General features: G+C 40.9%; 6 protein-coding genes, 446 non-coding genes and 1 pseudogene across 460 annotated transcripts in view; 446 read left to right on the top strand and 7 right to left on the bottom strand.

Moving 5' to 3' along the window:
* APBA1 (amyloid beta precursor protein binding family A member 1) overlaps positions 1-31,530 on the top strand; it is a 129,932-nt gene extending 98,402 nt beyond the window's left edge. For 2 of the 3 annotated variants that reach the window (XM_083186073.1, XM_083186074.1), the window contains exons 5-13: positions 1,929-2,074; positions 2,824-2,856; positions 4,466-4,552; positions 8,446-8,631; positions 13,752-13,931; positions 16,144-16,356; positions 18,903-19,022; positions 25,258-25,398; positions 26,831-31,530. In XM_083186073.1, the coding sequence (XP_083042199.1) occupies positions 1,929-2,074; positions 2,824-2,856; positions 4,466-4,552; positions 8,446-8,631; positions 13,752-13,931; positions 16,144-16,356; positions 18,903-19,022; positions 25,258-25,398; positions 26,831-26,902 (1,178 nt within the window). In that variant the 3' untranslated portion in view covers positions 26,903-31,530. The remainder of the gene's footprint in view (positions 1-1,928; positions 2,075-2,823; positions 2,857-4,465; positions 4,553-8,445; positions 8,632-13,751; positions 13,932-16,143; positions 16,357-18,902; positions 19,023-25,257; positions 25,399-26,830) is intronic. The other variant, XM_083186075.1, reaches the window with a different exon arrangement.
* Positions 31,531-53,484: 21,954 nt separating this feature from the next.
* On the bottom strand, positions 53,485-121,731 carry ENTREP1 (endosomal transmembrane epsin interactor 1). 2 transcript variants are annotated; one of them, XM_083186071.1, is made up of 11 exons: positions 120,999-121,731; positions 109,546-109,602; positions 103,798-103,908; positions 96,561-96,689; positions 85,437-85,544; positions 80,445-80,578; positions 76,549-76,678; positions 75,669-75,741; positions 61,316-61,453; positions 56,912-57,201; positions 53,485-54,977 (listed from the first exon to the last, which is right to left on the bottom strand). In XM_083186071.1, the coding sequence occupies exons 1-11, from the start codon at positions 121,362-121,364 to the stop codon at positions 54,777-54,779; spliced, it is 1,737 nt and encodes a 578-aa protein (XP_083042197.1). In that variant the 5' UTR covers positions 121,365-121,731; the 3' UTR covers positions 53,485-54,776. The 2 variants fall into 2 exon arrangements, with proteins under 2 accessions (XP_083042197.1, XP_083042198.1); XM_083186072.1 differs by having other exon boundaries at positions 96,561-96,685; positions 120,999-121,226.
* Positions 73,964-74,081, bottom strand: LOC146038573 (5S ribosomal RNA; annotated as a pseudogene).
* LOC146045986 (5S ribosomal RNA) lies at positions 74,993-75,111 on the bottom strand. The gene has a single exon (XR_014465709.1). It is a non-coding gene; the product is annotated as a 5S ribosomal RNA (ribosomal RNA).
* Positions 121,732-174,472: 52,741 nt separating the features above from the next.
* TRNAL-CAG (transfer RNA leucine (anticodon CAG)) lies at positions 174,473-174,555 on the top strand. The gene has a single exon. It is a non-coding gene; the product is annotated as a tRNA-Leu (tRNA).
* Positions 174,556-175,215: 660 nt separating this feature from the next.
* On the top strand, positions 175,216-175,298 carry TRNAL-CAG (transfer RNA leucine (anticodon CAG)). Its single transcript has one exon. It is a non-coding gene; the product is annotated as a tRNA-Leu (tRNA).
* A 382-nt stretch (positions 175,299-175,680) lies between these two features.
* Positions 175,681-175,763, top strand: TRNAL-CAG (transfer RNA leucine (anticodon CAG)). The gene has a single exon. It is a non-coding gene; the product is annotated as a tRNA-Leu (tRNA).
* A 659-nt stretch (positions 175,764-176,422) lies between these two features.
* Positions 176,423-176,505, top strand: TRNAL-CAG (transfer RNA leucine (anticodon CAG)). The gene has a single exon. It is a non-coding gene; the product is annotated as a tRNA-Leu (tRNA).
* Positions 176,506-177,628: 1,123 nt separating this feature from the next.
* TRNAL-CAG (transfer RNA leucine (anticodon CAG)) lies at positions 177,629-177,711 on the top strand. The gene has a single exon. It is a non-coding gene; the product is annotated as a tRNA-Leu (tRNA).
* A 1,813-nt stretch (positions 177,712-179,524) lies between these two features.
* TRNAM-CAU (transfer RNA methionine (anticodon CAU)) lies at positions 179,525-179,607 on the top strand. Its single transcript has one exon. It is a non-coding gene; the product is annotated as a tRNA-Met (tRNA).
* Positions 179,608-180,717: 1,110 nt separating this feature from the next.
* On the top strand, positions 180,718-180,800 carry TRNAM-CAU (transfer RNA methionine (anticodon CAU)). Its single transcript has one exon. It is a non-coding gene; the product is annotated as a tRNA-Met (tRNA).
* Positions 180,801-183,103: 2,303 nt separating this feature from the next.
* Positions 183,104-183,186, top strand: TRNAL-CAG (transfer RNA leucine (anticodon CAG)). Its single transcript has one exon. It is a non-coding gene; the product is annotated as a tRNA-Leu (tRNA).
* Positions 183,187-184,190: 1,004 nt separating this feature from the next.
* On the top strand, positions 184,191-184,273 carry TRNAL-CAG (transfer RNA leucine (anticodon CAG)). Its single transcript has one exon. It is a non-coding gene; the product is annotated as a tRNA-Leu (tRNA).
* Positions 184,274-185,373: 1,100 nt separating this feature from the next.
* On the top strand, positions 185,374-185,456 carry TRNAL-CAG (transfer RNA leucine (anticodon CAG)). Its single transcript has one exon. It is a non-coding gene; the product is annotated as a tRNA-Leu (tRNA).
* Positions 185,457-185,837: 381 nt separating this feature from the next.
* Positions 185,838-185,920, top strand: TRNAL-CAG (transfer RNA leucine (anticodon CAG)). The gene has a single exon. It is a non-coding gene; the product is annotated as a tRNA-Leu (tRNA).
* Positions 185,921-186,579: 659 nt separating this feature from the next.
* On the top strand, positions 186,580-186,662 carry TRNAL-CAG (transfer RNA leucine (anticodon CAG)). The gene has a single exon. It is a non-coding gene; the product is annotated as a tRNA-Leu (tRNA).
* Positions 186,663-187,785: 1,123 nt separating this feature from the next.
* TRNAL-CAG (transfer RNA leucine (anticodon CAG)) lies at positions 187,786-187,868 on the top strand. The gene has a single exon. It is a non-coding gene; the product is annotated as a tRNA-Leu (tRNA).
* A 378-nt stretch (positions 187,869-188,246) lies between these two features.
* Positions 188,247-188,329, top strand: TRNAL-CAG (transfer RNA leucine (anticodon CAG)). The gene has a single exon. It is a non-coding gene; the product is annotated as a tRNA-Leu (tRNA).
* A 1,729-nt stretch (positions 188,330-190,058) lies between these two features.
* TRNAL-CAG (transfer RNA leucine (anticodon CAG)) lies at positions 190,059-190,141 on the top strand. The gene has a single exon. It is a non-coding gene; the product is annotated as a tRNA-Leu (tRNA).
* A 380-nt stretch (positions 190,142-190,521) lies between these two features.
* TRNAL-CAG (transfer RNA leucine (anticodon CAG)) lies at positions 190,522-190,604 on the top strand. Its single transcript has one exon. It is a non-coding gene; the product is annotated as a tRNA-Leu (tRNA).
* A 658-nt stretch (positions 190,605-191,262) lies between these two features.
* On the top strand, positions 191,263-191,345 carry TRNAL-CAG (transfer RNA leucine (anticodon CAG)). Its single transcript has one exon. It is a non-coding gene; the product is annotated as a tRNA-Leu (tRNA).
* A 380-nt stretch (positions 191,346-191,725) lies between these two features.
* TRNAL-CAG (transfer RNA leucine (anticodon CAG)) lies at positions 191,726-191,808 on the top strand. The gene has a single exon. It is a non-coding gene; the product is annotated as a tRNA-Leu (tRNA).
* A 661-nt stretch (positions 191,809-192,469) lies between these two features.
* On the top strand, positions 192,470-192,552 carry TRNAL-CAG (transfer RNA leucine (anticodon CAG)). The gene has a single exon. It is a non-coding gene; the product is annotated as a tRNA-Leu (tRNA).
* An 8,210-nt stretch (positions 192,553-200,762) lies between these two features.
* Positions 200,763-200,845, top strand: TRNAL-CAG (transfer RNA leucine (anticodon CAG)). Its single transcript has one exon. It is a non-coding gene; the product is annotated as a tRNA-Leu (tRNA).
* A 1,110-nt stretch (positions 200,846-201,955) lies between these two features.
* Positions 201,956-202,038, top strand: TRNAL-CAG (transfer RNA leucine (anticodon CAG)). The gene has a single exon. It is a non-coding gene; the product is annotated as a tRNA-Leu (tRNA).
* Positions 202,039-202,418: 380 nt separating this feature from the next.
* On the top strand, positions 202,419-202,501 carry TRNAL-CAG (transfer RNA leucine (anticodon CAG)). The gene has a single exon. It is a non-coding gene; the product is annotated as a tRNA-Leu (tRNA).
* A 658-nt stretch (positions 202,502-203,159) lies between these two features.
* Positions 203,160-203,242, top strand: TRNAL-CAG (transfer RNA leucine (anticodon CAG)). Its single transcript has one exon. It is a non-coding gene; the product is annotated as a tRNA-Leu (tRNA).
* A 1,110-nt stretch (positions 203,243-204,352) lies between these two features.
* Positions 204,353-204,435, top strand: TRNAL-CAG (transfer RNA leucine (anticodon CAG)). The gene has a single exon. It is a non-coding gene; the product is annotated as a tRNA-Leu (tRNA).
* A 380-nt stretch (positions 204,436-204,815) lies between these two features.
* On the top strand, positions 204,816-204,898 carry TRNAL-CAG (transfer RNA leucine (anticodon CAG)). Its single transcript has one exon. It is a non-coding gene; the product is annotated as a tRNA-Leu (tRNA).
* A 382-nt stretch (positions 204,899-205,280) lies between these two features.
* TRNAL-CAG (transfer RNA leucine (anticodon CAG)) lies at positions 205,281-205,363 on the top strand. Its single transcript has one exon. It is a non-coding gene; the product is annotated as a tRNA-Leu (tRNA).
* Positions 205,364-206,023: 660 nt separating this feature from the next.
* Positions 206,024-206,106, top strand: TRNAL-CAG (transfer RNA leucine (anticodon CAG)). The gene has a single exon. It is a non-coding gene; the product is annotated as a tRNA-Leu (tRNA).
* Positions 206,107-206,766: 660 nt separating this feature from the next.
* TRNAL-CAG (transfer RNA leucine (anticodon CAG)) lies at positions 206,767-206,849 on the top strand. Its single transcript has one exon. It is a non-coding gene; the product is annotated as a tRNA-Leu (tRNA).
* A 659-nt stretch (positions 206,850-207,508) lies between these two features.
* TRNAL-CAG (transfer RNA leucine (anticodon CAG)) lies at positions 207,509-207,591 on the top strand. The gene has a single exon. It is a non-coding gene; the product is annotated as a tRNA-Leu (tRNA).
* Positions 207,592-207,972: 381 nt separating this feature from the next.
* On the top strand, positions 207,973-208,055 carry TRNAL-CAG (transfer RNA leucine (anticodon CAG)). The gene has a single exon. It is a non-coding gene; the product is annotated as a tRNA-Leu (tRNA).
* A 660-nt stretch (positions 208,056-208,715) lies between these two features.
* Positions 208,716-208,798, top strand: TRNAL-CAG (transfer RNA leucine (anticodon CAG)). Its single transcript has one exon. It is a non-coding gene; the product is annotated as a tRNA-Leu (tRNA).
* Positions 208,799-209,463: 665 nt separating this feature from the next.
* TRNAL-CAG (transfer RNA leucine (anticodon CAG)) lies at positions 209,464-209,546 on the top strand. The gene has a single exon. It is a non-coding gene; the product is annotated as a tRNA-Leu (tRNA).
* A 959-nt stretch (positions 209,547-210,505) lies between these two features.
* TRNAL-CAG (transfer RNA leucine (anticodon CAG)) lies at positions 210,506-210,588 on the top strand. Its single transcript has one exon. It is a non-coding gene; the product is annotated as a tRNA-Leu (tRNA).
* Positions 210,589-211,249: 661 nt separating this feature from the next.
* TRNAL-CAG (transfer RNA leucine (anticodon CAG)) lies at positions 211,250-211,332 on the top strand. The gene has a single exon. It is a non-coding gene; the product is annotated as a tRNA-Leu (tRNA).
* A 1,108-nt stretch (positions 211,333-212,440) lies between these two features.
* On the top strand, positions 212,441-212,523 carry TRNAL-CAG (transfer RNA leucine (anticodon CAG)). The gene has a single exon. It is a non-coding gene; the product is annotated as a tRNA-Leu (tRNA).
* Positions 212,524-212,904: 381 nt separating this feature from the next.
* On the top strand, positions 212,905-212,987 carry TRNAL-CAG (transfer RNA leucine (anticodon CAG)). Its single transcript has one exon. It is a non-coding gene; the product is annotated as a tRNA-Leu (tRNA).
* Positions 212,988-214,142: 1,155 nt separating this feature from the next.
* On the top strand, positions 214,143-214,225 carry TRNAL-CAG (transfer RNA leucine (anticodon CAG)). The gene has a single exon. It is a non-coding gene; the product is annotated as a tRNA-Leu (tRNA).
* A 381-nt stretch (positions 214,226-214,606) lies between these two features.
* TRNAL-CAG (transfer RNA leucine (anticodon CAG)) lies at positions 214,607-214,689 on the top strand. The gene has a single exon. It is a non-coding gene; the product is annotated as a tRNA-Leu (tRNA).
* A 383-nt stretch (positions 214,690-215,072) lies between these two features.
* On the top strand, positions 215,073-215,155 carry TRNAL-CAG (transfer RNA leucine (anticodon CAG)). The gene has a single exon. It is a non-coding gene; the product is annotated as a tRNA-Leu (tRNA).
* Positions 215,156-216,520: 1,365 nt separating this feature from the next.
* On the top strand, positions 216,521-216,603 carry TRNAM-CAU (transfer RNA methionine (anticodon CAU)). Its single transcript has one exon. It is a non-coding gene; the product is annotated as a tRNA-Met (tRNA).
* Positions 216,604-217,713: 1,110 nt separating this feature from the next.
* TRNAM-CAU (transfer RNA methionine (anticodon CAU)) lies at positions 217,714-217,796 on the top strand. Its single transcript has one exon. It is a non-coding gene; the product is annotated as a tRNA-Met (tRNA).
* Positions 217,797-220,099: 2,303 nt separating this feature from the next.
* On the top strand, positions 220,100-220,182 carry TRNAL-CAG (transfer RNA leucine (anticodon CAG)). Its single transcript has one exon. It is a non-coding gene; the product is annotated as a tRNA-Leu (tRNA).
* Positions 220,183-221,292: 1,110 nt separating this feature from the next.
* TRNAL-CAG (transfer RNA leucine (anticodon CAG)) lies at positions 221,293-221,375 on the top strand. The gene has a single exon. It is a non-coding gene; the product is annotated as a tRNA-Leu (tRNA).
* A 381-nt stretch (positions 221,376-221,756) lies between these two features.
* TRNAL-CAG (transfer RNA leucine (anticodon CAG)) lies at positions 221,757-221,839 on the top strand. Its single transcript has one exon. It is a non-coding gene; the product is annotated as a tRNA-Leu (tRNA).
* A 659-nt stretch (positions 221,840-222,498) lies between these two features.
* On the top strand, positions 222,499-222,581 carry TRNAL-CAG (transfer RNA leucine (anticodon CAG)). Its single transcript has one exon. It is a non-coding gene; the product is annotated as a tRNA-Leu (tRNA).
* A 1,123-nt stretch (positions 222,582-223,704) lies between these two features.
* On the top strand, positions 223,705-223,787 carry TRNAL-CAG (transfer RNA leucine (anticodon CAG)). The gene has a single exon. It is a non-coding gene; the product is annotated as a tRNA-Leu (tRNA).
* Positions 223,788-224,165: 378 nt separating this feature from the next.
* Positions 224,166-224,248, top strand: TRNAL-CAG (transfer RNA leucine (anticodon CAG)). Its single transcript has one exon. It is a non-coding gene; the product is annotated as a tRNA-Leu (tRNA).
* Positions 224,249-232,171: 7,923 nt separating this feature from the next.
* TRNAL-CAG (transfer RNA leucine (anticodon CAG)) lies at positions 232,172-232,254 on the top strand. The gene has a single exon. It is a non-coding gene; the product is annotated as a tRNA-Leu (tRNA).
* Positions 232,255-232,634: 380 nt separating this feature from the next.
* Positions 232,635-232,717, top strand: TRNAL-CAG (transfer RNA leucine (anticodon CAG)). Its single transcript has one exon. It is a non-coding gene; the product is annotated as a tRNA-Leu (tRNA).
* Positions 232,718-233,377: 660 nt separating this feature from the next.
* TRNAL-CAG (transfer RNA leucine (anticodon CAG)) lies at positions 233,378-233,460 on the top strand. The gene has a single exon. It is a non-coding gene; the product is annotated as a tRNA-Leu (tRNA).
* A 380-nt stretch (positions 233,461-233,840) lies between these two features.
* TRNAL-CAG (transfer RNA leucine (anticodon CAG)) lies at positions 233,841-233,923 on the top strand. The gene has a single exon. It is a non-coding gene; the product is annotated as a tRNA-Leu (tRNA).
* A 661-nt stretch (positions 233,924-234,584) lies between these two features.
* On the top strand, positions 234,585-234,667 carry TRNAL-CAG (transfer RNA leucine (anticodon CAG)). The gene has a single exon. It is a non-coding gene; the product is annotated as a tRNA-Leu (tRNA).
* An 8,215-nt stretch (positions 234,668-242,882) lies between these two features.
* Positions 242,883-242,965, top strand: TRNAL-CAG (transfer RNA leucine (anticodon CAG)). Its single transcript has one exon. It is a non-coding gene; the product is annotated as a tRNA-Leu (tRNA).
* A 1,110-nt stretch (positions 242,966-244,075) lies between these two features.
* On the top strand, positions 244,076-244,158 carry TRNAL-CAG (transfer RNA leucine (anticodon CAG)). The gene has a single exon. It is a non-coding gene; the product is annotated as a tRNA-Leu (tRNA).
* Positions 244,159-244,538: 380 nt separating this feature from the next.
* Positions 244,539-244,621, top strand: TRNAL-CAG (transfer RNA leucine (anticodon CAG)). The gene has a single exon. It is a non-coding gene; the product is annotated as a tRNA-Leu (tRNA).
* A 658-nt stretch (positions 244,622-245,279) lies between these two features.
* Positions 245,280-245,362, top strand: TRNAL-CAG (transfer RNA leucine (anticodon CAG)). The gene has a single exon. It is a non-coding gene; the product is annotated as a tRNA-Leu (tRNA).
* A 1,110-nt stretch (positions 245,363-246,472) lies between these two features.
* Positions 246,473-246,555, top strand: TRNAL-CAG (transfer RNA leucine (anticodon CAG)). The gene has a single exon. It is a non-coding gene; the product is annotated as a tRNA-Leu (tRNA).
* A 1,588-nt stretch (positions 246,556-248,143) lies between these two features.
* On the top strand, positions 248,144-248,226 carry TRNAL-CAG (transfer RNA leucine (anticodon CAG)). Its single transcript has one exon. It is a non-coding gene; the product is annotated as a tRNA-Leu (tRNA).
* A 380-nt stretch (positions 248,227-248,606) lies between these two features.
* Positions 248,607-248,689, top strand: TRNAL-CAG (transfer RNA leucine (anticodon CAG)). Its single transcript has one exon. It is a non-coding gene; the product is annotated as a tRNA-Leu (tRNA).
* Positions 248,690-249,347: 658 nt separating this feature from the next.
* TRNAL-CAG (transfer RNA leucine (anticodon CAG)) lies at positions 249,348-249,430 on the top strand. Its single transcript has one exon. It is a non-coding gene; the product is annotated as a tRNA-Leu (tRNA).
* A 380-nt stretch (positions 249,431-249,810) lies between these two features.
* Positions 249,811-249,893, top strand: TRNAL-CAG (transfer RNA leucine (anticodon CAG)). The gene has a single exon. It is a non-coding gene; the product is annotated as a tRNA-Leu (tRNA).
* Positions 249,894-250,554: 661 nt separating this feature from the next.
* On the top strand, positions 250,555-250,637 carry TRNAL-CAG (transfer RNA leucine (anticodon CAG)). Its single transcript has one exon. It is a non-coding gene; the product is annotated as a tRNA-Leu (tRNA).
* Positions 250,638-258,843: 8,206 nt separating this feature from the next.
* TRNAL-CAG (transfer RNA leucine (anticodon CAG)) lies at positions 258,844-258,926 on the top strand. The gene has a single exon. It is a non-coding gene; the product is annotated as a tRNA-Leu (tRNA).
* Positions 258,927-260,036: 1,110 nt separating this feature from the next.
* On the top strand, positions 260,037-260,119 carry TRNAL-CAG (transfer RNA leucine (anticodon CAG)). The gene has a single exon. It is a non-coding gene; the product is annotated as a tRNA-Leu (tRNA).
* Positions 260,120-260,499: 380 nt separating this feature from the next.
* On the top strand, positions 260,500-260,582 carry TRNAL-CAG (transfer RNA leucine (anticodon CAG)). The gene has a single exon. It is a non-coding gene; the product is annotated as a tRNA-Leu (tRNA).
* Positions 260,583-261,240: 658 nt separating this feature from the next.
* TRNAL-CAG (transfer RNA leucine (anticodon CAG)) lies at positions 261,241-261,323 on the top strand. Its single transcript has one exon. It is a non-coding gene; the product is annotated as a tRNA-Leu (tRNA).
* Positions 261,324-262,433: 1,110 nt separating this feature from the next.
* Positions 262,434-262,516, top strand: TRNAL-CAG (transfer RNA leucine (anticodon CAG)). Its single transcript has one exon. It is a non-coding gene; the product is annotated as a tRNA-Leu (tRNA).
* A 1,588-nt stretch (positions 262,517-264,104) lies between these two features.
* On the top strand, positions 264,105-264,187 carry TRNAL-CAG (transfer RNA leucine (anticodon CAG)). Its single transcript has one exon. It is a non-coding gene; the product is annotated as a tRNA-Leu (tRNA).
* A 660-nt stretch (positions 264,188-264,847) lies between these two features.
* TRNAL-CAG (transfer RNA leucine (anticodon CAG)) lies at positions 264,848-264,930 on the top strand. The gene has a single exon. It is a non-coding gene; the product is annotated as a tRNA-Leu (tRNA).
* Positions 264,931-265,589: 659 nt separating this feature from the next.
* TRNAL-CAG (transfer RNA leucine (anticodon CAG)) lies at positions 265,590-265,672 on the top strand. The gene has a single exon. It is a non-coding gene; the product is annotated as a tRNA-Leu (tRNA).
* A 381-nt stretch (positions 265,673-266,053) lies between these two features.
* TRNAL-CAG (transfer RNA leucine (anticodon CAG)) lies at positions 266,054-266,136 on the top strand. Its single transcript has one exon. It is a non-coding gene; the product is annotated as a tRNA-Leu (tRNA).
* Positions 266,137-266,796: 660 nt separating this feature from the next.
* Positions 266,797-266,879, top strand: TRNAL-CAG (transfer RNA leucine (anticodon CAG)). Its single transcript has one exon. It is a non-coding gene; the product is annotated as a tRNA-Leu (tRNA).
* Positions 266,880-267,544: 665 nt separating this feature from the next.
* On the top strand, positions 267,545-267,627 carry TRNAL-CAG (transfer RNA leucine (anticodon CAG)). Its single transcript has one exon. It is a non-coding gene; the product is annotated as a tRNA-Leu (tRNA).
* Positions 267,628-276,094: 8,467 nt separating this feature from the next.
* TRNAL-CAG (transfer RNA leucine (anticodon CAG)) lies at positions 276,095-276,175 on the top strand. Its single transcript has one exon. It is a non-coding gene; the product is annotated as a tRNA-Leu (tRNA).
* Positions 276,176-276,835: 660 nt separating this feature from the next.
* On the top strand, positions 276,836-276,918 carry TRNAL-CAG (transfer RNA leucine (anticodon CAG)). Its single transcript has one exon. It is a non-coding gene; the product is annotated as a tRNA-Leu (tRNA).
* Positions 276,919-277,298: 380 nt separating this feature from the next.
* Positions 277,299-277,381, top strand: TRNAL-CAG (transfer RNA leucine (anticodon CAG)). Its single transcript has one exon. It is a non-coding gene; the product is annotated as a tRNA-Leu (tRNA).
* Positions 277,382-278,503: 1,122 nt separating this feature from the next.
* On the top strand, positions 278,504-278,586 carry TRNAL-CAG (transfer RNA leucine (anticodon CAG)). The gene has a single exon. It is a non-coding gene; the product is annotated as a tRNA-Leu (tRNA).
* Positions 278,587-278,967: 381 nt separating this feature from the next.
* Positions 278,968-279,050, top strand: TRNAL-CAG (transfer RNA leucine (anticodon CAG)). The gene has a single exon. It is a non-coding gene; the product is annotated as a tRNA-Leu (tRNA).
* Positions 279,051-279,431: 381 nt separating this feature from the next.
* On the top strand, positions 279,432-279,514 carry TRNAL-CAG (transfer RNA leucine (anticodon CAG)). Its single transcript has one exon. It is a non-coding gene; the product is annotated as a tRNA-Leu (tRNA).
* Positions 279,515-280,174: 660 nt separating this feature from the next.
* Positions 280,175-280,257, top strand: TRNAL-CAG (transfer RNA leucine (anticodon CAG)). Its single transcript has one exon. It is a non-coding gene; the product is annotated as a tRNA-Leu (tRNA).
* A 381-nt stretch (positions 280,258-280,638) lies between these two features.
* On the top strand, positions 280,639-280,721 carry TRNAL-CAG (transfer RNA leucine (anticodon CAG)). The gene has a single exon. It is a non-coding gene; the product is annotated as a tRNA-Leu (tRNA).
* Positions 280,722-281,380: 659 nt separating this feature from the next.
* TRNAL-CAG (transfer RNA leucine (anticodon CAG)) lies at positions 281,381-281,463 on the top strand. Its single transcript has one exon. It is a non-coding gene; the product is annotated as a tRNA-Leu (tRNA).
* Positions 281,464-281,843: 380 nt separating this feature from the next.
* On the top strand, positions 281,844-281,926 carry TRNAL-CAG (transfer RNA leucine (anticodon CAG)). Its single transcript has one exon. It is a non-coding gene; the product is annotated as a tRNA-Leu (tRNA).
* Positions 281,927-282,307: 381 nt separating this feature from the next.
* On the top strand, positions 282,308-282,390 carry TRNAL-CAG (transfer RNA leucine (anticodon CAG)). The gene has a single exon. It is a non-coding gene; the product is annotated as a tRNA-Leu (tRNA).
* Positions 282,391-283,050: 660 nt separating this feature from the next.
* Positions 283,051-283,133, top strand: TRNAL-CAG (transfer RNA leucine (anticodon CAG)). Its single transcript has one exon. It is a non-coding gene; the product is annotated as a tRNA-Leu (tRNA).
* Positions 283,134-283,514: 381 nt separating this feature from the next.
* Positions 283,515-283,597, top strand: TRNAL-CAG (transfer RNA leucine (anticodon CAG)). The gene has a single exon. It is a non-coding gene; the product is annotated as a tRNA-Leu (tRNA).
* Positions 283,598-284,720: 1,123 nt separating this feature from the next.
* On the top strand, positions 284,721-284,803 carry TRNAL-CAG (transfer RNA leucine (anticodon CAG)). The gene has a single exon. It is a non-coding gene; the product is annotated as a tRNA-Leu (tRNA).
* A 381-nt stretch (positions 284,804-285,184) lies between these two features.
* Positions 285,185-285,267, top strand: TRNAL-CAG (transfer RNA leucine (anticodon CAG)). Its single transcript has one exon. It is a non-coding gene; the product is annotated as a tRNA-Leu (tRNA).
* Positions 285,268-285,927: 660 nt separating this feature from the next.
* Positions 285,928-286,010, top strand: TRNAL-CAG (transfer RNA leucine (anticodon CAG)). Its single transcript has one exon. It is a non-coding gene; the product is annotated as a tRNA-Leu (tRNA).
* A 381-nt stretch (positions 286,011-286,391) lies between these two features.
* Positions 286,392-286,474, top strand: TRNAL-CAG (transfer RNA leucine (anticodon CAG)). The gene has a single exon. It is a non-coding gene; the product is annotated as a tRNA-Leu (tRNA).
* A 660-nt stretch (positions 286,475-287,134) lies between these two features.
* On the top strand, positions 287,135-287,217 carry TRNAL-CAG (transfer RNA leucine (anticodon CAG)). Its single transcript has one exon. It is a non-coding gene; the product is annotated as a tRNA-Leu (tRNA).
* Positions 287,218-287,597: 380 nt separating this feature from the next.
* On the top strand, positions 287,598-287,680 carry TRNAL-CAG (transfer RNA leucine (anticodon CAG)). Its single transcript has one exon. It is a non-coding gene; the product is annotated as a tRNA-Leu (tRNA).
* A 661-nt stretch (positions 287,681-288,341) lies between these two features.
* On the top strand, positions 288,342-288,424 carry TRNAL-CAG (transfer RNA leucine (anticodon CAG)). The gene has a single exon. It is a non-coding gene; the product is annotated as a tRNA-Leu (tRNA).
* A 1,124-nt stretch (positions 288,425-289,548) lies between these two features.
* Positions 289,549-289,631, top strand: TRNAL-CAG (transfer RNA leucine (anticodon CAG)). The gene has a single exon. It is a non-coding gene; the product is annotated as a tRNA-Leu (tRNA).
* A 339-nt stretch (positions 289,632-289,970) lies between these two features.
* On the top strand, positions 289,971-290,053 carry TRNAL-CAG (transfer RNA leucine (anticodon CAG)). The gene has a single exon. It is a non-coding gene; the product is annotated as a tRNA-Leu (tRNA).
* Positions 290,054-291,164: 1,111 nt separating this feature from the next.
* TRNAL-CAG (transfer RNA leucine (anticodon CAG)) lies at positions 291,165-291,247 on the top strand. The gene has a single exon. It is a non-coding gene; the product is annotated as a tRNA-Leu (tRNA).
* Positions 291,248-292,371: 1,124 nt separating this feature from the next.
* Positions 292,372-292,454, top strand: TRNAL-CAG (transfer RNA leucine (anticodon CAG)). Its single transcript has one exon. It is a non-coding gene; the product is annotated as a tRNA-Leu (tRNA).
* A 377-nt stretch (positions 292,455-292,831) lies between these two features.
* Positions 292,832-292,914, top strand: TRNAL-CAG (transfer RNA leucine (anticodon CAG)). Its single transcript has one exon. It is a non-coding gene; the product is annotated as a tRNA-Leu (tRNA).
* Positions 292,915-293,296: 382 nt separating this feature from the next.
* Positions 293,297-293,379, top strand: TRNAL-CAG (transfer RNA leucine (anticodon CAG)). The gene has a single exon. It is a non-coding gene; the product is annotated as a tRNA-Leu (tRNA).
* Positions 293,380-294,040: 661 nt separating this feature from the next.
* TRNAL-CAG (transfer RNA leucine (anticodon CAG)) lies at positions 294,041-294,123 on the top strand. Its single transcript has one exon. It is a non-coding gene; the product is annotated as a tRNA-Leu (tRNA).
* Positions 294,124-295,695: 1,572 nt separating this feature from the next.
* On the top strand, positions 295,696-295,778 carry TRNAL-CAG (transfer RNA leucine (anticodon CAG)). The gene has a single exon. It is a non-coding gene; the product is annotated as a tRNA-Leu (tRNA).
* Positions 295,779-296,438: 660 nt separating this feature from the next.
* Positions 296,439-296,521, top strand: TRNAL-CAG (transfer RNA leucine (anticodon CAG)). The gene has a single exon. It is a non-coding gene; the product is annotated as a tRNA-Leu (tRNA).
* A 380-nt stretch (positions 296,522-296,901) lies between these two features.
* TRNAL-CAG (transfer RNA leucine (anticodon CAG)) lies at positions 296,902-296,984 on the top strand. The gene has a single exon. It is a non-coding gene; the product is annotated as a tRNA-Leu (tRNA).
* A 381-nt stretch (positions 296,985-297,365) lies between these two features.
* TRNAL-CAG (transfer RNA leucine (anticodon CAG)) lies at positions 297,366-297,448 on the top strand. The gene has a single exon. It is a non-coding gene; the product is annotated as a tRNA-Leu (tRNA).
* Positions 297,449-298,108: 660 nt separating this feature from the next.
* Positions 298,109-298,191, top strand: TRNAL-CAG (transfer RNA leucine (anticodon CAG)). Its single transcript has one exon. It is a non-coding gene; the product is annotated as a tRNA-Leu (tRNA).
* A 381-nt stretch (positions 298,192-298,572) lies between these two features.
* On the top strand, positions 298,573-298,655 carry TRNAL-CAG (transfer RNA leucine (anticodon CAG)). The gene has a single exon. It is a non-coding gene; the product is annotated as a tRNA-Leu (tRNA).
* Positions 298,656-299,315: 660 nt separating this feature from the next.
* On the top strand, positions 299,316-299,398 carry TRNAL-CAG (transfer RNA leucine (anticodon CAG)). Its single transcript has one exon. It is a non-coding gene; the product is annotated as a tRNA-Leu (tRNA).
* Positions 299,399-299,778: 380 nt separating this feature from the next.
* Positions 299,779-299,861, top strand: TRNAL-CAG (transfer RNA leucine (anticodon CAG)). The gene has a single exon. It is a non-coding gene; the product is annotated as a tRNA-Leu (tRNA).
* A 661-nt stretch (positions 299,862-300,522) lies between these two features.
* Positions 300,523-300,605, top strand: TRNAL-CAG (transfer RNA leucine (anticodon CAG)). Its single transcript has one exon. It is a non-coding gene; the product is annotated as a tRNA-Leu (tRNA).
* Positions 300,606-300,985: 380 nt separating this feature from the next.
* TRNAL-CAG (transfer RNA leucine (anticodon CAG)) lies at positions 300,986-301,068 on the top strand. Its single transcript has one exon. It is a non-coding gene; the product is annotated as a tRNA-Leu (tRNA).
* A 661-nt stretch (positions 301,069-301,729) lies between these two features.
* Positions 301,730-301,812, top strand: TRNAL-CAG (transfer RNA leucine (anticodon CAG)). Its single transcript has one exon. It is a non-coding gene; the product is annotated as a tRNA-Leu (tRNA).
* A 339-nt stretch (positions 301,813-302,151) lies between these two features.
* TRNAL-CAG (transfer RNA leucine (anticodon CAG)) lies at positions 302,152-302,234 on the top strand. The gene has a single exon. It is a non-coding gene; the product is annotated as a tRNA-Leu (tRNA).
* Positions 302,235-303,345: 1,111 nt separating this feature from the next.
* Positions 303,346-303,428, top strand: TRNAL-CAG (transfer RNA leucine (anticodon CAG)). The gene has a single exon. It is a non-coding gene; the product is annotated as a tRNA-Leu (tRNA).
* A 1,124-nt stretch (positions 303,429-304,552) lies between these two features.
* Positions 304,553-304,635, top strand: TRNAL-CAG (transfer RNA leucine (anticodon CAG)). Its single transcript has one exon. It is a non-coding gene; the product is annotated as a tRNA-Leu (tRNA).
* A 1,110-nt stretch (positions 304,636-305,745) lies between these two features.
* TRNAL-CAG (transfer RNA leucine (anticodon CAG)) lies at positions 305,746-305,828 on the top strand. The gene has a single exon. It is a non-coding gene; the product is annotated as a tRNA-Leu (tRNA).
* A 377-nt stretch (positions 305,829-306,205) lies between these two features.
* On the top strand, positions 306,206-306,288 carry TRNAL-CAG (transfer RNA leucine (anticodon CAG)). The gene has a single exon. It is a non-coding gene; the product is annotated as a tRNA-Leu (tRNA).
* A 382-nt stretch (positions 306,289-306,670) lies between these two features.
* Positions 306,671-306,753, top strand: TRNAL-CAG (transfer RNA leucine (anticodon CAG)). Its single transcript has one exon. It is a non-coding gene; the product is annotated as a tRNA-Leu (tRNA).
* A 661-nt stretch (positions 306,754-307,414) lies between these two features.
* On the top strand, positions 307,415-307,497 carry TRNAL-CAG (transfer RNA leucine (anticodon CAG)). The gene has a single exon. It is a non-coding gene; the product is annotated as a tRNA-Leu (tRNA).
* A 1,572-nt stretch (positions 307,498-309,069) lies between these two features.
* TRNAL-CAG (transfer RNA leucine (anticodon CAG)) lies at positions 309,070-309,152 on the top strand. Its single transcript has one exon. It is a non-coding gene; the product is annotated as a tRNA-Leu (tRNA).
* Positions 309,153-309,534: 382 nt separating this feature from the next.
* Positions 309,535-309,617, top strand: TRNAL-CAG (transfer RNA leucine (anticodon CAG)). Its single transcript has one exon. It is a non-coding gene; the product is annotated as a tRNA-Leu (tRNA).
* Positions 309,618-310,277: 660 nt separating this feature from the next.
* On the top strand, positions 310,278-310,360 carry TRNAL-CAG (transfer RNA leucine (anticodon CAG)). Its single transcript has one exon. It is a non-coding gene; the product is annotated as a tRNA-Leu (tRNA).
* Positions 310,361-310,740: 380 nt separating this feature from the next.
* On the top strand, positions 310,741-310,823 carry TRNAL-CAG (transfer RNA leucine (anticodon CAG)). Its single transcript has one exon. It is a non-coding gene; the product is annotated as a tRNA-Leu (tRNA).
* Positions 310,824-311,204: 381 nt separating this feature from the next.
* Positions 311,205-311,287, top strand: TRNAL-CAG (transfer RNA leucine (anticodon CAG)). The gene has a single exon. It is a non-coding gene; the product is annotated as a tRNA-Leu (tRNA).
* Positions 311,288-311,947: 660 nt separating this feature from the next.
* TRNAL-CAG (transfer RNA leucine (anticodon CAG)) lies at positions 311,948-312,030 on the top strand. Its single transcript has one exon. It is a non-coding gene; the product is annotated as a tRNA-Leu (tRNA).
* A 381-nt stretch (positions 312,031-312,411) lies between these two features.
* On the top strand, positions 312,412-312,494 carry TRNAL-CAG (transfer RNA leucine (anticodon CAG)). The gene has a single exon. It is a non-coding gene; the product is annotated as a tRNA-Leu (tRNA).
* A 661-nt stretch (positions 312,495-313,155) lies between these two features.
* TRNAL-CAG (transfer RNA leucine (anticodon CAG)) lies at positions 313,156-313,238 on the top strand. The gene has a single exon. It is a non-coding gene; the product is annotated as a tRNA-Leu (tRNA).
* Positions 313,239-313,618: 380 nt separating this feature from the next.
* On the top strand, positions 313,619-313,701 carry TRNAL-CAG (transfer RNA leucine (anticodon CAG)). The gene has a single exon. It is a non-coding gene; the product is annotated as a tRNA-Leu (tRNA).
* Positions 313,702-314,361: 660 nt separating this feature from the next.
* TRNAL-CAG (transfer RNA leucine (anticodon CAG)) lies at positions 314,362-314,444 on the top strand. Its single transcript has one exon. It is a non-coding gene; the product is annotated as a tRNA-Leu (tRNA).
* A 339-nt stretch (positions 314,445-314,783) lies between these two features.
* Positions 314,784-314,866, top strand: TRNAL-CAG (transfer RNA leucine (anticodon CAG)). The gene has a single exon. It is a non-coding gene; the product is annotated as a tRNA-Leu (tRNA).
* Positions 314,867-315,977: 1,111 nt separating this feature from the next.
* Positions 315,978-316,060, top strand: TRNAL-CAG (transfer RNA leucine (anticodon CAG)). The gene has a single exon. It is a non-coding gene; the product is annotated as a tRNA-Leu (tRNA).
* Positions 316,061-316,399: 339 nt separating this feature from the next.
* Positions 316,400-316,482, top strand: TRNAL-CAG (transfer RNA leucine (anticodon CAG)). The gene has a single exon. It is a non-coding gene; the product is annotated as a tRNA-Leu (tRNA).
* Positions 316,483-317,585: 1,103 nt separating this feature from the next.
* Positions 317,586-317,668, top strand: TRNAL-CAG (transfer RNA leucine (anticodon CAG)). Its single transcript has one exon. It is a non-coding gene; the product is annotated as a tRNA-Leu (tRNA).
* A 1,123-nt stretch (positions 317,669-318,791) lies between these two features.
* On the top strand, positions 318,792-318,874 carry TRNAL-CAG (transfer RNA leucine (anticodon CAG)). Its single transcript has one exon. It is a non-coding gene; the product is annotated as a tRNA-Leu (tRNA).
* Positions 318,875-319,213: 339 nt separating this feature from the next.
* On the top strand, positions 319,214-319,296 carry TRNAL-CAG (transfer RNA leucine (anticodon CAG)). Its single transcript has one exon. It is a non-coding gene; the product is annotated as a tRNA-Leu (tRNA).
* A 1,111-nt stretch (positions 319,297-320,407) lies between these two features.
* TRNAL-CAG (transfer RNA leucine (anticodon CAG)) lies at positions 320,408-320,490 on the top strand. The gene has a single exon. It is a non-coding gene; the product is annotated as a tRNA-Leu (tRNA).
* Positions 320,491-320,829: 339 nt separating this feature from the next.
* Positions 320,830-320,912, top strand: TRNAL-CAG (transfer RNA leucine (anticodon CAG)). The gene has a single exon. It is a non-coding gene; the product is annotated as a tRNA-Leu (tRNA).
* A 1,103-nt stretch (positions 320,913-322,015) lies between these two features.
* Positions 322,016-322,098, top strand: TRNAL-CAG (transfer RNA leucine (anticodon CAG)). Its single transcript has one exon. It is a non-coding gene; the product is annotated as a tRNA-Leu (tRNA).
* A 1,123-nt stretch (positions 322,099-323,221) lies between these two features.
* On the top strand, positions 323,222-323,304 carry TRNAL-CAG (transfer RNA leucine (anticodon CAG)). Its single transcript has one exon. It is a non-coding gene; the product is annotated as a tRNA-Leu (tRNA).
* A 339-nt stretch (positions 323,305-323,643) lies between these two features.
* Positions 323,644-323,726, top strand: TRNAL-CAG (transfer RNA leucine (anticodon CAG)). The gene has a single exon. It is a non-coding gene; the product is annotated as a tRNA-Leu (tRNA).
* A 1,574-nt stretch (positions 323,727-325,300) lies between these two features.
* Positions 325,301-325,383, top strand: TRNAL-CAG (transfer RNA leucine (anticodon CAG)). The gene has a single exon. It is a non-coding gene; the product is annotated as a tRNA-Leu (tRNA).
* A 1,866-nt stretch (positions 325,384-327,249) lies between these two features.
* On the top strand, positions 327,250-327,332 carry TRNAL-CAG (transfer RNA leucine (anticodon CAG)). Its single transcript has one exon. It is a non-coding gene; the product is annotated as a tRNA-Leu (tRNA).
* A 1,813-nt stretch (positions 327,333-329,145) lies between these two features.
* TRNAL-CAG (transfer RNA leucine (anticodon CAG)) lies at positions 329,146-329,228 on the top strand. Its single transcript has one exon. It is a non-coding gene; the product is annotated as a tRNA-Leu (tRNA).
* Positions 329,229-329,608: 380 nt separating this feature from the next.
* TRNAL-CAG (transfer RNA leucine (anticodon CAG)) lies at positions 329,609-329,691 on the top strand. Its single transcript has one exon. It is a non-coding gene; the product is annotated as a tRNA-Leu (tRNA).
* A 659-nt stretch (positions 329,692-330,350) lies between these two features.
* Positions 330,351-330,433, top strand: TRNAL-CAG (transfer RNA leucine (anticodon CAG)). Its single transcript has one exon. It is a non-coding gene; the product is annotated as a tRNA-Leu (tRNA).
* Positions 330,434-330,812: 379 nt separating this feature from the next.
* Positions 330,813-330,895, top strand: TRNAL-CAG (transfer RNA leucine (anticodon CAG)). Its single transcript has one exon. It is a non-coding gene; the product is annotated as a tRNA-Leu (tRNA).
* A 660-nt stretch (positions 330,896-331,555) lies between these two features.
* Positions 331,556-331,638, top strand: TRNAL-CAG (transfer RNA leucine (anticodon CAG)). The gene has a single exon. It is a non-coding gene; the product is annotated as a tRNA-Leu (tRNA).
* A 382-nt stretch (positions 331,639-332,020) lies between these two features.
* TRNAL-CAG (transfer RNA leucine (anticodon CAG)) lies at positions 332,021-332,103 on the top strand. Its single transcript has one exon. It is a non-coding gene; the product is annotated as a tRNA-Leu (tRNA).
* Positions 332,104-332,627: 524 nt separating this feature from the next.
* TRNAL-CAG (transfer RNA leucine (anticodon CAG)) lies at positions 332,628-332,710 on the top strand. The gene has a single exon. It is a non-coding gene; the product is annotated as a tRNA-Leu (tRNA).
* A 659-nt stretch (positions 332,711-333,369) lies between these two features.
* TRNAL-CAG (transfer RNA leucine (anticodon CAG)) lies at positions 333,370-333,452 on the top strand. The gene has a single exon. It is a non-coding gene; the product is annotated as a tRNA-Leu (tRNA).
* Positions 333,453-333,821: 369 nt separating this feature from the next.
* Positions 333,822-333,904, top strand: TRNAL-CAG (transfer RNA leucine (anticodon CAG)). The gene has a single exon. It is a non-coding gene; the product is annotated as a tRNA-Leu (tRNA).
* A 660-nt stretch (positions 333,905-334,564) lies between these two features.
* TRNAL-CAA (transfer RNA leucine (anticodon CAA)) lies at positions 334,565-334,647 on the top strand. The gene has a single exon. It is a non-coding gene; the product is annotated as a tRNA-Leu (tRNA).
* Positions 334,648-335,026: 379 nt separating this feature from the next.
* Positions 335,027-335,109, top strand: TRNAL-CAG (transfer RNA leucine (anticodon CAG)). The gene has a single exon. It is a non-coding gene; the product is annotated as a tRNA-Leu (tRNA).
* Positions 335,110-335,768: 659 nt separating this feature from the next.
* TRNAL-CAG (transfer RNA leucine (anticodon CAG)) lies at positions 335,769-335,851 on the top strand. Its single transcript has one exon. It is a non-coding gene; the product is annotated as a tRNA-Leu (tRNA).
* A 379-nt stretch (positions 335,852-336,230) lies between these two features.
* TRNAL-CAG (transfer RNA leucine (anticodon CAG)) lies at positions 336,231-336,313 on the top strand. Its single transcript has one exon. It is a non-coding gene; the product is annotated as a tRNA-Leu (tRNA).
* Positions 336,314-336,973: 660 nt separating this feature from the next.
* Positions 336,974-337,056, top strand: TRNAL-CAG (transfer RNA leucine (anticodon CAG)). Its single transcript has one exon. It is a non-coding gene; the product is annotated as a tRNA-Leu (tRNA).
* Positions 337,057-337,438: 382 nt separating this feature from the next.
* On the top strand, positions 337,439-337,521 carry TRNAL-CAG (transfer RNA leucine (anticodon CAG)). The gene has a single exon. It is a non-coding gene; the product is annotated as a tRNA-Leu (tRNA).
* A 532-nt stretch (positions 337,522-338,053) lies between these two features.
* Positions 338,054-338,136, top strand: TRNAL-CAG (transfer RNA leucine (anticodon CAG)). The gene has a single exon. It is a non-coding gene; the product is annotated as a tRNA-Leu (tRNA).
* Positions 338,137-338,795: 659 nt separating this feature from the next.
* Positions 338,796-338,878, top strand: TRNAL-CAG (transfer RNA leucine (anticodon CAG)). Its single transcript has one exon. It is a non-coding gene; the product is annotated as a tRNA-Leu (tRNA).
* A 380-nt stretch (positions 338,879-339,258) lies between these two features.
* TRNAL-CAG (transfer RNA leucine (anticodon CAG)) lies at positions 339,259-339,341 on the top strand. Its single transcript has one exon. It is a non-coding gene; the product is annotated as a tRNA-Leu (tRNA).
* Positions 339,342-340,001: 660 nt separating this feature from the next.
* TRNAL-CAG (transfer RNA leucine (anticodon CAG)) lies at positions 340,002-340,084 on the top strand. The gene has a single exon. It is a non-coding gene; the product is annotated as a tRNA-Leu (tRNA).
* Positions 340,085-340,464: 380 nt separating this feature from the next.
* TRNAL-CAG (transfer RNA leucine (anticodon CAG)) lies at positions 340,465-340,547 on the top strand. The gene has a single exon. It is a non-coding gene; the product is annotated as a tRNA-Leu (tRNA).
* A 382-nt stretch (positions 340,548-340,929) lies between these two features.
* Positions 340,930-341,012, top strand: TRNAL-CAG (transfer RNA leucine (anticodon CAG)). Its single transcript has one exon. It is a non-coding gene; the product is annotated as a tRNA-Leu (tRNA).
* A 524-nt stretch (positions 341,013-341,536) lies between these two features.
* TRNAL-CAG (transfer RNA leucine (anticodon CAG)) lies at positions 341,537-341,619 on the top strand. The gene has a single exon. It is a non-coding gene; the product is annotated as a tRNA-Leu (tRNA).
* Positions 341,620-342,278: 659 nt separating this feature from the next.
* Positions 342,279-342,361, top strand: TRNAL-CAG (transfer RNA leucine (anticodon CAG)). Its single transcript has one exon. It is a non-coding gene; the product is annotated as a tRNA-Leu (tRNA).
* Positions 342,362-342,741: 380 nt separating this feature from the next.
* On the top strand, positions 342,742-342,824 carry TRNAL-CAG (transfer RNA leucine (anticodon CAG)). The gene has a single exon. It is a non-coding gene; the product is annotated as a tRNA-Leu (tRNA).
* A 660-nt stretch (positions 342,825-343,484) lies between these two features.
* On the top strand, positions 343,485-343,567 carry TRNAL-CAG (transfer RNA leucine (anticodon CAG)). The gene has a single exon. It is a non-coding gene; the product is annotated as a tRNA-Leu (tRNA).
* A 380-nt stretch (positions 343,568-343,947) lies between these two features.
* TRNAL-CAG (transfer RNA leucine (anticodon CAG)) lies at positions 343,948-344,030 on the top strand. The gene has a single exon. It is a non-coding gene; the product is annotated as a tRNA-Leu (tRNA).
* A 382-nt stretch (positions 344,031-344,412) lies between these two features.
* Positions 344,413-344,495, top strand: TRNAL-CAG (transfer RNA leucine (anticodon CAG)). Its single transcript has one exon. It is a non-coding gene; the product is annotated as a tRNA-Leu (tRNA).
* A 660-nt stretch (positions 344,496-345,155) lies between these two features.
* On the top strand, positions 345,156-345,238 carry TRNAL-CAG (transfer RNA leucine (anticodon CAG)). The gene has a single exon. It is a non-coding gene; the product is annotated as a tRNA-Leu (tRNA).
* A 659-nt stretch (positions 345,239-345,897) lies between these two features.
* Positions 345,898-345,980, top strand: TRNAL-CAG (transfer RNA leucine (anticodon CAG)). Its single transcript has one exon. It is a non-coding gene; the product is annotated as a tRNA-Leu (tRNA).
* Positions 345,981-346,933: 953 nt separating this feature from the next.
* Positions 346,934-347,016, top strand: TRNAL-CAG (transfer RNA leucine (anticodon CAG)). Its single transcript has one exon. It is a non-coding gene; the product is annotated as a tRNA-Leu (tRNA).
* A 1,005-nt stretch (positions 347,017-348,021) lies between these two features.
* On the top strand, positions 348,022-348,104 carry TRNAL-CAG (transfer RNA leucine (anticodon CAG)). The gene has a single exon. It is a non-coding gene; the product is annotated as a tRNA-Leu (tRNA).
* A 1,104-nt stretch (positions 348,105-349,208) lies between these two features.
* TRNAL-CAG (transfer RNA leucine (anticodon CAG)) lies at positions 349,209-349,291 on the top strand. Its single transcript has one exon. It is a non-coding gene; the product is annotated as a tRNA-Leu (tRNA).
* A 381-nt stretch (positions 349,292-349,672) lies between these two features.
* Positions 349,673-349,755, top strand: TRNAL-CAG (transfer RNA leucine (anticodon CAG)). The gene has a single exon. It is a non-coding gene; the product is annotated as a tRNA-Leu (tRNA).
* A 659-nt stretch (positions 349,756-350,414) lies between these two features.
* TRNAL-CAG (transfer RNA leucine (anticodon CAG)) lies at positions 350,415-350,497 on the top strand. The gene has a single exon. It is a non-coding gene; the product is annotated as a tRNA-Leu (tRNA).
* A 1,123-nt stretch (positions 350,498-351,620) lies between these two features.
* TRNAL-CAG (transfer RNA leucine (anticodon CAG)) lies at positions 351,621-351,703 on the top strand. Its single transcript has one exon. It is a non-coding gene; the product is annotated as a tRNA-Leu (tRNA).
* A 1,120-nt stretch (positions 351,704-352,823) lies between these two features.
* TRNAL-CAG (transfer RNA leucine (anticodon CAG)) lies at positions 352,824-352,906 on the top strand. The gene has a single exon. It is a non-coding gene; the product is annotated as a tRNA-Leu (tRNA).
* Positions 352,907-354,026: 1,120 nt separating this feature from the next.
* Positions 354,027-354,109, top strand: TRNAL-CAG (transfer RNA leucine (anticodon CAG)). Its single transcript has one exon. It is a non-coding gene; the product is annotated as a tRNA-Leu (tRNA).
* Positions 354,110-354,487: 378 nt separating this feature from the next.
* On the top strand, positions 354,488-354,570 carry TRNAL-CAG (transfer RNA leucine (anticodon CAG)). The gene has a single exon. It is a non-coding gene; the product is annotated as a tRNA-Leu (tRNA).
* Positions 354,571-356,298: 1,728 nt separating this feature from the next.
* Positions 356,299-356,381, top strand: TRNAL-CAG (transfer RNA leucine (anticodon CAG)). Its single transcript has one exon. It is a non-coding gene; the product is annotated as a tRNA-Leu (tRNA).
* A 380-nt stretch (positions 356,382-356,761) lies between these two features.
* Positions 356,762-356,844, top strand: TRNAL-CAG (transfer RNA leucine (anticodon CAG)). Its single transcript has one exon. It is a non-coding gene; the product is annotated as a tRNA-Leu (tRNA).
* Positions 356,845-357,504: 660 nt separating this feature from the next.
* On the top strand, positions 357,505-357,587 carry TRNAL-CAG (transfer RNA leucine (anticodon CAG)). The gene has a single exon. It is a non-coding gene; the product is annotated as a tRNA-Leu (tRNA).
* Positions 357,588-357,967: 380 nt separating this feature from the next.
* Positions 357,968-358,050, top strand: TRNAL-CAG (transfer RNA leucine (anticodon CAG)). The gene has a single exon. It is a non-coding gene; the product is annotated as a tRNA-Leu (tRNA).
* A 661-nt stretch (positions 358,051-358,711) lies between these two features.
* On the top strand, positions 358,712-358,794 carry TRNAL-CAG (transfer RNA leucine (anticodon CAG)). The gene has a single exon. It is a non-coding gene; the product is annotated as a tRNA-Leu (tRNA).
* Positions 358,795-366,689: 7,895 nt separating this feature from the next.
* TRNAL-CAG (transfer RNA leucine (anticodon CAG)) lies at positions 366,690-366,772 on the top strand. Its single transcript has one exon. It is a non-coding gene; the product is annotated as a tRNA-Leu (tRNA).
* A 380-nt stretch (positions 366,773-367,152) lies between these two features.
* Positions 367,153-367,235, top strand: TRNAL-CAG (transfer RNA leucine (anticodon CAG)). Its single transcript has one exon. It is a non-coding gene; the product is annotated as a tRNA-Leu (tRNA).
* A 658-nt stretch (positions 367,236-367,893) lies between these two features.
* Positions 367,894-367,976, top strand: TRNAL-CAG (transfer RNA leucine (anticodon CAG)). The gene has a single exon. It is a non-coding gene; the product is annotated as a tRNA-Leu (tRNA).
* Positions 367,977-369,086: 1,110 nt separating this feature from the next.
* Positions 369,087-369,169, top strand: TRNAL-CAG (transfer RNA leucine (anticodon CAG)). The gene has a single exon. It is a non-coding gene; the product is annotated as a tRNA-Leu (tRNA).
* Positions 369,170-370,293: 1,124 nt separating this feature from the next.
* Positions 370,294-370,376, top strand: TRNAL-CAG (transfer RNA leucine (anticodon CAG)). The gene has a single exon. It is a non-coding gene; the product is annotated as a tRNA-Leu (tRNA).
* A 660-nt stretch (positions 370,377-371,036) lies between these two features.
* TRNAL-CAG (transfer RNA leucine (anticodon CAG)) lies at positions 371,037-371,119 on the top strand. Its single transcript has one exon. It is a non-coding gene; the product is annotated as a tRNA-Leu (tRNA).
* Positions 371,120-371,778: 659 nt separating this feature from the next.
* Positions 371,779-371,861, top strand: TRNAL-CAG (transfer RNA leucine (anticodon CAG)). The gene has a single exon. It is a non-coding gene; the product is annotated as a tRNA-Leu (tRNA).
* A 381-nt stretch (positions 371,862-372,242) lies between these two features.
* Positions 372,243-372,325, top strand: TRNAL-CAG (transfer RNA leucine (anticodon CAG)). Its single transcript has one exon. It is a non-coding gene; the product is annotated as a tRNA-Leu (tRNA).
* A 660-nt stretch (positions 372,326-372,985) lies between these two features.
* Positions 372,986-373,068, top strand: TRNAL-CAG (transfer RNA leucine (anticodon CAG)). Its single transcript has one exon. It is a non-coding gene; the product is annotated as a tRNA-Leu (tRNA).
* Positions 373,069-373,728: 660 nt separating this feature from the next.
* Positions 373,729-373,811, top strand: TRNAL-CAG (transfer RNA leucine (anticodon CAG)). The gene has a single exon. It is a non-coding gene; the product is annotated as a tRNA-Leu (tRNA).
* A 381-nt stretch (positions 373,812-374,192) lies between these two features.
* On the top strand, positions 374,193-374,275 carry TRNAL-CAG (transfer RNA leucine (anticodon CAG)). The gene has a single exon. It is a non-coding gene; the product is annotated as a tRNA-Leu (tRNA).
* Positions 374,276-374,935: 660 nt separating this feature from the next.
* Positions 374,936-375,018, top strand: TRNAL-CAG (transfer RNA leucine (anticodon CAG)). The gene has a single exon. It is a non-coding gene; the product is annotated as a tRNA-Leu (tRNA).
* Positions 375,019-375,683: 665 nt separating this feature from the next.
* TRNAL-CAG (transfer RNA leucine (anticodon CAG)) lies at positions 375,684-375,766 on the top strand. Its single transcript has one exon. It is a non-coding gene; the product is annotated as a tRNA-Leu (tRNA).
* Positions 375,767-376,724: 958 nt separating this feature from the next.
* On the top strand, positions 376,725-376,807 carry TRNAL-CAG (transfer RNA leucine (anticodon CAG)). Its single transcript has one exon. It is a non-coding gene; the product is annotated as a tRNA-Leu (tRNA).
* A 660-nt stretch (positions 376,808-377,467) lies between these two features.
* Positions 377,468-377,550, top strand: TRNAL-CAG (transfer RNA leucine (anticodon CAG)). The gene has a single exon. It is a non-coding gene; the product is annotated as a tRNA-Leu (tRNA).
* Positions 377,551-377,931: 381 nt separating this feature from the next.
* Positions 377,932-378,014, top strand: TRNAL-CAG (transfer RNA leucine (anticodon CAG)). Its single transcript has one exon. It is a non-coding gene; the product is annotated as a tRNA-Leu (tRNA).
* A 381-nt stretch (positions 378,015-378,395) lies between these two features.
* On the top strand, positions 378,396-378,478 carry TRNAL-CAG (transfer RNA leucine (anticodon CAG)). The gene has a single exon. It is a non-coding gene; the product is annotated as a tRNA-Leu (tRNA).
* Positions 378,479-379,138: 660 nt separating this feature from the next.
* TRNAL-CAG (transfer RNA leucine (anticodon CAG)) lies at positions 379,139-379,221 on the top strand. Its single transcript has one exon. It is a non-coding gene; the product is annotated as a tRNA-Leu (tRNA).
* A 340-nt stretch (positions 379,222-379,561) lies between these two features.
* On the top strand, positions 379,562-379,644 carry TRNAL-CAG (transfer RNA leucine (anticodon CAG)). Its single transcript has one exon. It is a non-coding gene; the product is annotated as a tRNA-Leu (tRNA).
* A 1,111-nt stretch (positions 379,645-380,755) lies between these two features.
* Positions 380,756-380,838, top strand: TRNAL-CAG (transfer RNA leucine (anticodon CAG)). The gene has a single exon. It is a non-coding gene; the product is annotated as a tRNA-Leu (tRNA).
* A 1,123-nt stretch (positions 380,839-381,961) lies between these two features.
* On the top strand, positions 381,962-382,044 carry TRNAL-CAG (transfer RNA leucine (anticodon CAG)). The gene has a single exon. It is a non-coding gene; the product is annotated as a tRNA-Leu (tRNA).
* Positions 382,045-383,154: 1,110 nt separating this feature from the next.
* Positions 383,155-383,237, top strand: TRNAL-CAG (transfer RNA leucine (anticodon CAG)). The gene has a single exon. It is a non-coding gene; the product is annotated as a tRNA-Leu (tRNA).
* Positions 383,238-383,617: 380 nt separating this feature from the next.
* Positions 383,618-383,700, top strand: TRNAL-CAG (transfer RNA leucine (anticodon CAG)). Its single transcript has one exon. It is a non-coding gene; the product is annotated as a tRNA-Leu (tRNA).
* A 382-nt stretch (positions 383,701-384,082) lies between these two features.
* TRNAL-CAG (transfer RNA leucine (anticodon CAG)) lies at positions 384,083-384,165 on the top strand. The gene has a single exon. It is a non-coding gene; the product is annotated as a tRNA-Leu (tRNA).
* A 661-nt stretch (positions 384,166-384,826) lies between these two features.
* Positions 384,827-384,909, top strand: TRNAL-CAG (transfer RNA leucine (anticodon CAG)). Its single transcript has one exon. It is a non-coding gene; the product is annotated as a tRNA-Leu (tRNA).
* A 1,108-nt stretch (positions 384,910-386,017) lies between these two features.
* TRNAL-CAG (transfer RNA leucine (anticodon CAG)) lies at positions 386,018-386,100 on the top strand. The gene has a single exon. It is a non-coding gene; the product is annotated as a tRNA-Leu (tRNA).
* Positions 386,101-386,480: 380 nt separating this feature from the next.
* Positions 386,481-386,563, top strand: TRNAL-CAG (transfer RNA leucine (anticodon CAG)). Its single transcript has one exon. It is a non-coding gene; the product is annotated as a tRNA-Leu (tRNA).
* Positions 386,564-386,946: 383 nt separating this feature from the next.
* Positions 386,947-387,029, top strand: TRNAL-CAG (transfer RNA leucine (anticodon CAG)). Its single transcript has one exon. It is a non-coding gene; the product is annotated as a tRNA-Leu (tRNA).
* Positions 387,030-387,689: 660 nt separating this feature from the next.
* TRNAL-CAA (transfer RNA leucine (anticodon CAA)) lies at positions 387,690-387,772 on the top strand. Its single transcript has one exon. It is a non-coding gene; the product is annotated as a tRNA-Leu (tRNA).
* Positions 387,773-388,152: 380 nt separating this feature from the next.
* TRNAL-CAG (transfer RNA leucine (anticodon CAG)) lies at positions 388,153-388,235 on the top strand. The gene has a single exon. It is a non-coding gene; the product is annotated as a tRNA-Leu (tRNA).
* A 660-nt stretch (positions 388,236-388,895) lies between these two features.
* Positions 388,896-388,978, top strand: TRNAL-CAA (transfer RNA leucine (anticodon CAA)). Its single transcript has one exon. It is a non-coding gene; the product is annotated as a tRNA-Leu (tRNA).
* Positions 388,979-390,088: 1,110 nt separating this feature from the next.
* On the top strand, positions 390,089-390,171 carry TRNAL-CAG (transfer RNA leucine (anticodon CAG)). Its single transcript has one exon. It is a non-coding gene; the product is annotated as a tRNA-Leu (tRNA).
* Positions 390,172-391,294: 1,123 nt separating this feature from the next.
* Positions 391,295-391,377, top strand: TRNAL-CAA (transfer RNA leucine (anticodon CAA)). The gene has a single exon. It is a non-coding gene; the product is annotated as a tRNA-Leu (tRNA).
* A 1,110-nt stretch (positions 391,378-392,487) lies between these two features.
* On the top strand, positions 392,488-392,570 carry TRNAL-CAG (transfer RNA leucine (anticodon CAG)). Its single transcript has one exon. It is a non-coding gene; the product is annotated as a tRNA-Leu (tRNA).
* Positions 392,571-392,951: 381 nt separating this feature from the next.
* TRNAL-CAG (transfer RNA leucine (anticodon CAG)) lies at positions 392,952-393,034 on the top strand. Its single transcript has one exon. It is a non-coding gene; the product is annotated as a tRNA-Leu (tRNA).
* A 524-nt stretch (positions 393,035-393,558) lies between these two features.
* TRNAL-CAG (transfer RNA leucine (anticodon CAG)) lies at positions 393,559-393,641 on the top strand. The gene has a single exon. It is a non-coding gene; the product is annotated as a tRNA-Leu (tRNA).
* Positions 393,642-394,165: 524 nt separating this feature from the next.
* TRNAL-CAG (transfer RNA leucine (anticodon CAG)) lies at positions 394,166-394,248 on the top strand. The gene has a single exon. It is a non-coding gene; the product is annotated as a tRNA-Leu (tRNA).
* A 660-nt stretch (positions 394,249-394,908) lies between these two features.
* Positions 394,909-394,991, top strand: TRNAL-CAG (transfer RNA leucine (anticodon CAG)). Its single transcript has one exon. It is a non-coding gene; the product is annotated as a tRNA-Leu (tRNA).
* Positions 394,992-396,158: 1,167 nt separating this feature from the next.
* TRNAL-CAG (transfer RNA leucine (anticodon CAG)) lies at positions 396,159-396,241 on the top strand. Its single transcript has one exon. It is a non-coding gene; the product is annotated as a tRNA-Leu (tRNA).
* Positions 396,242-396,622: 381 nt separating this feature from the next.
* Positions 396,623-396,705, top strand: TRNAL-CAG (transfer RNA leucine (anticodon CAG)). Its single transcript has one exon. It is a non-coding gene; the product is annotated as a tRNA-Leu (tRNA).
* Positions 396,706-397,828: 1,123 nt separating this feature from the next.
* TRNAL-CAG (transfer RNA leucine (anticodon CAG)) lies at positions 397,829-397,911 on the top strand. Its single transcript has one exon. It is a non-coding gene; the product is annotated as a tRNA-Leu (tRNA).
* A 659-nt stretch (positions 397,912-398,570) lies between these two features.
* Positions 398,571-398,653, top strand: TRNAL-CAG (transfer RNA leucine (anticodon CAG)). Its single transcript has one exon. It is a non-coding gene; the product is annotated as a tRNA-Leu (tRNA).
* A 1,110-nt stretch (positions 398,654-399,763) lies between these two features.
* TRNAL-CAG (transfer RNA leucine (anticodon CAG)) lies at positions 399,764-399,846 on the top strand. Its single transcript has one exon. It is a non-coding gene; the product is annotated as a tRNA-Leu (tRNA).
* Positions 399,847-402,315: 2,469 nt separating this feature from the next.
* On the top strand, positions 402,316-402,398 carry TRNAL-CAG (transfer RNA leucine (anticodon CAG)). Its single transcript has one exon. It is a non-coding gene; the product is annotated as a tRNA-Leu (tRNA).
* A 380-nt stretch (positions 402,399-402,778) lies between these two features.
* On the top strand, positions 402,779-402,861 carry TRNAL-CAG (transfer RNA leucine (anticodon CAG)). Its single transcript has one exon. It is a non-coding gene; the product is annotated as a tRNA-Leu (tRNA).
* Positions 402,862-403,521: 660 nt separating this feature from the next.
* On the top strand, positions 403,522-403,604 carry TRNAL-CAG (transfer RNA leucine (anticodon CAG)). Its single transcript has one exon. It is a non-coding gene; the product is annotated as a tRNA-Leu (tRNA).
* Positions 403,605-403,984: 380 nt separating this feature from the next.
* TRNAL-CAG (transfer RNA leucine (anticodon CAG)) lies at positions 403,985-404,067 on the top strand. The gene has a single exon. It is a non-coding gene; the product is annotated as a tRNA-Leu (tRNA).
* Positions 404,068-404,726: 659 nt separating this feature from the next.
* On the top strand, positions 404,727-404,809 carry TRNAL-CAG (transfer RNA leucine (anticodon CAG)). Its single transcript has one exon. It is a non-coding gene; the product is annotated as a tRNA-Leu (tRNA).
* A 1,110-nt stretch (positions 404,810-405,919) lies between these two features.
* Positions 405,920-406,002, top strand: TRNAL-CAG (transfer RNA leucine (anticodon CAG)). Its single transcript has one exon. It is a non-coding gene; the product is annotated as a tRNA-Leu (tRNA).
* Positions 406,003-408,470: 2,468 nt separating this feature from the next.
* TRNAL-CAG (transfer RNA leucine (anticodon CAG)) lies at positions 408,471-408,553 on the top strand. Its single transcript has one exon. It is a non-coding gene; the product is annotated as a tRNA-Leu (tRNA).
* Positions 408,554-409,664: 1,111 nt separating this feature from the next.
* Positions 409,665-409,747, top strand: TRNAL-CAG (transfer RNA leucine (anticodon CAG)). Its single transcript has one exon. It is a non-coding gene; the product is annotated as a tRNA-Leu (tRNA).
* A 379-nt stretch (positions 409,748-410,126) lies between these two features.
* TRNAL-CAG (transfer RNA leucine (anticodon CAG)) lies at positions 410,127-410,209 on the top strand. The gene has a single exon. It is a non-coding gene; the product is annotated as a tRNA-Leu (tRNA).
* A 659-nt stretch (positions 410,210-410,868) lies between these two features.
* Positions 410,869-410,951, top strand: TRNAL-CAG (transfer RNA leucine (anticodon CAG)). The gene has a single exon. It is a non-coding gene; the product is annotated as a tRNA-Leu (tRNA).
* Positions 410,952-412,216: 1,265 nt separating this feature from the next.
* Positions 412,217-412,299, top strand: TRNAL-CAG (transfer RNA leucine (anticodon CAG)). The gene has a single exon. It is a non-coding gene; the product is annotated as a tRNA-Leu (tRNA).
* A 380-nt stretch (positions 412,300-412,679) lies between these two features.
* TRNAL-CAG (transfer RNA leucine (anticodon CAG)) lies at positions 412,680-412,762 on the top strand. The gene has a single exon. It is a non-coding gene; the product is annotated as a tRNA-Leu (tRNA).
* A 659-nt stretch (positions 412,763-413,421) lies between these two features.
* On the top strand, positions 413,422-413,504 carry TRNAL-CAG (transfer RNA leucine (anticodon CAG)). Its single transcript has one exon. It is a non-coding gene; the product is annotated as a tRNA-Leu (tRNA).
* Positions 413,505-414,614: 1,110 nt separating this feature from the next.
* Positions 414,615-414,697, top strand: TRNAL-CAG (transfer RNA leucine (anticodon CAG)). The gene has a single exon. It is a non-coding gene; the product is annotated as a tRNA-Leu (tRNA).
* Positions 414,698-417,166: 2,469 nt separating this feature from the next.
* TRNAL-CAG (transfer RNA leucine (anticodon CAG)) lies at positions 417,167-417,249 on the top strand. The gene has a single exon. It is a non-coding gene; the product is annotated as a tRNA-Leu (tRNA).
* Positions 417,250-417,629: 380 nt separating this feature from the next.
* On the top strand, positions 417,630-417,712 carry TRNAL-CAG (transfer RNA leucine (anticodon CAG)). The gene has a single exon. It is a non-coding gene; the product is annotated as a tRNA-Leu (tRNA).
* Positions 417,713-418,372: 660 nt separating this feature from the next.
* On the top strand, positions 418,373-418,455 carry TRNAL-CAG (transfer RNA leucine (anticodon CAG)). Its single transcript has one exon. It is a non-coding gene; the product is annotated as a tRNA-Leu (tRNA).
* A 380-nt stretch (positions 418,456-418,835) lies between these two features.
* Positions 418,836-418,918, top strand: TRNAL-CAG (transfer RNA leucine (anticodon CAG)). The gene has a single exon. It is a non-coding gene; the product is annotated as a tRNA-Leu (tRNA).
* A 659-nt stretch (positions 418,919-419,577) lies between these two features.
* On the top strand, positions 419,578-419,660 carry TRNAL-CAG (transfer RNA leucine (anticodon CAG)). Its single transcript has one exon. It is a non-coding gene; the product is annotated as a tRNA-Leu (tRNA).
* A 1,110-nt stretch (positions 419,661-420,770) lies between these two features.
* On the top strand, positions 420,771-420,853 carry TRNAL-CAG (transfer RNA leucine (anticodon CAG)). Its single transcript has one exon. It is a non-coding gene; the product is annotated as a tRNA-Leu (tRNA).
* A 2,469-nt stretch (positions 420,854-423,322) lies between these two features.
* TRNAL-CAG (transfer RNA leucine (anticodon CAG)) lies at positions 423,323-423,405 on the top strand. Its single transcript has one exon. It is a non-coding gene; the product is annotated as a tRNA-Leu (tRNA).
* Positions 423,406-423,785: 380 nt separating this feature from the next.
* On the top strand, positions 423,786-423,868 carry TRNAL-CAG (transfer RNA leucine (anticodon CAG)). Its single transcript has one exon. It is a non-coding gene; the product is annotated as a tRNA-Leu (tRNA).
* Positions 423,869-424,528: 660 nt separating this feature from the next.
* On the top strand, positions 424,529-424,611 carry TRNAL-CAG (transfer RNA leucine (anticodon CAG)). The gene has a single exon. It is a non-coding gene; the product is annotated as a tRNA-Leu (tRNA).
* A 380-nt stretch (positions 424,612-424,991) lies between these two features.
* Positions 424,992-425,074, top strand: TRNAL-CAG (transfer RNA leucine (anticodon CAG)). Its single transcript has one exon. It is a non-coding gene; the product is annotated as a tRNA-Leu (tRNA).
* A 659-nt stretch (positions 425,075-425,733) lies between these two features.
* TRNAL-CAG (transfer RNA leucine (anticodon CAG)) lies at positions 425,734-425,816 on the top strand. Its single transcript has one exon. It is a non-coding gene; the product is annotated as a tRNA-Leu (tRNA).
* Positions 425,817-427,103: 1,287 nt separating this feature from the next.
* TRNAL-CAA (transfer RNA leucine (anticodon CAA)) lies at positions 427,104-427,186 on the top strand. The gene has a single exon. It is a non-coding gene; the product is annotated as a tRNA-Leu (tRNA).
* Positions 427,187-427,566: 380 nt separating this feature from the next.
* Positions 427,567-427,649, top strand: TRNAL-CAG (transfer RNA leucine (anticodon CAG)). Its single transcript has one exon. It is a non-coding gene; the product is annotated as a tRNA-Leu (tRNA).
* A 659-nt stretch (positions 427,650-428,308) lies between these two features.
* Positions 428,309-428,391, top strand: TRNAL-CAG (transfer RNA leucine (anticodon CAG)). Its single transcript has one exon. It is a non-coding gene; the product is annotated as a tRNA-Leu (tRNA).
* A 1,163-nt stretch (positions 428,392-429,554) lies between these two features.
* TRNAL-CAG (transfer RNA leucine (anticodon CAG)) lies at positions 429,555-429,637 on the top strand. Its single transcript has one exon. It is a non-coding gene; the product is annotated as a tRNA-Leu (tRNA).
* Positions 429,638-430,017: 380 nt separating this feature from the next.
* On the top strand, positions 430,018-430,100 carry TRNAL-CAG (transfer RNA leucine (anticodon CAG)). Its single transcript has one exon. It is a non-coding gene; the product is annotated as a tRNA-Leu (tRNA).
* Positions 430,101-430,759: 659 nt separating this feature from the next.
* On the top strand, positions 430,760-430,842 carry TRNAL-CAG (transfer RNA leucine (anticodon CAG)). Its single transcript has one exon. It is a non-coding gene; the product is annotated as a tRNA-Leu (tRNA).
* Positions 430,843-431,953: 1,111 nt separating this feature from the next.
* On the top strand, positions 431,954-432,036 carry TRNAL-CAG (transfer RNA leucine (anticodon CAG)). Its single transcript has one exon. It is a non-coding gene; the product is annotated as a tRNA-Leu (tRNA).
* Positions 432,037-432,416: 380 nt separating this feature from the next.
* Positions 432,417-432,499, top strand: TRNAL-CAG (transfer RNA leucine (anticodon CAG)). Its single transcript has one exon. It is a non-coding gene; the product is annotated as a tRNA-Leu (tRNA).
* Positions 432,500-433,159: 660 nt separating this feature from the next.
* On the top strand, positions 433,160-433,242 carry TRNAL-CAG (transfer RNA leucine (anticodon CAG)). Its single transcript has one exon. It is a non-coding gene; the product is annotated as a tRNA-Leu (tRNA).
* Positions 433,243-433,622: 380 nt separating this feature from the next.
* Positions 433,623-433,705, top strand: TRNAL-CAG (transfer RNA leucine (anticodon CAG)). The gene has a single exon. It is a non-coding gene; the product is annotated as a tRNA-Leu (tRNA).
* Positions 433,706-434,364: 659 nt separating this feature from the next.
* Positions 434,365-434,447, top strand: TRNAL-CAG (transfer RNA leucine (anticodon CAG)). Its single transcript has one exon. It is a non-coding gene; the product is annotated as a tRNA-Leu (tRNA).
* A 1,287-nt stretch (positions 434,448-435,734) lies between these two features.
* TRNAL-CAG (transfer RNA leucine (anticodon CAG)) lies at positions 435,735-435,817 on the top strand. The gene has a single exon. It is a non-coding gene; the product is annotated as a tRNA-Leu (tRNA).
* A 1,109-nt stretch (positions 435,818-436,926) lies between these two features.
* Positions 436,927-437,009, top strand: TRNAL-CAG (transfer RNA leucine (anticodon CAG)). The gene has a single exon. It is a non-coding gene; the product is annotated as a tRNA-Leu (tRNA).
* Positions 437,010-439,322: 2,313 nt separating this feature from the next.
* On the top strand, positions 439,323-439,405 carry TRNAL-CAG (transfer RNA leucine (anticodon CAG)). The gene has a single exon. It is a non-coding gene; the product is annotated as a tRNA-Leu (tRNA).
* Positions 439,406-440,515: 1,110 nt separating this feature from the next.
* Positions 440,516-440,598, top strand: TRNAL-CAG (transfer RNA leucine (anticodon CAG)). The gene has a single exon. It is a non-coding gene; the product is annotated as a tRNA-Leu (tRNA).
* Positions 440,599-441,873: 1,275 nt separating this feature from the next.
* Positions 441,874-441,956, top strand: TRNAL-CAG (transfer RNA leucine (anticodon CAG)). The gene has a single exon. It is a non-coding gene; the product is annotated as a tRNA-Leu (tRNA).
* A 381-nt stretch (positions 441,957-442,337) lies between these two features.
* Positions 442,338-442,420, top strand: TRNAL-CAG (transfer RNA leucine (anticodon CAG)). Its single transcript has one exon. It is a non-coding gene; the product is annotated as a tRNA-Leu (tRNA).
* A 659-nt stretch (positions 442,421-443,079) lies between these two features.
* On the top strand, positions 443,080-443,162 carry TRNAL-CAG (transfer RNA leucine (anticodon CAG)). Its single transcript has one exon. It is a non-coding gene; the product is annotated as a tRNA-Leu (tRNA).
* Positions 443,163-443,986: 824 nt separating this feature from the next.
* TRNAL-CAG (transfer RNA leucine (anticodon CAG)) lies at positions 443,987-444,069 on the top strand. Its single transcript has one exon. It is a non-coding gene; the product is annotated as a tRNA-Leu (tRNA).
* Positions 444,070-444,449: 380 nt separating this feature from the next.
* Positions 444,450-444,532, top strand: TRNAL-CAG (transfer RNA leucine (anticodon CAG)). Its single transcript has one exon. It is a non-coding gene; the product is annotated as a tRNA-Leu (tRNA).
* Positions 444,533-445,191: 659 nt separating this feature from the next.
* TRNAL-CAG (transfer RNA leucine (anticodon CAG)) lies at positions 445,192-445,274 on the top strand. Its single transcript has one exon. It is a non-coding gene; the product is annotated as a tRNA-Leu (tRNA).
* Positions 445,275-448,889: 3,615 nt separating this feature from the next.
* Positions 448,890-448,972, top strand: TRNAL-CAG (transfer RNA leucine (anticodon CAG)). The gene has a single exon. It is a non-coding gene; the product is annotated as a tRNA-Leu (tRNA).
* Positions 448,973-449,352: 380 nt separating this feature from the next.
* Positions 449,353-449,435, top strand: TRNAL-CAG (transfer RNA leucine (anticodon CAG)). Its single transcript has one exon. It is a non-coding gene; the product is annotated as a tRNA-Leu (tRNA).
* A 660-nt stretch (positions 449,436-450,095) lies between these two features.
* TRNAL-CAG (transfer RNA leucine (anticodon CAG)) lies at positions 450,096-450,178 on the top strand. Its single transcript has one exon. It is a non-coding gene; the product is annotated as a tRNA-Leu (tRNA).
* Positions 450,179-450,558: 380 nt separating this feature from the next.
* On the top strand, positions 450,559-450,641 carry TRNAL-CAG (transfer RNA leucine (anticodon CAG)). Its single transcript has one exon. It is a non-coding gene; the product is annotated as a tRNA-Leu (tRNA).
* Positions 450,642-451,300: 659 nt separating this feature from the next.
* Positions 451,301-451,383, top strand: TRNAL-CAG (transfer RNA leucine (anticodon CAG)). Its single transcript has one exon. It is a non-coding gene; the product is annotated as a tRNA-Leu (tRNA).
* Positions 451,384-453,102: 1,719 nt separating this feature from the next.
* Positions 453,103-453,185, top strand: TRNAL-CAG (transfer RNA leucine (anticodon CAG)). The gene has a single exon. It is a non-coding gene; the product is annotated as a tRNA-Leu (tRNA).
* A 659-nt stretch (positions 453,186-453,844) lies between these two features.
* On the top strand, positions 453,845-453,927 carry TRNAL-CAG (transfer RNA leucine (anticodon CAG)). The gene has a single exon. It is a non-coding gene; the product is annotated as a tRNA-Leu (tRNA).
* Positions 453,928-455,214: 1,287 nt separating this feature from the next.
* Positions 455,215-455,297, top strand: TRNAL-CAG (transfer RNA leucine (anticodon CAG)). Its single transcript has one exon. It is a non-coding gene; the product is annotated as a tRNA-Leu (tRNA).
* A 380-nt stretch (positions 455,298-455,677) lies between these two features.
* TRNAL-CAG (transfer RNA leucine (anticodon CAG)) lies at positions 455,678-455,760 on the top strand. Its single transcript has one exon. It is a non-coding gene; the product is annotated as a tRNA-Leu (tRNA).
* A 659-nt stretch (positions 455,761-456,419) lies between these two features.
* On the top strand, positions 456,420-456,502 carry TRNAL-CAG (transfer RNA leucine (anticodon CAG)). Its single transcript has one exon. It is a non-coding gene; the product is annotated as a tRNA-Leu (tRNA).
* Positions 456,503-458,058: 1,556 nt separating this feature from the next.
* TRNAL-CAG (transfer RNA leucine (anticodon CAG)) lies at positions 458,059-458,141 on the top strand. The gene has a single exon. It is a non-coding gene; the product is annotated as a tRNA-Leu (tRNA).
* Positions 458,142-459,715: 1,574 nt separating this feature from the next.
* On the top strand, positions 459,716-459,798 carry TRNAL-CAG (transfer RNA leucine (anticodon CAG)). Its single transcript has one exon. It is a non-coding gene; the product is annotated as a tRNA-Leu (tRNA).
* Positions 459,799-466,623: 6,825 nt separating this feature from the next.
* TRNAL-CAG (transfer RNA leucine (anticodon CAG)) lies at positions 466,624-466,706 on the top strand. The gene has a single exon. It is a non-coding gene; the product is annotated as a tRNA-Leu (tRNA).
* An 8,048-nt stretch (positions 466,707-474,754) lies between these two features.
* TRNAL-CAG (transfer RNA leucine (anticodon CAG)) lies at positions 474,755-474,837 on the top strand. The gene has a single exon. It is a non-coding gene; the product is annotated as a tRNA-Leu (tRNA).
* Positions 474,838-475,217: 380 nt separating this feature from the next.
* TRNAL-CAG (transfer RNA leucine (anticodon CAG)) lies at positions 475,218-475,300 on the top strand. Its single transcript has one exon. It is a non-coding gene; the product is annotated as a tRNA-Leu (tRNA).
* Positions 475,301-475,960: 660 nt separating this feature from the next.
* TRNAL-CAG (transfer RNA leucine (anticodon CAG)) lies at positions 475,961-476,043 on the top strand. The gene has a single exon. It is a non-coding gene; the product is annotated as a tRNA-Leu (tRNA).
* A 380-nt stretch (positions 476,044-476,423) lies between these two features.
* On the top strand, positions 476,424-476,506 carry TRNAL-CAG (transfer RNA leucine (anticodon CAG)). Its single transcript has one exon. It is a non-coding gene; the product is annotated as a tRNA-Leu (tRNA).
* Positions 476,507-479,552: 3,046 nt separating this feature from the next.
* Positions 479,553-479,635, top strand: TRNAL-CAG (transfer RNA leucine (anticodon CAG)). The gene has a single exon. It is a non-coding gene; the product is annotated as a tRNA-Leu (tRNA).
* A 380-nt stretch (positions 479,636-480,015) lies between these two features.
* TRNAL-CAG (transfer RNA leucine (anticodon CAG)) lies at positions 480,016-480,098 on the top strand. Its single transcript has one exon. It is a non-coding gene; the product is annotated as a tRNA-Leu (tRNA).
* A 660-nt stretch (positions 480,099-480,758) lies between these two features.
* Positions 480,759-480,841, top strand: TRNAL-CAG (transfer RNA leucine (anticodon CAG)). Its single transcript has one exon. It is a non-coding gene; the product is annotated as a tRNA-Leu (tRNA).
* Positions 480,842-481,221: 380 nt separating this feature from the next.
* Positions 481,222-481,304, top strand: TRNAL-CAG (transfer RNA leucine (anticodon CAG)). Its single transcript has one exon. It is a non-coding gene; the product is annotated as a tRNA-Leu (tRNA).
* A 735-nt stretch (positions 481,305-482,039) lies between these two features.
* Positions 482,040-482,122, top strand: TRNAL-CAG (transfer RNA leucine (anticodon CAG)). The gene has a single exon. It is a non-coding gene; the product is annotated as a tRNA-Leu (tRNA).
* A 735-nt stretch (positions 482,123-482,857) lies between these two features.
* On the top strand, positions 482,858-482,940 carry TRNAL-CAG (transfer RNA leucine (anticodon CAG)). Its single transcript has one exon. It is a non-coding gene; the product is annotated as a tRNA-Leu (tRNA).
* A 660-nt stretch (positions 482,941-483,600) lies between these two features.
* On the top strand, positions 483,601-483,683 carry TRNAL-CAG (transfer RNA leucine (anticodon CAG)). The gene has a single exon. It is a non-coding gene; the product is annotated as a tRNA-Leu (tRNA).
* Positions 483,684-484,063: 380 nt separating this feature from the next.
* On the top strand, positions 484,064-484,146 carry TRNAL-CAG (transfer RNA leucine (anticodon CAG)). Its single transcript has one exon. It is a non-coding gene; the product is annotated as a tRNA-Leu (tRNA).
* Positions 484,147-484,881: 735 nt separating this feature from the next.
* Positions 484,882-484,964, top strand: TRNAL-CAG (transfer RNA leucine (anticodon CAG)). Its single transcript has one exon. It is a non-coding gene; the product is annotated as a tRNA-Leu (tRNA).
* Positions 484,965-485,699: 735 nt separating this feature from the next.
* TRNAL-CAG (transfer RNA leucine (anticodon CAG)) lies at positions 485,700-485,782 on the top strand. Its single transcript has one exon. It is a non-coding gene; the product is annotated as a tRNA-Leu (tRNA).
* Positions 485,783-486,518: 736 nt separating this feature from the next.
* On the top strand, positions 486,519-486,601 carry TRNAL-CAG (transfer RNA leucine (anticodon CAG)). The gene has a single exon. It is a non-coding gene; the product is annotated as a tRNA-Leu (tRNA).
* Positions 486,602-487,261: 660 nt separating this feature from the next.
* Positions 487,262-487,344, top strand: TRNAL-CAG (transfer RNA leucine (anticodon CAG)). Its single transcript has one exon. It is a non-coding gene; the product is annotated as a tRNA-Leu (tRNA).
* Positions 487,345-487,724: 380 nt separating this feature from the next.
* TRNAL-CAG (transfer RNA leucine (anticodon CAG)) lies at positions 487,725-487,807 on the top strand. The gene has a single exon. It is a non-coding gene; the product is annotated as a tRNA-Leu (tRNA).
* A 769-nt stretch (positions 487,808-488,576) lies between these two features.
* On the top strand, positions 488,577-488,659 carry TRNAL-CAG (transfer RNA leucine (anticodon CAG)). Its single transcript has one exon. It is a non-coding gene; the product is annotated as a tRNA-Leu (tRNA).
* A 1,003-nt stretch (positions 488,660-489,662) lies between these two features.
* On the top strand, positions 489,663-489,745 carry TRNAL-CAG (transfer RNA leucine (anticodon CAG)). The gene has a single exon. It is a non-coding gene; the product is annotated as a tRNA-Leu (tRNA).
* A 735-nt stretch (positions 489,746-490,480) lies between these two features.
* TRNAL-CAG (transfer RNA leucine (anticodon CAG)) lies at positions 490,481-490,563 on the top strand. The gene has a single exon. It is a non-coding gene; the product is annotated as a tRNA-Leu (tRNA).
* Positions 490,564-491,299: 736 nt separating this feature from the next.
* TRNAL-CAG (transfer RNA leucine (anticodon CAG)) lies at positions 491,300-491,382 on the top strand. Its single transcript has one exon. It is a non-coding gene; the product is annotated as a tRNA-Leu (tRNA).
* A 1,478-nt stretch (positions 491,383-492,860) lies between these two features.
* Positions 492,861-492,943, top strand: TRNAL-CAG (transfer RNA leucine (anticodon CAG)). Its single transcript has one exon. It is a non-coding gene; the product is annotated as a tRNA-Leu (tRNA).
* Positions 492,944-493,323: 380 nt separating this feature from the next.
* TRNAL-CAG (transfer RNA leucine (anticodon CAG)) lies at positions 493,324-493,406 on the top strand. The gene has a single exon. It is a non-coding gene; the product is annotated as a tRNA-Leu (tRNA).
* A 659-nt stretch (positions 493,407-494,065) lies between these two features.
* Positions 494,066-494,148, top strand: TRNAL-CAG (transfer RNA leucine (anticodon CAG)). Its single transcript has one exon. It is a non-coding gene; the product is annotated as a tRNA-Leu (tRNA).
* A 380-nt stretch (positions 494,149-494,528) lies between these two features.
* TRNAL-CAG (transfer RNA leucine (anticodon CAG)) lies at positions 494,529-494,611 on the top strand. The gene has a single exon. It is a non-coding gene; the product is annotated as a tRNA-Leu (tRNA).
* A 736-nt stretch (positions 494,612-495,347) lies between these two features.
* TRNAL-CAG (transfer RNA leucine (anticodon CAG)) lies at positions 495,348-495,430 on the top strand. Its single transcript has one exon. It is a non-coding gene; the product is annotated as a tRNA-Leu (tRNA).
* Positions 495,431-496,089: 659 nt separating this feature from the next.
* On the top strand, positions 496,090-496,172 carry TRNAL-CAG (transfer RNA leucine (anticodon CAG)). The gene has a single exon. It is a non-coding gene; the product is annotated as a tRNA-Leu (tRNA).
* A 634-nt stretch (positions 496,173-496,806) lies between these two features.
* On the top strand, positions 496,807-496,889 carry TRNAL-CAG (transfer RNA leucine (anticodon CAG)). Its single transcript has one exon. It is a non-coding gene; the product is annotated as a tRNA-Leu (tRNA).
* A 659-nt stretch (positions 496,890-497,548) lies between these two features.
* TRNAL-CAG (transfer RNA leucine (anticodon CAG)) lies at positions 497,549-497,631 on the top strand. The gene has a single exon. It is a non-coding gene; the product is annotated as a tRNA-Leu (tRNA).
* A 380-nt stretch (positions 497,632-498,011) lies between these two features.
* Positions 498,012-498,094, top strand: TRNAL-CAG (transfer RNA leucine (anticodon CAG)). Its single transcript has one exon. It is a non-coding gene; the product is annotated as a tRNA-Leu (tRNA).
* Positions 498,095-498,754: 660 nt separating this feature from the next.
* TRNAL-CAG (transfer RNA leucine (anticodon CAG)) lies at positions 498,755-498,837 on the top strand. The gene has a single exon. It is a non-coding gene; the product is annotated as a tRNA-Leu (tRNA).
* Positions 498,838-500,106: 1,269 nt separating this feature from the next.
* TRNAL-CAG (transfer RNA leucine (anticodon CAG)) lies at positions 500,107-500,189 on the top strand. The gene has a single exon. It is a non-coding gene; the product is annotated as a tRNA-Leu (tRNA).
* A 380-nt stretch (positions 500,190-500,569) lies between these two features.
* Positions 500,570-500,652, top strand: TRNAL-CAG (transfer RNA leucine (anticodon CAG)). The gene has a single exon. It is a non-coding gene; the product is annotated as a tRNA-Leu (tRNA).
* A 660-nt stretch (positions 500,653-501,312) lies between these two features.
* Positions 501,313-501,395, top strand: TRNAM-CAU (transfer RNA methionine (anticodon CAU)). Its single transcript has one exon. It is a non-coding gene; the product is annotated as a tRNA-Met (tRNA).
* A 9,487-nt stretch (positions 501,396-510,882) lies between these two features.
* TRNAL-CAG (transfer RNA leucine (anticodon CAG)) lies at positions 510,883-510,965 on the top strand. The gene has a single exon. It is a non-coding gene; the product is annotated as a tRNA-Leu (tRNA).
* A 659-nt stretch (positions 510,966-511,624) lies between these two features.
* TRNAL-CAG (transfer RNA leucine (anticodon CAG)) lies at positions 511,625-511,707 on the top strand. The gene has a single exon. It is a non-coding gene; the product is annotated as a tRNA-Leu (tRNA).
* A 3,961-nt stretch (positions 511,708-515,668) lies between these two features.
* Positions 515,669-515,751, top strand: TRNAL-CAG (transfer RNA leucine (anticodon CAG)). The gene has a single exon. It is a non-coding gene; the product is annotated as a tRNA-Leu (tRNA).
* Positions 515,752-516,411: 660 nt separating this feature from the next.
* On the top strand, positions 516,412-516,494 carry TRNAL-CAG (transfer RNA leucine (anticodon CAG)). The gene has a single exon. It is a non-coding gene; the product is annotated as a tRNA-Leu (tRNA).
* Positions 516,495-516,874: 380 nt separating this feature from the next.
* TRNAL-CAG (transfer RNA leucine (anticodon CAG)) lies at positions 516,875-516,957 on the top strand. Its single transcript has one exon. It is a non-coding gene; the product is annotated as a tRNA-Leu (tRNA).
* A 735-nt stretch (positions 516,958-517,692) lies between these two features.
* TRNAL-CAG (transfer RNA leucine (anticodon CAG)) lies at positions 517,693-517,775 on the top strand. The gene has a single exon. It is a non-coding gene; the product is annotated as a tRNA-Leu (tRNA).
* A 735-nt stretch (positions 517,776-518,510) lies between these two features.
* Positions 518,511-518,593, top strand: TRNAL-CAG (transfer RNA leucine (anticodon CAG)). The gene has a single exon. It is a non-coding gene; the product is annotated as a tRNA-Leu (tRNA).
* Positions 518,594-519,252: 659 nt separating this feature from the next.
* Positions 519,253-519,335, top strand: TRNAL-CAG (transfer RNA leucine (anticodon CAG)). The gene has a single exon. It is a non-coding gene; the product is annotated as a tRNA-Leu (tRNA).
* Positions 519,336-519,715: 380 nt separating this feature from the next.
* TRNAL-CAG (transfer RNA leucine (anticodon CAG)) lies at positions 519,716-519,798 on the top strand. The gene has a single exon. It is a non-coding gene; the product is annotated as a tRNA-Leu (tRNA).
* A 735-nt stretch (positions 519,799-520,533) lies between these two features.
* On the top strand, positions 520,534-520,616 carry TRNAL-CAG (transfer RNA leucine (anticodon CAG)). Its single transcript has one exon. It is a non-coding gene; the product is annotated as a tRNA-Leu (tRNA).
* A 735-nt stretch (positions 520,617-521,351) lies between these two features.
* Positions 521,352-521,434, top strand: TRNAL-CAG (transfer RNA leucine (anticodon CAG)). Its single transcript has one exon. It is a non-coding gene; the product is annotated as a tRNA-Leu (tRNA).
* Positions 521,435-522,169: 735 nt separating this feature from the next.
* On the top strand, positions 522,170-522,252 carry TRNAL-CAG (transfer RNA leucine (anticodon CAG)). The gene has a single exon. It is a non-coding gene; the product is annotated as a tRNA-Leu (tRNA).
* A 659-nt stretch (positions 522,253-522,911) lies between these two features.
* On the top strand, positions 522,912-522,994 carry TRNAL-CAG (transfer RNA leucine (anticodon CAG)). Its single transcript has one exon. It is a non-coding gene; the product is annotated as a tRNA-Leu (tRNA).
* Positions 522,995-523,374: 380 nt separating this feature from the next.
* Positions 523,375-523,457, top strand: TRNAL-CAG (transfer RNA leucine (anticodon CAG)). Its single transcript has one exon. It is a non-coding gene; the product is annotated as a tRNA-Leu (tRNA).
* A 735-nt stretch (positions 523,458-524,192) lies between these two features.
* On the top strand, positions 524,193-524,275 carry TRNAL-CAG (transfer RNA leucine (anticodon CAG)). Its single transcript has one exon. It is a non-coding gene; the product is annotated as a tRNA-Leu (tRNA).
* A 659-nt stretch (positions 524,276-524,934) lies between these two features.
* On the top strand, positions 524,935-525,017 carry TRNAL-CAG (transfer RNA leucine (anticodon CAG)). Its single transcript has one exon. It is a non-coding gene; the product is annotated as a tRNA-Leu (tRNA).
* Positions 525,018-525,397: 380 nt separating this feature from the next.
* TRNAL-CAG (transfer RNA leucine (anticodon CAG)) lies at positions 525,398-525,480 on the top strand. The gene has a single exon. It is a non-coding gene; the product is annotated as a tRNA-Leu (tRNA).
* A 735-nt stretch (positions 525,481-526,215) lies between these two features.
* On the top strand, positions 526,216-526,298 carry TRNAL-CAG (transfer RNA leucine (anticodon CAG)). The gene has a single exon. It is a non-coding gene; the product is annotated as a tRNA-Leu (tRNA).
* Positions 526,299-526,957: 659 nt separating this feature from the next.
* TRNAL-CAG (transfer RNA leucine (anticodon CAG)) lies at positions 526,958-527,040 on the top strand. Its single transcript has one exon. It is a non-coding gene; the product is annotated as a tRNA-Leu (tRNA).
* A 380-nt stretch (positions 527,041-527,420) lies between these two features.
* Positions 527,421-527,503, top strand: TRNAL-CAG (transfer RNA leucine (anticodon CAG)). Its single transcript has one exon. It is a non-coding gene; the product is annotated as a tRNA-Leu (tRNA).
* Positions 527,504-528,162: 659 nt separating this feature from the next.
* TRNAL-CAG (transfer RNA leucine (anticodon CAG)) lies at positions 528,163-528,245 on the top strand. The gene has a single exon. It is a non-coding gene; the product is annotated as a tRNA-Leu (tRNA).
* Positions 528,246-528,625: 380 nt separating this feature from the next.
* Positions 528,626-528,708, top strand: TRNAL-CAG (transfer RNA leucine (anticodon CAG)). The gene has a single exon. It is a non-coding gene; the product is annotated as a tRNA-Leu (tRNA).
* Positions 528,709-529,367: 659 nt separating this feature from the next.
* TRNAL-CAG (transfer RNA leucine (anticodon CAG)) lies at positions 529,368-529,450 on the top strand. The gene has a single exon. It is a non-coding gene; the product is annotated as a tRNA-Leu (tRNA).
* Positions 529,451-529,830: 380 nt separating this feature from the next.
* Positions 529,831-529,913, top strand: TRNAL-CAG (transfer RNA leucine (anticodon CAG)). The gene has a single exon. It is a non-coding gene; the product is annotated as a tRNA-Leu (tRNA).
* A 660-nt stretch (positions 529,914-530,573) lies between these two features.
* TRNAL-CAG (transfer RNA leucine (anticodon CAG)) lies at positions 530,574-530,656 on the top strand. Its single transcript has one exon. It is a non-coding gene; the product is annotated as a tRNA-Leu (tRNA).
* A 380-nt stretch (positions 530,657-531,036) lies between these two features.
* Positions 531,037-531,119, top strand: TRNAL-CAG (transfer RNA leucine (anticodon CAG)). Its single transcript has one exon. It is a non-coding gene; the product is annotated as a tRNA-Leu (tRNA).
* Positions 531,120-531,778: 659 nt separating this feature from the next.
* TRNAL-CAG (transfer RNA leucine (anticodon CAG)) lies at positions 531,779-531,861 on the top strand. The gene has a single exon. It is a non-coding gene; the product is annotated as a tRNA-Leu (tRNA).
* Positions 531,862-532,970: 1,109 nt separating this feature from the next.
* On the top strand, positions 532,971-533,053 carry TRNAL-CAG (transfer RNA leucine (anticodon CAG)). Its single transcript has one exon. It is a non-coding gene; the product is annotated as a tRNA-Leu (tRNA).
* Positions 533,054-533,435: 382 nt separating this feature from the next.
* On the top strand, positions 533,436-533,518 carry TRNAL-CAG (transfer RNA leucine (anticodon CAG)). Its single transcript has one exon. It is a non-coding gene; the product is annotated as a tRNA-Leu (tRNA).
* Positions 533,519-534,177: 659 nt separating this feature from the next.
* Positions 534,178-534,260, top strand: TRNAL-CAG (transfer RNA leucine (anticodon CAG)). The gene has a single exon. It is a non-coding gene; the product is annotated as a tRNA-Leu (tRNA).
* A 380-nt stretch (positions 534,261-534,640) lies between these two features.
* On the top strand, positions 534,641-534,723 carry TRNAL-CAG (transfer RNA leucine (anticodon CAG)). The gene has a single exon. It is a non-coding gene; the product is annotated as a tRNA-Leu (tRNA).
* Positions 534,724-535,833: 1,110 nt separating this feature from the next.
* Positions 535,834-535,916, top strand: TRNAL-CAG (transfer RNA leucine (anticodon CAG)). Its single transcript has one exon. It is a non-coding gene; the product is annotated as a tRNA-Leu (tRNA).
* A 380-nt stretch (positions 535,917-536,296) lies between these two features.
* Positions 536,297-536,379, top strand: TRNAL-CAG (transfer RNA leucine (anticodon CAG)). The gene has a single exon. It is a non-coding gene; the product is annotated as a tRNA-Leu (tRNA).
* A 660-nt stretch (positions 536,380-537,039) lies between these two features.
* TRNAL-CAG (transfer RNA leucine (anticodon CAG)) lies at positions 537,040-537,122 on the top strand. The gene has a single exon. It is a non-coding gene; the product is annotated as a tRNA-Leu (tRNA).
* Positions 537,123-538,391: 1,269 nt separating this feature from the next.
* TRNAL-CAG (transfer RNA leucine (anticodon CAG)) lies at positions 538,392-538,474 on the top strand. The gene has a single exon. It is a non-coding gene; the product is annotated as a tRNA-Leu (tRNA).
* Positions 538,475-538,854: 380 nt separating this feature from the next.
* On the top strand, positions 538,855-538,937 carry TRNAL-CAG (transfer RNA leucine (anticodon CAG)). The gene has a single exon. It is a non-coding gene; the product is annotated as a tRNA-Leu (tRNA).
* Positions 538,938-539,597: 660 nt separating this feature from the next.
* On the top strand, positions 539,598-539,680 carry TRNAM-CAU (transfer RNA methionine (anticodon CAU)). The gene has a single exon. It is a non-coding gene; the product is annotated as a tRNA-Met (tRNA).
* Positions 539,681-547,684: 8,004 nt separating this feature from the next.
* On the top strand, positions 547,685-547,767 carry TRNAL-CAG (transfer RNA leucine (anticodon CAG)). The gene has a single exon. It is a non-coding gene; the product is annotated as a tRNA-Leu (tRNA).
* A 659-nt stretch (positions 547,768-548,426) lies between these two features.
* Positions 548,427-548,509, top strand: TRNAL-CAG (transfer RNA leucine (anticodon CAG)). Its single transcript has one exon. It is a non-coding gene; the product is annotated as a tRNA-Leu (tRNA).
* Positions 548,510-549,620: 1,111 nt separating this feature from the next.
* Positions 549,621-549,703, top strand: TRNAL-CAG (transfer RNA leucine (anticodon CAG)). Its single transcript has one exon. It is a non-coding gene; the product is annotated as a tRNA-Leu (tRNA).
* Positions 549,704-550,083: 380 nt separating this feature from the next.
* On the top strand, positions 550,084-550,166 carry TRNAL-CAG (transfer RNA leucine (anticodon CAG)). Its single transcript has one exon. It is a non-coding gene; the product is annotated as a tRNA-Leu (tRNA).
* A 659-nt stretch (positions 550,167-550,825) lies between these two features.
* TRNAL-CAG (transfer RNA leucine (anticodon CAG)) lies at positions 550,826-550,908 on the top strand. The gene has a single exon. It is a non-coding gene; the product is annotated as a tRNA-Leu (tRNA).
* A 379-nt stretch (positions 550,909-551,287) lies between these two features.
* On the top strand, positions 551,288-551,370 carry TRNAL-CAA (transfer RNA leucine (anticodon CAA)). Its single transcript has one exon. It is a non-coding gene; the product is annotated as a tRNA-Leu (tRNA).
* Positions 551,371-552,649: 1,279 nt separating this feature from the next.
* Positions 552,650-552,732, top strand: TRNAL-CAG (transfer RNA leucine (anticodon CAG)). Its single transcript has one exon. It is a non-coding gene; the product is annotated as a tRNA-Leu (tRNA).
* A 1,163-nt stretch (positions 552,733-553,895) lies between these two features.
* Positions 553,896-553,978, top strand: TRNAL-CAG (transfer RNA leucine (anticodon CAG)). The gene has a single exon. It is a non-coding gene; the product is annotated as a tRNA-Leu (tRNA).
* A 373-nt stretch (positions 553,979-554,351) lies between these two features.
* TRNAL-CAG (transfer RNA leucine (anticodon CAG)) lies at positions 554,352-554,434 on the top strand. Its single transcript has one exon. It is a non-coding gene; the product is annotated as a tRNA-Leu (tRNA).
* A 660-nt stretch (positions 554,435-555,094) lies between these two features.
* TRNAL-CAG (transfer RNA leucine (anticodon CAG)) lies at positions 555,095-555,177 on the top strand. The gene has a single exon. It is a non-coding gene; the product is annotated as a tRNA-Leu (tRNA).
* Positions 555,178-555,557: 380 nt separating this feature from the next.
* TRNAL-CAG (transfer RNA leucine (anticodon CAG)) lies at positions 555,558-555,640 on the top strand. The gene has a single exon. It is a non-coding gene; the product is annotated as a tRNA-Leu (tRNA).
* A 659-nt stretch (positions 555,641-556,299) lies between these two features.
* TRNAL-CAG (transfer RNA leucine (anticodon CAG)) lies at positions 556,300-556,382 on the top strand. Its single transcript has one exon. It is a non-coding gene; the product is annotated as a tRNA-Leu (tRNA).
* A 379-nt stretch (positions 556,383-556,761) lies between these two features.
* TRNAL-CAA (transfer RNA leucine (anticodon CAA)) lies at positions 556,762-556,844 on the top strand. The gene has a single exon. It is a non-coding gene; the product is annotated as a tRNA-Leu (tRNA).
* Positions 556,845-558,123: 1,279 nt separating this feature from the next.
* TRNAL-CAG (transfer RNA leucine (anticodon CAG)) lies at positions 558,124-558,206 on the top strand. Its single transcript has one exon. It is a non-coding gene; the product is annotated as a tRNA-Leu (tRNA).
* Positions 558,207-559,369: 1,163 nt separating this feature from the next.
* Positions 559,370-559,452, top strand: TRNAL-CAG (transfer RNA leucine (anticodon CAG)). The gene has a single exon. It is a non-coding gene; the product is annotated as a tRNA-Leu (tRNA).
* A 373-nt stretch (positions 559,453-559,825) lies between these two features.
* On the top strand, positions 559,826-559,908 carry TRNAL-CAG (transfer RNA leucine (anticodon CAG)). The gene has a single exon. It is a non-coding gene; the product is annotated as a tRNA-Leu (tRNA).
* Positions 559,909-560,568: 660 nt separating this feature from the next.
* Positions 560,569-560,651, top strand: TRNAL-CAG (transfer RNA leucine (anticodon CAG)). Its single transcript has one exon. It is a non-coding gene; the product is annotated as a tRNA-Leu (tRNA).
* A 380-nt stretch (positions 560,652-561,031) lies between these two features.
* On the top strand, positions 561,032-561,114 carry TRNAL-CAG (transfer RNA leucine (anticodon CAG)). The gene has a single exon. It is a non-coding gene; the product is annotated as a tRNA-Leu (tRNA).
* Positions 561,115-562,237: 1,123 nt separating this feature from the next.
* On the top strand, positions 562,238-562,320 carry TRNAL-CAG (transfer RNA leucine (anticodon CAG)). The gene has a single exon. It is a non-coding gene; the product is annotated as a tRNA-Leu (tRNA).
* A 659-nt stretch (positions 562,321-562,979) lies between these two features.
* Positions 562,980-563,062, top strand: TRNAL-CAG (transfer RNA leucine (anticodon CAG)). Its single transcript has one exon. It is a non-coding gene; the product is annotated as a tRNA-Leu (tRNA).
* A 1,163-nt stretch (positions 563,063-564,225) lies between these two features.
* TRNAL-CAG (transfer RNA leucine (anticodon CAG)) lies at positions 564,226-564,308 on the top strand. Its single transcript has one exon. It is a non-coding gene; the product is annotated as a tRNA-Leu (tRNA).
* Positions 564,309-564,689: 381 nt separating this feature from the next.
* TRNAL-CAG (transfer RNA leucine (anticodon CAG)) lies at positions 564,690-564,772 on the top strand. The gene has a single exon. It is a non-coding gene; the product is annotated as a tRNA-Leu (tRNA).
* A 1,123-nt stretch (positions 564,773-565,895) lies between these two features.
* TRNAL-CAG (transfer RNA leucine (anticodon CAG)) lies at positions 565,896-565,978 on the top strand. The gene has a single exon. It is a non-coding gene; the product is annotated as a tRNA-Leu (tRNA).
* A 658-nt stretch (positions 565,979-566,636) lies between these two features.
* TRNAL-CAG (transfer RNA leucine (anticodon CAG)) lies at positions 566,637-566,719 on the top strand. Its single transcript has one exon. It is a non-coding gene; the product is annotated as a tRNA-Leu (tRNA).
* A 380-nt stretch (positions 566,720-567,099) lies between these two features.
* Positions 567,100-567,182, top strand: TRNAL-CAG (transfer RNA leucine (anticodon CAG)). Its single transcript has one exon. It is a non-coding gene; the product is annotated as a tRNA-Leu (tRNA).
* A 659-nt stretch (positions 567,183-567,841) lies between these two features.
* On the top strand, positions 567,842-567,924 carry TRNAL-CAG (transfer RNA leucine (anticodon CAG)). Its single transcript has one exon. It is a non-coding gene; the product is annotated as a tRNA-Leu (tRNA).
* A 1,111-nt stretch (positions 567,925-569,035) lies between these two features.
* On the top strand, positions 569,036-569,118 carry TRNAL-CAG (transfer RNA leucine (anticodon CAG)). Its single transcript has one exon. It is a non-coding gene; the product is annotated as a tRNA-Leu (tRNA).
* A 380-nt stretch (positions 569,119-569,498) lies between these two features.
* Positions 569,499-569,581, top strand: TRNAL-CAG (transfer RNA leucine (anticodon CAG)). Its single transcript has one exon. It is a non-coding gene; the product is annotated as a tRNA-Leu (tRNA).
* A 644-nt stretch (positions 569,582-570,225) lies between these two features.
* Positions 570,226-570,308, top strand: TRNAL-CAG (transfer RNA leucine (anticodon CAG)). The gene has a single exon. It is a non-coding gene; the product is annotated as a tRNA-Leu (tRNA).
* A 381-nt stretch (positions 570,309-570,689) lies between these two features.
* Positions 570,690-570,772, top strand: TRNAL-CAG (transfer RNA leucine (anticodon CAG)). The gene has a single exon. It is a non-coding gene; the product is annotated as a tRNA-Leu (tRNA).
* Positions 570,773-571,432: 660 nt separating this feature from the next.
* On the top strand, positions 571,433-571,515 carry TRNAL-CAG (transfer RNA leucine (anticodon CAG)). Its single transcript has one exon. It is a non-coding gene; the product is annotated as a tRNA-Leu (tRNA).
* A 381-nt stretch (positions 571,516-571,896) lies between these two features.
* On the top strand, positions 571,897-571,979 carry TRNAL-CAG (transfer RNA leucine (anticodon CAG)). Its single transcript has one exon. It is a non-coding gene; the product is annotated as a tRNA-Leu (tRNA).
* Positions 571,980-573,102: 1,123 nt separating this feature from the next.
* On the top strand, positions 573,103-573,185 carry TRNAL-CAG (transfer RNA leucine (anticodon CAG)). The gene has a single exon. It is a non-coding gene; the product is annotated as a tRNA-Leu (tRNA).
* Positions 573,186-573,844: 659 nt separating this feature from the next.
* TRNAL-CAG (transfer RNA leucine (anticodon CAG)) lies at positions 573,845-573,927 on the top strand. Its single transcript has one exon. It is a non-coding gene; the product is annotated as a tRNA-Leu (tRNA).
* Positions 573,928-574,307: 380 nt separating this feature from the next.
* Positions 574,308-574,390, top strand: TRNAL-CAG (transfer RNA leucine (anticodon CAG)). Its single transcript has one exon. It is a non-coding gene; the product is annotated as a tRNA-Leu (tRNA).
* A 659-nt stretch (positions 574,391-575,049) lies between these two features.
* TRNAL-CAG (transfer RNA leucine (anticodon CAG)) lies at positions 575,050-575,132 on the top strand. The gene has a single exon. It is a non-coding gene; the product is annotated as a tRNA-Leu (tRNA).
* Positions 575,133-576,243: 1,111 nt separating this feature from the next.
* TRNAL-CAG (transfer RNA leucine (anticodon CAG)) lies at positions 576,244-576,326 on the top strand. The gene has a single exon. It is a non-coding gene; the product is annotated as a tRNA-Leu (tRNA).
* Positions 576,327-576,706: 380 nt separating this feature from the next.
* Positions 576,707-576,789, top strand: TRNAL-CAG (transfer RNA leucine (anticodon CAG)). Its single transcript has one exon. It is a non-coding gene; the product is annotated as a tRNA-Leu (tRNA).
* A 659-nt stretch (positions 576,790-577,448) lies between these two features.
* Positions 577,449-577,531, top strand: TRNAL-CAG (transfer RNA leucine (anticodon CAG)). The gene has a single exon. It is a non-coding gene; the product is annotated as a tRNA-Leu (tRNA).
* Positions 577,532-578,652: 1,121 nt separating this feature from the next.
* On the top strand, positions 578,653-578,735 carry TRNAL-CAG (transfer RNA leucine (anticodon CAG)). Its single transcript has one exon. It is a non-coding gene; the product is annotated as a tRNA-Leu (tRNA).
* Positions 578,736-579,115: 380 nt separating this feature from the next.
* On the top strand, positions 579,116-579,198 carry TRNAL-CAG (transfer RNA leucine (anticodon CAG)). The gene has a single exon. It is a non-coding gene; the product is annotated as a tRNA-Leu (tRNA).
* A 660-nt stretch (positions 579,199-579,858) lies between these two features.
* TRNAL-CAG (transfer RNA leucine (anticodon CAG)) lies at positions 579,859-579,941 on the top strand. The gene has a single exon. It is a non-coding gene; the product is annotated as a tRNA-Leu (tRNA).
* A 381-nt stretch (positions 579,942-580,322) lies between these two features.
* On the top strand, positions 580,323-580,405 carry TRNAL-CAG (transfer RNA leucine (anticodon CAG)). The gene has a single exon. It is a non-coding gene; the product is annotated as a tRNA-Leu (tRNA).
* Positions 580,406-581,065: 660 nt separating this feature from the next.
* TRNAL-CAG (transfer RNA leucine (anticodon CAG)) lies at positions 581,066-581,148 on the top strand. Its single transcript has one exon. It is a non-coding gene; the product is annotated as a tRNA-Leu (tRNA).
* Positions 581,149-581,528: 380 nt separating this feature from the next.
* TRNAL-CAG (transfer RNA leucine (anticodon CAG)) lies at positions 581,529-581,611 on the top strand. The gene has a single exon. It is a non-coding gene; the product is annotated as a tRNA-Leu (tRNA).
* Positions 581,612-582,271: 660 nt separating this feature from the next.
* TRNAL-CAG (transfer RNA leucine (anticodon CAG)) lies at positions 582,272-582,354 on the top strand. The gene has a single exon. It is a non-coding gene; the product is annotated as a tRNA-Leu (tRNA).
* A 1,110-nt stretch (positions 582,355-583,464) lies between these two features.
* Positions 583,465-583,547, top strand: TRNAL-CAG (transfer RNA leucine (anticodon CAG)). Its single transcript has one exon. It is a non-coding gene; the product is annotated as a tRNA-Leu (tRNA).
* A 380-nt stretch (positions 583,548-583,927) lies between these two features.
* Positions 583,928-584,010, top strand: TRNAL-CAG (transfer RNA leucine (anticodon CAG)). The gene has a single exon. It is a non-coding gene; the product is annotated as a tRNA-Leu (tRNA).
* A 660-nt stretch (positions 584,011-584,670) lies between these two features.
* Positions 584,671-584,753, top strand: TRNAL-CAG (transfer RNA leucine (anticodon CAG)). The gene has a single exon. It is a non-coding gene; the product is annotated as a tRNA-Leu (tRNA).
* Positions 584,754-585,133: 380 nt separating this feature from the next.
* TRNAL-CAG (transfer RNA leucine (anticodon CAG)) lies at positions 585,134-585,216 on the top strand. Its single transcript has one exon. It is a non-coding gene; the product is annotated as a tRNA-Leu (tRNA).
* Positions 585,217-585,875: 659 nt separating this feature from the next.
* On the top strand, positions 585,876-585,958 carry TRNAL-CAG (transfer RNA leucine (anticodon CAG)). Its single transcript has one exon. It is a non-coding gene; the product is annotated as a tRNA-Leu (tRNA).
* A 380-nt stretch (positions 585,959-586,338) lies between these two features.
* On the top strand, positions 586,339-586,421 carry TRNAL-CAG (transfer RNA leucine (anticodon CAG)). Its single transcript has one exon. It is a non-coding gene; the product is annotated as a tRNA-Leu (tRNA).
* A 660-nt stretch (positions 586,422-587,081) lies between these two features.
* On the top strand, positions 587,082-587,164 carry TRNAL-CAG (transfer RNA leucine (anticodon CAG)). Its single transcript has one exon. It is a non-coding gene; the product is annotated as a tRNA-Leu (tRNA).
* Positions 587,165-587,544: 380 nt separating this feature from the next.
* TRNAL-CAG (transfer RNA leucine (anticodon CAG)) lies at positions 587,545-587,627 on the top strand. Its single transcript has one exon. It is a non-coding gene; the product is annotated as a tRNA-Leu (tRNA).
* Positions 587,628-588,287: 660 nt separating this feature from the next.
* TRNAL-CAG (transfer RNA leucine (anticodon CAG)) lies at positions 588,288-588,370 on the top strand. The gene has a single exon. It is a non-coding gene; the product is annotated as a tRNA-Leu (tRNA).
* A 1,110-nt stretch (positions 588,371-589,480) lies between these two features.
* TRNAL-CAG (transfer RNA leucine (anticodon CAG)) lies at positions 589,481-589,563 on the top strand. The gene has a single exon. It is a non-coding gene; the product is annotated as a tRNA-Leu (tRNA).
* Positions 589,564-589,943: 380 nt separating this feature from the next.
* TRNAL-CAG (transfer RNA leucine (anticodon CAG)) lies at positions 589,944-590,026 on the top strand. Its single transcript has one exon. It is a non-coding gene; the product is annotated as a tRNA-Leu (tRNA).
* Positions 590,027-590,685: 659 nt separating this feature from the next.
* Positions 590,686-590,768, top strand: TRNAL-CAG (transfer RNA leucine (anticodon CAG)). Its single transcript has one exon. It is a non-coding gene; the product is annotated as a tRNA-Leu (tRNA).
* Positions 590,769-592,043: 1,275 nt separating this feature from the next.
* On the top strand, positions 592,044-592,126 carry TRNAL-CAG (transfer RNA leucine (anticodon CAG)). Its single transcript has one exon. It is a non-coding gene; the product is annotated as a tRNA-Leu (tRNA).
* Positions 592,127-592,506: 380 nt separating this feature from the next.
* TRNAL-CAG (transfer RNA leucine (anticodon CAG)) lies at positions 592,507-592,589 on the top strand. The gene has a single exon. It is a non-coding gene; the product is annotated as a tRNA-Leu (tRNA).
* A 660-nt stretch (positions 592,590-593,249) lies between these two features.
* TRNAL-CAG (transfer RNA leucine (anticodon CAG)) lies at positions 593,250-593,332 on the top strand. Its single transcript has one exon. It is a non-coding gene; the product is annotated as a tRNA-Leu (tRNA).
* A 7,929-nt stretch (positions 593,333-601,261) lies between these two features.
* TRNAL-CAG (transfer RNA leucine (anticodon CAG)) lies at positions 601,262-601,344 on the top strand. The gene has a single exon. It is a non-coding gene; the product is annotated as a tRNA-Leu (tRNA).
* Positions 601,345-601,724: 380 nt separating this feature from the next.
* On the top strand, positions 601,725-601,807 carry TRNAL-CAG (transfer RNA leucine (anticodon CAG)). The gene has a single exon. It is a non-coding gene; the product is annotated as a tRNA-Leu (tRNA).
* A 660-nt stretch (positions 601,808-602,467) lies between these two features.
* On the top strand, positions 602,468-602,550 carry TRNAL-UAG (transfer RNA leucine (anticodon UAG)). The gene has a single exon. It is a non-coding gene; the product is annotated as a tRNA-Leu (tRNA).
* A 380-nt stretch (positions 602,551-602,930) lies between these two features.
* TRNAL-CAG (transfer RNA leucine (anticodon CAG)) lies at positions 602,931-603,013 on the top strand. Its single transcript has one exon. It is a non-coding gene; the product is annotated as a tRNA-Leu (tRNA).
* A 660-nt stretch (positions 603,014-603,673) lies between these two features.
* TRNAL-CAG (transfer RNA leucine (anticodon CAG)) lies at positions 603,674-603,756 on the top strand. Its single transcript has one exon. It is a non-coding gene; the product is annotated as a tRNA-Leu (tRNA).
* Positions 603,757-604,136: 380 nt separating this feature from the next.
* TRNAL-CAG (transfer RNA leucine (anticodon CAG)) lies at positions 604,137-604,219 on the top strand. The gene has a single exon. It is a non-coding gene; the product is annotated as a tRNA-Leu (tRNA).
* Positions 604,220-604,878: 659 nt separating this feature from the next.
* Positions 604,879-604,961, top strand: TRNAL-CAG (transfer RNA leucine (anticodon CAG)). Its single transcript has one exon. It is a non-coding gene; the product is annotated as a tRNA-Leu (tRNA).
* A 1,274-nt stretch (positions 604,962-606,235) lies between these two features.
* TRNAL-CAG (transfer RNA leucine (anticodon CAG)) lies at positions 606,236-606,318 on the top strand. Its single transcript has one exon. It is a non-coding gene; the product is annotated as a tRNA-Leu (tRNA).
* Positions 606,319-609,084: 2,766 nt separating this feature from the next.
* TRNAL-CAG (transfer RNA leucine (anticodon CAG)) lies at positions 609,085-609,167 on the top strand. Its single transcript has one exon. It is a non-coding gene; the product is annotated as a tRNA-Leu (tRNA).
* Positions 609,168-609,827: 660 nt separating this feature from the next.
* TRNAL-CAG (transfer RNA leucine (anticodon CAG)) lies at positions 609,828-609,910 on the top strand. The gene has a single exon. It is a non-coding gene; the product is annotated as a tRNA-Leu (tRNA).
* A 380-nt stretch (positions 609,911-610,290) lies between these two features.
* On the top strand, positions 610,291-610,373 carry TRNAL-CAG (transfer RNA leucine (anticodon CAG)). The gene has a single exon. It is a non-coding gene; the product is annotated as a tRNA-Leu (tRNA).
* A 659-nt stretch (positions 610,374-611,032) lies between these two features.
* TRNAL-CAG (transfer RNA leucine (anticodon CAG)) lies at positions 611,033-611,115 on the top strand. The gene has a single exon. It is a non-coding gene; the product is annotated as a tRNA-Leu (tRNA).
* Positions 611,116-612,389: 1,274 nt separating this feature from the next.
* Positions 612,390-612,472, top strand: TRNAL-CAG (transfer RNA leucine (anticodon CAG)). The gene has a single exon. It is a non-coding gene; the product is annotated as a tRNA-Leu (tRNA).
* A 380-nt stretch (positions 612,473-612,852) lies between these two features.
* On the top strand, positions 612,853-612,935 carry TRNAL-CAG (transfer RNA leucine (anticodon CAG)). The gene has a single exon. It is a non-coding gene; the product is annotated as a tRNA-Leu (tRNA).
* Positions 612,936-613,595: 660 nt separating this feature from the next.
* Positions 613,596-613,678, top strand: TRNAL-UAG (transfer RNA leucine (anticodon UAG)). Its single transcript has one exon. It is a non-coding gene; the product is annotated as a tRNA-Leu (tRNA).
* A 380-nt stretch (positions 613,679-614,058) lies between these two features.
* On the top strand, positions 614,059-614,141 carry TRNAL-CAG (transfer RNA leucine (anticodon CAG)). The gene has a single exon. It is a non-coding gene; the product is annotated as a tRNA-Leu (tRNA).
* A 660-nt stretch (positions 614,142-614,801) lies between these two features.
* Positions 614,802-614,884, top strand: TRNAL-CAG (transfer RNA leucine (anticodon CAG)). Its single transcript has one exon. It is a non-coding gene; the product is annotated as a tRNA-Leu (tRNA).
* A 380-nt stretch (positions 614,885-615,264) lies between these two features.
* TRNAL-CAG (transfer RNA leucine (anticodon CAG)) lies at positions 615,265-615,347 on the top strand. The gene has a single exon. It is a non-coding gene; the product is annotated as a tRNA-Leu (tRNA).
* A 659-nt stretch (positions 615,348-616,006) lies between these two features.
* TRNAL-CAG (transfer RNA leucine (anticodon CAG)) lies at positions 616,007-616,089 on the top strand. The gene has a single exon. It is a non-coding gene; the product is annotated as a tRNA-Leu (tRNA).
* Positions 616,090-617,363: 1,274 nt separating this feature from the next.
* On the top strand, positions 617,364-617,446 carry TRNAL-CAG (transfer RNA leucine (anticodon CAG)). Its single transcript has one exon. It is a non-coding gene; the product is annotated as a tRNA-Leu (tRNA).
* A 2,766-nt stretch (positions 617,447-620,212) lies between these two features.
* TRNAL-CAG (transfer RNA leucine (anticodon CAG)) lies at positions 620,213-620,295 on the top strand. The gene has a single exon. It is a non-coding gene; the product is annotated as a tRNA-Leu (tRNA).
* A 660-nt stretch (positions 620,296-620,955) lies between these two features.
* TRNAL-CAG (transfer RNA leucine (anticodon CAG)) lies at positions 620,956-621,038 on the top strand. The gene has a single exon. It is a non-coding gene; the product is annotated as a tRNA-Leu (tRNA).
* Positions 621,039-621,418: 380 nt separating this feature from the next.
* On the top strand, positions 621,419-621,501 carry TRNAL-CAG (transfer RNA leucine (anticodon CAG)). The gene has a single exon. It is a non-coding gene; the product is annotated as a tRNA-Leu (tRNA).
* Positions 621,502-622,160: 659 nt separating this feature from the next.
* Positions 622,161-622,243, top strand: TRNAL-CAG (transfer RNA leucine (anticodon CAG)). The gene has a single exon. It is a non-coding gene; the product is annotated as a tRNA-Leu (tRNA).
* Positions 622,244-623,517: 1,274 nt separating this feature from the next.
* TRNAL-CAG (transfer RNA leucine (anticodon CAG)) lies at positions 623,518-623,600 on the top strand. Its single transcript has one exon. It is a non-coding gene; the product is annotated as a tRNA-Leu (tRNA).
* Positions 623,601-623,980: 380 nt separating this feature from the next.
* TRNAL-CAG (transfer RNA leucine (anticodon CAG)) lies at positions 623,981-624,063 on the top strand. Its single transcript has one exon. It is a non-coding gene; the product is annotated as a tRNA-Leu (tRNA).
* Positions 624,064-624,723: 660 nt separating this feature from the next.
* TRNAL-CAG (transfer RNA leucine (anticodon CAG)) lies at positions 624,724-624,806 on the top strand. Its single transcript has one exon. It is a non-coding gene; the product is annotated as a tRNA-Leu (tRNA).
* Positions 624,807-638,587: 13,781 nt separating this feature from the next.
* Positions 638,588-728,444, bottom strand: TJP2 (tight junction protein 2). Of its 5 annotated transcripts, none has more exons than XM_083186068.1 (24): positions 728,255-728,444; positions 708,376-708,496; positions 673,257-673,310; positions 671,128-671,249; positions 670,169-670,271; positions 665,793-666,384; positions 664,877-664,980; positions 662,673-662,826; positions 660,611-660,716; positions 660,250-660,404; positions 659,457-659,523; positions 658,783-658,933; positions 656,625-656,733; positions 654,616-654,826; positions 651,673-651,860; positions 651,199-651,294; positions 651,021-651,100; positions 648,809-649,019; positions 648,134-648,234; positions 647,652-647,864; positions 644,861-644,971; positions 642,312-642,644; positions 641,572-641,657; positions 638,588-639,826 (listed from the first exon to the last, which is right to left on the bottom strand). In XM_083186068.1, exons 3-24 carry the CDS (start codon positions 673,299-673,301, stop codon positions 639,661-639,663), a joined length of 3,504 nt encoding a protein of 1,167 aa, XP_083042194.1. In that variant the 5' UTR covers positions 673,302-673,310; positions 708,376-708,496; positions 728,255-728,444; the 3' UTR covers positions 638,588-639,660. The 5 variants fall into 5 exon arrangements, with proteins under 5 accessions (XP_083042194.1, XP_083042191.1, XP_083042190.1 ...); XM_083186065.1 differs by lacking the exon at positions 728,255-728,444 and adding an exon at positions 716,052-716,178 and having other exon boundaries at positions 659,457-659,520; XM_083186064.1 differs by lacking the exon at positions 728,255-728,444 and adding an exon at positions 716,052-716,177.
* A 51,431-nt stretch (positions 728,445-779,875) lies between these two features.
* LOC146077866 (tight junction protein 2-like) lies at positions 779,876-809,027 on the bottom strand. 2 transcript variants are annotated; one of them, XM_083186070.1, is made up of 10 exons: positions 808,894-809,027; positions 808,408-808,507; positions 796,554-796,607; positions 794,435-794,559; positions 793,264-793,366; positions 787,992-788,685; positions 787,575-787,678; positions 782,059-782,212; positions 780,835-780,898; positions 779,876-780,035 (listed from the first exon to the last, which is right to left on the bottom strand). In XM_083186070.1, exons 2-9 carry the CDS (start codon positions 808,429-808,431, stop codon positions 780,846-780,848), a joined length of 1,311 nt encoding a protein of 436 aa, XP_083042196.1. In that variant the 5' UTR covers positions 808,432-808,507; positions 808,894-809,027; the 3' UTR covers positions 779,876-780,035; positions 780,835-780,845. The 2 variants fall into 2 exon arrangements, with proteins under 2 accessions (XP_083042196.1, XP_083042195.1); XM_083186069.1 differs by lacking the exon at positions 808,894-809,027 and adding an exon at positions 808,713-808,853.
* Positions 809,028-896,390: 87,363 nt separating this feature from the next.
* FXN (frataxin) lies at positions 896,391-918,460 on the bottom strand. The gene is made up of 5 exons (XM_083186063.1): positions 918,213-918,460; positions 907,223-907,314; positions 905,893-906,013; positions 898,352-898,449; positions 896,391-897,102 (listed from the first exon to the last, which is right to left on the bottom strand). The coding sequence occupies exons 1-5, from the start codon at positions 918,339-918,341 to the stop codon at positions 896,961-896,963; spliced, it is 582 nt and encodes a 193-aa protein (XP_083042189.1). The 5' UTR covers positions 918,342-918,460; the 3' UTR covers positions 896,391-896,960.
* A 23,712-nt stretch (positions 918,461-942,172) lies between these two features.
* Positions 942,173-1,123,178, bottom strand: PIP5K1B (phosphatidylinositol-4-phosphate 5-kinase type 1 beta). Its single transcript, XM_083186062.1, has 15 exons — positions 1,122,900-1,123,178; positions 1,069,065-1,069,144; positions 1,057,933-1,058,001; positions 1,022,196-1,022,326; positions 1,016,178-1,016,295; positions 1,013,218-1,013,370; positions 1,011,036-1,011,335; positions 983,216-983,421; positions 980,562-980,645; positions 979,582-979,630; positions 972,905-972,989; positions 971,921-972,076; positions 969,910-970,054; positions 960,801-960,915; positions 942,173-942,901 (listed from the first exon to the last, which is right to left on the bottom strand). Exons 3-15 carry the CDS (start codon positions 1,057,999-1,058,001, stop codon positions 942,899-942,901), a joined length of 1,614 nt encoding a protein of 537 aa, XP_083042188.1. The 5' UTR covers positions 1,069,065-1,069,144; positions 1,122,900-1,123,178; the 3' UTR covers positions 942,173-942,898.
* Between the last annotated feature and the right edge of the window lie 13,489 nt (positions 1,123,179-1,136,667).

The following is a 1,136,667-nucleotide window of genomic DNA, read 5'->3' as shown; positions in this document are numbered from 1 at the left end:
TTCTGCAGCAGCGTCATTAAGACTGCGAACAAACCAGTGTCCGCCCCCCAGCCGAGTGCATGTGGACTACTCGCAGACGCAGTTGGAGTGAGCTGGTCTCACGCTGCAGTCTGCCTATCTATACATCAGCTGCTGCACCCACCAATACATCGATTCCGGTGAACACCGTCTATGCGGTTATGGTAAATACTTAGATCAAAACTGCATTCTACGGGCAAACCTTAAAAAACGCTACAGTCTGTTACTAATTGTAACAGTTCTGTTAAAGACTGTGACTACCAATTAAATTGAGGAACTGTGTTTTCATATACTTTTCAACTAGTTAGATCATGAAATCTACCAGGTATTTGTATTTTGGTGTTGGTGAGAAATAGGCACATGCCGCTATGTTAGATGTTGCTGTTGTATACAATAGATTGCAGAAGCTACTTGATAGCAGCAAATCCCAAAATCCATGTAACTGTGGTATGAGCTTTTGGTACTTGTGTGTTAGCACAGCGGCCACTAAGCAAATTGCTTAGTGGGCGATTGTGCGTAAGAAAATCGCATCGCATGCGGTTTGTTGCGTGCGATCCGATTTTACTATGTAATTTATTCACTGCTCTCTGGCCGTGGGTGGTGCGATGCAATCGCACCGCATGCAAAATCACATGCAATTTTATAGGGTGCGATGCCATTTACTTTACTATACACTTCTATGAGATGCAATGAGTTTTAGGCACAGAGCCCGAAGCGTGGCGAGCGGACGCGGAATACTTGTAACGTGATCCATATACCCTCGCGGGGCTCGCCACGCTTCAGGCTCGGTGGCTTGCTGCGCTCGGCACACTTTATAAAATCAACTCCTCGCCGATGTGGAAAGTGGGGGTATGAAAAGGTCGAGAGGATGCGTTCCACCGCCCCTCGCGGGGCTCGCTGCGCTCACCGCACTTCGGGGTGGTGTGGATAGTGGGGGCTGCCTAAATCTCATTGCGTCTCATAGAAGTGTATAGTAAAGTAAATGGTATCGCACCCTATAAAATCGCATGCGATTTTGTGTGCTGTACGATTGCATGCAATCACATCGCACCGCCAACGGCAAGAGAGCAGTGAGTAAATTACTTCGGAAAATCGCATTGCACGCGAAAACCCGCATGCGATGCGATTTTCCTAATGTGCCGTACGGATGCAAATAGGGCGCCGTGATAATACATAAGTACCGAGCTTTTTTTCCCAGTGAGCCCCTCATTTGTAGGAAAAGGTGTATTTGTGGAGTTAGAGTCCAGTGCTTATTACAAGCCCTGGTGGAATGAACACTTGTTGGTAACAATATATGAGTACTATTGACTGCTAGTGATACTGTAGCTACAGTACTAGCATTTGATAGATAAACTTTTGAGGCACCCATATTCTTAACTAATAGCTATGAACTAGCTCGTAATTACCGGTAATTTACCTTCATGAGCTTTACTTGTAGTAAATAACACACAATGTAATGTTACACAGGGTACATATGGTAATACGTCCAGTTCATATTTATAAAGGCATACATCTGATCATTCAGATAATTTTTTATTTACATTTAATAGAGAAATCACACATGGTATAAAATTACAGGGACAGCTTATTCACTTTTCCTGTTGGTTGTGAATCCTATAATAATACTGCTAGCTCAAATCCATTTTTAGGGAATGTTTACAGATTTTCTAAATAGATTTGTATTTTTTTTTAAATGTGTAACTTATTTTAAAAGCCAATTTTTACTTTTATGAACTTATTCCATAGCATATTACACTTGTATTTATTTTTTTAATTAGTGAACTTGGTTATTGTACAATAACATTTACTGTTATCTAATATTAAAAAAAGGTGTGTGTGTGTGTATAAAATATGGTTTCTCATGGGAACGTTTAATTAAAACTATTTAAAACTTTTTTTTTTTTTTTCAGTCCCAGGACCCTGTGACCCAGAAGATTTAATAGATGGAATAATTTTTGCTGCCAATTACCTCGGCTCTACACAGCTACTGTCTGACAAAACCCCTTCTAAGAATGTGCGCATGATGCAAGCACAGGAGGCGGTTAGTCGGATTAAGGTGAGGCGTGAGGCTCTTTCCTGGTGTGCTGATTAGAGGCTGTACTGTATATTATATGGAGCTTTATTCATTCCTGTTTCCACTGTCTTATTCGGCAAATTGTAATAGCACAAATAAAGTAGAAACTTGCTGAAACTGTTAAGTGTTTTTGAAAGTTAACCACCTTGAGATGTCTGTCTGTGTTTTGGTTTAACCAGTATTAGTAAGTCTAAACCACGTACAAGTCATTATAGTAATGTTATCTAAAGGTGGAAAAATGTATGGCCAGTGTCTTTGATTATTGCTTTTTTCTTCAACTGTATAGTTACAAGATTTTTAGCGTCAATCATCGTGTCATCCAACTAAGATACATCAAAGCTTAAATGATGAAGGGTTACATTCCCTACATCGTCATCTTTTTTACAATTTTACATTCATATTTGAATATGAGTTTTCTCCATTACTGTTGGTTCATGTTTCATACTGGTTAATTTAGTTTTTTCAAGAACGTAATGGAAAGAAAAGTGGAATTTCTTTACCAAATATTGTGCCTTACGCAATGGTAAAATAGTGTTTGTGAGACTGACTCAGAGAAAAACCTATTGCTCCACTCCACCTTTTGCACCCCTGATTTGGTAATGCTAGTTGCGCCAGATCTGTGTTGGAAATACTGTAGCGCCAGTTGCCCGCTATCTTCCCTTGGCTAGAACTAGTATCTGTAATTTATTCTCTAACCATATTCCTGTCTCTGTTTATTTCATGCTAAGCAGATGGCCCAGAAATTAGCCAAAAGCAGGAAGAAGGTGCAGTACAATCTCATCCGTTTGTTGTTGTTCTTGTTTTTATTTTTAATTTGCATTTTCTTATCTTTCTGCTTCATCTTTTCTGTGTACAGTAAGCTGTCCTTTCATTTGAATCTATTCAGAATTAGCCATTTCCTAAACAAGAGACATTCTCTCCTCTTTTTGTCACCGGCCATTGAGTCATTCCATCATTGTTATGATGTCATACATACATTAGTTGGCCTGAAAATTAGAATCTCCTATATGTTGGTTTTAGTAGCAGTTGCTAGATTGGTGATCGCAACAATACAGACTCTGTTGAATGAGTTCCAAGCAGCATAGCTGAAAACGCTTTATACAAAAAATATCAATTGACAGAAAGATGTCAGAAAAACATACATCACCTTTATATTTATTTTTTGATCTTGGTCTGTATATAATGTAGTGTTTGATGTGATCATAACTTCAATATGCTGGGTGTGATTGTTACACTGTAAATGTAGTTCTGTTATAGTTGGTGTACATAAAAAATCTAGTTATCAGAACAGTTTTAATAGCTTTAATAGTTATATATATATATATATATATATATATATATATATATATATATATATATATATATATATATATATATATATATATATATATATATATATAGTAACAATATCCTAATTTGGTGCTAATTTTAATGAAATCTTTTTAGAAGGCTGCCCAATATCTTCCAAATCCCTTTTGGATCAAAACACAAATACATACAACACTGAAGAACTGGCGCCAATGCAATGGTCACCACTTTGTGACTCGAAGCAGGTCTACATAATAATGCACCTAAATAACTCTCAATTCAATATTTGAAAAGGCCCATAAAAAGCATAAATTTGTTTGCGTCAATTTTCAATTGTCAGTCTTCACATTTTCTTGAATCAAATACAAGTACCCAACACATTTCGTCTTTGAGACTTCATAACCGGCATAACTTGATTAGATACATGATGTGATACAATTACTTAACTGCAAGAGAACTTAACGTCCAATAAGAGGATAAATTAACAATTCTGTACAAAAGATCCTTATGGAGATACCCTTATCATGTGGAAATTCAAAATGTCCACATATTCAATTTTGTAGGGTGACACTTTGGTACCTTATCACACTTGAATCAGTATATCCTGTGAAAAATGATGTTCACTATACAGTGAAATAGAAATACCGCCAGGGTAGTGCACACTAGACGACCTCCACAGGCTGTGGAGGTTGTCCAGTGTGCACTACCTTGGAGGTATTTCTATTATCATGGCCAGTCCTCCATTGTTGTTTGTTTGTATGTATGTATGTATGTATATGTGTCTGTGTATATATAGATATAAGCATTGCAGTACAGACTAATCATGGTCTGAAACAAAGAATAAGAATAAGTCCTGAGCTTAGAAACTGGAACTTTTCAAGAAAAAATATGTAAATAAACATTATTATTGGCTTGCTATGGAGTAAGCTGCTAAAATATATGTTTTATCTTATTTAATGAGGCTGCTGTTCTGGTAGCAGATTTTTCGTCCAATTGGTCCATCTTCTATGTAGCTTTGATAGCATAAGCAATTTCTCTTAATTCTTATAATTTTTTTTTTTGTAGGCTGCAGAAGGGGAGGCTCAGCCCATGACAGAAGTGGACTTATTTATCTCTACACAGAGAATAAAAGTTTTGAATGCTGACACGCAGGTAAGATGACATGGTTACCAATACAAATGACAAATTATGAATGAAAAAAAGAATCGTGTTGGCAAGTTTAATCTACCTCGCACCAAAATCGCAGCGTAATGCATAAAATTAGTGCATCAGGTTTTAAAAATGGCGTTTGCACAATCTTAATCAGGTGGTTTACGAAAGACAACCAAGTTATATGCAGCACATGGCTGAGGTAGGATATTTAGTCCTGTACATTAAACAAATGCCACCAATACACGTGGTTCAGGCGTTTGGGGGCATTTTTAGAACAACATGGTGATGTGTGGATTCTGGCAAATCTGAATATTTTTGCGCTATAGCTTATGGGCGGTATTCAATGCCATGGCAAGAGGGTTTTCTACAGCTAGGATGGCTTATTTTTGGTAAGGAAAAGCCATCCTCGCCATGAAACCCCCTCGCCGTATTCAATGTTATGGCAAAATTCTCACCGTTAGAGGACAGCGAGGTTCCCTTTAAACTATGAGGTTTGCCGCAAATGCAATGAGTCTGCTGCATTTTGTGGCGAACCCTGCCGTTTTAAGGGCCACAGTTGCCGCTTCCACTTTGCCAAAAGGAACCAGCAAGGTGGGAAGGGTGAGTGAAGGGGAGAGAGTTGAATAATCTGACAGCGAGTTATCGGCACTGCTCGCCATCATAGCTCACTGTCAGGTTCATTGAATACCCCTCTATATATTTTCCTAGTAACCATGACTTGGGAATTCAGTTGTGAAAAAGACTAGATACGACTCTATTCTTAGTAAATGTTCAATTTGAAAGTGCAAAACATTTTGGTGATATGGTGTGATTTTACAGATCTCAGTCCAACGCGATTCTTAATAAATTTCACCCTAGGGTCTAGGAAATTAGAAAGATACGTATTTGTTCTCTGATGGCAGTGTTTTCCTTCTACTGTACATCAGCTACGATCAGTTAATACAAAATATTAAAGTTATGATTTAAAGTTTCGACAGTGTCTAGGTCTAATAATTATTGCAAAGGACAGCTCTTGCATTTAGAGCTGCCCTTTGGGTTGTGCCGATGATGTGCATCGGTCCTAGCGGCTCCCCCACCCTCCCTTACCTGGCGCTGATGCTGCTGCGAGGTGGGCTCTCCCCCGTCCTCCCTGTACCCGGAAGAGGATGTACAGTTTAGGGAGGAGGAGGTGCGGGCAGCACAGCACTGTGCTGCACAGATACAGGTGAGGGGGAATCGGCACCGGGCAGCAGGGGTCCGTGCTGGGTGGGGCTGGGTCACAGTATGAAGCCCATGGGCTTCTATGGAGTATCGCCAGCTTTTGCGGGTGTTCCTACATATCTAAATGAGGTAAAACCCCAGATAACAGGGTTTTTACCACATTTTTGTGTTAGAGCATCATGCCCAGTATCTGATACAGATATCTTATTTAATAACATTCGTAGTATAATTTTTCATGCAGGAGAATTCTCGCCAACTTTTTACTTGGTACTAAGTTCTTTGCCTCCCACCAGGTAGATCACAATATATATCATTATTACATGACGCAGGTTTTTGTCAATTAACGTTTTTTACATGTTTACATTTATTGTGAGAATTTATTCGATGCTAGAACATTTTTTGCAGGGTTATTTTGATGTGCGTGATGGAATGCAAGCGTGAGTGCCAACCATTAAAGTTTTGTATAAAAAGGCAAGTGTAATAATAAAACATTGAAATCCTGTCATTCTTCAGATGGTCATAGGACACTAACATGATAGAACTACAAAACATTTGTTAAGACCCATAAGCAGTGGTAATTTTAACTAACCTCTTAAGCATAGTTTGCATCCCATGTACAGTAAAAAATGTATTGGAAGTCTAGTATCTTTGGGAAGGTTAAGGCTAGTTCTGTTAATATCAGAAAAGAACCGTTGCCAATCTAGTATTTGTTTAGAATGTATACAGTTATGGTAGTCAAACATCTACCACCTTATTTAACATGTGTACCATATCGTTTGCCCATGCACTCCTTTTTTTGTATGTGTTTAACGTATTCAATTGTTATTGTGGGGTAGATGTATGAAGCAGTGATCTGGGAGGAGAAGTGATAAAGTGCCTGGTACTTTATCACCGTCCAATCAGCTCCTGGCTGTTAAGTTACAGGCTGGGTTTAAAAAGGGACAGTCAGGAGCTGATTGGCCGATGATAATGAACCAGGCACTTTATCACTTCTCCTCCCTTATCACTGCTTCATACATTCAATAACTTCATATGCATTAAATAACAGTTAATTTGTCTGTTATTCCTCCTTTGATATTATATTCAATTTATTGGTTCTGATTTTCCTTTATCTGGCACTAGTCTATTTGTCTGCAGCATCAGGTGTTAACTGTTTCCAATATGTGACAGGATTGGCTGTGTGTCGGGCTCAAATGTAATGAATGAGTCACAGTTTCTAGAGGGAAGCTATGAAAGTACAGATCATTGTAATTTGATAAAAGATGTTTATTATGTACTTTATATTAATAAACAAGTAAAAAGTCTTATAATTTGCTAAACGCTTTAATCAATGAAAAAATGGATAATCACATTTTTCAAAAAGTGGCTTCCATTTAATAGATCTGGCTTTTATATTGTGTCCCTGTAGGTGGTAGCTCTGTGCATGATTCAGTCACTAACTGAGGCGACCATGCTGCAGGGAAGAGACAGATGGAGACAGATAGAGACACAAATTTTATTGTGGAGTTCACTTATTATTCACATAAAAAAAATGATTCATTGCTTTAAAAGTCAGACAGGCACAAACATTTCCCCCCAAGCAGGCAAGGATCAAAAAAAGTTTTCCCCTAGCACAGATAAAATAAAAGCCTGATATCTCTGACGAGTTTCAAAGCACAGGTCCCACGGACCAATATCAGATTTACGTGGTCAGGATCTTTGTGGAAGATAGCGGTGAAATCAGCACAGTACCATACAAGGAATTTAGTGGTTGTCTGCATAGAGACAACCACCAATATCCAGAAACCACAGTTTATGGATGTTTTGGGAAGAATGTTTTTTCAGATTTACAGCAGAAATTGCCGGTGTTAGGAAGCTGGATACCGTTGGAATACATACTATTAAATAGAATCTGGATTTTGAATCTCATTCTTGACCATGGGTGGTTAATTGTTTTTTTTTTTTTTTTTAGAAACTACATTTAGCTTTACAAAATATTTGTATTCATGGTAACCTACTGGGAAAATCTTAGCCTTTTCATGGATATTTATATTGGATGGAATTTGTTGTTTAATTTAAGCTTAATGCAACCATACACAGATAATTACATGGTGATATTTTACATTTATATTTTAAGACCTTATCAGCGAAACATGTTTATATCCTGTTTTGCCAGTATGAGCTAAAAAAAAAAAACATTTGGTCACATAAATTTCATTGTTTTACTACCTAAATCAGTCCTGGGTATAACTGGATGCATTCTGGTAAAAATCTTAATGACTAGGAGTTTTTTGGTTAATGTAGGCTAGGACTTATTTTGCCATTACTTAGCCAACTACATAATCTTGCTTCTAATTTTCTGCACATTATGACATTTTTGCTTGCTAGTTTTTACTCCTGTCATATCTTTCTCCAGCATTATATGTCCCTCTGCCCGTGGACTAACGTGCTGTGCTTTTCCCCACTGAATGTTTGGTGATATGATATTTTGTTGGTGCTCCTTGTTTAGCAACGCTGGGTCTTCACATGCCTTGTAGCGGCCTATAAGGTATTTCTTCATGGTCGTTGAGGCCATGACAAGGGGAAAAAACTGCTTTAGTCTGTACGTGGTTTGACCTTGTGTCTAAGTGGGTCAGCAGTGCCAGGAGGCTAAGTATTCCTAATGCTTAGACCTCTGTATGAATATTTCATAATAACACCCTGCTTTTCTCCAGGAGACTATGATGGATCACCCTCTGAGGACTATCTCATACATTGCCGACATTGGAAATATTGTAGTCCTGATGGCACGCAGGCGAATGCCACGCAGCAATTCTCAGGATAATGTGGAGGCATCTCACCCATCACAGGATGGCAAGCGGCAATACAAGATGATCTGCCACGTTTTTGAGTCTGAGGATGTAAGTACCATGTGATTAGGTGTTATTTGTGTGAAACATCATTGCATTACAATTAGATTACATACAAGCAGTAACAAACTGGAATTCTACTGTATGTAAAAATAATGAGATCTCTCATGAGTAAAATTAATAAAATGTACTGCTTGTGAGACAATAGTTGATATCTATTGTGTAGTGGTGCTCTATTTAATAAATAAATAAAAAAATATACTGCTGCAAAAATAAAGTCTAAATTTTTTTTAAATCTGACATCTCTGGATTCTGTACTGCAAATGGCGACAGCAATGTTACTTGTTAATGTCTGCCACTGCACCTTTGAATGCATGGCCGCCGTGAACTTCCGGGTATGACGCTCACCAAACTATCTAAAATAAACAAAATTAACTCTATGTCACGTTGGCATAGAGTTGATTTTAGATAGCGTGGCGAGTGCAGCGAGCCACCGAGCCCGCAGCGTGGGCGAGCGAAGCGAGCCCCGCAAGTGGACTCAGATGCACGGCCGCTGCCGCCGTGAAACTAAACAAGTACTTTTGGTACTTGTTTAGTTTTACGGCGGCAGCATGGGCGCCGTGAACTTCCGGGTATGATGCTCACCAAACTATCTAAAATAAACAAAATTAACTCTATGTCACGTTGGCATAGAGTTGATTTTAGATAGTGTGGCGAGTGCAGCGTGGGCGAGCGAAGCGAGTGCACGGCCGCTGCCGCCGTGAAACTAAACAAGTACCAAAAATTACATTATGTATGCAAATTTGTTAATTACTAAACAAGTACCTAATTTTTTAGAAGACATAGGGGGGGGGGGGGGGTGTATTAAACTCTGGATGCTATTTCCGACTGTGGAAATGGCATCCACCGCCTATTCAATGCAGCCATTTCCGACAGGGTTGAAGGCGGATTTCGACAAATCATCCGAATTTAAAACAAGCCGGATCTGTTTTGTCAGAAATGGCGGCAGATTGTTTAATTCTCTACAACCTTTTTCACCGACACGCCCACTTTTTGCCACTCGACAGAACATTGAATTCCGACTGTCGAGGTCCTGTCAAACGGGATGAAAATGGCCTGGGATTCTGACTTTTGTGATGTTCCAACAGTTGAATACCCCCGAAGTTGCTAAAGCAATAAAAAAAAATACTCCTTAAACACATGTAATGTACATTATTTTTAACTGTGACATAACTAAAAAAAAAATATTATTATTATTATTACTACTGCAGAGAACAGAATGGCTTACATAGACAATCCATGTTCAAAGCTTACATATCAAAGCCCATTTTTCTCAGACTGATTCTATCAAATTAACTGCACCTTTATGGTTACTTATTTTGAAAACTTTGTTTGTCTTGGGTGTTAGTAGTTTTTTAGGAGATTTCCCCTTTAAATATTGCTTCTTTGGTGTTGCTATGCATCGTTCAACAATTTTATATGCTAGTTTGGCCAGTAGGGGCAGTGTTTCAATAGAAATATGTGGAATGATGTTGGCTTTCACTTCTGTGGTTATGCAGGGAAATAAGCCAATATGCAGAATAGCTTGTGATTATACTGAACAAAAAACTGAAAAAAAAAAATAAAAAAATAAAAATGAAAGTGTCTATGGAGAACACTGGCAAAAAAAAAATTCAATTAGGGCTTTTAATGAGGACATACTTCTTGGTACAGCAAACTGTCACTATAATGTACTTATTTACATAGCTAAAACCCAAACTGCCATACATAGTGTATATTTGCATTTTGGTAGGTTAGGTGTAATTAGCAATCATCCTTCACACTTGTATGGGTTTAATTTTGTCCTCTATCACAGTGGAATATTTGAGCATGAAATTTTCCATCCTTGTCTCGGCTTTTTCCCTGGGAATAGCTGTAGAAATTAATGACATGAATGTCAGTTCTTATTAGCAATGCTATTCTAATCATTATGTTGCTTCATAAATAGAATGTCGTTTTATTATATATTTTTTTCTTTTCATTTGGGAATGTCCATAGCATAATTTCCATTAGATTTGCTGGCTGGTGTTGTTACTGTGATTTCTATGCTTTTGTTGTTTTTCATGTGCTACCGCTGATGGTTTTTGACCTTACCCAGCCTGTGCTCATCCAACGTGACACATGAACAAGTATAGAACAGAGGCACAGCTGTAATTAGGACAGGGTATGAATTGCCTAAATGGATAGATGTTGGCTGACCTTGCCAGCAGCAGGTCATGCTCAGTCACTGACTGTGTCTTTGCCTGCAGTCTGTTTACAGGCAGTTCATGAAGATAGATGAGAGATATTAATTATGTGCAAATAACAGGGGAATTATGCCCAGACTATACACTTACTGGGGGTTTTTAATGACTGCCAATGTCTTGTACTGTGTGCTAGTTACGACAACCTGTATGCTGTGCGTCTTAATCCCCAGGAAAGGCTATATATTTCTTCTACTTTTTTATGATATTCTTATTTTTTTTGCCACCTGCTACAGTAATATGTTCTGCACAGCTGTGTGACTAGTTTCATCCTCAATGCTTAATTAACACTTCTCCCTATGTAAATAATTAGCTTTAACGGTTTAGGCTTAAAAGTTTAGGTTTGAAAGTCTGAATAGCGACACACGCATCATGTGTATTGAGGTCTGAATAATTTTCTTAAGCTATAATAATAATATTTCTAAGGCACTTTCTCAAATTGGACTCAAGGTGCTTAATCAATAGAGCTACATACTGAAATAGTAACATGATTAGGAAGTTTAGCTTTTCAAACACGAATGGTGCAATTAATTACTTGCCATTCGGAGTAACACATTAGATCACTCTCCAAGGCTAAACCTTTCACACAGGTTAAAGAAAGACGCAGTAATCTTGTTAGATGACTTAATATGGGATTTCGACTGTAGGAACCCTGGGATGTTTTCGTTTCATTCGACATTTTAGAATTCAATGTTCTGGCTGTCAGTTGTTGGTAAGTCCGTGGATCGGTGAAAACGGCCACGGATTGTTGAAAACGGACTTGAACTGACAAGTCTGCGGCCGTTTCTGACAAAAACAGATCTGACTTTAACCCCTTGAGTGGTGAACCCCCGGGCAGGTTTGTCCTGCTCTAGCAAAATCCACCACAGATCGTAGGAGGCCCCCCCCCCCCCCTCGCCTTCGCTCCGGAATTTGTACATTTTGCTGTAAAGTGCTGTAAAGTGAATGGCGGCTGGGGAAAGGCAGGGGTCAGGAATCGCCAGAGCTTTTTTTTTGGTACTCTTTACCTAGAACGGCGCCCGCGATTGGCATCGCGGGCGTCGGGGGTAAAAAATCGCGGGTACATAAAAACGGGTGCGACGCGATGCCCGCGATTTTCCCATAGGGATCAATGTTAAAACTGTGATTGGACGCGATTTTACTGTTAAATGCCTCAATGCCCACGATTTGGCCATAGGAAACAATGTTAAATGGGCCACAGAGCCCTAATAGTGCCCTTGAACTGTGAAATGGCCCCCACAATTGTTAACGCCACCCCACGATCAACGTCAACCCGAAGCGTGGCGAGCGCAGCGGTACGCGTCCTCCGACCTTTTCATACCCCCACTATCCACGTCGGCGTGGAGTTGAGAATAGAATAGTGTGGCAAGCGCAGCGAGCCACCGAGCCCGAAGCGTGGCAAGCGCAGCGAGCCCCGCGAGGGGACGCGGATACCTTCACAGGTAAACAAGTCCCTTCGCGGGCTTCACAGGTGTCCGCGTCGCCATTGACACCTGGGAAGCCCGCGAGGGGACGCGTATAACTGTGAAGGTATCCGCGTCCCCTCGCGGGGCTCGCTGCGCTCGCCACGCTTCGGGCTTGGTGGCTCGCTGCGCTCGCCACACTATTCTATTATCAACTCCACGCCGACGTGGATAGTGGGGGTATGAAAAGGTCGGAGGACGCGTTCCGCCGCCCCTCGCGGGCTCGCCACGCTTCGGGTTGACGTTGATCGTGGGGTGGCGTTAACAATTGTGGGGGCCATTTCACAGTTCAAGGGCACTATTAGGGCTCTGTGGCCCATTTAACATTGTTTCCTATGTAAAAATCGCGGGCATTGAGGCATTGAACACTAAAATCGCGTCCAATCTCATTTTAACATTGATCCCTATGGGAAATCGCGGGCATCGCATCGCACCCGTTTTTTAGTGCATTCGATGGGCGTGATGGGTGCCGTTCTAGGTAAAGAGTACCTTTTTTTTTTTTAATCACTGATGGTTGAAAATCACAATATTGTCACAAATTGTCTGTACAGCCTTCACAATAGTTTGTGTCATACATGGCCTGAATTTAGGTGCGACATGAATATTTCCGCTATAAAAATAAACGATGTAATCATGAGAAAACTTTAGCTTTGACTTAATATAAGTTGATATACTTTGGCTTATTCACCTGGCACTGCCGATTTGCTGCTACTGTGATGGTTCACAATGCTTTTGAGACGGCCTAAATTACTGCTCTATAGGTAGCTTTAGCGTTCTGTATGTCTGTAAAACACAGCTGCCTGGGATTGGGGAAAATAATCCTTATATATCACTTATTTTGGTACTTATGTAATATCTGGGCTCCCGTTTTTCTTATGAGACCGCGTCCCCTCGCGGGGCTCGCCACGCTTCGGGCACGGTGGCTCGCTGCGCTCGCCACACTATATAAAATCAACTCCATGCATAGTTGGATAGTAGGGGTATGAAAAAATGGGGTGCATTTAACATGGGAGCCCAGATAATACATAAGTACCCTTATTTTTATTTTATGTCTTTAAATCGGTCAACTTCACCCAGCTCCTAATTATAAGGGTATGGTCATAGCTCTTCTTGCACATACTTGTGATGCATTCATTACCAAATGCTTTCATGAGGAGTCATGTGACACGTTTATAATACAAATGGGCCCAATTAGAAGAGTGCACAGAATGCTTGTTGTTCTTTACCTATAAAGAACAAGAAGCTAAATTTACCTTCTAATGACTAGATATCCAGTGAAATGTAAAATACTGTATTATGTTTATTTAGGTATTGCATAGAATCACAACATCCGTTATTTGTTATCTCTGGAATTATGTTCTCGAAGTGACTTCAGTATTATAATATTTTCTCTCCCTTTTCCCTTATGTCTTCTCTGTGGGCATAGGCCCAGCTTATCGCTCAGTCTATAGGTCAGGCATTCAGTGTTGCTTACCAGGAATTCCTCAGAGCTAATGGCATTAACCCAGAAGATCTGAGCCAGAAGGAATACAGTGATTTGCTCAATACCCAGGACATGTATAATGATGACCTCATCCATTTCTCCAAGTCTGAGAACTGCAAAGATGTAGGTATTTTTGCTCTGGAATAGGATAACCTTATTTATTATATATGATATTACAACCTTCTATGCTTTGCCAGATATGCCGACATTAAACCAAGGTGGCTTCATAGTCTTGCTAACTAGGTTTGTAGCAGTATCTTGTTGTTTTATTAGCTATGCGTCTGACCTTAACCTGTACTTAACATTCATTGTACTGTACTTTGTTACAGGTTCCCCTTAGACAAGATCATGTCTATAAATAACAAAAATAACTTCTCAAGGGCAGCAAAAATAGACGCGTCCCATATGTACTTGGGATACTTTCAATGTCTCAAAACAATGAAACGGTATATGTAAAGGAAAATATTGGTTTTTATCTGCAAATAAAAAGTACATAAAAATAATCCTTGAAAATCCACAATATAATAGGCAATCTATATGCCATAATTGTGAAATCTTTATAAATCTTTTATAAGTAATTACGTTAAAACAAAATACATTTCTTCTACATCTGTAATAAACACTAGTCAACCTATTTAGTGCCTGGTGCTGATTTGGGAAAGAAATATGCACAAGTATTTGAGAGGTGATCAGTGTTTGACCTAACTTCATGTACAATATCTGTATTCTAACACTCCTGTGCTAGACTGAATCAATGGCATGCTGGTGCCATCCTAATTACTTTCTTGGCAGGAGTGAGAACCAATGTACAATCATGTGACAGCGGCACTCCAGGCAACTTCTGAATAAAAACTCAGGAAACGGTGTTGGCCAATATAGGACTTGATCAGTATTATCCAAATACTTCAGCAATCATGAGACCAGATAGAAAGGATCAGCACTTTAAGTTCAAGCTGAAAATAAGTAGGCAGCTATAGTATTGCCACTGTCTGTTCAGTTTTATATGTTATCCAACATATATTAGTGAATAAAAGGGTTTCAGTTTATATTGTTTTCTTTCAGTAGTTATTTGGATTGGTTTTACATATTGTAGCTACTTCGGGATGTAGTCATTAGGTTAACAAAAACAATTTTGAGAGTTATGATGTCATTATTGTTAAAATGTCAACATTCCAGATGTCAGAATGTAGCCATGTAAAGTGCCAACATTTTTGACATTAGGGTTACACTGTGGGATGAGAGGTTTAGGCACTTTATTTATTTATTAACAGTTTCTTATATAGCACACACATATTCCGCAGAGCTTTACAGAGTATAGTTGAGCACTCACATCAGTCCCTGCCCCAGTGGAGCTTACACTCTATATTCCCTACCACATACACGCACACAGACATTCTAGGGTTAATTTTGTTTGGAGCCAATTAGCCTACCAGTATATTTTTGGATTGTGGGAAGAAACCGGAGTACCCGGAGGAAACCCACGCAAGTACGGGGAGAATATACAAACTGCACAGTTAGAGCCATGGTGGGAATCGAACCCATGACCTCAGCACTGTACACTTTGGAGAGTGTTGGCAAAAGGGGTTCTGTACTTTAATGCTGGCTTATCACACTACTCCACCGAAATGGACGGTCACATGACCGCAGAGACCTGGAAGCCACTGCTACCGTGGTGACTAGGTAAGGGCTGCTAGGCCACCTGAAGTTATATCGACATTTCATCAGATGGTGTAATGGTTATCATTACTGCCTCACAGCACTGAGGTTATGGGTTGGATTCCCACCATGGCCCTAACTGTGCGGAGTTTGTACAGTCTCCCCATACTTGCGTGGGTTTACTCTGAGTACTCCAGTTTCCTCCCACAATCCAAAAATATACTGGTAGGCTAATTGGCTCCCAACAAATTTAACCCTAGAATGTCTGTGTGTGTGTGTGTACATGTGGTGGGGAATATAGATTGTAAGCTCCACTGGGGCATGGACTGATGTGAATTCATGAAACATATCATAATTATGAGTGACCATAGGGCAAATCTAGACACTAGCAACAGACTCCTCCGTGTGCCACAGAGATGTGGCACCACTCTCCGCCACATATCATTTATAGATAAATACATATACTGTATGTTATAAATGCTTATGCATTAGTTTAATTGGGATAGATCAGCTTCAAGTCTGTGTTCTAGCAAACATCAAAAACCTATCTGTAAGATCAGGAGAGTTTAACCTCACAAACATGTAGTCACAGTATTACGGTACTTTTAACTGTCAGAGGGACTTGCAATGTTTTCATATACATTTTTTTTAATTGGTTGACATTGATAATGCTTTCCAGGTTTTCATTGAGAAGCAGAAGGGGGAAATCCTTGGAGTGGTGATTGTAGAATCTGGCTGGGGCTCCATTCTGCCGACCGTCATTATTGCCAACATGATGCATGGCGGACCTGCGGAGAAGTCAGGGAAACTGAACATCGGTGATCAAATCATGTCAATCAATGGCACCAGTTTAGTTGGTTTACCATTGTCCACTTGCCAGAGCATTATAAAGGTAAAATGTTAAAGTGAGAACCCTTCTATGGAAAAATGTCAATCCTCTTTCTTCCCCACCATCATTTACAAACACTTTGTTAATGCAAGATTTTGTGTTTCCATCCAATCTATACAGTAGTTTATATGATATTCACATGTCTCGGAATGCATTTTATGTTGGTCAATAGTAAAATAAAATAAAGCATCTTACTTTGAGGCAGCAGTTAGATGCGTTGTCATGTTTCACACACATGAGCAGATCAGGTAACTTGACCTAAGCATTAGGTGGTCTGTCATGATCAAGTTGTCAGAAGCTTTCTCTATCATCCATAAGGGATATCGGGGTTCACTTAGTACGATGGGGTGTAGATAGGGTCCAAAAAAACCAGTTCACATAAAAAACTTCAACAGGGTGTTGTGGTGGCTCCTCCCCCCTATGCCCTCAGGAGAGGATGCACACTCTGGAGCTTCAGAGATTTTCTTCAGTTTCTTTTAAAAGGTTTATTTATTTGGGCAGGCTGTTTGGGCATACAGCACGCATGCGACGCAGAAGCTTTGGGGGGGGGGGGGTGGATACTGACCTCTGTAGGTGCTATGCCGGTCCCCACTGATGGAACGCAGTTCTGGCAGGGTCAGCAGTGTACCGTTAGGCATGGTGCCTATACGCACGTGCCCGCAGCTTGCCGAACACCCCTACATGCCTGAAGGTCATCGGAGTGGTGACCAGATATCGGGGACCCTGCTAGCGGGGTATTCTGTTTTTTTCACTGCAGCATTTACGGGCAGGTGGGCATATGGACCTCTCTGGGGGGGATCCCATACCCCGCCTGTGCACACTGGCAGCGATAGCTCTTTAGCTCCTATTTCCCACTGTATAACAGTTTTGCCAGTATAAATATATCTGTAGCTCCAGCGCCATTACAGGGGGCTGAGCTACCTCAGAGCGGGAACTGCGGCTTCTTAGCACCATTACACGGTAATGGGCACAGTTTTACCTATACTGGACGGTGGGAGGGGACATGGGGGGAGGAGCCAGGACACCCTGTTGAAGTTTTTTTATGTTCACTGGCTCCTTTGGACCCCATCTATACCCCCATTGTACTAAGTGAACCCCACTATCTCTTATTTACTCCAAGTAAAGTATTTGCCGGTAGGTATTTAAAATCCTATTTTTTACTGTATCACACAAGTTAATGTGTTTCTGGTTTATGTACAAACATTTTAACTTCATTTTTTTCTTACGTTTGGGATCATGGACTTGTTGGGCAACATGTCCAGGTCTGTAGGGGTGCGGTGGACAATTCAGAGTGTGAATTAAGGACACAGTTGCGCCTGCTTTTGTGCTGAGTTTTTACAATTTTAGATGTAATTTTCCAGGAAGGGATTTATATAGGATAAGTGAATGGAGAAAGTCTTTTTACTGGAGTTCCCTATTTTCAGGGAGAGCACATAGGCTTTTTTCCCTATAAATATACTTTCTCTAGTGCTTCTGAGGTCCCTTTAACTATAACGTGGATATTTTGCATTTTCTAGGTGCATTTTAGTACTACCTTCAATGTAGTAAAAAAGCTTCAAACACACAAAAGTGTGACAAACAGTAAGGATAATATACTATTTCTCTACTTGCTCAGGGTTCATTCAAGACCTAAATTAAGCTAAACTGAACCATATTTTACTGGAAAAGCAGGTTTTCATAATCTGCATTTCCCAGAGCATCTAGCAAACCAGGACAGAGTAATTTGTTGGTTGCTTCTGTAGACTTTGGGTACAGTGTACAGCTTGCAATGTGCAGGTAAGCATTGCAGCCCCCAGTATTTACAGGTCTTAAATGAAACTTGATAGCAGATGATGAGGAAGGCTGTACTAATAATGTGTGTGTGATGCCTCTCCCTCCTTCTCTGCTATGTACTGTATCTCTTTTCAACTCCACTAATTGACATGGACAGCACAATTACAATATAATACAAACTAATTGCAAAGATATTAATGAACAACAATAAGATTTTCTTCTGTATATGTATGTTTGACAAACCTTGGTTGCCATGGCACCTAATAATTGAGCTGTGGAGCTATAATGCTTACAGCACAGCATTCTAGAGCATCAAATTTAAACTGACCTGTTTCTTTCTGCTAAAGGGGGCTTTAGCGTGACATGGCAGAGGTCAGGGGGCAACTGCTGTGTGATGTTATTTACTTACGTACTAAAGGGGATGAATTAAAGTTCTTCTTGTATGTTGCATGGCTGTAGTTTTTACACTGCGTTTTAGAGCTAAGGGGCCAGATGCACGAAGCTTCAAAAGTGATAAAATGGAGAGTGATCAACAGCCAGCCAATCAGCTCTTACCTACCATGTCACAGACTGTGTTTGAAAAATGTGAGGCAAGAGCTGATTGGTTGGCTGTTTATCACTCTCCATTTTATCACTTTTGACGCTTCGTGCATCTGGCCCAAGACCCTTTGCCAACTAAACAAGATGCGTTTTATAGTATCCAGATGCAAGTTTTGCTCCCAGTAGTGATTTGTTCTATACCAAATCATCCCTAGCTTTTGTTTTCCTTTTTCTAGGGTTTAAAAAACCAGTCCAGGGTGAAGCTGAACATTGTGAGATGTCCTCCAGTGACCACTGTCTTAATCAGGAGACCGGACCTAAGATACCAACTTGGCTTCAGTGTACAGAATGGCATTGTAAGTTAATGAATGCACTAAAAATGTCAGATTGGGTGTACTCATTTAAAATATGGCACTTGATAATCCATCTGCGAAACAACAGAACTTGATGTGGAAAAAAAAATGCAGCCACGACATCGTAGTACTTTGTATATGGTTTTAGACTCTCATACAGATATACAAGTGTTCTATATCAAATTTATCAACGCAGTCTCTGGAACGGATTCATCTCACTTGGTGCATCCTAGTCACATGACATTGTGACTGGTCTGCATTTTTCTTGGGAAAAAGAAGCCATGCGCTTGCAGAGTCACACAGGGCCTGGCGTGTTGAGAGTGGCTGTCTGGTGCGACTGCAGAAATGCAGAACATACCACTGTTGGGTGCTTGTGGTGTTTCCTTCCTGTGTAGTGGAAAAAGCAAGGGCTAAGGTGGCCATACACTACTGTGATGTATCGCAGCAGTGTATGGACATCTGACACCCCCCACCCCCCTGAGCTGCCTGGGACCTTCCCAGCTGCCAGAATTGTATGTGGTATCGCATTTAGTCTTTTCACATGCAAAGAATCGCAAACGACCCCGCCTCCCGACGATGACCTCCGGCTCAAGTCTAATGCGCATCGGACCCAAGGGGAAGTCAAACACACGATTTAGCCTGAATTCTTGGCCCGATCCATTGGGATCAGGTGAAATAGGCCCAAATCGGACTACTGTATGGGCACCGTAAGTCCTGATATTGAGGGAAAGTCCAGCAAAATTGGGGCGTCACACCATTATCAGTCAGTGGAGAGACTGTGCTATTTTTCCCCTTTCTGAGCCATTATATCTTTCGTAATTCCCATATTTACTAGTGACACTGCACTGCAATATACCACCCACAACTCCACATTACATTTATAGCTCTCCATTACATCAATAACCCCACCCGACCTCACATTATGCTGATACTTATTATCAGTTCTATTAGCCTGTTGGGATATTGGATCTATGCAATTTGGGCGCAGAAGCAATCTGTTGGGCAGGACCACATGCATACAATATATCGCATGGGAGGATTACGGGTGACTTCTCTGCTCGGAGAAGTCGCCCTAGTGTATGGGGGCTTTTACGTATGAAGTGTAAAAGTGAATGAGAGCTCGGTGGGAGGGATCGAAGAGACAGGGCCAAGGTAAAAGTTGCCTCTCTGATCCCCAGAACATAAAAGGTGCCTAGCCTTTGGAATGGGCTAGCCAACAAAACCACAGAATCCCCTTTTCCTGTGTGTCTCCGCCTTTTTTTTCACAATTCCCCTGTAGCAAGCTTGAGCTGAGAACACAGCCATTTCAGACTCATCCAGTCTGCATCCCCCCCCCCCCCCCCTATCCTCATTATGACACTTCTGAGATATCATTCTTTATATCACCCAATGTGTATGCTCTGCCCAGTGGATCGTGTGCTTCCATGGGTCATTAACAACCCGCTCTGCCGTCTGTGCCTGTACAGACGAGGGAGCAGATCGTTAGGAGGACCATGCTGCAGAATGCTACTTTAGCTAGTATGCTAACCTAAATTGGTAAGTGGAGAAGGTGTGGTAGGGGGCCCAATGTAGGTTACTATGTATTTCTACGGCAGTTTTTCTGGTGACACGCTACTATCCCACTAAATGCGCATGTCACGCACACACAGATTAGCAACATTATATACAATAGTTATATAGTCACTGCAAGATGAAAATTTTGGAACCCCCCCCCCCCCCCCTCCCAGTTTTTAATCAAATTTGAGTAGCTCAGAGGTAAGTGTTAACCTTCTTAAAGTAAAGGCAAACCATTCATGGACAAGCAGTGTTTATACATTTAGAAATACCCATGCACCCACTAAATACATTGCATACATTTATGATCTAAAAAAGATGAATATAACTTAATTATCCAATCTACAGTACCACACATTTATTTGTATTTGTAAGTGCACATTTAACTAGGTAGCAAGTATCCCTGCTAACCTGGCATGATTGTATTTTGTATAGACTGCAAGTAGTGGCATGAAATGAGCATCAATCTCACAGGGCCGCATAGCCTGGCTTCTTTCCAGATTATTTTTAACTGTGACAGCACATGGAGATATGAATAATTTACTTGGGTTATAATTAGCTTATATTTACAGGCCTGTTGGTCTGCTATGCAGCAGCATTGGTATAAAATAGCTATGGTTTAAAAACCCATAAAGACACAGAACAAAGCATGGTGTTGGCATATTTATTTATCTATTTACAGTTTCTTATATAGCGCAGCAAATTCCATTGCGCTTTACAATAGGAAACAAACAGTGATAAAACAAACTGGGTAGTAACGAACTGACATAGAGGTAGGAGGGCCCTGCTCGCAAGCTTACAATCTATATGTTCTCCTGAAGCAATGCGATTGCCTTTTACTAAAATACTTTACAAGTAAACATAAAATACTAATAACCCCTAACTACCCTTCCTCCCACACTTAAAAGTCGGCAGTGGACATGTATAGTATTTCTTTTCTTTGTTTAAACATTTGAATGAATATGTATTTATGATGGGGCAAATATACAAATATGTTTATTTAGTGTCACTGTAAATGCTGCCCATATCATCAATTATTAAGTGTTGCTCCCATTATCAGGATATCATTTTTATTGCCCTTCTTAACCAAGGCCTGATTAAAGGTTCCACTAGGTGCCCTAGGCTAATACACATGTAGATCCCCTTCTAATGCTGCTAAACACATGTGTATGGGTGCTCAGAGACTCACCAGTCATACTGCCCATGTGCATGTAAAACTTGTAGAATGTGAACTTTGGGGGAAATTTACTAAGATGTGTATTCTACTTTACATGTGATGTTGCTATGGGCAACCAATCAGAATCTACTTCTTATTTATTTAGCACCCTCTAGAACAGGGGTGGGGAACCTTTTTGGGGACAAGGGCCGTTTGTATAGGCGAAAAATGCCTTGCGGGCCATAAAAAAAAAAAAAAAAAAACACTTACAAGTTCACCTGCGGCAGCCGTCCCACGCTCAGGCGGCTACTGCAGTTTAAGAATTGCCGGTCTGTGTGGTCCGATGGCTGTGCATGGAGTGAAGTATATGGGAAATCTCGCTAGAAGTCGGTAGCTCTCGCGAGATTTCCCCTGTACTTGACTCCCTCCGCAGTGGGTGGGCGGGCCGGACAGACCGGCTGCGGGGGGCAGTATACAGCCTGCTGACCGGAGGTTCCCCACCGCTGCTCTAGAAGATAGTAGACAGAATCTGATGGGTTGCCAATAGCAACATCACATGTGAAGTAGAATTCACATCTTAGTAAATTTCCCCCTTTAGGCTGACCAGCTGGTACTGTAGCACAATGTACATAAAGTTACGGTAGTACATTGGGATGGCTAACTGCTAACAAGCATTGATTAATTTAGGCCTTCATTTTATTTCTCTGCTGTCACCCCCAAAACCAATAAGTAGGTAGCCTTTTCCTGACTTGTTTACTGTTCTTCCAAGTCCATGGTGTTGTATAGTATATGGTATATGTGCTACAATCTGTCCTTTATAAATTCTATTTGTGTTCTGTTTCCCCATTACTGTTGTTTGTTTACCCTGTATGGCACTGAGCACACTTTGTGCTACCTTATAAATAGATGAGAATACTAATAAATACAAACCACAGATTATGCTTTTGACATTTTTTAAAAATAAATGGGTATCTTTTTTGTTTGTTTGTACAGTAGCCCAAAGGGAAACTACAAATCCATATGTACAGCACCCACTTGATATTGGCCCTTATTCTGGTTCACTCAAAAAGGCAAATTCCTTTTTAAATGGACAAAACCATATGCACTGCAGGGGGGCAGATGTAACATGTGCAGAGAGAATTAGATTTGGGTGAGTTATTTTGTTTCTGTGCAGGGAAAATACTGACTGCTTTTTTTTAAACCGCAATATAGATCTCATTTTGAAGTAAAACACCACCAAATCTAATTCTCTCTGCACATATTACATCTGCCCCACCTGCAGTGCACGTGGTTTTGTGCATTTGAGAAGGAATTTGCCTTTGCGAGTGAACCAGAATAAGGGCCATAGCATAGCAGACACAGTAAAGAAATACTGTCAGCTGGAGTGGTCAATATCCAAACAGGCAGTCGGCAGAAGCTAGATTGTGCTGCTGGGGTCATCATCATTTCAGCGCAAATCTTTACACTAGGCATCTAGTAACTGCAGAGACACATTTCCTAAAGTGTATCTATTGATTCATGCAAATGTCATTAGGTCACATTCCTGTGTAGCACTACATCTAAATGAACACCGTTTTAAGGTCCGTACACACTGTATGATTGTAGCTGCCTCCAATATCACCGGCCACTCACAAAAACACTTGCCTGTAGGTGAGGTCGGTGAGATATGGGGGGAGGCCATGCAGTATTCTGCACCCTCGTTAATGATCCACTCGCTTGTCTGTACATGCACAGATGATGAAGGGGGTCATTAATGAACTGCATCGTAGACCCTGCTCTGCTTCTCCATACATATGGGGATACATACTGAGGTATGGAGGATCTGAGTGTGCATCAAAACACAGTACCACATCAAAAACGTAACATCAAAAATGTGCATATGCCCTACTCTAAATGAGGGATTGTGTCCTAATGGGATCCGGTCAGCCTACATCCATTCGGTATGCCTGCAGCCAGGTTACAGCCATTAAAATCTTGACACGGGTCAGAAGATCAGTGCCGTAACTCCCGACATCACTCACAATGAGTTACCGGAAGTATGATGAGGTTGAATAGGGTTATGCCGGGAGTTACCGGAAGTATTATGAGGCTGATTAGGGTTATGCCGGGAGTTACCGGAAGTATGATGAGGCTGATTAGGGTTATGCCGCAAGGGGGGAGGGTTCGGTTTAGGCAGTAAAGGGAAGTATGGGAGGTTTAGGTAGGGGGATAGGGTTAGGCACTATTTGGGTACAGTTAGGGTTGCAGGGTGTTGAAGGTTTGGGTTAGGCTACAGAAAGTGTTAGTTGTGAGGGTTACAATATTTACCACCAAGGTGTGAGGATTCTGCGCATTGGGAAGCCGCTGTCTGTCTTCTGACCAACTGCATTCCAATACCACCCAGTTCTAATAACTATTCCTTACCTTTTTATTTTATTGTATATTACTGCATTGATTGAGACCATGCCCATCAATGTAAGAAACAGACTGTGATCTATCTTGCCCTTTCACTGCAGTGCGCTGAGATTTTGCAGCTCCAGTTCTTGTACACCTGCATGGTGTCCCCAGATAGCAATAGGCAGCAATCATGATAGCTGCGAGATGCCTGCTTCATTGCTATTTCTAGATAAATTAAGGCCAGTATGCTAATTTTATACACTTGCTCTCTCTTTCAATGACTACATTCAATTTTAGAGGTTGAGAATGTGTAAAGTAACTTAATAAATGTATAGGAGAAATCCGTTCTCTAGGCAAAATAGTGTACAATAGTTCTCATGAAGTGCTATAATTATTTAGGCAAATATTATTATTACTACTACAATTTTACTTATAAGGCGCCACAAGTGGTACGCAGCGCTGTACATATAGCGCACATTAGAACAATACAGGGTACACAGAGCTAAACATACCAGCAACAGAAGAGCTAATGCTTGCAATATATTGCTCAGTGTCTCCTTTTCATCAGCGACCAGAGATGGTCGCTGATGAAAAGGAACCTCTGCCGGGGGAGCAGCAGAGGTAATCAGCTGGTCGCAGGAGCAAGCTCTTGCGACCAGCGATTACAATGGGGCAGAAAACGGGAGCGCGCAACCGGCGATTTATCGCCAGGGCACACTTCCATCACTGGCAATATGGTTGCCTGCGACCATATTCCCAGCGATTATCGCCCCCGTGTGTACACAGCATAAGGCAGAGCACAATTAACAATTAGCAGCACAATTCTTAGTAATACAATGCAGCTGAGATGTAGCGATGCAAGTGAGGGGAGATGTGCGTATAGATGGTAGGTAAGAGAGCTGTATTTGAAATGCAAGCAGAGTGCTGTGAGAACAGGAGGAACTTATTATTGGCAGGACTAGCTTGTCTGGGTCCGAAACCTGAATTTCCTGTACATTTAAGGGCATAAGATACTTGGAAATAGTTCTATTCCTCCAGTCTATGGCAATGGAAAATGTATGGTTAATATGGTAATAATCATTTTTGCCTTAGTACATAGACCCCCATATGTATCTGCTGTTGTTATGTAATGTATCACTTTCTCATGTGCAGATTTGTAGCCTTATGCGAGGTGGCATAGCAGAACGAGGAGGTGTGAGAGTGGGTCACCGCATCATTGAGATCAATGGACAAAGTGTTGTTGCAACTCCTCATGAAAAGATAGTCCATATTCTCTCCAATGCTGTTGGTGAGGTAAGAAATGCTGGAAATATACTGTTTTATTGGCCATGAATCAGAACTGGATGCAGTTAAGCGAAGGACAATAATTGTCAAACTGCACATACACAGCCCATAAGGAATTGTTACAGTTCCTGTGTGTGTGTGTGTGTGTGTGTGTGTGTGTGTGTGTGATGATGGTGATGAGATGCAGTGGCATACGACATTGATATTAAATAAGTAGAATGTAGCGGTTAGGAATGAATACAGTGCATGTTTAACATGTGACCGTTAGTAATGACTGCATCTGTGTCCCAGCTAGGTGGTCTGGAAAACGTGGGGACCGGTTTGGCCAGCCCATCTGCCCTTGTAGCAATTGCTTTATATAAAAAAAAAAAAAACAGAAGGAAACAAAAATATCACTGCATCTGATAACTAACACTAAAAGAAGAATAATTGAGCATTCCAGGATTTGTTGGAAAAGACACAGTGGTTCTCAAACTCTCAGCCCCGGTACTCAAGAGCTCAGATAGGTCACATTTTCCAGACCCCCAGCAGGAACACAGGTGACCAACTGTCACAGTTTAATAACTCGCAGGTGACCTGGAAGACATTAACTTATTGGGGTCCTGAGGCAGGGTCCACAACAGGAGTCTTGGAGCCCCCCCCCCCCCCCCGTCCAGACTGCCTGTGTCTTCATTACTAGTCTTATCCCCCTCTCTATTACTCCATCTGCAGCCTCTATTGTTCCCCGATGTCTCTCTAGTGTTTTTCTGTCTCCACCAACCCCCAGTGTCTTTCTAATTCCAGCATTTCCCTCCCCCATGGTTCTCCACACTTACACAGTCTATATTCTTCGGCTCTGCTTCCAATCATCAGGGCATCAACAAAACACTATAAAACTTTCTTGTAACCTCTGGGGCTGGGTTCTGTCTTCATGCATCAGTGGAACTTGCAGGCGGGTCTGTATTCTGAGGATGCCCCTCTCGGTCTCTTGGCCTGGTATAGGTGCCTCTCTAGTTTCCCCTGTTACCGGTCCTGCCCTAAGGAACTGGGCCAGACTAACTTTATAAACCACAAAGGAAATATAAAAAATGGGTAAGGGATACCAAAAGGAGAAATGGAATGGGGATAGGCAATTTCCAGGTACCAGATACACGCACTTATCAGACAAACTGAAAAAATAACCAACAAATTTACATAATAAATTATATATATAAAATATTTTATGTACGGAATGGCCAGTGCATCATTACATCAACCATCCTGTCATCTGGATACACGTATCCTTAAGTTGTATACCCAGCTTAACTTTCTGAATGTAGCTGTTAGCTCTGTAGCTGTACCATTCATCACACTGATTTTTATCAAAACAAATGGTAGACCACAGTGAAGGAAAGATCAATAATGAAAAAATGTAATTAAGTACTGTTGTTTTTTAATCACCTTTTTTATATTTTTTCAACAGATACACATGAAGACCATGCCGGCAGCCATGTACAGACTGCTGACTGCACAGGAGCAACCTGTTTACATCTAACAGCCTTTCTGTCACTTCACAACATGCATGGAGGACAGTTCTCTTCACCTGTGGTTGTGTGCATAGTGCTGCATCTGTATCAGCAGAAACATCTCCGAAACATTACTTCCTTTTTTTCCTCACCACATTTTTTATGCCCTTCTTTCCATTCCTCCTAAAATGAGTGTTTTGCAGAAAGTCATGGCTCTCTGAAGGCTTAAGTTCCAGACATAGCTAAACCTTACAGTCTGTATGGGCTCAAGGAGTCAGAGAATGTGTCCAGCTCAATGACTGGTTAGTAAGAAGCCAGATCTTCGTAGGCTATTCTTCCTTCTGCTAACTGGTATTGTACAGTTATTTTGGGCACTTGAAGCTCCAACACTTAAGATTGGCCAGTACTTAAAATGACATTTTATAAACTAGCCCTCATGCATGTGTCACAGTTATAAAGTAGCAGGATTGAATCTTAGTTACAACTCGGGAGACTGTGCATGAAGCTCTGGGTCACCTTGAAACAAAAAAAAAAAAAAAAAAAATTATACTATGCGTGCTTGTTGTGTTTACTGTATCAAAGCACTTTTACAATTCAATTGCATATCTTGCATTGGTCGATGGATTGAGTAACAGGCAGTGTTGTGCAAGTAGTGCCACTTGAATATTCGTGGGTTTTCACTACCAACCACTTTGCTTCAATATAGAAGTATCTTTTACTATTTCCCCCACTATGTATGTTAATGTTGGAAATTGATTCAACTTTTTCACTATTTGCTAAGTAGGAAAGTATACCAAGAATCATGTTATTGTGGCTCTCTCATGCAGCAGTATCTGTGGGATGAGTGAAATATGACCATAATTCAGGCAATAAATTAAACATACTAGAAATGCCACCTATGGAGACGGGAAAATAGGTGGACTTTGTGGAAGGACTGATGTTGTGTACGGAAAGCACATGACCAGTTTATGATGGGTACTAAACATTATTTTGTAATAACTTACAGAGGGGTCTATTTACTAAGCCATGCAGAGAGATACATTACCAGTCAACCAACTCCTAACTGTGATGTTTCATGCTGTACTTGAAAAATGACAATTACAAGCTTGTTGGTACTTTATCTCTCCCCAAGACTCAGTAAGTACACCGCATTGCGAAAGGTAAAACCTCTTGCCCATCTAATATGCCCCTTAGGTTGCGCCTGCATTGTAGAACCTCATTATACAGCAAGAGCACATACTCATGGACAGTTTCACATTTGTCCATGGCATGTAACACTATGCTGAGTCCACCATAAGATTCCCACAACTTCAGTGGAGTGGAGTTTTCCAAATAATTGATCAATCAAAACAAAGCAAATGAGGCCAAAAGCTTTTTGAAGAATAAAACACAAAGTACTGTAGATATTTATTACTAGTTTTGAGTTATCCTCAATGTGGATATAGAGTCAGATGTTAGGACCATGTACACAAGTGTATATGTGTGTTTGTCATTTACTATCATGAACTGCACTCAATGGCAGGTATTCAATGCCGGTGCGAGCGGCCGGCGAGGGGGTTAAACTGCGAGGATCACAGAAAACCAGTGATCCTTGCAGTTTAACCACCACGCCGGCCGTTTGCACTATGCAACGTTCCGGGGGAATCCTCCCAGTCACAGAACGGCGGGGATTCCCCTCAACTGCGAGAGCCGCGGCTAGTGCAGCAAACTCGCTGTAATTAGCCTCGATTCTCGCAGCTTTTGGAGGCACATATGCTAATTCTCCCTCGCTCAAAAAAACGGAGCGAGGGGGAATTTGCGTATGAGGGGGGGGGGGGGGGTCAGTTGAATACTGACAGGGTGAGCGGTGACTGCGAGCAAAAAGTCCCGCTCGCAGTCACCGCTTGCCCACGGCATTGAATATATGCCAATGGCGTTCATGTACTCCAGCCCCAAAGCTGCTTGTGATTACTTATCATAAGTGGACATTCTTCTGTTCCATGTGACAGAAGTTCCTTATAACATTAAATTGGGCTTAACAAATACTTTGAATGGGTTTACTTTTTACTATCCAGATTTTGAATACAAAGTAAGTTACTATGGAATGCATGCATGTAATGAGCTTTGAAATAACTGCTTCCAGCTAACTGTGTTTACATCATTTGATTTTAAATGCTATATTATATGTCCACTGAAGTGACACAGCTCTTAGGCAACAAGGCTGTGACAGGGTAACTTATTGTCACTTTACACGGAAGTTCTCCCAAGTTTAAAAGAACATGTTTACAGAGAAGAAAATGGGTTGTATCATTCCTTTTACAGTAATGTAAACATAGTTGGTTGCTATTGGTCGATATATATATTATAAAAAAAAAACATATTATAAATAATAAAATTTGGTACAACTTAAAGTCGACCAAACTAATATAATGAAATTAATATTTATTTTGTGATGTAGATAATTGCGTTTACCTGTATATTGGGTTTTATTGATAATGTGTGAGGATGTTTTCTTAGTTTTTAGAAAGCTGGCACATCCTTGAGAGCTTTAATATGACAACATTAGGCAATGTTATTTATTTATTTATTAGGACATGTATTATATGTTGGTTTTTTATTTGAAAGACGTGGAAAGATACGTCTTCAGTTAACTGGCTATTGCAAACCCACAGTACCATCTAAGCTCACTTCTTTACTGATAGCTGCTGGACTGAACCTAGATTACAGTATATAAGACTCACATGCAGTGTTACAGCTGTCATCGCTTGAAGCAGACCAACAAGTTGCCTTTATGTTTACTTAAGGAAGCAAATCATGGCTTGTACCTTAATAACAGAGACCTAAAACAAACAAACCAACCAACCAACCAATCCAGTGGTCTATTTGAGAACATTTTGATTTCTGTCATACCTATAGAAGAGGACTTGATACTGAGGGTCTCTATTTGTACTTATCTCTGACAGCTTCTCAGAACCTCCATTGTTCTAAAACCACAAGAAGCATGGCACTAATAGACTGACATATATGGCGGCAGATGACACTGGAATCAACAACAGAATAAATGTGGTTAGTTTTCCTTCAACAACAACACAAGACAAACCTTTGTATTACAGAATATTTATAAATCCACCTTATGATTGAATTCATGCAGCATGAATCTGCTCTGGCTTCATGCTTTTAGCAAAATAATAAGTAGTACCGATATTTATTGCAATAATACCATGCAACATACACAAATGAAGCAGTTAGTCATTGAAATGTGTTGCATTAAGAGGACAAATATAATGGCTACATGCGTTGAGACAAAAACTGGAGGTGATGCAATAGTGGTAGTGATATCACGTATGGCTCTTATGTCTAAATAGCCTTAATTAATCCTCAGCTGTCCAGGTATTAATTTTTTGTCATCAATTCTCAAGGTTTAAGTGAAGCTACTTGCCTGTGTGTAGTCTCTTTTTTCGCAATGTTTATAAAAATGTCCTAAATCCGTTTTTACTTGTGATCCAACATCATGCTTTGATTTGCCACTTTCCCGCCCATTTCGCCACAAGGAGATCCACTGTGGGGGAAAAATGAAGTAACACATGAAATGCGTTGTTAAAACTCATGATTTTTCCTTTTGGGTCTATGTGTAATATTCACATTTTGCAAAGCATAAAATAACTTTTTCTGGCACTAATATTTACTGGTTAATTTCTATGTGCAATAAAACTAGGATAGAAACAAGAATTCGAGCCATCCTTCTTGACGTGACCTCTTGCCATTCGTTAGATAATATGTAATTATAATATATAGAAAGTATGAGCGTAACACTGGAGTACTTGCCAGTGTCTGCATGGTGACTTTTTCAGGCCTCAGTAACAGCATAAAATAGCACAACTGTCACTGTCTAATTATCTCTACAGGAAAGCTCAGTGCTGTAAGTTCAACTAACAGCCACAACTTGGAATATGAATCCGTATTTCAGCCTCCGACTGAAGATACAGTTTTAATAGTAACATTTACTTTTAGTACATTCCAAAGATCAGCCTATTTTCCACCACTGCAGTACAAACCTAAAATGTAATAAGCACAGATCTCTTCTTTACACCTAGCGACCCATTCCTATGTTTATATTCCTAGAGTGACTGGATGACGTTTTAATATTTTTATTACCAATATTCATGCCGTTTAAACCAATATTTGACCCTTCACATGGATATAGAATCACTTTGGTTGTATTTTTTTTTTATTTGTAAAAAATGACAGCGGCGTCAGCCAGATGTTTTGTACATACCTAGCAGAGTACTTAGAACATGCAGTTGTATTATTGTTCTGTAAAGAGGGTGGATTAGAAATTCTTGTAAATTGCTGGGAAAGTATAGTCATGTAATTGTAACAATATTGTTCTTTGTAAACTGCAAACTTACAAAAAATAAATCAATGTGAGCCTGGAATGTTGATACTGCACATCTATGAATGTAATTCCTCTGACGGCTTTGTCACAGGCCCGACCTTTTTATCTGTGATGCAGCTGCAATGGTTCTATTGATTTGCAAGCTATTTTGTTGTGGTGTGTGTCTACTCTGCTTTGTACCTTTTATTTAACTGAGCGCTTGCTGATGTCTGTAACATTTGCAACAACAACAATAATAGTAATAAAAAATAACAATAATTAAAAATGACCGTGTTCAGCGCTTTTGATATTGTCATGCATTCTGTTTGTGTAGAAGGTCTTGCCAAAATAATTGGGCAACTTCTGGTAATAGGTGGTGGTGTTTATAGCAACAACGACTTTTGTAAACTTCAGAAACATCGCCAAAAAAAGTACTACTTCCATTTCAGTTCGCCGGTTCCGGATTGTCCAAATGATGGGCCTCATTTGGACCAAGAATAAACGCTTATTGCAATTAGGGATGCATTCACAAAAACTGAACCATTGAGCCAGGCTGGAAGTGGTCATCACTGAAGTCAGAGACCCACTCCAAAAAAAAACGCCTGGGCAGGCCTTTTATTTTGCTAACACAGCCAGAAAAAGACATGTTATTGCCCCTTATCGCCGGCTTCCTGTCAGACTGTGGCTGCTATGTGTATGGATATTTATTTGCAGTATGTAAACACACGTGCGCAATGTGAATGCTTTGATCAACCGGACTGCAAATTCCCCAATTAGCGATCTGTGCTTAGTTAGGCCATATATGTGGTAGTTTTGTGGGTACTTATGTAGTATCTGGGCTGCCGATTTTGTGATTGTATGCCTTACCTTAAGGCATACAATCAGATGCGATGCGATTCGATGCGATTTTGCATAGGATTCAATGTTAAGAAGGTCCTGTTCATTTCCCCACTATCCAAGTGGGCATAGAGTTGATATTATATAGCGTGGCGAGCGCAGCGAGCCACCGAGCCCGAAGCGAGCCCCGCGAGGGGATGCATATTTCTTAAAAAGTATTCTGTGTCCCCTCGCGGGGCTCGCCACAGGTTTATATCCAACTCCATGCCCACTTGGATAGTGGGGAAAGGAAAAGGACCCCTTTTTCCCATTGAATTCTATGTTAAAACGGACTCAGACCATTTTAACATTGAATCCTATGGAAAAATCTTGACCATCGCATCGCATACGATTTGGTCGCATGCGATGCGATCCGATCCGATTTCTAAATCGGACGCCCAGATACTACATAAGTACCGTTTTGTGTGTGTGACCATTTTTATTACATTGGTCTGTAATATTTTCTTCAATTAAGATTTACAGACCCTCTGACCAACCATAGCATTAAAGTCTTTTTGTGCAGGGAGGAGGAGGCTGTATAATAATAAACAACTGCTTTAAATGCACTTTTTCACTACAGCCAGCCAGGTAAGTTTTTGTTCCATAACAGACACCTGTACCTCCAAGACTTCCGGATTCAACTGGATAACCACGTTAGGAGGTTAAAAGCAGAATACATATTATGTGACAATTGGCACCCCTGACGTGTGCCGTGGGAGATCTTCATCCACAGTTTATGCTAGAACAATAAAATTATTCAGAAGAAAGAATGATGGAGGCAAACTAGCACTTGCCACATGGATTGCCAGTCTATTAGATCAAAGGCCTTTTCTTGCATAAGGGTATATTCACTGTCAGACGGAGGCGGAATATTTTCTGCCAGTTTGTTGATTTACATCGGATCGCCTGGCACAATATATTCAGCCAGTTTGATATTCCACCTATTCAAAATGATTTCCTGGGGAAAAGCATCCTGGTAGAAGATCGAATGACTGAGACCAAGTCCACATGAGCGGGGACCCGGGTCGCAGTGAATATTAATGAGCGGATCCCCGCTCCAGCACTGCTGGGGATAGTGGCGCTGACAGCCACATAAGTAATGAGTGTGGAACTGATTATTAATATCACTGCGAGCCGGGTCCCCGCTCATTACTTATGCAGCTGTCAGCGCTGCTATCCCCAGCAGCATGGAGCTCTCAGCTGTAAGCGCCACTGCACCCACTGATACACCCCCCCCTGCAGTGTCAGGGCCGCTGACCCCCTCAGATAAAGCCCCCCAGTGTGAGGCTGTCAGTGTGGCAGCCTGGAAGGGGTAGAGAGTGCGCAGCCAAGCTGTGCCTCTTCTCCCCCTTGTGTACACAGAACAGTAACATAAAAATGATGATACTTTATTTTAAATCTATATAATACAAATGTTATTTTGTACAGTAGTTTCGACAGAAAACTGTTAAATCCATTTAATCAGTTTGACACTGAATAGGCTAAATCAGATTAATATTATAGAGATTAGACAAAAAAACATCTGATTTCGCACATTTTTTGGACAGAACCATGGCATGGTTCTGTCCCAAAAAAATGTGTAAAAGTAAACATTTGTAAAAAAAAACGGCGTGGGGTCTCCCCTCCTGAGCATAACCAGCCCTGGGCTCAAATAAATGGTCCTGGTCTTAGAAATTCATGGGACAAAAAACATAGGGGATCCCCATGTTTTCTAAAACCAGCACCAGGCTCAAGAGCTGGTCCTGGTTGCCAAAATACAGGGGACAAAATGAGTAGGGTTTTTTTAAGGTGGAAAATATGCAGTTTCAGCCAAAACTGACCTAACGTCCAACACTAAATAACCCCCATTATCACACAACAGTACAATAGGCACTATGGATCGAATTGCATTTTGAGGCAAACAAAAACATTGTCAGTGTTGTCTTTGAGCTCCTCTGACCAGCTAGACCTTGAAATCCATGCATTTACCCATAAAACTTGTGCATTTGCATAGAAGTAGCTAAACTGGGTGCATAATTCTATTTACATTAATAAATGACCATACATTTTATAGGTGTTCTAAACATATTTCTGGACCCCCTGCAGCATTGTGTGTTACAACATCTACTAATTCAGCATTTCCATTCATCTAATTTGAAGTGTTAATGCTTCTGATTGTTTCGGCTGATGTTTTATAGCTTGTCTGTGTGTGCTTTTGTGCAGGACTAGTTAGTTTACTTGCATTTTGGACTATGCTTCAATATCTTTATCAAACATTGAGAACAAGTCAAACCCTTAAATCAATGCCATATTTTATGATGCACAAGTGTGATAAATTTAACAAAAACATGAATTCTGTCAAATGCGAATAACCATTGTTCTAATTCTCTTCCTTACACATTAATAATTATAGTATGTACTGTAGCCTGGGCTACTTCAAGGTACCCACTGTGAGACTTGACGGGTTTTTTTTTGTTATTATTTTTTTACAATAAGCAAAGTGCATTTCAATCATATCCCTTGCGTTCTTTTGTAATCTCTGAGGCACATTTACAGTATGATATGCAGGTGATTACTGGTTCATGGGATTTTTGATATCAAGATATCGTGACCGGCACTTTGATATGAGTATGCCTAGCCAAGCAGCAGTTAAAAAATATTGGGTAGTATTGGGAAGTATAAACTGCGCTAAAAAAAAAAAACAGTGTATGACATAAAATATACAGTTTAGTATAAGAAATTGCATAAAAATAAGAAACCAATATAATGATGTGACAATGCTGATAATAAAATGGTTAAAATACTGCAATCACTCAGTGTATTAGACGTGAGTGTATGGATAGTCACCCTTCTTGTGTGGTCCACCAGTACTGGGGAAGTCCTTTATGGTTTGGGGAATTGTAATATCCAGTGAATAGGAGGTGTTAGTCTCTTCTTCTCCTTTGCCAATATGGAACCGGGTCTATTAGGAGGTGGCGTTCCTCCAAAAGATGGTATTGCCGCGGTGAGTTGTGAAGAGATAAGCCACTTGTATTGATGGCTTGTTGTAGCCTCCACTGGAAAGTTGGTGCCCATTTCTGGTTGGGCAAAGTGGGTGATTATCCAATGTTTGCAGTGAAAAAAAGTTTTCCAAGAGCCCAAGGCGGCCTCTGCTCAGTGCGTCCCGGCTGTTGCTAAGCAACCGGGACGTCACTATAACGTCACGCCGGCGAGCGGGGCTGGACGCCCAGCGAGCAGCACGCTGCCTCTTCCTCCCCTGCCGCAGCAGTTGCCTAGGCGATGGGGACGCCAGGCAGCCGCGGGGAGGAAGAGGTGCAGCGATCAGCTGCAGCAGTAGTGTGATCAGGCAGGGTATTATTGGCCAGCACCAGTATTTAAACACTCCTGGTATCCGGTTCAGACGCCGGTTATAGTTCTGACCTTCTGTGCCTAGCATGTTCCCGGTCCTCGCTGGCTTGCCTTGCCTGTTGGTGCTGCTGACCCAGAGGTTAACCCTTCATTCCCGTGTTCCAGCTCGGAGAGATTACCCTGTGTGCCCGTGCTGCGGTGTCTCGACCTACCTGCAGTCACGTCTCCCAGATAAGTGGGGTTTACTCTCTGTCTCCATTTTTGTGTGATACCATTATTATCATTACATCCCTGTGTATTGTTACACCTATACCTCTGGGTATTGCTCTACTAATATCATTTCATCCCTGTGTATTGTTACACCTATACCTCAGTGTATTGCTTTGTTTATATTGTTCATTACATCACTGTGTATTGTTACACCTGTACCTTGTTCACAGTTACTGTTTATTACACCCTTGGGTATTGTTACCTCTGTACTGCCCCTAGGTGTTATCACCCCCTTGGGCCATGTCCGGCCCTCCAGTATGTAGAGGTGTCGGTGGTTCCCCACCATCTATTCTTAGGTAGTCTGTCCTCTTGCTCCAGGTCCGTCTCCACGGATAGGTTGTCCAATCTTAACTCCTGCTTGTAACGGAGTCTGGGCGGACCTAATTCACCCTTACAGCTGGGACGGGTACAGGCGAAGCCTAGTTCTGCACCTATCCGTGGACGCTAGGCCTGGGCAACAGAGTTAGGGAGTGGGGCCACGGACACCTAGATAACATTATAACTGGCCAAATTACATATTCCTAAGGGCAGCTGGTTTTGGAGTATGGATGCGGCTCAACAGGCTGCGGCCCATGCCCTTGCTGGGCAGATGCACACTCTCACCCAAAAGCTCCAAGAACTCGCCCTCCGTGTTAATTCACAGGAGGATCGGGTCCAAGGGGCTTTATCTACTTCTAAAAGTCCTGAGCCAAAAATGAACCTCCCGGACCGCTTTTCTGAAGACCGGTCTCAGTTTGTAAATTTCCGGCAGTCCTGTAAACTCTATTTCCGTCTCCGGCCCATCTCTTCTGGCTCGGAGTCTCAACGAGTTGGTATAGTTATTTCCTTTCTTCAGGGAGACCCCCAGACCTGGGCTTTTGGGCTCAGTGCAGGCTCTGAGGCTCTTTCTTCAGTCAGCTCTTTTTTTTCGGCCATGGGTCTGCTGTATGACGACCCAGATTGGGCAGCCTCTGCTGAAGCCAACCTCCGCTCTCTGCGGCAAGGCCGAGGGGCCGCAGAGGTTTACTGTACCCAATTTTGTAGATGGGCCATCGATTCCGGTTGGAACGACCCAGCGTTGCACAGCCAATTCCGACTGGGCTTGTCTGAGTGGGTCAAAGACGCCCTTATCCAGTATCCTACCCCGGACTCCCTTGATGATCTTATTCATTTAGCCATCAAGGTAGATCGGCGGTTCAGGGAGCGCTAAAGGGAGAGAGAGACAGGAGTGCTCTCCTCATATCCTTCCGGGATAACGTAGAGGATTCGGGTGAAGAACCCATGCAGATTGGGGCCACACGCCTATCGACCTCTGAAAAGAACCGCAGAAGGGTTAAAGGCTTGTGTCTTTACTGTGGAGGTCAGGGTCATCCTGCTGTAGGTTGCCCGCTCAAGTCGGTAAAAGACAAGGCCTAAGTGAGGATAGGGAGATTCACTTAGGTCAGTGGTTCCCAAACTGTGTGCCTAGGCACCCTGGGGTGCCTCAGGACACATGCAGGGGTGCCTTGGGTTGGTGCACCAAGATCAATTCATATTATTTATGGTCAATGTACCAGGCAAAACCAGTGCTTGTGGCTGCCAATCATAATATATGTGGACAAACAAAAGCAAATCCTGTCCCTCACCAGATAACTGTGACATATAAACACAATGCACTTCATAAAAAAAAAATCAGAATTTCTCGATAAGAAGCATTTGGTCTAGGGGTGCCTTGAAAATATTTTGATGCTCTAGGGTGCCGTGATTCAAAAAAGTTTGGGAACCTCTGACTTAGGCCTATCCAGCTTTTCTCCCTTAGACTCTATTCTAATTCCCGTCATTGTTTCTTGGGCCAAAACCAGCATGGAAGTTTCTGCCTTCTTGGATAGCGGCGCAGCTGGCAACTTCATGGACATAACTCTGGCCCACAAGTTGAACGTCCTGCCTATTCCTCTGAGTAGTCCTTTGTCTGTTTGTGGGTTGGATGGTCTCCCGCTATCCGAAGGCAGTATCTCCTCACGCACCCCTCTCCTCAGACTGTCTGTGGGGGCGCTGCATTCTGAAGAACTGTAATTTTTTCTTTTTCATTGTCCTCTCGCTCCCATCGTCCTGGGGTTGCCCTGTTTAAAGAAGCATAATCCGGTTATCAACTGGGACTCAGGGGAGATAACACAATGGCATTCTTCCTGTTCCAAGGACTGCCTGGCACTACCCATCTGGATATCTCAACCTGTCCCTTTGTCCCTGCCTCTCCCATACAGGTATTTCCTCGATGTAGTCTCCAAAAAAGAAGTGAATTCTTTACCACCACATCGCCCATTTGACTGTGCCATAGACCTGGTCCCCAACGCTATGCTGCCCAAGGGGCGGTTATACGCCCTTTCTGTCCCCGAAACCCAGGCTATGGATCAATATATCAAAGAGAACCTTGAGAAAGGGTTTATCCGTCCTTCTAAATCTCCGGTTGGGGCAGGGTTTTTCTTCGTGGAGAAGGATGGGTCCATGGGTCCCTGCGCCCCTGCATTGACTATCGGGCCTTAAATAAAATCAGTCAAGAATTCTTATCCGTTACCTCTCATTTCTGTATTATTTGACCAGATCCGTGGAGCTGTGTTTTTTTCTAAAATAGATTTAAGGGGAGCATATCATTTAATTAGAATCCGCCTGGGGGACGAGTGGAAGACGGCTTTTAACACTCATACTTGCCACTACGAATATCTAGTGATGCCCTTTGGGTTGGCCTACACACCGCGGTCTTTCAGGACCTTAACAACGAGGTTCTCCGACCATCTTTAGGACTTTTCGCTGTGGTATATCTGGATGATATTCTGATTTTCCAAAAGTCTTTCTGAACACCGGCCGCATGTATAATAACAGGTACCTGAAAAGTACTATCATACACTGCAACAATTTAACTGATGTTGATTGATGAAAGTAATCTGATGTTTACCTTGAAGCGTGGTAGTGAGACACAGTGCAATTTAATTCACACACACACACACACATACATATATATATATATACACAATTTCTTCTACGATCCCCATGGCAGCCTTAACACTGGGGTATTCCCATCCCCCATAGATTCAGACAGGACATTTTTCTCTAGGACCGCCCACATTGGGTATAATAGCCCCCTCCTTGCTCTCCTCTGTGTCTTTTTTCCTGTCTCCGTTAAGAGTAGGACAGAGTAGGTTATTTAATTTTGTTTTAAGCAGGGTTACCTCTATACAGTTGAGAACTGGATGGGGTGGCTCCCCGGGGAGAAGGAGATGCTAAGGTCAGTACACTACCCTTATGCATAATTGCCTGCCGTTATGATTATGGACACTACTATAGCAAAAACGCTGACAAGTCCAGAGGTGCGCTCTCTGGGGCACGCTGCGGCATTGAAGGAGCTGACAGACGTTATCAGTGGCCGGAGGAAGGAGCAGACAGACCGGGCAGCAAGCCGCGTCTGTGCACTCCGGAATACAGGCAGAAGGGGCGGAAGTGTGCGGTACGCGTCACTTCCGCCCAGAAGCGCCGGAGGTGCGCTGATAAATGCTTCCCCGCGGAAACAAGGGGAAGCATTTTTTGTTCCGCTTGGCCATCCTGAATAGGAAAAGCGGCAATGAAAGGGTTAAGGCGCCCTATTTAAAGAAACGCCAGGATGGATAACATGTGCAGCTATTCTGGATATTCTCTGGACATTATAGCACTGAAAGCGGAAAGCGTTATGGATTTCTTTTTCTCCCCACAAGTTGGTTGATGCCCCAGTGAGGTAAGCCCTTTGGTTTTTTGGGGCATTAGTTGTTGTTTTAAACAAGATATTTAGTGTAGCTTTGTTTTTATAGTGTGCCTGTTGCGGATACAGTTCATAAGAAGAAGACGACAAAAAAGAAGTTTATAGAGACTATATGCATGTCTTGCGATAAACTGTTTGCTTCGGCCCAAAAGAAATCACTGTGTGATGAGTGTGAGGCTGGACAGAGAAAATTGGACAGAAAGGCTGAGCAATCTGAGATTCTCAAAGATTTGATGGCATGGATGAAAGATTCATTTGTCTCAAAAGATGAATATTTGCAGTCAAAAACACCCAAAAGATCCAGAGCTCAGGCGGAGTTCAGTAATGAGGAAGGCTTAGCTGACGAAGTAGAGTGTCAGGAGCCAGAGAAAAACTCCACAGATGAAGGGGAGTTAGAGGAAACCAGAACCTTTAATCTAGATTTAGTTGAAGGTATGCTGAAGAATATTTACAAGGCAATGAACTAAAAAGAAGAAGCAAGTACGTCGGGAGTAAAGAACCCCTTATATGATGAGAGACCGAAAAATGGAAGAACATTTCCAGTCCACACCATGGTGAGGGATATGATCGCTAAGGAATGGACGAACATGGACAAGAAATTGACACTAGGTAATCGAGTCGATAAGATGTACCCATATAAGGACGACGAGTTCTTAGGCTGGTGTTCAATGCCGAAGGTAGATGCCGCGGTGGCAGAACTTACCTCAAGGTCCACTATCCCAGTTGAAGATTCGGCGGCATTTAAAGATTCTATGGATAGGAAGACTGAGAGCGCCTTACGTAAGGTCCATTCGGCTTCTGCAGGGGCACTTAAATCTACGGTGGCAGTGGCATCTGTCTCAAGAGCTTTAAGGCTATGGGCTTCTAATCTTCATACTGACATAGAAGAGAGAATATCTAAACAATATTTGTTGAAGAGCCTTGAAGTTATGCAGAAGTCAATAGACTACCTATGCGAGGCTTCATTAGACTCTGTGTCCTTTTCAGCGAAGACCATGGCCGCCGGGGTCACAGCCAGAAGAGCACTATGGCTTAGACCATGGAGTGCGGACGCCAACTCTAAGAATAAGTTGGCAACGTTGCCCTTCGAAGGGAAGTTCTTGTTCGGGTCTAAGTTAGACACGATGATTCAAAGGTTGTCAGGAGGGAAATCGATTCGACTTCCACAAGATAGAAGGAATCGTTTCCCTTACCCTGCTTCGTCTAAACAGTCATACAAAGAGGCTAAGACGTACAGACAGGGCAGGCCATACTATAGAAGAGGTTCCAGCACTTCAAGACAATCCTTTCGTCAGCCCTTTCGTGGGCGATTCCAGACGGATAGAGGAGGAAGATCATGACTATCTCCAGAAGTTGGAGGTAGGAGCCAGGCTGTCACTGTTTCTAGAAGAATGGAGATCCACCATAACAGACAAATGGGTGTTGGGTATAATTCAAGAAGGCTATCACATAGAATTTGCGAAGTTCCCAGCTCACAGCAGGTTTATGAAGTCAAGGGTACCAGAAGATCGGCAGAAAAGAGTGGCACTCTGGGAGAAGATAGAACAGCTATTGAAACTAAAAGCGATCGAGAAGGTACCACAGACCCAACACAAGGAAGGTTTTTACTCCAATCTCTTCTTAGTGGAAAAAGCCAAAGGTGGGTTCAGAACCATCCTGGACCTAAGAGAGCTGAATTACTTCATAAAGAAGATAAAGTTCAGGATGGAGTGTCTGACTTCGATATTATCAGGCATAAGGAAAAACGAGTTTCTAGCCTCAGTAGACCTAAGAGACGGGTACTACCACATTCCAGTATACAGAGATCACAGGAAGTTTCTGAGGTTCTACGTGGCAGGTCAACACTTTCAGTTCACATGCCTACCGTTTGGGCTGAAGAGTTCACCGAGAGTTTTCACAAAGGCTCTGATCACGTTAATGGCGGAGCTAAGAAAGAAGAAAGTCCAGATCTGGCCATACTTAGACGATTTGCTAATTGCTGGGGACTCAGCGGAAGAAGTAAGACTGAGTGTATCTCTTACACTAGAAACACTGACAAGACTCGGGTGGATAATAAACGACGAGAAGAGTCAATTGAATCCTACCAAGAGAATACAATTCCTGGGTGTCAGGATAGACACAGAAAGGTACTCAGTGGCCTTGTCGATGGAAAGATGTATGAGAATAAGAGAGCGGAATGGATACTACTGAAGAGAAGAATCCCGCTTCTAAAAGCAGTGCAGTTATTGGGGATGATGGTGTCGTGTATAAAGATTATACCTTGGGCACAGTGGAACTCAAGACAACTACAGTGGTATCTGCTCCCGCTGTTGAAAAGAGGGTACAAAGACCATCATGTTGTACAGTTGCCACAACCAGTGAGAAGATCCCTGAGGTGGTGGACGGAAGATCTGGAGAGCAGAACCTCCAGTTTAGAGAATCCAAGGTTCCAAATACTGACAACAGACGCCAGTCTGTCAGGATGGGGAGCTCATCTAGGCGAATCATCGGTTCAGGGTAAATGGTCTCAGGAAGAGGCAAAGAATTCCTCAAACGCAAGAAAGCTGCAGGCTGTTTGGGAGGCAATGTCTATGCTCAAAATGAGGATTCGAGGCTCTCATCTCCGAATTATGACCGACAATGTGACAGTGGTGTCCCATGTAAATCATCAAGGGGGAACCAGAAGTCAGAAGTTGATGAAATTATCGGAGAAGATCATGAACTGGGCGGAATCGAATCTGTTGTCAATTTCGGCGGTTTACATTCCAGGAAAGAAAAATATAGTGGCGGATTTCCTGAGCCGCAGGACGATACTACCTGGGGAGTGGGAACTGAACCAGGAGGTGTTCCGAGAGATCGTGAAGAAGTTTGGGGTACCAGAGGTGGACCTGATGGCCACAGTCACCAACAGAAAGGTGAGCAAATTTTGCTCAAAGTTTTGGCATCCTCAGGCAGAAGCACTGGACACATTCGCGATCAAATGGTCGTTCAACCTGGGTTATGTCTTTCCCCCCTTCCCAGTAATAACCAAGATACTGAAGAAAATACGGGAAGACCAGGTTCAGGTGATAGTAATTCTACCGCACTGGCCGAGGAGGGCCTGGTATACCAATGCCCTCAGAATGTCGATGCAACAACCTTGGAGATTGCTGAACAGACCAGACCTGTTGAGTCAAGGTCCGCTGTTGTATCAAGACCCAGCAACATTGTGTCTAGAGGCATGGAAATTGAGCGGCAGATTTTGAGAAAGCATAATCTATCACCGCAAGTCACAGAGATGATGATGGAGGCTAGGAAGAAAGTATCTTCAGCAGCCTATTATAAGACTTGGAATAAGTTTATTACCTGGGGTGAATTCAAAGGAGACTTTGCATGTATTCCCACAGACAAGGTGTTACAGTTCCTGTTTGAAGGATTTCAAATGGGCCTAGCCACGGCTACCAATTAAAGCACAAACTTCAGCTCTGAGTGTTTTATTAGACAGACCTCTGGCGGAGGACAAAATGGTCAAAAGATTTGGTAGGGCGATGAAGAGAATCAGACCACCAATCAAGGCCATTGTAGCACCTTGGGACTTAAACCTGTTACTGACAGTCTTAACTAAAGATCCGTTTGAACCTTTAGCTAAGTGCTCACTAAAATTCCTCACCTGGAAGGTGGTGTTTCTGGTTGCAGTCACATCTGCTAGACGGGTCAGTGAGCTGCAGGCCCTCTGGATAGAGGAACCGTACCTAGTAATATATCCGGACAGGGTAGTTCTACGTACACACCCAGAGTTTGTCCCTAAGGTCGTGTCTTCCTTCCACTTAAACCAAGAGATAACACTACCTGAGTTCTGTACCAATCCACAAAATGAGGAGGAGGAAGTCTGGCATACTTTAGACTTAGTCAGAGCTATATCCATTTATCTGGAAAGAACTAAACCTTTCAGAACTTCAAATCACTTGTTTGTCATTCCAGAAGGAATGAAGAGAGGAAAGGCACCGGTGAAGCAGACAATATTCAGATGGATCAGAGAAACCATCCTGTTTGCATATAAGAAGACCGGTAGAGCAGCTCCTCCTATTGTTCAGGCACACTCTACCCGGGCAATTTCCACTTCCTGGGCGAATAAGGCGAAGGCGTCAGTGGCAGAGATCTGCAGAGCAGCTACTTGGTCGACAGTTCATACCTTTGCGAATCACTACGCATTTAATGTATCGACTGCCCACTTTGGGAAGCATGTCTTACAAGAGGCTACTTTGGCTGTTTAAAAGCCTATATAAATAAATATTACATGCATGAATTCTGCCCTCCCGTGTGTTTACTTGGGTATGTCCCAGTGTTAAGGCTGCCATGGGGATCGTAGAAGAAAGAGGCGAATTATACTTACCGATAATTCCTTTTTCTTCATAGAGATCCCATGGCAGCCATTGGTTACCCTCCCTGTGTATTATGCTATGTTGTGTTTTTTCTCCAGGACCAGTGTTACGGAGACATCAAAAGACACAGAGGAGAGCAAGGAGGGGGCTATTATACCCAATGTGGGCGGTCCTAGAGAAAAATGTCCTGTCTGAATCTATGGGGGATGGGAATACCCCAGTGTTAAGGCTGCCATGGGATCTCTATGAAGAAAAATGAATTATCGGTAAGTATAATTCGCCTCTTTCTGTGATGGCACTCCATGTGGCGATGTAAGCCTGTTGAAGTTAGTAAAGACTGTGCCCTCCAGAGATTGCAGTAGGGGGAGGTGACAGCACTCAAATAAAGACAAAGCAGTCCAGGTCGGGTGGCTTTTTTTTATCAAGGTGCTTATTGATTTATGCTGTTAACAAATATATAAACATATTTAATTACTATAGAGAACCACATAGACTTGGTAACCTGGCTTATATTTATTACTATTTCCATATCTAATACAGTGCATTACGATATTGGCATTGATGTTAGTGATTTTTTAGCGATATTGCTATTGTGTTTATCTGTATGTAATTCAATGTAACCACTGAGATTCTGTTAGCAACCATTTTCTGTTACCTTGGTAACACATACACTAAACAGTTTCATTTGATCACTAGGTGAACTGGCTCCCTCCGTGCGTTCCCCCGAGCAGCTGTACGGAATGACGTCACTACAAGGCGCCTCTCTTGACTGATGCCAGCGGGACTCGCAGAGGAGACCCAGGAGTATTTAGGTGAGTGTTTTATATTGCAAGATTGTTCTCTTAAGCACCTTGATAAAAAAAAGCCACCCGGCTTTGAAAATTCTGTATAACACCGAACTGCTGTGTCTTTATTCGAGTGCCGCTGCCCCTCCTACTGCATATATATTCCAAAGTATGGATCACACTCTCCTCCAATATCACATCAACTACCAGGGTGTCAGCTCAGGTGTCCCAGATTAATCCAGTAGACCAGTATAGCTTTAAGAGAAATATGAGGACACTCACCAGGCTTCTTGTTTGAATATCAAATTCTTTTTAATCCGTCATCAATTCAACATTAAGTACAATGTACATGACATTGGGCTATGGGCCAACGCTTCGGTCAGCCTCCGGACCTTTCTCAAGGCCCCCACCGATAGAAACACGCTTTTGTGGGTGTCAAGCCACCATCCGGACAAGTTAAAATCAAAGTTACCCATTCTGTACCAAAACATTGTTACTGAAATAAAATATCTACTTTGGGCTCTCTGCTAATCAAATGATATTTAATCATTCACATAAGATAGATATTTTCTCACAGTATTTCACAGGCTTGAAATTTCAGATAATACTGAATATATCTAAGTTGCGAAAAATTCATTTCTGTGACCAACACTTTTTTTTTTTAAATCTCAATATGTGTTTATATATGTTAATTTATGTTGTCTTGTCTTTTTCCCAAATTACTTGCTTTTGGATTGTGCTGTATTTTGATAATGATCCCTATTTTTTATTTATTTTTAACTTTAGAAATAAATACGTTTTAATTAAGAGTGACCACTATAAAAGATCAAATATTGTATACTGGCCCAGACCACTTTAAGCCCTGGTAATGTGCACCGCACAAGAAAGCATGTGGCGGGTATGCTGGTGCAATCATAGGAGAGAGAGGATTGACTACTAATGCCACGGACTAGGTCCCCAGAACAAGAGCCACATTAAGGAAGGAGCGCAGAGGGTATGTAACCTCAACCCCCCCCCTCTCTGAAAGCGTACACTGACACTCGCCACAGATCGGTTTTAAATCACTGATCTACAGCGCTGCACTACACTGACACTCGCCACAGATCGGTTTTAAATCACTGATCTACAGCGCTGCACCAACAGGTACGTACAGCTGTCGCGCTATATGACATCTCCATGAAGATGTGCTACTGATCCCAGTGACCGTCCATGTCCAGTAAGATTGTAAAGCCTGTGGTTCTGCAGGCTCTCCTTTGATGTGGATGACCACGCGTCTGGGAACGGGAAGCCAGTGGGCACATGGTGGATTAATGCTGAGAGTGGGGCATCCTGCAGTTATTGCAGTGTGTGCGGCCGGGTGTGGATTAGGAGATAGTCAGTCAATAAGTCATCAGAAAAAGCAGTGCCACCGCTAGCCAGGATACACCAGCGGCAGAAGAAAGACAATGGCAACCGGAGAGGCCAGTGGGGGTGAAAACAATATAGCTGAAGAAGCTTCCCCCCTCCCCATGGCCTCTACCAACTGCAGGTAAGTGTCCATCAGCACCATAGTCGGCCCTCTTGGCCGTAGCGGCATTATAGCTAGGAGTTAGGACCATGCCCCGCTTTAGCTAGGCACTAGGCCCCATAAGTAGGGCTCTAGGTACATGGCTATTCATTCAGGCACTAGGCCTGTGGTCACAAACACGTATTAGTCCTGGAGACAGTTAGGAGGTAAGTGGGCAAGTCACTCATTCTGACCCACTGATCACTGTAAATCAGGCCTTAGAGACTGCAGGTGATAAGGGAGCACTAGGCCCATCAGTGTAACCCCTATAGCGTGTTCTAGCACTAGGCACAGTGAAAGAGTTCCCTAGGAGTATTGTTTGAAAGGTGAACAGGCTGTGTATAACCAGCAGGTGGAGGAGCGTGCGGTTTCCGATAGGTAATTGAAGAGGTGCACAGGCTGTGTGGCTGTCACCTTTCTGGTTCCCAGGTAGAGTTAGCGGGAACATCTATGGGCTGGCTAGCACTAGACGGGTAGTTATTCAGGTACTTAAAAGACAGCACCCTTTTTAGTATTGTACTGTGATGTTATGGTGAATGCCGTGCCAGGCAATTTGTTTTACAGTTTGTGTCGCACCACACACACTGTCAGTTTGAAGGCTTTGTGTTACAGTAGTTGCATGTCACACTAGGTAGTGTTATGCCCTGCATGCTGTTGTTGCCTCTGTCTCTTTACAGGGGCATGTAAGTGGAAAAACGGAGGAAGTACAAGACTGAGGACAGAGTGTCATCTCTGTGTGTTTGACTCTTTTTATCTCCCTTCCTTCTGGGCAGACAATGGGCCTTACTCTGGTTGGTGCGGCCGGGCCGTACGCGTACGTCCCGGGGTTTTTTATGATCTGCGCATGCGTACATTCGCTAATGCGCAGACGCGAACACTCCACAACGCTTACGGACGGGTCTCTACGTGCGAAAAAACCTGTACGCGAGTGTACGGGCATTGGGGGCGGCATAGGGGCGTGATGAGGGGAGCGGCCGAAATAATGAAGGAAAATGGGCGTAAATATGGGCGTACACGGGGGTGTGCACCAAAAATGAGCGGTGCTACTACCGCACGATCGACTAAAGCACCGTTCATTTCGGACACAAAACAGGCGGCCACCAACCGCCATCTCAAACCACCCCTACAGATACCGCATGCCAGCGTGCGCCTGGGTTTGCTAATTTACGCTGATTACTACCAAACACATACACCTGAATGTAATAACCAATGCTGCAGTCTATTAAGTCCAAACCATGATTTCACTACCTGCAAGCCACACACAGCACTCAAACACATTGGAAGCTTATCTTTCTATACTTCTCTACATTTAAAGGTTTGTTTAATTTAAGGTAAGAATCTTTGTAAGACCTGCTTATATATGCTAAGGTAGGTATTTGTTAAACAGTTAGACACATTCACTACGTGCTTTCATAGACTTTACACAGTAGCACACTCAATCTACACAAGTCGACATGTGTCAACGTGTTCACTCTAATACAAACATAGGTTTTGTATTTATGATACAATAACATAAACCACATCTAACACCTACAAAGGATGTTTCAGCAATGTTTTAAGCCCATGGCCACTATTTTGCACATTAATTAATTCAATCAATTAATTAATTTTCATAATTATAGTTGAAAGGCAAGATTTGCAGGTCCATATATGTGAAGGGTATGTCAGCGTACACGGACGTACGCTCACTCTCACGAGCGGTGACATAAGCTGACTTTTCTATTGAAAACAATAGGGACCCGTCCGTGCAAGCTGGCGTACGCTCAGATAGCCGCAAGAAGTCGGTGGGAAGACGGCCGAGAGACGTCCGTAAACGGTGGTGTACGCTCAATTGTACGCCAGTTGTCGGAGTGTAAGGGCTGGCCCGTCCGTGTACGTTGGCGTACGCTCAATTGTACGCCACTCCCCTTTGCCGTTGTTTCTGGCCGTACGAATGCGGCTGAGTTGTGGGTGGACTTAACCCCAACGGCCGCGTACGGATAGCGTACGTTAATAGCGAACGTACGCACGTTTGGCCGCTACGATCAGAATAACCTCCAATGGGCCTTACTTTCCTGTGAAAGGATGAATTTTTAACTAGGTGCGCAAGTGCCGATAGGTGTTAATTAGGGCACTGAGGCCAATAATGCCGAGGATGACCTCCACATCAGCATGAAGCTCCGATTTTTTAAGACACAATGCGGGACGGAGGTCACATTGGTCTGCGTATAGAAAGGATGGAATTATTCTCATCTTCTTCCTCCTAGGTAATTGTGTCCGGGTGCAGGAGGGTTACCAGGACTGTGGTTCGTCATGGCCTTAAGGTGAGAGAGTGCACGGCAGCAGGCACCACACCGCTCGCCACTCCCCACACCAACACCATACTGAGAAGCCATATGAACTCCTAGAGTTCAACTACCTTAACCTATGCTTATATTCTACTGATTTGGCAAGTGTACCAAATTATTAAGCAGTATCACTTTAGGAGATATGTAATTTTTTCAGTAAAGAATAAAAGGAAATACTCAAGCTAGGCATCCTTAGGCTTTAATAGCAAATTTTCAATGCAATTCTGACTGATTTTCGCAGAGCACCGTTTCCAATCTATTTGTTTTTACGTATAAAGTTTGGGTGCCGGACAGTTTCCCGACAGTCGGGATCCGGACAGTCAAACCCCCGACACACGGGGTCCCGACAGCCACAGGCTATTCTCCCTCGTGGGGTCCACGACCCCCATAGAGGGAGAATAGAATAGGTGGCGAGCATAGCGAGCCACCGTGCCCGCAGCGTGGCGAGCACAGTGAGCCCGCAAGGGGCTTTGTTGCGTTCGCCATGCTGTCTGAGTCCGGCCAGTTGGGATCCCGACATCGGGCTAATGACTGTCGGGATCCAAACTGTCGGGACCATATACCACAACCTAAAGTTTAATCATGTTTTAATATATAAATTATCAAAATCGCTGTTGATTAGTGTCAACTCCTCCCGAGTTTCTTTTTTCTTCCCTTGTCTAAAAAACTGAAGTATATCATGGGAGGGAGTCTCCACACATATTTACAGTATCATTGAATTAAGAGTTGACTTTTGGTTATGTATCTTTAGTATAACATTAATATAAACCATTTGACATTCTAATGCTTTCCTTACACCACATGTAGTGCCCGCGATTGGTTGGGTTCCTTTTTACATCTGTTCATTACAATTATTGATCATTTTATTGTTGAGAAAACCCTTAAATAATTGCACTGTAATAAATAATACATAAATCATCCATGCTTCATAACACCGAGCTGAATTCTAAATGTCATTGCATTTATATTTAATGCTGTGCATATATTTAGCTGTCATGATGTGATGTGTTTGCACACCAAGGAACTTGCAGTGTTGATGAACAAAAGTCTCTATATAGGTCTACAGTATTATCATGTATAGCAAATAGTTACATATCACAAACATTTTAATCTACATGTATTCATCTTATCCTGCTTACACCAGGTGCCAAAGCACTGCTATACACAAGGTGGCTGCAGAAAATAATTAGTTTGTGAAGTGAATGATCCCAGTTGATTAATTCAGACTTAATCTACTTTAGTTTGTGACAGTGAAGGCTATTTGAGAGGTCGATTTAACAGTCACGTACCTGACATATAAAATGTGTGCCTGCTGATGAAAAGAAGGAATTCTCATACTGCAGTGAGCAAGAGAAAAGAACACCAGAGGTGTTTACAAGTAAAGCTGATTTAGTATAGATGTCCAAAAATCACAATGTTGACATGAGCATTTCATTCATAATGTCGACAATAAAACATCGACATGTTTATGTTTCCATCGTTGACCCTGTCAACATTCAGCATCTTAACATTGCTTTAATTTCTATATTTTTGTACCATACTACCAATATATGCCATAGTCATGTGACTAGTTTCTAGTGTATGTGAATAGTTAATGAAATGTGCTCTCTCCCATAATAAAGTGTTACTGTATATATAACAAATTCTTTAGAATCTACTCAGGTTCATAAATGTCCTTATGTATAATTTACAGCATAAAAATGGCCTTTTCATTGAGATTGTTGAATTTTAAAGATCTTATACATGTCTTCAATATACAGCCACGCTTCTGCAGGTCTCAGAAGAATGACCTTTATGTGTGTCTGAATATGAAAGATTTAAATGCTCTGACTTGGCTTTTAGCAGAAAAAGATCAATACGTGGTGCACAATTGCTCTAGACACAGCTGAATGAGCAGCAGTCAGATGCTATTACTGAGCACAGCTCTGAAAGGAATCACCCTATATGACTGAAAAGAGCGGGACCTGGGTTCAGCTGCCATCATACAGATGGCACATAATGGAACCTCATTTGCTATTACATATGTATTATACATTTTGTCAGACTTTTGGTGTTAAAAAACATTATTTCACTTTATGGGTGATAGGAATGACTGTATATTTTATTAAAATATTCACTTACCAGTGGTGCGCATAAAAATGTAAGAATGTATTTAATTATAAATGATACCTGCCACACTGACTGGAGACATACTGTACATTAAATACACCTAAACTCACACCAGGGGCCAAATGTAATAGGGTGTGAGAATAAAAAAAGTGAGGGATGTTGGGAGAGTTGTCCCATTTTTTTGAAAGTGGCGCCCATTTGCATGGCAAAATCAACCTGGTCAACTGTCTTCATAGCTAGGCAACTCCCCCCAAACTTTCATCTATGCTTTGCCACTCAGCTGCAATGGATAATCAACTGCTATTGATCTTGTAGTCCACCTTACTGTAGAACTACAGTAGATTGTGAGCAGAACATATTTGCACCTGAACTGAGCTTACTGGGTGAAATACTGTACGAGCGTCTCTTCCGCACAAAATAGGTCTCTTTACCACTTGCTGATAAGGGAGTCCAATGCAGCTTGGGGACATAGCCTAACTGTAGAAGTCAAAGAATGGGTGAAGGTGCCTACAGTAGCTTGTGACTTTATGGAGACAGCAGAGTAGACAAACATGATTGCACCTGAATTGAGCTCACTGGGTAAATTGCTTTAAGAGTGTCTCTTCCACAAAAATAAATAAATAAAATCTTTATTCTTGTTGCTGATCTTATTCTTACTACTATAATGATAATTATTTTTAATGTGTAGTGATGATTGAATGAAACCGGTTTACAGCGGTCTATGTGCCTTAACCAGGATTCTAACCCAGGGTGCTGGCAATGCACTACTGTATGCCACATATACCAGCCCTAAGTTGGAGCTGTAGTGCATTAAGCAAGGAGGGTCTCTACCACTTTCCGATCAGGTAGTTTAGTGTCCAATGCAGCTTGGGGACATAGTATATAGTAAACGCAGCCTTCTGAGTCCACCAAATGCCGCCCTGCTAATGCCGGGTCCCCCACCCCCTTGAACGCCATGCTCGTTGGCAAGGGCTGTGAATGGATGTTTAAGATGAACATGCATTCGCAGGCCAGGGGGAACACCCACATCATTCGATGGTCAGCAACCATCGAATGATGTGGAAGGCCCACACACATCTAAGGTTACTCTCAGGTAACCTTAGATGTGTGTGGAAATTCGGGAGGAAGTGGGTGGGTAGATGAGAACCGGTGGGTGGGCAGATGAGAAGTGGGTGGGTAGATGGTCACCAGGCGATTACCATGGGAAAACTCAGCATTTTCATGGGAACGCCTATCCGCTGCCACCCCACACTCCCCCACCCACTATCTTGGGTGCGTGCATGCGCAGAAATGAGCCTACGCATATGCCCACTATCGGACCCCTTGCAAACAAAGGGGTCCAAATGAACGTGCCAGAATAACCCCCTATGTTTTGACAAGATAAAAGCATTACAATGTCAAGAAGCGACAGAACAGTGCGCAAGTTGCAAGGTGTGTTACATGGTGTATGGAAACTACATGTAAGGACACATCTGTACATGAAAATTATTCAAACTCAAATGATGTTAGTTACAAATGAATCTGCTGTGCATAGTATTTTTTTTTTTGCATATGATTATCGAAGTAAAAGTATTAATTTAGTGTTTAATATACAACATATTATCACACTGTTTATCTAAGTTTTGTGATGAGAGATATAGAGAAATAGTATTAGGGGCTGCTTAACTAAAGAAGGTGCTGTGTGCAGACTGTGGGCTGGCACCTCCTCTCTACAGCACAGTATACAGTGGCAGTACACCACAGTCTACTGCGCAGGTCTCTGAAAAAAGATGGCGCTTGCCATTTTCTGGTGACCAAAAACTCCTGCGCATGCATGTTGGCATTTTGCTGCACAGCAGCACTGACATGGAACTCTGGAAAGGTAAGTGATAAAACACGAGTGCTGTGTGGTTTCCTCTGTACACTGCATCAATTATAGATACACCAATGAATAACAAGTTTGACTATAGGTCCCTTTGATATCAAAACAAAAGGGGTGAATGTAATAGGTTAAGAATTTCCAGTGGCAGTAAAGTTGCTAGAACTCAGAGAAATTTCATTCAAATTCAATATCTTAGATAGTATATTTTGTTTCATGTTTTGAAACCTTGTTTTTTGAACAAATAAAATATATGTGTGCATTTCATTTGTTTGATGTGTTTATACAGCATAAATGCAAGATACTTCAAAATACATAATTGAAATATTAAAATATTCCGAAAAAACTGAAAAATCCGTTATCCAAAATTCACCTAGTCCCGAGCATTTTGGATACAGGATACTCAACCTGTATTGCCAAAGGGTGCGAGTTGCCGTTCGGGTGCTGTTTTAATGCTGAAAACGGCACACGAAGGAAACCTATCTCGCACCCTTCGCATGACTGAATTTGCTTAAAACTGCTTGCACCCCTATGGAGGTGTGAGCACTTTTAAGCGAATTCAGCTCAGCGACAAGTGCGCCCAGTGCCATGATGATTTTTTACTCGCAAATCATCTGCAGGTAATAGGATCGACCCCTAACTCAGAACCCATTCGGTGTGCCGGATTCATTTAAAAAATACAAAAAGGGGAGTTTTCTATAAATGTGGAAAAGCGTGAACCTGTTATTAATCATTTATATGGTACCTGCCCTACTGGAACTCTCAATCTGCATACAGGTTATTTTTGTCAGCAGCCAATTAATCTATCAACATATGTTTTGGGGGAAACAGGGATACAATGGAAACATAGAAACTCCAAACAGATCCATCCCTAGAAAGAATCAAACTCAAGTCCTTGGTGCTGACAGACAGCAATGTTAATCCCTGTCCTACTCACTGTAATGTGAGAACTGATTTACTTTAAAAAGTTTTTCTTTAGCATTTCAAAATGTCATTTTGTTTTGTAAAGTTTATAATGTATTTATCAAGCAAATAAAACAGTACTATAGTCTTATTCTTTATAGTTCTCATAAATGGAAGATCTGTTTAATGTGCAATAGCGTACAGTATATTCAATTCAATTGTTTTTTATTGTTTTACCTAAACCACACCCATTGTTGATTAGCATAATACAAAAGATGATATGGTGATATAATGTTATAAACCAAAGTAGGACAAAATTAAAGACAACTTAAAGCAAATCTAATATCCCACCTTATTTAAGTAATTTTACTCTTAATTATTGCAAGTATTTCTGTATACATGTTTAGTAAAATAGAAATGAAATAATCTGCTCTATACTGTGATTAATTTGTATAGGAATAGGAGATTACACATTGCTTATCCTGCCAAAAAAAAAGTATTATTTCTAAAGCCTCTATTGCAACAGTGCCCCAATTACCATGTGCCAAAACTACCACTGCTACTGTGGCCAAACTACCATGAAAACGTGGCTAACAGTATATGGCTTAATCAAAGCATCTCATTGAGATGGGAATCAAAACATATTGGGTCATGTGACACAAATATCTATACTTGACATGAATACTAAAATGGCAACTGCTACATTGCATTATATCACACAACACAATTTATTTATGCATTCCATTATAATTTTTTCCAAGCCATAGCATCTCTAGGAAAGAAACATGAATGGAAATAATACTTGCAGTTCATTAACTTTATTACAACTCCATGAGATAGACTCAGTTCCATGCTAGGGCTGCGATATGCCATTCTGGAACAACATAGTGAGATAAGCTAGTTTTCATTGTGTCCCACCGAGGTGGGCAGGAAAACTGTCATTGATCAGCCTACTGTAACTGTCAAACATGCGCGCTGCTAAACAATGCAGTAAGGTTCCATGGCCTAAAATTCAATTGCCCCCATGTATTTAAGGTACATTAGTTTATAACATGGTATACAACTTTAGCATGAGATTGTCCCACCAGGAAGACAATTCAGTTTTATACTTGGAGTGCAACATAGCTCACGGCATCACAAACCCCTGAGGCTCTTCTAGTCTATAGCACTTTTTTCCATGAAGTTACAATGATTTCATACATAGTACATTACACTTCAATTTCCTCAGTTATGTAGTTCACTCTTCTGCAAAGAACATACATTAGTTCCACAAATTCCATTAACACAAAGACACAATCTTTGTGCATATTGATCTTTGGTAATAAACAGGAAACATCACCAAGATCTTGAGCTATGTAAAAGCAGCACACACTTGTGTAAGCTCATAGAACAGTTGTCCTATGTTTTGAAGATCTTATACCTTTAATTGTTCATCCAGTGGCTTTCTGTCTCTAGTACCTATTTTACAGTACGGTTTCAAGCACAACCCCAATGAGACTGTGAGGTCTTTCTCTGTCAGTTCTTTGACGATTCGCAGTTCCTACTCTATGTGTTTGTGCAAAAGTGCTTAAATCTCCACAACTGTCCAAATGGAGAACACCTGGGTGCTTCCTTCTTGGAAATCTTTGGGCTGTCGATGGGGCTTGCTGGATTGGTTCCATCACCTACATAATTGTGAATAAAAAATAAATTAGTCTGAGACGCAACACTTATGCCATTCATTAAAATGACTTTATAAAAAAGTATGCAATAAATATTTATATATTATGTATCAACCACTGGCTTTAAATCACAACTACATTCCAGAGTATGGGGAATAGACTGCAGCTTTTCAGTCTTGCAGACCACCAGGACCTTAATGAGGGGTGCGTGACAAGCACAACCATCAAGAACATAAGGTTGAGGGGACTACTGTCATTGCCCTAGTGCAGTGGTTCCCAACCCTGGTCCTCAAGTACCCCCAACAGTTCATGTTTTGCAGGTCACCCAGCAGGTTACTTATTATTCAGACACATTCTAAAACATCCAGCGGTGGGGCTAATTATTTCTCTTGTGATTCTGTGTGGAGACCTAGAAAACGTGCACTGTTGCAGGTACTTGAGGACCACGGTTGGGAACCCCTGCCCTAGTGGAAACCTTCTCCAGGTGGTGAGGTACCTTTGAAAAGTGATGTTCTGATTTGAGAAGCACCTTTAGGATGTGTCTAGTCTAGCGCCTAGGAACCTGGCTGCTCCTCTTTTCTTGCCATCATGATGTCACATTTTCTGGGGGTTGGGGGGGAAGCCGGGGGCACAGAAGTACCCTACTATGTGAGTTGCAGAACACACATTTGGACACAGATATCGACAGAGGGGGAAGCCGGGGGCACAGAAGTACCCTACTATGTGAGTTGCAGAACACACATTTGGACACAGATATCGACAGGATAATTATTATGTCTACATGTAGCAGTTAAGTTTCATTGTGCATGAAATATTGTTACTAGTGCAGCACCAAATGCTCTAGGACAGTGGTCGCCTACCTGTTGCTTGTGAGCTACTGGTAGCTCGCCACAACTATCTGGGTAGTTCAACTACTGCTCAGCACCCCCACCTGTACCTCTCCTCCACCTGACCACCCCTAGCAGCACTTCTCCACACAGTGACAGTCACCATGCCTGCACTGCCCAGCCCCCTCTCCTCCGTGCTTCTATGCAAAGCAGCGCAGGCTTCTCTGGTGGCCAGCGGTGCTATATTTGAAATGGCCACTGGGGGTGAGTGAGAAAGAGGCCTGAAAGTAGTCCAGTGAGCCGCAAATATCACCGGGTTCCCCGCAGCTCGCCTCGTGGCTAGCAGCCACTCAAAGCTGCCTCTCCATCAGCAAATCAGCGCAAGCGCGCCATTGAGAGATCCGAGGACTATTGGAATGTCTCCACATCTAGGCGCTCATTCCCCACGGGATAGGTTTTCCTTATTCCCCCATACCTCTGTGAGTATTGCTGAGGGGGCATTATGAAGTGGCACTGTGGGGCACATTATTTTTTTGTAAGCGGAACTGCAGGAGGCATTCACTACAGCACTACAGGGGGCATCACGTATAAGCTGCATCTTATACCTTGTAACCCCCTGGCAAAGACCAGGTCATTTGAAATTAATTAAAAGCCTTACTGTGGGGCATTGTAGTGTGTGGCATATGGTGTCAGGGGCATTGCAGGTGTGGCATATGGTGTCAGGGGCATTGCGGGTGTGGCATATGGTGTCAGGGGCATTGCAGGGTGTGGTATATGATGGTGTCAGGGGGCACTGTGTTGTGTGGCATATGGTGTCAGGTGCATGTTTCTGATTTTTTTTTGTAGCTCTTCAGGAGATTTATATGTCACAAGTAGCTCATGCCCATTTAAGGTTGGAGACCTACTGATCCTATAAGTAACTAGCACCCATTAGTCTATATTTGTTTGCTTGGATAGCCATGATCATAAAACACATGCGAAAAACGAATTATGCCATTCCATGCACTGACTTTAAAAAATGAGCCCTGGTTATTTTCTCTACTACCTTAATCTAAATTCTATGATCCTAACTCTCCTACATCAAGTAGGTATGACATTTATTTGACCTACCTGATCAAGAAAGTTGGCACTTAAAATGGCTTCATCCATGTGTTCTTCATCGGATTTTAATACAGTTTTGATGTTTTCCACCAATTCACGAATGTCTGCTGACATATGACATGATGGCTCTTCTAGAAACCTGGTCACCAGGAGTTTAGTGTCCATGTAGGATTTGTAATCCACGAGAGACCTAGGTCTTGCTCGAGCAGCTTTTGCTCTTAAAGCACGCCTTAAAGTTACAGTTCCCAAAGGTTGCCTTATTTCAGTTTGAGTGGAAGCTTCACAGCTTGGCACTGCTCCTAAAGAAAGAAAGAAAATAGTACATTATTTACATAATTATGTAGTATTAATTATTTTAAAGAATATATAATATATATGTTAAAGTTAAGAGTCTAGGTGGCAACAGAGATAATTTGACATGAGGCAGAAGACGTCTGCAGGCTGACTTTGTAGAAAACAGCATGCAAGACAGCCAAGCGGATGGCTCTAGAATGCATGCTGGAGACTCAGGAGACCCTGCAAACAAGATAAGATGAGAGAGAGAGAGAGAATGGCCCACTGGCCCTCAAGAAGTAAGGAATAATGCCTGGAGCAACGACTAGTAGGTTTTTGCTTTCTTTAATTATATTTTTAATAGGTCAATGACAATTAAATCACGTCTACGATAAAACATACTGACCTATAATCTGCTACTGAATTATTACATATTTCTATACAGTAGGTTAAAGCCAGATGACTGTGATAACAACACTCTGCCTATGAAGTCAATATTTGCCAGATAAAGCTGCCATTGCAGGATAGTACTGGCCTTAAGTATACCGCAAATCTGTATTTTTGAGATTTTTTTTTAGTCTTAACACCTCTGCTTTAGCTGTTTTAATAGTTTGTTCAAAAGAAATTAACAAATTACATTGTTTATCATTTTTAGCTAATGTCATTCAGCCAAATTCAGATAATTTTTTAATGTTACTTTTGAGGCTAACAACAACAAGTTCTGTAAAGAACTAGGTGGAGCAAGTGAGAGCAGGGCGCAGAGAAAACTATATCCGGATGATAGGTCAAGAGTCAAAAGGGTGAAAACATATGGTAGACATGCATTAGGTTGACATGTACAGAAGGTCGACAGTGCTTACGGTTGACAGGTTGAAATGGTCAACATGACTATACTCAAGATATATTTATATATATATTTTTTTATTAATTTTACCATACACACGAACTATGACTTGTAATAATGGATAGATATATTGAGTACCCTTCACCAGTGCACCAAATTAATATAACCAACTTCCCTTATGGTTTCAGGGATGTCCTCAGGAACATGTAGTAATAGCTGACAGCTTTCCCATAGGTCAGATCTCCAATACACAGTGTTTCACATAGATCCACCATAAAATGAAAAGTAATAGCTCATAGTGCGATACAATTAAATATACATACAATCAACTCCAATTAAATAAAATCAGTGCACTAAAACACAGTGGCCCCAGGAGTTCGGTATATGCAGCAATGTGACAACGTAATTACCGGATTTACGTTGACGGGATCTAGACTCTCAATTAGCTAAGACTGAAATGCAATATATTTATGATTTTAATATGTTGAAACCCTCAGGTATAAATGCTGATTTGGAACTGAAATGGTTTTTATAAGTGAAAGTATATGTGTCTAACCCATTTCTATTTTATATTGTCTTTTTTATAATGTTTTTTAGATATTTTAAGTGTATTTATTCATCTTTTTCATTAGCGATATGTGGACATTATGGGGACGTGCAATAGGAGGAGATAATCTATTTGTAATCTGAGACTGAGAATAACAAGAGAACGCCCCTTTGAGGAGGAGGGGATGTAGGCTCACAGACGGTCCAGTCGGAGCCGTGTTCCATTACTCTAAAGGGAGGGCGTGAGCTAAAGACTTTTGTTTATATCACATGGCCGGGAGTTCAATCACGTGTTCAGAACACGGAAGTAGCGCTGTACAAGGAAGACGGAGCCGCGGCCGGAAGTTGATCCTGGTCCCCATAGATGCAGAGGGGAGGATACTTCCGGCAGACAAAGTAAGATTGACAGAAGGAACCCTTTATAAAGGATCCACAGACATGGAGGTGCACTAACCAGGACCCTTGAAAAAGACCCCATAGCAGGTTGAAACGCGTTGGAATAGGTCCCCCGGTGATTTGGTGACGGCATTGCGGGACGTTTATTGCTGGACTAAGACCTTGCTGCAGGTTGTCCAGGATATTTTAACACACCCGTATGATCTGTTCTTCATGAATAGTTCCTGCAAATCCGGTAATTACGTTGTCACATTGCTGCATGTACCGAATTCCTGGGGCCACTGTGTTTTAGTGCACTGATTTTGTTTAATTGGAGTGGATTGTATCTTTGATGTTATTGTATGTATATTAAATTGTATCACGCTATGAGCTATTCCTTTTCATTTTATGGTGGATCTATGTAAAACACTGTGTATTGGAGATCTGACCTATGGGAAAGCTGTCAGCTATTACTACATGTTCCTGAGGACATCTCTAAAACAATAAAAGAATGGAAGTTATTTATATTAATTTGGTGCGCTGGTGAAGGGTACTCAATATATCTATCCACTTGTACAAATCTGAAACACCCTAGAGAACTCATCCAAGCTGCACTTGCGCACTGAGGAAATACACACACTTGAATTTTCAAGTAACAACTGGTAATAGTAACCTGTGCCAAGCCAAATGTGGGTCACGTGATTAAACATACAAAATAACACCCCAAATTACACGGCGACCTTTTCATTGTCGACTTTTGGACCATGTTGACTACTGTATGCATGTCAACCTTATGGGGTAAACATATTTGCAGACAACCTAATGATCCACACCTGAGAAATCAAAATTATAGGTTTTACAACTGCCTGTTTATTTGACAAATCTAAAATGACTAGGGTTTGTATTTGGAATTGGAAAACTATTTTTCCCTTCACTCTGCATTCAAGTCATGTCTGCTATTACATGCATTAAAACAAAGATTGAAATGCTAGAAAATCTCTTAATATCTAGTGCAATATAGCTGTACTGAGCAAGATGAGTGTGGCTCATATTGGAGATTGTAGTGGGGGAGATTTGTCAACACTTGGAGAGAGATAAAGTCCTAATCAATCAGCTTCTGTCATGTTAGACTGTTTGAAAAATGGCAGTTGGAGTTATGTGGACAAGAGACCTGGATTGGACGTTAAGGTGTTGAGGCCTGGGATTAAAGAGCGGAACTATCAGAATTAATTCAACGTAATAGAATAGGGTGAGCCCCAGAATAACTTGAGTGAATATTAATAGGGAATACTCCTCAATAAGGACTAGTTATTTAACAGATTTGCAGTATCCTGTGACATCTCCAATACTCAAGCAATGTGGGCAGAATTATAATAACTGTTAAAGGGCAGTTTGTATTTTTGCATGAAAATGACAATACATCCCAATCCCTCTTGCTTGTGATCACCAGTATGCAGGTACACTTACTTGCAATAGCTCCCTTTCATAGAGATGACTTCCAAGTTTATGACCCAGGAGCCAGAGGTTTCCTGTATTTGCTACTAACCCCGACTTGGTTTAGCTTGCAATGCCCTTTATTTACGTTTTACCTTGTTTTCTCCTTGGTTCTTCTGCCTAGAGCCCTTCCTCAGTATCCAGATCACTGACAATGTCTAGCTCGACAGTAAATAGGTTGACTCACATAAGGTCCATATTGAAAAAAGGTCAAAGCTAGCAAAATGCCGACATGGAAAGGTAGACTTGAGTCTTTGTGATTTAAAATTTTTTATGAACTCTTCATACTTTTATGTGGACTCCGATTAGGAATGCTATGGCTTGAAGCATGGCGAATAAAATGGCACACTAATTGTGGGTCGACATTGCTCAGGTGTTGACACTGACCCAAAAAAATGTAGAAACATTGGCATTTTATATGTCGACCATGTGCTGTGGACCTTATGACGTCACTAGGTTGCCCTAGATATTGGCTGTGGGCTATACCACACCCTTTTCCCTCCACACATTAATTGTCTCTTTCCTTGACCCTCTAATTGTCTGTTGCCTATCCTTATTCCCATGTACCACCTTGTGAAGTTGTAGAGGAATGAACGCCTTAATGTACCTGCAGAAGTCCTGGTGGGGCAATAAAGTACCAGTTCTAATGGAAAGCTGCTACATATGAAGCGCATGATTAGGCTTTTCTTCATTGTTTAACCTAGGGTTCTTTTATAGATTCTGTTGCTTGTGTGTAAATCAGGCTATACCCCATGCAATGTGACTTCCTAATGTGGAAAAGATCAGTATATTCATGTATAAACATGGAAACTAGCATCAATTGTCTTTGGATAGATGCTTTACCCTGCCCTTCTGATAAACATACACAAGCATGACATTACCTCTTTCAGGAGAATCGTGGATGATTGGATCACTGTGGGATCTCTTCCGTGACATTTTGACTTGGTCACTTCCAGTGTCTTGTTGTGCAGTAGCACTAGAATCAGGCATGCTTTCTGCATTGGAACAGCAGGCAGCTTCTATAGGTATAAATAACAGTTTCATTTAAAAAACAAAACAAAATTAAGTCATATGCAGTGCAGTGCTGGTGTGCCATTAAGCCCTTTGGCAGCATTAGTCATCCATCTCAGGTATACATTTGCCATGACAATCTAAATATATGGGAAAAACACTCTACTTACTGTGGCACAAAAGGAAACATACATGCAGTGATCCAAAAAGCAACAGTGTAAAATAGTAAATCTGTAGATTCTGTCAATTATCTTGTAGAAGGTGTTAAGTAAATAAGTAGATTCTGCATGGCTGCCATAAGCAACATCCCATCCTCAATAGAACTCCCATCTGAGAACATTGGGCCTTATTTTGGTTCACTCTTTCTGACAAATTTCTTCTTAGATGGACAAAACCATGTGCACTGCAGGTGGGGCAGATGTAACTTGTGCAGAGAGAATTAGATTTGGGTGGGGTTTTACTTCAAAGTGAGATCTATATTGCAGTGTAAAAAAAAGCAGCCAGTATTTACCCTGCACAGAAACAAAATAACTCACCCAAATCTAATTCTCTCTGCACATTTTACATCTGTCCCCCTGCAGTGCACATGGTTTTGTCCATCTAAGAAGGATTTTGTCAGAAAGAGTGAACTAAAATAAGGCCCATTAACCCGACAAATTTGGTAGGGATAATTGAAAAGTGTGTGTGCAAATGTGGGTGTAAAAGTAATAGGTAAGAAGATCAGATGCATACTGATGCCAGACAGTCTAATCCAATAGTTCTACAAATACCACACTCCTCCCATCAAAGATAATGCTTACCATAAGAAAATTCAAAACATTAATGGCACTGCAACCATCATTTTAAGTACAGCCATTGTGGAGCCTTCTTGTCTTCAGGACAATGAACCTCTATCCCAGTATATGGGTCAACTGGCTCATAAGGTTTAATTAAAGGATGCACTGTCATTCAGCCCACTGGACTCGATGAGCTGATTGCTATGCCATACAATAAATTATGTATATCCCTGGTCCTGTCTTGGAGATGACCTTGGCTGTTTGTCACTTGATTGTTCTGAAATCATGACCAAGAATGTTTGTCCAGCAAAACAACAAAATACCTAGTGGTTCATTGATAACCCTGACAGAAAGCTTTATCCTGTACCTCTTTCCTCACATCCAGCCAGTCCCACTTGGGGGGGGGGGGGGTATTCAATGTAGAGTCACAACTGTCGGGCTGACCCGACAGCCGAGACGCTGTCCTGATTTCGGTATGCTCAACAGAGATTTTACAGGCGGGATTCAATGTCCCGCCTGCCGAGCACCGAGTGGCAGCAATAAGGGGGCATGGCAGCAATAAACGGCTGGGGATTTGGCGAGCTGTGGGAGGGAACTCATCAATTCCCAGCCGTTCTCAACAGAACGTGCCCGACTGCTTGGGAATTCGGGCACATTCTGCCAAGATCCCTGTTCAATGCTGCCGAGGAAGACATTGAATAGGGCCGGAGATTGAATATCCCCCTTATACTTTAAGTTCACTTACAGAAACAACATGGCCCAGTAGTATAGTGTACCATGTTGTGATAGACAAACAAAGTTATCTAACTGGTGCTAAAGTGGCCCTGATTCTTTAATTGTTTTCATGGTTTTAAAGGTATGTATGAATCTCTTGCAGAGAAGTGGCTGCCATGGTTGTTACTCTTACCAGGATTGAAAAGGAAGACTAGGAGCAGAACGCAGTAACATCTGCAGCCCCTCTCTGCCACACATCTCCGGCTACTGCATAAATCATAATCACATATGCACTAACATATGGGATCATTATCACAAAGGACAGCTCTTGCATTATGTAGCATGTAGAAGGACTTCAGATACCCACGTAACCACTGGGGCAGGACCGAAACACTTACAAATTACTGGAGAAAAGATATTAGTGGTCACCTGCGCTCACTATAGAAATGCAGCTAGAAAATACACCAAATAGGGCTACCAAACCCTGAGACAGATATACGTGACAATTTACAGAGGTGGATCTTCACAGCGCTTTTCTCAGGAAAGACGGTTCTAATCCAGGTGTTCACCAACACGCGGGTCAGAAGAGAAAAAGATTTTCCAGTTAGTACATAAACTGAAAATTCTGATTCAGACGGGTAAAAGTACCACCGCCACTCACCTAGATTTACTAGGAGATGTTCACATCAAGGTATCTTTAAATGTCTATACACCAAGCCAATGGAAAGACACTCACCAAGGGAACAGTCCCTATGTTCATCAGAAAGGTTTCTTTATTCAGCAGACTTCATACGACTGGTCCACAGGTAAAACTCACATTTATTAAAATTTCGACAAAAACTTAGGGCCCCACACTTCCACTGCTGTATATCTGTCCTCTCACCCGGAATAAGAGGTGGCAGCGACACAGTTCAACCCAACGATGGCATCAGGGTTAGGTGGAAACGTAAGGGTCCAGGTTAAAAAGTCCTTTCAACACCAACGCGTTTCGAACATGAATGTTCTTCCTCAGGGTGCAGTACTGCACCCTGAGGAAGAACATTCATGTTCGAAACGCGTTGGTGTTGAAAGGACTTTTTAACCTGGACCCTTACGTTTCCACCTAACCCTGATGCCATCGTTGGGTTGAACTGTGTCGCTGCCACCTCTTATTCCGGGTGAGAGGACAGATATACAGCAGTGGAAGTGTGGGGCCCTAAGTTTTTGTCGAAATTTTAATAAATGTGAGTTTTACCTGTGGACCAGTCGTATGAAGTCTGCTGAATAAAGAAACCTTTCTGATGAACATAGGGACTGTTCCCTTGGTGAGTGTCTTTCCATTGGCTTGGTGTATAGACATTTAAAGATACCTTGATGTGAACATCTCCTAGTAAATCTAGGTGAGTGGCGGTGGTACTTTTACCCGTCTGAATCAGAATTTTCAGTTTATGTACTAACTGGAAAATCTTTTTCTCTTCTGACCCGCGTGTTGGTGAACACCTGGATTAGAACCGTCTTTCCTGAGAAAAGCGCTGTGAAGATCCACCTCTGTAAATTGTCACTTACAAATTACTGTCCAGGATCTCAAAGCTGCCTGCAGGAGCAGCGAATATAAAGTCGGATATACCACCGCAGCATTGGAACATAAAAGGGTAAGGCATGGCATATTAGCAGATCTAGACAGGACCAGCAAGTAGCACTCCTCCAGGGTTTGGACAATCACAGGGTCTGAATGTGTTGCAACAGCATGGTGATAGGGAGGAAAATCATCCACACAGCCTTCCCCCAAAGTATAATCAAAAATAGGATCAATAGAGGCTGTGATCGACTGTTCCTGAAACATAAATTCCTCGCTTATGGAGCACTCCCCCAGGATATAGGAAGTATCAGCCTCAACTGGAAGGGTTGCAGAGGCATGGTCTTGGGGTGTAAAAGTAGTAATTACAACAGCAGGATTAGCATTTGCATAGGAAGGAGAAAAAGCACAGTCTTGTACTGCAGTGAGCTCCCAACAAAGCCTATTGGCAGAGTCATTTATAGCCTCAGTGTAGAGGATTCTCCATTTGAGTCTAAGCTAGAAACACAATCCACCTGCCTGGTAGAAGGGAACTTCAAGCAGAATTGGTGATGGCTAGCACACCACCAGGTCGGCGATAATAGACGGTAGGGGCAAGCGAGGAGGCTCCAAACTGGATGAAAAATAGATCATCCACCAGACAACCAGGCGGAGGCAGCATGCAGGGTCCAGAGCACCACGTAGACCGAGCAGGCCGCTACTTGTGTAAGGAGTCACCCGTCCCTCAGAAGTTACACCGGAGGAGCCTGGAGGTGACAAAAATAATATCCCAGCTCTCTGTTTAGCCCTGTGTCGATATCTTTGCTGGAAACAGGAGTTTATACAGGATTTGTATGGGAGCGCTGGAAGACACGTGCGGCCGCTAGCTAGTCAGGCCGCCGTATCGCATATGGCATTTTAGTTTAATTTCTCAAGGTGCATAATAAGATTGCCCATATACCATAACGTGAAGACTTTGTTATAGGCCATCAATTTCTTGTGCTTACTAGTTCAGCTACTCATGGGCAAATGTTATATGGAACTGAATTTCAGGGCAGCATACTGTAACTGTACATACCAGCTAATTGTGGGATTTGATATCCTTAAAGTTAGTAAGCTCTTATAAAATAATAGGTTGGACACTGCATTAATAAAAGTTAAAATCTTTTGTGCACTGCAGGTGGGGCAGATGTAACATGTGCAAAGAGAGTTAAATTTGGGTGGGTGTGTTAAAACAGAAATATAAATCGCAGTGTAAAAATAATGCAGCCAATATTTACCCTGCACAGAAACAAAATAACGCACACAAATCTAACTCTCTCTATACATGTTACATCTGCCCATTTTGAGAACAAATTTGTACTGTGATCAGATATGAATAAGGGGGATGCGGTCAATTTGCCGGTGGTCGGGATCCCGGCGTTCAGAATCCCGACACTGGAATCCCGAAACTTTCTCCCTCCATGGGTGTCCACGACACCCATAGAGGGAGAATAAAATAGCGTGCCGAGCGTAGCGAGGCACCGGGCCCGCTGCGTGGCGAGCGCACCGGGCCCGCTGCGTGGCGAGCGCAGCGAGCCCGCAAGGGGGGGCGATCCACGTCCCCCCCATGTCAGGATTTCGGCGGTCGGGATTCCAGTGTCGGGATTCCGACCGCCGGGATCCCGACCGCCGGGATTACGTATCGGATCCGAATAAGGACCCATATCTGAGAGTTTGAATTGTCTCTTAAAATACAATTTTTTTAAAAAAACATTCATTTAATTGTGTTCAGATATGGAGGAACAGTTAATTAAAATGGTCTTCTTCGCAATAGTGAGCAATAAAACAAATGAAGTGACTAAAATAATAGTGACCAGAATGTTTGGCATACGTAGAGCAGCCAATTAGAAATACAGCTAAGTCTATATATATTTGGACACTGGCACAAATGTTCTTGATTTTAGCTCTAAGCCACCCCAACTGATTTGAAATGAAACAGAGATGCAGACTTTAGGCTTTAATTCAAGGTATTAAATTTTTTTTTGTATGCAACAATTAGAACGCAACCATTTTTATACACATTCCCAACTTCAGGTGCTTAAATGTAATTGGACAAATTAACAAATCATAAATATACTGAACTGGCAAAAGTCATGGGATAGGTGCTTAGTTGGACCTTCTCTAGTCCAGCAAAGTACAACAACTCTATGTGACATTGATTCTATAAGTCAACAGAAGACCTCTGGTTAGATGTTGCCCCAGGCCACCTAATAGCTTTCTGCAACTCCCTCAAATTTGTAGGTGCAGGATGTTGTATGCAAATAGACATTATCGGGGACATAAAGTCTAGGAAGCTAAAAATGGTTTCTAAGCACTGCAACACAGTGGTTACGAGTCAATGTCGTGTTCAGATGGATCAACTGATGACATGTGAACACACTCCACACTATTATGGAAACATTAAAAGCCTTTATGGTGCCTTGTTGACAACTGAAGTCCATGGTCTCATGGAGCCTGTGCCAGACCCAACCCTACCTTCAGTCTGAAATAACTGGAGCCATGACTCATAAGACCACTTCACATGTTACTAGTCCTGCAGGATCCAGTTAGTGATGCCACAAATGCAGGTGATTCGCTGTATTTATTGTTGTGCTATAAACAAGGACACTGGTGGGTCTTCTTTTCCCATATACCATGGAAGTTAAAGAACACTGCACTAGTGTGCCTTAGTTATTGTGGTTGGAAAACACTGCTCTAAAGTTTTTAATAAAATAGGAGTTTTCTTGTTAAAATTCGTGAAACATTCCTGCTTTGGATTGTGTTTACGCAGCTCAACTAAATTCATTATTTTGTTTACTCCTCTGCAATCTCTTCAGAGGATAAACAGACTACCTTTTTAGACTCTGTGCTTAAAACGTAATAAAAATATATTGAAAAAATGCTTACTACAATATATTGCAAAAATAAACAGACTACCTAATACTTAATTATCTGGTTTTCCATAAGAAATATTAGGTTATGAGAACACACGGGCAATACCACAACCATGGCGATAAAGTGCAATCATCCAAGGGACCATTTAGCTGCTGCTACTGTGGGAGACCCACACACACACAGACAACCTGCTCCTCCGCTGACACTGGCACTTTTCACACTGGGGAGTCTGATTGCAGAAGCCATCTGTACCCGGCGGTGGGTCCTCCACTGGATTCTGTGATCGTCAACAGACACGTCAGTGTGGGAAGTCACAGCTATCGCCACACTCCCCATTGACTGCATGGAGAAGCCCATTCCAGATCGGAGAGAATGTTTCTCCGAAGTCTGTTGTATGGGTGGTAAGGGAGGGGCAGGTGTGTGTGGGCATCTCCCCTCCATTCGGGGTGTTACTGTTACATGTCCTGTGGTGTGCATCACACACACCTGCATTAGCCCACATAAGCTGTGTCACTGCTGGGGGAAGGCAAGGGACCATGTGGCATGTTCTCTTCACATCTACACATGCTACGTACATGCCTCTGGACACAGGTCCTCTGATCTCTTTTGCTGGCATTAGCTGCCAACCACGCCAGGGCTGCATCATTGCTCACTGTCCAAGGGTTGATCTGAAGCATTTCTGACTGTGCCATTTTATAATATATATATATATATATATATATATATATATATATATATATATATATATATATATATATATATATATATATATATATCCCATAGCCCGGGTGTTCAGCTAGTGGCCCCTAAACTGGACACATCAAAAAACAGGAATTTTGGTCTTACCTGTTAATTCTGTTTTTCTGAAGCCATGGTGGATCACTGGTACCATGGGATATTCTAGGTCCTCCAGACCGGGCACCAATGAGTTAAACTTCTGAGAGTGCAGCTGGGCTGGCCTCCTTAATACCCTGCCCTGCCCCAGGCTAATCAGTTTACTTACTACCAAAGCCTAAGGAACAGGAAAAGGCGAAGCCGACCCACACACACATACACCCCAACACCAGAGTCTTGAAGAAACAAGACAGAGAGACACTCAAACACAGTAGATAAGATAACGAAAAAAGGGGATGGCCCTTCACCAATCACTAAGCGCTAAATAAATAAGACTTTCCTGATCTGATTGTTCAGGTCAGGTTTCTTTAAATGGAAATCTGAATGGGAGAAAATAAAACACAACTTCTCCCTAGTGTAATACCGTAGTGTTAAGTGGAATGATTATTCAAGTAACTGAATAATACACAATGGTAGAGCAATATAAGTATTCGGGGGATACCCCCTTTCTGGGTACTCACACTTTCAGTGTGTACAACAGGCGTGTCACAGGTTCTTTTATCCTCTCATTTGGTGATATAGGACTCCACTCTGATTAAAAAATGGATCCTTTATTACAATAAGTTACAAGTGTACAATAAAAAAGTGCAATCTCTGTACTCATCTGTAAGGTTAGGGAAGTCCAGCAGGCAGGTTGGTATAATCAGCATAAAACGGGGCCCCGTTCCAGCGCTCCTGCGGTATTCCTTCTCCCACCAGATGAGATTCAAAGGGGTTGCTGAAGTAGAGTCTGCCAACGCGTTTCAATCATAACATGATCATGTTATGATTGAAACGCGTTGGCAGACTCTACTTCAGCAACCCCTTTGAATCTCATCTGGTGGGAGAAGGAATACCGCAGGAGCGCTGGAACGGGGCCCCGTTTTATGCTGATTATACCAACCTGCCTGCTGGACTTCCCTAACCTTACAGATGAGTACAGAGATTGCACTTTTTTATTGTACACTTGTAACTTATTGTAATAAAGGATCCATTTTTTAATCAGAGTGGAGTCCTATATCACCAAATGAGAGGATAAAAGAACCTGTGACACGCCTGTTGTACACACTGAAAGTGTGAGTACCCAGAAAGGGGGTATCCCCCGAATACTTATATTGCTCTACCATTGTGTATTATTCAGTTACTTGAATAATCATTCCACTTAACACTACGGTATTACACTAGGTAGAAGTTGTGTTTTATTTTCTCCCATTCAGATTTCCATTTAAAGAAACCGGACCTGAACAATCAGATCAGGAAAGTCTTATTTATTTAGCGCTTAGTGATTGGTGAAGGGCCATCCCCTTTTTTCGTTAACTCCACTTCCAGAGGGTTGGTGTTCCCTCTTGGCATCCTTTACCATACACCCAGCAGCTTGCGCTGTAAGATTTCCACCTATCTTTCTAAAACAGTAGATAAGAGCGAAGGGTGGGCGCCCAGTGATCCACCATGGCTTCAGAAAAACAGAATTAACAGGTAAGACCAAAATTCCTGTTTTTTCCTTCAGCCTATGGTGGACCACTGGTACCATGGGACGTCCTAAAGCAGTCCCTCAAGGGTGGGAACGCTCCCTAACTGCACTGAGGACTCCTCTGCCAAATGCTGCATCAGCAGTGGCGAAGGAATCAAACCTGTAAAAACAGATAAACGTATGTACAGAAAACCAGGTAGCTGCTCTGCAAATCTGCACAGCAGAAGCACCCCGGCCCGCCGCCCAGGACAATACTACCGAGCTGAGTAGAATGGGCTCTAACGGAGACCGGAACTGGCTTACACAAGAAAGATAGGCTTGACGAATGGCCGTTATAAACAGTCCATTGCAAGATGGATCAGAGGCTGGCCAGCCTCTCTTACGCCCATCATAAAGAATAAAAAAAGAATACGTTTTTCGGAGAGCCTTGGTTCTCCGAACATAAAGGCGTAATGCACGCACAACATCTAAAGTAACTAAATCCGAATCCTCGGAAGAAGAATTAGAAGGCAAAAAAAGCCGGGACAACAATCTCCTGGTTCAAGTGGAAACTGGATACCACTTTTAGGAAGATAGTCCAAACGAGTACGGAGTACTGCCCGGTCTTCGTGGATAACTAGAAAAGGTGTCTTAACTGATAAAACACCTAGGTCCGAAACCCTCCGAGCCGAAGCGATGGCCAGGAGAAAAACAGTCTTCCACGTCAACCAATGCAAAGTGGCCTCCGCCAAAGGCTCATACAGAGCCTTCTGTAAAGCCTTGAGAACAATTATCATATCCCAAGGGTGAACTGGGGAAACATAAGGAGGCTGCAAGTGTAAAACACCCTGCAGGAAAGTCTTAACCACAGAAGACTGAGCAATCCTCTTATGAAATAAAACAGAAAAGGCGGATACCTGGACCTTTAAGGATGCCAGACGCAATCCTGTATCCAGTCCCTCTTGTAAAAAAGTCAATAACCTCGACAAAGAATATTGCCTAGGAGGCAAATGACGCGTTAAACACCGGGCAAAATAAGTCCGCCACACCCTGTGGTAAACTAACTGTAGACGGTTTACGAGCAGAAATCATAGTATGAATAACTTGGTCTGAAATCCTCTAGCCTTTAAGACCGGCCGCTCAACCGCCATGCCATCAAATTTAGACGGGGAAGGTCTGGATGAAGACAGGGGCCTTGCGTGAGTAAGTCTGGCCGTAGAGGTAGACGCCACGGGGGTGTGCTGGAGAGATCCTTGAGATCTGTGAACCACGCTCGCTTTGGCCAGTTGGGTGCAACCAGAATGGCTATTACCCTTTCCACCTGAATCTTCTCTCAAACAGGGCAATCGGAGGAAAGAGATACACCACGGAACCACCAGTGCCCCTATTAGAAATGCACCGGGTCTCTTGTGGGTGCTCGTAACAAAGAACCTTGTGGTTTTGCCGTGAGGCCAACAGGTCGATCTGAGGCCAAACCCACTGCACCACCAACTGGTGAAATACCTCTGAATGGAGGGAAGGCGCATGCAAGGTGAATTGAGACTGTCCTAAGATATAGGAACGTCCGCACTAAGTCCTGAACAGACTCTCTCTCTTGTCCTGGGGAGGAAAACCTGTTGCGACGAGGTATCCAGAAGGGTACCCAGGAGAATCATGTGCTGGGAGGGAATCATGCTGGACTTACGCCAGTTGATTAACCATCTGTATCCCTGTAAGATTGACATGTTCCTGGAGACTGGCCTGAGAGTTTACCATTGGAGAATATCGCCCAGTTATGTCAGGATTCAAATCCCTTGCAGTCGCAAATGGGCTGTCATCACTGTCATCTCCCTAGTGATCACACAAATTGTGATGAAGTGACCAAAAAGGCAAAACTCGGAACTGGAAGAGATTTCTCTGAACAGTGCACCTGAGGAATTTGTGATGGTCCTCATGAATGGCGATATGCAGGTATGCATCCTGCACATGCAAGGAGGCCATTACCAGGAACAGGGTGTAATAGAACCTGGTGCCCTGTTGATATAAAGGTACCGAGATTACAACCCCCGCCGTGAAGAGGGAGCGAACGGCCCTGAGAAGAGCAGTAGCCCTGTCAATGTCTACAGACAGACTTGTTGAAAAAGAATTGCCTGGGAATGTACCCTTTGAAAACAGAAGAGTAGATTCTGTTGATCGATGTGTCCGATGCGGTTTGCTGTTAAGCCCCATGGTGAGAACAAACCCAGTCAGGCAGATGGTTTGTACTTCTGCTCTGGGGCCTGCCCAGTCTAGCAAAATTACCTCATCCTAGGCTTTGGGACCGCTGAGGGTAATAAGGCAGTTTTTGGAAGCTGTCCTATTTAGGTATTGGCCACACGAGTACTATCCACGAGGACTATAAGATCTGAACATTTTGTGCCGGATCTTAGCTCTTCAGACAAGGTACAGTTGGAGCCTCTCTCAACTTTGTTGCTTAGGTCATGGCACACCATGGCCAGCCCTGGCTATCCTATTGTTCTCAGCAGAAATACAATAAATAGAACAATACAGTAGGGGATTAGCATAGTAATCCCATTACTCACTTAATCCTATTAACAGGTTAAATGAGGAGGGCTGCATCTGTATGTCAAAAGTAAGGCCAATGAAACTCATGCAGAAGCAAATGCAGGGCATATAACTGCTCCTGAATTTGCATAGATAGAAAATTGGAACAATTCCATAAATCTATCCGTAGGTTCCTTAAGGGACTTTACCAGACGTGCAACATGGGCATTGACTGGTGGTAAGTTTTCAAACCTTTCCTTTTCCTTCCTCACAAGGTTAAAAGGAAAAAACACCTAGTCAAGAGAAAGTTCTTGGTACAGTAGGATGTGCCCAGGTCTCCTCCCTAAAGAGCTTTCCTAGCTGTGGAGACGTGAAAACGGACAGGTCCTTCCTTTGAATAAAGGAGGCTGTACTGTAGGCTGAGGGTCTGGCTTAGGTAAGGACAAGCCCATACTAACGCAGCCACGCTGGTCGGGGACATTTTTCAGTGTCTGACTTTGGAGAAATTTCTGATGCAAAGCAGAAATCCTCTGATTGTGAGTCGTCAGACTGCAAAATTTGGCAAGTGAGCAGAAGCTAAGGATTTACGCTTAGCAGATTAGCTCAGATTGTTGCATGGATGCAGAAACCTGCACTAAATCCTGCACACCAGGATAAGCCATGAATTTATGCTGTTTTTCCCTTGCTTTGAAACCACAAGCCCCAACATGCTGAGACATGTAGTTACACAGTAGCTGGAGAGCCATGGTTAGGTCAGGACTGTGCTAGAGGGTGGTTCCGATCCGTGGAACTCACAATCAATGCCAGTAATGAGAGCAGATACTAAACCACCAGGCTACGCATCTGATTGTTGTGTTACAGCAACATGAGGCGCTGTAGAGGCCACTGTGAAGCAGCTCCACTTGGCTCAGCTGAACCTTTTACAGTAGCAAGTGGCAGTAGAGCCACAGAGCAGCTGTCACACATGCCTGTGTAATCATGTACTGCACAGGTAAAAAACCTGGCACTCTGTGCAGGTATAAATATGCCGCATCCTTTTGGGGGGGGATGGGGCCTTTAGAAGACATAGTGACCCTTTTAGAACAAGAGGGCCGATATGTACACTCACACCGAGAAAATGCACGCACACACTTACAAGTAAGTGAACAGTGGGGCAACAAGACACTGAAAAGGATAACTATCTATATGGAATAAATAGTTAAAACTACTGCACTGTGAGCCCACCACAGAAGTAGCTGCTGTTTAGGTAAACAGAGGTACTTAACATGGAATGTGTATAATACAATGAAACACCTTAAATTGACATGCAGTATAAACTGGCAGCCAATATATATACCAAAAGTGGCAGAAGTAAAAAAAAATTAAATTTTTTTTTTTTTTTTTTTTTTTTATAAGATGAAAAATCGTCCGATTTCTATTGATAATCGGATGATATCGATCTGATGCGTGTCCCACGGATCCTCTGATCTTAAGCAATAAAACACATTCTAGAGCAGTAATCCTAGATAGTGTCTGGAAAACAGAAAGTGAAACTAACACTCTGTTCCCAGCTACCAAACACCATGAGGTGAGGTAGGGGACATGTACCCCGACACTAGGACAGTGTTGGTATTGGGTAGTAGTAACCTTCCTCTATCACTCTCTCTCTATCACACTAATTACCCTGAGGTGAGGTAGCTGTGCATGACATAGGCTGTGACAGGCAGCTCCACAATCCTCTGCTATAATGCCTAACCCACAGCACCTGGTGTGCACATGTGGTCTCCCACTCAGTACTAACCAGGCCCCACACTGCTCAGCTGCCAAGATCAGATGAAATTAGGTCTATCCAGTGTGGTATGGCTGTAGGTCTGGGAGAATGAGAGGAGAGAGGGAGAAAATGGGAGCCCTGTGGCAGAAAGCCCCTGAAGGGAACTGTCTACTCTACAGGGTTGTGGAGACAAAAATCACACACAGCCTTAATTAGGACAGTGGGTAATGACAGGCACTACACTAATTGGAAGAGACACAAACATAAGATAAGTGTCTCTGTTATCTGCTTCTGTGTGCCTACCACAGTAGTAATAAACTGTAAAGTAACAGAGTATACTAAATAAAAAACACAGATAACCTCAATTAGTGAGAAAAAATAGGGTACAAATTAACCCCTATATAGGCATCTATTCTCATCAACCAGCACCATGAGGTGAGGAAGGAGGAATATGCAACCTGACACCAGGACAGTGCAGGACAGGGAGGCATAACACTCAGCGCCAGCAGGCTCTCCTTCAAGTCTCCCTCCGTGCAGCATGCAGGATAGGCAGTGTCTGACTAACATTCTGGCACACCTGTTTGAAACAGGCACCAGAAGAAAGGAGAGAGGCGGGAGTGATGTCAACCAGGCAGGAAATTTGAAACAAAGGACCTGCACTGGGGCTGGAGCTATGGGCTGCTCAAAAAAATAACCCCCTCCCGGAGCCTAACCAGGGCTATATGCCCATATAGGACCTGCAACAGGTCAGCCCTGGTGGCCTAGAGGGGAGACCGAAAGAACGGGACCCCGCTGCCGGGACCGCCGGCGTTGCCTCCTCCGCCAGCGGTGGTCGCCGCTATAGGTATGCCGGAGCCCCACACCTGGACTCCGCTTACCTGACTGAAGCTTCCAGACGCTGCAGCGGCTCCCCCGATGCCTTGTGGAGATGCTGAGGCATCTGGCCATGGAGGTCAGAGACCCAGCACAGCGTGCTTCCTTCTGTTGCAGTGCACAGCGCCTGCAGCAGGCAACCTACAGCACCTGGTGTTCCCATGAGGTCTCCCACAAAAGTACTAACCAGGCCCAACACTGCTTAGCTGCCAAGTTCGGATGAGATTGGGCCTATTCAGTGTGGTATGGCTGTAGGTTGAAATAAAATAAAAAATCAAGTTTAAAACCAGGGCTGAAACAGCCCTACTCCTACAAATGTGCCTGTTCCTGAGGCACCAAGAAAAAAACTGATTAGCCTGGGGCAGGGCAGGGTATTAAGGAGGCCAGCCCAGCTGCACTCTCAGAAGTTTAACTCCTTGGTGCCCGGTCTGGAGGACCTAGAATATCCCATGGTACCAGTGGTCCACCATAGGCTGAAGGAAAAAACACAGTAACAAATACGATTGCTAGGGATTTAGGGTTAATATATTACCAGGAACATAAATTCGGGATCTTTTCAGTTAAATTAATTTATTTCCATGAAAATTCCCAGGATACTTCCCTGCGAAAACCAGTTAGCTACTGATGTATTCTAAAAGGTCCTCTAAGCCTCCTTCACCTTTTCTCCAAAGGTTTCCTGTCATGGATAGGGAATATTCTGACTCATCAGTGCATAATTTGAAGCATCTTAAAAAAAGGATTACTTTAACCAATTTGTTATGCATTCTGTATAATATGTAATCTAAGGCTGAAGTGCCCTTGTTCCATGAGTTACCTTGAATGATCTGCATGCTGGGAAGTTTTGGTATGGTGTTGGCTACAAGGTTTGTAATTTCTGGAGTTCTTTCCTATGAATATTAATAAGAGAGTTTCAATTTGTTTAAGATATATATGAGATAGGACATTGCACTCATTTTACTGCAATTAATGAGGTGATGTTGTTCAACAGTTCAGGCAAGGTTAAAGAGTGATCATATGGTTAATAAGATAGCAGAATTAGGTAACAAGAATGCCTCTAATAAAGTTTATCAGTATAGTATATAGTAGTCAACTGATTTATAGCTAGATCATATACAGTGATGACAGGAGCATAAGGGGGATATGCAATCCCGGATCACGACTGTTGATCCGTCCCGACAGCCGTGATCCTGGCCCGTTTGCGTTTTACCCGACAGCAAATCAGCAGGTGAGATTCAATGTCCCGCCTGCCGATTGGCGAAAAGGGGGCATGTCCAGGTAATTGTCCCTGGATTGTCGAGATATGGCCGTTCTCGGCAGAACGGGCATGACAGCTTTTAAAGTCAGGCTCGTTCTGCCGTGATGCCTCTTCATGCTGTCGGTAAAGACAACATTGAATAGGCACCCGGTGCTATTTCCCCCGTCAGAAATAGCGGTGGAGGATTGCATATCCCCCTAAATATTTTGACTGGTGCTGTCCCAGATTTGAACAAACCTGCATAAATATAGCAGCCATATTCATGTGTTAAATACAGGAAAGTAATCACAGAGTCTAAACAGGTTTTAAGGGATTGGGATATCCAAAAACACAAACTGAATTTAGCCAGGCCAAATCTGGACAGTGTGAATAAGAGGGCAATGGATAGTAAAATATGTGTGGAAAAACAGTAAATATAGTTACAGTAACCTACAAGTACCTCAAGAAAATGGTTTTGGCCAACCACGGATTCATAAGGAGGAGGAGGTTCCAGAGGGCAAAACACTTCAACCCCTTTGAACCTGGATCCATAGATGTGTGGGAGAGGAATCACTTCATTGCCAGTCATCCTAACAGAGGAGATATCCACGGTCAGTTTTGGTCATGTCTATTTATTTACACTAAACAGGTTTTTATGGTGGTTTATTCTAACAATAAAGCAATTTCAGATGAATCAATCCACATAAATTAGTATTTTGATAGACAAGCAGGTTGGTGTAAAGGTGCCCATACATGGTACAATTATTGTATGCAATTTGGACTAGATTGAATCTCATTGCATTGCAAAATGTATGTGATGTGATCCGATCTAGTCCAAATTGCATACAATAATAGTACATTGTATGGGCACCATTAGGGTTAGCATTACTGCCTCATAGCATTGTGTGGAATTTCTATGTTCTCATCCTGCTTAAGTGGGTTTCCCTTGGGTACGCTGGTTTCCTCCCACAATCCAAAAATATGCTGGTAGTAGGTTATTAAAAAAAAAACTTGCGTGCGTGTAGATTAGGTAGGGAATATAGACTATAAATACCATTTAGGCAGATACTTATGAGAGTGAGCAAATATTCTCTCTATTCGCTGCAGAATACCCTGTACAGTATGTGTGTGCTTTAGAATAAATAACGTAATAATTTGAAATCTATAAAATGTCTATTGTGTATACAACAGAACACAGAAAGTGTGATGGGTAATACGGAAAAAGTGTCCAGTAAATATGAGCAGTTTTATTCTATGAGCAGTTCATAAAACTATGTGTCGCCTGTACTCTGGACACATTGGGCAGTATTCAATGAGCATTTTGGCGATGTGCAGCGAATCCTGTTTAGGATTCGCTGCACATTCGCCACTGCTCGCCGCGTTCCGGAGCCTCGCCGGCTCCAGTATTCAACGAGTCAGGGGCTCGCTGCCCCTGACCGGCGAATTTTAACTCCTGCGGCGATGCCGCAGGGAGCCTGAGGACGGCGGCAGGCAGGGAGATGGAAGTCTCCCTGCCTGCCCCAGAACGTTTGTGGGGGGGAGGTGGGCTCCCCGGGTGCCAGGCAGCACAGGCTGCTCCCCGGGGGTGCCAGCAGGGGACCGGGTATATTCAATACACCCGATCATGCATATGTAATGATCGGGTGAAGTGAATATATGAATATCTAATGAGCGGCTCGGCTCCGGCCCCCTGCTGGCTGGTCTGTGTAAAAAAAATAAAAAATATTTTTTTTTAAATTACAGCACATGAATAAAAATAGCATGCCCCTCCTCAGAATAAAATTCCTGATTTTTTGACACCAAATGTAAAAAACAAAACACTTTATTTTAAAAGTTCACATTCCACTTCACCATAAAAAGATAGCGATTGCTACTCGGTGAATCATGGCGAAAAAAACCTTGAAATGTATTCGCCATCTGGTCATTGAATTGGGTGATTCACCGTTTTAGTCAAAAATTCGCCTTACAGCACAAAATCGCCATAAAAACCTGGCAAATCAGCCTAATTGAATACCGCCCATTGTAATGACACCTAGCACAACATCTATATTTTTATAGGAAACGGATAGAAGATAGGTGATACTGGGTATAGTGATAGCTGGTGAAGGTGATTGTGAAAGTAACCATTGGGTCCAACTTCACTCTGCATCTCATATCTTTATGTGTGAGAGTGCTTTGGCACTGCAATACTGTATATTGCTGTATCACCATGTAAACAATACTCTGTAACCTTATCCTCAGGGTGACAAATATTCTTTTGATGTTTTGGATGATGCTTCATATTATCTCTGCTTACTAATTTATGTGAACAACATTGCACAGTGCAAATATGTGTCTTTTAGAAATACAAGGGGTTATTCGCAGCCTTGCGAGTCCACCAAACCCACCCGCCAAATGTCTGTCTGCCCCACCCACGCAGCGCGAGTTCACCCCCACACAGGCTGCTAATGGATGTTTAGCATAAACATCCATTTCTATGCTGCGTGTAACCTCCTACATCTTTCGATGGTCGCCGACCATCGAAAGATGTGGACGGTACACGCATATAAAAGTGACTTGAAAGTCACTTCCATATGCGTGTGCGTTGGGACGGATATGGGCGGGCAGCTGACATCCGGCGATGTCAGCTGCCAGCACCCCGCAATGAATAAGAATAACCCCCACAGTTTATCTTCATAAACAACTATGTTCTAATTATTTTGGTTATCATAACAACCAAAAGTAATTTTGATTTCAAAATGCAATGTTTTTGAATGCATATTAATCTGTACATTATTTACAATGATCGTCTTAATAACATTATTTCAATTTATTAATTTGACTTTTATTAATGAGAATTTTAAGTATTTTTATAGAAGATAAGTTTTAGTGGCACTTTTAGGCATTAAAAAGGGCTCTGTCGCTAAATGAGCCAAAACGTAAATGCAATCCTTGCCAGTGGAAGCAAATTAAAAATAATTAAATGTTCACAACTACACAAACATCTGCTCCTGTCTTAATAGGAAAGAAAATTGAACTTTCACTACAGCAATCCTCTTATATTGCTTTTCTAGCCAAATGAGCCTGTATTCTAATCAGTCTTTACAAGTAGACTTGCAAGGGCAGCCATGGAGACTTACTTAAGGAAAACAAGAGCATATTGGCAACAAATGACACAATGGGGAAAATGTTTAAGTTCTGTAAAAATGAATTCATGGCTTAGCCAACATTTTAGAAGCTGTAGAGTGAGTCTATTTGTGTGCATCAAAGTCACTTGAAGGGTAAACTGTCAATTTTAGTCAGTTACCCAACATCTCCATTCACTCTAATCAGTAAACTTGGAATGCCAGGATCACTGTCTAGATGAGTTTCCCCTATCAGCGCTGTATCTCTTATTGACCCAATGCTGGGAACTGGAAGCAGTTAAAATGACAGCATGACATCAGTTTCTAACATGGGTAGCAAGCAGCCAGTGCTATGACTTTTGCTATTCAATACGATTTAAAATGTACACCATTTGAACCTTCTCTTCTCTCAGGAAAATAATTATTATTGTACTCTAATGCAGTTTCCAAAACTTACTGGCTTTATATCCATGCTTAGGCAATGATGACTTTACTTATAAAGTACCTCAGATAATTTGATTTAACCATTTGGAGTCAAGCATGGATATCCTGAAAACATGGACTGTAATGGCTGAGTTTTTTTAAACTTTCCCAACCTCCTTCCTCTAGACCAGTGATTTTCAACCTTTTTACCTTGCGGCACACTAAATAAGTTTTAAAAATTCCCAAGGCACACTATGATCCTCACAGGGCAAAACACATTGGCCCCCACAGGAAAAACAAACAAACCTATTGGTCCTCATATAAAAAACAATCACATTGGTCCCCACAGGTAACAAAAATAAAATACGTTGGCCCTTTACATGAAAAGAAGAGACCAGTTTAACTGGTGGTGACTGTAAACTGGTTTGGGCATCTCTAGATCTGGGGGCACACTTGTGAACAGCTGAAGGCACACTAGTGTGCCACGGCACAGTGGTTGAAAAACACTGCTCTAGACGCACAAACAGTGCAGGTGTTAATGTTATCCAGGCTTCATCACACATGGGGAAATAACAAATAATGGATATATTAATGAAATAACCTGTGTATAAGCATGGATATTATTAAACCTAGACTGTTAGCATGCCTTAAGGACCAAGATATAAAATGCCTGCTCTAATTTAATCTAAGATAAACTACCAGCAAATATTTTACATATTTACATTTACACATGTAGGTTTATATGTGCTTAGCAGCTCCGTCTCTGCACTAGGTTCTCGGCACTGCAGCCAAGGCTGGGAATATTACAAGCCAGGGTAATATGAATTACCTATGATTCATTCTTGGAGTGTAAGAATAGAAAGTTGAAAAGTATGAAGGGGGAGGAGCAGGTGGAACAAAATCTTCAGGGTCTGGCTCTCGATCTGGCTCCTCTGGTTCTTCTGCAGACACTTGGGATTCATCCTAGCAAGGTAGAGAGAATAATATGTTCAACACAGTCGAGTACAGAGTAAAGCATTAGAATATTAGGTGTAATGCTGAGGTCTTTTTTCTAGATCTATTTATTTTAGTAATATAAATAAAATGTACAGTTTACTTCTTGTGAGCAAGCTTCGAAATGTAAGTTATGTCCCCCTCTCATCAATCTATTCTTAGCATACTTAGGATGTATTAGCTGAATTATATTACCAGTCTTTTGTAAAATCTGTGAATCCTGGGCTTTCATATAATATAAAATGGCAGCATTGTTATACTGTATATATGAATAGCCCCCTGGCCACACATTACACTTGCAGGATTTTTTTGGGCAGCACCCACCCTTCCACACACATTAAGACTCTCCTCTTGCCTCCAAACTTTCAAGCGTTCCCTGAAAACCTGACCTCTTCAGGCAAGTTTATCATGTTTAATCTCTGCTGTTTCCAATTGTAAAGTGCAACGGAATATTCTGCGCTATATAAGATATGTAAATAAATAAATAATGAATGACTCTGGGTAACTGAACACTGGCCTTATGGTGTGTACACACGACAGAACCTGCCGTGAGATGCGAGTCCTGATGCGATCAGATCGCATCGGAACTTGCATCTCACGACATGCTAGAGGGGCACAATTTACACTATATAGTGCAGATCTGCACTATATAGTCTTGCCTGCCCTCTCTATCTGGCTGCCGATTTGGTAGATTAAAGTACGAGGGAGAGAAAATCCCCGAAATAAGGGTTAACTAACTGCTACATAAATAACTATGGGCCTGATTCAGAGGTGGACGCTACGCTGATGTTTGCGCAGTTGAGCTGTTTTTGCTACTGCACATGTGCTTAAGTCTAGAAACCCCTACATTACATGTATAACCCTGAATGTATGCAGAGGGAGTCACTTGCAATAGAGCTTGCACCGGGGAGCCCATGGGTGTTCCTAGGAAATGACCTAAAGAAAAGTAAGAGGGTGTCTTATGGGAGTGTTAAGGGCCTATTAATGAACACTGTCCCATTCCCAATTGCAGATACACAGTCAAAGAGGCCATGTTCAGACTTATTGGAGATGAAAACACTGAGCAACTCAGGGTGCCACAAGTGATGATCGTAAGAGCAATGGTGTGCCAATGGTGCTTAGAAGCATTAACACGGGTGCAATGTTCTTGGAAACTAAACATGGGCATCTCAGTGCTTGTACTGTCTATTGCCTGCTGCTGCACAAGAGGAAGGCTGACATTAGCATTTGCATATTATCACTCCCGCTGTACCTATGGTGGATGCTATTGCTGGTGCAGCAATATCCTTCTCTGAATGAGGCGTTTTTAGTGAAACCAGATCAAAACATAGCCGTAGGAGAGATATAGATCTTAAAGATTGGGGCAGATAATTAAACAATCATCAGAGATGCTTTCAACCAATCAGGGCTGAGCTATGCATCTCCATGAAGACGCATAGAGCCAACCACGCTAATAGTCTCTATACCGCTGGGACAGCGCTATAGAAGCTGTTAGCAGCAACAGAGGAAGCCGGCTCATCCCGCTGTCAGTGCGGGGTAAGCTGGCTGTGGAGGAGGTAGGCAGCGCTGGACCCTGGTTCTGTAAGTATGTTGTTTTAAAAGTGAGGTGTGTGTGTGTGTAATAAATTTGTACTTTTCTCTGTGTCTGTGTTTTATTTTAACATTCTTTTTACAGGTGGACTACAAGTTCCAGTGGGCCCATTAATGCCCTGCATGCTGGGACTTGTGTTTCACCAAGTCCCAGCAAGCGGGGGAGGCCTGCTGGCACTTCTAGTTCACCTATATAAAGCAATGTTGTGTATGAATGATTTAACCCTATCAGGCCGAAGCCCACGGAGGCCGGTGACAGCCCAGGGCTGTCTGAGGGGGACCCCTTTATTCAGAATCAGAATCACTTTATTGCCAAGTATATCAATGTACAGCATACATAATACACAGGGAATTTGTTTCTGATAACAACTGCTCCCACACAGTGTACATACATAACAGACCAATACAAAACAGGATAATTTCAAGGGGAGGGTATCAGGGTTGTATTTAGATTCATTTGTTGAGTGCGCAATGGGGTGGAATCGCTGACCTTTGACCTCTGAAAAAAAAACTGTTTCTGTGTTTGGTTGTCCTCTCCAGTTGCGAGCTGTATCGCCTCCCAGATGGCAGCCTTCTAAACAAGTCATGAGCAGGGTGGGAGTGGTCACTGATAATTCTTTCAGCACGTTTTGTAACCATTGACCTATACACGTCCTCAATCGCCGGGAGATCCGATCCCATGATTTTTTCGCTACTCTAACAATTCGCTGTAATCTGTTTCTGAAATAAACCGAGGCCGAGCCATACCAGACTATGATTGAGGTACAGACCAAAGATTGTATCATTGCAGAGTAGAAGAGCATTAGGAGTTCCACTCAGTTCCCTGTTGGAGCCTAAGAATCTGAAGGATTCTACTACCACCACTACACTACATATCTTCAATCGTTAGCGCGGGGGGGGGGGGGAGTGTAGGGGGATTCTTCCTGAAGTCTATGATCATCTCAACCGTTTTTGACACATTCAGCTGTAGGTTGTTAACACTACACCAGGTGACTAGCCTTTCCACCTCTTGCCTTATCTTATTGGTGGGGTCCCCACTCCCCCAGGTACCCCGTCCAAGGCTGACCAGCCACGGTGCTCATGGTATGGCCGGGGGACCTTATGTAAAATGTGTCCCCGGCTGTGGCATGACACCGTGGGCTGTTGGTGCTGGTTTCAAAATATGGGGGACCCCCAGATTTTTTGTCTCCCAATTTTTTGGAACCAGGACCAGTCCAAGAGTCTGGGGCTGGTTTCAGAAATACCGGGGAACACTACGCTTTTAAGGTTTAGCACAGATTCCAGACACAGACTGGAGTTCCTTAATACAGGATTCTTCTGCCATTGCATTTTTTCTCTGTATGAAGCCTTAAAATAGAGACTGAACTGCCCTTAATATCTGACATTAATCTGTTCTCTTTGGGCATGATTCTGGGGGTATTCGCTAAGCCATTCTCTCAACCTCTGTTCTTAATGCAGAGGTTTTAGTTATATCCATGTTTGAGCACAGATGGTTAAATCAACATAATAGAGGTACTAATTGAGTCATCAGTGCTCAAGTATAGCTATCCTTAATCATTGTTAGAATGCATTTAGAACCTGCCAACATGAGCCACCACTTCTATCACTGCCCAGGCACGCCTATCAGAACTGAATGGTACCCATCAGGAAACATGCTCACCCATAAAATAATGGGACATTGTGCCCACCTCTGAATGAGAACGCATGTTTTTCTTCTAGCTGTTGTCTGCATCTCTTGTTTCAAAAATCCATTAAGAGCTAATCTCCACTTGTTGTTTTCTAGTATAATATTTCAGTCCGTCTTATTATTCTACTTACATCATTTTAATGAGTAGTTTAATAAATGGTTATTAAAGAAATATACTGAAAGCTTTTTTGCTAATTTGCACAATTAGTATGCAGCCTATTTTGAGTTTAGCTTATTTATACCCCTGTGGTTTGGAAAAGTGATACATTTTCCTTTGGCAGCTGTACTACATTTAATTTTATAGGCAGAAGCTGGTGCCAGAGATTTATTTTGTTTTTGTTTTCTGAAGAGACATAACAGATAGCCACAATGAGCACACTTGTCAGTACCAGTAATTGTAGTACTCTACAACAGGCAGTTTCTCTGCGTGCTCTACTGGATTGTTGCCCCTTCCTCCCAAAAACATTGCTCTGGTCTGGATGCTGTGTTTTGTTTTTAGCTTTACTTCGGTCATAACTCCTGTTCAATCAGTTATGATTGAAGAAGACCCAGAATAGAGAGGCGGAGTCTGACATATAGGTGACCTCCACCAGGGCCCCCCCTTAAGAGTGTGTGTTTTCTGTGCCGAATACACAGGTTATGGACTTTGACTGGGTTCCTATGTATCTGTTGTTGGGTACAAGACAAACAGACTGGTTGATATGAGGCAAAGTGGAGAATAGTCGACTGGAACAAGTTGGAAATGAGGTAGGCATTATCAGGGGGCGGGCAGGTCCGGAGATTAGTCAACATTGAAATTGGGAAGTTACTGGAAGCAGTAGCAAGAGAGCAGGCAAAAATCATCATCATCAGACAACCAGATCAGAACACAGGAAATACTCTGGGAGTTCAACAGGAAGATACATTGAAGATCAGATAGTGGGGCAGATATATTAACCCTTAACAAGAGATACTGTAAATGCAAGGGTGATAAATATAAACATCCAGCCAATCACCTCCCAACTTCCATGTTACAGGCTGTGTTTGAAAAAAGTCAGTAAGGATCTTATTGGCTGGACATTTATCTCTCTTTATCACCCTTGCATTTATCTCTTGTTAAGGCTTAATACATCTGCCCCAGTGAACTTAATACCCTGGCACTTGCACAGTCCCCAGAGACCTATTATAAGAATTCAAATATGGTGACAAAGAGGACATCAAGTTTGTCATGCCTACCACTTTATATTCCAGGCAGAGCAGTTAATGCGCCAGTATAGGTAGCCGCAGCTGTCTGGATTCCTAGTTGCCCCACAGCAGCAAGAGAGAGGTGAGCTGCCCATATTTGCAGCTGGGGGGGGGGGGTCTATATTGTAGTTCATTGAGGCACAGACAGGACCAGTGTTTGAAAGCATGCTGGTTCCTGTAATGCAATTTGGATGATCATAGGGTAATTTTATGATATCATTTTTTTATTAAGAATAAAGGTTATATATACATACACACACATATATCCGCATATATACACACACAAAAAATATATACAATATGTTAGTAAACTTTCCACTCACTTACTGTGCAGGGTCTTCTAGTTGTCAAGAGCTGCAGATATCGCAAGGCAGCTGCTACCAGGCACACAGTGGTCGTCAAAGCATTTAGGGCACACAGGGCAAAGAACACTTTCTAGAGACAAAATAATATACGCTGTTTAACTGATGTAAGTTTATATAGACCATATGTAATCAAACTTTACCAACCAAAGTTTACATTTTCAGTAAAGCCACAAAAGGGTTATGTCTTCCTTTCTGTATTCATCAAACAGCTGTTTGCCCCCTGTACTTCTCTCACTGGCTACATATGCACACAGCTGCCATTCTGACTTTAGTGAAGCCTTCCACTGATGTCTCCCCCCTCTGTGGCATCTTCCGGATCTGCTGGTAGCCTAATGCTGCTAGTGACAGTCTACTGAGTTTATGCATGACTTCATCACCCGGTGGGGAACCAGCAATGCCCACAACAGGGGATGGAGAGTGGGTACATGGCCAAACAGTGGTACATTTAGTTTACTGCTGTTTTGTGAATTGTGAAAGTAGGACATAACCCCTTTAGCTACTGTTCATGGGGTTATGTAACAAATGGGGCTCACAGTCTGTAACATGGAAATTCAGAGCTGATTGGCTCTATCCACTTTATCAAATCAACTTGATTGGCCAATCAGAATCAACTTTATGGGCCATATGCACTAAGCTTCAAAAGTGATAAAAATAAAAAATAAAATAAAAAAATAAAATAAACAGCCAGCCAATCAGCTAGTGCATAGACTACCAGTGTCTTTATTGTAAATTCAGTGTTATTAAATAAGACAGTATTTAGTGGCTAAATTGGATGGAATTGGATTCTAAATTGCAAAAGCAAAATGTGTCACAGAAAGAGACAAATATGCAAGCTGCATTCAGCTTAACAAAGTTAGCATATACATCTCCTGTACTCCTGGAGGTAACCGTAGTACATGGACTCCAGGGGACGACCAGAGAAATTGTGACAAAGTGGCGGCAGTAAATACTAAGCTAACTATATACAAGTCATACACTATGGGGTGTATTCACTGTTGGTCGTTAGGTCCATTCTGTCTAAAACAGCATATTTTACGCCTGAAAAAAAAGTCTAGATGAATTGTACTATTCACTATCATTTTTTCTAGACAGTCTAAAGCATTTCACCTGTCAACTCTTTTCGTTTGCCTCGCCTGTCTAAATGAGTCATTTAGACTTTTTGTTTCGCTTTGTCTAAACTCAGCCATGTTAATCTGATTTAGCCTATTCAGTGTCTGATTGTCTAAATGGATTCTACAGTTTTCAGGCAGGCTTTAGACAAAATGAACTAGACAATTTCTTCTGTCGGGACTGCTCTACAAAACATAAAATAGTATTTTATTTATGTAGTTTTTTAAATGAATCAATGTAATTTATTGTCATTTTGCTTATAAATAAATTTTGTATGTTTTTTATTGCCTATATAAATATATTCTGATTTTTTTTCATAATATATTTTTTTACTCTCCCTATGTAGCATTGTGTTTTACCAGCATGCAGTGTTGTACCCATGTGATACCGGGATGCAGTTACAATCCCGGCGGTCGGGATCCCGGCGTTCAGAATCCCGACGCCGAAATGCCGACACATTCTCCCTCCGTGGGTGTCCACGACACCCCTGGAGGGAGAATAAATTAGTGTGCTGAGCGCAGCGAGGCACCGTGCCCGCTGCGTGGCGAGCGCAGCGAGCCCGCAAGGGGGGGCAATCCACGTCCCCCCTTGTCGGGATTTCGGCTGTCGGGATTCCGGCGACGGGATTCTGAACGCCGGGATCCCGACCGCCGGAATTCAATACTGAATCCGTGATACCTATGCGTATTCGTATTTTCGGGATTTACAATCCTGAAAATCGTATTTGCGTTCATGGCACATTCTTATTCGTATTTCCGAATATATACACTATTGAAAGAATACGAATAGGAATCACCATTCAAAAGAGTGGTGATTCCTAATACGGCCGGTAATTGGCGGGATACGGCTGCTAATTGCTGGCCAAATATGCCTGGAAAATACACTTCATTTTCCAGGCGTATTTGCCTTTAGCCTGCACGAATCAGTCAGATCCGTGCAGGCTGCAGTGTAAAAAAAAAGAGAGAAAAAATAAATAATAAAAAAAAAATGGCGTGGGGTCCCCCCCACGGGCATAACCAGCCCCAGGCTCACAGAGCCGGTTCTGGTTTTAAAAAATCAGGGACCAAATTAAATAGGGTTCCCCGTATTTTTTAAAACCAGCACCAGGCCCAAGGGCCGGTCCTGGTTCCCAAAATATGGGGGACAAAATGAATAGGGGTCCCCCATATTTTAAGAACCAGCACCAGGCCCAACCAGCCAGCAGGGTAATGCCACAGCCGGGGGACACTTAAGGTCCCGCGGCCGAAGCATTAAACTACTGACCAGTCAGCCTGGGCAGGGGTCCTGGAGAAGTGGGGACCCCCCCAATGAAGGGGTCCCCCACTCCACAACTTACCTGCCCAGGCTGAAGCCTGGTGCTGTCCCCGGTGCCCCTGGGCTTTGAGCACTGGGCTGAGGTGTAAAAATAGAAATAGCCATTGGGTTCTGCTTTGGAACTATGAGTCCTAGCAAGCCTGGTCCGCATACTGGGACTTGGAGAACCACAAGTCCCAGCATGCGGCCCATTAATGGGCTTGCTGGGACTCTTAGTTCCACTGCAGAACCAATAGTTAAATAAAAACACAAAGACACCTTAGAAATTAAACTTTAAGACACACAGAGCCCATTCATGCAAATACAATGCCCCTCGTCCAGTAGAAATCCAGGATGGGTACCTGTGGAGGAAAACCATACTCACCTGGGTCCTCCGCGTAGATCAAGTCCTCTTCGTTCTAAACTAGGCATCCACGGGACTTTGCAAAATAAAAAAAACGCATACCCAATACCAGCACGGACTGAGGAGAGCCGGAGGATGTCTGTGTACATCCTGTGGCTCTTCCCCCCGAATTCCGGTATTGGCTGCCTAGCGGCTAATCAGGAGTCGCAAGGGCGTTAGGCGGCTAATAGCGCTATTTGGCAGCAGGAGTATGCAGGGGGTGAAGGAGGGTGCAGGGGGGCAGAAGGTGGACGCAGGGGGTGAAGGAGGGAAGCAACAGGGGGGTGGCAGATGGGCAGCAGGGGGTGAAAGTTGGCAGCAGGGGGGTGGCAGATGGGCAGCAGGGGGGTGAAGGTGGGCAGCAGGGGGTGGTGGGGGTGGCCAGCGGGGGTGGGAGGTGAATGTGGCCATCAGGGGGAGGGGTGAAGGTGCACAGTAGGGGGGATGAAGGAGGGCAGCAGGGGGGTGGTGGGGTGGCCAGCAGGGGGATGAAGGTGGCCAGCAGGGGGGTGAAGTTGGGTGCAGGTGGCCAGCATGGGGGGGAGTGAAGTAGGGCAGCAGGGGGGTGAAGGTGGCCAGTAGGGGGGATGAAGGAGGGCATCAGGGGGTGGTGGGGGTGGCCAGCAGGGGGATGAAGGTGGCCAGCGGGGGGGTGAAGTTGGGTGCAGGTGGCCAGCATGGGGGGGAGTGAAGTAGGGCAGCAGGGGGGTGAAAAAGAGTGCAGGTGGCCAGCGGGGGGGGGGGGGTGAAGGTGCCCAGCGGCCAGCGGGGGGGGTGAAGGTGCCCAGCAGGGGGGGTGAAGGTGGCCAGCAGGGGCGTGAAGCATAGATGCTGAAATAAACAGATGCACGGTGACAGAGAGCGCACCACCTCCCCCCAGCCGTGGCCATGCTGCGGGCAGACAGTGGGCAGTGATAGAAAGCAACCCTCCCTCCCACCAGCGGTGACCGGGCAGCGGGCGTACAGCGACCGGGCAGCAGGCGTACACTACAGTGGCTGGGCAGCAGGTGGGCAGGGGGCGGGTACGCGCTCAAGGGCAGCTTGCGGGGAATTCATCTAGGGCGGGTGGCAGGCGGCTGGACAGGGATGGAGGAGTATGCAGCAGCCAGACAGCTGACTTCGGACAGCGGGCGGGGGGGCGGGTGTGCACTCCTCGGCACCTTGCGGGGGATGGATCCAAGGTGGACAGCGAGCGGGGGCATACATAACGGTGATAGAGAGCACATCCCACCCCCTCCCACCAGCGGCGGCCGGACAGAGGGCAGGGGGCTGGTGTGCACTCCAGGGCAACTTGCGGGGGATTGATTCATCCAGGGCTGACAGCTGGCGGCAGGCGGGCACGGTGGATGCGCTGCATGGCGGCTGGATGGGGACTGAGGAGTATGAAGCGTTATGGGGCCAGGGATGTTAGAAGTGTGCACCCCGGAGACCCAGCAAGGAGGATGGAGGAAGGGACGGGGACACAGCCACCAGGCCAGCAAGTGTACAGTATGATGGGGGACCAGACCAATGCAGCACCACAGTGATAACACCTCTCCAATAAGGTAATGGCAGCAGAGCAGAGGTGACTGTGACTGTACAAGACTGCTGGCGAATTGAACATGCTCCCTTTCGCCTCATTGGTGTTTTAACGCCAGGAGGCATTCCGCCCTCAATTCACCCTGAATACACTAAATGGTGAAAGGGTGAAACACAATCCGCCTGTCTAGCTGATGTAAAAGCTAGAACAGGCGGAACTACATGTGCTAACGCCGGACCCTGAATATGCCCCTATATATTAAACTTCTGGACAGCGTTGTTAAACAACAAGAGTAAGCAGCGCACAAAAATGATTTCAATTAATACGAAAAATTAAGTAGATAGATTGGATTATCTTTTACAAAATGTTTTAATGAAATAAAATAAAAAAACATTAGATAAAAAAACAATGTAATAATATGGATAAAATAAAGGCACCCACAAAATTGATAACTGTGCCAGAGAGTCTGATCCTATAAATACCCCTAAGTTGTAAAAGGAATATGAATGGAAGAATAGTTACCACCCTGGTTTTTACAGAAGTGATCTGCAGATGAAGTGGCAAATTAGCCTTTTTTTCCAAGCAGAGTGTGAGTATCCAGGGATAAATTGGTAACTGATTCCAAGGACCTTATGAGGTTCTAGTTGATGTAGGTCCCAAGGGGTTGGTTCGGACTGCAATCCAGGGTTCTGTATGAAAAGAGGGTGTCCAAGTAGCTCTCCTACGTGTTTCGCTACACTAGGTAGCTTTATCAAAAGGTGGGTAGCTGTCTGTTCAAGGGCTGGATATATATAGGTTTTGTATATAAGGGCTGGATATTGTATAGGTTAAATGACCAACTATCCAATCAACAGTTACACAATGCAAAATAATAAATGGGTACTCTTTACCTAGATGGGCGCCCGTCGCGGGCATCGCGGGTACATTTATGTCTGGCCGCGACGCGACCGACGCGATGCCCGCGATTTCCCATTGAAACCAATGTTAAACATGGAAATCGTGTCGGTCGCGTCGCGGCCGGCTATAAATGTACCCGCGATGCCCGCGACGCGATGCTCACGATTTAGCATAGGAATCAATGTTAAAACGCACGATGGACCCGATTTTACTGTTAAATGGCTCAATCCACCCGATTTGGCCATAGGAATCAATGTTAAATGGGCCACAGAGCCCATTAACCCTTAAATGTCCCCCCAAATTTTTAACGCCACCCCACGATCCACGCCAACCCGAAGCGTGGCGAGCGCAGCGAGCCCGCGAGTGGCGGCGGTACGCGTCCTCCGACCTTTTCATGCCCTACTATCCACTAGGGCGTGGTGTGAGAATATAATAGTGTGGCGAGCGCAGCGAGCCACCGAGCCCGAAGCGTGGCGAGCGCAGCGAGCCCCGCGAGGGGACGCGGATACCTTCACAGTTATGCCCGTCCCCTCGCGGGCTTCACAGGTGTCCGTGGCGAGCCGGACACCTGTGAAGCCGGCGAGGGGACGCGTCTACCTGTGAAGGTATCCGCGTCCGCTCGCCACGCTTCGGGCTCGGTGGCTCGCTGCGCTCGCCACACTATTATATTCTCACACCACGCCCTAGTGGATAGTAGGGCATGAAAAGGTCGGAGGACGCGTCCCGCCGCCCCTCGCGGGCTCGCTGCGCTCGCCACGCTTCGGGTTGGCGTGGATCGTGGGGTGGCGTTAAAAATTTGGGGGGACATTTAAGGGTTAATTTGGCCTATTTGGCCCCAAATCGGGTCCATTGAGGCATTTAACAGTAAAATCGCGGTCAATCAGCCGTTTTAACATTGTTCCCTATGGGAAAATCGCGGTAATCGCGGTCATCGCGGGCATTACGGGCATCCCGATTTACCCGCGATGCCCGCGATCACCGCGATTTTTACCCCCGACGCCCGCGATTTCAATCGCTGGCGCCCAACTAAGTAAAGAGTACCAATAAATGAATAGGAGGCAGAGTAGTTGAGTAATATATATACAAAACACCATAACTATGTACAGAAATATCCATTTTAAAACATGTTTGGGCCCATTGTCGGCATTTGGGCCTGTATATAACCTTAATTTCTGGCAGTATGGAGTTCCCACTCTCCAGCTAATACAGCCGATTGGGTGTATCACTGTGAGCACCTCCCGTTGCCTGGATATTCGCCTTCTGATTGTGCTTGTCACCAGGTGGACTCTCGTAGTTTCACCTGTTGCTCGGTGACTGGTCACGTGATCGGAGACAATCCAGGAACTGGAGATGGAAAGCTACTAAGCACATTTGCCTGGTTGATCACCGGTCCAGTTTGTCAAAGTGGCACAGGTTTTTTTTTAATCTTTATCATGTAGGGGAGCAGATGGACAGTGTTGTTAACTAATAAAGCTATGTTATGATGCCCATAGCAACCAATCAGGTTATGTGTATCATTTATTGCATCCAAGAAAATGATAGACAGAATCTGATTGGTTGCTATGGGCAACATCCCCTCTTCATTTTTAGAAGGTTTAGTAAATTTACCCCTTAGGAAATGTACTAAGATAGAAGTGATTCTATTATCTTCTACAATGTGCTAAATAAATCAGTAGATTCTGATTGGTTGCTCATAGCAACATCACACGTGAAGTATAACTCCCATCTTATTACATTTTCCCCTTCCCGGGCATATACATCTGGAGATGCTGAAGTGTTCTAAACGGTGCTAGATCGCTCAGGACGCTTCAGCAAGATCGCTCAGCACACATCATTGTGGCAGTGCTGGGTGATGAGCGAACGGTCAGGGCCAGTGTTCTCCATTGAGAACACTGGCCCTGACAAATATGTATGCTGGTTATTAATGGCCCCTATACACAAAGCGATGTAGTGATCTAGTGAGATCGCTTAGAAAATGCCCCTAAATCGCTATGAGTATAGGCCCCATTAGAGTCTGATTGTGTGTCAAACATATCTCTTAGCATGAAGGCAAATATTGAGTTTTTGAACACATGTGAAGAAGTGAATTGACCGATTTAGCATACATCTGTCCTATTGGATTGAACTTTCCCGTATTGGTCTTCCATGAAATAGGCATTTTGGGGCAAGTGCTAGTCATGAGAGTGGAGTGGCTATTTATCTAAAGCTCTAGGTCATGCATACTGGGAAGGTAAGAAACATATCTCTTAGCATAGGGAACATAAGAAGGTAAGAAACATAAAACATAGCATAGGGCTGGTACAAGTGCACATTCCAGTGGTTCCTAAACTTTATGGAATCACGTGCCCTAGAGTATCAGCATTTTTTTTGTGACACCCACTAAGTTAAAAGTTTCTTATTGTTTAATTTTGAAAACATAATAAAATTATGTAAATTGTCTTAATGCTGTATGTTATCCTTAAGGGGTGCAATTGCCTTGCTATTCGATCCCTATTCCACCAGGATCAAATCGCACATCAAGCAAAATGCATTTGATTTGGACTATATAGTCTTGCCTGCACAGTCTATTTTTCTATCCGATTTCGATGCGGGCTAGCGCATTGCGATCGAATGTAGCTGAAAGCGGTTCGATGTCTATTTTGCTTTAGATTTTGACTATATAGTCAAAATCGGATCGAAAGCTAGTCAGACTTGCACAAGTTATGTGGTGAGGGACGGGATTTGCTTCTGTTTGTCCAGATTGTTCATTATTTGAAGCCACAAGCACTAGTTTGCCTATTACATTGACCATAAATAATTTGAAATGGTCCTGGACCAGCAGTTCTAGGCACCCCTACAAGTGCTCCGAGACCCCCCACAGTTTGGGAACCACTGGCATAAACTATTAATGACACTTGAGGTGACGGGCATTCAAACAATAGATGGCATGAGTATACGCTTGCATACTGAACGCCTACTTAAACATTGTAAGCAGGGCCTTCCTACCTCTATTACGGTTTGTTATATTACCCAGTTTTGTTTTACCTGTGTGTCCAATTGAAAAAGGAATTTGCTGTGCTATAAAACATTTTTTAATAAATAAACATGCTCTAAGATCATAAATCTAGCTTCCATGACTGCAGCACCTGCAGCCACTCTGCATGCGTGTGAAACCCTTATGCCCCTTTTACACGCTCTGGCTCCTGCCGGCGAAACCCTGCACGGCCAGGAAGCCGTGCAGTACACAGGAATTTACAATGGTCGGAATGGCCACAGCATGGCAGCCGTCCCTTCCAGTGGTGAGATCCGGCTGCAACCGGGCGGCCGGGCCATGGACGTCCTGTGTGAATGAACACAATCGTGTCCATTATTAACTACTGTGCGTGGCTTTTGTCCGTGCGGGGTTTCGCCGCCCGGCCGGAGCGTGTGAAAGGGGCCTCACGGGTAAATTTAGTAAGACAGGAGATCTATTGAAGATAGGATGTTGCTATGGGCAACCAATCAGAATCTATTTATTTATATAGCACCTTCTAGAAGATACTAGATCAGGGCTGGGCAACACCGGCCCTCCAGATGTTGATGAACTACACATTCCAGCATGCCTTGCATCAGTTTCAGCATGGCCACATAGCAAAACAAAAAGCATCCTGGGATGTGTAGTTCATTAACATCTGGAGGGCCGGTGTTGCCCAGCCCTGTACTAGATATTATCTGATTGGTTTCCCATAGCAACATCCCATGTGAATAGAATTTTAGCACTTTCAACTGCAAGAGTGACTAATATATCACCTACTACGGGTGAACTAATAATTGGGAGAAAGGGAACTTTATATTTATGTCACTTAAGTATTATGGGGGAATTTTCATCTTTAAGTTTACTAAATGTAAACCAAATGTGTCTGCAAATGATGCACAGTATGGTATGCAGAATAATGGTAATAGATTCTCTAGTACTAGATTCTCTAGTACAAAGCATACTGCTAAGTCATAGTCCATTTAATGCATAGCAGACCTTTGTACAACAGAATACGTAAGAACAAAGACTATATCGCCATGGTTTACTGCACATTTCTGAACTAAAGTGTCCTTGTCAGCATTGTCTATTAGTAAATTAGGAAGCCTACTAAGCTCCAGCAACATTACAGCACAAATCATTGTCTAATATAACAGGAAGGTCAATCTGTTCCTGAGTGCTAAGCAGATACTGTAACAGAGATCCTGGCCAGAACTCGTGAAACAATTACACCATAAGAATAACCTATGGTAATAAAAAAAAAAAAGTTTAGAAACTTAATTTTGTACAAATAGGTAATTTATATATGAATATATGCACATAACTGAATATTTTTTATATAATGTATTGGAACCTATAGGTTTCATACTAATATATATAAATATATAAAAAAAAAAAAAAAATATTATATATATATATATACATACAACCAATAATCTGAAGAGTGCTCGGTCACTAATTTATAGCGAGTGGTCAATCTTATAGATATTCCTTCGTGTGGCGCAGCCTTTCCTCCACGATAGAGGCTATCTCCAACCTCAGAGATTAGGGTACATGCGAAAAAAGGAATGGGAGGAGGCGCGCAAGTGAGTATAAAATATAACAATTTTTACTAGATCATAAAAGCTCACGTACACATAGGTTCAAATAAAACAGCATATTCGTCACCAGCGTCCAAAGAATTTCGGTACACCTGGTTTCTCCAGAGTCGGTATAAAAAGCTTTGTGATGCAGCGTGGATATCTGCTAGGCTTCACCGCAGGATCAGACCACCGGTTCACGTACGACAGGAACACCCTCAACGCGTTTCGTCACGCTGGACCAGCGTGACGAAACGCATTGAGGGTGTTCCTGTCGTACGTGAACCGGTGGTCTGATCCTGCGGTGAAGCCTAGCAGATATCCACGCTGCATCACAAAGCTTTTTATACCGACTCTGGAGAAACCGGGTGTACCGAAATTCTTTGGACGCTGGTGACGAATATGCTGTTTTATTTGAACCTATGTGTACGTGAGCTTTTATGATCTAGTAAAAATTGTTATATTTCATACTCACTTGCGCGCCTCCTCCCATTCCTTTTTTCGCATATATATATATATATATATATATATATATATATATATATATATATATATATATATATATATATATATATAGGAAAAGTTTTTTGGGTGCAAGTAAGGTATCTATATTTTTGTACCCCCCCCCCCTAAAAAAAAGCAAAATAACGTGTGCATCGCATCCAGCAGTAGCCTCCCTCCTATGAGGTAAGAACCACCGCTGATAAACACTATTTTCATACATTTGCTCTAAGTTCTAAGTTCCAATAGCACTTTCGGAAAATGGAGCAAGAAGATAAATTGATCATTGTTAATCTTACCTTCTGTGGTTTTGCTATACAGTTATTAGTAAGCTCCACTGGGGCAGGGACTGATGTGATTGCTCAACTATACTCTGTAAAGTGCTGCGGACTATGTATGCGCTATAAAAGAAACTGTTAATAAATAAATAAATAACAAAAGTGGTACGGAGTGCTGTCAAACTACTACTAACTTTCGTGCATAATTTTACCTTTGAGCAATGTCAGTAATTACCATTAGTAAATGACTTTGGGGAGATATATAAAGCCCTCAGCTCTTAATGACCATGATACAGGCCTGGTTGAAAAAGGACAGGAAAAGATTGGTTGGTATTGTATCTCTCTCCAAGCTTTCATACATTTCCCCCTTTTACAGAGCAGCAAAAAAGTTATCATTGAACAATTGGCTGTCAACATAGTATAAGGCATAATATTTATTCCAAATTATATGTTTAATAGTCCCTTCAAGCAATACAATGTTGAGTTATTTATTAAGTTATACTTGTCAGGTACCTTGAGTAAGAGATGAACTGCATTACAGGAATGGATCATGAACAGCTTCAAAACATTTTCTTTCTCCAAACACTTGTTAGCTTGAGATTCATCACAGCACAAACAGATTTTGCCTTCTGCCATGTCTACCTGCAAGAACACAATTGTGACTAGAAGCACCTAATCAGTACAGCTTTATCCATATACTGTATGTGCTAGGTTTAAACATGGCTACAGAATAAAGGACAAGTTTACTTGACTTACAGCGTTATTGTTGATGGAGCTGAAGAATGTTAAGAATTTCATTCTGAATTTATTTTCACACATTGAGGGGGGTATTTATCAAAGCTGGGAGAGATAAAAAAAAAAGTGTGAGACATAAAGTACCAGCCAATCAGCTATTGGCTTATAATTTACAGCCTGCATTTGAACAACGACAGGAGCTGATTGGTTGGTATCTCTCAAAATGTTATCTCTCCCCAAACTTTTATAAATACTCCACTAAAGATCTGAAATCTACAGACTGAACACTTGATGTATATAGGGTTACCACCTGCCCGGGATTACTCCGGACAGTCGGGTAATTAAGACATTGTAGAGTCCGGGAAGGCCACCCCTCCGGACTCCAGTCTTACTGGACTGCCCAGAGTAATCCCAGACAAGTGGTGGTAACCCTACATGTATTACTGCTCAGGGTCATAGTACAATTCTAATGGAGTGGGTCCCAAACTCAGTCCTCTGGACCAAATTTTCTGGGTCATCTTGCAGGTGCACAGGTGCACTCATTACTCACAGATGTCTTTTAAAAGATCCACAGGTGGAGCAAATTATTCCACTTTGATTTTGTGAGGATACCTTGAAAACATGCACTGTGGGGGCACCTTGAGGAGCAAGTTTTGGGACCAATGTTCTAATGGATTTAAATATATTTAGTAAATCTTAGTTGCAAGCAGAATAAGTGATATAAATAATCAGTAAATGTCAGTGACGAATATTCAAACATTGTAAATGTAACAGAAAATGGGACCATTTCATTGCACACCTGTCCGTCGATAACCGATCGGTGATTTTAGCACACTTACTTTTGACTTTCAAACACTATCCGGACGTTATTGAGGTCCATGCACTCCCATGCGAATTTGCACGGAAGCGCAATGTTTCCTAACTGCGCATATGCATTTCGGTGCCTGTGTATGCGCTGTGCATGAGCAAACAGAGCGTTCTCATGCTAATGGCCTAGGGACACAGGTGCCGGGGGCAGGCAGCTGACATCACCGGCCCACCCTGTCCTCGCACAGGACACACACCTGAGAGTGACACCTGAGAGTGTCTTAGATTTGCGTGTACGCACTATATCATTTGATGGTCACGACCACCGAATGATGTGGGTGTCGCCCCATAGGTTGCGAATGGCTGTTTATGCAAAACATCCATTCACAGCCGTGCAGGTGAATTTACCCTGCGAAGGGGGACTGTGGGAATGGTGGGCGGGCTTAAAAAGACATGCAGCGCTGCATGTCAATCAAAATATCCTCCTATATGTGTATGTATGTGTTTTTTATGTCACCTCTATATATCACTGCCTTTTGAACACAGAATTCCCATACTCCAATTAGGGTATTACTAACAACCTCATTAAATGGTAAGTTTTAAGATACATTAATACAGTGCATCCTTACAATACAGCTCCTTTCTCTCTGGTTATACACATTTAAACCTTTATGGCTGTTTAGGGCAGCACCCCTATCATAGAGATAGATATAATTTTGGGGTATCCGCGACATTTACCAATACTGTATATGGAATATTAGTGTGCATATATACCCTGCCCTGTAAGGGCCGACTCTAATGCTTACATTAACCCTTTGAGTGCCAAGTTTGCTGCGAGAGATCCTCAAAATATCAGTTAAAAATGCCATTGACTTGGCCGAGTGGTTCCCAAACTTGTCATGTAGCTATTCCTCTAGCTTTGCTTGACCACATCCCCACTTGGCCACACCCACAGCGATCAGTACCACCAATACCACCAATAAATGTTTTTTGTTAATGAGTGTTGTCAATTGTTCTGTGAAAGAAATTGAATTAAAGAAATATATTTTTCTTGGAGTTATGTTTATTATTTTTACAAACAAGTTAATAATAATTTTAGCATTGTTTTAACCCAACTGCTTTGAAAAAGGGACAGTTCATTTTGGCTTAAAGGTGCCCTAAAAAACGTCATGGAGACCCAAAGGGGGCCTTGGACTGAAAAAGTTTGAGAACCACTGGACTTGGCTATACAGTATTTGTATTTAATTCTACTAAAAGAACAGTCGCTGTGAGCAATGCTATGGGACATACTCTACCTTTTATTTTGTAGCATTTTACAACTACGTTTTTTTAGAGAACTGTTCAGTTTACTTTATGCTGCCTTCAGCTTTTTAATCACAAGTAATTTAGTACTGGAGAAAATAATGTATGCATTTACTTACCCTATTAAACCTGCAATCATGGTGGCAGATAATGGATAGCAGTATATAAAAATCAATACAGCCCAAATGAATAGAGAAACACAATATAACATTTCTTCATAGGATGCTGATAACTTTATATTGATTGGCAACTTGTGAAGAAACGTTAAGAGTGCATGGTCACTTAACCCACGTGTCGTTCACATTACCAATAGGGCTCCTGTTTAAATGAACAACTCCAACTTCATAATATAGGTTTTTATTAAAAAAAAAAATTCCACTCTAGAGATTCCTTGTCTAGTTTAGAATATGCTTAGCAAATTAATCTGTTCCCTATACTTTAATTGCCCATTTAACTTCGGTACTTGTGTATTTGAAGGGCGCCCAATTTCCATACATACAGCACCGTAGGAAAATCGCATTGCATCATTTTCCTTAGATAATTTTTAGTGCACCCCTGCCCGCCATTTGCGATGCGATGTGATTTTTCATTGTATAAGCACCCATGCGATGAGATGTGATGGCAATTAATTTTAAAAGCACCCATACACACCGCCACTATCCACGTCACCCTGAAGCGTGGCGAGCAGACGCAGTTACGCATCCTCCCAACTTTTTCATACCCCCACTATCCACATCGGTGTAGAGCAGGCATGTCCAACGTTGGCCCTCCAGATGATGTGAAACTACACATCCCAGCATGCTTTGCAATAGTTTTAGCATTCTCTAATAGCAAAACTGTGGCAAAGCATGCTGGGATGTGTAGTTTCACAACATCTGGAGGGCCAACGTTGGACATGCCTGGTGTAGAGTTTATCTTAGAAAGTGTGGCGAGCGCAGCGAGCCACCGAGCCCAAATCATGGCGAGGGGCCGCGGAATACATGAAAACTAATACGCGGCCCCTTGTTTACATGTATTCCGCGTCGCCTCACCATGCTTTGGGCTCGGTGGCTCACTGCGCTCACCACACTTTATAAAATCCACTCCGCATTGACGTGGATAGTTGGGGTATGAAAAGATCAGGAGGACGCGTAACCGCATCCCCTCGCGGGGCTAGCTGCACTTGCCACGCTTCGGGGTGACGTGGATAGTGGGGGGGTGCTAAATGTATACTGGGGGTGTTGTGCTAAATCTTGTGTGCTATGCGATCGCATGCGATCCGCGGCCAGGGTGCAGTGAATAAATTAACTAGTGAGATCGCATCGCATGGAAACCGAGTGCAATGCGATTTCACTACGCAGAATAGACCACTAAGCATAATAGTTTAGTGGGCACCCTGCAAATACACAAGTACCTTAACTTCTGTCCCTGCTAAAGTATATTAACCATGCCGCCATGCTCCCATTAACTTTGCTTTATGAAACTGACATATATGCAGATGTCGCACTTGTTTTGGCTATATCAGTATATATATAAAATACTAACTACGGTACTTGTGTAGTTTCACGGCGCCACCACATGCACGTCAACCACCGGTACAACTTTTTGGACCCAGACACTGGGGTGCATACACAGAATATTAAAAGGCTCTGGGAATGGAGGAATAAGAGGCAGAGGGGCACTGTACGCCAATACCTGGAATCTTACAAGAATTTCTGTGGCATAAAACCCTAGGGGCAGAGGATGCATTCCTGCGTATATTACATGCTTTAATTCTCGTCCCAACTGCCAACAAAGCAGCCAACGCCGAGGATGATGCAGCTGCGTCGACACCAGCTGCATCTGCAGGGGCTACTGTCAGGGAAGAATAAATGTTTTTGACCTTTCTGGGACTTGTTGTTCTATGCTATTATTTAACATTGCTCATTGTTTTTCTTCTTTCTGTCAGTAAAATCCATTTTACAGTTGTCATCATTATTGTTTGAGATGGATGACATGACAGGTGTGAATGTGTTCTTGAAACACCCCCACTATCCATGCCAGCCCCGATGCATGGCCGACCTGTTCATACCCCCCGCTATCCATGGAGTCGACATTACAAAGTGACGCGAGTGCATTACTTTACGTGTATTCCACGTCCCCTCGCGGGGCTCACCGCGCTTCGGGCTCGTTTTCCTTATCCCTCGCTGCGCTCGACACACTTTCTAGTGTGATAGTGGATAGTGGGGGTATAAACAGGTCGGGAGGATGCGTACCGCGTCCGCCCTCGGGAGTCGCTGCGCTCGCCACACTTCGGACTGACATGTATAGTGGGGGTTTTAAATGGAGGCATTTGATAGTATATAACACGGAGCACTGGCAAATGTGTCCTTTATTGTGCATGAGGCGCACGCGTGACCAAACCCCTTACCCTGACTGTCTCCCTAAAGCGGACACAGGTAGGGTTGCCGTACAAATTACTGAAACTCACTTGCCTAGGAGACGCTCGTGCGTCCCAGGCAGATGGAGTGCCTCTTCACCGGCGATCTGGCGCTTACCGGCGCTGTATGAGAGGCACTCACTAGGCTTTCCAGGGGTCACTAGGCTTGCCAGGGATAGAGTTGCAGCTCGCAGGTACAGTACGGTGACTACGCTGCCTGACGGGGACACTACACTGACTACGCTAGGCTACCGTTGGCCTCTGCTGACAGTGTAGCGTGGCACCGTGAAACTACACAAGTACCCTAACTACTCCTCATCTCTAGGAGGTGAAGTACCGCCAGTGACCACTTGAAGCCACTCAACGGACCAAATTACATAACAGAAAGTGAAAGCAATTTTGTCAGGGACACTGATATGGTTTAAACTTGCTGGATATGGAGAAAGGGAGCTGTGAAGACAGAGATTGGAGGTAGGAGCAGAGAGGGAATGGGGGTGGGGTGGAGAGTTTGTGGAATAAAAACATCTCATAGTGAAAGTGAAAACTGTCACAGCTCAAAGTGAACGTTCATAGCAGAAGCTGTCATTTTGACAGGCTCTTAATTAGTACATTTTGATTGATGTTGCTACAATCCTGTCTCAGGATCAACAGCACATGTGGAATGTCAGTTCAAGTGAAGAACTGGCAGAGCTGGGCACGTGAAAAAATAGGATTTTTATACCTACCGGTAAATCCCTTTCACAAAGTTCATATGGTATACTGGGTTCTCATTACATTGGGGAAGAAGAGGTGCTTCGCAGGAGACAGGCACATAGAACTCTTTACAGTGGGTGTACTGGCCCCTCCCCTCTACTTCCTGCTCCACATCCTCAGTTAAGGAAAAACTGTGCCCGAGGAGAATGAATGTATGTGAGGTAAGGATATAGGTATATGTGAGTGCGGTGAGATTCATACCAGCACACCCTTAAACATTTATAACTGGTAAATAAAACAGTTAACAACTTGTAGAACACTACAAGCAAATATCACCTAAGTGACAACATAGGCAACAAGCCAAAATACGTCACACCTTGAAGTGACAACCAGATGCTGTCGAACTCTACACGGAGGCGGGTTCCCAGTATACCATATGAACTTCGTGAAAAGGATTTACCGGTAGGTGTTAAAATCCTATTTTCACTATCATTCATATGGTATACTGGGTTCTCAATACATTGTGGATGTCCCAAAGCTTCCAGAAAGGGGGGGGGGGGGGGGACGAGGACGTGCGTAGACTGCTGCAGCACCGCCTGCCCAAACTGGGTATCCTCTTTGACCAGGGCGTCAAATTTGCAAAACTCTACAAAAGTGTGTTGAGCCGACCAAGTAGCAGCTCTGTATAAATGCAGAGCCGACACACCCCGAGCAGCCGCCCAGGATGCGCCTAGCGCTCTCGTGGAATGAGCCTTCACAGAGGTGGAACCGGTAAGTCAGCTGCTCTTTAAGCAATAGATTGTATTGAGGCCGGCAAACCCTTTTTCTGGGCATCATAAAGCACAAAAAGACAAAATTAAATGAAGAAAAACTCTATTCAGTAGCTCTGTAAGTGCAGCCTCGCCGAGGGCACATTTTTCTAAACAGAAGATGTGGAGCAGGAATTAGAGGGGAGGGGCCAGTACACCCACTGTAAAGAGTTCTATGTGCCTGTCTCCTGCGGAGGACCCCTTCTTCCCCAATGTATTGAGAACCCAGTATGCCATATCAATGATAATGAAATGTTATTTAGGGGCTTATTCTGCATTGCATGTTGCTGCGACCATTATAGAATATTTTGCTAATGCTAGTAAAAGCCCTTCCCCTGGTGAAGTGTGCTTCTGAGTGTGCAAGTACTTGAAAGCCCACTCTGTGCATCTGCAGTTGCAACCATCAAAATCAGCATTGGGACGTGTACTAACCCCATACTGGGTGCAGAAATTCATTCCAAGCTCGGCCTCCAATGTCATATCCATTAGACGAAATACCTTTGTACAACTGCATAGTCACCTCCCAAGCCGACGCATGGGCTAATATTTCCATGCAACTGATCAATGTGCAGTACAAAGCATGAGAGGTAACAGATGTCACACCAACAATATTATTTACACTAATGAGTTACATGTGTGGACATCCCTTGGTCTCTTATTACCCACAGCTACAAGCAAGGAAGCAGAAACATAGTGCTCTGCCTACACGTGTAACCTTATATCACACTAACAAGCAGTTATACTTAGGAATAATTGTATTCTTTAAACACTATCAGACACTGTGCTGGAGGCATTATACTGTATATGATATCCTGTTTACATAATTAGATTGCAGAAATAGATTACATTGTTCATGTCCTAGAATCTGAGCTGGGGAGAAGTTTCTGCTAAAGTGCAGTAAATAAGGCAGAATTTCTCCATATTATGAGTTACAGTCACACATAATGATCACAAATACTCTGAAGCACAGTACTATGCAACATGTATACAGAAATGGCTCACTTACCAAATGACAGCTGGGAACACTGGATACAAATTGAGCTCCTTGACAACCTAAGATGAAACCAGCGAGGTTCAGCAATACACAGACCACTGACAACATGACAAACAGGTTTACCTTGAATAGAGAAACACATAGAAAATGTTAATGACCATAGCTTTATTTGAAATATAAAGATTTGCACCCCATAGAAATGATCAATATTCTATGAAACTAATAACAATGTCACAGCTACTTACTGGCCAGGAATGCTTGGGAGAGAGCAAGCAATTCTTCAGAAATGGTGCTTACTAACCTATAAGGCACGCATGGGAATGCAGCGGTGACACAAACGGCACCAATTCCACTGTACATGAGTAAACCAGCTAGCTGGGTCATACACTGCACATGAGTGAGCCAGCTAGCCAGGGGAATAACAAGAACTTTGTGGGCCCCATAGTAAAACTTTTAATGGACCCCCTAACACTCAATAGGAGGCAGGTGCATGGCACATGGCTCCAGCAACACTGTATAGGACACATCTGTAAACTGCCTCACACATGTATACATATAGTGCATCTGACACATACTGTACATATATACATGCACTTGACTCTCACATACATGCACTGCCGCTCTCATTCATACATGCATTGCCTCTATCATTCAGGCATACATACCAGTGGCTTAACTACTGTAAGGCAGCCCCAGCAGCCGCTTGGGTGAACAAGCAGCAGCAGGGTCTGTGTAGGCGACGGCACCCGCTTGACGCACTGACATGCTGCTGCCTGCCGCTGCCCACTGACTGAGCACTGGAGGCGAGTCAGCCGCAGCGCGGGTGGGGTCATGGCAGAGATGTCAAATTCCACCACTGATTCAATTGACTGTACACAGAGCCGGCTATTGGCTACTGTGTACAGGATGGGCGTGTTAGGGCTGCCTGGGATGCGACGGAGCCAGGGGAAGCAGCAGTGTATGCTAGTCTCTCTTCCTCTTTCCTGCTTCAGCTTCTCCGTTATGCTTGTGACGTCATCACGTCACACGCTGGGGAAACATGCTGGAGAGAGCCTGGAGGGGGGGGGGGTGCCACAAACTTTTTGGCAGAGGGGAGCAAAATTTATAGTTGTGCCACTGATACATACATAGATACAATGATGCTCAGAAGAGCTTTAACAGAGGAGGGGCGCCTGTGTGCAGACTCTGGGTGGGCCCCCTCCTCTCCGCTGTACCGTAGGCCCTGTGTGGGCTGATGCCGGGCCATGGAGCCCCTTGTGTTGGTTGCTCCTGCTGGGCCACACACTGCACATGAATGAGCTGGCTAGCTGGGTCTCATACACAGTGCACATGAATGAGCCAAGTAGCTGGGTCACACATTGTACGTGAATCAACCGGCTACCTGGGTCACATACACACTGCACATGAATGAGGTGGCTAGCTGGGTCACATACACAGTGCACATGAATGAGCCAGGTAGCTGGGTCACACATTGCATGTGAATCAGCCGGCTAGCTGGGTCACATACACACAGGGCCGGTGCCACCACTAGGCAGCTCTAGGCATTTGCCTAGGGCGCCGGCCACTGGAGGGCGGCAGTTCGCCCCTCACCCCCAGCATGGAGGGTTAGCATAGGTGCTGGAGTGGGCAGGGGTGTCCGTGCCGCGGGGGTACCTGCGGCGCTGTGTATAAAGCTGGCGGCGGGGTCCCTGCAGTGAATAGAAAATAACTAGCGCTATGCGGCAGCACGGGAAGCGCTGATGGGTTTGAAAACACCTGCCGCACACTGATTGGCTGAGATTCAGCCAATCAGTGTGTGGCCTCGTGTTTTCAAAATCAGAAGCGCCCCCCCGGGCACCGGGGCGCCCCCATCCCGACTCACCTGGGGGGGGGGGGGGGGGGGGGCTGGAAATGGCATATACAGTAAAGAGTGGACTTTAACCTGATGAGGCTTTTAACTCCCTCTCTCTCTTTCTCTATATGCACAGGAGTATTATTGATATTTATATGTATTTGTTATATGTATATTTTTGTTTTGTATATATGCTTGTTATTTTATGGTATTGATATTAAACATTTTTAAATTATGCTTACAGTGTCTATGATACATTGGTAGCGCTCCCATTTTCATGTTTCTCAAACACAGCTTGCAACACGGCAGTTAGGAGACGGTTTGTACTTTATCTCTCTCCATTTTGAACCTTATTCTGGTTTAAATCGGACCCCCGCACATTCACACGGGGCTCAGATAATAATTATTTATGCGCATGTGCAGCCGCTGTGTGTGGGTGTGTTATTCACCAGGCGCTCGCATACAACAGTGTGGATGGGGGGCGTTGGGTGGCAGGCTGGGGGAATCGCCCATGAAACGCTGGGCGCTCCCATGGTAATTCCCGGGTGATGCGGGTGCGAGGGGCCGGCAGCTGGCGTCAGTGGATGTCAACTGCCCCCCTGTCCTCATACAGGGCACCCGCAGATCAGAGAAACCATAGAAGTGTCTTTGATCTTGATCGGATGCGCACTCCCGGGGATCTTGCTAAATCTTCTGCATGAAAAATCTGAAGATTTAGTAAAAGATCAACAGGAAGGCACATGAGATCTTAAGATAAATCTTTGGTGAAAATGTGCGTTTGCCTGAAATCTTTTGTACACAACAGACAAAAGATTTCAACACAAATGTATGCAGCTAAGAATAATTGCCCATAGCAAGAAGTGATAGGCGGAGCTCTACTAGTCACTAAAGGGGTTATTTTGGTTGATTTGCAGCCTTGCAAGTCCACCAAACCCCACCTTGCAAATGGTTAGCTGGCGCCACCCATTGTAAAGGAGACTCGCTCACAGGGGCTTCCGAATGGATGTTACACAGTAACATCCATTTTTAGGGCAGGGGGAACCTCCCACATTCTGTGAGGAAGGTGCACGACATATAAAAGTGACGCTCAAGTCACTTACATATGTGTGCACGCTGGGAAGGAAATGGGCAGGCAGCTAACATCTGGTGATGTCAGCTGCCCGTCTCCCACCCCTGCATCATGGCCTCATTAGCATGGGAACGCCCAGCATTCTCATGGGAATGCCAATAAAACACTGGGTGTTCCTATATGCTAAAGGGGCCGCCCCTCTCCACCCCCCACCTGCTGTCCTGGGTGCGTGTATGCGGTGAATAGTCTGTTCATCGTGGGTGCACGCACAGTGCGTATGCACATGCGCAGGGCCGGCGCCACCACTAGGCAGCTCTAGGCATTTGCCTAGGGCGCCGGCACCTGGAGGGTGGCAGTTCGCCCCTCACCCCCAGCGAATTTGCGGCCCCGGCGTCCCTGCAGTGCTGGGGCGGTCAGGGGTGTCCCTGCCGTAGGGGTACCTGCGGCGCCGTCATGTGTATAAAGCTGGCTGCGGCCGGCGGGGTCCCTGTAGTGAATAGAAAATAACTAGCGCTATGCGCGCGGCGGCGCGGGAAGCGCTAGTTATTTTCTATTCACTGCAGCCAGCTTTATACACATGACGGCGCCGCAGGTACCCCTATGGCACGGACTCCCCTGACCGCCCCAGCACTGCAGGGACGCCGGGGCCACAAGTTTTCTACACAGGTACCACCCCCCCTCCCCCCGACTCGCCTGGGGCGCTCCGGTGCCTTGCACCGGCCCTGCACATGCGCAGTACAAAAACATTGCTCCCTGTGCAAATACAGTCCTGCTGCGAACGGACCAGAAACAGGGCCTAAGTGATTATCGCATAGCATACAAAGCAAGCCTTGCCCGTCACACTGTAATCACAAATATATTGTTAAATAATAAAGAATTGTAATCTTCACCCCTTCACTGGTAACGCATTTCTCTGTTCTGTGATTAGCATATCTCAGCTCACATGGGGGCAGATGTATTATAATACTTCCTGCTTCGCCTCATTAACGAGGCGAAGCAGGACGGGAGACCGACAAGATGTATTAACATCTTGTCCGCCGAAGCCTCCGGCTATGTCCCCTCCTGGAGATAGCGCATCAGTTTACACTGATGCCTCCTGTCCCCAGGCCAGCTGCACTGGGCATGCACGGGATCTCGCTTCTCACACGAGATCCCTAGCGCAGCCCAGACCTAAAAGCAGGGACAGCGCTGTCCATGCTGTTTAGATAGGGCTTAGCCAGCCTGATGCTGGTGAAGCCAAAAGCGACAGCGGGCGGATGGCATAATTTAGATGGCAGCGCCGATATGGACTGGTGCGCATAGCGCCCCTGTCCTGTACCGCATCCCGGCTCCTTCATACATAGGGGAGAAGCGGTATAGTGCACATAACGTGCGCTGATATCCCTTCTCCCCCATAACAACCCTTCATACATCTGCCCCATGTTATGGTATCATCTGATATTGACTTCAGCGGCAGTATTTGTGCAGTAAAACATACCTTCTGTTTAAAAAATTTAAATAAATCATTGCAGTTTCTTCCTACTCAACAGGCACAGTAGTTTGGAGAATTGGCACAACAGTGGGATCTAAAATATTTTTAAATTACCTAAAAGTAGGCAAAACCATTAAAAAGAAAACACATCATTCTTTTCTAAATCAACCCATTGTATTTCTACTGCTGCCATGTGGTACTACAAAGTTTTGTCAGATTTTGAGGACTGTAGGGGTTGAAAAGGCACAAAACAAAAAATGGGGAAAGCACATTAGCCAGAGAACAAGATAAAATACTGCATCATTTTCTAAACCAAGCCTAGAAGGCACAATAGTTTACAGAATGTGGTGTGCAACTTTTATACATTATTTATTTACTCAATTACAGTTGAGCAAACACTTTAAAAAGAAGGAATGTCATGCTATTCTCAAATTCTCCTGCTGTGCCAACTACTTTGACCCACTTGTATTGGTTGAGTAAGCATAAAGTGTGCACCAGAAATACACACACACACACACACTTAAAACCAGTGTTATCATAAGCACACATTCCTTTAAAGGGGCATACACATGTAGAGATGTGTGCTAAGCAATTTTGCTAAGCTATTTTGGATAGGTGATTTCCCTGTATCCAGATCTCCCATGGGGAGCACATGCAGAGATTTGTGCTGAGCGATTTTGCTTAAGCAAAAAAAAGTCTGGGTAGTGGTTCAGAATACGATTGCGATCACTATCCCTCATTCTGTACAAACAGAGAGATTTGCAGTCACCGGCTAAGCAATTCGACTAGATTTTGACTGTATGCACTGACGCTCGGGGGCATACACGGAGAGATCTGTCCTTAGATTGCAGATTGCTCAGAAAAAAGCACAAAATCTGTGTGTATGCCCCTTTAATAAGATGTCCCCTTATTTGAAGTCCCGTTTAACAATTGTAAGCAACATCAGTGAGTAATGAAAGCATTGATATTCTTTTATTATTATTATTATTTGTACATAAGTCAAATACATCATACTCTGCTCTCTTCTGTAACATTTTAAATATTTTTTTTTAGTCCTCCATAGAGATGTCTGAAACAAAATATGTAGAGTTGCATCAAATGTTTTAAACATGACATGGTATATTTACTAAAATGTGGGTTTTTAGCAGTGGAGAGGTTGCCCATAGCAACCATTCAGATTCTTGCTATTTTATTTTAGAAGGCACTAGAGACATGATCAGTAGAATCTGTTTGGTTGCCATGGGCAACACATCCACTTAATTTTATAGAATGTACAAGATAAATGATAGCCAGAAGTTGATAGGAGGTTCATGTCCCTTTACAATCTCTAATTATCTGCCAAAATGCACTTTACTAATTATTTGAATAAATGTGGAGTGTTTCACTTACTAGGAGAACCATGGGCTTCTTCCAAGTGGTTAACCCTATAATGCCAGACAGGATTACCTGCAAAAGAGATTAAAATCAATCTCAATATGTAAAACAAACATATTCAAGAATGGAAACAAAAAGGAACGAAAATATTACAATGATGTTAATACTAATATTAATATACCCCTTTTCATACAGAGGCCTGGCAAGCTGGCTCAACCTGGGTCCTTTCTCTGTGTAAAAAATGCTGGGGCTTCAAACCTGGTAGTGACCCGGGACTTTAGACTACATACCCTCCAACATGACCCATTCCATTAGGTACAAAATTCTCTGTTCCTGGACTTCCCTGCCAGTGGCAGTTACAGAGGTTGGACTCCAGCACAGTCCAAAATTCAAAGAGGGGGGGTCACATCAACTGCCAGTGAGTCCAGGACAGTGATGTTTAAGATGGCAGTAGGTGTGGCTCCCCTTTTTGCATATTGGACTGTGCTGCAGCCTCACCTCTGTAACTGCCACTGACAGGGAAGTCCAGAAACAGAGCATGTTGTACCTAATGGAATGGGTCATGTTGGAGGGTATGAGACTAGGGGGTCTATTCAATGCCGTGGGCGAGTGGTGACAGCGAGCAAGGCTTCCTGCTCGCTGTCACCGCTCGCCCTGTCAGTATTTAACTCACCCCCCTCATACGCCAATTCCCCAGAAGCAGCGAGACTCGCGGCTAAATACAGCGAGTTTGCTGCATTAGCCATAGGTCTCGCTGTTTGGAGGAATCCTCGCTGTCCGGTGACGGCGAGGATTCCCCCGGAACGCTGAATAGGGCGAGCGGCCGGCGATGGGGTAAAACAGCGAGGATTGCCGCGGCGAGCACCATTGAATACTACCCATTGACATTTATTGAAACAAACAGAGATAGTGACACCAACTTTTCCGTGCATATTCCCGAATGCAAATTCTTGCCCTAGGAATTTATTCTTTTAAATGAAAGGGGGTAATGAGCGGGGACCAGGATTCAAAAGCTGCATAAAAGCTGGGTCGAAGTGGTATTAGCAAAATGGATGGAAGAAAATGTATTTATTAACATTAGACAAGATTTGTATGGTAGAAAAACTGCTTATTGTTGTCCTTTCAATAATGGGTATTGCCACAATGGGTCATACCACACCGCACACCCTGCACCCATATATTATACTTACCCCTCTGGAGTCCTGCGGTGGAGTTCCTGCACTGCAGACAGAAATCACTTGAAAAATGGCAGTTTCCCAGAGTTCTGCACATGCGCACTTGAGATGTCCCCGGGAATAAGGCACGGGTGCCATGCTCCTGTAGACCTGTGCATGTGCAGTAGACTCTGGTGTAATGCCATACTCCTGCCAGAGAGGAGGAGGAACGCAAGGGAGGCACGATTGACAGATGCCCACTGAACAATTTCACTCACTGGTACTGGCGATTATGGGAAAAAGGGAAAAATAGGGGGCACTAAATACATAGACAGTAAACTAACACACTATTAATATAATGTATCCGGCTAGATACACATAATACAAAGTATATATACAATAACACCCGAAGGTAGGGCACAACAGTTTTAATACAATCATTAAAAGAAAAAAAATCACATGACAATAGTGTATCCCTCTTCCTATGCAGTATGCAGTGACCACTTCCAGCCAGGGGAATTTTAGCTGGGTGCTGGTGAGTATCTGCCTTATATCACAGTGCTGTCATTGAACACAGCTATTTTGGCTGTCTTCTAGACTCCCAGTGCCACACTTTTAATTGCAGCAGCATAGTTTATATTATTCAGTATGTATATTCACTTCTACCTCTGCCCAGGAGCGCTCTCTATTGTAAATACAAACACCTAGCATAGGGAGAGTTAAGCCCTGCACACACGGTGCGATTTATTTTCTATTCAATCCCAATTCGATCGGGATTGATATAACAACTTGGCGTTGATAGTGGGGGTGCATTTAACATTGTAAGCACCCATCAGGGTGCTTGTACAATTAAAAATCGCATCCCATGCCATTTGCTGGCATGCAATGCTATGCAATACTTCATTGTACAAGCACTCCTGTTAATTTAACATGAATATCGCATCGCACACCACTAAGTATGGTATGCGATGGGCGCCGTGCTAGGAAACAAGTACCGTTTATTTTTCACTGTTCCACAAATTTTCCACGGTTTACAAATAGAATTTCAACAAATTGTTGGCAAAATCAATAACTTTAAGTTATTATAATAAAATGGTTAATATACACAGTTAATTTAACATTGAATACGCTTCTCATAACAAAAATTAAAAATAAATAACACTGTATTCTACATATTCCAAAAATAAAATGCACTATAAAAGGAATTCATTTTTTTTTTTTTTACAAGGACAAATGTGTTGACTTTTAACAGTAGGAATTTAAAGCTCATGCTGTGTACACACTTGTACAATCTGCACGAGATCCAGATGAGATTTTGACGGGATGCGGTCATCTATTAGAATGAACTTAGGTCTACAGTCATTAGGTCGACCCCACTAGGTCGACTGGCAGGAAGGTCGACCTGACTTAAGGTCGACATGGGCCAAGGTCGACATGACTTCAGGTCGAATTTGCATAACGGTTGACATGAGGAAGGTCGACTGGTCATAAGGTCGACATGGGTTTTTCACTGTTTTTTGAGCCGACATGTGCCGACAGGCGGTATTTCATGCCCTACCATCCACTAGGGCGTGGTGGGAGAATAAAATAGTGTGCCGAGCGCAGCGAGGCACCGTGCCCGAAGCATAGCGAGCGATGCGAGGGTCCGATTCTCATTGCCAACTGTGTCCATGTCGACTGTGTCGACATTCGGATAAAAAAACAGTGAAAAACCCATGTCGACCTTATGACCAGTCGACCTTCCTCATGTCGACCTTTATGCAAATTCGACCTTAAGTCATGTCGACCTTGGCCCATGTCGACCTTAAGTCAGGTCGACCTTCCTGCCAGTCGACCTAGTGGGGTCGACCTAATGACTGTAGACCTAAATGCAGTCTGACGAATGATCCCATTCCGATTTTGACTATGTATACAATTTAGACCTGGGGTAGCCAACCCTAGTCCTCGAGAGCTACCAACAGTGCATGTTTTGCAGGTCTCCTCACAGAATCACAAGTGAGCTAATTAGCTCCATCTGTGGATCTTTTAAAATGTGTCAGTGATTAATGAGTGCAGCTGTGCAGCAGCTAGGTTGTCTGGAAAATGTGAACTGTTGGTAGCTCTCGAGGGCTAGGGTTGGCTACCACGGATCTAGATGAGCAATACAGGCACTTAGGGGGTGGGATGTAAAGCTATCTGCTCACACCTGGTGGGGGAGGTCAATCCCCTATTGACAAATCAAAAAGAAAAAGGAAAGGGTGGAGGAGCGCTCTACCTGTTACACACTGATCAATTGGGTATTACAATAAAATATCAAAATTGAAAATAAAACATATATTAACAACAATAATATAAGAGAGAATATAAAATGCAGATCTGCTCTATATAGTCTATGTAGCCAAGACTTTTCGCTTGCCCACGCTACGGGAGCGCGAGCCACCGCACCCGTAGTGTGGGCAAGCGAAGCGAGCCCCGCAAGGGGACACAGACGCTGCTGCGACTGAGACGCTGCCGCCGTGAAACTAAACAAGTACCCTTCTATCTTCTGTACACACTCACAGATCAAGAGGGTTATTCAAACCTGATCGCTAGTGTGCGAATTTGCAAGCCTATCGATTATCAAAAGACTGCACATGTGTACAGATTGTAGCGTGCATGCGCGAGGCCAAACAGCAACAAAAATCAGCTTCTAATCTAATCACCCTCCTGAACGGACTGACAGAAAGCCAGCTTTTGGGGATGGTGACCTGCTGTTTTCTGGGAGTGTCAGAAGAAACGCAGATGTGCCAGGAACTGTCTCGAAACGCGTCAGTGTTATGCCCATCTTACACCAAGACCACTGCCATGGACTTCAATGACCGGACTGGGGGCCAGATTCTCTAAGCTTCAAAAGTGATAAAATGGAGAGTGATAAACAGCCAGCCAATCAGCTCCTACCTGCCATGTCACAGGCTGTATTTGAAAAATATCAGACAGGAGATGATTGGCTGGCTGTTTATCACTCTCCATTTTATCACTTTTGAAGCTTAGAGAATCTGACCCTGGATCTTATGCTCAGAAGCCTATGCAGTGCATTCCCAGAACAGGCTGCATCACTTGATACATCTGCAGCTCCTCTTCTCCAAATCTATATTGAACAGTCCTTTTCCATTACTTCTGTGACTGTGGAAACACTGTCACCTTTTAAGCCCCGTACACACGGGGGAAATATATTGCTAGCAATACATTGCTGAGCAATATATTGCCCAGTGTAGGGTTACCACCTAGTCCCTTTAATTCCGGACACATATTAATTATACAGGTTCTGTGGCTGGCTGACTTCAAGACTCCACTTCACCTGATTTTAAACTGCCACAGAACCTGTGTAATTAACATGTGTCCGGAATTAAAGAGACTAGGTGGTAACCCTAGCCCAGTGTCTCCTTTTCATCAGCGACCAGAGATGGTCGCTGATGAAAGGAAACCTCTGCCGGGGATCCGTAGAGGTAATCAGCAGGTTGCAGGAGCAAGCTTCTGCGACCAGCTATTAGAAAGGGGCTGAAAACGGGAGGCAATTTATCGCCGGGGCACACTTCCATCACTGGCAATATGGTCGCGATTTCAGCCCCTATCGCCCCCGTGTGTACACAGCTTTACTTTGCTTTTAAAGGCAGACATTTTACCATTATCACTTTGCTTTGGATATACACATTTCAAATTAGTTGGTACATTATTTCTATAGAAATGTATTTTTAGGGATGATGGGTGAGAGTAGTGAGAGTAGTGAGCCTACACATTTGTGAAGTGAGGGTCATTCAGCAATATGATCTGTTGCGGTTCTAAAGAGACTATCTAGGGTAAATTTACTAAGATGGCAATTCTATTGAAGACAGGATGTTGCCCATAGCAACCAACCGGATTCTATCCATTATCTTCTAGAAGCTGCTAAATAAATAAGAAGTAGAATCTGATTGGTAGCTATTGGCAACATTTCATCTTCAATAGAACAAGTAAATTGACCCCTCTGAGTTTGACTGGAGAATGGACTGATACATAATTACTATTACAGAGCAATTGCAACATGAGCAAAACTTGCTAACAGCCTGAAGTGAGCATATTAAGTAGCTTTGACATATCTTGGAACATTTATGTGTGAAATGTCAACTTCAGTCATCGGATGATTTGCAGGTCGTTATGACATCATTTTAAGAAACCACATTTACAGCTGTGTCTCATTCTTATTCTGAAATTGGAGTGTTCTGATTTAAATTGCATAGAGGACCATATGCACTAAGCTTCAAAAGTGGTAAAACGGAGAGTGATAAACAGACAGCCAATCAGCTCCTACCTGCCATGTCACAGACTGTGTTTGACAAATGTCAGACAGGAGCTAATTGGTTGGTTGTTTATCACTCTCCATTTTATCACTTTTGAAGCTTAGTGCATCTGGCCCAGAGTATGTGCATAGGTATCTTGTCTATTTCTGTTTTATTCCATGTAATTAATAGTCTAATTGGGTACTTCTGTACTTTCACGGCGCCAGCATGGCGCCGCGCGTCAGAGTCCCCTTGCGGGGCTCGCTTCGCTCGCCCACGCTGCGGGCTCGGTGGCTCGCTACGCTCGCCACGCTAATTAAAATCAACTCCATGCCAACATGGATAGTGGAGGTATGAACTATCCATGTTGGCATGGCGTTAACTTAGTTTATTTTACTTAGTTAGTGGCGAGCGTAACCCGGAAGTACGCCTGGCGCCGTGAAAGTAAAGAAGTACCTCTAATTGTTTTAGAAACCGACAGCAGTTCCTGATTGTTGTCTTTGTATAAGAAATTAATGTTCCTAGAAACCAGCTATTATTCAGAGGTCATGTGACAGGCAGGAGAGGGTTTGATTGGTGACAGTAGACACTGTACCCTAGTCATAAAGAAGAGTACCTGATGTGCTCTCAATCAAAGAACTCAGCACATGTAAAACATAGTCACCGTTATCATGCAGCTGCAGCCAGGATCAGCAACAGAAATTGTGGGGCCCGGCACAGTGATATCCCTGGGGCCCCTTTCAACCCCGCCTCAATTGAGCAGTGGATTTCTACTGCATTGTGTATTTAATGTGTTTTTTTTATTATGACAAAAAAAACCTTAATAATTAAAATTCACTGATCACACTGGGCTATAATAGCATATGCGCTATGATATTATATTTGCATTGCATTGTGAATATTTAATTATCAGTGGGGGGGTTTACACTGTCATTTTACCAATGCATCTTCCTGGTACCGACAGTGCCGCTATACGAGGGAGAATAGCCCCCATCTGTTTGGGATTTAAACATTTTAGGCCCAGTATGTGTGTCCTCTTTGACCCTCCAGTTGCTGGCCTTGGCTGCACCACAATGGTTGGGATCTTTGCTGTACTTAAGTATACCTAATATCCTTAGTATTGTTGTTACCCCCGCCAAATATGCTGTCACTGACAGTGTAGTCAGATTTGACTGCATGTTCAGACGACAGGGGGATTCATTAACAACCTTCAGGTGCACATATCGTTACCAATATAGTGGGTACACACCAAATAATATGCATGATATTGTTAACAAGTTAACATGCATATAAGCCCTTATTCTGGTTCACTCGCAAAGGCAAATTCCTTCTCAAGTGGACAGAACCATGTACACTGCAGGGGGGGGCAGATATAACATCTGCAGAGAGAATTAGATTTGGGTGAGTTATTTTGTTTCTGTGCAGGGAAAATACTGGCTGCATTATTTTTACACTGCAATATAGATCTCACTTTGAAGTTAAACCCCACCCAAATCTTATTCTCTCTCTGCACATATTACATCTGCCCCACCTGCAGAGCACATGGTTTTGTCCATTTGAGCAGGAATTTGCCTTTGCGAGTGAACCAGAATAAGGGCCATAGTTAAGAAACATAGCATAGTGTGTACCCAGCTTAAGGACATGTTGGCTCAATTGCAGGCTATGTGTTTACCCTGCAGTGACACCTCTGAGGGGAGCTGGTCACATGGTCATGGTAATAGTAGTGGTTCCTTAGCCAACTTGGATCTAGCATATAGGCACCTATGAATAACACAGGTTCTGTGGGTGGCTAAACTCAAGTCTGCATTTTACCTTGTTGTAATCATCTACAGAAACTCTGTAAATCACAGGTGTCCTGGATTAAAGGGATATTATAGCCAGCCTATATAACTACTCTAGATGCTTCAGCAAAGTGGGCCAAAAGACAAAACTGGACCCCTGTCTCCATTCTATACTAATATCACTTTTACACCCAAATCTAGGATCAGACCCTGTATTTGGAACACGGTTCCAAGCCAGGTCGGATTCTGGATTTGCACTGCGGTGCCGACCCACTGTGTAAATGGCAGTTGTGCTTGGAGATTACATCATCTCCAAGCGACGGGACCGCCGATCGTCGTGCTGGGGCAAAGCCCAGAACCATGGTAAGCTGCTGGGCTTCCCCCAGTCCCCATGCACCCCCCATCTGCGGGGTGAATGGATGCTGTGCACAAACATCCATTCACCTCCTCCCTGCCTCCGCTGCTGTCTGCAGAGTACAGCAGCGGAGGCTTTGTGCCCCCCCCCCCCACCCAACCTCCATGTTGACCTGCATTTGGGCTTCCCCTATTGCTGTAAATGGGAGCCGGGTCTGAAGACCCGGCGTACCCATTTACACTGCTCTCTACACAGGTCCTGCCCGTGTTCTAGCCTAGCCAGGACCTGGGAAGAAGTCCTGTGTAGGGACACGGGTTAAAACCTTAAACACTGCTGATCCGGGTCCACGAGGGAAAAACCTGGGTTTTTGCAGTGCTTTTAGATTAAGCTCATTATACAGAGGGTGACTGGGTTTAACCTTTACTATCACTTAGTTCGTATTGCCGGGTTGCTCTGCCCAGGTTATAAAGTTTGGTGCTTTTACACTGCACCTCGACCTGAGTCATAACGCCAGAAACCCGGCAATAACCAGGGTCCCCCCCCCCCCCACTGCTCATATTTACCAACACCCAGGGAATTGGAGTTAGTTATGCCTGGAGGGTTTGCTGGTCTTCTGGACTCCCTACTGCTGTGACCTTCAGTGCTGTAAAGTGAGCTGCCGCTATGCAGCATCACTTTACTGCACCAGGGTCACAGTAGCAGCAGGGAGTAACAATAACTCTCAGCCCTCACCCGAGCACGGACTACCAGTCCCTGGAAAGGTAAGTATGATTTGTTTAAAGTTAGTTTTTACATTGTAGCTTAGCTAATCCCACTGGCCTGGTCCCAGCACTGCTTTCTCTGACTAGGGGCATATCGCAGTGAGCCCTGTGATTATACCAACTCAAGCTGGCATTACTATCCCAGGGTTCATGGGGTTTTTCTTTACATTTGTTTTTAAATAAATTCAGCCAGATCACAACCATGAGAAATTCTGGTGACTTAAAATGCGGAATAACGGGTTTGAAGCATTTTTTTTTTTTCGAAAACGTCTCCTTTTAATGCATTTAGGTGATACTAAAATAATGTCAGTAAAACTTTTTTTACTAAAATTTGACTCTAAAGACCCATACACATTAGGCAATTTTGAGCTCAAAGTAGCTGAGTTTTCCTGATTTTAGCTATTTTAAGCTAAAAATCGGCTAGTGTGTATGGGCAAACAAAGCAATGATGCGTGCTCCTGCATCACCATCTGTCGCCGCCTTTTTACAAGCTGAGTGAACCACTTCTCCTATGGCATACCTCCCAACCGTCCCGCTTATCGCAGGAACGTCCCATTTATTTGGGACGTTCTCGGGTCCCTCCCACAGCCGACAGTGTCCTGCGGCGGGGGGAGGGGCAGTTGGGAGTCGTCGCCCCCCCCCCTGTGGTCTATTCTTGTATCCATAGGGGCTGGGGGCATAGCCAGCAGCTCACGGAGCTGCTTAGCATGCCCCCACAGCGGTGAAATCGGGGCTTGGCCTCGCGACAGCAGCGCGGGCATAGGCCACACCCCTTTTTGGTAGCCACACCAAAAAAAATTGGTGTGTGAGTTGTCCCGCATCCTTGACAAGAAACGTTGGGAGGTATATGCCTACTGTCTCCTACTGTGGAAAGTGGTTCACACACCCCCGACTCCAAACCCATAACCCCCCCCCCCCCCGGTGAAGATCGCTGGGCTGGGTAAAAATCACTGTGTGTATGCACTGAGCAATTTATCAGCCAATCGATTTTTAAATCATCGCACGGCATACACACTGGGCAAAACCGCTTAGTGTGTATGCACCTTTAGTCTTTAGTCAGGAGCCAATAGAATCATTCTGAGGAGAGGCGTGGAAGATGAATATCTCTGCGTCTCTCCAGTGTCCGAGCGGGTACCAGCCGGGAGAAGCGCGACTTGAAGAGAAGATGCCGGGATCATCGCCAGAGGACCAGGTGAGTAGGATTTCCTTCCACAGGTACCCCTTTGGATTACTACGGATCCTGGACCCCGGACTCTTCAGCCCTGGAGCCCCGGACCCCGGATCCAGGGACCTACCTACGGGCTCAAGATAGGTAAGTATCAGTGTGTTTGTGTAATGTATGTATTAAACTTTTATTTTTCTGGCTTGTCAGTGTGTTTATTTAACTATTTCTTGTACTGTGGAACTACAAGTGCCAGCGGGCCCTTTAATGTCCCGCATGCTGGGACTTGTGGTTCTCCAAGTCCCAGTATGCGGGGGAGGCTTGCTGGGACTCATAGTTCCACGGTATAAGACAATAGTTTTTAATCTATTTTTTTTACACAAATATCAGCTTGATGCTCACAGCCCAGGCGCATCGAGGACAGCACCAGGCTTCAGCCTGGTCAGGTAAGTCCTGGAGGGGGGGACCCCTTTATTGGGGGGGGACCCACTCCCCCAGGACCCCTGGCCAGGCTGACTGGTCGGTAGGGTTAATGCTTTGACCGCGGGACCTTATATAATAAGTGTCCCCCGGCTGTGGCATTACCCTGCTGGCTGGTTGTGCCTGGGGCTGGTTCTTAAAATACTGGGGGACCCCTACTCATTTTGTCCCCCGTATTTTGGGAACTAGCCCCGGCCCTTGAGCCTGGGGTTGGTTTTAAAAAATCAGCGAAGCCCTATTTGTCAGGTTTCCTGATTTTTTTAATACCAGCCCCGGCTCTTTAGCCTGGTGCTGGTTACGGCAGTGGGGGGGACCCCACGCCGTTTTTTTTTTAATCCCCCCCCCCTCATATTTTTTATGGGTTAAACGGGTTTTTAAACGGCAGTGTGAATGTTACAAAAACGGCTTTTAAACGGTAATTTACAGTTTAAAAGCTGCAGTGGGAAAGGGTCTTTATGGCTCTTGCCGTTTAAAAACCTGTTTAAAAATAACAGGTAATGACCCATATCAGCAGTGGGAAAGCAGTATTATACCCCTTTCACATTTAAAACGGTATATTGCCGTTTTTTTCCCATTTTAAAACGTTTAAGGCTGCAATGTGAAAGTGCCAAAGTTGATTTACCGGTTAAAGTTAACTGGTATTTCAACACGGTTAAAAAGCAGAGTCCTACAAGTTTTAAAGCCGTTTTTTAGGCAGTGTGAATGGCTCTATTTCAATGGCTTGAAACGTGTCCCTTGGGGGTTAAACGGGTTGAATGTTTGAATGGTATTAAATGATTTTTAAAACGGTTTTCACCTGCAATGTGAAAGGTCTCAAGGCTCAGACCCGTTTTAAAGTCCCATTTAAGAATACCGTGTCATTACCCATTTCTGCAATGTGAAAGCAGTATAACATACATGCCCATCTGTAAACAACCCCAATTATAAACAATATGGGGAGACTACTGACAGCGGAACATTCCTGCCTCACTGACAGTAGCTCATCCCTGCCTTGCTGACAGCAGCACATCCCTACCGACTGTCGCACATCCCCGTACCACATCCCCACCCATTGACAGTGCCAAATCCCTGCCTCACTGACAGCGCCACATCCCCGCCCCGCTGCCTGTGCCACATCCCCGCTTTGCTGACAGCGCCACATCCCCGCCCTGCTGATATACTGTAGACATTTTTGCCAGAGAAAAAAAAGTATTTCCTCAGCTCTAACATAATGCTCCACTCTTTCTGTCTCTATTACTAATGTACAATATATAAACACTAAACCTATTTGTATTTTACCATTTTTTTTTATTTACAAACCAACAGAACTGTATAGCTAATGTATATGACTATACGTCCTGGAGGTTTCTAATTTGAGCAGACTAGTGCAATCATGACCTCAGACTAGAGCAGGCAAAACTAGTATAATACAAGAGAGAGGAACTTTCCCGTGGCATCCCACATGCACCATCACACAGCCCAGGCATCATGTGAGCTCATGCAGCAGGTGTTTTGTACTCACCGACGATCCAGCCCAGAAGGGGCACGAACTCCTGACCTGGGGTGTCTTGCTGAGTGACAGAGCCCCAAAACTGAGAGCCACGGTGCAACATCCCAGTATGAGCTGCAGCAAGCCCAGGGAAAGCAAAGGTCTGCCTGGCACGGCTAGTCCGGAGCCAGCCCGGCGCCTGCTAGAGGTAGGAGCTGGAGGGGGGCACAGACTAAGGGAGGCAGAACATCGAGGGGGCTGTAGCACCCCACGACTCCTGCGTGGACGGTGCAGAGCTGGATCGCCTGCTGAAGAAGAGGGTGCAGCGTTGCCCATGGAGGAAGAAAGCCCGGCCATGGGACAGCAGGAGCCAGGAAGCAGCACTGGGAGAGACATCATTCGGTCGGGAGGGGAGGGTGGCAATAGCAGTGGAAAGGGGAGGGAGGGAAACTGGATGGGAGAAACCTGATCAGATAGAAAACAGCCGGCCCAATGCGTTCTCCTCACACTAATATGGCACAGTCATGGCATGGCACTGATTCAGCGTCACCATGTACGCATAGATTCGATATGTGCCAGGCTCCAGGAGAGCCCTCTGTCACTGTATCTCTCCATGTAATACGACAGTTACTTCCTGTACTGTTTATCCCTTGCCTGCATAGTCTTCCTCTCCCTGCCACCCCCTTCCCTATCTCCAGTGCTGTTGCTAGAGGACTATCCGACATAGAAGTTTTTAAATAACTCCAGTGCTTCAGTTTCACATTATCTGGCTCAGGTTCAAAGAGGGTGTGTCTAGCAAAGTAACAGTTCCCGTGACACAGTTTTAGCAACAATACTACAGAAGAGGGTAAAAGCCGGAAACATAGTAAATGCATTGAAAATGCCGGAAACCATGTAAAGTGTATTAGAAAAGCCGGAAATCATAGCAAATGCATTGAAAAAGCCGGAAACTATGTAAAGTGTATTAGGAAAAGCTGGAAATCATAGTAAATGCATGTAAAGCATATTAGAAAAGCCGGAAATCATAGTAAATGCATTGAAAAAGCCGGAAACCATGTAAATTGTATTGGGTATGGAAGTTGGATAGACAGCAAGTAGGACGACAAGCATTAGGTCGACACCACTAGGTCGACATGACTGAAGGTCGACATGCAGGAATGTTGACATGACTGAAGGTCAACATGGGTCAGGTCGGCATATCATTAGGTCGATACAAGCATTAGGTCAACATGGGGAAGGTCAACAGTCAAAAGGTCAACATGGGGTTCTTCACCTTTTTTTGTCCCGAATTTCGACACAGTCGACATGGGCACTGAAACTTAGCACCACGTCCCCTCGCTGCGCTCGCCATGCTTTGGGTGCGGTGCCTCGCTACGCTCAGCACATTATTTTATTCTACCACCACGCCTAGTGAATGGTAGGGCATGAAATACCGCCTGTCGGCACATGACGGCTCAAAAGAAGAGGTGTAAAATCCCAATGTCGACCTTTTGAATGTCGACCTTCCCCATGTCTACCTAATGACCTGTTGACCTAACCCATATCAACCTTCCTGCATGTCGACCTAGCGGTGTCGACCTAATGCTTGTAGAGCTAGTAACCGTATCCCAGTATATTAGAAAAGTTGGAAATCATAGTAATGCATTGAAAAAGACAGAAACCATGTAAAGTGTATTAGAAAAGCCGGAAATCATAGTGCATGCATTAAAAAGTTCGGCCATCATGTAAAGTGTATTAGAAAAGCCGGAAATCATAGCAAATGCATTGAAAAAGCCGTAAATCACAGTAAATGCATTGAAAAAGACAGAGACCATGCAAAGTGTATTAGAAAAGCCGGAAATTATAGTAAATGCAGTGAAAAATCCGGAAATCATAGTAAATGCAGTGAAAAAGCCGGAAATCACAGTAAATGCATTGAAAAAGACAGAGACCATGCAAAGTGTATTAGAAAAGCCGGAAATCATAGTAAATGCATTGAAAAAGCCGGAAATCATAGTAAATGTTGAAAAAGCCGGAAATCATAGTAAATGCATTGAAAAAGACAGAAACCATGTAAAGTGTATTAGAAAAGCCGGAAATCATAGTAAATGCATTAAAAAGGTTGGCCACCATGTAAAGTGTATTAGAGAAGCCGGAAATCATAGCAAATGCATTGAAAAAGCCGGAAACTATGTAAAGTGTATTAGGAAAAGCTGGAAATCATAGTAAATACATGTAAAGTATATTAGAAAAGCCGGAAATCATAGAACATGCATTGAAAAAGCCGGAAAAGGCAGCGACCTTACCTTACAGTAGGATTTTGATAATATTTTTGCAAATTAGCTGACATAGGTTCGTGACCCTATACAATAAACATATTTGTTTTTCTCTAGCCAATGCTACAGTATATACAAGAATCTGCTGCTGCTCAATACAACAGGGCCCATTTACCATAGATTGCACATGCATATGCTTTGTCAATACATTTATGCTGCTTTCAGACCGCATAACTGGCTTTGACCCTGTATTTGAAAACGTTTCCAAAAACGGGTCTGCCAGATAAAACCCCTTTCACACCGCAGCTCTTAAACGGTATATTACCGAAAGACAGTTTTTTTAAACAGGTTTTCCTATGGGGCAGCCATTTTCTAAAAGACACTTTTTTCATAAGTGCTTCCGACCATACAGAACTGCAGTGCCGGGATCCACAACGGAGGTACCGGCTGCATGGGGGTAGGTCGACACGGGGGGGGGGGGGGGCGTCGACACGCGCGGGGGGTGTCGACACGCGCGCGGGGCGGCTCCAGTGCTGTGAATATTTAATGAGCGCTCATTAAATATTCACTGTGCTGAATTTAGGACCCAGCTCATTGGCTGGGTCCTAAATACAGTTTCAGAACCCAATTTTGAGCCTAAAATACCGGTTCTGAAACGGGTAGGACTCTGCATTTTAACCGGTTAGAAAAAACAGTATTTTCTAACCGGTTAAGTGGTCCTGCACCTTTCAGACCGCACAGATTACCGTTTTAAAACGGTAAAAAAACCGCAATATACCGTTTACAAAGTGCGGTCTGAAAGGGGCATTACTATGTTTCTGGCTTTTTCAAATCATTTGCTATGATTTACAGCTATTCTAATACACATTACATGGGCCCTTATTCTGATCGGTTCGGCCGGATCCGAATATGCGGCCAGCACCGTGCGTCCTAAACCCCGCCTTCCATACGGATCGCCAACTCCGTCCGTACGCGGTAAGAAGCTGTCCGAATGGACCGCACGTGTATTTCTCATGAATACACCTCCTCCATCTCAGGGAACCTCCCCCATCATTCGATGGTCGCAGAACATCGAATGCAGGGCCGAGTGGTCCGCCAGCTCCCGCAACCTCAGACCACACGGGCATTTCTCCGTGCAAATGCAGGGATCTGGGCGGGCAGCTGACATCCGGCGATGTCATATGTCCGCCCCCTACACGTGCGTCACGACTGCATTACCATACGTACGCCCAGCGTTTTCATGGGAACGCCCATGAAACGCGGGGTGTAAACATATGGTAATGAGCCCAAACAGCCCTTCACGCCCCTCTCCACCCCCTGTTCGTAGTGTACACATTTCATGCGGAATGTGGCCGTGCGTCCCGCTCGCACATGCGCAGAGACGCCTCTGCACATGCGCAGACACAAAACATCGGCGGCACGAACGCACGCGGATATTACCGCACCAACCAGAATAAGGGCCATGGTGTTTGGCTATTTCAATATATTAACTATGATTTCCAGCTTTTTCTAATACACTTTACATGGTTTAATGCTTGTATCGACCTAATGACATGTCGACCTGACCCACGTCGACATTCAGTCATGTCAACATTCCTGCATGTCGACCTTCAGTCATGTCGACCTAGTGGTGTCGACCTAATGCTTGTTGACCTACTTGCTGTCTATCCAATGATCCCAACCCAATACAATTTACATGGTTTCCAGCTTTTTCAATACATTTACTATGATTTCCAGCTTTTTAATGCATTTACTATGATTTCCAGCTTTTCCTAATACATTTTACATAGTTTCCGGCTTTTTCAATGCATTTGCTATGATTTCCGGCTTTTCTAATACACTTTACATGGTTTCTGGCTTTTTCAATGCATTTACTATGTTTCCGGCTTTTACCCACCCCCCAATACTACACCAATCTGCAAAGCTAATTGTAATTATTTATTTAGATAAGTAATTTAAAAAAAAATGAATTCATGTTGACAACTCATATTTTGCTATTGGTTCCTACAGTTAAGCACAGACAAATCTACATAATTTGTCAGTATTCTAATTAAGCCAAGTTTTTGAAAACAAAATTAGAAGTATGCTGAATTCAGTAGAAGCTTAATGCACCATTGTAGACTTCTGTACAGGAGTACATGATAGAATGGAACTTACGTGAAAGTATTTTGCATCTTTTTTTGAAAGTCACTACTTTGCCCAAGAGCTGATAATCCCTTTTTTTTCTTCTGAACATGCTTATTTGATTTTCTAAATGAATTTTGCACTTGTTTTTCATGTCATGTGAGTAGCACACTGTACCACAGTAGCACAGTTTAGTACATCTCCATGGTATGTGTTGGCAATTTACAAATTGTGAAAACACTAATTTTTCAGTTACCTCAAAAAAATCTATATACATAGCTGGTGCTATGGATGTGGTGAAGAGCATGCAGGGGCGGATTGGGGGGGGGGGGTTGCCCAAATTTTTGGGGGGCATGGCCTAGCGATATGGGGCGTGGACTATTTCAATGAGGCCATGCCTAGTGGCTCTCTGAGCTGCTGGCTATGTCCCCAGCCCCTCAGGCTGAAGAATAGGCGCATGCGCACAGCGTTAATTCTGCAGCCTGTGGGGCTGGGGACATAGAGACAGGGGGGGTGACTCCCAACTGTACACCCCCCACCCTGCCGTGGGACACTGAGTATGGGCCACCTTCCTTAAACACATTATGCACCATAACAAGAGGGCCCTTTTTTTTTTGTATTGAAAAACCTGTACACCTTATGCCACACAGTGGGCGGGATTCACTAATAACCCCCGCTGCACATAGCCGGCATTCGCATTGTTAATAATCGCATATGCATTAACATATGCTATTATTAACGCCAAGGCGAAGGCCGGCGATGTGCAGCGGGTTCCCCCCTCCCTCCCTGCACCCTTACCCACTGTGTGGGTGCTCCTTTCCTCCTCCCTGCACTCAAAAGCTGTGCAGGGAGGAGGAGATCACTGGTCCGGGCAGCACAGCAGGAGGCGTAACCCCCCGCAGCGAAGCCCCGGCGGTGGGGCTTTGCTGCATATGAAAATGCGGTAAAAACCCAGAAAACTGGGTTTTTATGGCATTTTCACTTTGGTGAATCTCGCCCAGTATGAGATATTATTCACATTATGACACATGAAATGAACCAAAATTCATAAAATGCCACACAGAATGAGTTAAAGTTCACAGGGATCCCTGAATGTGATGTCTGCTGCCTAGGGGGGAGGGGGGACTGTGCTTGAGGGGGTCTCAGATTGGGTGTTGTTCTGTCTATGAGGGGCTATGCTGATTATGGTGTGTGTGTGTGTGGGGGGGGGGGGGCTGTGCTGACTATGGGGGGCTCTGCTGTCTAACTATGGTGGGGCTATGATGACTATGTGGGGCTGTTCTGTGTATGGGGAGGCTGTGCTGTCTATGGGAGGGCTGTTCTGACTATGGGGGTTTCTGCTGTCTATGGGGGGATGTGCTGTCTATGGGAGGGATGTGCTAACTATGGGGGCTGTGCTGACTATGGGGGGGGCTCTGCTGTCTATGTGGGGCTATGCTGTCTATGGGTGGTTCTGCTGTCTAACTATGGTAAGGCTATGGTGTGTATGGGGAGGCTGTGCTGTCTATATGGGTCTGTTCTGACTATGGGGGGGGGGGGGGGTTTCTGCTGTTTAACTATGGTGGGGCTATGGTGTGTATGGGGGGGCTGTGGTGTTCCTAGGGGGGCTGTGTTGACTATGTGGGCTATGCTGACTATGGGGTGGCTATGCTGTCTAACTATGGAGGGGCTGTGCTGACTATGTGGGGCTGTGCCTTCTATGAGGGGTTATTCTAGCTATCTATGGGGGGGGGGGGGGGCAGATATTATTGGCTCTGTAACCACTTATTTGGAACCCCCTTTTAAAATCCTGCGTTTACCACTGGAAGGACAAGCGGCGCCTGTGTGCAGAGAAGAAGGACCAGTAGTGGCACCTGTATGCAGAGGAGCAGAGGCCCGAAAGCTGCATCTATGTACGGGAGGAGCCGGAGTCCTGGCGGCGCTGCATCTATGTGGGAGAGTAGGCCCGGCGACGGCTTCTGTACAAGGGAGAACAGAGGCCCTGCAGTGTGAGAGCAGGAGACGTGGCAGCAAGGAGTGGGACTTCTCAGGCGCTGGTAAGAACATCCCTTGGTGAATAACTTATACTTTCAGGTGGAGGGGCAGACTTTGGTGGGGCTATGATGACTATGTGGTTCTATGGTGTGTATGGGGGGCTGCGCTGTTCCTAGGGGCGCTGTGTTGACTATGTGGAGCTATGCTGACTATGGGGGGGCTATGTTGTCTAACTATGAAGGGGCTGTGCTGACTATGTGGGGCTGTGCCTTCTATGAGGGTTTATTCTAGCTATCTATGGGGGGTGGGGGGCAGTTATTATTGGTTCTGTAACCACTTATTTGGAACCCCCTTTCAAAATCCTGCGTTTGCCACTGGAAGGATAAGCGGCGCCTGTGTGCAGAGAAGAAGGAGCAGTGGCGGCACCTGTATGCAGAGGAGCAGAGGCTCGGAAGATGCATCTATGTACGGGAGGAGCAGGAGTCCCGGTGGCACTGCATCTTTGTGGGAGTGTAGGAGGCCCTGCAGTTTGAGAGCAGGAGACACGGTTGTGGCAGCAAGGAGTGGGACTTCTCGGGGGCTGGTAAGAACATCCCTTGGTGAATAACTTATACTTTCAGGCGGAGCAGTGGTGCAGAGATAGAAAATTAGGAAGTACAGCCTGGCTTTCCCTTTTGCCTCTCTTTTCTTTCCCCCTCCTCCCTGTCTCTCCAGTAACCCCCCCCCCCCATGGTCCCCCCTCCCTTTCCTGCACTCCTCTGCTCTCTCACCTTCTCCCCAGTGCTCCTCCACCCCCATTCCCCCCTCCCCCCACAACCCAACCCTTCTTTCTACTCTCCTGATCCCCTCCCTCCTCTCTCTCTGTTCTCCCTTGCTCTCTATACCCTGCTCTCCCTTGCTGTCCTTTCTTTTTTTAACCAAAAAAAGTGAGTGACCCTAGGGGCACTCAGTAGCGCTAGTCGAGATAGATCTTAATTCTCTGGGGATTCATTCAATATTTAATATCATTTGATTATAAAGTTAGCCAGAGCTATCACATGGGATAAATCAACCGCTTAATGAGGTAAAGACTTTTGACTGTGCAGGATTTTTGCTGCTTCTTAATTAGGGAGTGTTGGTCCCTTTAAGGTGCAAAGGTGAGAAAGTAGTGTCAGATAACAAGATATCTGGCACTTTAAGAAGCGCAATCCTGCTCAGAAAAAATTGAATGTCCTTGCCAATTTAATAACAAGTATAAATCGTTTTATTAAAAAACACATATAGTGGAAATATTCCACACAGATAATTTGAACAATAATAATTGTGCACAATATATCATACAAACAAGACAGACAACATACAACATAGATAGAAAGCTGGACTTGCTGGGATTGCCGTCACTTAATTGGAATAGTGATAAAGTCACTTAGTAGGTGAATAAGAGGCTTTTGTAACTTCTAATAGAGGCAGTGATACATTTTCATAATTACCAGTCCTGCATGAACTTGTTTCCCTTGATGAATGCGCTTTTAATGTGGTACATAACCTCAGGTCAGTCTCTCCAAATAGTATTACCAGAGATGCGCTCCGGAGTATGATGTATTGGGACCTTCTCCTGCTGGACCAGCCAGCTAGGTGGTAAATTTGTAATCCACAGATATAATGCGCTTGCAGGGTAGACACAGGACCAGCGATATAATGGGCTCAAAAACGCGTTTCTCCGCCTGCTCGTGAAGTCGGCGGCTTCCTCAGTCTGAGCCCTTAGATCATAACATAGCTGTTTTATAGTGGCGCCGTTCGCGCCATTCATTAAGCCCGCACTTCCGGGTTGCGCACCAAGCCTCGTTTTCATTCCCATGTATTTATAGGCTCCCGCGGCCATTTTGTTCTTCTGTGTATCAAGCCTCGGTTTCACTCCGGGACCGACATGAATGACGTCCCCTATCCACTGCATCATAAGCCTCATTTGCATATCCCGATAACGGGCTGACTCCGTTTGTGACCATAATTATAGTCCATATGCCCAGAACAAATTCATCATGCCTCATTTTATTATTTATATCTGCCTCATTCATTTATTTCATTTATTCCTTGATGCCAGCAATTTGTCATAGATGTATAGTGACGCGCAATCCTTAAAGGGACATACACACATACAACATATACACCACAATATTCTAACATTAATAATGAACATAATAATTACATTGGTATAATAATAATAATAATAATAATAATAATAATAATAAAAAAGATTATAAATAATAATCAGAAAAAAAAAATATATATAAAAAATATATATATATTCAAAAATTTATAAAAAATAAATAAAAATATAAATGTAAATAAAATTAAGGACATAATACACAAATCAAATTGGTGATAATTGCATCAGTAGCTGTACCAAAAAAGGTACGGCAATATCTCACACATGGACATTCAACATATTCATCAGTTTTAGACAGTTCTAACCCATTATATTCAATAATATTGGAGGAAAGGAAGGAGATATAGATCAGTAATCGATCAACAATTATTCAATTATCCCCCCACCCACCCACTTTGGAACCCGCCCCCATCTTAACTTGTATTGGATATTAGTGACATAGGGTCATGATTAATTAAACAGACTACCCCCCACCCCCCTCCCCCCCCCCATCACACCCCTCCCCCTTGCCATTAGCACTGAAGAAACCCCCCAAAAGGACCATGCAAACAGATTCCCCATCAACAATTTGTTTGCTCCTATATTCCATTTAGTTCTATGGTATCGTTTAATCCCTTTGGACTCAGGGTTTTCAGACAAAAGATCCAGTAGGCTTCCCTCCTACACAGCCGTACATATCTGTCGCCCCCACGGGGTGTACTTAAAATGTGTTCAATCCCTACCATTCTCACCCCTTTCATGTTACCCTTTTGACAGCCGGCCATGTGTCTATAGAGACTATTGGTTCTACTCATTTTCACGATATTTCTTTGATGTTCCATGTATCTAATATGGAGGTTTCTAATAGTGCGGCCTACGTACTGTAGACCGCATCCGCAGGTTAAGAGATAAATAATATAATTGGTTTTGCAATTTATGAAAGTTCTAATTGGAAATGTTTCGCCAGATACATAAGATGAAAAATTAATAGTTTTCTTTTCGGCTGTAATACAAGAGCTACAAGAACCCCCCACCCCCCTCCGCCACATCTGTGGTACCCCTCTGGTTTGGGTGGGAGCCAGGTAGGTTTTGCAACGCCTTGTTTCTCCTTTTTGAAGAAACTTGGCGCTAACCTCTCTTTTAAATTTCGTGCTCTTCTAAAGACCACTGTATTATCAAAATCGATTTCTTTATTCAGGATTTCGTCGGACTTCAAAAGATACATATTCTTTTTTATAATCTTTTTAATCTCCATAGCTTTTGTATTATATTGTGTGACAAACACTGTTTTTCTATCCTTACCGCATTTCATTTTCTTACTTTTGATATCTTGTGTTCCTACATCAAGACCTAGCAATTTATCCCTTTCTAGCCCTTCCACTTCCTTTGGTGAAAATTGCTAGTGAATTTTAATCCGTAATTATTGATATTTAAACTATTCGTGAAGTGTATAACTGAATCAAGATCCCCATCCCAAACAAAAAACAAATCATCTATATAACGTCCATAGAGGACCAGGTTCGACCCGAGCTCCGCCCCCCACACATGATGTTGCTCAAACTGTCCCATGTGTTAGGTTAACCCTTGGTGCTCCAGGAAAAACAAAACCAACGAACAAACTGATGCAGGGGAATGCGGGGTGTTTTATTAAAAAACCGAAGAACACAGGAACTGATGCAGAAAACAAGAACAAACTTTATGAAACAAAATACGAAGTGGCTGGATAGCAGAATAAATACAGAGGTACCGGGTACAGATGCAGGCGGTCCAGTAGTTGGCTGAGGCTTAGGCACGAGGCACAAGACATGAGACACAGGACACGAGGCACGAGGCACAGGCTGTAGGAAGCTGAGGCACAATACACGAGGCACAGGACACAAGGCAACGGCTGTAGGAGGCTGAGGCACAAGACACGAGGCACGGGACACAAGGCAACGGCTGTAGAAGGCTGAGGCACAAGACACGAGGCACGGGACACGAGGCAATGGCTGTAGAAGGCTGAGGCACAATACACGAGGCACAGGATACGAGGCAACGGCTGTAGAAGGCTGAGGCACAATACACAAGGCACAGGATACAAGGCACAGGACACAAGGTAATGGCTGTAAAAGGCTGAGGCTGAGGCACAATACACGAGGCACAGGATACAAGGCAGATAGGGAAACACTCCTTTCCACAACAGGAACATAGAACAATGACCAGCCCTGAGTGCTGGTCTGGGGAGGACTAAATAGACCGCTCACAGGTGTCCAATTGAGCAGATTGCCTCCAATCATCAGGCACCTGATACCTCAGAGTCTGGAGACAGAGAGATAAGTCCACAGGTGCCTGATGCCCCTAGTGGTGATATACATGGAAAGAGAAACAGACATAACATAATGCCCCCCAGAAGAAGGCGGATTCCAGACGCCTTAAGAGTCATCTTTTCCTCCTGTTCTTCTTGTTTCTCTTAGTACTCGACGGGGCAGCCTTACAGAGCCCAGCGGCCTGGAGGGAGTCTTTTAGAATGTCCCAAACCTCCGGTGGACCGAACCTTTTGGTAATTGCTTCAGTGAAGGCAGTCAAATCGTGAAATGCTGGATCTTTAGACTCCACCAAAAAATTCGCCCATGCCAGTGCCTCCCCTCTAAACCTCATCAGCATATGGCCAATCAATTCCTCCATATTTGTACCTTCCCAAGGCTGGCAGAAAAAGGCACTAAGCGTGGAAATATTCCCATCAAAAAAGATAGTTCCGGGAATATACCCCGTGTCATCGAAGACTATGCCTGGGGTTGTGGTACTGGTGTCCCCTTCTCAAACCTCTGGCACATCAGGTGGAACCCCTCGGATCTCTGGCACGTCAGGCGGAACCCCTCGGATCTCTGGCACGTCAGGCGGAACCCCTCGGACCTCTGGCGCGTCAGGCGGAACCTCTCGGACCTCTGGCACGTCAGGCGGAACCTCTCGGACCTCTGGCACGTCAGGCAGAACCTCTCGGACCTCTGGCACGTCAGGCGGAACCTCTCGGACCTCTGGCACGTCAGGCGGACCCTCACGGACCTCTGGCACGTCAGGCGGACCCTCACGGACCTCTGGCACGTCAGGCGGACCCTCACGGACCTCTGGCACATCGGGTGGACCCTCACGGACCTCTGGCACATCGGGTGGACCCTCACAGACATCTGGCACATCGGGTGGACCCTCACGGACCTCTGGCACATCGGGTGGACCCTCACGGACCTCTGGCACATCGGGTGGACCCTCACGGACCTCTGGCATATCGGGTGGACCCTCACGGACCTCTGGCACATCGGGTGGACCCTCACGGACCTCTGGCACATCGGGTGGAAATGCTCTAAAAGAAAAAACATTGCAACTGACGGCCGACACGGCGGCCCTCAATTTATGCCCAACGGAATCAGCAGGAGCGGACTCAAGACCGGGGGGCGCAGGAGTCACAGAGGCAACAGGCCCGGAGGCCAGGGCAGTAGCGTTCTCAGGCCCGGAGGCCAGGGCAGTAGCGTCCTCAGGCCCGGAGGCCAGGGCAGTAGCATCCTCAGGCCCGGAGGCCAGGGCAGTAGCGTCCTCAGGCCCGGAGGCCAGGGCAGTAGCGTCCTCAGGCCCGGAGGCCAGGGCAGTAGCGTCCTCTGACCCGGAGGCCAGGGCAATAGCGTCCTCTGACCCGGAGGCCAGGGCAATAGCGTCCTCTGACCCGGAGGCCAGGGCAATAGCGTCCTCTGACCCGGAGGCCAGGGCAATAGCGTCCTCTGACCCGGAGGCCAGGGCAATAGTGTCCTCTGACCCGGAGGCCAGGGCAATAGCGTCCTCTGACCCGGAGGCCAGGGCAATAGCGTCCTCTGACCCGGAGGCCAGGGCAATAGCGACCCCCTCCTGGGGCTGGATAGGACCCCCTCCTGGGACTAGACAGACGGAACCCCCTCCTGGGACTAGACAGACGGAACCCCCTCCTGGGGCTAGACAGACGGAACCCCCTCCTGGGGCTAGACAGACGGAACCCCCTCCTGGGGCTAGACAGACGGAACCCCCTCCTGGGGCTAGACAGACGGGCTCCTTGGCGGGGACCGGATCATCGGGCTCCTTGGCGGGGACCGGATCATCGGGCTCCTTGGCGGGGACCGGATCATCGGGCTCCTTGGCGGGGACATCGGACCCTCTGGCGGAGACCGGGACATCGGACCCTCTGGCGGAGACCGGGACATCGGACCCTCTGGCGGAGACCGGGACATCGGACCCTCTGGCGGAGACCGGGACATCGGACCCTCTGGCGGAGACCGGGACATCAGACCCTCTGGCGGAGACCGGGACATCGGACCCTCTGGCGGAGACCGGGACATCGGACTTTGGCCTCCCCCCAAGAAATTCCTCAGACTGTAAAGACTCTGGCTGGGCAGCTCTGGGTAGAGACTCTGGCTGGGCAGCTCTGGGTAGAGACTCTGGCTGGGCAGCTCTGGGTAGAGACTCTGGCTGGGCAGCTCTGGGTAGAGACTCTGGCTGGGCAGCTCTGGGTAGAGACTCTGGCTGGGCAGCTCTGGGTAGAGACTCTGGCTGGGCAGCTCTGGGTAGAGACTCTGGCTGGGCAGCTCTGGGTAGAGACTCTGGCTGGGCAGCTCTGGGTAGAGACTCTGGCTGGGCAGCTCTGGGTAGAGACTCTGGCTGGGACTTGGCCAGAAGTTCCCCAATTTTAGGCCTGCGATTGGGACAGGAGTTCAAGAAGTGTTCAGGGCTGGCACAATATAAACACAAAAAGTTATTCCTGCGAAAGGCACGTTCTGTAACCGATAGCGGAGCACGAGGACCACCAGTTAGTGTATGGACTATATTAGTAGCCACATCGACAGATGGTAAATGAGTATCTTGAGGACAGGAATAAATGGTAGGCCCCTCTTGCGGTATGGAGGATTGTTTAGCTGTCACATGTCCAGGAATACCAGAAGCAGAATAAACTGGTAGCAATGCAGACATTTTCTTCAGAAAGTCAGGAAAAAAGACACAGACTTGAGCCAATTGAATACGCAATAAAATGATGTCTGCATGCAAAGGGTTAATTGCAGTTTTTTCACAGGAGTCATCAGCAACCCTGCAAACACCTGGGAGCTCTGCACACAAGGTTTTAATTAGAGAATCCAGACTGACATGATCCTTAGTATTCTCTTGTCTGTTTTGGCTGGTCATTATGTTAGGTTAACCCTTGGTGCTCCAGGAAAAACAAAACCAACGAACAAACTGATGCAGGGGAATGCGGGGTGTTTTATTAAAAAACCGAAGAACACAGGAACTGATGCAGAAAACAAGAACAAACTTTATGAAACAAAATACGAAGTGGCTGGATAGCAGAATAAATACAGAGGTACCGGGTACAGATGCAGGCGGTCCAGTAGTTGGCTGAGGCTTAGGCACGAGGCACAAGACATGAGACACAGGACACGAGGCACGAGGCACAGGCTGTAGGAAGCTGAGGCTCAATACACGAGGCACAGGACACAAGGCAACGGCTGTAGGAGGCTGAGGCACAAGACACGAGGCACGGGACACGAGGCAACGGCTGTAGAAGGCTGAGGCACAAGACACGAGGCACGGGACACGAGGCAACGGCTGTAGAAGGCTGAGGCACAATACACGAGGCACAGGATACGAGGCAACGGCTGTAGAAGGCTGAGGCTGAGGCACAATACACAAGGCACAGGATACAAGGCACAGGACACAAGGTAATGGCTGTAAAAGGCTGAGGCTGAGGCACAATACACGAGGCACAGGATACAAGGCAGATAGGGAAACACTCCTTTCCACAACAGGAACATAGAACAATGACCAGCCCTGAGTGCTGGTCTGGGGAGGACTAAATAGACCGCTCACAGGTGTCCAATTGAGCAGATTGCCTCCAATCATCAGGCACCTGATACCTCAGAGTCTGGAGACAGAGAGATAAGTCCACAGGTGCCTGATGCCCCTAGTGGTGATATACATGGAAAGAGAAACAGACATAACACCATGAACAGATTCGCAAAGCTCGGGGCGAACCTGGTCCCCATGGCTGTGCCCAGTGACTGTAAATAAAATTGTGAATCAAAAATAAAATAATTGTGCGTCAAAATAAAACGAATGGATTGTGTAATAAAATCCACCAGGTCGTCCGAGACCGCAGGATCATCCGACAAATAGTGCTTAACGGCCTTAATGCCCAATTCGTGGTCGATATTAGAATATAGCGCCTCTACGTCGCTATTTATAAAATAATAGCTATCTTTCCATTGTAGATCTTTAATCATTTTCAAGAATTGTGTCGTATCCTTGATATACGATTGTAGTTCATGGACATATTTTTGCAGATAGCTATCTACAAAAAACGAAAGATTATTAGTCATAGAACCTATTCCTGCGATAATCGGACGACCTGGTGGATTCACCAGTGTCTTGTGTATTTTAGGGAGAAAATAATACGTGGGTGTGATTGGATGTGGAATAGAAAGAAACCCATGTGTTTCCCTGGATATCGCCCCCACTGACAGACCCTCATCGAGAAGTTGACTCAATTCATACAGATAAAGCTTAGTAGGATCACTTGAGAGTTTAATGTAATATTTAACATCCGTCAATTGTCTATATGCCTCTTTTAGATACTCGTCAGTCTCCATGAGCACGACCCCCCCCCTTATCCGCCTGTTTAATAGTAACACTAGGGTCATCTAATATTAATTTCAGAGCCAATCTTTCTTTTTTTGAAAGGTTATCCCGCAATGGGGTTTTATCAGATTTTACGCAGAGTTCTCTCAATTGCTCCATTGTGACTTTATAGAAGCTCTCCACAAATGGGCCTCTAAACTGCAGGGGATAAAATTCTGACTTTTTCTTAAAAATCTTTTTATCTGGCGAGTTCCCCTTTACATCAAAAATTGGAATGCTAGAACTGCTAGGTCCATTTTCTGCTGATAAGGAGTCCAGAATGTTAACCAAAATTTGATCTTCCTGATCTAATTGTATATCCTTATTTTTGTCTCCCAGACTCTTCTGATTATTTTTGAGTACAAAATATCTTATTTGGCTAAGGTTCCTCACAAATCGATTTAAATCGACAAATAGCTCAAATAAATTGGGCTTATTTGCCGGGGCAAAATTTAACCACCATCTCTCTGGTACTGCTGTCTACCATAGTTATTATTATCCCAAATCCTTCCAGTTTTATTTCTGTTATACGTATGTACCGTCCCTGTAGCATAATCAGATCTATCCCTGTCAAGTTTTGTATTTTTCCTCTGAATAAGGTTTTTTTCAAATTCTTCTACATTCTTATTAACTTATTGATCCCTTTTAGGGAAATCTGAATCTCCTGCATGTACTTTAAGTTTTTCATGTACTTTTTCGATTTCCTGTTGAATTTCATTTACCTTGTCCTCCCTGTACCTAACCAATAATCTCATTAGGTTCTTTGAACAATTGTCCAAAACACCCTCCCACTCCTCCGAAAACTTTTTATCCTCCTTGAAGGTAGATGTTTTTAGGATTCTTAAACCTCTTGGGATCAGGTTCTGATCCAGATATTTCTGGAGCAGAACCTGATCCCACCAGTGTCTGGTCTCGTCCATACAAAGGTTCTCAAGTTTGTTAAATAGACCATGCATGCCATCTATATTGTCAACTGGCTGTACTTGTTGTATTCTCATTGGGTCCTTTAGGTACAAGTTTCTTCTTTCTAATCTCTCGCTTATAAATTTCAAATTAGACATTGTTGAGGTTTTTAAGATATAGCTCGACCTTGCTGCTACTTGAACACAAAGTAAAAAATACAACCAAAAAAAGTGAGTGACCCTAGGGGCACTCAGTAGCGCTAGTCGAGATAGATCTTAATTCTCTGGGGATTCATTCAATATTTAATATCATTTGATTATAAAGTTAGCCAGAGCTATCACATGGGATAAATCAACCGCTTAATGAGGTAAAGACTTTTGACTGTGCAGGATTTTTGCTGCTTCTTAATTAGGGAGTGTTGGTCCCTTTAAGGTGCAAAGGTGAGAAAGTAGTGTCAGATAACAAGATATCTGGCACTTTAAGAAGCGCAATCCTGCTCAGAAAAAATTGAATGTCCTTGCCAATTTAATAACAAGTATAAATCGTTTTATTAAAAAACACATATAGTGGAAATATTCCACACAGATAATTTGAACAATAATAATTGTGCACAATATATCATACAAACAAGACAGACAACATACAACATAGATAGAAAGCTGGACTTGCTGGGATTGCCGTCACTTAATTGGAATAGTGATAAAGTCACTTAGTAGGTGAATAAGAGGCTTTTGTAACTTCTAATAGAGGCAGTGATACATTTTCATAATTACCAGTCCTGCATGAACTTGTTTCCCTTGATGAATGCGCTTTTAATGTGGTACATAACCTCAGGTCAGTCTCTCCAAATAGTATTACCAGAGATGCGCTCCGGAGTATGATGTATTGGGACCTTCTCCTGCTGGACCAGCCAGCTAGGTGGTAAATTTGTAATCCACAGATATAATGCGCTTGCAGGGTAGACACAGGACCAGCGATATAATGGGCTCAAAAACGCGTTTCTCCGCCTGCTCGTGAAGTCGGCGGCTTCCTCAGTCTGAGCCCTTAGATCATAACATACCGTATTTATCGGCGTATAACACGCACTTTTTTCCCCCTGAAAATAGAGGGAAAAGATGGGTGCGTGTTATACGCCGATATGCGTGCTATACGGCGGTAATTTCACCCGGCGGGTACCTGTAATGCCTGTAATGCCGGGTGTTGCTGTTATGCGCGTTGCTGTCATCCACGGGACGCCTACTAATCGCGCGTTCTCTGCTGCTGCTGCTGCTGCTCAGCGTCGGGTCCTCGCAGCAGCAGCACGCTTAAAACTCCTCCCTGTCATCCACGGGGCGCCTACTAATCGCGTGTTCTCTGCTGCTGCTGCTGCTGCTCACCGTCGGGTCCTCGCAGCAGCAGCACACTTAAAACTCCTCCCTGCACAGTGACTCCTTCCTCCCTGGCTACAGCAGCGTCATCAGCCTTCCCAAGCGCTGGCTGTAGCCTGGAGGAGGAGAAGGATTTCTGTGCTAACTGTGCTGCCCTGCTTCTGTTATTCAAGGTGGATTTTTTTTTCTTTTACAGATAATCAATTATGTTAATAAACACTGTAATAAAGTTTTTATTTAGAAATCCCCTCTTAAAATGAAGGTGCGTGTTATACGCCGGTGCGTGTTATACGCCGATAAATACGGTAGCTGTTTTATAGTGGCGCCTTTCGCGCCAATCATTAAGCCCGCAATTCCGGGTTGCGCACCAAGCCTCGTTTTCATTCCCATGTATTTATAGGCTCCCGCGGCCATTTTGTTTTTCTGTGTATCAAGCCTCGGTTTCACTCCGGGACCGACATGAATGACGTCCCCTATCCACTGCATCATAAGCCTCATTTGCATATCCCGATAACGGGCTGACTCCATTTGTGACCATAATTATAGTCCATATGCCCAGAACAAATTAATCATGCCTCATTTTATTATTTATATCTGCCTCATTCCTTTATTTCATTTATTCCTTGATGCCAGCAATTTGTCATAGATGTATAGTGACGCGCAATCCTTAAAGGGACATACACACATACAACATATACACCACAATATTCTAACATTAATAATGAACATAATAATTACATTGGTATAATAATAATAATAATAATAAAAAAGATTATAAATAATAATCAGAAAAAATATATATATATAAAAAATATATATATATTCAAAAATTTATAAAAAATAAATAAAAATATAAATGTAAATAAAATTAAGGACATAATACACAAATCAAATTGGTGATAATTGCATCAGTAGCTGTACCAAAAAAGGTACGGCAATATCTCACACATGGACATTCAACATATTCATCAGTTTTAGACAGTTCTAACCCATTATATTCAATAATATTGGAGGAAAGGAAGGAGATATAGATCAGTAATCGATCAACAATTATTCAATTATCTCCCCACCCACCCACCCACTTTGGAACCCGCCCCCATCTTAACTTGTATTGGATATTAGTGACATAACAGCATCATGTGTGGGGGGCGGAGCTCGGGTCGAACCTGGTCCTCTATGGACGTTATATAGATGATTTGTTTTTTGTTTGGGATGGGGATCTTGATTCAGTTATACACTTCACGAATAGTTTAAATATCAATAATTACGGATAAAAATTCACTAGCAATTTTCACCAAAGTAGTGTGAATTTCCTGGATATCGCCCTCACGATAGAAGGAGGGAAAGTACAAACAGAGACATACATAAAAAGTGTCGACCAAAACAGATACCTTAATTTCCAAAGTAATCATTATAAGAAATGGAAATCCAACATCCCAAAGAGCCAATTTATGCGGATAAAGCGAAATTGCTCAACTAACGGAGCATTTAAAAAACAAAGTGAGAAGATCCGTCAGTCTTTCCTTGAGCAGGGCTACCCTCCCAAGTTACTGCAGGAGTCTTTGAAGGAAGTGGAAGGGCTAGAAAGGGATAAATTGCTAGGTCTTGATGTAGGAACACAAGATATCAAAAGTAAGAAAATGAAATGCGGTAAGGATAGAAAAACAGTGTTTGTCACACAATATAATACAAAAGCTATAGAGATTAAAAAAGATTATAAAAAAGAATATGTATCTTTTGAAGTCCGACGAAATCCTGAATAAAGAAATCGATTTTGATAATACAGTGGTCTTTAGAAGAGCACGAAATTTAAAAGAGAGGTTAGCGCCAAGTTTCTTCAAAAAGGAGAAACAAGGCGTTGCAAAACCTACCTGGCTCCCACCCAAACCAGAGGGGTACCACATATGTGGCGGAGGGGGGGTGGGGGGTTCTTGTAGCTTTTGTATTACAGCCGAAAAGAAAACTATTAATTTTTCATCTTATGTATCTGGCGAAACATTTCCAATTAGAACTTTCATAAATTGCAAAACCAATTATATTATTTATCTCTTAACCTGCGGATGCGGTCTACAGTACGTAGGCCGCACTATTAGAAACCTCCATATTAGATACATGGAACATCAAAGAAATATCGTGAAAATGAGTAGAACTAATAGTCTCTATAGACACATGGCCGGCTGTCAAAAGGGTAACATGAAAGGGGTGAGAATGGTAGGGATTGAACACATTTTAAGTACACCCCGTGGGGGCGACAGATGCGTACGGCTGTGTAGGAGGGAAGCCTACTGGATCTTTTGTCTGAAAACCCTGATTACAATGGGATTAAACGATACCATAGAACTAAATGGAATATAGGAGCAAACAAATTGTTGATGGGGAATCTGTTTGCATGGTCCTTTTGGGGGGTTTCTTCAGTGCTAATGGCAAGGGGGAGGGGTGTGATGGGGGGAGGGGGGTGGGGGGGTAGTCTGTTTAATTAATCATGACCCTATGTCACTAATATCCAATACAAGTTAAGATGGGGGCGGGTTCCATTTTTGGTACAGCTACTGATGCAATTATCACCAATTTGATTTGTGTATTATGTCCTTAATTTTATTTACATTTATATTTTTATTTATTTTTTATACATTTTGAATATATATATTTTTTATATATATATATTTTTTCTGATTATTATTTATAATCTTTTTTATTATTATTATTATTATTATACCAATGTAATTATTATGTTCATTATTAATGTTAGAATATTGTGGTGTATATGTTGTATGTGTGTATGTCCCTTTAAGGATTGCGCGTCACTATACATCTATGACAAATTGCTGGCATCAAGGAATAAATGAAATAAATGAATGAGGCAGATATAAATAATAAAATGAGGCATGATTAATTTGTTCTGGGCATATGGACTATAATTATGGTCACAAACGGAGTCAGCCCGTTATCGGGATATGCAAATGAGGCTTATGATGCAGTGGATAGGGGACGTCACTCATGTCGGTCCCGGAGTGAAACCGAGGCTTGATACACAGAAAAACAAAATGGCCACGGGAGCCTATAAATACATGGGAATGAAAACGAGGTTTGGTGCGCGAACGGCGCCACTATAAAACAGCTATGTTTGGATCTAAGGGCTCAGACTGAGGAAGCCGCCGACTTCACGAGCTGGCAGAGAAACGCGTTTTTGAGCCCATTATATCGCTGGTCCTGTGTCTACCCTGCAAGCGCATTATATCTGTGGATTACAAATTTACCACCTAGCTGGCTGGTCCAGCAGGAGAAGGTCCCAATACATCATACTCCGGAGCGCATCTCTGGTAATACTATTTGGAGAGACTGACCTGAGGTTATGTACCACATTAAAAGCGCATTCATCAAGGGAAACAAGTTCATGCAGGATTGGTAATTATGAAAATGTATCACTGCCTCTATTAGAAGTTACAAAAGCCTCTTATTCACCTACTAAGTGACTTTATCACTATTCCAATTAAGTGACGGCAATCCCAGCAAGTCCAGCTTTCTATCTATGTTGTATGTTGTCTGTCTTGTTTGTATGATATATTGTGCACAATTATTATTGTTCAAATTATCTGTGTGGAATATTTCCACTATATGTGTTTTTTAATAAAACTATTTATACTTGTTATTAAATTGGCAAGGACATTCAATTTTTTCTGAGCAGGATTGCGCTTCTTAAAGTGCCAGATATCTTGTTATCTGACACTACTTTCTCAACTTTCTTTTTTTACCTTCCTCTCCCTGGCGCTTCCTCGCTCTCCTCTTTTTTCCCTCCCTCTCTCCATCACTCTCTCTTCTCTTTTTCTCCCTCTTGTGCTCCCCCTCTCTTGCTTCCTTGCACTCCCTACTCTCTTTTTCTCCCTCCAAAGCTCCCCCACCCCTTCTCTCTATCCCATGCTTTCTTACCCTGTCCTCTATTTCTCTCAATCCTCTTACTCCAACTATCACTCTCTCAAAATGTTTTTCTCTTTCTCTTCGCCACCTCCATACTTTTGCCTAAGGGTGGAGGTGATAGGCAGAATTTTTGCCTAGGGTGACAAGGAATCTTGCACCCTGGGCATTATGGGGGAAATTTACTAATATGAAAAACCTAGTTTTTCGTATTAGTATTTTCCCTACGACCTTTCCTGATTGGCCGCTAGGCGGCTAGGCGGCTCCTGATTGGCCAGAATTCATTCTGAGCCCAGACGCCGAAGAGGAAGGTTCTCTCCGGCTCTGAAAGCCGGGGAGCGTCGCGGAAGATGCAGACAGCTGCTGGAAGTCGTCAGCAGCTGTCAGAAGACCTGGATGTCGACAGATGAAGAAAGAAGACCATCCATGCAGGACCTGGGTGAGTAGGATTTCCTTCCACAGGTCCAACATGGATTATCCTCGGACAGGACGCCGTCCCCGGAGCCGCCGACACGGAGCCGCCGACACGGAGCCAGCGACCTACCAACGGGATCAAGATAGGTAAGTATCAGTATGTGTGTAATGTGTGTATTAAACTTTTATTTAAAATGGGTGTCAGTGTGTTTTATTTAACTATTTTTTTTACTGTGGCACTACAAGACCCAGCGGGCCCTTTAATGCCCAGCAGGCTGGGACTAGTGGTTCTCCAAGTCCCAGCTTGCTGGGGAGGCTTGCTGGCACTTGTAGTGCCACAGTAAACAACAATCGTTTGTTCTATTTTTTACACCGCTATCAGCTCGATGCCCACCGCCCAGGGGCATCGAGGACAGCACCAGGCTTCAGCCTGGTCAGGTAAGTCCTGGAGGGGGGGGACCCCTTTATTGGGGGGGGTCCCCACTCCCCCAGGGCCCCTGGCCAGGCTGACTGGTCGGTAGGGTTAATGCTTTGGCCGGGGGGACTTGCATAAAAAGTCTCCCCCCGGCTGTGGCATTACCCTGCTGGCTGGTTTTGCCTGGGGCTGGTTCTTAAAATACGGGGGACCCCTAGTCATTTTGTCCCCCGTATTTTGGGAACCAGCCCCAGAGCAGGAGCCTGGGGCTGGTTGTTAAAAATCAGGGAACCCCTATTTGTCGGGTTCCCTGATTTTTAATTACCGCCTCCAGGCTCTGTCAGCCTGGTGCTGGTTTCGGCTGTGGGGGGGGACCCCACTCCGTTTTTCTTTTTTTATTATTTAATTTTTCTATTTTTTTACACTGAAGCCTGCACGGATCTGACTGATCCGTGCAGGCTAAAACGCAAATAGAACAGGAAAATGGTGTTCTATTTTCCTGTCGTATTTGCGTGGGTGTTTTACACCACTAAGCAGCCGTATTATCAGTACGGCTGCTTAGTAAATCAGAAACCACCATTCTTTTGAATGGTGATTTCTGTCGTATCCTATCGATGGTGTAGACATTCGTATTTGTAAATACAAATACGAATGTTCCATCTTTAGGACTACGAATTGTTGTATTTTTGGGATTGTAAATCCCGAAAATACAAATTCGTAAAAAAAAGGTGTATTTCTCCCTACGAATACACCTTTTTTCTACGAATCCATTTTGGTAAATGTCCCCCTATATGTGTATGCGACACTACAGGGGGTAATATGCAATGTAAGCCGCGCTACAGGGTACATTATGTGTAAGTGGAACTAAAATACCATGGGGTGTGCAAAATGTATAATTACGCCATTGCATGTATAGCATTACCCTAAAGCATTATGATGTGTAGCATGTGCAATGGGCATTACGGTGTGTGGCATGAAGTTACTTAAGCATTATGGTATGTGGCATAATGTCTACTAGGCATTACGGTGTGGGTCATAATGTGTAATGAGCACTATGGTGTGGCATATTCTGTAATGGGCATTAAACTTTGTGTGGCATCATGTGTAAGGAGCATTACTATAAGAAGGAAAAATGATGGGGGGGGGGGGGCACTGAAACATATCGCTGCTCCGGGCACCATGTCACCTAGCTACTCCTCTGGTCAATACTGCGAGACTAATGTATCTGTTCCGGGCGATTCCATATCAAGTCCCACAGAAAACCATTAATCAAATTTACTCAATAATCTTGAAATATATTTGGAAGAAAAAAACGGTACTTGTTTCCTAGCAGGGTGCCCAGTTTTCTTACGTATGCTACCGTACCGAAATCGCATCGCATCGCATGGGCCATTTTAGTGCCATGCAATGTGATGCGATTTTTTAATGTAATTTATTCACTGCTCTGTTGGCCCCAGGGGATCGCATCGCACCTCCCGCAAAATCGCAAGTGATTGCATGCGATTTTATAGGGTGCGATGCCATGCTATTAGCTATACACTTGTATGACATACAATGAAGTTTTACTGACCCCCCCACTATCCACGCCACCCCGAAGCGTGGTGAGCGGTGGCGGAACACGTCCTCCCGACCTTTTTATACCCCCACTATCCACGTTGGCGTGGAGTTGATTTTATATAGTGTGGCGAGCCCAAATCGAATTCGATTTTGCGATGCGATCACTCGCACCGCCCGTGATGTGATGCATGTGATGCGATCCGATATTCTTATGCAGAATCGGCCGCTAAGCAGTTTGCTTAGTGGGCGCCGTGCTAGGAAACAAGTACCGAAAAAAACCTCCCCATATAGCATATATGAGTTTAACTAGATTGCGGAAATATGGTGGCCTGGAAGTTACGGATTTAAAGAAATATCAACAAGCCTGTTTAGTGGTCCAAATAAATTACTGGTCTCTACCTAAAGGCAAAAAACAATGGGTGGACTTGGAGAGCCAGCTGTTCTCCCGCATATCACTGACGGATCTTCTCTGGACCCCTTCCCAATTAAGACCCCCCTCATTCGCTAATATACGTTCTATCTCCGATTCTCTCTCCGCATGGGACACGCTAGTAATATCCTCAAAATATGTCTCCTTCCCGCACCCTTTCCTTACATGCCCTATCAAAATTAATGCATAATATGAACCTAACCAACTGGACAGCTTGCGGCATTGACTCTATTGCTGCATTGGTAGATGGTGTCTCCATAACCCCCTTTAGCTCTCTACAATCCCAATTTAACATCCCAGACAGGGAACTTTTCTCTTATAACAGAATTGTACACTGGATTAAGAGCGCTGTAAGACTATCAGCTCCCGGAACATATTAACAAAACTAGCTATGGGTAACTCTAAGGATACAATACGTTTTTGGTATTCTGGGCTGCAAGCTGATGCCCCAGAGGTTAGATCCTACATACAAACAAAATGGGAAGGGAACTTAGCGTGCTCTCTCTCCCAACAACAATGGGAACAAATCAATCTTGCATCACATAAGATGTCTAAATGCAGCAACCACCTAGAAATGCATTTTAAACTTTTACATAACCTTTACTTTACCCCTGCTAAATTGCATAGAATCTGGCCCTCAGTCTCTAACCTATGCTGGAGAGAGTGTAACGAGTTCGGAGACACCTTCCATATTTTATGGGTCTGCAAGAAAATAATACAGCTCTGTAGTGAAGTCTTCGACCTTGCCTCAAAGGTCGTTGGGGTTTTGGTCCAGGAATTTCCTCTGCCGGCGTTACTTCATGTTTATCCATCAGATATTCCTCACCCCAAATGTTATGTACTAGGCCACCTCTTCATAGCATTAGCCCTGGATTGGAAAAAATCTGCTCCACACCCCCCCCCCCCACTCTGTAAAATCATCAGGAAATTTCACCACTCGTTCAGAAGGGAAATGATGAGCCTACCCTCTTCCCTCAAACCTTCTTCTACAATGATGTCATGGTCTTGCTGGCAGGATTATATAACCTCAACTGAAGGGGCAAACCTATTTTTTGATATGGCCTAATTTACTGGAGAACCCTCTTAGAATATTCCTACTTATCATAAACTGTATACTATGATTGCTGCTATTTCCATTTTTGTCCTTTGTGTTATTCATATTACTTATTACACTTATTGTTGTTTTTTTCATGTACTTGGATGTATGTTGGATTGTACCCATTTCCCCCCTCCCCCACTCCCCATCTTCATTCTGTTCCCATCTCCCCTTACATGTTTAATGGACCAAAACCTTTAATAAAAACTAGTTTGGACAAAAAAAGAAGTGCCGCAGCATGCTGTGCTGGCTGCCCTGCTCCTGCCGCCGCCGCCCATCGGACCCAGCCCAGCACGCGAAACAGTCCTGCGCGCTGTTCCTGGGATCCTCACATGGGCAGCGCAGGCAGGCGGCAGCCATCCTTTCTCCGGACTGCGGGAGCAACTGTGTGCGCCCGTGCATGTGCACCTGCCCTTCCATGGCCATTTTAACTTTGGGACATCTTGAGGCTGGTCGCGCCCATCTTCAAATAGGGCACAGTCCCATGGCGAAGCACGGATATGCTGCTGCAGCCCTGTTAGGAAGGGTAGGCGTCAACTTCTACTCTAAAATGTGCCGGCCCACCGGGAAATGGCCCGGTTTCCCGGCAGGCCAATCTGCCACTGAGAGCATGTTTTTTTGCATCTCTTAAGCACACACCAATGTAGTATGCCCGCAAATGCCAATCCACTCCAGTAGCCTCAGGTGGGAGGTGGTCAATATTGCTGTTTAACCTCCAGCACTTCCTTTGTGTGTAGCCTAGGGATGGTCGGTTATTTATTATTTTATTTATTTACAGTTTCTTATATAACGCAGCAAATTCCGTTGCACTTTACAAATGTTGACCACACTGAAAGAACAAACTAGGTAAAACAGACAGACATAGAGGTTGGAGGCCCCTGCTGCAAGCTTACACTCTATAGGGAGATAGGAGGTAAACACAAGGACAGGTAGTTGGAGGTCCCATATTAATATTCAGCATCAATATAGGATTGGCAAAGCTGAATCTATAATAAAGAAAATCATGCAAATATTATTGATAGTCAACGCTATCCATAGTGTAAACAAAACTCTCATATACACATAAGCCAAACAGAGATTATTGGTGTGTTATACTGTATGTGCAATGTGAGGTAAAGGAAGTAATCATAACCCAGTGTTACATGGAGCACCCTACATCCACACTTGCACTTTTTTTAAAAAGACAATTTGAGAATTTTTCACAAAGTCTACAGAAGTTGCTTTATGCTATTTTAAGGGGTCAAGATATCACAGGTGATCGAAACTGCCTGTGTATCCTTCAGTTTGTGCAAGATTCACAAGTTTTACTTCAGCAGTGAGTGAAAATCCATTATTAGAGGCACTTGAATTCTAATATAGAATTCTAATAGAGAAAATGAATCATATTATAACATTTAGCCGAATAAGAACCACTATGAAAACAAATGCAAAAGCAATTTATACATAGTCAGGGGCAAACGCAGGATTTTCAGAAGGGGGTTTCCAGAGGGGCGGAGCAAAGCACGGAGATGGACACTTAGGTGACCCAGTATATGCCGGGTCAGTTAAAGTATTATAGATAGACCAAATGTATATAAATAATAATAATAAAAAAAAAAAATATATATATATATACATACAGGGGCACCAACAGCAGTGTAGGCCCCTGGGCATAACAATGTATTGGAGTGGGGGCAGCTTTGCTGTCCCGCGGGTGTTAGGGGGTATTATATCAACCGCCCAGCATGTAGGGCCTGGATCAGTAATTTCCACTAATTACCCCTTTACTGCACAGATGGTGGGAGATGGGGTGGGAGAAGGGGGCATTGGGCTGAATGAAGGGGCCCTGATACATAACTCCCAGGGTGGTAGAGGATGTTTAATACGCAGTATAGTGGAGTGGGCTTATTATTCATAGTTTTTTGGTCGGAGGACAGCTTGCTTGACTGAGGATATCTCCAGTTCCCGAAAATAGATATATTAGATTTTAATGGAATTAAAAACTAGAGAATCCCACCTACCAAATGGTATTGGGGACTATGGGAGCAGAGTTCAGGAGGCAGAGCAATCTGCAAATGAGTATATAAAACTACATACCAGATGTGTGAAGCTGGAGCAGTAGCCAGCTGCTCAAAGGCTGATATCTCTGATTTTGGGAACAGTAGAGACCAGATGCTAGTGTCACCCAAAGGGGGAGAGTCTCGGCTTTTGGAATATACCCTCTAAAACTCTACGTCAGACAGAACCTGAAATATCTGACTGGGAAGAGCAATTAAAAGGCTTGGATGGGGACCACTGCTTTGAAGTCAGATATCTCCGGTTCCCAAGGACCGATTTTTAAAATTCTTATACCCCTGGAAAGAGGGGACCCTCAGCTTTCAGCATAGGGCCCTTAGACTGCTGGGGGGTTTCTGGGTACTCAGAAACCCCCCCCTGCGTGCGCTACTGATAGTCTTTAAATCAATAGTCTCAACACCCACATGGGCATTTTACCTTCATAGAGGGGATTTCGTATTATTTAATTTTTCTTCAGAACTTTTTGGATGTCAAAGTGGCTGAGTGGTCTATGGTGCAAATTGCAGTCTCTCCTGTAAGCGTGGGTTCAAATCCCACTTATAACATAGCTCTCCCTTTTCTTATATGTTCTACAATTCCTCTTCCTTGTTGCGTGAGAAAAGAATGACTTACAAATTAGATGAACACTCATTGCAAAACTCTGTTTGAAAATTCCACCATGAAAAAAAATGCGTCAATCCATTATTATTTTTTTTCAAATACATTTTTATTGAAAATTGTCAATGATACAGTAAAGAATTCAAATAAAGAGATTGGAAAGGAAACGTTGTCTGTGGTGATGACTGCAAAACAGGCATTGAATGTGTCATATCTAGAGAGTTTCTGTGAGACAGAAACACAAGCGAAAAAGATCTTTACAATATGGTGTGGCAACAGTTGCATAAAATCATCCCATCAATGTGAAAATAAATGTGGACTGTGACCGGAAATAGCTCGTCAAAATATCCATCCTTTAAAGTTGTCTCTAATGTACACTGCTCAAAAAAATAAAGGGAACACTTAAACAACACATTGTAACTCCAAGTCAATCATACTTCTGTGAAATCTAACTCCACTTAGGAAGCAACACTGATTGACAATCAATTTTGCACGCTTTTGTGCAAATGGAATAGACAACAGGTGGAAATTATAGGCAATTAGCAAGACACCCCCAATAAAGAAGTTCTGCAGGTGGTGACCACAGACCACTTCCCAGCTCCTATGCTTTCTGACTGATGTTTTGGTCACTTTTGAAAGCTGGCGGTGCTATCACTCTAGTGGTAGCATGAGACAACCCACACAAGTGGCTCAGGTAGTGCAGCTCATCCAGGATGGCACATCAATGCGAGCTGTGGCAAGAAGGTTTGTTGTCTCTGTCAGCATAGTGTCCAGAGCATGGATGCGCTACTAGGAGACAGGCCAGTACATCAGGAGACGTGGAGGAGGCCGTAGGAGGGCAACAACCCAGTAGCAGGACCACTACTTCTGCCTTTGTGCAAGGACGAACAGAAGGAGCACTGCCAGAGCCCTGCAAAATTACCTCCAGCAGACCACAAATGTGCATGTGTCTACTCAAACGGTCAGAAACAAACTCCATGAGGGTGGTATGAGGGCCCAACATCCACAGGTGGGGGTTGTGCTTACAGCCCAACACCGTGCAGGATGTTTCGCATTTGCCAGAGAACACCAAGATTGGCAAATTCGCCACTGGCACCCTGTGCTCTTCACAGATGAAAGCAGGTTCACACTGAGTACGTGTCAGATGTGACAGAGTCTGGAGATGCCAAGGAGAACGTTCTGCTGCCTGCAACATCCTCCAGCATGACCGGTTTGGCAGTGGGTCAGTAATGGTGTGGGGTGGCATTTCTTTTGGGGGCTGCAAAGGCCTCCATGTGCTCACCAGAGGTAGCCTGACTGCCATTAGGTACCGAGATGAGATCCTCAGACCCCTTGTGGGACCATATGCTGTGTGGTTGGACTTGGGTTCCTCCTAATGCAAGACAACGCTAGACCGCATGTGGCTGGAGTGTGTCAGCAGTTTCTGCAAGATGAAGGCATTGATGCTATGGACTCGCCCGCCCGTTCCCCAGACCTGAATCCAATTGCGCATATCATGTCTCACTCCATCCACCAACAGACTGTCCAGGAGTTTAGTCCAGGTCTGGGAGGAGATCCCTCAGGAGACCATCCGCCACCTCATCAGGAGCATGCACGTGGAGGCCACACACACACTACTGAGCATCATTTTGACTTGTTTTAAGGACATTACATCAAAGTTGGATCAGCCTGTAGTGTGTTTTTCCACTTTAATTTTGAGTGTGACTCCAATTTCAGACCTATATGGGTTAATAAATTTGATTTCCATTGATAATTTTTATGTCATTTTGTTGTCAGCACATTCAACTATGTAAAGAACAAAGTATTTAATAAGAAATTTCGGTACTTGTGTATTATAGCGGCGCCCCCGATGTACATCGCACGATGAACGCGTCGCATCGCATGCCATGTACCGGATGGCATGCGATGCGACGCGATTTTGATCCCCTATGCGATGAAAAATCATATAAGCACCCTAAAGGGTGCTTTTGAGCACCCTAATGGGTGCTTACAATGTTAAATGCACCCCCACACCACCCCCCACTATAAACGTGAACCCGAAGCGTGGCGAGCGCAGCGAGCCCGTGAGGGGCGGCGGTACGCGTCCTACGACCTTTTCATACCCCCACTATCCATGTCGGCGTGGAGTTGAGAATAGAATAGTGTGGCGAGCGTAGCGAGCCACCGAGCCCGAAGCGTGGCGAGGGGACGCGGATACCTTCACAGGTAAACGCGTCCCTTCGCAGGCTTCACAGGTATCCGCGTCCCCTCGCTGCGCTCGCCACGCTTCGGGCTCGGTGGCTCGCTGCACTCGCCACACTATTCTATTCTCAACTCCACGCCGACGTGGATAGTGGGGGTATGAAAAGGTCGTAGGACGCGTACCGCCGCCCCTCGCGGGCTCGCTGCGCTCGCCACGCTTCGGGTTCACGTTTATAGTGGGGGGGGGTGGCGTGGGGGTGCATTTAACATTGTAAGCACCCATTAGGGTGCTTAACATTGTATAAGCACCCATTAGGGTGCTTATACAATGTTTAATCGCATCGCATCGTATGGCATTGTATGCCATGTACAATGGCATACAATTTGAAAATTGTATGCCATCGCACACTATCCAAGGAAATCGCGTCGCATCGCATACCATCGCATGCATTATGGTATGCGATGCAATGGGCGCCGCCAAAATACACAAGTACCGAAATTTCATTCATTCAGATCTAGGATGTATTATGTGAGTTTTCTCTGTAAGTCCTATACCAGTGACGAAACGCCTTGGGCGTGGCTGAGGTGGCGACGTAATTTCTGTGTGCGGCATCTCTGATCCTTGCGGACGGCATGGAGATGCTACATAGCTCTAAGCGGCGAATGGAGGGTGATATGTGACCGCATTATTATCGTGCTGGCAAGCTGTTATACCTGATCTTACATGTATGTGAGCATTTTAATTATATAAAGGAATTTGAATATTTAGCTTATTGTGCGCTTCTCTCTTCTGGTGTCCTTACATGTACATTGGTGGAGCTCGGGAATGGCTTCTGGGAGTAATCACGTTGCACCATCACTGCTGACGTCACTTCCCGGTAACAGCAAGCGCCGCGTTGCTAGGCAACGCATGCAGCTTGCGTTCCAAAATGGCCATGTCATCATACAGACCGCATCCAGACAGCGCACCGCTAGCCCTGTAATATCACTTTTTGGATGCGGTCTGTATGATGACGTGGCCGTCTTGGAACACAAGCTGCAGGCGTTGCTTAGCAACGCGGCACTTGCTGTTACCCGGAAGTGACGTCAGCAGCTTGACTTCCGGCTTCTTGCAGCATGTGCCCGGCGGGGACGGCGGCGGGAGAAGCAGCCAGCAGTAAGGTATTTATGTGGTTTGTCTGTATGTACCGATTGCTGTAGGATTGTGCTCTGATGAAGGGGATGAAACCCAGAAAGCTTAGCTTTTAATACACATCCGTTTTTGCATTTACTTCTGCCTTCCGAGTGCCATTACTTTTGGAAGTGGTATATGGATTATTGCCTTGGTTACCGGGGCCCGTTGTTATTTTTTTACAGAGTGCCGGCTGGATTGGACTGTGATAGGCACCTATCTTATTGACTTTGTACTGTTATACACAGCACTACCTTTTTCTGCCCTCTGCTAGATTTCTCCATTTAGCATGGATACAGCAGGAGCTTTGGCCTCCCAGGACACCACTGGGTGCCAGAATATATTTGTCCCCCTTGGGGAAAAGTTTTCATTTACGGCAGCAGAAATCAGTGATATATTGTTTGATGAAGATCCTGCACTGGCAGAAGCTGACCACCGAGAGTCCGATTTCCATCTACACGGATCGTCATTGTCTGATTATTATCGTGCAAACAAAATCCTGCGTGGGTTTCGCATTAAAAATATCCCCACGATCGGGCATCATAGCCCTGAGTTTGTCTGCAAATGGATAGGGATATTGAACAGAGCGGCTTTGGACCTCATGGTTCTTGTAATTGAGGAATCCGGCAGAGAACTGCTGGTGACCATATCCCAAATTGCCAAATACCACGATGAACACAAGGAAATACTGAATAACCCTACTAATGCTGGTAGTGTACTAAAGCTTGAACAGCAATGCGAGACCTATAAGAAGGATCTCTTAAATTTAAAAGAAACAAGCGACACACACTGGATATGGACTCCGAGGAAAATAAGGTTTACGCCTGGCTTACAGGGGAGCACCCTGATAGACGCCAGGATTCTGGATACCGACGCCGTAAGCCATGGCAACAGAAGTCAGGCAAAATGCGCAATCGTCATAATAACACTAATGCCACCAGTGACAACGACTTCGCAGTGTCAGAATCTGATGACGCTAATGATTCACAACGGGCCCCTTTAGGCCAAACAGCCTCTACTGCGGGGCAGCGCATAAGAGGCCGGCCACCCATAGGGGGGGACAGAACAGGCGAACCAAGACGCAAACCCCCTCGCCTTTTGTTGATGAAGAAACCTTAATCTTCAATATGTCTGATCGTATCCTATCCACTGATGAGGCATCTGTGCTCAAAAAGGGCTTGTCTTTTGTGCCCACTAACTTTTTCGATGAGTTCGACTGGCGTTGTTACCAGCACAGATTGATGCGCAAGTTGCGGCTAAAAAAATGTTTCAGTTAAAACCAGTACCACCCCCTGGTGGTGTCTTTGAGGACTTTTTGTCATCTAATTCACGATCCAATTTCGATCCAATATCGACCAATCCCTCCATTAAGACATTCGGCAGGTTACTGGACGATTCGGTTAATCGCTTTATGGCAGCGCCTGGTAAAGTTAAGAAAAATTTGTCCCCAGTAAAAGCAAAGACACTCAAGCAATTGGGTAGCTACCAGGACATCACGATAAGGCCCGCCGACAAAGGCGGCGCCATCTTGATCCAGAACATTCAAGATTATCGAGATGAGATATACCTTTAACTGGCGGACAGTGCTGTATACGGAAATCACCTGGCAACCCGACATTAAAGTTTCAGAAGGAACTTACAACGATCCTGTCATCTGCTGTATCTCAGGGTCATTTGTCTGCCAAACTGCGTGATCGGATTACAGTGGGGCCCCGGTGGTTCCTGTGCTGTATACCTTGCCCAAGGTGCACAAGGATGCCAGGAAACCACCGGGTCGCCCCATTATATCTGCTCGCAACTCTCTTTATCAATCTGTGGCACAGTTACTTGATTTTGTACTTCAACCATTGTTGTCCTTGCGTAAATCCTTCTTAAAGGACACTACCAGCTTCTTGAAATTATTGCTTGATATTCCTACTGTTCCACCTGGTGCATTGATGTGTTGCCTTGACGTCTCTAGCCTCTATATGTCAATACCCCATGATGGTGGGCTAAGAGCAGTGCACTCCTTTTTGAGACAGTATTTGGATAATGAATTGATCATGATTTATTTCTTAAACTGCTAGGGTTGACTCTTGAACGCAATTTTTTTCTATTTGATGGTAGTTACTACCTCCAGCTACGAGGGTGCACAATGGGATCAGCCGCCGCACCCTCGTATGCTAACATTTATATGTTTGATCAGGAGGACCTTATGTTCTTTCAGCCTGATGTTAGCCAGCATTTGCTCCTGTACACCCGTTACATTGACGATATCTTTGTCTTGTGGACGGGTGGACAGGAGCGCTTTGAATGTCTCATGTCTGGGGTTAACGCTTGAGATTTTACAATAAAATTTACTTATTCCTGCAGCACTGATACTGCACAGTTTCTGGACGTTGCAGTCTCTATTGTAAACAACAGATTTAACACTGATGTGTTCTATAAAAATGTGGATAGAAATACCTTTTTGATGGCCACTAGCCATCATCCACCCGCGCTCAAGCAGGGGCTGCCACGGTCCCAGATGATGCGAGTAGCGCGACTCATCAGTGACCCCTCAATTGTATCTGATCGATTAGATCATCTGATAGATAAATTTATTACTAGGGGATATGACCGCGTTGTGCTCCTGAAACAAAAAATGCAGTTTATGTCAATAGCTCGAGCCGAGTTACTACAACCCCATGACCGGGTGAGTACTGGAGTGTTACCATGGACCAGTACGTACACTGTAGCTAGCCCATCCATCCATTATGCGTCCAAGGCCTTATGGCCAATTGTCAAAAGTGATCCGGATTCGCCTGCATTCAAAACTGTGCGCCCATTAGCAGCCTTCAGAAGGGGACGCAATTTACGCGATCGCCTTGTTAAAAGTGATATTACAGGTATGAACATCCCTAGGGCACCTAATACATACGTTAAGCCCCCCGGCTGCTAAAGCTGCTTTAACTGCACCACCTGCAGACATAAGGTACCTTGCAAAAGCTTTAAGGATCCCCATTCCGACAAACTCTATGACATTCGCTCAGTTCTGACATGTAGATCTGAGTATGTAGTCTACGTGATAGTGTGCCTGTGTGGCCACTATTATGTGGGCCAGACGACGCAATCGTTCCGCGTCAGGATGGCACTCCACCGGTCGGCCATCGACTTGGCCTTATCTGGCAAAGTGGTGAAGCAAGTTGCAGGCATTGCCTATCAACGTGGTGCTTGCTGTTACCCGGAAGTGACGTCAGTAGCCTGACTTCCGGCTTCTTGCAGCGTGTGCCCGGCGGGGACGGCGGCGGGAGAAGCAGCCAGCAGTAAGGTATTTATGTGGTTTGTCTGTATGTACCGATTGCTGTAGGATTGTGCTCTGATGAAGGAGGTGAATCCTCGAAATCTTAGCTTTTAATACACAACCGTTTTTGCATTTACTTCTGCCTCCTGAGTGCCATTACTTTTGGAACTGGTATATATATATATATATATATATATATATATATATATATATATATATATATATATATGTGTGAAATCCTATTGTGACATCATCAGTGATGTCATAAGTGATGTTTTTGTGATATATTATAGTGACATCATCAGTGATGTCATCATTTATATATATATATATATATATATATATATATATATATATATATATATATACCGTATATACTCGAGTATAAGCCGACCCGAATATAAGCCGAGGCACCTAATTTTACAACAAAAAACTGTGAAAACTTATTGACTCAAGTGGGACCCTCACTCGAGTATAAGCCGAGAGGGGGCTTTTTCAGCATAAAAACTGTTCTGAAAAAGTAGGCTTATACTCGAGTATATATGGTATATAGATGGACAAAAAAGCAGGCACTCCAGGGACTTGGTGTAAAAAGTATATTGAAAAATCAGCAATAAAACACAGCCAACGTTTTGGGGCAACAATGCCCCTTTGTCAAGGCAATATTAATGGTGAAACACAGCAATTGCTGTGTTTCACCATTAATATTGCCTTGACAAAGGGGCGTTGTTGCCCCAAAACGTTGGCTGTGTTTTATTGCTGATTTTTCAATATACTTTTTACACCAAGTCCCTGGAGTGCCTGCTTTTTTGTCCATCTATTTACTGCTTAGCCGAGCACCAGGGCGGCTGACCCAGGAGAGGAGAGTGCCAGTCCGTCGACCCACTATATATATATATATATATATATATATATATATATATATATATACTACACAATAGTGGAGTGGTGCCTTCCAAGAGTATAAAACAACGAGTAGGTAACAGGGGATGTTACCTACTCGTTGTTTTATACTCTTATCCACTGAAGATCAATAAATGAATATTGGATGAATTCCCTTCTTGCTTCTTTGGATCTGAAAATTGGATATTGTATCAGGACTATCTCACATTTGTTTGGAAGGCGCCACTCCACTATTGTGTAGTATCTTGGTTGTTTTATTCCCTTCCCTCAGGGAATTTAGTGGAAAGGCTGCCATAAGTCAAGTCATATCTAATTAATCAACTCTGTGGTATATATTTGAGCATAGCGCGTGTTGGAATATTGGGATTTCATATATATATATATATATATATATATATATATGTACCAGACCGGCACTCCGTTTCCAGGTCACAGTTACCGGGGTGCAACCGCCAGGGAGAGGTATGTATACAGGGTACAGCGACACTCACTCGGGTTCAACAAAGAAATCACTTACCAGTCAAGGCAATAATGTGATGACGTTTCGGAGTTTTAATCCTTTTTCAAATCAGAAGCAACAGTTAGTGAAGACAAACAAACTCACCTAAATAGCAAGATCAGCACCGGACCCACCTGCGTGATCTCCTGGGCGGGTGTTCGCCGTGTCACCACGTACTTCCGGGCATCAGGACGTCCGTGAATGCGTGCCCGTCCAGACGTGAAAGCTTCATTGGTTGCTTGGCAACCCCCGCACCGGCTCAATCGCAAGCTGTTCCTGTGTTTATAAACAAAGCAGACAGTGTTAAACCATAATATACATTTACACTGCAAACGGTCATATTGACTAAAAGTACAATAATGGACACTCAGGGGAAAATAGCAATAAACGACCAGTAAAGTCCAGGTAGAGAACAAGCCAAAAAGTTATTCAAGGTACAGTCCTGTGTTCAAAGGAAAATATTTAAGGACCATTGTTCATTAAGACCTCTGGGCCACATCATATCAAGTCTGTAAATCCAGTGGCTCTCCAACTGGAGAAGTCTTTTTGCTCGATCATCCCCTCTCAGGCTGAATGGTACTTGGTTGATAATGGTGTAACGTAGGCTCGACAATGGGTGACCAGCCAGCATGAAATGGCGAGCCACTGGTTGTTCGTGGTCTTTTTTTAGCAATCGCCACTCTGATTGCGGCCCTATGATTGGCAATCCTCTCTCGCAGGGTTCTCACTGTTTTGCCCACATAGCATTTCACGCACGAGCATTTAATTAAATAGACAATAAATGTACTGGTACACGTCAGAGGGTATTTAATCGATAATTTAGTACCAAGGAACGGGTGGTAGAACACCTTAGTGTTGGAAAGTCCACTACAGGTGGTACATCCTGTGCACCTGAAGCACCCACCTGCTCTTACTCTGGTGTTCGGGGGATTACGTGTCGAAATATCTGTACGAACTACCCATTCACGGATATTCCGCCCTCTTTTGTAGCATGGCATGAGTACCTTATTTTTCAGAGTGGCCAGATTCTTGTCTTGTTGGATAACAGGCCATAAAGAACACGATTCTGAAGAAATTATCTCATCTGCATTGGTGAAGTCTCTCACCCACCCCATTTTACCTTCTATGGTTGAATTCTTTTTAGTGGAAGGTTTGAGTGGTGCACCCTGGGGTGCCACCCTGCGCTCTGTTACACCTAGCCTTGAGGAAGTGTGCTGGGAATTTCCGCAGTAATTATATAAATATCACATACACTGTTTGTTCAATTTAATAAATAAATAATGGGTTTATTGAAATCCTTCCAAGCTTAAAACATAGTTTGGGACAATTGGCCCGTGCATTTACATTTATACCGTAGTGGAGCAATGTATATGCAATACAATACAGATATAATAAAACAAATGTTAATAAGAAATGAGCTGTGGATAAAAAAGTGCTATATACAGTATAAATAATGGACACAGTATTTGTATAAAAAATGGTAAAATCACCTAGTACCGGTACACATACCACAGTGGGGGTGGGGTGGGGAAGGGGTGACTTACAATGACTAACACAGACTAACACGGTCTTTGTGGTACCGGTGGAAATGTATCAATATACATGTGCCGTATGCTGTGGCTCCTGTGTTCCCTTGATTGGTGGTTAGGTCTTTCTTTACCTTTGAGGCTGAGGTGAGTGTCTGCCGGCAGACTCTCGCTGGTGCTGTCACTTGTGGAGACGGCGCTGGGCGAGTCCAGGAATTCACATCAACTAGTTTCGCCCGGGAGTGGGCTTCTTCAGGATACTTGTGAATCCTGGCTGGCTCTCCCCGTTGCCTCTTTATAGTCTGTGGGTAATTAGGGCTCCTTCTTTGGGCAGGCGCCGGCTGTCAGGCAGCCGGCCGCGTCACTTCCGCCCTGAGTTTCTGTGCATTATTGTGGTAGTTTGGTGAGGGGCTTCCGCCCTTAGTGCTGCGTCACTTCCGGTATACGGGTGTCGTCAGCGGGCTGGTTCGTCTCCTTCTGTCCATGTATGGCTTGTGCGTTCCATGGTTGTGCGTTCCATGGTCTCTTCCTGTATGCGGGTGACGTCAGCGGGCTGGTTCGTCTCCCTCTGCCCGTGTATAGCTCCTGCGTTCCATGGTTACGTCGGGTTACCGCCCCTTTTTGCGCTCCACAGCCCTTTTGGGCGTGCTTCCTTATTCCTGCTGTCTTTTAGTAATACTGAAAGTCCTTTTGTCTCCGCAAATCGAGGACGTTTACTTTATTATTATTATTGTGCAGTGGTTTGGCTTTTGCTCATGTATCATGAATATGGGTACATATAACAAGCAACGTATAACATATAACGTGAAGGTGGGAGTGGGTTCAGGGGAAGACACCGAGCTGCTATTAGTGTAATGGTAGTGTATATGTTTGATACTTTGTATTGAGCAACGTGAAAAGGCAATGTATGTGCCTGATATAGTGGCTGATTGAGATATATGAGACTGGGGATAATATGGGTGTAAATGTGAATATAGATATGATTTATTATATATTATGATGAATGAAATCTGGGTTACACCAAAACATGAAAGTGTGGATGCAATTGGGTACATATGGAATTAAATGAATACATAAATAAACAACTAAATAAATAGGGAGTATATGGATATAGATTTAAATATAAGAATAAAGTAAAGTAAAAACTATATTAAATAAATAAATAAATAAATAAATAAATAAAAATAAAAATAAAGATAAAGATAAAAATAATAATAATAATAAAAATAAAAATAAAAATAAAATACAAATATAAATAATATGTATAGATGATAATGAAAGGAAATAAAATAGAAAAGAATATAAATGAGCATTTGTAGTATGACATAATTTGCAGACATCTATTCCTTAGGCTGGTGATTTCTATGAGGTTCAGGTGGAGCTTTCTAAAACAATCGGGGGTTGTGCGATATCTTCCAAGTCAATTTGATTATAGGAAGGCACCTATTTCCATATCCACGTTCATGCCTTTCGGATTAAGTGTCCCCATGTGGTATATCAGTTTTGTCTCCTCTTTTGTCAGTGCATTTTCTTGGTTGCCCCCTCTCCATGGTACTGTGACTTTCTTTAGGCCAACAAAGATTAGGGATGCGGGGTTGCTATTGTGTTTCTCTGTAAAGTGTAACGGGACGCTGTGGGTGTCTTTTTTGTTCTTAATGTTACACAGGTGCTCCTGTATCCGTGTATGCAGTTTTCTCTTCGTTTTTCCTATATATTGTAGTCCACAGGGGCATTCTAGCATGTAGATAACCCCTGTGGTGTTGCAGGTGATGCGGTCTTTGATTACGTATGTTTTCCCTGTTGAGAAAGATGTTACGGATTTCTTGATACTGTTGTTTCCATACTTTGTTTTTCTGCAGGCTGTGCAGTCCCCGCATCTTGAAAATCCTTTGGTACGAGTTATTGATCTTTCAATTTTGGTGGTTTCTGTTGGTTTTTGAAAGCTTCGGACCAGTGAGTTCCTGAGTGTTCCCGCTCTTCTGTATATGATGCGTGGTTTTTCTGGTAGGTATTCCTTTAGGTCTTCGTCTGCTCTGAGGACATGCCAATGTTTTCTCAGGCTTCTTTCTAGGAATCTGCTCTGTGATGAGAAGTCTGATATGAAGGTTACAGCCTGGTCTTTCATCTTTTTGTCCTTCTTTGGTTTGGTCTTCAGGAGATCTTTTCTTTCAATTCGTTCTATTTTATCCTGTTCTTCTCGTAGGAAGGTCGGGTCATACTTCTTTTCTTTGAATTTGTTAATGAGTTGTTCGGTTTGTGCTCTATAATCTTCAGTTTTTGAACAGTTCCTTCTTATTCTCCTCAGCTGGCCTCCAGGGATGTTTCTGAGCCATTGTTTGTGATGGTTGCTTGTTGCCGCTAAGTAGTTGTTGCAGTCGGTTTTCTTGATGTAGGTCTTTGTTTCTAATTTACCCTCTTCTATAAAGATGTTCAGGTCCAGGAAATTTACAGTTACTTCACTTATATGACTTGTGAATTCCAAGTTGACGTCATTGATGTTAATCTTCGCTATGAACTGTTCCAGGTCTTTTTTCTCGCCGTCCCATATGATTATGACATCATCTATATATCTGGCCCAGAGTTTTAGATTTTTTGTATGGTCCCTGATGCCCCAAATAGTGTCTGTCTCCCATTGTGCCAGGAATAGGTTGGCGTACGAGGGGGCGAATTTAGTGCCCATTGCTGTCCCTCCTTCCTTCAGGTAGAATGAGCCATCGTAGAAAAAGTAATTGTGGGTCAGGATAAATATGATAGATTCCATGATGAAGTCTTTCTGTGCGTCCCTCAATCTTGTGTCTTCTTCTAGTTTATTCTTTACATTCCTGCATCCTTGTTCGTGGTTGATACAGGTATAAAGTGCTTTTACGTCACAGGTTGCCAATATGTATGTGTCTTTCCATGTGATAGTCTCCAGCATTTCTAGGATGTGGGTGGTATCTCTGATATATCCCTGTTGTTTGGTTACTGCAGGTTGGAGGAATTTGTCTATGTATTCCGACAGGTTGGAAGTGATGGATCCAATACCTGCCACTATTGGACGTCCCGGGGGTTCCTTTATGTCCTTGTGGACTTTCGGGAGGTGATATAGTACAGGTATGATTGGGTCTTTGGGTTTCAAGTAGTTGTATTCTTGCTTGTTCAGAACTCCACTCTCGAAGCCCTTCTTCAAGAGTTTTTCCAAGTCCTCAGAGAATTTTTTAGTTGGGTTGAGTGGGAGTTTCTTGTATGTGCTCGCGTCAGCAAGTTGTTTCATAGTTTCCTCTGTGTATTTTGTTTTATCCATAATGACGATGGCTCCCCCCTTATCAGCCGGTTTTATTATAATGGTGTCGTTGTCCTTCAGTGTTTTCACTGCTTGTATTTCTTTCTTATCCATATTGTGTTTCTTTATCCTCTCTGGAATTTTTTCCAGGTCTTGTTCCACTAGTTTTTGGAATGTTTGCACATAGTGGCCTCTGAGGTATCTCGGGAAGAAGGTTGATTTTTCCTTTAGTTCCGTATGTTGGAAATCTTCCTCTTTGTGACATTCCTCGTTGGTGTCTTGTGTATTTGAATTGTCATTGTTTTTACTTTTGTTTTTGAAGAACTTTTTTAAGGTGAGTTTCCTTACAAATTTTTGCAGGTCAATGTACGTGTTGAACTTGTTCAGTTTATTAGTTGGTGCATATTTTAAACCTTTCAGGAGGGCTTTGTTCTCTGCTTCAGTCAGCTGATGCTCACTTAAGTTGATGATGCTTTTGTTGGTCTCCTCCTTTTTATGTCCCTCGTTTTCTTGCTGTTCTGTTTCCTTTTCCCTTGTTTTCTTTCCTCCTCCTCGCTTTCCTCGCTTATAGTGGAACTTCTTTTCCTTATTTTTCCCCTGTTGTCTATCTTCCCGTGGGTGTTTTTTGGGATGGCTCCTGTTTGGGGGTTTGTTTGGGTGTTTTTCTGGGCCCACTCTTAAAAATAATTCATGTTATTTTCTGCCTGGTCTTCTTCTTCTTCTGTTTCTGTTGGTGCCTGTGCTGATTCTCTGAGTTTGAGTCTGTTCATCAGTGTGTGTGAGGAGGTGTTGTATTCCTCTTCTTCTTGGTCTCTTCTTCCTTGGTTGAAGCTGTTTCTGATTGTTCTTTCGTCTGGGTAGTGTTCTCTGTGTTGTCTTTCGTTGTTATCTCTCTTTTGTTGATGTTCTCGTTTTTCTCCCCATCTTTCTTCTCTGTTTTTTCTCCCTTCGGTGTTGTTCTTATACCTTTCACTCCTGTAGTCTTCTCTGTTTCTATAGTTTTGTCTTGGCAGTTCTTCATAGTTTCTTGGGACTACGTATCTTTGGGATCGGGCTTCATACTTGTTAGTTCTGTTCCCTTGGAATCTTGAGTTCTGGTAAGAGTTGTTTTCTCTTTCTGTTTTCCAGTTTCTATAGTCCTTCTGGTAGTCTTCTACGTCTCTGGAATACTTCTTTCTTTTTTGTTCGATTACTTCTTCTTCTATTCGTTTTAATTTATTCTTTGTGAGTTGGTCCAGTCTTATGAAGTCCTTGTGTTCCTTTAGTGGTACTATCTTCTTCTGGATTTGTTGTATTTCTTTATTTATTTCTCTCAAAGACTCTTCTCTGTCCGCAATTATCAGACGTATTAGGGCATTTGAACATGTGTCTAGGAGTCTGTTCCATTTGTTCTCAAAGTCCCCATCCTTGGAGAAGAATGTGGTTTTTTTTATGATTCTTAGTCCACGTGGTATCATCTTCTGTTCTAAGTATTTGTTAAGTGTGGTACTTTCCCACCATTGTTTTATTTCTGTGGTTTCAAGTTTTTCAAGTTGTAGATATAGACTGCAAAAATTGTCTGCCGTTGGTTGTTCGATCACAGTTCCTGATCGTAGTGTCGTCTGGGAGAAGGTTTCCAGATGTTTATATCTTTCCTCTCTGCTGAGAGCCATAATTACTTGAGTTCTGTGTCACGCTGCAGTTCCCAGTTGTAGTGGATCAGTAAATGGCGTGCAAAGGGTGTTTTAGGGGTGGCTGCGCTGTAGACTTGGCTAAGGTTGGTCGGCTGCGGGGTGTTGGAGGTATACTACAAAATACCTCTTTAGAGAGTGGAAGGTTTGAGTGGTGCACCCTGGGGTGCCACCCTGCGCTCTGTTACACCTAGCCTTGAGGAAGTGTGCTGGGAATTTCCGCAGTAATTATATAAATATCACATACACTGTTGGTTCAATTTAATAAATAAATAATGGGTTTATTGAAATCCTTCCAAGCTTAAAACATAGTTTGGGACAATTGGCCCGTGCATTTACATTTATACCGTAGTGGAGCAATGTATATGCAATACAATACAGATATAATAAAACAAATGTTAATAAGAAATGAGCTGTGGATAAAAAATTGCTATATACAGTATAAATAATGGACACAGTATTTGTATAAAAAATGGTAAAATCACCTAGTACCGGTACACATACCACAGTGGGGGTGGGGTGGGGAAGGGGTGACTTACAATGACTAACACAGACTAACACGGTCTTTGTGGTACCGGTGGAAATGTATCAATATACATGTGCCGTATGCTGTGGCTCCTGTGTTCCCTTGATTGGTGGTTAGGTCTTTCTTTACCTTTGAGGCTGAGGTGAGTGTCTGCCGGCAGACTCTCGCTGGTGCTGTCACTTGTGGAGACGGCGCTGGGCGAGTCCAGGAATTCACATCAACTAGTTTCGCCCGGGAGTGGGCTTCTTCAGGATACTTGTGAATCCTGGCTGGCTCTCCCCGTTGCCTCTTTATAGTCTGTGGGTAATTAGGGCTCCTTCTTTGGGCAGGCGCCGGCTGTCAGGCAGCCGGCCGCGTCACTTCCGCCCTGAGTTTCTGTGCATTATTGTGGTAGTTTGGTGAGGGGCTTCCCCCCTTAGTGCTGCGTCACTTCCGGTATACGGGTGTCGTCAGCGGGCTGGTTCGTCTCCTTCTGTCCATGTATGGCTTGTGCGTTCCATGGTTGTGCGTTCCATGGTCTCTTCCTGTATGCGGGTGACGTCAGCGGGCTGGTTCGTCTCCCTCTGCCCGTGTATAGCTCCTGCGTTCCATGGTTACGTCGGGTTACCGCCCCTTTTTGCGCTCCACAGCCCTTTTGGGCGTGCTTCCTTATTCCTGCTGTCTTTTAGTAATACTGAAAGTCCTTTTGTCTCCGCAAATCGAGGACGTTTACTTTATTATTATTATTGTGCAGTGGTTTGGCTTTTGCTCATGTATCATGAATATGGGTACATATAACAAGCAACGTATAACATATAACGTGAAGGTGGGAGTGGGTTCAGGGGAAGACACCGAGCTGCTATTAGTGTAATGGTAGTGAATTCTTTTTAGGTTTCCGGGTTAGGAGTTCTTCTCTTGGCATGGATTCTGCCTTTGTTCTAGCTTTCTCCAGGACCTTTGCGGAGTAGTTTCTTTTGATAAATTTTTCTGTCATGTTGTCCAATTGATCAGAATCGCTTGTTATCCGTTTCACTCTGATGTATTGGGACAAAGGGAGTCCTCTTTTCAATGCCGGGGGGTGATGGCTGCGTGCATCCAAAAGAGTGTTCCGATCGGTGGGTTTGGTATAGATGGAGCTTACTAAGGAGCCCTCAGCTATTTCAATCAGCACGTCTAGGTATTGAATTGCCGTTTGGCTCATATTGTAGGTGAATTTTATGGGATTTTGAAGGGCATTGATATTGATCATCATCTCTCTGAACTCCTCCTCTGAGCCCGTCCAGAACAAGAGGATGTCATTGATGTACCTTGTGTACAGAGCGATGTTGGCCATCGATGGTGTATCTAAAAATAGCTCTTTCTCTGTCTCATACATGTAGGCATTTGTGAAGGAAGGCGCGACCGGGGATCCCATCGCACACCCCATTTTTTGTAACAGGAATTTCTTCTCAAAGATAAAGTTGCGAGTCAGTGTCAATCTAAGCAGCTGTGCAAAGAATTCTATAGGTGGACTAGTGTACAAAGCATCATGGGTCAGTATTGATTTAGTAGCAGCAATCCCTTCTTCATGGGGGATGCTGGTGTAGAGGCTTGTAATATCCAACGAACACAGCCACATATTGGGAATCGCTGGACCAAAATCACGTAAATTAATGAGGAGGGAAGTTGTGTCTTGTAGATACATGGGTAACCGTTGGATACAGGGTTGTAACAGATAGTCCAAGAAGATGGATACGGGGCTGTACAAGGAGTCTCTTGCTGAAATGATTGGCCTTCCCAGAGGTTTTTGTAAATTTTTATGTATTTTGGGAAGACAATACATCAAAGGCACTTTCGGGTACTCAGTAGTCAGGAAATCTCTGGTCGTGTCTTTGATCCATCCAGCTGTAGTAGCTTGTTGTAACAATTGATCTAATTCTTTTTTGTAGAGAGCAGTTGGATCGCCATGGAGTGTTTCATAAACTTGGTGGTTGGCCAGTTGGGAGTATATTTCTGCTTTATACATCTCTAAGTCCCAAATAACTATCCCCCCCACCTTTGTCGGCGGGGAGGATCATGATGTCGTCATATGTGTTAAGTTGTTTCAAGGCCAGTAGATTGGATTGGAACATTGTATTTTTATTTGCCAAATTCACATTCACATCTAGCACCTTAATCAAGCTATGTATTGAGGTGTTGGATGAGGGTGGGTCCCATTTAGATTTGCATTTAAAGGGGTCCAGGATTTGTGTCGACAGATTGCTTGTCTCTTCATTTTTGAAGAAGTCCTTAAGCTTCAGGTTTCTATTAAGTCTGTTGAGGTCGACCTTCCATTTTAAATCGTCGAACTTGTGTGTCGGCACATAAGAGAGCCCCCGGTTCAGGACCTTTGTTTCAGCAGGTGTTAGTGTGCAATGTGATATATTGAAAATTAGGGTTTCCTCTGGCGGTTTTTGGGCTTGGCTCCTCCGTCCTTTTCTACGAGAGGGTCGGAATCTCTTTCTCGCCCAGCTCTGGTCTGAACTCCAGAGGGGGGGGGGGGCGCTGCCCGTTTTTTTTGGTTCTGACAATTGGGCCGATTATCGGTGGTCGATGAAGCTGAATCGTTGCTGGAATCGGTATCCTGCCCACCTTTGTTGAACCTTCTCCTAGGCCGGGTACTTCTCCTAAACGCTTTAGTAGAGCCTGATGTCCATTGATATACTGTGTGTTCAGTATAGTCGCGGTTAACCCGATCAAATTTATTTCTTTTGAAAGCTACCAACTCTTTTTTAAAAACTGCGATTTCAGTAGATAATTTGTGGAACCAGTCTGTGGATGAGTCCGCAACCAGCTGGTTTTTATACAAGACCTCATATTCATCAATTTTCCTCCTTGCTTCCTCCATTTCACGGGCAGATTCTTCGATCACCAGCGTGATTAGATCGAAGGAACAGGTGTTTAATACTGCCACCCATTTGCGGCAGAAGTCATTATTATAACGTCCAATGGTCGGTACGTTTTTTATTCTAAAGCCTCTCGGGATTTTCTTTTCCCGGTAGTACTCCGAGAGTGTGATCCCATGGAGCAAAAATTCGGTTTCTCTTTTCCTGAGCTTAAACAGGTTGTTATAGATGTCCTCTGGAGTGAGGGCTTCTGCTGCCTCTGCTAGGAGCTCTTTAAATAGGACGGCAGTGGACTCTTCTTCAGAGAACCTTAAGCGTTCACCCAGCGGGAACACTGTGGGGTTAAATCCATCACTGCCTGAAGCCATAATTATGCTCAGATAGCCAATGTCCGAATGGCAGTGTGACACCCAAGTGGGGTAAAATCAGCCGTTGTAGCACTTGCACCCTTGAATGGGTCAAACAACGGCGGCACCAGCTTAGCTTTGTTGTTTCCGATTTAGGCTATTGGGTATTATCAGCAGATGACGGGTGTCCAGGTCCACATAATTCGCTGTATATTATGGTTTAACACTGTCTGCTTTGTTTATAAACACAGGAACAGCTTGCGATTGAGCCGGTGCGGGGGTTGCCAAGCAACCAATGAAGCTTTCACGTCTGGAGGGACACGCATTCACGGACGTCCTGACGCCCGGAAGTACGTGGTGACACGGCGAACACCCGCCCAGGAGATCACGCAGGTGGTTCCGGTGCTGATCTTGCTATTTAGGTGAGTTTGCTTGTCTTCACTAACTGTTGCTTCTGATTTGAAAAAGGATTAAAACTCCGAAACATCATCACATTATTGCCTTGACTGGTAGTAATTTCCCGAGTGAGTGTCGCTGTACCCTGTATACATACCTCTTCCTGGCGGTTGCACCCCGGTAACTGTGACCTGGAAACGGAGTGCCGGTCTGGTACATATAATATATATATATATATATATACCAGATCCAAATAATGGCACTCAGGAGGCAGAGTCATAAGACAAAAAAGGATGTGTATTACGAGTCTTATGACTCTGCCTCCTGAGTGCCATTATTTGGATCTGGTGTATTGCATTACTCTGGGCACCGGGGCCCGCTGCTTGAAAATACTGGAGTGCCGGCAGACTTGGATCTATATATATATATATATATATATATATATATATGTATATATATATATAAATGATGACATCACTGATGATGTCACTATAATATATATCAAAAAAACATCACTTATGACATCACTGATGATGTCACAATAGGATTTCACAGAAAATGTCACTTATGACATGTCACGACCACCATGGCCGTCACCCAAGTCCCCTGTGCTGTGCCCAGCCCTAGGTCCTGCATCAGCGTGTCTCCCACCCTGGCGCTCACCTCCGCTCTTGTTCCTTGTCTTGGTGGGGTACATGTTCCCGCACTGTCACTGCGGGGTGACAGTGGTGCTGTGTGCTCTGGTGCCATGCAGGGCATAGGTGGCGTGAGACGTGAACCGCCATGTGTGTTTGTGCCTGGTTAGGCCTCTGTCTGGAAATGCTGGCAACTGCGCAGCTGCGCACGCTCACTGCCGGCTGTATTCTGTCGCCTCCGCTGGTGGCCGCCATCTTTCTGGATTCTACAGCCTGTACTGTGCGGCTCCGCCTCTCCCTGTCAAACGGCTATCCAATAGCCGCACAGCTCACTCCTTAAGTACTGACTGACCGGGCAAGACCGGCAGTAAGTACAATGATGTCCAGGCCTAAGCATCATTGCTCTCTCCTGGCTCTGCAGTACTCGCTACAATCCCTGTGCCTCCGGTGAAGTGACATAATTGATTACACCGATCTTTAAGAACAGTAAATATGTCACTTATGACATCACTTATGACATCACTGATGACACCGATTTTTTTACAACAGTAAATATGTCACTTCTGACATCTCTGATAAAATCTCTGATGATGTCACAATAAGATTTCACAGAAAATGATGTCACTGAAGACATCACTGGTGATGTCATCATTGCTTTCACCGATCTTATAACAACAGTAAATATGTCACTGTTGACATCACTGATGATGTCACAATAAGATTTCACAGAAAATGTCACTGATGACATCTCCTGGCTCTGCAGTACTCGCTACAATCCCTGTGCCTCCGGTGAAGTGTTCTACTCCTGCTGATCGTCTCACTGCTCTCCCTGTGCACCACGGAACCTGCTGCCGCCAATACGGACTGGACAAGGTTAGCCCCCCAAAGGGGTATTATCTTTATCCTCATTCCCGACGGTTATTCTCCACGGTCACTCCTGATTGCAGCTACGATCTAATCCAGCAAGGACAATAGACTTCATCATTTATTCTTTATTCAATCCTCATCCAACCATCCAATTATTCTTTCAACCATCCAATCCTCATCCAATCATCCTATTATTCTTCACACCATCCAATCCTCATTCAATCATCCAATTATTCCTCCAACCATCCATCTTCATACAATCATCCAATCCTTCAACCAATCATCCAATTCTTCAACCAATCATCCAATCCTTCAGTCAACTCTTCAATTCTTCAACCAATCCTCCAATACTTCTTCCAACTACCAAGCATCTTCATATCTTCAATAAAGTATTGTATTATTGACTTTTATCATCGCATAACCTACAGTATACTATTTGTGCCATCATTTACAACTTGTACCGCAGTATCTTTATTAAATAAGATTTATTTTATCTCATTGCTTCACTACCTTCTGTCGTTGATGCAACAACCTTATATCAAAGCACCCAGCTTCTGTTACACTCCAGCTGGTGCTTCATGAAACGTGACATGACATCACTGATGACATCACTGGTGATGTCATAATTGCTTTCACTGATTTCACAGAAAATGTCACTGATGACATCTCTGATGACATCACTGATGATGTCACTATAAGATATCACAAAAAAATCACTTATGACATCCCTGACAACATCACTGATGATATCATAATTAATTTTACCGATCTTTTCACAACAGTAAATATTTCACTTATGACATCACTGATGACACTGATTTTTTAACAACAGTAAATATGTCAATTATGACATCACTGATGATGGCATAACTGATTTCACCGATTTTTTTATAACATTAAAAATGTCACTTATGACATCACTGATGACATCGATTTTTTTACAACAGTAAATATGTCACTTCTGACATCACTGATGACATCACTGATGATGTCACAATAGGATGTCACAGAAAATGTCACTTATGACATCAGTGATGACATCACTGGTGATGTCTAAATTGCTTTCACCGATCTTTTAACAACAGTAAATATGTCACTTATGACATCACTAATGATATCACTGATGATGTCACAAAAAGTTATCACAGAAAATGTAACTTATGACATCACTGATGACATCACTGGTGATGTCATAATTGCTTTAATCGATCTTTTAACAACAGTAAATATGTCACTTATAACATCTCTGATGAAATCTCTGATGATGTCACAATAAGATTTCACAGAAAATGTCACTGAAGACATAACTGGTGATGTCATCATTGCTTTCACCGATCTTATAACAACAGTACATATGTCACTGATGACATCACTGATAATTTCACAATAAGATTTCACAGAAAATGTCACTAATGACATCACTGATGACATCACTGGTGATGTCAATATTGCTTTCACCGATCTTTTAACAACAGTAAATACGTCACTTATAACATCACTGATGACATCACTGATGTCACTAATAGATTTCACAGAAAATGTCACTGATGACATCACTGATGGTGCCATAATTAATTTCAGCGATCGTGTAACAAAAGTAAACATGTCTCTTCTGATGTGACAGATAAAATCACTAATGATGTCACAATATGGTTTAATAGGAAATGTCACTGATGACATCATTTACATCACTGATGATGTCATAAGTGATTTTACCGATTTTTTAACAACAGTAAACATGTCACTTATGACATCACTGATGACATTACTGGTGATGTCACAATAGGATTTCACAGAAAATGTCACTTAAGACATCACTGATGACGTCACAAAAAGATTTAACAGAAAATGTAATTTATGACATCACGTGTCATGGTGATGTCATAATTGATTACACCGATCTTTTAAGAACAGTAAATATGTCACTTATGACATTAATGATGATGTCACAATAGGATGTCACAGAAATTGTCACTTATGACATCACTGATGATGTCATAACTGATTTCACCGATTTTTTTTACCACTAAAAATGTCACTTATAACATCACTGATGACATCACTGATGATGTCACAAAAAGATTTCATGGAAAATGTCACTTATGACATCACTGATGATGTCATAACTGATTTCACCGATTTTTTTTACCACTAAAAATGTCACTTATAACATCACTGATGACATCACTGATGATGTCACAAAAAGATTTCATGGAAAATGTCACTTATGACATCACCGATGACATCACTGTTGATGTCATAATTGATTTCACCGATCTTTTAAGAACAGTAAATATGTCACTTATGACATCACCAGTGATGTCATCACTGATGATGTCACAATAAGATATCACTGAAAATGTCACTGATGACATCACTGATGACATCACTGGTGATGTCATAATTGCTTTCACTGATTTTTTTAAATAACATTAAAATGTCACTTATGACATCACTGATGATGTAACAAAAAGTTATAGAAAATGTCACTTATGACATCACTGATGACATCACTGGTGATGTCAAAATTGCTTTCACCGATCTTTTAACAACAGTAAATATGTCACTTATGACATCACTAATGATATCACTGATGATGTCACAAAAAGTTATCACAGAAAATGTCACTTATGACATCACTGATGACATCACTGGTGATGTCATAATTGCTTTCATCAATCTTTTAACAACAGTAAATATGTCACTTATAACATCTCTGATGAAATCTCTGATGATGTCACAATAAGATTTCACAGAAAATGTCACTGAAGACATAACTGGTGATGTCATCATTGCTTTCACCGATCTTATAGCAACAGTACATATGTCACTTATGACATCACTTATGATGTCACAAAAGAATTTCACAGAAAATGTCACTTATGACATCACTGATGATGTTATTATTGCTTTCACAGATTTTTTTAATAACCTTAAAAATGACACTTATGACATCACTAATGATATCACTGATGATGTCACAAAATGTTTTCACAGAAAATGTCACTTACGACATCACTGATGACATCACTGGTGATGTCACAAAATGTTTTCACAGAAAATGTCACTTACGACATCACTGATGACATCACTGGTGATGTCATAATTGCTTTCACCGATCTTTTAACATTAGTAAATATGTCACTTAGGACATCACTGATGACACCAATTTTTTTAACAACAGTAAATAGGTCACTTATGACATCACTGATGATGTCACAATAGGATGCCACAGAAAATGTCACTTATGACATCACTGATGACATCACTGTGTATGTCATAATTGATTTCACCGATCTTTTAAGAACAGTAAATATGTCACTCATGACATCATTGATGACATCACTGATGATGTCACTATAAGATATCACAAAAAATCACGGTACTTATGTACTAACTGGGCTGCCGATTTTGAAATCGGGTCCATCGCATCGCATCGCATCCGACCATATCGCATGCGATGCGATGCGATGGACCCGATTTTTCCATAGGATTCAATTTTAACATGGAATTCAATGGGAAAAGGGGTCCTTTTCATACCACTACTATCCAAGTGGGCATGGAGTTGAATATAAACCTGTGTCAAGCGTAGCGAGCCACCGAGCCCGAAGCGTGGCGAGCGTAGGGGACACAGAATACCGTCCCCTCGCGGGGCTCGCTTCGCTTGCCACGCTTCTGCCTTGGTGGCTCGCTACGCTCGCCACAGGTTTATGTCCAACTCCATTCCCACTTGGATAGTAGGGGTATGAAAAGGACCCTTTTTTCCCATTGAATTCCATGTTAAAATGGACTCAGTCCATTTTAACATTGAATCATATGGAAAAATCGGGTCATCGCATCGCATGCGATATGGTCGTATGCGATGCGATGCGATATGTGATGTGAAAATAGGGGATTGAAACCTAACACAAACATCAATTTCATTTTATTTATATTGGTCATGAATATAAACCCCAGTTGGATCCATTAACACAACATCCAATCAATCCTATAAGCTGTAGCCAGATTGGTTCTACAATCCCTCTTCCTTGTTGCATTAAAATAGAATGACTTAAGAATTAGATGAACACTCTCACAAAATTCTGTTTAAAATTCCATCCTGAAAAAAAAAATCAATCAATCCAACATTTTCCTATGTAGCAAGAAAAGATTACACTATATTTTCTTTCATAATAGGGGCCTGAAACATATCATGTTATTTGTATTGGTCATGAACATAAACCCCACTTGGATACATTAAAATAGGATCTAATCCATCCCATAACCTAAACAAAGTTGCCAACTTGTTCAAGATTCACAAATTTCACTTCATAGTATTAATTTTTTCTCAAAAAAAAGATAGGTATATGTCAGGATGGCCGCATGGTCTATGGCACTGCATTTATGTCACAGTTTCCTCTGTAGGCATGGGTTCAAATACCACTTCTTACATAGTTCTTCCTTTCTCTATTGGTTCTACAATTCCTCTTCCTTGTTGCATGAGAAAAGAATGACTTAACAATGACATCAAAACCCACTGTAAAACTCTGTTTCAAATTCCACCATTCAAAAATTCATTATATTTTTATATAGCAAGAAAGGAGCACACTGTTCTGTGTACAAATAAGGGCTTGAAACCTACCACAGACATCAATATCATGCTTTTTGTATTGTCTGCTCCATAATTCTTGATTTATATTTTGCTAAATAAAATACCTCCCAAATTAAGAATTTGGGAGGCATTTTTCTAACTTAAGAAAACTGCTCTTCTAAGCCATTGGTCCACTTGGGTTCATTATAATATAATCCAATGAATCCCACAAGCTAAATGAAGTAGCCGGTTTGTGCAATCTTCACAAATTTGACTCAACAATGAGTGAAAATGCATCAGCAAACAAACTCTAGGCATTTGAATTCTAATCCTCAAAAGAGAAAATAAATCCTACTTTATACATTAGAACCACTTTCAAAATGAATGGAAAAGCAATTGATACAGTCTTTAAATCAATAGTTTCTACAATATGACCATTGTATCGTTGGAGAGGGGATTTCGTACTATATCACTTTGAAAAAAGTTAGTGTGATATATGTCAGGATGGCCGAGCGGTCTAAGGCGCTGCGTTCAGGTCGCAGTCTCCTCTAGAGGCGTGAGTTCAAATCACACTTCTGACAGGACTCTTTCTTTTCTTATTTGTTCTTCAATTCTTCTTCCTTGTTGCATGAAAAAAGAATGACTTAAGAATTAGATGAACACTCTCTGCAAAATTCTTTTTCCAATTCCACCATGTAAAAAAATGTATCAATCAATCCACAATTTTGCTATGTATCAAGAAAAGATCACACTGTTTTCTCTGTCAAAATAGGGGCCTGAAACCTACCAAAGAGATCAATGTCATGTTCTTTGTATTGGTCATGAACATAAACCCCACTTTGGTACATTAAAATAGGATCCAATCAATCCCATAAGCTAAACAAAGTAGCCAGTTTGTGCAAAATTCACAAATTTCACTTCATAATATAAAATTTTTCTTAAAAATAGTGCGATAGGTATATGTCAGGATGGCCGAGTGGTCTATGGCGCTGCGTTCAGGTCGCAGTCTCCTCTGGAGGTGTGGGTTCAAATCCCACTTCTGACATAGTTCTTCCTTTCTTTATTGGTTCTACTATTTCCTCTTCCTTGTTGCATGAGAAGAGAATGACTTAAGAATCAGATTAACACCCACTGCAAAACTCTGTTTCAATTTCCATCATTCAAAAATGCATCAATCCATTATATTTTTATATAGCAAGAAAATAGCACACTATTCTTTGTACAAATAAGGGCTTGAAACCTACCACTGACATCAATATCATGCTTTTTGTATTGTCTGCTCCATTCTTCTTGATTTATATTTTGCTAAATAAAATACCTCCCAAATTAAGAATTTGGGAGGCATTTTTCTAACTTAAGAAAACTGCTCTTCTAAGCCATTGGTCATGAAAATAAACCCCACTTGGGTTCATTATAATATAATCCAATGAATCCCACAAGCTAAATGAAGTAGCCAGTTTGTGCAATATTCACAAATTTTACTCAACAGTGAGTGAAAATGCATCAGCAAACAAACTTTAGGCATTTGAATTCTAATCCTCAAATGAGAAAATAAATCCTACTTTATACATTAGAACCACTTTCAAAATGAATGGAAAAGCAATTGATACAGTCTTTAAATCAATAGTTTCTACAATATGACCATTGTATCGTTGGAGAGGGGATTTCATACTATATCACTTTTAAAAAAGTTAGTGTGATATATGTCAGGATGGCCGAGCGGTCTAAGGTGCTGTGTTCAGGTCGCAGTCTCCTCTGGAGGCGTGGGTTCAAATCCCACTTCTGACAGGACTCTTTCTTTTCTTATTTGTTCTTCAATTCTTCTTCCTTGTTGCATGAAAAAAGAATGACTTAAGAATTAGATGAACACTCTCTGCAAAATTCTGTTTCCAATTCCACCATGGAAAAAAATGTATCAATCAATCCACAATTTTCCTATGTATCAAGAAAAGATCACACTGTTTTCTCTGTCAAAATAGGGTCCTGAAACCTACCAAAGAGATCAATGTCATGTTCTTTGTATTGGTCATGAACATAAACCCCACTTGGGTACATTAAAATAGGATCCAATCAATCCCCTAAGCTAAACAAAGTAGCCAGTTTGTGCAAGATTCACAAATTTAACTTCATAATATAAAAAAAATTCTTAAAAAGAGTAAGATAGGTATATGTCAGGATGGCCGAGTGGTCTATGGCGCTGCGTTCAGGTCGCAGTCTCCTCTGGAGGCGTGGGTTCAAATCCCACTTCTGACATAGTTCTTCCTTTCTTTATTGGTTCTACTATTTCCTCTTCCTTGTTGCATGAGAAGAGAATGACTTAAGAATCAGATTAACACCCATTGCAAAACTCTGTTTCAATTTCCACCATTTAAAAATGCATCAATCCATTATTTTTTTATATAGCAAGAAAATAGCACACTATTCTTTGTACAAATAAGGGCTTGAAACCTACCACTGACATCAATATCATGCTTTTTGTATTGTCTGCTCCATACTTCTTGATTTATATTTTGCTAAATAAAATACCTCCCAAATTAAGAATTTGGGAGGCATTTTTCTAACTTAAGAAAGCTGCTCTTCTAAGCCATTGGTCACGAAGATAAACCCCACTTGGGTTCATTATAATAGAATCCAATGAATCCCACAAGCTAAATGAAGTAGCCAGTTTGTGCAATCTTCACAAATTTTACTCAACAGTGAGTGAAAATGCATCAGCAAACAAACTCTAGGCATTTGAATTCTAATCCTCAAAAGAAAAAATAAATCCTACTTTATACATTAGAACAACTTTCAAAATGAATGGAAAAGCAATTGATACAGTCTTTAAATCAATAGTTTCTACAATATGACCATTGTATCGTTAGAGAGGGGATTTCGTACTATATCACTTTTAAAAAGTTAGTGTGATATATGTCAGGATGGCCGAGCGGTCTATGGTGCTGTGTTCAGGTCGCAGTCTCCTCTGGAGGCGTAGGTTCAAATCCTACTTCTGACAGGAATCTTTCTTTTCTTATTTGTTCTTCAATTCTTCTTCCTTGTTGCATGAAAAAAGAATGACTTAAGAATTAGATGAACACTCTCTGCAAAATTCTGTTTCCAATTCCACCATGTAAAAAAATGTATTAATCAATCCACAATTTTGCTATGTATCAAGAAAAGATCACACTGTTTTCTCTGTCAAAATAGGGGCCTGAAACCTTCCAAAGAAATCAATGTCATGTTCTTTGTATTGGTAATGAACATAAACCCCACTTGGGTACATTAAAATAGGATCCAATCAATCCCATAAGCTAAACAAAGTAGCCAGTTTGTGCAAGATTCACAAATTTCACTTCATAATATAAATTTTTTCTTAAAAAATAGTGCGATAGTATATGTCAGGATGGCCGAGTGGTCTATGGCGCGGCGTTCAGGTTGCAGTCTCCTCTGGAGGCGTGAGTTCAAATCCTACTTCTGACATAGTCCTTCCTTTCTTTATTGGTTCTACTATTTCCTCTTGCTTGTTGCATGAGAAGAGAATGACTTAAGAATCAGATTAACACCCAATGCAAAACTCTGTTTCAATTTACACCATTCAAAAAGGCATCAATCCATTATATTTTATATAGCAAGAAAAAAGCAGCCTATTCTTTGTACAAATAAGGGATTGAAACCTACCACTGACATCAATATCATGCTTTTTGTATTATCTGCTCCATACTTCTTGATTTATATTTCGCTAAATAAAATACATCCCAAATTAAGAATTTGGGAGGCATTTTTCTAACTTAAGAAAACTGCTCTTCTAAGCCATTGGTCATGAAAATAAACCCCACTTGGGTTCATTATAATAGAATCCAATGAATCCCACAAGCTAAATGAAGTAGCCAGTTTGTGCAATCTTCACAAATTTTACTCAACAGTGAGTGAAAATGCATCAGCAAACAAACTCTGGGCATTTGAATTCTAATCCTCAAAAGAGAAAATAAATCCTACTTTATACATTAGAACCACTTTCAAAATGAATGGAAAAGCAGTTGATACAGTCTTTAAATCAATAGTTTCTACAATGTGACCATTGTATCGTTAGAGAGGGGATTTCGTACTATATCACGTTTTAAAAAGTTAATGTGATATATGTCAGGATGGCCGAGCGGTCTAAGGCGCTGCGTTCAGGTCGCAGTCTCCTCTGGAGGCGTTGGTTCAAATCCCACTTCTGACATGACTTTTTCTTTTCTTATTTGTTCTTCAATTCTTCTTCCTTGTTGCATGAAAAAAGAATGACTTAAGAATTAGATGAACACTCTCTGCAAATTTCTGTTTCCAATTCCACCATGTAAAAAATGTATCAATCAATCCACAATTTTGCTATGTATCAAGAAAAGATCACACTGTTTTCTGTCAAAATAGGGGCCTGAAACCTACCAAAGAGATCAATGTCATGTTCTTTGTATTGGTCATGAACATAAACCCCACTTGGGTACATTAAAATAGGATCCAATCAATCCCATAAGCTAAACAAAGTAGCCAGTTTGTGCAAGATTCACAAATTTCACTTCATAATATTAAATTTTTCTTAAAAATAGTGCGATAGCTATATGTCAGGATGGCCGAGTGGTCTATGGTCGCAGTCTTCTCTGGAGGCGTGGGTTCAAATCCCACTTCTGACATAGTTCTTCCTTTCTTTATTGGTTCTACTATTTCCTTTTCCTTTTTGCATGAGAAGAGAATGACTTAAGAATCAGATTAACACCCACTGCAAAACTCTGTTTCAATTTCCACCATTCAAAAAGGCATCAATCCATTATATTTTTATATAGCAAGAAAATAGCACACTATTCTTTGTACAAATAAGGGCTTGAAACCTACCACTGACATCAATATCATGCTTTTTGTATTATCTGCTCCATACTTCTTGATTTATATTTCGCTAAATAAAATACCTCCCAAATTAAGAATTTGGGAGGCATTTTTCTAACTTAAGAAAACTGCTCTTCTAAGCCATTGGTCATAAAAATAAACCCCACTTGGGTTCATTATAATAGAATCCAATGAATCCCACAAGCTAAATGAAGTAGCCAGTTTGTGCAATCTTCACAAATTTTACTCAACAGTGAGTGAAAATGCATCAGCAAACAAACTCTGGGCATTTGAATTCTAATCCTCAAAAGAGAAAATAAATCCTACTTTATACATTAGAACCACTTTCAAAATGAATGGAAAAGCAGTTGATACAGTCTTTAAATCAATAGTTTCTACAATATGACCCTTGTATCGTTAGAGAGGGGATTTCGTACTATATCACTTTTTAAAAAAATAGTGTGATATATGTCAGGATGGCCGAGCGGTCTAAGGTTCAAATCCCACTTCTGACATAGTTCTACGTTTCTTTATTGGTTCTACTATTTCCTCTTCCTTGTTGCATGAGAAGAGAATGACTTAAGAATCAGATTAACACCCACTGCAAAACTCTGTTTCATTTTCCACCATTCAAAAATGCATCAATCCATTATGTTTTTATATAGAAAGAAAATAGCACACTATTCTTTGTACAAAAAAGGGCTTGAAAGCTACCACTGACATCAATATCATGCTTTTTGTATTGTCTGCTTCATACTTCTTGATTTATATTTTGCTAAATAAAATACCTCCCAAATTAGGAATTTGGGAGGCATTTTTCTAACTTAAGAAAACTGCTCTTCTAAGCCATTGGTCCTGAAAATAAACCCCACTTGGGTTCATTATAATAGAATCCAATGAATCCCACAAGCTAAAGGAAGTAGCCAGTTTGTGCAATCTTCACAAATTTTACTCAACAGTGAGTGAAAATGCATCAGCAAACAAACTCTGGGCATTTGAATTCTAATCCTTAAAAGAGAAAATAAATCCTACTTTATACATTAGAACCACTTTCAAAATGAATGGAAAAGCAATTGATACAGTCTTTAAATCAATAGTTTCTACAATATGACCATTGTATCGTTGGAGAGGGGATTTCGTACTATATCACTTTTTAAAAAGTTAGTGTGATATATGTCCGGATGGCCGAGTGGTCTAAGGCGCTGCGTTCATGTCGCAGTCTCCTCTGAAGGCGTGGGTTCAAATCCCACTTCTGACATGACTCTTTCTTTTCTTATTTGTTCTTCAATTCTTCTTCCTTGTTGCATGAAAAAAGAATGACTTAAGAATTAGATGAACACTCTCTGCAAAATTCTGTTTCCAATTCCACCATGTAAAAAATGTATCAATCAATCCACAATTTTGCTATGTATCAAGAAAAGATCACACTGTTTTCTCTTTAAAAATAGGGGCCTGAAACCTACCAAAGAGATCAATGTCATGTTCTTTGTATTGGTCATGAACATAAACCCCACTTGGGTACATTAAAATAGGATCCAATCAATCCCATAAGCTAAACAAAGTAGCCAGTTTGTGCAAGATTCACAAATTTCACTTCATAATATTAAATTTTTCTTAAAAATAGTGCGATAGCTATATGTCAGGATGGCCGAGTGGTCTATGGTCGCAGTCTCCTCTGGAGGCGTGGGTTCAAATCCCACTTCTGACATAGTTCTACGTTTCTTTATTGGTTCTACTATTTCCTCTTCCTTGTTGCATGAGAAGAGAATGACTTAAGAATCAGATTAACACCCACTGCAAAACTCTGTTTCATTTTCCACCATTCAAAAATGCATCAATCCATTATGTTTTTATATAGAAAGAAAATAGCACACTATTCTTTGTACAAAAAAGGGCTTGAAAGCTACCACTGACATCAATATCATGCTTTTTGTATTGTCTGCTTCATACTTCTTGATTTATATTTTGCTAAATAAAATACCTCCCAAATTAGGAATTTGGGAGGCATTTTTCTAACTTAAGAAAACTGCTCTTCTAAGCCATTGGTCCTGAAAATAAACCCCACTTGGGTTCATTATAATAGAATCCAATGAATCCCACAAGCTAAAGGAAGTAGCCAGTTTGTGCAATCTTCACAAATTTTACTCAACAGTGAGTGAAAATGCATCAGCAAACAAACTCTGGGCATTTGAATTCTAATCCTCAAAAGAGAAAATAAATGCTACTTTATACATTAGAACCACTTTCAAAATGAATGGAAAAGCAATTGATACAGTCTTTAAATCAATAGTTTCTACAATATGACCATTGTATCGTTGGAGAGGGGATTTCGTACTATATCACTTTTTAAAAAGTTAGTCTGATATATGTCCGGATGGCCGAGCGGTCTAAGGCGCTGCGTTCATGTCGCAGTCTCCTCTGGAGGCGTGGGTTCAAATCCCACTTCTGACATGACTCTTTCTTTTCTTATTTGTTCTTCAATTCTTCTTCCTTGTTGCATGAAAAAAGAATGACTTAAGAATTAGATAAACACTCTCTGCAAAATTCTGTTTCCAATTCCACCATGTAAAAAATGTATCAATCAATCCACAATTTTGCTATGTATCAAGAAAAGATCACACTGTTTTCTCTTTAAAAATAGGGGCCTGAAACCTACCAAAGAGATCAATGTCATGTTCTTTGTATTGGTCATGAACATAAACCCCACTTGGGTACATTAAAATAGGATCCAATCAATCCCATAAGCTAAACAAAGTAGCCAGTTTGTGCAAGATTCACAAATTTCACTTCATAATATTAAATTTTTCTTAAAAATAGTGCGATAGCTATATGTCAGGATGGCCGAGTGGTCTATGGTCGCAGTCTCCTCTGGAGGCGTGGGTTCAAATCCCACTTCTGACATAGTTCTACGTTTCTTCATTGGTTCTACTATTTCCTCTTCCTTGTTGCATGAGAAGAGAATGACTTAAGAATCAGATTAACACCCACTGCAAAACTCTGTTTCATTTTCCACCATTCAAAAATGCGACAATCCATTATGTTGTTATATAGAAAGAAAATAGCACACTATTCTTTGTACAAAAAAGGGCTTGAAAGCTACCACTGAAATCAATATCATGCTTTTTGTATTGTCTGCTTCATACTTCTTGATTTATATTTTGCTAAATAAAATACCTCCAAAATTAAGAATTTGGGAGGCATTTTTCTAACTTAAGAAAACTGCTCTTTTAAGCCATTGGTCCTGAAAATAAACCCCACTTGGGTTCATTATAATAGAATCCAATGAATCCCACAAGCTAAAGGAAGTAGCCAGTTTGTGCAATCTTCACAAATTTTACTCAACAGTGAGTGAAAATGCATCAGCAAACAAACTCTGGGCATTTGAATTCTAATCCTCAAAAGAGAAAATAAATCCTACTTTATACATTAGAACCACTTTCAAAATGAATGGAAAAGCAATTGATACAGTCTTTAAATCAATAGTTTCTACAATATGACCATTGTATCGTTGGAGAGGGGATTTCGTACTATATCACTTTTTAAAATGTTAGTGTGATATATGTCCGGATGGCCGAGCGGTCTAAGGCGCTGCTTTCATGTTGCAGTCTCCTCTGGAGGCGTGCGTTCAAATCCCACTTCTGACAGGACTCTTTCTTTTCTTATTTGTTCTTCAATTATTCTTCCTTGTTGCATGAAAAAAGAATGACTTAAGAATTAGATGAACACTCTCTGCAAAATTCTGTTTCCAATTCCACCATGTAAAAAATGTATCAATCAATCCACAATTTTGCTATGTATCAAGAAAAGATCACACTGTTTTCTCTGTCAAAATAGGGGCCTGAAACCTACCAAAGAGATCAATGTCATGTTCTTTGTATTGGTCATGAATATAAACCCCACTTGGGTACATTAAAATAGGATCCAATCAATCACATAAGCTAAACAAAGTAGCCAGTTTGTGCAAGATTCACAAATTTCACTTCATAATATTAAATTTTTCTTAAAAATAGTGCGATAGCTATATGTCAGGATGGCCGAGTGGTCTATGGTCGCAGTCTCCTCTGGAGGCGTGGGTTCAAATCCCACTTCTGACATAGTTCTTCCTTTCTTTATTGGTTCTACTATTTCCTCTTCCTTGTTGCATGAGAAGAGAATGACTTAAGAATCAGATTAACACCCACTGCAAAACTCTGTTTCAATTTCCACCATTCAAAAATGCATCTATCCATTATGTTTTTATATAGAAAGAAAATAGCACACTATTCTTTGTACAAATAAGGGCTTGAAAGCTACCACTGACATCAATATCATGCTTTTTGTATTGTCTGCTTCATACTTCTTGATTTATATTTTGCTAAATAAAATACCTCCCAAATTAAGAATTTGGGAGGCATTTTTCTAACTTAAGAAAACTGCTCTTCTAAGCCATTGGTCATGAAAATAAACCCCACTTGGGTTCATTATAATATAATCCAATGAATCCCACAAGCTAAATGAAGTAGCCAGTTTGTGCAATCTTCACAAATTTTACTCAACAGTGAGTGAAAATGCATCAGCAAACAAACTCTGGGCATTTGAATTCTAATCCTCAAAAGAGAAAATAAATCCTACTTTATACATTAGAACCACTTTCAAAATGAATGGAAAAGCAGTTGATACAGTCTTTAAATCAATAGTTTCTACAATATGACCATTGTATCGTTAGAGAGGGGATTTCGTACTATATCCCTTTTTAAAAAAATAGCGTGATATATGTCAGGATGGCCGAGCGGTCTAAGGCGCTGTGTTCAGGTCGCAGTCTCCTCTGGAGGCGTGGGTTCAAATCCCACTTCTGACATGACTCTTTCTTTTCTTATTTGTTCTTCATTTCTTCTTCCTTGTTGCATGAAAAAAGAATGACTTAAGAATTAGATAAACACTCTCTGCAAAATTCTGTTTCCAATTCCACCATGTAAAAAATGTATCAATCAATCCACAATTTTGCTATGTATCAAGAAAAGATCACACTGTTTTCTCTTTAAAAATAGGGGCCTGAAACCTACCAAAGAGATCAATGTCATGTTCTTTGTATTGCTCATAAACATAAACCCCACTTGGGTACATTAAAATAGGATCCAATCAATGCCATAAGCTAAACAAAGTAGCCAGTTTGTGCAAGATTCACAAATTTCTTTATTGGTTCTACTCTTCCTTTCTTTATTGGTTCTACTATTTCCTCTTCCTTGTTGCATAAGAAGAGAATGACTTAAGAATCAGATTAACACCCACTGCAAAACTCTGTTTCAATTTCCACCATTCAAAAATGCATCAATCCATTATGTTTTTATATAGAAAGAAAATAGCACACTATTCTTTGTACAAATAAGGGCTTGAAAGCTACCACTGACATCAATATCATGCTTTTTGTATTGTCTGCTTCATACTTCTTGATTTATATTTTGCTAAATAAAATACCTCCCAAATTAAGAATTTGGGAGGCATTTTTCTAACTTAAGAAAACTGCTCTTCTAAGCCATTGGTCATGAAAATAAACCCCACTTGGGTTCATTATAATAGAATCCAATGAATCCCACAAGCTAAATGAAGTAGCCAGTTTGTGCAATCTTCACAAATTTTACTCAACAGTGAGTGAAAATGCATCAGCAAACAAACTCTGGGCATTTGAATTCTAATCCTCAAAAGAGAAAATAAATCCTACTTTATACATTAGAACCACTTTCAAAATGAATGGAAAAGCAGTTGATACAGTCTTTAAATCAATAGTTTCTACAATATGACCATTGTATCGTTAGAGAGGGGATTTCGTACTATATCCCTTTTTAAAAAAATAGTGTGATATATGTCAGGATGGCCGAGCGGTCTAAGGCGCTGTGTTCAGGTCGCAGTCTCCTCTGGAGGCATGGGTTCAAATCCCACTTCTGACATGACTCTTTCTTTTCTTATTTCTTCTTCCTTGTTGCATGAAAAAAGAATGACTTAAGAATTAGATAAACACTCTCTGCAAAATTCTGTTTCCAATTCCACCATGTAAAAAATGTATCAATCAATCCACAATTTTGCTATGTATCAAGAAAAGATCACACTGTTTTCTCTTTAAAAATAGGGGCCTGAAACCTACCAAAGAGATCAATGTCATGTTCTTTGTATTGGTCATGAACATAAACCCCACTTGGGTACATTAAAATAGGATCCAATCAATGCCATAAGCTAAACAAAGTAGCCAGTTTGTGCAAGATTCACAAATTTCACTTCATAATATTAAATTTTTCTTAAAAATAGTGCGATAGCTATATGTCAGGATGGCCGAGTGGTTTATGGTCGCAGTCTCCTCTGGAGGCGTGGGTTCAAATCCCACTTCTGACATAGTTCTTCCTTTCTTTATTGGTTCTACTATTTCCTTTTCCTTTTTGCATGAGAAGAGAATGACTTAAGAATCAGATTAACACCCACTGCAAAACTCTGTTTCAATTTCCACCATTCAAAAAGGCATCAATCCATTATATTTTTTATATAGCAAGAAAATAGCACATTATTCTTTGTACAAATAAGGGCTTGAAACCTACCACTGACATCAATATCATGCTTTTTGTATTATCTGCTCCATACTTCTTGATTTATATTTCGCTAAATAAAATACCTCCCAAATTAAGAATTTGGGAGGTATTTTTCTAACTTAAGAAAACTGCTCTTCTAAGCCATTGGTCATGAAAATAAACCCCACTTGGGTTCATTATAATAGAATCCAATGAATCCCACAAGCTAAATGAAGTAGCCAGTTTGTGCAATCTTCACAAATTTTACTCAACAGTGAGTGAAAATGCATCAGCAAACAAACTTTAGGCATTTGAATTCTAATCCTCAAATGAGAAAATAAATCCTACTTTATACATTAGAACCACTTTCAAAATGAATGGAAAAGCAATTGATACAGTCTTTAAATCAATAGTTTCTACAATATGACCATTGTATCGTTGGAGAGGGGATTTCGTACTATATCACTTTTAAAAAAGTTAGTGTGATATATGTCAGAATGGCCGAGCGGTCTAAGGCGCTGTGTTCAGGTCGCAGTCTCCTCTGGAGGCGTGGGTTCAAATCCCACTTCTGACAGGAATCTTTCTTTTCTTATTTGTTCTTCAATTCTTCTTCCTTGTTGCATGAAAAAAGAATGACTTAAGAATTAGATAAACACTCTCTGCAAAATTCTGTTTCCAATTCCACCATGGAAAAAAATGTATCAATCAATCCACAATTTTCCTATGTATCAAGAAAAGATCACACTGTTTTCTCTGTCAAAATAGGGTCCTGAAACCTACCAAAGAGATCAATGTCATGTTCTTTGTATTGGTCATGAACATAAACCCCACTTGGGTACATTAAAATAGGATCCAATCAATCCCATAAGCTAAACAAAGTAGCCAGTTTGTGCAAGATTCACAAATTTAACTTCATAATATAAAAAAATTCTTAAAAAGAGTAAGATAGGTATATGTCAGGAAGGCCGAGTGGTCTATGGCGCTGCGTTCAGGTCGCAGTCTCCTCTGGAGGCGTGGGTTCAAATCCCACTTCTGACATAGTTCTTCCTTTCTTTATTGGTTCTACTATTTCCTCTTCCTTGTTGCATGAGAAGAGAATGACTTAAGAATCAGATTAACACCCACTGCAAAACTCTGTTTCAATTTCCACCATTTAAAAATGCATCAATCCATTATTTTTTATATAGCAAGAAAATAGCACACTATTCTTTGTACAAATAAGGGCTTGAAACCTACCACTGAAATCAATATCATGCTTTTTGTATTGTCTGCTCCATACTTCTTGATTTATATTTTGCTAAATAAAATACCTCCCAAATTAAGAATTTGGGAGGCATTTTTCAAACTGAAGAAAGCTGCTCTTCTAAGCCATTGGTCATGAAAATAAACCCCACTTGGGTTCATTATAATAGAATCCAATGAATCCCACAAGCTAATGGAAGTAGCCAGTTTGTGCAATCTTCACAAATTTTACTCAACAGTGAGTGAAAATGCATCAGCAAACAAACTCTAGGCATTTGAATTCTAATCCTCAAAAGAAAAAATAAATCCTACTTTATACATTAGAACAACTTTCAAAATGAATGGAAAAGCAATTGATACAGTCTTTAAATCAATAGTTTCTACAATATGACCATTGTATCGTTAGAGAGGGGATTTCGTACTATATCCCTTTTTAAAAAAATAGTGTGATATATGTTAGGATGGCCGAGCGGTCTATGGCGCTGCGTTCAGGTCGCAGTCTCCTCTGGAGGCGTGGGTTCAAATCCCACTTCTGACAGGACTCTTTCTTTTCTTATTTGTTCTTCAATTCTTCTTCCTTGTTGCATGAAAAAAGAATGACTTATGAATTAGATGAACACACTCTGCAAAATTCTGTTTCCAATTCCACCATGTAAAAAAATGTATTAATCAATCCACAATTTTGCTATGTATCAAGAAAATATCACACTGTTTTCTCTGTCAAAATAGGGGCCTGAAACCTTCCAAAGAAATCAATGTTATGTTCTTTGTATTGGTAATGAACATAAACCCCACTTGGGTACATTAAAATAGGATCCAATCAATCCCATAAGCTAAACAAAGTAGCCAGTTTGTGCAAGATTCACAATTTTCACTTCATAATATAAATTTTTTCTTAAAAAATAGTGCAATAGTATATGTCAGGATGGCCGAGTGGTCTATGGCGCGGCGTTCAGGTTGCAGTCTCCTCTGGAGGCGTGAGTTCAAATCCTACTTCTGACATAGTCCTTACTTTCTTTATTGGTTCTACTATATTCTCTTCCTTGTTGCATGAGAAGAGAATGACTTAATAATCAGATTAACACCCAATGCAAAACTCTGTTTCAATTTACACCATTCAAAAAGGCATCAATCCATTATATTTTATATAGCAAGAAAATAGCACACTATTCTTTGTACAAATAAGGGCTTGAAACCTACCACTGACATCAATATCATGCTTTTTGTATTATCTGCTCCATACTTCTTGATTTATATTTCGCTAAATAAAATACCTCCCAAATTAAGAATTTGGGAGGCATTTTTCTAACTTAAGAAAACTGCTCTTCTAAGCCATTGGTCATGAAAATAAACCCCACTTGGGTTCATTATAATAGAATCCAATGAATCCCACAAGCTAAATGAAGTAGCCAGTTTGTGCAATCTTCACAAATTTTACTCAACAGTGAGTGAAAATGCATCAGCAAACAAACTCTGGGCATTTGAATTCTAATCCTCAAAAGAGAAAATAAATCCTACTTTATACATTAGAACCACTTTCAAAATGAATGGAAAAGCAGTTGATACAGTCTTTCAATCAATAATTTCTACAATATGACCATTGTATCGTTAGAGAGGGGATTTCGTACTATATCACTTTTTAAAAAGTTAGTGTGATATATGTCAGGATGGCCGAGCGGTCTAAGGTGCTGCGTTCAGGTCGCAGTCTCCTCTGGAGGTGTGGGTTCAAATCCCGCTTCTGACATGACTCTTTCTTTTCTTATTTGTTCTTCAATTCTTCTTCCTTGTTGCATGAAAAAAGAATGACTTAAGAATTAGATGAACACTCTCTGCAAAATTCTGTTTCCAATTCCACCATGTAAAAAATGTATCAATCAATCCACAATTTTGCTATGTATCAAGAAAAGATCACACTGTTTTCTGTCAAAATAGGGGCCTGAAACCTACCAAAGAGATCAATGTCATGTTCTTTGTATTGGTCATGAACATAAACCCCACTTGGGTACATTAAAATAGGATCCAATCAATCCCATAAGCTAAACAAAGTAGCCAGTTTGTGCAAGATTCACAAATTTCACTTCATAATATTAAATTTTTCTTAAAAATTGTGCGATAGGTATATGTCAGGATGGCCGAGTGGTCTATGGCGCTGCATTCAGGTCGCAGTCTCCTCTGGAGGCGTGGGTTCAAATCCCACTTCTGACATTGTTCTACCTTTCTTTATTGGTTCTACTATTTCCTCTTCCTTGTTGCATGAGAAGAGAATGACTTAAGATTCAGATTAACACCCACTGCAAAACTCTGTTTCATTTTCCACCATTCAAAAATGCATCAATCCATTATGTTTTTATATAGAAAGAAAATAGCACACTATTCTTTGTACAAAAAAGGGCTTGAAAGCTACCACTGACATCAATATCATGCTTTTTGTATTGTCTGCTTCATACTTCTTGATTTATATTTTGCTAAATAAAATACCTCCCAAATTAAGAATTTGGGAGGCATTTTTCTAACTTAAGAAAACTGCTCTTCTAAGCCATTGGTCATGAAAATAAACCCCACTTGGGTTCATTATAATAGAATCCAATGAATCCCACAAGCTAAAGGAAGTAGCCAGTTTGTGCAATCTTCACAAATTTTACTCAACAGTGAGTGAAAATGCATCAGCAAACAAACTCTGGGCATTTGAATTCAAATCCTCAAAAGAGAAAATAAATCCTACTTTATACATTAGAACCACTTTCAAAATGAATATAAAAGCAATTGATACAGTCTTTAAATCAATAGTTTCTACAATATGACCATTGTATCGTTGGAGAGGGGATTTCGTACTATATCACTTTTTAAAAAGTTAGTGTGATATATGTCCGGATGGCCGTGCGGTCTGAGGCGCTGCGTTCATGTCGCAGTCTCCTCTGGAGGCGTGGGCTCAAATCCCACTTCTGACATGACTCTTTCTTTTCTTATTTGTTCTTCAATTATTCTTCCTTGTTGCATGAAAAAAGAATGACTTAAGAATTAGATGAACACTCTCTGCAAAATTCTGTTTCCAATTCCACCATGTAAAAAATGTATCAATCAATCAATCCACAAAATAGGATCCAATCATTCCCATAAGCTAAACAAAGTAGCCAGTTTGTGCAAGATTCACAAATTTCACTTCATAATATTACATTTTTCTTAAAAATAGTGCAATAGTTATATGTCAGGATGGCCGAGTGGTCTTTGGTCGCAGTCTCCTCTGGAGGCGTGGGTTCAAATCCCACTTCTGACATAGTTCTTCCTTTCTTTATTGGTTCTACTATTTCCTTTTCCTTTTTGCATGAGAAGAGAATGATTTAAGAATCAGATTAACACCCACTGCAAAACTCTGTTTCAATTTCCACCATTCAAAAAGGCATCAATCCATTATATTTTTATATAGCAAGAAAATAGCACACTATTCTTTGTACAAATAAGGGCTTGAAACCTACCACTGACATCAATATCATGCTTTTTGTATTATCTGCTCCATACTTCTTGATTTATATTTCGCTAAATAAAATACCTCCCAAATTAAGAATTTGGGAGGCATTTTTCTAACTTAAGAAAACTGCTCTTCTAAGCCATTGGTCATGAAAATAAACCCCACTTGGGTTCATTATAATAGAATCCAATGAATCCCACAAGCTAAAGGAAGTAGCCAGTTTGTGCAATCTTCACAAATTTTACTCAACAGTGAGTGAAAATGCATCAGCAAACAAACTCTGGGCATTTGAATTCTAATCCTCAAAAGAGAAAATAAATCCTACTTTATACATTAGAACCACTTTCAAAATGAATGGAAAAGCAGTTGATACAGTCTTTAAATCAATAGTTTCTACAATATGACCATTGTATCGTTAGAGAGGGGATTTCGTACTATATCACTTTTTAAACAGTTAGTGTGATATATATCAGGATGGCCGAGCGGTCTAAGGCGCTGCGTTCAGGTCGCAGTCTCCTCTGGAGGCGTGGGTTCAAATCCCACTTCTGACATGACTCTTACTTTTCTTATTTGTTCTTCAATTCTTCTTCCTTGTTGCATGAAAAAATAATGACTTAAGAGTTAGATGAACACTCTCTGCAAAATTCGATTTCCAATTCCACCATGTAAAAAATGTATCAATCAATCCACAATTTTGCTATGTATCAAGAAAAGATCACACTGTTTTCTCTGTCAAAATAGGGGCCTGAAACCTACCAAAGAGATCAATGTCATGTTCTTTGTATTGGTCATGAACATAAACCCCACTTGGGTACATTAAAATAGGATCCAATCAATCCCATAAGCTAAACAAAGTAGCCAGTTTGTGCAAGATTCACAAATTTCACTTCATAATATTAAATTTTTCTTAAAAATTGTGCGATAGGTATATGTCAGGATGGCCGAGTGGTCTATGGCGCTGCATTCAGGTCGCAGTCTCCTCTGGAGGCGTGGGTTCAAATCCCACTTCTGACATTGTTCTACCTTTCTTTATTGGTTCTACTATTTCCTCTTCCTTGTTGCATGAGAAGAGAATGACTTAAGATTCAGATTAACACCCACTGCAAAACTCTGTTTCATTTTCCACCATTCAAAAATGCATCAATCCATTATGTTTTTATATAGAAAGAAAATAGCACACTATTCTTTGTACAAAAAAGGGCTTGAAAGCTACCACTGACATCAATATCATGCTTTTTGTATTGTCTGCTTCATACTTCTTGATTTATATTTTGCTAAATAAAATACCTCCCAAATTAAGAATTTGGGAGGCATTTTTCTAACTTAAGAAAACTGCTCTTCTAAGCCATTGGTCATGAAAATAAACCCCACTTGGGTTCATTATAATAGAATCCAATGAATCCCACAAGCTAAAGGGTAGCCAGTTTGTGCAATCTTCACAAATTTTACTCAACAGTGAGTGAAAATGCATCAGCAAACAAACTCTGGGCATTTGAATTCTAATCCTCAAAAGAGAAAATAAATCCTACTTTATACATTAGAACCACTTTCAAAATGAATGGAAAAGCAGTTGATACAGTCTTTAAATCAATAGTTTCTACAATATGACCATTGTATCGTTAGAGAGGGGATTTCGTACTATATCACTTTTTAAACAGTTAGTGTGATATATATCAGGATGGCCGAGCGGTTTAAGGCGCTGCGTTCAGGTCGCAGTCTCCTCTGGAGGCGTGGGTTCAAATCCCACTTCTGACATGACTCTTACTTTTCTTATTTGTTCTTCAATTCTTCTTCCTTGTTGCATGAAAAAATAATGACTTAAGAGTTAGATGAACACTCTCTGCAAAATTCGATTTCCAATTCCACCATGTAAAAAATGTATCAATCAATCCACAATTTTGCTATGTATCAAGAAAAGATCACACTGTTTTCTCTGTCAAAATAGGGGCCTGAAACCTACCAAAGAGATCAATGTCATGTTCTTTGTATTGGTCATGAACATAAACCCCACTTGGGTACATTAAAATAGGATCCAATCAATCCCATAAGCTAAACAAAGTAGCCAGTTTGTGCAAGATTCACAAATTTCACTTCATAATATTAAATTTTTCTTAAAAATAGTGCGATAGCTATATGTCAGGATGGCCGAGTGGTCTATGGCGCTGCGTTCAGGTCGCAGTCTCCTCTGGAGGCGTGGGTTCAAATCCCACTTCTGACATAGTTCTTCCTTTCTTTATTGGTTCTACTATTTCCTCTTCCTTGTTGCATGAGAAGAGAATGACTTAAGAATCAGATTAACACCCACTGCAAAACTCTGTTTCAATTTCCACCATTCAAAAATGCATCAATCCATTATGTTTTTATATAGAAAGAAAATAGCACACTATTCTTTGTACAAATAAGGGCTTGAAAGCTACCACTGACATCAATATCATGCTTTTTGTATTGTCTGCTTCATACTTCTTGATTTATATTTTGCTAAATAAAATACCTCCCAAATTAAGAATTTGGGAGGCCTTTTTCTAACTTAAGAAAACTGCTCTTCTAAGCCATTGGTCATGAAAATAAACCCCACTTGGGTTCATTATAATAGAATCCTAATGAATCCCACAAGCTAAAGGAAGTAGCCAGTTTGTGCAATCTTCACAAATTTTACTCAACAGTGAGTGAAAATGCATCAGCAAACAAACTCTGGGCATTTGAATTCTAATCCTCAAAAGAGAAAATAAATCCTACTTTATACATTAGAACCACTTTCAAAATGAATGGAAAAGCAATTGATACAGTCTTTAAATCAATAGTTTCTACAATATGACCATTGTATCGTTAGAGAGGGGATTTCGTACTATATGACTTTTTAAAAAGTTAGTGAGATATATGTCAGGATGGCCGAGCGGTCTAAGGCGCTGCGTTCAGGTCGCAGTCTCCTCTGGAGGCGTGGGTTCAAATCCCACTTCTGACATGACTATTTCTTTTCTTATTTGTTCTTCAATTCTTCTTCCTTGTTGCATGAAAAAAGAATGACTTAAGAATTAGATGAACACTCTCTGCAAAATTCTGTTTCCAATTCCACCATGTAAAAAATGTATCAATCAATCCACAATTTTGCTATGTATCAAGAAAAGATCACACTGTTTTCTCTGTCAAAATAGGGGCCTGAAACCTACCAAAGAGATCAATGTCATGTTCTTTGTATTGGTCATGAACATAAACCCCACTTGGGTACATTAAAATAGGATCCAATCAATCCCATAAGCTAAACAAAGTAGCCAGTTTGTGCAAGATTCACAAATTTCACTTCATAATATTAAATTTTTATTAAAAATAGTGCGATAGGTATATGTCAGGATGGCCGAGTGGTCTATGGCGCTGCGTTCAGGTCGCAGTTTCCTCTGGAGGCGTGGGTTAAATCCCACTTCTGACATAGTTCTTCCTTTCTTTATTGGTTCTACTATTTCCTCTTCCTTGTTGCATGAGAAGAGAATGACTTAAGAATCAGATTAACACCCACTGCAAAACTCTGTTTCAATTTCCACCATTCAAAAATGCATCAATCCATTATGTTTTTATATAGAAAGAAAATAGCACACTATTCTTTGTACAAAAAAGGGCTTGAAAGCTACCACTGACATCAATATCATGCTTTTTGTATTGTCTGCTCCATACTTCTTGATTTATATTTTGCTAAATAAAATACCTCCCGCTAATTCACGGGGGTGTGGCCACGGCGGTGCAGACGTGAGGTAGCGTGCTCTCTCCTCCCTATGCCTACCTGCATGATTCTTTGAGCTCTGTCCCTCGTTTGCAGCCCGGAATTCGTGCCGGATCTGACTGCAGCTGCCCGGGGCAAATTGGCGTCCCTTGGCGAGAGGAAGTTCCTGCTCTGCGTCCGGAGTGTTTGCTGGACGATTGGGCAGGTCTGAAGCCATACTGGACCCGCTGGCGTGGTGCGGGCAGCGGTGACTCGTTGTGTGTAGCGCTTCCGGGAGCATCATCTGTTTGCCGTCATCAACCTCCGACCACTGTGGAGCGCGTGCACGCGGCTGACGCAACTTGGCTGGCGGCGTCCATCGGAGCAGCTCTGCAACAGGGAAGATCAGTATCTGGCCAGCTGGGACTTTTGGCTGGCAGCCAGTGATCTCGACCGACGGGAAGGTACGGTCAGTACAAATCCCTCTAACATCCCTGCTGCGTTTGCCTATACCGGGCTGCCTGTGAGAGAGGCAGCTGATTAAGAGCAGGCTGCTGCACCTCTATTGGGACATACAGGACCATTTCTAAATCCTACATGCTTGTAAAGTACAGAATAATAGTGGATGTGTGTATTCTGACTAGCGGTAAGACCTCACCCTGTCCAGTGCGTCTATAATAAGGGGTTTATTCAGTTGGCTCTGGAAGGTTGCAGAGTCATACTCCTACAGCACAGAGTGGGCAGTTGCTCGCTATTTGGGACATATAGGAACATTCCCAGCTTTCACACCCCTGTGAAGGGCAGGATTATACCAGTTGCGTGCATTGTGACTTTTTTTTTTTTTTTTTTCTCCAGTTGGCTTCAGAAGGTTGTAGCTGTCTACTTCTATTGCTCATATAAGTATTATGGGTAAAACAGGCCAGAACACGGCCGCAGCCAGACTTGAAAAATATGCCCGTACACAGTCTCAGCTTGGGAGCAGTTCCCAGTCCACTACTCCCGCAACTACCCCAGTAAAGGGTGGTAATCCCCAACCAGAAACGGATGTTACTTTGCAGCAAGTGTTGGAGGCTGTAAATAAGTGTGAGTCCCGCTTACTGGAACAAATGGGTAAAGTACAGTCGGACATTTCATTATTAAGAAATGATGCGCAGAAAATAAGAGAAAGGGTGTCCGAAGCCGAGAACCGCATATCGTTATTGGAGGACTGTGTTACCCCACTTAATGTACAGGTTAAAACAATGGCATCTAATGTTGTAGAGCTGCGTCAAAAGCTCACGGATATGGAAGGGAGGCTCAGACGCAACAATGTTCGGTTCTTGGGCTTTGATGAACGTGTGGAGGGTAGGGAGCCTGAAAATTTTTTGGAAGAGTGGATAATACAATCATTTGGTAGAGAAGGCTTCTCTACCCAGTTCGCTATCGAACGGGCGCACCGAATCCCAGGGCGGCCACCTGTGCCGGGGGCCCCGTTTTGAACCATGATTGCTAAATTCCTGCACTTCAAAGATCGTGATGCCTTGTTGCGGCTGGCTAGGGATAAAGAGGACAGGTTAAAACAATGGCATCTAATGTTGTAGAGCTGCGTCAAAAGCTCACGGATATGGAAGGGAGGCTCAGACGCAACAATGTTCGGTTCTTGGGCTTTGATGAACGTGTGGAGGGTAGGGAGCCTGAAATTTTTTTGGAAGAGTGGATAATACAATCATTTGGTAGAGAAGGCTTCTCTACCCAGTTCGCTATCGAACGGGCGCACCGAATCCCAGGGTGGCCACCTGTGCCGGGGGCCCCGTTTTGAACCATGATTGCTAAATTCCTGCACTTCAAAGATCATGATGCCTTGTTGCGGCTGGCTAGGGATAAAGAGGACTTAACACATAATGGGAAAAAAATAGCCACCTTTCCGGACTTTCCTATTGAGGTCCAGCGAGACCGCGCAAAATTCAAAGATGTGAAAACGCGGCTGCGGGGTTTGGGTTTGAAATACTCAATGATGTACCCGTCCAACTTGAGGATAGTGGCGGATGGGTCAACAAAATTCTTTTCTTCGCCTAGCGATGTGGCCTATTGGCTGTACAGTTCCTATCCAGGGAAGAGACAAGTGCTTGCTAATTAGTCTTGGACTAACATACTCGGGTGTCGCTTTCAGACCAGAAATTATGTATTTTGATTGGTTGGGCTAATGACGAGTGTGTGATTGGCTCATAGAAATTTGAATATACCTAATACAGTGTTTTTTGCAGGTGGGGCATGGGGAGGGGGGGTCAGTTCTCTCCAGTGGCTTATTAGTTAATTGCCCCTAGAGAAGGGTTGTTTTGGGGAGGGGGGGTGGGGATATAGGGACGAAGGTATGCCTAGGGGTTATGGGTATACAGGGTGGGGGTGGGGGGAGGGGTGTGTTATTTGTAATGTTATATATGTTTGTTTGTGTTTTCTCTGGTCACAATTTGCTCAATTTGGAATGGCGGAACAAGCTGCAATAGGTTTCTTTCTTTGTACCCAATTTAGTTGCTTTAAGTCAACATGGGAGTTCGTATTTTGAGCTGGAATGTGAGGGGCCTGAATGAGAGAATAAAAAGGGCTCTGGTGTTAAAACAATGTAAAAATTATGAAGCAGATATAATCTGCCTTCAAGAAACCCATCTGGTTGGGGATAAATTACATTCGTTAAAACGACCCTGGCTGGGTACCCTCTACCATGCCCCTTTCTCGTCCATGTCCAGAGGGGTCTCGATTTTGATCAAAAAAGCCTTGGCTTTTATACCGGGAGTTTGTAAGATAGATCCCTTGGGCAGGTATATATTCTTAGAGTGCCGTATCAATCAGACAAGGATGTGCATTCTGACAGTGTATATACCCCCACCGTTCTCCTATGATATTATCAAGGAAGCCGTAGAGTTCTCGGCGAACTACCCAGATAGTCAGGTAATATGTTTAGGGGACTTTAATAAGGTTCTGGATTCCCGACTAGACCGTTGGAAATCACCCCAGGGGACAGTTAATGAAGGTAATAAGTTCCATGACTTTATTAGAGAAATAGGATGGTGGGACCCTTGGCGTCTAAAATATCCAGATCGCAAGCAATACTCATGTTATTCAGCTACCTATAAGGTATTTTCTAGAATAGACTTAATTCTTGTGTCTGATAGTCTCCTTAATAAGGTTGCTCTGATTGAGTATAAATCGCGAGGAATCTCAGACCACTCCCCCGTAATTATCCAGTTAGAACTAACAAAGGAGGAGGGGTTCAAGTACTGGAAACTGCAGCCATATTGGCTGGCCCAACTAGGGGAGCAGGAGGAGTTGGAAGCAGCAATAGAGGAGTTTTTTAATGAGAACCGCGGCTCTGTTCAAGGCACGATGGTGTGGGACACTTTTAAGGCCTTCGTTAGAGGGATTCTAATTAAAAAGATTGCGTTTATAAAGAAAGGACATCGGATTAGGGCTACTGAACTAGAAAGCAGGGTAGCTAATTTTGAGACAATATTTGTGAAGAGCGGCTTGGATGCAGATAGGAATGCCTGGCTTGTAGCCCAAAAAGAATGGCAGGACTATATGCAAGAGGTTACAAGTCGTAGATTAATTTCCGGGGATCATCGCAGATATGCCAGTGCAGATAGGGCTGGGAAGTGGCTAGCCCTTCTGGCCAAACAGGATAGCCCTCCCAATATTATTCCTAATATAAGGGTGGAATCAGGCGAACTGGAGTGTGACACACCCAAGATAGTTTCGGAGTTTGTCTCATATTTTAGCAATATATACCAATCCCAGCTGGCTAAGAATAAAGAAGAGATTGCTGAATATTTGAAGGCATCTGCACTGCCTCAAATACCCTCAGAATTTAGAGAGCTTCTAGATTCCCCATTTAGTTTAGAGGAGGTTGTGGCAGCTATTAAGGCCTTGCCAACCAATAAAGCTCCGGGGTTGGATGGGCTCCCAGGCGAATTTTACCAAAAATATGTAAAAACCCTGGCCCCTTCTCTTTTGGTGTTGTTTCAGGAGATGGTGGAAGAAGGAAACTTTCCTCCGTCAATGTCAGCAGCCTCAATAGCAATGATCCCCAAAGCTGGAAAGGATCCTTCTCAGGTGGAGTCATACCGACCGATCTCAATAATGACAACTGATGCAAAAATCTTTGCTAAAGTATTAGCTAACCGTTTGGGAACGGTGCTTGACCATATCGTGCACCCTGACCAAACGGGTTTTAGGGCAGGTATGTCAACTGCAATCAACCTGAGGAGGGTCCTCTCGTATATCCAAAATGTTAATTATAGGAAAGGTAGGGCTGCGTTGGCATCTTTTGATGCCAACAAAGCCTTTGATTCAATAGAGTGGGAATATCTTTGGGGGGTTCTCAAGGCTTTTGGATTTGGGGAGAGCTTTCTCAACTGGATAACACTAATGTATCAGAAACCAGTGGCTAGGATCTCAATCAATGGGTATATATCATCCTCTTTCCCGCTTGCAAGGGGTACTCGACAGGGGTGTCCATTGTCACCGCTATTATTCGCGGTGGCAGTGGAACCCCTTGCGTGCATATTGAGAGAAAAACTCAGGGATCGTATAACCGACTCTGGATATGGAATAAATATGGTTTCTCTGTATGCAGATGATCTGCTAGTAGGGGTGGATAACCCTGAGATAGATCTGCCAGTTATTTTGACTCAGTTGAGGGAATTTGGGGAATACTCAGGGATAAAGATTAATTGGGCAAAGTCGAATTTGATGTATTTAGGGGATAGTTCACAGACGGTGCAAACTGGGTTACCAATTTACCCGACCAACAAGTTCAGGTATTTAGGAATTTGTGTTTCGAAGGTCCCTCAAGATTATATCGGGGATAATCTTGTTCCACTTATTAAAGAAATCAAGGTTAAGTGTCGTAGGTGGGTTAAACTTCCTATTTCACAAATAGGAAGGGTTAACCTGATTAAGATGTCTGTCCTCCCGAGGCTCTTATATGTCTTCCAACATTCTCCAGTTTATATTAAAAATGAATATTTTAAGGAAATAGACAGTATTCTATCCTCCTTTATCTGGCGAAATAAACGTCCGAGGATTAAAATGGCCACATTGAGTAGAGATCGGGCCAGGGGAGGCCTGGCGTCTCCCAATATGAAGCTATATTATATGGCCGCTCAATTAGCACATGCCTGTGCATGGGTTCGGGATAATGAAATCACAGCAGAGATGGGAAAATTGATAAACTGCTTGGACCCGGATTTAACTCCTCTTCAAAGATTGTTGTCTGGGGACTTACGAAGTGGCTTGCCCCCCATTATTAAACAAACAGTTGAGATTTGGAAGTGGGTGCATAGAACTATACGGTTTGATGGTGTAGATCCAGACACGTCTATTTTTTCATTAGTAGCCCTGAAAGGAATCAAGGTACAACAGGGTGGTATAGTATGGGGAAAATATGGTTTAACCTCTATCGGTCAATTTTACCAGGAAGGTCATCTTAGAACTTTCAGTGAGCTACGAATGCAGTATAATCTTCCTAACCATATGTTTTATAGATATCTTCAGGTTAGGAGTGCGTTACAACAGTCTGAAGGATGGGGAAGGATAAATATTATTGACTCACCGTGTAAGAAATATATGAAGCAATTGTGTCCCCGTAAGAGGCTGTCCAAGTTATATAGGTACTTACTCTCCCAGGTACAGTGCGAGGATTTGGAGCAACTAAAAAGACATTGGACGGAGGATGTTCCCCAGGTGTCCCTAAGCTCCTGGAGTGAGGTATTTTCCTCTCCCAGCGGCGCTACTACCTCATTCCCTATTCAGCAGGTGCAGTTTAATATTCTGCACAGAAGCTATATAACCCCAGTGAGACTAAAGAAAGTAGAGAGCTCCTATTCTGAGATATGCCCTAAGTGCAAGGAAGGTGTGGGGACTTTCTGGCATATGCTATGGGAGTGTAGAGTTGTAAAATCCTTCTGGGATGAAATCGTTAATCTAATGGTGGATGTTGGAATCCCCCGGAACACTATCACCCCCACTAGTTTATTACTTGGGGTTTGGGAGCAAGGGGTCTACGGGGGAGAATGGAAAAAGTTAGCTTGGAACCTGTCAGCCATTGCGAAGGTTATTGTCGCCAGGTGGTGGATGGCCCCCTTAGCCCCAACGGTTGGAGAATGGTTAAAACTAGTTAATAATACCTGTTCACACGAGAGATTTGTGTATGCTACAAGGGGAGTTAGCGAAAAATTTCACAAGATTTGGGGTTTATGGAAAGCCTCGAAGTATTACTCTGTACCACTAATGCATGTTTAAAAACGTTTATCTTTTTCTTTTACTGTGTTTGTTTTTTTCGTTGAGGAAACATAGAATCACATATATTTGTATGGTATAATAGAGATTGGACATTTGCACTGAACTACTACTGTATAGATTGAATAATTGGGTACTCTTTGGAGTTCTAACTAAGTGCACTTAATTAGTTTATAAAATAGTTTGTAAGAACAGTTTTTGGATTTGAGTTGACACGTTTGTTTTGGAAACACAGAATCACAAATATCTTTTTAGTCTAAGAGTGGGGTAGACAGCAGGAAATATCTGTATTTGGATAATATTAAGGGATATCTAGGGAGGTATTAGTAGAATGTATTTATTTAGAAAATTATTATATAATTAAGATTAGGACGTAAGATATGTGTACACTTGTTGGTTAGATATATTTATTTATTTATTTATTTTAGTACTTACTTTCTCTGTGTAGGACAGGATTATTGTAGTCTGGATTTGAAGTGCGGCAGTTGGATATATCTGGGAGTGACCTCTCATGGGCCCTATATGTTGACTTATACCCCATCGTGTAATAACAAGTATTTATTTTTTAGTCTTTTATGTACTATGCAGCTTGATGTTATGTTGACATATGAATAAGGTGTGGCCGACCCATCTTTTTTTTTTTTGTTCTCTTTGTCTTCGTCTCTTTTAGGGCAGGGGGAGGGTGGGGGTAATGGGCTATCTTCTTATTGTAAAGTCTATCAAATGTGAAAATATAATAATGATGTAATGGATATACTTTAACCATGTAATTTGTGTGATTAAATAAAACTTAATTAAAAAAAAAAAAAAAAAAAAAATACCTCCCAAATTAAGAATTTGGGAGGCCTTTTTCTAACTTAAGAAAACTGCTCTTCTAAGCCATTGGTCATGAAAATAAACCCCACTTGGGTTCATTATAATAGAATCCAATGAATCCCACAAGCTAAAGGAAGTAGCCAGTTTGTGCAATCTTCACAAATTTTACTCAACAGTGAGTGAAAATGCATCAGCAAACAAACTCTGGGCATTTGAATTCTAATCCTCAAAAGAGAAAATAAATCCTACTTTATACATTAGAACCACTTTCAAAATGAATGGAAAAGCAATTGATACAGTCTTTAAATCAATAGTTTCTACAATATGACCATTGTATCGTTGGAGAGGGGATTTCGTACTATATCACTTTTAAAAAAATTAGTGTGAAATATGTCAGGATGGCCGAGCGGTCTAAGGCGCTGCGTTCAGGTCGCAGTCTCCTCTGGAGGCGTGGGTTCAAATCCCACTTCTGACAGGACTCTTTCTTTTCTTATTTGTTCTTCAATTCCTCTTCCTTGTTGCATGAAAAAAGAATGACTTAAGAATTAGATGAACACTCTCTGCAAAATTCTGTTTCCAATTCCACCATGTAAAAAATGTATCAATCAATCCACAATTTTGCTATGTATCAAGAAAAGATCACACGGTTTTCTATTTAAAAATAGGGGCCTGAAACCTACCAAAGAGATCAATGTCATGTTCTTTGTATTGGTCATGAACATAAACCCCACTTGGGTACATTAAAATAGGATCCAATCAATCCCATAAGCTAAACAAAGAAGCCAGTTTGTGCAAGATTCACAAATTTCACTTCATAATATTAAATTTTTCTTAAAAATAGTGCGATAGCTATATGTCAGGATGGCCGAGTGGTCTTTGGTCGCAGTCTCCTCTGGAGGCGTGGGTTCAAATCCCACTTCTGACATAGTTCTTCCTTTCTTTATTGGTTCTACTATTTCCTTTTCCTTTTTGCATGAGAAGAGAATGACTTAAGAATCAGATTAACACCCACTGCAAAACTCTGTTTCAATTTCCACCATTCAAAAAGGCATCAATCCATTATATTTTTATATAGCAAGAAAATAGCACACTATTCTTTGTACAAATAAGGGCTTGAAACCTACCACTGACATCAATATCATGCTTTTTGTATTATCTGCTCCATACTTCTTGATTTATATTTCGCTAAATAAAATACCTCCCAAATTAAGAATTTGGGAGGCATTTTTCTAACTTAAGAAAACTGCTCTTCTAAGCCATTTTTCATGAAAATAAACCCCACTTGGGTTCATTATAATAGAATCCAATGAATCCCACAAGCTAAATGAAGTAGCCAGTTTGTGCAATCTTCACAAATTTTACTCAACAGTGAGTGAAAATGCATCAGCAAACAAACTCTGGGCATTTGAATTCTAATCCTCAAAAGAGAAAATAAATCCTACTTTATACATTAGAACCACTTTCAAAATGAATGGAAAAGCAGTTGATACAGTCTTTAAATCAATAGTTTCTACAATATGACCATTGTATCGTTAGAGAGGGGATTTCGTACTATATCACTTTTTAAAAAGTTAGTGTGATATATGTCAGGATGGCCGAGCGGTCTAAGGCGCTGCGTTCAGATCGCAGTCTCCTCTGGAGGCGTGCGTTCAAATCCCACTTCTGACATGACTCTTTCGTTTCTTATTTGTTCTTCAATTCTTCTTCCTTGTTGCATGAAAAAAGAATGACTTAAGAATTAGATGAACACTCTCTGCAAAATTCTGTTTCCAATTCCACCATGTAAAAAATGTATCAATCAATCCACAATTTTGCTATGTATCAAGAAAAGATCACACTGTTTTCTCTGTCAAAATAGGGGCCTGAAACCTACCAAAGAGATCAATGTCATGTTCTTTGTATTGGTCATGAACATAAACCCCACTTGGGTACATTAAAATAGGATCCAATCAATCCCATAAGCTAAACAAAGTAGCCAGTTTGTGTAAGATTCACAAATTTCACTTCATAATATTAAATTTTTCTTAAAAATAGTGCGATAGGTATATGTCAGGATGGCCGAGTGGTCTATGGCGCTGCGTTCAGGTCGCAGTCTCCTCTGGAGGCGTGGGTTCAAATCCCACTTCTGACATAGTTCTTCCTTTCTTTATTGGTTCTACTATTTCCTCTTCCTTGTTGCATGAGAAGAGAATGACTTAAGAATCAGATTAACACCCACTGCAAAACTCTGTTTCAATTTCCACCATTCAAAAATGCATCAATCCATTATGTTTTTATATAGAAAGAAAATAGCACACTATTCTTTGTACAAATAAGGGCTTGAAAGCTACCACTGACATCAATATCATGCTTTTTGTATTGTCTGCTTCATACTTCTTGATTTATATTTTGCTAAATAAAATACCTCCCAAATTAAGAATTTGGGAGGCATTTTTCTAACTTAAGAAAACTGCTCTTCTAAGCCATTGGTCATGAAAATAAACCCCACTTGGGTTCATTATAATAGAATCCAATGAATCCCACAAGCTAAAGGAAGTAGCCAGTTTGTGCAATCTTCACAAATTTTACTCAACAGTGAGTGAAAATGCATCAGCAAACAAACTCTGGGCATTTGAATTCTAATCCTCAAAAGAGAAAATAAATCCTACTTTATACATTAGAACCACTTTCAAAATGAATGGAAAAGCAATTGATACAGTCTTTAAATCAATAGTTTCTACAATATGACCATTGTATCGTTGGAGAGGGGATTTCGTACTATATCACTTTTAAAAATTAGTGTGATATATGTCAGGATGGCCGATCGGTCTAAGGCGCTGCGTTCAGGTCGCAGTCTCCTCTGGAGGCGTGGGTTCAAATCCCACTTCTGACAAGACTCTTTCTTTTCTTATTTGTTCTTCAATTCTTCTTCCTTGTTGCATGAAAAAAGAATGACTTAAGAATTAGATGAACACTCTCTGCAAAATTCTGTTTCCAATTCCACCATGTAAAAAATGTATCAATCAATCCACAATTTTGCTATGTATCAAGAAAAGATCACACTGTTTTCTCTTTAAAAATAGGGGCCTGAAACCTACCAAAGAGATCATTGTCATGTTCTTTGTATTGGTCATGAACATAAACCCCACTTGGGTACATTAAAATAGGATCCAATCAATCCCATAAGCTAAACAAAGTAGCCAGTTTGTGCAAGATTCACAAATTTCACTTCATAATATTAAATTTTTCTTAAAAATAGTGCGATAGCTATATGTCAGGATGGCCGAGTGGTCTATGGTCGCAGTCTCCTCTGGAGGCGTGGGTTCAAATCCCACTTCTGACATAGTTCTTCCTTTCTTTATTGGTTCTACTATTTCCTTTTCCTCTTTGCATGAGAAGAGAATGACTTAAGAATCAGATTAACACCCACTGCAAAACTCTGTTTCAATTTCTACCATTCAAAAAGGCATCAATCCATTATATTTTTATATAGCAAGAAAATAGCACACTATTCTTTGTACAAAAAAGGTCTTGAAAGCTACCACTGACATCAATATCATGCTTTTTGTATTGTCTGCTTCATACTTCTTGATTTATATTTTGCTAAATAAAATACCTCCCAAATTAAGAATTTGGGAGGCATTTTTCTAACTTAAGAAAACTGCTCTTCTAAGCCATTGGTCATGAAAATAAACCCCACTTGGGTTCATTATAATAGAATCCAATGAATCCCACAAGCTAAAGGAAGTAGCCAGTTTGTGCAATCTTCACAAATTTTACTCAACAGTGAGTGAAAATGCATCAGCAAACAAACTCTGGGCATTTGAATTCTAATCCTCAAAAGAGAAAATAAATCCTACTTTATACATTAGAACCACTTTCAAAATGAATGGAAAAGCAATTGATACAGTCTTTAAATCAATAGTTTCTACAATATGACCATTGTATCGTTAGAGAGGGGATTTCGTACTATATCACTTTTTAAAAAGTTAGTGTGATATATGTCAGGATGGCCGAGCGGTCTAAGGCGCTGCGTTCAGGTCGCAGTCTCCTCTGGAGGCGTGGGTTCAAATCCCACTTCTGACATGACTCTTTCTTTTCTTATTTGTTCTTCAATTCTTCTTCCTTGTTGCATGAAAAAAGAATGACTTAAGAATTAGATGAACACTATCTGCAAAATTCTGTTTCCAATTCCACCATGTAAAAAATGTATCAATCAATCCACAATTTTGCTATGTATCAAGAAAAGATCACACTGTTTTCTCTGTCAAAATAGGGGCCTGAAACCTACCAAAGAGATCAATGTCATGTTCTTTGTATTGGTCATGAACATAAACCCCACTTGGGTACATTAAAATAGGATCCAATCAATCCCATAAGCTAAACAAAATAGCCAGTTTGTGCAAGATTCACAAATTTCACTTCATAATATAAAATTTTTCTTAAAAATAGTGCGATAGGTATATGTCAGGATGGCCGAGTGGTCTATGGTGCTGCGTTCAGGTCGCAGTCTCCTCTGGAGGCGTGGGTTCCAATCCCACTTCTGACATAGTTCTTCCTTTCTTTATTGGTTCTACTATTTTCTCTTCCTTGTTGCATGAAAAAAGAATGACTTAAGAATTAGATGAACACTCTCTGCAAAATTCTGTTTCCAATTCCACCATGGAAAAAAATGTATCAATCAATCCACAATTTTGCTATGTATCAAGAAAAGATCACACTGTTTTCTCTTTAAAAATAGGGGCCTGAAACCTACCAAAGAGATCAATGTCATGTTCTTTGTATTGGTCATGAACATAAACCCCACTTGGGTACATTAAAATAGGATCCAATCAATCCCATAAGCTAAACAAAGTAGCCAGTTTGTGCAAGATTCACAAATTTCACTTCATAATATTAAATTTTTCTTAAAAATAGTGCGATAGCTATATGTCAGGATGGCCGAGTGGTCTATGGTGCTGCGTTCAGGTCGCAGTCTCCTCTGGAGGCGTGGGTTCAAATCACACTTCTGACATAGTTCTTCCTTTCTTTATTGGTTCTACTATTTCCTCTTCCTTGTTGCATGAGAAGAGAATGACTTAAGAATCAGATTAACACCCACTGCAAAACTCTGTTTCAATTTCCACCATTCAAAAATGCATCAATCCATTATGTTTTTATATAGAAAGAAAATAGCACACTATTCTTTGTACAAAAAAGGGCTTGAAAGCTACCACTGACATCAATATCATGCTTTTTGTATTGTCTGCTTCATACTTCTTGATTTATATTTTGCTAAATAAAATACCTCCCAAATTAAGAATTTGGGAGGCATTTTTCTAACTTAAGAAAACTGCTCTTCTAAGCCATTGGTCATGAAAATAAACCCCACTTGGGTTCATTATAATAGAATCCAATGAATCCCACAAGCTAAAGGAAGTAGCCAGTTTGTGCAATCTTCACAAATTTTACTCAACAGTGAGTGAAAATGCATCAGCAAACAAACTCTGGGCATTTGAATTCTAATCCTCAAAAGAGAAAATAAATCCTACTTTATACATTAGAACCACTTTCAAAATGAATGGAAAAGCAATTGATACAGTCTTTAAATCAATAGTTTCTACAATATGACCATTGTATCATTAGAGAGGGGATTTCGTACTATATCACTTTTTAAAAAGTTAGTGTGATATATGTCAGGATGGCCGAGCGGTCTAAGGCGCTGCGTTCAGGTCGCAGTCTCCTCTGGAGGCGTGGGTTCAAATCCCACTTCTGACATAGTTCTTCCTTTCTTTATTGGTTCTACTATTTCCTCTTCCTTGTTGCATGAGAAGACAATGACTTAAGAATGAGATTAACACCCACTGCAAAACTCTGTTTCAATTTCCACCATTCAAAAATGCATCAATCCATTATGTTTTTATATAGAAAGAAAATAGCACACTATTCTTTGTACAAAAAAGGGCTTGAAAGCTACCACTGACATCAATATCATGCTTTTTGTATTGTCTGCTCCATACTTCTTGATTTATATTTTGCTAAATAAAATACCTCCCAAATTAAGAATTTGGGAGGCATTTTTCTAACTTAAGAAAACTGCTCTTCTAAGCCATTGGTCATGAAAATAAACCCCACTTGGGTTCATTATAATAGAATCCAATGAATCCCACAAGCTAAAGGAAGTAGCCAGTTTGTGCAATCTTCACAAATTTTACTCAACAGTGAGTGAAAATGCATCAGCAAACAAACTCTGGGCATTTGAATTCTAATCCTCAAAAGAGAAAATAAATCCTACTTTATACATTAGAACCACTTTCAAAATGAATGGAAAAGCAATTGATACAGTCTTTAAATCAATAGTTTCTACAATATGACCATTGTATCATTAGAGAGGGGATTTCGTACTATATCACTTTTTAAAAAGTTAGTGTGATATATGTCAGGATGGCCGAGCGGTCTAAGGCGCTGCGTTCAGGTCGCAGTCTCCTCTGGAGGCGTGGGTTCAAATCCTACTTCTGACATAGTTCTTCCTTTCTTTATTGGTTCTACTATTTCCTCTTCCTTGTTGCATGAGAAGACAATGACTTAAGAATGAGATTAACACCCACTGCAAAACTCTGTTTCAATTTCCACCATTCAAAAATGCATCAATCCATTATGTTTTTATATAGAAAGAAAATAGCACACTATTCTTTGTACAAAAAAGGGCTTGAAAGCTACCACTGACATCAATATCATGCTTTTTGTATTGTCTGCTCCATACTTCTTGATTTATATTTTGCTAAATAAAATACCTCCCAAATTAAGAATTTGGGAGGCCTTTTTCTAACTTAAGAAAACTGCTCTTCTAAGCCATTGGTCATGAAAATAAACCCCACTTGGGTTCATTATAATAGAATCCAATGAATCCCACAATCTAAAGGAAGTAGCCAGTTTGTGCAATCTTCACAAATTTTACTCAACAGTGAGTGAAAATGCATCAGCAAACAAACTCTGGGCATTTGAATTCTAATCCTCAAAAGAGAAAATAAATCCTACTTTATACATTAGAACCACTTTCAAAATGAATGGAAAAGCAATTGATACAGTCTTTAAATCAATAGTTTCTACAATATGACCATTGTATCTTTGGAGAGGGGATTTCGTACTATATCACTTTAAAAAAATTAGTGCAATATATGTCAGGATGGCCGAGCTGTCTAAGGCGCTGCGTTCAGGTTGCAGTCTCCTCTGGAGGCGTGGGTTCAAATCCCACTTCTGACAGGACTCTTTCTTTTCCTATTTGTTCTTCAATTCTTCTTCCTTTTTGCATGAAAAAAGAATGACTTAAGAATTAGATGAACACTCTCTGCAAAATTCTGTTTCCAATTCCACCATGGAAAAAAATGTATCAATCAATCCACAATTTTGCTATGTATCAAGAAAAGATCACACTGTTTTCTCTTTAAAAATAGGGGCCTGAAACCTACCAAAGAGATCAATGTCATGTTCTTTGTATTGGTCATGAACATAAACCCCACTTGGGTACATTAAAATAGGATCCAATCAATCCCATAAGCTAAACAAAGTAGCCAGTTTGTGCAAGATTCACAAATTTCACTTCATAATATTAAATTTTTCTTAAAAATAGTGCGATAGCTATATGTCAGGATGGCCGAGTGGTCTATGGCGCTGCGTTCAGGTCGCAGTCTCCTCTGGAGGCGTGGGTTCAAATCCCTCTTCTGACATAGTTCTTCCTTTCTTTATCGGTTCTACTATTTTCTCTTCCTTGTTGCATGAGAAGAGAATGACTTAAGAATCAGATTAACACCCACTGCAAAACTCTGTTTCAATTTCCACCATTCAAAAATGCATCAATCCATTATGTTTTTATATAGAAAGAAAATAGCACACTATTCTTTGTACAAAAAAGGGCTTGAAAGCTACCACTGACATCAATATCATGCTTTTTGTATTGTCTGCTTCATACTTCTTGATTTATATTTTGCTAAATAAAATACCTCCCAAATTAAGAATTTGGGAGGCACTTTTTTAACTTAAGAAAACTGCTCTTCTAAGCCATTGGTCATGAAAATAAACCCCACTTGGGTTCATTATAATAGAATCCAATGAATCCCACAAGCTAAAGGAAGTAGCCAGTTTGTGCAATCTTCACAAATTTTACTCAACAGTGAGTGAAAATGCATCAGCAAACAAACTCTGGGCATTTGAATTCTAATCCTCAAAAGAGAAAATAAATCCTACTTTATACATTAGAACCACTTTCAAAATGAATGGAAAAGCAATTGATACAGTCTTTAAATCAATAGTTTCTACAATATGACCATTGTATCGTTAGAGAGGGGATTTCGTACTATATCACTTTTTAAAAAGTTAGTGTGATATATGTCAGGATGGCCGAGTGGTCTAAGGCGCTGCGTTCAGGTCGCAGTCTCCTCTGGAGGCGTGGGTTCAAATCCCACTTCTGACATAGTTCTACCTTTCTTTATTGGTTCTACTATTTCCTCTTCCTTGTTGCATGAGAAGACAATGACTTATGAATCAGATTAACACCCACTGCAAAACTCTGTTTCAATTTCCACCATTCAAAAATGCATCAATCCATTATGTTTTTATATAGAAAGAAAATAGCACACTATTCTTTGTACAAAAAAGGGCTTGAAAGCTACCACTGACATCAATATCATGCTTTTTGTATTGTCTGCTCCATACTTCTTGATTTATATTTTGCTAAATAAAATACCTCCCAAATTAAGAATTTGGGAGGCCTTTTTCTAACTTAAGAAAACTGCTCTTCTAAGCCTTAGCCATTGGTCATGAAAATAAACCCCACTTGGGTTCATTATAATAGAATCCAATGAATCCCACAAGCTAAAGGAAGTAGCCAGTTTGTGCAATCTTCACAAATTTTACTCAACAGTGAGTGAAAATGCATCAGCAAACAAACTCTGGGCATTTGAATTCTAATCCTCAAAAGAGAAAATAAATCCTACTTTATACATTAGAACCACTTTCAAAATGAATGGAAAAGCAATTGATACAGTCTTTAAATCAATAGTTTCTACAATATGACCATTGTATCGTTGGAGAGGGGATTTCGTACTATATCACTTTTAAAAAATTAGTGTGATATATGTCCGGATGGCCGAGTGGTCTAAGGCGCTGCGTTCAGCTTGCAGTCTCCTCTGGAGGCGTGGGTTCAAATCCCACTTCTGACAGGACTCTTTCTTTTCCTATTTGTTCTTCAATTCTTCTTCCTTGTTGCATGAAAAAAGAATGACTTAAGAATTAGATGAACACTCTCTGCAAAATTCTGTTTCCAATTCCACCATGGAAAAAAATGTATCAATCAATCCACAATTTTGCTATGTATCAAGAAAAGATCACACTGTTTTCTCTTTAAAAATAGGGGCCTGAAACCTACCAAAGAGATCAATGTCATGTTCTTTGTATTGGTCATGAACATAAACCCCACTTGGGTACATTAAAATAGGATCCAATCAATCCCATAAGCTAAACAAAGTAGCCAGTTTGTGCAAGATTCACAAATTTCACTTCATAATATTAAATTTTTCTTAAAAATAGTGCGATAGCTATATGTCAGGATGGCCGAGTGGTCTATGGCGCTGCGTTCAGTAGCCAGTTTGTGTAAGATTCACAAATTTCACTTCATAATATTAAATTTTTCTTAAAAATAGTGCGATAGCTATATGTCAGGATGGCCGAGTGGTCGTTAGCGCTGCATTCAGGTCGCAGTCTCCTCTGGAGGCGTGGGTTCAAATCCCACTTCTGACATAGTTCTTCCTTTCTTTATTGGTTCTACTATTTCCTCTTCCTTGTTGCATGAAAAAAGAATGACTTAAGAATTAGATGAACACTCTCTGCAAAATTCTGTTTCCAATTCCACCATGGAAAAAAATGTATCAATCAATCCACAATTTTGCTATGTATCAAGAAAAGATCACACTGTTTTCTCTTTAAAAATAGGGGCCTGAAACCTACCAAAGAGATCAATGTCATGTTCTTTGTATTGGTCATGAACATAAACCCCACTTGGGTACATTAAAATAGGATCCAATCAATCCCATAAGCTAAACAAAGTAGCCAGTTTGTGCAAGATTCTCAAATTTCACTTCATAATATTACATTTTTCTTAAAAATAGTGCGATAGCTATATGTCAGGATGGCCGAGTGGTCTATGGTGCTGCGTTCAGGTCGCAGTCTCCTCTGGAGGCGTGGGTTCAAATCCCACTTCTGACATAGTTCTTCCTTTCTTTATTGGTTCTTCTATTTCCTCTTCCTTGTTGCATGAGAAGAGAATGACTTAAGAATCAGATTAACACCCACTGCAAAACTCTGTTTCAATTTCCACCATTCAAAAATGCATCAATCCATTATGTTTTTATATAGAAAGAAAATAGCACACTATTCTTTGTACAAAAAAGGGCTTGAAAGCTACCACTGACATCAATATCATGCTTTTTGTATTGTCTGCTTCATACTTCTTGATTTATATTTTGCTAAATAAAATACCTCCCAAATTAAGAATTTGGGAGGCCTTTTTCTAACTTAAGAAAACTGCTCTTCTAAGCCATTGGTCATGAAAATAAACCCCACTTGAGTTCATTATAATAGAATCCTAATGAATCCCACAAGCTAAAGGAAGTAGCCAGTTTGTGCAATCTTCACAAATTTTACTCAACAGTGAGTGAAAATGCATCAGCAAACAAACTCTGGGCATTTGAATTCTAATCCTCAAAAGAGAAAATAAATCCTACTTTATACATTAGAACCACTTTCAAAATGAATGGAAAAGCAATTGATACAGTCTTTAAATCAATAGTTTCTACAATATGACCATTGTATCGTTAGAGAGGGGATTTCGTACTATATCACTTTTTAAAAAGTTAGTGTGATATATGTCAGGATGGCCGAGCGGTCTAAGGCGCTGCGTTCAGGTCGCAGTCTCCTCTGGAGGCGTGGGTTCAAATCCCACTTCTGACATGACTCTTTCTTTTCTTATTTGTTCTTCAATTCTTCTTCCTTGTTGCATGAAAAAAGAATGACTTAAGAATTAGATGAACACTATCTGCAAAATTCTGTTTCCAATTCCACCATGTAAAAAATGTATCAATCAATCCACAATTTTGCTATGTATCAAGAAAAGATCACACTGTTTTCTCTTTAAAAATAGGGGCCTGAAACCTACCAAAGAGATCAATGTCATGTTCTTTGTATTGGTCATGAACATAAACCCCACTTGGGTACATTAAAATAGGATCCAATCAATCCCATAAGCTAAACAAAGTAGCCAGTTTGTGCAAGATTCACAAATTTCACTTCATAATATTAAATTTTTCTTAAAAATAGTGCGATAGCTATATGTCAGGATGGCCGAGTGGTCTTTGGTCGCAGTCTCCTCTGGAGGCGTGGGTTCAAATCCCACTTCTGACATAGTTCTTCCTTTCTTTATTGGTTCTACTATTTCCTTTTCCTTTTTGCATGAGAAGAGAATGACTTAAGAATCAGATTAACACCCACTGCAAAACTGTTTCAATTTCCACCATTCAAAAAGGCATCAATCCATTATATTTTTATATAGCAAGAAAATAGCAAACTATTCTTTGTACAAATAAGGGCTTGAAACCTACCACTGACATCAATATCATGCTTTTTGTATTATCTGCTCCATACTTCTTGATTTATATTTCGCTAAATAAAATACCTCCCAAATTAAGAATTTGGGAGGCATTTTTCTAACTTAAGAAAACTGCTCTTCTAAGCCATTGGTCATGAAAATAAACCCCACTTGGGTTCATTATAATAGAATCCAATGAATCCCACAACCAAAATGAAGTAGCCAGTTTGTGCAATCTTCACAAATTTTACTCAACAGTGAGTGAAAATGCATCAGCAAACAAACTCTGGGCATTTGAATTCTAATCCTCAAAAGAGAAAAGAAATCCTACTTTATACATTAGAACCACTTTCAAAATGAATGGAAAAGCAGTTGATACAGTCTTTAAATCAATAGTTTCTACAATATGACCATTGTATCGTTAGAGAGGGGATTTCGTACTATATCACTTTTTAAAAAGTTAATGTTATATATGTCAGGATGGCCGAGCTGTCTAAGGCGCTGCGTTCAGGTCGCAGTCTCCTCTGGAGGCGTGGGTTCAAATCCCACTTCTGACATGACTCTTTCTTTTCTTATTTGTTCTTCAATTCTTCTTCCTTGTTGCATGAAAAAAGAATGACTTAAGAATTAGATGAACACTATCTGCAAAATTCTGTTTCCAATTCCACCATGTAAAAAAATGTATCAATCAATCCACAATTTTGCTATGTATCAAGAAAAGATCACACTGTTTTCTCTGTCAAAATAGGGGCCTGAAACCTACCAAAGAGATCAATGTCATGTTCTTTGTATTGGTCATGAACATAAACCCCACTTGGGTACATTAAAATAGGATCCAATCAATCCCATAAGCTAAACAAAGTAGCCAGTTTGTGCAAGATTCACAAATTTCACTTCATAATATAAAATTTTTCTTAAAAATAGTACGATAGGTATATGTCAGGATGGCCGAGTGGTCTATGGCGCTGCGTTCAGGTCGCAGTCTCCTCTGGAGGCGTGGGTTCAAATCCCACTTCTGACATAGTTCTTCCTTTCTTTATTGGTTCTACTATTTCCTCTTCCTTGTTGCATGAAAACAGAATGACTTAAGAATTAGATGAACACTCTCTGCAAAATTCTGTTTCCAATTCCACCATGAAAAAAAAATGTATCAATCAATCCACAATTTTGCTATGTATCAAGAAAAGATCACACTGTTTTCTCTTTAAAAATACGGGCCTGAAACCTACCAAAGAGATCAATGTCATATTCTTTGTATTGGTCATGAACATAAACCCCACTTGGGTACATTAAAATAGGATCCAATCAATCCCATAAGCTAAACAAAGTAGCCAGTTTGTGCAAGATTCACAAATTTCACTTCATAATATTAAATTTTTCTTAAAAATAGTGCGATAGCTATATGTCAGGATGGCCGAGTGGTCTATGGCGCTGCGTTCAGGTCGCATATGTCAGGATGGCCGAGTGGTCTATGGCGCTGCGTTCAGGTCGCGTGGGTTCAAATCCCACTTCTGACATAGTTCTTCCTTTCTTTATTGGTTCTACTATTTCCTCTTCCTTGTTGCATGAGAAGAGAATGACTTAAGAATCAGATTAACACCCACTGCAAAACTCTGTTTCAATTTCCACCATTCAAAAATGCATCAATCCATTATGTTTTTATATAGAAAGAAAATAGCACACTATTCTTTGTACAAAAAAGGGCTTGAAAGCTACCACTGACATCAATATCATGCTTTTTGTATTGTCTGCTTCATACTTCTTGATTTATATTTTGCTAAATAAAATATCTCCCAAATTAAGATTTTGGGAGGCATTTTTCTAAATTAAGAAAACTGCTCTTCTAAGCCATTGGTCATGAAAATAAACCCCACTTGGGTTCATTATAATAGAATCCAATGAATCCCACAAGCTAAAGGAAGTAGCCAGTTTGTGCAATCTTCACAAATTTTACTCAACAGTGAGTGAAAATGCATCAGCAAACAAACTCTGGGCATTTGAATTCTAATCCTCAAAAGAGAAAATAAATCCTACTTTATACATTAGAACCACTTTCAAAATGAATGGAAAAGCAATTGATACAGTCTTTAAATCAGTAGTTTCTACAATATGACCATTGTATCGTTGGAGAGGGGATTTCGTACTATATCACTTTTAAAAAATTAGTGTTATATATGTCAGGATGGCCGAGCGGTCTAAGGCGCTGCGTTCAGGTCGCAGTCTCCTCTGGAGGGGTGGGTTCAAATCCCACTTCTGACAGGACTCTTTCTTTTCTTATTTGTTCTTCAATTCTTCTTCCTTGTTGCATGAAAAAAGAATGACTTAAGAATTAGATGAACACTCTCTGCAAAATTCTGTTTCCAATTCCACCATGGAAAAAAATGTATCAATCAATCCACAATTTTGCTATGTATCAAGAAAAGATCACACTGTTTTCTCTTTAAAAATAGGGGCCTGAAACCTACCAAAGAGATCAATGTCATGTTCTTTGTATTGGTCATGAACATAAACCCCACTTGGGTACATTAAAATAGGATCCAATCAATCCCATAAGCTAAACAAAGTAGCCAGTTTGTGCAAGATTCACAAATTTCACTTCATAATATAAATTTTTTCTTAAAAATAGTGCGATAGGTATATGTCAGGATGGCCGAGTGGTCTATGGCGCTGCGTTCAGGTCGCAGTCTCCTCTGGAGGCGTGGGTTCAAATCCCACTTCTGACATAGTTCTTCCTTTCTTTATTGGTTCTACTATTTCCTCTTCCTTGTTGCATGAAAACAGAATGACTTAAGAATTAGATGAACACTCTCTGCAAAATTCTGTTTCCAATTCCACCATGAAAAAAAAATGTATCAATCAATCCACAATTTTGCTATGTATCAAGAAAAGATCACACTGTTTTCTCTTTAAAAATAGGGGCCTGAAACCTACCAAAGAGATCAATGTCATATTCTTTGTATTGGTCATGAACATAAACCCCACTTGGGTACATTAAAATAGGATCCAATCAATCCCATAAGCTAAACAAAGTAGCCAGTTTGTGCAAGATTCACAAATTTCACTTCATAATATTACATTTTTCTTAAAAATAGTGCGATAGCTATATGTCAGGATGGCCGAGTGGTCTATGGCGCTGCGTTCAGGTCGCAGTCTCCTCTGGAGGCGTGGGTTCAAATCCCACTTCTGACATAGTTCTTCCTTTCTTTATTGGTTCTACTATTTCCTTTTCCTTTTTGCATGAGAAGAGAATGACTTAAGAATCAGATTAACACCCACTGCAAAACTCTGTTTCAATTTCCACCATTCAAAAAGGCATCAATCCATTATATTTTTATATAGCAAGAAAATAGCACACTATTCTTTGTACAAATAAGGGCTTGAAACCTACCACTGACATCAATATCATGCTTTTTGTATTATCTGCTCCATACTTCTTGATTTATATTTCGCTAAATAAAATACCTCCCAAATTAAGAATTTGGGAGGCATTTTTCTAACTTAAGAAAACTGCTCTTCTAAGCCATTGGTCATAAAAATAAACCCCACTTGGGTTCATTATAATAGAATCCAATGAATCCCACAAGCTAAATGAAGTAGCCAGTTTGTGCAATCTTCACAAATTTTACTCAACAGTGAGTGAAAATGCATCAGCAAACAAACTCTGGGCATTTGAATTCTAATCCTCAAAAGAGAAAATAAATCCTACTTTATACATTAGAACCACTTTCAAAATGAATGGAAAAGCAGTTGATACAGTCTTTAAATCAATAGTTTCTACAATATGACCCTTGTATCGTTAGAGAGGGGATTTCGTACTATATCACTTTTTAAAAAAATAGTGTGATATATGTCAGGATGGCCGAGCGGTCTAAGGTTCAAATCCCACTTCTGACATAGTTCTACGTTTCTTTATTGGTTCTACTATTTCCTCTTCCTTGTTGCATGAGAAGAGAATGACTTAAGAATCAGATTAACACCCACTGCAAAACTCTGTTTCATTTTCCACCATTCAAAAATGCATCAATCCATTATGTTTTTATATAGAAAGAAAATAGCACACTATTCTTTGTACAAAAAAGGGCTTGAAAGCTACCACTGACATCAATATCATGCTTTTTGTATTGTCTGCTTCATACTTCTTGATTTATATTTTGCTAAATAAAATACCTCCCAAATTAGGAATTTGGGAGGCATTTTTCTAACTTAAGAAAACTGCTCTTCTAAGCCATTGGTCCTGAAAATAAACCCCACTTGGGTTCATTATAATAGAATCCAATGAATCCCACAAGCTAAAGGAAGTAGCCAGTTTGTGCAATCTTCACAAATTTTACTCAACAGTGAGTGAAAATGCATCAGCAAACAAACTCTGGGCATTTGAATTCTAATCCTTAAAAGAGAAAATAAATCCTACTTTATACATTAGAACCACTTTCAAAATGAATGGAAAAGCAATTGATACAGTCTTTAAATCAATAGTTTCTACAATATGACCATTGTATCGTTGGAGAGGGGATTTCGTACTATATCACTTTTTAAAAAGTTAGGGTGATATATGTCCGGATGGCCGAGCGGTCTAAGGCGCTGCGTTCATGTCGCAGTCTCCTCTGGAGGCGTGGGTTCAAATCCCACTTCTGACATGACTCTTTCTTTTCTTATTTGTTCTTCAATTCTTCTTCCTTGTTGCATGAAAAAAGAATGACTTAAGAATTAGATAAACACTCTCTGCAAAATTCTGTTTCCAATTCCACCATGTAAAAAATGTATCAATCAATCCACAATTTTGCTATGTATCAAGAAAAGATCACACTGTTTTCTCTTTAAAAATAGGGGCCTGAAACCTACCAAAGAGATCAATGTCATGTTCTTTGTATTGGTCATGAACATAAACCCCACTTGGGTACATTAAAATAGGATCCAATCAATCCCATAAGCTAAACAAAGTAGCCAGTTTGTGCAAGATTCACAAATTTCACTTCATAATATTAAATTTTTCTTAAAAATAGTGCGATAGCTATATGTCAGGATGGCCGAGTGGTCTATGGTCGCAGTCTCCTCTGGAGGCGTGGGTTCAAATCCCACTTCTGACATAGTTCTACGTTTCTTTATTGGTTCTACTATTTCCTCTTCCTTGTTGCATGAGAAGAGAATGACTTAAGAATCAGATTAACACCCACTGCAAAACTCTGTTTCATTTTCCACCATTCAAAAATGCATCAATCCATTATGTTTTTATATAGAAAGAAAATAGCACACTATTCTTTGTACAAAAAAGGGCTTGAAAGCTACCACTGACATCAATATCATGCTTTTTGTATTGTCTGCTTCATACTTCTTGATTTATATTTTGCTAAATAAAATACCTCCCAAATTAGGAATTTGGGAGGCATTTTTCTAACTTAAGAAAACTGCTCTTCTAAGCCATTGGTCCTGAAAATAAACCCCACTTGGGTTCATTATAATAGAATCCAATGAATCCCACAAGCTAAAGGAAGTAGCCAGTTTGTGCAATCTTCACAAATTTTACTCAACAGTGAGTGAAAATGCATCAGCAAACAAACTCTGGGCATTTGAATTCTAATCCTCAAAAGAGAAAATAAATGCTACTTTATACATTAGAACCACTTTCAAAATGAATGGAAAAGCAATTGATACAGTCTTTAAATCAATAGTTTCTACAATATGACCATTGTATCGTTGGAGAGGGGATTTCGTACTATATCACTTTTTAAAAAGTTAGTGTGATATATGTCCGGATGGCCGAGCGGTCTAAGGCGCTGCGTTCATGTCGCAGTCTCCTCTGGAGGCGTGGGTTCAAATCCCACTTCTGACATGACTCTTTCTTTTCTTATTTGTTCTTCAATTCTTCTTCCTTGTTGCATGAAAAAAGAATGACTTAAGAATTAGATAAACACTCTCTGCAAAATTCTGTTTCCAATTCCACCATGTAAAAAATGTATCAATCAATCCACAATTTTGCTATGTATCAAGAAAAGATCACACTGTTTTCTCTTTAAAAATAGGGGCCTGAAACCTACCAAAGAGATCAATGTCATGTTCTTTGTATTGGTCATGAACATAAACCCCACTTGGGTACATTAAAATAGGATCCAATCAATCCCATAAGCTAAACAAAGTAGCCAGTTTGTGCAAGATTCACAAATTTCACTTCATAATATTAAATTTTTCTTAAAAATAGTGCGATAGCTATATGTCAGGATGGCCGAGTGGTCTATGGTCGCAGTCTCCTCTGGAGGCGTGGGTTCAAATCCCACTTCTGACATAGTTCTACGTTTCTTCATTGGTTCTACTATTTCCTCTTCCTTGTTGCATGAGAAGAGAATGACTTAAGAATCAGATTAACACCCACTGCAAAACTCTGTTTCATTTTCCACCATTCAAAAATGCATCAATCCATTATGTTGTTATATAGAAAGAAAATAGCACACTATTCTTTGTACAAAAAAGGGCTTGAAAGCTACCACTGAAATCAATATCATGCTTTTTGTATTGTCTGCTTCATACTTCTTGATTTATATTTTGCTAAATAAAATACCTCCCAAATTAAGAATTTGGGAGGCATTTTTCTAACTTAAGAAAACTGCTCTTTTAAGCCATTGGTCCTGAAAATAAACCCCACTTGGGTTCATTATAATAGAATCCAATGAATCCCACAAGCTAAAGGAAGTAGCCAGTTTGTGCAATCTTCACAAATTTTACTCAACAGTGAGTGAAAATGCATCAGCAAACAAACTCTGGGCATTTGAATTCTAATCCTCAAAAGAGAAAATAAATCCTACTTTATACATTAGAACCACTTTCAAAATGAATGGAAAAGCAATTGATACAGTCTTTAAATCAATAGTTTCTACAATATGACCATTGTATCGTTGGAGAGGGGATTTCGTACTATATCACTTTTTAAAAAGTTAGTGTGATATATGTCCGGATGGCCGAGCGGTCTAAGGCGCTGCTTTCATGTTGCAGTCTCCTCTGGAGGCGTGCGTTCAAATCCCACTTCTGACAGGACTCTTTCTTTTCTTATTTGTTCTTCAATTATTCTTCCTTGTTGCATGAAAAAAGAATGACTTAAGAATTAGATGAACACTCTCTGCAAAATTCTGTTTCCAATTCCACCATGTAAAAAATGTATCAATCAATCCACAATTTTGCTATGTATCAAGAAAAGATCACACTGTTTTCTCTGTCAAAATAGGGGCCTGAAACCTACCAAAGAGATCAATGTCATGTTCTTTGTATTGGTCATGAATATAAACCCCACTTGGGTACATTAAAATAGGATCCAATCAATCCCATAAGCTAAACAAAGTAGCCAGTTTGTGCAAGATTCACAAATTTCACTTCATAATATTAAATTTTTCTTAAAAATAGTGCGATAGCTATATGTCAGGATGGCCGAGTGGTCTATGGTCGCAGTCTCCTCTGGAGGCGTGGGTTCAAATCCCACTTCTGACATAGTTCTTCCTTTCTTTATTGGTTCTACTATTTCCTCTTCCTTGTTGCATGAGAAGAGAATGACTTAAGAATCAGATTAACACCCACTGCAAAACTCTGTTTCAATTTCCACCATTCAAAAATGCATCTATCCATTATGTTTTTATATAGAAAGAAAATAGCACACTATTCTTTGTACAAATAAGGGCTTGAAAGCTACCACTGACATCAATATCATGCTTTTTGTATTATCTGCTCCATACTTCTTGATTTATATTTTGCTAAATAAAATACCTCCCAAATTAAGAATTTGGGAGGCATTTTTCTAACTTAAGAAAACTGCTCTTCTAAGCCATTGGTCATGAAAATAAACCCCACTTGGGTTCATTATAATATAATCCAATGAATCCCACAAGCTAAATGAAGTAGCCAGTTTGTGCAATCTTCACAAATTTTACTCAACAGTGAGTGAAAATGCATCAGCAAACAAACTCTGGGCATTTGAATTCTAATCCTCAAAAGAGAAAATAAATCCTACTTTATACATTAGAACCACTTTCAAAATGAATGGAAAAGCAGTTGATACAGTCTTTAAATCAATAGTTTCTACAATATGACCATTGTATCGTTAGAGAGGGGATTTCGTACTATATCCCTTTTTAAAAAAATAGTGTGATATATGTCAGGATGGCCGAGCGGTCTAAGGCGCTGTGTTCAGGTCGCAGTCTCCTCTGGAGGCGTGGGTTCAAATCCCACTTCTGACATGACTCTTTCTTTTCTTATTTGTTCTTCATTTCTTCTTCCTTGTTGCATGAAAAAAGAATGACTTAAGAATTAGATAAACACTCTCTGCAAAATTCTGTTTCCAATTCCACCATGTAAAAAATGTATCAATCAATCCACAATTTTGCTATGTATCAAGAAAAGATCACACTGTTTTCTCTTTAAAAATAGGGGCCTGAAACCTACCAAAGAGATCAATGTCATGTTCTTTGTATTGGTCATGAACATAAACCCCACTTGGGTACATTAAAATAGGATCCAATCAATGCCATAAGCTAAACAAAGTAGCCAGTTTGTGCAAGATTCACAAATTTCACTTCATAATATTAAATTTTTCTTAAAAATAGTGCGATAGCTATATGTCAGGATGGCCGAGTGGTTTATGGTCGCAGTCTCCTCTGGAGGCGTGGGTTCAAATCCCACTTCTGACATAGTTCTTCCTTTCTTTATTGGTTCTACTATTTCCTTTTCCTTTTTGCATGAGAAGAGAATGACTTAAGAATCAGATTAACACCCACTGCAAAACTCTGTTTCAATTTCCACCATTCAAAAAGGCATCAATCCATTATATTTTTATATAGCAAGAAAATAGCACATTATTCTTTGTACAAATAAGGGCTTGAAACCTACCACTGACATCAATATCATGCTTTTTGTATTATCTGCTCCATACTTCTTGATTTATATTTCGCTAAATAAAATACCTCCCAAATTAAGAATTTGGGAGGTATTTTTCTAACTTAAGAAAACTGCTCTTCTAAGCCATTGGTCATGAAAATAAACCCCACTTGGGTTCATTATAATAGAATCCAATGAATCCCACAAGCTAAATGAAGTAGCCAGTTTGTGCAATCTTCACAAATTTTACTCAACAGTGAGTGAAAATGCATCAGCAAACAAACTTTAGGCATTTGAATTCTAATCCTCAAATGAGAAAATAAATCCTACTTTATACATTAGAACCACTTTCAAAATGAATGGAAAAGCAATTGATACAGTCTTTAAATCAATAGTTTCTACAATATGACCATTGTATCGTTGGAGAGGGGATTTCGTACTATATCACTTTTAAAAAAGTTAGTGTGATATATGTCAGAATGGCCGAGCGGTCTAAGGCGCTGTGTTCAGGTCGCAGTCTCCTCTGGAGGCGTGGGTTCAAATCCCACTTCTGACAGGACTCTTTCTTTTCTTATTTGTTCTTCAATTCTTCTTCCTTGTTGCATGAAAAAAGAATGACTTAAGAATTAGATAAACACTCTCTGCAAAATTCTGTTTCCAATTCCACCATGGAAAAAAATGTATCAATCAATCCACAATTTTCCTATGTATCAAGAAAAGATCACACTGTTTTCTCTGTCAAAATAGGGTCCTGAAACCTACCAAAGAGATCAATGTCATGTTCTTTGTATTGGTCATGAACATAAACCCCACTTGGGTACATTAAAATAGGATCCAATCAATCCCATAAGCTAAACAAAGTAGCCAGTTTGTGCAAGATTCACAAATTTAACTTCATAATATAAAAAAATTCTTAAAAAGAGTAAGATAGGTATATGTCAGGAAGGCCGAGTGGTCTATGGCGCTGCGTTCAGGTCGCAGTCTCCTCTGGAGGCGTGGGTTCAAATCCCACTTCTGACATAGTTCTTCCTTTCTTTATTGGTTCTACTATTTCCTCTTCCTTGTTGCATGAGAAGAGAATGACTTAAGAATCAGATTAACACCCACTGCAAAACTCTGTTTCAATTTCCACCATTTAAAAATGCATCAATCCATTATTTTTTATATAGCAAGAAAATAGCACACTATTCTTTGTACAAATAAGGGCTTGAAATCTACCACTGAAATCAATATCATGCTTTTTGTATTGTCTGCTCCATACTTCTTGATTTATATTTTGCTAAATAAAATACCTCCCAAATTAAGAATTTGGGAGGCATTTTTCAAACTGAAGAAAGCTGCTCTTCTAAGCCATTGGTCATGAAAATAAACCCCACTTGGGTTCATTATAATAGAATCCAATGAATCCCACAAGCTAATGGAAGTAGCCAGTTTGTGCAATCTTCACAAATTTTACTCAACAGTGAGTGAAAATGCATCAGCAAACAAACTCTAGGCATTTGAATTCTAATCCTCAAAAGAAAAAATAAATCCTACTTTATACATTAGAACAACTTTCAAAATGAATGGAAAAGCAATTGATACAGTCTTTAAATCAATAGTTTCTACAATATGACCATTGTATCGTTAGAGAGGGGATTTCGTACTATATCCCTTTTTAAAAAAATAGTGTGATATATGTCAGGATGGCCGAGCGGTCTATGGCGCTGCGTTCAGGTCGCAGTCTCCTCTGGAGGCGTGGGTTCAAATCCCACTTCTGACAGGACTCTTTCTTTTCTTATTTGTTCTTCAATTCTTCTTCCTTGTTGCATGAAAAAAGAATGACTTATGAATTAGATGAACACACTCTGCAAAATTCTGTTTCCAATTCCACCATGTAAAAAAATGTATTAATCAATCCACAATTTTGCTATGTATCAAGAAAATATCACACTGTTTTCTCTGTCAAAATAGGGGCCTGAAACCTTCCAAAGAAATCAATGTTATGTTCTTTGTATTGGTAATGAACATAAACCCCACTTGGGTACATTAAAATAGGATCCAATCAATCCCATAAGCTAAACAAAGTAGCCAGTTTGTGCAAGATTCACAATTTTCACTTCATAATATAAATTTTTTCTTAAAAAATAGTGCGATAGTATATGTCAGGATGGCCGAGTGGTCTATGGCGCGGCGTTCAGGTTGCAGTCTCCTCTGGAGGCGTGAGTTCAAATCCTACTTCTGACATAGTCCTTACTTTCTTTATTGGTTCTACTATATTCTCTTCCTTGTTGCATGAGAAGAGAATGACTTAATAATCAGATTAACACCCAATGCAAAACTCTGTTTCAATTTACACCATTCAAAAAGGCATCAATCCATTATATTTTATATAGCAAGAAAATAGCACACTATTCTTTGTACAAATAAGGGCTTGAAACCTACCACTGACATCAATATCATGCTTTTTGTATTATCTGCTCCATACTTCTTGATTTATATTTCGCTAAATAAAATACCTCCCAAATTAAGAATTTGGGAGGCATTTTTCTAACTTAAGAAAACTGCTCTTCTAAGCCATTGGTCATGAAAATAAACCCCACTTGGGTTCATTATAATAGAATCCAATGAATCCCACAAGCTAAATGAAGTAGCCAGTTTGTGCAATCTTCACAAATTTTACTCAACAGTGAGTGAAAATGCATCAGCAAACAAACTCTGGGCATTTGAATTCTAATCCTCAAAAGAGAAAATAAATCCTACTTTATACATTAGAACCACTTTCAAAATGAATGGAAAAGCAGTTGATACAGTCTTTCAATCAATAATTTCTACAATATGACCATTGTATCGTTAGAGAGGGGATTTCGTACTATATCACTTTTTAAAAAGTTAGTGTGATATATGTCAGGATGGCCGAGCGGTCTAAGGTGCTGCGTTCAGGTCGCAGTCTCCTCTGGAGGTGTGGGTTCAAATCCCGCTTCTGACATGACTCTTTCTTTTCTTATTTGTTCTTCAATTCTTCTTCCTTGTTGCATGAAAAAAGAATGACTTAAGAATTAGATGAACACTCTCTGCAAAATTCTGTTTCCAATTCCACCATGTAAAAAATGTATCAATCAATCCACAATTTTGCTATGTATCAAGAAAAGATCACACTGTTTTCTGTCAAAATAGGGGCCTGAAACCTACCAAAGAGATCAATGTCATGTTCTTTGTATTGGTCATGAACATAAACCCCACTTGGGTACATTAAAATAGGATCCAATCAATCCCATAAGCTAAACAAAGTAGCCAGTTTGTGCAAGATTCACAAATTTCACTTCATAATATTAAATTTTTCTTAAAAATTGTGCGATAGGTATATGTCAGGATGGCCGAGTGGTCTATGGCGCTGCATTCAGGTCGCAGTCTCCTCTGGAGGCGTGGGTTCAAATCCCACTTCTGACATTGTTCTACCTTTCTTTATTGGTTCTACTATTTCCTCTTCCTTGTTGCATGAGAAGAGAATGACTTAAGATTCAGATTAACACCCACTGCAAAACTCTGTTTCATTTTCCACCATTCAAAAATGCATCAATCCATTATGTTTTTATATAGAAAGAAAATAGCACACTATTCTTTGTACAAAAAAGGGCTTGAAAGCTACCACTGACATCAATATCATGCTTTTTGTATTGTCTGCTTCATACTTCTTGATTTATATTTTGCTAAATAAAATACCTCCCAAATTAAGAATTTGGGAGGCATTTTTCTAACTTAAGAAAACTGCTCTTCTAAGCCATTGGTCATGAAAATAAACCCCACTTGGGTTCATTATAATAGAATCCAATGAATCCCACAAGCTAAAGGAAGTAGCCAGTTTGTGCAATCTTCACAAATTTTACTCAACAGTGAGTGAAAATGCATCAGCAAACAAACTCTGGGCATTTGAATTCAAATCCTCAAAAGAGAAAATAAATCCTACTTTATACATTAGAACCACTTTCAAAATGAATGGAAAAGCAATTGATACAGTCTTTAAATCAATAGTTTCTACAATATGACCATTATATCGTTGGAGAGGGGATTTCGTACTATATCACTTTTTAAAAAGTTAGTGTGATATATGTCCGGATGGCCGTGCGGTCTGAGGCGCTGCGTTCATGTCGCAGTCTCCTCTGGAGGCGTGGGCTCAAATCCCACTTCTGACATGACTCTTTCTTTTCTTATTTGTTCTTCAATTATTCTTCCTTGTTGCATGAAAAAAGAATGACTTAAGAATTAGATGAACACTCTCTGCAAAATTCTGTTTCCAATTCCACCATGTAAAAAATGTATCAATCAATCAATCCACAAAATAGGATCCAATCATTCCCATAAGCTAAACAAAGTAGCCAGTTTGTGCAAGATTCACAAATTTCACTTCATAATATTAAATTTTTCTTAAAAATAGTGCAATAGCCTTTCCGGTTCCGGTGTCATGCAAGCAGCAGCGTGAGCACACAGCTCCGCTCACTGACCCACCCACCGTCAACTTTACGGGCTACCCCCCACTGCAATACCGTTACCGGAGGCTTCCTGACGCTCCCCCGACCCAGATGGAGAAACTCCTGGCCAGCGGCAGTGTCTCCCAAGCGCACACGCCGAGACAGGAGAAACGCCGCGCAGAAGCCAAGATGGCGCCGGCTCCTGACTCGGCGCCACAGCCGCCAGCGTCTAAGAAAACGGCTGGCACCCTTGAGACCCAAGGCAACACACAGGTACCCCGCGATCCTGATGCGGTAGTCACCTATAGAGACATCGTAGATGTCATCTCTGCTGCGATGGCCCCACTCCTAAATAAAGCTGTGGCAGACATAACCCAGCAACTACAACATTTGACGGGGAGGGTAACGGACAGTGAACAGCACATAGGAGCTATATCCCATGACCTGCATAACGTCCAGAAGGACATTATAAGACTCCAAAAGGAGAATTACCAACTCTGGAACAGAGTGGACGACGCTGAAAATAGATCTCGGCGCAATAATATAAGAGTAGTGGGATTGCCTGAATCTGTGAAAGGCCCTGACTTAGAGAAATTTGTCACCACTACGCTGCCACAACTATTAGGCATACAGGAGGAATGTAAAAGCCTTATAGTGGAACGTGTACACAGAGTGGGTCCCCCACCAAAACCACATGATAAACGTGCACGGGCAGTTCTGTTCAAATGCCTCAGCTATATACATAAGGTCTCTTTTTGGAGAGCATCACGCAAAATGCAAAACCTGAAATGGGAAGGAAATACATTGAGACTATTTCAAGACTTTTCTGCAGAGTTATCAAAAGCACGCAGAGCATTCTCCCCCATCTGCTCGGCGCTGGTAGCAGAAAAACATAGATTTGCCCTGATGTACCCAGCGAGGTTGAGGATTTTCCTAAATGACACTCATTATGATTTTTCCACGCCTGATGATGCTCGTGAATTCCTCAAAGAACATTTCCACCCTGACACTGCAGACATTTCGGATCTCCCTGAATAACTCCTTATATCTGAGCGATGACCCTGCTACATTACGCACCTTTGAGATTCCAGAGTCATCTCATCAGTACAGCACCGTTCATACAGTTTAATCCCTAGTTTGAACCTGAACACCCATGTTAGGGTGTCAACATTGAAGACACAACCCCTTCTCCCCTCTGAACCAACTCTCTTTGCTGCTCGGTTCCTCATCGACTCATCTATGATAAAGCTCCAGAATATTTGAACTGAGACTATCAAGATTTTGGTTGCCAAACTTGCCCTTACCATCTCCCCCCTCCCCCCCCCCTCCCCCCCCTCCCCCCCCCCCTCCCCCCCCCCTCCCCTGTTAGGAAACTTCTACTTAGATACTGTTAGTTATATTTCTAAGGTAGCCCAGAAGAGATAAATACCCAAGACACAATTGGGTCACAAGCTTGCAGTGTACCGTTGGCTTTTATCTCTCTGAGGAATACAAGAAAATTAGTATTAGGATTATCATAATTGTTTGAAATGTTTTATTATAGCTGCTCCCGGAATGCCCAATTGAGAGCAAAGAAATGTAGTATGTTGACCGTACTAAATTTTTTTTGTCTCACAGGTTCTATGTCTTATGTTGTTTTGTCTCCTTCCCCCCCACTTTCCTCTCACCCTCCTTCTCCCACCCCAGACCAAGCAGAATACCCCCCCTGCCTACTGAAGAGAATCAGATGGATCTTTCTCCCGTTCATATATGACTGACCTCAGACTGGGCTCTTTCAACGTCGGAGGATTCCATTCACCAGCAAAGCGCAGGAAAGTACTCTTATACTTACGCAAACAAGCTCTTGATATAGTATGTCTTCAAGAGACCCACCTCCTCCCCCCCGAAATCTCTAAACTGCAGATGTTCCAGTGGTCAGTAATAGCCTCGGCACCATTCAATAGCAAAGCAAGGGGCATTGTTATTCTAGCATCAAAATCCCTTCAAATAACAGTAAATTCAATTAACCCAGACCCAGAAGGCAGATTTTTAATAGTACATTGCTCAATTCAAGGCACTGATTATACTATTTGCTCAATATACGCTCCGAATATTTACTCCAAACCCTTTTATAAGAAGATCATAAGCCTCCTTATGCCACATGCTACGTCGTCGCTAATTGTCTGCGGGGACTTTAACCTTACCTCCCACCCCACCTTAGATAGATCCAACATATCCAGTCACAACAGAAAATTACCTAACTTAGGCATTCCTTTCATACTTAGATCCCTACAACTCGTTGACTCCTGGAGGGCACTCCATCCGACTCTCAAAGAATATACTTGTATCTCGGCAGCCCATAAGACCTTCTCCCGTATAGACTTCATTTGCATATCTGTCTCTTTATTTTCCCAACTTAGTGACGCCCAAATACATCCCATCATATTATCAGATCATGCACTGATATCTATCTCACTGAAAACAAATAGAGAATCTTCCCCCTATAAATCCTGGCGATTCCCAACACACCTCATTCACTCCCCCAGATTTCAATCCCTTCTTTCAGACACCTGGCAGGACTTCGACACACACAACTTACACATGCTTTCCGAAAATCCAGCTATTTACTGGATGACAGCTAAGGCGGTCCTCCGAGGTGCCATAATCAAATTTGAGACGTCCCTTAAAAAGCAGTATGCCAAATCTTACCTATCCCAACAAGAAGCTCTCACCAATTCTTACGCTAGATACACAGCTCATCCAACCCCAACCCTTAAAGCAGAATACTTGCAAGATAAAGCACTAGTAGAGGAAACATTGCAAAACATGGTAGACAAAACCCAATTCTCAGCCAACTACAAGTACCATAAATTTGGTAACAAAACCAGCAAGTTGTTAACCAACATCCTTAACTCCTCTAGAGCTCCCATGCTAGTCCACCCACTTAAACTCCCAGACGGTACCCTAACCACCTCAAACGCCCAAATCTCTAACATAATGGCCAACTTCTACTCTTCAATTTACAACGAATCTCTCTCCCAGCCCAATTCCAATATGACCGACCACTCCATCCCAGCTGACCCAGATCCATGGTCCTCCTTAAACTATCCCCACCCCCCACAACAGCTCGTAGAAAATCTAGTAACCCCCATCACCCTAAAGGAAGTAACAAATGCAATCAAACATTTAAAGCCAGCAAAAGCCCCAGGCCCAGATGGGTATACTGGGGACTTCTACCGCTCCCATATAGACAAAATGGCCCCAATACTAGTCTCGGTATTTAATTATATATTACAAAACAATGAAACTCCAGTTCACTTTAATTCGGCCACAATAAAAGTATTACCCAAAGCAGGCAGAGACCTATCCCATCCAGGTTCCTATCGCCCGATATCCCTACTTAACTGTGACTATAAACTCCTAACAAAAATCCTAGCAGATAGATTAGCCCTCACTCTCCCCCACATCATACACCCAGATCAAGCAGGCTTCATTTCAGGTAGATACCCAGTTAAAAACATACGAAAAATACTAGCAGCTATTCAAAACCAAAGCCAACCCTCTTCCTCCCCTATCCTAAACTTAATCTTATCCCTTGACGCTGAGAAGGCGTTTGACCTTGTCCTATGGCCACATCTTTTCACCACAATGTCAAAATTCGGTATCCCTTCCAAATTTATATCCTTTCTCCAAACTTTATATAAATCCTCATCATCCCAAATAGCCTGCAACGGATTCCTATCCCCCCCTTTCCCGATAACGAGAGGAACCAGACAGGGCTGCCCCCTTTCCCCCCTCCTTTTCGCGATAGCATTGGAACCCCTTACTATGGCATTAAGAGCCTCTACTGAATATACAGGAATTATGGTCAATACAAATGAACTAAAACTCGCACTCTTCGCGGACGATATGATCCTACTAGTTTCTAATCCCCTCATCTCTGTCCCTGCAATCATGAAAATTATCTCCCTATACAGCCCCAGGTCGGGTTACAAAATTAACATCACAAAGTCTGAGATCCTACCACTCTCTTCTTTTTCCCCTGAAATATTATCCCACCCGACCCTGTCCCAATTCAAACTGCAAAATACCAGTCTAAAATATTTGGGAGTACTTATCCCCCAAAAGATCAGAAACCTATACAAAATAAACTTCACACCACTAATAGCTACCATTAAAACACAACTAGAGGGATGGAATAAACTACCCATATCATTGCTGGGTAGAGCTACAGTCTTAAAATCGGTCATTTTCCCAAAGATTCTTTATCTACTACAACTCCTTCCCTGCCCCATTCCCAAATCTGACATCCTAACGATCAACAGAATCATGTCAAATTTCCTTTGGAATGGAAAGAGAGCTCGTATGGCTATACATAAACTTATGCTAAACAAATCAGACGGAGGACTCCGCATACCAAACATCCAGCTATATTCATGGGCGGCCCATTTTCGTATTATATCAGACTGGTTAGCTTCCACCTCCACATACACAAACGCGGAACTCGAAACAAACCTATTCGCCCCGTACTCTCCCGCTGCATTACTCCATTCCCCAGGGAAACTTATCCCTCATCACATCAAAGAACATGTACTATTTAACGGCATCTATGATGCCTGGATTAAAATCAACATCTCCCTACACAGAGACCACTCAATTACGCCATACATCCCACTATGGGGCAATCCCTCATTCCGGCCCTCCTTGCACAATGCCCAATACCTTTCTTGGAAACGCAAAGGATTGGATTTGGCCACCAAGATGTTCGACCCAGGGGGAACCATATTATCCTTTGACTCCTTAAAATCCTCATATGACCTAACCAACAATCAGTTCTTTATGTATTTGCAAGCGAGACATTTTGTTGACTCAACCAGACCTAAATTACTAACCTCCCAAGACACTGACCCTCTGCTACCCATATTTATGCTTTACCACAATCACACTATTAAAATGAAGCACCTCTACGAGATACTCTTGACCCATTTTATCCCCTCAAATTTAACCTCATCGGCTCTCGCCTGGGCAACTGACATCCCAGACCTTACTGAACCACAGCGACTAATATCAACAATCCCCTCCAGGATGAAACAACTACAATCCTCTTACTTACAAGAAGTACACTTTAAGACTATCCATAGACTATACATCGCCCCAGCCCAATCCAAACATATGTCCCCGGAGGCAACGGGTAGATGTCCGAAGTGTGGCATGATGGACGCAAAATTATATCATTGCCTATGGAACTGCAATAAAATATTAAAGTTTTGGAGAAAAATAATGAATTTCATTAACTCTATGTTTGACTCCCACTTCCCTCTAGACCCCCAGGTAGCCCTGTGTCTGTGCTTTGACCATTGGACGTCTGCTTTTAACTGCTCTAAACACATCCCCTTACTTTCATTAATATTCACATTAGCGAAAAAGCTAATCCTGACTCACTGGATAACCCCGGCTTCTCCGACGTTGACTGAGCTGCACTCCAGACTTTTTCAAATCCTATTGTTCGATAAGCGTTCCTTGATGCTATCAAATTCGCCCTCCCCCCAGGTCTTTTTAAAGAAATGGTCCCCTTATATAAAGATGATCCCAGAATCTCAGAAGGAAGCTGCAATGAATCTAATCTCTACAGATGAAGAATCACTAACCCGACAAACTCCATGAATCTAAACCATAAAGTTCTAACCCAATACTCCCAAAGATGCTAATTATTCCCTTGACGAGGGATTACACTTACTAAACAAATCAACACAACTCTATATATCTCTCCTTATATAACATTGTATATTGCAATGGTCGACTCCCCCCCCCCCCCCTCCCCTGCACCTCCCTTGTTACCCTTTTTGTGTCAAACTGTCTTCCCCCCCCCACTTTTCATTTTAATACTAGAAATTTGAGTATACTATATAAACATGTTTACCGTATTCTTACTGTCGACTTGAAAACAATTGATTAACACCTATTTCCGATTTACGTTAGATACCAATGTATACCTACCACCCTAGCATTTAAAATATGTGTATGCAAACGAATCTACAACACAGACGTAGATCATTGTTGTATCACGTTCTCTCCTCAATGTGATGAGGTCTCACTGTAAAACCTTACAAATGTACCATTTGTAATTATCTTTAAATACTTGTTTATTGAAAAATAAAAAAAAATTTTGAATTAAAAATAGTGCAATAGTTATATGTCAGGATGGCCGAGTGGTCTTTGGTTGCAGTCTCCTCTGGAGGCGTGGGTTCAAATCCCACTTCTGACATAGTTCTTCCTTTCTTTATTGGTTCTACTATTTCCTTTTCCTTTTTGCATGAGAAGAGAATGATTTAAGAATCAGATTAACACCCACTGCAAAACTCTGTTTCAATTTCCACCATTCAAAAAGGCATCAATCCATTATATTTTTATATAGCAAGAAAATAGCACACTATTCTTTGTACAAATAAGGGCTTGAAACCTACCACTGACATCAATATCATGCTTTTTGTATTATCTGCTCCATACTTCTTGATTTATATTTCGCTAAATAAAATACCTCCCAAATTAAGAATTTGGGAGGCATTTTTCTAACTTAAGAAAACTGCTCTTCTAAGCCATTGGTCATGAAAATAAACCCCACTTGGGTTCATTATAATAGAATCCAATGAATCCCACAAGCTAAAGGAAGTAGCCAGTTTGTGCAATCTTCACAAATTTTACTCAACAGTGAGTGAAAATGCATCAGCAAACAAACTCTGGGCATTTGAATTCTAATCCTCAAAAGAGAAAATAAATCCTACTTTATACATTAGAACCACTTTCAAAATGAATGGAAAAGCAGTTGATACAGTCTTTAAATCAATAGTTTCTACAATATGACCATTGTATCGTTAGAGAGGGGATTTCGTACTATATCACTTTTTAAACAGTTAGAGTGATATATATCAGGATGGCCGAGCGGTCTAAGGCGCTGCGTTCAGGTCGCAGTCTCCTCTGGAGGCGTGGGTTCAAATCCCACTTCTGACATGACTCTTACTTTTCTTATTTGTTCTTCAATTCTTCTTCCTTGTTGCATGAAAAAATAATGACTTAAGAGTTAGATGAACACTCTCTGCAAAATTCGATTTCCAATTCCACCATGTAAAAAATGTATCAATCAATCCACAATTTTGCTATGTATCAAGAAAAGATCACACTGTTTTCTCTGTCAAAATAGGGGCCTGAAACCTACCAAAGAGATCAATGTCATGTTCTTTGTATTGGTCATGAACATAAACCCCACTTGGGTACATTAAAATAGGATCCAATCAATCCCATAAGCTAAACAAAGTAGCCAGTTTGTGCAAGATTCACAAATTTCACTTCATAATATTAAATTTTTCTTAAAAATTGTGCGATAGGTATATGTCAGGATGGCCGAGTGGTCTATGGCGCTGCATTCAGGTCGCAGTCTCCTCTGGAGGCGTGGGTTCAAATCCCACTTCTGACATTGTTCTACCTTTCTTTATTGGTTCTACTATTTCCTCTTCCTTGTTGCATGAGAAGAGAATGACTTAAGATTCAGATTAACACCCACTGCAAAACTCTGTTTCATTTTCCACCATTCAAAAATGCATCAATCCATTATGTTTTTATATAGAAAGAAAATAGCACACTATTCTTTGTACAAAAAAGGGCTTGAAAGCTACCACTGACATCAATATCATGCTTTTTGTATTGTCTGCTTCATACTTCTTGATTTATATTTTGCTAAATAAAATACCTCCCAAATTAAGAATTTGGGTGGCATTTTTCTAACTTAAGAAAACTGCTCTTCTAAGCCATTGGTCATGAAAATAAACCCCACTTGGGTTCATTATAATAGAATCCAATGAATCCCACAAGCTAAAGGAAGTAGCCAGTTTGTGCAATCTTCACAAATTTTACTCAACAGTGAGTGAAAATGCATCAGCAAACAAACTCTGGGCATTTGAATTCTAATCCTCAAAAGAGAAAATAAATCCTACTTTATACATTAGAACCACTTTCAAAATGAATGGAAAAGCAGTTGATACAGTCTTTAAATCAATAGTTTCTACAATATGACCATTGTATCGTTAGAGAGGGGATTTCGTACTATATCACTTTTTAAACAGTTAGTGTGATATATATCAGGATGGCCGAGCGGTCTAAGGCGCTGCGTTCAGGTCGCAGTCTCCTCTGGAGGCGTGGGTTCAAATCCCACTTCTGACATGACTCTTACTTTTCTTATTTGTTCTTCAATTCTTCTTCCTTGTTGCATGAAAAAATAATGACTTAAGAGTTAGATGAACACTCTCTGCAAAATTCGATTTCCAATTCCACCATGTAAAAAATGTATCAATCAATCCACAATTTTGCTATGTATCAAGAAAAGATCACACTGTTTTCTCTGTCAAAATAGGGGCCTGAAACCTACCAAAGAGATCAATGTCATGTTCTTTGTATTGGTCATGAACATAAACCCCACTTGGGTACATTAAAATAGGATCCAATCAATCCCATAAGCTAATCAAAGTAGCCAGTTTGTGCAAGATTCACAAATTTCACTTCATAATATTAAATTTTTCTTAAAAATAGTGCGATAGCTATATGTCAGGATGGCCGAGTGGTCTATGGCGCTGCGTTCAGGTCGCAGTCTCCTCTGGAGGCGTGGGTTCAAATCCCACTTCTGACATAGTTCTTCCTTTCTTTATTGGTTCTACTATTTCCTCTTCCTTGTTGCATGAGAAGAGAATGACTTAAGAATCAGATTAACACCCACTGCAAAACTCTGTTTCAATTTCCACCATTCAAAAATGCATCAATCCATTATGTTTTTATATAGAAAGAAAATAGCACACTATTCTTTGTACAAATAAGGGCTTGAAAGCTACCACTGACATCAATATCATGCTTTTTGTATTGTCTGCTTCATACTTCTTGATTTATATTTTGCTAAATAAAATACCTCCCAAATTAAGAATTTGGGAGGCCTTTTTCTAACTTAAGAAAACTGCTCTTCTAAGCCATTGGTCATGAAAATAAACCCCACTTGGGTTCATTATAATAGAATCCTAATGAATCCCACAAGCTAAAGGAAGTAGCCAGTTTGTGCAATCTTCACAAATTTTACTCAACAGTGAGTGAAAATGCATCAGCAAACAAACTCTGGGCATTTGAATTCTAATCCTCAAAAGAGAAAATAAATCCTACTTTATACATTAGAACCACTTTCAAAATGAATGGAAAAGCAATTGATACAGTCTTTAAATCAATAGTTTCTACAATATGACCATTGTATCGTTAGAGAGGGGATTTCGTACTATATGACTTTTTAAAAAGTTAGTGAGATATATGTCAGGATGGCCGAGCGGTCTAAGGCGCTGCGTTCAGGTCGCAGTCTCCTCTGGAGGCGTGGGTTCAAATCCCACTTCTGACATGACTATTTCTTTTCTTATTTGTTCTTCAATTCTTCTTCCTTGTTGCATGAAAAAAGAATGACTTAAGAATTAGATGAACACTCTCTGCAAAATTCTGTTTCCAATTCCACCATGTAAAAAATGTATCAATCAATCCACAATTTTGCTATGTATCAAGAAAAGATCACACTGTTTTCTCTGTCAAAATAGGGGCCTGAAACCTACCAAAGAGATCAATGTCATGTTCTTTGTATTGGTCATGAACATAAACCCCACTTGGGTACATTAAAATAGGATCCAATCAATCCCATAAGCTAAACAAAGTAGCCAGTTTGTGCAAGATTCACAAATTTCACTTCATAATATTAAATTTTTATTAAAAATAGTGCGATAGGTATATGTCAGGATGGCCGAGTGGTCTATGGCGCTGCGTTCAGGTCGCAGTTTCCTCTGGAGGCGTGGGTTAAATCCCACTTCTGACATAGTTCTTCCTTTCTTTATTGGTTCTACTATTTCCTCTTCCTTGTTGCATGAGAAGAGAATGACTTAAGAATCAGATTAACACCCACTGCAAAACTCTGTTTCAATTTCCACCATTCAAAAATGCATCAATCCATTATGTTTTTATATAGAAAGAAAATAGCACACTATTCTTTGTACAAAAAAGGGCTTGAAAGCTACCACTGACATCAATATCATGCTTTTTGTATTGTCTGCTCCATACTTCTTGATTTATATTTTGCTAAATAAAATACCTCCCGCTAATTCACGGGGGTGTGGCCACGGCGGTGCAGACGTGAGGTAGCGTGCTCTCTCCTCCCTATGCCTACCTGCATGATTCTTTGAGCTCTGTCCCTCGTTTGCAGCCCGGAATTCGTGCCGGATCTGACTGCAGCTGCCCGGGGCAAATTGGCGTCCCTTGGCGAGAGGAAGTTCCTGCTCTGCGTCCGGAGTGTTTGCTGGACGATTGGGCAGGTCTGAAGCCATACTGGACCCGCTGGCGTGGTGCGGGCAGCGGTGACTCGTTGTGTGTAGCGCTTCCGGGAGCATCATCTGTTTGCCGTCATCAACCTCCGACCACTGTGGAGCGCGTGCACGCGGCTGACGCAACTTGGCTGGCGGCGTCCATCGGAGCAGCTCTGCAACAGGGAAGATCAGTATCTGGCCAGCTGGGACTTTTGGCTGGCAGCCAGTGATCTCGACCGACGGGAAGGTACGGTCAGTACAAATCCCTCTAACATCCCTGCTGCGTTTGCCTATACCGGGCTGCCTGTGAGAGAGGCAGCTGATTAAGAGCAGGCTGCTGCACCTCTATTGGGACATACAGGACCATTTCTAAATCCTACATGCTTGTAAAGTACAGAATAATAGTGGATGTGTGTATTCTGACTAGCGGTAAGACCTCACCCTGTCCAGTGCGTCTATAATAAGGGGTTTATTCAGTTGGCTCTGGAAGGTTGCAGAGTCATACTCCTACAGCACAGAGTGGGCAGTTGCTCGCTATTTGGGACATATAGGAACATTCCCAGCTTTCACACCCCTGTGAAGGGCAGGATTATACCAGTTGCGTGCATTGTGACTTTTTTTTTTTTTTTTTTTCTCCAGTTGGCTTCAGAAGGTTGTAGCTGTCTACTTCTATTGCTCATATAAGTATTATGGGTAAAACAGGCCAGAACACGGCCGCAGCCAGACTTGAAAAATATGCCCATACACAGTCTCAGCTTGGGAGCAGTTCCCAGTCCACTACTCCCGCAACTACCCCAGTAAAGGGTGGTAATCCCCAACCAGAAACGGATGTTACTTTGCAGCAAGTGTTGGAGGCTGTAAATAAGTGTGAGTCCCGCTTACTGGAACAAATGGGTAAAGTACAGTCGGACATTTCATTATTAAGAAATGATGCGCAGAAAATAAGAGAAAGGGTGTCCGAAGCCGAGAACCGCATATCGTTATTGGAGGACTGTGTTACCCCACTTAATGTACAGGTTAAAACAATGGCATCTAATGTTGTAGAGCTGCGTCAAAAGCTCACGGATATGGAAGGGAGGCTCAGACGCAACAATGTTCGGTTCTTGGGCTTTGATGAACGTGTGGAGGGTAGGGAGCCTGAAAATTTTTTGGAAGAGTGGATAATACAATCATTTGGTAGAGAAGGCTTCTCTACCCAGTTCGCTATCGAACGGGCGCACCGAATCCCAGGGCGGCCACCTGTGCCGGGGGCCCCGTTTTGAACCATGATTGCTAAATTCCTGCACTTCAAAGATCGTGATGCCTTGTTGCGGCTGGCTAGGGATAAAGAGGACAGGTTAAAACAATGGCATCTAATGTTGTAGAGCTGCGTCAAAAGCTCACGGATATGGAAGGGAGGCTCAGACGCAACAATGTTCGGTTCTTGGGCTTTGATGAACGTGTGGAGGGTAGGGAGCCTGAAAATTTTTTGGAAGAGTGGATAATACAATCATTTGGTAGAGAAGGCTTCTCTACCCAGTTCGCTATCGAACGGGCGCACCGAATCCCAGGGTGGCCACCTGTGCCGGGGGCCCCGTTTTGAACCATGATTGCTAAATTCCTGCACTTCAAAGATCATGATGCCTTGTTGCGGCTGGCTAGGGATAAAGAGGACTTAACACATAATGGGAAAAAAATAGCCACCTTTCCGGACTTTCCTATTGAGGTCCAGCGAGACCGCGCAAAATTCAAAGATGTGAAAACGCGGCTGCGGGGTTTGGGTTTGAAATACTCAATGATGTACCCGTCCAACTTGAGGATAGTGGCGGATGGGTCAACAAAATTCTTTTCTTCGCCTAGCGATGTGGCCTATTGGCTGTACAGTTCCTATCCAGGGAAGAGACAAGTGCTTGCTAATTAGTCTTGGACTAACATACTCGGGTGTCGCTTTCAGACCAGAAATTATGTATTTTGATTGGTTGGGCTAATGACGAGTGTGTGATTGGCTCATAGAAATTTGAATATACCTAATACAGTGTTTTTTGCAGGTGGGGCATGGGGAGGGGGGGTCAGTTCTCTCCAGTGGCTTATTAGTTAATTGCCCCTAGAGAAGGGTTGTTTTGGGGAGGGGGGGTGGGGATATAGGGACGAAGGTATGCCTAGGGGTTATGGGTATACAGGGTGGGGGTGGGGGGAGGGGTGTGTTATTTGTAATGTTATATATGTTTGTTTGTGTTTTCTCTGGTCACAATTTGCTCAATTTGGAATGGCGGAACAAGCTGCAATAGGTTTCTTTCTTTGTACCCAATTTAGTTGCTTTAAGTCAACATGGGAGTTCGTATTTTGAGCTGGAATGTGAGGGGCCTGAATGAGAGAATAAAAAGGGCTCTGGTGTTAAAACAATGTAAAAATTATGAAGCAGATATAATCTGCCTTCAAGAAACCCATCTGGTTGGGGATAAATTACATTCGTTAAAACGACCCTGGCTGGGTACCCTCTACCATGCCCCTTTCTCGTCCATGTCCAGAGGGGTCTCGATTTTGATCAAAAAAGCCTTGGCTTTTATACCGGGAGTTTGTAAGATAGATCCCTTGGGCAGGTATATATTCTTAGAGTGCCGTATCAATCAGACAAGGATGTGCATTCTGGCAGTGTATATACCCCCACCGTTCTCCTATGATATTATCAAGGAAGCCGTAGAGTTCTCGGCGAACTACCCAGATAGTCAGGTAATATGTTTAGGGGACTTTAATAAGGTTCTGGATTCCCGACTAGACCGTTGGAAATCACCCCAGGGGACAGTTAATGAAGGTAATAAGTTCCATGACTTTATTAGAGAAATAGGATGGTGGGACCCTTGGCGTCTAAAATATCCAGATCGCAAGCAATACTCATGTTATTCAGCTACCTATAAGGTATTTTCTAGAATAGACTTAATTCTTGTGTCTGATAGTCTCCTTAATAAGGTTGCTCTGATTGAGTATAAATCGCGAGGAATCTCAGACCACTCCCCCGTAATTATCCAGTTAGAACTAACAAAGGAGGAGGGGTTCAAGTACTGGAAACTGCAGCCATATTGGCTGGCCCAACTAGGGGAGCAGGAGGAGTTGGAAGCAGCAATAGACTAGTTTTTTAATGAGAACCGCGGCTCTGTTCAAGGCACGATGGTGTGGGACACTTTTAAGGCCTTCGTTAGAGGGATTCTAATTAAAAAGATTGCGTTTATAAAGAAAGGACATCGGATTAGGGCTACTGAACTAGAAAGCAGGGTAGCTAATTTTGAGACAATATTTGTGAAGAGCGGCTTGGATGCAGATAGGAATGCCTGGCTTGTAGCCCAAAAAGAATGGCAGGACTATATGCAAGAGGTTACAAGTCGTAGATTAATTTCCGGTGATCATCGCAGATATGCCAGTGCAGATAGGGCTGGGAAGTGGCTAGCCCTTCTGGCCAAACAGGATAGCCCTCCCAATATTATTCCTAATATAAGGGTGGAATCAGGCGAACTGGAGTGTGACACACCCAAGATAGTTTCGGAGTTTGTCTCATATTTTAGCAATATATACCAATCCCAGCTGGCTAAGAATGAAGAAGAGATTGCTGAATATTTGAAGGCATCTGCACTGCCTCAAATACCCTCAGAATTTAGAGAGCTTCTAGATTCCCCATTTAGTTTAGAGGAGGTTGTGGCAGCTATTAAGGCCTTGCCAACCAATAAAGCTCCGGGGTTGGATGGGCTCCCAGGCGAATTTTACCAAAAATATGTAAAAACCCTGGCCCCTTCTCTTTTGGTGTTGTTTCAGGAGATGGTGGAAGAAGGAAACTTTCCTCCGTCAATGTCAGCAGCCTCAATAGCAATGATCCCCAAAGCTGGAAAGGATCCTTCTCAGGTGGAGTCATACCGACCGATCTCAATAATGACAACTGATGCAAAAATCTTTGCTAAAGTATTAGCTAACCGTTTGGGAACGGTGCTTGACCATATCGTGCACCCTGACCAAACGGGTTTTAGGGCAGGTATGTCAACTGCAATCAACCTGAGGAGGGTCCTCTCGTATATCCAAAATGTTAATTATAGGAAAGGTAGGGCTGCGTTGGCATCTTTTGATGCCAACAAAGCCTTTGATTCAATAGAGTGGGAATATCTTTGGGGGGTTCTCAAGGCTTTTGGATTTGGGGAGAGCTTTCTCAACTGGATAACACTAATGTATCAGAAACCAGTGGCTAGGATCTCAATCAATGGGTATATATCATCCTCTTTCCCGCTTGCAAGGGGTACTCGACAGGGGTGTCCATTGTCACCGCTATTATTCGCGGTGGCAGTGGAACCCCTTGCGTGCATATTGAGAGAAAAACTCAGGGATCGTATAACCGACTCTGGATATGGAATAAATATGGTTTCTCTGTATGCAGATGATCTGCTAGTAGGGGTGGATAACCCTGAGATAGATCTGCCAGTTATTTTGACTCAGTTGAGGGAATTTGGGGAATACTCAGGGATAAAGATTAATTGGGCAAAGTCGAATTTGATGTATTTAGGGGATAGTTCACAGACGGTGCAAACTGGGTTACCAATTTACCCGACCAACAAGTTCAGGTATTTAGGAATTTGTGTTTCGAAGGTCCCTCAAGATTATATCGGGGATAATCTTGTTCCACTTATTAAAGAAATCAAGGTTAAGTGTCGTAGGTGGGTTAAACTTCCTATTTCACAAATAGGAAGGGTTAACCTGATTAAGATGTCTGTCCTCCCGAGGCTCTTATATGTCTTCCAACATTCTCCAGTTTATATTAAAAATGAATATTTTAAGGAAATAGACAGTATTCTATCCTCCTTTATCTGGCGAAATAAACGTCCGAGGATTAAAATGGCCACATTGAGTAGAGATCGGGCCAGGGGAGGCCTGGCGTCTCCCAATATGAAGCTATATTATATGGCCGCTCAATTAGCACATGCCTGTGCATGGGTTCGGGATAATGAAATCACAGCAGAGATGGGAAAATTGATAAACTGCTTGGACCCGGATTTAACTCCTCTTCAAAGATTGTTGTCTGGTGACTTACGAAGTGGCTTGCCCCCCATTATTAAACAAACAGTTGAGATTTGGAAGTGGGTGCATAGAACTATACGGTTTGATGGTGTAGATCCAGACACGTCTATTTTTTCATTAGTAGCCCTGAAAGGAATCAAGGTACAACAGGGTGGTATAGTATGGGGAAAATATGGTTTAACCTCTATCGGTCAATTTTACCAGGAAGGTCATCTTAGAACTTTCAGTGAGCTACGAATGCAGTATAATCTTCCTAACCATATGTTTTATAGATATCTTCAGGTTAGGAGTGCGTTACAACAGTCTGAAGGATGGGGAAGGATAAATATTATTGACTCACCGTGTAAGAAATATATGAAGCAATTGTGTCCCCGTAAGAGGCTGTCCAAGTTATATAGGTACTTACTCTCCCAGGTACAGTGCGAGGATTTGGAGCAACTAAAAAGACATTGGACGGAGGATGTTCCCCAGGTGTCCCTAAGCTCCTGGAGTGAGGTATTGTCCTCTCCCAGCGGCGCTACTACCTCATTCCCTATTCAGCAGGTGCAGTTTAATATTCTGCACAGAAGCTATATAACCCCAGTGAGACTAAAGAAAGTAGAGAGCTCCTATTCTGAGATATGCCCTAAGTGCAAGGAAGGTGTGGGGACTTTCTGGCATATGCTATGGGAGTGTAGAGTTGTAAAATCCTTCTGGGATGAAATCGTTAATCTAATGGTGGATGTTGGAATCCCCCGGAACACTATCACCCCCACTAGTTTATTACTTGGGGTTTGGGAGCAAGGGGTCTACGGGGGAGAATGGAAAAAGTTAGCTTGGAACCTGTCAGCCATTGCGAAGGTTATTGTCGCCAGGTGGTGGATGGCCCCCTTAGCCCCAACGGTTGGAGAATGGTTAAAACTAGTTAATAATACCTGTTCACACGAGAGATTTGTGTATGCTACAAGGGGAGTTAGCGAAAAATTTCACAAGATTTGGGGTTTATGGAAAGCCTCGAAGTATTACTCTGTACCACTAATGCATGTTTAAAAACGTTTATCTTTTTCTTTTACTGTGTTTGTTTTTTTCGTTGAGGAAACATAGAATCACATATATTTGTATGGTATAATAGAGATTGGACATTTGCACTGAACTACTACTGTATAGATTGAATAATTGGGTACTCTTTGGAGTTCTAACTAAGTGCACTTAATTAGTTTATAAAATAGTTTGTAAGAACAGTTTTTGGATTTGAGTTGACACGTTTGTTTTGGAAACACAGAATCACAAATATCTTTTTAGTCTAAGAGTGGGGTAGACAGCAGGAAATATCTGTATTTGGATAATATTAAGGGATATCTAGGGAGGTATTAGTAGAATGTATTTATTTAGAAAATTATTATATAATTAAGATTAGGACGTAAGATATGTGTACACTTGTTGGTTAGATATATTTATTTATTTATTTATTTTAGTACTTACTTTCTCTGTGTAGGACAGGATTATTGTAGTCTGGATTTGAAGTGCGGCAGTTGGATATATCTGGGAGTGACCTCTCATGGGCCCTATATGTTGACTTATACCCCATCGTGTAATAACAAGTATTTATTTTTTAGTCTTTTATGTACTATGCAGCTTGATGTTATGTTGACATATGAATAAGGTGTGGCCGACCCATCTTTTTTTTTTTTGTTCTCTTTGTCTTCGTCTCTTTTAGGGCAGGGGGAGGGTGGGGGTAATGGGCTATCTTCTTATTGTAAAGTCTATCAAATGTGAAAATATAATAATGATGTAATGGATATACTTTAACCATGTAATTTGTGTGATTAAATAAAACTTAATTAAAAAAAAAAAAAAAAAAAAATAAAATACCTCCCAAATTAAGAATTTGGGAGGCCTTTTTCTAACTTAAGAAAACTGCTCTTCTAAGCCATTGGTCATGAAAATAAACCCCACTTGGGTTCATTATAATAGAATCCAATGAATCCCACAAGCTAAAGGAAGTAGCCAGTTTGTGCAATCTTCACAAATTTTACTCAACAGTGAGTGAAAATGCATCAGCAAACAAACTCTGGGCATTTGAATTCTAATCCTCAAAAGAGAAAATAAATCCTACTTTATACATTAGAACCACTTTCAAAATGAATGGAAAAGCAATTGATACAGTCTTTAAATCAATAGTTTCTACAATATGACCATTGTATCGTTGGAGAGGGGATTTCGTACTATATCACTTTTAAAAAAATTAGTGTGAAATATGTCAGGATGGCCGAGCGGTCTAAGGCGCTGCGTTCAGGTCGCAGTCTCCTCTGGAGGCGTGGGTTCAAATCCCACTTCTGACATGACTCTTTCTTTTCTTATTTGTTCTTCAATTCCTCTTCCTTGTTGCATGAAAAAAGAATGACTTAAGAATTAGATGAACACTCTCTGCAAAATTCTGTTTCCAATTCCACCATGTAAAAAATGTATCAATCAATCCACAATTTTGCTATGTATCAAGAAAAGATCACACGGTTTTCTATTTAAAAATAGGGGCCTGAAACCTACCAAAGAGATCAATGTCATGTTCTTTGTATTGGTCATGAACATAAACCCCACTTGGGTACATTAAAATAGGATCCAATCAATCCCATAAGCTAAACAAAGAAGCCAGTTTGTGCAAGATTCACAAATTTCACTTCATAATATTAAATTTTTCTTAAAAATAGTGCGATAGCTATATGTCAGGATGGCCGAGTGGTCTTTGGTCGCAGTCTCCTCTGGAGGCGTGGGTTCAAATCCCACTTCTGACATAGTTCTTCCTTTCTTTATTGGTTCTACTATTTCCTTTTCCTTTTTGCATGAGAAGAGAATGACTTAAGAATCAGATTAACACCCACTGCAAAACTCTGTTTCAATTTCCACCATTCAAAAAGGCATCAATCCATTATATTTTTATATAGCAAGAAAATAGCACACTATTCTTTGTACAAATAAGGGCTTGAAACCTACCACTGACATCAATATCATGCTTTTTGTATTATCTGCTCCATACTTCTTGATTTATATTTCGCTAAATAAAATACCTCCCAAATTAAGAATTTGGGAGGCATTTTTCTAACTTAAGAAAACTGCTCTTCTAAGCCATTTTTCATGAAAATAAACCCCACTTGGGTTCATTATAATAGAATCCAATGAATCCCACAAGCTAAATGAAGTAGCCAGTTTGTGCAATCTTCACAAATTTTACTCAACAGTGAGTGAAAATGCATCAGCAAACAAACTCTGGGCATTTGAATTCTAATCCTCAAAAGAGAAAATAAATCCTACTTTATACATTAGAACCACTTTCAAAATGAATGGAAAAGCAGTTGATACAGTCTTTAAATCAATAGTTTCTACAATATGACCATTGTATCGTTAGAGAGGGGATTTCGTACTATATCACTTTTTAAAAAGTTAGTGTGATATATGTCAGGATGGCCGAGCGGTCTAAGGCGCTGCGTTCAGATCGCAGTCTCCTCTGGAGGCGTGCGTTCAAATCCCACTTCTGACATGACTCTTTCGTTTCTTATTTGTTCTTCAATTCTTCTTCCTTGTTGCATGAAAAAAGAATGACTTAAGAATTAGATGAACACTCTCTGCAAAATTCTGTTTCCAATTCCACCATGTAAAAAATGTATCAATCAATCCACAATTTTGCTATGTATCAAGAAAAGATCACACTGTTTTCTCTGTCAAAATAGGGGCCTGAAACCTACCAAAGAGATCAATGTCATGTTCTTTGTATTGGTCATGAACATAAACCCCACTTGGGTACATTAAAATAGGATCCAATCAATCCCATAAGCTAAACAAAGTAGCCAGTTTGTGTAAGATTCACAAATTTCACTTCATAATATTAAATTTTTCTTAAAAATAGTGCGATAGGTATATGTCAGGATGGCCGAGTGGTCTATGGCGCTGCGTTCAGGTCGCAGTCTCCTCTGGAGGCGTGGGTTCAAATCCCACTTCTGACATAGTTCTTCCTTTCTTTATTGGTTCTACTATTTCCTCTTCCTTGTTGCATGAGAAGAGAATGACTTAAGAATCAGATTAACACCCACTGCAAAACTCTGTTTCAATTTCCACCATTCAAAAATGCATCAATCCATTATGTTTTTATATAGAAAGAAAATAGCACACTATTCTTTGTACAAATAAGGGCTTGAAAGCTACCACTGACATCAATATCATGCTTTTTGTATTGTCTGCTTCATACTTCTTGATTTATATTTTGCTAAATAAAATACCTCCCAAATTAAGAATTTGGGAGGCATTTTTCTAACTTAAGAAAACTGCTCTTCTAAGCCATTGGTCATGAAAATAAACCCCACTTGGGTTCATTATAATAGAATCCAATGAATCCCACAAGCTAAAGGAAGTAGCCAGTTTGTGCAATCTTCACAAATTTTACTCAACAGTGAGTGAAAATGCATCAGCAAACAAACTCTGGGCATTTGAATTCTAATCCTCAAAAGAGAAAATAAATCCTACTTTATACATTAGAACCACTTTCAAAATGAATGGAAAAGCAATTGATACAGTCTTTAAATCAATAGTTTCTACAATATGACCATTGTATCGTTGGAGAGGGGATTTCGTACTATATCACTTTTAAAAATTAGTGTGATATATGTCAGGATGGCCGATCGGTCTAAGGCGCTGCGTTCAGGTCGCAGTCTCCTCTGGAGGCGTGGGTTCAAATCCCACTTCTGACAAGACTCTTTCTTTTCTTATTTGTTCTTCAATTCTTCTTCCTTGTTGCATGAAAAAAGAATGACTTAAGAATTAGATGAACACTCTCTGCAAAATTCTGTTTCCAATTCCACCATGTAAAAAATGTATCAATCAATCCACAATTTTGCTATGTATCAAGAAAAGATCACACTGTTTTCTCTTTAAAAATAGGGGCCTGAAACCTACCAAAGAGATCATTGTCATGTTCTTTGTATTGGTCATGAACATAAACCCCACTTGGGTACATTAAAATAGGATCCAATCAATCCCATAAGCTAAACAAAGTAGCCAGTTTGTGCAAGATTCACAAATTTCACTTCATAATATTAAATTTTTCTTAAAAATAGTGCGATAGCTATATGTCAGGATGGCCGAGTGGTCTATGGTCGCAGTCTCCTCTGGAGGCGTGGGTTCAAATCCCACTTCTGACATAGTTCTTCCTTTCTTTATTGGTTCTACTATTTCCTTTTCCTCTTTGCATGAGAAGAGAATGACTTAAGAATCAGATTAACACCCACTGCAAAACTCTGTTTCAATTTCTACCATTCAAAAAGGCATCAATCCATTATATTTTTATATAGCAAGAAAATAGCACACTATTCTTTGTACAAAAAAGGTCTTGAAAGCTACCACTGACATCAATATCATGCTTTTTGTATTGTCTGCTTCATACTTCTTGATTTATATTTTGCTAAATAAAATACCTCCCAAATTAAGAATTTGGGAGGCATTTTTCTAACTTAAGAAAACTGCTCTTCTAAGCCATTGGTCATGAAAATAAACCCCACTTGGGTTCATTATAATAGAATCCAATGAATCCCACAAGCTAAAGGAAGTAGCCAGTTTGTGCAATCTTCACAAATTTTACTCAACAGTGAGTGAAAATGCATCAGCAAACAAACTCTGGGCATTTGAATTCTAATCCTCAAAAGAGAAAATAAATCCTACTTTATACATTAGAACCACTTTCAAAATGAATGGAAAAGCAATTGATACAGTCTTTAAATCAATAGTTTCTACAATATGACCATTGTATCGTTAGAGAGGGGATTTCGTACTATATCACTTTTTAAAAAGTTAGTGTGATATATGTCAGGATGGCCGAGCGGTCTAAGGCGCTGCGTTCAGGTCGCAGTCTCCTCTGGAGGCGTGGGTTCAAATCCCACTTCTGACATGACTCTTTCTTTTCTTATTTGTTCTTCAATTCTTCTTCCTTGTTGCATGAAAAAAGAATGACTTAAGAATTAGATGAACACTATCTGCAAAATTCTGTTTCCAATTCCACCATGTAAAAAATGTATCAATCAATCCACAATTTTGCTATGTATCAAGAAAAGATCACACTGTTTTCTCTGTCAAAATAGGGGCCTGAAACCTACCAAAGAGATCAATGTCATGTTCTTTGTATTGGTCATGAACATAAACCCCACTTGGGTACATTAAAATAGGATCCAATCAATCCCATAAGCTAAACAAAATAGCCAGTTTGTGCAAGATTCACAAATTTCACTTCATAATATAAAATTTTTCTTAAAAATAGTGCGATAGGTATATGTCAGGATGGCCGAGTGGTCTATGGTGCTGCGTTCAGGTCGCAGTCTCCTCTGGAGGCTTGGGTTCCAATCCCACTTCTGACATAGTTCTTCCTTTCTTTATTGGTTCTACTATTTTCTCTTCCTTGTTGCATGAAAAAAGAATGACTTAAGAATTAGATGAACACTCTCTGCAAAATTCTGTTTCCAATTCCACCATGGAAAAAAATGTATCAATCAATCCACAATTTTGCTATGTATCAAGAAAAGATCACACTGTTTTCTCTTTAAAAATAGGGGCCTGAAACCTACCAAAGAGATCAATGTCATGTTCTTTGTATTGGTCATGAACATAAACCCCACTTGGGTACATTAAAATAGGATCCAATCAATCCCATAAGCTAAACAAAGTAGCCAGTTTGTGCAAGATTCACAAATTTCACTTCATAATATTAAATTTTTCTTAAAAATAGTGCGATAGCTATATGTAAGGATGGCCGAGTGGTCTATGGTGCTGCGTTCAGGTCGCAGTCTCCTCTGGAGGCGTGGGTTCAAATCACACTTCTGACATAGTTCTTCCTTTCTTTATTGGTTCTACTATTTCCTCTTCCTTGTTGCATGAGAAGAGAATGACTTAAGAATCAGATTAACACCCACTGCAAAACTCTGTTTCAATTTCCACCATTCAAAAATGCATCAATCCATTATGTTTTTATATAGAAAGAAAATAGCACACTATTCTTTGTACAAAAAAGGGCTTGAAAGCTACCACTGACATCAATATCATGCTTTTTGTATTGTCTGCTTCATACTTCTTGATTTATATTTTGCTAAATAAAATACCTCCCAAATTAAGAATTTGGGAGGCATTTTTCTAACTTAAGAAAACTGCTCTTCTAAGCCATTGGTCATGAAAATAAACCCCACTTGGGTTCATTATAATAGAATCCAATGAATCCCACAAGCTAAAGGAAGTAGCCAGTTTGTGCAATCTTCACAAATTTTACTCAACAGTGAGTGAAAATGCATCAGCAAACAAACTCTGGGCATTTGAATTCTAATCCTCAAAAGAGAAAATAAATCCTACTTTATACATTAGAACCACTTTCAAAATGAATGGAAAAGCAGTTGATACAGTCTTTAAATCAATAGTTTCTACAATATGACCATTGTATCGTTAGAGAGGGGATTTCGTACTATATCACTTTTTAAACAGTTAGTGTGATATATATCAGGATGGCCGAGCGGTCTAAGGCGCTGCGTTCAGGTCGCAGTCTCCTCTGGAGGCGTGGGTTCAAATCCCACTTCTGACATGACTCTTACTTTTCTTATTTGTTCTTCAATTCTTCTTCCTTGTTGCATGAAAAAATAATGACTTAAGAGTTAGATGAACACTCTCTGCAAAATTCGATTTCCAATTCCACCATGTAAAAAATGTATCAATCAATCCACAATTTTGCTATGTATCAAGAAAAGATCACACTGTTTTCTCTGTCAAAATAGGGGCCTGAAACCTACCAAAGAGATCAATGTCATGTTCTTTGTATTGGTCATGAACATAAACCCCACTTGGGTACATTAAAATAGGATCCAATCAATCCCATAAGCTAAACAAAGTAGCCAGTTTGTGCAAGATTCACAAATTTCACTTCATAATATTAAATTTTTCTTAAAAATTGTGCGATAGGTATATGTCAGGATGGCCGAGTGGTCTATGGCGCTGCATTCAGGTCGCAGTCTCCTCTGGAGGCGTGGGTTCAAATCCCACTTCTGACATTGTTCTACCTTTCTTTATTGGTTCTACTATTTCCTCTTCCTTGTTGCATGAGAAGAGAATGACTTAAGATTCAGATTAACACCCACTGCAAAACTCTGTTTCATTTTCCACCATTCAAAAATGCATCAATCCATTATGTTTTTATATAGAAAGAAAATAGCACACTATTCTTTGTACAAAAAAGGGCTTGAAAGCTACCACTGACATCAATATCATGCTTTTTGTATTGTCTGCTTCATACTTCTTGATTTATATTTTGCTAAATAAAATACCTCCCAAATTAAGAATTTGGGAGGCATTTTTCTAACTTAAGAAAACTGCTCTTCTAAGCCATTGGTCATGAAAATAAACCCCACTTGGGTTCATTATAATAGAATCCAATGAATCCCACAAGCTAAAGGGTAGCCAGTTTGTGCAATCTTCACAAATTTTACTCAACAGTGAGTGAAAATGCATCAGCAAACAAACTCTGGGCATTTGAATTCTAATCCTCAAAAGAGAAAATAAATCCTACTTTATACATTAGAACCACTTTCAAAATGAATGGAAAAGCAGTTGATACAGTCTTTAAATCAATAGTTTCTACAATATGACCATTGTATCGTTAGAGAGGGGATTTCGTACTATATCACTTTTTAAACAGTTAGTGTGATATATATCAGGATGGCCGAGCGGTCTAAGGCGCTGCGTTCAGGTCGCAGTCTCCTCTGGAGGCGTGGGTTCAAATCCCACTTCTGACATGACTCTTACTTTTCTTATTTGTTCTTCAATTCTTCTTCCTTGTTGCATGAAAAAATAATGACTTAAGAGTTAGATGAACACTCTCTGCAAAATTCGATTTCCAATTCCACCATGTAAAAAATGTATCAATCAATCCACAATTTTGCTATGTATCAAGAAAAGATCACACTGTTTTCTCTGTCAAAATAGGGGCCTGAAACCTACCAAAGAGATCAATGTCATGTTCTTTGTATTGGTCATGAACATAAACCCCACTTGGGTACATTAAAATAGGATCCAATCAATCCCATAAGCTAAACAAAGTAGCCAGTTTGTGCAAGATTCACAAATTTCACTTCATAATATTAAATTTTTCTTAAAAATAGTGCGATAGCTATATGTCAGGATGGCCGAGTGGTCTATGGCGCTGCGTTCAGGTCGCAGTCTCCTCTGGAGGCGTGGGTTCAAATCCCACTTCTGACATAGTTCTTCCTTTCTTTATTGGTTCTACTATTTCCTCTTCCTTGTTGCATGAGAAGAGAATGACTTAAGAATCAGATTAACACCCACTGCAAAACTCTGTTTCAATTTCCACCATTCAAAAATGCATCAATCCATTATGTTTTTATATAGAAAGAAAATAGCACACTATTCTTTGTACAAATAAGGGCTTGAAAGCTACCACTGACATCAATATCATGCTTTTTGTATTGTCTGCTTCATACTTCTTGATTTATATTTTGCTAAATAAAATACCTCCCAAATTAAGAATTTGGGAGGCCTTTTTCTAACTTAAGAAAACTGCTCTTCTAAGCCATTGGTCATGAAAATAAACCCCACTTGGGTTCATTATAATAGAATCCTAATGAATCCCACAAGCTAAAGGAAGTAGCCAGTTTGTGCAATCTTCACAAATTTTACTCAACAGTGAGTGAAAATGCATCAGCAAACAAACTCTGGGCATTTGAATTCTAATCCTCAAAAGAGAAAATAAATCCTACTTTATACATTAGAACCACTTTCAAAATGAATGGAAAAGCAATTGATACAGTCTTTAAATCAATAGTTTCTACAATATGACCATTGTATCGTTAGAGAGGGGATTTCGTACTATATGACTTTTTAAAAAGTTAGTGAGATATATGTCAGGATGGCCGAGCGGTCTAAGGCGCTGCGTTCAGGTCGCAGTCTCCTCTGGAGGCGTGGGTTCAAATCCCACTTCTGACATGACTATTTCTTTTCTTATTTGTTCTTCAATTCTTCTTCCTTGTTGCATGAAAAAAGAATGACTTAAGAATTAGATGAACACTCTCTGCAAAATTCTGTTTCCAATTCCACCATGTAAAAAATGTATCAATCAATCCACAATTTTGCTATGTATCAAGAAAAGATCACACTGTTTTCTCTGTCAAAATAGGGGCCTGAAACCTACCAAAGAGATCAATGTCATGTTCTTTGTATTGGTCATGAACATAAACCCCACTTGGGTACATTAAAATAGGATCCAATCAATCCCATAAGCTAAACAAAGTAGCCAGTTTGTGCAAGATTCACAAATTTCACTTCATAATATTAAATTTTTATTAAAAATAGTGCGATAGGTATATGTCAGGATGGCCGAGTGGTCTATGGCGCTGCGTTCAGGTCGCAGTTTCCTCTGGAGGCGTGGGTTAAATCCCACTTCTGACATAGTTCTTCCTTTCTTTATTGGTTCTACTATTTCCTCTTCCTTGTTGCATGAGAAGAGAATGACTTAAGAATCAGATTAACACCCACTGCAAAACTCTGTTTCAATTTCCACCATTCAAAAATGCATCAATCCATTATGTTTTTATATAGAAAGAAAATAGCACACTATTCTTTGTACAAAAAAGGGCTTGAAAGCTACCACTGACATCAATATCATGCTTTTTGTATTGTCTGCTCCATACTTCTTGATTTATATTTTGCTAAATAAAATACCTCCCGCTAATTCACGGGGGTGTGGCCACGGCGGTGCAGACGTGAGGTAGCGTGCTCTCTCCTCCCTATGCCTACCTGCATGATTCTTTGAGCTCTGTCCCTCGTTTGCAGCCCGGAATTCGTGCCGGATCTGACTGCAGCTGCCCGGGGCAAATTGGCGTCCCTTGGCGAGAGGAAGTTCCTGCTCTGCGTCCGGAGTGTTTGCTGGACGATTGGGCAGGTCTGAAGCCATACTGGACCCGCTGGCGTGGTGCGGGCAGCGGTGACTCGTTGTGTGTAGCGCTTCCGGGAGCATCATCTGTTTGCCGTCATCAACCTCCGACCACTGTGGAGCGCGTGCACGCGGCTGACGCAACTTGGCTGGCGGCGTCCATCGGAGCAGCTCTGCAACAGGGAAGATCAGTATCTGGCCAGCTGGGACTTTTGGCTGGCAGCCAGTGATCTCGACCGACGGGAAGGTACGGTCAGTACAAATCCCTCTAACATCCCTGCTGCGTTTGCCTATACCGGGCTGCCTGTGAGAGAGGCAGCTGATTAAGAGCAGGCTGCTGCACCTCTATTGGGACATACAGGACCATTTCTAAATCCTACATGCTTGTAAAGTACAGAATAATAGTGGATGTGTGTATTCTGACTAGCGGTAAGACCTCACCCTGTCCAGTGCGTCTATAATAAGGGGTTTATTCAGTTGGCTCTGGAAGGTTGCAGAGTCATACTCCTACAGCACAGAGTGGGCAGTTGCTCGCTATTTGGGACATATAGGAACATTCCCAGCTTTCACACCCCTGTGAAGGGCAGGATTATACCAGTTGCGTGCATTGTGACTTTTTTTTTTTTTTTTTTTTCTCCAGTTGGCTTCAGAAGGTTGTAGCTGTCTACTTCTATTGCTCATATAAGTATTATGGGTAAAACAGGCCAGAACACGGCCGCAGCCAGACTTGAAAAATATGCCCGTACACAGTCTCAGCTTGGGAGCAGTTCCCAGTCCACTACTCCCGCAACTACCCCAGTAAAGGGTGGTAATCCCCAACCAGAAACGGATGTTACTTTGCAGCAAGTGTTGGAGGCTGTAAATAAGTGTGAGTCCCGCTTACTGGAACAAATGGGTAAAGTACAGTCGGACATTTCATTATTAAGAAATGATGCGCAGAAAATAAGAGAAAGGGTGTCCGAAGCCGAGAACCGCATATCGTTATTGGAGGACTGTGTTACCCCACTTAATGTACAGGTTAAAACAATGGCATCTAATGTTGTAGAGCTGCGTCAAAAGCTCACGGATATGGAAGGGAGGCTCAGACGCAACAATGTTCGGTTCTTGGGCTTTGATGAACGTGTGGAGGGTAGGGAGCCTGAAAATTTTTTGGAAGAGTGGATAATACAATCATTTGGTAGAGAAGGCTTCTCTACCCAGTTCGCTATCGAACGGGCGCACCGAATCCCAGGGCGGCCACCTGTGCCGGGGGCCCCGTTTTGAACCATGATTGCTAAATTCCTGCACTTCAAAGATCGTGATGCCTTGTTGCGGCTGGCTAGGGATAAAGAGGACAGGTTAAAACAATGGCATCTAATGTTGTAGAGCTGCGTCAAAAGCTCACGGATATGGAAGGGAGGCTCAGACGCAACAATGTTCGGTTCTTGGGCTTTGATGAACGTGTGGAGGGTAGGGAGCCTGAAAATTTTTTGGAAGAGTGGATAATACAATCATTTGGTAGAGAAGGCTTCTCTACCCAGTTCGCTATCGAACGGGCGCACCGAATCCCAGGGTGGCCACCTGTGCCGGGGGCCCCGTTTTGAACCATGATTGCTAAATTCCTGCACTTCAAAGATCATGATGCCTTGTTGCGGCTGGCTAGGGATAAAGAGGACTTAACACATAATGGGAAAAAAATAGCCACCTTTCCGGACTTTCCTATTGAGGTCCAGCGAGACCGCGCAAAATTCAAAGATGTGAAAACGCGGCTGCGGGGTTTGGGTTTGAAATACTCAATGATGTACCCGTCCAACTTGAGGATAGTGGCGGATGGGTCAACAAAATTCTTTTCTTCGCCTAGCGATGTGGCCTATTGGCTGTACAGTTCCTATCCAGGGAAGAGACAAGTGCTTGCTAATTAGTCTTGGACTAACATACTCGGGTGTCGCTTTCAGACCAGAAATTATGTATTTTGATTGGTTGGGCTAATGACGAGTGTGTGATTGGCTCATAGAAATTTGAATATACCTAATACAGTGTTTTTTGCAGGTGGGGCATGGGGAGGGGGGGTCAGTTCTCTCCAGTGGCTTATTAGTTAATTGCCCCTAGAGAAGGGTTGTTTTGGGGAGGGGGGGTGGGGATATAGGGACGAAGGTATGCCTAGGGGTTATGGGTATACAGGGTGGGGGTGGGGGGAGGGGTGTGTTATTTGTAATGTTATATATGTTTGTTTGTGTTTTCTCTGGTCACAATTTGCTCAATTTGGAATGGCGGAACAAGCTGCAATAGGTTTCTTTCTTTGTACCCAATTTAGTTGCTTTAAGTCAACATGGGAGTTCGTATTTTGAGCTGGAATGTGAGGGGCCTGAATGAGAGAATAAAAAGGGCTCTGGTGTTAAAACAATGTAAAAATTATGAAGCAGATATAATCTGCCTTCAAGAAACCCATCTGGTTGGGGATAAATTACATTCGTTAAAACGACCCTGGCTGGGTACCCTCTACCATGCCCCTTTCTCGTCCATGTCCAGAGGGGTCTCGATTTTGATCAAAAAAGCCTTGGCTTTTATACCGGGAGTTTGTAAGATAGATCCCTTGGGCAGGTATATATTCTTAGAGTGCCGTATCAATCAGACAAGGATGTGCATTCTGGCAGTGTATATACCCCCACCGTTCTCCTATGATATTATCAAGGAAGCCGTAGAGTTCTCGGCGAACTACCCAGATAGTCAGGTAATATGTTTAGGGGACTTTAATAAGGTTCTGGATTCCCGACTAGACCGTTGGAAATCACCCCAGGGGACAGTTAATGAAGGTAATAAGTTCCATGACTTTATTAGAGAAATAGGATGGTGGGACCCTTGGCGTCTAAAATATCCAGATCGCAAGCAATACTCATGTTATTCAGCTACCTATAAGGTATTTTCTAAAATAGACTTAATTCTTGTGTCTGATAGTCTCCTTAATAAGGTTGCTCTGATTGAGTATAAATCGCGAGGAATCTCAGACCACTCCCCCGTAATTATCCAGTTAGAACTAACAAAGGAGGAGGGGTTCAAGTACTGGAAACTGCAGCCATATTGGCTGGCCCAACTAGGGGAGCAGGAGGAGTTGGAAGCAGCAATAGAGGAGTTTTTTAATGAGAACCGCGGCTCTGTTCAAGGCACGATGGTGTGGGACACTTTTAAGGCCTTCGTTAGAGGGATTCTAATTAAAAAGATTGCGTTTATAAAGAAAGGACATCGGATTAGGGCTACTGAACTAGAAAGCAGGGTAGCTAATTTTGAGACAATATTTGTGAAGAGCGGCTTGGATGCAGATAGGAATGCCTGGCTTGTAGCCCAAAAAGAATGGCAGGACTATATGCAAGAGGTTACAAGTCGTAGATTAATTTCCGGTGATCATCGCAGATATGCCAGTGCAGATAGGGCTGGGAAGTGGCTAGCCCTTCTGGCCAAACAGGATAGCCCTCCCAATATTATTCCTAATATAAGGGTGGAATCAGGCGAACTGGAGTGTGACACACCCAAGATAGTTTCGGAGTTTGTCTCATATTTTAGCAATATATACCAATCCCAGCTGGCTAAGAATAAAGAAGAGATTGCTGAATATTTGAAGGCATCTGCACTGCCTCAAATACCCTCAGAATTTAGAGAGCTTCTAGATTCCCCATTTAGTTTAGAGGAGGTTGTGGCAGCTATTAAGGCCTTGCCAACCAATAAAGCTCCGGGGTTGGATGGGCTCCCAGGCGAATTTTACCAAAAATATGTAAAAACCCTGGCCCCTTCTCTTTTGGTGTTGTTTCAGGAGATGGTGGAAGAAGGAAACTTTCCTCCGTCAATGTCAGCAGCCTCAATAGCAATGATCCCCAAAGCTGGAAAGGATCCTTCTCAGGTGGAGTCATACCGACCGATCTCAATAATGACAACTGATGCAAAAATCTTTGCTAAAGTATTAGCTAACCGTTTGGGAACGGTGCTTGACCATATCGTGCACCCTGACCAAACGGGTTTTAGGGCAGGTATGTCAACTGCAATCAACCTGAGGAGGGTCCTCTCGTATATCCAAAATGTTAATTATAGGAAAGGTAGGGCTGCGTTGGCATCTTTTGATGCCAACAAAGCCTTTGATTCAATAGAGTGGGAATATCTTTGGGGGGTTCTCAAGGCTTTTGGATTTGGGGAGAGCTTTCTCAACTGGATAACACTAATGTATCAGAAACCAGTGGCTAGGATCTCAATCAATGGGTATATATCATCCTCTTTCCCGCTTGCAAGGGGTACTCGACAGGGGTGTCCATTGTCACCGCTATTATTCGCGGTGGCAGTGGAACCCCTTGCGTGCATATTGAGAGAAAAACTCAGGGATCGTATAACCGACTCTGGATATGGAATAAATATGGTTTCTCTGTATGCAGATGATCTGCTAGTAGGGGTGGATAACCCTGAGATAGATCTGCCAGTTATTTTGACTCAGTTGAGGGAATTTGGGGAATACTCAGGGATAAAGATTAATTGGGCAAAGTCGAATTTGATGTATTTAGGGGATAGTTCACAGACGGTGCAAACTGGGTTACCAATTTACCCGACCAACAAGTTCAGGTATTTAGGAATTTGTGTTTCGAAGGTCCCTCAAGATTATATCGGGGATAATCTTGTTCCACTTATTAAAGAAATCAAGGTTAAGTGTCGTAGGTGGGTTAAACTTCCTATTTCACAAATAGGAAGGGTTAACCTGATTAAGATGTCTGTCCTCCCGAGGCTCTTATATGTCTTCCAACATTCTCCAGTTTATATTAAAAATGAATATTTTAAGGAAATAGACAGTATTCTATCCTCCTTTATCTGGCGAAATAAACGTCCGAGGATTAAAATGGCCACATTGAGTAGAGATCGGGCCAGGGGAGGCCTGGCGTCTCCCAATATGAAGCTATATTATATGGCCGCTCAATTAGCACATGCCTGTGCATGGGTTCGGGATAATGAAATCACAGCAGAGATGGGAAAATTGATAAACTGCTTGGACCCGGATTTAACTCCTCTTCAAAGATTGTTGTCTGGTGACTTACAAAGTGGCTTGCCCCCCATTATTAAACAAACAGTTGAGATTTGGAAGTGGGTGCATAGAACTATACGGTTTGATGGTGTAGATCCAGACACGTCTATTTTTTCATTAGTAGCCCTGAAAGGAATCAAGGTACAACAGGGTGGTATAGTATGGGGAAAATATGGTTTAACCTCTATCGGTCAATTTTACCAGGAAGGTCATCTTAGAACTTTCAGTGAGCTACGAATGCAGTATAATCTTCCTAACCATATGTTTTATAGATATCTTCAGGTTAGGAGTGCGTTACAACAGTCTGAAGGATGGGGAAGGATAAATATTATTGACTCACCGTGTAAGAAATATATGAAGCAATTGTGTCCCCGTAAGAGGCTGTCCAAGTTATATAGGTACTTACTCTCCCAGGTACAGTGCGAGGATTTGGAGCAACTAAAAAGACATTGGACGGAGGATGTTCCCCAGGTGTCCCTAAGCTCCTGGAGTGAGGTATTGTCCTCTCCCAGCGGCGCTACTACCTCATTCCCTATTCAGCAGGTGCAGTTTAATATTCTGCACAGAAGCTATATAACCCCAGTGAGACTAAAGAAAGTAGAGAGCTCCTATTCTGAGATATGCCCTAAGTGCAAGGAAGGTGTGGGGACTTTCTGGCATATGCTATGGGAGTGTAGAGTTGTAAAATCCTTCTGGGATGAAATCGTTAATCTAATGGTGGATGTTGGAATCCCCCGGAACACTATCACCCCCACTAGTTTATTACTTGGGGTTTGGGAGCAAGGGGTCTACGGGGGAGAATGGAAAAAGTTAGCTTGGAACCTGTCAGCCATTGCGAAGGTTATTGTCGCCAGGTGGTGGATGGCCCCCTTAGCCCCAACGGTTGGAGAATGGTTAAAACTAGTTAATAATACCTGTTCACACGAGAGATTTGTGTATGCTACAAGGGGAGTTAGCGAAAAATTTCACAAGATTTGGGGTTTATGGAAAGCCTCGAAGTATTACTCTGTACCACTAATGCATGTTTAAAAACGTTTATCTTTTTCTTTTACTGTGTTTGTTTTTTTCGTTGAGGAAACATAGAATCACATATATTTGTATGGTATAATAGAGATTGGACATTTGCACTGAACTACTACTGTATAGATTGAATAATTGGGTACTCTTTGGAGTTCTAACTAAGTGCACTTAATTAGTTTATAAAATAGTTTGTAAGAACAGTTTTTGGATTTGAGTTGACACGTTTGTTTTGGAAACACAGAATCACAAATATCTTTTTAGTCTAAGAGTGGGGTAGACAGCAGGAAATATCTGTATTTGGATAATATTAAGGGATATCTAGGGAGGTATTAGTAGAATGTATTTATTTAGAAAATTATTATATAATTAAGATTAGGACGTAAGATATGTGTACACTTGTTGGTTAGATATATTTATTTATTTATTTATTTTAGTACTTACTTTCTCTGTGTAGGACAGGATTATTGTAGTCTGGATTTGAAGTGCGGCAGTTGGATATATCTGGGAGTGACCTCTCATGGGCCCTATATGTTGACTTATACCCCATCGTGTAATAACAAGTATTTATTTTTTAGTCTTTTATGTACTATGCAGCTTGATGTTATGTTGACATATGAATAAGGTGTGGCCGACCCATCTTTTTTTTTTTGTTCTCTTTGTCTTCGTCTCTTTTAGGGCAGGGGGAGGGTGGGGGTAATGGGCTATCTTCTTATTGTAAAGTCTATCAAATGTGAAAATATAATAATGATGTAATGGATATACTTTAACCATGTAATTTGTGTGATTAAATAAAACTTAATTAAAAAAAAAAAAAAAAATACCTCCCAAATTAAGAATTTGGGAGGCCTTTTTCTAACTTAAGAAAACTGCTCTTCTAAGCCATTGGTCATGAAAATAAACCCCACTTGGGTTCATTATAATAGAATCCAATGAATCCCACAAGCTAAAGGAAGTAGCCAGTTTGTGCAATCTTCACAAATTTTACTCAACAGTGAGTGAAAATGCATCAGCAAACAAACTCTGGGCATTTGAATTCTAATCCTCAAAAGAGAAAATAAATCCTACTTTATACATTAGAACCACTTTCAAAATGAATGGAAAAGCAATTGATACAGTCTTTAAATCAATAGTTTCTACAATATGACCATTGTATCGTTGGAGAGGGGATTTCGTACTATATCACTTTTAAAAAAATTAGTGTGAAATATGTCAGGATGGCCGAGCGGTCTAAGGCGCTGCGTTCAGGTCGCAGTCTCCTCTGGAGGCGTGGGTTCAAATCCCACTTCTGACAGGACTCTTTCTTTTCTTATTTGTTCTTCAATTCCTCTTCCTTGTTGCATGAAAAAAGAATGACTTAAGAATTAGATGAACACTCTCTGCAAAATTCTGTTTCCAATTCCACCATGTAAAAAATGTATCAATCAATCCACAATTTTGCTATGTATCAAGAAAAGATCACACGGTTTTCTATTTAAAAATAGGGGCCTGAAACCTACCAAAGAGATCAATGTCATGTTCTTTGTATTGGTCATGAACATAAACCCCACTTGGGTACATTAAAATAGGATCCAATCAATCCCATAAGCTAAACAAAGAAGCCAGTTTGTGCAAGATTCACAAATTTCACTTCATAATATTAAATTTTTCTTAAAAATAGTGCGATAGCTATATGTCAGGATGGCCGAGTGGTCTTTGGTCGCAGTCTCCTCTGGAGGCGTGGGTTCAAATCCCACTTCTGACATAGTTCTTCCTTTCTTTATTGGTTCTACTATTTCCTTTTCCTTTTTGCATGAGAAGAGAATGACTTAAGAATCAGATTAACACCCACTGCAAAACTCTGTTTCAATTTCCACCATTCAAAAAGGCATCAATCCATTATATTTTTATATAGCAAGAAAATAGCACACTATTCTTTGTACAAATAAGGGCTTGAAACCTACCACTGACATCAATATCATGCTTTTTGTATTATCTGCTCCATACTTCTTGATTTATATTTCGCTAAATAAAATACCTCCCAAATTAAGAATTTGGGAGGCATTTTTCTAACTTAAGAAAACTGCTCTTCTAAGCCATTTTTCATGAAAATAAACCCCACTTGGGTTCATTATAATAGAATCCAATGAATCCCACAAGCTAAATGAAGTAGCCAGTTTGTGCAATCTTCACAAATTTTACTCAACAGTGAGTGAAAATGCATCAGCAAACAAACTCTGGGCATTTGAATTCTAATCCTCAAAAGAGAAAATAAATCCTACTTTATACATTAGAACCACTTTCAAAATGAATGGAAAAGCAGTTGATACAGTCTTTAAATCAATAGTTTCTACAATATGACCATTGTATCGTTAGAGAGGGGATTTCGTACTATATCACTTTTTAAAAAGTTAGTGTGATATATGTCAGGATGGCCGAGCGGTCTAAGGCGCTGCGTTCAGATCGCAGTCTCCTCTGGAGGCGTGCGTTCAAATCCCACTTCTGACATGACTCTTTCGTTTCTTATTTGTTCTTCAATTCTTCTTCCTTGTTGCATGAAAAAAGAATGACTTAAGAATTAGATGAACACTCTCTGCAAAATTCTGTTTCCAATTCCACCATGTAAAAAATGTATCAATCAATCCACAATTTTGCTATGTATCAAGAAAAGATCACACTGTTTTCTCTGTCAAAATAGGGGCCTGAAACCTACCAAAGAGATCAATGTCATGTTCTTTGTATTGGTCATGAACATAAACCCCACTTGGGTACATTAAAATAGGATCCAATCAATCCCATAAGCTAAACAAAGTAGCCAGTTTGTGTAAGATTCACAAATTTCACTTCATAATATTAAATTTTTCTTAAAAATAGTGCGATAGGTATATGTCAGGATGGCCGAGTGGTCTATGGCGCTGCGTTCAGGTCGCAGTCTCCTCTGGAGGCGTGGGTTCAAATCCCACTTCTGACATAGTTCTTCCTTTCTTTATTGGTTCTACTATTTCCTCTTCCTTGTTGCATGAGAAGAGAATGACTTAAGAATCAGATTAACACCCACTGCAAAACTCTGTTTCAATTTCCACCATTCAAAAATGCATCAATCCATTATGTTTTTATATAGAAAGAAAATAGCACACTATTCTTTGTACAAATAAGGGCTTGAAAGCTACCACTGACATCAATATCATGCTTTTTGTATTGTCTGCTTCATACTTCTTGATTTATATTTTGCTAAATAAAATACCTCCCAAATTAAGAATTTGGGAGGCATTTTTCTAACTTAAGAAAACTGCTCTTCTAAGCCATTGGTCATGAAAATAAACCCCACTTGGGTTCATTATAATAGAATCCAATGAATCCCACAAGCTAAAGGAAGTAGCCAGTTTGTGCAATCTTCACAAATTTTACTCAACAGTGAGTGAAAATGCATCAGCAAACAAACTCTGGGCATTTGAATTCTAATCCTCAAAAGAGAAAATAAATCCTACTTTATACATTAGAACCACTTTCAAAATGAATGGAAAAGCAATTGATACAGTCTTTAAATCAATAGTTTCTACAATATGACCATTGTATCGTTGGAGAGGGGATTTCGTACTATATCACTTTTAAAAATTAGTGTGATATATGTCAGGATGGCCGATCGGTCTAAGGCGCTGCGTTCAGGTCGCAGTCTCCTCTGGAGGCGTGGGTTCAAATCCCACTTCTGACAAGACTCTTTCTTTTCTTATTTGTTCTTCAATTCTTCTTCCTTGTTGCATGAAAAAAGAATGACTTAAGAATTAGATGAACACTCTCTGCAAAATTCTGTTTCCAATTCCACCATGTAAAAAATGTATCAATCAATCCACAATTTTGCTATGTATCAAGAAAAGATCACACTGTTTTCTCTTTAAAAATAGGGGCCTGAAACCTACCAAAGAGATCATTGTCATGTTCTTTGTATTGGTCATGAACATAAACCCCACTTGGGTACATTAAAATAGGATCCAATCAATCCCATAAGCTAAACAAAGTAGCCAGTTTGTGCAAGATTCACAAATTTCACTTCATAATATTAAATTTTTCTTAAAAATAGTGCGATAGCTATATGTCAGGATGGCCGAGTGGTCTATGGTCGCAGTCTCCTCTGGAGGCGTGGGTTCAAATCCCACTTCTGACATAGTTCTTCCTTTCTTTATTGGTTCTACTATTTCCTTTTCCTCTTTGCATGAGAAGAGAATGACTTAAGAATCAGATTAACAACCACTGCAAAACTCTGTTTCAATTTCTACCATTCAAAAAGGCATCAATCCATTATATTTTTATATAGCAAGAAAATAGCACACTATTCTTTGTACAAAAAAGGTCTTGAAAGCTACCACTGACATCAATATCATGCTTTTTGTATTGTCTGCTTCATACTTCTTGATTTATATTTTGCTAAATAAAATACCTCCCAAATTAAGAATTTGGGAGGCATTTTTCTAACTTAAGAAAACTGCTCTTCTAAGCCATTGGTCATGAAAATAAACCCCACTTGGGTTCATTATAATAGAATCCAATGAATCCCACAAGCTAAAGGAAGTAGCCAGTTTGTGCAATCTTCACAAATTTTACTCAACAGTGAGTGAAAATGCATCAGCAAACAAACTCTGGGCATTTGAATTCTAATCCTCAAAAGAGAAAATAAATCCTACTTTATACATTAGAACCACTTTCAAAATGAATGGAAAAGCAATTGATACAGTCTTTAAATCAATAGTTTCTACAATATGACCATTGTATCGTTAGAGAGGGGATTTCGTACTATATCACTTTTTAAAAAGTTAGTGTGATATATGTCAGGATGGCCGAGCGGTCTAAGGCGCTGCGTTCAGGTCGCAGTCTCCTCTGGAGGCGTGGGTTCAAATCCCACTTCTGACATGACTCTTTCTTTTCTTATTTGTTCTTCAATTCTTCTTCCTTGTTGCATGAAAAAAGAATGACTTAAGAATTAGATGAACACTATCTGCAAAATTCTGTTTCCAATTCCACCATGTAAAAAATGTATCAATCAATCCACAATTTTGCTATGTATCAAGAAAAGATCACACTGTTTTCTCTGTCAAAATAGGGGCCTGAAACCTACCAAAGAGATCAATGTCATGTTCTTTGTATTGGTCATGAACATAAACCCCACTTGGGTACATTAAAATAGGATCCAATCAATCCCATAAGCTAAACAAAATAGCCAGTTTGTGCAAGATTCACAAATTTCACTTCATAATATAAAATTTTTCTTAAAAATAGTGCGATAGGTATATGTCAGGATGGCCGAGTGGTCTATGGTGCTGCGTTCAGGTCGCAGTCTCCTCTGGAGGCTTGGGTTCCAATCCCACTTCTGACATAGTTCTTCCTTTCTTTATTGGTTCTACTATTTTCTCTTCCTTGTTGCATGAAAAAAGAATGACTTAAGAATTAGATGAACACTCTCTGCAAAATTCTGTTTCCAATTCCACCATGGAAAAAAATGTATCAATCAATCCACAATTTTGCTATGTATCAAGAAAAGATCACACTGTTTTCTCTTTAAAAATAGGGGCCTGAAACCTACCAAAGAGATCAATGTCATGTTCTTTGTATTGGTCATGAACATAAACCCCACTTGGGTACATTAAAATAGGATCCAATCAATCCCATAAGCTAAACAAAGTAGCCAGTTTGTGCAAGATTCACAAATTTCACTTCATAATATTAAATTTTTCTTAAAAATAGTGCGATAGCTATATGTAAGGATGGCCGAGTGGTCTATGGTGTTGCGTTCAGGTCGCAGTCTCCTCTGGAGGCGTGGGTTCAAATCACACTTCTGACATAGTTCTTCCTTTCTTTATTGGTTCTACTATTTCCTCTTCCTTGTTGCATGAGAAGAGAATGACTTAAGAATCAGATTAACACCCACTGCAAAACTCTGTTTCAATTTCCACCATTCAAAAATGCATCAATCCATTATGTTTTTATATAGAAAGAAAATAGCACACTATTCTTTGTACAAAAAAGGGCTTGAAAGCTACCACTGACATCAATATCATGCTTTTTGTATTGTCTGCTTCATACTTCTTGATTTATATTTTGCTAAATAAAATACCTCCCAAATTAAGAATTTGGGAGGCATTTTTCTAACTTAAGAAAACTGCTCTTCTAAGCCATTGGTCATGAAAATAAACCCCACTTGGGTTCATTATAATAGAATCCAATGAATCCCACAAGCTAAAGGAAGTAGCCAGTTTGTGCAATCTTCACAAATTTTACTCAACAGTGAGTGAAAATGCATCAGCAAACAAACTCTGGGCATTTGAATTCTAATCCTCAAAAGAGAAAATAAATCCTACTTTATACATTAGAACCACTTTCAAAATGAATGGAAAAGCAATTGATACAGTCTTTAAATCAATAGTTTCTACAATATGACCATTGTATCATTAGAGAGGGGATTTCGTACTATATCACTTTTTAAAAAGTTAGTGTGATATATGTCAGGATGGCCGAGCGGTCTAAGGCGCTGCATTCAGGTCGCAGTCTCCTCTGGAGGCGTGGGTTCAAATCCCACTTCTGACATAGTTCTTCCTTTCTTTATTGGTTCTACTATTTCCTCTTCCTTGTTGCATGAGAAGACAATGACTTAAGAATGAGATTAACACCCACTGCAAAACTCTGTTTCAATTTCCACCATTCAAAAATGCATCAATCCATTATGTTTTTATATAGAAAGAAAATAGCACACTATTCTTTGTACAAAAAAGGGCTTGAAAGCTACCACTGACATCAATATCATGCTTTTTGTATTGTCTGCTCCATACTTCTTGATTTATATTTTGCTAAATAAAATACCTCCCAAATTAAGAATTTGGGAGGCATTTTTCTAACTTAAGAAAACTGCTCTTCTAAGCCATTGGTCATGAAAATAAACCCCACTTGGGTTCATTATAATAGAATCCAATGAATCCCACAAGCTAAAGGAAGTAGCCAGTTTGTGCAATCTTCACAAATTTTACTCAACAGTGAGTGAAAATGCATCAGCAAACAAACTCTGGGCATTTGAATTCTAATCCTCAAAAGAGAAAATAAATCCTACTTTATACATTAGAACCACTTTCAAAATGAATGGAAAAGCAATTGATACAGTCTTTAAATCAATAGTTTCTACAATATGACCATTGTATCATTAGAGAGGGGATTTCGTACTATATCACTTTTTAAAAAGTTAGTGTGATATATGTCAGGATGGCCGAGCGGTCTAAGGCGCTGCGTTCAGGTCGCAGTCTCCTCTGGAGGCGTGGGTTCAAATCCCACTTCTGACATAGTTCTTCCTTTCTTTATTGGTTCTACTATTTCCTCTTCCTTGTTGCATGAGAAGACAATGACTTAAGAATGAGATTAACACCCATTGCAAAACTTTGTTTCAATTTCCACCATTCAAAAATGCATCAATCCATTATGTTTTTATATAGAAAGAAAATAGCACACTATACTTTGTACAAAAAAGGGCTTGAAAGCTACCACTGACATCAATATCATGCTTTTTGTATTGTCTGCTCCATACTTCTTGATTTATATTTTGCTAAATAAAATACCTCCCAAATTAAGAATTTGGGAGGCCTTTTTCTAACTTAAGAAAACTGCTCTTCTAAGCCATTGGTCATGAAAATAAACCCCACTTGGGTTCATTATAATAGAATCCAATGAATCCCACAATCTAAAGGAAGTAGCCAGTTTGTGCAATCTTCACAAATTTTACTCAACAGTGAGTGAAAATGCATCAGCAAACAAACTCTGGGCATTTGAATTCTAATCCTCAAAAGAGAAAATAAATCCTACTTTATACATTAGAACCACTTTCAAAATGAATGGAAAAGCAATTGATACAGTCTTTAAATCAATAGTTTCTACAATATGACCATTGTATCTTTGGAGAAGGGATTTCGTACTATATCACTTTAAAAAAATTAGTGCAATATATGTCAGGATGGCCGAGCTGTCTAAGGCGCTGCGTTCAGGTTGCAGTCTCCTCTGGAGGCGTGGGTTCAAATCCCACTTCTGACAGGACTCTTTCTTTTCCTATTTGTTCTTCAATTCTTCTTCCTTGTTGCATGAAAAAAGAATGACTTAAGAATTAGATGAACACTCTCTGCAAAATTCTGTTTCCAATTCCACCATGGAAAAAAATGTATCAATCAATCCACAATTTTGCTATGTATCAAGAAAAGATCACACTGTTTTCTCTTTAAAAATAGGGGCCTGAAACCTACCAAAGAGATCAATGTCATGTTCTTTGTATTGGTCATGAACATAAACCCCACTTGGGTACATTAAAATAGGATCCAATCAATCCCATAAGCTAAACAAAGTAGCCAGTTTGTGCAAGATTCACAAATTTCACTTCATAATATTAAATTTTTCTTAAAAATAGTGCGATAGCTATATGTCAGGATGGCCGAGTGGTCTATGGCGCTGCGTTCAGGTCGCAGTCTCCTCTGGAGGCGTGGGTTCAAATCCCACTTCTGACATAGTTCTTCCTTTCTTTATCGGTTCTACTATTTTCTCTTCCTTGTTGCATGAGAAGAGAATGACTTAAGAATCAGATTAACACCCACTGCAAAACTCTGTTTCAATTTCCACCATTCAAAAATGCATCAATCCATTATGTTTTTATATAGAAAGAAAATAGCACACTATTCTTTGTACAAAAAAGGGCTTGAAAGCTACCACTGACATCAATATCATGCTTTTTGTATTGTCTGCTTCATACTTCTTGATTTATATTTTGCTAAATAAAATACCTCCCAAATTAAGAATTTGGGAGGCACTTTTTTAACTTAAGAAAACTGCTCTTCTAAGCCATTGGTCATGAAAATAAACCCCACTTGGGTTCATTATAATAGAATCCAATGAATCCCACAAGCTAAAGGAAGTAGCCAGTTTGTGCAATCTTCACAAATTTTACTCAACAGTGAGTGAAAATGCATCAGCAAACAAACTCTGGGCATTTGAATTCTAATCCTCAAAAGAGAAAATAAATCCTACTTTATACATTAGAACCACTTTCAAAATGAATGGAAAAGCAATTGATACAGTCTTTAAATCAATAGTTTCTACAATATGACCATTGTATCGTTAGAGAGTGGATTTCGTACTATATCACTTTTTAAAAAGTTAGTGTGATATATGTCAGGATGGCCGAGTGGTCTAAGGCGCTGCGTTCAGGTCGCAGTCTCCTCTGGAGGCGTGGGTTCAAATCCCACTTCTGACATAGTTCTTCCTTTCTTTATTGGTTCTACTATTTCCTCTTCCTTGTTGCATGAGAAGACAATGACTTATGAATCAGATTAACACCCACTGCAAAACTCTGTTTCAATTTCCACCATTCAAAAATGCATCAATCCATTATGTTTTTATATAGAAAGAAAATAGCACACTATTCTTTGTACAAAAAAGGGCTTGAAAGCTACCACTGACATCAATATCATGCTTTTTGTATTGTCTGCTCCATACTTCTTGATTTATATTTTGCTAAATAAAATACCTCCCAAATTTAGAATTTGGGAGGCCTTTTTCTAACTTAAGAAAACTGCTCTTCTAAGCCTTAGCCATTGGTCATGAAAATAAACCCCACTTGGGTTCATTATAATAGAATCCAATGAATCCCACAAGCTAAAGGAAGTAGCCAGTTTGTGCAATCTTCACAAATTTTACTCAACAGTGAGTGAAAATGCATCAGCAAACAAACTCTGGGCATTTGAATTCTAATCCTCAAAAGAGAAAATAAATCCTACTTTATACATTAGAACCACTTTCAAAATGAATGGAAAAGCAATTGATACAGTCTTTAAATCAATAGTTTCTACAATATGACCATTGTATCGTTGGAGAGGGGATTTCGTACTATATCACTTTTAAAAAATTAGTGTGATATATGTCCGGATGGCCGAGTGGTCTAAGGCGCTGCGTTCAGGTTGCAGTCTCCTCTGGAGGCGTGGGTTCAAATCCCACTTCTGACAGGACTCTTTCTTTTCCTATTTGTTCTTCAATTCTTCTTCCTTGTTGCATGAAAAAAGAATGACTTAAGAATTAGATGAACACTCTCTGCAAAATTCTGTTTCCAATTCCACCATGGAAAAAAATGTATCAATCAATCCACAATTTTGCTATGTATCAAGAAAAGATCACACTGTTTTCTCTTTAACCCCTTCCCGACATTTGACGTACATTTACGTCATGGCCGGGAGGTACTTCCCGACACATGGCATAAATGTACGTCATGAGTTTAAACTGTCACTGCGTCTCGAGACGCAGTGACAGAGGGACGATGTCTGCTGTCCCTGACAGCAGACATGTCCCTGCATGCCCAGGGGGGGCTGCGATGTCGCCCCCCCGTCGGCGATCGCTGTGATTGGCTGTTCAGTGTGAACAGCCATTCACAGCGTTTTCCTGTGTTACCAGCGAATCGGACGCTCGGTAACACAGGTGTCAATCACCGCCGGGCGTCAGGGGGCATGAGGGGGTCATCGGTGACGATGACACCTCACCCCACCCTCACCCCACCTGCCCCCAAGGCTGTGATTGGTCCGTGGGACCCACGGACCAATCACAGCCAAGGCGCGACATTTAAACTGACGGTGACTGCGCTGCAGACGCCATTCCGGTCTGGAATAGCGTGCAGAACGGTCACCGTGCCTGCCTGCCGTGAATACCGACCTGATCCTTGCTAATACTTACCTGATCCTTGCAAATACCTTACCTGATCACCTTATCACTGCTTGTAGCGTGCTGGACGCTTCCTGGATCTGACTTCCTGAGACTTCCTGCTGCTGCTGCAGTGTGATAGAGAGATAGAGAGATAGAGAGAGAGATAGAGAGAGATAGAGAGAGATAGAGAGATAGTGACAGAGAGAGCTATATTTTGTGTCTGCTACCCCCCCTTTTTGGGGGTGCAGGGGTTTTCTATATATATATAACTGTCAGTGCTGCTGCTGCAGTGTCATACAGTGATAGATAGTGATAGATAGGGATAGATAGTGAGAGGTAGAGAGATAGAGAGATTTGTGTCTGCTACCCCCCCTTTTTGGGGGTGCAGGGGTTTTATTTTATATATATAACTGTCAGTGCTGCTGCTGCAGTGTCATAGAGTGATAGATAGTGATAGATAGTGAGAGATAGAGAGATAGAGAGAGATAGTGATAGAGAGTGTATATTTTGTGTCTGCTACCCCCCCTTTTTGGGGGTGCAGTTTTTTTTTATACATATAACTGTCAGTGCTGCTGCTGCAGTGTCCTAGAGTGATAGATAGTGAGAGATAGTGAGAGATAGAGAGATAGAGAGAGATAGTGACAGAGAGTGATAGAGAGTGTATATTTTGTGTCTGCTACCCCCCCTTTTGTGCTGATCAGTATATCTGTGCTGATCAGCAACTTTTTGGGGGCGCAGAGGTTTTTTTTTTATATATATACCTGTCAGTTGCTGCCAGTTGCACTGTCAGTTGCACCAAAGGTTGTGCACCTGCTGTCCCTCACTGGTAATCAGTGTCGCATCACTGATCACCTTTTTTTTTTTTTGTGAGTGCTGTGGGGTCTTTTTTTAATTTTTTTTTTACACACACTGATTTTGTGGGTGTCCTGTGGCCACTGTGCGCCGATCAGTGACGTACATCACTGATCAGCTTTTTCGGCACAGGGTTGATCAATTTTTTTTTTTTTTTGATCAGATTCCTGTTGCCTTTGAGCGCTGTTCAGTGACAGACGTTACTGACCAACATCTGTGCTCAATTTTTGGCGCAGGACCTTTTTTTTTTTTTTTTTAACCCCTTCAATTTTTTATTTTTAACCCCTTCATTTTTTTTTTTGGTATAAAGTATTTTTTTTTTTCTGCACCACATACACACTACATACCCCCCGGATTGAAATAAAGTTTGTACCCCCCCCTACACTATACACGTGTTGAAACATTTCACTACCAGTAACACAAAAATAAAAATGGCATCCCAAATGTCCTCCCAAATGTCCTCCCAAATGTCCTCCCAGTCATCCAGGAGAATGTATTCAGTGGAGGAGGCATATGCCATGCTTGCCTCTGACTCTGACACAGGCAGTGATGCAAGCGGGGAATTTGAAGGATTCGTCTTAAGCTCCTCTTCCTCCTCTGGTGATGAGGGACCCCCTCAAAGACGCCCCCGTAGATCAGCTGAGATTCCCCCCCCAATAATTGATCTAGTATGGACCCCACCACCAGACAATTTTGAGCCCCAGGTTCCTGAGTTTTTGGCCATGCCAGGAATCCAATTTGATTCCACAGGTCTCAGAGAAATTGACTTTTTCAAATTATTTTTCTCTGATGATTTTATAAATTTAATGGTGGACCAAACTAATTTATATGCCCAACAGTTTATTGCTCAAAACCCCACGTCATCATTTGCTAGGTGGACCCCTGTAGATGCAGTAGAGATGATGACGTTTTGGGGTCTGGTGTTTCATATGGGCATAGTAAAAAAGCCAGAAATTAGGCAATATTGGAGTACAGATGTTCTGTACAGTACTCCATTTTACCGTATGGCCATGCCCCGGACTCGATTTGAGACAATTCTTAAATTTATACATTACACCGATAATGCACAGTGCCCACCCAGAGATGATCCCACCTTTGACCGGCTATTCAAAGTCAGGCCGGTCATTGATCATTTCAGTGCCAAATTTGAAGAGGTGTACATCCCTGAAAAATGTATTTGTATCGACGAGTCCCTTATACATTTTAAAGGAAGGGTTAAATTCCGCCAGTACCTTCCCAGTAAGAGGGCAAGGTATGGCATAAAAATGTATAAACTGTGTGAAAGCACCTCAGGGTACACCCACAGGTTTAGGGTTTATGAAGGGAAGGATTCAAGAATTCAACCGCCAGAATGCCCCCCCTCCCTCGTAGGTGTTAGTGGGAAAATTGTCTGGGATTTAGTGCACCCCTTCCTGGATAAAGGTTATCACCTCTATGTGGATAACTTTTACACTAGCATCCCCCTGTTTAAGGCCCTTGGTTCAAGAGGTACAGCAGCTTGCGGTACTGTGCGCAAGAACCAAAGAGGCCTCCCAAAAACGCACATTGCCCAAGTAATGAGAAGGGGTGAAAGCAGGGGAATATGCAACGAAAATATGTTGTTGGTCAAATATAAGGACAAGAGGGATGTCCTTATACTGACAACAATTCACGGAGACAGTACCACCTCCGTCCCTGTACGAGGTACCAGTACCCACACCTCCAAACCTAATTGTATCCTGGATTACAATAGGTACATGGGCGGAGTGGATCTTTCAGATCAGGTACTGAAGCCGTACAGTGCCCTGCGGAAAACAAAAATCTGGTACAAGAAGGTGGCCGTGTATATCATCCAGATGGCACTGTATAACGCTTACGTGCTATTCCGTTCTACCGGCCAGAGGGGGACATTTATGCACTTTCAAGAGGAAGTCATAAAGGGCCTAATATTTGGGAACCAGCAGGCAGAGGGCCCCAGTACTTCTAGTACTGGCCCCCGTATTGTACCAGGGCAGCATTTTCCTGATGAAATCCCCTCCACTGGAAAAAAGGGCAGGACACAAAAAAGGTGCAAAGTTTGCTATAAAAAGGGAATAAGAAAGCAAACTATTTTCCAGTGTGACACTTGCCCCGACAAACCCGGCCTATGTATAAAGGAGTGTTTTAAAATATACCACACATCTATGGAATATTAGGTTCATAATTTCACCGTGCTTCGGGGGTCTTGCTAATGCCACATAGCACCCACCATTCATTCCACCAGAATCTGAGCCGCAAAATCCAAAAATCACTCCTTCCCTTCTGAGTCCTGCCATGCACCCAACTGGTATTTTTTGGTCACATGTGAGGCATTGCCGTACTCGGGAGAAATTGGGGCACAGATTTTGGGGTGCTTTGTCTCCTTCATTCCTTGTGAAAATGAAAAATGTTGAGCCAGAACTGCATTTTTGTGTAAAAAAATGTAATTTTTCATGTTCACTGCCCAGTTTTATCAAAATTGGTGAAACCCCTGGGGGTTTGAAATGTACACTATACCCCTAGATGAATTCCCTGAGGGGTGTAGTTTGCAAAATGGGGTCACTTGTGGGGGGGTTCCACTGTATTGGTGCTTTGGGGGTCTTGCTAATGCGACATAGCACCCACCATCATTCCACCAGAATTTGTGCTGCAAAATCCAAATATCACTCCTTCCCTTCTGAGTCCTGCCACTTTTTGGTCACACATGAGGCATTGCCGTACTCGGGAGAAATTGGGGCACAGATTTTGGGGTGCTTTGTCTCCTTCATTCCTTCTGAAAATGAAAAATTTTGAGCCAGAACTGCATTTTTGTGTAAAAAAAATGTAATTTTTCATTTTCACTGCCCACTTGTATCAAAATTGGTGAAACCCCTGGGGGTTTGAAATGTACACTATACCCCTAGATGAATTCCCTGAGGGGTGTAGTTTGCAAAATGGGGTGACTTGTGGGGGGGTTCCACTGTATTGGTGCAACATAGCACCCACCATTCATTCCACCAGAATCTGTGCTGCAAAATCCAAAAATCACTCCTTCCCTTCTGAGTCCTGCCATGCACCCAACTGGTATTTTTTGGTCACATGTGAGGCATTGCCGTACTCGGGAGAAATTGGGGCACAGATTTTGGGGTGCTTTTTCTCCTTCATACCTTCTGAAAATGAAAAATTTTGAGCCAGAACTGCATTTTTGTGTAAAAAATGTAATTTTTCATGTTCACTGCCCACTTGTATCAAAATTGGTGAAACCCCTGGGGGTTTTAAATGTACACTATACCCCTAGATGAATTCCCTGAGGGGTGTAGTTTGCAAAATGGGGTCACTTGTGGGGGGGTTCCACTGTATTGGTGCTTGGGGGGTCTTGCTAATGCGACATAGCACCCACCAAAATTCCACCAGAATCTGAGCTGCAAAATCCAAAAATCACTCCTTCCCTTTTGAGTCCTGCCATGCACCCAACTGGTATTTTTTGGTCACATGTGAGGCATTGCCGTACTCGGGAGAAATTGGGGCACAGATTTTGGGGTGCTTTTTCTCCTTCATACCTTCTGAAAATGAAAAATTTTGAGCCAGAACTGCATTTTTGTGTAAAAAATGTAATTTTTCATGTTCACTGCCCACTTGTATCAAAATTGGTGAAACCCCTGGGGGTTTGAAATGTACACTATACCCCTAGATGAATTCCCTGAGGGGTGTAGTTTGCAAAATGGGGTCACTTGTGGGGGGTTCCACTGTATTGGTGCTTGGGGGGTCTTGCTAATGCGACATAGCACCCACCAAAATTCCACCAGAATCTGAGCTGCAAAATCCAAAAATCACTCCTTCCCTTCTGAGTCCTGCCATGCACCCAAATGGTATTTTTTGGTCACATGTGAGGCATTGCCGTACTCGGGAGAAATTGGGGCACAGATTTTGGGGTGCTTTGTCTCCTTCATACCTTCTGAAAATGAAAAATTTTGAGCCAGAACTGCATTTTTGTGTAAAAAAATGTAATTTTTCATTTTCACTGCCCACTTGTATCAAAATTGGTGAAACCCCTGGGGGTTTGAAATGTACACTATACCCCTAGATGAATTCCCTGAGGGGTGTACTTTGCAAAATGGGGTGACTTGTGGGGGGGTTCCACTGTATTGGTGCAACATAGCACCCACCATTCATTCCACCAAAATCTGTGCTGCAAAATCCAAAAATCACTCCTTCCGTTCTGAGTCCTGCCATGCACCCAACTGGTATTTTTTGGTCACATGTGAGGCATTGCCGTACTCGGGAGAAATTGGGGCACAGATTTTGGGGTGCTTTTTCTCCTTCATACCTTCTGAAAATGAAAAATTTTGAGCCAGAACTGCATTTTTGTGTAAAAAAATGTAATTTTTCATTTTCACTGCCCACTTGTATCAAAATTGGTGAAACCCCTGGGGGTTTGAAATGTACACTATACCCCTAGATGAATTCCCTGAGGGGTGTAGTTTTCAAAATGGGGTGACTTGTGGGGGGGGTTCCACTGTATTGGTGCTTGGGGGGTCTTGCTAATGCGACATAGCACCCACCAAAATTCCACCAGAATCTGAGCTGCAAAATCCAAAAATCATTCCTTCCGTTCTGAGTCCTGCCATGCACCCAACTGGTATTTTTTGGTCACATGTGAGGCATTGCCGTACTCGGGAGAAATTGGGGCACAGATTTTGGGGTGCTTTTTCTCCTTCATACCTTCTGAAAATGAAAAATTTCGAGCCAGAACTGCATTTTTGTGTAAAAAATGTAATTTTTCATTTTCACTGCCCACTTGTATCAAAATTGGTGAAACCCCTGGGGGTTTGAAATGTACACTATACCCCTAGATGAATTCCCTGAGGGGTGTAGTTTTCAAAATGGGGTGACTTGTGGGGGGGTTCCACTGTATTGGTGCTTGGGGGGTCTTGCTAATGCGACATAGCACCCACCAAAATTCCACCAGAATCTGAGCCGCAAAATCCAAAAATCACTCCTTCCGTTCTGAGTCCTGCCATGCACCCAACTGGTATTTTTTGGTCACATGTGAGGCATTGCCGTACTCGGGAGAAATTGGGGCACAGATTTTGGGGTGCTTTGTCTCCTTCATACCTTCTGAAAATGACAAATTTGGAGCCAGAACTGTATTTTTGTGTAAAAAAAATAATTTTTCATTTTCACTGCCCAGTTGTACCACAATTGGTGAAACCCCTGGGGGTTTGAAATGTACACTATACCCCTAGATGAATTCCCTGAGGGGTGTAGTTTGCAAAATGGGGTCACTTGTGGGGGGGTTCCTAACTTTTAGCATCTTATGGTGCCTAGAAACCTACATGGTGCCTAAAAAATAATCTCATAAAAAGGAGGCTCCAAAATCAAGTAGGTGCTCCTTCTATTATGAAGCCTGTGGTTTGGTCACCGTGCACACTAGGGCCACATATAGGATATTTATGAAAACAAAAGAATTGGGGGAATCAATTTTCAGTCACATTTCTCTAGTAAAATGTACTGTGTTCCTTAGAAAAATGTATTAAAATTGCAAATCTGCAAAAAAAAAGAAATTTTGAAATTTCACCTACACTTTGTTTTAATTCCTGTGAAACACCTAAAGGGTTAACAAACTTCCAAAATGCTGTTTTGAATACTGTGAGGGGTGCAGTTTTTGAAATGGCATCATTTATGGGGGTGTCTCACATACAAGTCCCTCAAAGTCACATCAGAACTGAACTGGTCCCTAAAAAAATCAGTGTTTGAAATTTTCTTGAAAATTTGAGAATTTGCTATTCATATTGTAAGCCTCCTAGTGTCCCAAAAAATTAAAAGGAAGTTGAAATAATGATGTCAACATAAAGTAGACATATGGTCTATGTTAGTTATTCACTATTTTGAGTGGTAAGATTATTTGTCTCACAAGCAGAAAATTTAACATTTTGCAAATCGCTAAATTTTCCATTTTTTCACGATATTTTGGTATTTTTCACAAAAAAACACAGACTGTATCGACCCAAATTTACCACTAATTTGAAGTACAATGTGTCACGAAAAAACAATCTCAAAATCACTGGGATAAGTAAAAGCAAAAAAAAGTTATCCCCACTTAAGTGAGACATGTCAGATTTGAAAAAAAGGGCTCTGTCAGGAACGCAAAAACTGGCTCTGTCAGGAAGGGGTTAAAAATAGGGGCCTGAAACCTACCAAAGAGATCAATGTCATGTTCTTTGTATTGGTCATGAACATAAACCCCACTTGGGTACATTAAAATAGGATCCAATCAATCCCATAAGCTAAACAAAGTAGCCAGTTTGTGCAAGATTCACAAATTTCACTTCATAATATTAAATTTTTCTTAAAAATAGTGCGATAGCTATATGTCAGGATGGCCGAGTGGTCTATGGCGCTGCGTTCAGTAGCCAGTTTGTGTAAGATTCACAAATTTCACTTCATAATATTAAATTTTTCTTAAAAATAGTGCGATAGCTATATGTCAGGATGGCCGAGTGGTCGTTAGCGCTGCATTCAGGTCGCAGTCTCCTCTGGAGGCGTGGGTTCAAATCCCACTTCTGACATAGTTCTTCCTTTCTTTATTGGTTCTACTATTTCCTCTTCCTTGTTGCATGAAAAAAGAATGACTTAAGAATTAGATGAACACTCTCTGCAAAATTCTGTTTCCAATTCCACCATGGAAAAAAATGTATCAATCAATCCACAATTTTGCTATGTATCAAGAAAAGATCACACTGTTTTCTCTTTAAAAATAGGGGCCTGAAACCTACCAAAGAGATCAATGTCATGTTCTTTGTATTGGTCATGAACATAAACCCCACTTGGGTACATTAAAATAGGATCCAATCAATCCCATAAGCTAAACAAAGTAGCCAGTTTGTGCAAGATTCACAAATTTCACTTCATAATATTAAATTTTTCTTAAAAATACTGCAATAGCTATATGTCAGGATGGCCGAGTGGTCTATGGCGCTGCGTTCAGGTCGCAGTCCTCTGGAGGCGTGGGTTCAAATCCCACTTCTGACATAGTTCTTCCTTTCTTTATTGGTTCTACTATTTCCTCTTCCTTGTTGCATGAGAAGAGAATGACTTAAGAATCAGATTAACACCCACTGCAAAACTCTGTTTCAATTTCCACCATTCAAAAATGCATCAATCCATTATGTTTTTATATAGAAAGAAAATAGCACACTATTCTTTGTACAAAAAAGGGCTTGAAAGCTACCACTGACATCAATATCATGCTTTTTGTATTGTCTGCTTCATACTTCTTGATTTATATTTTGCTAAATAAAATATCTCCCAAATTAAGATTTTGGGAGGCATTTTTCTAACTTAAGAAAACTGCTCTTCTAAGCCATTGGTCATGAAAATAAACCCCACTTGGGTTCATTATAATAGAATCCAATGAATCCCACAAGCTAAAGGAAGTAGCCAGTTTGTGCAATCTTCACAAATTTTACTCAACAGTGAGTGAAAATGCATCAGCAAACAAACTCTGGGCATTTGAATTCTAATCCTCAAAAGAGAAAATAAATCCTACTTTATACATTAGAACCACTTTCAAAATGAATGGAAAAGCAATTGATACAGTCTTTAAATCAATAGTTTCTACAATATGACCATTGTATCGTTAGAGAGGGGATTTCGTACTATATCACTTTTTAAAAAGTAAGTGTGATATATGTCAGGATGGCCGAGCGGTCTAAGGCGCTGCGTTCAGGTCGCAGTCTCCTCTGGAGGCGTGGGTTCAAATCCCACTTCTGACATGACTCTTTCTTTTCTTATTTGTTCTTCAATTCTTCTTCCTTGTTGCATGAAAAAAGAATGACTTAAGAATTAGATGAACACTATCTGCAAAATTCTGTTTCCAATTCCACCATGTAAAAAATGTATCAATCAATCCACAATTTTGCTATGTATCAAGAAAAGATCACACTGTTTTCTCTGTCAAAATAGGGGCCTGAAACCTACCAAAGAGATCAATGTCATGTTCTTTGTATTGGTCATGAACATAAACCCCACTTGGGTACATTAAAATAGGATCCAATCAATCCCATAAGCTAAACAAAGTAGCCAGTTTGTGCAAGATTCACAAATTTCACTTCATAATATAAATTTTTTCTTAAAAATAGTGCGATAGGTATATGTCAGGATGGCCGAGTGGTCTATGGCGCTGCGTTCAGGTCACAGTCTCCTCTGGAGGCGTGGGTTCAAATCCCACTTCTGACATAGTTCTTCCTTTCTTTATTGGTTCTACTATTTCCTCTTCCTTGTTGCATGAAAAAAGAATGACTTAAGAATTAGATGAACACTCTCTGCAAAATTCTGTTTCCAATTCCACCATGGAAAAAAATGTATCAATCAATCCACAATTTTGCTATGTATCAAGAAAAGATCACACTGTTTTCTCTTTAAAAATAGGGGCCTGAAACCTACCATAGAGATCAATGTCATGTTCTTTGTATTGTCATGAACATAAACCCCACTTGGGTACATTAAAATAGGATCCAATCAATCCCATAAGCTAAACAAAGTAGCCAGTTTGTTCAAGATTCACAAATTTCACTTCATAATATTAGTTTTTTCTTAAAAATAGTGCGATAGCTATATGTCAGGATGGCCGAGTGGTCTATGGCGCTGCGTTCAGGTCGCAGTCTCCTCTGGAGGCGTGGGTTCAAATCCCATTCGACATAGTTCTTCCTTTCTTTATTGGTTCTACTATTTCCTCTTCCTTGTTGCATGAGAAGAGAATGACTTAACAATCAGATTAACACCCACTGCAAAACTCTGTTTCAATTTCCACCATTCAAAAATGCATCAATCCATTATGTTTTTATATAGAAAGAAAATAGCACACTATTCTTTGTACAAAAAAGGGCTTGAAAGCTACCACTGACATCAATATCATGCTTTTTGTATTGTCTGCTTCATACTTCTTGATTTATATTTTGCTAAATAAAATACCTCCCAAATTAAGAATTTGGGAGGCATTTTTCTAACTTAAGAAAACTGCTCTTCTAAGCCATTGGTCATGAAAATAAACCCCACTTGGGTTCATTATAATAGAATCCAATGAATCCCACAAGCTAAAGGAAGTAGCCAGTTTGTGCAATCTTCACAAATTTTACTCAACAGTGAGTGAAAATGCATCAGCAAACAAACTCTGGGCATTTGAATTCTAATCCTCAAAAGAGAAAATAAATCCTACTTTATACATTAGAACCACTTTCAAAATGAATGGAAAAGCAATTGATACAGTCTTTAAATCAATAGTTTCTACAATATGACCATTGTATCGTTAGAGAGGGGATTTCGTACTATATCACTTTTTAAAAAGTTAGTGTGATATATGTCAGGATGGCCGAGCGGTCTATGGCGCTGCGTTCAGGTCGCAGTCTCCTCTGGAGGCGTGGGTTCAAATCCCACTTCTGACAGGACTCTTTCTTTTCTTATTTGTTCTTCAATTCTTCTTCCTTGTTGCATGAAAAAAGAATGACTTAAGAATTAGATGAACACTCTCTGCAAAATTCTGTTTCCAATTCCACCATGGAAAAAAATGTATCAATCAATCCACAATTTTGTTATGTATCAAGAAAAGATCACACTGTTTTCTCTTTAAAAATAGGGGCCTGAAACCTACCAAAGAGATCAATGTCATGTTCTTTGTATTGGTCATGAACATAAACCCCACTTGGGTACATTAAAATAGGATCCAATCAATCCCATAAGCTAAACAAAGTAGCCAGTTTGTGCAAGATTCACAAATTTCACTTCATAATATAAAATTTTTCTTAAAAATAGTGCGATAGCTATATGTCAGGATGGCCGAGTGGTCTATGGCGCTGCGTTCAGGTCACAGTCTCCTCTGGAGGCGTGGGTTCAAATCCCACTTCTGACATAGTTCTTCCTTTCTTTATTGGTTCTACTATTTCCTCTTCCTTGTTGCATGAAAAAAGAATGACTTAAGAATTAGATGAACACTCTCTGCAAAATTCTGTTTCCAATTCCACCATGGAAAAAAATGTATCAATCAATCCACAATTTTGCTATGTATCAAGAAAAGATCACACTGTTTTCTCTTTAAAAATAGGGGCCTGAAACCTACCATAGAGATCAATGTCATGTTCTTTGTATTGTCATGAACATAAACCCCACTTGGGTACATTAAAATAGGATCCAATCAATCCCATAAGCTAAACAAAGTAGCCAGTTTGTTCAAGATTCACAAATTTCACTTAATAATATTAATTTTTTCTTAAAAATAGTGCGATAGCTATATGTCAGGATGGCCGAGTGGTCTATGGCGCTGCGTTCAGGTCGCAGTCTCCTCTGGAGGCGTGGGTTCAAATCCCACTTCTGACATAGTTCTTCATTTCTTTATTGGTTCTACTATTTCCTCTTCCTTGTTGCATGAGAAGAGAATGACTTAACAATCAGATTAACACCCACTGCAAAACTCTGTTTCAATTTCCACCATTCAAAAATGCATCAATCCATTATGTTTTTATATAGAAAGAAAATAGCACACTATTCTTTGTACAAAAAAGGGCTTGAAAGCTACCACTGACATCAATATCATGCTTTTTGTATTGTCTGCTTCATACTTCTTGATTTATATTTTGCTAAATAAAATACCTCCCAAATTAAGAATTTGGGAGGCATTTTTCTAACTTAAGAAAACTGCTCTTCTAAGCTATTGGTCATGAAAATAAACCCCACTTGGGTTCATTATAATAGAATCCAATGAATCCCACAAGCTAAAGGAAGTAGCCAGTTTGTGCAATCTTCACAAATTTTACTCAACAGTGAGTGAAAATGCATCAGCAAACAAACTCTGGGCATTTGAATTCTAATCCTCAAAAGAGAAAATAAATCCTACTTTATACATTAGAACCACTTTCAAAATGAATGGAAAAGCAATTGATACAGTCTTTAAATCAATAGTTTCTACAATATGACCATTGTATCGTTAGAGAGGGGATTTCGTACTATATCACTTTTTAAAAAGTTAGTGTGATATATGTCAGGATGGCCGAGCGGTCTATGGCGCTGCGTTCAGGTCGCAGTCTCCTCTGGAGGCGTGGGTTCAAATCCCACTTCTGACAGGACTCTTTCTTTTCTTATTTGTTCTTCAATTCTTCTTCCTTGTTGCATGAAAAAAGAATGACTTAAGAATTAGATGAACACTCTCTGCAAAATTCTGTTTCCAATTCCACCATGGAAAAAAATGTATCAATCAATCCACAATTTTGTTACGTATCAAGAAAAGATCACACTGTTTTCTCTTTAAAAATAGGGGCCTGAAACCTACCAAAGAGATCAATGTCATGTTCTTTGTATTGGTCATGAACATAAACCCCACTTGGGTACATTAAAATAGGATCCAATCAATCCCATAAGCTAAACAAAGTAGCCAGTTTGTGCAAGATTCACAAATTTCACTTCATAATATTAAATTTTTCTTAAAAATAGTGCGATAGCTATATGTCAGGATGGCCGAGTGGTCTATGGCGCTGCGTTCAGGTCGCAGTCTCCTCTGGAGGCGTGGGTTCAAATCCCACTTCTGACATAGTTCTTCCTTTCTTTATTGGTTCTACTATTTCCTCTTCCTTGTTGCATGAGAAGAGTATGACTTAAGAATCAGATTAACACCCACTGCAAAACTCTGTTTCAATTTCCACCATTCAAAAATGCATCAATCCATTATGTTTTTATATAGAAAGAAAATAGCACACTATTCTTTGTACAAAAAAGGGCTTGAAAGCTACCACTGACATCAATATCATGCTTTTTGTATTGTCTGCTCCATACTTCTTGATTTATATTTTGCTAAATAAAATACCTCCCAAATTAAGAATTTGGGAGGCCTTTTTCTAACTTAAGAAAACTGCTCTTCTAAGCCATTGGTCATGAAAATAAACCCCACTTGGGTTCATTATAATAGAATCCAATGAATCCCACAAGCTAAAGGAAGTAGCCAGTTTGTGCAATCTTCACAAATTTTACTCAACAGTGAGTGAAAATGCATCAGCAAACAAACTCTGGGCATTTGAATTCTAATCCTCAAAAGAGAAAATAAATCCTACTTTATACATTAGAACCACTTTCAAAATGAATGGAAAAGCAATTGATACAGTCTTTAAATCAATAGTTTCTACAATATGACCATTGTATCGTTGGAGAGGGGATTTCGTACTATATCACTTTTAAAAAATTAGTGTTATATATGTCAGGATGGCCGAGCGGTCTAAGGCGCTGCATTCAGGTCGCAGTCTCCTCTGGAGGCGTGGGTTCAAATCCCACTTCTGACAGGACTCTTTCTTTTCTTATTTGTTCTTCAATTCTTCTTCCTTGTTGCATGAAAAAAGAATGACTTAAGAATTAGATGAACACTATCTGCAAAATTCTGTTTCCAATTCCACCATGTAAAAAATGTATCAATCAATCCACAATTTTGCTATGTATCAAGAAAAGATCACACTGTTTTCTCTGTCAAAATAGGGGCCTGAAACCTACCAAAGAGATCAATGTCATGTTCTTTGTATTGGTCATGAACATAAACCCCACTTGGGTACATTAAAATAGGATCCAATCAATCCCATAAGCTAAACAAAGTAGCCAGTTTGTGCAAGATTCACAAATTTCACTTCATAATATAATTTTTTTCTTAAAAATAGTGCGATAGATATATGTCAGGATGGCCGAGTGGTCTATGGCGCTGCGTTCAGGTCACAGTCTCCTCTGGAGGCGTGGGTTCAAATCCCACTTCTGACATAGTTCTTCCTTTCTTTATTGGTTCTACTATTTCCTCTTCCTTGTTGCATGAAAAAAGAATGACTTAAGAATTAGATGAACACTCTCTGCAAAATTCTGTTTCCAATTCCACCATGGAAAAAAATGTATCAATCAATCCACAATTTTGCTATGTATCAAGAAAAGATCACACTGTTTTCTCTTTAAAAATAGGGGCCTGAAACCTACCATAGAGATCAATGTCATGTTCTTTGTATTGTCATGAACATAAACCCCACTTGGGTACATTAAAATAGGATCCAATCAATCCCATAAGCTAAACAAAGTAGCCAGTTTGTTCAAGATTCACAAATTTCACTTCATAATATTAATTTTTTCTTAAAAATAGTGCGATAGCTATATGTCCGGATGGCCGAGTGGTCTATGGCGCTGCGTTCAGGTCGCAGTCTCCTCTGGAGGCGTGGGTTCAAATCCCACTTCTGACATAGTTCTTCCTTTCTTTATTGGTTCTACTATTTCCTCTTCCTTGTTGCATGAGAAGAGAATGACTTAACAATCAGATTAACACCCACTGCAAAACTCTGTTTCAATTTCCACCATTCAAAAATGCATCAATTCATTATGTTTTTATATAGAAAGAAAATAGCACACTATTCTTTGTACAAAAAAGGGCTTGAAAGCTACCACTGACATCAATATCATGCTTTTTGTATTGTCTGCTTCATACTTCTTGATTTATATTTTGCTAAATAAAATACCTCCCAAATTAAGAATTTGGGAGGCATTTTTCTAACTTAAGAAAACTGCTCTTCTAAGCCATTGGTCATGAAAATAAACCCCACTTGGGTTCATTATAATAGAATCCAATGAATCCCACAAGCTAAAGGAAGTAGCCAGTTTGTGCAATCTTCACAAATTTTACTCAACAGTGAGTGAAAATGCATCAGCAAACAAACTCTGGGCATTTGAATTCTAATCCTCAAAAGAGAAAATAAATCCTACTTTATACATTAGAACCACTTTCAAAATGAATGGAAAAGCAATTGATACAGTCTTTAAATCAATAGTTTCTACAATATGACCATTGTATCGTTAGAGAGGGGATTTCGTACTATATCACTTTTTAAAAAGTTAGTGCGATATATGTCAGGATGGCCGAGCGGTCTATGGCGCTGCGTTCAGGTCGCAGTCTCCTCTGGAGGCGTGGGTTCAAATCCCACTTCTGACAGGACTCTTTCTTTTCTTATTTGTTCTTCAATTCTTCTTCCTTGTTGCATGAAAAAAGAATGACTTAAGAATTAGATGAACACTCTCTGCAAAATTCTGTTTCCAATTCCACCATGGAAAAAAATGTATCAATCAATCCACAATTTTGTTATGTATCAAGAAAAGATCACACTGTTTTCTCTTTAAAAATAGGGGCCTGAAACCTACCAAAGAGATCAATGTCATGTTCTTTGTATTGGTCATGAACATAAACCCCACTTGGGTACATTAAAATAGGATCCAATCAATCCCATAAGCTAAACAAAGTAGCCAGTTTGTGCAAGATTCACAAATTTCACTTCATAATATTAAATTTTTCTTAAAAATAGTGCGATAGCTATATGTCAGGATGGCCGAGTGGTCTATGGCGCTGCGTTCAGGTCGCAGTCTCCTCTGGAGGCGTGGGTTCAAATCCCACTTCTGACATAGTTCTTCCTTTCTTTATTGGTTCTACTATTTCCTCTTCCTTGTTGCATGAGAAGAGTATGACTTAAGAATCAGATTAACACCCACTGCAAAACTCTGTTTCAATTTCCACCATTCAAAAATGCATCAATCCATTATGTTTTTATATAGAAAGAAAATAGCACACTATTCTTTGTACAAAAAAGGGCTTGAAAGCTACCACTGACATCAATATCATGCTTTTTGTATTGTCTGCTCCATACTTCTTGATTTATATTTTGCTAAATAAAATACCTCCCAAATTAAGAATTTGGGAGGCCTTTTTCTAACTTAAGAAAACTGCTCTTCTAAGCCATTGGTCATGAAAATAAACCCCACTTGGGTTCATTATAATAGAATCCAATGAATCCCACAAGCTAAAGGAAGTAGCCAGTTTGTGCAATCTTCACAAATTTTACTCAACAGTGAGTGAAAATGCATCAGCAAACAAACTCTGGGCATTTGAATTCTAATCCTCAAAAGAGAAAATAAATCCTACTTTATACATTAGAACCACTTTCAAAATGAATGGAAAAGCAATTGATACAGTCTTTAAATCAATAGTTTCTACAATATGACCATTGTATCGTTGGAGAGGGGATTTCGTACTATATCACTTTTAAAAAATTAGTGTTATATATGTCAGGATGGCCGAGCGGTCTAAGGCGCTGCGTTCAGGTTACAGTCTCCTCTGGAGGGCTGGGTTCAAATCCCACTTCTGACAGGACTCTTTCTTTTCTTATTTGTTCTTCAATTCTTCTTCCTTGTTGCATGAAAAAAGAATGACTTAAGAATTAGATGAACACTCTCTGCAAAATTCTGTTTCCAATTCCACCATGGAAAAAAATGTATCAATCAATCCACAATTTTGCTATGTATCAAGAAAAGATCACACTGTTTTCTCTTTAAAAATAGGGGCCTGAAACCTACCAAAGAGATCAATGTCATGTTCTTTGTATTGGTCATGAACATAAACCCCACTTGGGTACATTAAAATAGGATCCAATCAATCCCATAAGCTAAACAAAGTAGCCAGTTTGTGCAAGATTCACAAATTTCACTTCATAATATAAATTTTTTCTTAAAAATAGTGCGATAGGTATATGTCAGGATGGCCGAGTGGTCTATGGCGCTGCGTTCAGGTCACAGTCTCCTCTGGAGGCGTGGGTTCAAATCCCACTTCTGACATAGTTCTTCCTTTCTTTATTGGTTCTACTATTTCCTCTTCCTTGTTGCATGAAAAAAGAATGACTTAAGAATTAGATGAACACTCTCTGCAAAATTCTGTTTCCAATTCCACCATGGAAAAAAATGTATCAATCAATCCACAATTTTGCTATGTATCAAGAAAAGATCACACTGTTTTCTCTTTAAAAATAGGGGCCTGAAACCTACCATAGAGATCAATGTCATGTTCTTTGTATTGTCATGAACATAAACCCCACTTGGGTACATTAAAATAGGATCCAATCAATCCCATAAGCTAAACAAAGTAGCCAGTTTGTTCAAGATTCACAAATTTCACTTCATAATATTAATTTTTTCTTAAAAATAGTGCGATAGCTATATGTCAGGATGGCCGAGTGGTCTATGGCGCTGCGTTCAGGTCGCAGTCTCCTCTGGAGGCGTGGGTTCAAATCCCACTTCTGACATAGTTCTTCCTTTCTTTATTGGTTCTACTATTTCCTCTTCCTTGTTGCATGAGAAGAGAATGACTTAACAATCAGATTAACACCCACTGCAAAACTCTGTTTCAATTTCCACCATTCAAAAATGCATCAATCCATTATGTTTTTATATAGAAAGAAAATAGCACACTATTCTTTGTACAAAAAAGGGCTTGAAAGCTACCACTGACATCAATATCATGCTTTTTGTATTGTCTGCTTCATACTTCTTGATTTATATTTTGCTAAATAAAATACCTCCCAAATTAAGATTTTGGGAGGCATTTTTCTAACTTAAGAAAACTGCTCTTCTAAGCCATTGGTCATGAAAATAAACCCCACTTGGGTTCATTATAATAGAATCCAATGAATCCCACAAGCTAAAGGAAGTAGCCAGTTTGTGCAATCTTCACAAATTTTACTCAACAGTGAGTGAAAATGCATCAGCAAACAAACTCTGGGCATTTGAATTCTAATCCTCAAAAGAGAAAATAAATCCTACTTTATACATTAGAACCACTTTCAAAATGAATGGAAAAGCAATTGATACAGTCTTTAAATCAATAGTTTCTACAATATGACCATTGTATCGTTAGAGAGGGGATTTCGTACTATATCACTTTTTAAAAAGTTAGTGTGATATATGTCAGGATGGCCGAGCGGTCTATGGCGCTGCGTTCAGGTCGCAGTCTCCTCTGGAGGCGTGGGTTCAAATCCCACTTCTGACAGGACTCTTTCTTTTCTTATTTGTTCTTCAATTCTTCTTCCTTGTTGCATGAAAAAAGAATGACTTAAGAATTAGATGAACACTCTCTGCAAAATTCTGTTTCCAATTCCACCATGGAAAAAAATGTATCAATCAATCCACAATTTTGCTATGTATCAAGAAAAGATCACACTGTTTTCTCTGTCAAAATAGGGGCCTGAAACCTACCAAAGAGATCAATGTCATGTTCTTTGTATTGGTCATGAACATAAACCCCACTTGGGTACATTAAAATAGGATCCAATCAATCCCATAAGCTAAACAAAGTAGCCAGTTTGTGCAAGATTCACAAATTTCACTTCATAATATTAAATTTTTCTTAAAAATAGTGCGATAGCTATATGTCAGGATGGCCGAGTGGTCTATGGCGCTGCGTTCAGGTCGCAGTCTCCTCTGGAGGCGTGGGTTCAAATCCCACTTCTGACATAGTTCTTCCTTTCTTTATTGGTTCTACTATTTCCTCTTCCTTGTTGCATGAGAAGAGTATGACTTAAGAATCAGATTAACACCCACTGCAAAACTCTGTTTCAATTTCCACCATTCAAAAATGCATCAATCCATTATGTTTTTATATAGAAAGAAAATAGCACACTATTCTTTGTACAAAAAAGGGCTTGAAAGCTACCACTGACATCAATATCATGCTTTTTGTATTGTCTGCTCCATACTTCTTGATTTATATTTTGCTAAATAAAATACCTCCCAAATTAAGAATTTGGGAGGCCTTTTTCTAACTTAAGAAAACTGCTCTTCTAAGCCATTGGTCATGAAAATAAACCCCACTTGGGTTCATTATAATAGAATCCAATGAATCCCACAAGCTAAAGGAAGTAGCCAGTTTGTGCAATCTTCACAAATTTTACTCAACAGTGAGTGAAAATGCATCAGCAAACAAACTCTGGGCATTTGAATTCTAATCCTCAAAAGAGAAAATAAATCCTACTTTATACATTAGAACCACTTTCAAAATGAATGGAAAAGCAATTGATACAGTCTTTAAATCAATAGTTTCTACAATATGACCATTGTATCGTTAGAGAGGGGATTTCGTACTATATCACTTTTTAAAAAGTTAGTGAGATATATGTCAGGATGGCCGAGCGGTCTAAGGCGCTGCGTTCAGGTCGCAGTCTCCTCTGGAGGCGTGGGTTCAAATCCCACTTCTGACATGACTCTTTCTTTTCTTATTTGTTCTTCAATTCTTCTTCCTTGTTGCATGAAAAAAGAATGACTTAAGAATTAGATGAACACTCTCTGCAAAATTCTGTTTCCAATTCCACCATGTAAAAAATGTATCAATCAATCCACAATTTTGCTATGTATCAAGAAAAGATCACACTGTTTTCTCTGTCAAAATAGGGGCCTGAAACCTACCAAAGAGATCAATGTCATGTTCTTTGTATTGGTCATGAACATAAACCCCACTTGGGTACATTAAAATAGGATCCAATCAATCCCATAAGCTAAACAAAGTAGCCAGTTTGTGCAAGATTCACAAACTTCACTTCATAATATTAAATTTTTCTTAAAAATAGTGCGATAGGTATATGTCAGGATGGCCGAGTGGTCTATGGCGCTACGTTCAGGTCGCAGTCTCCTCTGGTGGCGTGGGTTCAAATCCCACTTCTGACATAATTCTTCCTTTCTTTATTGGTTCTACTATTTCCTCTTCCTTGTTGCATGAGAAGAGAATGACTTAAGAATCAGATTAACACCCACTGCAAAACTCTGTTTCAATTTCCACCATTCAAAAATGCATCAATACATTATGTTTTTATATAGAAAGAAAATAGCACACTATTCTTTGTACAAATAAGGGCTTGAAAGCTACCACTGACATCAATATCATGCTTTTTGTATTGTCTGCTTCATACTTCTTGATTTATATTTTGCTAAATAAAATACCTCCCAAATTAAGAATTTGGGAGGCCTTTTTCTAACTTAAGAAAACTGCTCTTCTAAGCCATTGGTCATGAAAATAAACCCCACTTGGGTTCATTATAATAGAATCCTAATGAATCCCACAAGCTAAAGAAAGTAGCCAGTTTGTGCAATCTTCACAAATTTTACTCAACAGTGAGTGAAAATGCATCAGCAAACAAACTCTGGGCATTTGAATTCTAATCCTCAAAAGAGAAAATAAATCCTACTTTATACATTAGAACCACTTTCAAAATGAATGGAAAAGCAATTGATACAGTCTTTAAATCAATAGTTTCTACAATATGACCATTGTATCGTTAGAGAGGGGATTTCGTACTATATCACTTTTTAAAAAGTTAGTGAGATATATGTCAGGATGGCCGAGCGGTCTAAGGCGCTGCGTTCAGGTCGCAGTCTCCTCTGGAGGCGTGGGTTCAAATCCCACTTCTGACATGACTCTTTCTTTTCTTATTTGTTCTTCAATTCTTCTTCCTTGTTGCATGAAAAAAGAATGACTTAAGAATTAGATGAACACTCTCTGCAAAATTCTGTTTCCAATTCCACCATGTAAAAAATGTATCAATCAATCCACAATTTTGCTATGTATCAAGAAAAGATCACACTGTTTTCTCTGTCAAAATAGGGGCCTGAAACCTACCAAAGAGATCAATGTCATGTTCTTTGTATTGGTCATGAACATAAACCCCACTTGGGTACATTAAAATAGGATCCAATCAATCCCATAAGCTAAACAAAGTAGCCAGTTTGTGCAAGATTCACAAACTTCACTTCATAATATTAAATTTTTCTTAAAAATAGTGCGATAGGTATATGTCAGGATGGCCATGTGGTCTATGGCGCTACGTTCAGGTCGCAGTCTCCTCTGGTGGCGTGGGTTCAAATCCCACTTCTGACATAATTCTTCCTTTCTTTATTGGTTCTACTATTTCCTCTTCCTTGTTGCATGAGAAGAGAATGACTTAAGAATCAGATTAACACCCACTGCAAAACTCTGTTTCAATTTCCACCATTCAAAAATGCATCAATCCATTATGTTTTTATATAGAAAGAAAATAGCACACTATTCTTTGTACAAAAAAGGGCTTGAAAGCTACCACTGACATCAATATCATGCTTTTTGTATTGTCTGCTTCATACTTCTTGATTTATATTTTGCTAAATAAAATACCTCCCAAATTAAGAATTTGGGAGGCCTTTTTCTAACTTAGGAAAACTTCTCTTCTAAGCCATTGGTCATGAAAATAAACCCCACTTGGGTTCATTATAATAGAATCCTAATGAATCCCACAAGCTAAAGGAAGTAGCCAGTTTGTGCAATCTTCACAAATTTTACTCAACAGTGAGTGAAAATGCATCAGCAAACAAACTCTGGGCATTTGAATTCTAATCCTCAAAAGAGAAAATAAATCCTACTTTATACATTAGAACCACTTTCAAAATGAATGGAAAAGCAATTGATACAGTCTTTAAATCAATAGTTTCTACAATATGACCATTGTATCATTAGAGAGGGGATTTCGTACTATATCACTTTTTAAAAAGTTAGTGTGATATATGTCAGGATGGCCGAGCGGTCTAAGGCGCTGCGTTCAGGTCGCAGTCTCCTTTGGAGGCGTGGGTTCAAATCCCACTTCTGACATGACTCTTTCTTTTCTTATTTGTTCTTCAATTCTTCTTCCTTGTTGCATGAAAAAAGAATGACTTAAGAATTAGATGAACACTATCTGCAAAATTCTGTTTCCAATTCCACCATGTAAAAAATGTATCAATCAATCCACAATTTTGCTATGTATCAAGAAAAGATCACACTGTTTTCTCTGTCAAAATAGGGGCCTGAAACCTACCAAAGAGATCAATGTCATGTTCTTTGTATTGGTCATGAACATAAACCCCACTTGGGTACATTAAAATAGGATCCAATCAATCCCATAAGCTAAACAAAGTAGCCAGTTTGTGCAAAAAAATTAGTGTGATATATGTCAGGATGGCCGAGCGGTCTAAGGCGCTGCGTTCAGGTCGCAGTCTCCTCTGGAGGCGTGGGTTCAAATCCCACTTCTGACAGGACTCTTTCTTTTCTTATTTGTTCTTCAATTCTTCTTCCTTGTTGCATGAAAAAAGAATGACTTAAGAATTAGATGAACACTCTCTGCAAAATTCTGTTTCCAATTCCACCATGGAAAAAAATGTATCAATCAATCCACAATTTTGCTATATATCAAGAAAAGATCACACTGTTTTCTCTTTAAAAATAGGGGCCTGAAACCTACCAAAGAGATCAATGTCATGTTCTTTGTATTGGTCATGAACATAAACCCCACTTGGGTACATTAAAATAGGATCCAATCAATCCAATAAGCTAAACAAAGTAGCCAGTTTGTGCAAGATTCACAAATTTCACTTCATAATATTAAATTTTTCTTAAAAATAATGCGATAGCTATATGTCAGGATGGCCGAGTGGTCTTTGGTCACAGTCTCCTCTGGAGGCGTGGGTTCAAATCCCACTTCTGACATAGTTCTTCCTTTCTTTATTGGTTCTACTATTTCCTTTTCCTTTTTGCATGAGAAGAGAATGACTTAAGAATCAGATTAACACCCACTGCAAAACTCTGTTTCAATTTCCACCATTCAAAAAGGCATCAATCCATTATATTTTTATTTAGCAAGAAAATAGCACACTATTCTTTGTACAAATAAGGGCTTGAAACCTACCACTGACATCAATATCATGCTTTTTGTATTATCTGCTCCATACTTCTTGATTTATATTTCGCTAAATAAAATACCTCCCAAATTAAAAATTTGGGAGGCATTTTTCTAACTTAAGAAAACTGCTCTTCTAAGCCATTGGTCATGAAAATAAACCCCACTTGGGTTCATTATAATAGAATCCAATGAATCCCACAAGCTAAATGAAGTAGCCAGTTTGTGCAATCTTCACAAATTTTACTCAACAGTGAGTGAAAATGCATCAGCAAACAAACTCTGGGCATTTGAATTCTAATCCTCAAAAGAGAAAAGAAATCCTACTTTATACATTAGAACCACTTTCAAAATGAATGGAAAAGCAGTTGATACAGTCTTTAAATCAATAGTTTCTACAATATGACCATTGTATCGTTAGAGAGGGGATTTCGTACTATATCACTTTTTAAAAAGTTAGTGTGATATATGTCAGGATGGCCGAGCGGTCTAAGGCGCTGCGTTCAGGTCGCAGTCTCCTCTGGAGGCGTGGGTTCAAATCCCACTTCTGACATGACTCTTTCTTTTCTTATTTGTTCTTCAATTCTTCTTCCTTGTTGCATGAAAAAAGAATGACTTAAGAATTAGATGAACACTCTCTGCAAAATTCTGTTTCCAATTCCACCATGTAAAAAAATGTATCAATCAATCCACAATTTTGCTATGTATCAAGAAAAGATCACACTGTTTTCTCTGTCAAAATAGGGGCCTGAAACCTACCAAAGAGATCAATGTCATGTTCTTTGTATTGGTCATGAACATAAACCCCACTTGGAAACATTAAAATAGGATCCAATCAATCCCATAAGCTAAACAAAGTAGCCAGTTTGTGCAAGATTCACAAATTTCACTTCATAATATTAAATTTTTCTTAAAAATAGTGCGATAGGTATATGTCAGGATGGCCGAGTGGTCTATGGCGCTACGTTCAGGTCGCAGTCTCCTCTCTTGGCGTGGGTTCAAATCCCGCTTCTGACATAATTCTTCCTTTCTTTATTGGTTCTACTATTTCCTCTTCCTTGTTGCATGAGAAGAGAATGACTTAAGAATCAGATTAACACCCACTGCAAAACTCTGTTTCAATTTCCACCATTCAAAAATGCATCAATCCATTATGTTTTTATATAGAAAGAAAATAGCACACTATTCTTTGTACAAAAAAGGGCTTGAAAGCTACCACTGACATCAATATCATGCTTTTTGTATTATCTGCTCCATACTTCTTGATTTATATTTCGCTAAATAAAATACCTCCCAAATTAAGAATTTGGGAGGCATTTTTCTAACTTAAGAAAACTGCTCTTCTAAGCCATTGGTCATGAAAATAAACCCCACTTGGGTTCATTATAATAGAATCCAATGAATCCCACAAGCTAAAGGAAGTAGCCAGTTTGTGCAATCTTCACAAATTTTACTCAACAGTGAGTGAAAATGCATCAGCAAACAAACTCTGGGCATTTGAATTCTAATCCTCAAAAGAGAAAATAAATCCTACTTTATACATTAGAACCACTTTCAAAATGAATGGAAAAGCAATTGATACAGTCTTTAAATCAATAGTTTCTACAATATGACCATTGTATCGTTAGAGAGGGGATTTCGTACTATATCACTTTTTAAAAAAATAGTGTGATATATGTCAGGATGGCCGAGCGGTCTAAGGCACTGCGTTCAGGTCGCAGTCTCCTCTGGAGGCGTGGGTTCAAATCCCACTTCTGACACTCTTTCTTTTCTTATTTGTTCTTCAATTCTTCTTCCTTGTTGCATGAAAAAAGAATGACTTAAGAATTAGATGAACACTATCTGCAAAATTCTGTTTCCAATTCCACCATGTAAAAAATGTATCAATCAATCCACAATTTTGCTATGTATCAAGAAAAGATCACACTGTTTTCTCTGTCAAAATAGGGGCCTGAAACCTACCAAAGAGATCAATGTCATGTTCTTTGTATTGGTCATGAACATAAACCCCACTTGGGTACATTAAAATAGGATCCAATCAATCCCATAAGCTAAACAAAGTAGCCAGTTTGTGCAAGATTCACAAATTTCACTTCATAATATAAAATTTTTCTTAAAAATAGTGCGTTAGGTATATGTCAGGATGGCCGAGTGGTCGTTAGCGCTGCGTTCAGGTCGCAGTCTCCTCTGGAGGCGTGGGTTCAAATCCCACTTCTGACATAGTTCTTCCTTTCTTTATTGGTTCTACTATTTCCTCTTCCTTGTTGCATGAAAAAAGAATGACTTAAGAATTAGATGAACACTCTCTGCAAAATTCTGTTTCCAATTCCACCATGGAAAAAAATGTATCAATCAATCCACAATTTTGCTATGTATCAAGAAAAGATCACACTGTTTTCTCTTTAAAAATAGGGGCCTGAAACCTACCAAAGAGATCAATGTCATGTTCTTTGTATTGGTCATGAACATAAACCCCACTTGGGTACATTAAAATAGGATCCAATCAATCCCATAAGCTAAACAAAGTAGCCAGTTTGTGCAAGATTCACAAATTTCACTTCATAATATTACATTTTTCTTAAAAATAGTGCGATAGGTATATGTCAGGATGGCCGAGTGGTCTATGGCGCTGCGTTCAGGTCGCAGTCTCCTCTGGAGGCGTGGGTTCAAATCCCACTTCTGACATAGTTCTTCCTTTCTTTATTGGTTCTACTATTTCCTCTTCCTTGTTGCATGAGAAGAGAATGACTTAAGAATCAGATTAACACCCACTGCAAAACTCTGTTTCAATTTCCACCATTCAAAAATGCATCAATCCATTATGTTTTTATATAGAAAGAAAATAGCACACTATTCTTTGTACAAAAAAGGGCTTGAAAGCTACCACTGACATCAATATCATGCTTTTTGTATTGTCTGCTTCATACTTCTTGATTTATATTTTGCTAAATAAAATACCTCCCAAATTAAGAATTTGGGAGGCCTTTTTCTAACTTAAGAAAACTGCTCTTCTAAGCCATTGGTCAGGAAAATAAACCCCACTTGAGTTCATTATAATAGAATCCTAATGAATCCCACAAGCTAAAGGAAGTAGCCAGTTTGTGCAATCTTCACAAATTTTACTCAACAGTGAGTGAAAATGCATCAGCAAACAAACTCTGGGCATTTGAATTCTAATCCTCAAAAGAGAAAATAAATCCTACTTTATACATTAGAACCACTTTCAAAATGAATGGAAAAGCAATTGATACAGTCTTTAAATCAATAGTTTCTACAATATGACCATTGTATCGTTAGAGAGGGGATTTCGTACTATATCACTTTTTAAAAAGTTAGTGTGATATATGTCAGGATGGCCGAGTGGTCTAAGGCTCTGCATTCAGGTCGCAGTCTCCTCTGGAGGCGTGGGTTCAAATCCCACTTCTGACATGACTCTTTCTTTTCTTATTTGTTCTTCAATTCTTCTTCCTTGTTGCATGAAAAAAGAATGACTTAAGAATTAGATGAACACTATCTGCAAAATTCTGTTTTCAATTCCACCATGTAAAAAATGTATCAATCAATCCACAATTTTGCTATGTATCAAGAAAAGATCACACTGTTTTCTCTTTAAAAATAGGGGCCTGAAACCTACCAAAGAGATCAATGTCATGTTCTTTGTATTGGTCATGAACATAAACCCCACTTGGGTACATTAAAATAAGATCCAATCAATCCCATAAGCTAAACAAAGTAGCCAGTTTGTGCAAGATTCACAAATTTCACTTCATAATATTAAATTTTTCTTAAAAATAGTGCGATAGCTATATGTCAGGATGGCCGAGTGGTCTTTGGTCGCAGTCTCCTCTGGAGGCGTGGGTTCAAATCCCACTTCTGACATAGTTCTTCCTTTCTTTATTGGTTCTACTATTTCCTTTTCCTTTTTGCATGAGAAGAGAATGACTTAAGAATCAGATTAACACCCACTGCAAAACTGTTTCAATTTCCACCATTCAAAAAGGCATCAATCCATTATATTTTTATATAGCAAGAAAATAGCACACTATTCTTTGTACAAATAAGGGCTTGAAACCTACCACTGACATCAATATCATGCTTTTTGTATTATCTGCTCCATACTTCTTGATTTATATTTCGCTAAATAAAATACCTCCCAAATTAAGAATTTGGGAGGCATTTTTCTAACTTAAGAAAACTGCTCTTCTAAGCCATTGGTCATGAAAATAAACCCCACTTGGGTTCATTATAATAGAATCCAATGAATCCCACAAGCTAAATGAAGTAGCCAGTTTGTGCAATCTTCACAAATTTTACTCAACAGTGAGTGAAAATGCATCAGCAAACAAACTCTGGGCATTTGAATTCTAATCCTCAAAAGAGAAAAGAAATCCTACTTTATACATTAGAACCACTTTCAAAATGAATGGAAAAGCAGTTGATACAGTCTTTAAATCAATAGTTTCTACAATATGACCATTGTATCTTTAGAGAGGGGATTTCGTACTATATCACTTTTTAAAAAGTTTATGTTATATATGTCAGGATGGCCGAGCTGTCTAAGGCGCTGCGTTCAGGTCGCAGTCTCCTCTGGAGGCGTGGGTTCAAATCCAACTTCTGACATGACTCTTTCTTTTCTTATTTGTTCTTCAATTCTTCTTCCTTGTTGCATGAAAAAAAGAATGACTTAAGAATTAGATGAACACTATCTGCAAAATTCTGTTTCCAATTCCACCATGTAAAAAATGTATCAATCAATCCACAATTTTGCTATGTATCAAGAAAAGATCACACTGTTTTCTCTGTCAAAATAGGGGCCTGAAACCTACCAAAGAGATCAATGTCATGTTCTTTGTATTGGTCATGAACATAAACCCCACTTGGGTACATTAAAATAGGATCCAATCAATCCCATAAGCTAAACAAAGTAGCCAGTTTGTGCAAGATTCACAAATTTCACTTCATAATATTAAATTTTTCTTAAAAATAGTGCGATAGCTATATGTCAGAATGGCCGAGTGGTCTATGGCGCTGCGTTCAGGTCGCAGTCTCCTCTGGAGGCGTGGGTTCAAATCACACTTCTGACATAGTTCTTCCTTTCTTTATTGGTTCTACTATTTCCTCTTCCTTGTTGCATGAGAAGAGAATGACTTAAGAATCAGATTAACACCCACTGCAAAACTCTGTTTCAATTTCCACCATTCAAAAATGCATCAATCCATTATGTTTTTATATAGAAAGAAAATAGCACACTATTCTTTGTACAAAAAAGGGCTTGAAAGCTACCACTGACATCAATATCATGCTTTTTGTATTGTCTGCTTCATACTTCTTGATTTATATTTTGCTAAATAAAATATCTCCCAAATTAAGATTTTGGGAGGCATTTTTCTAACTTAAGAGAACTGCTCTTCTAAGCCATTGGTCATGAAAATAAACCCCACTTGGGTTCATTATAATAGAATCCAATGAATCCCACAAGCTAAAGGAAGTAGCCAGTTTGTGCAATCTTCACAAATTTTACTCAACAGTGAGTGAAAATGCATCAGCAAACAAACTCTGGGCATTTGAATTCTAATCCTCAAAAGAGAAAATAAATCCTACTTTATACATTAAAACCACTTTCAAAATGAATGGAAAAGCAATTGATACAGTCTTTAAATCAATAGTTTCTACAATATGACCATTGTATCGTTAGAGAGGGGATTTCGTACTATATCACTTTTTAAAAAGTTAGTGTGATATATGTCAGGATGGCCGAGCGGTCTAAGGCGCTGCGTTCAGGTCGCAGTCTCCTCTGGAGGCGTGGGTTCAAATCCCGCTTCTGACATGACTCTTTCTTTTCTTATTTGTTCTTCAATTCTTCTTCCTTGTTGCATGAAAAAAGAATGACTTAAGAATTAGATGAACACTATCTGCAAAATTCTGTTTCCAATTCCACCATGTAAAAAATGTATCAATCAATCCACAATTTTGCTATGTATCAAGAAAAGATCACACTGTTTTCTCTGTCAAAATAGGGGCCTGAAACCTACCAAAGAGATCAATGTCATGTTCTTTGTATTGGTCATGAACATAAACCCCACTTGGGTACATTAAAATAGGATCCAATCAATCCCATAAGCTAAACAAAGTAGCCAGTTTGTGCAAGATTCACAAATTTCACTTCATAATATAAATTTTTTCTTAAAAATAGTGCAATAGGTATATGTCAGGATGGCCGAGTGGTCTATGGCGCTGCGTTCAGGTCACAGTCTCCTCTGGAGGTGTGGGTTCAAATCCCACTTCTGACATAGTTCTTCCTTTCTTTATTGGTTCTACTATTTCCTCTTCCTTGTTGCATGAAAAAAGAATGACTTAAGAATTAGATGAACACTCTCTGCAAAATTCTGTTTCCAATTCCACCATGGAAAAAAATGTATCAATCAATCCACAATTTTGCTATGTATCAAGAAAAGATCACACTGTTTTCTCTTTAAAAATAGGGGCCTGAAACCTACCATAGAGATCAATGTCATGTTCTTTGTATTGTCATGAACATAAACCCCACTTGGGTACATTAAAATAGGATCCAATCAATCCCATAAGCTAAACAAAGTAGCCAGTTTGTTCAAGATTCACAAATTTCACTTCATAATATAAATTTTTTCTTAAAAATAGTGCGATAGCTATATGTCAGGATGGCCGAGTGGTCTATGGTGCTGCGTTCAGGTCGCAGTCTCCTCTGGAGGCGTGGGTTCAAATCCCACTTCTGACATAGTTCTTCCTTTCTTTATTGGTTCTACTATTTCCTCTTCCTTGTTGCATGAGAAGAGAATGACTTAACAATCAGATTAACACCCACTGCAAAACTCTGTTTCAATTTCCACCATTCAAAAATGCATCAATCCATTATGTTTTTATATAGAAAGAAAATAGCACACTATTCTTTGTACAAAAAAGGGCTTGAAAGCTACCACTGACATCAATATCATGCTTTTTGTATTGTCTGCTTCATACTTCTTGATTTATATTTTGCTAAATAAAATACCTCCCAAATTAAGAATTTGGGAGGCATTTTTCTAACTTAAGAAAACTGCTCTTCTAAGCCATTGGTCATGAAAATAAACCCCACTTGGGTTCATTATAATAGAATCCAATGAATCCCACAAGCTAAAGGAAGTAGCCAGTTTGTGCAATCTTCACAAATTTTACTCAACAGTGAGTGAAAATGCATCAGCAAACAAACTCTGGGCATTTGAATTCTAATCCTCAAAAGAGAAAATAAATCCTACTTTATACATTAGAACCACTTTCAAAATGAATGGAAAAGCAATTGATACAGTCTTTAAATCAATAGTTTCTACAATATGACCATTGTATCGTTAGAGAGGTCATTTCGTACTATATCACTTTTTAAAAAGTTAGTGTGATATATGTCAGGATGGCCGAGCGGTCTATGGCGCTGCGTTCAGGTCGCAGTCTCCTCTGGAGGCGTGGGTTCAAATCCCACTTCTGACAGGACTCTTTCTTTTCTTATTTGTTCTTCAATTCTTCTTCCTTGTTGCATGAAAAAAGAATGACTTAAGAATTAGATGAACACTCTCTGCAAAATTCTGTTTCCAATTCCACCATGGAAAAAAATTTATCAATCAATCCACAATTTTGTTATGTATCAAGAAAAGATCACACTGTTTTCTCTTTAAAAATAGGGGCCTGAAACCTACCAAAGAGATCAATGTCATGTTCTTTGTATTGGTCATGAACATAAACCCCACTTGGGTACATTAAAATAGGATCCAATCAATCCCATAAGCTAAACAAAGTAGCCAGTTTGTGCAAGATTCACAAATTTCACTTCATAATATTAAATTTTTCTTAAAAATAGTGCGATAGCTATATGTCAGGATGGCCGAGTGGTCTATGGCGCTGCGTTCAGGTCGCAGTCTCCTCTGGAGGCGTGGGTTCAAATCCCACTTCTGACATAGTTCTTCCTTTCTTTATTGGTTCTACTATTTCCTCTTCCTTGTTGCATGAGAAGAGTATAACTTAAGAATCAGATTAACACCCACTGCAAAACTCTGTTTCAATTTCCACCATTCAAAAATGCATCAATCCATTATGTTTTTATATAGAAAGAAAATAGCACACTATTCTTTGTACAAAAAAGGGCTTGAAAGCTACCACTGACATCAATATCATGCTTTTTGTATTGTCTGCTCCATACTTCTTGATTTATATTTTGCTAAATAAAATACCTCCCAAATTAAGAATTTGGGAGGCCTTTTTCTAACTTAAGAAAACTGCTCTTCTAAGCCATTGGTCATGAAAATAAACCCCACTTGGGTTCATTATAATAGAATCCAATGAATCCCACAAGCTAAAGGAAGTAGCCAGTTTGTGCAATCTTCACAAATTTTACTCAACAGTGAGTGAAAATGCATCAGCAAACAAACTCTGGGCATTTGAATTCTAATCCTCAAAAGAGAAAATAAATCCTACTTTATACATTAGAACCACTTTCAAAATGAATGGAAAAGCAATTGATACAGTCTTTAAATCAATAGTTTCTACAATATGACCATTGTATCGTTAGAGAGGGGATTTCGTACTATATCACTTTTTAAAAAGTTAGTGAGATATATGTCAGGATGGCCGAGCGGTCTAAGGCGCTGCGTTCAGGTCGCAGTCTCCTCTGGAGGCGTGGGTTCAAATCCCACTTCTGACATGACTCTTTCTTTTCTTATTTGTTCTTCAATTCTTCTTCCTTGTTGCATGAAAAAAGAATGACTTAAGAATTAGATGAACACTCTCTGCAAAATTCTGTTTCCAATTCCACCATGTAAAAAATGTATCAATCAATCCACAATTTTGCTATGTATCAAGAAAAGATCACACTGTTTTCTCTGTCAAAATAGGGGCCTGAAACCTACCAAAGAGATCAATGTCATGTTCTTTGTATTGGTCATGAACATAAACCCCACTTGGGTACATTAAAATAGGATCCAATCAATCCCATAAGCTAAACAAAGTAGCCAGTTTGTGCAAGATTCACAAACTTCACTTCATAATATTAAATTTTTCTTAAAAATAGTGCGATAGGTATATGTCAGGATGGCCGAGTGGTCTATGGCGCTACGTTCAGGTCGCAGTCTCCTCTGGTGGCGTGGGTTCAAATCCCACTTCTGACATAATTCTTCCTTTCTTTATTGGTTCTACTATTTCCTCTTCCTTGTTGCATGAGAAGAGAATGACTTAAGAATCAGATTAACACCCACTGCAAAACTCTGTTTCAATTTCCACCATTCAAAAATGCATCAATACATTATGTTTTTATATAGAAAGAAAATAGCACACTATTCTTTGTACAAATAAGGGCTTGAAAGCTACCACTGACATCAATATCATGCTTTTTGTATTGTCTGCTTCATACTTCTTGATTTATATTTTGCTAAATAAAATACCTCCCAAATTAAGAATTTGGGAGGCCTTTTTCTAACTTAAGAAAACTGCTCTTCTAAGCCATTGGTCATGAAAATAAACCCCACTTGGGTTCATTATAATAGAATCCTAATGAATCCCACAAGCTAAAGAAAGTAGCCAGTTTGTGCAATCTTCACAAATTTTACTCAACAGTGAGTGAAAATGCATCAGCAAACAAACTCTGGGCATTTGAATTCTAATCCTCAAAAGAGAAAATAAATCCTACTTTATACATTAGAACCACTTTCAAAATGAATGGAAAAGCAATTGATACAGTCTTTAAATCAATAGTTTCTACAATATGACCATTGTATCGTTAGAGAGGGGATTTCGTACTATATCACTTTTTAAAAAGTTAGTGAGATATATGTCAGGATGGCCGAGCGGTCTAAGGCGCTGCGTTCAGGTCGCAGTCTCCTCTGGAGGCGTGGGTTCAAATCCCACTTCTGACATGACTCTTTCTTTTCTTATTTGTTCTTCAATTCTTCTTCCTTGTTGCATGAAAAAAGAATGACTTAAGAATTAGATGAACACTCTCTGCAAAATTCTGTTTCCAATTCCACCATGTAAAAAATGTATCAATCAATCCACAATTTTGCTATGTATCAAGAAAAGATCACACTGTTTTCTCTGTCAAAATAGGGGCCTGAAACCTACCAAAGAGATCAATGTCATGTTCTTTGTATTGGTCATGAACATAAACCCCACTTGGGTACATTAAAATAGGATCCAATCAATCCCATAAGCTAAACAAAGTAGCCAGTTTGTGCAAGATTCACAAACTTCACTTCATAATATTAAATTTTTCTTAAAAATAGTGCGATAGGTATATGTCAGGATGGCCGAGTGGTCTATGGCGCTACGTTCAGGTCGCAGTCTCCTCTGGTGGCGTGGGTTCAAATCCCACTTCTGACATAATTCTTCCTTTCTTTATTGGTTCTACTATTTCCTCTTCCTTGTTGCATGAGAAGAGAATGACTTAAGAATCAGATTAACACCCACTGCAAAACTCTGTTTCAATTTCCACCATTCAAAAATGCATCAATCCATTATGTTTTTATATAGAAAGAAAATAGCACACTATTCTTTGTACAAAAAAGGGCTTGAAAGCTACCACTGACATCAATATCATGCTTTTTGTATTGTCTGCTTCATACTTCTTGATTTATATTTTGCTAAATAAAATACCTCCCAAATTAAGAATTTGGGAGGCCTTTTTCTAACTTAAGAAAACTTCTCTTCTAAGCCATTGGTCATGAAAATAAACCCCACTTGGGTTCATTATAATAGAATCCTAATGAATCCCACAAGCTAAAGGAAGTAGCCAGTTTGTGCAATCTTCACAAATTTTACTCAACAGTGAGTGAAAATGCATCAGCAAACAAACTCTGGGCATTTGAATTCTAATCCTCAAAAGAGAAAATAAATCCTACTTTATACATTAGAACCACTTTCAAAATGAATGGAAAAGCAATTGATACAGTCTTTAAATCAATAGTTTCTACAATATGACCATTGTATCATTAGAGAGGGGATTTCGTACTATATCACTTTTTAAAAAGTTAGTGTGATATATGTCAGGATGGCCGAGCGGTCTAAGGCGCTGCGTTCAGGTCGCAGTCTCCTTTGGAGGCGTGGGTTCAAATCCCACTTCTGACATGACTCTTTCTTTTCTTATTTGTTCTTCAATTCTTCTTCCTTGTTGCATGAAAAAAGAATGACTTAAGAATTAGATGAACACTATCTGCAAAATTCTGTTTCCAATTCCACCATGTAAAAAATGTATCAATCAATCCACAATTTTGCTATGTATCAAGAAAAGATCACACTGTTTTCTCTGTCAAAATAGGGGCCTGAAACCTACCAAAGAGATCAATGTCATGTTCTTTGTATTGGTCATGAACATAAACCCCACTTGGGTACATTAAAATAGGATCCAATCAATCCCATAAGCTAAACAAAGTAGCCAGTTTGTGCAAAAAAATTAGTGTGATATATGTCAGGATGGCCGAGCGGTCTAAGGCGCTGCGTTCAGGTCGCAGTCTCCTCTGGAGGCGTGGGTTCAAATCCCACTTCTGACAGGACTCTTTCTTTTCTTATTTGTTCTTCAATTCTTCTTCCTTGTTGCATGAAAAAAGAATGACTTAAGAATTAGATGAACACTCTCTGCAAAATTCTGTTTCCAATTCCACCATGGAAAAAAATGTATCAATCAATCCACAATTTTGCTATATATCAAGAAAAGATCACACTGTTTTCTCTTTAAAAATAGGGGCCTGAAACCTACCAAAGAGATCAATGTCATGTTCTTTGTATTGGTCATGAACATAAACCCCACTTGGGTACATTAAAATAGGATCCAATCAATCCAATAAGCTAAACAAAGTAGCCAGTTTGTGCAAGATTCACAAATTTCACTTCATAATATTAAATTTTTCTTAAAAATAATGCGATAGCTATATGTCAGGATGGCCGAGTGGTCTTTGGTCACAGTCTCCTCTGGAGGCGTGGGTTCAAATCCCACTTCTGACATAGTTCTTCCTTTCTTTATTGGTTCTACTATTTCCTTTTCCTTTTTGCATGAGAAGAGAATGACTTAAGAATCAGATTAACACCCACTGCAAAACTCTGTTTCAATTTCCACCATTCAAAAAGGCATCAATCCATTATATTTTTATTTAGCAAGAAAATAGCACACTATTCTTTGTACAAATAAGGGCTTGAAACCTACCACTGACATCAATATCATGCTTTTTGTATTATCTGCTCCATACTTCTTGATTTATATTTCGCTAAATAAAATACCTCCCAAATTAAAAATTTGGGAGGCATTTTTCTAACTTAAGAAAACTGCTCTTCTAAGCCATTGGTCATGAAAATAAACCCCACTTGGGTTCATTATAATAGAATCCAATGAATCCCACAAGCTAAATGAAGTAGCCAGTTTGTGCAATCTTCACAAATTTTACTCAACAGTGAGTGAAAATGCATCAGCAAACAAACTCTGGGCATTTGAATTCTAATCCTCAAAAGAGAAAAGAAATCCTACTTTATACATTAGAACCACTTTCAAAATGAATGGAAAAGCAGTTGATACAGTCTTTAAATCAATAGTTTCTACAATATGACCATTGTATCGTTAGAGAGGGGATTTCGTACTATATCACTTTTTAAAAAGTTAGTGTGATATATGTCAGGATGGCCGAGCGGTCTAAGGCGCTGCGTTCAGGTCGCAGTCTCCTCTGGAGGCGTGGGTTCAAATCCCACTTCTGACATGACTCTTTCTTTTCTTATTTGTTCTTCAATTCTTCTTCCTTGTTGCATGAAAAAAGAATGACTTAAGAATTAGATGAACACTCTCTGCAAAATTCTGTTTCCAATTCCACCATGTAAAAAAATGTATCAATCAATCCACAATTTTGCTATGTATCAAGAAAAGATCACACTGTTTTCTCTGTCAAAATAGGGGCCTGAAACCTACCAAAGAGATCAATGTCATGTTCTTTGTATTGGTCATGAACATAAACCCCACTTGGAAACATTAAAATAGGATCCAATCAATCCCATAAGCTAAACAAAGTAGCCAGTTTGTGCAAGATTCACAAATTTCACTTCATAATATTAAATTTTTCTTAAAAATAGTGCGATAGGTATATGTCAGGATGGCCGAGTGGTCTATGGCGCTACGTTCAGGTCGCAGTCTCCTCTCTTGGCGTGGGTTCAAATCCCGCTTCTGACATAATTCTTCCTTTCTTTATTGGTTCTACTATTTCCTCTTCCTTGTTGCATGAGAAGAGAATGACTTAAGAATCAGATTAACACCCACTGCAAAACTCTGTTTCAATTTCCACCATTCAAAAATGCATCAATCCATTATGTTTTTATATAGAAAGAAAATAGCACACTATTCTTTGTACAAAAAAGGGCTTGAAAGCTACCACTGACATCAATATCATGCTTTTTGTATTATCTGCTCCATACTTCTTGATTTATATTTCGCTAAATAAAATACCTCCCAAATTAAGAATTTGGGAGGCATTTTTCTAACTTAAGAAAACTGCTCTTCTAAGCCATTGGTCATGAAAATAAACCCCACTTGGGTTCATTATAATAGAATCCAATGAATCCCACAAGCTAAAGGAAGTAGCCAGTTTGTGCAATCTTCACAAATTTTACTCAACAGTGAGTGAAAATGCATCAGCAAACAAACTCTGGGCATTTGAATTCTAATCCTCAAAAGAGAAAATAAATCCTACTTTATACATTAGAACCACTTTCAAAATGAATGGAAAAGCAGTTGATACAGTCTTTAAATCAATAGTTTCTACAATATGACCATTGTATCGTTAGAGAGGGGATTTCGTACTATATCACTTTTTAAAAAGTTAGTGTGATATATGTCAGGATGGCCGAGCGGTCTAAGGCGCTGCGTTCAGGTCGCAGTCTCCTCTGGAGGCGTGGGTTCAAATCCCACTTCTGACATGACTCTTTCTTTTCTTATTTGTTCTTCAATTCTTCTTCCTTGTTGCATGAAAAAAGAATGACTTAAGAATTAGATGAACACTATCTGCAAAATTCTGTTTCCAATTCCACCATGTAAAAAATGTATCAATCAATCCACAATTTTGCTATGTATCAAGAAAAGATCACACGGTTTTCTCTTTAAAAATAGGGGCCTGAAACCTACCAAAGAGATCAATGTCATGTTCTTTGTATTGGTCATGAACATAAACCCCACTTGGGTACATTAAAATAGGATCCAATCAATCCCATAAGCTAAACAAAGTAGCCAGTTTGTGCAAGATTCACAAATTTCACTTCATAATATTAAATTTTTCTTAAAAATAGTGCGATAGCTATATGTCAGGATGGCCGAGTGGTCTTTAGTCGCAGTTTCCTCTGGAGGCGTGGGTTCAAATCCCACTTCTGACATAGTTCTTCCTTTCTTTATTGGTTCTACTATTTCCTTTTCCTTTTTGCATGAGAAGAGAATGACTTAAGAATCAGATTAACACCCACTGCAAAACTCTGTTTCAATTTCCACCATTCAAAAAGGCATCAATCCATTATATTTTTATATAGCAAGAAAATAGCACACTATTCTTTGTACAAATAAGGGCTTGAAACCTACCACTGACATCAATATCATGCTTTTTGTATTGTCTGCTTCATACTTCTTGATTTATATTTTGCTAAATAAAATACCTCCCAAATTAAGAATTTGGGAGGCCTTTTTCTAACTTAAGAAAACTGCTCTTCTAAGCCATTGGTCATGAAAATAAACCCCACTTGGGTTCATTATAATAGAATCCAATGAATCCCACAAGCTAAAGGAAGTAGCCAGTTTGTGCAATCTTCACAAATTTTACTCAACAGTGAGTGAAAATGCATCAGCAAACAAACTCTGGGCATTTGAATTCTAATCCTCAAAAGAGAAAATAAATCCTACTTTATACATTAGAACCACTTTCAAAATGAATGGAAAAGCAATTGATACAGTCTTTAAATCAATAGTTTCTACAATATGACCATTGTATCGTTAGAGAGGGGATTTCGTACTATATCACTTTTTAAAAAAATAGTGTGATATATGTCAGGATGGCCGAGCGGTCTAAGGCACTGCGTTCAGGTCGCAGTCTCCTCTGGAGGCGTGGGTTCAAATCCCACTTCTGACACTCTTTCTTTTCTTATTTGTTCTTCAATTCTTCTTCCTTGTTGCATGAAAAAAGAATGACTTAAGAATTAGATGAACACTATCTGCAAAATTCTGTTTCCAATTCCACCATGTAAAAAATGTATCAATCAATCCACAATTTTGCTATGTATCAAGAAAAGATCACACTGTTTTCTCTGTCAAAATAGGGGCCTGAAACCTACCAAAGAGATCAATGTCATGTTCTTTGTATTGGTCGTGAACATAAACCCCACTTGGGTACATTAAAATAGGATCCAATCAATCCCATAAGCTAAACAAAGTAGCCAGTTTGTGCAAGATTCACAAATTTCACTTCATAATATAAAATTTTTCTTAAAAATAGTGCGTTAGGTATATGTCAGGATGGCCGAGTGGTCGTTAGCGCTGCGTTCAGGTCGCAGTCTCCTCTGGAGGCGTGGGTTCAAATCCCACTTCTGACATAGTTCTTCCTTTCTTTATTGGTTCTACTATTTCCTCTTCCTTGTTGCATGAAAAAAGAATGACTTAAGAATTAGATGAACACTCTCTGCAAAATTCTGTTTCCAATTCCACCATGGAAAAAAATTTATCAATCAATCCACAATTTTGCTATGTATCAAGAAAAGATCACACTGTTTTCTCTTTAAAAATAGGGGCCTGAAACCTACCAAAGAGATCAATGTCATGTTCTTTGTATTGGTCATGAACATAAACCCCACTTGGGTACATTAAAATAGGATCCAATCAATCCCATAAGCTAAACAAAGTAGCCAGTTTGTGCAAGATTCACAAATTTCACTTCATAATATTACATTTTTCTTAAAAATAGTGCGATAGGTATATGTCAGGATGGCCGAGTGGTCTATGGCGCTGCGTTCAGGTCGCAGTCTCCTCTGGAGGCGTGGGTTCAAATCCCACTTCTGACATAGTTCTTCCTTTCTTTATTGGTTCTACTATTTCCTCTTCCTTGTTGCATGAGAAGAGAATGACTTAAGAATCAGATTAACACCCACTGCAAAACTCTGTTTCAATTTCCACCATTCAAAAATGCATCAATCCATTATGTTTTTATATAGAAAGAAAATAGCACACTATTCTTTGTACAAAAAAGGGCTTGAAAGCTACCACTGACATCAATATCATGCTTTTTGTATTGTCTGCTTCATACTTCTTGATTTATATTTTGCTAAATAAAATACCTCCCAAATTAAGAATTTGGGAGGCCTTTTTCTAACTTAAGAAAACTGCTCTTCTAAGCCATTGGTCATGAAAATAAACCCCACTTGAGTTCATTATAATAGAATCCTAATGAATCCCACAAGCTAAAGGAAGTAGCCAGTTTGTGCAATCTTCACAAATTTTACTCAACAGTGAGTGAAAATGCATCAGCAAACAAACTCTGGGCATTTGAATTCTAATCCTCAAAAGAGAAAATAAATCCTACTTTATACATTAGAACCACTTTCAAAATGAATGGAAAAGCAATTGATACAGTCTTTAAATCAATAGTTTCTACAATATGACCATTGTATCGTTAGAGAGGGGATTTCGTACTATATCACTTTTTAAAAAGTTAGTGTGATATATGTCAGGATGGCCGAGTGGTCTAAGGCTCTGCATTCAGGTCGCAGTCTCCTCTGGAGGCGTGGGTTCAAATCCCACTTCTGACATGACTCTTTCTTTTCTTATTTGTTCTTCAATTCTTCTTCCTTGTTGCATGAAAAAAGAATGACTTAAGAATTAGATGAACACTATCTGCAAAATTCTGTTTTCAATTCCACCATGTAAAAAATGTATCAATCAATCCACAATTTTGCTATGTATCAAGAAAAGATCACACTGTTTTCTCTTTAAAAATAGGGGCCTGAAACCTACCAAAGAGATCAATGTCATGTTCTTTGTATTGGTCATGAACATAAACCCCACTTGGGTACATTAAAATAAGATCCAATCAATCCCATAAGCTAAACAAAGTAGCCAGTTTGTGCAAGATTCACAAATTTCACTTCATAATATTAAATTTTTCTTAAAAATAGTGCGATAGCTATATGTCAGGATGGCCGAGTGGTCTTTGGTCGCAGTCTCCTCTGGAGGCGTGGGTTCAAATCCCACTTCTGACATAGTTCTTCCTTTCTTTATTGGTTCTACTATTTCCTTTTCCTTTTTGCATGAGAAGAGAATGACTTAAGAATCAGATTAACACCCACTGCAAAACTGTTTCAATTTCCACCATTCAAAAAGGCATCAATCCATTATATTTTTATATAGCAAGAAAATAGCACACTATTCTTTGTACAAATAAGGGCTTGAAACCTACCACTGACATCAATATCATGCTTTTTGTATTATCTGCTCCATACTTCTTGATTTATATTTCGCTAAATAAAATACCTCCCAAATTAAGAATTTGGGAGGCATTTTTCTAACTTAAGAAAACTGCTCTTCTAAGCCATTGGTCATGAAAATAAACCCCACTTGGGTTCATTATAATAGAATCCAATGAATCCCACAAGCTAAATGAAGTAGCCAGTTTGTGCAATCTTCACAAATTTTACTCAACAGTGAGTGAAAATGCATCAGCAAACAAACTCTGGGCATTTGAATTCTAATCCTCAAAAGAGAAAAGAAATCCTACTTTATACATTAGAACCACTTTCAAAATGAATGGAAAAGCAGTTGATACAGTCTTTAAATCAATAGTTTCTACAATATGACCATTGTATCTTTAGAGAGGGGATTTCGTACTATATCACTTTTTAAAAAGTTTATGTTATATATGTCAGGATGGCCGAGCTGTCTAAGGCGCTGCGTTCAGGTCGCAGTCTCCTCTGGAGGCGTGGGTTCAAATCCAACTTCTGACATGACTCTTTCTTTTCTTATTTGTTCTTCAATTCTTCTTCCTTGTTGCATGAAAAAAAGAATGACTTAAGAATTAGATGAACACTATCTGCAAAATTCTGTTTCCAATTCCACCATGTAAAAAATGTATCAATCAATCCACAATTTTGCTATGTATCAAGAAAAGATCACACTGTTTTCTCTGTCAAAATAGGGGCCTGAAACCTACCAAAGAGATCAATGTCATGTTCTTTGTATTGGTCATGAACATAAACCCCACTTGGGTACATTAAAATAGGATCCAATCAATCCCATAAGCTAAACAAAGTAGCCAGTTTGTGCAAGATTCACAAATTTCACTTCATAATATAAAATTTTTCTTAAAAATAGTGCGATAGGTATATGTCAGGATGGCCGAGTGGTCTATGGCGCTGCGTTCAGGTCGCAGTCTCCTCTGGAGGCGTGGGTTCAAATCCCACTTCTGACATAGTTCTTCCTTTCTTTATTGGTTCTACTATTTCCTCTTCCTTGTTGCATGAAAACAGAATGACTTAAGAATTAGATGAACACTCTCTGCAAAATTCTGTTTCCAATTCCACCATGAAAAAAAATGTATCAATCAATCCACAATTTTGCTATGTATCAAGAAAAGATCACACTGTTTTCTCTTTAAAAATAGGGGCCTGAAACCTACCAAAGAGATCAATGTCATATTCTTTGTATTGGTCATGAACATAAACCCCACTTGGGTACATTAAAATAGGATCCAATCAATCCCATAAGCTAAACAAAGTAGCCAGTTTGTGCAAGATTCACAAATTTCACTTCATAATATTAAATTTTTCTTAAAAATAGTGCGATAGCTATATGTCAGAATGGCCGAGTGGTCTATGGCGCTGCGTTCAGGTCGCAGTCTCCTCTGGAGGCGTGGGTTCAAATCACACTTCTGACATAGTTCTTCCTTTCTTTATTGGTTCTACTATTTCCTCTTCCTTGTTGCATGAGAAGAGAATGACTTAAGAATCAGATTAACACCCACTGCAAAACTCTGTTTCAATTTCCACCATTCAAAAATGCATCAATCCATTATGTTTTTATATAGAAAGAAAATAGCACACTATTCTTTGTACAAAAAAGGGCTTGAAAGCTACCACTGACATCAATATCATGCTTTTTGTATTGTCTGCTTCATACTTCTTGATTTATATTTTGCTAAATAAAATATCTCCCAAATTAAGATTTTGGGAGGCATTTTTCTAACTTAAGAGAACTGCTCTTCTAAGCCATTGGTCATGAAAATAAACCCCACTTGGGTTCATTATAATAGAATCCAATGAATCCCACAAGCTAAAGGAAGTAGCCAGTTTGTGCAATCTTCACAAATTTTACTCAACAGTGAGTGAAAATGCATCAGCAAACAAACTCTGGGCATTTGAATTCTAATCCTCAAAAGAGAAAATAAATCCTACTTTATACATTAAAACCACTTTCAAAATGAATGGAAAAGCAATTGATACAGTCTTTAAATCAATAGTTTCTACAATATGACCATTGTATCGTTAGAGAGGGGATTTCGTACTATATCACTTTTTAAAAAGTTAGTGTGATATATGTCAAGATGGCCGAGCGGTCTAAGGCGCTGCGTTCAGGTCGCAGTCTCCTCTGGAGGCGTGGGTTCAAATCCCGCTTCTGACATGACTCTTTCTTTTCTTATTTGTTCTTCAATTCTTCTTCCTTGTTGCATGAAAAAAGAATGACTTAAGAATTAGATGAACACTATCTGCAAAATTCTGTTTCCAATTCCACCATGTAAAAAATGTATCAATCAATCCACAATTTTGCTATGTATCAAGAAAAGATCACACTGTTTTCTCTGTCAAAATAGGGGCCTGAAACCTACCAAAGAGATCAATGTCATGTTCTTTGTATTGGTCATGAACATAAACCCCACTTGGGTACATTAAAATAGGATCCAATCAATCCCATAAGCTAAACAAAGTAGCCAGTTTGTGCAAGATTCACAAATTTCACTTCATAATATAAATTTTTTCTTAAAAATAGTGCAATAGGTATATGTCAGGATGGCCGAGTGGTCTATGGCGCTGCGTTCAGGTCACAGTCTCCTCTGGAGGTGTGGGTTCAAATCCCACTTCTGACATAGTTCTTCCTTTCTTTATTGGTTCTACTATTTCCTCTTCCTTGTTGCATGAAAAAAGAATGACTTAAGAATTAGATGAACACTCTCTGCAAAATTCTGTTTCCAATTCCACCATGGAAAAAAATGTATCAATCAATCCACAATTTTGCTATGTATCAAGAAAAGATCACACTGTTTTCTCTTTAAAAATAGGGGCCTGAAACCTACCATAGAGATCAATGTCATGTTCTTTGTATTGTCATGAACATAAACCCCACTTGGGTACATTAAAATAGGATCCAATCAATCCCATAAGCTAAACAAAGTAGCCAGTTTGTTCAAGATTCACAAATTTCACTTCATAATATAAATTTTTTCTTAAAAATAGTGCGATAGCTATATGTCAGGATGGCCGAGTGGTCTATGGCGCTGCGTTCAGGTCGCAGTCTCCTCTGGAGGCGTGGGTTCAAATCCCACTTCTGACATAGTTCTTCCTTTCTTTATTGGTTCTACTATTTCCTCTTCCTTGTTGCATGAGAAGAGAATGACTTAACAATCAGATTAACACCCACTGCAAAACTCTGTTTCAATTTCCACCATTCAAAAATGCATCAATCCATTATGTTTTTATATAGAAAGAAAATAGCACACTATTCTTTGTACAAAAAAGGGCTTGAAAGCTACCACTGACATCAATATCATGCTTTTTGTATTGTCTGCTTCATACTTCTTGATTTATATTTTGCTAAATAAAATACCTCCCAAATTAAGAATTTGGGAGGCATTTTTCTAACTTAAGAAAACTGCTCTTCTAAGCCATTGGTCATGAAAATAAACCCCACTTGGGTTCATTATAATAGAATCCAATGAATCCCACAAGCTAAAGGAAGTAGCCAGTTTGTGCAATCTTCACAAATTTTACTCAACAGTGAGTGAAAATGCATCAGCAAACAAACTCTGGGCATTTGAATTCTAATCCTCAAAAGAGAAAATAAATCCTACTTTATACATTAGAACCACTTTCAAAATGAATGGAAAAGCAATTGATACAGTCTTTAAATCAATAGTTTCTACAATATGACCATTGTATCGTTAGAGAGGTCATTTCGTACTATATCACTTTTTAAAAAGTTAGTGTGATATATGTCAGGATGGCCGAGCGGTCTATGGCGCTGCGTTCAGGTCGCAGTCTCCTCTGGAGGCGTGGGTTCAAATCCCACTTCTGACAGGACTCTTTCTTTTCTTATTTGTTCTTCAATTCTTCTTCCTTGTTGCATGAAAAAAGAATGACTTAAGAATTAGATGAACACTCTCTGCAAAATTCTGTTTCCAATTCCACCATGGAAAAAAATTTATCAATCAATCCACAATTTTGTTATGTATCAAGAAAAGATCACACTGTTTTCTCTTTAAAAATAGGGGCCTGAAACCTACCAAAGAGATCAATGTCATGTTCTTTGTATTGGTCATGAACATAAACCCCACTTGGGTACATTAAAATAGGATCCAATCAATCCCATAAGCTAAACAAAGTAGCCAGTTTGTGCAAGATTCACAAATTTCACTTCATAATATTAAATTTTTCTTAAAAATAGTGCGATAGCTATATGTCAGGATGGCCGAGTGGTCTATGGCGCTGCGTTCAGGTCGCAGTCTCCTCTGGAGGCGTGGGTTCAAATCCCACTTCTGACATAGTTCTTCCTTTCTTTATTGGTTCTACTATTTCCTCTTCCTTGTTGCATGAGAAGAGTATAACTTAAGAATCAGATTAACACCCACTGCAAAACTCTGTTTCAATTTCCACCATTCAAAAATGCATCAATCCATTATGTTTTTATATAGAAAGAAAATAGCACACTATTCTTTGTACAAAAAAGGGCTTGAAAGCTACCACTGACATCAATATCATGCTTTTTGTATTGTCTGCTCCATACTTCTTGATTTATATTTTGCTAAATAAAATACCTCCCAAATTAAGAATTTGGGAGGCCTTTTTCTAACTTAAGAAAACTGCTCTTCTAAGCCATTGGTCATGAAAATAAACCCCACTTGGGTTCATTATAATAGAATCCTAATGAATCCCACAAGCTAAAGGAAGTAGCCAGTTTGTGCAATCTTCACAAATTTTACTCAACAGTGAGTGAAAATGCATCAGCAAACAAACTCTGGGCATTTGAATTCTAATCCTCAAAAGAGAAAATAAATCCTACTTTATACATTAGAACCACTTTCAAAATGAATGGAAAAGCAATTGATACAGTCTTTAAATCAATAGTTTCTACAATATGACCATTGTATCGTTAGAGAGGGGATTTCGTACTATATCACTTTTTAAAAAGTTAGTGAGATATATGTCAGGATGGCCGAGCGGTCTAAGGCGCTGCGTTCAGGTCGCAGTCTCCTCTGGAGGCGTGGGTTCAAATCCCACTTCTGACATGACTCTTCCTTTTCTTATTTGTTCTTCAATTCTTCTTCCTTGTTGCATGAAAAAAGAATGACTTAAGAATTAGATGAACACTCTCTGCAAAATTCTGTTTCCAATTCCACCATGTAAAAAATGTATCAATCAATCCACAATTTTGCTATGTATCAAGAAAAAATCACACTGTTTTCTCTGTCAAAATAGGGGCCTGAAACCTACCAAAGAGATCAATGTCATGTTCTTTGTATTGGTCATGAACATAAACCCCACTTGGGTACATTAAAATAGGATCCAATAAATCCCATAAGCTAAACAAAGTAGCCAGTTTGTGCAAGATTCACAAACTTCACTTCGTGATATTAAATTTTTCTTAAAAATAGTGCGATAGGTATATGTCAGGATGGCCGAGTGGTCTATGGCGCTACGTTCAGGTCGCAGTCTCCTCTGGTGGCGTGGGTTCAAATCCCACTTCTGACATAATTCTTCCTTTCTTTATTGGTTCTACTATTTCCTCTTCCTTGTTGCATGAGAAGAGAATGACTTAAGAATCAGATTACCACCCACTGCAAAACTCTGTTTCAATTTCCACCATTCAAAATTGCATCAATCCATTATGTTTTTATATAGAAAGAAAATAGCACACTATTCTTTGTACAAAAAAGGGCTTGAAAGCTACCACTGACATCAATATCATGCTTTTTGTATTGTCTGCTTCATACTTCTTGATTTATATTTTGCTAAATAAAATACCTCCCAAATTAAGAATTTGGGAGGCATTTTTCTAACTTAAGAAAACTGCTCTTCTAAGCCATTGGTCATGAAAATAAACCCCACTTGGGTTCATTATAATAGAATCCAATGAATCCCACAAGCTAAAGGAAGTAGCCAGTTTGTGCAATCTTCACAAATTTTACTCAACAGTGAGTGAAAATGCATCAGCAAACAAACTCTGGGCATTTGAATTCTAATCCTCAAAAGAGAAAATAAATCCTACTTTATACATTAGAACCACTTTCAAAATGAATGTAAAAGCAATTGATACAGTCTTTAAATCAATAGTTTCTACAATATGACCATTGTATCATTAGAGAGGGGATTTCGTACTATATCACTTTTTAAAAAGTTAGTGAGATATATGTCAGGATGGCCGAGCGGTCTAAGGCGCTGCGTTCAGGTCGCAGTCTCCTTTGGAGGCGTGGGTTCAAATCCCACTTCTGACATGACTCTTTCTTTTCTTATTTGTTCTTCAATTCTTCTTCGTTGTTGCATGAAAAAAGAATGACTTAAGAATTAGATGAACACTATCTGCAAAATTCTGTTTCCAATTCCACCATGTAAAAAATGTATCAATCAATCCACAATTTTGCTATGTATCAAGAAAAGATCACACTGTTTTCTCTGTCAAAATAGGGGCCTGAAACCTACCAAAGAGATCAATGTCATGTTCTTTGTATTGGTCATGAACATAAACCCCACTTGGGTACATTAAAATAGGATCCAATCAATCTCATAAGCTAAACAAAGTAGCCAGTTTGTGCAAAAAAATTAGTGTGATATATGTCAGGATGGCCGAGCGGTCTAAGGCGCTGCGTTCAGGTCGCAGTCTCCTCTGGAGGCGTGGGTTCAAATCCCACTTCTGACAGGACTCTTTCTTTTCTTATTTGTTCTTCAATTCTTCTTCCTTGTTGCATGAAAAAAGAATGACTTAAGAATTAGATGAACACTCTCTGCAAAATTCTGTTTCCAATTCCACCATGGAAAAAAATGTATCAATCAATCCACAATTTTGCTATATATCAAGAAAAGATCACACTGTTTTCTCTTTAAAAATAGGGGCCTGAAACCTACCAAAGAGATCAATGTCATGTTCTTTGTATTGGTCATGAACATAAACCCCACTTGGGTACATTAAAATAGGATCCAATCAATCCAATAAGCTAAACAAAGTAGCCAGTTTGTGCAAGATTCACAAATTTCACTTCATAATATTAAATTTTTCTTAAAAATAGTGCGATAGCTATATGTCAGGATGGCCGAGTGGTCTTTGGTCGCAGTCTCCTCTGGAGGCGTGGGTTCAAATCCCACTTCTGACATAGTTCTTCCTTTCTTTATTGGTTCTACTATTTCCTTTTCCTTTTTGCATGAGAAGAGAATGACTTAAGAATCAGATTAACACCCACTGCAAAACTCTGTTTCAATTTCCACCATTCAAAAAGGCATCAATCCATTATATTTTTATATAGCAAGAAAATAGCACACTATTCTTTGTACAAATAAGGGCTTGAAACCTACCACTGACATCAATATCATGCTTTTTGTATTATCTGCTCCATACTTCTTGATTTATATTTCGCTAAATAAAATACCTCCCAAATTAAAAATTTGGGAGGCATTTTTCTAACTTAAGAAAACTGCTCTTCTAAGCCATTGGTCATGAAAATAAACCCCACTTGGGTTCAATATAATAGAATCCAATGAATCCCACAAGCTAAATGAAGTAGCCAGTTTGTGCAATCTTCACAAATTTTACTCAACAGTGAGTGAAAATGCATCAGCAAACAAACTCTGGGCATTTGAATTCTAATCCTCAAAAGAGAAAATAAATCCTACTTTATACATTAGAACCACTTTCAAAATGAATGGAAAAGCAGTTGATACAGTCTTTAAATCAATAGTTTCTACAATATGACCATTGTATCGTTAGAGAGGGGATTTCGTACTATATCACTTTTTAAAAAGTTAGTGTGATATATGTCAGGATGGCCGAGCGGTCTAAGGCGCTGCGTTCAGGTCGCAGTCTCCTCTGGAGGCGTGGGTTCAAATCCCACTTCTGACATGACACTTTCTTTTCTTATTTGTTCTTCAATTCTTCTTCCTTGTTGCATGAAAAAAGAATGACTTAAGAATTAGATGAACACTCTCTGCAAAATTCTGTTTCCAATTCCACCATGTAAAAAATGTATCAATCAATCCACAATTTTGCTATGTATCAAGAAAAGATCACACGGTTTTCTCTGTCAAAATAGGGGCCTGAAACCTACCAAAGAGATCAATGTCATGTTCTTTGTATTGGTCATGAACATAAACCCCACTTGGGTACATTAAAATAGGATCCAATCAATCCCATAAGCTAAACAAAGTAGCCAGTTTGTGCAAAAAAATTAGTGTGATATATGTCAGGATGGCCGAGCGGTCTAAGGCGCTGCGTTCAGGTCGCAGTCTCCTCTGGAGGCGTCGGTTCAAATCCCACTTCTGATAGGACTTCGTATTTGTTCTTCAATTCTTCTTCCTTGTTGCATGAAAAAAGAATGACTTAAGAATTAGATGAACACTCTCTGCAAAATTCTGTTTCCAATTCCACCATGGAAAAAAATGTATCAATCAATCCACAATTTTGCTATATATCAAGAAAATATCACACTGTTTTCTCTTTAAAAATAGGGGCCTGAAACCTACCAAAGAGATCAATGTCATGTTCTTTGTATTGGTCATGAACATAAACCCCACTTGGGTACATTAAAATAGGATCCAATCAATCCCATAAGCTAAACAAAGTAGCCAGTTTGTGCAAGATTCACAAATTTCACTTCATAATATTAAATTTTTCTTAAAAATAGTGCGATAGCTATATGTCAGGATGGCCGAGTGTTCTTTGGTCGCAGTCTCCTCTGGAGGCGTGGGTTCAAATCCCACTTCTGACATAGTTCTTCCTTTCTTTATTGGTTCTACTATTTCCTTTTCCTTTTTGCATGAGAAGAAAATGACTTAAGAATCAGATTAACACCCACTGCAAAACTCTGTTTCAATTTCCACCATTCAAAAAGGCATCAATCCATTATATTTTTATATAGCAAGAAAATAGCACACTATTCTTTGTACAATTAAGGGCTTGAAACCTACCACTGACATCAATATCATGCTTTTTGTATTATCTGCTCCATACTTCTTGATTTATATTTCGCTAAATAAAATACCTCCCAAATTAAGAATTTGGGAGGCATTTTTCTAACTTAAGAAAACTGCTCTTCTAAGCCATTGGTCATGAAAATAAACCCCACTTGGGTTCATTATAATAGAATCCAATGAATCCCACAAGCTAAATGAAGTAGCCAGTTTGTGCAATCTTCACAAATTTTACTCAACAGTGAGTGAAAATGCATCAGCAAACAAACTCTGGGCATTTGAATTCTAATCCTCAAAAGAGAAAAGAAATCCTACTTTATACATTAGAACCACTTTCAAAATGAATGGAAAAGCAGTTGATACAGTCTTTAAATCAATAGTTTCTACAATATGACCATTGTATCGTTAGAGAGGGGATTTCGTACTATATCACTTTTTAAAAAGTTAGTGTGATATATGTCAGGATGGCCGAGCGGTCTAAGGCGCTGCGTTCAGGTCGCAGTCTCCTCTGGAGGCGTGGGTTCAAATCCCACTTCTGAAATGACTCTTTCTTTTCTTATTTGTTCTTCAATTCTTCTTCCTTGTTGCATGAAAAAAGAATGACTTAAGAATTAGATGAACACTCTCTGCAAAATTCTGTTTCCAATTCCACCATGTAAAAAATGTATCAATCAATCCACAATTTTGCTATGTATCAAGAAAAGATCACACTGTTTTCTCTGTCAAAATAGGGGCCTGAAACCTACCAAAGAGATCAATGTCATGTTCTTTGTATTGGTCATGAACATAAACCCCACTTGGGTACATTAAAATAGGATCCAATCAATCCCATAAGGTAAACAAAGTAGCCAATTTGTGCAAGATTCACAAATTTCACTTCATAATATTAAATTTTTCTTAAAAACAGTGCGATAGGTATATGTCAGGATGGCCGAGTGGTCTATGGCGCTACGCTTAGGTCGCAGTCTTTTCTGGTGGCGTGGGTTCAAATCCCACTTCTGACATAATTCTTCCTTTCTTTATTGGTTCTACTATTTCCTCTTCCTTGTTGCATGAGAAGAGAATGACTTAAGAATCAGATTAACACCCACTGCAAAACTCTGTTTCAATTTCCACCATTCAAAAATGCATCAATCCATTATGTTTTTATATAGAAAGAAAATAGCACACTATTCTTTGTACAAAAAAGGGCTTGAAAGCTACCACTGACATCAATATCATGCTTTTTGTATTGTCTGCTTCATACTTCTTGATTTATATTTTGCTAAATAAAATACCTCCCAAATTAAGAATTTGGGAGGCATTTTTCTAACTTAAGAAAACTGCTCTTCTAAGCCATTGGTCATGAAAATAAACCCCACTTGGGTTCATTATAATAGAATCCAATGAATCCCACAAGCTAAAGGAAGTAGCCAGTTTGTGCAATCTTCACAAATTTTACTCAACAGTGAGTGAAAATGCATCAGCAAACAAACTCTGGGCATTTGAATTCTAATCCTCAAAAGAGAAAATAAATCCTACTTTATACATTAGAACCACTTTCAAAATGAATGGAAAAGCAATTGATACAGTCTTTAAATCAATAGTTTCTACAATATGACCATTGTATCGTTCGAGAGGGGATTTCGTACTATATCACTTTTTAAAAAGTTAGTGTGATATATGTCAGGATGGCCGAGCGGTCTAAGGCGCTGCGTTCAGGTCGCAGTCTCCTCTGGAGGTGTGGGTTCAAATCCCACTTCTGACATGACTCTTTCTTTTCTTATTTGTTCTTCAATTCTTCTTCCTTGTTGCATGAAAAAAGAATGACTTAAGAATTAGATGAACACTATCTGCAAAATTCTGTTTCCAATTCCACCATGTAAAAAATGTATCAATCAATCCACAATTTTGCTATGTATCAAGAAAAGATCACACTGTTTTCTCTGTCAAAATAGGGGCCTGAAACCTACCAAAGAGATCAATGTCATGTTCTTTGTATTGGTCATGAACATAAACCCCACTTGGGTACATTAAAATAGGATCCAATCAATCCCATAAGCTAAACAAAGTAGCCAGTTTGTGCAAAAAAATTAGTGTGATATATGTCAGGAAGGCCGAGCGGTCTAAGGCGCTGCGTTCAGGTCGCAGTCTCCTCTGGAGGCGTGGGTTCAAATCCCACTTCTGACATGACTCTTTCTTTTCTTATTTGTTCTTCAATTCTTCTTCCTTGTTGCATGAAAAAAGAATGACTTAAGAATTAGATGAACACTCTCTGCAAAATTCTGTTTCCAATTCCACCATGGAAAAAAATGTATCAATCAATCCACAATTTTGCTATATATCAAGAAAAGATCACACTGTTTTCTCTTTAAAAATAGGGGCCTGAAACCTACCAAAGAGATCAATGTCATGTTCTTTGTATTGGTCATGAACATAAACCCCACTTGGGTACATTAAAATAGGATCCAATCAATCCCATAAGCTAAACAAAGTAGCCAGTTTGTGCAAGATTCACAAATTTCACTTCATAATATTAAATATTTCTTAAAAATAGTGCGATAGCTATATGTCAGGATGGCCGAGTGGTCTTTGGTCGCAGTCTCCTCTGGAGGCGTGGGTTCAAATCCCACTTCTGACATAGTTCTTCCTTTCTTTATTGGTTCTACTATTTCCTTTTCCTTTTTGCATGAGAAGAGAATGACTTAAGAATCAGATTAACACCCACTGCAAAACTCTGTTTCAATTTCCACCATTCAAAAAGGCATCAATCCATTATATTTTTATATAGCAAGAAAATAGCACACTATTCTTTGTACAAATAAGGGCTTGAAACCTACCACTGACATCAATATCATGCTTTTTGTATTATCTGCTCCATACTTCTTGATTTATATTTCGCTAAATAAAATACCTCCCAAATTAAGAATTTGGGAGGCATTTTTCTAACTTAAGAAAACTGCTCTTCTAAGCCATTGGTCATGAAAATAAACCCCACTTGGGTTCATTATAATAGAATTCAATGAATCCCACAAGCTAAATGAAGTAGCCAGTTTGTGCAATCTTCACAAATTTTACTCAACAGTGAGTGAAAATGCATCAGCAAACAAACTCTGGGCATTTGAATTCTAATCCTCAAAAGAGAAAATAAATCCTACTTTATACATTAGAACCACTTTCAAAATGAATGGAAAAGCAGTTGATACAGTCTTTAAATCAATAGTTTCTACAATATGACCATTGTATCGTTAGAGAGGGGATTTCGTACTATATCACTTTTTAAAAAGTTAGTGTGATATATGTCAGGATGGCCGAGCGGTCTAAGGCGCTGCGTTCAGGTCGCAGTCTCCTCTGGAGGCGTGGGTTCAAATCCCACTTCTGACATGACACTTTCTTTTCTTATTTGTTCTTCAATTCTTCTTCCTTGTTGCATGAAAAAAGAATGACTTAAGAATTAGATGAACACTCTCTGCAAAATTCTGTTTCCAATTCCACCATGTAAAAAATGTATCAATCAATCCACAATTTTGCTATGTATCAAGAAAAGATCACACGGTTTTCTCTGTCAAAATAGGGGCCTGAAACCTACCAAAGAGATCAATGTCATGTTCTTTGTATTGGTCATGAACATAAACCCCACTTGGGTACATTAAAATAGGATCCAATCAATCCCATAAGCTAAACAAAGTAGCCAGTTTGTGCAAAAAAATTAGTGTGATATATGTCAGGATGGCCGAGCGGTCTAAGGCGCTGCGTTCAGGTCGCAGTCTCCTCTGGAGGCGTCGGTTCAAATCCCACTTCTGATAGGACTTCGTATTTGTTCTTCAATTCTTCTTCCTTGTTGCATGAAAAAAGAATGACTTAAGAATTAGATGAACACTCTCTGCAAAATTCTGTTTCCAATTCCACCATGGAAAAAAATGTATCAATCAATCCACAATTTTGCTATATATCAAGAAAATATCACACTGTTTTCTCTTTAAAAATAGGGGCCTGAAACCTACCAAAGAGATCAATGTCATGTTCTTTGTATTGGTCATGAACATAAACCCCACTTGGGTACATTAAAATAGGATCCAATCAATCCCATAAGCTAAACAAAGTAGCCAGTTTGTGCAAGATTCACAAATTTCACTTCATAATATTAAATTTTTCTTAAAAATAGTGCGATAGCTATATGTCAGGATGGCCGAGTGTTCTTTGGTCGCAGTCTCCTCTGGAGGCGTGGGTTCAAATCCCACTTCTGACATAGTTCTTCCTTTCTTTATTGGTTCTACTATTTCCTTTTCCTTTTTGCATGAGAAGAAAATGACTTAAGAATCAGATTAACACCCACTGCAAAACTCTGTTTCAATTTCCACCATTCAAAAAGGCATCAATCCATTATATTTTTATATAGCAAGAAAATAGCACACTATTCTTTGTACAATTAAGGGCTTGAAACCTACCACTGACATCAATATCATGCTTTTTGTATTATCTGCTCCATACTTCTTGATTTATATTTCGCTAAATAAAATACCTCCCAAATTAAGAATTTGGGAGGCATTTTTCTAACTTAAGAAAACTGCTCTTCTAAGCCATTGGTCATGAAAATAAACCCCACTTGGGTTCATTATAATAGAATCCAATGAATCCCACAAGCTAAATGAAGTAGCCAGTTTGTGCAATCTTCACAAATTTTACTCAACAGTGAGTGAAAATGCATCAGCAAACAAACTCTGGGCATTTGAATTCTAATCCTCAAAAGAGAAAAGAAATCCTACTTTATACATTAGAACCACTTTCAAAATGAATGGAAAAGCAGTTGATACAGTCTTTAAATCAATAGTTTCTACAATATGACCATTGTATCGTTAGAGAGGGGATTTCGTACTATATCACTTTTTAAAAAGTTAGTGTGATATATGTCAGGATGGCCGAGCGGTCTAAGGCGCTGCGTTCAGGTCGCAGTCTCCTCTGGAGGCGTGGGTTCAAATCCCACTTCTGAAATGACTCTTTCTTTTCTTATTTGTTCTTCAATTCTTCTTCCTTGTTGCATGAAAAAAGAATGACTTAAGAATTAGATGAACACTCTCTGCAAAATTCTGTTTCCAATTCCACCATGTAAAAAATGTATCAATCAATCCACAATTTTGCTATGTATCAAGAAAAGATCACACTGTTTTCTCTGTCAAAATAGGGGCCTGAAACCTACCAAAGAGATCAATGTCATGTTCTTTGTATTGGTCATGAACATAAACCCCACTTGGGTACATTAAAATAGGATCCAATCAATCCCATAAGGTAAACAAAGTAGCCAATTTGTGCAAGATTCACAAATTTCACTTCATAATATTAAATTTTTCTTAAAAACAGTGCGATAGGTATATGTCAGGATGGCCGAGTGGTCTATGGCGCTACGCTTAGGTCGCAGTCTTTTCTGGTGGCGTGGGTTCAAATCCCACTTCTGACATAATTCTTCCTTTCTTTATTGGTTCTACTATTTCCTCTTCCTTGTTGCATGAGAAGAGAATGACTTAAGAATCAGATTAACACCCACTGCAAAACTCTGTTTCAATTTCCACCATTCAAAAATGCATCAATCCATTATGTTTTTATATAGAAAGAAAATAGCACACTATTCTTTGTACAAAAAAGGGCTTGAAAGCTACCACTGACATCAATATCATGCTTTTTGTATTGTCTGCTTCATACTTCTTGATTTATATTTTGCTAAATAAAATACCTCCCAAATTAAGAATTTGGGAGGCATTTTTCTAACTTAAGAAAACTGCTCTTCTAAGCCATTGGTCATGAAAATAAACCCCACTTGGGTTCATTATAATAGAATCCAATGAATCCCACAAGCTAAAGGAAGTAGCCAGTTTGTGCAATCTTCACAAATTTTACTCAACAGTGAGTGAAAATGCATCAGCAAACAAACTCTGGGCATTTGAATTCTAATCCTCAAAAGAGAAAATAAATCCTACTTTATACATTAGAACCACTTTCAAAATGAATGGAAAAGCAATTGATACAGTCTTTAAATCAATAGTTTCTACAATATGACCATTGTATCGTTAGAGAGGGGATTTCGTACTATATCACTTTTTAAAAAGTTAGTGTGATATATGTCAGGATGGCCGAGCGGTCTAAGGCGCTGCGTTCAGGTCGCAGTCTCCTCTGGAGTTGTGGGTTCAAATCCCACTTCTGACATGACTCTTTCTTTTCTTATTTGTTCTTCAATTCTTCTTCCTTGTTGCATGAAAAAAGAATGACTTAAGAATTAGATGAACACTATCTGCAAAATTCTGTTTCCAATTCCACCATGTAAAAAATGTATCAATCAATCCACAATTTTGCTATGTATCAAGAAAAGATCACACTGTTTTCTCTGTCAAAATAGGGGCCTGAAACCTACCAAAGAGATCAATGTCATGTTCTTTGTATTGGTCATGAACATAAACCCCACTTGGGTACATTAAAATAGGATCCAATCAATCCCATAAGCTAAACAAAGTAGCCAGTTTGTGCAAAAAAATTAGTGTGATATATGTCAGGAAGGCCGAGCGGTCTAAGGCGCTGCGTTCAGGTCGCAGTCTCCTCTGGAGGCGTGGGTTCAAATCCCACTTCTGACATGACTCTTTCTTTTCTTATTTGTTCTTCAATTCTTCTTCCTTGTTGCATGAAAAAAGAATGACTTAAGAATTAGATGAACACTCTCTGCAAAATTCTGTTTCCAATTCCACCATGGAAAAAAATGTATCAATCAATCCACAATTTTGCTATATATCAAGAAAAGATCACACTGTTTTCTCTTTAAAAATAGGGGCCTGAAACCTACCAAAGAGATCAATGTCATGTTCTTTGTATTGGTCATGAACATAAACCCCACTTGGGTACATTAAAATAGGATCCAATCAATCCCATAAGCTAAACAAAGTAGCCAGTTTGTGCAAGATTCACAAATTTCACTTCATAATATTAAATATTTCTTAAAAATAGTGCGATAGCTATATGTCAGGATGGCCGAGTGGTCTTTGGTCGCAGTCTCCTCTGGAGGCGTGGGTTCAAATCCCACTTCTGACATAGTTCTTCCTTTCTTTATTGGTTCTACTATTTCCTTTTCCTTTTTGCATGAGAAGAGAATGACTTAAGAATCAGATTAACACCCACTGCAAAACTCTGTTTCAATTTCCACCATTCAAAAAGGCATCAATCCATTATATTTTTATATAGCAAGAAAATAGCACACTATTCTTTGTACAAATAAGGGCTTGAAACCTACCACTGACATCAATATCATGCTTTTTGTATTATCTGCTCCATACTTCTTGATTTATATTTCGCTAAATAAAATACCTCCCAAATTAAGAATTTGGGAGGCATTTTTCTAACTTAAGAAAACTGCTCTTCTAAGCCATTGGTCATGAAAATAAACCCCACTTGGGTTCATTATAATAGAATTCAATGAATCCCACAAGCTAAATGAAGTAGCCAGTTTGTGCAATCTTCACAAATTTTACTCAACAGTGAGTGAAAATGCATCAGCAAACAAACTCTGGGCATTTGAATTCTAATCCTCAAAAGAGAAAATAAATCCTACTTTATACATTAGAACCACTTTCAAAATGAATGGAAAAGCAGTTGATACAGTCTTTAAATCAATAGTTTCTACAATATGACCATTGTATCGTTAGAGAGGGGATTTCGTACTATATCACTTTTTAAAAAGTTAATGTGATATATGTCAGGATGGCCGAGCTGTCTAAGGCGCTGCGTTCAGGTCGCAGTCTCCTCTGGAGGCGTGGGTTCAAATCCAACTTCTGACATGACTCTTTCTTTTCTTATTTGTTCTTCAATTCTTCTTCCTTGTTGCATGAAAAAAGAATGACTTAAGAATTAGATGAAGACTCTCTGCAAAATTCTGTTTACAATTCCACCATGTAAAAAATCTATCAATCAATCCACAATTTTGCTATGTATCAAGAAAAGATCACACTGTTTCCTCTGTCAAAATAGGGGCCTGAAACCTACCAAAGAGATCAATGTCATGTTCTTTGTATTGGTCATGAACATAAACCCCACTTGGGTACATTCAAATAGGATTCAATCAATCCCATAAGCTAAACAAAGTAGCCAGTTTGTGCAAGATTCACAAATTTCACTTCATAATATAAAATTTTTCTTAATAATAGTGCGATAGGTATATGTCAGGATGGCCGAGTGGTCTATGGCGCTGCGTTCAGGTCGCAGTCTCCTCTGGAGGCGTGGGTTCAAATTCCACTTCTGACATAATTCTTCCTTTCTTTATTGGTTCTACTATTTCCTCTTCCTTGTTGCATGAGAAGATAATGACTTAAGAATCAGATTAACACCCACTGCAAAACTCTGTTTCAATTTCCACCATTCAAAAATGCATCAATCCATTATGTTTTTATAAAGAAAGAAAATAGCACACTATTCTTTGTACAAAAAAGGGCTTGAAAGCTACCACTGACATCAATATCATGCTTTTTGTATTGTCTGCTCCATACTTCTTGATTTATATTTTGCTAAATAAAATACCTCCCAAATTAAGAATTTGGGAGGCCTTTTTCTAACTTAAGAAAACTGCTCTTCTAAGCCATTGGTCATGAAAATAAACCCCACTTGGGTTCATTATAATAGAATCCAATGAATCCCACAAGCTAAAGGAAGTAGCCATTTTGTGCAATCTTCACAAATTTTACTCAACAGTGAGTGAAAATGCATCAGCAAACAAACTCTGGGCATTTGAATTCTAATCCTCAAAAGAGAAAAGAAATCCTACTTTATACATTAGAACCACTTTCAAAATGAATGGAAAAGCAGTTGATACAGTCTTTAAATCAATAGTTTCTACAATATGACCATTGTATCGTTAGAGAGGGGATTTCGTACTATATCACTTTTTAAAAAGTTAATGTGATATATGTCAGGATGGCCGAGCTGTCTAAGGCGCTGCGTTCAGGTCGCAGTCTCCTCTGGAGGCGTGGGTTCAAATCCAACTTCTGACATGACTCTTTCTTTTCTTATTTGTTCTTCAATTCTTCTTCCTTGTTGCATGAAAAAAGAATGACTTAAGAATTAGATGAAGACTCTCTGCAAAATTCTGTTTACAATTCCACCATGTAAAAAATGTATCAATCAATCCACAATTTTGCTATGTATCAAGAAAAGATCACACTGTTTTCTCTGTCAAAATAGGGGCCTGAAACCTACCAAAGAGATCAATGTCATGTTCTTTGTATTGGTCATGAACATAAACCCCACTTGGGTACATTCAAATAGGATTCAATCAATCCCATAAGCTAAACAAAGTAGCCAGTTTGTGCAAGATTCACAAATTTCAAATCATAATATAAAATTTTTCTTAATAATAGTGCGATAGGTATATGTCAGGATGGCCGAGTGGTCTATGGCGCTGCGTTAAGGTCGCAGTCTCCTCTGGAGGCGTGGGTTCAAATCACACTGCTGATATAGTTCTTCCTTTCTTTATTGGTTCTACTATTTCCTCTTCCTTGTTGCATGAGAAGAGAATGACTTAAGAATCAGATTAACACCCACTGCAAAACTCTGTTTCAATTTCCACCATTCAAAAATGCATCAATCCATTATGTTTTTATATAGAAAGAAAATAGCACACTATTCTTTGTACAAAAAAGGGCTTGAAAGCTACCACTGACATCAATATCATGCTTTTTGTATTATCTGCTCCATACTTCTTGATTTATATTTCGCTAAATAAAATACATCCCAAATTAAGAATTTGGGAGGCATTTTTCTAACTTAAGAAAACTGCTCTTCTAAGCCATTGGTCATGAAAATAAACCCCACTTGGGTTCATTATAATAGAATCCAATGAATCCCACAAGCTAAATGAAGTAGCCAGTTTGTGCAATCTTCACAAATTTTACTCAACAGTGAGTGAAAATGCATCAGCAAACAAACTCTGGGCATTTGAATTCTAATCCTCAAAAGAGAAAAGAAATCCTACTTTATACATTAGAACCACTTTCAAAATGAATGGAAAAGCAGTTGATACAGTCTTTAAATCAATAGTTTCTACAATATGACCATTGTATCGTTAGAGAGGGGATTTCGTACTATATCACTTTTTAAAAAGTTAATGTGATATATGTCAGGATGGCCGAGCGGTCTAAGGCGCTGCGTTCAGGTCGCAGTCTCCTCTGGAGGCGTGGGTTCAAATCCCACTTCTGACATGACTTTTTCTTTTCTTATTTGTTCTTCAATTCTTCTTCCTTGTTGCATGAAAAAAGAATGACTTAAGAATTAGATGAACACTCTCTGCAAATTTCTGTTTCCAATTCCACCATGTAAAAAATGTATCAATCAATCCACAATTTTGCTATGTATCAAGAAAAGATCACACTGTTTTCTGTCAAAATAGGGGCCTGAAACCTACCAAAGAGATCAATGTCATGTTCTTTGTATTGGTCATGAACATAAACCCCACTTGGGTACATTAAAATAGGATCCAATCAATCCCATAAGCTAAACAAAGTAGCCAGTTTGTGCAAGATTCACAAATTTCACTTCATAATATTAAATTTTTCTTAAAAATAGTGCGATAGCTATGTGTCAGGATGGCCGAGTGGTCTATGGTCGCAGTCTTCTCTGGAGGCGTGGGTTCAAATCCCACTTCTGACATAGTTCTTCCTTTCTTTATTGGTTCTACTATTTCCTTTTCCTTTTTGCATGAGAAGAGAATGACTTAAGAATCAGATTAACACCCACTGCAAAACTCTGTTTCAATTTCCACCATTCAAAAAGGCATCAATCCATTATATTTTTATATAGCAAGAAAATAGCACACTATTCTTTGTACAAATAAGGGCTTGAAACCTACCACTGACATCAATATCATGCTTTTTGTATTATCTGCTCCATACTTCTTGATTTATATTTCGCTAAATAAAATACCTCCCAAATTAAGAATTTGGGAGGCATTTTTCTAACTTAAGAAAACTGCTCTTCTAAGCCATTGGTCATAAAAATAAACCCCACTTGGGTTCATTATAATAGAATCCAATGAATCCCACAAGCTAAATGAAGTAGCCAGTTTGTGCAATCTTCACAAATTTTACTCAACAGTGAGTGAAAATGCATCAGCAAACAAACTCTGGGCATTTGAATTCTAATCCTCAAAAGAGAAAATAAATCCTACTTTATACATTAGAACCACTTTCAAAATGAATGGAAAAGCAGTTGATACAGTCTTTAAATCAATAGTTTCTACAATATGATCCTTGTATCGTTAGAGAGGGGATTTCGTACTATATCACTTTTTAAAAAAATAGTGTGATATATGTCAGGATGGCCGAGCGGTCTAAGGTTCAAATCCCACTTCTGACATAGTTCTACGTTTCTTTATTGGTTCTACTATTTCCTCTTCCTTGTTGCATGAGAAGAGAATGACTTAAGAATCAGATTAACACCCACTGCAAAACTCTGTTTCATTTTCCACCATTCAAAAATGCATCAATCCATTATGTTTTTATATAGAAAGAAAATAGCACACTATTCTTTGTACAAAAAAGGGCTTGAAAGCTACCACTGACATCAATATCATGCTTTTTGTATTGTCTGCTTCATACTTCTTGATTTATATTTTGCTAAATAAAATACCTCCCAAATTAAGAATTTGGGAGGCATTTTTCTAACTTAAGAAAACTGCTCTTCTAAGCCATTGGTCATAAAAATAAACCCCACTTGGGTTCATTATAATAGAATCCAATGAATCCCACAAGCTAAAGGAAGTAGCCAGTTTGTGCAATCTTCACAAATTTTACTCAACAGTGAGTGAAAATGCATCAGCAAACAAACTCTGGGCATTTGAATTCTAATCCTCAAAAGAGAAAATAAATCCTACTTTATACATTAGAACCACTTTCAAAATGAATGGAAAAGCAGTTGATACAGTCTTTAAATCAATAGTTTCTACAATATGACCCTTGTATCGTTAGAGAGGGGATTTCGTACTATATCACTTTTTAAAAAAATAGTGTGATATATGTCAGGATGGCCGAGCGGTCTAAGGCGCTGCGTTCAGGTCGCAGTCTCCTCTGGTGGCGTGGGTTCAAATCCCACTTCTGACATGACTCTTTCTTTTCTTATTTGTTCTTCAATTCTTCTTCCTTGTTGCATGAAAAAAGAATGACTTAAGAATTAGATAAACACTCTCTGCAAAATTCTGTTTCCAATTCCACCATGTAAAAAATGTATCAATCAATCCACAATTTTGCTATGTATCAAGAAAAGATCACACTGTTTTCTCTTTAAAAATAGGGGCCTGAAACCTACCAAAGAGATCAATGTCATGTTCTTTGTATTGGTCATGAACATAAACCCCACTTGGGTACATTAAAATAGGATCCAATCAATCCCATAAGCTAAACAAAGTAGCCAGTTTGTGCAAGATTCACAAATTTCACTTCATAATATAAAATTTTTCTTAATAATAGTGCGATAGGTATATGTCAGGATGGCCGAGTGGTCTATGGCGCTGCGTTCAGGTCGCAGTCTCCTCTGGAGGCGTGGGTTCAAATCCCACTTCTGACATAGTTCTTCCTTTCTTTATTGGTTCTACTATTTCCTCTTACTTGTTGCATGAGAAGAGAATGACTTAAGAATCAGATTAACACCCACTGCAAAACTCTGTTTCAATTTCCACCATTCAAAAATGCATCAATCCATTATGTTTTTATATAGAAAGAAAATAGCACACTATTCTTTGTACAAAAAAGGGCTTGAAAGCTACCACTGACATCAATATCATGCTTTTTGTATTGTCTGCTTCATACTTCTTGATTTATATTTTGCTAAATAAAATACCTCCCAAATTAAGAATTTGGGAGGCCTTTTTCTAACTTAAGAAAACTGCTCTTCTAAGCCATTGGTCATGAAAATAAACCCCACTTGGGTTCATTATAATAGAATCCAATGAATCCCACAAGCTAAAGGAAGTAGCCAGTTTGTGCAATCTTCACAAATTTTACTCAACAGTGAGTGAAAATGCATCAGCAAACAAACTCTGGGCATTTGAATTCTAATCCTCAAAAGAGAAAAGAAATCCTACTTTATACATTAGAACCACTTTCAAAATGAATGGAAAAGCAATTGATACAGTCTTTAAATCAATAGTTTCTACAATATGACCATTGTATCGTTGGAGAGGGGATTTCGTACTATATCACTTTTAAAAAATTAGTGTGATATATGTCAGGATGGCCGAGCGGTCTAAGGCGCTGCGTTCAGGTCGCAGTCTCCTCTGGAGGCGTGGGTTCAAATCCCACTTCTGACATGACTGTTTCCTTTCTTATTTGTTGTTCAATTCTTCTTCCTTGTTGCATGAAAAAAGAATGACTTAAGAATTAGATGAACACTCTCTGCAAAATTCTGTTTCCAATTCCACCATGTAAAAAATGTATCAATCAATCCACAATTTTCTATGTATCAAGAAAAGATCACACTGTTTTCTCTGTCAAAATAGGGGCCTGAAACCTACCAAAGAGATCAATGTCATGTTCTTTGTATTGGTCATGAACATAAACCCCACTTGGGTACATTAAAATAGGATCCAATCAATCCCATAAGCTAAACAAAGTAGCCAGTTTGTGCAAGATTCACAAATTTCACTTCATAATATTAAATTTTTCTTAAAAATAGTGCGATAGCTATATGTCAGGATGGCCGAGTGGTCTATGGCGCTGCGTTCAGGTCGCAGTCTCCTCTGGAGGCGTGGGTTCAAATCCCACTTCTGACATAGTTCTTCCTTTCTTTATTGGTTCTACTATTTCCTCTTCCTTGTTGCATGAGAAGAGAATGACTTAAGAATCAGATTAACACCCACTGCAAAACTCTGTTTCAATTTCCACCATTCAAAAATGCATCAATCCATTATGTTTTTATATAGAAAGAAAATAGCACACTATTCTTTGTACAAAAAAGGGCTTGAAAGCTACCACTGACATCAATATCATGCTTTTTGTATTGTCTGCTCCATACTTCTTGATTTATATTTTGCTAAATAAAATACCTCCCAAATTAAGAATTTGAGAGGCCTTTTTCTAACTTAAGAAAACTGCTCTTCTAAGCCATTGGTCATGAAAATAAACCCCACTTGGGTTCATTATAATAGAATCCAATGAATCCCACAAGCTAAATGAAGTAGCCAGTTTGTGCAATCTCCACAAATTTTACTCAACAGTGAGTGAAAATGCATCAGCAAACAAACTCTGGGCATTTGAATTCTAATCCTCAAAAGAGAAAATAAATCCTACTTTATATATTAGAACCACTTTCAAAATGAATGGAAAAAGCAATTGATACAGTCTTTAAATCAATAGTTTCTACAATATGACCATTGTATCGTTGGAGAGGGGATTTCGTACTATATCACTTTTAAAAAACTAGTTTGATATGTGTCAGGATGGCCGAGCGGTCTAAGGCGCTGCGTTCAGGTCGCCGTCTCCTCTGGAGACGTGGGTTCAAATCCCACTTCTGACAGGTCTCTTTCTTTTCTTATTTGTTCTTCAATTCTTCTTCCTTGTTGCATGAAAAAAGAATGACTTAAGAATTAGATGAACACTCTCTGCAAAATTCTGTTTCCAATTCCACCATGGAAAAAAAATGTATCAATCATTCCACAATTTTGCTATGTATCACGAAAAGATCACACTGTTTTCTCTGTCAAAATAGGGGCCTGAAACCTACCAAAGAGATCAATGTCATGTTCTTTGTATTGGTCATGAACATAAACCCCACTTGGGTACATTAAAATAGGATCCAATCAATCCCATAAGCTAAACAAAGTAGCCAGTTTGTGCAAGATTCACAAATTTCACTTCATAATATTAAATTTTTCTTAAAAATAGTGCGATAGCTATATGTCAGGATGGCCGAGTGGTCTATGGCGCTGCGTTCAGGTCGCAGTCTCCTCTGGAGGCGTGGGTTCAAATCCCACTTCTGACATAGTTCTTCCTTTCTTTATTGGTTCTACTATTTCCTCTTCCTTGTTGCATGAGAAGAGAATGACTTAAGAATCAGATTAACACCCACTGCAAAACTCTGTTTCAATTTCCACCATTCAAAAATGCATCAATTCATTATGTTTTTATATAGAAAGAAAATAGCACACTATTCTTTGTACAAAAAAGGGCTTGAAAGCTACCACTGACATCAATATCATGCTTTTTGTATTGTCTGCTTCATACTTCTTGATTTATATTTTGCTAAATAAAATACCTCCCAAATTAAGAATTTGGGAGGCATTTTTCTAACTTAAGAAAACTGCTCTTCTAAGCCATTGGTCATGAAAATAAACCCCACTTGGGTTCATTATAATAGAATCCAATGAATCCCACAAGCTAAAGGAAGTAGCCAGTTTGTGCAATCTTCACAAATTTTACTCAACAGTGAGTGAAAATGCATCAGCAAACAAACTCTGGGCATTTGAATTCTAATCCTCAAAAGAGAAAATAGTGCGATAGGTATATGTCAGGATGGCTGAGTGGTCTATGGCGCTGCGTTCAGGTCGCAGTCTCCTCTGGAGGCGTGGGTTCAAATCACACTTCTGACATAGTTCTTCCTTTCTTTATTGGTTCTACTATTTCCTCTTCCTTGTTGCATGAGAAGAGAATGACTTAAGAATCAGATTAACACCCACTGCAAAACTCTGTTTCAATTTCCACCATTCAAAAATGCATCAATCCATTATGTTTTTATATAGAAAGAAAATAGCACACTATTCTTTGTACAAAAAAGGGCTTGAAAGCTACCACTGACATCAATATCATGCTTTTTGTATTGTCTGCTCCATACTTCTTGATTTATATTTTGCTAAATAAAATACCTCCCAAATTAAGAATTTGAGAGGCCTTTTTCTAACTTAAGAAAACTGCTCTTCTAAGCCATTGGTCATGAAAATAAACCCCACTTGGGTTCATTATAATAGAATCCAATGAATCCCACAAGCTAAAGGAAGTAGCCAGTTTGTGCAATCTTCACAAATTTTACTCAACAGTGAGTGAAAATGCATCAGCAAACAAACTCTGGGCATTTGAATTCTAATCCTCAAAAGAGAAAATAAATCCTACTTTATACATTAGAACCACTTTCAAAATGAATGGAAAAGCAATTGATACAGTCTTTAAATCAATAGTTTCTACAATATGACCATTGTATCGTTGGAGAGGGGATTTCGTACTATATCACTTTTAAAGAATTAGTGTGATATATGTCAGGATGGCCGAGCGGTCTAAGGCGCTGCGTTCAGGTCGCAGTCTCCTCTGGAGGCGTGGGTTCAAATCCCACTTCTGACATGACTCTTTCTTTTCTTATTTCTTCTTCCTTGTTGCATGAAAAAAGAATGACTTAAGAATTAGATGAACACTCTCTGCAAAATTCTGTTTCCAATTCCACCATGTAAAAAATGTATCAATCAATTCACAATTTTGCTATGTATCAAGAAAAGATCACACTGTTTTCTCTGTCAAAATAGGGGCCTGAAACCTACCAAAGAGATCAATGTCATGTTCTTTGTATTGGTCATGAACATAAACCCCACTTGGGTACATTAAAATAGGATCCAATCAATCCCATAAGCTAAACAAAGTAGCCAGTTTGTGCAAGATTCACAAATTTCACTTCATAATATTAAATTTTTCTTAAAAATAGTGCGATAGGTATATGTCAGGATGGCCGAGTGGTCTATGGCGCTGCGCTCAGGTCGCAGTCTCCTCTGGAGGCGTGGGTTCAAATCCCACTTCTGACATAGTACTTCCTTTCTTTATTGGTTCTACTATTTCCTCTTCCTTGTTGCATGAGAAGAGAATGACTTAAGAATCAGATTAACACCCACTGCAAAACTCTGTTTCAATTTCCACCATTCAAAAATGCATCAATCCATTATGTTTTGATATAGAAAGAAAATAGCACACTATTCTTTGTACAAAAAAGGGCTTGAAAGCTACCACTGACATCAATATCATGCTTTTTGTATTGTCTGCTTCATACTTCTTGATTAATATTTTGCTAAATAAAATACCTCCGAAATTAAGAATTTGGGAGGCATTTTTCTAACTTAAGAAAAGTGCTCTTCTAAGCCATTGGTCATGAAAATAAACCCCACTTGGGTTTATTATAATAGAATCCAATGAATCCCACAAGCTAAAGGAAGTAGCCAGTTTGTGCAATCTTCACAAATTTTACTCAACAGTGAGTGAAAATGCATCAGCAAACAAACTCTGGGCATTTGAATTCTGATCCTCAAAAGAGAAAATAAATCCTACTTTATACATTAGAACCACTTTCAAAATGAATGGAAAAGCAATTGATACAGTCTTTAAATCAATAGTTTCTACAATATGACCATTGTATCGTTAGAGAGGGGATTTCGTACTATATCACTTTTTAAAAAGTTAGTGTGATATATGTCAGGATGGCCGAGCGGTCTAAGGCGCTGCGTTCAAGTCGCAGTCTCCTCTGGAGGCGTGGGTTCAAATCCCACTTCTGACATGACTCTTTCTATTCTTATTTGTTCTTCAATTCTTCTTCCTTGTTGCATGAAAAAAGAATGACTTAAGAATTAGATGAACACTCTCTGCAAAATTCTGTTTCCAATTCCACCATGTAAAAAATGTATCAATCAATCCACAATTTTCTACGTATCAAGAAAAGATCACACTGTTTTCTCTGTCAAAATAGGGGCCTGAAACCTACCAAAGAGATCAATGTCATGTTCTTTGTATTGGTCATGAACATAAACCCCACTTGGGTACATTAAAATAGGATCCAATCAATCCCATAAGCTAAACAAAGTAGCCAGTTTGTGCAAGATTCACAAATTTCACTTCATAATATTAAATTTTTCTTAAAAATAGTGCGATAGGTATATGTCAGGATGGCCGAGTGGTCTATGGCGCTGCGCTCAGGTCGCAGTCTCCTCTGGAGGCGTGGGTTCAAATCCCACTTCTGACATAGTACTTCCTTTCTTTATTGGTTCTACTATTTCCTCTTCCTTGTTGCATGAGAAGAGAATGACTTAAGAATCAGATTAACACCCACTGCAAAACTCTGTTTCAATTTCCACCATTCAAAAATGCATCAATCCATTATGTTTTGATATAGAAAGAAAATAGCACACTATTCTTTGTACAAAAAAGGGCTTGAAAGCTACCACTGACATCAATATCATGCTTTTTGTATTGTCTGCTTCATACTTCTTGATTAATATTTTGCTAAATAAAATACCTCCGAAATTAAGAATTTGGGAGGCATTTTTCTAACTTAAGAAAACTGCTCTTCTAAGCCATTGGTCATGAAAATAAACCCCACTTGGGTTCATTATAATAGAATCCAATGAATCCCACAAGCTAAAGGAAGTAGCCAGTTTGTGCAATCTTCACAAATTTTACTCAACAGTGAGTGAAAATGCATCAGCAAACAAACTCTGGGCATTTGAATTCTAATCCTCAAAATAGAAAAGAAATCCTACTTTATACATTAGAACCACTTTCAAAATGAATGGAAAAGCAATTGATACAGTCTTTAAATCAATAGTTTCTACAATATGACCATTGTATCGTTGGAGAGGGGATTTCGTACTATATCACTTTTAAAAAATTAGTGTGATATATGTCAGGATGGCCGTGCGGTCTAAGGCGCTGCGTTCAGGTCGCAGTCTCCTCTGGAGGCGTGGGTTCAAATCCCACTTCTGACATGACTGTTTCCTTTCTTATTTGTTGTTCAATTCTTCTTCCTTGTTGCATGAAAAAAGAATGACTTAAGAATTAGATGAACACTCTCTGCAAAATTCTGTTTCCAATTCCACCATGTAAAAAATGTATCAATCAATCCACAATTTTCTATGTATCAAGAAAAGATCACACTGTTTTCTCTGTCAAAATAGGGGCCTGAAACCTACCAAAGAGATCAATGTCATGTTCTTTGTATTGGTCATGAACATAAACCCCACTTGGGTACATTAAAATAGGATCCAATCAATCCCATAAGCTAAACAAAGTAGCCAGTTTGTGCAAGATTCACAAATTTCACTTCATAATATTAAATTTTTCTTAAAAATAGTGCGATAGCTATATGTCAGGATGGCCGAGTGGTCTATGGCGCTGCGTTCAGGTCGCAGTCTCCTCTGGAGGCGTGGGTTCAAATCCCACTTCTGACATAGTTCTTCCTTTCTTTATTGGTTCTACTATTTCCTCTTCCTTGTTGCATGAGAAGAGAATGACTTAAGAATCAGATTAACACCCACTGCAAAACTCTGTTTCAATTTCCACCATTCAAAAATGCATCAATCCATTATGTTTTTATATAGAAAGAAAATAGCACACTATTCTTTGTACAAAAAAGGGCTTGAAAGCTACCACTGACATCAATATCATGCTTTTTGTATTGTCTGCTCCATACTTCTTGATTTATATTTTGCTAAATAAAATACCTCCCAAATTAAGAATTTGAGAGGCCTTTTTCTAACTTAAGAAAACTGCTCTTCTAAGCCATTGGTCATGAAAATAAACCCCACTTGGGTTCATTATAATAGAATCCAATGAATCCCACAAGCTAAATGAAGTAGCCAGTTTGTGCAATCTCCACAAATTTTACTCAACAGTGAGTGAAAATGCATCAGCAAACAAACTCTGGGCATTTGAATTCTAATCCTCAAAAGAGAAAATAAATCCTACTTTATATATTAGAACCACTTTCAAAATGAATGGAAAAAGCAATTGATACAGTCTTTAAATCAATAGTTTCTACAATATGACCATTGTATCGTTGGAGAGGGGATTTCGTACTATATCACTTTTAAAAAATTAGTTTGATATGTGTCAGGATGGCCGAGCGGTCTAAGGCGCTGCGTTCAGGTCGCAGTCTCCTCTGGAGACGTGGGTTCAAATCCCACTTCTGACAGGTCTCTTTCTTTTCTTATTTGTTCTTCAATTCTTCTTCCTTGTTGCATGAAAAAAGAATGACTTAAGAATTAGATGAACACTCTCTGCAAAATTCTGTTTCCAATTCCACCATGGAAAAAAAATGTATCAATCAATCCACAATTTTGCTATGTATCACGAAAAGATCACACTGTTTTCTCTGTCAAAATAGGGGCCTGAAACCTACCAAAGAGATCAATGTCATGTTCTTTGTATTGGTCATGAACATAAACCCCACTTGGGTACATTAAAATAGGATCCAATCAATCCCATAAGCTAAACAAAGTAGCCAGTTTGTGCAAGATTCACAAATTTCACTTCATAATATTAAATTTTTCTTAAAAATAGTGCGATAGCTATATGTCAGGATGGCCGAGTGGTCTATGGCGCTGCGTTCAGGTCGCAGTCTCCTCTGGAGGCATGGGTTCAAATCCCACTTCTGACATAGTTCTTCCTTTCTTCCTTTCTTTATTGGTTCTACTATTTCCTCTTCCTTGTTGCATGAGAAGAGAATGACTTAAGAATCAGATTAACACCCACTGCAAAACTCTGTTTCAATTTCCACCATTCAAAAATGCATCAATCCATTATGTTTTTATATAGAAAGAAAATAGCACACTATTCTTTGTACAAAAAAGGGCTTGAAAGCTACCACTGACATCAATATCATGCTTTTTGTATTGTCTGCTTCATACTTCTTGATTTATATTTTGCTAAATAAAATACCTCCCAAATTAAGAATTTGGGAGGCATTTTTCTAACTTAAGAAAACTGCTCTTCTAAGCCATTGGTCATGAAAATAAACCCCACTTGGGTTCATTATAATAGAATCCAATGAATCCCACAAGCTAAAGGAAGTAGCCAGTTTGTGCAATCTTCACAAATTTTACTCAACAGTGAGTGAAAATGCATCAGCAAACAAACTCTTGGCATTTGAATTCTAATCCTCAAAAGAGAAAATAGTGCGATAGGTATATGTCAGGATGGCTGAGTGGTCTATGGCGCTGCGTTCAGGTTGCAGTCTCCTCTGGAGGCGTGGGTTCAAATCACACTTCTGACATAGTTCTTCCTTTCTTTATTGGTTCTACTATTTCCTCTTCCTTGTTGCATGAGAAGAGAATGACTTAAGAATCAGATTAACACCCACTGCAAAACTCTGTTTCAATTTCCACCATTCAAAAATGCATCAATCCATTATGTTTTTATATAGAAAGAAAATAGCACACTATTCTTTGTACAAAAAAGTGCTTGAAAGCTACCACTGACATCAATATCATGCTTTTTGTATTGTCTGCTCCATACTTCTTGATTTATATTTTGCTAAATAAAATACCTCCCAAATTAAGAATTTGAGAGGCCTTTTTCTAACTTAAGAAAACTGTTCTTCTAAGCCATTGGTCATGAAAATAAACCCCACTTGGGTTCATTATAATAGAATCCAATGAATCCCACAAGCTAAAGGAAGTAGCCAGTTTGTGCAATCTTCACAAATTTTACTCAACAGTGAGTGAAAATGCATCAGCAAACAAACTCTGGGCATTTGAATTCTAATCCTCAAAAGAGAAAATAAATTCTACTTTATACATTAGAACCACTTTCAAAATGAATGGAAAAGCAATTGATACAGTCTTTAAATCAATAGTTTCTACAATATGACCATTGTATCGTTGGAGAGGGGATTTCGTACTATATCACTTTTAAAGAATTAGTGTGATATATGTCAGGATGGCCGAGCGGTCTAAGGCGCTGCGTTCAGGTCGCAGTCTCCTCTGGAGGCGTGGGTTCAAATCCCACTTCTGACATGACTCTTTCTTTTCTTATTTGTTCTTCAATTCTTCTTCCTTGTTGCATGAAAAAAGAATGACTTAAGAATTAGATGAACACTCTCTGCAAAATTCTGTTTCCAATTCCACCATGTAAAAAATGTATCAATCAATTCACAATTTTGCTATGTATCAAGAAAAGATCACACTGTTTTCTCTGTCAAAATAGGGGCCTGAAACCTACCAAAGAGATCAATGTCATGTTCTTTGTATTGGTCATGAACATAAACCCCACTTGGGTACATTAAAATAGGATCCAATCAATCCCAAAAGCTAAACAAAGTAGCCAGTTTGTGCAAGATTCACAAATTTCACTTCATAATATTAAATTTTTCTTAAAAATAGTGCGATAGGTATATGTCAGGATGGCCGAGTGGTCTATGGCGCTGCGCTCAGGTCGCAGTCTCCTCTGGAGGCGTGGGTTCAAATCCCACTTCTGACATAGTACTTCCTTTCTTTATTGGTTCTACTATTTCCTCTTCCTTGTTGCATGAGAAGAGAATGACTTAAGAATCAGATTAACACCCACTGCAAAACTCTGTTTCAATTTCCACCATTCAAAAATGCATCAATCCATTATGTTTTGATATAGAAAGAAAATAGCACACTATTCTTTGTACAAAAAAGGTCTTGAAAGCTACCACTGACATCAATATCATGCTTTTTGTATTGTCTGCTTCATACTTCTTGATTTATATTTTGCTAAATAAAATACCTCCCAAATTAAGAATTTGGGAGGCATTTTTCTAACTTAAGAAAACTGCTCTTCTAAGCCATTGGTCATGAAAATAAACCCCACTTGGGTTCATTATAATAGAATCCAATGAATCCCACAAGCTAAAGGAAGTAGCCAGTTTGTGCAATCTTCACAAATTTTACTCAACAGTGAGTGAAAATACATCAGCAAACAAACTCTGGGCATTTGAATTCTAATCCTCAAAAGAGAAAATAAATCCTACTTTATACATTAGAACCACTTTCAAAATGAATGGAAAAGCAATTGATACAGTCTTTAAATCAATAGTTTCTACAATATGACCATTGTATCATTAGAGAGGGGATTTCGTACTATATCACTTTTTAAAAAGTTAGTGTGATATATGTCAGGATGGCCGAGCGGTCTAAGGCGCTGCGTTCAGGTCGCAGTCTCCTCTGGAGGCGTGGGTTCAAATCCCACTTCTGACATGACTCTTTCTTTTCTTATTTGTTCTTCAATTCTTCTTCCTTGTTGCATGAAAAAAGAATGACTTAAGAATTAGATGAACACTATCTGCAAAATTCTGTTTCCAATTCCACCATGTAAAAAATGTATCAATCAATCCACAATTTTGCTATGTATCAAGAAAAGATCACACTGTTTTCTCTGTCAAAATAGGGGCCTGAAACCTACCAAAGAGATCAATGTCATGTTCTTTGTATTGGTCATGAACATAAACCCCACTTGGGTACATTAAAATAGGATCCAATCAATCCCATAAGCTAAACAAAGTAGCCAGTTTGTGCAAGATTCACAAATTTCACTTCATAATATAAAATTTTTCTTAAAAATAGTGCGATAGGTATATGTCAGGATGGCCGAGTGGTCTATGGTGCTGCGTTCAGGTCGCAGTCTCCTCTGGAGGCGTGGGTTCCAATCCCACTTCTGACATAGTTCTTCCTTTCTTTATTGGTTCTACTATTTTCTCTTCCTTGTTGCATGAAAAAAGAATGACTTAAGAATTAGATGAACACTCTCTGCAAAATTCTGTTTCCAATTCCACCATGGAAAAAAATGTATCAATCAATCCACAATTTTGCTATGTATCAAGAAAAGATCACACTGTTTTCTCTGTCAAAATAGGGGCCTGAAACCTACCAAAGAGATCAATGTCATGTTCTTTGTATTGGTCATGAACATAAACCCCACTTGGGTACATTAAAATAGGATCCAATCAATCCCATAAGCTAAACAAAGTAGCCAGTTTGTGCAAGATTCACAAATTTCACTTCATAATATTAAATTTTTCTTAAAAATAGTGCGATAGCTATATGTAAGGATGGCCGAGTGGTCTATGGTGCTGCGTTCAGGTCGCAGTCTCCTCTGGAGGCGTGGGTTCAAATCCCACTTCTGACATAGTTCTTCCTTTCTTTATTGGTTCTACTATTTCCTCTTCCTTGTTGCATGAGAAGAGAATGACTTAAGAATCAGATTAACACCCACTGCAAAACTCTGTTTCAATTTCCACCATTCAAAAATGCATCAATCCATTATGTTTTTATATAGAAAGAAAATAGCACACTATTCTTTGTACAAAAAAGGGCTTGAAAGCTACCACTGACATCAATATCATGCTTTTTGTATTGTCTGCTTCATACTTCTTGATTTATATTTTGCTAAATAAAATACCTCCCAAATTAAGAATTTGGGAGGCATTTTTCTAACTTAAGAAAACTGCTCTTCTAAGCCATTGGTCATGAAAATAAACCCCACTTGGGTTCATTATAATAGAATCCAATGAATCCCACAAGCTAAAGGAAGTAGCCAGTTTGTGCAATCTTCACAAATTTTACTCAACAGTGAGTGAAAATGCATCAGCAAACAAACTCTTGGCATTTGAATTCTAATCCTCAAAAGAGAAAATAGTGCGATAGGTATATGTCAGGATGGCTGAGTGGTCTATGGCGCTGCGTTCAGGTTGCAGTCTCCTCTGGAGGCGTGGGTTCAAATCACACTTCTGACATAGTTCTTCCTTTCTTTATTGGTTCTACTATTTCCTCTTCCTTGTTGCATGAGAAGAGAATGACTTAAGAATCAGATTAACACCCACTGCAAAACTCTGTTTCAATTTCCACCATTCAAAAATGCATCAATCCATTATGTTTTTATATAGAAAGAAAATAGCACACTATTCTTTGTACAAAAAAGTGCTTGAAAGCTACCACTGACATCAATATCATGCTTTTTGTATTGTCTGCTCCATACTTCTTGATTTATATTTTGCTAAATAAAATACCTCCCAAATTAAGAATTTGAGAGGCCTTTTTCTAACTTAAGAAAACTGTTCTTCTAAGCCATTGGTCATGAAAATAAACCCCACTTGGGTTCATTATAATAGAATCCAATGAATCCCACAAGCTAAAGGAAGTAGCCAGTTTGTGCAATCTTCACAAATTTTACTCAACAGTGAGTGAAAATGCATCAGCAAACAAACTCTGGGCATTTGAATTCTAATCCTCAAAAGAGAAAATAAATTCTACTTTATACATTAGAACCACTTTCAAAATGAATGGAAAAGCAATTGATACAGTCTTTAAATCAATAGTTTCTACAATATGACCATTGTATCGTTGGAGAGGGGATTTCGTACTATATCACTTTTAAAGAATTAGTGTGATATATGTCAGGATGGCCGAGCGGTCTAAGGCGCTGCGTTCAGGTCGCAGTCTCCTCTGGAGGCGTGGGTTCAAATCCCACTTCTGACATGACTCTTTCTTTTCTTATTTGTTCTTCAATTCTTCTTCCTTGTTGCATGAAAAAAGAATGACTTAAGAATTAGATGAACACTCTCTGCAAAATTCTGTTTCCAATTCCACCATGTAAAAAATGTATCAATCAATTCACAATTTTGCTATGTATCAAGAAAAGATCACACTGTTTTCTCTGTCAAAATAGGGGCCTGAAACCTACCAAAGAGATCAATGTCATGTTCTTTGTATTGGTCATGAACATAAACCCCACTTGGGTACATTAAAATAGGATCCAATCAATCCCAAAAGCTAAACAAAGTAGCCAGTTTGTGCAAGATTCACAAATTTCACTTCATAATATTAAATTTTTCTTAAAAATAGTGCGATAGGTATATGTCAGGATGGCCGAGTGGTCTATGGCGCTGCGCTCAGGTCGCAGTCTCCTCTGGAGGCGTGGGTTCAAATCCCACTTCTGACATAGTACTTCCTTTCTTTATTGGTTCTACTATTTCCTCTTCCTTGTTGCATGAGAAGAGAATGACTTAAGAATCAGATTAACACCCACTGCAAAACTCTGTTTCAATTTCCACCATTCAAAAATGCATCAATCCATTATGTTTTGATATAGAAAGAAAATAGCACACTATTCTTTGTACAAAAAAGGTCTTGAAAGCTACCACTGACATCAATATCATGCTTTTTGTATTGTCTGCTTCATACTTCTTGATTTATATTTTGCTAAATAAAATACCTCCCAAATTAAGAATTTGGGAGGCATTTTTCTAACTTAAGAAAACTGCTCTTCTAAGCCATTGGTCATGAAAATAAACCCCACTTGGGTTCATTATAATAGAATCCAATGAATCCCACAAGCTAAAGGAAGTAGCCAGTTTGTGCAATCTTCACAAATTTTACTCAACAGTGAGTGAAAATGCATCAGCAAACAAACTCTGGGCATTTGAATTCTAATCCTCAAAAGAGAAAATAAATCCTACTTTATACATTAGAACCACTTTCAAAATGAATGGAAAAGCAATTGATACAGTCTTTAAATCAATAGTTTCTACAATATGACCATTGTATCGTTAGAGAGGGGATTTCGTACTATATCACTTTTTAAAAAGTTAGTGTGATATATGTCAGGATGGCCGAGCGGTCTAAGGCGCTGCGTTCAGGTCGCAGTCTCCTCTGGAGGCGTGGGTTCAAATCCCACTTCTGACATGACTCTTTCTTTTCTTATTTGTTCTTCAATTCTTCTTCCTTGTTGCATGAAAAAAGAATGACTTAAGAATTAGATGAACACTATCTGCAAAATTCTGTTTCCAATTCCACCATGTAAAAAATGTATCAATCAATCCACAATTTTGCTATGTATCAAGAAAAGATCACACTGTTTTCTCTGTCAAAATAGGGGCCTGAAACCTACCAAAGAGATCAATGTCATGTTCTTTGTATTGGTCATGAACATAAACCCCACTTGGGTACATTAAAATAGGATCCAATCAATCCCATAAGCTAAACAAAATAGCCAGTTTGTGCAAGATTCACAAATTTCACTTCATAATATAAAATTTTTCTTAAAAATAGTGCGATAGGTATATGTCAGGATGGCCGAGTGGTCTATGGTGCTGCGTTCAGGTCGCAGTCTCCTCTGGAGGCGTGGGTTCCAATCCCACTTCTGACATAGTTCTTCCTTTCTTTATTGGTTCTACTATTTTCTCTTCCTTGTTGCATGAAAAAAGAATGACTTAAGAATTAGATGAACACTCTCTGCAAAATTCTGTTTCCAATTCCACCATGGAAAAAAATGTATCAATCAATCCACAATTTTGCTATGTATCAAGAAAAGATCACACTGTTTTCTCTGTCAAAATAGGGGCCTGAAACCTACCAAAGAGATCAATGTCATGTTCTTTGTATTGGTCATGAACATAAACCCCACTTGGGTACATTAAAATAGGATCCAATCAATCCCATAAGCTAAACAAAGTAGCCAGTTTGTGCAAGATTCACAAATTTCACTTCATAATATTAAATTTTTCTTAAAAATAGTGCGATAGCTATATGTAAGGATGGCCGAGTGGTCTATGGTGCTGCGTTCAGGTCGCAGTCTCCTCTGGAGGCGTGGGTTCAAATCCCACTTCTGACATAGTTCTTCCTTTCTTTATTGGTTCTACTATTTCCTCTTCCTTGTTGCATGAGAAGAGAATGACTTAAGAATCAGATTAACACCCACTGCAAAACTCTGTTTCAATTTCCACCATTCAAAAATGCATCAATCCATTATGTTTTTATATAGAAAGAAAATAGCACACTATTCTTTGTACAAAAAAGGGCTTGAAAGCTACCACTGACATCAATATCATGCTTTTTGTATTGTCTGCTTCATACTTCTTGATTTATATTTTGCTAAATAAAATACCTCCCAAATTAAGAATTTGGGAGGCATTTTTCTAACTTAAGAAAACTGCTCTTCTAAGCCATTGGTCATGAAAATAAACCCCACTTGGGTTCATTATAATAGAATCCAATGAATCCCACAAGCTAAAGGAAGTAGCCAGTTTGTGCAATCTTCACAAATTTTACTCAACAGTGAGTGAAAATGCATCAGCAAACAAACTCTGGGCATTTGAATTCTAATCCTCAAAAGAGAAAATAAATCCTACTTTATACATTAGAACCACTTTCAAAATGAATGGAAAAGCAATTGATACAGTCTTTAAATCAATAGTTTCTACAATATGACCATTGTATCATTAGAGAGGGGATTTCGTACTATATCACTTTTTAAAAAGTTAGTGTGATATATGTCAGGATGGCCGAGCGGTCTAAGGCGCTGCGTTCAGGTCGCAGTCTCCTCTGGAGGCGTGGGTTCAAATCCCACTTCTGACATAGTTCTTCCTTTCTTTATTGGTTCTACTATTTCCTCTTCCTTGTTGCATGAGAAGACAATGACTTAAGAATGAGATTAACACCCACTGCAAAACTCTGTTTCAATTTCCACCATTCAAAAATGCATCAATCCATTATGTTTTTATATAGAAAGAAAATAGCACACTATTCTTTGTACAAAAAAGGGCTTGAAAGCTACCACTGACATCAATATCATGCTTTTTGTATTGTCTGCTCCATACTTCTTGATTTATATTTTGCTAAATAAAATACCTCCCAAATTAAGAATTTGGGAGGCCTTTTTCTAACTTAAGAAAACTGCTCTTCTAAGCCATTGGTCATGAAAATAAACCCCACTTGGGTTCATTATAATAGAATCCAATGAATCCCACAATCTAAAGGAAGTAGCCAGTTTGTGCAATCTTCACAAATTTTACTCAACAGTGAGTGAAAATGCATCAGCAAACAAACTCTGGGCATTTGAATTCTAATCCTCAAAAGAGAAAATAAATCCTACTTTATACATTAGAACCACTTTCAAAATGAATGGAAAAGCAATTGATACAGTCTTTAAATCAATAGTTTCTACAATATGACCATTGTATCTTTGGAGAGGGGATTTCGTACTATATCACTTTAAAAAAATTAGTGCAATATATGTCAGGATGGCCGAGCTGTCTAAGGCGCTGCGTTCAGGTTGCAGTCTCCTCTGGAGGCGTGGGTTCAAATCCCACTTCTGACAGGACTCTTTCTTTTCCTATTTGTTCTTCAATTCTTCTTCCTTGTTGCATGAAAAAAGAATGACTTAAGAATTAGATGAACACTCTCTGCAAAATTCTGTTTCCAATTCCTCCATGGAAAAAAATGTATCAATCAATCAATCCACAATTTTGCTATGTATCAAGAAAAGATCACACTGTTTTCTCTTTAAAAATAGGGGCCTGAAACCTACCAAAGAGATCAATGTCATGTTCTTTGTATTGGTCATGAACATAAACCCCACTTGGGTACATTAAAATAGGATCCAATCAATCCCATAAGCTAAACAAAGTAGCCAGTTTGTGCAAGATTCACAAATTTCACTTCATAAGAGAATGACTTAAGAATCAGATTAACACCCACTGCAAAACTCTGTTTCAATTTCCACCATTCAAAAATGCATCTATCCATTATGTTTTTATATAGAAAGAAAATAGCACACTATTCTTTGTACAAATAAGGGCTTGAAAGCTACCACTGACATCAATATCATGCTTTTTGTATTGTCTGCTTCATACTTCTTGATTTATATTTTGCTAAATAAAATACCTCCCAAATTAAGAATTTGGGAGGCATTTTTCTAACTTAAGAAAACTGCTCTTCTAAGCCATTGGTCATGAAAATAAACCCCACTTGGGTTCATTATAATATAATCCAATGAATCCCACAAGCTAAATGAAGTAGCCAGTTTGTGCAATCTTCACAAATTTTACTCAACAGTGAGTGAAAATGCATCAGCAAACAAACTCTGGGCATTTGAATTCTAATCCTCAAAAGAGAAAATAAATCCTACTTTATACATTAGAACCACTTTCAAAATGAATGGAAAAGCAGTTGATACAGTCTTTAAATCAATAGTTTCTACAATATGACCATTGTATCGTTAGAGAGGGGATTTCGTACTATATCCCTTTTTAAAAAAATAGTGTGATATATGTCAGGATGGCCGAGCGGTCTAAGGCGCTGTGTTCAGGTCGCAGTCTCCTCTGGAGGCGTGGGTTCAAATCCCACTTCTGACATGACTCTTTCTTTTCTTATTTGTTCTTCATTTCTTCTTCCTTGTTGCATGAAAAAAATAATGACTTAAGAATTAGATAAACACTCTCTGCAAAATTCTGTTTCCAATTCCACCATGTAAAAAATGTATCAATCAATCCACAATTTTGCTATGTATCAAGAAAAGATCACACTGTTTTCTCTTTAAAAATAGGGGCCTGAAACCTACCAAAGAGATCAATGTCATGTTCTTTGTATTGGTCATGAACATAAACCCCACTTGGGTACATTAAAATAGGATCCAATCAATGCCATAAGCTAAACAAAGTAGCCAGTTTGTGCAAGATTCACAAATTTCTTTATTGGTTCTACTCTTCCTTTCTTTATTGCTTCTACTATTTCCTCTTCCTTGTTGCATAAGAAGAGAATGACTTAAGAATCAGATTAACACCCACTGCAAAACTCTGTTTCAATTTCCACCATTCAAAAATGCATCAATCCATTATGTTTTTATATAGAAAGAAAATAGCACACTATTCTTTGTACAAATAAGGGCTTGAAAGCTACCACTGACATCAATATCATGCTTTTTGTATTGTCTGCTTCATACTTCTTGATTTATATTTTGCTAAATAAAATACCTCCCAAATTAAGAATTTGGGAGGCATTTTTCTAACTTAAGAAAACTGCTCTTCTAAGCCATTGGTCATGAAAATAAACCCCACTTGGGTTCATTATAATAGAATCCAATGAATCCCACAAGCTAAATGAAGTAGCCAGTTTGTGCAATCTTCACAAATTTTACTCAACAGTGAGTGAAAATGCATCAGCAAACAAACTCTGGGCATTTGAATTCTAATCCTCAAAAGAGAAAATAAATCCTACTTTATACATTAGAACCACTTTCAAAATGAATGGAAAAGCAGTTGATACAGTCTTTAAATCAATAGTTTCTACAATATGACCATTGTATCGTTAGAGAGGGAATTTCGTACTATATCCCTTTTTAAAAAAATAGTGTGATATATGTCAGGATGGCCGAGCGGTCTAAGGCGCTGTGTTCAGGTCGCAGTCTCCTCTGGAGGCATGGGTTCAAATCCCACTTCTGACATGACTCTTTCTTTTCTTATTTGTTCTTCATTTCTTCTTCCTTGTTGCATGAAAAAAGAATGACTTAAGAATTAGATAAACACTCTCTGCAAAATTCTGTTTCCAATTCCACCATGTAAAAAATGTATCAATCAATCCACAATTTTGCTATGTATCAAGAAAAGATCACACTGTTTTCTCTTTAAAAATAGGGGCCTGAAACCTACCAAAGAGATCAATGTCATGTTCTTTGTATTGGTCATGAACATAAACCCCACTTGGGTACATTAAAATAGGATCCAATCAATGCCATAAGCTAAACAAAGTAGCCAGTTTGTGCAAGATTCACAAATTTCACTTCATAATATTAAATTTTTCTTAAAAATAGTGCGATAGCTATATGTCAGGATGGCCGAGTGGTTTATGGTCGCAGTCTCCTCTGGAGGCGTGGGTTCAAATCCCACTTCTGACATAGTTCTTCCTTTCTTTATTGGTTCTACTATTTCCTTTTTGCATGAGAAGAGAATGACTTAAGAATCAGATTAACACCCACTGCAAAACTCTGTTTCAATTTCCACCATTCAAAAAGGCATCAATCCATTATATTTTTATATAGCAAGAAAATAGCACATTATTCTTTGTACAAATAAGGGCTTGAAACCTACCACTGACATCAATATCATGCTTTTTGTATTATCTGCTCCATACTTCTTGATTTATATTTCGCTAAATAAAATACCTCCCAAATTAAGAATTTGGGAGGTATTTTTCTAACTTAAGAAAACTGCTCTTCTAAGCCATTGGTCATGAAAATAAACCCCACTTGGGTTCATTATAATAGAATCCAATGAATCCCACAAGCTAAATGAAGTAGCCAGTTTGTGCAATCTTCACAAATTTTACTCAACAGTGAGTGAAAATGCATCAGCAAACAAACTTTAGGCATTTGAATTCTAATCCTCAAATGAGAAAATAAATCCTACTTTATACATTAGAACCACTTTCAAAATGAATGGAAAAGCAATTGATACAGTCTTTAAATCAATAGTTTCTACAATATGACCATTGTATCGTTGGAGAGGGGATTTCGTACTATATCACTTTTAAAAAAGTTAGTGTGATATATGTCAGAATGGCCGAGCGGTCTAAGGCGCTGTGTTCAGGTCGCAGTCTCCTCTGGAGGCGTGGGTTCAAATCCCACTTCTGACAGGACTCTTTCTTTTCTTATTTGTTCTTCAATTCTTCTTCCTTGTTGCATGAAAAAAGAATGACTTAAGAATTAGATAAACACTCTCTGCAAAATTCTGTTTCCAATTCCACCATGGAAAAAAATGTATCAATCAATCCACAATTTTCCTATGTATCAAGAAAAGATCACACTGTTTTCTCTGTCAAAATAGGGTCCTGAAACCTACCAAAGAGATCAATGTCATGTTCTTTGTATTGGTCATGAACATAAACCCCACTTGGGTACATTAAAATAGGATCCAATCAATCCCATAAGCTAAACAAAGTAGCCAGTTTGTGCAAGATTCACAAATTTAACTTCATAATATAAAAAAATTCTTAAAAAGAGTAAGATAGGTATATGTCAGGAAGGCCGAGTGGTCTATGGCGCTGCGTTCAGGTCGCAGTCTCCTCTGGAGGCGTGGGTTCAAATCCCACTTCTGACATAGTTCTTCCTTTCTTTATTGGTTCTACTATTTCCTCTTCCTTGTTGCATGAGAAGAGAATGACTTAAGAATCAGATTAACACCCACTGCAAAACTCTGTTTCAATTTCCACCATTTAAAAATGCATCAATCCATTATTTTTTATATAGCAAGAAAATAGCACACTATTCTTTGTACAAATAAGGGCTTGAAACCTACCACTGAAATCAATATCATGCTTTTTGTATTGTCTGCTCCATACTTCTTGATTTATATTTTGCTAAATAAAATACCTCCCAAATTAAGAATTTGGGAGGCATTTTTCAAACTGAAGAAAGCTGCTCTTCTAAGCCATTGGTCATGAAAATAAACCCCACTTGGGTTCATCATAATAGAATCCAATGAATCCCACAAGCTAATGGAAGTAGCCAGTTTGTGCAATCTTCACAAATTTTACTCAACAGTGAGTGAAAATGCATCAGCAAACAAACTCTGGGCATTTGAATTCTAATCCTCAAAAGAAAAAATAAATCCTACTTTATACATTAGAACAACTTTCAAAATGAATGGAAAAGCAATTGATACAGTCTTTAAATCAATAGTTTCTACAATATGACCATTGTATCGTTAGAGAGGGGATTTCGTACTATATCCCTTTTTAAAAAAATAGTGTGATATATGTCAGGATGGCCGAGCGGTCTATGGCGCTGCGTTCAGGTCGCAGTCTCCTCTGGAGGCGTGGGTTCAAATCCCACTTCTGACAGGACTCTTTCTTTTCTTATTTGTTCTTCAATTCTTCTTCCTTGTTGCATGAAAAAAGAATGACTTATGAATTAGATGAACACACTCTGCAAAATTCTGTTTCCAATTCCACCATGTAAAAAAATGTATTAATCAATCCACAATTTTGCTATGTATCAAGAAAATATCACACTGTTTTCTCTGTCAAAATAGGGGCCTGAAACCTTCCAAAGAAATCAATGTTATGTTCTTTGTATTGGTAATGAACATAAACCCCACTTGGGTACATTAAAATAGGATCCAATCAATCCCATAAGCTAAACAAAGTAGCCAGTTTGTGCAAGATTCACAAATTTCACTTCATAATATTAAATTTTTCTTAAAAATTGTGCGATAGGTATATGTCAGGATGGCCGAGTGGTCTATGGCGCGGCGTTCAGGTTGCAGTCTCCTCTGGAGGCGTGAGTTCAAATCCTACTTCTGACATAGTCCTTACTTTCTTTATTGGTTCTACTATATTCTCTTCCTTGTTGCATGAGAAGAGAATGACTTAATAATCAGATTAACACCCAATGCAAAACTCTGTTTCAATTTACACCATTCAAAAAGGCATCAATCCATTATATTTTATATAGCAAGAAAATAGCACACTATTCTTTGTACAAATAAGGGCTTGAAACCTACCACTGACATCAATATCATGCTTTTTGTATTATCTGCTCCATACTTCTTGATTTATATTTCGCTAAATAAAATACCTCCCAAATTAAGAATTTGGGAGGCATTTTTCTAACTTAAGAAAACTGCTCTTCTAAGCCATTGGTCATGAAAATAAACCCCACTTGGGTTCATTATAATAGAATCCAATGAATCCCACAAGCTAAATGAAGTAGCCAGTTTGTGCAATCTTCACAAATTTTACTCAACAGTGAGTGAAAATGCATCAGCAAACAAACTCTGGGCATTTGAATTCTAATCCTCAAAAGAGAAAATAAATCCTACTTTATACATTAGAACCACTTTCAAAATGAATGGAAAAGCAGTTGATACAGTCTTTCAATCAATAATTTCTACAATATGACCATTGTATCGTTAGAGAGGGGATTTCGTACTATATCACTTTTTAAAAAGTTAGTGTGATATATGTCATGATGGCCGAGCGGTCTAAGGTGCTGCGTTCAGGTCGCAGTCTCCTCTGGAGGTGTGGGTTCAAATCCCGCTTCTGACATGACTCTTTCTTTTCTTATTTGTTCTTCAATTCTTCTTCCTTGTTGCATGAAAAAAGAATGACTTAAGAATTAGATGAACACTCTCTGCAAAATTCTGTTTCCAATTCCACCATGTAAAAAATGTATCAATCAATCCACAATTTTGCTATGTATCAAGAAAAGATCACACTGTTTTCTGTCAAAATAGGGGCCTGAAACCTTCCAAAGAAATCAATGTTATGTTCTTTGTATTGGTAATGAACATAAACCCCACTTGGGTACATTAAAATAGGATCCAATCAATCCCATAAGCTAAACAAAGTAGCCAGTTTGTGCAAGATTCACAATTTTCACTTCATAATATAAATTTTTTCTTAAAAAATAGTGCGATAGTATATGTCAGGATGGCCGAGTGGTCTATGGCGCGGCGTTCAGGTTGCAGTCTCCTCTGGAGGCGTGAGTTCAAATCCTACTTCTGACATAGTCCTTACTTTCTTTATTGGTTCTACTATATTCTCTTCCTTGTTGCATGAGAAGAGAATGACTTAATAATCAGATTAACACCCAATGCAAAACTCTGTTTCAATTTACACCATTCAAAAAGGCATCAATCCATTATATTTTATATAGCAAGAAAATAGCACACTATTCTTTGTACAAATAAGGGCTTGAAACCTACCACTGACATCAATATCATGCTTTTTGTATTATCTGCTCCATACTTCTTGATTTATATTTCGCTAAATAAAATACCTCCCAAATTAAGAATTTGGGAGGCATTTTTCTAACTTAAGAAAACTGCTCTTCTAAGCCATTGGTCATGAAAATAAACCCCACTTGGGTTCATTATAATAGAATCCAATGAATCCCACAAGCTAAATGAAGTAGCCAGTTTGTGCAATCTTCACAAATTTTACTCAACAGTGAGTGAAAATGCATCAGCAAACAAACTCTGGGCATTTGAATTCTAATCCTCAAAAGAGAAAATAAATCCTACTTTATACATTAGAACCACTTTCAAAATGAATGGAAAAGCAGTTGATACAGTCTTTCAATCAATAATTTCTACAATATGACCATTGTATCGTTAGAGAGGGGATTTCGTACTATATCACTTTTTAAAAAGTTAGTGTGATATATGTCAGGATGGCCGAGCGGTCTAAGGTGCTGCGTTCAGGTCGCAGTCTCCTCTGGAGGTGTGGGTTCAAATCCCGCTTCTGACATGACTCTTTCTTTTCTTATTTGTTCTTCAATTCTTCTTCCTTGTTGCATGAAAAAAGAATGACTTAAGAATTAGATGAACACTCTCTGCAAAATTCTGTTTCCAATTCCACCATGTAAAAAATGTATCAATCAATCCACAATTTTGCTATGTATCAAGAAAAGATCACACTGTTTTCTGTCAAAATAGGAGCCTGAAACCTACCAAAGAGATCAATGTCATGTTCTTTGTATTGGTCATGAACATAAACCCCACTTGGGTACATTAAAATAGGATCCAATCAATCCCATAAGCTAAACAAAGTAGCCAGTTTGTGCAAGATTCACAAATTTCACTTCATAATATTAAATTTTTCTTAAAAATTGTGCGATAGGTATATGTCAGGATGGCCGAGTGGTCTATGGCGCGGCGTTCAGGTTGCAGTCTCCTCTGGAGGCGTTAGTTCAAATCCTACTTCTGACATAGTCCTTACTTTCTTTATTGGTTCTACTATATTCTCTTCCTTGTTGCATGAGAAGAGAATGACTTAATAATCAGATTAACACCCAATGCAAAACTCTGTTTCAATTTACACCATTCAAAAAGGCATCAATCCATTATATTTTATATAGCAAGAAAATAGCACACTATTCTTTGTACAAATAAGGGCTTGAAACCTACCACTGACATCAATATCATGCTTTTTGTATTATCTGCTCCATACTTCTTGATTTATATTTCGCTAAATAAAATACCTCCCAAATTAAGAATTTGGGAGGCATTTTTCTAACTTAAGAAAACTGCTCTTCTAAGCCATTGGTCATGAAAATAAACCCCACTTGGGTTCATTATAATAGAATCCAATGAATCCCACAAGCTAAATGAAGTAGCCAGTTTGTGCAATCTTCACAAATTTTACTCAACAGTGAGTGAAAATGCATCAGCAAACAAACTCTGGGCATTTGAATTCTAATCCTCAAAAGAGAAAATAAATCCTACTTTATACATTAGAACCACTTTCAAAATGAATGGAAAAGCAGTTGATACAGTCTTTCAATCAATAATTTCTACAATATGACCATTGTATCGTTAGAGAGGGGATTTCGTACTATATCACTTTTTAAAAAGTTAGTGTGATATATGTCAGGATGGCCGAGCGGTCTAAGGTGCTGCGTTCAGGTCGCAGTCTCCTCTGGAGGTGTGGGTTCAAATCCCGCTTCTGACATGACTCTTTCTTTTCTTATTTGTTCTTCAATTCTTCTTCCTTGTTGCATGAAAAAAGAATGACTTAAGAATTAGATGAACACTCTCTGCAAAATTCTGTTTCCAATTCCACCATGTAAAAAATGTATCAATCAATCCACAATTTTGCTATGTATCAAGAAAAGATCACACTGTTTTCTGTCAAAATAGGGGCCTGAAACCTACCAAAGAGATCAATGTCATGTTCTTTGTATTGGTCATGAACATAAACCCCACTTGGGTACATTAAAATAGGATCCAATCAATCCCATAAGCTAAACAAAGTAGCCAGTTTGTGCAAGATTCACAAATTTCACTTCATAATATTAAATTTTTCTTAAAAATTGTGCGATAGGTATATGTCAGGATGGCCGAGTGGTCTATGGCGCTGCATTCAGGTCGCAGTCTCCTCTGGAGGCGTGGGTTCAAATCCCACTTCTGACATTGTTCTACCTTTCTTTATTGGTTCTACTATTTCCTCTTCCTTGTTGCATGAGAAGAGAATGACTTAAGATTCAGATTAACACCCACTGCAAAACTCTGTTTCATTTTCCACCATTCAAAAATGCATCAATCCATTATGTTTTTATATAGAAAGAAAATAGCACACTATTCTTTGTACAAAAAGGGCTTGAAAGCTACCACTGACATCAATATCATGCTTTTTGTATTGTCTGCTTCATACTTCTTGATTTATATTTTGCTAAATAAAATACCTCCCAAATTAAGAATTTGGGAGGCATTTTTCTAACTTAAGAAAACTGCTCTTCTAAGCCATTGGTCATGAAAATAAACCCCACTTGGGTTCATTATAATAGAATCCAATGAATCCCACAAGCTAAAGGAAGTAGCCAGTTTGTGCAATCTTCACAAATTTTACTCAACAGTGAGTGAAAATGCATCAGCAAACAAACTCTGGGCATTTGAATTCAAATCCTCAAAAGAGAAAATAAATCCTACTTTATACATTAGAACCACTTTCAAAATGAATGGAAAAGCAATTGATACAGTCTTTAAATCAATAGTTTCTACAATATGACCATTGTATCGTTGGAGAGGGGATTTCGTACTATATCACTTTTTAAAAAGTTAGTGTGATATATGTCCGGATGGCCGTGCGGTCTGAGGCGCTGCGTTCATGTCGCAGTCTCCTCTGGAGGCGTGGGCTCAAATCCCACTTCTGACATGACTCTTTCTTTTCTTATTTGTTCTTCAATTATTCTTCCTTGTTGCATGAAAAAAGAATGACTTAAGAATTAGATGAACACTCTCTGCAAAATTCTGTTTCCAATTCCACCATGTAAAAAATGTATCAATCAATCAATCCACAAAATAGGATCCAATCATTCCCATAACCTAAACAAAGTAGCCAGTTTGTGCAAGATTCACAAATTTCACTTCATAATATTAAATTTTTCTTAAAAATAGTGCAATAGTTATATGTCAGGATGGCCGAGTGGTCTTTGGTCGCAGTCTCCTCTGGAGGCGTGGGTTCAAATCCCACTTCTGACATAGTTCTTCCTTTCTTTATTGGTTCTACTATTTCCTTTTCCTTTTTGCATGAGAAGAGAATGATTTAAGAATCAGATTAACACCCACTGCAAAACTCTGTTTCAATTTCCACCATTCAAAAAGGCATCAATCCATTATATTTTTATATAGCAAGAAAATAGCACACTATTCTTTGTACAAATAAGGGCTTGAAACCTACCACTGACATCAATATCATGCTTTTTGTATTATCTGCTCCATACTTCTTGATTTATATTTCGCTAAATAAAATACCTCCCAAATTAAGAATTTGGGAGGCATTTTTCTAACTTAAGAAAACTGCTCTTCTAAGCCATTGGTCATGAAAATAAACCCCACTTGGGTTCATTATAATAGAATCCAATGAATCCCACAAGCTAAAGGAAGTAGCCAGTTTGTGCAATCTTCACAAATTTTACTCAACAGTGAGTGAAAATGCATCAGCAAACAAACTCTGGGCATTTGAATTCTAATCCTCAAAAGAGAAAATAAATCCTACTTTATACATTAGAACCACTTTCAAAATGAATGGAAAAGCAGTTGATACAGTCTTTAAATCAATAGTTTCTACAATATGACCATTGTATCGTTAGAGAGGGGATTTCGTACTATATCACTTTTTAAACAGTTAGTGTGATATATATCAGGATGGCCGAGCGGTCTAAGGCGCTGCGTTCAGGTCGCAGTCTCCTCTGGAGGCGTGGGTTCAAATCCCACTTCTGACATGACTCTTACTTTTCTTATTTGTTCTTCAATTCTTCTTCCTTGTTGCATGAAAAAATAATGACTTAAGAGTTAGATGAACACTCTCTGCAAAATTCGATTTCCAATTCCACCATGTAAAAAATGTATCAATCAATCCACAATTTTGCTATGTATCAAGAAAAGATCACACTGTTTTCTCTGTCAAAATAGGGGCCTGAAACCTACCAAAGAGATCAATGTCATGTTCTTTGTATTGGTCATGAACATAAACCCCACTTGGGTACATTAAAATAGGATCCAATCAATCCCATAAGCTAAACAAAGTAGCCAGTTTGTGCAAGATTCACAAATTTCACTTCATAATATTAAATTTTTCTTAAAAATTGTGCGATAGGTATATGTCAGGATGGCCGAGTGGTCTATGGCGCTGCATTCAGGTCGCAGTCTCCTCTGGAGGCGTGGGTTCAAATCCCACTTCTGACATTGTTCTACCTTTCTTTATTGGTTCTACTATTTCCTCTTCCTTGTTGCATGAGAAGAGAATGACTTAAGATTCAGATTAACACCCACTGCAAAACTCTGTTTCATTTTCCACCATTCAAAAATGCATCAATCCATTATGTTTTTATATAGAAAGAAAATAGCACACTATTCTTTGTACAAAAAAGGGCTTGAAAGCTACCACTGACATCAATATCATGCTTTTTGTATTGTCTGCTTCATACTTCTTGATTTATATTTTGCTAAATAAAATACCTCCCAAATTAAGAATTTGGGAGGCATTTTTCTAACTTAAGAAAACTGCTCTTCTAAGCCATTGGTCATGAAAATAAACCCCACTTGGGTTCATTATAATAGAATCCAATGAATCCCACAAGCTAAAGGAAGTAGCCAGTTTGTGCAATCTTCACAAATTTTACTCAACAGTGAGTGAAAATGCATCAGCAAACAAACTCTGGGCATTTGAATTCTAATCCTCAAAAGAGAAAATAAATCCTACTTTATACATTAGAACCACTTTCAAAATGAATGGAAAAGCAGTTGATACAGTCTTTAAATCAATAGTTTCTACAATATGACCATTGTATCGTTAGAGAGGGGATTTCGTACTATATCACTTTTTAAACAGTTAGTGTGATATATATCAGGATGGCCGAGCGGTCTAAGGCGCTGCGTTCAGGTCGCAGTCTCCTCTGGAGGCGTGGGTTCAAATCCCGCTTCTGACATGACTCTTACTTTTCTTATTTGTTCTTCAATTCTTCTTCCTTGTTGCATGAAAAAATAATGACTTAAGAGTTAGATGAACACTCTCTGCAAAATTCGATTTCCAATTCCACCATGTAAAAAATGTATCAATCAATCCACAATTTTGCTATGTATCAAGAAAAGATCACACTGTTTTCTCTGTCAAAATAGGGGCCTGAAACCTACCAAAGAGATCAATGTCATGTTCTTTGTATTGGTCATGAACATAAACCCCACTTGGGTACATTAAAATAGGATCCAATCAATCCCATAAGCTAAACAAAGTAGCCAGTTTGTGCAAGATTCACAAATTTCACTTCATAATATTAAATTTTTCTTAAAAATAGTGCGATAGCTATATGTCAGGATGGCCGAGTGGTCTATGGCGCTGCGTTCAGGTCGCAGTCTCCTCTGGAGGCGTGGGTTCAAATCCCACTTCTGACATAGTTCTTCCTTTCTTTATTGGTTCTACTATTTCCTCTTCCTTGTTGCATGAGAAGAGAATGACTTAAGAATCAGATTAACACCCACTGCAAAACTCTGTTTCAATTTCCACCATTCAAAAATGCATCAATCCATTATGTTTTTATATAGAAAGAAAATAGCACACTATTCTTTGTACAAATAAGGGCTTGAAAGCTACCACTGACATCAATATCATGCTTTTTGTATTGTCTGCTTCATACTTCTTGATTTATATTTTGCTAAATAAAATACCTCCCAAATTAAGAATTTGGGAGGCCTTTTTCTAACTTAAGAAAACTGCTCTTCTAAGCCATTGGTCATGAAAATAAACCCCACTTGGGTTCATTATAATAGAATCCTAATGAATCCCACAAGCTAAAGGAAGTAGCCAGTTTGTGCAATCTTCACAAATTTTACTCAACAGTGAGTGAAAATGCATCAGCAAACAAACTCTGGGCATTTGAATTCTAATCCTCAAAAGAGAAAATAAATCCTACTTTATACATTAGAACCACTTTCAAAATGAATGGAAAAGCAATTGATACAGTCTTTAAATCAATAGTTTCTACAATATGACCATTGTATCGTTAGAGAGGGGATTTCGTACTATATGACTTTTTAAAAAGTTAGTGAGATATATGTCAGGATGGCCGAGCGGTCTAAGGCGCTGCGTTCAGGTCGCAGTCTCCTCTGGAGGCGTGGGTTCAAATCCCACTTCTGACATGACTATTTCTTTTCTTATTTGTTCTTCAATTCTTCTTCCTTGTTGCATGAAAAAAGAATGACTTAAGAATTAGATGAACACTCTCTGCAAAATTCTGTTTCCAATTCCACCATGTAAAAAATGTATCAATCAATCCACAATTTTGCTATGTATCAAGAAAAGATCACACTGTTTTCTCTGTCAAAATAGGGGTCTGAAACCTACCAAAGAGATCAATGTCATGTTCTTTGTATTGGTCATGAACATAAACCCCACTTGGGTACATTAAAATAGGATCCAATCAATCCCATAAGCTAAACAAAGTAGCCAGTTTGTGCAAGATTCACAAATTTCACTTCATAATATTAAATTTTTATTAAAAATAGTGCGATAGGTATATGTCAGGATGGCCGAGTGGTCTATGGCGCTGCGTTTAGGTCGCAGTTTCCTCTGGAGGCGTGGGTTAAATCCCACTTCTGACATAGTTCTTCCTTTCTTTATTGGTTCTACTATTTCCTCTTCCTTGTTGCATGAGAAGAGAATGACTTAAGAATCAGATTAACACCCACTGCAAAACTCTGTTTCAATTTCCACCATTCAAAAATGCATCAATCCATTATGTTTTTATATAGAAAGAAAATAGCACACTATTCTTTGTACAAAAAAGGGCTTGAAAGCTACCACTGACATCAATATCATGCTTTTTGTATTGTCTGCTCCATACTTCTTGATTTATATTTTGCTAAATAAAATACCTCCCGCTAATTCACGGGGGTGTGGCCACGGCGGTGCAGACGTGAGGTAGCGTGCTCTCTCCTCCCTATGCCTACCTGCATGATTCTTTGAGCTCTGTCCCTCGTTTGCAGCCCGGAATTCGTGCCGGATCTGACTGCAGCTGCCCGGGGCAAATTGGCGTCCCTTGGCGAGAGGAAGTTCCTGCTCTGCGTCCGGAGTGTTTGCTGGACGATTGGGCAGGTCTGAAGCCATACTGGACCCGCTGGCGTGGTGCGGGCAGCGGTGACTCGTTGTGTGTAGCGCTTCCGGGAGCATCATCTGTTTGCCGTCATCAACCTCCGACCACTGTGGAACGCGTGCACGCGGCTGACGCAACTTGGCTGGCGGCGTCCATCGGAGCAGCTCTGCAACAGGGAAGATCAGTATCTGGCCAGCTGGGACTTTTGGCTGGCAGCCAGTGATCTCGACCGACGGGAAGGTACGGTCAGTACAAATCCCTCTAACATCCCTGCTGCGTTTGCCTATACCGGGCTGCCTGTGAGAGAGGCAGCTGATTAAGAGCAGGCTGCTGCACCTCTATTGGGACATACAGGACCATTTCTAAATCCTACATGCTTGTAAAGTACAGAATAATAGTGGATGTGTGTATTCTGACTAGCGGTAAGACCTCACCCTGTCCAGTGCGTCTATAATAAGGGGTTTATTCAGTTGGCTCTGGAAGGTTGCAGAGTCATACTCCTACAGCACAGAGTGGGCAGTTGCTCGCTATTTGGGACATATAGGAACATTCCCAGCTTTCACACCCCTGTGAAGGGCAGGATTATACCAGTTGCGTGCATTGTGACTTTTTTTTTTTTTTTTTTTCTCCAGTTGGCTTCAGAAGGTTGTAGCTGTCTACTTCTATTGCTCATATAAGTATTATGGGTAAAACAGGCCAGAACACGGCCGCAGCCAGACTTGAAAAATATGCCCGTACACAGTCTCAGCTTGGGAGCAGTTCCCAGTCCACTACTCCCGCAACTACCCCAGTAAAGGGTGGTAATCCCCAACCAGAAACGGATGTTACTTTGCAGCAAGTGTTGGAGGCTGTAAATAAGTGTGAGTCCCGCTTACTGGAACAAATGGGTAAAGTACAGTCGGACATTTCATTATTAAGAAATGATGCGCAGAAAATAAGAGAAAGGGTGTCCGAAGCCGAGAACCGCATATCGTTATTGGAGGACTGTGTTACCCCACTTAATGTACAGGTTAAAACAATGGCATCTAATGTTGTAGAGCTGCGTCAAAAGCTCACGGATATGGAAGGGAGGCTCAGACGCAACAATGTTCGGTTCTTGGGCTTTGATGAACGTGTGGAGGGTAGGGAGCCTGAAAATTTTTTGGAAGAGTGGATAATACAATCATTTGGTAGAGAAGGCTTCTCTACCCAGTTCGCTATCGAACGGGCGCACCGAATCCCAGGGTGGCCACCTGTGCCGGGGGCCCCGTTTTGAACCATGATTGCTAAATTCCTGCACTTCAAAGATCATGATGCCTTGTTGCGGCTGGCTAGGGATAAAGAGGACTTAACACATAATGGGAAAAAAATAGCCACCTTTCCGGACTTTCCTATTGAGGTCCAGCGAGACCGCGCAAAATTCAAAGATGTGAAAACGCGGCTGCGGGGTTTGGGTTTGAAATACTCAATGATGTACCCGTCCAACTTGAGGATAGTGGCGGATGGGTCAACAAAATTCTTTTCTTCGCCTAGCGATGTGGCCTATTGGCTGTACAGTTCCTATCCAGGGAAGAGACAAGTGCTTGCTAATTAGTCTTGGACTAACATACTCGGGTGTCGCTTTCAGACCAGAAATTATGTATTTTGATTGGTTGGGCTAATGACGAGTGTGTGATTGGCTCATAGAAATTTGAATATACCTAATACAGTGTTTTTTGCAGGTGGGGCATGGGGAGGGGGGGTCAGTTCTCTCCAGTGGCTTATTAGTTAATTGCCCCTAGAGAAGGGTTGTTTTGGGGAGGGGGGGTGGGGATATAGGGACGAAGGTATGCCTAGGGGTTATGGGTATACAGGGTGGGGGTGGGGGGAGGGGTGTGTTATTTGTAATGTTATATATGTTTGTTTGTGTTTTCTCTGGTCACAATTTGCTCAATTTGGAATGGCGGAACAAGCTGCAATAGGTTTCTTTCTTTGTACCCAATTTAGTTGCTTTAAGTCAACATGGGAGTTCGTATTTTGAGCTGGAATGTGAGGGGCCTGAATGAGAGAATAAAATGGGCTCTGGTGTTAAAACAATGTAAAAATTATGAAGCAGATATAATCTGCCTTCAAGAAACCCATCTGGTTGGGGATAAATTACATTCGTTAAAACGACCCTGGCTGGGTACCCTCTACCATGCCCCTTTCTCGTCCATGTCCAGAGGGGTCTCGATTTTGATCAAAAAAGCCTTGGCTTTTATACCGGGAGTTTGTAAGATAGATCCCTTGGGCAGGTATATATTCTTAGAGTGCCGTATCAATCAGACAAGGATGTGCATTCTGGCAGTGTATATACCCCCACCGTTCTCCTATGATATTATCAAGGAAGCCGTAGAGTTCTCGGCGAACTACCCAGATAGTCAGGTAATATGTTTAGGGGACTTTAATAAGGTTCTGGATTCCCGACTAGACCGTTGGAAATCACCCCAGGGGACAGTTAATGAAGGTAATAAGTTCCATGACTTTATTAGAGAAATAGGATGGTGGGACCCTTGGCGTCTAAAATATCCAGATCGCAAGCAATACTCATGTTATTCAGCTACCTATAAGGTATTTTCTAGAATAGACTTAATTCTTGTGTCTGATAGTCTCCTTAATAAGGTTGCTCTGATTGAGTATAAATCGCGAGGAATCTCAGACCACTCCCCCGTAATTATCCAGTTAGAACTAACAAAGGAGGAGGGGTTCAAGTACTGGAAACTGCAGCCATATTGGCTGGCCCAACTAGGGGAGCAGGAGGAGTTGGAAGCAGCAATAGAGGAGTTTTTTAATGAGAACCGCGGCTCTGTTCAAGGCACGATGGTGTGGGACACTTTTAAGGCCTTCGTTAGAGGGATTCTAATTAAAAAGATTGCGTTTATAAAGAAAGGACATCGGATTAGGGCTACTGAACTAGAAAGCAGGGTAGCTAATTTTGAGACAATATTTGTGAAGAGCGGCTTGGATGCAGATAGGAATGCCTGGCTTGTAGCCCAAAAAGAATGGCAGGACTATATGCAAGAGGTTACAAGTCGTAGATTAATTTCCGGTGATCATCGCAGATATGCCAGTGCAGATAGGGCTGGGAAGTGGCTAGCCCTTCTGGCCAAACAGGATAGCCCTCCCAATATTATTCCTAATATAAGGGTGGAATCAGGCGAACTGGAGTGTGACACACCCAAGATAGTTTCGGAGTTTGTCTCATATTTTAGCAATATATACCAATCCCAGCTGGCTAAGAATAAAGAAGAGATTGCTGAATATTTGAAGGCATCTGCACTGCCTCAAATACCCTCAGAATTTAGAGAGCTTCTAGATTCCCCATTTAGTTTAGAGGAGGTTGTGGCAGCTATTAAGGCCTTGCCAACCAATAAAGCTCCGGGGTTGGATGGGCTCCCAGGCGAATTTTACCAAAAATATGTAAAAACCCTGGCCCCTTCTCTTTTGGTGTTGTTTCAGGAGATGGTGGAAGAAGGAAACTTTCCTCCGTCAATGTCAGCAGCCTCAATAGCAATGATCCCCAAAGCTGGAAAGGATCCTTCTCAGGTGGAGTCATACCGACCGATCTCAATAATGACAACTGATGCAAAAATCTTTGCTAAAGTATTAGCTAACCGTTTGGGAACGGTGCTTGACCATATCGTGCACCCTGACCAAACGGGTTTTAGGGCAGGTATGTCAACTGCAATCAACCTGAGGAGGGTCCTCTCGTATATCCAAAATGTTAATTATAGGAAAGGTAGGGCTGCGTTGGCATCTTTTGATGCCAACAAAGCCTTTGATTCAATAGAGTGGGAATATCTTTGGGGGGTTCTCAAGGCTTTTGGATTTGGGGAGAGCTTTCTCAACTGGATAACACTAATGTATCAGAAACCAGTGGCTAGGATCTCAATCAATGGGTATATATCATCCTCTTTCCCGCTTGCAAGGGGTACTCGACAGGGGTGTCCATTGTCACCGCTATTATTCGCGGTGGCAGTGGAACCCCTTGCGTGCATATTGAGAGAAAAACTCAGGGATCGTATAACCGACTCTGGATATGGAATAAATATGGTTTCTCTGTATGCAGATGATCTGCTAGTAGGGGTGGATAAACCTGAGATAGATCTGCCAGTTATTTTGACTCAGTTGAGGGAATTTGGGGAATACTCAGGGATAAAGATTAATTGGGCAAAGTCGAATTTGATGTATTTAGGGGATAGTTCACAGACGGTGCAAACTGGGTTACCAATTTACCCGACCAACAAGTTCAGGTATTTAGGAATTTGTGTTTCGAAGGTCCCTCAAGATTATATCGGGGATAATCTTGTTCCACTTATTAAAGAAATCAAGGTTAAGTGTCGTAGGTGGGTTAAACTTCCTATTTCACAAATAGGAAGGGTTAACCTGATTAAGATGTCTGTCCTCCCGAGGCTCTTATATGTCTTCCAACATTCTCCAGTTTATATTAAAAATGAATATTTTAAGGAAATAGACAGTATTCTATCCTCCTTTATCTGGCGAAATAAACGTCCGAGGATTAAAATGGCCACATTGAGTAGAGATCGGGCCAGGGGAGGCCTGGCGTCTCCCAATATGAAGCTATATTATATGGCCGCTCAATTAGCACATGCCTGTGCATGGGTTTGGGATAATGAAATCACAGCAGAGATGGGAAAATTGATAAACTGCTTGGACCCGGATTTAACTCCTCTTCAAAGATTGTTGTCTGGTGACTTACGAAGTGGCTTGCCCCCCATTATTAAACAAACAGTTGAGATTTGGAAGTGGGTGCATAGAACTATACGGTTTGATGGTGTAGATCCAGACACGTCTATTTTTTCATTAGTAGCCCTGAAAGGAATCAAGGTACAACAGGGTGGTATAGTATGGGGAAAATATGGTTTAACCTCTATCGGTCAATTTTACCAGGAAGGTCATCTTAGAACTTTCAGTGAGCTACGAATGCAGTATAATCTTCCTAACCATATGTTTTATAGATATCTTCAGGTTAGGAGTGCGTTACAACAGTCTGAAGGATGGGGAAGGATAAATATTATTGACTCACCGTGTAAGAAATATATGAAGCAATTGTGTCCCCGTAAGAGGCTGTCCAAGTTATATAGGTACTTACTCTCCCAGGTACAGTGCGAGGATTTGGAGCAACTAAAAAGACATTGGACGGAGGATGTTCCCCAGGTGTCCCTAAGCTCCTGGAGTGAGGTATTGTCCTCTCCCAGCGGCGCTACTACCTCATTCCCTATTCAGCAGGTGCAGTTTAATATTCTGCACAGAAGCTATATAACCCCAGTGAGACTAAAGAAAGTAGAGAGCTCCTATTCTGAGATATGCCCTAAGTGCAAGGAAGGTGTGGGGACTTTCTGGCATATGCTATGGGAGTGTAGAGTTGTAAAATCCTTCTGGGATGAAATCGTTAATCTAATGGTGGATGTTGGAATCCCCCGGAACACTATCACCCCCACTAGTTTATTACTTGGGGTTTGGGAGCAAGGGGTCTACGGGGGAGAATGGAAAAAGTTAGCTTGGAACCTGTCAGCCATTGCGAAGGTTATTGTCGCCAGGTGGTGGATGGCCCCCTTAGCCCCAACGGTTGGAGAATGGTTAAAACTAGTTAATAATACCTGTTCACACGAGAGATTTGTGTATGCTACAAGGGGAGTTAGCGAAAAATTTCACAAGATTTGGGGTTTATGGAAAGCCTCGAAGTATTACTCTGTACCACTAATGCATGTTTAAAAACGTTTATCTTTTTCTTTTACTGTGTTTGTTTTTTTCGTTGAGGAAACATAGAATCACATATATTTGTATGGTATAATAGAGATTGGACATTTGCACTGAACTACTACTGTATAGATTGAATAATTGGGTACTCTTTGGAGTTCTAACTAAGTGCACTTAATTAGTTTATAAAATAGTTTGTAAGAACAGTTTTTGGATTTGAGTTGACACGTTTGTTTTGGAAACACAGAATCACAAATATCTTTTTAGTCTAAGAGTGGGGTAGACAGCAGGAAATATCTGTATTTGGATAATATTAAGGGATATCTAGGGAGGTATTAGTAGAATGTATTTATTTAGAAAATTATTATATAATTAAGATTAGGACGTAAGATATGTGTACACTTGTTGGTTAGATATATTTATTTATTTATTTATTTTAGTACTTACTTTCTCTGTGTAGGACAGGATTATTGTAGTCTGGATTTGAAGTGCGGCAGTTGGATATATCTGGGAGTGACCTCTCATGGGCCCTATATGTTGACTTATACCCCATCGTGTAATAACAAGTATTTATTTTTTAGTCTTTTATGTACTATGCAGCTTGATGTTATGTTGACATATGAATAAGGTGTGGCCGACCCATCTTTTTTTTTTTTGTTCTCTTTGTCTTCGTCTCTTTTAGGGCAGGGGGAGGGTGGGGGTAATGGGCTATCTTCTTATTGTAAAGTCTATCAAATGTGAAAATATAATAATGATGTAATGGATATACTTTAACCATGTAATTTGTGTGATTAAATAAAACTTAATTAAAAAAAAAAAAAAAAATAAATAAAATACCTCCCAAATTAAGAATTTGGGAGGCCTTTTTCTAACTTAAGAAAACTGCTCTTCTAAGCCATTGGTCATGAAAATAAACCCCACTTGGGTTCATTATAATAGAATCCAATGAATCCCACAAGCTAAAGGAAGTAGCCAGTTTGTGCAATCTTCACAAATTTTACTCAACAGTGAGTGAAAATGCATCAGCAAACAAACTCTGGGCATTTGAATTCTAATCCTCAAAAGAGAAAATAAATCCTACTTTATACATTAGAACCACTTTCAAAATGAATGGAAAAGCAATTGATACAGTCTTTAAATCAATAGTTTCTACAATATGACCATTGTATCGTTGGAGAGGGGATTTCGTACTATATCACTTTTAAAAAAATTAGTGTGAAATATGTCAGGATGGCCGAGCGGTCTAAGGCGCTGCGTTCAGGTCGCAGTCTCCTCTGGAGGCGTGGGTTCAAATCCCACTTCTGACAGGACTCTTTCTTTTCTTATTTGTTCTTCAATTCCTCTTCCTTGTTGCATGAAAAAAGAATGACTTAAGAATTAGATGAACACTCTCTGCAAAATTCTGTTTCCAATTCCACCATGTAAAAAATGTATCAATCAATCCACAATTTTGCTATGTATCAAGAAAAGATCACACTGTTTTCTCTGTCAAAATAGGGGCCTGAAACCTACCAAAGAGATCAATGTCATGTTCTTTGTATTGGTCATGAACATAAACCCCACTTGGGTACATTAAAATAGGATCCAATCAATCCCATAAGCTAAACAAAGTAGCCAGTTTGTGTAAGATTCACAAATTTCACTTCATAATATTAAATTTTTCTTAAAAATAGTGCGATAGGTATATGTCAGGATGGCCGAGTGGTCTATGGCGCTGCGTTCAGGTCGCAGTCTCCTCTGGAGGCGTGGGTTCAAATCCCACTTCTGACATAGTTCTTCCTTTCTTTATTGGTTCTACTATTTCCTCTTCCTTGTTGCATGAGAAGAGAATGACTTAAGAATCAGATTAACACCCACTGCAAAACTCTGTTTCAATTTCCACCATTCAAAAATGCATCAATCCATTATGTTTTTATATAGAAAGAAAATAGCACACTATTCTTTGTACAAATAAGGGCTTGAAAGCTACCACTGACATCAATATCATGCTTTTTGTATTGTCTGCTTCATACTTCTTGATTTATATTTTGCTAAATAAAATACCTCCCAAATTAAGAATTTGGGAGGCATTTTTCTAACTTAAGAAAACTGCTCTTCTAAGCCATTGGTCATGAAAATAAACCCCACTTGGGTTCATTATAATAGAATCCAATGAATCCCACAAGCTAAAGGAAGTAGCCAGTTTGTGCAATCTTCACAAATTTTACTCAACAGTGAGTGAAAATGCATCAGCAAACAAACTCTGGGCATTTGAATTCTAATCCTCAAAAGAGAAAATAAATCCTACTTTATACATTAGAACCACTTTCAAAATGAATGGAAAAGCAATTGATACAGTCTTTAAATCAATAGTTTCTACAATATGACCATTGTATCGTTGGAGAGGGGATTTCGTACTATATCACTTTTAAAAATTAGTGTGATATATGTCAGGATGGCCGATCGGTCTAAGGCGCTGCGTTCAGGTCGCAGTCTCCTCTGGAGGCGTGGGTTCAAATCCCACTTCTGACAAGACTCTTTCTTTTCTTATTTGTTCTTCAATTCTTCTTCCTTGTTGCATGAAAAAAGAATGACTTAAGAATTAGATGAACACTCTCTGCAAAATTCTGTTTCCAATTCCACCATGTAAAAAATGTATCAATCAATCCACAATTTTGCTATGTATCAAGAAAAGATCACACTGTTTTCTCTTTAAAAATAGGGGCCTGAAACCTACCAAAGAGATCATTGTCATGTTCTTTGTATTGGTCATGAACATAAACCCCACTTGGGTACATTAAAATAGGATCCAATCAATCCCATAAACTAAACAAAGTAGCCAGTTTGTGCAAGATTCACAAATTTCACTTCATAATATTAAATTTTTCTTAAAAATAGTGCGATAGCTATATGTCAGGATGGCCGAGTGGTCTATGGTCGCAGTCTCCTCTGGAGGCGTGGGTTCAAATCCCACTTCTGACATAGTTCTTCCTTTCTTTATTGGTTCTACTATTTCCTTTTCCTCTTTGCATGAGAAGAGAATGACTTAAGAATCAGATTAACACCCACTGCAAAACTCTGTTTCAATTTCTACCATTCAAAAAGGCATCAATCCATTATATTTTTATATAGCAAGAAAATAGCACACTATTCTTTGTACAAAAAAGGTCTTGAAAGCTACCACTGACATCAATATCATGCTTTTTGTATTGTCTGCTTCATACTTCTTGATTTATATTTTGCTAAATAAAATACCTCGCAAATTAAGAATTTGGGAGGCATTTTTCTAACTTAAGAAAACTGCTCTTCTAAGCCATTGGTCATGAAAATAAACCCCACTTGGGTTCATTATAATAGAATCCAATGAATCCCACAAGCTAAAGGAAGTAGCCAGTTTGTGCAATCTTCACAAATTTTACTCAACAGTGAGTGAAAATGCATCAGCAAACAAACTCTGGGCATTTGAATTCTAATCCTCAAAAGAGAAAATAAATCCTACTTTATACATTAGAACCACTTTCAAAATGAATGGAAAAGCAATTGATACAGTCTTTAAATCAATAGTTTCTACAATATGACCATTGTATCGTTAGAGAGGGGATTTCGTACTATATCACTTTTTAAAAAGTTAGTGTGATATATGTCAGGATGGCCGAGCGGTCTAAGGCGCTGCGTTCAGGTCGCAGTCTCCTCTGGAGGCGTGGGTTCAAATCCCACTTCTGACATGACTCTTTCTTTTCTTATTTGTTCTTCAATTCTTCTTAATTGTTGCATGAAAAAAGAATGACTTAAGAATTAGATGAACACTCTCTGCAAAATTCTGTTTCCAATTCCACCATGGAAAAAAATGTATCAATCAATCCACAATTTTGCTATGTATCAAGAAAAGATCACACTGTTTTCTCTTTAAAAATAGGGGCCTGAAACCTACCAAAGAGATCAATGTCATGTTCTTTGTATTGGTCATGAACATAAACCCCACTTGGGTACATTAAAATAGGATCCAATCAATCCCATAAGCTAAACAAAGTAGCCAGTTTGTGCAAGATTCACAAATTTCACTTCATAATATAAAATTTTTCTTAAAAATAGTGCGATAGCTATATGTAAGGATGGCCGAGTGGTCTATGGTGCTGCGTTCAGGTCGCAGTCTCCTCTGGAGGCGTGGGTTCAAATCACACTTCTGACATAGTTCTTCCTTTCTTTATTGGTTCTACTATTTCCTCTTCCTTGTTGCATGAGAAGAGAATGACTTAAGAATCAGATTAACACCCACTGCAAAACTCTGTTTCAATTTCCACCATTCAAAAATGCATCAATCCATTATGTTTTTATATAGAAAGAAAATAGCACACTATTCTTTGTACAAAAAAGGGCTTGAAAGCTACCACTGACATCAATATCATGCTTTTTGTATTGTCTGCTTCATACTTCTTGATTTATATTTTGCTAAATAAAATACCTCCCAAATTAAGAATTTGGGAGGCATTTTTCTAACTTAAGAAAACTGCTCTTCTAAGCCATTGGTCATGAAAATAAACCCCACTTGGGTTCATTATAATAGAATCCAATGAATCCCACAAGCTAAAGGAAGTAGCCAGTTTGTGCAATCTTCACAAATTTTACTCAACAGTGAGTGAAAATGCATCAGCAAACAAACTCTGGGCATTTGAATTCTAATCCTCAAAAGAGAAAATAAATCCTACTTTATACATTAGAACCACTTTCAAAATGAATGGAAAAGCAATTGATACAGTCTTTAAATCAATAGTTTCTACAATATGACCATTGTATCATTAGAGAGGGGATTTCGTACTATATCACTTTTTAAAAAGTTAGTGTGATATATGTCAGGATGGCCGAGCGGTCTAAGGCGCTGCGTTCAGGTCGCAGTCTCCTCTGGAGGCGTGGGTTCAAATCCCACTTCTGACATAGTTCTTCCTTTCTTTATTGGTTCTACTATTTCCTCTTCCTTGTTGCATGAGAAGACAATGACTTAAGAATGAGATTAACACCCACTGCAAAACTCTGTTTCAATTTCCACCATTCAAAAATGCATCAATCCATTATGTTTTTATATAGAAAGAAAATAGCACACTATTCTTTGTACAAAAAAGGGCTTGAAAGCTACCACTGACATCAATATCATGCTTTTTGTATTGTCTGCTCCATACTTCTTGATTTATATTTTGCTAAATAAAATACCTCCCAAATTAAGAATTTGGGAGGCATTTTTCTAACTTAAGAAAACTGCTCTTCTAAGCCATTGGTCATGAAAATAAACCCCACTTGGGTTCATTATAATAGAATCCAATGAATCCCACAAGCTAAAGGAAGTAGCCAGTTTGTGCAATCTTCACAAATTTTACTCAACAGTGAGTGAAAATGCATCAGCAAACAAACTCTGGGCATTTGAATTCTAATCCTCAAAAGAGAAAATAAATCCTACTTTATACATTAGAACCACTTTCAAAATGAATGGAAAAGCAATTGATACAGTCTTTAAATCAATAGTTTCTACAATATGACCATTGTATCATTAGAGAGGGGATTTCGTACTATATCACTTTTTAAAAAGTTAGTGTGATATATGTCAGGATGGCCGAGCGGTCTAAGGCGCTGCGTTCAGGTCGCAGTCTCCTCTGGAGGCGTGGGTTCAAATCCCACTTCTGACATAGTTCTTCCTTTCTTTATTGGTTCTACTATTTCCTCTTCCTTGTTGCATGAGAAGACAATGACTTAAGAATGAGATTAACACCCACTGCAAAACTCTGTTTCAATTTCCACCATTCAAAAATGCATCAATCCATTATGTTTTTATATAGAAAGAAAATAGCACACTATTCTTTGTACAAAAAAGGGCTTGAAAGCTACCACTGACATCAATATCATGCTTTTTGTATTGTCTGCTCCATACTTCTTGATTTATATTTTGCTAAATAAAATACCTCCCAAATTAAGAATTTGGGAGGCCTTTTTCTAACTTAAGAAAACTGCTCTTCTAAGCCATTGGTCATGAAAATAAACCCCACTTGGGTTCATTATAATAGAATCCAATGAATCCCACAATCTAAAGGAAGTAGCCAGTTTGTGCAATCTTCACAAATTTTACTCAACAGTGAGTGAAAATGCATCAGCAAACAAACTCTGGGCATTTGAATTCTAATCCTCAAAAGAGAAAATAAATCCTACTTTATACATTAGAACCACTTTCAAAATGAATGGAAAAGCAATTGATACAGTCTTTAAATCAATAGTTTCTACAATATGACCATTGTATCTTTGGAGAGGGGATTTCGTACTATATCACTTTAAAAAAATTAGTGCAATATATGTCAGGATGGCCGAGCTGTCTAAGGCGCTGCGTTCAGGTTGCAGTCTCCTCTGGAGGCGTGGGTTCAAATCCCACTTCTGACAGGACTCTTTCTTTTCCTATTTGTTCTTCAATTCTTCTTCCTTGTTGCATGAAAAAAGAATGACTTAAGAATTAGATGAACACTCTCTGCAAAATTCTGTTTCCAATTCCACCATGGAAAAAAATGTATCAATCAATCCACAATTTTGCTATGTATCAAGAAAAGATCACACTGTTTTCTCTTTAAAAATAGGGGCCTGAAACCTACCAAAGAGATCAATGTCATGTTCTTTGTATTGGTCATGAACATAAACCCCACTTGGGTACATTAAAATAGGATCCAATCAATCCCATAAGCTAAACAAAGTAGCCAGTTTGTGCAAGATTCACAAATTTCACTTCATAATATTACATTTTTCTTAAAAATAGTGCGATAGCTATATGTCAGGATGGCCGAGTGGTCTATGGCGCTGCGTTCAGGTCGCAGTCTCCTCTGGAGGCGTGGGTTCAAATCCCACTTCTGACATAGTTCTTCCTTTCTTTATCGGTTCTACTATTTTCTCTTCCTTGTTGCATGAGAAGAGAATGACTTAAGAATCAGATTAACACCCACTGCAAAACTCTGTTTCAATTTCCACCATTCAAAAATGCATCAATCCATTATGTTTTTATATAGAAAGAAAATAGCACACTATTCTTTGTACAAAAAAGGGCTTGAAAGCTACCACTGACATCAATATCATGCTTTTTGTATTGTCTGCTTCATACTTCTTGATTTATATTTTGCTAAATAAAATACCTCCCAAATTAAGAATTTGGGAGGCACTTTTTTAACTTAAGAAAACTGCTCTTCTAAGCCATTGGTCATGAAAATAAACCCCACTTGGGTTCATTATAATAGAATCCAATGAATCCCACAAGCTAAAGGAAGTAGCCAGTTTGTGCAATCTTCACAAATTTTACTCAACAGTGAGTGAAAATGCATCAGCAAACAAACTCTGGGCATTTGAATTCTAATCCTCAAAAGAGAAAATAAATCCTACTTTATACATTAGAACCACTTTCAAAATGAATGGAAAAGCAATTGATACAGTCTTTAAATCAATAGTTTCTACAATATGACCATTGTATCGTTAGAGAGGGGATTTCGTACTATATCACTTTTTAAAAAGTTAGTGTGATATATGTCAGGATGGCCGAGTGGTCTAAGGCGCTGCGTTCAGATCGCAGTCTCCTCTGGAGGCGTGGGTTCAAATCCCTCTTCTGACATAGTTCTTCCTTTCTTTATTGGTTCTACTATTTCCTCTTCCTTGTTGCATGAGAAGACAATGACTTATGAATCAGATTAACACCCACTGCAAAACTCTGTTTTAATTTCCACCATTCAAAAATGCATCAATCCATTATGTTTTTATATAGAAAGAAAATAGCACACTATTCTTTGTACAAAAAAGGGCTTGAAAGCTACCACTGACATCAATATCATGCTTTTTGTATTGTCTGCTCCATACTTCTTGATTTATATTTTGCTAAATAAAATACCTCCCAAATTAAGAATTTGAGAGGCCTTTTTCTAACTTAAGAAAACTGCTCTTCTAAGCCATTGGTCATGAAAATAAACCCCACTTGGGTTCATTATAATAGAATCCAATGAATCCCACAAGCTAAATGAAGTAGCCAGTTTGTGCAATCTCCACAAATTTTACTCAACAGTGAGTGAAAATGCATCAGCAAACAAACTCTGGGCATTTGAATTCTAATCCTCAAAAGAGAAAATAAATCCTACTTTATATATTAGAACCACTTTCAAAATGAATGGAAAAAGCAATTGATACAGTCTTTAAATCAATAGTTTCTACAATATGACCATTGTATCGTTGGAGAGGGGATTTCGTACTATATCACTTTTAAAAAATTAGTGTGATATATGTCAGGATGGCCGAGCGGTCTAAGGCGCTGCGTTCAGGTTGCAGTCTCCTCTGGAGGCGTGGGTTCAAATCCCACTTCTGACAGGACTCTTTCTTTTCCTATTTGTTCTTCAATTCTTCTTCCTTGTTGCATGAAAAAAGAATGACTTAAGAATTAGATGAACACTCTCTGCAAAATTCTGTTTCCAATTCCACCATGGAAAAAAATGTATCAATCAATCCACAATTTTGCTATGTATCAAGAAAAGATCACACTGTTTTCTCTTTAAAAATAGGGGCCTGAAACCTACCAAAGAGATCAATGTCATGTTCTTTGTATTGGTCATGAACATAAACCCCACTTGGGTACATTAAAATAGGATCCAATCAATCCCATAAGCTAAACAAAGTAGCCAGTTTGTGCAAGATTCACAAATTTCACTTCATAATATTAAATTTTTCTTAAAAATAGTGCGATAGCTATATGTCAGGATGGCCGAGTGGTCTATGGCGCTGCGTTCAGGTCGCAGTCTCCTCTGGAGGCGTGGGTTCAAATCCCACTTCTGACATAGTTCTTCCTTTCTTTATCGGTTCTACTATTTTCTCTTCCTTGTTGCATGAGAAGAGAATGACTTAAGAATCAGATTAACACCCACTGCAAAACTCTGTTTCAATTTCCACCATTCAAAAATGCATCAATCCATTATGTTTTTATATAGAAAGAAAATAGCACACTATTCTTTGTACAAAAAAGGGCTTGAAAGCTACCACTGACATCAATATCATGCTTTTTGTATTGTCTGCTTCATACTTCTTGATTTATATTTTGCTAAATAAAATACCTCCCAAATTAAGAATTTGGGAGGCACTTTTTTAACTTAAGAAAACTGCTCTTCTAAGCCATTGGTCATGAAAATAAACCCCACTTGGGTTCATTATAATAGAATCCAATGAATCCCACAAGCTAAAGGAAGTAGCCAGTTTGTGCAATCTTCACAAATTTTACTCAACAGTGAGTGAAAATGCATCAGCAAACAAACTCTGGGCATTTGAATTCTAATCCTCAAAAGAGAAAATAAATCCTACTTTATACATTAGAACCACTTTCAAAATGAATGGAAAAGCAATTGATACAGTCTTTAAATCAATAGTTTCTACAATATGACCATTGTATCGTTAGAGAGGGGATTTCGTACTATATCACTTTTTAAAAAGTTAGTGTGATATATGTCAGGATGGCCGAGTGGTCTAAGGCGCTGCGTTCAGATCGCAGTCTCCTCTGGAGGCGTGGGTTCAAATCCCTCTTCTGACATAGTTCTTCCTTTCTTTATTGGTTCTACTATTTCCTCTTCCTTGTTGCATGAGAAGACAATGACTTATGAATCAGATTAACACCCACTGCAAAACTCTGTTTCAATTTCCACCATTCAAAAATGCATCAATCCATTATGTTTTTATATAGAAAGAAAATAGCACACTATTCTTTGTACAAAAAAGGGCTTGAAAGCTACCACTGACATCAATATCATGCTTTTTGTATTGTCTGCTCCATACTTCTTGATTTATATTTTGCTAAATAAAATACCTCCCAAATTAAGAATTTGGGAGGCCTTTTTCTAACTTAAGAAAACTGCTCTTCTAAGCCTTAGCCATTGGTCATGAAAATAAACCCCACTTGGGTTCATTATAATAGAATCCAATGAATCCCACAAGCTAAAGGAAGTAGCCAGTTTGTGCAATCTTCACAAATTTTACTCAACAGTGAGTGAAAATGCATCAGCAAACAAACTCTGGGCATTTGAATTCTAATCCTCAAAAGAGAAAATAAATCCTACTTTATACATTAGAACCACTTTCAAAATGAATGGAAAAGCAATTGATACAGTCTTTAAATCAATAGTTTCTACAATATGACCATTGTATCGTTGGAGAGGGGATTTCGTACTATATCACTTTTAAAAAATTAGTGTGATATATGTCCGGATGGCCGAGTGGTCTAAGGCGCTGCGTTCAGGTTGCAGTCTCCTCTGGAGGCGTGGGTTCAAATCCCTCTTCTGACAGGACTCTTTCTTTTCCTATTTGTTCTTCAATTCTTCTTCCTTGTTGCATGAAAAAAGAATGACTTAAGAATTAGATGAACACTCTCTGCAAAATTCTGTTTCCAATTCCACCATGGAAAAAAATGTATCAATCAATCCACAATTTTGCTATGTATCAAGAAAAGATCACACTGTTTTCTCTTTAAAAATAGGGGCCTGAAACCTACCAAAGAGATCAATGTCATGTTCTTTGTATTGGTCATGAACATAAACCCCACTTGGGTACATTAAAATAGGATCCAATCAATCCCATAAGCTAAACAAAGTAGCCAGTTTGTGCAAGATTCACAAATTTCACTTCATAATATTAAATTTTTCTTAAAAATAGTGCGATAGCTATATGTCAGGATGGCCGAGTGGTCTATGGCGCTGCGTTCAGTAGCCAGTTTGTGTAAGATTCACAAATTTCACTTCATAATATTAAATTTTTCTTAAAAATAGTGCGATAGCTGTATGTCAGGATGGCCGAGTGGTCGTTAGCGCTGCATTCAGGTCGCAGTCTCCTCTGGAGGCGTGGGTTCAAATCCCACTTCTGACATAGTTCTTCCTTTCTTTATTGGTTCTACTATTTCCTCTTCCTTGTTGCATGAAAAAAGAATGACTTAAGAATTAGATGAACACTCTCTGCAAAATTCTGTTTCCAATTCCACCATGGAAAAAAATGTATCAATCAATCCACAATTTTGCTATGTATCAAGAAAAGATCACACTGTTTTCTCTTTAAAAATAGGGGCCTGAAACCTACCATAGAGATCAATGTCATGTTCTTTGTATTGTCATGAACATAAACCCCACTTGGGTACATTAAAATAGGATCCAATCAATCCCATAAGCTAAACAAAGTAGCCAGTTTGTTCAAGATTCACAAATTTCACTTCATAATATTAATTTTTTCTTAAAAATAGTGCGATAGCTATATGTCAGGATGGCCGAGTGGTCTATGGCGCTGCGTTCAGGTCGCAGTCTCCTCTGGAGGCGTGGGTTCAAATCCCACTTCTGACATAGTTCTTCCTTTCTTTATTGGTTCTACTATTTCCTCTTCCTTGTTGCATGAGAAGAGAATGACTTAACAATCAGATTAACACCCACTGCAAAACTCTGTTTCAATTTCCACCATTCAAAAATGCATCAATCCATTATGTTTTTATATAGAAAGAAAATAGCACACTATTCTTTGTACAAAAAAGGGCTTGAAAGCTACCACTGACATCAATATCATGCTTTTTGTATTGTCTGCTTCATACTTCTTGATTTATATTTTGCTAAATAAAATACCTCCCAAATTAAGAATTTGGGAGGCATTTTTCTAACTTAAGAAAACTGCTCTTCTAAGCCATTGGTCATGAAAATAAACCCCACTTGGGTTCATTATAATAGAATCCAATGAATCCCACAAGCTAAAGGAAGTAGCCAGTTTGTGCAATCTTCACAAATTTTACTCAACAGTGAGTGAAAATGCATCAGCAAACAAACTCTGGGCATTTGAATTCTAATCCTCAAAAGAGAAAATAAATCCTACTTTATACATTAGAACCACTTTCAAAATGAATGGAAAAGCAATTGATACAGTCTTTAAATCAATAGTTTCTACAATATGACCATTGTATCGTTAGAGAGGGGATTTCGTACTATATCACTTTTTAAAAAGTTAGTGTGATATATGTCAGGATGGCCGAGCGGTCTATGGCGCTGCGTTCAGGTCGCAGTCTCCTCTGGAGGCGTGGGTTCAAATCCCACTTCTGACAGGACTCTTTCTTTTCTTATTTGTTCTTCAATTCTTCTTCCTTGTTGCATGAAAAAAGAATGACTTAAGAATTAGATGAACACTCTCTGCAAAATTCTGTTTCCAATTCCACCATGGAAAAAAATGTATCAATCAATCCACAATTTTGTTATGTATCAAGAAAAGATCACACTGTTTTCTCTTTAAAAATAGGGGCCTGAAACCTACCAAAGAGATCAATGTCATGTTCTTTGTATTGGTCATGAACATAAACCCCACTTGGGTACATTAAAATAGGATCCAATCAATCCCATAAGCTAAACAAAGTAGCCAGTTTGTGCAAGATTCACAAATTTCACTTCATAATATAAATTTTTTCTTAAAAATAGTGCGATAGGTATATGTCAGGATGGCCGAGTGGTCTATGGCGCTGCGTTCAGGTCACAGTCTCCTCTGGAGGCGTGGGTTCAAATCCCACTTCTGACATAGTTCTTCCTTTCTTTATTGGTTCTACTATTTCCTCTTCCTTGTTGCATGAAAAAAGAATGACTTAAGAATTAGATGAACACTCTCTGCAAAATTCTGTTTCCAATTCCACCATGGAAAAAAATGTATCAATCAATCCACAATTTTGCTATGTATCAAGAAAAGATCACACTGTTTTCTCTTTAAAAATAGGGGCCTGAAACCTACCATAGAGATCAATGTCATGTTCTTTGTATTGTCATGAACATAAACCCCACTTGGGTACATTAAAATAGGATCCAATCAATCCCATAAGCTAAACAAAGTAGCCAGTTTGTTCAAGATTCACAAATTTCACTTCATAATATTAATTTTTTCTTAAAAATAGTGCGATAGCTATATGTCAGGATGGCCGAGTGGTCTATGGCGCTGCGTTCAGGTCGCAGTCTCCTCTGGAGGCGTGGGTTCAAATCCCACTTCTGACATAGTTCTTCCTTTCTTTATTGGTTCTACTATTTCCTCTTCCTTGTTGCATGAGAAGAGAATGACTTAACAATCAGATTAACACCCACTGCAAAACTCTGTTTCAATTTCCACCATTCAAAAATGCATCAATTCATTATGTTTTTATATAGAAAGAAAATAGCACACTATTCTTTGTACAAAAAAGGGCTTGAAAGCTACCACTGACATCAATATCATGCTTTTTGTATTGTCTGCTTCATACTTCTTGATTTATATTTTGCTAAATAAAATACCTCCCAAATTAAGAATTTGGGAGGCATTTTTCTAACTTAAGAAAACTGCTCTTCTAAGCCATTGGTCATGAAAATAAACCCCACTTGGGTTCATTATAATAGAATCCAATGAATCCCACAAGCTAAAGGAAGTAGCCAGTTTGTGCAATCTTCACAAATTTTACTCAACAGTGAGTGAAAATGCATCAGCAAACAAACTCTGGGCATTTGAATTCTAATCCTCAAAAGAGAAAATAAATCCTACTTTATACATTAGAACCACTTTCAAAATGAATGGAAAAGCAATTGATACAGTCTTTAAATCAATAGTTTCTACAATATGACCATTGTATCGTTAGAGAGGGGATTTCGTACTATATCACTTTTTAAAAAGTTAGTGTGATATATGTCAGGATGGCCGAGCGGTCTATGGCGCTGCGTTCAGGTCGCAGTCTCCTCTGGAGGCGTGGGTTCAAATCCCACTTCTAACAGGACTCTTTCTTTTCTTATTTGTTCTTCAATTCTTCTTCCTTGTTGCATGAAAAAAGAATGACTTAAGAATTAGATGAACACTCTCTGCAAAATTCTGTTTCCAATTCCACCATGGAAAAAAATGTATCAATCAATCCACAATTTTGTTATGTATCAAGAAAAGATCACACTGTTTTCTCTTTAAAAATAGGGGCCTGAAACCTACCAAAGAGATCAATGTCATGTTCTTTGTATTGGTCATGAACATAAACCCCACTTGGGTACATTAAAATAGGATCCAATCAATCCCATAAGCTAAACAAAGTAGCCAGTTTGTGCAAAAAAATTAGTGTGATATATGTCAGGATGGCCGAGTGGTCTAAGGCGCTGCGTTCAGGTCGCAGTCTCCTCTGGAGGCGTGGGTTCAAATCCCACTTCTGACAGGACTCTTTCTTTTCTTATTTGTTCTTCAATTCTTCTTCCTTGTTGCATGAAAAAAGAATGACTTAAGAATTAGATGAACACTCTCTGCAAAATTCTGTTTCCAATTCCACCATGGAAAAAAATGTATCAATCAATCCACAATTTTGCTATATATCAAGAAAAGATCACACTGTTTTCTCTTTAAAAATAGGGGCCTGAAACCTACCAAAGAGATCAATGTCATGTTCTTTGTATTGGTCATGAACATAAACCCCACTTGGGTACATTAAAATAGGATCCAATCAATCCAATAAGCTAAACAAAGTAGCCAGTTTGTGCAAGATTCACAAATTTCACTTCATAATATTAAATTTTTCTTAAAAATAATGCGATAGCTATATGTCAGGATGGCCGAGTGGTCTTTGGTCACAGTCTCCTCTGGAGGCGTGGGTTCAAATCCCACTTCTGACATAGTTCTTCCTTTCTTTATTGGTTCTACTATTTCCTTTTCCTTTTTGCATGAGAAGAGAATGACTTAAGAATCAGATTAACACCCACTGCAAAACTCTGTTTCAATTTCCACCATTCAAAAAGGCATCAATCCATTATATTTTTATTTAGCAAGAAAATAGCACACTATTCTTTGTACAAATAAGGGCTTGAAACCTACCACTGACATCAATATCATGCTTTTTGTATTATCTGCTCCATACTTCTTGATTTATATTTCGCTAAATAAAATACCTCCCAAATTAAAAATTTGGGAGGCATTTTTCTAACTTAAGAAAACTGCTCTTCTAAGCCATTGGTCATGAAAATAAACCCCACTTGGGTTCATTATAATAGAATCCAATGAATCCCACAAGCTAAATGAAGTAGCCAGTTTGTGCAATCTTCACAAATTTTACTCAACAGTGAGTGAAAATGCATCAGCAAACAAACTCTGGGCATTTGAATTCTAATCCTTAAAAGAGAAAAGAAATCCTACTTTATACATTAGAACCACTTTCAAAATGAATGGAAAAGCAGTTGATACAGTCTTTAAATCAATAGTTTCTACAATATGACCATTGTATCGTTAGAGAGGGGATTTCGTACTATATCACTTTTTAAAAAGTTAGTGTGATATCTGTCAGGATGGCCGAGCGGTCTAAGGCGCTGCGTTCAGGTCGCAGTCTCCTCTGGAGGCGTGGGTTCAAATCCCACTTCTGACATGACTCTTTCTTTTCTTATTTGTTCTTCAATTCTTCTTCCTTGTTGCATGAAAAAAGAATGACTTAAGAATTAGATGAACACTCTCTGCAAAATTCTGTTTCCAATTCCACCATGTAAAAAATGTATCAATCAATCCACAATTTTGCTATGTATCAAGAAAAGATCACACTGTTTTCTCTGTCAAAATAGGGGCCTGAAACCTACCAAAGAGATCAATGTCATGTTCTTTGTATTGGTCATGAACATAAACCCCACTTGGAAACATTAAAATAGGATCCAATCAATCCCATAAGCTAAACAAAGTAGCCAGTTTGTGCAAGATTCACAAATTTCACTTCATAATATTAAATTTTTCTTAAAAATAGTGCGATAGGTATATGTCAGGATGGCCGAGTGGTCTATGGCGCTACGTTCAGGTCGCAGTCTCCTCTCTTGGCGTGGGTTCAAATCCCGCTTCTGACATAATTCTTCCTTTCTTTATTGGTTCTACTATTTCCTCTTCCTTGTTGCATGAGAAGAGAATGACTTAAGAATCAGATTAACACCCACTGCAAAACTCTGTTTCAATTTCCACCATTCAAAAATGCATCAATCCATTATGTTTTTATATAGAAAGAAAATAGCACACTATTCTTTGTACAAAAAAGGGCTTGAAAGCTACCACTGACATCAATATCATGCTTTTTGTATTATCTGCTCCATACTTCTTGATTTATATTTCGCTAAATAAAATACCTCCCAAATTAAGAATTTGGGAGGCATTTTTCTAACTTAAGAAAACTGCTCTTCTAAGCCATTGGTCATGAAAATAAACCCCACTTGGGTTCATTATAATAGAATCCAATGAATCCCACAAGCTAAAGGAAGTAGCCAGTTTGTGCAATCTTCACAAATTTTACTCAACAGTGAGTGAAAATGCATCAGCAAACAAACTCTGGGCATTTGAATTCTAATCCTCAAAAGAGAAAAGAAATCCTACTTTATACATTAGAACCACTTTCAAAATGAATGGAAAAGCAGTTGATACAGTCTTTAAATCAATAGTTTCTACAATATGACCATTGTATCGTTAGAGAGGGGATTTCGTACTATATCACTTTTTAAAAAGTTAGTGTGATATATGTCAGGATGGCCGAGCGGTCTAAGGCGCTGCGTTCAGGTCGCAGTCTCCTCTGGAGGCGTGGGTTCAAATCCCACTTCTGACATGACTCTTTCTTTTCTTATTTGTTCTTCAATTCTTCTTCCTTGTTGCATGAAAAAAGAATGACTTAAGAATTAGATGAACACTATCTGCAAAATTCTGTTTCCAATTCCACCATGTAAAAAATGTATCAATCAATCCACAATTTTGCTATGTATCAAGAAAAGATCACACGGTTTTCTCTTTAAAAATAGGGGCCTGAAACCTACCAAAGAGATCAATGTCATGTTCTTTGTATTGGTCATGAACATAAACCCCACTTGGGTACATTAAAATAGGATCCAATCAATCCCATAAGCTAAACAAAGTAGCCAGTTTGTGCAAGATTCACAAATTTCACTTCATAATATTAAATTTTTCTTAAAAATAGTGCGATAGCTATATGTCAGGATGGCCGAGTGGTCTTTAGTCGCAGTTTCCTCTGGAGGCGTGGGTTCAAATCCCACTTCTGACATAGTTCTTCCTTTCTTTATTGGTTCTACTATTTCCTTTTCCTTTTTGCATGAGAAGAGAATGACTTAAGAATCAGATTAACACCCACTGCAAAACTCTGTTTCAATTTCCACCATTCAAAAAGGCATCAATCCATTATATTTTTATATAGCAAGAAAATAGCACACTATTCTTTGTACAAATAAGGGCTTGAAACCTACCACTGACATCAATATCATGCTTTTTGTATTGTCTGCTTCATACTTCTTGATTTATATTTTGCTAAATAAAATACCTCCCAAATTAAGAATTTGGGAGCCCTTTTTCTAACTTAAGAAAACTGCTCTTCTAAGCCATTGGTCATGAAAATAAACCCCACTTGGGTTCATTATAATAGAATCCAATGAATCCCACAAGCTAAAGGAAGTAGCCAGTTTGTGCAATCTTCACAAATTTTACTCAACAGTGAGTGAAAATGCATCAGCAAACAAACTCTGGGCATTTGAATTCTAATCCTCAAAAGAGAAAATAAATCCTACTTTATACATTAGAACCACTTTCAAAATGAATGGAAAAGCAATTGATACAGTCTTTAAATCAATAGTTTCTACAATATGACCATTGTATCGTTAGAGAGGGGATTTCGTACTATATCACTTTTTAAAAAAATAGTGTGATATATGTCAGGATGGCCGAGCGGTCTAAGGCGCTGCGTTCAGGTCGCAGTCTCCTCTGGAGGCGTGGGTTCAAATCCCACTTCTGACATGACTCTTTCTTTTCTTATTTGTTCTTCAATTCTTCTTCCTTGTTGCATGAAAAAAGAATGACTTAAGAATTAGATGAAGACTCTCTGCAAAATTCTGTTTACAATTCCACCATGGAAAAAATGTATCAATCAATCCACAATTTTGCTATGTATCAAGAAAAGATCACACTGTTTTCTCTGTCAAAATAGGGGCCTGAAACCTACCAAAGAGATCAATGTCATGTTCTTTGTATTGGTCATGAATATAAACCCCACTTGGGTACATTAAAATAGGATCCAATCAATCCCATAAGCTAAACAAAGTAGCCAGTTTGTGCAAGATTCACAAATTTCACTTCATAATATTAAATTTTTCTTAAAAATAGTGCGATAGCTATATGTCAGGATGGCCGAGTGGTCGTTAGCGCTGCGTTCAGGTCGCAGTCTCCTCTGGAGGCGTGGGTTCAAATCCCACTTCTGACATAGTTCTTCCTTTCTTTATTGGTTCTACTATTTCCTCTTCCTTGTTGCATGAAAAAAGAATGACTTAAGAATTAGATGAACACTCTCTGCAAAATTCTGTTTCCAATTCCACCATGGAAAAAAATGTATCAATCAATCCACAATTTTGCTATGTATCAAGAAAAGATCACACTGTTTTCTCTTTAAAAATAGGGGCCTGAAACCTACCAAAGAGATCAATGTCATGTTCTTTGTATTGGTCATGAACATAAACCCCACTTGGGTACATTAAAATAGGATCCAATCAATCCCATAAGCTAAACAAAGTAGCCAGTTTGTGCAAGATTCACAAATTTCACTTCATAATATTACATTTTTCTTAAAAATAGTGCGATAGGTATATGTCAGGATGGCCGAGTGGTCTATGGCACTGCGTTCAGGTCGCAGTCTCCTCTGGAGGCGTGGGTTCAAATCCCACTTCTGACATAGTTCTTCCTTTCTTTATTGGTTCTACTATTTCCTCTTCCTTGTTGCATGAGAAGAGAATGACTTAAGAATCAGATTAACACCCACTGCAAAACTCTGTTTCAATTTCCACCATTCAAAAATGCATCAATTCATTATGTTTTTATATAGAAAGAAAATAGCACACTATTCTTTGTACAAAAAAGGGCTTGAAAGCTACCACTGACATCAATATCATGCTTTTTGTATTGTCTGCTTCATACTTCTTGATTTATATTTTGCTAAATAAAATACCTCCCAAATTAAGAATTTGGGAGGCATTTTTCTAACTTAAGAAAACTGCTCTTCTAAGCCATTGGTCATGAAAATAAACCCCACTTGAGTTCATTATAATAGAATCCTAATGAATCCCACAAGCTAAAGGAAGTAGCCAGTTTGTGCAATCTTCACAAATTTTACTCAACAGTGAGTGAAAATGCATCAGCAAACAAACTCTGGGCATTTGAATTCTAATCCTCAAAAGAGAAAATAAATCCTACTTTATACATTAGAACCACTTTCAAAATGAATGGAAAAGCAATTGATACAGTCTTTAAATCAATAGTTTCTACAATATGACCATTGTATCGTTAGAGAGGGGATTTCGTACTATATCACTTTTTAAAAAGTTAGTGTGATATATGTCAGGATGGCCGAGTGGTCTAAGGCTCTGCATTCAGGTCGCAGTCTCCTCTGGAGGCGTGGGTTCAAATCCCACTTCTGACATGACTCTTTCTTTTCTTATTTGTTCTTCAATTCTTCTTCCTTGTTGCATGAAAAAAGAATGACTTAAGAATTAGATGAACACTATCTGCAAAATTCTGTTTTCAATTCCACCATGTAAAAAATGTATCAATCAATCCACAATTTTGCTATGTATCAAGAAAAGATCACACTGTTTTCTCTTTAAAAATAGGGGCCTGAAACCTACCAAAGAGATCAATGTCATGTTCTTTGTATTGGTCATGAACATAAACCCCACTTGGGTACATTAAAATAAGATCCAATCAATCCCATAAGCTAAACAAAGTAGCCAGTTTGTGCAAGATTCACAAATTTCACTTCATAATATTAAATTTTTCTTAAAAATAGTGCGATAGCTATATGTCAGGATGGCCGAGTGGTCTTTGGTCGCAGTCTCCTCTGGAGGCGTGGGTTCAAATCCCACTTCTGACATAGTTCTTCCTTTCTTTATTGGTTCTACTATTTCCTTTTCCTTTTTGCATGAGAAGAGAATGACTTAAGAATCAGATTAACACCCACTGCAAAACTGTTTCAATTTCCACCATTCAAAAAGGCATCAATCCATTATATTTTTATATAGCAAGAAAATAGCACACTATTCTTTGTACAAATAAGGGCTTGAAACCTACCACTGACATCAATATCATGCTTTTTGTATTATCTGCTCCATACTTCTTGATTTATATTTCGCTAAATAAAATACCTCCCAAATTAAGAATTTGGGAGGCATTTTTCTAACTTAAGAAAACTGCTCTTCTAAGCCATTGGTCATGAAAATAAACCCCACTTGGGTTCATTATAATAGAATCCAATGAATCCCACAAGCTAAATGAAGTAGCCAGTTTGTGCAATCTTCACAAATTTTACTCAACAGTGAGTGAAAATGCATCAGCAAACAAACTCTGGGCATTTGAATTCTAATCCTCAAAAGAGAAAAGAAATCCTACTTTATACATTAGAACCACTTTCAAAATGAATGGAAAAGCAGTTGATACAGTCTTTAAATCAATAGTTTCTACAATATGACCATTGTATCGTTAGAGAGGGGATTTCGTACTATATCACTTTTTAAAAAGTTAGTGTGATATATGTCAGGATAGCCGAGCGGTCTAAGGCGCTGCGTTCAGGTCGCAGTCTCCTCTGGAGGCGTGGGTTCAAATCCCACTTCTGACATGACTCTTTCTTTTCTTATTTGTTCTTCAATTCTTCTTCCTTGTTGCATGAAAAAAGAATGACTTAAGAATTAGATGAACACTCTCTGCAAAATTCTGTTTCCAATTCCACCATGTAAAAAATGTATCAATCAATCCACAATTTTGCTATGTATCAAGAAAAGATCACACTGTTTTCTCTGTCAAAATAGGGGCCTGAAACCTACCAAAGAGATCAATGTCATGTTCTTTGTATTGGTCATGAACATAAACCCCACTTGGGTACATTAAAATAGGATCCAATCAATCCCATAAGCTAAACAAAGTAGCCAGTTTGTGCAAGATTCACAAATTTCACTTCATAATATAAATTTTTTCTTAAAAATAGTGCGATAGGTATATGTCAGGATGGCCGAGTGGTCTATGGCGCTGCGTTCAGGTCGCAGTCTCCTCTGGAGGCGTGGGTTCAAATCCCACTTCTGACATAGTTCTTCCTTTCTTTATTGGTTCTACTATTTCCTCTTCCTTGTTGCATGAAAACAGAATGACTTAAGAATTAGATGAACACTCTCTGCAAAATTCTGTTTCCAATTCCACCATGAAAAAAAAATGTATCAATCAATCCACAATTTTGCTATGTATCAAGAAAAGATCACACTGTTTTCTCTTTAAAAATAGGGGCCTGAAACCTACCAAAGAGATCAGTGTCATATTCTTTGTATTGGTCATGAACATAAACCCCACTTGGGTACATTAAAATAGGATCCAATCAATCCCATAAGCTAAACAAAGTAGCCAGTTTGTGCAAGATTCACAAATTTCACTTCATAATATTAAATTTTTCTTAAAAATAGTGCGATAGCTATATGTCAGGATGGCCGAGTGGTCTATGGCGCTGCGCTCAGGTCGCAGTCTCCTCTGGAGGCGTGGGTTCAAACCCCACTTCTGACATAGTACTTCCTTTCTTTATTGGTTCTACTATTTCCTCTTCCTTGTTGCATGAGAAGAGAATGACTTAAGAATCAGATTAACACCCACTGCAAAACTCTGTTTCAATTTCCACCATTCAAAAATGCATCAATCCATTATGTTTTGATATAGAAAGAAAATAGCACACTATTCTTTGTACAAAAAAGGGCTTGAAAGCTACCACTGACATCAATATCATGCTTTTTGTATTGTCTGCTTCATACTTCTTGATTAATATTTTGCTAAATAAAATACCTCCGAAATTAAGAATTTGGGAGGCATTTTTCTAACTTAAGAAAACTGCTCTTCTAAGCCATTGGTCATGAAAATAAACCCCACTTGGGTTTATTATAATAGAATCCAATGAATCCCACAAGCTAAAGGAAGTAGCCAGTTTGTGCAATCTTCACAAATTTTACTCAACAGTGAGTGAAAATGCATCAGCAAACAAACTCTGGGCATTTGAATTCTGATCCTCAAAAGAGAAAATAAATCCTACTTTATACATTAGAACCACTTTCAAAATGAATGGAAAAGCAATTGATACAGTCTTTAAATCAATAGTTTCTACAATATGACCATTGTATCGTTAGAGAGGGGATTTCGTACTATATCACTTTTTAAAAAGTTAGTGTGATATATGTCAGGATGGCCGAGCGGTCTAAGGCGCTGCGTTCAAGTCGCAGTCTCCTCTGGAGGCGTGGGTTCAAATCCCACTTCTGACATGACTCTTTCTATTCTTATTTGTTCTTCAATTCTTCTTCCTTGTTGCATGAAAAAAGAATGACTTAAGAATTAGATGAACACTCTCTGCAAAATTCTGTTTACAATTCCACCATGTAAAAAATGTATCAATCAATCCACAATTTTGCTATGTATTAAGAAAAGATCACACTGTTTTCTCTGTCAAAATAGGGGCCTGAAACCTACCAAAGAGATCAATGTCATGTTCTTTTTATTGGTCATGAACATAAACCCCACTTGGGTACATTAAAATAGGATCCAATCAATCCCATAAGCTAAACAAAGTAGCCAGTTTGTGCAAGATTCACAAATTTCACTTCATAAAATTAAATTTTTCTTAAAAATAGTGCGATAGGTATATGTCAGGATGGCCGAGTGGTCTATGGCGCTGCGCTCAGGTCGCAGTCTCCTCTGGAGGCGTGGGTTCAAATCCCACTTCTGACATAGTTCTTCCTTTCTTTATTGGTTCTACTATTTCCTCTTCCTTGTTGCATGAGAAGAGAATGACTTAAGAATCAGATTAACACCCACTGCAAAACTCTGTTTCAATTTCCACCATTCAAAAATGCATCAATCCATTATGTTTTGATATAGAAAGAAAATAGCACACTATTCTTTGTACAAAAAAGGGCTTGAAAGCTACCACTGACATCAATATCATGCTTTTTGTATTGTCTGCTTCATACTTCTTGATTAATATTTTGCTAAATAAAATACCTCCGAAATTAAGAATTTGGGAGGCATTTTTCTAACTTAAGAAAACTGCTCTTCTAAGCCATTGGTCATGAAAATAAACCCCACTTGGGTTTATTATAATAAAATCCAATGAATCCCACAAGCTAAAGGAAGTAGCCAGTTTGTGCAATCTTCACAAATTTTACTCAACAGTGAGTGAAAATGCATCAGCAAACAAACTCTGGGCATTTGAATTCTAATCCTCAAAAGAGAAAATAAATCCTACATTATACATTAGAACCACTTTCAAAATGAATGGAAAAGCAATTGATACAGTCTTTAAATCAATAGTTTCTACAATATGACCATTGTATCGTTAGAGAGGGGATTTCGTACTATATCACTTTTTAAAAAGTTAGGGTGATATATGTCAGGATGGCCGAGCGGTCTAAGGCGCTGCGTTCAAGTCGCAGTCTCCTCTGGAGGCGTGGGTTCAAATCCCACTTCTGACATGACTCTTTCTATTCTTATTTGTTCTTCAATTCTTCTTCCTTGTTGCATGAAAAAAGAATGACTTAAGAATTAGATGAACACTCTCTGCAAAATTCTGTTTCCAATTCCACCATGTAAAAAATGTGTCAATCAATCCACAATTTTGCTATGTATCAAGAAAAGATCACACTGTTTTCTCTGTCAAAATAGGGGCCTGAAACCTACCAAAGAGATCAATGTCATGTTCTTTGTATTGGTCATGAACATAAACCCCACTTGGGTACATTAAAATAGGATCCAATCAATCCCATAAGCTAAACAAAGTAGCCAGTTTGTGCAAGATTCACAAATTTCACTTCATAATATTAAATTTTTCTTAAAAATAGTGCGATAGGTATATGTCAGGATGGCCGAGTGGTCTTTGGTCGCAGTCTCCTCTGGAGGCGTGGGTTCAAATCCCACTTCTGACATAGTTCTTCCTTTCTTTATTGGTTCTACTATTTCCTTTTCCTTTTTGCATGAGAAGAGAATGACTTAAGAATCAGATTAACACCCACTGAAAAACTCTGTTTCAATTTCCACCATTCAAAAATGCATCAATCCATTATGTTTTTATATAGAAAGAAAATAGCACACTATTCTTTGTACAAATAAGGGCTTTAAAGCTACCACTGACATCAATATCATGCTTTTTGTATTGTCTGCTTCATACTTCTTGATTTATATTTTGCTAAATAAAATACCACCCAAATTAAGAATTTGGGAGGCATTTTTCTAACTTAAGAAAACTGCTCTTCTAAGCCATTGGTCATGAAAATAAACCCCACTTGGGTTCATTATAATAGAATCCAATGAATCCCACAAGCTAAATGAAGTAGCCAGTTTGTGCAATCTCCACAAATTTTACTCAACAGTGAGTAAAAATGCATCAGCAAACAAACTCTGGGCATTTGAATTCTAATCCTCAAAAGAGAAAATAAATCCTACTTTATATATTAGAACCACTTTCAAAATGAATGGAAAAAGCAATTGATACAGTCTTTAAATCAATAGTTTCTACAATATGACCATTGTATCGTTGGAGAGGGGATTTCGTACTATATAACTTTTAAAAAATTAGTTTGATATGTGTCAGGATGGCCGAGCGGTCTAAGGCGCTGCGTTCAGGTCGCAGTCTCCTCTGGAGACGTGGGTTCAAATCCCACTTCTGACAGGACTCTTTCTTTTCTTATTTGTTCTTCATTTCTTCTTCCTTGTTGCATGAAAAAAGAATGACTTAAGAATTAGATGAACACTCTCTGCAAAATTCTGTTTACAATTCCACCATGTAAAAAATGTATCAATCAATCCACAATTTTGCTATGTATCAAGAAAAGATCACACTGTTTTCTCTGTCAAAATAGGGGCCTGAAACCTACCAAAGAGATCAATGTCATGTTCTTTGTATTGGTCATGAACATAAACCCCACTTGGGTACATTAAAATAGGATCCAATCAATCCCATAAGCTAAACAAAGTAGCCAGTTTGTGCAAGATTCACAAATTTCACTTCATAAAATTAAATTTTTCTTAAAAATAGTGCGATAGGTATATGTCAGGATGGCCGAGTGGTCTGTGGCGCTGCGTTCAGGTCGCAGTCTCCTCTGAAGGCGTGGGTTCAAATCCCACTTCTGACATAGTTCTTCTTTTCTTTATTGGTTCTACTATTTCCTCTTCCTTGTTGCATGAGAAGAGAATGACTTAAGAATCAGATTAACACCCACTGCAAAACTCTGTTTCAATTTCCACCATTCAAAAATGCATCAATCCGTTATGTTTTGATATAGAAAGAAAATAGCAAACTATTCTTTGTACAAAAAAGGGCTTGAAAGCTACCACTGACATCAATATCATGCTTTTTGTATTGTCTGCTTCATACTTCTTGATTAATATTTTGCTAAATAAAATACCTCCGAAATTAAGAATTTGGGAGGCATTTTTCTAACTTAAGAAAACTGCTCTTCTAAGCCATTGGTCATGAAAATAAACCCCACTTGGGTTTATTATAATAGAATCCAATGAATCCCACAAGCTAAAGGAAGTAGCCAGTTTGTGCAATCTTCACAAATTTTACTCAACAGTGAGTGAAAATGCATCAGCAAACAAACTCTGGGCATTTGAATTCTAATCCTCAAAAGAGAAAATAAATCCTACTTTATACATTAGAACCACTTTCAAAATGAATGGAAAAGCAATTGATACAGTCTTTAAATCAATAGTTTCTACAATATGACCATTGTATCGTTAGAGAGGGGATTTCGTACTATATCACTTTTTAAAAAGTTAGTGTGATATATGTCAGGATGGCCGAGCGGTCTAAGGCGCTGCGTTCAAGTCGCAGTCTCTTCTGGAGGCGTGGGTTCAAATCCCACTTCTGACATGACTCTTTCTATTCTTATTTGTTCTTCAATTCTTCTTCCTTGTTGCATGAAAAAAGAATGACTTAAGAATTAGATGAACACTCTCTGCAAAATTCTGTTTCCAATTCCACCATGTAAAAAATGTGTCAATCAATCCACAATTTTGCTATGTATCAAGAAAAGATCACACTGTTTTCTCTGTCAAAATAGGGGCCTGAAACCTACCAAAGAGATCAATGTCATGTTCTTTGTATTGGTCATGAACATAAACCCCACTTGGGTACATTAAAATAGGATCCAATCAATCCCATAAGCTAAACAAAGTAGCCAGTTTGTGCAAGATTCACAAATTTCACTTCATAATATTAAATTTTTCTTAAAAATAGTGCGATAGGTATATGTCAGGATGGCCGAGTGGTCTTTGGTCGCAGTCTCCTCTGGAGGCGTGGGTTCAAATCCCACTTCTGACATAGTTCTTCCTTTCTTTATTGGTTCTACTATTTCCTTTTCCTTTTTGCATGAGAAGAGAATGACTTAAGAATCAGATTAACACCCACTGAAAAACTCTGTTTCAATTTCCACCATTCAAAAATGCATCAATCCATTATGTTTTTATATAGAAAGAAAATAGCACACTATTCTTTGTACAAATAAGGGCTTTAAAGCTACCACTGACATCAATATCATGCTTTTTGTATTGTCTGCTTCATACTTCTTGATTTATATTTTGCTAAATAAAATACCACCCAAATTAAGAATTTGGGAGGCATTTTTCTAACTTAAGAAAACTGCTCTTCTAAGCCATTGGTCATGAAAATAAACCCCACTTGGGTTCATTATAATAGAATCCAATGAATCCCACAAGCTAAATGAAGTAGCCAGTTTGTGCAATCTCCACAAATTTTACTCAACAGTGAGTAAAAATGCATCAGCAAACAAACTCTGGGCATTTGAATTCTAATCCTCAAAAGAGAAAATAAATGCTACTTTATATATTAGAACTACTTTTAAAATGAATGGAAAAAGCAATTGATACAGTCTTTAAATCAATAGTTTCTACAATATGACCATTGTATCGTTGGAGAGGGGATTTCGTACTATATAACTTTTAAAAAATTAGTTTGATATGTGTCAGGATGGCCGAGCGGTCTAAGGTGCTGCGTTCAGGTCGCAGTCTCCTCTGGAGACGTGGGTTCAAATCCCACTTCTGACAGGACTCTTTCTTTTCTTATTTGTTCTTCAATTCTTCTTCCTTGTTGCATGAAAAAAGAATGACTTAAGAATTAGATGAACACTCTCTGCAAAATTCTGTTTCCAATTCCACCATGGAAAAAAATGTATCAATCAATCCACAATTTTGCTATGTATCAAGAAAAGATCACACTGTTTTCTCTGTCAAAATAGGGGCCTGAAACATACCAAAGAGATCAATGTCATGTTCTTTGTATTGGTCATGAACATAAACCCCACTTGGGTACATTAAAATAGGATCCAATCAATCCCATAAGCTAAACAAAGTAGCCAGTTTGTGCAAGATTCACAAATTTCACTTCATAATATTAAATTTTTCTTAAAAATAGTGCGATAGCTATATGTCAGGATGGCCGAGTGGTCTATGGCGCTGCGTTCAGGTCGCAGTCTCCTCTGGAGGCGTGGGTTCAAATCCCATTTCTGACATAGTTCTTCCTTTCTTCATTGGTTCTACTATTTCCTCTTCCTTGTTGCATGAGAAGAGAATGACTTAAGAATCAGATTAACACCCACTGCAAAACTCTGTTTCAATTTCCACCATTCAAAAATGCATCAATCCATTATGTTTTTATATAGAAAGAAAATAGCACACTATTCTTTGTACAAAAAAGGGCTTGAAAGCTACCACTGACATCAATATCATGCTTTTTGTATTGTCTGCTTCATACTTCTTGATTTATATTTTGCTAAATAAAATACCTCCCAAATTAAGAATTTGGGAGGCATTTTTCTAACTTAAGAAAACTGCTCTTCTAAGCCATTGGTCATGAAAATAAACCCCACTTGGGTTCATTATAATAGAATCCAATGAATCCCACAAGCTAAAGGAAGTAGCCAGTTTGTGCAATCTTCACAAATTTTACTCAACAGTGAGTGAAAATGCATCAGCAAACAAACTCTGGGCATTTGAATTCTAATCCTCAAAAGAGAAAATAGTGCGATAGGTATATGTCAGGATGGCCGGGTGGTCTATGGCACTGCGTTCAGGTCGCAGTCTCCTCTGGAGGCGTGGGTTCAAATCCCACTTCTGACATAGTTCTTCCTTTCTTTATTGGTTCTACTATTTCCTCTTCCTTGTTGCATGAGAAGAGAATGACTTAAGAATCAGATTAACACCCACTGCAAAACTCTGTTTCAATTTCCACCATTCAAAAATGCATCAATCCATTATGTTTTTATATAGAAAGAAAATAGCACACTATTCTTTGTACAAAAAAGGGCTTGAAAGCTACCACTGACATCAATATCATGCTTTTTGTATTGTCTGCTTCATACTTCTTGATTTATATTTTGCTAAATAAAATACCTCCCAAATTAAGAATTTGGGAGGCATTTTTCTAACTTAAGAAAACTGCTCTTCTAAGCCATTGGTCATGAAAATAAACCCCACTTGGGTTCATTATAATAGAATCCAATGAATCCCACAAGCTAAAGGAAGTAGCCAGTTTGTGCAATCTTCACAAATTTTACTCAACAGTGAGTGAAAATGCATCAGCAAACAAACTCTGGGCATTTGAATTCTAATCCTCAAAAGAGAAAATAGTGCGATAGGTATATGTCAGGATGGCCGAGTGGTCTTTGGCACTGCGTTCAGGTCGCAGTCTCCTCTGGAGGCGTGGGTTCAAATCACACTTCTGACATAGTTCTTCCTTTCTTTATTGGTTCTACTATTTCCTCTTCCTTGTTGCATGAGAAGAGAATGACTTAAGAATCAGATTAACACCCACTGCAAAACTCTGTTTCAATTTCCACCAATCAAAAATGCATCAATCCATTATGTTTTTATATAGAAAGAAAATAGCACACTATTCTTTGTACAAAAAAGGGCTTGAAAGCTACCACTGACATCAATATCATGCTTTTTGTATTGTTTGCTCCATACTTCTTGATTTATATTTTGCTAAATAAAATACCTCCCAAATTAAGAATTTGAGAGGCCTTTTTCTAACTTAAGAAAACTGCTCTTCTAAGCCATTGGTCATGAAAATAAACCCCACTTGGGTTCATTATAATAGAATCCAATGAATCCCACAAGGTAAATGAAGTAGCCAGTTTGTGCAATCTTCACAAATTTTACTCAACAGTGAGTGAAAATGCATCAGCAAACAAACTCTGGGCATTTGAATTCTTATCCTTAAAAGAGAAATGAAATCCTACTTTATACATTAGAACCACTTTCAAAATGAATGGAAAAGCAGTTGATACAGTCTTTAAATCAATAGTTTCTACAATATGACCATTGTATCGTTAGAGAGGGGATTTCATACTATATCACTTTTAAAAAAGTTAATATGATATATGTCAGGATGGCCGAGCTGTCTAAGGCGCTGCGTTCAGGTCGCAGTCTCCTCTGGAGGCGTGGGTTCAAAGCCCACTTCTGACATGACTCTTTCTTTTCTTATTTGTTCTTCAATTCTTCTTCCTTGTTGCATGAAAAAAGAATGACTTAATACAAAGAACATGACATTGATCTCTTTGGTAGGTTTCAGGCCTCTATTTTGACAGAGACTCTTTGCAAAATTCTGTTTACAATTCCACCATGTAAAAAATGTATCAATCAATCCACAATTTTGCTATGTATTAAGAAAAGATCACACTGTTTTCTCTGTCAAAATAGGGGCCTGAAACCTACCAAAGAGATCAATGTCATGTTCTTTGTATTGGTCATGAACATAAACCCCACTTGGGTACATTAAAATAGGATCCAATCAATCCCATAAGCTAAACAAAGTAGCCAGTTTGTGCAAGATTCACAAATTTCACTTCATAAAATTAAATTTTTCTTAAAAATAGTGCGATAGGTATATGTCAGGATGGCCGAGTGGTCTGTGGCGCTGCGTTCAGGTCGCAGTCTCCTCTGAAGGCGTGGGTTCAAATCCCACTTCTGACATAGTTCTTCTTTTCTTTATTGGTTCTACTATTTCCTCTTCCTTGTTGCATGAGAAGAGAATGACTTAAGAATCAGATTAACACCCACTGCAAAACTCTGTTTCAATTTCCACCATTCAAAAATGCATCAATCCATTATGTTTTTATATAGAAAGAAAATAGCACACTATTCTTTGTACAAATAAGGGCTTTAAAGCTACCACTGACATCAATATCATGCTTTTTGTATTGTCTGCTTCATACTTCTTGATTTATATTTTGCTAAATAAAATACCACCCAAATTAAGAATTTGGGAGGCATTTTTCTAACTTAAGAAAACTGCTCTTCTAAGCCATTGGTCATGAAAATAAACCCCACTTGGGTTCATTATAATATAATCCAATGAATCCCACAAGCTAAATGAAGTAGCCAGTTTGTGCAATCTCCACAAATTTTACTCAACAGTGAGTGAAAATGCATCAGCAAACAAACTCTGGGCATTTGAATTCTAATCCTCAAAAGAGAAAATAAATCCTACTTTATATATTAGAACCACTTTCAAAATGAATGGAAAAAGCAATTGATACAGTCTTTAAATCAATAGTTTCTACAATATGACCATTGTATCGTTGGAGAGGGGATTTCGTACTATATCACTTTTAAAAAATTAGTTTGATATGTGTCAGGATGGCCGAGCGGTCTAAGGCGCTGCGTTCAGGTCGCAGTGTTCTCTGGAGACGTGGGTTCAAATCACACTTCTGACAGGACTCTTTCTTTTCTTATTTGTTCTTCAATTCTTCTTCCTTGTTGCATGAAAAAAGAATGACTTAAGAATTAGATGAACACTCTCTGCAAAATTCTGTTTCCAATTCCACCATGGAAAAAAATGTATCAATCAATCCACAATTTTGCTATGTATCAAGAAAAGATCACACTGTTTTCTCTGTCAAAATAGGGGCCTGAAACCTACCAAAGAGATCAATGTCATGTTCTTTGTATTGGTCATGAACATAAACCCCACTTGGGTACATTAAAATAGGATCCAATCAATCCCATAAGCTAAACAAAGTAGCCAGTTTGTGCAAGATTCACAAATTTCACTTCATAATATTAAATTTTTCTTAAAAATAGTGCGATAGCTATATGTCAGGATGGCCGAGTGGTCTATGGCGCTGCGTTCAGGTCGCAGTCTCCTCTGGAGGCGTGGGTTCAAATCCCACTTCTGACATAGTTCTTCCTTTCTTTATTGGTTCTACTATTTCCTCTTCCTTTTTGCATGAGAAGAGAATGACTTAAGAATCAGATTAACACCAACTGCAAAACTCTGTTTCAATTTCCACCATTCAAAAAGGCATCAATCCATTATATTTTTATATAGCAAGACAATAGCACACTATTCTTTGTACAAATAAGGGCTTGAAACCTACCACTGACATCAATATCATGCTTTTTGTATTATCTGCTCCATACTTCTTGATTTATATTTCGCTAAATAAAATACCTCCCAAATTAAGAATTTGGGAGGCATTTTTCTAACTTAAGAAAACTGCTCTTCTAAGCCATTGGTCATGAAAATAAACCCCACTTGGGTTCATTATAATAGAATCCAATGAATCCCACAAGCTAAAGGAAGTAGCCAGTTTGTGCAATCTTCACAAATTTTACTCAACAGTGAGTGAAAATGCATCAGCAAACAAACTCTGGGCATTTGAATTCTAATCCTCAAAAGAGAAAATAAAACCTACTTTATACATTAGAATCACTTTCAAAATGAATGGAAAAGCAATTGATACAGTCTTTAAATCAATAGTTTCTACAATATGACCATTGTATCGTTAGAGAGGGGATTTCGTACTATATCACTTTTTAAAAAGTTAGTGCGATATATGTCAGGATGGCCGAGCGGTCTAAGGCGCTGCGTTCAGTTCGCAGTCTCCTCTGGAGGCGCGGGTTCAAATCCCACTTATGACATGACTCTATCTATTCTTATTTGTTCTTCAATTCTTCTTCCTTGTTGCATGAAAAAAGAATGACTTAAGAATTAGATGAACACTCTCTGCAAAATTCTGTTTCCAATTCCACCATGTAAAAAATGTATCAATCAATCCACAATTTTGCTATTTATCAAGAAAAGATCACACTGTTTTCTCAGTCAAAATAGGGGCCTGAAACCTACCAAAGAGATCAATGTCATGTTCTTTGTATTGGTCATGAACATAAATCCCACTTGGGTACATTAAAATAGGATCCAATCAATCCCATAAGCTAAACAAAGTAGCCAGTTTGTGCAAGATTCACAAATTTCACTTCATAATATTAAATTTTTCTTAAAAATAGTGCAATAGGTATATGTCAGGATGGCCGAGTGGTCTATGGCGCTGCGTTCAGGACGCAGTCTCCTCTGGAGGCGTGGGTTCAAATCCCACTTCTGACATAGTTCTTCCTTTCTTTATTGGTTCTACTATTTCCTCTTCCTTGTTGCATGAGAAGAGAATGACTTAAGAATCAGATTAACACCCACTGCAAAACTCTGTTTAAATTTCCACCATTCAAAAAGGCATCAATCCATTATATTTTTATATAGCAAGAAAATAGCACACTATTCTTTGTACAAATAAGGGCTTGAAAGCTACCACTGACATCATTATCATGCTTTTTGTATTGTCTGCTTCATACTTCTTGATTTATATTTTGCTAAATAAAATACCTCCCAAATTAAGAATTTGGGAGGCATTTTTCTAACTTAAGAAAACTGCTCTTCTAAGCCATTGGTCATGAAAATAAACCCCACTTGGGTTCATTATAATAGAATCCAATGAATCCCACAAGCTAAATGAAGTAGCCAGTTTGTGCATTCTCCACAAATTTTACTCAACAGTGAGTGAAAATGCATTAGCAAACAAACTCTGGGCATTTGAATTCTAATCCTCAAAAGAGAAAATAAATCCTACTTTATACATTAGAACCACTTTCAAAATGAATGGAAAAGCAATTGATACAGTCTTTAAATCAAATGTTTATACAATATGACCATTGTATCGTTGGAGAGGGGATTTCGTACTATATCACTTTTCAAAAATTTGTGTGATATATGTCAGGATGGCCGAGTGGTCTAAGGCGCTGCGTTCAGGTCGCAGTCTCCTCTGGAGGCGTGGGTTCAAATCCCACTTCTGACAGGACTCTTTCTTTTCTTATTTGTTCTTCAATTCTTCTTCCTTGTTGCATGAAAAAAGAATGACTTAAGAATTAGATGAACACTCTCTGCAAAATTCTGTTTCCAATTCCACCATGGAAAAAAATGTATCAATCAATCCACAATTTTGCTATGTATCAAGAAAAGATCACACTGTTTTCTCTTTAAAAATAGGGTCCTGAAACCTACCAAAGAGATCAATGTCATGTTCTTTGTATTGGTCATGAACATAAACCCCACTTGGGTACATTAAAATAGGATCCAATCAATCCCATAAGCTAAACAAAGTAGCCAGTTTGTGCAAGATTCACAAATTTCACTTCATAATATTAAATTTTTCTTAAAAATAGTGTGATAGCTATATGTCAGGATGGCCGAGTGGTCTTTGGTCGCAGTCTCCTCTGGAGGCGTGGGTTCAAATCCCACTTCTGACATAGTTCTTCCTTTCTTTATTGGTTCTACTATTTCCTCTTCCTTGTTGCATGAGAAGAGAATGACTTAAGAATCAGATTAACACCCACTGCAAAACTCTGTTTCAATTTCCACCATTCAAAAATGCATCAATCCATTATGTTTTTATATAGAAAGAAAATAGCACACTATTCTTTGTACAAAAAAGGGCTTGAAAGCTACCACTGACATCAATATCATGCTTTTTGTATTGTCTGCTTCATACTTCTTGATTTATATTTTGCTAAATAAAATACCTCCCAAATTAAGAATTTGGGAGGCCTTTTTCTAACTTAAGAAAACTGCTCTTCTAAGCCATTGGTCATGAAAATAAACCCCACTTGGGTTCATTTTAATAGAATCCAATGAATCCCACAAGCTAAAGGAAGTAGCCAGTTTGTGCAATCTTCACAAATTTTACTCAACAGTGAGTGAAAATGCATCAGCAAACAAACTCTGGGCATTTGAATTCTAATCCTCAAAAGAGAAAATAAATCCTACTTTATACATTAGAACCACTTTCAAAATGAATGGAAAAGCAATTGATACAGTCTTTAAATCAATAGTTTCTACAATATGACCATTGTATCGTTGGAGAGGGGATTTCGTACTATATCACTTTTAAAAAATTAGTGTGATATATGTCAGGATGGCCGAGCGGTCTAAGGCGCTGCGTTCAGGTCGCAGTCTCCTCTGGAAGCGTGGGTTCAAATCCCACTGCTGACAGGACTCTATCTTTTCTTATTTGTTCTTCAATTCTTCTTCCTTGTTGCATGAAAAAAGAATGACTTAAGAATTAGATGAACACTCTCTGCAAAATTCTGTTTCCAATTCCACCATGGAAAAAAATGTATCAATCAATCCACAATTTTGCTATGTATCAAGAAAAGATCACACTGTTTTCTCTTTAAAAATAGGGGCCTGAAACCTACCAAAGAGATCAATGTCATGTTCTTTGTATTGGTCATGAACATAAACCCCACTTGGGTACATTAAAATAGGATCCAATCAATCCCATAAGCTAAACAAAGTAGCCAGTTTGTGCAAGATTCACAAATTTCACTTCATAATATAAAATTTTTCTTAAAAATATTGCGATAGCTATATGTCAGGATAGCCGAGTGGTCTTTGGTCGCAGTCTCCTCTGGAGGCGTGGGTTCATATCCCACTTCTGACATAGTTCTTCCTTTCTTTATTGGTTCTACTATTTCCTTTTCCTTTTTGCATGAGAAGAGAATTATTAAGTTTCTTATATAGCGCACACATATTACTCAGCGCTTTACAGAGTATAGTTGAACATTGACATCTGTATCTGCCCCAGTGGAGCTTACAATCTATATTCTCTACCACATTGTACACACGCACACAGACATTCTAGGGTTCATTCTAGTCATTCAAGAATGACTTAAGAATCAGATTAACACCCACTGCAAAACTCTGTTTCAATTTCCACCATTCAAAAAGGCATCAATCCATTATATTTTTATATAGCAAGAAAATAGCACACTATTCTTTGTACAAATAAGAGCTTGAAACCTACCACTGACATCAATATCATGCTTTTTGTATTATCTGCTCCATACTTCTTGATTTATATTTCGCTAAATAAAATACCTCCCAAATTAAGAATTTGGGAGGCATTTTTCTAACTTAAGAAAACTGCTCTTCTAAGCCATTGGTCATGAAAATAAACCCCACTTGGGTTCATTATAATAGAATCCAATGAATCCCACAAGCTAAATGAAGTAGCCAGTTTGTGCAATCTTCACAAATTTTACTCAACAGTGAGTGAAAATGCATCAGCAAACAAACTCTGGGCATTTGAATTCTAATCCTCAAAAGAGAAAAGAAATCCTACTTTATACATTAGAACCACTTTCAAAATGAATGGAAAGGCAGTTGATACAGTCTTTAAATCAATAGTTTCTACAATATGACCATTGTATCGTTAGAGAGGGGATTTCGTACTATATCACTTTTTAAAAAGTTAATGTGATATATGTCAGGATGGCCGAGCTGTCTAAGGCGCTGCGTTCAGGTCGCAGTCTCCTCTGGAGGCGAGGGTTCAAATCCCACTTCTGACATGACCCTTTATTTTCTTATTTGTTCTTCAATTCTTCTTCCTTGTTGCATGAAAAAAGAATGACTTAAGAATTAGATGAAGACTCTCTGCAAAATTCTGTTTACAATTCCACCATGGAAAAAAATGTATCAATCAATCCACAATTTTGCTATGTATCAAGAAAAGATCACACTGTTTTCTCTTTAAAAATAGGGTCCTGAAACCTACCAAAGAGATCAATGTCATGTTCTTTGTATTGGTCATGAACATAAACCCCACTTGGGTACATTAAAATAGGATCCAATCAATCCCATAAGCTAAACAAAGTAGCCAGTTTGTGCAAGATTCACAAATTTCACTTCATAATATTACATTTTTCTTAAAAATAGTGCGATAGCTATATGTCAGGATGGCCGAGTGGTCTTTGGTCGCAGTCTCCTCTGGAGGCGTGGGTTCAAATCCCACTTCTGACATAGTTCTTCCTTTCTTTATTGGTTCTACTATTTCCTTTTCCTTTTTGCATGAGAAGAGAATGACTTAAGAATCAGATTAACACCCACTGCAAAACTCTGTTTCAATTTCCACCATTCAAAAAGGCATCAATCCATTATATTTTTATATAGCAAGAAAATAGCACACTATTCTTTGTACAAATAAGGGCTTGAAACCTACCACTGACATCAATATCATGCTTTTTGTATTATCTGCTCCATACTTCTTGATTTATATTTCGCTAAATAAAATACCTCCCAAATTAAGAATTTGGGAGGCATTTTTCTAACTTAAGAAAACTGCTCTTCTAAGCCATTGGTCATGAAAATAAACCCCACTTGGGTTCATTATAATAGAATCCAATGAATCCCACAAGCTAAATGAAGTAGCCAGTTTGTGCAATCTTCACAAATTTTACTCAACAGTGAGTGAAAATGCATCAGCAAACAAACTCTGGGCATTTGAATTCTAATCCTCAAAAGAGAAAAGAAATCCTACTTTATACATTAGAACCACTTTCAAAATGAATGGAAAAGCAGTTGATACAGTCTTTAAATCAATAGTTTCTACAATATGACCATTGTATCGTTAGAGAGGGGATTTCGTACTATATCACTTTTTAAAAATGTAAAGTGATATATGTCAGGATGGCCGAGCGGTCTAAGGCGCTGCGTTCAGGTCGCAGTCTCCTCTGGAGGCGTGGGTTCAAATCCCACTTCTGACATGACTCTTTCTTTTCTTATTTGTTCTTCAATTCTTCTTCCTTGTTGCATGAAAAAAGAATGACTTAAGAATTAGATGAAGACTCTCTGCAAAATTCTGTTTCCAATTCCACCATGGAAAAAATGTATCAATCAATCCACAATTTTGCTATGTATCAAGAAAAGATCACACTGTTTTCTCTGTCAAAATAGGGGCCTGAAACCTACCAAAGAGATCAATGTCATGTTCTTTGTATTGGTCATGAACATAAACCCCACTTGGGTACATTAAAATAGGATCCAATCAATATCATAAGCTAAACAAAGTAGCCAGTTTGTGCAAGATTCACAAATTTCACTTCATAATATTAAATTTTTCTTAAAAATAGTGCGATAGGTATATGTCAGGATGGCCGAGTGGTCTATGGCGCTGCGTTCAGGTCGCAGTCTCCTCTGGAGGCGTGGGTTTAAATCCCACTTCTGACATAGTTCTTCCTTTCTTTATTGGTTCTACTATTTCCTCTTCCTTGTTGCATGAGAAGAGAATGACTTAAGAATCAGATTAACACCCACTGCAAAACTCTGTTTCAATTTCCACCATTCAAAAATGCATCAATCCATTATGTTTTTATATAGAAAGAAAATAGCACACTATTCTTTGTACAAAAAAGGGCTTGAAAGCTACCACTGACATCAATATCATGCTTTTTGTATTGTCTGCTTCATACTTCTTGATTTATATTTTGCTAAATAAAATACCTCCCAAATTAAGAATTTGGGAGGCCTTTTTCTAACTTAAGAAAACTGCTCTTCTAAGCCATTGGTCATGAAAATAAACCCCACTTGGGTTTATTATAATATAATCCAATGAATCCCACAAGCTAAAGGAAGTAGCCAGTTTGTGCAATCTTCACAAATTTTACTCAACAGTGAGTGAAAATGCATCAGCAAACAAACTCTGGGCATTTGAATTCTAATCCTCAAAAGAGAAAATAAATCCTACTTTATACATTAGAACCACTTTCAAAATGAATGGAAAAGCAATTGATACAGTCTTTAAATCAATAGTTTCTACAATATGACCATTGTATCGTTAGAGAGGGGATTTCGTACTATATCACTTTTTAAAAAGTTAGTGTGATATATGTCAGGATAGCCGAGCGGTCTAAGGCGCTGCGTTCAGGTCGCAGTCTCCTCTGGAGGCGTGGGTTCAAATCCCACTTCTGACATGACTCTTTCTTTTCTTATTTGTTCTTCAATTCTTCTTCCTTGTTGCATGAAAAAAGAATGACTTAAGAATTAGATGAACACTCTCTGCAAAATTCTGTTTCCAATTCCACCATGTAAAAAATGTATCAATCTATCCACAATTTTGCTATGTATCAAGAAAAGATCACACTGTTTTCTCTGTCAAAATAGGGGCCTGAAACCTACCAAAGAGATCAATGTCATGTTCTTTGTATTGGTCATGAACATAAACCCCACTTGGGTACATTAAAATAGGATCCAATCAATCCCATAAGCTAAACAAAGTAGCCAGTTTGTGCAAGATTCACATATTTCACTTCATAATATTAAATTTTTCTTAAAAATAGTGCAATAGGTATATGTCAGGATGGCCGAGTGGTCTATGGCGCTGCGTTCAGGTCGCAGTCTCCTCTGGAGGCGTGGGTTCAAATCCCACTTCTGACATAGTTCTTCCTTTCTTTATTGGTTCTACTATTTCCTCTTCCTTGTTGCATGAGAAGAGAATGACTTAAGAATCAGATTAACACCCACTGCAAAACTCTGTTTCAATTTCCACCATTCAAAAATGCATCAATCAATTATGTTTTTATATAGAAAGAAAATAGCACACTATTCTTTGTACAAAAAAGGGCTTGAAAGCTACCACTGACATCAATATCATGCTTTTTGTATTGTCTGCTCCATACTTCTTGATTTATATTTTGCTAAATAAAATACCTCCCAAATTAAGAATTTGGGAGGCCTTTTTCTTACTTAAGAAAACTGCTCTTCTAAGCCATTGGTCATGAAAATAAACCCCACTTGGTTTCATTATAATAGAATCCAATGAATCCCACAAGCTAAAGGAAGTAGCCAGTTTGTGCAATCTTCACAAATTTTACTCAACAGTGAGTGAAAATGCATCAGCAAACAAACTCTGGGCATTTGAATTCTAATCCTCAAAAGAGAAAATAAATCCTACTTTATACATTAGAACCACTTTCAAAATGAATGGAAAAGCAAATGATACAGTCTTTAAATCAATAGTTTATACAATATGACCATTGTATCGTTGGAGAGGGGATTTCGTACTATATCACTTTTAAAAAATTAGTGTGATATATGTCAGGATGGCCGAGCGGTCTAAGGCGCTGCGTTCAGGTCGCAGTCTCCTCTGGAGGCGTGGGTTCAAATCGCACTTCTGACAGGACTCTTTCTTTTCTTATTTGTTCTTCAATTCTTCTTCCTTGTTGCATGAAAAAAGAATGACTTAAGAATTAGATGAACACTCTCTGCAAAATTCTGTTTCCAATTCCACCATGGAAAAAAATGTATCAATCAATCCACAATTTTGCTATGTATCAAGAAAAGATCACACTGTTTTCTCTTTAAAAATAGGGTCCTGAAACCTACCAAAGAGATCAATGTCATGTTCTTTGTATTGGTCATGAACATAAACCCCACTTGGGTACATTAAAATAGGATCCAATCAATCCCATAAGCTAAACAAAGTAGCCAGTTTGTGCAAGATTCACAAATTTCACTTCATAATATTAAATTTTTCTTAAAAATAGTGCGATAGCTATATGTCAGGATGGCCGAGTGGTCTTTGGTCGCAGTCTCCTCTGGAGGCGTGGGTTCAAATCCCACTTCTGACATAGTTCTTCCTTTCTTTATTGGTTCTACTATTTCCTCTTCCTTGTTGCATGAGAAGAGAATGACTTAAGAATCAGATTAACACCCACTGCAAAACTCTGTTTCAATTTCCACCATTCAAAAATGCATCAATCCATTATGTTTTTATATAGAAAGAAAATAGCACACTATTCTTTGTACAAAAAAGGGCTTGAAAGCTACCACTGACATCAATATCATGCTTTTTGTATTGTCTGCTTCATACTTCTTGATTTATATTTTGCTAAATAAAATACCTCCCAAATTAAGAATTTGGGAGGCCTTTTTCTAACTTAAGAAAACTGCTCTTCTAAGCCATTGGTCATGAAAATAAACCCCACTTGGGTTCATTTTAATAGAATCCAATGAATCCCACAAGCTAAAGGAAGTAGCCAGTTTGTGCAATCTTCACAAATTTTACTCAACAGTGAGTGAAAATGCATCAGCAAACAAACTCTGGGCATTTGAATTCTAATCCTCAAAAGAGAAAATAAATCCTACTTTATACATTAGAACCACTTTCAAAATGAATGGAAAAGCAATTGATACAGTCTTTAAATCAATAGTTTCTACAATATGACCATTGTATCGTTGGAGAGGGGATTTCGTACTATATCACTTTTAAAAAATTAGTGTGATATATGTCAGGATGGCCGAGCGGTCTAAGGCGCTGCGTTCAGGTCGCAGTCTCCTCTGGAAGCGTGGGTTCAAATCCCACTGCTGACAGGACTCTATATTTTCTTATTTGTTCTTCAATTCTTCTTCCTTGTTGCATGAAAAAAGAATGACTTAAGAATTAGATGAACACTCTCTGCAAAATTCTGTTTCCAATTCCACCATGGAAAAAAATGTATCAATCAATCCACAATTTTGCTATGTATCAAGAAAAGATCACACTGTTTTCTCTTTAAAAATAGGGGCCTGAAACCTACCAAAGAGATCAATGTCATGTTCTTTGTATTGGTCATGAACATAAACCCCACTTGGGTACATTAAAATAGGATCCAATCAATCCCATAAGCTAAACAAAGTAGCCAGTTTGTGCAAGATTCACAAATTTCACTTCATAATATAAAATTTTTCTTAAAAATATTGCGATAGCTATATGTCAGGATAGCCGAGTGGTCTTTGGTCGCAGTCTCCTCTGGAGGCGTGGGTTCATATCCCACTTCTGACATAGTTCTTCCTTTCTTTATTGGTTCTACTATTTCCTTTTCCTTTTTGCATGAGAAGAGAATTATTAAGTTTCTTATATAGCGCACACATATTACTCAGCGCTTTACAGAGTATAGTTGAACATTGACATCTGTATCTGCCCCAGTGGAGCTTACAATCTATATTCTCTACCACATTGTACACACGCACACAGACATTCTAGGGTTCATTCTAGTCATTCAAGAATGACTTAAGAATCAGATTAACACCCACTGCAAAACTCTGTTTCAATTTCCACCATTCAAAAAGGCATCAATCCATTATATTTTTATATAGCAAGAAAATAGCACACTATTCTTTGTACAAATAAGAGCTTGAAACCTACCACTGACATCAATATCATGCTTTTTGTATTATCTGCTCCATACTTCTTGATTTATATTTCGCTAAATAAAATACCTCCCAAATTAAGAATTTGGGAGGCATTTTTCTAACTTAAGAAAACTGCTCTTCTAAGCCATTGGTCATGAAAATAAACCCCACTTGGGTTCATTATAATAGAATCCAATGAATCCCACAAGCTAAATGAAGTAGCCAGTTTGTGCAATCTTCACAAATTTTACTCAACAGTGAGTGAAAATGCATCAGCAAACAAACTCTGGGCATTTGAATTCTAATCCTCAAAAGAGAAAAGAAATCCTACTTTATACATTAGAACCACTTTCAAAATGAATGGAAAAGCAGTTGATACAGTCTTTAAATCAATAGTTTCTACAATATGACCATTGTATCGTTAGAGAGGGGATTTCGTACTATATCACTTTTTAAAAAGTTAATGTGATATATGTCAGGATGGCCGAGCTGTCTAAGGCGCTGCGTTCAGGTCGCAGTCTCCTCTGGAGGCGAGGGTTCAAATCCCACTTCTGACATGATCCTTTATTTTCTTATTTGTTCTTCAATTCTTCTTCCTTGTTGCATGAAAAAAGAATGACTTAAGAATTAGATGAAGACTCTCTGCAAAATTCTGTTTACAATTCCACCATGGAAAAAAATGTATCAATCAATCCACAATTTTGCTATGTATCAAGAAAAGATCACACTGTTTTCTCTTTAAAAATAGGGTCCTGAAACCTACCAAAGAGATCAATGTCATGTTCTTTGTATTGGTCATGAACATAAACCCCACTTGGGTACATTAAAATAGGATCCAATCAATCCCATAAGCTAAACAAAGTAGCCAGTTTGTGCAAGATTCACAAATTTCACTTCATAATATTACATTTTTCTTAAAAATAGTGCGATAGCTATATGTCAGGATGGCCGAGTGGTCTTTGGTCGCAGTCTCCTCTGGAGGCGTGGGTTCAAATCCCACTTCTGACATAGTTCTTCCTTTCTTTATTGGTTCTACTATTTCCTTTTCCTTTTTGCATGAGAAGAGAATGACTTAAGAATCAGATTAACACCCACTGCAAAACTCTGTTTAAATTTCCACCATTCAAAAAGGCATCAATCCATTATATTTTTATATAGCAAGAAAATAGCACACTATTCTTTGTACAAATAAGGGCTTGAAACCTACCACTGACATCATTATCATGCTTTTTGTATTGTCTGCTTCATACTTCTTGATTTATATTTTGCTAAATAAAATACCTCCCAAATTAAGAATTTGGGAGGCATTTTTCTAACTTAAGAAAACTGCTCTTCTAAGCCATTGGTCATGAAAATAAACCCCACTTGGGTTCATTATAATAGAATCCAATGAATCCCACAAGCTAAATGAAGTAGCCAGTTTGTGCATTCTCCACAAATTTTACTCAACAGTGAGTGAAAATGCATTAGCAAACAAACTCTGGGCATTTGAATTCTAATCCTCAAAAGAGAAAATAAATCCTACTTTATACATTAGAACCACTTTCAAAATGAATGGAAAAGCAATTGATACAGTCTTTAAATCAAATGTTTATACAATATGACCATTGTATCGTTGGAGAGGGGATTTCGTACTATATCACTTTTCAAAAATTTGTGTGATATATGTCAGGATGGCCGAGTGGTCTAAGGCGCTGCGTTCAGGTCGCAGTCTCCTCTGGAGGCGTGGGTTCAAATCCCACTTCTGACAGGACTCTTTCTTTTCTTATTTGTTCTTCAATTCTTCTTCCTTGTTGCATGAAAAAAGAATGACTTAAGAATTAGATGAACACTCTCTGCAAAATTCTGTTTCCAATTCCACCATGGAAAAAAATGTATCGATCAATCCACAATTTTGCTATGTATCAAGAAAAGATCACACTGTTTTCTCTTTAAAAATAGGGGCCTGAAACCTACCAAAGAGATCAATGTCATGTTCTTTGTATTGGTCATGAACATAAACCCCACTTGGGTACATTAAAATAGGATCCAATCAATCCCATAAGCTAAACAAAGTAGCCAGTTTGTGCAACTTTCACAAATTTCACTTCATAATATTACATTTTTCCTAATAATAGGGCGATAGGTATATGTCAGGATGGCCGAGTGGTCTATGGTCGCAGTCTCCTCTGGAGGTGTGGGTTCAAATCCCACTTCTGACATAGTTCTTCCTTTCTTTATTGGTTCTACTATTTCCTTTTCCTTGTTGCATGAGAATAGAATGACTTAAGAATCAGATTAACACCCACTGCAAAACTCTGTTTCAATTTCCACCATTCAAAAAGGCATCAATCCATTATATTTTTATATAGCAAGAAAATAGCACACTATTCTTTGTACAAATAAGGGCTTGAAACCTACCACTGACATCAATATCATGCTTTTTGTATTATCTGCTCCATACTTCTTGATTTATATTTCGCTAAATAAAATACCTCCCAAATTAAGAATTTGGGAGGCATTTTTCTAACTTAAGAAAACTGCTCTTCTAAGCCATTGGTCATGAAAATAAACCCAACTTGGGTTCATTATAATACAATCCAATGAATCCCACAAGCTAAATGAAGTAGCCAGTTTGTGCAATCTTCACAAATTTTACTCAACAGTGAGTGAAAATGCATCAGCAAACAAACTCTGGGCATTTGAATTCTAATCCTCAAAAGAGAAAATAAATCCTACTTTATACATTAGAACCACTTTCAAAATGAATGGAAAAGCAGTTGATACAGTCTTTAAATCAATAGTTTCTACAATATGACCATTGTATCGTTAGAGAGGGGATTTCGTACTATATCACTTTTTAAAAAGCTAGTGTGATATATGTCAGGATGGCTGAGCGGTCTAAGGCGCTGCGTTCAGGTCGCAGTCTCCTCTGGAGGCGTGGGTTCAAATCCCACTTCTGACATGACTCTTTCTTTTCTTATTTGTTCTTCAATTCTTCTTCCTTGTTGCATGAAAAAAGAATGACTTAAGAATTAGATGAACACTCTCTGCAAAATTCTGTTTCCAATTCCACCATGTAAAAAATGTATCAATCAATCCACAATTTTGCTATGTATCAAGAAAAGATCACACTGTTTTCTCTGTCAAAATAGGGGCCTGAAACCTACCAAAGAGATCAATGTCATGTTCTTTGTATTGGTCATGAACATAAACCCCACTTGGGTACATTAAAATAGGATCCAATCAATCCCATAAGCTAAACAAAGTAGCCAGTTTGTGCAAGATTCACAAATTTCACTTCATAATATTAATTTTTCTTAAAAATAGTGCGATAGGTATATGTCAGGATGGCCGAGTGGTCTATGGCGCTGCGTTCAGGTCGCAGTCTCCTCTGGAGGCGTGGGTTCAAATCCCACTTCTGACATAGTTCTTCCTTTCTTTATTGGTTCTACTATTTCCTCTTCCTTGTTGCATGAGAAGAGAATGACTTAAGAATCAGATTAACACCCACTGCAAAACTCTGTTTCAATTTCCACCATTCAAAAATGCATCAATCCATTATGTTTTTATATAGAAAGAAAATAGCACACTATTCTTTGTACAAAAAAGGGCTTGAAAGCTACCACTGACATCAATATCATGCTTTTTGTATTGTCTGCTCCATACTTCTTGATTTATATTTTGCTAAATAAAATACCTCCCAAATTAAGAATTTGGGAGGCCTTTTTCTAACTTAAGAAAACTGCTCTTCTAAGCCATTGGTCATGAAAATAAACCCCACTTGGGTTCATTTTAATAGAATCCAATGAATCCCACAAGCTAAAGGACGTAGCCAGTTTGTGCAATCTTCACAAATTTTACTCAACAGTGAGTGAAAATGCATCAGCAAACAAACTCTGGGCATTTGAATTCTAATCCTCAAAAGAGAAAATAAATCCTACTTTATACATTAGAACCACTTTCAAAATGAATGGAAAAGCAATTGATACAGTCTTTAAATCAATAGTTTCTACAATATGACCATTGTATCGTTGGAGAGGGGATTTCGTACTATATCACTTTTAAAAAATTAGTGTGATATATGTCAGGATGGCCGAGCGGTCTAAGGCGCTGCGTTCAGGTCGCAGTCTCCTCTGGAAGCGTGGGTTCAAATCCCACTTCTGACAGGACTTTATTTGTTCTTCAATTCTTCTTCCTTGTTGCATGAAAAAAGAATGACTTAAGAATTAGATGAACACTCTCTGCAAAATTCTGTTTCCAATTCCACCATGGAAAAAAATGTATCAATCAATCCACAATTTTGCTATGTATCAAGAAAAGATCACACTGTTTTCTCTTTAAAAATAGGGGCCTGAAACCTACCAAAGAGATCAATGTCATGTTCTTTGTATTGGTCATGAACATAAACCCCACTTGGGTACATTAAAATAGGATCCAATCAATCCCATAAGCTAAACAAAGTAGCCAGTTTGTGCAAGATTCACAAATTTCACTTCATAATATAAAATTTTTCTTAAAAATATTGCGATAGCTATATGTCAGGATGGCCGAGTGGTCTTTGGTCGCAGTCTCCTCTGGAGGCGTGGGTTCATATCCCACTTCTGACATAGTTCTTCCTTTCTTTATTGGTTCTACTATTTCCTTTTCCTTTTTGCATGAGAAGAGAATTATTAAGTTTCTTATATAGCGCACACATATTACTCAGCGCTTTACAGAGTATAGTTGAACATTGACATCTGTATCTGCCCCAGTGGAGCTTACAATCTATATTCTCTACCACATTGTACACACGCACACAGACATTCTAGGGTTCATTCTAGTCATTCAAGAATGACTTAAGAATCAGATTAACACCCACTGCAAAACTCTGTTTCAATTTCCACCATTCAAAAAGGCATCAATCCATTATATTTTTATATAGCAAGAAAATAGCACACTATTCTTTGTACAAATAAGGGCTTGAAACCTACCACTGACATCAATATCATGCTTTTTGTATTATCTGCTCCATACTTCTTGATTTATATTTCGCTAAATAAAATACCTCCCAAATTAAGAATTTGGGAGGCATTTTTCTAACTTAAGAAAACTGCTCTTCTAAGCCATTGGTCATGAAAATAAACCCCACTTGGGTTCATTATAATAGAATCCAATGAATCCCACAAGCTAAATGAAGTAGCCAGTTTGTGCAATCTTCACAAATTTTACTCAACAGTGAGTGAAAATGCATCAGCAAACAAACTCTGGGCATTTGAATTCTAATCCTCAAAAGAGAAAAGAAATCCTACTTTATACATTAGAACCACTTTCAAAATGAATGGAAAAGCAGTTGATACAGTCTTTAAATCAATAGTTTCTACAATATGACCATTGTATCGTTAGAGAGGGGATTTCGTACTATATCACTTTTTAAAAAGTTAATGTGATATATGTCAGGATGGCTGAGCTGTCTAAGGCGCTGCGTTCAGGTCGCAGTCTCCTCTGGAGGCGTGGGTTCAAATCCCACTTCTGACATGACTCTTTCTTTTCTTATTTGTTCTTCAATTCTTCTTCCTTGTTGCATGAAAAAAGAATGACTTAAGAATTAGATGAAGACTCTCTGCAAAATTCTGTTTACAATTCCACCATGGAAAAAATGTATCAATCAATCCACAATTTTGCTATGTATCAAGAAAAGATCACACTGTTTTCTCTGTCAAAATAGGGGCCTGAAACCTACCAAAGAGATCAATGTCATGTTCTTTGTATTGGTCATGAACATAAACCCCACTTGGGTACATTAAAATAGGATCCAATCAATCCCATAAGCTAAACAAAGTAGCCAGTTTGTGCAAGATTCACAAATTTCACTTCATAATATTAATTTTTTCTTAAAAATAGTGCAATAGGTATATGTCAGGATGGCCGAGTGGTCTATGGCGCTGCGTTCAGGTCGCAGTCTCCTCTGGAGGCGTGGGTTCAAATCCCACTTCTGACATAGTTCTTCCTTTCTTTATTGGTTCTACTATTTCCTCTTCCTTGTTGCATGAGAAGAGAATGACTTAAGAATCAGATTAACACCCACTGCAAAACTCTGTTTCAATTTCCACCATTCAAAAATGCATCAATCCATTATGTTTTTATATAGAAAGAAAATAGCACACTATTCTTTGTACAAAAAAGGGCTTGAAAGCTACCACTGACATCAATATCATGCTTTTTGTATTGTCTGCTCCATACTTCTTGATTTATATTTTGCTAAATAAAATACCTCCCAAATTAAGAATTTGGGAGGCCTTTTTCTTACTTAAGAAAACTGCTCTTCTAAGCCATTGGTCATGAAAATAAACCCCACTTGGGTTCATTATAATAGAATCCAATGAATCCCACAAGCTAAAGGAAGTAGCCAGTTTGTGCAATCTTCACAAATTTTACTCAACAGTGAGTGAAAATGCATCAGCAAACAAACTCTGGGCATTTGAATTCTAATCCTCAAAAGAGAAAATAAATCCTACTTTATACATTAGAACCACTTTCAAAATGAATGGAAAAGCAAATGATACAGTCTTTAAATCAATAGTTTATACAATATGACCATTGTATCGTTGAAGAGGGGATTTCGTACTATATCACTTTTAAAAAAATAGTGTGATATATGTCAGGATGGCCGAGCGGTCTAAGGCGCTGCGTTCAGGTCGCAGTCTCCTCTGGAGGCGTGGGTTCAAATCCCACTTCTGACAGGACTCTTTCTTTTCTTATTTGTTCTTCAATTCTTCTTCCTTGTTGCATGAAAAAAGAATGACTTAAGAATTAGATGAACACTCTCTGCAAAATTCTGTTTACAATTCCACCATGGAAAAAAATGTATCAATCAATCCACAATTTTGCTATGTATCAAGAAAAGATCACACTGTTTTCTCTTTAAAAATAGGGTCCTGAAACCTACCAAAGAGATCAATGTCATGTTCTTTGTATTGGTCATGAACATAAACCCCACTTGGGTACATTAAAATAGGATCCAATCAATCCCATAAGCTAAACAAAGTAGCCAGTTTGTGCAAGATTCACAAATTTCACTTCATAATATTAAATTTTTCTTAAAAATAGTGCGATAGCTATATGTCAGGATGGCCGAGTGGTCTTTGGTCGCAGTCTCCTCTGGAGGCGTGGGTTCAAATCCCACTTCTGACATAGTTCTTCCTTTCTTTATTGGTTCTACTATTTCCTCTTCCTTGTTGCATGAGAAGAGAATGACTTAAGAATCAGATTAACACCCACTGCAAAACTCTGTTTCAATTTCCACCATTCAAAAATGCATCAATCCATTATGTTTTTATATAGAAAGAAAATAGCACACTATTCTTTGTACAAAAAAGGGCTTGAAAGCTACCACTGACATCAATATCATGCTTTTTGTATTGTCTGCTTCATACTTCTTGATTTATATTTTGCTAAATAAAATACCTCCCAAATTAAGAATTTGGGAGGCCTTTTTCTAACTTAAGAAAACTGCTCTTCTAAGCCATTGGTCATGAAAATAAACCCCACTTGGGTTCATTTTAATAGAATCCAATGAATCCCACAAGCTAAAGGAAGTAGCCAGTTTGTGCAATCTTCACAAATTTTACTCAACAGTGAGTGAAAATGCATCAGCAAACAAACTCTGGGCATTTGAATTCTAATCCTCAAAAGAGAAAATAAATCCTACTTTATACATTAGAACCACTTTCAAAATGAATGGAAAAGCAATTGATACAGTCTTTAAATCAATAGTTTCTACAATATGACCATTGTATCGTTGGAGAGGGGATTTCGTACTATATCACTTTTAAAAAATTAGTGTGATATATGTCAGGATGGCCGAGCGGTCTAAGGCGCTGCGTTCAGGTCGCAGTCTCCTCTGGAAGCGTGGGTTCAAATCCCACTGCTGACAGGACTCTATCTTTTCTTATTTGTTCTTCAATTCTTCTTCCTTGTTGCATGAAAAAAGAATGACTTAAGAATTAGATGAACACTCTCTGCAAAATTCTGTTTCCAATTCCACCATGGAAAAAAATGTATCAATCAATCCACAATTTTGCTATGTATCAAGAAAAGATCACACTGTTTTCTCTTTAAAAATAGGGGCCTGAAACCTACCAAAGAGATCAATGTCATGTTCTTTGTATTGGTCATGAACATAAACCCCACTTGGGTACATTAAAATAGGATCCAATCAATCCCATAAGCTAAACAAAGTAGCCAGTTTGTGCAAGATTCACAAATTTCACTTCATAATATAAAATTTTTCTTAAAAATATTGCGATAGCTATATGTCAGGATAGCCGAGTGGTCTTTGGTCGCAGTCTCCTCTGGAGGCGTGGGTTCATATCCCACTTCTGACATAGTTCTTCCTTTCTTTATTGGTTCTACTATTTCCTTTTCCTTTTTGCATGAGAAGAGAATTATTAAGTTTCTTATATAGCGCACACATATTACTCAGCGCTTTACAGAGTATAGTTGAACATTGACATCTGTATCTGCCCCAGTGGAGCTTACAATCAATATTCTCTACCACATTGTACACACGCACACAGACATTCTAGGGTTCATTCTAGTCATTCAAGAATGACTTAAGAATCAGATTAACACCCACTGCAAAACTCTGTTTCAATTTCTACCATTCAAAAAGGCATCAATCCATTATATTTTTATATAGCAAGAAAATAGCACACTATTCTTTGTACAAATAAGAGCTTGAAACCTACCACTGACATCAATATCATGCTTTTTGTATTATCTGCTCCATACTTCTTGATTTATATTTCGCTAAATAAAATACCTCCCAAATTAAGAATTTGGGAGGCATTTTTCTAACTTAAGAAAACTGCTCTTCTAAGCCATTGGTCATGAAAATAAACCCCACTTGGGTTCATTATAATAGAATCCAATGAATCCCACAAGCTAAATGAAGTAGCCAGTTTGTGCAATCTTCACAAATTTTACTCAACAGTGAGTGAAAATGCATCAGCAAACAAACTCTGGGCATTTGAATTCTAATCCTCAAAAGAGAAAAGAAATCCTACTTTATACATTAGAACCACTTTCAAAATGAATGGAAAAGCAGTTGATACAGTCTTTAAATCAATAGTTTCTACAATATGACCATTGTATCGTTAGAGAGGGGATTTCGTACTATATCACTTTTTAAAAAGTTAATGTGATATATGTCAGGATGGCCGAGCTGTCTAAGGCGCTGCGTTCAGGTCGCAGTCTCCTCTGGAGGCGAGGGTTCAAATCCCACTTCTGACATGACCCTTTATTTTCTTATTTGTTCTTCAATTCTTCTTCCTTGTTGCATGAAAAAAGAATGACTTAAGAATTAGATGAAGACTCTCTGCAAAATTCTGTTTACAATTCCACCATGGAAAAAAATGTATCAATCAATCCACAATTTTGCTATGTATCAAGAAAAGATCACACTGTTTTCTCTTTAAAAATAGGGTCCTGAAACCTACCAAAGAGATCAATGTCATGTTCTTTGTATTGGTCATGAACATAAACCCCACTTGGGTACATTAAAATAGGATCCAATCAATCCCATAAGCTAAACAAAGTAGCCAGTTTGTGCAAGATTCACAAATTTCACTTCATAATATTACATTTTTCTTAAAAATAGTGCGATAGCTATATGTCAGGATGGCCGAGTGGTCTTTGGTCGCAGTCTCCTCTGGAGGCGTGGGTTCAAATCCCACTTCTGACATAGTTCTTCCTTTCTTTATTGGTTCTACTATTTCCTTTTCCTTTTTGCATGAGAAGAGAATGACTTAAGAATCAGATTAACACCCACTGCAAAACTCTGTTTCAATTTCCACCATTCAAAAAGGCATCAATCCATTATATTTTTATATAGCAAGAAAATAGCACACTATTCTTTGTACAAATAAGGGCTTGAAACCTACCACTGACATCAATATCATGCTTTTTGTATTATCTGCTCCATACTTCTTGATTTATATTTCGCTAAATAAAATACCTCCCAAATTAAGAATTTGGGAGGCATTTTTCTAACTTAAGAAAACTGCTCTTCTAAGCCATTGGTCATGAAAATAAACCCCACTTGGGTTCATTATAATAGAATCCAATGAATCCCACAAGCTAAATGAAGTAGCCAGTTTGTGCAATCTTCACAAATTTTACTCAACAGTGAGTGAAAATGCATCAGCAAACAAACTCTGGGCATTTGAATTCTAATCCTCAAAAGAGAAAAGAAATCCTACTTTATACATTAGAACCACTTTCAAAATGAATGGAAAAGCAGTTGATACAGTCTTTAAATCAATAGTTTCTACAATATGACCATTGTATCGTTAGAGAGGGGATTTCGTACTATATCACTTTTTAAAAATGTAAAGTGATATATGTCAGGATGGCCGAGCGGTCTAAGGCGCTGCGTTCAGGTCGCAGTCTCCTCTGGAGGCGTGGGTTCAAATCCCACTTCTGACATGACTCTTTCTTTTCTTATTTGTTCTTCAATTCTTCTTCCTTGTTGCATGAAAAAAGAATGACTTAAGAATTAGATGAAGACTCTCTGCAAAATTCTGTTTCCAATTCCACCATGGAAAAAATGTATCAATCAATCCACAATTTTGCTATGTATCAAGAAAAGATCACACTGTTTTCTCTGTCAAAATAGGGGCCTGAAACCTACCAAAGAGATCAATGTCATGTTCTTTGTATTGGTCATGAACATAAACCCCACTTGGGTACATTAAAATAGGATCCAATCAATATCATAAGCTAAACAAAGTAGCCAGTTTGTGCAAGATTCACAAATTTCACTTCATAATATTAAATTTTTCTTAAAAATAGTGCGATAGGTATATGTCAGGATGGCCGAGTGGTCTATGGCGCTGCGTTCAGGTCGCAGTCTCCTCTGGAGGCGTGGGTTTAAATCCCACTTCTGACATAGTTCTTCCTTTCTTTATTGGTTCTACTATTTCCTCTTCCTTGTTGCATGAGAAGAGAATGACTTAAGAATCAGATTAACACCCACTGCAAAACTCTGTTTCAATTTCCACCATTCAAAAATGCATCAATCCATTATGTTTTTATATAGAAAGAAAATAGCACACTATTCTTTGTACAAAAAAGGGCTTGAAAGCTACCACTGACATCAATATCATGCTTTTTGTATTGTCTGCTTCATACTTCTTGATTTATATTTTGCTAAATAAAATACCTCCCAAATTAAGAATTTGGGAGGCCTTTTTCTAACTTAAGAAAACTGCTCTTCTAAGCCATTGGTCATGAAAATAAACCCCACTTGGGTTTATTATAATATAATCCAATAAATCCCACAAGCTAAAGGAAGTAGCCAGTTTGTGCAATCTTCACAAATTTTACTCAACAGTGAGTGAAAATGCATCAGCAAACAAACTCTGGGCATTTGAATTCTAATCCTCAAAAGAGAAAATAAATCCTACTTTATACATTAGAACCACTTTCAAAATGAATGGAAAAGCAATTGATACAGTCTTTAAATCAATAGTTTCTACAATATGACCATTGTATCGTTAGAGAGGGGATTTCGTACTATATCACTTTTTAAAAAGTTAGTGTGATATATGTCAGGATAGCCGAGCGGTCTAAGGCGCTGCGTTCAGGTCGCAGTCTCCTCTGGAGGCGTGGGTTTAAATCCCACGTCTGACATGACTCTTTCTTTTCTTATTTGTTCTTCAATTCTTCTTCCTTGTTGCATGAAAAAAGAATGACTTAAGAATTAGATGAACACTCTCTGCAAAATTCTGTTTCCAATTCCACCATGTAAAAAATGTATCAATCTATCCACAATTTTGCTATGTATCAAGAAAAGATCACACTGTTTTCTCTGTCAAAATAGGGGCCTGAAACCTACCAAAGAGATCAATGTCATGTTCTTTGTATTGGTCATGAACATAAACCCCACTTGGGTACATTAAAATAGGATCCAATCAATCCCATAAGCTAAACAAAGTAGCCAGTTTGTGCAAGATTCACATATTTCACTTCATAATATTAAATTTTTCTTAAAAATAGTGCAATAGGTATATGTCAGGATGGCCGAGTGGTCTATGGCGCTGCGTTCAGGTCGCAGTCTCCTCTGGAGGCGTGGGTTCAAATCCCACTTCTGACATAGTTCTTCCTTTCTTTATTGGTTCTACTATTTCCTCTTCCTTGTTGCATGAGAAGAGAATGACTTAAGAATCAGATTAACACCCACTGCAAAACTCTGTTTCAATTTCCACCATTCAAAAATGCATCAATCAATTATGTTTTTATATAGAAAGAAAATAGCACACTATTCTTTGTACAAAAAAGGGCTTGAAAGCTACCACTGACATCAATATCATGCTTTTTGTATTGTCTGCTCCATACTTCTTGATTTATATTTTGCTAAATAAAATACCTCCCAAATTAAGAATTTGGGAGGCCTTTTTCTTACTTAAGAAAACTGCTCTTCTAAGCCATTGGTCATGAAAATAAACCCCACTTGGTTTCATTATAATAGAATCCAATGAATCCCACAAGCTAAAGGAAGTAGCCAGTTTGTGCAATCTTCACAAATTTTACTCAACAGTGAGTGAAAATGCATCAGCAAACAAACTCTGGGCATTTGAATTCTAATCCTCAAAAGAGAAAATAAATCCTACTTTATACATTAGAACCACTTTCAAAATGAATGGAAAAGCAAATGATACAGTCTTTAAATCAATAGTTTATACAATATGACCATTGTATCGTTGGAGAGGGGATTTCGTACTATATCACTTTTAAAAAAATAGTGTGATATATGTCAGGATGGCCGAGCGGTCTAAGGCGCTGCGTTCAGGTCGCAGTCTCCTCTGGAGGCGTGGGTTCAAATCCCACTTCTGACAGGACTCTTTCTTTTCTTATTTGTTCTTCAATTCTTCTTCCTTGTTGCATGAAAAAAGAATGACTTAAGAATTAGATGAACACTCTCTGCAAAATTCTGTTTCCAATTCCACCATGGAAAAAAATGTATCAATCAATCCACAATTTTGCTATGTATCAAGAAAAGATCACACTGTTTTCTCTTTAAAAATAGGGTCCTGAAACCTACCAAAGAGATCAATGTCATGTTCTTTGTATTGGTCATGAACATAAACCCCACTTGGGTACATTAAAATAGGATCCAATCAATCCCATAAGCTAAACAAAGTAGCCAGTTTGTGCAAGATTCACAAATTTCACTTCATAATATTAAATTTTTCTTAAAAATAGTGCGATAGCTATATGTCAGGATGGCCGAGTGGTCTTTGGTCGCAGTCTCCTCTGGAGGCGTGGGTTCAAATCCCACTTCTGACATAGTTCTTCCTTTCTTTATTGGTTCTACTATTTCCTCTTCCTTGTTGCATGAGAAGAGAATGACTTAAGAATCAGATTAACACCCACTGCAAAACTCTGTTTCAATTTCCACCATTCAAAAATGCATCAATCCATTATGTTTTTATATAGAAAGAAAATAGCACACTATTCTTTGTACAAAAAAGGGCTTGAAAGCTACCACTGACATCAATATCATGCTTTTTGTATTGTCTGCTTCATACTTCTTGATTTATATTTTGCTAAATAAAATACCTCCCAAATTAAGAATTTGGGAGGCCTTTTTCTAACTTAAGAAAACTGCTCTTCTAAGCCATTGGTCATGAAAATAAACCCCACTTGGGTTCATTTTAATAGAATCCAATGAATCCCACAAGCTAAAGGAAGTAGCCAGTTTGTGCAATCTTCACAAATTTTACTCAACAGTGAGTGAAAATGCATCAGCAAACAAACTCTGGGCATTTGAATTCTAATCCTCAAAAGAGAAAATAAATCCTACTTTATACATTAGAACCACTTTCAAAATGAATGGAAAAGCAATTGATACAGTCTTTAAATCAATAGTTTCTACAATATGACCATTGTATCGTTGGAGAGGGGATTTCGTACTATATCACTTTTAAAAAATTAGTGTGATATATGTCAGGATGGCCGAGCGGTCTAAGGCGCTGCGTTCAGGTCGCAGTCTCCTCTGGAAGCGTGGGTTCAAATCCCACTGCTGACAGGACTCTATCTTTTCTTATTTGTTCTTCAATTCTTCTTCCTTGTTGCATGAAAAAAGAATGACTTAAGAATTAGATGAACACTCTCTGCAAAATTCTGTTTCCAATTCCACCATGGAAAAAAATGTATCAATCAATCCACAATTTTGCTATGTATCAAGAAAAGATCACACTGTTTTCTCTTTAAAAATAGGGGCCTGAAACCTACCAAAGAGATCAATGTCATGTTCTTTGTATTGGTCATGAACATAAACCCCACTTGGGTACATTAAAATAGGATCCAATCAATCCCATAAGCTAAACAAAGTAGCCAGTTTGTGCAAGATTCACAAATTTCACTTCATAATATAAAATTTTTCTTAAAAATATTGCGATAGCTATATGTCAGGATAGCCGAGTGGTCTTTGGTCGCAGTCTCCTCTGGAGGCGTGGGTTCATATCCCACTTCTGACATAGTTCTTCCTTTCTTTATTGGTTCTACTATTTCCTTTTCCTTTTTGCATGAGAAGAGAATTATTAAGTTTCTTATATAGCGCACACATATTACTCAGCGCTTTACAGAGTATAGTTGAACATTGACATCTGTATCTGCCCCAGTGGAGCTTACAATCTATATTCTCTACCACATTGTACACACGCACACAGACATTCTAGGGTTCATTCTAGTCATTCAAGAATGACTTAAGAATCAGATTAACACCCACTGCAAAACTCTGTTTCAATTTCCACCATTCAAAAAGGCATCAATCCATTATATTTTTATATAGCAAGAAAATAGCACACTATTCTTTGTACAAATAAGAGCTTGAAACCTACCACTGACATCAATATCATGCTTTTTGTATTATCTGCTCCATACTTCTTGATTTATATTTCGCTAAATAAAATACCTCCCAAATTAAGAATTTGGGAGGCATTTTTCTAACTTAAGAAAACTGCTCTTCTAAGCCATTGGTCATGAAAATAAACCCCACTTGGGTTCATTATAATAGAATCCAATGAATCCCACAAGCTAAATGAAGTAGCCAGTTTGTGCAATCTTCACAAATTTTACTCAACAGTGAGTGAAAATGCATCAGCAAACAAACTCTGGGCATTTGAATTCTAATCCTCAAAAGAGAAAAGAAATCCTACTTTATACATTAGAACCACTTTCAAAATGAATGGAAAAGCAGTTGATACAGTCTTTAAATCAATAGTTTCTACAATATGACCATTGTATCGTTAGAGAGGGGATTTCGTACTATATCACTTTTTAAAAAGTTAATGTGATATATGTCAGGATGGCCGAGCTGTCTAAGGCGCTGCGTTCAGGTCGCAGTCTCCTCTGGAGGCGAGGGTTCAAATCCCACTTCTGACATGACCCTTTATTTTCTTATTTGTTCTTCAATTCTTCTTCCTTGTTGCATGAAAAAAGAATGACTTAAGAATTAGATGAAGACTCTCTGCAAAATTCTGTTTACAATTCCACCATGGAAAAAAATGTATCAATCAATCCACAATTTTGCTATGTATCAAGAAAAGATCACACTGTTTTCTCTTTAAAAATAGGGTCCTGAAACCTACCAAAGAGATCAATGTCATGTTCTTTGTATTGGTCATGAACATAAACCCCACTTGGGTACATTAAAATAGGATCCAATCAATCCCATAAGCTAAACAAAGTAGCCAGTTTGTGCAAGATTCACAAATTTCACTTCATAATATTACATTTTTCTTAAAAATAGTGCGATAGCTATATGTCAGGATGGCCGAGTGGTCTTTGGTCGCAGTCTCCTCTGGAGGCGTGGGTTCAAATCCCACTTCTGACATAGTTCTTCCTTTCTTTATTGGTTCTACTATTTCCTTTTCCTTTTTGCATGAGAAGAGAATGACTTAAGAATCAGATTAACACCCACTGCAAAACTCTGTTTCAATTTCCACCATTCAAAAAGGCATCAATCCATTATATTTTTATATAGCAAGAAAATAGCACACTATTCTTTGTACAAATAAGGGCTTGAAACCTACCACTGACATCAATATCATGCTTTTTGTATTATCTGCTCCATACTTCTTGATTTATATTTCGCTAAATAAAATACCTCCCAAATTAAGAATTTGGGAGGCATTTTTCTAACTTAAGAAAACTGCTCTTCTAAGCCATTGGTCATGAAAATAAACCCCACTTGGGTTCATTATAATAGAATCCAATGAATCCCACAAGCTAAATGAAGTAGCCAGTTTGTGCAATCTTCACAAATTTTACTCAACAGTGAGTGAAAATGCATCAGCAAACAAACTCTGGGCATTTGAATTCTAATCCTCAAAAGAGAAAAGAAATCCTACTTTATACATTAGAACCACTTTCAAAATGAATGGAAAAGCAGTTGATACAGTCTTTAAATCAATAGTTTCTACAATATGACCATTGTATCGTTAGAGAGGGGATTTCGTACTATATCACTTTTTAAAAATGTAAAGTGATATATGTCAGGATGGCCGAGCGGTCTAAGGCGCTGCGTTCAGGTCGCAGTCTCCTCTGGAGGCGTGGGTTCAAATCCCACTTCTGACATGACTCTTTCTTTTCTTATTTGTTCTTCAATTCTTCTTCCTTGTTGCATGAAAAAAGAATGACTTAAGAATTAGATGAAGACTCTCTGCAAAATTCTGTTTCCAATTCCACCATGGAAAAAATGTATCAATCAATCCACAATTTTGCTATGTATCAAGAAAAGATCACACTGTTTTCTCTGTCAAAATAGGGGCCTGAAACCTACCAAAGAGATCAATGTCATGTTCTTTGTATTGGTCATGAACATAAACCCCACTTGGGTACATTAAAATAGGATCCAATCAATATCATAAGCTAAACAAAGTAGCCAGTTTGTGCAAGATTCACAAATTTCACTTCATAATATTAAATTTTTCTTAAAAATAGTGCGATAGGTATATGTCAGGATGGCCGAGTGGTCTATGGCGCTGCGTTCAGGTCGCAGTCTCCTCTGGAGGCGTGGGTTTAAATCCCACTTCTGACATAGTTCTTCCTTTCTTTATTGGTTCTACTATTTCCTCTTCCTTGTTGCATGAGAAGAGAATGACTTAAGAATCAGATTAACACCCACTGCAAAACTCTGTTTCAATTTCCACCATTCAAAAATGCATCAATCCATTATGTTTTTATATAGAAAGAAAATAGCACACTATTCTTTGTACAAAAAAGGGCTTGAAAGCTACCACTGACATCAATATCATGCTTTTTGTATTGTCTGCTTCATACTTCTTGATTTATATTTTGCTAAATAAAATACCTCCCAAATTAAGAATTTGGGAGGCCTTTTTCTAACTTAAGAAAACTGCTCTTCTAAGCCATTGGTCATGAAAATAAACCCCACTTGGGTTTATTATAATATAATCCAATGAATCCCACAAGCTAAAGGAAGTAGCCAGTTTGTGCAATCTTCACAAATTTTACTCAACAGTGAGTGAAAATGCATCAGCAAACAAACTCTGGGCATTTGAATTCTAATCCTCAAAAGAGAAAATAAATCCTACTTTATACATTAGAACCACTTTCAAAATGAATGGAAAAGCAATTGATACAGTCTTTAAATCAATAGTTTCTACAATATGACCATTGTATCGTTAGAGAGGGGATTTCGTACTATATCACTTTTTAAAAAGTTAGTGTGATATATGTCAGGATAGCCGAGCGGTCTAAGGCGCTGCGTTCAGGTCGCAGTCTCCTCTGGAGGCGTGGGTTCAAATCCCACTTCTGACATGACTCTTTCTTTTCTTATTTGTTCTTCAATTCTTCTTCCTTGTTGCATGAAAAAAGAATGACTTAAGAATTAGATGAACACTCTCTGCAAAATTCTGTTTCCAATTCCACCATGTAAAAAATGTATCAATCTATCCACAATTTTGCTATGTATCAAGAAAAGATCACACTGTTTTCTCTGTCAAAATAGGGGCCTGAAACCTACCAAAGAGATCAATGTCATGTTCTTTGTATTGGTCATGAACATAAACCCCACTTGGGTACATTAAAATAGGATCCAATCAATCCCATAAGCTAAACAAAGTAGCCAGTTTGTGCAAGATTCACATATTTCACTTCATAATATTAAATTTTTCTTAAAAATAGTGCAATAGGTATATGTCAGGATGGCCGAGTGGTCTATGGCGCTGCGTTCAGGTCGCAGTCTCCTCTGGAGGCGTGGTTTCAAATCCCACTTCTGACATAGTTCTTCCTTTCTTTATTGGTTCTACTATTTCCTCTTCCTTGTTGCATGAGAAGAGAATGACTTAAGAATCAGATTAACACCCACTGCAAAACTCTGTTTCAATTTCCACCATTCAAAAATGCATCAATCAATTATGTTTTTATATAGAAAGAAAATAGCACACTATTCTTTGTACAAAAAAGGGCTTGAAAGCTACCACTGACATCAATATCATGCTTTTTGTATTGTCTGCTCCATACTTCTTGATTTATATTTTGCTAAATAAAATACCTCCCAAATTAAGAATTTGGGAGGCCTTTTTCTTACTTAAGAAAACTGCTCTTCTAAGCCATTGGTCATGAAAATAAACCCCACTTGGTTTCATTATAATAGAATCCAATGAATCCCACAAGCTAAAGGAAGTAGCCAGTTTGTGCAATCTTCACAAATTTTACTCAACAGTGAGTGAAAATGCATCAGCAAACAAACTCTGGGCATTTGAATTCTAATCCTCAAAAGAGAAAATAAATCCTACTTTATACATTAGAACCACTTTCAAAATGAATGGAAAAGCAAATGATACAGTCTTTAAATCAATAGTTTATACAATATGACCATTGTATCGTTGGAGAGGGGATTTCGTACTATATCACTTTTAAAAAATTAGTGTGATATATGTCAGGATGGCCGAGCGGTCTAAGGCGCTGCGTTCAGGTCGCAGTCTCCTCTGGAGGCGTGGGTTCAAATCCCACTTCTGACAGGACTCTTTCTTTTCTTATTTGTTCTTCAATTCTTCTTCCTTGTTGCATGAAAAAAGAATGACTTAAGAATTAGATGAACACTCTCTGCAAAATTCTGTTTCCAATTCCACCATGGAAAAAAATGTATCAATCAATCCACAATTTTGCTATGTATCAAGAAAAGATCACACTGTTTTCTCTTTAAAAATAGGGTCCTGAAACCTACCAAAGAGATCAATGTCATGTTCTTTGTATTGGTCATGAACATAAACCCCACTTGGGTACATTAAAATAGGATCCAATCAATCCCATAAGCTAAACAAAGTAGCCAGTTTGTGCAAGATTCACAAATTTCACTTCATAATATTAAATTTTTCTTAAAAATTTTTCTTAAAAATATTGCGATAGCTATATGTCAGGATGGCCGAGTGGTCTTTGGTCGCAGTCTCCTCTGGAGGCGTGGGTTCATATCCCACTTCTGACATAGTTCTTCCTTTCTTTATTGGTTCTACTATTTCCTTTTCCTTTTTGCATGAGAAGAGAATTATTAAGTTTCTTATATAGCGCACACATATTACTCAGCGCTTTACAGAGTATAGTTGAACATTGACATCTGTATCTGCCCCAGTGGAGCTTACAATCTATATTCTCTACCACATGTACACACGCACACAGACATTCTAGGGTTCATTCTAGTCATTCAAGAATGACTTAAGAATCAGATTAACACCCACTGCAAAACTCTGTTTCAATTTCCACCATTCAAAAAGGCATCAATCCATTATATTTTTATATAGCAAGAAAATAGCACACTATTCTTTGTACAAAAAAGGGCTTGAAAGCTACCACTGACATCAATATCATGCTTTTTGTATTGTCTGCTTCATACTTCTTGATTTATATTTTGCTAAATAAAATACCTCCCAAATTAAGAATTTGGGAGGCATTTTTCTAACTTAAGAAAACTGCTCTTCTAAGCCATTGGTCATGAAAATAAACCCCACTTGGGTTCATTATAATAGAATCCAATGAATCCCACAAGCTAAAGGAAGTAGCCAGTTTGTGCAATCTTCACAAATTTTACTCAACAGTGAGTGAAAATGCATCAGCAAACAAACTCTGGGCATTTGAATTCTAATCCTCAAAAGAGAAAATAAATCCTACTTTATACATTAGAACCACTTTCAAAATGAATGGAAAAGCAATTGATACAGTCTTTAAATCAATAGTTTCTACAATATGACCATTGTATCGTTGGAGAGGGGATTTCGTACTATATCACTTTTTAAAAAGTTAATGTGATATATGTCAGGATGGCCGAGCTGTCTAAGGCGCTCCGTTCAAGTCGCAGTCTCCTCTGGAGGCGTGGGTTCAAATCCCACTTCTGACATGACTCTTTCTTTTCTTATTTGTTCTTCAATTCTTCTTCCTTGTTGCATAAAAAAAGAATGACTTAAGAATTAGATGAACACTCTCTGCAAAATTCTGTTTCCAATTCCACCATGGAAAAAATGTATCAATCAATCCACAATTTTGCTATGTATCAAGAAAAGATCACACTGTTTTCTCTGTCAAAATAGGGGCCTGAAACCTACCAAAGAGATCAATGTCATGTTCTTTGTATTGGTCATGAACATAAACCCCACTTGGGTACATTAAAATAGGATCCAATCAATCCCATAAGCTAAACAAAGTAGCCAGTTTGTGCAAGATTCACAAATTTCACTTCATAATATTAAATTTTTCTTAAAAATAGTGCAATAGGTATATGTCAGGATGGCCGAGTGGTCTTTGGCGCTGCGTTCAGGACGCAGTCTCCTCTGGAGGCGTGGGTTCAAATCCCACTTCTGACATAGTTCTTCCTTTCTTTATTGGTTCTACTATTTCTTCTTCCTTGTTGCATGAGAAGAGAATGACTTAAGAATCAGATTAACACCCACTGCAAAACTCTGTTTCAATTTCCACCATTCAAAAATGCATCAATCCATTATGTTTTTATATAGAAAGAAAATAGCACACTATTCTTTGTACAAAAAAGGGCTTGAAAGCTACCACTGACATCAATATCATGCTTTTTGTATTGTCTGCTTCATACTTCTTGATTTATATTTTGCTAAATAAAATACCTCCCAAATTAAGAATTTGGGAGGCCTTTTTCTAACTTAAGAAAACTGCTCTTCTAAGCCATTGGTCATGAAAATAAACCCCACTTGGGTTCATTATAATAGAATCCAATGAATCCCACAAGCTAAAGGAAGTAGCCAGTTTGTGCAATCTTCACAAATTTTACTCAACAGTGAGTGAAAATGCATCAGCAAACAAACTCTGGGCATTTGAATTCTAATCCTCAAAAGAGAAAATAAATCCTACTTTATACATTAGAACCACTTTCAAAATGAATGGAAAAGCAAATGATACAGTCTTTAAATCAATAGTTTATACAATATGACCATTGTATCGTTGGAGAGGGGATTTCGTACTATATCACTTTTAAAAAATTAGCGTGATATATGTCAGGATGGCCGAGCGGTCTAAGGCGCTGCGTTCAGGTCGCAGTCTCCTCTGGAGGCGTGGGTTCAAATCCCACTTCTGACAGGACTCTTTCTTTTCTTATTTGTTCTTCAATTCTTCTTCCTTGTTGCATGAAAAAAGAATGACTTAAGAATTAGATGAACACTCTCTGCAAAATTCTGTTTCCAATTCCACAACGGAAAAAAATGTATCAATCAATCCACAATTTTGCTATGTATCAAGAAAAGATCACACTGTTTCCTCTTTAAAAATAGGGGCCTGAAACCTACCAAAGAGATCAATGTCATGTTCTTTGTATTGGTCATGAACATAAACCCCACTTGGGTACATTAAAATAGGATCCAATCAATCCCATAAGCTAAACAAAGTAGCCAGTTTGTGCAAGATTCACAAATTTCACTTCATAATATAAAATTTTTCTTAAAAATAGTGCGATAGGTATATGTCAGGATGGCCGAGTGGTCTTTGGTCAATCAATCCACACTTTTGCTAAGTATCAAGAAAAGATCACACTGTTCAGGTCGCAGTCTCCTTTGGAGGCGTGGGTTCAAATCCCACTTCTGACATAGTTCTTCCTTTCTTTATTGGTTCTACTATTTCCTCTTCCTTGTTGCATGAGAAGAGAATGACTTAAGAATCAGATTAACACCCACTGCAAAACTCTGTTTCAATTTCCACCATTCAAAAAGGCATCAATCCATTATATTTTTATATAGCAAGAAAATAGCACACTATTCTTTGTACAAATAAGGGCTTGAAACCTACCACTGACATCAATATCATGCTTTTTGTATTATCTGCTCCATACTTCTTGATTTATGTTTTGCTAAATAAAATACCTCCCAAATTAAGAATTTGGGAGGCCTTTTTTTAACTTAAGAAAACTGCTCTTCTAAGCCATTGGTCATGAAAATAAACCCCACTTGGGTTCATTATAATAGAATCCAATGAATCCCACAAGCTAAATGAAGTAGCCAGTTTGTGCAATCTTCACAAATTTTACTCAACAGTGAGTGAAAATGCATCAGCAAACAAACTCTGGGCATTTGAATTCTAATCCTCAAAAGAGAAAAGAAATCCTACTTTATACATTAGAACCACTTTCAAAATGAATGGAAAAGCAGTTGATACAGTCTTTAAATCAATAGTTTCTACAATATGACCATTGTATCGTTAGAGAGGGGATTTCGTACTATATCACTTTTTAAAAAGTTAATGTGATATATGTCAGGATGGCCGAGCTGTCTAAGGCGCTGCGTTCAGGTCGCAGTCTCCTCTGGAGGCGTGGGTTCAAATCCCACTTCTGACATGACTCTTTCTTTTCTTATTTGTTCTTCAATTCTTCTTCCTTGTTGCATGAAAAAAGAATGACTTAAGAATTAGATGAAGACTCTCTGCAAAATTCTGTTTACAATTCCACCATGGAAAAAATGTATCAATCAATCCACAATTTTGCTATGTATCAAGAAAAGATCACACTGTTTTCTCTGTCAAAATAGGGGCCTGAAACCTACCAAAGAGATCAATGTCATGTTCTTTGTATTGGTCATGAACATAAACCCCACTTGGGTACATTAAAATAGGATCCAATCAATCCCATAAGCTAAACAAAGTAGCCAGTTTGTGCAAGATTCACAAATTTCACTTCATAATATTAAATTTTTCTTAAAAATAGTGCAATAGGTATATGTCAGGATGGCCGAGTGGTCTATGGCGCTGCGTTCAGGTCGCAGTCTCCTCTGGAGGCGTGGGTTCAAATCCCACTTCTGACATAGTTCTTCCTTTCTTTATTGGTTCTACTATTTCCTCTTCCTTGTTGCATGAGAAGAGAATGACTTAAGAATCAGATTAACACCCACTGCAAAACTCTGTTTCAATTTCCACCATTCAAAAATGCATCAATCCATTATGTTTTTATATAGAAAGAAAATAGCACACTATTCTTTGTACAAAAAAGGGCTTGAAAGCTACCACTGACATCAATATCATGCTTTTTGTATTGTCTGCTCCATACTTCTTGATTTATATTTTGCTAAATAAAATACCTCCCAAATTAAGAATTTGGGAGGCCTTTTTCTTACTTAAGAAAACTGCTCTTCTAAGCCATTGGTCATGAAAATAAACCCCACTTGGGTTCATTATAATAGAATCCAATGAATCCCACAAGCTAAAGGAAGTAGCCAGTTTGTGCAATCTTCACAAATTTTACTCAACAGTGAGTGAAAATGCATCAGCAAACAAACTCTGGGCATTTGAATTCTAATCCTCAAAAGAGAAAATAAATCCTACTTTATACATTAGAACCACTTTCAAAATGAATGGAAAAGCAAATGATACAGTCTTTAAATCAATAGTTTATACAATATGACCATTGTATCGTTGGAGAGGGGATTTCGTACTATATCACTTTTAAAAAATTAGTGTGATATATGTCAGGATGGCCGAGCGGTCTAAGGCGCTGCGTTCAGGTCGCAGTCTCCTCTGGAGGCGTGGGTTCAAATCCCACTTCTGACAGGACTCTTTCTTTTCTTATTTGTTCTTCAATTCTTCTTCCTTGTTGCATGAAAAAAGAATGACTTAAGAATTAGATGAACACTCTCTGCAAAATTCTGTTTCCAATTCCACCATGGAAAAAAATGTATCAATCAATCCACAATTTTGCTATGTATCAAGAAAAGATCACACTGTTTTCTCTTTAAAAATAGGGTCCTGAAACCTACCAAAGAGATCAATGTCATGTTCTTTGTATTGGTCATGAACATAAACCCCACTTGGGTACATTAAAATAGGATCCAATCAATCCCATAAGCTAAACAAAGTAGCCAGTTTGTGCAAGATTCACAAATTTCACTTCATAATATTAAATTTTTCTTAAAAATAGTGCGATAGCTATATGTCAGGATGGCCGAGTGGTCTTTGGTCGCAGTCTCCTCTGGAGGCGTGGGTTGAAATCCCACTTCTGACATAGTTCTTCCTTTCTTTATTGGTTCTACTATTTCCTTTTCCTTTTTGCATGAGAAGAGAATGACTTAAGAATCAGATTAACACCCACTGCAAAACTCTGTTTCAATTTCCACCATTCAAAAAGGCATCAATCCATTATATTTTTATATAGCAAGAAAATAGCACACTATTCTTTGTACAAATAAGGGCTTGAAACCTACCACTGACATCAATATCATGCTTTTTGTATTATCTGCTCCATACTTCTTGATTTATATTTCGCTAAATAAAATACCTCCCAAATTAAGAATTTGGGAGGCATTTTTCTAACTTAAGAAAACTGCTCTTCTAAGCCATTGGTCATGAAAATAAACCCCACTTGGGTTCATTATAATAGAATCCAATGAATCCCACAAGCTAAATGAAGTAGCCAGTTTGTGCAATCTTCACAAATTTTACTCAACAGTGAGTGAAAATGCATCAGCAAACAAACTCTGGGCATTTGAATTCTAATCCTCAAAAGAGAAAAGAAATCCTACTTTATACATTAGAACCACTTTCAAAATGAATGGAAAAGCAGTTGATACAGTCTTTAAATCAATAGTTTCTACAATATGACCATTGTATCGTTAGAGAGGGGATTTCGTACTATATCACTTTTTAAAAATGTAAAGTGATATATGTCAGGATGGCCGAGCGGTCTAAGGCGCTGCGTTCAGGTCGCAGTCTCCTCTGGAGGCGTGGGTTCAAATCCCACTTCTGACATGACTCTTTCTTTTCTTATTTGTTCTTCAATTCTTCTTCCTTGTTGCATGAAAAAAGAATGACTTAAGAATTAGATGAAGACTCTCTGCAAAATTCTGTTTACAATTCCACCATGGAAAAAATGTATCAATCAATCCACAATTTTGCTATGTATCAAGAAAAGATCACACTGTTTTCTCTGTCAAAATAGGGGCCTGAAACCTACCAAAGAGATCAATGTCATGTTCTTTGTATTGGTCATGAACATAAACCCCACTTGGGTACATTAAAATAGGATCCAATCAATATCATAAGCTAAACAAAGTAGCCAGTTTGTGCAAGATTCACAAATTTCACTTCATAATATTAAATTTTTCTTAAAAATAGTGCGATAGGTATATGTCAGGATGGCCGAGTGGTCTATGGCGCTGCGTTCAGGTCGCAGTCTCCTCTGGAGGCGTGGGTTTAAATCCCACTTCTGACATAGTTCTTCCTTTCTTTATTGGTTCTACTATTTCCTCTTCCTTGTTGCATGAGAAGAGAATGACTTAAGAATCAGATTAACACCCACTGCAAAACTCTGTTTCAATTTCCACCATTCAAAAATGCATCAATCCATTATGTTTTTATATAGAAAGAAAATAGCACACTATTCTTTGTACAAAAAAGGGCTTGAAAGCTACCACTGACATCAATATCATGCTTTTTGTATTGTCTGCTTCATACTTCTTGATTTATATTTTGCTAAATAAAATACCTCCCAAATTAAGAATTTGGGAGGCCTTTTTCTAACTTAAGAAAACTGCTCTTCTAAGCCATTGGTCATGAAAATAAACCCCACTTGGGTTTATTATAATATAATCCAATGAATCCCACAAGCTAAAGGAAGTAGCCAGTTTGTGCAATCTTCACAAATTTTACTCAACAGTGAGTGAAAATGCATCAGCAAACAAACTCTGGGCATTTGAATTCTAATCCTCAAAAGAGAAAATAAATCCTACTTTATACATTAGAACCACTTTCAAAATGAATGGAAAAGCAATTGATACAGTCTTTAAATCAATAGTTTCTACAATATGACCATTGTATCGTTAGAGAGGGGATTTCGTACTATATCACTTTTTAAAAAGTTAGTGTGATATATGTCAGGATAGCCGAGCGGTCTAAGGCGCTGCGTTCAGGTCGCAGTCTCCTCTGGAGGCGTGGGTTCAAATCCCACTTCTGACATGACTCTTTCTTTTCTTATTTGTTCTTCAATTCTTCTTCCTTGTTGCATGAAAAAAGAATGACTTAAGAATTAGATGAACACTCTCTGCAAAATTCTGTTTCCAATTCCACCATGTAAAAAATGTATCAATCTATCCACAATTTTGCTATGTATCAAGAAAAGATCACACTGTTTTCTCTGTCAAAATAGGGGCCTGAAACCTACCAAAGAGATCAATGTCATGTTCTTTGTATTGGTCATGAACATAAACCCCACTTGGGTACATTAAAATAGGATCCAATCAATCCCATAAGCTAAACAAAGTAGCCAGTTTGTGCAAGATTCACATATTTCACTTCATAATATTAAATTTTTCTTAAAAATAGTGCAATAGGTATATGTCAGGATGGCCGAGTGGTCTATGGCGCTGCGTTCAGGTCGCAGTCTCCTCTGGAGGCGTGGGTTCAAATCCCACTTCTGACATAGTTCTTCCTTTCTTTATTGGTTCTACTATTTCCTCTACCTTGTTGCATGAGAAGAGAATGACTTAAGAATCAGATTAACACCCACTGCAAAACTCTGTTTCAATTTCCACCATTCAAAAATGCATCAATCAATTATGTTTTTATATAGAAAGAAAATAGCACACTATTCTTTGTACAAAAAAGGGCTTGAAAGCTACCACTGACATCAATATCATGCTTTTTGTATTGTCTGCTCCATACTTCTTGATTTATATTTTGCTAAATAAAATACCTCCCAAATTAAGAATTTGGGAGGCCTTTTTCTTACTTAAGAAAACTGCTCTTCTAAGCCATTGGTCATGAAAATAAACCCCACTTGGTTTCATTATAATAGAATCCAATGAATCCCACAAGCTAAAGGAAGTAGCCAGTTTGTGCAATCTTCACAAATTTTACTCAACAGTGAGTGAAAATGCATCAGCAAACAAACTCTGGGCATTTGAATTCTAATCCTCAAAAGAGAAAATAAATCCTACTTTATACATTAGAACCACTTTCAAAATGAATGGAAAAGCAAATGATACAGTCTTTAAATCAATAGTTTATACAATATGACCATTGTATCGTTGGAGAGGGGATTTCGTACTATATCACTTTTAAAAAATTAGTGTGATATATGTCAGGATGGCCGAGCGGTCTAAGGCGCTGCGTTCAGGTCGCAGTCTCCTCTGGAGGCGTGGGTTCAAATCCCACTTCTGACAGGACTCTTTCTTTTCTTATTTGTTCTTCAATTCTTCTTCCTTGTTGCATGAAAAAAGAATGACTTAAGAATTAGATGAACACTCTCTGCAAAATTCTGTTTCCAATTCCACCATGGAAAAAAATGTATCAATCAATCCACAATTTTGCTATGTATCAAGAAAAGATCACACTGTTTTCTCTTTAAAAATAGGGTCCTGAAACCTACCAAAGAGATCAATGTCATGTTCTTTGTATTGGTCATGAACATAAACCCCACTTGGGTACATTAAAATAGGATCCAATCAATCCCATAAGCTAAACAAAGTAGCCAGTTTGTGCAAGATTCACAAATTTCACTTCATAATATTAAATTTTTCTTAAAAAATTTTCTTAAAAATATTGCGATAGCTATATGTCAGGATGGCCGAGTGGTCTTTGGTCGCAGTCTCCTCTGGAGGCGTGGGTTCATATCCCACTTCTGACATAGTTCTTCCTTTCTTTATTGGTTCTACTATTTCCTTTTCCTTTTTGCATGAGAAGAGAATTATTAAGTTTCTTATATAGCGCACACATATTACTCAGCGCTTTACAGAGTATAGTTGAACATTGACATCTGTATCTGCCCCAGTGGAGCTTACAATCTATATTCTCTACCACATGTACACACGCACACAGACATTCTAGGGTTCATTCTAGTCATTCAAGAATGACTTAAGAATCAGATTAACACCCACTGCAAAACTCTGTTTCAATTTCCACCATTCAAAAAGGCATCAATCCATTATATTTTTATATAGAAAGAAAATAGCACACTATTCTTTGTACAAAAAAGGGCTTGAAAGCTACCACTGTCATCAATATCATGCTTTTTGTATTGTCTGCTTCATACTTCTTGATTTATATTTTGCTAAATAAAATACCTCCCAAATTAAGAATTTGGGAGGCATTATTCTAACTTAAGGAAACTGCTCTTCTAAGCCATTGGTCATGAAAATAAACCCCACTTGGGTTCATTATAATAGAATCCAATGAATCCCACAAGCTAAAGGAAGTAGCCAGTTTGTGCAATCTTCACAAATTTTACTCAACAGTGAGTGAAAATGCATCAGCAAACAAACTCTGGGCATTTGAATTCTAATCCTCAAAAGAGAAAATAAATCCTACTTTATACATTAGAACCACTTTCAAAATGAATGGAAAAGCAATTGATACAGTCTTTAAATCAATAGTTTCTACAATATGACCATTGTATCGTTAGAGAAGGGATTTCGTACTATATCACTTTTTAAAAACTTAGTGTGATATATGTCAGGATGGCCGAGCGGTCTAAGGCGCTGCGTTCAGGTCGCAGTCTCCTCTGGAGGCGTGGGTTCAAATCCCACTTCTGACATGACTCTTTCTTTTCTTATTTGTTCTTCAATTCTTCTTCCTTGTTGCATGAAAAAAGAATGACTTAAGAATTAGATGAAGACTCTCTGCAAAATTCTGTTTACAATTCCACCATGGAAAAAATGTATCAATCAATCCACAATTTTGCTATGTATCAAGAAAAGATCACACTGTTTTCTCTGTCAAAATAGGGTCCTGAAACCTACCAAAGAGATCAATGTCATGTTCTTTGTATTGGTCATGAACATAAACCCCACTTGGGTACATTAAAATAGGATCCAATCAATCCCATAAGCTAAACAAAGTAGCCAGTTTGTGCAAGATTCACAAATTTCACTTCATAATATTAAATTTTTCTTAAAAATAGTGCGATAGCTATATGTCAGGATGGCCGAGTGGTCTTTGGTCGCAGTCTCCTCTGGAGGCGTGGGTTCAAATCCCACTTCTGACATAGTTCTTCCTTTCTTTATTGGTTCTACTATTTCCTCTACCTTGTTGCATGAGAAGAGAATGACTTAAGAATCAGATTAACACCCACTGCAAAACTCTGTTTCAATTTCCACCATTCAAAAATGCATCAATCCATTATGTTTTTATATAGAAAGAAAATAGCACACTATTCTTTGTACAAAAAAGGGCTTGAAAGCTACCACTGACATCAATATCATGCTTTTTGTATTGTCTGCTCCATACTTCTTGATTTATATTTTGCTAAATAAAATACCTCCCAAATTAAGAATTTGGGAGGCCTTTTTCTAACTTAAGAAAACTGCTCTTCTAAGCCATTGGTCATGAAAATAAACCCCACTTGGGTTCATTTTAATAGAATCCAATGAATCCCACAAGCTAAAGGAAGTAGCCAGTTTGTGCAATCTTCACAAATTTTACTCAACAGTGAGTGAAAATGCATCAGCAAACAAACTCTGGGCATTTGAATTCTAATCCTCAAAAGAGAAAATAAATCCTACTTTATACATTAGAACCACTTTCAAAATGAATGGAAAAGCAATTGATACAGTCTTTAAATCAATAGTTTCTACAATATGACCATTGTATCGTTGGAGAGGGGATTTCGTACTATATCACTTTTAAAAAATTAGTGTGATATATGTCAGGATGGCCGAGCGGTCTAAGGCGCTGCGTTCAGGTCGCAGTCTCCTCTGGAAGCGTGGGTTCAAATCCCACTTCTGACAGGACTCTTTCTTTTCTTATTTGTTCTTCAATTCTTCTTCCTTGTTGCATGAAAAAAGAATGACTTAAGAATTAGATGAACACTCTCTGCAAAATTCTGTTTCCAATTCCACCATGGAAAAAAATGTATCAATCAATCCACAATTTTGCTATGTATCAAGAAAAGATCACACTGTTTTCTCTTTAAAAATAGGGGCCTGAAACCTACCAAAGAGATCAATGTCATGTTCTTTGTATTGGTCATGAACATAAACCCCACTTGGGTACATTAAAATAGGATCCAATCAATCCCATAAGCTAAACAAAGTAGCCAGTTTGTGCAAGATTCACAAATTTCACTTCATAATATAAAATTTTTCTTAAAAATATTGCGATAGCTATATGTCAGGATGGCCGAGTGGTCTTTGGTCGCAGTCTCCTCTGGAGGCGTGGGTTCATATCCCACTTCTGACATAGTTCTTCCTTTCTTTATTGGTTCCAGTAGCGCACGCAGGGGGGGTTTCTGAGTACCCAGAAACCCCCCCAGGAGTCTAAGGGCCATAGGCTGAAAGCTGAGGGTCCCCTCTTTCCATGGGGACAAGAATTTTAAAAATCGGCCCTTGGGAACCGGAGATATCTGACTTCAAAGCAGTGGTCCCCATCCAAGCCTGTTAATTGCTCTTCCCAGTCAGATATTTCAGGTTCTATCTGACTTAGAGTTTTTCTGAGGATATATTCCAAAAGCTGGGACTCTCCCCCTTTGATGGACACTAGTAGCTTGTCTCTACTGTTCCCAGAACCAGAGATATCAGCCTTCCAGCAGCTGGTTACTGCTCCAGCTCCACACACCTGGTATGTAGGTTTTATATATTCGTTGGCAGATTGCTCTGCCTCCTGAAATCTGATCCCCTAGTCCCCAATACCATTTGGTAGGTGGGATTCTCTAGTTTTTAATTCCATTAAAATCTAAGAAATCTATTTCTGGGAACTGGAGGTATCTGCAACCAAGCAAGCTGTCCTCCCACCAGAAAATTATGAATAATAAGCCCACTCCACTATACACCCCTCCTCTGCATATTAAACACCCTCTACCACCCTGGAAGTTATGTATCAGGGCCCCTTCATTCATCCTATACCCCCTTCTCCCACCATCTGTGCAGTAAAGCGGAAATAAGTGGAAATTACGGATCCAGGCCCTACATGCTGAGCGGTTGATATAATACCCCCTACCACCTGTGGGACATCAAAGCTTCCCCCACCCCTACCGCTGGAGGATCGGTAGGTGCCCCAATACATTGCTATGCCCAGGGGTCTACACTGCTGTTGACGCCCCTGTATGTATATGTATGTATATATGTGTGTGTGTGTGTGTGTGTGTGTGTGTATATATATATATATTATTATTTATATACATTTGGTCTATCTATAATACTTTAACTGACCCGGCATATACTGGGTCACCTAAGTGTCCATCTCCATGCTTTGCTCCGCCCCTCTGGAAACCCCCTTCTGAAAATCCTGCGTTTGCCACTGGGTTCTACTATTTCCTTTTCCTTTTTGCATGAGAAGAGAATTATTAAGTTTCTTATATAGCGCACACATATTACTCAGCGCTTTACAGAGTATAGTTGAACATTGACATCTGTATCTGCCCCAGTGGAGCTTACAATCTATATTCTCTACCACATTGTACACACGCACACAGACATTCTAGGGTTCATTCTAGTCATTCAAGAATGACTTAAGAATCAGATTAACACCCACTGCAAAACTCTGTTTCAATTTCCACCATTCAAAAAGGCATCAATCCATTATATTTTTATATAGCAAGAAAATAGCACACTATTCTTTGTACAAATAAGGGCTTGAAACCTACCACTGACATCAATATCATGCTTTTTGTATTATCTGCTCCATACTTCTTGATTTATATTTCGCTAAATAAAATACCTCCCAAATTAAGAATTTGGGAGGCATTTTTCTAACTTAAGAAAACTGCTCTTCTAAGCCATTGGTCATGAAAATAAACCCCACTTGGGTTCATTATAATAGAATCCAATGAATCCCACAAGCTAAATGAAGTAGCCAGTTTGTGCAATCTTCACAAATTTTACTCAACAGTGAGTGAAAATGCATCAGCAAACAAACTCTGGGCATTTGAATTCTAATCCTCAAAAGAGAAAATAAATCCTACTTTATACATTAGAACCACTTTCAAAATGAATGGAAAAGCAAATGATACAGTCTTTAAATCAATAGTTTATACAATATGACCATTGTATCGTTGGAGAGGGGATTTCGTACTATATCACTTTTAAAAAATTAGTTTGATATATGTCAGGATGGCCGAGCGGTCTAAGGCGCTGCGTTCAGGTCGCAGTCTCCTCTGGAGGCGTGGGTTCAAATCCCACTTCTGACAGGACTCTTTCTTTTCTTATTTGTTCTTCAATTCTTCTTCCTTGTTGCATGAAAAAAGAATGACTTAAGAATTAGATGAACACTCTCTGCAAAATTCTGTTTCCAATTCCACCATGGAAAAAAATGTATCAATCAATCCACAATTTTGCTATGTATCAAGAAAAGATCACACTGTTTTCTCTTTAAAAATAGGGGCCTGAAACCTACCAAAGAGATCAATGTCATGTTCTTTGTATTGGTCATGAACATAAACCCCACTTGGGTACATTAAAATAGGATCCAATCAATCCCATAAGCTAAACAAAGTAGCCAGTTTGTGCAAGATTCACAAATTTCACTTCATAATATTACATTTTTCTTAAAAATAGTGCGATAGCTATATGTCAGGATGGCCGAGTGGTCTTTGGTCGCAGTCTCCTCTGGAGGCGTGGGTTCAAATCCCACTTCTGACATAGTTCTTCCTTTCTTTATTGGTTCTACTATTTCCTTTTCCTTTTTGCATGAGAAGAGAATGACTTAAGAATCAGATTAACACCCACTGCAAAACTCTGTTTCAATTTCCACCATTCAAAAAGGCATCAATCCATTATATTTTTATATAGCAAGAAAATAGCACACTATTCTTTGTACAAATAAGGGCTTGAAACCTACCACTGACATCAATATCATGCTTTTTGTATTATCTGCTCCATACTTCTTGATTTATATTTCGCTAAATAAAATACCTCCCAAATTAAGAATTTGGGAGGCATTTTTCTAACTTAAGAAAACTGCTCTTCTAAGCCATTGGTCATGAAAATAAACCCCACTTGGGTTCATTATAATAGAATCCAATGAATCCCACAAGCTAAATGAAGTAGCCAGTTTGTGCAATCTTCACAAATTTTACTCAACAGTGAGTGAAAATGCATCAGCAAACAAACTCTGGGCATTTGAATTCTAATCCTCAAAAGAGAAAATAAATCCTACTTTATACATTAGAACCACTTTCAAAATGAATGGAAAAGCAATTGATACAGTCTTTAAATCAATAGTTTCTACAATATGACCATTGTATCGTTGGAGAGGGGATTTCGTACTATATCACTTTTAAAAAATTAGTGTGATATATGTCAGGATGGCCGAGCGGTCTAAGGCGCTGCGTTCAGGTCGCAGTCTCCTCTGGAAGCGTGGGTTCAAATCCCACTTCTGACAGGACTCTATCTTTTCTTATTTGTTCTTCAATTCTTCTTCCTTGTTGCATGAAAAAAGAATGACTTAAGAATTAGATGAACACTCTCTGCAAAATTCTGTTTCCAATTCCACCATGGAAAAAAATGTATCAATCAATCCACAATTTTGCTATGTATCAAGAAAAGATCACACTGTTTTCTCTTTAAAAATAGGGGCCTGAAACCTACCAAAGAGATCAATGTCATGTTCTTTGTATTGGTCATGAACATAAACCCCACTTGGGTACATTAAAATAGGATCCAATCAATCCCATAAGCTAAACAAAGTAGCCAGTTTGTGCAAGATTCACAAATTTCACTTCATAATATAAAATTTTTCTTAAAAATATTGCGATAGCTATATGTCAGGATGGCCGAGTGGTCTTTGGTCGCAGTCTCCTCTGGAGGCGTGGGTTCATATCCCACTTCTGACATAGTTCTTCCTTTCTTTATTGGTTCTACTATTTCCTTTTCCTTTTTGCATGAGAAGAGAATTATTAAGTTTCTTATATAGCGCACACATATTACTCAGCGCTTTACAGAGTATAGTTGAACATTGACATCTGTATCTGCCCCAGTGGAGCTTACAATCTATATTCTCTACCACATTGTACACACGCACACAGACATTCTAGGGTTCATTCTAGTCATTCAAGAATGACTTAAGAATCAGATTAACACCCACTGCAAAACTCTGTTTCAATTTCCACCATTCAAAAAGGCATCAATCCATTATATTTTTATATAGCAAGAAAATAGCACACTATTCTTTGTACAAATAAGGGCTTGAAACCTACCACTGACATCAATATCATGCTTTTTGTATTATCTGCTCCATACTTCTTGATTTATATTTCGCTAAATAAAATACCTCCCAAATTAAGAATTTGGGAGGCATTTTTCTAACTTAAGAAAACTGCTCTTCTAAGCCATTGGTCATGAAAATAAACCCCACTTGGGTTCATTATAATAGAATCCAATGAATCCCACAAGCTAAATGAAGTAGCCAGTTTGTGCAATCTTCACAAATTTTACTCAACAGTGAGTGAAAATGCATCAGCAAACAAACTCTGGGCATTTGAATTCTAATCCTCAAAAGAGAAAAGAAATCCTACTTTATACATTAGAACCACTTTCAAAATGAATGGAAAAGCAGTTGATACAGTGTTTAAATCAATAGTTTCTACAATATGACCATTGTATCGTTAGAGAGGGGATTTCGTACTATATCACTTTTTAAAAAGTTAATGTGATATATGTCAGGATGGCCGAGCTGTCTAAGGCGCTGCGTTCAGGTCGCAGTCTCCTCTGGAGGCGTGGGTTCAAATCCCACTTCTGACATGACTCTTTCTTTTCTTATTTGTTCTTCAATTCTTCTTCCTTGTTGCATGAAAAAAGAATGACTTAAGAATTAGATGAAGACTCTCTGCAAAATTCTGTTTACAATTCCACCATGGAAAAAAATGTATCAATCAATCCACAATTTTGCTATGTATCAAGAAAAGATCACACTGTTTTCTCTGTCAAAATAGGGGCCTGAAACCTACCAAAGAGATCAATGTCATGTTCTTTGTATTGGTCATGAACATAAACCCCACTTGGGTACATTAAAATAGGATCCAATCAATCCCATAAGCTAAACAAAGTAGCCAGTTTGTGCAAGATTCACAAATTTCACTTCATAATATTAAATTTTTCTTAAAAATAGTGCAATAGGTATATGTCAGGATGGCCGAGTGGTCTATGGCGCTGCGTTCAGGTCGCAGTCTCCTCTGGAGGCGTGGGTTCAAATCCCACTTCTGACATAGTTCTTCCTTTCTTTATTGGTTCTACTATTTCCTCTTCCTTGTTGCATGAGAAGAGAATGACTTAAGAATCAGATTAACACCCACTGCAAAACTCTGTTTCAATTTCCACCATTCAAAAATGCATCAATCCATTATGTTTTTATATAGAAAGAAAATAGCACACTATTCTTTGTACAAAAAAGGGCTTGAAAGCTACCACTGACATCAATATCATGCTTTTTGTATTGTCTGCTCCATACTTCTTGATTTATATTTTGCTAAATAAAATACCTCCCAAATTAAGAATTTGGAAGGCCTTTTTCTTACTTAAGAAAACTGCTCTTCTAAGCCATTGGTCATGAAAATAAACCCCACTTGGGTTCATTATAATAGAATCCAATGAATCCCACAAGCTAAAGGAAGTAGCCAGTTTGTGCAATCTTCACAAATTTTACTCAACAGTGAGTGAAAATGCATCAGCAAACAAACTCTGGGCATTTGAATTCTAATCCTCAAAAGAGAAAATAAATCCTACTTTATACATTAGAACCACTTTCAAAATGAATGGAAAAGCAAATGATACAGTCTTTAAATCAATAGTTTATACAATATGACCATTGTATCGTTGGAGAGGGGATTTCGTACTATATCACTTTTAAAAAACTAGTGTGATATATGTCAGGATGGCCGAGCGGTCTAAGGCGCTGCGTTCAGGTCGCAGTCTCCTCTGGAGGCGTGGGTTCATATCCCACTTCTGACATAGTTCTTCCTTTCTTTATTGGTTCTACTATTTCCTTTTCCTTTTTGCATGAGAAGATAATTATTAAGTTTCTTATATAGCGCACACATATTACTCAGCGCTTTACAGAGTATAGTTGAACATTGACATCTGTATCTGCCCCAGTGGAGCTTACAATCTATATTCTCTACCACATTGTACACACGCACACAGACATTCTAGGGTTCATTCTAGTCATTCAAGAATGACTTAAGAATCAGATTAACACCCACTGCAAAACTCTGTTTCAATGTCCACCATTCAAAAAGGCATCAATCCATTATATTTTTATATAGCAAGAAAATAGCACACTATTCTTTGTACAAATAAGGGCTTGAAACCTACCACTGACATCAATATCATGCTTTTTGTATTATCTGCTCCATACTTCTTGATTTATATTTCGCTAAATAAAATACCTCCCAAATTAAGAATTTGGGAGGCATTTTTCTAACTTAAGAAAACTGCTCTTCTAAGCCATTGGTCATGAAAATAAACCCCACTTGGGTTCATTATAATAGAATCCAATGAATCCCACAAGCTAAATGAAGTAGCCAGTTTGTGCAATCTTCACAAATTTTACTCAACAGTGAGTGAAAATGCATCAGCAAACAAACTCTGGGCATTTGAATTCTAATCCTCAAAAGAGAAAAGAAATCCTACTTTATACATTAGAACCACTTTCAAAATGAATGGAAAAGCAGTTGATACAGTCTTTAAATCAATAGTTTCTACAATATGACCATTGTATCGTTAGAGAGGGGATTTCGTACTATATCACTTTTTAAAAAGTTAATGTGATATATGTCAGGATGGCCGAGCTGTCTAAGGCGCTGCGTTCAGGTCGCAGTCTCCTCTGGAGGCGTGGGTTCAAATCCCACTTCTGACATGACTCTTTCTTTTCTTATTTGTTCTTCAATTCTTCTTCCTTGTTGCATGAAAAAAGAATGACTTAAGAATTAGATGAAGACTCTCTGCAAAATTCTGTTTACAATTCCACCATGGAAAAAATGTATCAATCAATCCACAATTTTGCTATGTATCAAGAAAAGATCACACTGTTTTCTCTGTCAAAATAGGGGCCTGAAACCTACCAAAGAGATCAATGTCATGTTCTTTGTATTGGTCATGAACATAAACCCCACTTGGGTACATTAAAATAGGATCCAATCAATCCCATAAGCTAAACAAAGTAGCCAGTTTGTGCAAGATTCACAAATTTCACTTCATAATATTAAATTTTTCTTAAAAATAGTGCAATAGGTATATGTCAGGATGGCCGAGTGGTCTATGGCGCTGCGTTCAGGTCGCAGTCTCCTCTGGAGGCGTGGGTTCAAATCCCACTTCTGACATAGTTCTTCCTTTCTTTATTGGTTCTACTATTTCCTCTTCCTTGTTGCATGAGAAGAGAATGACTTAAGAATCAGATTAACACCCACTGCAAAACTCTGTTTCAATTTCCACCATTCAAAAATGCATCAATCCATTATGTTTTTATATAGAAAGAAAATAGCACACTATTCTTTGTACAAAAAAGGGCTTGAAAGCTACCACTGACATCAATATCATGCTTTTTGTATTGTCTGCTCCATACTTCTTGATTTATATTTTGCTAAATAAAATACCTCCCAAATTAAGAATTTGGGAGGCCTTTTTCTTACTTAAGAAAACTGCTCTTCTAAGCCATTGGTCATGAAAATAAACCCCACTTGGGTTCATTATAATAGAATCCAATGAATCCCACAAGCTAAAGGAAGTAGCCAGTTTGTGCAATCTTCACAAATTTTACTCAACAGTGAGTGAAAATGCATCAGCAAACAAACTCTGGGCATTTGAATTCTAATCCTCAAAAGAGAAAATAAATCCTACTTTATACATTAGAACCACTTTCAAAATGAATGGAAAAGCAAATGATACAGTCTTTAAATCAATAGTTTATACAATATGACCATTGTATCGTTGGAGAGGGGATTTCGTACTATATCACTTTTAAAAAATTAGTGTGATATATGTCAGGATGGCCGAGCGGTCTAAGGCGCTGCGTTCAGGTCGCAGTCTCCTCTGGAGGTGTGGGTTCAAATCCCACTTCTGACAGGACTCTTTCTTTTCTTATTTGTTCTTCAATTCTTCTTCCTTGTTGCATGAAAAAAGAATGACTTAAGAATTAGATGAACACTCTCTGCAAAATTCTGTTTCCAATTCCACCATGGAAAAAAATGTATCAATCAATCCACAATTTTGCTATGTATCAAGAAAAGATCACACTGTTTTCTCTTTAAAAATAGGGTCCTGAAACCTACCAAAGAGATCAATGTCATGTTCTTTGTATTGGTCATGAACATAAACCCCACTTGGGTACATTAAAATAGGATCCAATCAATCCCATAAGCTAAACAAAGTAGCCAGTTTGTGCAAGATTCACAAATTTCACTTCATAATATTAACCCCTTCCCGACATTTGACGTACATGTACGTCATGGTCGGGAAGTACTTCCCGACATTTGACGTACATGTACGTCATGACTTCAAACTGTCACTGCGTCTAGAGACGCAGTGACAGTTAGGTGATGTCTGCTGTCCCTGACAGCAGACATCCCCCCTCGTCGCCCAGGGGGGGCAGGGGTGCCCCCCCCGGTCGGCGATCGCTGTGATTGGCTGTTCAAATCTGAACAGCCATTCACAGCGTTTCCTGTGTTACCGGCGGCTAAGCCGCTCGGTAACACAGGGATCGGTGGTGATCGGTGCAGCACCGATCACCACCGAGCGGCAGCACCCCCTCCCACCCGCCGGGCACTCACCCGGCAGCAGCAGCAGCTCCAGCGGCTCCACCGCTACGTCCGGAGCGCACGCTGCGCTCCCCTCCTCCCCCCTCCCCCCCGCAGCAGCAGCAGCAGCAGCAGCAGCATCATGCTGCTGCTGGAAAAGTTAAAAAATAAAATAAAATAAAAAAAAATGTGCAAATGTGTATATATATATATATATATATATATATATATATATATATATACACACACATATATATATATATATATATATGTGTGTGTATATATATGTATATATATGTATATATATATATATATATATATATATACACACATATATATATATATATATATATATATGTGTGTGTGTGTGTGTGTGTGTGTGTGCGTATACCGCACCGATCACCTACGATCGCCAGCCCCCCCCCCTCCCACCCGGCAGCCCCCCTCCCTCCCACCCACCCGGCTGCCGCAGCGCCAGCACCCCTCCCACCCCCCCGCCAGCCGCAGCGCCAGCCCCCCTCCCAAAGCTGGTGACCAAAATGGGGTCACTTGTGGGGGGGTTCCACTGTATTGGTGCTTCGGGGGTCTTGCTAATGCGACATAGCACCCGCCATTCATTCCACCACCAAAAATCACTCCTTCCCTTCTGAGTCCTGCCATGCACCCAACTGGTATTTTTTGGTCACATGTGAGGCATTGCCGTACCCGGGAGAAATTGGGGCACAGATTTTGGGGTGCTTTGTCTCCTTCATTCCTTGTGAAAATTAAAAATTTTGAGCCAGAACTGCATTTTTGTGTAAAAAAATAAAATTTTTTACACAAAAATGCAGATCTGGCTCAAAATTTTTCATTTTCACAAGGAATAAAGGAGACAAAGCACCCCAAAATCTGTGCCCCAATTTCTCCCGGGTACGGCAATGCCTCACATGTGACCAAAAAATACCAGTTGGGTGCATGGCAGGACTCAGAAGGGAAGGAGTGATTTTTGGATTTTGCAGCACAGATTCTGGTTGAATGACCCCCGAAACACCCATACAGTGGAACCCCCCCACAAGTGACCCCATTTTGCAAACTACACCCCTCAGGGAATTCATCTAGGGGTATAGAGTACATTTCAAACCCCCCGGGGTTTCACCAATTTTGATACAACTGAGCTGTGAAAATGAAAAATTATTTTTTTTCATTTTCACTGCCCAGTTGTACCACAATTGGTGAAACCCCTGGGGGTTTGAAATGTACACTATACCCCTAGATGAATTCCCTGAGGGGTGTAGTTTGCAAAATGGGGTCACTTGTGGGGGGGTTCCTAACTTTTAGCATCTTATGGTGCCTAGAAACCTACATGGTGCCTAAAAAATAATCTCATAAAAAGGAGGCTCCAAAATCAAGTAGGTGCTCCTTCTATTATGAAGCCGGTGGTTTGGTCACCGTGCACACTAGGGCCACATATAGGATATTTATGAAAACCAAAGAATTGGGGGAATCAATTTTTAGTCACATTTCTCTAGTAAAATCTACTGTGTTCCTTAGAAAAATGTATTAAAATTGAAAATCCGAAAAAAAAATGAAATTTTGAAATTTCACCTACACTTTGTTTTAATTCCTGTGAAACACCTAAAGGGTTAACAAACTTCCAAAATGCTGTTTTGAATACTGTGAGGGGTGCAGTTTTTGAAATGGCATCATTTATGGGGGTGTCTCACATACAAGTCCCTCAAAGTCACATCAGAACTGAACTGGTCCCTAAAAAAATCAGTGTTTGAAATTTTCTTGAAAATTTGAGAATTTGCTATTCATATTGTAAGCCTCCTAGTGTCCAAAAAAATTAAAAGGAAGTTGAAATAATGATGGAAATATAAAGTAGACATATGGTCTATGTTAGTTATTAACTATTTTGAGTGGTATGATTATTTGTCTCACAAGCAGAAAATTTAACATTTTGCAAATCGCTAAATTTTCCATTTTTTCACGACATTTTGGTATTTTTCACAAAAAAACACAGACTGTATCGACCCAAATTTACCACTAATTTGAAGTACAATGTGTCACGAAAAAACAATCTCAAAATCACTGGGATAAGTAAAAGCAAAAAAAAGTTATCCCCACTTAAGTGAGACATGTCAGATTTAAAAAAAATGGCTCTGTCAGGAACGCAAAAACTAGCTCTGTCAGGAAGGGGTTAAATTTTTCTTAAAAATAGTGCGATAGCTATATGTCAGGATGGCCGAGTGGTCTTTGGTCGCAGTCTCCTCTGGAGGCGTGGGTTCAAATCCCACTTCTGACATAGTTCTTCCTTTCTTTATTGGTTCTACTATTTCCTTTTCCTTTTTGCATGAGAAGAGAATGACTTAAGAATCAGATTAACACCCACTGCAAAACTCTGTTTCAATTTCCACCATTCAAAAAGGCATCAATCCATTATATTTTTATATAGCAAGAAAATAGCACACTATTCTTTGTACAAATAAGGGCTTGAAACCTACCACTGACATCAATATCATGCTTTTTGTATTATCTGCTCCATACTTCTTGATTTATATTTCGCTAAATAAAATATCTCCCAAATTAAGAATTTGGGAGGCATTTTTCTAACTTAAGAAAACTGCTCTTCTAAGCCATTGGTCATGAAAATAAACCCCACTTGGGTTCATTATAATAGAATCCAATGAATCCCACAAGCTAAATGAAGTAGCCAGTTTGTGCAATCTTCACAAATTTTACTCAACAGTGAGTGAAAATGCATCAGCAAACAAACTCTGGGCATTTGAATTCTAATCCTCAAAAGAGAAAAGAAATCCTACTTTATACATTAGAACCACTTTCAAAATGAATGGAAAAGCAGTTGATACAGTCTTTAAATCAATAGTTTCTACAATATGACCATTGTATCGTTAGAGAGGGGATTTCGTACTATATCACTTTTTAAAAATGTAAAGTGATATATGTCAGGATGGCCGAGCGGTCTAAGGCGCTGCGTTCAGGTCGCAGTCTCCTCTGGAGGCGTGGGTTCAAATCCCACTTCTGACATGACTCTTTCTTTTCTTATTTGTTCTTCAATTCTTCTTCCTTGTTGCATGAAAAAAGAATGACTTAAGAATTAGATGAAGACTCTCTGCAAAATTCTGTTTACAATTCCACCATGGAAAAAATGTATCAATCAATCCACAATTTTGCTATGTATCAAGAAAAGATCACACTGTTTTCTCTGTCAAAATAGGGGCCTGAAACCTACCAAAGAGATCAATGTCATGTTCTTTGTATTGGTCATGAACATAAACCCCACTTGGGTACATTAAAATAGGATCCAATCAATATCATAAGCTAAACAAAGTAGCCAGTTTGTGCAAGATTCACAAATTTCACTTCATAATATTAAATTTTTCTTAAAAATAGTGCGATAGGTATATGTCAGGATGGCCGAGTGGTCTATGGCGCTGCGTTCAGGTCGCAGTCTCCTCTGGAGGCGTGGGTTTAAATCCCACTTCTGACATAGTTCTTCCTTTCTTTATTGGTTCTACTATTTCCTCTTCCTTGTTGCATGAGAAGAGAATGACTTAAGAATCAGATTAACACCCACTGCAAAACTCTGTTTCAATTTCCACCATTCAAAAATGCATCAATCCATTATGTTTTTATATAGAAAGAAAATAGCACACTATTCTTTGTACAAAAAAGGGCTTGAAAGCTACCACTGACATCAATATCATGCTTTTTGTATTGTCTGCTTCATACTTCTTGATTTATATTTTGCTAAATAAAATACCTCCCAAATTAAGAATTTGGGAGGCCTTTTTCTAACTTAAGAAAACTGTTCTTCTAAGCCATTGGTCATGAAAATAAACCCCACTTGGGTTTATTATAATATAATCCAATGAATCCCACAAGCTAAAGGAAGTAGCCAGTTTGTGCAATCTTCACAAATTTTACTCAACAGTGAGTGAAAATGCATCAGCAAACAAACTCTGGGCATTTGAATTCTAATCCTCAAAAGAGAAAATAAATCCTACTTTATACATTAGAACCACTTTCAAAATTAATGGAAAAGCAATTGATACAGTCTTTAAATCAATAGTTTCTACAATATGACCATTGTATCGTTAGAGAGGGGATTTCGTACTATATCACTTTTTAAAAAGTTCGTGTGATATATGTCAGGATAGCCGAGCGGTCTAAGGCGCTGCGTTCAGGTCGCAGTCTCCTCTGGAGGCGTGGGTTCAAATCCCACTTCTGACATGACTCTTTCTTTTCTTATTTGTTCTTCAATTCTTCTTCCTTGTTGCATGAAAAAAGAATGACTTAAGAATTAGATGAACACTCTCTGCAAAATTCTGTTTCCAATTCCACCATGTAAAAAATGTATCAATCTATCCACAATTTTGCTATGTATCAAGAAAAGATCACACTGTTTTCTCTGTCAAAATAGGGGCCTGAAACCTACCAAAGAGATCAATGTCATGTTCTTTGTATTGGTCATGAACATAAACCCCACTTGGGTACATTAAAATAGGATCCAATCAATCCCATAAGCTAAACAAAGTAGCCAGTTTGTGCAAGATTCACATATTTCACTTCATAATATTAAATTTTTCTTAAAAATAGTGCAATAGGTATATGTCAGGATGGCCGAGTGGTCTATGGCGCTGCGTTCAGGTCGCAGTCTCCTCTGGAGGCGTGGGCTCAAATCCCACTTCTGACATAGTTCTTCCTTTCTTTATTGGTTCTACTATTTCCTCTACCTTGTTGCATGAGAAGAGAATGACTTAAGAATCAGATTAACACCCACTGCAAAACTCTGTTTCAATTTCCACCATTCAAAAATGCATCAATCAATTATGTTTTTATATAGAAAGAAAATAGCACACTATTCTTTGTACAAAAAAGGGCTTGAAAGCTACCACTGACATCAATATCATGCTTTTTGTATTGTCTGCTCCATACTTCTTGATTTATATTTTGCTAAATAAAATACCTCCCAAATTAAGAATTTGGGAGGCCTTTTTCTTACTTAAGAAAACTGCTCTTCTAAGCCATTGGTCATGAAAATAAACCCCACTTGGTTTCATTATAATAGAATCCAATGAATCCCACAAGCTAAAGGAAGTAGCCAGTTTGTGCAATCTTCACAAATTTTACTCAACAGTGAGTGAAAATGCATCAGCAAACAAACTCTGGGCATTTGAATTCTAATCCTCAAAAGAGAAAATAAATCCTACTTTATACATTAGAACCACTTTCAAAATGAATGGAAAAGCAAATGATACAGTCTTTAAATCAATAGTTTATACAATATGACCATTGTATCGTTGGAGAGGGGATTTCGTACTATATCACTTTTAAAAAATTAGTGTGATATATGTCAGGATGGCCGAGCGGTCTAAGGCGCTTCGTTCAGGTCGCAGTCTCCTCTGGAGGCGTGGGTTCAAATCCCACTTCTGACAGGACTCTTTCTTTTCTTATTTGTTCTTCAATTCTTCTTCCTTGTTGCATGAAAAAAGAATGACTTAAGAATTAGATGAACACTCTCTGCAAAATTCTGTTTCCAATTCCACCATGGAAAAAAATGTATCAATCAATCCACAATTTTGCTATGTATCAAGAAAAGATCACACTGTTTTCTCTTTAAAAATAGGGTCCTGAAACCTACCAAAGAGATCAATGTCATGTTCTTTGTATTGGTCATGAACATAAACCCCACTTGGGTACATTAAAATAGGATCCAATCAATCCCATAAGCTAAACAAAGTAGCCAGTTTGTGCAAGATTCACAAAAATTTTTCTTAAAAATATTGCGATAGCTATATGTCAGGATGGCCGAGTGGTCTTTGGTCGCAGTCTCCTCTGGAGGCGTGGGTTCATATCCCACTTCTGACATAGTTCTTCCTTTCTTTATTGGTTCTACTATTTCCTTTTCCTTTTTGCATGAGAAGAGAATTATTAAGTTTCTTATATAGCGCACACATATTACTCAGCGCTTTACAGAGTATAGTTGAACATTGACATCTGTATCTGCCCCAGTGGAGCTTACAATCTATATTCTCTACCACATGTACACACGCACACAGACATTCTAGGGTTCATTCTAGTCATTCAAGAATGACTTAAGAATCAGATTAACACCCACTGCAAAACTCTGTTTCAATTTCCACCATTCAAAAAGGCATCAATCCATTATATTTTTATATAGCAAGAAAATAGCACACTATTCTTTGTACAAATAAGGGCTTGAAACCTACCACTGACATCAATATCATGCTTTTTGTATTATCTGCTCCATACTTCTTGATTTATATTTCGCTAAATAAAATACCTCCCAAATTAAGAATTTGGGAGGCATTTTTCTAACTTAAGAAAACTGCTCTTCTAAGCCATTGGTCATGAAAATAAACCCCACTTGGGTTTATTATAATAGAATCCAATGAATCCCACAAGCTAAATGAAGTAGCCAGTTTGTGCAATCTTCACAAATTTTACTCAACAGTGAGTGAAAATGCATCAGCAAACAAACTCTGGGCATTTGAATTCTAATCCTCAAAAGAGAAAATAAATCCTACTTTATACATTAGAACCACTTTCAAAATGAATGGAAAAGCAGTTGATACAGTCTTTAAATCAATAGTTTCTACAATATGACCATTGTATCGTTAGAGAGGGGATTTCGTACTATATCACTTTTTAAAAAGTTAATGTGATATATGTCAGGATGGCCGAGCTGTCTAAGGCGCTGCGTTCAGGTCGCAGTCTCCGCTGGAGGCTTGGGTTCAAATCCCACTTCTGACATGACTCTTTCTTTTCTTATTTGTTCTTCAATTCTTCTTCCTTGTTGCATGAAAAAAGAATGACTTAAGAATTAGATGAAGACTCTCTGCAAAATTCTGTTTACAATTCCACCATGTAAAAAATGTATCAATCAATCCACAATTTTGCTATGTATCAAGAAAAGATCACACTGTTTTCTCTGTCAAAATAGGGGCCTGAAACCTACCAAAGAGATCAATGTCATGTTCTTTGTATTGGTCATGAACATAAACCCCACTTGGGTACATTAAAATAGGATCCAATCAATCCCATAAGCTAAACAAAGTAGCCAGTTTGTGCAAGATTCACAAATTTCACTTCATAATATTACATTTTTCTTAAAAATAGTGCGATAGGTATATGTCAGGATGGCCGAGTGGTCTATGGCGCTGCGTTCAGGACGCAGTCTCCTCTGGAGGCGTGGGTTCAAAACCCACTTCTGACATAGTTCTTCCTTTCTTTATTGGTTCTACTTTTTCCTTTTCCTTTTTGCATGAGAAGAGAATGACTTAAGAATCAGATTAACACCCACTGCAAAGCTCTGTTTCAATTTCCACCATTCAAAAATGCATCATACCATTATGTTTTTATATAGAAAGAAAATAGCACACTATTCTTTGTACAAAAAAGGGCTTGAAAGCTACCACTGACATCAATATCATGCTTTTTGTATTGTCTGCTTCATACTTCTTGATTTATATTTTGCTAAATAAAATACCTCCCAAATTAAGAATTTGGGAGGCATTTTTCTAACTTAAGAAAACTGCTCTTCTAAGCCATTGGTCATGAAAATAAACCCCACTTGGGTTCATTATAATAGAATCCAATGAATCCCACAAGCTAAATGAAGTAGCCAGTTTGTGCAATCTTCACAAATTTTACTCAACAGTGAGTGAAAATGCATCAGCAAACAAACTCTGGGCATTTGAATTCTAATCCTCAAAAGAGAAAATAAATCCTACTTTATACATTAGAACCACTTTCAAAATGAATGGAAAAGCAAATGATACAGTCTTTAAATCAATAGTTTATACAATATGACCATTGTATCGTTGGAGAGGGGATTTCGTACTATATCACTTTTAAAAAATTAGTGTGATATATGTCAGGATGGCGGAGTGGTCTAAGGCGCTGCGTTCAGGTCGCAGTCTCCTCTGGAGGCGTGGGTTCAAATCCCACTTCTGACAGGACTCTTTCTTTTCTTATTTGTTCTTCAATTCTTCTTCCTTGTTGCATGAAAAAAGAATGACTTAAGAATTAGATGAACACTCTCTGCAAAATTCTGTTTCCAATTCCACCATGGAAAAAAATGTATCAATCAATCCACAATTTTGCTATGTATCAAGAAAAGATCACACTGTTTTCTCTTTAAAAATAGGGTCCTGAAACCTACCAAAGAGATCAATGTCATGTTCTTTGTATTGGTCATGAACATAAACCCCACTTGGGTACATTAAAATAGGATCCAATCAATCCCATAAGCTAAACAAAGTAGCCAGTTTGTGCAAGATTCACAAATTTCACTTCATAATATTAAATTTTTCTTAAAAATTTTTCTTAAAAATATTGCGATAGCTATATGTCAGGATGGCCGAGTGGTCTTTGGTCGCAGTCTCCTCTGGAGGCGTGGGTTCATATCCCACTTCTGACATAGTTCTTCCTTTCTTTATTGGTTCTACTATTTCCTTTTCCTTTTTGCATGAGAAGAGAATTATTAAGTTTCTTATATAGCGCACACATATTACTCAGCGCTTTACAGAGTATAGTTGAACATTGACATCTGTATCTGCCCCAGTGGAGCTTACAATCTATATTCTCTACCACATGTACACACGCACACAGACATTCTAGGGTTCATTCTAGTCATTCAAGAATGACTTAAGAATCAGATTAACACCCACTGCAAAACTCTGTTTCAATTTCCACCATTCAAAAATGCATCAATCCATTATGTTTTTATATAGAAAGAAAATAGCACACTATTCTTTGTACAAAAAAGGGCTTGAAAGCTACCACTGACATCAATATCATGCTTTTTGTATTGTCTGCTTCATACTTCTTGATTTATATTTTGCTAAATAAAATACCTCCCAAATTAAGAATTTGGGAGGCCTTTTTCTAACTTAAGAAAACTGCTCTTCTAAGCCATTGGTCATGAAAATAAACCCCACTTGGGTTTATTATAATATAATCCAATGAATCCCACAAGCTAAAGAAAGTAGCCAGTTTGTGCAATCTTCACAAATTTTACTCAACAGTGAGTGAAAATGCATCAGCAAACAAACTCTGGGCATTTGAATTCTAATCCTCAAAAGAGAAAATAAATCCTACTTTATACATTAGAACCACTTTCAAAATGAATGGAAAAGCAATTGATACAGTCTTTAAATCAATAGTTTCTACAATATGAACATTGTATCGTTAGAGAGGGGATTTCGTACTATATCACTTTTTAAAAAGTTAGTGTGATATATGTCAGGATGGCCGAGCGGTCTAAGGCGCTGCGTTCAGGTCGCAGTCTCCTCTGGATGCGTGGGTTCAAATCCCACTTCTGACATGACTCTTTCTATTCTTATTTGTTCTTCAATTCTTCTTCCTTGTTGCATGAAAAAAGAATGACTTAAGAATTAGATGAACACTCTCTGCAAAATTCTGTTTCCAATTCCACAATGTAAAAAATGTATCAATCAATCCACAATTTTGCTATGTATCAAGAAAAGATCACACTGTTTTCTCTGTCAAAATAGGGGCCTGAAACCTACTAAAGAGATCAATGTCATGTTCTTTGTATTGGTCATGAACATAAACCCCACTTGGGTACATTAAAATAGGATCCAATCAATCCCATAAGCTAAACAAAGTAGCCAGTTTGTGCAAGATTCACAAATTTCACTTCATAATATAAAAATTTTCTTAAAAATAGTGCGATAGCTATATGTCAGGATGGCCGAGTGGTCTATGGCGCTGCGTTCAGGTCGCAGTCTCCTCTGGAGGTGTGGGTTCAAATCCCTCTTCTGACATAGTTCTTCCTTTCTTTATTGGTTCTACTATTTCCTCTTCCTTGTTGCATGAGAAAGAATGACTTAAGAATCAGATTAACACCCACTGCAAAACTCTGTTTCAATTTCCACCATTCAAAAATGCATCAATCCATTATGTTTTTATATAGAAAGAAAATAGCACACTATTCTTTGTACAAAAAAGGGCTTGAAAGCTACCACTGACATCAATATCATGCTTTTTGTATTGTCTGCTCCATACTTCTTGATTTATATTTTGCTAAATAAAATATCTCCCAAATTAAGAATTTGGGAGGCCTTTTTCTAACTTAAGAAAACTGCTCTTCTAAGCCATTGGTCATGAAAATAAACCCCACTTGGGTTCATTTTAATAGAATCCAATGAATCCCACAAGCTAAAGGAAGTAGCCAGTTTGTGCAATCTTCACAAATTTTACTCAACAGTGAGTGAAAATGCATCAGCAAACAAACTCTGGGCATTTGAATTCTAATCCTCAAAAGAGAAAATAAATCCTACTTTATACATTAGAACCACTTTCAAAATGAATGGAAAAGCAATTGATACAGTCTTTAAATCAATAGTTTCTACAATATGACCATTGTATCGTTGTAGAGGGGATTTCGTACTATATCACTTTTTAAAAAGTTAGTGTGATATATGTCAGGATGGCCGAGCGGTCTAAGGCGCTGCGTTCAGGTCGCAGTCTCCTCTGGAGGCGTGGGTTCAAATCCCACTTCTGACATGACTCTTTCTATTCTTATTTGCTCTTCAATTCTTCTTCCTTGTTGCATGAAAAAAGAATGACTTAAGAATTAGATGAACACTCTCTGCAAAATTCTGTTTCCAATTCCACCATGTAAAAAATGTATCAATCAATCCACAATTTTGCTATGTATCAAGAAAAGATCACACTGTTTTCTCTGTCAAAATAGGGGCCTGAAACCTACCAAAGAGATCAATGTCATGTTCTTTGTATTGGTCATGAACATAAACCCCACTTGGGTACATTAAAATAGGATCCAATCAATCCCATAAGCTAAACAAAGTAGCCAGTTTGTGCAAGATTCACAAATTTCACTTCATAATATAAAATTTTTCTTAAAAATAGTGCGATAGCTATATGTCAGGATGGCTGAGTGGTCTTTGGTCGCAGTCTCCTCTGGAGGCGTGGGTTCAAATCCCACTTCTGACATAGTTCTTCCTTTCTTTATTGGTTCTACTATTTCCTTTTCCTTTTTGCATGAGAAGAGAATGACTTAAGAATCAGATTAACATCCACTGCAAAACTCTGTTTCAATTTCCACCATTCAAAAAGGCATCAATCCATTATATTTTTATATAGCAAGAAAATAGCACACTATTCTTTGTACAAATAAGGGCTTGAAACCTGCCACTGACATCAATATCATGCTTTTTGTATTATCTGCTCCATACTTCTTGATTTATATTTCGCTAAATAAAATACCTCCCAAATTAAGAATTTGGGAGGCATTTTTCTAACTTAAGAAAACTGCTCTTCTAAGCCATTGGTCATGAAAATAAACCCCACTTGGGTTGATTATAATAGAATCCAATGAATCCCACAAGCTAAATGAAGTAGCCAGTTTGTGCAATCTTCACAAATTTTACTCAACAGTGAGTGAAAATGCATCAGCAAACAAACTCTGGGCATTTGAATTCTAATCCTCAAAAGAGAAAATAAATCCTACTTTATACATTAGAACCACTTTCAAAATGAATGGAAAAGCAGTTGATACAGTCTTTAAATCAATAGTTTCTACAATATGACCATTGTATCGTTAGACAAGGGATTTCGTACTATATCACTTTTTAAAAAGTTAATGTGATATATGTCAGGATGGCCGAGCTGTCTAAGGCGCTGCGTTCAGGTCGCAGTCTCCTATGGAGGCGTGGGTTCAAATCCCACTTCATAATGACTCTTTCTTTTCTTATTTGTTCTTCAATTCTTCTTCCTTGTTGCATGAAAAAAGAATGACTTAAGAATTAGATGAAGACTCTCTGCCAAATTCTGTTTACAATTCCACCATGTAAAAAATGTATCAATCAATCCACAATTTTGCTATGTATCAAGAAAAGATCACACTGTTTTCTCTGTCAAAATAGGGGCCTGAAACCTACCAAAGAGATCAATGTCATGTTCTTTGTATTGGTCATGAACATAAACCCCACTTGGGTACATTAAAATAGGATCCAATCAATCCCATAAGCTAAACAAAGTAGACAGTTTGTGCAAGATTCACAAATTTTACTTCATAATATTAAATTAGTGTGATATATGTCAGGATGGCCGAGCGGTCTAAGGCGCTGCGTTCAGGTCGCAGTCTCCTCTGGAGGCGTGGGTTCAAATCCCACTTCTGACAGGACTCTTTCTTTTCTTATTTGTTCTTCAATTCTTCTTCCTTGTTGCATGAAAAAAGAATGACTTAAGAATTAGATGAACACTCTCTGCAAAATTCTGTTTCCAATTCCACCATGGAAAAAAATGTATCAATCAATCCACAATTTTGCTATGTATCAAGAAAAGATCACACTGTTTTCTCTTTAAAAATAGGGGCCTGAAACCTACCAAAGAGATCAATGTCATGTTCTTTGTATTGGTCATGAACATAAACCCCACTTGGGTACATTAAAATAGGATCCAATCAATCCCATAAGCTAAACAAAGTAGCCAGTTTGTGCAAGATTCACAAATTTCACTTCATAATATTACATTTTTCTTAAAAATAGTGCGATAGCTATATGTCAGGATGGCCGAGTGGTCCTTGGTCGCAGTCTCCTCTGGAGGCGTGGGTTCAAATCCCACTTCTGACATAGTTCTTCCTTTCTTTATTGGTTCTACTATTTCCTTTTCCTTTTTGCATGAGAAGAGAATGACTTAAGAATCAGATTAACACCCACTGCAAAACTCTGTTTCAATTTCCACCATTCAAAAAGGCATCAATCCATTATATTTTTATATAGCAAGAAAATAGCACACTATTCTTTGTACAAATAAGGGCTTGAAACCTACCACTGACATCAATATCATGCTTTTTGTATTATCTGCTCCATACTTCTTGATTTATATTTCGCTAAATAAAATACCTCCCAAATTAAGAATTTGGGAGGCATTTTTCTAACTTAAGAAAACTGCTCTTCTAAGCCATTGGTCATGAAAATAAACCCCACTTGGGTTTATTATAATAGAATCCAATGAATCCCACAAGCTAAATGAAGTAGCCAGTTTGTGCAATCTTCACAAATTTTACTCAACAGTGAGTGAAAATGCATCAGCAAACAAACTCTGGGCATTTGAATTCTAATCCTCAAAAGAGAAAATAAATCCTACTTTATACATTAGAACCACTTTCAAAATGAATGGAAAAGCAGTTGATACAGTCTTTAAATCAATAGTTTCTACAATATGACCATTGTATCGTTAGAGAGGGGATTTCGTACTATATCACTTTTTAAAAAGTTAATGTGATATATGTCAGGATGGCCGAGCTGTCTAAGGCGCTGCGTTCAGGTCGCAGTCTCCGCTGGAGGCTTGGGTTCAAATCCCACTTCTGACATGACTCTTTCTTTTCTTATTTGTTCTTCAATTCTTCTTCCTTGTTGCATGAAAAAAGAATGACTTAAGAATTAGATGAAGACTCTCTGCAAAATTCTGTTTACAATTCCACCATGTAAAAAATGTATCAATCAATCCACAATTTTGCTATGTATCAAGAAAAGATCACACTGTTTTCTCTGTCAAAATAGGGGCCTGAAACCTACCAAAGAGATCAATGTCATGTTCTTTGTATTGGTCATGAACATAAACCCCACTTGGGTACATTAAAATAGGATCCAATCAATCCCATAAGCTAAACAAAGTAGCCAGTTTGTGCAAGATTCACAAATTTCACTTCATAATATTACATTTTTCTTAAAAATAGTGCGATAGGTATATGTCAGGATGGCCGAGTGGTCTATGGCGCTGCGTTCAGGACGCAGTCTCCTCTGGAGGCGTGGGTTCAAAACCCACTTCTGACATAGTTCTTCCTTTCTTTATTGGTTCTACTTTTTCCTTTTCCTTTTTGCATGAGAAGAGAATGACTTAAGAATCAGATTAACACCCACTGCAAAGCTCTGTTTCAATTTCCACCATTCAAAAATGCATCATACCATTATGTTTTTATATAGAAAGAAAATAGCACACTATTCTTTGTACAAAAAAGGGCTTGAAAGCTACCACTGACATCAATATCATGCTTTTTGTATTGTCTGCTTCATACTTCTTGATTTATATTTTGCTAAATAAAATACCTCCCAAATTAAGAATTTGGGAGGCATTTTTCTAACTTAAGAAAACTGCTCTTCTAAGCCATTTGTCATGAAAATAAACCCCACTTGGGTTCATTATAATAGAATCCAATGAATCCCACAAGCTAAATGAAGTAGCCAGTTTGTGCAATCTTCACAAATTTTACTCAACAGTGAGTGAAAATGCATCAGCAAACAAACTCTGGGCATTTGAATTCTAATCCTCAAAAGAGAAAATAAATCCTACTTTATACATTAGAACCACTTTCAAAATGAATGGAAAAGCAGTTGATACAGTCTTTAAATCAATAGTTTCTACAATATGACCATTGTATCGTTAGAGAGGGGATTTCGTACTATATCACTTTTTAAAAAGTTAATGTGATATATATCAGGATGGCCGAGCTGTCTAAGGCGCTGCGTTCAGGTTGCAGTCTCCTCTGGAGGCGAGGGTTCAAATCCCACTTCTGACATGACGCTTTCTTTTCTTATTTGTTCTTCAATTCTTCTTCCTTGTTGCATGAAAAAAGAATGACTTAAGAATTAGATGAACACTCTCTGCAAAATTCTGTTTACAATTCCACCATGTAAAAAATGTATCAATCAATCCACAATTTTGCTATGTATCAAGAAAAGATCACACTGTTTTCTCTGTCAAAATAGGGGCCTGAAACCTACCAAAGAGATCAATGTCATGTTCTTTGTATTGGTCATGAACATAAACCCCACTTGGGTACATTAAAATAGGATCCAATCAATCCCATAAGCTAAACAAAGTAGCCAGTTTGTGCAAGATTCACAAATTTCACTTCATAATATTACATTTTTCTTATAAATAGTGCGATAGCTATATGTCAGGATGGCCGAGTGGTCTTTGGTTGCAGTCTCCTCTGGAGGCGTGGGTTCAAATCCCACTTCTGACATAGTTCTTCCTTTCTTTATTGGTTCTACTATTTCCTTTTCCTTTTTGCATGAGAAGAGAATGACTTAAGAATCAGATTAACACCCACTGCAAAACTCTGTTTCAATTTCCACCATTCAAAAAGGCATCAATCCATTATATTTTTATATAGCAAGAAAATAGCACACTATTCTTTGTACAAATAAGGGCTTGAAACCTACCACTGACATCAATATCATGCTTTTTGTATTATCTGCTCCATACTTCTTGATTTATATTTCGCTAAATAAAATACCTCCCAAATTAAGAATTTGGGAGGCATTTTTCTAACTTAAGAAAACTGCTCTTCTAAGCCATTGGTCATGAAAATAAACCCCACTTGGGTTTATTATAATAGAATCCAATGAATCCCACAAGCTAAATGAAGTAGCCAGTTTGTGCAATCTTCACAAATTTTACTCAACAGTGAGTGAAAATGCATCAGCAAACAAACTCTGGGCATTTGAATTCTAATCCTCAAAAGAGAAAATAAATCCTACTTTATACATTAGAACCACTTTCAAAATGAATGGAAAAGCAGTTGATACAGTCTTTAAATCAATAGTTTCTACAATATGACCATTGTATCGTTAGAGAGGGGATTTCGTACTATATCACTTTTTAAAAAGTTAGTGTGATATATGTCAGGATGGCCGAGCTGTCTAAGGCGCTGCGTTCAGGTCGCAGTCTCCTCTAGAGGCTTGGGTTCAAATCCCACTTCTGACAGGACTCTTTCTTTTCTTATTTGTTCTTCAATTCTTCTTCCTTGTTGCATGAAAAAAGAATGACTTAAGAATTAGATGAACACTCTCTGCAAAATTCTGTTTCCAATTCCACCATGGAAAAAAATGTATCAATCAATCCACAATTTTGCTATGTATCAAGAAAAGATCACACTGTTTTCTCTTTAAAAATAGGGGCCTGAAACCTACCAAAGAGATCAATGTCATGTTCTTTGTATTGGTCATGAACATAAACCCCACTTGGGTACTTTAAAATAGGATCCAATCAATCCCATAAGCTAAACAAAGTAGCCAGTTTGTGCAAGATTCACAAATTTCACTTCATAATATTACATTTTTCTTTTAAATAGTGCGATAGCTATATGTCAGGATGGCCGAGTGGTCTTTGGTTGCAGTCTCCTCTGGAGGCGTGGGTTCAAATCCCACTTCTGACATAGTTCTTCCTTTCTTTATTGGTTCTACTATTTCCTTTTCCTTTTTGCATGAGAAGAGAATGACTTAAGAATCAGATTAACACCCACTGCAAAACTCTGTTTCAATTTCCACCATTCAAAAATGCATCATACCATTATGTTTTTATATAGAAAGAAAATAGCACACTATTCTTTGTACAAAAAAGGGCTTGAAAGCTACCACTGACATCAATATCATGCTTTTTGTATTGTCTGCTTCATACTTCTTGATTTATATTTTGCTAAATAAAATACCTCCCAAATTAAGAATTTGGGAGGCATTTTTCTAACTTAAGAAAACTGCTCTTCTAAGCCATTGGTCATGAAAATAAACCCCACTTGGGTTCATTATAATAGAATCCAATGAATCCCACAAGCTAAAGGATGTAGCCTTTTTTTTTTTTTGGCTGTGTAGTCTTCTAGATGTGAAGTATTCTAGTGTAAAGTATGCAGACTATAGTAATATAACATAGGAGATATACTGGAGATGCACAGGAGGGAAACAGGAGGACAAAGAACACTTCATCCTTCATCTGCAACCCCAGCAATCAACATACTGCAGTGAGTTACCTGCCTCATCATCACCTTCAGTCTGCACAACCTGGACACTGATCTCCATGCTGAACTAAATGCTATCACACACTGCCTCTGTCTCACTTATACATTAACTATACTTCCTGTAGGCTCTCCACGCTTCCAGTATATCACCTTCTCACTGCTCATTCTAGGCCACTCCAATCTCACTCTATATCACTACTCTGACCAACTTTACACAGAAATATGGCTCCTAGATCCAGTCCCATACCAGTCCTTGCTGTCAGGTCTCTCCCCCTCTCAACTTCCACACCTTTCACACGCACCCACAACCCACACAACCTAATTACTATCTCACCTGTCCCCTCCCTTCCTTTCTCCTGTGCTCTCTGGAATGCTAGATCAGTCTGCAACAAGCTCCCAACCATCCAAGACCTCTTTATCTCCCACTATTTTAACCTTCTTGCCATCACTGAAACCTGGCTGTCCGCATCTGACACTACCTCCCCTGCTGCCCTCTCTTATGGAGGCCTGTCCTTCACACACTCGGTCAGACCGGATGGCCGCCAGGGTGGAGGAGTGGGCATCCTCCTCTCCCCCAACTGCACCTTCCGCGCCATCCCACCTGAGCCCTCCCTCACATTCTCCACCTTTGAGGTACACACTATCCGCCTCTTCTACCCCATTCACCTCCTTGTGGCTGTAATCTACCGCCCCCCTGGCCCCTGCTCCCCTTTCCTTGATAACTTTGCTGCGTGGCTTCCCCACTTTCTTGCCTCTGACCTCCCCTCTATCATCCTCGGTGACTTTAACATTCCTATTGACATCAATAATGCTGCCTCCTCTAACCTTCTTGACCTTACCACCTCCTTTGGACTTTCTCAATGGACCTCCACCCCCACTCATAATCTCGGACACTCCCTTGACCTAGTCTTCACCCACCATTGTAATCTCTCTGATTTCTCTAATTCTTCCTTCCCACTCTCTGACCACAATCTGCTCTCTTTCACCCTCTCATCCTCCCCTCTCCCCTCATTGCCCAGACCCACTATCACCAGACGTAACCTCGGATATCTTGACCCCACTGTCCTGTCTTCCCTGGAGACTTTCCTCTCTCCTCTCTCAACCATGACTTGCCCCAACCAGGCTGCCTCTTTCTATTACTCTTCTCTCACCTCTGCTCTCGACTCTGTAGCCCCCCTCCACACTGTTCCCCTTCGACGCTCTAAACCACAACCCTGGCACAACAAAATAACTAGATTCTTGCAAAAATGTGCACGCTCTGCTGAACGCCTCTGGAGGAAATCTCACTCTCTGGAAGACTTCCTCCATTTCAAGTTTATTCTCTCCTCCTACAGCGCTGCTCTCTCCTATACCAAACAATCTTTCTTCAAATCTCTCATATCTTCCCATTCCTCCAATCCCCGACGTCTCTTTGATACTTTCAACACTCTACTTCGCCCTGCACCACCCCTCCTCCCTTCATCCCTCACTGCCACTGACTTTGCCTCCTTCTTCCTCTCTAAAATTGAGGTAATCCGACATGATATCTCCTTCCATACCCCCTCTGCTGCCCACCCACCCCAATCATCCTCCCCTACCAACTACCCCACTCTGTCATCCTTCTGCCCTACTACAGCTGAGGAAGTCCGCTCCCTCATCTCATCCTCTCCCCCCTCTACCTGTCACTTGGACCCTCTCCCCTCCTGTCTCCTCAGTTCCCTCTCCCCCACTGGCTGCTCCCACCTTGCTCACCTCTTTAACCTATCTCTTTCTACTGGCATCTTTCCCTCACCCTTCAAACACGCTCTGGTCTCGCCTATTCTTAAAAAACCTAACCTGGACCCTTTATCTCCCACAAGCTACCGCCCTATCTCTCTTCTCCCATTTGCCTCTAAAATACTAGAACGGCTGGTCTACAGGCGTCTCACCAGCTACCTGTCTGACCACTCCATCCTAGATCCCCTTCAATCTGGCTTTCGCCCACTTCACTCCACTGAGACTGCCCTAGTGAAAGTCACCAATGACCTGCTGTCAGCCAAATCCAAGGGTCACTTCTCCCTGCTTATCCTTTTGGACCTATCTGCTGCCTTTGACACTGTGGATCACCCTCTCCTCCTCCACACACTCCAAAACATTGGCCTCTCTGGTACAGTCTTCAACTGGTTTTCCTCTTACCTCTTCAACCGTTCCTTCTCAGTCTCTGCCTCTGGCTCTACCTCACCACCTTCTATCCTTCCTGTCGGGGTCCCTCAGGGTTCCGTCCTTGGCCCCATTCTGTTCCCTCTGTACACCTCCTCTCTGGGTGCACTCATTAACTCCTTTGGCTTCCAATATCACCTCTATGCAGATGACACCCAAATCTACCTCTCCTCTCCTGATATGTCCCCCACTGTTTTCTCTCAAGTTTCCAACTGCCTCGCTGCCATCTCTACCTGGATGTCTGAGCGATTTCTGAAGCTGAATATGGACAAAACCGAACTTATTATCTTTCCCCCACCCAGAGCTATGCCCCCTACTAATATCTCTATCACTGTTAACAACACCATCATCTCCCCTGTTCCCCAACTCCGCTGCCTGGGTGTCACTCTTGACTCCTCTCTCTCCTTTGCACCCCACATCCAAGCCCTGGCCCATTCTTGTCGGTTCCAGTTACGCAACATTGCTCGCATCAGGCCCTTTCTCTAACAGAGTGCAACTAAGCTGATCATCCACTCATTAGTCATCTCACGGCTTGACTACTGTAATGCTCTTCTCACTGGCCTCGCTCAATCCCAACTAGCTCCTCTCCAATCTGTCCTCAATGCTGCAGCCAGGCTTATCTTCCTCTCCCGCCGCTCTAACTCTGCTACTCCCCTTCAACAAAATCTGCACTGGCTTCCATTCCCCTTCAGAATCCTCTTCAAACACCTCACACTCACATACAGGGCCATCTCTAATTCCATTGCTCCATATATCTCTAACCTCATCTCCATTCATACACCCTCCCGCCCTCTACGGTCAGCTGACGACTGTCGTCCCTCCTCCACCCTGATCACTGCTTCCCATGCTAGAGTACAGGACTTTGCCCGTGCTGCACCCCTTCAGTGGAACGCACTCCCTCGCTCCATTAGACTCTCCCCGACCTTGCAAAGCTTCAAACGGGCACTGAAAACTCACCTATTCATCAAAGCGTACCCTTCCACTGCATAAACCAGCTGGTTCTCCGACCCCTTGCCTGTTTACATCCTGGTATCTAACCACCACCCCCTCGCTTGCACCTCTTGTAATCTGTCTGTCTCCCCTTCCTACTAGATTGTAAGCTCCTCCGAGTAGGGCCCTCTTCCCTCCTGTTGTCAAAGCCCACTTCTCTTCACATTTCACTCACAGCTCTCCTTTACTCCAACACTCAGTGACCATCTTCATACTCATCTCCATCATTGGCCTCAAGCCTCTAGTTGTATGTTGATTGGGTCCTCACTACTTACATTTAAGCTGTAATGTGTATTGAACTGTGGTGCTCTTTATTTGTACTGTATTTTTGTTATTTATTCAATGTTATGCCAAGTTTTGTCTCCCTGTATTGTTCCTTTGTACGGCGCTGCGAAACACTTGTGGCGCCTTATAAATAAAATAATAATAATAATAATAATAGCCAGTTTGTGCAATCTTCACAAATTGTACTCAACAGTGAGTGAAAATGCATCAGCAAACAAACTCTGGGCATTTGAATTCTAATCCTCAAAAGAGAAAATAAATCCTACTTTATACATTAGAACCACTTTCAAAATGAATGGAAAAGCAATTGATACAGTCTTTAAATCAATAGTTTCTACAATATGACCATTGTATCGTTAGAGAGGGGATTTCGTACTATATCACTTTTTAAAAAGTTAGTGTGATATATGTCAGGATGGCCGAGCGGTCTAAGGCGCTGCGTTCAGGTCGCAGTCTCCTCTGGAGGCGTGGGTTCAAATCCCACTTCTGACATGACTCTTTCTTTTCTTATTTGTTCTTCAATTCTTCTTCCTTGTTGCATGAAAAAAGAATGACTTAAGAATTAGATGAACACTCTCTGCAAAATTCTGTTTCCAATTCCACCATGGAAAAAAATGTATCAATCAATCCACAATTTTGCTATGTATAAAGAAAAGATCACACTGTTTTCTCTTTAAAAATAGGGGCCTGAAACCTACCAAAGAGATCAATGTCATGTTCTTTGTATTGGTCATGAACATAAACCCCACTTGGGTACATTAAAATAGGATCCAATCAATCCCAAAAGCTAAACAAAGTAGCCAGTTTGTGCAAGATTCACAAATTTCACATCATAATATTAAATTTTTCTTAAAAATAGTGCGATAGCTATATGTCAGGATGGCCGAGTGGTCTTTGGTCGCAGTCTCCTCTGGAGGCGTGGATTCAAATCCCACTTCTGACATAGTTCTTCCTTTCTTTATTGGTTCTACTATTTCCTTTTCCTTTTTGCATGAGAAGAGAATGACTTAAGAATCAGATTAACACCCACTGCAAAACTCTGTTTCAATTTCCACCATTCAAAAAGGCATCAATCCATTATATATTTTTTTTTTGAATATTAAATTTTTATTGGGACAGCAGAAAGAAACACATACATTGTATAAACAGAGGCAGAGCAGTAAATCTGACATGAAACATCAAACAATGATTCCAGTAATTCCGTTGACAGTCATGCCCCCTGCTGAAAATCTTGGCATTAAACTGTGCCCGTAAATAACAGTTGGGGGTAAGATAACCCCAACAGTGAGAAAAAGAAAAAAGGAAGGAGGACTTGTGTGAAAGAAGAAATAGGTCAGTAGAGGGATAGGAGGCGGGGGGGGCAGACACACCGGGGGGGGGGGAAGGGTGTATGTACCCAGGTTATGAACATTGCATAGTACACTGTAGTCACAGTCAGGTTAACTGCTTGGCAGGTGGGGTGGGGAATGGAATGTGGTGATGTCCCAGGGATCGCTGGAAGATACTGATAAGCCCTGAGACTCTCTAAAGTCCATCCATTTAAGCCATTTCAGGTGTATTGAGGAGGCTGAAGAGGAGTAGCGGGCATTAATCGTCTCATAGAGGAAGTGGGTGTGCACCTTGTTGATAACGCCTCGTACCGTGGGGGTTTCAGCCGATTTCCACAGGAGCCCAATAGCGGCTTTCGCCGCAATCAGGATATGTCTTAAGATGTAGAGGTCTCCCCCCGCTATTGCGTTAGTGTAATGGAGCAAGGCTGTGATGGGCTCTAACTGGGTCGTAGTTTTAATCACGTTACCGATTAGGGAAGATATCTCCTCCCAGAAGTGCCTGATGAGGGGGCATTGCCAGAATATGTGGAGTATAGACCCAGTCTCCCCGCACCCTCTCCAGCACAGGTGAGAGACCTCAGGCCAAATAGCATGGAGGCGTAGGGGGGTGAAGTAGGCCCTATGGCACAGTTTAAAAAACATCTCTGAGTGTAGTAGGCACTTAGACATTTTAAACCCCGAGAGGAGGATGGCGTCCCATGTTTCTTCGTCTAAGGTGATGTTAAGGTCAGTTTCCCATTTGAGCTGGGCGGGGAGTTTCCCTCTTTTCGTTGATGTTATCAGGTAGTCATACCACCTGGAGATCCCGCCTTTGTGGGAGCCGTTCTGCAATCTGGAGGGGATGAGAGTGGGGGCTGGCAGAATGGGGTCTGAGCCCCTTCTAAGAGTCGATAACCAGTGTCTAATTTGTAAGTATTTGAAAAAATCGCTCTTGGGAAGCCCAAACCTCTCCCTGAGCTCCGAGAATTGTGTCAGAGATCCACCCTGGACCATGTGTCCCAGGTCCGCAATGCCTGCAATGATCCACCCGTCCAGGCTTAGATTAGGGATCAGTTTGGCAATAGCCTTGAGGGAGAGGTTGGTGTTTGGAAGAGCGATCCCACCTATGTCTCCCAGTACTCTGGCCCTTGTATCTAGAGTCGCCTTTGTGGCCATACATAGTTCCGGTTTTCCGGGGGTGGCCTTGATGGGGAGCCAGAACATGTCAGTGAGGGGGAATTGACTTGCTAAGGTTTGTTCAATTAATACCCAGGGTTTCGGTTCCTGATTGTTAAACCAGTCCCCAGCTTGGCTCAAGAGGCAGGCCTGACGGTATTTTTCTAAATCGGGGTATCCTGCTCCTCCCAGGGCTTTTGGTAGAGCCATGGTTTCCCTTGATATTCTCGGTTTTGACCCCTTCCAAATGTATTTAGTGAGTAGTGTATTAAGTTTACAGAGTAGGGATTTAGGGAGGTTTCTGGGGATCGCGCAAAATAAGTATAGGAGTTTAGGGAGTAAAATCATTTTGGATGCCGCCAGCCTACCCAGCCACGAGATTTCGTGTAGGGACCATTCCTGTATGAGTTTTTGAAAGGAGTTTATGAGTGGGGTGAAATTGCATTCTATTAGATGTGGGTCCCTAGCGACTTGAACCCCTAGGTATTTGATGGCTCTCTCCTGCCAGGCGTAGCGGTAGGAGTCCTTAAGGCGTGCTACATTGGCTAGAGGGATATTTACCGGTAGGGCTTCTGTTTTATTTGTGTTCAGTCTATAGTAAGAGACCGCAGAGTAAGCATCTAGGGTTTCATGGACCGCTGGGAGGGATTTCTCTGGCTGCAGAAGGCATAAGAGAACATCGTCTGCGAATAGACAGATCTTGTGGGAAGTGTTCCCAATCTGCGGGCCTAAGATACGGTCGTCAGTTCTGATTTTGACTGCTAAAGGCTCCATTGCCAGGACGAAAATCAACGGGGAGAGGGGACACCCCTGTCTAGTACCATTGGTTATTGGAAAACTAGAAGAGAGGCTGCCGTTGGAGTAGAGGGTGGGAGTAGAGGGTGGGAGTAGAGGGCAAATATTGAGTCCAGGAATCTACCACCCATGCCAAAGCGCTTCAGCACTTCTCTTAGGTAGCCCCAGTGAAGCCGATCAAACGCCTTCTCAGCGTCTAGTGACAACAGCAGCAGGGGGGATTTGGCCCTGTCGCACACCTCCAGAACATTGAACACTCTACGGGTGTTGTCCGGGGCCTGTCTCCCCGGCACGAAGCCCACCTGGTCCCCCCCCACTAGGGACTGGAGGAGGGGGGCCAGTCTGTTGGCCAATAGTTTGGCGTACAGTTTCAGGTCTGTGTTTAACAGCGCAATGGGTCTATAGTTCTGGACCGAGGTGGGTGGCTTACCGGGTTTCGGGATGGTTACAATCCGGGCTTCTAACATTTCCTTGGGGAATATACCCGACTGGGAGGCCTCATTGAAGACGTTGGTCATTATCGGGCTCAGTTCATTTTTGAAGCATTTATAGAAATTGGTGGGGTAGCCGTCAGGGCCTGGGGCTTTGTCTCTGGGTAACCTGTCGATGGCAGACTCTATCTCCGTTTTAGACCAAGGCGCGTTGAGAGCCTGGCCCACCTCGGACTCTAGTACTGGTAGACTGATACTGTCGAGGAAGGAGGTGATCCCTTCGAACGTCGGCTGGGGGGTGTGTGAATCGGAATTCAAATTATATAGTTTAGCGTAGTAGTCTGCGAAGGTGTCCGCAATCTGGAAGGGGTCTACTACTCTGGTACCCCTGGAATTGATCAGTAGGTCTACCCTGTTTTTAGCTCTTCTCCCTCTTAATTTCCTTGCTAGCAGCCTCCCCGCTTTATTTCCAAATAGGTAGAAGCGTTGGTTCAGCCTCTCAACATTTTTCTGAATCTCTCTAAAGGAAAGGGCGTTAACTCTGTCCCTGGCCCGGTTGAGTTGCGCGCCTATGTCTCTGTCTAGGGGGTTATGTTTATGTGCTGCTTCTAGCCTAAGAAGATCCTCATCTGCAGTGCGTCTCTCGTTCTCCTCTGCTCTCTTAACTCTGACTGCCGCTTGTAATGCAGAGCCCCGCACAACAGCTTTCAGAGCACACCAGTGTGTGAAAATATTTGTATCTTCTGGGTCATTATTGGCTACATAACTGGAGATTGAGTCCTGGATCGTTTTCCTGGAGTCTAAGTGGGACAGGGCCGAGCGGCCCAGTCGCCACGGACCCGGGGGAGCCCTGAATGAACCCAGATCCCACACCAACCGTAAGGGGGAATGGTCGGACCAGGTGATGGGCAGGATCACGGCCTCAACTATGGAGGCCAGAGACCACTTATCCATCAGGGCTAGATCTATTCTCGAATACGATTGGTGGGGGTGTGAGAAAAAGGTGTAGTCTCTGGTGTTCGGATTTCTAGCACGCCAAACATCGTGAAGCTCGAACTCGTTAATGAGCTGTTTAAATCTCCTAGACGGTCCTAGATTAGGGACACCTCTATGGTTGGGGGAGCGGGATCTGTCCATTACTACATCTGGAGTTAAATTAAAGTCCCCCAGAATCCATAGCGCACCCTTGGAGTGTTCCTGAATTTTAGAGAACAGTTTTCTACTGAATTTCAATTGCCCTGTATTGGGGGCGTAGCAGGAGACCAGGGTCACATCTATCCCATCCAGGAGACCCACCAAGACCAGAAACCTGCCCTCAGGATCGGCGTATTGTTTTGAAACAGAGAAGGAACATGTTGCAGAGATTAGAATGGCCACTCCCGCTTTTTTGCGGGGGCCGTCTGCTGTATAGCAGAGCGGGTATTTGTTATCGTAAAATTTAGGTGGGGCGTTCCTAGCGAAGTGGGTCTCCTGAACGGCCACAACATGGGCTTTTAGTTTGTGGAAATAGGATAACGCCAGCCTCCTCTTATTGGGGGAGTTTAAGCCCTTAGCATTCAGTGATAGAACATTAATCATTGTGGGGGGGTTTGGGGGATATAGCCCGCCTCTATTCAGTATTAGCGTGAATAACCTGTGGCAATCACTGGGAATCAGTAGCTTCTCAAGTAACCTGGGCAAGTGGATACCAGACAGGGGGGACCCAGGGGGGGGAGAGACACGAGGGGGAGGGGGAGGGCTAGGGTAGAGAACAGAAGGAAAGGCCCGAGAAGGGGAGAGAAAGAGAAGAGAGAAAGAAAAAACAATTGGCAACTCCATAAGGAGTCGTAGTGGGAGACTACAACGTGGTCGTCCCATCGGGTAGTTCAGGGGGGTAGTGGTCCTAACCCCCATGAGGACAGTTATAGCTAAATTAATGATGCCCTGAACATGAACAAAGAGAAACAAACCCTCGCACAACACTGGGTAACAAGAGGAACAGAGTAGCAGACCTAGGAGGCAATATAAGACTATGTGGCTAGACTGAAAAGTAAAGCAAAACAAGCACGTACATTCTAGTCTTATAGGCTAATACTTATGCTGAGAAATGGAGTATTTGCCCCAGAGTTTGCTAGGGTACCTGGTAGGGTGTAAAAAGAGATTAATAGCACAACAGCCAGCAACAACCCAGACCTTCCTGGTAAATAACCTAACTTTATACGTTATACGTTACTCCACCGAGGACCAGTCCTGCTGAAGTCCTCGAGCCGGGGAGGCCGCAGGGGGGGGTTCAAGTAGGCTCCATTTCGCTAGCAGCTTCATGCCCTCTTCAACGGAGGTGATGGGAATTGTAGAGCCCTCTCTTTGGATGAGAAGTCGAGTCGGGAAAGCCCAGCGGTATAAGATGTTGGCCTTTCTCAAAGCCGAGGTGACAGGCTGCAGGGAACGTCTCTTAAGCAGGGTGGCTCTGGAGAAGTCGCCGAAGAGTTGGAGAGGGCCTAGGATCGCCGCGGATTCAGCCGAGGGTCTCGCAGCCTTCAGGAGGGCCTCCTTGATGTGGAAGTAGTGGACCCGCATCAATACATCTCTCGGGGCATCTTCCGGGGCGGATCTAGCCTTGGGAAGCCTATGAATTCTGTCCAACAGGAGGTCAGCAGAGGAGGCCGATGGTAGCAGCTTTCTGAAGACGTCCAAGGCAAAGTCATTAAGGCTACTGTTGGAAATGTTTTCCGGGATGCCCCTGATCTTGAGGTTGTTCCTCCTAGACCTGTCTTCCATATCTGTGATTTTCTCTCGTAGAGCGATCACTTCTTCCTCTAATGAGGCGTGAGAGTCAATTAGCACGTTGTGGGACTGCACCATCTCTCCCATTTTGTTTTCTAGTGCATCCGTACGTTCCCCCAGGTCATCAATTGAGCGTTGGCAGAATTGTAATGACTGGCGTATTTCGGACGACACCTCGTCTTTCATTTGGGTGAGGAGAATCTTCAGGTTGCCCACTGTCAGTGCAGCGTCGTCTGGGATCTCAGTGCGGTGTGGGGGTCCCGGTTGGGTCTGAGGAGAAGGGGGGCGGCTCTCTACGAGGGGGGCAGTCTTAGGGGGACCAGTAGGTGACACGCCGGGTCCCTGACCGCCTCCCGAGCTTCTGGGTGAGGGCTTAAAGAAGGGGACCTGGGGCATTGATTTAGTGACTTTACTTCTTTTGGAGGGCATGATGGGTGTTATAACCCAGAGGGCAGCGGGTTTAGATCAATAAAGACAGGGGTGATGGTTGGCGGCTATTGGCTTTCAGTGGTGGACCAGGTACAGGGCATATGATATCTGGCAGCTCGTTGTTCAGCTAGTCGCAATGTGCCTCATGGGGGGTGGGCAGTTGCTTCATATGCCAGGAGCCATATCTGGCGTGTCAGCGGCAGGAGTTGCCTTAGAGCTGACGCTTATGCTGGGAAGGTGCTCCTGTGGAGTACAGCTATGTGCAGCTCCTAAGGGCCTTGCTTTATTCTGTGGGCCCCGGGCAAAGGTGCCCCAGGGCCAGGCTGGACACTGTGCTAGTCCCAGTCTCTGGCTTGGCAGCCCTTACCTGTTACCAGGCAGTGTAATCAGTGTAATCAGGTGGGGTCTCTCAGCTGGTGGTCAGCGGGGGGCTCCGGGGAGGATCCTGAGTGGACCCTGGGTTCGGGGGCGGCAGGAGTCCCAGGGGGGGTCAGAGACACGTGGTGGCCGGGGGGTGATGGAGTGGGTCAGACTAGGGGGCGCCCAGCGTCAGCCTCCCTTCCTCTGCTGACAGGCTTGTGAGGGGAGAAGATCTGTGGAGACTCCCAGGCTTCCCCCCGCCTCTACTTACTCCCTGGTGCTGGCCTCCGGGTCTCCTGTATCGCCGCCCAACGTGCGGTGGGGTCTGCCCGGTGACCCGACTCCTCGCCGCCGAGTGACGCTCCGGCCTCAGAACTACACGGTCCAGGGGAGGGGGAACCCCCTGCTTTGATTCAGCGGCTGGGCGCCGTCGCTGGAGCCTCCTCTCCTTCAGGGCGCCAGCCGCAGCGATTTTCTCCGCGGCCGCACGCCGCCCGGATCGGCGGTATAACTCGAGGCCCCGGCTCCGTGCTGCGGCCTAGGCCGCAACCCGCAGGCGCCTCTAAAAAGGCACCCCGGCTCCGCAGCAGCGGCACACAAACACCGGAGCCAGGTGGGGGCACAGGGCAACCGGATTGAGGAGGATTCAGGGGCGAAAAGGTTAGAAAATAGCCCCTTTTTGCTCGTTCCTTAGGAGCTCACTCGAGGCACGTCTGCTTGGGTTGCTGTCCAGGCCACGCCCCCAATCCATTATATTTTTATATAGCAAGAAAATAGCACACTATTCTTTGTACAAATAAGGGCTTGAAACCTACCACTGACATCAATATCATGCTTTTTGTATTATCTGCTCCATACTTCTTGATTTATATTTCGCTAAATAAAATACCTCCCAAATTAAGAATTTGGGAGGCATTTTTCTAACTTAAGAAAACTGCTCTTCTAAGCCATTGGTCATGAAAATAAACCCCACTTGGGTTCATTATAATAGAATCCAATGAATCCCACAAGCTAAATGAAGTAGCCAGTTTGTGCAATCTTCACAAATTTTACTCAACAGTGAGTGAAAATGCATCAGCAAACAAACTCTGGGCATTTGAATTCTAATCCTCAAAAGAGAAAAGAAATCCTACTTTATACATTAGAACCACTTTCAAAATGAATGGAAAAGCAGTTGATACAGTCTTTAAATCAATAGTTTCTACAATATGACCATTGTATCGTTAGAGAGGGGATTTCGTACTATATCACTTTTTAAAAAGTTAATGTGATATATGTCAGGATGGCCGAGCTGTCTAAGGTGCTGCGTTCAGGTCGCAGTCTCCTCTGGAGGCGTGGGTTCAAATCCCACTTCTGACATGACTCTTTCTTTTCTTATTTGTTCTTCAATTCTTCTTCCTTGTTGCATGAAAAAAGAATGACTTAAGAATTAGATGAAGACTCTCTGCAAAATTCTGTTTACAATTCCACCATGGAAAAAATGTATCAATCAATCCACAATTTTGCTATGTATCAAGAAAAGATCACACTGTTTTCTCTGTCAAAATAGGGGCCTGAAACCTACCAAAGAGATCAATGTCATGTTCTTTGTATTGGTCATGAACATAAACCCCACTTGGGTACATTAAAATAAGATCCAATCAATCCCATAAGCTAAACAAAGTAGCCAGTTTGTGCAAGATTCACAAATTTCACTTCATAATATTAAATTTTTCTTAAAAATAGTGCGATAGGTATATGTCAGGATGGCCGAGTGGTCTATGGCGCTGCGTTCAGGTCGCAGTCTCCTCTGGAGGCGTGGGTTCAAATCCCACTTCTGACATAGTTCTTCCTTTCTTTATTGGTTCTACTATTTCCTCTTCCTTGTTGCATGAGAAGAGAATGACTTAAGAATCAGATTAACACCCACTGCAAAACTCTGTTTCAATTTCCACCATTCAAAAATGCATCAATCCATTATGTTTTTATATAGAAAGAAAATAGCACACTATTCTTTGTACAAATAAGGGATTGAAAGCTACCACTGACATCAATATCATGCTTTTTGTATTGTCTGCTTCATACTTCTTGATTTATATTTTGCTAAATAAAATACCTCCCAAATTAAGAATTTGGGAGGCATTTTTCTAACTTAAGAAAACTGCTCTTCTAAGCCATTGGTCATGAAAATAAACCCCACTTGGGTTTATTATAATAGAATCCAATGAATCCCACAAGCTAAAGGAAGTAGCCAGTTTGTGCAATCTTCACAAATTTTACTCAACAGTGAGTGAAAATGCATCAGCAAACAAACTCTGGGCATTTGAATTCTAGTCCTCAAAAGAGAAAATAAATCCTACTTTATACATTAGAACCACTTTCAAAATGAATGGAAAAGCAATTGATACAGTCTTTAAATCAATAGTTTCTACAATATGACCATTGTATCGTTAGAGAGGGGATTTCGTACTATATCACTTTTTAAAAAGCTAGTGTGATATATGTCAGGATGGCCGAGCGGTCTAAGGCGCTGCGTTCAGGTCGCAGTCATCTCTGGAGGCGTGGGTTCAAATCCCACTTCTGACATGACTCTTTCTTTTCTTATTTGTTCTTCAATTCTTCTTCCTTGTTGCATGAAAAAAGAATGACTTAAGAATTAGATGAACACTCTCTGCAAAATTCTGTTTCCAATTCCACCATGTAAAAAATGTATCAATCTATCCACAATTTTGCTATGTATCAAGAAAAGATCACACTGTTTTCTCAGTCAAAATAGGGGCCTGAAACCTAACAAAGAGATCAATGTCATGTTCTTTGTATTGGTCATGAACATAAATCCCACTAGGGTACATTAAAATAGGATCCAATCAATCCCATAAGCTAAACAAAGTAGCCAGTTTGTGCAAGATTCACAAATTTCACTTCATAATATTAAATTTTTCTTAAAAATAGTGCAATAGGTATATGTCAGGATGGCCGAGTGGTCTATGGCGCTGCGTTCAGGACGCAGTCTCCTCTGGAGGCGTGGGTTCAAATCCCACTTCTGACATAGTTCTTCCTTTCTTTATTGGTTCTACTATTTCCTCTTAATTGTTGCATGAGAAGAGAATGACTTAAGAATCAGATTAACACCCACTGCAAAACTCTGTTTCAATTTCCACCATTCAAAAATGCATCAATCCATTATGTTTTTATATAGAAAGAAAATAGCACACTATTCTTTGTACAAAAAAGGGCTTGAAAGCTACCACTGACATCAATATCATGCTTTTTGTATTGTATGCTTCATACTTCTTGATTTATATTTGCTAAATAAAATACCTCCCAAATTAAGAATTTGGGAGGCATTTTTCTAACTTAAGAAAACTGCTCTTCTAAGCCATTGGTCATGAAAATAAACCCCACTTGGGTTCATTATAATAGAATCCAATGAATCCCACAAGCTAAAGGAAGTTGCCAGTTTGTGCAATCTTCACAAATTTTACTCAACAGTGAGTGAAAATGCATCAGCAAACAAACTCTGGGCATTTGAATTCTAATCCTCAAAAGAGAAAATAAATCCTACTTTATACATTAGAACCACTTTCAAAATGAATGGAAAAGCAATTGATACAGTCTTTCAATCAATAGTTTCTACAATATGACCATTGTATCAATAGAGAGGGGATTTCGTACTATATCACTTTTTAAAAAACTAGTGTGATATATGTCAGGATGGCCGAGCTGTCTAAGGCGCTGCGTTCAGGTCGTTGTCTCCTCTGGAGGCGTGGGTTCAAATCCCACTTCTGACAGGACTCTTTCTTTTCTTATTTGTTCTTCAATTCTTCTTCCTTGTTACATGAAAAAAGAATGACTTAAGAATTAGATGAACACTCTCTGCAAAATTCTGTTTCCAATTCCACCATGGAAAAAAATGTATCAATCAATCCACAATTTTGCTATGTATGAAGAAAAGATCACACTGTTTTCTCTTTAAAAATAGGGGCCTGAAACCTACCAAAGAGATCAATGTCATGTTCTTTGTATTGGTCATGAACATAAACCCCACTTGGGTACATTAAAATAGGATCCAATCAATCCCATAAGCTAAACAAAGTAGCCAGTTTGTGCAAGATTCACAAATTTCACTTCATAATATTACATTTTTCTTAAAAATAGTGCGATAGCTATATGTCAGGATGGCCGAGTGGTCTTTGGTCGCAGTCTCCTCTGGAGGCGTGGGTTCAAATCCCACTTCTGACATAGTTCTTCCTTTCTTTATTGGTTCTACTATTTCCTTTTCCTTTTTGCATGAGAAGAGAATGACTTAAGAATCAGATTAACATCCACTGCAAAACTCTGTTTCAATTTCCACCATTCAAAAAGGCATCAATCCATTATATTTTTATATAGCAAGAAAATAGCACACTATTCTTTGTACAAATAAGGGCTTGAAACCTACCACTGACATCAATATCATGCTTTTTGTATTATCTGCTCCATACTTCTTGATTTATATTTCTCTAAATAAAATACCTCCCAAATTAAGAATTTGGGAGGCATTTTTCTAACTTAAGAAAACTGCTCTTCTAAACCATTGGTCATGAAAATAAACCCCACTTGGGTTTATTATAATAGAATCCAATGAATCCCACAAGCTAAAGGAAGTAGCCAGTTTGTGCAATCTTCACAAATTTTACTCAACAGTGAGTGAAAATGCATCAGCAAACAAACTCTGGGCATTTGAATTCTAGTCCTCAAAAGAGAAAATAAATCCTACTTTATACATTAGAACAACTTTCAAAATGAATGGAAAAGCAATTGATACAGTCTTTAAATCAATAGTTTCTACAATATGACCATTGTATCGTTAGAGAGGGGATTTCGTACTATATCACTTTTTAAAAAGTTAATGTGATATATGTCAGGATGGCCGTGCTGTCTAAGGCGCTGCGTTCAGGTCGCAGTCTCCTCTGGAGGTGTGGGTTCAAATCCCACTTCTGACATGACTCTTTCTTTTCTTATTTGTTCTTCAATTCTTCTTCCTTGTTGCATGAAAAAAGAATGACTTAAGAATTAGATGAAGACTCTCTGCAAAATTCTGTTTACAATTCCACCATGTAAAAAATGTATCAATCAATCCAAAATTCTGCTATGTATCAAGAAAAGATCACACTGTTTTCTCTTTAAAAATAGGGGCCTGAAACCTACCAAAGAGATCAATGTCATCTTCTTTGTATTGGTCATGAACATAAACCCCACTTGGGTACATTAAAATAGGATCCAATCAATCCCATAAGCTAAACAAAGTAGCCAGTTTGTGCAAGATTCACAAATTTCACTTCATAATATTACATTTTTCTTAAAAATAGTGCGATAGCTATATGTCAGGATGGAAGAGTGGTCTTTGGTCGCAGTCTCCTCTGGAGGCGTGGGTTCAAATCCCACTTCTGACATAGTTCTTCCTTTCTTTATTGGTTCTACTATTTCCTCTTCCTTGTTGCATGAGAAGAGAATGACTTAAGAATCAGATTAACACCCACTGCAAAACTCTGTTTCAATTTCCACCATTCAAAAATGCATCAATCCATTATGTTTTTATATAGAAAGAAAATAGCACACTATTCTTTGTACAAATAAGGGATTGAAAGCTACCACTGACATCAATATCATGCTTTTTGTATTGTCTGCTTCATACTTCTTGATTTATATTTTGCTAAATAAAATACCTCCCAAATTAAGAATTTGGGAGGCATTTTTCTAACTTAAGAAAACTGCTCTTCTAAGCCATTGGTCATGAAAATAAACCCCACTTGGGTTTATTATAATAGAATCCAATGAATCCCACAAGCTAAAGGAAGTAGCCAGTTTGTGCAATCTTCACAAATTTTACTCAACAGTGAGTGAAAATGCATCAGCAAACAAACTCTGGGCATTTGAATTCTAGTCCTCAAAAGAGAAAATAAATCCTACTTTATACATTAGAACCACTTTCAAAATGAATGGAAAAGCAATTGATACAGTCTTTAAATCAATAGTTTCTACAATATGACCATTGTATCGTTAGAGAGGGGATTTCGTACTATATCACTTTTTAAAAAGTTAGTGTGATATATGTCAGGATGGCCGAGCGGTCTAAGGCGCTGCGTTCAGGTCGCAGTCACCTCTGGAGGCGTGGGTTCAAATCCCACTTCTGACATGACTCTTGATTTTCTTATTTGTTCTTCAATTCTTCTTCCTTGTTGCATGAAAAAAGAATGACTTAAGAATTAGATGAACACTCTCTGCAAAATTCTGTTTCCAATTCCACCATGTAAAAAATGTATCAATCAATCCACAATTTTGCTATGTATCAAGAAAAGATCACACTGTTTTCTCAGTCAAAATAGGGGCCTGAAACCTACCAAAGAGATCAATGTCATGTTCTTTGTATTGGTCATGAACATAAATCCCACTAGGGTACATTAAAATAGGATCCAATCAATCCCATAAGCTAAACAAAGTAGCCAGTTTGTGCAAGATTCACAAATTTCACTTCATAATATTAAATTTTTCTTAAAAATAGTGCGATAGGTATATGTCAGGATGGCCGAGTGGTCTATGGCGCTGCGTTCAGGTCGCAGTCTCCTCTGGAGGCGTGGGTTCAAATCCCACTTCTGACATAGTTCTTCCTTTCTTTATTGGTTCTACTATTTCCTCTTCCTTGTTGCATGAGAAGAGAATGACTTAAGAATCAGATTAACACCCACTGCAAAACTCTGTTTCAATTTCCACCATTCAAAAATGCATCAATCCATTATGTTTTTATATAGAAAGAAAATAGCACACTATTCTTTGTACAAAAAAGGGCTTGAAAGCTACCACTGACATCAATATCATGCTTTTTGTATTGTCTGCTTCATACTTCTTGATTAATATTTTGCTAAATAAAATACCTCCGAAATTAAGAATTTGGGAGGCATTTTTCTAACTTAAGAAAACTGCTCTTCTAAGCCATTGGTCATGAAAATAAACCCCACTTGGGTTCATTATAATAGAATCCAATGAATCCCACAAGCTAAAGGAAGTAGCCAGTTTGTGCAATCTTCACAAATTTTACTCAACAGTGAGTGAAAATGCATCAGCAAACAAACTCTGGGCATTTGAATTCTAATCCTCAAAAGAGAAAATAAATCCTACTTTATACATTAGAACCACTTTCAAAATGAATGGAAAAGCAATTGATACAGTCTTTAAATCAATAGTTTCTACAATATGACCATTGTATCGTTAGAGAGGGGATTTCGTACTATATCACTTTTTAAAAAGTTAGTGTGATATATGTCAGGATGGCCGAGCGGTCTAAGGCGCTGCGTTCAGGTCGCAGTCTCCTCTGGAGGCGTTGGTTCAAATCCCACTTCTAACATGACTCTTTCTTTTCTTATTTGTTCTTCAATTCTTCTTCCTTGTTGCATGAAAAAAGAATGACTTAAGAATTAGATGAACACTCTCTGCAAAATTCTGTTTCCAATTCCACCATGTAAAAAATGTATCAATCAATCCACAATTTTGCTATGTATCAAGAAAAGATCACACTGTTTTCTCTGTCAAAATAGGGGCCTGAAACCTACCAAAGAGATCAATGTCATGTTCTTTGTATTGGTCATGAACATAAACCCCACTTGGGTACATTAAAATAGGATCCAATCAATCCCATAAGCTAAACAAAGTAGCCAGTTTGTGCAAGATTCACAAATTTCACTTCATAATATTAAATTTTTCTTAAAAATAGTGCGATAGGTATATGTCAGGATGGCCGAGTGGTCTATGGCGCTGCGTTCAGGTCGCAGTCTCCTCTGGAGGCGTGGGTTCAAATCCCACTTCTGACATAGTTCTTCCTTTCTTTATTGGTTCTACTATTTCCTCTTCCTTGTTGCATGAGAAGAGAATGACTTAAGATACAGATTAACACCCACTGCAAAACTCTGTTTCAATTTCCACCATTCAAAAATGCATCAATCCATTATGTTTTTATATAGAAAGAAAATAGCACCCTATTCTTCGTACAAAAAAGGGCTTGAAAGCTACCACTGACATCAATATCATGCTTTTTGTATTGTCTGGTTCATACTTCTTGATTTATATTTTGCTAAATAAAATACCTCCCAAATTAAGAATTTGGGAGGCATTTTTCTAACTTAAGAAAACTGCTCTTCTAAGCCATTGGTCATGAAAATAAACCCCACTTGGGTTCATTATAATAGAATCCAATAAATCCCACAAGCTAAAGGAAGTAGCCAGTTTGTGCAATCTTCACAAATTTTACTCAACAGTGAGTGAAAATGCATCAGCAAACAAACTCTGGGCATTTGAATTCTAATCCTCAAAAGAGAAAATAAATCCTACTTTATACATTAGAACCACTTTCAAAATGAATGGAAAAGCAATTGATACAGTCTTATAATCAATAGTTTCATTAAAATAGGATCCAATCAATCCCATAAGCTAAACAAAGTAGGATCCAATCAATCCCATAAGCTAAACAAAGTAGCCAGTTTGTGCAAGATTCACAAATTTCACTTCATAATATTAAAATTTTCTTAAAAATAGTGAGAGAGGTATATGTCAGGATGGCCGAGTGGTCTATGGCGCTACGTTCAGGTCGCAGTCTCCTCTGGAGGCGTGGGTTCAAATCCCACTTCTGACATAGTTCTTCCTTTCTTTATTGGTTCTACTATTTCCTATTCCTTGTTGCATGAGAAGAGAATGACTTAAGATACAGATTAACACCCACTGCAAAACTCTGTTTCAATTTCCACCATTTAAAAATGCATCAATCCATTATGTTTTTATATAGAAAGAAAATAGCACCCTATTCTTTGTACAAAAAAGGGCTTGAAAGCTACCACTGACATCAATATCATGCTTTTTGTATTGTCTGGTTCATACTTCTTGATTTATATTTTGCTAAATAAAATACCTCCCAAATTAAGAATTTGGGAGGCATTTTTCTAACTTAAGAAAACTGCTCTTATAAGCCATTGGTCATGAAAATAAACCCCACTTGGGTTCATTATAATAGAATCCAATAAATCCCACAAGCTAAAGGAAGTAGCCAGTTTGTGCAATCTTCACAAATTTTACTCAACAGTGAGTGAAAATGCATCAGCAAACAAACTCTGGGCATTTGAATTCTAATCCTCAAAAGAGAAAATAAATCCTACTTTATACATTAGAACCACTTTCAAAATGAATGGAAAAGCAATTGATACAGTCTTTAAATCAATAGTTTCATTAAAATAGGATCCAATCAATCCCATAAGCTAAACAAAGTAGGATCCAATCAATCCCATAAGCTAAACAAAGTAGCCAGTTTGTGCAAGATTCACAAATTTCACTTCATAATATTAAATTTTTCTTAAAAATAGTGAGAGAGGTATATGTCAGGATGGCCGAGTGGTCTATGGCGCTGCGTTCAGGTCGCAGTCTCCTCTGGAGGCGTGGGTTCAAATCCCACTTCTGACATAGTTCTTCCTTTCTTTATTGGTTCTACTATTTCCTATTCCTTGTTGCATGAGAAGAGAATGACTTAAGATACAGATTAACACCCACTGCAAAACTCTGTTTCAATTTCCACCATTCAAAAATGCATCAATCCATTATGTTTTTATATAGAAAGAAAATAGCACACTATTCTTTGTACAAAAAAGGGCTTGAAAGCTACCACTGACATCAATATCATGCTTTTTGTATTGTCTGCTTCATACTTCTTGATTAATATTTTGCTAAATAAAATACCTCCGAAATTAAGAATTTGGGAGGCATTTTTCTAACTTAAGAAAACTGCTCTTCTAAGCCATTGGTCATGAAAATAAACCCCACTTGGGTTCATTATAATAGAATCCAATGAATCCCACAAGCTAAAGGAAGTAGCCAGTTTGTGCAATCTTCACAAATTTTACTCAACAGTGAGTGAAAATGCATCAGCAAACAAACTCTGGGCATTTGAATTCTAATCCTCAAAAGAGAAAATAAATCCTACTTTATACATTAGAACCACTTTCAAAATGAATGGAAAAGCAATTGATACAGTCTTTAAATCAATAGTTTCTACAATATGACCATTGTATCGTTAGAGAGGGGATTTCGTACTATATCACTTTTTAAAAAGTTAGTGTGATATATGTCAGGATGGCCGAGCGGTCTAAGGCGCTGCGTTCAGGTCGCAGTCTCCTCTGGAGGCGTTGGTTCAAATCCCACTTCTAACATGACTCTTTCTTTTCTTATTTGTTCTTCAATTCTTCTTCCTTGTTGCATGAAAAAAGAATGACTTAAGAATTAGATGAACACTCTCTGCAAAATTCTGTTTCCAATTCCACCATGTAAAAAATGTATCAATCAATCCACAATTTTGCTATGTATCAAGAAAAGATCACACTGTTTTCTCTGTCAAAATAGGGGCCTGAAACCTACCAAAGAGATCAATGTCATGTTCTTTGTATTGGTCATGAACATAAACCCCACTTGGGTACATTAAAATAGGATCCAATCAATCCCATAAGCTAAACAAAGTAGCCAGTTTGTGCAAGATTCACAAATTTCACTTCATAATATTAAATTTTTCTTAAAAATAGTGCGATAGGTATATGTCAGGATGGCCGAGTGGTCTATGGCGCTGCGTTCAGGTCGCAGTCTCCTCTGGAGGCGTGGGTTCAAATCCCACTTCTGACATAGTTCTTCCTTTCTTTATTGGTTCTACTATTTCCTCTTCCTTGTTGCATGAGAAGAGAATGACTTAAGATACAGATTAACACCCACTGCAAAACTCTGTTTCAATTTCCACCATTCAAAAATGCATCAATCCATTATGTTTTTATATAGAAAGAAAATAGCACCCTATTCTTCGTACAAAAAAGGGCTTGAAAGCTACCACTGACATCAATATCATGCTTTTTGTATTGTCTGGTTCATACTTCTTGATTTATATTTTGCTAAATAAAATACCTCCCAAATTAAGAATTTGGGAGGCATTTTTATAACTTAAGAAAACTGCTCTTCTAAGCCATTGGTCATGAAAATAAACCCCACTTGGGTTCATTATAATAGAATCCAATAAATCCCACAAGCTAAAGGAAGTAGCCAGTTTGTGCAATCTTCACAAATTTTACTCAACAGTGAGTGAAAATGCATCAGCAAACAAACTCTGGGCATTTGAATTCTAATCCTCAAAAGAGAAAATAAATCCTACTTTATACATTAGAACCACTTTCAAAATGAATGGAAAAGCAATTGATACAGTCTTATAATCAATAGTTTCATTAAAATAGGATCCAATCAATCCCATAAGCTAAACAAAGTAGGATCCAATCAATCCCATAAGCTAAACAAAGTAGCCAGTTTGTGCAAGATTCACAAATTTCACTTCATAATATTAAAATTTTCTTAAAAATAGTGAGAGAGGTATATGTCAGGATGGCCGAGTGGTCTATGGCGCTACGTTCAGGTCGCAGTCTCCTCTGGAGGCGTGGGTTCAAATCCCACTTCTGACATAGTTCTTCCTTTCTTTATTGGTTCTACTATTTCCTATTCCTTGTTGCATGAGAAGAGAATGACTTAAGATACAGATTAACACCCACTGCAAAACTCTGTTTCAATTTCCACCATTTAAAAATGCATCAATCCATTATGTTTTTATATAGAAAGAAAATAGCACCCTATTCTTTGTACAAAAAAGGGCTTGAAAGCTACCACTGACATCAATATCATGCTTTTTGTATTGTCTGGTTCATACTTCTTGATTTATATTTTGCTAAATAAAATACCTCCCAAATTAAGAATTTGGGAGGCATTTTTCTAACTTAAGAAAACTGCTCTTATAAGCCATTGGTCATGAAAATAAACCCCACTTGGGTTCATTATAATAGAATCCAATAAATCCCACAAGCTAAAGGAAGTAGCCAGTTTGTGCAATCTTCACAAATTTTACTCAACAGTGAGTGAAAATGCATCAGCAAACAAACTCTGGGCATTTGAATTCTAATCCTCAAAAGAGAAAATAAATCCTACTTTATACATTAGAACCACTTTCAAAATGAATGGAAAAGCAATTGATACAGTCTTTAAATCAATAGTTTCATTAAAATAGGATCCAATCAATCCCATAAGCTAAACAAAGTAGGATCCAATCAATCCCATAAGCTAAACAAAGTAGCCAGTTTGTGCAAGATTCACAAATTTCACTTCATAATATTAAATTTTTCTTAAAAATAGTGAGAGAGGTATATGTCAGGATGGCCGAGTGGTCTATGGCGCTGCGTTCAGGTCGCAGTCTCCTCTGGAGGCGTGGGTTCAAATCCCACTTCTGACATAGTTCTTCCTTTCTTTATTGGTTCTACTATTTCCTATTCCTTGTTGCATGAGAAGAGAATGACTTAAGATACAGATTAACACCCACTGCAAAACTCTGTTTCAATTTCCACCATTCAAAAATGCATCAATCCATTATGTTTTTATATAGAAAGAAAATAGCACACTATTCTTTGTACAAAAAAGGGCTTGAAAGCTACCACTGACATCAATATCATGCTTTTTGTATTGTCTGCTTCATACTTCTTGATTTATATTTTGCTAAATAAAATACCTCCCAAATTAAGAATTTGGGAGGCATTTTTCTAACTTAAGAAAACTGCTCTTCTAAGCCATTGGTCATGAAAATAAACCCCACTTGGGTTCATTATAATAGAATCCAATAAATCCCACAAGCTAAAGGAAGTAGCCAGTTTGTGCAATCTTCACAAATTTTACTCAACAGTGAGTGAAAATGCATCAGCAAACAAACTCTGGGCATTTGAATTCTAATCCTCAAAAGAGAAAATAAATCCAACTTTATACATTAGAACCACTTTCAAAATGAATGGAAAAGCAATTGATACAGTCTTTAAATCAATAGTTTCATTAAAATAGGATCCAATCAATCCCATAAGCTAAACAAAGTAGGATCCAATCAATCCCATAAGCTAAACAAAGTAGCCAGTTTGTGCAAGATTCACAAATTTCACTTCATAATATTAAATTTTTTCTTAAAAATAGTGAGATAGGTATATGTCAGGATGGCCGAGTGGTCTATGGCGCTGCGTTCAGGTCGCAGTCTCCTCTGGAGGCGTGGGTTCAAATCCCACTTCTGACATAGTTCTTCCTTTCTTTATTGGTTCTACTATTTCCTATTCCTTGTTGCATGAGAAGAGAATGACTTAAGATACAGATTAACACCCACTGCAAAACTCTGTTTCAATTTCCACCATTCAAAAATGCATCAATCCATTATGTTTTTATATAGAAAGAAAATAGCACACTATTCTTTGTACAAAAAAGGGCTTGAAAGCTACCACTGACATCAATATCATGCTTTTTGTATTGTCTGCTTCATACTTCTTGATTTATATTTTGCTAAATAAAATACCTCCCAAATTAAGAATTTGGGAGGCATTTTTCTAACTTAAGAAAACTGCTCTTCTAAGCCATTGGTCATGAAAATAAACCCCACTTGGGTTCATTATAATAGAATCCAATAAATCCCACAAGCTAAAGGAAGTAGCCAGTTTGTGCAATCTTCACAAATTTTACTCAACAGTGAGTGAAAATGCATCAGCAAACAAACTCTGGGCATTTGAATTCTAATCCTCAAAAGAGAAAATAAATCCTACTTTATACATTAGAACCACTTTCAAAATGAATGGAAAAGCAATTGATACAGTCTTTAAATCAATAGTTTCTACAATATGACCATTGTATCGTTAGAGAGGGGATTTCGTACTATATCACTTTTTAAAAAGTTAGTGTGATATATGTCAGGATGGCCGAGCGGTCTAAGGCGCTGCGTTCAGGTCGCAGTCTCCTCTGGAGGCGTTGGTTCAAATCCCACTTCTAACATGACTCTTTCTTTTCTTATTTGTTCTTCAATTCTTCTTCCTTGTTGCATGAAAAAAGAATGACTTAAGAATTAGATGAACACTCTCTGCAAAATTCTGTTTCCAATTCCACCATGTAAAAAATGTATCAATCAATCCACAATTTTGCTATGTATCAAGAAAAGATCACACTGTTTTCTCTGTCAAAATAGGGGCCTGAAACCTACCAAAGAGATCAATGTCATGTTCTTTGTATTGGTCATGAACATAAACCCCACTTGGGTACATTAAAATAGGATCCAATCAATCCCATAAGCTAAACAAAGTAGCCAGTTTGTGCAAGATTCACAAATTTCACTTCATAATATTAAATTTTTCTTAAAAATAGTGCGATAGGTATATGTCAGGATGGCCGAGTGGTCTATGGCGCTGCGTTCAGGTCGCAGTCTCCTCTGGAGGCGTGGGTTCAAATCCCACTTCTGACATAGTTCTTCCTTTCTTTATTGGTTCTACTATTTCCTCTTCCTTGTTGCATGAGAAGAGAATGACTTAAGATACAGATTAACACCCACTGCAAAACTCTGTTTCAATTTCCACCATTCAAAAATGCATCAATCCATTATGTTTTTATATAGAAAGAAAATAGCACCCTATTCTTCGTACAAAAAAGGGCTTGAAAGCTACCACTGACATCAATATCATGCTTTTTGTATTGTCTGGTTCATACTTCTTGATTTATATTTTGCTAAATAAAATACCTCCCAAATTAAGAATTTGGGAGGCATTTTTCTAACTTAAGAAAACTGCTCTTCTAAGCCATTGGTCATGAAAATAAACCCCACTTGGGTTCATTATAATAGAATCCAATAAATCCCACAAGCTAAAGGAAGTAGCCAGTTTGTGCAATCTTCACAAATTTTACTCAACAGTGAGTGAAAATGCATCAGCAAACAAACTCTGGGCATTTGAATTCTAATCCTCAAAAGAGAAAATAAATCCTACTTTATACATTAGAACCACTTTCAAAATGAATGGAAAAGCAATTGATACAGTCTTATAATCAATAGTTTCATTAAAATAGGATCCAATCAATCCCATAAGCTAAACAAAGTAGGATCCAATCAATCCCATAAGCTAAACAAAGTAGCCAGTTTGTGCAAGATTCACAAATTTCACTTCATAATATTAAAATTTTCTTAAAAATTTCACTTCATAATATTAAATTTTTTCTTAAAAATAGTGAGATAGGTATATGTCAGGATGGCCGAGTGGTCTATGGCGCTGCGTTCAGGTCGCAGTCTCCTCTGGAGAGGTGGGTTCAAATCCCACTTCTGACATAGTTCTTCCTTTCTTTATTGGTTCTACTATTTCCTCTTCCTTGTTGCATGAGAAGAGAATGACTTAAGATACAGATTAACACCCACTGCAAAACTCTGTTTCAATTTCCACCATTCAAAAATGCATCAATCCATTATGTTTTTATATAGAAAGAAAATAGCACCCTATTCTTTGTACAAAAAAGGGCTTTAAAGCTACCACTGACATCAATATCATGCTTTTTGTATTGTCTGGTTCATACTTCTTGATTTATATTTTGCTAAATAAAATACCTCCCAAATTAAGAATTTGGGAGGCATTTTTCTAACTTAAGAAAACTGCTCTTCTAAGCCATTGGTCATGAAAATAAACCCCACTTGGGTTCATTATAATAGAATCCAATAAATCCCACAAGCTAAAGGAAGTAGCCAGTTTGTGCAATCTTCACAAATTTTACTCAACAGTGAGTGAAAATGCATCAGCAAACAAACTCTGGGCATTTGAATTCTAATCCTCAAAAGAGAAAATAAATCCTACTTTATACATTTTAAAATAAAATACCTCCCAAATTAAGAATTTGGGAGGCATTTTTCTAACTTAAGAAAACTGCTCTTCTAAGCCATTGGTCATGAAAATAAACCCCACTTGGGTTCATTATAATAGAATCCAATAAATCCCACAAGCTAAAGGAAGTAGCCAGTTTGTGCAATCTTCACAAATTTTACTCAACAGTGAGTGAAAATGCATCAGCAAACAAACTCTGGGCATTTGAATTCTAATCCTCAAAAGAGAAAATAAATCCTACTTTATACATTAGAACCACTTTCAAAATGAATGGAAAAGCAATTGATACAGTCTTATAATCAATAGTTTCATTAAAATAGGATCCAATCAATCCCATAAGCTAAACAAAGTAGGATCCAATCAATCCCATAAGCTAAACAAAGTAGCCAGTTTGTGCAAGATTCACAAATTTCACTTCATAATATTAAAATTTTCTTAAAAATAGTGAGAGAGGTATATGTCAGGATGGCCGAGTGGTCTATGGCGCTACGTTCAGGTCGCAGTCTCCTCTGGAGGCGTGGGTTCAAATCCCACTTCTGACATAGTTCTTCCTTTCTTTATTGGTTCTACTATTTCCTATTCCTTGTTGCATGAGAAGAGAATGACTTAAGATACAGATTAACACCCACTGCAAAACTCTGTTTCAATTTCCACCATTTAAAAATGCATCAATCCATTATGTTTTTATATAGAAAGAAAATAGCACCCTATTCTTTGTACAAAAAAGGGCTTGAAAGCTACCACTGACATCAATATCATGCTTTTTGTATTGTCTGGTTCATACTTCTTGATTTATATTTTGCTAAATAAAATACCTCCCAAATTAAGAATTTGGGAGGCATTTTTCTAACTTAAGAAAACTGCTCTTATAAGCCATTGGTCATGAAAATAAACCCCACTTGGGTTCATTATAATAGAATCCAATAAATCCCACAAGCTAAAGGAAGTAGCCAGTTTGTGCAATCTTCACAAATTTTACTCAACAGTGAGTGAAAATGCATCAGCAAACAAACTCTGGGCATTTGAATTCTAATCCTCAAAAGAGAAAATAAATCCTACTTTATACATTAGAACCACTTTCAAAATGAATGGAAAAGCAATTGATACAGTCTTTAAATCAATAGTTTCATTAAAATAGGATCCAATCAATCCCATAAGCTAAACAAAGTAGGATCCAATCAATCCCATAAGCTAAACAAAGTAGCCAGTTTGTGCAAGATTCACAAATTTCACTTCATAATATTAAATTTTTCTTAAAAATAGTGAGAGAGGTATATGTCAGGATGGCCGAGTGGTCTATGGCGCTGCGTTCAGGTCGCAGTCTCCTCTGGAGGCGTGGGTTCAAATCCCACTTCTGACATAGTTCTTCCTTTCTTTATTGGTTCTACTATTTCCTATTCCTTGTTGCATGAGAAGAGAATGACTTAAGATACAGATTAACACCCACTGCAAAACTCTGTTTCAATTTCCACCATTCAAAAATGCATCAATCCATTATGTTTTTATATAGAAAGAAAATAGCACACTATTCTTTGTACAAAAAAGGGCTTGAAAGCTACCACTGACATCAATATCATGCTTTTTGTATTGTCTGCTTCATACTTCTTGATTTATATTTTGCTAAATAAAATACCTCCCAAATTAAGAATTTGGGAGGCATTTTTCTAATTTAAGAAAACTGCTCTTCTAAGCCATTGGTCATGAAAATAAACCCCACTTGGGTTCATTATAATAGAATCCAATAAATCCCACAAGCTAAAGGAAGTAGCCAGTTTGTGCAATCTTCACAAATTTTACTCAACAGTGAGTGAAAATGCATCAGCAAACAAACTCTGGGCATTTGAATTCTAATCCTCAAAAGAGAAAATAAATCCAACTTTATACATTAGAACCACTTTCAAAATGAATGGAAAAGCAATTGATACAGTCTTTAAATCAATAGTTTCATTAAAATAGGATCCAATCAATCCCATAAGCTAAACAAAGTAGGATCCAATCAATCCCATAAGCTAAACAAAGTAGCCAGTTTGTGCAAGATTCACAAATTTCACTTCATAATATTAAATTTTTTCTTAAAAATAGTGAGATAGGTATATGTCAGGATGGCCGAGTGGTCTATGGCGCTGCGTTCAGGTCGCAGTCTCCTCTGGAGGCGTGGGTTCAAATCCCACTTCTGACATAGTTCTTCCTTTCTTTATTGGTTCTACTATTTCCTATTCCTTGTTGCATGAGAAGAGAATGACTTAAGATACAGATTAACACCCACTGCAAAACTCTGTTTCAATTTCCACCATTCAAAAATGCATCAATCCATTATGTTTTTATATAGAAAGAAAATAGCACACTATTCTTTGTACAAAAAAGGGCTTGAAAGCTACCACTGACATCAATATCATGCTTTTTGTATTGTCTGCTTCATACTTCTTGATTTATATTTTGCTAAATAAAATACCTCCCAAATTAAGAATTTGGGAGGCATTTTTCTAACTTAAGAAAACTGCTCTTCTAAGCCATTGGTCATGAAAATAAACCCCACTTGGGTTCATTATAATAGAATCCAATAAATCCCACAAGCTAAAGGAAGTAGCCAGTTTGTGCAATCTTCACAAATTTTACTCAACAGTGAGTGAAAATGCATCAGCAAACAAACTCTGGGCATTTGAATTCTAATCCTCAAAAGAGAAAATAAATCCAACTTTATACATTAGAACCACTTTCAAAATGAATGGAAAAGCAATTGATACAGTCTTTAAATCAATAGTTTCATTAAAATAGGATCCAATCAATCCCATAAGCTAAACAAAGTAGGATCCAATCAATCCCATAAGCTAAACAAAGTAGCCAGTTTGTGCAAGATTCACAAATTTCACTTCATAATATTAAATTTTTTCTTAAAAATAGTGAGATAGGTATATGTCAGGATGGCCGAGTGGTCTATGGCGCTGCGTTCAGGTCGCAGTCTCCTCTGGAGAGGTGAGTTCAAATCCCACTTCTGACATAGTTCTTCCTTTCTTTATTGGTTCTACTATTTCCTCTTCCTTGTTGCATGAGAAGAGAATGACTTAAGATACAGATTAACACCCACTGCAAAACTCTGTTTCAATTTCCACCATTCAAAAATGCATCAATCCATTATGTTTTTATATAGAAAGAAAATAGCACCCTATTCTTTGTACAAAAAAGGGCTTTAAAGCTACCACTGACATCAATATCATGCTTTTTGTATTGTCTGGTTCATACTTCTTGATTTATATTTTGCTAAATAAAATACCTCCCAAATTAAGAATTTGGGAGGCATTTTTCTAACTTAAGAAAACTGCTCTTCTAAGCCATTGGTCATGAAAATAAACCCCACTTGGGTTCATTATAATAGAATCCAATAAATCCCACAAGCTAAAGGAAGTAGCCAGTTTGTGCAATCTTCACAAATTTTACTCAACAGTGAGTGAAAATGCATCAGCAAACAAACTCTGGGCATTTGAATTCTAATCCTCAAAAGAGAAAATAAATCCTACTTTATACATTAGAACCACTTTCAAAATGAATGGAAAAGCAATTGATACAGTCTTTAAATCAATAGTTTCTACAATATGACCATTGTATCGTTGGAGAGGGGATTTCGTACTATATCACTTTTAAAAAATTTGTGTGATATATGTCAGGATGGCCGAGTGGTCTAAGGCGCTGCGTTCAGGTCGCAGTCTCCTCTGGAGGCGTGGGTTCAAATCCCACTTCTGACATGACTCTTTCTTTTCTTATTTGTTCTTCAATTCTTCTTCCTTGTTGCATGAAAAAAGAATGACTTAAGAATTAGATGAACACTCTCTGCAAAATTCTGTTTCCAATTCCACCATGTAAAAAATGTATCAATCAATCCACAATTTTGCTATGTATCAAGAAAAGATCACACTGTTTTCTCTGTCAAAATAGGGGCCTGAAACCTACCAAAGAGATCAATGTCATGTTCTTTGTATTGGTCATGAACATAAACCCCACTTGGGTACATTAAAATAGGATCCAATCAATCCCATAAGCTAAACAAAGTAGCCAGTTTGTGCAAGATTCACAAATTTCACTTCATAATATAAAATTTTTCTTAAAAATAGTGCGATAGGTATATGTCAGGATGGCCGAGTGGTCTATGGCGCTGCGTTCAGGTCGCAGTCTCCTCTGGAGGCGTGGGTTCAAATCCCACTTCTGACATAGTTCTTCCTTTCTTTATTGGTTCTACTATTTCCTTTTCCTTTTTGCATGAGAAGAGAATGACTTAAGAATCAGATTAACACCCACTGCAAAACTCTGTTTCAATTTCCACCATTCAAAAAGGCATCAATCCATTATATTTTTATATAGAAAGAAAATAGCACACTATTCTTTGTACAAATAAGGGCTTGAAACCTACCACTGACATCAATATCATGCTTTTTGTATTATCTGCTCCATACTTCTTGATTTATATTTTGCAAAATAAAATACCTCCCAAATTAAGAATTTGGGAGGCATTTTTCTAACTTAAGAAAACTGCTCTTCTAAGCCATTGGTCATGAAAATAAACCCCACTTGGGTTCATTATAATAGAATCCAATAAATCCCACAAGCTAAAGGAAGTAGCCAGTTTGTGCAATCTTCACAAATTTTACTCAACAGTGAGTGAAAATGCATCAGCAAACAAACTCTGGGCATTTGAATTCTAATCCTCAAAAGAGAAAATAAATCCTACTTTATACATTAGAACCACTTTCAAAATGAATGGAAAAGCAATTGATACAGTCTTTAAATCAATAGTTTCTACAATATGACCATTGTATCGTTGGAGAGGGGATTTCGTACTATATCACTTTTAAAAAATTTGTGTGATATATGTCAGGATGGCCGAGCGGTCTAAGGCGCTGCGTTCAGGTCGCAGTCTCCTCTGGAGGCGTGGGTTCAAATCCCACTTCTGACATGACTCTTTCTTTTCTTATTTGTTCTTCAATTCTTCTTCCTTGTTGCATGAAAAAAGAATGACTTAAGAATTAGATGAACACTCTCTGCAAAATTCTGTTTCCAATTCCACCATGTAAAAAATGTATCAATCAATCCACAATTTTGCTATGTATCAAGAAAAGATCACACTGTTTTCTCTGTCAAAATAGGGGCCTGAAACCTACCAAAGAGATCAATGTCATGTTCTTTGTATTGGTCATGAACATAAACCCCACTTGGGTACATTAAAATAGGATCCAATCAATCCCATAAGCTAAACAAAGTAGCCAGTTTGTGCAAGATTCACAAATTTCACTTCATAATATAAAATTTTTCTTAAAAATAGTGCGATAGGTATATGTCAGGATGGCCGAGTGGTCTATGGCGCTGCGTTCAGGTCGCAGTCTCCTCTGGAGGCGTGGGTTCAAATCCCACTTCTGACATAGTTCTTCCTTTCTTTATTGGTTCTACTATTTCCTTTTCCTTTTTGCATGAGAAGAGAATGACTTAAGAATCAGATTAACACCCACTGCAAAACTCTGTTTCAATTTCCACCATTCAAAAAGGCATCAATCCATTATATTTTTATATAGAAAGAAAATAGCACACTATTCTTTGTACAAATAAGGGCTTGAAACCTACCACTGACATCAATATCATGCTTTTTGTATTATCTGCTCCATACTTCTTGATTTATATTTTGCAAAATAAAATACCTCCCAAATTAAGAATTTGGGAGGCCTTTTTCTAACTTAAGAAAACTGCTCTTCTAAGCCATTGGTCATGAAAATAAACCCCACTTGGGTTCATTATAATAGAATCCAATGAATCCCACAAGCTAAAGGAAGTAGCCAGTTTGTGCAATCTTCACAAATTTTACTCAACAGTGAGTGAAAATGCATCAGCAAACAAACTCTGGGCATTTGAATTCTAATCCTCAAAAGAGAAAATAAATCCAACTTTATACATTAGAACCACTTTCAAAATGAATGGAAAAGCAATTGATACAGTCTTTAAATCAATAGTTTCATTAAAATAGGATCCAATCAATCCCATAAGCTAAACAAAGTAGGATCCAATCAATCCCATAAGCTAAACAAAGTAGCCAGTTTGTGCAAGATTCACAAATTTCACTTCATAATATAAAATTTTTTCTTAAAAATAGTGAGATAGGTATATGTCAGGATGGCCGAGTGGTCTATGGCGCTGCGTTCAGGTCGCAGTCTCCTCTGGAGAGGTGGGTTCAAATCCCACTTCTGACATAGTTCTTCCTTTCTTTATTGGTTCTACTATTTCCTCTTCCTTGTTGCATGAGAAGAGAATGACTTAAGATACAGATTAACACCCACTGCAAAACTCTGTTTCAATTTCCACCATTCAAAAATGCATCAATCCATTATGTTTTTATATAGAAAGAAAATAGCAGCCTATTCTTTGTACAAAAAAGGGCTTTAAAGCTACCACTGACATCAATATCATGCTTTTTGTATTGTCTGGTTCATACTTCTTGATTTATATTTTGCTAAATAAAATACCTCCCAAATTAAGAATTTGGGAGGCATTTTTCTAACTTAAGAAAACTGCTCTTCTAAGCCATTGGTCATGAAAATAAACCCCACTTGGGTTCATTATAATAGAATCCAATAAATCCCACAAGCTAAAGGAAGTAGCCAGTTTGTGCAATCTTCACAAATTTTACTCAACAGTGAGTGAAAATGCATCAGCAAACAAACTCTGGGCATTTGAATTCTAATCCTCAAAAGAGAAAATAAATCCTACTTTATACATTAGAACCACTTTCAAAATGAATGGAAAAGCAATTGATACAGTCTTTAAATCAATAGTTTCTACAATATGACCATTGTATCGTTGGAGAGGGGATTTCGTACTATATCACTTTTAAAAAATTTGTGTGATATATGTCAGGATGGCCGAGCGGTCTAAGGCGCTGCGTTCAGGTCGCAGTCTCCTCTGGAGGCGTGGGTTCAAATCCCACTTCTGACATGACTCTTTCTTTTCTTATTTGTTCTTCAATTCTTCTTCCTTGTTGCATGAAAAAAGAATGACTTAAGAATTAGATGAACACTCTCTGCAAAATTCTGTTTCCAATTCCACCATGTAAAAAATGTATCAATCAATCCACAATTTTGCTATGTATCAAGAAAAGATCACACTGTTTTCTTTGTCAAAATAGGGGCCTGAAACCTACCAAAGAGATCAATGTCATGTTCTTTGTATTGGTCATGAACATAAACCCCACTTGGGTACATTAAAATAGGATCCAATGAATCCCACAAGCTAAAGGAAGTAGCCAGTTTGTGCAATCTTCACAAATTTTACTCAACAGTGAGTGAAAATGCATCAGCAAACAAACTCTGGGCATTTGAATTCTAATCCTCAAAAGAGAAAATAAATCCTACTTTATACATTAGAACCACTTTCAAAATGAATGGAAAAGCAATTGATACAGTCTTTAAATCAATAGTTTCATTAAAATAGGATCCAATCAATCCCATAAGCTAAACAAAGTAGGATCCAATCAATCCCATAAGCTAAACAAAGTAGCCAGTTTGTGCAAGATTCACAAATTTCACTTCATAATATTACATTTTTCTTAAAAATAGTGCGATAGGTATATGTCAGGATGGCCGAGTGGTCTATGGCGCTGCGTTCAGGTCGCAGTCTCCTCTGGAGGCGTGGGTTCAAATCCCACTTCTGACATAGTTCTTCCTTTCTTTATTGGTTCTACTATTTCCTTTTCCTTTTTGCATGAGAAGAGAATGACTTAAGAATCAGATTAACACCCACTGCAAAACTCTGTTTCAATTTCCACCATTCAAAAAGGCATCAATCCATTATATTTTTATATAGAAAGAAAATAGCACACTATTCTTTGTACAAATAAGGGCTTGAAACCTACCACTGACATCAATATCATGCTTTTTGTATTATCTGCTCCATACTTCTTGATTTATATTTCGCTAAATAAAATACCTCCCAAATTAAGAATTTGGGAGGCATTTTTCTAACTTAAGAAAACTGCTCTTCTAAGCCATTGGTCATGAAAATAAACCCCACTTGGGTTCATTATAATAGAATCCAATGAATCCCACAAGCTAAAGGAAGTAGCCAGTTTGTGCAATCTTCACAAATTTTACTCAACAGTGAGTGAAAATGCATCAGCAAACAAACTCTGGGCATTTGAATTCTAATCCTCAAAAGAGAAAATAAATCCTACTTTATACATTAGAACCACTTTCAAAATGAATGGAAAAGCAATTGATACAGTCTTTAAATCAATAGTTTCTACAATATGACCATTGTATCGTTAGAGAGGTAATTTCGTACTAAATCACTTTTAAAAACTTAGTGTGATATATGTCAGGATGGCCGAGCGGTCTAAGGCGCTGCGTTCAGATCGCAGCCTCCTCTGGAGGCGTGGGTTCAAATCCCACTTCTGACATGACTCTTTCTTTTCTTATTTGTTCTTCAATTCCTCTTCCTTGTTGCATGAAAAAAGAATGACTTAAGAATTAGATGAACACTCTCTGAAAAATTCTGTTTCCAATTCCACCATGTAAAAAATGTATCAATCAATCCACAATTTTGCTATGTATCAAGAAAAGATCACACTGTTTTCTCTGTCAAAATAGGGGCCTGAAACCTACCAAAGAGATCAATGTCATGTTCTTTGTATTGGTCATGAACATAAACCCCACTTGGGTACATTAAAATAGGATCCAATCAATCCCATAAGCTAAACAAAGTAGCCAGTTTGTGCAAGATTCACAAATTTCACTTCATAATATAAAATTTTTCTTAAAAATAGTGCGATAGGTATATGTCAGGATGGCCGAGTGGTCTATGGCGCTGCGTTCAGGTCGCAGTCTCCTCTGGAGGCGTGGGTTCAAATCCCACTTCTGACATAGTTCTTCCTTTCTTTATTGGTTCTGCTATTTCCTCTTCCTTGTTGCATGAGAAGAGAATGACTTAAGAATCAGATTAACACCCACTGCAAAACTCTGTTTCAATTTCCACCATTCAAAAATGCATCAATCCATTATGTTTTTATATAGAAAGAAAATAGCACACTATTCTTTGTACAAAAAAGGGCTTGAAAGCTACCACTGACATCAATATCATGCTTTTTGTATTGTCTGCTCCATACTTCTTGATTTATATTTTGCTAAATAAAATACCTCCCAAATTAAGAATTTGGGAGGCCTTTTTCTAACTTAAGAAAACTGCTCTTCTAAGCCATTGGTCATGAAAATAAACCCCACTTGGGTTCATTTTAATAGAATCCAATGAATCCCACAAGCTAAAGGAAGTAGCCAGTTTGTGCAATCTTCACAAATTTTACTCAACAGTGAGTGAAAATGCATCAGCAAACAAACTCTGGGCATTTGAATTCTAATCCTCAAAAGAGAAAATAAATCCTACTTTATACATTAGAACCACTTTCAAAATGAATGGAAAAGCAATTGATACAGTCTTTAAATCAATAGTTTCTACAATATGACCATTGTATCGTTGGAGAGGGGATTTCGTACTATATCACTTTTTAAAAAGTTAGTTTGATATATGTCAGGATGGCCGAGCGGTCTAAGGCGCTGCGTTCAGGTCGCAGTCTCCTCTGGAGGCGTGGGTTCAAATCCCACTTCTGACATGACTCTTTCTATTCTTATTTGCTCTTCAATTCTTCTTCCTTGTTGCATGAAAAAAGAATGACTTAAGAATTAGATGAACACTCTCTGCAAAATTCTGTTTCCAATTCCACCATGGAAAAAAATGTATCAATCAATCCACAATTTTGCTATGTATCAAGAAAAGATCACACTGTTTTCTCTTTAAAAATAGGGGCCTGAAACCTACCAAAGAGATCAATGTTCTTTGTATTGGTCATGAACATAAACCCCACTTGGGTACATTAAAATAGGATCCAATCAATCCCATAAGCTAAACAAAGTAGCCAGTTTGTGCAAGATTCACAAATTTCACTTCATAATATTAAATTTTTCTTAAAAATATTGCGATAGCTATATGTCAGGATGGCCGAGTGGTCTTTGGTCGCAGTCTCCTCTGGAGGCGTGGGTTCAAATCCCACTTCTGACATAGTTCTTCCTTTCTTTATTGGCTCTACTATTTCCTTTTCCTTTTTGCATGAGAAAAGAATTATTAAGTTTCTTATATAGCGCACACATATTACTCAGCGCTTTACAGAGTATAGTTGAACATTGACATCTGTATCTGCCCCAGTGGAGCTTACAATCTATATTCTCTACCACATGTACACACGCACACAGACATTCTAGGGTTCATTCTAGTCATTCAAGAATGACTTAAGAATCAGATTAACACCCACTGCAAAACTCTGTTTCAATTTCCACCATTCAAAAAGGCATCAATCCATTATATTTTTATATAGCAAGAAAATAGCACACTATTCTTTGTACAAATAAGGGCTTGAAACCTACCACTGACATCAATATCATGCTTTTTGTATTATCTGCTCCATACTTCTTGATTTATATTTCGCTAAATAAAATACCTCCCAAATTAAGAATTTGGGAGGCATTTTTCTAACTTAAGAAAACTGCTCTTCTAAGCCATTGGTCATGAAAATAAACCCCACTTGGGTTCATTATAATAGAATCCAATGAATCCCACAAGCTAAATGAAGTAGCCAGTTTGTGCAATCTTCACAAATTTTACTCAACAGTGAGTGAAAATGCATCAGCAAACAAACTCTGGGCATTTGAATTCTAATCCTCAAAAGAGAAAAGAAATCCTACTTTATACATTAGAACCACTTTCAAAATGAATGGAAAAGCAGTTGAAACAGTCTTTAAATCAATAGTTTCTACAATATGACCATTGTATCGTTAGAGAGGGGATTTCGTACTATATCACTTTTTAAAAAATTAATGTGATATATGTCAGGATGGCCGAGCTGTCTAAGGCGCTGCGTTCAGGTTGCAGTCTCCTCTGGAGGCGTGGGTTCAAATCCCACTTCTGACATGACTCTTTCTTTTCTTATTTGTTCTTCAATTCTTCTTCCTTGTTGCATGAAAAAAGAATGACTTAAGAATTAGATGAAGACTCTCTGCAAAATTCTGTTTACAATTCCACCATGGAAAAAATGTATCAATCAATCCACAATTTTGCTATGTATCAAGAAAAGATCACACTGTTTTCTCTGTCAAAATAGGGGCCTGAAACCTACCAAAGAGATCAATGTCATGTTCTTTGTATTGGTCATGAACATAAACCCCACTTGGGTACATTAAAATAGGATCCAATCAATCCCATAAGCTAAACAAAGTAGCCAGTTTGTGCAAGATTCACAAATTTCACTTCATAAAATTAAATTTTTCTTAAAAATAGTGCGATAGATATATGTCAGGATGGCCGAGTGGTCTATGGTGCTGCGTTCAGGTCGCAGTCTCCTCTGGAGGCGTGGGTTCAAATCCCACTTCTGACATAGTTCTTCCTTTCTTTATTGGTTCTACTATTTCCTCTTCCTTGTTGCATGAGAAGAGAATGACTTAAGAATCAGATTAACACCCACTGCAAAACTCTGTTTCAATTTCCACCATTCAAAAATGCATCAATCCATTATGTTTTTATATAGAAAGAAAATAGCACACTATTCTTTGTACAAAAAAGGGCTTGAAAGCTACCACTGACATCAATATCATGCTTTTTGTATTGTCTGCTCCATACTTCTTGATTTATATTTTGCTAAATAAAATACCTCCCAAATTAAGAATTTGGGAGGCCTTTTTCTAACTTAAGAAAACTGCTCTTCTAAGCCATTGGTCATGAAAATAAACCCCACTTGGGTTCATTATAATAGAATCCAATGAATCCCACAAGCTAAAGGAAGTAGCCAGTTTGTGCAATCTTCACAAATTTTACTCAACAGTGAGTGAAAATGCATCAGCAAACAAACTCTGGGCATTTGAATTATAATCCTCAAAAGAGAAAATAAATCCTACTTTATACATTAGAACCACTTTCAAAATGAATGGAAAAGCAATTGATACAGTCTTTAAATCAATAGTTTCTACAATATGACCATTGTATCGTTAGAGAGGGGATTTCGTACTATATCACTTTTTAAAAAGTTATAGTGATATATGTCAGGATGGCCGAGCTGTCTAAGGCGCTGCGTTCATGTCGCAGTCTCCTCTGGAGGCGTGGGTTCAAATCCCACTTCTGACAGGACTCTTTCTTTTCTTATTTGTTCTTCAATTCTTCTTCCTTGTTGCATGAAAAAAGAATGACTTAAGAATTAGATGAACACTCTCTGCAAAATTCTGTTTCCAATTCCACCATGGAAAAAAAATGTATCAATCAATCCACAATTTTGCTATGTATCAAGAAAAGATCACACTGTTTTCTCTTTAAAAATAGGGGCCTGAAACCTACCAAAGAGATCAATGTCATGTTCTTTGTATTGGTCATGAACATAAACACCACTTGGGTACATTAAAATAGGATCCAATCAATCCCATAAGCTAAACAAAGTAGCCAGTTTGTGCAAGATTCACAAATTTCACTTCATAATATTACATTTTTCTTAAAAATAGTGCGATAGCTATATGTCAGGATGGCCGAGTGGTCTATGGTCGCAGTCTCCTCTGGAGGCATGGGTTCAAATCCCACTTCTGACATAGTTCTTCCTTTCTTTATTGGTTCTACTATTTCCTTTTCCTTTTTGCATGAGAAGAGAATGACTTAAGAATCAGATTAACACCCACTGCAAAACTCTGTTTCAATTTCCACCATTCAAAAAGGCATCAATCCATTATATTTTTATATAGCAAGAAAATAGCACACTATTCTTTGTACAAATAAGGGCTTGAAAAATACCACTGACATCAATATCATGCTTTTTGTATTATCTGCTCCAAACTTCTTGATTTATATTTCGCTAAATAAAATACCTCCCAAATTAAGAATTTGGGAGGCATTTTTCTAACTTAAGAAAACTGCTCTTCTAAGCCATTGGTCATGAAAATAAACCCCACTTGGGTTCATTATAATAGAATCCAATGAATCCCACAAGCTAAATGAAGTAGCCAGTTTGTGCAATCTTCACAAATTTTACTCAACAGTGAGTGAAAATGCATCAGCAAACAAACTCTGGGCATTTGAATTCTAATCCTCAAAAGAGAAAATAAATCCTACTTTATACATTAGAACCACTTTCAAAATTAATGGAAAAGCAGTTGATACAGTCTTTAAATCAATAGTTTCTACAATATGACCATTGTATCGTTAGAGAGGGGATTTCGTACTATATCACTTTTTAAAAAGCTAGTGTGATATATGTCAGGATGGCCGAGCGGTCTAAGGCGCTGCGTTCAGGTCGCATTCTCCTCTGGAGGCATGGGTTCAAATCCCACTTCTGACCTGACTCTTTCTTTTCTTATTTGTTCTTCAATTCTTCTTCCTTGTTGCATGAAAAAAGAATGACTTAAGAATTAGATGAACGGGGGGGCGTGGCCATGGCAGGGCGGCAGTGAGGAGACGTGGGAAGGAGAGCTCCCTGGATGTAATCCTGTAAAAATATATATAGCCGCCTGGAAAAGAAAAACTAACTGGGTGTCATTGCCTGCATGCGCTGAACTTTCGTGTGCGGTGGGCTGCGAGTGTACCTTCGTTCCCTTGCTGCCGTTTCGCTGCCGGCTGGAGATCGTGGAGAGCGCTGGTGTCTGACGTGAGCCTCTCTGACGGGTTGTGGAAGCGCCGTAAGAGTCGGCGGCGCACAGGGGTGACGTCAGCGGCCGGGACAAGGCCGCGACGCGGCGGCTAGCAGGAGAGCGCGCCGCTGAAAGATACAGGGGCAATACAAAACCCTGACACGCGGCAGAAGCGCCGTAGGAGTCCGTGGCACACAGAGGCGATGGGAGTGGTGCGGACGGGTGGCTGGCCGTAAGCACGTGCAGCTTTGGAGCACAGGGGGAGAGGAGGACTGGCGCTCGTGCCGAGAGGAGGACTGGTGAAGGGAGCCCGACTGTCGGTGCGCTTAGCTGGGCACAAGTGGGCCATTCAGCTGGAGGAAAACATCCCCTGGGACATATCTTGTGTGCTCTGGAGCTGGAGGGAGAGACCCCTAAAATAAAGAGATCCCACAGAGACAGAAAATGATATCGGCGCTAAACTCAATAAACCACTTTCTTGGAATATGTTTGGGGTATAGACCCAAATACACCACTGTGTACAAGTACCCAATGAATATATTGGTATATGTGCACAGTGGGTTCCAGCCGCATAGAGTGAGGGAATTGCCTATTCCCGAGGTATGCAAGAATAAAACAGAAAAACACATATAATGCGCTAGAAACAATGTATAAATATATAAATTTATTAAATAGAAATTACACTGGCCAGTGTTAAAAAATCAGATTGTTACAAACAATTTCATTAGAATATAAAAATGGAGAAAAAGACTAAAAAAAGGGGGGGGGGGGGGGTGGGTTTTTAGTCCGCCATCAAAAAAATGTTTTGTATTATTTTCCCACAGTCTTTGAGAGATTGAGAGGTTTATTTGTTTTTAATCATGGGTTCTCCTTGTGAGATAGGTGGAGGATATCTGTATTCCTCTATACATGAAACCTTCTCACACTATATTTGTCTGGCCTGACATAAATTCAATGTATGGAGAAAAAATTGAATAAAATATAAATAAAAAATAGGGGAGGTATCCTCCCTGTACCTGCACTGGAAGTCCCAGGTTTGTGTGCTTTATATTTTGTTAGCAATGGTGCTTTTTAAATTGATGGTACTTTCCTGGGAACCCGGGCTCCTTCTTCTAGGAGAGATCACAGTGTCCTCCGGTAATGTAGCACTTTCTGCAGGTATCACGGGCAGGTCCGCCTGTATTTCAGGATGAAAAAGTAATAGCTCAATAACGCGTTTCCCCGCCTCCGTGGGGACTCAGCGGCTTCCTCAGATTTTTGAGCTCAAAAATCTGAGGAAGCCGCTGAGTCCCCACGGAGGCGGGGAAACGCGTTATTGAGCTATTACTTTTTCATCCTGAAATACAGGCGGACCTGCCCGTGATACCTGCAGAAAGTGCTACATTACCGGAGGACACTGTGATCTCTCCTAGAAGAAGGAGCCCGGGTTCCCAGGAAAGTACCATCAATTTAAAAAGCACCATTGCTAACAAAATATAAAGCACACAAACCTGGGACTTCCAGTGCAGGTACAGGGAGGATACCTCCCCTATTTTTTATTTATATTTTATTCAATTTTTTCTCCATACATTGAATTTATGTCAGGCCAGACAAATATAGTGTGAGAAGGTTTCATGTATAGAGGAATACAGATATCCTCCACCTATCTCACAAGGAGAACCCATGATTAAAAACAAATAAACCTCTCAATCTCTCAAAGACTGTGGGAAAATAATACAAAACATTTTTTTGATGGCGGACTAAAAACCCACCCCCCCCCCCTTTTTTTAGTCTTTTTCTCCATTTTTATATTCTAATGAAATTGTTTGTAACAATCTGATTTTTTAACACTGGCCAGTGTAATTTCTATTTAATAAATTTATATATTTATACATTGTTTCTAGCGCATTATATGTGTTTTTCTGTTTTATCCCACAGAGACGATTGCAGTGCATCATACCATCAGGTAATATCACTCTAAATTACCTGCTTTTGACTTTTGTGGGAACTATGTCACTCGGCATCTGAGTTAACGTGCTAGCCAGAGTAAAAGTTACAAGGGGATAAAGTCAGCATAAACCGCCGTCAGACCAAGGAAAAAGACATATTAAAGGACCCTCCCTCGGCGTGCCCCCACTCCTGTATATCATTGAAAAGGCTCCCGCACTAAAAATAGGCATTGTATAAACTGTCCAAACATTACTATCTGAAATGGGCAAAACTGGGAACGCAAGTGCGGCAGCCAGATTAGAAAGATATGCCCGCTCTCAACCCACCACAAAAACCCCCACAACCACCCCAATGTCAACACCAGTTAAAGGTAGTGGCTCACAGGAGGAGCATGAGATTACACTACAACAATTAATGGAGGCCATAAAAGGCTCTGAGCAGAGAATCATGGAGAAGGTCTCAGATATACAAACAGATGTGGCCAATATGAGGCTGGATATGAAAGCTGTAAAAGATCAGATAGAAGAGGCAGAAGCCCGGGTATCAAAGCTGGAAGACAGTAGCAACAAAATGGAGGTGAAAGTCGATTTGTTGTCCAATCAAATGAGAGATATGAAAAATAAAATCTCCGACTTGGAAGGGAGGAGTCGCAGGAATAACGTCAGGATTGTTGGACTGCCCGAAAGGGAGGAGGGCATTGAGCCCATAAAATATATGGAACAATGGTTAAGAGAGAAGTTTGGAGGGGAATCGTTCTCTAAATTCTTCTCGATAGAAAGAGCTCATAGGGTGCCCCTTAGGCCCTTACCTCCAGGAGCCCCACCGAGAACGATGATCATTAAAATGTTGCACTTCCAAGATCGCGACACAGTAATCCGGCTTGCCAGAGTAAAGAGCCTGCTTGAACACAATGGGGCTAAAATATCAATCTTCCCTGATTATGCAGTTGAGATACAGAAGGAAAGAGCGAAATTTATTGAGATAAAACGCAGATTACGTGAAAAAGGTCTCAAGTACTCTATGATATACCCCGCCAAACTGAGGGTGGTGGCGGGTGCAGAAACTGTATTTTTTGCGAATCCAAAAGAAGCAGCTTGCTGGATTGACAAATGGGCACCGGGAAGACACCAATTGGCTGACAGCGAGACTTTAAATTAATTTAAACATATTCCAGGGGGCTCCCCGCGCGTTGGTGGCCAAGTGAAGTTAAGCCCCAAGGGAAAATAGTAAAGGGAGGGGAATACAAGTATACCCTGGGGGGGGGGTTGGTATACAGGGAGGGGGAGGGAGCGGGGAAGGGATGGGGATTCTTGTGTATGTAAGTGTTAAGTGTTTTGTAAATGTATTTTGTGTTATGTGTAGGCGCTCAACTTGTATACAGCTGGCTCACTACGGGGGTAAACATAAATTTGGTATATCGGAAGTAGACTGGATGGGCCTTGAGGGGATAAGAATAGGCTTGTTTGATGAGGACAGTTATATGAAAATACAGCTATTATGCCCTCAGGCCTGATTAAAGCACTTGCGTGGAATATCCGCGGGATAAATGATAGGATAAAACGTTCTCTTGTATTGAACCAGCTTAAACATTATGGTGCAGATATCATTTGCCTGTCCGAAACTCACCTAGAGGGGAAGAAACTTTTGGCACTTAAAAAATCGTGGATTGGCCACGCATATCATGCCCCTTTTACATCGACCTCTAGGGGAGTTTCGGTCTTAATTCGCAAATCAATATATTTTTCTTGCAACAGGATCTTGATTGACCCAAACGGTTGTTATGTCTTTTTGGATTGTACGGTGAATTCAATGCAACTCTTGGTGTTAGCAATTTATATCCCCCCACCATTTACATACAAAATCCTCAACAAGGCTACAGAATTTATCGCCCTGACCCCAAATATTCCTCTGCTGTGTATGGGGGACTTCAATAATATATTGAATCCCCAGCTTGATAGATGGAGTAGTGTGGGGGCAGGAGGAGGTAGGGGGAATCAGGGATTTGCTAGTTATATAGACAATATTGGATGGATAGACCCCTGGCGCCTCCGAAATCCCAATACTGCGCAGTTTTCTTGCTTCTCCACATCATATATTGCTTTCTCCAGGATCGACCTGATGTTGGTATCCAGAGAGTTTGTGCCAAAGGTCCGTAAGATCGAGTATAAAGCGCGGGGCATATCGGACCACTCCCCGATATATATGGAATTTGAGGCGACTAATGAAAAGGGTAGTAACTCTTGGAGATTTAACCCCATGTGGCTGTGCAGTATTGACCAAAACAACGATCTTGCGGACCAGTGGCAGAAATTCTGGGAGAGTAATGAGGGCTCAGCGAGCACTTCCATAGTCTGGGATGCCTTTAAGGCGTTTATTAGAGGAACCCTCAGAAAATGCATCGCTGAAGCAAAAAAAAAAGTAGAGAGGATATTTCAACCTTGGAGAGGGAGTGCATAGAAAAGAAAAAAGAATACTGTATAAATAAAACAGATGTCGCATATAGGAGTTGGCAGGAGGCTAAAGGGAAATGGTTAGATGCGATTAAAAAGGTAAATCAAACCATTATGATGCACAGAGCAAATTTGAGATACCAAAACGAAGACCGCGCAGGGAAATATCTCGCCTTTATAGCGAAATGCGAGGAAACATCCAATACTATATTGGCGGTCAAAAATCAAGCAGACAAAATAGTAAACACTGCCTCCCAGATCGGGGAAGCATTTGTAATTTACTTTAGACAATTATACGCTAGTAAGCTTCAATTCAGTGAAGAAAAAATAAAACAATATTTGGATAATATCAGGCTCCCCAAATTGGATGATGCAGGTATATGGGAATTGGAGGCCCCTTTGAAGATTGAAGAAGTCACTGAGGCTATAAAGTCATTACCCTCAGGAAAAGCCCCTGGCCTGGACGGCATACCTGCCGAGGTCTATAAACAATATATCGATACATTGGCACCTCTTCTCTATAATACCCTTGGGGAAGGATTCGCCACGGGGACTATTCCAAAATCAATGACCGAAGCCAAAATCATATTGATCTTAAAACCCGATAAAAATCCATTAGATTTGGACTCATATAGGCCAATCTCACTTATTTCTTTTGAGGCTAAAGTGATCGCTAAAATATTTGCCAAAAGATTAAACAAACATATCTTAAAATTAATACATTCTGACCAGACAGGTTTTATCCCTGGAAAGGAGACCAGTATAAATATACGAAGGCTATATTCACACTTGCAGTTGATGGGCGCCGGGGAGAGCCATGGAGCAGTGGTCTCATTAGACGCCATAAAAGCCTTTGATGCAGTGGAGTGGGCATATTTATGGCAGGTCCTCCGGGCGTATGGGCTCGGACCAAACTTTTTGAGGTGGCTTCAGCTGCTATATTCTGAACCATCTGCCCGGGTATCCGTTAACGGATGGACATCATTGCCCTTTGGTCTCGCTAGGGGAACACGGCAGGGATGTCCGTTATCCCCGGCCCTGTTCGCCCTGGCGATAGAGCCTTTGGCTTGCTTGATTAGGCAACATCCGGAGGACATAGGTTTTAGGGTAAAAGGCCAAGAAGAAAGGATCACGTTATATGCAGACGATTTATTAATATTTTTAAAGGAATATAAAAAGTCCCTTCCGCTGATTTTGAAGCTGATAGAGGAATATGGAGACTATACGGGCTTCAGGATAAATTGGGCAAAGTCCAGTGTCTTTCCAGTGGGTAACCCGGGCAACTACACGCAAGTATCATCATTCCAATTAAAATGGGTACCCGTTTTTAAATACTTAGGAGTTTATATCTCCCGGGACTCAAAGGAGTACATAGATCTAAATATACGTCCTTTAATGGAATGGTTAAAAAAGAAAATAAAAATATGGAGTAGGCTGCCCCTGATAGCCACTGGAAGGATAAATCTGGTAAAAATGACTATTCTTCCCAAGTTCCTGTATATACTGCATCATTCACCGGTGTATCTTCCCAAATCCCTATTCAGGAAATTAAATAGCATAATAAGTTCGTTTATTTGGAACGGCTCCCGACCAAAGATCAAATTGGATAAATTAATGAGCCCAAGACTAAAGGGTGGGTTAGGATTGCCGGATTTTAGGCTATATTATATAGCCTCGCAAATGGCACAATTAAGTTCTTGGTTCAATGAAGAAGTGGCCAACAGTCGTCTGATAGATGAACTTGTAAATGCCTCCACCCCCAACATACCCCCAAGGTTTAGATTAATCCAGGGTAAAAAACACTTGGGTGATTTGCCATTGGTGGTGCAGGCAGTAAAAATTTGGCGTGAAGCAGACCAAGTATTAGATAACAAATTTATGGATAAGGAATTTAGAATAGTCGACATACTTAGCCCTAAGGAAGCTAGGGTTCTGCAACTAGCAGAAGCCTGGCATCCATACGCAATAAATTACCTCTCCCAGCTATATGATCCAAAGGGATTAAAACCCTTTTTCCAACTAAAAGAGGAATATGGCCTTCCGAATACATTTCTTTTCCGATATATACAACTAAAAAGTGTGGTCGAAATGCATATAACAAATTCAAATCCATGCTTCAGCGAGTCAGCAATTAAAAAGATAATTAAAGTCCCTAACACTAAGAAAATAACATCAAGAGTATATAACATCTTAATAGAAAATAAAAATAGTGATGGTTTAACAACATTAAAGGAAAAATGGGAGAAGGAGATTGGAGGGTTAAGCGAACAGGAATGGTCTATGGCCAGGTCAGCGGTAGCTAAGGCAACAAACTAACTGCGAGTTCAGCAGACACAGCTTTTTATCTTGCATAGGTCATATATGACAGCGGTAAAATTAGTAAAATTTGCAGGGCGTACTTCTCCGGCATGCCCCAAATGTGGAAATGCACCTGGCACATTCATCCATTTACTATGGGAATGTCATCAGATCTCCCAGTTTTGGGACAAAGTCAAATATATTATAATGAGTACTGGGGTACCAATAGAAATCCTGACATCGAAATGCTGCCTATTGGGAATAGTACAGGGGGATATGAATAGGAACGAAAAAGCATACATCGTCAACCTTATATCCATTGCAAAAGTTATATTGGGAAGTCGGTGGATGTCTAATGTGGCACCAGACATAGAACAATGGAAAACACGTGTGAATATAATTCTACAACAAGAGAAAAACTTAGCACATGCTCGTAATATTATGAGTAAGTTTTATTTAATATGGAATCACTGGATACAGTCACCTTTTTATGAAAGAATAATTCTGCAGTAATAAGAAGATACAAAAGTAAAAATAATTTTCACGCTAGGATAGAGTAATATAAACACTATAATACAAAATATATGTATAATATTAGTATCACTATTGACATATATAAATATATGTCCTCTTTTTTTTTTTTTTTTCCTCTTATGTATGTATGCACGCAATGGAATAATAGGGTTGGGAGTAAGCGGGAAGTGGAAAGGCCATTCTGTTCTGTTCTGCCCCGTCTCAAAGGAATTGCATTGAAGGAAGGGAAATAAAGGGAAGGGGAAGGGAAGGAAGGAAAAGGAAGGCAAGGAAAGGGTAAGATAGCAAAGAGAAGCTTAGCCAGTCTTAAAATAAAAACCCCCCGATACTCAGCACTTTATGTAGAAATGTTTTTAATAATGTAAAATGGTCTACACAAGTTGTATGTTTGGATGTTTATATGTATGTAAGGTAATGTATGTAATGTCTTTTATAATCTAAAATATAATAAAGATTAAAAGTAAAAAAAAATAAAAAAAGAATTAGATGAACACTCTCTGCAAAATTCTGTTTCCAATTCCACCATGTAAAAAATGTATCAATCAATCCACAATTTTGCTATGTATCAAGAAAAGATCACACTGTTTTCTCTGTCAAAATAGGGGCCTGAAACCTACCAAAGAGATCAATGTCATGTTCTTTGTATTGGTCATGAACATAAACCCGACTTGGGTACATTAAAATAGGATCCAATCAATCCCATAAGCTAAACAAAGTAGCCAGTTTGTGCAAGATTCACAAATTTCACTTCATAATATAAAAATTTTCTTAAAAATAGTGCGATAGGTATACGTCAGGATGGCCGAGTGGTCTATGGCGCTGCGTTCAGGTCGCAGTCTCCTCTGGAGGCGTGGGTTCAAATCCCACTTCTGACATAGTTCTTCCTTTCTTTATTGGTTCTACTATTTCCTCTTCCTTGTTGCATGAGAAGAGAATGACTTAAGAATCAGATTAACACCCACTGCAAAACTCTGTTTCAATTTCCACCATTCAAAAATGCATCAATCCATTATGTTTTTATATAGAAAGAAAATAGCACACTATTCTTTGTACAAAAAAGGGCTTGAAAGCTACCACTGACATCAATATCATGCTTTTTGTATTGTCTGCTCCATACTTCTTGATTTATATTTTGCTAAATAAAATACCTCCCAAATTAAGAATTTGGGAGGCATTTTTCTAACTTAAGAAAACTGCTCTTCTAAGCCATTGGTCATGAAAATAAACCCCACTTGGGTTCATTATAATAGAATCCAATGAATCCCACAAGCTAAAGGAAGTAGCCAGTTTGTGCAATCTTCACAAATTTTACTCAACAGTGAGTGAAAATGCATCAGCAAACAAACTCTGGGCATTTGAATTCTAATCCTCAAAAGAGAAAATAAATCCTACTTTATACATTAGAACCACTTTCAAAATGAATGGAAAAGCAATTGATACAGTCTTTAAATCAATAGTTTCTACAATATGACCATTGTATCGTTGGAGAGGGGATTTCGTACTATATCACTTTTAAAAAATTAGCGTGATATATGTCAGGATGGCCGAGCGGTCTAAGGCGCTGCGTTCAGGTCGCAGTCTCCTCTGGAGGCGTGGGTTCAAATCCCACTTCTGACAGGACTCTTTCTTTTCTTATTTGTTCTTCAATTCTTCTTCCTTGTTGCATGAAAAAAGAATGACTTAAGAATTAGATGAACACTCTCTGCAAAATTCTGTTTCCAATTCCACCATGGAAAAAAATGTATCAATCAATCCACAATTTTGCTATGTATCAAGAAAAGATCACACTGTTTTCTCTTTAAAAATAGGGGCCTGAAACCTACCAAAGAGATCAATGTCATGTTCTTTGTATTGGTCATGAACATAAACCCCACTTGGGTACATTAAAATAGGATCCAATCAATCCCATAAGCTAAACAAAGTAGCCAGTTTGTGCAAGATTCACAAATTTCACTTCATAATATTAAATTTTTCTTAAAAATAGTGCGATAGCTATATGTCAGGATGGCCGAGTGGTCTTTGGTCGCAGTCTCCTCTGGAGGCGTGGGTTCAAATCCCACTTCTGACATAGTTCTTCCTTTCTTTATTGGTTCTACTATTTCCTTTTCCTTTTTGCATGAGAAGAGAATGACTTAAGAATCAGATTAACACCCACTGCAAAACTCTGTTTCAATTTCCACCATTCAAAAAGGCATCAATCCATTATATTTTTATATAGCAAGACAATAGCACACTATTCTTTGTACAAATAAGGGCTTGAAACCTACCACTGACATCAATATCATGCTTTTTGTATTATCTGCTCCATACTTCTTGATTTATATTTCGCTAAATAAAATACCTCCCAAATTAAGAATTTGGGAGGCATTTTTCTAACTTAAGAAAACTGCTCTTCTAAGCCATTGGTCATGAAAATAAACCCCACTTGGGTTCATTATAATAGAATCCAATGAATCCCACAAGCTAAAGGAAGTAGCCAGTTTGTGCAATCTTCACAAATTTTACTCAACAGTGAGTGAAAATGCATCAGCAAACAAACTCTGGGCATTTGAATTCTAATCCTCAAAAGAGAAAATAAAACCTACTTTATACATTAGAATCACTTTCAAAATGAATGGAAAAGCAATTGATACAGTCTTTAAATCAATAGTTTCTACAATATGACCATTGTATCGTTAGAGAGGGGATTTCGTACTATATCACTTTTTAAAAAGTTAGTGTGATATATGTCAGGATGGCCGAGCAGTCTAAGGCGCTGCGTTCAGGTCGTTGTCTCCTCTGGAGGCGTGGGTTCAAATCCCACTTCTGACAGGACTCTTTCTTTTCTTATTTGTTCTTCAATTCTTCTTCCTTGTTACATGAAAAAAGAATGACTTAAGAATTAGATGAACACTCTCTGCAAAATTCTGTTTCCAATTCCACCATGGAAAAAAATGTATCAATCAATCCACAATTTTGCTATGTATGAAGAAAAGATCACACTGTTTTCTCTTTAAAAATAGGGGCCTGAAACCTACCAAAGAGATCAATGTCATGTTCTTTGTATTGGTCATGAACATAAACCCCACTTGGGTACATTAAAATAGGATCCAATCAATCCCATAAGCTAAACAAAGTAGCCAGTTTGTGCAAGATTCACAAATTTCACTTCATAATATTACATTTTTCTTAAAAATAGTGCGATAGCTATATGTCAGGATGGCCGAGTGGTCTTTGGTCGCAGTCTCCTCTGGAGGCGTGGGTTCAAATCCCACTTCTGACATAGTTCTTCCTTTCTTTATTGGTTCTACTATTTCCTTTTCCTTTTTGCATGAGAAGAGAATGACTTAAGAATCAGATTAACATCCACTGCAAAACTCTGTTTCAATTTCCACCATTCAAAAAGGCATCAATCCATTATATTTTTATATAGCAAGAAAATAGCACACTATTCTTTGTACAAATAAGGGCTTGAAACCTACCACTGACATCAATATCATGCTTTTTGTATTATCTGCTCCATACTTCTTGATTTATATTTCTCTAAATAAAATACCTCCCAAATTAAGAATTTGGGAGGCATTTTTCTAACTTAAGAAAACTGCTCTTCTAAACCATTGGTCATGAAAATTAACCCCACTTGGGTTTATTATAATAGAATCCAATGAATCCCACAAGCTAAAGGAAGTAGCCAGTTTGTGCAATCTTCACAAATTTTACTCAACAGTGAGTGAAAATGCATCAGCAAACAAACTCTGGGCATTTGAATTCTAGTCCTCAAAAGAGAAAATAAATCCTACTTTATACATTAGAACCACTTTCAAAATGAATGGAAAAGCAATTGATACAGTCTTTAAATCAATAGTTTCTACAATATGACCATTGTATCGTTAGAGAGGGGATTTCGTACTATATCACTTTTTAAAAAGTTAATGTGATATATGTCAGGATGGCCGTGCTGTCTAAGGCGCTGCGTTCAGGTCGCAGTCTCCTCTGGAGGTGTGGGTTCAAATCCAACTTCTGACATGACTCTTTCTTTTCTTATTTGTTCTTCAATTCTTCTTCCTTGTTGCATGAAAAAAGAATGACTTAAGAATTAGATGAAGACTCTCTGCAAAATTCTGTTTACAATTCCACCATGTAAAAAATGTATCAATCAATCCAAAATTCTGCTATGTATCAAGAAAAGATCACACTGTTTTCTCTTTAAAAATAGGGGCCTGAAACCTACCAAAGAGATCAATGTCATCTTCTTTGTATTGGTCATGAACATAAACCCCACTTGGGTACATTAAAATAGGATCCAATCAATCCCATAAGCTAAACAAAGTAGCCAGTTTGTGCAAGATTCACAAATTTCACTTCATAATATTACATTTTTCTTAAAAATAGTGCGATAGCTATATGTCAGGATGGAAGAGTGGTCTTTGGTCGCAGTCTCCTCTGGAGGCGTGGGTTCAAATCCCACTTCTGACATAGTTCTTCCTTTCTTTATTGGTTCTACTATTTCCTCTTCCTTGTTGCATGAGAAGAGAATGACTTAAGAATCAGATTAACACCCACTGCAAAACTCTGTTTCAATTTCCACCATTCAAAAATGCATCAATCCATTATGTTTTTATATAGAAAGAAAATAGCACACTATTCTTTGTACAAATAAGGGATTGAAAGCTACCACTGACATCAATATCATGCTTTTTGTATTGTCTGCTTCATACTTCTTGATTTATATTTTGCTAAATAAAATACCTCCCAAATTAAGAATTTGGGAGGCATTTTTCTAACTTAAGAAAACTGCTCTTCTAAGCCATTGGTCATGAAAATAAACCCCACTTGGGTTTATTATAATAGAATCCAATGAATCCCACAAGCTAAAGGAAGTAGCCAGTTTGTGCAATCTTCACAAATTTTACTCAACAGTGAGTGAAAATGCATCAGCAAACAAACTCTGGGCATTTGAATTCTAGTCCTCAAAAGAGAAAATAAATCCTACTTTATACATTAGAACCACTTTCAAAATGAATGGAAAAGCAATTGATACAGTCTTTAAATCAATAGTTTCTACAATATGACCATTGTATCGTTAGAGAGGGGATTTCGTACTATATCACTTTTTAAAAAGTTAATGTGATATATGTCAGGATGGCCGTGCTGTCTAAGGCGCTGCGTTCAGGTCGCAGTCTCCTCTGGAGGCGTGGGTTCAAATCCAACTTCTGACATGACTCTTTCTTTTCTTATTTGTTCTTCAATTCTTCTTCCTTGTTGCATGAAAAAAGAATGACTTAAGAATTAGATGAACACTCTCTGCAAAATTCTGTTTCCAATTCCACCATGTAAAAAATGTATCAATCAATCCACAATTTTGCTATGTATCAAGAAAAGATCACACTGTTTTCTCTTTAAAAATAGGGGCCTGAAACCTACCAAAGAGATCAATGTCATCTTCTTTGTATTGGTCATGAACATAAATCCCACTAGGGTACATTAAAATAGGATCCAATCAATCCCATAAGCTAAACAAAGTAGCCAGTTTGTGCAAGATTCACAAATTTCACTTCATAATATTAAATTTTTCTTAAAAATAGTGCAATAGGTATATGTCAGGATGGCCGAGTGGTCTATGGCGCTGCGTTCAGGTCGCAGTCTCCTCTGGAGGCGTGGTTTCAAATCCCACTTCTGACATAGTTCTTCCTTTCTTTATTGGTTCTACTATTTCCTCTTCCTTGTTGCATGAGAAGAGAATGACTTAAGAATCAGATTAACACCCACTGCAAAACTCTGTTTCAATTTCCACCATTCAAAAATGCATCAATCCATTATGTTTTTATATAGAAAGAAAATAGCACACTATTCTTTGTACAAAAAAGGGCTTGAAAGCTACCACTGACATCAATATCATGCTTTTTGTATTGTCTGCTTCATACTTCTTGATTAATATTTTGCTAAATAAAATACCTCCGAAATTAAGAATTTGGGAGGCATTTTTCTAACTTAAGAAAACTGCTCTTCTAAGCCATTGGTCATGAAAATAAACCCCACTTGGGTTCATTATAATAGAATCCAATGAATCCCACAAGCTAAAGGAAGTAGCCAGTTTGTGCAATCTTCACAAATTTTACTCAACAGTGAGTGAAAATGCATCAGCAAACAAACTCTGGGCATTTGAATTCTAATCCTCAAAAGAGAAAATAAATCCTACTTTATACATTAGAACCACTTTCAAAATGAATGGAAAAGCAATTGATACAGTCTTTAAATCAATAGTTTCTACAATATGACCATTGTATCGTTAGAGAGGGGATTTCGTACTATATCACTTTTTAAAAAGTTAGTGTGATATATGTCAGGATGGCCGAGCGGTCTAAGGCGCTGCGTTCAGGTCGCAGTCTCCTCTGGAGGCGTTGGTTCAAATCCCACTTCTAACATGACTCTTTCTTTTCTTATTTGTTCTTCAATTCTTCTTCCTTGTTGCATGAAAAAAGAATGACTTAAGAATTAGATGAACACTCTCTGCAAAATTCTGTTTCCAATTCCACCATGTAAAAAATGTATCAATCAATCCACAATTTTGCTATGTATCAAGAAAAGATCACACTGTTTTCTCTGTCAAAATAGGGGCCTAAAACCTACCAAAGAGATCAATGTCATGTTCTTTGTATTGGTCATGAACATAAACCCCACTTGGGTACATTAAAATAGGATCCAATCAATCCCATAAGCTAAACAAAGTAGCCAGTTTGTGCAAGATTCACAAATTTCACTTCATAATATTAAATTTTTCTTAAAAATAGTGCGATAGGTATATGTCAGGATGGCCGAGTGGTCTATGGCGCTGCGTTCAGGTCGCAGTCTCCTCTGGAGGCGTGGGTTCAAATCCCACTTCTGACATAGTTCTTCCTTTCTTTATTGGTTCTACTATTTCCTCTTCCTTGTTGCATGAGAAGAGAATGACTTAAGATACAGATTAACACCCACTGCAAAACTCTGTTTCAATTTCCACCATTCAAAAATGCATCAATCCATTATGTTTTTATATAGAAAGAAAATAGCACCCTATTCTTCGTACAAAAAAGGGCTTGAAAGCTACCACTGACATCAATATCATGCTTTTTGTATTGTCTGGTTCATACTTCTTGATTTATATTTTGCTAAATAAAATACCTCCCAAATTAAGAATTTGGGAGGCATTTTTCTAACTTAAGAAAACTGCTCTTCTAAGCCATTGGTCATGAAAATAAACCCCACTTGGGTTCATTATAATAGAATCCAATAAATCCCACAAGCTAAAGGAAGTAGCCAGTTTGTGCAATCTTCACAAATTTTACTCAACAGTGAGTGAAAATGCATCAGCAAACAAACTCTGGGCATTTGAATTCTAATCCTCAAAAGATAAAATAAATCCTACTTTATACATTAGAACCACTTTCAAAATGAATGGAAAAGCAATTGATACAGTCTTATAATCAATAGTTTCATTAAAATAGGATCCAATCAATCCCATAAGCTAAACAAAGTAGGATCCAATCAATCCCATAAGCTAAACAAAGTAGCCAGTTTGTGCAAGATTCACAAATTTCACTTCATAATATTAAATTTTTCTTAAAAATAGTGAGAGAGGTATATGTCAGGATGGCCGAGTGGTCTATGGCGCTACGTTCAGGTCGCAGTCTCCTCTGGAGGCGTGGGTTCAAATCCCACTTCTGACATAGTTCTTCCTTTCTTTATTGGTTCTACTATTTCCTATTCCTTGTTGCATGAGAAGAGAATGACTTAAGATACAGATTAACACCCACTGCAAAACTCTGTTTCAATTTCCACCATTTAAAAATGCATCAATCCATTATGTTTTTATATAGAAAGAAAATAGCACCCTATTCTTTGTACAAAAAAGGGCTTGAAAGCTACCACTGACATCAATATCATGCTTTTTGTATTGTCTGGTTCATACTTCTTGATTTATATTTTGCTAAATAAAATACCTCCCAAATTAAGAATTTGGGAGGCATTTTTCTAACTTAAGAAAACTGCTCTTATAAGCCATTGGTCATGAAAATAAACCCCACTTGGGTTCATTATAATAGAATCCAATAAATCCCACAAGCTAAAGGAAGTAGCCAGTTTGTGCAATCTTCACAAATTTTACTCAACAGTGAGTGAAAATGCATCAGCAAACAAACTCTGGGCATTTGAATTCTAATCCTCAAAAGAGAAAATAAATCCTACTTTATACATTAGAACCACTTTCAAAATGAATGGAAAAGCAATTGATACAGTCTTTAAATCAATAGTTTCATTAAAATAGGATCCAATCAATCCCATAAGCTAAACAAAGTAGGATCCAATCAATCCCATAAGCTAAACAAAGTAGCCAGTTTGTGCAAGATTCACAAATTTCACTTCATAATATTAAATTTTTCTTAAAAATAGTGAGAGAGGTATATGTCAGGATGGCCGAGTGGTCTATGGCGCTGCGTTCAGGTCGCAGTCTCCTCTGGAGGCGTGGGTTCAAATCCCACTTCTGACATAGTTCTTCCTTTCTTTATTGGTTCTACTATTTCCTATTCCTTGTTGCATGAGAAGAGAATGACTTAAGATACAGATTAACACCCACTGCAAAACTCTGTTTCAATTTCCACCATTCAAAAATGCATCAATCCATTATGTTTTTATATAGAAAGAAAATAGCACCCTATTCTTTGTACAAAAAAGGGCTTGAAAGCTACCACTGACATCAATATCATGCTTTTTGTATTGTCTGGTTCATACTTCTTGATTTATATTTTGCTAAATAAAATACCTCCCAAATTAAGAATTTGGGAGGCATTTTTCTAACTTAAGAAAACTGCTCTTCTAAGCCATTGGTCATGAAAATAAACCCCACTTGGGTTCATTATAATAGAATCCAATAAATCCCACAAGCTAAAGGAAGTAGCCAGTTTGTGCAATCTTCACAAATTTTACTCAACAGTGAGTGAAAATGCATCAGCAAACAAACTCTGGGCATTTGAATTCTAATCCTCAAAAGAGAAAATAAATCCTACTTTATACATTAGAACCACTTTCAAAATGAATGGAAAAGCAATTGATACAGTCTTTAAATCAATAGTTTCTACAATATGACCATTGTATCGTTGGAGAGGGGATTTCGTACTATATCACTTTTAAAAAATTTGTGTGATATATGTCAGGATGGCCGAGCGGTCTAAGGCGCTGCGTTCAGGTCGCAGTCTCCTCTGGAGGCGTGGGTTCAAATCCCACTTCTGACATGACTCTTTCTTTTCTTATTTGTTCTTCAATTCTTCTTCCTTGTTGCATGAAAAAAGAATGACTTAAGAATTAGATGAACACTCTCTGCAAAATTCTGTTTCCAATTCCACCATGTAAAAAATGTATCAATCAATCCACAATTTTGCTATGTATCAAGAAAAGATCACACTGTTTTCTCTGTCAAAATAGGGGCCTGAAACCTACCAAAGAGATCAATGTCATGTTCTTTGTATTGGTCATGAACATAAACCCCACTTGGGTACATTAAAATAGGATCCAATCAATCCCATAAGCTAAACAAAGTAGCCAGTTTGTGCAAGATTCACAAATTTCACTTCATAATATAAAATTTTTCTTAAAAATAGTGCGATAGGTATATGTCAGGATGGCCGAGTGGTCTATGGCGCTGCGTTCAGGTCGCAGTCTCCTCTGGAGGCGTGGGTTCAAATCCCACTTCTGACATAGTTCTTCCTTTCTTTATTGGTTCTACTATTTCCTTTTCCTTTTTGCATGAGAAGAGAATGACTTAAGAATCAGATTAACACCCACTGCAAAACTCTGTTTCAATTTCCACCATTCAAAAAGGCATCAATCCATTATATTTTTATATAGAAAGAAAATAGCACCCTATTCTTTGTACAAAAAAGGGCTTGAAAGCTACCACTGACATCAATATCATGCTTTTTGTATTGTCTGGTTCATACTTCTTGATTTATATTTTGCTAAATAAAATACCTCCCAAATTAAGAATTTGGGAGGCATTTTTCTAACTTAAGAAAACTGCTCTTCTAAGCCATTGGTCATGAAAATAAACCCCACTTGGGTTCATTATAATAGAATCCAATGAATCCCACAAGCTAAAGGAAGTAGCCAGTTTGTGCAATCTTCACAAATTTTACTCAACAGTGAGTGAAAATGCATCAGCAAACAAACTCTGGGCATTTGAATTCTAATCCTCAAAAGAGAAAATAAATCCTACTTTATACATTAGAACCACTTTCAAAATGAATGGAAAAGCAATTGATACAGTCTTTAAATCAATAGTTTCATTAAAATAGGATCCAATCAATCCCATAAGCTAAACAAAGTAGGATCCAATCAATCCCATAAGCTAAACAAAGTAGCCAGTTTGTGCAAGATTCACAAATTTCACTTCATAATATTACATTTTTCTTAAAAATAGTGAGAGAGGTATATGTCAGGTTGGCCGAGTGGTCTATGGCGCTGCGTTCAGGTCGCAGTCTCCTCTGGAGGCGTGGGTTCAAATCCCACTTCTGACATAGTTCTTCCTTTCTTTATTGGTTCTACTATTTCCTATTCCTTGTTGCATGAGAAGAGAATGACTTAAGATACAGATTAACACCCACTGCAAAACTCTGTTTCAATTTCCACCATTCAAAAATGCATCAATCCATTATGTTTTTATATAGAAAGAAAATAGCACACTATTCTTTGTACAAAAAAGGGCTTGAAAGCTACCACTGACATCAATATCATGCTTTTTGTATTGTCTGCTTCATACTTCTTGATTTATATTTTGCTAAATAAAATACCTCCCAAATTAAGAATTTGGGAGGCATTTTTCTAACTTAAGAAAACTGCTCTTCTAAGCCATTGGTCATGAAAATAAACCCCACTTGGGTTCATTATAATAGAATCCAATAAATCCCACAAGCTAAAGGAAGTAGCCAGTTTATGCAATCTTCACAAATTTTACTCAACAGTGAGTGAAAATGCATCAGCAAACAAACTCTGGGCATTTGAATTCTAATCCTCAAAAGAGAAAATAAATCCAACTTTATACATTAGAACCACTTTCAAAATGAATGGAAAAGCAATTGATACAGTCTTTAAATCAATAGTTTCATTAAAATAGGATCCAATCAATCCCATAAGCTAAACAAAGTAGGATCCAATCAATCCCATAAGCTAAACAAAGTAGCCAGTTTGTGCAAGATTCACAAATTTCACTTCATAATATTAAATTTTTCTTAAAAATAGTGAGATAGGTATATGTCAGGATGGCCGAGTGGTCTATGGCGCTGCGTTCAGGTCGCAGTCTCCTCTGGAGACGTGGGTTCAAATCCCACTTCTGACATAGTTCTTCCTTTCTTTATTGGTTCTACTATTTCCTGTTCCTTGTTGCAAGAGAAGAGAATGACTTAAGAATCAGATTAACACCCACTGCAAAACTCTGTTTCAATTTCCACCATTGAAAAATGCATCAATCCATTATGTTTTTATATAGAAAGAAAATAGCACACTATTCTTTGTACAAAAAAGGGCTTGAAAGCTACCACTGACATCAATATCATGCTTTTTGTATTGTCTGCTTCATACTTCTTGATTTATATTTTGCTAAATAAAATACCTCCCAAATTAAGAATTTGGGAGGTATTTTTCCAACTTAAGAAAACTGCTCTTCTAAGCCATTGGTCATGAAAATAAACCCCACTTGGGTTTATTATAATAGAATCCAAAGAATCCCACAAGCTAAAGGAAGTAGCCAGTTTGTGCAATCTTCACAAATTTTACTCAACAGTGAGTGAAAATGCATCAGCAAACAAACTCTGGGCATTTGAATTCTAATCCTCAAAAGAGAAAATAAATCCTACTTTATACATTAGAACCACTTTCAAAATGAATGGAAAAGCAATTGCTACAGTCTTTAAATCAATAGTTTCATTAAAATAGGATCCAATCAATCCCATAAGCTAAACAAAGTAGGATCCAATCAATCCCATAAGCTAAACAAAGTAGCCAGTTTGTGCAAGATTCACAAATTTCACTTCATAATATAAAATTTTTCTTAAAAATAGTGAGATAGGTATATGTCAGGATGGCCGAGTGGTCTATGGCGCTGTGTTCAGGTCGCAGTCTCCTCTGGAGGCGTGGGTTCAAATCCCACTTCTGACATAGTTCTTCCTTTCTTTATTGGTTCTACTATTTCCTCTTCCTTGTTGCATGAGAAGAGAATGACTTAAGAATCAGATTAACACCCACTGCAAAACTCTGTTTCAATTTCCACCATTCAAAAATGCATCAATCCATTATGTTTTTATATAGAAAGAAAATAGCACACTATTCTTTGTACAAAAAAGGGCTTGAAAGCTACCACTGACATCAATATCATGCTTTTTGTCTTGTCTGCTCCATACTTCTTGATTTATATTTTGCTAAATAAAATACCTCCCAAATTAAGAATTTGGGAGGCCTTTTTCTAATTTAAGAAAACTGCTCTTCTAAGCCATTGGTCATGAAAATAAACCCCACTTGGGTTCATTATAATAGAATCCAATGAATCCCACAAGCTAAAGGAAGTAGCCAGTTTGTGCAATCTTCACAAATTTTACTCAACAGTGAGTGAAAATGCATCAGCAAACAAACTCTGGGCATTTGAATTCTAATCCTCAAAAGAGAAAATAAATCCTACTTTATACATTAGAACCACTTTCAAAATGAATGGAAAAGCAATTGATACAGTCTTTAAATCAAAAGTTTCTACAATATGACCATTGTATCGTTGGAGAGGGGATTTCGTACTATATCACTTTTAAAAAATTTGTGTGATATATGTCAGGATGGCCGAGCGGTCTAAGGCGCTGCGTTCAGGTCGCAGTCTCCTCTGGAGGCGTGGGTTCAAATCCCACTTCTGACATGACTCTTTCTTTTCTTATTTGTTCTTCAATTCTTCGTCCTTGTTGCATGAAAAAAGAATGACTTAAGAATTAGATGAACACTCTCTGCAAAATTCTGTTTCCAATTCCACCATGTAAAAAATGTATCAATCAATCCACAATTTTGCTATGTATCAAGAAAAGATCACACTGTTTTCTCTGTCAAAATAGGGGCCTGAAACCTACCAAAGAGATCAATGTCATGTTCTTTGTATTGGTCATGAACATAAACCCCACTTGGGTACATTAAAATAGGATCCAATCAATCCCATAAGCTAAACAAAGTAGCCAGTTTGTGCAAGATTCACAAATTTCACTTCATAATATAAAATTTTTCTTAAAAATAGTGCAATAGGTATATGTCAGGATGGCCGAGTGGTCTATGGCGCTGCGTTCAGGTCGCAGTCTCCTCTGGAGGCGTGGGTTCAAATCCCATTTCTGACATAGTTCTTCCTTTCTTTATTGGTTCTACTATTTCCTTTTCCTTTTTGCATGAGAAGAGAATGACTTAAGAATCAGATTAACACCCACTGCAAAACTCTGTTTCAATTTCCACCATTGAAAAATGCATCAATCCATTATGTTTTTATATAGAAAGAAAATAGCACACTATTCTTTGTACAAAAAAGGGCTTGAAAGCTACCACTGACATCAATATCATGCTTTTTGTATTGTCTGCTTCATACTTCTTGATTTATATTTTGCTAAATAAAATACCTCCCAAATTAAGAATTTGGGAGGCATTTTTCTAACTTAAGAAAACTGCTCTTCTAAGCCATTGGTCATGAAAATAAACCCCACTTGGGTTTATTATAATAGAATCCAAAGATTCCCACAAGCTAAAGGAAGTAGCCAGTTTGTGCAATCTTCACAAATTTTACTCAACAGTGAGTGAAAATGCATCAGCAAACAAACTCTGGGCATTTGAATTCTAATCCTCAAAAGAGAAAATAAATCCTACTTTATACATTAGAACCACTTTCAAAATGAATGGAAAAGCAATTGATACAGTCTTTAAATCAATAGTTTCATTAAAATAGGATCCAATCAATCCCATAAGCTAAACAAAGTAGGATCCAATCAATCCCATAAGCTAAACAAAGTAGCCAGTTTGTGCAAGATTCACAAATTTCACTTCATTATATAAAATTTTTCTTAAAAATAGGTAGATAGGTATATGTCAGGATGGCCGAGTGGTCTATGGCGCTGTGTTCAGGTCGCAGTCTCCTCTGGAGGCGTGGGTTCAAATCCCACTTCTGACATAGTTCTTCCTTTCTTTATTGGTTCTACTATTTCCTCTTCCTTGTTGCATGAGAAGAGAATGACTTAAGAATCAGATTAACACCCACTGCAAAACTCTGTTTCAATTTCCACCATTCAAAAATGCATCAATCCATTATGTTTTTATATAGAAAGAAAATAGCACACTATTCTTTGTACAAAAAAGGGCTTGAAAGCTACCACTGACATCAATATCATGCTTTTTGTCTTGTCTGCTCCATACTTCTTGATTTATATTTTGCTAAATAAAATACCTCCCAAATTAAGAATTTGGGAGGCCTTTTTCTAATTTAAGAAAACTGCTCTTCTAAGCCATTGGTCATGAAAATAAACCCCACTTGGGTTCATTATAATAGAATCCAATGAATCCCACAAGCTAAAGGAAGTAGCCAGTTTGTGCAATCTTCACAAATTTTACTCAACAGTGAGTGAAAATGCATCAGCAAACAAACTCTGGGCATTTGAATTCTAATCCTCAAAAGAGAAAATAAATCCTACTTTATACATTAGAACCACTTTCAAAATGAATGGAAAAGCAATTGATACAGTCTTTAAATCAATAGTTTCTACAATATGACCATTGTATCGTTGGAGAGGGGATTTCGTACTATATCACTTTTAAAAAATTTGTGTGATATATGTCAGGATGGCCGAGCGGTCTAAGGAGCTGCGTTCAGGTCGCAGTCTCCTCTGGAGGCGTGGGTTCAAATCCCACTTCTGACATGACTCTTTCTTTTCTTATTTGTTCTTCAATTCTTCTTCCTTGTTGCATGAAAAAAGAATGACTTAAGAATTAGATGAACACTCTCTGCAAAATTCTGTTTCCAATTCCACCATGTAAAAAATGTATCAATCAATCCACAATTTTGCTATGTATCAAGAAAAGATCACACTGTTTTCTCTGTCAAAATAGGGGCCTGAAACCTACCAAAGAGATCAATGTCATGTTCTTTGTATTGGTCATGAACATAAACCCCACTTGGGTACATTAAAATAGGATCCAATCAATCCCATAAGCTAAACAAAGTAGCCAGTTTGTGCAAGATTCACAAATTTCACTTCATAATATAAAATTTTTCTTAAAAATAGTGCAATAGGTATATGTCAGGATGGCCGAGTGGTCTATGGCGCTGCGTTCAGGTCGCAGTCTCCTCTGGAGGCGTGGGTTCAAATCCCACTTCTGACATAGTTCTTCCTTTCTTTATTGGTTCTACTATTTCCTTTTCCTTTTTGCATGAGAAGAGAATGACTTAAGAATCAGATTAACACCCACTGCAAAACTCTGTTTCAATTTCCACCATTCAAAAAGGCATCAATCCATTATATTTTTATATAGAAAGAAACTAGCACACTATTCTTTGTACAAATAAGGGCTTGAAACCTACCACTGACATCAATATCATGCTTTTTGTATTATCTGCTCCATACTTCTTGATTTATATTTTGCAAAATAAAATACCTCCCAAATTAAGAATTTGGGAGGCATTTTTCTAACTTAAGAAAACTGCTCTTCTAAGCCATTGGTTATGAAAATAAACCCCACTTGGGTTTATTATAATAGAATCCAAAGATTCCCACAAGCTAAAGGAAGTAGCCAGTTTGTGCAATCTTCACAAATTTTACTCAACAGTGAGTGAAAATGCATCAGCAAACAAACTCTGGGCATTTGAATTCTAATCCTCAAAAGAGAAAATAAATCCTACTTTATACATTAGAACCACTTTCAAAATGAATGGAAAAGCAATTGATACAGTCTTTAAATCAATAGTTTCATTAAAATAGGATCCAATCAATCCCATAAGCTAAACAAAGTAGGATCCAATCAATCCCATAAGCTAAACAAAGTAGCCAGTTTGTGCAAGATTCACAAATTTCACTTCATTATATAAAATTTTTCTTAAAAATAGGTAGATAGGTATATGTCAGGATGGCCGAGTGGTCTATGGCGCTGTGTTCAGGTCGCAGTCTCCTCTGGAGGCGTGGGTTCAAATCCCACTTCTGACATAGTTCTTCCTTTCTTTATTGGTTCTACTATTTCCTCTTCCTTGTTGCATGAGAAGAGAATGACTTAAGAATCAGATTAACACCCACTGCAAAACTCTGTTTCAATTTCCACCATTCAAAAATGCATCAATCCATTATGTTTTTATATAGAAAGAAAATAGCACACTATTCTTTGTACAAAAAAGGGCTTGAAAGCTACCACTGACATCAATATCATGCTTTTTGTCTTGTCTGCTCCATACTTCTTGATTTATATTTTGCTAAATAAAATACCTCCCAAATTAAGAATTTGGGAGGCCTTTTTCTAATTTAAGAAAACTGCTCTTCTAAGCCATTGGTCATGAAAATAAACCCCACTTGGGTTCATTATAATAGAATCCAATGAATCCCACAAGCTAAAGGAAGTAGCCAGTTTGTGCAATCTTCACAAATTTTACTCAACAGTGAGTGAAAATGCATCAGCAAACAAACTCTGGGCATTTGAATTCTAATCCTCAAAAGAGAAAATAAATCCTACTTTATACATTAGAACCACTTTCAAAATGAATGGAAAAGCAATTGATACAGTCTTTAAATCAATAGTTTCTACAATATGACCATTGTATCGTTGGAGAGGGGATTTCGTACTATATCACTTTTAAAAAATTTGTGTGATATATGTCAGGATGGCCGAGCGGTCTAAGGAGCTGCGTTCAGGTCGCAGTCTCCTCTGGAGGCGTGGGTTCAAATCCCACTTCTGACATGACTCTTTCTTTTCTTATTTGTTCTTCAATTCTTCTTCCTTGTTGCATGAAAAAAGAATGACTTAAGAATTAGATGAACACTCTCTGCAAAATTCTGTTTCCAATTCCACCATGTAAAAAATGTATCAATCAATCCACAATTTTGCTATGTATCAAGAAAAGATCACACTGTTTTCTCTGTCAAAATAGGGGCCTGAAACCTACCAAAGAGATCAATGTCATGTTCTTTGTATTGGTCATGAACATAAACCCCACTTGGGTACATTAAAATAGGATCCAATCAATCCCATAAGCTAAACAAAGTAGCCAGTTTGTGCAAGATTCACAAATTTCACTTCATAATATAAAATTTTTCTTAAAAATAGTGCAATAGGTATATGTCAGGATGGCCGAGTGGTCTATGGCGCTGCGTTCAGGTCGCAGTCTCCTCTGGAGGCGTGGGTTCAAATCCCACTTCTGACATAGTTCTTCCTTTCTTTATTGGTTCTACTATTTCCTTTTCCTTTTTGCATGAGAAGAGAATGACTTAAGAATCAGATTAACACCCACTGCAAAACTCTGTTTCAATTTCCACCATTCAAAAAGGCATCAATCCATTATATTTTTATATAGAAAGAAACTAGCACACTATTCTTTGTACAAATAAGGGCTTGAAACCTACCACTGACATCAATATCATGCTTTTTGTATTATCTGCTCCATACTTCTTGATTTATATTTTGCAATATAAAATACCTCCCAAATTAAGAATTTGGGAGGCCTTTTTCTAACTTAAGAAAACTGCTCTTCTAAGCCATTGGTCATGAAAATAAACCCCACTTGGGTTCATTATAATAGAATCCAATGAATCCCACAAGCTAAAGGAAGTAGCCAGTTTGTGCAATCTTCACAAATTTTACTCAACAGTGAGTGAAAATGCATCAGCAAACAAACTCTGGGCATTTGAATTCTAATCCTCAAAAGAGAAAATAAATCCTACTTTATACATTAGAACCACTTTCAAAATGAATGGAAAAGCAATTGATACAGTCTTTAAATCAATAGTTTCTACAATCTGACCATTGTATCGTTGGAGAGGGGATTTCGTACTATATCACTTTTAAAAAATTAGTGTGATATATGTCAGGATGGCCGAGCGGTCTAAGGCGCTGCGTTCAGGTCGCAGTCTCCTCTGGAGGCGTGGGTTCAAATCCCACTTCTGACATGACTCTTTCTTTTCTTATTTGTTCTTCAATTCTTCTTCCTTGTTGCATGAAAAAAGAATGACTTAAGAATTAGATGAACACTCTCTGCAAAATTCTGTTTCCAATTCCACCATATAAAAAATGTATCAATCAATCCACAATTTTGCTATGTATCAAGAAAAGATCACACTGTTTTCTCTGTCAAAATAGGGGCCTGAAACCTACCAAAGAGATCAATGTCATGTTCTTTGTATTGGTCATGAACATAAACCCCACTTGGGTAGATTAAAATAGGATCCAATCAATCCCATAAGCTAAACAAAGTAGCCAGTTTGTGCAAGATTCACAAATTTAACTTCATAATATAAAATTTTTCTTAAAAATAGTGCGATAGGTATATGTCAGGATGGCCGAGTGGTCTATGGCGCTGCGTTCAGGTCGCAGTCTCCTCTGGAGGCGTGGGTTCAAATCCCACTTCTGACATAGTTCTTCCTTTCTTTATTGGTTCTACTATTTCCTTTTCCTTTTTGCATGAGAAGAGAATGACTTAAGAATCAGATTAACACCCACTGCAAAACTCTGTTTCAATTTCCACCATTTAAAAAGGCATCAATCCATTATATTTTTATATAGAAAGAAACTAGCACACTATTCTTTGTACAAATAAGGGCTTGAAACCTACCACTGACATCAATATCATGCTTTTTGTATTATCTGCTCCATACTTCTTGATTTATATTTTGCAAAATAAAATACCTCCCAAATTAAGAATTTGGGAGGCCTTTTTCTAACTTAAGAAAACTGCTCTTCTAAGCCATTGGTCATGAAAATAAACCCCACTTGGGTTCATTATAATAGAATCCAATGAATCCCACAAGCTAAAGGAAGTAGCCAGTTTGTGCAATCTTCACAAATTTTACTCAACAGTGAGTGAAAATGCATCAGCAAACAAACTCTGGGCATTTGAATTCTAATCCTCAAAAGAGAAAATAAATCCTACTTTATACATTAGAACCACTTTCAAAATGAATGGAAAAGCAATTGATACAGTCTTTAAATCAATAGTTTCTACAATATGACCATTGTATCGTTGGAGAGGGGATTTCGTACTATATCACTTTTAAAAAATTAGTGTGATATATGTCAGGATGGCCGAGCGGTCTAAGGCGCTGCGTTCAGGTCGCAGTCTCCTCTGGAGGCGTGGGTTCAAATCCCACTTCTGACATGACTCTTTCTTTTCTTATTTGTTCTTCAATTCTTCTTCCTTGTTGCATGAAAAAAGAATGACTTAAGAATTAGATGAACACTCTCTGCAAAATTCTGTTTCCAATTCCACCATATAAAAAATGTATCAATCAATCCACAATTTTGCTATGTATCAAGAAAAGATCACACTGTTTTCTCTGTCAAAATAGGGGCCTGAAACCTACCAAAGAGATCAATGTCATGTTCTTTGTATTGGTCATGAACATAAACCCCACTTGGGTAGATTAAAATAGGATCCAATCAATCCCATAAGCTAAACAAAGTAGCCAGTTTGTGCAAGATTCACAAATTTAACTTCATAATATAAAATTTTTCTTAAAAATAGTGCGATAGGTATATGTCAGGATGGCCGAGTGGTCTATGGCGCTGCGTTCAGGTCGCAGTCTCCTCTGGAGGCGTGGGTTCAAATCCCACTTCTGACATAGTTCTTCCTTTCTTTATTGGTTCTACTATTTCCTTTTCCTTTTTGCATGAGAAGAGAATGACTTAAGAATCAGATTAACACCCACTGCAAAACTCTGTTTCAATTTCCACCATTCAAAAAGGCATCAATCCATTATATTTTTATATAGAAAGAAAATAGCACACTATTCTTTGTACAAATAAGGGCTTGAAACCTACCACTGACATCAATATCATGCTTTTTGTATTATCTGCTCCATACTTCTTGATTTATATTTCGCTAAATAAAATACCTCCCAAATTAAGAATTTGGGAGGCATTTTTCTAACTTAAGAAAACTGCTCTTCTAAGCCATTGGTCATGAAAATAAACCCCACTTGGGTTCATTATAATAGAATCCAATGAATCCCACAAGCTAAAGGAAGTAGCCAGTTTGTGCAATCTTCACAAATTTTACTCAACAGTGAGTGAAAATGCATCAGCAAACAAACTCTGGGCATTTGAATTCTAATCCTCAAAAGAGAAAATAAATCCAACTTTATACATTAGAACCACTTTCAAAATGAATGGAAAAGCAATTGATACAGTCTTTAAATCAATAGTTTCTACAATATGACCATTGTATCGTTAGAGAGGGGATTTCGTACTATATCACTTTTTAAAAAGTTAGTGTGATATATGTCAGGATGGCCGAGCGGTCTAAGGCGCTGCGTTCAGGTCGCAGTCTCCTCTAGAGGCGTGGGTTCAAATCCCACTTCTGACATGACTCTTTCTTTTCTTATTTGTTCTTCAATTCTTCTTCCTTGTTGCATGAAAAAAGAATGACTTAAGAATTAGATGAACACTCTCTGCAAAATTCTGTTTCCAATTCCACCATGTAAAAAATGTATCAATCAATCCACAATTTTGTTATGTATCAAGAAAAGATCACACTGTTTTCTCTGTCAAAATAGGGGCCTGAAACCTACCAAAGAGATCAATGTCATGTTCTTTGTATTGGTCATGAACATAAACCCCACTTGGGTACATTAAAATAGGATCCAATCAATCCCATAAGCTAAACAAAGTAGCCAGTTTGTGCAAGATTCACAAATTTCACTTCATAATATAAAATTTTTCTTAAAAATAGTGCGATAGGTATATGTCAGGATGGCCGAGTGGTCTATGGCGCTGCGTTCAGGTCGCAGTCTCCTCTGGAGGCGTGGGTTCAAATCCCACTTCTGACATAGTTCTTCCTTTCTTTATTGGTTCTACTATTTCCTTTTCCTTTTTGCATGAGAAGAGAATGACTTAAGAATCAGATTAACACCCACTGCAAAACTCTGTTTCAATTTCCACCATTCAAAAAGGCATCAATCCATTATATTTTTAAATAGAAAGAAAATAGCACACTATTCTTTGTACAAATAAGGGCTTGAAACCTACCACTGACATCAATATCATGCTTTTTGTATTATCTGCTCCATACTTCTTGATTTATATTTCGCTAAATAAAATACCTCCCAAATTAAGAATTTGGGAGGCATTTTTCTAACTTAAGAAAACTGCTCTTCTAAGCCATTGGTCATGAAAATAAACCCCACTTGGGTTCATTATAATAGAATCCAATGAATCCCACAAGCTAAAGGAAGTAGCCAGTTTGTGCAATCTTCACAAATTTTACTCAACAGTGAGTGAAAATGCATCAGCAAACAAACTCTGGGCATTTGAATTCTAATCCTCAAAAGAGAAAATAAATCCTACTTTATACATTAGAACCACTTTCAAAATGAATGGAAAAGCAATTGATACAGTCTTTAAATCAAAAGTTTCTACAATATGACCATTGTATCGTTGGAGAGGGGATTTCGTACTATATCACTTTTAAAAAATTAGTATGATATATGTCAGGATGGCCGAGCGGTCTAAGGCGCTGCGTTCAGGTCGCAGTCTCCTCTGAAGGCGTGGGTTCAAATCCCACTTCTGACATGACTCTTTCTTTTCTTATTTGTTCTTCAATTCTTCTTCCTTGTTGCATGAAAAAAGAATGACTTAAGAATTAGATGAACACTCTCTGCAAAATTCTGTTTCCAATTCCACCATGTAAAAAATGTTTCAATCAATCCACAATTTTGCTATGTATCAAGAAAAGATCACACTGTTTTCTCTTTAAAAATAGGGGCCTGAAACCTACCAAAGAGATCAATGTCATGTTCTTTGTATTGGTCATGAACATAAACCCCACTTGGGTACATTAAAATAGGATCCAATCAATCCCATAAGCTAAACAAAGTAGCCAGTTTGTGCAAGATTCACAAATTTCACTTCATAATATAAAATTTTTCTTAAAAATAGTGCGATAGCTATATGTCAGGATGGCCGAGTGGTCTTTGGTCGCAGTCTCCTCTGGAGGCGTGGGTTCAAATCCCACTTCTGACATAGTTCTTCCTTTCTTTATTGGTTCTACTATTTCCTTTTCCTTTTTGCATGAGAAGAGAATGAATTAAGAATCAGATTAACACCCACTGCAAAACTCTGTTTCAATTTCCACCATTCAAAAAGGCATCATTCCATTATATTTTTATATAGCAAGAAAATAGCACACTATTCTTTGTACAAATAAGGGCTTGAAACCTACCACTGACATCAATATCATGCTTTTTGTATTATCTGCTCCATACTTCTTGATTTATATTTCGCTAAATAAAATACCTCCCAAATTAAGAATTTGGGAGGCATTTTTCTAACTTAAGAAAACTGCTCTTCTAAGCCATTGGTCATGAAAATAAACCCCACTTGGGTTCATTATAATAGAATCCAATGAATCCCACAAGCTAAAGGAAGTAGCCAGTTTGTGCAATCTTCACAAATTTTACTCAACAGTGAGAGAAAATGCATCAGCAAACAAACTCTGGGCATTTGAATTCTAATCCTCAAAAGAGAAAATAAATCCTACTTTATACATTAGAACCACTTTCAAAATGAATGGAAAAGCAATTGATACAGTCTTTAAATCAATAGTTTCTACAAAATGACCATTGTATCGTTGGAGAGGGGATTTCGTACTATATCACTTTTAAAAAATTAGTGTGATATATGTCAGGATGGCCAAGCGGTCTAAGGCGCTGCGTTCAGGTCGCAGTCTCCTCTGGAGGCGTGGGTTCAAATCCCACTTCTGACATGACTCTTTCTTTTCTTATTTGTTCTTCAATTCTTCTTCCTTGTTGCATGAAAAAAGAATGACTTAAGAATTAGATGAACACTCTCTGCAAAATTCTGTTTCCAATTCCACCATGTAAAAAATGTATCAATCAATCCACAATTTTGCTATGTATCAAGAAAAGATCACACTGTTTTCTCTGTCAAAATAGGGGCCTGAAACCTACCAAAGAGATCAATGTCATGTTCTTTGTATTGGTCATGAACATAAACCCCACTTGGGTACATTAAAATAGGATCCAATCAATCCCATAAGCTAAACAAAGTAGCCAGTTTGTGCAAGATTCACAAATTTCACTTCATAATATAATTTTTTTTTTTTTTAAATAGTGCGATAGGTATATGTCAGGATGGCCGAGTGGTCTATGGCGCTGCGTTCAGGTCGCAGTCTCCTCTGGAGGCGTGGGTTCAAATCCCACTTCTGACATAGTTCTTCCTTTCTTTATTGGTTCTACTATTTCCTTTTCCTTTTTGCATGAGAAGAGAATGACTTAAGAATCAGATTAACACCCACTGCAAAACTCTGTTTCAATTTCCACCATTCAAAAAGGCATCAATCCATTATATTTTTATATAGAAAGAAAATAGCACACTATTCTTTGTACAAATAAGGGCTTGAAACCTACCACTGACATCAATATCATGCTTTTTGTATTATCTGCTCCATACTTCTTGATTTATATTTCGCTAAATAAAATACCTCCCAAATTAAGAATTTGGGAGGCATTTTTCTAACTTAAGAAAACTGCTCTTCTAAGCCATTGGTCATGAAAATAAACCCTACTTGGGTTCATTATAATAGAATCCAATGAATCCCACAAGCTAAAGGAAGTAGCCAGTTTGTGCAATCTTCACAAATTTTACTCAACAGTGAGTGAAAATGCATCAGCAAACAAACTCTGGGCATTTGAATTCTAATCCTCAAAAGAGAAAATAAATCCTACTTTATACATTAGAACCACTTTCAAAATGAATGGAAAAGCAATTGATACAGTCTTTAAATCAATAGTTTCTACAATATGACCATTGTATCGTTAGAGAGGTAATTTCGTACTAAATCACTTTTAAAAACTTAGTGTGATATATGTCAGGATGGCCGAGCGGTCTAAGGCGCTGCGTTCAGATCGCAGCCTCCTCTGGAGGCGTGGGTTCAAATCCCACTTCTGACATGACTCTTTCTTTTCTTATTTGTTCTTCAATTCCTCTTCCTTGTTGCATGAAAAAAGAATGACTTAAGAATTAGATGAACACTCTCTGAAAAATTCTGTTTCCAATTCCACCATGTAAAAAATGTATCAATCAATCCACAATTTTGCTATGTATCAAGAAAAGATCACACTGTTTTCTCTGTCAAAATAGGGGCCTGAAACCTACCAAAGAGATCAATGTCATGTTCTTTGTATTGGTCATGAACATAAACCCGACTTGGGTACATTAAAATAGGATCCAATCAATCCCATAAGCTAAACAAAGTAGCCAGTTTGTGCAAGATTCACAAATTTCACTTCATAATATAAAATTTTTCTTAAAAATAGTGCGATATGTATATGTCAGGATGGCCGAGTGGTCTATGGCGCTGCGTTCAGGTCGCAGTCTCCTCTGGAGGCGTGGGTTCAAATCCCACTTCTGACATGACTCTTTCTTTTCTTATTTGTTCTTCAATTCTTCTTCCTTGTTGCATGAAAAAAGAATGACTTAAGAATTAGATGAACACTCTCTGCAAAATTCTGTTTCCAATTCCACCATGTAAAAAATGTTTCAATCAATCCACAATTTTGCTATATATCAAGAAAAGATCACACTGTTTTCTCTTTAAAAATAGGGGCCTGAAACCTACCAAAGAGATCAATGTCATGTTCTTTGTATTGGTCATGAACATAAACCCCACTTGGGTACATTAAAATAGGATCCAATCAATCCCATAAGCTAAACAAAGTAGCCAGTTTGTGCAAGATTCACAAATTTCACTTCATAATATTAAATTTTTCTTAAAAATAGTGCGATAGCTATATGTCAGGATGGCCGAGTGGTCTTTGGTCGCAGTCTCCTCTGGAGGCGTGGGTTCAAATCCCACTTCTGACATACTTCTTCCTTTCTTTATTGGTTCTACTATTTCCTTTTCCTTTTTGCATGAGAAGAGAATGACTTAAGAATCAGATTAACACCCACTGCAAAACTCTGTTCCAATTTCCACCATTTAAAAAGGCATCAATCCATTATATTTTTTATATAGCAAGAAAATAGCACACTATTCTTTGTACAAATAAGGGCTTGAAACCTACCACTGACATCAATATCATGCTTTTTGTATTATCTGCTCCATACTTCTTGATTTATATTTCGCTAAATAAAATACCTCCCAAATTAAGAATTTGGGAGGCATTTTTCTCACTTAAGAAAACTGCTCTTCTAAGCCATTGGTCATGAAAATAAACCCCACTTGGGTTCATTATAATAGAATCCAATGAATCCCACAAGCTAAAGGAAGTAGCCAGTTTGTGCAATCTTCACAAATTTTACTCAACAGTGAGTGAAAATGCATCAGCAAACAAACTCTGGGCATTTGAATTCTAATCCTCAAAAGAGAAAATAAATCCTACTTTATACATTAGAACCACTTTCAAAATGAATGGAAAAGCAATTGATACAGTCTTTAAATCAATAGTTTCTACAATATGACCATTGTATCGTTGGAGAGGTAATTTCGTACTAAATCACTTTTAAAAACTTAGTGTGATATATGTCAGGATGGCCGAGCGGTCTAAGGCGCTGCGTTCAGATCGCAGCCTCCTCTGGAGGCGTGGGTTCAAATCCCACTTCTGACATGACTCTTTCTTTTCTTATTTGTTCTTCAATTCCTCTTCCTTGTTGCATGAAAAAAGAATGACTTAAGAATTAGATGAACACTCTCTGAAAAATTCTGTTTCCAATTCCACCATGTAAAAAATGTATCAATCAATCCACAATTTTGCTATGTATCAAGAAAAGATCACACTGTTTTCTCTGTCAAAATAGGGGCCTGAAACCTACCAAAGAGATCAATGTCATGTTCTTTGTATTGGTCATGAACATAAACCCGACTTGGGTACATTAAAATAGGATCCAATCAATCCCATAAGCTAAACAAAGTAGCCAGTTTGTGCAAGATTCACAAATTTCACTTCATAATATAAAATTTTTCTTAAAAATAGTGCGATAGGTATATGTCAGGATGGCCGAGTGGTCTATGGCGCTGCGTTCAGGTCGCAGTCTCCTCTGGAGGCGTGGGTTCAAATCCCACTTCTGACATAGTTCTTCCTTTCTTTATTGGTTCTGCTATTTCCTCTTCCTTGTTGCATGAGAAGAGAATGACTTAAGAATCAGATTAACACCCACTGCAAAACTCTGTTTCAATTTCCACCATTCAAAAATGCATCAATCCATTATGTTTTTATATAGAAAGAAAATAGCACACTATTCTTTGTACAAAAAAGGGCTTGAAAGCTACCACTGACATCAATATCATGCTTTTTGTATTGTCTGCTCCATACTTCTTGATTTATATTTTGCTAAATAAAATACCTCCCAAATTAAGAATTTGGGAGGCCTTTTTCTAACTTAAGAAAACTGCTCTTCTAAGCCATTGGTCATGAAAATAAACCCCACTTGGGTTCATTTTAATAGAATCCAATGAATCCCACAAGCTAAAGGAAGTAGCCAGTTTGTGCAATCTTCACAAATTTTACTCAACAGTGAGTGAAAATGCATCAGCAAACAAACTCTGGGCATTTGAATTCTAATCCTCAAAAGAGAAAATAAATCCTACTTTATACATTAGAACCACTTTCAAAATGAATGGAAAAGCAATTGATACAGTCTTTAAATCAATAGTTTCTACAATATGACCATTGTATCGTTGGAGAGGGGATTTCGTACTATATCACTTTTTAAAAAGTTAGTTTGATGTATGTCAGGATGGCCGAGCGGTCTAAGGCGCTGCGTTCAGGTCGCAGTCTCCTCTGGAGGCGTGGGTTCAAATCCCACTTCTGACATGACTCTTTCTATTCTTATTTGCTCTTCAATTCTTCTTCCTTGTTGCATGAAAAAAGAATGACTTAAGAATTAGATGAACACTCTCTGCAAAATTCTGTTTCCAATTCCACCATGGAAAAAAATGTATCAATCAATCCACAATTTTGCTATGTATCAAGAAAAGATCACACTGTTTTCTCTTTAAAAATAGGGGCCTGAAACCTACCAAAGAGATCAATGTTCTTTGTATTGGTCATGAACATAAACCCCACTTGGGTACATTAAAATAGGATCCAATCAATCCCATAAGCTAAACAAAGTAGCCAGTTTGTGCAAGATTCACAAATTTCACTTCATAATATTAAATTTTTCTTAAAAATATTGCGATAGCTATATGTCAGGATGGCCGAGTGGTCTTTGGTCGCAGTCTCCTCTGGAGGCGTGGGTTCAAATCCCACTTCTGACATAGTTCTTCCTTTCTTTATTGGCTCTACTATTTCCTTTTCCTTTTTGCATGAGAAAAGAATTATTAAGTTTCTTATATAGCGCACACATATTACTCAGCGCTTTACAGAGTATAGTTGAACATTGACATCTGTATCTGCCCCAGTGGAGCTTACAATCTATATTCTCTACCACATGTACACACGCACACAGACATTCTAGGGTTCATTCTAGTCATTCAAGAATGACTTAAGAATCAGATTAACACCCACTGCAAAACTCTGTTTCAATTTCCACCATTCAAAAAGGCATCAATCCATTATATTTTTATATAGCAAGAAAATAGCACACTATTCTTTGTACAAATAAGGGCTTGAAACCTACCACTGACATCAATATCATGCTTTTTGTATTATCTGCTCCATACTTCTTGATTTATATTTCGCTAAATAAAATACCTCCCAAATTAAGAATTTGGGAGGCATTTTTCTAACTTAAGAAAACTGCTCTTCTAAGCCATTGGTCATGAAAATAAACCCCACTTGGGTTCATTATAATAGAATCCAATGAATCCCACAAGCTAAATGAAGTAGCCAGTTTGTGCAATCTTCACAAATTTTACTCAACAGTGAGTGAAAATGCATCAGCAAACAAACTCTGGGCATTTGAATTCTAATCCTCAAAAGAGAAAAGAAATCCTACTTTATACATTAGAACCACTTTCAAAATGAATGGAAAAGCAGTTGAAACAGTCTTTCAATCAATAGTTTCTACAATATGACCATTGTATCGTTAGAGAGGGGATTTCGTACTATATTACTTTTTAAAAAATTAATGTGATATATGTCAGGATGGCCGAGCTGTCTAAGGCGCTGCGTTCAGGTTGCAGTCTCCTCTGGAGGCGTGGGTTCAAATCCCACTTCTGACATGACTCTTTCTTTTCTTATTTGTTCTTCAATTCTTCTTCCTTGTTGCATGAAAAAAGAATGACTTAAGAATTAGATGAAGACTCTCTGCAAAATTCTGTTTACAATTCCACCATGGAAAAAATGTATCAATCAATCCACAATTTTGCTATGTATCAAGAAAAGATCACACTGTTTTCTCTGTCAAAATAGGGGCCTGAAACCTACCAAAGAGATCAATGTCATGTTCTTTGTATTGGTCATGAACATAAACCCCACTTGGGTACATTAAAATAGGATCCAATCAATACCATAAGCTAAACAAAGTAGCCAGTTTGTGCAAGATTCACAAATTTCACTTCATAAAATTAAATTTTTCTTAAAAATAGTGCGATAGATATATGTCAGGATGGCCGAGTGGTCTATGGTGCTGCGTTCAGGTCGCAGTCTCCTCTGGAGGCGTGGGTTCAAATCCCACTTCTGACATAGTTCTTCCTTTCTTTATTGGTTCTACTATTTCCTCTTCCTTGTTGCATGAGAAGAGAATGACTTAAGAATCAGATTAACACCCACTGCAAAACTCTGTTTCAATTTCCACCATTCAAAAATGCATCAATCCATTATGTTTTTATATAGAAAGAAAATAGCACACTATTCTTTGTACAAAAAAGGGCTTGAAAGCTACCACTGACATCAATATCATGCTTTTTGTATTGTCTGCTCCATACTTCTTGATTTATATTTTGCTAAATAAAATACCTCCCAAATTAAGAATTTGGGAGGCCTTTTTCTAACTTAAGAAAACTGCTCTTCTAAGCCATTGGTCATGAAAATAAACCCCACTTGGGTTCATTATAATAGAATCCAATGAATCCCACAAGCTAAAGGAAGTAGCCAGTTTGTGCAATCTTCACAAATTTTACTCAACAGTGAGTGAAAATGCATCAGCAAACAAACTCTGGGCATTTGAATTATAATCCTCAAAAGAGAAAATAAATCCTACTTTATACATTAGAACCACTTTCAAAATGAATGGAAAAGCAATTGATACAGTCTTTAAATCAATAGTTTCTACAATATGACCATTGTATCGTTAGAGAGGGGATTTCGTACTATATCACTTTTTAAAAAGTTATAGTGATATATGTCAGGATGGCCGAGCTGTCTAAGGCGCTGCGTTCATGTCGCAGTCTCCTCTGGAGGCGTGGGTTCAAATCCCACTTCTGACAGGACTCTTTCTTTTCTTATTTGTTCTTCAATTCTTCTTCCTTGTTGCATGAAAAAAGAATGACTTAAGAATTAGATGAACACTCTCTGTAAAATTCTGTTTCCAATTCCACCATGGAAAAAAAATGTATCAATCAATCCACAATTTTGCTATGTATCAAGAAAAGATCACACTGTTTTCTCTTTAAAAATAGGGGCCTGAAACCTACCAAAGAGATCAATGTCATGTTCTTTGTATTGGTCATGAACATAAACACCACTTGGGTACATTAAAATAGGATCCAATCAATCCCATAAGCTAAACAAAGTAGCCAGTTTGTGCAAGATTCACAAATTTCACTTCATAATATTACATTTTTCTTAAAAATAGTGCGATAGCTATATGTCAGGATGGCCGAGTGGTCTATGGTCGCAGTCTCCTCTGGAGGCATGGGTTCAAATCCCACTTCTGACATAGTTCTTCCTTTCTTTATTGGTTCTACTATTTCCTTTTCCTTTTTGCATGAGAAGAGAATGACTTAAGAATCAGATTAACACCCACTGCAAAACTCTGTTTCAATTTCCACCATTCAAAAAGGCATCAATCCATTATATTTTTATATAGCAAGAAAATAGCACACTATTCTTTGTACAAATAAGGGCTTGAAAAATACCACTGACATCAATATCATGCTTTTTGTATTATCTGCTCCAAACTTCTTGATTTATATTTCGCTAAATAAAATACCTCCCAAATTAAGAATTTGGGAGGCATTTTTCTAACTTAAGAAAACTGCTCTTCTAAGCCATTGGTCATGAAAATAAACCCCACTTGGGTTCATTATAATAGAATCCAATGAATCCCACAAGCTAAATGAAGTAGCCAGTTTGTGCAATCTTCACAAATTTTACTCAACAGTGAGTGAAAATGCATCAGCAAACAAACTCTGGGCATTTGAATTCTAATCCTCAAAAGAGAAAATAAATCCTACTTTATACATTAGAACCACTTTCAAAATTAATGGAAAAGCAGTTGATACAGTCTTTAAATCAATAGTTTCTACAATATGACCATTGTATCGTTAGAGAGGGGATTTCGTACTATATCACTTTTTAAAAAGCTAGTGTGATATATGTCAGGATGGCCGAGCGGTCTAAGGCGCTGCGTTCAGGTCGCATTCTCCTCTGGAGGCATGGGTTCAAATCCCACTTCTGACCTGACTCTTTCTTTTCTTATTTGTTCTTCAATTCTTCTTCCTTGTTGCATGAAAAAAGAATGACTTAAGAATTAGATGAACGGGGGGCGTGGCCATGGCAGGGCGGGAGTGAGGAGACGTGGGAAGGAGAGCTCCCTGGATGTAATCCTGTAAAAATATATATAGCCGCCTGGAAAAGAAAAACTAACCGGGTGTCATTGCCTGCATGCGCTGAACTTTCGTGTGCGGTGGGCTGCGAGTGTACCTTCGTTCCCTTGCTGCCGTTTCGCTGCCGGCTGGAGATCGTGGAGAGCGCTGGTGTCTGACGTGAGCCTCTCTGACGGGTTGTGGAAGCGCCGTAAGAGTCGGCGGCGCACAGGGGTGACGTCAGCGGCCGGGACAAGGCCGCGACGCGGCGGCTAGCTGGAGAGCGCGCCGCTGAAAGATACAGGGGCAATACAAAACCCTGACACGCGGCAGAAGCGCCGTAGGAGTCCGTGGCACACAGAGGCGATGGGAGTGGTGCGGACGGGTGGCTGGCCGTAAGCACGTGCAGCTTTGGAGCACAGGGGGAGAGGAGGACTGGCGCTCGTGCCGAGAGGAGGACTGGTGAAGGGAGCCCGACTGTCGGTGCGCTTAGCTGGGCCCAAGTGGTCCATTCAGCTGGAGGAAAACATCCCCTGGGACATATCTTGTGTGCTCTGGAGCTGGAGGGAGAGACCCCTAAAATAAAGAGATCCCACAGAGACGATTGCAGTGCATCATACCATCAGGTAATATCACTCTAAATTACCTGCTTTTGACTTTTGTGGGAACTATGTCACTCGGCATCTGAGTTAACGTGCTAGCCAGAGTAAAAGTTACAAGGGGATAAAGTCAGCATAAACCGCCGTCAGACCAAGGAAAAAGACATATTAAAGGACCCTCCCTCGGCGTGCCCCCACTCCTGTATATCATTGAAAAGGCTCCCGCACTAAAAATAGGCATTGTATAAACTGTCCAAACATTACTATCTGAAATGGGCAAAACTGGGAACGCAAGTGCGGCAGCCAGATTAGAAAGATATGCCCGCTCTCAACCCACCACAAAAACCCCCACAACCACCCCAATGTCAACACCAGTTAAAGGTAGTGGCTCACAGGAGGAGCATGAGATTACACTACAACAATTAATGGAGGCCATAAAAGGCTCTGAGCAGAGAATCATGGAGAAGGTCTCAGATATACAAACAGATGTGGCCAATATGAGGCTGGATATGAAAGCTGTAAAAGATCAGATAGAAGAGGCAGAAGCCCGGGTATCAAAGCTGGAAGACAGTAGCAACAAAATGGAGGTGAAAGTCGATTTGTTGTCCAATCAAATGAGAGATATGAAAAATAAAATCTCCGACTTGGAAGGGAGGAGTCGCAGGAATAACGTCAGGATTGTTGGACTGCCCGAAAGGGAGGAGGGCATTGAGCCCATAAAATATATGGAACAATGGTTAAGAGAGAAGTTTGGAGGGGAATCGTTCTCTAAATTCTTCTCGATAGAAAGAGCTCATAGGGTGCCCCTTAGGCCCTTACCTCCAGGAGCCCCACCGAGAACGATGATCATTAAAATGTTGCACTTCCAAGATCGCGACACAGTAATCCGGCTTGCCAGAGTAAAGAGCCTGCTTGAACACAATGGGGCTAAAATATCAATCTTCCCTGATTATGCAGTTGAGATACAGAAGGAAAGAGCGAAATTTATTGAGATAAAATGCAGATTACGTGAAAAAGGTCTCAAGTACTCTATGATATACCCCGCCAAACTGAGGGTGGTGGCGGGTGCAGAAACTGTATTTTTTGCGAATCCAAAAGAAGCAGCTTGCTGGATTGACAAATGGGCACCGGGAAGACACCAATTGGCTGACAGCGAGACTTTAAATTAATTTAAACATATTCCAGGGGGCTCCCCGCGCGTTGGTGGCCAAGTGAAGTTAAGCCCCAAGGGAAAATAGTAAAGGGAGGGGAATACAAGTATACCCTGGGGGGGGGGTTGGTATACAGGGAGGGGGAGGGAGCGGGGAAGGGATGGGGATTCTTGTGTATGTAAGTGTTAAGTGTTTTGTAAATGTATTTTGTGTTATGTGTAGGCGCTCAACTTGTATACAGCTGGCTCACTACGGGGGTAAACATAAATTTGGTATATCGGAAGTAGACTGGATGGGCCTTGAGGGGATAAGAATAGGCTTGTTTGATGAGGACAGTTATATGAAAATACAGCTATTATGCCCTCAGGCCTGATTAAAGCACTTGCGTGGAATATCCGCGGGATAAATGATAGGATAAAACGTTCTCTTGTATTGAACCAGCTTAAACATTATGGTGCAGATATCATTTGCCTGTCCGAAACTCACCTAGAGGGGAAGAAACTTTTGGCACTTAAAAAATCGTGGATTGGCCACGCATATCATGCCCCTTTTACATCGACCTCTAGGGGAGTTTCGGTCTTAATTCGCAAATCAATATATTTTTCTTGCAACAGGATCTTGATTGACCCAAACGGTTGTTATGTCTTTTTGGATTGTACGGTGAATTCAATGCAACTCTTGGTGTTAGCAATTTATATCCCCCCACCATTTACATACAAAATCCTCAACAAGGCTACAGAATTTATCGCCCTGACCCCAAATATTCCTCTGCTGTGTATGGGGGACTTCAATAATATATTGAATCCCCAGCTTGATAGATGGAGTAGTGTGGGGGCAGGAGGAGGTAGGGGGAATCAGGGATTTGCTAGTTATATAGACAATATTGGATGGATAGACCCCTGGCGCCTCCGAAATCCCAATACTGCGCAGTTTTCTTGCTTCTCCACATCATATATTGCTTTCTCCAGGATCGACCTGATGTTGGTATCCAGAGAGTTTGTGCCAAAGGTCCGTAAGATCGAGTATAAAGCGCGGGGCATATCGGACCACTCCCCGATATATATGGAATTTGAGGCGACTAATGAAAAGGGTAGTAACTTTTGGAGATTTAACCCCATGTGGCTGTGCAGTATTGACCAAAACAACGATCTTGCGGACCAGTGGCAGAAATTCTGGGAGAGTAATGAGGGCTCAGCGAGCACTTCCATAGTCTGGGATGCCTTTAAGGCGTTTATTAGAGGAACCCTCAGAAAATGCATCGCTGAAGCAAAAAAAAAAGTAGAGAGGATATTTCAACCTTGGAGAGGGAGTGCATAGAAAAGAAAAAAGAATACTGTATAAATAAAACAGATGTCGCATATAGGAGTTGGCAGGAGGCTAAAGGGAAATGGTTAGATGCGATTAAAAAGGTAAATCAAACCATTATGATGCACAGAGCAAATTTGAGATACCAAAACGAAGACCGCGCAGGGAAATATCTCGCCTTTATAGCGAAATGCGAGGAAACATCCAATACTATATTGGCGGTCAAAAATCAAGCAGACAAAATAGTAAACACTGCCTCCCAGATCGGGGAAGCATTTGTAATTTACTTTAGACAATTATACGCTAGTAAGCTTCAATTCAGTGAAGAAAAAATAAAACAATATTTGGATAATATCAGGCTCCCCAAATTGGATGATGCAGGTATATGGGAATTGGAGGCCCCTTTGAAGATTGAAGAAGTCACTGAGGCTATAAAGTCATTACCCTCAGGAAAAGCCCCTGGCCTGGACGGCATACCTGCCGAGGTCTATAAACAATATATCGATACATTGGCACCTCTTCTCTATAATACCCTTGGGGAAGGATTCGCCACGGGGACTATTCCAAAATCAATGACCGAAGCCAAAATCATATTGATCTTAAAACCCGATAAAAATCCATTAGATTTGGACTCATATAGGCCAATCTCACTTATTTCTTTTGAGGCTAAAGTGATCGCTAAAATATTTGCCAAAAGATTAAACAAACATATCTTAAAATTAATACATTCTGACCAGACAGGTTTTATCCCTGGAAAGGAGACCAGTATAAATATACGAAGGCTATATTCACACTTGCAGTTGATGGGCGCCGGGGAGAGCCATGGAGCAGTGGTCTCATTAGACGCCATAAAAGCCTTTGATGCAGTGGAGTGGGCATATTTATGGCAGGTCCTCCGGGCGTATGGGCTCGGACCAAACTTTTTGAGGTGGCTTCAGCTGCTATATTCTGAACCATCTGCCCGGGTATCCGTTAACGGATGGACATCATTGCCCTTTGGTCTCGCTAGGGGAACACGGCAGGGATGTCCGTTATCCCCGGCCCTGTTCGCCCTGGCGATAGAGCCTTTGGCTTGCTTGATTAGGCAACATCCGGAGGACATAGGTTTTAGGGTAAAAGGCCAAGAAGAAAGGATCACGTTATATGCAGACGATTTATTAATATTTTTAAAGGAATATAAAAAGTCCCTTCCGCTGATTTTGAAGCTGATAGAGGAATATGGAGACTATACGGGCTTCAGGATAAATTGGGCAAAGTCCAGTGTCTTTCCAGTGGGTAACCCGGGCAACTACACGCAAGTATCATCATTCCAATTAAAATGGGTACCCGTTTTTAAATACTTAGGAGTTTATATCTCCCGGGACTCAAAGGAGTACATAGATCTAAATATACGTCCTTTAATGGAATGGTTAAAAAAGAAAATAAAAATATGGAGTAGGCTGCCCCTGATAGCCACTGGAAGGATAAATCTGGTAAAAATGACTATTCTTCCCAAGTTCCTGTATATACTGCATCATTCACCGGTGTATCTTCCCAAATCCCTATTCAGGAAATTAAATAGCATAATAAGTTCGTTTATTTGGAACGGCTCCCGACCAAAGATCAAATTGGATAAATTAATGAGCCCAAGACTAAAGGGTGGGTTAGGATTGCCGGATTTTAGGCTATATTATATAGCCTCGCAAATGGCACAATTAAGTTCTTGGTTCAATGAAGAAGAGGCCAACAGTCGTCTGATAGATGAACTTGTAAATGCCTCCACCCCCAACATACCCCCAAGGTTTAGATTAATCCAGGGTAAAAAACACTTGGGTGATTTGCCATTGGTGGTGCAGGCAGTAAAAATTTGGCGTGAAGCAGACCAAGTATTAGATAACAAATTTATGGATAAGGAATTTAGAATAGTCGACATACTTAGCCCTAAGGAAGCTAGGGTTCTGCAACTAGCAGAAGCCTGGCATCCATACGCAATAAATTACCTCTCCCAGCTATATGATCCAAAGGGATTAAAACCCTTTTTCCAACTAAAAGAGGAATATGGCCTTCCGAATACATTTCTTTTCCGATATATACAACTAAAAAGTGTGGTCGAAATGCATATAACAAATTCAAATCCATGCTTCAGCGAGTCAGCAATTAAAAAGATAATTAAAGTCCCTAACACTAAGAAAATAACATCAAGAGTATATAACATCTTAATAGAAAATAAAAATAGTGATGGTTTAACAACATTAAAGGAAAAATGGGAGAAGGAGATTGGAGGGTTAAGCGAACAGGAATGGTCTATGGCCAGGTCAGCGGTAGCTAAGGCAACAAACTAACTGCGAGTTCAGCAGACACAGCTTTTTATCTTGCATAGGTCATATATGACAGCGGTAAAATTAGTAAAATTTGCAGGGCGTACTTCTCCGGCATGCCCCAAATGTGGAAATGCACCTGGCACATTCATCCATTTACTATGGGAATGTCATCAGATCTCCCAGTTTTGGGACAAAGTCAAATATATTATAATGAGTACTGGGGTACCAATAGAAATCCTGACATCGAAATGCTGCCTATTGGGAATAGTACAGGGGGATATGAATAGGAACGAAAAAGCATACATCGTCAACCTTATATCCATTGCAAAAGTTATATTGGGAAGTCGGTGGATGTCTAATGTGGCACCAGACATAGAACAATGGAAAACACGTGTGAATATAATTCTACAACAAGAGAAAAACTTAGCACATGCTCGTAATATTATGAGTAAGTTTTATTTAATATGGAATCACTGGATACAGTCACCTTTTTATGAAAGAATAATTCTGCAGTAATAAGAAGATACAAAAGTAAAAATAATTTTCACGCTAGGATAGAGTAATATAAACACTATAATACAAAATATATGTATAATATTAGTATCACTATTGACATATATAAATATATGTCCTCTTTTTTTTTTTTTTTCCCTCTTATGTATGTATGCACGCAATGGAATAATAGGGTTGGGAGTAAGCGGGAAGTGGAAAGGCCATTCTGTTCTGTTCTGCCCCGTCTCAAAGGAATTGCATTGAAGGAAGGGAAATAAAGGGAAGGGGAAGGGAAGGAAGGAAAAGGAAGGCAAGGAAAGGGTAAGATAGCAAAGAGAAGCTTAGCCAGTCTTAAAATAAAAACCCCCCGATACTCAGCACTTTATGTAGAAATGTTTTTAATAATGTAAAATGGTCTACACAAGTTGTATGTTTGGATGTTTATATGTATGTAAGGTAATGTATGTAATGTCTTTTATAATCTAAAATATAATAAAGATTGAAAGTAAAAAAAAATAAAAAAAGAATTAGATGAACACTCTCTGCAAAATTCTGTTTCCAATTCCACCATGTAAAAAATGTATCAATCAATCCACAATTTTGCTATGTATCAAGAAAAGATCACACTGTTTTCTCTGTCAAAATAGGGGCCTGAAACCTACCAAAGAGATCAATGTCATGTTCTTTGTATTGGTCATGAACATAAACCCGACTTGGGTACATTAAAATAGGATCCAATCAATCCCATAAGCTAAACAAAGTAGCCAGTTTGTGCAAGATTCACAAATTTCACTTCATAATATAAAAATTTTCTTAAAAATAGTGCGATAGGTATACGTCAGGATGGCCGAGTGGTCTATGGCGCTGCGTTCAGGTCGCAGTCTCCTCTGGAGGCGTGGGTTCAAATCCCACTTCTGACATAGTTCTTCCTTTCTTTATTGGTTCTACTATTTCCTCTTCCTTGTTGCATGAGAAGAGAATGACTTAAGAATCAGATTAACACCCACTGCAAAACTCTGTTTCAATTTCCACCATTCAAAAATGCATCAATCCATTATGTTTTTATATAGAAAGAAAATAGCACACTATTCTTTGTACAAAAAAGGGCTTGAAAGCTACCACTGACATCAATATCATGCTTTTTGTATTGTCTGCTCCATACTTCTTGATTTATATTTTGCTAAATAAAATACCTCCCAAATTAAGAATTTGGGAGGCATTTTTCTAACTTAAGAAAACTGCTCTTCTAAGCCATTGGTCATGAAAATAAACCCCACTTGGGTTCATTATAATAGAATCCAATGAATCCCACAAGCTAAAGGAAGTAGCCAGTTTGTGCAATCTTCACAAATTTTACTCAACAGTGAGTGAAAATGCATCAGCAAACAAACTCTGGGCATTTGAATTCTAATCCTCAAAAGAGAAAATAAATCCTACTTTATACATTAGAACCACTTTCAAAATGAATGGAAAAGCAATTGATACAGTCTTTAAATCAATAGTTTCTACAATATGACCATTGTATCGTTGGAGAGGGGATTTCGTACTATATCACTTTTAAAAAATTAGCGTGATATATGTCAGGATGGCCGAGCGGTCTAAGGCGCTGCGTTCAGGTCGCAGTCTCCTCTGGAGGCGTGGGTTCAAATCCCACTTCTGACAGGACTCTTTCTTTTCTTATTTGTTCTTCAATTCTTCTTCCTTGTTGCATGAAAAAAGAATGACTTAAGAATTAGATGAACACTCTCTGCAAAATTCTGTTTCCAATTCCACCATGGAAAAAAATGTATCAATCAATCCACAATTTTGCTATGTATCAAGAAAAGATCACACTGTTTTCTCTTTAAAAATAGGGGCCTGAAACCTACCAAAGAGATCAATGTCATGTTCTTTGTATTGGTCATGAACATAAACCCCACTTGGGTACATTAAAATAGGATCCAATCAATCCCATAAGCTAAACAAAGTAGCCAGTTTGTGCAAGATTCACAAATTTCACTTCATAATATTAAATTTTTCTTAAAAATAGTGCGATAGCTATATGTCAGGATGGCCGAGTGGTCTTTGGTCGCAGTCTCCTCTGGAGGCGTGGGTTCAAATCCCACTTCTGACATAGTTCTTCCTTTCTTTATTGGTTCTACTATTTCCTTTTCCTTTTTGCATGAGAAGAGAATGACTTAAGAATCAGATTAACACCCACTGCAAAACTCTGTTTCAATTTCCACCATTCAAAAAGGCATCAATCCATTATATTTTTATATAGCAAGACAATAGCACACTATTCTTTGTACAAATAAGGGCTTGAAACCTACCACTGACATCAATATCATGCTTTTTGTATTATCTGCTCCATACTTCTTGATTTATATTTCGCTAAATAAAATACCTCCCAAATTAAGAATTTGGGAGGCATTTTTCTAACTTAAGAAAACTGCTCTTCTAAGCCATTGGTCATGAAAATAAACCCCACTTGGGTTCATTATAATAGAATCCAATGAATCCCACAAGCTAAAGGAAGTAGCCAGTTTGTGCAATCTTCACAAATTTTACTCAACAGTGAGTGAAAATGCATCAGCAAACAAACTCTGGGCATTTGAATTCTAATCCTCAAAAGAAAAAATAAAACCTACTTTATACATTAGAATCACTTTCAAAATGAATGGAAAAGCAATTGATACAGTCTTTAAATCAATAGTTTCTACAATATGACCATTGTATCGTTAGAGAGGGGATTTCGTACTATATCACTTTTTAAAAAGTTAGTGTGATATATGTCAGGATGGCCGAGCAGTCTAAGGCTCTGCGTTCAGTTCGCAGTCTCCTCTGGAGGCGTGGGTTCAAATCCCACTTCTGACATGACTCTATCTATTCTTATTTGTTCTTCAATTCTTCTTCCTTGTTGCATGAAAAAAGAATGACTTAAGAATTAGATGAACACTCTCTGCAAAATTCTGTTTCCAATTCCACCATGTAAAAAATGTATCAATCAATCCACAATTTTGCTATGTATCAAGAAAAGATCACACTGTTTTCTCAGTCAAAATAGGAGCCTGAAACCTACCAAAGAGATCAATGTCATGTTCTTTGTATTGGTCATAAACATAAATCCCACTTGGGTACATTAAAATAGGATCCAATCAATCCCATAAGCTAAACAAAGTAGCCAGTTTGTGCAAGATTCACAAATTTCACTTCATAATATTAAATTTTTCTTAAAAATAGTGCAATAGGTATATGTCAGGATGGCCGAGTGGTCTATGGCGCTGTGTTCAGGACGCAGTCTTCTCTGGAGGCGTGGGTTCAAATCCCACTTCTGACATAGTTCTTCCTTTCTTTATTGGTTCTACTATTTCCTCTTCCTTGTTGCATGAGAAGAGAATGACTTAAGAATCAGATTAACACCCACTGCAAAACTCTGTTTCAATTTCCACCATTCAAAAATGCATCAATCCATTATGTTTTTATATAGAAAGAAAATAGCACACTATTCTTTGTACAAAAAAGGGCTTGAAAGCTACCACTGACATCAATATCATGCATTTTGTATTGTCTGCTTCATACTTCTTGATTTATATTTTGCTAAATAAAATACCTCCCAAATTAAGAATTTGGGAGGCATTTTTCTAACTTAAGAAAACTGCTCTTCTAAGCCATTGGTCATGAAAATAAACCCCACTTGGGTTCATTATAATAGAATCCAATGAATCCCACAAGCTAAAGGAAGTAGCCAGTTTGTGCAATCTTCACAAATTTTACTCAACAGTGAGTGAAAATGCATCAGCAAACAAACTCTGGGCATTTGAATTCTAATCCTCAAAAGAGAAAATAAATCCTACTTTATACATTAGAACCACTTTCAAAATGAATGGAAAAGCAATTGATACAGTCTTTAAATCAATCGTTTCTACAATATGACCATTGTATCGTTGGAGAGGGGATTTCGTACTATATCACTTTTAAAAAAATAGTGTGATATATGTCAGGATGGCCGAGCGGTCTAAGGCGCTGCGTTCAGGTCGCAGTCTCCTCTGGAGGCGTGGGTTCAAATCCCACTTCTGACATGACTCTTTCTATCTTATTTGTTCTTCAATTCTTCTTCCTTGTTGCATGAAAAAAGAATGACTTAAGAATTAGATGAACACTCTCTGCAAAATTCTGTTTCCAATTCCACCATGTAAAAAATGTATCAATCAATCCACAATTTTGCTATGTATCAAGAAAAGATCACACTGTTTTCTCTGTCAAAATAGGGGCCTGAAACCTACCAAAGAGATCAATGTCATGTTCTTTGTATTGGTCATGAACATAAACCCGACTTGGGTACATTAAAATAGGATCCAATCAATCCCATAAGCTAAAAAAAGTAGCCAGTTTGTGCAAGATTCACAAATTTCACTTCATAATATAAAAATTTTCTTAAAAAAATTGCGATAGGTATATGTCAGGATGGCCGAGTGGTCTATGGCGCTGTGTTCAAGTCGCAGTCTCCTCTGGAGGCGTGGGTTCAAATCCCACTTCTGACATAGTTCTTCCTTTCTTTATTGGTTCTACTATTTCCTCTTCCTTGTTGCATGAGAAGAGAATGACTTAAGAATCAGATTAACACCCACTGCAAAACTCGGTACTTGTGAGTTATCCGGACGCCCGATTTCTAAATCGGGTCGGATCGGGCGCATCGCATGCGACCATCGGATGCGATGCGATGCGATGACCCGATTTTTCCATAGGAATCAATGTTAAAATGGACTGAGTCCATTTTAACATGGAATTCAATGGGAAAAAGGGGTCCTTTTCATACCCCTACTATCCAAGTGGGCATGGAGTTGGATATAAACCTGTGGCGAGCGTAGCGAGCCTCCGAGCCCGAAGCGTGGCGAGCGTAGCGAGCCCCGCGAGGGGACACGGAATACCGTCCCCTCGCGGGGCTCGCTTCGCTCGCCACGCTTCGGGCTCGGTGGCTCGCTACGCTCGCCACAGGTTTATATCCAACTCCATGCCCACTTGGATAGTAGGGGTATGAAAAGGACCCCTTTTTCCAATTGAATTCCATGTTAAAATGGACTCAGTCCATTTTAACATTGATTCCTATGGAAAAATCGGGTCATCGCATCCGATGGTCGCATGCGATGCGATGCGATGCGATGCGATATCGCATCGCATCGCATCTGATTGTATGCCTTAACTTAAGGCATACAATCAAAAAATCGGGCGTCCAGATAACTCACAAGTACCCAAAACTCTGTTTCAATTTCCACCATTCAAAAATGCATCAATCCATTATGTTTTTATATAGAAAGAAAATAGCACACTATTCTTTGTACAAAAAAGGGCTTGAAAGCTACCACTGACATCAATATCATGCTTTTTGTATTGTCTGCTCCATACTTCTTGATTTATATTTTGCTAAATAAAATACCTCCCAAATTAAGAATTTGGGAGGCCTTTTTCTAACTTAAGAAAACTGCTCTTCTAAGCCATTGGTCATGAAAATAAACCCCACTTGGGCTCATTATAATAGAATCCAATGAATCCCACAAGCTAAAGGAAGTAGCCAGTTTGTGCAATCTTCACAAATTTTACTCAACAGTGAGTGAAAATGCATCAGCAAACAAACTCTGGGCATTTGAATTCTAATCCTCAAAAGAGAAAATAAATCCTACTTTATACATTAGAACCACTTTCAAAATGAATGGAAAAGCAATTGATACAGTCTTTAAATCAATAGTTTCTACAATATGACCATTGTATCGTTGGAGAGGGGATTTCGTACTATATCACTTTTAAAAAATTAGCGTGATATATGTCAGGATGGCCGAGCGGTCTAAGGCGCTGCGTTCAGGTCGCAGTCTCCTCTGGAGGCGTGGGTTCAAATCCCACTTCTGACAGGACTCTTTCTTTTCTTATTTGTTCTTCAATTCTTCTTCCTTGTTGAATGAAAAAAGAATGACTTAAGAATTAGATGAACACTCTCTGCAAAATTCTGTTTCCAATTCCACAACGGAAAAAAATGTATCAATCAATCCACAATTTTGCTATGTATCAAGAAAAGATCACACTGTTTCCTCTTTAAAAATAGGGGCCTGAAACCTACCAAAGAGATCAATGTCATGTTCTTTGTATTGGTCATGAACATAAACCCCACTTGGGTACATTAAAATAGGATCCAATCAATCCCATAAGCTAAACAAAGTAGCCAGTTTGTGCAAGATTCACAAATTTCACTTCATAATATAAAATTTTTCTTAAAAATAGTGCGATAGGTATATGTCAGGATGGCCGAGTGGTCTTTGGTCAATCAATCCACACTTTTGCTAAGTATCAAGAAAAGATCACACTGTTCAGGTCGCAGTCTCCTTTGGAGGCGTGGGTTCAAATCCCACTTCTGACATAGTTCTTCCTTTCTTTATTGGTTCTACTATTTCCTCTTCCTTATTGCATGAGAAGAGAATGACTTAAGAATCAGATTAACACCCACTGCAAAACTCTGTTTCAATTTCCACCATTCAAAAAGGCATCAATCCATTATATTTTTATATAGCAAGAAAATAGCACACTATTCTTTGTACAAATAAGGGCTTGAAACCTACCACTGACATCAATATCATGCTTTTTGTATTATCTGCTCCATACTTCTTGATTTATATTTCGCTAAATAAAATACCTCCCAAATTAAGAATTTGGGAGGCCTTTTTCTAACTTAAGAAAACTGCTCTTCTAAGCCATTGGTCATGAAAATAAACCCCACTTGGGTTCATTATAATAGAATCCAATGAATCCCACAAGCTAAAGGAAGTAGCCAGTTTGTGCAATCTTCACAAATTTTACTCAACAGTGAGTGAAAATGCATCAGCAAACAAACTCTGGGCATTTGAATTCTAATCCTCAAAAGAGAAAATAAATCCTACTTTATACATTAGAACCACTTTCAAAATGAAGGGAAAAGCAATTGATACAGTCTTTAAATCAATAGTTTCTACAATATGACCATTGTATCGTTAGAGAGGGGATTTCGTACTATATCACTTTTTAAAAAGTTAATGTGATGTATGTCAGGATGGCCGAGCGGTCTAAGGCGCTGCGTTCAGGTCGCAGTTTCCTCTGGAGGCGTGGGTTTAAATCCCACTTCTGACATGACTCTATCTATTCTTATTAATTCTTCTTCCTTGTTGCATGAAAAAAGAATGACTTAAGAATTAGATGAACACTCTCTGCAAAATTCTGTTTCCAATTCCACCATGGAAAAAAATGTATCAATCAATCCACAATTTTGCTATGTATCAAGAAAAGATCACACTGTTTTCTCTTTAAAAATAGGGGCCTGAAACCTACCAAAGAGATCAATGTCATGTTCTTTGTATTGGTCATGAACATAAACCCCACTTGGGTACATTAAAATAGGATCCAATCAATCCCATAAGCTAAACAAAGTAGCCAGTTTGTGCAAGATTCACAAATTTCACTTCATAATATTAAATTTTTCTTAAAAATAGTGCAATAGGTATATGTCAGGATGGCCGAGTGGTCTATGGCGCTGCGTTCAGGACGCAGTCTCCTCTGGAGGCGTGGGTTCAAATCCCACTTCTGACATAGTTCTTCCTTTCTTTATTGGTTCTACTATTTCCTCTTCCTTGTTGCATGAGAAGAGAATGACTTAAGAATCAGATTAACACCCACTGCAAAACTCTGTTTCAATTTCCACCATTCAAAAATGCATCAATCCATTATGTTTTTATATAGAAAGAAAATAGCACACTATTCTTTGTACAAAAAAGGGCTTGAAAGCTACCACTGACATCAATATCATGCTTTTTGTATTGTCTGCTTCATACTTCTTGATTTATATTTTGCTAAATAAAATACCTCCCAAATTAAGAATTTGGGAGGCATTTTTCTAACTTAAGAAAACTGCTCTTCTAAGCCATTGGTCATGAAAATAAACCCCACTTGGGTTCATTATAATAGAATCCAATGAATCCCACAAGCTAAAGGAAGTAGCCAGTTTGTGCAATCTTCACAAATTTTACTCAACAGTGAGTGAAAATGCATCAGCAAACAAACTCTGGGCATTTGAATTCTAATCCTCAAAAGAGAAAATAAATCCTACTTTATACATTAGAACCACTTTCAAAATGAAAGGAAAAGCAATTGATACAGTCTTTAAATCAATAGTTTCTACAATATGACCATTGTATCGTTGGAGAGGGGATTTCGTACTATATCACTTTTTAAAAAGTTAGTGTGATATATGTCAGGATGGCCGAGCAGTCTAAGGCTCTGCGTTCAGTTCGCAGTCTCCTCTGGAGGCGTGGGTTCAAATCCCACTTCTGACATGACTCTATCTATTCTTATTTGTTCTTCAATTCTTCTTCCTTGTTGCATGAAAAAAGAATGACTTAAGAATTAGATGAACACTCTCTGCAAAATTCTGTTTCCAATTCCACCATGTAAAAAATGTATCAATCAATCCACAATTTTGCTATGTATCAAGAAAAGATCACACTGTTTTCTCAGTCAAAATAGGAGCCTGAAACCTACCAAAGAGATCAATGTCATGTTCTTTGTATTGGTCATAAACATAAATCCCACTTGGGTACATTAAAATAGGATCCAATCAATCCCATAAGCTAAACAAAGTAGCCAGTTTGTGCAAGATTCACAAATTTCACTTCATAATATTAAATTTTTCTTAAAAATAGTGCAATAGGTATATGTCAGGATGGCCGAGTGGTCTATGGCGCTGCGTTCAGGACGCAGTCTTCTCTGGAGGCGTGGGTTCAAATCCCACTTCTGACATAGTTCTTCCTTTCTTTATTGGTTCTACTATTTCCTCTTCCTTGTTGCATGAGAAGAGAATGACTTAAGAATCAGATTAACACCCACTGCAAAACTCTGTTTCAATTTCCACCATTCAAAAATGCATCAATCCATTATGTTTTTATATAGAAAGAAAATAGCACACTATTCTTTGTACAAAAAAGGGCTTGAAAGCTACCACTGACATCAATATCATGCATTTTGTATTGTCTGCTTCATACTTCTTGATTTATATTTTGCTAAATAAAATACCTCCCAAATTAAGAATTTGGGAGGCATTTTTCTAACTTAAGAAAACTGCTCTTCTAAGCCATTGGTCATGAAAATAAACCCCACTTGGGTTCATTATAATAGAATCCAATGAATCCCACAAGCTAAAGGAAGTAGCCAGTTTGTGCAATCTTCACAAATTTTACTCAACAGTGAGTGAAAATGCATCAGCAAACAAACTCTGGGCATTTGAATTCTAATCCTCAAAAGAGAAAATAAATCCTACTTTATACATTAGAACCACTTTCAAAATGAATGGAAAAGCAATTGATACAGTCTTTAAATCAATCGTTTCTACAATATGACCATTGTATCGTTGGAGAGGGGATTTCGTACTATATCACTTTTAAAAAAATAGTGTGATATATGTCAGGATGGCCGAGCGGTCTAAGGCGCTGCGTTCAGGTCGCAGTCTCCTCTGGAGGCGTGGGTTCAAATCCCACTTCTGACATGACTCTTTCTATCTTATTTGTTCTTCAATTCTTCTTCCTTGTTGCATGAAAAAAGAATGACTTAAGAATTAGATGAACACTCTCTGCAAAATTCTGTTTCCAATTCCACCATGTAAAAAATGTATCAATCAATCCACAATTTTGCTATGTATCAAGAAAAGATCACACTGTTTTCTCTGTCAAAATAGGGGCCTGAAACCTACCAAAGAGATCAATGTCATGTTCTTTGTATTGGTCATGAACATAAACCCGACTTGGGTACATTAAAATAGGATCCAATCAATCCCATAAGCTAAAAAAAGTAGCCAGTTTGTGCAAGATTCACAAATTTCACTTCATAATATAAAAATTTTCTTAAAAAAATTGCGATAGGTATATGTCAGGATGGCCGAGTGGTCTATGGCGCTGTGTTCAAGTCGCAGTCTCCTCTGGAGGCGTGGGTTCAAATCCCACTTCTGACATAGTTCTTCCTTTCTTTATTGGTTCTACTATTTCCTCTTCCTTGTTGCATGAGAAGAGAATGACTTAAGAATCAGATTAACACCCACTGCAAAACTCGGTACTTGTGAGTTATCCGGACGCCCGATTTCTAAATCGGGTCGGATCGGGCGCATCGCATGCGACCATCGGATGCGATGCGATGCGATGACCCGATTTTTCCATAGGAATCAATGTTAAAATGAACTGAGTCCATTTTAACATGGAATTCAATGGGAAAAAGGGGTCCTTTTCATACCCCTACTATCCAAGTGGGCATGGAGTTGGATATAAACCTGTGGCGAGCGTAGCGAGCCACCGAGCCCGAAGCGTGGCGAGCGTAGCGAGCCCCGCGAGGGGACACGGAATACCGTCCCCTCGCGGGGCTCGCTTCGCTCGCCACGCTTCGGGCTCGGTGGCTCGCTACGCTCGCCACAGGTTTATATCCAACTCCATGCCCACTTGGATAGTAGGGGTATGAAAAGGACCCCTTTTTCCAATTGAATTCCATGTTAAAATGGACTCAGTCCATTTTAACATTGATTCCTATGGAAAAATCGGGTCATCGCATCCGATGGTCGCATGCGATGCGATGCGATGCGATGCGATATCGCATCGCATCGCATCTGATTGTATGCCTTAACTTAAGGCATACAATCAAAAAATCGGGCGTCCAGATAACTCACAAGTACCCAAAACTCTGTTTCAATTTCCACCATTCAAAAATGCATCAATCCATTATGTTTTTATATAGAAAGAAAATAGCACACTATTCTTTGTACAAAAAAGGGCTTGAAAGCTACCACTGACATCAATATCATGCTTTTTGTATTGTCTGCTCCATACTTCTTGATTTATATTTTGCTAAATAAAATACCTCCCAAATTAAGAATTTGGGAGGCCTTTTTCTAACTTAAGAAAACTGCTCTTCTAAGCCATTGGTCATGAAAATAAACCCCACTTGGGTTCATTATAATAGAATCCAATGAATCCCACAAGCTAAAGGAAGTAGCCAGTTTGTGCAATCTTCACAAATTTTACTCAACAGTGAGTGAAAATGCATCAGCAAACAAACTCTGGGCATTTGAATTCTAATCCTCAAAAGAGAAAATAAATCCTACTTTATACATTAGAACCACTTTCAAAATGAATGGAAAAGCAATTGATACAGTCTTTAAATCAATAGTTTCTACAATATGACCATTGTATCGTTGGAGAGGGGATTTCGTACTATATCACTTTTAAAAAATTAGCGTGATATATGTCAGGATGGCCGAGCGGTCTAAGGCGCTGCGTTCAGGTCGCAGTCTCCTCTGGAGGCGTGGGTTCAAATCCCACTTCTGACAGGACTCTTTCTTTTCTTATTTGTTCTTCAATTCTTCTTCCTTGTTGAATGAAAAAAGAATGACTTAAGAATTAGATGAACACTCTCTGCAAAATTCTGTTTCCAATTCCACAACGGAAAAAAATGTATCAATCAATCCACAATTTTGCTATGTATCAAGAAAAGATCACACTGTTTCCTCTTTAAAAATAGGGGCCTGAAACCTACCAAAGAGATCAATGTCATGTTCTTTGTATTGGTCATGAACATAAACCCCACTTGGGTACATTAAAATAGGATCCAATCAATCCCATAAGCTAAACAAAGTAGCCAGTTTGTGCAAGATTCACAAATTTCACTTCATAATATAAAATTTTTCTTAAAAATAGTGCGATAGGTATATGTCAGGATGGCCGAGTGGTCTTTGGTCAATCAATCCACACTTTTGCTAAGTATCAAGAAAAGATCACACTGTTCAGGTCGCAGTCTCCTTTGGAGGCGTGGGTTCAAATCCCACTTCTGACATAGTTCTTCCTTTCTTTATTGGTTCTACTATTTCCTCTTCCTTATTGCATGAGAAGAGAATGACTTAAGAATCAGATTAACACCCACTGCAAAACTCTGTTTCAATTTCCACCATTCAAAAAGGCATCAATCCATTATATTTTTATATAGCAAGAAAATAGCACACTATTCTTTGTACAAATAAGGGCTTGAAACCTACCACTGACATCAATATCATGCTTTTTGTATTATCTGCTCCATACTTCTTGATTTATATTTCGCTAAATAAAATACCTCCCAAATTAAGAATTTGGGAGGCCTTTTTCTAACTTAAGAAAACTGCTCTTCTAAGCCATTGGTCATGAAAATAAACCCCACTTGGGTTCATTATAATAGAATCCAATGAATCCCACAAGCTAAAGGAAGTAGCCAGTTTGTGCAATCTTCACAAATTTTACTCAACAGTGAGTGAAAATGCATCAGCAAACAAACTCTGGGCATTTGAATTCTAATCCTCAAAAGAGAAAATAAATCCTACTTTATACATTAGAACCACTTTCAAAATGAAGGGAAAAGCAATTGATACAGTCTTTAAATCAATAGTTTCTACAATATGACCATTGTATCGTTAGAGAGGGGATTTCGTACTATATCACTTTTTAAAAAGTTAATGTGATGTATGTCAGGATGGCCGAGCGGTCTAAGGCGCTGCGTTCAGGTCGCAGTCTCCTCTGGAGGCGTGGGTTTAAATCCCACTTCTGACATGACTCTATCTATTCTTATTAATTCTTCTTCCTTGTTGCATGAAAAAAGAATGACTTAAGAATTAGATGAACACTCTCTGCAAAATTCTGTTTCCAATTCCACCATGGAAAAAAATGTATCAATCAATCCACAATTTTGCTATGTATCAAGAAAAGATCACACTGTTTTCTCTTTAAAAATAGGGGCCTGAAACCTACCAAAGAGATCAATGTCATGTTCTTTGTATTGGTCATGAACATAAACCCCACTTGGGTACATTAAAATAGGATCCAATCAATCCCATAAGCTAAACAAAGTAGCCAGTTTGTGCAAGATTCACAAATTTCACTTCATAATATTAAATTTTTCTTAAAAATAGTGCAATAGGTATATGTCAGGATGGCCGAGTGGTCTATGGCGCTGCGTTCAGGACGCAGTCTCCTCTGGAGGCGTGGGTTCAAATCCCACTTCTGACATAGTTCTTCCTTTCTTTATTGGTTCTACTATTTCCTCTTCCTTGTTGCATGAGAAGAGAATGACTTAAGAATCAGATTAACACCCACTGCAAAACTCTGTTTCAATTTCCACCATTCAAAAATGCATCAATCCATTATGTTTTTATATAGAAAGAAAATAGCACACTATTCTTTGTACAAAAAAGGGCTTGAAAGCTACCACTGACATCAATATCATGCTTTTTGTATTGTCTGCTTCATACTTCTTGATTTATATTTTGCTAAATAAAATACCTCCCAAATTAAGAATTTGGGAGGCATTTTTCTAACTTAAGAAAACTGCTCTTCTAAGCCATTGGTCATGAAAATAAACCCCACTTGGGTTCATTATAATAGAATCCAATGAATCCCACAAGCTAAAGGAAGTAGCCAGTTTGTGCAATCTTCACAAATTTTACTCAACAGTGAGTGAAAATGCATCAGCAAACAAACTCTGGGCATTTGAATTCTAATCCTCAAAAGAGAAAATAAATCCTACTTTATACATTAGAACCACTTTCAAAATGAAAGGAAAAGCAATTGATACAGTCTTTAAATCAATAGTTTCTACAATATGACCATTGTATCGTTGGAGAGGGGATTTCGTACTATATCACTTTTTAAAAAGTTAGTGTGATATATGTCAGGATGGCCGAGCAGTCTAAGGCTCTGCGTTCAGTTCGCAGTCTCCTCTGGAGGCGTGGGTTCAAATCCCACTTCTGACATGACTCTATCTATTCTTATTTGTTCTTCAATTCTTCTTCCTTGTTGCATGAAAAAAGAATGACTTAAGAATTAGATGAACACTCTCTGCAAAATTCTGTTTCCAATTCCACCATGTAAAAAATGTATCAATCAATCCACAATTTTGCTATGTATCAAGAAAAGATCACACTGTTTTCTCAGTCAAAATAGGAGCCTGAAACCTACCAAAGAGATCAATGTCATGTTCTTTGTATTGGTCATAAACATAAATCCCACTTGGGTACATTAAAATAGGATCCAATCAATCCCATAAGCTAAACAAAGTAGCCAGTTTGTGCAAGATTCACAAATTTCACTTCATAATATTAAATTTTTCTTAAAAATAGTGCAATAGGTATATGTCAGGATGGCCGAGTGGTCTATGGCGCTGCGTTCAGGACGCAGTCTCCTCTGGAGGCGTGGGTTCAAATCCCACTTCTGACATAGTTCTTCCTTTCTTTATTGGTTCTACTATTTCCTCTTCCTTGTTGCATGAGAAGAGAATGACTTAAGAATCAGATTAACACCCACTGCAAAACTCTGTTTCTATTTCCACCATTCAAAAATGCATCAATCCATTATGTTTTTATATAGAAAGAAAATAGCACACTATTCTTTGTACAAAAAAGGGCTTGAAAGCTACCACTGACATAAATATCATGCTTTTTGTATTGTCTGCTTCATACTTCTTGATTTATATTTTGCTAAATAAAATACCTCCCAAATTAAGAATTTGGGAGGCATTTTTCTAACTTAAGAAAACTGCTCTTCTAAGCCATTGGTCATGAAAATAAACCCCACTTGGGTTCATTATAATAGAATCCAATGAATCCCACAAGCTAAAGGAAGTAGCCAGTTTGTGCAATCTTCACAAATTTTACTCAACAGTGAGTGAAAATGCATCAGCAAACAAACTCTGGGCATTTGAATTCTAATCCTCAAAAGAGAAAATAAATCCTACTTTATACATTAGAACCACTTTCAAAATGAAAGGAAAAGCAATTGATACAGTCTTTAAATCAATAGTTTCTACAATATGACCATTGTATCGTTGGAGAGGGGATTTCGTACTATATCACTTTTTAAAAAGTTAATGTGATATATGTCAGGATGGCCGAGCTGTCTAAGGCGCTCCGTTCAGGTCGCAGTCTCCTCTGGAGGCGTGGGTTCAAATCCCACTTCTGACATGACTCTTTCTTTTCTTATTTGTTCTTCAATTCTTCTTCCTTGTTGCATAAAAAAAGAATGACTTAAGAATTAGATGAACACTCTCTGCAAAATTCTGTTTCCAATTCCACCATGTAAAAAATGTATCAATCAATCCACAATTTTGCTATGTATCAAGAAAAGATCACACTGTTTTCTCTGTCAAAATAGGGGCCTGAAACCTACCAAAGAGATTAATGTCATGTTCTTTGTATTGGTCATGAACATAAACCCCACTTGGGTACATTAAAATAGGATCCAATCAATCCCATAAGCTAAACAAAGTAGCCAGTTTGTGCAAGATTCACAAATTTCACTTCATAATATAAAATTTTTCTTAAAAATAGTGCAATAGGTATATGTCAGGATGGCCGAGTGGTCTTTGGCGCTGCGTTCAGGACGCAGTCTCCTCTGGAGGCGTGGGTTCAAATCCCACTTCTGACATAGTTCTTCCTTTCTTTATTGGTTCTACTATTTCCTCTTCCTTGTTGCATGAGAAGAGAATGACTTAAGAATCAGATTAACACCCACTGCAAAACTCTGTTTCAATTTCCACCATTCAAAAATGCATCAATCCATTATGTTTTTATATAGAAAGAAAATAGCACACTATTCTTTGTACAAAAAAGGGCTTGAAAGCTACCACTGACATCAATATCATGCTTTTTGTATTGTCTGCTCCATACTTCTTGATTTATATTTTGCTAAATAAAATACCTCCCAAATTAAGAATTTGGGAGGCCTTTTTCTAACTTAAGAAAACTGCTCTTCTAAGCCATTGGTCATGAAAATAAACCCCACTTGGGTTCATTATAATAGAATCCAATGAATCCCACAAGCTAAAGGAAGTAGCCAGTTTGTGCAATCTTCACAAATTTTACTCAACAGTGAGTGAAAATGCATCAGCAAACAAACTCTGGGCATTTGAATTCTAATCCTCAAAAGAGAAAATAAATCCTACTTTATACATTAGAACCACTTTCAAAATGAATGGAAAAGCAATTGATACAGTCTTTAAATCAATCGTTTCTACAATATGACCATTGTATCGTTGGAGAGGGGATTTCGTACTATATCACTTTTAAAAAATTAGCGTGATATATGTCAGGATGGCCGAGCGGTCTAAGGCGCTGCGTTCAGGTCGCAGTCTCCTCTGGAGGCGTGGGTTCAAATCCCACTTCTGACAGGACTCTTTCTTTTCTTATTTGTTCTTCAATTCTTCTTCCTTGTTGAATGAAAAAAGAATGACTTAAGAATTAGATGAACACTCTCTGCAAAATTCTGTTTCCAATTCCACAACCGAAAAAAATGTATCAATCAATCCACAATTTTGCTATGTATCAAGAAAAGATCACACTGTTTCCTCTTTAAAAATAGGGGCCTGAAACCTACCAAAGAGATCAATGTCATGTTCTTTGTATTGGTCATGAACATAAACCCCACTTGGGTACATTAAAATAGGATCCAATCAATCCCATAAGCTAAACAAAGTAGCCAGTTTGTGCAAGATTCACAAATTTCACTTCATAATATAAAATTTTTCTTAAAAATAGTGCGATAGGTATATGTCAGGATGGCCGAGTGGTCTTTGGTCAATCAATCCACACTTTTGCTAAGTATCAAGAAAAGATCACACTGTTCAGGTCGCAGTCTCCTTTGGAGGCGTGGGTTCAAATCCCACTTCTGACATAGTTCTTCCTTTCTTTATTGGTTCTACTATTTCCTCTTCCTTATTGCATGAGAAGAGAATGACTTAAGAATCAGATTAACACCCACTGCAAAACTCTGTTTCAATTTCCACCATTCAAAAAGGCATCAATCCATTATATTTTTATATAGCAAGAAAATAGCACACTATTCTTTGTACAAATAAGGGCTTGAAACCTACCACTGACATCAATATCATGCTTTTTGTATTATCTGCTCCATACTTCTTGATTTATATTTTGCTAAATAAAATACCTCCCAAATTAAGAATTTGGGAGGCCTTTTTCTAACTTAAGAAAACTGCTCTTCTAAGCCATTGGTCATGAAAATAAACCCCACTTGGGTTCATTATAATAGAATCCAATGAATCCCACAAGCTAAAGGAAGTAGCCAGTTTGTGCAATCTTCACAAATTTTACTCAACAGTGAGTGAAAATGCATCAGCAAACAAACTCTGGGCATTTGAATTCTAATCCTCAAAAGAGAAAATAAATCCTACTTTATACATTAGAACCACTTTCAAAATGAAGGGAAAAGCAATTGATACAGTCTTTAAATCAATAGTTTCTACAATATGACCATTGTATCGTTAGAGAGGGGATTTCGTACTATATCACTTTTTAAAAAGTTAATGTGATGTATGTCAGGATGGCCGAGCGGTCTAAGGCGCTGCGTTCAGGTCGCAGTCTCCTCTGGAGGCGTGGGTTTAAATCCCACTTCTGACATGACTCTATCTATTCTTATTTGTTCTTCAATTCTTCTTCCTTGTTGCATGAAAAAAGAATGACTTAAGAATTAGATGAACACTCTCTGCAAAATTCTGTTTCCAATTCCACCATGGAAAAAAATGTATCAATCAATCCACAATTTTGCTATGTATCAAGAAAAGATCACACTGTTTTCTCTTTAAAAATAGGGGCCTGAAACCTACCAAAGCGATCAATGTCATGTTCTTTGTATTGGTCATGAACATAAACCCCACTTGGGTACATTAAAATAGGATCCAATCAATCCCATAAGCTAAACAAAGTAGCCAGTTTGTGCAAGATTCACAAATTTCACTTCATAATATTAAATTTTTCTTAAAAATAGTGCAATAGGTATATGTCAGGATGGCCGAGTGGTCTATGGCGCTGCGTTCAGGACGCAGTCTCCTCTGGAGGCGTGGGTTCAAATCCCACTTCTGACATAGTTCTTCCTTTCTTTATTGGTTCTACTATTTCCTCTTCCTTGTTGCATGAGAAGAGAATGACTTAAGAATCAGATTAACACCCACTGCAAAACTCTGTTTCTATTTCCACCATTCAAAAATGCATCAATCCATTATGTTTTTATATAGAAAGAAAATAGCACACTATTCTTTGTACAAAAAAGGGCTTGAAAGCTACCACTGACATAAATATCATGCTTTTTGTATTGTCTGCTTCATACTTCTTGATTTATATTTTGCTAAATAAAATACCTCCCAAATTAAGAATTTGGGAGGCATTTTTCTAACTTAAGAAAACTGCTCTTCTAAGCCATTGGTCATGAAAATAAACCCCACTTGGGTTCATTATAATAGAATCCAATGAATCCCACAAGCTAAAGGAAGTAGCCAGTTTGTGCAATCTTCACAAATTTTACTCAACAGTGAGTGAAAATGCATCAGCAAACAAACTCTGGGCATTTGAATTCTAATCCTCAAAAGAGAAAATAAATCCTACTTTATACATTAGAACCACTTTCAAAATGAAAGGAAAAGCAATTGATACAGTCTTTAAATCAATAGTTTCTACAATATGACCATTGTATCGTTGGAGAGGGGATTTCGTACTATATCACTTTTTAAAAAGTTAATGTGATATATGTCAGGATGGCCGAGCTGTCTAAGGCGCTCCGTTCAGGTCGCAGTCTCCTCTGGAGGCGTGGGTTCAAATCCCACTTCTGACATGACTCTTTCTTTTCTTATTTGTTCTTCAATTCTTCTTCCTTGTTGCATAAAAAAAGAATGACTTAAGAATTAGATGAACACTCTCTGCAAAATTCTGTTTCCAATTCCACCATGTAAAAAATGTATCAATCAATCCACAATTTTGCTATGTATCAAGAAAAGATCACACTGTTTTCTCTGTCAAAATAGGGGCCTGAAACCTACCAAAGAGATTAATGTCATGTTCTTTGTATTGGTCATGAACATAAACCCCACTTGGGTACATTAAAATAGGATCCAATCAATCCCATAAGCTAAACAAAGTAGCCAGTTTGTGCAAGATTCACAAATTTCACTTCATAATATAAAATTTTTCTTAAAAATAGTGCAATAGGTATATGTCAGGATGGCCGAGTGGTCTTTGGCGCTGCGTTCAGGACGCAGTCTCCTCTGGAGGCGTGGGTTCAAATCCCACTTCTGACATAGTTCTTCCTTTCTTTATTGGTTCTACTATTTCCTCTTCCTTGTTGCATGAGAAGAGAATGACTTAAGAATCAGATTAACACCCACTGCAAAACTCTGTTTCAATTTCCACTATTCAAAAATGCATCAATCCATTATGTTTTTATATAGAAAGATATAGCACACTATTCTTTGTACAAAAAAGGGCTTGAAAGCTACCACTGACATCAATATCATGCTTTTTGTATTGTCTGCTCCATACTTCTTGATTTATATTTTGCTAAATAAAATACCTCCCAAATTAAGAATTTGGGAGGCCTTTTTTTAACTTAAGAAAACTGCTCTTCTAAGCCATTGGTCATGAAAATAAACCCCACTTGGGTTCATTATAATAGAATCCAATGAATCCCACAAGCTAAAGGAAGTAGCCAGTTTGTGCAATCTTCACAAATTTTACTCAACAGTGAGTGAAAATGCATCAGCAAACAAACTCTGGGCATTTGAATTCTAATCCTCAAAAGAGAAAATAAATCCTACTTTATACATTAGAACCACTTTCAAAATGAATGCAAAAGCAATTGATACAGTCTTTAAATCAATAGTTTCTACAATATGACCATTGTATCGTTGGAGAGGGGATTTTGTACTATATCACTTTTAAAAAATTAGTGTGATATATGTCAGGATGGCCGAGCGGTCTAAGGCGCTGCGTTCAGGTCGCAGTCTCCTCTGGAGGCGTGGGTTCAAATCCCACTTCTGACATGACTCTTTCTTTTCTTATTTGTTCTTCAATTCTTCTTCCTTGTTGCATGAAAAAAGAATGACTTAAGAATTAGATGAACACTCTCTGCAAAATTCTGTTTCCAATTCCACCATGTAAAAAATGTATCAATCAATACACAATTTTGCTATGTATCAAGAAAAGATCACACTGTTTTCTCTGTCAAAATAGGGGCCTGAAACCTACCAAAGAGATCAATGTCATGTTCTTTGTATTGGTCATGAACATAAACCCGACTTGGGTACATTAAAATAGGATCCAATCAATCCCATAAGCTAAACAAAGTAGCCAGTTTGTGCAAGATTCACAAATTTCACTTCATAATATAAAATTTTTCTTAAAAATAGTGTGATAGGTATATGTCAGGATGGCCGAGTGGTCTATGGCGCTGCGTTCAGGTCGCAGTCTCCTCTGGAGGCGTGGGTTCAAATCCCACTTCTGACATAGTTCTTCCTTTCTTTATTGGTTCTACTATTTCCTCTTCCTTGTTGCATGAGAAGAGAATGACTTAAGAATCAGATTAACACCCACTGCAAAACTCTGTTTCAATTTCCACCATTCAAAAATGCATCAATCCATTATGTTTTTATATAGAAAGAAAATAGCACACTATTCTTTGTACAAAAAAGGGCTTGAAAGCTACCACTGACATCAATATCATGCTTTTTGTATTGTCTGCTCCATACTTCTTGATTTATATTTTGCTAAATAAAATACCTCCCAAATTAAGAATTTGGGAGGCCTTTTTCTAACTTAAGAAAACTGCTCTTCTAAGCCATTGGTCATGAAAATAAACCCCACTTGGGTTCATTATAATAGAATCCAATGAATCCCACAAGCTAAAGGAAGTAGCCAGTTTGTGCAATCTTCACAAATTTTACTCAACAGTGAGTGAAAATGCATCAGCAAACAAACTCTGGGCATTTGAATTCTAATCCTCAAAAGAGAAAATAAATCCTACTTTATACATTAGAACCACTTTCAAAATGAATGGAAAAGCAATTGATACAGTCTTTAAATCAATAGTTTCTACAATATGACCATTGTATCGTTGGAGAGGGGATTTCGTACTATATCACTTTTAAAAAATTAGCGTGATATATGTCAGGATGGCCGAGCGGTCTAAGGCGCTGCGTTCAGGTCGCAGTCTCCTCTGGAGGCGTGGGTTCAAATCCCACTTCTGACAGGACTCTTTCTTTTCTTATTTGTTCTTCAATTCTTCTTCCTTGTTGCATGAAAAAAGAATGACTTAAGAATTAGATGAACACTCTCTGCAAAATTCTGTTTCCAATTCCACCATGGAAAAAAATGTATCAATCAATTCACAATTTTGCTATGTATCAAGAAAAGATCACACTGTTTTCTCTTTAAAAATAGGGGCCTGAAACCTACCAAAGAGATCAATGTCATGTTCTTTGTATTGGTCATGAACATAAACCCCACTTGGGTACATTAAAATAGGATCCAATCAATCCCATAAGCTAAACAAAGTAGCCAGTTTGTGCAAGATTCACAAATTTCACTTCATAATATTAAATTTTTCTTAAACATAGTGCGATAGCTATATGTCAGGATGGCCGAGTGGTCTTTGGTCGCAGTCTCCTCTGGAGGCGTAGGTTCAAATCCCACTTCTGACATAGTTCTTCCTTTCTTTATTGGTTCTACTATTTCCTTTTCCTTTTTGCATGAGAAGAGAATGACTTAAGAATCAGATTAACACCCACTGCAAAACTCTGTTTCAATTTCCACCATTCAAAAAGGCATCAATCCATTATATTTTTATATAGCAAGACAATAGCACATTATTCTTTGTACAAATAAGGGCTTGAAACCTACCACTGACATCAATATCATGCTTTTTGTATTATCTGCTCCATACTTCTTGATTTATATTTCGCTAAATAAAATACCTCCCAAATTAAGAATTTGGGAGGCATTTTTCTAACTTAAGAAAACTGCTCTTCTAAGCCATTGGTCATGAAAATAAACCCCACTTGGGTTCATTATAATAGAATCCAATGAATCCCACAAGCTAAAGGAAATAGACAGTTTGTGCAATCTTCACAAATTTTACTCAACAGTGAGTGAAAATGCATCAGCAAACAAACTCTGGGCATTTGAATTCTAATCCTCAAAAGAGAAAATAAAACCTACTTTATACATTAGAATCACTTTCAAAATGAATGGAAAAGCAATTGATACAGTCTTTAAATCAATAGTTTCTACAATATGACCATTGTATCGTTAGAGAGGGGATTTCGTACTATATCACTTTTTAAAAAGTTAGTGTGATATATGTCAGGATGGCCGAGCGGTCTAAGGCGCTGTGTTCAGTTCGCAGTCTCCTCTGGAGGCGTGGGTTCAAATCCCACTTCTGACATGACTCTATCTATTCTTATTTGTTCTTCAATTCTTCTTCCTTGTTGCATGAAAAAAGAATGACTTAAGAATTAGATGAACACTCTCTGCAAAATTCTGTTTCCAATTCCACCATGTAAAAAATGTATCAATCAATCCACAATTTTGCTATGTATCAAGAAAAGATCACACTGTTTTCTTAGTCAAAATAGGGGCCTGAAACTTACCAAAGAGATCAATGTCATGTTCTTTGTATTGGTCATGAACATAAATCCCACTTGGGTACATTAAAATAGGATCCAATCAATCCCATAAGCTAAACAAAGTAGCCAGTTTGTGCAGGATTCACAAATTTCACTTCATAATATAAAATTTTTCTTAAAAATAGTGCGATAGGTATATGTCAGGATGGCCGAGTGGTCTATGGCGCTGCGTTCAGGTCGCAGTCTCCTCTGGAGGCGTGGGTTCAAATCCCACTTCTGACATAGTTCTTTATTGGTTCTACTATTTCCTCTTCCTTGTTGCATGAGAAGAGAATGACTTAAGAATCAGGAAATTGCAAAACTCTGTTTCAATTTCCACCATTCAAAAATGCATCAATCCATTATGATTTTATATAGAAAGAAAATAGCACACTATTCTTTGTACAAAAAAGGGCTTGAAAGCTACCACTGACATCAATATCATGCTTTTTGTATTGTCTGCTCCATACTTCTTGATTTATATTTTGCTAAATAAAATACCTCCCAAATTAAGAATTTGGGACGAATTTTTCTAACTTAAGAAAACTGCTCTTCTAAGCCATTGGTCATGAAAATAAACCCCACTTGGGTTCATTATAATAGAATTTAATGAATCCCACAAGCTAAAGGAAGTAGCCAGTTTGTGCAATCTTCACAAATTTTACTCAACAGTGAGTGAAAATGCATCAGCAAACAAACTCTGGGCATTTGAATTCTAATCCTCAAAAGAGAAAATAAATCCTACTTTATACATTAGAACCACTTTCAAAATGAATGGAAAAGCAATTGATACAGTCTTTAAATCAATAGTATCTACAATATGACCATTGTATCGTTGGAGAGGGGATTTCGTACTATATCACTTTTAAAAAATTAGTGTGATATATGTCAGGATGGCCGAGCGGTCAAAGGCGCTGCGTTCAGGTCGCAGTCTCCTCTGGAGGCGTGGGTTCAAATCCCACTTCTGACATGACTCTTTCTTTTCTTATTTGTTCTTCAATTCTTCTTCCTTGTTGCATGAAAAAAGAATGACTTAAGAATTAGATGAACACTCTCTGCAAAATTCTGTTTCCAATTCCACCATGGAAAAAAATGTATCAATCAATCCACAATTTTGCTATGTATCAAGAAAAGATCACACTGTTTTCTCTTTAAAAATAGGGCCCTGAAACCTACCAAAGAGATCAATGTCATGTTCTTTGTATTGGTCATGAACATAAACCCCACTTGGGTACATTAAAATAGGATCCAATCAATCCCATAAGCTAAACAAAGTAGCCAGTTTGTGCAAGATTCACAAATTTCACTTCATAATATAAAATTTTTCTTAAAAATAGTGCGATAGGTATATGTCAGGATGGTCGAGTGGTCTATGGTGCTGCGTTCAGGTCGCAGTCTCCTCTGGAGGCGTGGGTTCAAATCACACTTCTGACATAGTTCTTCCTTTCTTTATTGGTTCTACTATTTCCTCTTCCTTGTTGCATGAGAAGAGAATGACTTAAGAATCAGATTAACACCCACTGCAAAACTCTGTTTCAATTTCCACCATTCAAAAATGCATCAATCCATTATGTTTTTATATAGAAAGAAAATAGCACACTATTCTTTGTACAAAAAAGGGCTTGAAAGCTACCACTGTCATCAATATCATGCTTTTTGTATTGTCTGCTTCATACTTCTTGATTTATATTTTGCTAAATAAAATACCTCCCAAATTAAGAATTTGGGAGGCATTTTTCTAACTTAAGGAAACTGCTCTTCTAAGCCATTGGTCATGAAAATAAACCCCACTTGGGTTCATTATAATAGAATCCAATGAATCCCACAAGCTAAAGGAAGTAGCCAGTTTGTGCAATCTTCACAAATTTTACTCAACAGTGAGTGAAAATGCATCAGCAAACAAACTCTGGGCATTTGAATTCTAATCCTCAAAAGAGAAAATAAATCCTACTTTATACATTAGAACCACTTTCAAAATGAAGGGAAAAGCAATTGATACAGTCTTTAAATCAATAGTTTCTACAATATGACCATTGTATCGTTAGAGAGGGGATTTCGTACTATATCACTTTTTAAAAAGTTAATGTGATGTATGTCAGGATGGCCGAGCGGTCTAAGGCGCTGCGTTCAGGTCGCAGTCTCCTCTGGAGGCGTGGGTTTAAATCCCACTTCTGACATGACTCTATCTATTCTTATTTGTTCTTCAATTCTTCTTCCTTGTTGCATGAAAAAAGAATGACTTAAGAATTAGATGAACACTCTCTGCAAAATTCTGTTTCCAATTCCACCATGGAAAAAAATGTATCAATCAATCCACAATTTTGCTATGTATCAAGAAAAGATCACACTGTTTTCTCTTTAAAAATAGGGGCCTGAAACCTACCAAAGCGATCAATGTCATGTTCTTTGTATTGGTCATGAACATAAACCCCACTTGGGTACATTAAAATAGGATCCAATCAATCCCATAAGCTAAACAAAGTAGCCAGTTTGTGCAAGATTCACAAATTTCACTTCATAATATTAAATTTTTCTTAAAAATAGTGCAATAGGTATATGTCAGGATGGCCGAGTGGTCTATGGCGCTGCGTTCAGGACGCAGTCTCCTCTGGAGGCGTGGGTTCAAATCCCACTTCTGACATAGTTCTTCCTTTCTTTATTGGTTCTACTATTTCCTCTTCCTTGTTGCATGAGAAGAGAATGACTTAAGAATCAGATTAACACCCACTGCAAAACTCTGTTTCTATTTCCACCATTCAAAAATGCATCAATCCATTATGTTTTTATATAGAAAGAAAATAGCACACTATTCTTTGTACAAAAAAGGGCTTGAAAGCTACCACTGACATAAATATCATGCTTTTTGTATTGTCTGCTTCATACTTCTTGATTTATATTTTGCTAAATAAAATACCTCCCAAATTAAGAATTTGGGAGGCATTTTTCTAACTTAAGAAAACTGCTCTTCTAAGCCATTGGTCATGAAAATAAACCCCACTTGGGTTCATTATAATAGAATCCAATGAATCCCACAAGCTAAAGGAAGTAGCCAGTTTGTGCAATCTTCACAAATTTTACTCAACAGTGAGTGAAAATGCATCAGCAAACAAACTCTGGGCATTTGAATTCTAATCCTCAAAAGAGAAAATAAATCCTACTTTATACATTAGAACCACTTTCAAAATGAAAGGAAAAGCAATTGATACAGTCTTTAAATCAATAGTTTCTACAATATGACCATTGTATCGTTGGAGAGGGGATTTCGTACTATATCACTTTTTAAAAAGTTAATGTGATATATGTCAGGATGGCCGAGCTGTCTAAGGCGCTCCGTTCAGGTCGCAGTCTCCTCTGGAGGCGTGGGTTCAAATCCCACTTCTGACATGACTCTTTCTTTTCTTATTTGTTCTTCAATTCTTCTTCCTTGTTGCATAAAAAAAGAATGACTTAAGAATTAGATGAACACTCTCTGCAAAATTCTGTTTCCAATTCCACCATGTAAAAAATGTATCAATCAATCCACAATTTTGCTATGTATCAAGAAAAGATCACACTGTTTTCTCTGTCAAAATAGGGGCCTGAAACCTACCAAAGAGATTAATGTCATGTTCTTTGTATTGGTCATGAACATAAACCCCACTTGGGTACATTAAAATAGGATCCAATCAATCCCATAAGCTAAACAAAGTAGCCAGTTTGTGCAAGATTCACAAATTTCACTTCATAATATAAAATTTTTCTTAAAAATAGTGCAATAGGTATATGTCAGGATGGCCGAGTGGTCTTTGGCGCTGCGTTCAGGACGCAGTCTCCTCTGGAGGCGTGGGTTCAAATCCCACTTCTGACATAGTTCTTCCTTTCTTTATTGGTTCTACTATTTCCTCTTCCTTGTTGCATGAGAAGAGAATGACTTAAGAATCAGATTAACACCCACTGCAAAACTCTGTTTCAATTTCCACTATTCAAAAATGCATCAATCCATTATGTTTTTATATAGAAAGAAAATAGCACACTATTCTTTGTACAAAAAAGGGCTTGAAAGCTACCACTGACATCAATATCATGCTTTTTGTATTGTCTGCTCCATACTTCTTGATTTATATTTTGCTAAATAAAATACCTCCCAAATTAAGAATTTGGGAGGCCTTTTTTTAACTTAAGAAAACTGCTCTTCTAAGCCATTGGTCATGAAAATAAACCCCACTTGGGTTCATTATAATAGAATCCAATGAATCCCACAAGCTAAAGGAAGTAGCCAGTTTGTGCAATCTTCACAAATTTTACTCAACAGTGAGTGAAAATGCATCAGCAAACAAACTCTGGGCATTTGAATTCTAATCCTCAAAAGAGAAAATAAATCCTACTTTATACATTAGAACCACTTTCAAAATGAATGCAAAAGCAATTGATACAGTCTTTAAATCAATAGTTTCTACAATATGACCATTGTATCGTTGGAGAGGGGATTTTGTACTATATCACTTTTAAAAAATTAGTGTGATATATGTCAGGATGGCCGAGCGGTCTAAGGCGCTGCGTTCAGGTCGCAGTCTCCTCTGGAGGCGTGGGTTCAAATCCCACTTCTGACATGACTCTTTCTTTTCTTATTTGTTCTTCAATTCTTCTTCCTTGTTGCATGAAAAAAGAATGACTTAAGAATTAGATGAACACTCTCTGCAAAATTCTGTTTCCAATTCCACCATGTAAAAAATGTATCAATCAATACACAATTTTGCTATGTATCAAGAAAAGATCACACTGTTTTCTCTGTCAAAATAGGGGCCTGAAACCTACCAAAGAGATCAATGTCATGTTCTTTGTATTGGTCATGAACATAAACCCGACTTGGGTACATTAAAATAGGATCCAATCAATCCCATAAGCTAAACAAAGTAGCCAGTTTGTGCAAGATTCACAAATTTCACTTCATAATATAAAATTTTTCTTAAAAATAGTGTGATAGGTATATGTCAGGATGGCCGAGTGGTCTATGGCGCTGCGTTCAGGTCGCAGTCTCCTCTGGAGGCGTGGGTTCAAATCCCACTTCTGACATAGTTCTTCCTTTCTTTATTGGTTCTACTATTTCTTCTTCCTTGTTGCATGAGAAGAGAATGACTTAAGAATCAGATTAACACCCACTGCAAAACTCTGTTTCAATTTCCACCATTCAAAAATGCATCAATCCATTATGTTTTTATATAGAAAGAAAATAGCACACTATTCTTTGTACAAAAAAGGGCTTGAAAGCTACCACTGACATCAATATCATGCTTTTTGTATTGTCTGCTCCATACTTCTTGATTTATATTTTGCTAAATAAAATACCTCCCAAATTAAGAATTTGGGAGGCCTTTTTCTAACTTAAGAAAACTGCTCTTCTAAGCCATTGGTCATGAAAATAAACCCCACTTGGGTTCATTATAATAGAATCCAATGAATCCCACAAGCTAAAGGAAGTAGCCAGTTTGTGCAATCTTCACAAATTTTACTCAACAGTGAGTGAAAATGCATCAGCAAACAAACTCTGGGCATTTGAATTCTAATCCTCAAAAGAGAAAATAAATCCTACTTTATACATTAGAACCACTTTCAAAATGAATGGAAAAGCAATTGATACAGTCTTTAAATCAATAGTTTCTACAATATGACCATTGTATCGTTGGAGAGGGGATTTCGTACTATATCACTTTTAAAAAATTAGCGTGATATATGTCAGGATGGCCGAGCGGTCTAAGGCGCTGCGTTCAGGTCGCAGTCTCCTCTGGAGGCGTGGGTTCAAATCCCACTTCTGACAGGACTCTTTCTTTTCTTATTTGTTCTTCAATTCTTCTTCCTTGTTGCATGAAAAAAGAATGACTTAAGAATTAGATGAACACTCTCTGCAAAATTCTGTTTCCAATTCCACCATGGAAAAAAATGTATCAATCAATTCACAATTTTGCTATGTATCAAGAAAAGATCACACTGTTTTCTCTTTAAAAATAGGGGCCTGAAACCTACCAAAGAGATCAATGTCATGTTCTTTGTATTGGTCATGAACATAAACCCCACTTGGGTACATTAAAATAGGATCCAATCAATCCCATAAGCTAAACAAAGTAGCCAGTTTGTGCAAGATTCACAAATTTCACTTCATAATATTAAATTTTTCTTAAACATAGTGCGATAGCTATATGTCAGGATGGCCGAGTGGTCTTTGGTCGCAGTCTCCTCTGGAGGCGTGGGTTCAAATCCCACTTCTGACATAGTTCTTCCTTTCTTTATTGGTTCTACTATTTCCTCTTCCTTGTTGCATGAGAAGAGAATGACTTAAGAATCAGATTAACACCCACTGCAAAACTCTGTTTCAATTTCCACCATTCAAAAATGCATCAATCCATTATGTTTTTATATAGAAAGAAAATAGCACACTATTCTTTGTACAAAAAAGGGCTTGAAAGCTACCACTGACATCAATATCATGCTTTTTGTATTGTCTGCTCCATACTTCTTGATTTATATTTTGCTAAATAAAATACCTCCCAAATTAAGAATTTGGGAGGCCTTTTTCTAACTTAAGAAAACTGCTCTTCTAAGCCATTGGTCATGAAAATAAACCCCACTTGGGTTCATTATAATAGAATCCAATGAATCCCACAAGCTCAAGGAAGTAGCCAGTTTGTGCAATCTTCACAAATTTTACTCAACAGTGAGTGAAAATGCATCAGCAAACAAACTCTGGGCATTTGAATTCTAATCCTCAAAAGAGAAAATAAATCCTACTTTATACATTAGAACCACTTTCAAAATGAAAGGAAAAGCAATTGATACAGTCTTTAAATCAATAGTATCTACAATATGACCATTGTATCGTTGGAGAGGGGATTTCGTACTATATCACTTTTTAAAAAGTTAATGTGATATATGTCAGGATGGCCGGGCTGTCTAAGGCGCTGCGTTCAGGTCGCAGTCTCCTCTGGAGGCGTGGGTTCAAATCCCACTTCTGACATGACTCTTTCTATTCTTATTTGCTCTTCAATTCTTCTTCCTTGTTGCATGAAAAAAGAATGACTTAAGAATTAGATGAACACTCTCTGCAAAATTCTGTTTCCAATTCCACCATGTAAAAAATGTATCAATCAATCCACAATTTTGCTATGTATCAAGAAAAGATCACACTGTTTTCTCTGTCAAAATAGGGGCCTGAAACCTACCAAAGAGATCAATGTCATGTTCTTTGTATTGGTCATGAACATAAACCCCACTTGGGTACATTAAAATAGGATCCAATCAATCCCATAAGCTAAACAAAGTAGCCAGTTTGTGCAAGATTCACAAATTTCACTTCATAATATAAAATTTTTCTTAAAAATAGTGCGATAGGTATATGTCAGGATGGCCGAGTGGTCTATGGCGCTGCGTTCAGGTCGCAGTCTCCTCTGGAGGCGTGGGTTCAAATCCCACTTCTGACATAGTTCTTCCTTTCTTTATTGGTTCTACTATTTCCTCTTCCTTGTTGCATGAGAAGAGAATGACTTAAGAATCAGATTAACACCCACTGCAAAACTCTGTTTCAATTTCCACCATTCAAAAATGCATCAATCCATTATGTTTTATATAGAAAGAAAATAGCACACTATTCTTTGTACAAAAAAGGGCTTGAAAGCTACCACTGACATCAATATCATGCTTTTTGTATTGTCTGCTCCATACTTCTTGATTTATATTTTGCTAAATAAAATACCTCCCAAATTAAGAATTTGGGAGGCCTTTTTCTAACTTAAGAAAACTGCTCTTCTAAGCCATTGGTCATGAAAATAAACCCCACTTGGGTTCATTTTAATAGAATCCAATGAATCCCACAATCTAAAGGAAGTAGCCAGTTTGTGCAATCTTCACAAATTTTACTCAACAGTGAGTGAAAATGCATCAGCAAACAAACTCTGGGCATTTGAATTCTAATCCTCAAAAGAGAAAATAAATCCTACTTTATACATTAGAACCACTTTCAAAATGAATGGAAAAGCAATTGATACAGTCTTTAAATCAATAGTTTCTACAATATGACCATTGTATCGTTAGAGAGGGGATTTCGTACTATATCACTTTTTAAAAAGTTAGTGTGATATATGTCAGGATGGCCGAGCGGTCTAAGGCGCTGCGTTCAGGTCGCAGTCTCCTCTAGAGGCGTGGGTTCAAATCCCACTTCTGACATGACTCTTTCTTTTCTTATTTGTTCTTCAATTCTTCTTCCTTGTTGCATGAAAAAAGAATGACTTAAGAATTAGATGAACACTCTCTGCAAAATTCTGTTTCCAATTCCACCATGTAAAAAATGTATCAATCAATCCACAATTTTGCTATGTATCAAGAAAAGATCACACTGTTTTCTCTGTCAAAATAGGGGCCTGAAACCTACCAAAGAGATCAATGTCATGTTCTTTGTATTGGTCATGAACATAAACCCCACTTGGGTACATTAAAATAGGATCCAATCAATCCCATAAGCTAAACAAAGTAGCCAGTTTGTGCAAGATTCACAAATTTCACTTCATAATATTAAATTTTTCTTAAAAATAGTGCGATAGGTATATGTCAGGATGGCCAAGGTCTATGGCGCTGCGTTCAGGTCGCAGTCTCCTCTGGAGGCGTGGGTTCAAATCCCACTTCTGACATAGTTCTTCCTTTCTTTATTGGTTCTACTATTTCATCTTCCTTGTTGCATGAGAAGAGAATGACTTAAGAATCAGATTAACACCCACTGCAAAACTCTGTTTCAATTTCCACCATTCAAAAATGCATCAATCCATTATGTTTTTATATAGAAAGAAAATAGCACACTATTCTTTGTACAAAAAAGGGCTTGAAAGCTACCACTGACATCAATATCATGCTTTTTGTATTGTCTGCTTCATACTTCTTGATTTATATTTTGCTAAATAAAATACCTCCCAAATTAAGAATTTGGGAGGCATTTTTCTAACTTAAGAAAACTGCTCTTCTAAGCCATTGGTCATGAAAATAAACCCCACTTGGGTTTATTATAATAGAATCCAATGAATCCCACAAGCTAAAGGAAGTAGCCAGTTTGTGCAATCTTCACAAATTTTACTCAACAGTGAGTGAAAATGCATCAGCAAACAAACTCTGGGCATTTGAATTCTAATCCTCAAAAGAGAAAATAAATCCTACTTTATACATTAGAACCACTTTCAAAATGAATGGAAAAGCAATTGATACAGTCTTTAAATCAATAGTTTCTACAATATGACCATTGTATCGTTAGAGAGGGGATTTCGTACTATATCACTTTTTAAAAAGTTAGTGTGATATATGTCAGGATGGCCGAGCGGTCTAAGGCGCTGCGTTCAGGTTGCAGTCTCCTCTGGAGGCGTGGGTTCAAATCCCACTTCTGACAGGACTCTTTCTTTTCTTATTTGTTCTTCAATTCTTCTTCCTTGTTGCATGAAAAAAGAATGACTTAAGAATTAGATGAACACTCTCTGCAAAATTATGTTTCCAATTCCACAATGTAAAAAATGTATCAATCAATCCACAATTTTGCTATGTATCAAGAAAAGATCACACTGTTTTCTCTGTCAAAATAGGGGCCTGAAACCTACCAAAGAGATCAATGTCATGTTCTTTGTATTGGTCATGAACATAAACCCCACTTGGGTACATTAAAATAGGATCCAATCAATCCCATAAGCTAAACAAAGTAGCCAGTTTGTGCAAGATTCACAAATTTCACTTCATAATATAACATTTTTCTTAAAAATAGTGCGATAGGTATATGTCAGGATGGCCGAGTGGTCTATGGCACTGCCTTCAGGTCGCAGTCTCCTCTGGAGGCGTGGGTTCAAAACCCACTTCTGACATAGTTCTTCCTTTCTTTATTGGTTCTACTATTTCCTCTTCCTTGTTGCATGAGAAGAGAATGACTTAAGAATCAGATTAACACCCACTGCAAAACTCTGTTTCAATTTCCACCATTCAAAAATGCATCAATCCATTATGTTTTTATATAGAAAGAAAATAGCACACTATTCTTTGTACAAAAAAGGGCTTGAAAGCTACCACTGACATCAATATCATGCTTTTTGTATTGTCTGCTCCATACTTCTTGATTTATATTTTGCTAAATAAAATACCTCCCAAATTAAGAATTTGGGAGGCCTTTTTCTAACTTAAGAAAACTGCTCTTCTAAGCCATTGGTCATGAAAATAAACCCCACTTGGGTTCATTTTTATAGAATCCAATGAATCCCACAAGCTAAAGGAAGTAGCCAGTTTGTGCAATCTTCACAAATTTTACTCAACAGTGAGTGAAAATGCATCAGCAAACAAACTCTGGGCATTTGAATTCTAATCCTCAAAAGAGAAAAGAAATCCTACTTTATACATTAGAACCACTTTCAAAATGAATGGAAAAGCAATTGATACAGTCTTTAAATCAATAGTTTCTACAATATGACCATTGTATCGTTAGAGAGGGGATTTCGTACTATATCACTTTTAAAAAAATTAGTGTGATATATGTCAGGATGGCCGAGCGGTCTAAGGCGCTGCGTTCAGGTTACAGTCTCCTCTGGAGGCGTGGGTTCAAATCCCACTTCTGACAGGACTCTTTCTTTTCTTATTTGTTCTTCAATTCTTCTTCCTTGTTGCATGAAAAAAGAATGACTTAAGAATTAGATGAACACTCTCTGCAAAATTCTGTTTCAAATTCCACCATGGAAAAAAATGTATCAATCAATCCACAATTTTGCTATGTATCAAGAAAAGATCACACTGTTTTCTCTGTCAAAATAGGGGCCTGAAACCTACCAAAGAGATCAATGTCATGTTCTTTGTATTGGTCATGAACATAAACCCCACTTGGGTACATTAAAATAGGATCCAATCAATCCCATAAGCTAAACAAAGTAGCCAGTTTGTGCAAGATTCACAAATTTCACTTCATAATATAAAATTTTTCTTAAAAATAGTGCGATAGGTATATGTCAGGATGGCCGAGTGGTCTATGGCGCTGCGTTCAGGTCGCAGTCTCCTCTGGAGGCGTGGGTTCAAATCCCACTTCTGACATAGTTCTTCCTTTCTTTATTGGTTCTACTATTTCCTCTTCCTTGTTGCATGAGAAGAGAATGACTTAAGAATCAGATTAACACCCACTGCAAAACTCTGTTTCAATTTCCACCATTCAAAAATGCATCAATCCATTATGTTTTTATATAGAAAGAAAATAGCACACTATTCTTTGTACAAAAAAGGGCTTGAAAGCTACCACTGACATCAAAATCATGCTTTTTGTATTGTCTGCTCCATACTTCTTGATTTATATTTTGCTAAATAAAATACCTCCCAAATTAAGAATTTGGGAGGCCTTTTTCTAACTTAAGAAAACTGATCTTCTAAGCCATTGGTCATGAAAATAAACCCCACTTGGGTTCATTTTAATAGAATCCAATGAATCCCACAAGCTAAAGGAAGTAGCCAGTTTGTGCAATCTTCACAAATTTTACTCAACAGTGAGTGAAAATGCATCAGCAAACAAACTCTGGGCATTTGAATTCTAATCCTCAAAAGAGAAAATAAATCCTACTTTATACATTAGAACCACTTTCAAAATGAATGGAAAAGCAATTGATACAGTCTTTAAATCAATAGTTTCTACAATATGACCATTGTATCGTTAGAGAGGGGATTTCGTACTATATCACTTTTTAAAAAGTTAGTGTGATATATGTCAGGATGGCCGAGCGGTCTAAGGCGCTGCGTTCAGGTCGCAGTCTCCTCTGGAGGCATGGGTTCAAATCCCACTTCTGACATGACTCTTTCTTTTCTTATTTGTTCTTCAATTCTTCTTCCTTGTTGCATGAAAAAAGAATGACTTAAGAATTAGATGAACACTCTCTGCAAAATTCTCTTTCCAAATCCACAATGTAAAAAATGTATCAATCAATCCACAATTTTGCTATGTATCAAGAAAAGATCACACTGTTTTCTCTGTCAAAATAGGGGCCTGAAACCTACCAAAGAGATCAATGTCATGTTCTTTGTATTGGTCATGAACATAAACCCCACTTGGGTACATTAAAATAGGATCCAATCAATCCCATAAGCTAAACAAAGTAGCCAGTTTGTGCAAGATTCACAAATTTCACTTCATAATATAACATTTTTCTTAAAAATAGTGCGATAGGTATATGTCAGGATGGCCGAGTGGTCTATGGCGCTGCGTTCAGGTCGCAGTCTCCTCTGGAGGCGTGGGTTCAAATCCCACTTCTGACATAGTTCTTCCTTTCTTTATTGGTTCTACTATTTCCTCTTCCTTGTTGCATGAGAAGAGAATGACTTAAGAATCAGATTAACACCCACTGCAAAACTCTGTTTCAATTTCCACCATTCAAAAATGCATCAATCCATTATGTTTTTATATAGAAAGAAAATAGCACACTATTCTTTGTACAAAAAAGGGCTTGAAAGCTACCACTGACATCAATATCATGCTTTTTGTATTGTCTGCTCCATACTTCTTGATTTATATTTTGCTAAATAAAATACCTCCCAAATTAAGAATTTGGGAGGCCTTTTTCTAACTTAAGAAAACTGCTCTTCTAAGCCATTGGTCATGAAAATAAACCCCACTTGGGTTCATTTTTATAGAATCCAATGAATCCCACAAGCTAAAGGAAGTAGCCAGTTTGTGCAATCTTCACAAATTTTACTCAACAGTGAGTGAAAATGCATCAGCAAACAAACTCTGGGCGTTTGAATTCTAATCCTCAAAAGAGAAAAGAAATCCTACTTTATACATTAGAACCACTTTCAAAATGAATGGAAAAGCAATTGATACAGTCTTTAAATCAATAGTTTCTACAATATGACCATTGTATCGTTAGAGAGGGGATTTCGTACTATATCACTTTTAAAAAAATTAGTGTGATATATGTCAGGATGGCCGAGCGGTCTAAGGCGCTGCGTTCAGGTTACAGTCTCCTCTGGAGGCGTGGGTTCAAATCCCACTTCTGACAGGACTCTTTCTTTTCTTATTTGTTCTTCAATTCTTCTTCCTTGTTGCATGAAAAAAGAATGACTTAAGAATTAGATGAACACTCTCTGCAAAATTCTGTTTCCAATTCCACCATGGAAAAAAATGTATCAATCAATCGACAATTTTGCTATGTATCAAGAAAAGATCACACTGTTTTCTCTTTAAAAATAGGGGCCTGAAACCTACCAAAGAGATCAATGTCATGTTCTTTGTATTGGTCATGAACATAAACCCCACTTGGGTACATTAAAATAGGATCCAATCAATCCCATAAGCTAAACAAAGTAGCCAGTTTGTGCAAGATTCACAAATTTCACTTCATAATATTACATTTTTCTTAAAAATAGTGTGATAGCTATATGTCAGGATGGCCGAGTGGTCTTTGGTCGCAGTCTCCTCTGGAGGCGTGGGTTCAAATCCCACTTCTGACATAGTTCTTCCTTTCTTTATTGGTTCTACTATTTCCTCTTCCTTGTTGCATGAGAAGAGAATGACTTAAGAATCAGATTAACACCCACTGCAAAACTCTGTTTCAATTTCCACCATTCAAAAATGCATCAATCCATTATGTTTTTATATAGAAAGAAAATAGCACACTATTCTTTGTACAAAAAAGGGCTTGAAAGCTACCACTGACATCAATATCATGCTTTTTGTATTGTCTGCTCCATACTTCTTGATTTATATTTTGCTAAATAAAATACCTCCCAAATTAAGAATTTGGGAGGCCTTTTTCTAACTTAAGAAAACTGCTCTTCTAAGCCATTGGTCATGAAAATAAACCCCACTTGGGTTCATTTTAATAGAATCCAATGAATCCCACAAGCTAAAGGAAGTAGCCAGTTTGTGCAATCTTCACAAATTTTACTCAACAGTGAGTGAAAATGCATCAGCAAACAAACTCTGGGCATTTGAATTCTAATCCTCAAAAGAGAAAATAAATCCTACTTTATACATTAGAATCACTTTCAAAATGAATGGAAAAGCAATTGATACAGTCTTTAAATCAATAGTTTCTACAATATGACCATTGTATCGTTGGAGAGGGAATTTCGTACTATATCATTTAAAAAAAATTAGAGTGATATATGTCAGGATGGCCGAGCGGTCTAAGGCGCTGCGTTCAGGTCGCAGTCTCCTCTGGAGGCGTGGGTTCAAATCCCACTTCTGACATGACTCTTTCTATTCTTATTTGATCTTCAATTCTTCTTCCTTGTTGCATGAAAAAAGAATGACTTAAGAATTAGATGAACACTCTCTGCAAAATTCTGTTTACAATTCCACCATGTAAAAAATGTATCAATCAATCCACAATTTTGCTATGTATCAAGAAAAGATCACACTGTTTTCTCTGTCAAAATAGGGGCCTGAAACCTACCAAAGAGATCAATGTCATGTTCTTTGTATTGGTCATGAACATAAACCCCACTTGGGTACATTAAAATAGGATCCAATCAATCCCATAAGCTAAACAAAGTAGCCAGTTTGTGCAAGATTCACAAATTTCACTTCATAATATAAAATTTTTCTTAAAAATAGTGCGATAGGTATATGTCAGGATGGCCGAGTGGTCTATGGCGCTGCGTTCAGGTCGCAGTCTCCTCTGGAGGCGTGGGTTCAAATCCCACTTCTGACATAGTTCTTCCTTTCTTTATTGGTTCTACTATTTCCTCTTCCTTGTTGCATGAGAAGAGAATGACTTAAGAATCAGATTAACACCCACTGCAAAACTCTGTTTCAATTTCCACCATTCAAAAATGCATCAATCCATTATGTTTTTATATAGAAAGAAAATAGCACACTATTCTTTGTACAAAAAAGGGCTTGAAAGCTACCACTGACATCAAAATCATGCTTTTTGTATTGTCTGCTCCATACTTCTTGATTTATATTTTGCTAAATAAAATACCTCCCAAATTAAGAATTTGGGAGGCCTTTTTCTAACTTAAGAAAACTGATCTTCTAAGCCATTGGTCATGAAAATAAACCCCACTTGGGTTCATTTTAATAGAATCCAATGAATCCCACAAGCTAAAGGAAGTAGCCAGTTTGTGCAATCTTCACAAATTTTACTCAACAGTGAGTGAAAATGCATCAGCAAACAAACTCTGGGCATTTGAATTCTAATCCTCAAAAGAGAAAATAAATCCTACTTTATACATTAGAACCACTTTCAAAATGAATGGAAAAGCAATTGATACAGTCTTTAAATCAATAGTTTCTACAATATGACCATTGTATCGTTAGAGAGGGGATTTCGTACTATATCACTTTTTAAAAAGTTAGTGTGATATATGTCAGGATGGCCGAGCGGTCTAAGGCGCTGCGTTCAGGTCGCAGTCTCCTCTGGAGGCATGGGTTCAAATCCCACTTCTGACATGACTCTTTCTTTTCTTATTTGTTCTTCAATTCTTCTTCCTTGTTGCATGAAAAAAGAATGACTTAAGAATTAGATGAACACTCTCTGCAAAATTCTCTTTCCAAATCCACAATGTAAAAAATGTATCAATCAATCCACAATTTTGCTATGTATCAAGAAAAGATCACACTGTTTTCTCTGTCAAAATAGGGGCCTGAAACCTACCAAAGAGATCAATGTCATGTTCTTTGTATTGGTCATGAACATAAACCCCACTTGGGTACATTAAAATAGGATCCAATCAATCCCATAAGCTAAACAAAGTAGCCAGTTTGTGCAAGATTCACAAATTTCACTTCATAATATAACATTTTTCTTAAAAATAGTGCGATAGGTATATGTCAGGATGGCCGAGTGGTCTATGGCGCTGCGTTCAGGTCGCAGTCTCCTCTGGAGGCGTGGGTTCAAATCCCACTTCTGACATAGTTCTTCCTTTCTTTATTGGTTCTACTATTTCCTCTTCCTTGTTGCATGAGAAGAGAATGACTTAAGAATCAGATTAACACCCACTGCAAAACTCTGTTTCAATTTCCACCATTCAAAAATGCATCAATCCATTATGTTTTTATATAGAAAGAAAATAGCACACTATTCTTTGTACAAAAAAGGGCTTGAAAGCTACCACTGACATCAATATCATGCTTTTTGTATTGTCTGCTCCATACTTCTTGATTTATATTTTGCTAAATAAAATACCTCCCAAATTAAGAATTTGGGAGGCCTTTTTCTAACTTAAGAAAACTGCTCTTCTAAGCCATTGGTCATGAAAATAAACCCCACTTGGGTTCATTTTAATAGAATCCAATGAATCCCACAAGCTAAAGGAAGTAGCCAGTTTGTGCAATCTTCACAAATTTTACTCAACAGTGAGTGAAAATGCATCAGCAAACAAACTCTGGGCATTTGAATTCTAATCCTCAAAAGAGAAAATAAATCCTACTTTATACATTAGAATCACTTTCAAAATGAATGGAAAAGCAATTGATACAGTCTTTAAATCAATAGTTTCTACAATATGACCATTGTATCGTTGGAGAGGGAATTTCGTACTATATCATTTAAAAAAAATTAGAGTGATATATGTCAGGATGGCCGAGCGGTCTAAGGCGCTGCGTTCAGGTCGCAGTCTCCTCTGGAGGCGTGGGTTCAAATCCCACTTCTGACATGACTCTTTCTATTCTTATTTGATCTTCAATTCTTCTTCCTTGTTGCATGAAAAAAGAATGACTTAAGAATTAGATGAACACTCTCTGCAAAATTCTGTTTACAATTCCACCATGTAAAAAATGTATCAATCAATCCACAATTTTGCTATGTATCAAGAAAAGATCACACTGTTTTCTCTGTCAAAATAGGGGCCTGAAACCTACCAAAGAGATCAATGTCATGTTCTTTGTATTGGTCATGAACATAAACCCCACTTGGGTACATTAAAATAGGATCCAATCAATCCCATAAGCTAAACAAAGTAGCCAGTTTGTGCAAGATTCACAAATTTCACTTCATAATATAAAATTTTTCTTAAAAATAGTGCGATAGGTATATGTCAGGATGGCCGAGTGGTCTATGGCGCTGCGTTCAGGTCGCAGTCTCCTCTGGAGGCGTGGGTTCAAATCCCACTTCTGACATAGTTCTTCCTTTCTTTATTGGTTCTACTATTTCCTCTTCCTTGTTGCATGAGAAGAGAATGACTTAAGAATCAGATTAACACCCACTGCAAAACTCTGTTTCAATTTCCACCATTCAAAAATGCATCAATCCATTATGTTTTTATATAGAAAGAAAATAGCACACTATTCTTTGTACAAAAAAGGGCTTGAAAGCTACCACTGACATCAAAATCATGCTTTTTGTATTGTCTGCTCCATACTTCTTGATTTATATTTTGCTAAATAAAATACCTCCCAAATTAAGAATTTGGGAGGCCTTTTTCTAACTTAAGAAAACTGATCTTCTAAGCCATTGGTCATGAAAATAAACCCCACTTGGGTTCATTTTAATAGAATCCAATGAATCCCACAAGCTAAAGGAAGTAGCCAGTTTGTGCAATCTTCACAAATTTTACTCAACAGTGAGTGAAAATGCATCAGCAAACAAACTCTGGGCATTTGAATTCTAATCCTCAAAAGAGAAAATAAATCCTACTTTATACATTAGAACCACTTTCAAAATGAATGGAAAAGCAATTGATACAGTCTTTAAATCAATAGTTTCTACAATATGACCATTGTATCGTTAGAGAGGGGATTTCGTACTATATCACTTTTTAAAAAGTTAGTGTGATATATGTCAGGATGGCCGAGCGGTCTAAGGCGCTGCGTTCAGGTCGCAGTCTCCTCTGGAGGCATGGGTTCAAATCCCACTTCTGACATGACTCTTTCTTTTCTTATTTGTTCTTCAATTCTTCTTCCTTGTTGCATGAAAAAAGAATGACTTAAGAATTAGATGAACACTGTCTGCAAAATTCTCTTTCCAAATCCACAATGTAAAAAATGTATCAATCAATCCACAATTTTGCTATGTATCAAGAAAAGATCACACTGTTTTCTCTGTCAAAATAGGGGCCTGAAACCTACCAAAGAGATCAATGTCATGTTCTTTGTATTGGTCATGAACATAAACCCCACTTGGGTACATTAAAATAGGATCCAATCAATCCCATAAGCTAAACAAAGTAGCCAGTTTGTGCAAGATTCACAAATTTCACTTCATAATATAACATTTTTCTTAAAAATAGTGCGATAGGTATATGTCAGGATGGCCGAGTGGTCTATGGCGCTGCGTTCAGGTCGCAGTCTCCTCTGGAGGCGTGGGTTCAAATCCCACTTCTGACATAGTTCTTCCTTTCTTTATTGGTTCTACTATTTCCTCTTCCTTGTTGCATGAGAAGAGAATGACTTAAGAATCAGATTAACACCCACTGCAAAACTCTGTTTCAATTTCCACCATTCAAAAATGCATCAATCCATTATGTTTTTATATAGAAAGAAAATAGCACACTATTCTTTGTACAAAAAAGGGCTTGAAAGCTACCACTGACATCAATATCATGCTTTTTGTATTGTCTGCTCCATACTTCTTGATTTATATTTTGCTAAATAAAATACCTCCCAAATTAAGAATTTGGGAGGCCTTTTTCTAACTTAAGAAAACTGCTCTTCTAAGCCATTGGTCATGAAAATAAACCCCACTTGGGTTCATTTTTATAGAATCCAATGAATCCCACAAGCTAAAGGAAGTAGCCAGTTTGTGCAATCTTCACAAATTTTACTCAACAGTGAGTGAAAATGCATCAGCAAACAAACTCTGGGCGTTTGAATTCTAATCCTCAAAAGAGAAAAGAAATCCTACTTTATACATTAGAACCACTTTCAAAATGAATGGAAAAGCAATTGATACAGTCTTTAAATCAATAGTTTCTACAATATGACCATTGTATCGTTAGAGAGGGGATTTCGTACTATATCACTTTTAAAAAAATTAGTGCGATATATGTCAGGATGGCCGAGCGGTCTAAGGCGCTGCGTTCAGGTTACAGTCTCCTCTGGAGGCGTGGGTTCAAATCCCACTTCTGACAGGACTCTTTCTTTTCTTATTTGTTCTTCAATTCTTCTTCCTTGTTGCATGAAAAAAGAATGACTTAAGAATTAGATGAACACTCTCTGCAAAATTCTGTTTCCAATTCCACCATGGAAAAAAATGTATCAATCAATCGACAATTTTGCTATGTATCAAGAAAAGATCACACTGTTTTCTCTTTAAAAATAGGGGCCTGAAACCTACCAAAGAGATCAATGTCATGTTCTTTGTATTGGTCATGAACATAAACCCCACTTGGGTACATTAAAATAGGATCCAATCAATCCCATAAGCTAAACAAAGTAGCCAGTTTGTGCAAGATTCACAAATTTCACTTCATAATATTACATTTTTCTTAAAAATAGTGCGATAGCTATATGTCAGGATGGCCGAGTGGTCTTTGGTCGCAGTCTCCTCTGGAGGCGTGGGTTCAAATCCCACTTCTGACATAGTTCTTCCTTTCTTTATTGGTTCTACTATTTCCTCTTCCTTGTTGCATGAGAAGAGAATGACTTAAGAATCAGATTAACACCCACTGCAAAACTCTGTTTCAATTTCCACCATTCAAAAATGCATCAATCCATTATGTTTTTATATAGAAAGAAAATAGCACACTATTCTTTGTACAAAAAAGGGCTTGAAAGCTACCACTGACATCAATATCATGCTTTTTGTATTGTCTGCTCCATACTTCTTGATTTATATTTTGCTAAATAAAATACCTCCCAAATTAAGAATTTGGGAGGCCTTTTTCTAACTTAAGAAAACTGCTCTTCTAAGCCATTGGTCATGAAAATAAACCCCACTTGGGTTCATTTTAATAGAATCCAATGAATCCCACAAGCTAAAGGAAGTAGCCAGTTTGTGCAATCTTCACAAATTTTACTCAACAGTGAGTGAAAATGCATCAGCAAACAAACTCTGGGCATTTGAATTCTAATCCTCAAAAGAGAAAATAAATCCTACTTTATACATTAGAATCACTTTCAAAATGAATGGAAAAGCAATTGATACAGTCTTTAAATCAATAGTTTCTACAATATGACCATTGTATCGTTGGAGAGGGAATTTCGTACTATATCATTTAAAAAAAATTAGAGTGATATATGTCAGGATGGCCGAGCGGTCTAAGGCGCTGCGTTCAGGTCGCAGTCTTCTCTGGAGGCGTGGGTTCAAATCCCACTTCTGACATGACTCTTTCTATTCTTATTTGATCTTCAATTCTTCTTCCTTGTTGCATGAAAAAAGAATGACTTAAGAATTAGATGAACACTCTCTGCAAAATTCTGTTTACAATTCCACCATGTAAAAAATGTATCAATCAATCCACAATTTTGCTATGTATCAAGAAAAGATCACACTGTTTTCTCTGTCAAAATAGGGGCCTGAAACCTACCAAAGAGATCAATGTCATGTTCTTTGTATTGGTCATGAACATAAACCCCACTTGGGTACATTAAAATAGGATCCAATCAATCCCATAAGCTAAACAAAGTAGCCAGTTTGTGCAAGATTCACAAATTTCACTTCATAATATTAAATTTTTCTTAAAAATAGTGCGATAGGTATGTGTCAGGATGGCCGAGTGGTCTATGGCGCTGCGTTCAGGTCGCAGTCTCCTCTGGAGGCGTGGGTTCAAATCCCACTTCTGACATAGTTCTTCCTTTCTTTATTGGTTCTACTATTTCCTCTTCCTTGTTGCATGAGAAGAGAATGACTTAAGAATCAGATTAACACCCACTGCAAAACTCTGTTTCAATTTCCACCATTCAAAAATGCATCAATCCATTATGTTTTTATATAGAAAGAAAATAGCACACTATTCTTTGTACAAAAAAGGGCTTGAAAGCTACCACTGACATCAATATCATGCTTTTTGTATTGTCTGCTCCATACTTCTTGATTTATATTTTGCTAAATAAAATACCTCCCAAATTAAGAATTTGGGAGGCATTTTTCTAACTTAAGAAAACTGCTCTTCTAAGCCATTGGTCATGAAAATAAACCCCACTTGGGTTCATTTTAATAGAATCCAATGAATACCACAAGCTAAAGGAAGTAGCCAGTTTGTGCAATCTTCACAAATTTTACTCAACAGTGAGTGAAAATGCATCAGCAAACAAACTCTGGGCATTTGAATTCTAATCCTCAAAAGAGAAAATAAATCCTACTTTATACATTAGAATCACTTTCAAAATGAATGGAAAAGCAATTGATACAGTCTTTAAATCAATAGTTTCTACAATATGACCATTGTATCGTTGGAGAGGGAATTTCGTACTATATCATTTTTAAAAAATTAGAATGATATATGTCAGGATGGCCGAGCGGTCTAAGGCGCTGCGTTCAGGTCGCAGTCTCCTCTGGAGGCGTGGGTTCAAATCCCACTTCTGACAGGACTCTTTCGTTTCTTATTTGTTCTTCAATTCTTCTTCCTTGTTGCATGAAAAAAGAATGACTTAAGAATTAGATGAACACTCTCTGCAAAATTCTGTTTCCAATTCCACCATGGAAAAAAATGTATCAATCAATCCACAATTTTGCTATGTATCAAGAAAAGATCACACTGTTTTCTCTTTAAAAATTGGGGCCTGAAACCTACCAAAGAGATCAATGTCATGTTCTTTGTATTGGTCATGAACATAAACTCCACTTGGGTACATTAAAATAGGATCCAATCAATCCCATAAGCTAAACAAAGTAGCCAGTTTGTGCAAGATTCACAAATTTCACTTCATAATATTAAATTTTTCTTAAAAATATTGCGATAGCTATATGTCAGGATGGCCGAGTGGTCTTTGGTCGCAGTCTCCTCTGGAGGCGTGGGTTCAAATCCCACTTCTGACATAGTTCTTCCTTTCTTTATTGGTTCTACTATTTCCTTTTCCTTTTTGCATGAGAAGAGAATTATTAAGTTTCTTATATAGCGCACACATATTACTCAGCGCTTTACAGAGTATAGTTGAACATTGACATCTGTATCTGCCCCAGTGGAGCTTACAATCTATATTCTCTACCACATGTACACACGCACACAGACATTCTAGGGTTCATTCTAGTCATTCAAGAATGACTTAAGAATCAGATTAACACCCACTGCAAAACTCTGTTTCAATTTCCACCATTCAAAAAAGGCATCAATCCATTATATTTTTATATAGCAAGAAAATAGCACACTATTCTTTGTACAAATAAGGGCTTGAAACCTACCACTGACATCAATATCATGCTTTTTGTATTATCTGCTCCATACTTCTTGATTTATATTTCGCTAAATAAAATACCTCCCAAATTAAGAATTTGGGAGGCATTTTTCTAACTTAAATAAACTGCTCTTCTAAGCCATTGGTCATGAAAATAAACCCCACTTGGGTTCATTATAATAGAATCCAATGAATCCCACAAGCTAAATGAAGTAGCCAGTTTGTGCAATCTTCACAAATTTTACTCAACAGTGAGTGAAAATGCATCAGCAAACAAACTCTGGGCATTTGAATTCTAATCCTCAAAAGAGAAAAGAAATCCTACTTTATACATTAGAACCACTTTCAAAATGAATGGAAAAGCAGTTGATACAGTCTTTAAATCAATAGTTTCTACAATATGACCATTGTATCGTTAGAGAGGGGATTTCGTACTATATCACTTTTTAAAAAGTTAATGTGATATATGTCAGGATGGCCGAGCTGTCTAAGGCGCTGCGTTCAGGTCGCAGTCTCCTCTGGAGGCGTGGGTTCAAATCCCACTTCTGACATGACTCTTTCTATTCTTATTTGTTCTTCAATTCTTCTTCCTTGTTGCATGAAAAAAGAATGACTTAAGAATTAGATGAAGACTCTCTGCAAAATTCTGTTTCCAATTCCACCATGTAAAAAATGTATCAATCAATCCACAATTTTGCTATGTATCAAGAAAAGATCACACTGTTTTCTCTGTCAAAATAGGGGCCTGAAACCTACCAAAGAGATCAATGTCATGTTCTTTGTATTGGTCATGAACATAAACCCCACTTGGGTACATTAAAATAGGATCCAATCAATCCCATAAGCTAAACAAAGTAGCCAGTTTGTGCAAGATTCACAAATTTCACTTCATAATATTAAATTTTTCTTAAAAATAGTGCGATAGGTATGTGTCAGGATGGCCGAGTGGTCTATGGCGCTGCGTTCAGGTCGCAGTCTCCTCTGGAGGCGTGGGTTCAAATCCCACTTCTGACATAGTTCTTCCTTTCTTTATTGGTTCTACTATTTCCTCTTCCTTGTTGCATGAGAAGAGAATGACTTAAGAATCAGATTAACACCCACTGCAAAACTCTGTTTCAATTTCCACCATTCAAAAATGCATCATACCATTATGTTTTTATATAGAAAGAAAATAGCACACTATTCTTTGTACAAAAAAGGGCTTGAAAGCTACCACTGACATCAATATCATGCTTTTTGTATTGTCTGCTTCATACTTCTTGATTTATATTTTGCTAAATAAAATACCTCCCAAATTAAGAATTTGGGAGGCATTTTTCTAACTTAAGAAAACTGCTCTTCTAAGCCATTGGTCATGAAAATAAACCCCACTTGGGTTCATTATAATAGAATCCAATGAATCCCACAAGCTAAAGGAAGTAGCCAGTTTGTGCAATCTTCACAAATTTTACTCAACAGTGAGTGAAAATGCATCAGCAAACAAACTCTGGGCATTTGAATTCTAATCCTCAAAAGAGAAAATAAATCCTACTTTATACATTAGAACCACTTTCAAAATGAATGGAAAAGCAATTGATACAGTCTTTAAATCAATAGTTTCTACAATATGACCATTGTATCGTTAGAGAGGGGATTTCGTACTATATCACTTTTTAAAAAGTTAGTGTGATATATGTCAGGATGGCCGAGCGGTCTAAGGCGCTGCGTTCAGGTCGCAGTCTCCTCTGGAGGCGTGGGTTCAAATCCCACTTCTGACATGACTCTTTCTTTTCTTATTTGTTCTTCAATTCTTCTTCCTTGTTGCATGAAAAAAGAATGACTTAAGAATTAGATGAACACTCTCTGCAAAATTCTGTTTCCAATTCCACCATGGAAAAAAATGTATCAATCAATCCACAATTTTGCTATGTATCAAGAAAAGATCACACTGTTTTCTCTTTAAAAATAGGGGCCTGAAACCTACCAAAGAGATCAATGTCATGTTCTTTGTATTGGTCATGAACATAAACCCCACTTGGGTACATTAAAATAGGATCCAATCAATCCCATAAGCTAAACAAAGTAGCCAGTTTGTGCAAGATTCACAAATTTCACTTCATAATATAAAATTTTTCTTTAAAATAGTGCGATAGCTATATGTCAGGATGGCCGAGTGGTCTTTGGTCGCAGTCTCCTCTGGAGGCGTGGGTTCAAATCCCACTTCTGACATAGTTCTTCCTTTCTTTATTGGTTCTACTATTTCCTTTTCCTTTTTGCATGAGAAGAGAATGACTTAAGAATCAGATTAACACCCACTGCAAAACTCTGTTTCAATTTCCACCATTCAAAAAGGCATCAATCCATTATATTTTATTTTTTTTGAATATTAAATTTTTATTGGGACAGCAGAAAGAAACACATACATTGTATAAACAGAGGCAGAGCAGTAAATCTGACATGAAACATCAAACAATGATTCCAGTAATTCCGTTGACAGTCATGCCCCCTGCTGAAAATCTTGGCATTAAACTGTGCCCGTAAATAACAGTTGGGGGTAAGATAACCCCAACAGTGAGAAAAAGAAAAAAGGAAGGAGGACTTGTGTGAAAGAAGAAATAGGTCAGTAGAGGGATAGGAGGCGGGGGGGGCAGACACACGGGGGTGGGGGTGGGAAGGGTGTATATACCCAGGTTATGAACATTGCATAGTACACTGTAGTCACAGTCAGGTTAACTGCTTGGCAGGTGGGGTGGGGAATGGAATGTGGTGATGTCCCAGGGATCGCTGGAAGATACTGATAAGCCCTGAGACTCTCTAAAGTCCATCCATTTAAGCCATTTCAGGTGTATTGAGGAGGCTGAAGAGGAGTAGCGGGCATTAATCGTCTCATAGAGGAAGTGGGTGTGCACCTTGTTGATAACGCCTCGTACCGTGGGGGTTTCAGCCGATTTCCACAGGAGCCCAATAGCGGCTTTCGCCGCAATCAGGATATGTCTTAAGATGTAGAGGTCTCCCCCCGCTATTGCGTTAGTGTAATGGAGCAAGGCTGTGATGGGCTCTAACTGGGTCGTAGTTTTAATCACGTTACCGATTAGGGAAGATATCTCCTCCCAGAAGTGCCTGATGAGGGGGCATTGCCAGAATATGTGGAGTATAGACCCAGTCTCCCCGCACCCTCTCCAGCACAGGTGAGAGACCTCAGGCCAAATAGCATGGAGGCGTAGGGGGGTGAAGTAGGCCCTATGGCACAGTTTAAAAAACATCTGAGTGTAGTAGGCACTTAGACATTTTAAACCCCGAGAGGAGGATGGCGTCCCATGTTTCTTTGTCTAAGGTGATGTTAAGGTCAGTTTCCCATTTGAGCTGGGCGGGGAGTTTCCCTCTTTTCGTTGATGTTATCAGGTAGTCATACCACCTGGAGATCCCGCCTTTGTGGGAGCCGTTCTGCAATCTGGAGGGGATGAGAGTGGGGGCTGGCAGAATGGGGTCTGAGCCCCTTCTAAGAGTCGATAACCAGTGTCTAATTTGTAAGTATTTGAAAAAATCGCTCTTGGGAAGCCCAAACCTCTCCCTGAGCTCCGAGAATTGTGTCAGAGATCCACCCTGGACCATGTGTCCCAGGTCCGCAATGCCTGCGATGATCCACCCGTCCAGGCTTAGATTAGGGATCAGTTTGGCAATAGCCTTGAGGGAGAGGTTGGTGCTTGGAAGAGCGATCCCACCTATGTCTCCCAGTACTCTGGCCCATGTATCTAGAGTCGCCTTTGTGGCCATACATAGTTCCGGTTTTCCGGGGGTGGCCTTGATGGGGAGCCAGAACATGTCAGTGAGGGAGAATTGACTTGCTAAGGTTTGTTCAATTAATACCCAGGGTTTCGGTTCCTGATTGTTAAACCAGTCCCCAGCTTGGCTCAAGAGGCAGGCCTGACGGTATTTTTCTAAATCGGGGTATCCCGCTCCTCCCAGGGCTTTTGGTAGAGCCATGGTTTCCCTTGATATTCTCGGTTTTGACCCCTTCCAAATGTATTTAGTGAGTAGTGTATTAAGTTTACAGAGTAGGGATTTAGGGAGGTTTCTGGGGATCGCGCGAAATAAGTATAGGAGTTTAGGGAGTAAAATCATTTTGGATGCCTCCAGCCTACCCAGCCACGAGATTTCGTGTAGGGACCATTCCTGTATGAGTTTTTGAAAGGAGTTTATGAGTGGGGTGAAATTGCATTCTATTAGATGTGGGTCCCTAGCGACTTGAACCCCTAGGTATTTGATGGCTCTCTCCTGCCAGGCGTAGCGGTAGGAGTCCTTAAGGCGTGCTACATTGGCTAGAGGGATATTTACCGGTAGGGCTTCTGTTTTATTTGTGTTCAGTCTATAGTAAGAGACCGCAGAGTAAGCATCTAGGGTTTCATGGACCGCTGGGAGGGATTTCTCTGGCTGCAGAAGGCATAAGAGAACATCGTCTGCGAATAGACAGATCTTGTGGGAAGTGTTCCCAATCTGCGGGCCTAAGATACGGTCGTCAGTTCTGATTTTGACTGCTAAAGGCTCCATTGCCAGGACGAAAATCAACGGGGAGAGGGGACACCCCTGTCTAGTACCATTGGTTATTGGAAAACTAGAAGAGAGGCTGCCGTTTACGAACACCTTCGCAGACGGGTGGGAGTAGAGGGCAAATATTGAGTCCAGGAATCTACCACCCATGCCAAAGCGCTTCAGCACTTCTCTTAGGTAGCCCCAGTGAAGCCGATCAAACGCCTTCTCAGCGTCTAGTGACAACAGCAGCAGGGGGGATTTGGCCCTGTCGCACACCTCCAGAACATTGAACACTCTACGGGTGTTGTCCGGGGCCTGTCTCCCCGGCACGAAGCCCACCTGGTCCCCCCCCCACTAGGGACGGGAGGAGGGGGGCCAGTCTGTTGGCCAATAGTTTGGCGTACAGTTTCAGGTCTGTGTTTAACAGCGCAATGGGTCTATAGTTCTGGACCGAGGTGGGTGGCTTACCGGGTTTCGGGATGGTTACAATCCGGGCTTCTAACATTTCCTTGGGGAATATACCCGACTGGGAGGCCTCATTGAAGACGTTGGTCAGTATCGGGCTCAGTTCATTTTTGAAGCATTTATAGAAATTGGTGGGGTAGCCGTCAGGGCCTGGGGCTTTGTCTCTGGGTAACCTGTCGATGGCAGACTCTATCTCCGTTTTAGACCAAGGCGCGTTGAGAGCCTGGCCCACCTCGGACTCTAGTACTGGTAGACTGATACTGTCGAGGAAGGAGGTGATCCCTTCGAACGTCGGCTGGGGGGTGTGTGAATCGGAATTCAAATTATATAGTTTAGCGTAGTAGTCTGCGAAGGTGTCCGCAATCTGGAAGGGGTCTACTACTCTGGTACCCCTGGAATTGATCAGTAGGTCTACCCTGTTTTTAGCTCTTCTCCCTCTTAATTTCCTTGCTAGCAGCCTCCCCGCTTTATTTCCAAATAGGTAGAAGCGTTGGTTCAGCCTCTCAACATTTTTCTGAATCTCTCTAAAGGAAAGGGCGTTAACTCTGTCCCTGGCCCGGTTGAGTTGCGCGCCTATGTCTCTGTCTAGGGGGTTATGTTTATGTGCTGCTTCTAGCCTAAGAAGATCCTCATCTGCAGTGCGTCTCTCGTTCTCCTCTGCTCTCTTAACTCTGGCTGCCGCTTGTAATGCAGAGCCCCGCACAACAGCTTTCAGAGCACACCAGTGTGTGAAAATATTTGTATCTTCTTGGTCATTATTGGCTACATAACTGGAGATTGAGTCCTGGATCGTTTTCCTGGAGTCTAAGTGGGACAGGGCCGAGCGGCCCAGTCGCCACGGACCCGGGGGAGCCCTGAATGAACCCAGATCCCACACCAACCGTAAGGGGGAATGGTCGGACCAGGTGATAGGCAGGATCACGGCCTCAACTATGGAGGCCAGAGACCACTTATCCGTCAGGGCTAGATCTATTCTCGAATACGATTGGTGGGGGTGTGAGAAAAAGGTGTAGTCTCTGGTGTTCAGGTTTCTAGCACGCCAAACATCGTGAAGCTCGAACTCGTTAATGAGCTGTTTAAATCTCCTAGACGGTCCTAGATTAGGAACACCTCTATGGTTGGGGGAGCGGGATCTGTCCATTACTACATCTGGAGTTAAATTAAAGTCCCCCAGAATCCATAGCGCACCCTTGGAGTGTTCCTGAATTTTAGAGAACAGTTTTCTACTGAATTTCAATTGCCCTGTATTGGGGACGTAGCAGGAGACCAGGGTCACATCTATCCCATCCAGGAGACCCACCAAGACCAGAAACCTGCCCTCAGGATCGGCGTATTGTTTTGAAACAGAGAAGGAACATGTTGCAGAGATTAGAATGGCCACTCCCGCTTTTTTGCGGGGGCCGTCTGCTGTATAGCAGAGCGGGTATTTGTTATCGTAAAATTTAGGTGGGGCGTTCCTAGCGAAGTGGGTCTCCTGAACGGCCACAACATGGGCTTTTAGTTTGTGGAAATAGGATAACGCCAGCCTCCTCTTATTGGGGGAGTTTAAGCCCTTATCATTCAGTGATAGAACATTAATCATTGTGGGGGGGGGTTTGGGGGGATATAGCCCGCCTCTATTCAGTATTAGCGTGAATAACCTGTGGCAATCACTGGGAATCAGTAGCTTCTCAAGTAACCTGGGCAAGTGGATACCAGACAGGGGGGACCCAGGGGGGGGAGAGACACGAGGGGGAGGGGGAGGGCTAGGGTAGAGAACAGAAGGAAAGGCCCGAGAAGGGGAGAGAAAGAGAAGAGAGAAAGAAAAAACAATTGGCAACTCCATAAGGAGTCGTAGTGGGAGACTACAACGTGGTCGTCCCATCGGGTAGTTCAGGGGGGTAGTAGTCCTAACCCCCATGAGGACAGTTATAGCTAAATTAATGATGCCCTGAACATGAACAAAGAGAAACAAACCCTCGCACAACACTGGGTAACAAGAGGAACAGAGTAGCAGACCTAGGAGGCAATATAAGACTATGTGGCTAGACTGAAAAGTAAAGCAAAACAAGCACGTACATTCTAGTCTTATAGGCTAATACTTATGCTGAGAAATGGAGTATTTGCCCCAGAGTTTGCTAGGGTACCTGGTAGGGTGTAAAAAGAGATTAATAGCACAACAGCCAGCAACAACCCAGACCTTCCTGGTAAATAACCTAACTTTATACGTTATACGTTACTCCACCGAGGACCAGTCCTGCTGAAGTCCTCGAGCCGGGGAGGCCGCAGGGGGGGGTTCAAGTAGGCTCCATTTCGCTAGCAGCTTCATGCCCTCTTCAACGGAGGTGATGGAAATTGTAGAGCCCTCTCTTTGGATGAGAAGTCGAGTCGGGAAAGCCCAGCGGTATAAGATGTTGGCCTTTTTTAAAGCCGAGGTGACAGGCTGCAGGGAACGTCTCTTAAGCAGGGTGGCTCTGGAGAAGTCGCCGAAGAGTTGGAGAGGGCATAGGATCGTCGCGGATTCAGCCGAGGGTCTCGCAGCCTTCAGGAGGGCCTCCTTGATGTGGAAGTAGTGGACCCGCATCAATACATCTCTCGGGGCATCTTCCGGGGCGGATCTAGCCTTGGGAAGCCTATGAATTCTGTCCAACAGGAGGTCAGCAGAGGAGGCCGATTGTAGCAGCTTTCTGAAGACGTCCAAGGCAAAGTCATTAAGGCTACTGTTGGAAATGTTTTCCGGGATGCCCCTGATCTTGAGGTTGTTCCTCCTAGACCTGTCTTCCATATCTGTGATTTTCTCTCGTAGAGCGATCACTTCTTCCTCTAATGAGGCGTGAGAGTCAATTAGCACGTTGTGGGACTGCACCATCTCTCCCATTTTGTTTTCTAGTGCATCCGTACGTTCCCCCAGGTCATCAATTGAGCGTTGGCAGAATTGTAATGACTGGCGTATTTCAGACGACACCTCGTCTTTCATTTGGGTGAGGAGAATCTTCAGGTTGCCCACTGTCAGTGCAGCGTCGTCTGGGATCTCAGTGCGGTGTGGGGGTCCCGGTTGGGTCTGAGGAGAAGGGGGGCGGCTCTCTACGAGGGGAGCAGTCTTAGGGGGACCGGTAGGTGACACGCCGGGTCCCTGACCGCCTCCCGAGCTTCTGGGTGAGGGCTTAAAGAAGGGGACCTGGGGCATTGATTTAGTGACTTTACTTCTTTTGGAGGGCATGATGGGTGTTATAACCCAGAGGGCAGCGGGTTTAGATCAATAAAGACAGGGGTGATGGTTGGCGGCTATTGGCTTTCAGTGGTGGACCAGGTACAGGGCATATGATATCTGGCAGCTCGTTGTTCAGCTAGTCGCAATGTGCCTCATGGGGGGGTGGGCAGTTGCTTCATATGCCAGGAGCCATATCTGGCGTGTCAGCGGCAGGAGTTGCCTTAGAGCTGACGCTTATGCTGGGAAGGTGCTCCTGTGGAGTACAGCTATGTGCAGCTCCTAAGGGCCTTGCTTTATTCTGTGGGCCCCGGGCTAAGGTGCCCCAGGGCCAGGCTGGACACTGTGCTAGTCCCAGTCTCTGGCTTGGCAGCCCTTACCTGTTACCAGGCAGTGTAATCAGTGTAATCAGGTGGGGTCTCTCAGCTGGTGGTCAGCGGGGGGCTCCGGGGAGGATCCTGAGTGGATCCTAGGGGGCGCCCAGCGTCAGCCTCCCTTCCTCTGCTGACAGGCTTGTGAGGGGAGAAGATCTGTGGAGACTCCCAGGCTTCCCCCCGCCTCTACTTACTCCCTGGTGCTGGCCTCCGGGTCTCCTGTATCGCCGCCCAACGTGCGGTGGGGTCTGCCCGGTGACCCGACTCCTCGCCGCCGAGTGACGCTCCGGCCTCAGAACTACATGGTCCGGGGGAGGGGGAACCCCCTGCTTTGATTCAGCGGCTGGGCGCCATCGCTGGAGCCTCCTCTCCTTCAGGGCGCCAGCCGCAGCAATTTTCTCCGCGGCCGCACGCCGCCCGGATCGGCGGTATAACTCGAGGCCCCGGCTCCGTGCTGCGGCCTAGGCCGCAACCCGCAGGCGCCTCTAAAAAGGCACCCCGGCTCCGCAGCAGCGGCACACAAACACCGGAGCCAGGTGGGGGCACAGGGCAACCGGATTGAGGAGGATTCAGGGGCGAAAAGGTTAGAAAATAGCCCCTTTTTGCTCGTTCCTTAGGAGCTCACTCGAGGCACGTCTGCTTGGGTTGCTGTCCAGGCCACGCCCCCAATCCATTATATTTTTATATAGCAAGAAAATAGCACACTATTCTTTGTACAAATAAGGGCTTGAAACCTACCACTGACATCAATATCATGCTTTTTGTATTATCTGCTCCATACTTCTTGATTTATATTTCGCTAAATAAAATACCTCCCAAATTAAGAATTTGGGAGGCATTTTTCTAACTTAAGAAAACTGCTCTTCTAAGCCATTGGTCATGAAAATAAACCCCACTTGGGTTCATTATAATAGAATCCAATGAATCCCACAAGCTAAATGAAGTAGCCAGTTTGTGCAATCTTCACAAATTTTACTCAACAGTGAGTGAAAATGCATCAGCAAACAAACTCTGGGCATTTGAATTCGAAAAAATGGATGGAAAAGCAGTTGATACAGTCTTTAAATCAATAGTTTCTACAATATGACCATTGTATCGTTAGAGAGGGGATTTCGTACTATATCACTTTTTAAAAATTTAATGCGATATATGTCAGGGTGGCCGAGCGGTCTAAGGCGCTGCGTTCAGGTTGCAGTCTCCTCTGGAGTCGTGGGTTCAAATCCCACTTCTGACATGACTCTTTCTTTTCTTATTTGTTCTTCAATTCTTCTTCCTTGTTGCATGAAAAAAGAATGACTTAAGAATTAGATGGACACTCTCTGCAAAATTCTGTTTCCAATTCCACCATGTAAAAAATGTATCAATCAATCCACAATTTTGCTATGTATCAAGAAAAGATCACACTGTTTTCTCTGTCAAAATAGGGGCCTGAAACCTACCAAAGAGATCAATGTCATGTTCTTTGTATTGGTCATGAACATAAACCCCACTTGGGTACATTAAAATAGGATCCAATCAATCCCATAAGCTAAACAAAGTAGCCAGTTTGTGCAAGATTCACAAATTTCACTTCATAATATTAAATTTTTCTTAAAAATAGTGCGATAGGTATATGTCAGGATGGCCGAGTGGTCTATGGCACTGCGTTCAGGTCGCAGTCTCCTCTGGAGGCGTGGGTTCAAATCCCACTTCTGACATAGTTCTTCCTTTCTTTATTGGTTCTACTATTTCCTCTTCCTTGTTGCATGAGAAGAGAATGACTTAAGAATCAGATTAACACCCACTGCAAAACTCTGTTTCAATTTCCACCATTCAAAAATGCATCAATCCATTATGTTTTTATATAGAAAGAAAATAGCACACTATTCTTTGTACAAAAAAGGGCTTGAAAGCTACCACTGACATCAATATCATGCTTTTTGTATTGTCTGCTTCATACTTCTTGATTTATATTTTGCTAAATAAAATACCTCCCAAATTAAGAATTTGGGAGGCCTTTTTCTTACTTAAGAAAACTGCTCTTCTAAGCCATTGGTCATGAAAATAAACCCCACTTGGGTTCATTATAATAGAATCCAATGAATCCCACAAGCTAAAGGAAGTAGCCAGTTTGTGCAATCTTCACAAATTTTACTCAACAGTGAGTGAAAATGCATCAGCAAACAAACTCTGGGCATTTGAATTCTAGTCCTCAAAAGAGAAAATAAATCCTACTTTATACATTAGAACCACTTTCAAAATGAATGGAAAAGCAATTGATACAGTCTTTAAATCAATAGTTTCTACAATATGACCATTGTATCGTTAGAGAGGGGATTTCGTACTATATCACTTTTTAAAAAGTTAGTGTGATATATGTCAGGATGTCCGAGCGGTCTAAGGCGCTGCGTTTAGGTCGCAGTCTCCTCTGGAGGCGTGGGTTCAAATCCCACTTCTGACATGACTCTTTCTTTTCTTATTTGTTCTTCAATTCTTCTTCCTTGTTGCATGAAAAAAGAATGACTTAAGAATTAGATGAACACTCTCTGCAAAATTCTGTTTCCAATTCCACCATGTAAAAAATTTATCAATCAATCCACAATTTTGCTATGTATCAAGAAAAGATCACACTGTTTTCTCAGTCAAAATAGGGGCCTGAAACCTACCAAAGAGATCAATGTCATGTTCTTTGTATTGGTCATGAACATAAATCCCACTTGGGTACATTAAAATAGGATCCAATCAATCCCATAAGCTAAACAAAGTAGCCAGTTTGTGCAAGATTCACAAATTTCACTTCATAATATTAAATTTTTCTTAAAAATAGTGCAATAGGTATATGTCAGGATGGCCGAGTGGTCTATGGCGCTGCGTTCAGGTCGCAGTCTTCTCTGGAGGCGTGGGTTCAAATCCCACTTCTGACATAGTTCTTCCTTTCTTTATTGGTTCTACTATTTCCTCTTCCTTGTTGCATGAGAAGAGAATGACTTAAGAATCAGATTAACACCCACTGCAAAACTCTGTTTCAATTTTCACCATTCAAAAATGCATCAATCCATTATGTTTTTATATAGAATGAAAATAGCACACTATTCTTTGTACAAAAAAGGGCTTGAAAGCTACCACTGACATCAATATCATGCTTTTTGTATTGTCTGCTTCATACTTCTTGATTTATATTTTGCTAAATAAAATACCTCCCAAATTAAGAATTTGGGAGGCATTTTTCTAACTTAAGAAAACTGCTCTTCTAAGCCATTGGTCATGAAAATAAACCCCACTTGGGTTTATTATAATAGAATCCAATGAATCCCACAAGCTAAAGGAAGTAGCCAGTTTGTGCAATCTTCACAAATTTTACTCAACAGTGAGTGAAAATGCATCAGCAAACAAACTCTGGGCATTTGAATTCTAATCCTCAAAAGAGAAAATAAATCCTACTTTATACATTAGAACCACTTTCAAAATGAATGGAAAAGCAATTGATACAGTCTTTAAATCAATAGTTTCTACAATATGACCATTGTATCGTTAGAGAGGGGATTTCGTACTATATCACTTTTTAAAAAGTTAATGTGATATATGTCAGGATGGCCGAGCGGTCTAAGGCGCTGCGTTCAGGTCGCAGTCTCCTCTGGAGGCGTGGGTTCAAATCCCACTTCTGACATGACTCTTTCTATTCTTATTTGTTCTTCAATTCTTCTTCCTTGTTGCATGAAAAAAGAATGACTTAAGAATTAGATGAACACTCTCTGCAAAATTCTGTTTCCAATTCCACCATGTAAAAAATGTATCAATCAATCCACAATTTTGCTATGTATCAAGAAAAGATCACACTGTTTTCTCTGTCAAAATAGGGGCCTGAAACCTACCAAAGAGATCAATGTCATGTTCTTTGTATTGGTCATGAACATAAACCCCACTTGGGTACATTAAAATAGGATCCAATCAATCCCATAAGCTAAACAAAGTAGCCAGTTTGTGCAAGATTCACAAATTTCACTTCATAATATAAAATTTTTCTTAAAAATAGTGCAATAGGTATATGTCAGGATGGCCGAGTGGTCTATGGCGCTGCGTTCAGGTCGCAGTCTCCTCTGGAGGCGTGGGTTCAAATCCCACTTCTGACATAGTTCTTCCTTTCTTTATTGGTTCTACTATTTCCTCTTCCTTGTTGCATGAGAAGAGAATGACTTAAGAATCAGATTAACACCCACTGCAAAACTCTGTTTCAATTTTCACCATTCAAAAATGCATCAATCCATTATGTTTTTATATAGAATGAAAATAGCACACTATTCTTTGTACAAAAAAGGGCTTGAAAGCTACCACTGACATCAATATCATGCTTTTTGTATTGTCTGCTCCATACTTCTTGATTTATATTTTGCTAAATAAAATACCTCCCAAATTAAGAATTTGGGAGGCCTTTTTCTAACTTAAGAAAACTGCTCTTCTAAGCCATTGGTCATGAAAATAAACCCCACTTGGGTTCATTTTAATAAAATCCAATGAATCCCACAAGCTAAAGGAAGTAGCCAGTTTGTGCAATCTTCACAAATTTTACTCAACAGTGAGTGAAAATGCATCAGCAAACAAACTCTGGGCATTTGAATTCTAATCATCAAAAGAGAAAATAAATCCTACTTTATACATTAGAACCACTTTCAAAATGAATGGAAAAGCAATTGATACAGTCTTTAAATCAATAGTTTCTACAATATGACCATTGTATCGTTGGAGAGGGGATTTCGTACTATATCACTTTTAAAAAATGAGTGTGATATATGTCAGGATGGCCGAGCGGTCTAAGGTGCTGCGTTCAGGTTGCAGTCTCCTCTGGAGGCGTGGGTTCAAATCCCACTTCTGACCGGACTCTTTCGTTTCTTATTTGTTCTTCAATTCTTCTTCCTTGTTGCATGAAAAAAGAATGACTTAAGAATTAGATGAACACTCTCTGCAAAATTCTGTTTCCAATTCCACCATGGAAAAAAATGTATCAATCAATCCACAATTTTGCTATGTATCAAGAAAAGATCACACTGTTTTCTCTTTAAAAATAGGGGCCTGAAACCTACCAAAGAGATCAATGTCATGTTCTTTGTATTGGTCATGAACATAAACCCCACTTGGGTACATTAAAATAGGATCCAATCAATCCCATAAGCTAAACAAAGTAGCAAGTTTGTGCAAGATTCACAAATTTCACTTCATAATATTAAATTTTTCTTAAAAATATTGCGATAGCTATATGTCAGGATGGCCGAGTGGTCTATGGTCGCAGTCTCCTCTGGAGGCGTGGGTTCAAATCCCACTTCTGACATAGTTCTTCCTTTCTTTATTGGTTCTACTATTTCCTTTTCCTTTTTGCATGAGAAGAGAATTATTAAGTTTCTTATATAGCGCACACATATTACTCAGCGCTTTACAGAGTATAGTTGAACATTGACATCTGTATCTGCCCCAGTGGAGCTTACAATCTATATTCTCTACCACATGTACACACGCACACAGACATTCTAGGGTTCATTCTAGTCATTCAAGAATGACTTAAGAATCAGATTAACACCCACTGCAAAACTCTGTTTCAATTTCCACCATTCAAAAAGGCATCAATCCATTATATTTTTATATAGCAAGAAAATAGCACACTATTCTTTGTACAAATAAGGGCTTGAAACCTACCACTGACATCAATATCATGCTTTTTGTATTATCTGCTCCATACTTCTTGATTTATATTTCGCTAAATAAAATACCTCCCAAATTAAGAATTTGGGAGGCATTTTTCTAACTTAAGAAAACTGCTCTTCTAAGCCATTGGTCATGAAAATAAACCCCACTTGGGTTCATTATAATAGAATCCAATGAATCCCACAAGCTAAATGAAGTAGCCAGTTTGTGCAATCTTCACAAATTTTACTCAACAGTGAGTGAAAATGCATCAGCAAACAAACTCTGGGCATTTGAATTCTAATCCTCAAAAGAGAAAATAAATCCTACTTTATACATTAGAACCACTTTCAAAATGAATGGAAAAGCAGTTGATACAGTCTTTAAATCAATAGTTTCTACAATATGACCATTGTATCGTTAGAGAGGGGATTTCGTACTATATCACTTTTTAAAAAGTTAATGTGATATATGTCAGGATGGCCGAGCTGTCTAAGGCGCTGCGTTCAGATCGCAGTCTCCTCTGGAGGCGAGGGTTCAAATCCCACTTCTGACATGACTCTTTCTTTTCTTATTTGTTCTTCAATTCTTCTTCCTTGTTGCATGAAAAAAGAATGACTTAAGAATTAGATGAACACTCTCTGCAAAATTCTGTTTACAATTCCACCATGTAAAAAATGTATCAATCAATCCACAATTTTGCTATGTATCAAGAAAAGATCACACTGTTTTCTCTGTGAAAATAGGGGCCTGAAACCTACCAAAGAGATCAATGTCATGTTCTTTGTATTGGTCATGAACATAAACCCCACTTGGGTACATTAAAATAGGATCCAATCAATCCCATAAGCTAAACAAAGTAGCCAGTTTGTGCAAGATTCACAAATTTCACTTCATAATATTACATTTTTCTTATAAATAGTGCGATAGCTATATGTCAGGATGGCCGAGTGGTCTTTGGTCGCAGTCTCCTCTGGAGGCGTGGGTTCAAATCCCACTTCTGACATAGTTCTTCCTTTCTTTATTGGTTCTACTATTTCCTTTTCCTTTTTGCATGAGAAGAGAATGACTTAAGAATCAGATTAACACCTACTGCAAAACTCTGTTTCAATTTCCACCATTCAAAAAGGCATCAATCCATTATATTTTTATATAGCAAGAAAATAGCACACTATTCTTTGTACAAATAAGGGCTTGAAACCTACCACTGACATCAATATCATGCTTTTTGTATTATCTGCTCCATACTTCTTGATTTATATTTCGCTAAATAAAATACCTCCCAAATTAAGAATTTGGGAGGCATTTTTCTAACTTAAGAAAACTGCTCTTCTAAGCCATTGGTCATGAAAATAAACCCCACTTGGGTTCATTATAATAGAATCCAATGAATCCCACAAGCTAAAGGAAGTAACCAGTTTGTGCAATCTTCACAAATTTTACTCAACAGTGAGTGAAAATGCATCAGCAAACAAACTCTGGGCATTTGAATTCTAATCCTCAAAAGAGAAAATAAATCCTACTTTATACATTAGAACCACTTTCAAAATGAATGGAAAAGCAGTTGATACAGTCTTTAAATCAATAGTTTCTACAATATGACCATTGTATCGTTAGAGAGGGGATTTCGTACTATATCACTTTTTAAAAAGTTAATGTGATATATGTCAGGATGGCCGAGCTGTCTAAGGCGCTGCGTTCAGGTCGCAGTCTTCTCTGGAGGCGAGGGTTCAAATCCCACTTCTGACATGACTCTTTCTTTTCTTATTTGTTCTTCAATTCTTCTTCCTTGTTGCATGAAAAAAGAATGACTTAAGAATTAGATGAACACTCTCTGCAAAATTCTGTTTACAATTCCACCATGTAAAAAATGTATCAATCAATCCACAATTTTGCTATGTATCAAGAAAAGATCACACTGTTTTCTCTGTCAAAATAGGGGCCTGAAACCTACCAAAGAGATCAATGTCATGTTCTTTGTATTGGTCATGAACATAAACCCCACTTGGGTACATTAAAATAGGATCCAATCAATCCCATAAGCTAAACAAAGTAGCCAGTTTGTGCAAGATTCACAAATTTCACTTCATAACATTACATTTTTCTTATAAATAGTGCGATAGCTATATGTCAGGATGGCCGAGTGGTCTTTGGTCGCAGTCTCCTCTGGAGGCGTGGGTTCAAATCCCACTTCTGACATAGTTCTTCCTTTCTTTATTGGTTCTACTATTTCCTTTTCCTTTTTGCATGAGAATAGAATGACTTAAGAATCAGATTAACACCCACTGCAAAACTCTGTTTCAATTTCCACCATTCAAAAAGGCATCAATCCATTATATTTTTATATAGCAAGAAAATAGCACACTATTCTTTGTACAAATAAGGGCTTGAAACCTACCACTGACATCAATATCATGCTTTTTGTATTATCTGCTCCATACTTCTTGATTTATATTTCGCTAAATAAAATACCTCCCAAATTAAGAATTTGGGAGGCATTTTTCTAACTTAAGAAAACTGCTCTTCTAAGCCATTGGTCATGAAAATAAACCCCACTTGGGTTCATTATAATAGAATCCAATGAATCCCACAAGCTAAAGGAAGTAACCAGTTTGTGCAATCTTCACAAATTTTACTCAACAGTGAGTGAAAATGCATCAGCAAACAAACTCTGGGCATTTGAATTCTAATCCTCAAAAGAGAAAATAAATCCTACTTTATACATTAGAACCACTTTCAAAATGAATGGAAAAGCAGTTGATACAGTCTTTAAATCAATAGTTTCTACAATATGACCATTGTATCGTTAGAGAGGGGATTTCGTACTATATCACTTTTTAAAAAGTTAATGTGATATATGTCAGGATGGCCGAGCTGTCTAAGGCGCTGCGTTCAGGTCGCAGTCTCCTCTAGAGGCTTGGGTTCAAATCCCACTTCTGACATGACTCTTTCTTTTCTTATTTGTTCTTCAATTCTTCTTCCTTGTTGCATGAAAAAAGAATGACTTAAGAATTAGATGAAGACTCTCTGCAAAATTCTGTTTACAATTCCACCATGGAAAAAATGTATCAATCAATCCACAATTTTGCTATGTATCAAGAAAAGATCACACTGTTTTCTCTGTCAAAATAGGGGCCTGAAACCTACCAAAGAGATCAATGTCATGTTCTTTGTATTGGTCATGAACATAAACCCCACTTGGGTACATTAAAATAGGATCCAATCAATCCCATAAGCTAAACAAAGTAGCCAGTTTGTGCAAGATTCACAAATTTCACTTCATAATATTACATTTTTCTTAAAAATAGTGCGATAGGTATATGTCAGGATGGCCGAGTGGTCTATGGTGCTGCGTTCAGGTCGCAGTCTCCTCTGGAGGTGTGGGTTCAAATCCCACTTCTGACATAGTTCTTCCTTTCTTTATTGGTTCTACTATTTCCTCTTCCTTGTTGCATGAGAAGAGAATGACTTAAGAATCAGATTAACACCCACTGCAAAACTCTGTTTCAATTTCCACCATTCAAAAATGCATCAATCCATTATGTTTTTATATAGAAAGAAAATAGCACACTATTCTTTGTACACAAAAGGGCTTGAAAGCTACCACTGACATCAATATCATGCTTTTTGTATTGTCTGCTTCATACTTCTTGATTTATATTTTGCTAAATAAAATACCTCCCAAATTAAGAATTTGGGAGGCATTTTTCTAACTTAAGAAAACTGCTCTTCTAAGCCATTGGTCATGAAAATAAACCCCACTTGGGTTTATTATAATAGAATCCAATGAATCCCACAAGCTAAAGGAAGTAGCCAGTTTGTGCAATCTTCACAAATTTTACTCAACAGTGAGTGAAAATGCATCAGCAAACAAACTCTGGGCATTTGAATTCTAGTCCTCAAAAGAGAAAATAAATCCTACTTTATACATTAGAACCACTTTCAAAATGAATGGAAAAGCAATTGATACAGTCTTTAAATCAATAGTTTCTACAATATGACCATTGTATCGTTAGAGAGGGGATTTCGTACTATATCACTTTTTAAAAAGTTAGTGTGATATATGTCAGGATGGCCGAGCGGTCTAAGGCGCTGCGTTCAGGTCGCAGTCTCCTCTGGAGGCGTGGGTTCAAATCCCACTTCTGACATGACTCTTTCTATTCTTATTTGTTCTTCAATTCTTCTTCCTTGTTGCATGAAAAAAGAATGACTTAAGAATTAGATGAACACTCTCTGCAAAATTCTGTTTCCAATTCCACCATGTAAAAAATGTATCAATCAATCCACAATTTTGCTATGTATCAAGAAAAGATCACACTGTTTTCTCTGTCAAAATAGGGGCCTGAAACCTACCAAAGAGATCAATGTCATGTTCTTTGTATTGGTCATGAACATAAACCCCACTTGGGTACATTAAAATAGGATCCAATCAATCCCATAAGCTAAACAAAGTAGCCAGTTTGTGCAAGATTCACAAATTTCACTTCATAATATAAAATTTTTCTTAAAAATAGTGCGATAGGTATATGTCAGGATGGCCGAGTGGTCTATGGCGTTGCGTTCAGGTCGCAGTCTCCTCTGGAGGCGTGGGTTCAAATCCCACTTCTGACATAGTTCTTCCTTTCTTTATTGGTTCTACTATTTCCTCTTCCTTGTTGCATGAGAAGAGAATGACTTAAGAATCAGATTAACACCCACTGCAAAACTCTGTTTCAATTTTCACCATTCAAAAATGCATCAATCCATTATGTTTTTATATAGAATGAAAATAGCACACTATTCTTTGTACAAAAAAGGGCTTGAAAGCTACCACTGACATCAATATCATGCTTTTTGTATTGTCTGCTCCATACTTCTTGATTTATATTTTGCTAAATAAAATACCTCCCAAATTAAGAATTTGGGAGGCCTTTTTCTAACTTAAGAAAACTGCTCTTCTAAGCCATTGGTCATGAAAATAAACCCCACTTGGGTTCATTTGAATAAAATCCAATGAATCCCACAAGCTAAAGGAAGTAGCCAGTTTGTGCAATCTTCACAAATTTTACTCAACAGTGAGTGAAAATGCATCAGCAAACAAACTCTGGGCATTTGAATTCTAATCATCAAAAGAGAAAATAAATCCTACTTTATACATTAGAACCACTTTCAAAATGAATGGAAAAGCAATTGATACAGTCTTTAAATCAATAGTTTCTACAATATGACCATTGTATCGTTGGAGAGGGGATTTCGTACTATATCACTTTTAAAAAATGAGTGTGATATATGTCAGGATGGCCGAGCGGTCTAAGGTGCTGCGTTCAGGTTGCAGTCTCCTCTGGAGGCGTGGGTTCAAATCCCACTTCTGACAGGACTCTTTCGTTTCTTATTTGTTCTTCAATTCTTCTTCCTTGTTGCATGAAAAAAGAATGACTTAAGAATTAGATGAACACTCTCTGCAAAATTCTGTTTCCAATTCCACCATGGAAAAAAATTTATCAATCAATCCACAATTTTGCTATGTATCAAGAAAAGATCACACTGTTTTCTCTTTAAAAATAGGGGCCTGAAACCTACCAAAGAGATCAATGTCATGTTCTTTGTATTGGTCATGAACATAAACCCCACTTGGGTACATTAAAATAGGATCCAATCAATCCCATAAGCTAAACAAAGTAGCCAGTTTGTGCAAGATTCACAAATTTCACTTCATAATATTAAATTTTTCTTAAAAATATTGCGATAGCTATATGTCAGGATGGCCGAGTGGTCTATGGTCGCAGTCTCCTCTGGAGGCGTGGGTTCAAATCCCACTTCTGACATAGTTCTTCCTTTCTTTATTGGTTCTACTATTTCCTTTTCCTTTTTGCATGAGAAGAGAATTATTAAGTTTCTTATATAGCGCACACATATTACTCAGCGCTTTACAGAGTATAGTTGAACATTGACATCTGTATCTGCCCCAGTGGAGCTTACAATCTATATTCTCTACCACATGTACACACGCACACAGACATTCTAGGGTTCATTCTAGTCATTCAAGAATGACTTAAGAATCAGATTAACACCCACTGCAAAACTCTGTTTCAATTTCCACCATTCAAAAAGGCATCAATCCATTATATTTTTATATAGCAAGAAAATAGCACACTATTCTTTGTACAAATAAGGGCTTGAAACCTACCACTGACATCAATATCATGCTTTTTGTATTATCTGCTCCATACTTCTTGATTTATATTTCGCTAAATAAAATACCTCCCAAATTAAGAATTTGGGAGGCATTTTTCTAACTTAAGAAAACTGCTCTTCTAAGCCATTGGTCATGAAAATAAACCCCACTTGGGTTCATTATAATAGAATCCAATGAATCCCACAAGCTAAATGAAGTAGCCAGTTTGTGCAATCTTCACAAATTTTACTCAACAGTGAGTGAAAATGCATCAGCAAACAAACTCTGGGCATTTGAATTCTAATCCTCAAAAGAGAAAAGAAATCCTACTTTATACATTAGAACCACTTTCAAAATGAATGGAAAAGCAATTGATACAGTCTTTAAATCAATAGTTTCTACAATATTACCATTGTATCGTTAGAGAGGGGATTTCGTACTATATCACTTTTTAAAAAGTTAATGTGATATATGTCAGGATGGCCGAGCTGTCTAAGGCGCTGCGTTCAGGTCGCAGTCTCCTCTGGAGGCGTGGGTTCAAATCCCACTTCTGACATGACTCTTTCTTTTCTTATTTGTTCTTCAATTCTTCTTCCTTGTTGCATGAAAAAAGAATGACTTAAGAATTAGATGAAGACTCTCTGCAAAATTCTGTTTACAATTCCACCATGGAAAAAATGTATCAATCAATCCACAATTTTGCTATGTATCAAGAAAAGATCACACTGTTTTCTCTGTCAAAATAGGGGCCTGAAACCTACCAAAGAGATCAATGTCATGTTCTTTGTATTGGTCATGAACATAAACCCCACTTGGGTACATTAAAATAGGATCCAATCAATCCCATAAGCTAAACAAAGTAGCCAGTTTGTGCAAGATTCACAAATTTCACTTCATAATATTACATTTTTCTTAAAAATAGTGCGATAGGTATATGTCAGGATGGCCGAGTGGTCTATGGTGCTGCGTTCAGGTCGCAGTCTCCTCTGGAGGTGTGGGTTCAAATCCCACTTCTGACATAGTTCTTCCTTTCTTTATTGGTTCTACTATTTCCTCTTCCTTGTTGCATGAGAAGAGAATGACTTAAGAATCAGATTAACACCCACTGCAAAACTCTGTTTCAATTTCCACCATTCAAAAATGCATCAATCCATTATGTTTTTATATAGAAAGAAAATAGCACACTATTCTTTGTACAAAAAAGGGCTTGAAAGCTACCACTGACATCAATATCATGCTTTTTGTATTGTCTGCTTCATACTTCTTGATTTATATTTTGCTAAATAAAATACCTCCCAAATTAAGAATTTGGGAGGCATTTTTCTAACTTAAGAAAACTGCTCTTCTAAGCCATTGGTCATGAAAATAAACCCCACTTGGGTTTATTATAATAGAATCCAATGAATCCCACAAGCTAAAGGAAGTAGCCAGTTTGTGCAATCTTCACAAATTTTACTCAACAGTGAGTGAAAATGCATCAGCAAACAAACTCTGGGCATTTGAATTCTAGTCCTCAAAAGAGAAAATAAATCCTACTTTATACATTAGAACCACTTTCAAAATGAATGGAAAAGCAATTGATACAGTCTTTAAATCAATAGTTTCTACAATATGACCATTGTATCGTTAGAGAGGGGATTTCGTACTATATCACTTTTTAAAAAGTTAGTGTGATATATGTCAGGATGTCCGAGCGGTCTAAGGCGCTGCGTTTAGGTCGCAGTCTCCTCTGGAGGCGTGGGTTCAAATCCCACTTCTGACATGACTCTTTCTTTTCTTATTTGTTCTTCAATTCTTCTTCCTTGTTGCATGAAAAAAGAATGACTTAAGAATTAGATGAACACTCTCTGCAAAATTCTGTTTCCAATTCCACCATGTAAAAAATTTATCAATCAATCCACAATTTTGCTATGTATCAAGAAAAGATCACACTGTTTTCTCAGTCAAAATAGGGGCCTGAAACCTACCAAAGAGATCAATGTCATGTTCTTTGTATTGGTCATGAACATAAATCCCACTTGGGTACATTAAAATAGGATCCAATCAATCCCATAAGCTAAACAAAGTAGCCAGTTTGTGCAAGATTCACAAATTTCACTTCATAATATTAAATTTTTCTTAAAAATAGTGCAATAGGTATATGTCAGGATGGCCGAGTGGTCTATGGCGCTGCGTTCAGGTCGCAGTCTTCTCTGGAGGCGTGGGTTCAAATCCCACTTCTGACATAGTTCTTCCTTTCTTTATTGGTTCTACTATTTCCTCTTCCTTGTTGCATGAGAAGAGAATGACTTAAGAATCAGATTAACACCCACTGCAAAACTCTGTTTCAATTTTCACCATTCAAAAATGCATCAATCCATTATGTTTTTATATAGAATGAAAATAGCACACTATTCTTTGTACAAAAAAGGGCTTGAAAGCTACCACTGACATCAATATCATGCTTTTTGTATTGTCTGCTTCATACTTCTTGATTTATATTTTGCTAAATAAAATACCTCCCAAATTAAGAATTTGGGAGGCATTTTTCTAACTTAAGAAAACTGCTCTTCTAAGCCATTGGTCATGAAAATAAACCCCACTTGGGTTTATTATAATAGAATCCAATGAATCCCACAAGCTAAAGGAAGTAGCCAGTTTGTGCAATCTTCACAAATTTTACTCAACAGTGAGTGAAAATGCATCAGCAAACAAACTCTGGGCATTTGAATTCTAATCCTCAAAAGAGAAAATAAATCCTACTTTATACATTAGAACCACTTTCAAAATGAATGGAAAAGCAATTGATACAGTCTTTAAATCAATAGTTTCTACAATATGACCATTGTATCGTTAGAGAGGGGATTTCGTACTATATCACTTTTTAAAAAGTTAATGTGATATATGTCAGGATGGCCGAGCGGTCTAAGGCGCTGCGTTCAGGTCGCAGTCTCCTCTGGAGGCGTGGGTTCAAATCCCACTTCTGACATGACTCTTTCTATTCTTATTTGTTCTTCAATTCTTCTTCCTTGTTGCATGAAAAAAGAATGACTTAAGAATTAGATGAACACTCTCTGCAAAATTCTGTTTCCAATTCCACCATGTAAAAAATGTATCAATCAATCCACAATTTTGCTATGTATCAAGAAAAGATCACACTGTTTTCTCTGTCAAAATAGGGGCCTGAAACCTACCAAAGAGATCAATGTCATGTTCTTTGTATTGGTCATGAACATAAACCCCACTTGGGTACATTAAAATAGGATCCAATCAATCCCATAAGCTAAACAAAGTAGCCAGTTTGTGCAAGATTCACAAATTTCACTTCATAATATAAAATTTTTCTTAAAAATAGTGCAATAGGTATATGTCAGGATGGCCGAGTGGTCTATGGCGCTGCGTTCAGGTCGCAGTCTCCTCTGGAGGCGTGGGTTCAAATCCCACTTCTGACATAGTTCTTCCTTTCTTTATTGGTTCTACTATTTCCTCTTCCTTGTTGCATGAGAAGAGAATGACTTAAGAATCAGATTAACACCCACTGCAAAACTCTGTTTCAATTTTCACCATTCAAAAATGCATCAATCCATTATGTTTTTATATAGAATGAAAATAGCACACTATTCTTTGTACAAAAAAGGGCTTGAAAGCTACCACTGACATCAATATCATGCTTTTTGTATTGTCTGCTCCATACTTCTTGATTTATATTTTGCTAAATAAAATACCTCCCAAATTAAGAATTTGGGAGGCCTTTTTCTAACTTAAGAAAACTGCTCTTCTAAGCCATTGGTCATGAAAATAAACCCCACTTGGGTTCATTTTAATAAAATCCAATGAATCCCACAAGCTAAAGGAAGTAGCCAGTTTGTGCAATCTTCACAAATTTTACTCAACAGTGAGTGAAAATGCATCAGCAAACAAACTCTGGGCATTTGAATTCTAATCATCAAAAGAGAAAATAAATCCTACTTTATACATTAGAACCACTTTCAAAATGAATGGAAAAGCAATTGATACAGTCTTTAAATCAATAGTTTCTACAATATGACCATTGTATCGTTGGAGAGGGGATTTCGTACTATATCACTTTTAAAAAATGAGTGTGATATATGTCAGGATGGCCGAGCGGTCTAAGGTGCTGCGTTCAGGTTGCAGTCTCCTCTGGAGGCGTGGGTTCAAATCCCACTTCTGACCGGACTCTTTCGTTTCTTATTTGTTCTTCAATTCTTCTTCCTTGTTGCATGAAAAAAGAATGACTTAAGAATTAGATGAACACTCTCTGCAAAATTCTGTTTCCAATTCCACCATGGAAAAAAATGTATCAATCAATCCACAATTTTGCTATGTATCAAGAAAAGATCACACTGTTTTCTCTTTAAAAATAGGGGCCTGAAACCTACCAAAGAGATCAATGTCATGTTCTTTGTATTGGTCATGAACATAAACCCCACTTGGGTACATTAAAATAGGATCCAATCAATCCCATAAGCTAAACAAAGTAGCAAGTTTGTGCAAGATTCACAAATTTCACTTCATAATATTAAATTTTTCTTAAAAATATTGCGATAGCTATATGTCAGGATGGCCGAGTGGTCTATGGTCGCAGTCTCCTCTGGAGGCGTGGGTTCAAATCCCACTTCTGACATAGTTCTTCCTTTCTTTATTGGTTCTACTATTTCCTTTTCCTTTTTGCATGAGAAGAGAATTATTAAGTTTCTTATATAGCGCACACATATTACTCAGCGCTTTACAGAGTATAGTTGAACATTGACATCTGTATCTGCCCCAGTGGAGCTTACAATCTATATTCTCTACCACATGTACACACGCACACAGACATTCTAGGGTTCATTCTAGTCATTCAAGAATGACTTAAGAATCAGATTAACACCCACTGCAAAACTCTGTTTCAATTTCCACCATTCAAAAAGGCATCAATCCATTATATTTTTATATAGCAAGAAAATAGCACACTATTCTTTGTACAAATAAGGGCTTGAAACCTACCACTGACATCAATATCATGCTTTTTGTATTATCTGCTCCATACTTCTTGATTTATATTTCGCTAAATAAAATACCTCCCAAATTAAGAATTTGGGAGGCATTTTTCTAACTTAAGAAAACTGCTCTTCTAAGCCATTGGTCATGAAAATAAACCCCACTTGGGTTCATTATAATAGAATCCAATGAATCCCACAAGCTAAATGAAGTAGCCAGTTTGTGCAATCTTCACAAATTTTACTCAACAGTGAGTGAAAATGCATCAGCAAACAAACTCTGGGCATTTGAATTCTAATCCTCAAAAGAGAAAATAAATCCTACTTTATACATTAGAACCACTTTCAAAATGAATGGAAAAGCAGTTGATACAGTCTTTAAATCAATAGTTTCTACAATATGACCATTGTATCGTTAGAGAGGGGATTTCGTACTATATCACTTTTTAAAAAGTTAATGTGATATATGTCAGGATGGCCGAGCTGTCTAAGGCGCTGCGTTCAGATCGCAGTCTCCTCTGGAGGCGAGGGTTCAAATCCCACTTCTGACATGACTCTTTCTTTTCTTATTTGTTCTTCAATTCTTCTTCCTTGTTGCATGAAAAAAGAATGACTTAAGAATTAGATGAACACTCTCTGCAAAATTCTGTTTACAATTCCACCATGTAAAAAATGTATCAATCAATCCACAATTTTGCTATGTATCAAGAAAAGATCACACTGTTTTCTCTGTGAAAATAGGGGCCTGAAACCTACCAAAGAGATCAATGTCATGTTCTTTGTATTGGTCATGAACATAAACCCCACTTGGGTACATTAAAATAGGATCCAATCAATCCCATAAGCTAAACAAAGTAGCCAGTTTGTGCAAGATTCACAAATTTCACTTCATAATATTACATTTTTCTTATAAATAGTGCGATAGCTATATGTCAGGATGGCCGAGTGGTCTTTGGTCGCAGTCTCCTCTGGAGGCGTGGGTTCAAATCCCACTTCTGACATAGTTCTTCCTTTCTTTATTGGTTCTACTATTTCCTTTTCCTTTTTGCATGAGAAGAGAATGACTTAAGAATCAGATTAACACCTACTGCAAAACTCTGTTTCAATTTCCACCATTCAAAAAGGCATCAATCCATTATATTTTTATATAGCAAGAAAATAGCACACTATTCTTTGTACAAATAAGGGCTTGAAACCTACCACTGACATCAATATCATGCTTTTTGTATTATCTGCTCCATACTTCTTGATTTATATTTCGCTAAATAAAATACCTCCCAAATTAAGAATTTGGGAGGCATTTTTCTAACTTAAGAAAACTGCTCTTCTAAGCCATTGGTCATGAAAATAAACCCCACTTGGGTTCATTATAATAGAATCCAATGAATCCCACAAGCTAAAGGAAGTAACCAGTTTGTGCAATCTTCACAAATTTTACTCAACAGTGAGTGAAAATGCATCAGCAAACAAACTCTGGGCATTTGAATTCTAATCCTCAAAAGAGAAAATAAATCCTACTTTATACATTAGAACCACTTTCAAAATGAATGGAAAAGCAGTTGATACAGTCTTTAAATCAATAGTTTCTACAATATGACCATTGTATCGTTAGAGAGGGGATTTCGTACTATATCACTTTTTAAAAAGTTAATGTGATATATGTCAGGATGGCCGAGCTGTCTAAGGCGCTGCGTTCAGGTCGCAGTCTTCTCTGGAGGCGAGGGTTCAAATCCCACTTCTGACATGACTCTTTCTTTTCTTATTTGTTCTTCAATTCTTCTTCCTTGTTGCATGAAAAAAGAATGACTTAAGAATTAGATGAACACTCTCTGCAAAATTCTGTTTACAATTCCACCATGTAAAAAATGTATCAATCAATCCACAATTTTGCTATGTATCAAGAAAAGATCACACTGTTTTCTCTGTCAAAATAGGGGCCTGAAACCTACCAAAGAGATCAATGTCATGTTCTTTGTATTGGTCATGAACATAAACCCCACTTGGGTACATTAAAATAGGATCCAATCAATCCCATAAGCTAAACAAAGTAGCCAGTTTGTGCAAGATTCACAAATTTCACTTCATAACATTACATTTTTCTTATAAATAGTGCGATAGCTATATGTCAGGATGGCCGAGTGGTCTTTGGTCGCAGTCTCCTCTGGAGGCGTGGGTTCAAATCCCACTTCTGACATAGTTCTTCCTTTCTTTATTGGTTCTACTATTTCCTTTTCCTTTTTGCATGAGAATAGAATGACTTAAGAATCAGATTAACACCCACTGCAAAACTCTGTTTCAATTTCCACCATTCAAAAAGGCATCAATCCATTATATTTTTATATAGCAAGAAAATAGCACACTATTCTTTGTACAAATAAGGGCTTGAAACCTACCACTGACATCAATATCATGCTTTTTGTATTATCTGCTCCATACTTCTTGATTTATATTTCGCTAAATAAAATACCTCCCAAATTAAGAATTTGGGAGGCATTTTTCTAACTTAAGAAAACTGCTCTTCTAAGCCATTGGTCATGAAAATAAACCCCACTTGGGTTCATTATAATAGAATCCAATGAATCCCACAAGCTAAAGGAAGTAACCAGTTTGTGCAATCTTCACAAATTTTACTCAACAGTGAGTGAAAATGCATCAGCAAACAAACTCTGGGCATTTGAATTCTAATCCTCAAAAGAGAAAATAAATCCTACTTTATACATTAGAACCACTTTCAAAATGAATGGAAAAGCAGTTGATACAGTCTTTAAATCAATAGTTTCTACAATATGACCATTGTATCGTTAGAGAGGGGATTTCGTACTATATCACTTTTTAAAAAGTTAATGTGATATATGTCAGGATGGCCGAGCTGTCTAAGGCGCTGCGTTCAGGTCGCAGTCTCCTCTAGAGGCTTGGGTTCAAATCCCACTTCTGACATGACTCTTTCTTTTCTTATTTGTTCTTCAATTCTTCTTCCTTGTTGCATGAAAAAAGAATGACTTAAGAATTAGATGAAGACTCTCTGCAAAATTCTGTTTACAATTCCACCATGGAAAAAATGTATCAATCAATCCACAATTTTGCTATGTATCAAGAAAAGATCACACTGTTTTCTCTGTCAAAATAGGGGCCTGAAACCTACCAAAGAGATCAATGTCATGTTCTTTGTATTGGTCATGAACATAAACCCCACTTGGGTACATTAAAATAGGATCCAATCAATCCCATAAGCTAAACAAAGTAGCCAGTTTGTGCAAGATTCACAAATTTCACTTCATAATATTACATTTTTCTTAAAAATAGTGCGATAGGTATATGTCAGGATGGCCGAGTGGTCTATGGTGCTGCGTTCAGGTCGCAGTCTCCTCTGGAGGTGTGGGTTCAAATCCCACTTCTGACATAGTTCTTCCTTTCTTTATTGGTTCTACTATTTCCTCTTCCTTGTTGCATGAGAAGAGAATGACTTAAGAATCAGATTAACACCCACTGCAAAACTCTGTTTCAATTTCCACCATTCAAAAATGCATCAATCCATTATGTTTTTATATAGAAAGAAAATAGCACACTATTCTTTGTACACAAAAGGGCTTGAAAGCTACCACTGACATCAATATCATGCTTTTTGTATTGTCTGCTTCATACTTCTTGATTTATATTTTGCTAAATAAAATACCTCCCAAATTAAGAATTTGGGAGGCATTTTTCTAACTTAAGAAAACTGCTCTTCTAAGCCATTGGTCATGAAAATAAACCCCACTTGGGTTTATTATAATAGAATCCAATGAATCCCACAAGCTAAAGGAAGTAGCCAGTTTGTGCAATCTTCACAAATTTTACTCAACAGTGAGTGAAAATGCATCAGCAAACAAACTCTGGGCATTTGAATTCTAGTCCTCAAAAGAGAAAATAAATCCTACTTTATACATTAGAACCACTTTCAAAATGAATGGAAAAGCAATTGATACAGTCTTTAAATCAATAGTTTCTACAATATGACCATTGTATCGTTAGAGAGGGGATTTCGTACTATATCACTTTTTAAAAAGTTAGTGTGATATATGTCAGGATGGCCGAGCGGTCTAAGGCGCTGCGTTCAGGTCGCAGTCTCCTCTGGAGGCGTGGGTTCAAATCCCACTTCTGACATGACTCTTTCTATTCTTATTTGTTCTTCAATTCTTCTTCCTTGTTGCATGAAAAAAGAATGACTTAAGAATTAGATGAACACTCTCTGCAAAATTCTGTTTCCAATTCCACCATGTAAAAAATGTATCAATCAATCCACAATTTTGCTATGTATCAAGAAAAGATCACACTGTTTTCTCTGTCAAAATAGGGGCCTGAAACCTACCAAAGAGATCAATGTCATGTTCTTTGTATTGGTCATGAACATAAACCCCACTTGGGTACATTAAAATAGGATCCAATCAATCCCATAAGCTAAACAAAGTAGCCAGTTTGTGCAAGATTCACAAATTTCACTTCATAATATAAAATTTTTCTTAAAAATAGTGCGATAGGTATATGTCAGGATGGCCGAGTGGTCTATGGCGCTGCGTTCAGGTCGCAGTCTCCTCTGGAGGCGTGGGTTCAAATCCCACTTCTGACATAGTTCTTCCTTTCTTTATTGGTTCTACTATTTCCTCTTCCTTGTTGCATGAGAAGAGAATGACTTAAGAATCAGATTAACACCCACTGCAAAACTCTGTTTCAATTTTCACCATTCAAAAATGCATCAATCCATTATGTTTTTATATAGAATGAAAATAGCACACTATTCTTTGTACAAAAAAGGGCTTGAAAGCTACCACTGACATCAATATCATGCTTTTTGTATTGTCTGCTCCATACTTCTTGATTTATATTTTGCTAAATAAAATACCTCCCAAATTAAGAATTTGGGAGGCCTTTTTCTAACTTAAGAAAACTGCTCTTCTAAGCCATTGGTCATGAAAATAAACCCCACTTGGGTTCATTTGAATAAAATCCAATGAATCCCACAAGCTAAAGGAAGTAGCCAGTTTGTGCAATCTTCACAAATTTTACTCAACAGTGAGTGAAAATGCATCAGCAAACAAACTCTGGGCATTTGAATTCTAATCATCAAAAGAGAAAATAAATCCTACTTTATACATTAGAACCACTTTCAAAATGAATGGAAAAGCAATTGATACAGTCTTTAAATCAATAGTTTCTACAATATGACCATTGTATCGTTGGAGAGGGGATTTCGTACTATATCACTTTTAAAAAATGAGTGTGATATATGTCAGGATGGCCGAGCGGTCTAAGGTGCTGCGTTCAGGTTGCAGTCTCCTCTGGAGGCGTGGGTTCAAATCCCACTTCTGACAGGACTCTTTCGTTTCTTATTTGTTCTTCAATTCTTCTTCCTTGTTGCATGAAAAAAGAATGACTTAAGAATTAGATGAACACTCTCTGCAAAATTCTGTTTCCAATTCCACCATGGAAAAAAATGTATCAATCAATCCACAATTTTGCTATGTATCAAGAAAAGATCACACTGTTTTCTCTTTAAAAATAGGGGCCTGAAACCTACCAAAGAGATCAATGTCATGTTCTTTGTATTGGTCATGAACATAAACCCCACTTGGGTACATTAAAATAGGATCCAATCAATCCCATAAGCTAAACAAAGTAGCCAGTTTGTGCAAGATTCACAAATTTCACTTCATAATATTAAATTTTTCTTAAAAATATTGCGATAGCTATATGTCAGGATGGCCGAGTGGTCTATGGTCGCAGTCTCCTCTGGAGGCGTGGGTTCAAATCCCACTTCTGACATAGTTCTTCCTTTCTTTATTGGTTCTACTATTTCCTTTTCCTTTTTGCATGAGAAGAGAATTATTAAGTTTCTTATATAGCGCACACATATTACTCAGCGCTTTACAGAGTATAGTTGAACATTGACATCTGTATCTGCCCCAGTGGAGCTTACAATCTATATTCTCTACCACATGTACACACGCACACAGACATTCTAGGGTTCATTCTAGTCATTCAAGAATGACTTAAGAATCAGATTAACACCCACTGCAAAACTCTGTTTCAATTTCCACCATTCAAAAAGGCATCAATCCATTATATTTTTATATAGCAAGAAAATAGCACACTATTCTTTGTACAAATAAGGGCTTGAAACCTACCACTGACATCAATATCATGCTTTTTGTATTATCTGCTCCATACTTCTTGATTTATATTTCGCTAAATAAAATACCTCCCAAATTAAGAATTTGGGAGGCATTTTTCTAACTTAAGAAAACTGCTCTTCTAAGCCATTGGTCATGAAAATAAACCCCACTTGGGTTCATTATAATAGAATCCAATGAATCCCACAAGCTAAATGAAGTAGCCAGTTTGTGCAATCTTCACAAATTTTACTCAACAGTGAGTGAAAATGCATCAGCAAACAAACTCTGGGCATTTGAATTCTAATCCTCAAAAGAGAAAAGAAATCCTACTTTATACATTAGAACCACTTTCAAAATGAATGGAAAAGCAATTGATACAGTCTTTAAATCAATAGTTTCTACAATATTACCATTGTATCGTTAGAGAGGGGATTTCGTACTATATCACTTTTTAAAAAGTTAATGTGATATATGTCAGGATGGCCGAGCTGTCTAAGGCGCTGCGTTCAGGTCGCAGTCTCCTCTGGAGGCGTGGGTTCAAATCCCACTTCTGACATGACTCTTTCTTTTCTTATTTGTTCTTCAATTCTTCTTCCTTGTTGCATGAAAAAAGAATGACTTAAGAATTAGATGAAGACTCTCTGCAAAATTCTGTTTACAATTCCACCATGGAAAAAATGTATCAATCAATCCACAATTTTGCTATGTATCAAGAAAAGATCACACTGTTTTCTCTGTCAAAATAGGGGCCTGAAACCTACCAAAGAGATCAATGTCATGTTCTTTGTATTGGTCATGAACATAAACCCCACTTGGGTACATTAAAATAGGATCCAATCAATCCCATAAGCTAAACAAAGTAGCCAGTTTGTGCAAGATTCACAAATTTCACTTCATAATATTACATTTTTCTTAAAAATAGTGCGATAGGTATATGTCAGGATGGCCGAGTGGTCTATGGTGCTGCGTTCAGGTCGCAGTCTCCTCTGGAGGTGTGGGTTCAAATCCCACTTCTGACATAGTTCTTCCTTTCTTTATTGGTTCTACTATTTCCTCTTCCTTGTTGCATGAGAAGAGAATGACTTAAGAATCAGATTAACACCCACTGCAAAACTCTGTTTCAATTTCCACCATTCAAAAATGCATCAATCCATTATGTTTTTATATAGAAAGAAAATAGCACACTATTCTTTGTACAAAAAAGGGCTTGAAAGCTACCACTGACATCAATATCATGCTTTTTGTATTGTCTGCTTCATACTTCTTGATTTATATTTTGCTAAATAAAATACCTCCCAAATTAAGAATTTGGGAGGCATTTTTCTAACTTAAGAAAACTGCTCTTCTAAGCCATTGGTCATGAAAATAAACCCCACTTGGGTTTATTATAATAGAATCCAATGAATCCCACAAGCTAAAGGAAGTAGCCAGTTTGTGCAATCTTCACAAATTTTACTCAACAGTGAGTGAAAATGCATCAGCAAACAAACTCTGGGCATTTGAATTCTAGTCCTCAAAAGACAAAATAAATCCTACTTTATACATTAGAACCACTTTCAAAATGAATGGAAAAGCAATTGATACAGTCTTTAAATCAATAGTTTCTACAATATGACCATTGTATCGTTAGAGAGGGGATTTCGTGCTATATCACTTTTTAAAAAGTTAGTGTGATATATGTCAGGATGGCCGAGTGGTCTAAGGCGCTGCGTTCAGGTCGCAGTCTCCTCTGGAGGCGTGGGTTCAAATCCCACTTCTGACATGACTCTTTCTTTTCTTATTTGTTCTTCAATTCTTCTTCCTTGTTGCATGAAAAAAGAATGACTTAAGAATTAGATGAACACTCTCTGCAAAATTATGTTTTCAATTCCACCATGTAAAAAATGTATCAATCAATCCACAATTTTGCTATGTATCAAGAAAAGATCACACTGTTTTCTCAGTAAAAATAGGGGCCTGAAACCTACCAAAGAGATCAATGTCATGTTCTTTGTATTGGTCATGAACATAAATCCCACTTGGGTACATTAAAATAGGATCCAATCAATCCCATAAGCTAAACAAAGTAGCCAGTTTGTGCAAGATTCACAAATTTCACTTCATAATATTACATTTTTCTTAAACTCTTCCTGACAGAGCCAGTTTTTGCCTTCCTGACAGAGCCCTTTTTTTCAAATCTGACATGTATCACTTAAGTGGGGATAACTTTTTTTTGCTTTTACTTATCCCAGTGATTCGTGACACATTGTACTTCAAATTAGTGGTAAATTTGGGTCGATACAGTCTGTGTTTTTTTGTGAAAAATACCAAAATGTCGTAAAAAAATGGAAAATTTAGCAATTTGCAAAATGTTAAATTTTCTGCTTGTGAGACAAATAATCATACCACTCAAAATAGTTAATAACTAACATAGACCATATGTCTACTTTATGTTTCCATCATTATTTCAACTTCCTTTTAATTTTTTTGGACACTAGGAGGCTTACAATATGAATAGCAAATTCTCAAATTTTCAAGAAAATTTCAAACACTGATTTTTTTAGGGACCAGTTCAGTTCTGATGTGACTTTGAGGGACTTGTATGTGAGACACCCCCATAAATGATGCCATTTCAAAAACTGCACCCCTCACAGTATTCAAAACAGCATTTTGGAAGTTTGTTAACCCTTTAGGTGTTTCACAGGAATTAAAACAAAGTGTAGGTGAATTTTCAAAATTTCATTTTTTTTGCAGATTTGCAATTTTAATACATTTTTCTAAGGAACACAGTACATTTTACTAGAGAAATGTGACTAAAAATTGATTCCCCCAATTCTTTTGTTTTCATAAATATCCTATATGTGGCCCTAGTGTGCACGTTGACCAAACCACAGGCTTCATAATAGAAGGAGCACCTACTTGATTTTGGAGCCTCCTTTTTATGAGATTATTTTTTAGGCACCATGTAGGTTTCTAGGCACCATAAGATGCTAAAATTTAGGAACCCCCCCACAAGTGACCCCATTTTGCAAACTACAACCCTCAGGGAATTCATCTAGGGGTATAGTGTACATTTCAAACCCCCAGGGGTTTCACCAATTGTGGTACAACTGGGCAGTGAAAATGAAAAATAAAATGTTTTACACAAAAATGCAGTTCTGGCTCAAAATGTTTCATTTTCACAAGGAATGAAGGAGACAAAGCACCCCAAAATCTGTGCCCCAATTTCTCCCGAGTACGGCAATGCCTCACATGTGACCAAAAAATACCATTTGGGTGCATGGCAGGACTCAGAAGGGAAGGAGTGATTTTTGTATTTTGCAGCACAGATTCTGGTGGAATTTTGGTGGGTGCTATGTCGCATTAGCAAGACCCCCAAAGCACCAATACAGTGGAAGCCCCCCACAAGTGACCCCATTTTGCAAACTACACCCCTCAGGGAATTCATCTAGGGGTATAGTGTACATTTCAAACCCCCAGGGGTTTCACCAATTTTGATACAACTGGGCTGTGAAAATGAAAAAATTTAATTTTTCATTTTCACTGCCCAGTTGTACCACAATTGGTGAAACCCCTGGGGGTTTGAAATGTACACTATACCCCTAGATGAATTCCCTAAAGGGTGTAGTTTGCAAAATGGGGTCACTTGTGGGGGGGTTCCACTGTATGGGTGCTTCAGGGGTCATTCAACCAGAATCTGTGCTGCAAAATCCAAATATAACTCCTTCCCTTCTGAGTCCTGCCATGCACCCAACTGGTATTTTTTTGGTCACATGTGAGGCATTGCCATACTCGGGAGAAATTGGGGCACAGATTTTGGGGTGCTTTGTCTCCTTCATTCCTTGTGAAAATGAAAAATTTTGAGCCAGAACTGCATTTTTGTGTAAAAAATTAAATTTTTCATTTTCACTGCCCAGTTGTATCAAAATTGGTGAAACCCCTGGGGGTTTGAAATGTACACTATACCCCTAGATGAATTCCCTAAAGGGTGTAGTTTGCAAAATGGGGTCACTTGTGGGGGGGTTCCACTGTATGGGTGCTTCAGGGGTCATTCAACCAGAATCTGTGCTGCAAAATCCAAATATAACTCCTTCCCTTCTGAGTCCTGCCATGCACCCAACTGGTATTTTTTGGTCACATGTGAGGCATTGCCATACTCGGGAGAAATTGGGGCACAGATTTTGGGATGCTTTGTCTCCTTCATTCCTTGTGAAAATGAAAAATTTTGAGCCAGAACTGCATTTTTGTGCAGTGGGTTACTTGTAACCTGGCACTATAAGGTTTTAAATAAATAAAAGCAGCTGGTCTTTCTGCAGGAGACCATCAATCTCCCAAATCAGACATTTTGGCACAAGGGTTAAGGTGAAAAACCAGGGGGGCGTGGCTTGAGCGCCATTGAGTCCAGACGTGCCTCACCGGAGCTCCAACAAAAGGACATTGTCCACCGCTCCAAACCTCAACTATTGCCCCAGAAAGTGCCTCTGAGAGCTGCCCAGACCTCCCACTTGCTGGACGCCGCACTTAGCAGCCGATCACAGAGCCGGAGAGAGCCCCAAGTCCTCCCGCGGGCTGCGGCCTAGCTGCACGCGGAAGCCGGGGCCTCGATTAGAAGCCGGACGCCGAGAACGCGAACGCCGCACCGAGGGGCCAGCGAGCGGGCTACAAACCTCCTCACAGCTCCCACACAGCCTGCCAGACATCCCCATCGACACCCCAGGCGGCGACATCGGGGAGGAGAGGAGAACACCAGGCGGGGAAGGCTTCCCAGGCGCCATTGAGGTACGGTGCTCTGCTGCAGCATCACTGTTTAAGCAGCGGGGAGACACAGCCACAGGGGGAGTGCAGAACGCTCTGACCCTGCAGAAGGACATAACCTGATCAATGCAGGCACAACTCCTCACTGCACATATCTGTGAGCCCAGACCTCCATCCCCTCATAGACTTCCCATCTTCACAGGGGTATCCACCCACACCCTCTGCCCCCATTCCTCCTATTGCTGACCTGAGGCAAGGTAACCACATAGCCTGGTGACGAAGAAACTTATCATAACTCAGCTCATCCTCCCCTTTATGACGAAAGAGACTGCACTTAAAACACACCAGCACAAGACCCCCCTGACCCCAATTATACTGAGCGGAGGTGGGTTGCGGTGCCGGGGAGAGCGCGGCGCTCTCCTGTGGGCTGCGGCCTGCCGCCAGCTGAAGCCGGGGGCTAGATTTGGCACTCGGAGCCGGGAACCGCACACCAGTCATCGGGGGAGGCACTTGCATAACCACCTAAAGCCCAGGGCTTGATGACAACAGTCTAGACAAGGAGCTGAGGTCTGACGGCTCTGCCGAGACGGAGTCTTTGCCATACCCAGGAGATACTAATTGCTACGTGACCAAGCCATGACCCCCTAGCCACCCGCCAGATATGGGGTGTCGCTGACACTGTACCCCACCACCTCTTCGGCCTACTCATAAACTAATGGCAAGCTGCTAATCCCCTGTAGACGTCCGCCTCTAGAGATCTTGATACACCACTCACCTATGGGGAAGACGAGACGGAACCCCCCGGCATCGGCATCTAAAAATCAAGGCGGGAGCCAACTTAAAGCGAACATCTTCAGGTACCTGGCCCCAAACCCAGACCTTCACGCCGAGGAGTCACCAGCACCCTCTGAAAGTTCCAGGTCGCCGAGAGACCCACTTCAAATGGAGGCCTCACCGGACCCTCCTCCCTCCCAAGATTCTGAGGTGACTCTATCCGAGGTTCTCTCCTATCTCCGCACCCTCCCCACCAAAGATGACCTCCCGTCAAAAAAAGACTTTGTTGATTTAGAGCAATCTCTGCGGGAATCCATCAAGCAGGAAGTCTCTGCGATCCAAGCAGACCTTGCCCAGACCTCCCATAGGGTGGCAACCCTGGAAGACCGCACAGACACCATGGTGACCTTTCAAAACAAACTGGGTGAGGTCGCGGCAGCGCATGCCCAGGAACTTAAAACGCTCCAACGTCGAATAGACGATCTCGATAACAGGGGGAGGAGGAATAATCTGCGGATTCGCGGGCTCTCTGAAGACATCCAGGGGCCTGGGCTGATAGACGCCCTAACTAAAATCTTTAACGAGATCCTGGGGCAGACCCAGATTCTACCATTACGTTCGACCGGGCGCACCGGGCCCTGAAACCCAAAGGCCCACAATCTGAGAGACCGAGAGACGTCATCTGCAGATTACATTACCACACAGACCGAGAAGCCATACTGATGAAATCAAGAAAACTCGACGCCATCGAATTCAATGGGGATAGGATAAGCATCTTCCCGGACCTGTCCTGGTCCACGCTACAGCAGAGGCGTATGCTGAAACCCCTTACAGATCTCCTGAAACAAAACCAGATCAGATTCAGGTGGGGCTTTCCGCTCGGCATTCAGGCGACCCGTGACGGTAGACAAGCCACACTACAGGATCCGGCCGACCTCGAGGATTTTTGCTTGACCTTGAACATTCCTAAACCGCACCTAAGTGAGTGGACCCAGCTCTCGACCAGGTTGGACCCCCCTCCACTGCCGTTGCAGGTCAACCCTTGGATACCGGTGGGTAGAAGCGCGAGAGGGGCCGCCTCTGGCAGCCCAGCAAATCGTGACTCTGTTACCTGAAACTCGCACCGCACGGAGGGTGTGACTGTCTGGAGTGCGACCAGCTGAGGGCCAAGACCGTAAGAGCCCTTGACAAAATATAGTTGAAACAGGATAACTTGCTTGTTTTTTCCCCCTTGCTGTTGTTTTTGCCTGTTGTCTCTTTCTCTCCCCTTTCGCTACCTCCCACACTGTTGATTAGACACACGGGACGTTGTTCAGATAGAGAAGGTGGGACCCTCACCTAAGGCTGGTGGACATTTGTGGCACAAGGGGGCTACCAGGCTTGGAGATACCCTCCAACGTTGCCTCCCTCCCTCCCCTAATATAATTTAGTCTACGAAGGGCTCCTCATGTTCAATGAGGCCATAACATTTCACCTATGTTGGTAGTTTGTCATATTTCTTCGCTAAGACCAGTTTTCTGTTTGCCGATTGTTTTTTGAGTTGTTACATAAAGTGTTTACATACGTGTAAGGTGGGGTATGGTGGCTGCGTGCCCCAGTTAGGGTGAACCACGAAGGAGCTGGACAGAGATGCTCATCCGTAGCATCACTGGTCCTGCCAGTGGTTACGTTCCTCATTTGCGTATCTTACATATTTTGTCTGAATCATTACCACAATGTTTGTTCTTGGTATGTTATATGTTACCTATGCTTTTTGATTTTCTTTGCCCCTCCCTCCCTCTCCCCTTTACATTCCCTAAACCCCCTTCGGTCTGGGGACAACCACCGACTTATGTACAGGGACCTGGGGAGTCTCTCCATGAGACCATTGCCTTGCTCACCATTTATCCTACATGATGCCCAGAACACCCACACTTAACCTTCTCTCCTTAAATGTTAAAGGTGTGAATATCCCTGAGAAGAGGTCCACTTTGCTCAGAGACCTCAGAGCTAAACGGACAGACGTAGCGTTCATTCAAGAAACCCACTTCAGGGAGGGTTCAGCGCCCAAGCTCTTTAACCACTATTACCCCACTGTCTACGCCAGTAATAATCCGGTGGGGAAAACCCTGGGAGTAGCCATGTTATTGTCTCGCAATATCCACCCTACAGACATCACTCACCACGAGCTAATCAAGGGGAGGTGTCAGCTGCTAAAATTCACGCTCTTTGCCCAAAAATATACGCTAGTGAATGTATATTCCCCTAACACTAAGCAACGACAATTTCTAAGCAAGGTCCTTCGGCTGGTAGAGCCGCTGAAGGAGGGATGTTTTATAATGGGTGGTGACTTTAATTGGACACTAGACCCCCTTATAGATAGCAACCCCCCTCCCAAATCTTCACGTATGAAGGACCATCGTAAGGTCAAACAGCTTCTGCATGAATATCAGTTGGTAGACGTATGGAGAGTCCAGCATCCAATGGACAAAGATTATACCTTCTTCTCGTATCCTCACTCAGTATATTCCCGAATAGACTATTTCTTAGTTAATCACCTACATCTTCAGCACTTCACCGAGAGCAAAGTGGGACACATAACTTGGTCAGATCATGCCCCCATTAGTACTCAGGTTCAGATGCCCCTTGCCCCTCCAAGACATTGGTCATGGCGACTCAACGAGCTCTTACTCTCGGATGCTAGAATGAAGAAAGAACTTGAGTCCACTATTGCGGACTACATTTCCTTTAACGATGACAATCAAACCTCATCGGTTTCTGTATGGGAGGCACACAAATGTGTTATAAGGGGAAAGTGCATACAATTAGGTTCCCTCCTAAAAAAGGAAAAAGAAGCCAAGAAATTAGAACTGCTAGAGCGGATTAAAACCCTTGAGCTATCCCATAAGACGCACCTCTCCCCAGACACCCTAAAAGAACTCACCCAGGCTAGGTCCTCCCTTAACCAATTGTTGAGAGACAAAACAAAACAGGAATTGCGCAAGTGCAGACACAAGTTCTACCTTTGGGGTAACAAGCCAGGCGCGATGTTAGCGAAAGCACTTAGGGCCCAAAGAACACAAACGTATGTCCACTCCATAACTGACCACACAGGGAAAAAAGTCCATAACTTCCCGCAAATAGCAAAGGCCTTTGAGGATTACTATTCACGGCTATATAATTTAAAGGGCTCCCCCCCTGCTGCAGGGGACCCAGACCACGAGCGAGACATTAGGGGATACTTAGCTTCTTTACACTTTCCACGACTTACGGAGGCAGACATGCTCTGGCTAGATCGACCTTTCACGATAGAGGAATTAGAAACCGCCCTCAAAAATACTCCCTCCGGGAAGAGCCCTGGCCCGGATGGATTCACTATAAGCTACTATAAAACATTCCGTTCCCAACTGATGCCCCTGTTTCTGAAAGCATGTAACGCAATAACAAATAACACCTCCTTCAGCCCCCAAAGTTTGGAAGCCCACATCACAATAATCCCTAAAGAGGGGAAAGACCCCAGTCACTGCAGCAGCTATAGGCCTATCTCCCTTTTAAACAATGACATAAAACTCTACGCTAAACTTATTGCAACACGCCTGAGCTCTCTTTTACCCGGGCTGATACACGAGGATCAAGTAGGCTTTGTGGCTGGACGTGAAGCCAGAGATAATACGACGAAAATAATAGACCTCATACATTTTGTGCGAACCCAGAATATTCCTTTGATACTACTGTCAACGGTTGCCGAAAAGGCGTTCGACAGGATAGATTGGTCATTCATAGAGGCTATGCTTGAACATATCAGAATAGGGCCGGAGTGCTTTCAACGCATTATGGCGCTATATAGCTCCCCCTCCGCACAGGTGAGGGTGAATGGGGCGCTCTCTGGAAGGTTCACTATCAGCAATGGTACTCGCCAGGGATGTCCCCTTTCGCCCCTAATCTTTGTACTTTGTATGGAGGCGCTAGCGAGAGCAATTCGAATGAATCAAAACATTAAGGGGGTTAGGGTGGGGAAATCAGAACATAAATTAGCCTTATATGCGGACGATCTCCTAGCATCTATAACGGAGCCAGTCACTTCAATGCCCTCGTTGATGGTAGAATTGGATAGATTTGCACATCTGTCTAATTTTAAAATCAATTATACAAAATCGGTGGCACTGAACGTCTCCACCCCAGACAATGTAGTTGAGGGAATAAAAAAGGCGTTCCCGTTCCATTGGCACGAAGATCGTATTAAATATTTAGGTTCCTGGATAGCAAAAAACAATGATATGCTCTTCCAGATGAACTTCCCCCCACTTCTAAAAAACATAAAAGCGGAATTAGTGAAATGGTCCCCACTTAAACTATCTTGGCTAGGACGAATCAACGTAATCAAAATGAATGTCCTTCCCAGGGTTCTGTATTTACTTCAAACTCTGCCGGTGACAATCCCACTATCCTTCTTTAGAGAGCTACAGGGAGAAGTGGGGAAGTTCATATGGGGCAAAAAGAGACCGCGTGTCTCCCAACACACGCTTATACAAAGACGGGAAAGAGGTGGCCTTCAATTACCCCATTTCTTAAGCTATTATCATTCAGTACACCTTGCTAGGGTCATAGAATTATCAAGGCCTCATCAATCTAAGCTATGGCCCTCCATAGAGGGACACACGGTGGGTATCTCACCAAGAGTGATTTTCTGGCTTCAGAAACTTCCCACATTGCAGCACCCCACATTGACCCCAACAATTCAATGTTGGCGTAACTATAAAAATCTTTCCTTCTTTAAAGCAGGAGTCTCATTACTAACGCCTCTACTTAATAACCCGGAGTTCCCCCCGGGAGAAGCACTTCGATCCTTTCCTACACGATATTCATTAGACTTATCATACCTAGGGCAGATAACGGACAAGACAGGGCTGAGATCCTTTACGGATATACGCGAGAGCACTGGCTTACCGACAAACCTCTTCTGGCTATACCTGCAGATCAGACATTATATATCTACTCTCCCCAAGAGAACTCGGGGATGGGAGCCTACTCCATTTGAATTGCTAATCCTCTCACAAGAACCCCCGAGACACCTTATCTCTCAACTATACCAGATCTGCATAGAAAATCGATCAGCAGACATGCCAGGTTATGCACTGGCATGGAACAAAGAATTGCCCCGGGGGTTGTCGGTGGACCAGTGGTCAAAAATTTTTAAATTTATCTCCATTGCCTCACCCTCGATACAGACACTAGAGACGCAATACAAGATCCTCACCCGATGGTATAGATGCCCGCAGACCCTTCATCAAATCAATAGAGCGCTGCCCAATACATGTTGGAGATGCAATCAAGCCCCAGGGACTCACATTCATATATGGTGGTCTTGCCCAATTATCCAAAGTTTTTGGCGCTTGATTCACTGTTGACAGAATCGATAACGGGCTCCCCGTTACCTTTCTGCCCCGAACTCTGGCTTTTTAATCTCATAGACCTCCCAATCTCCAGTTTTAAAAAATCTCTGACCAGACACCTATTAAATGCAGCAAGGGCGGTGATCCCATGCTACTGGAGAACACCAGACGCCCCCCCCTATAACCTCTTGGTTGAAAAGGATAGACCTTTACATGACTATGGAGGATCTATCTTCATTTCTGAAAGATACCCCACAGGCGTTCGCCTCCACATGGGGGACCTGGCTTACTTTCAAAGAATCACAAGAGTACTCCCTGTTGATACAGAGATCGACCCCTCAGTAAAACATGTCCCTTAGACAGATTCCTCGAATCCTATGATTATATGACTTCCCAGACCTTCTCCCCCCCCCTATTCCTCCTTATGTACCCATACTTATTTACCCCCCCCCCCCTTCACCTTTAATTCTTGTGCTTCTGTGCGAACTAGTTGATAAAATACTAGTCCATATTTTCCTTTCAGTTGTATTGTCGGATATTACGAAGTCTAACAATTTAGTGGAAGTTTCTTAAGGTACTCCTATCACTCTGAAACGTGGAGTGGTTCGCATAGAGGCACGGGAAACTGCTTATAATATTAGAAATATCTCTGTAAATGGAGTTCCCTTTATACTGTATTGGACTTTGTAGGTTCAGTGTTTGATGGAACTATTATTGTACTGATTGATTGTATTTAACTAACTGTTTGTTTACCTTTCTACTATTGCTTAATAAAAATTGATTGCATAAAAAAAAAGGTGAAAAACCAGCGCTATATTCTCCTTGCTCGGACGTGAAATGCTGTTAGCTCAGGTGGGCTTGCACTCTCCTTGGCACCACTCTTACTTATGATTTCTGTCTTGCATGCACATACCAGTTTCTTTACCACAGGTCAAAGAACTACTGGCACTTTGTAAAAGACAAACAATTACTTGAGGGTTCTGCCTCGCGTGCCAGTAATGGTTTCTTTGACAGGTAATGTTTTTATTCAAACAGAACACGAATTGTAGGTTCAAAGTGTTGACCTGGCATCCAAATTCCCCCGATCACAATCCAGCTGTGGGATGTGCTGGAAAAAAAAAAGTCCAAGACATGGAGGCCCCACCTTACTGGATCTCTTGCTAACATGACTGGATGGGTTGTAACGGTTTTGGCTGTACAAGCAGGACCTTTAAACTGACAGGTTGTTTTTATGGTATAGCTGATTGGTATGCGACACATTTATAGACTGCTAATTTGGGTGCTATTACTACAGGTAAAGATTACGGGTGAGATTTAATGGGATGCAATATTTAGTAAGTTTCCGAAATCACACATTATCAAATTTTTTTCAAAATCAAATTTTTTGGGAAGAACTCGGCTATGTTAATGAGAGGCGAATTCGCAGCAAACCCCCCCCCCCCCCCACGATATGGTGTGAATTTTAGTCATAATAAAATGTGCGATTTGGGAGACATGGTAATGTGCGTGGGGTCCACCCTCCTGAGCATAACCAGCACCAGGATCATTGAGGGTCCCCTGTTTTTCTGAAACCAGCCCCAGACTCTTGGACCAGTCCTGGTTCCAAATATACGGGGGACAAAAAAAAAAACTGGAGGTCCCCCATATTTTGGAACCAGGTTCCAACAGCCATGCCACAGTCAGGGGACACTTTTTACGTACAGTATCCAAGCCGTACCATGCATACCGTGGCTGATCAGCCCTGGGCGAGGTACCTGGGGGGGAGTCGGGACCCCTCCCCCCAATAAAGGGGTCCCCTCCCCAGGCTTCACCCATCCAGAGCTGAAGCATGGGGCTGTCCCCGGCCAGTGGAAAATAAAAAAAACTTGTTAAAAACATTGCTTTTTGCAGGTGAACTACAAGTATCAGCAGGCCTCCCCCACATGCTGGGACTCGGTGAACCACAAGTCCCAGCAAGCGGGGCATTAATGGGCCCCCTTGGACTTGAAGTCCACCTGTAAATAAAATCTTTAAAAAAACACACAGAGAAAAAGTAAAAGTTTAATATTCACACATTAATTTTACAGCTCTATACTTACAAATCCAGGCTACAGCGGTGACTCTCTGCTACAGCAGCTCACCCCCACTGATTGTGGGGTGAATCAGCTTCCTCGGTCAATAATGACAGCTTGTATACCGCTGTTACTGCGCTATACAAGCACTTAGCCGAAGTTGCCTTTATGTGTCTACATGGAGACTCTTTCAGCCAATCAGGGCTAGCTCAGCAGACTGGTTGGAACAAAAACCTGGTAATGGTTGAGAGCAATTGGCAGTTGACCATTTGCTTTGAAATGCTGGAAAACTGCCAGATACTACCAGGTTTTTGGTTCAACCAGCCAGATCTGACAATCTGTAGAAAAGCTGTATGGCAAGCTTTAAAATAGAGAGTGTTTAGATAGACAGTCAACAGGTCAACATGCAATTGGTAGCCAGGGTCAAACATAGACACATAAAAAGGTCAACATAAGGTATTTTTTCATTTTTTTTGGTGTCAATGTTGGAATCTGTTGAAATGGATCGACATTCTTTGGAACGGGTGCCTCATTCTGCTATGCTTGACACACTTTACTGTTTTCCTTTGTAGTCCACATGGATGGTAAAATCCCAAAAACAAACAAAATAAAATCATGTCGACCTTTTGACTGTATCTAGACAGGGTTTTTTTTCCGTATAAACAGACAGATTCACGTTTTTTATTTAGATATTTTAAAATAACTTTTATTAAACATTTTTTTTTATCTGTGTATGTGTGCACACATCCACTTATTTTTTTTTTTTTTTTATTTTAACTATTTATTCAGTGAATTTAATTGTACCTTTTTCTCACTTATAAACTATATATATATGGCCATAATCCAAAGACCTTAAAGAATGACTGCATGACATTTTGGTGGTGTTCCAAGGAAAATCCAATTGAGGAGAAAAAAGGAAGCCCAGTCCAGACATATTGCTGTCCATAGGATAGGCATCTCATGTATGGATGTATTTATAAGGCAGATGTTTCAGGAAGCCCCATCTCATCTTCCAGAGTACATCCAGTGCTGGTGCAAGGCACCGGAGCGCCCCAGGCGGGGGGGGGGGGGGTGATGCTCCGGTGCTTACCCGCACCCCGGCCGCCGTACAGGGGGGGTGCCGGTGATTGTGGCAGGCCACCACAGCGTTCCTGGGCGGGGGGGTGGTAACTTGGCAGGGGGTGTAGGGTGATGCCTGGTGTGATGCGGGGGGATGGGGTGTATCGGAGGCCACCGGTGCCACTCACCTCCCTGCTCCAGTTCCTGCTGCACACTGGCACCCTCCAGTGGCCGGCACACTAGGCAAATGCCTAGAGCTGCCTAGTGGTGGCGCCGGCCATGAGTACATCAGAGGGTATAACTTCAGGGTACTTGTGTATTATCACGGCACCCACTAAGCTATTTGCTTAGTCTGCTATTCAGCATAGGGAAATCGCATTGCATCGCATGGGCCATTGTAAGGGCCGTCCGATGCAATGCTATTTTCCTATGTAATGTATTCAGTGCTGTTTTATTTAAATTGTATAGGGTGTACAATGACATTAGGTATACAATAATGACATCCAATGAGGTTTTAGGCACCCCCTCACTATCCACGTCACCCTGAAGCGTGGCGGGCGCAGCGAGCCCCGCGAGGGTCTGCGTAATATATGTAAAGTAATCCGCGTCCCCTCACGGAGCTCGCTTTGCGCTCCCCACACTATATAACATCAACTCCACGCCAACGTGTATAATAGGGGTATGAAAAGGTCGGAAGACGCGTTCTGCCGCCGCTCGCCACACGTGGATAGTGGGTGGTGCCTAAAATGTAATTCTATGTCATACAATGATATAATTGTATAGGTAATGGCATCGTACGGGATGCAGTTAATTTGCCGGCGGTCGGAATCCCGACACTGGAATCCCGACCGCCGAAATCCCGAAACTTTCTCCCTCCGTGGGTGTCCACGACACCCATAGAGGGAGAATAAAATAGCGTGCCGAGCGTAGCGAGGCACCGGGCCCGCTGCGTGGCGAGCGCAGCGAGCCCGCAAGGGGGGGGGGCGATCCATGTCCCCCCCTTGTCGGGATTTCGGCGGTCGGGATTCCGACCGCCGGGATCCCGACCGCCGGCAAATCGTATCGGATCCCATCGTACACCCTATATATGCGGGAGGTGCGATGCGATCCCCCGGGGCTAAGAGAGCAGTGAATAAATTACATAGGAAAAACGCATCGCATGGCCATTAAAATGCGATGCGATTTTCCTACGATGCCGTACGTAAGAAACGTGGGTGCCGTGATAATACACAAGTACCAACTTCAGTTCTGACTAAGCATGGTAGAAACAGACTGTGGCTGCCAACTGCAGTAACCCTGTGCCTACCTGAGTAATCAGTAGCAGAGACAAGTGACTTGTGTGACCAAGCCTCCATTAGAGCCTAATAATTTGGGAAAGCGGGCTAAAGATGAAACCATGTGCTGATTGGTACAAAGGTGCAAGGACAAAGCAGAATAGGTCATTTTAGGTGTACTCCTGGACAGACCCCATGTAACAAATGTATTTAAAATAATAGTTACAGTTAAATACCCTGTAAATGTAGGTAAACCCATATTTTAAAATGTAATCAAAGTTGTAATTTAATAAGTTTATTAGTAAGAAAATCTTTAATATTAGCAGACTAAACATTTACAACTCTAACTCTGTAACAGTCAAAACGACTGGTCAATTATAAAGAAGTTTACAAGTTACATGATTGGAGACAAAGGAACACTAAAAACAGCCATGATTTCCAAATTGCTTTGCATGAATACAAGGCAAGTTTAAGACATTTCTGCATAAAGGCACTTAAAAAAATGACCATTTCAGTATGTAATTTGAAAGCACAGAATATTTTGTCATAACCATCAAGGATGGGCAAACTACTGGACTCCTAAATATCCAAACCATTATACAGATGTATTCTCTCTCATTGTTGTAGCAGTAACATTAAATAGCCATTCTCATTGTGCCTAGATGCGAACTTGATTACTAATGCTGGATGTCTTTTTGTGCATTTTCCCCCAAAATGTATCTTATTGATATCACTGTGTAAATAAAATGCACAAGCAGACACTGCTAATAAAAATGATATCCGCCATGCCTGTATTCTGTGCGCGACTATGGGTGTATCTGCATATGAAATGCTATGTTACAGTGTTTTCCTGGAAATGCCAGACACTACCAAAGTTGCCCTGGAACTGGCATCTTGCGGTCAACGTGTATTGAGGATAGATGTAGGAGAACACATCTGTATGAGTGGTTAATCCAGCAATATAAACTGTGCCAAAGGTTAAGTATTTCTGTCATACACGTGGTGTTGTGAACATAATTCAACATGAATGAAAGCACACATGATCATAAAACACAATGATATATTAAACAGACAACACAACTGTTCATTATGTAACCCTAGGAGTTATATTTACATTGTACCAAACATCCATTCTGTAGTTGTGTCTTCCAGTTTTATATAAGTATTCAAGCATCTGCAATATTTTAAAAACACGTTAATTACATGGAATAAAGAGTGCAAAATGCCTGTTTGTACCTGGCCACAAAAGAGGTTCCAACAACTTAACACAAGGCAGGTTCAAGCAACAGTATATAAAACATACTTTGAAATGAACTGTACATGTTTAACCAGTATATCTATTGTGCAGCAGTTCACAGTTCAGTATCTCTGTATTTAGATGGCTGCGCATAATATCCACGTTTTGATTGGTCTGCCAACTGACGTCGATACTCGGCTTCCTCTTCGTCACTTCCATAACTTCCACGCTTATCTAAGTAGGACCAGGTCGAAGGCTTCTGAGGTTCTGGAGGCCGAGAACTTGAGGGGATAAAAAAGAAAAAAAAATTAACAGGTAAAATGTCTAATATAATATTGTGCATTTATAAAAAAAATCAAGGAAGCAGGAGAAAACCCTAACAACCCTCCAATATAAATTACAAACACTAATGCTGCCCATATACTAGGGCTATATCGCAATTTGATTTCCCTTGACGCTTCCCGTGCGATAAATCGCATCTGAAGTGCTTTTTCCCCTCATTCAATGTGCATACAACAATGCAATAAATCGCATGCCTCATTTGACCTAAAATCGGGCCAAGCAATGAGGGCAGGGCATCTATCTGGGGCTATATAACACAGATTGCACATCGCACTCTTGCTCGAATGTGCTAAAAACCCACCTTCGATCGAACATGAGACTCAATATATATTATGTGCAGCACAAAATATCTATCAATGCGACATTTGACTGGCGGGCCCGCGCATCGTTTCGGGGGACCCATTCGACGTTTATACAATCCTTCAATTTATTACCCCAGCGTATGGGCAGCATAAGATAGAACAAGTTAAATAAATGTTTCTCCTCTGGTGAAATGACATGCAGCTGTAGAGAAACACATCAAAATTTTCTAGGACATTGCAGATAAAATCATTTGCTTTGTACTTCTGTATAAACAATAGGAAATTAATATATCTCTGCAACTATTTAATTTCCTCAACTGATCTAAATTAGGTGCATATCCAATTAGCCACAGTAATTTACTATGGCTAATGGACTTGCCTGAGGCTATTATTAAAGCCCCAATGCCAGCACTTACCGATGACTTGCCTTCGGCAGGCGAAACTAAATTCCTGATAAGTAAGCATTTCTTCTTCTATCGCTGCCGTGGAAACAAGTAGGTCCGCGTCTTTTCAATGCTCCCATTTCCTTTTATGCGACAACGGTTCAAGTCTTTGCATGGCAAAATGGTCTATATTTGATAACCATCGTGCAAAAATCATAAAAAATATATTTTTTCCCATTGGGAAAAATTACCGCCGCTAATAGGATAACTAACATTAATCTGAAAATTTTGACTATCATAAGGGATTAACAAATAACTTTATTGACTGTATATACAGCACTAAATTTTCCATAAAAATAAAGAGAGAAACCCGACTGATGACCCAGTTTAGAGTAAGAGATTATTGGATTTGGAATATAGTCATTACGCCTTGTATATTTTAGTTTATTTTTGCATTGCATTTTTATAGTAATTTAATATACTTTTATTGTTTATATACATATATTTTAGATATGAATAGTTAAAATTCAGAGAAATCACACCGAACTGAATTTGGGGTTTTCAAAAGGAACAGAGTTATTTTCCCATAAAATCTAGGATCTGGTGGTTTTGGTTTGGGTAAATTTACTAAGATGGGAGTTCTACTGAATATGGGATGTTGTCCATAGCAACCAATCAGTATATTTTATCTTCTAGAAGGTGTTAAATAAATCAAAAACTGGTTGGTTGTTATGGGCAAATCCCATCTTTAATAAAACTCCCATCTTAATAAATTTACCCCTGTGTGAGGCATAAGAACCATTTCAGTTCAAGCGTTATCTGGAGGTTCTCAGTGCCTGCATAATGTTGATTGAGACTGTAGTCTGGTATGTACGGCCAAGGCTTCCATTCCTTCTTCAGAATAGATAGAGGTCTAATTTGATTTGCAGCTGAGGTAAAATAAATATTTAGCGATTTCATTAAATTTTGAAGACTTGTAAAATAAAAGACGGTTCATACCTTGTTGGCTGGGATCGATTTGGATCAGGTTTCTGTGGTTTTATAGGTACAGCATAAATATCAGGGAGTTTCTGTGCCAGCTCCAACTTAAAAAATAAAAATGGAGAGACTTCAGACTCTATACATTCATGTTTTTATTTGATTGATGCCAATAGCTAGAAAGCAGGGTCTGATAAGGCAAAACATAGGAATTATAGGGGTACAACTGACAGGAGTAGATCAAAAGTATAGAAGACATAGATTATGCTATAGACTATGCTATATATTTCCTTGTGATGTCATCATGAAAAATTCACTTTGAGTACAAGGTGCTTTTTATGAAAGCGATATAAACCAAATTGCTTGGTTCTTGACTCTTCAGTTGTCACCGTCAAATGAAAAGCTGCAGAAATACAGATGGGCAGGAACAGGGTAACTGGATACAAACGCAGCTATTTTACACCAAATAAGTTGAGAATTGGTATATCATTTGCCCCAAAACAATCACTGACAAATGACAGTGTATGCCATTTTGATGAGACAAACCATTTTGGAACAGTACATAGGGACTTTGGGAAATGACCATACAGAGATGGTGACAGTAGGGTAGAATAATTCATTTTTGGCCTACATTTATGCTTGGAAGAGGTTTAATCAATAGGTTTTATTATAGATTTTTTTCAGATAAATACGTAGGTGCTAAAAATTATCCAAAAAAAAAAAATTAAACCACACCAAAAATACTTCGAATCAGTACTTACCCGTGCATTTTGTGCCTCATGCAGCTCCTGTATTCTTTGCTGTCTTGCACTGTGGTCCATTTTCTCAAATATTTTTACTTTCCCCAAAACAGATTTTGGAGCATTTGGTTCATTTTTGTTCAGCTCGTCATCGTCTATTACCACAGGAGCGGTAAGTGTAACTACAGGTTTCAGTATGGGTTTTGCACCAACCACAGGTTTAGCAGCCGTGGGTGGAGGCGTGGCCTTGCTGGATCCTCCTGAAGTTCCACTGCTAGCTACACTGGAGCTGTTTCGTTTAGCATCATAACTATAAGGAGAATCGGAGAGCTCCTCATTGCCTTCTACTTTGACCTATAAACAACACATGCAAACTGTTTTGAATAATCACGGTCATGTTCAGTATTTACGATCTTTCAATTCTTTGTATCTCAAAAAACGGGAAAATTAAGGGTCTGTTGCAGAATTGGTAGCTAATGCTCCCAAAAATCGAAGCCATATAAAAAGGTATCCACTAAAACAAAATATGCAACTGTGAGCATATGCAAAGTGTGTAAACAGGGTAAAAGGCAAACAAGAGAGAGCCTACAGTATAAGACCAGGGATAGGCAACTCCAGTCCTCGAAAGCTACCAACAGTTAACGTTTTCCAGGTCTCCTCACAGAATCATAAGTGAAGTACTTAGCTCCACCTGTGGATCATCAATAATATGTCAGTCAGTAATGAGTGCACCTTTTTCACAGCTAGGAGATCTAGAAAACGTGAACTGTTGGTAGCTCTGGAGGACTGGAGTTGGCTACCACTGGAATATACCATATGGGTTAAATTTACTAAATGTTCTAAAAGGAAAAAAGGTGATGTTGCTCATAGCAGATTCTGTCTATCATTTTGTAGGATGCAATAGAGAAATGGTAGACTTAATCTGCTATTGGCAACTCATTTCCTTTTTAGAACCTTTAGTAAATGTAGCCCCATGTTTTTTTCATCTTTTTACCTAGATTATGTACTAAGGGGTTTATTCAGAGGTGGATGCTATTATCGCCACTGCTGAGTCTTTCCACACAGTGGCTGTATGACCACATACAAATGCTGCAGAAGGAGCCTCGTGGACATAGACACTTCCTGCCAGTTCTCTGTTATGCTGCTCTGTGTCATGGACACAACATCGGACATCTGAGTAAACACTCAGGGTGTGAGGGGATATCTTGCTGCTGGGGCCAGTCAGAAAACAGGGATATGGGTCATAGGGTCGACTGTATGAAGGTTGACATACATTAAGTCGACCACTAAATGTCAACAGGGCTTAGGGCAGTGATGGCTAACCTTGACACTTCAAATGTTGTTGAACTACACATCCCAGCATGCCCTGCTACAGTTTTGCTATATGGCCATGCTACAACTGATGCAGGGCATTCTCGGATGTGTAGTTCAAAAACATCTGGGTCAAGGTTAGCCATCACTGGCTTAGGGAGACACATGAAACAGGTCGCACAGGGGCGGAAGGTCGACAGTCAAAAGTTTGACATAAGTTTTTCAAGTTTTTTTTCCCCGAATTTCACGGCAAGTCAATTTGAACACTGTATTAGTGTAACGCTTGTGCTCGCCATGCTTCAGACACTATGATATCATCCCTCCATGCCCTAGTGCAGTGGTTCCCAACCTTTTTTCTCTCCCCTACCCCTTGAGTAGGCTTTTCATTTATAAGTACCCCTCCTCTCAATTTGAAATATCCACAGTACTTATGAGTGGAAGTGAGCGGTATGTGTGGAAGTGAGCGGTAGCCGTGGACTAGTATATGGTCAGGAATCGGGTCCCTCTTTGTCTGGCCGCTGGCTGTGTATTGTCTCCAGAGTTCCCGCTAACGCCTGTAGGATTAATGCTTCTTCCACCCATGTCAGTACAGGTCAGATGTTCGCTGATGTCTGAGGGCAGCGCAGGTAGCTCTCAGTGGATTTCTGGTTGGGCAAAACACAAGGAGACGCTGATGATGCTGCAGATAGAACCGGATGTGGACGCAACGTGGTTCGTCTCCATGGCAATGGTAAACTTCTTTTGCCATAGGGAGACTTTTTCTTCTTCCGCCATTACCAATGTTATTTTCAAGTACCCCCAACTGGTCTGCAGAGTACCCCCAGGGGTACTAGTACCCCAGGTTGGGAACCACTGCCCTAGTGCATGGGTCTTCAACCTGTGGCCCTCCAGATGTTGTGAAACTACATGTTCCAGCATGCATTGCCACATTTTTTCTATAAGAGCATGCCAAAACGGTCAGGGCATGCTGGGACATGTAGTTCCACAACACCTGGGGGGCCACAGGTTGAAGACCCTAGTGGATGGTAGGGTATGAACTACTGCCTGTCGGTACAAGTTGAAACAAACGTCAACCTTTTGACTGTCAACCTTCCTATTGTAGACATAATGCTTGTGTCGACCTTTTTGCATTACACAAAAAAGAATAGGTCTCACTCTGCAACAGAGCCTGAGAGGCAAACCATTCAACTTGGAAAATCAATAACTTGAAGTAAAAAAGTGTCATTTATAAACTACACTGTACAATTAGATGCATATACCTTGGGTGGATCCGGTTTAAATGTTGGAGGTGGGCTGGGCTCTCTGAGGACCTCTCGACTTCCAGCTCTTCTCATCTGACCTCTTGGCTCTGCCACTGGTTTTATTATGGGCTGAGAGAAAAACAACAACATAAAGGGACTGACAAATACAAATAGATTTACTTAGCTGAACATCCAGTCGCTGCAAGCCTACAGAAACATTTTGAAAACCTGTTAAAACCCATTCAATAACGCTGTTGAAGTGTTACGGTCAATGAAATTTAGCAAAAAGAAAAAGGTTTACAGAATTGTTTATAATGTAGGAGTTCATATGTGTCCTTATGTTCCAAGCACAGTCCATTCTTTCCATCCTAAAGGGCCGTATTTAGCTGAATGCAGCCTTGTCTGTGTCTATCGGCAGTTGTCTATTTGCAATTTTATGCAAATGCCACTACAAACGCCTTCCCTGGAGGCTATCCAATCGTCCAACTGTGCCAGGGCTGAGACACCAAGTATCAATGTCTGTAGGTGCTGAAATACTGTTTGGTGCGACTTTCGACACACAATGGCAGTGGTTCTCAAACTGTGGGTCCTAACCCCAAAGTGGGTCCCGATCTTCTCAGCATGGGGTTGCGACTCCATGTTGCCGACCATCAGGCTGATGACTTTTCTAAGCTTAGTCAGTGATTCAAGGAGTCTGAACAATCTGTTGAATTGTCTGTTATTTTAGACTCCTCCCATCATTTTGTGCCTCCACAATGCTGCTGTGCATGTACTGTCTGCTGCCTACATGTGATGTGGCAGTCATTATGCAGTAACTTGCTGAGGTCCTGTAATTATTTTTATTGTCTGATGGGGTCCCAGAGCAAAATAGTTTGAGGACCCCTGCACTATGGAAACAGCCATTTGGCAGGTGCAGTTTCCACGTCCATATATGGTCTCCTGTTTGAGAGATTGAGCATCTGTGAAAGACGACTTTCACACACACACACACACACACACACACACACACACACACACACACACACACAACACTCTGAGACCAAAATTCTTTTAATCACTAACCTGGTGACGTTGCATGTGATGCGACCGGAGCCAAAAGTGCTTCAGCTGGTAAGGTCACATCATATGTGACCATGCCACCACTCTGCACACACCGGCTTTAGATAAGGAGACCCCTTCAGCACAATTGACTCCCTGAATCCTTGCAGTGTTGTAATTGTCTGGGACCATCAGTACTGTGCCCCAAAATGCCATGCAAAAATGCAATTTGAAGCGCATGCACCAGGGATCGCCAAAATAGGAGATGGGGAACTTAGTGCAAAAAACCCAGTAGATACATATTTTTAATAAAATATTTAAATATATTTATATTAATACTTTCTAAAGGGTACTTGTGTAATATCTGGGCGCCCGATTTTTTCATTGGGTCGGAAAAAATTCCGCGTCCGCTCGCCACGCTTTGGGCTTGGTGGCTCGCTGCGCTCACCACACTATATAAAATCAACTCCTCACCGACGTGGATAGTGGGGGTATGAAAAGGTCGGAGGACGCGTACCGCTGCGCTCGCCATGCTTCGGGTTGACGTTGATTGTGGCATTGCGTTAACAATGGGGGGGCAATTGACATTATAAATTAACCAGCAGGGTGGGTATATAATGAAAAATCAGGGTCTGGGGGGCATTAAACATTGGGTCCAATGTAAAAATCGGGTGTGTCGCATCGCATCGCATGCCATTGTAATGGCATGCGATGCGACCGATTTTTACATTGTACACAGTGTAAAAACCCCGAAAATCGGGTCCCATCGCATCTGATCGCATGCCTTAAGTTAAGGCATGCGATTAAAACATCGGGCGCCCAGATATTACACAAGTACCCTCTAAAGTAATAAAATAACAATTTTGGAGTGGCTTTGTGGGGAATAATGTGGTTTATTTATAGTTATTTTCTCATTCATCAGTCTCCTAAGACCCCTTTCACACTGAGCCTTGGACCCTGAAAAAGCTGTGTCATGTGTCAATGTTAAAGTGTTGACCCCGGTTATGTGTGCTGGGTTCATGGCCCTGGTCATTCCTGATCAGAATTATTCCTGGGTCTGAGATGGATACTCTGTGGTGTGAAAGGCTGCATCGCCTGTATAGTCACATTTAAATGACTTTAGTGTTGCAGGACAGGCACTGATGCAGTGTGCAAGATAACAAGCTGGGAATAACCTGGATCCAACATGAGGTATAAAAGGGGTAACATAGGTGTTAACCAACCCAAGTAGGGCGCAGGATTTATGCCTAAAAGCGATATAATTAACAAGGTGGTGATATGTTGCTATAATGATTTACTTCATGAAAAAAACTTTAAAAAAGGTGGACTTTTTTTTTGCCTGAAGTCATGATACAGATGTGTAATTATAAAAAGTAAGTGGACTATATATCAAGCCCATTTTCCCATAGAATTATGTAGAAACTTCAATTTCTGCATAATTATATATCTTCCCACGGTGCAGGAGATCTCACAGAAGAATTGCAGACTGTAGTCCCCATTATCATCAAGGAGGACCATTGTCATCAATGGGGACTACTATGTAACTCACATCCACATGTACAAAACATCGGAGTTTGTCTCCATTGATTTATACCATGTTCAGTTAGCTTAAACTGATTTACACAATTGTAATTTAATTTAATATTGCATTATCTTCAAATATAATTTTAACCTTAAAAAGACCACAGAGACAGAAAAGAATAAAGCTTGCAACATCACTAATCTGCTGTATTTCTGCATTTGATCTTTTGTTCAATCTCAGTGTTCATACCTCTTCTGGATGCACAGGTTCAGATGATCGACTTATGGCAGATACTGGAATGGGATCATCAGCTGGTTCATCTAGTTCATTATCTGTGTATGCTCCTCCTTCACCATCAGTATCTTCAAAGTCACTGATTAATCGGCTGTCACAGCTTAAGTAGTCTGCTCCCAATGCGGTTAGATAGGACATGCGGTCATCATCATCATCCAACCCATCTGGCTGTTAATGTCACCAGAAAAAAAAACATTTTTAGATACAAAAAAGCTTCAAAAGTATTAAACAATGTCCTAACATAATTTAATATTCAACTACGTTACAAGAGAATGCTCATGCAATGTAAAAAGACATTCTGTATTAGTTACAGGAAAAGGTCCAGAGGTTAAAAAGAATTATAGAACTTCTCCAGCTTAACTCATTTAAATTATTAAAGTGAATTGAACTACTTTATATGGAAAATATAAAAAGAGTAAAAAAAAAAAACAACCTACCTTTCCTTCAGATACCCAGACAGCTTCTGTCTGTTGACCTCTGATCACGTCCTTCAAGCTTCCATACCAGCTGTCATTTGAAGAATTTAAATTAATAGTTGCTGCAAGAAAAAGCAAAAAGGACGAGTCAGATGTTTTGATTCCTTTTTCAGGAAGTCTTTTTAATCTTTTAGTATTCCTCCTCCTTACATTTAACATTACCTGGCATTCTAGGATGATGGATACAAGACAGAAGTGGAGTAAAGAAGCATGATACACAAAATGGTAGCTGCTCAGATTCATTGATAGGAGCATGACAGGTGCATGTATGGGAGGGGTTAAGCTAAGTCCCCCCCAGCACACCATAGTGGCTCAGCAGAAGAGACATAAATTGTACATAATAATAGTAATGCAGAGATCTAAGTTATATGTACTGGAAAACATATGATAAAGCTCCAACCACTGCAGGGTGGTAAGACTGGGGGTGAATATTCAGGCCCTTATGGTGAGCACAATGTTACTAAAAGTCAACCTAGTGTAAAGGAATGCAGTTTGTGAAATAGAAGGAGAACATGACTGCAGATGGATTGGGAAGGTTTGCATACATTGGAAATGGACTACAATGAACTACTATTACTCAAAATTGAAGAATCTAGTGATATTGGAATATAATTTGGTTTAAAAAAAAATACTCACCTGTAATAAGATGAGCACACGTCTTCTTTAGCTTATTTGCCTGGTCATATAACTTGCGAGAACTTTTGTTTGATGTCGGACACAATCTATTTCTCATGGTTTTCACTCCTTGTTTACTGTCGGGGTTGAACAATACTACTATAGGGAACCATTGAGTATAGTTTAGCAGGTCTACTGCTTTAGGGGTCACATCCATAAGAGCATGTTTATCCTTGCAAATAAAAAAAAATAAAAAAATTAAGAAACAGTAAAATATATATAATATATATTATATACTTTGAGATGTGTGAAGTACTTGCTTCTCCTGAATCCTGGAGGTTACAATCGGCAAGTGCACAGGAGGGATACCATTGTTGATTACAGCAAGTACGTCACACATCTCAAACTCCGGATAAAGTTGTTCCAAAGGTCGATCAGCATAAAAGACTGGGAGGCTTGAGAAGAGGAGGGTGACATCTTGTAAGGTACCTCTGTTATAATGTCTGGCTAGACATAATAAACTGGACATTTTCAAACCTATCACATATACACCAATTTTAATAATTGAAAATATCAAAAAGTTAAACCGGTGACACTTATCAATACTAACAATTAATGGTGTCAAATTTGCGACACAGAATTGCCTACTAACCAGTTGCTACGGACTAAGCAAAATCCACTCTGCTTATTGCCTAACAACCACTAACTGTAGCGAAAGTGCATGCCTAATCAATTTATTATAGTATGCCCATTTAAAGTATCATGTTATTTTAAGTGTTCTATGAGGTCACAACTGGTTGTGCTTTTTTTCTTTTATTGTTCAGTCATATGCTTTATGTGATCTTAGGATACTGTGCCAATTACTAGAGGCGAATATTAATAAATGTCAAAAAGTCTATTCCTGTTATTGCGCAGTATAGATTGTAAGCTTGCGATCAAGGCCCTCCTACCTTTTGACTGTCTGTAAATACCCTGTTTGTTGTCTCCTTTTGTAAAGCGCAACGGAATATGCTGCGCTATATAAGAAACTGTTAATAAATAAAGAAATAGTTCTATCTTTTACAAGTTTTCTTTTTCGGCTTTTTTGGGCCATCGAGCCATCCCAAATATAACAGCTGCAACGGATAGGAAAGCTGGTATATTTTAACCAAATCTGGTCGGACTGTCCTATTGGTCTATAATTTGTTGGCTCTTCGCGGTGGAGGACTTCATTTGTTTCTTTCTATTTTTACAGGGAGGTACAGTCATAAATGAATCATTTGTATTTTGATTAAAAAAAATAAAAAATCCACGAGAAATAGTAAAATCACATAAGTGTGAGTGGGGCCAAGCTGCGAGCGGTAAAAGTCCATTGAACATCTGTACATCCTTCTCATTAACAGAGCTGTGACTTCAGCCCACATTTAGGCACGCATCCTCAGTGAGGGAGATGTGATTGGGCAGCGGATTCAACACTAAGTTGTGACTGAATCTGACTGCCACTCCCACCCAAGGTGCCGCTGCTGAGCTTTGGCTCTTCCCCCTCCCCACACACCATGTTGTTCTCATGCTTGAGAAGGAGCATTCCTTCACATAGAACAATGGTCCAGGACCTCGGTTTGAGTCTAGTGGGGACTCTTCAGGAAGTTTTTGCCATCATCAGTGCTGGGGTGAGTGGTTCCTACCTGCCCGACTAATATGCTGTCAGTCCACCATTTACCTCAACATACTGCCCAAAATAAACACAAAGCACATAGATTATCAGATGGGATACACCCACCCCCCCCCCCCTTCCACCTCATGTGTGTCTCCACAGCCAATCAATTTTTGTTTTACTATTGGACGCTACAACAAAAACTTGTCTCAAAACTGGCATGTTTTGTCTGGAGAAAATTCTGAAATCGAGAAAAACATGTTCCAATATTTTCGGAGACTTTTAAGCAGCCCATACACGCTGCTATGAGGGCGTGCTTTCCGTGCTGTACTAGCACAGATCACATTGCATTGCATTGCATGTGCATCCGTTGTGCATGCAATGCGATGCAATGTGATGAAACCTAAGTACAAAAAGTATGTGCAAGCACATACTTTTTGTACTTAGGTTTCATCACATTGCATCGCATTGCATGCACAACGGATGAACATGCAATGCAATGCAATGTGATCCGTGCTAGTACAGCACGTCCACAAAACAGCGTGTATGGGCTGCTATAGGAGAGTAATATTACCAAACGGATTGCCTGTTGTAACGTACCTGTTCAATAATCTGTCTAACTGTATTTAGCCGCACTACTCCATTGGACTTGTCTGAACCAGCATCTTTAGGCTCAGTCTCTGGAATAGTGAAATAGAAAAAAATCTCACATTTGTTCTAAACTACATACTATAATAAAACTGAGTGGCACTGCATGTGCGAACAGGTCACCACTTACTGGCTATTTGAAATTGATCTGGCATGTCGTTTGCAAGTTTCTCCATTGCTACATCTGAAATCGGACCAAACACCACAACCGGTCTTTTAAAGCCAGCTACAATAAGAATAAAAACATAGCGTTAGTTGACATTTCCAGTTAAAGTAACCGCACACTAAACTAGCCATTGTGTAGCGTGATCTGTCTGAGAATGTATATATTTTAACAGGTCCCATTCACCATTGTCTTCGCTACATAATTATGTTGGCTGCTCGCTGTAATTATGTATATATATGAATTTATATACAGTCTGCACCTGTATCTTTTTGTCAGTTTTTTCCCTTTGTACGTGGCTAAAGAATCTTTGTGTTACCTTATAGATAAAAAATAAGAACAGTGGCTGACCATGGGTGACGTGCAACTCAAGTTTTCATAACACAGATTTTTTTTCTTCCTTTTTGAGGTATATAAAGCACACAAATTGCTCTTCCTTACCTTCCCGCAGCAGGACTCTCTCATAGGAGGGGAATTTGGTGCTGATCCACGACATGGATGTTGGGTCGTCTCTGCCCTTTTTTGCATTCTTTTTTGCCCCTGCCCTTTGACCTCGATTTTTCCAGAAGTCTGCCCTGTCGCCAGGTGCCCCTCTCTGTGCATTCTGCACACTGGCCAACTGGTCAGCTCTAAAACATAAAACACATTACTACACTATAAACACAAATTATGATAGCCAAGTAATAAGCATCGCACATAGAAACAACAGTATGCCAGCTGATTTTAAAACTAATAATACTATGGTAAGTATCAAAAATAAATACAGACTGTATATTATTTGGGTTTAGTTCTTTAAAGTATTTTAAAGATTGTTAAAGAAAAAGAACACAATAATAATGACAGAAACAGCCATCTAAAGCTGGGTATACACAACAATATATAATTTGCAGATTGGTGGGTGTGTACATCTGATATGTCTCTGAACGACATGGTTAATAGACATAATGGGGACATCTTTGCAGCACAGCTGATGCCCCTAGATAGATATATCTGCAGATATATTGGAGCATGGATGTAAAGGGGAATAGATATGCTGAAATATGAACTTCCGATTTGGACTATATGGTCCATAATGGTAGAAAACATAGTACATATTGCTCCATATGTATACAGCTTGCAATGCTGATGAGCACCCCCGAGGGTTTGGTATTGCATAAAAAAGAAGCAAAATTTGGACTAGAAAGTGTATAATCTACACAGTATAAAAATCATAAATAGCCAAAATTAGACCATGTGTATTCATCTTAAGGACTAGCATCACAGCTGGGTGGGCATTTGCTAAATTACGCTATCAGTACACAGCTTTAGGAACATTAGTGATCAGGATTATAAATCATCATGTGCTGACGTGGTACCAAAAATCTAATTTGTAAATTTCTTTATGTTGCAACAATTTATTCCTGATTCATTTAGGCGGGTCCACCTGCTCTTGAGAAAATCATAATTCATAGGCATGCATTATATATATATTATGTTCTGACCTTCATTTAATATATTTACACAGAAATTCACATAGAAAGGTGGGGATAAGCAGATCAATTAGAGCTCAGATTGAAAAATAAAGGTCATTCAGTTTATAATAAATGCATAATATATACAGAGCAGACAGAAGCTGCATTGCAGAAGTGACAAAAGTGAGTTCTCCTAGACCAGTTGTTCTCCAACAATTACTCCCAAGCAGGTCACGTTTTGTAGATCTCGGTCGGTGGATACACATGGCATAATTACTACTCCAGCATAAAACTGTGCGTGATTAATGAAATCCATAAAATATGACCTGTTAAACAGGGGTACACACTTAAAGATTTATCTGTCCAATCTGTCTGGTGGGAACAAACATTTGCTCCCAAACACTGGAAAACAGATGATGGTTGTTCAGACTTTGGGCAGTATTCAATGAGAATAATCGGCATGTGGAGTGAATCCTGTTTAGGATTAGCTGCACAGTCACTGTGTTCCGGAGGGCTGGAGCATTCGCTGCCAGCCCTCCCTGTCACTGTATTCAATGCCGCAGGGGCTTGCTGCCCCTGATGGCGATTCTTAACCCCTGCAGCGAACGCCGCAGGGAGCCTGGGGATGGCGGTAGGCAGGGAGATGGAACCCTCCATGCCTGACACTGTGGGGCAGAAGCAGGGATCCCGGGGACACAGGCAGCAAAAGCTGCCCCCCCGGGAGAGCTAGCAGGGGACGCAGGTAGGGAACCAGTTGCACTGCTCCCGATCGTGCATATGTAACGATCGGGAGCAGTGAATATATGAATATCTAATGAGCATCTCTCTGCTCTCGGCCCCCTGATTGCTGTTATGTGTAAAAAAATTAACATTATATATATATTCATGTGCTGCAAGCACATGAATAAAAATAGCATGCCCATTCACATAATAAATTTCCTGATTTTTTTACACCAAATTTAAAAAAAAAAAACCTTTATTTTAAAAGTTCACATTCCAGTACCCCAAAAAAAGATGGCGATTGCTACACGGTGACACACAGCGAAAATCACTTAGAAAGCAATTCTCCATCTGATCATTGAATACACTCACGGCAAATTACATTGAAAAACCCATTGAAAAACCACAGCTAATTGCGGTGACTATCAGACGGCGAATTGTCCGTCATTCACTGTTCGCCGTCGGCGAATATTGCACGTTAAATAGGGTGAATCACTTTTCAGTAACAAAATTCACCTTAGAGCACGAAAATAGCACACATTCGCCGTAGAATATGGCGAATCAGCCTCATTGAATACTGCCCATATTGGTTAAATCAATTTGATTAAACAACAATAAAATAATAGTTTTTGTCCATTTTTCAGCATTTGAGAGTAAATGGATGATTGTTCCAACCAGACAGATTGGACAGTTACATCTGTAGGTGTGTGCCCAGCTTTAGAGGAACTTGAGGACTGACGTTGAGAAAAACTATCCTAGATGGTAAGCATTTATCATGTCGACACCTTCAATGTAGATTATGATGCAGACATGGTTAAAATGGTGACATCAAACATGTCAACATAAGATTGGGTTAGATGTCAATATTGTGAACATTACAACTCAACGTTAAACATGTTGAAATGTACTCTGTTGACATACAGTATGTCCACATGATAGCCATTGAAGCCATCTCCTCTACTAGTCGGAAGGGGTCACCAAAAATGTTACTTTAAAGATAAGCTATCCTTAAAAAAATCATATAAATAACATGCACTATACTATTAAACATTTACACATATGTATAATAATTATCCAACAAGTCCAAGGTAAAAAAAAACATTTAGGGGAAAAAAAGCAGAAAAATTAGCTAGGTTTATTTTGCAAGCTAAAAAGGTAAAATGCCACAAACGGTATCAGCTGGGAAACAAAAAGAAAAAAAAAAAAGGATTACCTGCTTTTACTGGGAATAATGCCTTTCTCCAGCTCATTGGCAATTCTAACAGCCAGCCAGCTGCCCAACTTCCCATCGTATAATGTGTCAACCACCCTGAAAATCTCGCCTCTTGTGAATGATAGGAACTGTGGAGCTTCTTTATCATATTCAAAATGAGTTCTTATGAAGAATGAATCTCCTCGGCCACAGGCAAGAATGTTTTTGTATACTATAAAGAAAGAAAAGTAGTATTAGATAAGAGTTCTAGCCAAGGAATGAAGAAATGATTTCTATCAGTAGTAAGGAAACTCAACTTGTTCAGTATGCAAAGTACTACCAACTAGCTAGTGTTGTCCATATTCATCATCACCGTGCACCAGGGGCACTTTAAGAGAGGAGGGGGCCCATGTGCAAGCTACAAATCTGCACCTTCCTCACCGGCAGTACAGTAGACTCCGGCATTGGGTGCACCTTGCACCGGCTATAGATAACACCAGTGCCGTGCACTTGCATCATCCTTCTGACACTGGCGAATCTGCCTCAATTGAATATTTGAAAACCCTTAGGTGGAAAATTTACTAAGATGTGTATTCTACTTCACATGAGATGTTGCTATGGGCAACCAATCAGAATCTACTTCTTATTTATTTATCACCCTCTAGAACAGTGGTGTCAAACTCATAGCCCTCCAGCTCTTGCGGAATTACAGGTCCCAGCATGCCCTGCCACAGTTTTAGCAATCCATTATATAAAATATGTGGCAGGGCATGCTGGGACGTGTAGTTCCACAATAGCTGGAGGGCCATGAGTTTGACAACACGGCTCTAGAAGATAGTAGACAAGATCTGATTGGTTGCCCACAGCAACATCACATGTGAAGTAGAATACACAACCTTACTGTCAATCGCTGGCAGTCTGCAGCCATAAAGTGCCCACCAATGCAAAGTATCCGTATGCTAAATAAGCCCTTACAACTACAGAAACTCTTGCAATACTCAAAGGGGTGCTGGGGAGGGGGGGGGGGCATCATGTATTTTGGGTCAAAGAAAATTCCCTGGCAAATGTCAAAGTGGTGTTTTCAGACTCATCCATAACTCTCGAAGTGGTTAAAGCATGTAGACCTAACTCTTTCTAATGTGGTGTATCAAACAATTGAAATGGTTCTTTAAACTAAAGAAACATAGGACAAATATTATCGCTAGGGAAGCCAATCCTGGGCCACTTCAATGAAAAACTCTTAAACCCTGTGAATCCCTAGATTGGCCTCCAGAAGCCGCACCAGGAACTGCTGTTTAACAGTCCTTACACAGATGGGTGAATACAGCTGAAGGGGGGCAGTCAGCTTGAACAACCTCTCGCCACACAACTTGGTTGCCAGGCGGCTTCTGAGTAGAGCGCTGCTGATGCTCAGCACTAACTGGCATAAAGAAGTCAAATGCGTATGTGCAAACTGATCCCGAAATCCCAGGATTGGCATCCCTACCCTACTACCAAGACATCTGACAGCCATGAATGGATCTTTGGTATGGTGTCAAGAGCTATCATTATACCATAATACATGGAGCAGTAAAACCAAGATGTATGGATACTTATGTATTATCTGGGCTCACATGTTAAATGCACCCCATTTTTTCATACACCCAATAATCCAACTACACATGGAGTTGATTTTATATAGCGCTCGCCACCGTGCCCGAAGCGTGGCGAGCGCAGCGAGCCCCGCGAGGGGACGCGGTCTCATAAGAAAAACGGGAGCCCAGATATTACATAAGTACCGATGTATGTGGACACATCTGTATATCATCATTCATTTAGTACACGGGTCAGAAAAAAAATAACTCTTGTGCATTGTGAAACAATGTTCCAAATCATTTTTAAATGCGGTTACATTTTGGGAATTGTTACATTACAATGTAAATAGAACCTTGTTCTGTTGAGGAAAGTTTTAAAAGTTTGTCCCTGCTAGTGATGCTTTCAGACCAAATATAAATTATTTAATAGCCATAGTTTTAATAATGCAATATTACCATCGTATTTTCTCTGGACCAAGATGGTTACTAGGTCTCCTTTTGGAACTTCCAACAAATAAAGGACAGCATCTTCTCGAACAATGCATCGGAAATCCTGTGTATTTACCTATGATATGTAAAAAAGCAGACAACACAAATTGGATTAAAAAAATCCCATTTCCAGCTTTTCCACCACTTGCCATTCCTATGTAAAACTACCATACATTTTCAGACTCCCTTTATACTGCATTTGTTTAAATGTAATAAATATGGGGCATATTTATCAAAGCTTGGAGAGTGAAAAAGTGGAGAGAAATTACGGACCTATCAACTCCTGATCATTTACAGACTGTGTTTTAAGAATAGCAAATACAAGCAGTACTTTATCGCTCTTCAATACATGGGGCAGATCTACTAAGGCTTGGAGAGTGGTAAACTGGAGAAAGAACCAATCAACTCCTAACTGACATGTTACTGGTTAAGTTTTATACTTTTGGGGGGGGTATGCAATCTGGGATCACAGCTGTTGATCCCTGCCGACAGCTGTGATCCTGGCTCATTTGTGGTCAGATCCACCGCATAACGACAGACCGGATTCAATGTCCCGCCTGCCGATGGGCGCAAAGGGGGCGTGGCCATGAAAACGGTCGTGGATTGTCGATCTGCGGCCCGTATAAAGACAATCCACGGCAGAACGGGCCCGACAGCTTCTGAAGTCGGGCCTGTTCTGCCGTGATCCCGCATCAATGCTGTCATTAATGACAGCATTGAATAGGGAGCCGCCGCTATTTCCCACATCGGAATTAGCGGCGGCACAATGCATACTTACTCTCTCTATGCTATCATTCTCCAACACATGGGTCCTCAAACTGCGGCCCTCCAGATGTTGTGAAACTACAAATCCCAGCATGCTGTGCCACAGTTTTGCTATAAGGGAGTGTTAAACTGTGGCAAGGCATGCTGGGATTTGTAGTTTCACAACATCTGGAGGGCCGCAGTTTGAGGACCCATGCTCCAACACTTTGCACCAGATGCCCCTAATTGATAAATGCATAAAAATATATTTGTTCTAGGACTTAAGCTAGTTTCTTGTATAATTGTTCTAATTTACAATAATCCCTTCTTCCTCTCCCAAACCTTTAATGTCAATCATATTAAAATATCATAATCCAATCAGAAACTAGCAAGGTGTTGTGCCTTGTGCTATGGAAAGGTAACAATAAAATAGAAGCTCACAGGAGACTGGACAAGGCAGATAAAAAGCAGCACAGCATCAGACTTAAGCAGTGTACACACAGGCCGATTTAAGCCATTATCGCTGGCTAAATGGTTGCTTAGTGGCCATACCGCCTGTGTGTTTTTTGTATTGCAGGAGATAAATCTTTAGGAGCGTGCTCCCGCAGCCAGCCCTTAATGCCTAAAAATTGCTGGTCGGTGGTGCACAAGAGATTTATAGCCAAAATGAGGTAGAGATAGAATGAGACAGAGTAGCGTGCAATTTTCAGCCAAAATCTCTGGTCGCTGATGAAAACGGTGCACTGATAAATATATTGCTGAGAGATATTAAGGCAAAATTGCTCAACAACCATATTGCACCATTTGTATACACCTTTGGGGCGGTAACCTATTAGCTGAGGTACATTACTAATGTATCCCTCAAGAGCTATCCTATTATCCCAGTAAACCAGTGCTTATCTGGGATTCTGCTTCGCTTGTTTGCAAAATACTTGATAAGCAGCCCCCAGAGTAATTCAGACCTGATCGCACGGCAGTGTTCAGGTAGACACCATCCTGCTAAAATGAAATCACTCCTTGTGAATTAATGAGATTGCTGTGCGAGAGTAGGGCTGCATATCTATCCGCAGCCGTTGGAATATGTTCAAAACTATTTGTATGTCACTCACCATTGAATGATTTTTTCACTGGGCACATACCACCAACAGATGCCTACTTCCTATCAATCCCCTTTCAAATGGCCGGCGATCAAAAAAAGTAGCAAGTATGGCCTCGTACGCATGCGCAGTTCATAGATTTTGTCCACTGTGCGAATTTGCGGCCGTGCAATCAGGTGTAAATTACCCTCTATGTCCTAATATCTTGTCTACTCTGGGTTGGAATCCCTCCTTAAGAAATCCAGCATTTGAGCATTAACTAAATAAGTTTGCTTTACGTTTACCTTAAGCAGTTGATCACCCTCTTGAAGCCCTTCCTGCTCAGCAGCACTTCCTTCCTGTACACCAGCAATAAATATGCCCACATCATTGCCACCAGCAAGGCGCATACCAACACTTTCACCTTTTCGGAATTTGATCATTTTTGTATTGGCTCTAACAAGAAATCAAAATGGAAATTACATTTAGATGCAACATAAATGCATTAATGCTGATATTTTCAGGTGCTTTGGCAGTTTTCAAAGAGTAATAAGGGTTTAGTGAAGTTAGTCACCTTAAATAATATTACACGCCATTCAAGCAATATTTTCTGAAATTCAAGTGGAGTCAGGCCAGAGCCTTCTACAAATCAAAACGATTTCCATGAAGGATATCATGGATAACTTATTTCGTTTTGTTTTCTAATGCATTATAATCTTGTTTTTCTAGCTAACACAGAAAGTTACAATATTTCTGCATTTAAAATAATTGCGAATTTCACACAATTGTTCTTCCAGATTTTATAAATCTACAAGTGCATCATCATCAATCATTAGATCTCAACTGCCAAAATAATAATTACAACTGAATATATTAACAATGAAATAAAAAGGAACTATGGAGCACTGATCTACTACTAATGTAACAGTTCCAAGTTACAGCACTTCAACAAATAACACAATTCTTTCTGTATAATTACCCGTAGATCTCCACATCTTCTGAACTTGGTTCCAGAAACACCTTGGGAGTTGGTAGAGGCTTTTCTACTGTATAGAATTTAAACATATAAATACAAATATTAAACAGGTACAGATCTATAAATCCCAGTACCATGGCTGTCTAATTGATACATACACGCACACATAAATATAAGGAATGATAAAATAAAATAAAATAAGGAAATCTCTGTGAGCTAACATTTTTAAATACAGATCTCCACGAGTTCATGCCAGTTGTCCAGATGATGCTAGTAATCTTGTGTTGTGCATATGAATGGCTCAAAGACTTTAAGCACAAATAGGTTCTACATCTATCCTATAAATTTGACAGTAAACTCTGCGGTATGTATATTGGTTTTACTATCGAACTCTTCAAATAAAACAAATATGCGCAAGCCCATCACCTTTAAACTCGGAAAACATAACAAAAAAAAAGTTGCAGGGGGTATATGTAATAAATGCCAATATTCTGGAATAAGCCTGGTTTTGGCAATATTAGCTGTAAAATGTAAAGCAAGAATTTGTTTCACAGCAAAAAGAAGTTGATTTTGCCTTTAAAATAAGCCGTTGTAAATTTAGCTAAAATCTTGCAGTTTCTTGAAACTTGGAACCTATTCCAATTACCCCATACAGTTTTAGGACATACCAATAAACTAGATCAATAAACAATGCAAAGACAATTATTATAAGATGGATATGGTTCATTTTAAAACCAAACATATGTGTGAACGCTGAAGTGTATACAGAAAGTAAAGACCCTTCAAGCCTTCTGACCTGGAGCTTCCTCTTCATAAACTAGATCTGTGCTGGTCTCCGAAATCCCTGGGCTTACTGCAACAGGAGCAGGTATATCAGCCTGATTTATCAATTTAAATGGAGTGGGCATGGCTCCCATCTTGGCAAGTCTTTTGGGTGGATCCTCTTTAGTGCTAAATGCAAGGAGAAAAGTAATCAGTATAATGTATACATGCAACACTATATGTCATCATGACTTTCTTAAAAGAAACAAAAAGGAAAGAAAGGCCTACAATGCCGTGGCAACTTCATTACAAAGCCCAATTATACTACCTGGACATTCCCAATTCCTGCTATTACTGCTACAAGTGACATGTAATTGTATTATTAGGTTTCTCACATTGGCTGCTCTTTCAGCTTTTCGCTGGAGGAATAAGAGTCTGAGTGCTTTGATCTCCTGTCTTCTTGGGGAGAGTAGGAATGATTGGACTCTATCTCGGATATATCTGTATAAAGACCAACAAAGCATATTATAAGTTAATAATATACATTTCAATAAACAAAAAAAGTATTCCCAAAACTTTATTTTTAGTTGTTTTTTTTTTTTGCGCCACTTTACTCAGAAAAATAAAAAAATTTGGGACATTTCGAAGAACTGGTGTACAAGTAAATAAAACATAGTAAGCAACATTTGATTTATTTACCAAAACATTCCTGGAAAAACGCTAAACAATTTAGTGTAATTGCTTTGTCATTTGACTATATGCAGGTACAGCAGTCACAAAAGTGTACATAAGGTTTCTAGCAGGACGTGGCCAAGCCAGCAGGCAGTAGAACACATAGCACAGAGCACTTCAGTTTACATCTCCTTTAAAATGTCTTGACCCTTTTATAAAAAAATGTAAGGGAATATCCCCATTTTGACTTTTTCACTTCACAGGGAACTTTATATGGTTGACTATGGACTATCAATCTATGAAAAGTGGAGACCAAAAGGGGCACTCAAGTCAGCTGGAGGGTTTTGTTGCTTGAAGAGAATATCCAAGTTTCAAGCCTAGAGCGATTCAATAAAATTTCAACTTCCCCGAATGGTAAACTCTGTATTAACAAGCACTAACCCATTGAAAATGCGGAATCAATGGGTTTCCAAGCTTGTTAAACCTCAAGGGGTGTCTTTAAAACCCAGCAAATAACTAGCTGTTCCCCAGGCTTCTTATAGAGTTATCTGAGGGGGATGCAGTTAAAATCCCGGCGGTCGGGATCCCGGCGTTCAGAATCCCGACCGCCGAAATCCTGACACTTTCTCCCTCCGTGGGTGTCCACGACACCCCTGGAGGGAGAATAAATTAGCGTAGCGAGGCACCGGGCCCGCTGCGTGGCGAGCGCAGCGAGCCCGCAAGGGGAGGTGATCCACGTCCCCCCCTTGTCGGGATTTCGGCGGTCGGGATTTTTAATGCCGGGATCACGACCACCGGGATTTCATACTGAATCCATCTGAGGAGACTCCAAAGACAAAAATTAGTTATGCAGTTGAATGGTAAACCGGTCTTATTTGAGAGAAAATGTTAAACCGGAGATTCAATCTAAATGAAATCAGGAAAATCCATAGAATTAAGAAATTCAATATTGGTGTCAGTACTTCCAAAAAATATTCTGTGGGGGAAACTGGGTATAAAAGCCAGAATAGTCCATACCAATCTTTTATGGCCTTTTAGGAGTTGAAATTACAGTACCAAACACTCATGAAAAACCTTTAGAAAGTCTAGCAAGATGGAATGGTGACATGTTGGTGCATCCATTTGGACCATATCCTGGGATTGTATGCAGTAAGATTGCCTCAACTTCATCCCACATTCTTTTGCAGGTAGTGGCAAAGGCAAAAGACCATGAAGGCAATATGTGCCACAACAGAACATTATGCATGGAGAGACCAAGACCACCCTTTTTGGCAGGTCACTGTAGACTCTGCTTTTGTACCTGGGACATTTATTTGACCAGATGAAATGTAAATTTTACATTCTGGAGGTCACTTCCTTGTAAGTCAGGGGTGGGGAACCTTTTCTGTGCCAAGGGCCGTTTGTATGGGGAAAAAATCCTTCAGGGGGCCATATGTAAAAAGGTCTCTTACAAAATGTCCTGCTGCAGCCGTCCCACGATCCGGCGGCTGCCGCTGCACAGGACTCACACTCTATGGCTGCTGTTGATTAAGAGGAATCTCACGAGAACTACCGATCTCTCGCAAGATTTCCCCTGTAATTTACTCCCGGCAAAGCACTGGGCAGGCCACTCAGACCGTGAAGTTCCCCACCCCTGTTGTAAGTCATTCTGAGCCCAATGCAAATGTGGATATCTCAATATTAATAAGCAGCTGTTAAATACAAATTACATTTCCAATCATTTACAACATTTTAACTGAAGATATCAGGAAAGATGTATTTGTGCTAAACCAATGAAAAACTCACCTTCTATGTCAGAGTCACTATCATGCACAGAAGGTATATTAATCAGGGTTTGCCTAGCGTCTCTCTGCACCACTAATTGCAGTTTCCCTCTTGACTTTTCAATTAGTTTCCGGGCATCCGATAAAGATATATTTTCTGTCACGGTGCCATTGATCTGTAGCAGCAAACAAAAAACAAAATGACGTGGTTCACAGTAACATTACTGTTCCTTCAATTAATTGCTAAATTGTCAATACTCAAAACATAAATTAGGGACTATAAACTGTAAATCATGTAACAATGTAGAAAGTGAGTCAGGAAAAGGGATTCATGGAGACTAGGAAGTGATAAAATCGTCAACGTGAGCAGAGAAAAAAAGATGGCAAACAATCATAGCAAAATGCTATTCTCAAGAACATATTGCATATTAAACATCCACGACACTAGTACAATTATATCAAAATATCCCCTTTTGCTCCAATAAAAAAAATAATAATAATAAAGTAAGAAATAATTAAAAAAATTTAATTACTGTAACTAAAGACAATGAAATATGCTAGTCCAGTGGCGTAACTACAGAGGGTGCAGCTGCTATGGGGCCCGAGGGCCCAGCGTGTATTCCCCTGCACCCTCCTAAAGTTTTTTTTTTTTTTTTAAACTAAAGTTGTGTGGCAGTGGCTGCTGTCTTGGCTCCAGCAGTTCGTGCAGCTCTGAGCGTGAGAGACCCGGCGCTGGCAGCACAGGGCTGCATCTCTCTGGTGCTGGGGTCTTGTCTCATGCTCAATCTCAAATGAGCTGCAGGATGATGAAGCCAAGACAGCGCCGGCAGGGAGTGCAGAGAGGAGGAGGCACTGCACCTGAGGATCGCCGGAGTAGAAGGCCATGCTCCCGGGATCGCGGGGAGGAGGAGGCCATGCTCCTGGTGCATGGAGGAGGCCGGTGTTATGCGTTGAAAACCTAACACCGCGGATCGCGGGGAGGAGGCCTGACACCGCAGATCGGGAGGAGAAGGCCTCACGCTGGGTATCAGACAGAGTAGGAGGCCCAGCACAGAACTAGCGCAACCGGAGGTACATGCACTATGACTGGGGGGGATTAATGTCTGTCACTACATTTTCAAACCCCTACTCTCCCTCCACTACAACCCCACTCCTCCAAACCCCAACCCCCCTCTCTTTCTCAACCCCACCCTCTCCTCCTCTACAACCCTCCTGTTTCCAACTCTATAAACCCCTCTCCTGCTCTACACCCTCTTCTACTCTAAACCCCAACTCCTCCTCTACAACCCCCTTCTCCTGCTTTACACCCCCCTACTCTTTCCCCCATCTCCTCCTCTACACCCCCCTCCTACTCTAACCCCCCTCTCCTGCTCTACACTCCCCCTCCTACTCTAACCCTATCTCTTCCTCTCCTACAACCCCCTCTCTTTCTCTATCACCCACCCTCTCCTCCTCTACAACCATCCTCTTTCCTCCTCTATAACCACCCTCTCCTGATCTACACCCCCTCCTACTCTAACCCCCCATCTCCTCCTCTACAAAACCCCTCTCCTCCTATACACCCACTTTCTTATTCAACACCCCCTTCTCCTCCTCTACAACCCCACCCCTCACCATTATAGTGACAATGGGGGGGCTTGCAAAATTTTGCTACGGGGCCCACAGAGTACTAGTTATGCCCCTGTGCTACTCCAAACTCTTGCAACACTAGCAGAAGTGACATAGTTGACAGCTAAATTGGTATTTTTATAGTGCCTTGTGATTTGTAGATGTATGAACATATAAGCCTTATTTGTAAGCCATGCATATAAGCCTATTGTTAATAAAGTTGAAACTTAAACTGAAGTTTATATAATAAATAATATGCACAGCATTTTTTTTGCAATACTATCCAAATTTAATATCACTAGTTTTATTTTCTAGAACATTAATACACAAGGCTGCTCAGGGAACATGGCCCAGCAGCCATTTTCCAAATGATTTGTGTCTGCAGTACAGAGATGAACTTCGTATACAGTAATATTTGGATGAAAGGTGTGGGCCCCCTGGACCTAAGGGCCTAGTTTATTTCTACTAACAAATCAGATATGGTCACATAAATTGGTGGACTAAATAAAATGTAGGTTCTCTTAAATCCTAAACGGTTTTCTTGCAAGTTCTAACACACTAGGAAAACCTTTTTTATGAAAGTTACTTCAAACAAAAATATGTAAAAGAACAACTCACTTTAAGGACAATGTCTCCTTCATTCAAAACGCCGTCTCTCATAGCTAATCCAGTATCTGTCATTTCTTTGATAAATATTTGGCTACCCAGTCGCAAACCATATTCTGACAGAAATGAAACATATGAAGAGTTATAATAGTACTTATCTATAAGTACTGCCTATGAATTGTCACAGCAGTAAAAGGATTAAACTTATCAACACATAAATATTAAAAAAGAATATTGTAAAATCTAGTAAATATATATATAATATAAAAACACATTACTGAAAGTAAGTAGAAGAAAGGGTCCTGCTTATGGGAATACAAGCTAGTAAGATAATGTATTTCTAAATCGCGTTGGGTCATCTGTGGCTTTCAAGTAAGCTGATTATTAAGCTATGGGCACTCATTTATATATGTGTTCATAACCAGAAATTGGATTATACTCACATGGTATGGGTTCACTCAGTTTTAACCCTAATTTTCACGCCTTGGGTGCCATCAAACATACTTCGATAGGATAGCAGTAGGAATAAATCAGTAGGAATAAAGGGCTTGCTTGAGAAATAGCAATATATCTTTATGTGCAGGATGTACACTCAAAACCCAATGTTTCGAGATGCAACCGTCTCTTTTTCAAGGTGAGTAACCCACAAAGTTACTCACCTTGAAAAAGAGACGGTTGCGTCTCGAAATGTTGGATTTTGAGAGTACATCCTGCACTTTTGCACCTGTACATCCCATCTCTTTTTCAAGGTGAGTAACCCACAAAGTTACTCACCTTGAAAAAGAGACGGTTGCGTCTCGAAATGTTGGATTTTGAGAGTACATCCTGCACAAAAAGATTTAATGCTATTTCTCAAGCCCTTGGAGGGCTTGAGAAATAGCACACACACACATGCTGAAAACCTATATAATGGACATATTTTTCTCACCTTCACTTTGCTTCTTTTTGCTGAGAAGCACGCTGACAGGTTTTTCTTGCCCCTTACGAGCAGAACTTCTGTATGGTTCAGGCGAGGGGCTGTGGGATTCAAGTCTCTCACGGCTGCGACTTAGTAATTCTTTTTCATTCCTGTAATCGGGTTGGGATCTTCTGTTAATTATTCTATCCGGGCTAAGGTCTCCGCTGTAGCTACGTTCAAATGATTCCTCCCTGTCCACACTTCTTCCCCGATCCCTCCTATACTTGCGTTCCTCGCTCAAGTCACTTCTGTCTCGAATACGTTCTTTTCTGTAGCCTTGATCATCATCTAGATTGCGTTCCCTACTTCTCTCACGGACATAATCTGGATCCCGATCATGTGTGCGACCTCTTTCTTGGTCTCTACTGTAGCTTCTGTCTGGGCTGGATTCTCTGCTGCGGCGACCATTACCACTTTGCCAACTTTCACTGTAACCACTATAAGCACTTCTACGGTCAAAATGTCCATCATCATCCATGATGTCAAAAGCTCTAGGTTCAGGCTCAGGAGTGGGGGATCGCCTCAATGCTGTAATCGGAACTTTGCAAGGCCTTTTCACTACCTGTATCATAAACAAAAAAGGTAAAATGAGTAAATAGAAAAGGCAGTCAAAATGAGGTACTCGAAGTATGACAAATTGTCAGTCTCTCTCTCTCTGTCTGCTTTGCACTTTTTTCATGGCTACAGGAGTACAAAATACACGCATTTTATTTCATTTATATAATACAGCTTAGCGATGCACAACATTTGATTTATAAAGACTAGCTGGGGTAGCCGGCGTTGCTTGGGTTTAGTATTGCTTAAACTTTATTCTTCTCTTGTTTTAAGCTTAACTGCTTTTCCCACAGACCCTGGAGGTGGCTGACTAGTGTCACCTGAAGTTCTCATCCAAATCTGTCCAGCGGAAGGCCCTTAACATGCTCCCCATGCCACCTTTCTGTGGTCAGCTGCCAGATCTGACCACATTTTTTTCCTTAAACCAGATGTCCTCTACCCTCTCTATGTTATGCAACTTTGCCATATCTTGCTTTCCTGACCCACTGTCTGTAGTGACTAGACCCCTTTTTGGGCCTCAGGAACACTAAGGGGTCATGATTTGGGGCATTTGGGTCCAGATTAGGTCCACTGTCACTATCAAGCCACCTTGCATTAGTTTTGTCCAAATCGGTCCAACAGTGTCAAAATGCAGACCGGACCCATGCCTTTGGTGTGCCCAATGTAGACTTTCATGTGGTCGGCACAAATTATTTCTTAAACCCCATGTCCTCCACCCCCCTTTATGTTGTGCACCTTTGCCATATCTAGCTTTCCTGACCCACTGTGTGTAGTGGTGGTACCCCATTTTGGGCACCCAGGACCTCCGCGGGTTCAGGATGGGGCACTTAGTGGCTGTGAACCCACTGGTCCCAATCAAGCCACTGGTCCCAATCAGGCCACCTCCCATTGGTTTCGTCCGAATCGGTTCACCAGTGTCCGAATGCATACCAGACAAATAACTGACAATACAGTGCATCTGTCAAGTATTCACAGCTCTTCACTTTTTCCACATATTGTTATGTTACAGCCTTATTCCCAAATTGAATACGTTGATTTTTTTTCCCCCCTCAAAACTCTACAAAACAATAACTATAATGACAACATGAAATAAGTTTTTTGGGAGATTTTGCTAATTTCTTACAAATAAAAAACTAAGAAATCACATGTACATAAATATTCACAGCCTTTGCTCAATGCTTTGTTGATGCACCTTTGGCAGAGATTACAAGTCTTTTTGAATATGATGCCACAAGTTTTGCACACCTATCTTTGGGCAGTTTTGCCAATTCCTCTTTGCAGCACCTCTCAAGCTCCATCAGGTTGGATGAGAAGCGTCGGTGCACAGCCATTTTCAAATCTCTCTAGCAATGTTCAATGGGATTCAATCTGGGCTCTGGCTGGCCACTCAAGGAGATTCACAGAGTTGTCCTGAAGCCATTCCTTTAATATCTTAGCTGTGTGCATAGCGGGGCCGGCGCTACCACTAGGCAGCTCTAGGCATTTGCCTAGGGCACCGGCCACTGGAGGGCGGCAGTTTGTAGCAGGAAACCCCCCCCCCCCACCCCCCGGATGGAGGTGAGTGGCACCGGTGGCGGCCCCAACTCCCCCTCTGGCCACCGCCGCATCACACGATCCCACTCCCTACCCCTGGAGTTACTTAGCGGCTCTCGCCACATCACCAGACCCCCCACCCGTGGAATGACCCGGCACGCTTAGCCACATCGGTGGGCGCATCACCCCCGACACCCCCTGCCAAACCCCTGAGCACCGGGCCATTCTCGCACTATCGCTCAATTTAGATGGCTGGCCAGCTCTTAAGATGCCCATACACGCTGCGCATACACGCTGCGATTTCAGCATGCGTTTTGAACTTTTAAAGTTCAAAGTGCATCGCATCGGCTTAAATCGCACAGTGTACCTGCTGGGATGTGATGCAATATTGTAAAGCACAAAAAGTATCTGCAGGCAGTACTTTTTGTGCTTCATTGCATCGCATCAGTTTTGGAGTACATGCGATGCGGTGTCCATTAGTGACTATTAACTTTAAAATAAAAAAAAAGAGGCTGAAATCGCATCACACCCGCACAGTACAGTACATCGCATTCCCCTTCCAGTGCCAAAATCGCATGGCACCTGTAAAGTTCAAAACGCACATCACATGAATATCGCGGCGTGTATGGGCACCTTAAGAAGAGACCTAGTGGTTCTGAACTTCCATTTACAGATGATAAAGGTCACTGTGCTCATTGGGACCTTCAAAGCAGCAGATATTTTTCTGTACCCTACCCCAGATTTGTGCTTTAAGACAATCCTGTCTCAGAGGTCTGCAGACAATTCCTTTGACTTCATGCTTGGTTTGTGCTCTGACATGCACTTTTAAAGTGTGGAACCTTTCTATAGACAGGTAAGCCTGTCCAATCAACTGAATTTACAACAGGTGAACTCCATTTAAATAGTGGAAATAGGATGCACCCAAGCTCAATTCTGAGCTTTATGGCAAAGGCTGTGAATACTTATGTACATGTAAATTTCTTAGTTTTTTATTTTTAATACATTTTCAAAAATCTCCTAATAACTTTTTTCACATTGTCATTATGGGGTATTGTGAGGTAAGAATTTTGAGGGAAAAATGAAATGATGAAAATTTGGATCAAGGCTGTAACATAACAAAATGTGGAAAAAGTTAAGCGCTGTAAATACTTTCTGCAAGCACTGTATGTAAGATGTTTCAATTTGGCAAATTGAAAACACAAAACAAATTTAATGGTTTCAGGAACTCTGACTTTTAAAAAAAACTCTCTCACCACCAAGTCCAAGTGTTTGGACACAGGAGAGCACACATCTCTAGGAGCCAGAAAGGTCTTTTTTGGACCACATCTTCACTCCTGTAAACCTTAAGGAGTTTGTTTATTGGAAATTGGAGTATATTCCGAATATTATATAAGGGGACCACACTTCAAAAATTATATTCCAAAAACTATATTCAAATTAGGATTTAAGAATACTAAAGGTTTATTAATGGTACCTAAAAATTCTGAATAAACAGTTGTTCTTCAAGCTTCAAGTACGGGCAACCGCCCATTGCCTAAAGATCTCTAACATAATAGAAAGATTCAGGAGCTTACTCCTCTATCCACTAAAGCAAAAAAACTTGAGCCTATATACGGACTGTATATTTCTACAAACTAGCAAAGTTGTTATTGATAAAAGACCTATTAAGATCTAATATAAAATTGTTCACCCCTGATGAAGTCTCATAAAGAGACGAAACGCGTTGGGTAACCATTGACAACCATTACGATCCATAAATCCAAAGAATACGTCTGTACTAGAAAACTTACCTCAAGATTTGTATTGAGATTTCGGTTTTAAATGTTTTAATAAATGTTTTATATTGGAAAATGTTGATGGTGATCATGGTATTATAAAGGAAAGACTGGAAGTATCTTGATTAATTATATAGGGCGCTACATAACACTATTGGTTTGGAGAGATAGATATATATATATATATATATATATATATATATATATATATATATATATATATATATATATATATATATATATATTCTACATGCCATGAAATTAAATTTCTGGGGGTAATGGATGGTAGCACTGCTGAGACAAAGTCAGGAATGCATAGAGATTCATATGCATGCCCAGCTGTGTCTCGGCAGCGTGACAGTCCATTACCCCCAAGAATTTCATTTTGACCTCATTTGAGGTAATTTACCCCCTGTTCCCTGACCACTGTTTTAAAGGGTTATTGACCGAGCAACAAACAGGACTAGGACTCAATGTACTTACAATCACAGCAGTTTTTCCACATTTTCTTAATTGTTGCACAGCAAATGAATGAAGCACATTTTCCATCGGTGTTCCATTAACCATGACCACTCTGTCATTCTCTCTATAAAAATAAAAAAAATGCCAATGAGAAAAATGTTGGCAAAACAAATAGTGTATTGTTTAGCATTACCGCCTCCCAGAACTCATGCCATGGATCCCTACAATAGCTAGCTATATCAGTGAAGAATTTGTATATTCTTCCCATGCTTGCATTGGTTTCTTCCAACACTTAATATACTAGGTTCATTGGCTCCATAAAAAGATAAATATAATAATTATGTAGGATATGAAGCTCCATTGCTGACCTATTTGCTTGGGGAAGTTAGGTTTTCTTGTCTACACATGTTAATATAAATGGATTTGAGTAACAATCATTCTGTGTATAAGGGTAACATAAATTGTAAGCTTCACTTGTATAAATGGACAAATATGGTCTGGGAATAAGAAAAACAAATAATAGTACATCAATTCAATTAATTCTTGAAAACTCTGGATGCAGATTAATGCTGGGTACACACCAAAACGATTTGGATTGGATCCAAATCATAAAAATCGTGTGATCCAATTTGCATACAATTTGCATACGATCCGATCCCATCTGTATTCAGATGAATGGATATTATACAGATCGTACCTGCAGCAGGTAGGATCGGAATCGGATCCAACCAAACGATTTTGACCCAATCTGCATCCAATCGGTCTGAATTGGATCCAGCATTAATGTGGGGGCATTGATGAAGGTTACAGATCTGCAATGTTAACAGCAGAAGAGTGTAATTATCAGAGGTTTCAGGAAGATTTTGCCATTAAACACATTCATCATGGGATATAATGCTCATTTTTTTTTATTTTTGTCATATTTACCCCTCTATTATATATATAAATACAGTACTTAAATACTGTATAAAAGTACTCACTGTAGGTATCCATCAGCTGGACCACCAAGAAGCACATCAGAAATGACAATAGATGGTTCGTTATCAAAGTGTGGGTTATCTTTTCCACCAGACACTGCAATGCCAAATCCCTTCTTGCTATCCTGTAAAGCAGATGTTTTGCAAACACGGAAAATGTTATTGTCTTATAAACCTGTGGAAACTAGAACACAAGTAAAAAGTAGCACCAGAATTACTAACATTTATTGTCTTTGTGTACCTTTTGCAAAGTAAATGTAACCCTTACTTTATTTTTACGAAGAATAAATCTTTCAATTAAAAAGGGAAGTAACCATGCCATTATCTGTATTACAGTCAGCATTTTTTCAAAATATATAGCATTTTTTATTAGCTGGCATTATGTCCCTGTTCTTATAAAAATTTATTTGAACCCCTTTTGATTGCACTTGATTTTCATTCAGTGCCCTCAACTATATGTAGTAGGTTTATCAGAAGAAACCTTCAGTATGTGAACGATCACTGAAGGAAGTATAAAGAAAGTAAATGCCAGAGTGCCCAATCGCCAATAAAAAGGTTGTTGTGTACTGCTCCTAGACAACCGAAAATACTGGAATAAATCTGCATATCCTTGGAGATGAGAGAGCGGTCTACGTTCGAGGAACAGTTGAAACCACTAGGACAGGCAAGCACAGGCAAATGCAGGGGGTTTCTGGTTTTCCAGAAACTCATCTCCATCTGGCAAGTGGCTCAAGGTTAGGACAACAGCAAAAGTATATAATATAATTATAATCATGAAGCCACATCATGCAGTTTAAGGGACAGAATAGAGCTGCTGAACATGACCAGTACAGCAGCTTATTCTGACACGTTTGCTGTTTCGGTACATTGGAGTACTCAATCAGTGCACTGCCAGAGAGAAGCTAATAAAGAAGAGGAGACAGGAGCCCCCAGACTCCCATACTTGCGCCAATGTTCTGCAGACTGGGAGATTGTGAACTGCATTTTGAAACCTTGCGTTTTCCAATGGAAAGGGTCAGGGGTTAAAGTTTGGATGAACAGGGTGGAATGGAGTTTCACCAGCTCTAATGGTAGGGGTGAACTAGTCCCCCCCTACCCCGCAGCCATGCACTGTAATTCCAACAGATAAGACTGTCGAACAGCTTTCTATTCTGGCATTGCATATGGGGTGTCAAGCCATCAAAATCTACTATTGCTGTGGTTCTTATGTGTAAGGGGCACTACTACTGTGGGCATTGTGTATGAGCAACACTACTGTGTCACATACATATATAAGGAGTACTACTATGTAGCAGAATATGAATAATATAACTATTGAGTGACGTAATATGACTCAGGGGCACTACAGGTTGTTTAATGTGAATGAGATTGTGCTACTGTGTGGAGTAATTTAAATTGGGGGTACTATTGTGTGACCAATGTCCCTTTGCCAAAATTCCTAGAAATGACCCTACTCGCCTAATTGGGGGCAGGGGTGGCAGTGGCAGGGGAATTGTGTTCCACCACCTCTCCAGGACCACTTTAACCACTGGCAAGGGTAGTAAAAGCAGCTTCTGAATGAACCAGCTACTACTACTACTTTTTGTAACACATACAACATTTGTCTTGATCAAGAAACAGCTAAAAGCCATTAATGGTTGGGTGCCAAAAGAGTACATTGACCTACTAGTAGTAATCACTAATAAGCAATTGTTTTAGAGATGTAAAACTCAACACGTATATTATTTCTAGAGAGCAGAAAAATAAAACAATATCATCATGACCTGTGACTGAAGGCACTATTCGTGCAAGTCCATACATAAATATTATGTCAAATACGATAATAAACACAACAGTGGTCCACCTTCTACCATTCATTCCTAACTCATCATTAAGCATACTAATTGGCACAGATATCAGTGCCCTTCTGTCAGCTTCAGAGAGAGAGAGAAGAAAAAAAAGCATACCACATACATATTAACGATATATTGGTGCAGCAAATCTATATACAATACAGATGCAAATAAATCAAACACACTTATTATTTTAGTTAGCCAATGGCTAAAGTGCTTAACAGTATCTCAAAATCCCAGAAATGTGCAATCATGCAGCCGGTGTTTGAAATTAAACTAAAATCAGCTTTTAGTGCTCACCTTTTGCAAGGTCACGGTGTACTGCTCCCATATGACCTCTTCCATGCTGGTGGCCTGAATCAAAGGAGAAGGTAAACAGACATTAGGCTATAAATAACCATTCAGGATGCAAAGCTACATTTTTATCAAAGCTACTTATGGCTCCCATCCACTAGTGCGATATGGGCACATTTCATGCGATTCCGACGCATTGTTGTGACGGATCACATGAAAGTGTCATATCGCAGGTCCTTTTCCAGTGATTGCAATGCGAGTCGCGTTCCCGTGTACCCCAAAATTGCAGATCTCAGTGGCTGATACAAGGATCTATCAGATCTCACAGCCATTAATGGGATCACATACCATACATTGTATGCAAAAAGACTGCATACTAGGAATAATAAGCGATCCAGCTGCTTGGGAGCCGATGGATGAGTTGGCGGGGTATCACATGCGATACCTCCCACTAATGGATGGCTGCCTTAACTTCCATTTTTCCAATGCAAGGTAGAATCTGATTGGTTAATACTTTAGCTTTTACAATTAAATCTTTCCGAAGTGTTGATAAATATGAATGCAAAATAACTAAAATCTTTATATTAATACTTAACGTTTCTTGTGGCACATACAATCACAAATGATGCAGAAACATCCATGTCCAGCCCTGTCCATGTTTTACAGGTGACAATTAAAAGTACAGGATGAGAGCACCACCAGCTTTCAGCAGCAAGATGTATTCCAAGACGCATTCCAAGATGCATACTAAACATTGTAATAATAAAATAAACACCTTTACACACACACACAAGATTGTTATGTTACTACAATCATGCTAATGTTATGATTTATATAAGTCACAAAATAGGTTATACTATATTTGGTACTCTTTACCTAGCACGGCGCCCACGATTTTGATCGTGGGTATCGCAGGTAAAAAAAATTGCGGGCATCGCGGGCATTGAATGCACTAAAAATCGGGTGCGACGCGACCGACACGATGCCCGCGATTTCCCATAGGGAACAATGTTAAATGTCTGAATTGACCCGATTTTCCTGTTCAATGCCTCAATTGACCCGATTTTTCCATAGGAAACTATGTTAAATGGCCCACAGAGGCCAAATAGCCACCCTGAAGTATGAAATGGCCCCCACAATTGTTAACGCCACCCCATGATCAACGTCAACCCGAAGCGTGGCGAGCGCAGCGAGCCCGCGAGGGGCGGCGGTACGCGTCCTACGACCTTTTCATACCCCCACTATCCACGTCGGCGTGAAGTTGAGAATAGAATAGTGTGGCGAGCGCAGCGAGCCGCCGAGCCCCGCGAGGGGACGCGGATACCTTCACAGGTAAACGCGTCCCTTCGCGGGCTTCACAGGTATCCGCGTCCCCTCGTGGCGCTGGCATTTATAACAGAAATCTCTCACAGTAACTTTGGCACTTAAAAGGGTAAAAAAAAAAAAAGTACGTACAAAGAAGTGCAGTAACTAACGAAACCAATAAGATTTTTCATTAACAGTAATTACAAGTTATGCAGATTAAAAAGGTCCCTTACAAAACTTTCACAATGATGATATGTAATTGAGGATTTCTTTGATCTACATGGTTATGTCTTATATAAGAGACAATACATTATTAGTCATATCCATTTAAAAAGGTATGCATGATTGGCAGGGAGATCGGTTTACAAAAAGAACACACCTCAGTTCGTGAAATATTCTGAGCACTGTGCATTTGTGTATGTGTGTATGTGTAAACCTGGCTCTGATACTAGCCAGTGCCTCACCAGCCATTGACCTCACTGATACAGTATACAATGCATCAGAAACTTTATTGACAATATATAGGGCGGGGGGTATTAAGCGGAAAATGCACCCCCCCCCCCCCCCCCCCCCCCCCGTTTTACCGAATTTTCCTGTGTATTAAAACTCAGCCGCACCGGTACCACATAGTAGGGTATTGCTACCTTTGGGTGGCGATACCCTATAGAAGCCTATGGGCTTATTTTCGCCGCCTCCGCCCTAACCCCGCCGCCTCACCGACCCCCCTCTCCTCCTCCCTCCAGCTTACCTTCTTGCAGGTCCTCCTGGACCCTGGAAGGTAAACCCCTCCTCACCCTAGCAAGGCAGCCGGACGACCTTCTGGCTGCAGGGGGGAGGAGGAGGCATGAGGGGAGCAGTAGGTGGCTGGGAGGTGATGGAGACCCCCCACACACCACAGTACAGGTATCGCGGGGGCCTCTGTCACCGCATCACAATGCCAGCAAATATGCGCTGGCATTGCAGCGGGCGGGCGGTGATGTATATTAATACATCCCACCCATATGCTGGGCACACAGCACACTAAAGGTGCCCATACATGGTACAATTGCTGGGTGCCCAAAGATGCTAACATCTTGACGGATTCAAACTGACAAAATATCCCAAAAACTAGACCTGTACCACAGGTGGTCACTACCTAGTGTAGACACTAAATGAATTGCTCTGCTGCTGCATTCTATTAATGTTGTGGATTTTACTGAGCTTACTATATCTGAGAGAATGTATTGTAAACAAGCTGCTGCTGCATAAGTGGTCACTACAGTGAGCTTTCACTGAGTTCAGAAGATGGAGAGAAGGAATCCACACATGCAAGCCTGCCCTGCCACAGTGTTGCTGTGTGCTGCAAAAGGCATGCAGAGATGTGTAGATTTACGGAAAATAGAGGGCCGCACACTAGCTTCCCCTACTATACCGAGGTAATGATTGCTTGTTTGACGATGAGGTGCCAAGTAAAAAAAGTCACTTCATAGTAGATTTAAATACAAACTTGTTTACAAAAAACTATTGTCAGTCACTGGGCAGAGGTCCATACACAATGCATTTTCTGAACAATACAGACAGACAGGAATGAGCAGCACGTGCTATATCTGGAGTTGGTCCAATGGGTTTTAGACTAACTATCTGGCTTGTTGCATGGGTTAAACCTTGTTTGTGGTGCAGCGTGAATGGGTAAGCTGGGTCGATAAGATCCGGGATCCATTCACAGCAACGGAACAGTCGGCATTGGATATTATCTCAGCCAGGTCAACCCTGCTTTCAGTGTGAAAGTGGAAGAAAGAGGTTAGAAACAGTGTAACAACTGCATAATCTATGCACTATCCTTTTCTGCAGCAGTACAGATTTTCAGGGAAGTCCTTACTCTTTATTATGCGGATATTTTCTTGTCTAAATAGTAATTTATATTGGTACTCTTTACCTAGCACGGCGCCCACGATTTTGATCGTGGGCATCTCAGGTAAAAAAATCGCGGGCAACGCGGGCATTGAATGCACTAAAAATCTGGTGCGACGCGATCGACGCGATGCCCGCGATTTCCCATAGGGAACAATGTTAAATGTCTCAATTGACCCGATTTTCATGTTCAATGCCTCAATTGACCCGATTTTTCCATGGGAAACAATGTTAAATGGCCCACAGAGGCCAAATAGCCACCCTGAAGTGTGAAATGGCCCCCACGATCAACGTCAACCCGAAGCGTGGCGAGCGCAGTGAGCCCGCGAGGGGCGGCGGTACGCGTCCTACGACCTTTTCATACCCCCACTATCCACGTCGGCGTGGAGTTGAGAATAGAATAGTGTGGCGAGCGCAGCGAGCCACCGAGCCCGAAGCGTGGCGAGCGCAGCGAGCCCCGCGAGGGGACGCGGATACCTTCACAGGTAAACGCGTCCCTTCGCGGGCTTCACAGGTATCTGGCTGCGCTCGCCACGCTTCGGGCTCGGTGGCTCGCTGCGCTCGCCACACTATTCTATTCTCAACTCCACGCCGACGTGGATAGTGGGGGTATGAAAAGGTCGTAGGACGCGTACCGCCGCCGCTCGCCACGCTTCGGGTTCACGTTGATCGTGGGGTGGCGTTAACAATTGTGGGGGCCATTTCACACTTCAGGGTGCCTATTTGGCCTCTGTGGGCCATTTAACATTGTTTCCTATGGAAAAATCGGGTCAATTGAGGCATTGAACAGGAAAATCGGGTCAATTGAGACATTTAACATTGTTCCCTATGGGAAATCGCGGGCATCGCGTCGGTCGCGTCGCACCCGATTTTTTAGTGCATTCAATGCCTTGTACCTTTATATTGTGTAAACCTTTATAATGAAGAAGACCTGGCTTTCTATATCTTTTAATTAGGGTCAGCACTAAAGCACAGAACGGATCCGATAAACGGACAGTGTATGGAGGATACAAGGTCTGTTTATCGGATCCGATCTGTGCTTATATAGCACACATCGTATCGGATCGCATCCCTTGTGCATGTATTGTGCATGCACTGTGATCCGATACAATGTTTACCTAGTACAAAAAGTATGTGCAGCACATACTTTTTGTACCGTACTATGTGATGCGCGGGAGCGCGCATCGCATAGTACAGAATGGAGCCGTCCACAACGGACCGTGTATGGGCTCCTTAATGCCACAAAGCTTTGTACGGAGCTCCTTAAATGGAGGTAAATTTGTCAAATTAAATAGTGGCAGAAGTCCCTGTGCCTTATGTTTATAATTCCATCTAGTACAGTGGTTCTCAACCTCGACACCCCCCCACCCCCCTACCCCACAAGAGTACACGCTTTCCAGGTCTCCACACAGAATCACAGGTGAAATAATTATCTCCACCTGTGATCTTTTAAATGTGACAGTGAATAATGAGTGCACCTGCCAGGTGACCTGGAAACCGTGCACTGTTGGGGGGTCCTGAGGACCGAAGTTAAGAACCACTGATCCAGAACAATAAAGACTGCAATTTAAATTTTACAAAAGAAAAAAGATATTCCTCATAGGGGGAGAAAATAAAAACAGCTGGGAAGTTGAAGCAATTGATATGAGAGCATTGTGGGTGGAGTCTTAATTTGTAACAAGTTATTTTACTGTGCATAGACACAGTTGTATCTATGTGGCAACAAAGTAGATGAACAATTATAGGAGGAATTGCTATACATCTACCCTCATGTGCTATGAATTGAATTTAAAATAACTTGTGATAAATATTGTAGATGCCGCATTATCTGTTTCACTGAACCCTTCATATTGTTATAATATAACTGTGAACAAGATAATACAGGTTGAGTATCCCTTATCCAAAATGCTCGGGACCAGGAGAATTTTGGATAACGGATTATTCCGTATTTCAGAATATTTTAATATTTCAATGATGTATTTTGAAGTATCTTGCATTTATGCTGTATAAACACATAATATACACACAAATATATTTTATTACCACATAAAATACACACAAATATATTTTAATTGTTCAAAAAACAAGGTTTCAAAACGTGAAACAAAATTTGTGTACTATCTCAGCACTGAATTTGAATGCCAAGCAATCACTGTCTTGCACATATATAGTGCCAGGTACATATCATGTCCCCAGTGATGCTGTTACAAATGTCCCCAGTGAGTTTTTAGCATGTCCGTATTTCGGAATCATTCGGATAACGGATATTCGGATACGGGATACTCGACCTGTAACTAGATCGGATAACAGAGTGCGCACAATTGGAAATAATAGGAGAATTTGCTACACACTGATCAATAAGATTAAATATATTTACTGCAGGTAATGAATGTATGTTTACCTGGAGACAATTATAAGAGAATTACAGTGTTTACTACACAAATATATATCCGGATACACAAATAGAGGAATGTGCAATGATAATTTAATCTGCATGCTAAAGACGTAATACCGTATTTTTCGGACTATAAGGCGCACCTAACAGCCTTAAATTTTCATCAAAATAGGCAGTGCGCCTTATAATCAGGTGCGCCTTATGTGTGCACTGAGTTTGACTGTCTGACCATTTCCTGCTGACACCGGACGTAATACGTACACTACGTATTATGTACACTGCAATGACCCCAGACAATGGCACCAGTGAAGAGACATGCTGTTTTAGCATGCGCCTTATAATACGGTGCGCCTTATGTATGGGTCAAGTACAGAAATAGACCCATAATTGAGACTGCGCCTTATAGTCCGGTGCGCCTTATAGTGCAGAAAATACGGTAGTTTTATGTTCTATATAGATTTTAGTTTTACCAGCTATACCCCTATTTATGCTGTATTTTATCAACACACCCTGTACATTACCTTGTAATTTGTTTTTTTGTTTGCTATGTACGGCGTTGCGTACACTTTGTGGCGCCTTATAAATAATCCTACTACTACTAAATAAGTGTTGACAGAACACAAGTACAGTGCACAATATTTTTTATCTATTTTCACCTCTTTTACGTTTTTCACTTTCAGTTTCTTTAGATTTTGTATATATTTCTCTGGCTTTAAGTACATTAATAAAAGTTATATTTTAATAGTCTCTGCCTGTAATCATTCCCTATAAGATAAACCTTTGATTAGAAGAGCATTTTTAGTCCAGTGAGTGCCCCAAGGAGGAAAAACTTTTTATTTTTACTTTTTTTAATGTATATTTAATATTCCAGGGAGCACCTCCAATGGAATGGATAGATATCGGGGGATAAAATATTAAAATTAGAAGACCATACCACCAAGAATTAACTAAAAAATACCAAATAATGAGAACAAGTGGCCTGTGCGGACATCCCCCAATCTAAACATAATTTAAATATAATTTAAGTTTTACTACAGAGAGAGTTTGGAGATTTATCTTTTTCATTTTAATAAAACACATGGACAATATGGAGATCAAATATTTAGTACCCCACATATGATATGCAAAGATTCCATCATTATCTAGTATGTGTATATCTTACGCATAGTCAAATATTTTATTTTATATAAATAAAAATTCCATGCTCACCCTTAAAGTAATAAAATGCAAGTTTTAGTTTACCTCATCTTGAAATCTGACTGTCAGTTTTCCAGGCCATGTGTAAGTGCGGCCCCTCTGCTGCTTTATGCCTGAAGACAGTTTGCGAACAGGCCTGCTGTCTACCTGCATTGCATGTTGTTTCGTGGACAGTGGTAGAAGAATATAAGGGAAAAAACGACTATCATTGAATCCCATGATTTCATGTTAATAATTAGTTTAAAGGCCCCACCTCTTGTAAACTGCACTTTTCATGTAATCTGATCCTGCCTGTTTGACTGTCATGTCAGTAGCATAATAGGTTTTCAAATGCATAAACTTTTTAAAAAACAGGTAACAGAACACGCTAAAATATATATAGAATATAATTGTTTAAGTGAGATACCGTTAATTCAGTGTTCTTTTAACCCTTTTGGTGCTCACACAGATAATAGGTACCTACATTCCACAGCCAACAGTTCCCTTAATTATCTTAGAATCAGGAAGGGAATTAACGGTATCCAGACTGATCATAGAATGACTCAAGGTAGACAGTCATATGGACGACCACTAATTGTCGACAGGGTCACAAGGTCAACAGATAATAGGTCGACAGGGTCTAGAGGTCAACAGTCAAAAGGTCAACATGGTTCAAAGGTAGACAGGCAATAGGTCGACATGGTCAAAGGGTCAACATGCATTTTTTTTTACTAAATTTACAGCTGATATGTGCCAACAGGCAGTATTTCATGCCCCACCATCCACGTGGAGGGAGAATAAAATTTGAGCTCAAAGCATGGCGAGCGCAGCGAGCCATGCGCAGGGATGCGGTACACTTAGACAGTGTCCATGTTGACCTATGTCGACAGACACCATAAAAACATTAAAAACTCATTTTGACCTTTTTCCATGTCGACCTTTTTGATATCGACCTTCTGACCATGTCGACCTTTTTGATGTCAACCTTTTCAATGTCAACCTTTAGACCCCGTCGACCGTTAGTGGTCGACCACATGATTGTAGACATAGACACTGTAGATGTTTTATACCATATCTGGAATCAACATGCTAATGACTTTAGAAGAATGTACTGCTGCTGCTACTACTTTTTTTCTGAAGGACTCCAAGCACTGTATGTCACACATTCTCAAGGATAGTAAGCAAATAATAAGCATTCTAAAGGAGGGTCTATTCCAAATAGGTCCATATGGCTCCTTAAAGAGCCTCATATAAGGCTGTGATGGAGGAACACAAGGCTACTTTTGGGTCATATTTAACTTTTTCATTCCTTAAAGCACATACATTTTTTTAAAAGAATTACCGTACGGACTATAAAAACAATCTTCTTTCTCCCATACCATGCATGCTAAAATACACACTTTACTTTTTGTAGTGCTTTAAAAAATAAAAAAAGGCGTATTTATCAAAGCTTGTATATAAATAAAAGTACCAATCAATCAAGTCATGTACCCCAGTTACTTAACAGTAGCCATCTGTGCCGAAACCTAGAGAGCACTAACACTTGCACTGTGTGCCTTAAGGACCAAGGAAGGAAATGCCTCACCTTTCAAACGTAACAGTACTGAACAAGTGCAAAAAAAAAAAAATAGGACTCATAAATGGTCTCTCCTTATGGATATTTACAAAAATATGGCTGATCGACAGCCAGCTGCAAATCCATATGCAACTCACTAACCGTCAAATCTGTGCAAGTGTGCATAACTTTGACTAGTGCATCATAAATGACCCCCATAAGCTGTACATGCAGGTCAATTTGGCTATATAGTCAACAACCTGCATACGGAGTGGGGGGCAGGTGTAGTCACTGAACGGTAACTGCTATCAGAGGTGCCCCTAGTTGTATAGTGTGTATGGAGCTTTAGAAAGTATAGGGGCTGAGTGATGGAAGCACAGAGTGAAAGGTGAGCAGAAAGTGAGTTAACAAGAGGGGGAAACAGGGTCAGAGATGGAAGCAAGGAATAAAGGCTGCCCATACACTTATGCGACTTCTCGAAGGTAAAAGTTGCATAGGTTTACCCTTGGACTGCCCCGCAGTTTCCCAAGCAATACTTTTGCATACAATCAGGGCCCGCGCCACCACTAGGCAGCATTAGGCATTTGCCCGGGTCGCCGGCCACTTTGGAGCAGCCCCCCTACCCGAAGCGAGGTCAGCGGCTTCCTCTTAATCCCCCCCACACACACACACACGGAGCGATGCTGCATTTCCCGCCGACATCATCAACCACCCCCCCATCTAACCGCCAAATAATTTTCCTAATCTGTGCAAGTGTGCATAACTCTGACTAGTGCATCAGTAATGACCCCATCAGCTGTACATGCAGGTCAATTTGGCTATGTAGCCAACAACCTACATACGGTGTGGGGGGCAGGTGTAGTCACTGAATGATAACCGCTGTCAGAGGTGCCCCTAGTCATATAGTGTATATGGAGCTTTAGAAGGTATAGGGGCTGAGTGATGGAAGCAGAGAGTGAAAGGGACATTGGCTCGCTGGATTTGTTTATCTATTAGGGTGGCTTATCGTTATGCTTCACAGAGCATGTGGGCAGTTGTTTCAGACCATTTCACTCGGTCAGTGGGGCTTCTTTGGCAGCCGCAAGAGGTGTCTCTCTGTCTCAGGTGTGGCGGGTGGCTACCTGGTCAGGTGTTAATAGATTTGTAAGGTTCTTTAACCCCTTCCTGACAGAGCCAGTTTTTGCGTTCCTGACAGAGCCCTTTTTTTCAAATCTGACATGTCTCACTTAAGTGGGGATAACTTTTTTTTGCTTTTACTTATCCCAGTGGTTTTGAGATTGTTTTTTCGTGACACATTGTACTTCAAGTTAGTGGTAAATTTGGGTCGATACAGTCTGTGTTTTTTTGTGAAAAATACCAAAATATCGTGAAAAAATGGAAAATTTAGCGATTTGCAAAATGTTAAATTTTCTGCTTGTGAGACAAATAATCTTACCACTCAAAATAGTGAATAACTAACATAGACCATATGTCTACTTTATGTTGACATCATTATTTCAACTTCATTTTAATTTTTTGGGACACTAGGAGGCTTACAATATGAATAGCAAATTCTCAAATTTTCAAGAAAATTTCAAACACTGATTTTTTTAGGGACCAGTTCAGTTCTGATGTGACTTTGAGGGACTTGTATGTGAGACACCCCCATAAATGATGCCATTTCAAAAACTGCACCCCTCACAGTATTCAAAACAGCATTTTGGAAGTTTGTTAACCCTTTAGGTGTTTCACAGGAATTAAAACAAAGTGTAGGTGAAATTTCAAAATTTCTTTTTTTTTGCAGATTTGCAATTTTAATACATTTTTCTAAGGAACACAGTACATTTTACTAGAGAAATGTGACTGAAAATTGATTCCCCCAATTCTTTTGTTTTCATAAATATCCTATATGTGGCCCTAGTGTGCACGGTGACCAAACCACAGGCTTCATAATAGAAGGAGCACCTACTTGATTTTGGAGCCTCCTTTTTATGAGATTATTTTTTAGGCACCATGTAGGTTTCAAGGCACCATAAGATGCTAAAAGTTAGGAACCCCCCCACAAGTGACCCCATTTTGCAAACTACACCCCTCAGGGAATTCATCTAGGGGTATAGTGTACATTTCAAACCCCCAGGGGTTTCACCAATTGTGGTACAACTGGGCAGTGAAAATGAAAAATTATTTTTTTTACACAAAAATGCAGTTCTGGCTCCAAATTTGTCATTTTCAGAAGGTATGAAGGAGACAAAGCACCCCAAAATCTGTGCCCCAATTTCTCCCGAGTACGGCAATGCCTCACATGTGACCAAAAAATACCAGTTGGGTGCATGGCAGGACTCAGAAGGGAAGGAGTGATTTTTGGATTTTGCAGCTCAGATTCTGGTGGAATTTTGGTGGGTGCTATGTCGCATTAGCAAGACCCCCCAAGCACCAATACAGTGGAACCCCCCCACAAGTCACCCCATTTTGCAAACTACACCCCTCAGGGAATTCATCTAGGGGTATAGTGTACATTTCAAACCCCCAGGGGTTTCACCAATTTTGATACAAGTGGGCAGTGAAAATGAAAAATTACATTTTTTTACACAAAAATGCAGTTCTGGCTCAAAATTTTTCATTTTCAGAAGGTATGAAGGAGAAAAAGCACCCCAAAATCTGTGCCCCAATTTCTCCCGAGTACGGCAATGCCTCACATGTGACCAAAAAATACCAGTTGGGTGCATGGCAGGACTCAGAACGGAAGGAGTGATTTTGGGATTTTGCAGCACAGATTCTGGTGGAATGAATGGTGGGTGCTATGTTGCACCAATACAGTGGAACCCCCCCACAAGTCACCCCATTTTGCAAAGTACACCCCTCAGGGAATTCATCTAGGGGTATAGTGTACATTTCAAACCCCCAGGGGTTTCACCAATTTTGATACAAGTGGGCAGTGAAAATGAAAAATTACATTTTTTTACACAAAAATGCAGTTCTGGCTCAAAATTTTTCATTTTCAGAAGGTATGAAGGAGAAAAAGCACCCCAAAATATTTGCCCCAATTTCTCCCGAGTACGGAAATGCCTCACATGTGACCAAAAAATACCAGTTGGGTGCATGGCAGGACTCAGAACGGAAGGAGTGATTTTTGGATTTTGCGGCTCAGATTCTGGTGGAATTTTGGTGGGTGCTATGTCGCATTAGCAAGACCCCCCAAGCACCAATACAGTGGAACCCCCCCACAAGTCACCCCATTTTGAAAACTACACCCCTCAGGGAATTCATCTAGGGGTATAGTGTACATTTCAAACCCCCAGGGGTTTCACCAATTTTGATACAAGTGGGCAGTGAAAATGAAAAATTACATTTTTTACACAAAAATGCAGTTCTGGCTCGAAATTTTTCATTTTCAGAAGGTATGAAGGAGAAAAAGCACCCCAAAATCTGTGCCCCAATTTCTCCCGAGTACGGCAATGCCTCACATGTGACCAAAAAATACCAGTTGGGTGCATGGCAGGACTCAGAACGGAAGGAGTGATTTTTGGATTTTGCAGCTCAGATTCTGGTGGAATTTTGGTGGGTGCTATGTCGCATTAGCAAGACCCCCCAAGCACCAATACAGTGGAACCCCCCCACAAGTCACCCCATTTTGAAAACTACACCCCTCAGGGAATTCATCTAGGGGTATAGTGTACATTTCAAACCCCCAGGGGTTTCACCAATTTTGATACAAGTGGGCAGTGAAAATGAAAAATTACATTTTTTTACACAAAAATGCAGTTCTGGCTCAAAATTTTTCATTTTCAGAAGGTATGAAGGAGAAAAAGCACCCCAAAATCTGTGCCCCAATTTCTCCCGAGTACGGCAATGCCTCACATGTGACCAAAAAATACCAGTTGGGTGCATGGCAGGACTCAGAACGGAAGGAGTGATTTTTGGATTTTGCAGCACAGATTTTGGTGGAATGAATGGTGGGTGTTATGTTGCACCAATACAGTGGAACCCCCCCACAAGTCACCCCATTTTGCAAAGTACACCCCTCAGGGAATTCATCTAGGGGTATAGTGTACATTTCAAACCCCCAGGGGTTTCACCAATTTTGATACAAGTGGGCAGTGAAAATGAAAAATTACATTTTTTTACACAAAAATGCAGTTCTGGCTCAAAATTTTTCATTTTCAGAAGGTATGAAGGAGACAAAGCACCCCAAAATCTGTGCCCCAATTTCTCCCGAGTACGGCAATGCCTCACATGTGACCAAAAAATACCAGTTGGGTGCATGGCAGGACTCAGAAGGGAAGGAGTGATTTTTGGATTTTGCAGCTCAGATTCTGGTGGAATTTTGGTGGGTGCTATGTTGCATTAGCAAGACCCCCCAAGCACCAATACAGTGGAACCCCCCCACAAGTGACCCCATTTTGCAAACTACACCCCTCAGGGAATTCATCTAGGGGTATAGTGTACATTTCAAACCCCCAGGGGTTTCACCAATTTTGATACAAGTGGGCAGTGAACATGAAAAATTACATTTTTTACACAAAAATGCAGTTCTGGCTCAAAATTTTTCATTTTCAGAAGGTATGAAGGAGACAAAGCACCCCAAAATCTGTGCCCCAATTTCTCCCGAGTACGCCAATGCCTCACATGTGACCAAAAAATACCAGTTGGGTGCATGGCAGGACTCAGAAGGGAAGGAGTGATTTTTGGATTTTGCAGCTCAGATTCTGGTGGAATTTTGGTGGGTGCTATGTTGCATTAGCAAGACCCCCCAAGCACCAATACAGTGGAACCCCCCCACAAGTGACCCCATTTTGCAAACTACACCCCTCAGGGAATTCATCTAGGGGTATAGTGTACATTTCAAACCCCCAGGGGTTTCACCAATTTTGATACAAGTGGGCAGTGAACATGAAAAATTACATTTTTTACACAAAAATGCAGTTCTGGCTCGAAATTTTTCATTTTCAGAAGGTATGAAGGAGAAAAAGCACCCCAAAATCTGTGCCCCAATTTCTCCCGAGTACGGCAATGCCTCACATGTGACCAAAAAATACCAGTTGGGTGCATGGCAGGACTCAAAAGGGAAGGAGTGATTTTTGGATTTTGCAGCTCAGATTCTGGTGGAATTTTGGTGGGTGCTATGTCGCATTAGCAAGACCCCCCAAGCACCAATACAGTAGAACCCCCCCACAAGTGACCCCATTTTGCAAACTACACCCCTCAGGGAATTCATCTAGGGGTATAGTGTACATTTAAAACCCCCAGGGGTTTCACCAATTTTGATACAAGTGGGCAGTGAAAAAGAAAAATTACATTTTTTACACAAAAATGCAGTTCTGGCTCAAAATTTTTCATTTTCAGAAGGTATGAAGGAGAAAAAGCACCCCAAAATCTGTGCCCCAATTTCTCCCGAGTACGGCAATGCCTCACATGTGACCAAAAAATACCAGTTGGGTGCATGGCAGGACTCAGAAGGGAAGGAGTGATTTTGGGATTTTGCAGCACAGATTCTGGTGGAATGAATGGTGGGTGCTATGTTGCACCAATACAGTGGAACCCCCCCACAAGTCACCCCATTTTGCAAAGTACACCCCTCAGGGAATTCATCTAGGGGTATAGTGTACATTTCAAACCCCCAGGGGTTTCACCAATTTTGATACAAGTGGGCAGTGAACATGAAAAATTACATTTTTTTACACAAAAATGCAGTTCTGGCTCAAAATTTTTCATTTTCACAAGGAATGAAGGAGACAAAGCACCCCAAAATCTGTGCCCCAATTTCTCCCGAGTACGGCAATGCCTCACATGTGACCAAAAAATACCAGTTGGGTGCATGGCAGGACTCAGAAGGGAAGGAGTGATTTTTGGATTTTGCGGCTCAGATTCTGGTGGAATGAATGGTGGGTGCTATGTGGCATTAGCAAGACCCCCGAAGCACGGTGAAATTATGAACCTAATATTCCATAGATGTGTGGTATAATTTAAAACACTCCTTTATACATAGGCCGGGTTTGTCGGGGCAAGTGTCACACTGGAAAATAGTTTGCTTTCTTATTCCCTTTTTATAGCAAACTTTGCACCTTTTTTGTGTCCTGCCCTTTTTTCCAGTGGAGGGGATTTCATCAGGAAAATGCTGCCCTGGTACAATACGGGGGCCAGTACTAGAAGTACTGGGGCCCTCTGCCTGCTGGTTCCCAAATATTAGGCCCTTTATGACTTCCTCTTGAAAGTGCATAAATGTCCCCCTCTGGCCGGTAGAACGGAATAGCACGTAAGCGTTATACAGTGCCATCTGGATGATATACACGGCCACCTTCTTGTACCAGATTTTTGTTTTCCGCAGGGCACTGTACGGCTTCAGTACCTAATCTGAAAGATCCACTCCGCCCATGTACCTATTGTAATCCAGGATACAATTAGGTTTTGAGGTGTGGGTACTGGTACCTCGTACAGGGACGGAGGTGGTACTGTCTCCGTGAATTGTTGTCAGTATAAGGACATCCCTCTTGTCCTTATATTTGACCAACAACATATTTTCGTTGCATATTCCCCTGCTTTCACCCCTTCTCATTACTTGGGCAATGTGCGTTTTTGGGAGGCCTCTTTGGTTCTTGCGCACAGTACCGCAAGCTGCTGTACCTCTTGAACCAAGGGCCTTAAACAGGGGGATGCTGGTGTAAAAGTTATCCACATAGAGGTGATAACCTTTATCCAGGAAGGGGTGCACTAAATCCCAGACAATTTTCCCACTAACACCTACGAGGGAGGGGGGGCATTCTGGCGGTTCAATTCTTGAATCCTTCCCTTCATAAACCCTAAACCTGTGGGTGTACCCTGAGGTGCTTTCACACAGTTTATACATTTTTATGCCATACCTTGCCCTCTTACTGGGAAGGTACTGGCGGAATTTAACCCTTCCTTTAAAATGTATAAGGGACTCGTCGATACAAATAAATTTTTCAGGGATGTACACCTCTTCAAATTTGGCACTGAAATGATCAATGACCGGCCTGACTTTGAATAGCCGGTCAAAGGTGGGATCATCTCTGGGTGGGCACTGTGCATTATCGGTGTAATGTATAAATTTAAGAATTGTCTCAAATCGAGTCCGGGTCATGGCCATACGGTAAAATGGAGTACTGTACAGAACATCTGTACTCCAATATTGCCTAATTTCTGGCTTTTTTACTATGCCCATATGAAACACCAGACCCCAAAACGTCATCATCTCTACTGCATCTACAGGGGTCCACCTAGCAAATGATGACGTGGGGTTTTGAGCAATAAACTGCTGGGCATATAAATTAGTTTGGTCCACCATTAAATTTATAAAATCATCAGAGAAAAATAATTTGAAAAAGTCAATTTCTCTGAGACCTGTGGAATCAAATTGGATTCCTGGCATGGCCAAAAACTCAGGAACCTGGGGCTCAAAATTGTCTGGTGGTGGGGTCCATACGAGATCAATTATTGGGGGGGGGGTCTCAGCTGCTCTACGGGGGCGTCTTTGAGGGGGTCCCTCATCAGCAGAGGAGGAAGAGGAGCTTAAGGCGAATCCTTCAAATTCCCCGCTTGCATCACTGGCTGTGTCAGAGTCAGAAGCAAGCATGGCATATGCCTCCTCCACTGAATACATTCTCCTGGATGACTGGGAGGACATTTGGGAGGACATTTGGGATGCCATTTTTATTTTTGTGTTACTGGTAGTGAAATGTTTCAACACGTGTATAGTGTAGGGGGGGGTACAAACTTTATTTCAATCCGGGGGGTATGTAGTGTGTAGTGTGTATGTGGTGCAGAAAAAAAAAATACTTTATACCAATAAAAAAAAAAAAAAATGAAGGGGTTAAAAATAAAAAATTGAAGGGGTTAAAAAAAAAAAAAAAAAAAGGTCCTGCGCCAAAAATTGAGCACAGATGTTGGTCAGTAACGTCTGTCACTGAACAGCGCTCAAAGGCAACAGGAATTTGATCAAAAAAAAAAAAAATAGATCAACCCTGTGCCGAAAAAGATGATCAGTGATGTACGTCACTGATCAGCGCACAGCGGCCACAGGACACCCACAAAATCACAGTGTGTGTAAAAAAAAAATTAAAAAAAGACCCCACAGCACACACACAAAAAAAAAAGGTGATCAGTGATGCGACACTGATTACCAGTGAGGTGCAGCAGGTGCACAACCTTTGGTGCAACTGACAGGTATATATAAAAAAAAAAAAACCTCTGTACCCCCAAAAAAGTTGCTGATCACCTCAGATATAGTGATCAGCACAAAAGGCGGGGGCAGCAGACACAAAATTTAGCACTCTCTATCACTCTCTGTCACTATCTCTCTCTATCTCTCTATCTCTCACTATCTATCACTCTATGACACTGCAGCAGCAGCACTGACAGGTATATCTATATATAAAAAAAAACCTGCGCCCCCAAAAAGTTGCTGATCAGTTAATTTATACTGATCAGCACAAAAGGAGGGGGCAGCAGTCAGTTATATAAAAAATATATAGCACAATCTGTCACTATCTCTCTCTATCTCTCTCTCTCTATCTCTCTCTATCTCTCTATAACTATCACACTGCAGCAGCACAAAATATAGCACTCTGTCACTAGGCCTCTCTATCTATCTCTCTCTCTCTATCTCTCTCTCTCTATCTATAACTATATCACACTGCAGCAGCACAAAATATAGCACTCTCTGACACTATCTCTCTCTCTATCTCTCTCTATCTCTCTCTATCTCTCTATCTATCTCTCTATCTATCTCTCTATCTAGCTAGTACACTGCAGCAGCACAATTTCACAGGAAGGCACAAGTAGCAACAGGATCCAGGAAGCAGTGATGAAGCAGCGATCAGCACTCTCTGACACTATCTCTCTCTCTATCTCTCTCTATCTCTCTCTATCTCTCTCTATCTCTCTCTATCTCTCTCTATCTCTCTATCTATCTCTCTATCTATCTATCTCTCTATCTCTCTATCTCTCTATCTCTCTATCTCTCTATCTATCTAGCTAGTACACTGCAGCAGCACAATTTCACAGGAAGGCACAAGTAGCAACAGGATCCAGGAAGCAGTGATGAAGCAGCGATCAGGTAAGTATGGAGCAAGTATGGAGCAAGGTTCTGGTCAGTATGGCGGCAGGGGGGTACGGTGACCGCACTGCACGCTATTCCAGACCGGAATGGCGTCTGCAGTGCAGTCACCGTTAGTTTAAATCCCCCTCCTTGGCTGTGATTGGTCCGTCGGTCCGACGAACCAATCACGGCCTTTGGGGGCGGGCGGGGTGAGGTGGGGTGACACCAGTGTCACCCTTACACCCCGCGGTGATTGGTGCTGTACTTTACAGCACCAATCACCTCCGATCCCGTGTCACCGGCGAACGTTATTCGCCGGTGACACAGGAAAACGCTGTAATTGGCTGTTCACACTGAACAGCCAATCACAGCGATCGCCGACGGGGGGGCGGCATCGCAGCCCCCCCTGGGCATGCACGGACATGTCTGCTGTCAGGGACAGCAGACATGTTGAAACTGTCACCGCGTCTATAGACGCGGTGACAGTTTAAATCCATGACGTACATTTACGCCATGTGTCGGGAAGTGCTTCCCGACCATGACGTAAATGTACGTCAAATGTCGGGAAGGGGTTAAGTTCTATGAGATTGACACTTTCGCTAAGTCCACGTCCACATTTGTCCGTGCAGTGTTACAGGACAGTCAGCGCTCTCCCACCCATGGGGTTAGCTTTGGGACATCCTCAACATAGACACTACAGTCGACCCTGCTGGATGCAGGTGAAAAGAGAAATTTACTACTCACCAATAATTCCATTTCTCCGAGGGGGTTATTCTGGTTGATTTGCAAGGATGCGAATTCGCAGCCTGGAGAGTCCACCAATCCTCTCCCCGAGAATGGACGCCCACCCGCCCCCCTGGGGGTTTGCCCACACAGGCTAAAAATGGATTTTTAGCATAAACATCCATTCGTATGCCTCGGGTAACCGCCCACATTTTTCGATGGTCGGCGACCATCGAAAGATGCGGAAGATACACGCATATAAAAGTGACATATGCATGCATGCTGGCATGGATATGGGCGGGTAGCTGACATCCGGTGATGTCAGCTGCCAGCCACCCACACCCGCGTCACCGCCTCATTACCATGAGAAAGCTCAGCATTCTCATGGGAACGCCCATGGAACGCTGGGTGTTCCCATATGGTGATGGAGCAGCCCAGCGCCCCCCGCCCCCTGTCATGGGTGCGTGCACCCGGCAAACCGAAAGTTCCCCGTGGGTGCACACACCCTATGTCTGCACATGCGCAGAAACGCGCCTGCACATGCACAGAAGCGCACCATCAGTCCTCTGTCCAAATGCTCAGAGGACTGAATGGACTAGAATAACCCCTCAAATCCACAGGCGATACTGCACGCCCTCCCAGCGCTTCTCTTTCTTTTTTTGGTCAAGACTGGATGCAATTGACGCATTTGGGTGTCTTCTTTGGGCACTGTTTTTATACCTTCTCCTTTCCTCTTGGGCACAGGTTTTTCTAAAGACTAGTGTCTGGATGCGGAAGGATGAGGGAGGAGTGCCAACTCCTCCAGACCACATCTCATTCCCCAACGTAGAAACTGCAGGGTTCCCTGTAGATTTGGAAAAACAGAATTATCGGTGAGTACCAAATTCCTCTTTATTGGAGGGGCAGATAAGCATCGGTGAGAACTGACCCAAAACTGGTCAAAACCATCCCTAAATTCGACTAAAATGGTTGTAATCATGTGGATTGGCACCAGCCACTCATTGGCATGGGCACTGAATAGGGGGTACTGCTTTCCTAGCATGGCGCCCGTCTCACTGATTGCATGCCTTACTTAAGGCATACAATCAATACAATTGAAATTATTTTTTAATCGTATGGATCTCATCTTATGCATCTCATGGATCTTATGCATCCATAAGATGCATGAGATCCATGAGATAAAAAATCGTGAGCCCCCAATAACCATTGTTAACGCCACCAGCACTATCAACGCCAACCCGAAGCGTGGCGAGCGCAGCGAGCCCGCGAGGGGCGGCGGTACGCGTCCTCCGACCTTTTCATACCCCCACTATCCACGTCGGCGTGGAGTTGATTTTATATAGTGTGGCGGGCGCAGCGAGCCACCAAGCCCGAAGCGTGGCGAGCCCACACACGGGTTGGCGTCAATAGTGGGGTGGCGTTAACAATGGGGGGGCCATTTCACCCATGAGGGGGGGTTAGCAATTAAAATTGGGGTTTTGGGGGCTTTTTACATTGGAATAAATGTAACATTGGGTCTCAGGGACAATTTCACGTTGATTCCAATGTAAAAATCTCGTCGATTGCGTTGATTGCATCATCTCATGCATCTTATGCCGCACAAACACATAAGATGCATGAGATGCTTGCAATGTAAAAATCTCGCCAATCTCGTCCATCACGTCGATTGCATCATCTCATGCATCTTATGCCGCACAAACACATAAGATGCATGAGATGCTTGAGATATCAGCCCCACAAATACAATCTAGATCGTGGGCGCCGTGCTAGGAAAGCAGTACCGAATAGGGTGAATCTAATTCACCCTAAAAACAGATTAAAAATTACCGATTTTTTGGCTGGCGAAAAACACATCAATAATTGAATACCCCCCAGAGGCTGAACTACCATTGGTGCAGCAGGTGCATTGCACCGGGGCCCCTGAGGACTAAGGGGCCCATTGCTGTCTAGACCAGAAGCTTGTACCCGTCACCCACTGGTGTGGGGACTAAATTGTTCTTTTGCACCTGGGCCCACCACTCACAAGTTCCGCCACTGTACCCCCCAATATGATCACTTCACTTCTTCTATTTGGCCCTACATGCAGCTTAATCCAAGGATATTCTCAATGACAGCATACTGTTCTTGGATTCTGATGATATAACATTAGGTTTATTTCAAGACTGCAGTGTGTAAGCACTATATTGTTTATATGGGAATTCAAGAGAAACTCTCTGATGATATTGCATCATTTTCCAGTCGTATATCGTGTCCCCAGCTTAAAAAAAACATCACTTAGGAAGGAATTCAATCGTTTTTTTGTGTGTTGCCAAGTAATGGGTGCCAACGGAGCAATATTGCGGTTTTGAACACCAATTAATTATGGGAGTTCTCATGCCTAAAATCTCTAGATTTAGCAGTATAGCAGTTAAACCCATGTAAAGTAATGCTTAGGGCACCCGCACCACAGACACACCTCTGTTCGCCACTTCAGGAGGGTGTGAGCAGAAGGTATATGCACCTGCAGCATTCATCCCCAAATGTAGCAACAATTGAATTGCTATGTCAGGCCCCAGTAATTACAGCTGCTTTCAAAATAAACTGTTTAATTAGATTTTCTAGCTTGTCTAAGGAGTAACAGAGTAACAGACTCATTGTTTTCTCTTAAATAAACCCATCCCCGTCTAATATATGTATCCAGACATGCAGTTATTTACACATAATATGGAGTAAATCACAAATCAATAACCAGAAGCCACAGAAGACAAATGAAAACACTAACCGCATTGTCTATTTGCTAATTAACATACAGCCTCACCAGTAAAAAAAAAAAAACGCACTTCGCATTGAATGTTCCACACAGTATCTGCCATCCAAGCCAGTGCACAGGCAGAAACAATAGAGCTATTCTTGTCATTCAAACACTGCCTTCTCTTGAGCAGTGTACAATTCATTCCTGACATGCTTTCAATCCAATTAGTATAGAAACCTTGATGGGAGGAAATTTATGTTTCTAAACTACTGACGGTAAATAAATGTTTCTGCCGACACATTAACATTTGTTTGAACTTTCTCTTGACAGTAGAAACAACTGTTACTTTGGCTGGGGCTGTAAAACAGATATCGCTGTTAATATGAACTAGCAAAATCCAATTCAACAGAAAAAAGAAAAAAAAAGTCTGCTTACCATGCTATGTAAAAAAAAATACTTACCATGCCTGCAGCATAACCCTAACCCCCTCCCCCTGCAGTCTAATTCTAGTAAAAGGAACAACTCTGACCCCAACCAGCCTAATCCTGGGCCACATCAACTGCCAATGAATCCCAGCCAGTGATGTTTGGCAGCATTTAGGGTGGCAGCGGGTGCAGCACTATTGTTTGAATTGTGGACTGCATTGCAACCACACCTCTGCAACTGCCACTGACAAAGGTCCAGGAACAGAGCATTTGTACCAAATAGAATAGGTCTTGCTAGATCAGTGGTTATCATCCTCGGTCCTCAGGACCGCCCAACAGTTCGCATTTTCCAGGTCTTCTCACAGAAAGTGAAGTAATTAGCCCCACCTGTGGATTTTTTAAATATGTCAGTGAATAATGAGTGCACCTGTGCAACTGCAGGGTGACCTGGAAAACGTGCACTGTTGGGAGGTCCTGAGGACCGAGATTGAGAACCACTGTGCCATATTCCATACGTGGGGGAAAGCAGTAACAGCGCACATAATAAATCAAAACCTTCCTTCTTATACATATTATTTTGGACAGAGAAGACCAAAGTGAAGATGTTTGGCGTAAATGCACATCGCTATGTGTGGCAAAAATTAAACAGGGTAACACCATAAAAAAAAAAAAAACTCATAGCAACTTCTAAACACAGTGATGGAGTGAGGACTTGGAGGTCTAGTAGAGCCACAGTACTTGAATGACTAATGCTGCCCATACACTTGTGAGATATTGCATGCAATCATTTGATTTCGACCACATCTGGCCGATAAATCGAATGATTGTATGTACAAAATATGTACCATTTGACGCGATGTGCCGGCACGCCAGTCGAATGTCGGGCCTCAAGGTCTTATGTGCTGCACATTATATCGATCAAATCGCAGGAACAATCGCATGTGGTTTTTAACTACATGCGATGCTCAAATGCAATCCGCTGGTCGGGGGCGGAGGGAACACTTTTTCAGCGGCATGTGGATGGGGAGAGGGGGCTGGCGGCATGGGAGATTGTGGGCAGAGGGCGGCGTTGTAGCTGTAGCACTAGAAGGCGGTGGGGGTCAGTCAGCGGTGGCGGCAGAAGTGTTTTAAACACTGGGCCCAGTGTTTTAAACACTTCTGTCGCCACCACTGGCTGACCCTCGCCGTCCGCTAGCACTAATTCTTGCACTACACAATGCTGCCCTCTGCTCGCCCTCTTCCAGCACCCGATGTGCCATCTCAAGATGGCATGCGACATCGGGTGCTGTAAAGGGGGCACTTTAGCACCACAAGATGCGATCGGGTTTGATGGACTTCGATTTCGCCTCCAATCTGATTGCACAAGTGTATGGGCAGCATTACAATTATTACAAGCACGATGTTCTTTATTCCATAGTATTTTAGAGAAAAATTAGGCAATTAAAAAAAAAAGCCAAAACTCTAATACTGTAAGTATAGTACCTGAAGTGATGTCATAATTAGGGATGCAAAATGTATCTAAAATACAATGCAATAAATGGATAAAAAAAAAAAAAAGTTATTTCTACTAAAGTTAGAATATAAAATAAATTTGTTTTTTAATTACACATAAAAAGAAAATAAAACAGTAGAAATAAACTTTACTGCTTTTTTCACATGACTATATACTTTGTTCCTTACTGGACAATTGTATGTGTGCAAGAGATGTTTGCTTATGGATCGGATTGTATTACACTAAAATAAAGGATTGTGTTTCGACAAAAAACAAAAGCATTCCACAGACACTAAATATTTGTGTTTTATGTCAGTCTGATTCTGTATAGAAGATTATAGACTAGATACCAGCCTGTCAAAAGGACGGAACAACATAAAAGCAATGTTAGTAATGAAATGCTCCGTCGGGCGCAATCTAGTTACTGCCAGTTCGCACAACACACTTGAATTTTCCCCATGGTGGTGAGGAGCAGCATTAGCCTTTTATTATATAGACTTTGAGAAATGGTTTACTTTATAGCATTCACTGGGTGTAATATAAAATATATATATATATATATATATATATATATATATATATATATATATATATATATATATATATATATACACACACACACATATATATATATATATATATATATATATATATATACATACACACATACACACACACCGTATATACTCGAGTATAAGCCGAGGCTCCTAATTTTACAACAAAAAAACTGGGAAAACTTATTGACTCAAGTGGGACCCTCACTCGAGTATAAGCTTTTCAGCATAAAAAATGCCCTGAAAAAGTAGGCTTATAGCCGAGATTATATATATATGGACACTCCTAAAAAAGGAAGCATTTTGGATACATCATCTTGATACGGTAGCCCCTAAAGGGCTAAATGAAAAAAACACTCTGACAATGTTCCTAGAAGAGCAGTAATATTGAGAATAAGCATACAGTTGCTATAATGAGTTTTCTATCATTTGTGGTATGGTTACTTTGCAATTTTCTATTATTCTGGTTCTTGTTCATTTTTTCCTTGCCTTAGTTTGCATTACATATTATTTAAAATATCAGATGTTAATATCAAACACTGGAGAGAATATATGTCGATACCAATACCGATGGTGGTGACCGATTGGCCTCACCATCGGATTGATTTTGACATTTTTATTGTCTGATAAATGGTTGTTTTTTTGTATATTGCTGAGCAGCGGCTGACTGAGCGGTGACCAGGTGCACTGATAAAGCCATAAACTAACTGATATTCCAATAAGGTTTAGTGCTATAATGTTTGTATGCGTGGAACGCAAAATGGCGGTTCCAGGAAGCATATTTAACGAGGTGGAACGCATCGATGGGCTCCGGTGATAGCTAAAGAAGATCAGCGCATCACATGGGTGATGACGTTGCTAGACTTCCGGCTTAGTGATGATGCGCATACCGGAAGTGTTCTCAATGAGTGAAACGCACGCTGGTGATAGATGATCACGGCAGCGTGCAGGAACCGCATAACCTGGAGGGGTAAGTTAGATTGATTATACCTGCCTCTATCGACACTTTATGCTTGACATAGTTTTATGATTGGCTATGAATATATTTGTCCCATCCTTTTGGGCGGAGTTAATTGGTATTTTAGGGCACCTGTGATCAGCTTTGTTAGCTGCTGCTCAAATGGAGTAATGACACCTTAAAGCTGTCTTGACAAAGGGTTGTTTTATGACTCGAAACGTCGACTATGCTGGATGATTTTAATTGATATGGATTATATATATATATATATATATATATATAGACACACACACACACACACACACACACACACACATATATACATACATACACACACATATAATCCACATACAAACTTCATAGATATGAAAAGACAAATGTCCTTTGCAGCACATTAAAAATATGTATATTTAACAGGATCAGTATTTGCCCAATTCTACAAAAACAGTTCTTGTGCAGGTTATGACAAATTCTGACTCTGATATAATACCAATCCCGGACTAAAGGGGAGATTCTCTAAGAATATCCGCCCCCCTTCGCCGCCCATCGCATATTTAATTATCGCATATGTTCTAACATATGCGATAATTATAGCAAAGGACAACTCTTGCGTTAAGAGCTGTCCTTTGCGGTGAGAGTCGCCGGGTCCCAGCAGGTCCCGGCGGCTCCTCCCTCCCTCACACACCCGGCGCTGCTGCTGCTGCGCCGGGCTCTCCTCCTCCCTGCACCCGGAAGAGGATCAGTGCAGGGAGGAGGTCACAGGTCCGGGCAGCACAGCTCTGTGCTGCCCGGACACAGGTGAGGGGGCGATGCGGGGGGGTTGCGGTAGAAGCCCATTGGCTTCTATGGGGCATCGCCAGATTTTTCTGGCGATGCCCCCCGCCACGGTAACCCGGCGGGGGATGCTTACAGCATCCCAAAATGCGGTAAAAACTCAGATAACGGGGTTTTTACCGCATTTTTCGCTTAGAGAATCTCCCCTTAGTCACACCCATTTCCAGGGTGTCTAACTTCATGTCATGTGTCCTACTATTCCTACAAAATACATCTACATAACTGAATTATGCATTTTCATTACTTTTTATATGTACCCTACATTATGAGCAACCCTGTGAAGACTGGCTTTCCAAAATTGAAAAACATTTTCTAATTTTCTCAATGTAAATACCTGGATAATAAAATCACAGAGTTTGGACTACAGAAATCAATGGTACTTGTTTTAACCCTTTGAGTGCCAAGTGAATTTGTCAAAATAGGTGTGAAAATTGCCAAACCTTTTTATTCATCATAATGAACTGTAATGTTATAGGTAATATAATCTTATTTTTTTTTTTTTTACACAACATTTCTTATTTGAATTTATATAACAAATGTGGCACTGGCATTTTTAGTGGATATTTTGAACATCTCTCACAGAGATGTTGGCACTCAAAGGGTAAGGGAAACATTAAATAAATGTCAATATATTAGCACTCTCAGCAATTCTACATTTAAAAGTGTGTATGTAAATTTTATGGCAAATTAAGCATGTTAGCAAACGTGAAAATAAAAACCAATGTCCCAAATGAAATTGCACATAATGTGTATGTAATTTTAAGTTAATTTGACATATGTCGCTGTGCAGTTTTTCTGAATACAAAAAATGTAAAAAATTCAGGGGACAGTATATTTTCTTTTTACAATAACTAATGTGCATACAATTTTTTCCTTGTGCTTATAAGTACGTTTAGTGCAGTGGTCAGGAACTCGGTCCTCATTACCCCACACAGTGCATGTTTTGCAGGTCTCCTCACAGAATCACAAGTGAAATAATTAACTCCACCTGCGGACCTTATAAAATGTGTCTGAGTAATTAGTACACCTGTGCACCTGCTGGGTTACCTGCAAAACATCTACAGCATTAAATACATCAGGTATTGTCCAATATTTGTCTGGTACTTCCTGTGAACCTACCCCACAAGAGAGACAGCCACATTGTCATTTAATAATGCAGACATGAAGGTAAGCGAGAAGTCATAAGAAAAGCCAGCGTAACACCTGATAGTATAGGAACAGGAGGTTATGTTATAACTTGCAGGTCACTTGGAATTTCTCCTACTCTCAGTACAGTTCTAGAGGCCACTAAATGATTATACCAAGAGCCAAACACACACAGTTTAGGGTAGAATAGGGAAAGAGGTGAGAGACATTCAGACATTCAAAGAAGAATTAAATAGAATTCATTAGTGGGGCAACACGGATGGTGTAATGGTTAGCATTGCTGCCTCGCAGCGCTGAGGTCACGGGTTTGATTTCCGCCATGGCTCTAATGCGGGGTACACACCAGGACGACCCGCTCACGATGCACATCGTGAGCGGGTCGTCAGTGTCTCGTCCGACCCGCTCACGGTGACGCGGGGGGGCACGACCCGCTCACGATGTGCACCGTGAGCGGGTCCGATCCGATGGCGACCCGCACCCGGCTGTATGGTCGTCATTGAGATCCTACCTGCAGCATGTAGGATCTCAATAACGACCGACCGACCCGCGGGACCGCGCATCGGATCGGTATCGGTCCACACCAGGTCAGAAAAGGGCCCAATCAGCACACAATCTACATCCAATTGATCGGAATTGGACCTAGATTGTGGGGATCGGGCCCTAGTCGTCCTGGTGTGTACCCAGCATTACTGTGCGGAGTTTGTATATTCTCCCCGTGCTTGCATGGGTTTACTCTGGTTTCCTCCCACAATCCAAAAATATACAGGTAGGTTAATTGGCTTCCAACAAAATTAACCCTAGAATGTCTGTGTGTGCGTGTACATGTGGTAGGGAATATAGATTGTAAGCTTCACTGGGGCAGGGACTGATGTGAATGTTCAAATATTCTCTGTAGAGCACTGCGGAATATGTATGCGCTATATAAGAAACTGTTAATAAATAAATAATTAGTGTTAATTTTTATATATATTTTTTTTTTAAATAAGACAACTTCTAGGATCAAGGGTCACACGTATGACCCACGTTTGCTGAAAACTGGAAAGGTAATATAAGGAAGATCATTAACAGGAAAGGGGAAAGGGCAGTATTCACTATTTTTCAAATGATAGGATTCACACCATATACCATATGAATCCGTTATTAGCATAGTTTTTTTCAATAAATGTCCCCAAAATTTTCATTTTTTAACTTGTGAAATTTGTTAAGTAATAGCTATTTAAACCTGACTCAATACAGATGGGAGAAAAAAGGACAAGCCAATGCAGTTTTCAAAGCAAGGTTAGTGAAGCAAAAAGAGTGGGTGGGGACAAACAAAATGGACATTTTCTTTTTTCAACTGTAAAATAGACAGGGGTGGCAGCTGTGGCACCTAGTGCACTGTTGCAACTTGGAGGGGGAACCAATAAGCTATCTTGAGCATGGATTCTCCATGTACATTTCTAGCCAATGGGAAGGGCACAGAGAGGGAGTACAAGTTGGCCAATCACTGTGATCAGCAGGCAATGGGGGAGGAGCCAGAGTACAGAGGGGCCGGATGTCCATCTGTGACTGGCAGCGTCTGGAAGATTATCTTGCAGCAGCTGTGCACTTGGCTTTTCTGACTGGTTGGGACGATGTCAGGGAAGCTCATTCAGGCAAGTGGTTAACAATTATGTATATACTGCAGCTTAAAATCAATATCTGCCCTTTCCACATGTAGCTACAATAGGGTTTTTTTGTTTGTTTGTTTTTAAATGCTATTTATGTTTTTGGATTGTGCGACAGAAACAGGAGCACTTGGGCTAAATACACATCAACACTGAGAGAAAATGGTGGGAAATGAACCCAAGAACCCAGTGAAACAGTAATGCTATTCATTACTCCAACTGCGCTGCCCATTGATTCATGGAGTAAAGATATGTCATTCCCCTGGAATCCGGTAACATGCTGATTTTCCCTTTCCCTGCTCTTCCCTAAACTCTAACAGCATTTTGAGATTCTGCAAGAGACTCAAAGAACCTATCAGAAGACACCAACAATTTCTTGTTTCCGGATAGGCTTGCCCAGCTTCTCAGGATCACAGGGCAGCAGCAACAGCAACCTAGGATTGATATGGAACTTACAATTTGCCATTAAAGGTGCCGATACACGGCACATTTTGCGGGTGCGATGTGATGCATGCTCCCGCGCTCATCCCAACACATAATTCAAAAAGTAGGTACTGCTTTTTGAACTAGTTTTGGATCACATCGCATGGGATGTAGTCCAAAACGCATCCAATTATGCACCATGTTTGGGCACCTTAAGTCTCAAGGGGCATCAGCCAATGATTCCACCCTTATCGGAGCATGCACTTTAGACGAAACGTTCCATGGGTGAAATTAATACAGTTACCAGGCAAACGCACTTAACGATATAGTTCTGTGATTTCACCCAGCCGCAGCTGAACATGCAGTTGTTGACAATATAGACAAACTTTGTATGTACAGACAACAGTGGGGGTCATTAACATTAGATGATATGCACGATAATATCGCTATCATGCATACCATTTTAAAAAAGAAAAATCTTCTAGTTATTATGCACCTGTATGAATATGGGCAAGTTATTGTACAGAAAAAAAGGCTCCCATTGATTCACATGATAAACAAATGAACAGACAAGCTAGTAAGAGAGAATGCAGGCACACACCCCCTTATCGCACCTATGAACATCATCTGCTTTCGCCAACAAGAAGCACAGGCTGGTGGACCCCAAGAACACTGAAAAAACTTTTACAGAAATTAAAGAATGTAAAAAAAAAACATATACTTGTTATATAAACTAAACCTATTTATAAATAACAAATATACAAAAAATAAAAGGACATTCTAGGTGGACTATGTTTTTTTTATACAGATTTGACCTAAAATATTGTATTAAGGATCAGGTCCTATTTAAAGTCAGGTATGAAAAAAACAGTTGTCATAGAGACCTAATGACAACATATAAGAGGATATTGCAAGTAGGACAATTGTATTTGTACTTTGTGCAAATAAGAGATACATCACAATAAACAAACCTGTCTCAAAATCTATATTAAAACATGCCAAACAGAGTCAAAAGCATTGCATCCCTCCAAGATCTTTTATAGGCATTATTTATAATCAAATTCACTTATATGATCCATTGATTGTCCACATACACATATAGTTTTGAACCTTTGCTACTGAAATGATATAAACAGCAAGGCCATGACAATGCAACACATTCATTCTATCTTTCCACGTTGCATCAATGTATCCTTGTGGTGTCAGAATACCTGCAGTAAAGTAGTACAGTATCAGCACTCGCAGCAGAGACAAGTGCATTATAGATGAGTGTACAGACTGCACTGCAGCATTCCCCATATTAGCACTAGATCCCGGGAAATACCACTTGCTTTATCACATAGCAGACATCTGGGTAAAACAATCACCCTCAATGCGCTTTTATACTTGTAATCAACATTACACTAAAGTTTCAGGTACTTCCAGACAAGTTGTAGCACCCATCCCCCTCCTTCCCAGTCTATGCTGGGAGTGGCCCCCTCCTCAGTGTTTGTGCACATGATCATGTAATGGTTTTCCCTACCTGCAGACATGACAGGGCTCACCTCTGCCATACATAAGATGGAGGTGTACTGTACTGCAGAGTACTTACGCCGAACCATGCGGATAGATCCTTGCTGTGGGCTTGGGATGGATGCTGGAATAACCTGTCTCCTCGCATGGGCATGATTACACTGTGGGATGTGCTGGTTGCAGGTACTGTAGTAGCCCGACGTCTGCGTGTTCCCGCACGCTGATCTCTACCGCATTTGCGTATTTTAAACGTAGTCAGACCGGTGCAGAGACACAGGCTGGTGACTTCTGTAATACTTTTGTGTGCTGGTACAACAACCTGCTCTCCTCCTTGTTCCCATGCACGCACTGTGTGTACAGGGGGAGGAGGAGGACTAGTACTGATCCCTCCTCAGTTGTTAGCCAAGAGTGTAAAAAACTCTCCAGGGAAAAGCTTCCAGTGGGCAGCTACCATGACACTGCGAGGGGAGTCTGTCAGTTTTGTTAATAAAAGAACGGTAACATGCCAGCCTGTAACATGACTGTTGCTGACGCTCAAACGCTAAACGATGTAAGAAAGACAGCTGTATCCTCTCACACGTTCATTCATCAGACTACATAAAACTTATTTTCACTGTACTGTAAAGGGTGACCTCCAGAGATAGTGGTTTAGTCCAAGAGCTCAAAGGCTTGGAAGTTTGAAATGAGACAGAGGGAGGGGATGCTACACCCAGCAGTGCATGGGCTCTATAGGGAGAAGGGATTCACCAGGTCCTATTTAGCATGACTTCTTATTGTACATGTTATTCAGTTTGCTGTCTGACTGGGAGACAACAGTACATAGGTCTTGAAGTAAACAGAAAGAAATGGTAACAAGTAGAAAAAAACAACAACTTTAGGTACTTATGTAGTATCTGGGCGCCCGATTTTTTGAATGTATGCCTTAACTTAAGGCATACAATCAGTGCGATGCGATATCGCATCGCATGCGACCATATCGCATGCGATGCGATGACCCGATTTTCCCATAGGATTCAATGTTAAAATGAACTGAGTCCATTTTAACATGGAATTCAATGGGAAAAAGGGGTCCTTTTCATACCCCTACTATCCAAGTGGGCATGGAGTTGGATATAAACCTGTAGCGAGCCACCGAGCCTGAAGCGTGGCGAGCGAACGGTATTCTGTGTCCCCTCGCGGGGCTCGCTACGCTCGCCACGCTTCGGGCTCCGTGGCTCGCTACGCTCGCCACAGGTTTATATCCAACTCCATGCCCACTTGGATAGTGGGGCAAGGAACAGGACCCCTTTTTCCCATTGAATTCTATGTTAAAATGGACTCAGACCATTTTAACATTGAATCCTATGAAAAAATCGGGTCCATCGCATCGCATCCAATTTGGTCGCATGTGATGCGATGCGATGTGCCCGATCCGACCCGATTTCTAAATCGGGCGCCCAGATACTACATAAGTACCCAACTTTATATATGTTATCATTTCACTGGTGAATAAAATTGGTATTGTAAGGTGTAAGTCCAGGTTACAATTTGAAAATGACTCCACGTTTTGTGCACACATAAATATCTGTAACAGTTCAGTGAATATAATGCAGACACAAAACATAATGTCAGATGCAATGTTTTCAGTTGAAAGTTTGATCATATTAAGAGAAGATGAGTAGTGAGCAGGTTTCCCTGGATGACACTGTTAAGGGAAAATCCAGTGATGATGGAATAGTATGCAGTGCACAGCTGACATTACTGACAAAAGATATGACATAGCAGATTTCTGTCATAAAATAAATACTCCCACCTTTATTGTTTCCATAAATGTAAATTACTTAGGATCTCGAGCAGAGTGAGTACTATGGGCCTGATTCAGAGGTAAGGGCAATTACATGCACAGCAATAATGTTGCTAGCAGGGGACTTGGTAAATATGCTGCTGCCATATTGTGCACAGAGATGATCACACGTATCCACTGCTCACACAAGTATCGGACACGTTTATGGGTCGGACATTTGGACCTTGTCTCCGACTGAATAGCTGTCCTAAGACACCATGGGGGGGGGATCATTAGGTCGACCACTGAAGGTCGACAGGCCTTAGGTTGACACACTGAAAAAGTCAACATGGCTTTAGGTTGACAGGCTTATTAGGCTGACAAAAGCAATAGGCCGGTTTCACACACTCCGGCTCCTGCCGGACGGTGAAATCCCGCACGGCCAGGGAGCCGTGCCGCACACATTAGTTGTGAATGGACACCATTGTGTCCATTCACACGGGACGGCCATGGCCCGGCCGCACGGTTGCAGCCGGATCCCGCCACTGGAAGGGACGGCTGCCGGGCTGTGGCCATCCCCTCCATGATAAACTACTGTGTGTGGCACGGCTCCCTGGCCGTGCAAGATTTCACCGTCCGGCAGGAGCCGGATTGTGTGAAACCGGCCTTAGGTTGCATTGGGAAGGTCGACAGTGAAAATGTCGACAAGGGTTTTTTACTTTTTTGTCCCGAATGACGATACAATCGACATGGACACCGTATCGGTGCACTGCGTCCCCTCGCATGGCTCACTGCACTCACCATGCTTCGGCCACCGTGTCTCGCTATGCTCAGCACACTATTAGATTCTGCCTCCATGCACTAGTTAATGGTAGGGCAGGAAATGCCACATGTCGGCTATAAAAAAAAAGTGAAAAACCCATGTCAAATTTTTGACTGTCAACCTTCCCAATGTCGACCTAATGCTTGTGTCGACCTAATGAACATGTCAACCTAATGCACGTCAACCTTCCCGTGGTCTACCTAGTGACCGTATACCACACCAGGAGCCTCTTGAGCTGGAAATGGATTTCCAGCTTAGGTCACAATGCCAACACACATACATTTTTTGAGCCAGCCTGTTACTTCTCCCAAACACTGACTGTCTCTCACTTTGCATAGTGCAGCCTTGGCACATACACAGCGTCAAAACATTCTCTGCGGTGTCCATTAGAGTTTGATGCACCTCTGTCTGAATCAGGCCCTAAACTACTTAGCGAAGGGTATTCTGCATGAAATAGTCCTCTGCCAGTCCAGAAGTGTACCTTTGCAGATTTGTCAGATGTTTGCACATAACCTTCAAATAGGTATGGATGGTCATTGATGGTTGGTGGTATAGCCATCGGCAGAATCCCATTCAGAATTGAGCTATTGTTGGCTGGGTCAGGGCATCAGAGAGCCTGGCCAGGCCCTGGTACTTTTCAGGGATGTGACCATGCACCCTTAAAAGAAAATACAGTAAAAATAGTACTTTAAGAACCTCCCTGGCCACACTGCAGCCCAGAACACAGCAGCATGCGCTGAGTTAAGAAAAGATGCTGATGCTGCTGCTGCCAGGTAACAGGGGCCCCACTGGGCCCCTCTATAAGACGTGGGCCCACATAATTAGAACCCCCTCCCCCCTCTCTCAGCACTTCAAATTCACTTACCAATAATATAATACATTATTAGGCAGAAAGGAAAAATAGAGAGATACTGTACTGCCAAAAAGTCTTAAGATTATGTTGAAATTGGCAGTTACAGGGAAGTTTTTAGAGAAACTGTCAACAGTCTACCCTGGACCCAGGCTTCAAATTACATAAAAATATCTAATATCATCTTGTTTCTATTTCTGTATACATCCATTTGAGTTTCTGTATGCTAATGTATTATCTTTTTGTTACAAAGAAATATATTGGGGGTATCCAATATAGAAAAATTATCGGGAGCTGCTTTTAGGGGTTTTGTTTCACCCACTGTACCTGAGGCAGGGACAACAGAATAGCCCCTCTTAATAAAATTACCTACATTAAATAACCGCAGGTAAATGGTTACCCCCATTGTGTCTTTCTTTGTCATATTAATCTAAAATTAATAATTGCCTGTCTTTGGGTTCTTAATTCACATGCCAGAGAGTTTTTTTATGCTTTTTTTCCTCATAATTATCATTTAACAGAGGAGGAAAAAACTTCCAAAAATCGGCTGTATTTCAATAGTTATTACTGATAGAGAGAACCCAGTCATGCTGGAATGACTACATAAGAGCAAACAGTATATACTGGAGTTGAGTAGAGTACAGTTCAGTTTTGAAAGTCAATGTCTCTAAATGATGCTGTAGTTCAGTGGTTCCCAACCCTGGTCCTCAAGTACCCCCAACAGTGCACGTTTTCCAAGTCACCCAGCAGGTGCACTCATTATTCAGACACATTTTAAAAGATCCACAGGTGGAGCTAATTATGTCACTTGTGATTCTGTGTGGAGACCTGAAAAACGTGCACTGTTGGGGGTACTTGAGGACCAGGGTTGGGAACCACTGCTGTAGTTGATGCCTCTTTTTGCATACAGAGGTTACTATGTGCAAAGCTCTGCTTTACAGTGCATAAAGTACTTTTGGATTAGTCTTACTGTTTGTGGCTTTATAATGTTAATTGAACTGTGATAAAAATATCTAGGGATTGTCATATAATTTTTGAAGTACTGCTGTGGGATTATTTACCAGCGATTACCACTGCACTTAGGGTATTTTCAGTCTGTATTTATTTAAGCAGCATTGGCCATTTCGTAATCCTTTACATAAAGTGATTTTCAACAAAATATTTATTTATTTATATTTTGCCGTTTTTTTAGTCCTGACATTCTGACAAACAATCTAAAATTTGCTTAACCTGAACATAGAAAAAATGTGTAGTGGATCCGACTCAGACCGTCAACAATCTTTTGAATAAGTAATTCTACCTATTATTGGTAGGTTGCTCCCAGTTGCAGACATTAGCTAAAGAGTAAATGTCATAGCGGAAGGAATGGACCGTGCTCCCAGAGTTCCACAAGCCAGGCCCTGTGGCAGGCCCTGGTGCTCTACATTGCCTGGTAGTTCTGTCTCTGACCCTTGGACTGCTAGTATGTTTTCAAGTAAAACCTATAAAATCATGATTTTTTACACTTACCATTGTTTACAAGCACCAGAGTTTTCTGCTCTCGGATTTTTACATCTACACTCAGAAAGCATAGAGTTGGAACCAGTCCCATTTGAGACTTTGGGGTAGATTTATTAAGCTCGGTGAAGTGATAAAGTGTCTGTTTTTTATCACCGGCCTATCCTCTCCTAACTGTGAAATGACAGGCTTGGTTTGAAAAATGACAGGTAGGAGCTGATTGGCCGGTGATAAAAACCAGACACTTTATCACTTCACCAAGCTTAATAAATCTACCCATTTGTTATTTATGAGATCATGACCAAATATACGTATATATATAAAAAATATCAGTTTTTTACAGTATCACAAGAATAAAAACATAATTAAAATAGTTTGGGCATCTGTGATATACCTGATGTAGAGATCTGCTGCGAGATATCTTGTGCCTGGTTCCAACAAAGTGTTTTGGTGGAGGGTTCCAGCGTGGGTTAGTGTACCATTCACATGCACTGGGTAAAACTGTACTCCGTTCCCTACAAAGGAAAAATTGTGTATACAGTATATTAGTCTAAAAAATAAAAAAAAAGATGAAACTGATAATTTCACGATCATTTCAAATAATATGACATGCTCTGCTTCTGTGTTTTCCCCCCCAAATACTAAAATATAAATCAGGCTAACTATTAACAGTTGACAAAATTCCATTAAGATCAGTTTTGACATCATACTGCTATAGTCACTAATTTACAGTTCCATTTAAATCCTTTGTCTTTATAAGGACTGATGATCTAAACACCGTAATTCATCTGGGGGTCGAGCTTTTAGCCATGGAACATGCTATGGAACTCACTTCCCTGCACAGTCCTTCAAAAACAGACTCAAGACTTTTCTGTTTACTCAAGCATTTCCATCGTTCCCTTAAGTATTGTTTCTTAAAAGCTTTTCTGTACTTCATTATTCCTGTACAGCATTACATTAATTCTATCTGTTAAGTGCCTTAAGTCCTATTGGAGAAATAGCGCTATATAAATAAAATTGTTATTATTATTATTATTATTATTATTATGATGTTATATTATTATGTCTACTGATCCACGGATATACTTAAAAACTAGCACCGTTGGTGTGCCTTGGGGACCACTTTTTAGAACCTCTGTATTAGAGTGGGCCTTGTGCTCTTGTATGGAGTGACTATGGGAACGCCCAGCGAATTTTGCAGCTATGTGGGTCAGCCAGAATAAGGGCCTTAAGAGTGAGAATATAATAGTGTGCTGAGCACAGCGAGGCATGGTGCCCGAAGCATGGTGAGCGCAGCCAGCCATTCAAGGCATAAATATCACAGGAGGCATACATATCACACATTATGCATGGTTATTTATAGTATTAGGATTTGTGAATATTATGATGAGTTATACCCCTCCCTTTTGTAATGGCACCTGGACAAGCCTGCTCTTCTGGTGGATGTTCAGGCTATAGTGCTGTCATGCTATGACATATGACACCACTGGGTAATGTCATGCTATGACATATGACACCACTGGGTAATGAGAAATGGTAAAACCGATTAACAGGTAAACAGGAAATTATTCTAGTGCGTTACTGCTGTATTATGGATTAAAAAACTGGTACATAGTGAGCTTTAGCCGGCGCCTTTTTGATAGTGTAGGCTAATTGTTTTAATTAATATTTATGAAATTTGTATTATATTTCTATACTTGAAAAGTGGGAGAAAAGCCTGCTGACACGGATAATGGAAAATGATACTGGCATGTTGAGATGCCCATACACGGAGTAATGTGCCACAGCAGCGTGCTTTTTGTACTAGGTGAGATGCGATCTAGCACAAAAAGTACGGCTACACATATGTTTGTGCTACAAAGGAATATTCCTTTTTGTTTGTATATTGATTAGGGGAGTGACTTCCCCCTGCCAGCCGCTGCTAATGGTGCACCACACACTTTCTTTACATACGTTTGTGCTGTCAGATGCCATGTGTGCGGGAGCGCGCATCTAATCACACCCGAAAAACGCACTGTGTATGGGTACCTTCACTGCTGTATGTCAATCTGTGAAAGAAGGTTGGAGTAGGTAACACGTTTTGCGCACATGAGGCCTTGAAGAGACCAGATAATTACAGTGCATGTTTTTAAGTGTTTATCGTTCCTAGGATACTGGCAGTATTTTGTTGTGTCTCGGCTTGTGCTCAAGTAATATGCAAAGTAAGTGTGGGGATCATTATTTCGTGGTCTCAGGTAAAGTGACACTTCTTTGGTAGAGCACTTCTGGACTAGGGAAGACGTTCCTGGGAATAAATGGGGCATCCAGTGGGTGGAGTTTTGTTGGCTGAGGCAGTGGTGGTAGTACAGTGCACATACAGTATTTTACTCAAACATAATGTGGAAAAAGGAAAAATGTGCAGAATTGCGCACATGCAGTGTTCTGTGTATGTGTAGGTGTGAAGACATCTGCCTGGTTTAATACTAGTCATTATGGTGCACATTTCTGTGGCGATGCCATTACTGAACTTGCATATGTGAGAAGGTATCCAGATGATAGGTCGGCAGTGTCTAGATAGACAGTCAGTAGGTTGACCGATATGATTGACATGCATTAACCCCTTGAGTGGTTAGTTTTTCTGGGCAGGACAAACCTACCAGGGCAGGTTTGTCCTGCCCCAGAAATAACCACCACAGCCATTCACAGCAGTGACCAGGCAGCAGGCTCAGGGATGTTTGGGGCGGCTCAGGAGCCCTAACTCCCAAGCAGCCCCAAACTTGCCCGAGTGGGGCGTGCCGTCTGCTCACTGCTGCAAATGATGGAGTTTGATCACCGGGGCGTGGAGACAGGACTGGCCATGGGTGAGCATCTGGGGGGAGTGACGGCCGGGGGGGGGGGGTTAGTGCCCATAGAGGTGGTTCACCAGAAGGAGGCTACGCTGGCGCACACCTATTAATTAGTGGCATGCCGGAAATTTCTCGGGGGAGCCCATGCCGGCAGAGTAGCTCAGCCCGAGAAATTTCCGGGCATACTACCAAAGTAGTTAAGCCAGTAGGGTCAAGTGGTTGAAAGTTAACACATATGGTTGACAAGTTTTTGTTGTGGTTTTCACATATGTTTCAACTCTTGCTTGATTTACCACCCACATTGGCTACAATTTGGAGTCAACTTTCCCAAAGGGTGGTGGCTAATAAAAGCCAGTCTGGACTGACTTTTATTCTGGTCGCAGATGGCCGAATTTGGGGCGGGCACTGACTTCATTTGACGTCGGCTGCCCACCCCAAGCAGGCATAGACACGCCTACGTTCGCAGGGGTACACCCAGCGTTTCTAAGGGTGCACCCCCCATTTTTGTGGGCACGCCCATGAAACGCTGGATGGTCCCCTGTGCCCGCCCCTCCTGTAGGGAACACCCCAGCAAGTGTGAAGCCCGCTGAAAGCATTCACTCCAGGGGTTTATACATGCGCAAACCCCAAACATCGGACAGGGGAGCAAATTCGGCTCACACAAGCGAGTCTGAATTGCCCCCAAGTGTGGTCACTGATGATGAAACATGACACCCAAAAAGCTTAGAAATGTTGTCAACTTTTTTGACCCTGTCGACCTTTTGACAACTTAATGAATGTCGACCAAAAGGGGCAACTGATTGGCTGTCTATCTAGTTACTGTACATCTTCTGTACCACAACCATGTGATTAATACATAAATCATTGAAAGCCAGTAAAGTGCGGAGTTGCATAAGAAAATACCCCATTATTATGTACAGTAATTATTATACTGATTCTAATAACTGATGCAACACTACATAATAGGCCTGCTCCTGGTTCACTTGCAAAAGCAAATTCTCTCTCTAATGGACAAAACCATGTGCACTGCAGGTGGGGCTGATGTAACATGTGCAGAGAGAGTTAGACTTGGGTGGGGTTTGTACTTCAAACTGATATCTATATTGCAGTGTAAAAATAAAGCAGCCAGTATTTATCCTGCACAGAAACAAAATAACACCCAAATCTAACTCTCTCTGCACATGTTACATCTGCCCCACCTGCAGTGCACACAGGGGTTCACACTGTGAATACTGGGAGCACTGGGTGCATGCACCCAGGACTGTGGGCAGGGGGCAGAGCGGGATGTGGGGTTGTGGGCAGCCCCATTACCATATGGGAATGCCCAGCTTTTCGTGGGCGCTCTCATGATGGGGGGGGGGGGGTGTCTCCGGATGTGGTTTGGAGGACTCGCAAGGCTGTGAATTTGCAGTCTTGCGAATCAACCAGAATAACCACCATAGTTTTGTCCATTAGAGAGAGAATTTACGTTTGCAAATAGATCAAAATCAGGCTCAATAAACCTTCAGAAATCCCTGTAAGACATTCCATAAATAATGCAGCCAACCTAACAGGCACAATAAATAATAAAAGTTCTTTAAAAAGTAGTAGTTTGCCAATTTTGACATATATAATTATGCTCATACACTGTTGCTCAAGTTGCGGCAAAAAAAAACACATATTGGTGAGAGGTCTTTGGTGACTTGGCAATGCCAACTTGCTTTAAATGTTATTTATTTATGCAGGGGTTAAAGTGAGGGGGAACTGGGGGGAACTGAGTTCCACCACCTCTAATGGAAGGGGGAACTAGTTCCACCTCCACTGTAGCCCTGAACAGTAATTCCAACAGGAAAGACTGTCCCAGCAACTTTCTTTTCTGGCACAGCATACAAGATTTCAAGCTGTCACAAGGTACTACTGCTGTGGGCATTAGGTGCAAGGGGCATTACTACTGTGGGCATTGTGTATAAGCAATGCTGCTGTGTTGCATACATGTATACGGAGTACTACTGTGTAGGGTAACATAAAAAAGTGAGTATGGGGCACTACATGTGGTGCAATGTGTAATGTGAATGAGATTGTGCTACTGTGTGAAATAATTTAAATTGGGGGTACAATTGTATGACCACTGTCCCTTTATAAAGTATAGGAGGTAAGGCATAAACTTTTAGTTTGAAGGGAGGTGCCAAAAACTCCATCACTGGCCCAGGGGGGTGGGGGGGGGGTGTCTATGGCAGGGGAAATGAGTTCCACCACCTCTCCATGACCACTTTAAGCCCTGTATTTATGTTATTCACATATATAAAGCAACTGAAAGTGACACCTCTAGATTGCTGGATTGCAATGATTAAAATTTGTATATCTGTGTGCGAGTGAGGCTGAATCTGTGTAAGAAGGGCTACCATGCAGCAAGAGCAGCTTTTTCTCAAATCAAGATATGAATAAAACGCTAAATTTGAAGAAAAATATGGTACTCTTCTCTCTCTGGGCCTTAATCTTGTGCTAGTATGACATATTTAAAAGTACTATTATAGTTGTTATTATTATTATTATTATTATTATTATTATTATTATTATTATTATTATTATGCTTTATTTATATGATGTTACAAAGGATCCACATCGCCCAATTACAGAGTATATGAATGAATAAGAAATAGTGCCTTACATTTGAATACAAAAGTGGAAGAGTACAGGGTACATAACCATAGCTGCATCAGCAGAGAACTCTGAAAGGAGAAGTATCAGCATGGAAAAAAACCACAGGATTTGGTGCCATAAAAGGGTCATACTTACCTACTCTTCCAGCACATCCGGTATACTAAACAACTAATCAGGAAGTTGTCCATAGAGGGAAAGTAGTTGACTACTCTCAGAGGGGGCAAAAAAAAAAGTCAGCAACTATGATAACAAAAGTGTACTGAGTACCTGAATAATATCAAGTCAAGTGCATGAGATCAAGTCAAGGATTAGTTCATAAATGGAAATTATGGCAAAGTATGTTTTTATTTCTCAATGATAATTTTTATTAGCATTCAAAACTTAAAGGGTATCAGAAAAAAAAGAATGAGGAAGGGAAGGCATGATGAGCATAATACATATGGATGACTGTCTACTTCTATCCAGAGAGGCCAAATTATTGAGCAGCCATAGCACATATGCAACTTGTTTCCAACACAATGGAGACTGTGAAGGCCAAATTTTATGAAGTCTATCAGGAGTCACATATAAATGATGGAACAGTACCTTTCAATATGAGTAATATGCTTAGACATTCTAAAGACTCAAATAAACAACTGTGCTTAATCAGCCAGGTCAGAACAATTATCTTATTCCCATTCCATTTGGACTAGTAGTAGGCTCACATGCAGTTATTAAGGGAATATCAATATGATATGCCATAAAAGGGATGGAAAAACAGCCTGCAGGGAAGCAATTTGAATTCCGATACCTAAACACTTTTAGAGCAATGTGTTTTTGAAAATAACAGAAATATTAATGTCAAGAGGAAGTGAAAGTAACCTGTAATGTATTCATAAGAAGTCAGGGAAGGTAGTGGACAAAGAATCACACCGTAGAATGGCTCCAAAGGGGAAATGAAGGAATAGCTGGATCATAAAAGATGCAGCTGCTGCTAATGGATAATGGAAGGAGAACATGAAGCAGACAGTTGAGAAGTTGTATTTTGCAAGTCCCTCATCTTTTGTGAAGAACAGACACTAGTATATGTGTAAAACGGTACAATGAAGAATGTGCAGTAAATGCAGATAATAAGCAATGATGAATGAGGGTTAGGTACGAAATACCATCAGTCAGAAGACCGACGGCACAATACAGATACCCCTAACCCTATCCCCTCACACTGCCACAATGTAACCCACCACCGCCACTCAGAGGCAGAACCCTGGGAGGCAATGGATTCATCTGCCGCCGGGCTCCTGCTCCCAAGGGGGCACCTCTCCTCCCCTGGAAGCTTAAATCAGTTTTTTAAAAGCCAAGGACATTGGCTTATATATATCTTGCCTCCGGGCATCTGGAAAGAACTTACGCCACTGCCACCACTGCAGCCTACCATCTAACCTCCCCCAATCCCACAGCCTAACCCTAAAGCTAGGTACACATGTGTATACACAGCGATATTGGAGGTGGTGGGGACCCAGCATCAGCAAGTGCATACACACTTGCTACAGTATGGCCCTTGTTAACGCTGTCTTCTCTAGGCTGTATTGAACAGACAAGGGAGAGGCTCATTAACAATGCATGCTCGGGAGCGACCCTGTTAACGATGTTGAGTGTACACACTAGACGATAAAGTAAAATATATATATATTGCTTTCTCATCTAGTATGTATGGGGCTTTATCCTAGTGCCTAAACCCACCCCTACTACTTACCTCCAGGACCGTTTGAATTCTGACTGTCGGGATCCCAACTACAGGTATTTTGAATCCCAGGGATGCAGTGAAGAGTAGTGAAGTATTACTGGCATGGCATAGAATACCTATTATATATTGTGCACAGCTGTTTGTACTGATAAGGCATTAGAGTTGCTGCACCATTCTTTTAGACAATTCGTTTGAAAAATGATATGTAAATATGCCAGGGTGGTACTGTGTAACATCTAGGTCCGTCTGTGTGTGAAATGTTATGTGTACCTGTCCAGCAGTATAATGGCCTTAGAAATATTGGTAACTGGGTCTTTTATTTATGACAATTATTGCAAAGAAAATAAATGGTCATACTAACATTATAATCCAAAATAAAGTTCATGAAGTTAAAAAGTGCTTCCCATTTTCCATTAACAATATATATTACTTTGTAAAATGATACAATCGTATTCCTATTAGACAAGTCTTCATTTCTTATTATATTCCCCCATTGAAATATTAACATTCAACTATAGTTCCAGCAATAATCCACACATACATTCAGCACTACTTTGTAAATGAATATACGGTACTTTGCCTAAATATGTCCTGAAAAAATGTAGGTCAATTTTGCTATGCTGATACTCTGACTTTAAATGATAACACAAAAGAGCTTTACAAAGTACAGACAATAAACCAGCTCCGTTCCCTTTTTTAAACAACAAATGACAATATTTACACCTGATGTACGCTAGACTTGCTATTTACACAACTACCCAAATGCATGTACATAAGGTGGGATATTAATAGTGAACTAATGTTTGCAAACGCCTTAAATCTAAAAGAATAATACAGAAATGGATGGGACACAATGGAGCAGTTCTGACAAGACCATCTTACCCTGAATACTTCCAGAGGTTTGCATGTCTTCCTTCTGGTAGTAGTTCTCTCTTATTCAGTGGGGTGATGCCAATGGCAGCTTCTAGAATAGTGAAATATTTTTTGTACCTCATGGCTGCCTGTGTCACTCCAACTGTGCATCAAGCAATGATCTGGTGAAACTTCTCTTACAGCCGTTATCTGCTCCTCTCATTTCATTGGAGGGAGCATAATGAGTTAAACCAAATCTAATCGTAATGTTGCCTTTCAAAACACACATAGTGGAAACACTAAAAGCATTGCAATGAGTGGGGTGTCTGTAACGTCACTCTTATATAATTCCAGTGATCTTGCAATAAAGCCGTAATGAAAATTCTGTGCAGTTACAATCATGTATAAGCTTTGCCATACAGACTAGAACTCGATTCACTAATCCCTAGATAAATCTTTGAGGTCAGCAATCTACCAAGTGCTACTGTATGTGTCTCTGGCAATAGAGAGCACATTGCACATTTCAGTCACATTCAGGATTTTTTACTGAAATGAATTAACAATATATCTTTACTGCATGTCAGAAAGCAATTACATTTTTATGACTACTGTATGTTCAATTTGTCATTTTAAAATCGTGCTTTTTTTTATTCTTTGCTTTGTGTTTTTTATTTGAATAACTAAATTATTTTATTTTAGCGTATTTTCGCTGCCTAGCGAGCAGGTAAATGCCACCCACTGCCTGCCCCCTCCCGAGCGAAGGTTCGCCCCTCCCACCGTGCATATCTCCGCATTTGCATGCTAGGGGATGTATATGCTTACGCATCCCCTCGCATATGGGCGCACAGGCGAAAAATCATTCGATGTCCACCGACCATCGAAAGCTTTTTTTTCTGTTCGCAAATTAAAAAGACAGTCTAGGCTGCCTTATATTTCCGACACACATGGCCGAGTTTGGGGTGAGCTCTGAGGTCATGTGACGTCAGCTGCCCACCCCGACCAGGCATAGACACACCTGTGTTCGCAGAAGGACACGCAGCATGGGTGCACCCACTGTTTTTAAAAAAAACGCTGACGCTACTCTACAGAATCTATGGGCTTCTCTGCACCATGGTGTTTAAGGGGTCAGTCACGGATCACTCCCAGTATGCCCCGCACTGGCGCCATCACAGTGGGACACCCGGGTTACAGACCTGGAAGTTCAGCCCTAAATCAGGCCCACGGAGTGAATGTAAGGGCAGTGCATTTCCCCAGGCAATATTCCTGACATAGCGCCCTTTAAACCAACCACCCCGGAATACAGACACTGCTTTATTTTCATTAAGGGGAAGATCCCACTTACTCATAATGCCAAAATTAGTACAAGAACGAACACCATAGCCAATGACATGGCATTTACAGCCACTGGCTGTTTCACTAATTGGAGTATTGGAGCATACTGTAATTAAATTCTATTTTCGCCACATTATCGAACCTTGACCAGACCTATGACAGTTTCTCAGGCTGAACATGACTTCCGGTGTGAACGGTTCTGCATCTTTAGATAACATGGCCACGACTGGTAACTAGGAATACCAACTGAACATCAATCACTCTCTCTATACAAATGCATTCATTCCAAAATCATACGCTGCGTGCATCCAATATAACCACTGTGTCCATCTCGGAATCAGGCCCTCTGTGTTAGATTGACTAAACATCAGACTGGTGGCTTTGACCCATAGTTTTACAGTGGACACAGAAATAAATGGGGAAACAGCATACTGTAGTTTAACATGTATTCTGCTGCAGCTTTAAATCCATTGTTCAAAGCTGATAATTATATATTGATCCCTATGACCTGATTTGGTCCCAAACGTGAACCCATGTCCAGAATTTTTACCATAACCACTTTAAGATCCCAATCTGCCCCACCTAAATTGATCACTTATGCAGTGTATATAACATTACATTTATAAAAAATATGAGTTAAGAAGTCAGAATGGAATACATAAGGATGACCGACGGTCAGGATGCCGACAACGGCATCCCAATAGTCAGAATCCCAACAGGGAACTGGTAAGTTTACTTACTCTCTCTCCCTACCCCATACCCCCCTATCCTTAACCATACCTACCAGATGCCTAAACCCCCCCCCCCCTCCCCCAATCCCCCTGCAGCCTAACCAAAATTCTGCCTGCTAATGTCTAACATCCCTCCTCACAGCCTAACCCTTCCCTCCCTCCAACCCTAAGCCCCACCCTTTTCCTCTACCTTTCCTAGTGAATGAACTTAACTCTCTACAATATAGAGTTTATTTTAAACTTGTACAGTCAGGTGTTAATATTACTAGATAGCTGAAGCACAATACTATCTACACAGGAAGACTTAACTAAATACATACTGCCGATTCTATGCACATTAGGCAGATATCTTGTGATTGTATCACCCACAATAGGCTTTGGAGTGCATGAGGGAATGCAAGTTTGAAATGTGTTCTGAAGAGGTAAGACAGTCAGTGTAAGGCCTGGTGCAGAGCAGGAGAAGCAGTTGATGAGATGATACAGGGATGGACCATGACTAGACAGTTACACCAAATGGTAGCAGAAGAGGAGGAGTAATGGTATTATGAGGAAAGACAGAACAAATGGTCAGAGAGGTATGGGGACAGCCAGGAGGGAGCAGTGTCATGTAGATCAAGGAAGTAAAGGATTTGCAAGAGAAGTGGGTGGTTCACGCTCCACCGTGTCAAAAGTGACAGAAAATTCAAGCAGAATGATCAGAGATAAATGGATCTTGGTTTTTGGGGTAAGAAGGTCAAAAGAGTCTTTAGTATGGGCAAATTCTATAGAGTGGAGAGAATGGAAGTCAAACTGGAATGGGTTAAGCAGAGAGTGGGAAATCAAGGTGGCATGTCATTTGTAAACAATCTGCTTAAGAAGCTTGGATACAAAAGGGAGTAGAAAGAAGGGGTAGTAGATACAGAGAACATTAGGTCAAAATGCTGGCTACTCCTAAGTGACTAGGTGCCAGGTTCTGCACTGACATTATGACGCAACACCTGGCTGCTGTCAATTAGGAAGAGCCAGCTGAGGTAGAGCCTCTGGGGGTCACTAGCCTGCCTCTTTGTGAATGCTGGGCATGCCTATGAAGTGATGGAAATGAGGCATACCACGAGGTCACATGCCCATGCTTTTTTTTGGTCACACAAGGGGAGGGCTATTTAGCCCATTGGGTGTCAGGTGTCACAGACCCCATTGAAGCAATCGTCTAAAAGCTTTCATTTTTGGGCATGATAAATAGGCTCCTAAATTTGAGGTATTATAGATTATAGTTGCAACCTTGTATTTGAGATATACTGTACAAGCATTTTATTATAACAAATGCATTTTTGGACAATCTCTTTAGTATGCAGTCTATGCATAATTATGCAATTTCAGCTGCTAAAAGGTATGGAGGAGTATATCTACAAAGCATTGGATTGTAATATATGACACTTCTGAAGAGTGATGCTTTTACTAGCAAGACACTGATAGTAAAAACATTGCCCTTTTAAATATTGGGCACAAGTACAATCAGCACCGGGTTTTAAGGGTGTGGTATAGGTTTCCGACAGTCATTAGCCCGACGTCGGGATCACCAATTGGCCGGACTCAGACAGCATGGCGAGCACAACAAAGCCCCTTGCAGGCTCGCTGCGGGCACGGTGGCTCACTACGCTCGCCACCTATTCTATTCTCCCTCTATGAGGGTCGTGGACCCCCATGAGGGAGAATAGCCGGTGGCCGCCGGGAACCCGTCTGTCTGTTTTTAACAGTCAGGATCCCGACGTCGGGTTTCGGGACCCCATCCGGCACCCGGGTTTTAAAACTCATTGCTTTGTAAATTAAACTCAGGTAGATTCTAAACTACATATACTTTATCTCCTTTAGTGAAACACCTTGCAAATAGAGATGTCCACATTACTGTAAAATGTAATTTATGTAATGTACAACTGAGTGTATAGAATTTCTCGAAAGTACATTTTGTATGAAATTCTGGATACAATGTAAGATTTGAAGCCTCATTACATCAAAGAAACCAAAACTTAAACAGACTACATGTCAGCATTGTACAGAATCTGTCTGGAAACCTCTGCCAGTGAAACGTATACTAGATTTCACCTGTCACATAACTGATAGTACTTTTCATATGTAGTTTAAAGAGGACAGAAGGAGAGAATATGGCATTCCGTCAAATTTATGAATAGAGGTACCTACAAAAAATAGGCAGAACTTAATGTTCTGCTTATAAACCCTTAAAGCAAGATCATTACTGTCAATATATTTTCATAAAGAGTATTTGCCCTGGATCCACCTTAACAGAGTATAATGAAAGTACTGAAATCTGAATTGGAAAGTCTCCTGTCTCAGCCCATTGAAGCAATATTTTTCAATTGAAATTTAAAATACTACTTAAATTGTAGTGTCAGTTTTGTAATCTTTATACTAGCAGAGCTGGAGGCTACCACTGGGCAGCTGTTGAGGGGGCTACTGTAGCCCCCCTCAACAGCTGCCCAGTGGTAGCCTCCAGCTCTGCTAGTATATAGATTACAAAACTGACACTAGAGTTTAGGAAGCATTTTAAATTTCAATTGAAAAATACTGCTTCAGTGGGCTGAGACAGGAGACTTTCCAATTGGAGGACACTGTCCACTACTGCCACATCTTCCATCAGGGACTGATCATCTGGGTCCTGGGTGCTCCTATTCCACCCCCCACACAAACTTTTCTGCTTCCACACTCTCACGTAAAAGTATAGTGCACTGCTGGCATGACATGTATTGCAGCAGATGCCTGGCAATAGGTGAGCATAGCATGTTCCACCATAGGGAATCCTGCTCTTTTGGCCTTATTCAGATCTGCGCTCAGTACAAATTTGTTTGGAAAATGGGCAAAACCATGTGCACTGAAGGTGGGGCAGATGTAACCTGTATAGAGAGAGTTAAATTTGGGTGGGGTGTTTTGAAACTGAAATCTAAATTGCAGTGTAAAAATAATGCAGCCGGTATTTACCCTGCACAGAAACAAAATAACTCACACAAATCTAACTCTCTCTATACATGTTACATCTGCCCCACCTGCAGCGCACATGGTTTTGCCCATTTTCCAAAGAAATTTGGGTACTTGTTTCCTAGCACGGCCACAATCTTCTTGATCGTGTGCCTTAACTTTAAGGCACACGATGCCCACGATGGACCCGATTTTCTTTCAAATCAGGTCCATTTTACCGGCAAATGGAAAATCGGGTCCATCACGTCGGTCGTGTGCCTTTAATAAGGCACACGACGCGACCGACGCGATGGACCCGATTTCTCCATAGGCTTCAATGTTAAAATATTTTTAACATTGAAATCGCGTCGGTCGCGTCGGTCTTGTGCCATTATAATGGCACAAGATAAGATGGACTTGATTAAGTCCATCTTCACATAGTAATCAATGGGAAAGGGGCCAATATGTGCCATTTCTCATTGTATATGGCCCCGTCATGCCCCCACATTGTAAACGCCACCCCACTATTGACGCCAACCCGAAGCGTGGCGAGCGCAGCGAGCCCGCGAGGGGCGGCGGTGCGCGTCCTCCGACCTTTTCATACCCCTACTATCCACGTCGGCGTGGAGTTGAGAATAGAATAGTGTGGCGAGCGCAGCAAGCCACCGAGCCCCGCGAGGGGACGTGGATACCTTCACAGGTATCCGCGTCCCCTCGCGGGCTTCACAGGTATCCGCGTCCCCTCACGGGGCTCGCTGCGCTCGCCACGCTTCGGGCTCGGTGGCTCGCTGCGCTCGCCACACTATTCTATTCTCAACTCCACGCCGACATGGATAGTAGGGGTATGAAAAGGTCGGAGGACGCGCACCGCCGCCCCTCGCGGGCTCGCTGCGCTCGCCACGCTTCGGGTTAGCTGCGCTCACCACGCTTCGGGTTAGCGTCAATCGTGGGGTGGCGTTACCAATGAGGGGCCATTTCAACCATCAGGGGTGCTGAAATTGGGGTCTGGGGGCTATTTTACATTGAATCCTATGTAAAATCGGGTCCCAGGGACCATTTTACATTGGATCTAATGTAAAAATCGGATCGCGTCGGTCGCATTGCATGCGACCAAATCGCATGCGATGCGACCGACGCGATTTTTCCGACACGACTATCCCGATGCTAATCGGTGTGGCCGTGCTAGGAAACAAGTACCGAAATTTGTATTGCGATCAGATCTGAATAAGGCCCTTTGTGACTGCACCACCTTAGTTACAACCATAATCCTATTATACCCCTTTCAGATTGCACCTAATTACCGGGTTCATGTCGGTTTGTTGCCGTTTGACACGATAATCGGTGCAATCTGAAAGCGGTTACCGGGTCCAGCAAACCGGCAGCAACACATTATGAACCAGTAAAAAAGAAAGGTTCTTGTGCAGTGTGAATGGGTTAATCTGGTCAAGCAACCGTTTGCCGGTTCGCTGAAGGGACCAGCAAGCGCAAAATGCAGGGCTGCATCTGGACTGAACCATTTCAAAGTCGTGCTCCCCTGTATTTTTATTCATCATAATGACCTGTAATGTTTACCTTTTTATATAGAAAATATTTTTTTTTACGCAACATTTTTTATTTGAATTTATATAACAAAGCGACGCTGGAATTTTTAGCAGATATTTTGCACACTCTCAGAGAGATGTTGGCACTCAAAGGGTTAAGAACCTACTAAATCACAGGATGACAAAGGGTTAAGAACCTACTAAAACACAGGATGACAACAAAAATGTACAGGTAATACTTTTTTTTTATTATGTATACGGATGTGATAAATGCAATGGGCAAAGTTTAAGTAGGTAAAATGTCAGTAAATTAAATTGATTAGTATTACAATGAAAGCAACAGAAAAATACATTATATGGGAATGCATTCATGGAGGAGGATTCAGACCTGATCACTGGGCTGCGAATATTTGGAGCCCAGCGATCATTTTGCTGCCTCCCCACCAGAGTGAAAATTTGTCCCATTGCACGGTTGTGAATGTGATCGCAGCCATGCAAACATGGGGAAATACGTTTGCAATCATTTGCCATTGAATGGATGCATGGACTCTCCCAGGGGTGCAAATTCGCAGTCTGATTCGGGTCCTAGGTCCTGACAGTCAGAATATAGACGGAAGCATCCCAATGGTTAGAATCCTGGCGGTTCCGGAAGGTAAGAAGTGGGGTTGGGTTTAGGGTTAGGCAGTAGTGGTTAGGCAGTAGTGCCCTGCAGGCTCTTCGCCACCTTCAACTCCTTGCTCTCCCCCCCTCCATCGTAGCCGCTGATTTTGCTACCTACTTTTCAACCAAAATCTCCTCTCTCAGGACTGCCATCACTGCTGCCATGACCTCACCCTCTCCCTCCTCCCCTCCTACATCTCCACTCCCCTCCTTCTAACCCCTGTCCTCATTTTACCCCACCACTGCTGCTGAAGTCCACTCTATACTTCAATCCGCTTCTCCCTCCACCTGCCCGCTCGATCCTATCCCCTCCAATACTATCCGTCGTCTCAGTCCGTCAGTCTGCTCTCACCTGGCTCACCTCTTTAATCTTTCCCTATCCTCTGGGATCTTCCCTTCCTCCTTCAAACACGCTCTTATCTCCCCAAATTTAAAAAAAAAAATCTGGACCCCAACTCTCCATCCAACTACAGGCCCATCTCCCTCCTCCCTTTTGCCTCCAAGCTCCTAGAACGTCTGACCTATAATCGTCTCCTAAGCCACCTTACTGCTAACTCCATTCTAGACCCCCTCCAATCCGGGTTCCACCCTTTTACATTCCACTGAAACTGCCCTGACCAAAGTCACTAACGATTTACTATCGGCTAAATCCAAAGGCCTCTTCTCTATCCTCATCCAGCTTGATCTGTCGGCTGCCTTTGACACTGTTGACCACCCTCTCCTGCTAAACACCCTCCGCTCCTTTGGCATCACTGGCACGGTCTTCTCCTAGTTCACCTGATACCTCTCCGATCGCTCCTTCTCCGTCTCCACTGCGAGCTCCTCCTCTCCTACTACTCCGCAGCCAGTCGGTGTTCCCCAAGGGTCAGTCCTTGGCCCTCTTCTCTTCTCCCTCTACACCACCTCTCTGGGCACCCTCATCAGCTCCTATGGTTTTCATTACCACCTTTATGCTGATGATACCCTAATCTATCTCTCCTCCCCCGACCTATCCCCATCACTCCTGTCCGAGCTCTCCGAATGCCTCACGGCCATCTCAGCCTGGATGACCCAACGCTTCCTGAAACTAAACATGGCTAAAACTGAACTTCTAATCTTCCATCCCCGAACATCCTCTCTTCTCCCACTATCTCCATCAGCATTGGTGAAACCGAGATCCCCTCAACCGACCAAACGCGCTGCCTCGGTGTCATCATTGACTCCTCCCTCTCTTTCACCCCCACATTCGTGCTCTCTCACAGTCTTGCCGCTTTCACCTACGCAACATCTCACGCATCAGACCATTCCTCTCCACTGACGCGACCAAAATTCTCATTCACTCTCTTGTCATCTCCCGCCTTGACTACTGCAACATCCTTCTCTCTGGGCTACCTCTCACCCGCCTCGCACCTATCCAAACCATTCTTAATGCTGCTGCTAGGCTCATCTTCCTCTCCCGCCGCTCTACCTCCGCCTCCCCCCCTCTGTCTATCTCTTCACTGGCTCCCCATTCCTTTCCGAGTTCTCTTTAAACTCCTCACCACCACCTACAAGGCTCTCTCCTCCTCCACCGCTCCTTACCTCTCTTCACTGATCTCTATCCACGCTCCCTCCCGTCCTCTTCACTCCATCGCTGACCGCCGACTGACCTCTCACCTAATCGCCTCCTCCCACTCCCGTGTCCAAGACTTCTCTCGCGCTGCCCCCCTGCACTGGAACAACCTCCCGCCACCCATCAGGCTTTCTGATTCCCTTACCTCCTTCAAGCGCTCCCTCAAAACCCACTTTTTTCGACTAGCCTATCCCTCCTCCTAACCTCTTTTGATCCTCCTATCCTGCCTCCGTTCCTACTTATCCTGTTGTTTTTCGTTCGTCCACCCACCTATTTTTAGTATGTTAACTCTTATGAGTAGGGTCCTCCTGCCTCACGTACTCACCCTACCTCTTTACCTCACCTGTCCTCCTGTCCTGTTCTTCCCTTCCTCTACTTCATCTTCAGTCTCCTCGACAATTTATACACCTACTTCTGAACTGATGCTGATTTTATTTCTACCAGCTATACCACCAATTTATACTGTATTTTTCAACACACCCTGTACGTTACCTTGTCATTTGTTTTTTGTTTGCTATGTACGGCACTGCGTACACTTTGAGGCGCCTTATAAATAAACATACTACTACTAGTGGGAGGGTTAGGCTATGGGGGGGGTTACACTGCAGGAGGGATGGCTAAGGGTTAGGGTTCAATTATTTACTCAGATCCCTTTCGATTTTGACTGTCGGAGGTTCCACTGTTACCATCTTGACCGTCAGGATTTTCCACACCGGGATTTTGTACCCAACCCTTAGATACACATATTAGTTGTATCTAAAGTTAAGGTAATATGCTTTAAAATCAGTGATCATTTCTTTAAGGCAGCGGTTCTCAAACTGTGGTTACCGACCCCAAAGTGCGTCCTGACCATCTCAGCATGGGGTCACGACTCCATGCTGCTGACCATCAGGCTGATGACTTTTCTAATCTCAGTCAGTGATTCAAGGGGTGAAATTTTATTTTATTTTTTGCATTGGCTAGGCGGCCAATAGAATCATTTGGATGAGAGGCGCTGAAGATGAAACATCTCTGCGCCTTTCATTCCAAGTGTGTACCGGCGGCGGAGACGGAGAAGAAGAAGAAGATGGAGAAGATGTCCGGATGTTCTCCAGAGGACCTGGGTGAGTAGGATTTCCCTCCACAGGTCCCCCATGGATTTCTTCGGATCCAGGACCCCGGACTCTTCAGCCCCGGAACCAAGCCCCCGGACCGGACCCAGGGACCTACAGACGGGCTCAAGATAGGGAAGTATCAGTATGTGTGGGCTTTGTATGTATTAAAGTTTTATTTTTACTGGGTGTCAGTGTGTTTATTTAACTATTTCTTTTACTGTGGAACTACAAGTGCCAGCGGGCCTTTTAATGCCCCGCATGTTGGGACTTGTGGTTCTCCAGGTCCCAGCATGCGGGGGAGGCTTGTTGGGACTCATAGTTCCACTGTATAAGACAATAGTTTTTGATCTATTTTTTACAACAAATATCAGCTTGATGCCCAGGGGCATCGAGGACAGCCCCTGGCTTCAGCATGGGTAGGTAAGTTCTGGAGGGGGGGGGGTTCTTTGGGGGTCCCCACTTCCCCAGGACCCCTGCCCATGCTGACCGGTTAGGGGGATGAATGCTTTGGCCTGGGGGACTTGTATAAAAAGTCTCCCCCCGGCTGCGGCATTACCCTGCTGGCTGGTTGGGCCCGGAGCTGGTTCTTGAAATACGGGGGACCCCTACTCATTTTGTCCCCCGTATTTTGGGAACCAGGACCGGCCCTTGAGCCTGGTGCTGGTTTTGTAAAATCCAGGGGAACTCTATTTGTTCTGCCCCGTGACTTTATGAAACCAGGACCGGCTCTTTGAGGAGGGGGACCCCACGCAGTTTTTTTCACTTGTTTTTACACCAAAATCACACATTTCAGAAAAAATGTGCAGATTTTCATTACTATTTTCATGACTAAAAATCGCACTATATCGCACTTTATCTCGCTATTTTGCCGCGAATTCGCATCTCATTAAATATGCAAAAATCAGCCCAATAATGCGATTTTAAAAAGTGCGATTTGAAAACATGCCTAAAAATCGGCCCTTATTAAATTTCGCCCAAAGAGTCTGAACTATCTGTGGAATTGTCTGTTATGTTAGACTCCTCCCATCACTTGTGCTGCCATGCCTCTGCTGTCTGCTGACTACACATGTGATGTGATGACCTTCTGCAGTAACTTGCTAGGGTCACGTAATTATTTTTATTGTCTGATGGGGTCCCAGAGCAAATAGATTGAGGACCTCTGCTCTAAGGATTTTGCAATATCCATGCTCCTTCCTTATGGTGTGTACACACGGTGAGATTCCTTTTCTACGGTATTTGACTTGCTATATAATCTTTGCTAACTCATGTGCTATTTACACACAATTCATGCTATCTGCTTTAGATTTTCATACCTCCCAACTTCTGTGTTGGGGAAATAGGGCGAGCGCCCGAAAAGGGGGCGGGGCGTATGCAAATGATGTGCGGCTTATGCTAATTAGCCACAACCTCATTTTCATACGAGAATAGATGCTGTGCGCATGCGCACAGTGTCTATTCTATTAGATTGGGGGGTCTTCCAACTGCCACCCCCCCCCCCCCCCCCCCCCCCGCAGCGGGATAATGCCTGCCGCGAGTGGGACAGCGGGACAGGACCCGAAAATCGGGACTGTCCCGCTGTAATCATGACAGTTGGGAGGTATGGATTTGCCCTGTCTATCTGGTTTCGATTTGTGCAGTCTCGGGAGCACGCATCGGGAGCACAAGGTAAAAAACCCGTATGATCTGCATACGATTTGTCTACGATCTCATGCTGGATTGTACCGTGTGTACATACCATTACTTCCTGATCCTGTAGAGCACAGGTTTTTTTTTTTACTCCCCTGATGTGAAATATACAGCAAATAAACAATGATGCTGTGTTTTAAACTGCCTGATTAAACATGAACCCTAGGTGTATTTTTGGTAGACTCTTCCCTAAGGAATATACTGTACCCAAGGAATATTAGTCATAAAACAGAATAATCTGCAAAAGCTGCATGCTGGGACTTGCTCAGTTATGCCGTTAAACCAGTTACATGCAAAATCAGCTCACACTAAACAAATTGTACATATATTTTATCCTTTACTAACTACTGCACATAAACAGCAATTCAAACTAAGAGGAAAAGAATAAGGAAACAAAAAAATCCACATTACCTGTAAATAAGAGGCTATGTAACTTCCTGTGTGGCCTCTAGGGCCATTTCTCAGGTAAGCTTTCACTAAGAAGTATAGATGACACTGTATGCTTCTTATTACAATCACTTGTTTTATATTCTAATAACCACAAGTAAAATAGTGAAACCTTAAAACTTGTCTGTAATAGCATGTAGATATGGAAGCAGATTTACAGGTTGTAATAAAAGCTCAAAGCCACTCAAGTTGTAGTGACACTCACCTTGTAGGTCCTGAAAGTACTTCGGGGATGTACTGTACTTAAAAATAAATAAAACAATCCTGAGTATAGTAGAAATCCAGCGAACAATCCCTAAATAATATCCTTTTTCGTTAGCACGGTGTCCTTAAAGAATCTCCGGATTTAAGTTTCTCCTGAAAAGGGTGTGTACTGCCTGAAGCAGCCAGGGTGGAGAGTGTGAGTGATCCAGGAAGCTTCCTGTTTGCAGAACAGTATATGGTGTGTGTGACACTGAGCGTACTGCCAGTGTTAAGGGGAGGTGTTTATGGGTCATAGGTATAACTCTATTCTACAGCACAGTCAGGAAAGTGTCTAGTTATTAGTTAACTGCACTATAAAAGACTGAATTAAATCAGTTTCCATACTTCAAAAAGTGCACTAAAGGGCCTGATTGTCAAGCTGTTTTTTTTTCAACTCCTGGAGTGAAATGTCATAGGGTGCAATTTTTTAGGTGTGTGTTAAAAATCGTACCATAGCGCACATGTCACATTTGCGATATTCAAAGTCAGGATTCGCATGTAATTTAGTGCGATTTATAAGACATAATGAAGACATGCAATTGTTTTTAGATATGCGGTTTTTGGTAACAATACTGTGCAATATTTTTAGACATGGAAGTGTGCGGTATTTAGTAAAAAATGAATGGTGTGAGATTCTCTTCCCCCCCCCCCCTCCTCCTTATTTAAGAAACCAGCACCAAGCTCTTGGATCAGTCCAGGTTCCAAAAATACAGGGGACAAAAAAACGTAGGGGTCCCTCGTGTGTTGGAACTAGAATCGAGTTCTAACAACCAGCGGTGTCATAACACAGCAGGGAGACACTTTTTACACAAGGTTCCCCGGCCATCACATGAGCACCATGGCTGGTCAGCCCTGGGCAGGGTACCTGGGGGAGTGGGGTCACATTGCTCTTTACAGGAGAACTACAAGACCCAGCATGGGGAGTATTAATGTGCACCTGTAAAAAGAATGTGTACGCCGTTTTAAAAAACAGTTTTTTGTTTTTTTTTACTAAATACTGCACACTTCCATGTCTACAAAATCGGGGGTGCACCATCTTGTGGTTAGCCACATGTGGGGGAGGCTTGCTGGAAGTTGTAGTTCGACAACAGTTACTGATTCTATTTTTTACACATTGATGGCTATCAGCCCGGTGCCCGCCCCGGGCTTCAGCCTGGGCTTGAGGTGCCCTGGAGGGGTGACCCCTTTATTGGGGGTCACCATTCCCCCTGTCCCGGCCTGGGCTGACCAGCTAGGGGTTAATGCTTTAACCGGGGGAGCTTGTATAAAAAGTGTCCGCCGTATGGGGCATTAGCATGCTGGTTATTTGGGCCTGCTGCTGCTTTACAAAATATGGGGGACCCCTAGTTATTTTGTCCCCTGTATTTTGGGAACCAGGACCAGCCCATTAGCCTGGGGCCAGTTATAGTAATAAAAGGGGACCCCAACTCCCCCCCCCCCCCCCTGTAATTCTGCAACCAGGACCGGCTCAATGAGCCTGGGGCTGGTTATTGCAGGTGGGGGGGTTCAACACAGGGCAGCACTGGACGGATCTGACTGATAATATGGTAGCCGAATAGGAATTTCACCATCCGAAAATCCAACAATACGAAAAGGTGGCTTAGTAAATTTCCCCTATTAACGACTCATATTTTCGATGGAATATGGCAATCCCGTTCATATCCATTTTTACCGCAGATAAGCCTTATTTCTCTAGCTCAGTGGTGCCCAACCTTTTTTCTGTCCCATACCCCTTGATTAGGCTTTTTATTTATTTATTTACAGTTTCTTATATAGCGCAGCAGATTCCGTTGCGCTTTACAATAGTAAATAGTAAAGCTATAAGCACATGAATAAAAATAGCATGCCCCTTCACAGAAAAAAATTCCTGATTTTTTTTTTTTTTTACACCAAAATTAAAACAAAAAAACTTTTATTTTAAAACTTCACATTCCACTTCTCCATGAAAAGATGGAAAATTGCTACACGGAGAGACACGGCGAAAATCACTTAGAAAGACGGCGAGAAGTGCACGTTTAATAGGGTTGCTCGCTTTTTGAGAACAAAAGTCTCCGTCCAACGCGAGAAAAGCACAAACTCACCATAAAACACGGCAAATTTTTCTCATTGAATACTACCCTCTGTCTCAGTGCAGTCCATGCTGGTTCCCTGCTTAAAAACATAGAGGGTGGTGGGGGAGGGGTGCTAATCAAGATTGAGGCATTCTCAAACCTCAGGTGTGTATTGCTACACAGATACATGGTAGGGGAAATTGGCTCTAAATTGCACACCCTCAGTAATGAAAGGTGCCATCTGCTGAGAATAAAATGGGTTACACAGAGAGAGAGGGTGCAAATGCACTATGCTATCATTACATTTATAATACAATATATAATAAGAGGTTGTTGGTATTTCATTGGCCAGTGATATTGGCCTGCCCACCAATCGTCCAGGTCACCTCTTGTCGAGCAGGTCCCTAACACTCTGGGGTCACCACCTGGGACGCAGGGAACCCCGAAACACGATCCAGCTAAGGACATCACAATAAAGAATATGGATAGTAAAGTGGTGAAATTATAAGTATGGAGGTCCCTACTATATGTTTGAAGGTAGAGAGTATGTGAAATAAAGAGTGCATACATAAATAATAAACAAACGATGTAAAACGTGAGTGTGTGTTTAAGTTGTGATGCCCTGAGACAGTCCAGCCAGAGCAGCCCGGGGCCCCCACGCCCAGATGCCAACCCCACATTTTCTGACACTATGCACAAATAAATAGGACTTACTTGGAATTATGCCTCTGTCTCAGTGCAGTCATTGGGATTGGCCATAATTGGCACAAAAATATGGGGGACAAGAAAATAGGGATCCCCATATTTTTTTACCAGCACCGGGCTCCAACAGCCAGCAGTGTCATGCTACGGGCAGGTGAAACTTTTTATACAAATTTCCCCCGTCAAAAAATTATCACCCTGTCCGGGTCTCTGAGGAAGTGATGATCCCCCCCCCCTAAGCCACCCCAAACTTAAGCTGAAGCCCAAGGCTGTCCCCGGAGCCCTTGGGTGATGGGCGCCAGGCCGATGGAAATTAAAGTGTTAAATAAAATGTTAAAATAAAGTATTGGGTTTCAAGCCCCAGCAAGCCTCTCCCACATGCTCCCACATGCTGGTACTTGGAAAGCCACTAGTCCCAGCATGCAGAGCATTAATGACTTGTAGTCCCACTACAGAACCAGTACCCATAGAACTGACCCACACACATAATAAAATATAATTTTAGTTTACACTTCATACATACATACATAGTTAACTATCTTGATCGGTCCTCTTCTGTAGAAAATCCAAAGGGTACATGTGGAAAAATATTATACTCACCATCCCTCATGGTGCATGTATTCTTTGGTCCATGTAGGCAACCATGGGTTAAAAAAAAAGCACAAATACCCAATTCCGAATGGACTGAGGATCTGCAAGTGTGTTTAAACTTGCAGCTCCTCTCCTAGAATGTCGTCACTGGGGCTTCCCTCAGCCTATCAGGAGCGGTCTCCCAGGGTTGTGCATGCTATGAATTTAACATGTGTGTCTATGGCTGGTTCCCGCTATAGAATAGAAGCCTACAGTATGTTAAAGTTTTACGTTTTTAACTTAACATTAACTGCCTGGGTCTCCTGACACTAGCACCAGCAAAGACAAATTGAAGAGCAACACAGGACTAATGGTACTGAGGTACTTGAGATTTACTCAAAAAATTGCTGAGAATACTGGGACTGGTCCTATTGTAACTTTAATGGGCAGGACCAGACTTGCAGCTCAGAGGAGTATTGCTAAAAACATAACTGAACTGACTAGGCTCTGGAGTGGACTGGGCCAGATTATAGGTAACTCTGCTGAAGAGGACAGAATCAGCAAATACCCAGACAAACTGGACCTGACAACTCTGAAGATGAAGACAAAACCCGACAAATAGCCAAGATGAGTCTGACTGCATTGCTGGCAATATGGAACATGCTGGGACCTAACTAGATGTGTGAGAGTGCAGAGATCTGGAGACATCGCTGCCCCGTGGCCAGGGCCAGATTATAATGGAGGCACAAGGGGTCAGTGCCCCTGGGCCCCCCACTAGCTAGGGGCCCCCTGTGGTTGGCATGTATTTTTCAAAAAAAAAAAAAATTTTTAGCTAAAGGTTTTGTGCATGGGAGTGGGGTAGTGCTGCAGCTTCACCTATCTGCCAATGTGACAATGATTAATGGTGTTGAGCATTGGGAGCCAAGGCACACTGATTGCACAAGTGTGCAGTGCATTACTGGGAGTTGACTAAGTCCCATGACACTTTAAACCAGAGGGCAGAGGCTGAGAGGTTTGTGCTGAGCTCTAATTGGTGGAGCTCATTACATGCCCATGGAGAACAGCAGCAGCAGCTTAGTCATGGGAGGAATTTTTAATCAAAGGCAGCACTAGGACTCTGAGGTCTCCCACAGAGTAAGGTGCAGAGGGACAAACACAGGCTTTTCATATGGTATGTATTTATGTGTATGTGTGTGTGTAAAATATATATATATATATATATATATATATATATATATATATGCAGTTACCCATTGACCAAGTTTATACTGCCTTTACTCTGTGTTTTGACTGTGTAATATTCTCCCATGCAGTGTGCAGCCAGTAATGACAAGTGCAAGGGGGCCCCCCTGGCTAAAGTACCCCGGGTCCCCCGAAGGCTTAATCTGGCACTGCCCGTGGCTCCTTATTCTGACTAGTAGGGTCCCTGAAGCTGCATTCTGCAGCTGGAATCACAGGTGCAGTCTTGCCTGGAGTGCCCATTGAAGGCTCCAGGCATTCATCCTTCAGTATCTGTAGCCACTTGGAGCATCCTCTGTGCGACGTTATGATGGCAAATGCTCAGGGGCCACAACCAGCACAGGGTGTACTGCCACCCTAATAGACTGCTGATCTCATAGCTTATAAAGTTCATTGCAAATCTCCCCCATGCTTTATTTATTTTATTTACAGCTTCTTATATAGCACAGCATATTCCTGGCGCTTTACAATAGGAAACAGTGATAAAACAAACAGACCGATTTAGAGGTAGGAGGGCCCTGCTCGCAAGCTTACTTTTTAAAACTCAAGATGGATATCGAGCTTATAAAGTGGCGCAACAGGGGTGCAAAGTCTCTGTCCCCATGCAGACAAAGATCCTGCTCCCCTCTCAAAATGTCTGCCACCGTAAAGGAGACAGACACTAGAGGTGCACCTGAAATGCTAGAGTCTGTCAGGGAAGCGTAGAGCACCCAGTGCGACCGGGAAGTGTGGGTTCCTGGAGCGCTGGCTCACTGTGGCCCTGCAACCCCTGACCATGAGCATATAATGTTCCCTGCCAATGATGATTTAACCTCCTTGGCAAAAAGCATATAACCCCACTGGTAATGAGCATGTAACCCTCCCGGGCAATGAGCATATAACCCCACCCTGGCACGAGCATGTAATCCCACCTAGCAATGAGCGGTATCCAGACTGATCATAGACTGACTCATGATAGACAGTCATATGATCGACTACTAATGGTCGACAGTCAAAAGGTCGAAATGGTTTAAAGCTCGACACGCTATAGGTCAACAGGGTCTAAAAGTCAACATGGAAAAGGCCGACATGGTCAAAAGGTCTACATGGAAAAGGTCGGCTTGAAAAAGGTTGACATGCATTTTTTAAAACAACATTTTCAGCCGACATGTGCCGACAGGAGGTATTTCATGCCCTACCATCCACTAGGGCGTGGAGGTAGAATAAAATAGTGTGGTGAGCGCAGCGAGGCACCGAGCCCTAAGCATGGTGAGTGGACGCAGTACACTAAGACATAGACACCCTAAAAACATTAAAAACTTATGTCGGCTGTTTCCATGTTGACCTTTTGGACGGCGACCTTTTAACCATGTCGACCTTTTTTTATGTCGACCTTTTAACCACGGCGACCTTTTGACCCTGTCGACCATTAGTGGTCAACCATATGACTGTCTGTCATGAGTCATTCTATGATTTATACCATAACCGCAATGCACATGTAATCCCCCTAGTCCCAAACATGTAACCCCCATGGCACCGTACCGGTGCACCGTGTGACCTTGCATGGCTCACTGTGCTCGCCATGTTTCATATTCGAATCTCCTCCATGCCTTAGAAACCTTTTGGCGGGGGGCGCAAAATTTGAAGTTACGCCACTGCCAGGGACTGACCTTCAGCCCGGGCCCCCAGCGGCACAGACACCCCCCCTCGCCGGCCCCACACCCCCACCCTCACGCGCCGGCACCCCGCCTCTCCCTACCCCCCCAATTACTATTACTTACCATCAGAGGCATCATGACATCTCTCCCTACACACACTGCGGGAGCCGGAAGGCAGAGCTCAGGAGTGAGCTCCAGTGTCCAAAGAGGATTCGAGCCAGATGATAATTCAGGCGGGTAGGAGGGCAGGGACTTGGGGTAGGACCAGTGGCGGAACTACCGTGGGTGCAGCTGCTATGGGGCCCGGCGGCTGGGGGGGCCCGTGAACAGCAAGCAGTCCCCTGCACCCTCGGTAGTTTCATTAATTTATTAAAAAGCCGCCGGTGGGGTTTGTGCTGTGGGGAAGGAGCCTGGTGTGGGTAGCGGCGCTCCATGCAGCGCCGTGAAGTAGGAGCCAGGCAAAGGGAGGCAGCATGTGGTAGGTACCTGTCCGGCAACTGCACTGCAGGTTTCAGCTGTCGTCCTGATGCTCCCATCCCGTCTGCACCGCCGCGCTGGGGGGAGATAGGAAGTAAGCAGGACGGTTTTCATGAGCCCAGCAAGGACCTGAGTCCCACCCACCCTCCTGAACAGTGAGCAGAGCCGCAAGTGGATGATGAAGCAGTGCGCAGAGCACGCCAGGATAAAGCAGTCCCCACCGAGCCCAGGAAGCACAAGGTATTAAGAGAAGGGAACAAGGGAGAGAGGCTTCTGCACTTTTACTCCACCCTTGTAACCTGGATAAACAGCCATCGGCATCCCCATGTGTGACTATGACCCCAACCACCCGTCTTGTCTTGGAGCCCGTCAGAGCTCTGTAATAGCCCTGCCAACATCTCATGTTAAATGTTTGCTGATATGTCCACCCACCTGTTTCAGGGACAGTCAAAACTGTAGTGTAGGGGGTTGCTAAATTAGGGGTAATTTCACTACACCCTGCCTAGACCCCCTCAAGCTAGTTCAGCCACAGTGATCACCCACTCCCACCCCTATCTCCCTACTCCCTAACATGCTGCACAGTGGCAAATTCACAAAGTATTCCCCTCCATCTCACTCACCCTCCCATCCCAGTGTATCCCCCTTCCCTCCCACAACCAACCAACTGCCATGCCACTAGAAAACCCCCTCCCCATGCAGTCCAATACGTGTTTCCCCCATTCAGCACAGTTTTTCCCCCTTTTCCAGCCCCCTCCATTACACTGCACCTTCCCATCCAGCCTAGTGCCCCCTATATATCATCCATTCCATCTCCCCTTCACCCTCTCCCTACCGTCTTCCATTACCTCTCCTCATGACCCTCTGCCTTTCACATCTCTTTCTCCCTGTCATCCTCTGTCTCTCCTTCTGTCACCCTCAGTACCTCCCCCTCTGCCTCCCCCCTGTCTCACTATCTCCCCAACACCCTAACTCCTATCACAATCTGCATCTCCACATCTCTCACTGCATCTCCATGTTACCTTTTCCATCCTCAGGAGAATGCACACATTAACATAAACATTAGATGACGCTTTGTATACACGCGACTTTTAGGATAACAGATGGTCTCTGAATCATGAACATATGCTGATAATAGTGGCGCTGTAGTATATTGAATTATAGATTGAGTGCTGACAGACATGTATATAAGTAGTAATATTGTGTAATGGCCATTGTGGTGTGTTGCATAATGTGTAAGATTATTATGGTGTGTCGCATATTGTGTAAGGGTATTGCGGTGTGTCACATAATGTGTAAGGGTAATATGGTGTGTAGCATATTCTGAAAGGGGCATTTCAGTGTGTCACATAATGTGTAATGGGCATTGCCAGGGGGGCCCCATTATAAATTTTGCTATGGGGCCCACAAAGTTCTAGTTACGCCTCTGGGTAGGACAGTGAGGATTCAGGTGAGTAGGTGAAAGAGAACTGGAGGCAGGATAGTTAGTTGAAAGAAGGAGTAAAAAAAGGAGTGCACACCATTTACAGGCTTCACTTGATCCCATCAGTTAAAATACTGCTTATTATCACTACTATACACTGTACAGCAGCTGCATAATAATGCTTTATGCCCAAGGTTACACAGTGTGTTCCAATACAGCTCTGCACATCTCACATCTGTTAGATTGTCTTCACCGGACTGGCAGCTGTAGCTGTGTGTTTGGTGGTTGGGTTTTGTCCGTAATGCTGAGAAGGTGCCGCTGTGTGCATCAGCGAGTGGACATTGTGGTGGCCGCAATGATGCGATATTATAAATATTTTCTTTGTATTACAGGTTGAGTATCCCGTATCCGAGTATCCGTTATCCGAATTATTCCGAAAACCAGACATTCCAGAAAGTGACTCTTTTTTTTTTTTTTGCTAAAAACTCACTGGGAACATTTGTAACAGCATCACTGGGGACATGATATGTAACTGGCACTATATATGTACAAGAAAATGATTGCTTGGCATTCAAATTCAATATCTGGGATAGTACACAAATTTTGTTTCCTGTTTTGAAACCTTGTTTTTTGAACAAATAAAATATATTTGTGTGTATTTTATGTGGTAACAAAATATATTTGTGTGTATTTTATGTGGTAATAAAATATATTTGTGTGTATATTATGTGTTTATACAGCATAAATGCAAGATACTTCAAAATACATCATTGAAATATTAAAATATTCCAAAATACGGAATAATCCGTTATCCAAAATTCTCCTGGTCCCGAGCATTTTGGATACGGGATACTCAACCTGTATACTAATCATGTTCCTAGTGAAAACTGGAGTAGAAATGTTATGTTCCCCCTGCCAACCTGCCAAATCAAAACCCACCAAATTTCCAGCAGTATATGCTGCTGCATCTTTGATCCCTTGGGCACCTATATGTGTGTGTGAATCTGACTCTAATACTAGTTAGTTCCTCCCCAGCCATTTACCTCACTGCATGTCACTGCCAGTTATGGCCCTGGCTCAGACAGATCCGATGATGAGGAGCCTGAGGAGGAGTATGGCACCAAGAATGGGGTGAGTCATACAGCTGGGTGCGGGGGCTTACTGAGGTAAGCTGGCATTTACTGGGTCTAATTTATTTGTGTATGTATCAAATCTTAAAAAAAAAAAATACATGGAAGAACTAGAGAATTTGTTGTGCAAACAATAAACAAGATGTAACTAAACCATAAACGGGATTTTGCAGGCGTGCTAAATCCAGTTTTGCATGTCAGGGAAGAAAAAAAAACATAAATCAAAATAACCAATTGTTCAGTTGCTTAATCAACAAGTAGTTATACAATACAATGCTGTATTGCTGCCTCTCTGCAAGGACTACTCTGTGCTAGCCAAGTTTACTCTGGCCTCTGAAGTAAGCTGCAAAAGCCAGTACAGTCTGTGCAACTGCCAGCCTCAGTATGCCACTGTGCGTAAGGGCTATTTCACACGCTCCGGCTCCTGCCGGACGGCAAAATCCTGCACGGCCAAAAGCCGTGCACAGTAGTTGTTAATGGACACTATTGTGTCCATTCACACGGGACGGCCACGGCCAGGCCGCCTGGTTGCAGCCGGATCCCTCCACTGGAAGGGACGGCTGCCGGGCTGTGGCCATCCCCTCCATTCTAAACTGCTGTGTGCTGCACGGCTTCCTTGCCGTATGGGTTTTCGCCACCCGGCAGGAGCCGGAATGTGTGAAATAGCTCTAAGCGCATGATACAGTAAACATTCTGTTATAATGGGCATGGATTTAGCCACTATAAGCCCCAAAGGGAACTATGTAAAAACCGGACCCGGACTAGACCCCAGACCGCCGGACCGGACATCAAAATCTGCAGTCCGGAGCTTGTAGTGTCCGGTCCTGGGGGTGTCCCGTCAGGGGGGTGTCTTGTCCGGGGGGTCCCTGTGATAGCTATCACCAGGGAAATGGGGAAGAGGAGACTACAGCCTTCCCATGTTGGTCCGGACCGTCCGGTTTTTGCTACATGCCCGGACCATACAGGGAGGCTTTATTCTCCCCCTCCTCCACTCCCTGGTGACAGGTGTCACAGACACTCCTCCCCCCCCCCCCCCTCCCGGACAGGACACCCCTTGGTCTGGACGATACAAGCTCCGGACTGCAGATTTTGATGTCCGGTCCGGCAGTCCGGGGGTCTTGTCCTGGTCCAGTTTTTACTGGACCAGGACAAGAAAAATTGCATTGCAATTGCATTGCATCGCATGGGCCGTTTTAGTGCCGTGCGATGTGATGCGATTTTCCTATGTAATTTATTCACTGCTCTCTTGGCCCTGGCGGATCGGATCGCATCACATCGAGCGTCCTGCAAAATCGCATGCAATTTTATAGGGTGTGATACCATTCCATTAGCTATACACTTGTATGACATGCAATGAGGTTTTAGCCCCCCCAACTATCCACGCCACCCCAAAGCGTGGCGAGTGCAGAGAGCCCCGCGGACCTTTTCATACCCCCACTATCCACGTCGGCGTCGAGTTGAATTTATATAGTGTGGCGAGCGCACATGTAAAGTAATCCGCGTGAATAGTGTGTGGGGGGAGGGGGGTGCCTAAAACCTCATTGCATGTCATACAAGTGTATAGCTAATGTAATGGCATCGCACCCTATAAAATCGCATGCGATTTTGCGGGAGGAGCGATGCTATGCGATGTGCCGGGGCCAAGAGAGCAGTGAATACATTTCATAGGAAATCGCATCGCAAGGCACTGAAACGGGCCATGCAATGCGATTTTCTTATGCAGAATCACCCACTAAGCAACTTGCTTAGTGGGCGCCCTGCTAATACACAAGTACCCCTTAATTTGTGTGATACATAATGTAGTGATCTGAAGGGTCTACAGGAATTGGGACTGGAAAGGGGAGTATTTGATAATGGAAAGGGGAGAGGTCACAATTAAATGTTCCCCCCCCTCCACACACACACACACACACATCGCCATTCAACAACCTCAAAAAGTCATAATAAAATACAGAGAGCAGAAAAAAAAGAACCAATAGCAACGCGTCTCAGATATATATACATTTTTGTGTGAATTAACCATATTCATATAACCATAGAACAAGGAGGTGCTGATTGCTTAGGGTCAGGATGCAGGGTTGGAAGGGAGTAAGTATACTTAACAGACTCCTGTCCGGATCCCCTCCTTCGGGATGCAGGCATAGGAATTTTCTTCACCGGCATCCTCGCTGCCAGTCACCCGTATGTATCACACAGCTCCTTCACTTTAGTAAATTATTCTTAAATGTGCTTATTATTTTTCTACCAAACATATTAGGCTTTATGGTTTGTATCAACTTAATTCAATGCAGTGCTCTAATTTGTAATCAGCTGCCACCAATCCTATTTTTACCAGCAAGAAGAAATTGAGAATGTGCTCCTACAGCAGCACCACTCCTCCCAACAACAACACCACTACTACCACCACCACTCCTCCCAATAACACCACCACTACTACCACCACCACTCCTCCCAACAACACCACCACTACTACCACCACCACCACTCCTCCCAATAACACCACCACTACTACCACCACCACTCCTCCCAATAACACCACTACTACTACCACCACCACTCCTCCCATCAACACCACCACTACTACCACCACCACTCCTCCCAATAACACCACTACTACTACCACCACCACTCCTCCCAATAACACCACCACTACTACTACCACCACCACTCCTCCCAATAACACCACTACTACTACCACCAACACTTCTCCCAACAACACCACCACTACTACCACCACCACTCCTCCCAACAACACCACCACTACTACCACCACCACCACTCCTCCCAATAACACCACCACCACTACTACCACCACCACTCCTCCTAACAACACCACCACTACTACCACCACCACTCCTCCCAATAACACCACTACTACTACCACCACCACTCCTCCCAATAACACCACCACTACTACCACCACCACTCCTCCCAATAACACCACTACTACTACCACCACCACTCCTCCCAATAACACGACTATCCTGTTTTGTTCTTTTTACAGATTTTTTTGCTTACAAGCGATAGTTCCTACCGTACCATTTACTATGGCGTGGTGGGAGAATATAGTGTGCCAAGCACAGCGAGGCACCGCACCCGAGGCATGGTGAGCACAGTGGTACACTTAGATGGGACAAAAAATGGGAAAAACTCATGCCAACCTTTTTAACTGTCAATCTTCCCATTGTCGACTTAATGCTTGTGTCAACCTTTTGACGCGGTCTACCTTAGCCATGTCTACTTATATAAGGTGTCGACCTTCATTGAGTCAACCCTATGACCCATACCACTATAAGGTGTGGGGTACAAAACTAGATGGCAAACACAGGAGTTTGGAGAAGTTGTGTGTGTGTGTGTGTGTGTGTGAGGGGGGTTAAAGATGAGTCACTATTGTGTTGACTCACTATTATATTGTGCAAACCTATGAAAGCTTTTTTTAGTTACCTTATGGACTGATGCCATGACAGTGTCTCAGCCAGCAGCATTTGAGACTGTTGCCAATGTGAGCTCAGAGCAATGGAAGTTACACAATGGTCCAAAGTACAACTTCTGCCGTGAAACCTCCCAGAATGAAGGACCTAGATATAAAATGTACTACAGAACTGATGTAGTATTTCATTTCTGTCATGCTTGTGCATTGATCAGTGAAGACCATTCATTATCAAAAAGAGACTGCAATTGTTATTGTTGGTTACAATTGTTTATTGGAGTTTCAAATCATTAAATATGTTTGTTAATAATTAGTATATGAAGTAAACTTGTTAAATTATCTAATAAATAAAATTATGTTTAGAAAATGCAGAAGTAGAGTGGCTTAATTGGGCTGGTACAGAAAATATGGATGAGGCATGAGCTGCAAACAAATAACAGATTGACAACATACAACTGCAGAGTAGGGGTGTGCACCAGGCCATTTTACGGGGTTTGTGTCTTACTGCAGGGGTGCACACTTGGCACCCCTGCAGTAAGAAAAAAAATGTATTCGCTTAATATTTTTTTTTAAATAAAGCAGCCTCTGAGTAGTCCTCCACTTCCGCCTCCTAGTAGCCCCCACAGCAGCACCATTAGTAGTGACCCAGTTTAGCCCCCTAGTAGTCCCCCACTTCACTCCCCTAGTAGTTCCCCAGGGGCAAACGCAGGATTTTCAGAAGGGGGTTTCCAGAGGGGCGGAGCAAAGCACAGAGATGGACACTTAGGTGACCCAGAATATGGCGGGTCAGTTAAAGTATTATAGATAGACCAAATATATATAAATAATAATAATAAGAAGAAGAAGAAAAAAATAAATAAATAAATAAATTATATATATATATATATATATATATATATATATATATATATATATAGAGGACAGGGGTTTGGCACTCCTTGTAACAGCAAAAACAGCAGCGCCGGTGCCTACACAGAGGATTGGTAGGAGATTTGTGGTGAGGCACTCGTGGCAATTGTAATCCAGAACAAAGCTAGCCAACAGGAGATAGCAGCAACGTTTCAATTTATTACTTCAAATTTTCGTCATAGTAACCTGACGAAAATTTGAAGTAATAAATTGAAACGTTGCTGCTATCTCCTGTTGGCTAGCTTTGTTCTGGATTACAATTGCCACGAGTGCCTCACCACAAATCTCCTATATATATATATATATATATATATATCTATATCACAAAATCTCTAAAATTGCGCTATTATTTTCCAAACTTTATATTGGTTGCTGTTGACACTCAGTCCCCTACTAGCTGGGACTGTAAATACCTTCAATACACAAAACAATAGTGTCTTCAGCACCCTTTACATAGGCGTGCGCAAGGGGGGTGCCAGGGGTGCACAGGCACCTCCTAATCATAGCTGAGGGCTGGGGCTTTCCAACGAGCCCAGCCCCGTGTCTCTAGCCCCCTGGGAACCGGAGATACTGTCAGGCAAAGCTGGAACGTTTTCCCTATAGGATAACATGGGACCCGCTAATTCCGACCCCCACCCAGTTCAATGGCTGCCAGTTCCCCCTTCGGCATCACTGAAGCTCGAGGTTGATTTCAGTCGAACCCAAATCGCTGGGCCTTCAATCTGATACCAGGCGGATCCATATGGATTATTTGATTCCAGGGATATTGAGGTTAAACCGTTTTTTTTTTTTTTTGTATGTGTGTGTGTGTGTGTGTGTGTGTGTATACTATGTGTGCGGGCGGGCATTTGCCCCTGGGCACTTGGGGTACAAGTGTCCCGTGCCCGCCACAGCCTCCTTCCCTTTTGAGCGGCTGACCAGATGCTGCCTGCCGCTGACAGGTAAAGTAGCTTCAGTGTGCGGCGTGCAGCATCCGGCCAGCGGCTCAAAAGGGAAGGAGGCTGCGGCTCCGGTGGGCATCTTATAAGAAGAGTGCACAGCGCTACCCGGAAGTGCGGATTCACGGGAGCGCTGGTGTGCAATGCGCACCCCCAGCAATGAGCATGAAACTCCCCTTGTCAACGAGCATTTAACCACCCCCTTCCCAGGGAGCATGTGACTCCTGGCAAAGAACATTTCACATCCCCCCCCCATGGCATAATCTGTAATGGCCATCACAGTCTGAGGCGTAACGTGTAATGGGCATCATGGTGTGAGGCGTAACATGTAATGGGAATTACACGTACAACGTGTAATGGGCATTATGGAATGTGGTATACTATGTAATGGCTGTGTGATGTGTAATATGCATGTAAGTATGTGTTAATTTTTGGCGCGCGCCTTCGACGTGCACAGTCCCTATTGTCCCTGTTTTAATAATATTTTTTTAAGCCCTAACATAATGTGTAATGGGCATTACGGTGTGTGGCATGTGTGATGGGCATTATTGTGCGTGACATTATTTCTAGTGTGTTTCATTATGTGTAATAATAATAACACGCCCAGTAGATAGTGATGGACACGCCCCCTCCAATGGTGCACCCCAGGGCCGGCGCTACCCACTCAGCAGCTCCTGCAAAGCAGGGAGGCGCCATGCTGAAAAGGCGCTGTCTCCCTCCCTGCTCTGCTAATGCTGGCTCAGCCCTCACTGTCAGTATGGAGAGGCTGAGCAGCTCCCTGCACCGCACATACACTGTCCTCCTCCTGCGACCTGCCCCATCTTCCTCACGGACACTTGCGCTGAGGCATGTAGCGCTGTCTGTGAATGCCTGGATGACATGTCATGTCTGGATCCGCCCCCTACACATTGCTCCCTGCGCCTGTCAGCTGTCAATCAAATGATGAACAGGCAGCAGCGCCGCCTCCCCTTCCTTCCCTCTTCTCAGTGTGCTATGCCAGTGCCTCTGCCAGTCCTCAACACTCCGCCCCCTCTATCTCCTCCCCTCTTCTTCCATCTCCTCCTTCTCTCCCCTCCTTTCCCTCCTCAGTCACGAGTGCTGCACATACTTTTTGTACTGCTTTCGGATCGCATCGCACACACATTGCATGCATGCCGTGTGATGCGATGAGATCTAGCCCAGATTCTCACAGCGTGTATGGGCACCTTTAGTGCCTGCAACATTTTGCGGACACAGCACTGAGATGGTGTATGCATACATGTACATGCACCCGAGATCCTCCATAGGATCGCATGTTGCATACACTCCCACAATCAGGCTGCAGCTTGTTGCAATGGCAATGTGAAAGGGCGCAAAATGTATGGTTTGCAGGAGGGCGCCAGACACCCTAGCACCGGCCCTGGTGCACCCCCTAATAAAACGGGCTGCGCACGCCTATGACCCTTTACTTGTAATGTCCATACAACATAATATAATAAAGATTAATACAATGATAAAATGATTAGATACACTTCATAGGTAGTTCTTTTGAAGAAAATTTTATTTTATTTTTCAAAAACCGTGATCAATACCCCTATTGATCACGGTTTTTGAAAAATAAAAGAAAATTTTCTTCAAAAGAACTACCTATGAAGTGTATCTAATAATTTTATCATTGTATTAATGTTTATTATATTATATTGTATGGACATTACAAGTAAAGGGCGCTGAAGCCACTATTGTTTTGTGTATTGTGTGTGTATATGTGTATATATATATATATATATATATATATATATATATACACACACACACACACACACACACATATTATACACATACATATACATACATATATACATACAGGGGCATCAACAGCAGTGTAGACCCCTGGGCATAGCAATGTATTGGGGCCCCTACCGATCCTCCAGCGGTATGAGTGGGGTAAGCATTGATGTCCCGCGGGTGGTAGGGGGTATTATATCAACCGCTCAGCATGTAGGGCCTGGACAAGGGCATAACTACCATAGGTGCTGGGGGTGCAGCTGCTATGGGGCCCAGAGCTGAAAGGGGTCTACTTTGCCTGTCAAAGTATCATGTGCTGTATACATTTTTCAGCATTATAATGTAAAAGAAGGTGATAAATAGGGGCCCTTACAAACTTTTGGAGCCCACATGTACCTAGTTACGCCACTGGGCCTGGATCAGTAATTTCCACTAATTACCCCTTTACTGCACATATGGTGGGAGAAGGGGGCATTGGGCTGAATGAAGGGGCCCTGATACATAGCATCCAGGGTGGTAGAGGATGTTTAATATGCAGAGGAGGGGTGTATAGTGGAGTGGGCTTATTATCCATAATTTTCTGGTGGGAGGACAGCTTGCTTGACTGCAGATATCTCCAGTTCCCGGAAATAGATTTCTTAGATTTTAATGGAATTAAAAACTAGAGAACCCCACCTACCAAATGGTATTGGGGACTAGGAGATCAGAGTTCAGGAGGCAGAGCAATCCACCAACGAGTATATAATACTACATACCAGGTGTGTGGAGCTGGAGCAGTAACCAGCTGCTGGAAGACTGATATCTTTGGTTCTGGGAACAGTAGAGACAATTTACTAGTGTCCATCAAAGGGGGAGAGTCCCAGCTTTTGGAATATACCCTCAGAAAAACTCTAAGTCAGAACCTGAAATATCTGACTGGGAAGAGCAATTAATAGGCTTGGATGGCGACCACTGATTTGAAGTCAGATATCTCTGGTTCCCAAGAGCCGATTTTTAAAATTCTTGTACCCATGGAAAGAGTGGACCCTCAGCTTTCAGCCTAGGACCCTTAGACTCCTGGGGGGGGTTCTGGGTACTCATAACCCCCCCTGTGTGCGCTACTGTTCCCCCTAGTAGTCTCCCACAGCAGGTAGTCCCTTAGCAGAAGACAGCACAGACACGTCCATGCTGTCTGACATGCACCGAGAGTGTGAATCTCAAGAGAATCTGACAGCGGGAACATTGGCCTCGATTTGTGCCAAAGATCGAGTCACCAGCAAGCCGCCTCGGATTAGTTCGGGGGAAGCGTTGGCTTTTTAGAAACCAAACCTGCTCATCTCTATTGCAAAGTATGGTTATCAGAATGCTAACAGAGGCTGTGCTATTCACCTATGAGATTGCACAAAGAGACCCATGCGCTTACAGCCCTGCCGATTATTGAAAGACCGCCCATGTGCACAGTATGCTGCAGGCCTCTTCCCGGCTGCAGCTCGCGGCCACACCCCCTACTTGTCCCGCTGCAGGCAGGACATTGAGCTCATCTGCAAATTAGAACGGGACAGGATCACGGTTTTCGGGCCAGCTCGACAGCCATGACCCAAATTGAATACCCCCAATAGTCTTTTATTTTACAATAAATCAATCTTCTGTGTCATATTGGAGCGAATGTAAATTTTGTATTTAAAAGGGAATTCTAACCATTCATTTAATGTGTCATCCTATATAATACACAAGTACCGTCTCTGTATTTGTTTAATACAGATGTAGCGCCTCTCTTCTTTGCAGGGGCCGGCTACCGCCAGGAGCGCGCGTGCACGAGATACTTGTGCGCCCGGTGGCAACGGAGCCTGCCGGGGGTCCCTTGCCATCTCCCCCGCTGGCCCCCTCGCCACCCAACCTCCCCCCCCCCCCGAACTGGGCAGGGACTCATTGAAACGGAGACTGGCAAGGAGATGCTACCCAGCCGCCGTGATACTGGGACGTGCGTGCGCGTGAGACACACGTGCGACCCAGTCCCTATTGCCAGCGCTCGCCAGTAAAAGGGATCTGGCGGGCGCCGGGCAAAGAAGAGAGGCGCTACATCCAGTAGCCATTTGTTGATTTTTTTTTTGTCCTCCAATAATCTCTTTAATTCTTCCTTGAGAACTCCTGTTTATACTGTATATCATAACCATCTTACAATAAAACGTTTGAGGATGTGGCTTAGTTTAAAGGGCGTAGGTGAAATCATATGGGGCAGGTCTGGAAAGAGTAAAACATATACAGACAAAGGAAGACACACGCTGCACAGAGAATAACATTAACCTATAACCTATACAGTTCCTCACTTTCTAACTTTGTGGTGACTGCAGGAGGGACATCCATGTGCACTGAAGATATGCGCTCGAAGTAGGGGTCATGGTCTTGTGTTAGGGAGCATGGCCTTACAGGAACTGCTGCAGTCGTGAGCCACACCCCCTTTTACAGCACTGTGGGGGTATGCTTGGCACTGTATTAGCTGCTGACATGCCGCCTGTCCCTCTCTCCTGGTGACTTACCACTGAGCAGCAAGTAAAAGAATCCCCCAACGGGCCCCTTCGCACAGGACACTGCAGGCCACAGGACAGTCCCTGGAAAACTGGACTGTCCTTCCAACATTGGGACAGATTGAAATGTGTGTGTAAAACTGGAGTTCTTCTAATGAGCACACAAACTAAGATGACTGCTGAGATACTTTCTGAACTTTCTAGAGCAGGGCAGTAACTAGGGGAGTCGGATCTATACCGCTGCCTAGGCTACAAGGCCCTGGGTGTGGAATTTGCTTCTGGCTTGCAGGATGCCTGGGACAGCATATTCATTATCTACAGCGGATACTGACCATTATGCAGGACCGGATTACAAGGGCCTCTGGGGGGCCAATATCCTTGATTCCCCTCTCGGAAAGGGCCCCCCACCAGTCACCTCAGATCAGATCTGCAGCACTGCTCCCCCCAGTGACAGCCGTCTCAGCTGCCAGGACTGCAAAGCCACACTGGGCTGTGATGGTGGAGTTCCATATGTGAAGCTGAATCCTGTGCCATGACTTGCTGGTGCACAGGTTCAACCGAAGGAGAGGAAGACCCAGTCATGACAGCTAGCATGGGAGAGGCGGCAGGAGGGGTATTCTACTTTCTCTCCCTCATGTGCCCACCCCACAGGTTGCCTGCTGCTTGGCGACTAAATGCTGCCTGCCATCTCCCCCATCACCTATGCATGGAGGCAGGGGGAGGTGCACAGAGGACAGGGGAATGGAGAAGTAAAGGGTGCAAGGGGGGGGGAGAGGTGCAGAGGGGACAGAGAAGTGCAGGGGGACAGAGATGTGGAGCAAGTGAGAGGTGTTGGGGTGATGAGGATGGAGGGGTGGAGGGAGTCAAATGCAGGGGTGACAGGGGGATGAAGAGGTGGAGGGAAAGAGGAAGTGAGGTGCAGGGGTGATGAGGATGCATAAATGCAGCATTGACGGAGAGGTGGGAGTGTGGTGTGTCAAGGATGGAGAAGTGCAGTGGAGACAGGGGGACAGTGGTGAGGGTGACAGGGGTAGAGAGATGCAGAGAAGAAGGAAGTGAGAGGTGCAGGGGGGTGGAGGGATGTGGAGAAGGGAGTGTTAGGGGCCGTGGTCGTGGCTCTCCGTCCCCTGCTGCTGGTCCCGAAGCGCTGGCCCCGGTTGTTGCTAGGCGGCTGAGGCATCATAGCGCTTCCTGGGCCGCACTTCCGGAGGGGGGCGGCATTGCTGCGGCAGTTGCCGGGCAACCTGGATGCTTCCCTCACCTGCAGACCCACTTCAGCATCAGTTGCCTAGGCGACTGGCACGCCAGGCAGCCACGGCCTCCACAGATTAGGTGGGCTTCTGATGCAGCACGCAGCTGCACTCGTTAATTACCTCCAGCAGGGCACTTGGTCAGGGAAGCCCTTTTAAGACACTCTATGGGGGCAGTCCAATGCCGGTTATAGAGTTTGGTGTGGAGAACTCTCTGTCTGCCTTGCATGTGTATCCGGTCCCTGTTGCAGTTTACTCCTGGTTTGCTCTGTCCAGAGTCATTCCCTGCCTGATTATCAGCTGTGCTAAATGCCAGTAACAGTACCATACCCTTCAACATGACCCATTCCATTAGGTACAAAATGCTCTTCTTCTAGACTTCTTTCCTTATTTAGGATTGCCTTCACCTTTGCTGGAACACCGTTATCATGATCAACTAGTTCAACACAGGTGACTGCAATTATCAATTAAGACAGAAGTTCAGAAACAGTGCACTTTGTACCTAATGGAACGGGTCATGTTGGAGGATATGCAGTACCTATTTATGCAGTCCATGTATATCTTGCTAAATAGAGTGTTCAGCGTTTCTCTGTAGTAGAGCTTGTGTCCTTTGCGGCTACAGCTTTCTCCAATTAGGGAGTTGTTGCAGAGTCCTTAGTTAAAGGGCCATCGCCCTTTCACCAGGCTCTTACCCTGCCATTTCTGTGCTCTCTTATTTCACTTGTATGTCCAGTGTTTTTGTGTGGTTCACCAATCTAGCACTTATTGGGCCTTATTCTAGTTCACTCTTTCTGACAAAATCCTTCTTAGATGGGCAAAACCATGTGCACTGCAGGTGGGGCAGATGTTAATTGTGCAGAGAGAATTAGATTTTGGTGGGGTTTTACTTCAAAGTGAGATCTATATTGCAGTGTAGAAATAAAGCAGCCAGTATTTTCCCTGCACAGAAACAAAATAACTCACCCAAATCTAATTCTCTCTGCACATATTACATCTGCCCCACCTGCAGTGCACATGGTTTTGTCCATCTAAGAAGGATTTTGTCAGAAAGAGTGAACTAGAATAAGGCCCATTGGGGCAGATGTATTAAGCCTTAACAAGAGATAAATGCAAGGGTCATAAAGGCCTTTATTCTAGTTCACTCTTTCTGACAAAATCCTTCTTAGATGGACAAAACCATGTGCACTGCAGGTGGGGCAGATGTTACTTGTGCAGAGAGAATTAGATTTGGTTGGGGTTTTACTTCAAAGTGAGATCTATATTGCAGTGTAAAAATAAAGCGGCCAGTATTTTCCCTGCACAGAAACAAAATGACTCACCCAAATCTAATTCTCTCTGCACATTTTACAGCTGCCCCCCTGCAGTGCACATGGTTTTGTCCATCTAAGAAGGATTTTGTCAGAAAGAATGAACCAAAATAAGGCCCAAAGAGAGATAAACATCCAGCCAATCAGCTCCTTACTGACTTTTTTCAAACACAGCCTGTAACATGGCAGTAAGCAGGTGATTGGCTGGACGTTTATCTCTCCTTATCACCCTTGCATTTATCTCTTGTTAAGGCTTAATACATCTGCCCCATTGTCTTTTACACAGAGTTATTCTCTTCAGGGAGATTTCAGCCTGCACTGCTCCTTTAGCCAATGGAATGGAATGCAAGTTTGTCAACAAAAGCAGACAATTTGAACAATTACATGTACAAATTTATGAGTTACAATTTAATAATAATATCCTCTATGAAAGCTACTTTAATGCATTAGGTTATGGAAGGCTGCAGCCTCTTAACTGTATATAGAGCAATTGCTTTTTATTTATCTCTCTAGGATAAGTACGCTACAAAATCTATGAAGACCATGGGCAGGCAGCCCTTGATTTTTATTTAATACTGCTCAGTTCAGTGGCGTAGCTACGTTTTGGGCGCCCCCCCCCCCGCCGTTAGGGGGGCACCCCCCCTGCCTCCCCTCGCTGCCGCCCCGCCAAGCACCCATACCCCCTGCCCTGCCGCCCCGCCGCCTATGCAAACCCCCCCCCCCAATCCCCCACAGCCTTACCCAGGGCTATTTTTGTGCAGGATCCAGCAGGAACTGAGGCCCTTATTCTAGTTCACTGTTTCTGACAAAATATTCCTCAGATGGACAAAACCGTGTGCACTGCAGGTGAGGCAGGTGTAAAACCCCACCCAAATCTAATTATCTCTGCACAAGTAACACCTGCCTCACCTGCAGTGCACATGGTTTTGTCCATCTGAGGAATATTTTGTCAGAAACAGTGAACTAGAATAAGGGCCACAGTTCCTGCTGGAGCCTGCACAAAAATAGGCCTGGCCTTACCTATCGCGCTGGTCTCGGCGGCTCCGTTCTTCTGCTGAGGACCACCACAAAATGGCCGCCCCCATACAGCAGACAGTTTCAGAGAACAGTGTGCTATATGGGGGCGGCCATTTTGTGGTGGTCCTCAGCAGAAGAACGGAGCCGCCGGGACCAGCGAGATAGGTAAGTCTGCGGGGGATTGGGGGGGGGGGTGTTAACTATAGCACCGCAGCCCCCGACGCCCCCACATGCACAGTGCCCCCCCCCCGCGGTGCCGGGGGCTGCGGTGCTCTAGTTACACCGCTGGCTCAGTTCTTCAAATATTTACTTATTATATATAACTTACTTTAGGACTAATGCCAGAGGATACCATTCGATGGCATTAGTCCTAAAGTAACTTATATATAATAAGTAAATATTTGAAGAACTGAGCAGTATTAAATAAAAGTCAAGGGCTGCCTGTTTCAATTTCCTTCTAAAATGCAATGTCTTGAAGCTTTCCTTTCCTTACTTTAAATAAATACTTTGGAATTTTGAAGATTCTTTAAATAGGAAGTTTATCGTCTTGTAGGGTAACCGTTACACTGTCTATTTCTCTCTGAACACTGGAGATGTTAGTAAATTAAACATGCACTTTCACTGCATGAATACTGTGGGAGGGTCCTCCCATATAGTCAGGGCTATTTTTCAGTAGGCTCCAGCAGGAACTGAGGCCCTTATTCTAGTTCATTCTTTCTGACAAAATATTTCTTAGATGGACAAAACCATGTGCACTGCAGGTGTTACTTGTGCTGAGATAATTAGATTTGGGTGTAAAACCTGCCTCACCTGGTTTTGTCCATCTAAGAAATATTTTGTCAGAAAGAGTGAACTAGAATAAGGGCCTCAGTTCTGCTGGAGCCTGCTGAAAAATAGCCCTGCATATAGTAGATATATTGGGGGAGATTCACTAAGCAAAAAATGCGGTTAAAAACCCCATGATCGGGTTTTTACTGCATTTTGGGATGCTCTAAGCATCCCCCGCCGGGTTACCGTGGCGGGGGGCATCGCCAGATTTTTCCATAGAAAGAAAGTAAGTAAGCAAACCCACCGCTGCACCGACCTACTGTCACTCCGCATGGACCCCCGCCGCCCCGCATCGAACCACCCTTACCTGTGTCCGGGCAGCACAGAGCTGTGCTGCCCGGACGTGTGACATCCTCCTCCCTGCACTAAAATCCTCTTCCGGGTGCAGGGAGGAGGAGAGCCTGGCGCAGCAGCGCCGGGTAAGGTAGGGAGGGGGGAGCCACCGGGACCCGATGGGACCCGGCGACTCTCACCGCAAAGGACAGCTCTTAACGCAAGAGCTGTCCTTTGCCATAATTATCGAATATGTTAGAACATATGCTATAATTATGTATGCGATGGGCGGTGGAGCTGAGCCGCGATTTTTAGAGAATCTCCTCCATTAAGAGTTAACGATGTACCCAGTGCTGATACAAGTGACAGAATGGCTGATGCTAACTTATAAGTGAAGTTCCCTTCCTGCTGTTTGTTATCTGACATACTGTATGAAGTAATGCTCCTGAGGTGTCTTCTGGTTATATATATAGTATATTCTTGAGGACTGTATACCACAGTCTATATGGTTAACTGCAAGCTCCTGTCACTGTAGCTTGCTCAACATCTCTCCAATGCAGTAACTGTAGTTTCCCTTGACCGCTGTAAGCTGCAAGTATAGATTATAGAGATTTGACTGTGCACAGTATTAATAGCTAGGTAATACCTGTGAAGTAATGCGCGTCCCCTCGCGGGGCTCGCTGCGCTCCCCACGCTTCGGGCTTGGTGGCTCGCTGTGCTCGCCACACTATATAAAATCAACTCCACGCCGACGTGGATAGTGGGGGTATGAAAAGTTCGGAGGACGTGTAGCGCTGCACTCGCCACGCTTCCGGTTCACGTTGATCGTGGTGTTAACAATGGGGGGGCATAGAATGAAAAATGGGGTCTGGGGGGCATTTAACATTGGGGCCAATGTAAAATCAGGTCTCAGGGACCATTTAACGTTGGTTCCAATGTAAAAAATTGGGTCGGTTGGGTCAATCGCATTGTATGCAATTTGGTTGCATGCGAATGGCCTGATTTTTGCAACCCGATTGCATACAATTAAAATCGGTGGCGCCGTGCTAGGAAAAAAGTACCCATATATGTAAATATTAACCTCTCAGGGGTTACAATAACAGGGAGAAGTAAGGTTTAGTATAGGCACAGGGATCACAGGGGGACAGAGAGGTGGAGGGAGTGGAGATACAGGGGTGACAAGGACAGGATGGTGGAAGAAGTGAGTTGTGCAGTGGTGATATGGTGATGGAAAGGTGCAGAGAAGGAGGAAGTGAGAGGTGCAGGGGGGATGGAGAGACTTTCTGAATTGAAATCACATTACCTAAAGGTAGTAGTTACTGAAAACCACCTTAACTAAAAAAGAAAAATATCTGTACCTGCAGACAAACTAATACTAGTTTATGATTTGCAATAATATCAATTATCTAGTATTCTCACAATAAACCTATTGGTGAATGTCACATGGCACCCAATTTAGGGGACAACATGAATTTATATGTTAGTGTTGATGACTCACCCACATGGAGATCATTAAACCATACATACTGTATTACCACCCTCAAATGCCGGCTTTCTGTCAATCAACTTGCATACTGTACATACAGCAATGAAGTGGTGCAGTAACAGCAATATGCTGATACCACTAGGTGGCGCTGCTTACTCAAATAATATCTCAGACATGAGGTTGGACCCGGGATATTGCCGCTCCAGTCCGGGGCAGGGCATGGTGTAAATCGGCTGAAAAAAAAATAACACGGGTACTGTTCCCCGGGAATCTGACCCGGCAAATGTTCAGGGTCGGACACGGGGCTTATCCGGGGCTCAGGGTGGTGTAAATGGTCATTATCCGGGTTATTTGGTGGGTAGAGGGGCGCGAAGAGCTGATTGGTGCTTCTGCGGCTCTGGCAGATGATGTCATCTGCTGGAGACCCGCACAGGGCGCATGTAGCAGCGCAGCAGCAGCATTACCACGCTCTGTGCTGCAAGCACACTCCACACTGTGTTTACAGCCTCATCTGCTGCAGCACACACTGGCTGTCACGCAGTGTGTTCCACTTTGGCTGACCCCCAAACCTGATCTGCACCATCATGTCCATGTCCAATACATCCAATCAAACTCTCAATTGCTGAAAAGTAAAGCACAAACTGCAACACAGCTACTCCGTCTGCCATCTTTGCTGCAATGCTGGAAGCAGAACCCACCCCCTCCCTTTTCCCTTTCTTGTGACCTCATCTCAAACAGCCCAAAGGCCCATTTTTAATGACACCAGCAAGGAAAGACAGGGCTGATCCGTTTTCAGTGTGAAAGGGCCTTACCCGGGAATAACCCAGGGCCGTCTTAACATTAGGAAGGGCCCCTGGGCAACCTAGTTCACTGGACCCCCCCCCAAATTAGTTTGGGGAGGTGACTGTGGGCTCCTGGGCAAACTAATTTGGGGGGGGGTCCAGTGAACAGTCAGCTTTCGGCGGCCGGGGATCCGATCATCTTCGCTGGGGGATGCGGGCAGCGGGATCAGGGCAGCGGCGGTAGCTAAGAGCCTGCCCTGAAGTGGCAAAGCGCTATTAACTGGCGGGGCGGGAAGCGCTGTTGCATTTGAAAAGACTGGCCAGACGCTGATTGGCTGAATTCAGCCAATCAGCGTTCGGCCAGTCTTTTCAAATGCAGCAGCGCTTCCCGCCCCACCGGCAAATAGCGCTAATGGGAAAGATGGTGGGCGGGTGGCGGGGATCCGACCATCCTCGCTGGGGAAGGGGATCAGGGCGGCGGTGGCGGTAGCTAGGAGCCCGAAGCGGCGAAGCACTATTTGTCGGCGGGGGCGGGAAGCGCTGTTGAATTTGAAAAGACTGGCCGGATGCTGATTGGCTGAATTCAGCCAATCAGCATTCAGCCAGTCATTTTAAATGCAGCAGCGCTTCTCGCCCCCCCTGCCGGCAAATAGAGCTTCGCCGAATCAGGCTTCTAGCTACCGCCACCGCCCTGATCCCCCTGCCCGGATCCCCCAGCGAGGGTGAGCGGATTCCCGGACCCCGGTCACCATCTTTCCCATTGGGCTGGGCCGGGGGCCCCTAGGTCCTAGGGTCCCCGGGCAACTGCCCATTGTGCCCAATGGGAAAGACGGCACTGGAATAACCCGGATTGAATTGCAGTGTAAATGGGGTCTGAGGCAGGGCATGCCCTAGCAATTTCCCGTGTTCGATTTCCCGGATCCTACCCGGTATTCTGGTGTAAAAGTGGTATAAAAAACACATATATACTATATAATAAAGACATTTTCACATTTCATATATCAGTGCACTGTAAAAAAAACAAAAGACATACAACACTTAACATATAGAGAGGCACAATAGTAGTTTTGAGGCTTGTTTGGCTATGCATGCATTCAATAGTTAATGTGGTCAATTACTATGAGGCTGTAAATTTGAGATAGTTACCAGTCCCGCACATATATCAATGAATCTCCTTAGTAGGGAATTCAGAAGTGGACACTTTTCCCTTTTTGGGGGGAGCTTTTACGGATAGCAGTATCCTCCTATGACAGGCAGTAACTCCCTTCAGCAGTATAGGGAGCGCTCTAAGGTATCAGTGTTAGGGTTACCACCTTTTTGTTGAGAGATTCCCGGACATTGGCCCACCCCTTGACACACCCACTGCCCCACCCATGTCCCGCCCACAGCTCCGCCCTTTTACCCCCTTATGTTGAATTTTTTTAACCTTTGCTTCAATTTCATTCTTGATTTTGCATACCATAACAGTTACATGTTACACATCATACACAGTAATACCCATTACATGTTATGCCCCACACCGTGATGCCCATTACATGTTACGACATACACCGCAATGCCCATTACACAATATGCCAGGACTGAAAAAGTTTTCAGGAAAGGAGGAACAACACAGATAGTGCGCGGCGTAGGCGCGCGTCAAAATTTTTTAACATAATGCCAATTACACGTCACACACCCATTACATAGCATACAAAATGCCATAGTATGCCACATGCCATAATGCCCATTACACATTATGCCACACAGCGTGATGCCCATTACATGTTACGCCATACACCACAATGCCCATTACACGATATGCTAGGACTGAAAAGGTATTTTGGAAAGTCGGAATAACACAGACAGTGCGCGCCGCAGGCGCGCGTCAAAAATTTTCAACATAATGCCGATTACACGTCACACACCCATTACATAGTGTACAAAATGCCATAGTATACCACATGCCATAATGCCCATTACATGTTATGCCAAAAATTTACACCGTAATGCCTATTGCACGTCACACCAATTACATATTATACCCCATGCTGTAATGCCCATTACACGTTATACCAAACACCATAAGGCCCATTACACATGATTCCACACTGTAATGCCCTTTACATGTTATGTCAAACACCGTAATGCCCATTACACATTATCCCAAACACCTTAATGCCCTTTACACATTATGCCACACACTGTGATGCCCATTACATATACCGTAATGCCTATTAGATATAAGTGTTGCTTACCTACATGTTAATTGATAGTGGTTTTGTGCTGGATGCCAGGGCCTTCATGCTCGATGCCACTGGGGAGTGCAAATGCCTTTTGCCAAGGGGGAGAACAAATGCCTATTGCCAAGATTAATTAATGCTTGTTGCCAAGGGGGAATTTAATTAATGCTCATTGCCAAGGTGGGGATATTATTAATGCTCGTTGCCGGGGGGGGGGGGGGGATATTATTAATGCTCGTTGCCAAGGGGGGAATATTAATAATGCTCATTGCCAAGGGGGAGTTTAAACAGGCAGGTAACAGGATTGTAGTCTAACACCGCGCTTACCTGTGATGCTATCATGTGTTGTGGCGCTGCTATACTTACAGAGTGTGGTAACTTTCACTGGTGCAAAAGGATAATAATGTCTCCATCTCAATGGGCTGAGCCTGTGCTTTACAAATAATTAGTTTGCTTGTAAAGCTTAGTTTGCTTGTAAAGCTGGGGTGAGCCCTGGGAAGGGGGTCTGGCGTCCCAGTTGCCCCAATATAGGAGTCGGTACCTTAATGCTCTCTCGCACGGTTTGCTGGGCTGGACTCGATCGCTTGCCACATGATCAGTCCCCGTCTGCATCCAGGTGCTGAGCTGCCAGTGGTCCTGCATGCCGGCACTATAGACCACCTGCTATACGAGGTGCAACTTCTAGGCAGACGGTAATGCGATAGAGCGCTTCCGGGGAGCGCTCTCACTTGCCGGCTGTGATTCCTAAGTGCGGGGGGAGACTGTGGGTGGGCTGATCTTTGGTGCCACTGCATCCGGTGTACCAGTAGTGTTATTGGCAGGCAGGCTATAACAGAGCGCCGGCCGGGACACGGGGAGCTAGGCGCTGCACGGACCTGGCTTGCTCACTAGCTATTTCACATCTCGCGCCATCTCGCGGTCCGACAGCCAATCAGGAGCCGCCACTCCTGATTGGCTGATGAACCGTGAGATTTGAAATAGCCAGTGAGCAAGCCAGGTCCGTGCAACTTGTAATTCTTTTCCTCTGAAACTTAAACAAGAATAGACATAGTGCAACACTATACAGAAAGGGTGGATTTATTTTATTTTAATATTCCACTCACAAAGGTTTGTAGTAAAATTGCATATCAAGCATATATGTCTACTTCTCAAAGATATATTCTTCCTCTTTGTGCCCTAAATGGGACTCGATAGAAGCAAATATGGTGCAAATACCGTTTTCACAGTCACAAATACAAATATTTATTAGGCACACTCACATGGTAAAAGAAGATAAAAGCATGGAACCCATAACATGGGTCAGAAGGAGGGATAAGTACCATTACCGTTTTAGTAGTCATCAGGATTCCCCATCCTAGGTCACATGGTCGCAGCCCGCAGGAGGAGCCGGAGCTCTGTGTCCCACCTCCTCCCTCCTCCTTCCAGCAAGCCAGCGCAGAAGCAGCGGAGTGTCACTCAGCAACAACAGACATAGGGGGAGATTAGGAGGACGGTCCGTCTGACGTCATCATCACCGCCCCGCTGCCCTCCTCCCGGCGCCGGCTTCCTCACGACGGGGTGGGACCCTGCCCGGCTGGGTATGTAAATGATGTTGTCACTGATGGCCAGCCGGCGCACTGCAGCCTCTCGCATCAGTATAGGTGGTGCCGGCCAGGCGGGCTGCCACGGGGGGACCAATTACCGGACAATGTATAGTCCGGGACAGCCACCCTTCCAGACTCCGGACGCCGGTATGAATTACCAGACTGTCCGGAGTAATCCCGGACGGGTGGTAACCCTAATCAGTGTCCATATCGATGTAGTCCCATATTATGGTGATCCAAACAGTGGCTGATCCAAGGACTGGTAAACCGGGCTGTATGGGGCTCAAAACACATTTCTCCGCCTTTCTTAGTGTCAGCGGCTTCCCCAGCTGGATATCCCAGTAGTATATATGTGGGTACTTATATAATATCTGAGCTCCCGTTTTTCTTATGAGACCGCGTCCCCTCGCCACGCTTCGGGCACGGTGGCTCGCTGCGCTCGCCACACTATATAAAATCAACTCCATGCGTAGTTGGATAGTAGGGGTATGAAAAATGGGGTGCATTTAACATGGGAGCCCAGATAATACAAAAGTACCTATATGTGTTTTTTATTAAAATGTATTTTTTCCTAAAAATTGTCTGTGAGATATTATTTGAGTAAGCAGTGCCACGTAGTGGTATCAGCATATTGCTGTTAATGCACCACTCCATTGCTGCTAATCTATAGAGGTAAACAATCCCTCTGAAAGGTGGCTGCAGCTGTCTCATATAATAAGAATTTATATCTGACCACCAATCAGACCAGCGCTACTGTGTGACCACAGGTCATCTCTTTGCATACAGACAGCAATTTTTGGTACTTGTGTATTATCACGGCGCCCAAATTTACTACGTACGCAAACGTAGTGAAATCGCATCACATCGCATTGCATGCCGTTATGGTATGGCATGCAATGCGATTTTGATGCTTATAATGGCATTTAATGTACTATAGCATTAAATGACATATAATGTAATTTATTAATGCCCCCCCCCAGCATCGACGTGATCCCAAAGCATGGCGAGCGGCAGTGGCACGCGTCCGACCCACCTTTTCATACCCCGTGTAGTTGATTTTACATAGTGTGGCGAGCGCAGCGAGGGGACGTGTATTATGTTACATGTATTACGCTACGCTCGCCACGCTTCGGGCTCAGTGGCTCGCTGCGCTCACCACACTATATAAAATCAACTCCACGCTGACGTGGATAGTGGGGGTATCAAAAGGTCGGACGCGTACCGCTGCGTTCGCCACGCTTCGGGATGACGTGGATAGTGGGGGGGAATAAATGACATTATATGTAATTTTACCATTAAATGGCATTATTTTTTCGCATCCTATCTTTTTAATGGATTCACTGACACAGAGCAGTGAATACATTACATAGAAAAATCGCATCGCATGCCATACAATATGGCATGCGATGCGGTGCGATTTCACTACCCTGAATAGCCCTTTACGCAAATGGAGTAGTGGGCGCCGTGATAATACACAAGTACACAACACTTTTGTTGGTAAGCTGCTCAATCAGAGGTGTGTCACTCAGGTGCCAAAAGGGAGGGGTAATTCTGGTTAGGAAAACAACATTTTGTATCCCAATAATCTGATTATTATGTAGTTATTTTTCACTCAGTGTGCAATTGGGATACAAAATGTTGTTTTCATAATACACAAGTACCCAATTTTTTTGCAGGATGGCCTTGTGCATGTGTACTGTGGCCCATACACCTGCACAGACTATGGATAATTGCCTTGTCTGCAAATTCATCTTAATTAGACCCTTAAGGTGCGTACACAAATCGTGGGAAATATGGTCGCTGAGCGACCATATTGCCCGCAATGGGAGTGTGCACCGGCGATATATCGCCGGGTGCGCGCTCCCGTTTTTGCCCCTGTGGTGATCGCTGGTCGCAGGAACATGCTCCTGCGACCAGCTGATTACCACTGCCAGGCTCCCCCCGGCAGTTTCTTTTTCATCAGCGACCATCTCTGCCGGATATCTAGTCGAGCAATACAGCTAAAGACATAGAGATATCTGAGACAGACTATCTCATTGCAGAATTACATTTTATGTTATATATCCTGGTGAAATATATCCCGAGTCTAGACTCAGCACCATTTTTATCAGCCCCATCTACCTGCATTTTAAATCTATTTAGCACTTAATTCTTTACTAATTCCTCCCACATATGTTATGTATTTGTATGTTGCATGTCTGTCAATTTTAACCTCTTGACTTCGCAAATTATAGTGGGCAATCCTGAATCCATCAACTAATAAAGATTAAGAGGATACCCCACTTTTGAATAAAATTGGAATACATTCCACAAAAATCGATAAAATTAACCCTCTTTCCTCCTGGTGTGCATCCGCCGCAACTACTTTCTTTTTTTTCTCGACTTCATCAGCGACCATCTCTGGTCGCTGATGTAAAGGAAAAACTGAGCAATATATTGCTCAGCCATATATTGCTCAGTCATATATGGCTGAGCAATATATCTCCCCCGTGTGTACACAGCATTAGATGCACTATTGGCTTACTATCAGGAATTGTAAATTTTGTTTGCTTCTATGTGTAGTGACTATACTGATGCATATTTAGTGCAGTCCAGATGCATATGCAAAGGGAAATCATCAGCCACTTGTGTCTGATTGTTTCCCTACATCTAACTCTGAATCATCCGTGACACCTCTGATGCTCTTTCGTATTTTATCACATCTGTCAAACATTGTGACAGACATCTGCATCCCTTTTTTAAAAAAAATATGTATTATCCACGAAAACTGTATGGTTTCAAACTGTGTAACAGTTGAGGGATGTAGGCATTTTAGGGGGATACATATGGATGACTGGTGGTGGGGAGGCCACCGTTCAGAATACCGTCGCTGGCATCTCAATGGACAGAATCCTGTTAGAGGTCAAGGTAAGTATACTTATGTTCCCTCTGCCCCACCCCAACCTAGAGCATAACTCTAACACCCCCCCCCCCATAGCTTTACCCTAACCCACCCGCTAGTAGGCTAACCCACATACCCCGCCGCCTTACCCTAACCGCCCTTCTAAGTGCCGATACTCCATCTCCCCCACATCTAATCCTAAATCCATTACAGTGCCTAAACCTAACACCTCCCTCTTGGCTTAAAGCTACCAGAGCCAGCATCCTCACCAATGTCAGCATTCCAGCACCGGTCTACTTTCGGTAGTCAAGATGGCCATATCGGTATTGCAAAAACAACATAAAGAAATACTTGCAATGCAGAAAGTGAGAACTAAAAACAAAGTCCTAAAATGTGGGACTAGGTCTGGAACTTGACTAGACCTAGTGAGAGGAAAACAGGGTATGATCATATTGAAAGAAGTCATAGCATGGACAAGGGACAGTCCTGATATCTTGCAAAAAGTTCTTCAGAGGGAGCTCTGCCCATGACATCTGGTGCCTGTGGTAAGCATTTTGGGTGTAAGCAGCACTACTGGGAACATTATGTGTATAAGTAGCACTACAGGGGGCATTATGGGTAAGCTGTGCTGTGGTCAGTATGTGTATGTGTCACTAAAATGCCATGGGGATGCGTAAAATTAATAATTACGCTACTGTATGTATAGTGTTACTTTGAAGTGCTGTGAACGCTGCTGCTATGGAGAGAAAATGCACAAAGCTAGATCTTCTGCATGAAACTCCTGGCAACAAGCGGGTTATTTAAAAGTAATTAGAAGCCTTACTGTCTGGCATAATTTCTAATGGGCATTATTGTGTGTGGGACAAAGATGAAGTCAGCGGCATAACTGTGTATGACATAAAGGGAAATAAGCATTAACTTGTGTGGTATAATGTGTAATGGGTATTACGGTGTGTGGTATAATGTGTAACGAGCATTACTATAAGAAGAAGAAATGCCAAATAATTCAAGGGGTATGAATCAGGATTTCGTTTTTCCTGTGATGACCAATGTATGGTTATGCGGGTTGCAAAACCGAAGTATAAGGTAGTATTTTCCTGCAAGGCCATAGCCCTTGCTTCGAGCCCACACCCCATTTTTGGAAATTTTTGTTTTTCAAAAATGCTATAGGGGGAGCAAAATTTACAGATCTGCTACTGACCTCATGATCAGTGGCATAACAATTGTGGCGCAGACCCCGCGGTGGCTTGGGGGAGCCAGCCCCGGTGGGGTCTACGGGGCGCAGCTGAAAATACCAGAGCTGTTGTGCACTGTGCAGTGATGAGCAGCTCAGTGAAAGGGAAGATCAGGCTCCCACCCAGTGGTGCTGACAGCCCAGCTCCATTAATTTAACAATCCGGCAGGAAAGCCTCTGTGGCATCACTGTGCATAGCGGGTGGAGATGGGCCATGCAACTTGACCCACTATGCACAGTGCTGCCGCTATCTTATATGGACAGACATATCAATGTGGGCTGGCATACCAGAGCTGGGCCCATGTCACTCCTCCCCCCAACCTGCCGGCTCTTTCCGGTGTCAATGCCTACCTTGTCCCTGTGTCCCTGCATCCCTGTCGCTTTGCCCCTGCCGTCTCTGCCCCCGCCATCCTGATTTGTAAATTTTGGCAGAATCTGTCTGGCATAATGTGAATTTTGGCACAATCCGTGTGGCATATTGTGAACTTCTGTCTCAATCTGTCTGTGTGTGTGTGTGTGGGGGGGGGAGACACGCCAGAGATTTTTTGGCTGGGGGGTGCAAAATATCAAAGTTACACATTGATCATAATCACAAGTGGGGAATACAGTCGGGCAAAAAAGTATTTAGTCAGCCACCAATTGTGCAAGTTCTCCCACTTAAAAAGATGAGAGAGGCCTGTAATTTTCATCATAGGTATACCTCAACTATGAGAGACAAAATGAGGAAAAAAAATCCAGAAAATGACATTGTCTGATTTTTAAAGAATTTATTTGCAAATTATGGTGGAAAATAAGTATTTGGTCAATAACAAAAGTTCATCTCAGTACTTTGTTATATACCCTTTGTTGGCAATGACAGAGGTCAAACGTTTTCTGTAAGTCTTCACAAGGTTTTCACAAACTGTTGCTGGTATTTTGGCCCATTCCTCCATGCAGATCTCCTCTAGAGCAGTGATGTTTTGGGGCTGTCGCTGGGCAACACGGACTTTCAACTCCCTCCAAAGATTTTCTATGGGGTTGAGATCTGGAGACTGGCTCGGCCACTCCAGGAACTTGAAATGCTTCTTACGAAGCCACTCCTTTGTTACCCGGGCAGTGTGTTTGGGATCGTTGTCATGCTGAAAGACCCAGCCACGTTTCATCTTCAATGCCCTTGCTGATGGAAGGAGGTTTTCACTCAAAATCTGACGATACATGGCCCCATTCATTCTTTCCTTTACACGGAGCAGTCGTCCTGTTCCCTTTGCAGAAAAACAGCCCCAAAGCATGATGTTTCCACCCCCATGCTTTACAGTAGGTATGGTGTTCTTTGGATGCAACTCAGCATTCTTTCTCCTCCAAACACGACGAGTAGAGTTGTTACCAAAAAGTTCTATTTTGGTTTCATCTGACCATATGACATTCTCCCAATCCTCTTCTGGATCATCCAAATGCTCTCTAGCAAACTTCAGACGGGCCTGCACATGTACTGCCTTTAGCAGGGGGACACGTCTGGCACTGCAGGATTTGAGTCCCTGGCGGCGTAGTGTGTTACTGATGGTAGCCTTTGTTACTTTGGTCCCAGCTCTCAGCAGGTCATTCACTAGGTCCCCCCGTGTGGTTCTGGGATTTTTGATCACCGTTCTTGTGATCATTTTGACCCCACGGGGTGAGATCTTGCGGGGAGCCCCAGATCGAGGGAGACTATCAGTGGTCTTGTATGCCTTCCATTTCCTAATAATTGCTCCCACAGTTGATTTCTTCACACCAAGCTGCTTACCTATTGCAGATTCAGTCTTCCCAGCCTGGTGCAGGTCTACAATTTTGTTTCTGGTGTCCTTTGACAGCTCTTTGCTCTTGGCCATAGTGGAGTTTGGAGTGTGACTGTTTGAAGTGTTGGACAGGTGTCTTTTATATAGATAAAGAGTTCAAACAGGTGTCATTAATACAGGTAACGAGTGGAGGACAGAGGAGCCTCTTACAGAAGAAGTTACAGGTCTGTGAGAGCAAGAAATCTTGCTTGTTTGTTTTTGACCAAATACTTATTTTCCACCATAATTTGCAAATAAATTCTTTAAAAATCAGACAATGTCATTTTCTGGATTTTTTTTCCTCATTTTGTCTCTCATAGTTGAGGTATACCTATGATGAAAATTACAGGCCTCTCTCATCTTTTTAAGTGGGAGAACTTGCACAATTGGTGGCTGACTAAATACTTTTTTGCCCGACTGTATATAAATGAATTCAGATGAAAAAGTAGGATAAAGCAGGCCTAACCCCAGACTACAGTATATTCCCTGAGGAAGCAGATGCATCGGAAAAAGAAGAGATCTTTAAGGGAAAATATTTATTATTGCTTTTTTTCAATTGTCATGAATAGATTTACATGGTCTACCTGTCATAACCTATTCACATTATAACTACATGCTGGTAGCAGATGCATCACCGGGTCTAAAGACACCTGGTGCAGGCTCTGCACATCACTCTGCATGTCAGAGGTGCGGCACCCAAAAAGTTGGTGTCAGCTAATATGAAGGGAGGTGGTATAGATGAAAATCCCTGTTACATCACTCTGCAGGAGTGTCCAGCAGCCCCATTGATGCTGGCTGCCCTCAGATACTGGGCTGTATGTAGTACCTGCCCTTCCTCTGTGGCAGGAGCCAAGTGCTGCTGGAGAATATCACACTGCATGACCCAGCTCCTGACACTGCAGAAGAGCCTGCATTTTGGTGTCACCCCCTCCAGGGGAGATAACTGGGTATGGGCCATAACCACCTAGTGACGCCACTGGCTCAGAGTGAAATATTGAACACCCCATTCAGTTCTATTGTATACTCTCTATATTAGGAGATCTCATCATATTAGTGGAATGTTTTTATTGGGCCTAATTCAGAGATGTATGCAAACAGTACAGATACGTAAGCTTACATCGCTGAACAACTATAGTATAGACTTTGTTTTCTTCTTCAAAAGCATTGCTTAAGTAACTACACTTCCTGTAAAAAAAATAATTATTTACTCAGTAAGCTTTAGTGTCATTTTTCTTTTTTTAACAAAAATACTACCGCGTGCCTCCCAAAAAAAAAAAAAAAAAAAATTGTTTGTGGGAGGGGGGAGGAAGAGGTTCCAATCTGTGGTGAGTGATTGCGAATTGATTTCTTCCTATTTGCACAGCAATCGCATAGCTAAATTATTGCTGGGCTCCAAAGATGCATTGCTCGGCGATCAGGTCTGAATTGGGCACTCTATGCCCTAGGGCAGTGATTTTCAAACTTTTTACCTTGCGGCACACTAAATAAGATTTTAAAATTTCCAAGGCACACCATGAGATCCCCACAGGGCAAAACACATTGGCCCACACAGGAAAAAAACAAACCTATTGGTCCCCATATAAAAAAAAACATTCACAATGGTCCCCACAGGTAACAAAAATAAAATACATTGGCCTTTTACATGAAAATAAGAGACCAGTAAATAACAGTTGAACTGGTGGTGGCTGTAAACTGGTTTGGGCATCTCTAGATCTGGGGCACACTTGAGAACAGCTCAAGGCACACTAGTGTGCTATGGCACAGTGGTTGAAAAACACTGCCCTAGGGTAGTGCCTTCCCTGATGCCCCTTTAACCTAAACAGGAGGTGGGTCCAGAGTCACACTGTTAGCTTGACTCTATACTCTTAACAGCTTAGAACTGTACACTCACAACATCACATAGGTCCAGATGTACTAAGCTTGAAACTGAAGTGATAAACCACCAACCAATCAGCTCCTATCATGTTACAGACTCATTTGGAAAAATTACAGGAGCCGAGTGGCCCGTGGTTTATAACTCGCCATTTTATCACTTTTCAAGTCTTAGTACCTCTCACCCCCACAGAGATGACCAGCAGCCAGCGGCTCCTGATTAGAGGTACTGTTGCTGCACAGCTTCTCCATGTCAGCAGTCATCACGTAGTGTGGGAGCATTGCAGTTTGTGCCCGTAGGAAATACTAACAGTGGCAAAGCCTTCATTCGGTACAGAGTGGACTCCAGTGCTATGCAAACCAGTTATTTATAGATCCACCTTGACTGTATAGTCAATAGGTTGACATGCATTAGTGATGAAAACAAGGTACATAGCTCACTTGTCACATACCCCTTTTCCGGGCACATGCAAAAGTCCCAAACACCACCTTGCTTAGTTTTCCGCATCCCCTCGCCGCACTTGAGGCTCGGTGGCTCGCTGCGCTCACCACACTATAGAAAATCAACTCCATGCCGGATAGTGGGGGTATGAGCGTATTAACTATAGTGGGCGCCCAACTAACATATAAATACCCCTTGGGAAGTAGAATTTATTTTAGTTTTACTATACAATTCAACTAAACTGGACTTGCAACTTGCAGACAATTACAAAAAAAAATAAAAAATCACTATCAAATTAAACCTAGAGCTGATTTTAAGTAATGGAATGGTTGGAGCACCCTCTAGTGCTTTGAGGGAGTAGTGTTACACTTAGAAGCAAAAACAGTATGATGCTAAAAAGGATACATTTTATGGAGAAAATATAGAACAATATGGTTTAAAAGTGGGTATTTATGCACATATAATGTAGATTAATTAATCAATTACACAACTTAATGTTTAAAATATTTGAGGACACGGAGGGGCTATTTCTGAGCCGCACACACAATCTCCCGGTAATGCTGATGGTCACATAGCTGAGTGATTATTTGCTGCTGCGCAAAACAAAAAAAAAATTCAGAAAACTTCTACAGTACATGTATTACACAGAGTGTATGCACTTAGGTGCTATTGCGTTTGGATTTAATGTGATGGAAAACTGTTCCAGGGTGGTGAATAAAAGGTGGCTGGTGGTGCAAACTAAGGCCTTTATTCAGATCGCAGTAAAAATTTGTTTGGAAAATGGGCAAAAACATGTGCACTGCAGGTGGGGCAGCAATAGGGGGAGATTCTCTAAGAATCTCCGCCCCCCCCTTCGCATTTATAGTTATCGCATATGTTGTAACATATGCGATAATTATAGCAAAGGACAGCTCTTGCGTTAAGAGCTGTCCTTTGCGGCGAGTCGCCGGGTCCCAGCGGCTCCCCCCTCCCTCACACACCCAGCGCTGCTGCTGCTGCGCCAGGCTCTCCTCCTCCCTGCACCCGGAAGAGGATCAGTGCAGGGAGGAGGTCACAGGTCCGGGCAGCACAGCTCTGTGCTGCCCGGACACAGGTGAGAGGGCGATGCGGGGCCGCGGGGGTCCGTGCGGCGCGGGGCGGTGGAGGGTTGCGGTAGAAGCCCATTGGCTTCTATGGGGCATTGCCAGATTTTTCTGGTGATGCCCCCCCCCCCCCCCCCCGCGGTAACCCGGCGGGGGATGCTTAAACCCCGATAACAGGGTTTTTACCGCATTTCTAGCTTAGAGAATCTCCCCCATAACGTGCCGAGAGATTTACATTTGGGTGGGGTGTGTTGAAACTGAAATCTAATTTGCAGTGTAAAAATAATGCAGCCAGTATTTATCCTGCACAGAAACAAAATAACTCACACAAATCTAACTCTCTGCACATGTTACATCTGCCCCACCTGCAGTGCACATGGTTTTGTCCATTTCCCAAACAAATTTGTACTGCACTCAGATCTGAATAAGGGCCTAAGTGTCCGTTTAGTGGACATATTATGGGAGTGTTGCAGGCATGTGAGTTGAAGCAGCTGCAATCACCGATCGATGCACAGTCAAAAGCATAAGCCATGGTAAGATGCAGAAACTGCAATAGTGCAAATGATAGCGAAGGATGCACCAATCAGTATTACAGGAGGCTAATAAGTGTGCACCTCTGTGTTGCCCTACTGTACCACAATGCCATCTGAAAATGTTAAGCTGCCAGGGCCAGTCTGACAGTTCTGTAGTGCTATAAAAACAAATTGGGACCCTCATACATACATTCATTTGGAGAAAGCTTACCATCTGCTTGTATCTGCTGGTAGGCTGCAAATAATTTATGATAAATATACCCATAAACTCTTTGCGCTGGAGATGGCGCAGCTTCTATCTCAGCAGTGGCAGTTGCAAAGCTAAATTGACTGAGAGAACCTGAGGTAAATTGTCCTGCTTTTATCACCACTCAGATTCCTGCCATGGAGCGGACAGTCCTGCTTCAGGGACTGGAGTAGGTACTTGACAAGTGCGTTCACAGGATTCGAATGGCGCAACATATCCATCATGGGCTTTTATTCGCAAACGGCTTTAAGATATATTTGGTCAGTTGAAAGAACAAGGCTCATTTTATGTCAGTATACAGCTGTAGATGGTCAAGAAGAGTGCCTGACAGGAGAAGCATCAGCAAACCAGGAGGCTGATAGTTGGCAGAGGCGTAGCGAGGGCGGTGCCAGTGGAGCACCAGCTCCGGGCGCTGGAAGCTATCGTGGCGCTGGCATCGTTAGCTCGCCCGCTCCCCTGCACTTTCTCTCTGCCGCGCAGAAGAATCTGGTGAGTCGGGGGACCGGGTCGCCGGGTCTTGGAGCCTGCGGTCTGCAGCCGTGTGGGAGGCCGGAGAGGTGGCTGGAACCGGAGCTGCGGCAGAGATCACAAATGCCACAGCTACTCAGCCACTGCCGAAACTGCTGGAGCTGTGCTGGGGTGTCAGGGGACCGGAGCGGTGGACTCTGGAGCCATCTGGGGGGTCAAGGTGGCAGCTGGAACCGCCTGATAATTAACTCTTTTATGAGCATTATTATAGCAGGGAAGGTCATTAATGCGCATACCACATGTATTTAATGATTTATAATTTTCTGACTTAATATAGCAGCATGAATCTCTAAAGACAACATTCCTCAAAAATACAAATTCAATCTGTAGTTTTCTCTTATGGGTTAACATCTTCATAGAGACCTTCAACTTGAACTGGGCATACGCTGCGTGTGAGCGGCCACGGTGAACAGATTGTTCGCCGGGCGCTTGCACACAAGACTGTTTTCGTGGAGAGGTGGGATGGGGGATGCAGCCATGGGAACACCCATTCCCATGAGACTGCTGGGCGTTCCCATGGTAATCACCCAGTGACATGGGTGCCGGGGGCAGGCAGTTTACACCACCGGATGTCAGTTGCCCGCCATGTTCTCCTCAGGAACACATGCAAAACTAAGACACCTGAGAGTGTCTTAGATTTGCATGTACCTACCACATCATTCGATGGTCGGCGACCATCGAATGATGTGGGTTTGGCCCCATAGGCTACAAATGGATGTTTATGCAAAACATCCATTCACAGCTGTGAGGCCAAACTCAGGCTGCGAAAGAGTGGCGGGTAGAAAATGGCACGCAGTACCACGAACCTCGCAGCGCTGCGTGTCAACCAGAAAAAAAACCTTTATCTGAACATTCACATTAAGCAGATACCATGGGAATACAGAGACATCTCACAGTGTATAGGTGTCCAGATCACCTTATAGAGCCCATACACATGCAGCGATGTGTGCAAAGTGATTTACTTAAGCTAAAAATAAGGCCAGGTAGTGGTTCAGGATGACGTAGATCGCTATTGCTCATTCTGTACATAGAGCAATCTGCAGTCACTTGCTAAGCCATTTCACTAGATTTAGATTGCAGTTAACTAGCAGGCGATAGCGACGTGTGGGACCGCGCATCGCTCGGGGGCATACATATGGAGGAGTGATCTGTGCGTACTTTCTAAACGATCTGACTAGAAAAAACAGCACAAAATCACTCCTTGTGTATGCCCCTTATGGTCCAATGAGTCTGCTTTCCTCCCCTATGAAGAAATAAAAGGAAATGCTAGCAAAGCAGGGGCAGCATACACCTCCCAATGCAGCTGACTTGCAGCCCCCAACTTGTCACTTCTGATGGACATACCAGACAATTCGACATGCCAGAAAGACTTATCTTTGGAGAACAGTTGGGCAAATACACTATCATTTTTCTATCACCTATTCTATTCTCTCTCTATGGGGGTTGTGAACCCCCACGAGGGAGAATAGCCGGTGGTCATCGGTCAACCGTCTGAGTTTTGACAGTCGGGATCCCGACATTGGGTAAATGACTGTCAGGATCCAGACTGTCGGGACCGTGTCCGGCACCCCTCTCAACATGAGCCTCTCCAGGAGGGACACAATGCTTTGTTTCTGGACTTCCCTCTTAATGAATGATTGCTATCACCTGTTTTAAACAGGATGAGTGATAAGAAAGGTGCTTTAATACAGGTGAATTAAGAGGGAAGTCCAGAAACAGAGCATTATGTCCCTCCTGGAGAGGGTCATGTTGGGAGGTAAGCGATATGCATCTGTAATCAGTCAACCTAAGCATATGACCTATGTCAAGCATAAATACCAAAAGATTACATTTGGGAACTAGTTTGAACTATAATAATGTCCACTAGAACACATGTGACTGTGCAATTATATTTCTTAATGTCATTGTATTGTTTTAAAATTCGTTTATCACTGGTGGTGTACACTTTTTCTTTATATATCATAATTATATTATGTTCCAAAAGACAAAAATCCAAAATACAGAATTTCTGAACAGTGAAGGTTTTGAACTAAATTTAGAAGTCCCAAAAGGTATGGTATATGTACCTAGACTTATGTAGGATCCTCTAGCATTGGGAAGCGCAGCAAATTGACACAGCATCGATTACACAAATGAATGGAAGACTTCTGAAGAGAGGTTGACCCATGCAGTCTGCATAGCTTCCCATAACTTACTGACAGTGCATTATCCTGCTGGAATATTCCATTGTTGTCAGGGTACAATTAAGGGCTGCAAATAGCGATCAAGCAATGCAGTATAGACATTCCCAGACAATGACGTGTTCTGGTGGAACAGGAGACCAAATCTATGCCATAAAAACACCCCAAAATATTACCAGCCTGTGCAGTACCTTGCTGACAGCTGGAGTCCTTAGCCTTATGGGGTCTGCATTATACCAAACCACTGCCATATGTTGGCAGGCCTCCAGGATGCAATTAGCAACATCACAATTCCCAGGTGAAACTCTGTGCCGTAGTTAGCAGGGCACTCTGGTTAGTCTGCAGCGCCCATATTTTCTAGGAGCTAAAGTATACCGCACTGCCCTCCTGTATATGCATGTATAGATGGAGAAACATTGCATGTTTGCAAAGTTTGGCAAATGGAATGTCCAATCCTTATAGGGCACAAATAAAAATCCAATAATTCACATAGCCTTGCCATGAGCAGCCTAATTATATTTATATAATCACAAAAGATAGGGGGTTGTGACCCGTTTGGGTAGCTGCTTTTCTATAGAACCTCGCTGTTAGAGGTACGGGGAATAGAAATTAAAATTAAAAAAAAGGGTATAAAAGGTGCGCTTGTAGGTGCTTCACCAGAGAAATATACACAATGGTAAAAAGTAAAATATATTTCTTCTGAACACACTTTTCTCAGATGGGAACAGAGGTTCCCCGTGCCTGGCACTCCCCAGCAGCTCAATAAAGAGACCTACAAATGGTCTAATAGACAACGTTTCGGGAACTTTTATTATATTCCCTTCGTCAGGACAACAATATTATATATGACAGAAAACATTTAAATGCACTTACCACCACCACCACGCTGCTACGTTTTTCCGCCGCGCCGTTCCCCGGAGTCGCAGTGACGTCATCATCCCCCGCTTCACTGACGTCTCACCCGAGTGCATGGTACTAGGCGCCGCTGGAGGCGCAGTAGCTTAACCTTTTTGACACCAAAACAGTCACCTATGAACAATAAGGTTCAAATAACCCTATGCGTTTCGTCCCATAGGAACTTCTTCAGGGGTAACTGAGGATCAATTGGATAAACAGCTAGTTCTTTCAGATGATTAAAAAGCAAGGTATGAAATATACCATGGGGTAAATCAATGTGAACGATATCAAAGCATAAGGTCATATAACATGGTGTAGCTTCAATAGCAATCAGAGATGAAGAATATAATTAGAGAACTTTCCAACTGAGGTCTTCAAAAAGTTAGTATTCAGTGGTACATTCGATTACTGGGGTGTAAATTGTATCATCAGACTGATGATACAATTATTATCACCAATTATCCCACCAGGCCCTAGAGGATAGTAGGGCATGAAATACTGCTTGTCAGTTAAAAAAATAAAAAAGCAAAAGAACCTCGTGGCACGACACGGACACAATCGGTCACAGTAACAATGGTTCGATCTTTGAACAGGAAGCCTATCCACTGCAACAAAAGATAATGGCAATCAAAACCAAATAGATATAGGTAGAAAGATGAACATAGCTAGCAGCAGGAGAAGCACAAAACAACTTTAAGAGCTATGTGTGCAAATGCTAGGAGCTTAGGAAATAAAATCCCAGAACTAATTGCAATAATGAGAAGGGATGAACTGATATTGTGGCCATTACAGAGACATGGTGCAATGAAATTCATGACTGGGACATAGCTATACCAGGATATACCTTATTTAGGAAGGACATAATGGGAAGAATCGGAGGAGGGGTTGCAATACATGTGAAAAAAAGCACAGAGACTACCTTAATACAAAGTATTGAAGAAAAAAAATTGAGGCCCTTTGGGTGAACATAGAAACAGGGGAGAAGGCGATTCTTCATATAGGGGTGATCTACAGACCACCAGGTCAGGAAGAGGAACTTGACAAGAGCCTATTGCAGGACATCAATAAAATGGCATTAAAAGGAGAGGTGATAATCATGGGAGACTTTAATCTACCTGATGTAAACTGGGAGCTGCCAGTTGCAAGTTCTACCAGAAGTAGGGACATTCTGAATTTCTTGCAAGGAGCATCCCTTGAGCAATTGGTGAGGGAGCCCACTCGTAAGGACGCAATATTAGACTAAATACTTACAAATGGTGACAGAATATTTGATGTAAATGTGGGTGAAAACCTGGGATCCAGTGACCATCAAGCAGTATGGTTCAAAATAAAGACAGAGACTGACTCATCGCACACAAAAACAAAGGTGTTAGATTTTAGGAAGGCTGATTTTGTAGAGATGGGAAACTCTGTAAGGGATTCTTTGGCAGAGTGGAGGAACTTGGAAGGAGTGCAGGATAAGTAGGAAAAATTAAAAAGTGCAATTCTAAAAGCAACAGAACTTTGGGCCTTATACTAGTTCACTGACAAAATCCTTCTTAGATGGACAAAACCATGTGTACTGCAGGTGGGGCAGATGTTACTTGTGCAGAGAGAATTAGATTTGGATGAGTTATTTTGTTTCTGTGCAGGGTAAATACTGGGAGGTTTTTTGGGGTTGGTCGCACAAGACCTCTAGTCAAAGAGAGGTGGACCCCCTTATGCAAATATTTATTTTAGTAGCAATATAATGCTGGGGGTGTGCTACCATAGGACATGGAGATTTGTATACAAAACGAGAGAGAAAAGATGTCCTGTGTAGGTGCACCAAACAGAGATAAAATTTAACTTTTATTATTTCTTAGTTAAGAACTGCGAGATAAAATGAAAACAAATAGCAAAAACAAGGGTAGGGTTCACACAATTTAAAACCAAGGTGGCAGGCAGATGTTGCAAGAATGTTATATAGTGTTTTTACTGAGTGGTGTGCGTCCGGTCTGTCCAGATCTTAGGTCTGGCAGATCAGTGGGCGTGTCTGAGCGGAGGTTGAAGTAGCCTCTTATAATGATCGCTCCAAACCCACGGTTTTCAGTGCATGTATGTGGGATTAGTACCCTAATAAGGTCCCAATATTATTGGTGGGAATCTACTGTCACTGAGAGTTTCTCAGACCATCAGTGAGAGGATAGCTCTCAGGGAGGGTCCCTCCAAGTTTAATAACCCCTCTGATGGATGCACTGATACAATTAGAAATCACCCGTGATCATGCCGCAAACCACAGGCACCGCCCGCTCTATGACACGCAACCCTGGTTGATAACGCTACCAGTACGCTGCGTGCACTTCTGAACCATGCGAGATCCCGTCCAGGGGCTCGCACATTCTTGAGAGTCAGGATAGGACGGCGGACTCCGGACACGCTTCCGGAGGCGCGTCCTGCAGACACCCAGCTCATTGGAGCATACGATATCACTACCACTATTTAAACCCATTGCAACTTTGATCTGATTGGCCCTGAGGAAGCTACTATCTGCGAAGCGCGTGCCGGCTAGCGGTGCGCAGGCAGATGTCTGCATTTTTGTTATTTTTCATATAAATGTATTTTGATTGTGTGTAGTCCTAAGGCTGCGATAGTCCCTAACCTGCGCATACTGCCCAGTATATGCAACACTTTGGAGGCGGCTCCAATTGATTTGGCACTACCTGCCATACCGGTGGTGTATTCACTTGGGTCCTACACTGGAACGTTTTCCATGTTAGAGACCATACACACCGGGCGACCTGCAACTGGTGCAGTACACAATAGCAGTGGGAGCTCTATACATTCAGGAGAGAGCGAGACACCAGGACAGCCCCCACAACGGTGCTGACTGTTGCATGTGTGTAAACTCTAGGAGGCGGCTCCACCTGAATTGTCGCAGCTGAGACACCCTGGGGTGCATAGACACCCGCACTGATCCTAGAGCGCTTTTACGCCGGATCTACGCACACACAGGGTAATTTCTAATTGTATCAGTGCATCCATCAGAGGGGTTATTAAACTTGGAGGGACCCTCCCTGAGAGCTATCCTCTCACTGATGGTCTGAGAAACTCTCAGTGACAGTAGATTCCCACCAATAATATTGGGACCTTATTAGGGTACTAATCCCACATACATGCACTGAAAACCGTGGGTTTGGAGCGAGCATTATAAGAGGCTACTTCAACCTCCGCTCAGACACGCCCACTGATCTGCCAGACCTAAGATCTGGACAGACCAGACGCACACCACTCAGTAAAAACACTATATAACATTCTTGCAACATCTGCCTGCCACCTTGGTTTTAAATTGTGTGAACCCTACCCTTGTTTTTGCTATTTGTTTTCATTTTATCTCGCAGTTCTTAACTAAGAAATAATAAAAGTTAAATTTTATCTCTGTTTGGTGCACCTACACAGGACATCTTTTCTCTCTCGTTTTGTATACAAATCTCCATGTCCTATGGTAGCACACCCCCAGCATTATATTGCTACTAAAATAAATATTTGCATAAGGGGGTCCACCTCTCTTTGACTAGAGGTCTTGTGCGACCAACCCCAAAAAACCTCCCAGTATTTACCCTGCACAGAAACAAAATAACTCATCCAAATCTAATTCTCTCTGCACAAGTAACATCTGCCCCACCTGCAGTGCACATGGTTTTGTCCATCTAAGAAGGATTTGGTCAAAAAGAGTGAACTAGAATAAGGCCCTTTGTGTCAAAACAAAAGAGTTAGGAAAAAACAACAAAAAGGAGTAGCAAGTATTGTGAAAGCAAAAAAGATGCAGAAGAATGAGGACAAAGGTGTATCTTGTTAGACAGAAGGAGACTAAGAAGGTAATCAGATGTGCAAAAGCACAGGCTGAAGAGAAAATGGCCCAGTCAGTGGGTAAAGGTATATAAGTGAAAGGAGAAAAACAAAAAGTGGAATAATAACACTAAAGACAGAGTGGAAATTTTCTTGAGGACAATGTAATAGCAGATATTATTAATAATTATTTCTGCTCAATATTCACTGCTGAAAGAGAGGGGAAGGGGCCACAGTTAAATTGCAAGTATAGTCAGAAAACTGAGGGAGAAACAAGTACATTTACAGAGGAGAAAGTCCTCACAGAACTCTCAAAACTGAAAGTGGATAAATCAATGCGGCCAGGTGGGATACATCTAAGGATACTAAAAGCTTAAAGGGGAGCTGGTAAAACCAATAACAGAATTATTCAACCAGTCACGAGCTACTGGAATAATCCCAGAGGACTGGAAAACAGAGAATGTAGTCCCACTGCACAAAAGTGGAAGCAAGGAAGAGATAAGCAACTAATCGACCAGTGAGCCTTACATCAGTAGTAGGGAAATTGATAGAAACATTCTTAAAAAACAAAGAGTTGTAGAATCTCTCAAAACCAGCAATTTACAGGATCCAAAACAGAATGGGTTTACTGGCGGAATATAATGTTAAACACATCTTATTGACATTTTAGACTGGGTCACTAAAGTAATAGATCAAGGTGGGGCTGTAGATGTAGCTTATCTAGACTTTAGTAAGAATTTTGACACCGTCCCACATCGCATGACTGTTAAATAAACTTGAAAGCTTGGGATTGGATTCAAAGATAGTTGAATGGATAAGAGCATGGTTGCAGGACAGAAAACAGTTGTAGTAAATGGAGTACAGTCAAAGGAGGGAAAGGTTAAAAGTGGAGTACCGCAGGGATCTTTACTTGGACCAGTGCTTTTTAAGATCTTTATTGCTGATATTGCAAATGGAATTGAGGGTAAAATGTGCCTTTTTGCAGATGACACAAAGGTATGCAACAGGGTAGACACACCAGGAGGGGTAAAACAAATGATTGATGATCTAGGTAGATTAGAGGAATGGTCAAGAGCATGGCAACTACAGTTTAATGCCAAAAAATGCAAAATCATGCACTAAATATAGTATAAATGGCACTATAATGGAAACTACCGAGGAAGAGAGGGATCTTGGTGTCACTACCGAGGAAGAGTCGAGAGAGGGATCTTGGTGTCACTATTTCAGGGAACTTAAAGGCAGATAGGCAATTTAACAAAGCAATGAAGAAGGCAAGTCAGATGCTTGGTTGCATAGGGAGAGGTATCGGCAGTTGAAAGAAAGACGTAATAATGCCACTGTATAGGTCATTGGTACGACCTCATCTAGAGTACTGTGTTCAGTTCTGGAGGCCATATCTCCAGAAGGATATAAATACATTAGAGACTGTACAAAGACGGGCAACTAAAACGGTGCATGGCCTACATCACAAAACGTACCAGGAAAGACTAAAAGATCTTAATATGTATACTTTAGAGCAGAGAAGGGAAAGGGGGGCATGATAGAAACTTTCAAATATATCAAGGGTTTTAACAAGGTACAGGTGGGAGACATTCTTCACAGGAAGAGGAGCAGCAGAACACGAGACATGCACTGAAACTAGAGGGAGGAAGATTCAGGGGAAATTTGAGGAAGAATTACTTCACAGAAAGAGTAGTAGATAAGTGGAATAGCCTCCCATCAGAGGTGGTAGAGGCAAATACAGTAGTACAATTTAAACATGCTTGGGATAGGCATATTGATATCCTTACAAAATAAAATAAGGCTCAAATATGGTTTGAGGTAACATCTTTAAAAAAGGGGCAGACTAGATGGTTAGTAGACTAGTGGTTCTTATCTGCCGTCAAAGTCTATGTTTATTGCTCATTCTCAGGCTCTCCTGGGAATGAGCAATTCCTATTGAAACAGACCTCAATTATAAAATCCAGCATTTAAAATAAATAAAATAACACTCTAAAAATCCTGCATTTACCCTAGAAACCAGTAAACAAGCATCAAACTCCAAATGAGACAGCTGAATTCTGATTTGCATATAGTGGACTACAGTCAGGGAGGAACTAGCATATTTTGTATTGGACATTGGGCCAGATGTACTAAGCTTGAAAAAGGGATAAAATGAAGAGTGATAAAACAACCAGCTCCTACCTGCCAGGTCACAGGCTGTGTTTGAAAAATTACAGGTAGGAGCTGATTGGCTAATGGTTTATCACTGTCCATTTGATCACTTTCCATGGCTTAGTACATCTCACCCTAAATCTAAATGATCTAAATGATGAACGTTAGTGGTGTGTGTCCGGAGGCAGCAGCAGTGAGACCTGCATCTCCCAGCAGCCACCTTTGTCAGGAAAGATGGTGGGGAGGTGAATGGAAGCTGCAGAGACAACCAGAACTCTAAGTATTGTACTTTTTTCCTTTCGTACATGGTATTTTCAAAGCTGAAAATACAAAGCTTTTTTTTTTTTTTAAATGGCTAATATGGATTTTGGGAGCATGCATAACCATGGTAATCAAAAACTGGCTGCAATTTATTTTTCCTCACTCCAAATTGAACACTTCCTCTCTCACACCCATGCATGTGTATGTACAGATAGAAATAACTTTCAAAGATTTTGGAAAGTTATGGGCGGGGTTTGAATTCCAAGGATGGGAGCAGGGGCTATTTTTCAGAACTGATTGCTGAGCTGCATATATTCGGAGCCCAGCGATCAGGTAAACGCCACCCTGCCAAATTCATGCCCATGTGCACGGCTACGATTTCATTTGCAGCTGTACACGTAGGGAGAAATCCATTCATCTGCGCCAGATACATTAGTGGCCAGTGGTTACAGTAACCTATACATTTCTGGCCTCCGCCATAACAAAATGACATTACTGGTGCCACTGCCCACCAATTTATAACATTGCTAACCTGTGCCAGCAAGGTATGCATTACTGGCCAGAGGAGTAACTTGGTGACTAGGAGCAATGGTATGTTTTGGCGCCCACCCTCTCCCTAGTAATTTTTCCTACTTAGTAATGCTCCTTACACATTATGCCACACAAACTGTAATACACATTACAGAATTTAACACAAAATCTGTAATGCCAATTACACATTAGGTCACACACCGTAATGCCAGATACACATTAGGACCCTTGCAGTAATGCCTAGTAGACATTATGCCACACACCATAATGCTGAAGTAAGTTTATCCCACACATCGTTATGCCCATTACACATGCCACACACCATAATGCTTCAGGGTAACGCTATACACGCAATTGCGTAATTATAAATTTTGCACCCTCATGGCATTTTAGTGCCACTTACACATAATGCCCCCTGTAGTGTTGCTTACAGATATATAATTCCCCCCAGCAGTGCCCCATTGCACACATAATGGTCCCAGTAGTGCCGCTTACACATAATGCCCCCTGTAGTGGCACTCCCTTACCCACATAATGCTTCCACTAATGCTGCTTACAAATATAATGTCCCCCTGTAGTGCCGCTGCCTTACACACACAGTGCCCCCACTAGTGCTGCTTAAAACACATAATGCCCCCTGAACTGCCACTTACCTACATGCTGGTTGCCAGAGGTTCCATTCTTGTTGCCAGGGAGGATTACATGCTCATTGCCATAGGGAAATTTGAATGTTTTCATTACCCGCCCATCTGCTACGGAGACACAGAGTCTCTGACAGCATCACAGAGACCCTGTGCCCCTCCAAAGATGGCTGCCGCCGCAAAGGAGGTCCTCCTGCACCTCTAGCTTCTGTCAGTGCAACAGATGCTAGAGGTGCAGGAGTACCTATAGCGTGTCTTCTCTGTAGCGGCAGCCGGGGCCCAGGGTTCTGTAATGCTGTCAGAGACTCTGCGGCAGAGGAATTCAGAGGGTGGACTGGTCAGCGAGTGTGGGGTGCGGCACCCTGCTACTCTTTTGGTGCCCCAAGCTAGAGCTCCACCCTACCTACACCCTAGTTACCAACATATAAAGAAATGTGCATTGGTAAACAGTGGTGCCAGTAACATATACATTGCTGGACTGTGCTAGCAATGTGTATATTACTGGCTTATCAGTAAATACCTCATTGGTATGCAGTGTAGTAGAACGCTAGTGCGGCTGCAGCGTAGCAGGTGGATGGAATGGGCGGCCTGTACTGTGCTCCGTATGGTGCAGGGGATGGAGTGGGCCGGCAGCTTGTACTGTGCTTTGTATGGAACAGGTGGATGCTGACAGCCAGGTGGGATGGGGGAGCAGGGGGAGGGAGGAGGGCAGGTGGCAGGGACATGCGTAGTGTGCTCTGTGTGGAGCTGGGGGAGGGAGCAGGGCGGGCCGCCGCTGGCTCATCTTTCAGCCATCATCACCCAGCGCCGTACACACTGAGCGTTGATGGTTGAAAAAAGAACCATTATTGCAATTTTACATGCTGGTAAAACCATCAGAATAACCACTTTGCTAGCGGATTATGCAGATTTTTCCACAAGGGAGAATTTTAGAAATCTGTATTAAAATCTAGATCTGTCAAAAATAAACAAACTGCATTCAAATAACATTTCACAATATGGAGCTTTGGATTGAGTTTGTTTTGTTAACAATGTATCTTTAATGGAATAGAAAATACAAATATCTTGGCTTTTCAATGACATCTATATCTTTGGTCAGAGGAACACAAAATTGATCTGTAGTTGGAAGACCCAGGAGATGGACCTGCAATGTGTATAAAAAGGAAAATAAAATAAAACACATTATAGCTATCTGCAACGGAGTTTCCACTATTATATCATTATGGGTCTTTCTATAATATGGAAGTCAACAATTACAACAATGATAGATTCAGATTAACGAAAATTCAATACATTCTGGCTAGCTGCATGACAATTAAGACAGAGCACTTCACAATGTTTGTATGTATGTTTGTATGTATGTATATACATACATACACACACACATATACCACACACACATTTACAGTTTTTATATAGCGCAGCAATTTCGCATTATGCTTTACAACAGGAAACCGTGATAAAACAAACTGGGTAGTAACAAACCGACAGAGGTAGGAGGGCCCTGCTCGTAAGCTTAAAATCTATACATACTTGTGTACTTTATGGACTCATTGCAGAGAGAAACCAATTAATGTTTTGTCGTCCCCAGGGAAACCAAAACAATCGAAGAATCGGAAGTAGCAACAGACTTCACCGAAAGTTCCATATAATAAGGGTGATGAGTCCGTCAAGTACGTACACACACACTTTATTTTGGTTGCGTATGATGAAATCTCCATTAAGAACATCTCATTTAAATGAGTTTGTAAAACACAAGATTGCAATGGTTTTAAAAGTTTTTTTTAAATGAAAACAAAATGAATGTTTTAGTAATCTTTCTATAATTTTGAAGCAGCTTTACTTTTTTCAATGTTGAACAGTTTATTTTACTTTATGAAATACATACAAGGAGTAACTACAAGATATAGAAAATATGGCTATACAAATGTATGGGAAAATACCTTTATTTGGCTCACTGCTCTTTGGATCTTGGATTTCTTCTTTTGTTTGTATATGGCGGGTCATCTAAAAAACAAAAACACAGTTATCAAACTTGTAGATGACCTTTAACAAATACACATTAATAGGTCTGCTTGAAACTACTTGTAATAATAATTAGTTATATTTCAATTTGTATTTGAAAATAAATACAGTGATTAGTATTTAGTTGCCTTAAGCTGGGTAAACACTTCTCAGGAAATCAGAGTCATGATCATCCGGTTTGTCCTAATTAGACAAGTGTGTACTCTCTGTTGACCAACCCCTTAACTAGATCCTGATCAACTGTCCTGTCTCCTAGTACAACATGCTTCAAAACCTGGAGATCTGACCACTGACGACTGACCAGCTGCTGGTTCCTGAACAGAACTAATCTCCAGTCCTGGAAGCCATGCACCCTATTAAGCACAGCAGCAGTGTGGGATCCCAGTATGATCCTATGCAGACATGGGAGGATCTCGGCAGGACTGGAGACTTAGGGGGATATTCAATCTTCAGGTCACGGCAGGCGAGCTTGCTCGCCCGTTGTGACCCAGTCCCGTTCTCGGTCAGCTCGACCGAGAACACGCAGGCGGGATTCAATGTCCCGCCTGCCGGGGAGTGAAAAGGGGGCGTGGCCGCGAGTTGCGGCCGGGAAGTGACGAGATGCAGCCGGCAGCTCGTCACAACGAGCCCGACAGCTAGAGATGTCGGGCTCGTTCTGCCAGGAAACCCTGTTCAATGCTGTCGGGGAAGACAGCATTGAATAGGGCCCGTCGAGCATCTCCCCCACGGGAGATGCTCGACGGAGATTGAATATCCCCCTTAAACTCTCCAGGTTAGCAGCAGGCATGCTCAGACGAAGTTTAAAGTTTTAAAAAAATACACTTGTACCATCATCGTTAACAATATTGTTCAATGATCATACTAGCTACTGTGTATCCAGTGTTCCGAAACTGCAGTACTGTAACTATTGTTTATATAAATAAAAAAAAGGATCATGAACATTTAAAATTACTACACATTACTAAATATTAACCACAAATAAGCCAGAATTTATACATAATACCTGCACATATGAAATATGTCATGAACATTAAAGATGACATATTAAGACACTATTGGGTTATATACTCCCACTTTTGTTCATGATATAGTTTCTATGGTTTGCGCCCGATATCTTTTTTAAATATTAAGCACTCGCTAACCTTCCATTTCCGAATCGCTGTCTTCCACATATGGCAGATTAATTAAGGTCTGCTTTTTGTCTCTAAGGACCACCAGTTGAAGCTTCCCTCGTGATTTCTCGATCAGAGCCTGAGCCTCAGTTAAAGACATGTTCTCCGTCAAAATACCATTTATCTAAAAAATAAAAAATGTGACATAGTTAAACCCAGCAAAAAGTATTAAAATTAGAATACATAGAAAAAAAAAAAAATATATATATATATATATATATATATATATATTTTTTTTTTTTTTTTCTATCTATCTATAGATCTATCTCCTGATGAAAAATGTTGAAATACATTTCAAACGTTGGTTCACCATGCTTGATTGCCAAGCCATTTATTCTAATGTGCCACCGAAGGATAGTTAGATAAAGAGAGATAGAGATTTTTTTTTTCTCTCGAGTAGAAGCCGACTTTTTCAGCACATTTTTTTCTGCTGTAAAACCTTCCCTCGGCTTATACTCACGTCACCGCTGGAGCGCACCAGTGGACAGTGCTTCCACTGCTATGCTGCGGGGAGGCGGACAGCCCCCCTCCCCCTAACGGCACCGGGAAGCTTCTCCTGACAGAGGAAGCAGACAAACCACCGCCCCCCCCCCCCGGTACAGGGGAGCTTCTCCCGACATCCCCCCTTCTCCCCACAGCGCAGCAGTCGAAGCATACATCCCCCGGGCGGCATCAAGCATCTTCTCCCAACATCCCCCCCTCCCGGAGCTGCGGTATATAGCTTCGCCCCCTGCCCCACAGCAGCCGCGGACTGCTTAAAGTTTTTCTCTCACAACTGAGTGCAGCAGCCTTCTTTATGAAGTCTCCGGGGGTTCCCTGCTCCGCTCACATCAGCGGCCAGCTGGTCCCGACCCCAGGCCACGACTAGGGGGGTGGCTTCAGAGGAGAAAAGGCTGGCACACAGTCCTGCAGGGTCCTGGTCCACCAGCAGCGCAAGGATCTCCCAACACCTGCTAAAACAGGGCTGGGCAACACCGGCCCTCCAGATGTTAATGAACTACACATCCCAGGATGCTTTGCATTAGTTTTGCTATGTGGCCATGCTGAAACTGATGCAAGGCATGCTGGGATGTGTAGTTTATCAACATCTGGAGGGCCGGTGTTGCCCAGCCCTGTGCTAAAAAGGTCAGTCTCTCTTATTTGAAACTTTTGGTCTGACTACACAGATGTATTTCCCACCCTAGGCTTTTACTCAAGTCAATGAGTTTTCAGTTTTTGTGGTGATATTAGGTGTTTTGGCTTATATTCGGGTCAGTTAATACTCGAGTATATACGTATATATAATATTCAAAGAAAGAGTCACTAACCAGTCTTGTTGTAGTGGGAAGGGTATTTAATCAGGCAGCATGTTGATAGTTTGCTGCCATGCTGTGGGATTAAATACCATTCACACTGCAAAAAGACTGGTGAGTGACTCCTTCTTTGAATGGTTATCAATATTGGGCCAGATAGATATAGATAGATAGATACATATACACACACACACATACATACCATAGCAGAATTTGTGATGATTTTCTGGCCATTTCAGAGAATATGAATGATAACTCAGAAACTTTTCTTTCACTCATGGTTAGTGGTTGGGTGGAGCCATTTATTGACGAACAACTGTGTTTACTCTTTTTAAGTCTTAATGCCAACATAAACCAATGACCCTGATCAAAAGTTTACATACCCTGGAGATTTTGGCCTGATAACATGCACACAAGTTGACACACGAGTTTGAATGGATTCAGTATTGAATCCCGGCGGTCGGGATCCCGGGGTTCAGAATCCCGACGCCGGAATCCCGACAGCCGAAATGCCGACAAGTGTGCCTTGCTACGCTCGGCACACTAATTTATTCTCCCTCCAGGGGTGTCGTGGACACCCCCGGAGGGAGAATGTGTCGGCATTTCGGCGGTCGGGATTGTAACTGCATCCCGTTTGAATGGCTACTAAAAGGTAAACATCCTCACCTGTGATCTGTTTGCTTGTAATCAGTGTGTGTGTGTGTGTGTGTGTGTGTGTCTGTGTGTATAAAAGGGTCAGTCACTTTCTGGTCTCCTGAAAGACCCTTGCATCTTTCATCCAGTGCTAGACTGACGGTGTCTGGATTCTGAGCGATAGGAAAAGCAAAAGAATTGTCAAAGGATCTGCGAGAAAATGTAATTGAACTGTATAAAACAGGAAAGGAATATAAAAAGATATCCAAGCAATTGAGAATGCCAATCTGCAGTGTTCAAACTCTAAAGCCAGTATTCCATGCCTCTGATTCGCCATATTTTCTGTGGAATCAGGCAATTCGCCGGGTTTACAGGGAATTTTCTCACAGAAAAAACAATTCGTCCTATTCAATGGACACAATTCTCTGCAAATGAAGAGCGAATGTCTGGTGATTCTCTGTTTGTGATTCTCCGCGATTTGCCAGTGGTTTTCAATGGGGTTTTTAGTGGAATTCGCAGAGAGTGTATTCAATGCTGAAGTGGAGAACTGCTTTCTCCAGTGATTTTCCCCTGGATTCTCCATTTTACATTCGTCATCTTTGGAATGTGATCTTTGAAAATAAAGTGTTTTTTATTTTTATTTTGGTGTCAAAAAATCTGATTTTTTTTTCTGTGAAGAGGCATGCTATTTTTACTCATGTGCTTGCAGCACATGAATATATATTTTTTTTTTAAACAATATATATATTTTTTTTTATTTTTTACACATTCACCAGCAGGGGGCCGATCCGGGAGCCGCTCATTAATATTCATATATTTACTGCACACTGATCCCGATTACACATGCACGATCGGGACCAGTGTGTAGCGGCTCCCTAACACAGCCCCCTGCCACCTCTGGGGGGCTCTCCCTGTGTCCCCCACAGCCCTCCTTCACCCCCACAGTTTCCGGCGCAGGCAGGGAGGCTTCCATTCCATTCGCCGGGGGGGTTAAAATTTGCCGCCAGGGGCAGAGAGCCCCTGACGCGTTGAATAGGGCGAACGGGCGGCTGCCCGGCGAATCGCCCTGCAGGGAGAATTGGGGCGAAAGTGCACCGAATCCTACGCAGGGTTCGCTGCCTCCCCCCAATACAAGCATTGAATACCTGCCTAATTAAGAAGTGGAAAATGAGAGATTCTGGGGAAACCAAATCACATTCAGGTAGACCAACAAAAATTTCAGCCACAACTGCCAGGAAAATTGTTCAAGATGCAAAGAAAAATCCACAAAATAACTTCAGCTGTAATACTGGACTCTCTGAAAAAAATTGGTGTGGTTGTTTCAAGATGCACAATAAGGAGGCATTTGAAGAGAAATGGGCTGCATGGTTGAGTCGCCAGAAGAAAGCAATTACTACGCAAATGCCACAAATCATCCCACTTACAATACTCCAAACAGCACAAAGACAAGCCTCAAAATTTCTGGAACAAAGTCATTGGAATGATGAGACCAACATGGAACTTTTGGCCACAACCATAAACCATACATTTGAAGAGGAGTCAACAAGGCCTATGATGAAAAGGTACACCATTCCTACTATGAAACATGGAGGTGGATCATGTTTTAGGGATGTGTGAGCTACAAAGGCACTGGAAACTTGGTCAAAATTGATGGCAAGATGAATGCAGCATGTTATCAGAAAATACTGGATGAAAATTTGCACTCATCAGCCCGGAAGCTGCACAAGGGACGTACTTGGATGTTCCAACATGACAATGATCCAAAACACAAGGCCAAGTCGACCTGTCATTGGCTACAGCAGAATAAAGTGAAGGTTCTGGAGTGGCCATCTCATTCTCCTGACCTCAAAATCATTGAGGCACTCTGGGGAGATCTCAAACATGCAGTTCATGCAAGACAGCCCAAGAATTTACAGGAACTGGAGGCTTTTTGCCAAGAAGAATGGGCAGCTTTACCATCTGAGAAAATAAAAAGCCTCATCCACAACTGCCACAAAAGACTTCAAGCTGCCATTGATGTTAAAGGGGGCAATACATGGTATGTAAACTTTTGATCAGGGTCATTTGGGTAGTTTCTGTTGTCATTATGATTTAAAAAGAGTAAACACAGTTGTTTGACAATAAATGGCTTCACCCAACCACCCACCCGGGAAAACCTTAGGGTTTTTTTTAATTTCCAAAATGTAAAATTTAATTTTAGGCTATGCCAAAGGCCCAAGATTGTAATTTGTTAAAGCCTCCACAATAATGTTAGAATGTGTTTGTATTGCTACACAATGAAATCAGGTGTGTTGATGAATTCCACATTCACTCCTGAGATTTAGGGGGGTATTCAATGTCAGGGGAACTGCTGTCGAGCAAGCCCGACAGCCGTGCCCCTGTCCCGTTCTCGCTTTGCTCGACTGAAGCTCGGCAGTCGGGATTCAATGTCCCCGCCGCCGAGCGGCAAGAAAGGGGCGTGGCCGCGAGTTGAGGACGGAAATAGACGAGCTCCGGCCGGGAGCTCGCCTATTTCCGGCTTTTCTCGGCAGAACGAGCCCGACAGCCTGTTCAATGCTGTTGGGGAAGACAGCATTGAATAGGGCCCCGCAGCCATCTCATCCATCGGGAGATGCCTGCGGGAGCACGACCAGGAATTAATACCCCCCTTAGCACCTATGATGATTTTGTGTGTTGAACTGTTTTTGTGCATGTGTTGTAGTGTATGTGGGTGTGTACTGTACTATGTGTTGTGTGTTATGTGTGTGTGTCTGTCCAATGTGTAAATGCGTGAGGTGCGCTACGTATATATGTGTGTGTAGCGTACTGTGTGTGTGTATGTATTGTACTGTGTCTGTGTGTGTGATATATGTATATCCCCAATTATTCCTAATTGTTGAAAGCCTCCACCATATTAGAATGTGTTCGCATTCATACTCAATGACAGTAATGAAATCAGGTGTGGTGTTGTTTCTCCGTCATCTGTTTCCTATCCTACGATGGAAAGTCGTCCACCCCATGAAAATCGATGGCAAAGAAGGGGGGAATGATAATCGCTCAATATGTATGCACTGAGCATTTTTCAGGCCAGTGATTTTCACATCATCGCTGTCCATACACGCTGGGAAAAATTGCCCTGTGTGTATGGACCTTAAATGTTACTGAAAGATTTCAAATCAAAATAGTCTAAAACTAAAGCTGTGTATACACGGGGGCGATAGGGGCTGAAATCGCTGGAAATATGGTCGCAGGCGACCATATTGCTGGTGATGGGAGTGTGCCCCGGCGATAGGTGCGTGCTCCCGTTTTCAGCCCCATTCTAATCCAAGCTCCTGTGACCAGCTGATTACCTCTGCGGCACCGCCGGCAGAGGTTCCTTTTCATCAGCGACCATCTCTGGTCGCTGATGAAAAGGAGAAACTGAGCAATATATTGCTAGCAATATATGGCTGAGAAATATATCTCCCCCGTGTGTACGGGGCTTAACTGTAATTTACTATTACATCCTAGCTACAGTATGATAGAAACCCCATGCAACAATCACAATATATCAAGAACATCAGATAATAAAGTATCATCTACCTTGAGAACAATATCTCCTTCATGCAAATTGCCATCTTTAGCTGCTAATCCAGTGTTTGTCAATCCCTTTATGTAAATCTGACTTCCAAGGCGAAGACCATATTCTGGAAGACCAAAATAAATAATGTAATTTGCAATTACATTTTAAGCACACTAGCTGTATCAAAATGTAAAGAGATAATGAGGCACCAAGCCTTGGACGAAGATAAAGCATGTTGCAGGCTGGGTTTGAAAAATGACAGCTAGGAGCTGGTTTGTTCCGTCCTTGGCTTAGTACATAAACCCAAAAATACCAACAAATCAGCTGCTTTAATTTTTCAATCACAACCTGTAAATAACAGAAGCTGATTGGCTCCTACTTTATTCTCTCTCCAAGCTTTGATACATCTCCCCAGTCATATAGTAATGAACACTTACCTTCATTTGATTTCTTCTTTGTCAAGAGAACATTAGTAGTTTTGCCTGAATCACCATAAGGTTGAGGGGATGGGCTGCGGGACTGCAATCTATCTCGACTACGACTTTTCTGTATTTCTTTATCGTATCTACGCTCAGGTGAAGCTCTTCTGCCATAGCCACGGTCTGGACTATTACGTGCATTTCGGTCATACAAGTCATCTCTATCCAAGGTTCTTCCACGACTGCTATCTCTTCCATAGGTACGTGGGTCATCCAAGTCACGGTCAAGGCTTCTACCACGACTATGTTCCCTTCTGTACCCTCGGTCCTCATCCAGACCACGGTCTATGCTTCTGCCACGACTGCGATCTCTTCCATATGCTGGGTCCTCATTTAAACCACGATCTATACTTCTGCCGTGGCTATGGTCTGGCCCAAGTCCATAACCCACATTAAGGTCATGGTCTACACTTTTTGCACGGGTTGCATAAGCTCTTTGATCTCTTTCATTATAAGGACCTCTTTCTTGGTCCCTTCTGAAGCCTCTGTCGGGACTTGGATCTCTACTTTGAGATCCACCAAATCCACTCCTATCACTATATGCCGTGTAAGCAGTTCTGCTTTCAAATTCTGTGTAGTCATCCATTATAGCCAAGGCAGGCTCAGATTTGCTTGGGGCAACCATTTGTAATTTTCTTGGTCTTCTAACAACCTGTCAAATGTAAATTCAGCTTTAGTTTCTTTTATACATTTATATTATACAGGGTGATTCAAAAGACGCAGTACACCTTTTTTGTTTAAAAAGCTGTACAGGAAAACTGAATACTTCTGTAAGGCAGGCTCTCTTATTTTTTTAGGGTATGTAGTGAACATACATTACTGGATTATTCAGTTTTCCCATTTCCTGAACAGTTTTTGAAACAAAAGGGTGTACTGCGACTTCAGAATCACCCTGCATATAGATCTCAAACCATTAAATCATTATCTTGACGCTCATATACGGCAGCAATTTCCTATTTATGTATTTGTGCATACGGGTGAAGAAATGCATGGTTCCTGTTGTTCTATATACTGTATAGCACATACAGATAAGCATGGATGGATAGAGGACACCAGACAAGAGCAGCCTACACTGTAGAGGTCAGTAACAGAAAAGCTTTATTTACCTAGAAATAAAAAATAGTGAAGTGCAAGGAAAAATAGGAGACAAAAATGCAAACATGAAATATGTGCTGGCTATTTGGGAGTAGATTCTATTGCCAACATTTTAACCCTTTGAGTGCCAAGTGAATTTGTCAAAATAGGTGTAAAAAATTGGCAATCAAAGATTGTATTCATCATAATGATGGTAATTTTTTTTAACACATTTTTTATTTCAATTTATGTACAAAATGTGAGTCATGCTGGCATTTTTAGCAGATATTTTGAACAGCTCTCACAGAGATGTTGGCACTCAAAGGGTTAAGGGCGGGATTATTTACTAACATATGCGGCTGGCATTGCGGTGTGGTGACGGAGGCAATACCAGTTATGTGGTGTGCGGGTGGTCTCCGTCACCACCTCCTCCCGTCTGGCTGCTTTACTAGGGGGAGGAAGGGTTTTCCTTCCAGGAGGACCTGATGCAAGGTAAGCCAGAGGGGCGGGGGGGATGGGGGGGGGGGGGGGTCAGTGGGTTGGCGATAGAAGCCCATAGAATACCCTGCCCTGCGGTAACGTGGCGGCGGGGTTTTAGTACATATGCAAATTCAGTAAAAGGGGGGTTGGCCCCCTTCTGTTCTTCCTGTACACCTCTTCTCTGGGTGCACTTATTATTTCCTTTGGCTTCCAATATCACCTCTATGCTGATGACTCCCAAATCTCCCTCTCCTCTCCTGATCTGTCCCCCACTGTTCTCTCTCAGGTTTCCTACTGCCTCTCTGCCATCTCCTCCTGGATGTCTGAACGATTTCTAAAGCTGAATATGGACAAAACCGAACTTATTATCTTCCCCCCACCCAGAGCTATGCCCCCTACTAATAACTATCACTTCACACCACCATAATCTCCCCCGTTCCCCAACTCCACTGCCTGGGTGTTACTCCTCGCTCTCCTTTGCACCCCGCATCCAAGCCCTGGCCCATTCTTGCCGGTTCCAGTTACGCAACATTGCTCGCATCAGGCCTTTTCTCTCACAGAGTGCAACTAAGCTTATCATCCACTCACTGGTCATCTCACGGCTCAACTACTGCAATGCTCTCCTCAACGGCCTCGCTCAATCCCAACTGCCCTCAACTCTGCAGCCAGGCTTATCTTCCTCTCCCGCCGCTCTAATTCTGCCACTCCCCTTCAACAAAATATGCACTGGCTCCAATTCCCCTACAGAATCCTCTTCAAACACCTCACATTCACATACAGGGCCATCTCTAATTCCATTGCTCCATATATCTCTAACCTCATCTCCATTCACACACCCTCCCGCCCTCTATGATCGGCCGACGACTGTCGTCTCTCCTCCACCCTGATCACTGCTTCCCACACTAGAGTACAAGACTTTGCCCATGCTGCACCCCTTCAGTGGAACTTACTCCCTCGCTCCATTAGACTCTCCGTGACCTTGCAAAGCTTCAAACAGGCACTGAAAACTCACCTATTCATCAAAGCGTACCCTTCCACTGCATAAACTAGCTGGTTCCCCGACCCCTTGTCTGTTCACATCCTGCTATCTAGCCACCACCCTCTTGCTTGCACCTCCTGTAATCTGTCTGTCTCCCCTTCCTACTAGATTGTAAGCTCCTCCAAGCAGGGTCCTCTTCCCTCCTGTTGTCAAAGCCCTCGTCTCTTCACATTCCACTCACAGCTCTCCTATACTCAAACACTCAGTGACCATCTTTGTCCGCATACTCATCTCCATCATTGGCCTCAAGCCTCTAGTTGTATGTTGATATAGAGTCCTCACTACTTATAGTTAAGCTGTAATGTGTATTGATCTGTGGCGCTCTTTATTTGTACTCTATGTTTGTTATTTATTCTATGTTATGCCAAGTTTTGTCTCCCTGTACGGCACTGAGAAACACTTGTGGCGCCTTATAAATAAAATAATAATAATAATAATAATAATAAGCGTCTTTGTTCTAGTTAGCTGCGCAGACCCTGGCTTCAACTTTAAAATATATTTTTTGACATTTAATTGGTTGACATACTTTCTTAACATTAAAACATCCTAGTAAAATGGTTTAGTGGATACTCAGCTTAAACAAACTTTATACATAGATTTATTCTCTCTAGGTGAACCCTGAAAAGAAAAATATCTATCTGGTAAACTAATAAAGCATATTCTTCACTAGTCCAATATATCTTGTTTGCTCTATGTACGTTATTCCATTTTAGCATATCCTAAGGCATTAGATATACAAGGGTTTCTAACAACAGATTTTAAACTTAAAAAGTGTTACAACCGTAAGGTATGTGTTAATATAAGTAGTAACTATATTGTGTCTTTTCCGTATGAGACGGAGTGAGTACTTAAAGTATTTTTTGCTCTTTACGTAAGCTTCTAGAATGTAGATAGATACTGTTTAATCACCAAGGTCTATTAAAGCAGGTTTAATGAACTTTATTAAAGCAATGGAGGTGATCCAAGCAGAACAAAGGGTACTTGTGTATTATCACGGCGCCCATCGCATCGCATACCAAAAGGCATGCGATGGTATGCGATGCGATATCGCGCGATATTGTACAATGTTATACAATTTTAAAATTGTATGACATTGTATATGGCATACAATGCGATTGAAATTGTATAAGCACCCTAATGGGGGCTTACAATGTTAAATGCACCCCCACGCCACCCCCCCCCCCCCCCCACTATAAACGTGAACCCGAAGTGTGGCGAGCCCGCGAGGGGCGGCGGTACATGTCCTCCGACCTTTTCATACCCCCTCTATCCACGTCGGCGTGGAGTTGAGAATAGAAAGTGTGGCGAGCGCAGCGAGCCCCGCGGATACCTGTGAAGCCCGCGAGGGGACGCCGATACCTGTGAAGGTATCCGCGTCCGCTCGCCACGCTTCGGGCTCGGTGGCTCGCTGCGCACGCCACACTTTATATTCTCAACTCCACACTGACGTGGATAATGGAGGTATGAAAAGGTCGGAGGACGCGTACCGCCGCCGCTCGCCACGCTTCGGGTTCACGTTTATAGTGGGGGGGTGGCGTGGGGGTGCATTTAACATTGTAAGCACCCATTTGGGTGCTTATACAATCTTTTATTGCATAGGAGGCAAAAATTGCATCGCATGCCATCGGGTGCATGGCATTGAATGCGATTAAAACATCACACGACCAACATCGGGGGCGCCGTGATAATACACAAGTACCGAACAAAGGAATGGAGCACAGCAAGTAGCATACAAGTTTGATTCAAACTCCAGTCACAATTAGGCAGAGGAAAATCGTACGCGCATTATTACAACTAGAGACCCTAACAGATGCTCATATAATATCAGTATTAAAAACAAAAGAAAATACTGTTCCCCGGCATACAGCTATAACATGCTGCTATGGATTTTGATGTTCCAAGCAGAAATATCTGACAGTGTTTATAGTCAATTGGAAAACCATAAAAAAACAGATCATGCTCATAAATGTTGAAATCAATATGGAACAGCGAAACAGAATAAATAAAAACCTAGAAAGAAAATTCCAGTTTTAAAAGGACATTTTTGGAAGATTGCAAATGTATAAAATAGGACGTTTATAGAAAACTATTCTATCACCGTATAATTGTTTATGGTCACAAAACCAGGACTACTGTATTTGATTAAATAACACACAAATAGGTTTTCATGCTACAAACCTCAAACCACTGACATGAGCCGAATGACATAGTGGGAGCGGTTGATAGGTATTGAAAATGTCTGACAAGACAACAATAGAGAAACTGCAGTACTTTAAAAAGGCACTAGGTATGCATAACCTATACACTAAGAAGCAACAAAAAAACAACAACAAAGTGGACTTTTCCTTAAAATAATTAAATAAAACACTTAGGCTGCGGGCCAGAGGGGTTAGTTTTAGGCGGTGTGGTACCGGGGTTAGGGTAAAGGCACTATAAGTGCTGTAATAGTGCTTTAGGGTAAGGGAGTTAGGGGAGAGGGGTAGGTCCCCAATGGTGCCCTTGTGGTATTTTCCATATTGGGATGCCAGGTTGGTCTTTAGACTGCCAACATCCCTACATTTCATGCAGAGCCGGACCATGCAAAGTTTATATTTTTTATTCTCTACACACATTCTAATAAAATATTATAATATTTACCAGGACAGCTGTTTTCCCACATTTCCTTAATTGCGTAACAGCAAATGAGTGTGGAACATTATCCAAGAGGGTTCCATTAACCATAAGAACACGGTCATTCTCTCTGAAAGAAGGAAAATAGAATACGGTTTAAAAAAAATTCTAATTCATTTTTTACTTTTACATTCCTGACATATGGATGGTGTTTGTAAAATATTGATGCTTGATATTTCTTTATTTGGGTTTACTTTTTTGAATTACCTAAAATTCTTAAATTACATTTTAGCAGGTTTTCTATTTATTAGTAGCCAAGTCAGTATTATACCTGGTCACCTGGCTAATATTGCATCAGGTTTGATTACAAAACCTGTGCAAAAGCTGATAATCAAATGTATAAGATCATCTGGGAAGTTGGGAAATGCAGTGGGAAAACCGCTCTAGGCATGTGTGCAATCATTCTCTGACATCAGCAAGCCTTAACATAAAATGGAATTTATGTAGCTACATGGCCCAAGAGCAAAATGCTGAATATTTTTCAATTTAAAAAAGTCAACAAAAATGTCCTAAAATAAATACTGACACAATTCCTAAGACCAAGCAGCAGAAATGTAGTGTGCAAATAAGGCCCATACATATTTACTACCAGGTGCCTCATGTAATGTTAAAAATCTTCTCATTTAATTATATTTCTGATATTATCTATGGGCCTGATGCAGACTGACAGCTATCGCTGGCCATTCCCAGGCCATCACAGTGCTGAGTAAATCTCAGCTTTTGTGGCACTTCAAAACAGGGGGGAAGGGTTTGGGATTAATTTGATGGTTAAATTAAAAATGTACCCTTTTTTGCACGGCTGCGATCGCATTCGCAGCTGTGCACAGTTTATCTAATCACTAGGCACTGAATACTTGCAGCACAGGGATCAGGTCTGAATCGGGCCCTATGTGACTACCTTATTTATTCCTTAGAACACATTTTAGCATTTTAGTCTTTTTACTACCATCTTCTAAACAGAAACTTGCAATAAATGTTTTGCAAACCTATAGCCATTCTATATGATTCCAGACCTGCATATTTCAATCACATAACAAAAACATATCTAAAACAAACACATAAGCATCTCATGTCATGTCATTAGCACAGAAACATGATTTTCCTATAACAAATGCTGAATCATAACGCTTGATCTTACTGTAGGCGACCATCGGCAGGTCCTCCAGGTAGAACATCTGAGATCACAATGGAATTGTCCCCGTTATTAAAATGTGGATTATCTCTTCCACCAGAAACCGCAATGCCAAAACCTTTTCTGGAATCCTATGGACAAACAATTAGAAGCTTTACTACATTTACAAAATATTTAAAATGTAAACATTTATTTTTGTTCATTACATAGAATCTAGCATGTCAACAAGTGTACAACTGTCTAGGGCCCCCCTCTTCCTATAGGTGTAGAACTGTGTTTGCTCTAATTCAAATGTCCAAAGAGAAGACATGTCGCCACAAGTGGCAATAGTGTAAGCACAAAGTCAAACAACCGAATCCCACTAGAGTAAGGGGGAGTATTTTTCTCACAATTTAAAAATTGTTCTCCCAGTTTTGATCAAGTACAAGCCAATCAAGTTTAAACTTATAATTTAAAGGCGGTGTAAAAAAATAAAAAATAAAAAAAAAAGACAGAAAGGAGCTGATTGGTATTTTCGCTCTCACAATTTAATCTTTCTCCTACCGTTAATAAATACCCCCTGAACTGTATAGTTTAGCTACTAAAGGCAATAATTACATAATTCCAAATAAAAATAGCAGGAATCGAAATGTAGTGGACACTTCCTAAATTATTCTCTTGAAAGTGTCCTTGGGTTTCATCCAAATGTAACCATGAAAAGGGACAAAAACATCACGCTGTTTATTTAAGCATGCCTTATTCATTAGATCATAGTGAATGAATAATCTGCAATGCTACTTCCTCCTATAAAATAGTTGGCGCTGTGTCTGGGTCTTCATATATATCACAGAGTAGATCTGCCCTTAATTTGTAATTGAAAAGGAAAAATTTTAATTAAGCTTTAACTGTGCTCCAAAGCTTTTGGAGTCACTAGTAGAAGAGAAAACATTTTAAAAAGGATCTTGTTTAATTTCTTGTAAGTCTCATTACTAATACTAGTTTGGAAAATGACACACAACTAGTCAAGCAGTAACAAAATGTAAAACACTGAAGCATTTTACTTGATAACCATTCTAAGGGGGGAAGGGGGGGGGGGAGACAGCATTGATTAGGGCCCCACAGCCATCTCTCCCATCGGGAGATTGAATACCCCCCTTAGTATTGCATTTAGTACCAAAACTCCACCTTTGGCACTCAAAGTGCCAATTTACTCAACAATTTAACTCTCACCTCAGGAGACGGTGGGCTGAAATGTTTTCCTCCCATGGCTAGTTGCGCCCATTCACAACAAATTAATTGCTCTGTTCGGCAACATCTAGTGGCAGATGCAGAGTGAAACAATTGAATCAACTCTTACATTTTTAAAATCAGGGACACCTTTATCTGTAAGCTTTATCTGTCTCTACAGAAATGTACTACAAGTCTAATTAACACATTTTGCCTTATGGTCAGCCTAAGATAGTTTTTCGATTTATAGGTCCAATTCATTATAAATATGTAAATGTTTTTAACTCCCTGCAATTTGCCTTAAAAGACACCAATGCACCGCTGTAATGCAGCATTAATCTTGTGTCGGAACGGTGTCAATAAGCAGATGTTCCATGAGCCCAACCACAACATTACTACCGGTGCATGCATGAACTGAGATCATGCATGTGCACAGTGCAGGCTGGAGAAAGAATCTTAATGGACTGTGCTTCACAAGATGGACCTCCTTCCAAAATGAAGAAGCAGATTTGTGGGCTAAAGCCATCGGAAGACATGGTCAGTTCCAGCAGACAAGTCCTAAAAGCACTGGGACACCAGGTTTTGTTGTTGTTTTTTTTTGAGGAGAAGGAGGAGGGGGGGGGGGGTGTTGTAGGAGTTTACAAAATTGCCATTTAATGAATAAACTCCTGAAAGCTTCTAATAGTTAAACACAAACAAGCCATGGCATAAATGATAGTTTTAACACATTTTCTTCTCAGGAGTAGTTCTTGCTCTATATAAATCCCTATAGAACACCGTATTGTTATAAAGCTGAATAGCTTTTGGAAATAAACAATGCAAAGAAATTCCAGCTCTCATTTTGTTGAAATTAAAGCATTATTAGTTATTGCACAGAGTATGGTTTTAGATCAAAAGGTTTGGTTGCACACACTATTACCTTTTGTAATGTCACGGTGTACTGTTCCCAAACTGCATCTTCCATTCCAAATCCCTGTAAGCAAATCACACATTTAACCATTAACTTAAACTATATAAAACAATATTATTTATTTATTAAAGTTTCTTATATAGCGCATACATATTCCTCAGCGCTTTACAGAGAACAATACTTTTTTCCTAACTAATATGAGTTATTTTTCATAACAAAATATGTCATTATATGTTTATCATTCTCCGTATGTGCTAATTTTGTTTATCAAGCACTTCCTGTGGAATTTCGACATGAACAAGCGCAGAATGAGAATTAAAAAGAGAAAAGAAAAAAAAAAGCCATCTACCAACATCCTGGGTTCTCATTTCAAATCAAAACAAAAACAGAAAGAAAAAAATTATCTCTACTTAACACACTTTTCTAATGTTTGCCCAATATTCTTTATTGCTTGCAATACCGAGTTTTTGAAGCTCATCTCCCTACAAACAAAAATATTGTGCAAGATCATCCTACAGTTTTAATTAGTTGTATTGCAGTCTTCAGTGAGAACACTAGGATGATCAGATGGATATATAAACATGTAGTTCACAATCTGAAGTGTACTATATTTGTGGTGTAATTAGGCATGTTGGGTAGGGGTGTAGTAAGTCCAGAATAGGATTGCTTGAAAGAAGTATTGTTCATTCTAGCACCCGCCATCTGAAAACCCATGCAGTTTCTCTTCCCTGTCTGGGGTGTCACGGTCTGCTGTAGTGCTTCCAGCACAGTGTGGTCTGTAAAGCAGCACTGATATGCAAACCAGATCTGTGCTAGAAACACCACAGCAGACAGAGACACCTTAGACAGGGAAGAGGAACTGCATGGATTTTCAAAGATGTCAGGTGCTAGAATGAACACTAAAGAAGTAAACATACAGGATAACCAAAACAAAAAAGTAAAATATATTTAACCTATATGTGATATTATACCTTACATACACACGTTCTGTATGTTACATGTTACCATATGCACTCTTTGTTACTCCATGAATACATATACTTAGATTATAATTAACTTGATTCTGCAAAGCTTATATTTCTGGAAGAAATAGGATTGCGTCACCACTGGCATATGGGCTCAAATACAAAGTGCCAGTTAAAAAAAAAAAAATTACAAAAACATAAAATGGTAGTTAAATGCCCAGACACATCCTTGATCTCATTTACTACAGGTATATGGTAAAATATGGTAATCACAGGGAAAAATATATTTTAAAAAACAATGATTTTGATGCAGTAACAGATTATGTAAATTGAATGAAGCAATTATACCTTTTTTTTTGCATACATTCACCAATACATTATATTGTTACCTATGGCTGCTTTGCTATTCAATTTAGGGACAGAAAGTAAGATGCAGTGACTGCAATAGAAATTCCCCCCTCCCCTCTGGAGCAAATCTGACTTAAAAAAATAAAAGTAAATATTAGGGGAAAAAACCATCAGTGCTGGATATGACCGTGGAAGTACCCCCAGAGTGTAGTAACCCCTTCCCGACATTTGACGTACATTTACGTCATGGTCGGGATGTACTTCCCGACACATGACGTAAATGTACATCATGACTTTAAAGTGCCACTTTAAAGTGCCACCGCGTCTAGAGACGCGGTGACAGAGGGACGATGTCTGCTGTCCCTGACAGCAGACATCTTCCCTCATTGCCCAGGGGGGGCAGCGATGCCCCCCGCCATCGGCGATCGCTGCGATTGGCTGTTCAAACGTGAACAGCCAAAAGCAGCGTTTACTGTGTGATGTGTAAAATTTAGACTCTGCTGCCCCCTAGTGTCCAAAAAAATTAAAGGAGGTTGAAATAATGATGTAATAATAAAGTTTAGATATGGTCTATGTTAGTTATTAACTATTTTGAGTGGTATGATTATTTGTCTCACAAGCAGAAAATTTAACATTTTGCAAATAGCAAAATGTTCAATTTTTTTACGACATTTTGGTATTTTTCACAAAAAAAAAAAAAACTGTATCGACCAAAATTTACCACTAATTTAAAGTACAATGTGTCACAAGAAAATCACTGGGATAAGTAAAAGCAAAAAAAAGTTATCCCCACTTAAGTGATACATGTCAGATTTGAAAAAAAGGGCTCTGTCAGGAAGGCAAAAACTGGCTGCGTCGGTAAGGGGTTAACCACCCAATTCCCCATAACTGGCCTGTGGGAGAACCAGATCTTCCAACTTGCCACAGGTATGGGGACTGCTGGAGGGGAGACCGGGAGCCTAGGAGACCACCAGGCCGGTAAGTATATAATAGAATATAATAGCTTTATAGTGTAACGGTTAACATTACTGCCTTACAGCACTGAGGTCATGCGTTTGATTCCCACCATAGCCCTGTGTGGAGTTTGTAGATGTAGGTTGACAGGGTCATTCGGTCGACATGGGGAAGGTGGACAGTCAAAATGTCGACATAGATGTTGTGCTTCTTTTTGAGCCATGTGCCGACTGGCAGTATTAATGCCCTACCATCCACTTTGTGCCCAAAGCATGGCAAGCGCAGCGAGCCATGTGAGGGGACACTGTGCACCAGTGTCGCAGGACAAAAAAAATTATGAAAAACTCATATCGACCCTGTTGACCTAAGGCATGGGTCTTCAACCTGTGGCCCTCCACAGATGTTGTGAAACTACATGTTCCAGCATGCATTGCCACAATTTTTCCTATAAGATCATGCCAAAACTGTCAGGGCATGCTGGGCCACAGGTGTGACCTAAGGCATGTCGACCTTCATGTGGTCGACCGAATGATCCCAACCCTAATGTGAATGGCTCAATATTCGCTGTACAGTGCTGTGGAATGTGTGTGTGCTCAAAAAAATGCCTGGTAATAAACATAATATAAAAATATTTTTATTGTACGAATTATTGTTCTATGTTGACGTAAATGAAATCCTGAATTGGCTAGATAAGATGCAAGTGTTGAAGATTCCAATGCAATATATTTTTAGATGCACCAATGCAAACAATAGAGGAATTGCTGCTAAGTATAATATATATATTTACCTGAATTCTTTATAAAACAACATTAGAACCTATTGTTAAGGGTTACAAATATTCCACCTCCATTCTCTGAAGCCTGTACTATTTACTTAAAAGCCAAGGCTGTGACTCTGGGGGTCATTCAGGTGCGGTCAGAGTTGTTATCGCTGCTGCAGTATTAGCAGCAGTGCTAGCACTTCATGGTAATGCAGCTGGAGGCATCTATTACATGCCGAAGCCTCCTGCTGCAGTACTGATCCAAGCTGCGTCCTAGAATGCAGCATTGGATCAAAGCACCCTCCATCAGGTGGCTTGTGCCATCCATTGTCCTGCTCAAGCCACCAGACACTTAGGCCAGGAAAACTCTTTCCTACTGTATGGCAGCAATCCCTCGCCTCTTCCCATGCCCCAAACAGCGATTATACAGTATGTTTCTGATAAGAACGGGTCCTGCACATGTGTAAAGTAACAAAAATCAGTACTTTGCGATGATGGCCGCTGATGAAACTGCCCCTGAATGACGCCCTGTGTGCATGAGGGATGAGCATTATCCCATAGCAGCTTCTGATCAGTACTATACAACCTCCTCCACAGGCCATTTTGTAGTGATGATGGGTTTTAATTTACCGCATTTGCCGGAATATAAGACAACCCCCAACATTTCCACTCAAAATATAGAGTTTGTTATATACTCGCCGTAAAAGACTACCCCCTCTTCCGCACACCTTCCAGAGACTGCTGCTAGTGACATGGAGACAGGAAGGGCAGACAGGGAGCAGGGACCAGTATTATAGTACTGTACCATATATTAACCCCTTGAGTGGTGGGTTTCGCTGGGGCAGGACAAACCTATCAGGGCAGGTTTGTCCTGCCCCAGCAAAACCCACCACATAAAGTTGTAAGCCCCCCTCGCCTCCGCTCCGGCGTTAGTACGCCGGAGCTTCCCTGCAGTGCTGCCGCTGTCCCCCCTGCCTAAGCCGTCTGTCACATTCAGCAGTGACGTCGGCGGCAGGCTCGGGTATTTTCGGTGCGGCTCAGGGGAACTCGGGAGCGCTCAGGCACCAGAGTCCTCCCGAGCCGCTGCGAACATCCCCCAGCCTGCCACCGACGTCACTGCTGAATGTGACAGACGGCTTAGGCAGGGGGGACAGCGTCAGCACTGATATGTCTCTTATATGACCTGATAAGCGATTTGGAGTATCAAGGTATGTATAAGAAGGGGGGGGGGGGGGCGAGGAGAGAGTGCAAAATGTATAAAAGTGTACCCCCATGTGTATCCCAACGAAGTGCACCCGGCGTATAAGACGACCCCCCACTTGAAGGGATGTTTTTCAGGGGGGAAAAGTCGTCTTATATGCCGGCAAATACGGTAATTTACTTTACTTTTAGATCGTTTTTAACAGAAATCACAGCATTAACCTAAGAAACACATGACTGTTCCTTTTCAACAAGTTATTAATGATTTACAGATTGCAGAGTGTCATGTGACTATGGCAGCAACTAGTCATATGACATACAGTATGAGCAGAGAGACTTTAGAAACCCTCTCAGTATACTCATCACAGCACAATCAGGTTCATGATTGTCAGTGTAGATGATAAAACCAAACCTCCGACTGGCTGATATTAGATACAGCACCTGGATTACATTACACATTTATGGCAAGTCCTGTAATGATTATTAAATTATCTAATCTGATCAAGAGTAAAAACAAAACAAAATCTGATCAAAAAGTCCCAGACACTGGCTGATATATGGTCTCAAACATCCAATTAAAAGAAGCACTTTACACCCTGTTCATTCTATCTAATCCTTTAAATGCTAGCCTTTGTTTGTGCAAGCAACTGTAGATTTAAGATTGCATTTACAAAATATGCTGCGATAATTGCATGCATGTTGGACTACATCGCATCGCATGCGATTTGCATATGATGTGAATCGAAGCTAGTTCAAAAAGTATGTGCAGCACATACGTTTTGAACTGTGCGATGGGATGTCCACGGGAGCATGCATCTCACGTCAATCACACCGTGTATGGGCAACTTAACATAGCACTTAAAGAGGTTTCATTTTAAGCTATAGCTAGAAACATTTGTTTTACATCAAAGGTCAGAAGCCTTCTGGTAATTTTTTTCCAATGGGATTATGCCTTTCATATTGGCATGCAACCAAGATGTGCAAAAAGTTCCTTTTGAATACACAAACTGACCAGCATTAAGGTGCAGAAGTGAAAATCACACTAGTCCCTTCACAAGAGACCTAAACTGGGTAACAGTCATCCCTACGGAAGCAATGCTACAATGGAGGGCATCGCTCCACACAGCCAGGAAAAGATGTTAAGTAGAGGGCAGAGGATACTGTAAGGGGGGCACACACAGTGACATTGTTGCTTATTTTCTAAGCGATCCGTCTAGATCATCGGTTCTTAAACTGTGGGTCCTGACCCCAAAAGTGGGTCCCGACCTGCTCAGCATGGGGTCGCGACTCCGTGTTGCTGACCACCAGGCTAATGACTTTTCTAATCTCAGTCTGAGTCGAGCAGTCTGTTGAATTGTGTTATTTTAGACTCCTCACATCATGTTGTGCCTCCACAATGCTGCCATGCCTGTGCATGTGCTGCCCTCACATGTGTGGCGACCATTCTGCGGTAAATATCTGGGGTCCTGTAATAATTTTTATTGTCTGATGGGGGTCCCAGAGTAAAATAGTTCAAGGACCCCTGGTCTAGATCATTTAAAAATTAAACACACATGGCCCCATAGCTATGGTAATGCACAGTCCTGCGCATCTCAGATATTTAGTGCATGTACTAAATATCTAGTCATGGGGGTACTCAACTATTTTGGTCTGGGACTCCATCAAACAATAAAAATAATTACAGGTCCCCCAGCAAGTTACTACAGAAGGTCATCATATCACATGTGTAGTCAGCAGACAGCACATTGCCAGGATTAGATCACTTATCCCGTATCACCCATGAGTATGCGGCTTACAGTCTTGTGTGGGATGTAGGTCATTAATGGTACACACAAGGGGCACAGCTGAGAATGACGTATAGGGTAGGCACAGTTTTGGTACTCTGACAGGAGCCGAAAAACAAGTGTCCAAAAATGTTTTAATCCAACATTTAAATCTGACCATTTTTAATCAAATTTTTTGAAAATAACGATAGTGTTCAGGCAACAATAGTTCACAGCAGTCAATCTAATTGGCATTAGAGTGAAAAGGCCGCCATACACTATGCGATTTGGCCACGATTTCACCCGATCCAAATGGATCGGGTAGTGAAATCGGACCAAATCGCAGGTTTTGACACCCGGTCCGACCCGATGCGCGGTCCCGTGCGCATCGGGTCAGAGTCGGGACGTCGGACCGACTGCACATAAGATAAATCTTATGTGCAGCCGTGGGGACTCTGAGGACGCCGGCGAGGGAGGGGGGCGGCAGGGGGAGCCAGAGCAGGGGCTGTCATGCTCCGTCCGGGTAGGGGGGGACACGCTGCTAGTAGTGCGGACGCTGCGGGGGACACAGGCGGCAGTGACATAGAGCCGGGCGGGGGGAGCCGGGAGCTGTCAGCACTGAAAAAAAAAAAAGCCCATACAATGAATGGGCAGCCTGTGATTGGCTGAGCGCTCTATCAGCCTGTCAGCAATTGGCTGAGAGAGCGCTCAGCCAATCACAGGCTGCCCATTCATTGTATGGGCTTTTTTTTTTTTTCAGTACTGACAGCTCCAGGCTCCCCCCGCCCGGCTCTAGGTTACTGCCGCCTGTGTCCCCGTGGCGTCCGCACTACTAGCAGCGTGCGTCCGTCCCCCCAGCCGCCTTGCAGCATCCCCCGCCCGCCACCTCGACGTCCCTGGCCCCCCTGCTCGCTCCACATTGCAGCTCCCCGGGAGTTGCAAATGATACATCGCATGCGATGTATCATTTGCAAAACTTGGCACATCAAGTGCCAAATCGTGTGTCCCCCTCCCGGGGAGCTGCAGGGGGAAATCAGGTCCGACTTGTCCTTAGGACAAGTCGGACAAATGTATGGGGGCCTAAACTTTTATCCGAAGTTTTAAATACTTAGAAGCATAAATATTATAGTAAGAGTAATTGTTATTTCTTAAAGATGTATTTTTTTTTTTCACATGTATGGATACACTGAAACATCCAAGCAAATATAAGGACAACACTTAAGCCCCGTACACACAGGGCAATTTCAGCCACAATTGCCGAGGATATGGTCACTGAGCAACCATATCCCCGTGTGTACGGGGCGAAGATTGCTGGGAGCGCATTCCCGCGACCAGCCCTGAAGTGATTGCTGGTTACAGGGACAGTCAAAGATGCCACAGTGTACTCCAAACATTGCAAATATACTGACAGCCATGTGAGGTAACATGCAGTATATAAAAACAATAAAACTTGTTTACAACATATCCTTGTGTCATGGTCAATGCAATGCAGTGACCTGTCACCACCCACTTTTCATGACCTCATCTCTTTGTGCCTTTCAATCTGTCCTTTTATTATTGCAGGAAAAATCAGGCTTCTGTGTGAAAGGGCGAGAAATACCCGGGTTTTTCGTGCTGTGTGATGCTGCTTTCCCACTGCCTACACGGGTAATGACCCGTTTTTTTTAAACGGGTCTTTAAACGGGTAAGAGCCATAAAGACTCTTTCCCACTGCAGCTTTTAAACGGTAAATTACCGTTTAAAAGCTGTTTTTGTCACATTCACACTTACCCGTTTAAAAACCCGTTTAAGCAGTGTTAAGATGGGGGGGGGGGAGAATTTAAAAAAATAAAAACGGCGTGGGGTCTTCCCCACTGCCGTAACCAGCACCAGGCTGAAAGAGCCGGGGCTGGTAATAAAAAATCAGGAAACCCGACAAATAGGGGTTCCCTGATTTTTTACAACCAGCCCCAGGCTCCAGGTCCGGGGCTGGTTCCCAAAATACGGGGGACAAAATGACTAGGGGTCCCCCGTATTTTAAGAACCAGCCCCAGGCACAACCAGCCAGCAGGGTAATGCCACAGCCGGGGGACACTTATTATATAAGTTCCCGCGGCCAAAGCATTAACCCTACCGACCAGTCAGCCTGGCCAGGGGCCCTGGGGAAGTGGGGACCCCCCCAATAAAGGGGTCCCCCCCTCCAGGACTTACCTGACCAGGCTGAAGCCTGGTGCTGTCCTCGATGCCCCTGGGCGGTGGGCATCGAGCTGATGGTATGGTGTAAAAAATAGAATAAAAACCATTGTCTTTTACTGGTGAACTATGAGTCCCAGCAAGCCTCCCCCGCAAGCTGGGACTTGGAGAACCACAAGTCCCAGCCTGCGGGGCATTAAAGGGCCCGCTGGGTCTTGTAGTTCCACAGTAAAAGAAAGAGTTAAATAAACACACTGACACACGTGAAAAATAAAAGTTTAATACATACATAACACATACATACTGATACTTACCTATCTTGAGCCCGTAGGTAGCCCTGGTCCTGATGTCCTGGTCCGTGTCGGCATCTGTATCCATGTCGGCATCCCTGTCGGCGACGGCGTCGGCGGTCCGGAGTTTGAAGAAATCCATTTGGGAAGCTGTGGAAGGAAACCATACTCACCTGTCCCAGCGCGACGTAGTCCAGGTAAGTTCTTTGCAAAAAAAAAAAAAACCGAACACCCGAACCAAGCGGACAGCTGAGAGCCGCACGGTGTTTGTTTACATCGTGCGGCTCCGCCTCCCGAATGCCGCTATTGGCCGCCTTGGCCGCAAGGCGGCCAATAGCGGCATTCGGGAGGCGGAGCCGCACGATGTAAACAAACACCGTGCGGCTCTCAGCTGTCCGCTTGGTTCGGGTGTTCGGTTTTTTTTTTTTTTGCAAAGAACTTACCTGGACTACGTCGCGCTGGGACAGGTGAGTATGGTTTCCTTCCACAGCTTCCTCCATGGATTTCTTCGGACTCCGGACCGCCGACAGGGATGCCGACATGGATACAGACGCCGACACGGACCAGGACATCAGGACCAGGGCTACCTACGGGCTCAAGATAGGTAAGTATCAGTATGTATGTGTTATGTATGTATTAAACTTTTATTTTTCACGTGTGTCAGTGTGTTTATTTAACTCTTTCTTTTACTGTGGAACTACAAGACCCAGCGGGCCCTTTAATGCCCCGCAGGCTGGGACTTGTGGTTCTCCAAGTCCCAGCTTGCGGGGGAGGCTTGCTGGGACTCATAGTTCACCAGTAAAAGACAATGGTTTTTATTCTATTTTTTACACCATACCATCAGCTCGATGCCCACCGCCCAGGGGCATCGAGGACAGCACCAGGCTTCAGCCTGGTCAGGTAAGTCCTGGAGGGGGGGGACCCCTTTATTGGGGGGGGTCCCCACTCCCCCAGGGCCCCTGGCCAGGCTGACTGGTCGGTAGGGTTAATGCTTTGGCCGCGGGAACTTATATAATAAGTGTCCCCCGGCTGTGGCATTACCCTGCTGGCTGGTTGTGCCTGGGGCTGGTTCTTAAAATACGGGGGACCCCTAGTCATTTTGTCCCCCGTATTTTGGGAACCAGCCCCGGACCTGGAGCCTGGGGCTGGTTGTAAAAAATCAGGGAACCCCTATTTGTCGGGTTTCCTGATTTTTTTAATACCAGCCCCGGCTCCTTCAGCCTGGTGCTGGTTACGGCAGTGGGGGGGGGACCCCATGCCGGTTTTTTTTTTAACGGGTAAAGGGCTACCCCTTTCCCACTGCCGAAAAAACGGCTCTTACACGGTAAAAACACTGCTTTTTACCCGGTTAACAAATACCGGTATTTGTTACCCGTGTAAAGCAACCTGGAGCTTTCCCACTGCAGCTCTAGCCGTTTAAAAAGGCTAAAAAAACGGCATTTTACTGTGTAAAGCCTGCAGTGGGAAAGGGGCATGAAAGGGGGTCAGAGCTTTTAGCTGAGTCTTACCCGGGTTTTTGTATCCGGGAAATACCTGGGTTTTTGGGATTTGTCTGTTTGAAAGAGGTATTATATCCCGTTCTCACTGCTGCAAAATCCCGGGTATTTGCCAGGGCAAGCAGTAATTTCCCGTGTTGCGTCTCTGTGTGAAAGGGTATTTGTGAAATTCCCGGGTGTTATGCCCCGGGAATTACACACGTTTTTTTTTTGCAGGGTTTTTCCTGGGTAATACACGGGTGTGTGGCAGTGTGAACAGGTTCGACCCGGGTTTTTCTCACAAAATGCAAAAAAGCAAGTTCATTGCATTGATCAAAGCTGCTTTTTAAACAGCCAATCAAAGATACTTTTTAAACATCCAATCAAAGCAGCTCTTAGGTGCCACACACTTGATGGCAGGCATACCAGGGGAAGCAGTGTGAATGGGGCAGACATGGGAATTTCCCAGGTCTACGGTGCAGTATGAATGGGGTCTGTAGAGCTGAGATGCTCTTTGCCCCGCCAAAAACACGGGAACAAAAACCCGGGATTTTACAGGGGCGACAATGAGAACGCAGCATTATTCTAACTGGTCACTACTGGCTCCTATGCACCACACTCCATAAAGCATAGCTTTTCAACACTTTGCCCCTTTGAGAACTATGGAATCCTTAGGTGGCCATACATCAGAAAGATATTGTACCCAATCATACAATCTCAATTGATTGTAAGATGGATTGTATGCAGATTGTGTGCACATCTTATGTACACAATCATACAATCAATCAGCAGATGGATTGTATGACTGATTGTATGCACATCTTGTATACACAATCATGCTGCAGATGGATTGTATGACTGATTGTATGATGGATTGTATGCAGATTGTGTGTCCAAAAACCACCAAGGACTGCCGGGATTTCAAGGGAAATTGTACACAATCAATCTTAAGATCGATCTTTCTGATGTATGGCCAGCTTTAGATAGTGTAAACCGCCTTATGCCTATGGAGGAACATGCGTGTCATACCTGTATTCCCAGATTAGTCTTTAAAAAAATGTTAAAGACCCCTCTGATGTGACCATTATCTAACTTGCGGGGACAAGTTATCGCTGTCCCTAAAAGTCACATTAAAGGGGTGTACACACGGTGTGATTGCCTTGCTCTTCTATCAGAATGGAATTGCACAGCAAGGCAAATGCATTCTATTTGGACTATATAGTACAGATCCTATACTACAGGATGCCTTCACAGTATGTTTTTGTTCCATTTTGATGCCGCACTTTGGGATCAAATTGAATGAGTTAAACTTGATTTTACTTCTAGAAGTAAAATTAAATCGAAAAATAGACCACATGTACAGGGCATTAGTACATAACCGAGATATCTTAACTAAAATATTTGTTGCGATACAGACCATCAAAATTACATAGACCCCTTGAATATTTGACAAACTGATGTATTTGTATTTAAAAAAGGTACTTGTAGCCCAGGTAGATAATCGGTGTCCCAGAACATTTCACATACAAAGCGCTGAGTCTATTCTTCCGTTTCCTGCATAATAATAACTTTGACCTTTTTTTTTTATGTCACCAGAACAAAGCTGCCCTGAGTTATGTTAGATACGAATACACCTTAACTAAAAAAAACTCCTATCCTAAAATAACACCGGCATGTCAGTGCACACAGTTATGCCAGGGATAGATATTTTTGGATGACTTAAAAAAAAAAAGCATAACTATATACTAAAAACATTTCCTGAACTTTTTGTAGTTAGATTCGGAGTGTATAGTACTAGCCTGCTGTGAGTACATAGAGCCCACGCCAGGCAGCTGAGACAGTGCGGGGCTTCCTGCAGCCTCTAATCTGCCCAGGTTGTAGTATATAGTGTAATGTGAATATATAGAAGTCAGCGGTGACCCAGATTCCGCCTTACCTGATAGTGAGATCTGACAGCCATTTTAGGAACGGGGAATCAGGCAGGGGGGTGTCAGCGAGATCCAGGTCCTCCCTCGGAGTCACTCCTAGCCCAGCACCTGTGTACAGAGAGAGATACTAGTAGTAAGACCTGTGCGCTCTCCCCCCTCTCAGAGGGAGAGGCGGGCGGCAGGGTGTGGACAAGAGGGAAGCGCGGCACTGATACTACCCTATGGAGATCATGTGCCGCACATAATAGGCAGGAAGGCGGCAGCCTCCCCTCATGTACCTGCCCAGCTCCCAGCCAGGTCGTTGCGTGCTCACCTCGCCGCTCGCTCTGCGCTGTAATGTGATCTGAGCAGCGCTCGCACACAGGGAACACCCAGGGGAGGCTGCGGGAAGTCAGGCAGGGAGAGTGCGGGGAGGAGCAGCCGGGTGCTGCTAATACACCGAAGAAATATTCAAGGAAAACATCGGAAGAGAAAACTAACAAATAGCAACTTACTATCAGCAGCCGCCCCAGTTTCCGGCTCTGCCCCCAGTGCCCCAGCCCCTGCCCTCACCGGCCGCTTCCCATGGCAGCAAGGCTTGGGAATTCTTTTAGTCGGGAGAATGCCTATCAGCATGTGGCATGAGGGTGTGTGCGCTACGAGGACGTGGCTTCTACCAATATACCCCCTGTCACAGTGACCGGGGGCTGCTGCTGCCTTGATCAGCGGTTCCCAAACTTTTTTGAATCACAGCAAGCTGGAGTATCACTTTTTTTTTTTTTCACAGCACCCCTAGGCCAAATGTTTATGATTAGGAAATTTAGGGAAAAATATATAAAATTAAGTAGATTGTGCTTATATTTCACATAGTTTTTGCCTATTACAATGACCATAAATAATTTGCATTGTTTCTGGACCACCCACAGGAGTCGCAAGTGTCCGGGGCACCTCAGGGTGTCAATGCAGGCAGTTTGGGAACCAGTGACCTATTATAGGCTGTGTATTGAACAGTCATTGGTGCTGCCATTTGTGAGCACCCTGTGCAATTAGGATCCATCTGTGTAGAAGCAAAGCCTTGCGTGTACCAGCAGCAATGCACTGCAACTGCACACTGATCGGGTATGGATCAGACAGCAACAAGGTCGACATGACTGAAAGTCGACAGAGGCTTTAGGCTGACATGGGGAAGGTTGACAGTCAAAAGGTCAACATAAGGGTTTTCACTTTTTTTTTGTCCTGAATTTCTACACAGTCAACATGGACAATGAAATGTAGCACCACGTCCCATAGCATGGCTCGCTGCACTTGCCATGCTTTGGGCACGGTGCCTCGCTACGCTCGACACACTATTTTATTTGTCCTAATGGATGGTAGGGCATGAAATACTGCCTGTCGGCTCGAAAAAATTTACCTTTTGACTGTCGACCTTCCCCATGTCGACCTAACCCATGTCGACCTTCAGTCATGTTGACATTAATGCTTGTCGACCTAGTGGTGTCGACCTAATGCTTGTAGACCTAGTGACCATGAGCCATATTCTAGTTCACTCTTTCTGACAAAATCCTTCTTAGATGGACAAAACCATGTGCACTGCAGGGGGGCAGATGTAAAATGTGCAGAGAGAATTAGATTTGGGTGAGTTATTTTGCTTCTGTGCAGGGCAAATACTGGCTGCTTTATTTTTACACTGCAATATAGATCTCACTTTGAAGTAAAACCCCACCCAAATCTAATTATCTCTGCATAAGTTACATCTTCCCCACCTGCAGTGCACATGGTTTTGTCCATCTAAGAAGGATTTTGTCAGAAAGTGTGAACTAGAATAAGGCCCCATATCCCCACTGATCAACAGTTTAGCAAAACAAGAGGCAGGTTGATCAAAATTTGGAGACCAATAAAGTAGATAAGTTCAGCCTGTAAAATAGCAGCTGATATAAATAGTTGGTATTTTATCTCCATTCAGGATTTGATCAATCTCCATCCACCACACCCACTCCAAGTATTGCAACTATTTTCAGACACATAAGAGAAAAACTTGTGGAACAGTACATGGGGCTCTAGGAATAATACTGCTCCATACAGAGGGCCTTATTCTGGTCGGTGCGTACATTTCCGAATACTTTCGGATGCGTTTTTTAGCCGTCTGCGCATGCGTGGGGAACGCTATGCGCATGTGCCAGGTATGGTCTCCGTACTTGTACTCCCCAATACCGTACAGAAATGTGCACCGCAATCACTCGGGAAATATGGGCGTATTGTGGGCGTCATTCGGAACTACACAGGGGCGTACTTTCAAAGTGGACTAAACTGGGCGGAAACATGGGCGGACACGAGGGAGTGCACTTATTTTGGTAGGCGTGCATTCGGACAGCACACCGAATGCACGCGAACAAAAAGGCTAGAAATATGCGGTGTCTATAAGCAAGTATTGCTTTGCGGACACCACTCGGTCATGCGCTAGGCAATCGGAACGCCTAATCACTACAACCAATGTCAGCTAAACACAATCCAATCCTTTACTCGTTACTCATTAATTACACGCTTGTCACTGCTTCAATTGGAACCATTGCAGCGTAAATGGACCATTACTAAACACACACATATATGCTGCACTTTTCACACACTTTTACACTGCAAATAATGGACACAACTTAATATTAATAATAGAAATACACATGTCACTTCTACATTTATCAATTAAGCCACACATTTGGGGTAAAAAAAAAAACATTTATTACCAGAACTTATAAAATAAAATGGAAACCGTAACAAAATAAAAGGTACCATGCCAGGAATAAAAATAAAAAATATATAATAAATATGCATTTTTGACATACATAGCCACAGCAGAATCATTAGGAACACATCAGTTGGCTTCACAACAAAAGTATAGCACCAACACTTCAAGTACAGCAGACAGTAATGGTAGCCGAAAGAGGGCAACAGGGGAACCAAACATGACATTCGAAACGAGGGCAAATGTGGGTACCCTCTGCACGGAATTGGACACAGGAAGCTGACACACACAGCTCAATGAAAGATTTGGGAAGACATAAGGGTGGAGATTAATGCGGACACAAGTTCATCTGCGAGCACGTTTGCCCCTGGCAGGCTCCTTGCCACGTGCAGCAGCTCTTCGGCCACGGCCGCGTTCAGATGATGGGCCAGGTGGAGCAGATGCTGGTGAGGGGGGGATGGTGTTCCCCCTCTGCCAGCAGGGAGTGCTGATGGTGGGAATGCACCAGAAACGGATGACAATAGGACCCTATTGCTGGCAACTAGCTCCACCATAAGCTCATTATGGTGGAGGAGGAGGTCATTTTGCCACAGGGCTTGATCAGCCAGCACCTGCAGGCTAGCAGCAATTGATTGCTGGGTGGCAGCCATAGCCTGCAGGCTCCCAGCGATAGTCTGCTGGGTGCTGACCAAACCCTGCATGACCTCCTCGGTCCTACGCATCCGCTCTGATGCCAAGTCCAAATTGTATTTTAGCAGATCCTAGCCATCCAGAATACAAGGCTTTTGAAGTTTTGCCATCACAAAAACGATATTGCAGTATTTCGGCACGTACAAAGCGTATGACAAATAGTTTTTTTCCCACTGCTGTTCGTATGCTAAATGCTGTAAAGTGACATGGGAATTGCCCTAAATGTTTTTTCTTTGTGTAGGTTCTTGTGTTAAGTTTTGTTGACAGTGCATTGTTGTGATGTATTGTTAATAACAATAAAGTATTCTTATCTTATCTTAAGTCTCCCTGCTGGTGAATATGGGAAAGCACCTACACCCACCTGTCGAATTCAGCCTCGGCCGGTGTCTGCTGCTGCTGCACGGGCCTGGTACTGGTGGCAGGTGGCACAGACTCCTCAACCTCAAGAGATTCTGGCCCAAGCGGTGGGGATGCTGGTGAAAGAGAAAATTACAATTACAACACATTCCATGCAAAATTAGGACCAGCTACTTGGCATGGCAAATAATTACCTTCAAGAAAAGAAGCCATGACTTCCGCTGGGGCCTCGCTGTCGATGGTGCTCACCCCCCGGACCTCCTCTACTGCAATGCAGCACTCTGCCATCTCCTCCAGGGGGGTGAGCTTCAGCTTTCCAGGCATGGGGCCAGCCCCAGAGGTGTGGCTGTGTTCCCACCGCTGGGTCAATTTCTTCTTGAGGTTGGTTTTGAAGTCGTGGAACCTGCAATCAAAGTTTACATATTAATACATGTCAATCCTCATGTTTGCTGTAGCACACATTGCAATCTGCAACAGATTCGAGTTTGGTTGTTTTTCAGGAGAAAAGGACAATCCCAGTCTCCTGAAATCCCCGGCGCTAAATTGGAAGATGTATTAAATTGAATAATAATATTTAAATAAATGAATAATTAATTAGTAAATTAAAGCCCTGACTGGCTGCTGCAGGAGTGAGAGGTCTGCCTGACCTCTAATAGAAGAAAATAAGGTTATTTTCTTCAGACAGTCGTGTGTGTTGGGGTTACCCCTGCAATGTCAGTCAGGACACATGCAAGAATTTGGGTTGGTATGGGGTATATAACACACCGAGCACAATGAAAGAGGACACGCTGTGGTAAAAAGATATAAAGTTTTATAGACAAAAAATTTTATAGACAAAAAATATAAATTTAAATATTTAGGTGGGTACAAAAACAGAAACTGGAATTAAAAAGACACATAGACATATAATTGTATATACCACTTGATACAATTAATTGTATAAAAACAATGCAGACTTGGTAAGACTCATGTAGAAAATATGGGTGCTGGCGTCCCAGCAAGAATAATAATGATGCAGTCAATGAGATATTGGATAAATTCCCTCCAGAGGAAGCTGGATAATATAAGCACAGTTAGAAGAGGTAATAAAGCAGCAACTGGGTTAGTAAGCCAAGATTGTGACCTGGTTTAGCGAGTAAGCTGACACGCAGAAAAGTTCATGCAGGTAATGGCTTTAAGTGATATGCTTGCTATAGTCAGTGTGTTAATAGGCAGGGAGACACAGTTAGTAGTAAGCCCCGGGTAGTGGGTATCCCGTTTGCATTTGCAGGTATGTTAACACTCACTGGCTGCTGGAGGGTGAAGCGGCACCTCTTGTGCGGTTTTCTGTGCAGGCTGTCTACCAAAGGAGGGCAGGTGGTCGGCGGCTTCCCGTCTAGAGATGAGCCCGGCATCCACGCCGATGGTGAGGGCGGGGGACAGCCGGAGGTAGCCGGATGTAGACGCGGCTTCAATCTCAGAAGGTGAGGGCGGAAGTCAGTTACCAAGTTACCAAGTCTGCAAAGGTACTGGCGGAAGTGAGCAACGCGTTTCGTCTCCCACGGACTGGAGACTTTTTCAAGCTGTAATCAGCTATTGCCAGTGACACATATTTAAAGGCCAAAGTTAATTGCATAATGAATCAATAATACAATTAATAGTTCTCGTTTGCACATTAATATCATTAAGGGTTAAAAAAGACATACAAATACATTACAGCGCATCCTCTTGTGTTATACAAATACCCAATGGTAAATTCAATACTTTGGTTCTAATCTAGAGTAGCTAATTGATTCAATAATGTAAATAGGGTATCAATTCTAACAACTAGCAACAGATACATATACATTGAGAGAGAGCTAAAAGGTAAACTACAAAGACAGAGAGCTGGAAACAACGGTGAGTATATAAAGGGGACAGAGAGTATAACCCTAGTCCATCTATAGAGATCGCAGACAATTCATATCTGGTGATTTATTTAGCTGATGGCATGATTCAGAAGGGGACAAATGGAGTTCTAGGTTTATTAATATAAAGTTATATCCTAGCACAGAAATATCTTATAACCAATATCGCAGTATTCAAGGAAAGTTTTTATATATATATGTACAGTATAAAAACTACTGGGACAATTGTAATAATATAATACCATAGTGGCATAATAATAAACAGAAACCAAAAATATTAATGATAACAATGTAGACATTTGAATAGTTAAATTTCTAATGACTTAGGGCTTATATAGAATTTAATATAATATAATATAACTTCCGGCTTCCCCTGGAGGGAATTTATCCAATATCTCATTGACTGCATCATTATTATTCTTGCTGGGACGCCAGCACCCATATTTTCTACATGAGTCTTACCAAGTCTGCATTGTTTTTATACAATTTATTGTATCAAGTGGTATATACCATTATATGTCTATGTCTTTTTAATTCCAGTTTCTGTTTTTGTACCCACCTAAATATTTAAATTTATATTTTTTGTCTATAAAATTTTTTGTCTATAAAACTTTATATCTTTTTACCACAGCGTGTCCTCTTTCATTGTGCTCGGTGTGTTATATACCCCATACCAACCCAAATTCTTGCATGTGTCCTGACTGACAGTGCAGGGGTAACCCCAACACACACAATCTGCAACAGATGACAACATGTGCTTCATTACACACAACTTACATTCAATGAAAATTTAAAAACAACTCTTAGAAGATACATTCACACTCACCCTACAATAACTATCGATTAAATGACATGGCAAACATGTCTGTGGCTCCAAGCAACGTGACCGGCCATTGACCAACTCCATCTAACATCTAATGTAAACATTACTGGTATTGTACTGCTCAAATGTAACACACATGAACTTGCCTCTTCTTAACGTGCTCCGTCTCACGAACTTGTGGAGCCACCGCATTAATCTCCGCCGTTATGTCCTCCCAGATCTTCCATCTCCTTGTGTGTGTCAACCTGTCCTGTGGACACTCGATCCAATCCCGTGCGCCGGGTACCAGGATGGCAAGTTCCTGCGCTTCGAATGCCATGTTTCTGCTGCTTGGTTCCTCTGTTGCCCTATTTCGGCCACGCCCACGGCCATTGCCACGGCCACTGCCACGGCCACCTGTCGCTGTACTCGAAGTGCTGGCCATGCTACTCTGTTGGGAAGCCACCTGCTGTGTTCCCAATGATTCTGCTGAGGCTGAAGATGGGCCAGCTGCCGATTGGCCTGATGTAGATGGCCCATCTGGCTGCTGTTCTCCCAATGGCTGGTCTGGGTTGAGGGGGACATAGGTGGTGTTGGAGTCCATGTGGGCAAACAGGTCCTGCAACACCTGCTCTTCCTCAGATTCTGAGCCAGCCATGTTTGCAACAACATTGCAGTTTTGTAACATACCTTTATATCCTATTTCTGTAATTGGCGTACATCAGCGACACCCTACGTTCCGTGTTAGCCATCTGTTGTGGCGCATACACGCTGTTAATGACAAAATGAACAATAAAGTTAATACCAAATATCACTCTGATCAACCAATGACAGGACATGATTGCTTGAATTGTGCCATTGCTAAGATGGCGGCCTATGGGAGAGCAGCACCCTTCTCACCTGCGGAGCTTAGGACACTGGTCTCCGTTATGGAGACCAGGCTGGGGCGTGCGGGGCCCTTCATTACCAACAGGCAAAAGCGCCAGGCGTATGCCGCAGCCCGCAGGCGCATATTTGCGCGCACCCAGGTGCGCAGGACCATCGCACAGCTGGAGCGGCGATGGTCGGATCTGAGGCGCCGCCAGCCAGAAAAGCTCCAGCTAATACGGGCCAGCATTGCACGATGTAAGTGTTTACCCATTAAATGGCCAATTGTACAATATTGCTTACATGACCTTTTTTAAACCAATAAGGTAACCTGCCTGATCCATGAGTTAAACATGGCATACACTATATGTGTGGTACTTCCTGTTTGACACCCTGTAATGGTCATAAAATATGTAATTGTGTAGGATTATTGTTTGTGATGCTTACAATGGCCCAAATGTCACATCATAACTGCCATGTTACAGGCTGTGTTTTATAAAAGCCACTAAGGAGCTGATTGGCTGTACATTTATCTCTACTTATCACCTTTGGATTAATAGCTTGTTAAGGCTTAATACATCTGTCCAAATGACCCCTAATTGGCACTTTTTTTTTCTCAAACACAGCACGGGATCGAGCAAGACAGGCCCGGGAGGCGGCCCAGGCCCAGGAGGAGGTCGCAGATGCGATGGACGAGGAGGTGGTGTTGGAGGAAGGGGTGGCGGAGGAAGTGGAGGCGGAGGAGGTGCCAGAGGAAAGGGAGGAAGTGGAGGAGGAGGTGTTGGCAGTGGAGGCGGAGGTGGTGCCAGTGGAGGAGGAGGAGGTGCCAGCTGAGGAGGCCCCGGAAGAAGAGGAGGATGAGGAGGCCTGTGAGGTGGTGCAGGCGTATGGACAGGCGTGGCTTAGAATGGAGTAACAAGTGGTCAGTGCCCCTGGGCCCTCCTCTAGCTAAACACCCCCTGCAGTCTGCATGTATTGTTGGCACCATAATTGTGTGTTGATTTGGTCTTAGTAATGATTTTGGGCATGGGAGTGGGTTAGTGCTGCAGCTTCACCTAACTGGCATTATGACAATGATTTATGGAGCACACCATCAGCAGGCAAGCCATGCTTGATTGCACAAATGTACTGTGCATTCCTGAGAGTTGACTAAGTCCCATGCCACGCTCCATAATATAACAGACACTGAGCGCTTTTTGATGAGTTGGTATTGGTGGAGCTCATGACATGCTTCTCAGAGCTTAGTCATGGGTGGGTTTGGATTCAGAAGGAGCACTATGACTGTGAGGTGTTCTACAGAGTAAAGGGTAGAGGGAAAAAAAACAGGCTTTCCATCTAGGATGTATGCATGTATGTATAGCTGTATGTGTCATATATATTGTTATATATGTGTCTATATATATATATATATATATATATATATATATATATACACACACACACACCTGTCACCTTGCATTTATTTAATTTATGTATGACTATGTTAAATGTATACATGAATATCATTACTAATTGTACCCTTTTTAACATGTCCACAGATGAGCCAGCCCAAGCAGAAGAGGGTATATGTGGGGCCCTCTTGAGAATGAGGGACCACATGCGGCTGGTCATGGCCGATTTGCAAGATCTTATCGACCTTATTTTGTAAATACTTTTTTTTTTATCATTCTAAATTTTGGTTGTACTTAGAATAAATTGTTTATTACAGTTCGAAGTTGTCTGTGGGTTTTGTTTACATTAAACAGTATATGTGTAAATTGTTTATGCTCTTTTAAATTACCAAAATGTACATACTGTATATAGATGTATGTTATGTTCACATCATGTAAGGGTTAATGTGTGTCATGAATGTAGTAGTAATGTGTTTCAGTATGTATTAGGATTTAATTGATTCCAATAGAAAACAAGCACTTTTGAGTTGCCTAATTGCATAAGTGGGTCATGTGATCGATTTCTGTGTTCAGATAATAGTGTTGAATTTTGCGTAAATACACCGCATCGGTGCGTATGGCCAGGTTCCCGTACATTCTGACGCAGTAAGACCGTGCTTACGCTGTAAGACCGTGCACAATCTGTTCGTGTCCACCGCACACGCAAGGTTTGTATGTCGTCCGTACACACGCCCTGTTCTTAAAGAGTGAGTCCGTCCGAATGCGGAGGCTCGGTGGGCGTTTCTATGGACGATGTCCGCACAGCGTGGCGTGCGGCCCGCTCCGTAAGAATTCGGGAAAGTACGCACCGATCAGAATAAGGTCCAGAGAGAGACAATCACTCAAGTATATGATAATGAATCTTCAGAATTGAGGGGGTTGTCAGGGAAATATATTCTGATGACCGATGGGCAGGAGTCAGAATATTGATATAAGCGTCCAGGGGATAGAGGGAATCCTAACAGGGGTCTGCTAAGTATACTTATACCCCTATAATACCGCACCTTGGACCTGGGTAATTGCTTGGTTGCTGACATGCTGACACAGGTCGAGATGTGGTGCGAAAGCACCAAAGCTTGTAACCTGGGTCAACCACACTGGCAATTTAACCTGGGTATATTAAGGGGATTGGTTTGGAATCCCGGCGGTCAAAATCCAGAAGCTGGAATCCAGACCGCCGAAATCCCGACAAGGGGGGGGGGGACGACATGGATCTCCCCCCCCCCCTTACGGGCAAGGATCCTCGCTATGCTGGGAACACTAATGTATTCTCCCTCTATGGGTGTCGTGGACACCCACAGAGAAATAAAGTGCCAGGATTTCGGCGGTCGGGATTCAGGCATCGGGATTCCGACCGCTGGGATTTCCACTGCATCCCATATGAAGGGCTAAACATGGGTCACCCCATGTATAATGGGTGAGCTGCGGTTTAATATGAAAGCGTCGGGTTCAGCCTAGCTTAGCAATCAGAAAGGGCTATTAGCTGCTTTCTAGTGCCTAACGTTCTTGCCTTGTAGACCCACCCAGTAGTGTGATATGGCCTGTTTGCATGTGATTTCGATGGATTGCATGAAAACTGGCACATCGCATGTCCGTTTCCTGTGATTGCAATGACAGACGCGTTCGCATCTCAAACGAATATCAGACGAGGTGACATGAATGTTTCTTGCAATCCACATGAATAGGTGCACATCGCAATGCATTTTTTTAAACATGCGATGCGATCGCATGCTACTACTCGGAGGAAAGCTTATATATGTTAATATCCCATCCCTCCTGATGAATCACGTGTACATTGCAGGTTAGTAATGTCCTTTCAAATTAATCACATCACATAGATCACAGTAGGATATATTGCATGTGATAAATCGCTCATCTGCTGGTATTACCAGCAGATGAGTGAGGGGGTGGACGACTTTGCATAGTGTCCTGCTATGGAAAGTCGTCCACCCCTGGGAAAATCACTAAAACAAGCTAAAATCACTCAGTGTGTATGTACTGAGCAATTTTCCCAATCATCGTTGTCAATACACACTGGGCAAAATCACCCCGTGTTTATGGACCTTTACACAGTGTTGTTTGCCAGGATAGCCATTTAAACCTATTGCAGATAAAGCAGACATTAGTATAGTTATGCAGCATTACTCCCCCATATATGTCTGTTTTAAAAGGCTGACTTGGCAACCCTATGCTAGCTCTTGGAGAAAAAAAACACATAGGGAAGCATTTTACTCATTCCTATGTGCAGTTTTGCAGTTTGTTAATTAACTACTGGAGGAGTAGCCAATAATTGAGACAAAAACACTGTATACACTGGAATGAGGCTTTTCTGTTAAAACAAAGTTTAAATAGTAACAAGTAAAAATTGTTTAATAAATGTTCTCATAAATGTTAATTATTGTATAGCACATCTATCATAGGAGAGATGAAAGTGATACATTTTATGTGTGCTTGGAACAGCATATTAAATTTAAAAGGCAAGATACATTGTGTAAAGGGTTTGTTCATTTTATTCATGAGGTCTGAAACATGTATGTAATACTTCTTTTTATATATCAAAGTTACTTTAGGCCCTTATTCTGATCGGTGCGGATATTCCCGCATTCTTACGGTGCGGTCCGCACGCCACGGTGTTTTGCCGCGTGCGGCCATCGTCCGTAGAAACGCCCACGTGTCCTCCGCATTCGGACGGACTCACTCTTTAAGAACAGGGCGTGTTTACGGACGACATACAAAGCATGCGTGTGTGGGAGAAACACTCCGATTCGGCACGGTATTACAGAGTATTACAGAGTATGCTCGGGAATACCGCATCCGAACGGGAGCCAAGCGGTGCTACCGCACGTAAGCGGAGTATTTACGCCAAACAACCCACTATGAAGTATCTTCTGCTATACATCACATGACCCACTTATTCAATTACCTATCCTCATAAAAAACTGCTTATTTGGAACATGTCGAATACACATGTGTATTGCTAGTATTAATATTCTGTCATGTCCATTGTTAGCAGTTTGAAAGTGTCTGACAAGTACAGCATATGTGGGTGTTTAGTACGGGTTCCTTGAAGCAGCAATGGTTTCAATTAAAGCACTGACAAGCGTCCTATTAGTGAGTAATGAGTAAAGGAGTAGATTCTATTGGGTTCAGGTGTTAATGGTTGTAGTCATTAGGCGTACGTTCGCCTACCGCATGAACGAGTGGTGTCCGCAAAGCAATAGTACACTTGTGGACACCGCACATTTCTGGCCTTTTTGATCGCGTGCATTCGGAGTGGTTTCCGAATGTACGCCCCCCAACATAAGTGTACTCCCCCGTGTCCGCCCATGTTTCCGCCCCGTTTTGCCCACTTTGAAACTACGCCCATGTGTCATTCCGCATGACGCCCATAATACGCCCCTATTTCCCGAATGATAGCGGTGAACAGTTCTGGACGGGATCTGGCCGAACTGGTACCGAGTCAAGGCGTGGCACATGCGCGTTGCGTTCTCCACGCATGCGCAGACGCCGTAAACACGCGATCCGAAAGTATGCGGTAAAGTCCGCGTCAATCGGAATAAGGGCCATAATGTTTTAGTTTTACAATTCTGTATAGCTGTGACAGATAGCCATTAAATATTCTAGTGGTGTGGCTAGCTTCCAAGCCATGATTCAAATCACATTACTGAGTAACCACAGCTAGAAGGTTTGTCTTGTAGACTCTTTGGAACTCAAAAGCCTGATTGGAGTATTATACCCCTTTCACGTTGCACAAATAACCTGGTTCCGACCTGGGTTGTCCAGCAACCCGGAAATCTGACCCAAGTAAAAAGAAGAGTTTTACAGAGGTCAGATCAAGTTGCTGGACAGTGTGAATGGGTAACCCAAGTCTACTGTGTAAGAGGCAGCAGCGTTACCTTAGTGCTGCTTCCGACCCGGCCTGACGTGTCGCCACGCTTCACCCCCCATGGATGATGTCAGCAACCAGGCAATAAGCCAGGTCCCTTTGAGCCAAAGTTAGCGTAAATGCCGGGTCTCTCCCGTGATGGACACATGTCCAAATCCTGGGTGTGACCCAGCATTTGGGATGTAAAAGTGGAGTTAATGTCGTTTTCACTATCCTTTTAAGCTTTCGGTTTTCACATTGTTAACCTCACAGTGTACTTATGGTAGCTATGCCACAGTCCTATGTTTGGTTGTGCTCTGATATACACACGCCTCGATTACCTAGGCTGAATGCGTTCAGCCACCCAAGGTGTGTCTATATCAGAGCATGACCGTACACCCAAGAGTGGTACAGGTTGAGTATCCCGTATCCGTTATCCGAATTATTCCGGAAACCATACATTCCAGAAAGTGAAAAAGAACATTTGTAACAGCACTACTGAGGGAATGATATGTAACTGGCACTATATATGTGCAAGACAATGATTGCTTGGCAGTCAAATTCATTGCCCGTGATAGTACACAAACTTTGTTTCATGTTTTGAAACCTTGTTTTTGATCAAATAAAATATATTTGTGTGTAATCCATGTGTCTGACGTATCTATATATATATATATATATATATATATATATATATATATATATATACGGAATAATCCGTTATCCAAAATTATCCTGGTCCCGAGCAGTTTGGATAAGGGATACTCAACCTGTATATCTCTATTAAAAAACAGATACAGGATAGGAGGAAATCATAGTCCAGTTCAAGCTCTTTGAAGAATTTATCAGTGTACCAGTTATATTTTGGAAGTATTAACCTTTTGCAGTCCAGATTTTTTGTGCAATTCAAACACTCTGGTTGAAATTAATTGTAATTTATTTTTTTTTATTCAAAAATGGTCTACATTGAATCTGCTACTAGCGCTAGGGCTGTTGAGCCTGACTAGAGGTTGGACTTGAAAGGGTTAATTTTATGTTGCAATTTTGACATTTGTTTTGAAAAAAAAATTCTGTCAAAAAATTTGTGTGTCAGTAAGGCAGGGGCATGATGCTTTTTATGGTTGTAGAGTGATACAACTATGGCTGAGTGATATGAGGTGTGGGTGACAGTTGGCAGTGCTGTAGTGCAAGAGTGTTGTTACACTTGGAAGTGTGTGTAGTAATTGGGAAATAATGCATGGTCATGTGATCTAATTTGTCCGTTCATGTTAGTGGGATTTCTTTGATTGTAGCCTACCATTTTATGTATGTATGTGTGTGTGTGTATATACACGTTATGGAATGTCGGAATATTTACATGCCTCATTTGGTGAATTATTGAAAAAATATAAGGAGTACCGCTCAAACAATATATATGTGCAAAGCCCCTAGAAGCAGACTAGGGCTGATCATCAAGCAGAGAGTGGCTTCCCACATGAAGCCAGCTCTCTATTAAATGCAGCCTGGACTGGCAATCACAGAGGGAGGAAACATCTCCCAATAGGACTTCCTATCCTGTGGCTGACTGGCAGGTAGGATGTCCAATAGGAGGCCACTGCCAGTTGCAATAAAGCCAGTGCAGTATCACGGACCGCATCTGGCTCACTAACACTGATTTCAAAACTCCCATTCAAATCAATGGGCAGACGCTGATTGGCTGAGAGAGCTCTCTTATGGACCTCCTCCTGGGGAGCTGCCGGGGGAGGTCAAGGAAATCAGGTCCGACTGCAGGGGGGGAAATGTTAAGGTTTGGCACAGGAGAAAGAATGTTAGGATTAGGCATTTAGGGTTAGGTTTACGGTGCAGGGATGGAAGGTTAGGCTGCTGAGGTGGAGGAGTAGGGTTATGCTCTAGGAAGAGAGAGTTGGAGGGGTCAGGGAGAAAGTAAGCATGTTTACCTGCCTCCTCTATCGGGTCACCAGCATCAGTATTCTGATCCCCAGCATCCCATCCGCTGGTCATTCATATGTATTCTGTTGAGAGACACAGGGGATGGCTGAGCCACAAGAGGAGGGGGAAGCTGAGACACAAAGGGTAATGGAGATGATGAGAGACACAAGGGAATGGGGAGGCTGAGAGAAACATGGGAATTGGGAGGCTAAGAGACACAGGTGTAGATGTATGAAGTAGTGATAAGGGAGGAAAAGTGGTCCATGGTAACCAATCAGCTGATCTGTAAAATGTTATATTATGCAAACTTTAAATGCTGCTTCAGTGCTGATTGGTTTCCCCCTTATCATTGCTTCATACATCTACCCCACAGGGAGATGGGAAGGATGGTGCTGGAAAGCCACAGGTGAGGTTATGGCTGAAGCAATAAAGGTGAGGAGTGAACCTGAAGAGACAATGAACTTGGAGAGTGATGGGGGAATAAGCTAATGGCAGACCAGATTACTTCTACCTCAGAGGGATAGGTGGCCCCATAAACTTGAGCCTCAAGATTTCTGTTGCTGACCCGTCCTGTATATACACATATATATGTATATATATATAGAGAGGAAAAGGCAGGAAGGCACTCACTATGTGGTGATCCAATTGGTGCAGGGTCCATAAAGGGTTAAATACAGTTCACACTCACCCAATCCACGTAGCAGTTAGCAGGCAGAAGAGGCAAAATGAGACCAGCACTCGTTTGTAGATGAAAAAAGTAATCTGTATTAAAGGTAACGCATGGTTATACAGACAGTACAGGCAGCTGACCCAACAGCCGTTTCAACCAGGGTGTCCTGGTTTTCGTCAGGGGTAACACACAATGGGAGCCTGGTGGTGTTTTATACCTAAGGAAAAGGCGCCAGTCCCTCCTTTGCTGACCCTGTCAGCTGGTTATGCCAGCAGGGTCAGTGCTGACTGACAGCCGCGCCGAGCGGGGCTGCCGTCATCTGTGCTGACGTCAGAGGGAAATCCCCTGCCGCTCCGTGTTGTGTGCTCAGCAATGTGTAGAAGTCTATTGTGGCGGGGATCTGTTCTATGGTCCGGACAACACTGTGCAACTCAGTGTAGGTCCATGGTCATGATGGAGCTGTAACTTGCGCTGCGATGGTGGGTGAAACAGTCGGGAACGGAGTGAGTGGAAACTGTCATGAAATGCTGGGCTCCGTATTTGCTGGGTGGCTGAGGTATTATGCTTGTCTGGTGTTGTCAGACACTTGTCTGGTGTTGTGACAGTCAGGGCTGCTGGACAGATGTGGACTGTCCAGCCAATAATGCGGCCGTTAATTCACGGAGGTGATTGTCAGTGTGAGTGGGCTAGTGTTTCCCCACGATGTGGCAAGGTTAAATGAGCAACAAAAATATTCAGTGTTGCTGCAAAGCGTGCATTGCACTGGGAAAAATTAATATAGAGGGGAAAGCGAAAATGGCATTTGCACAATATATGGCAAGGTTACGCAAGCAACACCTATGATTTGTGTTGCTGCACAGCGTTTGAAGACAACCACACATCTAGAATATGAAACATGAATGGCAACAGTGTTCCCTTGAGTGTCTTTACATATCAAAGCAATATACTTGTACCTAATACAAAGAATAGAGCTGGCATGCAATATAACCATAACTTCACGGTAACAGCCAATTAGACAAGCCGATTGACACCTGGTTATTTAGTCAGTATAAAGGCTCCCCATAAATAACACACTCAGGTGTTGTCCGTGCGCCTTTATATACTTTACGTAAAGTCTTATGTTGCTGAAATGGTGCCAAACAGTCATATACATTGGTTGTCAGTACCTCAGAACCTAAGGCAGGTACATGCGGAGATGCTCACCCTACAAAAGCACACTCAGGCACTGTTCGTACGCCTATTGGTTGAGTAATAGGATAATGTTGACGGCTAATGGTTAGCTATAAGAAGCATCCCATCTTAAAATCTTCGTTTAGTCCAAGTGGGGCCAAGCAATTAAGACGGTGTATCCACTGTAGTTCCCGTTGTAATAATGTTCTGTCCCGATCTCCCCCTCTTCGTGACGGGGGAATGTGGTCAATGATGAAGCACTTAAGTTGATTGATTGAGTGTTTTTTGTTTTGAAAGTGCCTTGCTACAGGGAGGTTGTTTAATTCTGATGCCGTTGTGAGGCTGTCCAGACTTTTCTTGATCGATGAGCGATGTTGTCCCAATCGCTCCTTAAGCATCCTCGTTGTTTTCCCGACGTATAGTAGATGGCAGGGACAACTCAGTACATATATAACGTACTTGCTGGTACAGTCCAATCTGAATCTGGATTTGTATTCAATCTTGTCAATGGGGTTGGTGAAGGTGTTCCCCAAAGTGAGAAATGGGCAATTGACGCAGCCCATGCATCTAAATACCCCTGGTTTTCTGGTAAGCCAGTTGGTAGATTTGTCAATGGAACGCGTTCTGTCAGTGATCACTAACTTGTCTCTCAAGTTTGGTCCTCTCCTGTATGCGAATCTTGGTACTGTTGGCTTTAGTGGTCCCAGGGTTGGGTCACTCGAGATTAGATGCCAATGTTCCTTTAGTTTCTGTTTGATGTGCTTTGAGGCTGTTGTATACGTACTACAGAAATTCAATCTTGGTTCTTTGGGTTGCTCTGTCCTTGGTACTGTGGATAGCAGGTCTTCGCGTTTAAGAAGGGCAATCTTCCTCATGGCTTCTGTTACATCAGACTTCAAATATCCTCTGTCAAGGAATTTTTTAGCCATGCTGGCTAAGGCTTGCTCCAATTCTCCTGGGTCAGAAGTGATGCGTAAAACGCGTAACAGTTGTGAGAATGGAAGTCCCCGCTTAAGGGGGTCCGGATGGAAACTGCTGGCCTGCAATAGCGTATTTTTGTCAGACGCTTTGTTGTAGATACTAGTACTGATCCTGCCCTCCTTGAGGCTGATCAGTACATCAAGGAAGCTGATAGAGGCTTTGCTGAAGTTAAGGGTCAGCCTGATGGTTCCAGGGATGGTGTTTAGGTAATGTGTAAATGCCAAGAGTTCCTCTTCTCCACCCCTCCACAGAAAAAAACAGATCGTCTATATAGCGGACGTAAAACAATATTTTGTCTTTGTACATGTGGTTACCAATAATGTGTTTCTTTTCATAGGCCGACATACATAGATTGGCATATGAGGGGGCCATATTCGACCCCATTGCAGTTCCCTGCTTTTGTAGGAAGAACCTGTTCTCGAACAGAAAGTAATTCTTGTTAAGTATAATGTCCATGAGTAAGATAATGTACTCAGAAGGTGGATCATTGTAGTCAGTGGCGTTTAAGATAGCTTCTTTACTTGCCGCCAGGCCTACTTCGTGGGGGATATTCGTGTAAAGGCTTGCCACATCCATCGTGACAAGCAGTGCGTCATTAGGGATGTCTTTGACTTTGTTTAATTTGACAAGAAATTCAGTGGTGTCTAAGATGAAACTTTTTCCTGTCTTGACAATCGGTTGTAGATGGAAGTCCACAAACTGGGACAGGGGTTGGCAGAGAGAGCCTCTTGCTGAACCTAAGGCAGGTACATGCGGAGATGCTCACCCTACAAAAGCACACTCAGGCACTGTTCGTACGCCTATTGGTTGAGTAATAGGATAATGTTGACGGCTAATGGTTAGCTATAAGAAGCATCCCATCTTAAAATCTTCGTTTAGTCCAAGTGGGGCCAAGCAATTAAGACGGTGTATCCACTGTAGTTCCCGTTGTAATAATGTTCTGTCCCGATCTCCCCCTCTTCGTGACGGGGGAATGTGGTCAATGATGAAGCACTTAAGTTGATTGATTGAGTGTTTTTTGTTTTGAAAGTGCCTTGCTACAGGGAGGTTGTTTAATTCTGATGCCGTTGTGAGGCTGTCCAGGCTTTTCTTGATCGATGAGCGATGTTGTCCCAATCGCTCCTTAAGCATCCTCGTTGTTTTCCCGACGTATAGTAGATGGCAGGGACAACTCAGTACATATATAACGTACTTGCTGGTACAGTCCAATCTGAATCTGGATTTGTATTCAATCTTGTCAATGGGGTTGGTGAAGGTGTTCCCCAAAGTGAGAAATGGGCAATTGACGCAGCCCATGCATCTAAATACCCCTGGTTTTCTGGTAAGCCAGTTGGTAGATTTGTCAATGGAACGCGTTCTGTCAGTGATCACTAACTTGTCTCTCAAGTTTGGTCCTCTCCTGTATGCGAATCTTGGTACTGTTGGCTTTAGTGGTCCCAGGGTTGGGTCACTCGAGATTAGATGCCAATGTTCCTTTAGTTTCTGTTTGATGTGCTTTGAGGCTGTTGTATACGTACTACAGAAATTCAATCTTGGTTCTTTGGGTTGCTCTGTCCTTGGTACTGTGGATAGCAGGTCTTCGCGTTTAAGAAGGGCAATCTTCCTCATGGCTTCTGTTACATCAGACTTCAAATATCCTCTGTCAAGGAATTTTTTAGCCATGCTGGCTAAGGCTTGCTCCAATTCTCCTGGGTCAGAAGTGATGCGTAAAACGCGTAACAGTTGTGAGAATGGAAGTCCCCGCTTAAGGGGGTCCGGATGGAAACTGCTGGCGTGCAATAGCGTATTTTTGTCAGACGCTTTGTTGTAGATACTAGTACTGATCCTGCCCTCCTTGAGGCTGATCAGTACATCAAGGAAGCTGATAGAGGCTTTGCTGAAGTTAAGGGTCAGCCTGATGGTTCCAGGGATGGTGTTTAGGTAATGTGTAAATGCCAAGAGTTCCTCTTCTCCACCCCTCCACAGAAAAAACAGATCGTCTATATAGCGGACGTAAAACAATATTTTGTCTGTACATGTGGTTACCAATAATGTGTTTCTTTTCATAGGCCGACATACATAGATTGGCATATGAGGGGGCCATATTCGACCCCATTGCAGTTCCCTGCTTTTGTAGGAAGAACCTGTTCTCGAACAGAAAGTAATTCTTGTTAAGTATAATGTCCATGAGTAAGATAATGTACTCAGAAGGTGGTCCATTGTAGTCAGTGGCGTTTAAGATAGCTTCTTTACTTGCCGCCAGGCCTACTTCGTGGGGGATATTCGTGTAAAGGCTTGCCACATCCATCGTGACAAGCAGTGCGTCATTAGGGATGTCTTTGACTTTGTTTAATTTGACAAGAAATTCAGTGGTGTCTAAGATGAAACTTTTTCCTGTCTTGACAATCGGTTGTAGATGGAAGTCCACAAACTGGGACAGGGGTTGGCAGAGAGAGCCTCTTGCTGAACCTAAGGCAGGTACATGCGGAGATGCTCACCCTACAAAAGCACACTCAGGCACTGTTCGTACGCCTATTGGTTGAGTAATAGGATAATGTTGACGGCTAATGGTTAGCTATAAGAAGCATCCCATCTTAAAATCTTCGTTTAGTCCAAGTGGGGCCAAGCAATTAAGACGGTGTATCCACTGTAGTTCCCGTTGTAATAATGTTCTGTCCCGATCTCCCCCTCTTCGTGACGGGGGAATGTGGTCAATAATGAAGCACTTAAGTTGATTGATTGAGTGTTTTTTGTTTTGAAAGTGCCTTGCTACAGGGAGGTTGTTTAATTCTGATGCCGTTGTGAGGCTGTCCAGGCTTTTCTTGATCGATGAGCGATGTTGTCCCAATCGCTCCTTAAGCATCCTCGTTGTTTTCCCGACGTATAGTAGATGGCAGGGACAACTCAGTACATATATAACGTACTTGCTGGTACAGTCCAATCTGAATCTGGATTTGTATTCAATCTTGTCAATGGGGTTGGTGAAGGTGTTCCCCAAAGTGAGAAATGGGCAATTGACGCAGCCCATGCATCTAAATACCCCTGGTTTTCTGGTAAGCCAGTTGGTAGATTTGTCAATGGAACGCGTTCTGTCAGTGATCACTAACTTGTCTCTCAAGTTTGGTCCTCTCCTGTATGCGAATCTTGGTACTGTTGGCTTTAGTGGTCCCAGGGTTGGGTCACTCGAGATTAGATGCCAATGTTCCTTTAGTTTCTGTTTGATGTGCTTTGAGGCTGTTGTATACGTACTACAGAAATTCAATCTTGGTTCTTTGGGTTGCTCTGTCCTTGGTACTGTGGATAGCAGGTCTTCGCGTTTAAGAAGGGCAATCTTCCTCATGGCTTCTGTTACATCAGACTTCAAATATCCTCTGTCAAGGAATTTTTTAGCCATGCTGGCTAAGGCTTGCTCCAATTCTCCTGGGTCAGAAGTGATGCGTAAAACGCGTAACAGTTGTGAGAATGGAAGTCCCCGCTTAAGGGGGTCCAGATGGAAACTGCTGGCGTGCAATAGCGTATTTTTGTCAGACGCTTTGTTGTAGATACTAGTACTGATCCTGCCCTCCTTGAGGCTGATCAGTACATCAAGGAAGCTGATAGAGGCTTTGCTGAAGTTAAGGGTCAGCCTGATGGTTCCAGGGATGGTGTTTAGGTAATGTGTAAATGCCAAGAGTTCCTCTTCTCCACCCCTCCACAGAAAAAACAGATCGTCTATATAGCGGACGTAAAACAATATTTTGTCTGTACATGTGGTTACCAATAATGTGTTTCTTTTCATAGGCCGACATACATAGATTGGCATATGAGGGGGCCATATTCGACCCCATTGCAGTTCCCTGCTTTTGTAGGAAGAACCTGTTCTCGAACAGAAAGTAATTCTTGTTAAGTATAATGTCCATGAGTAAGATAATGTACTCAGAAGGTGGTCCATTGTAGTCAGTGGCGTTTAAGATAGCTTCTTTACTTGCCGCCAGGCCTACTTCGTGGGGGATATTCGTGTAAAGGCTTGCCACATCCATCGTGACAAGCAGTGCGTCATTAGGGATGTCTTTGACTTTGTTTAATTTGACAAGAAATTCAGTGGTGTCTAAGATGAAACTTTTTCCTGTCTTGACAATCGGTTGTAGATGGAAGTCCACAAACTGGGACAGGGGTTGGCAGAGAGAGCCTCTTGCTGAAATGATGGGTCTCCCCGGTGGTGCGGTCAGTGACTTGTGTACCTTCGGTAAGGTGTATAAGATCGGTATCTTTGGTTTGTCCTGCGTTAGGAAATCTGGCGTTTCTTTTGTAATGTAGTTGTTCATGAGTCCAATCTTTATAACTGCGTCAATTTCTCTTTTATAGCGCCAAGTGGGGTCATAGTCCAATGGTTGGTAACAGGTAGTATCTGCTAGTTGGGTGAGTGCCTCTTTGATGTAGTATTCCATGTCCATGAGGACAATGCCTTCTCTATTATCAGCTGATCTGATGACCAGATCCTTGTCACTCTGCAGGGTTTTAATCGCCATCCTCTCCTCAACGGTTGTGTTGGAGAATGAGATTTTTTGTTTTTGTATAAACGGGTTAGTGTCTCTTTTAAGAACCCGCAGGAACGTGTTGACTGAGGGGTTGGTGGCAGGTGGGTCAAACGTACTAGGGCGCTTCAGCTTTGTTACTCTGGATTGGTCGTCAAGCTCGATACTACTGCTGGTATGTGAAAAGAAGTCTTTCAACCGTAGTTGTCGTCCAAATTTGAATAGATCTACTTGCCAATCAATCGAGTTTTGTTTCAGTGTAGGCACAAATGAGAGCCCTTTGTGTAGGAGATTGACCTCTGCTGCTGTCAATTCGTGCTTGGATAAGTTGAATATCACTGATTGGTCGCTTAGTTCTGGACTTTTCTTTTTTCTTTTCCTCCCACCTCTGCGGGTGGGTACAGCGGGTTTTTTGGAGGACGACGATTCCTGTCTGCTCTCTCCAGGTATTGGTTATCCCGGCCACTGGTAGATGGCGCATCCGAGTCACTGGCCGACGTCTGGGAGTGACTGTCAAGATCAGTGAATTTGGTCTGTGGTCTCTTGCTGCCGCCCCGTTTGAATTGTGGGCGTGGCCTCCTCGTTTCAAGACGGGAGTACCAGGAGTAGACTCTATTATCTTTATAGTCCTGTTTGACTTGTTTGTATTTTATTTTTTTAAATTTCAGCAGGTTCTCTTTATACTTTTCAACTTCTTTGTCGAGTCGGGCCAGTAGTTCGTTTCCTGTCGACAGTAGACTTGTGAATATCTCAGACTGTTGAAGTTCAGCGATGTCACTTTTGATGTTATCCAGATCAAGGCTGGTCTGCTCAATAACCAGCAACATAAGATCGTGTGAGCATTTGTTTAATATATTGCACCATTTGACACAAAAATCGTTGTTGTGTCGACCTAACGTCGATTGGTTATTGATCCTGAAGCCTCTCGGGATCAGTTGTTCTTTAAAGTGTTGTGAGAGTGTCAGCCCATGTAGTTGCAGCTCAATTTCTCTCTTCTTAAGCCTAAGAAGGTCCTGATAGAGCTCATCCGGTGAGTCTTTGTGGAACGCTAGAGAGTCTGTGTCTGCGAACAAAATTCTCTGCGCATCATTGCCATCGAATTGCAAAGTGCTGCTGATGCCCTTTGCAGTAGCTTGTGACATCAGGGTGACCGCAAACAGTTCCTCAATGGAGGCTTTGCGTGTTGGTGTACACGCTGTGCTTGGACTTACTAATGCCAAGCTGGGGTATGTTAGAAAAGTAAGTAATTAATTCAGTGGTGCTCTTTCCAGATATAGAAGACAATAGTTAGAGGAAAAGGCAGGAAGGCACTCACTATGTGGTGATCCAATTGGTGCAGGGTCCATAAAGGGTTTAATACAGTTCACACTCACCCAATCCACATAGCAGTTAGCAGGCAGAAGAGGCAAAATGAGACCAGCACTCGTTTGTAGATGAAAAAAGTAATCTGTATTAAAGGTAACGCATGGTTATACAGACAGTACAGGCAGCTGACCCAACAGCCGTTTCAACCAGGGTGTCCTGGTTTTCGTCAGGGGTAACACACAATGGGAGCCTGGTGGTGTTTTATACCTAAGGAAAAGGCGCCAGTCCCTCCTTTGCTGACCCTGTCAGCTGGTTATGCCAGCGGGGTCAGCGCTGACTGACAGCCGCGCCGAGCGGGGCTGCCGTCATCTGTGCTGACGTCAGAGGGGAATCCCCTGCCGCTCTGTGTTATGTGCTCAGCAATGTGTAGAAGTCTATTGTGGCGGGGATCTGTTCTATGGTCCGGACAACACTGTGCAACTCAGTGTAGGTCCATGGTCATGATGGAGCTGTAACTTGCGCTGCGATGGTGGGTGAAACAGTCGGGAACGGAGTGAGTGGAAACTGTCATGAAATGCTGGGCTCCGTATTTGCTGGGTGGCTGAGGTATTATGCTGACACTTGTCTGGTGTTGTGACCGTCAGGGCTGCTGGACAGATGTGGACTGTCCAGCCAATAATGCGGCCGTTAATTCACGGAGGTGATTGTCAGTGTGAGTGGGCTAGTGTTTCCCCACGATGTGGCAAGGTTAAATGAGCAACAAAAATATTCAGTGTTGCTGCAAAGCGTGCATTGCACTGGGAAAAATTAATATAGAGGGGAAAGCGAAAAAGGCATTTGCACAATATATGGCAAGGTTACGCAAGCAACACCTATGTATAAAACACCACCAGGCTCCCATTGTGTGTTACCCCTGACGAAAACCAGGACACCCTGGTTGAAACGGCTGTTGGGTCAGCTGCCTGTACTGTCTGTATAACCATGCGTTACCTTTAATACAGATTACTTTTTTCATCTACAAACAAGTGCTGGTCTCATTTTGCCTCTTCTGCCTGCTAACTGCTACGTGGATTAGGTGAGTGTGAACTATATATATATATATATATATATATATATATATATATATATATATATATATATATATATAGTAGTTTATAACTGACTGCAAGTGTTAGCAAGGACATTTTTTTATGTACAATTTCACAAGATTTATTTAATCCAGAACATTTCTATATAGTGTAGTTACTTATGATACAATAATTGAGGTTCCGGGTGTTTTTTTACAGCTGAAAATGATTCTATTAACCTGCCCTGTTTGCGTGCTCTGTGTAGTTCAGTTTTATGATCCAACTGATGAGTAGATAGCTAAAGCTAAATCTTGACTGACTTGTTAGTGCAGTTGTTGTTAACAGTGCTATAAAAATAGGGTGTGTTTTAATATTACATATAGAATTAGAGAAGTCACTCATCTCTAATTACATTGAAATTATTTGCATCATTTTTTTATTCCATTTCTTAGTTGCCCATAATCATGTACAAAAATATATAGTACTTAATAAACATGTGCAGAAAGCAAACATAATTATATTAAAATAAAGAACCATTTGTTAACCACTTACCTGCCAGTTTTGTTTTTCAAAAATCGCTCAGATTTTTTTTGTTGTGATTGAATTAGGTCAAGAACATCTATGTAAAAGTTATCCAAAAAATGTTCTAATTTTTTTTTTTAACATTTGTAAACATCAGTTTGTCGAACATCACCTTTTGTATATCAGGATGTTAGCGACCCGACTATCATGATTTTGATTTTCCCAGCAGCTGTTCATCTGAACACTAGTGGGCTGAGAAGGAGGGGGGGGGGGGGCCTTAGTATACATTTCATAGTTAACTTACCTTAGTAGTTTAAGTTGAAAAAAGACGTACATCCATCAAGTCTAACCTTTGAATCAGTGTCTGCTTCTCTCTATAACCACCATTTTTGGGATCCTCTCAGGCTGACCAATCAGCAGCACAGCAGACACTGGGGAAGGTCCAGGGTAGCTGAAGGGACAACAGGTCCCTCTGTGATTGGAGGCTGCTAAAAGATTATCATCCAGCAGCCAGTCAGTGTTTCGGACAGATCTCATTGTTTGCCACCAGGTCAGATAAAGCACAGTCTGGTGTGGTCGCAAATGATACAACCATGCCAGGGAAGGTGTTAAAGAGGCGTAAATCCTGGAATCACCTTTACACAGCTAGTACTGACTGCACACTACTCATGCCCTATTCAGATCATTTGCTTCAAATTTGAGTTGCTTGATTATAAATTTTCTTACTTAAATACCATAAACTTTTAAAAATATACTAATCTCATACATCACTTACCAGTTTTATGATTAACTATTACATAGTCCTTACAGTATCCTAAATCGCATTCTGAAACAACGTTAACATTTTTAAGAAATTGCTCCAAAACATCATACATTTGGCTCTTAAATGATCTCAAGTCATAACTAATGCTGGGTACACACCATAATGATTTGGCCTCAATTTCCCCAATTTCAATGCCATCTCGACTGATTGTATGTAAATCAGGCATGTTTTGCCTGATTTAGATCCGATGCGCATCCCCGCTGGTCGTTTTGGAGATCCTACCTGCTGCAGTCAGGATCTGTAAAAGATCCATTCAGCTGGATACAGATTGTGATTGGATCGTGATCAGATTATATGCAGATCTTGTGCACAGATCGTACGATCATCTCACGATCTGCTCACGATCTGCTCACGATCATGATCGTTCTGGTGTGTACTTGGCATATGTTCTCATTCACAAGCTCCAAGATGATAAGAATCTCATACAGCATATACTGTACAAGAGTTGTCAGGTGTGTACTGTGGTTTGCATAACAGCCCACTAAAGTTGTTAAAGAACGGTCCTTTGGGCTGGAAATATCCCCTTTAAAACAGGGGATTGTGTTACGGTGTAAAAACTTTATTGTAGGTATAATTTTATATTATGTGGATTAGGAGAAAAAGTGGAGTATGCTCAAAGCTTTGGGTGAAGGATAGGCAACCTGAGGACCATATTTTACATATTCTTAGCACACTTGTACATGTTTTATACTTTCCCCTCAGGATTGTTTTCTACTATGAAGGTTGAGTTAAGATGGTCACTGTAGTCTTATGCAGAATTGTTCGGGTATGATGCTCATTATCAGGTTTACCAAACATTTGGCAGGTGGATTTAAACCATGACATTTGGTTTAATTGTCTGCAGTAATTTACTGCAGCTAGTTGATTAACTGGGTGCTATTCAAAAAGCCTCAATGCTGGCATTTAATCAGGGATTTTGCTTTGTTAGCATGATCCCTGTTAAGCAGCCATTCGAGCTACAATAACACAGATACTGTACTTATGTTATCGGCTGAAAATGGATATTGCTCTGGCGAAAAAGATGAGTTTTAATCGGCTATCTCAAAAATGACCATCAATCAAAAATCGCACTCAAGAATCAGTCCTTTTTTTTTTTAGAAGAATAATTATTATTGCTATTTGAATATCCCACATAATGGGCCAGATGTATCAAGCTTCAAAAGCTTCAAAAAGTGATAACATGGAGAGTGATATTAAGCCAGCCAATCAGTTCCTTACTGTCATTCTACAGGCTGGGTTTGAAAAATGACAGGTAGGAGCAGGTTCTTTATCACTTTCCACTTTATCACTTTTTGAAGCTTGATAAATCTGGCCCAGTGTTTATAACATTCCTTGCAAAGTACTCCACATGATTTACCCAAAGCACCTTGTGCTGGGAATGTATATTTCTTCTCTATGGTGGATCAAGTGCAAATAACCCAGTGCAGGAATATTTTGTGAGGACATCTAAAAACTCCTGCATCAGAATGTTCATTATGTTAATGGTAGTTCTGCCACTTAGTTCCCCTTCTGCTGATATGTAATGTTGATGTATCAATCTTTGTTTTAGTTAATTATTAATGAGTCATCTTTCATAAACTAGGTCATCCTGAGCTCAAGTTTACCATTAAATTAAAAGCTTTTTGAAAGTTGGCAGAGTATTAAGGGGTAAATCCACATAACTACTGAAATGTAGCTACAGTAGCACCAGAACACAATTTATTATGCTGAAAACCCGGTTGACAACTGAAGGAACAGACACTTCTAATTTATCTTCATCACAGATTGTATTAAATACAAATGTTATCTTTAATCTTTATTTAAATAACTAGCTGCTACAGCTCTGTTGTGGATAACCTGGCTACTCAAACACCTCCCCCCTCCCCCTTTATGGCTGCTACAGCTCTGTTGTGGATAACCTGGCTACTCAAACACCTCCCCCCCTCCCCCTTTATGGCTGCTACAGCTCTGTTGTGGATAAACTGGCTACTCAAACAACTCCCCCCCTCCCCCTTTATGGCTGCTACAGCTCTGTTGTGGATAAACTGGCTACTCAAACACCTCCCCCCTCCCCCTTTATGGCTGCTACAGCTCTGTTGTGGATAACCTGGCTACTCAAACACCTCCCCCCTCCCCCTTTATGGCTGCTACAGCTCTGTTGTGGATAAACTGGCTACTCAAACCCCCCCCCCCTCCCCCTCATCCCCCATCATAAAGTACAAAATGCTCTGCAACAGGTCTTCCCTCTCAATTGGTTGGCGTCACATGTTAAATCATCTTTTTTCATCAAATAGGTTGGCGTCACATGTTAAATCATCTTTTTTCATCAAATAACTAGTTTAAATCACCAAAGCGGACTTTGCTCACTGTATGTGGGACTGTTTCAAATTGAGAAGATTTTGGTGTAAAATTATCGGATTTATCAATACAATGCTTTCAGTTAGGTGGACGGTGGATCCTTCAGCCTGCATGGGACTCTCCTTTATACATTGGCCTGTGGACTCTATTAATAATAGTGAAATTCCCATAATAATTACAACAATCACCGTAGCACGGAAATGTATTCTGATTTACTGGACAAAAAAAACAGCTCCAAATCTTTCAAATGTCATATGCTCGACTGGACCAGCAAAATGGGCTGCATAAATTTTATTTAAAATGGTCACCATTCATAAACACATTGGATGATAATACAAAAGTGCATATCATTTCTAATTTAAATAACCCTTAGAACACTAGAATAATAGTATAGCAGTGTAACATAATTTTTTATTGAATACAAAAACCTGTATTGTAAACTCGATTGCCTGCACATGGGTCCTTGCAAATTACTTTAAAGCCTCAATCTTTTCTTATTTTCTGTATAATTAGCACCATTCCCCTTAGCACAACCCCCCCCTCTTTCTCTACCCATTTTCCCTACCCTATCTGTCTATGTGTATATGTATTTTTGTATAATTATAGATGTATTTGTTAGTACTCCATAAGTGTTCGATAAGACATGTCGTGAACTTATGGTCAACATTCACTACGTTACTGAACGCCTCACTGAATGGTTCATTGGTCATTTTCAATACCATCACAATGTTCATTCCAATTTGTACTTAATTGAGACATGTATACAAATGCCTACTATGTTAGGGCCTAGCACATTTATTTCGAACATTTATGGTCTAAATTGCAATAATACGATTGATATATTTGTTACTTATTAAAATTCTCAATAAAAAGCTAAAAAAACTAATAATAATAATAATTATAATAACTAGTTTAACCCAGGAAAATTAGATGGGTGCATCGAAGCCCAAACTGCACCCATTCAGAAGTGGATTAGACCTCATGGGGCCCTACACAAGATACTGGTTTGGTGCCCTCCTCAAACAACCCATAGCAATATTTTTGGTGCTAATTGCAGCCTCCATTGATATAGTACCTTGGCACGTGCACAGTCTACCGATAAATGCTCAGCTGCGTGACCATCAGCATTGCATACAAATCTGAGTCAGGGTCTAGGCCTTTTGGAAAAAGGTTTAATACCGGTGCCACGTTTAAAATAAACTGACTGCCCACATACAGGGGATGAAACCATTTTGTGTGTCCAAATATTTTTTGTCTTATCAAAAAACATCAAAGGGTCTTCCATATGATGTCATGATGTCATGCGGCAGTAACGTAATGCTCCTCTTGGAACATTTTGGATGGCCAAGATATCTTTATGAGGTCTCTTGGGACCTGCTGCGCCCTAGGCAGGTGCGTAGGTTACCTTGTGGAAAATACACCTCTGCATATGCAGATGTCCATTATCTAGTCAGAATAGATCGGTGGTCTCCAACCTGTAGCTTGCGAGCTACCAGTAGCTTACGGTCATAGTTTGAGTAGCTCGCCTAGCTTGAGTACTGTCAGCTGGTATGAAATGCCTGAAATCAAGACCTGACTCCGGGAGCCACAAGGCATACATCAAGAACCCAGAAGCCACCGGCAATTGCAGAGGGATCCAGTGTCATTGTCCCTAAGCAGACTGAAGGCTGCTCTGGGGACCCACGAAGATGCACCCCACTGGGAGCCTCTTTTGGCAGACAGCAGAACAGCTGACACTCCCATGGAGATAAGTGGGAAGTTAGTTGGAAGTCACTGCGAGATGTAGAGGGGATCCATTGGAAGACGGCCAGACAGGTATAAGGACCACATAAGAAATTAGCAGGTTTTTAAAAAAAAAAAACATTTTTAGTAGCTCTTCAAGCAGTTTCAATTTTCTTGAGTAGCTCACACCCTAAATAAGGTTGGCGACCACTGGGATAGAGGAATACATCCGCAAGGAGATGAATTGTCTTCTCATGCACCTCATATCATCTACAAAATGGGACTTATATTTGACTGATGCATGCAGCACTGTAACTGAGCGGCAGTGTGCCATGTGTCCAAACTTGTGACATCATAACTTGTCACCTAGGGGACAGACCTACCAACTCTAGTGAATAGAGCACTACCCGTAGCTACACAGGCTCTGCTGTGGTGCTACTGGCTGGGGTGCCGGACAGTTTCCTGAAAGTCGGGATCCCGACAGTCAAACCCCCGACACTCGGGGTAACGACGGCCATTGGCCATTCTCCCTCATGGGGGTCCACGACCCCCATAGAGGGAGAATAGAATAGGTGGCGAGCGCAGCAAGCCACCGTGCCTACAGCGTGGCAAGCGCAGCGAGCCCGCAAGGGGCTTTGTTGCGCTCGCCATGCTGTCTGAGTCTGGCCAGTCGGGATCCCAACGTTAGGCTAATGACTGTCGGGATCCCAACTGTCGGGACCATATACCACACCCACTGGCTGCAGGGTGCCATTATAAGCACCCTGCAGCCACATGCAGCTGCTGATGGGAAGTGACGGTCCAGGACCCTGCACTTTTCGTGACTTTCACACACCTCAACTCACATTCAGAAAGACAGAAAAAATATCAAACCCGCTCGTAACCATAATTTGACCACAATGTCAGTGTTGCTTATTTTTGAGTGGAATTTGAGTTTCCAAGCTTAGCTCTAAATCGCAGTCCCCTGTAATATTGCACTACATGTAAAGGCAATCTATGTTTTCCTTCCATGCAAAAGAATAAATACATTTGCACCCTACCACTGTAAAGGTCCATACAGACTGGGCGACTATGCCCAGCGTGTATGGACAGCAAAAGCATACACACTGAGCGGCTTTTCCCCTACCCGGCGCTGATGGAGGGGGGAGGACGGCTTTGCATAGTGCCGAGCTATACAAAGCCGTCCTCAACGCCGCTCATCTGCTGGTATTACCAGCAGATGATCGGCTTTCCCGGCGATGATGCGGGCTGTTTTGATCGGCTTTCAGCTCAAAGTCGCCCAGTGTGTATGGAAATCGTTTTTGTTGTTACTTTTTCCCCACCTGTGCCTCCGTCCTGTGTATTTTATAGTTTTTCTTTAAAAATTAGCAACATTATTTGGTGTACTTAACTTTTTTCTATGCAGTGGCGGAACTATGGAGGGTGCAGGGGGTGTAATTGCTATGGGGCCCGGGCCTTTGGGGGGCCCGATGGCTCTGCAGGCACCCCCTGCACCCTTTTATTCTATTCGTGTAATGCCGCACGGCAAGTGTCAACAGCGCTTGCCTTAAACCCTTCTCGTTCTGAGCAGCGGGCAGTGCGGCGACGGAGAAGTGGTGATCCAACCCCTCTCCCCTCTGACCTCTGTGATGGTGCCGGCCGGGCCGGGGCTCGACGTCACTATCTAGTGACCAGCCCCGGCGTGAATCACGCTGTGCGCTGCGGTAGCATGGGAGGGAGCCAAGCTGACTACAGAAAAGATGATGATTGCAGAGCTCAGCTCTGCAGCAGCTGAGACCCGGCGCCGACGAGTGAAAGACCCGGCGCCGACAAAGAGACCTTGACCTTCCCTCACTGCTGGAGGTAAATTGCAGCACTTATGTGTACACAACACAGCATGTACTGATATGGTGTAGAGGAGGGGGAGGATAAGATTAGGATAGGATTGTATAAAGTACACTTCCCCCCCCCCCCGCCCTCTATCCTTTATGTTTATTTCTATCCTCTCTCTCTCTCCCCCCCCTGGTCTAACCTTTCTCTCCCCTGCACCCCCCCCCCCCCCCCGCCATTCTGCTCTATCTAACCTTTCTCATACCCTCCAACATTTCAGTCTCAAAAATGGTACAAATTTAGTGGCATGGCCACCGTAAAAGGGGGTGTGGCCATGTCCCCTTTCCTATCTTTTGAATAGATCATTATAAGATGAGGTGGAGGCAGCCGTCATGGTGATTGCTGTAGTGTGTGGGACACACACTTCTGGTGGCAGGCCTATGACAGGGGGTGGGACAGAGCCCTAGTCACTGTATTTGCAGCATGTTGGGCAGGGGTGTACCTTTTTCCCAGCAGCAGAAGTTCCCGGGCATCAAATAGAGACTTTCTGTGCCTCTATATCACACACTGGCCCCACCTGCTCTTACCTGGCCCCGACAGGCCCTGGCCCAGGTGATTGGCTTCTCCAAGTTGCCGGACTTCTGGGCTCTGCGTTTGACTGCCCGGACACTGAACGCTCCCCTCACCTCCCAGCACATGCGCATGTGCCGGCGTCTCAAGGAGGCTTTACGTTTAATTACATACTGACAGCCGCTGAGTGCATGAGGGTCCGCGGCTGCTATGTGACGTCATACTTGACGGAACCCGCAGTGCACCCCTGGGAACGAGGGTTGAACCATTTTCAAGGGCGAGAAATACATTCTCTATGTACCGCTGGCCCGAAAGATCATTGATGCCTGTCAAGCTGAGGAGGAGCCATCTGAACACAAAAAAACGGTACAATCGCTACATTTTGTTTTAGCCGGTACAGACCATTAAGAAATGGTACTGTACCGGCTAAATTGGTACAGTTGGAGTGTATGCTTTCTCTATCTCTCTCCTGCACTCTCTACTCCCACCTCTCACTCCCTCTCCATCTAACCTCTCTCTCCTCTTTCTTCCTCTCCTCTCCCCTGTGCCTCTCATCCATCTAGATTCTAAACTCTCTCTCTCCATTACACCCTCTTAGACTCTTAATTCCTTCTTTCTTCTTGCCACCCCAAGGGGCATTGTAGTAACAATTGGGGGGGGGGGCTTTCAGGATTTTGCTATGGGGCCCAGAAGGTGCTTGTTACGCCTCTGTTTCTATGTATTATTATTTTGTGCACTTTTCACAGGGTACATGGGATAGTTTATTTCAGGAGAATGAACTTGCCTGCCTACAAATACAGCATAAATACACCACAAATACAATATGTAATAAGTTGGTCAACAGCATGGACTGCAGCCAGCTGGTGTTGGCCAGCATCCGCATCTCAGTTTTCCCTGTTATTTCTAATTAGTAATACAGCCTGCCAGTGCCTTCCTCTGGTCTGGGACTACTGTGTTGCAATTACAATTGGCAGCTGAGGGACACAAAGACTACGCTTCTTCTACAGAGTTTTGTCATTAACAGCAATGTAATCTACTTCTCATTATAGCGTAAGAGTTCAAAGCACTTCAACTCTAATTCTCATTTTTTTAAATTATACATGAAATAATTAGCGCTAAGCCTCATTAATTTTACACTGCTTTTCTCATACAGAAAGGAAACTGCATAGAGAGAGCTGTAAATCAGTTTTAGCACCTACTTTACTCAGGAAATAAATCTGTGATTGTCACAAACAAATTATTCTAAATCTATGACTTGCTTTATTCTACCTCCCAAGCAGCATGGATCTCGCTGACCTGTTGTAAATTAATGTTTTAACCAAAAAAAATACCAAATAAAAAATATAATTATTTTTAGTATTTTACACAGCACGAACAATTGCTGTTTTATATCCCCAGATCCATTGAATGGTGTGTTTATTGATCAATTAATTATATAGGTAATATATATATATATATATATATATATATATATATATATATATATATATATATATACATTTAATGAGAATTATGCTGACTGCTTCGCTGTTCAACCTAGGGTAGTGATTTTGAATAATTTTCCACCTGGGTTGCCATCAGACATTATGGTGCCCGGGGCTGACAAAATAGGACCACCCTATTGTTACAAAAAAATATCCTATATGAAGCCTTCTGGTCTCAAGATCAAGATTTTGTGTATGTAGACTCAAGCAAGACTATCAATTAAGTTGTTTGCAGTGTTTCACCCTCACAAAATGTAAACCTGGCTCTGATGCCAGGTTTTTATTTTGTGAGGGTGAAACATTGTAAACAATGGATTTCTTTTAGGGAGTCACTTAATGCTTGAGCCTGCCCAGTGCACACATAATATCAGCAGGCACTGCAACATTGTTACAGGCTACAGCCTGCTCAGAGAGAGTCAGCCCTGGGCCCCTCCTCTTATTGCTTTGACAATTACTTTCCCTAAGTTGTCAGTGTTGCAGTATCACGCTGATTGCTGTTCACCTTTTTGGTCCTCTGTGTGGTCCTGGCACGGCCGGAGCGTGATGTCACACTGTAAGTGGGGCTTTCCTTCAGCTCCACTGCACTGCCTGCCCTTGTTTGAGCACTGAGCAGCTGGCTCTAGGTCAAGTGCAGAAGTTCATGCACCTGACAGTAAGTGGACCCACCCTGCACTCAGGAATAACAAAGATTGGGAGCAGGGAGGAATAATAGAGATTGGGGCATCAGTAATAATATATTGGGGATGTCAATAATAATAGATTGGGGGTTATCAGTAATAACAGACATTGGGTAATGGGCAGTATAACAGATATTAGGAGGTTCAGTAATAACAGGAATTGGGGGGTCCATTATAACAGAGGGCTGTAATAACAGAGAATTTACTCTACCTGCATATTGTTTATAACTTGCTCTAACTGGTGTAATGTGTGTAAGGGCTCTGGCTGGTGTAATGTGTATAATATGCTCCCCACATATGGAACTCATCATTGCCCACTTTCTGTCTGCTCTGACTGGCCTCCAGGGACATGGAAATGCAACAGTGCTATAAAATGCCCACTTTTTCCTGTTTAACACATTTTTTTTATTTTACTTTATATAACAAATGTTTTTAAAGGATTTTTGAACATTTCTCACACAGGAGTTGGCACTCAAAGGTATAAACTTTCTGAACACCATAGCCTACCTTACCCTTTCCCCTCAAATTAGCCTAACTACCATCTCTACAGTCTCTGTCTGCCACATCCTTTTGTGTCCCTTTAGCCCCTACTATCTGTGCTTATCCCATTCCCTCTAGAATGTGAACTGTCACAAGCCAAGTCTTCTCTTCTCTACAACTCCTTAGTCTAATTAGAAAGTACTTGTTATGATTACATTTATTTGTGTGATTTTCATGTTTAATTTTTACTTATGGATTTTGTCTTTGTATATTTGCAATATTTCTATGTTTTATTCATGAAACTACTACTTGAATGATTTGTTATTATGTTTCATTTGTATTTGTGTGATTTGTATGCTAATTGTTTGGAGCTGCAGAATTTATGGTGTCTTTCAGATGTATAATGATGATGTTGACAGAATTAGTTCATGATGTTCTTTACGTTTTACTCTTTTGCTGCAGCATGAAACATAATGAATAGTTTTTAAAATCTGTTTTTAAATAAAGTGTATAAAGTTATCAGACAGAATTTGTCTTCATTATGCAAGAAATTGTAAAGTGCAACGTAATTTGCTGCACAATATAAGAAACTGTTAATTAATTAATAAATAAATAATAAGTGCCATACACAAAGAGCAATACAATGCTAATAACAGAATGAGGTCACACGGAAAATATGCTGCAATATACAAGTAGAACACAGTATGTGCATCAGGAAATTGGATCAAAACAGAATAAAAATGAGTACAATGATTATTATTATTATTATAATTTTATTTATAAGGCACCACAAGTGTTTCGCAGCGCCGTACAAAGGAACAAGACAGGGAAACAAAACTTGGCATAACATTGAATAAATAACAAAAATAGAGTACAAATAAAGAGCGCCACAGTACAATACACATTACAGCTTAAATATAAGTAGTGAGGACTCAATCAACATACAACTAGAGGCTTGTTGATGTATATGATGTATATGGCATTCAGAAACAACACAAATTAGGGGGGAGAGAAGCAGGTGAACTAACACATAAGTAAGTACAAAAACAAACAAACATGTAATCAATTAAAGAACACTATCCAATTGTCTGTATTTATTTATTTATTGCCAGGTATTTATATAGCGCCCACATATTCCACAGAGCTTGACAGAGAATATTTGTCAATTTGTTCCTGCCCCAGTGGAGTTTACAGTATATATTCCCTACCACATGTTCACACACATAAAATCAAACTAGGGTTAATATCTGTTAGAAACAAACTAATCTACTAGTATACTTATTTGTATTTTGAAAAAAAAAATTTCATGTGTTTTGAAAACATTTCTAAATATAGGATTGAGTCTAGCAATACAATTGCGTGATAAAAAAATGTCCCATTTCCTATGTAACTGTATAACCCCTTTTCTATCAAAGTAAAGTAATAGCATAAGTAATATTTTACATTACAGAGGCCTACAATGTCCAGTTAAGTAAAAAAAGCTTATTTAGCCACAGTGACTATGGTAATCAAAATATTTTTCTTATGAAGGCCTATTGCCCAATTAAAAAAAATGTGGACAAATTATAACTAGAGGATCCATAGATAAATGGAAACATATTAATAAACTGGAAAACCTTTCTCCTATAAATTCTGAATGAGCATTGCTGTGGATATATTACAATATTCCTGCTCCCGTTTAAACCATGTGACTTGTCTGACCTTGAGCTATATAAGTCCAGTGAGCTACCTTGTCTTGTATGTCTTGAAGAATGGCATCAAAGGTGTCAATAGAGGGTATAAACCGTCTGCCAGCTCACTATACTTTTGGACCAAATAGAGGAGGGAAGCCACTGATGCAAGTCAACCATGAGTAATCTCGTTCTTCTTGTGAATGGGAAGTTTCACAATGCAGAAGGACAGATAACATTTTCTCATCCTCAGCAGAGAGAGGTAATGAGCATTTTAATGCTACACAAGCTATAAAAATTGTGCTTTCTTGCAACAAATTCTAAAAATTAGTAGTAGATCACGTGTTTTTTAATTAGAGTTGAATACAGCATGGCGGTCATTCAGGTGCGGTTGGATTTGCCATCACTGGTTCTTCCTTGTAGCTGCAGTAATAGTGCTATAATGTAATGCAGCAAGAGGCATCTATTATCATCAGACACCTCCTGCTGCATTTGTGGTCCGAGCTGCTTCTTAGGATGCAGCATCGGACTTCTGCCCACCATTGGTTGGCTTACAGCTCCTATTGAGCTGTGCAAGCTGCCTGTCGCAGAGGCAAGGATAGCTCCATTTTACTACAGAGATCCATTCTACGTCCTATGCTGAACGACCCATTCACTCAAGTGAAAATCAGTACTCTGCAGCAATGGGGGCTGTAATAACTGGACCTGAATGAGGTACCATATCTTTTTCTATTTAGTAGCAAACCTTTGATTAAAATAACTAAACTCAGCTGCTTCCAATAGGGATGAAACAGACCCATAAACCTTTGTGCTGGCAGGCTGGCCAACTCTTTTATGGTGGCTTCCGAACTGCTGTTTTTAGATCTCTGCACAAAATTTTTGGGTATTTCAATTGGACTCATTTAAAATAGCAAAGTGTTGTGAACCATTCCTGGAAGGGGCATCTTAAGAGAGGAGGAGGCCTGTGTGCAGCCTCCTCGGCCTGGCCCCTTCCTCTCTTCCTTGAGCGGTGCCAGGAGCATTAGGATCTGAGCGCTCCAGTACTCAGACTCCACTTCACAGATGCGGATCGCTGGAAAAATGGCCACCACACTTTTGTTGGTGATTCTGCAACACTCCTGCCGCTGTTGCCGGGCTCCGGAGGGTAAGTATTTCCAAATGGGTGCCCCATTATATATACCCCACTGATTCTTGAGGCTTTTCCAGTATGTGGTGTTCAAAAGCCACCCAGATTTCCGGCACAGAGTTTAATATTCCGCTACAAAAAGCCATTGTAATCCCAGATACAGCTCAGAAACCCTACTGCACCGAACCTTCTTCATAGGTTTTCTGAAACATGTTTATTGGGAGGTATAACAACTACAGTAAAGGGGCATACACATGGGGTGAATTTAGCCCCCACTAAGCGATTGAGCTAGAATCTAGATCACTTAGAAATGGAGCATGGATCGCTCTGCGTTAATGGCCCCCGGCCACAGGCAGTGACAGGTCACTCAACACACACGTTGTGTGCTGAGCAATCTGTGCTTAACTAGGTCGCTCAGCACAAAGCTTCCGTCGCCCCATGTGTATGGGGTATAACAGTGGAACAACAGATAAATAACTAGTAGCCTGAGTAGTGGAACCAATAGATAATTATCATGATTGGCTAGAGGGAAGTTAGCTATTAATTTGTATTGTTTTTGAAGTGGTATAGACCGTAAAACTTCCTGATAACAATATATACAGTATGATGAAGATTGTTTTGTAGCCTTAAGATTGGTAAGATTGTAGCCTTAAGAAGGAGGCATGATTCATATGGTGCTATAATTGTAATTGTGTTCCCACACATTGGGGTTTATTTACTAAGATAGGAGTTCTGTTGAAGATGAGATGTTGCTATGGGCAACCAATCAGAATTTACTTTTTATTTATTTAGCACCTTCTTGAAGATCATTAATCTGATTGGTTGCCCATAGCAATATCTCATCTTCAATAGAACTCCCATCTTAGTAATAAACCCCATTGCATTTTTCTATATTGTTTAGGAATGTATTACTTTCCATGTTAATCCACATGCCTTAGGAATAATATAGTATACTGTATATTGATCTTATAAGAGCAGTTTATCATATTGGAAAAAAATAACCATACCAATACATTAGATATCATGATTGCTAATAACATTTTGCAAAGGTTGTTATTAACACCTATTAGGGTGACATCAGAGGCAAACAAAATCATAACAAATGGAAAGAAAAACAAACCAACAGTACCGCAAACACACGAAAAAACAAGTAGGATGTTACGTTTTTCTTTCTATTACAAACTCCCTAGTTAACCTACAGTACTAGTGTAAATCAATATTGCATTTGTCTCCTGATATTGTGCCCAAGGCCGCTACTTCAAAGCAATATTGTATACATGAGCCAGTAGTGCGTACATAATAGTTTCCATTATTTTTTCCATGTAGTTATGGAAGAGTTAGGAGTTCAGCTTGCTGTCAGACACCAGAGAACACTTATATTGCTGCTAGCGGCAGTTGCCTCTACAATATACGCAAAGAGCCCTGATAAACTGCTTTGATGCCAAACAAAAATAAATCATTTTGGGTTTTCAATGGGCAACAATGGGTAATTTTTAAGCAAGTATATGTTATTCTGGCATAAAGGGTGGCACTGTCACTATGTAGGGAAAAAGAGTACCCTCTTTTTGTATATAATGTGATGTTAGTAGAAAGTACTTCTAAAGTTTCCAATGAAGCGCTAATGGTTATCTTATTGTGGATAGAAGAGGGTTTATGAAGGAAATGGATTGGACAAACTGATCCAACATAGAGATGTTGGCACTCAAAGGGTTAGTGTAACAGCCACTGCTATGTCAACCTGTTTATTGTATCAATTTTATGTGTGTTAACCCTCTGCATGTTGACCATTTGGCGTAGACCTATTGACTGTCTACCTAGACACTGTTGACCTACAGACCACAAATCAAATAGTTGGTAGTGTCTATTTTGGATGGGCCATGCACTGACTTTTGGGAGACAGCACGCAGCCATTTACATATATATTGGACTGCTTCATCATTTCCTTCCATTCTATTCCTCCTTTGTGCAACTTCCTACACACACAGTCCTGGTACACCTTACTGTACTGAAAAGAATGTTCCTTCTCCTTCTCCACTCGCCCTTTTCATATAATTTGTTCCATCCTGTGCATCTACTTCCATATTGTGTGTTTGTCATGATATTTATGTTTTTCCTAATGTCTCCAACATGTACCTGTCCTACAGTACGTGTAGCTGTTTTTCTGTGTTCCCATGTGGGCCACTGTCCATATCTTATTTTACAGATCTTCAATTGCCCGCTCATTCCATCTGTTCTCTCTTCTTCTCCTATAACCCATTCACTTGCACCAACCTTCCCCCCCCTCATCTTCCCCTTTTACCCTTTCATGGTTTTCCTACCTGCTATTGTGGTCAATGGGATAATCAAAAACTGAGATCATGGCTGCCAATTAGAAGCTACATGAACAAACAGTAAAGCAGCTGTGTCCTCCAGGTGCAGCACGTGAGGAAACCTAAGGATGGCTGATACTGATTCAAATTATAAACATTTTTTGTTTATAATTTGAATAGAAAACAATTGGCTTAGAAAGTGCAATAAAAAATACTGAATATCTTACAGTAAAATTATAAGAAATCTTTGGCCGGATTCCAATTTTTTTTTTGCTGGTAGACACTAGAGGACACCCAATGGAGCTATTCAAAAGTAGCTTAGTTTGGACGTGTATGGCTGCTGGCACCATCATTTCAGCTTGCACCCGGGGTAGCGAGCTGAAATGCATGTAAGGTCACCCATTGGGCACTTAAGGGGGAGATTTTGCATCACACCCATTAGATTGTTTGGGTTTTGACGCTATGCACGCTAAATGCAACCTTAATAGGCGCAAACAGTACAATAACAGAAGGCATTTGAATATCTCCCTGTGATCTCCAGTGAATTTAAGATCGGACGCGATTAAAATATTTGCATCAGCACCTTTATAATACAATACATTTTAAGATACAATAACGTTATCAAGAAGTAATGAAAAAAATATATAAGTAAACATTAAAATAGTTATTACTGTATAAAAATCAAAAAAGTGATTGTATTACCGCCAGTGGCATAACTAGCTTTTGGGCGCCCCCCCGCCGTTAAAGGGAGGGCGCCCACCCACGCACCCCGCCGCACCAACCCCCGCCCGCACCGCCGCACCAACCCTCGCCCGCCCCGCCTCACCAACCCCCGCCTCGCCGCCCATGCAATCCCCCCCATTCCCCGCAGTCTTACCTACGCTCAGTACGCAAAAATGGGGTTCGGGGGAGGTGATAATCCGCACGCTATTGATTTGGACCCTTATGGTTATTTTGGGTCTGTGAGGGCCGCCTTTATCATAAGTCTTGTTTGAGGCGGGGGTGCTATCCGGGCAAAAATGGGTACAGTACAATCGAAGAAGAAGAAAAAGAGTTTGCACTATGGATGCACACCTAGAAAGAGGTCAGTAGAATACTATAAAAGACCCCGCATAAGAACTGTATCACTCTACATAAAATGTTGCGAAATAAATGGTAACAACCAAAGTAGAAAGAAGATACATGAGTAATACAACAGACACAACTTCAGACAGGTTGATGTTTATTTGAAATATTGTATCACTCAGAGACTGTTGAAATTTACATAAGTTTATTTGACAGCGCATGAACTAAAAACAACCACATAGAATTCAAGGCCTATTTTTTAAATCTATATGCACACTCTTTATTCTTCATAAAGTGCCATTTGGCCATACACATTACATGTTTGTTCGTCCATGTGTGTCCAAAAATTGGGTACTTGTGAGTTATCCGGGCGCCCGATGTGGTCATCGCATGCCATTACAATAAGCATACGATGCGACGCGATGCGACGCGATTTGACATCTCGTCGTATCGCGTTGCATCGTATGCTTATTGTATGGTATACAATGGGATGCGATGCGACGCGACGCGATTTTAACACTTCCCGCCCATTTTTAAACCCGCCCTCTGCCACATCTGGCAGAAAATCAGTGTGAGGTAGTTTCCAGAGGAGAGAACAAGTGATTTACAGTGTTGGTGTATTTCTGAGGTGAAATTTCGGACATTTGCCCCAATATTGTCCCATTTGGCCCCTTACACCTGCCCCATTTTGCCCCTTACACCCTATTTCCTAATATGGCTTTGGTGGATGGTATCTTCAGCCTCCCTAAAACTGAGGAAGAAACAGTGCAATTCCTGCAGGACAAAGGGCTGCTTCCATCTACAGCCACATGTCCAAATGGCCACCCTATGCGCCTGTCTATAAAAGAGCGCAAATGGCGCTGCTACATAAAAAGTTGCAGTAAAAAGCAGAGTCTGCGGGCCTCGCTTTTCTACCCCGGATGCAGGCTGCCGTTCATGACAATACTGCGCTTCATATATTGTTGGTGTGATGAACTCACTTCTATAGAGTTCTGTACTAAGAACTTGAAAATCTGCAATAAAAGTACCATATTTTATAATGCATTGATGCGGGAGGCATGTCAATGCGACCTGATGTCACAGCCTCAACGCCAGATTGGTGGTCCAGGGCAAATAGTGGAGGTGGATGAGACACTCTTTGTCAAAAGACAGGCCAATGTTGGAAGAGTTCTCCCACAGCAGTGGGTGTTCGGAGGAGTGTGCCGGGAAACTGGGGACTGTTTCATGCTAGCAGTTGCCAAGCGAGATGCGCCAACTCTCATCAGTGCAATTGTGGAGCACGTCGCGCCTGGAAGCACAATCATCAGCGATTGCTGGCGCGCATACAAAACTCAAGAACTGGAGCAGGCTGGTTACAGTCATTTAACAGTCAACCATCGCTACAATTTCGTAGACCCAGAGACTGGTGCACACACTCAAAACATCGAGAGACTGTGGGGTTGTGCAAAATGGCGCAACAAACGCCAGCGGGGCACAGCCCGCCATCACCTTGACTCATACATGCAGGAGTTTGTGTGGCGAAAGTGCCTGGCGGGAGACAGTGCATTTAACCGCATTCTACATGCGCTCACTTTGCTAGAGAAATAATTACGTTGTTTAATTATTGTGTGACATGTGTTGATTGTTATTATAATTTATTTCTGAGAGATGTTAATTACACAGTTATTCCCTTAAATTCAGTTGTCCTTAATGTGTCAGATATGAATGATATTGATGAATGATATTGGATGTTCACAACCACTCCACTATCAACGTGAACCCGAAGCGTGGCGAGCGCAGCGAGCCCACGAGGGGCGGCGGGACGCGTCCTCCGACCTTTTCATGCCCTACTATCCACTAGGGCGTGGAGTGAGAATAGAATAGTGTGGCGAGCGCAGCGAGCCACCGAGCCCGAAGCGTGGCGAGCGCAGCGAGCCCCGCGAGGGGACACGGATACCTTCACAGGTAAACGCGTCCCTTCGCGGGCTTCCCAGGTGTCCGCGTCGCCATGGACACCTGGGAAGCCCGCGAAGGGACGCGTTTACCTGTGAAGGTATCCGTGTCCCCTCGCGGGGCTCGCTGCGCTCGCCACGCTTCGGGCTCGGTGGCTCGCTGCGCTCGCCACACTATTCTATTCTCACTCCACGCCCTAGTGGATAGTAGGGCATGAAAAGGTCGGAGGACGCGTCCCGCCGCCCCTCGCGGGCTCGCTGCGCTCGCAACGCTTCGGGTTTACGTTGATAGTGGAGTGGCGTTAACAATGGGGATGGGACTGACATTGTGTCACTTTTTGTGTCACTTTCTGGGGATTTTGCCCTGCTAAAATCGGGTGCTGTCGCATCGCATCGCATGCCATGTGGTTAACATGCGATGCGACGTGATCACATTACATGGTACCCGATGTAAAATCGGGTTCGGGTGGTGATCTCGTCGCGTCGCATCGCATGCCATTTGGTTAACACACGATGCGACGCGATGCGAAATCGGGTTCGGGTGGTGATCTCGTCGCGTCGCATCGCATGCCATTTGGTTAACATACGATGCCACGCGATGCGATGCGATGCGTATACGACCAAAAATCGGGCGCCCGGATAACTCACAAGTACCAAAAATGGTTTTAATTCTTATTAATTTCACAACCAGTAAGGTGGGATTACCCGTGGACTTATAAATTAAACGAACACGGATCCACTCCCCCTTATTTTTAAAAAAATGAGTTCAATAAAGTATCCAATCTTTTAAAAACTATCTTTCTAGGTGTGCATCCATAGTGCAAACTCTTTTTCTTCTTCTTCGATTGTACTACGCTCAGCACGCGCTGGTCCCGGCTCCCTTCTTCTGCTATGAGGACCACCACAAAATGTCTGCCCCCATGCAGCAGACAGTTTCAGAGAACTGCCTGCTACATTGGGGCGGACGTTTTGTTGTGGTCCTCACAGCAGAAGGGAGCCGGGACCAGCGCGTACTGAAGAAGACACTGACAGGTAAAGGCTGCGGGGGATGGCGGCGGGGCGGCGGGGCAGCGGGGTGTAACTATAGCACTGCAGCCCCCGGCGCCCGCACATGCACAGCGCCCCCCCCCCCCCCCGCGGTCGCGGGGGCTGCGGTGCTATAGTTACGCCCCTGATTACCGCTTTTATAAGCACTCCTCAGAGACTGTTTAATCGCTTTAAATCTACAGGTACCTTAAATATTAAACTGATTACATTTACCCTTTTAATTATGTTTATAAAAAGAAATGTTTTTTTTCTTTATTTTTGTTTTTTTAAATGTCTTTACTAAGCATGAATGTCTTACTTTACTTAAATGTATTCCCAGTGACTAATTTTTTTTCACAAACCACTTTGCATGTACATTTGTATTCCCTTTCTGGATAAATAGCTGGTCTTAGACACGTGTTGTAAAGAGAAAAATCTTCAGTACTTATGTAATATCTGGGCTCCTGTTTTTCTTATGAGACCGTGTGCGCTCGCCACGCTTCGGGCACGGTGGCTCGCTGCGCTCGCCACACTATATAAAATCAACTCCATGCGTAGTTTAACATGGGAGCCCAGATAATACATAAGTACCAAATCTTCTTTATAACACATTTTATAAAGGCCTATAGCAGTGCATAAACATTTTATCTAATAAGAATTGAATTTATTACAAATACTTTGTAAGTGTTGGGCTTTACAATAATGAAAATGGACTGCCATGGAAATGGGTATATCTGTAAAGGGTGAGGTAGCCATAGACTTTTATGCTTCACCCACTGATATCATTGGGAAATTGGCACAGGTGATTTCTGAAGATTTGTATATGCGCAGTAGAGAACTAACAGACAAATTGGGCAGAGGGAAGGCTCACACAGGGGTAAATGTATGACGCAGCGACAAGGGAGGAGAAGTGATAAAGTGCCTGTTACTTTATCACCGGCCAATCAGATCCTGACTGTTAAGTAATAGTCTGGGTTTAAAAAGGGACAGTCAGGAGCTGATTGGCCGGTGATAAAGTACTAGGAACTTTATCACTTCTCCTCCCTTATCACTGCTGCATACATCTATCCCACAGATATGCCAATCTCCACTCTTTCAATGCATCTGCATCTCATCAAGAGACGATTGGGCCCTCTCAGAGGCTACACACATGCCACCGCCTGTCGTAAATTACACCTGGCCAATGGCATGGGGTACCCAAAGGAAAATAGGAGACAAACACATTTGTCCCTGTCTACTTCCTCCTACTAAAAGTAAATAGATAAAACATGTGATTTGGGCATAGAGCTTTATATAAAGTAACTAACCACCGGAATAAAATCTGGGAACTCGCAATGTTTAAAATCTTGAAATAAACATTGCCAATCTATTGCCATTTGAACAACAACAGAGAATTGTATTCATTTAAGGGTATCATACGTATGACATTGTCTGGACCTTGCCAGTCAGTGGTGAAACCCACATGGTTTGTATTCATTCTGAAAGGTAAAATAAGGGTCAGATATTTGTAAAAAATTCTAGGCATTCTTGGCTTATTACAACTGTTAACAAGTAAACCAGTTAACAGTGAAAAAACCCATGTCGACCTTTTGACTGTCGACCTAGCCCATGTCGACCTAATGCTTGTGTCGACCTAATGTCATGTCGACCTAGACCTATGTCGACCTAGTTCCATGTTGTTCTTAACCCATGTCGACCTAGTGGCGTCTCCATTAAAACGTTGGGCATTTCCATAGTGATTCGGCCGTGACGCGGGTGCAAGGGTCACCGGATGTCAGCACCCCGTCCTGTTCTCGTACCACGACGCTGCAAATCTGAGTCACCAGAGAGTGACTTCGATTTGCAAACGCTTGAGAAATCATTTGATGGTCGGCGACCATTGAATGATTTCGGCCCTGCACGCAAGGCTGCAAATAGATTATGCAAAAATCCATTCGCATGCATCCAGGGAAAGTCGGCATGTGAGGGGGGCAGGCATTCGCAGCTTTCCGAGTCAACCTGAATGACCTCCTTTGTGCCTTCCTGCCCAAAAAAATCTGGGGAGGGAGCGGTGCCAAGGCAATAAAGTAGGGGACTTACAGAATGCATTGCATATCCATGCCTGGTTCCAGCATTAATACGGCATGGGCCATACAGGTTGTGCAGGTAGGGTGTTATGCGGATGGTAGCTGGTCCCAAAATGTAGGGGGTGTAGTCACGGAACCACATGGTGATGGGCACATCCCAGGGGGTACAAAATTGTAGGAGACGTGGTCCCTTTAACCACATAATGGTAACGGGTACGCCCCAAGTGGTACAACGTGACATGAGCCTGATGCACCACTCCCTCTTCCTTACCCTGTGGTTGTTTGGTTATGATTATGGATTTATTTCAATAAAGCTTTGACCTATTTCGCCATTAACCTCGTTGTCCTGTCTCAGTTATTGGTTGAACAGAGCGGGGCACCACTAAGTTGCCATCCCCTCCTTATAGGCCAGCAACACAAACCCATGTTTCAAAATCCAGAAAGGGACAGTTCCTATATAGTGCTAGGGCTGTTTTAGTAATTGACAGATCGTTGTTCTTTTCATTCGTGTATGTTTGTGCAGGGGATCCTAAAGTGTGCTTGGAAGGCCATCAGGCGCAGTGGTAAAGAACCAAGGTGCACTTGATGTAATTTACAAACAAGGGACACAGCTTTTCCAAAGCAATGCTTCATGATAATATATAATTATGTGCAAGTAATTAAGGAGTTAATGAATAATTCACTGTATAGGCATGTGGAATGTGTGTATCTGGAGAGAAATGGTATCCCACATATACAGATAAGCTCTACATGTCAGTAAAGCTTTATGACAGTTCAGAGGCTGCATTTTCAATAATATGTATATGTCTTTTTATTTCTTTAGTCATACATAAACAAATAAAGCAAATGGCACCAGTGCCCTCCTCATGTGTCCAATAAGGGTAAATTTACTAAGTGGCATCTTATATAATATACTGAAGGTTCTGGTCCCAAGATTAAATGCAAAATGAGGAGTGTAAATATACCCAAAAGAGAGGTTCATAAAAGGGGCACAATTGGCTTAATAATGAGCAATCTCAGAAATACCATATATATGCTCATATGCAGTCATACACATCTTGAGATTCATCTGGCCCCTCATTAACAGCATATGCTTCTGGTTTATGCCATGTCATCCTCATCAATGTGATCACTGCACTTTGGGCCTGATTCAGAGTTGATCGCTAATTAGAGAATATGCAAATTAAGATATTATTGAATGAATCACACATGCACAAGGGGAGTTATCGTCAGAAAATGCGTATGGGTCGTAAACATAATCCTCTTGCAGTTTGACCAACAGAAACCCGACATGTGGTAACCTGCCGTTTTCTGGGTGTGGTGGAAAAACGCAGGCGTAACTAGGCGCTTTTGAGAAGGGTCTGTGACATCAGCAATGAATACTTCCACCCTGTCTCTGCCACAGATTAGTGGCAGCCTCAGACTTAAGCAGCCCATACACGCTGCTATGAGTGCGTGCTTTCCGTGCTGTACTAGCACGGATCACATTGCATTGCATTGCATGTGCATCCTTTGTGCATGCAATGCGATGCAATTTGATGAAACCTAAGTACAAAAAGTATGTGCTTGTACTTAGGTTTCATCACATTGCATTGCATTGCATGCACAACGGATGCACATGCAATGCAATGCAATGTGATCCGTGCTAGTACAGCACGCCCACAGAGCAGCGTGTATATATGGGCTGCTTTACTCACAATTCTACAGACCGTAAAATCCCTTTCGTGAATTTGTGAGTTGATGCCCATTAGACATCCATTTGCAATTATCTTGCAATTTTGCAAAGGGCGGTTATTTTTTCAGTCTGGGCGGCATCTATCTACTCATAGTCCACTGCATATGCTCACATTAGCAAATATATGTGAGTTTCAACTGGTCTGAGGGAGCTGTGGTTTAAGTTGTTTGTTACATGCTCTTCTCTTGTTTTTCTTTCTTTAGATTTTTAATTTGCACAAAGTGTTTGGAAATGACCCATGCTGCATAGAATGACAAGAGGAATGATTTACATGTTGCGTAATGTGAGGAGTCGGACAGAATAAATTTGAGCATTGGTACAAGCAAGGACAATTAATAGGAACACTATTGTAAGTGGACCTGATTGGAAATATGTGCATGTAGGATACACAACCCTGCTTCAGAGATGGGATTGGCAGTGGGAATTGCACATGATAGTAGACCACAGGTTCGCAAACTCGGTCCTCAGGACCCCACACAGTGCATGTTTTCCAGGTCTCCTCAAAGAATCACAAGTGAAATAATTAGCTCCACCTATGGATCTCTTAAAATGTGTCAATAACTAATAAGTGCATGTGCACCTGTCGGTTGACCTGGAAAATGTGAACTGTGTGGGGTCCAGAGGACAGAGTTTGAGAACCCCTGTACTAGACTGTTGCTTTAAAAAGACTCTTTGGCATTTTCAGACCTTCTCCTAAACAAGACAAGGATTATTACTCCAAGTTTAACCTTTACCTGTAAAGGAATGTGTGGTACTGTACATTTGGTGTATCCAGGTGCAAGGCAAGTGTAAGTCCTCTTTGCACCCTAAGCAAAACTTCAATCTATTGCTCCAACCCCAACACCCACTGTGACAGGCAGACTCTACAGGCCGCCCCCCCCCATATATCCCGCCGTCCTAGGCAGCTGCCTAAAGCTTATTAATGGTAGAGATGTTCCTTTGAATAGATTAAACAGGAGGGCTGAGTAGGTGTATGAACTGCAGAACTGAGTAATTCAAATTTTTATATAGTGAGTTTGTAATGGCATTTGGGGGTTATTGACATTTTTTAGACGAACCAAGTAGTTTTGTTTTCATCAATCCTTTTACATCAGCACATTACCTTCAGTTGGATCTATTTTGACAAACGGGAATTTAAATATCTCACTACGTATTAATTAATAAATATCATGTGCTAGTATAGATCAATTGCTTGGAGCTGTGTATAATAAGCTGCAATTTTATATGCAGCTATGTGTCCAAATCTATGATGAGGCACATTACCATGAGAAACAACAGGTTGTGTTCTAATCATTAACTAATGAGCAATAAAAATGACTTTAAATGACCTTATATTTAAACAACTTTAGCAATTCACTGCTAAGAATATGATTAAACGGTACTTGTTTCCTAGCACGGCGCCAGTCGGGTCCCATTGCATACCTTAACTTAAGGTATGCGATGGGACCCGACCGACCCGATTTTCGGGCTTTAAAGACGTTTTTAATACAATTAAAAAATCGGTCGCGTCGCATGCCATTATAATGGCATGCGATGCGACGCGACCGACCTGATTTTTACATTGGACCCAATGTAAAAACGGTCCCTGAGACCCGATTTTTAATTGTAAACCCACCCTGATGGTTAAATATTATGTGAAATGCCCCCCCCCCCAATGTTAACGCAAAGCCACGATCAACATGAACCCAAAGTGTGGCGAGCGGCGGCGGTACGCGTCCTCCGACCTTTTCATACCCCCACTATCCACGTCGGCGTGGAGTTGATCTTATATAGTGTAGCGAGCCACCGAGCCCAAAGCGTGGCGAGCCCCGCGAGGGGACGCGTAATACGTGTAAGTAGTGCGCATCCCCTCACGGGGATCGCTGCATTCGCCACGCTTTGGGCTCTGTGTCTTGCTACGCTCGCCACACTATCTAAAATCAACTCCACGCTGACGTGGATAGTGAGGGAATGAAAAGGTCGGAGGACGCGTACCACCGCCCCTCGCTGGCTCGCTGCACTCGCCACGCTTTGGGTTCACGTTGATCGTGGCGTTAACAATGGGGGGGCATTTCACATACTAATTACCCATCAGGGTGGGTATACAATTAAAAATGGGGTCTGGGGGGCATTTAACATTGAATCCAATGTAAAATCGGGTCTCATGGACCATTTAACATTGGTTCCAATGTAAAAATCGGGTCGGTTGCAGTGGCAAACGCAGGATTTTCAGAAGGGGGTTTCCAGAGGGGTGGAGTAAAGCACGGAGATGGACATTTCGGTGACCCAGTATATGCCGGGTCAGTTAAAGTATTATAGATAGACCAAATGTATATAAATAATAATAAAAATAAATTAAATAATTATTTTTATATATATATATATATATATATATATATATACACACATACATACATAACGGGGCGTCAACAGCAGTGTATGACCCCTGGGCATAGCAATGTATTGGGGCCCCTACCGATCCTCCAGCGGTAGAGGTGGGGGAAGATTGATGTCCCGTGGGTGGTAGGGGTATTATATCAACCGCTCAGCATGTAGGGCCTGGATCAGTAATTTCCACGAATTACCCCTTTACTGCACAGATGGTGGGAGATGGAGTGGGAGAAGGAGGCATTGGGCTGAATGAAGGGGCCCTGATACATAACTTCCAGGGTGGTAGAGGATGTTTAATACGCAGAGGAGAGGTGTATAGTGGAGTGGGAGAACAGCTTGCTTAACTGCAGGTGTATAGTGGAGTGGAAGGACAGCTTGCTTGACTGCAGATATCTCCAGTTCCCGGAAATAGATTTCTTAGATGTTAATGGAATTCAAAACTAGAGAATCCCACATACCAAATGGTATTGGGGACTAAGGGATTAGAGTTTAGGAGGCAGAGCAATCTGCCAACGAGAATATAAAACTACATACCAGGTGTGTGGAGCTGGAGCAGTAACCAGCAGCTGGAAGGCTGATATCTCAGGTTCTGGGAACAGTAGAGACAATCTACTAGTGTCCATCAAACGAGAGTCCCAGCTTTTGGAATATAACCTCAGCAAAACTTCAAGTCAGACAGAACCTGAAATATCTGACTGGGAATAGCAATTAACAGGCTTGGATGGGAACCACTGCTTTGAAGTCAGATATCTCCGGTTCCCAAGGGCCGATTTTTACAATTCTTATACCCATGGCAAGAGGGGACCCTCAGCTTTCAGCTGAGGACCCGTAGATGCCTAGGGGGGGTTTCTGGGTACTCGGAAACCCCCCTGCGTGCGCTACTGGGTTGCGTCGCATCACATGTGATGTGCTCAATTTTTCGGACCCGATGGCATACAATTATAATCGGTGGCGCCGTGCTAGGAAACAAGTACCGATTAAACTTTCTACTCACAGATAGTGATATGTTCTTAATAAACTGGAAGATGTATCAGGGCAGGTGGGAAAGTTGCCAATAGCAGTAATTAACTCCACAATGTCAAACTTGCAATGTGGTGTAGTATTAAACATTAAAGTAATTTAGCCTTTGCCAGCATGGATTAGTTTCAGAGCCCGTGTCTCTTCAAGACTATTTTGATAACTTGTGCCATAAAATATTTATTGATATAATATGTAATTATTGGTAACTATGCTCCTTGATCCGCTTCTCTGAGCAGATCTGGCTTGCAGTGATATTTCACCGGAGTATCTGTGGTGCATGGATACATACATGACAGAGTACTGTTGCTGAGACAGTATGATGAGCACACATTTGACAGCGGCTTGGCCGAACACATTTATTTAAACTTGGGCCTTATCCTTCATGGCTGTCCGGGGACCCTGCCAGGCCCCTCAGACAAGTCTGTGCAAATATTACCCATCGGACCCTCCTCATCTCACAACTGGCACCATAAATTAGGTTCAGCGTGTCTGGCTGTTAGTAGATTTCTCACATGTAATTCATTCTTTTCCTGTCTGTGTTAATTGGATGTTTTCAGAAGCCAAGTATGTATTATCCCTCCCTCCCCTTGGGATGAGCTATCAACAAGTTCAGGCTAATTAAGGAATTTCAAAGTTCTCATTGTTTTGTAGCACAAGAAATGAATAATCTGGAACAGTGCTGGGAGCAGGAAGGTAAACATGACAAATGTCATACAACGGGTAAACTGCTGCCAAATGTTACAACGCAATTAACTAAAGAAAGTCCAACTGCACCGGTTGCAAGCTGCTCCGTGCCTATTCTGGTTTACCACCCCCAAACCAGATATACCAAAACAATGAATCAGCTCAGAGCGCTGGCCAACAACTGATAAGTGAATGGATTCCTCCTCCAATGTTGATTCTGTTTCTTTGTATGGACAAAGGGGGTTATTCTGATTCACTCCTTCTGGCAAATTCCTTCTTAGATGGACAAAACCATGTGCACTGTAGGTAGGCAGATGTAAAATTTGCAGAGAGAATTAGATATGGGTGGGTTTTACTTCAAAGTGAGATCTATATTGCAGAGTGAAAATAAAGAAGAAACACATTAACTTTCTGCACATTTTACATCTGCACCCCCAGCAGTGCACATGGTCTAAGAAGGAATTTGCCAGGAGAGAACCAGAATAACCCCCAAAATCTTAAGATGAAGCACAACATACAGAAACCCAGTTAGACATAGGTATTGTGTTATAACTGATACGTGGTGTAAACCCACGACACTGACCTCCAGTCACACCTCTATGTGCATATAAAGGTTTCTTTAGGACCGAATTCCCCCTTGTGTCACTGCAGTACTTTCAGGGAAGGACGTACTGCGACAGTCAAAGTTTCCTTTCAAGAAAAAACACTCACCTCAAAATGAGTCCCAAAATTCACCAAAAGGTATCTTTAAACTTCCTTATATTCAGGGGAGGATGTATTTCACTCTGGTCAGTCCATATTGAAAAATAATTTATTGAGGACGATCGACGTCAAGCATATGAAATCCATAAACGTATAAAAATTCAAAATATAGAAACAATAAATAAAATAGTAAAAAACAACGCTGCAGGTGAGGGATACTATCCAACTTCCTTCAAATCCGGATATAGAAAGAGACAAATACACCTCAAAACCCATAGACATTGTGTAAGGCTATAAGCAAACACTTTAAGTTTGAGCTATTGCTTTTTATATTTTGTTTTATCTAATATACAGCAATGAGTTATGAAAATTTTCAGGGCAAAAATGTACACATTAAATCAGCCCCATAATATGATCTATGACCATTTCAAAATGGAGGTCAGGAGCAACTCCATAACCACAACTAATCTGGAAAGGGGCAGCTTCCACTTCCTCTGGCATTGCTTTTTTTTTTATTTGTGTTCAACTGTCTCACTGAACAAATGATAGTACAGGACTCTCCATGTTCTGGCCAGCTCTATTATGTAATAGTGAGTTTGTATGGCAATCACAAAAATGCTCATATGGCAGTCACAGAAATGTTCAAGGTATTGCATGGTGCTCACAAAAAAGCTCTAAATGGGGTTTATTCTGAGTCAGATGCAGATCCCAAAATTGCATCAATTTTTTTTCTTCATTTTTTTTTTTTTATTAATACTTCGTTTTTTATTTATTAATAATAGTCCTTCCCTAAATATATATAATGCATCCAAATGTCCAAGGACTGAGATGTCAGATGTCAGCATCTGAAGTTGATGAATCACCACTTCATATGTCTTTATGCTGATGATGTGGCTGATTTCTAAAAAACTGAGATGCCTACTTTAAGCATCTTGCAAATCCGTCTCAGTGCATCTTTAGAAGCACCCTCATGTACACCATTGAAACTTGCATCAGCCCTATGGCAGGTGAAGTTTCTTTGTTGGGCTTTGGCATACTGTTGATCTTTAGACCAAGCCACTGTAAGCAAAACACACCCACACCTGTCTAGCCATACCCATGTTTCCTTACAGGTACACCCACAAAAAAAAAAAAACAACCCACATTAAAATGCGTAAAAGCATCTCCATGCGCTAACCATCAGGATGCGTGCGCAGTGTGAATTGTACACATGCACCACACTTCAAACAAAAGCCAACTGTGCTCATATCAGCATATCTTGCGACTCTGAATCAGGCCCCTCATGTCAAACATGCAATGTGGTGTAGTATTAAACATTAAAGTAAAGGGGGAAATAAAGTCCCAGACTGAGTTTATCATGGAGTACATAATAATGAAGTAGAAGTAGACATACTGTATGATCTGAAGCCAGAAGGGCCCATGTATGATATATAAGCAAACAATAGTTTCAGCCATTGGCATTTCTGTAATGGGTACATGTTTAACCCTTTGAATGTCAACATCTCTGTGAGAATATGCAAGATATCCGCTAAAAAATCCAGCATTTCTCACATTTGTTATATACATTCAAATAAAAAAATGTTGTGTAAATACATTAGATTTCCTATATAAGGAAAATATTACATTTCAGGTACTTGTGTATTATGACGGCGCCGTTTCCTTACGTACGCTACCGTACTGAAATCGCATCACATCGCATGTCACGTTATAGTTCCCGCTCCCTGTCATTCCCACCCGCTGTCAGAATCATTCTGAGGTGAATTCCTGACAGGAATGGCAGCATCCCTCAGACCTGCAGGAGAATTGTCTGAAATGGCTGTACCTGTAAATATGTTCAGCTTGCCTAAGACGGAGGAGGAGGCAGAATTGCACTAACGGGCATTGCACGTATCCGCGTCATTATGGGCGCCCACTTCCTGACACGGTGCGCAAGTGACACGTGATGCGTGTGGCGGCATTGCGTGTTCATACTGTTCGTGGCGGGGCGGAAGTGGGGCAGCATTATTGGATGCACCTTCTACTGAGTGAGATGTAATTGGCCCCCCTCCTGATCATGTGATCGGGTCTGGTCAGATGATACAATTCAACACGTAAGACATTGTTTTATTCTGAATATAGTTTCTAATTATACTGATCTATTAAGGTAATTATACACTTGTATTTAATCTATTGCCTCGTCTTCAAACTGAGCATAATATTATGCATTTTAATGGGATTGGATGATCTGTGAACCCAGGTGCAATTCATTGTACTAATTATTGGGGTATATAAGTCAGTCTGCCTGACCATGAAATCATCCTGAATCATCCTGGATAAAGCTGCATTGTGGGAAAGCAGCGAAACGCGTTGGAGACCCCACCAGTACTTTGGACTCTGCCTTGCTGGACATTGTCCCACTCTCTGGACCCCCCTCAAATCCTTGTGATCTGCTTGGAATCAGCAGGAATTATCTCCTCCCCAGGGATTGTGGACCATATTCCAACTGTCCGATACGGCAACCCACAGTGAGGACCCCCTTCTTCCCTCCAGCGTTTGGGAGGCATCCATCTCCTCAGCCCAGCAAGGCTCTGCATTGGTCAATTGGGAGCAACTTCTGCCTACCCCCATTGGGACATTTACACCCCACAGCCATCCATCCATCAGTGGGAAGTATCGTTTGGAAAAACCTCCAGTGGCCACGGAACTTTCACCATCTTTCCAGGCCACACACTAGAGAGGATCCACCACAAATTGGCTGAGTGCTCCATCCACTTTTTTCAACAGCCCATCAGGGCCCAACACAATAAAGATCATCCACTCTTTCAATATATATTTTTCACACTATCCCAATCCAGCGCTGCCACAGAACTTTTGTTCTGACCCCTTGTTAGCCTTGCTAACAGACCTGAATCATTCCCAATATCCCTGGTTGCTGCTCGTTCATATGCAATATCCCGGGATATTTTGTGCAATGTAAAAGCAGTAATAATAACATAGAATGTGATGGCAGATTAGAATCATTTGCCCCCCTAGTCTGCCCCTATTTCTTTTAACCTATTGGTATTTGATCCCTAGTTCTTTGTAAGGATATTCATATGCCTATATTGAGTGTGTTTAAAATACTTCACTGCCTTAGCCCCTCTGATATTCCCCTATCAACTACCCCTTCTATGAAGTCATTGTTCCTCAGATTTCCTTTGAACCTACCGCCCTCCAGTATCAGTGCCTGTCCTTTTGCCCTAGTACTCTTCTTTTGAAGAACATTTCTCTATTGTATTGTGTTTAAATTAAACCCTTGATATATTTGAAGTTTCTATCATGTCATTGTTCCATTTGTAGTCAGCAGATCATCACACTGTTGACAGTTATGTAAGCATTGCTTCAACATCCACAGGTAACTTTTTAGTGTTGTCAGATTGGGCCTTATTTTGGTTCATTCTTTCTGACAAAATCCTTCTTAGATGGACAAAACCATGTGCACTGCAGGTGGGGCAGATGTAACATGTGCAGAGAGAATTAGATTTGGGTGAGTTATTTTGTTTCTGTGCAGGGTAAATACTGGCTGCTTTATTTTTACACTGCAAAATAGATCTCACTTTGAAGTAAAACCCCACCCAAATCTAATTCTCTCTGCACAAGTAACACCTGCCCCACCTGCAGTGCACATGGTTTTGCCCATCTAAGAAGGATTTTGTCAGAAAAAATGAACCAAAATAAGGCCCATTGTTAGCATTAGGGCTGGGTACTAGGAGGAGGTTAGGGTTAGGCACTAGGGGTAGAAACTATGGAGGGAATACTCACTGAAACTGCTGCTCCATCAGATGCACCAGGGACAATATGTCAACATTTAAGCACTGTTGATATGGTTAATGTCACAATAATGATTGTGTTTATATTTTGACATTTAAAACCACACCCATATATTCAAAGTACCATCAGCTGTTGATGGATGCGGTGTGTCTGTATCTGACCCAATAATTCTGTATTGTTGTGTACATGGTCCTAGTTGATTTTATACAGGGTCAAACTGAGCCTACTTCAGTGAGAAGTGAGTGGTTTCATTTCTGCAACACTTTGGCAGGGTCGCCATCAGAGGGGCATTGCTAGGACTGGCACCTACATCCTGTTCATGTCACCTACTGCCTCTTCCAGTCACTCTGCCAGTCATCCACTGCCTCTGCCCATAACAGTCTGCTCCTTCTTATTCCCCACTGCATCCGTCTGTCACCCATTGCCTCTCCGTCATCCTCTGTCCATCACCATCTGCATCACCCCTTAACCCATTGCCTCACTCTGACACCCTTTCCCCATCCCCCTTTACCTCATCCTGTCACCCTCTGCCCGTTACCCATTGCCTCTCCCTGGGCCAGATGTTCTAAACTTTAAAAGAAATAAAATGGAGAGTGATAACGCACAAGCCGATCAGCTCCTACCTGTCATTTTTCAAACACAGCCTGTGACACGGCAGTTAGAAGCTGATTGGCTGACTATTTGTTCTGTCCTGTGCCCCTCAATTGTTGAGTGCTGCCCTGCACTTTGATGCAAAAGAGTAGAGTCTATATACTACAATTTATGTTGCACCTATCATATGAATGTCTATATATATATATATATATATATATATATATATATATATATATAAATAAGAATTTCTAACTGTATGTTTACAACAATAGTAAGGTCGCATTTCACACCCAACTCTAAATCAGGTCTTTAATATGTATCTGCTTTTATAAATAGCTGATGTAAGTTAGACATACAATAGTCAGAATTTGTTAGACTCTCCAATGTCAAGTTCCTGGTCCTCATGCACCATCCAAAGGTGCATACACACGGGGGGGGGGGGGGTGGCACACTTCCATCACTGGCAATATGGTCGCCTGCGACCATATTCCCAGCGATTATAGCCCATATCGCCCCATGTGTACACAGCATAAGTCTTAGTGCCATTATATTTTAAATGAATGACCATGAATATAATCCACTTCTAATATAGGCACATACACCTTGCTAAACTAGAAATCCAAATTGTACATCTTAGAATCTAAGATGTACAATTTGGATTTCTAGTTTAGCAAGGTGTATGTGCCTATATTAGAAGTGGATTATATTCATGGTCATTCATTTAAAATATAATGGCACTAATAATAGTATGCAGAACATTATACTAAAGCTCCAGGAAATTGTTTCACCAATAAACTATTTGAGTATTTGGAATGGGAATGTCATTGTTCAGCTGGCCCGGGAAGTGTGGATGTAAATGAATGGAGAAATCACCTTCGCTAGATTAAACAGACGTGTGAAAAAGGGAAACTGTTCTATATGGTTTTTTTTTTATGTATCCTGGTTTTCACAAAAACCATTGCAAACACTGGCGTAACTACCGTCCCGCAGCCCCCGCCGTGGCGGGGAGGCGCTGAGGGTATGTGGGCGCCGGGGGGCTGCGGGACGACAGTCACTGTCTGCCTGCCTGTCTGTGTGTGTGCACCGTCCGGGTCCCAGCTCTCCCGGCTATTGCCGCAGCGCTGCTCTCTCACTGATACAAAAAGTGACACTTGGAAAATGGCTGCCCCCATACCGCAGACAGTTTTTCGTCTGCTGTATGGGGGCAGCCATTTTCCAAGTGTCACTTTCGTTAGCAGCAGTAGCCGGGAGAGCCGGGACCCGGCGCGGACGGATGCGGCCCAAGGTAAAACGCACACAAACACACACATACACACACACACACACGCTCTCTCCCCTCAATCCCCTTCCCTCCCTCTTCCCCCCCCCCCCGCGCGCCACGGCTCCACGGCTCCACGCTGCTTGTTGCTGCTTGTTTTTTTTTTTTTTTTAGGGGGGGGGCGCCCCCCTGCATTTTCGGCAGGGGGGCGCACAATTATTAGTTACGCCACTGATTGCAAATCAGATCTATTTAATATGAGCACAGTTATAAGTCTCTAAAGATAATACTGCTTATGCTATGGCAATAGGAACACAGGAATTTGTAATTTCAGCTTCTCTGCAGTGATTAATAAGTGAGAGAATGTTATAGCATAATGCCACGTGCTTGGTCTCCATGGAGTAACATAGCAGGTAGCAGACATGTCTATACTTGCACATATTTGCCTCCGAATAGTGGCCAGCATCTGGCTACTCGCAGCAAATATTCTTACATACTACACAAAAATAAAACATCTGGGCCAGATTCTCTAAGGTTCAAAAGTGATAAAATGGAGAGTGATAAACAGCCAGCCAATCAGCTCCTACCAGCCATGTCACAGACTGTGTTTGAAAAATGTCAGACAGGAGCTGATTGGCTGGCTGTTTATCACTCTCCAATGTATCACTTTTGAAGCTTAGAGAATCTGGCCCAGGGTCTGATTACAATGTGTTACTGCGTGTTGGGAAAATACAAGGCTATACTCGGTTATAGCTGAGAGGGATGTGTCGTGTCCTAGCTGAAGGAACCTCAGATTTTCAGTGTAAAATTAAAGTTGACCAAACCAAGGGGCTAATTCAGCATAGATCGCTAATGTGAGAATTCACAGCGGGCTGCGAGGTGAAAGCCAATGCCCAATCAGAAAGAAAATCCACCCGTGTAAGTCTGCAAACGAATTGCTAACGAAGCGCTAACCGGCATCGATTCGCAAATGCAATTCCTAAACAATATAAAGGTTTATGCAGTCTGTGCAATTGTGAGTAACTCTGAAAGTTCCACTAATCTGCAGCTGGGGCAGGGTGGAAGTGGTCATCACTGACATCATAGACCCTCCCTGAAAACGCCTGCATGTTTTCCGATACTCCAAGAAAACAAAGTCCGGCCAAATTGCGTTTACAATCGATATGCATTTTCTTTTCATAATCACCCACCGGGCATGCGCGATGTGTACGGTACTCATGCTCAGTCATTTAATAATCGCTCGATTTGCGTTTTCTCCAATAAGCGATCGTAGCTGAATCAGGGGTTCTCTGTGCACTGAGCTAGTAATGACTCTGGTAATGCTGCTAGATAAAGAGGTGCCCAACCTCTCAATAGACCTATTAGAAGAGAAGTATTGCGCTCTGCCCTTATGAGGTGATGCAGTGTAGTTGTAAAATAGGTAATACATTAATCTAATAATTAATGACAGGATTGATACCCCACGGTGTGCCCAACACAGGCCACCTGCAGTATTATCTCCCGGTTACCCTCTGCAACTCCTGTGAGCACCCAGAGTATGACCATCAACTGCAAGCAAGGGCAACCATAGGTAAGACTATTCTCACAGAGTTACGGGATGCCATGTTCTCTTATTAACCCCACTGCCACCTTAATCTACCATCCTGCAATTATCTACTGTGTTTCCAAACATCACTGCATTGTGCAGAAAACATTTGACTTACCCCCCACATGCTATCCCATTGATTGTTAGATCATTGATTCCCTATTTTGCAGCTACTTGATAATTACCAACATTCTTGTTTTTTTTCACACCTTCCGGCAGTGAAGGGAGCGATGGTGGGGGAAGCAGAGGTAAAAAGGACGTCCCTCCTCTGTACATGCAGGACAAGTGAGGGGATCATTAACAATGCATGGGAGCTTGCCGTTAACGATATTGTGTGTACACACTAGATGAGATAGTAAAAGATGTCAGCCAGAAGGGCCCTTCTCTTCTTTTTTTTTTCTCTGCACATGTTACATCTGCCCCACCTGCAGTGCACATGGTTTTGTCCATTTAAGAAGGAATTTGCGAGTGAACCAGAATAAGGCCCACATTTGTAAGCAGCGAAAGAAAACTAATCATCTATTTCCTTCCATTACAGGATTTGTATTTCCTCTGCACATCATGTACTAGCCCAATTCTGCAATAAATACACCCACATAAAACAGTTTTAATATTTACTTTTGCTTGTAATATATCTACGTGTAGAACTTTCGTTCCGTTTATTTCTCAGTTGGTGCACAAGACATTTGACTTTGGACGTAAGGCCTTTTTTATTTTGTGTGCGCAGATCATTAGAGCTTTTTCTTTTATTACAAGAGAGATAAGTTTATGCATGACACATTTTTGGCAAGAGGAAGGAGTATCCAATGGATGAAAAAATCTGAAATATGTGAAGAAAATAAACAGAGAACACAGCTACCAGCTACACAATGTTATGAAAGAGCAGATTAGAAAAACATCAAAAGCTTATTTAACACAGAGCATTGTCAGCAGGTCCTGTACAGAAGATTTCATGCATTTGAATACAGTTAGAGATGCAGTTTTCATAATACGATGTGGGAAAACAATAAGACAGTGTTATTATTACAAGTTCTGTACTTGGGGGCTGATTCAGACCTGTTTGTAACGGGCCAAATTTGGTCCCTTCCCGATGGTCGGAGTTTGCGCATGTGGAAACCCCGGGAGCGAACGGCTTTGGCGAGTTTCACACTCATCGGGCCATTCGCTCCAGCCAGGAGTGGCGGGAAGGGGGTGAAAGCAGGGAAATGACACATGACGTCAGCGCCCGCCCCCAATTCAGCGATCTGCAGGCATTATAAAATTCAGTCTATACCAGGGGGTCTGCAACCTTTAATAGTGTGGGCCACATTCAAACATTCAGCGAAGCCCGAGGGCCACTAAGCTATACTGCTGTACTTAGCACAGCCCCCATAGGCATCTCAGCTTCCCCATAACATCAGCACAGCCCTTCATAGATAGCACCGCCCCCATAGACATCCCAGCCGCCTAGAACATCAGCACAGCCCTTCATAGACAGCACAGCCCCCATAGACATCACAGCCGCCTATAACATCAGCACAGCCCTTCATAGATAGACAGCACAGTCCCAATATACATCACAGCCCCCTATAAAGCACAGCTTTTCTTAGATAAACATCAGCACATAACACCCCACCCATAGATAGTCAGCATAGCCCCCCTACAGATCTTGAGAGCAGTCCTGCCCAGGCTTCCAGCGGCGACTCTGTGTCCTGCTGTAATAGCAGGCAAAGGGCAGGGGTAGGCCAGGTGATATGGTGCCAGGAAGCACAGATTGCGCATGTCAGGCCTCCAACCCCCCCCCCCCCCCCAGCCACTTCACTTCTGTTCTCCGCATCCCGCAGCCAATCAAAATTAAGGACTGCATGTAGCTGACGGGCAATACATTTTTATTTTTAGCTTAGGTTTTTTTTAGCTAACAAAAAAAAAGATATTCTGTGCATGGGGATGGGTGTACAGCATTTGCCTGTTCGCTGGGCAGCGAACATGCGCAGCCTAGCGAACAGGTCTGAATCAGGCCCTTAATCTTCTTAAGGATATGCAGTGATTCATTACCTATAATACAGTTGCAAGATAAAGTATACAGTGTGAACCATTTGGAATTACCTGGATTTCTGGATAAATTGGTTATAAGATGTGTTCTGCTCTTCATCTAAGTCACAACAATAGACAAACACAGTCTGCTTAAACTAATACCACACAAACCATTGTATGTTCTCATGTTTTTATTGAACACACCATGTACACATTCACAGTGCAGGGTGGATCCTGATGAAGGTTTAGTTCAATAAACCGAAACGTAGATTAAACACTGTTGCAGTGTCATTTCTTCAAACAAGTCCTGAGAGTGCCGCTCTTATCTCTACTCGTGTATATATATATATATATATATATATATATATATATATATATACATATATATATACATATATACACATATATATATATATATATACACACATATGTATATATATATATATATATAACAGCAGTGTAGACCCTGGGCATAGCAATGTATTGGGGCCCCCAACCTATCCTCCAGTGGTAGGGGTGGGTGGTAGGGGGTATTATATCAACCGCTCAGCATGTAGGGCTCAGTAATTTCCACTAATTACCCCTTTACTGCACAGATGGTGGGAGATGAGGTGGGAGAAGGGGGCATTGGGCTGAATGAAGGGGTCCAAATACATAAATTCCAGGGTGGTAGAGGATGTTTAATACGCAGAGAAGAGGTGTATAGTGGAGTGAGCTTATTATTCATAATTTTCTGGTGGGAGGACAGCTTGCTTGACTGCAGATATCTCCAGTTCCCGGATCTAGAATTCTTAGCTTTCAATGGAATTAAAAACTAGAGAATCCCACCCACCATCTAGGGGATCAGAGTTCAGGAGGCAGAGCAATCCCCCAACGAGTATATAAAACTACATACAAGGTGTGTGGAGCTGGAGCAGTAACCAGCTGCTGGAAGGCTGATATCTCTGGTTCTGGGCACACTAGAGACAAGCTTCTAGTGTCCCTCAAAGGGGAGAGTCCCAGCTTTTGGAATATACCCTCAGAAAAACTCTAAGTCAGACAGAAACTGAAATGTGACTGGGGAGAGCAATTAACAGGCTTGGATGGGGACCACTGCTTTGAAGTCAGATATCTCCGGTTCCCCAGGGCCGATTTTTAACATTTTTGTACCCATGGAAAGAGGGGACCCTCAGCTTTCAGAATAGGGCCCTCAGATTCCTGGGGGGTTTCTGGATACTCAGAAACCCCCCCCTGCGTACTGAGGGTGGCCAATCCCGGGATCCCAGGACTTGGTCCCTAAAACGCTGGGATTTCAATCCCGGGATTGGCGTTTCCAATCCCGGGATTTCGGGATTAGATGCATGCTCAGTCTAATGCCGGCCAGCATCTGAGTGTGTGCTCAGACACTGCCCAGCTTTTTCATTCCCCAGCAGTGTGGCTCTGTGCAGCGTGACGAGGCCAGAGGTCACGCTGCGCAGGCCAAGCAGGTGCACAGACTGTCCTGGATGTGCAGATGCAGAATGACTGCATCGCCCACCGGCTCCTGGATCCTGCTGGCTCGTGGCTTCACTACGTGGCCCCCCACTCACCTGCCCACCTCCCGGCTTCAGTGATCGGCCTCCCACGTAAGTAAATATGCGGGGGGGGGGGTTATTTTAATTAGGGAAGCCAATCCCGGGATCCCTGGAATCCCGGGATTGGGCATTTTTCAATCACGAATTCCGTAATGCCCATTGCACATTTTAGCAAACTTTGTAATACCCATTACACATAAAGCCACATGCCATAATGCCAATTACACATAAGGCCACACATGATGCCCATTACATACTATATAACAAACCGTAATGCCCATTACACATAAAGCCACATGCCGTAATGCCAATTACACATCTGACACAGAAGTGCCACTTACCTACATGCTCATTGCTAGGAACCTCATGCTCGATGCCAAGGGGGACTAAATTTGCTCATTGTCAAGGGGGACCCCCTCCCGCTCCCTGCTCTTCCTGGCTGAGCTGCCCCTGTCCAATAGAGGACTTTTTCAAGGAAGAAACGCGTTGGTGAACTGCACATAAGTACCTTGGAAGGAGGACAAGCCGGAGGAGGATCGCCATAAAGAGTGCCCAGCAGCATCCATATTGGTGATAGAGACTCATGCCATTCTGGAACTGCTTGATTGCTAGTTCCTAAACATCCGGTAATTTACCAACCTCCTGTAATTCAAGGATTGTATTGCTATTCATGCACTTATGTTTTGTGCTTTTTATGTACATATATATGTTTTATTGAAGTTTTATTGAAGTGTTAATAAATGTGTGATGTTTTAAAACGTACTTCACCATTATACACTCTTTTCATTCATTTATATGGTACATGACATCGGAGGAATCCTGTCACTCATCTTTCCAAGCGCTGGATAAGTTTATTCCATTTTGTTGTTGGTGTATGGTGAAGGTTTATTGAGGAACCTATAGGAATATTAACTGTCTAGCAGCTGGATGCGCAGTTTATTTGTCCACTCATCTGTGTTTGTGACTAACCAGGATTATGTCTCTGTGTCTAATGCTAGCGATCTCATATGTTTTGTACGGGAGTCGTCCAGTTTAACAATAAAGTGAAACCCAGGCCAGAGTCTGGAGTTTCTTTAACTCTTTTAAAAAACCTTTGAAGTATTCACTATTATTTTATTTTGAGGACATTACAATTAAATGTTTGCAAATGATTCTTACATGGCCCTTCCTCATTCTGGTGATGGAATAGTCTTGCATCACATTGTATTCTAGGCTTAGCTGTAAACAAATAATGTAGATGGTGAAATCTACATTTGCCTGACCAGTGAGCAGGAACACCAGTGTCAAGGACTTGGAAGCTCCAGCTGCAATATTGAACTATTTTTCTTGTATGCTTTTAAAAGTGAAAAATATGTTGCAAGGAGAATGTGCATTGAAAATAGTGTGCCATATAATAGGGATTGCAGTCAAGAAATGTGGGAAAAGGAAATAAAATCCAATGCATTACCTTTCAAATCAGTCAGACTAAAGGCCGATACATTAAGCCGACTTGTCCTAAGGAAAATTTGTCCCCAATATCCCCTGGGCTACCCCAACAGCTGCCCAGGAGAGCTCAGTAAGATTTGGTACTAGATGTGCCATTATTTTTTTGTGATAAATTGCATGCGATTTCACATGTAAGCCCGGGGAGCTACAGGTGGGAAATAGGAAAAATCCTATTCAAAAGGACTGGGTGGCTGATAATTGGCTGAGACTGTTCTCTCACCCAATCTGAATAGGATTTTTCAATACTCCACGTCACACCCCACACTGTATCTTATGTGCAGCCTGTCCAACCTCTGACTCAGATCCCATGCGCGTTGGATCCAACGTCATACACTTGCGATTTGTGACAATTTCACCCGATCTGACAGATCGGTTGAAAATGGGCCCATATTGGGTGCCCACACACTACAAAGATCTGTTGTCATAAGATGTATCTTACGATTTCCCTTGAACTCCCCATCAGTCCTGTAAAACGATTTTGCGCAAAAAGTACATTTTGACAAAGATCTATCTTAATATTTCAGAAATTTTTTATCCCCTTCAGTGGTATGGTGGACATTTTCCAGTGTGAACTGTGCTGCTGGCACCCATCGTCACTCCCCCCCCCCCCCAAACACATTGATTCCCCTGCCCATCACTCACACGCCGCCACCGCCAATTGCTTCGCCCTAATCACCTTAGCGCCAGAATATCCCAGACACCCAAGTGCACCCGAATACCCAAGCTCAATTGAACACCTGACCACACAAAACGCACCCGAATACCCGAACACAGGAGCGCACAAACTGCACCAAAACACCCATGCACATTAACGTGCACAAATGCACCGGAATACCCAAGCACACATGAACGTGCCTGAACGCCCGAATACAGGAATGCATCCAAATAACTGTGCCCATGAATGCGCCGGAACACCTGAGCACCTAAACATGCCAGAGAGCCTTAACACACCCAAACACCTGAGCGCGCCAGGTCATGTCTGAATACCAGAATCGGTACTTGTGTATTTTGGCGGCGCCCCCGATGTCCGTCGTACGACGAACAGATCGCATCGCATCGCATGCCATGCACCCGATGGCATGCGATGCGATGCGACGCGATTTTGACCCCCTATACGACCAAAAATCGTATAAGCACCCTAAAGGGTGCTTTTGAGCGACCAAATGGGTGCTTACAATGTTAAATGCACCCCCACGCCACCCCCCACTATAAACGTGAACCCGAAGCGTGGCGAGCGCAGCGAGCCCGCGAGGGGCGGCGGTACGCGTCCTACGACCTTTTCATACCCCCACTATCCACGTCGGCGTGGCGTTGAGAATAGAATAGTGTGGCGAGCGCAGCGAGCCACCGAGCCCGAAGCGTGGCGAGCGCAGCGAGCCCCGCGAGGGGACGCGGATACCTTCACAGTTATACGCGTCCCCTCGCGGGCTTCACAGGTGTTCGTGGTGACGCGGACACCTGTGAAGCCCGCGAGGGGACGCGTTTACCTGTGAAGGTATCCGCGTCACCCTCGCGGGGCTCGCTGCGCTCGCCACGCTTCGGGCTCGGTGGCTCGCTGCGCTCGCCACACTATTCTATTCTCAACTCCACGCCGACGTGGATAGTAGGGGTATGAAAAGGTCGGAGGACGCGTACCGCCGCCCCTCGCGGGCTCGCTGCGCTCGCCACGCTTCGGGTTCACGTTTATAGTGGGGGGTGGCATGGGGGTGCATTTAACATTGTAAGCACCCATTTGGGTGCTTAACATAGTATAAGCACCCATTAGGATGCTTATACAATGTTTAATCGCATCGCATCGTATGGCATCGTATGCCATGTACAATGGCATACAATTTCAAAATTGTATGCCATCGTGCTCTATCGTACGATATCGCGTCGCATCGCATACCATCGTATGTGTTATGGTATGCAATGCGATGGGCGCCGCCAAAATACACAAGTACCCCAGAATCAATGAGCGCTCAATCCCGCTCAAGCACCTAACTGTCCAAAGAATGCTGCAGCATATATGGGATGCATTGTGCAGATGTTTTTGGCAGACTAGATGGGCCAAGTGGTTCTCATCTGACATTAAATTCTATATTTCTATGTAACTAATATAAACTTGTATCTCAATGACAGCTAGACAAACTAATGGGGAAAGCTGGGAATGGCTTATCTCTGAAGCATACTACATCATCTGGAAGACTCTGAGGAAGCAGTCTGATGGCATGGGTATATATGGCTTCCAATTGCTTTTGGTCAATAGTGTTTATTGAAGTGACAGAAGCAGCCATGTGAATTTTGAAGTACGGTATATATGTAACCCTACTTTAGGTTATACATGTATAGTGATGTATATGTATGTATGTATATAGAATATATTTAATGGTGTACATATATTATATGTATTGTATACTGGCATGCTGGCTTAAAGACTTGTAGAGCAACAAGCACAGCACTGGAAATTTCCAGAGCCCCATGAGACTCCTTAGGCTGTCAATCAGTGAGAACAAGGACTGTCCTTGAGCCAGGCAGTTGACCAGGCAGTTGACCAGTGAGCTGACTCTGTGAAGGGCTGCCAGAAACGCTGCTGGCTTTAGACTGACAGTCTCCCTTATACAGCACTTACCTTCTCCGCATAGCTGTGAACATTGAGAGCTGTAGATATTTAGGCGCTATACTATGTGGCTGGGGAAGTGAGCCAGGAAGGAGTTACTACTTAGCAGAGCAACCCGCTCCCTGTCCAACTAAAACGTAAGCTGCAGCATCTATCATCCGGTGCAGGCAGGAGGACTGTGGCCTAGTGCTATAAGTTGGGGAAGACAGAGGAGGCAGAGCGGTGACTGACAGTATTGCTTTTCCAAAGCTCGGAGGTAGTGTCAGTCCCTAAAGCAGGAGGTACTCACATCATCACAGCAGCAGAGCCGCCCAGCCAGCAGAGGAGCCACTGAGCCGCAAAAAATAAAATGTCATCATATCCCACTCAAGTGCAGCAGAGAAAGAGTTAAGGAGCCAGCAGACAGAAGGGTGAGATAAGACTAGTTCACACTTCACTTAAGAGATTTGACTGCAGCTTAATTGTAAGGAAAGAGGAAACTACAGAGCTAAGGAGAGTATAATTAAAGGACACCTTGTCTTACTCTCACATGCCACTCAAAATCCAGATTTAAGTAACTGGAAACATTGTATATAAAAGAACTCTCAGAGACAGAGAAAAGGTTTGATTAGATTGGATACATACATTAGTATCCAATACTAATACTTTTCAACTTCTACATTCAGATAAATACACTTTTATTAGTTCAAAGGAAGACTGAACTGTATGCTTACATTGGGCCCCAACATGCGCATATATTATTCCTTTAATGCTGGCCAGCTAAGGTGTTTTTTTGTAATGCATGCAAGTATTTCTGTATAGGATTTGGGAGGATTAGAGGGTACTGTATTGTATTGTATTGTATTGTATTAAGAGCATGAAAATGTATTGTATGTTATTATTGATATGTTCCTGTATGCTTATGTATTGATAAATAGAAATTGTATTAAACTTACTTATTCTATTGACGGGTTAGCCAGGTTCATTAGGGAGTAACATTATAGGATAGGCATATACTTAATTAGATGAGTGTTTCCCAGACGACACTAATTAAATAAAGTTTGGGTGGAGGCACTTAGTTACTTAGTTTTAACCTTTACATAGGGGTTACAAAGTGGAGGCACTGCTGAGATGGAAGGACACATGGAAGAAGCCTTATCTGGGAAAGATATCTATGAGTGGTGTTTAAGGAAAGGAAGGGATACAAAGCGATGTCTAGCTGTAGGAGGAAATTTTGCTGAATTCCTAGACAGAGATATTGTAGAGCAGATAAGCAAGTTGTGTGGAGTTATTAGACCTAAGATAATAGATCGATGGAGAGGAGACTTGTCTAATATCATAGCATATTTATTAGAGACTGATGAGGATTTAGATACCAGTTTAATACCTGCAATGATAATTGCAAACAGGGAGACTGGGAGGCGATGGCACATCATGTGGCCATTAGCCCCTGTTGAGGAAGCCACCTGTGCCCCTATACCATCAGTTCCTGATACAGGTGATGGTGAGAGAGGAGGCTCTGGAAAGGGAGCAAATGTAGGAGGAGGACAATTTGAAACCATAATAGATAGAGTAGTGTCGCAAATAGAAAGATGGCACTATGAAGGTAGCTACAGAAGGTTGAGAATTTTTTCAGGGATAATCCCTGTGCCGGTAGGAGAGGAAACATATGAAGCTTGGAAGGAAGCAGCAGTGCAGCAAGCAGAGGAATGGCAGTGCCCAGAGAAAATAAAAAGGCAGAGGGTGGTAGAAAGCTTACGGGGGCCAGCTATGGGAGTTATTCAGGCGGCTAGGAGGAGTAATCCCCAAGCTACATTAGAGACCTATTTGGAAGCTTTAGATTATGCTTACGGCACATTAGAGGATGTAGGGGAGTTGTTGTCCCGACTCCATCATACCTTCCAAGAGATGGGTGAGAAATTGAGCACTTATATAATAAGGCTGGACAAATTAATTTACAAAGTAGTTGAAAAGGGAGGTATCCCAAAAGAGGAAGTGGATAAGAGCAGGGTAAAGCAGTTGTTACGGGGAGCTTTGACTACGGATTATGTAGCGCAGAAGTTAAGGTGTACCGGGATAAGAGAACCTTTCCCTACTTTTAATGAGTTGTTAAAAGAAATCAAGCAAGAGGAGGTACTGATAGAGATGAGGGAAAAGACAGTGAAAAAGGTGGTAAAGGTGATACAACCGACAGTTGAGATCAATGTTTTTGAAGAAAAAATATTAAAAATGATAGAGGAGCAAAATAAAAAAATAGATCAAGTAGTAGCTACTCAAAACAGTACTGTGCGACCTACTAATAATGCAAGATTTAATTCCAGTGTGGCGGTTAAAGGCATGGGAAGAGGCATTAGTAATACCAATACAGGATGCTTTAAATGTGGCAAATTGGGACACAAGGCTTTTGAGTGCAGTAATAATCGACCTATGAACAGGGCTAATAATGCAAATGCCAACCCAAATTCAGCAATGGGGAGATTTTGGTGGAATGGTAGGATGATACCAGATGGACTTATGGGACCTGTTCCCCTGGTATCAGCCACTATAAATGGGCGAGAATGTAATGTGTTGTTAGACAGCGGCTCACAGGTGTCTATTATATTTGAACCATGGTACCATGACAACATACCTGATGTACCCATACAGCCTATTAGTGGATTGGTCATATGGGGATTAAGGGCCTTATTCTGGTTGGAGCGGCCGGGCCGTACGCGTACGTCCCGGGGTTTTTCATGATCTGCGCATGTGCAGATACGCTAATGCGCCGGCGCGAACACTCCACAACGCTTACGGCCGGGGTCTCAACGTGCGAAAAAACCTGTACGCGAGTGTACGGGTAATGGGGCGGCATAGGGGCGTGTTGATGGGAGCGGCCGAAATAATGAGGGAAAATGGGCGTAAATATGGGCGTACACGGGGGTGTGCACCAAAAATGAGCGGTGCTACTACCGCACGATCGACTAAGGCACCGTTCATTTCGGACACCAAACAGGCGGCCGCCAACCGCCAGCTCAAACCACCCCTACAGATACCGCATGCCAGCGTGCGGCTGAGTTGGCTAATTAACGCTGATTACTACTCAAACACATACACCTGAATGTAATAAGCAATGCTGCAGTCTATTAAGTCCAAACCATGATTTCACTGCCTGCAAGCCACACACACAGCACGCAAACACATTGGAAGCTTATGTTTCTATACTTCTCCACATTTAACCCCTTCATGACAGAGCCAGTTTGTGCCTTCATGACAGAGCCCTTTTTTTCAAATCTGACATGTCTCACTTAAGTGGGGATAACTTTTTTTTGCTTTTACTTATCCCAGTGATTTTGAGATTGTTTTCTCGTGACACATTGTACTTCAAGTTAGTGGTAAATTTTGGTCGATACAGTCTGTGTTTTTTTGTGAAAAATACCAAAATATCGTGAAAAAATGGAAAATTTAGCAATATGCAAAATGTCACATTTTCTGCTTGTGAGACAAATAATCATACCACTCAAAATAGTTAATAACTAACAAAGACCATATGTCTACTTTATGTTGCAATCATTATTTCAACCTCCTTTTCATTTATTTGGACACTAGGAGGCTTCAAATATGACTAGCAAATTCTCAAATTTTCAAGAAAATTTCAAACACTGATTTTTTTAGGGACCAGTTCAGTTCTGATGTGACTTTGAGGGACTTGTATGTGAGACACCCCCATAAATGATGCCATTTCAAAAACTGCACCCCTCACAGTATTCAAAACAGCATTTTGGAAGTTTGTTAACCCTTTAGGTGTTTCACAGGAATTAAAACAAAGTGTAGGTGAAATTTCAAAATTTCTTTTTTTTTGCAGAGTTTCAATTTTAATACATTTTTCTAACGAATACAGTAGATTTTACTAGAGAAATGTGACTAAAAATTGATTCCCCCAATTCTTTTGTTTTCAAAAATATCCTATATGTGGCCCTAGTGTGCACGTTGACCAAACCACAGGCTTCATAATAGAAGGAGCACCTACTTGATTTTGGAGCCTCCTTTTTATGAGATTTTTTTTTAGGCACCATGTAGGTTTCTAGGCACCATAAGTGCTAAAAGTTAGGAACCTCCCCCACAAGTCACCCCATTTTGCAATCTACACCCCTCAGGGAATTCATCTAGGGGTATAGTGTACATTTCAAACCCCCAGGGGTTTCACCAATTTTGGTACAACTGGGATGTGAAAATGGAAAATTACATTTTTTTACACAAACATGCAGTTCTGGCTCAAAATTTTTCATTTTCACAAGGAATGAAGGAGACAAAGCACCCCAAAATCTGTGCCCCAATTTCTCCCGAGTACGGCAATGCCTCACATGTGACCAAAAAATACCAGTTGGGTGCATGGCAGGACTCAGAAGGGAAGGAGTGATTTTTGGATTTGGCAGCACAGATTTTGGTGGAATGAATGGTGGGTGCCATGTTGCATTAGCAAGACTCCCAAAGCACCAATACAGTGGAACCCCCCCACAAGTCACCCCATTTTGCAAAGTACACCCCTCAGGGAATTCATCTAGGGGTATAGTGTACATTTCAAACCCCCAGGGGTTTCACCAATTTTGATACAACTGGGCAGTGAAAATGAAAAATTACATTTTTTTACACAAAAATGCAGTTCTGGCTCAAAATTTTTGATTTTCACAAGGAATGAAGGAGACAAAGCACCCCAAAATCTGTGCCCCAATTTCTCCCGAGTGCGGCAATGCCTCACATGTGACCAAAAAATACCAGTTGGGTGCATGGCAGGACTCAGAAGGGAAGGAGTGATTTTTGGATTTGGCAGCACAGATTTTGGTGGAATGAATGGTGGGTGCCATGTTGCATTAGCAAGACTCCCAAAGCACCAATACAGTGGGAACCCCCCCACAAGTCACCCCATTTTGCAAAGTACACCCCTCAGGGAATTCATCTAGGGGTATAGTGTACATTTCAAACCCCCAGGGGTTTCACCAATTTTGATACAACTGGGCAGTGAAAATGAAAAATTACATTTTTTTACACAAAAATGCAGTTCTGGCTCAAAATTTTTGATTTTCACAAGGAATGAAGGAGACAAAGCACCCCAAAATCTGTGCCCCAATTTCTCCCGAGTGCGGCAATGCCTCACATGTGACCAAAAAATACCAGTTGGGTGCATGGCAGGACTCAGAAGGGAAGGAGTGATTTTTGGATTTGGCAGCACAGATTTTGGTGGAATGAATGGTGGGTGCCATGTTGCATTAGCAAGACTCCCAAAGCACCAATACAGTGGGAACCCCCCCACAAGTCACCCCATTTTGCAAAGTACACCCCTCAGGGAATTCATCTAGGGGTATAGTGTACATTTCAAACCCCCAGGGGTTTCACCAATTTTGGTACAACTGGGCTGTGAAAATGAAAAATTAAATTTTTTTACACAAACATGCACTTCTGGCTCAAGATTTTTCATTTTCACAAGGAATGAAGGAGACAAAGCACCCCAAAGTCTGTGCCCCAATTTCTCCCGAGTACGGCAATGCCTCACATGTGACCAAAAAATACCAGTTGGGCGCATGGCAGGACTCAGAAGGGAAGGAGTGATTTTTGGATTTTGCAGCACAGATTTTGGTGGAATGAATGGTGGGTGCTATGTTGCATTAGCAAGACTCCCAAAGCACCAATACAGTGGAACCCCCCCACAAGTCACCCCATTTTGCAAAGTACACCCCTCAGGGAATTCATCTAGGGGTATAGTGTACATTTCAAACCCCCAGGGGTTTCACCAATTTTGATACAACTGGGCAGTGAAAATGAAAAATTACATTTTTTTACACAAAAATGCAGTTCTGGCTCAAAATTTTTCATTTTCACAAGGAATGAAGGAGACAAAGCACCCCAAAATCTGCAGTCCACAACGGAGGTACCGGCACGGGGTAAGTCGACACGGGGGGGGGGGCGCCGACACGGGGGGTGGGGTGGGGGGGCGTCGACACGCGCGGGGGGCGTCGACATGCGCGGGGGCGTCGACATGCGCGGGGGGGCGTCGACATGCTCTCGGTCGACACGCGAGGGGGGGGGGGCTGCACGGAGGGGAGGGCTGAAGGCTGCACTGGCTTTGACCCTGTATTTGGAAAGTTTCCAAAAACGGGTCTGCCAGTGTCAAAAAATCGGCACTTAAACGGTAATATACCGTTTAAGTGCTGCGGTGTGAAAGGGGTTTTATCTGGCAGACCCGTTTTTGGAAACGTTTCCAAATACAGGGTCAAAGCCAGTTATGCGGTCTGAAAGCAGCATTAAGTTGCTCTGCACATGTGCTGACACAAACTAATTAGCAGGGAAAAGTTGGATAGGAACATGGGAATGGCCATGGAGAGGGTTACACATGGGAAACTTCTACCACACTTCAACAAATGTTCAAAAATACCCTGGTCAGTAAGTACACATAAATCTAGTATTTGTTTCACACAAGAAATTACACATACCACAATTTAGATTTAATTTGTAAAATAAATTTATTTGCTGTTCAGCATCACAGCTTGACACTTTAATGTGAGAAATCAAATAAACAAATAAAATAGACACACAAATAATAAAACAGCCAGAACAAGAGGTTGCATATCTCCAAACATGTGTTACCCTGCAAATGCAATGGTGAAAGAAATGGGGACACCAGAATACGTACTGCAACAACCAGGGTGAATACTAAGCAAGATACACACCACCAAAAAAAAATATCCTGCATTTGTAGAGGTCAAAATACGAACTTTCATGCCCATGGCACGCAAATGGATCGATGGGCAACTCAGGAAGCGGATGTCCAGTGCAATTTAAACCTTTGGGCTCCAACCACAGAGGAAGTGAACCAGGTCTCATTTGGGCCCTTTTTTGCCCCTTTTAGATGGGGCCTTGGGGACAGGGGCCTTTGGCTCAGCTGGCTTTCGGCGTCTTCCCCTAGTCGACACAGGAGGGTCAGCCGAGGTGGAAGGTTGGGGAGCAGCTTGGGGTGGGGCAGCAGATGGGGGATTGTCCCTTAGGGACCTGGCGGTGGACAGCTGCTCCGCAAGAAGTTCATTCTGGCGGCTGAGGTGTTGGCCAATGCTTACTATGCCAGCCGCCAGAGTTTCATTAATGCGGTTCAAGGCCTCAGCCTGCAGCTTGTTTGTGGCCTTCCACTCCGCCAGAAAATCCGCCACCTGCTGCTGACGGATCACAGCATCCACCCCTTGCTGCTCGATCCTGTCCAGCGTCACCAACAGGCTCTCATCCCATGTCTCCTGTGGCTGGGGCTGGGGGCGACGTCTTGGTGGAGGCTGGACCACTTGCTCCACCTGTGGCTCTGCAGAGGAAGATGCTGCCGGTACATCCTGGCTTTCTGCTTCTGCTAGGATAAGAATTGAAAACAATGTCACCATCACATACGCAATAAAAAATATCTTTCTAAATACAATGCATTACTGTGACTTACCATCAAAAGCAGCATCAAAGACCTCCGCCGGGAGCTCACTGTCCATATTGGAGATCCCCCTGATCTCCCCCACATCAATCACGTCCAAGGAGTCCTGCTCCAGGGGGGTATACTCCAAATGGTCAGGCATAGGACCTCTCCCGGTGGACATGCTGTGGTTGTACCGGTCAGTCATCTTCCTCTTCAGTGTACTTTTGAAGTCAGTCCACCTACAAGTTTAAAAATACAAATATCACCATGAGATATGTGCACCACTGTGCTACGTGTAGGGTTACCACCTAGTCCCTTAAATTCCGGACACATGTTAATTACACAGGTTCTGTGGCAGTTTAAAATTAGGTGAAGTGGAGTCTTGAAGTCAGCCAGCCACAGAACCTGTGTAATTAATATGTGTCCGGAATTAAAGGGACTATGTGGTACCCCTAGCTACGTGACATTTCCTAGTGTGGGTGATCTTATGTTTTTTTGCCATATGTGTCCCACACACACATTCATGTCTCAATTAGGAGGCATTTCAGTGTCTCATCTCATTCATTAGGCCACTAAAGGCACATACATACATCACTATGCAGAAATGACATCATCCATGGCCAAATTAGGCACCTCCACCTGGTGTGAAACTACACATTCCACCATAGCTTGACAATGTGGTTATTATGGAGTAATTTAACTATGGAATGGCATACTGGGATGTGTAGTTTCTCACCAGCTACATGTGCACAGTTTGGTCATTCTTGTTTCAGTAGCATCATATGGAACATGTTACAACAACTCTTTCAAAAACACACTTTCTCTTGTCCCATCACATACTTCACATGAGCAGAACTGTGCCCATAACCTCACATCACACCAATGGTGCATGTTTCATATATCAATGTGGGTTATTAGACATGGTTGTGTTCACATGTGACATTGAAGTGTAGCACTATCTACAAACACACCTTTCTATTAGTCTCAAAACATACATGTAACATATGTACACACATATGACATCAGGGGGACAAAGACCAGGGCAATTTTTCAGCAGTCTCCAGCAGGAACTGAGGCCCTTATTCTAGTTCACTCTTTCTGCCCAAATATTTCTTTGATGGACAAAACCATGTGCACTGCAGGTGAGGCAGGTGTAAAACCCCACCCAAATCTGATTATCTCTGCACAAGTAACACCTGCCTCACCTGCAGTGCACATGGTTTTGTCCATCTAAGAAATATTTGGGCAGAAAGAGTGAACTAGAATAAGGGCCTCAGTTCCTGCTGGAGACTGCTGAAAAATTGCCCTGACAAACACACTAACCTTTTCTTCACCGCGTCCCAATTTCTGACCACTGGTGCCACCTGGTTCACTTCCTCTGTGATCTTTTCCCAAAGGTTTCTCCTTGCACTGGTACCCGGCTTCCTGGTTGCCAATTCAATCCATTCGCGTGCCCTGGGCACTAGAATTCGCATTTCGGCCTCTACAAATGCAGGGTTTCTCTTTCTGGTGGTGGTATCCTGCTCAGTCATCACCCTAGATGTTGCAGCACGTTTTCTGGTGGCCCCAGTTCTCTCACCATGCACCTGCTGGGTCACACCTGTTTGGAGAGATGCAACCTCTTGTTCTGGCTGGTTGCTTGGCCCTTGTGGAGCTGGTGGAGGTTCAACAGGGCCTGTTACTGAGGGGCCCGCTTGATCTTGCAGGCTACTCCTCTCTTGGGCCCTCCTTCTCGGCTCCTGTTCCCTCTTGTTCAGTGCATCAAGCAGGGATTGTGCTGTAGCTCTCTGCAGAGCGTCCTCAGCTGCGGAATCGTCTGAGTCAGACATGTTTGCAGCAATTGTGGGCTGCATCTGACTGAATATTTATATGTTAATCTCCCGCCATGAACAAGGGGGCGTATATTTTTCCACGCAATGTAGATGCAAATTTACGCCGATATTTCCCGCCGATAATTCCCGCTTACATTACGCAGGTCTCAACGCACATGATCAATCACCTGTATATGCACATACACAGGTTGGGGAGCATTGTGGGCTACATCGTGAAATGTGTGCACCTGTCATTCCAATGATGAGTGTTGTCAGCTGGTATCTGTTGGAGTTCGTGTATGCCTTGTGAGTCACATTTCAAAACATCACGTTACAATGCTTTCCTTACATATGTAATGTGTATGACATTGTCATACAGCAACATGTCGCATTGTGGCCCTTTAAGCAGCGTAGTTATGACTAGAGGGTTGCGTGTATTATTTTCCGCACACTGTAAATACAGTACTCCTCTCCATGGATATCGGTGTATCGTGCCCCCTTTAAGCAGCGTAGTTATAAGTAGAGGGTTGCGTGTATTATTTTCCGCACACTGTAAATACAGTACTCCTCTCCATGGATATCGGTGTATCGTGCCCCCTTTAAGCAGCGTAGTTATAAGTAGAGGGTTGCGTATATTATTTTCCGCACACTGTAAATACAGTACTTCTCTCTTCATTGAATGCATGCTGTTGGTTGTGGTGTGTGTATATCGGAACGGTCCGCGTAAGTTTCTATTCGCATCCAGTTTGTTAATGTAAGAGGGATTAATAAAGTTAATACCAAACAAACAATTTTTTCGACCAATCAGCAAGCACCAAAAGTGATATATGTACCTGCAATTAATAACTGCGCCATTGCCAATATGACTTCTAACAGAGCTAGGCCATTTTCCACCCCTGAGCTGTTGGCCCTGGTCGACGTCATGGACCGTCACCTGGGGCCCAGGGGCCCATATGTTAGCAATGCGGACAAGCGGCGGGCGTATACTGCTGCCCGCCGCCTGATCTTCTCGACGACCGGCGTCCGCAGAAGCCTGGGGCAGGTTGAGCGGCGCTGGTCAGACCTGCGCCGGCGGCAGCCAGTTTTGCTGAGCACCCTTCGCCGCCATATTGCCCGATGTAAGTTTTGATTACTAGTATGTCAGCGTTTTTTAGCAATGTTTTGTGTACTTTTTATAAATATGTTGCTGAGTATGGGGGTGTATATGGGGGTGTATATGGGTGTATATGGGGGGTATATGGGTGTATATGGGGGTGTATATGGGGGTGTATATGGGGGGTATATGGGTGTATATGGGTGTATATGGGGGTGTATATGGGTGTATATGGGGGGTATATGGGTGTATATGGGGGTGTATATGGGTGTATATGGGGGGTATATGGGTGTATATGGGGGTGTATATGGGGGTGTATATGGGTGTATATGGGGGGTATATGGGTGTATATGGGGGTGTATATGGGGGTGTATATGGGTGTATATGGGGGGTATATGGGGGGTATATGGGTGTATATGGGGGTGTATATTGGGGTGTATATGGGTGTATATGGGGGGTATATGGGTGTATATGGGGGGTATATGGGTGTATATGGGTGTATATGGGGGGTATATGGGTGTATATGGGGGTGTATATGGGTGTATATGGGGGGTATATGGGTGTATATGGGGGTGTATATGGGGGTGTATATGGGTGTATATGGGGGGTATATGGGTGTATATGGGGGTGTATATGGGGGTGTATATGGGTGTATATGGGGGTGTATATGGGTGTATATGGGGGTGTATATGGGTGTATATGGGGGGTATATGGGTGTATATGGGGGTGTATATGGGTGTATATGGGGGGTATATGGGTGTATATGGGGGTGTATATGGGTGTATATGGGGGGTATATGGGTGTATATGGGGGTGTATATGGGGGTGTATATGGGTGTGTATATGGGTGTATATGGGTGTATATGGGGGGTATATGGGTGTATATGGGTGTATAGGGGGTGTATAGGGGGGGGTTTAAGTAGTTGATCAGTTTTTGGGTGTAGGATATCAAATAGTTTGCATGATAAATGTCTGAAATATCACAGCAATGATAATTTTGAAGGTTATGAGCATGACTAATGTGAATTTTTCTTTCCCCCTTTTTTATGAAACCCAATCTTCGATTTCTATGCCATCAACATGAACATTTCAGCACGGGCAAGAGCCGCCAGAGAAGCCCGGGAGCAGGCACGCCGGGACCAGGCAGCCCAGGAGCAGCCGGAAGAGGAGGAGGAGGAAGAGGAGGAGGAGGAAGAGGAAGAGGAAGAGGAGGAGGAGGAAGAGGAGGAGGAGGAAGAGGAGGAGGAGGAGGAGAAGAAAGAGGAGGAGGAAGAGGAGGAGGAGGAAGAAGAGGAGGAGGAAGAAGAGGAGGAGGAAGAAGAGGAGACACTGGGTGCAGCTGGGACCCACACAATTTCCCCATCCCCTTCCCCCTCCACAACCCCCACCCCCACCACCTCCCCAACCCCCACCCCCTCCCCCTCCCCAACACTGGAGACACTGGGTGCAGCTTGGACCCACACAATTTCCCCATCCCCTTCCCCCTCCACAACCCCCACCACCTCCACAACCCCCACCCCCTCCACAACCCCCACCCCCTCCCCAACCCCCACCCCCCCCTCCCCACCCCATTTCCAACCCCCCTACACCTCTCCACCACCCACCCCCAAACCTCTCCACTCCCCACTCACACCCACTACCTCGGTCCAAACTCCAGGACCATCCCCCTTGCTCCTGACCCCCCCAACCACTGCACAGCCAACCAGCGGCGACCAGGATGGCTCAAGTAGCCGTAAGTAAATAATGTGTCTAATGTTGACCTACACATTTCTACACATAAACAATCACAACAACCACATATGTGTATCCAACATCAACATTAGTTGCAACATATCACTGCAGGCCGACCATGAGGTGTGTCCTGTCCTTCTCCAGGAACAAGGCTCCCCTTGGTGGTTTTTTTGAGTGTGGCCATGCCTCACCCCTTGAATAATTGACATAACAGTACATCCAATGAGATATCCGACATTAGTGGTGTGGTAGTTATGTGGCTCCAGGTGTTGGGTAACTCCAGTTCCTAGCATGATGTGCAACACAGGGCCGGATTATAATGGAGGCGCAAGGGGTCAGTGCCCCTGGGCCCCCCTCTAGCTAGGGGCCCCCTGTGGTTGTCATGTATTTTTTAAAAATAAAATGTTTAAGTTATGTTTTTTTTTTTTTAGCTAAATGTTTTGTGCATGGGTGGGGTAGTGCTGCAGCTTCACCTATCTGCCAATGTGACAATGATTTATGGTGCTGAGCATCGGGAGCCAAGGCACACTGATTGCACAAGTGTGCAGTGCATTTCTGGGAGTTGACTAAGTCCCATGACACTTTGCACCAGAGGACAGAGGCTGAGAAGTTTGTGCTGAGCTCTGATTGGTGGAGCTCATTACATGCTTCTCAGGTCCATGGAGAACAGCAGCAGCAGCTTAGTCATAGGAGGGTTTTTAATCAGAGGCAGCACTAGGACTGTGAGGTCTCCTCCAGAGTAAGGGGCAGAGGGACAAACACAGGCTTTTCATGTGGTGTGTGTATATATATATATATATATATATATATATATATATATATATATATATCCCCTGCAGGTAACCATTGACCAAGTTTATTCTGCCTTTACTCTGTGTTTTGACAGTATAATATTCGCCCATGCAGTGTGCGGCCAGTAATGACAAGTGCAAGGGGGCCCCCCGCTCTAAAGTACCCCGGGCCCCCCAAAGGCTTAATCTGCCACTGGTGCAACTTAAATGTAGAGATTGTTTTGGTAATAGTGTGTGAGGCCATGCGGATGCATGCTTTACAAACATAGCTGTAGGCCTATAATTTGTACAGCAATGTCCTAAATTTAAAATACTAAGGAGTGCTTAAGCCACAACAATGTCATAACCCTTAAATAGCACAGGCTAATTGTGAGGTTAGAGGACAGTCCCCCAAAACCAAAGTACCAATTGGGATACAGCATACATTCATTGATGAAGGAGTAATTGAATTAATGTTATTTACTATGTACAGTATGTGTGTGTTAACATATTATTTTTTAGTACTGTGTTTACAGCAGACCCATCTTCAATGTAGTTTACAAATGTATGTGGCCTTCACACATAACTCTGAACTTTTTATTATGTACAAATACAACAAACTTTTGTGTAGGTTATATATTAATTTTTTTTTTTTTTATCCCTTCACTACAGACACTGAACAGCAGCAGGAGGAGGTGGCAGCCCTAATGAGGGAGATACTACTTACCCTCCTGTACCTTCAGATACTGTTTGGACTGTTGGAGGCCCGGATTTAATTTTGTTTTATCCCCCCCCCCCCTTATTATTTTTGCCCAAAATAAACGTTTATGTACAGTTCGAAATTGCCTGTGTTTTTACTAATAAATATGTTAGAGGGCTTGTAAGGGTAGGTACATACAGATGTGTACTGTACGTTATACTTGTAATTTGAGGTGAGGGGTAATGATTGATGTGTGAATGTGTGTGTTTTTGAGTAAAATAACACATAGTGAAAATGCATGCATGTTTAATGTTGTTAGATTAAAACATCACACATAACATCAGGGTAGGTATACATGTTACACATTGTGGACAAAGTAATTATGGACATAATTTAGTACATATACAGAAACACCAACATAACTTGATGTAAAAGTAACAGCAATATGGGGACACATAGATAGTGATTAAAATGCCACATTAGAACATAACAAATATACATGTAATGAGGGTTCAAATGTAGTTTTATTAGGTCTTTATTAAGGTAGACAATTGAGTTAATAGAAAACAATAATTGAATAACAAATAGATTAATTAATCAATTGTCAGATTAGTAGTTGAGAGGCAAGATTTGCAGGTCCATATATGTGAAGGGTATGCCAGCGTGCACGGACGTACGCTCACTCTCACGAGCGGTGACATAAGCTGAGTTTTCCATTGAAAACAATAGGGACCCGTCCGTGCAAGCTGGCGTACGCTCAGATCTCCGCAAGAAGTCGGTGGGAAGACGGACGAAAGACGTCCGTAAACGGCGCCGTACGCTCAGTTGTACGCCAGTTGTCGGAGTGCAAGGGCTGGGCCGTCCGCGTACGTTGCCGTACGCTCATTTGTACGCCACTCCCCTGCTACGGTATTTCTGCCCGTACGTAAGCGGCTGATTTGTGGGTGGACCTAACCCTAACGGCCGCGTACGGCTAGCGTACGTTAATAGCGAACGTACGCACGTTTGGCCGCTCCGATCAGAATAAGGCCCTAAGTGTGGATAAATATCCCTATCTGGGCTATGTGGAGGTAGATATAGAGTTCAGTACGGGTGATATGAACTCATTAAAAGTTCCCTTTGTCGCTTTGGTTTGCCCTGAGATAAAAGGGGAAAAGGAGGAATTACCCATAATTGTGGGGACTAACACCCAAGTTTATCAAATTGGTGCCTGAAAGAGAAAGGGAAAATTTCAAATCTTAGTTATTCCTTTAATGTAGATGCAGGGAAAGGAGTCGTCGCTGAGTCAGAGAACAAGTTTGAACTGTGTTTTCAAGGAAGTGATATTTCTGATGAAGAAAAGGGGAAGTTGATAGAGGCTTTAGAGTCTAAGGGGCCAGCATTTTCCATTGGAGAATGGGACTTAGGAGTTGCAAAAGGGGTGGAACATCAGATAAATCTTACGGATAATAGTCCTTTCCGAGAGCGTTCTCGTAGAATTGCTCCTGCAGATTTCGAAGATGTGAGACTACATTTAAAGGGGTTACTGGAAAATCAGATGATCAAAGAATCCCGAAGTCAGTATGCGTCACCTATAGTTATTGCTAGGAAAAAGACTGGGAAAATTAGAATGTGTGTGGACTATAGAACCTTAAATGCCCGCACAATATCTGACCAATACACAGTGCCCCGAATAGATGAAGCGTTGGATTGTTTACTAGGGAGCAATTGGTTTTCAGTCCTTGATCTGCGTAATGGATTCTATCAAATCCCCATGAGGCGTGCAGATCAAGAAAAGACCGCTTTCATTTGTCCCCTGGGGTTCTTTGAGTTCTTGAAGATGCCACAGGGAATCAAAGGAGCCCCAGCCACATTTCAAAGGACCATGGAAAAAACCATCAGGGATATGAATTATAGAGAAGTATTAGTATACCTCGACGACATAATTGTCTTTGGCACTACACTGGAGGAACATAACAGCCGTCTCCTGAAAGTTTTAGACCGACTCATTGACGGAGGATTGAAATTGTCTCTAGACAAATGTATCCTTTGCAGATCTTCATTTAAATATCTTGGACATATAGTAAGCAGAGAGGGGATAGCTACAGATCCTGCCAAGGTAGAGGCCGTTAAGACTTGGCCTAGGCCCACAAAACTCAAAGAGCTAAGATCTTTTCTGGGATTCTGTGGGTATTACAGAAGATTTGTCTCCAATTATTCTCAGATTGCAAAACCACTAACTGATTTGACAAAGGGGTATCCTCCCGCAAACAAGAAGAGAGTTACAACCAGTAATGCTGCTCATAAAAGTTGGTACAAAACAGGGGAGTTATTTGGTGAAAGGTGGGATCATAAATGTGAGATGGCTTTCCAAATGCTTAAAGAAAAATTGACTGATGCTCCGGTGTTAGCATATGCTGACCCCACTATTCCATATATACTTCATATAGACGCTTCTCAAGAGGGGATAGGGGGTGTACTATATCAGCGTCACTCCGCTACCAAAGAGTTGAAACCAGTGTCTTTCTCAAGTAGAGGCTTGACTGCTAGCGAAAAAAACTATCCCACTCACAAATTGGAATTTCTGGCGTTAAAGTGGTGTGTAGTAGAGTAATTCCACGATTACCTATATGGGGTGAATTTTGAGGTACACACGGATAACAACCCCTTAACTTATATTCTCACTACAGCTAAACTAGACGCAACAGGACATCGTTGGCTAGCGGCGTTAGCCTTATATGATTTTTCATTAAAATACCGCCCAGGGGTAAACAATATTGATGCGGACTCATTATCTAGGATACCTAGTCAAAAGACTACAGAAAGAGAAGAAGAATGGATTGAAATTCCTATGGGGGACGTAAAAGGAATGTGTCACCAAATGCAGATAAGAGAATCTTTATGTGGAGAACGGATAAGTGCTTTGGGGGCTACATCTAATGCTTTACCCCTATCCTATTGCTGGTTGGGCAGACTAGAATTAGAGGGATTGCCTAAACTCAAACCTATGCAAATAAAAAAAGACCAATTATCTGATAAGGACATTAAAGACATTCATTACTTGGTAAGCCGAGGAAAGTGGGATGATCCGAAGATACCATTGGTTACTGAAAAGGCAAAAATCTTGAAAAAACAAAGAAAACTGTTACAAGTTCGGAATGGGATACTATATAGAGTCACTCAACAAAAGGATGGTAGAGTCCTGCATCAAATTGTCTTGCCTGAAAAACACAGGATTACAGCATTGCAGGCACTACATGATGATCATGGACATCTAGGGTTTGAGAAAACGTTAGGTTTAATAGCCCATAGGTTTTACTGGCCTGGGATGAAGCGAGAGATAGAAAGTTACTGTCAAAATTGTGGGAGTTGTGTGGTGAGAAAAACAGTAACCAAACAGTGCGCACCTTTGGTGTCCTTTAAAAGTAACGGTCCTATGGATGTGATTTGTATGGACTTCTTAACACTTGAAGTAAAAGAGGGAAAAAAATGCCATATACTGGTAGTTACTGATCATTTTACAAGGTATGCGCAGGCATACGTGACCCCGAATCAGAAAGCGTTAACAGTAGCAAATACCCTTTGGAGTAAATTTTTCATTCATTATGGGCTGCCCAATAGGTTACACTCTGATCAGGGAAGGGAATTTGAGAGTAGGTTAATTAAAGAGCTATGTTCTTTATGTGGGATTGTAAAATCTAAAACCACTCCCTACCACCCTCAAGGGGACCCTCAGCCCGAACGATTCAATCGGACCTTACTTAATATGTTGGGAACCTTAAGTCCTCTGGATGAGCAGAACTGGAAAAGACATATTGATCGCCTAATTCACGCTTATAATTGTACTCTAAATGAGTCCACAGGATTTTCTCCTTACTTTTTAATGTTTGGAAGAGAGGCAAGACTCCCAATAGATATTAGTATGGGTGCTCCAACTAGTCATATCTCTCCAGTATCACATAGCAAATACGTTGAAAAACTAAGAGAAGATCTGCAGGAGGCATACACAATTGCTACTAAGGCTGCAGAAAAGTTAGGGCTGAAAAACAAGAGAATATACGATAGGAAAGTCCGGGAACAAGATCTTGCCCCGGGTGATCGAGTACTGTTAAGGAAATTTGGGATACCAAAAAAGTTCAAAATCTCTAATAAATGGAGGGAAGATCCTTTTGTAATCATTGAAAAGTTTCATGACCTGCCTGTGTATAAGATCAAGCCAGAGTCAGGGGAGGGAGTTGTCTTAACATATCATAGACAGCATTTGTTACCGATAGGTCAAGAAATACGGTTGGAAAACCTTACTGAAAGTCCTAGCACTAGTGTAAGTGTGGAAGGAAATAAAGACAGGGTCACTGAAGTTAATAAGCTGCCCGATTTAAATGAATTAGAAGGAGACATTAAAAGTCCTGGGTGTTATTATAAAGATGCCGATATGAGTATTCCTGAACTTGAGTGTGGTAGAAGTAACCAGGATAAACAGAGGGAAGATGAAGGGAGTTATGAACATCTAAATAGAGCAGGAATTGAGATGTATGAAGATTTCAACACAAATAGCACTAATAGCTCTCAAGACGGTAGTGAAATGTGTAATGAGGAGGGTGATGTACAATATGCTGGAAGGCCAAAAAGAATATGTAGGCCCCCTTCTATTCTCACTTATGATAGAATGGGAGAGCCTAGTATAGTACCCCAAATAGTCTATCCCACCATGTGTACTTGGCCATATTTTCAATGCTCAGCTATATATACATAGATATGAGATGATGGCGATCTAAGATGATGAGTTACTTAGACCGCCAGGGGAAGAGAATGTAACCCTACTTTAGGTTATACATGTATAGTGATGTATATGTATGTATGTATATAGAATATATTTAATGGTGTACATATATTATATGTATTGTATACTGGCATGCTGGCTTAAAGACTTGTAGAGCAACAAGCACAGCACTGGAAATTTCCAGAGCCCCATGAGACTCCTTAGGCTGTCAATCAGTGAGAACAAGGACTGTCCTTGAGCCAGGCAGTTGACCAGTGAGCTGACTCTGTGAAGGGCTGCCAGAAACGCTGCTGGCCTTAGACTGACAGTCTCCCTTATCCAGCGTTTACCTTCTCTGATGCCGCATAGCTGTGAACATTGAGAGCTGTAGATATTTAGGCGCTATACTATGTGGCTGGGGAAGTGAGCCAGGAAGGAGTTACTACTTAGCAGAGTACCCCGCTCCCCATCCAACTAAAACGCAAGCTGCAGCATCTATCATCTGGTGCAGGCAGGGGGACTGTGGCCTAGTGCTATAAGTTGGGGAAGACAGAGGAGGCAGAGCGGTGACTGACAGTATTGCTCTGCCAAAGCCCAGAGGGAGTGTCAGTCCCTAAAGCAGGAGGTACTCACATCATCACAGCAGCAGAGCCGCCCAGCCAGCAGAGGAGCCACTGAGCCGCAAAAAATAAAATGTCATCATATCCCACTCAAGTGCAGCAGAGAAAGAGTTAAGGAGCCAGCAGACAGAAGGGTGAGATAAGACTAGTTCACACTTCACTTAAGAGATTTGACTGCAGCTTAATTGTAAGGAAAGAGGAAACTACAGAGCTAAGGAGAGTATAATTAAAGGACACCTTGTCTTACTCTCACATGCCACTCAAAATCCAGATTTAAGTAACTGGAAACATTGTATATAAAAGAACTCTCAGAGACAGAGAAAAGGTTTGATTAGATTGGATACATACATTAGTATCCAATACTAATACTTTTCAACTTCTACATTCAGATAAATACACTTTTATTAGTTCAAAGGAAGACTGAACTGTATGCTTACATTGGGCCCCAACATGCGCATATATTATTCCTTTAATGCTGGCCAGCTAAGGTGTTTTTTTGTAATGCATGCAAGTATTTCTGTATAGGATTTGGGAGGATTAGAGGGTACTGTATTGTATTGTATTAAGAGCATGAAAATGTATTGTATGTTATTATTGATATGTTCCTGTATGCTTATGTATTGATAAATAGAAATTGTATTAAACTTACTTATTCTATTGACGGGTTAGCCAGGTTCATTAGGGAGTAACATTATAGGATAGGCATATACTTAATTAGATGAGTGTTTCCCAGACGACACTAATTAAATAAAGTTTGGGTGGAGGCACTTAGTTACTTAGTTTTAACCTTTACATAGGGGTTACATATAGGAATATAATATCTGCCCAGATCTAGCCACAATCAGCAAAGTTGATTGGCCAGTGCTTTACCGTTCATAGATAATGCCCCAAAATGTACTGCAAATGCAACCTAGTAGGCTGATTTTCTCTTTCAAAAGCAAAGAAGAAGTGGAATATTCTACAATGGCCGAGTCGGTCACCTAAATTTAACCCGATAAATCATGAATTTCACTTGCTGAAGACAGTACTAAAAACAAAAGAAAGTAGTTTGTCCAATTGCACCCAACTAACAACTGCGGTAAAGGCCTGGCAGATTTAGGTAACTCAGCATGTGGTGATGTCCATGGATTTCAGAGTCAGGTAGTCATTGCCTACAAAAGGATCCTCAGCATATTTAGGATTATGTTAATTTGTCCAATAGCATTTAAGCCCCTGAAAATACAGAACTGTATATAAAAATGGTTGCAAATTCTAAAAGTTTCATACAATATAATTGAATTAAAGCTGAAAGTCTGCACTTCAATTGCATCTCCATTGTTTAGTTTCAAATCCATTGTGGTGGCTTATAGAGCCCACATTATGAAAGTGAAGTCAGAGTGTAAATATGCAAACCGAACTGTAGATTTATTATGGGCAGATGAAAAGTTAAAGGCCTTTAAAAATGGAGGTGTGGCTGTTCATCTGTATCATTATGCAGGCATGCTACAAAGAGGCAAAAAACCCTTAGCTTTTACATGTTCATTTGCACCCTATTATGTTTAATGAATGCAAATAGAAGCTCAGGTTCCCCCTGCAAATTTATCAAGTTGTTTGGAAATGATTCATTAAGCAGTTTCACACTTAGGCAGATTTATCAGTATTTTAGCTTGAGCATTCGGGCAGCTTTCCAAATCCCCCTCAATGTGATGTCACAGGTTGGGGGCGGAAGCTGCAGAGGGGAACACAGCTCAGGCACTGCTTGGGCTGAGTCAACATTAGTTGTACACTTTTTTTTCCACAGACATAAATCCACAGAATATGAGCTGTTGGGGAGATATTTGTGAACTGAATGTGGGAAACATTGTGATAAAAGACAAGTTTACGGTCAAACTCTACGATAGCAGATACTGGATTCTTACAAAGCTCTTTCCATTTTTTTATTTGCAGTATCACAATTCACAATAAATACTGTTGCAAAGAGAACAGTGAGCGACATAAAAACTAGTCAGTATCAAAGTAATAATGTGGTTTCTTTTGAGGTTTCTACTTTGAGCAACAACCTCCCCTTTCCCACTTATGGCTGTGTAATCCTTCTTGTTTTAACCAACGTCAGTCACTGGTAAAATAATTTATTAACCGAGGTGAAGGGAAGCCCGCCAGGTGTAGTGGACTCAGACTGGTTCAGCAAGCTTGCCAAGGCCAAAGAGTGAAGTATGCCAGTCAAGAAATAATTATGTGTGCGAATACTCCAAAGCCTTTACAAGCCAGTCAACTTAATTCTCCTGGTCATCCAACTGGTGCATGAAGGGTTTAATTTGGCCAATTGTATCGGAAGACTGTCCCAGTGCCTGCAATATTGTTTCTATACCTAAGTTAATATAGATTCCAGTTTTAGCGACTCCATGGGTTTTTGTATATTTGACATAGCGGAAGACCTCTTTCAAGCTCCACAATTGTTGAAGTAAGGTACAGGAAACACCCCAGAACATCTGTTATCCTGAATACAATAAGCCTGATAGGTCTATTTTATTATTTAATGCAAGGGAAAGTTCTTGTGCCAAAAGCTGATGAAGAGCTACTCCGTCATGTGAATAAATCCACGACTTTCCTGTCCAGTCATATCGCTTAGGGCCACTGAAACACAAAAGAAATGGCATTTAGGCAAAACTGAAAATAGGGTCTCAAACACCAAATGTATGGTAATCTTTGTATAGAATAAGATTTTATAATAACAATGCTGCTATATTGGTAAATTGGGTGTGGATCGACAGTCAATAAGTCGACCACTATTGCTAGTTAATGCTTGTGTTTAAGTGCAAAATTTTAAAAAGGTCATATTAGCACATTTTTAGTCAAAAGGGGATAAAGGTGTTCCTAACTGTATAAACAAAGGCCCAGCCATAATGGTCCATCTTGGCATCAAAGTAATAAAGGTCTCAGAATTATTCTTCTCACTGACAAAATCTGCATGTACACGCATGGACCCCAATTATATACTGCTTCTCCCACAAAATGCTCGGCAAAACAGGTAGGGTGTTTTCTGATCATGTGATCCTTTTTATCGGTTCACTTGTGGGGCCCTCAACTGCATTATGCAGCAGCTGTTTTCCTTACTACTTACAGATACTTCACATTGCACAGTGAGTTTCTTGTTGCTGTTTCTGTTTTTTTATTTATTTGACCTTTAACTGGTACCTGTACCTCAATTTGGATAAGGGCCTGCCCAGACATTTGCCTGATTCTTGACCTTGTTTTTTATAGCAGTAGGTCTCAATTTCTGACTCCATGGAGATTAAACCTTGGGCTGCCCCCTGCCCTGAACATCACTTGCTAAACCAAAGTACTGCACAGGTGTAGGCAAAGGTGGGGAGCAAGTAGCTATTAAAACAAAGTTTGTGTCCAGGTGGCTATTGAAAATAATGTTAATGTCTACTCAAAGGTCATAAAAAAAAAAAAAAAATAAAAAGTCACAGAATATAAAATGTACCTATGCATTGATGCGAAAATAGCTTCCTGAAATATTTAAGTGTAGACAGCCAATCAGCAAGCTCCAATTGTACAAGCCTTGATTGCAAAACTGATTACCATTATACTGGGTGGTCCATAAGTGTGGAGACACCACTATAAAAAGGAAAGGAGTAAAGAAATATGAATGCAGTGTCTACACATATGATATAGAAGTGGGGGGGAAACTCTTGGAACTCCAGTTTGTTAATTGGAAGGTAGCCATGTGACAAACAGATGCAGTATTTAATGAAAAAAACAATTATGTTCCTCAGTTTAACGTATCTTTATTCATTCTTGCATTTGATCTGAGATTTCATTTGCAGGCCGTGACATTAATGACAATGGAACTAGCACAAACAGAACGTGTTGTACACACCTCACAGGTGATGATAGCCAAATCTGTCTGTTTGGCGTCTGTTTATTAATCACATATGATCCAATGTCTCCACCAAATTTCACTGTAAGAACTCCATTCTGAAACAAGAAAAATGCATTAGAATGGGAGTATGTGTTAACCAACACTGCATGGTATAATCAAACTATAATCAATATGATATAATGTATTCAGAAAAATAATGTAAACAAGATATATCGTTTTGAGAAATTGCACACTTGTACTGACACCAACAGAGAAATGTATCAAATCTTGGAAAGACATATACACCCTGTAAAACGGCAGAAGATGATTGGTTGGTACTATGACCTTTATTCTGGTTCACTCGCACTAATTCCAACTCTCTCTGCACAAATTACATCTGCCTCACTTGCAGTGCACATGGTTTTATCCATTTCAGAAGGAATTTGGCTTTGCGAGTGAATCAGAATAACCTCTTTATCTTTTTCCATTTGATCTATTTCCAAGATATGAGAAATCTCCCCCGTACATTGTTTTGAATGTACTGTATGTCCATCCTGTTTTGTAGATTATTATTTGTGTGCTGTCAGTCAGTGGACAAAACTGTGAAACGTGCAAGCACTGAGAAGGAAAACCCAGACACGTAACTAGACTTTTCGGTGCCCTGTGTGTGAAAGAATTGGCTTCTTACTGTCACTCACTCCTCTCCCACTTATATCTCTGCCCTCATCTCCCTTTATACTCCTGCCCATCCTCTTTGCTCTGATAATTCACACCCCCTCTCCTGCCTACTGATTACTTCTTCCCAATCCATCCTCTAAGATTTTACACATGCTGCTCCTTCCCTCTGGAATTCTCTACCTTTCTCCTTCAGACTCTCCACAAAACTTCAAAACGGCTCAAGACCCACTTCTTCACCAAACCCAGCCAAATCACACCTTAACTCTGTTTCCATGCTCACCGTCTACCCCATCTACTGTATGTGACACATTTGTGTGCCCCTCCCCTTTAGAATATAAGCTATAATGAGCAAGACCCTCTTCCCTCATGTGCTTTTCCTTATCTTACTAAAACAATTTCGATGGCACCAAATCCTGCCGTTTTCTGCCACCCTGATACTAAAAACCCATAAACACTGAGAGCAGCTCAGTTTTGTCATTTAAGCAGCTTTCAGCTTGGGAGCCGCGCCATGTGTACGGGGCAGTGATGAGCGGTGAGAGCTGACGCACGTTCCCGCATCCTCACCGGTGGCTGACTCATCTGCTGGTATTACCAGCAGATGAACGACAAGGAGGCGTCCTGCTATGGAAATTCATCCACTCCTGGGTAAAATCGCTCAGAAGGGCGAAAATCGTTCAGTGTGTATGTACTGAGCGATTTTCAGCCCAGCAATTTTCCCCATCATCACTGTCCATACATGCTGGACAAAATCACCCAGTGTGTATGGACCTTCCAGTGTCCTCTGCTGATGCAGCTATTTATATGTACCCTGTACTTGACGTCTATTGTATTTCAATTCTAAGTCACTGTTTTGCTATTCGTTTATATACTCTGTAATTGGGCATTGCGGATCCTGTGTGGCACCATATAAATAAAGGTGAATAATAATAATAATAATAATAATAAGCTCCTCTGGCCTAGACTGACAGCATTTGGTAGGTAGTATTATTGGGGATAGATCCAAAGGTACTTGTGTACATTCATGGCGCCAGCAAGGCACCATGCGTCTGTGTCCCCTTGCGGGGCTCGGTGGCTCGCTACGCTATCTAAACTCAAGTCTATGCCAACGTGGATAGTGGGGGTACGAACTATCCATGTTGGCATGGAGTTTACAGCCCCGCAGCTGGACACAGACGCACGGCGCCATGAAACTACACAAGTACCGATCCAACACTAGAGTACACTAGTCAGCACAGCAATATCCTTGTTTATACAATACAGAGTTTTCATGCTTTTTTCTGTTTTCAGTTACATATACTAAAAAACTAAAATCGTCACTGTCATGATACAGTAATATTCACAGTTACTGTATACAACCCTCCCCCTCCATATATAAAACAGGACTATAATAATGAATAGTTACATACCATGCAGTGAAGGACACAATATAGTGATGATGAAAATAAGGCAGAGGCATTGCATGGAGTTATAATTTAGTAATACAATGTCCTCTCTGTTTAAAATCTATTTTGCCATGAATAAGCTCAGCCAAGGATAATAATGGTAATTAACGTAACACTGTGCGCCTGTCCTAGGACACAAAACACTTATACAGAAAAATACAGGGACAATACTGGCTGCACTCAGTGTTGATTCTTGGTTAGATCATGAGAGACTACGTGAGTTGTCCAAAGCCGCAAATACTGAACAAACTATGAACTGGTTTTGCAGCATTTTTAGTTCTTTCACCAGCTATATGTTTTAGCCATAAGTAAAATGGTTATGTAATCGTGTGTATCCCCAAAATCACATGTGCATAACTACAGCGTTATACCAGCGTTAAACCGAAGTGAAACTGAGGGACAAAACAACAACGGAGCAAACCAAAGTCTGCTTTGAGTGAGTTAAATTCATTCACACAACATACTACTCCTGGCTGCTTAATCTGGCAATTCAACCATAACATCAGCATTTTACATCTGCAAACAACTTTTACTATCACTGTTAAAGCTTGTACTTGCACTGTCAGTTTTGAAAATGACCAGCTGTACCTCTAATGACCTCACCTCTCCTGCTCTTCCATTGATAGTAGGTGTCCTCTTTCTCTATATATCCTCTCTGGGTGAGCTTATGTGCTCACTCGACTTCCGCTATCACATCTATGCTGATAACACTGAAATCTACCTCTCCTCTCCTGATCTCTCTCCCTCTATCCTCACTCATATCTCCAACTGTCTCTCTGCTGTCTACTCTTGGATGACTCAGCGCTTCTTTAGACTTAAAATATCAAAGACTAAGCTGTCATCTTCCCACCCTCCTGCATAAAACCTGACCATCTCTCATCCTAACCTACTGTTTATGCCCACTTCTTCCCCTTCTGTGTCACCCCTGTCTGTCTAACCCTCCCCTTTTAGAATGTAAGCTCTCACGAGCAGGGCCCTCTCTCCTCATGTGCCTTTCTTAGAATATATAAACCACTGCCACCCTGATGATTGCTTCAGTGTCCTGTCCCCTGATGCAACTATCCATATTAACCATGTACTTGTCCTAAACTGTCTTGTAATGTAATTTGTTATGTGTTTTTGATTATAACTATGCTCTGTAAAGCGCTGCGGAATCTGTGTGCGCTATATAAGAAACTGTTAATAAATAAATAAATGTGCAATTAAAGCTCCCATGTGTCTATAGACTAAAGCTGGGGTAGCCAACCCTAGTCCTCGAGAGCTACCAACAGTGCATGTTTTGCAGGTCTCCTCACAGAACCACAAGTGAGCTAATTAGCTCCATCTGTGGATCTTTTAAAATGTGCCAGTGATTAATGAGTGCAGCAGCTAGGTTGTCTGGAAAATGTGAACTGTTGGTAGCTCTCGAGGGCTAGGGTTGGCTACCACTGCACTAAAGCAATGCAGTTGTATAATGCAATCCTGAAACAGTATATAGTCAGGGGCATAACTAATACTCTGTGCAATATTTTGAATGGGACCCCCTTGTCACTATAATGCCCATTCGTGGGGGGGGGGGGTGTAGCGAGTGTGTGTGTGTGGGGGGCAGTAGAGGACACGAGCGCGCGCGGGGGGGGGGTAGAGGGCAAGAAAGTACTGAAGTAGAGTGGGAGAGTGGGCTGAAGTAGAAGGTAAGTAGGAGCTGGAGTAAAGGGAGAGAGTGGGAGCAGATGTAGAGGAGCAGACGGAGCCAGGGGTGGTAGCGGATGAGAGGTGAGGGGAGATGACAGAGCATGGTTTGAATTGAAAGACAATCACTATGTGGCTCCTAATACCTCTTCCCCGTGTGTACCTCTGGCAGTGGCAAGGATTCAGGATCCATATAATCTCACCCATTCACCATCCGATGTCTCCTGCTCAGGGCACCGGGTATTTCACTTGCTGGAGCGGTGCTTCCTGCTCCCTCACCCTGCTGGGTCTCTTTCTCGCCGAAGCGCTGTGGTCTCATATCGGCGGCGCAGACTCACCTGCTCTTGCACACCGCGCCAGGTCCCTCACTCACCGACGCGGTGTTCCCTGCTCCTGGTCACTGCAACAGGTCTCCCGCAAACCGGTGTGGTGTCTCCTGCTTCTGTTCTCCATGCCGGGTCCCTCACTAGTCCACTTCCCGGTGCTGCAGTCACTTTAAACGCACAGATGAAAGAGGGCACGGGGCAGCAGCAGGCCAGCCACTGCCAGTGTAACAGAATAAAAAGAGTGCAGGGGATAGCCTGCTGGACATTGGGGCCTCCGGGCCCCACAGGACATTGGGACTGCCGGGCCCCATAGCAGTTGCACCCTCTCCACCCTTCATAGTTATGCCACTGTATACAGTGTCTGTATATATATTTTTATTTACTAAAAAGGTGCAGGTCTGCATTTGAACAGTGTGGAAGGATGATAGGGCTGTACAATTGGGTCATTTGGGCAATATGTAGGTAAGGTGTGCTTATAATGGCTGGAATTCTGAGCACAGACTAACAGGATTGGGAGAAGATGGTTTGGCTTCCAATGTTCATTGGGCTGGAGGTCTGGTCTCTCACAGGTGCCTTTTGTTTTACTTACTGGATCATGATTTGTCACCTGCTTCTGTTACCTTGAATACATTCTTCTATTAAAGGCTCTGGACACAGAAAAGGATATGCTGCCATATTACTGTAAAATTAGGAATGCATCAGCTCCACCACATACTCTTTCCTCATATAAATTTATTACCAGTAATTTATATAGCGCACACATATTCCGTAGCGCTTTACATTAACATCAGTCCCTGCCCCAGTGGAGCTTACAATCTACATTCCCTACCATATGTACACGCACACACAGACATTCTAGGTTTAGTTTTTATTGGGAGTCAATTAGCCTAACAGAATATTTTTGAAATGTGGGAGAAAACTGGAGTACCCGGAGGAAACCCATGCATGCATGGGGAGAATATACGGTACTTGTTTCCTAGCAGGGCGCCACCGATTTTAATTGTATGAAATCGGGTCGATCGCATTGCATGCGATGGACCCGATTTTTGCATTGGAACTAATGTTAAATGGTCCCTGAGACCCCATTTTTCATTGTATACCCACCCTGATGGGTAATTACTATGTGAAATGTCCCCCCATTGTTAACGCCACGATCAACGTCAACCCGAAGCGTGGCGAGCGCAGTGAGCCTGCGAGGGGCGGCGGTACGCGTCCTACGACCTTTTCATACCCCCACTATCCATATCGGCGTGGAGTTGATTCTATATAGTGTGGCGAGCGCAGCGAGCCACCGAGCCAGAAGCGTGGCGAGCCCCACGGGGGGACGTGCATTACTTCAGACGTATTACGCGTCCGCTCACCACGCTTCGGGCTAGGTGGCTCACCACACTATATAAAATCAACTCCAAGCCGACGTGGATAGTGGGGGGATGAAAAGGGCTGAGGACGGTCAACGCTCCCCCCGCGGGCTCGCTGCGCTTGCCACGCTTCGGGTTGACGTTGATCGTGGCGCTGCGTTAACAATGGGGGGCATTTCACACAATTAACCATGAGGGTGGGTTTACAATTAAAAATCGGGTCTGGGGGCATTTAACATTGGGTCCAATGTAAAAATCGTGTCGTCGCATCGCATGCTATTATAATGGCATGCGATGCGACCGATTTTGAAAGTGAGTTAAAAAAGTCTTTAAACCCCGAAAATCAGGTCGGTTGGGTCCCATCGCATACCTTAAGTTAAGGTATGCGATGGGACCCGACGGGCGCCGAGCTAGGAAACAAGTACCGAACATACAAACTCCACACAGGTAGGGCCTTGGTGAATGTAACCCATGACCTCAGCGCTGTGAGGCTGTAACGCTAACCTGATTGTAAGCATGCACGCAGGGCCCTCCTACCTCTATGTCGGTTTGTTACTACCCAGTTTGTTTTATCACTGTTTCCTATTGTAATGCCCAACGGAATTTGCTGCGCTATATAACAAACTGTAGATAAATAAATATATAAATTACACTGTCCATGCTGTCCAATGTATACATACATATAGTACAGTGCTGAAGCTTGTTCTTCAATGTGTGCCAGGATGTGTATTTATTTCTTCACTGTCTCTATCACCTTTCTTCCAACCAAAAAACAACTTTGTATTAAAAAAAAAAAAAAAAACACAGCATCCACATATGCACTACTTTAGAAATGGCACATTTACTGTGATCATTTCTGCTGGAAGGATGCCATACTGCCTGTACAGGAGGAACTTCAGAGTTCATGTAACAAAGAAACAGTTTTCCCCCTTTGTTTCATAATAAGTCTCTGTGACTGCACACACTGCATGTGAGGGGACTGGAATAATATAATATTCAACTGTTTGTAGATGCCAGTTCTAACATAATAACATAAAACGCCTCAGAGTTCCCTAGGTGAATACCTGTTGGATTATATACAGAACATGTTTTTCTAAAATTGTATCAAAAAGTGTAAATCTATACGTTAATGTTTCCTTTTATCACGGAAAATGAATTGACTAATTCAATATTTAAAAGATTTGTCAAATGAAATACATTTTCTTCTGCTTTAAATAGTATAGTAAAAGCCTATGGGCAGTATGCAATTACCAGCAATCACTGATCCCTGGTAACTGCTTTGCCGGAGGACTATTCAATTATCCCCAATATGCCAGTGCGAGCCACGTCTTATTGGGGATTGTGATTATGTTTCTCCTGCATCAGTCATGTAAAATCATTCCCCTACAACAGCCCAGTTTTTTCTGCTTTTCATGAAAACATTCAGGTTCAGTGAGAAAATGGATAATATTTTAAAAAAGGGACCTAATAAAATAGCCCAATAAAACAAAAACATCAGGAAAAAAACCCCAGATATTTATTCTCTGGTAATTGCATACCCCCTAAACATCTTCAAAAAGAATATTTACAAACATTAATTTATATCCTAGTTTTATCATAAGATAGATTCATAACAACTTGTATAAAAGCCCACAGCAGAACCTGGTGGTGAATTGTGGTATTACATAAAGATATTTATTATGAGAAAAAAAAATGTAAAATGATAGGTATGATAAGTATAAAAAAATATATATATATTTAAAATCAAATGTGGAATTAGAAGCTTTAAAATCTGCAATATTCTACATTTATGTGATTGGTTTCTGGCTTATTCAGTTTTCAGACATTTTGGACAGCAAAAACTGGATGAGTAATTAGCACAGTAGGGGAAATGGCTCTAAATTGCACACCCTCAGTAATGAAAGGTGCCATCTGCTGAGAATAAAGTGTTATGCACAGAGACAGAGGGGATGCAAATGCACTATGCGATCATTACATTACAATTTTATATATCATAAGAGGTTGTTGGTATATCATTGGCCTGCCCACCAATCGTCCAGGTCACCTCTCTGAGAAATTTAGCACAACTGCTCTATTTCCATACATACCCCAAATGAGACATCATAATCAGGTGGTGTGAATGGTTGATCAGCCAGATCCTCAAAGAACTCAGCAAGGGAATACAATGTATCTGCTGCCAATCTCTCATAGGTGGTTTCATCTAGAGTACTATAAATAAGGAAAATATACAGGAACTTAGCAGTATAGTTTAGATCAGGGATGGGGAACCTTTGGCCCTCCAGCTGTTGCTGAAATACACATCCCAGCATGCACTGTTACAGTTTTGCTATTTGGCCATACTAAAACTTTAGCAAAGCATTCTGTGATGTGTAGTTCAACAACAGCTGGAGTGCCAAAGGTTCCCCATCCCTGGTTTAGATGAACTAAATGTCGCTTTGAATAAACTGACAGTAATTAGAATTGAACATACTTGAGTTTCCAAGTACTGGAAATAGAATTTTCCACCCATCAGGTACCCATTACCATACACTGTTCCAAAAAAATTTAACCCTAGAATGTCTGTGTGTGTGTGTGTAGATATGTGGTAGGGAATATAGACTGTAAGCTCCACTGGGGCAGGGAATGATGTAAAAGTTCAAATATTGTACTGTAAAGCGCTGCAGAATATGTGTGCGCTATATAAGAAACTGTTAATAAATAAACTACAATAACAGACACACTGCTTTCCTCTGAGCAGCCGAGTTGGTGTTCATAATGACTCACTTACAAATCGATGCAAGTCTGACAATTTCCAAGATGGCACAGTACAATGGCACCACCTACCATTACCTGTATGTATTACTATACCATGACTTTTTAGTACTTCAGTGTATGTAGCATTCAGTGTAGGCTGTTTTAGAAGGGCGCGCTGTGCCCTGCACGATTTTTAAAGGGCAAAATGCACACTGCCCATTTTGCAGTGCCCTGCTAAAATAGCTGGGACAATCTGTCCCCGGCGCCGCTCTCTGAAGCACTTGGGGGGGGGGGGGGGGAAGCACACCCCCAAAAAGAGACGTCACCAGACGGGCCTGCCCACATTCAAAGTGATCCCTTTTCCCCTGGAGCCCTGCCCTGCTATGATCATGGAGGGATCACTAGTGTATTAGTCGTATCTTCTCAAAGGATTTTAATGTTTACCCCGATATTACTCAGTGGGATTGCAGCAAGTAATGCTGTTGGATTTGGTATTTACAGATTGTATGTTTACATAGAAATTAGAAGCCTGTTATGACAGCTGCTACTTTCCCCTGAAAGAAAGAGCAACTTTAGACAGTTTTTTAATTGTTAAATTCTTTCAAAATATACAATTTTATATAAATAGATATAATAAAAACGATATTTTCCATCTAGAAAAGGTCAATGTAAATAGTTCCTTACCTTGCACTGGTCAAAGTTTCTGTTGTTCTGCTAATATATACTGGAATGCTCCGCTGGATGGTTTTTACTAGTAGATTTGAAAAAAATTTATTCTAAAAGAGAAAAAAAACAGACAGAAAGGTAAAATTAAATATTTATTTATTAACAGTTTCGGTACTTGTGTATTATCGCGGCGCCCGCGTAATCGGCCGCAAATCGCATGCAAAAATCGGATGCAATTTAGTGGTTGATTTGCATGCTATTCCATCCTTGCACACCCCCACTATCCAAGTCAGCCCGAAGCGTGGCGAGCAGATGCGGTACGCGTCCTCCCGACCTGTTCATACCCCCACTATCCACGTCGGTGTGGAGTTGATTTTATAAAGCGTGGCAAGCTCAGCGAGCCATCGAGCCCGAAGCGTGGGCTTCACTTTTGTTGCCAAGATGGGCCTGTGTACTTTAAACGCCAGGGCCTATTTTCTGCCCTCTCTCTCTCTTAGCATGTATACTGGCACCACTAACACCTCCCCTCCCAAACCCTCTCCTATCATGGTGCCCCCACTGTCATTTTCTCCTTGATCCGCCCCTGCATATCTCCCAGTGAAACCCACCATGGCAGCCTCACCCAATATGCTTGTAGAAGGGATGGAAATACATAAGCCTGACTGTTAGGACCCTACTGTAAGATTTAGGATGCTGCAACCATCTGATGTTCTGTAATCCATTCTAGGAATTACCTATTCTACCCAGGGTAATCCTACATAGTGCACTCAATATGGCTGCCTCACCTGGTACCTTTCATGAGTGGCACTACCTAGTACTGCTGCCACTCTCCCTACCTACCTCCTTATATCCTGACCATCCATTCCATGCTCAATTCCTGCACCTCCATGTCTCCTGTCTGTCTCCCCCTTCCTATAGACTGTTAGCTCCTTGGAGCAGGGTCCTCTTCCCTCCTGTTCTCACACCCCTCTTCTTGCATTTCAATTACAGCTCTCTTATAAATTCATCATCATCAACATCTAGGTGGATAGATATACATTAGTGCAGTTACCCAAACTCTGCCCTTTCAGTCCAGAATTCAAGGACATGCAAGCTTGAACACAGGTAACATAAATTAGTACCTCATACCGCTTTCACACTGCCAAAACGTTTTAAAAAACGGTATATTGAAACTGTATTTAAAACGGGTCTGAGCCTTCACATTGCAGTAGATTACAGTTTTAAATACATTTAAGGGATTCAGTATTGAATCCCGGCGGTCGGGATCCCGGCGTTCAGAATCCCGACGCCGGAATCCCGACAGCCGAAATGCCGACAAGGGGGGGGGGACGTGGATCGCCCCCCCTTGCGGGCTCGCTGCGCTCGCCACGCAGCGGGCCCGGTGCCTCGCTACGCTCGGCACGCTATTTTATTCTCCCTCCAGGGGTGTCGTGGACACCCCAGGAGGGAGAAAGTGTCGGCATTTCGGCGGTCGGGATTCCGGCGTCGGGATTCTGAACGCCGGGATCCCGACCGCCGGGATCTTAACTGCATCCCCATTTAAGTACCATTCACATCAGTCAACCCGTGTAATCCCCTGAACACGTTTCAAGGCAGAATGCAGGGGACAGCCTATCACAGGTCTGTAGTCTGTTGTTTTTTACTAAATACCGTTTCAGAGCCATTCTCACTGCATAAAAAATGGCTCTGAAACATGTAGGACTCTGCTTTTTAAACATTTTGAAATACCGGTTATCTTTAACTGGGAAATCAACTCTGGCACTTACCCACTGCAGCCTTAAATGTTTTGAAAGGGGGGAAAAAACGGCAATATACCGTTTAACAAGTGCGATGTGAAAGGGGTATCAGTCAATTTGATTAAACCATCTGAACTCATGCATTTATATCCTTAAAGCCTGCATTGGTAGACTTGGGAAAACTCTCTGTGTGCCCATACACTGTACAATCATTGTATGCAATTTGGACTAGATTGCGTCGCACATGTTTTGCAATGCGATGTGATCTAGTCCAAATTGCATACAATAATTGTACCCTGTATGGGCACCATTAGTGCATTTTAACAGATTTTAGGTATAGCGCTCCAAATTTAAAGGCCCCATCTAGAAGTTTAAAACCCTAAAAAATTCTTCTGTAGAAACCATAGCCATTTAGATAGCCAACGCAGTCCCATAAACAAAACTTTCAGTTTTAGGCTATGCTCCAATTGCCACCACAATGTGACAGTGAAGAATTCAGTTGCCAGTTTTGAACATAAATCCCTAGCCACAAAAAAAAAAAAAATCAAGATCCGCATTGTTTTCACTGCCTAAGGACAGTTATTGTATTGGAATGCAATTCCAGGAATGGTCCACGAACTGCTATCAGACAACCAACACATTGCCAATTTTTCCCTTGAATGCCATAAAAGTGTGTAGGACAATTGGCATGTGTAATCTACCAACAATTTTGGGAAAGTGTCCAGCTGAACATTGCAGCAGCAAATTTCTAAGTTTCCAAGCATGGTCTACTCTTAGCCATTCAGAAAAGAGAATATTTGGTCACTTATCATTGAATCCTTTTCTTTGAAGCTGGAGAACACTAGACTATGGGACATTCAATAGCTGCCCCCAGGGGAGGGAACATTCAGGCTGTCTGACAGAGAAATAAAAATGCCCAAACTGGGTGCTGCCAGAGGTGAAAACGTGTGGACAGAGAACCAGGTAGCTGGTACTGCTGATCCCCCTGGACACACTGGAGATAGCCACCACTCTAGCTGAATATGCTGACTTTCGGTGTGGTGTCTGTCACTCACAACTAGAATAGACTTGAGTGAAGAAACACGTAATGGCCTGCGTAGCTAAATAAAACTGCCTTTGTGCATTATAAAACAGCAGAGAATCTGTACAGTGAACATAGAAAATATTGTACAAGAAAAGCTGCAGAGCTTGGCTAAAAATATACATAATATTTTGGTTTGGGAAATCTCCAATAGAGGAAGAACTGGAAAGAAGTTCCTGGTCTAAGTGAAAGGCTGAAATAAGTTTTGGCTAGAACATAGGAACATTATAGAGAACCACTTTGTCAGCCCTGAATACGATAAAAGGTGTTTGGAAGACAAAACTCTAGACTCTACGAGTTCAGGCAATAGTCATAAATTACAAACAGTAGATCCACTGAATGTAAGCGCTGAAATAGAGTCTGTGTGAGAGGAACTCACGATGCCACCGGCAGACAAACCAGTGAATGAAGAACGACCACAATACCCTATAAAGAGGGTGTGACTTTTGGAAGAAAAGCCAATGCTGCTGAAATTAAATCAACAGGACTGAATTCTGTAATCTAAAAAACAAAGCTGAAAATGACTTCCGAATCCGCTTGGAAGAGGCCAAGAAACAAGAGAGATGAAACCTGGAGATATGAACGGTGCCGTTCACTTAGCCAGATATGGATTTTCCAAACTCTGAGACAGAGTGGACACATGTGAGGTGTAATGCGAGTGATTTAATTTGAAATAGGGGTACTATTCTGTGGTCACACCCCTTCCTTGTGAGACCACTCCCCTTTCTTATGGTGGGCGCTGTCACTTTGTTATTTAGAGAAAGGCACAAATTAATTGTTTGCAGGTGGGAAACGAACACCCTAGCACCAGCCCTAATCTGAGATATAAGTGAAACCAATGGCTAGGCTTGCCACATCCAGTAGTATGGACTACCTAGTGAGAAAAACTTTTAGCCTCTATAAGCTTGTTACAGTAATGAAGCCGATAAAGCCGACAGAGGAAGCTTCCAGGTTGCAGCAGGGCTGGTCTTAATTGAAGACTCCACTGGGGACCTACCGATGTTCCAGGAATCTCGGTCTATGACTTGCGTTATTAAAAATAGTAATAATAACATGCCTTCTGTCCAAGGCAACTAAAATTAAACGGAGGTTGCAGGGTGGATGAGCTTACTTTAAAACCTACAGGTTAATTTAGGTGCCAAGAGTAAAAAAAAAAAAAAATTATATATATATATATATATATATATAACAAATAGAGGGGGCGCTTCATAGCTTAATACCGTTTATTTAAAACAGGTGGACAATGCTAACAGCAAATCTCCTATTAGGAAGGTAGAACCCGTACCAAGGTGTTCCTCTGGTGTGGGCTGGCTACCACAAGATATATATCAAATGACCACTGGCACAAACTGCAGGCACTTGTAGCTCACTCACGGGACCTCTCACTGCTCCAGGAGCACGATGTCAATTCCGGAACCCAGCGCCTCAGCGTCTTTGAGCAAAAGCAGCCACACAGCACGATCTCCAGCGTCACTCAATGCGTCACACAGGCCATGCCCCTAAGCGTTTCGTCATAGGACTTCGTCAGTGGGGTGGCCTGTGTGACACTGCACCATTCTTTTAAGCTAACCTAGCTCAGATCAAATTTACATATCAGGTGTTCATTAGCACTTCCCAACCTCTCACAGGTGGGGCACCTTCAACCTTCAAACAAAATAATAGTAACCAATCATTAGTTGCTGTGTTCTAAAATGATAAAACTCACTTTTTATTATTAAAAAAGTCACATTTTAGTGACTATATCAAACAAAATTTAGCACAAATTATCATAAACTATGCGTGTCTTAAGAGGATATAAAACGTGTATTTAACAAAATACACGGGCATAAAACTAAGCCGGTATGTAACATAAGAGGACTAAACTTGTGCTAGAATTTCATATTTAAAAGTCACATATATCAAAATGACAATGTTAATTCTCTGCCACAAGATACTATGTCATTATTCCTATAAACAGGCAGATTAGATGTCTTGCAAGCTAAATAGCTGAATTTTACAGCCCATACTGTGAGGGGTTGGGATCATTTGGTCTATTGCATTATGGTAGAAAGTCATTAGGTCGAATCCATTAGGTCGACATGCTAAAAGGTCGACATGATTCTAGGTCGACATGGGAAAAGGTCGACATGATTCTAGGTCGAAAGGTCATTAGTTCGACAGGTCATTAGTTCGACAAGGTCATTAGTTCGACAAGGTCATTAGTTCGACAAGGTCATTAGTTCGACATTGTCTATGTCGACATTCACAAGGTCGACATGGGGTTTTTCACTGTTTTTTTACCTGAATGTCAACACAGTCGACATGGACACAGTTTAAAGTGCACTGCATCCCCTCGCATCGCTCGCTGCGCTCGCTGCGCTCGCTATGCGTCGGGCACGGTGCCTCGCTACGCTCGGCACACTATTTTATTCTCCCACCACGCCCTAGTGGATGGTAGGGCATGAAATACCGCCTGTCGGCACATGTTGGCTCAAAAAACAGTGAAAAACTCCATGTCGACCTTGTGAATGTCGACATAGACAATGTCGAACTAATGACCTTGTCGAACTAATGACCTGTCGAACTAATGACCTTTCGAACTAGAATCATGTCGACCTTTTCCCATGTCGACCTAGAGTCATGTCGACCTTTTAGCATGTCGACCTAATGGATTCGACCTAATGACTTTCTACCATAATGCAGTAGACCAAATGACCGCATCCCACTGTGAGAGCTCAAGAATCACTTTACAGATATTTTAAAGCGATATTACACATATATAAAACATCAACATTACATCTGTACATATAAAATCAACATTGATCATTCCTTATAGAGGCAGCGAGCTAATTTGATGAGACACCATTATTTTGATGTATCACAAAAAATCGTGAAAAATCATAAAAAATCGTGAAAAATCACACAAGCAAGTTGAGTTCAAGGGACAGTCAATGTATGCCACAACTCAAAGCGGCTTTGCTAATTCCTTATACATGAGCAATAGTTTTATGGAAATACCATTTCTTTGATAAGTTACAAAAGATAATTTTTTTTTTTTTTTCACAAGTAAATTCAAGAGACAGCTACTATACAAGACTCAGTTATATGCGGCTAAACATTACAATGTTCAAGTAACACCAATGCTTCAAGATAACAGAGACACAGGCAAGGTTGTTTTTTAGTAGCTTAAAGCTCTCTAGTGTGACGGTGATTTTTCAAGCTGTTTATTGAATGAACGGTGTTATTTCGTAATTTTCATTCAAACCATGTGGCATAATAGTGTCAAGAGTTATAATCCAATATGTCTCTCTCCTTGACAACCTAATTTCCCTGTCAGCTCCCCTCTTGTCAATCAGGATGTGTTCTATTGCTTTAAACTTCAGCAGAGAGGCATCGCTATTATGACACTCAGCGAAATGCCGTGGTATACTATGGTTCATGACTTTATTCTTGATGTTACGTGTGTGCTCCAGTAATCGGATTTTTAAAGTTCTTTTTGTTTTTCCGATGTACTGGAGCCCACAGGGGCGTGGCCTGTGTGACGCATTGAGTGCCGCTGGAGATCGTGCTGTGTGGCTGCTTTTGCTCAAAGACGCTGAGGCGCTGGGTTCCGGAATTGACATCGTGCTCCTGGAGCAGTGAGAGGTCCCGTGAGTGAGCTACAAGTGCCTGCAGTTTGTGCCAGTGGTCATTTGATATATATCTTGTGGTAGCCAGCCCACACCAGAGGAACACCTCGGTACGGGTTCTACCTTCCTAATAGGAGATTTGCTGTTAGCATTGTGCACCTGTTTTAAATAAACGGTATTACACTATGAAGCGCCCGCTCGATTTGTTTTAGATGGAAATGTTCTGAAGATCCCGTGGGAATCGGGTTCACCAGAGGGGAGCTGCTGCCCTAAACAAGTTAACCCATTGGACTGAGTGTGGATAAGGATCACTTTTAAAGTGTTTCTATAAGGACAGAAAAAGTGTCAGCGCACCTATAATTTTATTGATAGAGATATATATATATATATATATATATATATATATATATTATAGATAGATAGAAGCATATAGCCGGCACTATTCAAATAAGTCAAAACTTGGACCCGGTGCCCACCAATCCCTAGGTAGCCAGGACAAGGGAACTAATACAATACCAACTGTAGGTGTCACTCAGGTCAATAATAGAAGCACAGAGACGGTGTTGGTTATCAACGTTTCATTTTCTAAACGAAAATTTCATCAGGATACAAGCCATAAGTGAAAGAGGTGCTCACCTTATACCCCCAGGTACAGTGCTTCCTGACGTCATCCCTGTGCGTCCCGGGGCCGCCTGACCATCGGCGTCGCCTATCCGCCGCATCACCGCGTCAGTGGTGACGTCATCACGCTTCAGCCGTGGTCACCTGACAGATCTCGGGACCATGATACGGGGCGGGAATGAAATGTTACCATGGAGACAATAATAAACAAATAAACCAAAGTGCAATTGCAACAATTAAATACAGAATACATAAAGTCGTATGATCGACCACATCAAACCATCCATTCGGGGTGGCGATAGAGGTGCAGCTTTACTACGTTGTGAATCAAGGTGGATTCACTGCCTTAATGTAATCCATCCTAAAGGCCTAAACGAGATGGTACCCTTATCATGTTTTTTCTAGGGTCATATCATGCTACCTTGTAGTTATAATAGTATGTCCCTATAATAGTTTAGTATACGCCGTATCGCTATCTCCATCATTATTTAGTTAAAGTACCTGATTAGATCCTGCATTTGGATGGGCGATCCATATGTTGCTGGTTCTCTTGAATTTAGGCCATATATATGTATTGTCCGTCCATTAAGCTTTGATAAATTTCTGTCCTGGCAACTATTTTACGAGCATAATATTAGCATTATGGACGTATTTTTAGCCATATGTTGTGTATTCTGTATAAACATCTATTTAGATAGTAATTGCCATTAATTGTAATGTATTTTATGTATTCTGTATTAACTGTTGCACTTTGGTTTATTTGTTTATTATTGTCTCCATGGTAACAGTTCATTCCCGCCCCGTATCATGGTCCCGAGATCGGTCAGGTGACCACGGCTGAAGCGCGAAGACGTCATGACGTCACCACTGACGCGGTGGATAGGCGACGCCGATGGTCAGGCGGCCCCGGGACGCACAGGGATGACGTCAGGAAGCACTGTACCTGGGGGTATAAGGTGAGCACCCCTTTCACTTATGGCTTGTATCCTGATGAAATTTTCGTTTAGAAAGGAATCTCTCATACAGAATCAGAATATTAGCTTTGTTTGGTGGTCAACGGGTGCAGGAGGATTAATAACAGATGTTTTTCTTCCAGGGTTGAGAGAGAAATGGTTGCAAAGAGCAGCTTCCAATGCTCCGGTCAGGGATAATCTTGCTGAAATATTATCCAGGGTGTTAACGTAGCTTTACTAAGAGTTGCTATTATGCATGAACAAGCCTGTAAAATGAATATAATCTGAAGATGATAACTAACCAAATACCAATAATGGCAGAGCTTAAATAAACTGTATTCTGACATTGCTTTCTGAACAGAAAACAATCCATGCAGCTGTCCATACTGATTGAGAAAGAAGAAATAGTACTTATTGGGCTGCAATGGCCATGTACATAAACACTGCATATTCTTTAGCACAGAGCTTGACACTTTTTATTTGTAATAAAGAAGCTAGGATGAAAGTGTAGGAGCCAGACACACAAGTGCCTCTTACCTACATGCTCGTTGCTATGGGTTTCTTGCTTGATGCCAGGGTTTGCATGCTCATTGCCACAGAGGATTACACCACCTCCTCTTCCCTCCCCCTTGTTAATATGTGCGGCAACAGAAACAACTGGGAAGAGCAGTGGACAACCAACCTGGCTGTAAATAGCAGGTCAGTGGCTATTTCAAAAACTGAAGGCAGGTTGCGGGCCAATCGGAGCTCACAGTCCGACACCTACCACTGCCGATTCTCATTGGCTACCGAACAGTGAGCTCCGATTGTCCTGCCTCGAGTTTAGAAATAGCTGCGGACCTGCTCGAATACAGCCGGGTGGATCGTTCAACCGCTCTGTCGGCTGTTGCCAATACCGCAAGCGCACCACTCTGCCTGGCCACAGAGCAGGATTTGCTGCCTCCCTCCTTTCAAAATCTGATCGCCAGGAAGCAGAATCCAGTGGCTATGGCAACCTGGCCCCCTGGGATTTACTGAGCCCTGCTTTAGAATAGATGTTATGCAGAGAATGGAGGTCTCTGTGGAGGATATAATTGTACAACAGTTTTGTTATGTTCTAAAAGAATGGAAGCCAGTAAAGGGCTTGTAGAAGGAGGGAGGTGGAAGTGGTGTGTTTGGTGAGAAAGATGAGGAAAGATTGAAGAGGAGAGATGCATTTGTCACAGATGTCACATAGGAGATTATAGTAGTCCAGTCTGGAGAGGACCAGATAGTGGATAAGGGTCTTTGTGGCATCCTGGGTGAGAAAGGGTCTCATCCTGGAAATATTTTTGAGATGAGCGGCAGGTTTGTAAGATCCTGAATGTGTGGTTTGAAGGAAAGGGAGGAGTCATTTTGAAGCTTGATACATATAGCTATTAATATTTGTGGCTAATTCAGGGGTTAGCTGCAAATTTGTAGTATCTCCCAAATTTAAGACGGAGGGACCGAAGCAGGGTTCCCCGACATCTACTGCAATCCCTCCTGCTCTGTGCACAGTCCCCTTGGCACTTGGCTGAGCACATGGCAGGGACAGGCATCTTTCGGGGCCCCTGTGCACTGATGTGCAGGAAAGTAAACCCCAGCGATAGGATTGCATATTACAAAGTGATCCTGGGCGTTAATATTTCAGATCACACTGTATATACAATCCTTCTTAAATGGGCCCCTCTGACCAAAAGACACACAAAAGGTGGTCATACAGTAAGCATTGCATTTGTAATATGTTCTGAGCATAAAGATAGTGCCCAAGATTGCATTGCATGATGTGCATACATTGAAACATCACCCGCTGCGTGGCCAAAATGAGCCTGTCCCAGGTGTTGGGCTCGGAGTGGCTGCGGAACTACTGAGCACTACTGAGGCTGTTTATCATTCACGGATAGATTTGAGAGGTGGCGGGGAGGAGGGAAGCAGTGATCCATGATATCGGGACTTTGCTCCTTAAGGCCCCCATACCTTAGGCCGACTTGTCCTTAGGACAAGTCGGACCCAATTCTCCTGTGAGCCGCCCTGGAGCTCCACGTGAGGCTCACACACAATTTGGCACTTGATGAGCCAAATTTGACATGGGATAAATCGCTTGCGATTTATCACGTCGGGGCGCAGGGGGCGGGCGGTGAGGGTCAGGGGGCGGCGGTGCTCTTATCAGGGGGAGCAGTGGGGTGGGCGGTGGGTCCCTGAGTGCTAAGCTGGCAGTGCCGGGGAGTGCTGACCTGGCCGGTGATGATCATAGATATCAGCACAGCAGCGCTGCGGGACGCGCAGTGGTGGGTATTAGATTTTAAAATACCTGTCAAATGACTGGCCGTTCTCTGATTGGCTGGCTGAGAGCTCAGCCAATCAGAGAACGGCTAGTCATTTGACAGGAATTTTAAAATGTAATACCCGCCACTGCGCGTCCCGTCCCGCAGCGCTGCTGTGCTGATATCTATGATCATCACCGCCCGGCCAGTTCAGCACTCCCCGGCGCCACCAGCTTAGCACTCAAGGACCCGCTGCCCGTCCCACTGCTCCCCCGGTGTCTGCATGCATATGCCTGTCAGGTGGGCAGGCATATGCATACAGGGAGGTCGGACCTGATCGTATGTACTGACCATCCGACCTCCCTGATCCGGGACCGAGCATCGGATCGGATATCACACACCTGCAATTTTGGGCCGATTTCACCCGATTATCGGCACAAAGTGCCGAAATCGGATGAAATCGTCCCAAAATCGCATAGTGTATGGGGGCCTTTACAGTGCCCAGAAACGCCTCTGCCAATGTCATATGCGAGGCTGTAGGGAAGGCAGTGTCCAGCCATGGCTGTTGCATATTACAAAGGCCCATTGCTAATACATTCATTACAGTATTCAGGCCGCCGCCGGGGTGTAACACGTTGAGCTGGCTGCTTTTAGCCGGCACCTCAGCCACTTGGACGCCTGAGCCACTAGTGCCCGGCCCGAGCAGTATGATATAATACGCGAATGTCGTTATGTAGCTACTCACGCTGCACGTTGGGCTCACACCCGCTGCTGCACAGCTGCCGAAACGTTTGTACGTCGGTAGCTGTCGCCGTCCCGGAGCTCGTATTGGCCCGGGGGCCGCTCTCAGTGTCCTGCACACAGTAGCCAACATGCCGCTCCTGCTACCGGGGTCACACAGCTTACACACGCCGGCACTGCCGCGGCTAAATCGGGGATAGATTGCAAAGTCATAAGTGTGCTGTCAAACACTATCTTAGCTCGACTTACGCTGTCTGGACATGTGACGTTTTAAACGTATGTTTGCTGCCATCTAGCGGCCAACCTGCTAGCGGCACATGTGTCGTTCATTTGGACGTTTTCTAAAGCACACCAACTACCTAGAGACGCTTTAGTAAATCTACTCAGGAACTACAGCTACATATCAGCAAGCATGCCCTGCAAATAAAGTAATTTTGCAACCGATTAACAGCCACGTGTCAGTATTTTTGTTTTAAGTTGCAGTTGGCCCTGGGACAAAGGACAGTCCAATAACAAATATAATCATACTTGCCTACCTGACCCTCTCCATGAGGCCGGTTTCACACACTCCGGCTCCTGCCGGACGGTGAAATCCCGCACGGCCAGGGAGCCGTGCCGCACACAGTAGTTTATCATGGAGGGGATGGCCAAAGCCTGGCAGCCGTCCCTTCCAGTGGCGGGATCCGGCTGCAGCCGTGCGGCCGGGCCGTGGCCGTCTCGTGTGAATGGACACAATAGTGTCCATTCACAACTAATGTGTGCGGCACGGCTCCCTGGCCGTGCGGGATTTCACCGTCCGGCAGGAGCCAGAGTGTGTGAAACCAGCCTGAGGCTTCCCTGGTAATGTATGATTGCCATCACCTGTGGTGACACGCACCGTTCTTATCATTTACTAGTTCTCCACAGGTGCTGCCAATCATACATTACCAGGGAAGCCCAGGAACAAAGCATTTTCTCCCTCATGGGGAGGGTCAGGTAGGCAAGCATGAATATAATAATACAGTGTGGCTATACATGCAGTAGGTTTGTTTATGAATAAACACCATTTTGTTGTTATATGCAGTGGCAGGTGAATATCTAAAAACCCTGCATAAACAAATACAAATGATCAGAGGGCAGAACAGCAGGACTGTCCCGGGACTATGTAAAAACCGGACCCGGACTACACTCCGGACTGCCGGACAGGACATCAAAATCTGCAGTCCGGAACTTGTAGGGTCCGGGGGTGTTCTGTTTGGGGAGGGGGGGTCCCTGTAATAGCTATCATCAGGGACATGGGGGAGGGGACATTACAGCCTCCCCGTGTGGTCCGGACCGTCCGGTTTTTGCTACATGCCCAGACCATCCAGGGAGACTTTATTCTACCCCCTTCTTCTCTACCTGGTGACAGGTGTCACAGGCAGCCCCCCCGGACAGGACACCCCCCGGACCGGACGCTACAAGCTCTAAAATGCAGTTTGATGTCTGGTCCGGGGGTTTTGTCCTGGTCAGGTTTTTAGCCATACCCGGACTGTCCCTCTAAAATCAGGACGCTTAAGTTGTACATACCTGTTTGTGCAAACTCACAGCACCAAAGCCTCTTATGCAGTGGCGGCTCCTGCCTTTAGACTTAAGGGGAGCTGCAATTTCCTGGGTACTGCTCATTGCATACAGTCATTAATTATTTGCAGGCTATTAGTTTGATTTGCGCTGTACAAGTGTTTGTATGCAATTACTGTAAATAAATGATGTACTCATAGGCGTGCGCACATTGAGTGTTAAGGGTACACAGGCACCCCCTAATGCTGTGCCCTCACCCCCACACTTATTGCTGCTAGTAATACCAGCAATACCTTTTACCAAAGACTTTTGCTTTTTAGACCTGTATTCCATTAAAATAAGCACAAACAAGTATAGGGTATGACCTTTCTTATGGCGCAATGCAGCCTCTAGTCCGTACTTATCCTCGGTTATCACCCAATAACCAAACACAATAGTAAGCAAACACAAAAAGTGGATTTTCCAAACTTTTAAGGCGCAATCAGTCCAGATATTTTCCGACCGTCAGAAGGCTTATTCAGTCTCTCTTGTCTGGTTGATCCAGTGTTTCTCGGGGAAAATCAGAAACAATAACAACCATCAATTAGATATGGATCAATGAGGAACAGTTTCAGCTGTTGGTGAGGAAGTGAAAAATTGTAAGTGGGCGTACCCTACTCACAGTGTGACAGGTGGTGTAAATACACGTAGCGGGTACTTGTCCTGCCGGTAAGTCTTCTATGATCTCTTTCAATAAGAATGGCAATACATATATATGTGGCGGGTATTTGTCCTGCTGATGGATTTTCTAGGATTTCCACTCAACCTCTCAGTAGCGTATATGCCGTGAAAAATAAAAATAAACAACAATGTGTGACTCTGTTTTAGTGCACAAATTATTTTAAAGTGTACTTTTAGCACTGGGGTGTCTCCATAGGCGCACCTCACTCACTTAGAATCAGGGTGAGGTACACGTATAAAGGTTTCTTTGTACTCAAAGAGATATTTGGTGCAATAAAGGTGATGGGCGCACCTCACTCACTTGAAATCAGGGTGAGGTACACGTAAAAAGGTTTCTTTGTGCTCAGGCGATATTGAGTGAAAAATAAAAGTGATAGGCGCACCTCACTCACTTGGAATCGGGGTGAGGTACACGTATAAAGGTTTCTTTATACTCGAAGGGTATAAGGTGCAATAAAGGTGATAGGCGTACCCCACTCACGGTTTTTATGGAGATTTCAAAACCCGTAGCGGTTTCTTTGCCTTTGTATGTGTTTGGTCAAAGCCTTCTGGTGATTATCAGGATTTTCTCCATCCAAGGGGTGTGTATACAAATGAAAAAAGGAAAACAATGTGTAGACCTATAGCAGGCTCCCCATATATCTATTATGATAAAGGATTTTTGATTCACCCACTAGGATTAGTGGAATTCTCAAAGTGCTCTCGTACCGAAACTCACACTGGGTGGTGCTCTTAGCAAGTGTATAAAGGTATCTTTCTTATAGGTGCCACAGCTCCGTGAAATCTTATCCTTCACCAAGAAGAATTCTATAGTACCCCGTGATGCTGGGATGACTTGGATTTATAATGATGGCGTACCCGGACTTACAGCTAGGCGAGTTTCTGGACTCCTATAATGGTTTCTTTGACTCTGTATCTGCTGGTCATCTATTTCAGAGGTATTTCTTCCAGATGTATGGCCGGCATGTACAGAGTAAGAAAAAAGTGTTTTCAAAAACCAATCCCACCACATGGGGTTTTCTCAACACTGTGACAATAAAACTCCTTCTTCCTCCATAAAAAATAGATTTTATTATCGCTCTAAAAGATCCTCCATCCCCATGATGGTTGGATCGCACAGTCCAAACAGTTAATAAGACCCACAGCGGTCAGACATAAAATATAACAAGAAGAGTTGAAAAAATATTTTTTTTAAAAAGTTAAAAAAGAGAAATCCAATACATACATCCAATGTTGGGCATAAAGTAGTGATGGCTGCTCACTCTCCACACTGGTTGTCGACGCGTTTCGGTGTTACCACCTTTCTCAAGACATGTCTTGAGAAAGGTGGTAACACCGAAACACATTATGTGTGTTTTGCATTATTAATTGTATTACACCATTGTCATATCACTACATATCTGTGTCATCCAGATATGATTTTGACTTTATTTGCACATACTGTTACACAGAGTAATTAGAAGATTAAAATTGAAACAGGCAGCATATAATGGTGTGGCTGAGAGACGTTTTATATTGTAGTGAGTGCACGCCTGATTGGCGGTGTTAGACAGACCCAATGGCGGTGTTAGACATGCCCAATAGGTGGTGCTAGGCACACCGTTTTGACAGTGAAAAGTGACAGGCGCAAGGGCCCATACAGAGCCAATCACCACTTTTTCGAGACCTGGAGGGGAGGTGCTCCCCCACAATACCTAGAAAGCCCACACGATCTATATTGGTGGTAGCTGACCACAGGATTCGAGGGACCTGCCAGTCAGGAAGGGTGACCTTCTGTGAACTGACCAGATCCCACTACCTGTCTGTTGAAGGTATATAAAGTCGGTTTGGGAACACCTCACATCACCCCCACAGGAATCCTCAGATCACCCACTTATTCTTGCATCTTTCTTCCTTCATCAGAACCCTACCTCTTAGATTCCTAGGGATAGCTTACAATTAGCTGGCCATCCTAGGCTGAGATCCACCAGAATCCAGCTTACGGGCTGCACTAGTGGGACACCAACAGATTAGCGGATACCAGAATTTGGGTGAACATAAAGAAGCACCCTTATAGTATCGATTAAACTGATATCCCAGATCTGTATTTGGCGAAACTTCACTACTGACGGGATATTTATATTTATATTTGTATAAGGATTGACAAACGGTGTACGTATCTGCCCTCTGTGGCAATCACTAAGTATCTTACGACGGAAATTGTTAAATACCGTATCGTGCACCGCTTTTCTTCTTCCTTTTTTATGTTATTTATGTATGTGTGTCTAGTTCAAGTTACATGTTTGTCCAGTAATCTTTTTTAAGTAATACATTATTAAAAGTTATATTTTAAGAAACCCATTTTTCACTAGGAGAATGAGGGGAATTCCTCATGAACTCCCCCAGCCTCCTGTACATTGTGTAAACTAGATCAATTATTCACGGTTATTCTACTACCAGAGACATTGTTTCTCCATCTATGTACCCAACAGGTTAAACCTAGTGTAACCCTTTCCCATCCTATATAAAAAAAAAAAAAAAAAATTTTGACCATTCCGGATACGCAGGGATTGTCCTGCGCTATCAATTACTAAAGAGTGCCCCGAAAAACAGAGAGTCTTTTTCTTCTTTCTTTTGTCTAACTATAACCACTCTCTTGGGTGCACCTCCACGTCTCCAAATTAAAGGAAAACGTTGTTTCCGACAACACATCCTCTATTGTGGAACATCTATCTACCTTAAGGTCAAGGTATATACCTAGTTACTAAACCTTACTGTAAATCCCAACCTGTGCACCGGTCGCCATTTCCACTTCCCCTTTTCCCTTCTAAAAGAAATCTAGGCATATGCCTAGGGCACCGGCCACTGGAGGGCGGCATTTCGCCCCCCCCCCCTGTGCCGCGGGGGTACCTGTCCTGCGGCTGTGTATATAAAGCTTGCGGCGGCGGCAGCGGGGGGTCCCTGCAGTCAAGAAATAACGAGCGCTATCCGCCTGGCTATGCGGAAGCGCTTCTGTTGTGGAAACACTGGCCGCACGCTGATTGGCTGAGATTCAGCCAATCAGCGTGCGCCATGCGGCCAGTGTTTTCACAACAGAAGCGTGCCGCCGCGAGCTTTATATACACAGCCCTGGCTGCGCACGCCTATGGATGTACTCATATGCACATAAACACAGGTACAGAGCAAAATACCCCCCCCCCCCCCACACACACACACACACACACACACACACACACACAGGGCTAAGCAACGGAGCTCTTGTGCTGTCTGTGTCTCTGGTGTTGGGATTTTGACTGGAGGGGCTGCAGGGCTGCAGCCCTATAGCAGGAGCCTCCTCTGCTCTTATGTGATGTCATGTCTCTCTGCACATCTACACAACCAAAGTTTGCACCAACAGATGGGACACATGGCAGTTCTGTAGCATACCTCCCAACATGGCCATTTCCATGAGGGACACATTGCACTGTTTCTGGACTTTCCTCTTCATTTATAATTGCAATCACCTGTGTGGAAACACCTTTCTTATCCATTAACCTGTTTAAAACAGGTGATGGCAGACATAAATTATGAGGGATGTCCAGAAACAGAGCATTGTGTCCCTCCTGGAGAGGGTCATGTTGGGAGGTATGCTGTAGGCACGTCGCACCTACATGCAAAAATATTCTGTTTTATGGGGTGCCTTTGTTTTTCATCTTTCTAAATGTAATTACAGGGGAGGGAAGTGCAGTCAAAGACAATGCACAATAATATAAAAGTGACACAATAAAGTTGTCTCACTGTTCTGAATAATTCAGGTCATCATACCTCCCAACATGACCCTCTCCAGGAGGGACACAATGCTCTGCTCCTGCACTTCCCTGGTAATGTATGATTGCCAGCACCTGTGTTGAATCACCTTTCTTTATCAATTAACCTGTTCAACACAGGTGATGGCAATCATACATTACCAGGGAAGTGCAGGAGCAGAGCATTGCGTCCCTCCTGGAGAGGGTCATGTTGGGAGGTATGGGTCATGGATACCACAGGTTCTCAAACTTGGTCCTCAGGACCCCACACATGATTTGCAGGTCTCCTCACAGAATCACAAGTGGAATAATTAGCTCCACCTGTGGATCCTTTAATATGCGTCAGTAATGAGTGCACCGGTCGAGTGACCTGAAAAACGTGAACTGTGTGGGGGTCCTGAGGACCGAGTTTGAGAACCACTAGATTAAGCTAAATTGAGCAATATACTTAGTTACCAGTGCAGATAAAAAAAGAACAGTCCTGTAGGCACAGCAGGTTAGACTGAAGGGATATTTCACCAAAGGTCCAGTGAGGGGCAGCCATAACAATTATTGATCAATACAGTGGCATGACATGAAAATATTGCTAAGAGTCTTGACAAGTTCACTCCAACTTGGATTTGCAAACATTAGCATGTGAGGTGGCGAGTATGAAGAAACGTTTATTGGAAGGAGATCTGCAACAGGTTTAATGGAAAATGTTACTTTATGCTTTTGTACAAAATAATTGGTATTGGATTCTACGATTTACATTTGGGAAGCAAACTGAAGGGACCGGAGCAGGCCGGTGCGGATATTTCTTGGCTTTAGAACGGCTGATAGTTTACAGGATGAGAAAAGCAGTTGGTGATTGAGACAGTAATAGTAGTCTTATTACAAATGGCTGGCCTGTCATCTTACTACATTGCAACTAAATGTATCACCATTATATCTATTTAAAAACGCATGAAGCTTGCTAAGCAACTATCCTGATACTAGATTTAATTACAGAGTGCTTAGAGCATTAGCCCCAGTGCAGACGTACCAGTCGACGTACCATGTTCTGATAGGAGTCAGCATTGGTCTTGTGCCTATATCAAGACAGGCAATATCAATGTTATCTAAATATACTGTACATCATTATAAAGGGCGGTGCCCGGGGGTTTCAAATGGGGGGGGAGGGGGTCTGCCACCTCTAATGGGAAGGGGAACTAATTCCCCCTCCACCACAGCGCTGCACATTAAATCCAACAAAAAGACTGTCCCATCTATTTTCTGGCACAGCATATGTGATATCAAGCTATGTACTATTGCTGAGGGCATTATGTGTGGGGGGGCACTGCTACTGTATGGATTGTGCTTAATATAAATAAGAGCCACTACTGAGTGACATAATGTGAATAAGGGGCACTACTGGGTGTCATAATGTGAGTAAGGAGCACTGCATGCTGTGCAATGTGAATGACATTGTGCTACTGTGTGGAATAATCTAAATTGGGGGTACTATTATGTGACCACTGTCCCTTTTTTAAAGTATGGGAGCTAGGGCACAAATTGACAGTTTGAAGGGGGTTGCCAAGAACCCTGGCACTGGCCCAGCTCCCTAAGGAGATGGGGGGGGGGAGGGGGGCGTTAGCAGGGGAAAATAGTTCCACCATCTCTCCAGGACCACTCTAAGGGCCTTATTCAGATCTGAGCTCAGTACAAATTTGTTCGGAAAATGGGCAAAACCATGTGCACTGCAGGAGAAGCAGATGTAACGTGCAAAGAGATTTAGATTTGTGTGAGTTATTTTGTTTCTGTGCATGGTAAATACTTGCTGCATTATTTTTACACTGCAATTTAGATTTCAGTTTCAGCACACCCCACCCAATTTTTTTTTAATGAAGTTTTATTTATTCTAAAAGTACATATAAGACAACCATACAAATAGCATACAATTTCTTTTTCAATACATTACATAGATAATTTACCCATAACCCCCCCCCCCCCACACACACACACGCACACAAAACATACACTTTGGCCTAGTCTCACATCCAGTTTAGTCCATCTTTTCTTAATATTCTAATCTCTTGGAATATTTATTACCGACTTTTCATTCATCTATATTTTAGCTCCATTTACTTCCTTGGTACTCCCTCTACCGGAATTTGCTTACACATGAACTTTTATCCTTTAGTCTACAATAGTTGCTAAGTAATTACATAGGACTATTACAGCCCTTTTAGTTTCGCCAATTTAAGAGAGATGTATGAGACATAAAAGAAAATAATAAAAAATAAAAATATGAAAATATGCCAACATACATTATGTAGTTGTTAATCTGTGTTAATTCTTATCTATTAGATATTAAACATTAAACTTCCTCCTTATCCGTGTCCACTATCTTATAATATTACACATCGTGATTCCTCCTGTGAAGTTATATCTCAACAATCACGTCAAAGGAAAAGAAAAAGAGAAAAACCAAACAAAAACTAATACAAGTGTACTTTTGCTTTAACTATTTCATCGTAATTACCTGATGTGTGCTTATCTACTCGTCCTAAATTTGTGAGCAGTAATAAACTCAATTCTTGTGCCAAACTACAAACATTTACTGACATCTCTTCCTCACTGACAGTCATTCCGGGCTACCGCTTTATAAAACCTTGATTGTTTCCAATGACCGCAAATCTTCAGGAATTTTGACCCTGCTCCCCTTGAGGCATATACAAATCTCTCGTGTTTGCAAGTGCTATTAACTAGGTTCACCCAATGAATAACTTTTAGGCCCGAGGAGGCTATCCATTGCCTTGCAATTATAACATTAGCTATAGCTGATACGTTCTTCACCAAATACTTCCATTCACATGCGACGTTACCCTCCTCCCACACTCCCATTACAAGATTTAACACAGTAATGCCCCTTTCAGACCGCACTTAAAAACCGGTATTTTGCCGATTTTTTACCGTTTTAAAATGGTAATCTGTGCGGTCTGAAAGGTGCAGGACCACTTAACCGTTTAACAAAAGCCGTTTTTGTAAAACGGTTAAAATGGAGGGACCTACCCGTTTCAGACCCGGTATTTTGGTATCAAAATCGGGTCTGAAACGATATTTAGGACCCAGCCAATAAGCTGGGTCCTAAATTCAGCGCAGTGAATATTTAATGAGCTCATTAAATATTCATTGCACTGGAGCCCAACACCGCCGCCCCCCCCCCCCCCCCCCCGCGGGTTAACATCCCCGACCCCCCCGCCCCGCATTGTGTTTAAGAAAACCCCCCGTGAAGCCGGTACCTCCTGAGTTTGCAGATGATCCCGGCAGCCACAATACTGTATGGACGGCTGGCTGCGCTTATGAAAAAAAAGGGACTTTCTGAAAATGGTTGCCCCATAGGAAAACCCATTTAAAAAAACTGTCTTTCGTATGGGGGCAGCCATTTTCCGAAAGTCACTTTTCTTATAAGGGGGGGGGGGGGGGGTGTTCTTAAACACATATTGGGTGGGTTGTTAGTCCTAGGAAGGGTGTTAACCCGCGGGGGGGAGGGGTTAACGGGGGGGGGTGTTAACTCGCGGGGGGGGGGCGCTGTAGACTGGCTTTGACCCTGCATTTGGAAAGTTTCCAAAAACGGGTCTGCCAGTGCCAAAAAAATGCACTTAAACAGTAATATACCGATTAAGAGATGTGGTGTGAAAGGGTTTTCACCTGGCAGACCCGTTTTTGGAAACGTTTTCAAATACAGGGTCAAAGCCAGTTTTGCGGTCTGAAAGCAGCATAAGGGACCCCCGAGAAACTCCCACTATCACCATCTTGTCAATGATCTGATTCCAGAAGTCCTTAATTACTTCACATTCCCACATAAGATGCCAGAAGGTCCCCGCCTCAACCCTACATTTCGGGCAAATATCGGATTGAGTACCCGGAATTTTTTTTAATCTGACCGGGGTTATGTAGTTCCTATGCAGAATATTAAATTGCACTTGCTGGATTCGGATCGAGGTGGTGGCCTCACCCGGAGCTGACAAAGCCTCCCCCCAGTCAATCTCAGCCACCCGCGGGATAACATGGCCCATTTTCCCAATACGACCTGCAACTCCTCGCACTGGATATAAGAATTCAGATACCTATATAATTTAGACAATCTCTTCCCACTGCTCAGTTGCTTAATAAATCTCTTACATGGCGATTCTACAATATTATCCAGTTCCCCCCGCCCTTCTGCAACAAGGCACTTCTGACCTGGAGAAATCTGAAAGACATGTGTCTAGGCAGATCATACCCCACTTGTAGTTCACTGAACGATCTAACGTTTCCATTCTGATAGAATTGTCCAATCGAAATTACCCCATATTTCCCCCAGACCGCCCCTCCCTGTTTCTCTTTTATTTCCCTCGATGCGTCTAAGGAAAATATGGAAGTATCGGGGTCCAACCCCTCGTATTTGGTCTCTTTATACACCAATCTCCAGATTTTTACTGCTTGAATTATAATTGGTGGCGGGTTACCCCGCAAATCCTTTGATAGCAAACGCTGTAGTGGAGCTAGATCTGCATCGACACATTGCATAAGTTTAACCAATTCTTCGGTGGCTTCCCCTGCCTGGATCCAAGCGCATAAATGCACCAGCTGAGCAACAATATAGTATACCTTGAAATTTGGAACTGCTAAGCCACCTCTATCCCTATCTCTACACAATGTGTCCATCTTAATCCTAGGGCGCTTATTCTGCCAGATAAATGAGGAAATGATACTATTAATTTTCTTAAAATATTCATCTTTTATATAAACCGGTGACTGTTGAAATACATATAAAAGCCTAGGCAACACGGACATCTTTATAAGATTTACCCTACCAATTTGCGAAATGGGGAGTTTTATCCAGCATCGACACTTAACCTTGATGTCCTTGATTATCGGGATAAGATTGTCATGGATATAATCGGTTGAGATTTTTGAAACACATATCCTAGGTATCTGAACTTTTCTATTGGCTGTAGGGAGATGCCCGCTAGACCACTTGGAGTATTATTCCCGATATACATCAGATGTGACTTTTCCCAGTTCATTTTCAGACCCGAATAATCCCCAAATTCCTGCAGATAGTCCACAATTCTCGGGATGTCCGCCTCTGGATTAGACACTCCTACTAACAAGAAGAAAAGAAGGGGTGTGTACAGCGCTCGGGTTAGACTGAATAATAACCAACTACAAGTAGTAATAAAAATACAAATACATTTATTGCATAAAACATAAATGAGAGAATTCTCTATAAATAAAATGAAAAATGGGGGAAAAACCAGTAAGAACTGGAAACACGAGTTTAAAAAAACAGTCATTGCATGCATATATGCTCCAGTGAAAAAAGTGGTAAATCGTGAGTGCCAAGCTGTTAGATATAGTTACCAACGGTGACGGTCGAATGTCAAGACCTCATTCTTGAAGAAAGATTTGATGATAATTCTGGTATAATACCCAGTGTGTGGATCCAGATTACCTCCGGGAGTTATGGCAGAATGGTCTTGGATGCCAATGTTTGGAAACACCACAGGTTGAAGTTGAGATCTGTTGGAGGCACAAGTATGGAAGATGCTGTCCCGGAATAGAGATTCACCGAGTATTGGCTGGAGCAAGATGAAAGGTGGGGCTCAATGGTGGGGCTCAACGCATTTCGACATGTTCACACGTTTTCATCAGGAGCAGTAGTGACTGGTGAATGCAGGGAGGCTCTATATATACCTCTTAGACTGATTAGGGGAGTGTCCACATGTGTCATGTGAGACCATTGTCATCAAAGAGAAATACACATTAAAATAGACATACAAGGATGTATAAATGTAGGTTACAAAAGGATGCACAGGAGAGATACATATACAATCATTTATTTCCAATACAAATGAATAAAAACTCATAAATGTGTGTTTGGTGTCAACAGTAAATGAATAAAGTTTTATGTCATGTGACCGAAAACAGGTCACGTGATCCAGGAAGTAAGCCTTAGTCATATATATATATATATATATATATATATATATATATATATATATATATATATATATATATAGCAGCACTTTTCTCCTTGGAAGGAAAAGAAAACCAGCACTCACGGTTAAGGTGAAGAAACGAGTGGTTTGTATTTCAAACAATCATGTTAGTCAGCCAGCCTGTCAGCAGTCCCGACAGCTGTTTCGACGGGCAGCATGCCAGTCTTCATCAGGGGTACACTCTGGACATCCCCGCAGGGTTTAAGTACATGCAGGTAATCAAAAAATGGCGCCAAACCCGCCCCTTCAGGAGCGGAGCTGTCAGTCAGCATCTCCCGAGTGGTGCGCACGGCTCCGGCTGGGAGTGCTGGGGGTGTGTGTGGACGCGTCATGGGGAATCCCTGACGTAGCGTCTGGGGATGTCAAGCGGTGCTAGTATCGGCTGTGGACTCTGGACGTAAACATGGGGAGTGAACTAGGTGAAGGGGGGAGTAGCGGGTGTCTGCACAAGAGTTTAATAGACAAACGGGTATTGGGAAGATGCGTGACTGTCAGCTTCACTGGCGGTGGTTAAAGCGGTACATAGCTGCGCGCAGAATGACAGTAATAAAGCCCGCAATCTTTATAAGGCACCCATAACATACACAGGGGTGGGAGAGGATAAAAGGGATACAAGAGCGGAATAAACTGTTTTGCAGAAAAGGATTACCAAACCAGCTAATAACGTGGATTGGGTATACTAAGATACCGTTAGTGGGATGCAACCCTCTGGTGCGACGGCACCGTGGGAGAATCCTCCAAAGTATAGTCATATCTGCTTCTGTCATCAAATGACAGTCTGTTTCCAGAGTACAAAGAGGAGGCACCCCCCCAAAAAAAGACATATACACAGTTTTATGCATAAGGGTTCAATGCATCAAAGAAAGGTACACTGCAGGTACCGTACGTGGAGTCAGGCACAGTTGTTTTAGCAACACTATGTCCACTCAAGTAAAAGTTTATCATATAAGTCAAGCACACGGCGGTGCTGGGTAGTTATGGTGCACTCAGGTACCGTATGTGATGTTGTACACTTTTGGGGCAACAAGGTGTCAACACTCATGGGTGTGGGGAGTCTAGCTGTCGGTGGGGATTCAGATAAAGCATCCCATTTTGAAATCCTCGTTCAATCCTTCGGGTGCCAGGCAATTCAATCTATAGATCCACTGTAGTTCCCTTTGTAGTAATATTTTGTCTCTGTCACCTCCTCTGTGTAGTGGTGGTATATGGTCAATAGGTGAACATTTAAGTTCGCTCACTTTGTGTTGCAGTTCTTTAAAATGTCTGGCAACAGGCAAAGACTTCAAGTCCAGGTCACCAGCATCCATCGATAGGCTTTTCTTGATTGATGATCTATGTTGGCTGATTCTTTCTTTTATCATCCTGGAGGTTTTGCCAACATAGACCAAATTGCAGGGGCAGACCAAGGCATATATTATAAACTTGCTGTTGCAGTCGATTTTGTGCCTGATCTTGTATACTTTGCCGTCTTTGGGGTTGGTGAAACGATCTCCAGTCTTCAGAAATGGGCAATTAGAGCACCCTGTACACTTATAAATGCCATTTCTCTTAGATAGCCAGTTTGTATTTGGAGTTTTGGTATGCGCGAAATCTGTGACAACCAGCATGTCCTTTAGGTTAGGACCCCTCCTGTAGGCAAAGCGTGGTGGTGTTTCGAGCACCGGTGCCAATGTGGGGTCGCTGGCTATCAAATGCCAGTGTTCCAGAATTTTGTCTTTGATATGCTTAGAGGCCACGGTATAAGTGCTGCAGAAATTCAGGCGAGTTGTATCGCCATTTATTGGTCCTTTGGTTTGGAGCAGGTCATCTCTTTTGAGATGTAATGCTTTCTGGTAAGCCTCATCGATGTCATCTTGATGATAGCCACGATCTTTAAAGCGTTGTCCCATTTCAGCAAGGGCCTCTGGTAGGCTGTGGGGATCCGAATTTATCCTACAGACTCTCACCATCTGTGAATATGGGAGGCCCCTTTTGAGTGCTGTGGGATGGAAGCTCTCTTGGTGAAGTAGCGTGTTTTTGTCCGTTGACTTTGAATAGATTTGTGTGGATAATCTGTGATCTTTCAGGCTAACAGTTACATCTAAGAAGTTGATCTGCTTATCACTTAGGTTTAGGGTGAATTTAATCGTACCCTCAAGTGAGTTGAGATGATCGAAGAACTGCAGTAGTTTGGCCTCACCTCCACTCCATAGTAAGAACAAGTCGTCGATGTATCGGACGTAAAAAGTGATGTATTTTGAATATTTAGCATTTTTATAGAAATGTTGCTCCTCGTACGCTGCCATATACAGGTTGGCATATGCCGGGGCCATATTCGACCCCATGGCTGTGCCCTGTTTTTGCAGGTAGAACCTGTTTTGGAATAGGAAATAGTTTTTGTTCAAAATTACATCCATTAGGAGTGTGAGGTATTCAGTTGGAAGGCCTGTGTAGGACTGGTTGTTGCTGATTGCTGTCTTGCAGGCTTCTATACCACCTGCATGAGGGATGTTGGTATATAAGCTTGCCACATCTAGGGTGACCAACAATGTCCCTGGCAAGATATGGGTGATTTGGCTAAGTTTCCTCAGAAACTCTTGTGCAGACACCCGCTACTCCCCCCTTCACCTAGTTCACTCCCCATGTTTACGTCCAGAGTCCACAGCCGATACTAGCACCGCTTGACATCCCCAGACGCTACGTCAGGGATTCCCCATGACGCGTCCACACACACCCCCAGCACTCCCAGCCGGAGCCGTGCGCACCACTCGGGAGATGCTGACTGACAGCTCCGCTCCTGAAGGGGCGGGTTTGGCGCCATTTTTTGATTACCTGCATGTACTTAAACCCTGCGGGGATGTCCAGAGTGTACCCCTGATGAAGACTGGCATGCTGCCCGTCGAAACAGCTGTCGGGACTGCTGACAGGCTGGCTGACTAACATGATTGTTTGAAATACAAACCACTCGTTTCTTCACCTTAACCGTGAGTGCTGGTTTTCTTTTCCTTCCAAGGAGAAAAGTGCTGCTGTAAATTATTGTATGGACCTTGCACCACATGCATCACCTTTACCTTGTGTGCCACCTTGCTTTAACATATATATATATATATATATATATCTTCTGCAGAGCGATCTAGCATATTATGGATAAAATAGACATTATTCCTAAGTTGGAAGGTTCTAATGCTGTGTACACACGGGGGCAATAGGGGCTGAAATCGCTGGAAATATGGTTGCAGGCGACCATATTGCCAGTGATGGGAGTGTGCCCCGGTGATAAATCGCCGGGTGCGCGCTCCCGTTTTCAGCCCCATTCTAATCGCTGGTCACAGGAGCTTGCTCTTGCAACCAGCTGATTACCTCTGCGGCACCGCCGGCAAAGGTTCCCTTTCATCAGCGGCCATCTCTGGTCGCTGATGAAAAGGAGACACTGGGCAATATATTGCTCAGCAATGTATTGCTAGCAATATATTGCGGAGCAATATATCTCCCCCCGTGTGAGTGGGGCTTTAGTGTATATGATCCAGATCGCGATCCATGTTTATGGGGACCAATACATATCATATCATGATTGCTAGATGCATTTGCCGCAATGGGCAGAAGTGTCGCTTAGAGAGGGCAAAAGTGTCCGGTCACAGCCGTCGTAATGGGCGGAAATGATGTTTAGAAAGGGCGGAAGTACCCAGTCCTAAACGCTGTGGTTGGCGGAAGTAACATTCGGTGATGACGAATATGTTGTAGTCATCTCATCCTCAGAACCGCCATCTATCTAACCACCATATTGGGCGGAAGTAATGGACTGAGGTGCACATTGTTCCACAGAGGTAGTTGGCGGAAGTGGGATTCAAAATGCATATGGTTGGCGGATATCATATAATGTATGTAGTATATAACCAAGAGATCGATAAGCAGCAAATACTCAGCAAAACTATAGATTTGTTAAGTTACAGTACACCGATTATATGTTGGATCTATAAGAAAGGAAGTGGACGACTGCGCTAGGTGGATGTAAATAGTTAACTAAACATAATGAATGGAAAAAAGGTCAGGTGTATGATGAAAAAAGTTATACAATTTATTAAAATTAATCACATATAATAAAACACTAAAAAATAAAATAAAAAGTGACACTGATAGTTATATTCACCCTTGATCGGTCATGTGAGTCCAATCCAGTTGGTGGATTTTTAGAATTTGTAATCCATTTGGAAAGATTGGATGGGTGGGTCCACACCTGACAATTTCTTGTGGCAATGTCGCAAAGTGAGGGGCCAGTTCACTTTGTTAATGGACCGCAGAATTGATGAATTGGGAACACCGGTAATGTGGAGAATAGTAGAACCTCTGCATTCAGATCGGGCTTGATTAAGGGGGTGGCGTACCTCCAGATGTTATGGAGCCACAGATCGAAGTCCAGGGAACCAAGGTGTAACATCCACTATTGGTGCATGCGGTGGTATTGATGGAAACAATTCTGCTGGGAGTAAGAATTCTCCTGATGGCAGGTGCTGGATCCAAAGGTGTTGACACAGACCGTGGGTGTCGATTGCTGGGGTGGTATCAGGTCACAGGAGCTGCACCTACGCGTTTCGCTGCTCTGGGCAGCTTTTTCAAGGTGGATCTATAGTTGGACCTAAACAGAGGGATATTCAGAGATACACATATATATTTAAAGTAATTGGGAACATAGCCTCATATATATTTATTTTCAGCACTGCAGACAATTCTCAGTTGTTAACCATTAGTGTTCATTGGGAGCAAAGGGGTATTCATAATAATAATAATGTAGTCGGAATTATATGTATGGTACAGTAGGGACACGTAATGAGATAAGACCTAGATCAGACTGTAGTACATATTTATGAACAAAAGAGGAAGACATCTATTTAGATGTGATCGTAAAAATTGGTAATTATTGTTAGTACAGTATGAAAGGATTGGCAATATTACTATATAACCAAAATAATGTACAAAGATAAGTATGATTAACCGCAATGTCTAATAATACATTCTCAATATACCATTTATTAAAAATTTTTTATAGTACCCTGCACATATATATATGGTAACCAATGTATTAGTCTTTCTGTAGTGGTATGGGTCTCTTATGGAGCGTATAGATGTAAAAATATGTATATACATACTTTACGGTACCAATTTCACATGTATATTTCTACATACAGTATAAAAAAAAAAACAGAAAAAAACATTTAGTCTATACGACCCAATTAAAGTACACTATTAAGCTCCAGGGCCTCATTCAGCCCCTCTGGAAATAGACTATTAAGTTTAAAGGTCCAAAAAACCTCCTGCCGGCATAGTGTCTTATAACGGTCTCCCCCTCTCAATGAGAGTGGTATATGTTCAAGGCCTGTTATAATCAGATCTTTAGGGTCATTCTTATGTGTTTGTGAAAAGTGCCTGGGGACACTATGACAAGTGAGACCCTTCACAATATTGCGCTGATGTTCCATAAAGCGCACTCTTAAGGGGCGGGAGGTACGGCCCACAGACCGTAAACCACAAGTACGTGTCAACATATATATGACATAACTGGTGTCACAATTAATGACATTTCTAATCGAAAGAGTCTCACTATCTGTGGTAACCTGTATGGTTTTCCTACTTGTGTGGTTGCACATCGTGCATCTATTCTTGCCACATTTGTAGAAACCTGCTGGCCTACAGATTAACCATTGATCTTGGGTCGGATCGGGTGTGCTTTTTTCTCTTTAGGAGTCTTCAAGAAACTTGGGGCTAGGATTGTCTTAAGGGATCTATTCCTCTTATATATAACAGAGGGTCTGTCTGGTTGTATATCTTTCAGAATTCTGTCATGTTTAAGAATGTTATAATTTTTGTTGATGATTTGTTTTATCTGTAAGTGTACATTGTTATATTTGCAAATAAATGCCATCTCGTGGTTTTTCTCAGAAGGTTCTTTGAGAGTACTTGTTAGAAGGTCCTCTCTATCCATCCCCTGTACTGCCTTAAGGGCATCCTGTAGGAGGGAGTCTGGGTATGCCCTTTGTCTAAAAGAGGCCATAATTTCCATGGCCTGTAGATTAAATGTCTCTAGTGAAGAGCAATTACGTCAAATGCGCATCAGTTGCCCTTTTGGAATATTGGTTTTCCACGATTTATGATGAAAGCTTTTAAAGTGTAAATATGAGTGTGTATCGACTGACTTGGTGTAGTTAGCAGTGGTTATCTGTGAGTCCAAGATAGTTACAGAAATATCCAGAAAATCGATATGTGAGGGATTAAAGTGTGAAGTGAAGAAAAGATGAAAGGAATTCTCGTTAAGTGAAGTGACAAAGTGTTGTGCCGAAGAGAAATTTCCATCCCAAATAATAAAAAGATCATCAAGATAACGGCCATAGAATATCATGTTCACGCCGAAGCCGCCCCCCTACACATGTGCGTCCTCGAACTCGCCCATGTATAGGTTGGCGTAACTCGGCGCAAACCTGGTCCCCATGGCCGTTCCCATCACCTGAAGGTAATAAGTGTTGGAGAACAGAAAATAATTGTGAGTATTAAACAAAATAGAAGAAATAATGACGGATTGTTGATCCTGTGTCAGGTCGCTGTCTCTCCACAGTTTTTTAGTGAGATGTTCAATACCAAGATCGTGTGGTATGTTTGTATACAATGATTTTACATCTAAGGTCATGAAGGCATATGAGTCCTTCCACATAATATCTTTGCTTCTTTGAAGGAAGTGTGTTGTGTCCTTCAAATACGACCTGAGCACAGGAACAAGCGGTTGTAAAAAGAAATCCACATAATGTGATAGATTAGTGGTTAGTGAACTTTGAAATAATAGGGCGACCAGGGGGTGAGGTAAGTGATTTGTGAACTTTGGGTAGGTGGTAATAGGTGGGTGTGATGGGATGGGGAGTGAAAAGAAAGTGCCAAGTCTCTTTAGAGATTATATTTTTAATCAATGCGTCATCCAGTAGTTGTTAAAATTCAGTTTGAAAAGACAGGGTGGGATCTGTTTTTAAGATTTTGTAGAATGTGTCATTACCTGACGAGTTTATATAACTAAGCGCAGGAAACCAACAATTCGTCCTTGCTGCCGTCTAGAAGGGATACTCAACCCTTCTTGAAAAACCAAAAAAAAACAATACAGAAAATAGACAGCGCAAATGGACACACTCAATATTCCAATTTAAAAATACATATATGTTTTTTATTTGATCAATTTCTAGATAAAAGTAGGGCACCGGTCGGTGAGACCAAATATCAAAACAACCATTTACATATAGATACAAACATACAAATGAATAGCACAATTTTGCAGTACTCTCAAGTTAACACCAATCACTCACTGACTGAGTTACCGAGTTGATTGTGTGCCTCTTGTAAATAATCCTTTTTATCTTGGACAACCAGGCCTCCCCCTCATCTGCCTCCTTGATAATGATGGACGTATCTGCAGTTAATAGTTTCAATGCTCTCCTCTCAGCTCGAGAAAGATTTGAATTGTGGGGGGCTTTATTGGGTTTCTGTTTACATAAGTCCTTAAAAGGTCTCTATACTCTCACTTTTTGCTGAGATCGGAAAAAAATCCGACTTTCTTTTAAAAGTTGATGTATCAAAGATTTTTTATTGTGGGAATATCTCCAGGTTCAATTTGATTCTCAGAAAAAAGTTCCTGCAGAGTGATTAAGGCTGGGTCATTAGAAGGATCAAGGACAATAGGTGTAAAATCTTCTGATTGTTTATTGCGGTTTTTATTTGCAAAATATCTTTTGCGGCACAGAGTACGAAGATATCTGTTAAGCTTTACATATAGTTCAAAAATGTTTGGATCACTAGAGGGGACATATTTGAGGCCTTTGGCCAGTAGGGATAATTCATTCTTTCTTAGGGTCTAAGAAGAGATGTTAAACACATTTTTACTCTCATTGGGGGTTGTGTTTTGGACCTCACTAGTAAGGTTCTTCTGGTGTTTTTTCTTTGATTGTATCCCTCCTCTGGTGCCTCTTGGCTTCTTTCCCGTGGTCTTTTTGGGGTCCCTTAGTGTTGTGAGGGGTGATGTGTCTCCCAAGGATTTGGTCTGGGACGTTCCTCTCGAAAATCCCATTGGGGTGAGTTATTATTTCTCCTAATTGGGTCTATCTTTGGGTCTAGAACCCTCATTTCTTGGTTGTTCGGTTTGTGATTTATATGGAGATTTTATGGGTCCACCATAGTGATGTTCGCGTCTATTTCTAGAACAGTTACGTTGTTGTCTAGATGTGTCCCTCCTATAATCTGATTTCCTATTCTGATAGGTGTATCTAGTTTGTGGTCTAGAGTCCCTATCCTCATTTTTGTTCTTATTTTTATATGTTCTGATTCTGTCATTTTGGTAATCGTCTAGGTCCCTCCTGAACTTCTTTTGTTTGTTGTTCAAAAGTTCTCTTTCAAATTTTTCAATACATTCATTTATAAGGCTATCTTTTTCTTTATAGTCTTTCCTGCTGGAAAATTTATCTAATCTAGTTTTTACTTCTTCTATTAGATCTATTAAATTTTACACCTATTGTCCTTGATCCCGAGCTAGAGTTTTTTTCCCCGCTACACTCATCTCTCTATCCGCTGGAATAAGATAGAGGGACAGCAGCTTGTGAAGGAGAAAACGTATACTCAGCTCTCAGCTTTGCTTTCCTATCTCTTAAATACCTGATTACAGTATAACCCTCAGACGATATATTTATTGTTTGAAAAGTAATCCAATTGTTTAACTTAGGCAGAACCAGAAATAATATTTGCCAAGAAGGGAATCTTGAACCCTCATATAATTGGTAACTGATCTCTGGTTAATTGATCCAATAAGTCCAATTAAATTGCGTCAGTGCTATCTTATATATTTCTGTTTGTTTGTGTGTATAATTTATGTAACTTGGTCCTGGCCAATAATACCCCACTGGCCAAAGCTATAGGACTTTATATTATTGATTAAAAAATTTAAAGCTAAGTTTTAATACAAACATATTTTGATCAACTTTATTCTCAGTGCCCCAACCAAAGTCTTCTTTTCTTTGTGTATAACATATACTTTTTCTGACTTTGGGCAGCACCTCCAACCTTGCAATTAGCAAACTCTGCCAATACTATTAAAACGGGAATTGGAGTCATACCTACCTAGTGGATATTTCCTTCCTATACTTTTTGATAGGCACAGTAGGCTTATTTCCAGTGTGAAATCAAACAATAAATACTTTCACTACTTGAGACAAAATAAACTGCCTGAAGAGCTACTAAAATAAAAAAGAAAACTGCATAATAATCGAAAAATGCCCATTACACATTATGCCACATACCGCAATGCCCCAGACACAATATGCCACACACTGCATAGTCCAATATGCCGCATACATACCTCCCAACACTGGAGGCAGAGAAGGGGCATCTGCACATGCCAAAGGCACACGCCCGAAATTATGGGGCATGACCTACTATCATGGCACTCCTGCAAGGCCACATCCCCCATTTTTTATGCTATGAGAGTTGCTGGCCATGCCCTCAGCCTCTCTGAATAGACACTGTGCCATATATACACATGCCACCAGCAGTGCCAGTTAAACAGTGCCCCCAATACCCACAGTAATGCCATAAACACAATGCCCCCCAGCACTGCCAGATAAACAATGCCTGCCTGATTGTGGTGCCATTCTAAATAAATACTCTGGCGGTACTGTGTGTGCGTAGGTGCGCGGCAAAAAATGGGTGCAGCCAATAAAAATGGGGGGGGGGGGGGTGATACACATATGCCTCAAATAGTGCAGTGACTGATACACATATGCCCCCCAATAGTGCCAGATACATATGTCCCCAATAGTCCCAGATATGCTCCCACAGTGCCAGAAACAGGTATGCCCCACAGTGCCAGGTATGCCCTCACAGTGCCAGATACTTCCCCACAGTGCCAGGTATACACCACAGTGCCAGGTATACCCCCACAGTGCCAGAAACAGGTATGACCCACTGTGCCAGAAACAGGAATGCCCCACGGTGCCGGGTATGCTCCCATAGTGCTGGGAATGCCCCTAGTGCCAGAAAGAGGTATGCCCCACAGTGCCAGATATGCCCCCACAGTGCCAGATATGTTCCCACAGTGCCAGCTATGTCCCCACAGTGGCAGGTATGCCCCCACAGTGCCAGAAACAGGTATGCCCCACTGTGTCAGAAACAGGAATACCCCACAGTGCCAGAAACAGGAATGCCCCACAGTGCCAGAAACAGGAATGCTCCACAGTGCCAGAAACAAGTATGCCCCACAATGCCAGGTATGCCCCCACAGTGCCGGGGATGCCCCCACAGTGCCAGTTTCCCAGCAGCAGCACACTCACCATTGTTGCTGCTGCTGGGGAGAGGACAGACCGGTATCCCCCTGCAGTGCCACTGTCTGTGTCCGGTGTCGCTGTCTGAGTCGTAGCTGCCGCTGCTTCCCTTCTCAGGGGAGGAGAGCACAGCACACTGCATGTCTCTCCTTCCCCTCACTTCCTTGTGACTGGGCTCTCCGCCAATCAAAGCTCGCGGCCCAGGTCCTGAATGGCTGCCGTTCCACGAGCTCTGATTAGCGGACGTCCCAGTCACAGGGATGCACACAGTGAGGGATAGGAGAGATACGTGATGCGCTCTCCTCCCCTCAGAGGAAGAAGGGAAGCAGCGGTGGGTAATGAATGGGTGGGCGGCCCCTGCAGAGTGGACAAGCCACCCGGATCGCTGCCGTGAGCTACCGGTAGCTCGCAGCAACGTGTTGGCGACCACTGTTCTAGAAGGTGCTAAATAAATGAGAAGTAGAATCTGATTGGTTGCTATGGACAACATCCAATCTTCAATAGAACTCCCATCTTTACCCCGCAGTGTCTAGTTAGACAGTTGCTGGTGCTGATCCCATTCTTGGCATCCAACCCAACTGCTGTGAGGAGAATTACGTTATAGTGAGATGGTACGGACGTGGATAACTCCTTCAAGCCGGAGTTCTACCATCCGGGGAAACGCGTTGAGCTTACTATATTTCACATCTTGCTGACACCATCCAGCCAACCAGTCCATCTCCCACTGACGTTACCCCACCTGGATACACCATTTATGGGATATCTGCACTGTTCCTAATAACATCCAGTGAAGGAGGAAATCGTCCTAGTGGGAAGCCTGAGCCCTTGCAATTATAGGGCATATCACCAAGGACTTTTGAGTCGTATTAATTGGACATAACACCGACCAAGGATGGTAATATGATTGCATTGTCAGCTTACTAACTCAATGAAAAAAACGGATATATTATCCCTGTGAGATCTCTATATTATCATTATTTTTAACATCATCATTGACTTTTTTGTTCTGTGATTCACCCCATATGGGGGGTTATTCTAGTTCATTCTTTCTGACAAAATCCTTCTAAGATGGACAAAACCATGTGCACTGCGGGTGGGGCAGATGTAACTTGTGCAGAGAGAATTAGATTTGGGTGGGGTTTTTCTTCAAAGTGAGATCTATATTGCAGTGTAAAATCATGCAGTCAGTATTTTCCCTGCACAGAAACAAAAAAACTCACCCAAATCTAATTATCTCTGCACATGTTACAGCTGCCTCCCTGCAGTGCACATGGTTTTGTCCATCTAAGAAGGATTTTGTCAGAAAGAATGAACTAGAATAAACCCCATGGTTTCTTAACCAATAGTTGTTTTATTATGTTTTATATGCTAATAAATTGCTATACTTTTTGAGAACAGTCTAATATTATTGGATCAGCCAGCGCTAGCACATTTCTTTTTTATCTACTATTGTACTTTCAGGGTTTGACAAACCCAGTGCCAGCCGCTGTTGATTAGTGCTCCCCACATTTTCTTTCTATTTCTTTTTTTACTACTCCCGAAAGATATATTCTGGAAAGTGTTTGCTCGGCAAGATAAACAGTAGTCAAATATAAACCAAAATAATAAAAACAAATGCTCAGAACAAAATATTTTATTTCTTTCATCAATAAAACTATAGTATACAGTTAATTTTGTCTAAATAAATTATATAATTTCTCATTTACAAGCAATAAACTAGATCACAATATTTCAAAGACAGTATGTACACAACATAAGGCTTAGTTATAAATAGCACATTTCTTCCATTTCTCTAGTAAACATATTGAAAATATTGGTACGGAAGCTAATTTCCATAGCGTATGTGTACACAGAAGGTAATCGTTGCATGAAATTATATTACAACCCAACAAGACAGACTTTAGAGATTAATATTTCAGAAGAAGTAAAAATACTACATTTATTTTGCATTTATAGTCTTCCAAACGGCGCAATTGTATTTAGCAGGCCAGCAGCAGGTCGTAAGTCGTGCCATTAACAGCTGAAACATGCAAAGAAAACAAAAAGTGATTTCTGGGTGAAAATCAGCCCAAAGTGATCTGCAGCAACAGAAGCTGAAACTTCATTATTTTGTAAGAGTCTTTCACAGTTCCCCAAATGGAGTGCAAACAAATTGTCATTTTTCCATTCCTCCTGCCAGGCATGTCAGGAAAAGGCAGAAGACATAACCAGGTCCTCCTGTCCACAATTATACGAGATCAGAGAACACCCTCTTGACTCAGGACACGCACCATAATCCACTATCTTTAGAGTACAATCTTTCTCACAAGGCGGATCCTTGCCCTTCTTATTTGTCTTCTCTTCTTACTGTAAATAAAAAAGCAGGGGAGATATAATCACTGTACGGGCTTATGGCACTAGATAAAAGTTATTTATGAAGTGAACTGGTAAAGTTGTATTCAATCATTTTCATAAAGTCAGGAAAGTAAAAGACAAGAATGTTCTGTCATTGGTTTTCTTCAAACTTTGCTAAATATCCCCAATGAAATGTAACATTCAAATACTAGATATTTAGCTTGAGTGGTACTTATATAAAATGAGTCCACTTTCTTTGCAGAAAGTCATACATCTTTGTCAGAAATGCCCCAATAAAATCAGGATGGTTAGTAGTTTTGTTAAGGTACGTAGGTGTCTTAAGGTGCCCATACACGTTGCGATTTTAGCATGCGTTTTGAACTTTCAAAGTTCAAAACGCATCGCATTGGATAGAATCGCACCATGTACCTGCAGGGATGCGATGCCCGTCCCCGCGGGTACAATATTGTATAGTACAAAAAGTATGTGCAGGCAGTACTTTTTGTGCTACATCGCATCACTTTTGTAGTACATGCGATGCGATGTCCTTTAGGTGACTATTAACTAAAAAAAAAGAGGCTAAAATCACATCGCATCACGCCCGCACAGTACAGTACATCGCAGCGTATCCCCTACAAGTGCCAAAATCGCACGCCACTTTGAAGTACAAAACGCACAGCACAAAAAAATCTCAACGTGTTTGGGCACCTTTAGAAAGTTAAGAAATGTAATGGGGCCTACACACGGAGTGATTTCAGGGCATTTTCTAAGTGATCTCACTATATCGCTTAAAAAATGCCCCTACATCGCTCCATGTGAAGGGACTATAGCGATATACTGTAGTCTCTACACATGTATAGCGATGCACAGCCCCGGGCGTCGGGCCAGTGTTTTCACTGGGATATTTAGGGCAGTGCAAAAGCAGTTTAATGAGACAACTGCCTTTAGAACCTCTGCAACTGGGATTATAGGTTTTACAAGTATATATTTCCAATTAGAGATGTTAGAAGGTACACAAAAACCAAGCATGTACATATTTTTATTTAGCAGGTACCTCTATAAATGTCACAGGTAGTGTTTGAACATCTATAAGTGTGACAAAACTTCTTACACCTGGTGAAATGAGGAAACTGGATAAGTGAAATGCCTCTTTAAGCGAGACTTGAGATTTCACTTAACCAGGTACGACTTTACAAGGTATTATTACTTTTGTACAAACTTGCAATAAAACTAGATAACAAAAATCTATTAACTATATAAACTACAAAAATAAACAAAATGCAATGTAACTAAATAGAGATACATTTACTAAAATGATTAATTTTCTTTCCTGCAGATCAATGTCTCTCCTTTGACAAAGCTCTGACATTTACAGGAGCTTTCTGGTCTACTCAAACCGGTTTGACTCCTCTATCAGATTTCAGAGACATATTTGTACTTCATGGGACATGCACTGTAACCTGAAATTACTTGGTATGATAAAATTGGCCTACTGTAGATAAAGGGGCTAGAAGGATGAAATCTGTACTCTTAATATCAAGGCTATAGAGATAGCTGGCACTTGTGCAGTGCTACACAATATATTGCTTTTTCTTTTTACTATTTGATGCTGTATTTCCTACTAGATTATTGTGCGATGAGACTTGTGCTCTATAAAAGTACATACTGTACATCACAATCTGCACATGACATCATAAAAACTGAACTTTTATTTGGCAACTTTAATCTCTTAGCAACTTTATTAAATCTAGTTCTAAAGAAAAATGTGTTAAACACAAGTTAAATCCCAAAACCAAACAGCAGTATGCTAATAATACTAACTGGAATCATTTCATTTTGACAAAACTGTCAGTGCTAGTTTCATAAGAAACTAAAATCACTAAGGGCCTTATTCTGATCGGTGCGGATTTCTCCGCATGCGGTCGTCCCGCCGATGGTTATCGTCTGCGCATGTGCAGAGGTCACTCTGCGCATCTGCAGGCGATTTCGCCGCACATATTCTTGACACGCCGCACAGGGGGCGTAGAGGGGCGTGAGGGGCTACTTAGCCTCATTACCCTATGCATACGCCCCGCGTTTCATGGGCGTTCCCATGCAAACGCATGGTAATGAAGCCGTGACGCGTGTGTAGGGGGCGGGCATCTGACATCGCCGGATGTCAGCTGCCCGCCCCCATACATGATTTCACACGGACAAGTGTCCGTGTGGTCTTGGGTGGCAGGACCTAGTGGAGCGTGCGGCCCTGCATTCGATGTTCGGCGACCATCGAATGCAGGGGCTGCTCCCAAGACGGAGGAGGCGTATCCCCGTCCACTTTCATGCGGATCGCCACATATCCGCGTACGGACGGAGGTGGCGATCCGTATGGAAGGCGGGGATTCGCCTGCATGGTCGTGGCCGCATATTCTGATCGGGCCGCACCGATCAGATTAAGGCCCTAAATCACTGGCAGTTTTATAGCCCATCACAAGCGCTAATAAAAAATACTGTGCAGAAACAAATTATGAATTTACAAACACGGAATTTACAAAATATAACAGTTTATCTATATGTTCACTGAATAGTACCTTGTATTGCTTCTATACAAGGTCAGATCTGACATAGAACAGATACAGTTTTTGGTGTGGGGATTATCTATTTTGAAATATCTCTTTTGTCTACTAATAAGCTATGCCATATATTCTGTAAACTTTGCATGTTTTACACCGCAATGTAGGAAATACCTACTTAAAGTGAACAGCCCAAGGGCCAGATGCACTAAGCTTCAAAAGTGATTAAATGGAGAGTGATAAACAACCAACCAATCAGCTCCTGTCTGACATTTTTTTTAAACACAGTCTGTGACATGGCAGGTAGGCTGATTGGCTGGCTGTTTATCACTCTCCATTTTATCACTTTTGAAGCTTAGTGCATCTGGCCCCAAAGCTTTATGGACAGCTATATATAAATATGCAAGTTGTGCGTACTGAAGATTTTCAGTATTTCTGACAGACCAAAAATTCAGCTTGTAGCCTTGTGAATCCACTCTGAACTATCTAACAATCTACCAAAGCCTGCCATAGACAAAAATCAATTCATTTGCCAACAGCTTTGTTGATCTCAAGCTGTGTCCAATTTACTGCTGTAAAAAACACAACAACACATGTTTGTTCTTTTTTAGAGACTCCCAAGAATAAAGCGACAAGCTGGGTTTCAGCATCAGTGGGTGTATAATCAGTAAGTGCCAAAGGGAAAAGGAGCACGTGAGATGTGGGGAAAGCTAGCAGTGGATGATAGTGCTTGGGACAGAAGCAGAACTCAGACTTCTTTGTTCAATGCCTCAGAGATATATAGAAAATGACATTTTAAATGAAAATTGCCCCAATCTGTGTTCTTAGCTCTAAAAGGAATTGCAGGGAGCCTGCTAATGGGATCTTGACTTATGTAATGGAAGTTCCAAGAAATCATGTGCCATTTTACACACAGCCCAGAACATACCTGTATAAGAGAATTACAATATTAAGTCGGAGTGAAAATGACTTTAAATTGGTTGGATAGGATAGTTAAGAATGCTGAATGTGCCACCCAGGCAATTTCCATTAATTAGCTTATTTTAATGTTGTACTTATATTATATAAGGCAATTATTAAATAACAGATGACTATGTTTGTTTAAATGCTGCCATTCCTTTTGTCTCTGGCAGCCAAATAACTGGATGCTAGAAACACTGTAACAATTATATGGACACTGGGCCTGATTCAGGGATAGACAAAAAGTCGATGTTCCATGAAACAGACAGACTGCTCATATACAGCGGACATATTGTGCATGTGTCACGGTGCCGCTCTGGGCCTACACAACTCATTGGAAGTGAGCAAATGACTCTGTGGGGGTGTTGGTATTAGCGGGGAGTGGTTGATAAAATGCAGACGTGTCACCATTCGCAAGCTGTGTTCCTTCCCACTGGCTGCAAATGCATGTTTTACATAAACATCCATTTGCATGTCAGTGGGAACCTCCCACATCTTTTGATGGTCGCAGACCATCGAAAGATGTGTAAGGTTGCATGTGAACACACGCGGCCGGCTGAACGGACCTGAATAAGGTCCTATATCCGCAATATTAAGGGTTTCACAACCCGGTATCCAGTCAATAGGTCGACACCAGAAGGTCAACTTGCACAAGGTCTACATAGACAAAAGGTCAACATATACAAAGTCGAAATAGACGAAAAGGTTGACATGTCGACACATGAAAAAAGTCAACCTACACATTTTATTTAACTGTTTCATTACTTTAGCAAAACAAGTCATGTGAGGTTGACACATTGACCTTTTCATGTGTCAACCTTTTCCATATCGACCTTTCGCATGTCGACTTTTTGCTGTCGAGCCCCTCTCCTTTATTGCCAGCATTCGTCAGAACCTCCCCGCTAGCAGAGAGGGACTCCATTAGACTGCGAACGTCTCACACGCATGCGGGTCACAGTCAATAGGCGGCGGGACCCTGTCCATCTCCGCTTCAGAGGGGGGGGGGGGGGGCGGAACGGTGGGGGCAAGTGTTGGGGACTGGCGGCGAGAGCTCCGTTGGAACTGGGCGCCCTCCATCTGTACACCACACCAGGTGATCTGACAAGGACAGTTTTTCAACCGCAGGAAAACATAAAACAACTATTATAGTCAGTGCACAAGGATCAATGATGTCTATTAAAAATCCGATCCACTAGTGCAAAGAACGTAGTAGACCTCTCTGCGTCCAACGTGAATTGTCATATAATTATAAGTTAATCTACTACTAGTTATATAGTAGCTATCAGCATCACTGTTACTACTGTGAAAGAAATAGAACTTGTATAATTAAAATAATTTTCACATTAGAGCCAGACAGATGTTACACAACTTACAGCTGTTGGGAATTTGCATAATTTCTAAGCAATTTATATTCACAAATGTCCTTCTTAATGGGAGGAAAACCTAAAATTGTATTGTATTGGCAGCAATCTAACAGTAGGTGGCATCATTGCCTTACTGGGGATGAAAGATATTTAAACAGAGGTAAATAACGCAAAAAAAACCCCAACAGTTTATATATGGTTTATATATGGTTGAGTATCCCTTATTTAATTTTTTTTTTACATACTCACCTGGTCTCTCCACGTCCATGGTGTCCCCTTGCGCTCATGGCAACCATTAGATTCATCTTCAGCAGCATCTCCAAGGAGGCATTGATGGCCGCCGTGGCCGTGGTGCAGGGGGTGGGGGAGATTACAGATAAGGCATATATTTCGGTTTTGGGATATCAGGATAAGGGATACTCAACCTGTGTGTGTGTGTGTGTGTATATATATATATATACCCTCAGGACGAGCGTAAGACTCGAAACGCTGGTGTCGGTCATTACCCTATATACAATAAAGGGTACTTGTGTATTTTGGCGGCGCCCCTGATGTCCGTCGTACGATGAACGGATCGCATCGCATGCCATGCACCCGATGGCATGCGATGCGACGCGATTTTGACCCCCTATACGATCAAAAATCGTATAAGCACCCTAATGGGTGCTTACAATGTTAAATGCACTCCCACGCCACCCCCCCCACTATAAACGTGAACCCGAAGCGTGGCGAGCGCAGCGAGCCCGCGAGGGGCGGCGGTACGCGTCCTACGACCTTTTCATACCCCCACTATCCACGTCGGCGTGGAGTTGAGAATAGAATAGTGTGGCAAGCGCAGCGAGCCACCGAGCCCGAAGCGTGGCGAGCGCAGCGCGCCCCACGAGGGGACGCGGATACCTTCACAGGTAAACGCGTACCTTCGCGGGCTTCACAGGTATCCGCGTGCGCTCACCACGCTTCGGGCTCGGTGGCTCGCTGCGCTCGACACACTATTCTATTCTCAACTCCACGCCGACGTGGATAGTGGGGGTATGAAAAGGTCGTAGGACGCGTACCGCCGCCCCTCGGGGGCTCGCTGCGCTCGCCACGCTTCGGGTTCACGTTTATAGTGGGGGGTGGCGTGGGGGTGCATTTAACATTGTGAGCACCCATTTGTGTGCTTTACATTGTATAAGCACCCATTAGGGTGCTTATACAATGTTTAATCGCATCGTATGCCATGTACAATGGCATACAATTTGAAAATTGTATGCCATCGTGCACTATCTTACGATATCGCGTCGCATACCATCGTATGCGTTATGGTATGCGATGGGCGCCGCCAAAATACACAAGTACCCAATAAAGCATTAAAACTTTATCAAGTCTCCGAGTGATGCCTTTGCCGTTTGCTGTATTGTTGGACTGTGTCCTGGGAGGGCGCCGGAGCAAGTTGCTTGAATTGTGACCAGTGGAGTGCCGGACACAGATTGAGCAGCTCCCGTTGGAGCTGCTTCTGGCGAACAAATCGGCAACCACCAGCGCTGCCATCCGCCGGAAGAGGGCACGCATGCACAAGATGCTCACACGTCCTGTTCCGACTGAGCCCTCCGCTACTCCCCGCACCCCCCCTAACCCTGCCCGTCTCCCTGAAGCAGAGACAGGCAGGGATTCCGCTCCCTGCCACCGAGTGACTGGGACGCACGAGCGTGTGAGATGCTTGCACATCCCTGTCAGATGGAGCGCCTCTCCGCCAGGGCGATTCCCAGCGCTGGCTGAGAGAGGCTCCATCTGTATATAAACAATTTCCAATGCACTCACAGTAATCCTCCTTTGATGCTGGGATGCTGCTGCATTTGCCAACTAGTGGCTTTATAGACAGAGAAATTCAGAGACAGGGCACTCAGCAATTTCTTCAGTTGCAATAAAGTTATTTATTCCTCATAGTGACTGCTCATTAACTAAGGCACAGGATTTCAAACTCAGTCACCTCACAGAATCAAGTAAAATAATTAGTTCCACTTGGGTATATTTTGCAATGTGTCAGTGACTAATGAATGCACCTGTGCACCTGCCGGGTGACCTGGAAAATGTGAATGGTGTGGGGCCCTGAGGAATAAATAACTTTATTGCAACTGAATAAATTGTCTCTGAATTTCTATCTCTCTGTTATATATATATATATTTACATACACGGCAGCTTGGTAACCATTCAGTATGTGTATATTTCATATGTACAGTATGTGATTTCACATAGCTTTGCTGCCAATTCTTCACTCTAAGCTTTGTATCTGTCAGAGTGTTCTTTGTCATAACAGTAAATATACACTATAAGGCACGCCATGGACTGATTGTATACAGTATCTATCCAAATGCTTGTTTCCATGGACTTACTTTCTCTATATGAAAGCTAGGGATTACAACCACAATATACTTTAAGTATTATCTCATTTGGGGCTTTTTGACGGGCGTTGGGGTTGTTTAAGGCTTATTACAGGTTGAGTATCCCTCATCCAGATATCTGTTATCCAAATTATTCTGAAAACGATAGTTTCCAGAATGTACTTTTGTTGTTGTTGCTAAAAGCATTACTGGGGACATCTGTAACTGGCACTACTGGGGACCTGATATGTAACTCTGGCACTACTGGGGACATACTACAGTATGTAACGGCACTACTGGTGACATATGTAGCACTACTGGGGACATAATATGAAACTGGCACTACTGGGGACATCTGCAGCTGGCAATACTGGGCATATGATATGTAATGGCACTATAGAGGATATCTGTAACTGGCACTACTGGGGATATGATATGTAACTGGCACTACTGTAGACATGATATGTAACTGGCAATACTGGGGACATGATATGTAACTGGCACTACGGGGGACATGATATGTAACGGCACTACTGGGGACATCTGTAACTGGCACTACTGGGGAAATGATATGTAACTGGCACTACTGGGGACATTATTTGTAACTGGCACTACAGAGGACATGATATGTAACTGGCACTACTTGGGACATCTGTAACTGGCACTACTGGTGACATGATATGAACTGGCACTAAATATGTGCAAGTAAATTATTGGTTAGCATTCAAATTCAGTGTCTGAGATTGTATACTTTGTAACTTTGTTTCATTTTTAAAAACCTTGTTTCATGCTAAAATTAAGTCTATTTGGGTGTATTTCATGTGTTTGATGTGTTAGTACAACATAAATGCAAGATACCTCGTTGAAATTTAAAAAAAATCTGAAATATGTAATAATCCATTATCCAAAATACTTCTTGTCCCAAGCATTTTGCACAAGGGATACTCAACCTGTACTTCTTTGGGCAACTTTCAAACATCAACACTGAATATAAAATGCAAGGAAAGAAGTGACGCTGTGTACCCAGTACACCTACACTGTTACAGAGCACTGCAATTACTGACTATTGTTCCCATGTGTACAGATTTACCTGAATTGCTGTTTACTGTAATATAACCCTCTGTAATAACTTAATAAATCACAATTACGTTAATCAGTAGTGTGAGATAATGGTAAAATAATGATTAGACAGCTGATTTCTATGTAACCTCCTTAGTTGCACGTAGAGAACATAAATAATCTCCTTATTTGACAATGGCACATGCCCGCTGGCATTTATTACATGCATTATACTAGTCTTTATAAATCTATTAAAAGAAAATCTTCACCATGCCCACTAACATTATTACAAGTACTTTCTAGCAAGGCTATCGCTAGGGGTGGGTGAGCAGTACCAACTCCCGAAAATAGGTACTTTGGTGCAGCACCGTCACTACCCGCCGGCACTTGCATTTGCCTTGTAGGTTGCCTGGATCACGCCACAGGTTTGGCCACTTGCTCATAGATCTGCCTAAAGCACCCTGACTATTTTGCACTGGGAGCCCTTCCCTCTGTCTCTCTGTATGACATGACATCATACAGTTTATTTTTTTTTTTGGGGGGGGTGCTGAGCTTTCACAGGACAGTGCATTGCCCAGCGACAGCTCTACTTATCAGTACTGCAGTATTAATACACTTTTATTCAGTTATTTTGGAACTTACAGATGGTGCCGTTGTCAGCCGGCCTGCCTGCTCGCCAGATCTCATCAGCTGGAGCAGGCTGGTGGACGGCGGGGAGTGGGAACAGAAGCCTTCCCTGCCCATCTCCGCTTCAGGGAGACGGGCAGGGAGCAGGGGCAGAGCGGGGAGACGGGTGGAGGGCTGCGGGGTTTCCGGGAGAATGGGGCACGCCATAGTTGCCAGATCATCCCTTTAATAAGCCCAACATATAAATTACACAGGTTCTTGACTAATTTTCAAACTTTTCAAATGTAATGACAGCTGTATGGTTGGGAGGTGACAGAGTTCAAGAGTTCATACCAACTGTCATTACATTTGAAAAGTAGTCAAGAACCTGTGTAATTTATATGTTGGGCTTATTAAAGGGATGATCTGGCAACTATGGGTGCGCGCAAGTGTCTTGTGCGCGCTCCATTCTGTCAGACTCCGTCGGCTGGCAGGGAGGGGCAAATGGCAATAGAGTTGCCAGGAGCTGCTCTAATGAGAGCGGCTCCATCTGTATGTCGATGCCTACAATAAGCTCTAATAGCACTTCATCAGGTAAAATACACTAATGCAAAACCATCTAAAGTTAACCTACTGACTACACTCCCTGGGGGAGAGTTATCAAGTCTCTGAGACAGAAAAAGTGGGGAGGCAAAGTACCTACCAATCAGCTTCTGTCATTTTGCAGATTGTGCTAGAAAATTGTCTGAATCTGATTGGTAGGTATTGTATCTCTCTCAACTTTATCTCTCTCCAAGATAAATTTTCCCCTTTCTTTTCACATTTGCCATTAACAGCGTTTTCATCATATCTTAAATGTATACATACTGTATTAGTATATGGAACTGCTCTCTATAGGCTTTATGACAATTGTACTTGTAGATAAGCACAGAGCAAACAAGATAATTGGTGAAATGTAATAACAGGAATTTTTTTTTATTTTCCGGGTTGGGAACTACTACTACACACCAGAAGCTATTTTCAGCTGCAAAACAAAGAATTTACTATCATATGGCTGAGGCTGGGAAAATAAGGCCGCATTTGACCCTTAAACTGCCAAACTGCTGAGAACACTGTCTTGTTCTATTTACATTTTCTAAAATCCAAGCCTCTTCAGTATAGCTTGCAGTCTTCTAGGGAAAGGTAGGGTTACCCAGAAAAAAAAAAAAAATTGGTTTCAGGATAATAATATCAAATTCCAGTGCAAGCACAGTCCATAATTGTTGCATGATGGTGCTTGTAAAGCTGCAAAAACAGCATGCATACAGTACTATAACTTATACTGCATGATTGACAAAAGGTAAAAGAGGCTGCTTCTGATTGGCTGCACAGCTATTAAGTAGGTAGGATCACAGAGAGAAACTGTGATGTAGCCACGATGAGTCTGTGTGTGTGTAGGCCTGGATTTCCCACAGGGCCCCAAGAAATCTGGCCCATAATCCATCACATCAAAGGCTGGCCTCTAGATACATTATTTAATTTTGATGTCAATAACACTGTCACTGAGCTCTGTAACTGTTGCTCTGAAAATGTTTCCAAAGGACCACTACACTCTCTATTATTGCAATGTGTTGTTCCTATTAATGCAATTGTTTTCTTAACTACAAGGCACTTTTGTCCAATCCCCACCTTCCACAAAAATAAATCAAATAGTGTGCTTAAAAAAGAATGAGGGAGGGTCAAAAACTGGTATCTTGCCTTTTGCCCAAGAAGTCTGAATCCGGCTCTGTATATACTGCTCATAAAAGTGCCATATAGAAAATATATAACAGATATACACAGTCCTACACTTTTCCCACGGAAGATAAGTGAATAGCAGATGTGAAATCCATAAGCGGTGTACACACTGCAGCGATAGCGGCTGATATTGCTGGGAATATGATCGCTAGCGACCATATTGCCAGTGATGGGAGTGTGCCCTGGCGATAATTAGCTGGGTGCGCTCTCTAGTTTTCAGCCCCGTTTTAATTGCTGGTTACCTCTGCGGCATCGCCGGCAGAGGTTTGTTTTCATCAGCGACCATGTCTGGTTGCCGATGAAAAGGGGGCATTGAGCGATATATCACTCGGCAATAAATTGCTGGGCGATATATCGCCCCGTGTGTACACACCTTTAGTTTTAAAATAATGGGTTTATTCAGCCCTGATTGCTGAGTTGCTAATTTGCAGAGCCCTACAATCCGGTAATTGCCGCCCAGCCAGAGTGAAATCCAGTCCTGTGCAATCTTGTGAACTGATGTGCAAGGCTTGTGAAAATATTGCAGCCCTGCAATTAGCCACAAATCCATATTTAAGCGACTCACCACAAATCATTTTTTCAGTGTGTGCAGTCTGTGCGTAGCCCAGGACTTATGCTGGGTACACACCAGGACGACTAGGGCCCGATCCCCACAATCTCGATCCAATTCCGATCAATTGGATGTAGATTGTGTGCTGATTGGGCCCTTTTCTGACCTGCTGTGGACCGATACCGATCCGATGCGCGGTCCCGTGGGTCGGTCGTTATTGAGATCCTACCTGCTGCAGGTAGGATCTCAATGACGACCATACAGCCGGGTGCGGGTCGCCATCGGATCGGACCCGCTCACGGTGCACATCGTGAGCGGGTCGTGCCCCCCCGCATCACCGTGAGCGGGTCGGATGAGACACTGACGACCCGCTCACGATGTGCATCGTGAGCGGGTCGTCCTGGTGTGTACCCCGCATTACTCAGCGGCTGCTATAGGTCAGGCTAATCGGGGGCTGGAGCTGACATCACATGACTTGCCTTCAAATGCCTGCATTTTTCCTGACACTTCCAGAAACCATCCCCAAACGCTGGCTTTCTGTCAACTTGTGTATGGCCAGCGATAAAAAAAATAGCAGTCTTCGAATATTGCTCAGCCTGCAAATTCTAATAATATTTCAAATTATTTGCAGGCATTCTTTAAATTTTACATTTATTATAAAAAATAGCAACTCTAACTGAGCTGAACTTCATCCCTTCCAAGAACTGTATGTGTATTATTAATATTTTCTTTCTTTTTATCAGAGTATTGCAGAATCATTCCGAATGAAGTCATTTGGATGTGGCATGGGAGGATATACAGTACTATTTGACTAATGCTTTTCTTCACGCTGCTCGTTATTTGTTATTCAAACCTGACTTCATGCTAGTGAAAATAAGGAAGGAACTTGACTGCCAACACCCAGAATATCCTGGAATACACGTAGACAGAGAGCAACAGAAAACCTTCACAGATTAACAGCAGGGGCGGTGGTTAACATCTCACTGTATTATCTCTCAGCTCCAACTGTAGCATATTATGGACAATTCTGACAAAGGGAACATACAGGAAAAGTACACAATCAGAGAGATAAGTGGCAGCCAGTGTAGTGTCAGAAAGCAGCATCAATAGTCTACCTAGCACAGCATGTTTGGATGTGAGACAGAAGGGACAGAAAGAGCTAGCTCAGGATAAAAACTGTTGGTGTGCACACAGCACTTTACATAGGCTCTGTGTTGTTATATAACAGATCACTGATGGCGGGCTCTGTTAGCTTTTAGGATTAACTGCCTCAAACATAATGTTGTGCTGTTGCTCAGATGAAGGATACATTACATAGCACTATACTGAGCTATGCATGCATTGTACTGAATATACAGCAGGGTTGCCAACCAAGAAAATCGGGTCCCCCATCCGGCCCCCCAGAAAGGTGGGCAACCCTCCTTGATACCGCCGCAACCCTCCCAAATCCATACCTCCCAACATGACCCTGGACTTCTCTCTTAATTTAGAATTGCCATCACCTGTTTTAAACAAGTTAATTGCTCAGAAAGGAGTTTCACCACAGGTGATGGTAATCCTAAATTAAGCGGGACGTTCTTGAGAGGGTTATGTTGGGAAGGGTGTAGCTCATTAGGTCACCAGCATGCTAGTCGACAGCCATTAGGTCGACATGCATTTAGGTCGACATGAGTCTAGGTAGACATGGGTTAGGTCAACAGGGTCATTAGGGCGACATGGGTTAGGTCGACAGTCAAAAGGTCAACATGGGGGTTTTCACATTTTTTTGTCCTGAATGTCTACACAGTCGACATGTATAGTGAGACATAGCACCGCGTCTCCTCGCATAGCACGCTGGCATGGTGCCTCGCTGCGCTCAGCACACTATTTTATTCTCCCACCACGCCCTAGTGGATGGTAGGGCATGAAATACCGCCTGTCGGCACATGTCGGCTCAAAAAAAATGTGAGAAACCCCATGTCGGCCTAAATGCATGTCAACCTAATGACTGTTAACCAACATGCTGGTGACCCAATGACCGGATCCCGTTGGGAGGTATGCGAATCCGGCCTGGCCGCAGCAGTAAATTACGGCGATCCACAGCTTTTCAGGTGGAGGGGCGGGCTAAAGATGCAAATTGTGTCATTTAGCTCCACCTCCTCCTCCTAAAATTGCAGGATTTGCAGTACTGGGGACGGGGCTTGATGACGTCTACATCAGACCCCGCCCCCCAAAGTGCTGTTGACATTTTCCGGGCTTCTCCCAGAGAGGAGACTTTAAAAGTAGGCAACCCTGATATAGAGTAGGGAAAGTATACGTTTGGAGCTGGATGTCATTTGGTTCAGGATAATTTGCCCCGCATTACATTATACCTTACTTGGAAGACACTAATAACAGGCTTGTATTTAAATAAATATGAAACCTAAGGCAATTCCATTACTTGCTCTTACTAATTCCCATTGTCCTCTGCATTTTATTTTGTATCACCCAGTGTGTATGAGCCTTTAGCTTTCTGCCAACTAATATTCTTCCTAAGGGGCAGATTTATTAAGCTCGGTGAAGTGATAAGCTGTCTGGTTTTTATCACCAGCCAATCAACTCCTACTTGTGAAGTTACATGCTTGGTTTGAAAAATGAGAGGTAGGAGCTGATTGGCCGGTGATAAAAACCAGACACTTTATCACTTCACCGAGCTTAATAAATCTACCCCTAAATCCTTTTCCATCTCCTAGCTTATTAATAAAAGGGCTATGATAGGGTCCAAGACTGATCCCTATGCTAATCCCTATGCTAAATCACTAACAACATTATCCTAGTCTGAATATATTAATTTGTCATCTAAACTTAAACCAATTTTCTACCCAGCTACATACTTGTTATGCAGTACCTAACTTTAATGTGGGCTAGTAGCAAACAAACATATCAAGCGAGCTACCAAGACCCAGTTGGTACGTTACAGCCTTAAAAATGTTTCTCAGGCGTGACCTGCCCTTTATGACACTACACTCACATTGTGTTGTCAAATTAGATTCTACAACATATTCATCCCTCAAGAGTCGACTCTGATATTTACCCATAGCTGAAGGCAGGCGCACATGTCTCTAACTACCTGTCACCATTTCTGCCTTTATATATGTATACAAGTTTTGTGTTGGCAATCTTGTGAAAGTGCTGCTGCATGAGGAAGTCATTAAATATAAGTGGTAGTGGTCTATCTATTAATGAACTGTATGTATGGAATTGTGGATTTTGTTCATCATTTTATAGTAAACAAATAAACACTATTTTCATTTAACAGTGAGCAAGAGGGATTTCTTGCAGTCATTATTGTTTATCACTCTTTATCACTTTTTGAAGCCTAGTGCACCTGGCCCATAGATTTATATATACACATCTATCATTATTAAGGGGTACCAGCCTTATTTTTGGTGCACAAGAAACAGGTTTGTTTATATGTATGTACTTTACATAGCCCACAATTCCATCAACACACACTATAATAAGCATCCCACTAGCACCCAGTTACACCTCTTTACCAGTAACTGGAGATGCAAGCAAAATTGACTTGCAAAGGCGTATTTAGACTTCATGGGGCCCTAGGCAAGATACCGGTTTGGGGCCCACATCCCTCAAACAATACATAGCACTATATTTTTGCAGCTGATTGTACAGTCTACCGATAACTTATCAGCTGTGTGGACATCAGCACTGCATACAAATCTGAATCAGGCTGTAGGGGTTAAATTTACTAATATGGGATGTTGCCCATAGCAACTAATCAGATTCTAATTCTTATTTATTTACCACCTTCTAGAACATAATAGATCAAATCTGCCAGGTTGCTATTGGCAACATCCCATCTTCAATAGAACTCCCATCTTATGCCCCTTTCAGACCGCACTTTTTAGCCGGTATTTTGACATTTCTTTACCGTTTGAAACTGGTAATTTGTGCAGTCTGAAAGGTGCAGAGTGAATTTACTGGCTCTATAAAACTGGTATTTCTAAACGGTAATAAAGCAGGGTCCTACTCATTTCAGACCCGTTTTTTTCCATCCACTGTATTCTGTGGGTTTAAACGGGTTCATTGTTGTGAAGGGAGAAAAACTGCACTGAAATACCGTTTAAAGACATGCGGTGTGAAAGGGGTTTTAGCTGGCAGACCCGTTTTTAGAAACATTTTAAAATACCTGGTCAAAGCCAGTTTTGTAGTCTGAAAACAGCATTAGTAAATTTTACCCTTGGTCTTTCTGAAGTAGGCTTAACCCTTGGAGTGCCAACATCTTTGTGTGAGATATGCAAAATATTCTCTAAAAATGGCAGCGTCGCTCACACTTGTCATATACATTCAAATTAAAAATGTTGTGTAAAAAAAAAAAGATTATATTTCCTGTATAAAGAAACCATTACAGGTCATTATGATGAATAAAAATGTGGTACTCTTTACCTAGAACGGCGCCGCCGATCAAAATCGTGGTCATCGCGGGTAAAAATCGCGGTAATCGCGGTAATCGCGGGCATCGCGGGTAAAATTGGATGGTCGCGATGCCCGCGATTACCGCGATCACCGCGATTTTCCCATAGGAAACAATGTTAAAAAGCCTGATTGACCGCGATTTGACACTTAAATGCCTCAATGGACCCGATTTTGGCATATAAATCAATGTAAAATGGGCCACACAGCCCAAATAGGGCCAATGAACCGTTAAATGTCCCCCCAAATTTTTAACGCCACCCCACGATCCACGCCAACCCGAAGCGTGGCGAGCGCAGCGAGCCCGCGAGGGGCGGCGGTACGCGTCCTCCGACCTTTTCATGCCCTACTATCCACGTCGGCGTGGTGTGAGAATATAATAGTGTGGCGAGCGCAGCGAGCCACCGAGCCCGAAGCGTGGCGAGCGCAGCGAGCCCCGCGAGGGGACGCGGATACCTTCACAGGTAGACGCGTCCCCTCGCGGGCTTCACAGGTGTCCGGGTCGCCACGGACACCTGTGAAGCCCGCGAGGGGACGCGTCTACCTGTGAAGGTATCCGCGTCCCCTCGCGGGGCTCGCTGCGCTCGCCACGCTTCGGGCTCGGTGGCTCGCTGCGCTCGCCACACTATTATATTCTCACACCACGCCGACGTGGATAGTAGGGCATGAAAAGGTCGGAGGACGCGTACCGCCGCCCCTCGCGGGCTCGCTGCGCTCGCCACGCTTCGGGTTGGCGTGGATCGTGGGGTGGCGTTAAAAATTTGGGGGGACATTTAAGGGTTAATGGGCTCTGTGGCCCATTTAACATTGATTCCTATGGCCAAATCGGGTTGATTGAGCCATTTAACACTAAAATCGGGTCCATCGCGACTTTTAACATTGTTCCCTATGGGAAATCGTGAGCATCGCGTCGCGGGCATCGCGGGTGCGTTTATGTGCGGCCGCGACGCGACCGACACGATTTTTATGTTTTACATTGATTTCAATGGCAAATCGCGGGCATCGCGTCGGTCGCGTCGCGGCCATACATTAATGTACCCGCGATGCCCGCGACGGGCGCCGCACTAAGTAAAGAGTACCAAAAATGTTTGCTTGGCAATTTTTACACCTATTTTGACAAATTCACTTGGCACTTAAAGGGTTAAACTGGACACTAGTAGAAATAATGTATCTGCAGAGGGATTGGGCAGAGTGTTCTCCATACACGCTGCCCGATCCGTCAGGAGTCACATCACAAATGGGCGGGTGCCTGTACATCATATATATCAGGCACCAGCAATATTGTATTTTTAGTAGATATTTTGCACATCTCTCACAGAGCTGCACAATAGTATCTGAGCAACCCAACTAAATGGGAATACTTCAGAGGGGGACACAGATTTGCTGTACTATGTTCTCTTGGTAAATAGTATGAATGGACCGAATAGATTTATTTGACGTTAATAAAGAATGTTCCATTTGTAGCATCACTAGCTACTTACTTGCAGGTAATAAAGTGAGTGATGCTTGCTGGAACTGTAGGCCTGATTCAGGTCTGTTAGCAAGGCTGCAATTTTTGCAGATGGACAAAACCATGCTGCACTGCAGGTGGGGCAGATGTAACATGTGCAGAGAGCGTTACATTTGGGTGAGTTATTTTGTTTCTGTGCAAGGTAAATAATGGCTGCTTTATTCTAACGCTGCACTTTACATTTCAGTTTGAACACCCCTCACCCAAATCTAAAGGTGCGTACACATGGATAGATTTGTCCAACGATTCAATCTCGTTAACGATTTCCTCTGAACCTCCTGCACAAACGATTTGGTGACAAATGATGAACGATTGAGCAAATGATTACACATGAAATATTGATCTTTAATGATGGTGGAGGGAGAGGGAGCCAGTCAATTAGCCTTACCAAATCGTTTATCGTGCATACACATGAAACGATTGGTACACATCGTTAACGATTGGTCGCTGATCTTTCTGCATGCAGGAAAGATCAGCGACCTCTACCAACGACCGTCGGGTACTCGCATCGTTCGATATATCGTTCATACACATGGAACGATTTGAACGATTGGTCGTTTCAATCGATCGGGAACGCCCAGATCGTTGGCCAAATCTATCCATATGTACGCACCTTAAGTCTCTCTGCACATGTTATATTTGCCTCACTTGCAGTGCAAATGGTTTTGTCCTTCTGCAATCTCACAGTCTCAGCCAACTATGATCGTGATCATAAAATACTCACTAAGTAGACATCAAAGACGGAGACATTGTCATTGTCCATTTCTAATGTGCTTTGTTCAGATGTCTGGTATGCACTGTCTTCTAGAGTGAATGTTGAACTTGATGGCAGTCCTCTCCTAGAAATAGGAAAAAAGTAATTTAGAAAATAGGTATTGATATAATATATATATATATATTAATGTAGCAGTAACGTAGAATATATTGTCAAGGTGGGCTGTGACACCTGACATGACCTTTGAAGTGAGATTGCGGAATGGGAATTGTTAGCTAAGCGATACTTACCGAATGGGTTGGTCCTACTGAGGACAGAGCTATTGTGCAGGGACCAAGTTGTTTTGGTCTGGTTTAGCTCTGTCATCACTCTAGGGGGTCAGTCCAGTTCCCTACAAAGGTTGCCAGGTGGAGGTGCATGTAAATGCCGGCAACGGCATTCAAACTTGTACCCCTTGCAGCCTGACTTATAGATTTTTATCTTGCATACTTATTGGGTACTGTAAGTGCAACATTGAGCCACCTGTGAAAACATTGCAGGGGATCGGATGTACCCCTAGGATTGCTACAATGTCTTATTCCCTTGGTTACACCTCTAACATTTCTATGGTAACCTGATATTAATTCTTTAGTATTCCGAACTTAAACTACAATATTGAAATGTTACAAAAATGACTGGAGGGCAATTTTTGAGAGGTGTAGCACATGGAGACACTTGCCGCAAGGATCTTTCTCATAACCATACCGTTGACATGGAATTCAGGTGTTAAAGACTGAGTTCAGGGGCCATGAACAATGCCAGCCGAACTCGGACATTATTTTCAAGGGGCAATTACTATCAATGCATGGTTTTTGGCTTGTAAATGATTGCCCCTTTAGAAAAAACGTCAGAGTTCAGCGGGCATCCTGCAGGGATGGCGACATCGGACTCTATTGCACTTGGTCCGTAGTCTATCAACCTCAATGGATACACTTATGCACATTAATGCAGTTTAGGGCAATATATTTTCAGTGAATTCCTAAGGGGACCTACAATTAGCAAAAGGAATATGGCAGGTAAGTAAAAGGTCAGGTAAACTCATTTTATGGTATCAGAGCACCAGTGTAATGTTCGTACACCCTGTACAATACAGTAATCCTTCATTGATCACTGGGAAGGTATGACTCATCCTACAGCATTGGTTAGGTGAGTGTACAATAGTGGAAGTCACAATAACAAGAAATAAGGTACATTTAATAAGGTATATATGAGTTAGCGTTCTGAACTAGTAAATAAAAGAGACTCTAGTACACATTCCAATACAAAAAAACTCTGATTATGCTCACATAAAAAGTGATCCTTTTAAGTGATTGATGGTATAGGTGTTGCTTATTTGTACACCTGATGTGTACATTCATACCAGTCACCTGAAAGCGAAACAGAAGGTAGTGCCTCCACAGTGGCACTGGGTGACACATAGGTTGGCGTCCCAGTGACTCCCCACATCTTGGAGTATAAAGATTCCTTATTGCAGCTAATTTTGGGGATAAGGAATCTTTATTTCTGGGTGCTGGCTGCAAATGATAATTAATAAAGCCTTTTTTTTTATTACAGCTCGAATAGAGTGTGATAAAGTACCATCCAATCATCTTCTGCATTACATGTTCCAAGTTCTTTAAAAAATAAGTAAGGGTCGGATAAATTAGTACAGTATCTCTCACAACTGTGTTTCTCTCCAATCTTTGATAAACCTCCTCCTAAAGTTTTATTAAAATAGTCCTCTCTTTCTATAAGTCATAGGGGGTATTCAATGCTGGACGATATCTCCAATCGTTGGAAATATCGTCCGTTTTCGACAAGAATAGGTTGGATGTACATTTGACCTATTCAATGTCCGTCCCAATATTCCTATTTGTCTTATTATTGGAAAATGGGCATGCTGCTTTCAAAAAGCATGGGCATCCCCTCTAAACAAGAGTGGATATGAAGCTTGTCCAATGCCTGTTTCCAAATCCTGTACTCAAGAAATACATAGAAGAAATGCACTTCTGAATTGATAGGTTGTATACAAAGTATTTTCGAAAATGCCTCCCAATGTGTGTGCTGACTACTACAATATGGAAGGGATTGCTGACAGCTGTCTATAATGGCTGATAAAGCGTAACAATAAAATTATCCTACACAAGCGGAGAGATGTCCTTTGCCGAAATACAAAGGACAATGTTAATAAACCCCAATATGTACACTAGGGGTAGTATTCAATGCCGCTGATTCACAGCTTTTTACAGCGAATGTGTGCAATTTTCGTGCTCCACGGCGTATCTTTTGACTGAAAAAGTGATTTGCCCTATTCAACGCTCAAAATCTGCCGCCGACGAACAGTGAATGACGGCCAATTCGCCGCCTGTTAGTCGACGAAATTCGCTGCTGTTTTCCAATGGGTTTTTCACTGTGATTCACCGTGAGTGTATTCAATGCTAGGATTGCAAATTGCTTTCAGCGTGATTTTCGCTGTGCTTCACCGTGTAGCAATCGCCATCTTTTTAAGGTGAACTGGAATGTTATCTTTTAAAATATAGGTCATTTTTTTTATTTGGTGTCAAAAAAATATTCTGTGAAGGGGCATGCTATTTTTGGGCTATGTGCGTGCTGCACATGAATATATATGACATTTTTTATTTATTTTTTACACATAAGCCAGCAGGGGGCGCGAGCCGCTCATTAATATTCACTTCACACTGCTCCCACTCATTACATATGCACGAGCGGTAGCAGTGCAATGGCTCCCTCCACCGCATCCCTTGCCAGCTCTCCGTGGGGGCAGCTGCTGCTGCCCGTGTCCCCAGGAGCCCTCCTCCCCCCATATATTCCAGCGCAGGCAGGGAGACTTCCACCTGCCTGCCACCGTCCCCCGGCTCCCTGCGGCTAATTATAATTCGCCGTCAGGGGCAGCGAGCCCCTGCAGCGTTGAATAGGGCGACAGGGATGGCTAGCAGCGAATGCTTCAGCCCTCTGGGACGCGGCGATTGTGCAGCGAATCCTAAACAGCAAAAAGGTTAAATCAATTTTTGTGCATTGTTCCTCTTAACATACATTAAGTTTAAGGCAATATTTTTAGTTTGTGGAGGCTGTTTCTTTGTTCATCTGGTAGCACACAGCTATATATGGTACAATGTACCAGAGCAAAATAAGGTTATTTTGCATTGTGCATAGTAAATGGCCAGAGTGTATGAGTTTCTGTTTAAAACGATAGTCATGGGTTATGCACAGACTGTACACAATGTAAAAATCATTAGGTGATGAGTGAGTTGCGAATGGGTTTGCAGCAAATCGCAAATCTGCGATATTTGCCATTCACAGCCTTGCCCAGGGCAGGATTTCACTCAGACTGGACGGCGGTTATCCGAAGGGCTTTGCAAATTAGCAGAGAAGCGATCAGGTCTGAATAACCCCATCTGTTGGGCTGCATTAATTTCATATGTTCCAAAAATGACTTTCTCATAACAATAAACTATTGACAGCTGTTCTGGTGTTTATTATTAGTGTTAAGTTCCCAGCTGTTGTTTGTAACATCACATGGGGCCTTATTCTAAGTCACTCTTTCTGACAAAATCCTTCTTAGATGGACAAAACCATGTGCACTGCAGGTGGGGCAGATGTAACTTGCGCAGAGAGAATTAGATTTGGGTGGGGTTTTACTTCAAAGTGAGATCTATATTGCAGTGTAAAAATAAAGCAGTCAGTATTTACCCTGCACAGAAACAAAATAACTCACCCAAATCTAATTCTCTCTGCACATTTGACATCTGCCCCACCTGCAGTGCACATGGTTTTGTCCATCTAAGAAGGATTTTGTCAGAAAGAGTGAACTAGAATAAGGCCCATGCTTTGGTCACAATTACCTCTAATCACCTACATATACTAAAGAAAGCAACTACAGTAATTCTGCAAGGCAAAGGTCTGTATTTATGAGCTCTCTGCCGTCCAACCCTCCCTTGGTAAACAGAACATTAGAACTTAACATGAACAGTGACATCAATAGTAATCATGTGATATTGTGAAAGAGAATTTCCTCTTTACTGATGAACTAAGATACATTTTTATGCATCCAGTTAATTATATGAAAGAGTATTATTTTTATAATACATATTTACACAGCCAGTGTGCAAATCTTCACAGATTATTTACATTTGTAAATGAGGTGTCATTTTGAAGAACGTGAGAAAGAAAGGCAGCTTGCTTATAGCTGCTAGATCTGTGTGCAGTTTGGATGTGCTACAAAATATGTGTGCAATGCAGATTTGTTACAGATTGTCATAAAGCAGCATGTGGACAACATTGCGAAGATGGGGGTCATTCAGATTTGATTGCAGGGCCGCAAATTCCCCGCAGCCAGCATCGACCCACCAGTGAAATCCTGCCTTGCAGGTTAATGTGTTCCCTATGCGGATAGATGTGTACAATTGCTAATCTATTTGTAGTAATGCAAATATGTTTAAAACCATTTGTAAGCCTCTCACCGTCAAATGATTTTTACACTGGGCACCAGTCATCGCAGGCTCAGAGTAGCCAGAGACTTACTCAGCAACTGCAATGAAAACAGGCTGAAGTCACACACCGTCCTCTAAAATACTTGGGCACACCTGCATTTTCCTTGATACTCCCAGCTTTTTTTTCTGGCTTGCCTAGCATTTTTCCTGGCACTCCCATGAAACGGCTGGTTACCACCCCTCAGAACCGCCGACAAGGGGGTGCCAGGGGTATAGCTGTCCTGTGCCCCGGCCTCTGGAGTGGCCCGGGCAGCTGCCCACAGTGGCACGGCACCCCCCCAACCCGTACCCGCACAATGCCACCGGCGCCCGCAGCCAGCACGCACAATGCACAGTGCAGCTTGCAGAGCGCCGAGCCTAGGATACAGAGAGACTTGGCACTCTGCAGGCTGCAATGTGCAGTGAGTGCTCCGAGTCCCGACGCCTGGAGGGCCCCTACATTACTAGTGGCGGCCCTGCCACCCCTAGATGCCTACTTCCTGTCAATCACTTTGTGTAAGGCTGGCGTTCCAAAGAAGTAGCAGAATTTCATCGCAGGACAGCCTAGTGCATGTATACTACGGGCCGTACACATGCACAGTCTATCAATAACTGTCCGCTGTGCGAATTTGTGAATTACCCTTATGTCTCTATAAACCTGCACCATTAAATGGCTTTTATAATGAAATGTCATGATATCAGAGCGTTCAGTAATTATACTCTCTGTGTCCTGGTAAACTATGTTCTATTGAGTGCTGATTCTGTAAAAGGTATAGAGCTTTAATTTACCCATTTCTTTTGTAGTAGTTGGACATGGAACCCTGTTGACTTTTTGCTTTTGTAGACACAAATGGGTAGCGATTTTTAATAAGGGCTCTAACCAAACTTTAGAATTAGCACAGCTACCCTTCACACGCCATTTTGACTTAAAATCAACCATGGCATCCTAAAGGCACAAGACACCTACAATGACCCTCCCATAAGGTAGAACATCATAGGCGCAAATCTCTTTAAATGACTTCCTCGCATAAAAGACCTAGCACTCCTATATAGAAATTTGTGGACACTGCCAAACAAACATATTTATAATCTCTCATATGCTGTAGTTTCTAACCCCTAAGGACTTTTTAATAAAATTCAATTACCACCAGAGCCGGCCCTGACCAATCTGATACCCTAGGCAAGATTTGTATTGGTGGCTCCGCGCTGATAATCCCACCGCCCAGCAGAGACTAGATAGAAAGACCACCTCAGAAGCACGGCACAATTTAAAGGGTGATGTTTGCTCTCATCACCCTTTATTTGAGCTGATGACAACACTGCCATGGGAACCTTGCTTGCACCTACAGCCAGACCGTAGAGGTTATCACAGAGGTTATCGAACTAATACCAATGGCACAGAGGTTATTGGACAGGAACCAATGGCACAGAAGTTATCAGACTAGACCCGATGGCACAAAGGGTTATCTAACTAGAACCAATGTCACAGAGGTTATCGGTCTGGAACCGATGGCACAGAGGTTATCTGAATGCAACTATGGCACAGAGGTTATTGGGCTGGAAAAGATGGCACAAACTACGAAATCTTCCACAAGACTAGGCGATAAAGTCAGGATACAGAAATGATGACTGTATAAACTGAGAAGAACAGGTACAAATGCAGAGCTATGCCACATATGGCACTGACAGCTCTTGGCTTGTTAGTCTGGGGGTGTTATACCTATGATGGTGTCTGGATTGGCTGACTCTGTCAGCTGACTGTTCCGGCCAACTGGGATTGGTGGATGATCCTATATATAATAATGTCCAACATTACATACTGCAGATTCAGAGGAAACTAGACCAATGAGACACCAACTTTGAACAGAGCATCCTGGTTCTTATAACTTTGCGCTATCGCCCCATTACCATGGCGCTCAGATAAGGTAGTCACTGTCGCTTCACGTGTCATGCACCCACGGATTGCAATCGTGTCAGCTACTGGATAGGTAAAAAACAGAGTCTGACTCTTGGGTGACTCTTGACACACTTGACCCATCTATTTGCACTATTCACATGTACATTTCACATGCCTACACATTACGGTTATTTTTTCTATAGTGGATACTTTCCCCCATTTACAGTCTTGCTGCTTTCTGTTTTTGTTAAGTGTCTTTGTTTAAAAAAAAAAAAAAAAGAATACTAGAAAGATATTATTAAATAAAAACATTCTGGATATGATCAGGACTGTATCATGTAGAACTAATTAATCATTAGTAAACACCAGGGACATAGTCAGGAAAACAATGAATATGTCACACATTAACAAGCAGTATTTTCCCAATAAGAGTCCTCCTAAATCTCCTTGAAAGCTGCAGACATCTCTGAGTGTCTCAAGCAACTGTATATATTGTTTTGTGGGTATATAAACATGTCTCAGAAGTTGTGCACTGAAAGACAAATATGACATTGATTCTTATTCTCCATCCTAAATGATCGTTTCATAGTTGCTTTGGCAGATTTCCATTCTATGGTAACCATGCCAACTACCAGGATTTTTGCAAACAGGAGAACATTTTGTTTCAGAAGTCTTTCTTTCCTGAAGGATTAGGGCTGCAAAGTTAATTTAATTTGGATAATAAGCAGTATCCCTATGAGAGCTGTTGTCAGGTACTGTCCAGCTCAGGATCATCTGTAGACAATCTTTTTTTGGAAGCATGCCACTGTTTATGCCTAAAGGTGCCCACACACTAGAACGATTTTTGGGCCGATTGGCCGATTTTCGATAAATCGGCCGATATATCGGCCGATATTTACCGATAATCGGTCGAAAATCGGCCGATGCTCGCTCCTGTGGATCTTTTGCTAAATCTTCTGATCTTACGTGCTGCACAAAAGATCAGAAGATTTAGCAAAAGATCCATAGGAACGCACACGGGATCTTAAGAAAAATCTTTGGTAAAGATGTGCACTTGCCTGAAATCTTTTGTCCAGATCGGACAAAAGATTTGAAGGCTAATTTATGCGCACATCTTATGATCGCAGATCTTTCTAGTGTGTGGGCACCTTTACTGTACAGTAATCTTTTGTGCAAGTAGTCTTCAACACTGCTGAAAATTGCATTTAATGCATTCTAAACCTCTATGCATTTACTATTTTCAAAGCGGTTTTATATAGCCAGCAGTGATCAGCACCTTTCCAGTGAAACATAGAAGCTATAAGGAAAATGTCTGCTTATTAACCTGAAAAATGCTGTGCTAAAAGATTTCGGTTGAAACACCAATAACATTTCATAGGTAAAATGGTTTTATATCACAAAAGTGATTATGTTATCGGAAGCATGTGTGAGGAAATGCAGAGACAACTGTAAAAGGTAAGATGGAGATTTTTACATTGTATTTTACAATGTAAAATACATATTACATTGTGTCAGCTAATAATTTATGCTGTTCCAACATTGTGATGGACATGAAAACTCCCACGCCTGTGCAATGCAGCAAGACAAAAACATAAGAATTTGCTCTGGATACACAATGCGCGTCAGCATGGTAATAGCATTTTTCCGTAACTTACTGTGAAGAAGATGTAGGACTATAAACTTGACATTTGATAACAGGTACACAGTATTGGGTTTTAAAATATAGGTACAGAATTGGTAATTCTACCACTGGCCAAAATAAAAATAAGGTGATCCAGGAGAATGCAGAGGGTGAAACAAATCAGCAAATTCAAGATGGAGTCATCATAGTCTAGGCAGGGCCACAATGCTGCAGTACACAGCATCGTGCAGTGGGAACAGGGGCACGATGATGCATTATCCTTTTCCTGCCCATACTACTATGGCAGGGGTTCTCAAAGTCGGTCTTCAGGACCCCACACAGTGCATAGTTTGCAGGTCTTTTTACAGAATCAAGTTAAAATCAGGGGTTCCCAATATTTTTCGAATCACGGCACCCTAGAGTATCAGAATCTTTCCACAGCACCCATAGGCCCCAAAAATATATATAAAATAAGTAGATTGTGTTTACATGTGCTTCTTAGGTTCAGTTATGTTTTAAATGGCAGGATTTGCTTCTGATTGTACACATTTGTTATGATTGGCAGCCACCAACACTGGTTTTGTCCATAAATAATTGATCATAAATAATTTGAATTGGACCACCAACCCGTGACACCCCAGGGAGCCATGGCACACAGTTTGGGAACCACTGAGTAAAATAATTAGCTCCACCTGTGGATCTTTTCAAATGTGTCCATCAGAAATGAGTGCACCTGTCACGTGACCTGGAAAACGAGAACTGTATGGGGTCCTGAGGACCGAGTTTGAGAACCATTGCACTAGGCAATTGGTTAGGATGCAGGGTGTCCACACAATTTAAGAGCTTCTTGGAGTATAGTGTTATTCAAGTGTCATAGATTATATGATTTAATGAAAGTCAATTGCCAAGACTAATATATTACCAAGAGGTGAATCTTAGAATTTCGTATAAAATCAGTATCAAATAATGTGGTTCCATGCGGGAAGATTGCATACTTGTACCAAATTATAAAATTGTTACAGCCTTTATACTCAACCTCCATTTTATAATTCCAGGCGTTTGAGAACAGGATATTAAAGCATGGTTAGTTACCTGTTGGAATAGCGAATAGTATCTTCGTGGTGATACTGATCATCGACATACAATGAGGAAGAGGATATTGTTGTTGCTAAGGAAGCAGCTTCAAACAAGGATGGCGTGCTTGGTACAAGGTCAGGCCGATGTCTTGAATTTAGCGCTGCACACATTAAGAAAGGTATGTGAGCATAGATATATCTGTGGCATCAGTATTAGCACTGTAATAGTTTGAAACCAGAAGCTGCTATCTGCAGTACTGAATATATCCACTTTGATTGAAAAAAATAAGTCTGTTGCTTTTACATCCAGAAGGAAAACAGTCCTGTCACATGATCACAGAGCAGATAGCAACATTGTGATCTAAATCAATAGACTGCAGCATATTGGTTCACTAGAATCTAGACATCATCAAAGTATACAGTATTTATGATAGGCCTGGTGACGTCTGTCTTTATTGTATGTAGGCCAAAGGAAAACTTGATTGGCTACAACCTGCTGCATTCCAATTAACAAAGTTACTGCACGATCTGGGTCACAGTTAGTAAAGCTAAAAAAAGATATACTGTAGGTTCAACAAGTACAACCTCTAAATTAAAATAAAAACCCCAGTGCAAAACTGTGATATCAATTATTTCCTGCAATAATATCTTTCAGAATCACATCACCGGTGTTGGAATGCTATAACCACAAGTTCAGAATGGTCACAGAGCTAAGCTTTTTCTGGTTGTAACTTTTATACATTTTTTAAAGATAAGTGCTATATTTGCTTTCTAATTATCTCGTGGTACTGATATATAGTTATTGTAAACAGTTTTCTATTAATTACTGAATATAGGGCCTGATTCGGAGATGGGTGAAGTTAGCACATGTGCTGTGTATGCAGCGGTTGTGCTAAAATATGCAAAAGTTGCAGGAGGAGTTAAAAGATGCCCTCTGCTGGCTCCTCCGATTGCAACACTAGATCTTCTGTATGATCTCAGAAATCTGAGTAATCTCCAGATATGACCTGCCCCCCCCCCCCCTTTTATTTGCTACCCTTTTTTTTGCCCCTCTATTGTTATTGCATCAATTAAAATAAAGATTATGGGGCCAATTTATAAAGGATCACATTTATAATGCGATCTGGGTGGAATATTACCGCCCAGGATTGCATTGCAAAATGTGATCCCACCAATGGGCACAGGGACAGGGTTTCGAAAGGAGCCCGTCCCTGTGATGTGCTGGGAGTCTGTACATGCGTGGTTAGCACTGACCCCCGCCAACCCCACTGCCCCGGCAGCAGTGCGATCCGTAGCCCATAGGCTAGAATGGGCTACTGCCAGCTCAGAATGGTGGTAGTGCAGGGATGCGAAGCACTGCTGCCCGATGTCGATACATTGGGCAGCTTTGCATGCCCCATAGAAACCTATGGGAGATGTGGCCGGCAGTGGTGCAGGAGGGATCACAGCAGGAACTGGAGATTCTTGCTGTGGTCCTTCCTGATACATTAGGGTGATAATTAATATTTGTGGCTAACCCCTGAAAACTGGTGTTTTCTGGGATTTAGCTGCAAATATTGAATGATCAATAGGCCCCTTAATGTTGAAAAAAAAAGAAATCACAAGCTTATACAGAGTTTTACCACAAAGAGAATAAAATATAAATACATCCAGCTTCCCAGCACTTCTTAGAACAATCAAATTTATTAAAAACTTTGTTTCATTTTGCAGTCAAATACAAGCTGATCATAGAGTGGAGAAGTGGACCAGTGAAGGCGTTGCCCCTTGCACCCAATCAGCATTGAGGTACAATTTGTGAAGTACATTCTAGAAAAAAAAGCAGTTTGGATGCTATGGGCAACTTCTCCACTGTACTTTTTCACTTGACACAACAACTCCATAGTTTCAGTCAGAAGCATCAAGGAGCTGCAGTCAAAATTATGGAAACACTGCCAGTTAATAAGGAGAGTATTGGAAAGGTGAGAATTTACCTTTACAGATTGGTATTTAGACAGAATTCTTTGCAATATCTGCCAAAGTTTCCTTACCCTCTTCATCCAGGCTGGAGAAACTCTTCCCATCTGCCAGCTTTTTGCTTTTCTCCTCAGACCATTCCTGATTGTTGGCAGCCAGTACATCCTGCGATGAAGACTTTAAAGCTGGAATAGAATTACACCGCCGCTTGGAGGGTGAAGACCTTAAAGCTGAAAAATAATGAAAAATAGCTCTTTGTTGTCATGTTCTTCATTAACTGTGTAACAGCAATGTACCTGTCAGTCTCCGACAGACACTATTTATAAAAGAGCATTAATTCTGATAGTATACAGGAACTCAGAATTTCCATAGGTACTACAAGGATAGCCGAGGGGGCTGGGGTTGCGGCATCTGTAGTGGGGCCACATTCTCTTTAGAAAGATGTCTCTGAAGTGGTATAAGGCAATAATATATGACTTAGTTCAGGGAATGTGAACTCTGTAAACTGTGACTCAGTAGAATGGCATATGGCTGCACCGGTATATGGTCGTTAGGTCCCCACACCGAAGGTCGGCATGCATTGTGTAAACCACTGAAGATCGACATGGTTCAGTTCGACACCTGAAATAGGTCAACATGCTTAAAGTCAACATTTATGGAAGGTCGACACAAGCATTAGGTTGAAAGTCGAAGGGTCTACATGGTTTTTTCCTTTTTTTTTTTGAGCCATTCCGTCACATTCGCACCATGGCATGAGATAAATGGGATTGTGTTATGCACACATGTAGAATGACAGCAGATTTTCTAGTCTCCATAGCACGGGCTGTTTCCCTGTACATATGTGTCTATGTGTCCGCAACACTGGAAACACATTTCTATTCTTAACTGACCGTGCGTCAAGTGTTCCTCCGATACATCATGAAGCCTACTTTGCCATCTTCTCACTTAGAGATTCACATGTTACACATGGACTATGAAAAAAACATGGGTTTTCTAATAATTGCTCACTGTCTCCTGTGGTTATCTACATCCACAGCAAAAGTCATATGGCTGCTTACCTTGGACTTTCTTGAAGACCCTGGCGTTCATGAACTTCAAAAATCTATCTGCATAAAAACCTGGCCTGTGGACTGACACGGTGTCCTAGAATGAAAACAACAGGCATTCATGTTATAAAACAGTAAATCCCGTTAATGCAAATTCCTCTGATAAGCCCATGAGAACAGTTTCCCCCAATGAAATTCTTGTGAAAGTAAATCCTGTTATACAAGATTTTCCTCTGAGCTTCCCTGAGGGATTCTTATAGAATAAATCCAGCAGAATGATTTCCAGCAAAATCAAATCTGCCCAGCAAAAACAGCAAGGGACGCTATACTGGGCTGCCCAGCACTGACCTGCTGTGACCCATCAACAACAATATTAAATGACTGGGATGTTTCTTAATATAAAATGTGAAACGAAATACTGAGGGCAACAGGGTGCAATATTTATATTACGTGTTTTAGGATTGTCACTTTAAAAAAAAAAAGAGTTGTGTGGCATGTGTGTTGAAACAGCTCCTGTTGTTAGCTGCACTGTCGTATACAGTAAGATGTGTGAGGAGAGGAGAGAATATAGGTATAGCCAGGGCTGGCGCTACCCGCGCAGCAGAGGATCCAGGGCAGGTAGGTGTCGGGCACACTAGGCGCTCTCCCAGCCCTGCATCCTCTGCTGTCCTCTGTGGCTAATGCTGCACCTGTCATAAGCATGAGCATGAGAGGCAGCGGGGCTGGCAGCACAGAGGGAGCTCCCTCCCAGCTCCTAACCCCCTGTCAGTGTCAGCAGCTGAGACCAAAAAAGGGTGGGGCTACACGGACGAGGAGGTGGGGCTTCATGGGACAAAAGGGGCAGAGCTACATGGGGAGCAAGACTCTGATGAAAACAGGAAGCTGCCAGCCTGGACTAGGTGAGTACTGCTACTACTACTGTGTCAGCAACTGGTGTGGCGATAAAGAATGTAAAGGCAGCACTGCTACTGTCGGCAAATGGTGTAGGCATATGTATAGGCAGCGCCACTACTGTCGGCAACTGGCGTGGGCATATTTACCGGCAGTGAAACTACTGTCCCAGTGCTACTACTTTCGGTAACTGGTGTGGGCATATGTATAGGCAGCGTAACTACAGTCGGTAACTGGCATGAGCATATGAACAGGCAGCGCTACTAGTGTCGCAGCTAGCATGAGTGTATGTACAGGCAGCACTACTAGTGTCGGCAACTGGTGTGGGCATATGTATAGGCAGCGTTACTAGTGTCGGCAACTGGTGTGGGCATATGTATAGGCAACACTACTACTGTAGGCAAATGGCGTGGGCATATGTATAGGCAGCACTACTAGTGCCAGCAACTGGTGTGGGCATATGTATAGGTAGCGCTACTACTGTCAGTAACTGGTGTGGGCATATGTATAGGTAGCGCTACCACTGTTGGCAACTGGTGTGGGCATATGTATAGGTAGCGCTACTAGTGTCGGCAACTGGTGTGGGCATATGTATAGGTTAATGTGAGTATTATGTTTGAGCAGCGCTACTACTGTCGGCATCTAGTGTGGGTGTTATATATAAGCAGCGCTACTACTATCAGCAACTAGTGTGGGCGTTTTATATATATATATATATATATATATATATATATATATATATATATATACTGTTGTTTACTGTGGATATAATGTATAAACAGCTCTATTACTGTCACCAACTTGTATGGGCTTATGTATAAACAGGCAACTGGTGAAAAACTGGTATGGGCATCACTGTGTGTGGTATAATGTGTAATGGGCATTAGAGTGTGTGTGGCATAATGTGTAATGGGCATTACAGTGTTATTGGTACTTTTATATGGCCACGTCCCTTCCCCATGAAGCCACGCTCCTATATTTTTGCTGGTTAGCCAGTCACCAATTCCGTTTCTGGCACAGGGCACCAACATGTCTAGTTACGGCACTGGTGCTGTGTAATGTGAATATGATGGGAGAACTATTGTGTGGCCATGTCCCTTACTTGTGAGATCACTTTGTAAAGTATTTATAGTTTGCAGGAGGGCGCCGAACACCCTAGCACCGGCCCTGGGTATAGCTCTTACAGCTGGCTATTCAGATGTATCTGTGTATAATGATTCCCGGATGCAATGTTAATGCAGTGTAGCAACTTATAAGACACTGTGGGGGAAAGTTACTCGAATGGGCATTCTATTTTACATGGGATGTTGCTATGGTCAACCAATCAGAATCTATTTTTATTTATTTAGCACAATCTAGAAGATACTAGATAGTATCTGATTGGTTGCCCACAGCAACATCCCATGAGAAATAGAACTCCCATCTCAGTAAATTCCCCCTGTGTATTCATATGTCGCACCTCACATGTATGTGCAGCAATATTGGTCACACTGAGGATTTCTTCACAAAAGCAGGTGAAATGGCTCCAGCACTGCCTTGCTACGGATGGCCACACTGTACACCCATGGTGTTACTCAGAAGGTTGATTATTAACTAATGTGCACCTGATTGCATCTTTCTACAGAAGAGGCAGATCTCAAACACTGCCACTGGGTATATTAAGGCCCCCATACAGCTGAATAACATTTTACTCAGGTGTACAATCTCAAGGTGTTGGAAGACGGATTGCATGCAGATTGTGTGCACATTGTGTGAACACAATCATGCAATGCGTGGTCCCACTGGGCGATTAGTTGTGGTTGGGACCAGATTGCACGTGCTTTTAAGCACATGCAAATGGTCGTTCGACGGGTCCACCGCCACCCTGGTGTATTGGCGGTTATTCAGTCCTGATCGTTGGTCAGCTAATTTGCAGAGCCCTGCGATCTGGTATACACCACCCAGCCAGAGTGGAATCCTGCCTTGTGAAAGCCCGTGAATTGATGCACTTGCAGATCGCTTGCAATTAGAAGCGATTACAAGCAAATCCAGATTTTTGATCAGCATTATCTTGTGTTGCAGTGGATAGGCTTCCGGAGACAATACCTCTAGGTTGGGGGAGCAGATTTCTTTATTCTTATTTGCTTCACTATCCCCTCTGCTAGTTTAAAAAAGTTACTGATAAAGCATCCAAACTTCTCACGTATTATTAGTATACGTATACTCTTAGTATTCTCGTTCCCCTTGAAGATGGGTGCAGGCCACCACTTTTTATATGAGCCCGTCTTGCCAGATTTATATAAGCCCCTGTTTTGCCAGATAGCAGTCGTTTGATTATTGTGCGGCCTGCAAATTCGCAAGCCATGCGATCAGGTCTGAATAACCACATTGTGTTTATTAAAACACATATGGGGGCCAAATGTAATAGGGTGTGAGAATCGGAGGTTTTGGGAGCGTTTTCCCATTTTTTAAAAGCGGCAAATCAATTACATGGCAAAATCAAACTGCTTTTGCAGTGTAAATGATCGCCGCTTTAAAAAAAAAAGTGAAAACTCTCCCAAAATCTCTCACTTTCTGATTGTCACACCCTATTACATTTGGCCCATGGTATTACAACACGGCAATTATGATGTTTATAACGACACTTGCTTTCTAAATATATAGAATTATACACACATTATTGAAATAGTAATTCTGCTTGTAATTAATACATTTTGCGGAACTTATGTATTATCTGGGCTCCCATGTTAAATGCACCCCATTTTTTCATACCCCTACTACCCAACTACGCATGGAGTTGATTTTATATAGTGTGGCGAGCGCAGCGAGCCACCGTGCCCAAAGCGTGGCGAGTGCAGCGAGCCCCACGAGGGGACGCGGTCTCATAAGAAAAACGGGAGCCCAGATATTACATAAGTACCCATTTTTTATACAATGAAATGTTTATAACTGACGGATTCCAGCTGAGAAATAATACAGCCTGTAAGCACATCACATGGTTCCCTCCCTTAAGAAACATTATTGATAACAGTAATGTAAACACCTGTCCTGCCAAAAGTACTGCTGGCAGGTTCTTCTCACTCTAGAAAAACATATTTAAAGAAGGTCAATACATATGGGAAAGATAAGAAAGCTGTAGCCATTCACCCTTTAAAAAAATACAGACAAAATAACATTTCCCATTGTATAGTATGGGAATGAGAAAGCAGAAAGAGTGTATACCCCAGCACGAGTAGTATGATGTAAGATGAAAGAACATGTGATGGATGTCTTATGACATCAGTAGGGCTGGATCATATGCACGCCCTCTTTTGTAAACAAAAATGTAAAGACTTAAGGTGTGGACTGACTTCTATGGTAACACATGGGGATATACAAATCACAGAAACAACTAATGTTGGTATGGCAACTGTTTAGCAATGAAATGCTGCCTTTGTCTTTATGTGATATCTGTATAAATGAGGAAATGGCAATTATATCTACTTTGGGTAGTCTAGATTGCAAATTAGATTAAATGTTAATGCCAGCTATTTCAGTTTGCCTCATCTGTAGGGTACCTTACACCCCTCTAAAGTTAATGGGCATACACATGGGTGGATTTTAGCTCATTTTCTAAGCGAACTGACTCGATCACTTAGAAATTAAGCACAGATTCCTTCGTGCGTACGCCACCGAGCGACGGCGATGTGCAGTTCTGCGTGTCGCCATCACCTGACTTCCTATTGACTACATGTAGTCAAGATCTAGTGAAATCACCAGTGTTTTAATCAGAGAATACTGGTTAGCACAGATCACCCATACATACATCGTTACATGAGTACAGGTGAACTAGCAAGACCTGTTTGCTGAGAGATCTGACTGGACTAGATAGCTCAGTGGACCAGGCTCATACACCTCACCCCGTGTGTATGAGCCTTTAGTTAAGGACAAGGGGGTGTATTCATGAAGCAGTGAAATAGGTGGGGAAGCGAACCAGAGCAGTTGTCCATGGCAGTCAGCTTTGATGTAACATTTATGAAGTTCTATAGAAGTATCATTCTATAAAATTATACATAGCAGCTAATTGTTTGCCATGGGCAACTTCTCCACTGGTTCACTTCTTCACTCTTATCACTGCTTATAGACCTGTAATACATGTTACTTTTCAAACACAATTCAGTTCTGCTCTGTACCCCCTGTTCGTTGGCTATAGTAATGGGTGTCTATCTGAACAATTCAATTGTTGGTCCAATCAGACGGATTTAGTTGCTTTGTGCGTCATTAACCCCTTCACGACATTGCCTTTTAAGGTAATTTTTTTTTTTTTTTTCCTCCTTGTGTTCAAATAAGCGTAACTTTTTTAATTTTCCGGCTATATAGACACATGAGGGCTTTTTTTTTGCGGGACAAGTTGTACTTTCTAATGGTACCATTTACTATACCGTATAATATTCTGGGGAATCAGGAAATAATTCAATGTGGGGTAAAAAAAAAAAAAAACGCAATTCCACAATTTTGCGCTGGTTACGGTTTTTTTGGAGTTCATAGTTCGTTTAAAATGATGGGTTATCTTTATTCTATGGGTCGTTACGATTCCGGTGATACCAAACTTATATAGTTTTCGTTACATTTTACCACTAAAAAAAAAAATAGAAAATGTTACGGTTTTTCGAATTTGCGTCGCGTCGCCATGTTCTGCGGCTTATAACTTTTTTATTTTTCCACCTACGGACCTGGGTGAGGGCTCATTTTTTGCTGGCTGAAGTGTACTTTTTAATTAATACCATTATGGGATATGGGCGACTTTCTGATCTCTTTTAGCTATTTTTTTTTGGGTAGGCGATGCGACCAAAAAGCGTAGTTTTGGCGTTGGGGATTATTTTCCGTTTACGCCTTTAACCGTGCGGGATAACTAATGTTATATTTTAATAGATCGGACTTTTAGGAACGCGGCGATACCAAATATGTTTATTTTTTTTATTATTTATTTATTTTTATTTGGGAAATGGGGAAAGGGGGGTGATTTGAACTTTTAATATTTTATTATTTTTTTTTTATTTTTAAACTTTATTTTTTTTTTTTTTTTACTTTTACTACAAGGCCCCCTAGTGTACTTGACCACTAGGGGGCGCGATCGCCTGTACTAGGTTCAGCCATAGAGCTCTATGGCTGAACGTAGTGATTTTTTTCACTTCCTATTACATCCTGCCTGAGGCAGGATGTAATAGGTATGAATACACGGACAGCACAGGGGTCTACATTAGACCCCTGGCTACCATGGCAACCGATCGGCACCCTCCGATCGCGCTGCGGGGGGCCCCGATCGGCGCCGGAGGGGGGCGCCCCCCCTCCGATCAGCTATTTAAGCACTGCGGGCGCTTTGCCCGCGGTGCTTAAAGGGTTAAACGGCCGCGATCGGCGAACTCGCCGCTCGTGGCCGTGAGAGCAGGGACATGGCTGTAATATACAGCCATTACCTGCTCTCTATCAAGCCAGCTCACTCCGTGAGCTGGCTTGATTCACCCCCAACCGACATATGACGTATATATACGTCATATGTCGTGAAGGGGTTAAAAAATGTTAATGGAAACCTGACCGAAGCAACAAATAAATAGGTCCTATTAGCATAGATTACATACAGAATTACATACAGAAAATTAGGATTCTAAAATATTAATTAATGCTGTAATATATGGATATATAATAAAACTGGGGTAACTGATACAGGCACAATCCCCCCAAGTAACCATATAGTTATTTTACATTTTTATTTACGGAGTAAACTTATTAATTAAGTAATTTAACCTGAAAGTAATATATAAAAAATATTGTAAGCCTACCCCATCATACACTAATGCTTTCCACGAGTGTTCCAACTTCTTCATCAGCCTAAAGACAAAGCAATACATGTAAGTGAATGCCCTGCTTATAATACTGGTTTTACTATCAGAATTTATCATTATATACACTTTTGAAGGGTAATTTACAGACATGCAAAAATGATAAAGTGCAGGCTAAATGCTGCTTTGTAATGTCACGTAGAGCTACATGGGATGCAGTCCATTTACCAACAGTCAAAATAACGACAATCAAAATACTGACTACCATTGGCAGACAGTCAAAATACCGAGACTTGTTCAAGATCAAAGTGGGCATAGAGTTAGATTATAATAGTGCGCCAATCGCAGCTAGGCACCATGCCTCAAGCATGGCAACCACTACAAGGGGACGCGGTACACTTATATGGTGTCCATGTTGACCTATGTCGACACAGACACCCCAAAAAGAAATGTCATCTTGTTGACATGTCGATATTTTAAATGTTGGGTTCTTGACCTGGAGTTCATTGCGAATGAACCAGAATTGGCCCAATACAACATGGTGGCACAATCTAAACACCATAAACCAGTGGCTCCCAAACTTTTTTGAATCACGGCACCCTAGAGTATCAGAATTTTTTTCACGGCACCCCTAGGCCAAAACTTAAGAAAAAAATATTACATGAAATAAGTTGCACTTATATGTCATCCTTAGGTACAGTTATGTGGTGAGGAACATGATTCACTTCTGTTTATCGACATATTATAATTGGAAGTCACAAGCACTGATTTTCCTTATTATATTGACCATATATAATTTGAATTTGTCTTGGACCACAAACCCAGGGCACCCCTGCAAGTGCTCCGCGGCACCCCTGGGAGCCACGGCACACAGTTTGGGAACCACTGCCATTAGCATTGTTCTGCAAAGACATTCCCAGTATATGTAGAGAAAGGGATGTGTGAGCACTGAGACGGTAATATACATGTACTTTTTTTACCTGTATGACTGCAGAATGTCGATAATACCCATAAAAAGCAGCAGCCGTTCTCCTCTATGGTTTTTTGCCGGAATGCCGCCCATCCTGTCATAAAAGTATATTCACAATTATAGAACCTGTTCTTTTGTTGTGACAAATAACATTTTAATGTTCTGATCTTTAATCTTAGTTAGAAAAAAAAAAAAAAACTCAAAACATTAGGTGACTACAAAAGCATTGAACTCCCTGAGTGATCCGCCTGTGCTTCCACATCTGACTATGCTTGCTGCCATTAAGAGAACTTATTTTTTTACAGAATATATCATTTTTTTGTTTATTGCAGAAACAATATCATAGCTGGCAATAAAGTATTCAGAAGATCATTGTAAAACAAAGCCACAGTGCTATGGTTTTTAAACTCAATAAAAAAAAAAAAGTTGAGTTACCGTTTAAAAATGTGACTGAACCCTTTGAGTGCCAACGTTGCAGTCAAAATATCCTCTAAAAATAGCAGCATCGCTCACAGCGACTGTTCTTTTTTGGGTAGAATACTTAAGTAAACTTTAATTAAGTGACTTGGCTGTATTTGTATTTATTTATACTGAAAGAACGGTGGCTGTGAGCGATGCTGGAATTTTTAGCAGATATTTTGGGGATCTCTCACAGTAACGGTGGCAATCAAAGGATTAATGATTAGGATGGATCTATATGATCAATGAGTACACCAGTCCCCAAAGTGCATTGCTGTACAGCAAGAGGTTTATTTTCAAAGCGGCAGGTTGCAAAACCGGGCATTTCCGATTGTGTTTATGCATGAAATGTAAAAGAGCAATTCATCTTACTAGTAAAAGCATTGCCATTTTTGATATTGGTCATAAACACGGTCAGAGGCCAGTGGCGTATCTATCAAAATTGCACCCCCTGCCGCAAAATTAGGTAGCACCCCCAGTAAAGTTAACCCTCCCTTCCATTCGCTGTGCCAGGGACCCGCAGATTTTTTCTGCAGTCAGTCCCGGCTTCCCTCCTGGCTTCTGCTGGTATGTTAACGGACCATCACAAAATGTCCGCCGCCATACTGCAGACAGTTTCAGAGAACTGTCTGCTGTATGGGGGCGGACATTTTATGATGGACCATTTTCATTTCAGCAGAAGCCTGGAAGAGAGCCGGGACCGCTGTGCAGACATTAGCATTACAATAGCCCCACAGACTCCCAGCGCCTGCACTTACACAGACCCCCCCGCGACCGCGGGGCTATTGTTACGCCACTGTCAGAGGCACCAGGTTTTTTAAACCCTGTCTTCAAGCCCTTTAATCACACTTTGGGGATTATTCTAGTTCACTCACAAAGGCACAATCACTCTCTTATGGACAAAACCATGTGCACTGCAGGTGGGGCTGATGTAACATGTGCAGAGAGAGTTACATTTGTGTGAGTTACTTTGTTTCTGTGCAGGGTAAATACTGGCTGCATTATTTAAACACTGCTATTTAGATTTCAGTTTCAACACACCCCACCCAAATTTAACTCTCTCAGCACATGTTACATCTGCCCCACCTGCAGTGCACATGGTTTTGCCTATTTTGAGAACAAATTTGTACTGCGATCAGATCTGAATAAGGGCCTTTGTCAGCCAAATTAGAAAATAACCTTTCTTAAACAGGATAAGGCATAATCAATTAATTATAAAATCTTCAGTTATTTAATGCACATTATGCAGCTCAGTGATATACACCCTTTGATATACATTAATATTAAAAACTTTCCTTACTTTTAAGAACATCTCCTGTTATACAGCCCTGTAATAAAGTCTCGAAAACTGTGCAATACTATTCCTTTGAAAATCACACCCACCTCCACTGTCAATAGGTTAGTTAAATAAAGGTACTGTACACTCAATGAAACTTTTTTTTTATCCTTCTGACGAACATAGCAAGAGGAACAACTATAATTAATGACATCATCACACAATTTTCTTTGCTTTCAAAAAACAATAAGATCAGTTATCAGACAACCAGCCTTCTTTCTTGTACATGTGCCGTGTACTTATCCCAAGTTCAAACAGTAGGATCTGCGTATGTCCAAATTGTAAACTGATACTGGTACTTGTACTATGTTTTCATAGGGGCATAGTCATTAATCCAGTTTAGCATTTTAAAGGGATAAACACAAATTATAAGTACCCATTGGATGTTTTATAAGGGTTCCGCAGCAGATGTCGGATAGATGGCATTAGCAATTGTATCCTATAGGCGACATACAGCAGAATTGTCCGGGAGGGGAATCCAGAGGATCCCTCTCCAGTAATGGTTTGATGTGTACTAGAATGAGAATACATTATTAGACTACCTCGAACCGTGTGTACGCCCTATTAGTTCAGCAAATAGCACCTATTAGAAATTATAATTAGTGGGTTTAAAACCTGACAATAAATGGATCCCTTATTATTATGAGCAACAGGCTATATAACATTGTTTAAAATGTGTCAGATGTCTTTGTTAATAACCTGTCACAGTTAATAGTTCAATTGCGTTTAAATGGCTTAACATTTAAATGTTAATGTTTGTCAAACACTGTACAGTATATTCTCCCAGGTGAAGTACTGTACTATTTTCTAAGGTTTCAAAATGTAATTTAATTACTCACATGCTCTCAAAATGTAATTTAATTACTCACATGCTCTCATTTATGACAGAGTCGACAGCCATCCCAGGACCCTGGATAGACTCCAGTGCAGTGGAATACAGAACTTTCTGCACTGAAGGCCGCTTATTGTCTATGGAATATTGAGAAGTTTCTCCTTCTTTCTCTTTCGATGTATTGTCCAGCACGTGAACGCCAAGCAGTAGACTGTAGTCCATAATTTTAAAACTTTCTAGCACCTGTTAAACATGGACAGAATACTAGTCGTTACTACGAGCGCAGCAAAAGTAAATTAGACAAATTGTTTAGCTGACATTTATGTACGAGTGTTTTACCGTTCTCCTACCTACCAAAGTAAGAGAAAATAAGGGATGTCTATTTACGTTTTACAGCTCTTCTTTCTCAAATATGAATTGTCACGATATTGGATAAATGCTCCTTGCGTATAATTGTTTGGTGAATCAATGCACGTGGAGTAGTTGGTATCTTTCTGCAGTAGCTGATGCACCGTTTCTGGATAAGTGTTTACATTCAGCAGTGGTTTTGGATTTTTAAAATGTAGTCTGATCAAATATAATAAACCGGTCTGCAAACTTGTTTCTTTTGCTTAAACAATTGAGAGAAGCATGCAGATGATTGGGTGGCATTGCTAACAGTCACTGAACTTTCTTATATATAAATGTAGCTTTAGGTATAGATGAAAGTTAAAAAAGAAAACAAAAAAAACAAACCCGCAATAAGAGCATGTTATATTTATTGCAGAGGATGACTATAATTGTTCCAACACCCATTTCATTTGTTTGACTTATTTATCCCTACTTAAATATCCAACAGCATACGTACATTTTTATTATAATCTACAATAAGCTATTTGGCCAGTAGACTGCGATGACGCTGAAGGCAGATAACAATACTACTGTCCTCAAGTTGCAGGGCTCTGACACATGAGAGTTTTTAGCTGTTCCCCTTAGCTGGCGGTGAACAGAGCTAAACATAGGGCTCAGTGATCTGTTCACTAAATGGGCCATCAGAGCATATTAGATTTGCAGAGAATGCCTAAGGGCTCAGTATGCTGATGACATAGGATCCATTTTAAGAAAAACACAGATAAACCCAAGTTACAAAAGAAGTAGAAAATTAAATAATTCACTATATTTCAAAAATGAAATATGTCTTCCAGCATTTCAAATAAACTTGAAGAGGTTATAGATGATAGTAGATGATATTGGCAGCAGACATAAAAAAAATTAATCTGTGATTGTCTGCCTCCATTTTTATTACATGGCTGGTTTGACTGATGTCCATTAAATCTGAAGTTTGTATTTTAACTAGTCTGATTCAGCCTGCAGAATCATTGGATCCACTGTATATCAGTGACATGTCTTCTATAGGATAATCCATGGTACTTATGTAATATCTGGGCTCCCGTTTTTCTTATGAGACCGCGTCCCCTCGCGGGGCTCACTGCGCTCGCCACGCTTCGGGCACGGTGGCTCGCTGCGCTCGCCACACTATATAAAATCAACTCCATGCGTAGTTGGATAGTAGGGGTATGAAAAAATGGGGTGCATTTAACATGGGAGCCCAGATAATACATAAGTACCTAATCCATTTAGGCAAGTGGTTCCAAAACTGGGAACCACTGGTAGTCCAACCAATTCAAATTATTTATGGTCAATGCAATAGGAAAAAAGAGTGCTTGCAGCTTACATTATTATAATATAATGATAACATATTTGGATAAATGAAAGCAAATCCTGTCTCCCACCACATAACTGACGCTAAGGATTACATATAAACACATTTAATAATTAACTTTTTTTTTTTTTACTTGTCAATAAGAAACTTTGAGGCATTGAGTGCCATTAAAAAAATTATTATATTCAAAGGGGGGTATTCAATATTTATTCCGACTGTTGGAACATCGGCCATTTCCAATGTTAATTCGACAGTTGGAATTCAATCTTCTGACTGTCAGAACCATTCCGACAGTCGGAACAGCCGTGGATTGTCGAAAACGGCCACAGATTGTCGCCAATTTAGTGGACATTTTTGACAGTGCAGATTTGACTTTCTACAAAGTTGAATCTGTGTTGTGTCCCAGCTGAAAATGTTTGTGATTCAATACTGATGGATGTTTTTTCCTACTGTCGGAAATAACTTCCAGGATTGAATAACCCCCAAAGGCTCTATGAATCAAAACAGTTTGGAAGCCCCAGGCTTAGGCTAAGATCCTCACTACTGCAGATTGCAGAAATTCTATATAAGTGTTATGAAATTAATCTGATGGTTCCATACTGATTAACATGCTGCCTTGTTAACAAATAAATATTTTGGACCACTTATACACAAATAAAAATAAATCTAACATACTTTTAAATATACTACCTATTATGTAATAACCATATCTGGAATTTGGAAGTGCTCCTGCTGTGTTGTAACTGGTACCATAAAATGATTGATGGCAGAGACAGTCAACCTCAACCAGCCAATGTTATAGCTTATTGCGGCTTTGCAGGATGTGTCCCTCTAGTTGATGTCTGCTCACTGCGTATGGAGGTCTGAGCAGAGATCTCGCTACCATTATTGCCCTTATGCACCTAACTAATCTGGCTCTTACAGTTCGTGGACTCTCTTCAAAATATCACTATTAAAAAAAACACTTTTAAAATATCCATTTATAATAATTACATTACAATACATGAGTTTGCACTGGAATCAAGAGTCTGTTTTCATTTCTGGTCAGCAGCTTCACTTTCTAACATTAACAGTTCCATACCAAAGAAAATCTCAATTGCAATTACATTTGACACAAGCAATTAAGGGGTGAAGCACCAACACAACCTGGGCATTACCCACACATCGGGCCTAATTCAGAGCTGATCACATGGCAAATTTGTTCTCAAAATGGGAAAACTGCAGGTTAGGAAAATGTAACGTGTAGAGATTTTGTTTCTGTGCAGTTTAAATACTGGCTGCTTTATTTTTACACTGCAATGTAGATTTTAGTTTGTACATACCCCACCCAAAACTAACTCCCTGCACATGTTATATCTGCCCCACCTGCAGTGCCACATTATTTTGCCCATTTTGATAACAAACTTGTTGCCCTCTGATCAAGTCTGAAGTAGGCCATCAACCCTAATTTAATTGACCTCAATTAATGACCTGATGTCAAATTTGTACATTAATTAGGCAATGAGTTAAAAAAAATAGATAGTAGAAAACCTGTGTATAGCAACATACACACTAGAGGATGTTGTAAAAAATATCGCTCAGAAAGGGCCTTCTGAGCAATATCTTTTAAAATATCATCTGGTGTGCACACTTAATATTGCAAACAAATGCATGTTCCCAAGCATTGTGTCCGACCCCTCCCATCTACTGAACTTGTAAATTGATTTTGGCTATATAGCCAACGACCCGCATGTTCAGTGAGGCCCGGTGACATCACTGAACAATATCGTTTACCAATATTGTTCCGTGTCTACACTCAATTCGACCACCTGCAGCCGATATTGTCTAGTGTTTATGGGGCTTATGTCTTGTATCAGATGAGGAAAAAGTTTAGTAACTTTTAAACAACATCAGGGCTGCATGGATGTGCCCTTATCCATCTCCATCTACACACTATGGGGCCGATTCTGGTTCACTCACAGTGAACCGAAATCGACCCCTGCCAAGATGGTGTCCGGAGGCATGGGGCAGTGGACTCGGTTAGCGCCCATGGGAACGCCCAGCGTTTCCTGGGCGTACCCATGATAACACTGGTTGTGCCCATAGGATTGCCGGCGGGGTGAGGTGTGCCAGAGGGTGGGCGGCTGACGTCACATGACCTGTCTCCGTCTCGCTGCCCGCAAATATAAGTCAGTCTCCACTGACTTATATGTGCAAAGGCTTGGAAAGTCATTTGATGTCGGCGACCATCGAATGATTTCCCCTGCTACAGGCACATGTGAGGGCATGTGTTTTCATAAAGAGTTAACCAGAATCACCACCTATGTATCTTTATAGCTAGTAACATGAGTGTTACATTTGGACTCTAGCACTGAGCACTGACTGAGTGGTAAGATAGCGAATGTGGCTGATGTTCAGGCAAAATTAATATTGATAACTTCACAACTATCAGATAAGATAATTGTTACAATACATCACAGTTGTGACATAAGCTACTTTTCTCATACATTAGCATGTTGTTTGTTTTGTTGTATACAAGGAATTACAGTGGGTATTAGAGAAACCCAAGGATTATTTTAGCAGAGTGCTTTATTTATAGGAGTAAAAATTCTGAATGTATTCCTGAGATGGATATTTGTTATTCAAATCTCTAAGTATGCAAATATGAATATGGCCGTATTTCAATCTAATTTTCATAAAGAAGGAACATGTGACAAGTTTTCCCAGCATTAGAACAGGCTGGTAATCATGATGAATGTGTCATGGTGACAATAGGATTAATGTTGCAGAAAGCAACCAAAGCAAAGACTCAATAAATAAGGGGATTTGAAACAAAAAAATTGCTGTCTTTCTAAATTAGGACATTTATTGGTTTTCCAAATGTTTTTTGCATTCTACATTGGTGAACTCCTTAGCCAGTTACAGTGCTGATTCTTTCTTCCACGATGTGTAACAGTATGCTTTCATTTTAGAAAGACAAAGGGCCAGATGCAATAAGCTTCAAAAGTGATACAATGGAGAGTGTTAAACAACCAACCAATCAGCTCCTGACTGACATTTTTCAAACACTGTGACATGGCAGGTAGGAGCTGATTGGCTGGCTGTTTATCATTCTCCATTTTTTCAATTTTGAAGCTTAGTGCATATGGCCCAAAATATTTAATGCTAAAAAAGAAGGCCGAAGGGTCAATTTTGCATGTATTTATGGTGTGTGTGTGTGTGTATATATATATATATATATATATATATATATATATATATATATATATATATATATATATATATATATATATATATCTAAAACAAAGAGGATAGAAGAGGGCGCTTCATGGTGCATTAAAAGAGATTTTTTATTGGATCCCACAAGAACAATGATCCACAGTAAAAAGCAATTGCTCGTACCGAATAGACAAACAGTGTGGGCTGGTTACCACATAGCATGAATATAAGCACAACAAGGCAAGGCTGCTCACACGTCCAATACCGGCATGTAGACCTCCAGGAAGCCGCGACTGACAGGCGCTGGATTGCGCTGCTGAAGCGAAGAAGCTTGGAGACACCAGCGTCAGATGTTACCGACGGATGACAGGAGACAGCACAGGAATCGGGTAGGGAGTCACAGGCCACACCCTGACGCGTTTCATCACTGGGACACAATCCAGAGAGGTCTGGTACACCACTTAAATATAAATGGAAAATGGTGCCCATACAGAGGAACACATACACAGCACTTGCATACGACACTCCATACACACGCACGCCATCCACTTGGAGATCGTGATTTATTGTAGCATTATAGCAATGTTTCAATACAAATAAGTGTTGTCATCAGGCCTGATGACAATACTTATTTGTATTGAAATGTTGCTATAATGCTACAATAATCACGATGTCTGTGTGGATGGTGTGCCGTATGTAAGTGCGGTGTATATATATATATATATATATATCGGTGTGTGTATATATATATATATATATATATATATATATATAAAATATATATATATATATATATATACAATAGCACAGACGGGTGGCACTCCAGAAATAAATACAGTAGTCAGGGGATAAGGTGATCACCTTATCCCCTGACTACTGTATTTATTTCTGGAGTGCCACCCATCTGTGCTATTGTATATTGGAGTGGGTCTCATCCCCCTCTCCTGGGAGGGCACCCGATCTGTTTTTTCTTCAGCTGCATGGAGTGCCGGCCACCCTCTGGACCTACTATATATATATATATATATATATATATACACACACACAGTACATCTATACAAACATACACTGATGAGGGGACATTCAGAACAAGATCAAAACATCATGCACCTACATAAATAATGCAGACCAAGAGCAATACATGAGGGCATGAACAGCATATAATGTGTGCTTTTATGTGTGTAAATTACATATAAAGCTCATAAAGCTATGAGATAAGAATGAGACCTATAAAATCTGTTTTCATATTAAAAGCTACTCAAAGGAGCATGAATCTGAAATTACAAGCTGCGACTATACAAACTGCCTTATGGGAAAAAAGAGCCACAAGCTACATAATATGTAATATACTGTACATAGTAACACAGTTAGCGAGGTTGAAAAAACACATTAGTCCATCAAGTTCAAACTAAAACTGATCTCCTAGGGCAATGGGTCCCAAACTTTTTCAGTCTAAGGCACCCTTTGGGTCTCCATGACTTTTTCATGGCACCGTTAAGCCAAAATGCTTACCAAACTGTCCCTTTTCCAGTATAATACTGTATATCAGGGCCTGTGTTCTATGGTGAGGTCACAGGCCCTGACTGATTATCGGTGGGCAATAGCTACGTACGGGGTTGCGCATCGCTATCACTATGGCCCCTACACACGGAGCGATATAGGCGAGTTTTGCATTTTTTGTTACTTTCTGAGCCCGCTGACTCCAGTAGTAGTGACACATATAACGGCCACAGTAGTAATGCCCCTTACACATAACCGCCACAGTAGTAATGCCCCTTGCACAGTAGTAGTGCCACACACATAACGCCCATATAACGCCCACAGCAGTAGTAACACCCACAGTAGCAATTCTGCACATACTATAAAAATAATAAACAAACTGCCGATACAGTACCTAGTGCCAGGCCGGATTTGTCACTAGGCCCGGGAGGCACTGAACCATAAATCCGGCCCAACCTATAGGCAGCGCAGTTTCCCAGTCCATTTTAGCACTAAAATAAGGCAAATAGTATTAACACCTGGACAGTCATACAGGAACAATGGTCCTCTTCCCTGTATTGGCTGATCAGAAGGCAAGGTGCTAGTTGCTAATAGGTTGGCATCGCCATCATTCATCAAAAAATTAGGGGCTGGATTTGGTAGTAGCCGATTGCTGTCCGAAGCTGTGACTGGGAGGTAAGGCATAAGGGATAGAGACATGTGAATGTGGACATTACAGGCTGTGCTAAGCTGCCACGGCTTACCGTTGCTCAGTGCTACCGCCAGGGGCATAACTTTATGGGCCTTATAGCAAAATACTAAAAGGCCCCCCCCCCCCCCCCCAGGGACAATGTAGGGGAGCGAAAGAAGGAATGACAGCATCAGGAAGAGAAAGAAGGAGGGATATCGATGGGAAGAGAGAATGACGGACAATGATGGGGAGAGAGGCGACAGCGATGGGGAGAGAGGAGGGCCAGCGATGGGGAGAGAGGGAGACATCGATGGGGAGAAAGAGGAAGAGCGGCCAGAGATAGGATGACAGCGACAGGGAGAAAGAGAAGTAGGGACAGTGCCAGGCAGAGAGAAAGAAAGAGGGACAGTGATGGTAAGAGAAAGGAGGGACAGGGATGGGGAGAGAGATAGAGTGACATAAACACTGTAATAACAAACCCCCCACCTCTTCCCCCTCCTTTGCTCACCTTGTCACCAATCATTCTCTGCGCTCCATGAGGAGAGTGGCTTGCCTCCATGTGCTAATCAGGCCCCCTCCACGGCATGCTCCTGTGTGTCACGGCTACCGCTCTGCCTGCTCTGGTGTGACAGGGCAGCGGGCGCTTGGCTACCACCTTTTTAAAGCTTGGCCTCAGCGCTGTGTTAGGGAGTCAGCAGGCCACAACTTCATGGTCCTGGACCTGATGCTGCTGCCTGTTTTACATCTTAAAAAGGCAAAGCGGCAGCAGCAGCAGCAGGGATGCAGAGCGGCCAACGGGAAGAGCGCATCCCGGCTTTGCATATGCTGATAAACAGGTAGCGGCACACCAGCTCTGCCCCCTGCACCCGAGCCGCCAGCTAAGTATACCATCCTGGCACTGGCAAGCTCGGAACACGCTGCCCGGCCCGCTCGCACACACACACACAAAAACAACATGCAGCTGCCAGGCTGCGGTGGCAGCACCCCTGTGACAGCGCCGCGGCACCCCAGGGAGCTACGGCGCACAGTTTGGGAACCACTGTCCTACGGTGTTAATGACCCAGATGATGCCACAACCTATTCAGTCCTTGATGACCCAAAATGGCTGTACAATCGGAATTCACTAAAGTACATTATAATTCATTATTATACCGCTGGATACTATTTTCTATTAAAAGTTTGTCAAACTTATTTTTAAACGTATCAATTGAGTTCACAATAACAACCTTCTGTGGCAGAGTAATCCATATCTTAACTGCCCGTACTGTAAAGAAACCCTTTCTTCTCTGACGGTTCCTTTCCTCTAACCTTAGGGGATAACCACGTGTCCTGTGTGAAGTCTTTCTGGTGAACAGATCTCCAGCTAATACGCTGTGTTTTATTATTTGTATATATTAATCATATTCCTTCTTAGATGCCTATTTTTTATGTAAACTTACCTAACCTGGCTAGCCTTTCCTCATAATCCAATGTCTCTAAAACTGTAATAAATTTTGTTGCTCCTCTCAGTTCCAATATGTCCTTTGTATGGAGTGGTGACCAGAATTGTATGTTGTATTGTAGATGATTATAACCAACGATTTATAAGGTGTCAAAATGACAGTATCTTCCCTTGCCTCTATGCCCCTTTTTATGCATGCCAATACCTTATTGGGCTTAGCTGCTGCTCCCTGTCAGCAGGCAGTGCTGCTAAGTCTACTGTCAATGAGCATCCCCAAATCCTACTCCTTTAACTATTGTCCTATATTTTCCCCATTTGATTGCACACTTTTTTTCTGCTCCCAAAATGCATAACCTTACATTTATCAATATTAAACCTCATCTTCCATTTTGCTTCCCAATTCTCCAGTTTCTTTAAGTCGCCATGATCCAATTTAATTACCGTGCATAGTTTATCATCTGCAAAAAAATGGACACTTTCGTAACTAGACCATCACCTAGATCACTGGTTCCCAACCTCAGTCCTCAAGCACTCCCAACACGTTTTCCCGGTTACCCGTCAGGTGCACAGGTGTACTCATTGTTCACTGACACAGATGGAACTAATTATTTCACTTAGGATTCTGTGTGGAGACCTGGAAAACATGAACTGTGGGGGTTCTTGAGGTTGGGAACCACTGGCCTAGATCTTTAAAAAAATATGTGAAAATGAAGCGGCCCCAGCACAGAAATTTGAGGAACACTGCTTAAAACTTTATTCCAATTTAAAAATGTTCCATTTCCCTATTCTCCAGCCAATTTTTCACCTAAGAACAAATTAGTCCCATATCCCACAGGGATGCAGTCAATTTGCTGGCTTTCGGGATCCCGGCGGTCGGAATCCCAACCGCCGAAATCCCGAAACTTTCTCCCTCCGTGGGTGTCCACGACACCCATAGAGGGAGAAGAAAATAGCGTGCCGGGCGTAGCGAGGCAACGGGCCCGCAAGGGGGGGGGGGGGGGCGCTTCACGTCCCCCCCATGTCGGGATTTCGGCGGTCGGGATTCCAGTGTCGGGATTCCGACCGCCGGGTTCCCGACCGCCGGGATTACGTATCGGATCCATCCCACATTTGAAAGATCAACCTCATGTGAGGCACTGTATCAAAGGCCTTAGAAAAATCTAAGTTAACCACATCTAACACATTGCCGTGGTCTAAGTTCTCACTCACCTCCTCATAGATGCTATTTAAATTAGTTTCCCATGACCTATTCCATGCAAATTTATGCTGGTTCCCACTAATAATTTTTTTGCACATCAAGTACTGCTGAATACTATCCCTTAAAATACCCTCCAGTAATTTCCCAACTATTGATGTCAGATTTATGGGTACCGTATATACTCGAGTATAAGTCGACCCGAATATAAGCCGAGGCACCTAATTTTACAACAAAAAACTGGGAAAACGTATTGAGTCAAGTGGGACCCTCACTCGAGTATAAGCCGAGGGGGGCTTTTTCATCATAAAAAATGTTCTGAAAAAGTAGGCTTATACTCGAGTATATATGGTATATAATTTTCTGGATATGTTTACTTCCTTTTTTATATATTGGCACTACATGGGACATTCCCCAGTCCCTTGGTACCCATCCTAATGATATTAGAATTGTGAAAGATATCTGGCTCTGGAGATTTATTTATCTTAATTTTGCATAGATGCTTACAGACTTCTTCCTCAGTTAAACAAGGATTAAGTAATGGGACTTTATTATTTCTATTGTTCATTAATAATCCCACCATTTGATCCTCTCTAGTAAACACTGATAAAAAGAAGGCGTTTAATTCTTCAGCTTGTCCTTATCGTCATTAGTTAATCTGCCTTCCTCACTATTTAGGAGTCCTATATATATTTTTTATCCTTTGTACCTTTAATATACTTAAAAAAACTTTTTAGGGTTTGTCTTGCTTTCCATCGCATTTATGATTCGAATTTTCCAATTAAGCAGCCCTATTTGCCTTTTGTTCCATTCCTTGTATAAACGGAAGGACTTCTTCCTGTCAAACTTCTTCTTATCAATTTCTTCCCTTATGGGCCCTACACACATGTCGATGTGTGTGGGGCGACCTAGCTATGCTAGTTCGGGCCATTCTACTCCTCTGTCGCTCAGCACACAGAGCTGACGGCCCACACACAGAGCGAGCGGTCAACTCTGTGTGCTGGGCGAGCTGACAGCGCGTGTTCTCCGTTGAGAGAACCCTGGTGATGCCGATATTGATGGACACTGCTCATCAATCTTGGCCAGCGACAGCAACGCATAGGGATGCGCATTGCTGTTGCTATAGCCCCTACACACACACCGATGTAGGGGCATTTTCTAGGCGACTTTCAGTTGAAACTATATGCTCTTGCCTTTATTTCCTATTGGAATAAACTTATGTGTGTATTCTAACATCAACATTTTAAAGGCCTCCAACTGTTCTTCAGTGTTTTAAATATTCCCTTAGAGGCTGTTTGACCCTTTGAGTGCCAACATTTCTATGAAAGATTTGCAAAATATCCACTAAAAATGGCAGTGTCACTTAGATTTGTTATATAAATTCAAATAACAAATGTGTAAAAATAGGATTTTAATACCTACCGGTAAATCCTTTTCTCGAAGTTCTTATGGGATACAGGGAGTCGTTCATAACGATGGGGAAAAGAGCTTATCCGAAGGAGACAGGCACATATAAAAATTTATACAGGGTGTACTGGCTCCTCCCCTCTGCTCCCCTCCCTCTAGCTTCAGTTAAGTGAACTGTGCCGAAGGAGAAGAACAATATGAGAGGAATATGTGTATATTTACCGTGGTGAGATTCATCCAGCACACCCAACATTCAACATAACAGACCACATTAGCAACCCCATAACCTGGGAAGTCTAAGGGCCTAAGAACATGTCAACATGACAACTATTTTGAACTGTGTTCCAACTGGAACAATGCATAGAATTATCACCTAAGTGACAATTTACACTCGTGGACCTTTAAGGTACACTATGTAAGATTAAGTTACCTAGGTAACCTACACCCTATGTCCGCCAGGAACAAGAAGGGTAGCAGAAGGACCCAGAATTGGTCCATATCTCACAAAGTGAGCAAGGCAAACCTCCGCACAGAGGCGGGTGCCCTGTATCCCATAAGAACTTCGAGAAAAGGATTTACCGGTAGGTATTAAAATCCTATTTTCTCTATCATTCTTATGGGATACAGGGAGTCGTTCATAACGATGGGGATATACCAAAGATATCAGAACGGGCGGGATTGTGCGGAACCTATTGCCGCAGCACCGCTTGCCCAAACTGAGTATCCTCAGTGGCCAGAGCATCAAACTTATAAAATTTGACAAAAGTGTGTTGGCCAGACCATGTGGCTGCTCTACACAATTGTAAGGCCGAAACTCCTCGGGCAGCCGCCCAGGATGTCCCCACGGAACGAGTAGAGTGAGCTTTCACCCCAACAGGCATAGGCAGCTTTGCTACCGCATAAGCCTGTTTAATGGTTGCACATATCCATCGTGCAATAGACTGCTTGGAAGCAGGACGTCCAATCTTTTGGGCATCATAAAGGACGAAAAGTCCATCAGTTTTTCGAATCCTTGCTGTTCTCCTGATGTAGACACGGAGAATCCTTACTACGTCCAAGGACGTCGGCACCTCAGAATGAGGCCCACCAGCAGGAACCACAATTGGCTGGTTCACATGGAACGCAGACACCACTTTGGGCAGAAAACGCGGGTTAGTGCGTAATTCTGCCCTGTCCTCAAAGAATATCAAATAAGGACTCTTGCAAGTCAATGCCCCTAGCTCCGAGACCCTCCTAGCCGAAGCTAGGGCCAGTAAGACCACTGTCTTCCAGGTTAAATATTTCAGGTCAATTTCCTCCAAGGGCTCAAACCAGGAGGATTTAAGGAACTGCAGCACAACATCCAAGTCCCACGGTGGAGTAGGGGCCACAAAAGGAGGTTGTATATGCAATACTCCTTGCAGAAATGTCTGCACTTCAGGAATATTAGCCAGTTTCCTCTGGAAGAAAACTGATAACGCAGATACCTGCACCTTCAAAGAGCCTAGGCGTAGGCCGAGATCCAGACCAGCTTGAAGAAAGCTAAGAAATCTTTCAAGTCTGAATTCTGATGGAGAAAACTTTCCCTGTTCGCACCAACCCACATATCTTTTCCAGATATGGTGGTAATGTGCAGCTGTTACCGGTTTCCTTGCACTTGTCATAGTTCTGATGACCGAAGTGTGAAACCCCTTCTGAGTCAGGATCTGCCGTTCAACTTCCAGGCCGTCAAACGCAGCTGTTCCAAGGCCTGGAAGACGCACGGTCCTTGCATGAGTAGATCTCTTTGCAGGGGTAGGCGCCACGAGTCCCTTTGCAGACTTAGAAGTTCCGGGTACCACGTTCTTCGTGGCCAGTCTGGGGCCACCAGAATCACCTCGGTTCCTTCTCTTCTTATCTTCCTTAGCACCCGAGCCACTAGGGGAATCGGTGGGAAGACATAGACCAGGCTGTTGAACGTCCACGGTATGGAGAGGGCGTCCACTCCTTCTGCCTGAGGGTCTCTTGCCCTCGAGAAGTACCTGGATACTTTCCAGTTGTTTCTTGATGCCATCAAGTCTACCAGTGGGGTCCCCCACCGAGCCACCAGAGAATTGAATACCTGGTGGTGTAGACTCCATTCCCCGGGGTGGAGCTCGTGGCGACTGAGGAAGTCTGCTTCCCAGTTGTCCACCCCGGGTATGAAAATGGCCGAGAGCGCTTGGCAATGACTCTCTGCCCAGGACAGGATCTTCGATGCTTCCCTCATACAGGGCCTGCTCTTGGTCCCGCCCTGTCTGTTCAGGAATGCCACAGTGGTGGCGTTGTCTGATTGTATACGGACCGCCTGACCGCTGAGGAGAGGGCCCGCCTTCAGAAGTGCGTAATACACAGCACGTAACTCCAGGCTGTTGATATGGAGGCGTGTTTCCCATAGGGTCCACTTGCCCTGAAAGGACTGACCCATGGTCACTGCCCCCCATCCCGTGAGGCTTGCATCCGTGGTGACTAAGACCCAATCCTGGATGCCAATCCGACGCCCTGCCAGCAGGTTGGGCGTGTGGAGCCACCACTGTAGTGACAGTCTGGTCCGAGATGACAACGCAATGCGCCGGTGCATCTGGTGGTGTGAACCGAACCACTTCCCTAGGAGATCGAGCTGGAAAATCCTGCTGTGAAACCTCCCGAATTGGAGAGCCTCGAAAGAGGCGACCATCTTTCCCAATAGGACAATGCACTGGTGTACTGTCACCTGGGGGGTCCTTAGCAAGTCTGTGACCAGCCGCTGGATGTCCAACACCTTGTCCTGTGGCAGGGACACTCTCATGAGAGCTGTGTCCATCACCATGCCCAGGAACTGGAGTCTCTGTGAAGGGATCAGAGAAGACTTTGCCAGATTCAGGAGCCAACCATGGCCCGACAGGGTCTGTATGGTAACTTGTAGAGCTGTCTGTAGTTCCTGTGGCGACCGCGCCTTTACTAACAGGTCGTCCAAGTATGGTATCACACAGATACCCTTTTTTTTTAAAACCACCATCATCTCCGCCATCACCTTGGTGAATATGCGCGGGGCTGAGGACAAGCCGAATGGCAGTGCGCGAAACTGATAATGCTCGTTTAACAGCGCAAACATCAGATATTTCTGATGAGGGGGCCATATTGGGATGTGAAGGTAGGCGTCCTTCACATCTAGGGACGCCAAGAACTCCCCCTCCTCCAGTGCCGCTATCACGGCCCGCAAGGACTCCATCTTGAATTTGGTTACTTTCAAGAAGGGATTCAGGGATTTTAAGTTCAGAATTGGGCGCACTGACCCGCCCGGTTTCGGAACTACAAATAGGTTCGAGTAATAACCCTGCCCCCTCTCTAGGGGAGGGACCCGGGTTATAACCTTGGCCTGCACCAGCTTTTGGATTGCTTGCTGCAACACCACTTGGTCCTCTGGGGACGCTGGGAGGCCTGATTTGAAGAACCTCTGAGGTGGCTGAACTGCAAACTCCAGCTTGTAGCCGTGCGTAATAAGAGCCTGTACCCAAGAATTGAGGCACGAGGCTTCCCAAACCTGGCCGAAGAACGCCAGTCTGGCTCCCACCTCTGCCGGAGCTAATGGTGGAGCCCCACCGTCATGCTGCGGGTTTCCCTGCAGCTGCCCCAGATGGCCGCTCTGCGGTGGCCGAAGCGGAAGGCTTCCTGAATTTACCACGGGAGCCTCTTGCAGCGTTTGAACCACCCCTTGCTTTAGGGCGGAATTTACTAGCCCGAAAGGACTGCTGCTGGGAGTGAGCCTGAAAAGGACGCTTCAGCGCCTGTGGAGTGGATGGCAGGAAAGTGGACTTTCCCGCCGTGGCTTTAGAGATTAATTCGTCTAAATCACTGCCAAATAACCTGCCACCTGTGAAGGGGAGGTTTTCTACACTCCTTTTGGAGTCAGCGTCAGCTGCCCACTGCCGGAGCCAGAGGGATCTGCGCCCTGACACTGCCATGGCTGAGTTACGGCCGTTAATGGCTCCTAACTCCTTCTGCGCTTCACACAGAACTTTAGCAGTGTCCTGAATATGGTGTAATTTTTCAGACACCTGTGCAACTGTCATGTCGCCCAGAAGACCTTCCTGTATCTGGGAGGCCCACGTGTATATGGACTTGGCCATATAGCAACTAGCTAATACAGGACGCTGACACGCGCCACTAGCAGTAAAAATGGACTTCAAAGTGTTTTCAACCTTTCTGTCCGTGGTGTCTTTAAGTGAAGACGACCCTGGTACTGGGAGTACCATCTTTTTGGCTAAGCGAGACACAGAAGAATCAACCTCTGGTGGCTCCTCCCACACCTTACGTCCCTCAGGATCGAAGGGAAACGTGGACTTAAACTTTTTAGCCACTTTAAACCTCATTTCTGGGTTATTCCACGCTGACTTGAATGTACTTTCCAGGTCAGCCTGCTCAGGGAAAACTACCTGTTGCCTTTTCTGTGTAGCAAAGAAGGTATCACCTGCTGTGGATTCAGCTAAGGGAAGGTCCAACACCTCCCTGATTGCCATAATCAATGGCTCTGTGCCCCGCAGTAGTGACTGTGAAGCATCAGGCTCGTCATCACCTGCGTCTGCATCATCCATATCATCACCATCATCCCCATCGTCAGCCCCGGAATCAGGGGTTTGAGAGGGGGTCTTTCTCTTACGAGTATCCCCAGGGGTGGGAGTAATTACATCCACTCTGGCAGAGAGGACAGCCAGCTCCCTTTGTACTCTCTGGGTCTGTGCTGCAGTAGCAGTTAACTGTGTAGTTACAGTTTCAAGCATGGTTTTTATACCTGTAGCCCAGGCTGGCTCCTGTGAGCTGTCCTGTGTGCTACTTTGCTGCCCAGTTAGTTGTGGGGGGACCCCAGTACTTTGAGGGGACATGCATGACTCACAAGTAACCTGTGATGAAGATGCTGGCACAAACTTATCACTGCACACCATACATGTAAGTTTCCTCACCATTGTGACAAACAAACAGTCTCCCCTCACACAGCGCGCACACACAGTGGATATGCAGTGTGAAATAACCAGATAAATACTATGTGTAGCCTTATCTGATCTGTACAGCTTAACCAAGCCAGTGGGGTGGTGTACAGAGGATAATGGAGGAGACCAATACACCTGATAACCTTAGCTCTCCGATTAGAAGAGCTGGTAATACAGTACAGTAATCAATAACAGTACTTTACAGTGTAAGCAGGCAAGTGCACAAGTACACAAGCGCTGAAAACCTGAAGCTGTCTCTGCAAGCAGATTCCCTCTGATCCACACCGCTGAGGAGTGTCTGGAGCAGTATAATGGCGTTTCCAGCAGCCAGGGAAGAAGCAGGAAGCAGGTTTTGGCGCCCTCACAGAGCTGGTCTCACTCTGGGTAAGCTCCGCCCAGCGTAATGGCGCCGGAGCTTACCTGCGTTTTATACTGAGACTGACATTGGGGAATGTCCAAATCCTCTTTGGTAACTGCCCTGGACAAAACAGGAACTGTACCCTGTCTCAGTGTAGGCAGGGGGTTACGCGGTCCCTGTGCAGGGCACCGCCATACCGCCGCCATTTTGCCGCACAATAACCCGGGGACCCCACGGCGGGGGACCCCGGGGTAATACTCACCACTGACGTCTTCAGACTGGACTAGGGGTGTGCGGCGTGCCAGGGGTGTGCGCGCTGCAGCGCAATGCCCGCGGTAACATCACCCACTCAGGACAGTGGTCCTGTGGCAGGGACAGCTCGGTACCTTGAAGTGGCCAGCAGCTGAACCCTTCCCCTAGTCTCCCACGACGCAGGGCTGCTGTTAAGTCCAAACAGCAGCCCCAAAATAATAAAGAAAATAAAACAGAAGAAAAACTCTCTGGAGCTCTTCCTGATGCGTGCTTCTCCTGAGGCACAGTTCTCAAACTGAAGCTAGAGGGAGGGGAGCAGAGGGGAGGAGCCAGTACACCCTGTATAAATTTTTATATGTGCCTGTCTCCTTCGGATAAGCTCTTTTCCCCATCGTTATGAACGACTCCCTGTATCCCATAAGAATGATAGAGAAAAAGGATTATATTTCCTGTATAAGGTAAATATTACAGGTGATTATGATGAATAAAAATGTTTATTTGGCAATTTTTCACACCTGTTTTGACAAATTCAATTGACACTCAAAGTATAGTAAAATTTGCTTTTCTAAAATGTAATGTCCTTGTTGATCACTTATATTGTTGCTTTTGGAAGCTTATTTCAATGAGATTATGATCACTGTTGCCCAGGTGCTCCCTTACTACAGCTTTTTATATTATCTCTACATTATTTCTTATTACTAGGTCCAGTATAGCCAGGGGCCTAGCAAGGGTGGTACCAGTGGAGCTCAGACCCCAGGTGCCTTCTATAGCTCTGGCGTCACAGTCCCTCAGAGGCCATCCATACAGCAGGGCTGGAGGAGACAGGCAGAGCTTTACCTCTGTATGCAAAATATGGAGGTCAATGGGCAGGCTCACTTCAGTCTGCAGCATTCTGCCTCCTATCTTTGATGCTGGAGCCTCTTTACTTCTAGTCTGCTCCTGGGATCACGGAGGGCAGACACCAGCTGGAGTAACACAGGGAAGGGGGGGGTTTCACTGACACAGGGCAGAGCTGGAGTGACTCATTGGTGAGAGGGGACTAGAGTAACAGGGACATGCTGGAAAGACCCATGGGGGCACAGCTTGATTAAAGGTTCTAGGTGCCCATGGCTAATACACATGTAGCTCCCCTTGTAAAGCTGCTAAACACATGTGTATGGGCGCTCAGGGACTCACCAGTCATACTGTCCATCTGCATGTAACAAAGGTTATACAACTGGCATGTAGAATCTAATGCTTGTGGTGTGTCAAGGAGACTTTGGCTTTAGGCTGTCCAGCTGGTGCTGTAGCACAATGCATATCATTTAATGGTTCCATCAGTGAGAGACATTGGCTCAGCTACCTGTCAGTCACCGTAAGAACTTTACCTCCCACTCTACATAAGGATGTGTGATAGCTGACAAGCATGGAATAAATGAGGCATTCATTTTATTCCTCGGCTGTGACCTGCAAGGCGCCTCCTGCCGCCTTAGGCTGCAGCCTGATCAGCCTATTGGTTAATCAGGCTCTGCATTTGGGGGTATAGATTGACACAAGGATTTCTTTCTATCCTCCCTTTAATTGTGTTGGGTCTGTTGCCCACTTTACCCCTTGTCCCAGTGCTTCTCAGTCTTGGAGGTCATGCAGAGAGATGGCATAGAGATGTTTTATAGTGCAGTGTAGAGTATAGAGGGGAACATATTGTAGTGCTGGGTGTAGCAGGGTCCATAATGCAGTGCAAGGTACAGAGAGATCCGTAATGTAGTGCAGGTGAAAGGAGGGGGTGGGTGACAAGCCGCAACTGCTATGATTTAGGGGAGAAGTCAGGACTAGTATGATCAAGATGGATGGAAAGAAAATGTTGTTCCCCTTTAATTTAACCCCACGTGGAGGGGGTGCCGTAGCACACACCTGTTCCTGGTGCTGCGGCAACATGCTACATCTCTGAGTATAACCTATTGTATTGGGGGATTAGTTTAGTGTATACCCAGCATAGTTGTGATAAGATCACTACTTGTTTCAGTAAGAAATGATGTAGTTTCTCAAAATATTTCTCAGTAAGGCATGAGAGCTCATGTGTAGAAAACAGACAATGTAGGCCAGGGTAAATTTACCAAAGCTTCTATAAATGTACAGAGGTGATGTTGCCTATCATTTCTCTATTGTGTCTTATAAAATGACAGAATCTGATTGGCAACACCTTTAAATTTTTTGATGCTTTAATAAATTAACCCCTATGACCAGTGGTGGCACCAGGTGGGGCTGCTGCACAGTTAAAAGGTCAAATAAAGGGATGCATATTATATTACGCACCATGGAGAAAGTCGGGAAACTCGCTCAGTGTGTATGGACTGAGCATTTTTCAGACCAGCGATTTCCCCCCATGATTTTTATCCATACACGCTGGGCAAAATCGCTCAGTGTGTATGGACCTTATCTCTGCATTACACTTATGAAAATAAAAAGAATACATGACTCATCTCTTGGACTTGCTCATTACATGTTTATATAGTATTTTAAATACATTGATTTAAAAAGTAACTGAAAGTGCAGTATGCTGAATAGGACTATATAATAAGAATGAAATAACTCAAATAAAAGTATATAAGTAGTACTGTACAGCTGGTTCACCACCAATAGCTGTGCCTGGATTCAGGAAGAGTTGACAGCTATGAACTTGCACAGAGCTATCAGTATGTCTCTTCCATGCCAAAATCTATTTGAAATGCTTAGTAGGGTCACCGTTTGTGCTAAACAGAATATTTAATGCAGGTTTTGTGCCTGCAAACAAAAAATGAGAAACCAAACGCTGTCACCAGACACAGATTAAATTTGAGAATCAATCTGACTGAGCACAGGTCAATTTTTTTTTTTGGGGGGGGGGGGGGGGGGGGGTGAAAACTCATATCTGACTGCTTTGAAAGGAAATTAGATGTCTACTGGCTAGGCCTCTGTGAACCACTCACTGCCCAATGTGATCTGTACTGATAAAGTACCATTCAGTATGTTTTCATCTAATTTAATTTACCACATCAACACAGCCATATGCCAATGATTACACATTATAAAAGCTTTGATACAATAAAACATTATAAAGCTACATCTAAGTATACATCTGTTATCTTTTCAAATAAACACTGCTTTTTATGATATACAGAATGTATAATGTATGATTTGACACAGAGTTGTTGTTACTAAATTACCCAATAAATAAGATGTGGCATGGGGTGCCTTTATACATAGTCTGTACAGGACTGATGTGGTATAAACTTGGAAATGGAAAACCCATATCTGTTTTGTTTTGCTTAATGCCTTAATGCAGTGGTTCCCGAACTATGTGCTCTGTCATCCAGGGGTACCTTGGGGGACTTGCAGGGGTGCCCTGTGTTGGTGGTCCAGGACCAATCAAAGTTATGTACATTATAATGGCCAATTTGTGGACAAACAGAAGGGAATCCTGTCCATTACCACATACCTGATCCTAAGGATGAGATATAAACACAATTTATTTAACTTAATATTTGTTTCTGACTTTCTCAATGAGAAACCTTTAGCCTAGGGTCGCCGCAAAAACATTTCTGATGCTTTGGGGTGCTGTGATTTAAAAACTTTGGGAACCCCTGCCTCAATGTAAAGGACAGTACATAAAAAGAAAGATTACATCATAAACATAAAGGCAACACCTCAGTACCCTTAAACATATGATCATACCCCCCAAAAACGGTATGCGGTCCCTGGGTCAACAATGTCTAGGTCGACAGTCACTAGGTTGACCACTAACGGTTGACAGTGACTAGGTCGGCACCTAAGAATGGACGACATACCCTAGGTCGGCATTGACAGGTCGACACAAGCTTTATGTCGATATGGCTATTAAAACAGAATATATATAGTACAGAAATGATGCCTTGCGCAGAAACAACACATTAAACTTCTTTTGTCTTCATAGACGAAATCTTATCCTTGTTCAAATAATGAAATGTCCACATAGAACGTGGTACCCAATGAGAATTTGAGAACAAGCGGTCAGCACTGGTGAAACGGAAATCACATAAGGATTTTTACCAAAAATACCACTATCTTTTTGTGTAAAAAAAGGGCAAACTCGAACTTATTCATGTCGACCATTTCAATGTCGACCTAAAGCTTGTGTCGACCTTATGCCAATGTCGACCTACGGTACAGTATGGCGACCATTTTTAGGTATTGACCATTAGTGGTTGAACTAGACATTGTCTATCATCTCTATACCATAACCCCTAAAAACATATTAACACACTATAAGATTATCATCCCACTATGACTGGTTGGAATGAAAATCCACTGATTCCAAATGACTGATTTAAAGGCACTTAGCTAAAAGGTATTTTGCAGCTAACAGTACAACTGCTAGTCCACATATTTATAAAAACACAAGGGGAAACGTGCAGCAAGTGGTAAGATTTCTGTGACTGACTAGACTTAAAACTTTTCTAAAGTAAAAAAAGCCCCTCCCACCTAAACTGGCGACTTGCTGCATAAACGTGGAGGAGAGCAAGTATATATATTCCTATTGAATGCCATTTGAAATGTAAATATTTTATGCAAATCAGGATTAATGCAATGGGGAAACTCCACCATCAACGGTTAAAATGATAATTAATTTTGAAAGAATTGTAGTGTATAATTTAACCCCATACAAGGTGTTGTTGGTAAATATACAGTAAGATAAAAGGAGAACTAAACTGTGGTGGAAGTCCAGTTTAATAATACAGTTGTGTGCGCACTACACAATAACGGTCATCCTGGGTTATGATCAGGAAACCTGTTCCCTCAGCTTCCTTAGATTAAAAATCAAGTTTTACAAATGAATCAGTTTAGTGCAATACTCTTAAACATAAGAACCTGTCATTGCACAATTCATTACCTCTGTGATGTTGTGATGCTTACTGAGTATATCCTCAAGCATAAATAAAACCAAACAACATAAAGCATGGCATTTGGGTACAGTAAATAACATTGTTACCTATAGCATTCACGGATCATTTGTAATCACACACAACTTAGTCCCATATCATCTTGCATCTGAAAATTGGGCATAAAACAGTGGTAACAGCGCATTTGCATATAGGTTACATAGTGCAGATGTGCCAGGGGCATGACAACAGAATTGTAGGGTATGTAGCCTATCATATTTAGGTTCCATACGCATAAACCTCTGAGGCATTTATGTATTATATAGCTTCCCTTCTGGACCTACAAGCTATGCTATTACTGGTGCCTGTCCTTGTGTTTCCCTCCTATATCCCTATAAATGGTAAGCTTGCAGCAGGGCCCTCCTACCTCCAAGTCTGTCTGTTGTTACCCAGTTTGTTTTATCACTGTCTACTATTCTAAAGTGCAACGGTACCTGCTGCGCTATATAAGAAAGTGTAAATAAATAAATAAATGATGTAGGGATCATTCTGTTTTCGGGCTGACCTCTTGCAATAAGGATAGGGCTGGTGCAAGAGTACACTGACAATTAGGAGAGATATTTAACCAAGAGAAAAGACAGGAGCAGGAAAGACACATGGGGCTAAATTTACTAAGCGGCAGACTATATATATGTGCGTACTATGGGCCGCATGCATGCAAATTCACATCCGAGCTATCAGGTCTGAATTAGGCCCAATGTATGAATTGTGGGATTATGGTTTACAAGTTTAGCCAACAGCATTTACCCAGTAGGATACTCATATTACAGGTTGAGTATCCCGTATCCAAAATGCTCGGGACCAGGAGAATTTTGGATAACGGATTATTCCGTATTTTGGAATATTTTAATATTTCAATGATGTATTTTGAAGTATCTTGCATTTATGCTGTATAAACACATGAAATAAACACAAATATATTTTATTACCACATAAAATACACACAAATATATTTTATTTGTTCAAAAAACAAGGTTTCAAAACATGAAACAAAATTTGTGTACTATCTCAGATATTGAATTTGAATGCAAAGCAATCATTTTCTTGTACATATATAGTACCAGTTACATATCATGTCCTCAGTAGTGCTGTTACATATGTCCCCAGTGAGTTTTTAGCTAAACAATTTTTTTTCCCCACTTTCTGGAAAGTATGGTTTTCGGAATAATTCGGATAACGGATATTCGGATACGGGATACTCAACCTGTATACCCCTTTTTCACTAGCAAAAATAAACCGGGATATTATGTGGGGATGCGTATCAATCCGGGTTTTTTTACTAGTGGAAATGCGTCCTTGCTAAAAATCCTCGGTCGACTGACCCGGGACTCTAACCTGTGTTGGACCTGGGATGCTCCCGGGTCGATGGGCAATAGAAAGCTCCCAACCCATGATATTTGATTTTTCTACATTTTTATGCGCACTTTTCTACATGTTTCGGTACACCAAGGGCTCAGGTATATGGCAAACAGTGCACAAAAAAGTATTACATGCACTTTTGAAAGGTTTCAAATTGAATATATCAATATATTCAGTGGAAATGCGTCTCAAGCCGGGTCCACCCCGGGTCCGACCAGGGTCTCTAGTAGAAAAGGGGTATTAGCTGTATGAATGGCGCATTCTGTCCTTTTAAATGAGCCCTCTTCCATGTCTATGTTGCCAATGCATAATTAGATAATGTATGTACATGATTAGATAATGTATCTTAACTTGGCAACAGATATTCTTTAAGACAGCGTGACAATTTGTATATTTTCTATCATTAATCCATGTTGAGAAACTTAGCACACTGTACATTATGCAATGAAAGGTTATACTGGACCGCTTATGGGTTTTACACATTTTAATGTTCTGATATTTATCTGTAATACATACAGGGTGGAGTTCCCTTTGCATACACCCGTGGAGGCAAACAGCTGGTGGAGCGGAAAGGACTTGGACTACAAGTAAACAAGGAACGGGGCCCCATTCACCTTGGTCCACAAAGCTTAAACATCATTCTGTCCAGCCCTGACCGGTTCCACTCCACACAGCTAAGTAGCTCCATTGTGGTCAGTTCATTTTAATTGTCATGTTTACAATAAAGGATACTTGCTTTTAATATAAATATTAAGTATCCATAGCTTGAGTTTGAAAAAAATAAATAAAGTATCCATAGCTTATTTCACCTCATCCACCAGTGAGAGGAGATGAGGAGAAAATAACCTTTTCCTATGCAATCAAAAATTCACTATTTTGTGAGTATATTGATTAGGGGGATCACCCCGCTATTTGTCAGCAGAATACAGCTCCTGATCTCTGAATGAATATATGATATGCGGTTTTAATTTGCTCATTTTGTGAGTGTCACTGAAAGGGGAGGTACCCCGACTGAAAATAATTTGCTAATTCAGTATTACCATGTACATTAGATTTACATAGCCATTGAAGTGTAAAAACAGGATTACACGAGGGAAACGGCCCTCCCTTTCTCCCTTCTTGTTTTTTCATATACACTCACGAGACAAGCCGAGTGAGGAAACTCACCAGGATTTATCGCAAGTTACAGGGGAGTGCTAGCTTCTCTTTTCTATATTCCGCGCCCATATTCATATTTTGAAACAATCCTTCAAAGTATGAATATCAAGTTTGAAAAAAAGCCACAAAAATAGTCGTGGCAACATTTGTATGTCAACAAGGGCCTGACTGTGAGACTGGGTGTTATCTCCACAGTGTACGCAGCTGGACATGAGATCACCATTAGGGACTGTCCACATGAGACCGCAGCAGTTACTATGTCTGTGCTGAGAGCAACAAAGGGAAGCATTTTTTACTATGCTCAATAAAGCTGGGCACACATGAGCCACTGCTCAATGGTCTATTATATTTTAATTTATGTATTTGTTGGTCTGACCCACACTGAAATGCAAATATAACATTTGTTTCTGGCATTTGTCTGCCATGGGTTATATAGTAAATAGAACAGGAATTTTATTATCTTACTGTTGTTATTTCTGTTTTCTTCCATTCGGACATCTTAGTTTTTTGGTTTTGCATTATATACACAGCATCTGTTCACTACTTCATCATGCTGGGTTATATATTTATTGACAGTTCTCATCTGATATTTAACCAAACCTTCCATGACCCTTCTTCCTGCTACACAATGCTCACTCCACACTTTCCACTTCATTAACGTTTGTGGCTAGCCAGGCTGAACTAATTAAAGGACATGAACGGTGGGAATTATTTTTTACAGATAATAAATTCTGAATTTATTTATTAACAGTTATTTATATAGCGTGAACATATTCTGCAGCGCTTTACAGAGAATAGTTGACCCTGCCCCAGTGAAGCTTACAATCTATATTCCCTATCACGTATACTCGAACACACATTCATTCTAGGGTTAATATTTGTTGGGAGCCAATAAACCTACCAGTATATTTTTGGAGTGTAGGTGGAAACCGGAGAACTCAGAGGAAACCCACGCAAGCATGGGGAGTATACACAAACTCTGCATAAAACATTTTGTACTATATGGGAAGGAGGCACATGGGTAATTGTGGCTGGGAGTTTTTCAATTAACCACAATAAGTCCGCACTAGCCACGGCTTATCAGGAATTAATTGCCTCAGCCCCTCTGGCTCTTCCAGCAGCTACGGCTCTCCATTCCAATGGCCTTCGCCTGGCTGGGTCACCCAGAGCTCATGAAGAGGTGTGGATGTAGATCGATTGGATGGTGTGCATGCGATTTGGCTTCCGATGTTCCCTATATCGGGAACATCGGAAGCCAAATCTTACCGTGTGTGCACACCATTACAGTTATCATGGTCTCTGTATGCCACGCAACAATTCATTACAGCACATATACCAAATAAAACAAGAGTGATATGTGAATAATACTACAGTATTATAATCTGCAGTGCAGCAATAGATTAAACAAGACTTTTCTATTTCACTTCTGTTGCTATGATTTTTCGTTCAGTATTTACATAGCTATAAGCAAGTAATGTACTGCCATGTGACTTTGTTAATGTTACACATTCTCTTCTGGATTTCATCTTCTTTGAATAATTGGCTCACCTTAACTAATATATTAAATACATAACATGAATATAAATTTTTCTTTTCCTGCAGGTGTTAAGACAAGTTGCCATTAGCAATTACAATTTGTACTCAGATAACGGTGAGATCAGTATTTGTGTAAAGCTGGGTAAACATAAGACAACACCACAAACAATGCAATGTCCTCAACAATTTCCCTTGAACTGGCTGTCATCCTGACAAATTATGTAGTGCAGACATATTAAAAGGTTTTACAAATGATATCATCCAGGAGGATGCTGACGTTAACGATAAAGGGGGTTATTCAGACCTGATTGCAAAGCACATTTTTTAGCAAATGGACAAAACTACTCTAGTTTAATCTATGCTAAATTTGAGATTTCTTTCATTCTTTAAAAAACCCCTGCCGATTCTTGGGCTTGTTAGTACTTATTACTGGCTCTTGGAAATTATTATTGAGTAACACTGTTTCAGATTATACTTTCCCAAAAATTTTTTAAAAAATTCCACATTACACAGCCATCCACATTTATAGTAATTTAAAGAATTTTATACCATTAGTAAAATGTGGTCAATCTTCCTAAAAATTAACTTTTTGGATGTTTGCATGCATTACCCAGATATACCGAGCTCTGGAAACAAAGCTTTCTGAAGCTAGTACCCAATAAGTAACACCATATAGATATGGAGTTGCCTAACAGAAGGCTATAGCCTTCTTTCTGCTTTATTTCCTAAGAGGGATCCAATAGATTCCTTCCAGTAACCTTATAGACTCGCACTTGAAGATGACCACACATGCAAAGACGTTATAAACCCAGATGTCTCTTTATAGCTCATGTGTGATACATTCCATCCAGAGTATGTTACATTAACATCAATACCTGTATCACCACAAATTTATTGTTTCCATGAACATGAATGTCTATTTCTAGGTCTACTAACTGCAGGGGAGGTTACAACTCATTCACAAGACTATACGAGGGAAATTTACAAAGATATGTATTCTACTTCACATGTGATGTTGCTATGGGCAACCAATCAGATCCTTTATTCTATCTTCTAGAGCAGGCATGTCTAAAGTCAGGCCCGGGGGCCAAATGCGGCCCGTGCTGTCATTTCAAGTGGCCCGCAGCCTCCAGCTGGAAGAGCATCAGATGTGGGAAGCACAGCACAGGACACTGAAGGTGGGGCCCCGGTGAGCGTGCCTTTACCTTGCTGTCTGCTGCAGTGAGGAGGTGCCGGCCTGCAGAGCCAGATGGGTTTGGCGTCCTACCCCTGCTGCTGCAATCGTATATCACCCTACTCCACAATCACAGAGACAGCAGTGTTTCGGGGGGGGGGGGGGGGGGGGGGGGGGGCTGCAAGGGGGAAGCTTGCTCCCGTAACATGCAGAGTGGAGGAGGGCAGCAGTGGGAGCCCAAGCATCTCCTGTCCTTGTAGTTCCTGCTTTGCCTCTCCATCCTCTGGCTCACACAAGGGGCTGGGTAACATACAGAGAAGGGAGGGGGCAGGCAGGGGGACATACAGTCAATGGGGGCAGAGTGGGGGACATACAGTGAAGGAGGCAGAGTGGGGTACATAGTGAATGGGGGTCATACAGTGAAGGAGGGTCAGGCTTGGGGACATACAATGAATGGGGGCACTGATGGACATTAAGAGAAGGGGGGCCGGCTGGGGGACAGAGTGAATGGGTGCAGAGTGGGGAACATACAGTGAATGGGGGACATACAGTGAAGAAGGGGCAGGCTGGGGGTCATACAGTGAATGGGGGCAGGCTGGGGGAAATACAGTGAAGGGGCAGGCTGGAGGACATAGAGTGAATGGGGCAGAGTGGGGGACCATTCTGGTGTGATTAATGATTCAAAGAATGTCAGGCTGAATGGTCGGCCCCCACATATTTACACTTCACCAAATCTGGCCCTCGTCGTAAAAAGTTTGGACACCCCTGTTCTAGAGGATGCTAAATAAATAAGAAGTAGCTTCTGATTGGTTGCCCATAGCAACATCACATGTGAAGTAAAATACACATATTTCCCCCTATGTATGATGATTTGTTGCATTTCTTAACTAGGAACTGGATGTTGTCACAAGTTTATGAATTGCCGAAATACAACTGTAAATTATTTCTTCAAAACAGTAACAGATGTACTAGGATAGGCTACAGACACCGCTATAAATAAAGTACTTACCCGACAATCTCTCTGTAGTGTTTTCATCAATGCACTGTAGGTCTCGGGATCAAAATACAATCCTTCATGCATGTCCTGCAGAAAATCCAGGTCTTTGTATGTGGGACAGGTTTTCTCCCGTTCTTTCCGAGATGCTCTCCGTTTATACGTTGATCCTTTTAGGTCATATTTGAAATGCATCTTCATTGAACGCGGCAAAACATTGTTCATTACCACAAGTCGAATGTTTATACCACCAGATTGAAGACAGTATAGTCCATAAAATTTGGGCAGTAGTGTCCTGGGATTCTGATTTAAGTTCTAAATACAAACAAAACAAAGACACAGGTTTTAATAACATAAAACAAATACAATTATTAGACGTATCCATATTAATTCAAGGATACTAATCTAAAACCTCCTAAATACTCTTACATTTGAATGATTACAGACTGGAAGCTGAGATGCCCGGCACAAAACATGACCTCTTATGAGGTAGCATAGGATAGCTGTATCTCTGGGCAAATGCTGCTGTCCAAAGAGCGGTAAAATATTCGTATCTGTACGTAACATTCTGTCACTGAACTTCCTGACTGTAAATAATGTGCCATCTGGCATGACTAACCTGTCACCACTGTCAGTTATGGCTGTAAATAATGTACCATTACTGCTGTTCATGGCTGCAGATAATGTGCATTTGTATTTTTTTTAGATGTGCATTTAACAGAATTTTATTAATTGACTAGAGCTCAAAATGTCAAAAGCATGCCAGACGTATGGTGACTATCTTCTGAGAGTAATTCCTATTTCCTTCCCTGGCCAGACCACAGTTGTTTGGCCCTTGCTCTCATGTGGCAATGATACAATACTGTAAGCTCCAAGGAACAGGGACTGATGTGAATAATGAAACATTCCCTGGCTGCACGACACTGTGAGATGTTTTGGTGCTATTCTATTAATAATAATATATTTGAATAAAGGCCAAATTTACAATTTGTGCTCTTTGCCCTGGAGGCTGAACAATCCCATAAATATGGTATCATAAATGTTCATGCCTAGGTTATTTACATTAATAAATTAAGAAACATATTAAAACAATTAACACATTGTCCAAAAGCGTAATAGGTTTCATGGAAATATATATATACTGGGACTGTATTTGAGCAGTGTTATCATTTCTGAATGATGCACCCACTTTCAGCCTAAGCATTTATTTTCTTCCGATGCATGCCAACCAGATGTAATGTGGTGCCCACCACTGCATCTATCAATCACTGCCTCATTATGCAGGAAAGTTCCTATTACTTCATGTGACATTCAGACAAGTGCCAGTCGAGCCACTGTTTAATATTAATAAATGAGGTCTGGAAAGCAGCAGTTACTGAGCTGAACTGTACATGCGGCATAGCTGGAGTGTGTACACATAAGTAAATATGCCTATCATGCTGTCACCTCACTCTGTAGCAGGTGCCATGTTAGGATTGTCAGTGACTGACCGACTGCCAATCAGACTTGCCGTATAGAAATGCACAGTGCTGCTTGATTGAATATCACGGACAGAGCCAGGACTGTCACAGCAACTAGTCTCAGATCCCATCAAGACACTCTCCTGTGTATGGAAGAGTATGGAACATATACTGTTTACAGCTGCAGTGGAATGCTAGTATGACACTGAACATGTCAGTGATTGGGTTTTGTTACACCTTATGTTGCTACAGGTGTTTCATTTAGTATACAATGAGAAATGAATCACATACTGTACAAGTTTCGTGCTTTCATAGCCCTCATCATTCTCAGTGTACACTTGCACTTTGGTACAAAAACTTAAATAGTCTACATGTGACTGCTTAATTACCACCCAGGCTCACCCCTTTAGCTGCAAGTGAAGATTTGACTGAGTTGTGTATGACTCAGCTTGGTCTGTAGCTGCGTACACTGAACTCTGGGAAACAAGCAGAGTGAAAACACACTAGTTACTTAGGAAAACCTGACGTGCATTCAACTCTGCATCAGTCCTTGTGTAGGAAATGTGGCTGCAGATCACCACTGGATAACTCCCCGAATGGGACCAGCTGAAGGTTAGACAGATGACTGTGCACTTGTAAGTGGAAACATGACTGTATACATACTAGATTAACCATATTTCCTCTGTACTATACAGTATTTAGACCCTGTTGCATGTCATTGGAAACAGTATTCTCACCATATAATAGCCAGGAAGCAGCTTCTGCAGAAACTCCGCCTCTTTGTGCTGAACGGTTTTGATGATAAATTCATCATCACTAGTTACAAAGAAAATGGAACCACTTGCACCGGGGTTTGATAATTCAATCAAGGGTTCGCTGCAGAGTGAATACTGAAACAGAGGGAAATAAAATAAATATTGGCATAATCCACACTGCAAATTACAACTAATTAGAGTGGCATGTCCTGCTGGCCTTTTCTATTCGTTTTCCCATCTTCAATGTTGGCATTTCTTTGATGACGTGATGTTTTAGATCAGGGATGGGGAACCTTCAGCTCTCCAGCTGTTGTTGAACTACACATTCCAGCATGCCATTCTACAGTTTTGCTATTTGGTCATGCTAAAACTGTTGCAGGGCATGCTGGTATGAGTAGTTCGACAACATCTTGAGGGACAAAGGTTCCCCATCCCAGATGGGTACTCAGGATTTGGTGATTACATATAACTTATTCAAATATGTTTACAAATCTAAAGAAACATAACTGCAGTAGAGCAGGGTGATTTTATGAGCCGATGAGATAAACCAAAGAGAACTGTTGCTATTGTTAGAACAATTTATCTAAAGGACACACTTTGTTTAGATTGCTTGACGCTTAGCTGGAAACTGTATTGTTACCTGTGGAGGAGGATAAACAGTACGTATGATTTAGTTTAGGCTTTATCTATGGGAAATGTTTCCAGGTCAAGGTTAGAAGAGGCGCACACAAAACATTCCTATTAATGAACTGTATAAACACAGCAATTAACTCATAAGCACTTTAATTTAGAATATAATCAGCAATATTCTCAGGGGGGTATTTAAAACTAATGATATCATTCTGTGAAATAATTACTATAGTTAATGGTTACAAAAATATATTTTATATTAAGGCCACAGGTTAACTGTAAACCCACTTTACTGAAATAGCAGACCATGGACTGTACAGCAACGATAGATCTCTATCAATGCCTTAACATGATTTTTCTATTACCGCATTCCTCAGTCATATACTAATACGTACAGATTATCACTTGCCAACAACCATTAATTTTATAAAGATGATATTTTCCAACATTTATGAGGATCAGAAACACTTGTTGTTGAAACCTTTAAGAAAATATTTCAGAAATTGTACTACTAATTGTGAGAAATACACCCAAATGTTGTCATATAGAAATAATGATGGGCATGGAGAAGTGAGACTGCAATAGCAAGCAGTGAGTAGAATAATATGTTCACTGCTTGCACCCAGTTTCACCCATTAGTATCATCACGCAACAGAGCACTGGGGTTTATGGTTACATCATGTCATAGTGAAACATTCTTAAAGTGTAGGTGTCAAGTCGTTTTGAAAACTATACATCCTCCCACTCTCCTTTCTGTCTTATCACAAGATCATACAAAGTAATTCTGGCCTTTACAGCTACAGAAAGCATGCTCCACATAGTCACTTTGGTATTAACCCCTTCAGTGGTGTTTTTTTATTTGGGAGCGCTGCCCACTCCCGCTTTTTTTGGGAGCGCACCCCACTTAATGCCCGGGCTTGCCAGCCTGGGCATTAAGGCATAGCCCGGAAAATTCTTGGGATTACCAGTGAAGGGGTTAATACTCCACAAGCTTTCATTCCTGTCCATAGGATGGATAATATTTAGAAAACATGCAACAGAGATGGATTTTAAAGAAACAATATTTCTGAAACAAAATAAGTGCTAAATTTAACTATTATCTCGCCGGATCATATATATGTCTAGTGTCCGTGAGTCTCTGAAACACTGCCATCTCCTGGCAGAGAGTGAAACTACATCTCTTACTCACACATGTACTAACACAGAAGGCAGCAGACTAGCTTTCAAAGCTTTTGCTTCAAGCGGACTTACTAGTGTCTATGTATATTGATGCCAGGTCCATTTTAAGTTGAGCACATATGATTATTTATGGGCAATCACTTCTTTATAATCCAGATATGGTCAACAGGTGGCTCGCAATACTACTGTATATCAGCAGGTCAAGGCCCCCTTTCTCTGCTTTATGTCTCATTGGCCCCATATCTTAACCTCTGCTTTATGCCATACCAAGATTTGTGCCCCAGCTCTCAATTATTACATATAAGGGTAAACTGGAGTACATAGAGAATCTATTTTGAGGTGTTGCTTTCTTTGACCACATATATTCTGTATATATTTTAACATATTACTGTGCCCTCCTGACGTGTATCAAGTTGCCCATCATTGTGCTAAGCCAGTGATTTTCTAACTTTTTCAACTTGCGGCACACTAAATATGATTTCAAAATTGTAAAGGCACACAAACTCCCACAGGGAAAACATATTGGCCTTCAGAGGAACAAAACAAACCCATTGGCCCAATATGAAAAAACAATCACACCGGTCCCCACAGGTAACAAAAACAATCAATAAATGATGATTAGCAGATGAAAAATAGGTGCAAGGGCCAGCAGCCAGATCTGGACCCACTGGCACCAGAAAGGGGTGGTCCCATATGCCCAGGATACAGAAACAGTATTGAAGCTAATACCAGTTGAACTGGTGGTGGTGACTGTAAACTGGTGTGGTCAGCTCTAGCTCTGGGGGCACACTTGAGAAAAGCTCAAGGCACATTAATGTGCCATGGCACAGTGGTTGAAAAAAGCTGTGTTAAGTGATCAGATAACCCCAAATGCCACCACCGTAAACATAAATATGCTCATTTCCCATGGTTATCCAGATTTATTAAATTGAGATCATTTGTGATCCACACATGTTGTCACGTATCATGACTGCCACAAGTAGCCTAGACTACTATTTTAGTTACATTTTGTATTATACTGTTCAAGGTGAGCATACATTTAATAACATGACAAAAGTCCTAAAGTCACTGTATGGAAGTATCCAGCATTGCAGACCCTAGTAGGAGAACAGTGAAGGGTATAATGTCCTTACCAGGTAATCATCAGGTTTGATACCGAAAAGTTCTCTGAAGTAACGGAATGCCAGCGGAGCATAGGTCTTAAATCTGAAGTCTGGGTAATGATGTGCTGGCGTCAAATTACTCCCTTCACTAAAAGGTAGGAGAAGAAAATGTGTGTCAAATAAAAACAAAGCTGGCACATATAAAGTTAGTTATAAAACAAGAATTTAAAGTAAAAACATGACAAATATACAAATGACTGTACAATTTACCCTACACAACAGCAAAGATTATATACACTGCACTGTGTCTAGTATTTGCATGTCAACCTTTTTATTGTTTTATTGACCTGTTGTACCTCTATATCTTTTCAAGTGTCTACCTTTTACATTTAAACCTGTTGACCTAGTCAACCTGTTGCATTGTAGCCCTTGTAGGGTCGAACTATTGACTAACGACATAGATCTGGTTGACCCAATGATTCATATCCACTTCTTTGATGGAAGAAATCAGTCATTTTCTTTGTTATTTTCGACTTAAAACCACTATTTCCCACTTTGAGTATTCACTCAAGAAAACAACTGCACATCTTGGGTTTTAACTGTGTTTTAGTTTTCACATGAAAAGACTATATAACACGTGAAAGCTTCGGAACCAGACTGATTGTTAGTGCTTATGTTTTGATGTATAATAAAGCAGGGAAAGTGAATGCCAATCCTTACCTAATATTTATTTTTATAATGTGAGTCACCTTGCTCTTGGCATGCCTAATAACTATTTTCCATCTGGCAACTTTCTGTAACAGCTTCTTGTGACTTTCTGTCTGCGAGAAACAAATCTTGCAGAGACTATACATACAGACGTGGACACATTTGATGGTACCCTTTCATGGAAAAAGAACCCATGTTTTTTACTAAAATAACTTAAAACTAACAGTAATTGACATCCAGTATTGTTTATTCCACATTTAATATAAATCAGACTTTGCTTTCGTTTTTGATTTTTGAAAATATTAAATAATAAAAGAAATGAAAAGGCATGGACAAAATGATAGCACCCTTCACTAAATAGAGGCAATCACTGCACTGCAATCCTGTAGCGTTTAATGAGACATCTGCACCTGGCAACATGTAGCTTGTCCCAATCTTCCTGAGCAAACTGCTCCAGTTGTCTCGGACTTGATGGCTGCCTTCTCTGGTCTGCATGTTTCAACTCTTTCCATAGATATTCAATAGGATTCAGATCAGGGCTCATATAATTCCACTACAGAAGAGTCCAGTGTTTCATTCTTCTAAGTTGTTGAGTGCTTTTAGCTGTGGGTTTTGTGGCATTATCCTGTTGAAGGACCCATGGCCTGTGACAGAGTATTCTGACACTGGGCAGTAAGATTCATTCCAAAATACCTTCATAGTCTTGATATTTCATTGTTCTCTGCACAGATTCTTTGCACCCATTACCAGGCATACCAAAGTAGACCCAACACATTACCAAGCTCCTCCATGTTTTTTTGCAGTAGGTATGTTGTTCTGTATATTTACTTGGCTCTTTTTCTACCCTTCTCCCCATCTTTCTGTTTATTTCGGGGTTGAGTTTCATCTTGTTACTGCGTCTGGGGGCCATCTTAGAGCTGAGGCTTTCTCAGATGGCTGATATCTGCACCTGGATATGCCATGTATGTAGGAGGTGCCTTCTGTCGTAGTCCTCAGGTGCCTCCTGCTGCATTAGGATATCATTGCGTCCATCTCTGATCTTGGCTCAAAGTTATGCCCATGTCCTCAATTCAAAAGCCCGCATTTATGTGCTGTTTTTGGAGGTCTGACCACATTTTCCATATGTATCAAGCAACAAAAACAAAACTTTCATGAGCTTGTGTATATTGTGTAATACCATTTATAGATGGCATTACCTAAATAAACATAAGGACATAATCCCAGCTCGAGTATGCGCAGGACTCCAGGGTTATAAACCCAGAAGGCATCATATTCCACACATTCATATTTTATAATCGACATGCATATGGTGATATTAAACAGTATTTGGCATTGTATCTCAATCAAAATGTGAAGCATAAAACACCTTGCCCTCCTACTGGGCTTGGCCAAAGCTTGCCCAACTCTTCCTTTCCCTGTCCTGCATTGTTGGTTATTAAAAAAAAAGGGGTTCCATCACTGCATCAGGCCTATATCTGTTGTATATGATAGCACCGAGACCAGTACCAAGCTCAGCTGCGGTACCCCTCTAGTTGGTTATTAAAATAGGTCGAAAGCAGCTTCATTGCCAAAACCACTACGTATAAGTAGGATCGAATTCTTCTTCTTTAACCTTTCAATCTGTGATAATAATTGAATTTCAGAACATGTAAGATAAGCGGCTTAAAACAACCCCTAATCAATATTTTACTAGTGTCTTTTTCTCCATGCACAGCATAAGGATTTTACATAGTCATTAGTTTCAAAGATATCATCACAGGCTCAAACAAGCACCTAGTGCTAGGTTATTCAGCTGATGTGTGTTTGTGCATGTGTAACGCTGAATAATTGGAGGCACTATATAAATAAGGATAATAACAATAACACTGGGCAGGCTTTAAACATGTTTTTATATATACACAAACCTTGCCTCTCTTTTTGATATCTTCCAAAAATGAATGGCTTTTATCCTGCCAAAGCCTCAGTTGTACTTACTACTTGTTTTGACATTGTAGTCTTTGCCAAATAATATTTCTGCTAACTTGGAGAATGCTCCGGCTATTTGTTTGAACATGTATGGTCATCCTCCTAATAAGATTTTAATGATAGTAACTGTCAACCAAAGAACGGGACAATTAACAATCACAACATTCTGATTTAACTATAAATATATTCAAACACACACAGACACATATATAGGTCCTGATTCTTGTTTGCTCAGTAAGCAGCAAAGTTAGCTGCTTACCCAATGCTGAAACAGCACCCCACGGAACACCTTCCCCCACCACCACTGAATCGCTCTGTACCATGTTCGCTAACACCTCGCATGCGTCCGCTGGCAGGAGAAATCATTCCATGGTCGCCGAAGAGGGGGTGGGCAGTGATGGCCTGTGATGTCAGCAGGCATCGTCCCACCTGCGCTTCCATGTGATTGCCCAGCATTTTTATGGGGATGCCCATAAAATGCTGGGCGTTCCTATGGGCTTGCCCCATTTCCTCCCCCATTCACTTGGCCCTCCCTCCACGCAATGAACGGCCTGGCGAGTGTGTAACTTGCCGAAGCCATTCATTGCTGGTTTCTGCACATGCGCAATTATGCGCTTGCGCATGCACAGACTCCCCCACCATGGGAACGGGGCCGAATTCGCCCTGTTCCATATGGTAGTGAATCAGGCACATTGACATAATTTCACAGTTAAGAACTTGTTTTTTTCTCTTGGTTATTAATTCATTTATGTAGATCACAAGACAGCATGAATCTATTTTCCCTCCTGCCGTTATATAAGAGAGAACACGCAAGCTTATGCTAGTGCAATAAGATATGCTGCCAAATTAAGCTTCTTTCCACCTTCCACAGTGCAGTTTATTTAAGTCTGCGTCATGGTACAACATAGTGGTTAGTGACATACCATATCTAAATCTTACCATGTTTAAAAAAGGATAATTGTATTTTTATTAATATTAAGTCTATAGTTGTGAGTATTTAGTCTTCCATTATGTGCCATGATGCAGAAGTATGTGTATAGTGAGAAAGTGTGTTTATATATAGATCTCTTGTCATTGTTATACTGTATAGCAGTTCAGAGTAATTGGCTTTCATTTTACATATTTCCTTTCACAGGATTATCTCTTTTCCTCCATTACATTTGATGACAGCAGCAAACTAATCACAAATTTATGAGGGTTGCGAATTATAAAAAAAGTACCACAATTTCAGACCAACCCAGACTGACATCTATATGTAATAAGGCTGAGTTTTCCAAACTCTGCCATTACAATCCAGGTTTTAAGGATATCCATTCTTGAGTCCAGATGGTAAAATCAAATTGACTGGGGTACTAATTGAATCATCTGTACTCAATCATGTGCAAAAGTTTTATGCAGATGCGGAAAAAATTCTGCAAAATAAGAACGCTTTTGAAAACAGAAGTGTTAATAGTTTTTTTATCAATTAACAAAATGAAAAATGAATGAACAGAAGAGACATATAAAACAAATCAATATTTTGTGTGACCAACCTTTGGCTTAAAAATAGCATCACTTCTCCTAAGGTTGCAACTGAGTCATTAACTGAACCAGAAACAGCCGCGCAGGAGTCTTAAAACTGGAGGAACAGCCAAATCTGCTACAAAGGTGAGGAGGGTGGACGATAGTTTTCTGAGCAAGTAAAAGCAACAATACGCAAGGTAGTTATAGTGCATCAGCAAGTTCTCTCCCAGGCAAAGATTTCAAAGAACACTAACATTTCAAGATGTGATGTTCAAGCTCTTTTGAAGAAGCAAAAATAAATGGGCAACATTAAGGACCGTAGACGCAGTGGTCAGCCTAGGGAACCAGCGGGACCCAATGAGACCCATCTACTGTTTGAAGAAGTCAGTCCAGAAGTGGTCTTTAAGGAAGAATTGCAGCCAAAAAGCCATACATTCAACATAGAAACAATGCCAAGCAACTAAACTATGCATGCAAATAGGAACTAGGGTGCAAATAATGGCAGGAGGTCCTCCAGACCAATGAGCCAAAATGTGTAACAGAAAACAGTTTTTTCGCTGGATGGGTTGGAGAGCAATAATTAATATCTGCAGGCAACAGTGAAGCACTGTGGAGGTTCCTTGCAAGTTTGGGATGGCATTTCAGTAAATTGAGTTTAGAATTTGGTCAGGATTATTGGTGTCCTCAATGTTGAGAAATACAGGCAGGTACTTATCCTTAATGCAATTCCATCAGGGAGGCCGTTTGATTGGCTCCAAATTAATTCTACAGCAGGATAATAAACCAAAATATACAGTTAATGTCATTTATCTTCAGTGTAAAGAAGAACATGGAGTCCTGGAAGTAATGAGATGGCCCCCACTGAGCCCAGATCTCAACATCACAGAGACTGTTCTGATAACATGAATATACAGATTAATTTGGTTAAGCCAACATCCACAGAAGATCTCCAATATATTTGGAATAACCGCTCTGTCAAGTTCCTTCAAAAAATGTGTGCAAAGTGTGGTCACATAAAATATTGATTTGATTTAGATTTTTCTTCTGTTCCTTCACTTTGAATGTTGTTAATTGATAAAAATAAACTAGTGTCACTTCTATTTTTAAAAACATTCTTATTTGGCAGCTTGATCAACACCTGCCTAAAACAGTTGCACAGTACTGACAACATATAAAAACATATACAATTATATATATTGTATATGTTTTTATATGTTGTAAAATCATGGTATTACAGTTCTGTCTTCATGTGAAGATATTCTGTTCATGCTGTTAATTAATCAGCTGTGTTTCCAATCACATATGGTTTATCATATTTTATGGTACAAGATTGGATGGTATTTTTAAACCTGTATTCATGTTTATGCTGTTGTAATAAATAAAATTTACTTATGAATTCATACTCTATGGAGCGAATTTTCACGGAGAGGGGATGAATGCTCCTTGGTATAGGCGAATAAATAATGCGGCAGTCAGAGACTGTATACAATTGAAGAAAAGTGGACTACTTTTAATCCATGTGCTTTATCGACGTTTCAGGGATCGGTGGCCCCATCCTTAGGATACAGTGCATTGTATCCTGAGGACGGGGCGACCGAGACCAAAAATGTCAAAACTTTCAATAAAAACAATAAACAATCAGAATGGAATCCTTTTGAGATGTTGACAGTAATCATGTTGACAGTAATCATCAAGTGAATGAAGAAAGCCCAAGGCTTTCTTCATTCACTTGATGATTACTGTCAACATCTCAATAGGATTCCATTCTGATTGAGTATTGTTTTTATTGAAAGTTGTATACTTTATCATTTACATTTTTAAATACATACATACATATGGAGTATGGATATATAGCAACCAGTATGTCCTTACCTTGGTAAAAAGACGCTCTCGACTACATAGAAGTCTTGCATGAGCACATCTCTATCAGGCTTGGATGTAAGATTACCAACTGTGTATCCTATTCCCAGTTGAATGGTGCCTTTAATCGCTGATGATGCTGTCTATAAGAAGAGAAATATGTAAGTCATTTTAAGCAAACTATTCATATACTCCATAATGGCTTTTTTTGTGCAGATAATTCTTAAAGATAGTCTCCATCTTTGGACAACATAATGTTTCGTCAGATATACCAGTCAGACTCCTTCACTGGTATTTTCAACATTACCTTAAATACAGTATGACTGCAATAAATCAACAACATAACTTTCAGCCTTGCAAGGTGTTCCACTATCTGAAACACAGCCCAGGGAATTGGAGCCATGAGGTGAACTGATATATCTTAGTAGTATCTAGTATAGAAATGTTACACCTGCCCACACTCATCAAAAGGAAAGAACAGAAATATGTCTCTGAACAATGAAGGTTACATTGCTGTGGTGGACTAGTTCCTCACCAGATGTATGATAACTGAATGTACAGTTTAAACCAGGGCTGGGCAACAACGGCCCTCCAGATGTTATTGAACTACACATCCCAGGATGCTTTGCATTAGTTTTGCTATGTGGCCATGCTAAAACTGATGCAAGGCGTGCTGGGATGTGTAGTTCATCAACATCTGGAGGGCCGGTGTTGCCCAGCCCTGGTTTAAACTGTTCTATGACCATAAAAAACAAAAAAGCTTTGGACAGGAGAGCCAAATCACAATGGTTATCAACTAGAAATTATTCTATGCAATCAATATGCAGTATAATTGTTTGCACACTAGACATTTCTTTGACTGGACAATGGCCACTTAAACACACTCCTAAATGGAGAATGGGGTTCTTATCTGACTGATACTGATATTCAGACTGATCGAATCACAAAAGACCATAACTGCTCAACATATTCATTGCTTAAGAAGGTACTATAGTAACACCAAACTATCCAACCAAAACTGGGCTAGACCTTGTCCACATAATTCTTGATAGTTGGAAGAAAGGAGAAGTTTATGTTAATGTATTGCTTTTACTCTATCACAGGGGTGGCCAACCTGTGGCTCTAGAGCCTCATGCGGCTCTCCCCCTGTTAAAGTGCAGCTCCTGCTCCCACTGCTGCCCGCCGCCCACCGTCTGTCCCCATCACCCACTGCCGGTTCCTCTAATCCCTTCTCCTTCTGAGGGGAGGAGAGCGCGCATCGCTTATCTCTCCTACCCCTCACTGTGCACCCTTGTGACTGGGTCATCCGCATATCAGAGCTCGCGGGCAGGCAGCCAATCAGGAGCCGGCCCGCGAGCTTTGATTGGTGGACGGCCCAGTCACAGGGAAGTAAGGGGGGGGGGGAGACCCTCAGTGTGCTGTGCTTTCCTCCCCTTGGTGACATGACAGGACTGCAGGGGGACACCAGACTGTCCTCTCCACGCCCGGCAGCAGCAGCAACAACGGTGAGTGCTGCTGCTGGGAAATTAGCACGGTGGGGGCATAGCAGATTGTAGCACTGTGGGGGCATAGCAGTTGTGGCACTGTGGGGGCATAGCAGTTTGTGGCGATGTGGGGGCATAGCAGTTTGTGGTACTGTGGGGGCATAGCAGTTTGTGGCACTGTGGGGGCATAGCAGCTTTTTGTCACTGTGGGGGCATAGCAGTTTGTGGCACCGTGGGGCATACCCAGCACCGTGGGAGCATATGTGTATCTTGCACTATTGGGGGCATATGTATATATGGCACTGCACTATTGGAGGCATATGTGTATCACACCCACCCAAGGGGTCCAAATAGACCATGCCCCTTTTTTGGCACGCGTGTCGAAGGAGCACGCATGTTGTTGGCTCTTAAGCTTGACTACAGATATTTTTCGGCTCTTTACCTCTGACCGGTTGGCCACCCCTGCTCTATCACAATTGTAACCTAGAAAAAGGCAATACTGAATATGAACGTATGAAAAAAAAGTTGCCACAAACCTTTTCCTTTCTATCCAGTGCCAGAAGATTGTGATCGGACACTGACACTTCCATTTGAAGTTAATGATAGCTATCACCCCCACAGCTCACAAATGCAACTGAATCAAATATTTTTTATATAGGCTGAATGGAATTAGGTGTCTCAATTGATTTTAGACAATTTATTTGATCGCCAGCTTCTCTTAACAGCAATGTTTGGCTTTTGTAACACTTAGACAAAACTGGAGAGAGAAAGAAGACTCTGTTTTTGGGGCACTCTTAAGAGTGCCCCAAAAACAGAGTCTTCTTTCTCTCTCCAGTTTTGTCTAATTGTTTATTTTGGACTCACGGGAGCACCACCAACTGATTAGTGTCCGCCCAATCAGGTACCCAGACACACGTCTAATAGTTGGTTACAGGCAACCTAAGCCGAACCCCACACGGTGGGTCGGGATCTCACTTGATCCCCCCCATCCCGAGTGGGGGTGACTTTGTGCGGAATCCAAACAAAACCCTTTGCTTTTGTAACACTGTCTACTAATTGGTTAAGAAGTCAATTGTGATTGTTAGCTGAGATGAATCCCAGTTCAGACAGTGCAGAGCATGATAAGAAAAAGAGGTACTGCAAGAGACTTTTAGTATGGAGAAAGCAGTAATGCAAGATGGCATGTGCTAGTTAACAAGGTTGGTATACTGTACGCTGTGCTTTTCATGTGTGTAATATTCTTTATTTCATTCTATTTTTCCATCAGCTCACTGCTTTCCCTCACAACTATTACCTCATATCAGTCGTACTGTTCCAACATTAGTTTTAATGCTGGCCACACATCAGACCAACTTTCCTCCAACCATTCAACTAGATGGTTGGACTGAAAATCTGGTACTGTATGGGGACAAATGCCAATAAGCAATTTGCTCACAAACTCAGAAGAATGGACAAGAACAATCTGTGAATTTGTTTAAATCAAATAGGTCCAACGGTACTTATGTATTATCTGGGCTCCCATGTTAAATGCACCCCATTTTTTCATACCCCTACTATCCAACTACGCATGGAGTTGATTTTATATAGTGTGGCGAGCGCAGCGAGCCACCGTGCCCGAAGCGCGGCGAGCCCCGCGAGGGGACGCGGTCTCATAAGAAAAAGGGGAGCCCAGATATTACATAAGTACCGGTCCAACTACAGTACATTGTCTGAGTGACAGTTGTCCATTTTCAGACTTGGGAAACAAATGACTTAATTACAAATTACATTTGCTCCCATCCAGTACCAGGTTTTTATTCCATCCAACCTACTAGTTGGATGGTTGGAGGAAAGTTGGTCTGATGTGTGGCCAGCATTAGATGGCGGGGATGGCAGAAACATGGCGAACATTGAGATGTGTAGTGTGATCAGATTTTTGCACCTAAATGGCACATCAGTAATGCCAACGTATTGAGGTGTATTTTTCAGAATAAAAACAGGTATCGGTTGGGTGTACTGCCTTTGAAAATGGCAGGACAGACATTCAAGATGAGCAGCAATCCGGCTGACCAAGAATGGCCACCAAGGGCAATGCAGCAAACCCACCCCTGTTTCTATGACATGACATAATCATCTTATACCTTGACAGGTTAGACAGAGCAATAGGAAACAGAGCAATACGAAAATAAGGCTCTTTGTTAGGGGTAACTGGTCAGTGGTATATTTAAAACCTAACTATTTAAAACTTAACTTTTAATTGTAGTAAATGTTAAAATAGGTGGTACCCTAGGTAGAAGAACCGAGTGTGGGACCAAACCTCTATATTTTTGTGCATATTTTGACGTTGGTAATAAATTTGAGCTGTTTGTACACTCTATAAACACAGAAATCTAATCACACTTGTTTAGGCATTTGATGGTTTGTTTTTGGAGAACTGGAAAATTACTAGCAAATTGGTTTAGGTGTTTTTAAAATAGATATTTCCTTGTTTTCACTAACCTTTTGGTCAATTTTATAAACCATTGTTTTGTAAATAACGATAACCTTCAGTCAAAATATTGCCAAATGCAGCAGCCAAGAGACATGAATAAGAACTGATGCATGTAAAAAAATAAAAACAGCATTTGCCAAGAACATTAGACTTTCTTTATATCTTTGATTCATTATTAAATAGTTTAGTTTTAAGTACCAATCTGACCAATAGGCAGCAGTATCCAGTAAAATGATCAATGTTCCGCTTGGTCTCACATAATAGTTTGGAGCCTGTTATGATGGTCAGAAAATGACAGCATGCACAGGCAACTGGTCAATAGGCCAATAATAACTTATTATCATGTATTGATCATATATCTGCACTCATGCTACAAAATTGAACCAACTGACTGATATCTGTCATGATACCTTAGCATGTGTGGTCAACACTGCAACCCTTATAAAATTATATTCAAACTAGTCTTAATTCCTATCCGATAGACGGGCAAAAGTTTATGCTTTTGCACTTCTTGATTGCGATTATAGCATCGCTAATGCTGTGCCCAAAAAGAAAAATCATTCAATCAGGCAAGCAGAAGTAGAGCCAGCAGCCACAGCAACTCGAGACATGCCTTCTATTTTATAGAGCAGAGCAGAAGCTGTTGCAGCAAGCATAGCAACTCTCCAGCTATCCATCTACCATTCCCAACCACAGCAGGGCAAAAGCTGCTGCAGCAGCCAGAGCAGATCTCCAACTATCCATCTACCCTACCCAACCACAGCAGAGTAGAAGCTACTGCAGTAGGCACAGAAAGTCTCCAACTATCCACATACCTTTCCCACCACAGCAGGGCAGGAGCTGCAGCAGCAGCCAGAGCAAGTCTCCAACTATCCACCTACCCTTGCCAACCACAGCAGGGCAGCAGCTGCTGCAGCAGGTACAGAAGATCCCGAAAACCCTTAATGAATAAGAAAACAATCAAGAGAAAAAAAAACTGACTGGGGATCGATCTCACATGGATTTGACAACGCTATCTACAGTGTTTGATTCACAGATAACTCTGCCGATGAGTCGCTTATTAATTAAGATGATATGGTAGTGTGCAAAGTTTGAAGACGATTAGTGTTTGAGAGTTATCGTGGAACATCCATACACACACAAAAATCCTTATGTAGATGCAAATAGAGAGGTACGCTTGTTAACCTGGCACATTGAAGGGAAAATATGATATGCTGAGACATGAAGAATAGAGAAAAAAGGACGGTACTCTTTACCTAGCACGGCGCCCACGATTTTGATCGTGGGCATCGCAGGTAAAAAAAATTGCGGGCATCGCGGCCATTGAATGCACTAAAAATCGGGTGCGACGCGACCGACGCGATGCCCGCGATTTCCCATAGGTAACAATGTTAAATGTCTCAATTGACCCGATTTTCATGTTCAATGCCTCAATTGACCCGATTTTTCCATAGGAAACAATGTTAAATGGCCCACAGAGGCCAATTAGCCACCCTGAAGTGTGAAATGGCCCCCACAATTGTTAACGCCACCCCAGGATCAACGTCAACCCGAAGCGTGGCGAGCGCAGCGAGCCCCGCGAGGGGACGCGGATACCTTCACAGGTAAACGCGTCCCTTCGCGGGCATCACAGGTATCCGCGTCCCCTCGCTGCGCTCGCCACGCTTCGGGCTCGGTGGCTCGCTGCGCTCGCCACACTATTCTATTCTCAACTCCACGCCGACGTGGATAGTGGGGGTATGAAAAGGTCGTAGGACGCGTACCGCCGCCCCTCGCGGGCTCGCTGCGCTCGCCACGCTTCGGGTTCACGTTGATCGTGGGGTGGCGTTAACAATTGGGGGGGGCCATTTCACACTTCAGGGTGCCTATTTGGCCTCTGTGGGCCATTTAACATTGTTTCCTATGGAAAAATCGGGTCAATTGAGGCACTGAACAGGAAAATCGGGTCAATTGAGACATTTAACATTGTTCCCTATGGGAAATCGCGGGCATCGCGTCGCACCCCATTTTTTAGTGCATTCAATGCCTGTGATGGCCGCGATGGGCGCCGTGATAAGTAAAGAGTACCAAAAGGACTTGCAGTATGGAGAAGGGAATGACAAACTAAAAATAAAGCCAGGCAAAAGCAAAAGTGAATTAAACCTTGAGAGGATTATTGTACTAATCCTTCAAGTCTCATTTTAAAGTCAGGACACCAAATCTACTGTATACATAAGTGTAATCTCTATATATGAACATACATTAGCTCAATAGCCCCATATCTTAGGGTGACCAACTTTCCAACGGGTGAATCCGGGACGGGGGGTCTGGGCCCCCCCCCCAGGAAAGTGGGGGGTTAGGGGGGCAGCAACCCTCTGAATTTTTTTTAGATATGAAGTTAGGTGCGTTTTCCTTGCATAAAACTGTAGTATATACATATATATATATATATATATATATATATACACACACATTATATATATATATATATATATATATATATATATATATACACACACACACACACACACACATATGTGTGTGGGTGAGTGTGTATGTATATATATATATATATATTATATTTTTACATAAATCACATAAACATAATTAAAATTATTGCACCTGAAAACTGTACCTAGTTGGCGGCAGCACCTGTTTTAATTTTGAAGGGCCTGGGAGCCAGCAGCCACTGACAGGACAGGAGGGAGGGAGCCGGGAGGCTCAGCAGTTATATACTGAGTAGGACTGTCCCAGATCATCCGCGTGGCGCATTTGCGTGTGCCACTGTGATTGTGCTGCAGTGGAGGTGCGTAGCAGCAGGCACCAGGGCAGTAGTAACAGCCCGCCCGACTGTCCAAAGTCACGTTGCCGGCTGGCCGCCAATGCCTGACCGCACCGGCCCTGCACAGCATTACTGGGAGTGTGGGAGGGGACGCACTAACCACGCGGCGGCCGCACTAACCAATGGTGGGGAGGCGCCCGCCGCATAACAGCTTCCCCTCCCACACTCCCAGTCCCAGTAATGCTGAGCATTGAGCATCGGCAGCGTAGTGGCACCTGGGCACTGCACAAATGCTGCTCTCATGTTGTGTTATTATTTAGGTCTGACCTGGGTCTTGCCATGTGGGGGTGGGGTGGATTCAGGCATTTGCCATGCCTGAATCCACCAACATTTTGAGTTACTTATAACCGGGACTTTCCGCATCCCGGGATGGGTTTGGCCGGGACGCGGGATTTACGAGTCAAAACCGGGACAGTCCTGGGCAAACCGGGACGGTTGGTCACCCTACCATATCTTGACAGACACTTGTATTATCTTCCTGAGTACTGTATATGTCTATACTCCTATAGCATGATTCCTGTACAGGAAGTTAGGGAGGTGACCACCTTGTAACAACACAATTATGTTGTTTGTTGACACAATGCAGATGTTATTTGCCTGCTGTATGGAAACTTGCTAAGCCAATGGAAGAAAAGCAGTCCCAGAAGGTCTGACACACTGACTTTTAGCATAATTCTCACCCTTAATTCCTTATATATTTTTCTATAACCGTTTGTAGGTCATAAAGGACAATGCAGGTGACAAATAATTAAACAATTCAGAGATAGTGACAATGCACATGATCATTACAGTAATTATGTACCTCTGACTTTATCATTTAATACCAACCTATGATTAATGTCCTTTACTAATTGCAGTGCATGTTTGTACACAGAGAAGCAGCTAGTGGTGGTGATAATCTTCTGGTTATAGTTATGACTACTATCAGGTGCATGTATAGTTCGCAACTGTGTGATACAGGAGCCTTTGTCCTAAGAATCGAAAATCCCATAATTGCAAACATGTTTGTACAAGAAATGTCTCTGTGTTAATTGGTCCTGTATATTTTTGTATATAGGGATAGTCATATGATACAGCATATTAAGTAATCACTTGCATCAGTACCTGCCCCTTGGAACTTACATTCTAAATTCACATACACACGATATGCTTAGTTTTAATTCTGTGTGCTGCTTGTCAATAAAGTTAACTTGGCACTAGACATAGGGTTGGCTGAATGCTATGAAGGACATTGTGATGGCACAAACAAGCGATCAAAGTGAATTCCTGGATGATGAAAACAATAGGGCAAGCTGTGCCCACGTCCATCTAGAATTCACTATGAATGCTCTTCTGTATTGTCAGCACTTTCTTCCATAAAGCCTATTTGCAATGCAGGTTAAGCTACGGTGAACACAGCACAGGACGAGCTCTAAGTGTAATCACATGGTTGCTTTGTAATACCCATTAATAGACCTTATTTGCCCATTACAGGCAATGCAAATGAAGAGTTTTCCAGGCAGGAGTTCAAAAATGCCAGTATGCACTAAATGTGAGTTTGACAAGTGGAAAATGTGTATGCATTCTTGTTAATCAGTAGGGTCCTGGTATATACAAGACAAATAATGACATGAAATGCACAGCCCTGTTTCACTGGCAATTAGACATGCATGTCAAATTCTATTATATGGCTTCCTGTTCAAGTAACATGTTTGTAACAAACATGATTTTTATTGGATGTCTTTACAATGAATTTCACACTTACTGTACGTACAGGGACTATTTATTCAAACTGAATTATTAAAAAATATGTTAAGATAAGCGGAAATTGTGTATAACATTTCTGTAATTATTATTATTATTATTATTATTATTAATAATTATTTTATTACAATTTAAAAGTAAGGCAAATGTATAAAAAAAAGATTTTTTTTTGTCTTTTAATATGTACATCACTACTTGAATAAAATAAGCATTAAAAAAAGACTTCTTTGCTAGCCTGAAAATTAAATGATACAAATTCCCATCTCTCCTAATGGTTAGACCATGCCAAACACATTAATACATGTATGTTTATAAGAACAGTATAACACCAAGGTTGACCTTTGAGTCACCAACATCTCGCCGACAGACTATGTTTGTCTAAATATGCACCCTCCTTTACTCTCCAATTAGAAATTATATATTAATTCAATTATATATCAATCCACTACTTTTTGCTTTTGTACAGCTGCAAATTGGCAGCAGAAAACCCTGCAGTTTACATAGCAATGCCATGACTGGCATGGTTCCTGGTCATAAGCTCGTGCTTGGTTTACATGTGAAACAACAATAAAAATGATTATTATTTGTTTTCATAAAATGACCCTGCTCCCAAGTGAACCTAAAGTGAGGTTGTTAGTGCAAGAGTTAAGCCCCATATACATTATGAGCCATATCGGCCGTGTTTCCCCCAGACCTGAGCTGAACGGGACCCGATGACGTTGGCTATATAGCCAAAATCAACCGCCATTTTAAGCAGACAGGGGGGACGGGGGTAGTCCTTCATGATGTGCAGCAGCTTGCATCGCTAATAATATTCAGTGTACACACTAGTGCGCTTCTGAGCGATATCTTTTACATTTTCATCTAGTGTGTATGGGCTATTAAATTAAGAAAATAAATCACGCTCATGGACTTATAGCGTAGCTATAAGTCCATGAGCGTGATTTATTTTCTTAATTTAATAGCCCATACACACTAGATGAAAATGCCTACATACATTAATTTACTTAGGAGGACTAAGCTTTTATAGTGAAAAATGTGGTGTGAGGAGGATAATGACATTATTAGTGCTGAGTCTACATGGCCATAGCCTCTGCTCCCCCCACTTCTTCTCCTTGAAGGGTGAGAGGTGGATGAGCTGAGAGTAAATAGATGTTGTGCACATGCACACGGAATCTATACACTGTGTGTGCAGTCTCTGGGGCAGACCAGCATCTCCAGGAATGCTGGCTATACTCCCAGAGTGACATATTGGGGATCTGGTAAGGCCTCGCCCCATACTCATGAGACTACAACCTTTTCCGGGAACACATGCTCCCAGGATATGCGGAATGTCCCACTTCACTGCCCACAAATGTTGGGAGCTATGCTTTTTTTTCTCTTCACTTAGATATTCCCCCCAAAATGTCTTACAGAACCATTTCACAAGGGTCAATATACCCTTTAATCGTAGATAAAGGTTCACATTTTTTTAAAGAAAAAGATGAATTGAATGTTATTATTTTCGAATAAACTTTCTTTAGATAACATGTTTTAATGAAAGATGTGTTACCTTTTCCACTGCTCTCCTGGAAACAGTTAATCAATGGCAATTTTTTGTATAGACAAGTGGTTCCCACTGTCCCCATATCCAACATAGTGGATATGGGTGCGATATGGATGCGATTTTAAGACATGTGCGATTTTTTGTTCATAAACGGCAGAATTTGCACATTTTCTGAAATTCGCACAAGTAGTGGCCTGCAATTTGTGGTTAAATTGCACGTTTTGCTGTGACCAAAAAAAATCATACTTCAAAATTCGCATCCAGATGTTTTCTCAAAAAAATAATAATCAAATTTGCAACCCTAACATTACCAAAAATCGCCAAAAAAAAATAAAATAGACCAGGTCTAGGCTAGCCAGTTTGACAGAAGCATGCACAGATCTGTGAGATCTGTGCATGATTCTGTGCAAAAAAGTATCTACCTGTGTGGGAGCGTGTGGAAATGTGAGAATGCATGTCTGCGTGCAAGAATGCATGTATCTAGTAAATTTTAGTTTGTGTGTTTAATTATTTCAATCTTGTTCATGCTGTGGAACTACAAGTCCAAGTGGGCTCTTTAATGCCCCACATGCTGGGACATGGTTCTCCAAGTCCCTGCATGTGGGGGAGGCTTGCAGGGATTTATAGTTCCACAGGACAGCCCAAGGTTACATGTTTAATCTTTTAATTTTACTACAAAAAATCAGCCTGTGTCCACCTCCCCCCAGGGACACCGGGGACAGGTGAAGCCTTGGGAGGGGCTAAGCCCGGTGCTAATTCCAAAATATGGTTCCAAATATGGTGGACCTAACTTTTTTGTCCCCCAAATGTTTGGAACCAGGACTGGGTGAAAATTGCAAATGTGACATGTGCGACAGGGTGCGATAGTTTAGCTGTCTAAAAAAATCACAACCTATTACATCTCGCCCAGTATCAAAGGGGTGTGGGTCACTTGCGCTAATAAATGTAGAAAGCAGCTCAATAATAATGGGAAAAAAGAAGGGAAGAACCCCCTTTTCTCTTATTGATTTTTAGAAAAAAATGAGCGCTGGTATAATAAGGGTGGATGGGGAAAGGAGAGAGAGCGCTATGGAAGAAAAAAAGAGAAGAAAGGGAGAGAGATGACAAAGCGGCACCTGTAAAGAAAAGCGGGGTTAATGAAAAAGTATGTTACAGCTCCTTTGCAGGAGTTTGAAGGAAGTCCGTTGAGCGAAACCTATATACCTGTCCCTACCTCTATCTTCGCGTTGACGTGCAGGCTGCAGCAAGGAAGGAGCGAGCGGCAGGATGGAAAAGCCGCGTCTGAATAAGCTCCGCTGCTGTAGCGTGTCAGCGCGTCCCGTAACTCTCCGTCTTGTCTGATGGAATTCTTAGCGGGGTCCGGGCTACAGGGCGAGGTGATGGTATGTCGGTCTCCTCTTCAACGGGCAGCAGGATCTACGCGTTTCATGCGCCAAGCGCACTTTTTCAAGATGAGGTCTGCTGGGCACTGTTGTCTTTTAAAAAGAAACTTTATTGATAAAACGGATGTGGTCATCCACATTTTGGTGGGAACCACATTGCTAGGTTCCATATTGGAAAAATTTAAACAAGTTAGAAAAAACTTTTGTTTGGTAAAAAAATCGCAACAGTGTTAGAAAAATACACTTTTCAGATTAAAAAAGTAAAAATATCACTAATCAGTACTGGTGCCAGTAAAATAGATGTAGTAAAAGAGAAAAGGAGGGAAAAGATATAAACAGGGGGAAAAAAGATTACAAGAAAGCATTAAGCTCGAAGTCTATGTTTAGACCTTTTGGCTGAAGACTTTGTAAATCAAAGATCCATTTAGACTCAATTTGTTTTAAATGTCGGATGTGGTCTCCACCTCTCCAACTGGGTTGTACTTTTTGGATCCCAATAAAAGTGAGTCCCTTGGGGTTTTTGTCATGGCAGGTGAGAAAATGATTCGAGAGGCTATGTGTGGATAAGCCCCTTTTAATGTTATAGATGTGCTCGGAGGTCCTTATCTTCAATTGTCGCTTTGTCTGTCCGACATATTGGAATCCACATGTACATTGAAGAAGGTAGATGACTCCATCAGAGTCACAGGAAATGAACTCTTTTATTTTATATTCCTTTTTAGTACTGTTGGAAAAAAAGTTTGTGACTGGTTTGGTTGAGGACCTGCCCTCATTCTTGCACGCTCTACATTTTAGGCAAAAATGAAAGCCTTTTGTTCTTGTATGTTGTTCATTATCTATTGGTTTTATGGTGCTGGTAACTAGTTCTTGTCTTAAATTTCGTGCTTTTTTGTAAATGATCCTTGGTTTGGTTGGAAGGTGAGGCTGTAGATCTTCGTCTAGCTGTAAGATGTGCCAATTCTTTTGTAAAATCTGTTCAAATGCCTTGTGGTTGCTGTTGAATTGGGTGATGAAAGAAAGACTTGGTTGAGTATTATCATTGCTGTGAGTTTTGTATTTCAGTATGGACTTGCGGTCGAGTTTAGCAACTGAGTCTAGTTGGGTATTTAATATATCTTCTTTGTATCCTTTTTGAATGAAATTGTTGGTCATAGTTTGTCCTTGCTTGAGGAAAGTGGTGGAATCTGTACAGTTCCGTCGAATTCTTTTATATTGACCTAGGGGAATATTTTTGATCCAGGTTGGGTGGTGGTTACTTTGTACTGGTAGAATGTTGTTTCCATCAACGGGTTTGGTATAAGTTTCTGTAATGAGAAGATTGTTTTTTATGGAAATTGTGAGATCTAGGAAGGTGACGCTTTTTTTGCTTGTTGTAGTGGTGAAATGGAGGTTGAGGCTGTTGTTGTTCAGATGTTGTTTGAACTCTTCTAACTCCTCTTCTGGCCCGCCCCACACGAAAAACACATCATCTATGTATCGTTTCCATAGAATAATATTTTTCAAATGTCGGTTATTTGACCAAATTGTATCGTCCTCCCATTTTGCGACAAACAGGTTTGCGTATGAGGGTGCGAAAGGGGTCCCCATCGCAGTTCCGCATACTTGGATGTAGAATTCGCCTCCATTCCAGAAATAATTGTGTTGTAATATGTATTCGATGCCCTCCATGATGAAGGCAACTTGTCGGTTGGGGAGTGCTGATTCTGTCAGAAAATGATTTGTGTGGTCACAGCCGTCTTGGTGTCTGATTGATGTATAGAGCGATGTGACATCACTTGTTCCCAATATGTAGTGACTTTTCCACTCCAGGGTGTCCAGTATCTGTAAAATGTGAATGGTATCTTTGAGGAAACTGGGTTGTTTGGAGACTAGGGGTTGTAAAAATGAATCTATGTAGACTGAAAGATTAGATGATATTGAATTTAAACCAGAGACTATTGGGCGTCCGGGGGGATTGGTGAGGTGTTTATGGATTTTAGGCAGGCAGTAGAAGGTAGGAATTTTTGGATATTTAACCAGAATAAAATCATATTCATTCTTATTGATAAGACCCAAGAGAATAGCTTCATTGAGCATAGAGGTAAGTTTATTTTGATAAATCGTGGTGGGATCTGTCGAAAGAATTCTATAAGTGATGGTGTCAGACAGCAGTCTATCGATTTCTTCCTCATATTTGATTTTGTCAAGAAGTACTACGCCCCCGCCTTTATCGGCGGGTTTGATAATGATGGTATTGTCTTCTTTTAAAGATTTAAGCGCTTGTCTTTCTTTTTGTGAGAAATTAATTTTTCTTTTTTGTTTATCTGGAAGGTTGATTATTTCTTTTTCTATAGCTTTTTGAAAAGTTTCAATTGGGCCACTCTTGCAGAAAGTAGGATTGAAGGTGGAAGCTGGTTTGAATTTAGACTGTACGGTGGGTTCTTGTGTTGGTTGCGTTTCTGGTTTTTTGGAAAAGAATTTTTTGATGTTGAGTTTTCTGATAAATTTGTGTGTGTCGACATATAGGTCGAATTTCTTAGCAGATGAATCTGGTGCAAATTTTAGTCCTTTCTTTAGAACTAGCTGTTCCTCAGTGGTGAGTGTGCGACTGCTGAGGTTGAAGATGGTGGTTGCTGAAGTATCATCTATGTCTGACTTTTTCTTGTTTCCACCTCTGCACCCTCTGCGTCGTGTTCTGTATAGTTGCGCTGTTTCTTGTTTCTTGGGGTGTGGTCTGGTGGTTTCTTCATGCCTCGACCCTGATCCAAAAAATGGATCTTTTTTTCTTCCATAGCGCTCTCTCTCCTTTCCCCATCCACCCTTATTATACCAGCGCTCATTTTTTTCTAAAAATCTCGCCCAGTATGTTTTATCCATCCACTCAAACATTGCTAGATGGGGATGCGGTCAATTTCCCGGCGGTCGGAATCCCGGCGGTCAAAATCCCGACGCCGGAATCCCGACTGCCGAAATCCCGACCGCCGAAATCCCGAAACTTTCTCCCTCCGTGGATGTCCACAACACCCATAGAGGGAGAATAAATTAGCATGCCGAGCGTATCGAGGCACCAGGCCCACTGCGTGGCGAGTGCAGCGAGCCCGCAATGGGGGGCGATCCAGATCCCCCCCTTGTCGGGTTTTCGCGTCGGGATTTTGACCGCCGGGATTCCCTACCGAATCCGCTAGATTAATATATCAGGAAAGTAGAAGTCCACAAGACATACAGGACATTGAGGAATAAGGATACATTTTTTTAAAAATCTATTTTCAATTTAAACATGTGCAGGCTAGGATAAGGTATTTCACACTATTTGAAACATATATAATCAAAGTCAAGCATTTTATTATGATATTGCAAGTAGAAATATTTTACATTTTTCATAAAATATGCAAGAAAATCCAATTTTTGCTGATAATGTTTAAGTATGGCCTGTTGGAAAAATCTTCACGTTCAGAGAACTGTGCGATTTCAAACGAGCAAAAGATGAGCACATAAAAAATTCAAAACCTAGGAGACTCTGCAGGGAAAAATGGAGATATGGTAGGATAGGCTGAAAAATAATAAGAATTCTGTATATTAATGTTATGGAACTGAGATATTGCAATGAGCAAGTTGTAGCTGGTCGTTTGGGAAAACAGAACACATTGCAGAATATACTGTAGTGTATATATATTACACTGTTATTTAAGAAGAAATAACATTTCACTGTGTTACTGAGGTCATGTTCATTTGTATTTATAAACATATTTTTTAGAGGAAAATCAAAGACGGACCGGTATTAAATTGATTTTTAGTATTGGTAGCACTGCTTTAAAAACGTGAAATTAAACTAAATAAAATACATCTGTTCTCACTTAGGAGAGGTCTGGGTGCAGTTTCCTGGTTCTCACACATGGTAGATATATGAAGCAGTGATAAGGGAGGAGAAGTGATAAAGTGCCTAGTACTTATCACCGGCCAATCAGCTTCTGACTGTTCCTTTATAAACACAGCCTGTAACTTGCCGTCAGGAGCTGATTGGCCGGTGATAAAGTACCAGGCACTCAGGGGTAGATATATTAAGCTCGGTGAAGTGATAAAGTGTCTGCTTTTTATCACCGGCCAATCAGCTCCCACCTGTCATTTTTCAAACAAAGCCTGTAACTTCACAGTTAGGAGCCCCTTAATCACTTCTCCTCCCTTATCATTGCTTCATACATCTACCCCTCTGTTCTGTCCTATTACACAGGCTGTCAGTTACACAGGCTGTCAGTTACACAGGCTGTCAGTTACACAGGCTGTCAGTTAGTCATGTGGTTAATAGCTGTACATATAAATTGCATAATGAGACTTACAACATCTTGGTCATTTATAATTTTGGTTTGACTAATATTTCAAAATTATACTGTGAAGCTGCCTACACACAGGGGCCAATTCAGAACCGTTCGTTCGGGTCTGAATTCGATGGTGGGGGTTTGAGCATGTGAATGCGCAAATATGTGCATGTGCAAACCCCTCTATTGAAGGACATTTTTCCGAGTTTTACATTTGCCGAGGCGTTCGCTCCATAGTGGGCAGAATGGGTGGTGGGCAGGGGGTGGCAGCAGGGGAACGCCCAGCATTTTATGGACAACCCCATAAAATCGCTGGGCGTTCCCTTGCACACACAGGTGTGGCGATGTCTGCTTGGGGCAGGCAGCTGACGTCACATCAGCGCCTGCCCCCTTTTCGGGGATCTGCAGCGAGAATAAAAGTCAGTTTAGATGGACTTTTTCAATGGTGTGTGTCCAATTTGGCTGCATGTGAGGGTATGTGTTAAGGAATCAATCCCCTCCCATGCTAGCGATGGGATTCTGGCTGGGGGGTTTCGGGTTCTGGCCTGGTGGCGTTTACCTGTTCACTAGGCTTCGAACATACGCATGCCAAATATTAGATATTCCCCATGAGCGATTTGCTTGGTGTTTGACACTGAACTAGTGAACGATATTGTTCAAGCTCCAAACATGGCGCTGTTGCCAATATAGTGCCTGATTCAGACCTGATTAATCTGCAAAGATGCAGATGACTGCGAGGAGACAGAATGAAAACCCACTCCGTGGAAATTTGCGATTACTGAAAGGTTTTTGTAGTCTGTGCACATGTGAGTAGCTCTGACCCTTCCATTAGTCTGCAGCGGAGACAGGCATGAACGAGACCAATGCTGTTGTCACAGACCCTTATAACACTTGGGCACGCCTTTGTTTCTTTGGACCCTACCAGAAAACATGAGGTTTCCACCCCCAAACACTGGGTTTCCTGTCAGCTAAATTGCGAAGGTATTGCGTTTACGATCCACATATATATTAATTCGTTAATTGGCCTCTCTCATGCGTGTTTTTACAGAACGCGTGTGCAGTCATACGATAAATACGCACTCTGCGAATTCTCTAATTAGCATTCAACTCTGAATGAGTCAGGATTTGATATCATGCACAGACAACAGGAGAGGTCGTTAGCACCCTGAGGGAGCGTGCATCAGTAACGATATAGTGTGTACACACTAGACCAGTGGTTCCCAAACCTTTTTGAACCATGGCGCCTTAAAATATCAGAATATTTTTGATGGCACCCCTAGGTCAAAAGCTTCTTTTTGATACATCTTGAAAAAATATTAAGTAAATTGTTTATATGTCATCTTTAGCATCAGTTATGTAGTCAGGAACCAGATAAACTTTTGTTTGCCCATAAATTTCAAGATTGTCGGCCACCAACTCTGGTTTTGCCTATGGTTTGCCCATAACTATTATGAATTTGTCCTAGACCACCAATCCAAGGCACCCCAGGGAACCACTGCACTAGACAATATGCCCGATAATATAGTTAACGGCATCGTTACCATACATATCGTTAACAATTATCGCATATTGTGTATGCACCTTTAGTACAATTTGATCTAGTTTCAAAATGTGTCTTTATGCATCTATATCTATGACAGCATAATATTGTTACCTTCTTCTATGTATTTGAAACAAGCCATTGGCCAGTATTCAATGCCTCAGATTTGCCGTTTTTTTCAGTGAATCTGGCAATTCGCTGGGTTAACGGCGAATTTTCTGTTAGAAAAAACAATTCGTCATATTCAATGGAGGCAATTCGCCACAAATGAACAGCGAATGTCTGCCGATTCCCCGTAAATGATTCTCCACAATTCGCCTGTGATTTTCAATGGGGTTTTTAGTGGAATTCGCCGACAGTGTATTCAATGCTCAAATGGAGAACTGCTTTCTCCATTGATTTTCGCCATGATTCTCCGTTTAGCATTCGTCATCTTTTTTAGGTGAACTGTAATGTGATCTTTTAAATTAAAGCGTTTTTAAATTTTTTTTTGGTGTTAAAAAATCAGATTTTTTTTCTATGAAAGGGCATGCTATTTTTATTCATATACTTGCAGCACATGAATATATTTTTAATATATATATATTTTTTTTAAACAATATTTTTTTTACACATTCGCCAGCAGGGGGCCGGGAGCCGGAGCCGCTCATTAATATTCATATATTCACTGCACACTGGTTCCGATCATTACATAGGCACGATCGGGACCAGTGAGTGCAGCGGCTCCGACCCCAGCAGCACCCTGCAAGCCCTTCTTCACCCCCACTAGTGTCCGGACACCCCACAGGTGGGACACGTGTGCTGCTTTGCTGGGGGTGAGGTGAGGGGAGGGAGGTGAGGGGACGGGGGGGGGGGAAGAGAGATATGCGGGGGACATTAGCTGACAGGGACGGTTCCAGCAGTAGCAGACCTCTGGCAGCCCCAGCGCGGTGATAGCAGATGTCAGTGCCGGGGCTGCTGGAGCCGGAGGTCTGCTACTGCTGCTGGACTCGTCAGGCTGTGCAGGGGCTCCCAGCAGCATTAGTGTGCTCCCCGGCCGGGACTCCGCTCCATCCCCTGCAGTGGCAGTGTAGCCACAGAAGCAGGGGAGAGCAATTCGTCATGGGGGTCAATTTTCGCCGTCAGGGGCTGAGAGCCCCTGACGCGTTGAATACAGGGGACGGGCGGCTGCCGGCGAATCTCCCAGCAGGGGGAATCCAAGGCGAAAGGGCAGCGAATCCTACACAGGATTCGCTGCCGCCCACGACCCCCGGCCATTGAATACTGGCCATTGCCTGAAGCCATTTCAGGCACCAACCCTAGGATTCGGAAACATCAAAGAAATCCATGTAATGAACCATTCCATTACAAAAGGGCTGCATGCTAAAAAAAATTTAAGAATCTAAGCACCTCTGCTGTTATTGCTCCATTTGTACCCATTATGTAAAGATCACGCACATTTGTAGGCCTTTCATAATAAGCTCTTATGGCATTAAAAAGAGATATTTTGGGGGGGCGTGGCCTGACCAGGAACAGGACCAGACGCAGTGACTGAGGGCTCCGTCCAAAAGCACCTGAAAAACAACACTAAAAGGTGCATAAACCCCACTGCAGCGCCCTCGGACCTTCTAATCAAGCGCCCAGATACCGGAGACGCCCGCCGGGTAGTGCAGCGGAGCCGGAGGACGCTTTTAAGCGTCTTTGCGGGTTGCGGCCTACTCCGACGGAGCGGCCAGTGAAGCCGGGGCCTAAATTTTGGAAGCAGGGAGAGACGCGAACGCCGCGGACGCAATCGCGGGCTTCTACGCCCCCTACAGGTACCCACCTCACCACAGCACATCTCCCAATACCTCCGGAGACCTCCCCAGTGGCAGCCCTCCCTCCAGAGTAGAGTGTGGGCACAAAATTGAGACTCTGGGCCTCCCTGCTCCCATGACCCGGCCGCCATCTTAGAAACGCTGCATAATCACAGCAGACACCCTGGGCTACCCATTTCAACCCCCAAGCCTCACAAGCCATCAGTATATGATTGCAGCATCTGGAGGAGACTGTGTGCTCTCTCCCCATAAGAACTGCACTGTTCTGACCTTTTACATCAATATAAGCTGTCAGACACGGAGGCTCAGGAGCTGCACGCTGGTTACTACACACCCTGCTCTCTCTCCCAGGTCTATAGCCACAGGTGGAAACTACCACCCTCCACCACCCCCCACCAAAGCTCAGTGATGTCTATATTTACCCTGCAACATATTTCATCCTGCCTCTAAACTAACCTGACATCTGGCTCAGCAATTCTAAAAATTTATATAAGTGAGGACTCCCGGTCCCACCCCCTGATGCAGCAGTAACAGGGGACCTTAGCTCCAATACCCGGCAGCCCGAAAACCTAATATACACGGCCTTCTGCCTTCATAACTGCCGCCCGCCACTAACACACCTCCCCCTACCTACACCCTATTGTATGAAGCGCTATTACAACGCTATGCCGAGCAACCAAACACGCAGGAGAGATAAAGAACGCCAAACACCAGGTACTAAGATGGCGCAAGACACCAGCTCCCGCCGAGCTGCACCAACATCACCTGCCCCAGACTCAAGGGATTCCACTTCCCCCCTGCGCATCTCTCACCAAGATAATCAGAGCGCTTCCCACAGTGAGTGCCCGCAGACGCTCCAAACCCTGCCTTCCCCCGATTCCCCAGTCACATATGGGGACATGATTATGGCTATCAGAACAGCCATAGGTCCACTGCTAAAGGCACAGACTGACGATCTTGGCAGAAGAATAGACCAGCTCCAACAGAGGGTTATTTCCACAGAGCAAACAGCAGGCGCAAACTTTGCGGATATTACTGACTTGAAATCATCTCTTAAATCTGCAAACAAGGAAATAAACTTCCTCCATAACAAGGTTCAGGACCTTGAAAACAGGTCCAGGAGATGTAATCTACGGCTGATAGGCATCCCTGAATCTGTGAAAGGGCAGGAGCTCTTTGACTTTATTAGAATCACTTTACCAGAACTCTTGCATATCACAGACAGGTGTAACGATCTAATCATCGAACGCGCACACAGACTGGGCTCTCAACGGCCACAAGAAGGCGCCAGGCCCCGCGCTGTAATATTCAAGACTTTAAACTTCCTACATAAGGAACTCATATGGTCATCCTCTCGCAAAATCAGGGACATTACGTGGCAAGGCCATAAAATACTTGTTTTCCAAGATTACTCTGCCGAACTTTCTAAAGCTAGGAGAGACTTCGCCCCCACCTGCTCTAGACTCATCCGAGATGGGATAAAGTTCGCCATGCTGTATCCTGCGCGACTACGCATTTATGAGGGAAACTCATTTAAAGACTTTCTCTCCCATATGGATGCCGACGCCTACCTGGATGAAGCCGATCCTCCTGCAGACCAACAAACAGACTGGGCAGCAGATAATTAAGCGGCAGGACACTGGTCTAGCAGCTTATCCCACATTAGTACAATAAGATATTATGGAAAATCGTTCAATAACTCTGGTTTCTTTTGCTGAATGTTGGCAGGTCCAGTTCAGCAATTGCAGATAGATAATATTTTCCTGGAATAACATACCTAATTCCCAACCAACGAGGCTCTAGCCTCCACCCCTACCTTATACCTTCCCTCTTGTCTAACCTCCGTACTGTCCTTAACCACTGTAAATGGTATAGGATGGACAGCCAACCTTTTTTCAGTATAACTCTCACCCCCCCCCCCTTACACCTGTTACTACGCTACTACTCAACTCCCCCCTCCATACTCCCTCCCCACCCTCCCTTGAACTAATCCAATTATATGGGTTTTGCAGACTAACACTTGTGACTATGCCAGTATGCTTTTAATATCGGCAATACTATGTAAAAGTCCCTCTCTCTCCCCTTTTGCCTTTTTCTCTACTCACCCCTCCCCCCCCTCCTCCCCCTGTTATTGCATTTACCCACTCTCTAGTATCGCCTGGCGGGCGACAGTTGGTTAATTAGAGGTCAAGATACCTCTACTGTTATGTTCAACTATGGGCTCCGAGGTTAAGGAGCGCCACACCTCATCGATGAGCAAAATATCGATGACGAAATGTTTTGTTATATTTATGTTTGGAAGTCTACACTTCAATTTTATGTCCGTTTCCCCCCCTCCACCCTCCTTCTCCTTTCCCCCCACAGGGTACCACTATACAGATATTATGTCTCACAAATATAATTCAACATATGCTTTGTACAACATTGTCTCCTTCCCCCTACCTTTTACCTAGATGACCACGTTAACATTGGGTAGCTGGAATGTGGGTGGTATCAACTCCCCACAAAAACGCAAAAAGATTCTAATGTATTTAAATAAATTAAACCTTGATATTGTGTGTTTGCAGGAAACTCATCTGATGCCTACCGAGGTCGCCAAACTTAACGCTCTCCAATGGCAGGTACATTCCTCTGCATCCTTTAACACCAAGGCCCGGGGGGTCGTGGTCCTGAGCAAGAGACGCACCCCACTGACAGCTGACACCTTATACTCCGACCCAGAGGGTAGATATACTCTAACACGCCTCACCATCGCACAAACACAATACATCCTCCTTAACGCCTATGCCCCTAACGCCTATACAAAAACGTTCTTCCAGACTATCATTAAACAACTCACCCCACACATGCACCTCCCAATCATCCTCTGTGGAGACCTCAATTTAATTTCCCACCCAGAATTAGACAAACAATTCCCTACATCAAGAAAGCTCCCTAGTTTAGGTGTCCCGGCCCTAGCAGCTCAACTGCATCTACAGGATATATGGCGGATCTTCCATCCCACTGACCGTGACTACACGTGTCTTTCCTCAGCCACCAGCACACTATCCAGGATAGATTACATACTTACTTCTACAGACCTTTTCCCAAAAATCCTCATGTCCCATATAGAACCAATATCACTATCAGACCATGCTGTGATCTGGATTTCCCTAAAAGTATCACCAGAAAAAAGCTCATTCATATCATGGAGATGCCCCTCATCCATTACTACATCCGACTCCCTAAAAGCAGTGGTCTTAAAAGCATGGGATGAATATACACAAAACAACAAAGAAATGGCCCGTACGAACCCTGCTCTATTCTGGCAGGCTTCCAAAGCTGCAATCAGAGGAGCTATAATCGCACACACTTCATACCAACGTAAAACGATAGCCCTAGCTTTTGCCCAAGCCCAAGAGGACCTCACAACCGCTTTCCTGGGATATAAATCCTCTCCCACCCCAGCCACCAAACTTAGCTACACCCAGGCCAAAGCCACATTTGAGGGTCTTTTTATAAAATCTGAAGCTCTCTACACATTTGCCTCCAACGCTAAATTTCACAAGTATGGCAATAAATCTAGTAGATTGTTATCTAATCTACTCAAAGGATATAACTCCCCCTCCACAATTCATCCCCTGAAATGTCAAGATGGCTCCATAACCTCCACTAATGTGCAAATTGCCAACACCTTAAATGCCTACTATAAATCACTATATTCAGCCCCCGCCTCTGATGATTGTGCAGCCACACAATTCTGGGAAAACCTTCCGACACCACACTTGACGACACCCATGTCTGATTCTCTTTGTAAAGATTTTTCATTAGATGAAGTACTGAATGCTATAGCAGGTCTCAAACCCGGAAAAGCCCCAGGCCCAGACGGCTTGACGTCTGAATATTTCAAGCTCCTCGCACCACAAATCGCCCCCATACTAATGGACATGTACAACTCTATCCTACACTCAGACCAAGCCCCTCTCTACTTTAATACAGCCACAATTAAAGTGCTCCCCAAACCAGGCCGTGATTTATCGGACCCAGGCTCCTACAGACCTATATCCCTGCTAGACATGGATTACAAAATCCTAACTAAGATCTTGGCCGAGCGGCTAAAACCAATGTTACCTACCCTTGTACACAAAGACCAAACTGGATTTGTTATGGGACGCAATCCGGTAACAAATATCAGGAGGGTACTGTCGGTTTTGCAGCAGTCCCAGTGGACCGTGTCGGGCCCCGCGCTGGCGATACTGTCGCTGGATGCGGAAAAGGCTTTCGACATGGTCCACTGGGATCATCTATATACCACTTTGCGTAAGTTCTCGTTCTCCGAAAAATTTATTTCCATACTAAACACTCTATATAACAACTCTGCATCCAGGATACACTGCAATGGAATCCTTTCAGATCCGTTCCCCATTTTAAGAGGCACCAGGCAGGGGTGCCCTTTATCGCCCCTGCTGTTTGCCCTAGCCCTGGAACCCCTGGCGATTGCCCTCCGACAGTCCCCGAAGTTTCAGGGAATACAAATTGGATCTGTGGACCTAAGAGTATCCCTGTTCGCAGATGATATGCTTCTATTTCTCACTGCCCCACAACATTCACTTCCCGAAGCCTACAATATTATCCAACAATTCGGCACCTTCTCAGGGTATAAAATTAACATTCACAAATCAGAGTTGATGACTCTGAGAGGAACACCCCCCTCTTTCCCAGATGACCCAAATCTTCGCAGCATAAAGATTCAAAAAACCCAGATAAAATATCTAGGCATATACATACCAGCAACAATTGATCAACTATACCCCAGCAACTATGACCCCATCATTCAAAACATAACCAAATCACTGTCCACGTGGAAAGACTTGCCTCTGTCGCTACTAGGTAGGACAGAAGTTATAAAATCCATGATTCTGCCCAAACTGATGTACGTAATGCAAATGCTCCCTATCCCGCTAAACAATAAAGATATCCTTAAAATTAATTCCCTGATATCACAATTCCTCTGGAATGGCAAAAAGCCAAAAATCGCACTACACAAGTTACACCTCCCTAAAAATCTGGGAGGCCTCAATATCCCAAACCTAAAGCAATACTCGAGATCACTCCTGTGTAGATTCGCTCTGGGTTGGCTACTAGAGAAAAGTGACTACTCGGACTTCCACGTGGACAGCGCTATGTTCTCCCCTTACTCCCCAGCCGCTCTCCTACACACACCCAAGACTCACATACCAACACACATATACAAAAACCCTCTGTTTAAAGACATCCACACAGCATGGTGGGCGGTCTCCACTGCTCTGGGCCGCGACCCCCAGGTATCACACTGGCTCCCCATTTGGGGAAATCCAATGTTCTCACCAGGTGTGGATAGCTCGATATTCCACCGTCTACGAAACAAAGGCCTCAAAGCTATTTCACAGGTATTTGACCCCGGAGGCGGAATGTTGGCGACCTCGGAGCTTCAAGATGGGTTCGGTCTCCCCGCAAATAGCTACTTCGCTATATACCAACTACTGCACTATGCCAGATCCCTTCCCAATATGAACACCCAGAGCCTCACACCACCGTGGCTAAAGCTTGCAATTATGAAACTCCAAAACGGTAAATACAAAACCAAATTTCTATATCAAACACTGGCGGAACTGCCGGCGGAAGTTGTGTGGGAAAAGATAACACATAAATGGTCGCAAGATATTCAATTATCAGAAGACAAAACACTCCTCTATAAATATTATCATTCCACCATACGTATACTAAAAGCCTCAATCCTCCAAGAGGTACATATTAAAACTCTTCATAGAGCTTATATCACCCAACAACAACGCAGCCATTATGTACCAGAGGAATCGGGGAAATGCCCTAAATGCAAACACCAGTTAGCAAATTACCTCCATAATTTTTGGAACTGTAGGTGTATAAAGAAATTTTGGTTTAAGCTAATATATTTCATAAATAGAAACTTCCAAACAAAAGTTTCGCTCCACCCGATCCCACTTCTTTTTGCAAATTTTGACCCATGGTCGCTTCCCCATTCCCAGCTATACCTAATCCCCATCCTGACACTTATAGTAACGGTAGCCAAAAAAGTTATACTAAATGCCTGGATAACCCCTCATATACCCACTGTAACAGAGGTCGAAACTCTCCTATTAAAATATATGTACTATGACCGATATGACATCCTTCGAAACACGAACTCGACCTCTTCACGCTTCTACGCTGTCTGGGCACCATTCATAGACAGTCGTGACCCGGAATTAAAACAAAACATTTATAAGATACTTGAGACATGTAGGAACACTGTAGTTGTATGAACGTATCGAGTTTTTACAATGAGCTGCAGAGCATAAATCCAATAAGGTACCTCCCCCTCCCCCCCCCCCTCCTCCCCTCCCTAACCACATGTTCCCTATGTACACCATCATATGATATCCTCCACCCCCCCACCCCCCTTGTTATGTTATATTATATGGAAAATGATGGGCCTAGTTTACCCTAAATATATGTGCAGACGCAACACCCTTATTTACATCGGTGGCCAGCAGAATCTCAAATGACACTCATTAAATAAATTACAAAAGGACTAAGGAAATTTAATATATACTATCACCACAGATATCAAGTCCTTGACACTGTGTAACATGAACCTGCTAATATTATGTCTGCTATGCTCAAGAAGGTGTATACTACATATTGTTTACTGTTCATTGTTTATTGTAAAATGTCTACCTTCTACATGCAATGGCTCTGAATAAACATATTTTCAAAAAAAAAAAAAAGAGATATTTTATGTAACTTTTTCAGTCACCTGAACTTATTGCAGCATGAGCAAGAAATTGTACCTTGGGGCAAAATAAATAATTAAATTACTGTATTTAAATCTAACAATTAAGAAACCAGTTACTTAAAAATAACATATATATGGGGTTATGACATAATATATGTAATAAATAATGTAATAGCTTCAGTATACAAAATAATCATTTATAATTCATATTTTATTTACCCACTGTTAGAACACAATGCAAAAAATACGATAAGGATGCCCCACCTTAAAGTCTTAAATTATAAGTGCCTTTACCTCAAGGCACTGTTCACACACTAATTTATACAGTGCAGCATGATGTTGCTTTATTAAACAGAAAGTCAAAATGTTTTGGCTACTACTAGGAATCCAAACCGTGTTATTGTGTCATTTTTGTTAGTCATCATTAAAAATGAAATTTCACAACCTCCCATTTCTTGTGAAGTTTACTGCTGTCTTTACTACGACACTCCAACCACAAAACAAAAATCTTAATAGCCACTTAAAAATCCCATTAGCTAAATGCAAGTAGTTGGTACAGCTGTTTTTTTCTCTGACAAATAATTTTCTTGAAAACATAATTTGAGAATAGAAATGCCTACTTCAGAATCTGCATAGCCACCATTATTACAGTACCACAACTTTCCAAGCAATAGTCCTGCTTAGCAGGAAATTCTGAATTACATTACACAGCGTGTTGTGTAAGATCAGATTTCTTAACTAAAATGTATTTTTAAAAACAAAGCTCTGAAACAATTACAATGTTGACACAGTGTTTTATCTGCACATATACTAAAAATGTAATGATGGCCATCATTACCTGACAGTTTAACTACCGAATGCGTGATCAATTTGGCCGGACATAGGCCCTTATTCTGGTTGGTGCGGTAATATCCGCGTGCGTTCGTGCCGCTGATGTTTTGTGTCTGCGCATGTGCAGAGGCGTCTCTGCACATGTGCAAGCGGGGCGTACGGCAAAATCCCGCATGAAATGTGAACACTCCGAACAGGGGGTGGAGAGGGGCTGTGAAGGGCTATTTGGGCTCATTACCATATGCATACGCCCCGCGTTTCATTGGCGTTCCCATGAAAATGCTGGGCGTACGTATGGTAATGCGGCCGTGACGCACGTGTAGGGGGCGGACATATGACATCGCCGGATGTCAGCTGCCCGCCCAGATCCCTGCTTTTGCACGGAAAAATGTCCGTTTGGTCTGAGGTTGCGGGAGCTGGTGGACCACTCGGTCCTGCATTTGATGGTCTGCGACCATCGAATAATGGGGGAGGTTCCCTGAGATGGAGGAGGCGTATTCCATGAAAAATACACGTGCGGTCCGTTCGGCAGCTTCTTACCGCGTACGGACGGAGTTGGCGATCCGTATGGATGGCAGGGTTTCGCACGCACGGTCCTGGCCGCATATTCGGATCCGGCCACACCGATCAGAATAAGGGCCATAGTGAGGCAATCCGGAAATCTTGCCTAGAGGTCATGAAAAATGAAAGGGCCACAATCTGAATGGATACAATCTGATGGTCACTGTAATGCTGTGTACACACGGTCCGATTTCCTTTCCGATGTTGACGATATAGTCAACATCGGATCGGCATCGGATCAACATCGGATGCAGATCGCAAGGGTTTTAACCCTTGCGATCCCGATCCGATCACGATGCGCGTTCACGTATCGGAAGCCAGAAAGTCTTGGCTGCCTTGTCTATATAGTGCAGATCTGCACTATATAGTCAAGATAGGATGCAAATCGGATGTGCCTTAAGATCCTATCTGATCAGATCGTGGATAGGATCTTAAGGCACATCTAACGTGTGTACACACCATTACTGAAATGACTAAATAGTTGTAATTTCTCAATGAAAACTGCATGTATTCTGAATGCTGAGTATTACGCATGTATGCAACTGTACAGTTCCCTATACTAATGCTTGGATTCGCAGCCATGATTTTTTAGTGCACCAGCATTATTTTTGGCAGAAGAGATCATCTGCAAACAAGCACACAAGTCTGTATAACCTGAAATTCCGTCAACATGCCCTCAATCCGCTCTCACTAAACATAGCCCTGGTGGAAATGTCTCTTTTCTACCCAGTAATGCCCATTTAGAAGTGGAGATGCGACTGTTAGGTATGAATTGACCATAGCATGTCTCCCCCGAATGCTCAGTGCAAAAACATGCAACATCTCCTGCAAAACTGACTTTAATTCAACTCTACATGAATCCCATTGTGCACAACAAAAACAGATACAGTACAAGGCTAGTCTACTATTCCCCTAATGCAACATCCTTTCCCCTACAGGGACATTTACGGATTGATGCTCAGTTGCCACCATGATTTAGAAAGTGTTTATCTGATACCACTATATGCGAGCCTAGTATTACATAGAATCAGTGTACAATTTTTGAATTACAGGCATAAAAAAGTATATATAGTACAACAGACAATGGGTACACTTGATAAAAAGAAATGCATGTATAAATGCAATTAACAGGACAAATAATTATGTCCTACAGCCAGAACATAAATCTACATAAAACATGGATAAGGGACTACAGAACCCAAAACATCTGGTTTTCAAGGATCTACAAAATCTTGAATGACAATGAGAATATAATATTTCAGTGCTTAATATTGTGGATGTCACTATAACACACCTGGTGCTCTGGAGTCTTTGGAGATATTTATAGTTTTGACTAGTTTTACGAGCACGGCATAACAGAGTTTGAATTCTCAATGTAGAGAACTTGTATTGAAAACAATACATTTTTTTTTTAAATTGGCGTACATTGTGCTGGGAACATCTCATGCAGAAGATAACGAGAAAGGCGTTGGGTGTCTGTCGTGTGAACAAAAGAATAGTGTAATGAAATCTAAGCAGATTTTTGTGAACTTGGTCCAAGGTAGAAATATATCAGTGGTCCTTCAAAGATTCTTTAGAACAGGATGGGAAAATATACATTTGACCTGAATGGGGGCATCCTTAAAAACATTTATCTGTCATAGAAGGCACAAGCATTAACAGTAGGCCACCAAACACAAGAGCTAAGAAGCTGAAAGGTCTTCTGAAAGGGGCTTCTGACAGGTTTAAATAATGGGCTTCTTAAAATAATTTGTATACATTATTGTATATATTATATTGCATGCAATGTTTTTTTACCTCAGCTTTCTAACAACAACAACAACAACTGTGTTTTTTATATGTGGAAAAACCCAGATAACATTGCTAATGGCATGTACTGTTTGTGCCCATTGGCAGAATAAGGACAAAGTGTACAGCTACTTATGAGGGAAGAATAAATAACTGCTGAAGGTTACATTACGTACAGCTTCTGTCGCAGAGCACTGATGCATATAAACAAGAATCATAAAAGGGGATTTTTAAGTATTGCAATGAATTCGTCTTGTCATTATCAGCAAACCAAGTAGAAAAATATATGATTTCTTAAATTAATTTTAAAATGATTATGAGAAAAACCATATATGGAAAATTCAACAGGATATGAGACCAAATGGGACAATTACATTAAACAGTCCCTGCTAAAACTTATACCACTTTTCCTTTACTCTAGAATCGAGTGGAAAACTAGTTTTCTATACCAGCCATATCTATCAGAGTGAGTTCTGCTGGACTAATGGAGATCCTGACACAGAGGGTGACATTTAATAGAATGCGATTTTTAGACACTTTCAAATTCGCATTTTTTTGCAGCGAATTCACATATTTAATGAGGTTCGTATTCCGCGAAAAAAAGTGCGATCAAGTGCAATACTGTGCGAATTTTAGTCATGTAAATGTGTGATTTTTAGGCATGAAAATGTGCGAATTTAAGGTAATGTGCGAATTTGAGGTACTGTGCGAATTTGTGTTATAAAAAAAAATGGCGTGAGGTCCCCCCTCCTGAGCATAACCAGCCCCGGGCTCATTAAACTGGACCTGGTTCCAAAATATACGGGGGGACCCCTATGCTTTTTGTCCCCCGTATTTTTAGAACCAGGTCTGGCTCAATGAGCCCGAGCCTGGTTATGCACAGGAGGGGGGACCCCACGCCATTTAAAAAAAAAAAAACACTTTTACACATTTTTTTACACAGGACCATGCACAGATCTCAATGATCTGTGCAGGGTTCTGGCCAATTCGCCTGTCAGAACCTGGTCTACATGTTTGGCGATTTTTAGACACATTTTCTCGAATTTGCATATCATTAAATATGCAAATTGTATACTTTTCAATGGGAAAACATCTGGATGCGAGTTCCGGCGCGACTAAAAATAGCACTTTCAGAATGTGCGCTTTCACGACAAAATCTGTGATTTTTGCCATTTTTCGCATCTCATTAAATAGGCAAATTCGGGAAAAAGCGATTTCGCCGTTTTGGGTGGAAAAAAATCGCAAAAATCACATTTTCGCATCTCATTAAATGTCACCCAGTGTTTCAGCAGTTTCCCAGATGGAATATTGAGTGCAATTGTAGTTTTCTATTGCTTTACATACTGTAGTTACATAGTTGATGAGGTTGGAAAAAGACGTTATCCATGAAGTGTAACCTATATTTGACCCAGATGAAGTTTCTATCTGTTTTACACCAGATCCCCTGATTACTCAAAATGGCTGTGGTATTTCTCTCTGGGAACCACTGTTATATGATATAAGTAATGGTTAAAACCGTGGTCCTTTCTACTGCTAAAAAATATGTGTAGACCTTTTTTAAACATATCAATTGAGTCTATCACAACCTTCCCTTCCTTCGCTGGGTGTGAAACTTCCTATCCTCTATTCTTAAGGGGTGACTGCGTGTCCTTTGTACAGTCTCCTTGGTAAAAAGTTCACCTGACTCATTGACACATTTTAAAAGATCCACAGGTGGAGCTAATTATTTCACTTGTGATTCTGTGAGAAGACCTGCAAAACATGCACCGTGTGGGGGCATGAGGACTGAGTTTGAGACCTGTGATCTAGAAACAATTGAATTGAAAATATACAAAAGTATATCTGCGAAAGCGGAAAGTGTAATAATTTTCAGCCTACAGATATACCTTTAAAAGCGTTATCTGTTTCCAGAATGCATATTAGAGGGTAAATGGCAAGATTAAATTACAGGGGTGAAATGGGAAACCCATGATGAGTACCCCGATGCATCTCCACTGAAGATCTACAGCAACCATTTAGCCTAATTGTTGTTATAGGGGACGTATATAAATATTTAATAAGTTAATAAAAGATGCACCAAAACCTTGTCTCTCAAGAATAACAAAGAAATGAGGCCAAAGGACAAAATCAAAAGACCTCACAGTATCAAGGCTTAACAAGGTATTAGTATGTGATTTGGTCAGAGAGGTTGCCACCACCACTGCTAGTGCCGTTCTAATACCTCAAACAGAATATCGACCATGGAAAACCAACTGATGGGGAGTAAGAAGGTCCAGAAGGACATTCGGTAGTTGGTCCGCCATAATCTTAGTGAGTAAATTTACATCAATGTTAATTAAACTTATTGGTCTGTAAGAATCTAATAAGTGAGGATTAGGAATCAATTTCATAGTCGTATTTGTCAGATGTGAAAGAGGCGTGCGATTTTGTATGAGATCATTGAACAGGTCCACCAGTGCTGGGGCTACCTGATGCTGCAGTAATTTATAGTACTCATTAGTCCGTCTGTCTGAACCAAGTGACTTACATACAGTAAGTGTAAGTGAGACATTGCCTAAAGTATTTCTGTGATATTAATAGGCTCACTCAATGGGCGGTATTCAATGCTGCGGACGAGGGAGTTTCTGCGGCGAGAATCTAACCCCTTCGCCGGCTGCTTACCCTACTCTATGTTCCGGGGGAATTCTTGCTGTCAGAGGATGGTGAGGATTCCCCTAAATGGTGATGTTCGCCACTATTGCAGTGAGCCGCAACCTTCGCCATTTTGACAGCCGCACTCACTGTTTCCACCTTGCTGGAAAAACCCAGCGTGGTGGAAATGGCGAGTGCAAGTGGGTCAGTTGAATACTGACTCGCAAGCTGTTATGGCGAGCTATTGGCACTGCTCACCGTCACAGCTCTCCAAAGGGCATTGAAAATACCCCACTGTATCATGTTTAACCTGTGACCATTTGGGGAGATCTAAATCTTTTAATAATTTAGTTTCATTGGATCAAATGAAAAAGTCCTCAAATAGCTTTTTTAAATAGTTTTCAAATCCATTTACTATTCCAGAGTAGTTGTGAGGTTACCAGTAGAGGGGTCCTCTATTGCTGTAATATAAGGTCTTTTAAATTGAGGTTTTGATAAAGTTACCAATAGTTTCCCTGCTTTGTTGCCCCATCTATAGAATAGTTACACACTTCTATGTTATCATCTTGATAATGCATCCATTTAGTTAACAAAAACTCCCTGATTTTTCTGACTTATATAAGTACCCAGGAAACCATCAGTGTCCTGGACCTCTATAGCTATTAGGGAGAGCAAGAGATAATTTTATGGGTGCATGATCAGAGATTTATATAGAATGTATATCAGCAGTGTTTGGGGGTTAAATGATCCACTAGATAGTAAAATCACGGTTGTTTCCAATTGTAAAGCACAACGGAATATGCTGCGCTATATGTAAATAAATAAATGATTGGTGTACTCCTGAATAGAATGTAAAAGATTTATCAGTACTATTTAATAATCTCCATGAATCCACAAATTGCAGGGAAGATTTAAATGTTTGATACCATCTCATAGAGTCTGATTAATCGACAGCGGTGTAGGCTGCCTATCCTCCATTGGGTTTTCAACTGAATTGAAATCCCCTGCTATCACCAAGGAGTAAATAGTACGTTGGGCCAATACATTTGTGACCCTACACAGAAAATCTTGCGATGCATCGTTTGGGGCATAAATATATTCTATGCCCCAATTCATACATACTTTTACCTTATTGACCTTTGCTGCTGCTCCCTGACATTGAGCCCCGTAGCGTCTACCTTTAATGAGCAAGCCCAAATCCGTCTCCATTAACGATTTCCCTACATTTACCCCATTAAATGTATAAATTGCACACTTAGAAATCTATAACCCTACATTTATCTATGGTAAACCTCATCTTCTATACACTTGTACGATTTGTCTAACCATGAAGTCAGACGCGATTTCCCCTGAACTCCTCCTGGACTTTACCGGGAGTGATTTCATACGATTTTGTACTTTTGTACAAATGTTGCATGCGATTGTTCAAGCCATGATAAATAGCATGCAATATATCTCATGGTATACAATTGTATCATAGATTTATATGATGGGTTGGATTAGGGGGCTGGGAATGCCCGTCAAACTTCCTGCGATACATTGCATGCACCAAAACCCTCCATTTTCTGATAAATCAATGGTGCAGCACTAGCAATCTAGGGACTCCGAACCAACACTCATACTCAGGATCGCGCATCGGTTCAGATCGGATGGAAAACACATACGATTTGCCACTTTATAAATGATATATCGGGCCAAAAGGACGTAATGAAATCATGCAAAATTGTTGTAGTGTATGCGGCCATTTACAGGTCTGTAATCTGCTGGATGGGTTTTATTTCCCTTTTTAAATATTGGTACTACTTCTGCTATTCACCAGTCCCTTGGTACCATGTCTAAGGTAACCAGGTAACCTTGCTGATATTGCTAACAAAGGGAACTTTAAGAGGGGGAGCAGATTTTTCAGGAATCAATAATAATTATGTATGACATTTCTACTTTATAGTCAAACTTTAAATTAGTTCATGCTAAAAGAAACAGGAAAATTCTCTTATGACGTTTGCATATTATAATAAACTTCACAGCATGCATGGTATAGGATTCCAAACACACAGAGCAGACTATAAATGGGCAAACAAAAGCAATTATGTTCAAGTGGAAAATGCGTTTATCAGTGAAGATATTAAAAGTCACTTTAATTTAGCTTTGTTAGTTAAGGTAGCCTGCGTGACAAATGGAGAGCATTGTAGGTCTAATCTGTCTGGCAGACTAAATATATTCTTTCACAAACTATTCAGCTTAGCACAGAGCTCCTTCATACAACAATAAATAATACATGTTACAGTAAATTGAGGTAAGGACCGTTATGATGCTACTACCACAAAACACACATTTTTGTTTTGCTATTGTAATAAAAGGTATTGGATTTATTATTTGGAATAGCTGGATATGCAACACTATTCCCAGAACACAGTATACTGAATTCCTGTTTTAAATTATCACTCTATTTCCTTACACTGTCTCTGGCATTCCTCTGCTAATAAAAACTGCTTTACTATACTGCTGACAATGAATTGCCTACAGCACCTTCTGGATAGGTTCCTGGATAAAAGATCCTATGCCAACAGACCCACATGTGACATGTCCCTCCAGCATGCAGCCTTTTTGTCCCACCAGCCTGCAATCCTCCTTCCTCTGCTGCCAGCAACCCATTCTATCCCTCCAGCTAGCGCTCCTTCCTTTCGTCCAACCAGCAACTTTTTTTATTTTGCACCCTGCACCCCTTCTGTTCTTCCAGTCAGAACTCCTTGTCCTTTCAGCAAGCACAGTTTCTGTACCCCCAGCTAGCACTCTGACTCTGCAGCCAGAAGCCTTCTGTCCTTCCAGCCTGCACCCCTTCTCACTCTGCAACTAGTACAAATTCTGTCCCTCCTCTATCAGTGAGACCGCACGTGTCCTGTCATGATGACACGCATGTCTGTCTCAGTAAAGTCAAATAAACTTTATTGTACCAGGCAGCTGCAGACAAGTGGCAGCGGCGACCTGGTCCCCACAGACAGATCCAGCCATTATGGCTGTCTGCACCCATACAGTAATTAGCAGAGCGCAGGCAGCGGTTATAGAAGATTTATCTGTGTCCCTTGACAGCAGGCACCTGGAGGCATTTGCTTCCATTGAATCTGGGTGTTCTGACACTGATGCCAGCACAGCACTTTTGGTGGGTATGATCAATAAATGCTATTTAATGTGAATTTGGCAATTTTTCTATAATGGTTTACTTTAGTGTTTAAATGTGCATGACTTTGGAATCCTGTAAAACCCAGCATGTGAGTATACAGCACTTGCTTACAAGAGCTGATGTAAAATGTGAAAATCAGATTTGGGAATTTTCCTTTCCAATCTTAAACATGTTTATGCTAAACAGCCATAAGCAGCCTGTGCGTTGGAACGCACACTTCTAGGGGGACGCGGGCGGCCCGGTATTCTGTGGGTGGGGTTTGGTAGACTCACAAGGCTGCAAATTCACAGCCTTGCGAATCAACCAAAATAACCCCAAGAGATCAAACAAAACAACCAACCTTACTATGGTTTTACTAATAACAAGAGCCATATCATAAATTTGTGGATAATAAAGCAAAGCTACCAGTGACATTAATATCTACACATAAAATATACTACATATCATACTATAAGCATGGTGCACTAACCTATTGAAAAAAACTTACATGGCGTAAAATTAAACTTATATCTGGGCAGCTTTACACATTCAGGGGTATATTTACTAAAGTATCTGTTTTTAGTAGTGGAAATGTTGCCCATGGCAACCCAGCAGATACTCCTACTCATTTATCTACCTTCTCGAATATAATAGCTACTATAAAATCTGATTGGTTGCTATGGGCTACATCACGTCTATAGACCCGCACTTTAGTAAAAATGCCTCTTAGTATAATTTTATTGGGCATTAAGGGGAGATGTATCTAAGTGTGGAGAGAGATAATGTGGAGAGAGATAAAGTACCAACCAAGTTGCTCCTGTCCTGCTAAAGGCCACGCGTGAACAAAGACTGATAGGAGCTGATCGGTTGGCCCTTTATCTCTCTACCATCTTTGATAGATCTTCCCAAGTCAGGAACATAATATCACATACCTTTTTGTATGTTTTTTCCCCAAATGGTTTTTCACCTGTTGCATTTCCATTCTCTGTAGCAGTAGACATCTAGACAAAAAAACAGCTTCTGGTTACCATGCAGAGAAGTTTAGAGCATATATTTCTTGCCTATCTAGCTCTCCCTTGGCCCTGGTTTTCTACCATCATTAGTGCGTACCATCTCATCTCTGCCAGGTCCTGAACACTGCGAAGAAGCAGCTAAATACAAAAAAATCTTTCCCACTTATAGCATACAAGGCTGTCTGGAGCTTTAACTGAAATTTCATGACAATTAAACTGATTATAATGTAGAATATATTTGCTATTTTTTTTAATCAATATTTTTATTACATTTTTCAAAAAAAAAGAAAAAAAAGGGGGAGAGGATACTAAATAAAAAGATTAAACACAATAAGGAAACGCAACAAGAAAACCAAGAAATATCAGAATCAGTGTATACACATCAAACACTGGACATCAAAAACATATACATTATAAATTGCCTACACGTTCCAAAAAGAAATTATGAGCAAGAGGTTGGCAATGTCGAAACCACAGATTGCCAGCAATCACTCAGAACATGGTGAGTTTAAAATATTGACATCTACAGGTGTGCTATACAACATTGGGGTGTATTTAATGTTTTCTGCAAGCTGTGGCAGCGAGCGGCTGTCACAGCTCGAAGGGTCAGTATTCCACTGACCCCCTGCACATGCCGTTTCCCCCCTCGCTAGGTTTTAGGAGCAAGGGGGAAACGGCGTGTGCAGCCGCTAAAACAGCAAGGTTAAGCTAGGTGAACTCCGGCCCTCTTAAAGTTAAAGTGTTTCTGAATTTTATCCCATATCAGGTCAATACGCGGGATCTCAGCTGTGCTCCATAATTTGCCATCATTTTGGCGATTGCCGCCTTAGTGGCAATCAATACATGCCCAAGGACATACCTCTCACCCTCGGACATGTGACCTCCGTACACAATATAGCCATCGCAGGGTTAGCCCTAATCGACTCCCCCAACCACTTTACCAATCATGCACTACCTCCCAAAGTGGCTTCAACATGGGACACGTCTTGTACTGTATATAGTATCCCATTCCTCATCCTGCAAGGTTCTCCATAAATCTCTCTCCCATAAAACCTGAGATTTGAGTTGAGCTGGTCTATTATGAGAGAGCAGGTAGTCATACCACCTGGATATTCCACCTTTACAATGACGGGTACATAGTATATTTTGAATAAGCGGGACAACAAGCGTTTTCATGACTGAGGGGGGAGGCGGACCTTGAGAGATATTTAAAGAAGTCTCCCCTTTAGATATCGAATGTTTCTTGTAGGTAGTAAATCGCCCAATGTAACCAGTCCCCTTGATATCCAGTAAATCAACCACAAATTAGGAATCAAAGATATCACTGAACGTAAGGATAGGAAAGGGGCTGGTAGGGCAATGTCCTTGCTACGGAATATAATCTCATGCCAGACCATTACTGTGGCCTTTACAGCAGACATTAATATATTCAGTGTACAGAAGAAGGCAGTTGGCATCCATAGTAAGTCAGCTAGGCCACAGGGCGAAGCCTCCACCCTCTTAATGTGGACCCAGGGTTTCAGGGAGTCCTGCACATACCAATCTCTTGCCTGACAAAATCTGTGATACTGTTCTATATTCGGAAAGGCAACTTCTCCCACTGCTTTAGACCGCACTAAAATATTCTTACTACTTTAGGTTTAAGCCTTTCCAAACATATTTAATTAGAATCCTATTAATTATATTATAAAAAGGCTTTGGAAGCAGTCTAGGGATTGCCCTGAAAAAAATATATGAGCTTAGGGAGCAGTACTATCTTCACTGCAGCAATTCTACCCAGCCAAGAGACATCCTGCATCGTCCAATCCCTAGTCAGGCCCTCAAACGCCTGAAGACCATAATTGCAGTCAATCACATCTGCATCACTAGCCAAATTAATCCCAAGGAATTTCACCCTGGAGCAATCCTCAATCACATTGAACATCTGGGGCCTGTCTACCAAGCACATATTGTCTGGGGCCTGTCTATCAAGCACGAAACCAACTTGGTCAGTGACAATGAGATTCGGTAATAGTGACAGTCCATTAGCCCCCATTTTAGCATACAACTTAATATCAGTATTAAGTGAGGCAATGGGCCTATAATTTTGCACCACTGAGGGGGACTTTCCTGGCTTGGAAATAGTTATTATCAGCGCTTCCAGCATTTATTTAGGGAAATAGTTTAGGACAGATGCTTCATTAAAGACAGATACAAGGACTGGGGCTAAATATGCTTTAAAAACTTACGTGGAGGGATCATTCTTAAAATTGTATAAATCAGAGTAATATGCAGCAAACACATTAGCTATCTCAACTGGGTCTGTGACTTTCTTTACTTTATCGGAAACTATATTCTGAATTTTTTCTTTGGCTCTCCTACCTCTCAGTTTACATGGCAATAACCGGCCCACTTTAATTCCCAGGACACAATATTGATGTTTAAGTCTCTTAATATTCTGCTGAAACTCAGCTAGGGAGAACTTGTTTAAATACTCGCGGGCACTCCGCAGTGACTTAAATATTATATTATCCGAAGGGTTTGCCTTATGTATTGCTTCAAGTCTCGCTACTTCTGCCTCAGCCCCTCAAATTGCTTCTTATATTTCCTTTTAAAGTTTGCAGCCGTCTGTATCGCAGAACCCCTAACTACCGATTCAAGGGCGCACCAATGGTTAAATGTTGAGATTTCTGTTAGGGAATTGTCACTCATATAGTTCTGCACCGAACTGTTGATTGATTGATGAGCCCCCAGCTTAGAAATTATCTGTCTACCCTGTCGCCAGTGCCCAGGTTGAACCATCCTAGTAGCAATGTCCCATGATATAAAGAGGGGAAAATGGTCTGACCATGTTAAAGGTAGAATATCAACCTTGGTATAATCAACCAGATTGTGGGGTTGGGGGCGTGACCTCAGACGTGATGACGTAACACGCTGGTGAGCAGGAGGCGGCGGTGAGCATGTGAGATGGAGGCCGTGACTACCGCTGAACGCTGATACGGCTTTACTGCCTGAGACCAGCCGAGACTGCTGAATGCTGCGACGGCTCTATTCCCTGAGACCAGCTGAGACAGTGCGAGCACCCGACAATACACAATTGATGCACCTTCTCTTAAATTAAGCCAAGCGAGGTACAGGAGACGCGGCATGCGGCAGGCGAAGAGAGATCACAAGCGGGCACGGTGACCGGATACCCTAAGCCCTTCAACCCCCCCCCCCGTATACCAGGTGAAGATCTCAATCGGCAGCAGGACGGGAGGCTGGGAGCCGAGAAAGAGAAGGAGCTGGAGCCTGCGCTACGCCACGTCGGCTAGCGCTGCGGCTGTACATCGCCGTAGGGCTCGCTCCAGATGCTGACAAGCAAGTGGCTACAAGCGGGCACAAGAGAATCACGCATCAGCAGCGAGAGCCCGTGGGGCACGTGAGTAGCTGCAAACGCAGCGGAGCACTATTTGCCTTCACAATACTCTATAAAAAAGCAGCTTGAAATGAATTGTATTTAACAGACTAGTTCTGGGCTGAAGCCCTCTGTTCACATTCCATCTGAACGTAGAGCTGTGCGAAGACGCCCACGCCCCGTCTAAGGTGAATTTAACATAGCCCCACAGCAGAGAGGACCGCGATAAAAGGCTAAGATTCGAAGAATTTGGTGGTTGTATCCCAGGCGGGGGGGGGGATACCTGGACAGAGTGGCGTTGGTGAAACCCCACGTTCATAGGTGGGAGGTGCGCACCACGAGCTGCATAACATACTCTTTAGCAGCCTCATAAAAGTGTCTTCACCCAATTGATTACCTGCTAAATTAAAACATGGGGAAAACTACTCAGACGACAGCAGCAGCAAAGCTGGCACGCTTTGCTAGTGGAACGAGCGCCCAAACTAGGAACAAGGAGATGAGGGAATCCCTATCCCCAAACACCTCGGTCATGGGTAATCAGGTACCACTAGAAACACCTGGGGAGCCTACCCTACAACAATTACTAGAGGCAATAACGGGAAGTGAGACCCGAATTGGGGAAAAAATCTCCCAAACACAGGCAGAGATTGGCCTGATTAGACAGGATTTACAAAAGATCCAACTCAGGGTGGAGGAGACCGAAAAGAGGATCTCAGCAATTGAGGACAGACAAATTAAGATGGAGACACAACTCAATAATAACATGCATATTATAAAAGATCTACAGAGCCAGCTGACGGAAGTTGAAGGACGGGCTCGTAGAAATAATATAAGAATTGTTGGGATCCCTGAGAAATCTGAAGGTGCTGACCCGCAAAAATGGCTAGAAAATTGGTTAACTGTTCAATTTGGAAAAGAGGCCTTCTCCAATGTGTTCTGTGTTGAACGGGCTCATAGAATCCCCCTACGACCAGGTCCCCCAGGTGCTCCTCCTAGAGCCATGATTGCAAAGATTCTTAACTTTCGAGACAGGGACGCTATTCTACGGCTTGCCCGGGGAAAAAACCCAATAGAGATCCACGGGTCAAATATTATGTTCTTTCCTGACTTTGCAAAGGAGGTTCAGAAGGAGCGGCAAAAATTCATAAATGTTAAAAAAAGGCTCCGTGAGCAAGAACTACAGTATGCTATGTTATACCCCGCAAAGATGCGAGTCATTGTGGACGGCATAAGTAAATTCTTCACTACCCCAGAAGAAGTGTCAAGCTGGCTAGATGGCCGGAGGAAATAGTATATTATTCTGAAATTATGTGGACATGGTTTCTCACTAAGAGGACTTGGTTTTTCTGAGCTTGGGGGTTTGGGACTGTACATATCAGCTATCTGGGGATAGGGGGGGGACTGGGGAAAAAAAAAAAAAAGTAATATAAGATAGGGTAAGGTCGCCGTAGCTAGACAAATGAAAGATATTAGGTGGTCTACCAAAATAAAATTTGGCGGCTAATGATGTCCACATGCTATAGTAGTCAATGTAAAGGAAAATTAAGCTTTAAGCCGCTTCAGGGGAACCAGCTAGTCATCAATGAGGTTATGGGGATAAATACGCTCCATCTGGGGGGGCTTGGGGAGGGGGGGGAGAGGGGGGAGGGGGAGAATGGGGGCGGGTGGGGGGCTGGCGGGGGAGGGATAGGGGGATTTAAGTGTGCTGTTGGGGTGATGGCATACAGGGAGGGGGGGAGGAGGACGGGCGACTTACGGAGGATAACGAATAGAGGTACTGGATACACTGGGATGAATTTTTGGATTAGGACACAATATTTAAGAGTTTCTAAGAAAATATTTAAAGTTAGTTATGGTTAAGTTGATATATTGGAACACACGTGGTCTAAATGATAAACTTAAAAGATCTATTGTTATGAATCAGGTTAAGAAATATAGTGCACAAGTTATTTGTTTAGCAGAAACACATCTTACACACCAAAAAGTTGGAATGTTAAAAAGGACATGGATTGGACAGTCCTATCACTCATGTTTCACAAACGATTCACGAGGGGTATCAGTAATGTTCCACAGGAACACACCCTTCCATTGCGCCAGACAGGATATTGACGCATATGGAAGGTATGTGTTCCTGCAGGGAAATATAAAGCATAAATCAGTATGTATTTTAGCAATCTATATCCCCCCTCCGTTTCAATACGAAATATTGATAAAAGCGGTGGCATTTGCTTCCAAATCTATAAATAATGAATTGCTTTGTGTAGGCGATTTCAACAACGTTATGAACCCCACAATTGATCGTTGGTCAAAAAACTCCAGATCCGGGAAGGGGAATAATAAAGGGCTGCATAATTTTATGGAAAATATAGGCTGGCTAGACATATGGCGAGAGAAGCACGGGGAGGAGATTGCGTACTCATGCTATTCACAATCTCACGAGGCACTATCCCGTATTGATATTGCCTTTGCAGATAATAATACGTTAGGGAGGGTGGAAAAAATCACCTACCTCCCACGTGGGATTTCAGATCACTCACCAGTCATGTTGCAATTAGCTGACAATGTAGAAGTAGGGAATAGACTCTGGAAATGCCATCCTAACTGGCTGCTGCAAATGGGCCCGGATGTTGAACTTGGTGTAGAATGGCTAGAATACTTTCAGAGAAATATGGATTCCGCTGAAATGAGTATAGTATGGGATACGGGAAAAGCGGTGATGAGAGGGGCCCTGATCAAACGAATAGCTCAAATAAAAAAAATGACCAGGGAAAAAAAACAATATACTAGAACTAGAAAGTAAACAGCTAGAAATAAAATACTGGCAGAGCAAGTCTGAAATAGATAAATCGACATGGTGGACAGCCAAATCAGCATGGGTTCGAGAAAGCCAAGAAATTGCTATAAAACAAGCCCAGTTTAACTCAAACTATAGATATTTCCATGGGGACAGGGCCGGTAGATATATGTCTTACCTGATTAACAGTGAATTACCCCAAAAGAAAAACAATATAAGTAACATAATTGATAATCGAGGGGTGCTAATAGAAGATACACGGGGAATTGCCCGGGCTTTTTCCCAATATTATGAAGAACTATACTCTTCCCGTATTGAGAAAAATACCGAGGAAATAAGTCACTACCTGGAGGATATTCCAATGCCCAAGGTAGAAATGGAGTACATGGTGGCGCTCGAGAGCGATATACAGCTAAGTGAAATCAAGGAGGCAATTCAAGCTTTGCCAGGGAGTAAAGCCGCGGGTAGTGATGGCCTACCGGCCGAATTGTATAAGAAATATATTGATGTGTGTGCCCCTATATTATTGCAGACATTTGGGAAATGTTTGGAAGATGGAAGTTTGCCAAATTCTATGGGGGAAGCACTAATTGTGGTGATATATAAGGAAGGGAAGGACCCACGACGGACGGAGTCATATAGGCCAATTTCTCTCATAAATATGGATGCCAAAATATTGGCAAAAATTATAGCGAGAAGAATAGAGGGGGCAGCTAATCAGCTCTTAGACGAGGATCAAGTGGGATTCCGAAAGGGGAGAAGTACGGCAATTAATATCCGCCGCTTCTTCACAAATGTCCAACTAGAGGCACCCCAATCGGAGATGGATCGGGTGGTTACACTCGACGCAGCCAAAGCTTTTGACTGCGTTGAGTGGGCGTACCTATGGGCCGTACTGAACAGGTTCGGATTTGGACCAAAAATTATTAGATGGATTAAAATGTTATATCAGTCCCCAATGGCTAGGGTCGTGGTGAACGGTTTCACCACGGAACCATTTGGTTTAACCCGTGGGACTCGTCAGGGGTGTCCCCTGTCCCCGATCCTGTTCAACTTAGCCCTGGAGCCTCTTGCGTGTAAAATTAGAGAAATAGATAGGATGGAAGTTCCGGAGTTAGGGGGTTTCGGTAAAAAGGAGATCATCTCTCTGTATGCCGATGATATGATGATATTTGCTGGGCCTCGCACTCGTGCGCTACCAATACTACTCCAAACTATTGAAAAACACGGGCAGTACTCAGGTTTAGTGATTAATTGGGAAAAATCAAACATTATACCAAAAAAAGGTTTAGCCATTCATCAAGTAATGAGTAAGGATCTTAAATGGACCGATCAGGTGGAATACTTGGGAGTAACGATCTCCAATAACCCCAAGGACTATATTAAAAATAATTTGATACCTGGGATTAAGTGGTATCGGGAGAAAGCTCGGGCATGGCAAAAATTACCATTAACGGTAACAGGGAAAGTTAATTTAGTGAAAATGATGGTATTACCAAAATTGTTGTATATTTTCCAGAATACCCCCTGTCATATTCCAGGGAAAATATTTGGACAAATAGACACCATAACCACGTCATTTATATGGGGGAAAAAAAGGGCCAGATTAGGATTAACTACCCTCACAAAGACAAAACAACTCGGTGGTTTAGGTCTCCCAAATTTCCGGCTATATTATATGGCATCTCAAATTTCCCAACTCCAGGGATGGATCAATGGCCAAATAGAAGGACATAGTAAAACTCTGGTCTCACAATCCTATGGAACCATAGATTCAAAGCAGCTTCTATTAGTGTGCGATAAAATGAAACCATCAAACATGATTATGTGTCTGATCTTTAAGACCTGGATCGCAGTCCATAAGCTTTTGGGCTACGAGTGGGTAGACCCAGAAAGCCCAGTATGGGTTAGTAGAATTAATAATAAGGATAAAAACAGTTTGGCCAATATGATCGAGACCAAGGAAACATGGGAAAAAGTAGGAATAAAGAATATTGATCAGATCTACCAAGAAGGAAGTATAAAAAGCTTTGCCCAGCTTCAAAGGGAATACAATCTCCCCCAGGAATATAATTTTCGATATGTTCAATTAAGAAATAGACTAAAAGAAGCCCTAGGAACCAAAGAAATAATCATTCAAGACTCACCTATTAAAAAAAAAAACTATTAAACAGAGAGAGGAAAGTAAAGATAGCTGAGCTGTATAAAATATTCATCACCGCTTTATCAGTCCCACAAATAGATAATATTAGATCCAAATGGGAGCAAGATATGGGTAGATTCACCGATATGGAATGGGCCCAAGCAATATCATCACTTAACCGAGCTACCAAGTCCATAAAATTTCAACAAATTCAATATTTTATTACTCATCGGGCGTATGTCACTCCAGTACAAATCAACCTCTATGATAAAAACAGGAGTACCATATGCCCCAAATGCAGGAGCAGCCCAGGAACGTTCTTCCACATGATTTGGCAATGTAACGCAATAAAAAAACTTTGGAAGGAGGTAATAGCTATATTAAATGAAATAGGTTATAGGGAACAGGATATAGATGGCAAGCTATGTATTTTGGGTATAAAAACGAATCACTTAAGAGGGGTGGAGGGTGATATGATTGAATGTTTGATTACACTTGTCAAGGTTTTAATGGCAAGGAAATGGATGGCAAGAAACTGCCCGAAAAAATCAGAATGGATTAAACTGGTGAATGACACTATTACACACGAAAAACACATGTATCTTAATAATAAGGACAAGTTGAATAAATTTTTGAAGAAGTGGGATAAATGGTTTAAGTCGAAATACTATTGCACTTTAATATAACTTTGACACAAATATAAAAAAAAAATATACCTATAAAATGGACCAGACACGGGCCCTTATTCTGATCGGTGCGGATATTCCCGCATTCTTACGGTGCGGTCCGCACGCCACGGTGTTTTGCCGCGTGCGGCCATCGTCCGTAGAAACGCCCACGGGTCCTCCGCATTCGGACGGACTCACTCTTTAAGAACAGGGCGTGTTTACGGACGACATACAAAGCATGCGTGTGCGGGAGAAACACTCCGATTCGGCACGGTATTACAGAGTATTACAGAGTATGCACGGGAATACCGCATCCGAACGGGAGCCAAGCGGTGCTACCGCACGTAAGCGGAGTATTTACGCCAAACAACCCACTATGAAGTATCTTCTGCTATACATCACATGACCCACTTATTCAATTACCTATCCTCATAAAAAAATGCTTATTTGGAATTGGAATCAATTAGATTCCAATATATCCTTACAAGCATGCCTAACACATGCATTGCACACATTAACCCTTACAGCAATTGAAGTGCAATGGTTTCAATTAAAGCACTGACAAGCGTCCTATTAGTGAGTAATGAGTAAAGGAGTAGATTCTATTGGGTTCAGGTGTTAATGGTTGTAGTCATTAGGCGTACGTTCGCCTAGCGCATGAACGAGTGGTGTCCGCAAAGCAATAGTACACTTGTGGACACCGCACATTTCTGCCCTTTTTGATCGCGTGCATTCGTAGTGGTTTCCGAATGTACACCCCCCAACATAAGTGTACTCCCCCGTGTCCGCCCATGTTTCCGCCCCGTTTTGCCCACTTTGAAACTACGCCCATGTGTCATTCCGCATGACGCCCATAATACGCCCCTATTTCCCGACTGATAGCGGTGAACAGTTTTGGACGGGATTTGCCCGAACTGGTACCGAGTCAAGGCGTGGCACATGCGCGTAGCGTTCTCCACGCATGCGCAGACGCCATAAAGACGCGATCCGTAAGTACGCGGTAAAGTCCGCGTCAATCAGAATAAGGGCCACGGTGCGGATGAAAGGAGTATTATAGCCATTATTTCGTTATTATGAAATACAAACTGTAAATTGCCCAAGGGACTTAGGTAGGGTGGGTGCGGGTGGGGGGGTTGGGGGGGTGGTTGCAAGCAGATGCTAATCGATATTCCCAGATACAAAGTAAATAAAAAGTGATAATTTGTGATTAATTTTTAGAAGAAAGTGTATGTAAAAATGTGATTGAATATTATACCTATGGAAATGTTTATAAATTGTCTTTTTTATTGTAGAATGTCATGTATGCAAATTTTAATGGGAAAAAAAAAAAAAAAAATTTCAATAAAGAAATACTGAATTAAAAAAAAAAAGAATATCAACCTTACTAAACGTTGGCAGGGACCATCTATCCGAAATAGCTAGGTAGATAGATACGAGTGTATGTGCAATGTACATACGAGTAATAAGTATAGTCTCTCACCGAAGGATGTTTAATACGCCATATATCGAAGAGATCCTATTCTACCAGTAGTGATCTAAGGTTCTTATTAGGCTCCTCCTGGGGGATATGAGGCGATAAAACTGGCTGTTTTAGTTCTATCTACAGCTGGGTCTAAAACTAAATTAAAATCTCCCAACAACAACAAAGCCCCCCTGACATGTTTTTGAGTCATTTCCAAGAGTTTACGACAAAAAGCTAACTGTTTGGAGTTTGGTGCATAACAGGCGACCAGGGTGACCTCTTCATACAAACAAATTGAATAATGGAGAATCTTTTAAGTTCCCGGTGTTTAGCTTGATTCGAAAAGGAAAAAACCAAAGGGGATTTAATCATTTTACAATGAGGCCAGCGCCTGCTGTAATGCTACACTAATGCTCCTTTTGGCTGCAAATCGTGCTGTAACACCATTGGAAATGACATACATTAGAAAAACTCAGGCTTATGAGAGATTGGATGTGCTTAATTTACAGAAAAAACTCTGCCAAAACAGCCGTCACGTTCCCGAAACCTGACTCTAATACCCACATGTGCAGCCTGCACAGACTATTTGTACCATGGAAAAGAGCTACCTTTTCTCAGTTGTAAGTCATCTGGAGCAAAGGTGAATGAGTGCACTGTTCATTTATGCAGCTACAGTACTCCCGAGACCCTAAAATAGAAAGAAAACAAAACGCAAATTACTAACTGCTTTCAGGAATTATACAAACAGAATACACAAGGCAAAATGGGGTCAAAGGTACAAATAATTAAAAATGTCTTAAATTCTGTGAAGACTGGCTTTCACACACATATTAATACCCACAACGATCAAAAGAGGTTGACCTGAAAACTTATTGTGAATGTTAACTCTATGAGTGATGAGTGAATTTGTCAAAATAGGTGTGAAAATTGGCAAGCATTTTTATTTATCATAATGACCTGTAATGTTTACCTTATATAGCAAATATAATCTTTTTTTACACAACATTTTTTATTTTAATTTATATAACAAATGTGGGTACTTATGAGTTATCTGGGCGCCCGATTTTTTGATTGTATGCCTTAAGTTAAGGCATACAATCAGATGCGATGCGATGCGATATCGCATCGCATCGCATCGCATGCGATGACCCGATTTTTCCATAGGAATCAATGTTAAAATTGACGGAGTCCATTTTAACATGGAATTCAATGGGAAAAAGGGGTCCTTTTCATACCCCTACTATCCAAGTGGGCATGGAGTTGGATATAAACCTGTGGCGAGCGTAGCGAGCCACCGAGCCCGAAGCGTGGCGAGCGAAGCGAGCCCCGCGAGGGGACGGTATTCTGTGTCCCCTCGCGGGGCTCGCTACGCTCGCCACGCTTCGGGCTCGGTGGCTCACTACGCTCGCCACAGGTTTTTATCCAACTCCATGCCCACTTGGATAGTAGGGGTATGAAAAGGACCCCTTTTTCCCATTGAATTCCATGTTAAAATGGACTCAGTCCATTTTAACATTGATTCCTATGGAAAAATCGGGTCATCGCATCGCATCGCATCCGATGGTCGCATGCGATGCGATGTGCCCGATCCGACCCGATTTAGAAATCGGGCGCCCAGATAACTCACAAGTACCCAAATGTGAGTGATGCTGGCATTTTTAGCAGATATTTTGCACATCTCTTACAGAGATGATGGCACTCAAAGGTTTAAATACATTGTTTCAAAACTCATAGGGCAGTATTCAATGCTCTGGATTCACCGTTTTTTTGGGGCGAATCGAGCTGTTTTCATGCTCTGCTGTGAATTTTTTCACTGAAAATCTGTGTCACCCTATTCAATGATCACTGTTCGCCAAAAGCGAACAGTGAATCCCGGCTAGTACATATACATGGAGCGAGACCAGCACAGCGCTCCTTCCACCTCCCCGCCTTCCCTGTATCCTGGGGTTGCAGCTTCTGTTGCCTGTGTCCCTAAACAGGATTCGCTGCACATAGTGAATAAAAACATTGAATACTGGCTATAATATTAAAGAGCAAGCTTCAATGGTATGCCCATTCAACAGTGTCTAGGTCGACATTCAATTACATCACTATTGGTCGACAGGTAGGTCAACATGGTCAAAAGGTCGACAAAAGCAAAATATGGAGATGAAAAAACATCGACATGAGTTTTCTAAGATTTCTTTCTCTATTGAAACAAGTCATGTTGAGGATGGCATTTGGGAAAGGGAATCTATGTGTGTATACATGGATTCCCTACATCTGCGTGGGTTAGAGTAATTGGTTTCTTTGTTTTTGAAACACCTAGGATGCCTACTGGAAAAAAACAAATCCATGTACACTCGAACAGGTGAGTATTGTTTTTTTGATTTTTTTACAGGGGATATGGATTCTATTGGACAAGTGTACGACTATGAGTATGTGAGTGAGTGAGTGTGTATGCTTTATTAAAGTTGTGCTTACTATGTTTGTTTTTTTGCAGGGGAACTACAGGTACCAGCGGGTTCCTTAATGCCCCGCATGCTGGTGGTTCAAGTACCAGAATGCGGTGAAGACTTACTGGGACTTGTAGTTCCACCTGTAAAAGATCATACTGATTCTAATTTTTTTAAATTTAAAGCTATGAACTTAACACCCCCAGGCCACAGGTTCCATGCATAGCCCCAAGCATAGTACTGCCTTTGGATGCCCTGGAGTAGAGGACCCTTTATTAGGGGTTCCCACTACACCAGGAAAACCCCAGTCAGGGCTGTCTAGTTGACAGGTGTGGGGCCGCTGGGATCAATATAAATGAGTCCCCTGGCTATGGCTGGTTTATAAATAAAGGTGACCCTTATGTCTTTTTCACCCATATTTTTGGAACCAGGACAGGACCAAGAGCCCGGTGCTGGTTATTTAAGTACCTACACATTATTTCCTGTGTATTTTCAGAATCAGGACAAGCTGAAAGAGTTTGTTCCTGGTTATGTTTAGGAGGGAGGACCCCACGCACGTATTTCTAACAATTTCTACACATTTACAAAGTGAGGTCTCTGGTAAACACCCTGCTGAAAAGCTATTTGAAAAGCACATTTTTTGCTCAGAGTTTGATTAATTCATGGGTTTTTTGCAGAAACTATCCTAGGTAAATTTCTGTGTTTCACTGATGTTTATGGAAAATCCACCCGAGATTGGCTGATGATGTATTTGGTTGTATACCCCTGTCTTGTAATTCTATTTAACACTCCTGTGTTTGGGCTAAAAATGTTCTGAGATTGCAAATACAGTACAACCATGAATCAAACTGCGTTGCACGGGACCTGGTGTGCTGATAAGGGATGTTTGGGTCACATGCAGCAATAATGTGTAAGGACACATCTGTATAAGCTTGGCCAATGTGTTGGTCTTGCCGGTTGACATCAACTATTTGATTCTACCTCTCTTACTGCTTTTGCCTACTCTCTTACTGCCTATTCTTGGAGCAGCAAAGTATAGTAGGCCAAAATACTGGTGCGAGTCCGGTGGCCATGCAGGATGCCAGAGGAACTTTGAGGGTTTTATAAAAGGGCAGTTATTTACAAGGCATGGTTTTAGATTGTAAATGACTGTCCTTTTACAAAAAAAAACCTCTAGAGTTCTGCAAGCATCCTGCACAGCCACCGGACTCGCAATGCATTACATCTGGCCCCATGTGATAGTCTATTTTAAGTTCCATGGAACCACTGCTATGTTACCTTTGTGTGATAAAGTTAGATCAATCATGGATTTGCGTCAAGCTGTGAGTTCTATTGTGTTTGATAAAAGAAAAAGAAAACATTCTAAAAAAAACCGCATTAATCTATTTTCAGCATGAAAAATGTGAAAAAAATTAATTACGTTTAGAAAAATATTAGTGCACAGGACCCCCCCCCCCCCCCGCCCCCAATCTCATAGAATACTGTTTACTTTGGAACTCAACTCTTCCATGCGTGACAGTGCATGTAGTGGAGGTAATAAATGGCTTGGACCCAGGCCCCTTTTGTGACTCTAATTATATATAATGTTTCTATTTTATTTTCTGTATGTTCATTGACTTCTTGAATGGAATGCTATTGCACGGTGAAAATGTCATGTATATTGACAATAATAATAATAATATAAATAAAGTAACCTGTGCATGATTAAAGAAATCCATAAAGCATAGCCTGTTGGTAACTGAGAAATAAAGTTGAGAATACTCTTGAAATCCTCCCATAGAGGTGAGGAGAAGCATTAGCCTTTTAGTATATAGGTTGTAAAATACCTTTAAAACATTATCCTCCATGACAGCTTTGAAGCCAGTATAGAAGAAACTTACTGCAATAACTAATCAAACTGTGCACATTGTATTCTGTTTATGATAATTCAGTGTCTTTCCAGTGAACAGCAATATATTTTGGCAGATATACAATTTAAGTTAGCGAAAACACCCTTGCCTTTTTTAAACAGGGCATGCATCTATGAAGGGAGAATAAGGTGAAAGACAATTTTGACCTATATAATTCAAGATACGAACAGAATAAATAAAAACAATAGCCCCAACACAATCCAACAAACACACAAACACACACACACACACACACACACATCATTCGAGTCAGTTCCATACTACATATCCTTAGCTACAACAGTCATTTACTTTACTCTTTCATATCAAGTGATAGATACTGCTTTAGGAACGTCAATTGAATCTAGTGTTAAGTCAACTGCAATGTAAATAACTACTTTAGAATTGAATACTAAATAAAAACAATGTTCACTGAGATCTTTTAAAGGCCATGTTCACATAAAATGATTTATTTTTTGGCATATAATGTAACATTAGGGTAAATTCTGTGACGCTAGCGTGTTTTGTGCATCATATTAAATGCCATAGATTCATGAAATGTGGCCTAAAGCAGACCTGATTGTTGGGCTCCTAATTTGTGGATCCCTGCGATCAGGTATACGCCGCCCCACCAGAGTGAAATACTGCCCCATGCAAACCTGTGAATTGCTTAATAGGGCATGAAAAAATTAGCTAGATCGGTGGATAGCTGTAAATCCATACTCAAATGATTTTTCCAGTGTGTGCAGTCTGTGCGTAGCCAAGGACTTACTCGGAGCCGGAGCTGATGTCACCTGCCATCCCCTAAAATGCCTGGGCATGCCTGCATTTTCAGTAACACTCCCAGAAAATGGCCGGTTACCACCCTCAAATGCCGTCTTCCTGTCAATCAACTTGAGTATAGCCAACGATAAAAAGGTAGAAGAATTTTATCGCAGGATGACCTGGCGCATGCATATTATGAGCCGCTCGCATGCGCAGTCTAGGTGTTTAAATGTGAACAAACATGATGAGGTATCAATTTGTTTTGTAGGTGAAAAGCACAGAACAATTGTAATAATTTTGCTCTGATCCTAGTCTGGGGTGTAACAAGGCACCAAAACAAATATAGGTATCTGAAGAACAATTACCCAATAACTACTTCACTAGATGCATCAATGCTCAAAGAAAATGTTTACTCCAGGGTAAAGGTCAGGCAAAGTGTGGTGACGTCTGAACTCCACCTGCTGTCATATATAGACACCACACCTAGAAATGTCAAGGTGTGTGCAGTTCTGTGTTCTTTAATAAGCTTTCAAATGCAGCGGTGCAGTTTGTCTGATCTGTTTTACCTTAACTTGGGGCAGGATAATCAAATTTAATGGTCCATATACACTGGGCAATTTTGCACAGCATGTATGCTGACTGATGATGGGGAAAATAGCTGAGCTGAAAAATCGCTCAGTGCGTACACTTCGCCTGTTTTACCAGGGATGGACAGCTTTCCATAGCAGATGAGCGGCGGAACCAGCGATGATGCGGTAAATAAATTTTAGCTGCTTTCAGCGCAAAATCCCCAGTGTGTATGGGCCTATAGAGGAATATAAATTGGAGAGGGATTTCAGTGATCAGGTCATTCATATTCTATTCTTTCTTCACCACATGGAACTGGTATAGGCATTTCTGCTGGAAAACAATTCCAACACATCTCTATACACCTGAAACTGTCCTATTCAATAATGAATAATGAGCAAATATACTCCTGCTTTTCTATAGTGAAAGCAGATTTTATTGTCTCACATACATACTGGTAACAGAGAAATTACAGTATTCCATCCAAAAGTTTTATTAGATTTTTTTTTTTTATTGTTAGATTAATTACTTTTAAAACATAATTCTCTCTATATACTGTAGCTTATCCTTCTATTGGTCACACTGGATACCACAACCACTAATACAACTACAGATACACAATAATTATCTCATTCATTATATTTGGTGACTTTGAGATCATCAGTGATATTTGTACTTAGGGGGTTATTCTATTTTACACGGAGGTCTGAGGTTTTTCTTTTGCGCAGGCGCATTTTTACGCATGTGCAGACGCAGGGTGCAAGCGGGCACGGCAAACTACATGTTCGCCATCCCACTCACACTTAGTAGTGTGGCTGGGAGTCATGGGGCGACGGCAGGGGGCACAGCGTTCCCAGCGTTTAGCAGATGTCAGCTGCCCGCCTGCTGCTCGCACAGGGCGCTGAAGAAATCATTTGATGGACACCAACCATCTAATGATTTCTGCCATGCTGCGAATGGATGATTATCCAAATCATCCATTCGCAGCCTGCATGGATTCGTGGCATGCAGGTAGGGGGAGGCCTTGTGAGTCAACCAGAGTAAGATCCTTATTGTCTATGTCTACTTAAGTAGTTGCATCTTCTGTAACCAGGCATGTCATGGTCTGTAATGAATAGGTAGAGAGTCCTTACTGATATTCAACAACAGTCTGAGTTCATATAAGTGCAGTACACCCCTAAAACAACTCTAAACACTGGTAAAACACATACTTTACAATAGAAGCACCATGGAAATGAAAGAATAACACTAGTTGTTGCTAGTAGATGAGAAAGGCTTTGACATCAAATGTACATCAAAAATAAGAAATAAAGTGCATACCATAGTGTAAAACACATTACAATAGCCCATAGGCCAATAATACTGATAATAATAAATAAAAAAAACGTGACAAGAATTCTGTGTATAATTTGAAGAGCACAGCCCCTCAGGCATTTACCTTAAGGCCCACACACTGGGCGATTTTGAGTGGAAAGCCACTCAAAACACCAAGTTTGAGCGGCTTTCAGCTCAAAGCCACCCAGTGTCTATGGCCGTGAAGCGTGATCTTGCATCATTGTCGGGAAAGCCGCTCATCTGCTGGTATTACCAGCAGATGAGCGGCTTTGTGGAAGGCTTTGCATAGCGCTGCGCTATGAAAATACGTCCGACCCCCCCCCCCCCGTCTGCGCACTGATGCTGCCGGGCAGGGGGAAAGCCACTCAGTGTGTATGCACTAAGTGGCTTTACAACCAGCGATGACAGCGGTCATCGCTATCCATACAAGCAGGGCATAATCGCCCAGTGTGTATGGACCTTAAGTTCACATTACTTGCACCCACACACGACTGCAGGACCTCTGTGGAATGCCCTCCTAAGCACAATTAAGAATCTCTGCTACTCTCCACACCTTCAAGCCTTCCCTGAAAACTCACCTCTTCAGGAAAGCTTAGCAAATTCCTGCACTGCAAACATAACCTTTATAAAATGGGCAAAACTATGTGCACTGCAGTTGCGGAAAATGTAACATGTGCAGAGAGTTAGATTTGGGTTGGGGGTGTTCAAACTGAAATCTAAATTTCACTGTAAGAATAAAGCAGCCAGTATTTCCCCTGCACAGAAACAAAATAAAACAACTGTCTCTGCGCATGTTACATCTGCCCCACCTGCAATGCACATGGTTTTGTCCATTTTGAGAACAAATTTGTCCGCGATAAGATCTCAATTAGGCCCTATATCCTTATTGTACAGTCGACAAATATCCTTACATATTTTCTATCTCTTCACTTTCCCATTCTGATGACAACCAGACAACATTGCTGTACACAGTCCATATCACACAGCCCAACAACAACCTTTGCAAACTGGTGGACCATTATGCAAAAGATAACAACTATCCTTGTGTATCAATGGCTATTTCCATATAGATTATAAAGGCTTTCCTAGCTTTATGATAGTCTGTTCGCACCCAATTTTGTTTTATCAATGTTGTTTTCAATTGTAAAGCTCAATGGAATATATACAGATGTATACACGTACGTCTAACCTCCTTTTGCATTTAATAGCCCTATATACAGTTTGTGACTGTGGCTGTATCTGTATACAAAAACACTGTTACATTCCATTTCTAATATAGATACACAGCCACAGCCACACAATATAGACATGTCACATACAATTTTAATTAGCAGAAGCAGCTTGTGCATCCTATTCAACCTGTTTTGCAATTAAAATGCTAATTAACAGATCGCAAAAAGATGCCCAACACTATGAAGTTACATGAAGCTTGGTATACATCGCTAACGATTGGTCGCTGATCTTTCTGCATGCAGGAAAGATCAGTGAACTCTACCAACGACCGGCGGGTACTCGTATTATCCGATATATCGTTCATACACACGGAACAATTTGAGCGATTGGTTATTTCAATCCGTCGGGAGTGCCCAGATCTTTTGCCAAATCTTTCTGTATGTATGCACCATTACTTTACACGGTAATATCAATAATCTAACATAATTATAAAAACAAGATAATATGCAAATGTTCTGAATCAGTCCTTAGATGATTTACATTAAAGTACAAAAAACAAACACATTTGGGATACTTCTATTTACTACAGCAAAACATTCTTGAGCAAACAATAATGGCACTGTTTCTTTGTCACACAAATAACTGCTGCAGTTTCTAAATCTCAGTTTTATCCAGCCTGACAGCATTATAAATGACTGCCTCATTTTCAAATAACAGATGTGATTAAATGTTTCAGTTATACTGTACATTTGGCACATCCTGTCCGCATAAAGGGAAATAGAAACTAAACAAAAAAAAAACCCAGCAAAAAAACAACGATACTCATATTTCAGTAAAAATAACAATGTGAAGGATGGGTAACATGTTAAGAAATGGGGAGATGCTATTACAAATAACCTCTTAAGAATCAGGAGTTTTAAAAAGAAAGTTTAAAACTAAATGACATGATTTCAGAAACTCATACACCCATAGAAAACTGGCCGTTTTTTAAGTTTTGGTCAGCGAATCAGCATTAAGCCTTTAAATATTGCCATCATTTGTAAAGAATAGAAGCCTTTGTCTAAACAATAGTTCTTTTGTATTGTAAAGGGGTTCTCTGCCACAATTTTGTAAAATGAAAGGGTATTGCACTTTTCCTTCAATTCCTAACATAATGATTTGCAATTCACAGCTATTAATTCTTCTGAGGCTTTACAGTTACAATAATCATACTTGCTTTATGCAGATGTAATTGTACACACTAAAATGCACTGTCTTGAGCATACATTCACACCATAATCAGATGGTCAAATTATTTCTCTTCCCTTTGGTCGCACGCGAGGGGATGTGTTTGTGTGGCAGTTAGGACCTACTTGACTGGTACTTTTTCTCTCTCTCCACTTTATCACTCTCCGGGGCTTCCCCACAAACATTTGAATAGACCATATTAATAGACCATATTAAAATGGTGACAACTCCTTGCAGTTTTGAACTAGAGAATTACATACAGTTTAAAAAAAAGATTTCTCAGTAGCAAGAAGTTTTGAATTAGGTTTGTATAAGCAGGTCTTTATTAAATATATTTGATTGTATTTATTGTATTTGCATTTGTATCGAATTGATTGGCTTGCTTTTGTTTTGTAAATGTTTACGTAGCTAACTATGACGTATTTTGGCGCTGGAGTCTGTTTGGTTTGATACTTCATTATCATGTGTGTTTAAGAACTTTTCTTTCTACGCAATTAGTATTGTAGGTAACAATGTTTCCATTTAACTTTCTTTAGTAAAAACACACTACTTTCAATCCAACCTTGTACATGAACTGGGAACAGTGCAGACCAGAATTATGATTAGAACAAGCTGTGGGTGGTGGAATTGTGTTAGGTTTTCTTAGAGTAGCATCAAATTGTGTTGCACAGCAGTTGATCAAAGGGCTAAAGTGCCGCTGGCTCTGATCAATAAACAATCACTATGCTGCCAAAGAGCACAGGACACACCACGTGTAGGTGATTTAAAGCAATATTTATTTAATTGGCAATGTGCTGCATATCTTAAAGATATATTGATGACTTTTTCCTAAATGCGCATATAACCTAGAAAATGAAATTGTTTGAATGTTTCTATACTTTTAGTACTTATTGTAGTATTACAATATTTAATGAGGGAAAAAAGCAACTTATGCAGACAATATTGAGAATACATGTGTAATCTGTGAAGCCATACTAAGTAATGGATAGATGGCATGCATTTATATAACCTCATGCAATGCTGTGCTCATGATAGATTCTCCTCTCTATCCACTACCGCTGGCCTTGCCTGTATAGCAGCCCAGCTCGGCAGCGCACTGGTGAGAGAGAACTACTGCAGCAGCATTTTTCCCTCTCTCGCTGCCCAATGTGCTACCTGGCTGCGCTGCTAAGTGAGCAGAGAAGTGGGGGCGATCATAGACCTGGGCCCCCACCTTGCCTCTCCATCCAGCCCTGCTCTAAATAAATTGTACCGGATCACCCCTCCTCTTGGTATCACTGCACACATATACAGCTGTTAAGCAGATCACCTGAAATTGGATGACTGGCCTGATGTATGTATGGGGTCGATTCTATTAGCTGCAATGAATTCGTAGTTGCGAATCATCGTAGCAGTAGGCACACTTTATGGCAGCCAGAATTTGCAGAAAAGTGCTCAATGCCCCATAGGGTAATAAGCAATTTTCATCAAATTCAGGCAAAAAACTGTCTGCGGAGGGGGCGATATTGCATGCCTTTGCTGGCATTGAAAACGCTCTGGCAACGGCACCTCACACACATCACATCACATTAAACAGGATTGGCCCCTATATATATATATATATATATATATATATATATATATATACATATATATATATATATATATATATATATATATATATATATATATATATATATGAAAATCCTGATGAAAAATTTGTTATAAATTTGAAACGTTGATCACTACCACAGTGTGAAGTGTTTATCTGAAGCCATGAATTTACCTAGTGATCTAAATTGTTTTTGTAATACACAACTCTTTCTATTGCCAACAATACACCATATATAATATAGTTTATTTGTATTTTATAAGGACCTGTAAATTAGTTGCTGCTGCAGTATGATAAGCATGACAGTAGGACAGCTGCTACAAGTGCAGACACTTTAAGAACTTCCCACAGCAGAATGTGTACTTTAATAACTAGTAATAACTACTACAAAAGCTAATAATATAGATAGCAAACTATAATTAGGAGTTTCATAAAAGAAAAAAGGGCTTTAAGAAGCTAATGAGAGTCTTTCAATAAATTCTGCATATTTGGCATTTAAGTGAAAGGCAGCTGGTGAAACATCAGTCTCCATGAAAACACGAGCCTCCCAACTCAGTACTAGTCTACGTGAGCTATAATCTGCCTATGAAATCATACTTGGTGCTATCAGAACTGCATATTAAATATCAAATTGCTATACACAATTATGAGGGGACATCCTGCATCTCGAAATATGTCAGTTACAATTGTACTAACACAAACATGCGAGTATTGAAATATAGGGTGAGATGTAATAGGATGAGAGATTCAGAAAGTGAGAGATTTGGTAAGAAATCTCCAGTTTTTTTAAAGTGGCAATCATTTACACTGCAAAATCAAACTGGTTTTGCCATGTAAATGATTGCCGCTTTAAAAAAACTGGAGATTTCTTACCAAATCTCTCACTTTCTGAATCTCTCATCCTATTACATCTCACCCTATAGTCTCACCAACATAAATATTGTGAAACACAAAGTGAACTAATTTCTAAATAGTTGTGAACAAAACATGCAAGCCATTTGATAAGAAAGGGCCACCAATAATACAGGCAGCAACAATGACTAGCATGACTGTAATAGGATGTAGGAAAAGGGGTGATTGTTGGAGTACATCTGGTAGGATCTACATTAACCAAGTCAGTTCAATTTGCTAAAGTTTCATGGGCAGAAAAACACAGATCCAGGACAGAGCTCTGCATGCATTAATAGTAAGTGAAAGGAAAAAGAGGAGAGCAGATCAACTGCATGAAAACGGCAGCACATGACAAAAGCAGCCAGAAGATAACTACCAAGAGCATAATAGTTGGGATGCACTACATCAATTGCTAGTTTCAACTGGCAATGTACTGGGTAATATGACCAGATAAATCATCCCTCACAATGTTCTGCTCTAATAGATGAGTCCCAGTGAAGTGCCAACCTAAACAACTCAGCCCTGCGTGCCTGTACCCAACAGTAAAAGGCTCCTGTTTCCACTATGTTGTAGGGAATACTATTGGACCATTTTTGTTTGTAGCTATTCCAATAGGAGATACAGCTAATGTAAAGTGATAACAATTAGCAATGAGTGATCATCTTCAACCAATATTGCAGCATTGCTTGTAGATGGAGAAAAGCATCTTTTAGGGTGGCTTTCCCGTATTCATAGAAAATGAGTGCATCTAAGGTCAGGTGATAAAGGCATCTACATTTTCAAAAACTGGGCAATACCAGGCCATTGCCACATAGGCAGCAGAGAGCACGGACATATTTAACACCTTATAATAAGTATGCACTGATTATGATGACTCGTAGCAAACCAGGCACACAAGTAGAGGCAGTACAATGTACACATTACATACATAATACACATATATTTTTACTATCTTCTTGTATGCAAAGTATTCTCAACTTACTTGCAAATCTGCATAAGGTGTATGAACAAAACACAAGGTCAGGTAAATATATCATACCTCCCGACCTTCCAGACTCAAAGGAGTACAAGCAAAGAAGGTCAACTAGTTTCTTTCATACTGCAAAGAGCAAAAAATACATGAAAGGTCTTACTAAAAGATTATGGGTACTTATTGGAAGCCATGGGTTGCGGCTGCTTTCATTGAAGGATTTAGATGGATTGTCTTAACTGTACAGTTAAAAACTGTCTTGTGTAAACTGAAAACCTTGAACAGAGTAACGTCACACACCCACTCTCTGCCACCAAGTGATGTCACACTGGTTAGGCAAGTTTTCAAGCTAAACTCTTTCACTGAGATTATGCTGCTTTTCTTTCTTTTCATGGGTTCGACTATATTAGCTCTTTAAAAATGTCAGACAGTATCGTTATGTAACTGGGTGTTACAGGGAGGCCTTTGAAGGCAAGTAGATACAAATCCCTAAACTAAAGTGCTGTCAATGTGGGTGGTAAATGGCAAGTGCGAATACCAATGAAGATGAAGATAATGATGGCGGACAACCCTCACTAGCAATCTGCTTATGATCAGCTTATTGCAGCTGATTACATAACTCCCATTATCTACTCCTTTCACTGGCTGACTATAAGATGGGAATCATCTTCAAGATTAGCATACTGAGTTTTAAAGCCCTACATGACCAAGGCCCAAAGTACCTGAAGCAGCTTCTGATTCCATGCTGTCTTACCCAATTACTGCGATCTGTAGATGAAGGACTTTTAGCAGTACCTAGAATCTCCCTTTTACATCTGGGGGTCGTGCTTTTAGCCATGTGGTTCCCACTCTATGGAACTCACTTCCCTGTACAGTTCGAGAGGCCCCCACTCTACAATCTTTTAAAAACAGACTCAAGACTTTCCTGTTTACTCAAGCCTTTTTGTAGGTCCCTTGAGTATCATTTATAAAACAGTTTTCTGTACTTAATTTTTCCTGTACTGTATTACATTAATTCTATCTGTTAAGCGCCTTGACTCCTTTTGGAGAAAGAGCGCTATATCAATAAAATTATTATTGTTACTATTATTATTGCAAATGCATCACTAATACTGGGCATATATTATGCTTTTATTTATGTATTTCAAAAATTCTGTGCACAAACAAAAAATAGTCATTTCTGTTGTATTGCAAAGATTTTATGTTTTATTGATGTCTAATATCAGATTTGCATATTTTCGAGTGTTTATTAAAGTTTGCCTGGCAAACATCAGCCATCAGGTCCTGACCATGCCCCCTTGTCATGTGCACAGTACAAAGCCCAGACCATTTTAGTCCATCCCTGCCAGCTATATATCCTACTATTTTCAACCTGAATGCATATTTTTCCATGCACATGAGATAGAGGTCATGCTGCATACTAAAGTTTAAATGATCTGTTAGCATTTTAGTATACAATGGTGGAAAGGATCCAATAAGAAACCATTGTTTTTTAAAAGCAGACTTCAGGCGATTGACAGAGTCTACAGATGAACAATGGACGTCCTTTAGTTGTTGTTGCGAAGTGTATGCAGTGCAGCATACAACTTGCGGCATATTGTTATGTATACACTAGGCCAGTGGTAGCCAACTCCAGTCCTCGAGAGCTACCAACAGTTCACAATTTCCAGACAACCTAGCTGCTGCACAGCTGCACTCATTACTCATTAACACATTTTAAAAGATCCACAGGTGGAGCTAAGTACTTCACTTGCGATTCTGTGTGGAGATCTGGAAAACATTTAACTGTTGTAGCTCTGGAGGACTGGAGTTGGCTACCCCAGCATCAAGCTACAGCAGGACACATACGTTCCTACTTATCCTATTGTTTTCGTTCGTCCACCCACCTCCTTTTAGTATGTTAACTCTTATGAGTAGGGCCCTCCTTCCTCACGTACTCACCCTACCTCTTTACCTCACCTGTCCTCCTGTCCTGTTCTTCCCTTCCTCTACTTCATCTTCAGTCTCCTCGACAATTTCGACACCTACATCAGAACTGATGCTGATTTTAGTTCTACCAGCTATACCCCTATTTATGCTGTATTTTATCAACACACCCTGTACGTTACCTTGTAATTTGATTTTTGTTTGCTATGTATGGCGCTGCGGACACTTTGTGGCGCCTTATAAATAAACGTACTACTATATTATTATGGGATCCTTTCCCCTACTTTATTCTAAACAGCACATTTAAACTGTATGACCTTTTTCTTATGTGCATAGAAAATACATTACTACATTTCCCCTTTCCCCATACTGTATGTGTGAATGAGTCCATGTCTAAATCATTTTGTTTTCCTAAAACATTAATACAAATCTGTTCAGTATTTATAAGTAAATGAGGCAGCTGTTTAATTAATTTATTTTTAGAAATTAATTGTGTCAAATTGTGCTGTTTAATTATCCCAAGTGGTCTAGTGCATGAAGTTATCTTACATTAGAATAAGTACTGGAGGCAGAATGCCATTTATAGAAGCCATGGCTTCCTGTTACATAGAAAACAGCCAGCTGCGAAGAAATCTGCACAATTATGTGAACTGTAATTCATTTTCTTTTTAAGTTTGTATTTGTATCAGCAGCTAAACATAACAGGTCATATGTTCTGGTAAACACGTATAAAAGACGGAATGGGGAGAAGCGGCATGCATTATAGGAATGCTTTATTTAACTCACAGCAGCATCCCAAAGGTTGGTATTAAGGTAGGGTTACACTGGTATCGGTTATTAGATCAACAGTATCTAGGTAAAAAAAACAGTCAATAGGTGGACCACTATTGGCCAACAGGCAATAGCTTGACACATAAAAGAGGTCAACATGCTTTAATTATATGTGGACAAAATGTTGACACAAGCAAAATGGTGACATGGGAAAAGGATGACACAAGTTTTTCATGCTTTTTTGAGTCTATGTTGACATGGACACCGTAAAAAAGTAACGGGCACACTATTATATATTTTATACACTATTATACTCTCTCTCTAGGTCCACTGGGATGGTGAAGTATGATCAAGTCAATTTAAAAAATAAATCATGAAAAACTCATGTTGACATTTTTTCCATGTTGACCATTTACAACATGCAACAACCTTTGCTTATGTTGACATTGTGTCCATTTCGACCTAAGACACCAAGAAAGACAGCTTGATATTGAGCGCTGACTGAATTATTCTGCACTGCAGCTGTACCAAAAAGGGGAATTACCTGAACCCCTTTAGAATATGTACCAAAGGAAAACAATATATATGGAACAGCGCTGTGCTGAATAAAGATACAATTTATTAAAAATTAAAACAATATTGTGTCCAACAATTAGACAAACAAGACTTACAAACATATTAAAAATTAATTCACTCCCCATCTCATTAAACCGGTTAGTTGAAGCATGCAATTTTAGGTATTTTTCCTTTTTAAGATAACCATTTAGTAGGGTTAATTTTAAAAGTCACAGTCCCCACTTAATGTGCACATTAAAAGTGGTTAATACTTAAGTTAGATTCCAGAGGTATCACAAAAGGTGGGGCCCGGCTTGCAGCCACCAACGAACTTCCTCAACCGCTGGTGCAGTCCTATTAAACGCTCATATCTGGGATAGATTCGCTGGTTCTGTCTATTGGCAGCCTGATGCCTCCCCTTGTCCTCTCTACGCGTTTCTCTGCCTTAATGCTTCTCTGTGTGCTCCTCTGAATCAGGCCCTCTGTTTTGTATAAAGGAGATATACGTGGTAGGGCTGACAAAGCATAAAGCAGAGGAAAGCACTGCAGAGTCATTAAGTAGAAGCAGGCGAAGGCTCTCAGACCGCGTGTGGATCACTAATGTAGTGTCAGGACAGAACTATTTCTCCAGAAGCCAGGAGCCATTCCCCATTTTAATAACCGTTCTTAAAAACATGTTGTATGCAGGATTCTGTGCTGAAGACACAGGCTAATCAAAAATTTTCATTTTGTTTTGTTTAAAACTGCAAGCTGAGAAGTCAGTTGGCAGATATGTGAGATAGCTCTGTAATTGTGGGGAAAGCAGTTTTTTTGCTATGCACAGCATACTATCTTTCACACATTCAATATACATGCTGGAAAAATACTGTCCACTCATGCTGATATTTCTTCTGAGAATTTGGTTGCCTTAGAGAGAATGTACAGAACACGTGGGTGCAAAACAAAGTGGTTCCTCCTTAAACACAATGATAATATGAATCTTTATGAATGTTTTACAACCTCTGTACCCTGGCTAAGAATAAAGGTGTGTGTACACTAAGTGGTATAATGAAGGATATCGCTCATTTCGGCCCTTCTGAGCGATATTGTTAAAAATATTGCCTGGCGTGGCCGTGGGTGGCGCTAAGCTGCTCGTTAAGCAGTGAATGACCGCTGCTTAGCAATCGATGTTGAATCACCCCCAAAGTACCATTCAGCTACTAACTTTCATTTTTGAAACACAGCCTGTAACACGGCGGTTAGGAGCTGATTGGCAGGTATTTTATCTCCGTCCACTTTATCTCCATCCAAGGATTAGTACATAAGACCCCACGCTTCCCAAGGGTCCCGTCACTCTGTCAGTCAGTCAGAACCATAGGAAGGCGTGTTAGGCTCGCTGTCACGAGGGAGTGCTATGCAATGCCAGGAAAGAGTAGTAAGACACTCCCTTTTATCATCCTCCATATGTCATAACAGTGACATGTTAATCTTACAAGAAATGAATAGGTCTTTCCGCATTTTTCCATCTGTTCCTCTTCTGCTGGGGAAAACATGAAGTATGTTTATCTCTGGACTGATAGGACTTAAAGAGGCTGTTTTTTTTACCTTAGCTCAACTCAGAACAAAAGATGGTTGGCGTGGAGCTGTGTTGAGCAAAGTTATATTAATACGACCACTGTATGAGATTTTACCATTGTGCAGTGAAAAGCTCCCATTCAAGAAGCAGTATTAAAATACATTATATATGACTCTATAAAACTGAATGGATTAACAAGAGAGATCTATCCAGAAGATTTACATGAAATAGGTAACTGAAGTATTATAACTTATTGTATTAAATTTCAGCTCATCTAGAAATGGACATCTCTTCCAATCAATGGGAAGTGTCTGGCACAGAAGTGCTCCCACCACCTGCACTGATCACAGTAATACGCAGAGAAAGGCTTCGCCTAATTTTCTAAAGTTTTTGACTCAGATGGCGGCTTACTCTCCTTCACTGATCTCCAAACCAAATTCAATCTTCCCACTCACAATTTTTACATGTACCTTCAAATTAAACATTACAACGATTATACGAATTCATTGGACCCACCGTATGGCCCCTTCTTTAGCATAAGTTAAGTGGAAATTGCTCCAGATCTTATATTTTGATAGGTGGGCCACTATTCCTAATCTGGAAAAGGGTGTCATTTTTATTTTTTACTAAACATGGGAATTTTTTATTGATACTTTGGATGAAAACTCCCAAAGTCATGTTATGAAACTAGTTGAAGGTACTACTTGGAATCTTTTAAGTAGAGTGGCCACAGGATTACAGTTTTTTTCTTTTTCTCTATGTTTTATTACACTAAATAACTTATGATGATAATATTAGAATATGATATCCAGAGTTTACAAGCATACTATATTATTTGTTTCCCCTACCCCAATGCTTCTTTCCCAGTGTTATTCCCACCTGTCTTTTGTTTGCATTTTAATCTGTGATTTATTACTGTGTCTGTAATTGTATTTGATGCTTATTTGCTTCTTTTTGATTCTAGTCAGACTTCTCCTCAGTTGACTATACAAGATTTATGCATCTCTATATATGACTACATTTTTCTTTATATAACCCAATAAAATGTCATTATAAAATAAAATAAAAATAGTTTTTCAAAGAAACTTAATGAACTTCCTTTTCCCATAAGCAATACAATAATTAATTATCTCACATGATTGGAATTAATCATTATCCTGATTTTCAATTACATGAATATCTTTACTATCAATACAATTGTTACAAAGAAACAAATGATACTGCACTTAAACAAAATCAATTTTACACCCTGGGACAAGTGAAGCCTAGGGGACTCCCCTTTATTGAGGGGGTCCCCACTCCCCCAGGTACCCCGTCCAAGGCTGACCGGTCACGGTAAGCATGGTATGGCCGGGGACCTTACGGAAAAAGTGTCCCCTGGCTGTGGCATGACACCGCGGGCTGTTGTAGCCCAATGCTGGTTCCAAAATACGGTTGACCCCCAGTTTTTTTGTCCCCCGTAGTTTTGGAACCAGGACCGGCCCAAGAGTCTGAGGCTGGTTTCAGAAATACGGGGCACCCCTCTGCTTTTTGGCCCCCATATTTTTGGAAGCAGGTCCGGCTCAATGAGCCCGGGACTAGTTATGCTCAGGAGGGGGAACCCCATGCCATTTTTTTTAAATTAATCTTTTACACATTTTTTTAAGACAGAGCCATGCACAGATCACACTGGTCTGTGCATGGTTCTGTCAAAATCGTCTGTCAGAACCTGATCTGTTTGTGTTCGATTTTTGGTAGCGTTTTAACAAAATCGAATACTATTAAATTTGCGAGTTGTATACTTTTTAATGAGAACACATCTGGATGCGAATTGAAATGTGTTGAAAAATCCTATTAAGTTGGCGATTTTGGAAAAATTCAGATGTTTTGTGACTAAAAATGCAAAAGTCGCGATTTCTCATCCCATTAAGGGGTATATTCAATTGATTTCTAAACTGCCGTCTTGAAGAAAAAGAAGTTTTCAACATTAATAAGTTGGAAGGGGTTCCAACCTATTCACTGCTAGCTGTTTTTTGGTGGAATAGCCGCAAATCCACCTGCTTTTGATGGAAACAAAGCCAGGGAAGTGCCGGGAAGCGCCGTCTAAGGTGGCGCTGCGCTTCCCTGTGCAAACAGCCGGGGCAGGCACTAGGCTGTTTTAGCGGGGCGCTGCTAGCAGGTCAGGGCGCATTTTGCCCTTTGAAAATCGGGCAGGGCGCAGCGCCCCGCTAAAACATCCTAGCGGGAACACTACATATATTAAAAATACATTGTATATTTTTAGTTTGATTAAAAAATACCCTGTAATATATAGTAGATACAGATTTAAAGCACAGTTGTTTCTTTCAGCATGTTTAAAGTGTGCAGTCACATGAAGCAAATGTGTACAAAGTGCTAGAGTGGGTGCTTTCATCTTCCTAACAGGATAATGACAACAAACTTTGAAAATAGCTGAGTGAAACAAAAGGGAAAAAAAGGTGAAGTAGTTATTTATAGTTAGGCTTAAATATCTGAATTTTACAGATTATACATGCATTCTGGCACCTAAATGGTAATGGTACAACAAGTTACCTAGAGATATTGTCAATTCAGAGACTGTAATAAATGTGGAAAGTACCAAGAAAATAAATATTACAAGAACCTTGAGGCAAAAGTTTATGACAGAGGCAGGCAACACGTAGCCCTCCAGCTGATTTAGAACTAGACATCCCAGCTATTTCCACAGCTGGAGAGACGCACGTACAACACTTATGGTTTATGGTTACCATATAACACTAATACCCCTTTCACATCGCCGACACGTTTTAAAAACCGGTATTTTAAAACGGTAATTAAAACGGGTCAGAGCCTTAACATTGCCGCAGATTACCGTTTTAAATACCGGTTAAGTCTCATTCAACATAGCAGTCAAACCGTTTCAACCCGAACACGTTTCAAGCCAGAGTGTCAACACTGCCTGTCATTTTAAAGGGGACAGCCTATCACTGCTCTGTAGCTTGTGTTGTTTGCCTGAAATACCGTTTCAGACACATTGTACACATTCACATTGCTCAAAAAACGGCAAGGAACCGTGTAGGACTCTGCTTTTTACACGGTTCGAAATACCAGTTAACTTTAAACGGTAAATTGGCTCTGGTGCATTCACAGTGCAGGCTTAAACGTTTTAAAATGAAAAAAAATCGGCAATTTACCGTTTTAAAAGTGCGATGTGAAAGGGGTATAAGTTTGCCTTATGCAGTTCTACACTATATGGATATTTTCTAGCCAAGACAACAAGTAATTTGTAACACTGCTCAGCCATTAGAATTTTTGAATCACCCAATGCATAAACAAAGACAATGTAGACCTTTCTAAACTAGTACCCACTTTACTGTCCAATCAAGTCCTCTGAAAATGGATAGATGACATTTTAGCACAGAGAACAATGTAATCATAAAACATGTTCTGCAATCACCATGCAGCCAGGGAAAAAATGTTATCCTGAGAATTCCTGGAAAAGGACAATTGAAGGGTTACAATTATTATTAGAGAAAACAAGAAACAAGATCAGAACACTTGTAAAAAGTTCCTCTAAGGATCTCTAGGAATTACATTGTACTGCTGCAGTAGTTTGCACATAATAATGTTGCTTACATTCTATTTCTCTGCATATCACACATATACCGGTATATATAAAGCTGTAACTACTGCTGGGGCTTTTAAAATGACATTTTATTGTTGTAGAAGTTGGCATTCTCAAGTTTCATAACTGTACTGCACATGAAACGTGACAGAGAACTGATTCGACAGCTATAATTATTTTCCTCATGCAGGGAATATAATAAATGCTTTCCGTGTGCTTTCTGCTGCAACGTATTCAGACCTTTATCCATCAAATTGCTTGTCATATATAGTGAAGCACTTCACACATGAGCTGAGTGAAGCAGTATCATCTAAAAGAGAGTCACTTGGAAATCCTCTCTAATGGTGTCTCTGTACATAGAGATTTACTAACATGCATGTATACTGGAGTTAGAACCACTGATTATGGCCAAATCGTACGCTAATAATCATCAAGATCTGGTCAAAGAAATTATGGTTGGGCTCCCTGAACTTGGGACCCATGACCTAATGTAAGGAGGCCTATTCATGCCTCAACACAAAAAAACCTGCAGGAAAAATAGTATTTGCAGCATCAACACACCCCCTCACGCAGCCAGCGCAGACTGCTACTAAGCAGCAGCATTCACCACAGCACAGCATACAGCAGAAGCCACAAAGCTGGCATGCAAGGAGAAGGAGCAGAGTGCCGTGAGCAATGCTAAAACAAAAAAGATTTTTAAAGTCCCAAGGCGCAACCAGAATCCTCGCAAACGCACAGCAAATGAGGACCACAGGAAATCCTCCAACAGATAGATGTAGAAGAAAGGAAGTAATGAATGGTGCTGGATTCCGTTCTCGTTTTTTTTTTTCACATTCTATGGTTCCACTGGCTTGTACAACCTCAATTGTAGGAAAACTCATTCCAAGAAAATATTGAAAAATAAAGATATTATAAGAGGACCACGGCTTCATGCTGTGTGAGTATGGTACGCACTTGATCATACACCCCCCAGAAACTCGGTACTTTACACACATTGCATCACCTGGGTGTCCCATAAAGAAACCTTTATGCACGCATCTTCACCTCTTTTCTTCTGATTTGGGTACGCTCACTGACCCCTTTGATAATTCATGTTTTATTTTTACCTGAGCACTGTCTCATCATTGCTTATCTTTACTTTTTACACGTATCTTCACTGTGAAAATACTTGCGATTTAAAAAAGTTAGAGAACGGAATCCAGCTCCATTCACCACTTCCTTTCTTCATAGTGAGCAATGCGCCCAGACTCTCAGTCTATTTGGCCTGAGCCACAAAACTCATGTCTCTGTCATTCACAGTGTGAGCCAGATGGAGTGTTGCCTGTTGAATCAAACATGTCAGGTGAGAGAAGAATCTGCCACAGGATAAGAATAGCGGGACAGAAGCGCAATGGACCCCAGACTCCTTGTACAGGTCCAAAACTACTAGTACACTATTACACTGGTTCCCTAGTTAGGGCCTTGTGACAGAGGCCACAGTAAAGGTTTATATAATTCCTACACAAGTTAGCAATACATGGTGTACAGAAAATAAATGTTCTATACAAGTATGTTGTACGGTAACACTTAAGTGATTTATTGAAAATCAGACTCTTCTCAATGTGTCATTGTTCACTGATTATATATATATACATATATAGAGGTAGAGGTGTAGGCCTGGCACTCCTCCAGCAGTACAAGTAACCCAGGTGCCTTCAGGAACAGAAATACAGGATAGTGAAGAAACAACAGCGGCACTCTGGGGATTTTTAGAAACAATATATTTTCAGCAAAAAAAGCTTCCAACGTTTCGGGGTATGTGACACCCCTTTGTCAAGGTTATACGTATAACCTTGACAAAGGGGTGTCACATACCCCGAAACGTTGGAAGCTTTTTTTGCTGAAAATATATTGTTTCTAAAAATCCCCAGAGTGCCGCTGTTGTTTCTTCACTATCCTATATACATATATATATATATATATATATATACATACATACACACATATGAAATAGCCCCCTCTAAAGGTGCCTACACACTAGAAAGAACTGCGATCTTAAGATGTGCACATAAATTTGCCTTGAAGTCTTTTGTCCATCCTGGACAAAAGTTTTCAGGCAAACGCACGTCTTCACCAAAGATTTATCTTAAGATATGATTCCTATTCCAAAAGATCCAATTCGATAAAATTGGCCGATCTGGGCCAATTGGAGAAAAAATTAATTGTAGTGTGTGGGCACCTTTAGCTATTCATCTGAGAATTATGTTTTTAGTTAATTGAACATAAACCCCCTTTTCCACATATGAATGCACAGCAATCTTTTTCTTCTTTTTTTTTCTGTAGAAAAAGGTAAACTTGCAGGATTGGACAAGGGTAGTACTCGAGTTAATTGGCAATGTAAAAAGATAACCCAGGTACCATTTACAGCATGCGGAGAGCCTAAACCTCCTGAATTACAGTAGGGAAGTTGAGGGACATGGCACACGCTGTATGGCCTACTATGCAGATGCTGGAGTGATATTGCACACCGGAGGTTAGTGGGCAGCAAGCAGCTGTGAGTATTAGGCTTGACCCCGTCATGAAGTGGGACAGCTTCAATAAGGAGGCGTGGTCTAACAGGACTGAGGCCACACTCCAGGGGTCCTAATCTGAAGGATTTCCTGGCAATTGTAGATAATGTCATCCCGGAGTGCCGGCCGTGGGCAGTGTAAACGGGAAAGGCGTAAGTAGGTCTGATTTGGTTTGCACCCTTGTTCCAAGTCCCAAGTCAGACCCAGGTGGAAAAGGACTATTAGTAATGAACTATCTTCTGTATATTTCTCCCATTTGTTGGTTTACAGAACATAGGCACAACTGTTATTAGTACTCCTCTACATGAACAACAGTTGTGTCTGTTAATGTACCCGAGACCAGCATAAGAGATTAGAGTCCAGGAAGAACAGGCTCACAGTACATTAGAGGTAGAGGTAAAACACTACAATGTATCTTAATGTGATACATTTCACACAAAATGCTTTGGTTAGAGTTTATGTTTCAGTTTCTGCCAACACCTACTATGCTGCTGATAATGTGATAATCTGTTAATGTTTAAAGATAAGTAAACCTTTGTTCATTTCTTCTTTCTCAACTAAACATAAACTAAACATAATAGTAATAATAATAAAGGAACTTTTTTATGAGGTGTATTTTTAAAACTTTTCATGTGGCATATAATCACTACATTCTACAATAGAAAAAAGTCATTCCAAACCTGTGGACATTCATGCCCCTTTCAGACCGCACTTTGTAAACGGTATATTGCCGTTTTTTTACCGTTTTAAAACGGTAATCTGTGCGGTCTGAAAGGTGCAGGACCCCATAACCGTTTTACAAAAGCCGTTTTTGTAAACCGGTTAAAATGGAGGGTCCTACCCGTTTCAGACCCGGTATTTTGGGATCAAAATCGTGTCTGAAACGGTATTTAGGACCCAGCCAATAAGCTGGGTCCTAAATTCAGTGCACGTGGGTTAACACATACAAACCCGTTAACCCCTCCGCACCCCCACCCCCGTTAACACCCCCCCGCATTGTGTTTAAGAACACACCCTCCCCCCCGTGAAGCCGGTACCTCCTCACGTTGCAGTTGATCGGCAGCCGCAGTACTGTACCACGGCTGGCTTCGCGTATGAAAAAAATAAGGAACTTTCTGAAAATGGCTGCCCCATAAGAAAACCCATTTAAAAAAACTGTCTTTTGTATGGGGGCAGCCATTTTCCGAAAGTCACTTTTCTTATAAGAAAAGTGACTTTCGGAAAATGGCTGTCCCCATACGAAAGACAGTTTTCTTAAATGAGGTTTCCTATGGGGCAGCCATTTTCAGAAAGTTCCTTATTTTTTTCATACGCGAAGCCAGCCGTGGTACAGTACTGCGCTGCCGATCAACTGCAACGTGAGGAGGTACCGACTTCACGGGGGGGTGTGTTCTTAAACACAATGCGGGGAGGGGTTAACGGGGTTGGGGGTGCGGAGGGGTTAAAGGGATTGTATGTGTTAACCCGCGCGGGGGGGGGGGGGTCGCTGAAGACTGGCTTTGACCCAGTATTTGGAAGGTTTCCAAAAACGGGTCTGCCAGTGCAAAAAAACCGCACTTAAACGGTAATATACCGTTTAAGAGATGCGGTGTGAAAGGGGTTTTACCTGGCAGACCCGTTTTTGGAAACGTTTCCAAATACAGGGTCAAAGCCAGTTTTGCGGTCTGAAAGCAGCATTAGAAAACGACGTAGTAGTGTTTTTTTGTTTTTTTTAAATAAATAGCTCAGGATATTGCAAATAAAGGGCGATTCAGCTTACTTTGCTAAAATAGTGGTGCACATGCGGAACACCCTTGTCCTGTGCTGGGTGGTCCCCCATATGCTGTCTAGGAGAGTAGTAGTTTTGCAAATCAATGCAACACTACAACTCAAGATGAGTTTGACCCTTGATCCAAATGTATGGTTTGTGGTTGGATTCAGAGCATGGGGGCAGAAGCATTAACCCTGGTAAAATAATCATCACTACTTTTAAGTGCTGGTCCTGTGTGTGTATATATATATATATATATATATATATATATATATATATATATATATATAGTCCACTAGGTGACCGCACTTACACTCAGAAATGGCAACAGTGGGGTGCACATAAAGGGTACAGACTTATGTCTGAGCCCCAAAAATAGTCCAGCACTCTTTATGAGTTATGAGCACTCGCCAATATCTAAGAAACTTACATTTGATATAAAAGAAAGGATTTTATATTCCATCGAAGTAATAGGTATAAATGACAAAACCTGAGAGCCCGTCGGGGTCAAGCGTCAGTCTGAATTTATTGAAGACCCCAGTGCCGCGGACAATACACTGACTATATATATATATATATATATATATATATATATATACAAACATATAACTCATAGTCTGCACATATGTGTGAGTGTGTGTGGAATGTACACCTGCAATCCAGTATGCTTTCATACCCCAAGGGTAATTCGGCCAGTGCTTGTACGTAATGCACTTTTTTAATTCAAATGATTACCATTCAAAATCTATCACAGAGTAACCCATTCCCTCTGTTTATACAGTTTATATCTGTAACATACTTAGGAGAAAAAAAAAAGTCCATTGCCAACCTTGCTTCTAGCACTGCAGGATGCTGCCAAATATTTTAATTAGCTTTCAACCTCCTGGGGTCACGCATTAGCAATATAAACCTTGTTGTGCAAAGACGTTGATTAATCACAATTCAACATAACCTTAATAGAAATAGTGCCGTATAACTAAACAATTATTTAGAAGGCTCCAGTAAAATAGCTGTGTACCAGAGGTAGATTACACTACAATTAGTTGGGGTCCACTGACACAGTATGACTTGTTAGCACAGGTATGTAATCTATTCAGCAGCAATGTGTGAATAAATGCTGCATTTATCTCATCTATCTCAACTGTCAATAAAGTATCAGCAAAGTCTTATGGCCCATATCGACTAGTCAGATTTGGCCTGTTTTCGTCAGATTCAGATGGATCTGACAGACCGATCTGACGAAAAAAGGCCAATTCTGAGCTTCCTCAGGTCAGATGTGCGGCTGAGTCTCAGATCCATCTGATGAAAAAATCTCTGGTGCTGCACCAAAGATCCATCTGTTCTGAAGCTGTCAGGGGTTTAAAGGTAGCCATACATTATGGGGGTTATTTTGGTTCACTCTTTTTGACCAATCCCTCCTTAGAAGGACAAAACCATGTGCACTGCAGGTGGGACAGATCTTACTTGTGCAGAGAGTTAGATTTGGGTGGGGTTTTACTTCAAAGTGATATCTATAATGTAGTGTAAAAATAAAGCAGTCAGTATTTTCCCTGCACAGAAACAAAATAACACACCCAAATCTAATTCTCTATGCACATGTTACATCTGCCCCCCTGCAGTGCACATGGTTTGGTCCTTCTAAGAAGGAATTTGTCAGAAAGAGTGAACCAAAATAACCCCCTAAGTGATTTTGGGCCGATTTCACCAGATTTCTGCACTTTGGGCCCATAAATCGAGTGAAATCGGCCCAAAATCACGTGTGTGACATTTGATTTGATCCAATGCGCGGCCCCATGCATCGGATCGGATCCTCAGATTTGGCGCATCAAGTGCCAAATCGTATGTTAGCCTCCCGGGGAGTTGCCGGGCGACTCGCATGAGAATTAGGTCTGACTTGTCCTTAGGACAAGTCGGCCTAATGTATGGGGCTTAACATAGAATTGACCAGAGGTATCTGAGGTGAATAGAGTGAAAAATTAGCCCAGGGTCAGATCAAATATCTGGGAGAGATTTGTAGCTTCAGATATGTCTGCGTAGTGAATGGGGGGCTTTAAATAAGTTCTGTTCTGTTGGAATGGTTGACACCTTTAAAAGGAAACTCAACACATTCTTTGTAATTAAATGCTAACTCTGCTCCTCACTTCTATGAGAAAATTCAAGTGTTTTGCACTCTGGCAAGGGGCAAATGCAGGATTCTTACTGGGGGGTCCTTCTATGAGTGCACAAGTGTATATATATATTGTGCGTGTGGGTATATATAACATAGATGTCCAGCGGGAGGGGGTGGAACAGTTGAATCGGCACATAGAACATATACACAAACACTCATATACATACACACAAACAAACAACAAACAAACAAACACTTACATTGACTTCTGGAGACCATAGGATGCTGCAGGAAGTCATTGTACAGGGGAACATTTTTCATCTTTAGGCCCCACCTCACAGCAGAATTTGTAATTCACTGGGGGGCGATATGATGTGTTCTATGAGGTTCATGTCATATTGGCTCTACCACCTACCCGCAAACTATCTGGTCCGTAGGACCACAGCAAGGTAGAATAACATCTGGTCCATCAGGGTGGCAGGAGAACTTTTCTTGGTACTCAGAAAACCCCCTCCCTGTCTGCCCCATTGCCAGTGGGCACTAGATGGAGTCTAATGATGCTCCACTTGGGCATGCACAGCCGCTGGTGCTGCATTACTGTTATGTTGTTCCTTTATTTTAACAGTCTGGTAACTCGTTTCTTTACATAATTCCACAATTGCTACGATGATTTACAAATAATTGTTCTTTTATTTTGCAGTCCTAAGGTGTTAATACAGTTTTAAAGTTTTTACTGGGTGAAATCTGTGTTGAATGAGTGGTTTGCTGTATATAAACAATATATTTTGGCTATTGTTTGCTGCAGTAAATAAGATAAAATTAAGGTGTTTGTGGAATTATTTAATCCTCAAATCTTTGCAAAATGAAACCATTTGGAAAGGAAACTCATGTGGTGATAACGTGATTTGCAGTGGCGTAGCTAGAAATGTATCTACCCCTGCCAAAATAAATTCTAGGGGGCTGCTGGCTGAGCTGACAGGCGACCCAGGCAGCAGTGAGCGATGAGTTGGTCCCGCTCCGTGCATATCTAATGAGCGGGGAGCCAGCGCAGTGCATGTTTAATGAGCAGGTCCTCGCCCCATGCATATGTAATAAGCGGTACCCGCTAATTCAATATGCACTGCACTGGGTCCCCACTCATTAGATATGTACAAGGGGACCAGCTAAGCACTCACTGCCTGGGGGACCAGCTCAGCACCCAGCGGTGCCCACCACAGACCCCGCTGGCGCTGCTCCACCAAGCCGCCACAGGGTCTGCCACATATGTAGCTACGCCACTGGTGATTTGCAAAGAAAAGAGTGCGCCAACTCAGGAGTCCTTCTTTATCTGTGCATTTTGATGTTAATCTGATTTGCCACTTGTTTTAGTACTCTTGTCATTTGCCAACTTTAAAGTTCAATGTTGGGATTCGTCTTTCTGTATTCTAATCTAAGGTAGCTAAACAATGCTTTTGTATTTCAGGGAAAAGTGAAATTATACTATAAGAATTGGAGAGAGTAAATGTTTCCTTTGATGTGTCTAATGGGAATGGGATAAGATAAGACATAAATAACACTGTTTATTTTCTGGGCTTCTCTTTTCCTGACTGCCACACATAAAAGGCAGCAGACCGTATTTGCGAAGCATAAAACAACAGGCACTGGTGTTTCTTAACTCATTATTCTGGTTCTCATTGTGGTTACCCTTTAACTGGTTAAACCACTGACTTGAAAAACACTTTTATCTAATTGTTTGCTTGCAGTCTAAGAGGAACCTAAAAACAAACTGCTGAACCTAGCCAAATATATATATTGTCAGCAATATCCCTATGGCTTTGTGGCTGTTATCTGTGCTGTGAATGATGGTAAACACAAGTCAATGGGTTTTTTATTTTACTATGTCTTGTCTAGTTTCATCCACTTGTCATATCGACTACCCAGTGGCCATTTAGGGACAGCGTCGCCACCACTGATAAGTTATCGCTGGTCTGCCACCACTGATAAGTTATCACTGGTCTCATTATTACTGTAGAAGCTGAAAAACATTATCCTCATTTAATGTATATCAACACTACCTACTACAAGTTTTACAACAACTAATATAACGGCTATGATTACTTTGATTACTTTTTTCATAAGCAATAAGGAAGTTATTCCTCACAGCAACATGAAGTCAAAATTTCCCTGTGTCTGCATTAATTGTTTAGTTTTGCGGATTCAATATAAAATAAGTTTAATGGGGGGAATTCAATCCATCATGACATGGCAAGTTTTCCTCCATACACCACAGAGGTGTGCAGGGAAAACTGTGATGCCAGCCCTGCCATAAGTGGATGATATGTGCTCCATTGGGCAATAGCTGGCAGCACATAGGCCCTTATTCTGGTTGGTGCGGTCAGAGCCGCACACGGGGCTCCGACCGCACAAACCAAGGGCCGCCCACCCGACGGATCGCCACGGCCGTCCGTACACGGACGGCTGGCGATCCGCACAAAAATGGTGGAGGCTACGCCTCCACCATGGTGGGAGCTGCCCCCTGCCTTCGATGGTCGACGACCATCGAAGGCAGGCCCGCACGCCGCGGCAGCTCCCGCAAGCTCAGACCACACGGACAATCGTCCGTGTGGGAGCTTGAAAGGGGGCTGAAAGCTGACATCCGGCGACGTCAGCTTTCCGCCCCCATGTCATGGTAATGAGGGCGTCATGCCCTCATTACCATGCATACGCCCCGCGTTTGCATGGGAACGCCCATGAAACGCGGGGCGTACACATAGGGTAATGAGGGGCTGAAGCCCCTCACGCCCCTATACGCCCCCTTTGCGGCGGACGAAATCCGTCTGCGGCGAAGGGGGCTGCACATGCGCAGAATGACCTCTGCGCATGTGCAGAACAAAAACATCGGCGGTACGGCCGCACGCGGGCCGTACCGAGCCGAGTAGAATAAGGGCCATAATATGAACTTAAATTAGTATTAAATATGTTTCGATAAAGGAAGATGTAGGTAAACTCTTCAGTGCACAGTAAAGTGCCATACACATGGGGAGACTCGGCATTTGGGTGAGCAACGTCTGTAGCACAAATGCTCAGCCCATAACAGAATACCGGCTTAACACACTGTGATGCATTGTGCTGAGCGTTCATGCTGAGTGGGACTTTGCCTATTTTTATAAAAGGCAAAGCCCAGCGATCTAGGGAAAGCCAGTGCAAGCACTGGCCTTCCCTACGCGTGATACCGGTAGCCCATCGCTGCAGGGCATACACACGGAGCGTTCCGTGCTCCTTTTCTAAGTGATCCAGTCAGATCACTTAAAAAAGGGTCTGAAATCGCCCCTTGTGTATGCCCCCTTACCAGACACAAACATCTCAGGGCCTCCATTGTATTAATAAGTGTACGTTTGTGTGGGGCAGTATGGATGGTGTAATGGTTAGCATTACTGCCTCACAGCGCTGAGGTCATGGGTTTGATTCCCACCATGACCCTAACTGTGTGCAGTTTGTATATTCTCCCCATGCTTGTGTGAGTTTCCTCCAGGTACTCCTGTTTCCTCCCACAATCCAAATATATACCGGTAGGTTAATTGGCTCCCAAAAAATTAACCCTTGAATGTCTGTGTGTGCGTTTTGTAGGGAATATAGATTGTAAGCACCACTGGGGCAGGGACTGATGTAAATATTCAAATATTCTCTGTAAATAGCTGCAGAATATGTGTGCGCTATATAAGAAAATGTTAATAAATAAAATGTTAATAAATTGTGTGGTACAAAATGCAGACAGTAAGCTCCACTGAAGAAGGAACAGATGTAAATAGTTAAACATTACTGTTAAAAAGCTGAGATGTTGTGACACAAGTTGAGTTTATAATTTTTCCATGACATAAGTATATTGAACTAATGTATATTGAACTATTAAGCAGAATCAAAAATATATATATTTTTATAAGAGTTTATTTTAACCCTCTGAGTGCCAACATCTCTTGTGAGAGATGTTCAAAATATCTGCTAAAAATGCCAGCATCGCTCACATTTATATAAATTTAAATAAAAAATGTTGTATAATAAAATATTATATTTCCTATATAAGGTAAACATTACAGGTCATTATGATGAATAAAAATGTTTGCGTGGCTATTTTCACACCTATTTCCACAAATTCACTTGGCATTCAAAGGATTAAAACAAAGGCAAAGCTTAACTATGTCCAAACTCTCTGGTCAACAATGATGCATTTTTTTTAGTTCACTGTTTATTATTTCTGTTTTTCTTTTTGGCACAAGCTAATGAAAAGAAAAAACATATATATAGATTAAACAAAGATGAGCAGGTATCAGGTAAGACTGAACAGCACAGGGAGATGGTCCAAATTGAAAGGGTGCCAGATGAGAGAGTGGGCAGGATCCTACTGAGGGACAGAATGGTCCACTGGGCAGAGGGTACTTGTGGTCAATGGAACAGAGAGGTGTCAAAAGAGTAGAGAGGGAGCCAGGGGACCAAATCCCAGGAGAGATGGTCCAATGATGGACTTAAGGATCTTTTATCCCACATCACTACTTACGTATATAAGCATTGCATACACATAATCATTTTCATCTCTGCAGTCGTGCCTTGGGGGGGGGGGGGGGGGGGGGCATCAAACCACTTTAGATTTCCCAAGTATACTCCATAAGACCCTATTACTGCATAGGTGAGCGGTGATAACACAAAAAATCCCCAGACAATAACCAGTATCTTTTACTTCTCAGTTATATATAATAGTTTCAACTTCGTATAGAAATAATCTGTGAATATGGTTTGAAAGCAGCTCTAACTTGGGGTTTATAGATGATTAACAGTGGGTAGAGCGCGAAATGAAATGAGTGACACCTGTAAAAAAAGGGTTAATTTAAAATGTTTACACTCCTTATGGAGGTAGTGTTCACTCTAGGAGTGACAGCGGGCAGGGCGCCGGGGGGTGGATCAGGCACGCCGACGTCACAGCTGGGGGCATGCCCGGGCCGCGGACGTCATGAAAGGGGCGTGCCCGGGCCGCCGCCGTCATGAAAGGGGTGTGCCTGGGCCGCCGCCGTCATCAAAGGGGGCGGGCCCGGCCGTCATAAAAGGGGGCGGGCCCGGCCGCCACCGTAATCAAAGGGGGCGGGCCCAGCCCCTCCGAAGCCACTGTGCTGCCAGGGATGCGCCGGACATAGCCGTCTACGGCGATGCTGGGCTTCCCCATGTTTTAGTGGGGTGCTGCGAGAGGTCCAGTGTGCATTTTGCCCTTTAAAAATCGGGCAGGGCGCAGAGCCCCTCTAAAACAGCCTAGCGGGAACACTAGAAGGGTTTGTAGGAAGAAGAGCCAGCTATCCCTATCTTACCCTAACTGAAGGAGGCAGCGTTATTCCTCAGCAAGATGCTGTACGCTGCCAGATGGTTTCCATTCGTCTTCAGTCCCGGGACGCGGCGGAAATGAAGTTTCAACTTCATTCGCTATACAACTTTTTTTTAGATATTTCACCTGTCTTGGCATATATGTTCTAATGAAATGCAGTTCACCAGAATTTATTGTAATTACAATAAATGGTATAAGAATATGTCACAGACTTCTAATATCCTAATGCTGGCCAAACACTAGACCAATTTTCATCCAGCCATCCAACTAGTACTGGTACTGTATGGGAGCAAATGACAATCAACAATTTGCTCACAAATCCATTTAAATTGTTTAAATTAAACAGGTTATGGGGGGGGGGGTATTCAATCCCTGCCACTATTTCCATCAGGGGAAATAGCAGCGGGCGCCTATTCAATATGGTCATTAAAGAGGCAGCTAGTCAGAACAGACCCAACTTTAAAAGCAGTCGGGACCGTTTTGCCGAAAAAACGGCGGTGGATTGTCAAGATCAAGAAAATGGGCCAGGGTCAAGACTGTCGGTACGTACTGACGGTTGGTAGCCGGGATTGAATACCCCTCTAAATTACAGTACCTGAACAAAAGTTTTTGTTCCAAATTTGGGACCAAATTACTGAATTACAAATTAAATTTGCTCCCATCCAGTAGCAGATTGATATTGGTTTCCTAGCACGGCACCCACGATATTCAGTCGTATGGCATTGTATTCAATTTAAAATTGTATACCATTGTATATGGCATACAATGGCATACAATGCAATGCGATGCGATTTTAAATTGTTAAAATGTTAAATGCACCCCCACGCCACCGCCACTATCAACGCCAACCCGAAGCATGGCGAGTGCAGCTGTACGCGTCCTCCGACCTTTTCATACCCGCACTATCCACGTCGGCGTCGAGTTGATTTTATATAGTGTGGCGAGCGCAGTGAGCCTCGTGAGGGGACGCGCATTACTTCACATGTATTCCGCGTCCCCTTGTGGGGCTCGCTGCGTTCGCCACGCTTCGGGCTCGGTTGGTCGCTTCGCTCGCCACACTATATAAAATCCAATCCACGCCGACGTGGATAGTGGGGGTATGAAAAGGTCGGAGGACACGTACTGCCGCCCCTCGCGGGCTCGCGGCGCTCGCCACGCTTCGGGTTGGCGTTGATAGTACGGGTGGCGTGGGGGTGCTTTTAACATTGTAAGCACCTATTACGGTGCTTATACAATTATTTATCTTATAGGGAGCACATTTAACATTGAAAACACCCAGTAGGGTGCTTATACAATTTAAAATCGTATACCATTGTATATGCCATACAATGGCATACAATTCGATGGTATACAATTTAAAATTGTATAACATCGGCTAACATCGCATCCCATCGCATACCATCGTATGCCTTATGGTATGCGTTGCGATTTGCGCCATGCTAGGAAACAAGTACCAGCAGATTTTTATTCCTTCTAACCAGCTATTAGGATGGGTGGAAAAAAAGTTGGAATAGTGTATGGATCCCAGGTCCATCATGGACTTCCTTGCTGTCACTCACTAACAGAGGGTAGTAATGAAGTATTCCTGCTGAAGGGAATTTCAAAGTCTCATTTGTGATATGACTGTGGTTTTCATGGCAACAGCAACTTGAAACACAAATCAAAGGAAAAACTGAAAATTAAACGTCTACTTATCAGAAATAGTTATGTCAATGGAACGCCTCATGGTACCAGTTTTAAAAACATCTTAACTGCACGCAATTTTCTAAATATAATAAATACAACAATTAAATTTTAGCAATTTATGTTAGAAATCTATTATCAAGCAATGTACATTTTCTGTAAACTTCACTTCTACAAAAAGAAAAATAAGTACAATGGGTGTGTGTTAAGGGGCCTACACATGGGGAGAGTTGCTGTGCGTTCTGAGCGATGCTAGATTTATTTATTTATTTAGTTTCTTATATAGCGCAACAAATTCCGTTGAGCTTTACAAAAGGAAACAGTGATTAAACAAACTGGGTAGTAACAAACCGACATAGAGGTAGGAGGGCCCTGCTTGCAAACTTACAATCTATAGATCACTAAGAAAGATCGCTCAGCGATGTGTCAGCGCTGTATGCTGAGCGATCTGTCAGGGCCAGTGTTCTCCAGTGAGAAAATATATATATCATCATACAGTGCTATGCTCTACCAGGACACTGTGAAAAAAACACAGACAGTGCTGGCTAAAGAAAATAATTATCTTACTTACATGTAAAATGTCTTTTAATGTTTCCCATACATCATTGTGCGTAAAAATTGGTTAGAATTACCATATTGGAGAAATAAAACACATTTTCAGATTGGATTAAGGAATTCCGTTTAAGTGCTCATGCTAACAATTGTTGCACACATGCAGGTCCTCAGTGCTGGTGGCTCATAGGGATATGAGAATTCCACTGCTGGGATATCTCAAATTAACCGCAGATGAAATAATAATAAAATACAGGCCTCTTCCTACTGTTCTGTATTTACTTTTTTCATAGCAAGTCTCACAAAACATAATGTACAACCTCACCAAAAGGTGTTGGAGAAAGAGGAATTGACCTCTAATTTATCTGTTCTGTAAGAACTTTACGACTGTTACATAAGTTCAATCACCACCAAAGGGGGGACGATATTAATAAAATACAGGCCTCTTCCTACTGTTCTGTATTTACTTTTTTCATAGCAAGTCTCACAAAACATAATGTACAACCTCACCAAAAGGTGTTGGAGAAAGAGGAATTGACCTCTAATTTCTCTGTTCTGTAAGAACATTACGACTGTTACATAAGTTCAATCACCACCAAAGGGGGGACGATTTCTGTAATGTTTGCCACAAACCATGGTTTCGGTTTTTACATGATAAATGTCTCTAGCACCCATAAAGACACAAAGCAATGTAACAAAAGTTTATAAAATTCGCAGCAAGTTCCACAGCTTATATTCATATCAAAACACAACAAGCTTGTATTTCCAGAATACAGACCATTCATGTCAGCCAAAGTTCACATTTGTCACACATCACTGGGCCAGGATGAGCATTCCTGCCTATGGGCCATGGGTTACATACCGTATATAAAAGCGAGTGCAAAGAAGAGCAACTGAGCAGACAGAGAGAGATAACTGTTAAAGATAATATGACATTTTAGTTAATAAGATATCGCTAACACTTCAACATGGCTACTCAAGTTCCTAAGGCGAGGCACTGTTGCATAAACATCGAATGCATGTAAAAATACTATTGAAAACACAAATGAAATCCGTATTGATACTAGTGTTATTACTAGCCAATGGAGCTCAGTTGGAGATAAATCAAGGCTTTAACATTGCCCTTAACAGCGGCAAGCGTATGTGGAGAGCGCAAGATATCCTTACAGAAGCAGAATGCCGCCTTAGCACTAGTACACACTAAGAACAGGGTGGAAGTGCTTCTATTGTCAGAGGTATGTGTTCTACTAGCAGTATAGAAACACTAGTAATAAGATAGGCCAGTGGCTATGAGGCCTCATGCGGGGACATTTAGCAGATTACAGTTCCTGAAATGAATTGGGCATTTAGCAATGACCACTGCTCTAGCAAACAATGGTCAATCGATGCACGATTACAATAACACACAGGACAAATCAAGGGGGGGTGTATCAGGCCATTTAAAAAGATGAAGAAGTTGCCCAAACATTTTACAGGATGTACTTAATAAAGGCTACCTCAAAGCTGGTTGATTGATATAGGCAACGTCACTTCTCCACACTATAGTCAGCTTGATACATCTCCCCGTAAGAAACATCAAACTGCAGGCAAAGCTTCTCTTGTTTTTAATATATATTACCAATTTATGAGGCATCAAATTGACTATCCGAACTTATAACACAGTCGCCATATACTTCTCTGACTCACATATCAAAAAATCAGCAGGAGGTTAAGTTAATTGATGGGGTGACATGTACTGCAGTTGGCTAATTGATGTTGATTAGGATTAATAAAATGATGCCTGTCTTCTGCGTAAACTAAAACATCTTATTATTTTCTATACAAGCTATTGGGCAGTTATAAAACAAATGCATTCATACCGGGTTACAGTAGAGTTGGTGTAATTGTGAGACGCAAGCTTTCACTCACCAGGTTGTTTTTGTGACAAACGTAACTCAAAAGGGTCACAAACAAACCTTATGAATGCACACATGGAGTATTTTGTTGCATTGCATAATTCCATATTTAGTCATATGGACAGGAGCTTCAGCTATTTTCTCAGCAGAAATGAATAGAATGAAATAAGATACACACATAAACACATTTCTCATTTTACAGAAAACAGACTGAACATATTTATCATTAACTAGTAACCCCGCTGGAAGCAAAAGCTGTGAAAGTCTGCTACCTTCTGTGTGCGCATGTTTGAGAAAGAGATGTAGTTTCACTCTCTGCCAGCAGATGGCAGTGTTTCAGAGACTCACGGACACTAGACAAATATAAATATATATAAATATATGATAAATAGGCTTTATTATCAATTTGACAATACACATTTTCATTTTACAAACCCAGCATATCTGAAGGATACAAACCCAGCATATCTGAGGGACTATTGCTGTTTTCAGAGAGAATAGTAGTATATGCTTGGCCTTTACTTTTATTCTGGGTTTACAATTATCCTAAAATCTTATTTTCTTAGGGTGTTAGTTAACTCTCACTTGGAATTCTAACTAAAGCAAATTGTTCTGTGTATGTCTAAAAACAAACACCCAAACAGATTTCACAGGATAACTATAGTGACTTTTGAGCGTTTACTGTTACTCTTGACATGTGCTTACTACATCAGACAAAGACATGTGTGCCTCACAATAAAAAATTAGGTTTGTGTGAAACTCTGATGCAAAACAACAACACTGCTATGTGCAATCTTCCCCAGCTGCACTATTACCCATGTCTGTATTTATTTATTTATTTACAGTTTCTTATATAGCGCAGCAGATTCCGTTGCGCTTTACAAATGTTGACAGCACTGAAAGAACAAACTGGGTAAAATAGACAGACATAGAAGTTGGAGGATCCTGCTGCAAGCTTACAATCTATAGGCAAATAGGAGGGAAACACAAGGACAGGCACCGGTAATAGTGTAGCAGTCCCACCAAGTCACAAGTCCAGAAGGGAAGCTATATAATACATGAGTGCCTCTGAGGGTTATGCTGGTGGTACCTAAATTTGATAGGCTTGCCTGAAGAGGTGAGTTTTCAGGGAACGCTTGAAAGTTTGGAAGCTAGTAGAGAGTCTTTTTGTGCGCCGAAGGACATTCCATAGGATGGGAGCAGCCCTATGAAAGTCCTGCAACAGTGAGTGGGAGCTAGTGATCCGTGCAGAAGAGAGATGCAGATCTTGTGCAGAGCGGAGAGAGCGAGTTGGGAGATATTTTGTTATAAGAGAAGACATATAGGTTGGTGTGCTTTGGTTAATAGCTTTATATGTGAGTAGAAGTATTTTGTATTGTCTACGGTAGAATACGGGCAACCAATGGTGGGACTGGCAGAGCGGATCAGCAGACAATGAACGTCTGGATAGGAAGATCAGCCTCGCACAGCGTTCAAAATAGATTTCAGTGGTGAGAGTCTGTTCTTGGGAAGACCACCGAGGAGACTATTGCAATAATCAATGCGAGGAGTAATGAGTGCATGGATTAATGTTGTAGCAGTGTTGTGTGTAAGATAGGGTTGTATCTTGGATATGTTTTCTAGATGCATATAACATGATTTTGAGACAGACTGAATGTGGGGAACAAAGAACATTTCAGAGTCAAGGGTGGCCCCTAGGCAGCAAGCTTGAGGGGTAGGGTTGATTGTCACGTTGTCGACAGTTATAGAGAAATCAGGATCATAACTGCTCTTTGCTGGTGGGAATAGAATTAATTCAGTTTTGGAAATGTTACGTTTGAGGTAGCGAGAAAACATCCAAGATGAGATGGCAGAGAGACAGAAAATCATTGGTGACAACTCTGGGGGTGATAGATAGATTTGAGTGTCATCCGCATAAAAGTGTTACTGGAATCCGAAAGAGCTGATTAGTTTGCCAAGAAATGAGGTAGTGAAGAGGAGGTGGTATCAGAGAAGCGAACGCTGAAAGAGCGATCAGATAGGTAAGATAAGAAACAGGTAAGAGCTATATCATTTAGACCTAGTGAGTGTAGTGTTTGTATGAGGAGAGAGTGGTCAACAGTGTCAAAAGCAGCAGAGAGATCTAGATGAATGAGTAGTAAGTAATGACCTTTAGACTTGGCAGTTACCAGATCATTTACCACTTTAGTCAGTGCTGTCTCAGTGGAGTGTTGGGAACGAAAGCCTGACTGAAGTGGGCTAATAAGTTGTGGGAGTTAAGAAAGTGTGTGAGGCGAGAGTAGGCAAGTCTCTCAAGCAGCTTGGATGGGACGGTAGTTAGAGAGAGAGTTAGGGTCAGAATTATGTTTTTTCAGAATGGGAGTAATCACTGCATTTTTGAACTGAGAAGTAAAGATACCTGTAGCAAGAGAGAGATTGCAGATTTTAGTAAAGGTTGGGATGAGCACGGGAGAAAGAATTTTACTGACTTTTGAGGGTATAGGATCAAGAGAAGTAGTTGAGTAGGAGGATGAGAAAAGTTTTAATACTTCTTCATTTGTGAGCTCAAATGAGGAAAAAGTGCCAGAGGGCTCAGGTAAGGAATGGAGTAGGTCACTGGTTGCAAAAGAGCATACCATCTCATCTCGGATGTTATCAATCTTGTCCTTAAAGTAGGAGGCAAGTTCTTGTGCACTGAAGGTAGCTGGTGGAGGGGGTGAGGGAGGGTATAGAAGCGATTTAAATGTATTAAAAAGTTGCTTGGGATTGGAGGCGTGAAGAGAGATAAGAGATTGGAAGTATGTTCGTTTGGAAGTGTCCAAAGCATTGCGGTAGGAGTGCTAGGCAGTCTTATACGTGAGAATGTCACCCAGACTCCGAGATTTACGACAATGACGTTCTACTTTACGTGACTGATCTAATACTAATCGCTAAGGTAATGTGGCTTCTCACTGCTTTAGTTGGGCCTGGGTGGGATTTGAATTTATAACACACTGTAGTTTCTAATAGTGAATATAACCGTAGGAAAATGTAATTAATGTAAAAATAACATGCATCTATGAATTAAGAATTGAGGATCTAAGTGGTTAACTTACAACCAACAATGTAAAAGTACAGTTCTGCAAAATGTTGAAAAATAAAAAAGTATTTATTTTAGGGTGGTTTTTCAGGCACACATACAGAATTAAAAAGAACCATCTATCAGAACTGCACCGCTTGCTTTGGATTTATGTCCAGGATAAGCTGGGTATCATTATACAGTACATAACATAAATATTTCCTTTTTACAATTTTTTTATGCACTTGTATAATGAACACTTAAAAACTGCAGGTACCGCTTTAGATGATTCTTTAGCTGTTTTTATCATTTAGATGTCTTTGTCTAATCTATTATCGATCTGCAAGCTGCATTCATTAGCAAAGCATTCTAATCACCTAACAATGGAGGTTAGTCAGGGTGCATTGCTTGGCTGTCAAATACACTGTGCGACAGGTTCAATAAGGAACAGGTGTACAAGGTTGACTGTTTGTTGTCTAAACAACAGAATCTTTACATTGAACATAATATTTACCCTATTTTAAAATGTAACCATAACAAAAAATAGTGTTGCTGTCCATAGAAATACACAGAAAAAAAAATGAGCAGATTGTGGACTGTGCTTTATAAATTCCCCCAAAACCACACACTAGGACAATTGGATGCGATGCGATATCGGATGGGCAGTATCGATGGTGCAATGGTTAGCATTACTGCCTCACAGCGCTGAGGTCACGGGTTCGATTCCCGCCATGGCTCTAACTGTGCGGAGTTTGTATATTCTCCCTGTACTTGCGTGGGTTTCCTCCGGGTACTCCGGTTTTCTCCCACAATCCAAAAATATACTGGTAGGCTAATTGGCTCCCAACAAAATGAACCCTAGAATGTCTGTGTGCATGTACATGTGGTAGGGAATATAAGATTGTAAGGTCCACTGGGGCAGGGACGGATGTGAATGTTCAAATATTGTCTGTGAAGCGCTGCAGAATATGTGTGCGCTATATAAGAAACTGCTAATAAATAATAAATAAATATTACGATTCGATTTCTCTTGAAGCTTCTGATGCTATAAAATCGCATCTGAAGTCCTTTTTCTCTCATTCGATGTGCATACAATCATGCGATAAATTGCATTTCCCATGTGTCCTAAAATTGGGTGATTTAGGGCCAGATGTATCAAGCTTCAGAAAGTGATAAAATAGAGAGTGATAAACAACCAGCCAATCATCTCCTAAATGTTCTGTTCCAGGCTGGGTTTGAAAAATGACAGGTAGGAGCTGATTGGCTGGTTGTTTATCACTCTCCACTTTATCACTTTTTGAAGCTTAATACATATGGTCCGTAATGACGGCCGGGCTCTCTGGGGGTATATAAATTGACAGATCGCACATCGCATTGTGATTAAATCCACATGCAATCACACATGCGGTGCGATAAATATTATGTGCAGCACATAACATCTTGAAATGTGAGATTCGACCAGCATGGCCGCGCATCTCATCAGGGGACACATTTGATGCTCATACAATCATGCGATTTATCGCACCAGTGTGGTCGAAATCGAATGATTGTATGTAATATCGCCCTAGTGTATGGGCATCATACAGACTGTACACAACGTTACATTCCAGTGCACCATTTGTCTAAAGCAGGGGTGCTCAAAATATTTTCCTCTGGGACCCCGTCAGACAATAAAAATTATTACAGGACCCCAGCAAGTTACTACTGAATGGCCGACATGTGTGGTCAGTGAAGTGAAGTCGTGACCCCATGCTGAGGTGGTTGGGACCCACTTTGGGGTCAGGACCCACAGTTTGAGAACCGCTGGTCTAAAGTAATCTCAATTTATTTGTATTGGTAATTCATGGAAAGCAAAACCCTCCGATAAGTGTTGTGTTACGGGGCTAATTGGATCATCGACTGCAGCTAATTGCATACCACCCAGAGCCACCAAGAGAACATATTCTGGGCATTAGGGCACTGAGAAAGTTGATCAGCCATTGGCTGCTTGGCATGAATCTCATACACCCCAACAACACTCAGCAGGGAACAACTCTGACTGTAGCAGAATCTTTTTTTTTTTTTTTTTCTTAAGAGCAAAACTGCTTTTAGGGGGTTGCAACAAACTAGAAACACACTGTAAAATGCATTATTAATTCAGTGAAATTTTCTTGAGCTTTTAACAGAATCAGTCAAACTAAGCACAGACACTGGTAAATGCTGATGTTTAAAGCCATGTGTGCGCTCACAGAATAGTATATAAAGACCTTTAATGCCCTGAGCATATAAGTTGACAGAGTTTTTATGGTTGCCTTAACCATAGTATTTCTGCAGCTTTTCCTGTTAGCTAGAACAGATTGTACTGTCACACAACAAAAGCTATTCATTTGACCAAATACAAAAATATAAAGACCCAAATAAATATGTAGAACAATATTTAGCCACAATGACACATACTGAAAAATACCAACAGAGCTTGCAGAGAAAATGTTATTTAACGGGTCAATGACTTCTGTACAAGCACGACAGAAACCCACACAGTCAGAAACTTGTTGTTATTCAAAATGACAGGCAGCAATGCAGCAACTTAGTGGCAGGAGCCTTGATCTGTGAAGTTCATGTGTTTAAGCAGAAGGAAGCAAAGACATGTTACTCCTAATGCAAGTTACTTTCTGTCATACTTGTACAGAGTACATTACATGACCAATTAGGATGCTGGGCCGTGACTGGGTACAAAGACATCTGAGAGAAACTAGGCATGACACAGTAGGTGTGCATGATAAATAAGTGCCACGGAATGTCCGCAATAGTTGAGCGCTAGAAATAAAATCTTGTCAACAAGATTGCAAAAAGGAATTATTAAAATGTACTAATATGCTTATATTTCACATTATGTCACCATCTTTAGAATTCTACACTCCTACAATACAAATGTTGCCTTGTGTTTTAAAATGACACTGTAAATAAGCCCTGTCTATCGCTCTTTTGGGGGGGGGGGGGTTGGGTGCCCATCAGAGCAATTCAATTAATGTTCTGATTGTGCACCCATTGCTTTATACAAGCCCAAATAAATGGGGTTTAGCAGAGAGTAGAGGCTAATGCCAGCCTCCAAAACTCCAGTTTGGCCACCTAAACCGACTTTGCACACATTTCTTATCACACCCAAGGAGGCTGCAAGCATGGTTAACGGGTGTCTAAACGGTACAACACTTGGATTTCCCCATTTTCAATTCTCTAGTGGAAGCCGCAGGGGAAACTGAATCGCCCACTATGTATCTCTCTCTCTCGCTATCTTTCTATCAATCAGTGAATAATACCAGTTGTTTTATACAATTAAATATAAAGTTGTGTACCTAGTGGGTAAAGCTCCATACACACTAGGCGATATTGTTAACAATATCAGTTAGAAAGGGGCTTCCGAGCAATATTGTTCACAATATCATCTAGTGTGGACACTTAACATCATTATCCATGATTAATATCTAGCGAACATGCAGGTCAATTTGCCAATATAGCCAAACGACCCGCATGTTCGGCGGGTCCCGCTGATGTCACTAAACGGTATCGGCGGCCGATACTGTTCAGTGTATACCGACAATATCGGGCGGCCAATATGGTTAACTATATCGGCAGCGGCCACTGTAGAGTAATATGTATGGGACTAATAGCATTACTAGCAATACATTCATAGGCCATGTTGAAAAGATTTAATCATATGGCAATTAGCACAAATTTGAATAGTTGTATATTATTATAATTCTATATAACTGATTATTATTATTATTATTATTATTGTTATTATTATTATTATGTTTTACAGATTATAGCATTATAGCTCATGTAGATTAGTAGTCACTAGCAGCTTAGGTGTTTATTGTTTATTTTCCTTATTCTTAAACATTACTGTTTTGTGTTACTCACAAACCCATCATTTGAATTATGCTGCTTTCACACTGCAAAACCTGCTCTGACCCATTTTTTTTTAAACGTTTCTTTAACCGGGTCAGAGCAAGTTTAACCCCATTCACACTGCATGTTGTAGACGGTATATTACTGGTTAATTACCATTTTTGTACCTTTCACATTGAACCTGTTCTGAAAGGTACACGGTAATTAACCAGTAATATACCATGCAGTAGGCAGAGCGGGTTCAGGGGGTGACCACAGGTGTCGGTAAAGCAGCAGGCCCCCCCACACAGCCAGCACCTAGTAACACCCCCTCCCTCCTCTGGTACCTGGCTGCGGATCTGGGCAGTGCGGTAGGCAGCGGGCGTGCACGGGTCACTAGGAGCTGCTCATTACATATGTGCATATGAATGAGCCACTCATTACATATGTGCATATGTAATGAGCATCTCCCGATTATTAAATATTCACTGCACTGATAACCAGCTCAGTGCTAACTGCTGCCTGAGTCCTATATACCGGTTCAGAGCCGTTCCCAATGCATAAAAAACATCTCTGAACCGCGTAGGACTGTATGCAAGTACCTGTATGCAAGTACCGGTTATTTGTAACCGGTAAATGCACACTGGCGCTTTCACACTGCAGCTCTAAACGGTTTAAAAGGCTAAAAAAAAAGGCAATATACCGGTTAAGAGCTGCAGTGTGAAAGGGGTATTACAAGAGAAAATCAAGAAAAAAACAAAACAACAACATAGAAACTATTAATAAACCACCCAGACCTTAGCAATCCATGTCCCCATAGTTGTTACAAAGCATTGTTTTCAATTTCTCACAAGCAAGTCACTTTGGTTTGCTTTCATGTGCAAACATTCTTTTCTACATTCTATCAAGGCGTGACACCAAACCTTGCACTACTGGTTTTGTATAACAGTTCTATACTATATACTTTATATATTCTGGTTGATTCGCAGGCTTGCGAGTCCACCAAACCCTGCCTTGCAAATCCGGTGATGTCAGCTACCAGCCACCTCACCGGGAGATTTCCATGGGAATGCCCATGAAACCCTGCCCGTACCCATGGTAATTATTTCAATAATATAAATATATATTAGCTTAATTGATGATTAATATGTATATTATGTTATATTAGTACAGTATAGCTACATTATGTATATTATGCCAAAAATATATTATGTGGGGGAAATTTACTAAGGTGGGAGTTCAATTTTACATGGGATGCTGCTATGCGCAACCAACTTTCCTCTGTAGAACATAGATGGTAACACCCACGTGCAAATCCTGAGCTTGCCACTGTGCAGGTGATACCTTGACATTTCCAAGTTTGTTTACCAATGTAGCTACATTGTGCACAAAATCTCTCAATAGCCCTATGATGACGCATAGTTATTTCTATTCTATTTGTCGCAGAGCACAATACACTCTTTTGTTTTCACATACACATGATCCAAATTGTCATGGCAGTACTTTTCAAATGATTTTATTAATTTCCTTATATACAGTATATCTCATTTGAAGTCGTGCATATTGATGTCTAGCCTCATTCATCACAGTGGAACCATAATAACAGCCAATAAGATACAGTGACATGGTAAAAAGTGTATTCTGCATAAAAAAGATTGGTTTATATGCAATAGTGTCCGAGTTCGCAAGAGGTGCGGAATGCCAGCCAAACTCAGATTTTTTTTTTTAAAGCGCCAATCTTTACATGGCAAACCATGCCTTGTAAATGATGGCTGCTTTAAAAAAAAAAAGTATATAATATAAATATAAACTATACAATATATAAGTAACAAGTTTCGAAATAATTAAAAATAATGTTCTAAACAAATGTATTCATTAAAGTCATATATTTGTTCTTTTTTTGTAAAATACAATTTAGATATAAGCTAAGATATATCTCTTCCAAATCTACATGTTGCGCCAGGGTTGGCGCGTAAAAAAAAAATAAAAAATAAAACAGGACTTTTTTTTAAAGATGTTGTGACTACAGGCACAACACTGTGACTTCCTTTAAAAAAAACCTCTATTGTCAGGGAATGCCTGGTGCTTTTCCACACCGTGTTCCTTTTGGTCATTATCTAAGTAAGCTGAACCAATACAGTAAATAACACACACACACACACACCAAAGATATAGGAAGGTGACTCAGATAAGAGGTGCTAAGTCTGCCTAGCATCAAGCTTCTTGGCCTACATTTGTTAATCCTAATGTATTTCCCATTATTTTTTTTTTAATTCAATATTTTTTATTGATTTTTTGCATAACAGCACAGAAAAAAAAACAAGTAACAAAATATAAGCAGCTAGGACACATGGTATATACATGGTGAATTAAGTCAACATAGAAGTAGTATACATGTAACCGTGCAAATATGAAAAGGATATATATTTCCATCTAAAGATGTGAAATGCCCCTTACAATAAAAAACATAAATACACAAGCTCAATCACCCGAAGGCGCCATTCGGGATCGATATTACACAGGCAACAAGGAGTATATACAGGTTGAGTATCCCGTATCCGAATACCCGTTATCCGAATTATTCCAAAAACCATACATTTCAAAAAGTGGAAAAAATATATATATTTTTTTTTGCTGAAAACTTACTGGGGACAACTGTAACAGCACTACATGTTATGTAACTGGCACTATATATGTGCAAGAAAATTATTGCTTGGCATTCAAATTAATGTGCCTGAGATAGTACACAAATTTTGTTTCATGTTTTGAAACCTTGTTTTTTGAACAAATAAAATAAATACATTTTTGTGTGCATTTCACGTGGTTGATGTGTTTATACAGCATAAATGCAAGATACTTCAAAATACATCATTGAAATATTAAAATATTCCGAAATACGGAAAATTCTGCTGGTCCCGAGCATTTTGTATAAGGGATACTCAACCTGTATTACAGTAGTGTTTTTGCAATAGGATATACTGAAACCCAGCTTATTAGTACAAGATATAATAATTATACATAGAGACGAATTGCAATAGCGGATCAAAACAAAAATGTATACCTAGCTACTGTAAAAAAAGAAAACAAAACAAAAAAAATAAAACCTCCCCATAGCCCCCACCCTGTACTACCTACTCCCAAATTAGGCACAGCTGGATCCCAATTTACCCCTATACCATTAACTGTTACCTATCCAATACTATACTAATCTAACGCACCCCTCAACCTTCCCGCCCACCCAAATAATGAAGGATATGCAGATGGATATCTGACATGTGCTAAAAAAACTAATGACCTTAGCAAGGCCAGGACCAGCTCTCCCACATTATAAGGATATAAAGTATCACAGCTCTCAAAGTCTAAAATGAGTACAGCTTTAAAGGTATAGAGCATGGGTCTTCAAACTGTGGCCCTCCAGATGTTGTGAAACTACAAATCCCAGCATGCCTTGCCACAGTTTTAACACTCCCTTATAGCAAAACTGTGGCAAGGCATGCTGGGATTTGTAGTTTCACAACATCTGGAGGGCCGCAGTTTGAAGACCCATGGTATAGAGTGTGAACAGAAAGACAGATGAAGTCAAAATATGCTTAACTCCGCCTTCTTGCTACTTACAGTTTTACAAAAGTATGCATTACACTGAGAAAATACAAAAATTTCACAGATAAAATTAAAATAGGCATACAGGATATAAAAAAATAAAAACTAACAACATAGGAGAAAAAAAATTGAAAAGGAAATATAGAAATGGCAGCAATATAATCCAGGCAGAGGGGTATATTATATACTAGTCCGGCCAGAATTTGGCAGTACTAGAAAAAGTTTTAGAGGCACTAATGTGCCAGTTAGCACAGGGGAAAACAGGATAGCGCCCGATACACATAGTGGACCAGTAGTGCAAAGTAGACAGATTCAATATAGAGATTTTGGAAGGAGCACGGCACCAAGGACATCTGAAAAACCAGTACCATAAGAATTCAGCCTCCAACCCAGGCACAGAAAATGGATGGCTCAGGGTATATTCACGATCAAAAGTATAGGCTGTAGAGTTTACACATTCAGATAGAGCCAGATAGAGATCCCGAACAGCTTCGGCATGACCTTGTCCATACAGACAAGGAGAGGCAATGCCACTTGGCACATCATTGAGTAGGTCAAGAAGTATCTTGAGTAGATTCAGAAATTATGCAGAGGATTATTTGCATAAAGTTTGCAAGGTTTCAAAGGTGTTTCCACACAATGATTCAATATTAAACCAGCAGGTGAATGGTGGCGGCTAGCACGCCACCAGACTTTGCACCATTGCAGAAAAGTGATCTAAATAGAGAGCAGGCAGTCAGTATATTATAGGCCACAGTAGATCCAAAGATTGTCGGTAACTAAACAGAGACACGTGTAAACAGCTCACCTCACCTCGCCTGCACAGAAGCTGGGAATGCAGGAGTTTTCAAAGTGGCTGTGGGATCCAGCCAGACTACGAGGGCAGAAAAGGCTCCATGGTAAGCCACTCAGGTCAAAACTGCAGGAGCGCAGAAGGTCCCAATTCAGATGCAGCCAAAAGGTCCATGAGGAGCATCCACCCTCCGCGTCCACCCACAGCACCGGAGAGAGTCAGCCAGGAGCAGGAGTGCACAACAGGAGGACAGCGGTGTCCAAGATGGTGACCGCGGCCCAGAGACACATGCAACAGCGCAGCGGGATAGCCGCACCCAGCCCCAAACAGGAGACACCGGCAAATGAAACAGCTCAGCGGAGGCACCGGAGACCAGGAGGGCAGGTATATACCACAGAAATCGGCTATAGTTGGGGAAGGATGTTGGTTGCAGGATATTTAGCCGGAGAGCATGCAGGGCTGTGTCCTACACAATTGTCATCTTGGCCATGCCCCACTGTATTTCCCATTATTGAACAACTTTTGACTGCTTAATCATCTTCAGCTAGTGTAGAAAAAATAGTTTTTTTTCTTTTGGTTTAGTTTATTCAAATCTTCGAAACAGAACTGAAAAGGCATCTAATCTGGTGTTTTTATTGAAAATGTTTAATGTCCGTGACATATCCACCGCAAATTCTTAGCTCTGAAAAGTATTTTTACATGTTTTAATTATGTTTAGTAAAAAATTGGTTTTATTAAAAGATTTCAAATAAATCATATCAAAGCCTAATAACTTTGTTAATGTTAGAAAGAATAAAAAAAATGGTTGTTTACGTATAGTAACTCTCACTTTTCCATTTTTATTTTTTGATTACCGTGATATTCCAGCCTTATTTTTCTTGGGTTAATGTATTTTAGCTCTATATTGTATGTATATTATCGATTTTCTTTTTCCCTGTTTTTTTTTTTTATGTATCATTTGCATACATGTTTTCCTGTATTTGTTTATAATTGCAAAATCAAAAATAAACTTGTTAAAAAAAAATGGTTGATCAAGGTTTGGAATACATATCTATGTATAACAAACAAGATTACATTTTTTCATTAAATCGTTACTGAAAAAAAAAAATTGGTTTAAACCCAAAAATTTGTTTTTTCAAACCCTGTGCATTGCAATAAGGTTTACCAATTCTGAAGCTGTCACTTTGTACAATGGCATAAATAAAAACCTGCTGAATACAACATTCTGTATCCTATTTTATTAAGTAAATTTGAACTTTAAGGACACGCAGAACAATACAAACTGATAAGATAAATATCCTTCCTGGAACATCCATTATATACAAATGTGTGTTGAATCATCATGTCACTGCCAAACTCCAACACCTTCTATGCGGCCTCGTTATTATGTTGTTTTTCTGCAATGAGCTATTTCTGTAGCATCCACATACTGTTGTCTTTAGTACTGAAACAAATGCATTTTTTAATCTAGAGCTGGGTACACACATGTAGATTATCAGCAGTAAATTACCACTGCTAATAGGATATCCCCCTAGACATCTTCAACAGGATTTGGAGGTTCGGAATGGGATAGTAAGTGCTGCACATCAGATCTCAACCACCTGATCAGACCGTTGCAGAAATGTTTGAAGCCATGTATCAGCTAATGCATATATGCTATCCACTTGTTGGGCTGATCATACAATTATTTACTGATCGGTAAGTAATCAGCCAGATGATTTAAACCGGGCTTTATCACCAGGGATATGGTCGCCGAGCACCCAAATCCCTGCATGTACAGAGCGACGATCGCTAGGAGTGCACTCCTGCACCAGCCCAGTTCTGGTCGCACAGCGGCTTTCTTCTGCAGTGACCCAGTTTTCATCAGCGAAAATCGCTCAGTGACCACATTGCTCCTAGTGCACAGAGCTTAAGGAAAGTTAGGGCAATATGTTTCAAGAAGAATACTAGAAAACCTTCAAATACACATGTGTCACATGTAATAAAGACAATCCCAATTTACTCTCAGAATTAAAGTAATATTAATGAGGGAGTGGTTCTGAGGTGGCTGTTTGAAGTGTTTTTTGATTATTTTCACTGTGATCCAAACACACCACAAACATGAAAAAGGCATAGCACTTTTATGGGGCAGATCTTAAATGAAAACGTGGGGAGGGTGTGCTCGCTGTAATACTTGAGGCGGACAATTAGGCACATTTCAACACAAAGTGTTGCATATATTTTTGTGGTTAGTAAATGACCTTAATACCCCTTTCTCACTGCAGGTCTTAAACGGTATATTGCCGTTTCTTCCCCTTTCTAAAAATTTAAGGCTGCAGTGGGAATGCGCCAGAGTTTATTTACTGGTTAAAGTTAACCGGTATTTCAACCCGTTTAAAAAGCAGAGTCCTACACGTTTCAGAGCCGTTTTTTCTGCAGTGACAATGGCTCTGAAATGGTATTTAAGATCCTACACTAGTCTTCCCCCTCCCCCGGTACCTGTCCTGCCCCCCCCCCCCCCGTACCTGCCAGCTGGTACCCTCGCTTCCTTCCCCCCCTGCCCTGGTACCTTGCCCCCCCCCCCTCCCCTGGTACCTTGCAGCTGGTACCTTGCATCCGGGCAGCATGGTAGGCAGGATAGGCAGCGGGCATTCAAGGGATCCTAGTCGGCAAGTCCCAGACTGATTGCTGAAAGCATCATACAGGAGGAGGCTGGTGCACAGACAGCAGGGGCACTGGGAATCCGGGCAGCGCGGTCCGTGCTCAGGAGGAGGAAGCGGAGGAAGGTCCATTAGGAGATTGGCATTTCTTCGGCGGGATCACTGCCGCGAATGGGAAATAGCGGAGCCGTTCATTAGATATGCGCATATGTAATTTTCGGGCTCCGCTATTTCCCATTCGCGGCAGGGACCCCCCGCCGATGAAATGCCAATCTCCTAATGGACCTTCCTCCGCTTCCTCCTCCTGAGCACGGACCGCGCTGCCCGGATTCCCAGTGCCCCTGCTGTCTGTGTACCAGCTGCAAGGTACCAGGGGAGGGGGGGCAAGGTACGAGGGCAGGGGGGGGGGGGTACCAGGGCAGGGGAGTACCAAGGCAGGGGGGAAAGCGAGGGTACCAGCTGGCAGGTACGGGGGGAGGGGGGCAGGACAGGTACCAGGGGACATGAGGGGATTAAACGGTTTACTGCGATGTGAATGGTACTTAAACGGTATTTAAAACGGTAATCTACTGCAATGTGAAAGCTAATACCGTTTTAAATACCGTTTAAAAATACAGATCCTTTAAACGGCTTGGCAGTGGGAAAGCAGCATTAGTGTTATATTTTTCCTTGTCAGAATAAACAATGTAGCTTCTGCAAGTTAGAATAACATATGCAAATATACAGGTATACAAGTGACATGATGAAACCTTCCTTATACACAGGTTCTCAATTGCAATTGATTAAATGAATTAACCCAACAAACAGTAGAAACCAGCAAATACCTGCACTTAAATATTTACCATATGGACAGCATAGAGAGAATCAAGGTACTTATGACAACATCCTATATTTATTTCTAATATAAGAATCAAAGGTTTTTGGGTTTCATTATCAGTAATTTATGATTTACAGTTCATTTTTTAAGTGATTATGAACAAAACTGATCCTGAGTATAACAGCAATGTATACATGAATATTTAGGATGATAGCATAAGTTACCTGTCCCACAAAGTATAACTGTGTTCCCTGCTGAGCTGTTTTCAGCCAACTGCTGCCAGTAACAGTCAAAGACTAATGGGCATGCTCACCAGCCACCTCGCATGCGCACAGTATTGCCACCTGTTGGGCATGCAGCAAAACCAGGAACACTTTGTAGAAGATGGAGAGGCTTTGCTAGGTCCCACTCTCGTCAATGTGGACTGCATGGCTGTATCATCTATTGATAGCTAAGCTTATCGCTGTTTGCGAAATAGAGAATAGATGTCATCGACCCCTTTAGAGAGCGTTAAAGGGTTATGGGGCAGATGTATTAAGCCTGGTGTAGTGATAAAGTGGTAATAAAGTAGAAGGGGATAACGTACCTGCCAATCACCTCCTAACTGTGAAGTTAAAGGCTAATTTATCACCACTTTACCAAGCTTAACCCTGTTTGAGCAATGTTTAAAAATATCTTCTAAAAGTGCCAGCATCCCTCTTATTTGTTAATTAAATTAAAAAAAAAAAATGTTGTGTAAGAAAATATATATTTCATATATAAGATGAACATTTCAGGTCATTATAAAGAATAAAAATTTTGTTTGGCAACTTTCACATCTATTTTGACAAAAGGGTTAATACAGCTGCACCAAAGACTCTAATTACATGGAGCCCATAGAGGTAAATTTTGTAAGATGGGATGTTGACCACAGCAACCTATCAGATTCTGGCCGAGATGTACAAAGCGACTGCGGAACATCCCGCCACACATCCGAATTCTACTAATCGCATATACGATTAGTATCGCAAAGGGCAACTCTTGCGATAAGAGCTGCCCTTTGCAAAGCAGCCAGCAGGGGGGGTGAGCGGGTCTCCGCGGCTCTCCCCCTCCTGCTATGCCTGGCAGCCTCCTGCTCAGAAAGCTACAGGGGCTGCTGGGCTCTGCCTCCTCCTCCCTGCACCCGGAAGAGGTGCAGGGAGGAGGAGGTCACTGGTATGGGCAGTACAGCAGGATGCTGCCGGGACACAGGTGAGGGGGGGGGGTCAGCGCAAACTGGGACGGGGTGGTAGGGGTCAGTGCAGGGGGGTGGGGGACGTGAAAAGAAGCCCATAGGCGAAGCCCCGGTGGTTGGGCTTTAGTGCATATGAAAATATCCCCCTGATCATAGGGCTATTTCACAGTCTCCGGCTCCTGACAGGCGGCGAAACCCCGCACGGCGAATAGCACACAGTAGTTAATAATGGACAGAATTGTGTCCATTCACACAGGATGGCCACGGCCTGGCCGCCCGGTTGCAGCCGGATCCCACTACTGGAAGGGACGGATGCCGGGCTGTTGCCATCCCCATCATTCTAAACTCCTGAGTGCGGCACGGCTTCTTGGCCGTGCGGGGTTTCGTCGCCCGGCAGGAGCCGGAGCATGTGAAATAGCCCATAGCCCATCATGTGTAAATAGAAAAAAAAGGACAAATGGATTTGGGTCACATGCAGACATTTTCTGAAAACTTAGATGACAGTGGCATTTTCTGAACTTATTCCTGTCAAACCTCACACCCAGATTCATTAGTATATTACAGGTAATGGCAAAGTCCAAGCACAATGCAGAGGTATTTTCTCAGCCAGGACAGCACAGTTGTGCCAAGGGAGGTTAGCAGAGAGGTAGAACAACAGGGGTTAGAGGAGACCACTGACTGTCTCAGAGCTACAGGGGATGTGAGCTGGAGAGGTGAGAGCTGGAGGTAAACAGGAAGAGGGAAAATCAGTATTCATGTGACAAGGGTGCACCTACTGTAGGTCTCCATTCAGTGCTCATACATGACATATGCTCTTTCCATGATCAGAAACTCTCACCAAAACATCCACATGACCTGCAGTCAGCCTGCTGCTGACATGTGTAACCATTGGAGGGGATGAGTCACTGAGGGTAACAGATAGGAATATACACAGTAGGAGGCAAATGTTTACAGAACCTACTTATCCTATAGAGCCTCCTAGCCAGGGAAATGCAGAAACACAGCATATACAGTATATACTGTAGGACAGCTACGATGGAGACGTGTAACTCATCCTTACTGACAGAGATCATGTGTAAGTAGGAACATATGTGTTCTGTTCATGGACAGCAAAGCACGTCAGACATGCTATGTACAGGCAGGTACAGTATATAGAGTATAGAGAGAGGAAGGCGGGTGATTATTGCAGAGTGGGGACACTGGCAGCAGCGGGTAGGTGAGTGACAGGGGTCCCTTCTACTAACACCCTGCAGAATGAAATGGTCGGAACACAGATGGGCAGGGGGTGGAACGCCCCCGCTTAGAGGATCCCGGGGCACTAAAGTGCCAAACTTGGCACTCACCTCATCGGTGATTTGATCCTCTGATCACTTGAATTCTATCAGCATGTCAGTCCCATCCTGCGTCCTCTCCTCCGGGCACATGCGATAGCAATGCGGCAGCCTGCGCGCTGGGGTCCCTGTGTGCAGTGTGTGTGGGTAACTACATAGTAGCGTACAGTGCATACACACACAGAGCCGCTGCTACACCGCGCCGCCCCCGCCTGTGTGTCTGATGATGCTGCTGCTGCTGCTGCTACACTGTTGTCGCCGCTCCCCCGACTCCACACACAGCACTGCACTGATACTATGGCAGGCCCCGCCTGGCTGCCCGGAGCCCCCTCCCCGCTGCTGCTGCTTCCTTACACTCAGGCTCAGCACTAGTCCAGCAGCATCGCATTCTCATACATACATACATACATACAGTAACCCCAGTGTACTATACTGCGGCGGCGGCGGCGGATACACAGCGCCTGTGTTACTGTATGTGCCCTCCCTGCCGCCACATACAGTACACTGGGCCACACACACAGCAGCGTCTTGTAAAGGGAACAGTGCCTGTCAGTGTGTACCTTCAGGTTGTGTTCTTCTGTAGAACAGGTTACACCAGGGCTGGGCAACACCGGCCTTTCAGATGTTGATGAACCACACATCCCAGCATGCCTTGCATCAGTTTCAGCAGGGCCACATAGCAAAACTAATGCAAAGCATCCTGGAATGTGTAGTTCACTAACATCTGGAGGGCCGATGTTGCCCAGCCCTGGGTTACACCTTACCCACCGCTGCAGCACAAAACGTAGGACCTCTATGTAAAATATGGAATTTTGGAGAAGCCTAAGATGCCATTCTTTAATTTACAACAGAGCAACGTGAGATAAGGGGCCTATTTTTAAAAGTACTATTTTTGGTCGCAAACAGCCACATAGCTTTCTGAAATGAGACAGATCCAGATGAGCGCAGGTGGGGTGTTGGAGCACAGGTGGAGCGTGTGGGACCGCAAGTGGGTTGTGTTTCAGATGCAGTAACCCACCACCAAATTTGAGGTGGGCAAATTGCAGTTGTGAAAACTCCAGCAGCCCATCTCGGCCCTCCTTGAAGTCTGATATCATCCCAGATGTTTTGGTACGCACCCATATGGGGTTGTGAACAAAAATGTGCAAGTGTACAAGTGTAGAGCTACCGTGAGTGCGATATATAGCTGCAATTATGGGTGTTATATGATCACGTCTAATTGAATCAGACCCTTAGATAGTGTTACGTATTGCAGTATGTGGAAAGGGATGATCTTCAACCTGCAGTCCTACGATTATGCTTGGGCAGCCCAATGGCCACACTTGCGCCGTAGGCCAGCTGAGCTCAAAGTCCAGTAGCAGTAAAATGTTAACCGTTGACATTTTGGGACAGCAGACTTCAACAATGTCAATCTCCATTCATCTTTAGCTGCCTCCTGACCAATGGTGGAGCTATCAAGTGATGGGCCCAGGTGCAAACATATGACAGCAGCAGGAGTTGTGGGTGACGGAGAGGCAGGTGGTGACTAGTGTGAATGTCAGGTAGAGATGACTGGAAGAGACAAAGGGCCAGATGCACTAAGCAGACAATCAGCTTCTCCTAACTGCCATGTTACAGGCTGGGTATTAAAAATGACAATTAGGAGCTGGTTGGCTGTTAGTTTATCACTCTCCACTTTATCACTTTTGGAAGCTTCATATATCTGGAGGGTAACAAGGAAAGGCAGTGGATGGCAGGGAGAGGAAGATAGGTGAGAGTTGATGACTGGGGAGTCAGTGACACAGATTTAAAAGGTGACAGGGAGAAGCAGAGGCTAGAAGGGAAGAGAAAGACATGTAGGGTCAGTTGGTGACAGGAAAGTCAGTGGGTAATGGAGATGTAGAGGGTAATGTTGAGTGGCAGTGGATGGCAGGTGGTCAAAGGGAGATGGAGAGGCAGTGGATGACAAGAGAAAGGTAGACAGAAAGAAGCAATGGGTGACTGGGAAGTCAGTGGGCGAGAAGAAGAGCCAGATGGGCGACAGGTAAGGGATTACAGTGAGAGTGGCTGTTGGTGACAGAGAGTTGTGTAGTGACAGGTAGAAGTTACTGGGAGTGAAAGTAAGAGGTATAGAGGGGCAGAGGGAGAGGCAGAGGGTGACAGAGTGGCAAAGGGTTTGTCTAAGTTAAAGGCAGAGGATGACCTGGATGAGGCAGACGGTGACTGGGGAGGGGCAAATGGGGAGGGCTTTGGGTGACAATGACAGTCTTCTATGGTTCAAAACAAGGGTTATGATTGCCTAAGGCAAAGGTTCTCAAACTAGTTTGCTCTGGGACTCCATCTGTCAATAAAAATGATAACAAGACCCCATCAAGTTACCACAGAATGGCCGCCACACATACATGGATCGTGAACCCACAGTAGCACTAGGGAATCACAAAACAGATCTGAAGTGACCACTAATGCGATCACTTCTTTTCTTACAACACCCAGGGACAAGCTCCTTTCAGAGCCCTCTCCCTGCAGGTGTTTTTAATACATTTGTGCTATGTTTTTTATACTCCCTGTGAAGGTTTTGAGGACAGGTGACTGGGAAGACAGTGTGTGATGGGGGTGGCAGTAAGTGCCAGGAAGCAGTGGATTTTAGGGGGAGGCAGCGTGTGAGAGGGGATAGGCAGTGAGCTACAGTAGAAGGCTATGAGTGACAGGGGCATATAGGGAAGGCAATGGGTGATGAGTGACATGGAGAGGCAGGTCGCATCGATCTGATTTACCTGTTCACACTGTACTGCGAGCCAGGTTGAACCTGCATTCACGTGCAATGACCTGTGATATTGCTGGCAGTGTTAAGGGGTATTACAGATGTAGCCAGGCTGTCATTTTACTGTGTGTGTGCATGTTCATGGGTACATGTGAATAATCTCACTCACAATCCATAAGAAATACATTATGTGATTGTGACTATTCACACCTGGTCAGTGGCATAAGTTCATCCCAATTGTCCAGAGGAAAAATAAATATAAGTGACCCCACACACACACTCACAGATCACCTTATATAAATATATGTATGCATGTGTGTGTGTGTGTGTGTGTGTGTGTGTGTGTGTGTGTGTGTGTGTGTGTGTGTGTGTGTGTGTGTGTGTGTGTATATGTATATATAATGAACAACATATATATTTCAGAAAATATACCCTGCTAGGTGCGGGAGTCAGCCCGAGAAGCAATTTCAGTTAACTGATTCAAACTCACAAGGGAGGAGAGGTGCCCCTTTGGGAGCAGGAGCCTGGTGGTGGATGTTTCCATTGCCTCCCAGAGTTATGCCTTTGCACTCAGTCCTTGTGGCGATGCGTATGCATGTAGGTGCACATCGTGGCAGCGATGGGGGCTGTTATATCTGTATAATATACTATTACCCACTCATAAAATCTGTGGAGTATACTTTGGATCGTTCGTATCGTAAGTCTTTTACACCTGTATGTTGAATTATGCGTCATTCTATACTATGCACAAGACTGTAGCTGTTTACAGCGACATATTTTTATTGTATGTTATTAGAGCAAATGTATGAGCCTTCAATCCTACCTCATCATCCTGAGTTATTATGATGCGTTTTGGTGACAACATATGTGAAGTATTATGCACAGTAGTAACGTTTTTATATATTGAATTTTGCTGTGTTTCATTTTTACTATAGCATGTGAAGTGTGCGGAATTTCAGATCCTCAAAAGATCTTTCAGTGATAAAAGGAAGTGCAACGTGGCCACTAGCCTTTTTCAACAGCAATGGCTTTCCTGAATTTGGTGTCTTGCCTTTGGATGTATGATCTGACCTTCACAAAGAGCTCAAGGTAGTGTGGGTGCCACAAAGATGGTGCGGGAGGGGGGGGGGGGAGTGGTAGGCAGCCTATGGGCCAGAATTGGGAAGAAATGGGCAGGCAGGTATGCCGATCCTCCTTTTCACATCTGGGTCAGCAGGTTAGCCAATGAGGGGCAGCGGGGGCCAGACATCTGAAAGGGGTATTTAAGGAAGGTAGACAGGCTTTGTGTGAGTGTAGGAGCACTGGAAGCAATTGGCAGCACTGAAGAGAAAGTAAGCACAGCCAGCTCCAGTGTCAGCATTAGCAGCAGCAGTGGCCACTGGATCAGAGTATGGAAGCCCCAGTAGAGAAAACTGTTAGGAGTTTATTCCATGAAAAGGACAATGTATGAGATAACCAGCCAATCATCTGGGTTTGAAAAAAATGACAGTTTGGCGCTGATTGGCTGGTTGTTTAGCACTCTACCCTTTATCACTTTTTGAAGCTTGATGAACCTGTCCCCATGTCTGAACAAATAGGCTGAGCTTGGCACTAGCAGGGAAGTATTCAGGCAGTCAGAGCTCCATCTGGTACCCAAAGAGTAGCAAGTCTCCTGCAGGGCACAAAAGAAAGACAACTAGCTATAAAACTTGCATCTTGTGATGAATAAAACAAAAGCCAGCATCAGGTTCCAGTATGGGACATTAGAGGCATATGGAACCATCACCATAGGAGGGGGTCCATAAGTGCACTGCCCTGCAATGCAACTCCTCAGAGAGTTGGCACAAACTATAAGTTCACCTCCCACAGCAGGGGTCGGAGACATTGGGCCTTATTCTAGTTCACTCTTTCTGACAAAATCCTTCTTAGATGGACAAAACCATGTGCACTGCAGGGGGGGCAGATGTAATACCCCTTTCACACCAGCTTAAATTCCCGGGTTGGGTCCGGGAACAACCCTGGACTAGCTCTGGTGTGAAAGGTTCCAGGGACAAATTCCCGGGTACATTTGCCGGCAATTCAACCCTGCTATGTAGCAGGGTTGCTCCCGGGTCCTTCCAGGGTTACTGGCTGGTGTGAAAGATGCAGGTACATGTCCCTGCTTCCAGTGTTGCCTCTGCTAGTGCTGATTTGCTAGCAGGGCAACTTCCTGTTGTGGTGGACACTCACAGACATGCCCAGAGGCAGCATAATGTATGCAGGGAGACAGTGTGCATGTTCCTGTGGCACCACAGACCCCAGAATTTCATTATAACCCCTGAAAGCCTGCAATGTGTGCCATGTCTTGGACAAATGAGGAGGAGAGAGAGCTATTAATCATTAGTGGGGAAGATGCTTTTATATGTCTTTTAATTTGTTTTATACAAGTAAACATTTGTTTTATACAAGTAAACAAAGGCTGAGACACTACAAATGTTTTGTCTTAATTATTAATAATCAATAATCTAATGTGATCCTAAAAAAGGCCATTTTCAATGCTATTCTCATAGAAATGCAGGGTCATCCCGGGTTTAGTGTGAAAGTGCCGACCCGGGTTGTCCCTGCTTCAAAAGCATGTGTGAATGGGTCCCAACCCGGGAATGTCCCTGCTTGTCCTTGGAATGATATTCCCGGGTTTGTCTCTGCATTTCTGGTGTGAAAGGGGTATTACTTATTATACCCCTTTCACACCAGAAATGCAGAGACAAAACTGCTGCCTGCACAAGCTGCAACAATCCAACTCAAATGCATTGAGACATTTACTACGTTATGCCCAGTGCAGCCCCAGCAACAATGTGCAAAGCATCTCAGGCAGCGTCCTGTGGGACTCCGTAGTGCCTAGCGGGATGTATCAAGGACAGTGCACTAAGGACCAGTGAGGTCCTTGAAGCAGCATCCTTGCAATGCATAGTGCGGTAAATCTTTCCTTTCACACAGGTGATAATTAATAACAACAATGCACATAATATCAATGTTATACCTGGGAATGTTCATAACATTTACAACGCTATTGGTTAATTTTATGGGAATGGATAATAACAATGGGTACTTGTTTCCTAGCACGGCCACCCCGATTTCCATCGGGGTGGTCGTGTCGGAAAAATTGCGTCGGTCGCATCGCATGCGACCAAATCGCATGCGATGCGACCGACGCGACCGACCCAATTTTTAAATTGAATCAAATGTGAATTCGGTCCCCGGGACCCGATTTTACATTGGATTCAATGTAAAATATTCCCTAGACCCCCAATTTTACACCCTGAACCCCACGCCACGATTGACGCCAACTGGGAATCTGTGTGGCAGGGATAGGGTGAGGTTAAAAAAAAAAAAAAATTGTTTCGGAATCAGAGGTTTAGATGTTTATTTCAAGGAGCAGGCAAGTGGTTTAGTGTAAAAAAGTTTGACAACAAAACAATACGGTGCAGGGAGGCCTAACATGCACTGGAGCAGCCCAGGCGGCGGGGGGGGGGGGGGGTTTGGGGAGGGTGACGCCGCCAAAAAATTTAACATATAAAAAGACATCCAAATACTGAACACATAACACCTGTCCACAATGACACACACCAAAAATCGGAATGACCAAATATGGCCAATACAGGGAACATGCTAAACTCTGGAGAGTCATCCATGTACCCTGAACTTCAAGGACCAAGCTGGTGTCTTATATTGGTATCTCACCTCCTGTTGTTGTACCAAGCCTTTACAGTTATACCAAGTAGCCCAATTCATCTACAAGTGGCTGTGTCTGCAGAAGGGATGCCGATCACGGCATCATGGAGCTGCCACCAACATGTATGCCGACTCCTGAAAGCCACCCTGGAAATGACTACACTTGCAGACATTCGATGGCATGCTCACTTTTGGCATGCGCACAACTAAGCTAGTCACATTGGTAAGTGTTAGACCCGGAGCTCTCACTTACGCCAACTTGAAATGAAAATCTGCCAGCCGGACATCCAGCATACCATGGTGGGACTACTTTTTATAACTTTAAAGGCTGCCGAGTAAAGTTGTCTGATATACAACGAAATGCGTCAGGTGCACTCGATTTGGCCACACCAGAGGACTATTCACCATCATCCACTTTGAACCAGTTTGGACCCATATCCAACGGGAAATTACTACCTCATCCATTGCTTTTAAGGACTACATCTGCCTAGGCTGGACGTATCTACCTGCACATTGTTGCTTATCTTCACCGGGAAATTCACTCCCCAACCCATTGCCTTTTGGGACTGCCATTTATTCTGTGTCAATGGCAACAATGGCCATCCCTAACCTGTGGAACCCCTTGTTTGCTAACCAATGCAACACCTGCAAAATCTAGGTGCACTAGTGCAAACTGAGCCAAAGCTACATTTGTGTGGCATATCTGACATTTTTTATATTTTACCTCTAAATTGTGTTAAATGTCAATCTGAAGGCAAAAACAAAACAAATATTTTGCTTTCAGGGTCCCTTAAAGTTTGCAAATGCTGCCACCTTGTGGTAAAGTAGCTGCTATAACAAATAAGTTATGGATTTGCTCGCTATGTGGAAACATCTTTGTTCAATTCAGGATTGATTAAATGCAACACTTTTTAAGAGGGGCCAAATATCTCTGAAGTCTATTTCTTTACCCAACAATTTAAATCGTATGCATGTCATTTTACTTTGGTAATAATCCATCAAAATTGGCAAGGGCCTGAAAGTGTCTATTACTTTATCACTGGCCAATCAGCTCCTAACTGTCCCTTTTTTAAATCCGGCCTATTATTATAATTGGGGGCAATCTAGTCCAAATTGTATACAATATTTGTACCGTGTAGGGCCACCTTAACAGTCATGAGCTTTTTAGCCAGTGATAAAGTACTAGGCACTTTATCACTTATCCACCCTTATCACTGCTTCATACATCAACCACTGAGTGTGATGCATGCCTATTTGTGGAGTCCATCTGCTATGTTATCCGCCATGATTTGGGACTGTGAGCTGGCAAATACAGATTACATCATCTCCAAGCGCCGGGACCGTCAATCGCCGGGGCCCGGGACCGCCATCCTGGTGGCAAGCCAAGCACCAAGGTAAGCTGCTGGGCTGCCCCCAGCCCCCATGCACCCCTTCCCCCTCTAGCCCCCGTCTGCGAGGTAAATGGATGCAGGCATCCATTTACTGCTAGGTCTATTACTATTTATGTCTTATTGTCCTGAGGACACAGCCCTATCGTGGTTCTCATCCTTCTTACTAATCACTCTTTTAGTGTTCCATTCATTAACAGTTGGAGTACCACCACGAAGCTGAGTCTTAGGTCTCCTGATTTCCTTAACCTATACCACATCTTGTGGTAAACTTATCATCTATTGCAGCATCATCACTACAGTATGTGGGTTATATTCAAATCTACCTATTCTCTCTATATTTGTCACCATCTGTATTGGTTTGCCTTACTCAATGCATTTCTGCCATTTGATTTTGGATGTCATCTTGCTACCTCAAATGTAATCTTTCCAAATATAATTAACAATATTTCCGACCGCCAATAATGGTTACCAACCTAATTTCTATCACTGTTGATAACTTAACAATCAATCCTACCTCACAAGTTGACTGCCTCAGTGTCATTCTTGACTCTGAGAGGTACATTTACTAGTATGTGAGTATTGAAGATAGAATATTGGCCATTGCAAGCAATCAGATTATTATCTTCTAGAAACTGCTAAATAAAAAAATAATCTTATTGGTTGCTATGGGCAACAGCCCATTTTCCGAAGAACAACCATCTTAGTAAATTTACCTCTGAATGTCCTTTGTGCCCCACATTCAATCAATACAATTCAATAAAATCATGTTACATAAACATATTCAGGATACACCCATACCATAGCAAAAACTCAGCATCTCTTGCACTGATTATTGCAGTAGACCAGTGGTTATAAAACTGAGGTGTGGCCATGTAGCCTTAGAATAAAATGCTGAAAAAATGGGACCTCCCTGACCATACTGCAGCCCAGCACAAAGGGGGAGGTCCATGTGTCACCCAAAATGTGTGTTTGGGTGAAGCATGGGCATATATATATATATATATATATATATAGAAGTTTTGATAGAAGAAAACAAACGCGGCACTCTGGGAATTTTAAGCATAAAACGTGTATTGTAGCAAAGATAGCTTCCAACGTTTCGGGGCTTGTGTCACCCCTTTGTCAAGGAATATTGTGCAATAAAAACATAAATCAATGTGCTTACCTTTATCACATAAGTGAGAGGGTGAGCCTGTCACGTCTGCGGGCGTGCTGGGATCAAACAGGAAGGAGAGCGACGGTGATAGGCGGCGGATATCCTGCCTATGACACGCTGTGTGGAGCGCAAGCGGTGGGTTGCTATGGAGATGATAATAAGCAAGCCGCTGACGCGCGTCCACTGATGAGATCCCAGGTTTACCCTGGCGTGACTGGTTCACCCTATAATATACAAAATGGTATGAAATGTGCATTTACATCAAAGATCAACGCAAAACAGTGAGAAATAGGATGCACCACACAACATAGGTGCAAAATAAGTGAATAAATACTAACATAAGTGTTAATTAATCAAGAAATACACATAACGGTACAATTGGGGAAAGGGCTGTCAAACGGCATCAGTCAGTTGTATTATAAACGATATTTGATGGAAAGGTACATTTACTGAAAATGCTCAGAATGAATGTAGTAAATATAGTTATTGGTCAACTTAGTTTGTGTCGTCACTATTCTATCATATTATTCATTAACTTTTAACGGAGTAAAGAATGAATGGGAGCAGAATAGTAAGATGAGCCAAAGATGAAAGAAAGCACGAAGTGTCGTCTCTGAGTAGCCACAACAAGTGGATATTGGTCCATTAGGGGAAAAACCAATAAAAATGTAGGGAGAAATTAACCAATCGGAAAAGGGTGCAGGGACAGCAAGAAAAGCAGAGATGAAGAAAAAGCACACTCTGGAGGACAGTCGTAGTCCTAAATTAGTTAACAGACAGAAATGTGTGTACACCTACTCTGTCGACATTAGGTACCACATCTAATGTAGTCTCTTGAAAGGGATAACAGAAAATATCTAATCGGGACAACAAAATACATAATCAGAATGGGAAAAGTGATAGTGAGATAAGCGGAGAGAAGAAAAAGCACACAATAACCCTCAAAGGAGGTAAATTAGTCAGAGTCAATCCTATGGTCATAAATCGATTAACGGGCAGAAATATGTCAACACCTACTCTGTCGATATTCGATAGCACATTTTAGTGAATGAATGGGAGCAGAGTAGTAAGATGAGCCAAAGATGACAGAAAGCACAAGGTATCGTCTCTGAGTAGCCACCACAAGTGGATATTGGTCCATTAAAGGAAGAACCAATGAAAATGTAGGGAGAAATTAACCAATCGGAAAAGGGTGCAGGGACAGCAAGAAAAGCAGAGATGAAGAAAAAGCACACTCTGGAGGACAATCATAGTCCTAAATTAGTTAACAGACCGAAATGTGTCAACACCTACTCTGTCGACATTAGGTACCACATTTAATGTAGTCTCTTGAAGGGGATAACAGAAAATATCTAATCGGGACAACAAAAAAACATAATCAGAATGGGAAAAGTGATAGTGAGATAAGCGGAGAGAAGAGAAAGCACACAATAACCCTCAAAGGAGGTAAATTAGTTAGAATCAATCCTATGGTCATGAATTGATAAACGGGCAGAAGTATGTCAACACCTACTCTGTCGACATTCGATAGCACTTTATAGTGTGGTCTCTGAAAGGAATAACTAAAAATATCTAACAGGGACAACAAAATGCATAATTGGAATGGGAAAAGTGATAGTAAGATAAGCGGAGAGAAGAAAAAGCACACAATAAATCTCAAGGAGGTAAGGTGATCTGAGTTCATTCTATGGTCCTAGAGGAAATTTAAATGACAGATGTATTTCTGGAACTCATCACAAGAAGATTGCATAGCTGAATTTGTCATTGAGTCCATTCGGTTTCACGCTGTTCAATTTATGTATCCACATAGCCTCTTTTTTCAATAGGAGTCCATCTCTGTCGCCACGGCGCAGTGTTTCAGGGATGTGGTCAACAATCATATGCTTCATATCACTTAGGGTATGCCCCATCTGGGCAAAGTGTTTGGCAACGGGCTGTTCGTTTTCTTTGCCACTAAGAGCTTTATTAATTGAAGATCTGTGGAGGGCCATTCTAGTGCGTAATGTTCTAATGGTTTTCCCAACATATAAGAGTTTGCACGGGCATTGGATGACATAGATTAAATGAGTAGTGGTGCACGTAACGACATGCTTAATGGGAAACGATCTTCCATCTGTTGGATGGTGGAACTTCGATCCAGTCATCATGTGCTGGCAAGTGGTGCAATGTAGACACTTGTAGCATCCACTTGGTCGTTGTAAGAAGCCAGTTTCAGAGGTTGCAATATTCTTGGAGAAACCAGTGATGTCTCGATGGACAATTTTATCACTAATGTTGGTGCCCCTTGTGTGACATATAAGAGGTGTCTTATCACGCAAACTAGTCAGGCTAGTGTCACTCTTTATGATAGGCCACAATGCCCTAGACGCCCTTGGGAGAACATATGATGCTGTGTTGTATCTTGTGACAAATGGTAATGCATTGTCTCGTTTGGTTTTGTTGGAATTGGTTGCCAATAAGGACTTTCTGGACATCTTCAGTATCTCCCGTTTCTGGATTTGTAGGGTATCACTTTTATAGCCTCTTGCCTCAAATTTGGTTATCATGCCATCCAGTACTGTCGGTAATTCTTCAGTACTACTAACGATCCTTGCAGCTCTCATCATTTGGGACCTTGGCAGAGCTTTTTTTAAAGAGTTGGGATGGAAGCTGTTGCCTCTGAGTACGTTATTTTTATCAGTTGGTTTCGTAAACAAACTTGTACTGATGCACCCTTCAGCAATCCTGATTTGAACGTCCAAGTAGTTGATCGTACTTAGTGATGATTGGTGGGTGAACTTGATTGGGGAGTCCATTTTGTTAATGTTCTCCATCAACAGGTCAAATTCATCTACATTACCACCCCATAGCATGAACAAGTCATCTATGTAGCGTGTGATTAGAATGATCTTGCCGCTCGCTTCAGGATTGTCCATAAACATCGATTTGGTCTCCTGAAACATATATACATTAGCAAAGGACGGGGAAACATTGCTCCCCATAGAGCACCCGGATAGTTGTTTATAGAAGTCACCATTGAAGAGAAAGTAGTTCTTGGTAAGAGTTAACTTCAACAGGTCCAGAAACAGCTTATGATTGAGATCTTGCATATCTGTAGATCTAAGGAATGTTTCCATAGCTTGTAGACCCTTACTATGAGGAATGCAAGTATACAGACTACTGACGTCCATGACGCACAGTAGTGTATTTGGTGGTACCGTCTGGAATTTGTTAAGAGTGTTCAGGAAGTCTGTTGTGTCCTGTATATAGGTAGGCTGACTTTTAATGAGGGGCTGTAGTATCCCATCCAGGAACTGGGAGATAGGCTGGAAGATTGAATCACGGGCAGATATAATTGGGCGCCCTGGTGGGTCTTGCAGATTTTTGTGGATCTTGGGCAATGTGAAAAATATTGGGACAGTGGGATGCGGTTGCTCAAGTGCTTTTTGCAATTTAGATGTGATGTGTCCAGAGGATACTGCCTGCGTGAGCACGGAGTCCACCTCAGCTTTGAATCTCAAAGTGGGGTCATTTGGTAGTTTCTCATAGACAGATGAATCTTGTAGCTGTCTTTCACACTCCGCGGTGTATTTAGTTAGGTCTTGAATGACAAGGCCACCGCCTTTGTCGGCCGCTCTAAAAACAACATCGCGGTACCCGCTTAGGTTGGAAAGTGCTTTTTGTTCCTTTTTGGATAAATTTGAATGGCAGATCTGGTTGGCTCCATCAAATTTGTTGACGGCTGTATCTAACAGGCGAGTATAAGTCATAATCGCTGGATTTTGAGATGGAGGATCGAATGTAGATTTAGATTTGGTTTTAATGAATTGGGCATGTTGCTCTGTGCTGGGCATTGAGGGCTTGTCCTGAAAGAACTCTTTGAGCCGCAAATTCCTAGAATGGCGGTAAAGGTCTATCTTCCAGGTGAGATTGTCAAAAGAGGTGGTGGGGACAAATGAAAGTCCATGGTTGAGGACACTCAATTCCTCTCCGGTAAAACGACGACTTGACAGGTTATATACAAGAGATTCTAGCGGTTGCTGGTTTTTCTTGTGGATGCGCGAACACTGGCCGCCCCTGCGGGTGGCCTTCCACCTCCTCTTCTTTTGGAGGTAGTGGGGGTTGACACTACCTCGGAGTTCCCCAAAGGGATCGATTGTTCGGGGTTGTCTGACTCCACGTTGAATTCGCTATCGCTATTTGATGAGTGATCAGTCTTTCGATGGGGAAATTGTGCCCGTTTGAAAGGGCGATGCCGTGGAGGACGATTTCTCCTGGTTGAATCAGATTCATATCCAGCCAGCCAACGATATACCTTGTTGTTGTCGTAATCATCCTTGACAGTATAATATTTGCTCTTTTTAAACTTTAAAAGTTCTCTTTGGTAATTATCACACTGCACTTGCAGTTTATTGAGCCAGTCCTGAGAGGGATCTCTGATGAATTCAGCTTTATGTGATACTTCAAAATCACTGACGGCCTGTTTGGCGGATTTTAGCTAGTTTGGCTCATCTTACTATTCTGCTCCCATTCATTCTTTACTCCGTTAAAAGTTAATGAATAATATGATAGAATAGTGACGACACAAACTAAGTTGACCAATAACTATATTTACTACATTCATTCTGAGCATTTTCAGTAAATGTACCTTTCCATCAAATATCGTTTATAATACAACTGACTGATGCCGTTTGACAGCCCTTTCCCCAATTGTACCGTTATGTGTATTTCTTGATTAATTAACACTTATGTTAGTATTTATTCACTTATTTTGCACCTATGTTGTGTGGTGCATCCTATTTCTCACTGTTTTGCGTTGATCTT

This window comes from Crinia signifera, chromosome 1, assembly GCF_055691185.1.
Source record: "Crinia signifera chromosome 1, ASM5569118v1, whole genome shotgun sequence".
Classification (NCBI taxonomy): domain Eukaryota; kingdom Metazoa; phylum Chordata; class Amphibia; order Anura; family Myobatrachidae; genus Crinia; species Crinia signifera.
Note: the sequence above shows the minus strand (reverse complement) of the source record. Positions and strands in the feature narration are given on the sequence as shown.

Coding starts and splice junctions, on each gene's coding strand:
- ENTREP1 (XM_083186071.1), bottom strand. CDS start 121,364: ATGATGTCTCTCCCAGTGCTGCTTCCTGGCTCCTGCTGTCCCATGGCC. Junction 85,545..96,560: donor CAGTTCATCTCTTACTCAAG/GTACCTGACAAG, acceptor TTTTGTCTCTAG/AAAGTGTTCTTTGCCCTGTG. Junction 80,579..85,436: donor CAACTAGAAGACCCTGCACA/GTAAGTGAGTGG, acceptor CTACCTTGCTAG/GATGAATCCCAAGTGTCTGC.
- TJP2 (XM_083186064.1), bottom strand. CDS start 716,164: ATGAGGTACAAAAAATATTTCACTATTCTAGAAGCTGCCATTGGCATC. Junction 647,865..648,133: donor TCTGGGTATCTGAAGGAAAG/GTAGGTTGTTTT, acceptor TGACATTAACAG/CCAGATGGGTTGGATGATGA. Junction 639,827..641,571: donor AATCGATCCCAGCCAACAAG/GTATGAACCGTC, acceptor TATCCCCTCAAG/TTCTCGGCCTCCAGAACCTC.
- LOC146077866 (XM_083186070.1), bottom strand. CDS start 808,431: ATGGCTGTCAGATCTCACTATCAG. Junction 782,213..787,574: donor AAGGAGATATTGTTCTCAAG/GTAGATGATACT, acceptor TTTATTTTTTAG/ATAAATGGTATTTTGACGGA. Junction 780,899..782,058: donor CAGCGATTCGGAAATGGAAG/GTTAGCGAGTGC, acceptor TTTGTTTTTTAG/ATGACCCGCCATATACAAAC.
- FXN (XM_083186063.1), bottom strand. CDS start 918,341: ATGTTGGCTACTGTGTGCAGGACACTGAGAGCGGCCCCCGGGCCAATA. Junction 906,014..907,222: donor GAAACTTTGACCAGTGCAAG/GTAAGGAACTAT, acceptor CCTTATTTATAG/TACTCTAGATGAAACCACCT. Junction 898,450..905,892: donor ATTATGATGTCTCATTTGGG/GTATGTATGGAA, acceptor TTCTTGTTTCAG/AATGGAGTTCTTACAGTGAA.
- PIP5K1B (XM_083186062.1), bottom strand. CDS start 1,058,001: ATGTCTACTGCTACAGAGAATGGAAATGCAACAGGTGAAAAACCATTT. Junction 1,022,327..1,057,932: donor GGGAAAAAACATACAAAAAG/GTATGTGATATT, acceptor CTCTTCTTATAG/ACAGCATCATCAGCGATTAA. Junction 972,990..979,581: donor AAGCATTAGTGTATGATGGG/GTAGGCTTACAA, acceptor TTTTCATTCTAG/GACACCGTGTCAGTCCACAG.